Below are 1,068,790 nucleotides of genomic sequence, written 5' to 3' on the forward strand. Positions count from 1 at the left end.
AAGGGGGTTCCAAAGAGGATGGATCTAGACTGTTCTCAGTGGTAGCTGATGACAGAACAAGGAGTAATGGTCTCAAGTTGCAGTGGGGGAGGTTTAGGTTGGATATTAGGAAAAACTTTTTCACTAGGAGGGTGGTGAAACACTGGAATGCGTTACCTAGGGAGGTGGTGGAATCTCCTTCCTTAGAAGTTTTTAACGTCAGGCTTGACAAAGCCCTGGCTGGGATGATTTAGTTGGGGATTGGTCCTGCTTTGAGCAGGGGGTTGGACTAGATGACCTCCTGAGGTCCCTTCCAACCCTGATATTCTATGATTTTTAAATATAACCACATGGTGGACACCATGCAGTGGGTCTGGCGCTCCACACACAACTGAAACATTTTGTTGGTCTCTTTGCAGATCAGTGCTGTCCACAAGTGCCAGCTTTAAAGTGAATTGCTGCAGAAGCGTTCCATGATTTCCTACTTAGCCGTTATTCACACTTGTAATGTGTGTATCATTACAAGATTTCCTGGAAAGCTGCTGGCTAGTGATCCAGGTTAAAAACAAACAAGAAGGTAACTGACCATTTAAACAAGCAGGTTCCATTTTAGCAGTTGCCGTTACTTAGGAAAATAGATTTCAAGCCCACTTACATTTTGAGTTCAAGAGTCTGTTGATAAATTTTGCTGTCACATGTTGTTCCCCATTTTGTTTGTGTACAGTAATTACAATATAGAGGAACAACAAATACATTTAAGCTAGGGTTTGTTTTAAGTCAAGGAGAAAAAACAAACTACCCAATAAGATTGTTAGGAGACTGATGGCTGTGAAAATCACGGAGGAACATGTGATTTATGTAGATTATAAATTAACTTGGCCCAAACAAGCAGTCACAGATACAAACTCAGAAACAAACTATACTAATTGTTCGTTTTCTAACTGTAGCACATCTCCAGATAGTTATTTTAAATGGTAGCATAGTCACCTAATATTCTGATGATAACTAGTGTCTTAACTGGAGATGCTAGGTGTATGTCATTGGGCCCCAGCAACTTTTAGCGACTGACTATGTCATCCACAGCCTTGGGTATTAGAAGAGTCATGGTACCTATGGGTTAAGTCTCAATCTTGTGTGGTGCTAAGCACATTGGAGATGGTGACTCAGCACCTCACAGGATCAGGTCTTCAGTAGTGCAGAATCAAGAAATAGACATTTCTTTCAGGAAAAACAAGTAACAGACAAGACACCTAGGAAAACAGACGAACCCCTGGTGTAATTCCATTGAAATTAATGGGACTTGAGTGATTATTTTAAGTATGTGCCTCAGTACTTTGCTGAATCAGGGCCTTAAACCTTAGGACACTGACCAATCCTGAGGCGTTTAAAGCCTCCACAACTGGCCAGATCAAAGGTTGGGGGGGAGAGGGGAGTTGAAAGTGGGTGGGGAGTGAGGAGCATTGTGGGCATGCCGATGGAAAGTTCTATGGCTGGCAGCATAAGGAGCGAGGGCAGAACTGTTGGGTGGAGCCAGTCCTTTCCAGGGACCCCAGCTTGCCTCACAGGCTCTGCCCACCTAATCACAGTTGCCAACAGTCCTGGTTTGGCCAGGAATTCCCCAGGTTTTATCAGTTCATTCCTGGTAACTTCAACCCGATCCCATCCCTTAGGAAGGTAGCAGCACTGGAGGAAGAGGTTAAAAGCAGCCAAGGGCAGAATGGGATGGAAGTGGAGCAACTCTGTGCTCTGAGAGGAGCTCGTGGGAATGAGCCAGCTGTTCACACTTGAGTGGGGAGGAAGATTGGGGATTAGAGAAGAGGGCATGTTCCTGATCACAGGGAGAGGAGCAGAATAAAGAGGTGTGGAACTGATGGCATGGGGAGAGGGATAGTGTGACAGATGCATCAATTTCCTGCAATATCCTTGAAAAACATCACTGAATTAAGTTTAAGTATCTTTAGAGGTTTTTGTATCAAATGCAAAGGTTATGTATTGTTGTGGGCCAATATTGTATATAATCTCTCAAGTGGGAGATGCGATTGAACCCCAGGAAGTGTTATGAATTTCAAAGGACTGTATTGAACAATGTACCAGACAAGAATGGACTTTTGGGATAGACAGTGTCAAGTGGTTTACTCTGGGAATCTCTAGGGGGAAGTGAATTCAAATTCTCCAGCTCTGGTTACACAAAAAACCTGCTTTTTGAAGCTATGCCCTGAGGAGACGCCCACTGTCTGCTGATTATTTGTTCTTGGAGTCTCAAGATCACAGGCCCAAGCTGTATAAAGGAAAGATTAAGGTCATGCCTACACTAGCAAGCTTATACCAGCACAGCTGTACCAATGCAGCTTCACTGCTGTAAGATCACTCACGTAGCATCTCTATGCTGACGGGAGAGAGTTCTCCCAGTGACATAATAAAACCACCTAAACAAGCGGCAGTAGCTATGTCAGCAGGAGAGCATCTCCCACCTACATAGAGCTGTGCAAATGAGAGTTTATGCCGATGAAACTTATGTTGCTCAGGGATGTGTTTTTTCACACTCCTGAGCAACATAAGTTTTGTCAAAATAATGGATAGTGTAGACATGACCTAACCCATTCATGGGCATGCTACGTCTATACTAAGGCTGTTACAAACTTGTAAGCACACAAAAAAACCTTGGTGTTGGGATTTGAAGGACTGACATCTATCAGAGCCCTTATTGGAGTTGTGGGATGATCTCTGGTCAGCTTATTAGCATGTGTGTAGGTTCTTTTTTTGTTTTTAATATGTGTTTTGTATTCCTTTCACCTTAAGAATAAATGTGCTTGCTCAGAAAGGGCTGCATAGTAATTTATAACTGGTGGCAATTACAGCCTCTGGGGAGAAAGCAAAGCATAGACACTGGCCTGTTCAGTCAGTCTGGCTTGCTGGGAATATCACAGTGTAGGCAGCCTGAAAAGACCCCCGTCAGGAGGGGGAGAGATGTGGGTCTCTGCCCAAGAGAGGTGACAACTAAGGAACTAGGCACCTAGAATGGGTGCTCTCAAGGGATCAGAGTGGGGCGGGGGATACAGGTGCAGTTGCCCTGAGCAGTGGCATAAGATAGGAAAAAGAATTTTTACAGTTAGTTACCAGCTCCTAGAGTTATAAAGACCAAGCAGTCATAGATACCTCAGAGTTTTGAGGGTTGGACCTGTACATTCTGTGAAACATCACTACAGCAAATTCCCTCTTGCTCCTCAAGCATAGCTTTCAGGATAGAACATTACAGAACTGTTATTCAGTGGTGGTTTAAATATGCCACAGTAAGTCCCAGTAGGTCTTGAAAACATCCACTCAAAGTTTTTAAAGGTAAATACTAAATGGTATGTCGGTTAACTAAATAGCATCCTTCTGACAAATTAGCATACACTGATGCATGCAATGCACCTAGATGTAAGGGGAAATACGCTGGAAACCTCCAAAACAATCCTGTATTATCTCTCTTTACTGTTAAGCTGAGCCTAGATACACTGGGGACTGCTGTGCCGTACCACAAGTAGATAGATCAAGAAATAGAAGGCAAACTTACATCCTCCGAAAATATCCTACGTCTAGCTTACTGTCTCTCAAACAGCAGCAAATTTCAGCCTGCATCATCCTTCTACTTTGCCTTATTACACACTTTTCGTGTTTGGTTCCCTATCAGATGTAATGTAATTCAACTGCACCAAAGTGAATTAATTTGCATTTCTGCTATCTGCTGTGCAAAGTCAAAGAGTCAGAGTTTCTGGGATATGTTGAAAAGTTGCTGGTTTTGTTTCAGAGGAAATTTCAGCAGCTTCAGTGGCAGATTATTTTTCTGCCTCTGAGTTAGGCAGATGTATCATTCAGATGTATAATTATGAATTCTCTTAATTAGCCCTACTGCACCTAGGGGCAGAGGTATGGCCCATTGTGAGATCTTATTCCCAATGTTAATGAAACTGGAGGGGATACCTCTCTATCATATAGAAAGGAGCAAGTGTCTCTTAAAAGTAAGTATGTTGGAATAGACAAATGTGTGACTAAAATTTGCTGGCCTGTGAAGGCATGCCTTATCACCTGATATCCTTTCCCACTGAGGAGACAGTATCTGTACAGCTGACTAGCTTGTTTTTATGTAGAAATTTTATTGTAGCGTGAGAGGCTGGCCATACTTTGTGCTAACTTTGTGCTAAATGGGTTTCATAGTCTTGGCCAGGCTCTCTGGCTTAGCACTGCCTCCGGTATGTTGCTGCAAATAATCACTGTATATTATTTTGCTGATTTTTTAAAAAATCTCCAAACATTATGGGACAGGGCTAGGCATTGCCCCAAAGAGCTTACCATATATACACGAGGAGCTCAATCCAATGTCCATTGGAGTCAATGGGAACCCTTCGGTTAATGTCAGTTGGGCATTGGATCAGGCCAATGATAAGATACAAGAGATGGATGTAACAAATATGGAATGAAGATAAGAGCATTTTGGTAAATAAGTTACACAGAAAAGTAATCATGCATAGTATAAGAAAGTGACAGTCTCAGCCTACCAGCCACTTACGCATTGGCAAGAGTTTTACAGGTATCCTGGCAGAGGTGAGTTTTAAGGGGAGATTTGGGGGATAAAGCTTTGACTTGACAGGGAAGTGTTTCCCAAGCAAGGGGTGTTTCATGGGTGAAAGCACAGAGGTGCTTGAGAGGAATTTGAATGAGCAGGTGGATAACGGCAAGAGTAAGAAAAATGTATTTGACTTGGGATAAGTATTTAGAGCGGAAGGAAATATAATTAAGCACCAATTTTATAGATTTCTGTTAGCTTTGTTTTCCTGAGTGCTATATAGTTGATGAATGCCAGTGAAAATGAGGTAGGATCAGAGGCTAAAATGGGGAAAGAACAAGTTAAAAATTACTTAGATAATTTAGATGTCTTCAAATCACTAGGGCCTGATGAAATACATCCTAGAATATTCAAGGAGCTGACTAAGGAGGTATCTGAGCCATTAGCAATTATCTTCGAAAAGTCCCATGGAAGATGGGAGAGATTCCAGAGGACTGGAAAAGGGAAAATATAGAAATATGAATCCAAATATGGAAAAGGGCCCATCTATAAAAAGGGGAACAAGGACAACCCAGGGAATTACAGACCAGTCATCTTAACTTCAGTACCCAGAAAGATACTGGAGCAAATAATTAAGCAATCAATTCGAAGACACCTAGAACATAATAAGGTGATAAGTAACAGTCAGCTTGGATTTGTCAAGAACAAATCATGTCAAACTAACCTAATATCTTTCTTTACAGGGTAACAAGCCTTGTGGATGGGGGGGAAGTAGTAGATGTGGTATATCTTGACTTTAGTAAGGCTTTTGATACTGTCTCGCATGACCGTCTCGTAAAAAAAAAAAACTAGGGAAATGCAATCTAGAAGGAGCTACTGGAAGGTGGGTGCATAACTGGTTGAAAAACCATTCCCAGAGAGTAGTTATAATTGGTTCATAGTCAAGCAGGAAAGGGCATATAAAGTGGGGTCCTGCAGGGATCAGTTCTGGGTCTGGTTCTGTTGAATATCTTCATCAGTGATTTAGATAATGACATAAAGAGTACACTTATAAAGTTTGCAGATGATATCAAGCTGGGAGGGGTTGCAAGTGCTTTGGAGGATAGGATTAAAATTCAAAATGATCTGGACAAACTGGAGAAATGGTCTGATGTAAATAGGATTAAATTCAATAAGGAAAAATGTGAAGTACTCCACACATACAAAATGGGAAATGACTGTCTATGAAGGAGTCCTGTGGAAAGGGATCTGGGGGTCATAGTGGATCACAAGCTAAATATGAGTCAACAGTGTAACACTATTGCAAAAAAAGCAAACATCATTCTGGGATGTTTTAGCAGGGGTGTTGTAAGCAAGACACAAGAAGTAATTCTGCTCTACTCTACACTGATTAGGCTTCAACTGGAGTGTTGTGTCCCGTTCCGGGCACCATATTTCAGGAAAGATGTGGACAAATTGGAGACAGTCCAGAGAAAAGTAACAAAAATGATTAAAAGTCTAGATTGAAAAAACTGCATTTGTTTAGTCTGGAGAAGAGAAGACTGAGGCGGGACATAACAGTTTTCAAGTACATAAAAGATTATCACAGGAGGAGGGAGAAAAAATGTTCTTTTTAACCTCTGAGGATAGGACATGAAGCAATGGGCTTAAATTGCAGCAAGGACAGTTTAGGTTGGACATTAGGAAAAACTTCCTAACTGTCAGGGTAGTTAAACACTGGAATAAATTGCCTAGGGAGGTTGTGGAATCTCCATCATTGGGGATTTTTAAGAGCAGGTTAGACAAACACCCGTCAGGGATGGTCTAGAAAATACTTAGTCCTGCCATGAGTGCAGGGGACTGGACTAGAAGACCTCTCGAGGTCCCTTTCAGTCCTGTGATTCTATGATATCTTGATTTAAATTCTATTTGCTAAAAGTTAATTCACAATGAAAAGCATCTTATTTGACCTTTATATAAAGTCTCTGATCTGATAACGTATTACGATAGGCATATAAATGTCACCAACACAAAAATCAAATCCCAATGCCAGTGATTTATCAACCATCCAGCAAACAAGGAAAACTATTATACAGACAGATTTTCCTGCTGGGTGGCACTTGGTGATTTAATAAAGGTATCATACTGCTAAAATGTGAGTATAACTTTCTATAGTCTGAGCTCTGGTATACGTGTGCAGTAGTCCACTGCATGGAACAGATTGACAGCCATGTAACTGAGAGAGAGACCTGGACAGAAAGGGTTTGTGCCAGTGATGTGTGTTCCTTTACGATGTGTCAATAGGGAGAAAAGTTAAACAAGGCTCTCATCACGCTTAATAGTAAGGTATGAAAAGAATGAGGAATTACTTGAAAGAAAATTTGTGAGGTTGTCTTGGCACCAGTAATGTGTTATGTGAAAAGTTATTTAGGGATACGTTTTCAGCAGAGTTGAAAAAGATTTGTACAAGGGGCTATTCAGAGGAAAAATAGGATGAAATTAAGATAGGAGAATTGAAGGCTGAACTTAAGGAAAGTGAAGGGATGAATTATGCTGTGGAAAATATTTCCCAAGGGAAGCAGTGTAACCCCTGCCACTTGGGACAATTTAAATACTAGACTAGAACTCTTACTTGTAAATGTACAATAGGAAACAATCCTGCTTTGGCAGAGAAACAGACTAGATGACTCTTTTCTAGACCCTACCCATCTCTAAGAACATTCTACGTTCATTACTGTGAATGGCCAAACGTCCTTATTGGCCAAAGTCTGCTTTCAAATTCACTGCGTGTCTTCCTTATGCTAGTCTGAGTGCTTCAAATGATTGCAACTGCAGCAGTGGGACAGAGATGGTCAAAGATAACACATTACATTTTGCTGGTTTAACTGGTAGCCACCGAACCACAAGCGTAATGCGCGCTCTGTGTGTAGAATTGGGCCACTGAATTCTACACTTGATGTCATTTCCAAATGTAGGAGATACTATAATATTGAATTGTGAGATGGCCAAGCCCGGGCTAAGTGTGATGAGGTGTGAATCTGAAAGGAAAAAAAGAAAGATACAACCTCTTTCCCAGGCAGCACTCATGGCAGCCTCTGATCTGGGTCACCAGGCACAGCTGGGGAGCCAACCACAATAAGAACCTTTGAAACGAAAGACAGATCTATCCCCTCAGTTAGGGGTGGTGCTGTAACCTCTGCCAGTTCTCCCATTTGTGTCCCCAGTTATTATGTTGGCCATATATGGGCATGAACGACTGAAATAGATGGGGTGTTGTAGTGACTGGCACAGTGAAGCAGCTAGCCAGTTCTTTAGCTTGTGTTTTAATTAAAAAATGGGCGTGTTCAGAAAAATCAATTTGGCAAAGTAGTTCTTCAAAAGAAAAAAAGCGCTACACCAAAAACTTTGGGCTTCTAAGGAAGCTGAGTTGTAATCAAAGATCTGGAAAATAGACCCCTTCCATTATGGGATCTGACCTGAAAGCCAAACCCAAGAACAGAGGTTTAAACTTGGGAATGCAAATCCTATCTTTCTTCCCAGAACACCCTCAAAAAGTCAAAGTGCAAGGGAAGGCCCATTTCATCTTCTGGTTTGGGCTATCTTTAAGGTACATTTGTGTTCACTAAAAATAGTATCTGCTTCAGCAGCTGCTGCTGAAGAAATGTAACATACATGCCTTCAAAACTCAAACTTATCTTTCAGAAATCTGCAAAATCTGCACACCAAGCCAGATGTCAAAAAATGCTCTGAAGTTAATATAACATGTCAGTGTCAGCAGCTCAAAAATGCAAATGTAGGGCCCAAGTTCTCTAAGAGGAACAGAAATGAACCAATAAAATTCCATACTGCTGACAGTGATTAGAATGAGACTTAGATATGGCACACTTTCTAAATCAGACCGCTCATATGAGAATTTGAATGAGGACTGCATCCTGGCTCCCTATGCTTGATTTAGTATGAAACAGCTTCCTTGATGGAGGTCATTACTTGATCAGGAAGTAGGAAAGCCTCTTCCAACAATATTTTTAATACAACTATTCAAAGATTAGACTAGATACCTTTCATTAGACTTTTTGATGGTCTAGGGTGACACTATGTGGCTAATCCAAGCACTGAAATATCAGCTGCATTTATCTTGTGGATTTTTTTATTATGAAGCTGCTAGATCTAATCCCTTTATTTCTAAAATTAAAAAAAGTGGTATAGCACATCAAGCTTTAAGACTAAAAACTATAAAGTAATAAGCTTGCCTCGCTTTGCTTCCTATCTTAAACCTTCATGCAATTTCCTTCAATGTTAGCGCAAAGGGGAAAAGATATACATGTGAAAGATGTGATTACATTGAGAAAGTTAATATTGTTATCCCTTTTAACCTGAATGGTTAGTAAAGTTCAGAGTTTTGTGGATTGGTTCTGTTAGGAGGAGATATTGAGGAATGAGTCAAGTATTTCTCTGATGCAATTTCTTGTTTGTTTACACCGAACAGACATCATGTCCTGCTTCCGTAAACACAGGAGGAATCATTCAGCAGGAGACAGTTTCTTTACTCACAGTTCCAAGCATTTTTCCAGCCAGCACTCTTCCCAAAAACTCTCTCAGTTTTTTCCTCAGGGTCATCTATATATATTTCTCTGGGGCTTCCTTGCTGTCTTCTCTGTCTGCTTCTGTAGAGTTTCTGCCTCTGAGTCTGTGTGTGTGTGTCACACACACATATCGACTCACTCTCCCCTCCCTCAAGCAATACCTAGTCCCCTGCATTTGCATTCAGCACTGTGTGAACACCCCTCGCCCCCCCCCAACACACCTCAACTCCACCAGTCATCTCAGCGTAGTCCAGAATGGTGACACCCTCTATGACCCATCCCAAACAGAAAGAAAAATAATTGACAAATCACAAATGATACAAGCCTTAACTATTTACATAGTGGCAAAGAATCCTGTAGAACCTTATAGACTAAAAGACATATTGGAGCATAAGCTTTTGTGGGTGAATACCCACTTCGTCGGATGCATGTAGTGGAAATTTCCCTGGAGAATACATATTGATTCTGCAAAATCTGCTGGCTGCGACAGACCCTGCCCATTTTGTTCTAATGAAGAACTCTTCTCTCTCACAGCCCTTCCAGCCTCACAGCTAAATCCTCAGGTTCTGGGGACAGCCATGCTGCAACCCTGACCCCAGTACCTTCTCAACTGCTCCTTATGGATAACTCTGGGTTCAGTCCTGGGACCCAACTGTATTCTGTACACCACTTCATTTATTCAGGTCAATACTGTATATGGTTCCTATCAAGGTTTATCAAGTTTTTGCCACTCCAAAATGTCCAGCGGGTTTAAGATCATGATGTACACAGGCGAAGAGTGGCAAGCCATGCACTCTCCATTAGCCTCTCAAAATGTGACAGTTGCATCGCACAGGCTAAAAGCCATCAGTTGAAATTGCATGCCTTGTCCTACTGGGAAAGCAGTCTTTTCCTTGTCCCTTGGGTCCACTTCCACTTGCTGATACCCACTTTCAAGACTCAGTGTAGTAAACCAGTTTGAGCCTCCATACAGCATTGAGCATGGTAATGGATAACAATCCTGTTGACTTTATGTAGTTTTCTGTAGTCCACCCAAATTCTGGTATTTATATCTTTTTTCTTAACCAGGACTATGGGTGAGGCCTCCCTGAAGGCTCAATTATGCCTTCCTGATACATTTCCTCAATGACCATTAATGCCTCTTCCCTCTTTGCTACAAGTAAAAGGTGAGGTGGCTGTTTAATGGGCCAGTTTCCTTTAGTATCAAGCTTTTGCTGGATTAGGAGAACAACTGCTGATTCCTAAACAGAAAGTCACTTAAACCATTCTCCTGTTGTTCAATTAAATTTACAGCACAAGTCCTATAGAAACTCTGGGAATTTATCTTCACTGCTTTACCCCTTGTAGTTTTTTTCTATACCAGTATTTAACTAGATCCACTGGTTCATATTTTGGAACCATGATTCTTTTTTTACTATTTGCTCTGTCACACTTTTTTTGGGGGGGGGGAGGGAGTGGGGGGCACAACACCACAGAAAACTGTTCCTGCTTCAAATCCACAAGGACTTTAGCAGCTAAAATTCCCTTGAGATCCTGGCTTTCAAAGCAGGTTTCAACAACTCTTTACCTTTTCTTTGCTGAAAAGCTACCATAGCATATACCTGTTATAATTTCTGCCCCGGAGGTGGACTAACTTGTCCACTGGAAACTCATTGCCTACAAACCATGTGTTTCACATGGGCCATATCTTTAAAGGGAATTTCCACAGATTGAATTTGTAGGATAGCATTCCTGTAATTTACTACACAGTTATAAGCAATAATGAAATCCAAACCTATTAGCTTTCCACTACTTCGGCTATCCAGACTTCATGCTTGAATTCCAGAGGTCCAATTTTCAAACCCAGTTGTGGAGCAGGTGTGTTCCCCAGTCACTGTCTGCATTTGAAATCTATTAGGTGGTTCAATTTTGGATCCCCTATTCCCTAGCATTTTTGCATGTCTGGTCTAATACATTATGTCTGAGCTAGTGTCCATTATTCCTATGCATTTCATAGATCTTATCACTCACTCAATAGCCAAACTTAGTGTTGCTTAATTGCCCAAATCTAAACAAAACAGGTGGGGCTGATCCTCCAAACTTTGCCCCTTCAGCTTGGTGTCCCTCTATTTTCCAAACTGGGTGACGAGCTTTCATTAGACACTTGTGATGCTCTGTCCTGTCCTCCTTTTGTTGATAAGTCCTTTTTATGGCCATTTTTTCATGGTAACAGCATTTAAAAGAACTGCCTCCCTTAATTTTTGCATTACAGACAATTTCTCTTGTTTTATTTACTGAATTTATCACTTTTCTTATTCATTTTAAAATGTCGTGAACCAGATTAGAATCCTCTTTTCCATCACATGTATTAGACACAACTGTACTTCCATCCTCTGCACTAATGCCTGCTTCCTTTTCTGGTGAAAGGTGACCCGGATAGATTTAAGTTCCATGGCAAAGTGCACAGCCTCGGATTGTCTTTGGCCTCCTTTTGCTGATCTTGGTCTGTAAGTCCAAGTCCAGCTGAGCATCAATAAAGCAGTCCATTGCCAGTTTATCCAGGAAGTCCTCACCGGTATCTGGATATGCCAGGAACACAAGTCTTTGCAGGCCCTCTACTACTTCCGGTGGAGCCTCTTTCCCTCTCCTTCCAGCTAGGCAGTGGCCAGCTCAGATTCATGGCTCGCTCCAAACTGTATGTCCAGAGCTTGAACAAGGCCTGACTATGTCCATCTACAGCACTAGCACAGCTAGGCCCACTCAAGCTGAGTGCTAGAAACCCCAGTCCTGTTCATCTTCCCAGCCACCCGAGTCGAATAAGCCTTGCAGAGAGTTTTCCCTCACAAATAGCGAGGTTGTTTGCATTATTTGAGCTGGAATAATCTGCCCTCAGAGTTACAGATGGAGAAAATGTCTGGTCTTACTGCAAGTACTCTAGCTGGCTCAATATCACATCCAGACAGCAGACTTCCACTTTGGTTTGTGTCCCTTTGATTTCCTTCACGACATGATTTCTCAGTACTTCAAGACCTTCCAATAGCTCATTTCTGTTAGCAAGTTCACCAAAGCTTTCCTGGCCTACCCTATATTGTGGAAAACCTCCTGGAACATGGCATTCAGTTGTTGGCCATCTCATCGATGTGTCTTGCCATTCCAGACTGGAAGTGTTGCATGTGGGCTTCTCGTCTGTCCAGACACTTTGTAGTTGCTTCCCCAACAAAGATTTCATCTGCGTCTGCAGGCATTTCTTGGGCCTTTCTGGGACACCTTCATATGCGGTTTGAATTCCTTTTGCGAGGCCTCCACATCTTGATTTAGATTTCATTCTAACTCCTTTTGGCCATTTGTAAATTGTTCCATCTTGGTTCAACAAGAATACCGTCTCACTGTCTCTCCTTGGAAACAGAATGCCAAAGTTCAAACCAGTGCTCCCCTTTGGACTTGAGCAGTTAGCCAAAATTCAGGGTCTTGCAGGTTGTTTCCAACAGGAGGAGAACTTGATGATGAAGGTATTTCTCTGATGCATGCCTGTTTATATATATGTACAAATAATGTACATAAAGTCTCGTTTCCTCAAACATTGTGGGAGTCAAACAGGAGACAGTTTCAAGCCTCTTTCCAGCCAACACTTTTCTTAAATGCACTCTCTGAACTTTTTCTCAAGGTTATGCTACCAGTGCTTCTTTGGAGCTCTCTTTTGCCTTCTTTGTCTGCTTCTGTGGCCCTTCTGCTGCTTTTCTCTCTCATGCACAGCTCCCTCAAATAATACCCTGCCCCCTAAATTTGCATTCACATCCCTGAAAGCCCCTCCTCCCACATTGTTCAGACTCCTGATTGGCCTCATATGTGGCCTGTGGTTTGGGCAGTATTGTTTCAGCTACCTTACTCCCACAAAAGCAGTATTTACATTTATCCTGAATGAGAGAAGCTGTTATGCTCAGCTTCAATGAGGTTTCAGCCAACTCCTCCCCACCAGCAGAATAATACTGCTAAAAATAAAGTTTAAAATGAACAGTGACATGAAATACTAGAGACTGATTTTGATCCATGGTTAAAAAGATTGCAATAAAATAATGTGAAGTGATTGTCTCTCAATGCAGAATTCCAGCCTGTTTAAATGATCAGGAATGGCTCTATAATTGTTGAGCGAATGTTTATTCAGCTACCTGGAAAGGATCTAGCAGGGTACTAGAACTGAAAGCATGGCTGCAATTATTTTATGCTGACATAGGCTCTGCTTCTGCTACTGGGGCTTCACATTGGCACTAGTTTCCACTCACATGGATCCAGTTTGCAATATTGGGGCCCTTATGAATTGAGGAGCAATTGAGCAGCTCTCCCTTGACTTCTTTGTTCTTCCTCCCCCACCCAACAGCCTTCCCAGGACTTACATCTGCCCCTCCATATGTCATGTCTGTGGGCTGCTCTGCTGCCACTGGCCAGTCATCATTGGCAAGTGAAATAACAGAAGGACTTTGATGAGTAATTATGTACCATGACCCTTCTCACAAGGTTGGCAGGTCCAGAGGATGTATTAGATATATTGTGACAGGTTTCAGAGTAGCAGCCGTGTTAGTCTGTATCCGCAAAAAGAGGAGGAGGACTTGTGGCACCTTAGAAACTAACAAATTTATTTGAGCACAAGCTTTCGTGAGCTACAACTCACTTCATTGGATGCCCATCCGATGAAGTGAGCTGTAGCTCATGAAAGCTTGTGCTCAAATAAATGTGTTAGTCTCTAAGGTGCCACAAGTACTCCTTTTCTTTTTGTAGATATATTGTGAATTCACATGCATGACATTCAATGCTAAAATATAACAAGGTAGACATTAAAATTAATCCTAAAGTAGGGTGTGAGAAACTAAGGACTGCTGTACATGGTGGGGTAATGTGGACTACAGGGGAATGACTTCTAAAGCACATTAACATGCTGCACATTAATTGGTACATGTAGACCCAGCAGCGTGCAGTGCTTTAGAAATCACAGCCTATAATGCACATTAACCTACCATGTTACCACAGGATGCTAATATTTCATTTCTAATATAATTAAGAAAGAAACTAGGATATTTATTTGATTTTTTTTTATCCTCAAGATGGACAAATGCATGCCTTTTGCTTTAAGAAGAGTTAACTGTTATTACTAGGGACATAAAAATAAGTTGTTCAGTCAGACTACTATTAAACTTTCGCTGCAACCATATTATAGCTGGCTAGAATACAAGAATAATGAAAAGTGTTGCAATGTACATCATTGTCTACTTTGGTAGTTGGCATGGTTTCAAAACACGAAAATCCCTTAAATTGGAATTTAAACTACATTTTTAATGTTCAAAGCTGCCAAAAAGAAAAAAAACTCAGACGTTAATAAAATCAGTGAAGGAACAGAACAAGCTTAAATGAAAAGATAGAAATAAATGTTTTTATTTCTAACAATTACTGTGAATCTCCATTCTCTGATCCAAACCGATGCAGAGTAGCCTGAAAATCTGCCAACTCTCAATACATACTATGACAAGACGTTTTACCCCCTGGACCATGATTCATTTTAACAGCCAATAAAGTGGCAATTAGAAGAAAACCAAAACTGCATTTGGGGGGGCGTGAAATTCATTTTTATTTTGTTAAGAAAGCTTAAACAAATGGGCTGAAGTACTGTGAGCTTGAAGTTGGATTTATAATGTTGTTTCAATTATGTTTGTGCACTTTTGGATGTCACTTAGGTAGATAAAATTCAAAACTCTAAGCATTAAATTTAGGAACTATAACCTCCAACAGATTTATATTGGCCTACATTCTGAGGTCGAAGAATGCCATCTTCCATGATTTTTAAAACTTTCTTCAACCTGGATTGCTTCAGTATCCTCCATTTCTGCTTCTCAATTCCATCACCTAGTTTATATTTTCTTTAAGGGTTTCCTGTTTTTGAGAGCTTGAATAGTTTGTAAATAGTCAGTTAGCTTTGGACTGGCCCTCAGCATAGGGGTGAATGTCATTCTCTATGCCTAATATACCAATTAGTTTAGCTGATCTCTAAGATTATCTGTTAGAACTGCCCTGTTTTTCTAGGTGAACTGTTTTTATCATTATTAGCTGCAGCTCTGCTCATGACACAAACCTCACTGACTAAGCAGAGAAGAGCTTTCTCATGTCTTTCTGCTTATTCAATTAAGCTACAACTTGTGTATTCGGTTTTAATAATAATGTTTTATTCCAAAAGATAAGAGTACAGGGCTAAAGGGGACCATACTGTGCCTTTTCTGATACTGACTTCTGCTTCTGGAAAGGAGAGATTTGCTAATAGGTCCACCAAACTCTTCCCTTGGTTGTCTACACAATTTTGGATACTGCTGTTTATGCTTTAAGAACAGAGGCAGCTTGGTTAATGGAAGACACCTATCCCCCTTGTGGCTGTGTAGAATTAATGCATTCTCCCTGCTCGTACATGCTCCTGCCCCCACATTTTTGAAAAATTATATAGAAGCACCATTGTGCTGCTATGTAATTGTAAAAGAAACGTTCTGATTCCTATCTCTTTACAAACTGTACCTTGAAAGTTCTGCTTGGAGCCAGTCCTGTTAGTGAATTAAAGATTGTTGCTACAGAGTAACATGCTATCTGCTCAGTCTCAGGCACATTGGTTCTCCATTTGTTTTTTTGCGTTCCTTAGTCTCAAATAACTCATCCAGACTAAAAATCTGTGTTTTGTTCATTATGTTAACCATCTAACAATAGTTTTTTTTCCCTTTTTAGAGCATTAGTGACACCAACAGTGTTCATGTAATATGTATCTATTTTGAATCATTCTCACCCAGCATAGTCATTTAGGGGAAGATTTGCAAAGACACAAATGGGATTAGGTGCCTAATTGGTACTAAAAGTCAATAGGAGTTGGCACTCTATGCAGTTACATTTTTCGATTTTGTCCATGATCCACCCATAGTTCTCTTCCACTGATAGGTCTGACGTGAAAACAAACTGAGTAGTTCAAGGACTGTTATCAGTCCCTGATTTTCCAACAGAGCAAGGAGTAAAGCAGTCTCTGGGCTGGAGTGCTTTAAAGTTTTGACATCTTTAAAACCAACCCACTGACTCGCCAGCATATTACCTTAGAAGCCCCATGCAGTTTCCAGAGCCAATTAGCTAATAAAACACACTGGGTGAAGAACTCAGTTCAGTGCCTGTTTCAGTTCCTTAGGAGTGATTAGTAGCAACTGCTAGAAATACTTTAGTTCAGAGTAGCCTAGAATTGTCAGAATGCTCCTATAAAATTGTATCTGAAAATAGAGACATCACCAGAAATCCCAGTCTGTGTTGCTCATAGACCAACTGACTAACCTATGCTCTGAAATAGCCTGAATCCGATTACTTTGGTGCAGGCTTCAAAGCTCAGCATTTTTCCACTCAGCATTTGAATTGTGAGGGTGATTACATGGTTGGAGAGGAAGTCCTGTTTCAAATGGTGTTTTGTCTGTTTTGCTGGCTGGGCGCTCCACAGACAATCCTTGCAGTTATGTTATAATGGAGGCAGTATGTTACATTTGTAACACCTAGAACAGATGCCCTTATTTTATTCTGCATAAATAAACTGAAGCCAGTCTGCACAGGGGATTTTCTGTAACAGCCATGCATTACGTATTCCACACAAATAAATGCTGCAAAAGATGGGGAAAGCCTGAAAGTTTTATCATTTGCCCAGGAATAGGCAGAGACAAGAATTGTAATTTGCTTGAAGGTCTTTGCTGATGTCTGCTGTTCTTTCATGCTTCCAAAGGCTGTAGAGCTTCGGGAGAGAGTTACAACCATATGTATTTTACAGTCTTGCCATCTATTGTTATGAATAACAGACAATTTAGCTTGAACCACTTTGACTGACTTGTTTTCTAGTTTTATGGAGGATCTCCTGATTTGGAGAGAGATCTTTTATGTAATGTGGACCATCACCTGCAAGGAGAATACTCATCCGCCCAGATGCACACTGTGCCAGAGGATGAGGACTTCAGTATACAAACAATGAACCAATTAGATTAGAGCATCATATCAGTTTCACCCCTTTAATTAAAAAGAAAAGGAGGACTTGTGACACCTTAGAGACTAACAAATTTATTAGAGCATAAGCTTTCGTGAGCTACAGCTCACTTCATCGGATGCATTCAGTGAAGTGAGCTGTAGCTCACGAAAGCTTATGCTCAAATAAATTGGTTAGTCTCTAAGGTGCCACAAGTCCTCCTTTTCTTTTTGCGAATACAGACTAACACGGCTGCTACGCTGAAACCCCTTTAATTGCCATTCTACACACATTCTACACACATGTAGTACTGAGTCCGGTTTATTACTCTCCCATGCATAAGAAACATGCCTTACAACTTTTCTACTAGGGTATGAAGTAACCATAACTCAGGCCGCTTTTAGAGGGCAAGCTCACCAAAATTTGCTTCAACAGTTCAAAGCCTACCCATTGTTGTTCTTCTCATCCGTCTCTGGTAACTGCTTTTCCTGGGCCAGCTTGGTGCTTCTCCCCATGGATGTGGTGGTGTTATATAAATAGCACATCCCGAGAAATTTTTGCAATGGCCTATAGTGTCTTCTCCTACACTGAGGAAGATGTCAGTACTCAACCCCAAAACTCTGAGGGCTCCTCACAATGTCAGAGGCTCCTGGAGTAATACTGACCACAACAGCTTTTGGGTTGGAGCACAGCTTTTCTATTCACTTTATAATTTTATATTAAAAGGCACATACCTGTGTACTGTGACTATAAATATCTTATTTAATGTGAGTGTTTGACAAATACCCCTAGCGCCTGGTATTGTATTTCCCTGTAACCACTGCCAAAACATATTAGTCTCACTACAGCAATTAATTTCAGGAAACTCAGACTATAGAGTTATGTTAGCTTTAAATGCCACAAGAAGTAATTAACACAACATGAGTGACATACTTCCTGTCACTTTGAATATTACAGTCTGAAGAATGGGTTGGCATAGCTCCTGCCAAAAAAAGCTACTTGAAAGAAATAATAAATGTGAGCTGATGTTCAGGGGTGAAGTCTGGTAGCAGCACTCCAGAAGGACAAATAGAGGCACTTTGTAAATGGAATTTCTGCAATTCCTTTGCAGTCGTGAAGCTACAACAGCATATCTACAGTACCTTCTGTCACTAATATGGGCAGATTTACTAGGATTAGCTGTCAAAACCAAACACAGATACAGCTGTTGGGTGGGGGGAAAGTTCATTTTTATAAAACAGAACACTAAATGGAATATTGTTTGTAAGTCTCCACAGTTATCAAATGCAGCTTGGAGGAAATGGATGCCCTCTTTATTGGGTAATGAGAAAACCACAATACTGAAAGTCAGGAGATCTCGGTTCTGCTCCCAGCTCTGGTTTCCATAGATTTGAGGTTTTTAAGACCAGAGGGACCATTAGGATCTAGTCTGACCTCCAGCTAACACAGCAGTTCCTGCTTCAGGCCCATTTCTTCTTGCTGAACTAGAGTATATCTTTCAGAAAGGTATCCAGTCTTGATGTAAAGACTGCCAATGACAGTGAATCTACATAAGAATGGCCATACTGGGTCAGACCAAAGGTCCATCAAGCCAAGTATCCTGTCCTCTGACAGTGGCCAATGGCAGGTGCTTCAAAGGGAATGAACATAGATCATCATCAAGTGATCCATGCCCTATCATCCAATCCCAGCTTCTGGCAGACAGGCTAGGTACCCCATTCTGCCCATCCTGGCTAATAGACATTGATGGACCTATCTTCCATGAATCTAGCTAGCTCCCTTTTGAACCCCGTTATAGTATTGGCCTTCACAATACCCTCTGGCAAGGAGTTCCAGAGGTTAACAGTGCATTGCATGAAAAAATCCTTTCTTGTGTTTGTTTTAAACCTGCCACCTATTAATTTCATTTGGTGGCCCCTTGTTCTTGTATTATGAGAAGGAGTAAATAACACTTCCTTATTTACTTTCTCTATAATACTCATGATTTTATAGACCTCTATCATATTCCCCCTTAGTTGCCTCGTTTCCAAGCTGAAAAGTCCCAGTCTTATTAATCTCTCCTCATACGGAAGCCGTTCCATACCCCTAATCATTTTTGTTGCCCTTTTCTGAACCGTTTCCAATTCCAATATATCTTTTTTGAGATGGGGTGACCACATCTGCACACAGTATTCAAGATGTGGGCATACCATGGATTTATATAGAGGCAATACGATATGTTCTGTCTTATTATCTATCCCTTTCTTGATGATTCCTAACATTCTGTTCGCTTTTTTGACTGCCACTGCACATTGAGTGGATGATTTCAGAGAACTATCTACAATGACTCCAAGATCTCTTTCTTGAGTGGCAACAGCTAATTTAGACCCTATCATTTTATAGGCATAATTGGGATTATGTTTTCCAATGTGAATTACCATGTCCTTAGGTAGATTGGCCTGATGATTAATTACCCTCACTGTTAAAAATTCCTTATCTTGGAGTGTGACAGTGGGTAAGCCACTTAGGGCCAGATTCTGATTCTGTTGCTCATGTTAATACCTTATGCTATGAAGTATTCCCATTGGAATCAACTGGAGTATTCACAGAGCAAGGTATTACTCAACTGGAGTAAGGGTATAGTCCACACCCATAAATTCCCTGCATTTTACATTCTCCTTCTATAAAATGGAGATAATGCTTCACTACTGATCAGGGATTTATATTTAATTCATTAATGTTTGCAATGTACTTTGAAAAAAGAAAAGGAGGACTTGTGGCACCTTAGAGACTAACCAATTTATTTGAGCATAAGCTTTCGTGAGCTACAGCTCACTTCATCAGTTGCTGTAGCTCACGAAAGCTTATGCTCAAATAAATTTGTTAGTCTCTAAAGTGCCACAAGTCCTCCTTTTCTTTTTGCGGATACAGACTAAAACGGCTGCTACTCTGAAAAATGTACTTTGAGATCCTCAAATCATAAACGAGATGGACATTCAAGAGTTATTTTCTTTATAGTACAATCTAACAATATTATGAACAGGCAAGATGGATAATTATTTTAACGAGACCAAATTTCCAACCTCCAAAGGATCTCATTTATTTATGATATCTTTTCTTGTAGATTGTAAGGGCTTTGAGGCAGAGACTGTCATAGAAGTACCTAATCTGCCTTCTTATGGGGGTGTGGACTAGTAGGTGACCTCCTGAGGTCCCTTCCTTCCATACATGTCTATGATTCACTATATATTTGTAGAGTGCCTAGCACATTGTGGGGTGGGAAGACAACCTGTCCGGCATCTTAGCATTACAGCAATATAAAATGCTTACAGCACCTAGAACAATTGGGTCCAGGGCTAGGGCTCCTAGGTGCTACAGTAGTATAAACAATAATTTCTAATGCAGCACTGGAAACTGCACCAGGGAAATCTGGTTTCCCTGAGGCCATACTTGGGGCAGTAATGTTCCTGCATTTCCATAAGTCTGCTGATGCCAACTGGTAGTAATTTAAATCTGTATTTCTAAGAAGTCCTTTCTCTGTTCTCGTGTGAAATATTCAGTTTTTGCCTGATGCAGGTTAGAAGACTGTGACCTACAGTAATGACTTCACAGCTATTATTACATACTATGTTAACTGGCAAGATCATGTGGTTCTACATCAACTGGGAAAATAACGTGCCACCAGTGTGTCACATTCCATCTCTTCCAAAGGTACATCTATACTTATGGAAGTATGTAAAGTACATTTCCTGCACACCCAGATAGCATGGGAATGCATAGCAGTGTAGATGGTGCTGCACTGCTTAGGAGAGTAGAGTGCACTGGATGCCTGAACCCTAGGGGTCTGTTCCGTACATGGGTCTCTGCATACCCAGGCAGTGCCTCCCAGGTCTACACTGCTATTTTTAGCAGAGAGGTATCCCACTGCATCCCTGCTGCCTGAGCCTTTCCCCATTGCAATAAAAGACTCTGGCAGGGAGGAGGCAGTGGGGAAAGGCTCCCCACTGCTGGAGCCTTTCCATGCTGCCTCCCCTGACCAGAGCCTTTCACTGCCACATGCAGGACCGGCTCTCGGCACCAGCAAAGCAAGCACCTGCTTGGGGCGGCACATTTCCAGGGGCGGCGTTCCGGCCATCCTCCCCCTCCCCCAGCCCCGCTCAGTCAACCAATGAGCCCCTGCATGGGGCAGGGCGGCTGGCTCAGCACGGGGGTCCGGCCCGTGGGCGGTCCCTGCCCTGGCCCCCCACTACTGGGGGGGCAGGGCGATGCGGCTCCTCCCCCCCGCCCGCCACTGCTGCACGTGTCACAAGCGGTGGAGGGGCCGGAGCCGAGCCGAGCCGAGCCGAGCCGAGCGGTGAGTCTGCGCCCCTCCCAGTGGCTGACCCACCCCCCAGCTGCTCTGTCAGTTGCTGTTTCCTCTGCGGGGTGCGGCCGGGTCTGAGATCGGGCTGGGGTCCCACGGGCAGGAGGAACAGCCCCGAGCACCTCACTCCAAACACTGGGATAGCATTACGCATTCTTTTAACATTACTAGTAACAGTGGCTTCTGATGAGCGCCATTTCTCAAAACTGAAATTACTAAAAAATTATTTGAGGTCCACCATGTCTCAAAATCGTTTCTCAGGACTCGCATTAATTTCAATTGAAAGTACCACTGCAAAAAATTTAGATTTCACTGAATGATTAAAAGACTACACAAGTATAAAAACCAGAAAAATTCAGTTAATATAAATTCTTTTAATTTATGAGCAACTGGGCCCATCGGAAGACACTAACATTTTTCATTACAGGGTATAGTTGAACCCAAATTGTTTATAATTGTGATTTTGTTAAAATTAAATGAGTACACTCGTAGGAAATTGTTTTATTTCACTAACTACAAATTCTCTGTTTTCATTTTTTTAATTTTAAACAGTCAAAAACAAAATAAAACAAAAACATTGCAAAGTGCAAACATGTGTAAAAGCCACACACACAAAGAAAGGGGGGAAACCTAGAGCTGGCCCTGGCCACATGTAAACATTGCAATGAGTTTCAGAGTAGCAGCCGTGTTAGTCTATATTCTCAGAGTGTGGATGCAACCTTTCACTACAGCATGTAGCTACACATATCCTACACACTGCTACAAGTGTAGATGAGGTCTAAGAAGCTGCAATATCATGGCCCTTTATGCTATGTACCATGCATCCTCTGCAGTGTTATATTCTCTGCAGCCTTCCACCTCCACATGCAGATTCGGTTATTACCCCACTGAACCAAGATCTCATGCTTCCGCTGGCCAAGAACACCTGACAAGAGCAATAAAAGCAAGCTGGAGCACAAGCTCTGTCTGCTTTGAGACCGAATGCAAAAGTTCTTGGGCCAGCCTTTACAGAGTAACCACAAACACTTATTAACCAATATAACTGAGAATCCACAGCCCCCCTTTGGGGGCTCCACCTTACTTCATGAACTTTGTTTCCATCTCTTGGTCTAACAACCAATGTCCTCTTTGTCCATCTGCACAATCTGGTCCTGGTGCTGTGAGAGCTCTCTCATCTATATCTTTTGGAAAAAAAAGCCTTCTTATTTATTTTTATGACTGCCATTGCTGTAGTACTTGAGTATCTCACAAACACTAATGAATTCATCTGCACAACACACATCTGAGCTGAGGTAGAGAATATTGTCACATGCAACTGAGTCACAGAAAGAGCAGATGACTTGTCCAAGGTCACCCGGGGAGTTTGTAGCAAAGCCAGAGGTTGAGTCCCTGTCCAGTGCCCCAAACATGACGCAAGTCTTCATCTCATTTCAAATCATTCTTATTAGTATAACACCAGGGCCCTGTTACTGCAGGCACTGCACACACCCGTAAAACACAGTCCCTTTCGGTTGAAAACATGGTCAACAAGTTCTTAAAATTCAGGAACATTTGGAGCCCAGTGATGGACTATTTATGTGCTCATAGAAGGAACAAAGTTGCCATGGCTTCAGGATACTTTATCCCTGTCAACATTTATTCACAATATATACAATTTGGAAGAGAGCTATTAAATTGTAGAAGTTAAACACAATTTATAACTCAGAGGGTCTGCATAAGAGACAGAGATCAAGAAAACAGCAGTGTTTGTCTGTTGCCAGTTCATTATTTTAAGCTGCTTTGATAAATCCATTTATTCCAGTGATATTCCAATGATAGCCTGTGTGTCACGATGCTGCAAATATTGTCTGTCCAAAGTCCTAAGCGTCTGGTTCAGGTGTCCACCACAGCCCCAACGGAGCACTCATTTTTTTCTGAGGTAGTACACCTCTACGTGTTCCAGCTGAGAGTTTGTACAAAAAAGACATTGCACACCAGCATGCTGTATTGTAATTGAGAGAGGGGCTGCATATTGGCTGACAAACACCAGCAGAGGCTGTCAACTCCACTCTGAACAGTGTAATTTTGCAGAGCAGCAAAACGTTGTTTGCTCTCAGAGATTCAAACTGGTCAGTCATACACTCAAATGCTTGCAAAAATTTATTTTCAACGTGACTACTGCTTGTGCATTAGAGTCAATATGAGGAAGGTGCCCAAGAACTCTCCCAAAACCTTACTAACCAGTTGCTAGGAAATTCAGATTACCTGAAGTGAAAAAGGCAGCAGTGTCAGGGAAGACAGTAAGCTGTGAAAAGAGAGTAGGCCCCTGGGGACAAGTTCATTCCTGGTTTGACTCTCTTGAAGTCAATGGAATTACGGCAGGGGGTCAGTTTGGACCCTAAGACAAGTTATGAAATAATAAAACTATTATTATCTTGGTTATCAACTGAAACAGGAAACAAGAGTTACAATAAATGTGAATTATTTCATCCTAGAGAAGATTCTGGTATGAATTGGAGCAGTTTGGGAGTCAGATCATTTGTTCATTATTTATAGAAATAACTTGGATAATGGTCTTCAAGTGTAATTTCCAAGCACATAGATAATACAAAATTGGAGTGAATGTGAGGAATAATGAGAACAAATGATATCAGATTCAGAAGGACATATAATTTTATGGGTTTCAGAGTAACAGCTGTGTTAGTCTGTATTCGCAAAAAGAAAAGGAGTACTAGTGGCACCTCAGAGACTAACCAATTTATTTGAGCATAAGCTTTCGTGAACTACAGCTCACTTCATCATGAAAGCTTATGCTCAAATAAATTGGTTAGTCTCCAAGGTGCCACAAGCACTTCTTTTCTTTATATAATTTTATATGTATCTGGGCTAATAGGCTGCAAATGTAGCCCTCATTGCAGATTATTGTAAAAATGGTGACTCTTGGATCAAAGGATCAAAATAGTTAGCATTTCCTTGGTGCAGTTTTGCTGACCCAGAAAGCTGGAAACCAGGGAGAAAGTTTTTCAAAGCTGTCACTGTCAACGAACAGGAGTTGGTGAAACAAGGTGGTGTATTGCAAAAGGGACATACTGAAGCGTATGTCGAAAGAGGCTGTATGGGTGCAATATAGGCAATTGTTGACTTCATCTGGAATACTGCCCCCCCTCCTAAAATAGCAGTCAGTGGCCCCAATGTTCATTGCACCTACAAATCAGGTACTTAGCTGAATGGGAACGTGTACCAACAAAAATAGAGGGTAGGTTGGGGCTTTGAAATACCAGTCTCCTCCTGAATTATCCAAACCTTTAAGAGGTCTGCAAAATAGGCATTGATAGCTATTCAATTTCCTGCACCTCATGCTTTCAATGGGACTGGATATACCATGAAAATAGCTTCTCTCATCTCTGTATTGCAACATTTCCACTTCTGAGCTTGAACCATACCTGGCCATGCAAGGGTGTGCGGAACTAAATAGCTATAGAGTGGTTGGCAAGAGATAAGTCCAATTCAACTATTTTTATATTTGCTGTATGTTGTTTTCACCTGTTTATTCTTCTCTGAAGATGGTTTGTGCTTTGTGTGTTCCTCGTAACATTTAGTTAACAATTTTTTAAATCTAGAACTGATTAGCCCACTGAAGATTTCTGACGTAGGCTGCTTAGCTCTTCAACAGCTCTTCTCCTACTTGTCACAGTAAAAGCTCCAATCTTGTGACACATGAATGAGGATGCTCCATGCCTTTCAGGTTTATGGCAGAATTCAGCATCATGACTTTGCTGAGAGAGAGTCCTTTAAACAAACAACAAGAGGCCAAATTCTGCCCTGATTTAAACACGGTGAGAGCCTCCTGGCTGCAGTGAAGCTTCACATGCTGTAAGGTAGGGTGGGATCAGCCCAGAGAACTTCACTTTTGAACATGTTTCCCTGTTGGCTTTGTCTTTTAGTGAATTCTAACTGGCTTTCGAAACAATTGCTATTGGGATTAGGCGATAAGATAAAAGCCAACCCAGGCCATCCCTCATCTCTTGAAATAAACCTGTGAGAATGGTTAGGCATTTTTGTTTTTATTTTCTGGTTTCAGTCAGGCCTAGGAATTAAAGTATATATGGCTGTATGTGCTATGAAAGCGCTATTTATGCAACATTTCTCATCGATTCATAACCTGGAATATATATAAAAAAACATCACAAGCACCTGTTTCAGAATATTACTAGAATATACATTTTCAAACAAGTATCTATACCTTACAGGTATAGAATGAAACCTGTGAAAAATGTTGGGATTTATCCATAACACTAAAAGTATCTTGATACTGTGACAGATATCACAATCCCAGGGACAATCAACAGCCTCTTAGCTCCTGGAGAAGCTGTAATACTCTCCCCAATAGAGAAGAATGCAGTCATACATAAACCATTCATAAATTTAATACAACAGTCCCCAAAGATACAGCATGCAGTTGCACAATCTGTCACAGATACAGCCTCCCCTCCTCTCTAAGCATCATCCTCTCAGATCACCTTGGTGTATAGATGCCATATAGCAAATGAAACAAGTGGAAGGGCTATATGTGCTGGACGCTTTTCTCTCATTCTGAGGCCAACTGCTTGCAGCAATTGGATATATGTAATCCCATGTTGTGGCTGTGATGGAGAGAAAAGTAGCATTTTTTTCCTTCTTCCCTGTGAGAAGAGCATCTGCCAGGTCTTATTCATTAGAACTGTTCTGACCAGAAGACAACTTGATGACTGGGCTGCCATTTCTGGCAACAGGATTAAATATTTCTCATTATGACAAATTTTGTGGCTGAGATTCAGAGGAGACCATCTTCATGGGGATGTGTCTCTGTAGGGTTCAAATGCTAGTGTTTGTGATATTTTTCCTCACTGAAATTTTAGAGATGCTGGGGAATTTTTAGGGTGCTACAAATGAGCTAGACTTGGACTCCTATTCATGGCTTATATGAAAACATAGCATGGAGGTGTTGGTTCTTTTTATTGGTGGAGATGACTCCGGCATCCTTCAGGGTGGAAAGATTGCCAGGGTTCCCCAAATAAGCAGCAGTAAGTTATTTGCTCCATCTCTTGATAATTAATCATCAGCCTGTCTCTAGTCTTTCTAGCAAGGTCACTCCAGTGCCGATAGCACCGTGTTACTGCAGATAGCACCTAGAGTTCTCCAATTTCCTTGATCCCTCTCCATCTAGTTTCAGGTGTGGATGTAGCAGAAACTGCACTGGGCTCATTGATGATGTCTCAATAATTAGCAAAAGTCAGCTGTCCGTGCTGATTTTTTTAGATCTGTTTGTAGACTTTGATGTTATCAGCCATGAGGTTTTATTGACTGGACTACAGATGTTGGCTGGAATAGAGGGTATCACTCTTAAACGGCTACTTTCTTTGTTTTCAGAGAGCTCTCCAAGAGAGGTTTTAGGTAGTAACTCAAACTCTTCAAGCTGTCTTGCAATTTTTTTTAATTCACCTTTGCTTTTCCATACGTACATACTTTATGAAGTGTACTTGGAAAGAATTGGGGAACTAGTTCAGCAAGCCTCAGGTTCACAGTAACTTCTGCAGGCTTTGTAGGGAATCAGCTGAGCATGAATAGTAAGGAGACCGTGGGAGCCGACTTCCTAGGAGACATAGTAGGGAGGAAGCTTAGGAATTAGCAGAACTTTTATTGCTCCCCAGCATAGTGGGAACTAGGCAAGAAGAAAATAGTGAGGCACTCTCTGAAGCTTCCAGGCTTTGAACACTCTCTAGAACACGTGTGGGGCATTATTCTTGTGAATCTCCTGAATTATACAGTTGCTTGTGAACACCTTAGAAAGTGTTCAGGAATGCTAAGTAATAAGGAGGGGCAGTAATGCCACAGGACAAGCAAGGGTTGACTGGGGAGCAGAAAGGAGCTAACTTAGGGAAGGCTGCTTTGGAGGTAGAGATGGTCCTTTCCATCCTTGCCCTGGTCCATGTTGCCTTTGAGGTTAAGATCTCTGCAGGGTCCCTGCCTTTCCCTGACTCCAGTGCCTACTCCCATGATTTCTCATGCAAATTAGTGTATTCTCCCTGCTTATTTTATCAAGTGAAATATATACACATTATCCTTCAATCAGCATAAGCAAATTGTGTTTAAGTTTCTGCACCAGCTTCAGCCTGCTCCATGAAGCGGGTGTGTGGTACACATGTGCATACATACAAGCAGTTAATTGAAAAGTTTATGCAGTGGCATTTCTTCCTTTATATGCTTCAAGCACAGGGACTCACCAATTGTTTAGGAACATTGTTAATCCTTGATTTACTATTTTCTCTCTAAGAGCCTAGCCTATGCATGATGTAAACTAGTGAGCAAGTGAATCAGGTTAAATTTATCTGGATTTTCACTATATAGGATTACAATGGACACTACTGACTTCTTAACCACAGAGAGACTATTGATCTCTCCATTTATTAAGAGCATACATTAGAGTCAACATTTTAAAACATGAGTGCGAAAAATAGGCATGTTAATCCATATTGAGTTTTCAAAACAAAAGTGACCTAATATTCTGTGATGAGGAGCATCTGTCTCCAAATAAAGTTAATTGGAGTTTTAGGTGCTCAACACCTCTGCTAATAAGGTCACTAAGGTACCCAAAGTTTGCAAATTTTGGTCCAAGCTCCTCCAGGACATGGATGCCTGCAAAGCTGAAGGTTCCTCATAAAATGCAACTTTGGTTGCAACCTTAATTCTTCATAATAAATGAATGCTTAGAACTTGCACTGTATTGCAGACTGGAGCAAAAAAATGCAGGAGGACTCTAAAATCATGTGATCTATAATTTATATTTTCCTTGGTTTTTAAATAGTGCCTGATGTTAATCCAGACTTCCCCACCCCTCCTTTTATTGGCGGGATGGGGAATTTTGCACTGTGTCTAAAAAGGCACTTACAATCTTTGTCAAATCAGTTCAGTAGTAGACCTGTAAATTGTAAACAAAAACCAGACACACAAATATTTTCATGAATACAAGCACGGTAAAGTTACGTATGATTCCTGGAGTAATATTATTTGAGGGTATTAAGACCACCAGAGTGCATTTGCAAACCATAAAAAGTCTTACAGAGTTTAGTGCCAGTGTGTGTTATTCTTTTCCGTTATTGTTTAAACAATATCAGAAGCCATACAGGTGATGGAGGTGATAACCCAACACACACAATCAACAGTAAAAGTAAATATTTCTTGAAGGATGCCATAGGATTGAAGCTGTCACTTACAATCATGATTGGATTTGCTACCTTCAGGATTGTTTCCCAGACCATTCATTAACCAAACAATAAGCTAAAACTCATAAGAAATATTATTCTGAACAAATAGTTTTCCCAGCTCTGCTCAGCAGCAGCAACACTGTAAAAGATGCCTAGTAAGAAATAGAGTTAATTAATTTAAAAGCGTGGTAACCTGAGATATACAATTGTGCATTTACAAAGGAATCTTCTTCATACTCAGATGAAGCATTACGCCTGAATATGGAAGATATTTAAAATTGGTGCTGTCAGCTTAGATAGAGTAGAACAGAGCCATGAGAAACATTTACTGTGCAGAATTTGAAAGAATAATGAGAGACCAAGGTAGCATGCTTTCGGCCATGCAAAGTTTACACCTTCCTTAATCAATATTCCGTTATTAAGATGTCAGATTTAACTATGTACATTTATCAAAGACTTAGCCAAGGTTTCTCTTTCATTCCCTACGCCAAATTGTTGTAATTGTCAATGGTTACATTAGATCAGATATTCCAGGATTTTCAAAAGCACCTAGATGACTTCCCATTGGACTTGTGCTCCTGTCATGTGGATGCTTTTGGAAATTCCACCCAAACAACATAAAGGAAGTGGAAACAGGAACAATATCACATATTAGATTTTAAAACAAAGGTAGGGCAACCAAAAAGTGTTTCAAGCCTGCTGACTGCAGTCAGGGGAAACATAAGGAGAGCTACAAGAGCAGGATGACAACTAGATGTAGTGGCTTAGAGGCACTGAAGTTGTTCTGGGAATGCATGAGTTCTCCAAGAAAGCTACTAGCCTGTCAGTAATTAAATTACTTAGGGAGTTTTCATTTTGAAAAAGAGTAATTTTCCTCAATACATTTTTTCAGAACCAAGCACGTGGTTAAGGTTTATGGGTAGATATTTTGAAGTGCCTAATTCCCACTGGCTTTCAATGGGAATTGATCTTATAAGTCACGTAGGTGCTTTTGAAAATGGTGCTTTGAGACAGCATTGCCAATTTTATTCCCTGCTTTAGTGAGTCTTATTTCAGCCTGCTAATAACGAAAGCCAAAGAAGCCCTTCTCTAGAAAGTGCCCATTATAAAAATGGGTAGACTGGCCGAAGAGAGAAAATAGGACACACATTTTTTCAAAGCCTTCTCTTCAAAAGAGAGAGAGGCACATTTCCTCTGTGAAGGGATATATTTGTTCAGCAGCTTGGATGAGAATTATTGTCAGGATATTTGGATAGATTCACCTTCTCTGCTTCTGCAACTTAGAGGGTGCAAAGCAGCAGAGTATTCCTCTGGTGTTAGGGAATTCAAAACTGGTAAAGCCAGCTTCTATATCAGTTGCCCTCTACTACTCCTGGCATGTGGGGTATACCGGGGAGGGGAGGGACATAGCAAAGCTTCATTCTGCTATGCCATTCCTCCAGCAGTGACTCTTATGCCAGTGGGGTAAGTTAGAGCAGCCCCTAGGCTGTTTTAATTCATGGCAGGGGCAGGATTTTGCAGAATTAGAGAATCATAACCAGCTCCCCATGGCTTTTTGCATCCCTGCATTGAAAGGAGTTTGGACAAATCAAGCCCTGTGCGCTAACAAGAACAAAAGGCCCTGCAACATCAAATGCAGAATGGGCATATCCCAAAAGCTTGAGGGTCCTTCTTTCAAAGGGAGGGATTCAGATTCTAGACTGAACCCCATGGAGTGGAAAAAGCATTGGTGCGTGCTTTAATATGATTATTGGGGCCAATATGGAGGTGAAGAGGAATGACGAAACAATATCAAGACAGATATACTAAAACGACCACCACGAGTGCAAAAGTGGTAGGAAAATGTACCTCATTTGTATTAAAATATACACTCAATGCACGGCTAATGTTAAACTACACAAGCCTCCTATGTAGGAGCTTCATCACTACCAACACACACATAAAACAATAGGCACATCTTACCTGTGATCCCCAGCACCCCAAGCCACCACTACATGGACAAAGTAGTGGAACCAGACTGCAAAACCTCAGTTAGGAATTGCAATCTCTGTCACTGATTGCTAGCACCACAGTTTGTTAGGAGCAATGGTGATCTGGGCTGGCTTGTCAGGGTATGTGGTGCAGACCTAAGGTTGTCATTGTAAGCGCTTTACGATGAGAGGCTTTCACAATCATTTTCATACCATTACTCCCCCCCACCCCCGAGAAAAAGCATGCATGCGTGCAAACACACACACACCCTTTGCATTAAAATATGCCCACGGGGTTCAAGTTATGTTTTATTGATGTAAAGTGAAAATAAAGAAGGATGTTAAGTTCAGACCATTATTGTTCATGCTGCTTTGTGAATTTATTTTTATTTAATTTTCCACTTGTGCTCCTGCCAGGAGATATCTATTAGACAGTAAGCAGCAAGAATAAAACTTTATCATTTTGTTTCAAACTATAAAATAATTTACATCACATATTTTACTTACTTTTGTCTTTTTTTTGTTGTTTGTTTTTTTGTTTTTTTAAACCACAAACATTCCAGCATCACACTGTAGGAATAAGAATAAACAATAGAAAGCATAACCTTTTGCATAGTATTAAATGAACAGAGACAGTAAGTTCTTTATTTACAATTATTTTCTAGATAAAAAAATTCATAAAAACAGATGAATTAATATATATTAATAACCCCTAATGGGACGGATTGCCAAATGTACCACTGTATTGTTTTCCACAAATCTCATGCTGCTAAGTACAGTATGTAGAGAGCAAGCATTTATATATTGCAGTGAATTTTAACAAACTGATCATTTTGGTTTTTGATCCATTGTTCCCATCACAGAGAGGTCAAGCAATAAAAGAAATGAATTGTGATGCATGACTTGTAGTTTGAAAGGTCATAACTATTCTATGTTTTTTTTTAAAAAAGTCTATCATTTATCATATACATAAAGCACAGTCTCTGCTCACAGAAGCCCAAGTTTTCTATGCATCTCAGTTTATATATGCTGTTACTATATATACACACAGAATGCTGTGTTCATTTATTTTTAAACAGTTTTTCAAGTCTGCAAATGGTACCCTATTGGTATTCTGAAGGGGTTCTACTCGACGAAAATTAAATCAAATGAAACAGAAAGAATCTGAAGAAAAAGACAGCTTGAAAATAAAAGCCAATCATCATTGTTAAGTTATTGAAAATTATGTTCCAGTACTGACAGATTTTGTAGCTGCTCAAGTCCAATGCAATGACAGAGGCTCTTCCCTATAAATAGAACGGAAAACGTTTTTTTCTGAACATGGTATCCCAAATAGGCCATAGAAACCCAATACATGTTATACAAAGGTCAGTCCCTGTATTTACAATCCAAGGAACAATGCTTACTAAGTTTCAATCACTTTGCTACTAAGAATTAGCTAAATTCAATTATGTTGTCATGCCAGCTTTTACTGTTAAGAAATGAGTAACGGTATCTGTTGAAAACAGTTCTGTAAGCCTTGAAAGATCTGCTGTTCAGTGAAAAGTTTGAATCAGATAGTGAGCTATGAGTCTGAGCCAAAAAAACATTCAAGCTTCTGCACAAAAGTCCGGAAGCTGGCAATTGAAGCTGATTAAAGTTTTACCTGGCTGAATAGTCCTGATGCACCCTGAAAACTGTTTTAGTCATTTCAATCTGCAGTTTGGCCAGGAGTCTAATATTGTTTGGAGAGTTCTCTGGCTTGGAATAGTTCTTGTGACTGCAGAGATGCACCGCTTTCTTAGCCAACTTTAAAACAACACAATACAACAACAAATCAATTTATCAAGCTAGTTTGAAAGTGTTTTTCTGGCATAATTGATCATGTTATTCAAAACGTCTTTTGCACTGTACAAGATTATGGAAAAGATCATATGCTTGCTGAAAATTCTTGAAGCAAACTTTGTATTAAATACAAAATTATTTATGAAAAATCTGTGACCCACAAAGTGCTTAGCATTCAAGTGGTTGACATAGTGATTATATAAGCTCATAAATTTAAGTTACCAGGGCTGTTACCATCTTGAAAAATATTTCTCACCCATGATACTGCAGGTTTTCAAAACAGCTTCCCTTGTAGAAAGCTCAATACATAGGTAAAACAACTTTGTTAATTAATTAGCTACAGTATATTTTGTGACTACAGGAAGACAAGCTTGATAAAAAAAAATCACACAAAGCACATTTCAGTATACACTTCATAAAATTTCATTCAGATCTAGATAGTGCAGAAAATGATTATCTTTTTCTTTTAAAAAGTCAAAGCAACAAACCATAGTGATTTTCCATCCAAAATGCCAACAGCCCATAGTCTTGTAATTAATAAGGAAATAAATGTCTTAATTACTAACTGAAAAGAATCAACACAATATATCACAATATTTCAACACTAGTTTGATCTCCATACACAAAGCCAAATATAACTTATCTTTGAATTGTTATTCATAAACTAAACTGAGTTTCATATAACAACTTTTTAAAAAAAATACTTTAAAGAAGCCATTGCAATACACTGAAACAATGAAATGGCCTCCATCATTGAGTGTTGCACCGAAACAAGTTCAAGCAATTTATTTATTTAAAAAAAAAAAAAAAACGGGGGGCGGGGGGGGGGAAGAAAACCTGATCATTTCAACTTTGTATTTGAAACAAAGGAAGCCTGGTCACTGCCCTATATATAGGATAACAATGCTACATCCAATGTGTTACATTTTGGCTTCTTTTGTTATTTGCTAGCAGTATCTACATTATTTAACCAAAAAAAAGAAAAAAAAAAAAGGGCAGGCAAAATCAGAACACGGTTGTAATAAAACATCCAAGGTGCAATATTACAGAAGTTTTCAAAGAGCTGAGCAATTTTTATACTACTTCGGCAGGAAGTGCTTTCTTAATCCTACAAATAGTTAAGGATATTATCTACAGGTTTGTAAACAAATTACATTCTTTTTTTTTTAGGACATAAATAAGTTAAAATAGTCAGAGCAATTTGAGCAGAAACAAGGCAACATGCCAACAAAGAAACTTTATATATAACTATATAGATAGATAGATATATACATATATATAGTTAATTATGTATATATTTCTATGTATATATCTCTCTATATAATCTCATAAATGTTTATTAAGTTTCTCTGTCCAACTGGTGCAAATCTACTGTGCAAGTTAAGCTTTGCAACTTCAAAACCATTATTTAAATTAATCTATACAACTGAATCCATGCCACACAAGCATTTCAAAAAACTCACAGACCAGTGAATTGGATAAATAGCCTCAGAAAAAAGTCCTCTGCATTTACTGCTTAAAAAAAGAGAGAGAGAGAGAGAGCCAGTGAGCATGAGAGAGAGCGGGGTGGGGGCTGGAAGTGCACCGTACATTCATGCAGGAGGGTTCTTTGTTTTTGTTTTTCTGCAAGGGAGCAAAAAGGGGTATGTAAATCAGCCATTCATTCTTTCCCCAAAACCACTGTGATCAGCAATCCATTCACTTGTCACAAAGTGAGTAAGAGTTCAAACAGCTTCTCAGCCAGCAGAGTTTTTTATATATCTATCTATCTATCTATCTATATATATACTTCTGTCGCTGTTTTATTTATTTATTTTTTGCAGTGAACTTTCAGCTAAAGTGATGTCTCCAGGCTATGTATTGGGCTTCCTGGACTAGAAGAGGTAGCTGATTTACTTGTGTCAGTTGTAAGATTTATTCCACTGTCGATAGCACTGTTGTTTTTGTTCAGCGAAGACGGTGGGCTAGAGTTTTGCTTGAGAGCAGGGTCTTCTTCTAGGTCTGTGTCATCGATGAGTGGGATGTGGGGTTGGGAATCTTCTATCCTAAATTCAGGATGAGTCATAAAGTTGTGAATGGAGGTTCTAGATTCTGGTTTTTCTAACCCTTCATAGAGAGAGCTACGGAATGCCTTCACGACGCGGATCTGAGAGGAAAAAGAGGAAAGAGATGTCAGAGGTAACAACCTTTAGAGAACACTGCTAGAGAATACTTTTTGAAAAATGTAGCATATGGTTAGGGCAGTGCAGGCAGCTGAAGTCCATAGTCTCTGGATGTTATATGCATAAACAAGTGGCTCAGTTTTGTGCATTTAGAGTGTCTGTACAAACTGCAATATTAAAACAAATTGAGTTTAAAGCCATCAAAGAACTGATGGGAAGCACCAGTTAAAGAAAGCGAACGTCCACTCATGTGGTACATCCCTAGTAAAAGACAAGCCATGTTAATTTTAATGCAAATGTAGAACCATGCATGTTGATAGTTTTGCAGTGAGTAAGTAGAAAGGCTTTTTTTTTTAAAAAAAAGTCTCATTTGTATCGTAAAAAACCCAACATATAACATATCACACTTCACAAAGGGGAAAGCACAAAACAGTCAGATCGGTACGTATGAGACACACATACACACACACACACACACACACACACACACACACAAAGAGGAGCCAAATGTACAAACAGGAAAAAAAATGTTTTCAAAGCAAAAGCAAAATGAAGGCAGCCACGAGCACAAAAAGCCAAGCAGACAAAATACTAGGCAAACCCATGCTACCACAAAGTGGGGACACAGTTACCACACAAACACAGATAACTGGCACACAACGACGACACTTGGAAGCCTGGATAATGTGAACACAGAATTGTTGATCCAACTTTTTTTTTTCCCTTCATGCATATGTGAAGTAAACACTCGAGTATAGACCCACTGTTTTAGCCGTTTAATTTTTTTTTACTATATAAAGACCTTCTACAAAATAATGTATTGATTGTTGGGTTGCATAGAATAGCAAGTTCTTTCTTTTTCTGTGTCTCAGTTGCAAATATCCTTCATAAGGTTAAATTCTGAAAGCTGTACATTTTATGCCATGTCTGCAGTCCTTAAATTATGTCAGCTTATTATGCTAAGATGACTATTATTTTTAGCCCCCATCAGTAAGAAGACAGGTGAAAGAAAGCGACTAACATCAGCAACTAGGCTTTCACAGCAGCAGTGCTGCTAGTAGGAACTGACGGAGCAAAAGGAGAGAGCATTGCTGGGGGTGGGGGGGCAGTCAGTGTTCTGTGTTTGGGGTGGGGAAGAGGAGGAAGCCTGTTGACCAATCCATCGGGTCAGAAAAGAAGTGAAGGGTTGCACTACATGTTATTAGTGAGAAAACACAACTTTTGAGGGGAAACGCCAAAGGAAAAAACAGAATGGCAAAAATATGAACTGTAGGCAATGTTTTATGACTAAGTATGAGTTCTAATTTTTTCACTCATCCCTTAATTTATCAGTGAATTTTTAGTGTTTATTAGAGTGAGAGACCAATGGCACAGGCAGAAAAGGTGTAGGCAGGCATTGTGAAAGCTTCTCCAGGTAAGTTTGAAATGTACTGGGTGATACACATGCATATTACTGCTCTATGTTTGATTACCCATTAGTGGCTGGCCTACAAAGTAGTTATAGATAAACTTTAGAGTTTTCTTCTAGCTGGCAGAGGCCTGTGTCATAGAAGTGGAATGGTTCAGTCAACATACTGGTGTGATTTAGCTGGTAGTATCTATCTAGGTTCTTATACTATCAACCATCAGCGAGCCTGCCTGAGTTTCAAAGCTTCAGCCAGTGGCTTATAAATGTGTGGCAATACTGGAGAAAGATCGGACAGATTTAGAGGCTGATTTGGATTTGCTTTCTCCTATCTTTTTTCCTGGTTTATGCCCTCCAAAATAATCATTTATCACATATCTAAACTCTTATCAATAGCATGGGGGTGATGGACTGCAAGTAGATAGCCCCCAGTCAGTCCACACACCACTCCCTACTTAGCCAAAGGCATATGGTAACTGCAGGGAAACAAGCACAAAACAGAATGTTAATGTGATCATCTCCTCGCTATGGCTGTGTGGTTTAGAAGGGAGGGAGGGAGGGAAATAGACTGGCAGAGTAGCACAAAATAGCCTGAGCAGTTCTGGAGTGCAGGAAGAGCCAGCCCTCCAAGAGACTGTTGGGGTGCAGGAGAAAAGCAGAGCTTCAGGAGGAAGTGTGGCTAACTTGGTCTCTATGTAGGATATTACAACCTCATTACATCTGCCAACATACAATACCTAGAATTTGACCTGCACAGTCCCTGATATTAGAGATGTGGGCTTTTTTTGAGCAGAATCCTCTTGAATTGTGCCATGGTACATGATGGATTTATAATATGCACAAATGGGGACTAGGCTAAGAAACACATTTGCACTCATAACTTAAGATAGGATTTGAACTACATTTCCAGATCAGAAAAGCTGGTATGCGAGTTCCCTAAGTTATCTCAGTCTTTGTACCCTTTTCTAAAGTGCAAAGCTGAATGCAAAACCACCACAGACCAACAATAATTTACAACATATTTCTTATGGTAATCTATAAAGTGGGAGTCTGGTAAAAATCTTAATTTGAGAAATTTTTAAGCATGCCTACTATACACTGAGTTCATAAAGTAAAATTCACTTTCATTCTCTTGAACATGGTTCATTCTAATCTAGTAGATTTAGCTTCTAGTGTGTCAAGTGGATTTTTTTTAAATGTGAATTAAATTTTTGTGTAAACAAAAGTAATCCAAGATTATGCTTGAATTGACCCGGCAACCTTTACTCGGGCAAAGGTGTTACTGCAGTCACAGTAATCTGTACTCAAGTCTTTACAGGTTAGCAAAGAAGGAACAGATTTTAAAACTTCAGAACTCATATTTAGGTCTTTAACTAGGCAAAACTCCGGCTATGGTCAGTGGGAGTTCTGCCCAAGTAAGGACTGCAGGATTGGCCCAAACAGAATACTGTGTGTGTAGACAAAATTATTGAGCACAGTTTTAAACTGGAGAGGATTCAGAGAAGAGCCACAAGAATGATTAAATTATTAGAAAACATGGTCTATAGTAATAGACTCACAAAGTTCAATCTATTTAGTTTAACAAAGAGAAGGTTAAGGGGTGACTTGATTACAGTTTGTAGGTACATATGTGGGGAACAAACATTTAATAAAGGGCTCTTCAGTCTAGTAGAGAAAGGTATAGAATGATCCAATGGCTGGAAGCTGAAGCTAGATACATTCAGACTGGAAATAAGATGTACATTTTTAAAAGTCAGAGTAATGAACCATTGGAACAATTTGCCAAGCATTGTGATGGATTCTTCATCACGGGCAATTTTAAAAAGCAAGATTGGATATGCTCTAGGAACTATTTGAGGAAGTTCTATGGCTTGTTATACATGAGGTCAGACTGGATGTTCACAATGGGCCCTTCTGGTCTTGGAATCTGTGAAACAGAATGTGTCCAATCTGCATTCCATACCAAGGCTTTGATCTCAATGGGTGTTTTGCCTGAGTGTGAGAACTGTAGGATTAAATTTAGTATTTGAAAATCACCACCTCTTTTACTGCCTGTCAAGACCCAAGTTCAGAGTTCAGTGCTAACCCAGCTATGATTGATCTAACACCCACAATATTTCTGAAATGTAGTTCCCTGCTCAACTTCAGGTAGTAACATGAACATCAGCATCAGAAGAAACACAAAACACTCAACTCAGGTCTTGGCATGTTTTTGTAACTCAGATATTTGAGTGAAACCCATCAAAGAGGTGTTGAGGCACAAATACAAAAGAATTCTCTGATAAACATTCCACATAAAATACACATTTTAAAAATACTGTTCTCTTCTGAAAGTGACTTGGCATCTTGTGGTTCTGTGTGTCTTCCCCAGTGACTTCTCATTTACAGGATTACTTTTACTCTTTTTAGAAGTAGAATTTTTTTTTCTGACTGCAGCCCTCACAACCAGTAAAAGATTCTGCAGTAGAAATGTAATTCAAAATCCCGTTAGTACATGTGAGGCACAATAGAACCCTGCTGATTATCCCAGAGCTATACTGACTCTGGTGCTAGCAAGAGAAAAAATATTTTTAATATTGAAGTCATTGAAAAAAAATCTGAATACACACAGGGGGTGGGTCTGCTGAGCTCATAGGCGCCATTGTAATTGCACTTCCATTTAAACTAGCACTAAGCTAATTAAAATGTGTTGTTTACAATAATATGGTCCCAATTCAACAAAGCTCTTAAGCATGTGCTTAACTTTAAAAATTTGAGTAGTCCCATCAGAGTAATGCTTAAAGACAGGCACATGTTTAAGTGCTTTGCTGAATCAGAGCCCATGTGTAAATACTGTCTATAATTGTATAACATTTTATTCCTTTAAGTTTAGCATTACACTACAGAGCTCTATACAAGCTTGCTTTCATTGTGCAATGTGTAAAAGCTGGTGACACATCTGCTGTGGATATCTTGGTATGTTATGAGCTACGTAGAATTCATGTCATGATATTTTTTTGTTATGATGCCGACAATGCCAAGGGAAGACAAACAATGAGATACAGCCCTCTTTTCTCACAGTAATGGAGACAACAGAAAAAATGAACTGCTTTTAACAGAAGACTGTGGGGACAACACTTCTTGACATAGCTATAAGTTTCCACTTCTTTCTTCTCTGTAGCTGTAATAAAAAAAAGCTCTTCAGTTTCGTCCCACCCTGAAAGTTAGACTTAAAATACTGCATCAGGCAAGAAAAATAAATGATATACAATTTTTAAATACTACAGATTTTTTCCTCAGAAGAAGAAAAAGATTGAATAGAGGAAATATCACCCCTACGTACAACAGTATAAAGGTGAAATACATAGGACCTGTTTTAAGTTCAACAGGTATAGTACAGTTGGTAGCGCATGGGCTTATACTCGAATGTTTACCCAGCTTCAGATAAGCCAAGTATCTTGAGTTTGGTTCACATTCATTTCAGGCTCAAGGTTAAAGACTCACAACCTCTTTTTATTTCACTCTCTCTTGCTGAACCCTTTTGTCCAGTGATCTCTAGCCCTCTGGGAAAACAAACACATTGAATATTCAGACAGTAGAGAGTAAGATACTGCAAAAGCAAATAAATTCAATTCTACTAAAAGGTCAGTAAGGTGATTAGTATAAAAATGTAAACAAGAGGTCAATTTTGCAAAGAGATGCCAACTCTTAGGGGTACCTGGCAATGTCAAGAATCTGGTTGCGCCAAAGTTACAGTGATGGTGTTTGGTGAAGTACTGTAGCTGGCTTGAAGCTTTGAAACAGAACATGAATCATGTATGGGACCTTTTGTGTGTGTTCTCTTGTGGCTTCTTGCATTTTTAGGTGAGCAAAATCAAAAAGTCCATAAACTGGGATTATGTATGTACTGAAGTCACCTTGTAAATGCTCTGAATAGCATGTTCTGTATTGCATGCTGTTGAGATTGTGAAAATTAGAAGCTTCATGAAAATGCAATAACTTTAAGTGGCAATTTTTATGTATTTTTTTTTTTACTTTTTAAAGAATCAAATGAATACATAAGCTATGGGGTCCATCACCCTCTGTCTCCATGCACATACAGTAACTTAAATTAGAGCTCTTAGAAGTCACATGTGTAGCAGCAAGGTGAGAACAGAACAATGGGTGCACTATTCTAAACACAGAGCGGGCCTGATTCTGATCACACTGATGTTACTCCACTGACATTAATGGTGTGAGACCTGAACCATGACCAGGGTATTTACTTTCTACAGCATCTCATCTTTAACATATCACACAATTGTCAACACAACCCTAACATTTTGAAACTTTTCTAGCAAATATAAACAGGGTTTATATTACAGCTGTCAAATGATCAAGCAAATAATCGCAATTAATTGCAAGATTAAAAATAGTCGCAATTAATCGCAGTTTTAATCACATTGTTAAAAATAATAAAATACCAATTGAAATTTATTATAAATATTTTTGGATATTTTTCTACATTTTCAAATATATTGATTTCAATTACAATATAGAATACAAAGTGAACAGTGCTCACTTTAGATTATTATTTTTATTACAAATATTAGCACTGTAAAAAATAGTATTTTTCAATTCACCTCATACAAGTAGTGCAATCTCTATCATGAAAGTGCAACTTAAAAATATAGATTTTTTTTTCATATAACTGCACTCAAAACCAAAACAGTGTAAAACTTTAGAGCCCACAAGTCAAAGCATGAAGGGGCATATGAATGTTTAGCATATCTGGCACACAAATACCTTGCAACGCCAGCTACAACATGCCATGTGAATGCCTGTTTTCAGGTGACATTGTAAATAAGAAGCAGGCAGCATTATCTTCCATAAATACAAACAAACTTGTTTGCCTCAGTGATTGGCTGAATAAGCAGTAGGACTAAGTGGACTTGTATGAATATATGTGTATTATTATACATTTAAACTGATATTCTATTATTGTTTAAACTCGATTAATCATGACTATTTTTATCTAGTTAATTTCTTTTGCATTAGTTCCATGCATTAACTGTGATTTAACTTTCTACATTATGGGCCCAAACCTACAGATGTTGACTTCAGTGGAACTTCTGTAACTAGATAAGTTGAGCAGGATTTGGCTGTATATTTAGTTTTTCAACCTAAATAGTTTCACCGTAGGGGAACCACAGAGGGCCAGCTTCTGATCTCAGGTAAACAAGTGTAAATCTGCAGTAACTTTGTTGGAGTCGGTAGAGTACCCCCTCATCTTATAGTAGTACAACTGAGATCAAACCTGGCATCATCTTTTCCAATAACTAGTTTTTCAAAGGTAAGAAGAATGCATGTAAAGTCAGTAAAATCACAAGAAATACCTTACACAGGGTGGATTCTAGAATTCTGCAACATTTACAGACAAGCTTTGAGATTTTAATTCATTTTAAAATCTAATTCTGCTTATTCTATAAGTCATGTTTGCTTTACTCATCTCAATAGCCTTTATATAATTAGCCCTGTAGAAATCAAAGGGACTACTTGTCTAAGGCTGGCAATCTCATTGAACTCATGAGTTAAGTGAGCAGGACTTGGTCCATTATCTGAATATGATTTGATACTGATGGCTAATCTCATTTAATTTAAAGTTAGAAGGTCTTGATGGGGAACATCTCCCTATGTAAACATACTAAAGTTCCATCTATTTTTAGAATATTTTATATTAGATAAAAAATGCACCCACATGTACACACTTCTCTGGCTGCACAGTGTGTGTAATTATAGAAAGCTGTACATGCATGGGACAGGTAAGGACAAAGCTGGAAAATGTTAAAAAAAATCACTCTAAACAGGACAGAAGGCCAGATTACTGGTACAAGAGCCATTCTTTATACTACAGATGAAAAATGGCTATGGTAAACTAAAATTAATTTTGTGTCAGAGAAACAAGACTATTTTTAGCACCAAATGCTGGATAAAAAATTTATTTTAGAGTCCACTATATGTAAGTTTCCATTATAACTCCTAATATAGTTTGCATTTTCTCATAGCTCTCCAGAACATTCATCTTTTGGGTCAAAAATGTTGCATGCATGCTGTATATGCCTGTAGATAAATTTTTCTGACAAATATGATCAAAATCTCAGCCATCTTGGAATTATGGGAAAATGACAATTTCCCTCTCTCTCCCATGAGAATAGAGAAATCTAACCCCACTTTTGAACAGAACTGCCATAAAGAACAGCTGAAGGTTGAAACTTGGCATGTACTAGGTCTTAAACTGAAGGCTATTGGCCATTAATTTTCTTTTTGAAAATGTAAAAAACTCCAAAGATATAAGTGATTGAAGATACACTTCTGAGCACATTCAGTGGCCACCTGTTAAGATTTTAATCAGAAGCTAAATAGTTGTGGTTTGTGATCTCATTGTGGATTTTGCCTATCTGACCTTTACAGTTGATAAAGGCCAGTTTTACACTCCCAAGTTTTGCCATCGCAGCTGTCAGTCCAGGGTGTGAACACGTATGATCTCTGACCAGCATAGCAATGTCAGCAAAAGCCCCTAATATAGATGCAAAACTGTAATTTACATGAGAAATAGTGAAAATATCTCAATGAAATCTACACAGAAAATTATCCAAAACTTCCAAACAAAGACAATAGCCCTAACATAACCACAACCCCAAAAAACTCCCCCAAGTACAGAACCTACTGCACATCGCCTGAGCACACGGTTTTTCTGCAATTTTGCTGCCTTTTACTGTATTTTGCAAGTTCTGAACTTTCATTAAAGAAAATTTTGTTACCTATAGTCATCATGAACAGAAAACCTGTCTCCACTCAGGCAGCAACTTTATGTATCACCTGCCTTATATACATGTTTTTATTTTCTAGGGTTTTTTTAGGTTGGGTTGAGTGGGGGGGGTGTTTATTATGTCTTAAAGGGAAACCGTCAGCTTAGAAATCACACTTCTGTCAGAAGATTTATCTACTAATGATATGAGTAATATACAAGTACTATAATTGAAAAAGATGAGAAAAAAAACCAGCTTGATTAATTTGTGGACAGTTAGATACACTCTTTCCCTCTACAGCTAGTCCCTGCTCTGCCTGGTACAGGTAAAAGGGGGCTTTTCCTGCACCGGCATGGATCTATATGGTCCCTTCTCTCTTCCGGTCACCGGTGTGCGGGGGAGGAATGGGCCAGTGTCCCTGCACTAATCTGGTCTGAAACTGCAGGAAAAAGTCACTCTCTAGCCCTTAAAGGGACACATCTTTTCCAACCAGCCAGCCAACAGCCCCCACCACTTGTGCGGTCATTGTGCGGTCATTGTCTTCAGTGAGACATCGCATGTATTTAAAGTGCTTTGCTGCCTCAGGGCTTTATTCAATTAATTATTTTGTTTTCCCAAAGTAACAGGCAGTAAGAAAATTGAAATGTTACTGTAAAACCACGCAAACTGGCAAGGGGCTCAGGGAAAGGGTGATACCAGAACTTAATATAACTTCTTAAAATTGACTAGATTTCCAATTGATAGTATGTCATATATTACTATTCATAGTATATAATCTATAGTATAAAAATGCATGTAAAGTTTGGAACATGGCCATGTTAATGCTGCAGGTAGAACCTTAGCGTGTACATTTCTTTCCTATTTGCAATTTCAAATATGCAAACATTGTGATTCATTTAAATACCTGTTTGTGGGGTTTTCGGGGGTGGTGGTGTTTGTTTCTGTTTGCATTGTTATATAAAAGAAAAGGCTTTATCTCCCTTTTAGATTCAGGTTGGTTGGAATACGTACCCAAGCTATATTATTGTCTCAAGCTAAGATCAAGAGAGTAAGACACTGGTACTATTGGCCTTATCTCTTAATTAATACTAAAACATTGTGATAACTAAACAGTATCAGCATAATTTGACATCCTGAGAACCAAAATAAAGTATTTTCCTATAAGATTACTTTTAATGAAAGTACTTTATAACAACTGAAATATTCTTATGTTCCCATATCTATGAGAGGTTGAAAACCCACCCAAGTTCTGACTTGGAAATGCATCTCACAAAGTACTCTGGGTGTGGCAATATCTGTCTGATCTGAGGTAATATAAGTAATTATATATCATCAATGAAATAATACATAGCTAAGTGCTAACAGATAAAAATCTCTCTCTATATATTAGAGCATCACAAATAGCATGCACTATATATGGAATCATTTCCATGTGTTTTCTTGCTAGTATGACTCCCCTGTGTATTTTAGAGTACACAAGCTATTATATACCACCATTCAGGCATTTTTAATATGCACAGTCAATTCTGAATGGCTCTTATATTACAGACTTCAAGCCACACACATATAAAATTGGATATGTAATTTTCCCTCCTATCTATGTAGTCTAATAGATTGGCTATTATTGGCCGCTATTTGAAAACTGGGGATGCGAGTAATCCTACAGTTGGGTGGTGAGGATTAGTAAGTAGTTGTTCAGAGCTTTAATAAGTAAAGCACTGTATAAATGCTTAGTAGTATTAGATCTGCCATATGGTTCCTGATATAACCTATGTTGTCATGCTTAAATTTTCAAGGAGTGACTTTAGATTTCTAAATTTTGGGGACCCCAAAATGACATCTCTAAAGGATCTGATTTCCAGCGAGTGCTTTAAGGCATCTCAAGTTGGCCACCCAAAATCACCAGTAACATTTTAAAGTGTAGACCTAAATGCCATGATAAATTGAGCCGCATTAATGGATGAATGGTCAGCCCACTGCTACAACTTCAATACATTTATGTTAAACAGGTGTTTTTACACTCCCAAGGAACTTAACATGTGTCATCCTTACTGAATGTCTCACAAAACATTCTCAAAGAGATTCCCAGAAATTAAAAAAATTGGAAGTTCATATAAAAATAAACAAATTACCCCCAATATAAAAGTAAGTACTGGGTATTAAGCCTCTCTTAGACTCATTTAAGCCTTTTATAAAGCTATATCTACAGAACACCCTTAAACATTCCAGTGTCTTAGATGGTTAAAATATGTTACTTCTCAGAGACTGAGGTAGCATTTATCCAACCAAAGGAAGAAAGGATTTATTATTTAATTATTTATCTTTTAATTTAGCCTAGTCAGTCAGTGTGATGAAGGTCAGTCCTGGAACATCGCACTAAGAACCAAGAGATTGGGGGCCTACAAGAAAAAGTGAGCAAAACATAGGGTGTGCGCTGTGGGGGGTACACCTTCTTGCTGAACGTTGGTCTTATTCTCTTTGATCTTTTGTGCTTTTTTTTTTTTTTAATTTTACTGAGCCTGAATATGAGAGGGCTTCTGCAAGGGGGGACAGGGGCATCCCAAGTGCAAATTTGCATAAAAAAAGTGATTGGGCTTCATGAAGAAAAAATAGCTTTATCCAGTTGCTGAAACTAGCTAATGATTCTGCACATAAGGCTTTTCATAACCAATACCTAACCGGAGTGCTTCACAAGCAGCACCATCTAAAATGACTAAAATATTATTTTAAAAAGCTATTGTAAACAGATACCCTAATTCAGTAATAAAGCCTTAGCAGTCTACACAAACTAGTATCTGAAGACCAGACTCTAGTTGCTCTCTGACATGCAGGTGCACATCCACAGTTACCTTGAAATATCAGCTACTCTGTGTTATTTTTTCAAATGAATACAAAGCTAGCTTCATGGCCCTGGAGACTAACGTACTCTATTTATTCACAGAATGGGTACAATTCAGACAATGACAGTCTAAGCTTCTCCATGCTGCCCTGGCAAGGTACCTCAAGCATGTCCTGATGAGACCCATCTGTAGGTGCAAGGGGGTGTGTGAGAATTTAGACTCCCTGCCATTCAACCAATGCTGACTTTATTGGATTGATTATTTGAGACCACTGACTATAAGGTTCTGTTGAAACATTTGTGACCCACAGCAGGATAGCTTTATAGTGGCTCTTCTTCTATTTGCCTGAAAGGACCTAGAGGGCTATTAAAGGAAATTGTTCATCCAATGAGAAGGTTCTTGTATTCTGTTCCCCATCCTGTTCAACATGGATACCCATTGGTTAGGGAGGTTAGTAACTAGACCCTGGATGAGGCACCTTCAGTGTGTTGGCAATATCCATCTCTACTGCAGATACAGTGAAACAGATGACCATCTGTTTGAATAGAGCTAGCAGGCTAAAGCTCAATGAAGATGACACATTGGGCTGGGAGAAGCAACTGCAGAAATTGACAAAACTACATCTTCACCCAAGTAAGGGTGCTGCCATTTGTGACACACATTTGAAATGTAGGAAGTAGTTTACCCCAAAATCAGCTACTGCATACAAGGGTAGCAGTCTCAGCCAACAAACACTCCTTTTTATCTGAGTGTTGTGAGGCAACTATTCCTTTTGGACGCAGATCTTGCTGCACTTCTCCATGCCCCTGTCACTTCAAGATTAGGCAACTAATCCACTCTATGTGTTGAGACCACTCAGAAATTGAAGCTGGTGTAGAATGTGGCTGCCTATTTATTGAGAGCACATTCGATCTTGTGCTGCACTCTCCATAGGTTACGCTGAGCTTCTGGGTGAAATCAAGTTGCTAGTTTTGACCTTTCAAAGCCTTAAACGCTTACCTAAGATTGCATCACTCCTGTATTACTACAAATGAGATCACCAGAGGCACTCAAGTTTGAACCCTTTTATAAATAATGGGGGAGGGTTTTTTGTTGTTTTTTTTCCTGTGGAGGCCCATGGCTTTGGAATTTACTTCCCTCTTTGTTCTGCCAGCATGTAGATTTATTAAATATTCAGACATGCTGCTAGGCCCAACTTTTCTCTCAGGCTTTCAGGAAGAAGACTGACAAAGGGGGATTTTAAAAATATTTCTTTGGAGGTTTATTTTCTATTCAGAACACTGCAGGAATGGAGCTTTAATGCAGGATGAGACTAATTTTAAGCACTGCAAGGGCAACCAGACTATGTGATGGGTGCCTATTGCATGTGGTTGTAAATATAGGAAAAAGCCAGAGTGACAGTACCAGCTTGTAAGGGTGGGGTTTGGTTCACATGGAAAGCTGCTCTTCACTAAGAAATGGACTGAGAATGTCACGGAATTAATTTGTAAAATAAGCATTGATGTGCACCTGGATTGATGTGCACCTGACAGTAGAATCGTTCCCTAAATATTTAAATATGCTTTTTAATGCTTGCTACAATATAAAATGTAGCTTAACACACTTTCTCTTTAAGCAAAAGAGCTGTAATCATGTTTGTTAACATGAGGCAACAACAGAACGATTTTAAGGAAACCTTTTGTAATACACATAAATACATCAAACGTGATGAGGAAATATGTTAGAGAAAAAATTCACTGTTAGAGAAATCTATGTTTACTGCATAGTGGGTGACCAGAAACTGGTATCCTACTGATCTGAATTCGGACCTGTAATAAAAAGGTCAAAGAAGTGTATCTACAGTATACAAAGTAATTCAGCTATAAAGGTGTATTGGTGGTGGAGTTTTGTGTGGGTTTTTGCTTTGTTTTGCATTAGTTGATAAGTGGAAAAAGGGCAATATAGATAAGTCCTGAATGACTAGTAGGTGAGTTGGCATCTCTGTAGATCTGATGCATTAAGAATACACACTCACGCCCAGCCGCAGCAGCAGATGTGCTGGTAGGAGAGGAAAGAGCATTGGATAACGATACGTGACTAGGGCTAGAAATATTGGTTACATCCTGGTTCTGGCTTGTGACGGAGGACTGTCTCCTTAGAGCCCCCTGAAAGGAAGTGCCACTCTTGAAAGTATTGACTACCTCGATCTGTAATGGAGGAAAGAATGAGACAAGTTGCTTAAGGAATGGACACAGGTGCACAACTGACAGGAATAATAATTAAAAAAAATACTCAACCATGCAACCATAATGAATCAAAGTCACGAGTGTTCCTTTTAACAAGTGGAAATAAATATGGCCAAATTCTTTCCTGGGGTAAATTGAAGCAGCTCCATGGAGCTCAGGGAAGCTGCACCAGTTTACACTAATGCAGGATTTAGACCATAATTTTTGAAATTTAAACCATCCTACATATATGTACACACCAATTGATATACATGGATGACATTGGTCAGTAACACTTAGTCCTGCCTTGAGTGAAGGAGACTGGACTAGATGACTTCTCGAGGTCCCTTCCAGTCCTATGATTTTATAATAATAATCTCCATCTTTTCTATTGAGAATAAATATTACTTGATTACTGCCATCTAGATTTTCTTCCAGAGGGGAAACAAAATTCAGTCACCCAACTCTCTAGTAAAAAGAAATACTAAAAACTATTCAAAATAAGAGGATTTGCTTTTTCAGTTTAGAAATTTCAAGGCTGCAAACATAGTAGCTCAATATAATTACAAGATGCTTTGATATTTATTCTGAATTGTATTATTATTATTAATGAAGGATCATATAAATTAGGCACAATTGTACAGAATTACTGTATTTTGTAATTGCTGATTAGAAAATAATTCTCTGAAGCAGAATGTTTTTATTTTTGGTGCAGAGCAGATAGGAATTACTCAGAAAATAAAGCTAAGTTGCTTTTGAACTACTAGTTATTTGTGTTTCAGATTGCAATGTTGTATTTTAAATTACAGGGAAATATAGGCATGTTCCCATATGCCCTGCAATACTGCCTGTCAATATTACACATTGTAGGTTTTATGAATACTCTTATTGTTGGCCTCAGAGGACATGTTTAACATTTTATACAATTGAATTTTCCTTTTCCCTCATGTTTTATATTAGAATACAACTGCTTTTAGATGAAATCTGGTAACAAATACAGTCTTGTACTTTGCAAGCATTTGTGTCATTAATATAGAGAAGTTTGCACTAAGGAACTTCCTAATTAGTTTAACCTACAAAAGAGTGAGCTCTGAGTTTAGAGGGTCTAAACTCCCTCTGACAGCTGATGATAATGAATGATGAATATTAGAGACAAAGCCCTTTTAGGGATAATGCACCAAATTCTCCTTTCAGTTACACCAGTATAACCACAATGCCATGGGGTAGTATTAGTATACATGAAAAGAGAATTCATCCCATCACTTCTTTAAAGATGCTGTCATCCCTGGTTTTATATTCCTGAGTCTCCAATTTCTGGTGACTCCCAAAGCTAGAGTCATGACACCTGCTCCCCCGCACACATTGGCATGTGTTTTGTCAGCCAGTTTTCAGAAAAAAGTGTTGTTGTTTTAAATCTCATTTTAACATGCAGCATTTTATTTTTGCCATTTGCTGATAAAATATCTACAAGATCATTTTAACCAAAAGTAACTCATTCTGATGTTCTTCTTCCTGTGCAGAGAGAACTCCATGATTTAGGTAAATCAATAAAACCATTGTAAAAACAGAATTATAAACAAAAAACTATTGTATTTTTTTCAAACCCAAAGAATAAACCCATTTTCACTTTGAAGAACAAAAAATATCATTGACACTGGAATCCTGATTTCTTGCATGGCCTAAGTAAGCCACACAACGAAGGGTATCATTATTCTAGCTCAGTAACATAAGTTGCTAGTAATAATGTCACCATTTGAAAACACATGGTCATAGAAGTGGACCTAAAATTGTAAAGAAAGCCCTGAGATATCACACCAATGAATACAACTATGCCTCCTCTGCTACAATACGTTTCAGATTCCCCATCATTTAAAGAGTGAGGACGGAACTTCAAAACAGTACATCCAAAACCAAACAGCAAGCATTTTCCTTTTAACTGGAGAGAGCTAGATTAATCAGCCAGGATGGTAATGGTGCATCTTTACTGATTAGATATCTGCTATGAATCTGGATGCAAGTCCTCGTTGTTTTTCAGAGTCAGAAGTATTAAAATGGTATGGTTAGTCTACAATACCAATTTTAGGAATATGCACATTGCTGCATATTTGCTGAAATAGTTTTACCCTCTTCAGCTCGCTTAGGGAGATAGTTGTTTATTTATGGTTTCTAGTGTCACTTTTTACAAGTGGTTTTCGGATGGACGTTCCATAAATAAACATACAGATCTTATGTAATACAGAGGAATAAAGGTTTTTGGGGGAATATCATTGTGTTACAAGTGCAGCACAATATGCATTGAAAATTTCCATATGCAAATAACAACCAGTTGATATGGTCACTGACCCATTGTTTTCCCATATGAATCTGTGTAATAGAGCTAGCCAGGTGTTAGCATGGAATTAAAATATATAAACTTTCTATTAGTTCTTAAAAACTCTGCATTAAGCAAACACAAATCAAGGCATTTTGCTGTGCATATTTGCTTCTGCAGGCAGATTCTGGATTGTAAGCCTGATACAAATAGCAAAGGTATAGAATAGGGCATCAGGTGAACCAGTAAGTGGAGAAGGGCTGTGAGTGAGTCATTAGCTACAGTACAGATTGGCATATGAAAACCAATCTATGGCTCAAAACAACATTAATCACACATTAAGGAACACTAAATTACTTACCTGAAATGTTCATTCTCCAAAGGCAGAATTAAATACAGATCCTGGCTTTCCATGTTGTGACCCAGGGTCATGGAGCACTCTCCAACAGAGACAATTCAAAAGGCTTTTAAGACTCCCTACTAACAGCACCAAGTGTATGCCATTGGGGAAGATATCAATGGTAAATTCTAAACCTTCAGACGCCAGTTTCTTTAAACATGCCTGCAACGAGCCTACATAATAAGCCGAAAAGAAGATCTTCAATATAAACACAGGTGGAAAGATGAGGGCAGATCTGTATTTAATATTGTCTCCAGAGAACAAGAATTACAGGTATGTAATTTGCTCTTTCTCCTAAGGAAAGTAACTAAATACAGATCTCTTTTTGTTGAATCTACCGACAGGAACATCTAACAGATGACTACCCCTGCAGAATTCCAAAGGCTGACATACGTGGTCATGTCCTGCCTGAAGTCAATAAGGACTACATGAAATGCAAAACAGGGAGGAATTTGGTCCAGAATGCCTATGACAAAAAAGAGGAAACAACCAAGAATGAAAAGTTACTGTTAAAAAAGTTAGTATGTTTTCTATCAAGATGCAAAATACTCGACATTGTTAGAGCAAATGAAAACGGTAAAGAAGAGAAAGGTAAGCGTAAGTCACGTCACTTTTATATTGTCTTATTTTGTATCCATTCAGTGTTCTCTTTTTAAAACTGAATTCACAAGAGTTGTCTTTGTGAGCTGCACACAATAAAAATATTAAAAAAGCAGGTTGAAAGACTTCCACTCTGGAACAGCCCTCACAGGACTGATAAGCCAAGCTTTTGTGTTCTTATATTTACAATGGAGTACCTTTTCAGCATAGGGATTTAAGCTGGGATGCTGTCATGAATGTTAATGGGTCTCAGGTAGCTGCATCTCTCTGCCAATCAGTGCGTATGGAATTTTGCATAATAAAAGAACATTTTGGCCTTTATGTAGTTACTTTAAGATAATTTCTCTGAGCCTAGCTACCATATCTTTTTACACAAAAGACTTCCCCATAGCTTTCCAGAGAGCTAAATAAATAACAAGGACAGTGTTTATATTGTACATAGTTCCTAGAGACATCCACTGTCCAAATGTCAAAATAATAATAATAAAAAAGACAGCTAGGTAATCTAAAAGCTTTATTCTGCCTTGAATAAGAACAATCCTGTAGGTTCTACTCAAGTTAGGACCTTGTACATTTCTGAATTTCTAGTTTATGTTTGGTATAAAATGCTCTGATGGAATGACGTAAGATGAGTTGGGCAAACTTATTTTGCTTAAATTTCAAAACCACTTGGAAAGTTTGACTTTCATGCTGCTGGATTTGCATTGGCCCAAGGAGAAACTGAAAAAAAAACACACCCAGAAAATAAGAGAAGAAGTCTAATAAAAAATGATGTATACATGTCTTATTCATATCTGTAATGGCATCTACTTGTTCCAAAATAAGCTTTTTCAAGGGTGGGTTGAACTCTCCTATCTTTAATGTGTAGCAGAGGATCCCCTCTAACTAGAAAAATTTTGATTTTTTTAATGTTTTATTTATTTATTCCTGTGGCAATCACCATAGCATATGAGCATTTTTACACTTGATTGACATTTAGTCTCAAAATGGCCTTGTTTGGAAGAAAAGTATTACTGTATCACCCCTAGAAAAATAAACATTGACTTGACTTATGAGACAGGAAAAAATGGTATAGACTCCCAGCTTTGGGAATCTGAAAAATAGTTTTAGAGGTTTGGAAAACCTCAGAATCCACAATTTTTGTCCATCCTTAAGTGTGGAAGAACTACAGAAGAACTTTCTCATAAATTATGTTTTAATTATATTTTTTATCTGACTTGACCTGGATTTTCTACCCTGCAATTTGTCTGAAGACAGACTATTTTAGCTTTTAGGAGGTCATTAAGGCTGCTTCTGCTGTCTGATCAGTCCTGTTTTAACTACATCAGTTTGTTAGAATTAAGATTTTCTGCACTCACAAGAGTTGTAAAAGACTCTGCAAAAATATTGCTGAATTATTGATATAGGTGAAAAAAATCTGTTTTTATGGAAGTTCATATTACTACCTTTTCTTTATGAAATCTTATGTAGCTACAGTGGGTCACTTATGAGAGCTTATATGGTATTCATTTTATGATCCAACTACCCCATTAGGAGACTATATCCATTCACAGATAAGTATACCAATACAAAGGCTAAAAAGCTTAGTGAACATAAGTAGTGAAGACAAGATCAAGTGCACATAGCCAGACTCCTTAACTTAGATTCTTCCTTTCTTTTAAAACAAATTATTTCAGATCTTTGCAAGTATGAACTAGAGATGCCCCTGATTTTTCGGTATGAGGAAGCAACAGTAAAATCGTTTCCCTTTTGCCCAGGTTTGAATGCTCTATTTTTAGAGAAAGAAATATCTTAGCACTGATGTCTCTAACATGAGTTTGGATGAATATTCTTTGGAGCGATGCAACAAAGATGTCTGACAGTTATCTGGAAAAAAATTTGGATTCATGGTGAACCTTCTTGGGACTTATAAAGCTTTGTTTGTGCATGTGATGTGATTACCTGTCCAGTAACGACTGAACAGAAAATAACCAAAACTTTAATTCACATTGAACACAGAACAAATGTCAGATGGTGGAAAGTGGCCTAGTCCAGATTTGAACCAGCAATCTAGTGGTGAAAGATTCTACATCCAATTCCCAATCTCACTGCCATCCTCTTTATATATAAAAGGAGTAGATGCTCTACCTTCTTCTTCTGCATCTCCAGAAGTGCATTAGACATCGGAGGATTCCTGCAAATCCTCCAGCTCCACAAGGATGCTAGAGACATCCTCATCTTCTTCCATCAACTCTTCTTTAGATGGCTTCCTGGGAAATGCAGTACAAGTGTATGAATTCATTTGGATGGGGCACAAAAACTTGGTGCATCAAAATGCACCAAATTCAAGGTAATAGAGGCCAATAATTGGTCTTGCACTAATTTGACCTGCATAGTGAAATGAGAAACTCTCCAAGGGACATCTTGTGATTGCATTTTGAGCCCTTTTTAAAATGTGTTGGCCCATTTCCTTTCTCCAATATCATTCCACAGATGTCAAATAAATGTGAAATCAGAGTCACTGAATAAACAAAATAAGGGGGAGGGGAAAAAATCACAAAAACCTACTGGTAGAAAAGGAAACAATATATCCTACTAAAGATAGTTCTACAACTAAGAATAGAAAAGATACAAAGTAGATGGGGGTTAGCAAGAAAACACAATTAATGTTTATTTTGTTTTAAATAGGGAACAAGAAGAATAATTTATCCATGGATTATGAAGGCAAAGATATATAGAACTACAAGATACCTCTCAAACTAGAAGGGGAACTGAAAGGGTGTAATTTGCTTTTTGTTGTTGTTTACACTCACCACAACCAGAAAGACATCCTGACAGAAATGCCAACAGACAACACTCCTCCTACAGCCACCAGGAAGAAAATAATGCAAGTTTAGAGAATAACTCTTGCAATCGATAGTTCTCACCTGGGCACACGTTTGTCACTCTTATCTGCAGGGTCCTTGTAACAGTTTGGATTTTCTCTCTTGATGAGTGCTCCTGAGTCAAGGTACTCTGGACACAGAATCCCAAGGCTGGGGATCTGTATTTAATTACTTATCTTGGGAGATTTGGGATTTAATCTGACCCTTAAATCTATGTAGCACCTTTATGCCACCTTTATTTTTCTGTTTTCCCACAACAGCAACACAATAGTGTCACTGCAGAGACCTGATGCACCAGACATTACTCCTTGCACCTACTAATTCCCTACTTCCTAAAAATTTTAAAAAAAAATGTATCTTTCTTCAGAAAGGTTTGTTAATGTTTAAAATGGAAAAAGGGGAAAGCACTGTCATAACATAAAGCAAATATCTACATTTCAAAAAGCTCAACAAAAGCATCTCAGATGAAAATTCCATTTAAGACCCCTTAAACTAGAAAAAAGTGTTCTTAATTATTTGCAAATTTCCGTTTAAAGCCCTGTATAAACTAACCAATCTGATATAATGGGGATCACATACTTGTCTTTTCAAAGCTGCTCTCTGTTGTTGCTGAGACTATGTTAACATGCTATTTTGTTGCAATGAAAATGGCCATGTATGTTGTTAAGAAAAAAATATGGATCCTTACTTAAGACAAATGTTATTTACTTGTGGCCATGTTATTTAGTAAATTGATCTACTTTGCATATTTAGGGTGTCAGTATACATATAAACTTAATTTTCTCTATGTACAGAAGTAATTTTCATGTATATTTTTGCATATTTAGTGAAATATTTCTAAAATATGTAAATGATATATTAAAGTTCATAAATAACAGTAAATAAACAAATACATCTCAACTTTTTGATGGATGTATTAACTTCCTGTTACTTAAAATAAATACAGGATCACATTTTTCGTGAGTGACAGGCAAAGCTGTACATTCCAATTCAGCTAAAAATACATGTCTGAATGTTCTGATGCAAAAAAGATTTTAAGTTTTTGCTGAGCAGAAAGGGGATTTATTTTTTATCAGAATCAAACCTTGTACTTTACCAATGTCACAATCAATTTAAGTTGTTTTATTATTACAGAAGTAGAGGTCACAAACATAAATCCGAATCAGTGAAAAGCCTACATTTTCCAACAAAATAAAGCATTTTTTAAAAAAGAATTTGCATAACATTTTTGCTCACTAATATAACAGTTAAAATTCTAAAATAGGAGTATTTTACTTTCTTTGTCAGTTGCTATACCTGTGAAATAGAAAATTCATATCAGCTCTCAGTCTTCAAGGAAACCCATTCTTAGGTCTCTAATTTTATTCATATATTACTGTTTTGCAACTAAACCATTTTGAGTTTCTCTGATTTACTATTTTATGAATTCTTGATTAGGAAATGGAAATGTAGTTACTGAGGTACCTTCCTTTCCATCTCACACATTCTGTATATGGCTCTACTTTGTGATATTATCTTGTCTGAATGGAAAATCCAGTATATAGTTTTCCAGAGATTCTACATCTGTCCTTTTAACATACCTGAGTTTGGATTCTGTTGAGCCCTCTGAACCAGAGAATTTGTCCACGTCGAAGTTCTCTCTCTGCATGGTCAATTTCTTCAACATCTTCATTCATGTCTTCTTCAGGTACTTCCTCTTTTTCAGTGAGCCGCCCTGCTTCCTTTAAAAATTTTAGCCTACTTGTTGGGATGGTTGCAATGACCTGAAAAATCACGTAACAAAAGGGTACTGAAAATTTAAGCCGTATTAATCAGTGATATTATTATAATCTACTCACTGCAATGAAAAATTTTTCAGTAAGACTTGTAATCCTCCAGGAATGCCAGGTAAACATGTTTATAATAGTGCTTTATATTTATATAACTCCCTGTATATGGCTCCCTGCAGTACCAGTCATAGAAGCTCCAACTCCTCTGTTTCAGCTCCTTTAAAGAATACTTGAAAAGCTTGAAAATAAGTAATCCTACAGAGTTAAATGTCAAACCCATTTAGAATGAAAGTGCGTCAGTGTTTGTGCTCTGTTCCTGTTTCAGTAGGAGCTGATTAAGTCCTAGAGGTTGAGATGCATGAAAAACAGGGCCTCCCTGAGAAGGGAAAAAAAATCATAACTAGGACAATCCTTTGCAGATGCCAAACTTTAGTCTAAAGGTGGGATGCCTTTGCTGTGGGAAGCTTTCGCAGCTGAGAAGGTTGCTGACTGGATGAAGAAGGGCATCTCAAGTTTGCGACCATGACCTCCCCATCCAGAGATCTGTTGCAGGGTCCAGTTCTTCTTTGCTGCTGGATCCTGGGACTCCAGACTCAGTTTCTGGGTACTGTGGCATGCAATGCTGCCAAGGACATATCAAACCACAGTGTATGCCTAGCTGAATAGGATCTTAAAATGGAAGTACCAAAGCCACACAACTGGACTTGTATAATCGTTCTTTAAAGGAAGGAAATTGCCAGAGATCTGGGCACTTGAGAAATGGGATGAGGTAGAGGCAAAGAGTAGTAGGAAGGTGGGGAATGGAACAAAATGTTTGTGGGGGTGCCCTCTGCAGGTTTGGGTGTGGCAGTGGTAGGGAGAGCTGGGATGGATATGGAATGGAGATGATGAATGCTTTCAGGAGGGACCTTGCTGGAGATGTTCCTGAACTGAATGATCTACAACTTTAAAGTCAGAGTTAAAAAAGAAACGTGAGGTTGAACTTATTTCTTTTAGGAGTCAGTTTTCCAACCCCTGACTAGACAAACTTGATCTCCCTAATTTCAAGCCCAGGTGAATGTTGCCGGTTTAAAAAGTTTGACATGAACTTGAAAATTAACAAAGTGGCTGTGAAATAGTGAGCACTCTGCAGCAGTGGGGAGAGAGAAAGTGAGTGACACGCAGGATCACTGAGATACTTACTGATTCATTTGGCCTCTCTAGGAGTTGAGCCACCATAACTTAACAGCTTTCAAAAAGTTACAGTACTCCTGTGCTAAATGGATTGTATGGGTTTCATTAAAACTGAAAAGGACGAAGTGATATTTGGCCTAGCAAGACTGCATCGTATGTATAGTGACAACACTGCTGTATTCTGTAGTGACTCTGTATGACAGGGTGTACAGATACTTCAGGGCCCAGTGAGTGTCTCCTCTCAGCTGGGATGACACACTCTGCCCATGCTTTGTTTTATTTTTCAATTTGGCAGATACCCACCGAGCCAGCTCACTGCAGTGTCAGGTCCAGGCCAGTAGAGGTGGATTCAGGAAACAAATACCATTTCCCAGGAAACTATGAATTTAACAGTTAGAGCCAAGATTTTCAAAAGTAACTAGTGATTTTGGGAGCCCAACTTGAGACACCTTAAAGGGGCCAAACATTCAGAAAATGCAGAGCACTCACCTTTTGAAAGTAGGGCCCTTTCAAAGTGTCTCAAGTTGGTCTCCCAAAAACTGAAGCACTTGGTCTAAACTCCCAAACCACAAATCCTGCCTGGATGTGGTAGATACCTGGGGGCCGGGGGGAGTTCCTGAAGACTGGGGTGAAGCAAAGGGAAACACACGTGTTTTATGCTGAACCTGAATTAAACAGGGCAGGTGAGAACGGACTTCTCTAGGGGATGTGGTGAGAGCCAAAAAGCTTCCCATTAAAAGGTTGCAGGGAGAGAGGAGAAGCCTTGTCACAGGTCAAAAGAGCTTGGTATCTATTAAATAAATTATGCGTTCATTTTGTTTGTAATCGTCTGTTTACTGGTTGCCCAATAGCGCTGTTGTGTTTCAGCGCTTGCTTTTTTTGTTTTCCCTTCACACATCTGACACACTAAACTGGTAATCTGCTCAGTGAACAAATCAGTGGGCTAAAATCAGTACAGTTTTACAGATACTGAAGTTTTAACTCTACAAGTTTAAGTGCCTAGCCATTTATAGTGACCTCTGCAAACACTCTCAACTTTGAGTGTAAATCAGACAATTGTTAATCAATCTTCAAAGGGTTATGTTGTAATCTGTGTAACAGTGCACACAGAACAAAATACAGAAGCAACCCACTGCCCTCTTTTAAATGGTTTAAACCACAAATCAGAACTGAGTGGTTTAATAAATGGCATAATCACCACCACTTTTTTCCCAAAATGAAGATTTTCCAAGATGCTGAGGACAAGTCCTTTCTTAATAATTGCCATTCAACTGACATTCAGATTTTCCCAACAACTGTGATTCAGTGCCTCCTGGGGGTAATTTCATCAGCAAGATCAAGTAACGATGGCACTCAGCTATGATTGCCAGAAGGCATCTGCTGACACCAGATTGAGTTCTTTTCTTCAAAAATACTTGTGGCCACACTGCCCAAGGTGTCTTGCTTAATTTTTTTTTTCAGAATACGGTAGTCATCCAACCCAGAAGCTCCATGTCCATGAAGACAGTTCAGCCAGAATCACTTTAATGGGTGTCACAATTAATTAACTAATTGCAAGGGCAATTTTCCTCTCTCTGCTGGAACTCATGCCCTTCTCTGGATAATGATAAGTCATCCCTGCCTATGATTTATTTTTATTCCAGAGACAGTAAGATACTCTTGGGGACTTTTGTTTGTTTGGGAGGAGGCGAGCTTTGGAATGCATCAGATTAAACCAACTGGCTGATATTTACAAAATATTTTTAGAAGGAAAATGCTCTTGCTTCTCCCTTCAAACACTATCTACAAATTACTTAGATTGGTGGTTGTCTATGCCATCACTTCCAGACAGCTAATCATAGAGTTAATTATTTTACCTCTAGATTTTTGCAGATGTTTGATGTACTCATCTACATATAATTCTATTAACTCTTGGCACCAAAGGTTGTAGCAGACCTTATCGCTGGCACCTGGATTAAAATGCGTCATGAATTATCAGCTGTTCTGAACGCTCTGCAGAAAGCCGCCATCGTTCAGCTGCCAGTTTTCTTCCTCAGCAAGCTGAAGGGATGGGATGGAAAGTACGGGATCAAGGTCAGCAGTGGGCTACACTAAATGAGCTGGTGGATCTCAGTCTGATTCAGAGGAGAGAAGAGTCCATGTCACAAAACGTAATTGGCATTAATTGCAGCATTGCTAGCAATCTCAGTACAGAAAATAAGTGGATAAGCATATGCACTGAACTATTCACCCACCTCCTAGTGCTTGTCATTTTGGAACATATTTAAGTGACATTAGTTGGGGACAACTCAGTGGGGAAGCTTATATTACAACTGCCCTTACTACACTTTTCCTGTGACTAGAGGACTACAGTTCTAAGGGCTATAGATCTAGCATCTTTCACAAACAAATTCACTCAGGAAGTACTTAGTCATTGTATTACTGCACACTATTGGAGAAAAAGTCTGAAAATTAACAAAAAGTTTAAAGGAACAATAGTGGTACTGTACTGAAAAACCACGTATTTTTGAAAGGGTCGTTTATTTCCAGTGAAATGCCAAATCTGATAGAGATGGTTGAGCGGCAATGCTACACACCTTCTTATGAATCAAATTACTTTATGACAAAGTGTTCGCAAAACTAGACCTTCCATCCATTCGTGAAAACATAATAAATGAGTAGAAAACTATATACTGCTACATGACACTTACCTGACCCCAGACGAGTTCTCCTAGTCCAATAAATACACACCACATCCACTGGTCAAGCTGTAGAGGAGAGCAGCTGAAAGGTTTCCCACCAAACTGCACAATTACTATCTGCAGAGGAAAAATGGGGGGGGGGGGGGGGGGAAGAAACACTTTATCTCTCTTCTGAAAATATATTTTCCCCGCATTTACATGAGCTTTTGCGCTCTCTTTCGGTACACTTGTTTACATCTCACTTTGATTCAGCAAATACATTGCTGGGTGGGACATTTAAGGACACTATAGGCATTTGTTGTTTAGCAGATTTTAGCATGGGGCTGAAGTAGGGAGACCTACATTCTGCCACTTGACATCTTATGTGTCACTAGGTCCAAGTCAGCAAAAGAAGCCTCCATTCAAAACACTTTGGGACTCATTTTCAGAAGTGCTGAGCACCCAATCCCTATTGTGGTCAAAGAAGGCTTCAGATGGCAGGAGTTTAGGACCTCTGGAAAATCAGACTCAGGCTATTTTAAATAGGGTGCCCATAAACTGACATATCCTGAATTAGACACACAAGGAAAAGTATTATTTTAGTTTGGAATTTATATAGTGGAAGAGACCTTTCTCTAGTGTCAACAGTTTAATCCATTGCTGTTATGGTTTAGATTAAATCCCAATCAATTACAGATCAGTCCTGAATAAATTCATTTATCTATACTCAAACTAGCCTAAAACCATATTAGTTATCATACAAACTCCTCTAAACAAATGCAACTTGACATTCACATGTTGTATCAAATGACTGATTGAGTTCTAGATCATGTAATGTTAATTCTAGCATTTTTTCTTCAATATCTTTCCACTCAAACTGTCTTTTTAACAGCATCCTAGTGATAACAGATATGGTCTGAGGCTAGGGCGGCTGTAAATGAACACATTCAATAGTAAGCTGTGAATGATTGATGGAAATGAAATCTAAGACGCAGTACCAATGGAATAAATTGGTAACACTGGACTGGATTAAAGTTTCTTGCATAATATATATTCAAATGTAAAACTAAGTCATTTATGAAAAACAAATATTGACTTGCAGGAGAAATTAGCAAACATCTCACCATAACAAGATTTCAATTGTTCCATGTGACTGAAACGGAATAAACCAGTATCTAAATTGCATTTGAGGTAATGGGATGGAAACGTCTCACAGCACAGTGCTGACCAGGTTTATCCTGACTCATTTAGAAAAAAAATCTTAATTTTCATTAATATGCTACCTTACTAATAGCTATGCTTGTTTTTAAGTCGTGTATAATAGTCAGTGCTAGGTACCATAAAAATCTATAAACAAAGACTGTCCCTACACTTCAAAGAACTTACTTTCTTAAGTATAAAAAGAGACAATAGTTGGGACAGACACGGGGAGCACACTAAAAACAATAAGTCAAAACTGGGCAGCGGTCAGTGTCACCGATAAATACATATACTAGTATAGTAATGCCAATGACACTAGAATACGGGCCAACGCCCTTACTTCTGCTCATCTCCCTTGGACCTATGTATAAAATAGCTGTTTCCCAGTGAATGGGGGAGAGGAGCTAGAAAGGGACAGTAGACTGAAGAAATGTGGGAAGAGAGAAAGAGGAGAAACAAGCAGAGAGAAATCAGGAAACGGGAAGAACACAAGCATAGAAAATCTACAAACAGGATGCTCCGGAGTAGAGCTGGGTGAATTTTTTTTTTTTTCAACAAAACTTCCCCCCCAAAACACACTAAAAAATGCCAATTCAGACGAACCAAAATATCTCACAAATTCACGTTGAATTCAGTGAATTGTTTCAGATTAAAAAAAAAAAAACCAAAAAAATTCTGAAAAATGAAACATTTTTAAATGAAAAGTTTTAATTATTTTATTCAAAACTTTTCCTTCACAATTTTACTTTTTAAAAGGTTGAAAAAATTCAAACAAAATGAAAGATTTCATTCAACTTGAAACAATTTTCTTTTTTAATTTTTGGTTTTACAAGTGAATCAAACATTAAATTCTTCACATAGCTGCTCCCAGGAGGAGTAAAGCATTAAAAGGAGAAGACAAACAAGGTAGGGCTCTGAGCAGGGGAGATTTTAGGGGGAAAAAAAGAGTGCTGGACTGTAGATATGGTACTGAAAAAAATAGCACAAAGGGATAAGGCTGGGTGGAAGGGGATGCAAAGGTACTCGTGTGGTTTCCTTCCCCTTATCCTTTACTGTAACATATTCCTTAGTTTATTCTGAAAGAGGAAAGGAATGATGTGGAAGGCAAAGGAGGGACATTGTTTGACTGAGGAGGGTGAAGAGGCTACCCCTTTTCTCCCTCCCCAAAGCTGTTCTAACTTTCACAGCTATGCCATCCTGACTTCCAGCAAACCTCTCCTTGTGACTTCTATCCCACTGTAGCTGGATTCCTCATTTTTCACTTTGAAAATCTGGTCACCCTGATGTTATATTTTTAGGACTATGGCACAGAAAATTGAAATACCAGATGCAGTTCCGCTGTACCCAGCAAACATAGCAAATACACAAGGAGCTACACAAGTTGTTTTGTTTAAATAAACCACCCATGAAATATAGATCAGACTAGGGATTGGCTCTGTCACACCCATACCACATCCATCCACAGGGACAAGCTGAGGATTGCCTGGAGATCACCACCATTTTCTTATAGAAAAAAAATTAAACTCATAAAGCTGAGCTAGCAACAGACAGCCAATTAAGAACCAGTAAATATAATTTAGAGCTGCTTCAATAAGCTTCATTATGCAAAGTTATAACCCCCACTCCCAAAAAAAGCCTCATATAATCCCCTCTCCCCCCCTTGCAGAAGTGGACAAATTGGTTGAAGGAATAACCTGATATTACCTAAGGAAAGATTACCTGGCAGAAAGAGAGAGACTGAAAAGCAAGCAGAAGTTAGATTGACTATGCTCTGAACCTTCATTTTTCTCAAATACACAGCTCCCAGTGGCTTCAGTGGCAGTTGCATATGAATTCAGAGAGCAGAAGTAGGCTCTTGGTTGTGTACAGAGACTAAGTTTTGTGTTTATTTTGGAAGAGTTTTTGTTGGTAGGTGGAGAGGATTCGGAGGAGTGGACAGAATCCATCACTCAGGTCTATGAATATCAACTCCCTTCTCCTCTTAGCCAAAAGCCAGGTATGGAAACACCTGGGAATGGAAAAGATCTTAAAGCCCTGTCCACGGCAAGGACTTTAGATTTGGTTGTGAATTAAAACCAAGTAGGCCCAGATTTGTAAGGGTATTTAGTGTTGCTCCACTCAGTGTTGCAAGGCCTAAATGACTTAGGAGGCCTAAGTCTCATTTTCAATAACACATACTTAGGGCTAGACCCACAATAGGATTTAGGTGCCTAAACTGTCACTTTAGGCCCCTTCATCCAAAATTTAGATTCTCAAAACCCCTGCTCAGCAGCTGCCTAAAGTCCATAGGCAACTCAGTGTTTCCTGGAGAAGTCCCTGTGGTACCTACATGTCTGTTGATGGGCAAGCCTAGTCCTGATGCACAACTCCTCACACGTGCCTATGTCCCAGTAGGATTCACAACCTAGGCTTTCTCCCACCTATCTCACCTGCTGGGCCCAATCTGGAAGGCATGCTCAGAGGCCTGCCCAAAACACAGCTGGTGTGGTGCTGCCACCCCGCTTTTGCTCAAGAGCAAAATACTCCAAATGGTTAGAGCATTCACCCAAGATGTGGGAGACCGGGGTTCAATTCCCTTCTCTAACTGATGTGGAGCAGGGACTTAAAGCCAGGTCTCCCACCTGCCAGGAGAGGGACCTAAACATCCCCAATCTCACATGCTCTCTGGCCCATTGCATATTCAATTATTTTTATAAAAGTGGAAATACTTCAACAGGGCAAATTAAGAGAGACCTAAAATACTTCACAGCCCAAGGGTTAGGGAGATCTCCAGGAATACAGGGGATTAGGTGCTTAAATATCTTTAAATAGTGAGCCCTTAGTGACTTTGTGGAGCTGCAGCATTCCCCACAAAGGGCTTACCAGGTGATGTTTGGCCTTGGACTGTACAGAGGAATGGATGATGTGGGACTAAAAGAATGACACCAGGGGAAAGAGAAGCTTTCTGCAGTGATAGCCAAACCTATTTCATGCTGGGCTATTAGTGAAGAATACTCTAGGGATATCTGATGGACCTCTGGATCCCAGCTGCCATGAAGGAAGTGGTTCAGTACCTGTGCCCATTATTAACAAACCAACTTGTTCATCCCTACTACGGACAATAGTAGTAAAAAAGGGTAAAAAGTTATTTGCTACCATTGGTTAATGATAATGTTATTTATAATCGCCATGGAAAATAATGAGACTTCTTGTTTCAGCAAATCAGTTACTCATTGTGATTAACCATACTTCTTATAAATCTTAACCATAAGTGTTCTTGTGAAAAAGTAACATACTATACTCTCCTTAGCTTGCTTTTACTAGGTTTGTAAATATTAAGTTTTCTAAATTACCATTACTGATAGAAGCAGTATTTTGATTAAAGCAGAATAGGTCTGATAAAGGATGAATGAGCATTTGGATTGATAAGAGACAACCATGGTCACAAAAGCATTTGGTTTTCCAAAGAACAAAGACAGAAAAATTGTACATTTCTAATGAATAGTTGCTATTTCTTGCATGAATGATTACCTGTACAGCAAATGTACCCAGTACAATAGTGCAAAATATAGGGTTTCTAAAAATGCCATCAAAAACATTCCTCTCGCCGTGGATTTTGCGTGCGTTGATTTCATTGAATAGCTGCATCATGACGAAGGTATTGAAGATAATGGTGTAGTGCTCAGAAGGAGGAGAGTGGAGTGGTGCATTCCGACCACTGTCAATCTTAAACATTTTTTCACCTTAATGCAAAAAAGAATAAAAAAGTTTGTTTCTGCTATCAAAAATTCAGCCTTGAGTTTGTGTTGTATTCCCATTCCTTCTCATGGGCTGCCTCCTCGGTCTTGTGTTGTTTTGTTTTGTTATTTTTTAGCAGCATTGCTTCCACAGTTACTACAATGGAGGCATAGTTCACAACTCAGTTAGCAAAGAAATACAGAATTCCCACTGTGAAGCTTCATAATGTTGACTATAATCCAGTGACTCAATGTACCAGCTCAAATGATTTTCGGTAGGGTTTTTTCTCCCACCAGGTAGGAACGACTCTAAAGAGTCATTTCTTTCATCTCATTTAGTCAGAGCTGGAGACTTGTTGACGCTGCATTTGCCATTTCTAAAATAATTAGCAGCAACCATCCTTCAACAGTCTCTGCATATTACCTCCTAGTATGCCATATTCTTGACAAGCAGTCAAGGATATTAACTAAAAAGAACAGCAGCTAACACCACCACCACCCAATTTTAAAATGATTTGTTTTTGTCCAAGCACGTAATAGGAGATCAGACTATTATTTAGATAACTGAGAATTGATTGTCAATATTAAAAAAGGCAATATTTTGTACAGTATGAACAGTAATTGTAGAGGTTACATAACACTTGGAAATACATCTACACACAGGGCCACTTTACTTATTCACTATACTATTCATATCACAATTCTTAACACACATATACCTATATATAAAAAGAGACCCTTAGAATAAGGGCAGAACATTAATCTGTATGAGTAAAGAACAGAGATAACATAAATGTAAAGGGGAACTTTTGCTTTGCAGCAAACTTTAACAAACGTTTGTTTATACCAAACATCATTTACTTGGACAATATTTTTCCGGGCTCCCAGTGGTGTTACTGTTTGAATGAGGGGCTTCCACCTCACAAACAGTTATAGCTCTGAGAGAACTGCAGTAAGATCATATTCTACCAGTAGAGTCATCAGAGAACTGAACTTTGCCTTTGATGTTTGAGCAGCTCCAGTGAAAATCAATGGGAGCTGTGCACACGCATCCAAAGGAAGACTTTGGACTACAGTTTTTTGACATACAAAAGATGTGATTATATAAATGTAGCATTATAACTTAACTACAGGTTTGAAGCTGAAGATAGAGCTGAGACTCTTAAACACAGATTACAGGATATGTATAATCATTACCAAAGACTTCAAACCAAATAATGAAGACCATTATGAAAGGCAAATGGATTTACGCTTAAATCTGATTGAATTTTTTCCTTGACATGATTATCCATAATTAAATCTTCAAAAATTCCATTTCACTGCATTACTTCATTCCAAAAACAGGATCTACTGCTACCATGGGATAGAAGTAGATAAGGTTGCACGTAACTTTCCATTGCCCACTCTTCTCCCAAGGCCATTAGAAACATACTCGTTTTAAAATTTGGTAGGTCAGGCCTGGGACCAAGATACAATTTTTCTATGCAGCAGTTTAAGTGAACAGGACAATGGCTTCTAGATTTATGACACTCGAAAAATAGAGGCAATCAGCATCTAAACACACTTGTAACATTTTTATTGCCAACTTATAGCAGAAATGGGAAAGGAGGAGGAGAGAGAGAATGAATTTGATTTGCTGAACTCTTACACAGAAGATTGTTGATCAGAGTCCCGTTTAAACAGTTAACTTATGAATTTGATTTGCTGAACTCTTGTACAGAAGATTGTTGATCAGAGTCCCGTTTAAACAGTCTGGAACTGTGGATTACTGGCCTTGGGAATCTTAGCATAGCACATCAAATGATTCCTAAGATTTCACTAAAAAAAAATGTATCTAGCCCCTTTCCTTACTGAGGCATTCCTCAAATTGCTAACCTGATTGCTAGGAAGCCTATTGGAAAAGAAAGAAGCATATTTTCTTTTTACCATGTAGGATACAGCTGAACCTCCTGAAGCTCACAAGGGAGGCTGCTGCTGCATTTCCTAAGGCTCTCAGGAAATGGGGTGGGCTGTATGCCTCCTCAGAAATATGAAGGGGGCTGGGGACTCCCCTGAGGCTCACTATGTGTGGGGGGCAAAGGTTCTTCTCTCCTGCAGGCCTTCAAGAGGGGTCCTTCTCAGCCTTGGGACGCTCACTGGAAGGCCACCTATAACTCCCACGAAGCGTACAGGATATTAGACTTTTAGATGCACCAATTATGAAGGCTCATGTGCAGAGTTTAGATAGTCATAGGCTGACAAGCTTATTGGGCTTTCTAGGGGCCACCAGAATCCTCCTGCAAACAGTAGGTACTAGCTGGGGGAGATCTCCTCTTCCCACCCCAACCTCAGAAACTTAGGCTCGTTATAGGCCCCTCCTTTGCTTTAATAGGCTTGTCAGCCCGCCTAGCATCCAAAATAGGCTCATAGCTGCAGGGAGGAGCCTGGCCCTCCTAAGGCTTGTACATACATGAATGTACATTCATGACAACTTACTAGGGAGTGTATTACATAGCCTGTAAGATATATACTTCAGGTCATCAACAAATGCCAATTTAACATCAGTTAAGAATCAGTTAAGAATTAGATAGATAGGTCCATCAATGGCTATTAGCCAAGACAGTCAGAGATACAACACCATGCTCTGAGTGTCCTTAAGTCTCTAACTGCCAGATGCTGGGAGTGAACGACAGGGAATGGGTCACTCAATTGCTCTGTTCTGTTCTTTCCCTTTGAAGCATCTGGCATTGGCCACTGTTGGAAGACAGGACACTGGGCTAGATGAACCATTGTTCTGATCCAGTACGGCTGTTCTTATGACATATTGTCATGAATACAGTACATTAGCCCCAACTGCTAATTATTATCATCAGCCCCTTGAGCAAATGCACTAACTGACATAGAGCAAGAGTGGCTATTATTCTTCCTGGGTTATTCCTTGCAATGAGAAACAGTCCTTTTCTCCCCTATATCTCAATGTCCCCAAAGACCCCATTATAGAAGGAAAGCATTCATCATCAATAAAGACTGAATTAGTGTAAGACCATGAGTAGAGGGCTGAAATAATAAATTAGCCAATTTTTTTTTCCTTCCAGCAGTCACAGGTGTTAAATCCCAGAATGGAGTCTATTGTTTGGTCTAAATAGATTCTAATTACTAGCTTGTTTGTCTAGATTATCCAGAAGATAGTATTTATCATGGAAGAATACTGAACAATATTATTAGTTCCCAAATTGAAGTGGCTTTTTGTACTAGCATAACTTGAATCTGTACATTTCAGATTCAACACAAATAAAATATTAAGTTTCCTAGTGAAAAGGACAAGGCTTGAAATTTGAGCTTAGAAACAGACTGACCAGTTTGGTTAACACCCATACTGACCTAAATCTTTGCCAATGCCTTGAACCTACACTTTTCTTAATATTCCAGAAAGCTAGATTAAGCATATCCCACATTTTTACCAAGAAGATATGAAAGGTTCCAGAATGATTCCCTCCATCCCGTCACCCTCCAATTGGGGCTGTTCCATCTCCCCTTATGTCTTTTGGTCTGGAGCATGTCTCAGGTGAGCCTTGACTAAAGCTTAATGCAAATGTTTGGTACTTTGGAATATGCAGTACATTTTGTGGCACATAGCTAGAGATCAGGCCACTTGTGAATGAAGCAGCAGCAAGCTACAGCAGAGACCTAAAGTGAACAAAAATATGTTTTGTTTATCTTACCAACGAAGAGAAGCGTAAAAATGAGAGTGAGCTGGTAGACAGCATGGCCCAGAATGTTCTTCATCATGGTACGTGATATAAGAGGTTTGTTTCTGCCATATGGTCTCCTTAGCAGTAGAGACTCTGTAGGGGGTTCAGTGGCCAGAGCAAGAGAAGCAAAGGTGTCCATAATTAGATTGACCCACAGCATCTGCACAGCTTTCAGTGGAGAGTCCTTAGGAGACAAAATAAAATATAATGTGTTGCTTTGTTTTGGCTTGCTAAAATGATCACTGTCTCCACCATTTCTTCCCTTCACACTCAATGTCTTATTGTGCTATTGCAAGGTAGTAACAGCAAAAAGGGTACAGAGCTGAGCAAAGATGAACAATCAGATTTATCTCCAATCATTTCAGCCAGCAGCATTTGCATCCACGCACCTTATTTAGCATCACACTAATCCCATCTGAATAATTTAATTATACAATATACCATAGAGCGTTACCCCATGGATTGTTTTTAAATGTTCTAGAAGTCAGGTTTGGGTGACTAAATATGAAAGACTATCAAAAAATATGTTTTCCTGGGTTGGGACAGAAAAAACTATATTAAAACTTAATTTAAAATATCAAGTTGAATGTGAATTTATATCCAAATTGTGTCTATAATTTGCTGTAGTACACACATTGTGTTGCCTGGAATTGATCAAAATCTTGGAACAATTCAATGTGAGATTTCGATAAAATAAACTTACAAAATTTGAATTTCTTTTTAAACACAGAAATAAACTACGTTATACAGCTCAGATGTGGACTGAATGTACTCAACATCCTGTTAAAATCAAGTAGGGAATGAGAAGACTGATTCATCTACTAAATCACAGGAAGAGTCATTAGGAACTATGAAGCAAAATGTTCATGCTCTTCATCAAAAAATATTCACTGGACACCCAAACATCAATATTGCTACCAAAGTGTTAACAGATTTTGGTAGGATTAGGTATTTATTTTCCAAACTAGATTAGCAACCACTAGAAGGAGCTATTTGCTCATTTAATCCAAGATGGAGACAGCCTAAGGTCACACCATACAGGGCTTTAGATCACATTACAAACAAACAAACAAACAGAAAACCTAATACAGATCTCAGGTGAAAAGTAATTGACAAATAGAAATATATATTAAATTGCGGTTTGGCTGATGGTCCGTTCTCAGTAACTATACCTCACTGGACTAATAGTAACAACATGTAATTGTGTTTGCTTCTAAGAGCCATAGCAAGGAAGAAAGAGGTAGAATTTTTTTCTTTCAACACATATGAATAATTCTAGTTCCTGTGCCTTTAGTGTGAATCTGAAATAGACAGCATTAGTGAAATCTATTTTCAGACTCAGAGAGAGAGAGAGAGAATTCTCAAAAATGATATGAGATAGCACTCTGACATTTTATCACATAACAGGGATAACTTACAGCAGGGGTTCTCAAACGGGGGGTTGTGACGCCTTAAGGGGTCACAAGGTTATTACGTGGGGGGTTGTGAGCTGTCAGCCTCTACCCCCAAGCCCCGCTTCACCTCCAGCATTTATAATAGTGTTAATTATTTTTAAATTTTTTAATTTATAAGAGGGGGTTGCACTCAGAGGCTTGCTGTGTGAAAGGGGTCCAGTACAAAACTTTGAGAACCATTGACTTACAGTGTGAAACTTTGAAGATCACAGTATTGTTGTTATGCACCATATATTTTCTACCATGGTTCATAGGTGAGGCAAAGGAGTGTCAGAATAATTTACAGACCAAAATAAATACCATTAAAAACACTTGTTTGAAGCCTGCACTTTTCTTCAGAGAAGTAAATGTTTATTTTTAATGAAGCCTTCTCAAGCTTTTATATCAGTTTCAATACCAAGGACCAATTGCTGTTTGTCCTTGGTATTGGAGACAAACTGTAAATGTTTGGTCTCTGTGGTGGCTTGAAATTACAGTCTTGATCTCACTAGGGACACAATAAGTTGATTTTCCTGCAAATAAAGAGACTTGTATTTAAAAAACAATGTTCGGGTTTGGCCTACTTGTGGGGGAGGAGGGGGAGAGGCAATCTACTGCTTTGGCAGACGTTGGGCAAGCTAGGGAGCAGAGACGCATTAGCTAAGGAAGATTAGTCAAGATTCTTGACTTCCTGGCCATGGACAGCATTAACTGGGCTTATCAGGAGGAGAAATCAGTTCAGCCATTTGATATGCCGCACCAGCAAAAGGAAGTGCCTGTATTTGTAGGGATGGGGGGGAAAGTTAAACAAAGGATAAGCAGGATTAACTAGGTCCCAGATTTTGTGGTTTTACCAACATGGAAAGGCCCAAAGCAGTGGTGACCTTATGCTAAGGGTTTCACCGTCATGGCTTACAGTCTCCTAGTGCGGAGGTACCTAATATACATAGAAAGGGGGAAACACAATCAAGTTTTTAATGAAGAATTTGCCTCATCCTATTTTCACATTTTGTATGGTTAACAAGAGAGCTGCACAGGCATTTTCTATTTGGAGATAACTTTAGAAGCTAGAATTGCTGCCTCAAGTGTTCATCCCCACATCAACGAAAATGGGATCTGTACATTATTTGTAATAAACCGTCATGTGGGCACTCACTAACGCCTCAGGTATTCCTGTGAATAATCTTACAGCCAGTTTCTCTCTTTGACCCATCTTCACACAAGTGTAGACAGCAGTAGTCAGCTTGGGCAGCAGCACAGTCTCACCAGTTCTCTGTGCCAATCGCCCCGAGTTCCTAAGGTGCCTCTAATAATTACCAATGTGCTGCACAGCTCAGTCAAGCATAAAACCTCGTTCTAAGCCCAAGCCCAAACATTAACACACGTTAGTTTGAGCAACCAGCGTAATGAAATTTCCACTGAACTCTACCTGGTTTCTGATTAGTGGAAACTAAGGAAAATACCTATCAGACATGGAGTTTAGTCTTCCATCATAGTTTTTAGTCTTGTGCTGACTCTATGCAGCACAAGAACTGGTAAGTGGGATGCAAGCTGAATGTTCTTTTGGCACTCTCTGGCCACTGACTAAATGGCCAAAGAATCCTTTGATCTGGTAGGTGAAGTTCAAAATAATACATCATCATGTAGCCTCCAATGACTGTTGGGAGGAAAGATGTTCACCTGAGATCACCACTTATTTGTCAAGTTCTTTTCCATTTGACCTTGGAAAAGACTACTATTTGCCTAAAGGTAAAAGTCCCTCATATCAAATGATGCTACACTTTATCTTGGAAAACACTTAAAGTACAAATCACAAGAGATTGGCAATAAACCACAAATCTATTGTGACACATACAGCCTCACAAATTTTAGAGCTTGTTATTTTTGAGTTAAGATGACAAGCTGTAAGGGGATAGAAGGTGTTTTAATCCTTACATTTTAACTCCCACTTGTCTCTCAGCACACACAAACACTCGCCTACATAAGCATCTTTAATGGGACAGTGGCTATTTTGCAAAACTTTGAAACATTCTCTAGGTACAAACATTTTTACTGCTAGTCCTATTAGATACAAGTTTAACAGAAGCTGTCCAGTCCGTTAAAATCTTCTTGCACACTTCTTGATATTTAGTTCCAATCTTCAGGTGATCAGTACAGTCTAATTCTATTTACTGTGCAGTATTATTAACCAAAAGCACAGACGACTCCTAAACTGTTAGGATTTGTCAAATGCTGCTTTTTAGAATGCTGGAGTATATCAACACTAAGTAACATGCAAAATAATACCTTATAAATTTCTGAAGCATCTTTCATCCTCATTATACAGGAGTTGAAGAGTATAGTGACAGTTGTACTTAAGATAGTGTTTCATTTCTAAAGTGCGTTTTCAAGTACTTTTAATTTTTGCCAAATTTTTAGCCTTGTCAGCTGAGACTTTCAAGGTTTAGTCTTTGCCAAAATATGAATTCTGTTTTAAAGTCCAAGAAAAACTCATCAATTTTTGAGTACGGAGCGTTTTAAAAAATGTAACCTTTTACAAACAACTACAAAGCGATTCCCTGCCTCTCTCTTGGGGTTTGCTATTCTATTGTAGAATTAAACAATTTCAAATAGATTTATTCTGATAAAAATGTATTAACCTTGGGAGATGAGTTTATTTTTAACAGAATGATTGTAAATTCAAAAGCATAGGACTGTGGGAAATGAGTTTGAAGGAGCACGGAAGATAGTTACAGGTCACTTGGGCAAAACTTTTCTTCATTATATACTGTTAGGATCTGGTTCAATTCCTGTTGGAAGCCAATGGAAACACTCCCAATGTCTTCAATGGAAGTTGAACAGAGTCCTTGGACTGGCAGGGGGAAAAAAAAATCACAGAGCAAGCTCTGTATACAATTTTTAAACATTAGTAATTTCTTTATTTGAAAAAAATATATTTTCAAACACAACAAATTAACTACCCACACAATTATGTTTGAGTTATCTAAGCGCAAAAAGGAACATCATTATTTAAGAAGTGGGTTACATTTTCTTTCAAGCTCACAAAGTAATTGAAAATTGCTGGAGACCAAGCATGAGAAATTTAATCCTACAAGAACTGTTTTGGGGAAGGAGGCAGAGTAATGATCGAATGACTGAAAACAGGGATTTAAAAGGAAATAGCCACCTCAACCACAACCATGACATCAGCGACATGATGCTGTAATAATTTGTTTTCTATAATATTTGTATTTTCCTCTTCCTCCTTAGTTACCAGCCATTAGCCCTTAACACTAAATATTCTTTCAATATGCTTTGAAATATTCCTGAAGGGAAAAGGCCATCACCTAACCTCTGCCTCCTCCCCATCCACAATATTTCCTTTCTTCCCACCTGTCCATAGGCTCAATTGTGACGATAAGGCATGGCCAAAGTAGGGATCAATATGGAGGTGCACCAGCAATTCACAGGAGAGCAAGGAGATTGTTGCTACTTTGCTTCCCTTTGACAGGATACAACAGGTATTTCACCTGGTTAAGGTAATTTCCACTGGCTTCTGTAAAACCATTCCTGCTTCCTCTGGTGAATGGCCCTATGATCACACAGTCCTTGTGCCCAGAGGAGTTAAATGAACACAGTTGTGTCCAGTCCCTGTGAAGGTGCTCACCAGGGCCACCGGGGACTACTTGAGACCTTTCCACACCTTGCCAAATACAACTGAGACCCGAGAATTCAGAAGAATAAGTTGAAAGGAGCTTAACCTCTCGGCTTAATGGAGAGACCAGGTCTCAAGTTTCACGTAATGATTCCATGACTGCAATGTAAGCGTACTCCTGAAGTGTGGCTAATGACTTATTCATTGTTTTGCTCATAGGTGTATGTGTCAGAGATGGAATTTACCTGCAGTGACAGACATATACATTTGTGTAATGGGCAGTAAGGGGAGCTGCGATGTTCTCACAGGTGTGCATTTCTTCTATCAAGCTTAGGCTTTTGCAACAGCACCTATCTCCAGTATATGCCGCTCTTGAGCATTGTTATTTTGGGGCTATGGTGTAAATGCTAACAGCAATGTCCTTTGCTTTTTAATATTGGAGGAAGAAAACCCACTTTCTCCATTAGTTATACACACGCCCCTGCCCCTTGCTGAACAAAATGAGACAATAAAAAGGAGGTATGCTTATTAAAAAGTGGTGATGTTGAAGTGGAGTTTACTTTGGTTTGGCTTTTTCATGTGTGTTTGGTGAGATAGGTACATATGTAGCCTTGCACGTTAGTTGTGGCTAGGGCTGCATCTTAGGGTGCATCTACGTGGCAAAAAACCCAGCACCCGCAGCAGGGTCAACTGACTCGTTCCCACTTGGGCTGGAGCCCAAGCTTTGAACCCTGATTTACACTTAGAGATCTTCCAAACACAGCCATTAACACACCTATGAATATGTAGGTCTCTGCTGTGAAGAGGAGAGGCACAGAAAACAAACATTTAAAACACATCAGATGTCTTTGTCCTTTTAAAGCATGAGTAGAAAAATTAGGCAGGGTATTTGAGCGAGTGACAAGTACTTGGCTGAATAGGGTGACCAGATGTCCTGGCGTCATACGGACAGTCACAATATTTGGGGCTTTGTCTTACATAGGTGCCTCTTAACCCCCACCCCCATCCCAATTTTTCACACTTTCTGTCTGGTCACCCTATTGCTGAATAGCACAAAGCTGTTGATTTTTGCCCCATTTCTCATAATGGATAAGGTTGCTAAAATAAGATGTAAATGAGGATAGCGATATTAGCAATTAGAACAGATTATTCTGGGGAAAAATTAGTCAGAAAGACATTTCTGTATATGATATTTTTTGTTTTTAATTATTTGAATCAGAAAACACAAAGCACCAAAATGTTTTCTTCATTTTTAGTTGAAAGTTTCCCTGTCCAGATTACTTCTAAATGACAGTGCTGCCATCTTGAATGTACCAGCAATCGCAGTCCAATCAAAAGTAATACTTCTGGGAATATCTGTATGACTGATAAAATGAATGATTCCAGATGTAACTCTGACATGTAACTAATGATTCCCAAACTTATTACCCAGAAAAAATGCTTGCTAACTATACTGTAGGAATTAAGAATACAATGGTGACCAGTTGAAAGCATCTGTTGAAATTGGGTATTTGGCTCTTTAGATTATCAGGCAGTCCAGTATCCCTGCTTCACGTCATCTCTACGACTCAGCTTACCTGTGTAATACATGCCCCAGTGAAAGCCACAATCACAGCCACAACGTTAACAGTAAGTTGGAACTGTAGGAACTTGGAGATGCTATCATAGACATTACGGCCCCACATTACAGCCTTCACAATGCTACTGAAATTATCATCCGTCAAGATAATATCTGAGGCTTCCTTTGCAACATCAGTACCTGCAATACCCTGGAAAAAAATTGCAGAAAATTATGATAAAAATGAGTTATTGGAAAGAAAAAGCAGTAGTTAGAAAATAGATCTTTGGACATCCCTTCCCACTGCACATTTATGCTTTGACCACTGAATGAAATAATAGTATTTGGTGAGTACATGCTGCGTCTTGGACATGTTGGATAATAGGTTTGGAGGTATGTGCCGATAGACAGTAAAGGAACACCTTGTGATGAACTATTTGAGTATTTTATGATAGCAACCGATGCTGACTAAGGGAGCGAACATCCATGTGTCGCTGGAGTTCTCATGTTTGGTTTTTTTTTTAAATATGCATATACAGAATTGCCAGCACAAACTGGAATTGCACAGCTCAATTTGAATTCAGCATCTATTATGCTGTCAATTTCTTCTGTTTTCAGATGCTGTTGCAGTAGTGCCACAAAATGTTGGAGGACTAGTAAGTTGTATTTGGAGGTGGATTTTTACCAAGTCAAAATAATGTCCTATTAAATTGGAGAGTGTTCTTCCTGCTCCACCTTGCTATCAGGGAGAATACTGAATGCACTTTCCTCTACTGGCATCAGCATTCTGTATATTTTCAATATTTATTTTGATAAGATTCTTGCAAAAATCAGCCAAGCAAAACTCCTCCTCTGTTTATCACAATGTGTAAAAGTGGATTCTGAAACTGCATTAAAACTGCTGACGTGCTGATTACAGCCATTTCTAGAAAACGGAAACTTCTCCACATGCTTCTTGCTTCACTAAATGAACAATCACTGAACCATTTCACTCCATGTGTTACATAAACAGAAAAACTCCCTTTAAGCAAATCTATGATGCAAATAAAGTGACAACTGGCTATGTTCAGGGTCATACCATTGCAAAGCCAACATCGGCTTTTTTAAGTGCTGGTCCATCATTGGTTCCATCACCAGTCACTGCAACAACCTGCCTCTGCTCCACCTGCGTGCTGTCAATAATACCTGCAAAATATATCGACAATACATAGAATATTCACCTTAAGAATAAGAGGGTCCATTCTGAAGCAAAATATCTGGCTGATGTGTCATGGGCCCCCCCAGAGAATACAGATTTAGTTCCCATGGAAAATGACATAGTAAGCCATATAAGTGACTCCTGCCATCATTACGGAGGATCATACGGGGACTGATCCTGCATCCAACAAAATCATTCGCAAAACTCTCATAAGCTTCAATAGGAACAGGATCAGCCCATTATGTGTTTCCTTGTGAAAGATGAAGATTTCTACTATTTGAAACTTTGTTTCCCAATATTATCCACTGAGGCCCCAATTCCCTGATTAACTGTAACGGGACTTGAGTATGTGCTTCAGTGCCTTGTTGAATGAGGACAGACTTAAGAAACAGCTTAAGACAGACATACATGCTTTCCTAAATCCAAGCCTTCATTGGCACATCTGGCTTTTTGGGACATCTCCAGGGAAGTTTAGCCTACATACCCAGACCAAAACTGCTATTTTCTGGAGCTATATTAGGATTTTCCTCAGACATATTCAGCTCTGCCAAGTACTGAAGTGACGAATAAAGCAATATCAACTAAACAAGAAATTTTGAAGTAATACATTTTAGTGTACTAGAAGTGTAAATAATAATAATGCTTCGTATTTCTCTAATTACTTCCTTCCAAGGACCTTAAAATGTTTTATAACAGGAACAAATTCAGTCTCCTCTCATCCTGATGCAACAGGAAAGTATTTTCCACACTCTACAGATGGGGAGACTGAGGGAGTGATTTAAATTATTGCCAGAGGTCACACAAGAAACATTATACTTTAGTCATAAGATCATCATTACACTAAGTTTCATTTCCAAATTTAATTTGGAGTACATGATGAGTTGTGTTTATTGCCTTTGATACACATGCTGAAAAAAATGCTATAATTAAGGCCTGCATTGTTATTTAAGCAAAGTCACAGAGTTAAATCTGTTAGATTATAGGATCTAATAATTACTAGTTATTGAACCACTCGTGTATGCTATGTTTATTGTATATACAGCAAACTTTTCAAATTTTGTTATATTGAACATCAAGATCTTAAACTTTTATATCCACCCATAATTTTCTTTCTGTAATACAGAACAATATGCTAGATCTTTAATATTAAAGGCGATACTAATTCACTAATAAGGCTAATTATTGCTATTAATCATTTAGGTATCATTTAAGACAATGTTATATTACAGACTGCAAATAGGAATTGCTTCACACGGGGGCATATTGTGCTAGATCAGACACTGAATGAACCCAAAGGAGGTATAATAGCCTGACGCCTAACTATACAAAAATAACCATTCCCATAAATGACCAAATGAAGGAAGACACTGTCCAGATAAAGGGTAACATTTACAGAAGCATTTGAGTGACTTAGGAGCCTAACTCCCCTTTTCAAAAAGGGCACACACACTGAGACATTGAGTCCCATTGATTTTCAATGAGACAGAAGCATTTTTGACAATTTTACCCAACATCCATAGACTGTATTTCAAAACTAGGGTTTGCTGCTTCTCCCATTGAAGAATGGGAGCTTTATCACCAATTTAAATGTAAGCAGAATCAGATGCAAAGTATTACATGTGTTAACAACTTCCCAGATTATTAAAACTAGTTTTTATTTTAATTGATTTTAATGTTCATAATTTATTCTGGTTGTTTAACCTTTCCACTTAAACCAGTTTGGATGGTGAAACTAGATGAGCCAGTTTAAATCCCCCTGAGACACCCATGTCTGCCATTCTCCTGCAGTGCTTCTAGTTGCCATGCATAAGTAATCCCTATTATTTGTTCCCATTTCCCTGGGCTCTGTTGTCATTTTGGTCAGCTTAATGTGATGGAAGGTGACTGGCCCATCATGGATGCTACCATAAATTAATAAATACAAAGTTTCATTAGGTTTTTATTTTTATCGTTGATTACGTTTCTATTCTCATACTCTAGTGTAGTGTTCTCAAAGTGCAGGGCACATCCATAAAGGACTAGCTGGGGACTGACAGTTAAGAGAGAGCTGAACTCCTCTCTCTGTTGCTATTCTTTCATTTTAAAGAAATAAGTTTCTAGTTACTGTAATTAAATATTCAAAACATGAAGAGGATTATACCTGAGTTTGCAGAGAGCCTGAAACAATAACTGGGATGTGAAATGTCCAGTACATTTCAATGAGAGCTAAGTCAAATGCATATAATGGCATTTTACATGTAAACATTATTAACTGTGTCACTGCCCATCAAAGCATGTAACTTGAACTACCAGTGTGTTGCTATGGCCAAATGGGCTAATGCAATCCTTGGATGCATGAATAGGGGATTCTCAAGTAATAGAGAGGTTATTTTACTTCTGTATTTGGCACTGACATGGCCTCTGCCAGAAAACTGTTTCCAATTTTGGTGTCCACAATTCAAGAAAGATGTTGAAAAATTGGAAAGGGTTCAGAGAAGAGCCATAATTATGATTAAAGGATTAGAAAACATGCCTTATAGTGACAGATTCAAGGAACAAAATTTAGCTAGTTTAACAAGATTAAGGGTTGACTTGATCACAATCTATAAGTACCTACATGGGGAACAAATATTTGAAAATGGGCTCTTCAGTCTAGCAAAGAAAGGTATAACACAAGGAACTTGAAGTTAAATTCACACTGGAAATAAGATACATTTTTAATTGTGAGAGTAATTAACTATTGGAATAATTTACCAAAGCTCATGGTGTATTCTCCATCACTGGCAATTTTTAAAATCAAGACTGGATGTTTTTTTTTTCTAAAGGATATGCTCTAGGAATTATTTTGGGGAAGTTCTATGGCCTGTGTTATACAAGAGGTCAGACTAGATGATCAGAATGGTCCCTTCTGGCTTTGGAATCTATGAAAAAAGATAACTGTCATAATATGAAGATTTTACACCTGCGTTTCCCAAAGGGGAGGGAAGCAGAAGCTATATAAATTAAAGAAAAAGGTGCTTAGCAACAAATGTTGGACTTGTCGGGGGCATGACTGGTTTAATTGTCCTGATTGGGAGCTCTGCTTGCAAATGTTTGGAATACATTGCACTTAAATACTGCTGCAGTGTTTGGGTTTCCAACACATCAGGGTAAAGTGTAAATGAAAAAAACCAAAATATTTTAACTGGAACTTTTTTTGTTTGTTTTTTTTTAAAAAGACCACGTAAACATTTCTGTTCACATTCAGTTTTGTAGCCCTGAAATTACATTTGTTTGTATTTCATTAACAAACAAGGTCTAGACTACCTGGAAGTTTGCCTTTTTACCACATGAACGTAATCCCTTTTATTTTACATTAATCCAGTCTCATAATACTACTTTTATGTATTATGCTTCATAATAAAGATGCTGAAGGAGAACTCATAATGCTTTATCATTAATACATCACTAATACATTTGCCACAGTGTGTCATGGTTAACAATACCTACATTTAAATGGAATCATTTGGGACAACTCAGTTTATAGAAAAAAAAGGAAGCATTTTAATGCACTTTTAATTTAATTACATTTATTTCAATAGTATTGAAATCTTACCAAGGTTTCAGACTTTCACAATGGTTATGAAAGTCTATCAGTCCAGGTACAAATCTACTAACATCTACCCTTACCCGGGGGAAAATTATCATGAAAAAATTAGTATTTAAAAATTAACAAAATAATATTACTTGTGCTCCCTTCCGGCCTTAAATTCTATGAATCCGTGAACTGGAATTTTGAGACTCTTGTTTAATTAGCCACAGACATACGGAATCTTCTAAAGTTGTAAACAAAGGGAAATAAGTTCCAAGGATGGTCATTGTATTGCCTAGCGGAACTATATTTGTTTCCCTTCCTAATCTGCATCTGTTCCTGTGCCACAACTGGTGTATGACATGCAATTCCCATCTGTTCTTCATGATCTCGTTAAAATGGAACACAGGGGTATCTTGAAGAAAAAGCCTCTTTATTAATATCATGGCTAAACCAGAACAGTTCACCCTTTTAGGTTTTAGGTCAATAAGCCACTAGAATGCAACCAGAGAAAAAGAGGTCCTACCGCAATGCCAATGGTTTTGATGATATCATGGAACAATATAATCATCTAGTGTCAATGAAACTGAACTATATAAGATATAGGGCCAAGGTGGAGAAGAAGAATGTCAGTGGTATGAAACACAGTCCAAGTTCATTGGACACTTGCATAGACTCCTTAGAGGAATACACAGCTTCTGTGAAGGATATTTCCTTCTTATTCAATCAGCTGAAAAATCATGACAAAACTGGTCCAAATAGCAAAACCGCCAGTAACTTGGATCCCATAAAAGACAATCATCATACCCCAGGACATACCTTTGTGAAAAGCTCTCAAATATTGGATAAACTATCTGGGGTAGTTTATCCAATATTTGGATAAACTGGGGTATATATCTGGGGTATCTGATCCGAGATTGGGGAGCAATAACCATCCCACCACTCTTGATAAAGTTGAGGCTTATCATACACCCAGAAGCACTGAAAGCTCTGAGCAGTGTACTGTCACTCCTTCCAGAGCCAATTAGTGTTCCTCTAGACTTACTAAAAGTCAGAAAAGAGCAAGTAGGCTAAAATCATCACTGAAGGCAATCTTCCAACCTTCCTGAAGGATGCAATTATCTGTCCCGTTCTCAAGAAACTAACAATTCCCGTTTGCATTGAAATGATATTTCGCTTGTCTACAAATCAAGCAACTTTAGTATAAGGACTAGAAAGGGAGCTGAAGTATATTGCCTCTTCTGGTGGCATTTGGCTAAGACAGTCTGTGACTGAATTTTGAGACTAGTGACAGGCTGGGGAGAAAGGCATTTCAAGATAAATAGGCTTTGATGTTTCCTGACTAAGCCAAAAAAATCTCAGAGAAGGGAGTAAAAATGTAAAATGATTAAAAGAATTTTCCTTGCTAGGACCTATCACAGCACTTCTCTTTCTCGCTAATGCTTGTGGAAGAAAAAGTAATCTTTTCACCAGTTTCCATGAGGTTATGATTTCTTGACCTCCAGAAGGTTGGAGTTACTAGGATCTGCTAGTCAAACTGCAAATACTGATGAATTTGAGTTGACTAAGATTTCATATATACTAGAACTTGAATAAATGATTACTTTATTCTGATTTTTATAAGGTCTAATGATTAGTTTGTGTTTTCAATGTGTGCAGTGATTTGCCTTGGATATCACCAAATAAGCAACACCATTAGCTCTTACTATTTAGTTATTTACACTTCTTTCTTCACCTCTTGTTATTAACACATCCTTTCATGTTCATCTAATAATTTTTGAAGATACTTTTAAAAACCCAGCACCGAAGCAGTTAGTCTCTTGAACCCACCATTCTTTTGCAAAGCACTGAAAACCAGATTCCATTGCCACCTGACATCTGCCAACATCCTGGGCCTCTCACAATCAGTCTCCAAAGTGAAATCATGGCAAGGATAAACTGCATTAACTGCTGACCTCACAGTGGTTATGAACTGAGACCTAACCTCAATGCTTATATGATTCTACTACCTCTCTTCTGCCTTCATAGATTGATTGCAAGGTCCTGATAACTCACTGACAAGGTTTTGTAGGAGTGGACTTAATAGCATTCTGAAGGCTTCAATCATTCCTCTGAAAAACAACCCAGACTACTGTGATAAACAGCTCCTTATCCTCCAGAACACTCAGATGCAGCATCCTGAAAAGATCAAGACTTTTTAATCTTATTTTTAACATTTGCATGTGATGTCATGGTGATACACACTTATCATCAATATGCATCTTTACATCTTCACTTAAACATATACCACTAATGCCATCACAAAGATGTGTCAAATGCTGGTGAGAGATAAGCACTTGGACGAAAAACAGCTAGATCAGGCTTAACCCAGGTAAGACTAAAGTGATTTGGTAGGAAAATGGAAATACTGTGAGCAGCCTGGCAGGACACTGATGTCTACCTTCATCAAGGACATCTGCCTTCCATTTGACAAATTAGCACCAAATATTGGGGATTTACAGAGCTAATCCTAGTTAATGATAGTTGCAGTGGTGAGAAATACTGAGAAACTAATGCTTCTTTTTGGACCAGTACCTTCCACAGTTATCCATTTGCTTGTCAATTTCCATATTAAACTATTAACATTCACTCTACCTGGCACTGAAGGTTGAGACTCCAGCTTGCAAAGCACACAGTAGACCATTTCCCAACCACCCACAGCACTTCAGACCAGTGCTCAGAACCCTTTACTGGTTTATCATTCATTAATAGAGCCAATCAAGGTTCTGGTCTACAGCTTACAGGTCCCACTGGGCAGAGACCAATTCTCCGTTCATGACCTGCCTGGACAACTACACTCATCTAAGACAATGCAGCTGAGGGTGAAGCTCAGAAGAGCTGGCAATTAGGGATCTTTGGTGGAGGGCCAGTGATTGTGAAATGGCCTATAACAGGAGACCAGCACGGGCTATTTTCAGTATAAGATGAAAATCGACCAGTTTGCAAAAGTCTCCCTTAATAATTGAGGAAAAAGAATTAATAATAAATATATTTGTATAAAGAATATAATGACAAAAGCGGGCTCACACCAAAAAAAGGTGATGAGCAAGGTCCACTGTATGAGAACCTTATTTATGGTCCTGTGTTTATAGGATCTGTTATAGCGTTCAGTGAAGAATATCGATAGGGATGGGACCTGATTCAGAGAATGGGCACTTCACTACAACTCCATTGGTTCACAGTTTCTGTAAGAATATATTTTGGTTTCAAATGCTCACTTTTAGAGTCAGAGAAACAGTTGATGGTAAACAACTTTAGTCCAGTCAGATGCTTACATACAGAGTTTTAACACACAGCTCCACAAGATATGGAAGAACAACTCCAAGAGTCATGTGGTTTCCCAAACTATCTCCCCTTACATATCTCTGATCTGAACCCCTCAACATGATCTGGATGTAGCCATAAGCATCTACTACTCCAGCACAGGACAACAAGATCTCATATACAACTTAATATGAAATATATCAACTCACATGTCTCCCTACCTTCAAGGAGCTGTTAGATCAAATCCCCTCTGGATCATATTACAGAGATTATTAGTCAGCAAGTGTGTCTTCCATTTCATCTATAAGTAAACCCCTTTCTACCCGCTGCTTAGATCAAAGGCATCGACAAGTGGAGCCTTAGGTTTCACTTCATTGCAGCATAAATGCCAGGTTATTTTAACACATCTCAGTAGCAATGCCACCCTTCGAGTTATCTGTAAAATACTATTTGTTTTAAAAGAACAGAACAGATTGGGATTTAGTTGTCCCTTCCCACGTCTGCCAATAAACTGAAACAATGAGAGACAAGGAATGCTAGAAATATGAAGATTCCAGGCACACTTATGTTTAGGCACTATTGGTCCACTATGATGGATCACCTAATATGTATTTCTTTTACAAATTTAATACAAGCAATTGTATTAAATATATCTTCTAAAAATATTTGCTCAGCTCACATCAACCTTTAAAATTTAGATACATTTCCTTACTTTAAAACTTTTACAGGCTCTTGGTTAATCATATAATAATTTAGAGCTTTTACTTAAAAGGAAACTTGAAATAAAATTAGTCACAGTTAAAACCCTTCTTCCCATGAGGCCCACTGCCAATTACTGTGTTCTTACAATCAGATTACATTTTTTTCTACTCTGCTGCTATGTGAATGACTCTCAGATGTAATAGGGGAAACTGACTGACTATAGAGAGAACAGTGAAACTGACTATTTACAAGAGTGTTTCAAATCCAGAAGTATACTGATAAAAATATAGAAAATAATTTTTCCTCTAGTTTCTTTCAGTTTTGTTAATCTTAGGACCTGGATCCTGCAAACGTACTCACGTGAGTTGTCCCATGGACTATTCACATGCAAAAAGTTAAGTCTTTAAGTGTGTGCAGAATTAGGCCCTTGGGATGGGGGGTGGGGAGGGATGTAACTTGTAACAACAGTGGGTACATTTTCAGACAGAACTGTGATATAAGTGCCTGGTGCTCCAATATAAACATTACATACTATTAGAATGAAACAGAAAAGAATATGACTGCAGACCCTTGTCCTGCAATCAGATCAGCAGATGCAGACACCTGAGCCCATGCAGAACCCACTGATTTCAATAGGGCTGGAGCAGACACTTGTTTGGGAACATCCAATTACTAGACTGAGGCCTTAAAGGGTAACCTCAAAGCACCAAGGGGCTGCTACATGTTATACATGTTATAAAATGCATGCACACGCGCACACACACACACACACACACAGGGGATTCATTTCTAGATTGAAATAAATCTTATCTTCATGTCCAAGAAAAAAACTTCTCAAACCTATTTTGGAAGCTGAAAACTCCAGTGCCTTGGAGCATCCTTACATATGTAACAAAGTAGTGCCTTCCCAACTTGAAATGCTGAACGATGCCTTTCTGAGTCTCAATGTTACAAAAGAACAAAAAATGCATAATAAAAGTGTCTTATGCTATATAAAAATGATTTTTGCTGGGCAGGATTGTGGCAGTGAAATAAAAAAGTGCTCCCTCCCTCCGGCAGCTGTATGTCATTAAAAATTAAATATGAAAGTTTGTTTTGTGATGTGTATTTTTAGCCCTAGAGTGAACCTAATGCATCAAAGAGAAAACTCTCTCTGTCCCCCAAGTGACTGAGAAACACGTACCTCAGAACTAGTGAACATTTAAATAATTTCCTGTAACTTTTAAGGGCCCTTGAAGTGTTATAAATGAAAAAAGTTTCACAGCCATGAAGAGCTGCTCTTAAACTGCATTGAATAATTTGTTTTTTCATTTGACCTCATCATCATCTCTAAAATGTTACCAACAATACCAGTTATATAAGATATTTTGCAATGGAATATCTTTTTCAAAATCTCATACTGCACATACAGTAAATCTTGTTAATATTTTGTTGTTTACTTCTCTTCAACTCTGTTCATTTAATTTTCCTCTTAGGGGAAAATCCTGCATGATTCACTCACACAGGCAGTCTCCAACAATTTGTTTCCTTGATTTTATGACATTCTCAAAACGCACTTCCATTAGAATTTAGAACCATGCACCGATATTAGGCTTTAGGGTAAGAATCTGTCTTGCATCTCAGAAGCGCAGCACAGAACTTTTGAGGGCTTTAAGCTGCCTTTTCACCCTTGCAATTTTGGGCTGTTCTGGGGGCCTAAACAGCACCTGGCATAATTTAGTCCTGAAAAGCTAAGCTACAGCTGCTTGTATCTGTCTTCTGAGAAGCAGCGGTGAAGCCCAGAGTACTCACCATGCTACGTTGCTACCCCTGACACATTCCCTATGCCCGGGTTAGAAGGGGACGAGGGAAGGGTCTTCAGAAGACAGTCTATGGCTATCAACTTCCGTTCCTGTGTCAGGGGAATTCTCTTTTAGCCAGAGCCAGGGCTTTAAGAGATCATTTACACCACATTCTGGCTCCGTTTCCCAACATACTGAGGCTGGAGGGAGGGTCAGAATCACCCTACATTTTCAAAAGTACACGGCTGCTACTCTGAAACCATTCATTTACAATGGGACTTATGCTCCCCAAAGTCATTTAGATGCTTTTCAAAATTCCACCCTAAGTTCCTGTGTCATCAGTTCAATATACAGGATAAAAGGATGGAGTCAGCAGCTATTTCTCACCCAGAATCTGAAAATACTTTAAGATTAAATCAGACCAACCACTAACACCCCATAGCACATATATCAGCCTGTATCACAGCCTTTCATCCCAACAGCCTGATTGTAGACATAGGCCTTGGAGTATGCCCTCAGGACCAACAGATTCAGGTTTCAGACCAAGGAAGGAACTGGTTCCACAGTGGAGGGGCCTCCATGGACAACACCCTGGAAACAGCACCTCTCTTTTCCATGAAAGAGACTCCATCTTGAGTGCCTCCGCTGACTGCAGCTGTGGCAGTGGGGTGGGGACTGCACTTTATAAGTCAAAACAAACTCCTAAATATACACCTGGAACCTGCAGACAGCCAGTGGGAATTGAGGAATTAAATCAGTTTTATGCCAAAATGGAATCTGCTTTTTAAAACATGTAACCTTGCATTTAACCTCAAATGTGGCAGAACTCCAGTCATGTGAATGGAGTCAGCATGATGAAAAGACTCTCTTCCTAATACACAGATTCTCAAACTGTGGGGCATCCCTCCCTCCTTGGGGGTCATGGAGGAAAGTTTGGGGCAGGAGGGGGGTGAGCAGCAACACCAGGTGGCTTGTGTCAGCCACACAGTTGGGCCCAGGCAAGGGAGCACCACCTCCACAGCCTCTCCTCACCTCAGTAAGCCACCCAGACTGGGTCAGTTGAACATTCACCACAGTCGTGCCGATGTCTGCTCCAGGCAACCTTCGTGCCCAGGGCTGGCTCTGCCCCCAGAGACCATCAAAACGTGCCTTCCCGCAACCTGGAAATCCAAGGGGGGAGGGGCAGGTATTGGCCCTGCCCTAGCAGTGCAACCTGGATGCAAGGTAGAAGCAGCCCACTGCTGAGGAAGCCTTGGCTGTGTCATTGGTAAGTATTGGTGTATTTGAAACTTAAAGGTACAGGTAATTTAATTCAAGTTGTGTTAAGGTCTCTGTGAGGTTTATGAGCAGGCTATCGAGCAGGCTATCAAGCATTCTTTTGTGTGTGTATTTTTGTCTGGGTTGTGGGGGACACAACCAAAAATTGGGGGGCTCAGCTTAAAACGTTAAAAACCGCTCTCCTAAAGATCTCAGCAAGAAGAGCTCTTACCCTTGCATTGCTGTTTTTAGGTAAGTTTGAATATATGTATTTTAAATTGTGGGTTATTTTTAATCAACAGCTGCATACAAATATCAAAAAAATCTATAGCTCCTCTCTCATTAATAACTGTTAGTTCTTCCTACTTCTTATTAAGTACCTCTTACCTGCATACATGCTCTTCCACTCCCAGTCCATGCCACATTCTAATCTAAGGGCATGTCTACACTTATCTCTGGAGCGACTGATCCAGCAGGGGGTCGATTTATCGCGTCTAGTGAAGACATGATAAATTGACTGCCGAGCGCTCTCCCGTCGACTCTGGTACTCTACCAGAGTGAGAAGCGCAGGCGGAGTCAATGGGGGAGCGTCAGCAGTCAACCTACCGCAATGTAGACATCATGGTAAGTAGATCTAAGTACGTAGACTTCAGCTACATTATTCACATAGTTGAAGTTGCGTAATTTATATCGATTCCCCCGCGGAGTGTAGACCAGGCCTAACTGAAAAGCCGCAATGAAAATATTGACAAGCAAGCACTAACAAGAAATCAATTAATCACATTTTAATGAATCCACATTTGTATTTCCACCACTCCTGCAAGAGAAACTTCCTTTGTTATTTCCAGTTAGATTTTTCAGGTAGCCTCAAAGACAACAGACGTGACTGCCTGGGAAACCACGTCTGCCACTCTAGAGAAGAGGAGGGGTAAGGAGACAGGCAGTAAAAGAGTATGGGTATGCCCAGACATGGGCAACCACTTCATAGGATCACTAATTCACAGGGAATATGGAGGATGCATTGTATGGGTTTTCATATTCAAAACACCTGTTTATGAAGTAAACAAAAGCTGGTTTAAAATGAAACCACTTTGACCTACATTTGTTAAATACATGTTGAAACTTTGCTGAGAACTGCATTAAACCTACGAATTGTGCAGTGAGCCTGCAAACTCAGCCACAGAAAGAAATGTCAAAACTTGCACAAATGGCATTTCAGTAAATTCCCTTGTCCTGTTCATCAATGCTAAGTTGTCTATGCAGCATTTGATAGAATGCTTATCCTTAAGATACTGTATTATTTGATTCATCTTATTGATGATGTAAAGGGAAGTTTAAGTGACTTCCCCGAGGTCACAGAAGTAATCAGTGGCAGAGCTAGAAACAGAACACTACCTCACAGCACAGTGCTCCAATCATTAGACAACACTCCTGTATTATAAAAGATGACAAAGCCCTGGTCTACACTAGGAGTTGAGGTCAAATTTAGCAGCATTAAATCGATTTAACCCTGCACCCGTCCACACGACGAAGCCTTTTTTTTTCGACTTAAAGGGCTCTTAAAATCGATTTCCTTACTCCACCCCCGACAAGGGGATTAGTGCTGAAATCATCCTTGCTGGGTCGAATTTGGGGTACTGTGGATGCAATTAGACGGTATTGGCCTCCTGGAGCTATCCCAGAGTGCTCCATTGTGACCGCTCTGGACAGCACTCTCAACTCAGATGCACTGGCCAGGTAGACAGGAAAAGGCACGCGAACTTTTGAATTTCAAGTTCCTGTTTGGCCAGCGTGGCAAGCTGCAGGTGACTGCAGAGCTCATCAGCAGAGGTGACCATGATGGAGTCCCAGAATCGCAAAAGAGCTCCACCATGGACAGAACGGGAGGTACAGGATCTGATCGGTGTATGGGGAGAGGAATCTGTGCTATCAGAACTATGTTCCAGTTTTCAAAATGGCAAAACATTTGTCAAAATCTCCCAGGGCATGAAGGACAGAGGCCATAACAGGGACCCGAAGCAGTGCCTGAGGCAAGCCTACCAGAAAACCAGAGAGGCAAACGGCTGCTCCGGGTCAGAGCCCCAAACATGCCGCTTCTATGATGAGCTGCATGCCATTTTAGGGAGTTCAGCCACCACTACCCCAGTCGTGTTGTTTGACTCCTTCAATGGAGATGGAGGCAACACGGAAGCAGGTTTTGGGGACGAGGAAGATAATGATGATGATGAGGTTGTAGATAGCTCACAGCAAGCAAGCGGAGAAACCGGTTTTCCCGACAGCCAGGAACTGTTTCTCACCCTGGACCTGGAGCCAGTACCCCCCGAACCCACCGAAGGCTGCCTCCCGGACCCGCCAGGCAGAGAAGGGACCTCTGGTGAGTGTACCTTTTAAAATACTATACATGGTTTAAAAGCAAGCATGTTTAATGATTAATTTGCCCTTGCATTCGTGGCTCTCCTGGATGTACTCCCAAAGCCTTTGCAAAAGGTTTCTGGGGAGGGCAGCCTTATTCTGTCCACCATGGTAGGACACTTTACCACTCCAGGCCAGTAGCACATACTCGGGAATCACTGTAGAACAAAGCATTGCAGTGTATGTTTGCTGGCGTTCAAACAACATCCGTTCTTTATCTCTGTGTGTTATCCTCAGGAGAGAGATATCATTCATGGTCACCTGGTTGAAATAGGGTGCTTCTCTTAAGGGGACATTCAGAGTTGCCCGTTCCTGCTGGGCTGTTTGCCTGTGGCTGAACAGAAATGTTCCCCGCTGTTAGCCATGGGGAGGGAGGAGGCAAAATGCGACCTTGGAATGAAAGCACATGTGCTATGTATATAATGTTAACAGCAAGCTGTACCGTGAAAGAGGGTACCCATTGTTCTATAAAATATGTCTTTTTAAATTCCGCTGTCCCTTTTTTTTCCTCCACCAGCTGCATGTGTTTCAAGGATCACAGGATCTTCTCCTTCCCTGAGGCTTGTGAAGATTAGAAGGTGAAAAAAACGCACTCGCAATGAAAAGTTCTCTGAGCTCATGCTGTCCTCCCACACTGACAGAGCGCAGACGAATGCGTGGAGGCAGACAACGTCAGAGTGCAGGAAAGCACAAAATGACCGGGAGGAGAGGTGGCGGGCTGAAGAGAGTAAGTGGCAGGCTGAAGAGAGGGCTGAAGCTGAAAGGTGGCAGCAGCGTGATGAGAGGAGGCAGGATTCAATGCTGAGGCTGCTGGAGAATCAAACTAATATGCTCCAGCATATGGTTGAGCTGCAGGAAAGGCAGCTGGAGCACAGACCGCCGCTACAGCCCCTGTGTAACCAACCACCCTCCTCCCCAAGTTCCATAGCCTCCTCACCCAGACGCCCAAGAACGCAGTTGGGGGCCCTCTGGCCACCCAGCCACTCCACCCCAGAGGATTGCCCAAGCAACAGAAAGCTGGCATTCAATAAGTTTTAAACTTTTAAAGTGCTGTGTGGCCTTGTCCTTCCCTCCTCCACCACCCCTCCCGGGCTACCTTGGCAGTTTATCCCCCTATTTGTGTGATGAATTAATAAAGAATGTATGAATGTGAAGCAACAATTTATTGCAAGACTTTATTGCCTCTGCAAGCGGTGATCAAAGGGAGGAAGGGAGGGTGGTTAGCTTACAGGGAAATAGAGTGAACCAAGGGATGGGGGGGTTCATCAGGAGAAACAAACAGAACTTTCACACCGTAGCCTGGCCAGTCATGAAACTGGTTTTCAAAGCTTCTCTGATGCGCACCGCGCCCTCCCGTGCTCTTCTAACCACCCTGGTGTCTGGCTGCACGTAACCAGCGGCCAGGTGATTTGCCTCAACCTCCCACCATAAACGTCTCCCCCTTACTCTCACAGATATTGTGGAGCGCACAGCAAGCAGTAATAACAGTGGGAATATTGGTTTCACTGAGGTCTAAACGACTCAGTAAACTCTGCCAGCGCGCTTTTAAACGTCCACATGCACATTCTACCACCATTCTGCACTTGCTCATCCTGTAGTTGAACAGCTCCTGACTACTGTCCAGGGTGCCTGTGTACGGCTTCATGAGCCAGGGCATTAAGAGGTAGGCTGGGTCCCCAAGGATACATATAGGCATTTCAACATCCCCAATGGTTATTTTCTGGTTTGGGAATAAAGTCCCTTCCTGCAGTTTTTGAAACAGACCAGAGTTCCTGAAGATGCGAGCGTCATGTACCTTTCCCAGCCATCCCACGTTGATGTTGGTGAAATGTCCCTTGTGATCCACCAGAGCTTGCAGCACTATTGAAAAGTACCCCTTGCGGTTTATGTACTCGCCGGCTTGGTGCTCCGGTGCCAAGATAGGGATATCGGTTCCCCTCTATGGCCCCACCACCCTGAGGGAATCCCATTGCAGCAAAGCCATCCACTATGACCTGCACATTTCCCAGGGTCACTACCCTTGATATCAGATCATCTTTGATTGCGTGGGCTACTTGTATCACAGCAGCCCCCACAGTAGACTTGCCCACTCCAAATTGATTCCCGACGGACCGGTAGCTGTCTGCCGTTGCAAGCTTCCACAGGTCTATTGCCATTCGCTTCTCAACTGTGAGGGCTGCTCTCATCTTGGTATTCATGAGCTTCAGGGCAGGAGAAAGCAAGTCACAAAGTTCCATGAAAGTGCCCTTACGCATGCGAAAGTTTCGCAGCCACTGAGAATCGTCCCAGACCTGCAACGCTATGTGGTCCCACCACTCTGTGCTTGTTTCCCGGGCCCAAAATTGGCGTTCCACTGCATGAACCTGCCTCATTAGCACCATGATGCCCACATTGCCAGGGCCCGTGCTTTGAGAGAAGTCTGTGTCCATGTCCTCATCACTCTCATCACTGCGCTGACGTCACCTACTCGCCCGGTTTCGCTTTGCCAGGTTCTGGTGCTGCATATACTGCTGGATAATGCGTGTGGTGTTTAATGTGCTCCTACTTGCCAAAGTGATCTGAGCGGGCTCCATGCTTGCCGTGGTATGGCGTCTGCACAGAACAAAGGTGCGGAACGATTGTCTGCTGTTGCTCTGACGGAGGGAGGGGCGACTGACGACATGGCTTACAGGGTTGACTTACAGGGAATTAAAATCAACAAAGGGGGTGGCTTTACATCAAGGAGAAACAAAAACAGCTGTCACACAGAATGGCCCGCTCAAGGATTGAACTCAAACCCCTGGGTTTAGCAGGCCAATGCTCAACCCACTAAGCTATCCCTCCCTCTGGTATTTCAGGCAGGACTGAATCTCCATTGAAGTTTTCAAGGTGCCCCTGACAGACTTCACCAAAACAATTGTTGGCCGTTGATTTCATGGAGGGAAGGAAGGAGGGAGGGACGGGGGAGCAAATGAATACAAAACAAATCTGGTCTATTTCTTGTTTTGATCCTCTCCATCTATCTTTTACATCTTTGGCTGGCAGCAGACGGTGCAGTAGGGCTGCAAGCCATCCACATCATCTGGCTGCTCGGCAGAAGATGGTGCAAGAGGACTGCTAGCCATCCTTATCTCCTGCCTGCCCGGCAGAAGATGGTGTAATAGGACTGCTAGCCATCCTCATCTCCTGCCTGCTCACCGTAAGATGGTACAATAGGACTGCCTGCAGGACTAAAGAGAATGACCTGGTCGAATCACTCCTAATTTAGTCCCTGCACCCATGTCTGCCCAGGCGCTCCTGACCGACCTTACCGAGGTGGCCAGGAGCACCTCGGACACGATGACTATGGTTTTCAGGCCTATTGCACCGTCTGCTGCCACAAGGCAATGAGCTGCTGCTGTGTAGCAATGTAGTCCCACATCTGCCAGCACCCAGGAGACGTACAGTGACGGTGAGCTGAACAGGCTCCATGCTTGCTGTGTTATGGCATCTGCACAGGTAACTCAGGAAAAAAGGTGCAAAACGATTGTCTGCCATTGCTTTCACGGAGGGAGGGAGGAAGGACCTGATGACATGTACCCAGAACCACCCGCGACAATCTTTTTTGCCCCATCAGGCATTGGGATCTCAACCCAGAATTCCAATGGGCGGCGGAGACTGCGGGAACTGTGGGATAGCTACCCACAGTGCAACACTCTGGAAGTAGACGCTAGCCTCAGTACTGTGGAAGCATTCTGCCAAGTTAATGCACTTAGAGTATTTTGTGTGGGGACACACACAATCGACTATATAAAAACGATTTATAAAAAAACGACTTCTATAAATTCGACCTAATTTCGTAGTATAGACATACCCAAACAAAACAAAAAAACCCCACTTTTGTTGAGTTTCCTCTCCCCTCCCTTCCCTTCTCACACACATTTCTCCTCACCTCCCTCATATTTCCCTCTGTTTCTACCCTATCACTAAAGCCTTGTCAACACTGGAAAGGGCTTGCTGGTGTAACTATAGTGGCAAACCCTCCTAGTATAGACACAGCTTATACGAGCAAAAGAATGCATTTTACTGCTATTGCTTTCTCAAACAAAATAAGCTCTCCACAAAAACATTTCATAGAATCATAGAAGACTAGGGTTGGAAGAGACCTCAGGAGGTCATCTGGTCCAATCCCCTGCTCAAAGCAGAACCATCACCAACTAAACCATCCCAGCCAGGGCTTTGTCAAGCCAGACCTTAAAAATCTCTAAGGATGGAGATTCCACCACCTCCCTAGGCAATCCATTCCAGTGCTTCACCACCCTCCGAGTGAAATAGTGTTTCCTAATATCCAACCTAGACCTCCCCCACTGCAACTTAAGACCATTGCTTCTGTTCTGTCATCTGCCACCACTGAGAACAGCCTAGCTCCATCCTTTTTGGAACCCCCCTTCAGGTAGTTGAAGGCTGCTATCAAATCCCCCCTCACTCTTCTCTTCTGCAGACTAAATAACCACAGTTCCCTCAGCCTCTCCTGGTAAGTCATGTGCCCTAGCCCCCTAATCATTTTCACTGTGCTCTCCAATTTCTCCAGTGGGGGGACCAAAACTGGACATGATACTCCAGGCGTGGCCTTACCAGTGCCAAATAGAGGGGAATAATCAATTCCCTCGATCTGCTGGCAACGCTCCTACTAATACAGCCCAATATGCTGTTGGCCTTCTTGGCAACAAGGGCACACTGCTGACTCATATCCAGGTTCTCGTCCACTGTAATCCCCAGGTCCTTTTCTGCAGAACTGCTGCTTAGCCAGTCGGTCCCCATCCTGTATTGGTGCATGGGATTCTTCCTTCCTAAGTGGAGGACTCTGCACTTGTCCTTGTTGAACCTCATCAGATTTCTTTTGGCCCAATCCTCCAATCTGTCTAGGTCACTCTGGACCCTGTCCCTAAACTCCATTTTTTTTTATAGTGGCATAACTGCATCAATATTAGGGCTTTTCCCAGTAGAGAAATGTTGTTAAACAATCACACCCCTGACCAACACTTGCTCTACTAGCCAAAGTTTCTAGCCCAGACCTGGTCTGGCCTAACTCTCTGATGAGTGAAACAATTGTGACATGAGAAATAACACAGCTAGCTCCTGGCTCCTCCTCTTTCTCCCTCCATTCTGCCCTACCAACAGTACATTGCTGTGTATCTGGATTGTAATATCAAAAACAAGTACAGTAGGTGACACTATTAGACAACGATGGCTACTATAAATACTCACGCACACATGGATTATTTGCACTCACCTTTCACCAAAGTGTGTTTGTCCGTGGGAGATGAGCGAGCAAGTACTCGTAGTTTTGGCCAGATCTTGTCAATACGTTCTTGCTCAACCTGAAAATAATAATACAATCATCAGCCTTTCGTAAGCAAATCTGGATCTATGTTTTCCTGCCTAGCAAAGTTTTCACTTTTCACACTCAAAACTGATATGAAAGGAGAATCAGGCCCTACACTGGTAATCTGGAGCCACCTCTCTCTGAAATGACCAGCCAAATGACAGTAACAGTCTGCACTACTGGTAGGGTAGGTAGGGCCATGAGACACTGAGTTCCCCACACTGTCTTACTGAATTGCCTTGATTGCTGGCTGAAGTAGGTAGGATTCACTGTAGGGACAGAAGTGGCCTTTTTATTGCCTTACAGAATCACTACACTCAGGGCTGGATTACCCAATAGGCACACTAAGCACGTGCTTAGGGCACCAGCAAAGCAGGGGGCACCAAAAAAAATGAGATTTTTTTTTTTGAAAAAAATTGATATTTGATATTTCAAAAAAGCATCCAAGTAGTCATCATGGGAAAAATCAGAACTTTGTTAGACTTCCTTACACTCCACTACATACTCTTCCCATCGTTTTTCTGTTCTCTTTTTATTAATTATCCCCACCTAAACCAGAGGGGCATCCTACTAATGTAGATCGAAATAATGCAAGGAAATCAGATCCTGTCATGTATTGCAATAAATTTATGTTTTATTATTGATATATTCTTCTGAGTTATATTCTTGTTGGAGCTTGTGGTTCAGTTTGACCCATTTTTAGCAGGCCATATCTCAAAATATGGGAATGCTAGCAAAGGTAACCCATCATACTTATCCAAGACAATATGTGATGAACTCATTGGTCTAATGAGTGGCAAAGTTTGTTCAGCTTTAGTGGGTGAAATAAGTACTGCTGGGTACTTCAGTTTGTCTGTCGAATCTACACCTGATCTTACATATTGATCAATTGAGCATTGTACTAAGATATGTGTCTCCCACAGCTGGAAAACCAGTTGAACGATTTATAACATTCCACAATTTGAAAAGCCACGCTGGTGAAGAAATGGCAAATCAAGTACTGGATTATCTGTGCCAAGTTTGCAAAATAGATTTCTCAAAGTGCAGAGGTCAATCTTATGACAACGCTGCCAACATGGCAGGGCATTATCAAGGAATGCAGAAGAAGCTTTTAGAAGCCATATTCATACCATGTGCTGCACACTCTCTCAGTCTTGTTGGCCGCAGAGCTGTTGATCGTTGTCCGGTGGCAGTAAGTTTTTTCTCAACAGTCCAGCTACTTTATACATTTTTCTCTGCCTCAACACACTGATGGGCAGTTCTTAAAATATATTTGGGCAATGATCGTGTGTTGCAATCTCTTTCTAATACTCGCTGGGAGGCACATGCAGTGGCAACAAGTGCAATTCTGGAGTCCTACCCAAAGATTGTGGATGCATTAGAAAGTATAGCTGAAGACCAATCACAAAAGGGAGAAACTATATGAGAGGCAGAAAACATTGCAAACAAGATGCAAGAACTAGAGTTTGTATTCATGTTGACCATGTGGAATGAAATTTTACAACACTTTTACCACACAAGTCAAGCTCTCCAAGAAAAAGAATTGGATTTGAAAACATGTGCAGACCTCTGTCAATCATTAGCAGACCACTTACACACTTTGAGGAATGATTTCGAAAGATTTGAAGACATATCAAAAGATATCTTGCCTGATACTAACTACAAAGAAGCCCAGTCCCGCAAGCGAATCAGGAAAAAACAAGCAAATGATAGTGCAACAGAAACAGCATTGAATCCTAGAGACAAATTTCGCGTATCTACTTACTACGCTATAATTGATACACTTGAAGCTCATATGAAGAGGAGAGGTGAAGTGTACAAAGTAGTATCAAGTAGATTTTCTTTTCTAAACGATATCTGACGAACAATATTCAGAAGGTTCCCAAAAGCTAGTTGACTCATACCCTGTTGACTTGAACATGAATCTCTGTGGAGAAGTACGGCAGTTCCACTGTTATATGCGCGAAAGTTTAATGAAACAGGAAAAATGAAATTCAGTCACATTGATCTTCATGACACAATATTGAAAGACGGAATACAATGTGTATTTCCAAATGTAGAGATCGCACTACTTATTTTTCTAACACTGATGATAACTAACTGCTCTGCAGAACACTCTTTTTCTCAGCTGAAAAGAATAAAAAACCCTCAGAGAACAACAGTGTGTCAGGACAGACTTGATTCACTTTCCTTATTGTGTATGGAAGCGGACATGCTTCGTCGAGTCAGCTTCGATGAACTTATCCAGAATTTTGCAATCAGAAAATCTAGAAAGAAGCTATTTTAATTTCAGCATACATGTAAGTTTTGTGTCATTTTGAAAAATAAAATTTTATTTTACGGTACAGTATTGATTTTATTTTGAATTACATATGGGGGGGCACCATAATCTTTTCAGTGCTTAGGGCCTCTAAAGGTCTTAATCCGGCCCTGACTCCACTCCAGAATCTGACTCTAAAAGTAGCAAGGTGGAGTTCTATATCTGCAGTGTCTCGAGGGCTCCCAGATTGAATGTGCTCAGTCTACAAGTAGAAAGATGTTTCTGTTCACTAGCCTTGCCAACTCTAGCTGGGATCTGGAAATCCAGCTGAGTTCTTCATCTCACACATCATCACCAAGAGAAAAGGTTCTGCAGGCCAGACTGTGCCCTCAGTGTCCCACAAGCAAACTCCATTGTCTGACAGTTCTGCCCTCATGTTGTCTCAGTAGGTTTGCTTGGGTGTAACCACTTATGTAGTCTCATCTGAGAATGGAGCCACATTTTAAATGAGACTCGATGCAAGAAGGCAGAGCACCAGCAAAGCAGCAGCATTTAGAGGCTGACTCCGTATGGCTGCCAGTTGCTAGTGAGCTCTGAGAGCCCTGCTGTTGGGTTTTTGGGGAGTTTTTTGGTTCGTTAGTTGGGGGGTGGAAGGTTAAAGAACTTTTCTGAATTTGTACTTTTTGAAACAGTCTGATATCATGGTTCAGAAAAGAGCTCAACTGGGTTAGCACTACTGTGATAGTGTCACTGATTAGATAACTCTCAGAAAAGTTAAATGTAACATGCTGGTTTATCAGAGGCATTTGAAATAACAAAGGAGTAATACTGGAAGTCGAACCATCCCTTCGGTCAGGCTGTTGGGCTGGTCGTTGTCTACTGAAGTGAGGGACATCACAATAGAAGAGAAATACAGTGTGTTCCTCCATCCTTCACTGTAGTTTATGAAACATAACATCGGAAAAAGTTACTTTATATTCAATTCATGAATTACCTCTCCCTTCTCGTTTCGGATCCTCCTGTTAAACTCCTTTCCCTCTATGCAGAGAAAATCTTCTCCTGGGTGAAGAATTCCACACTTTATTGCGATGGCACGAGCTGTATTGATGTTGTCCCCAGTGACCATGCGGACTGTAATTCCAGCTCGCTGGCACTTTCTTATGGCTTCTGGGACCTATAAACACAGTACAATATACATAATCTGCTACGGTTTTTTAAATTGCCATATTTTTTAAAGGTGAACAATTCCTAGAGATAAAAATAGGACTTACAAAACACGAACAAAATCATGGCACAGATCAGGAATATCTAAACTGCCCATCTGAAAGATACTCTCACAACTTGCCCGAAGCCCCATAAGCTACCCCTAGTTTTTACTAAAAAGGAGTCGTTTGCAGCTGACTTAAACCTTAGTATAGAGGTACAGCCTGCTGAGACTACAGGTTTCAACATGGAATGCTCCATTTGATCCAACAAGAACACCATTCCTTCCTTCTTTTTTCCTTCTGTGTTCTCCTCAGATATGACACATTGGTAAACATACAATTTTTAATAAAAATGTATTGAATTATAAGGATGAACTAAATACATTGAAGCTATTTTTCTAAAATGATTTACAAGTAATATATCTGTTCTTCAGATGAGTGATTATGTTATTACATATATTCTGCCCCACCAAATCTTGGCTACATTGAATTAAAGTTGCAAGTACATATCAATGGTTTCAGTGATTGCTATTTTTTTTCAGAACATTTTAGTTAAAACAAAGTAGAAAACCAAGAAACTCAGAAATAAAGCTGTAGTTTCACATGAAGTAGCAGAATCCTCCCGCTTGACTCCTGCCCATAGAGGAGCCTGCCTCCTAGCTTCATTTTTGAATGTGAAGTTTCCAAATCAAAAACAAAAGAACAACCATGCACCACCGAAGAGGAGTTTTATCATTTGTTTCATACATACATACATACATGTCTGAGTATCACCACACTAACTTTAAGGCTAGTATGCAGAAATATGCTGCTTCTGTGTCTAATCATGCTTGGCAACCAACTGCCACATGGAGTCATAGGATTGACTGACCTTGATTTGAGGGCCACAAAGTTCCCCACCCACCCGTTATCTTGTGGAGGGGAATCCTGATGCTGCAAAATGGGGAGTCTCACATCTGCAAATCTCTGTATATGGTTGGGATCACGGCTCTTCTCCTGCATAGACTAAGTGGTGCATAGCAGTGTGGTTCTGTGTGTGTGTGTGTCCAGGCATTCTCCAGTCAATCCCCTGTGCCTTGCAAAGTGCAAAAATAAGTTTGCACTAAATATCTGGCATATATATTTTTCTTCAGTGTTGAAGGCCCATTGTGTACACAGAATAAACACAGGGGTATGCATGGAACCCCGTCAGCTGCACATCCTCTATTTATGTCATCAAAATAGCTAGAATTTTATGCAAAGATTTAAAAGGTGGTACATCATTAAATATACTTTTGGAACAATGGTTTCTGTAGTGGTGAAATGACATACAGCTAAATGCTGGCTAGAATATGCAGGAATAGAGAAGCTGATTTGCCCATTCCTTCTGCCTACGACGACTCAGCACCAGCCTGATAGACCCTGAGGATGTCATGCTATTTCAGAAGCAAACATATTGGGGGGAGGCATCACAGGGAGAAGTGGAGCTCGACAGAGGAGATGGAGCCCACTTTCTACTAAAGACCCCTACCTCTAGTCTTGGGGTATTAGGAGAGAGGAGTCTAAAATGGCCCCCTACTCTCCCTCCTCCAGATTAGATTTTTGATGCAACCTCTTCCTTCTCACAACTCTGTTTTGGTGTTTTCTGCAAGTACTATTGCTCCGTGGTATCAGTCAGCTGAGGTGGTCAACTCCTCCTGCATGCATTTAGAAGGCTCCGTGTATGTTTACGACATCTCCATCATCCTTAAAAATCTGGGACTGCACTCCCCCCACTCCCCGAGGAGGAGGCAGGGCTTAGTGGTTCTCCCAGAGTGGAAGATCCATCTAGAGCTCCTTATGCTAGTTCACACAACATTACATTTCTCCACAGCAAGTGGAGCTGCAAGACCATGATTTGGCCCATAAAGACAGCCAAAACAAAGGACATTGAGATAAAACATGATTCTCTGGAAATGAAATGAAAACTGACTTTTTTTCATTGTACATTTCTTCATCTTAGCAGCTATTTTCATTTAATAAAGAGATGCTTCTGTTCCAAAGTCCATGACACACGTTGCAAAAAGACTTTCATTACTTAGGACACAAACATTTTAATTAGGTAACTGCACTTTTCAGATATTAAACAGCACAAATGTTCTACTACTTTTGATCAGCCTCTTGCTTCTAGTGGAAAATAAGTTGACAGGGCTTCAGGAAATGCTGAAGAAGAGCCCAGAGAAGCTGCCTAAATATTAATAAATTTGCTATAAATACCCAGTTGTCATGCTGTACTACCAAAATGATATTCAGTATCAAAAACTCATGCAGAAATGCGACTTCATTATTCCAGCTGTGCACAATGTGCTTCCATAGATTATTTATTATTCAACTTATTAATTAAAGCTCAGGGAAATTCTACAAGAATGTATAGACACTAAATCCATCCAAACCTTCCTGGCCATGCAGTGGAGTCATGGGCATTTCTAGAACAATAAATGATTGTTCTTTGATTGTCATCTGGGAGGTCATTCAAAAAAAAAAGGTTCAGTATTAGGTAATTAAGTGAAAATCAATATGCTGTAGAGAGATAGGAAAAATATGCAACAGGGTTTTTCGTTTGTTTTTTGGAATTATTGTAAATAGTGGATCAATACGATCAGTTAGCACCCTTTTACAGCGAGAGAGAATGGAGATAAACAGGTTAGAGACATTCATTTTAAAACACCAACACTGCAGTTTTCATTCCCTGGTCTATCACGTACTGTACTGTCTTTGCAGGACCATTAAGTATGACCTTTAAAGATAAGACAGTTAGGATAGTGGTATCTTAAAAAAATGCTCTGCTTGCTGTAGACCTATTGAAAATAATGCATGTTCCAACAAAGTTTGCATAGTCTGCTGTAATGGGTAGTAGATATAGGTTGGTCTGAATAACTTATTTCTTCAAGGATAATATTTATTTATTAAGTCATAACCCTGAAGTCGGTGCTGTAAAAACCAGAAGAAAACACAGCCCATGCCTAACGAGCTTACTCTCAAAGCAAGCATGTTGTTCTTAAAGTTCACCATACAGCATCTGGCCCACTAATGTAGATGCAAGCCAGTGAAATTCAAAACAAAACACTTTAGAGCAATCTGAGTAAGCACATCCAGCTGTTTTTGCTTCAAGACTCCTAAAAGCAGAAGGAGAATTATCACAAAGTATTAGAAAAAACTATGGATCTGTCTCCCTCAAAGTTACCCTTTGAGGGGGTCAAGATGTGGAGAGTTGTCTTTTTAGGAAAATCCAGATTCGATTGTCTGAGTACATTTGGAGCTCATTAAGGAAGGGACAGTTTTTCATGCGTGTGCACACGCCAACTCTATACCACTCAGTGAATGATAAAAACAGTATGCACTAATGTAGTTCCTTTCCCCCCAGAGGATCCCAAAGTCCTTTACAAATAAGCCAAACACCCCTGTGTGGAGTAGGTGAATAACACAGTATCACAGAAAAACTCATTTCAAGTTCATATCCATTCTTCTTTATTCTAAAGGTCTCGACTAAGCAACATAGTTAGAAAATTCCTAATAAGCATTCACCTCATGAATTCAAAGCCCTAGTAAAGTCATTTAGGACAGTGGAGTGATGAAGCCTATGTGTGAGTGGATGTACACCAAATGAATGTAACTGATGACCCCACTATCAAATGCATCCAGATCCTAGAGTGAAGTGTTATTAAAAATATATGGATCTAGAACAGGAGTGAGCCTTTGAGAAAAAGTGTATTGGGGCCAAATCCTGAGAGGTACTGAGTACCTTCCACTGTGGTTGACATTAATGGGAGCAGAGGGCTCTCAGCACTTTGCAGATAGTGATCAGTCAGCACCTCACAGGATTGGCCCCTAACTGTCTTATCACATCCAAATTCTGAGACTTTGTATTCAGACACAGTCTAAGCTTAAAACCCCTGAATTCACTGCCTGCTATAAAGATCAATAGAGCTATGGACTGGTTTTGAGTCCAAAGAAAGTATTAGAATCTGCTAGGAAAGCCCCTTTTATGTATATAAAGGACATGGGCCATTGAGGGCCATTTTATTAAACATAATTTATTGTAATAAGCATGTTTGTACAATGCAGTAGTTTTGGTGAACGTGGGAGACAAAGGTTGATTGCTAATATTAGTAAGTGAGAAGCACCTCATTCTTTCTGAAGGCAGTACGTGTTTTCCTGTATCCATGTTTAAACTCAGTTGGTCAGCCCAGATAAAATGAACTCTTAGTAATCCAGAAATTAAAGTAGAAATGTAACTAATATTAAATTGCATTGTACATATCTTCAGAAATAATTTTAAAAACACAATTATTTGATGAATATTCAACACTAAATTTGTAATTTGGACACAAGATTGTTACATATTTTATCAAATTTAACAAACTCCATCATCAAAAATGATATTTCAAAATATAGAAATTTTGTAACTTTTACAACCATAGTGAAACTATTTTGGATGGTAGAAACTTTCAACCCAAGGACATTTTTTAAGAATATGTAAAAGTGTGAAAGATCTAAATGATATCTCTTTCTCCTTGATATACATAAAAGTGGCTTTCCCAGCAAATTATAATACTTTCTTTGGACTCAAAACCAGTCCATGGCTCTATTCATAACAATTAACCTTCTCTCTGAGAAAGTAATCAAAGAGAAAAGTAAGAAGTTATATGATCATAGTCTATAAGTATGTATACAGGGAGAGTACATCCAATACTTCAGGGCTCTTTAATCTACCAGACAAAGACATAACAAGATCTAATGGTTGGAAGTCGAAGCTAGGAATATTCAGACTGGAAATAAGGGGTACATGTTTTAACAGCAAGGGCCTCTGTCACTGATCATTGGAATAGCTCAGCCAAGAAACAGAGTGCTAGCCGTGTTAGTCTCTATCAGCGGAAAGAACAAGGAGGACCTGTGGCACCTTAGAGACTAACCAATTTATTTGAGCATAAGCTTTTGTGAGCTGTAGCTCACTTCATTGGATGCATTCAGTGGAAAATACAGTAGGAAGATTTTAGATAGATAGGTAGTTAGATAGATATACACACACACACACACAGAAAACATGAAAAAATGGGGGTTGCCATACCAACTCTTAACGAGACCAATCGATTAAAGTGGGCTATTATCAGCAGGAGAAAAAAAACGTTCGTAGTGATAATCAGGATGGCCCATTTCAAACAGTTGACAAGAAGGTGTGAGTAACAGTAGGGGGCAAATTAGCATGTGGAAATAGTTTTTAGTTAGTGTAATGACTCATCCACTCCCAGTCTTTATTCAAGCCTAATTTAATGGTGTCCAGTTTGCAGATTAATTCCAGTTTTGTGGCTTCTCATTGGAGTCTGTTTTTGAAGTTTTTTTGTTGAATAATTGCAACTTTTACGTCTGTTAGGGATTCAGCTAATGGGATGTTAGGCATAATTAAAAAAGGGATCGAGAATAAGATGGAGAATATCTTATTGCCCTTATATAAATCCATGGTACGCCCACATCTTGAATACTGTGTATAGATGTGGTCCCCTCATCTCAAAAAAGATATACTGGCATTAGAAAAGTTTCAGAAAAGGGCAACTAAAATGATTAGGGGGTTGGAATGGGTCCCATATGAGGAGAGATTAAAGAGGCTAGGACTTTTCAGCTTGGAAAAGTGAAACCTAAGGGGGGGTATGATAGAGGTACATAAAATCATGAGTGGTGTGGAGAAAGTGAATAAGGAAAAGTTATTTACTTGTTCCCATAATATAAGAACTAGGGGCCACCAAATGAAATTAATGGTCAGCAGGTTTAAAACAAATAAAAGGAAGTTCTTCTTCACACAGCGCACAGTCAACCTGTGGAACTCCTTGCCTGAGGAGGTTGTGAAGGCTAAGACTATAACAGGGTTTAAAAGAGAACTGGATAAACTCATGGAGGTTAAGTCCATTAATGGCTATTAGCCAGGATGGGTAAGGAATGGTGTCCCTAGCCTCTGTTTGTCAGAGGGTGGAAATGGATGGCAGGAGAGAGATCACTTAATCATTACCTGTTAGGTTCACTCCCTCTGGGGCACCTGGCATTGGCCACTGTCGGTAGACAAGATACTGGGATGGATGGACCTTTGGTCTGACCCAGTATGGCCATTCTTATGTTCTTATGTACCTGCATTACTATTTATCATTGAAAATCCAATGTTATTTGCTATGCTCTAACTTTACTATAGAAATAAGAACATCCTAGAAGTCAATGTAAACTAAGAGGATAGTCCAATCTCATGCTTCAGGACATAAACCGATAACAAAAGGGGCTGGGAAGGAATTTTTCCATCACGTTCAACATTGCACAATTGTTTACATGCATTGCAAGGGTTTTCACCTTCCTGTGTAGCAGCAAGTATGGGACACACTGACATTTGCATCATTACAAAGACGTTTTTCCTTCCAAAAAGTAACAACATTCACTAACGTGGTAGAATTAGAAATGAGCCTAATGCTTCTAAAGCAATTCAGACAGATGCTCACTTGGCATGAGACAGCTCATGTGGTCATTTGTGCTGTTCTTCTCTCTTCCATTTACCTGGTAAACCAGAGGTCGTAACTAGGTGAGCCAAATGCAGATCACTAAAATAAAAGCTGGGCTATAAGAGTAATAAATCTGAGCTTTTCATGGGCCCTAAGTAAACTACTCCACCTTCAGGATACGTCAAGAATATCTGCTGTTTACAGAATGGCTCTCAGTCAGTACAAATAATGTAATAGCATTAACAGGCAAGAAAAAAAGAATGAATAATGGACAGAAGTTTATCTGCCTGTGACCTATGTATCTATGACCTACAAGTAGCATTCCCACCTCCCCCTGTGAGTCTGGTCTGGAAACCTCTTTTGGTCAACCTGAAGATGTGGTAGCACTGGAAAATAGCACCAATTAAGCTCATAAGCAATCTGCAACTTGCGTAGGTGGCTCCCAAGTGATTGACTGAGTTGCCAGATTTGTTATTCTGCATATGTCCTGCTTGTAAATTTAAAATGACCTTAGTAGCAGTTTTGAACAACATGACTCCCTCACTTACAGGATTTGAGAGATTGAGATGACAGTTTGGAAGCCAGAAGTAGAATATGGGGCACAAAGGAGGAAAATGATAGTCCCAGTGTGAAGAAGAGAAAATGAAGGCTTCTATTTGAAATGCCAGTTCTATTAAGCAAGTTCATTGAGGCAGAACCTAGTTTCATATGCACATCAAAATAATATCTAAGAAAAGATATAATCCTATTCTTATTTTTGGACAGCTGGTGGGCAGTGTCTAGTTTAACTCTGTGTAGAGCAACTATACTCAAAATATTGCTCATATTTTCTTTTTTATTTATGTAGGTAAGAGACTACATTGGCAGACTGAGTGGGCAGTAGAAACAGACACATCTCCAAGCTGTTTCCACAGAACCTAAGCTTACATTTACAAAGAATCAAGCTTCTAGCATCTATGAATGCAGAGAAAGCTTTCTGGATATAAGCTTAAAGTAGCCTGATGCAGCAATCTCTATCTGAATCTGCTGACAACTAATGGGCCAAACTGAGATGTGATGTAAAAGATAGTGGGTGCAAGTTGGCAAATGGGTGAGTGATTGACGTGTGAACAAGATTCATTAACCCTGGCTCAGGGAGGTTGTCTCAAAATTCAGAGACAGATCTCTACGGGTACAAGATGCTGCTTTAGTTGCTTGCCTTCTTGAATATTTCCAAATGTAACATCAAGTACAAAACCTAACCCAACATAAAAGATGTACAGCACAGCTTGGGGTGAAGATATAGAAGTGTGTGAGAATTAACCAGTATGGGTAAATAAGAGAATTTTTGAATGGGTGAACCTACATATAGGAGTATACAACACTCAGAACAAGGTCTCTGCCTACTAGCTCTCAGGCAAGAGAGAAAGACAAAGCTAATCAATAACTGGTTTTATTGCTGCTGAATTCATCCAAACAATTTCTATTTATTATTTGAGGGTAATGCAACCACAAGCAGGCTTTTTGCATTAGCTGTGGGCTTTTTTAAAAATAAATCTGATGGAGATGTACATATTCATAATAGGCACAATTCTCAAACCCTCCAAGAAAGGTGTCAGTGGGACACCTTTGGCACAGCAGAGGTTAAGCATCACTGTAGCAATCCATGAGGTTAGGTTTGTGAAAGTAGAAAAGGCTATATTTTCACTTGTGCTAACTCCCAGAAGCATCTTAGGAAAAGAGGAAATGAGGCTTTCCCTCTAAAACGTTATTTAATGTTAAAACAAATACCTGAACAAGTTGTCAGAGTTATGACTTTTCATTAATTTTATCACAGCTCCATGACTTGCCATTTCTTGCAGGATAAATCATGACTTCCACCAAGATTAAGCTAATTAAAAGACACATTTATAGTAATATTCTTCGCTCTTCTGTTTTTTCCTCTAAAATGCTTTAAGGTGCAGTGAGTGAGGTAATATCTTTAATTGGACCAACTTCTGGTGGTGAGACAGACATGCTTTCAAGCTTACACAGAGCTCTTCTTGACGGACAGTGACATTTCTACACGATATTGTCAGTTTTGTTCTGCTAAATTAATGGAGTCCCTGCTAGAAACAATGGCAATTTGGGACTGTAATGGAAAATTCTGTCACCTAACTACCCTTTAACTAAAAGTCAGCTATTTCCTTCCTAAGGAGCTATCCCAGAAGAACATGTTTTTTGCAGTTTTATTTTCCTGAAATACTCTGTTCCAAGACATTTTGGCAACTTTTGTTTTACCATAAGTTATGGACTTCTGAGAGTTTTTAGTAATTTGAATACAATTTTTAAATGACTCATTACTCCATTGTTTTAGTACTACATTAAAAAAAAGGATTGGAAAAAATATGAGCCTAGACTCATCTGAAGTTTTTTGGCAAATTCTTGGTGAAATTTTGAAAGGGCGTAAATTTTACTGAATGTTTTGAAATGAACATGTGTTGTAACATTTTCCATATCAACATTTAATTGTGAGGGATTCAATTAATTAGTTAAATAATTGTTTGGAAATAAAATGTTTTTCTGACTTCATTTTCTTTGATCTATTAAATAGACTTCAGAGTTGACCTCCTTATTGTTAGCACCACTATTCATTTTTTACTTTATGCTCATAAGAAATAATTCCCCATGAGATCGGAGAGCAGAAACAGTTTTCTCACAAAAACACACTAACAACAGTCACATTAAATGAGAGTTTTCAGATCATTGAAAAAATAACTGTCAAATCCATTCCTTGGGTTCATCATTCAATAACAGAATCCTAAAAATGGTTAAACTAACTTAAAATGCTATTTTCTTAACAATATGTTAATAAGACACATAAATCTGCACGTATATAAAAATATTATTGGACTTATAATTCACTATAATATAAAATACATAGTAAAATGTGATAGACTCGGCTTGACTCTCAACTCCTGTTCCAACCACTAGGTCTGACCACCCTCATTCTGGTCATGACAGCTTGGCCTCCACTGATCAGAATTAAAGCATGTCAAATCATTAGCTCATATTAAAGTAGCCTGAGCGAACGGCAAATAGTGACATAAAGCAACAGTGTTTATCACAGACCATCCCAACAGACCACCAGAACATGGTGCTTACATCACTGTATATAAAGTTCTTCTTCAGGTATCTGTCCACGTGGATCCCACTCTCCTGACTCAATGTGTGCACTATACTAAACTGTCACCAACCTGCAGCAGCACCTCTGCCGTGGCAGCACAATCCTAGCTCTGACCGGTGAGGAGGGGAGACACATGGGGGGAAGGAAGGGAGCACCCTGGAGAGTGAGCCCAGCCCACACTCACCCTGCAGCAGCAGCTCCTGTCCCACAGGGCTGGACCCAGCTCTTTTCTCCAGGCGTGGCAGCCTGAGGTATGGGTCACAGTTCCCCTCAGTCCCCTCTTTGATGCCTCATGCCGTACCCTTATAGGTTTCATTCACAGCATTCTGCCCACGGTAGTATCAGTCGCCCTATGTCTATGGGTAAATCTCCTCTACCAGTGAACCTCAAAGAATGGATCAGTAGTCCCAAAGGGAAGATGTGTGGACACAGGGCCAAGAAATACAAAGTGAAGGGGTGATAATTTTATTATCAGAGAGATCCTTTGACTCCTTTGGAATTTTCTTCATCTTCAGCAGATGAAGCTGTCACTTCATCAGTGCCATTTATGATGGGTGATTTTAAAGCTTCAAAGCTCCTTAAAAGGATGGCTGAAACCCTAGAAATACCACTAGAAATAATCCAGGAAAAAATCATACAAACTGTTGGATATCTTATACCCAGTTATGTTTAGCAATGCCTATTAATGGCAGGATTCTAGACCCAACCAACAATCTTTGGCAGACCCCACCTTCCATCTCTGCTACATCAAAGCAAGCGGACTGTCGATAACAAGTTCCTCAAAAAAGGTTTTGAGTACTTCTATATTCACCCAGTTCCAGGATTATTGGTTATGGCTACAAATGAAAAGTCAAGACATCCTGCTCCACCAAAGTCCGCCACAGAAGATAAGGAACCAAAAAAGTTGGCTCTTTTTGGAAGGAAGACTAGACTCCTTGTCTAGTTTAAATGTCAGAATCTCCAACTATCCAGGCTTCTCTAGCCAAGTATGACTACTTTAATGGGATTAAGTTTCCCAGTTCTTTAAGTCTTCTCTGTATGCTTTAATTGCTGAAACGACTTTACAAGCAGCACTGGATAGTGCTGACACAGCCACAAGATCAGTGGCTACTGGTGTCACAATGAAGAGAACCCCGTAGTTGGTTGTGCCTGGTATCCCCAAAAAAGTCCAGATGGTGATGGAGAAATTATCTTTTGAAGGACATGATTTATTTAGCTCAAGTAAATATGTCTATGCATCCAGCTCACAAGTAGTATTTATATTTTGTGGTAACTGATATATGTTAACAATTCAAAGTCCTCCTTTTTGGTCCCTCTACTGCCCCAAAGGGTATTCACAAAATGCCTCTGCATGGTAGCTGCCCATTTAAGGAGACTGTGTGTTCAGGTTTACCCTTACCTCGACAATTGTTCAATTTTGGGAAAGTCATCTCACTCAAGTCTGTCTTATGTTACTGGGACCCGTGGCGTCATGCATTTTCAGAATACCATATGCCAAACTTCACCTCAAACCCTTTCAGAGGTGGCTAAATTTGCAGGTAACGGATCCTGAACAAGTCCTATCACCTCTTCTCTGGTGGAATGATGCACGAAATGCTTGTCACAGCATACCTTTCATTTCCCCATTCTTCAGCAAGACATGGATAATAGATGCCTCTAGGAAGCACATCTGGATCATTTTCAGACTCTCAGCTGTGTCCCCCTTCATACTCCCATTTAGAGATAAATGTTTTGGAATTCGGAGCAATAAGTCTGATGTGCAAATTTTTCCTACCTCTCTTATAAGGAAAAACCACACAGGTCATAGCAGACCATACCACAGCAATGTATTTAATAAACAGGCAAGGAGAGGCAAGATCAGCTCCTTTTTTTCAAGACGTATTTCTTCTTGGGAGTGGTAAAATCAGAATTCTGAAAAGTCAAAAATCTTGACATTTTCATGAACTGAAAAATCTGTAAAAATATTTGCATTTGATCAATTCAAAATATTTTGTTTCTATAATTTTGAATTTTTTTTTATTTTAAACCTCTCTTTTTTTTGGTTATAAGTTAACTTAAATTTCAAACTGAAAAGTCATTTCAAATAAAAAAATTGAACTGTTCAATGTCAATTTCAAACTTTTTTCAAAAAAAAATTCAACAGGAAATTCACTGAAACAGAACTTTTCCCACGAAAATTTCTGGGTTTGATAAATTGGCATTTTCTGACCAAGAACCATTTAATCAAAAAATTCACAACCAGCCTTATTCACAATCTGCCTCCTTCCCTACTGCAACAGAGTATTTTTATTCAATATTCTGAGTGGCAGCTAGGACCACTTTTATGGGACCACTTTTATGCCCTTGAGGCTCTGCAGGGCATATGCATCCATAGACATTGCTGATTAAAAGATTTCAAGCTTGTGTGCATGGAGCACATGCACACCAAGAGTGGGATCCACCTGAACAGAACACCTCGAGGAGCCACCAGTAATGTAAGGTAACCATTCTTTTTTTGCAATTCAACTGTAAACAGAATTGCCCAAAATTTCCCATTCTAAAGGGAAAAAAAACAATTAAAATCAATTTGTAATATGCACATTAAGGGCACTTTGGTAATGAGTAACACTCATGCACAGAACCACTGTAATGTTTAAAAATTCTTTATGAAAATATACATTGTTGTCTCCTATTTTTAATTTAAGTGTAATAACCCTGGAGCCTATCACAAAGGCTATATGATTTTATTGGCGTTATAGAAATGGGCTAAAACAAAACCTTTAAAACCAAAACCCTATGAAATTTTGGGGACCAGTGGAAAGTCACAGTCTGAATTCAGAAGATCAAGCAGTACATAGACTACTTTACACTATTTTTATCCCTATCTTTTAATTGCATAAAGGGAATTAACCTCTGCTCTCAGTTAAATAAAAAGTGGTCATAGTAATTTTCTGGAGCAGGCACAGAAAGATTTTCAACAAACACCATCCTGGGGAGCACACTTCTCTTAACAGAACGGTGCAAGGGAGATATTTTAGGAAATGTAAATCATTTTTAAGTTGGTGAAATGAGCTCTGCACTACAGTGCCAACTAAATATACCACTAAACAATGAAATTATGGTTTCCAAAGTCAGCAATAATAAGGATAATGAGCAATATTTTAAGTAAAGTTTTAGCTTGCTATAGATGCTTAGCCACAGTAATTAAAATCAGAAACTCAACTCCAATTCATTATACAATGAATAAGCAATTTGGTGACCGGCACTATACGTCGAATGTTGACTGCAATGCATTCCATCTAAAAGCTGCCAAAACTATAATGGAATGAAAAAAATATGTAATATATCACTTTGATAATTACCTACTGTTTCTTTATGGGCTTTTTTCAGTAATGAGGTCCTGCATCATCAACATAATGAGTGTACCCATTCGTATCTTATAATAAACAAGTACCCCAAGGGAACATCAATAAACAATTCATCAAAGCCAGAGTTGTTTGACACTACTTCAGCACTTGCAGAAATACGAAAAGAAAGCATCCCACAAACACTGAATTCAGATTTAGTCACACAGTCGGACAAGGAATTGCCTTTGCTTTTGTCTGACTCTGAGAAAGAAAGATAAACTAACAAAATATTAGCTAGGCATAGGTAAACTGCAGTCTCGTTGCAACATCCAAACCCCTTAACACTAGAGGGCACAGAAAACAATGGACAGAAGTGAGTTCCAAGCAATTTTATCACCTTTGGCCATAAAGGTGTCTGGTGGAATTACCATGAAGTCAGCATGCCTACAAAAAAGGGACAAAAAACCTTGAAAGAATATTTAAATGACATGGAAAATATTTAAGCTACGTGGAAGAAGGGATGGGGCAAATGAATTTGAGGACTGGCAAAGCTCCCCTTTATTTACATCAGAGATCTTTCAGTGAGTCATTAGAAAATAGCGCCAGATGGTTAGCAGGTATAAACTGGCGTAGCTCCGTTGACTTAAATAGAATTATGCCAATTCATGCCAGTTGACGATCCAACCTATATATTTTGATTTTAAAAAATTATTCGTATTAGAAGTAACATCTATGGGACGGTGTCTGACATCTAATTTATGGTTATTAACTCCAGGGGAGGCAGCTTGTTTTGCCAAGAAAAAGGAAGATCTGTGTTTCAGTGTAACACAGATTTCACTTAAGATATTTAGTCATTTTGGATTCGATTCTGCCAGGACTACTAGGGAAGATGAGGACTACACACTCGCAGGCAGATGTGCTGCCAGAATCTTTTCTGGGGTGGGGTAATGGGATTTATAAACCCTAGGCTGAGCACAGGCAGAAGGCAGAGGAAGGCTGATCACACCTCTGAGCAGCTGCCAGGATTGCCAATCGTGGAGACACGCAACCACAGCTGTGACCAATAAAGAAAACAAGCCCAGCTATAAAAGAGGGAGACAAAAAGGCCTGAGATAGCAGGACAACAGCCCCATGACAGGCTGCCTCTGAAAAACAAGGAGACAAAAGGAGACCATAAGCCCTGAGGTTTAGGGGCTGATAGACTCAATATAAGTTAAGAGTTTATGAACTGGTCTAGCTGCAGACACATTGAAGTAGATCAGTGAGGGGAAAGCTGGGACCCCTAGAGAGACTACAGTTTTTTTACAATTGTAAAAATAACAGAATATACAGAATTGTAACAGAATTGTAATGAAAGAAGTGAAATTATGCATATTCTTCATGGAAATAAACCTGTGCTTAAAGCCACTAAGAAACATCTGAAAACAAACTTTTCAGTTGAATTGAAGTACAGATGATACTGCATATGCAAGAAGCATGGTGAATCAATGCACCTACATATGCAAGTTCTAATCCCAATGCGGCCAACTATATCAGGATTTAACATTTCAGCTAAGCAGAAGCTGATCTTCCAGAACACAGAATCTCATTATCTGAAGTAGGGCATATGAATAATTTTCATTATTTGCACTCCATAAATAAGGTGGGTTTTTTGTTTTTTCCCCTCAGGGATTCATAAGATTTTAAAGTGATTAGAACCCAAGATTATAAATAGAATACACATGTTAGTAGCCATGGTATAAAGGTTTTAAATGTATGACTTTCAGGATTCCTGCATTAACTATAAATGAGTCATGCAGGTCATCCCAAACCGAATAAAACTCATTAAACTGTCACAAATGCCATTTTGACTTCTTGCTTCTACCTAATCCACATTTTATGACACACCAGGAAGGTTTTGGTTTTAAAATCAAAGTTGTTTTAAGTTGGAATCTCAGGTTTGGTTTGGGGACAGAAGGATTAGTGGCCAGAGTGCAGGTGATGATGGATAAAATAAATATTCTTTATCACATGAGTGAGTAGCTTATCACATGGCTGCAGAAATAGGGAATTTATCACAGAGAGGGTTTTTCTACAGCATTACTATAGTTAGAAATATAAAATACTGGCTTTATTACAGCATTCAGGGAAACATAAGACTCACACATACTCCTTCAGAGCAGCCTAATGTGTACATTTGATGTTCTATTAAAAAAAAACAAACCACAGTATTTCCTAAAACGTACAACGTTGCGGCCAACCTGATATCCAGGCAAGGAGGATTCAAACAGAATGATTAAAAAAACCTACTAAAAAAGATCTATCGTGCAAATTAAATGGGATGTAAGGGCAGGAAGGAGAGAGATTGCCACCAGACTGCCACTGCCTTCAACACAAAATCTCACTGCCTTTGTAAACGGTAACAACATTATCAATGGATGGTCAGGTTCCAAAGTGAATTATAGTTATTAGTTCTAGACCACAGAAGTAGTGTGATCTAATGGACTGAGCATGTGACTTGGAGCTGGGAATTCCTTATTTTTACTCCTAGCATTTCTAATTTATCTTGGCTTTATCCTCTGTGTTATACGGTTTCCTCAACTGTAAAATGGGAATAATTCCCCCTCATTGGTTTTAATGATTAATAATCAAGCACTATATAAATATATCAGATACAAACCAACCATCCCCTAACCTATCCCCTACATTGTAGTCTTAACGGGAGTGAACACTGTTCTCATTATCATGACATCAGAGCGCCTCTATTTCTTACTGTGTTCTATTATTTTATTTTTATATAAAAAGTCATTTTCTTTTTAAGTTTTCAAATAAAGGCTACAATCAGCCAAAGACAAAGTATAATTCTGCAGACACTTCACACGTGCAACACTAATATTGATTTCAACAGGAGTGAAGATTCTAACTGACTTTTTACATATGGTGGCAGAATAACATCTGTGAATTTTAGGTTTGGATTTTTAACCCTTCAGTTGCTAACCTCTCCCTGGAAAAGACACTTGAAAAATGTTGTCCTCATCCAAACATAACATTAAAAACAACTTGCCATCTGGCAACCCAGAATTTGCAACTGTAGTACAGTCACCGATGTGCCAAAGTAACAAAGAGCTGTTAATTATTGTTACAGAAAACAGAACTTCCTCCAGAGCAGATTTATTCTATGTTGAAAGCAAATATCAATTCATACTTATGCCTGCAACATATTTTCTCAAAGGGAACCGATCTCTGTTCCCCATACAACTTCAATATTGGACCCTCACACATTACCTAACGCAAAGTTTCTCTCTTATTTTCTAGATGACCGTTCACAAGGGGAGCTTTTCTGATCTGACTTCCTCTAAAGTACTCACTGAGACAAAATGAAAATCTTGCCACCTTTTTCTTGCAATAGTTCTTATAACCCTATTTTTGCTATAATTAAATAATGCCAACTGAACAATCAAGGTATTTTCTCAGTTATAGGGTCTGCACCTTAGTTTTTGAGTCATCCAATTTGACTAATTAGAAAATTAAACAAAAATAAACAACTTCAGGAAATACAGTTCTTTTACTTCACACTTAAGTATCAGATAGTAGGCACTTTAACTTGTACGTGTGACATACCTCAGGCCTTACTGGATCTTCAATACCAACTACACAAATGCAGGTCAGGTCAGTTAAAATGTCATTTTCACTATCCCAGTCTGGTTCTGGGTTGCTGCTGAAGTCCCGGTATGCAATGCAAATAGTTCTCAGTCCATCACAGGCCATGGGTTCAATCACTTTCTTCACCATCTCATCCCGGTCACGGGGTCTGAAGACACGAATCTCACCTGCTGCATTAATGATTCTAGAACACCTGTAAGAAAAGGACATGAATTGCATTTGTTTGGTTACTGGTTTCCATTATACCTGCTCATTTCATCCAACAGCACACTTTATTTTTTTTGTTAGTTTTAATTTCTAGTGCACTTCACAAACAAAAACAGATTCATTATTCTAATGATGGGTAAGAGAATGTACCTATGATTTTAACAATTGTTGGGCACATTTTAAGATGTTTTTATCTGACATTTCAGTTAGACTATGTAATTTCCATTAGGTCCATAATTAGTGAAGAAGTTACACACAAATTGAAAAAAAATCTTGCTAAGTCAAATGTGTGGTATATGTTCATGTCAACTAACAAGAGGACATTTGGATTTATAGCCCTACGTGATAAAAGCACATTTCAAAAGTGCATCTGTTTACAGTCTAATGGGGAGGGAGGAGACGAGAGAGCAGAGAAATGCCAGCTGCAGTATCCTTTGGCGGCTAATAGAAGTCAGGAAAGATGACCATCGATACTGGCCATCCAGACAATTGTGCAAGACTAATTACTTTTAAAAAGGATAAAAGATTAATCACATTAAAATGTATGTTACATTCCTGCAATAAGGTTAGTGCCTATTACTTGGAAATATTAGTTAGTTTCCAACTTCAAACCAAGACAATAAGGGCTTGATCCTATTTTCACTGAAGTCAGTGGCAAAATCCCCATATATTTTAGTACTGTGGGATCACTCCAAGTCACAATAAATAAGGCAAATAGACACAGTACACTTACTTCTTCAGAACAATTTCAGAAGCACCTTTGCTGTACATTCGGAAACTGCCATCTGGCATTTTAACGACAGTGCTCATTGACTTTCTTACGGAGTTAAACGTGTATACTTTGTAGAGTTTCTCCTCTGGGATTAGATTCCGAACTGGCTGGTAATCCTGCTTCAGTTGCAGGACAAACCCCAACAGGCCACATTCTGTCTTGTTGCCAACCTGACGAGGCAGGCCACCTTCCTTTTCTGGTGGCTGAAGGGAAGAAAGCATCAGATTTCAGCCCCTCGCTCTCTCATGTTTGGCAGTATACTGTACTTTTCAAGCCCAATAAATAATGAGATCCCAGGCTACTAGTTAAGATCTAAAACCTTTAGAGTAAAGTCATAGCTCATCCAATTTTAAAGAGCCAGTGGAAGTTTTATACAATTAGAACAGACTGAAAGCAATCTATTTGATAACAGAGCAACATTTTTCTTTTTAAATAACCAGTGTAATTCTCTTCCACCTTTTTATCCTCTGGCCATTCGAGATTTTATGATGGTTATGGTACGTGCCCTTAAAAATAAATGTATTTTCCTCGGGGTCAATACATGTTCACAAACAGACCACCACCTTTTCCCATTGTATTGCTCTGAATCATGTTGCTTTGCTGTTTTTCATGGCATGGTAGATGTTTTAAGGTAACATTCATCCACTATAATTTTGAACCTACTTCGTTTTTAAAAATAAACCTACTAAATCATCTAATCAGAAGAATAAATAGCCAATGGTATTTCCAGGGATCCATGAATATAATGTCTGTATCAGTAGTTAAGTACTTCTAAATATCTATAAGTTACTACAGTATTTCAGTCTGCTACTTCAGACTGTAAATGCTTTATATGGGAAAAAAAGAGGGTTAAGTTATGACAATTATACTAACCCAGCAACTCTAGCAATTCTGAATGGTACTACCCTTAGAAGAAATGCTTTTATTGGAAAATATTGATCCTCCCTTGCTAAGGTAAAAAAAAAAAGTACAAAAGAAAACATTAGAAACAATACTGAGTATCAGCTGAAATAAAGCTAAAAAAATAATAGTTCTGTCATTAATACTGCTCCAAAAGACTTTAGTGGTCAAGTTTATTAGCTGAAGACTATTGAGGTCTTCAACCATCTTGCACTCAACAAAGCTATCAAGTCAAATTCAGCCTTCGCATAAGCAGGCAAAACTCCAATGAAATCACTAAAGTTGATGCATTAAATCCATAGGGACTAGTGGGGAAAATCCTTTCACAATTTTGATTCGCAATGTTTTGCAATATTTGAAATAAACTTACACTTAGGCCCTGATTCAGCAAAGAATTGAAGTCATTGTCTTCAATGGGACTTAATGATTTGCTCAAGTGCTTTGTTGAATCAAAAGTCTGCTTAAGTGCTTTGCTGCATTCAGAAATATGTCCACATCAGTGGTGGATTTAGGTTAAGAGCATTCCCTCTTATCTCCCCCCCTCGACCCTTGTTTTTCTTTTTTTTTCCCTGCATTCTCCTCTGGGGGCTCAGGGCTGGGGGGTGCAGAGTCTGGGTGGGAGTTAGGGTGTGGGAGCAGGGTCTGGGTGGGAGTAACGGTGTGGGACAGGGCTCAAGATTGGGGTGCAGGGTCTGGGAGGAAGTTAGGGTATGGGAATGGGCTGGGGCTGCGGATCTGAAATCAGGTTTGATTTTAGTTAACAGCTTGTTTTGAATGTAAACAGGTAAACAAAAAAATATTACTGGTAGCATGAAAATGACCGCTCCTTAAGCAGAGGGGCCATGGTTTGAGTTTCCGGTGGAAGGGGTATACCTCTTTAAGAGCACAGAGGCATGAACGCGACTCATCCCCCCAGGTGACTAGAAGAGAGGGGAGAGGATACAGGTGTAAGTCAGGCAGGAGAAGCCTTCTTTCACTTGGACCAAGCGGAGCAGCACCCACCCTTGAAAGAGATGAAATACCAGGTTTGGTCAGGATCTGCTAGACACTCCTTTCTATGGCACCTGGGAAGGAATATATCCCTCCCTGGCCAAGGCAGAGTGTGTGTATGTGGGGGGGATTCACCATCCACACACCAGGTTCAGAGGGGCCTTAGATAAGCTGAGCATGGAATGAGAGTTAGACTATTATGTTGCAACTCATTATGTAAGAGTGGGGTGGATGTCCAGTGCCGGTATCTGTAAGGAAGGGATCCAGAGATCAGATAAATGGTTTGGTAAAGGATTTAAAGGAGGTGTTTGTTAAAGGAGCGGAAACAGGGGGGTTCCTATGACTGGCATGGCAGAAAGCCAACAACCACCCCCCCTTTATAGCCCACCTTAATCCTCATTCAAGGGGAGTGGGGATGGTAAGGTCCCAGCAGCAGGTTCGCTGGGGACCAGAATAGACAGGTGGGATGGGGGGCTGACAGAAGCACCTCAGGTAGATACTGAAATTATTATGGATGTACCTGCACTGTACACTTATCTGCTGGGTATGCCTCCACATTTAATAATAAAGCTGCAGCCTAATTAAACCACATCCAGTGTCTCCTATCCTTCATCCGGTATTGACAGACAATGAATGATGCAGAAAGATTTTTAAATCTGCTAGCAAGTGTCCACTTTCCCCTTTAGCAGCTGCTGTCTCCACACTCTCTGTATACTATATTAAAACAAGCATATGGTGGTGAGAGTTGGCAGTAGCACTTCCTTTCCTATACTGTTTCACCACAAAATCTGTATGCCAAACTAGCCTCCTTGCAGATTGCTTTCGACAATTCACACGAGAAGCTGCTGAATGTGATAACTTCAAACTGTGCCCTCTGTAAGTTTATTTCCTGCTTAAATCTGCAGTTTATAACACTCAGAACAAAATTAAAAGGGACAAAGGGACTATCTATGAATAATTAACTGGAAATACTCTGCTGATCTTTTGCATTGTATGAAAGACACTAGAAAGTCTTTTAATTATGATTTGTGCATAGAAACCCATTTTTTTGGGTGTTCAACCTCTAGAACACATTACAAGCTACTTTGGCTATTAACAAGATTGTTTGCTTACATATTGCTTGGTAAAATCTTGCACTGGAATGGAGATGGCCGATGTGACCTAATATGTCTGTCTAAATTTTGTAACTTTTATTATTCCATATGTACTATAATACCTTTAGTTAGCTCATTTAAGCCTTTATGTAATTTTGTATAATATTAATACTCTAGGTTTAGACATTCACTTGTAAAATATACTGATCAATTAAAAACTGTAGTTTTCACCTTAGCTGCCCCAAAATGTTTCTCGGTCAAAGTAAAGCTGCATAAAAAGGCTTTTTTCTGAAGCTAGCGTTGACACAGGACAGAGTTAGGATGCATGTTGTACATACCTATTCTATGGGTATGTCTACACTACGGAATAAGGTCGAATTTATAGAAGTTGGTTTTATATATTCGTGTGTGTGTGTCCCCACAGAAAATGCTCTAAGTGCATTAAGTGCATTAACTCGGCGGAGCGCTTCCACAGTACCGAGGCTAGAGTCGACTTCCGGAGCATTGCACTGTGGATAGCTATCCCACAGTTCCCGCAGTCTCCGCTACCCACTGGAATTCTGGGTTGAGATCCCAATGCCTGATGGGGCTAAAACATTGTCACGGGTGGTTCTGGGTACATATCGTCAGGCCCCCCTTCCCTCCCTCCCTCCGTGAAAGCAAGGGCAGACAATCGTTTCACGCCTTTTTTCCTGAGTTACCTGTGCAGACGCCATGCCACGGGAAGCATGGAGCCCGCTCAGGTAACCGTCACCCTATGTCTCCTGGCAGACGCGATACGGCATTGCTACACAGTAGCAGCAACCCATTGCCTTCTGGCAGCAGACGGTGCAGTACGACTGGTAGCCGTTCTCGTCGTGTCCGAGGTGCTCCTGGCCACGTCGGCTGGGAGCGCCTGGGCAGACATGGGCACAGGGACTAAATTTGGAGTGACTTGACCAGGTCATTCTCTTTAGTCCTGCAGTCAGTCCTATTGAACCGTCTTATGGTGAGCAGGCAGGCGATACGGATTGCTAGCAGTCGTACTGTACCATCTTCTGCCGGGCAGGCAAGAGATGAGGATGGCTAGCAGTCGTACTGTACCATCTTCTGCCGAGCAGCCATGAGATGTGGATGGCATGCAGTCCTTCTGCACCGTCTGCTGCCAGCCAAAGATGTAAAAGATAGATGGAGTGGATCAAAACAAGAAATAGACCAGATTTGTTTTGTATTCATTTGCTTCCCCCCCTCCCCCGTCTAGGGGACTCATTCCTCTAGGTCACACTGCAGTCACTCACAGAGAAGGTGCAGCGAGGTAAATCTAGCCATGTATCAATCACAGGCCAGGCTAACCTCCTTGTTCCAGTAAGAACAATAACTTAGGTGCACCATTTCTTATTGGAACCCTCCGTGAAGTCCTGCCTGAAATACTCCTTGATGTAAAGCCACCCCCTTTGTTGATTTTAGCTCCCTGAAGCCAACCCTGTAAGCCGTGTCCTCAGTCGCCCCTCTCTGCATCAGAGCAACGGCAAACAATCATGCATCTGAGTTGAGAGTGCTGTCCAGAGCGGTCACAATGGAGCATTCTGGGATAGCTCCCGGAGGCCAATACAGTCGAATTGTGTCCACAGTACCCCAAATTTGAGCCGGCAAGGCCGATTTAAGTGCTAATCCACTTGTCAGGGGTGGAGTAAGGAAATCGATTTTAAGAGCCCTTTAAGTCGAAATAAAGGGCTTCATCGTGTGGACGGGTGCAGGTTTACATCGATTTAATGCTGCTAAATTCGACCTAAAGTCCTAGTGTAGACCAGGGCTAAGAGCTTCACAGAAATGATCTGCTACTTATTCTGCAAAGCAAATCATCTTTAATCGCATCAGACCACTTTAAATTTCATAATTAATGCTATCACTAGTGCCCTATCAACCCACAAGATAACATTATGTAACAATTTAGCACTTATTGAAGGACCAGTGCTATATATCATTACAAAAGACACTACCTCCCTCTGAGATCATTAACCAGCTTCTGGCACCTGAGAGTATCAGTTGATGGAAATACAATCACTGTATGTACTGAATAATGAGAATACTATCAGTGGCAATTTCATATACATATGGAAGTAGGCAGGGGCTAAATAACTGATTAGGTAGATATGCTATTAAGGAAGGGTTAAAGCTAAAAATGATACTCTCTAAAGGTGACTTAAAAATGCTTCCATCTTTTAGTTAGACTGGGGAGTTACAAAAGCTTCCAAATTCACTATAGTACTTATTAAACTTCAGTTTTCATGGCTTGCCTGGTCCAATCCTATATTGGTAGCCGTATGGGCAGGTTACATAAGCCTTTCCAGTTTGAATTTCTATGAGTTCATGCAAAGTACAAAGTCTTCAATTGGCTCACCAAACGCTTTTATGTGCAGTTGGTTGAGCTACTCTGTTAGAATAATACTGGTTAGGAATATATCCCCTTTTTATTATTGATTCCAATAAACTAATTTTGCCAGCGTATTCTATCTATAACAAATGCTTCTTTTAGCTCTACTTGTGATAGAAAAAAACAGGAAGACAAACAGAAGAGAAATATTTTTAAAAAACATTCTTTCATTTTAAATTATAGAATAATTTCAATTCTACAGTTTGTGTACTGAGCCAAGGGTAAATGGCCAGGATATGGAGGGTTTATTTATTTATTTATTTTTAATTTAAACCTAAATGCCCAGAATTTAAAGATAACTTGGGAGAAATAAGACTGTTCAGATGATGTGTTATTTTTTCATTTCCAATACTGTACAGAGGTAAAGCGATTTCAGACAACTGAATGAATCTATAGCATTGCCAAATCTGGAGATGTTCCATCTCGCTGCACAGTTTAGTTTAGTGTTTTAAAATTCTCTGCTATGGAAATCATCTAAAAAAGATAAAACAGTCACACACTAGATTTAAAATCAAAGTGATCAACTTGTCTTAGAGAAATACTCTGGTGTGCAGGTTTATTTCAGTAAAGTAAAGATGACAGAAGAATTAGTATTTCCTTTCTAAAACCTTATTTACAAGACATTTCAGCCAGGCTGGAAAATAGGGGAAAAGTAGTCAAATTCTACTCATGCATAACTCTCTAAGGGCCAAAATTGTATAGCTTAATTGTATTATTAACCTAATAAAGAGCCACAGTTTATCAGATATGTAGTTACGTAATGCACATTTTTCGTTTTGTGGAAGTTGCAATAAAGAGAAGGCAAATTAAAATGCTCAGGTACCTATTACTCAAAAGACCAGAACAGCCCTAGGTAAGCAAAGTGCACATATTTGATCAGCATCCTTGAAAAATTTCAGCTCTCTTTTTAGATAAAAAACAAAACCAAAGAAAAACAAGGTGCCATTACAGATAACAAGGGTCAGTGCCACACTGTTAAAGTACTTTAAAAAAAAAAACTAAAAAAAAATTTTACAAGAAGGTGTCAGTGATGCATCTCCAGAATAAAGGCATCCCCTTGGGTGTCCCTGCCCTGCCCCACAGCGTGACCTCTCATGCACAGTGCATGTCAGGTAACAACACATGGAGGACAGATGCACCTTCATGCATAAGGCTATATTTTAGTCAGGGGTATTTTTAGTAAAAGTCATGGACCAGTCACGGGCAGTAAACAAAAATTCATGGCCTATGACCGGTCCATAACTTTGGCTATGAACCCTAACTAAAACTTGGGCAGCGGGCTGCATGACTCGGGACCCCCGCTGGCACTGGCATGTGATGGCGCATGGCCTGGGACCCCTGATGGTGCTGGGGGAGGGGAATTGATGGGGCTGGCAGGCTCCCTACCCGGCTGCAACCAGCATGTCCCTGCAGCTCCAAGAGGGAGTGGCAGCTGGGGGGGGCTCCATGTGCTGCCCCCACCACCTGCGCCGGCTCCGCAGCTCCCATTGGCCAGGAACTGCAGCCAATGGGAGCTACAGGGACGGCGCCTGCAGGTGTGGGCAGAGTGCGGAGCCTCTGGCCCATCTGCCTAGGACCTGCAGGGACATGACAATGGGAGCCGGGGAGCCTCCCCTCCCCCAGATAAGCACCACCCCACTCCCCACATCGCTGAGCCCCCTCCCACACACCCAAAATGCTGCTGCTGGCCGCTACAGAAGTCACGTGACCATGACCTCAATTACAGACACGCAGCATTATTCATGCATGATACCAGAGAAAACCTCATCTGGTTTTATATCAGTTCCAGGCAGGGGAGAAGAGGACTATTCAGCTTAAAACCAAATGGCCTGCCTATTCTACAATGGCTTGTTTGAGGAACGAGCATCAGTATTCTCTATTTCTTGTGACAGATTCTGATCTCAGTTACCCTGGGTGTAGATCTAAAGTAACTTCATTGATTTAACTGGTAATGGAGATGTCTCTGGTCTTTCAGGAGTTTTTGGCATTGTACAGTTTAATAAAGGATAATAGACTGCCTCTAGGTTTTGTACTCACAGCAAAAAGGGCAACCATTCAAAATACAGGTAATACTTATTTAATAAAGTTGTTGCTTTATAGCTCAGAAATAATAGTTTACAATTCTCACAAGATTATCGACTAACCATCTAAACTGAAATAATCTTACCACCATAACATAAAATACTTGTTGTGGAAATTCAGTTAAATTGAAGTCCTAAAAGACATCTTGAAATTGGAACATCATAAGGGATTGAAAAAAAGAGCAGTTAACTTCTGAGAGCTGGTTTCATAATCATCTTCCTATCAGAACTAATAGACTAGCTGAATTTCCCTTATATAATATTTGATCTCATTTGTTGGATTAAAAGCCAACGCTACACTTAGAAAAACTGCCAATCTTTAAGAGTTTAAAGACTTTTCAGCATTTATGCACGGTGCTAAAGAGACTCCTTTAAATGTTACAACTCACTTTTATTATCTCCACTACCCAGGGTGGTGCAGTTTATCTTCTTTGGCCCGCAGGAAGATTTTAAATTTTTGAAACACTAAACTGAGGTAAAACCCTCCTTTTATTTCCCCTCAAAGTCTAGTCAGCTTTAACAACACATCCCAACTCTTTCCATCAGAGGCATTTCCTTAAAGATGGGCAAACTTCAAACCCGAATATCAAAATTTCCTCCATTTTCTGTATAAAACATCACTCTGACTCCTATAAATATGCATCCAAGGTCCTAACATCCATTTCCTATGTACATAACAGTGATTGGTATCAAGTACTGGTGCTAAACTTTTCCTGGGAACCCTGCTACAAATAAGAATGAATATCTTCTATAATTTGGTAACAAAGGGCTAGTCATCAGTTTTCTAAGCCACTGAAACATGGTCTTCACTAGTCACTTCATATGCCAGTGTGCATTGCGTGCAAGAGGTACGTGCTCTTTAAAATGAGAAAAGTTTATTTCATATTTATTTTATTTTTATACTCTCTCTCTCTCACGCGCATGCGCCTTGGCAGAAAACTCACCCTTCCTACATAGTTTCCCCACAGCTCAATACCTTCCCTGGCTCTAAAACCCCTCCTACTGCTCTAGCTCATAATCCACCCCCCTGATTCTCCCTAGGCTCACACCACCAATAGAACTCCCACACACAGACAACCTCAACCTCTCCCTCTCCCCCGGCAGCCCAACTCAGAAAATCCCCATATCTGGAGAATAAAGGTTCTGAGCCTGGTAAGGTTCGGCGCATGGAAGGGGATTTTAGAATTTAGAAGGGAGTTGGGTTGAGGGACATGGTGGCTGGATGGATTGACAGCTGTGTGATAACGAACTGGTGATCAAGGGGGTCAGTGTGGGATTGTGGTGTGGAGCACTGTAAGAAAGGGAGATAGAGACAAGAGGCCATAACTGGGAGACTAAAAGGCACAGAGACAAATAGCTAATAAAAAAGGAGATTCTTCAACCCTGCCCTTTACTGAGATTTGTCCCAGATTTTCATTCTGAAAGGGAAATCAGGGAGAGGGAATATTAGGCAACCCTTTTCTTCCATCTCCCCCCATCCATCTCCTCCAAGAAAACGGTAACATCCCTCCAGTCAACTTTTTCACTTTGAAAAATCCGCTGGGAATCAGGCACCTGCAGTTCCCACCACTTGTTTTGGATACCAATCACCACTGTTCTAACTCAGCACAGAAAACACGAGACCATGAACTAAATCCTGAATATCACACACTAATTGGTTAGAGACATTCCAACTGATAAGCACACAGATCTGTTATCATGCAAGATGTGTTCCTATTTTCTCGGTTATAACTAGTTCTGATACACTGTATTAGTGTAATCACTTAGAGCAATCAGTGCAGGTCACTGAAAGGGAGCTGCAGTGGGCTTGATCTGAACCCAAACCTAAATCAAAAGGTCTTACCTATGTATTCTAACTACATCATGGGAAGTCCCTGGAGCAATAGTGTTTGTTTGCAGCTGCCAAATTACATAAGTTAAAATTTTTTTTTAAATTAACCAACATTGTTTTTAAGGTCAGGGGTTGAAAAGAAAAAATTACAAAGAGAAACATTTTCTTATAATATCACATTGCATGTTGAACAAATGATTATTGCACACATTTTTGAGGTACTGTTCAGCTTTTGCTTTGAGGAGTCTTATTTCTCTTTTGGGGGGGAAGTATTAGTATCATGTTGCAACAAACTGGTAATGCCAATGATCTACATATAAAGCATTGAAACTAGGGCTTGAATTGGGCCAAGTTGTGCTGGTTGGAAACCCTGGTAGGTTGTTGTTTTTAAAAAATAAGCTCCCATCATATACTCCAGAATCTCAGGTTAAATTTAAAACAGTAAAGCTCCAGATGTTTTGATTTTGGGGATAGCCTTGAAAATGTGAACTAAATATAATCAATGCAGTGATGTCTGTCTAAGTTTGCAGACAGCCTCCAATAATAGCTGTCAGAAATGTGAACTATATCATTTCCCTCCATAAAGGTATTAAATCTGACATATAAAAATGACGCATATTTAAAGGTCAACGTTGTTAACTATTTAAGTTCTGAGCAATCTAAAAACAAGCTCACCAAAACCATCCTTCAGAAATGTTAATGAACTGTGATGGGCTGTCCTTTCATTGCAGATTCTATTGTACAGTCCACTGCCTATTATACACTGAACATATACAAGCAATCTCACATTATTTTGGACTGCATGTTAAATTGAAATTGGGGGCTCAAAGTTTAAAGGCCTAAACAACTTTTTATATTGTATTTTATATTTTGCCAACAAAAGTAATTAGCAGCCCATGGAATTTAGGGTAGAGATGCTGATTTATTTCATAACTGTTTAAATATCAAATAAGCTCAAATTTATTGTCCAACTGATAACAGCATCATCTTCTTTAATGTCCAAGTTACAATACTCGGTAGAATAAAATAAGATGCAATATACTAACAATAGCTCAAGCAAATGTAGTTACTTAGGCAGACTTGCAACTGACACAGTTAAATCAATCACTTCAGTTAGATTTCTATTTAAAGTCAGGCTTACTACTTCCTATTAGATCATTAATATTTGTTAATCCTCTGAAAACATTTCTGCAAATTATGTAATAGTTTTTCTAAATTTTAATGCAATCTCACTGTGTTATGTAATTTCACTACCATGATTTAAGATATATATAGATATAGATATAGATATATATGGATTGACCATATCTAAAGGTTTACATACTTCAGCATCCATTGTCTCATCAAAAACAGAAGTGCAATCATCGTAAAAAAAATGGCCAGTTGTACTTATATAATGTAGCAATGTGACATTTCCTATCAGCATGGTAAAGTCGAGAAAGCAGAAGTGATGTGGCTCAGTGAGCATGGCTTCATACTTATTTCAACCCACATAAGAGCAACAAGAGAGAAAATGATATGGAAATCAGAACTATCCAAAAATCCCAGAAGAATAATGGTTACGAAAGATGATGAAATCAAGCATAAAGAACAGACTGAAGAGCTGGTGGAGCCTACTCCTTGCCTGCTGCACTGTTAAATTTTTAATAAATGCACTGCCTTTAATATTAACAGCAAATAACTAAATCATCCGTTTAGTTTCAAAGACCAGTTTGTGTGTGATGGCTTTAAGTAATTTAATTATATGGTCAGAAACTTTACAGCAGCACTGAAAGCTGTTTCCCCTCTTTTCCTATTAAGATAAAAGACTGGTATGTCGTTACTCTGGTGAGAATTTTCCCAAAGCGCAAAAAGCACAGATTAGAAATAAGGTATCTGATTAACACAAACCACCACGCAGATTGTCCCAATAAATTTTCTCATATATGCAAACTGCAGACTTAAAAACTACATGCAGTGTTTACATGAGCATGCTTCTTTTTTTTTTTACTATGTTGATGTATGAAAGAATAATTAGCACAGCAACTAGAGCTACTTCCTAGTTCCACCAGCTCCACAACTAGGAAGATAATAAATGGAGAGGTTATGGTGGAATCCATTGTTACAGCAGATTTGCAAGCTGTTTAGATGTTACTTTAAGGGACTTCTGAATAAACTGTAGACAATATATATAGAGCAACTCAACCAGCAAAGCTAAATTTCATAAACAGAATCTACTCTGGACATGAATCTAAGGAGGTTATCAGTAGGGAGCTCAACGCTGATTTTCCATAAAGCAGGTTTGAGTTCTTACAGCTCAGTATATGAACATATCCCTTATATGATACAGAAACTGTTTAAACTCAAAATCTGTACAGCAACAAAAATGTCTGACACTACTTAAAAAGCAAGGATTAAGGATAAGAAATTATTGCTACAAATGAAGGTGGCATTAAATAGCTGTAAAATGAGAATATTTATCATGACATGCAGGTGAAAGAAAGATGGACATGGATGGATGTAAGCAGCAAGCACTATCTACCCACCCTCTCTCACATACTTGGCACTTAAATGCATTCATTGCAGGATTTTCTGAGATCATGACATTTATTTACAACTCACTGATTTGGTTATTTTTGCTTTTACTTTTTATACAAGGACAGCCTTTTATGAATTTCCTCATCTAATCTATAATTAACTCCAGTTTAAGAAACTCTTTATCTGAGTGGTCCAATAGTAATCTTACACAGTAGTAGTAGTTGGCCTTAATAGCAATCTATTTTATGTCAATATTTTAAATAAACCTAAGGAGTTGAGAATGTTTATTTATTGCTGGATTGACATTTACAATTGAGATCATAGAATTTATTTTGTTGGTATTTAATAAGTTCCATAACTATCCTACGATTTCTTGAAAATAATCTTCTCTATGCTGTTAGAGGAAAACCTACCAGGTCTTATCAATCTGAGGTGTTTTTAGGTGCTTACTACTTTAGAATCTAAATAATGATAGTAGTATACATTTCTTCTAGTCATCTATTAGGAATATCTTACAGATTTTCCACATCTAGTAAATACTGATCCTTCATTCTGAAGGTGAAATTAACTCTCATTTAGAGGACAAGAACAAAGTTTAAACACCACTAAAAGTAATCAAATTATGCTTATATTATGCAAGGGATCCAAGTGGTGCATACACTTTGTGTTGGCCCTCTGCAGAGATGTGAATTCTACACAAGATGAAGGAATGATTATACATTTTGAAAGTATTAACCTTGAAGCTATCAGACATGAATTTGTTCTAAAAATCGAAGACTGTTTGCTATAACCCGCATATTCAATAGGTGCAATGTGTCTGAGTGTCATAGTCCTTCCTTAATGATTAAAAAATATGCATTAGTCAGTGCATGTTACTGAGAGCTACGGCGTGCAAAACTATTGACCTCTGTTACTATGAAAACTGCTGGTTTAAGAGGCATTACTAGAGTCACTGCAAAATGCTATAAGAAAACAATATTTGTGTTATTATTTATATTATCATAAATGCCTAGGAGCTCTAGTCATGGACCAAGCCCCTACTGTGCAGGGCACTGTACAAACAGAACAAAAGGCTGGTCCCTTCCCCAAAGAGCTTACAGTCTAAGAGTACGTCTACAGTGCAATCAGAGGTGTGACTGCAGGAAATGTAGACACACCCACACTAGTTTTGATCAAGCTAGTGCCAATGGCAATGAAGCTGCAGCAGCATGGGGGGCAGAGCAGGGTGTAAAAGCCTTCTCTGGACACTGGATATGTACTCAAGTGGTTATACCATGCTGCTGCTTTATTTCTCTTGTTATTTCAGCTAGCTGGACCAAAGCTAGCTCACGTATATCTACATGTGCTGCAGTCACCCCTCTGATTGCAGGCATACTCAAAGAATAAAGAAAGAGACGACAGATGGATACAGACAGACAAGGGAGTACAAGGAAACAAAATGACAATATTGGTCAACACAATAGGCAGTGGTCTCAGCTCAGCAGCTGTGTAATCATCATGAAGTTTTTACAGGCATCACAGAAAAAGAGAGTTTCGAGGATAATGAAGTAGCTTTACAGATATTTACCCCTCAAACATTTGAGAATGCCTTATTTGCCATACACAAGCCAACACCATTAACACACTATCAAAATGCATTGGATCAAACTAATTAATGTATAATTGCATGAATTGGATTTGCTATAGCAGCACAGATTCTTACCCTGCCCTATTACATTTGTAAGAGGGATAAATATTCACTTTCAAAGCTTCCAGTTAGGTTCCTGTCTTATTAGCCACATTATTGACTATATATTTTTAAATTTACATTTTGCTAATTCTTTATTGTGATAGAGGACAAAGATTTAAGAGCCATACAGTCTTAACAGATAAAATTTTGCAATTCAATTGTAAATCCTCTTTTAAATTCTGTATCACAGAATCAAAGAAGTCAGAGATGGGAAAGACCACATAGATCCTCCAACGATGAAGTTTTCTCATGTTTTGGTCAGTCTAGTTTTAAAAATCAAAGGCAAAAGAGATTCCATTTCCCTCAGGAGACTATTCACCAAACTAATAGTCACTTTCAGTTAAGCTTTATCTAATATTCAAACAAAATTTTCTCTCTTAATTTCATCCTAACGCTCCAAAGTAAGACACTAGTTCTGCTTCAACTTTGGTGATTACACCAGTCGGTTAGCTGCACTGTCCCCCCAGACAACTTCTTTTAATAGTGCCTTATAGGCTACTCCCATCACCCCTGGAAGTTTTTGCTGTTCTAATCCAAATTTAGTCCAGTTTATAATTAATATTCTATATTCCAAAACAAAAAGATGTTAAGACAGAATTAAGGTTGAATGCATCTGCATCTTAAAACTAAAAGCAATATTACTGAGCTGTTTATATTTATCCCCAAACCAAACATTACAAACACAGGAAATTCAGAGTTTACTTTTAACTTAAAGGAAATCATGTGAAGGTATGAAAACATATGGTTGAGGCACCCAAACAACCTAAATTCTGCCCTGGAGTGATCAAGTGATTATGATTAACTCATTTTAATGTGTTTTGGTTCTGGATTAGATTAAACTAAACTGATTTTTAAAACACATCAGGTATTTTTCTCCATATTTTCTCCTGCATGATGCCAATACAAGGCAGAGTTATGGTAGTTTAACCATGCACTAACATGTTTCTTACTGATACTAACTCTCAAACTTAAATCTATTTTAATGTCTTTTTTTTGTTTTGGACTGTCTTGTTTTCTCACATTTCTTTGTTATTGTCAACAGCTGGACTTTGTATTACATCTTATTGGAAATCTGTGACTATCCCTCCTGTAGAATTGTGGTATAGTAACATATGGACCATCCCTGTAATGGAAAACCTTTCACATCATCTTTAGTTAGATTCTCTCAATATTAAGCTTATCCTGAATGAGTAATCAGGAATGTACTATGTAGTATATTAAAGTTTTATTGTGATTTGCCTTAACGTTTTTAAAAAAATTATTAAAAGTTTCACATATGAACACTAAACAAGAGTCCCAAAGAGTACCTTGCAATATTTCTAAGGATTTGAAGATATGTTACAGCAACCTTAATTTAAAAATAATAATGGATAAGAGCAGATTCAACAGTACACCGATGTAGTGCAAAACACTCAGAGCACGCTGGCCAGTTAAGGTCTTTCCAGCTTCTTTACATCCCTGCATCCCAAAGCAGTCAAGGTACCTGGACCCTGGTCTGCAAATGGATTTACTGGTTTAGAGAGCTGTGTTGGTGAGACTGCAATTGAGGAGCCCAGTCTCTGAGTTCCAATGTCTGTGTTTGAACTGCTCCCTCTATGATGCCACCTCACTGAGATAGCAGTGCCATGGGGAGACTTTCAAGCACAAATACTAAGCCCAACTCTTTAAAGGGTGTCTAGCCTAAGTACTATACCAGTGAAAACTCTGGACACTTGTGTCCAGTCTCTTCCCTCATACCACTCACCCATTACAACCAATGGATTTGTTGGATGCAAATTAGCTATAGAATCATAGAATCTCAGGGTTGGAAGGGACCCCAGAAGGTCATCTAGTCCAACCCCCTGCTCGAAGCAGGACCAATTCCCAGTTAAATCATCCCAGCCAGGGCTTTGTCAAGCCTGACCTTAAAAACCTCTAAGGAAGGAGATTCTACCACCTCCCTAGGTAACGCATTCCAGTGTTTCATCACCCTCTTCGTGAAAAAGTTTTCCCTAATATCCAATCTAAACCTCCCCCACTGCAACTTGAGACCATTACTCCTCGTTCTGTCATCTGCTACCATTGAGAACAGTCTAGAGCCATCTTCTTTGGAACCCCCTTTCAGGTAGTTGAAAGCAGCTATCAAATCCCCCCTCATTCTTCTCTTCTGCAGGCTAAACAATCCCAGCTCCCTCAGCCTCTCCTCATAACTCATGTGTTCTAGACCCCTAATCATTTTTGTTGCCCTTTGCTGGACTCTCTCCAATTTATCCACATCCTTCTTGTAGTGTGGGGCCCAAAACTGGACACAGTACTCCAGATGAGGCCTCACCAATGTTCAATAGAGGGGAACGATCACGTCCCTCGATCTGCTCGCTATGCCCCTACTTATACATCCCAAAATGCCATTGGCCTTCTTGGCAACAAGGGCACACTGCTGACTCATATCCAGCTTCTCGTCCACTGTCACCCCTAGGTCCTTTTCCGCAGATCTGCTGCCTAGCCATTCGGTCCCTAGTCTGTAGCTGTGCATTGGATTCTTCCATCCTAAGTGCAGGACCCTGCACTTATCCTTATTGAACCTCATCAGATTTCTTTTGGCCCAATCCTCCAATTTGTCTAGGTCCTTCTGTATCCTATCCCTCCCCTCCAGCGTATCTACCACTCCTCCCAGTTTAGTATCATCCGCAAATTTGCTGAGAGTGCAATCCACACCATCCTCCAGATCATTTATGAAGATATTGAACAAAACCGGCCCCAGGACCGACCCTTGGGGCACTCCACTTGATACCGGCTGCCAACTAGACATGGAGCCATTGATAACTACCCGTTGAGCTCGACAATCTAGCCAGCTTTCTACCCACCTTATAGTGCATTCATCCAGCCCATACTTCCTTAACTTGCTGACAAGAATACTGTGGGAGACCGTGTGAAAAGCTTTGCTAAAGTCAAGAAACAATACATCCACTGCTTTCCCTTCATCCACAGAACCAGTAATCTCATCATAAAAGGCGATTAGATTAGTCAGGCATGACCTTCCCTTGGTGAATCCATGCTGGCTGTTCCTGATCACTTTCCTCTCATGCAAGTGCATCAGGATTGATTCTTTGAGGACCTGCTCCATGATTTTTCCAGGGACTGAGGTGAGGCTGACTGGCCTGTAGTTCCCAGGATCCCCCTTCTTCCCTTTTTTAAAGATTGGCACTACATTAGCCTTTTTCCAGTCATCCGGGACTTCCCCAGTTCACCACGAGTTTTCAAAGATAATGGCCAATGGCTCTGCAATCACAGCCGCCAATTCCTTCAGCACTCTCGGATGCAACTTGTCCGGCCCCATGGACTTGTGCACGTCCAGCTTTTCTAAATAGTCCCTAACCACCTCTATCTCCACAGAGGGCTGGCCATCTCTTCCCCATTTTGTGATGCCCAGCGCAGCAGTCTGGGAGCTGACCTTGTTAGTGAAGACAGAGGCAAAAAAAGCATTGAGTACATTAGCTTTTTCCACATCCTCTAGGATGAAGAATGGTGGTGATTGATTGAGTTAACTCTGATGTCCATTTAAGAGTTAAAAGAGCTGGTTGACATGTTCCTGCTTCAAGTCAATTCATGTTACCTAAATGGAAAGATTCAGGAGGACTTACTCCATTATTAAGAACACTTGAGACCTTGCACTACAAGGTGGGTAGAAAGCTGGCTAGATTGTCGGGCTCAACGGGTAGTTATCAATGGCTCCATGTCTAGTTGGCAGCCGGTATCAAGTGGAGTGCCCCAAGGGTCGGTCCTGGGGCCGGTTTTGTTCAATATCTTCATAAATGATCTGGAGGATGGTGTGGATTGCACTCTCAGCAAATTTGCGGATGATACTAAACTGGGAGGAGTGGTAGATATCCTGGAGGGGAGGGATAGGATACAGAAGGACCTAGACAAATTGGAGGATTGGGCCAAAAGAAATCTGATGAGGTTCAATAAGGATAAGTGCAGGGTCCTGCACTTAGGACGGAAGAACCCAATGCACAGCTACAGACTAGGGACCGAATGGCTAGGCAGCAGTTCTGCAGAAAAGGACCTAGGGGTGACAGTGGACGAGAAGCTGGATATGAGTCAGCAGTGTGCCCTTGTTGCCAAGAAGGCCAATGGCATTTTGGGATGTATAAGTAGGGGCATAGCGAGCAGATCGAGGGATGTGATCGTTCCCCTCTATTGAACATTGGTGAGGCCTCATCTGGAGTACTGTGTCCAGTTTTGGGCCCCACACTTCAAGAAGGATGTGGATAAATTGGAGAGAGTCCAGCGAAGGGCAACAAAAATGATTAGGGGTCTGGAACACATGAGTTATGAGGAGAGGCTGAGGGAGCTGGGATTGTTTAGCCTGCAGAAGAGAAGAATGAGGGGGGATTTGATAGCTGCTTTCAACTACCTGAAAGGGGGTTCCAAAGAAGATGGCTCTAGACTGTTCTCAATGGTAGCAGATGACAGAACGAGGAGTAATGGTCTCAAGTTGCAGTGGGGGAGGTTTAGATTGGATATTAGGAAAAACTTTTTCACGAAGAGGGTGGTGAAACACTGGAATGCGTTACCTAGGGAGGTGGTAGAATCTCCTTCCTTAGAGGTTTTTAAGGTCAGGCTTGACAAAGCCCTGGCTGGGATGATTTAACTGGGAATTGGTCCTGCTTCGAGCAGGGGGTTGGACTAGATGACCTTCTGGGGTCCCTTCCAACCCTGAGATTCTATGATTCTATGAAAAGGCTGATAGATGCTAAATTTCTGAAAGGAACCCATTTTTAACTTTTTTCTTTAACTCACCACAACCATTTTGCCTTGTAAATTCTCTGGAAATTTTTTTTGTAAGTTTGGGGAAGATGCACTGCATTCTTCATACACAACAAAGATGTTGAACCCCTGATTCAAGTGCAAAATGGAATGCAACCTTAACTGTGGAGTTGCAACCAGCACCTCTATAACAAGAGAGAAATTAGACAGTTGTCACTTTGTTTTAAATCTGTTAAACTGAGTTTTTGCTAAGTGTTGGTTGAAGACTGGCTTCACTTTTATAGCAGGCACAGAAAGAAATTCTGAGTGGGACGGTCCAGAGGATGATAATTACATTTTGCAACAACTTTTGAGGTTTCAAAAAACTGGTTTCATTATGCATTCAAAAGAAAACATACGCTTTTGAATGTATCCATGAAAATGGAACTGTGTCAAAATGTCTTTTCCAGACTGAAACCTGAGCCCTTTGATTTGAGAAGCGGGGAGGGAGGCATGCATCAGCCCGAGTGCTTAAAGCAAATGGCCAGGGATATGGGAGACCCAGATTCAAGTCCCTGCACTGCCTGATTCATAGCAGAGTCTTTTATCCCAGATTATTCTGAATCAGGCACAGTAGGAACGTGACCCTAGGCCTCCCATAGGCCACTGCCCTTACCACTAGGCTATAAAGTGAGGGTCTCTCTCTCTCTCTCTCTCTCAAAAAAAAAAACCAAACAAACCCACCCTTCCAGAAGAAAACAATCAAAATCAATGTATTTCCACAAAACACTTTGGCTCTGACAAAACAGAAAATGTTCCAACCAGCTCTAAACTTGAGTCTGAACTTAATAAAAGCCTCTGTCTGACAGATTTGGTATCTTAGAAGCGTGATAATGGGATACAGAGCTTTTTATCTCTAGGTAACTAGCTCAAATCCAGCCCTAGTCAATAGAAACTGAAATATTCTCTCTGGGCTGGAAATGATCCAGGATATCACCTTTGAAGGATTGAACAACAACATTTAGTCAATACTAGGATCTGCAATATGCTATATGTCTATATTTTAGATTTGTTGCTAGGTGACTATTATTGCTAACCATGAATTCGTTTCTTCTTCGTTACAATTATTCATTTCAGAAAATCATAGATAATCCATAGTACATTTAGTATTGTATTTGCTTATATTTAGTCACGAAAAAACTCAATGAAGTTACTTAAAAATCAGATTACCTTTGATTTTAAAAACAGATAATTCTGTTAATTTGACAAGAAAATTTTTTCACAAAAAAATTGACACACTTTTGTCATCTGTCTCTTGAAATTTCACATGAAGGCCAAAACAGGACACCTACTCCTTTCTCCAAGTGAACTTGCTTTCAGCCCATTGTCACTTTAACTATCTCCTCAAATCACCTGATTAGGTAATGTTTATGTTGGGAAAGTCCTATGGCTTGGTAGCTCTTTTTCAATCCCAACGTTTGAACTAGCCAGTTCTCTGTGGCACCAGTGTTTGAACCTTGACATTCTGGCACATTTGACAAGAGAGAATTCTCCTTCTCAGATGAACAGTGCTCACCACAAAGATACAGTGGGTGCTTTGTCCAGATGGCCAGGAGAAAAGGGGCTGTTATCTCTAAAAGGTCTCAATCTGCAACTGATGGCAGAGGGGAAGATTTCCCTGGATGGGGGCATGGAGGAACAGGAAATGGCTGGACCAGGTGTGCGTGTGTGTGAACTGTCCTTCCAGGTGACTGGGAGAGGAAGGGTATTTATATCCCAGGCAGTGCTGGTGAAACCCTCTCTTACTGGGATTGGGCTGATATAACCCATCTTCCCATCCATGGTATCGGAGTAGAACCTCTTTTCTCTATGATCTGCTGTGGGCATTATGCTTGTCACTCTTTTTCTTTGGGGGCTGAGAAAGAATTTTCTTTCACCACCAGATTGGCCAAGGTGGGGTGTTTTTTTTTCCTCTTTCCCACAGTGGGTCAGGGACCTCATGGAGCGGGCTGGGAGGGTAGGTTAAAACATAGCATCTTAGTAAATAAAAACATGTGGCAGATACCCAGTGCAGGTACTCATTAGAGAAGGGATGTGGTTATTCGACAAAATGGATTTAAAGAGCAACTGGTTGGGACCGGATTAGAAAGGGGCAGGGGCTGATGGCAGCTTCCCAAATAGGTGGAAATGATTAAGGAAATAATTATGACCTGCACTATACAATTTATTGCCAGGTATTCCCAAGTAGTTTAAGTGAATAAATTTGCAGCCTAATTATAGTATATCCAGTGCTTCCTGTCTGTCTTCCAGTGTGGCTGGACAATGAGTGTCCCAACTGACTTTGTTCAAGTTCAAGATAATCCATGAAAATCCTGAGAGAGGACCTCATTGTGTCACACATCCACCACTATTATTGCCCCCAAAGCAGGACTTACTGCCTCAACATAGAGGGGTCTTTTATTGGCACTGTCACACCCTAAATATGGATTTTGGTGCCTCATTTGGGGGCTTTTAATAAACATTTGGTTTTCCTTAGGCTTTTCATAAAAGATGCCTCATTAGTGGGAAACTCTGCCTGCAAAAACAAACTTGTCTAACTTGAGTACAGAATTGCAGTTCCCGGAGCGCAAAAATGAAAACCAGGAGCCTGACTGAAATAGAATAGGTTTGATAAGCATTCACCCAAAAACTACTTAATAAACATGCTTCTCCTTGGGAGTGTATGATGTATCACCATTAGTGACAACGAAACTTTGTGAAATGTCACTGCTTGTTATATTGTAATGCATAATGCTATGTTTATTGATACTTCTACATTTCAAGATGGCACAGAACATTTTTAAATTAAGTATCAGCTAGGGGCCTACATTATTATTAAGTGCTGTTATTGAGTGCTATGCCTTCCCTCATTTGGCTCCTTGATGTTTGCAATATTACATTGGTTTTATCTAGTCTAAGTTTTGGGTCTAACTTTAAGTTCTGGGTTATGCTGGAACACACTAAAAATGTCCCCAAATATTATTTTCTACTATCTCAAAAATATTGATAGAATACCCATTTTTCTCTCCAGAGTTGACATTGACATTTCATGTTTAATAAATCATCTTATTGCAATTCCGAGTTTCTTAGGCTTCCTCCTAATTAAATTTACTAGTCGGCTCTCATAATTAAGCCAGCCTTTTGACTAGGACTTCACTAACACATAACTTAACACAGGTTGTGGAGTCTTCGTGCTGCTTTCTGCTACCCACTGCACACTGTTTTTAACATTTTGCTTCTGACTTTTTAAGGTTCATTGTGGAGTGACCACTGCCTACCACATATTAGCCTAATACATCAAGCTTTTATTTTAATTAGTGTTAATCTCCTCAATGCCTTATTTCTAGTGTGTGTCCAAAGCGGGGAAGGGGAGGAGGGAACCTGATGAATCTTATAGCTATGTCATACATCTCACCTGGCCTAATGAAATGAACAAGAACACCGCTATTAGTAAAATGTGCCCTAGGGAATTATGACAATGGTCTTACTGTACAAGCATTGCGGACATCACTTAAAAGGGATTTATTGTTTACAAACCTATGCCCTTTACACTTTCACATCAAAACCCCAAGACCTAACATCAAGGAAAGAGCAAAATAATAAATAAATAAAGGTGGTTGACTTGTCAATTACACTGAGTTTCTGTCTTTGCAAATCTAGTCAGTGTTTAAGAATTTCTATTTCTGGTTTGGGAGTATATCTGAAATAGGAACATTAAATTATTGAAAAGGTTTTACTGAAGTAAAGTCAAACAATGCTTACTGCCTTTCTGGTTGCAGCACAATTACAGACAACCCGTACAGTTTATGGAACTAAATTTAGTAAATGCAAAGCAAATATAGCCACAGGGAACATCAACGTAAATTTTTCACTTGAGTTAAGCTACTGATTATAGCTGAAATGTAAATCTTCTCTCTCAATATTATTGATGCGCAGAATAAGGAAAGGGTTTATGCAAAGGCAAGCATTTCTAAACAGTTATAAAAAGTATCCACAATAGGTATTTCAATACATATTACACACAATTTATTCTACAAAAGAACTTGTTTTAAAACCGTGTGTGATACCACTTAGAATGTGGTAAGTTAAAGTTATTTTTTTTATTGCTTTTTGTTTTGTTATTTTGGTGTGGATTTTTAAAATTTCATTTGTATCAAACTCAGGGACTCAAACATAGAACACGTTAAATTAAACAGATGCTTATATTAATGTTTACTTTGGGGGGGGGTATGATTACCAGAGTATGAGAGACTTGCTACACAGACCTTATGAATTCACTTCATGAAATCCAGCTGGGTGGCCCCACTCTCACTTAAAAATATTGAGAGCCATAATGCCCTTGCTTGGGATGACGGGGGACTGTAGTGGCCCCATGCCTCTGCCAGCCAATCACAGCATCACTATGTTACACTGTTTGATTGTTCACTCAGAACTAAAAGGGCACAGGATTGGCTGCAAGGCTGGGCCACATGCCATTTTCATAAGGAAGATTCCACAAGAAACCTCTTGCCTCCTGCCTTTTCCAAGGATGTCTGCTTTCCACAGCTTGACAGAGCATCCCTACCAACATACTACTGAACTATGCCATGAACTCCTCCCCCTGGCAGTGAAGAAAGATGTGCAGTGCCACCAACATGTAACATGTAATGCATCCCTCAGAAATGGTGCCGCACAGCATCAGAAAGAGAGCATAAGAAATGCACAAAAGCACGAGGAGCCTTAAAAAGATGACTAATGGGTTTAGAAGCTTGAACAGGCTGCACAGCAAGATATGTACATGAGCAACACTGGTACACACTTCCTAGCAGTTGAGATGATTCAACTCTCTGGACAAATATTCTGAGTGACCAACTATTATCACTGTCTGTGTGCATATTATAGGCTGGTCAAGTAACACCACCTATTATTAAGGTTGCCAGACACTCCCTATCATAAGATCCTTTTTTCAGTGACTTGTAACTTTGCCAAACTTTAACCATTTAGGTTGTAATTTTCCACACTGGGTGCCTTCCTCAGGGTGAATTCTTCTAGAAAATTTCAGCCAAAACAGCCATTTCTGAGAACAAGGTTAGCGACAAATACATTACTTTGACCATTTCTGACAACCTTTTGTTTGAAAAGTGTCCCTATGCTTTGGAGATGGAACTTGAAATTTGGCAGTAGGGTGGCCTTTACGTCAAGGATGTGCCTTTTGCTGTGCCAGTGAAAATCAGGATGACCGTATTTCCCTATGCCGAATACGGGACACCTGGTAAAATTACTCATATTCAAGCGAGTTCAATGGCAATCAATCATACAAACGTTCAAATTAACATCAATTTGACTGTGCCCATTAAAAATAAATACTGCATAGTTGGATTCTTTTTATTTACCTTATCTTTAAGGCTTTAGGGTTCACACAGGGACGGGTAATACACACAACCCTATGCCCCCACAGGGGGAGAGGTGACACACACACATTCCTAAAAAGAAAAGGAGTACTTGTGGCACCTTAGAGACAAACCAATTTATCTGAGCAAAGCTTTCGTGAGCTACAGCTCACTTCATCGGATGCATAAAGTGGAAAATACAGCGAGGACGTTTTTATACACACAGCTGCTGGCCACCGACATAACCCAGATGCCTCCTCTCCCCCAGCTATAGCCCAGGCAGGAAGGGGTGAAGCCCTAAGGATGGATTGTGCACCAGGGGCTTCAGCGAACCTGGCCAGAGAGGTGGCTCAGCAGAGGAGGGTGACTCGGGATGGAGCATTGTGTGTATAAAAACATCCTCACTGTATTTTCCACTTTATGCATCCGATGAAGTGAGCTGTAGCTCACGAAAGCTTATGCTCAAATAAATTGGTTAGTCTGTAAGGTGCCACAAGTACTCTTTTTCTTTTTGCGAATACAGACTAACACGGCTGTTACTCTGACACACATTCCTGTTCACCTGTCTCACAGGGATGACCAGCTTACCCTCTCTGTCTGGCACTATCTGCCCTCCATCCCTGGCTGAGCCTGTGGGACAGACCTGCCTCTCCTGTTACCTGGCATCGCATCTTTCTGAGGCAACATGAGGGGGGGGGCACGCAGGGTCACATTCCCCCACTCCCCAGATTTCTGCCAGGGTTCACACCAGAATGTGGCCAGTAGCAGCCTTTCAGCACTGTGCAGGAGGGAAGGGACGGGAGCTACTTCCAGCTGCAGGGGAGGAGGGGTGGGGGGAAGGGATGACCTGGCCTGTGTCTTTGCAGAGTTCATCTCTTCCCCTCACCCCACTGCTCCCGAGTGACTGGAAGCAGCTTGTCTCTTTCTGCCTGCACGTCAAAAGGCATCTAACACCTTCAGGCTGCTGCTGGCCACCGACATAACCCAGACGCTTCCTGTCCCCTGGCTACAGCCCAGGCAGGAAGGGGTGAAGCCCTAAGGATGGATTGTGCACCAGGGCCCAGAGAACCTGACTGCAGGGGCTTCAGCAAACCTGGCCAGAGAGGAGGCTCAGCAGAGGAGGGTGACTCGGGATGGAGCAGCCCTGTGCTCCCTGGGGGCAGGACCCAGGGCCGGCAGGGGGCGGGGGGGGGGGTTAAGAGGGTGCAAAACCCCTGCCAAGGGTCCTGCTGTGGACCCTGTAGGTTCGGGGCGTGAATAGGCTGGAAATCGCTTCTTCCCCTCCCCCCTCCCCCCGGCACTCCAGAGCTTAGATGAGAGGTGGAGAGGCTTCCCCATGCCAGCACTGTGTGGGGCTCTGGCACATGCAGGGCTTGGCTCCTCCTGGCCAGCCCCCCTTGGCCGGAGGGTCTTGGACTTCCCCAGGGCACCAGCCCAGCTAGAGGCACTGGGGGAAGGAAGGAGTCTGCCAGCCAGGCTCTTGGTGAGCTCAGCGCTCCGACCAGGGGCTGGTTCTCCGCACAGCGCTGGGAGCGGGACGCGCCCCGCTGGTGGGGCTATAGAGGAACAGCGGGGCTGGGGTGGTGGAGGTGAAGGGGCAAAGCAGGGACAGGACAGCGAGAGGGGAAGCACATAAGGGCCAATGGGTGGGCAGTAGAGGTGACACATAACCGGCTGCCGCCTGGTGCCTGCCCACACTTACCAACCACCGCAGCTCGCAGCCAGTGCCAGCCGGAAATGGGACAGGGGGTGGGGCCCTGCTGGTCAAGAGCTGGCAAGCAGTGGGGGCTGTGCTGACGGACCAGCAGGGGGAATGGCCGGCCCCGCTTGCTGCATCTTCACCCTACCACCAGCCTTACACCCCACCCCCATTTTTGGCCACTGGACCCCTCACTCACCGCTGGTGGGCAGGCAGCTGGCGAGCAGAGATCTGGCCAGCAGCTAGACCCGCCACTACTGATGTGAAGAGACAGTAAATATGGGACAATTTGCCCATTTTAAAGAAAAAGTTGGGACACCTGCAGGAGGGCTTAAATACAGGACTATCCCTTTAAAAACGGGACTTCTGGTCACTCTAGTGAAAATCAACCCAAATTTGACTAAGTTATATGCTTTCGGAAAAAAGTCAGTTTGCACATGTTCAGTGGAAACTTTTTAAATTCAGCAGCTACATTCCCTGAATATTCCATCTACATTGGGCATGCTTCAGCCCTGAAACTGCAGGTCTGGGCTGCTGCTGCATGCCAGATCTGAGCACCTGAACTGAGAATAGGGAGACTGCCTCTCCTGTGCTCTCAGGGACTTCCTTGCTGGGTCCAGGCAGTATGGAGGAGAAAACTGCCTGATTCAGATACCGAGGGAAAATAATTGAACCTGTGGGACATGAAGTAAACTGGGACAAGGACCCTGGGGTGGGCGGAGATGGAGCCTGGAGGGGAAGGAGAGGGAAACAGGAACTATTAGTTGGACTGAGGGGAGATTCCCTGGGAGCAAGGAGAAACACTGGGATAGGGGACTGGTCTGGGTGGGGAAGACGACTGGAATTTGGAGCCAGCAAGTTAAATGGGGGAGGAGACTGGGAGCCAGTAGGTTGGGGAGAGACTGAGATCAGATGAGGACCTAGTGGGGAGATACTGGGGACTGAGAACTGACTGGGCAGGGAAAGGAGGCGAGAGGAGATAGATTAAATGAGGAGGCAGGGTATGAGGGGAACTGGGACTAGCTGGGCAAGGGGAGCAAAGGAGGTGGTGGTGATAGACACTGGTAAATTGTGCCTTGAGTCCTGTGTAAGAGGACCTTGGTCTCTGTACCATTGACACACCTGTCAAGGTATCAGGCTGGAGGCACTGAGAAGCCATAGGAGCCTGGAGCCTCAGACGTCTCCCTTCTGGGATGGGGAATGACGCATGGCAAAGAGTATAGCAGGTTACTGAGTGGGCCTCCCTGTAACACAGAAGGCATTGAATAGGAGGGTCAGCATGATAGCCAGGCAAGAAGCAACTCTCTTGAAGCCATTACAGTGCTCAGGGCCTGACATAATCCCAAGTAGGGGGCCAAAGGATGAGCAATTTACATTAGATTATCCGATACTACTCAATTTACTCATTACAATAAGGTCTTAAGCTTGGCTATGAGAAGATCTAGTCCGGAAGGCATGAAGATGAGTTCCGTTCACTCTATGATGAGGGAACTGAGGCAGTTCGGGGGAGGGGTGCACTCTCTTATAAAGAGAAGCGTGATGATGTCAGCCTTGCACACCAGGGACACCAGAACCCACACATTAGGAAGTGAGAAATATCCCTTGGAAAGGAAATTCTGCGGGGAAAAAAATGGTTTGGGAAATATCAAAACATTTCCATTAAGAAAACAAATGAAGTCTTGTGTTGTCTAAAAACAACACCCTGGTTTGTGGTCAGTGAAGTCTTCAGCCTGTATGTCTTTGCACTGTGAACAGCAGTGTGCACAAAACTGTTTCATTCCAGCACAAGTGTGAGTGGAACACATATCCAATGTCCAAGTAAGGCTGAGCACCAGGTGTAGTCCTCCATATTGAGCTATAGAAGGTCTCAAAACTTTCTTTTCTCTCATATGTGCAGGGTGAAGACAGGTGCGTCATTGGCAGGAGGGGGTGAATTCACATAGGCACACAACTATATGCTTCTCAGACATAATTCAGCGGGTAGGCAGGTGTAACTCTGTGGCTATGCAGCAGCACTCTCTCTGTAGAACCAGATTTGCTTACATTTCCTTACCTTATAAGCAAAGCACAATGTAACTCTACAGTCGCAGCCCTCTGAGAGAGTTGGGGGTAAAATGCAATTCTTTCAAATAAAAATGATCTAATATTCTCTTTCATTTGGAAGGATACCAAAGTGTTGTGGATGCAACAGTGTTGTCCCCACCCTAGCATGGGTGCACATTGTACTTAAAGATAGCCATGGAACAAGGTAGCATCTGGGGTTGGCACGGTGGGGAGGAGATAATTAAGGGGGGGGGGGAGCCAGTGAAAGAAGAAATGGGTGGCTAGGACCTGACATGGACTTGTTGAAAAGCAAAGGTAAAACGCTCAAGAAGGTCAGAGTCCCTAAAGTGTACACCCTAAATATATATCAGTGGAGGGATGAATTAAGAAGAGAGTTCCCATAGGCTAGTACCATGTAAACAATAAGGCATTTTAAGAAGACTCAGTACTGCCACCCTCTCACAGAAAGATGGAATTTGGGAGCATAGCTAGACTTCTCTCCCTTACCTTATTTGAGGTACAAAAATTAGTTTTGTCTGATAGTTTATTCATCATTAGTCAGGAAAATAACACATCCAGTAGTGCTTAAACAACAGAAAACAAAGTTCCTAAAACAATGTGCACAGCATTTCTATTTAACAGAACTAATGTCCTAATTCATCATGCAGTATTCTGGAGTGGCTCTTCAGCAGTGTCCTGTCTTTTAAAAAGGTTGTTTGCTTAACCCTGTTTGATTTGTAAAGCCATTGTAGTTCTTTGTGTAAAACTGGTATTAAATTCTCACATCTGAAATGATCATCTCCCTGAACCACACAGGAGACAATGAGAAAGTCCACACGAAAAATAGATATGCCTGAACTCAGCAGTTTACACCCACTCAGGTAAAAATTAAAAAAAACCTCCCATCGAGATAATCTGTTTAGTGGTAATTTTCTCATGTGCTGTACTGAGTTAAAGATACCCTGCCAATCAACTACATCAAACAAAACAGTGTGCCAGTTTTGGCAAAGTTGAGTATACTATCAAAATACTACAGGAAGGATTTGGGGATCAGAAAGATTAATAATACTATGTACTAAATTATATATCACACCAATACTTCTGTATATAAAAAATAGAGAACAAATCTCCTTTGGCTCAAAAAGGCATCAGACATAAACATAACACATTTGTTCCAAAACAAAAGCTTAGTTAAGATATAGTTAAGGTTGCCAAGTGTAATCCAAGGGAAGACATACCATTGAACAAATCCACAAATAACAGACATTAAAAGCTATGGAGTTTTCAAGCTAAAGTTTCCTAAACAGTTCTGATCCATCCTTCATATCCCGTTCACACACATTATATAAAGTGATAATATAAAAGCTAAATCATGTTAAGATAATGTTATGGAAATGACAAATCAGTCAGTCATCAGTCAGGAAATCCAAAATTCAAACTTATCCTGTAATTCATTCCATTTGCACCTAGTATTTCCAGCACGTATTGAACATATCTGCTGATAAAGGCAATCCTAAGGTACAACTGGTAGAATAGTTTACCTGATCACATACAGTAGCTGAAGGATTCTGCTTTCCCTAACTGACCTAAACTCCATGCAAAGCCTTCTTTCAGAGAACAGGCAGTTCTTAAATCTCAAAAAAGTGGCAGCCAAGGCCACCTGATATGGCACGTGTAACAGGCTCGTCTTTAAATATGCTCTCAATTCTCCTTGGTTCTTTAACTGTAACATTTTTGCGCATAGGAAAAAGACGATGCATTCAAACTTGTATACATTATTGATTGATTGAAGTTCCCACATTTGCAGATAAGTCTAAATTATGAATTATACATTAATAGTAATCACTGCATGTTAATGTCTGAAGTGGAGTGCAATACAAAATTAAGCATTATTCAAATTGTAGTGATCTCATCCCCTTGCATATAAAGGCCTTGCAGGATCACAGGGCTCAGATGAATCTTCACAAGCAGTGAATAAACGATATTCCATAAACTACAGTCAGCTGCAAATATGTAAACTGGGAATGCCAAGTATGAAACTTGAAGGAATAAAGTGATCAGGCAGGAAAGAGTTCTTACTAGTCCAGATGAGTCCAAAGAAAAATATTAAAAATGCACTCTGGTAGCCTTAACGACAGGGAGCCATTGTCTGGACCGGCAGGGGCAGATGGAAAAGGACTGTTGCTCTTTTAAGGGTCCCCTTTCTTCCTTCTCCACCCCCCCCCCCCCGCCCCCGCCGCAGATTCCTCATCGGTTTGAGGGGGATGTGACATCGACCAAGTGGATTGACTGGCCAAAGGGGCTCAACTGCACTCTGCTGACTTCCATTTGCCCAATAGACGGGCATACAAGTCCTTTCCCTGTGGCGAGGTGCCACTGAACACCCAGATCAACAACTCTCACTTGCAGGACTGGGGTTTGGGGAATCTGCTGTGGGCACTGTGTCAGTTGCCTTTTTTGGGCCTCGGGAGGAATTTTTCCCTCATTACCAGATGGGCCAGGACAAGGGTGGGGAAGGGTTTGCCTTCCCCACAGCAGCTCAAGGACCTGGTGGGTATGTCCACAGGCAAGGTTCAAGTTGTTGCAACTTAGCAGTTGGCAACTGCACCAGTATTTTCCCTCAATGGTTCAGCAAGGCTCTCAAGCGTCTAGCTGTTACCTCTTGTGGGTGGAAACCCATGTCTCACTCTCTTCTCACCAGGATACATCCAGGCTGCATAGTTCTCTGCCTTTCCAAGCAAAGATGACTGCCTAAACAGTTTCTCCTTAGAAACTGAGAGCAGAATGATTGCTACAGATATAAGTTACTACATAGCTCTTTGTACTCAAGCGTACTTTATTCTTCAGGTAAAATGCATCGCAGATAAAACACATAAAAATAATAAAAGAACCTGCACACGTGCCTACAGGACATAACCCACTCCAGGGGTTTCTTTGTAGTTACAGGTTAATCAGCATTTCTGCTCAGCACAAGCTCACAGTTTTATGAGGCCTCAGTAGGCCAAGTCCTTCCAATCCTCCAAAAAAGATTCAGGTCCTCTGTAGATCAGGGGTCGTGTCCATTTGGTGGATCTGGAGGAAGGTCCTGAGTCAGTTTAAAACACAGGCTTTTATCCAAAATCTTTTCTTTGTCTGTTGGTCTCTGGAGAACCCAATATGAACTAGCATATGCATATCTCCCCAGAGGGTGCTAAGGCTGACAACAGGAAGTTGATTAACATCCCCCCTCTCTGCTAAAGAAGTGCTGTGGCAGAGCTCCGACCTTGTCCCCATGGGTCCCGCACTTCCAGGCAGTTTATGCTCAGAGGCTCACTGCGACCCTCCACATAGCCCTTCTTTCTCTAGGGCCAGGGTTACAGTCTACCGAGCTCTTTTCATCATAAGCCAGCCAGGAGGTTGGTGAGAGAACTCCCACAGTCTCTGTTGTCCCTACGGGATTATTCCAGAACATAAGCCTTCTGTCCTGACAGGGGCCTGTCTTCCCCTCCCAGGAGGTGTTTCTGTAGTGGTGGGTTGGGGGGAACGCGAGCCTGCCCTCTACTCCAGGTTCCAGCCCAGGGACCCTAATAGCAGCAGCTGTTGGCAGCCGACCTTTCACCGCCAGAGTTGCTACATTTCCTGGGCCACATCCCCACAGCTCTCCTGCTTCTCTCTCTTAACGCCTTCTTCTCCCTTACCTTACGGCTCCCTTTCCAGTGGCTTGAGGGTGTCTTCATTACCCAGCCCTTCAGCCGCATTTCTTCTCCTCTGGCTTCCTGGCTCTCCTCGGCCTGACCGGAGTGAGCCCTTTTATAGTATCAGAGGGGCTTTAATTAGAGTCAGGTGTTCACATTAGCTTAATGGCGTCACTTAACTCTTTGAAGGTTAATTGGAGTCATGTGTCCACCCTAGCCTGGAGCAGCCTCTGCTCTGGTCAGTCAGGGAACAGAAAACTGCTTATCCAGTGGCCAGTATATCTGCCTTCTACTACTCCGCTGTACCCAACTGGCCTGGGTCTATCACGGTACATACAATGCCACAACAACACATACACAACTGCATTTTTAGTATTATATCCCCCAAAGGCTCTAATCCTAATTCAGTAAGATTTAACTTAGTTCAATAAAGTTTATCTTAATTCTGTAAACGTTGTTCAGGGTATTGTCAATCTGGCACAGACAGTACAGGTCATTATTCAGTGAAGGGGTCCAGTTTTCTGATAAACTGGGTTTGGAAGGAAGGCATTTAGATTTAGAGGAAGGCATCCCCTAAAGACTTCATTTTACAATGGTGTCAGTCAAGCACCTTTTCCAAGCACAAAATTAATATGAATTGAAATAACACAGGAGACATGTTTTACTCAATAATGCAAAGGACTTTATCACAATCTTTTTTAACCAGCTTCTTTCAATTAGTAATTCATTCAGTCTGGTTTAATGAGAATTAGTAGCTATATTTATTTCCCTTATTATATAAAACTACAATGGCAAACCATGCTTCTTATGTTCTGCTAATTATCACTTCTAGAAGCAAAGGAAACTGACTAAATGACCCATTATTAATATTTATTATGTATAAAACACCATATGCCATAATAGGTCATTTTCTTCCAGCCTAAATTATTCTGTGAAAAGATTTGACATATATTTTATAAAAAAGCTTTTACGAAAAAGCTATTTTACTTCAGTGTTTTGTGGTGAGTGCATTGCTTCTAATAATCATAAAAATAATACCAAGTACTGCATAGCTTGCTCCATCTACAATGTACTTACACTAAGTAATCTTTGCAACACTTCTATGAACAAGAGAGTATTTTTTTCTTTTTCTTTTTTTTTTTTTTTACAGATGGAAAAGTTGAGGCCGAGAGGTTAAGTGACCTGCCTATAAAGCAAAAAAATGCATGAGACAAGACAGGATTAGAACTCAGAATTTTTCATTCAGAGTCTTATGTTCAGACTACACCTTTCCATCATTGACTCCTATGTAAATCATATACTATAACAGAAGAGAAACTGGAATAAGCTATTCTTTTTTATAAAGAGAATTTAAAACATTTCTGAAGCAACGTGAACCAAGTATTTACTATGTTTTTCAAAAGGAGTTTCCACATTTTATTTTCAGTGTCCTTTATTTTCATTTTCAGTATTATGTTGCACTCCAATAAATACATTCTACAGATGTTGGAAATAAAGCAAATGATATTTCAAATTCAAATTCAAATTATGGTTCTAACGGCTAGCAGATTTAGAAACAACACTCCATCATTTTAGCACTTTTGGAATAAGTGCAGTAGTGCATCTGGCTATCAGTGGTTCTAACACAAATTTAATCTGTCTCACTGCTTTTTTAAAATATAATTTTATTTTAAAATAAGATTTTAAAGGCACAGGTTCATTTGTCCCTATTTAATTAGTCAGCACAGTCTGTGTGTAATTCAAAATAGGGAAGAATTTAAGAAAACACAAGAAAGAAATGAACGGCCATACTGGGTAGGACCAAAGGTCCCTCTAGCCCAATATCCTGTCTTCCAACAGTAGCCAATGCCAGGTGCTTCAGAGGGAATGAATAGAAGAGATAATGTAATATAAGAACATAAAAAAACAAAACTCCACATTACAGAGCATTTGTAAAATACAATCTATTCCTAAAATAGAAATCAAAGAGCAGACGTGGGGAGATAAGGTTTCATGATATAGGCAGTAGATCCAAACTACCTTCACACATACCGTGGAGCCATAAGCCTAAATCCTAAAAAGTGTAACTTCATACTCCTGCTGCAACCAGAGAACAATACAATTTATCCTTTAGGAGGAGACTCTAAAAAGTAAAGCCTTCCCTGCTATGTGTGGATAAAGATCTTATGACACTTTTCATAAGAGTGGGTAGATGCTGCTAACATATTGACCCTTCCCCCCATTCAAGTTTCCTCCACAAAGAGGACTTCCTTATATACAGGGAAGTCAGTTGGCTGACAAGTTAATCATCTGCCTGTCAGGTGACTTCTCAGTCTCACAAACCTCCCCCGAAGTCAACCAATGAGATTGTTAGCAATTTTTTCAGCTTAATTTTTTAAGTAGGAAACTATGGAAAGGATAAAATAGAATTTAGGCCATGTCATTTAGTTGGATGTCATTTTGGATTAATATAAGTGAAAGTTTTCCTCCACCTTTCCTCATTCTTTACCATTTCTGTCCCTCTTTTTATTTATCTATCTATCCCTCTCAGAATATTGTTAGCAGTGATGGGTGAACTTGTCTTCAAAAAGTAAAATGTGGCCTGAGCCTTCATGTATCTCTGAGAAAGAAGGCACCTTCAGCTACACATTAACGTTGGAAGAAATGGCTTGATTTGTGTGTTTGGTTTTTTTAAAGACAAAAATTGAGCACAAAACCAACTGCCCAATTTCAGGTAATGAAATAACTAGACATTTCTTTGGAAGAATAAAAAGCTATTTTATTCTGGCTTTCCTTTGAACTGTTCACCTTTGAAATGAACTGTTCACCTTTTTTAAAAAAATAGTATATTCGGACATATAATTTCATAAAATCTGTTTTAAAGCTTCTATGAAGGCATACGTGTGTAAGCAGGGACTCAATGAGCTCTCCCCTGACATCTAGTGGTGAGCTGTGGAAAAAGACTTGAGAAGCTGATCTTGTTTGTATGAACAAGGGGACTTGTTTAATGATTAGGGGACTGGAACACATGACTTATGAGGAGAGGCTGAGGGAACTGGGCATGTTTAGTCTACGGAAGAGAAGAATGAGGGGGGATTTGATAGCTGCTTTCAACTACCTGAAAGGGGGTTCCAAAGAGGATGGATCTAGACGGTTCTCAGTGGTAGCAAATGACAGAACAAGGAGTAATGGTCTCAAGTTGCAGTGGGGGAGATTTAGGTTGGATATTAGGAAAAACTTTTGCACTAGGTAGGTGGTGAAACACTGGAATGAGTTACCTAGGGAGGTGGTGGAATCTCCTTCCTTAGAAGTTTTTAAGGTCAGGCTTGACAAAGCCCTAGCTGGGATGATTTAATTGGGGATCGGTCCTGCTTTGAGCAGGGGGTTGGACTGGATGACCTCCTGAGGTCCCTTCCAACCCTGATATTCTATGATTCTATGAACACACCCACCCTGCCTACATGCTCAGCATGTTGGGATTGCTTGCCCAAATGATCACTTGTGGCTGGTGTTGGATCCTCAGTCTCCTTGTTATTGGGGCAGGAGTAATAAAGGGTTGTTATCCTTGTTGTATGACCCGAGGGCGGCAGAACTGTACCTGGCATACCCCAATGGAGGGACTCACCCTCAACTGAACGGCACTCGCTAGGCAGGGGACATGGGTTCCACATCCCAATGAGTTTAAAGAGGGTGGGGACAGGTAGTTGCGTCTGTTGGTGTGGGCTCTCTTTAAGGATCCTAGACCCCATTTGATCCTTCCTCTCTATGGTATAATAAAAGAGCTAATTTAGATTCAATTGAGAGTCTTGCTACACTCTGCAGAGCTAAAAATCACGGATACGTAGGTCTACAGGTTAGACCTACTTTGGGACAGTGTCTCTATTGCAAGAGACTGCCCAGTGTGCACCAGCAGTGAGGCTCCCCCATTAACAGCTGAAATCACTGAGAGCTGTGTTAATATTTATGAACTCTAGTTGCGGTGTTTTCCCAAATTAATCCTGAGTTAATTCCCTCCTTTTATTAAAAGTTTTTGCTATACTCAGACTCTGTGTTTGTGAGAGGAGAAGTACTGCCTCTTAGAGGGGCCCAGGGGGTGGTGTGTAGTTGTCCCAGGTCACTGGGTGGGGGCTAGAGCCAGTTTTGTGTTGTACTGTTGAAAAAGAACCTCCTAGATACTGAACCCGGCCCTTGTTGCTGCTGGCTCCACCTGGCAGAAATGTATTCTTGAATAAGAAATGCCAGTTTTGACTCATCTGAAGAAATTTAATTTGAAAATATGTAATTATCTATGGAGCGTGCCAGTATATTACAGTGACCATCAGTAAAAACTGAACATCGACAGTCCTAGGTACCTACAGTAGCCATAGTATGCAGAGCAGGAGAGACTGTGGGACAAGATATACAGGGGAGTAGTAAACATTGAGTAATTAGTAATTCCTTGCTGGTGTAATCATGCATCCAAGTGTACCGTTTACAAGCAGTAGGTTTGTGTTTTATTGTTCTCATGACAGCTAGGGGTTTCTGGTTAATAAAGGATGGAAGTGATTTGGATTTGGTAATCTTTCAGACAGGAACATCATGTCAGCAAGTTTATATTCCTTCTAAAGAGCTTGAACCTCCAATACAAGATGAGCGTTCAACAGCAAACCTCCTTAAATTTCCAGTTTGTCACCTGCACAGTGATTAAAATTAATGATGTAATTTGTACAGAAAATATAGAAGTGCATCTTGGAATGATGAAATTATGTAAATGACAGTAAGTTGCTACTGAGAAGTCACTGGTTAGGTCCTTTACATGGAATGGCTATGCTGATCTCGATGTATCTGCTCTCCTCTGATTTAAAAAAAGTTTTTCAGTACTTGATTCACTGACCTTCAAAGTAAAAACAGTCTGTAAAAGAGAAGCATGTTTTGTGTACTTAGCATGTCTCAAGTAAGTTAACTTCTGACAGAAGAACCACCATATGCCCTTACAGATAGCTATTTTTGGATGCAAATATTTTTCTCACAAATAAAAAGATCGCTTCAGTTGGATTCCAATTCTATGTTCTCAACATCCACATACAATTTTCATTTATTCTTGTAAGGCAGCTAATTAATTTCCTATTTTGCTAAAGGCTTATTTTCAATTATTTACACCTTTCCCAAGTAATCACTTTCTGAGATGCAATTCCTTATGCTAGTTCTCAGCCCAGAGGCAATTTGCGCGCGTGTGTGTGTAAAAACCATGAAGAGTGTCCATTCAGGTATTCTGAATTAGACTTTTTACTAAATGTAGGTGCACTTTTTGATGGAACAACGCTACCTTTTCTATCCCAGTATTTATTTTTACAAGCAAACCGCTAGGCAGATATCTCTAGAATTCCTTTCAATATCTAGAAAATTAAAATTCAGTTTCTCAGGGCAATTTTTAACTCTCTCCACATGTACGTACATATTTTAATAAGATCTTTCATTAGAACAAAAAAAAAATCTAAATCACGCCTTCATCTCTCACCCAGAAGATCTTCTCTTTTATATAAGCCCTTCGGGGGAAGACCTGTCTTCATATTATCTTGTACATTGCAAAGGATGCCATTGGAGCATAACCAAAAATAAATTACAGCAACAACAACGGGCAACATTACACTATTAGATAGATGATATCATGAAAAGGAACTGCATTTTTTCTCTGTACTGCCACTCCAGTAAACTTGTACACATTCTTTAAATTCTGTATTGGTTTTATGTTTCAATTGTGCTTTTTTCGGTAACTAATTAGAGACTCCTACCTATTACAAATATTTAAATGGTAAATACATGAATTATTGAACTAAAATTTAATTCTTCCAGAGCATTAATAGAAGGAGTTGGGTTTGTCTGTTTTATATTTCAAATCATATTTTGGCAAAATTACACATGCTTTAGTGTGTTAGAGAGGGAAATTAAAGTTTTGCCCTTTCCCTTAGAAATATAACATCTATATGTTAGCTGGTAACAAACAGCACAGCTCTATTGTACCTAGTAAATGACATTCTCTGCCCCCAAAATTGTACCACCTGATTTCAATATATGGGGCCAGATATACTCAGCTAGTGTGACTTGGTGGAGCTCTATTGACTCCAGTGGACGGGACTTATGCAGCACAAACTGAGGCATCCATTGTCAAGACATAATAAAGAATGGTTGGTGAAGTTTGGCCTGAGCTGAACACTACTAACTTGAGAGCTTACTGGAATCTCCATTTAACAGAGGCCTATTATACCATAAAGTAAAGGAGACATTTACCATAAACATATCCACTGTGATTCTAAGAGGGGAATGAATACCTTTTTGGTTAAAATCAAACTTGCATACTAGTACGTTATTCAAGAAAAGTTATGGCTGCTAGCTTAGACCAATATTAGCACTCTTTATTTCCCAGCAACTCCGTGGTATGCCAGTTAGAAGTACAGCTACTCAAAGTGCAATCAGAATATTCCCAAAACATAGATTTTGCTTTCAGATAAATAGAAGAATTAAACTAAATCTCCTCTACAGTTTACAAGCAAAAGTGTATGAGCTGTAATCTCTCTGGGAAAACATCTCTGAAAGTGGTCTCATATTTATTCTGGAAAAAAGGCTTTCTGGAGATTAGCTTGAAAACAGCAGTAACATTGCTCCGAAGTGAACTGAATGCCAATTTAGTTCATCCCATATCTTGTTCTTAAAAATATTATAAAGGGCTAGATTTAATGGTATTGTAACTCTAGTGGAATAATTTGTCTCTGATTTCTCAGGGAAGTGAAAATATTTTATCCCAAGCAGTGACGTTGTTTTCTTTTTGTATTTTTATCACTGGCTCTATTGCTCTTTAAAGAAAAGATGACGTGAGGGCAGGGCTGGCTCTAGGTTTTTTGCCACCCACAACTGCCCAAGGAAAAAAAAAAAGGGATAGCCGGAATGCTGCCCCAAGCACATGCTTGCTTTGCTGGTGCCTAGAACCACTCCTATGTGAGGGGGAACTCATCATTACTTGTTCAGTGGTGTATCTTGACTAATTTTATGGTCCAATATATAATCACTTAATGTAAGTTCACACAATGTGCAACTTGAAGAGTATATAGATCTGCATAACTATTGATAGAACAAGCAAACTTTCATCTTTGTGACATAATACACATGCCCTTTGGGTGTCAGCTGATACCCACAATTTCATTAAAGTATGCTCAAAGAATGTGTGACTAAGTATGCATTCTGAACAAGCAGAAAAAATAATCTTGGACATCTGGTCCTGAAAACAAACCTCTTTATGTATTTTATACCAGACCTATTTATGATCTAAATAGAATGAGTGCTGTGGAACAAGGACCTTAAATTTTCTACATCAGAGCTGAGATCTTTGAGACACCTTCCCTTAAACATGTCATAAATATAATAAAAAAATGAAGGTAACTGCTTATAATACAGTTGTGATTCTCATTGAAGTCCATATTGTAATCACTGAGCTTATAAGACAGATAATCACCGCTGACAAACAGATAAATCCAAATGCTGGCGCTATATAAATCCTACAGTGGAGATAACAATTAAGGATTTACCTAGGATTTCATCCATTTATCTGTTTTACAGAGAAATAGAGTTTATGTTCAACCCAAAGCTAAAATGAACTGAAATGATAATGCATAGTGATTTACCTTTTTCAATGTACACACATGATCCACTTTAATCAGGAGCTATGAGGTCAAAACTTGGCCAGGAATACAAAATCATATTGAAACTAAAATGTGATTACTGAATTACACTGGATAGGAAATTAATTTTCATCAACGAGGAAGTCACTCCAAGAGAAAAGGGAAACATTCATTCAGTTTGTCCAGGATCATTAGTATATCGCTTTGGAGAACATATTGCTGTCCTATTACGCAGTACTCTCACACAAATATTATTTCCAGTATTAAGATGCTAGGAAACTTTGAACTGGCACAGAATTTGGATAGAGATGCTTCTTCAACATGTTATAATCTCGACAATTTAAAATGAAAAAACAAACCTAAAACGCAAAGGACATGAGATTGACACTGCTTTCACTCTACCAGTAACACCTAATTCAATTGCCAATTTACTCACAAGCACCGTTGCACACTTCTTCCACACTGCCTCTCATCGATGGGAAGAACTTCCCAATGAAATCCTCTTCAGTCCTCCCTGAAAGCCTACCTCTACAATGATGCCCACACATCTCTATTGCCTGGCAGTCACTTCTGACTAGTAGGCGCTCTCAAACCATTTATTCAAAATGCGTTGTTACTTTTTACAGTTAACTTTTGTCCCCCGTCCCAGTTTGTCTGTATATTAATCTGTGGCATCTTGTCATCATCCTGGTTTGACAGCTCTTTGGGTCAGGGACTGTCTTTGTTCCTCTTGTCCGTATCGTGCCTTGTGCAATGAGGGCCTGAATCTAGGCTCTACCACAGTATACAAATAATGAAAAAGCCAATCACACATACCACAAGCTAATGGGGTGCTAAGGCACTGAAATATATTTTAACTCACATATCAGCCCCTTCATGGGTTCTGAAGTCTTTAGCATACAGGCACTAAAACAACCTCTCAAAACAACGAGGAATATCTACCCTGTCAATCACCAGTGATCAAATCACAGGACAAAGACAGGACAAGACACTCCCATTCCTAGAGAACAATAATAATCATATGCCATGTACTAGAGAAATGAAACATGTAAGACGGTGAGATCCCTGTAAAGACAAAAGAGAGATGCTCTCAGTATCTCCATCTATTGTTGTTTATCAAGACTAAGCTCCTCTCCAGATCTGGCCCAGTGTTAGGAAAAAGTTGAGTCAGATCTCTCAGCTCAGACATATCTGTTTATTTTTAGTTTTATGAAAGCCACTGCATTAAAATACCTGCTCTGAGCGGTGACACAGCAGGACGTACATTTACACTAAGCCAGTTGAGAACGGAAGGTTGAAATTAGTCAGGTCATCTAAAAATATGGCTCAGAGTAGCAGAATGTTATACTTCCATTGCTCAAAGACTCTAAAAAGAAGTAACAAAAATACAGACCCTTGCTGCAAAAACACTTTCACCATGAACATACTTGACAACCACTGAGATTTCTGTCAGGCTTCTCGACAAACTCCTCTTCCTATAAATGGTTATTGCTAACTAATGCCTACATATCATCACGCCTAAAAATCATGCCAGGGATTACAAGAGACACAGCATTTTGTTAACGAATTCTTAAACAAAGAAAACCTTGATTTGGATTTAGTAGCTCACCAGAAATTGGACTTCTACTTTCTCACGTTTCTGCAAATATACTATCTCTGTCTGTATTTTGGCTGACAGCTTTTAAAATCATATTAATGTGTATTTTGGCCACTCCAGGCAGTTCAGTACAAACGTGCAAATAGACAAAAAATTATTTCATAAGCCTAAAAAAGCTTCAGTGTACTCTATAAAAAAGTTTCAGGTTATAGTATTAAGATTGGTCTCAAGTTGCAGTGGGGGAGGTCTAGGTTGGATATCAGGAAATGCTATTTCACTAAGAGGGTGGTGCAGCACTGGAATGGGTAACCTAGGGATGTGGTGGAATCTCCATCCTTAGAGGTTTTTAAGGCCTGGCTTAACAAAGCCCTGGCTGGGATGATTTAGTGGGCGTTGGTGCTGCTTTGAGCAGGGGATTGGACTAGATGACCTCCTGAGGTCTCTTCCAACCCTAATATTCTATGATTCTATGATTGGAATAAAAAAAAAGCATTATTTGCCCTTTCAAATGATAAATAAATTGGGGCAGCAGAAATCAGAATTTTGTAGCCTCTTAATCCTCCCACATAGTGGAATCTACAGCCCCTTTAGATATCTGCTCCTTCAGAGTGTCCTCCTTTACACACTGAGTTAAATTCATCATCCATTTAATTTGGAATGAATATCCATTAATCCCACCAATCTAATTCTTCATATTTCAAGAATTAAGGACCCAATCCTGCAAAGTCTTGTGCGCATGAGTAATTTTAAACTCAAGTAGTCTCACTGAAGCCATTGAAAACTATTTGTGCAAGCAAAGTTACAAGTGTACAGCTTGGACCCAGAGTCACATATTGATTCAACAATATCAGGGGTTTCAGCATATAATGTGGCCCTTGTTTCTGGGACCAGGCATGGCAGTACTCATCCCTCCAATAATCAATTGTATTTTTTTAAGTTATAGAACAATGACTGATAAAGAATATATGGTAACATTTCCATTCTTAAAGAAAGAAACAAAATTTGTACATTTTTGTCCCTTCTACTCTCATTTTGGGGACCTATTTAATATTTCATGATCAATGACAAGTTATTGAAGTATTAACAATGCTTCAAAACCCATTCAGCTTCTCCTGCCACATTTTACTTGATTGACTGCAATAAGCCTACTTACCAGAATTTTTGTAGTATAAGCACTGTTGATGGCAATTGCATTAACCAGCAAGTCGAGGGTTTTGCTTGGTAGAGAATCTGGGTCAGGGATCTCTTTGTAGTGGGCATCACCAATGTAGGCCTGTACTACTGTCATCCTGTTGGTTGTTAGTGTCCCTGTTTTGTCAGAGCAGATGGCCGTCGCATTACCCATAGTTTCACAAGCATCTAAGTGGCGGACCAGATTGTTATCCTTCATCATTTTCTGATGGAAAGCAAAGTAAGAAAGCCTCAAAAATTTGCTATGACAGATTTTTAAAATCTCTCATCATAGTAAAAATGCATAAAGTTAGATGTGACTATTAGAGTGTAGTCACGCTTGTTTACCAATGTGTCAGTGTAGAGAACATATAGTAGTCACCCCTTAAAATACTTGCCAATTTTGCTTTTGATGAATGGATTTGCAGTGTATCCATTCTAAGGAACTGCTTGAATACCGATATAACATTATTTAGCTATACAAAACATTAGCTAAAACAGCAGGCCATTTTAAAACAGCGATCACTGTAAGAAATATTAAGCACTCATGTAATTTTATAAGTTTTTCTTAAACTACTACACAGATTTTTGTTTTCCTTCAGCCAAGCACCATAATGGTAGAGATTTAACAATTAGTAATTAACTGTTTAAAAATAAACTTCCTGCCAGATCAAAATTTGCAAATACAAAAGAGTGTAAATAGAAGCTAAATGACAACAGCAAGCCTCAGATGAACCCAAAGCTACCCACCTGTAAATCAATTAATATTATTTTATTTTAATCTTGAACTGAACTGCAGTACTCTGAAAATAATCTGTTTTAGTAAACTCTCTTTATTCGGCTGCGTTAGGCTCTTTTACAGTATTTCAAATCCCAGTATTATTAGATTTGTAAGGTAAAACTATATGCTCTTGCATCATAAAATGCATTATCATCACCGGGGCAATGAATTTTACAAAAATTTGCTACTGTGAATATTCCACAGTATGGCTGTGATCTTTACCCTTGTGCCAATCTGTCATACTCTTATTCAGAGTGGTCCCTTATCCCAAGTGAAGTCCCACTGAAGTCAGTAAATCTATTCTTTGGAGCAAGGTATCCCGAAATGCAAACAATGGTGTATCACAATCTGGCCCTATGTGTGAGTATGTATTTATGCAACTGATTTAACAGTTGATTGCAATGTTTAATGGTTAGCACACAGGGCTGTTTGGACATGTGGGCTCTATTTCCAACTTTGTTACTGCCTGGCTGTGTGACAATGTGGAAATCACTTCACATCTTCATGTTCTCTGTGCCTCAGTTTCTCCCTGTGTAAAACGGAGATAACAGAATTGTCTACCTTTTTAAAGCGCTTTGAGATTCTCAGATGAAAGTTTTATATAAACACAATGTGCTGTTAGTAGATTAGATTTCTAAAGTAATCTGAGAATACAGAGTTTGATAGGGGAATAATCTACCACTCCAAAATCCGTAATCCCAGTTTTAATTCCCTTACATTCCCGAATGGAATCATTTACATTAGCTATGGGCAACTATAACAGCACTTAATAATACACACACAAACACATGTGGAAACCTCATGTCTCAATGTAGAGAGTTACTGAAGAGAACAAAATCCTTCCCAAAAACTATACTGATGCAGCAGGGAATAGGAAGATAAACAGATATTATATACAAAAAGACTGTGCTTCTCCCATTAATAAATTTTCACAGTGAATTTCTGAGATACTGTCTTCAATAAGTTTCAGAGTAGCAGCTGTGTTAGTCTGTATCCCCAAAAAGAAAAGGAGGACTTGCAGCACCTTAGAGACTAACACATTTATTTGAGCATAAGCTTTCGTGAGCTACAGCATCCGATGAAGCGAGCCGTAGCTCCCGAAAGCTTATGCTCAAATAAATGTGTTAGTCTCTTAGGTGCCACAAGTACTCCTTTTCTTCTTGTCTTCAATAAGTAAATGTTTTTAGTGTTTGTTTAGTACATTTTTCTGCAATGCACATTTACAGAAACGTCAATACATTTATTTTGTTGGAATTTTTTATTTTGAAGTACCTTTAATATGTTTAAAGAAGCTTCAGTCAAAGTGCATATTTTGATTATACTGATGTGTGATCCAGCTTTCTACCAGCCACATAAAAATTAAACAGCGAGTCAACTGCCAAACTAAAACATATTGAGAGTTGGTTGAAAGAGCTCTTTTTCCCCCCCCACTGCTTACCTTAACAGAATAAGCCAGAGAAATAGTGACCGCAAGTGGAAGTCCTTCAGGAACCGCAACCACAAGCACAGTAACACCAATGATGAAGAACTTGACAAAATATTGAACATAAACAGGAGTGCACTCGGGCAACCACTGCTTCTTGTTGACAACAAAAGTGTCAACAGCGAAGTACAGTACCAAAATTATTACAGTAATGGCAGACATCACCAAACCTGAAACACAAAAAGTAACAACTATTTTTAACTACAGGGAGCAATAGTAACAAATCAAACCATTTGCAGTTTGTACCCCACACTTTTATCTAATCTGATTTGAACCCATGCTCTTAGGCCACAGGGAAAAAACACATCAACAACATTCAATTATTGTGAATCATATAAATGTAAGATCAGGAGACCGTAGTCCATAGATAAAGTTTTAAAAGGAGCTTTTGGGTTATTTGTTACATTCTTCTGAACTCTATACTACACCTGTGTGTTATCACATTTATTTTTAAACACCTCTAGCATCAGCATCTTATTGATCACCCTTGGAAAACTGTACCAACTGCTTAATTTAATAAAAGATTTCCTGTTGTCTAAACTAAGTCTTCCTTTTTCAGTTGCAGGACATTATCCTAACACCACCCTATTACAACAGAATTAACCTCTGCCTGTTCTGTGCAGTTACCTCTCAGGTATTTACACACCATCTCCACATGCTTTTTTTTTTTTAAAAAAAAGCACATCATAAAAGCACCTTGGGGAAAGGATCTGTTGTCTTTGATTTCTAACATAGTTTGTAGAAAAATAATCTGTTGAACCAGCAGCTGGGCAAGATTGCAAAGGTAAAAGTGAATTTGGCTATAAGGACAAGTATTTACATATTTTATAAAAATAATAAAATAAACAGCAGTGTTCTCAAAGTGTTGTTTTGTTCCCAAATGTTAAGCATTTGACCGTGATGCACAGCACTGTGCAGAAACATGACATTTCATACGCAGTAGGAAATCTTACCACCAAAAAGCTGCATTCACTCTATCATTCAGATTTATTGGCCACACATTAGTCACTTTTTTAAATACGCAAGAACTAGGAAGCAGTTTGGTCATTTGGAATTGTTATAATACTCAAAAGGTAAATGTATTCACAGTTAGCTCATAATTTGCTACTGTTCTGAAACCAGGGCAACTATAATTGGTGTCATATGAACATGTTAACCTTAGATTTAGGACGGATTGTAAATTGCATTTTTGTTCACTAATCAGGACTACATGATAGGCCAAAGGAACCAAGCAGCATACATTATTCTAACTTGTATCAGGTTGACGTGTTTAATAACATGGCAAATATTTTAATACTTCAGTTATTTTAATACATTTATATAAATCATTTAATAACTTTAAACTAATGCACAAGTTTAAAAACAAATAAAATATTTAAAGCAATAAAATTTTCTTCTAACTAAGGCACTCTACCAAGAACACTTTATGCTCCCTTCTTCTTGTCCCAGCACTGAAGAAAGTGGGACAAGTCACAGACTTCTAGTCAGCAATTTATTTGGAGCAAGTGCTTCTTCTTATGTTTTTGAAAATTCAGAATTAGGCACAGGATATCTGGCTATGGTTGTGATAAGATAAACTTTTTTTTTTTGTCCCTCCACTGGAAAGGGTGCAATTTCATCAACAGTTCCCATTTCCATCAGTGGAAAGAGGCAATTGGAAAATTTTTCTATTTGAATTTTTATTGTGACATTTGGACCTCTTAACTGACACATAAGAAGCATGCAGTGTAGCTATAGTCATGTCAGTCCGAGGATATTAGAGAGACAAGGTGGGTGAGGTAATATTTTTTATTGGATCAACTTCTGTTGGTGACAGAGAAAAGCTTTCGAGCCACACAGAGCTCTTCTTCAGGTCTGGCAAAGGTACTCAGAGCATCACAGCTAATGCAAAGTGGAACAGATTGTTTAGCATAAGTAGTTAGCACATATTCTAAGAGACCATTCAAGGTAGAGTGGCCTGAAGAAGAGGTAGAGTGGCCTGTGTGGCCTGAAAGCTTAGACTGCTCTGCACTACAGACTGATATCAGTATAACTACATTGCTCAGGGGTGTGAAAAATCCACACCCCAGAGCAATGTTGTTATACTGACACAACGGCCCGCAGAGACAGCGCTATGTCAGTGGGAGAGCTTCTCCTGCTGACATCGCTACTGCCTTTCAGGGAGGCAGATTAACTACACCGATGGGAGGGCTCTCTCCTGTCAGCTTAGAGCATCTTCATTAAAGTGCTGCAGCTGCGCTGATGCATCACTGTAAGTGTAGACTTGCTCCTTGTCTCTCTCACCAACAGAAGTTGGTCTAAGAAAAGATATTACCTCCCTCACCTTGTCTCCCGATGTATGAAAAAAAAACATTTGTGACAATTAACAGTTAATATTACTAATATTAATATTAGCCAGATGGAATACTGTATCTGAGTTTTACTGTAAACCCAATAATCATGGGCCTTCTAGAAAAATCTTGTCCCTCAGAGTGTTTGCTTCTCTTTTGTTAGCTTGGTAAAGTGGTTATTTTCCTTTATAACCGTAACATTTATTAAACAATGGACCATATTTCCAAATGTATCATTACCATCATTTGAAATCTAAATACCAAGACAGCCTCAATGATTCTCTGGAGTCTGTGTATTTGAAAAATTTATTCAGCTATGGCCAAATAACTACAGCCTTCATAGTTCCATTGTAAAGTGTTCCCAAATTTGAATCAGAAAATTTAAAGAGCATCTGCCTTCTATGTATAAGAAATCAAGTCAAAATTGCTCCTACTATGCCAAACTGCCTGATCATATGGGGCAGGCTCAACCAATCTGGGAAATTAAATATGATGCGACTGAACTGCTTTATACCACATGACCTATCCCAATAAATTAACCTGTACTAGAAATACACAAAAGAGAGTAGCAATATAAAGTTTGAGTATATCAAGACAGAGCAAGGAAACTGGTGCAACACCGACAGACCCTGGTCGTTGGCAGGTAGGATCGAATCTGGGACCTTTCGAGCTTAGTGCATGAGCCTCTGCTGCATGAGCTAAAAGCCAACTACCTGCTAGCTAAGGCTGTAGAACAGACTCGTTAATCTCTCTCTCTCTCTCTAAGTCGTCTCGGTGCCATTAGATGGGACAGAACACCACACCCAGGTGGTGTGTGTGGGTTACACTAGCATTTGTGGAAAAAACAGAGTGAACCACTGAGACACCATGGATGCAGTTGAAACTCAAACTAAGGCTGTTTTTAAGTACACTATCATCAGCAGATTTATTTTTCATCCCCCCACCCCCCTTTTTTTTTGAAGGAATGGAATAAAACAGGTTCAGATTTGGTAAAAAGCTACTGTGGGGGGTGGAGGAGAAGTGGCAGCGAAATTACACCAGAATCCATTGAGGGAGAAGAGGATCTGGCTCCAAGCCTGAGATGATATTATCCATTTTGAATGCACATTCTCAGGCATCCTGAGGGGACAGCAAATTAAATATCTTGTAATTACTGCACTTGGGAACACTGGCTATGAGAAACTGCAGTTCACTTTGATTCAAATATTCACAACAACCCAAGTTGTTTAGAGCTTCTAGTTTCTCAGTTTTCAAAGTATGCACAAAAACGATCTTAGGCATACAATTCTAGAGTACTGTGATAATTACTTTCTTAATATTTTTAATAAAACTATCCCTTTTCATAATCATTTGCTTTGAAATCCTATAACGTGATCCTCACCACAGCATGCTGATATCTAGTTAGTTACCCATTCATACCTGCTTTGCCTATTTGGACAGCAAGTTTGGTCAGCTTTCCCTGGAGGACAGATTTCTCTTTCTTGTGCATACTAGCCTTCTTCTTTTCTTTTTCATCTCCCTCTCCTCCTTCTGCACTCTTCAGTGGCTGCATCTCCATGGCAGCAGCACCATCCTGTTGCTTGGCTAACAATGCAGAAGAAAACCATTACTCCAGAACTTTTAACCAACAACATTTCTAACCTTTTATTTAAAGAAAAAATCTCTGAAGTTGTTTATTCATACTAAATTCAACTTGTAATAGTCCCACATGCGTACTGGTAGTAACATGGATGATTAATTATGAATATATGCAGTACCCTGATCCTGTATCCGGATGTCCATAAGAGGCTTTGCTCATCTGCACAAAGGTCTGCTCATTTGCAGGATCAAGGTCTGAGACTGTAAATTCTTTGGGACATATAATGTGACTTTATAGTGCCATCTACATTTATAGCATTCAATACCTTCTTACTATTAATAAGAGTGGGTGTGTGCGTGCGTGCCAATTGTTTTACAAATAAGAATATTACCTCAGTACTTTTTAGATAATCCCAGAGTCTGAAAAATTTCAACATCTATCGCCCCGCTGACTATGCCTTCTAGCACAATTAAAAAGTATCTGTGTAGTCATGCGCCCCCAAAATCCTTATGAATCAAATTTACAGAAATAAAACCACTCCCTTCCTTCAGGAGAGATGGACTTTTATGGTACTGGGATTGGATAGGAAGTATAGAGGGAGTATGCAGGGGAGTAGAGAAACCGTACTGAGTATCTAAGGCAACAATAGTGTCTAAGGCAAAACTGTCTTTTTTTTAAAAGGTCAATCACCTTCCTGTGTGTGGTCAGTGTGGTAGATAGAATAGATTATATGAAATGGAATGAAATGAGACAAAATCATTCTACCACATTTTGATATACATCATCATTTGTATGAAACCAGATTAATTTAACTAGGAGATTGAAAGGCTCTCCTTTGTTTTAAGTCATTATTCATGAACTGTCCTTCTATTTAGTAGTCATCTAGCATGACAGAGTTAATCTCACTAGTATCTATTCCATCTCACTCTGCAGGAGTGCATTTAAATAATTCTCAGAGGAAAAAAAAATACATCTAACAGTACTTATTTTGTTTACTTGGCAGTTCTGAAGTAAACATAGTTAATGATCTCTTCAGTATAATGAAAAAGCAATTAAAACTTTTCCACAGAGAAAGAAAAATATTTACATTAATTTCTCCCTCAGAATATACAGTATATTAGAAACAGCTAACACTCTTTCATTTTCTTATTATTCAACAATACCCATGTATTTCTGTTTTTATATTATGAGCCAGATCAAATTGCATTAAGATTCGCTTTTGCTATTGCTACATGTAGTGTTATTTACCTTCTCCCTGCAAAGAAAAATACATTTATACAATGTCATTAGCCAGACAAAGCAGACAAGACTTAAGTAAAAATAGCATTTGGAAATTCATTAGCAATAAATAGTATATCTGGTTTTGTAACTTGCACAAGAAAAAAATGAATTCAGAATGAACTTTGTAACACACACATCTTCTATATAAATGGTGAATTTGAAACACTGATTTTGTTAATCTGTTTAAATTCTGGTATGTGAAAAGTCTATATACTACAATTTATTTTTTCTGGCATTTCCAATATTTCCCTGACTTTGGTTCACAAAGTGTCTACTATTCATTTCCCCCCCCACATTTTGCCATCACATTGTATGTTCAAACAAATAAGATATTTCCCCCACACGTCTTCAAATTATTTTATTTGCCACACAGAATCTATCAACATGCTAACCATAACAATCCACAACCTGCTTAGTATGAAAGGAGATTACCTTTATTCTGGCTGTTCTCCATATTCCCATCCTGCATTTTGCCTATATGATGAAGAATTGTAACAGACAACAAAGAACAGACAATAAACAGTCATCACACTGACAGAACACCACAATGGGAATTTAAATAAAAAGGGCAGACGAAAATAATGAATGTGTTTCACATACACATTTATGATCAACAGGCATTATCATAATGTTTTTATTTAGATGCATAGTTGGACAAACTCAAAGAACTGCAACCAAGTCCAATATTCTAACAGCTAAAATAATCCCAGTCTTGTTTCCTTTATTGAAATAAAAACAGTGGTGCATATATTTTGGAAAAATGAACTAACTTCGGGAAAAATATAATAAAACATTCAGTATGAGCTAAAACTCAAATAGTACTCTCAAACTACAGTTTCATCCAGATATGGTTTAGTATATGGTTTTACAAATGAATGCTAAAAATTAATGCTATGATTTAATTTTGATAGAAACAAATTATAGTAATATTTATAACACCAGCCTTGATTTTAAAATTGACATATTGGAATTAAATATCCTGGAAAGGTGATATTACTCAGCCAGGAAATGTTTTACCCTCTGTAACTCTGAATGCGAACTGACTAATTCAGACACTTTGGCAGCCTAAATCATAACTGGCCAGTTTCAAGTTGCATACAAGTCTTGGAAATGGGAGGCCTTGTGCATCTTCTACAGCGACACAACCATTTCTCATATGGAAAAGATCAACATTTGAGTCTATGAATGTTATACCCACATGGTGAAATACATTCTCATCTTTTGTTGGCTGCTGAGTGTTCACAATACTTAATATAAAAATTCCACTACGGAAGCAGAGTAGTGAATACATTTTCATGGCACTTTTGGCCCATTCTTCATATTAAATAGACAGGGAGAGTTTGCCAAAAAAAATAGCCATTAATTTTTGTTCCTTAGATATTATATTACAGCTGAAGTCAACACATAGGTGGACATCAAAGAAGCAGAAATTATGCTTCAACTAGTTTATTAACTAACTCTAGGTACTACTGGAACACATATTTGTTATAGTAACATAATTGGGTGGCTAAGAAATAGACTGTAGAGGATTACTATTTTAATCCATCTATTCCTATCTTGTTTGTATTTTCAGTGATTTAGAGGTCAATAAATACTGGCTTCTGTTTAAATAAAACTCAAAGAACAGAAAAGTTAACACAACTCCTGCATCAGAACTTGGAACTAGCATACTATGATTTCTAAGAAATTTAGAAAGAGATTAAAATACAGAATTATTGTGAGAGAAACAACACTGCTATGCTTTGACGTTCTTAGGACTCAGAAGGTCCATTGAAGCATAGCAGAGTACACCTACATTTTGGATTTACAATGTAATCACTCTTTCTCAGGTCAGCAATGCTTGCATCAATATTTTGTCTATATTTATGTTAAAACAAAGCAATTATTCCAAATCATAGGCTATTCACATTAGTAGACATCAATATTCAGGTCTATGTTACCAGTTCTAGTCCACAGACACCTTTTTTCTTTTTGCCAGCAGCAAGAAATGTTTTTAAAATGCAGCAATTATTAATTCTGAAAGCACGACAATTTATAAGATCACTGAAATGTACGTATGTTCCGTTTACTTTGGTAATTTTTTAAATGATACAACAATCTTTATTCCCACAATCAAAACAATGTGAATTGAATATATTTAAAATGAATATTTATGTTCAAAAGACCAATGCTTTTGATTAGACATGCTTCAATCAACTTTGAACATTTTTTAAAAAGTCAATTTTTTTAATCTGTACAAAGCTGCTCAAACATTTTTGATTAATCTAAAAATTATAGTAGTGTATTCTTAAATGTAGCATCTTACTGTCTAAGAAAAGTTTACTACTAGACTGGCTTTTAATATGTATGGCAAAAGATATGAAATATCCCTGGAGATTTTGATTTCTGACCTGAGGAAAAGCTGCCTTTGGAGTCAAAGTCTTAATTTATGGCAGATACAGTCTATTTCTTTTTTGAAAGGTAAAACATTATTGAAAGACTTCTAAGAGCATAGTTAACATTTCCTCATGCCAAAAGAGCATTAAGGCTTCCAAAAGTGGTGTAAGTGACTAGCACCAAAATATGCTGCTTTTCAAGATACGTCAAAGTACTTAATTCAACTATACATAAACTACTATTGTATGCAGTGTTGATGTAGCTGTGCTGGTCCCAGGATATTGGAGAGGATAGAAGAAGAGGTCCGCGTAAGCTCAAAAGCTTCTCTCTCTCTCACCAACAAAAGCTGGTCCAATAAAAGATGTTACCTCACTCACTTTGTTTCTCTATTACACACTATACCTATTGCATAAGGAGAAATATAGGAATTGCCACTTTGGATCTAGTTTAATCTAGTCTGACACCTTGTTTACGAAAGTGGCCTGTATAAGATGCAAAAAGAAAAGGAGTACTTGTGGCACCTTAGAGACTAACCAATTTATTTGAGCATGAGCTTTCGTGAGCTACAGCTCACTTGCTTACTATTCTTACTATTCATGCAGAATAAACGACTAATCCTTTTTTAAATCATGCTAAATTCTTTGTCTCTAAATTATCATGTGGCAGTAAGTTCCAAAGCTTAGTTATGCATTGTATTAAAAAGTTGATTTTTATCTCTTTGACGTGTTGCCTGTGAATTACACTGTTTGATTTTTGTACTCTTGGCATTACAAAATAGTAAATCAAAGCATTTGATTGACCTCTTTAACATTCATTATTTTATATAATATTTTGCATTTATTCATTTATCTTCTAGTCACATTCTAAATTAATCCTCTTCTACTCTCCTCACATGAAAGTTTTTAATGCCACTAATAATTTGCATTGCTCTCTGCATACCCCTGCTATTTCTACTAAATCCTTTTTAAGATGAGGTGAATAGAATTGACCACCATATTCTAGGTGAGTTCACTGATTCACATTATGCTTTTTCCAGTAATATTCTCTATCACTTTTTAAATACAATCTAACATACTGTTGACTTTTTTGAACATTATTTCACATCAAGTTGATGTTTTCACTGAGATGGTCAATGATTACGTATGGGTCTTTTTCTTGATTAACTACAGTTAATTTAGGACATATCAATGTGTGAGAGAAGTGAGTACATCAAATACCAAAATCAATTGATTAATAATTGCAGTATTTCTTGAATAGTGTATTTGGTGAATACATTCAACTGGACTCCAATTTTTCATTCCATTGTGCATTACTTTGCATGCATCAATACTGGATTTAATCTGTCATCATGTTGATCATTCACCTAGTTTTATTGGGCTCTTTTGACGTACCGCCCAAGCCTTACTCCTGACTAACTAGACATTTTATCTCATACACAAGTTTTACTCTCTTTTCAAGATCGTTAGTGCATCAAACAAAAGACGTCCTAAGAACAGATTCTTGGGGTGTCCACTACCAATCTCCTTCCATTTTGAAAACTGCTGATTTCATGAGAAAACTTTGCTCTTCTTCCTTGCTGTGATAACTTAGTTCCCTTAACTCCTTCTTGTGAGGAATTTTAATCAAAAGATAAATTATGCCTAATAGTTCTTCCCTTTCCACTATTCTGTTGACTCCCTCAGAATTCTAATAGACCGGAGAGGCACAGTTAGTTATGCTGTGCTTGCCTCTAACCATATCATAATCATCTAGGTATTTAATAACTATCTTCAGTTACTATTTCAACTAATTAAGGTAGTGAAAGCTCATTTAACTATCTGATCTAATGAAAAGAGAACTCTGCAGGGGATAACAATATATGAACCAATCTATTACAAATAAAAAAAAAAGTCTGTTCATGCCTCAAGGTCTAGCTACGTCATTTCCCAGGGTATCAGAATTCATGACTAGAGCCATTGCTGTCCATTAACAGGAGCATCGTTGTTCAGTCTTTCAAAGAGAGCACATTTATTTGCCCTTAGTAACACTGCTAAAACTCAAAAGGTTCCCAATGAGGCACAACCAGTCTTCCTGAGTCAGAAACAGTGTCAGCATATTACTGTGAGTGAGAGAGAAATTTGAAGATTGCCCCACAAAATATATATCTCTGCAAAACAATGGCTGATACATGCACGTAGCAAGAAAAATTTTCAAGGATATCCTAACATTGCAATTTTATCTAGTAACATATACACTCAAACCCAATGGTTAAATGGCAAATCAATATCAAAAGGTGCCCTAAGGCACTGACTCTCCAAAATGTATTCATATTGCAAATCACTTGTTAAGACTCAGGTAGACAATGTTCCCTTCCAACCTCCCAGTGCTGATTCTACTCCTTTCCTTCACATGATAGTTCATGAAACCAGCACAAGCAAGAAGAAAGAATTAAAATAAAGTTACTTTACTGTAATTGTGGTGATTGTTTTGTTATATCCAACTCAATATGATTCTGTGATGTTTGTTTCCTGTTCTTTGTGGTGTTCATCAGAACCAAATTTCTCCTTCTTGTGTGCATCACTGACTGCCCTAACCTCTCCAGGTAACGTCACACTTCGCTTCTGTCTCCGTGTGTGTTTTCCCACACATCAATAAGATGGATCACAACTGAATTTACACCAAAGAAACATATGAAAGATTAATATAAAGAGAGTACCAATGGGAGAATAGTGGGGGGAAAGGCTTTTGGGTTTTTGCTGTTCCAAAAAGCCTCTGGAATCCAGAGGTGAGCGCTGCACTTGACTATAAATTAGCAGGATGCAAGGATTTGGGATATATAACCCTTGGAATTGAGAGGGTCATCCTCTTTCATTTTGTGCTAGGATCTGAACGACATGCTCATCTATGTGAATTCTTTAGAACTGTAGGGGGGGATAAGAAATGGAGCATTAAAAAACTGTCATGACTTTTTTTATTGGGGCTATTTTTGCACAAATATTTTCCTGGAAATGAGGGGGGAAGGTAACAGTGGTAGGGGCTGTGAGTGCAGTGGAAGTCAGTTCAGTTTATTACAACTCCTCTCCCTTTTCCAATCTGGAATACCAGGTTGAGACGTTTGGAGAGAAGCATCATTGCCCACATGATATGTTGTGCACATTAGAGGCTTGTGACAGCCCCATTAATTGCTTGCTTTGTGAACATGTGGGTGGGCTACAGGGGTCAGTACCACTGGCTTTCTGTGTTTTGTTGTTGTATGGTTTTGACATCTATTACATTGTGTTGTCTTCACCTTTATTAAGATTTCTGTCCTTTGCAACATGATCAGGGCACTGTCACAGTCAAGCTTCTTGTTCCCTTTAAAAATAGTTATTTCATTCAAATCTAATTTAGACCAGTGTGGCAGGATAACTTAATACTATTGCTGGCATTAGGATATATAAATCATCACAAATAATTACAGGAATCCATAAGAGTGACCTGGAAACTGAATAGTGGGTGGCAAATGCTGTTTAAAAACTCTTTAGCAGACTCTAATTACATTCTCCTCTGTTAGAATAGTCCCAGGAAATGTATGGTACACCATAATGATTTTTCGAACTATCATCTTGCTCTGGAAATGAATTATTCCCTCATCCCCAAACCAATCTAATCCTACAGGTAAACAAGATCAGAGACATACAGCAAGTCAATATGTAGTCAAAAATATGATGGGGAAAGTGATTGAACAGAATTACTAGTAGTTCTTTCTTGTTGCGTAGTATCAGATGCAGTGGGTTAGCAAAATTGAGACTAAAGAGCAATGGAGTATCTCCAGTATCACAAAAATGAATAGCAACCTTTTCTGCAATCATTGTCTAATTCAACTTCCCTACAACTCTGTAAATCCATTATATTAAGGAATTACAACTTATTTAATAGGAATCCCAGTGGTAAACACAGACAAGTGACCTGGGATTGTTTAACCTACTGTTAACTATGACAATGTTTTACCTAATGACATGTCTCCTTCAAACAAGTGTGATATTTAAGTATGAAAATATAAGATTAAAATAACATTAAGTCTCTGACCTGAGCTTCTCAAAAGCAAGGAAATCCTGAATTAAGAATAAGATAACCTTCTGTTAGGCAACCAGAACACAGCCACTCCCAAATTCCAAAAAGGCTACCAGTTATTCCTAACTGCATTCCCTGCAAATCTTTCCAAGTAACTGTCCAAGTACAAAACTCATTGTATTATGTTGGAAAATGACATATATAGCTGTTTACACTCCTTCTGCCACCCACGTGTAACTCTGATCAATCCTAAAGAAAACTATGCATGTTCATCAACAGAAAATGCATCCCACAGTTTCAACGCAAGACATGCCGTAACAACCCTGTATTGTCACAGAAGTGCTAGACTGATTCTAGCAACTGAATTTTAATAAATGTTAGAAAGAATGGACAAGTTAACTGCAATTGGGAAAACTGGAACAGTGTTCACTTATTCTGGGTGCTGCAGCTGACTTACTATATATTCTATCATTTATTCTGAGTACTGAGTTGTGGAGTAACTCTCATTTACAGTCATACACTTCCCAATCGGATAGTATACTTCCAAAGATAATTGGGGATCTGAGCAATTTAGCTTCAACTACACAAGACAATCACACATATCTGTAAATGCTATGCTGCTGAACACACCGATACTCAGTGCCTGGCTGTATGCTGGCTGGGAGCATACAGACAGGGAGCTAGAGCAGCAGAGAATTCTAAGGAACTCAGGGTTACAGGACAATCAGTGACACAATCATTCACTGGTCTGAATTACACCCCAAATCGTTGCACTGGTTTCCTGACAGCTTGCCTGTCCAGCTTCATGGCAGCCTGCCTGCATTCTCACCTGCCTGAATCCTGGCTCCCAAGCTCGAAGGTCCCATGCAGCCTGGGTTCCAGAACTTGCAAGGATATGCAGCTCTGGGGCAGCCCACCAGGCTGACTGCCCCAGAGTTGGAGTTCCATTCCCTTTCACAGAAAATATCAAGACATTTGGTTTTCATTCCAAATCAGAATGAAAACAAATTTCAAAATATCAAAATCCTCTGCTAAATGGACTTAACTTTCTCCACCTGGTGTCAACTGACAGCTGGAGACCTAACTTTTAAATAATTCTCTGCTTAATTCCCTGAAGATATAGACCTCAAAATATAAACTAATCGTCATGTTACTTAATGTAAAAAAGAAAACATTATACCCAAACTGAAGACATTCAAGCAGTTGTAACTATAATATTAACGTGGTGGACTCCTCAGTTAGAAAATGCTTTTAACATGCATTTGCCAGATCATGACTTGAGAACAGAGAGGGGGAGAGCAATAAAAATTAAGCTAATTGGGTTCATCCATTTGAATGAGGAGGGAGAAAGGATTCCTCCTTGGTTTGCTTTTCCAGTCTTCCTTCCTCTGGACTTCCAGAGGTTCCCATGGCTCTTAGGAGACCTGCAAGAGGTCAGTAGTGTGTTTGGGGGTGAGAATGAGAGCATGTGGGGAGAAGGCATGGATCAAAATTTAGTTGGCACAGGCAATGGGAGGGCATGGAGAGTGCTTCTAGAGTGGGAGACAAGAGGATGAAGGAAGCAGGTAAAGTTAGGAGGTGTCAACAGGAGAAAGGAGAATTAGATTAGTGGAAAATGGAAACATAGAAACAACAGAATCAAGGTTATTTTTCTCCTCCTGCAGACCTTAAGAGCTATTGTTGCCCAGCAGCCCCATTTCTGAGCCTTAGAAAACTGATTGTGTCTCCTCCTTCCCACAGACCTTTAGTGGCCTTTTTTGCTCCACAGCCTTAGGAGGCTTGACAAGGTCCCTATCAGTAGCTCCCCAACTTTCCCCATCAACCCACTGGTCTAAAGCAAGATCCCAAGTAGGATCACTGGGAAGCTAGCAGTCTTATTTAGCTCTGTTGATGATCTAATTTTAATTAGCTGGGACAAACAAGTTTTGTAAGGTTTGCAGTCATTGTTGCTCCACAAGACTTCGTAACAAATACTTTCACATTTCAAAATGCATTTTAAAATATATAAAGAAAATTGTCCTAATGAATTACTTTCTGCACAACTTTCATGTTAAGGGTTTTTTGCTTGTTTGTGTTTTCCCCTCTTTTAATATAGAATGGCAAAAGCAAGATACTAAAATTTCATATTTAAAACCTTTTAATAAAAAGTCCATCTGTCTATCTACACTGTTCTGTATCTAAAAATATTAATGCATGCATCCATAAAAACAAATAGCAAACAATTACTCAGTTTCAGTTGCTAACTACTGAAAAGTAGAAAAACGGTTGGAATTCATAGATATAGTTTCTTAACCTGCTATACAGTTGGAAAAAGCATGCTATGGCAACTGTTTATTCAAGTATGTCACTACAAGTCTAACCAAGGAAAACACATATTTTTGTTTTGAAATTACATTGACAACTGAATAATTATTGGTGTGCCTCAGCCTGCTTTTTGTAATGTGTTGATTTACAGCTACTGTACAAGAGCATTTCCTGTAAGAGCGTTACACTATATTTGTTAGACAATCTAATATTCACTACTGAGCGTGCATTAGATATACATTCATGTTTCTTGAAACTGCTCTTATATACATATCCTGATTATCCAGTCTTAACTGAGGTCTTGTAATGTTTAACTTTCTTGCTTTAAAACTTCATTTTCTCTTAATTAAAAAAAAATGTGGTCCATTGTAACTACTCTTGAAAAATGAATTACCATCGCCGCAGTCTTGAAAAAGGCATAGTCATAGTGCAGACTGGAGCCAAAACCTTGGAAATTACCCCAGCCAGCCTCACCCAAAACACTCTAGTCCTAACCTGAGGCACACAGCACTACTTTTCCAGTCTTGTTTCTCCTCAGAACACATGCTGCAAGGCATGCTGAACTTGGGGTGGAGCGTTCTCATCCATATGGATCAAATTTCATGAGAAATTAAGCTGAGAGCATCACAAGAGAAGATGGGAAAACAATTCACAGAATACAATCAAATGCATGGAATCTGACTTTTTACCTTGAGCATCATACAGAATTGGATTTACAGGTGTGTGTGTTTCTGGGAACCAAAATTCTGAGACGAGCATGGACAGTGACTATAATTTCCGGGAAAAAGAATTTAGTACACCACTTGATTTGAAATATTGATTTAATATTACTGTAAACTCCATCACATTACCAAGATGAAATGAATAAGGCCGAACACAGCAGTCCTTTAAACACAGCTCAATAAAAATGACTAGGGTTCAGTAGAGAAACTAAGCTGGAATCACATAGTGCTCAATCCTTCAGCATGTTGTGCAAACTCTGGCTCTGATCCAGCAAAGCACTTCAGCAGCTGCTTAACTTTATCAGGGCCAGAGTGCTCAGCACCTTGAAGAACTGAGCCCTTAATGTAGTATTGGTCCCTTGGGGTACTGAAGGAGAACATCTATCAAGGCTTTATTGTATACATATGTTTGCCTTATACAAAATGTACAGCAAGTACATTTATTATAGCAATCAAACACATCAGAGCAGGGAGAATGAAATAGTCATTAACTTAATGGTTCTCTGTCTCTAAGGTATTTGTCAACCAATGGAAAAACATGGCTTGGGGGTTCCACTTTTCCAACAGGAGTGTGAGTGTGAGAGTGTGTGTGTGTGTGCATGTGTGTGTATAATGGAAATGATCTTAAGGGTCTGCAGATTGCTGCATTAATTTTAATACAATTATTTTAAAAATGTGCAGAGGATTTCCCATGCCATTGCTTTGCAGAAAATACCATCCTGTTGAAACACAGTAGTGTTTATTGTGATGTCAGATCTCCAGCTTACCTTAATATGCACATTACAATGGCTTCTGCAAGGCACAGAATCTACTTATATCACAAATATGATGAATAATTATGAGAAATAGTATTTACATTCCACCACGTTATTGGTGATGTAAAATAGTGCAAAGCTATAAGGAACAGATACTACTGCACAAAAAGTGATTAAGATTGAAAAATGTAAATGATAATCAAAAATAAAAGCTATTCCAAAAGCTTAAACTAGTATCTACCCATTCCATTCAATACTGTAATTAGACTACCAGAACAGGTATTACTAAAGTATTAGCATGCTAAGAAATGGGGTCAAGAAGCTGTACTAAGTTAAAGTCAAAACTGATGTAATAGGATTTTATTGTACACAAATGCAGCCCTTTAAACAATTTATGCTGAAGGGCACAAACTTGCATAAAAGTGTTCCTCTTTTCAATCATAATCTCTGTCAAAAGGGTGTTATGAATAGTGCTTAGTTAAAAGATGCCACCGAAGTGCTACATGTTGCATTTGAGCCAGATTCCTGACCCCAGTACTATTTCCAAAAGCTACATTAAGACTATGAATGCTTATGAGAGTGCCACTTGGAACAGTAGAACAAATTTATAATAGTGCTTGGTTTCAAATCTATGTTAAAAAGCATGTAAAGAGGAGTTTGACATTAAAAATTTTAAGAAAAGACAACTTCTTTTAAAAGCTTTGGAAACAGGACATACTTGAAAAGTATACTTAATCACCATTTTTAATTAATGGTAAAAGAAATATCAAAATTCCTATTTGTTCCTCTCCCATTCTTAGTTCAGCTCGAAGAAAAGATGTAAATTGCCTGTGAGACACAAAATTGTTGTGGCGTCTCTTATAAGCTGCTGTACAGTATATGGAGTAGGAGCTCTCACAGGGTAATCACATGCACATACAACATCTGTGCAGTTCATAAGAGGAAAGCTTATATAGTCAGGAGAGAAATCCATCAAATAAAACAAGCTAGGTGTTCTTGACGTACCATTGACTAAGCTGGCATTTGCATTATCAGTGGCATTTGCACCTGCTGCACCATCTGTAGCTGAAGGAGGGTGGGAGGAGGGATGGGAAGAATCTACTGAGTAATAATGGATAAAAAAGAATAATAAATAATAATATGAACAAATTTACATGACACAAACAATAACATTTATGGACTAGTGTGACTTTGCTTTTTCCAAAAAAAGATTTGTTTTAAATTAAGCAACATAAAGGCTGAAAATGAATGTCATTACAAAGATGTTACCAAAGTCAGAAACGCTCCCCCTCATACATGGAATATTTAAAAAAAGAAGAAATATGAAAGACACATTTAACAAAGTTAACAGAGTTGGTGAGAACTGTCTATACACAGTACTATGTATTACTATACCTCTGCTTCTTTATGCAGACATTTTATTTGCTTTATTTGCAAAAAAATTGACTTTAAATAGGCTAAAATACAATTTGGCTTGAATAAATGCATTTATAAAACCTGTCAGTATTTTTCAAAATGTACAATATATTGCTACTAAGACAACTAGTACAGAGGTTCTCAAACTGTGGTCCGTGGACCACCAGTGCTCCATGAGCTCCACTCAGGGTCCGCAGCTAGCTCCCTCTAAGGTGCGCGCCCGGGCAGCCGCACACAAGAGGAAGAAGGGCCACCCACCTAATTAGTGTAGTGCAGCTGTGGCTCCACTACTTAGGTGCCTGGACCCTGGAGAAGACACACATGTAAGGTGAGCTGGTGGCCTTGGGGGGAATAGGGGGTAGGTGGGTGGGGTAGTGGGGTGAGAAGAGGGGATGGGGGAATTTGGGATGTGTAGGGCTGAGGCGGCCAGAGAAAGAGGTGACTTTCCCCACCTCCAGGGCTGTGGCTGCCGCAGAGACGGCTCTCCTTCCCAGTCTCAGCTCTGTGGCGGGGGAGAGACCCTACTCCTTCCCAGTCCCAGTTCAGGGGCTGCTGCGGTGGGAGAGAAAGTGAGAGACCCCCCTCCTTCCCAAACCCAACTCAGGGGCTGTTGTGGCGGGGTAAAGAGGGCACATCCATCACATTAGAAAGGTAAGACTACGGATATTAAAATATTGTGTGCTTTTATTTGTAGAACAAAAAACATCACTTATTATTAAGGTTTTTTTTTTTCATAATGCTTTTATCCAAAGCGCTTTACAATAGTTAGTTAATGGTACAAACAACATTTGGAAAGATCATTAAGTGGTCTGCCGAGACTCTCAGCAATTTTCAAATGGTCCGTGAAAAAAAAAGTTTGAGAACCACTGAACTAGTGCACACTATATGCATAGGTCCAAAAGTTATGCAACAATAACACATTTAATATGCTTCACTGATTTCAATTAGATTACATTTTTCAATAGTACATATAGATATTTTGGGAAATACAAAATACAGCAACTTGCCAAATTTGGTCCCTGCATTTTTCAATTTCATCTATGATAAAAATGAATATAATAGAAAATAAAATCCCAGTTTAGATTTCAGCAATCTTCCTTATTTTAGGGGAACTGGTCAGACTAGAGGTTCCTTCATAACAGGAGGAGAAAAGTTCCCTAAAGGTTTTATTTATTATTATTAATGCTCATTTGCACTAGAGTTGAGAGAACAATTCATAATGAATAACTGATTCAATGAATTTCACTTTGCTTTCTGTTGGCTAATTGTTCACAACAGAAAACAACTTTCACATTTACTCCTTTTTGAAACAAATGAAATTCTTTAATGACTGATGCTTGGCCCACAATTGATAATTTCACACAGGTTAGTTATTCAACTTAATGTGAATAGCAGTGTTGTGGATGGACCTAGTGCAAAATGAACACAATAAAATACAGAATTTGAAATTCACCGTATAGTACATATATGCAAATTTCAAATTGCATATTTGATTACAATACTCATAATTCATAACTGATTACTTACATTTATTTTCTCTGAAGTCGGATACTTACATGTACCAGCACAGCAATTAAACTGTATATTTAAAAATTCAATATACAATAATTTACTTTTCAGGAATAATTGAGCATCCAAGCTTAAAATTATGATCTGCAGCACTGGTAATGCTTGAGCACTCAAATGTTTGCTGAAAATAAGCATGAAAGGGTCTCAAATGAAGTCAAATGAAATCAACTTTTGAATTTGAACAGAATATTCAAGGATAATTTTTCCAACCCTGATTTTTTTCAGCCCTGATTTGCACCATAATCTCTCAGATGGCAGCAGCTAAAAGCCTCATCCTTCTAACTGATCTGATAGATTTCTTACTCTACCTGGAAGCTGATGTCCATCCTCCTTTTTCATACCTGTATGATGATTTTTACAAAATGTTAATGAAGAATAAAAGCCCACAACCAGAGAAAACTGACATGTAAACACACAATTGGTAGGATTTCAGAAGACTGCAGGTTTATATAAAGGGAACATATATTTTGGGGGAATAAGGCCCTGATCCTTACATGTCGCTCTACGCAGGCAGATTCCTGCACCCACACAATGGTGCTTGCAAGAGAAGAGCCTGAATTTTGAAAGCATTTGGTTGGTGTTGTAGCTGTGTGGTTCCAATCAGAGTTAATGTGTGTTATATGAAATTCTTGTGCATTGCTCTGAAAAGCCCTACCCCTCAGTGTTTCTTTAGAATCACCACTTGTTCTATTAATCTGCCATGGCAGATTTGCTTCTTTTTCTTTAAAGACTACAAACAATAGAGCTTGGGATATACACCAATATACAGATACCAAGCAAGAAGATATACAGAGGGGGTGCTCCCTGGTCCAAAGCAGACACTCATTGCAGACAAGCTGTGTTAGCTCGAAACAAATATTGAACTTTTAACATCCCGCTCACCCTGCTGACACAGACTGTCAAAACAGAAACTGTTGGTACTGTAAAAGCCTGATTTTGTTCCCCCTGTTTTCAATGAGAGCAGGATTGGGCCCTAAAAAATAACGGCATAAAATAGTCTACCTTGGGAAACTGCAAATGTTTTCTCTTTAATGATCTTAGCCTTTATTATGAGTAGTGGTTATTGTGTACTTCTGTTTGGAGGTTATGTGGTACGAAGAATAGGTTTTCTTGTAGAAATGTGGCGTTGAGTGCAATCACTTAAGCCTTCCCAACAGTCCATTTTGCCACTCTTCATAAAAATATTAGAGGGCAGATGTTAGTAAATGGGGAATTTCAGGTCCTGAAAACCATCTAAGTCTACTCTGTGTGTCTGCAGCCTCAAATATAAAAACATGCAATGCAGGAGAAAGATAAATGATATCCCAAAGGAACATGTAGCTCAAGTAAAATCATTAGGTGAAGTTATAATTGCTTTTTTATTCTTGACAAGTTATGAATTTTTAGAAAATGTCACATTTTATGTTTCTTAACCCTTAAACACAACTGAATGCTTGAGGAGGATAGTTTAAAAAAAAATCCCTTTTACACTCAGGCCAGAAATGCAGCAACCAGACTTGAACAGATTACACTGACGACTGTGTGTGTATGTAAACCTGGACAAAAAAAGACAGTAAACCAATTTTCTGCTTAGTGTGTAGCCAATAAGCTTAGTAAGTTCTTCTGACTTCATCCTGCAATAAGATCAAGATCTAAAGAGACTGGTTGATTTGACTGCCTGGCACTTGTAGTTAAATCGTAACCCTCATTCAACACTTGCTGCCACTTAGACTAGTTTTCTTCCAATATTCCTAACCTGAACTGTCAATCTTAGAAAATAAAAAGGTGTCTGTGAACAAAGTGTACTTAAGTTAGTCTATAACAAGAACTACAAAGACAGGCACTCACCATTTACATCACCAAAAAGGCACAATTTTCCTCATTTCATTTTTCAAACTTAAATAAGGATGCTGTTTCTATGTCTGACTTATGAAGACTAATATTATGTAAAGGTGCAAAATTTATGTGAGTGTAGATTTATGTGCAAACATAAAATGTTGTGATGGGAAGATCTACCCTTATTTTCCCATTCATTTGATCACACATTACAGTCTGCAACTTAAAATGAAAAACTTTTAATCACGACTTACGTATTAGTAATATATAGCTCTTGCTGTATTCCCTCACATACGTAATGACAAAAAATATACATGAAGACAGTACTTTAGATACTTTTAGTGCTTTACCGATAAAGGGCCTACAAGAATAATTTGAGACCACCGAGATGTGCTATGAGGAGGTTACCTTTCTTATCTTTCTTTTCCTCCTCTTCTCCACCAGCCCCTAATAGAGTAAATATGATGCCTGTCTGAGAATTCACTCCCACAGCAGTTACGAGCATTCGCCCAGAGCCCTCCATGACATGGGTACCTGAAATGACAGGATAAAAGAGAAATTGACATTTTTGCTAATACTTCATACAAATACTTCCTGAATGTGTTTTTTAAAGACTACTGCCAGGGTAGACAGTGGGTCAGATTCTAACCTCAGTTACACCAGTTTAAATCCAGAGTGACTCCAGTCAGGTCACATGCCAGTGAAACAAGCCCAACCACTGCATACACAATAAAAGGTGCTTTATTACAAATCTCAGGGTGCCTGTGTATCGATTAAATAGATGAAGTTTATTTTAAAACTTGACTTCTGCTGTCAACTTGAAATTGATGCAATTTTTAAAGGTAAAAGTAACTTCAGATATTACACTTGCATCCAAGCCAATTATTGTGATTTTAACATACATTTTGCTGTTTTTACAAATGTTTTTCTCCTGTTTTGTGTGAAAGACACACACAAAATAAAGGGGAAAATGGAGCACATAGGAAAAGCAGCAAAAGTAATTATACACCAAAGTCAAATTCAGAAGCAAAATTTAAAGTAAGGAAAATTTCTCATCTTTCAGTTACAGTAATCTCAGTTGTTACTTGTAATAAAATATTTTCAGATAAGTATGATTTTGAAGTTGATCACACACCTTTAAATATCGTGAAAAAAAGTTGTGAACTGTTGCACAGCTAATTGTGTTTATCAAATTATGATTCATGGGAATATAAGAACATGAACTGCTTATTGAGATAATCCCATGTTCCCAACACTAAAGCAGTCAAGACTCAGACATATTTTCATGGCATTACTAACTGAAGGATAATGTTTTTCAGAGGAAAAGGAGAAGTCTGCACCCATATGAAGATGATTCAGTCTGAAAAGGATTTTTTGAACAAATTAAACTGATAACAAGGGAGTTTTTCCTGAAAGGGATAATCTATTTAGTTAACATTTAACTGATAATATGTTAATTATGGAACCAAATCCTTTTTGAAGAAATCTTCTGTGCTTTATTGTCTAGAGATTGCCTGTTTTCAGTACTTATAGCCAAACACTTTGCCCACGTAGACATATCAAATGAGGGATCTACATCACACAAATCTATCACGCCTGTCTACATGGTGTGTTAGACTGCAACAGCGGGGTGTACATTAAGCTGGCCCATGTGGATGCACAGGTATGCACTAAAAATTCCCTAGTGTGCAGTACTGTAGTCTCATTTCAAACAGTAGGTTTCAGAGTAACAGCCGTGTTAGTCTATATTCGCAAAAAGAAAAGGAGTACTTGTGGCACCTTAGAGACTAACCAATTTATTTGAGCATAAGCTTTCGTGAGCTACAGCTCACTTCATCGGATGCATACTGTGGAAAGTGTAGAAAATGTGTGGAAATGGCCCACCTTGATTATCATACACATTGTAAGGAGAGTGATCACTTTAGATAAGCTATTACCAGCAGGAGAGTGGGGTGGCAGGAGGTATTTTTTCATGCTTTGTGTGTATAAAAAGATCTTCTACACTTTCCACAGTATGCATCCGATGAAGTGAGCTGTAGCTCACGAAAGCTTATGCTCAAATAAATTGGTTAGTCTCTAAGGTGCCACAAGTACTCCTTTTCTTATTTCAAACAGTACTACTTTAATGCAAACTAGGGAATTTTTTAATGTGTGCGAGCAGGGCCCACGAGGGCCAGTTAGCCAAAGTACCATGCAGACAAGCCCTAAATCAAAGGTTCTAACTTCTTCATAGGGTAAGCCACATCTTGAGAAGCTGTCTCAGGAACTTCCCTCCCTACCTGTGTGCAATTACACAGACCACTTTCCTTTCCATTTGTGATTATGTAATATTCCTATAATGGCAACTACAAAAATTGCTTAAGTGGAAAAGTAATATTGGGAATTTATTTAATGCATTTTTTGCTGCATTTTAATTCCATTTACTGGAAATCAAAAAGAGAGAGAGCACGCTGTGACAAATCGGAGGACTGGGCACCAGAGACCATAGTCTAAGAATCTTTACTAGAAATTAACGCAGTATTACATGCAACTAAAACTGTAAGCTTCTTAGGAACATTTCTAGATATACAGCAGAGGAAGCAGGATGCTAGTCATTTTGAGAAGGAAGAAAATGCATAAACAGGGCAGAACTTTTTGGAAAGAGTTACAAGTAGCCCACTTCCCCAAATGGGGCAAGGGGGAGGGGAAGAGGGTCAGTATTTTAAAAATAGAGAATTTGCAACAAAGTTTACTCTAGACAGTTTTATACTGAACACTCTCAAAAAGGTTTTTTAAGAAAAGAACAAGCTTGTGCAATATTGTACTTTTAAGGCAATTTAATACAAATATAAAAAAATGTTGGTCGGTCAACAAAAGATAAGAGCAAATGTGCAAAGGACAGTGCCAAAACTTTGACAATGCTGTCACTTAATTTAGTGGTGAAGCCCTAATCTAAAGTCTTTAATAGTCAGATAATGATTGGATAAAGGGTTGAAAGACCAGACAAAGCTGATACTGATTTACTCTCTACCTGTTCATAACCTAAATAGTGAAAGCTAAAGAGTAGGTTGTTGCCTGTACTTTTTTAGCTTTTCCTTTATGAATGCTGAAATATTTAGAAAACAGATGCGAAAAAGGTTGGAGGGTCACGACCCTAAATGTTTTGTATGTCACTGTCCGTTTAGTATGCAGTGCTACAGCTGTGTTGGTCCCAGGATATTAGAGAGAAAATGTGGGTGAAGTAATAAGGATATTACCTCACCCACTAAACTACCCTTATATTTAGAACATCTTTCCTCATATCTAACCTAAATCTCTTGCTTCATTACTTCTTGTCCTACCTTCAGTGGTCATGGAGAACAACTGATCACTCTTTATAACTGCCCTTAACATACTGTCCATTTGTTATCAGGTCCCCCTCCCCTCAGTCTTCTTTCTCAAGATTAAATATACCCAGATGTTTTAACTCTCTCTCATAGGTCAGGCTTTCTAAAGTTTCTAAACTTTTTTATTTTTGTTCTCCTCTGGACACTCACCAATTTGTCCAGAACTTTCCGAAAGTGTAGTGCCAAGAACGGACACAGTACTCTAGTTAGGGTGAGCAAGTGTGAAAAATCGGGACGGGGGTGGGGGGTAATAGGAGCCTACATAAGAAAAAGACCTAAAAATTAGGACTGTCTCTATAAAATCGGGACATCTAGTCACCTTAAGTCTAGTAATGAATAGAGTGGGACAATTACCTTCTAAGTCTTACTCTGTTTAATACACCTCAGAACGATATTAGCCTTTTTCACAACTGAATCACATTGTTGATTCACATTCAATTTGTGATTCAGAATAACCTCCAGACCCTTTTCAGAAGCAATACCACCCAACCAGTTTTTCCCCATTTTGTAGCTCTGATTTGATTTTTCATCCCTAAATGAAGCAGTTTGCACTTATCTTTATTGAATTTCATCTTGCAGAAATTGGACCTATTCTCTAATTTGTCAAGGTTGTTTGGAATTCTAATCCTGTCCTCCAAAGTACTTGCATGTGCTCACCATGGATGTGAAGTTAGCAAACCCAAACCAGGGAGTTGGGAAGGGGGAGGGAGCTACTACTTTGAGCCAACCTCAGAGGAAAGATCTCAAGGATCTGAGGTACTAGACTTGCCAGAAGCTGGGGAACAAGTGGGTGGACATACATCAAGGAACTGGAACTGTACCATGGAAGATTACATTTCTGGCTATCCAGCCAGAGGAAGGCTGGGATGCTGCCCAAACTTATGTAACAGACAAACTTGAAATTAATAAACGTCCCCTTTGGTTTCTGGTTGGTAGTCCAACCATCTCCTGCTGCAACACTGTCCATTGTTCCTGTGAAGAATTTATCTAAGCTAGTGGTGATGTCATTGTCCTTGTCCACACTGTGCATGCTCTGTTGGTGTTTACAAACTTGCAAAGAGATGTAATCCATTGCAACTCTTGCATCTTTTTCATGTGTTGGGCATCCACTTGGCTTGCGCGGCTGCAGATGTTGTTTTTGCTGGACTCCGACTGAGTTAAGCATGCCTTCCTGTCTCAGGTCTCTTTTCTGGTAGCATTCTGGATTCTCTATTATGTCTACAGCATCAAAGCACTGTCCACCCTCTATAAGTTTCATTCTGGACTGGCTGATTTCCTTTGCTTGACAAATTCTAATTGCTTTGTGAAGGGTTAATTTTTGGTCTTACAGTAGTCTCTCTGAGTTTTTTGTTCCAGATCCCAGTTGTGATCCGGTCTCTTATCAGGAACTCAGCCTCACAAAATTGCAAAGATGAGCTCTTCAGATTTAGATCAGTAACAAGTTCTTCTATGGTTTCACCTTCTTTGTGTATTTTCTCTTTAAAATAATTTCTTAGATGTTTCCTTTTTGGATGCAGTGCAGTACACCTCACATTTCTATAATACAGTTTCACAGTTAGCCTCCTCTGCCTGATTGAACTGAAAACTGTTAAACACAAGTGCTTCCGAACTAGCTATTGACAGTCACAAGGCTACCTTCCGACTCTGCCTTTCTGCTGGCACCCATTGCTTGCAGATACAGAGTAAAATACTGTTTAAACCTTTGCCAATGTGCTCACTGCAGCTTGATGTTTTGGGTCCTTGTCCAGCTGGCTGGAAGAACAGGAGTATTGCCTCTTTAATGACTCCTCCCAGTACAGGTGGTTAGATGGGAGGGGGGCAACGTATACAAGGATGGAGCAGGGAAGAGCAGGAAGCAGCTGGGCCAAGTCTGGGGGAGTGAAGGAGAAGGAGGTCACTGCCCTTCCTGCCGATCAGAAGGGGGTGAGTATTTATATCCCATGCAGTCCCTGGAGAAGCCCCTTTTCACCTGGATCACAATGGCAGCACCCCCCACCCCCAAACTCACGGATATGAAAAAGAACGAGGTCCCCTCACAATCTGCTATGTGCATCCTGCTAATTGCCCTTTTCATTGGAGGCTGGGAAGAAATTTTTCCCTCACCACTAGATTACGGAGGCTGGGTGGTGGTTTTTCACCTTCCCCACAGCAGGTCTGGGACCCAGTTGGGTGGGGTAGTGCGTTAGGTTATGTTGTCACAACAATTAAATTTGGGGGCAGATATTCAATGTGGGTAACAGTTTTGGAAGGGATACACTGACTGGATAAAATGGATTGGGAAAGGATTTGAAATAAAGCATCCCTTAGAGGAGCTCAGGAAGTGGGGTTTGGGGCTCTGTGACTAACACAGAAGGGAGCTAACCCTCCTCCTTCTATAGCCCCCTTTATCTCAATGAGGGGAAGATGGTTGGATCCCAGCAACGAGATGGCTGGGATCAGGTTGGGGATAATTTAGAAACGATTAAGGAATGATGATGACCTGTACTATGCAATTGCTAGGTAATCCCAGTTATTTAAAATGAATAAAGTTGAAGCCTAATTACACCACATCCATTGACTCCTGTCTTTCTGCTGGCATGGCCGGACAATTGTCTTCCGCATTTCCAGAGAGTTTCAGCACTGGTGGGGGCTTTTTACTGCTCCATTCGACAACTCAGGGTATCTGCTTAGTTCCTTTTCACTCTTGATACCATGTGGTGCTCAGTGATTGCTCAGTGCTAAAGGAGTTAGCAAGACATCTCTTGTGTTGTGGTTCTGGTTTCAACTGGCTGTGTATAACAAGAGTTTCATTCACAGTGCCCCTTCCAGACTCTGACTGGGAAGCCCAGTCCTTAAAGGCACAGTCCCCAGTGCCACATCATTACCATTGCTCCATATCTAAAAACAAAAGGAACTTCCATTGATGCCTGATCCATAGTTCTGAGAACTCCCCAGTGCAAGATTTTCTATTAAATATAGAAGTGCCTACAACCACAGTAGAATACCGCTAGGAAAGCTCCCGAGTAGGCTCCATGGAGCCCCCCACAGCAGCTGGCTGATGACCAATTGCAATATGAACCAATTGAGCTGGGCAGAGTTCCAGATTCCATGCATGAGAGGGGGAATATTTTTCGTTTTGCCACAGGGAATCCTGCTTGGTTTTCACAGCTGCCAAGCTCTAACAGCCATGGAAATATTCTTCCTCTGTTTTTCACCAAATTGCTGAACTGAGCCCTGAGTCACGGTTCATTTTGATGCATTCTTTTGAAAATTGAGACGTCTGATACGTCAACCCAGGTCATTACAAAATAAATATGTTGCGCCACATTTTCTTAAGAACATAATTCTGTCCATCAAATAAAATAGTGACAGAAAAACATTCATCATTTCTCTCCTCATCCAGATTCAGGGCCAGGAATAAAGCAGCTATTTTCTGCAGAAAACCAAGTAACACGCCGAGACTTGTCTAAAGTAGCCAACCTGCAGCTGATAGCAATGCTTTTATAGGTTAAGATAATATTCCCATTTACAACCTGGCACTTAACCTTCCACCCTTTGTTTTTGTTTTTTTTATATGAACACAAACAAGCTGCTAAGCATCTTCTTACATAGTCTCTATATAAACTCCAGTAGGCCCCAAGCTTGTTTTCCACTCCTTTGTTTTCTCCCACCAATTTACAATCCTCAAACACACCCACCACCAGCAGCCACATCTTTCTCTCCCACATTGATAAAATGAAAATAGAAACATAAAAGAATGCCAGTGGAGTGACAGCACATAGATCCTTAGGCGCTAGATAATGAATAGAACTCAGTAAGTAGAAAAAAACATTGTAGAGTGGATATTTGGGAGAAAAGTAGGCTGACATTTTAGAAGCTGTCATAAATATAAAGGGAAGGGTAAACCCCTTTGAAATCCCTCCTGGCCAGGGGAAAGCTCCTCTCACCTGTAAAGGGTTAAGAAGCTAAAGGTAACCTCGCTGGCACCTGACCAAAATGACCAATGAGGAGACAAGATACTTTCAAAAGCTGGGAGGAGGGAGAGAAACAAAGGGTCTGTGTCTGTCTGTATGCTGCTTCTTGCCAGGGACAGAACAGGAATGGAGTCTTAGAACTTTAGTAAGTAATCTAGCTAGGTATGTGTTAGATTATGATTTCTTTAAATGGCTGAGAAAAGAATTGTGCTGAATAGAATAACTATTTCTGTCTGTGTATCTTTTTTGTAACTTAAGGTTTTGCCTAGAGGGATTCTCTATGTTTTGGAATCTAATTACCCTGTAAGATATCTACCATCCTGATTTTACAGGGGGGATTTCTTTATTTCTATTTACTTCTATTTTTTATTAAAAGTCTTCTTGTAAAAAAATGAATGCTTTTTCATTGTTCTCAGATCCAAGGGTTTGGGTCTGTGGTCACCTATGCAAATTGGTGAGGCTTTTTATCCAACATTTCCCAGGAGAGGGGGGGTGCAAGTGTTGGGAGGATTGTTCATTGTTCTTAAGATCCAAGGGTCTGGGTCTGTAGTCACCTAGGCAAATTGGTGAGGCTTTTTACCAAACCTTGTCCAGGAAGTGGGGTGCAAGGTTTTGGGAAGTATTTTGGGGGGAAAGACGCGTCCAAACAGCTCTTCCCCAGTAACCAGTATTAGTTTGGTGGTGGTAGCGGCCATTCCAAGGATAACGGGTGTAATATTTTGTACCTTGGGGAAGTTTTGACCTAAGCTGGTAAAGATAAGCTTAGGAGGTTTTTCATGCAGGTCCCCACATCTGTACCCTAGAGTTCAGAGTGGGGGAGGAACCTTGACATGGTGGCACAGTGGTGGGATTAACCTGAAATCATTTTGAGATCCAGTTGAGATTTTTTGAACTAGAAATACAGATTTTAAAAAGGAATTTTTAGGAAGTCCAGAAAGCAGCTTTGAAACTGAAAGCAGCTTGGTTTCTCTCTGCTTTGTGGCCAAGCAGAGACAAAAGGGGATTATCTTGTGAATTGCAGGTTTTCTTTGCCTGGAGGCAGGGTACTTAACTCCTGCAGGGAAATTCACAGTCTTCCAACCCAGAGGTTTTTTTTTCTTTTCTTCCTAAAAGTAAATAGGGGGTGTGTGTTCTACCCATTTGCTTTTTCTTTGGGCTGGGTAAGCAGGTTTCCAAGTAGTTGGAGGTTTTTTGCTTTAATTTGGGCCCAGAGCAGAGACAAGGGAATTGTTTTTTTCTGTAGGCTGACAGTCACTATCAGAGAATAGGTATTCTATTCCAGCACAGCAAAATTTTACAGCCACGTTTTGTTTGTTTATTTCTAAACCTCGGGTGTAAAGTTAGTTAAAAACAGAGAGGTTAGAATGACCAAATCCTCAGCTCGACTACAGCTGGAATTAGCCAAATTTCAGGCTGAGGAAAAACAAAGGGAACATGAAAGACAGATAGAACTCATGCGGCTGAAAATGGAAGCAAGGGACAAAGAAATGGAAGCAAGGGCCAAAGAACTGGAGGAGAAGGAAAAAGAGAGGAAGCATGTGGAGGAGGTGGAGAAGATAAAGGCCCAGCAGAATATACCAACAAACCCTAGCAATCCTTCTCCAGGTACCACTTCCCATCCCAGAAAGTTCCCCACCTACAAGGCAGGTGATGATACTGAGGCCTTCTTAGAGAACTTCGAAAGGGCCTGCCTTGGGTACAACATCTCTACTGACCAATACATGGTAGAGCTGAGGCCGCAGCTCAGTGGACCCTTAGCTGAGGTGGCAGCTGAAATGCCTAAAGAACACATGAACAAGTATGAACTGTTTAAATCCAAGGCGAGAGTCAGAATGGGGATAACACCCGAGCAGTCTCGTCGGAGGTTCAGAGCCCTAAGGTGGAAACCAGACATGTCATTTACCCGACATGCCTACCACATTGTGAAACATTGGGATGCCTGGATATCAGGAGCAAGTGTTGAATCTCCAGTAAATTTGCCCTTCCTAATGCAAATGGAACAATTCTTAGAGGGTGTTCCTGAGGAAATAGAAAGATACATCCTAGATGGGAAACCCAAAACTGTAATTGAGGCAGGAGAGATTGGAGCCAGATGGGTGGAGGTTGCAGAGAAGAAGAAAACTGGTCGCAGTTGGAGCGGAGACCAGAAGGGACCACCCCAGACCACACCCTATTACCGGGGGCCGCCCAAAGCCCCACCTACCTCCCAAAGAACCCTCCAGACCCCTTATCGTCCCACCACCCCGTTCTCCAGCAACCCTCCTCGCCCCAGTGACCCGTCAGCTGGACGATATTTTAAGTGTAACGAGCTGGGGCATGTGAAGGCCAACTGCCCCAAGAACCCCAACAGATTACAGTTCATTGCACCGGAATCACACCAGAGGTCCACAGGCCCAGATACCTCCCAGATACCCTTGGAGCGGAGGGAAACTGTGAGTGTGGGCGGGAAGAAGGTCACCGCGTGGAGGGACACCGGAGCACAAGTGTCAGCTATCCATGCTTCCTTAGTGGACCCCAATTTAATCAACCCAGAGATCCAAGTGACGATTCAACCCTTCAAGTCCAACTCTTTCAATTTGCCTACAGCCAAGTTGCCTGTCCAGTACAAGGGCTGGTCAGGAATGTGGACTTTTGCAGTCTATGATGATTATCCCATCCCCATGCTGTTGGGGGAAGACTTGGCCAATCATGTGAAGCAGGCCAAGAGGGTGGGAACGGTCACCCGCAGCCAGGCTAAACAAGCCGTGAGGCCTAGCTCTGTTCCGGAAACTTCTATCAGGACCCGGTCAGAGGTGATGGACCCGGACCCCAGGCCAATGTCTGCAACAGCAGTAGTGGATCCAGTCCCAGAGACCCAGACGGAACCAGTCCTAGAACCGGAACCAGCCGAACAACCAACACCAGACCCCGTGTCAGCACTGAATCCAGTACTTGCAACCTCAACACCAGAGGGCCCCACCGAACCTGAACTGGCAGCAGCCGATAACCCTACACGAGAGGCTCAGCCGGAGCCTGAATCCCAACATAGTGCACCAGCGGAGAGCGGTTCACAGTCAACAGAAACAGCTCCATCCCCTATATCGCTTCCAGAGGGACCAAGCCTAGGTCCACAATCCCATGAGGAACTGATGTCCCCAGCATCAAGGGAACAGTTCCAGACCGAACAGGAAGCAGATGAAAGCCTCCAGAGAGCTTGGACGGCGGCACGGAGCAACCCACCGCCTCTCAGCTCTTCTAATCGATCAAGGTTTGTTATAGAAAGAGGACTTTTATACAAGGAAACTCTTTCTGGTGGACACCAGGAAGACTGGCATCCTCAGAGACAGTTGGTAGTTCCAACTAAATACCGGGCCAAGCTCTTGAGCTTAGCCCATGATCACCCTAGTGGCCATGCTGGGGTGAACAGGACCAAAGACCGTTTGGGGGGGTCATTCCACTGGGAGGGAATGGGCAAGGATGTTTCTACCTATGTCCAGTCTTGTGAGGTGTGCCAAAGAGTGGGAAAACCCCAAGACCAGGTCAAAGCCCCTCTCCAGCCACTCCCCATCATTGAAGTTCCATTTCAGCGAGTAGCTGTGGATATTCTGGGTCCTTTTCCGAAAAAGACACCCAGAGGAAAGCAGTACATACTGACTTTCATGGATTTTGCCACCCGATGGCCAGAAGCAGTAGCTCTAAGCAACACCAGGGCTAAAAGTGTGTGCCAGGCACTAGCAGACATTTTTGCCAGGGTAGGTTGGCCCTCCGACATCCTCACCGATGCAGGGACTAATATCCTGGCAGGAACTATGAAAAACCTTTGGGAAGCTCATGGGGTAAATCACTTGGTTGCCACTCCTTACCATCATCAAACAAATGGCATGGTGGAGAAGTTTAATGGAACTTTGGGGGCCATGATACGTAAATTCGTAAATGAGCACTCCAATGATTGGGACCTAGTGTTGCAGCAGTTGCTCTTTGCCTACAGAGCTGTACCACATCCCAGTTTAGGGTTTTCCCCATTTGAACTTGTATATGGCTGTGAGGTTAAGGGGCCATTGCAGTTGGTGAAGCAGCAATGGGAGGGATTTACACCTTCTCCAGGAACTAACATTCTGGACTTCGTAACCAACCTACAAAACACCCTCCGAACCTCTTTAGCCCTTGCTAGAGAAAACTTACAGGATGCTCAAAAAGAGCAAAAAGCCTGGTATGATAAACATGCCAGAGAGCGTTCCTTCAAAGTAGGAGACCAGGTCATGGTCTTAAAGGCGCTCCAGGCCCATAAAATGGAAGCATCGTGGGAAGGGCCATTCATGGTCCAGGAGCGCCTGGGAGCTGTTAATTATCTCATAGCATTCCCCACCTCCAACCGGAAGCCTAAGGTGTACCATATTAATTCTCTAAAGCCCTTTTATTCCAGAGAATTAAAGGTTTGTCAGTTTACAGCCCAGGGAGGAGACGACGCTGAGTGGCCTGAAGGTGTTTACTACGAAGGGAAATGTGCTGGTGGTGTGGAAGAGGTGAACCTCTCCATGACCCTTGGGCGTATGCAGCGACAGCAGATCCAGGAGCTGTGCACTAGCTACGCGCCAACGTTCTCAGCCACCCCAGGACTGACTGAACGGGCATACCACTCCATTGACACAGGTAATGCTCACCCAATTAGGGTCCAACCTTACCGGGTGTCTCCTCAAGCTAAAACTGCTATAGAACGGGAGATCCAGGATATGTTACAGATGGGTGTAATCCGCCCCTCTGAAAGTGCATGGGCATCTCCAGTGGTTCTAGTTCCCAAACCAGATGGGGAAATACGTTTTTGCGTGGACTACCGTAAGCTAAATGCTGTAACTCGCCCAGACAACTATCCAATGCCACGCACAGATGAACTATTAGAGAAACTTGGACGGGCCCAGTTCATCTCTACCTTGGACTTAACCAAGGGGTACTGGCAGGTACCGCTAGATGAATCTGCCAAGGAAAGGTCAGCCTTCATCACACATCTCGGGCTGTATGAATTTAATGTACTCCCTTTCGGGCTGCGAAATGCACCCGCCACTTTCCAAAGACTTGTAGATGGTCTCCTAGCGGGATTAGGAGAATATGCAGTCGCCTACCTTGACGATGTGGCCATATTTTCGGATTCCTGGGCAGACCACCTGGAACATCTACAAAAAGTCCTTGAGCGCATAAGGGAGGCAGGACTAACTGTTAAGGCTAAGAAGTGTCAAATAGGCCTAAACAGAGTGACTTACCTTGGACACCAGGTGGGTCAAGGAACTATCAGCCCCCTACAGGCCAAAGTGGATGCTATCCAAAAGTGGCCTGTCCCAAAGTCAAAGAAACAGGTTCAATCCTTCTTAGGCTTGGCTGGTTATTACAGACGATTTGTACCGCACTACAGCCAAATCGCTGCCCCACTGACAGACCTAACCAAAAAGAAACAGCCAAATGCTGTTCAGTGGACCGGAAAGTGTCAGAAGGCCTTTAACCAGCTTAAAGCGACACTCATGTCTGACCCTGTGCTAAGGGCCCCAGACTTTGACAAACCGTTCCTAGTAACCACAGATGCGTCCAAGCGTGGTGTGGGAGCAGTTTTAATGCAGAAAGGACCTGATCAAGAATTCCACCCTGTAGTGTTTCTCAGCAAAAAACTGTCTGAGAGGGAAAGCAACTGGTCAGTCACTGAAAAAGAATGTTACGCCATTGTCTACGCTCTGGAAAAGCTATGCCCATATGTTTGGGGACGGCGTTTCCACCTGCAAACCGACCATGCTGCACTGAAGTGGCTTCACACCGTCAAGGAAACTAACAAAAAACTTCTTCGGTGGAGTTTAGCTCTCCAAGATTTTGATTTCGACATCCAACACATCTCAGGAGCTTCTAACAAAGTGGCTGATGCACTCTCCCGTGAAAGTTTCCCAGAATCAACTGGTTAAAATCGTCCTTGAGATGTGGAAAATATTGTTAGTCTTTATGTACTTGGTAGTATATTTAGAGATGCATGTGTCTTCTTAACTCTGTTTTCCTAGAGCTCCAGGAAGAAATCCCAGCCAGTGTTTCACCCTAGCTGAGATTTGGGGGGCGTGTCATAAATATAAAGGGAAGGGTAAACCCCTTTGAAATCCCTCCTGGCCAGGGGAAAGCTCCTCTCACCTGTAAAGGGTTAAGAAGCTAAAGGTAACCTCGCTGGCACCTGACCAAAATGACCAATGAGGAGACAAGATACTTTCAAAAGCTGGGAGGAGGGAGAGAAACAAAGGGTCTGTGTCTGTCTGTATGCTGCTTCTTGCCAGGGACAGAACAGGAATGGAGTCTTAGAACTTTTAGTAAGTAATCTAGCTAGGTATGTGTTAGATTATGATTTCTTTAAATGGCTGAGAAAAGCATTGTGCTGAATAGAATAACTATTTCTGTCTGTGTATCTTTTTTGTAACTTAAGGTTTTGCCTAGAGGGATTCTCTATGTTTTGGAATCTAATTACCCTGTAAGATATCTACCATCCTGATTTTACAGGGGGGATTTCTTTATTTCTATTTACTTCTATTTTTTATTAAAAGTCTTCTTGTAAAAAAATGAATGCTTTTTCATTGTTCTCAGATCCAAGGGTTTGGGTCTGTGGTCACCTATGCAAATTGGTGAGGCTTTTTATCCAACATTTCCCAGGAGAGGGGGGGTGCAAGTGTTGGGAGGATTGTTCATTGTTCTTAAGATCCAAGGGTCTGGGTCTGTAGTCACCTAGACAAATTGGTGAGGCTTTTTACCAAACCTTGTCCAGGAAGTGGGGTGCAAGGTTTTGGGAAGTATTTTGGGGGGAAAGACGCGTCCAAACAGCTCTTCCCCAGTAACCAGTATTAGTTTGGTGGTGGTAGCGGCCATTCCAAGGATAACGGGTGTAATATTTTGTACCTTGGGGAAGTTTTGACCTAAGCTGGTAAAGATAAGCTTAGGAGGTTTTTCATGCAGGTCCCCACATCTGTACCCTAGAGTTCAGAGTGGGGGAGGAACCTTGACAGAAGCTGATACCAGTGGTGTCACAAGTTATTAGGTGACAGTGCTATGATAACTACAGATGCTATACTGTCTCCATACAGTAACGTGTGTTTTGCAATCACTACAATTAATTTGTGCCACCAATGTCCCTTTGATTGGTTTGGCAAACACAGCATAGTGTGAAGTTCTGTCAACAGCTTGCTGAGGCTGATTTGGGCATAAATAGCTCATCAGAGCCCTAAGACCATTCCAGCAGACAAAATACCAATTAAAATGTATTGATAGACAGACATGTTAAAAAAATTTCTTAGTGCACTGAAGATTGTTCATATTTGGAAATGCTGTTTGTCTTCAATACAATTTGATTCCCTCTAGGATATTTTGCTCTCTTTTAGGTTTCTCTCAGCCACATTCTAACTGGTATTCTAGTCTCTGAAATCCAATCTTTGGTACGTTGGGGGCTGGAACAACAAGGCACTCATGGGTACTTGGTCAATAACACCAGTGGTCAAATGTATTGAATATTGACTACCTTTGTCGAGACCGTGTCTGAACTGGAGAACCAAGCCAAGTTACCAACAAGTAGTTTTGAAAATAGTTGTTGAAAGCTGCAGAACAACAGAGCACTCACAGTGAAGTTGGTTCAGAACTATGTTCATTATGGAGGTTAGAAGAGAAAAGGGAAGATAGAAAACTGGACTGAGAGCACATTTTCTGTCATTCAGAAATGGGAATGGACTCCCATACAATCCTGATTTTCTCCCTAAACCTCCAGCATCTCCTTTGGTAGCTGTCTCTCCTCCCATCTTTCTGTTAGCATCCTTCAGACTCTGTCTGAGGTCCTCCTGCTCTCCACACAATCTCTCTGCACATTATCCCTGAGTAACCTCATCTGCTCTTACAAAGTCACATGTCTCTGTCAACAACTCACAAATCTGTTTCTTTATCATGACCTTCTCTGTGATTGCCCTGTCTTGCCTCTCTCACCTTTTGCCTGGCCACGCTATCGCTATCCCATCTCAACTTCACAAATACAGAGTGCCTCTCCATTTTGCCTCTCAACCCCTTCTCCACTGCTGTAGAGACCATCATCCTGCTTCTTCTCATCCAGTCTTGGAATCTCAGTATGATTGCACTCCTGTATCCTTCTTCCAAAATATCCAAGCTGCCTCCGAATCTCAGGGGCTCTGTTTTTCCACATCTCAAATCTGACTTTTCCTCTTTGCCTCTATGACTAAGTCTTGTCGCTATCTTGATTATCTTCCAACATCCTCTAAACAAATGTTGCTTCCCTCAGCCCACTCAAAGCTATGCAACTACAATCTTCTCCCTGGCCCACCACTGGGACTGTGGCACTTCCCTATTTCAGATCTCTCCACTGGATTCCTCTCAACTTCCACATCAAATTCAGACTTCTGATCCTCCCCTTTATGGAAGCTAGTGAGCTCTCCTCCCACCTTCACCTGAGACAACAGGAGAGGGAGCAAAGTTCAGTGGCCTTTTCCCTCTTGGAAAACGTGCTCTCAATCCAGTTTTCCATTTTCCCTTTTTCCTGTCTCAGTTCCACAACGAACACAATTCTGAACCCAGTTCTTTCCCAGAAGAATATACTACTCTATTTATTTGTATCCCAGTGGTGCTTGCAATGTGCTAGGTACTGTTCATGGGGTGAGCTGAGACATGAGTCGAATAACAGGTGAGACAGGTATGGAAGAAGAGAGCCTGGGCCTCTGCTGGAGAGAAGATCTTGTGGATCTCTCTCTGCTTCTGAAACCCAGGTGCCAGGAGGCAGAGGGGTCTTCCCTCTGCTTATGCACAGGAATGCGGTCCCTGTCTTGTAGTCTTCCTCCTGTTTCCTTTCCCAAGAGAATTTTCCCCTCCCTGTGGATAAGGCTTCCAGGCAACATTATATATTCTTCCCTATGACTCTGGCAATGGGGCTCCCACAGAATGGGACCCCTAGTGATGAGGTCTATTTTCCAATCCCACTACAAGCCTGGGGTCCCATAGTTATGATGTCCACAACAGAGGAGTTGTGGGGAGGGAGCTGCCCTGTCTCCCAGCTCAAAAGGTAAAATGTAAAGAGATAAGCTGTCTTCCTCTCATTCAGTGTCTCTGTGCACTGGTTTAGCTTCGCCCCATGAAAAGGATAAGGTCCCAGCTAAGGGTGAGCTCTTCTCTCCCGCGCAGTTAGGGGGAAAGGAGGAATCCAGCTCTGGTTTTCTCCAGTGAAAATGGGAAGTTGCACAAAATTAGCTGAATGTTTAAAGTGAGGGTGAACTAATGGCACTGAAGCTGACAGAATTTGGGAGGGAAAATCATCAACCTAGAGGTGTGTCAGAGGAAGTGAGCAAGAAACATCAATCACTGACAACTGAGCTGTTGAGCCTCATCCTTTGAGTGGATGGGTGAAAATGAAATGGACATAAAAATATGAACAGATGGATAACCTCTGACTCAACCCAGATTAACATTTCTTCCAAGTGAAGCATTCAAAATTGGCTACAGTAAGCGGTGTCTTTATCACTACTACTGGGCTCAGAGTCTAACTGAATGCTAAATGAGCCAAGAAAAAAATTGCTATTTTTGCCAATATTGGCCTCAGCTTACCTTGCAGATCCCAGTGCATGCTTTTCCCTTATATCTGTAAAAGTTGCACAAAGGAAACACTCTGGTACAGGTATAAAGGAAAAGTGAGATTACCTGGGCAGACCTGACCCACTTTGGGATGATGAGGAAAGGCTCAAACTATCCACAAGCTATGCAGGAGTAGCTCAGAAATAAAGCAGGATCACTATGACCTTTCCTGGATATTTGTGTTGATATTTATGGTAGCCGTAATGTGATTTTATTCACCAGCCTTTTTAGACACACTTATACATCCTGTTTTGTCATATGGCATGTAAAGAAGGGCATCCAAGCAAAGTAAACTGCACCTCTGCTCCCTCCCTCATCTTCTCAAGGGTGTCACTTTAAGTCTCAAGCCTCTAAATGTCCATGGGCTAGAACCCACCTTTCTCTCCCTCCAGACTACAATTTTAGGGTTGCAGTCTTGTGCTTGTCCCAGCAGGTCTGATTTTAGTCCAGCACCTACAGATCTGTTCTCTCAGGGGCCTCTGACAGCATTTGCCAGTGATCAGCCAGCTTTCACAAAGCATAGTACATTTATTTAGGACAAAAGTGCTACAGAGAAAATATATTATAAAACAATTTACAGTCTACATGTACGCTAAGCTTGCTAAGTGTCAAACATCTTCCACATGGAGCCTCTGGTGGCTTTCAAAGTCCTTCCGACCCTTCCAGCAGAGATTTTCCCTCTTGGTTAAATACTCATGTACATTTGGGGGGTCACGTGAAGGACCATGACTCAGTTCAAGCTGACCCTTTTTTGCCCAGTTCTGAAACAAATAAAACTAATCAATACCCCTTTCCTCAGGGGAAAGCTTCAACAGCTGGGTGTCTGCACTGCCGATACTGGGACTTTGCATTACTCACTCCTGAGTCACTCCAGATTTCACACAAAACCCACCCAGCAAGCCAGGAACACAAAGATGCATATTACACTTATTGATGCAAAAGTCCATGAATATTCTATGTACTTATGGCATCTTGTACATCTTGATACAACTATCTGACATTTTCCATGCTTCCAAGGTCACACATCTGTCATATCTCCCCAGTGGAAGAGAAAGAGGTTAATCCCCTTCACCCAAGTAGGAAACAATAGAATGCAAGGGGGAAACTGAGTCAGACATTGTTTCATAAATAAATAAAAAAATTTCCCAGTTCTCTACACTAGTATTTCAAAAGAAATTGCTTCTAAGGAAGGGCATGGGTTCCTCCTTGAGGTGAACTGCCTCAGGAACTGGGATCTGTCAGCAGACAGACATTGTGTGGTCAAAAATACATCAAATAAGAAGGCATTGTACTATACTGAAAGTATGAAAGTTCTTAAAAAACATTCCAACTACCACTTCTATCAATACTGTTGCATTTAACCTATCCTACCAGTTAGCACAGGCATTATCCTCAAAGTGGAAGTTTTCTGCACAAATGTATATTGGTTCCCCCCCCCACCCCCGCCACCAATTACACACAGTATATCATAAATCTATGGCAACTACCATTTCCAATATAATGTGCAGACACTATTTTTCAATGTCATTCTGATGCAAAGTTCAGGAGAGTAGCTTCAAAAATGGGCACTAGATATCAACAGCTAAGTTAAGCCGAAAAGAACAGCAGCAGTGCAACTTTCTTCCAATTTCCATATACATCCATCACATGTATGGCTATGAAAACAAGAGTTTTCAGAGGGATCAGAATTCTGGAGCTACCCTGTGTATCCAATAATTCATTAAACCAGCAAAAAGAAAGTAAATTTACATATGGTATAGAAGATGCTTGACACTATATAGAAACCAAAATGTTCATCAAATAGATGAGCAAACCAATTCAATGAAGCTATATCTCCAGGAAATGCTGTATATGGTCATTTAAACAGCTGGACAGTGCCACAGAATAAATATAGTTAAAATAATTTTAGCTTCTAAATATCTCTTGAAATGAGGTAAACAGAAGACAGAAAAAAGGTGAGACTACATCTGACCAAAAAAGCTGACAATAAAGAACATTCAAGTGGATAACAACAACAAAAACCCTACTGATCAAAGCCCAGTCCCTTCAACTAAAATAGAATCACCGCCTGAATGTTCTGAATTCCACACTGTCAAAAGAGATTGGCTTGCAGACAGTGTGTGAACAAAAGCCATTCATTTTGTGTCAGTCACCGAAATGCTCTTAACTGATTAGTGTTACCCCCTTCACCATCTTCTGGTGGCTCCCCCACTCTCCTATCCCATTCTTGATTACAATTGCCCCTCTCTTTACCTGCTGGCTAGTGATGCCTTTCCCTAATGGTCACAGTAACAGGGCTGCACTCACCTCTTGCGAGCGCCCCCTAGCCAAGTGTATGTGCCTACACTCTCTCTCTACCTGTTTTTGTGGTGGGTCTTTGCTGACTTAGCCCTCCGGCCAAGTCATACACAATCTGTCTGAGATAAAAGCAAAGCCAACCCATTTCAGGGTACAAGTCCAAAAGGGACCTCTCAGTGCCCTCTGTAACATCTCTCTCAGTTTGTCCCTGCTGCAGAATAGAGCAGGGCCCCAGGGCTCCTTCTCTGGAAGAAATGTCTTTGCCCTCTCAGGGCCTTTCTGGCCCCAGCTATTCAGCTGGGCCTCTAAAAGAGTTAGTTACACCTTCTGGGGTCCTCAATGTCCAGGCCACTCCCCCCAGTGACTAATGGGAGGTTGGGGGGCCCCAGGCCTGCCTCTACTCCAGGTCCCAGCCCAGGGACCCTGTAGATAGCAGCTGTCCACCATGTCCCTTTAAATAAACTGTACTGCTGCTACAATTCCCTGGGTCATTTCCCCATGGCTCCAGCACATTCTTCACCCTTACCTCAGAGCCTTGTCCTGTTGAAGTCCCAGAAGCCAGCCCAGAGAACCATCCATTCTCCTCCAGCTCTAGCAAGGAACTGCTCTCTCTGTGCAGCTCTTAGTCTACTAGCCTACTGGGCTCTGCTGGGCTGCTTCCTACTCAGCCTCTCTAGGCAGCTTGGAGGACCACTCTACTGCCTTCTTCTGGGTCAGGGTTTGGCAGGGCCACAAACCGTAATCAGGAATCAGGGGACTCAGGGTCTAGTCCACCCCATCACAGTCACTTAAAAGTCCTGGGGTACACCTAGAACTAACATGATGACGTCAAGAAAAGAAACTCTGTGTTTAGATCTAAAGAGTTTTTTTAGATTAACAGATAATTGATTGTATGAATCCATGAGGTCCTTTTATAAATTTACTAGAGCAACTTGAATAAACTAGGCACAAACATATTGTACTATATATAAAGCCTTTACTGAGCTAACCTTTTTGTCAGAGAATTATTGGCTGACATCAAAGTGATGCAGTGTGTAGTTTCCCCATGGTAACACAGTAAATTAGTCTTGGTTTTACATAAGACTGTGAAGCATTAGCCCTCTTCCAAAAACTGCCTCTTATAAAGACTATTAAAAATAGAAAGGGATATTTCCAATTCATCAGGACTGAATTAGTGCTGATAATTAGAGCTGGTTGGAAAATTTTTGGCAAAACATTAAAATCGAAATGTTGTGTGGAGACATACTGATTTTAATGAAGTTATTGTTGAGGTGGTTTCTGAAATCCAGGGCGTACCCTCAGGTGTCACTTCCACAGATAGATTTTTGATTTAGGACTCTCTAACAATTTTGATCTGAAAAGAGACGTTCTGACACAATTCAGTTTTGCTAAAGGTTTTGTTTTCATTTCAATGTAGAACAAAAACAAATGCTGAAATCTCAAGAGAGGCCACAAAACAGAACAGTTGTTCTCCAGTCAGCTGTGCCAACAATCTCATTACCCCTCAGTATGTAAACGATAATGGTGAATGCATGAAATGTCATTGCGCTACTGTGCTTCTGCATTACCTTGGATGCCAATCTACTGAAGCTCAATTCAATAACCTCATATGTCATTTCTAGACACACCTGCACTAAGCTTGCAGAATCATAACTGAAGAAATGTGAAGTTCAAGTCAGAAGGAATAGCAAATACTTAGAGAATTCATTATAGGGGTTCAGTTAAACTACAGGTTTCGTTAAACAAGAACCAACCTAAAACCTCATGCAAAACAGAATCTTTTCTCAAGCTCACAAATGTTTAAACTTTTAAACTGTGTTTTAAAATCATGTATTTGATCTGTATTGGAACATAAAGATGTGTTTTAAAATACCAAAAGAAAGGTTATGCTTTATGGATCACTGTCTCAGTCAGAAAGAAAGCCACACTCACAAGATTTCAAGCTCAATCCCACAGATTTAGGAAGGTCATAAATATCCAGACTTCTAGTTATCAATCTGAACTGAGCCTTGCCAAAGCTTTTAGACTCACCCTTCATGTAATTCTAATAAGTTTGGAGACTATATTTAAAAGTGAATTTAAAGTTTAAAGGGACATTTCTGCGCGGGTAATGAGTACCAGTAGTTCAGTAAGCTGCATCTAACCAGTAATTTTTGAAGAGCTCTTAAATATCTACAGACAGACAAAAGAACTGAATCTTCTTTCACTTTACACTGGTAACTCCACTGGCATCAGTTAAGTTATGACTAATATAAACCAGTTTGAGTGAAGAATCAGACTCTAAATCTTTATTAGCTAAAATTATGTACTTGGAACTATGGAAAAAATTCATGTTTCCTCCTAATCTATTCACTGAATAATAAATCTTAAATCTTGTATGTCAGGTTCATGTGAAATGAATTTGTTTATTTCTTTCATTCATAAGACTTCTTTCCAATGTGAATAAAATCAATTTTTTCCTACTGTGGGCACCAGAACTTTCACAATACTTACATAGTTCAGAAAAACTCAGATTTTTGAAGCTGCTAATAAAAGGTTAGTTTTCAAGCATGGAAAAGAAAATATTTTAGTGAGCGGAAAATTAATGAAACATATATGGACTAGGAAGTTAGGCAGAGACTATTATGCGACCACAGACATTTTCTGGACAATAGTGTACCTAAAAGTTAGTGTGTCCAGAAATCTAAATATCAGAGAACGAAACTGGTTAAATATGGTGAAATGGGCATGAAGAAGCAAGTGAAAAATAACATCTCACTTTCAGGGCTCAAAGTAACTAATATCAAAACTGCAGCGGACACATATTCTCTATTTGCAAATCCAGGCAACTATTTTAGCCCCTTCCCTGCAACTGCTAAAATAGAATTGATGTTATCAATAAACTGAAACATCTATCAAAAATCCCTCTAGAAAAGAAAGAGAACTTTCCATCAAAGTCATTATAATTGCAGAATAACCAAAATAATGTGGAGCTTTTAAGGTCGGATGCTTTGATCTGAAGGTTTCTGCTTTGCAAGAAGCCCAGACTGGAATATTTACTGGCAGGGAATCGAGACAAAATCTGATCTGTTTTTCTCCAGGCAGTTAGTGACCTGATTCCTAAATCCAGCTTCATTTTTTATTTTCAGAAACTAACAAAGCACCATGGCCTCAAAATGTATTTTATTTGCTCTTCAATAAACTGACTTCTCTTTGGTTTTGGATCCTTGCCTTGCCTTGATACAAATGTACAGGTAGACACTAAATTAAGTTCAGATACAATAACATTGTGTCATTTCCAATTCAATCATTATTTATATAAAATTAGAATTAGATTAATTCTGCTCTTCTATGCAACTGTCCCATATTTGTAACTAAATTCACGAACACTGGGACAAAATGTGTAACATTCAGTCTTCGGAGATGTACAGAAAATTAACAATTACCTATCACACAGTACCCCAGAACATTGATGAGTATAACAGTGAGGTTAGTCTCATGTTTAAAAGTTCTCTATTTACGATTTAGGGATGTATTCAAACAAGCAGCTTTCTTGACTAAGACAGAATTAAACAATGCATCAGCTTCAATCCATGGATTTCTTTGTGAATAGAGGACAATTTGGTTAAACTAAACTGTCTTCATCTGTTGGCTGATGCAAGTCTTGCCCGCAGTGCAAAGAAATTTGCAGATGAAATGAGAAGATGCAAACTGAAGCATATGATTCTATATATGCAGACCACTTTTCCTTGAGTTTAGGCCAGATTTGCTTACTTGGGTTCCAAAAAATACTTTGTACTGCAACCTGCCCTTTGGATACATGTCCCCCTGAGTGGTGAAGGCAAGTGGGGAAGTACTGGATCCATTTCTGGTTGAGAGTGTCAAGGTTTCCATTAGGAAGGCAGGTTGCTCGCTTCTGTTAAGGGAACTATGGTATTGTCACTGCTAAAAAAACAAAATGAAAAACAAAAAAACACCCCAACCCAATTATCATCCAGTTTCTAATCTGCCATTTCAGTTTAAGATTGTGGAAGTTGTGGTGAGACAACTTCCCAAGCTGTCTGATTTCTTCAGCTCTCTGGTAACATGCTGATATTGTTTATCAGGTGTTTTTGATACCACTGACTTGCATATGAACCCTTGTAGAAACAAATCAAAGTACTGCCCTTCAGTGGCTTTGTTTTCATCTCCGGGAGAGCTCCCAGAGGACAGTTTGGGGCAATTGCTCTCATTCGTTTAGGGCTCTCAGAATAGCCATGCCTTAAAGTTATAGACTAAAAATGAAGTCACTAAAAAAGGCACTGCAGATCAGAGCTCCCCCAGGACCAATTACCATTTCTTATTACCTTACATGGGGCACATACAAACAATATGCACAATATTCATAAGCGTTGCATGTTTTAACAGTTTTTTATTGACCTGAAGTACTACAATTCTGGATCTTTGTAAGCTATCTTTTCTTTTTCCCAAAAAATATTAACGTCTCTACATACTGCTCCTTCTATTACCTGCCTCTATCTTGTCTTATGAAAACATTATACTATAAGTTTTTATCCTGATACTTTCCAAGTTGCCATTAACTAATGCTAAATCAGAGTGAAATTAATAAGTATATACAATGTCAGCATTGACAAGAAAAGGTCTCATCCAGATTAATCAATACTGAAAGAAGGAAGCACCTATTCATAAAGGGCCAGATTCTGCCAATCTTACTCATGTTGAGTGGTACCTTTATACAACTGGATCTCAATCAGAGAGCAGAGATCTGCATGGCTCTTGGAAAGTAACATCTTCATTATGCCAAACAGGCCCCCCTCAGCCTGTATGCAGGATTTGTATAACTGAGAAGAAGCTAAGTATGAGTTGGTTAATGTACTGCATCCTGGCACTCTAGCTGAGACAATGAAATTGATATGCCTATTACATGTTCCCCTAAATCTATTTTAACGTCCTCAATTTTTTAAAAAATGTGTTGAATGTCAGTACAATACAACTAGAAAAGAGATTGCTTATTTTGGTTTCGGGTGAACTCTTTTTATTTTTCAAGGTGGTTCTAAATGTGTTAATACAGGTGGAAATGAACCATCTGTTTTAGTCAGCACTTGTATGATAAGAACTGCTTCTCAAGTAGAGCAAATGACTGTGTTGATGATTAAAAGGGATATCAGCAGTAACACACAGCTTAATTATGTCATTGAAACTCTGAATGATTATTAAAAACACCGTTTCAGGTGCCAGAAGGGTGAATTCAATATCAACCTACTTCCTGCTTCAGTCTTTCAACAGATTTAGTCTGACAATGGCATTGAAAATGAGTTTGTGGACTTCAATTGTAATGTTTTATAGCTGTTCTCTGTATGACAAGACAGAAGAAATGTTTTTCATCTTCGGTGGATGATTCAGGAGAAGACAATGTCAGACTGCAGCCCAGATGAGCTTTGGTTTATCCTAGTTTTTAGTCCTAGAGCTGAAGGGATGTTATCATTGAAAATATTTACCTTGACGCTCCCAGAATAGTCTACCTATATATTTCATATGTAAAAAGACGAGGAAAATCTAAGATGTTTACAGCACATTTGCTACACAAATTTGTTTAAAACATTGGCCAGGCTAACACAGTTTTGCCATCGACCAGAAACTAAATTTTAAAACCCAAGTAAAGATTCTGGTTCCCCCTCCACAACAATTGGTCAAAATGTGTATAAACCAAGTTACATCTTAAATACAACTGTTCTCAGCCCAACATATATGGGGCTAAAAGCTTCCTTTATTGCAGCCCACCCACTTCTCTGTACTTTGAGTTTGTACTTTGCACCCACAATAAATGTTTAATGTACTGTAACTATGGAAGGGATAGAGCTACAATTTTTATTCCCATCAAAATTCAATTGGTTCATGCATGGTGCTGGTAATCCCTCTACACTTATCAACATCGCTGGGATTAGAGAATTCTTAGCCCTTCCCAAGAGATGCTCAGTCCTTGCAGTATGAGGCACCAAATCAGAGAGTGCCTAAGAGCCAACACAATTCAGAACTCTTATAGAATAGTGTCAATATAAATTAGTCAGTCAGTTAATGAAAGTTATGAAAGCTTGCACAGCACTCATTAAAATATCACATTAATTCTTCACCATCTTTGTCATTACACAATAAAGGGAACTTTAAAAGTGCTTAAACTTTGTCTAATTGTGTCATAAAATTATAAAGCCAAGCTTCTCTCTTTAAGTAGGCAGATGTTTGGGGGTTTTGGAAGCAGGAGTGGGGACATCGTATGTTCTTCCCCTAATTTGACTGCTATTTTTTTCCTCTGCTATCTTTTCAGGACAAGACATCTGCTAACATTTTCCATGTTTTCTTTCAGTTACCAACTGACAGCTATACACATCCAAATAGCTCTCACAAAATTCATGTATGGGTCGGAGTGTGTGTACTGCATGTCAGCTGTCATCAAGAATATTATAACAGTGGCTGTTTCAAATTATAAAAGCTCGTGATGTTTCATGATAGAAGCTTGTGAAATTAACACAAGTATTAGATCTACTACAGAAAACTGGACACATTCTAGCTCATGGCAGCTTATCAATGGCTGTACTTACAATTTCATAAATCATATCCGCTATCAATAGAAAAAAGGATTTTTTGCAAAAATTGAAAAATTAAATATAAGAATACAGCAAACAGATGGCTATGGATTAAACATGAAACTGCTATTCACCAAAATGATGGTTAGTATCACAAGGAAGACACTGTGCAAGACTTAGACATTAGAACACAGCTCCAAGTGAAATATTTTATCCATACATTGATTTCACGTTTAATCTCTGCTCTGTGATATAGGATTTGCCATACTAACCCAGACCACTGATGAATCTAGTTTGGCATCTTACCTGTAGTAATGGCCAGTGCCAGATGCTTAGACCTAACAAGTCCTATACACTGTCTGAGAGCTTGTGAGAAGTGTATTTTGAGAGCTTGAGAGAGAGAGAGTGAGTCCCCCTGCTCTTAGTTCTTTTGTCTGGTGCCATAGCGGCTTGCAGCAGCAATTGCAGGGAAACTCCCACTCAGTCCTTGTAGTGCTGGCCTTAAGCATGCTCACAGTAGATGGTATCTTGGGAGCATTTAGGTGACAAACTCTAACAAATCTCTACTATGAATGTAGAAACAGAATTTTCAAAGGCTTATAACTTGGCCAAATATAGGTATTTTTTCCACAGAAACAGTAAAAAAAAAAAAAAAAAAAATTCCAATTCCAGCCTCAGAAGTTAAATTACCAAATAAGTTTCTCCGGAATACCACACATGGGAAGGGGGGCAGAAACCTCATCAAATATGGTCCCAGAGATGTGTAGGTAGAAATTGGAAAAGGTATATAAAGAAGCTGGTAACCGGACCCTCCTTGGGAATTTCAGGCTTGACAGGATGATGTAAGCTGAAGTGGCACATTCCACTTACGATATACCTGGCTCCCAGTATTTTCCATGGTCTCTGAAAGTCTGAGGGGGTGACAACCCTAAGAACTTTTATGCTGTATGCTTCTATCTTTGGGGGAACTTTATTCGTTTTGCACTAATTTGGGTTTTAATGTCCTTAAGTATGTGACTCACCAATCTCATCTATTAAAAGAAATTTTCCGTAGCCACTGAAATTCATAGCCAGTTATTTGTGACAACTGGAAATTGCACCCCAAATTCATCCAGGTTACACAGTGAATAATTCTGCAGTCAGTGGAAACTGCAAGTGGAATTTAGATGGCTTGAATGTAATTATTTGATAAGAAATTACCAGGTTGCTGGGGTTGTCTGTTAAGTTCATGGTGGGACCCTGGTTTAGTGAGGAAAAGCACCTTGTAGAATCACCTACCTGTTTAATGAATCCCAACATAAAGATACTATCCACAAGTAACATCTAGAAAGGATCCTTTTCATGAATAAAAATTGAAGAGTCTATTTTAAAATAAATTCTCAGGTTTCTAATAGATAAAACTCTCCAAGGTTTGTGCCTAAGTCAGCATACAACAAATAAATGGTATTTCTAAAGTTACTGACAACTTTTCAAAATCTAACCACACCTCAGGGGGGAAAAAGAGCATCAAAATTTTGATGTACGAACACTACTAATTCAGAAAGAATAAAAAACAGACTCACCCGATAGCAGCATAGGGTCCTTGTCAACAGATTTGCGGACTTGGTCTGACTCTCCAGTTAAGGAACTTTCATCAATTTTAAGGTCATTTCCTTGAATGAAAATCCCATCAGCAGGCAGGAGATCACCTATTAGTTAAGCCCAAGGTAAAAGAAAACCAGAGAGACTTAGTAAGATGGGGGGTGGGGGGAAATTCTATAACATAATTAATATTATAAAACATTACTACAACTCAACAACAATTAAAATAAGCATTTAACTTTTGTACCCCTTTCAAGAGTCTGATTTATCTTCCATGGCCGCAAGTTTCACCTCACTTAAAAACTACTTGCTTACAAAATCAGACAAAAAAATGCAAAATTGTCACAGCACACTAGTACTGAAAAATTGCTGACTTTCTCATTGTTACCATATAATTAGAAAATAGATCAATTGGAATATAAATAATGAATTTACATTTCAGTGTGTAGTATACAGAGCAGTATAAAGAAGTCATGGTCTGTATGAATTTTAGTTTGTACTGACTTTGCTAATACTTTTTATGTAGTCTGTTATAAAACTAGGCAAATATCTAGATTAGTTGTTGTACCCCCGGAAGATCTCTGTGTACCCCTGTTTGGGAACCACTGAACTAAACAACTGATGGAAGACTACACATTACAACAGTTCATGTCAGCCTCTATATTCCTGGTCCTCCCAAACCCTATTTATAGGGAGTCTGTGGAGGGGAGGGCCAAGATCTTAAGCCAGTGCTATGTCACTCCTAACATAGCACGTGTTGCACCTTCAAATCCCACCGAAGACAAGTTTAACCTTTTTTTAAAAAGCACTTTTTTAGCATGTGAAGTTTGCCATCCCAGAGAGAAGTAGCAGGCAGCCTCCTCAGCTGCTAGAAAATCAAAGGGAGATGGTGAGCTCCCCTTGCTGATCACTGATAGGGTTTATGGGATTTGACAGGGCTGCTAAGTTTTGTGCCCCTCATGCAACACTCAAGCACCTGATAGACCTATCATGAATTCCCACAGCCTAACTAGATCCTCATTTTCTGGGTTGCAGACATGGTTCTGCAGCTGCTCCGCCTACATGCAGAGCCTCTTTTGCAGGCAACCAAGCAACTACTCACAGCCTCTCCCTCTCACTGCTCCCTCTGCAGCATCCAAGAGAGGAAGGAGCAGTTGGCAGGATCAGCATTAGAGCTCATGAGAAAAGTTCAAACAAAACATCGTTTCACTGAAATCTGTGGATTGGGTGAAATCAGAACATTGCGCAGAGGGAGTCTGATTTTACCACAGTACTGACAGAACCCTCTGTGCCAAGCAGGTTTCCTACCAGTTGTCCCCCCGTCTCCTTGGCAGCCAGCCAGGGGAGCTGCTGCGGAACCCAGGCTTCCAGGGTCTGCAGCTCCCGGGCAGCCCCCAAGGTGGACTGCACCAGGGTTCCATTCTCCTTTGCAGAGAATCTCAAAATTGGGGGAGGGAGAAGGTTGTTTCTCATCAGAAAGAATCCAAATATAGAAATATTGAAATCTTCCATAGAACAAAATTACCTTTTTCTGTACAGCTCTAATCAGTAGCATCATTAGCAACAGCAATTGGAGACATCAAAGGCACACAGTAAAGGGCCTGTTACTAGCCTCCAGCTCCCCCACCTTGCCATGAGAAAACTCCTCCATACACACTCCCCACCTGCAGCAGGCAGCCTAGCACTCTCCAGGCATCCCCCAGCATCCACCTAACTATCCAGCACCCCCAGACACCCTCTCACAATTGAGAACCATGTTCTGCTGCTCCAAGTCCTGCTCCCACCACTGTGGTGTGCTGACCACAAGCTATTATGAAAATTATCTGCAAACATGCGAAGTAGCTCATCAAATAACTTGCCTGGGATAGAAGTCTGACAGCTCCCTGTGCATGACTAGAATGGCAAGATAGCAGAAGAAGGATCTGCTTTTGTGGTGGGAATAATTAGAGATTCTGAATATCAGAAGCTTAATTTTCAGAAGTGCTGAGCACTTTCAGCTCCTATTTAAGTTAATAGAAGTTGTAGGTGCTCAGCATTTCTGAAAGCCAAACCAGTTTTAGTTAGATGCCTAACTTTAAGGCATTGAAGATTGTGTCCACATTTCTTTTCAGTCCTGCTCTCATACTTCTGCTTTCTCACAGGTTCCACTCTAACCAGTTTTCATTAGCACCACTAGCATGAGGCCACAAAATGGCAAGCCCACAGGTCAGGTCATGCTCTTTTCTTACCCTAACAGCATTCACCTTTACCATTGGCAATTTCAGTAGTGAATCATTTTTGCCTTTTATGTCATTTCTAGAGCAGTCAGTCCCAAAATTAACTTTCACCCCATTATATTGTTGATTGAAACATCAGTCTTTCCCAAAGTTACTAAAGACCAAATAAGTAGTTGTGAAAATATATCTGTGGAAACTTACCATATTTAACCTGTGCAATGTCACCAACTACTATCTCTGCCACTGGGATTTGAATAACTTGTGCACCTCGGACCACAGTAAATTTCTGTTCCTGCTCAATACGACTTTGAAGCCCACGAAATTGCTTCTCCTTGCTCCAGTCATTAAAGGCAGTGACGAGTACAACACAAATAACAGAGAGCAGAATAGCGGCACCTTCAATCCAGCCAGCTTCTGCCTCACCTTCATCTTCAGCTCCTCCTGATACAGTAGCACAACCTGGAAAAACAAAGGCAGAAATAGCCATAAAAGAGAGCTGTTTAGTCAAAGCAAAGTTTAGACTGATTTTATGGGATTACAAAACAAAGAATTAAAACACAGCCAAAGAATTGATGGAAATATACTAAGTATCTGAAGTATTGAAAGTAGATGTGTTAGAACAGCCAAGCTTTGAGAATACAGAGGCAGAAATTCAGGGGGAAACAATGAGTGAGAATAGGAGGAATGTTGATCAGAATCTTCAGCTGTTTTAATGTTTCTTCATGAACGTGTACATCTTGGGTAAACAAGAATTAAATAGATGGGAGAAAAGTAGCCTCAAAATCAAAACCAATATGTGAATCAAATATTCCCAAGGAAGGAGAGGATTTATTCAGAGTGTTAACAAGGAATACAATTGTGAGTAATAAGATGAACTGGGAGCAATGAAATGAAATTAAGAAAAATTTAAGGTAAATATCAGAAAAACAGTGAAATCCATATATAATTTGACATGCTGCACTTAGTTACTTAGTTTCACAAGGATAGTTACTTAGGATAGTTACTTAGTTTCACAAGGATTTCAAATTACTTGATTTCACAAGGATTTCACAAGGATCACGAGTTACTTAGGATAGTTACTTAGTTTCACAAGAATTTGTTACAAATTAACTAATAGTAATTTGCTTAAAACATTAAAAGTGTGGACATTACTGCATCAAATTTACATTTTAAACACATTTACATCCCTGCCACAAGCACTGAAATGTTAAAATAGTTACAAAAGACAAGTTTAGAAACAATATGTAGTCTGACTGAAAAATTAAAGAACTGAATATGTAACTTGTGTGACGGGGCAAGGCCAGATGGCTATAGAAAAGTAGTGGGAGATAGATATATTAGCTCCAGGCTAAACAAATCCCTGGTACCAGGATAAGTGAAATGGCAGCTGCTCCAGGTCAATTAAGACACCTGGGGCCAATTAAGAACTTTCCAGAAGGCAGGGAGAAGGCTAGGTGGATTGGGACACCTGAAGCCAATCAGGGACTGGCTGAAACTAGTTAAAAGCCTCCCAGTTAGTCAGGTGGGTGTGCATGTCAGGAGCTGTGGGAGGAAGTTTTGCTGTTGGAGAGACTGAGTAGTACACACCATATCAGGCACAAGGAAGGAGGCCCTGAGGTAAGGGTGAAGTAGAGCTTGAGGAAGTGAGGGCTGCTGTGGGGGAAGTAGCCCAGGGAATTGTACATGTCCTGTTTCTAAAAGGTCAGCTACCATAGCTGATACTATTAGGGTCCCTGGGCTGGAGCCTGGAGTAGAGGGTGGGCCCGGGCTCCCTGCCACCTTTGCCCCCTGATTAATCACTGAGACTGGGAGACAACAGAGTTTGTGCAAGGAAGGATAACTTCTCCTCACCTCCCTCGTTGGCTTATGATGAAAATGGCTCAGTAGACTGTGACCCTTGTATCTAGAGAGAGAAGGGTTACGTGGAGGGTCACAGTGAGTCTCTGAGGCTAGCGAAATCGCCAGGAAATGCAGGACCCACAGAGGCAAGGACAGAGCTTTGTCACAACTGGTTTCAAAAGTGGGATTTCGTTCACAGCATGGCGGAAGAAAGAGGTTTTTTTTTAAAAAGTGCACTGGGGTTTTGGATTTTTTTTTTTTTGTTTTGGTTTGTTTGTTTGCTTTGTACCACAATGGAGGAGGTGGTAAGAGCTCTGGTACAAGCCACGGCAGCCCAGCAGGAGGCCACCCGGGTTCAGGCAATGGCACAACAGGAGTCTATGTGGCTACAGCAGGAAACCAATCAATTATTGATGAGCCAGGAGACCCAAGATCGTGCCCTCTTGAGAGAGGTGGTGGACCAGCTGAAGATCCTCACCACCCAGGCCCAGGGGTCTGATGGGATGCAAACCCTGAGGACCACTGGTTGTCTGCCAAAGATGACATCAGGAGATGACATAGAGGCATATCTCCTCTCATTCGAAAGGACTGCTCAGCGTGAGCCGTGGCCCCAAGAGCAATGGGCCAGCATTCTTGCCCCTTTTTTGTGTGGAGAGGCCCAGAAGGCCTACTTTGACTTGCCTGCCACGGATGCCTCTGACTATACCCGTCTGAAGGCAGAGATCCTAGCACGATCAGGGGTAACAGCAGCGGTAAGGGCCCAGAGGTTCCATGAGTGGAAATACCAGGAGAACAAACCCCTGAGGTCCCAGCTATTCGACCTCATACACTTCATGCGGAAGTGGTTACAGCCCGAGGTGTGCAGGTTGGAAGAGATTTTGGAGACCCTGGTCATAGACCATTACATGCAGAGACTGCCGCCAGATCTCCGCAAATGGGTAGGCCAGAATGAGCCGTCCACATACGATGAGATGATCACACTGGTAGAAAAACGGATGACAGCCAGGGAATTGACCCGACTACCCAAGGAAGGCCCCTTTCGAAGCAAGCACCGACCCCAACCCTGGAAGATTGGGCAGCCAAACCACTGGGGAGTCCTAGGTGGAAGAAGGGGGAGGGGGGCAAAATCCAGCAGGGACCCCAGAAGGAAGGGATTTGCCTGAGTGGGGGGAACTCCGGGACTAAACCCCCTAATCCCTTGGATAAGGGAGTGATTAAAAGCAGTTATAGATGTTATGCATGTGGGGAGTGGGGACACATAGCAGCACAGTGTCCCAGCACCGAGGAGCCTATGCAATGTAACTTGGGGGATTGAGAGGTCCCATACTCCCTTATCCAACTCGTGGGGGTCGCATTAGCCCCGCATAATTACACCAGGCCAGTGAGGATAAATGGAGCAGAGACTACAGTGCTTGTGGACTCTGGGAATACTATCACCCTCATATCGGGTAAGCTGGTAAAAGATAGTCAGCTGCTACAAGCCAAATACATAGCACTGACGTGCATGCATGGGACCGTGAGCCATTACCCCACCATCCCAATGGAGATAGAGGTTCAGGGAAACCCCATTGAGGTGACCGTGGGCGTAGTTCCTAAACTCCCATATCCTGTAGTCATTGGGAGGGACTATCCAGGGTTTGATAATTTACTCCCCCCGGAGAGGCTGGAGGGAGGTGGGGACCCTGAGGACAGCGACTCGTCACCAGGGGAATGTCAACCCCCGATGTTCGCTGAGATTTCTCAGGATTTGTTCTCAGCCCCCCCAAAAGACCCGGAAGACAAAAAAAGAGAGGAAGGCCGCGAAGGCCCTGGGAACCCGGATCCTGACCCAGGGCCAGAAGACCTCCCCCGATTAATCACTGAGACTGGGAGACAACAGAGTCTATGCAAGGAAGGATAACTTCTCCTCACCTCCCTCGCTGGCTTATGATGAAAATGGCTCAGTAGACTGTGACCCTTGTCTCTAGAGAGAGAAGTGTTACGTGGAGGGTCACGGTGAGCCTCTGAGGCTAGCAAAATCCGCCAGGAAACGCGGGACCCACGGAGGCAAGGACAGAGCTTTGTCACACTTGATAGCTTTCTGTTTATTCAGTGTTAGTAACTAGATGACTTAGATTGTATGTCCTCCAAGATAACTGTGTGAAACAATATTTAATGAATCTTTGCACTCTTATGTGAGGTAATTCACCTGAAAGGCATACATTCAAAGTCTGTTTACCCCAACTGGTCTTTTTATGAGAGAAATTTGTTCTGACTATGAATATTTTAATCTAGTAATCAAAGATATATATATATATATATATATATATATATATATAAAAAATTAGGCTCCTTGAAAAAAATTAGATACAAGAAAACTAAATCATAACACTAAAACGATCTCTCCAGATTAACAGATATTGTAATCAGTAACTTCCTTACAAAGAAATAATATTAACACTAGGCACTCCTCTTTGCACATCTTTCTTCTAAGGAAATCCCAAAGTACTTTATAATTTTTTGCTAATTAATCCTCCCAAAGTAACATGCAACTGATTTGAATAATTTTCCCAGACTGTATTCAGAAAAGGGGGCTAATTTCTCACATATAATTCTGCTTCATAAGGGGCCAAGTCAAATAGGAGGTGGCTTCCAAAATCAGGCAGCCACATGGCTTGCAGATTATTCTGACATCTAATAAAATTGGAGGTCAAGGAGAAGGAGCCTTTTTTCATCTGCAGGAGTCTGACCTTGGCAAAGAAACCTCCTCAAATCAGTGATAGAGGAGGGGGCAGAAAGTCCTAGCTCCCCTCACCCAAACAATTAATTATACTGGCTGCCTTAAAATGAGGTAGGCCTGGAACCAGTTTGTCCCTACTCTGGTGGCCATGCATTGGAATAACTAGGGGCTGTACTACTCCCAACAGGGAGAAATGGCCAGCATTTTAATTTGATGGATTTATAAAATGTGCACCTATCACAATTCTCTGAGTGACTTTACAATTTTAGCCATTTATATTTAAAAATTAAATGGTGGATCAACAGCTGGCATCAGTTGCCATAGTACCATTGACTTTTTGTCCAGCTAAGGAACTGTGCCTACATATAAATGGTAACATTTGACAAAAGTTAATGAGGGGGAGGGGAAGACCCACCGTGGACCACCAAAAGATTCAACCTTATACCAGCTGAATACAGAAGAAGTCTGAATAAAAAGACGCCTTACCAATATGCCCTGAAGGTCAAATTCTGACCCTGTCTGACCAACCAGTAAAGCAAATCCCAAAACAGAGAGCCTTCCTGTGAGAATGCCCAGAATTCAAATTAACAGACTGCATTAGGTTCCCATTCTGAATGTTGAGCTATTACTTGAGGTCATTTTTGAAACAGCCAAGAAAACAACCAAGTATGGCTTTACAATTCAAAATTAATCCCTTGAATTACATACAGAAACATTTTGGTAGCTAATGTAGTCAAAAGAACACAGGTGAAATGTGCTCCACATGCAAATTACTACTACATAAATGGACTACTGGACTCTGCTTTAGAAGATGTTTGAGTGGTTTTAGATGATTTATAGTGTGACATTGTTTTAGTTGGCTCTTCCAAACTACCAGCTTCACCTCCACCTTGCAAGGACTGAGTTTTCCCCCCAACTCAATGTCATCTCATCTTGCCCAAGCACAAGACAAGAATCATCCACCAACTAGATTTGATGAAGACATGCTGCATAGTTAAGTGTCATGACCATACTGTTCATATTACACTACCTCAGTATCTCCCACACTGGTCTCACATACAGATTGAAAAAGAGGGGTGTCAGAATAAACCACCAAAGAAACAGAACAAAGGAGACCTTGTAAGGTCACCTAACCTCCTGGGATCTATCCGATAGGGCTGAATGAAGCCATTCAAGTATGATAGATCTATTCCTAATCCTTTTTAAGTCAACAGTCTCATGGTCAATAGGATCAAACACTGTGGAAAGAGATAAAAATGATCAGAATCAACAAATGACCTATGCCCATCATTAAGAGAAGAACACTGACCAATGAGGTTAGAGCAGTGTTTCTGCACCATGCCCCAGCAAAAAAATGAAGGAACAGGGTGGGAGAATGAGTTGACTGCAAGATGACAACAGAGCTTTTACCTGATTTTAGTCTGAATCAGGTCATGATCTAAGAGAATTGCCTTATTTATCACCCTCCAAATCATCAAAACCAACTCAAATTAGAATCCAAAGTATGCCAACGAACCTTTGCTGCATCAGAAACCACAGAGAATCAAATGGTTGTGAAAGTGGCCAAAGGATCCCAAGTTAATGTACAAGAATCACACACAGAGATGATGTGTAGTGTGAATGGGACAGCTCAGCTCTCAGGCAGTTCCACATACCTCCTTTGGAATTTTATTAATTATTATTACTGCCTCTGTGGCAGGCCAACTTTTCCTGTTCTGAGCAACAAGCACTGATAATTTGCCTCCAAGTATTTCCTGCTAATAGACTAACATTGCATAATACCTACAATAAAGAGCCAAGTCATCAGCTTTCAACCTGAACAGTTACATGAACATAGCCAGGAAAGGAAAGTGCTTGAAGGTTACAATTATGCTACATCCTTCATCATTTGTAGCACCTCTGGATTCTTCTCTTCCAAGAGCATAATACAATAAATGATTGTTAGATGAATAAAATAGCCTCTCACTACAACAGAGGGCTTTGTTGCTATTATTATTCCAAATGACTAATGGATTTAATCATTGTTTCTGATACAAGTTGGTGAAGCAGAGTAACAGTTACTTGGTGTATTGTACCCTGCTATTAACTTACTATGCATTGACCGGCTTAAAGAACAAAATTATTGCAATTACTTCAGCAAAACATTTTATCTGTGAAAGTAGTTAAGAAAAACTTCAACTTCCTGGAAAACACACAAAGATCCAAACATTCAGTTATTTAAGCACTAGAGTTTCTTTTTGTAGGTTAACACAGAAATCAGTCAATTCTCAAAACGTGAACAATACCATACCTACTATTAGATCATATTACAACAAAATAAGAAGGCTAGTTAAATGGAAATTAAAAGAAATGGTCATAAGAGTGAAATGCCTCCAAACTGCATTAAATTTTTTTAAAAAAACACCACACTAGAGATTCAACTAAAAGTATACCCCAAATAAAAAAGAAAGAGTAAGAGTACCAGAAAACACCCCCATGGCTAAAACAATAAAGTAAAAGAGGTGGTTAGAGAGAAAAATGCACCCTTTATAAATTAGAAGTAAAATCCTGTTCAGAAAAATAGAAAGGAACATAAACTCTAGCAAGTCAAGTGTAAAAGTGCAGGCTGAAAAAAAAAATTGGAGAGAACTAGCAATAGACACAAAAATAAACAGCAAAAATATTTTAACTATTCAGAAGCAGGATGCCTGCCAAACAACCAGTGGGACCCCTGGATGATCAAGGTTCTAAAGAAGCACCAAAGGAAGACAAGGCCATTGTGGATAAGCTAAATGAATCCTTTGCATCCATCTTCACTGCAGAGACTGTGAAGGAGATTCCCACACCTGAGCCATTCTTTTTAGGTGACATGTCTAGTAACTGTCCCAACCTGAGGCAACGACAGGGGCGCTTTTGGGGAAAAAAAGACAAATTAAACCGTAATAAGTCACCAGGATCAGATGGTATTCACCCAAGAGTTCTGAAGAAACTCAAATATGAAATTGCAGAACTAATAACTGTGGTATGTAACCTATCATTTAAATCAGTTTCTGTACCAGATGACTGAAAAGTAGTTAATGTGACGCTGATATTTTTAAAAGTCTCCAGAGGCGATCCTGGAAATTACAGGCCAGTAAACCTAACTTCAGTACCAAGCAAACTGGTTGAAACTACATTAAAGAACAGAATTATCAGACACATAGATGAACACGATATTTGGGTAAGAGTCAACATGGCTTTTGTAAAGGGAAATCACCAATCTATTGGAATTCTTTCAGGGGGTCAACAAACATGTGGACGAGGGTGATTCAGTGGTTATGGTACTTGTATTTTCAGAGAGACTCTGATGAGGTCCTTCACCAAGGCTGGTAAGCAAACTAAGCAATCATGGGATAAAAGGGAAGGTCCTCTCATGGATCAATAACTGGTAAAAATATAGAAAACAAAAAGTAGGAGTAAACAGAGAAGTAAATAGCAAGGTCCCCCGAGGATCTGTACTAGTACCAGTGCTATTCAACATATTCATACGTGATCTGGGAAAAGGAGTAAACAGTGAGGTAGCAAAACTTGCAGATGATACAAAATTACTCAAGATCGTTAAATCCAAAGCTGACTGCAAAGAGTTACAAAGGGATCTCAAAAAACTGGGTGATTGGACAACAAAAATGGTAGATGAAATTCAATGTTGATAAATTCAAAGTAGTGCACATTGGAAAACATAATTCCAACTATATACACAAAATGATGGAATCTAAATTAGCTGATACCACTCAAGAAAGATCTCTGAAAACATCCACTCAATGTTCAGCAGAGATTAAAAAAAAACTAACAATGTTATGAACCATTAGGAAAGGGATCGATAATAAGATAGAGAATATCATAAGGCCACTATATGAAGCCAAGGTACACCCACACTTTGACTACTGTGTGCAGTTCTGGTCGCCCCATTTCAATAAGATATATTAGAATCAGAAAAAGGACAGAGAAGGGCAAGAAAAATATTAGGGGCATGGTACAGCTTCCATATGAGGAGAGATTTAAAAGGCTGGGACTATTCAGTTTAGAAAAGAGATAACTAAGGCGGGATATGATAGAAGTCTATAAAATCATGAATGGTGTGGAGAAATTGAATAAGGAAGTGTTATCTGAAGGAGTAAAACACAAGAACCAGGGGTCACCTAATGAAATTAAAAGGCAGCAGGTTTCAAACCAACAAAAAGTAGTGCTTCACACAATGCACAATCAACCTGTGGAAATCATTGCCAGGGGCTGAATGTGAAGGGCAAAACTATAACCGGGTTAAAAAAAATTAGATATATTCATGGAGGATAGGTCCATCAATGGCTATTAGACAAGATGGCCAGGGATGCAACCCCATGTTCTGGGAGTCCCTAAACCTCTGACTGTCAGAAGCTGGGACTGGACAACCGGGGATGTTCAATAAATTGCCCTGTTTTGTTCACTCCCTCTGAAGCATCTGGCATTGGCCACTGTGAGAAGACAGGATACTGGGATAGATGGTCCATTGGTCTGACTCAGTATATCCATACTGATGTTCTAACAGTCAACTTTCACGTCGATGAAATACACATAAAATGTTATCATTAAGACACAGAAGAGTTGAGGATTGGGTTCAGATACCTCAGACTATGCACAAATAAAGAATGCTATTCATCCTAATACTGCATATGAGAACTGTGCAAATGTTTGGAACAAAAATGGTGAAACCAGCCCGATTTTGTTGGAAGCTCAGAACTCAGAGTAGGTTCATGGAAAGCTCTCTCAATATCACAAGTTTTCTGAGTGAACCTGGGATGAGTCATGGTTTAGTTCCAAACCAGATGGAAATATGGACATTTCAACAGACCTTCACTTTTATTTTTAGTTTACTGAAATCAAACTAAGCAAAAACTCAACAGGTGGCAAGCTACATGGACCAAAGCTGAAGAAAAACATGTTCACACAAACCTCAAAGTCAAAGTGCTGAGCTCTGCACAGCTTTAACTGTTACACTGTCAGCTTGTGAATAGGGTAATTAATTTCAACTTTGCAGATAAGCAACTTAGGAAAAAACATTCTACTAGGTTATAATTGGATGTTTCAAAGTGAAATCAATGGAAAGCAAAGATAAACTTGCATTCTGATGAATGCTTTAAGGGTGAAAAGAAAAGGAGTACTTGTGGCACCATAGAGACTAACAAATTTATTTGAGTCTTTAAGGTGCCACAAGTACTCCTTTTCTTTTTGCAGATACAGACTAACACGGCTGCTACTCTGAAACCTGACTTTAAGGGTGGTGATTCATTTAGGAAATCAGAGTTTGGGAACATTTGACTATAACACACTTTTCCTGCAAAAATTGCATGCCTTCATTCAAAAAACATGGCTGTAGTTGACAGTATAGAAGAATTCTGTCAAGCCCTTCAAACCTCACAATTTTACTCTGCTAAATCCTTCAACACTATCATTGAAATCATGGAAGCAATATTCCAGTGAGCAATGAGCTGAACATGCATAGTTGTTCCATTGAGCTGATGGCAATAAAAAGCATAGAGCTGCTGAAGCATACAGTAAAGCTTAAAATAAGATAAATGCATCTTGATCTGAGGGGAGTGTTTTGCTTTTGTTTCTTTGTTTTAAATACAGTAGTGTGTAAAGTAAGCCCAGAGCATCACTGTTGGCATCAGCAGAGATTAAGATACAGGCAAAAAGCATGGGACATGTCCTCAGCTTGAAAATTCTACTTTTAACTCCTGCACTGTTGCCAGAATGTGCATGTACCTTCAATAGGAAGTTTGCTCTTGAGGTTAAGGCATTTGACTGGAACTCAGGAGATACAGGCTCAGTTCTCAGCTCTATCACAGACCTTGGGCAAGTTCATTTCTCCCTCTATACCTTGGTTCCCCACCTGTAAAGTCTTCATCTTGTCTGTTTATATTGTAAACTCATTGGAGTGAGGTTATTACGGTTTGTACAGTGCCGATCACAATGTGGCCACAATCTCAATTGGGCATCAAGATGTTCCTGTCATATAAAAAAATAGAATAGTTGGCAGAAAACTCCTATGCTTTGATTACTGTAATGTTGTGGAAACATAGATCTTTTCTCCAATGGCATTCAGGTAAAGCAGCTTTCAGTTGTATCTACTGTTCTTTATAACACCCATAGGAATAGAATTTTGTTTTTTTCCTCTTTGTTAACTACCCATTATTTAAAATTCCTGCCTCAGCTCATCAAACATATGTCTGTGTAAGCTAATAACATTAGGAAAAGAGTCCTGATCTCATCCAGGTCTGATAAAATGCCAGTGAATAGTTGTGATTCTCTCTCTCTTATGGTTAAAATAGATATCGTTATTTTGCTTTGGTTTTCCTTTATACTCCAAAGAATTTATTCTGTTACAAGGCATAAATATTGTTATCTAAATGAAGATATTTTTAAATATAAAAATACTTGAAATCAAAATACTGTACTTGACCTACTGCATTTAAATCTATCCGCATATATTTGGTCTAGCTGATTGAACTTGCCTGAGTTTTGAGTTTGATGTTATTTTGTCAAAAATTACAAATAAGATGAACTTGCGGTTTTATGAAGCCCCTTAAAACACACACTAACATATTTACTTATTTTATTTCTTTGTTTAAGATATACATATGGAAGACATTTTAAAGTATTTTCTGAGACTTGGAGATCAAGGATACCTATTGTACTTGAACAAACTAAGGGCTTATGAATCCAGCAAAATTTGGATTCAGACTAGTGTTGGCTACAAAGACAAACTTCTATCCAACTTCTTCCCTCCTTTTCTATACTCCAGTGATGGGGTCTCAAGAGCAGAAGCCTGTGTCTAGTAGACTTATATCAGTCGGTCCAGATTGCCTCAGATTTCTGCCTGACCCATTTGCCCAATAGATGACAATAACATGAGCTGCTAGTAACAAACAGCATTGCTAGAGCCGTGAGAAATTTCTGTTTTGAAACCCAAAACCACAAGAAACTTGGATGGCTTGGTGTTTCACTATGTATCTAAAACCAGGTCAAATCTGAAATGCCTTATGATTTCACCTCAAATTAGCTGCTACTCAATGGACTTTCATTAGTTTTCATGATCTTTGTACAAACCAATTTGAAGTGATATTGGATAAAGGGGTTGGATAAATTCCTGTGATATGAATTAACTCAATCTCACATTACTCTAATTATAGCAATAACTTACATTTTGGGCAACTTAAATAGAATTATGAACAATAGGTCAGAGTAGGCATTTCACAGGGCACGTATAGATATTGGGATTTGCAGACAGGGGCGTTGAAAATGTCACCTGCCCTGCAGGGGATTACCTATCCTGATGGGGGTATTAAGTGAAATTATACTGAGTTCCTGCTTTAAAAAAGGCACATTAGGGGAAGTGGATATTCAAGACAAAGTTTCTATGTTTGCAGAATTCTCATGCACATATCTGAGGAAGAAAAACCAAATCTTCCCTTTTGTTTTTCCCTTTACCATTACTCTAAACATTTTCAAGTTTTACAGTTCCTGATAGATAGATAGTTACCTGGGGATTGTAACCATCAGTGTAAGAGTTAATGAAAAATAGCACTTGGTTTCTCAGATTGTCATGGAGAAAGGTAGGAGAAAGTCAATTATTAGATGACCTAAGGTAGGTAGTATCTTATTCTAGGGAGAGTTGCAGCACAAGATGGCATATTAAAGTATTTAATGTCACATAAATCTATCAGTCTAGCGGTTTCTTTTATCCTCCTCAAATAGCATTCTTTGAGATTACACTATGTCAGAATGAAGCAGATATTAACTTAAATTACACCAAATTGCATAATCAAAACAGAAAATTCTGCCAAAGATTATAGTGCCTCTTCTGCCAAGAGATGAAGGGATGACTGCATTTTTAGTGTGATGTGTTCAGAAAAGTAAGCAGAAATATGAACTAAATGGATTTGTAGTCCGTAAAAATGTCATTCACCTTTTATGTTTTTTTTCACCGCAGAGTTTATGTTGGTGAGAAATAAACAACTTTGAGATTAGAATTCACTAAACCCTTTTTCCCTAGCACGCACAGTGACAATTTCTGCCAGTTACTCTCACAAGAGTACAGCAGGAGAAAAACAAGGCACGGAAAAGAGGAAATAATATGTGAACCTAGAATGTGACCAATGACCATTTAGGACCAATGCTGTGCATTGTGAATATTTATATTTATTGTTATAACTGTTGTAAAGTATCGTGAGATAGCTCTCAGGTTGTCACAGGGTAGCACCACTTCATGGTGTTGCCACAGAATATATATTATAGCCTGGGATTTTATTATTACAAGGGTACAGATTGAAATGTATCGCCACAATATTTATTTCTCACTGTAAATGTGGTCTATGTGATCTACAATAGTCTACACACTCAAGTACACAGATTATTATTATAATAAAGTGTAAACCATCAATTTAATTCACAATATTTAGCATATGTCCTATTCAATAGAAAAGTTAAGATCCAAAATGTAGTGTTTTTCTTTTGACGAGTTTTTTTAAAAAGAAAAATATTAGACTTAAGATCTGTAAATATGAATACATGCTATAAAAAGAAAATACCGGTTATAAAAAGGAAACCATTCCAGTACCCACAATTCAGGAATGACATTGATAAATTGGAGAAGGTTCATGAGTCATGAGAAAGATTACAGGATTAAAAACCACACTTTATAGTGATGGGCTCAAAAAACTCAATCTATGTAGTTTAAGAAAAAGATTAAGGTGTGACTTGATCACACATGGGGCACAAATATTTAATAACTGGCTCTTCAGTCTAGCAGAGAAAGGTATTCCTCTATCCAATGGCTGGTAGTTGAAATTCAGATGGGAATAAGGCATACATTTTTAACTCTGAGAGGAACTGATCATTGGAACAATTTAGCCAGGGTCGCAGTGGATTCACCATCACTGACAATTCTGAAATCAAGATCCAATGTGGGACCACTGTGACCACAATGAGACCATTGTGATCATCTAGTCTGATCTCCTGCACATTACAGGCCACAGACTCACACCCACCCACTCCTGTAATAAACTTCTAACCTCTGGCTGAGCTACTGACATCCTCAAATCATGATGTAATAACTTCCGGTTACAGAGAAGTCACCATTTATACTAGTCTAACCCTGCAAGTGACCCATGCTGCAGAGGGAGGCAAAACTCCCCAGAGTCTCTGCAATTCTGATCTGAGAAAAAATTTATTCCCAACCCCAAATATGGTGATCAGTTAGACCCTGAGCCTGTGGGCAAGACCCACCAGCCAGACACCTGGGAAAGAATCTCTGTAGTAACTCAGAGCCCTCCCAATCTTGTGTCCCATCTCCAGTCATTCGGGATTTTTCCTACTGGCAGACTAGATGATCACAATGGTCCCTTCTGGCCCTGGAATCTCTAAATATTTAGACCACCCCAAAAAAGACTTGTGGTTAACAACTAGAAACTGTACACTCAGGCTGAGACATGAGATTGGATGGAGAAACACAAGTCAATCATTTAGATGTTCATCTCTCAGTTTTCAGCACAGAGATGGTAGTTCAAGCCCCACAAATGGATGAAGTCACCCAGAAATAGAGAGGAGAAAGAAAAGGGGTGGGCCTACCAGAGAGATTGGGGGTGGGGGGGCATGAAAGGTTGGAGAGGGCCTGTCAAGAGACATACTAAAGGAGTGGTCAGGGATGCAAAAGAATCATAAGACTGTGTCCAAAAAAGCCAGGGGAGAACTAGATGTCAATCAGGATGGTACTTCTGAAAAATAGCAGGGGCTCAAAAATAATGAGGAGGGAGTAAATGCCTAAGTGTGTCCAAAACAATCATTAAAATGATGAGTGCAGTTTCAGTAGAGGGAAGAAAATACAACTGAAAGAGGAGAAGATTCATAAGGGAGGTGACAGAGAGGGACTCACAGCAATGACTGCAAACAGTACATTCTCAGACTTCGGGAGGTGAAGAGAAGAAAGGAGAATGGCGACAAGGTGCTAACCAAAAGGGTAAGTATAACTGAGCAATAGAAAAGTCCAGAACATGCTTGTACTGTAGTGGGAAGGAGAAGAGGAGAGAGAGAGATGTAAACGAGGAAGGGGATCGGGTTACAGGAGGAGATGAAAGGGCTTGAGGAGGAAAGCAGACAAGAAACCTCAGTGTCACTAACAGGAGAAAAAAACTTGGTGGCTCTTGTTGAGCCTCTCTTTGACCTTGGCAAGAACCTACAGGGAGAAATGGCAAAATTGTCACATAGCAGTGTGTGAGTAGTTACAGCTTTTAATTCTAGGTATAACAGGAAATGATGTCAGAGTTGCAGATAGCAATGTAATTTAAGTTGTCATGGGATAAGAGGAAAGATCCTTTCATGGATTGAGAACTGGTTAAAAGACAGGAAACAAAGGGTAGGAATAAATGGTAAATTTTCAGAATGGAGAGGGGTAACTACTGGTGTTCCCCAAGGGTCAGTCCTAGGACCAATCCTATTCAACTTATTCATAAATGATCTGGAGAAAGGGGTCAACAGTGAGGTGGCAAAGTTTGCAGATGATATTAAACTGCTCAAGATAGTTAACAACAAAGCAGGCTGTGAAGAACTTCAAAAAGATCTCACAAAACTAAGTGATTGGGCAACAAAATGGCAAAATAAATTTAATGTGGATAAATGTAGAGTATTACACATTGGAAAAAATAACCCCAACTATACATACAATATGATGGGGGCTAATTTAGCTACAACTAATCAGGAAAGAAATCTTGGTGTCATCATGGATAGTTCTTTGAAGACGTCCATGCAGTGTGCAGCGGCAGTCAAAAAAGCAAACAGGATATTAGGAATCATTTAAAAAGGGATAGAGAATAAGATGGAGAATAGTTTATTGCCCTTATATAAATTCATGGTACGCCCACATCTTGAATACTGTGTATAGATGTGGTCCCCTCATCTCAAAGAAGATATACTGGCATTGGAAAAGGTTCAAAAAAGGGCAACTAAAATGATTAGGGGTTTGGAATGGGTCCCATATGAGGCGAGATTAAAGAGACTAGTACTTTTCAGCTTGGAAAAGAGGAGACAAAGGGGGGCTATGAAAGAGGTACATAAAATCATGAGTGGTGTGGAGAAAGTGAATAAGGAAAAGTTATTTACTAGTTCCCATAATATAAGAACTAGGGGCCACCAAATGAAATTAATGGGCAGCAGGTTTAAAACAAATAAAAGGAAGTTCTTCACATACTGCACAATCAACCTGTGGAACTCCTTGCCTGAGGAGGTTGTGAAGGCTAGAACTATGACAGGGTTTAAAAGAGAACTGGATAAATTCATGGAGGTTAAGTCCATTAATGGCTATTAGCCAGGATGGGTAAGGAATGGTGTCCCTAGCCTCTGTTTGTCAGAGGGTGGAGATGGATGGCAGGAGAGAGATCACTTGATCATTAACTGTTAGGTTCACTCCCTCTGGGGCACCTGGCATTGGCCACTGTAGGCAGACAGGATACTGGGCTGACCCAGTATGGCCATTCTTATGTTCACATTAAATGCAGATGTTTCTAGGGATATTAATTAAAGCATGAGAAATACAGAATATGACATATTAGCAGCATGCTGCCTAAACAAAATGTTTGAAAAGTTTTCCATGAGATATCAGAGGGTTTTTTAAAAGCCATTTTGATTAGGATAACAATTATAATTAGGACTCCTCTAATTTCAAGCTGAGGCATCGTAATTTTCAAATCAGAGAAAGCTTTATATTAAGGAATTTGAGAACATCTGTATTCATAACTGAGCCCCCATCTATAGTATATAGCTCTAAGCAACTGTGCCACCTACACATGTCTATTTTTACATTTCAGAACACCTTGCGGAGCTTAAGTTCCCCAGGAAAATCTCATAACACCCCCAGAAGTAATTTTTGAATCAATCAAAGAGTATGTGTCATCAGAGAGATAAGAGCTCCCATAGTTTAAAACGTATTAAATCATTCTCTCTAAAAAGTCATATTTCCAAAGCTGGGCCTCCAATATGAAACTTGAAAACTAAGACTCCACCCAAAATGAATGAAAGCACTTCAAACAAATTGAGTATCCATAGATTACTTTTTATTTATCAACAGGGCTGCCCAGAGGGGAGGGCAAGTGGGGCAATTTGCCCCAGGCCCCGGGCCCTGCAGGGGCCCCGACAAGAGTTTTCAGGGGCCCCCACGAGAGTTTTCGGCTGCACTTCGGCGGCGGGGGGTCCTTCAGTGTCACCAAACACACCTGGAGTGAAGGACCCGCCACCGCTTCTTCTGCTCTGGGTCTTCAGTGGCAATTTGGTGGCGGGGGTCCTTCCACTCCATGTCTTCAGTGAAGTGCCCCAAAGACCCGGAGAGGAAGGACCCCCACTGCCGAAGACTCCAGGCCCTCTGAATCCCCTGGGCGGCCCTGTTCATCGATAGGGCTAGCATCTGATATTAGCATTATGAGCAACATTACCTCCTTGTATGACTTAAACATGTACATTTGAGTAGAAAAGAAAAGTACATTAACCAGGGACTTATGATAATGATAGGAAAAAACTTCTATTCATTAACAGGATCTCTTAAGTGGCAAGAAATATTGTAATATATTTTAAAAAGAAATTTCAACTTATTGTGATGTCCTTTCCTATGAATCAAGTTTCAGAGGGGTAGCCTTGTTAGTCTGTTTTAGCAAAAACCAGGGCTTTGGAGCAGAGCCCAGAGCTGGAGCGCGGAGCAGCTCCGGAGCAGTGGAGCTGCAGGTTTTTGCTTGAAGCTGGAGTGGAGCTGGAGCACAGATCCAAAGCCCTGGCAAAAACAATGAGGAGTCTTGTGGCACCTTAAAGACTAACAAAGGAGGTGCTGTAGTCATCATGAACAGCTTGGATTATGAACAAGAGGTTGCTAGAGAACTCTCCAACAACACATTTTACAGGCTACTATCCTCTGATGCCACTGAGGAGTACCAAAAGAAACTGCACCATCTGCTCAAGAAACTCCCTAAAGATACACAGGAACAAATCCACATAGACACACCCTGAGAGCCCTGAACAGGGGTATTCTATCTGCTTCCCAAGATCCATAAACCTGGGAATCCTGGATGCCCCATCATCGCAGGCATTGGCACTCTTACAGCAGGATTGTCTGGCTATGTAGACTCCCTCCTCAGGCCCTACGTCACCAGCACTCCCAGCTATCTTCGAGACACCACTGACTTCCTCAGGAAACTACAATCCATTGGTGGTCTTCCAGAAAACACCATTGTAGTGGGGCAGTTACCCCATTCCACGACAAAAAGGACTAGAACAGGCCAGAGAGGCTGCGCAGACCAGCAGCCAATCAGGAGGGGCTTCTGGAGAGCCAGTCAGGACAAAGGGAGAGGCAGCCAATCAGGGCTGAGCTGGGTCCTATATAAAGGCCACCTAGCAGAGGAGAGGGCAGTCCTCCTGAGATGAGGGAGATAGCACCTTGGACACAGCAGTGCTGGGCAGGCTTGGGGGGAGCAGAGGAGAGCTCTGGCCCAGTTACCTGCCAGGCTGCAGCCCCTGCTAGAAAGGGTCGAGAAGGTACACTGGGCCAAAGGGGAAGTGGCCCAGGAAAGATAGGCGGACAAGAGGGGAGAGAAGGAGAGCAGAGAGAGACTGCCGCTAGAGGGTCCCTGGGTCAGGACCCAGAGTAGCAGGTGGGCCTGGGTCCCCCATTCCCACGCTTGCACTGCACCTGGCCACAGAGGAGTGTGGCCGAGACAGACTGCAACTTGCCCCTGAAGTGAGGGGCTAGACTTTGGGGTTGTGGTTGGCCACTGAGGCAAGTCCAAACCAAAGGACTGCTGTTGACCGCCCCCACCCCACAGAAGAGGGTAAGAACAGAGTAGGGGGCACTGCCAGAGGGCAGTATCCCAAAGAGGATGCTGCCAAGTGGGGAGCAACACAGGTCCCAAACTAGCAGAGCAGACGACGGGCGAGACACCATGCGCAGAGGGTGCTCCATAGTTGACAAGAGCTAATTCCCGGAGCAGCCAGCAGGAGGCGCCAGTGGAGGTGAGTCGAGACCCTGTTACAACCATCCTGGCCACTATGGATGTAGAAGCCCTCTACACCAACATCCCACACAAAGATGGACTACAAGCTGTCAGGAACAGTATCCCCGATGATGTCACGGCTCACCTGATGACAGAACTTTGAGACTTTGTCCTCAGCCACAACCATTTCAGATTTGGGGATGATTTATACCTTCAAGTCAGCAGCACTGCTAGGGGTACCCGCATGGCCCCACAGTATGCCAACATTTTTATGGCTGACTTAGAACAACGCTTCCTCAGCTCTCATCCCCTAATGCCCCTACTCTATTTGCGCTACATTGACGACATCTTCATCATCTGGACCCACAGGAAGGAGGCCCCGGAAGAATTTCACTGGGACTTCAACAATTTCCACCCCACCATCAACCTCAGCCTGGACAAGTCCATGCAAGAGAACCATTTCCTGGACACTACTGTGCTTGCTAAGATTGCCTTTTGGAATACGTTTGGCACTAGAGGTATTTCACTGTTACTAACAAGGGTTTTATTTAATAATTAAAGAGACCTCAAAGTAGCCAGCTCGGCCATTTTTATTTTAAATATTATTAGTAAACGCATAAGAGAAAAGCATATACATACCAATTTTCTAGAGAACTCTCTTTTTAGTCCAACAGCTTGTACCGTTCTCTCATTTGGTTCTAAGGTTAGCTTACAGCTTGGTACAATTATAGGGCTGCATATAGTTTCACCTTCACTTACATCCTGTTTCTACGACAGAAATCTTATTTTTACCCATAACATCTGTTGTGTACCATCGTAACATAGCAAATCCTGCTATCCTAAGCATCTGTTCTTGATTGTTAGGCCAATACCAAAATACTTATTCCTTAGTTAATGATTCTTGAGCCAATAATTGGTAGCAGGCTAGTATTTTTCTCTTCTTAACAGGACATCCAAGGCATTAAGGGGAAGTGTGGCTCATAAACACGCTATAGGCCTTTTAAGAAACCTGGATTATAAATCAACATCACCATACAATAAGCCATACGTTAGAGGGTCTAGCAGGTGTGAAAGTACACACTGGTGACACAGTAATTTGGGGCACCACTGCCATGGAACAATTGAGGAGAGTACCGAGAGCTGCATACTGAGGAAATTGCAAGTGCTAATAACTTTCAGCTGAATGAAGCCAAATGTCAATTTCAAACAGAAATAACATACTTGGGAGAGACATGGACCTCCAAGAGACTCTTTCCTAATGAATCAAAGATTCAAGCAATGCCGAACATGCCAAGACTTGAGATACATGGGGAATTCAAAGGCTACTAGTCATGTTGAATTACATCAGTAAATTCATACCTAACTATACAGCTTGCATGACTCACCTAACGCATCTCTACCACAAGATCACTGAGTGGGCATGGGCTCCAGAGTATGAAAGACAGTTAAAAGATCTAAGCCCAGTCTGACATAAGCTCCAGTGCTGCAATTTTTTGACCCATTGAAAGACATCGTATCAGTGTCGAAGCTAGCATGGGACGTTTGGGTGGATCCCAACTTTGGGTGGGTGGGCAATGGTGGGGGGGGGGCAGGAGGGATCGCAGGCCCTGCCTCCACTCACCCCCTCCAGTCCAGCCGGCATAGCAGGGGGCAATGGATGCTCTGGCCAGGGCCCCTCCCCCCCGCCCGGGTTTCTGCGCATGCACCCAGCTCTGGGAGGAGATGCAGCTCTCCAGCATGCATTGCTCCTGGCATCCCTGTCACACCACCACCTCATACTGAGTCGGCTCCCCAGGTTGGCAGGCCTACACTTTTTGATGATTGGCGCTGCTGGGGGTATGTGCACCTGGTGTGTGGCATCCTCCAGGTTTGGGCAGGTTTGGGTTAGCACTGGGGCTGGAGCAGAACCTGGACTGGGGGGTTGGGCTGGGATGCTAAGTGGGTGGGCCAAGGCCCACTCATAGCTATGCCCCTGCATCATACTCCCTCCTCAAGATGCTTCAAAATGAGCAATGGGAATCGTACTATTACAATGTCATAGAACCGATGGGTTGCCAGTCTCACATACATCTAGGTTATGACTGCCACAGAGACAACGTGCCCACAAATTGAAAAAGAGACACTTTGTCTGGTATATGGATTACAAGATTTCATGACTTCCTCTATGGTCATATCTTTACAGCAGAAACTGATCACAATCCACTGACTGCAATACACAAAAAGGGACATTGAGTAGCACCACCAAGCAAAGAGTGATTAAAAATACAGAAGTCTGATGTGATCCTGGAGATCCAACTGGATGCCACTTTAGTAATGGCAGATATTCATAAGAGCATATGCTCCATCTGTTGGAACACAGCCTGATAACTTGGAATAAACAGTAAACATACATGTAAAAATGGAAAAAATGACACCTGTTGTATATCCAGGCATATGGGATGAATCGGAGACAGAAACATGAAATGCTGCCAGCCGGAGGGGGAAATAAATGCTTCCCACCTGCATATTCCCACTGTACAAACAAGCTCTCAGTTTGCTCTTGAAGGGGACAGTGGGAAGGAAAATATTAGTACAAATAAATGAAAGGCACATGGGAATGACCAAATCAAAAAGGAGAGCCAAGGAAGTTGTAAACTGACCACAGAATAAATAGTGATGTTAAAGACATGGTGAGCAGGTGTGGAATGTGTCAGAAGTACAGATATTCCCTGCAGAAAGAACCAATAATACTGTACGAAAAACTCCGAATTCATAGATTCATAGATATTTAGGTTAGAAGGGACCATTGTGATCATCTAGTCTGACCTCCTGCACAACGCAGGCCACAGAATTTCACCCACCACTCCTACAAAAAAAACCTCACACCTATATCTGTGCTATTGAAGTCCTCAAATCGTAGTTTAAAGACTTCAAGGAGCAGAGAATCCTCCAGCAAGTGACCCGTGCCCCATGCTACAGAGGAAGGCGAAAAACCTCCAGGGCCTCTTCCAATCTGCCCTGGAGGAAAATTCCTTCCCGATCCCAAATATGGTGATCAGCTAAACCCTGAGAATATGGGCAAGATTCATCAGCCAGATACTACAGAAAATTCTTTCCTGGGTAACTCGGATCTCACCCCATCTAGTAGCCCATCACAGGCCATTGGGCCTATTTACCATGAATATTTAATTACCAAAACCATGTTATCCCATCATACCATCTCCTCCATAAACTTATTGAGTTTAATCTTAAAGCAAGATAGATCTTTTGCCCCCACTGCTTCCCTTGGAAGGCTATTCCAAAACTTCACTCCTCTGATGGTTAAAAACCTTCGTCTAATTTCTAGTCTAAATTTCCTTGTGGCCAGTTTATATCCATTTGTTCTTGTGTCCACATTGGTACTGAGCTTAAATAATTCCTCTCCCTCTCTGGTATTTATCCCTCTGATATATTTATAGAGAGCAATCATATCTCCCCTCAACCTTCTTTTAGTTATGCTAAACAAGCCAAGCTCCCTGAGTTTCCTTTCATAAGACAAGTTTTCCATTCCTCAGATCATCCTAGTAGCCCTTCTCTGTACCTGTTCCAGTTTGAATTCATCCTTCTTAAACATGGGAGACCAGAACTGCACACAGTATTCCAAGTGAGGTCTCACCAGTGCCTTGTATAACAGTACTAAAACCTCCTTATCCCTACTGGAAATACCTCTCCTGATGCATCCCAAGACGGCATTAGCTTTTTTCACAGCCATATCACATTGGCAGCTCATAGTCATCCTATGATCAACCAATACTCCAAGGTCCTTCTCCTCCTCTGTTACTTCTAATTGATGCATCCCTAGCTTATAACTAAAATTCTTGTTATTAATCCCTAAATGCATGACCTTACACTTCTCACTATTAAATTTCATCCTATTACTACTACTCCAGTTTACAAGGTCATCCAGATCCTCCTGTAGGGTATCCCTGTCCTTCTCTAAATTGGCAATACCTCCCAGCTTTGTATCATCCGCAAACTTTATTAGCACACTCCCACTTTTTGTGCCAAGGTCAGTAATAAAAAGATTAAATAAGATTGGTCCCAAAACCGATCCTTGAGGAACTCCACTGGTAACCTCCCTCCAGCCTGACAGTTCACCTTTCAGTAGGACCCGTTGTAGTCTCCCCTTTAACCAATTCCTTATCCACCTTTCAATTTTCGTATTGATCCCCATCTTATCCAATTTAACTAATAATTCCCCATGTCGCACAGTATCAAATGCCTTACTAAAATCTAGGTAAATTAGATCCACTGCGTTTCCTTTGTCTAAAAAATCTGTTACTTTCTCAAAGAAGGAGATCAGGTTGGTTTGGCACAATCTACCTTTTGTAAAACCATGTTGTATTTTGTCCCATTTACCATTGACTTCAATGTCCTTAACTACCTTCTCCTTCAAAATTTTTTCTAAGACCTTGCATACTACAGATGTCAAACTAACAGGCCTATAATTACCCGGATCACTTTTTTCCCTTTCTTAAAAATAGGAACTGTGTTAGCAATTCTCCAATCATACGGTACAATCCCTGAGTTTACAGATTCATTAAAAATTCTTGCTAATGGGCTTGCAATTTCTTGTGCCAATTCCTTTAATATTCTTGGATGAAGATTATCTGGGCCCCCCGATTCAGTCCCATTAAGCTGTTTGAGTTTCGCTTCTACCTCAGATATGGTAATGTCTACCTCCGTATCCTCATTTCCATTTGTCATGCTACCATTATCCCTAAGATCCTCTTTAGTCTTATTAAAGACTGAGGCAAAGTATTTGTTTAGATATTGGGCTGTGCCTAGATTATCCTTGACCTCCACTCCATCCTCAGTGTTTAGCGGTCCCACTTCTTCTTTCTTTGTTTTCTTCTTATTTATATGACTATAGAACCTTTTACTATTGGTTTTAATTCCCTTTGCAAGGTCCAACTCTACTTGACTTTTAGCCTGTCTCACTTTATCCCTACATGTTCTGACCTCAATAAGGTAGACTTCCTTGCTGATCCCTCCCTTCTTCCACTCCCTATATGCTTTCTGCTTTTTCTTAATCACGTCTCTGAGATGCTTGCTCATCCAGCTTGCTCATCCAGCTACAGCTGTTGCCTATGAATTTTTTCCCCTTTCTTGGGATGCAGGCTTCCAATAGCTTCTGCAGCTTTGATTTAAAATAATCCCAGGCCTCCTCTACGTTTAGACCCATAAATTCTTCAGTCCAATCCACTTCCCTAACTAATTTCCTTAATTTTTGAAAGTCAGCCCTTTTGAAATCAAAAACCCTAGCTGCAGATTTATTTTTATTAATCCTTTCGTTCAGTTTGAACTGAATTAGCTCATGATCACTTGAGCCAAGATTATCCCCTACAACCATTTCTTCTGAGGTCCTCACTACTCACCAAAACCAAATCTAAAATGGCATCCCCTCTAGTTGGTTCAGCAACTACTTGCTGAAGGAATCCATCAGCTATCGCATCTAGGAAAATCTGAGCCCTATTATTATTACTAGCACTCGTCCTCCAGTCTATATCTGGGAAGTTAAAGTCTCCCATGATCACGCAGTTTCCATTAGTATTTACTTCATTAAAAACATTAAAAAGGGCTCTATCCATATCCAGATTAGGTCCTGGCGGTCTATAGCACACCCCAAGCACTATCCCAGGGAAGGCTCTAATAGTTTTCTTCACCAATTTAATTTTTGCCGAGACAGACTCGGTCATATCCATTTCATCGCTTCTTATTTCTTTACATTCTATCTCATCATATCAGTGCTACTCCACCACCTTTACCTTTATTTCGGTCTTTCCTAAACAGCACATACCCTTCAATACCTGTAGTCCAGTCATGACTACTATTCCACCATGTTTTTGTTATCCCTATAATATCTGGTTTCACTTCCTGCACCAGTAGCTCTAGTTCCTCCATTTTGTTACCTAGGCTCCTCGCATTGGTGTACAAACATCTTAATTTTTGCTGTTTGGCCTCACTCACATTCTGTACCCTATTAGGCACGGTCATTTTACTACCAGTATAACCTATTAGACTTGTATCTACACTGCCCTTCCTCCTACCCACGGCTGAATTCCATTGGACAAAGTTGGAGTTGACATGTTCTACATGGGAAGACATGATCACCTGGTTATAAAGTGACTACTTTACCAATTTCCCAAAAGTAGTCACATTTGAAGATACCACAACTTCAACAGTTGTAAGGCACATTAAATCTGTATTAGCATGCCATGGATTTCCAAGAACAGTAATAATGGACAATGGACCGTAGTTCAGGAACAGAGAATTACTGGATTTTGCTAAAATGTCTGGCTTTCATCATGAGGCACACCTAGTCCCAGGTATCCAAGCCAATTGATAACCTGAGTGTGAAGTACATATAGAAAAGAACTTGATCCAAAAAAAGCAGTGGCTGAAAGAGAAGAACCACATTTAGCACTACTCAGCTATAGAGTTACACCACTACAATGTGGGAAATCACCCGCTGAAGTCCTCTACAACAGATGACAAGCAAGCACTCACTTACGAGATAGTGGATGAAAAGAAAGGATGACTAAGGAATCTGTGATAGTGAGGAAAACACAGGGAAAATACAATCAGACAAAATATTACATTTAAGGAGCAAAACCTCTTCCACTATTAAAAAAAAAATTCATAAGATTATGGCAAGATGGCCACTGGCCAGTCAAAGCTTCAGTGATCAAAGAAGAGTTACCTCACTCATAGTCAGATCAGAGATGAAGGCAAAAATCTTATGATGCAATTATAAACATATGCAATCATAAACAACTTGAAGTCTTTAAACCACGATTTGAGGACTTCAATAGCTCAGACACAGGTGAGAGGTTTATCACAGGAGTGGGTGAGTGAGATTCTGTGGCCTGCATTGTGCAGGAAGTCAGACGAGATGATCATAATGGTCCCTTCTGACCTTAATATCTATGAATCTATGAAACTTGGCCAACACAAGTGAAATGAGAGCAGGCGTATAGGCTGAAAACAATTCACAGATTGACCCTGTTATTGACTATGAGACTGAACAGTCTGTTACAGAGAAAGATTTGACTAAATTTGCAGTACAGCAGATCGGGAAGATTGCCGAGATGCCCTATCAGACTGATTGAAAAATTTTAGATTGTGTTCAAGTAACCTAAAGATTTAAGTCAAGTATTGTTATTTGTAATAGTTTGATAGCATTTTAGTTCAGTCAGGAAGTTTTAAAAAGGGATCTAAATAAGGGAAGAGGTGGTATAAAGTAAGTCCTCTAGGAAATGTAGAGATGCCACACTTCCCATACACTGTAGATTTCCTTTACATTTTGGTATCCTGGGACACTTCATGTTGGGACAGAAACAATAAAGCCCAGGAGAGGGAAGTTGCAGGCTGCAGCTGCACAGATTAGTAGAAAATTTGTCACCTCATTTCTGTACATAGTTCTTGTTCATATTAAAAGGTTCATCTTGAAACCAGTCTGCTAGTCTGCATGATACTGCCACCTACTGAATTACCAACACCATTTCCTGAAGTACCTTGTGTGTTCTTCTGGTGTGAGCTTGACGTGCTTTTGATATTTGTTGAGGACACAGCACAAGACAGAATAACAGAAAGTTCAAGATGCCAATGACCAGTTCCTACATATTCACATATTTGAAGAGATGTCACAGAAATGACTAGAGGTGAAAACCTCTTCCCATATTCCATGATGATTCATTCAAACGTGAAAAACACTTTCTAGTTATTTGCATTAAAGTAGAAACCAGATTGAAATTCATCATGTTGGGTTTGAGACATGCAGTTGTTTCTGTAACCATTCAAACACTAGAGATTTACTAACACAAATACACAACATAAATCTAAAGCTTGTTATGCTTGACTATTCACCAAGAGTGGTATTTGTATGTTTATTTCAATGTAATATTGGAAATCCTCAGTTCATACTGTTTTGATTAGTTATATAAGGTACTCAGTAAAGCAAAAGAAAAAGACCTGAAACATAACGTAACTAACGAACAGAATCATTTTCAAAGTCAAATATTAAATATTCAGATCAGGAAATACATTTGAAAAAAAGTTCCAAATAACTAATCTGATATTTAACCATCTGATCACAAACATTTTGTGAACAGAAGAAGAGTTGCAATTCACCTCATACATTTATTGAGACTTATTCACTCAGCTCTAGAAGTCGTCATTTTCAGTAAGATTCACAGACTGCTGCTTTTGGGAAAACTGCTTTTCTAAAAAGACACTGCTGAAATGCTGGGTTTTTGCCCCCCACTAAAGTAACTGAGAGAAGGATTAGACCCTTACTGTTTTATGAGAATTTTTTTAGGATGTAATATATATACTTATATGCTTTATTTTTCCAATGATTGAGTTCACCCCATTTTCCTGTGGTGTCACCAACAATGATGGTTTCAAAAAGGCTGATAGGGAAACTCTAATCAGAAAACCAGGTTCTCTATGTCTGGTTGAGCCAGAAGCCTGAGGGCTGGTCTACAGTAAAGCTGTAAGTTGACCTAAGTTTTGCTATTTTTCAGTTATGTAAGTTATGTAACTGAAGTCAGTGTAACTTAGGCAGACTTACAGTGGGTATCTACACCGTATGTGTCAAAGGGAGACACTCTCCCACCGATTTACCTTCCACCTCTCAGGAAGGTGGAGTACATACATGAATGGGAGACTGCTCTGCCATAGATTTAGCTTGTCTTCACCAGACCTACTAAATCGACACCGCTGTATCGATTGCAGTGGTGATAACTCATCAATATTATTGACATCCTGTAGTGACCGTTTTCCCTGAACATGTCTTATGCTTATGAATGAATATAGCAAAAACATATTTCAATTAATGAAGCAGAATGGGAATCAAGCCATTCCTTCCTTGAAAACTACAGAGCTCTCAGCTACTTTCAACTTCTCTCTCATCCTAATTGTATTTTAATGACAAGTTGTCTACCATCCTTCACTCAGCAGAAAAGTTGCAGCAGACAATGCAAACAGCAACATTTTCTGTAAAGACTTGTGAGGCATTTGGTCTCATGGCACCATAGGTCAATCAAGAAAAGTAATACTCCCTTGAATATTTAAAATATGTTTCTGGGTGTCTTTGGGAGGGAGCTTATTATTCTGCTTTTGCATCTTGTTTATTTCTTACAGGAGAAGCAAATCATATGTGATATTTCCAGATTGTGGAAAATTGCAATACAAAAATCAAATCACAAGAAAGCAGAATATTGAATGAGCAAAGCCTGACAGATGCTATTAGGTTAAAAAGATGACAACTCACAGAGACATTATGCCCAGGTCGGGGGAGAGGGAAAGGAAAGGTGAGACTCAAAATAGACTAATCTGGCAACTTTAGAAAATGATAGTGTTGTGTACAATTCTCCTGAAGCCTTGCATCATCAAGGAGTAGACCACTGATAAACATTTCAGAAAAATATAGCAAAAGACATACTGTAAATCTACTATGATGGAAATTTGCATAAAAACGTTTTTTTAAAATAAAAGTAATTAATTTCACTTATGTTTGCAGAAAATCATATACTTGCGATGCAGCCCAGTCAAAGTTTGCAATATAAATATTTTCACACATTATTCATTCTGCAATTATAAACATCCATAAACAGATTTACACAATTACCTAGTGTACAAGTTACATATACAAATACAAACGTTGAGTTAGTCAAAATACCGCAGTGAAATAATCAGACTGCTTTTAGCTCAGTAAGCATTGAATTATCTAAGTTAGTTATACAAAAAATGAAAAATGACAGTCAAGAAGGCAAGGGTCATGTTCAGATTTGATGACGTACAGCACAGTGCAAATGATGCGTACAGGAAAGCCTTGTCCACATTAGAAAGAGATTAAAAGATAGACTGTTCAGTTTAGAAGAGACACAACAAAGGGGGTATAAGAGAGAGGTCTACAACGTCATGAATGGCGTGGAAAAAGTGAATAGGGTTGTGTTATTTATCCCCTTCACATAACACAAGAGTCAGAGGTCACCCAATGAAATTAACAGGCAGCAGATTTAAAAAAAACACAAGGAAGTAGTTCATCACACAACACAGTTTACCTGAGCAACTCATTGCTAAACGATGTTGTTAATGCCAAAAGTATAACTGGGTTCAAAAATAATTAGATAAGTTACTGGAGGATAGGTAAATCAATGGCTATTACTCAATATGGGCAGGGATGCAACACCATGACCTGGGAGTCCTTAAACCTCTGCTAGAAGCTGGGACTGGATGACAGGGGATGGATCACTCAGTAATTGCCCTGTTCTGTTCATTCCCTTTGAAACATCTAGCACTGGCTACTGTCAGAAGACAAGATACTGAGCTAGATGGACCATTGTTGGTCTTACCCATTATGGCCATTCCTATGTTCTTACATCAAAAACCTGAAGTTTTTCATTAAACTGAATTCTTGTTTTCTGGCCAGCCCGAATGTCTACATTAGGGCTTTTGCCTGCATAGCTACATCAGTTATGGGTTTGATTTTCTTCACATTCCTAACCAACATGGCTATGCTGGCAAATTTCTGGACCATAAAACAGCTGAACAGAATGATACATTATGTTATATGTATCATATTAAATTAATTATACTGTCAGAAAGTATGATCTCAGAGACCTCCAGGGGTATGACTCACATAACTGGAATGCTAATATATATGTATATCAGTTGCCTATGAATGAAAAAAATAGAAACAGAGGGGATGCCTTTTATACCTGAACATATACAATAAGCAACAGAACTGGAAATGGTCATCATGATGCTAGTGCAAACAAGATATTATGAATAAAATACAAATGAAGAAATCTAAGGATATTGTAAAGTCAGTGTCTGTATTAAAAGTTGTCAACCTTAGAAATTTGCCGACTTTTCCTAAATAGACAAATTCAATGCTGCATTTTCAGTGTTCTATATACAGCTCTATACTTGTTCTAAAGCATACCTAGGGAATACTGCAATTGGTAAGGTTATTTAGTTTTTTGAGGACAATTGGCAAGTTTTTAAGGGCGAGCATAGTAAATGCATGATCATGGGGAAGGTCTGAATAAACGTCTGCTCAGTGAAATGAGATGGATGATCACAACAAGACTCTGTGCTCTCAGGGACCTCAATTAGCTAGGCCTTTTTGGGGGGAAATATGCAGTAAAGTTAAGCGCCTGTGGGCTTTTTTGTAACACATGGTGGATAATTTAAAAAAAAATAGAAAAAGTAAAAGGGGAGATCATTTTATATTTGCTGAATGATTGGGACAAATTATTTCAGCATATTTTCTTTTCAAGATTAAAAAAAAATAGCAATGTACCTTTTTATAAAACCACTTCAATTCTTCTGCACTTCATTCCAGAAAGGACCAGAAATCAAAATACCAAAATGCTGTGAGAACAGCTATTCTCAGAGAGTCAAATCCAGAGATATGTAGAATGCCCATTGAATTAAATGAGTATTGTGGATACTCAGCACCTTGGCATGTTATTTCCAAACTGGAAGAAGCCAGGAAGTACTGGAAACCTCAAGAGAAAGGCAGTTGTTAGTCACAATGAAATTTCTATCCCAATTAAGTCTAAATATCTGAACCAAACTGCAAAACTTGTGGATACTTCCCTATCAGACATGATACCACCATGTGCAAAACACAGTAAGAAACCTAGTGGCCACTGACCCCAAATAAACTGAATTTAACATATGAAAAAGGGATAACATCAAAAGCAACTAAACAGAGGCCAGCTAAGAAAAGCAACTATTCCAAAACTTAAGACCTGAATTCACAATCCTTATTCAGGGAAAATGCTTATTAATTCATTTCTACAATAGGATTTTTGCCAAGGAGAACAGCATGCATGAGCTCATAATAGCTAAAAATCACATGAGTGGATGCGTTAGAGGCTATTTTTAAATTGTACTTTACATAAAAGGAAAGAGTAGTAAATGCAAAACAATATTCTTCTGAGGATCAGAATTCCCTTTTAGTGCAAGAGACAGTCCGACTTTTTATTAATTTATACTCAAATAAAAATGTTTTTTAGCTCAGCAACATGTACTATTTTAAAAAAGGAAAAGCTGAGGTTTTATTTTCATAAACACATCCAAAATTACCTATCTAAATACTAACTGATAAATTTACCAAAATTAAACGTTTTATGATAATAGAAAAACTACTTTCAATTTCCTGTCACTCTGACAGACCAAAATTTCTACAGATAATTGCGAGAACTTAATTTGTGCATTCAGAAAGCAAGCTGAAAAATGACCAACAGCAAGAGAGACTGCATAGAATAGTTACAACAAGAGTGACGGATATTAAAAGTAAAAAAATCTTTATTAACATTTATCCATTATTACTTATTATTATTATTATTATTTCTATTACCATAGCACCTGGGAGTGCCAGTCATGTTACAGGACCTACTTCTGCAAGGCGGTGTACAAACATAGAACAAAAAGATATTACCTGCCCTAAAAAGCATGTTAAGACTGGATTTGGTTCAGGAAATCTTATTGTCCTACTACCCATAGTCAGTAAACTTGACTTCAGCAATGAGAGATATATTTTTCTTATCAAAAGAATCTGAGACTTTATACTATGCCCTTCATAGTGCTCCTGGATCTGTCTTCAGGTGGCATTAGAGAAACTGAGGAGATATCTGAGGCATTAGCGATTATCTTTGAAAAGTCATGGAAGACAGGAGAGATTCCAGAAAACTGGAAAAGGGCAAATATAGTACCTGTCTATAAAAAGGGAAATAAGGACAACCTGGGGAATTACAGACCAGTCAGCTTAATTTTTGTACCTGGAGAGATAATGGAGCAAATAATTAAGCAATCAATTTGCAAATATATAGAAGATAATAAGGTGATAACTAACAGTCAGCATGGATTTGACAAGACCAAATTGTATCAAACCAAACTGATAGCTTTCCTTGGCAGGGTAACAAGCCTTGTGGATGGGGGGGGAAGCGGTAGACGTGGTGTATCTTGACTTTAATAAAGCTTTTGATACTGTCTCGCATGACCTTCTCATAAACAAACTAGGGAAATGTAACCTAGATGCATTTACTATAAGGTAGGTGCATAACTGGTTGGAAAACCATTCCCAGAGAGTAGTTATTACTGGTTCACAGTCATGTTGGAAGGGCATAATGAGTGGGGGTCCCACAGGGATCAGTTCTGGGTCCGGTTCTGTTCAATATCTTCATCAGTGATTTAGATAATGGCATAGAGAGTACACTTATAAAGTTTGCAGACGATACCAAGCTGGGAGGGGTTGCAAGTGCTTTGGAGGATAGGATTATAATTCAAAATGATCTGGAAATGGTTTGAAGTAAATAGGATGAAATTCAATAAGTACAAATGTAAAATACTCCATTTAGGAAGGAACAATCAGTTGCACACATACAAAATGGGAAATGACTGCCTAGGAAGGAATTCTATGAAAAAGGATCTGGGGGTCACAGTAGACCACAAGCTAAATATGAGTCAACAGTGTAACACTGTCGCAAAACAAACAAACAAACAAACAAAAACCACCATACATAATTCTGGGATGAATTAGCAGGAGTACTGTAAGCAAGACATGAGAAGTAATTCTTCTGCTGTACTCTGCACTGATTAAGCATCAACTGCAGTATTGTGTCCAGCTCTGAGCGCCACATTTCAAGAAAGATGTGGACAAATTGGAGAAAGTCCAGAGAAGACCAACAAATATGATTGAAGAGCTAGAAAACATGACCTATGAGGGAAGATTGAAAAAAATTGTGTTTGACTAGTATGGAAAAGAAAGACTGAGAGGGGACATGATAACAATTTTCAAGTATATAAAAGGCTGTTACAAGGAGAAGGGAGAAAAATTGTTCTCTTTAACTTCTGAGGATAGGACAAGAAGCAATGCATTTAAATTGCAACAAGGGAGGTTTAGGTTGGACATTAGGAAAAAATTCCTAACTGTCAGGGTGGTTAAGCACTGGAATAAATTGCCTAGGGAGGTTGTGGAATCTGCATCATTGGAGATTTTTAAGAGCAGGTTAGACAAACACCTGGCAGGGATGGTCTAGATAATACTTAGTCCTGCCAAGAGCACAGGTGACTGGACTAGATGACCTCTCCAGGTCCCTTCCAGTCCTATGATTCTATGATCATGCATGGATGTTAAATGAAAATGTTGCCTTTATCAGAATGCTCACTTGAAATTAAACAAGCCGCAGAGGTTTGCAGAGTCACTGATTAAAATCATCTCTGTATTCTCCTTCAAGAGGAGTAACAAAGTTATCTTAAATATCAGGGGGTAGCTGTGTTAGTCTGTATCCACAAAAACAACAAGGAGTCTAGTGGCACCTTAAAAACTAACAGATTTATTTGGGCATAAGCTTTCGTGGGTAAAAAAAAAAAACACTTCTTCAAATGCCTGAAGAAGTGGTTTTTTACCCACGAAAGCTTATGCCCAAATAAATCTGTTAGTTTTTAAGGTGCCAAAGTTATCTTACGCACTAAGCCCCGGAGCACTTCCTACAAAGGAGGGAGAGATCAAAGTTCAGAGCACGGTATGTATAATGTATGCAATTCTTGACAGAATAGGTAACCCTCTGCTGCTCCTAAAAACATAAATCTAGCTCCGTGATGTGTGAATGTCAACATCTTTAAAAAGTTTGGCTTGGAAAAGATTTTGGATACTTACTGGAATCTCTTAAGTCTGCAACACCAAACTGCAGATCACAGAAGAACAGCATATGAAATCCTAGCCCCACTGAAGTTAATGGGAGTTTTGCCATTGACTTCAGTAGGGTCAGAATTTCACCAGCATCTTTTGTGAGTTTTCCAGTACTTCCTATTTACAGCAAGGTGGTAAATGCCTGAAGACCAATATCACAGGATCACTTCCTCTCCTCATCCCAGTGAGAACCAGGAAGCACAGAGGCTCATGGAAATTGTGACAGAGGCCCTTGAAAAAGGGTCTCCTATTCTTTACAAACAATTCTCACCTCAGACCTGACAAATTAATTTCACCAAACATGTGTCTTACAGGATATTTATCCATAAAGAGTGAGAGGTATGTACAGGTAATAGCTAAGGAATCATGTATTTACATTTAAAGTATGCTTTATGGATTTGGAGTAGAAATTAGTCACCGGGGTAATGTGTCTTGGTAATGGCCTATTTAGGCAGGAGAAGGTTGTCATCCTGTGTCATTTAACAGGTCATGCAATGTAAGACTCATTTGTTCAGCCTTGCTCAGCATCAAGATTCTCAACGGAAACCCATCAGAGACAATGGACACTACTTAAAGATAAAAAGGAGTATTACAACTAGATGGGTTCACTTTGTTTCAGTGTAACACAGGAGGAGGAAAAGCGCTATGTATCTATTCACTGTGTGAACCCCTTGTGGAGTGGAAGGGATTCATGAAAATTTGGATCCTGGTTCTTGTGAAACCTGCCAGCTCTACAATAAACAAAACTTTGGGGGACAAACCTAATTTATTAGATAGGAAAGGTTTTATGATTTTGAGTTGTATTGTAGCCATATTTCCACCACTATCCCCATAAGTGCTGGAACTAGGGATGCACTCCTTCATTTGAAGTGGTTTCTATTATATACAGGGTTTACAGTTTGGTTCAATGGCTCTCAGCACTCCTACTATAGAAATTGTTCCAGCAACCCTGACTCTCCCTTGCTTCTAGTTAAATATGTTATCTCTCTTAAATAAACCTATTTATTTTCCAAAACAGTGGTTTCAGGTAAAACTGGAGTACACTGCACCTTTGGGGGCAGAGGATCTTGGATTTCTCTGAGTAGCCAATGTTAGTGGTTGGATATCACAGAGGAATGATTCAAAGAACCGACACAGAAACTAACTTATTTAAACACAAGCAGCTACTAGCATCAAGCCACTTTGACCCCGACAGGAGCTGTTCCTAAGTCAGAACTTCAGTAAAACATTAAAAACAAATATATAGTTAGTTCAGACCAAATACTTCATAAACACAACCAGATCCTTAGAGTCTGTATCACGGGGACTTTGCTCAGTAAATCCTTGTAAACAAAGCCCTATTCTCTCCCTCTCTGCTTAGAGAACAAAATCATTAACCAGGGTTTACAGGGTGACATTAATTGTCTCTGTAATAGATGCCCATGTTGTTGTATCACTCTGTGGCTTTTTTCAACACATAAAATGTGCTTGTTTCCAAATATATTACTTTTTTTAATGTTTCACTTTAAAACAAGATGTTCTAACCAAGATTATTTTACAGGGAAGTTGTATATAAAAGAGAAACTACCAAAGTGGTGCAAAACAATTCTGTAAAAGGTAATTTCCTCACCCTCCACAGGCGGAATTGATGTTCATTTCAACAGAGCTATTACAAATAATCAAAGCACAGCATTTGTGATTTGCTGACTGATTTCTCAAACAATTGTTTTATCATACGTCACTAATTTTAACAGAACATGTTTCTTTGGCTGCCCACAGATGCTAAAAAATATTCAACTGACCAAGTATTTACTGGTTAAGATAGTTTTCAATATATTGCAAACCAGAATAATTAAGCCATTGCAGCTGCAGCAAATCAAATAGTGACCAGGAAGCTAGGAGTTTAAACTGGGCTCCTGTTTTGTTTTGATTTCATTATATCTAGCACCTCCAAAGCTCTTCACCATGAGGTGTTGCTAGACTACATGTACTGGAGTCAGTTCCTTAGATTGAAGTCTCCTTATCACCTTTAGAAAATAATGGCAACAGACTAAATTAATCACTGGTGTCAGTAATTTCAGTGGAATTCTACTGGGGACAAATTTGGCCTAGAAGTTTTCTCCAGGATAAAAACAAAGATACAAACATTTGCTTCTTGTTTCAAGTCCTTGAGAGTCACAAATGCAGGAGGACTTGGAATGCAGCTTCAATATAACAAAAAGCAAATTACAGTTCTTAGAATTCACCAATATCCTTCCATTCGAACACTTGTGTTAATGTTGCAGACAGACAGGCTGCTTATAGACAGGTATTTACTCACTGTATCATCAATTACATAGCTACCCTGCCAGCTATAGCACTTTTCTTTGAATTTGTTTTTTTCTCCATTCACAGGTAGAGGTGGATGGGAAATGTTTTTCTGTCCCTCAAGAAAATTTGAGATTATGAAAATTTTCCTCATCCAGAAACAAGGCAAAAAGTTGAAATTTGCACACACACACAAAAAAATTGTAAACAAAAAAGTCACAAAAATTTGGATCAGATCACTCTAAATGTTTCATTTTTATTTCAACTTATTTTTGACATTTTTAAATTAACAACTTAAATGTTTAAATGAAGAGTCACTTTAGCCCTAAAAATGGAACTTTTTCCACTTGGACTTTTTTCTCCCCAATTTTTTTTTTTAAACAAGAAATTTGTCAAAATCAACCCTTCTCTGAAAACAGTTTCAGTTATGACGAATCTGCATTATCTGACAAAAAAAGTTTAATCAAAAAGTCCTGACCATCTCTATGCATAAGCCTTCAAAACATAAGACTGGTCCATAGCAAGCCAGGGCCAAGAAAGACACGAAAGAGATGAGGTCCTCCCAGACATATTTTGAAATATCAGCTGCAATTTCATGCATTTTAGAATATTTTAAAACATTTCACAACAAACATTTTGTGCCCAATAAACTACATGTCCATCTGGTATTTGCCTGGAATTCTGCAGTAGGGCAGCCTGCATGGGGCAAGCTAGATTATTTTATAATATCAATAGATGAGCACCAAAACCCAGCAAATGTTCCTGTGCATCTCCCATCAGATGCACATGGAAACTTTGTGCCTATAAAATAATCAAAAAGCTAGAAACACTAAACAAGCACCCAATCCAGAAACACAACCCAATCCAGAAACAAAACACCATATTTTTCCATTCGTTTTATAACTAGAAATGCAAATCTCCTTTCCATCCCAGTGCCCCTTCACAGCACTTTTATACTGAAGAAGGTCTAGATTATTTTTAAAAATGTACATGTAGTGTTCATAATGGTTTAGGCACCTAATTCTAAAAGAAAAACTTAACTTGCCATCTAGCTTGTGTATATTTATCTCTTCACTTTTCTGCCAGTTTAATTTTCCTTTCCTTTTCTGCTTTATTGCCTCTCTCCATCCTATTGTTATCATCTCCCTCACTTAGCTCCAACCTTCATTGTCCCCTTCTCTTTCACCCATCTTGAATCTCTCTCCCTCTACCATATTTGGAGATCTTTCACAAACCTCTCCCACTCCATGTCCATGCTGGGGTGCTTCTCCCGTTTTACTACTCTGGGTCTGACCACTTTCTTATTTTCCACTTTTCTGTGGTCCTTTTCCTATCTTCCTGACATGTCCTTTGGTCCTTCTTGCCTCAGTCTGCTCCTTTTTTTGTTCTCCCTTTCTTAGCCCTGAGGTCCCCTGCCTCTAGTCTCCCTATCTCTCTCTTTCCTATCTCTTCCCTCCTCCCCTTTCCCTGCTAAGGGACTTTCCAGGCTCTCTACCCCCAACTTGGGCTGTGCATTTTTCAATTAACCCCCTTGGGATGCCTCCTTGTTGAGTTTCCATTCCCACTTCTTAGGATTTTCTCTTCTTCCACTTCTTCAGCATCACTGCACTGTCACTAATTTATTACAGGCATCCAAACAGGAATGTGTTGAGAAAGATGGGGAAGAGTTATCACTCAGTTACAAAATCAGCTCTTGAACTGCACAGTTAATTACTTTTTAAAATCCCACTCTTTGCTATAAAGTTATAATAGGTGAAAAACTGTGTTAGTAAAAGATTAGTAAATTATACTTTAATCTCTTGGACCGGAATGCAAATCAGGCTGAAACCAGAGTTAATTAGAATCATTGCCGAAAAAAAAGACTGAGTTTGTAATGTACAATTGTGGTCTCAACACAATCATATTCATTTTTTTTAAAAATGAAGAACAGATGGATGCTTACTGAAATAGAATGAACGGTGTATTCCAAGGGGCCAGTAGGTCAATATCTAGCATTTTCCCTTTTTATCACATTAAATCTAATTGCAGTGGAATGAAACAATAAAACATGCACATGTATATGCATTTCTCCTCTTTCTAAGGATTCCCTAGGAGGACTCCTGTCCTCCTTTCACTGGATAATCCTTTTTTAAAAATCTCAAGTGTACCCATATGGATTGGAAGTTGAATGTTGTTGCATTCTTTTCTCAAGGGCCTAATAGGATGCCTAATTTTAAACATGTATGTACACTCTTTTAGTTTTAGACATTTTGTCTCAAAGGTCTTCCCCCCCTCCCCCATTGGTTTCTCCATAGAAGAAGTGACAAAGTCTCATCTTCAGAGTTCTGTCACTCTCAAACACTAATATATATGAATGATCTGTGTATGGAAGCTTTGTTTTCTGCATTGCGTATTTGAAATTCATAAGTAATACCATACAACATAGCACCTATTTTTGAAACAACTTAGTGGCAAAAACATTTCAAATTGAAAAATCTGACAACCCTGCAATCAACTAGAAGTTAAGGCAGGATCTGAAAAGCAAACTACATTCTTAAGCAAATCCTTGAAGTGATTTTTTTTTTTGTATTTAACGAAATATTGGGTTGCTGTCACTAAGAACCATATCCTGCTTCACCCAGTCCCAGCCTATGGAGGAGGGAAGCTAAACTGAGGGACTCGGAGCAGACTAGGCAGCAAGCAGAGGCTCCGCACATGGCTTGCTGCAGGACTACATGCAGTCAGACTGTGAGCGGGGGGCAACCCCTTCCCCATTTCAGGACATAAAAAACAGGCAGGAATTGGACACTGTGGCACAGGGGAGCGGGCAAAGGTTCCCCGCACCATAGAACCCCCATGTGGAAGCAGTCTAGACGATCAGTGAGGGCTGGAGGGGGGGCAGCAGTCCCTTCCCCATTTCAAGCCATAGAAACAGGGAGGAGTTGGGACACAGTGGCAGGGGGGAGCAGGCACTGGTTCCCTGCTCCATAGAAACCCCCATGTGTTCAGCTCGGAGTCCTGTTTAAAAAAAAAACCAACAACAACAAAAACAATTCCCTGCCACAACTGGAAGATAGCAGTGAGAGGGATGCAGTATAGAATCATAGAATATCAGGGTTGGAAGGGACCTCAGGAGGTCATCTAGTCCAACCCCCTGCTCAGAGCAGGACCGATCCCCAACTAAATCATCCCAGCCAGGGCTTTGTCAAGCCTGACCTTAAAAACTTCAAAGGAAGGAGATTCCACCACCTCCCTAGGTAACGCATTCCAGTGCTTCACCACCCTCCTAGTGAAAAAGTTTTTCCTAATATCCAACCTAAACCACCTCCACTGCAACTTGAGACCATTACTCCTTGTTCTGTCATCAGCTACCACTGAGAACAGTCTAAATCCATCCTCTTTGGAACCCCCTTTCAGGTAGTTGAAAGCAGCTATCAAATCCCCCCTCATTCTTCTCTTCTTCAGACTAAACAATCCCAGTTCCCTCAGCCTCTCCTCATAAGTCATGTGTTCCAGTCCCCTAATCATTTTTGTTGCACTCTACTAGACGCTTTCCAATTTTTTCACTATTATTATTATTTGACTATTTCATAAATAGTGCTCAATCCACTCCCACATAAAGCCAGACAGTGTCAGGTAGAGGTACAATTTCACATATAGCCCATACAGCGGGGAGGGGGAAAGAAACCTCCCATGCTCATCTGGCAGGTAGGAGAGGGCTCTGGGCAGCTCAATTCAGCCCCAAAAGGCAGTCCAGACAGTTAAGGGGGAGGAAACCTTGCTGTGGCAGGGGACACAAGGCCCTAGTAGATTATCTCAGACCAAGTGGGGTCCCCACAGAGGGCCAGAAGAGAAAGAAAGAGGGGAAAAGACAGAGAAAGCCAAACTAACAAGCCATTCGGTTACAAGCCATTCCTTGTGTCAATCAAGGAGGCAGAAGGGGCAGCAGCTGGTAAGCAGGCTCAGCATGGCTCCAGGGGGACCCAAAAAGGGGAAAGAAATGGTTTCACAAAAGGGAAGGCTTAATTCTCCTTTTCCTCTGGCACCAGTGGAACAGGGTAGCAATAGAAGAACAGATTCACAAAGGGAGGTAGAGTTCATTTGAGGGGGAATGGATAGAAGAAGGAGAAGGAGGGGGGCAGTGGGTCCCTCTCATAGCAGTTGCAGTGTACATGGATGTTTAGGGAATCATTTTGCAGTTTTTCCCTGGTGTAGCCAGAACACAACAGGAGGGGGGGGGGAATTTGAATCGCCCCGCCCCCACAAGTTAGTTTCACTACCACAGAAACCCAGAAAACAATAACATCACACATACGGTGGACCCAGGGCAAGCCAGGGGCACAGTCCATACAGCAGGGGCAAGTGGCTGGGGAAGCCTGGGGTAGTGCACCAGAGTATCAAAGTCAGCCTACAGATTGCCTATCAGGCTTGGGAAAGTGGGGGCTCCAGGTGTAGCTCTCGCTCACCCAACTGAGCTAGCAGCGTCTGATGGGGGCCAGTTAGCATGGAGCTAATACGATTAATTAAATGTATTGCATATGAGGTTGTTTCCACAGCACTACAGGCTGTACAAAGTTGAACAGGTCACACACATGCAGGACATCCCGCTCAGGAGCAGGAAGGCCAGTCAGCAATGTGGCCCATTACAGAGGAACAGGTGCTGCGGTACATGCTGTCATTGACAACCCGTCAACTGGCATCCTCCACAATTTCAAATAGCCTTTCGGCCATTACGTTTGTCAGTAGGCTAAATGGCTACCCATATCCTTGTGGGGGTTTCTTTGTTCGAACGTTTTTGGTGGGATGGTCATATAGAGGTGGACCCAGGGAGGATTCCCGTCATCCCATCAGGGTTTCCACGCTCAGGGAGCTCCTTCACATCCTCAGTGTCATATGCACAGGAGGTGTCCCTCTTCTGGGCAGCATTCTTGACAGCTTTTTTTTTTTTTTTTGTGGTTTCAGGACCAGTAAGTTAGTTCCTGGGTCCATCAGGGATTCTATGGGAAGTGCTTTGGAATTTCGTGACATAAACTGGCACAAGCATGCTGTGATATTACACTTGTGAAGGTCAAAGACTGATGAAGTTGGCCAGGGTGCATTTGTTACCCTATGGGAAGGTGGCAAGCCTGGGGTCTGCCCCGTTCGGGTGTTGAGGGCCTACATGGCAATAAGGTGGAAGGGAGACGGCCCCCTTTTTGTACACAGAGACAGGAGTCTCCTCATGGCATATCAATTCATTACCATGTTTAGACAGGGGCTAACAATGTTGGGGCTGCCATCCCATGAATTTGGTTCCCATTCATTCAGAATAGGGGCAACTATGGCAGCAGCGCAGATAGGTATGGAAGCAGATGCTATTCAGGCAATTGGGCGTTGGTAGTCTAATGCATACCAAACGTATGTAAGACCACAGGTGGAAAATCAACATTAATCAGTTGTGTTCTCATTTCAGATACGGGACAGCCGGCTATACACACAAGGGTGTGGATCTGTGGGCACAGTATTGTGTTTTGGGTGCATAGGCATGCATCCAGATTGCCCAAGGGCTCCCAGCTGGGATTCGGTGGCAAAGCATTACTCAGTTGGGACACACAGACTGGCATGTTATGGGATCAACTGATACCACTGTTGTATGCTGTGAGTGCGCATCAGTGGCCATCGGACACACTGGTGATACACCAGGCAGAAAATGATCTGGGAACACTTAAAGGGGTGGAGTTAATGCTTTGAACTAGGAGGGACCTGAAGCAGATCCTGGGAATTTTTCTGGGCATTAACATTTTCGGGTCAAATATGCTTCAGTGCAGGGTCTAGCTGTGAGTCATGAACCCCGCCAAGGTGGACAAAACCAGGTATGTGAACGGGGAAGTAGCCAAATTCTTGTTGCCTTAGGGGGACACAGTAATTTCACATCCTGGCATATTCTATGTGGCACCAGAGTTATTTCGGAAAGATGGGGTGCATCTGTCAAACGCTGCCATATTTTTGGCTGATATAAAAGAGGGTGTTGGGAGATGTCTGGGAACCCTACTGGCTGTGGGGAGGAGGTCACCACCTCCTAGCTAATTATCCAAGCTAATGGATAGCGCCTCCTTGTCGCAAATGTTCAGTTCAGTTACTCCATAAATTAAAGCACAAAAGAACGGATAAATGGCTTGGAAAAGGAATTAAGGAGAGGTGCTTGGTAATTGAGCAAGCTAGAGGCAGTTGAGGACTCCTCTGATTGGTACAGCAGGGAGCCAACCCCCCATCATTATAGTCCACCTTACCCCCCCCCACCCTTACAAGGCGGGGGGGGGGTTGGTAAGGTCCTGGCAAGGGAATCGGTGGAGGAACCTGGATAAAAGGGTGGGGACTGGTGGAAGCCCCCACCCCCGGAATTGGCTGGAATTGGAGGTGCCTGGCAGTGGATCTGCTGGAGGGACATGAATGGAAAGATGAGGGGGAGGGACTGGTAAAAGCATTTATCCCCCTCCCCCCACAGTTAATAGAGGGGGTTTCACCTGCACTGCACATTTTATCCGCCACATTAGTCCCAGACATCTAATAATAAAGTTGCAGCCTGAATCAACCCATATTTAATGTCTCCTGTCATTCTTTCGGCATAGTCAGCCAATAAGAACCACTTCCTGCTCCAGCCAGGCCCAGCCTATGGAGGAGGGAAGCTAAACTGAGGGACTCTACCAGTACAAGGGGGGGGGGGGTTGAGGGGGAAGGGGTTCAGGTCAAATATTTCCATTTCCATTATATTTCTAGGCTGCTGACTGCTTAATCATTTATACTGACAGAAGGTTTGAAATCTTTCATTTAAAATTTGAGATTCTAAAAAGATTTGTTTTATTGAAGAGTTGTAAAATTATTTGAGCGTCCACAGCTTTATTCTTGGAAAATTCTGTTTTGACGGCTTTGAGATTAATTCTTTGATCATATTTTTTGATTGCTGCTTTTCTGTTGTCTCAGCTTCCCCAAGTAATTTTTTTCTCCTTTGATAGTGTGGCTCCAAAGAAGCGTTAATAGTCAAAAATTGTGACAACAATGGGATCAAAGCTGGATCAATGTATTTATTTATTAGCAGAGATGATGAGGACTCAGATTCTAATGCTATATTGCCCTTACACCCCCTCTAATATAGGACCTGCTTTTCACTGGTTTAGGTTTGTTTAGCATCAGAAAAGGAAGGCCCCTTATGTTAAACACCCTCTATCAACTCATAAAATAATGTATCAGAAATTAGACTTTTATCCCAAAGATTCAGTCATTTGAGACTCGGCTGGAAAAGATGGTAAAAACCAATCTGTCATAATTAAGGAATAAGATCCAATAAACCTGGAATTAATTTCCAAAGTACTAATCTTATATTTTAGAGCAACACTGTGTCATTGGATGGAGGCCCCAAAAATTAAATTCAGGTCTTCCAACCTGTAAATAATAAGAACATAAGAATGGCCATACTGGGTCAGACCAAAGGTCCATCAAGCCCAGTATCCTGTCCTCTGACAGTGGCCAATGGCTGGTGCCCCAAAGGGAATGAACAGACAGGTTATCATCAAGTGATCCATACCCTGTCACCCAATCCCAGGTTCTGGCAAACAGAGGCTAAGGATACCATTCCTGCCCATCGTGGCTAATAGCAATGGATGGATCTTTCTTCCATGAATGTATATAGCTCCCTTTTGAACCCCGTTATAATACTGGCCTTCAAAACACCCTCTGGCAAGGAATTCCAGAAGTTGACAGTGCGTTGTGTGAAAAAGAATTCCTTGTGTTTGTTTTAAACCTGCTACCTATTAATTTCATTTGGTGGCCCCTTGTTCTTGTATTATGAGAAGGAGTAACCAACACTTCCTTATTTATTTTCTCTATACCACTCATGATTCTATAGACGTCTATCATAACCCCCTTAGTCGCCTCTTTTCCAAGCTGAGAAGTCCCGGTCTTATTCATCGCTCCTGATACGGAAGCCGTTCCATACCTCTAATCATTTTCTGCCGTTTTTTGAACCTTTTCCAATTCCAATATATCTTTTTTGAGATGGGGCGACCACATCTGCACGCAGTATTCAAGGTGTGGGCGTATCATGGATTTATATAGAGGCAATATGATATTTTCTGTCTTATTATCTATCCCTTTCTTGATGATTCCCAACATTTTGTTTGCTTTTTTGACTGCTGCTGCACACTGAGTGGATGATTTCAGAGAACTATCTACAGTGATTCCAAGATCTCTTTCTTGAGTGACAACAGCTAATTTAGACCCCATCATTGTATATGTATAGTTAGGATTATGTTTTCCAATGTGCACTACTTTGGATTTATCAACATGAAATTTCATCTGTCATTTTGTTGCCCAGTCACCCACTTTTGTGAGATCCTATTGTAGCTCTTCGCAATTTGTCTGGGACTTAACTTTCTTGAGTAATTCTGTATCATCTGCAAATTTTCCACCTCACTGTTTACCCCTTTTTCCAGATCATTTATGAATATGTTAAATAGGGCTGGGCCCAGTACAGATCCCTGGGGGACACCACTGTTTACCTCTTCCAAAGATTTAAAGGAAGGTAGAAAGGTAAACACTTGTATCACTTTACCAGAATTGTTCAAAGTACAGTATTGTTGGGTGAGAAGTTTGCACAGGCAATGTGGAGTCACAGGGCATTTCAGCTGTTTCCCCTCATTCTGTTTTAAGACAAGAAGGTTGCTAAGATTAAGTCATTTGAAGAATTTTGTTAGTTACTGTGGGATTCCTTGATATGAGGCAAAATTGTGAAATAATTTTCATAAGAAAGTCATTGAGCAGGGTTGCTGAATTTTAATTTTCCCTGATGTCATTCATAAGACATCTCTAAGGGTAAAATTCTAATCACTTAAGGATGAGTTTGTTAAAATAAGGCAATTCTCTATGTTTAATTTAGCGCCACTTGATATTTTCCATGAAACCAAGAAATAATTTCTTAGCCCTGGTCTACACTCGGAGTTGAGGTCAAATTTACCAGCATTAAATCAATTTAACCCTGCACCTGTCCACATGACGAAGCCCTTTTTTTCGACTTAAAGGACTTTTAAAATCGATTTCCTTACTCCACCCCCGACAAGGGGATTAGTGCTGAAATCGGCCTTGCTGGGTAGAATTTGGGGTACTGTGGACACAATTAGATGGTATTGGCCTCTGGGAACTATCCCATAGTGCTCCATTGTGACCTCTCTGGACAGCACTCTCAACTCAGATGCACTGGCCAGGTAGACAGGAAAAGGCCCGCAAACTTTTGAATTTCAATTTCCTGTTCGGCCAGCGTGGCCAGCTGCAGGTGACCATGCAGACCTCATCAGCAGAGGTGACCATGCAGAGCTCATCAGCAGAGGTGACCATGATGGAGTCCCAGAATCGCAAAAGAGCTCCAGCATGGACTGAACAGGAGGTACGGGATCTGATCGCTGTATGGGGAGAGGAATCCGTGCTATCAGAACTCCATTTCACTTTTCAAAATGCCAAAACATTTGTCAAAATCTCCCAGGGCATGAAGGACAAAGGCCATAACAGGGACCCCAAGCAGTGCCGAGTGAAACTTAAGGAGCTGAGGCAAGCCTACCAGAAAACCAGAGAGGCGAATGGCTGCTCCAGGTCAGAGCCCAAAACATGCCGCTTCTATGACGAGCGGCATGCCATTTCAGGGGGTTCAGCCACCACTACCCCAGCTGTGTTGTTTGACTCCTTCAATGGAGATGGAGGCAACACGGAAGCAGGTTTTGGAGACGAGGAAGATGATGATGATCAGGTTGTAGATAGCTCATAGCAAGCAAGCGGAGAAACCAGTTTTCCCGACAGCCAGGAACTGTTTCTCACCCTGGACCCAGAGCCAGTACCCCCCGGAACCCACCCAAGGCTGCCTCCCGGACCCGCCAGGCGGAGAAGGGACCTCTGGTGAGTGTACCTTTTAAAATACTATACATGGTTCAAAAGCAAGCATGTTTAATGATTAATTTGCCCTTGCATTCGTGGCTCTCCTGGATGTACTCCCAAAGCCTTTGCAAAAGGTTTCTTGGGAGGGAAGCCTTATTCCGTCCACCATGGTAGGACACTTTACCACTCCAGGCCAGTAGCACATACTCAGGAATCATTGTAGAACAAAGCATTGCAGTGTATGTTTGCTGGCGTTCAAACAACATCCGTTTTTTATCTCTCTGTGTTATCCTCAGGAGAGTGAGATCATTCATGGTCACCTGGTTGAAATAGCGTGCTTTTCTTAAGGGGACATTCAGAGGTGCCCATTCCTGCTGGGCTGTTTGCCTGGGCTAAACAGAAATGTCCCCGCTGTTAGCCATGGGGAGGGGGGAGAGACTAGCACAGTCCCTTTTTTTTCCTCCACCAGCTGCATGTGTTTCAAGGATCACAGGATCTTCTCCTTCCCAAAGGCTAGCGAAGATTAGAAGGTGAAAAAACCACACTCATGATGAAATGTTCTCACGCTGTCCTCCCACACTGACAGAGCACAGATGAATGCGTGGAGGCAGACAATGTCAGAGTGCAGGAAAGCACAAAATGACCGGGAGGAGAGGTGGCGGGCTGAAGAGAGGGCTGAAGCTGAAAGGTGGCAGCAGCGTGATGAGAGGAGGCAGGATTCAATGCTGAGGCTGCTGGAGGATCAAACTAATATGCTCCAGCATATGGTTGAGCCGCAGGAAAGGCAGCTGGAGCACAGACCGCCACTACAGCCCCTGTGTAACCAACTGCCCTCTTCCCCAAGTTCCATAGCCTCCTCACCCAGACACCCAAGAACACGGTGGGGGGGGCCTCCAGCCACTCCACCCCAGAGGATTGCCCAAGCAACACAAGGCTAGCATTCAATAAGGTTTAAAGTTTTAAACTTTTAAAGTGCTGTGTGGCATTGTCCTTCCCTCCTCCACCACCTGGTAGTTATCCCCCCTATTTGTGTGATGAATTAATAAAGAATGCATGAATGTGAAGCAACAAGGACTTTATTGCCTCTGCAAGCGGTGATCGAAGGGAGGAGGGGAGGGTGGTTAGCTTACAGGAAAGTAGACTGAACCAAGGGGCGGGGGATTTCATCAAGGAGAAACAAACAGAATTTTCACACCGTAGCCTGGCCAGTCATGAAACTGGTTTTCAAAGCTTCTCTGATGCGCACTGCGCCCTCCTGTGCTCTTCTAACCACCCTGGTGTCGCTGTGCGTAACCAGCAGCCAGGCAATTTGCCTCAACCTCCCACCCCACCATAAACGTCTCCCCCTTACTCTCACAGATATTGTGGAGCGCACAGCAAGCAGTAATAACAGTGGGAATATTGGTTTCGCTGAGGTCTGAGCGAGTCAGTAAATTGTGCCAGCGCGCTTTTAAACGTCCACATGCACATTCTACCACCATTCTGCACTTGCTCATCCTGTAGTTGAACAGCTCCTGACTACTGTCCAGGCTGCCTGTGTACGGCTTCATGAGCCATGGCATTAAGGGGTAGGCTGGGTCCCCAAGGATACATATAGGCATTTCAACACCCCAATGGTTATTTTCCGGTCTGGGAATAAAGTCCCTTCCTGCAGCTTTTGAAACAGACCAGAGTTCCTGAAGATGCGAGTGTCATGTACCTTTCCCAGCCATCCCACGATGATGTTGGTGAAACGTCCCTTGTGATCCACCAGTGCTTGCAGCACTATTGAAAAGTACCCCTTGCGGTTTATGTACTCGCCGGCTTGGTGCTCCGGTGCCATGATAGGGATATGGGTTCCCCTCTATGGCCCCACCACACTTAGGGAATCCCATTGCAGCAAAGCCATCCACTTTGACCTACACATTTCCCAGGGTCACTACCCTTGACATCAGCAGATCTTTGATTGTGTTGGCTACTTGCATCACAGCAGCCCCCACAATAGATTTGCCCACTCCAAATTGATTTCCGACTGACCGGTAGCTGTCTGGCGTTGCAAGCTTCCACAGGGCTATTGCCACTCGCTTCTCAACTGTGAGGGCTGCTCTCATCTTGGTATTATTGCGCCTCAGGGCAGGGGAAAGAAAGTCACAAAGTTCCATGAAAGTGCCCCTATGCATGCGAAAGTTTCACAGCCACTGGGAATCATCCCAGACCTGCAACACTATGCAGTCCCACCAGTTTGTGCCTGTTTCCCGGGCCCAGAATTGACATTCCAAGGCATGAACCTGCCCCATTAGCACCATGATGCCCACATTGCCAGGGCCCGTGCTTTGAGAGAAGTCTGTGTCCATGTCCTCATCATTCTCGTCACCGCGCTGACATCGACTACTCACCCAGTTTCACTTTGCCAAGTTCTGGTGCTGCATATACTGCTGGATAATGCGTGTGGTGTTTAATGTGCTCCTAATTGCCAAAGTGATCCAAGCGGGCTTCATACTTGCCGTGGTATGGCGTCTGCACAGAAAAAAGGCACGGAACGATTGTCTGCCGTTGCTCTGACGGAGGGAGGGGCGACTGACGACATGGCTTACAGGGTTGGCTTACAGGGAATTAAAATCAACAAAGGGGATGGCTTTGCGAGAAACAGAATGGCCCCCTCAAGGATAGATCTCAAAACCTCAAGGACAGAACTCAAAACTGGGTTTAGCAGGCCGTTGATTTCATGGAGGGAGGGAGGAGAAAATGAATACAAAACAAATCTGTTCTATTTCTTGTTTTGAGCCACTTCATCTATCTTTACACATCTTGCCGGCAGCAGACTGTGCAGTACGACCGCTCGCCATCGTCGTCTCCTGGGTGCTCGGCAGAAGACGGTGCAGTATGACTGCTGGCCATCGTCTTCTGCTGGCTGCAGATTAAAAGAAAGTGCACTGCCGGTAGGAATGAATTGCCATGAGACGAAACTTAAAAGGGTAATGACCTGGCTGAGTCACTCCCATGTTTGCCCAGGCGCCCCTGACCTCATCGACGTCGGTTAAAAGAGCACCCAGGAATACGACGACGACGGCTACCAGCCATACTGCACTGTATGCTGCCAAAAGGCAATAAACTGCTGCTATGTAGCAATGCAATACCGCGTCTGCCAGCACCCAGGAGACATATGGTGACGGTTAGCTGAGCGGGTTCCATGCTTGCTGTGGTATGGCGTCTGCACAGGTAACTCAAGAAAAAAGGCACAAAACAATTGTCTGCCCTTGCTTTCACGGAAGGAGGGAGGGAAGGGGGGCCTGACGATATGTACCCAGAACCACCCGTGACAATGTTTTAGCCCCATCGGGCACTGGGATTTCCACCCAGAATTCAAATGGGTGGCGGGGACTGTGGGAACTGTGGGATATCTACCCACAGTGCAACGCTCCGGAAGTCGACGGTTGCCTCAGTACTGTGGACGCACTCCACCGACTACATGCACTTAGAGCATTTGTGTGGGGACACACACAATCAACTGTATAAAAACGCTTTCTACAAAACCGACTTCTACAAATTCGACCTAATTTCGTAGTGTAGACATACCCTTAGATTATGGGAAGGCCTCTAATTTTACTTTATGCTGTCACCATTTAGTGGATAAGATACTTGAAGCATCTATTGATTTTCACTGTGCAAAAAGAATTATAACTTGCACATTAATTTAACATAGATGTAGAGTTCCTTCAGTATCTGCATAGTCTATAGAGGATTTGTATGCTGTGGAACCAGTAAAATGGGTCCTGAAGTTGGCACTGGTACTGGTGGGGTTCGACCAAAGAGTATGATATAAATATATGTTTGTGATTTAGGTAGTATTTTGGAACAACATTAATACTGGTCTTATAAAACAAAGAGAATATGGTTATTTTTAGGCAGTCAATACTTTCAAAAATAGAAGATTTAAAAGAAGAACAGATTAGAGTTTTATATAAAAGACAGACTTGAAGGTTAATTTCTTCAGTGTACCAATCTTAGTTACTCCATATTTGATTCGTTCATACACTGACCAATTATTACAGAATCATAGAAATGGGACCCCAAGAGGTCATTTAGTCCATGCCCCCACGAGGCAGGATTAAGTATACCTAGGCTATCCCTGAGAGATGTTTGTCTAACCTGTCCTTAGTCACCTCCAGCAACGGGGATATGACAAGCTCCCTTGGTAAGTTCCAGTGCTTACTTTTTTATTCTTACATTAATAAACTTCAGGAATTTGTTTTAATGGCTGGAGAACACTAAGTAATTTGCATCAGTCTCTGAAACTTTGATTCTCGAATCCTAGAATATGAGTTTGATCCCACAAGGTTCTGAGTACTCTGATCTCAATCCAGCAAACACTTAAACACATGTTTAATTTTAAGCATAAGTAGCCTCCTTTAGTTCAAGTGATTTAAAGTTTCCTCATGTTTTGAGAGCTATGCAATCGTTTTAGCAAAATTAAAATGCTACATACTACGGGAAAACCCTGTATGCTGATTGCCTGGGTGAAGAGAAGGTAATGCTCTATAAATTTGACTACTGTAATTTCAGTCTTAATTCACTTAAACACTTTGTGCATCAATTCCAACTACATGAACTGAAATTCCTTAGGGGATGCTCAGAATTCCCAGCTGTTTTATTTATTTGATGTTATTTAATCACAGGCTAAAGAAATGGCTCATTAATTACTGCCTTTACTTTTTTTCCCCTTCAACAACTCTCATTAACTCTTTATCCACTGGGACCTAATTTAACTTGTTTAAGGATGTCACATATGATGTCTTTATTGATAAAGGGGTCCTGGTTGACAAGGGCTCCAAGGTGCTAAGGTAATAAAAATTAATAATAATATATTCATGTTGGCAGATACTGCATGCATTCTAATACAGTATTTGGTTTTAATGAGCTTTTTTTCCAATGTCTGACTACATAGTATTGACATGTACATGTTGCCTAAATTACAAGTATTTGTTTCTTCAAGGTAGATGATGTGTTAGCTTACATGAGAATCGAGTCCAAGGCTTCCCCAGCAAGCATTTACAAAATTTAAGAATAAGTTGATTTCATCTGAGAAATGAAAACTCAGACAAACCATCAGAGAGAACAGAGTCCACAGAGAGTTTACTTCTTGGAAACATAATATAAGTTTGTAGTCTTAGCAATAACTATAGAAAAAGATCAATAAGAATTTGGTACTGGAGAAGTGAGAGACTTCAAAGGCCTGCCACCTGCAACTACTAAAGCAAATACATAACACATAAAGCATCAGGTGTTAGATTAAGTTTGTTGGTGTGGTTTTGGGGGAAGGGGAAAGTGGGGGTAGCCAAGGATAGGGAAAATTATACAATACATGGCCAGATTGTCCCTGGCATTTGTGTAGGTGCATAGTGGGGAGCCTTCTGTTCCCCTCCTCTCCCACACTCCCTGGTTGAGAGCTAGGGATTATCAAAGCCTCTGGATTTAGGGGAATGAATGGGAGTGTATGGCTCCCTCTGTAAAGCCTAGGGCATGATTCCTCCCCATTGGGGAGGAAGCTGGAGGATACAGGGCTATTTCCTTACAAACAAAGGAGAAAGCAGCCTGCACACGTCCCCTGCATGCCACGTAGTAGGGAAAATGAGCCTCCCAGAGCTTTCTCTGGGGCAGAACATTGTCAGCATGTGTTAAAGTCATGCCGGATAATGCTGGCTGTTTATTGCTGATTCTTTATGGCAGGATCATTTTAACTCCATCCTAGATATGAGGGAAGTAGAAGTGACTCTTTAGGCAGAGCGAACTGGGGACTAGGACAGAAATGATTGTGCATGGACCCCAAGATCAGACAAGATTGATGTGAAAGCTTGTTTGAGTCACAAATATAACTAAAGCCCCCAGAAGTGGGTATATATTTGGACCAAATGTAGTGTGACTGTAGACACTGCTCAGAGCAGTGTGCAAACTTCATTTCCTTGCACATACAAAATGCAGAGAAGTGAGTAAAAACCTCGATTTAGTCCCTGGATTTTTACCAGACTATGTGACATTGCTGATTTTTCCCTTGATGCCTCTATTCTCCTCTATCTACTACCCCACAAATCTCTGAAATGTGCTCTTGTGGCAGAAAACTCAGAGCAAAGACCTTTCCCATAAACTAGCTGGCCTGCAAAGGAGAAAATAAAACCACTGACTTCTGAATTAAGGAAACCAAAATGTCAGCCATGAAAAGACACTTCCCTAATAGAACTCTGAAATGTCTGGAAGGAATGATGCATCATTAATTTTCTACTGTTCTAAAAATCCTTCTCTTAGTATTAGTACTGTGACGGGGCAAGGCCAGATGGCTATTGAAAAGTAGTGGGAGATAGATATATTAGCTCCAGGCTAAACAAATCCCTAATACCAGGATAAGTGAAATGGCAGCTGCTCCAGGTCAATTAAGACACCTGGGGCCAATTAAGAACTTTCCAGAAGGCAGGGAGAAGGCTAGGTGGATTGGGACACCTGAAGCCAATCAGGGACTGGCTGAAACTAGTTAAAAGCCTCCCAGTTAGTCAGGTGGGTGTGCATGTCAGGAGCTGTGGGAGGAAGTTGTGCTGTTGGAGAGACTGAGTGGTACACACCATATCAGGCACAAGGAAGGAGGCCCTGAGGTAAGGGTGAAGTGGAGCTTGAGGAAGTGAGGGCTGCTATGGGGGAAGTAGCCCAGGGAATTGTACATGTTATCTTTCTAAAAGCTCAGCTACCATTGCTGATACTATTAGGGTCTCTGGGCTGGAGCCCGGAGTAGACGGTGGGCCTGGGCTCCTCCCCGACCTTTGCCCCCTGATTAATCACTGAGACTGGGAGACAACAGAGACTGTGCAAGGAAGGATAACTTCTCCTCATCTCCCTCACTGGGTTATGATGAAAATGGCTCAGTAGACTGTGACCCTTGTCTCTAGAGAGAGAAGGGTTATGTGGAGGGTCACAGTGAGCCTCTGAGACTAGCGAAATCGCCAGGAAACGTGGGACCCACGGAGGCAAGGACAGAGCTTTGTCACAATACCTATAACATGTACAGGGAAGTCCCGGTATCCATTGTACTTCCACTGTATTATACTGTATTTCATACTCACTGAAGCCCAGCCAAGTGTCTGCCACAACTGTTATGCCCCTGCAGACCTAGCGTCAAAGCTTGGAGGGAACAGGATTTCACTTACACAAACTGATTCGGACCTATACAAAATGTTGTACTCCAGTTCAGTTGAAGAATTGGATGGAGTTTCAGACCTGCCTGAATTTCAGCCCAAAACATTCACTCACCCCTAATAAAAGGCCATCGGTAGCCTGTTGGTTTTCGAATTATTGCCTTGAGCAGACAGTTGTACTTATGGCTGCTCTATAGGACTCCCCATGTTCCTTAATTCCATGGGAATCATAACATGACAAACCCTTTCAAAAACTACCACGGTACCCTTAACTTTACACATAGAAACATGTTCAATTACAAATTCAACAAGGGAGGCGAGGAGCATTAATGTCAGTTACAGCACAATCATGAGAGCTGGTTGGGCGTTTTCTGTTGGAAATATTTTGACTGAGAATGGAGTTTCCATTAAAAATCAACATTTTCCTGCAGAAAATTTCAATTTTTCATCAGGAACCATTAAAAAGAAAAGTATATTGTTTTGGATCAATTTGATCCAAACTGAAATATTAGTTTGTTAAACTGACCCGGAACATTTTGTTTTGTGTCAATTCAACATTAAAACTGTATTTTCCTGTGGTGGTGCATTTTGGGAGCTGTCTAATGCCTCCATTCCCTCCTATTGGCCGTGATCCCTGGCTGGTCTACAACTTCCATGATGCAAAACTGACTGAGTAGTGTGGTGCATCATGGGAGTCATATGCTTACAGGTTCATTATGGAAGATGTAGTCTGGCCAGGGAGCCCAGTCCATAGGAATAATGAAGGCATCAGGCACCCAAACTACTACTCCCATTTCCAAAAATAAATAAATAAGTTGGTTTGGAATCTTTCATCCTGTGAAAAATTTAAATATTTCACTTTTTTTGCCCCAACTCAGAACAAAAATGAATGTTGAAATAGGATTTCCTACTGGACAGAAACTCTGTTTCTCACAGCTTTTGTAGTTCCTGTTGCTTTCAGACAATGCCCATTTCAATTACTACATTAAGTTACTGGGAAGGTTCAGTAGAGGAGTAAAACTTGGATCCTTGTTCTGCTTGGGGGTGTCTGATCCATTATCCTAGTCACTGATTATAAAATCCTTGTTACACCTATTGCTCTTTGGAAAGCATTGCCCAGGGAATCTCAGGAAAATGAGGGCAGCCAATTGACAGAACACAGGTAAAGGGGACTTCTAAAAGCTCCATACAATAAGAAAAATGGCGCAATGATGTTTTCCATGTTGTTAGAGCAATAGTCCCTAGGCAAATCAAATGTAATTGACAAGTACCATAGAAAACTGACGCAGGTATTTAATCATCTTCACATGACAGCTAGTGCAGCAGGAACCACCACTTTGCAAACATACTCATCTTACCACGTAGCTTGGCATGTCCTTGTGTGATATGACCCACGGTTCAGTTCAAGAAACAAGCACATTAATTTGTCAATAGAGTGGTTAAGGCCCTTTGTTTTTGGCTTTTACCAAAAACCTTCCTAAAAATTCCCAGATTTTGAAAACACCAGATTTTTGCCATTTCTACCCGGATTTTATACCTGCTCAAGCTCTCCAGACCCGTCTCCCCACTCTGTCTCCCCATCTCCCCTGGCTACCTTAGTGTGCTTGTGCAGAGGAGAACTGCCAGTTGGTGCCTGCTGCAGCTGCACAGTGGGGGAGCAAGATAATCAGGGAGCCTGCCAAGACCACCAACTACTGCAGCGATGGGCCACAGGGATAAGGAGGCTGCACCCATGAGTTTAGACCCCCCTCCTGACCCATTTCCCTTCCCCCCTCCAAGGGCTTGGCACCCCATTTTATCCCCATGCATGCCAAGGACCCCTTCTCTCTACTCCCTCTTCCCCTATGAGTATCCGGACCCAGGACCCCCCTTCCCCTGTGAGTGCTGGGAACCCATTCCACTCCTCCCTGTGAATGCAGGGCACCCCCACAAATCCCCACTCCTGTGAATAGCTGGGCCTGGGAACGTGTCACTGCCTGGAGAGAAGCCCCCGTCTGTCTCACTTGCCAGTCAGAATCCCTTCCTGTGCCCGGGCCGGGAACAGTCACTCCAATCCGCCAGTGGCACTGGGGAGTGGAGCTGAGTTGCAGTGCGGAGGGTCCCCCTGCTGCTGACAGGTCTCTGCCTCAGTGACTGGGATCTGATCTCTCCTGGCTCCCAGCCTCTGTGGCCCACCTCTGTGACAAGACAGATGGTTTGTGGATGGGGGTTCTGTTGAAGTACTATTCCTTGCTTATGCTCCTTGATCTCTTTCCTGTGACACCAAGCCATCCTTGCATATGACTGCATTTCTGAAAATAACTGTTTTAACAAGGAGTTTTATTTTTTATTTTTGTAATGGAGATGAGAAATAACAGTTTCATAAACAATAAACTCTTACTTTTCTCTATTGATTGCTTTTCTTCTGTCCTCCTGCTCCCCAATAATAACCCTGATATTACCCCGCAAACTGTGAAGTTAATTTTTTGCATTGATTTTCATCCATTCTTTAGTTTTTGAAATAAACATAGATAAAAATCCTTGGGAAAAAATAAAAATAAAAACTGGAAATGAAGGGGCCTTAACTAGGTTATAACAATATTTTTTTAAAAGACCTCATAGGTTCTTTTTACTCAACACCTAATAAAGAGACAAATTATGCTTTAAATCTCCAGCTAACATGTTTTTAAAAATGGCTGCTCTTGTCCACAGTAAGAGCAAAATCATGTTTAACATGTTAGTTGTTTATTTATATGACTTTATATAAGTCCAGTAATTTGAGACATCCCCCCTGAAAAGAAATTTCCCCTCATTTTTAAATGTCTGAAGGAAAAAGGGATGCCTTACAACATACTTTAAAGGTCAGATTAATACACTTTTACTAACATGATACATTTTCCCCATGTAAACGTAATGTCACAGGGTCAGGCCAGATGGCTAGAGGAGAGTGATCCTATTGGGATCCGGTACAGGAGAGTGATAGAAGGCAGATATATTAGTCCCAGATTATGCAGGTCCATTTTCCCTGGGTAAGGTAACAGGGACAGTTCCAGAACAAGAAGGAATTTGTTGGAACAAATTCAAGCAGGCAGGCTGATTAGGACACCTGGAATTAATTAAGAAGCTGCTAGAATCAGTGAGGGCAGGCTGACTAATCAGGGCACCTGAGTTTAAAAAAGACCTCACTTCAGTTTGTGGCATGCGTGCGAGGAGCTGGGAGCAAGAGGTGCTAGGAACTGAGAGTGAGAAGGCGTACTGCTGGAGAACTGAGGAGAATAAGCATTATCAGACACCAGGAGGAAGATCCTGTTGTGAGGATAAAGATGATATTGGGAGGAGGCCACGGGGAAGTAGCCCGGGGAGTTGTAGCTGTCGTGAAAGCTGTTCCAGGAGGCACTTTAGACAGCTGCAGTCCACAGGGCCCTGGGCTGGAACCTGGAATAGAAGGTGGGCCCGGGTTCCCCCCAAATCCTCCTAACTCCTGGTCAGAACCAGGAGGAGTTGACCTGGACTGTGGGTTCCACCAGAGGGGAAGGTCTCTAGGCTGTTCTCTGACCCACATGGTGGATCAGCAGAAACTGCGGGGATTGTTCTCCTTTCTTTTTCCCATGCTGGCCAGTGATGAGGTTAGCTGAGTGACCAGCAGGTTTGAGCCACTAGTAAAAGTGGCCAAACTGAGGGCTGCCGTGAATCTCTGAGGCAAGCAAATCCACCAATAAGCGCAGGACCCACTAAGGCAGAGAGGAACTTTGTCACGGTAGCCAGATCCTTCTAACAAAATGTTACTAACAACCTAGGGAAGGCAAACATGTTAAAGAACACTTAAATCAAATACTGTTATGGTAAAACATGAACCCATTTCCCCATGCTGTGTTGCTGAGTTTTCCAGCATATCTTCTGTGTCTCAGACATGTGACTGATTCCCATGGGAATCCCGAACATTTTAAATACAGTATCAAAGCAAAATTCATAGCTTGATGGCACACAACAAAAAAAAATCAGTCATAAGTGTATTTTCAAAGATTTTTTTCTTCATAAATTACAAATAAAAATGGGGCCCTAGTCTGCAAATCCTTACTCAAGCAAGTAAAGGCTGCTCATGCGAATAAAGGGTTTGCAGGATCGAATCCTAGTTTTATATATCCTTCATACAAGCAACATCACAATGTCAAACTATACAGCAATAGTATTAAAAATGCAAAAAACCCTTTAATATCTGTTTCAGTTGGGAAAGAAATTTATCTAACTTCTTTCTCACCTAGGACTCAAACTGCACTCCCATTAAAGTCACTGGCAAAACTGCCAAAGATTCCAGAAAGAGCAGACCATTAGTATGCAACAAGGATATCTCGTTATATATAAAGGAATAATAAATGATAAAAATATGTACATAGTGTATAGTACACTGTATATATGCATGTGAATGGAAAAGAAAGAAAGGTCTTTAAGGAATGTAGCCAAAGGACAGTGAAACAAATGAAACAGCATTTCTAGACTATATTTAGAGGAAGACATTCTTCATACATTTGCCAAGTCATTCACAAAATTTTACAAAGCATGTCTCATGTAGCTCCACTGGTCTATGAGAGAACTGAAAAAAACCCAAAACAAAACAAAAAAACCGTGGATCATTTGCCTGACATGGTAGTTTGGAAATGTGGAGGGGACCCACTCTCTTATGTATGAGAATTAGAGAGAATTCTCCAGACACACAAACAATTTAAAACTTTCTACCAATACCACAGTAGGACACTGCAGTACAAGATCTGTAGGTAAAGCATGGGATCATGACATAGTCCCTCTCATTTCTCTTTGAATTAGGCTTATTGAGAGCTTAATGGCCAAAAGATTTTTAAAAAGTAGCATTAGAGAAGGTCAGTGAGTGAATGATTAATTGGTCAGATCTTCAGCTAGTGTAAATTGTCATAGCTCAATTCACTAGCTGAGGATCTGCCCCTATGGATCTATGCTGGATGATAAGACATAACTGGTACATAAACTGATTACATGCTCCTTCTGTATTATTTGGTAAATGGTCTTCCAAGATGAGTAAATGCATAAACTAAAGCTGAGCTCAAATGGCCATGACAGAGAATTTAAAAGACATTTTCAAAGAAGCTTTATAAGAAAGTTAGGATTTTTCCTTAAATATTTTAATGCATGTCTTGGGATTCAGCAACTTCTTACAGCTCTGCAAGAAAAATGCAAGTTCATGTATCCTTAGAAAAATGTTATCTCTCAGATTTTAAGTAATAGTCCTAGGAGTTAGAAGAAAACAAAAATGCTGACCTAAAAAAAAAATCTCATGTTAGTATCATAGGAAGACAAACAAACAAAACATTTAACTCAACACCAGTGAAATTTACAGATAAGTATAAACTGTTTTTACCTTCATTCCCTTCTCCAGGCGGCTGATAAAATGAGAGCCCCAGAGATATGATGGCTGCAATTTCCAAGATTATAAGAGTCACATCCTGTAGCGCTTCCCAAACTAGCTGTAAGAAAGTTTTTGGCTTCTTTGGAGGTATAAAGTTTTGCCCAAAAATAAGCTTTCTTTTTTCTAGATCTGCAGCAGTGCCAGGTAATCCTGTGAACAAATTAAAAACAATTGATTCAAGTGCCATGGAAACAAAAAAATGCCCAAATATATTAGTATTCAAATAAACTGAATTTTCAAAGTAGACTTGCAAGCTTTATCACCTATGGCATATTAGACAGGATAGCAGATTTGCCACTTTTAAACTTTTCGTTTTGCAAAATAGTTCTTTTGTCCCTGTATTCTGAGCAGAGGCCTAAAACATGTTTTCAGAAACTTTTAAGGACACATTATTTAAATAAAACCCCTTACTGTCAGTTATTAATTATATAGTACCCCAAAGTAGTATGTTTACTTTTACGAGATCTAAATATATACAATGGTTTGAAAAGTGAACAATTTTTTAAAAAGTAGATTGTAGAGAGTGCCATCAAATATAATGGGCAAGGCTGGGACATCTAATGGCAGCTTTGGGACAGCTGCCAAAGGGTACAAATCTTGGTGCTGAGCTCAGGTCCTCACTGCACAGGCCCACAGGAGAGAAGCAGTGTGCTAAACTTCTGGAGGAACCTTCTTGCAACATTTCCAGTAACAGTTCTGGCCATGCACTAAGCATTTGGGTGAGCTGTGTCCAGCCCTTCTTGGCTGAAAGAAGAGTCACAGTGCCACTGGATGTTGGGTGTATAGGAAGTAAAGATGGAAAAGTGGAGAACAACCAGAAATATATGTTTGCAGGAGACCCAATTTAAAAACGCTTCTGTTGCATGCGTGCGTATTTGTGCGGATATGTTTCTGGCTTGGGTTTGAATGATTGTCCAATTCAGTTGATCACCTTGCTGTTGGAGTGTGTTCCTCCTAGCTTTTCCCAAAAGGAAGGTTTACAAATTCCCTTCCTCATATGTGGCCTTTTACTTAGACTTTAATTATGTACCTTTTAACTTGTCATACAGGAATGTTGGACTATCAAGGTTCCTTCTCCACTCTGAACTCTAGGGTACAGACCTGGGGACCTGCATGAAAAACCTCCTAAGCCTATCTTTACCAGCTTAGGTTAAAACTTCCCCAAGGTACAAACTATTTTACCTTTTGTCCCTGGACTTTATTGCTGCCACCACCAAGAGTCTAACAAATATAACAGGGAAAGAGCCCACTTGGAAACATCTTTCCCCCCCAAAATCCCCCCAAGCCCTACACCCCCTTTCCTGGGGAAGGCTTGATAAAAATCCTCACCAATTTGCATAGGTGAACACAGACCCAAACCCTTGGATCTGAAGAACAATGAAAAAGCAATCAGGTTCTTAAAATAAGACTTTTAATTAAAGAAAAAATAAAAGAATCACCTCTGTAAAATTAGGATGGTAAATACCTTACAGGGTAATCAGATTCAAAACATAGAGAATCTCTCTAGTTACAAAAAGACACAAACAGGAATATACATTCCATTCAGCACAACTTATTTTATCAGCCATTTAAACAAAACAGAATCTAACGCATATCTAACTAGATTGCTTATTGACTTTTTACAGGAGTTCTGACCTGCATTCCTGCTCTGGTCCTGAAAAAAACAACACACAGACAGAGACAACCCTTTGCCCCCCCCCCCCTCAGCTTTGAAAGTATCTTGTCTCCTCATTGGTCATTTTGGTCAGGTGCCAGCGAGATTGTCTCACCTTCTTAACCCTTTACAGGTGAAAGGGTTTCTCCTCTGGCCAGGAGAGATTTAAAGGTGTTTAAGCTTCCCTTTATATTTATGACATGGACAATATGTACCAGAGACTTTTATACACAGAGTAGGAAATTTTATCGGAACCTGAGTGTTGCTAGAATTTTTATTACAAAAGCCATTATTTTCCCACAAATGCTTGCAAATCTTAGAAATTAAATGCTTTCCCATAAACCCCAGATACTGCTCTCAAAAGCATGCTGCATTGTATACTCTGATGGATTTGATGCAGTCTGTCAAGAAATTATATGGGATACCAATTGGATTTATCAATACATTGAAATTTAAATTCAACTGCCACCCTTTAATGCAATCACCAAGATAAATATACAAACAACTTTCTTCAGGTTTAACACTAAGCCAGAACAGCGAAGGTTTAATTAGACTGACAGAGTGGACCACAGGGTATTACTAACAAACCTATAGTAGAGGCCTCAGCAATACAGCGGTTCCAATCATTGCTCTTCAGCAGAACTCAGAAGAGCAATAGATAATTGCTCCTCCTTTCCAAGACCCTTGTCCATAGGGTCCTTTATCTCTGCAGCTCTACAATATTGACATGAGACAACTGGAAGAGATAGGTTTCAGAGTAACAGCCGTGTTAGTCTGTATTCGCAAAAAGAAAAGGAGTACTTGTGGCACCTTAGAGACTAACCAATTTATTTGAGCATAAGCTTTCATCAGCTACAGCTCACTTCATCGGATGCATACTGTGGAAAGTACAGAAGATCTTTTTATACACAGAAACCATGAAAAAATGGGTGTTTACCACTACAAAAGGTTTTCTCTCCCCCCACCCCACTCTCCTGCTGGTAATAGCTTATCTAAAGTGATCACTCTCCTTACAATGTGTATGATAATCAAGTTGGGCCATTTTCAGCACAAATCCAGGTTTTCTCCCCACCCCCCCACAAACCCACTCTAGGTAATAGCTTATCTAAAGTGATCACTCTCCTTACAATGACAGGTTTCAGAGTAACAGCCGTGTTAGTCTGTATTCGCAAAAAGAAAAGGAGGACGTGTGGCACCTTAGAGACTAACCCATTTATTTGAGCATGAGCTTTCGTGAGCTACAGCTCACTTCATCGGATGCATACCATGGAAACTGCAGCAGACTTTATATACACACAGAGATCATGAAACAATACCTCCTCCCACCCCACTGTCCTGCTGGTAATAGCTTATCTAAAGTGATCATCAAGTTGGGCCATTTCCAGCACAAATCCAGGTTTTCTCACCCTCCACCCCCCCACACACAAACTCACTCTCCTGCTGGTAATAGCCCATCCAAAGTGACAACTCTCTACACAATGTGCATGATAATCAAGGTGGGCCATTTCCTGCACAAATCCAGGTTCTCTCACCCCCTCACCCCCCTCCAAAAAACACACACACATAAACTCACTCTCCTGCTGGTAATAGCCCATCCAAAGTGACCACTCTCCCTACAATGTGCATGGTAATCAAGGTGGGCCATGTCCAGCACAAATCCAGGTTTTCTCACCGCCCCCCACCCCCATACACACACAAACTCACTCTCCTGCTGGTAATAGCTCATCCAAAGTGACCACTCTCCCTACAATGTGCATGGTAATCAAGGTGGGCCATGTCCAGCACAAATCCAGGCTTTCTCACCCCCCCCCCCCTTTTTTTTTCCCAGGGACACACACACACACACACACACAAACTCACTCTCCTGCTTGATTATCATGCACATTGTAGGGAGAGTGGTCACTTTGAATGAGCTATTACCAGCAGGATAGTGAGTTTGTGTGTGTGTGTGTTTTGGAGCCACATTATTCCCCCCCCCCCCCCCCGACGTTCTTGTTAAACCCTGGATTTGTGCTGGAAATGGTCCACCTCGATTATCATACACATTGTAAGGAGAGTGATCACTTTAGATAAGCTATTACCAGCAGGAGAGTGGGGTGGGGGGAGAGAAAACCTTTTGTAGTGGTAAACACCCATTTTTTCATGGTTTCTGTGTATAAAAAGATCTTCTGTACTTTCCACAGTATGCATCCGATGAAGTGAGCTGTAGCTTTGCTCAAAAAAAAAAAAAAAAAAGCTTATGCTCAAATAAATTGGATAGTCTCCAAGGTGCCACAAGTACTCCTTTTCTTTTTTCTGGAAGAGATAGTGAGACACCATGGGCTTATCCGGTCACAATATGCTGATTACTCTCAACTATATATTTTATTCTCAACTGAAGCAGCCAGTGCCACTACTAAAATGTCAGAATGTCTAAATTATCTCTGGGATGAAGAGAAGCTGGAGCAAGCCAAATCCAGGCAAGAGCAAAGTAATGCTTGTCAGAAAGGGAAAATACTTGGAAGAGCTGGGCAAGATGTCTTTACCTTCTATCAAATGCATACAGTCTCCATTCACCGAAGTGCAAAGCCCCTGGACCTGGCTGGTCTCCTCGGTAAGTTCAGATGACCAAGTAACATCAGTTTTTAAAAATGTCTTCTTTCACGTCAAGCTTACTAGGCAACTTTGTTCCTTCCTCCCGGATGAGACCCTGGCCCCAGTGATTGGTACATTTATCACTTCTATGATGGATTACTGTAGTTTATTGTATCTGAAGCTGAATGTGAAAAAAAAAATACACAGGCTCCAGCTGGTACAGACTGCTGCCTGCCTTCTCCATGGCTCAGACCCCAGTGACCACATCACACAATGTGCAAGTCTGCCCACCAGCTCCTGGGCTGTTTCTGATGCCAGTTTAAGGCCTTGGTCCTAATTTTCAAAGCAATTAATGGATCAAGCCTCTGCTACATCAAAGTCCAAACATCAATCTATGAACCACCATGACAGCTGTGCTCCTCTGAAACAATGCAGATCCCAAAGCCCAAGAAGCAGCACATAACAGCTGAGGACAAAGCATCTTCTGTTGAAGGGTCTGGCTACGGAACAATCTTCCAGAGGAGATCAGGTGAATCCAAAGTTTGGCCACCTTTAGGGAATGTTGCACAACCTTCCTCTTTGAGAAAGCCCTTCCACTATAAGTGACAAAATTCAAACACCCCTTTTATTCCCAAAACCTTCACATCTCTGCACATTCTCTTCCCACTGCCCCAAAAAAACCTACCCGAAGCAGAATTCTAACCCCATGAAAAGAGAAGTGCCAGAGACTCCATGAAGTCCACTAGGAACCTTGCTGTTGCTACGGATTTTATGTGGAGAGCTCTCAGATATTATGGTGATGGCAGTACAAAACTCTAAGATAGACAGACTTTAAAGGGATCCTCAGTGAGGAAACTCACGCTGGATTGGGAAAGGGGATGGAAGTAGTGCCTGAAAAAGAAAAATCATTTTGTCCACAATAAGGAGTATTTACAAGCTTCACTTGGCCAGCTACAGCAGGATAGAAAAAAAACTGAGTGGAGAAGGTAAACAATTATTCATTCAACAGGATAAAATGAAAGTTTTAAATACTAAGGAAAGTAACTACAGCTCTAGCAAATTGAGACTTTCCATTAAAGATAGTGTCCAGCGTCAATTATATTGGCACATAAACAGTGAAGTCATCACTTCCCACGATAATACACTTGTGTGAACATTATTGTCAAGATTCTCATACCAAAGATACCTGCCAAGCTCATATGTTAATGAGCAGGTTGGCACACAAACACATCATAAGTACTTAGAGTTTATAAATGAATAGCCTACAAAGCAAAGGGGATCCAGACACTAGGACTGACTCCTGAGAGGAAAGACAGCCATATCTCAGAGACACGAGTAGGCTGGATCTCAGACACTGCAAGGCTAAGAACCAGACCAAGACTGAAAACAGGCAGCTTTTTACTTGACTCAACTTGATCTTCAAATTTATGCCTTATCAAATTTAACTGATAGCCAGCTGGAACCTAGAATTATTTTTTTATTTCTTTTAAATGAATCTTGCTTTCTTAAAGATGCATGGTCTTAGAGTAATTACTACACTCCATTCTCAGAGACAAAGAAAACAAATTGCTAGAAACCCTTGGCCTAAGGCATAGGGCAATATTCCAAAGAGCTATTAGTGCAGCCATGTCAGTAAGGTAAAGCAAACAAGCATAGTAATGAAGGAAGATAGGAAAAGGGGACTGAAGGCTGTGACGGAATGGTAACTGTATTATACTCTACTGACAGTAGGTGGCATTGTGTATAACATACAGTAGACCACCAGTTAGAAGTTAGGAACACCAGAGTTAAGAACTGACCTGTCAACCACACACCTCATTTGAAACTGGAAGTAAGCAATCAAGCAGCAGCAGAGACAAAAGTAAGCCAGTACAGTACTGTGTTAAGCATAAACTACTAAAAAAATAAAGGGAAAGTTTAAAAAAATGATTTGACAAGGTAAGGAAACTTTCTGTGCTTGTTTCGTTTAAATTAAGATGGTTAAAAGCAGCATTTTTCTTCTGCATAGTAACGTTTCAAAGCTGTATTAAGTCAATGTTCAGTTGTAAACTTTTGAAAGAACAACCATAACATTTTGTTCAGAGTTACGAACATCTCCACTCCCCAGGTGTTCCTAACTCTGAGGTTCTACTGTGCCTTATTTAAGCTAAGCTCAGCCATACCTGGCACCACATCTCTGGTGTATCTCTTTGCCAAGGAGACACTCCTCCGTCACTTGCTTTCCCCTACCCTCACTCACTCATTTTCACCGGGCTAGGGAGGGTCCCTTTTCGATCGGGTGTTTGTTTGAAAACTGGACACCCAGCAACCCTTGGTACAGGAGCCTGACCTGCTGTTAGCAGCCCGACAACCAACAGGTGTGGGCACACTATGGTCCGTGGCCCGGATCCGGCCCACCAGCTGTTTTAATCCGGCCCTCGAGCTCCTGCTGGGGAGCGGGGTCTGGGGCTTACCTTGCTCCAGTGCTCCAGCAGGGTCGAGGGCTGCTCCACGCGGCTCCTGCAAGCAGCAGCATGCCCCTCCCCAGCTCCTATGTGTAGGGGCAGCCAGGGACTCCACTCTGCACGCTGCTCCTGCCCCAAGTGCCTCCCCCACAGCTCCCATTAGCTGGGAACCGTGGTCAATAGGAGCTAGGGGCGGTGCCTGTGGATGGGGCAGTGTGCAGAGCTACCTGGCCCCAACTCCACTTCCAAGCCGGAAAAGGGACATGCTGCTGTTTCCAGGAACGCTTGAAGTAAGTGCTGCCCAGAGCCTGCACCCCTGTGCCCCAAACCCCTGCCCCAGCCCTGATCTCCCTCCTGTCCTCCGAACCCCTCAATTCCAGCCCGGAGCACCCTCCTCCACCCCAAACCCATCATCCCCAACCCCACCCCAGAGCCTGCACCCCCCAGCTGGAACCCCCCCCATGCCCCAACCTCCTGCCCCAGCCCTGATCCCCCTCGGTCCCAACCTGGAGCACCCTCCTTCACTCCAGAGCCTACAATCCCAGCCAGAGCCCAAACCCCTTCCCACAACCCAGCCGGGAGCCCCCTCCCGCACCCTGAACTCCCATTTCTGGCCTCACCCTGGAGCCTGCACCCCCAACCAGAGCCCTCACCCCCTCCTGCACCCCAACCCCAATTTGAGCATTCATGGCCCGCCATACAATTTCTATTCCCAGATGTGGCCCTCGGGCCAAAAAGTTTGCCCACCCCTGGTGTAAAAGTTGTACCCGACAAAGATTCTGCAAAAGAAATCAATTAAAGGAGATGTAAATTTTAATAGACCTCATGATCTATACGTTATTGGCATAAGAAGAGGGCATTTAATATTATATTCTGTAATGTGATTTTTTTTTACATGTATTACGTTCACTTGCTTTTATAAAGCATGAAATATCCAGGATAATTTTTGCATTAAACTGTTTTTTTTTAAATAAAATTTTTTTTTATCAATAAGTTATTCAACACTTTTTTCTTGATCCAAGTGTTTTGGAAAGGAAATTCTTTGGACACATTTACAAACCGCACAGTTATGGTTCAGAAATGTTGTGACAAATTATCACAGTGTGATTCTCTGGCATGACAATATTTTCAAAAGCTTTCAGCCTCTACAAAGTTATTTTTATTTGATTTGAAATAGTGAGGGGGGAAAAAGGAAATTAAGTGATTGCCTGGAAAAAATTAAATTGCTGACTCTACTTTTGTGCAGTATATTAATGCATTTCTACCTTCTGTATGCAAACCAGGTGATTCAATAAAGTAATACATTTCTACATATCTATTGCTTTTTGGGCGGTGGGACCTGGGGGAGATCGGAGGAACCAGAAGACCTAATAATCAATTATTTTGCCTGTTCCTTAAGCATATGGCACAATTACCGCATACTGGAAAAAAAATCCATCAGTTAAATAGCCATGAATGTCTCATGGAACAATTTGTTTGTGATATCATCTCCATAGCAACCAGTTGAAGCATCACAAACAGAGGATGATTCCTACTTTGGTATAAGTAGCAAAACAAGATCATTGCTAATAGTAAAAAGCCAGTAAGAGTGAAAAACAAAATGACTTATCAGACCAGTTATCAGTAAACATAGCATGTTTCACAGCTGTTTATGATGAAGGATATAGAATAATACAGAATCCTCAATGAGCTACTGTGGGTATTTTTAATTAAGGGCCATTGCAATTTTTGACTTTACTCCTAATTACAACAGGTCATGAAATTTCTGTCAAAACAGAATGAAGAGAGAAAAATGGCAAGAATTGCACTTTTTTACAGTATCATCTTAGGAATTGTTGTTTTAAATGGAAGGCATTGTCCAGGAAGGACATTAAAAGCCCAACGATACTGGTGACTGCCTACTATGTGACAGCTCACATGTGAAACAGGGCTCTGGGGGCTATTTAAAGGGCCTGCGGCTCCCCTGCTTTTACAGCCCCGGTCCTTTAAATAGCCCCCGGAGCCCCGCAGCCGCTACCCCAGGGCTCCAGCAGCAGGGCTCTGCAGGCAATTTAAAGGGCCTGGGGTTCCCAGCAGTGGAAGCCGGGCTGCTCCAGTACGGTGCACCGGCTCTTGCCAGTACACCGTACTGTGGCATACTGGCTTACTTTCACCTCTGCCCCTTTTCCTTTTCTGCGGTACTCCTTCCTAGGCAGTCATTTCCCATTTTGTACGTGTGCAGCTGATTGTTCCTTCCTAAGTGGAATACTTTGCATTCATCGTTATTGAATTTCATCCTATTTACTTCAGACCATTTCCCCAGTTTGTCCAGATCATTTTGAATTTTAATCCTATCCTCCAAAGCACTTGCAACCCCTCCCACCTTGATAAAGTCTGCAAACTCTAAGCCATTATCTAAATCATTGATGAAGATATTGAACTGAACCAGACCCAGAACTGATGCCTGCAGGACCCCACTCAATATGCCCTTCCAGCTTGACTGTGAACCACCGATAACTATGCTCTGGGAATGGTTTTCCATCCAGTTATGCACACCTTATATTAGCTCCATGTAGACTATATTTCCCTTGTTTGTTTATAAGGTCATGTGAGATAGTATCAAAAGCCATACTAAAGTAAAGATATACCACATCTACCACTTCCCCTTGTCCACAAGGCTTATTACCATGTCAAAGAAAAATATTAGGTTGGTTTGACATGATTGCTTCTTGACAAATCTATGCTGACTATTGCTTATCACCTTAAGTGTCTGCAAATTGATTGCGTAATTATATGCTCCCTTATCTTTCCAGGTACTGAATTTAAACTGACTGGTCTGTAATTCCCTGCATTCTCCTTATTCCCCTTTCCAAAGATGGCCTTTATTTCACCAGGCCTCCATTAGTTTCATATTCAATAGGAGTTATTTTTCTCCTCTACTGCCACTAGCCACAAACCTGTGGTATAATTTGCACAGGTTTATAGAGTTGCACAGATCTTGCATGATTTCTCAGCATTCTAAAGAGTTACATAGTGCCCTTGCTTTAGAAATACTGATCTGCTTGATCTAATTCTGACTCAGGAAGCAAAGTAACTCGCCTTCCCAAAAAATAGGTGAGGTTTTGGCTCTAGTGATGTTACATCAGCGTACCATATTACAAAAGGTCAAAGGCTTAAGAACTGTTTCCAACTGATGCTTCAAAATCTAAAAAGTACCAATATTTCAAGAACGTAATGCACCTTCTGTTGTAGTGTCCTTTCAGCTATTGGTGTCCCTGAGATAGAACTGTAATCTGCTGAAAAGTATCTATTAGATGGCAACATTGCGTTGTCAGTTCTTTTAACCAAGAGTGAAATTTTACATATAAACTCCCTTACTAACAAAAAGGTTCTTTAAAAGTATTGTCTTTGAGCCCAGACCTACCAGACGTACAAATTCTGTTAAATATTTGTTTACAATAGGGATCCTAAAGATATCCTTTCTGAAACACATCTCGCTCAGCATGCATCTCTTGTGGAACCATAGTATACTTCTAGCTCTACCTAATCTCAAACAGGATGACATATGTCTGATCACAAAAGCACACTATCTTGCCTGATATACATATCATACAGGAGAGAATTTAAAGTGAAGAGGTAAGAAGTAGGAGCTATCAGCTTGGGTTTCTCAAACCTGCACTGCGAGTAAGTGTTAAATCCACAGCCAAGAGTAGAAATGAGCAGACGTGAAGATGTTACACCATGATATGATAAGATCCTTGGTCAGATGGAACCATGAAAGCAGATGGTGTATGACGACACTTATCCACAATGCTATATTGTAGTCAGGCACATACCAATAGAAAAATGCAATGAAATATGAGACTGCTGGGATACTATGGCTTTTGAGTAATAAAGCTTGAATACCTTTAAGGTCTAATCTACTAGGTCAAATCATTGTGGGGGAAGACAGAGAGCTTAGTAAGATGTGCTTTAATAGCACGTATGCCAACTAAATAGGTGCTGCACTGGACTGTTTTACTCTTGCAGGATGAAATATTGGTAAGAATACAGAAGACATGTGCCTAGACACTGAAGGCCTGACAGACAGTACAAGTGCATCTCCCATTGCTAGCTAAACAAGGATCACATCATCCTGCAGTTCTCACCTGGACAATTCCACCTACAAGCCAAATGCTTTCACAAGCAAAGCATTAGTGAATCAAGCAAAACTACTGAATATTCAAATTCATCTGTCTATATTTTCTATCAGTGTTAGAAGCAAAGGATAGCTATTTTGATTTCAGAGTTGCAAAATCAATATGAGTTTTATTACAAAAGAGATTGCCTGGGAGACTGCACAACAAGAAAGCCTTCAGTAATGTAGAGGAAATTTTAAAATGGCTTCTCATCTTACCCAATTTGTTGTTTTAAGTTTCGTTCTTGGAGACATTAGCAAGCATTTATCTAGGCCATATAAAAATAGATTGTCTTCTATTAACTCTTATCAGTTTGAAAATCTTTGAAAATAGAGTTTGTTGGTTTCAGCAGGCTAGACTAGAACTACAGTATTGAATAATCATTTCCTTTTAATATATGTGCAATCAAATTATATAGTTTAGTAAGGTTCATTACCAGTTTTCATTACTCTAGTTTATTTATATTTTTTCTATAAGCTCTTGAAAAAAGCCACTACAGCCTATAAATATGTTGCAAGGAACTCATTAGTGCACATCTTATAGTCTTTACACTGCTGATGCCTCCCTACTGGAATCAGAGCCCCACTGTGCTAGGCACTATACAGATGCATAAGAGATGGTTTCAGCCCCAAAGGCCTACAATCTAAATAATCCACACAAGTGGCACAGCAAAGTGAATCGCACAATGTGTCATAGCAGACTAATGGGAGAAGCAGGAATAGAACTCAGCTCTCCTGATTCCCAGTCCAGTGCCCCTCTATCCACTAGACCATGCTGCCTCTTCACAACTAGTGATGACCCTTCTCTTGGTCAGGTGGTAGGGGCTTAGACTTTTTTTCTATAACAGCTTCATCTGTGAAGTTCTGCAACTGTGTGCAACATAATGACATCATAGGAGGCCACATAATTGCAAGAGTATTAGTAATAACCACTATCTATCTTTGCATAAATGGTTTCCACTTATACATTACAACTGGAGCTCTAACTCCCTCAGCAATGATTTTTTTAAACACTCCCAAAGACTTCACTTTAAAGTGTATCTAAATCCAGCACTTTTTTAAAAAACTGAAATTACTGAATTGCTTAAAATTATGTCTGTTCTTCTGTTTCTATCTTCTTTCCTTCACCAGCATAACTATTCAAACAGAAAAAAAAAAAGGAAAAAAGGAAACACATGAATGACCAAATCCTGCTCTCCTTACTCACATTAGAGTCACTGATTTCAAAAGGACTACTCGTGTGTAAGGCAAGGACGATTCGGCCCCAACTCTGTGCTTACAAACAAACAAACAAAAAAACACCTAGAAATATTGTAGGATTTACGTTATTCTTGCTCCTCATCTTTTGTCTAAATGTTAAACTATATCTTAGAACAATCAGTCTCTCAGTACTGTCTCACAGGGAGCTTCAGTTAACTTACAGATGTTAGTTTTCTCTTACGCTTGCTGCAAAAAGTATTTTAGAAAATAAGGATACTGGGATGTTATGAAATGATAGCTTCATTTTAATCCTGGTGAGATAAGTAAAATGTTCATATTCATTATTCAATCAGCTTTCACAAAGGAATATTTTAAAGCATATTTTGTTAACAATTAAGCATTGTGTTTCCATGATAATTAAGCACATTAAAAAATGGAAACTGGAAAAAGAACTGAATATAGTAATCTGGTTCAGCAATGTAAAGAGCAAAGATTATGTAATTTGGGGGTTGTTTTTCTAGACTATGAATATAACTAAAGTAAATGTTAGAAATACATATATATATATAATAATTTGCATATTTACAGTGATTTTCCATCAGTAACTCCCAGTACCCTTTCAAAGCTACATCAGCATTATTATTCACATTATTAGCCCCATTTTACAAAACAGAGAGAGGTTAAATGCCTTGCCCAAGATAAAAAGAAAAGGAGTACTTGTGGCACCTTAGAGACTAACAAATCTATTGAAGCATAAGCTTTCGTGAGTTCACGAAAGCTTATGCTCATATAAATTTGTTAGTCTCTAAGGTGCCACAAGTACTCCTTTTCTTTTTGCAGATACAGACTAACATGGCTGCTGCTCTGAAACTTGCCCAAGAAAAGTGGCAGAATTAGAAATCAGTGGCCTACTGTGACATTTTTAGTAAGGCTACAATGATTCGATTCTAAACTTGAATGCCTTAAGTGGTCCAACCATTTTAGTGACATTCCACCAAACAGCATCCTAAAAGCAGTGTGACCTTGCACATACACTCTACAAAATGGCATCCTCCACGCACATTTGAGGGCCAAACAAAATCTTCCCATGGGGTAGGTCCAGTCCACAGGCCACCAGTTGGAATTCTGGGGCATGCAATGCATGCTTTCCATGCATAGACCGCATGCCACCGTTAAGAACTGAATCCCGATCTCCTGAGATTCTAGCCCATATTCAATCAACTAGACCACAGTTGCCCTTCAAGATACCAAGTAGTAGTTTTATTAGTGCCAGGAAGAACTGTTACTTCAATACAGTTGTTTCTTAGGTCTCTCCTTGTGATTCTGTGCACCCCTGTATTCACACCCCACTCACTACTGCAACAATTTTTGTACAAAATATGCAAAATAATATCATTGTAAAATATACGTAACAATCCTGTATGAAGAATTACGGATACTCACTAATATTATGCTTTTAAGTCTGTGACTAGGAGGTGTTTAACCCAGGCACTTCAGGGGGAGTTGATCAACAGGTTTTCTCCAGACAAAGGAAGGAGGCCAACACCTCAAACCAGATCTGACCCAAATTCAATGGCTATTTATTTGTATCAGAGGTTGCAGCAACAAGAAATAATTTGCATTGTAGCAACCACCAGCAGGGGGGAACCAGCACGGAACTTTATCTTCTAGACCTCATGGTGCTTTAACTCAGCATGAACTAATGAACTCCTGGCAGGCTGTTGGGGTCAGAACAAAGCCGACACCCAGGGTTACCAGGCAGGTGTCGACTGAACCCCTTATTGGCATGGCTGAACCCCAAAACATTACATCCCCCATCTAGTCGCCCTATTTGTTTTTGTTTTTTTTAAATAAAGTACAATTGTACTGAGCAGATACAATCAGCCATTTTAGGTAAATCATTGCAATCAGTTAGTACAGCGGGACCAAAAATGGGATACTAGTACTATTCTTTCTCTATAAATCACTTGATTCTGAGAGCAGGACTTCTCTACAAATGTGAATTTCATTTAACAAAACAGGAGAGAACCTTGCCACAATTTCAGAGTGGTACTGAGTGCGCACGTAGCGTGTATTGCAGTGATCCAATCTGAAAGGAACAAAGGCATGGGAGATTATAGTGAGGTCTACATCCAAAAGGCACATCCTTCTTGCCAAGCACAGGTAGCGAAAAGCTCTCAGACAATTGCTGCTACCTAAACATCCAGCAACAGTTGAGAGTCCAACATGACAATAGGTAGCAAGTCTACATAATAGCAGACATATTACCATGAAAAGGAATACAGTACTGATATCATCTCAGCCATTTCCCCAGATCCTTCCCACACACTGTAATCACCATCTCTCATCTTAGATGGTAAGCTTTTGGGGGCCAGGGATGGTCTTTTGGTCTGTGTGTATGCAGCACCTAGCAGAACAGGGTCCTGGTCCGCTACCAGCGATACAAATTAACAACAATCTGGATTGAGCCACTAGCAGCTAACCCTCACCCATAACCCAGCTGTAACATATTAGGAAAATCACTCAACCATGCTGATTGTATCAGACAGTATCCAAGGCAACAGATTTAAAAGAATCAGTGTGGCTCTCTGTCTATCATCAGGAGATGATGAACCAACAAAACTAGTGACTTTTCCATACAGCACCTAGGCCTAAAACCAGAACAGCAGCAAATGAGTATTCCTGATGCTGCAGGAGCAGTTGCAACCAACATGTTCTCAGCAATCATTTTCCAAAAAGGGACAGGCAGCTAACTGGAGGTATCATCAATGCCTAGAGATGGTTTCTTAGGGTGCCTTAATTGCTAATAAATAGCAAATTGCCATTGGCTTCTTCCCTCCCACCCCACAAATGAAAGCATTTTGATTTAATGTATTTTGGCAGGTACTGTGCAAAATCTCCAATCAGGAGCAAGCCCCCATTATACTAGATGCTGTACACACACGCACACACACCAGGAAGGCAGGTGCCTTGCCCCGAAGAGCTTACTCCTAATTCAAAATGAAATTTAAGAAGTGTGACCATGAGATGAAGTGGGGGATTTTCTTGTTTTTTCCTTGTTTTTTCCAATGGTTTGCATGCAGAGAGGGTGGGACTCAGTTTCCCTGGGTGTTACTGGTTTAACAAGGTGATGGGAGACGGAGTTTGTTGTTAAAGAGGACCAGCAAGGGAACTTGGGACCCCAGCCAATGGCCTGGAGAATGGATACCCCAGCAACTGATGACCTGGCGACCCAGATGCCCAGCTCAGGAGTCACAGCCGGTTCTGGCCAGTGGGAGGACAAGGGGCTGCAAAGAGAGGACCCCAGTGACCTAACCAGCCAGTTCCAGCCAGAGGGGACCAGAGGACAGAAGAGGGAGACGAGGCCCAGGCAACCCTGTTTACCTGGAGAGAAGACAATGGACAGAGGTGGGACTTGGGCCGGTGATATCAGATGCCCAGCTGGGAAGCAGGGGGGCTCTGGGCTGGAGAGGGAGAGCAGGAAGAGCCCACCTGGATGCAGGGGAGACTTGGATGTGCTGTGCTGAGGGAGGCCAGGCAAGGCCTGAGGGCCCTGAGAGTTTCCTATGCTGTGTTCAAATGCTCAGTAAACCCTCCTGTTTTACGCTGGCTGAGTGTCACTCCAGTCTAGAGAACAGGGTTGCATTACTCCCTTTGGGAGTGGAGGCCCTGGGGGTCCAGAGCGAGTGGACTCCCTGAGGGGGCCCACGGTGAGAAACAGGTGTGCTAAGGCTCAGAGTGGTGCGGCTCCAGCAGGTGGACGGGCTTAACCCCCAAGAGAGAATGGACCCCCGAGAAGGCCTGTCGCACTGAAGGGGGTTCCCCCCACGGAGCGCACAGGGCCAGGAGTGGACATGACCTGTGAGTCCATGACCGACCATATGAACAAAGTGGACAGGGAACTCACTGTTACAACAGTTAGTTATAACTTGATGGATCCAAACCATTTCACAGGGTTTTTCTTGCCCTTTATAAATAAATCAAATCAGCTATCCCTGACTGAAGCTCAAGATAGCCATCTCTGGCTGTTCTATAGGATCATGCTGTAAAAGCAGCTAACATCTGAGCAGTGTAATAGCAGAGAATGGCAATCATGCAAGATTAACAAAGAGAATCCAAGGTATCATTTTCTTAACCATTCCAGGAAATGGTTGGGAATAAGCAGCCATAAATAGAACTAGAAATGTATGGTAATATATACACCCTGCTATAACTGCTATTTTTCCAGAATCCTATAAAGCAATTCCCCACGTCAAAGGTAGATTTTAATGAAACTGCTGACAAACCCCATCCCCTCTCTTCCCTGAAACACATTCACCACTTCCACAATAAACATTTAACAATTATTCCCATCTTCTGTCTCCTGACAGACTGTCCTCACGTTCTTAATCAAAAAAGACAAATAAAGGAAGATACAGGGCTGTTTGTCCAGAATTAGTACACTCCCCTGAACCATAACCAGAGAGGCAATAAACTGGAAGAAGGTATAAAATCTCAGTGGCAATTCCTTGCACAGAAATCCTCAACAATGAGCCTATCATCTTGTCACTAGTATCATGTAGCCAAAAGCAATGTGTATCTACCTTGCAGATTGCTGCCTAGGGACCCCTAAGTAACTCCAGCACTTCTGCATCTGACAGGTTGAAAATCAAGCAGGGTTAGGAATGCTAGCAGAACTGATAAGAAAAGGTAGGGAAAGAATCCATTGCTCTCAGTAGCTCGCCTGCTGACTGTGGTAAGATTTACCTAGAGAGGAAGACAATTGCCAGAGGCATCCACATTAGGAAGGAAACATAGTAGGGTGGTTTGGTTTGTGTGTTTCAGGTGTATTTTATTGATAACCTTAAGATTTGAGGTCTTCCTTTTTTAAGCCCATAAAAAGACAAACACAGATGGAGTTCAATATAGAATTTTATTATCTGCTTATTGTGCATAGATTTGTAAAGGCAGAGAGGGACTGCATATGGAAAAATGAAGCACAGAAAAGCCAAGAGAATTGTCCAAGGCAACACAGTGAGTCAGTGGCCGAGTTGTGAATAGAACTACAATCTCCTGACTAGTCAAATTTGTGCTCTCCACCGAACCAGTGAAGAAAAGTGCCTGGAAACACTCTTCAAAGTATAAATTCCTTAATTCCCAATGACACCTCTGGTGTAAGCTTTTGGGAATTAAACCACAAGGAACCGGATACCTTGTCAGAGCCTCTTCACCTGAGTGAACCGGTAACTCTGCATGCCAGAACCTCTGGAGACAGCAGCGATCAAACAATTTTCGACAGAATTTCAATTTTAGATAATTTTGCTCCAGCATATTTCACCATTTCATGTGCTCATAAAGCTCTTTAATTTGAAAACTATAATGCCCTGAATCTGTACTGTATCACCAAGGGAACAACCTCATGTCTTCAATATATTTTCAACTCGCCTCAGTGCCTTTTTTTTTTAAGTTTTTTAATAAAAGGGGACTGCTAAAAAATATTAGCCTTCACCTCATATAAAACTTTAATTTGTCTAACTAGCAGGCTATTCTAATTAAATGCAGGACTTTTAAAAATGTTTGAACCAGACCCATCATGAAAATTGTTTGTCTCAGACAAGGTAATTTACTGAGAATTTCTGAGAATGTAGCAGCATAAAGATCACACTTCAAAAATAGGTTCAAATTGTAATGGATAACAGGAAAGAGATAATTCAATAATCTGTGTAAAAGAATCTAACAGAGCATAACTATGAGTTTATAGAAGTTCTGAAAGCACCTAAGATAACACTATGCAGCAGATCAAAAACACCCTCCAAATTCATTATTTTAATCATAAAAGCTTTTCGCCTGTGCATTATAAATAGTACTACATGAATTATTTTCAAATTTCAAGATTGCATAACAAAACCAGCTACTTTACTCTTCCCTTTTTTTTCTTTTTGTTTTTTTAGATTAGGGAAAAATGAGAAAAAGTTTAGTACCCTCTCAACATAACTTAACACAAATATAACGTACACAGGTGCACAGCATTCTCTGCATCTCTCAAGGCAGGAAACTTCAGGAGGCAATGCAGTGATCCTGACAGCTGAAATACGTACACTGTCAAGTCCTCATGGGCATCAATAAAAGCTGTTACGCAGGCTACACCTAGGGTCCATATATATTAGGGGGAAGTTCTACATTGATTTATATCTCTTACACACACTGACTTCAAAGAGGTATAACTTCAATGCAACATGCTTCAACAAGCACCTTCACTTCCATTGTTCTCCCCATCACCTCTTGCAAAACCATTGACTTTAAAGAGTTTGCAAGAGATATCAGTCAGTACAGAACTTGGCCTTGTGTCTCTAAGAAGCTGAAGGACTATATCAGTTGCCTCTGGTCTTATATATCTACAGCAGGTCAAAAATAACGGGGGATATTTTCCATGAAAATGTTTGAGAAAAAATTGTCCCATTTTTGTAAATTTTCTAAATATGAAATGTTTGACTAGCTCTACTTATAACCTTTATAATGGCCATCCAGTAAAGGACAACAAATATTTCAACAGGTCCAACATTTCAGGCATAACTTTCAAGCAGAAACAGTGAGCCTAATTTGTGTGTGCATTCTACTGCATATGTGTGCACCAGCTGGATATTTGCATGTGTACTGTACATGTATATGCCCAAGTGAGGAAAATAGCTTTTGTAGGCAGAGACCACCCCATAAAATTTAAAAGCGTATATTTCAAATGTTTCATCTTAAATTCATGAGGTTTAAAGTAACGTTTCCCTGTTAAGATTTAGATTTCAGAAGATAAGCTGTCTGACCTATAGCCCAGTTCCAAATTCCTTTGTCTGGAAGAATAAGAACATTTGTTTGCTTTTATTAGATTAGCAAAGAAGAAAGTGGAGATGATGAAATTAATCAGAAATCTGAATTTATTTTTATTTTGTTGATGAATGTTTGAGCAACTGGCTTTGTAGTGGTGAGGTTTCTCCTATTAGTAATTTAAAAAATATACCCATATGTCAATTCCCTATGGCAAAAAAAAAGTGCTTTCAACTTAGATTTACATATTTCTTCTCAATGCAATGACTTCACTGTATTCCCTGAATGACCTTATGTCACTTGTAGTTTTTTGAGTAAAACATTATGATCTAAACATAGGCAACGAGTGGGGGAGGGAGAGCACACAAGGTCACAGTCGTCCCCCGCGCCCCCCGCACTCCAATTTTTGCCAGATGGGAGTTGGGCTGAGTGTGGCTGAGGGGACCGTGCCTGGGAAAGGCACTAACACTGCCTTTCCGCTAACTCTTGCTAGGTGATGCCCGGAACAGGGAAGCGAGACGCAGCTGGCATCAGATAGTGGAGCCTGCGTGGGGTGTGTGTGAGGCTGCAGAAGAGAGTTTGCGGCAATGAGAGGTGGAAAGTAGTGGGGGCCCAGGAGTGCTGAGGGAGGCAGCAGGGGACAGGGGTAACAGGGGGAATACAGTTTCAGGGGAACTGCACTTGTAACATATTTTATTTCATTTTTTTCTAGCAGGGTATTTAAACATGCTTAAGTCCAAGGACTTGAGCCATTCCAGTGATTTCAGTGGGACTACTCACATACTTAGAACTGAGCATATGCTTAAGAATTTGCTGGATTGGGGCCTTAATGTCAGAATATATTATAAATAAATAATAATTAAGAACTGGAAAGTCACACTATTAAACTTTGTGAAGTTAATAGCAAGAGGGGGTCAGTTGTGAAGCTTCGATCCAAATTCAAGTTCCTAAACTTCAGATCCAAACCCAACCCACTTCACAAGAGTGTTGGGACTTGAAGTTCTGAACTGGCCCATCATAAAAATAACCCTGAGCTGTGAAGTTGAAATCTGGATCTAGATCTGATCTTCCTCATGTTTCTGAGTGGTTCAGATTCTGTGTCCTAATTTTGGGTCCATCTCTAGTTAAAAGTGAAATGTAAAGAGAAAATGGTATTGTAGGCAAGCTCAGAAACATGACTTGACTGTCCCAGCTAACTGGGCTGTGCACAGGAGATTAAGCACAGAAATCTGTTTTAATTTACTTTCCAAAAATTCTTTCAAATCACTCTGCTCCTGCCATGAAATCTGTTTTTACAGGTTTGCTAATAATGACCCATATTCATCATTCTGTGAAATTATAGATACCAGAAGATGCCAGAGGACACATCATAGCCACCAGGAGAGTTAGTATGAAATTTCTGGTACTTGTGATGCTCAAGAGAGCCTATGTCTCCTTGTAAACCCAGAAGAGAGAGCAGATTTCAAATGAAGAGGAAAAATAATTTTATAAGGTTCAATTAAAAATGATTCCTGACATAATTATTGGGTGTCTATATCATAACAAGAGCTCTAAAAAGATCATATCAAAGGATTGGTCTGCAAATATCTCTGTTCTTCAAATTGATAAAATACATCAGTACAATCCAGAGCTTCTTCATGTGTAGTTCTCTTTTAGAACAGTCTACACCTGCTATTACATAGTATCATAAAATATGACATCAAATGTAGCTCTAGAAATCAAAACTCCTTTGTCTCTTGAGTACCTGCCCTGAACCCTGCTGCATGCCACCAGAACCTTTAAATTGTCTCTCTCACACACACAAACACTTAGCAGTTACCAGTCGCCTAAGTAAGGAAAGATCAGTGGGTCAATGAAACGTCCTCAACAAGTTAACAGAATACATGACTGTTTAAATTCAATAGACTCAAGTCTATGAATAAGTAAAATCCCAGTTCTTCTTGACTACTTGGTAAGCAAAACATTCTGAATTGATTGTGGGGATATTTTGCCAGTTAACTTAAAACCCCTGTAACTGAATTTTAAAAGACTCATTATCAACTAGGTGATCAATAAATAGTGCAGTTGCTGGATTCGTTTACTCACTGCCTCTTAATTGTTTTTGAAATAGTGATAAAGAAATAGCTTCTGTTTAAAGAAGATAAAATACAGTGACAGAATTCATTGCTGTGTTAACAAATAAAAAAATTATGTACTAAATATTTTCACTCACTTACCACTAAGTCACTCACTTTCTTCGTACCACAATTTTGTTTTATAACAAGCCTCATTTCTGCAAACACTTACATACTTGCTTAACTTAAAGCATGTGCGTGTTTGCAGGATTGTAGTCTGAACGTAACACATCTCAGAGGTAAGAGGAAACTAAGAGATTGGTTTATTTATATACACTTACAAAGACTAAGAAATGAGGGAAAAAAGATACCAAAAATTAGGAACAACAACACTATACTGGAACAACAGTCATCACATATAAGATAATGTGCAAACAAATATTAAATACATAAAAAAGGACTTGAAAAGCTATAAAGAAATGAAAAACATAGTCCTCACTTTTCAACATTTACATGGCTTGCCTCAGTGTAACCTGGCTTCTTATAGAACTTCTCTCACAGTCGTGTGTTTCAATTTGTTAGTCTCTAAGGTGCAACAAGTCCTCCTTTTCTTTTTGCGGATACAGATGGCTGCCACTCGGAAACCTGTCCCCCGTTAGTGTCTTCTATAAGACGGGTGGGCACAAGAACTGGACTGCTCCTAAGAAGCTCTCTCCCACAGATTTATGTTCCAAGCACACTTCTACCAGGATCAGTCAACACAAACTTATCCGGAAGATGAGGTTACCTCCAACTGGGCTTCTCTATGTAAGATACCAATCCACTAGTAAAAATACCAGCATTCAACAGAACTATGTCACTGCTACAGAATTCTATGGGATGGTCCAAAAATACATTACAGAAAAGTGATCATTTTCTATTCAATTCCATAGGACTTTTCCATTAAGGATGACAATCAAGATCACTCCAGGAAGACTTCACATGACAAAAGAATGAAACACTTTTCCAGATGGCTGACTCTACTGGCTGATAAAGTCTTTGGTGAGAAAGAGCTTGTGAGGAGATCTATCCCCAGATAGAAGGCAGAAAGTTTAGTCTTAGGAGAGGGAGAAGTATTTTTGCTTTGAGATAGACTGCCCACCTCCTAATCTAAACCAAAGGCTGCAGATTCTCACAGGGAGTCTGAGGATTTAAAATGTCCTAAGTTTCAGCCAGGACAAAAAAAATATTTTATTTTATTTTTTACAAGTAATATATGATGGTTTACTGAAAGGATCTGCCTGTTAGCATATTTTTTGCTTAATTAAGCTGGTTGATATAGAACATAGATCTGCACGCTTAGATGAAACAACCCCCTGAACCTTTTCAGAAAACAGAACCCAGAACAACTGCACATTCCCCACAGAGGATACATGCCAGTATATTGAAAGGTGTTGTAAGAACTGTGCATTGGATGGTTTTTGTATTAGGAATCATTCTTCTATTAACTCTGTTGCAGTTTATCGCAGCAATCATTGATCTGTTAGTTATTACAGGCATTGGTAAGTCTGTTATTTAAAAGACACAAAAGGTTTCTGCAGTATTACCCATATGTAATACAAGCACTTCATAGGGACTACTTCTAACATATGTTTGATAGGATTTTAGGAGAAGGCTGAGGGTTTGCTTCTCAGAACAATGTAAGGATGGAAGAAGCTTTTTGGTAGGTGGCTAGCTGAATTCCTTTGTGAATAGTTGTTTTAAATGCTGCTGGGGTATTGTTACCAATATTACCTAACTTTGAGATCTTGTGATGAAAAAAGTGATCTAAAAGCACTTTACAGAGGAGGACAGTATCATTATTCTCATTTAATGATGGGGAAACTGAAGCACTGAGGGGATTCAACTTATCCAGGGTCCTGCAACAGACCAATGGCCAGCCCAGGAATAGAACCCTGTTCGCCTGAGTCCCAGTCCAGTGTTCTATCCACTAGGCCACGCGGCCTCCCATATTGCACTGTTAGGGCACTGTAAAGGTTCGGAGTCACCCCTGCAGCGCCTCCTGCTGGTAATTGTCAGGAATTAGCTCTTTTCCAGCAGAGCGCCCTCTGCAGACCAGTGATCTGCCTTACCCAGGACCCGATGCCCCTTTCTCTGGGGTGCTGACCCTCTGGCAGTACCCCTACACTTTCAGGTTCTCGGTCTCCCCACCCAGGGGAACCCCCAACCTCTAATCCCACCTCACCTCAGTCTGGGCTACTGCCAGTCCCCACTTAGCCCCCTGTATTGGGGGCAGACTGCAGTGTATATGCCACTCATCACAGGCAAGGGGGTTTTGGACCTGCTGCCTCCTCCTACCCATGGGCTACCCCTCTGCAACCCTGCATCTATTCAGCCTTAGTCAGGCCTGCAGCCTGAGGCTTTCCAGGCCAGAGCTCCCAGCTCCTCTGGCCCTTCCCCAGCCCTGCTCCAGTCTAGGGGTCCTGCTCAGCACCTTGCAGCCAGGCCCTTCTCCCTCTACAGGCAGAGGGAGACTGACTCGGCTCCTGGCTCACAGCCTCTTATAGGGGCCAGCTGGGCCTGATTGAGCTGGCCACAGCTGCAGCTGCTCCCTTCATCAGCCTGAGCTTTTCCCCACAGCCCCAGCCCTCTCCCAGGGCTGGCCTCAGCCCTGTCAGGGCCAGAGTGGGGAACCACCCTGCTACAGGCAACTTGTATAGGCATCTCTTTGTTACTATTTAAATCAAAATAAATATGGAGGTAGTAATGTTGTTTACTTTCCCAAGGCAAGGAGCAAGTGTTGTGTGACCACAATATACCAATCAAAATAACCACCCTTCCTGTTTAGTCTGTTTCCACGATATGTTTATTTTCTCTCCTTTCTTTTTAGAGAATTTTGACCTACTAGGAGGATTTTTCTGAGGTGCTACCTCTAAGTGTTGCTACTTTGGCAACACTTTTTAATTTTATTGCTATTTGTATCTGTTTCATCAGCATTCCTCTGAATAACATCAGCTTATCTCCACAGCAACTGAACCCATCATGCACTTAAACGCGCAGCCTCGCAAGAGGCAGATCACTCACCTTGGTACATTTTCAGCTGTTGTGAGTTTGGGAAATTACTCGACATATATAAATGTGAGACTAAATTGAAAAGATATCACTACAGTTGAGCCATTGGTCGGGAAGATGACAGTACACTAGCAACTTGACCAGTGGCAATCTGGCATCGCACAAACTGGCATCATTGCTAAACCAGTTGCGAGACAACCAAGAAGTGAACTGAAAGTTGGGTTCCTATTAGGTTGCATCCCACTGCCTAAGGGCAGTGAAATAGACTCTCTTAGACCCCGCAGAAACCCAAGCATAAGAGAGAAGGTGCAGTTCACCCAGTCCTCCTACTACAGTGCTCCTGTCCCATCATCTCCCACCAGTCAGAGCAGTTCCTCCATACTGGGCTTGTCTCTGGAGCAGCAAAGAGGCACTGCAAAGGACAGTAGAACCAACTTCACATCCCCTAATAGTAGTCGCTGAGCTTGCCCAAAAGCTGAGTGTTGCGCAGACATGGGGAAGACAAGAGGAGAGAGCAGCTTCACCCCTCAAACCATCAGCCCCACAACCCACTCAGCAGCCTCACCCTCAGCCACTCCAAGAACACCAGCCCGAACCACCACCATCTTTAGGCTGGTGGCAGCGTGTAGCACACAGGTAGCTACAAACTGCAGCGAAAAGCCTGCTGGGTCCATACTGCAGTATGTAGCCACATGTGTCAGTAAAAGCCTCTGGCAGAAGGGAGGCAGCAGGGAAAGTTGCTACAAGGTGTTTTTCAGACATTTTAGTGATCACAAACAAACAACAAACAAACAAAGGCTGGGAACCACAGACCAATAGTAAAATCGACTATTGCTGAAGAGGCAGAAGGGTTGCCTCAAGCCAACTCAAAGAAAAGTAAGAAGCGGGCTTGGCATGGAAATCCAGCACCACTCTTAATTACATTAATATTTTTAAAGGTAATAATTATTAGCATGGTGTGACCATGATGCCAGCTCATAGTACTTGTACCGCAATCCTAATCTGCTTGCCTAAAACCGGAGAGCTGTGTGAAAGCCCAGAGTTAGAGGTAGCTGTGGTGACACAGGCAGTGCAGCAAACACAGTTATTTGTATTGGGGCAGGGTCCGTGCCATTATGCTAAGCACGCTACAAATGAACACAGTGACACGATCCCTACCTCAAAGGGCTTACAGCCTCAGGAGCTTGGTCACGGATACATTTAGCAGATACAGAGTGCTCTCCAATTGCTCCATCTTTTTATTTATTTTTACAAAATATTATTTTAGGTGAAGAGAAACAGAGTGTAGGCATGGCAGCCCAGTCTCTTCCCCAGCATCCAGTTTCCCAGAAGTGGGTTCCTCTTAGGGTCCAACACAGCTGCTTAGGAGTAACGGGACAGAATTGCGGCAACCACAGCCTGTTTCAGTGGGGGTGAAGGCACTAGTGGTGGGCTGCCACAAGAATGGACCTAATTTTGTTCCTCTTGGTAGCATTCAGTTTCGTGCAAGTATGATATTTGCTCCGGGTTAGCACTAAGACTTGGTGTCATAAATATAAAGGGAAGGGTAAACCCCTTTGAAATCCTTCCTGGCCAGGGGAAAGCTCCTCTCACCTGTAAAGGGTTAAGAAGCTAAAGGTAACCTCGCTGGCACCTGACCAAAATGACCAATGAGGAGACAAGATACTTTCAAAAGCTGGGAGGAGGGAGAGAAACAAAGGGTCTGTGTGTCTGTCTATATTCTGTCTTGGCCGGGGATAGACCAGGAATGGAGTCTTAGAACTTTTAGTAAGTAATCTAGCTAGGTATGTGTTAGATTATGATTTCTTTAAATGGCTGAGAAAAGAATTGTGCTGAATAGAATAACTATTTCTGTCTGTATATCTTTTTTGTAACTTAAGGTTTTGCCTAGAGGGGTTCTCTATTGTTTTGAAGCTAATTACCCTGTAAGATATCTACCATCCTGATTTTACAGGGGGGATTTCTTTATTTCTATTTACTCCTATTTTTATTAAAAGTCTTCTTGTAAGAAAACTGAATGCTTTTTCATTGTTCTCAGATCCAAGGGTTTGGGTCTGTGGTCACCTATGCAAATTGGTGAGGCTTTTTATCCAACATTTCCCAGGAAAGGGGGGGTGCAAGTGTTGGGAGGATCGTTCATTGTTCTGAAGATCCAAGGGTCTGGGTCTGTAGTCACCTAGGCAAATTGGTGAGGCTTTTTACCAAACCTTGTCCAGGAAGTGGGGTGCAAGGTTTTGGGAAGTATTTTGGGGGGAAGGACGCGTCCAAACAGCTCTTCCCCAGTAACCAGTATTAGTTTGGTGGTGGTAGCGGCCAGTCCAAGGACAACGGGTGGAATATTTTGTACCTTGGGGAAGTTTTGACCTAAGCTGGTAAAGATAAGCTTAGGAGGTTTTTCATGCAGGTCCCCACATCTGTACCCTAGAGTTCAGAGTGGGGGAGGAACCTTGACACTTGGTATCTTGTCATAATGTGAAAATAGACAGCTTTTTTTAAGTCCTGTTTTTACATGACTAGTACATTTAAAATGCTGGATTGAGCTATTATGGAACCTTTTGTGGAAGACAGTGTTATTTTATCCTTGTGCCACAATACAATAGAACTTAATAAGAACCAGTATTCCAATGGACATTTCCCATTTTAGCATACTAAAAAGCTGAAAAAGAGAAGGTGGCCTCAGATATTAAGTTCACGTTGTCAATTTACTCCGCATGTCCCAGCACAAATAACCTATTTCAAATAAAATAATCATAAGTTACAGTGCCTCAGACTCTTCATCCATTTTACTTTTCTAGTGCAAAGCAAACTATTAATTCAAAATGGACAGTAAGCACCTTTAGAAAGAATCCAAAATCATAGCACCTCATTATATTCTTATTTCTCCTCCAAAACTTTATTTTAACAATAGTTCAAGCATTACAGGACCTGATCCAAAGGCTGTTAAGGTCCTTCCATTGTTTTCTATGGGTTTTGGTTCCCTAATTAGCAATAATTAATTCACTACATGAATACATCTTGTTCATTTTTGAAGTGTCACAAAAGAAAGCTTCTTTATGCAATGGCAGCAAATAACTAAAAAAACCAAAACATGTTATGGTTATTTAAACTCTCAAAATACCACCTCCGTATATTAATCATATGTTACATTTTTGGAAGCTTCCTAGGCTTTTGCAAAAAGCCAGCTGTCAAATTAAAACTTATTTAATCAATTTAAGGTTTAATAATTTTTCACAGCACAGTAAAGTTGCATACTTTCATAGTATTCACGCCAGCTACTTGAGTATACTTAGAGCCCATTAATTAATCACTTACTGAATGGAGTTTAAGGATATACTGCAAAATGCATAAAAAAGGACTTCAGGACCTACAACAGTGGTCCCCAAACTGTGGTGCATGCCCCCATGGGGGGGTGCAAAGGAATGTCTGGGGGGGGGGTTGTGGCAAGCCTGGACCAGCCCCTTGGGGGGTGTGGAGGGAGCACCATCCAGCCCCGCTCTGCCCCGAGTTCTGCGCCAGCCTGGCCCCAGTCCCAGCCACCTGGACACTAAAAGTCCAGTTACCGGCAGTAACTGGCCTCGGCCCTCCACCACCAGGGAGTGGGAAGAGCAGCAACTGCTGCTGGAGCCTGGAGGAGCACTCAGGGATAGCTCCGGTGGGAGAGGTACCAGTGGCTCCCCAAACCTGCCCCGAGCGTGGCTCCCCCTCCCCTGCCCCAGTCACCCCCACACCATGCCCCCCCTTCATCCTTCCCCACACACCCTCCATCCGAGGTGGGGGGCAGTGTGTGATTGAAAAATTGGGGGACCACTGGTCTACAACAATCTAAACATTGCTAATGTGGCACCTAGTGTCTGACAATAATACTAAGAATGGCTATATAATGTCCACAAAGGACTTCCAACTCTCCATCACTTTTTGTTTTAGGCACTATTTCATTGGTATCCATGAAAATTGTTGCTGGATTATTCACCTACTATAGCTTCTTCAACAGGGTAACAAGCCTGGTGGATAGGAGGAGAAGTGGTAGATGTGGCATACTCTTGACTTTAGTAAGACTTTTGATACTGTCTCACATGACCCTCTCATGAACAAACTAGGGAAATACAACCGAGATGGAGCTTCTATAAGGTGGCTACATAACTGGTTGGAAAACCTTCTCTTGGGAGATAGAAGCAGAAACCTTCTGGAATTTTTTGATTAGCTTTAACGTTTTGTAACATAACTAGCTAAACAGCTTCAGACTGGAAATAAGGTGTATATTTTTAATGGTGACCGTAATTAACCATTGAAACAATTTACCTGGGGTCAAGGGGGACTCTCCATCACGGACAACTTTTAAATCAAGATTGGATGGTTTTCTAAAAGATCTGCTCTAGGAATTATTTTGGGGAAGTTCCATGGCCTGTGTTATACAAGAGGACAGACTAGAAGATTGCAATGGTCCATTCTGATCTTGGAATCTATGAATATATGAACAAACATTTTTGTTGGTATATTTCCAAGCATCCTGGCTAGACCATTCTTGTAGCTATACCTTAATATTTGCTAAAGTAAATATTTGCACATAAGTGTGTAATGACTTAAAAACTAAGTTATAATAATTTTATTCGTGTATTTTTTGCATTAATATTGGGGTCTTTCCCTCACAATGTGTATCTGAGTTATAGCCCTGTCTCAGCTCATTTTATGCAAGGTGGACAGCTGCAGCTGAAGCAGATCATTATGCAATAGGAGGATAGCATAGTTTTAACATCGGGAACACTGTCAAGCAGGAAATGTTAAACTCTTGTAAGGGAAGGAAGAGAAGGAGAAAAACCAAGAAAAAGTAATAGAAAAGAAACATGAAGAAGTGGAAAGAAAAAGTAACTTTAAAAATAATGAAAATGACAAAAAATGTAAGTGTTCAAAAGTTGTTTTTTTTATTATTTTGTGGTATAGGGCTGTATATTTTGATGACCAATATTTATTAGAGTCAACTACATTCCATGCACAATTAGTTGGAACTCTCTAAACTTACTCTTTGGTGTATGTTAACCAGCACGAGTGACTCAAATATGGCTTGCTCAGGCAGTTTTTTCTATGCATTGACCTTCATATTAATGGGACACTATCTCCTGAATGACACAGTAATTTGGAATTTATTCTCCTCCAATCTGGAAAGTGACAAACTGATAAATGGAATGAAGGCATCAGCCCTCATTCAGTAGGTAATAGACTTAGACAAATACCGTTCAGTTAGAGAGCATTAGCTACTCTCTAACCAAACCAGAAGTAAAAGCAGGGCGGAAGACAGAAGATCCCAGTCTAACACACTATATAAAGCTAAATCATGTTTGATGGCAAAGGACATTAATATACATGTGAAACACAGTGATAACTGTTGAAATAGTATGCAAAGAAAAGAAACTCTCTTCTCAGCATGATATTTGGGTTAGATCTGAAATATACATTGACCTGAGGGTAAGTGTCTGATCCCCTGGGATTAGTAAGACCCTCACATATGATGAACTAGTTTTTCAATAACCACTCATTATTTTAGACCTGTTAGTCTGGATGGGAGCCAAGGCCTGGAATGCCTAAAGGGGACTGTGTTTGGCTTCTGGTTAGCCAGTGTGGTACTGCAGAAGTTCTTTAGACACTGGTTTGGTGAACCTAATTATAGAATAAAGCACCAGCTTGGGGGGATTGTCTGCCCGATTTCTTGCAGTCTGCCTTGAGTGTGGCATTCTCTGTGTGGCCTATCACAGATACCTGGTCACAGCTACAATTTAATAACCTTTTTTTTATATATATAATTCCTTTGTACACCAGATTATTCTCCTAATGTGGTCCCTGTCTCATCCAAAATATATACAAAAAATCAATTCAAACTGGAATCATGGTGTCCAAAGTTTTACGCATGAGCCTAATAGCTCAAAGGCTACTGCACAGGTCCTAAACTAGGAAGTTTTTACAAATAACCTTCAGTGGCTATTGAAACATCACACAGTAAAGGGCACCGCACTTCTATTGTAGTTCAGATTTAGAAGTTTATGGAACAGAATGTATTTCAACACACTTTACTTGAAAAAAGCTCTGCTGATTGCAAAAAATATTTACATATTAATAAAAAAGTTCAGTGGAAACTGGAAAGGCGCTTCTAGCAACTACAGAAATTAAATTTAGAAATGTTTTATCAAGTGTACCACCATTTTTTATTTGTAGCTGTAATGCAGCATTTTCTTTAGTATCCAATGGCCAGCTGCCTATCCTCCTCCTCCATTATTCATTATGAAAGAGACCTAGAGCAGTGGTCAATGCAGGGCAAAAATATTTCATTAATGCAGTCCTGTAGGCATGACACTGTTATATCAGCACTGAAGAAGCAGCAAACAAGACATTTACTATACACACTACTGAAACATTTACAGAAAGTTATATGTTAAATATAATTATTAATAATAAGTAATAGGGCATTAATATTGCCATTAAATAGCAAAATCACCCTCTCTTTCAGCATACTGAGTGACATAGGGCACTGCTATGGATAAAGTAGTACTTTGAAACACACATCTGCAGAACATGTATTTGTTGCCTACTTGTTATATAAATGATAACCAGAGATGAACAGAATGGGCATGCTAATGTATTCCAGAAATTCTAAAGGATATTTTTCTATTCTTTTAATTCTGTTATCTTCCTTGCTAAACAGTTTTACTGCTAATTGACTGCTATGTCTACAACTCTCATTTAGGATCTTCAACCACCTCTTCAAACAGTTTTTCACCCATCCCTTCTACTCCTCTGTAGCAAAAATGTCAGTTTTTCCAGTGATGAAAATTATACCATCCAGAGGGAGCTCTCATCCTCCCTTTCCTGTCTCTTGCTCATTACCCCCCTCCTAACTTTCTCCTTGAATCCCAATACTAACTTTGAGGATTCCTCCTATGATCCTCTAAGTCTGCAATTCTGCAAAGGCTTATGGCACATGCTTACTTAACTTTGCACACGAGTAGTTCTATTGACTTCAAGGGGATTACTCACAAGAATAAAATAAAGCATGTATGTAAATCTTTGTAGGATCAGAGCCTAAATATGCCCACGTATTCTTATTGTGTTGCATCTGTACCACTTTTAAGCTGGTATTTTATTTTGCTTCTCATAAAAATGTTACACAAGTTGTAAGACTTCAAATGACGAAGTACATGAAAGAAAAATACTACATTCATCTGATTGGTGGAAACCTGTTAGCAAGAAAAACCGAAAAAGAATTGCATGAAACAATAATACCAAATATTAAATAAGACTTAATATGGCTGTTCTTTGATGTAGTATTAAGGTTGTGAAAGAAAAAGGAAAAGCCAAAAAATTCAATTCATGCCATTATGAAAACAGAAGGCACACTCACAAAGCCTAGGAAAACTTAACTTCCTGAGCTCTTTTTGGGCCACAGCCTTTATTTTCAATTAAGTTTAGTGTATATGAAAGTCACAGGCTGATAAACCTCTTATTCACGCAGCAGCCCTGTGGATGGGCAGCTCAGTGCAAAGGGCACTTGAATTGCTAACCGTGACCTATAAGAACCGCTTGGTAGAAGAGAGAGGTTATTAAAACTTTATTCAGTCCTCAGTGTCTGAATAATACTTCCAAGAAGGATACCAATTATGTTTACTTTCCATCTTTTCCCTTGCATGTGGGTACTTAAACATTGGACAGCAACCATCATCTGATTTGCCATTAAATGGAAACCATATCGAGTCAGACTGCCTAACATGAAAGACACTGGATCCCAATAACGATCCTCAACACATCCAGCCTGCTCATTTGCTTCACTCTTTATTGTGATATAAACATAAGTTCTTAATTTGTTAATAAGCTTGTTTTTCCTCCACTTTATTTTCTTTTTAAATATACTCAGGCTCAGCTAAATAAATATTTAAGACTTAGACATCTAGACTGGAACTAAGGGTACACAACAGAATGCTAATGTTAATTTAAAATTCTTCTTGTGTTAATCCATGTTAAAGCACTAGACTTTGATATCATGTTGTTTATCTTCTCTGTATTACATTAGTGAATTGAAGAACACAGGTTATTGACTCAGTCCCTTAAATGTTGCATGTATTCAGTCCATCTGATCTTTTCCACATTATGGATACATAATAAAAATTCTAATATAATTGTAAATAGGGGGGAAAAAGGGTGTGTGTGTGTGGGCGGGTGGGTGTATAGCTAAACAAAATAGTCCCCTGAAAATACCCCAAATTACTGTTCTACATGGCAGACTAATAGCATGTTAAATTTCAGTTAAAAACAATTAAGACATTTCAGTTTATGGGAATACAAAAAGTGACATAAAATGGTTAAAATATTTGTTTACCTTTATGTAATATCAACAGCCAAAGTGACAATGTGAAAAGGTTACCTTAAAAGTTACTGGTGGCTTGACACCTTCCAGAACAGAGTGAGTCCAGAGTGAATTTTTAAGGTCAAGTATGGAAGCCTATAGAAAGGTTATAACAAATATGCTGACAAAAATTTAAGAAGAGCAAAACAATTAGTGTCATTATATCTAGAGCTGACTAGAGAATGACCATTTCTGGTTCACACCAACTTTTGAGGTTTTGAAATTTGTTTTCATTCCACATTGGTATGCAAACAAAAAACCTTTGAACATTTTAGTGAAAATGTACTAGTGTAAGGGGGAGGAGTATGTGTGCACCAGTCACACACTACAGCTTGGTGATTAGAGTGCTGGGCTGAGATGTGGGAGAACCAGGGAGAAGTCCCTGCTCTCCCCATTTCAGATGAGAGTTTTTCCATCATAGATCACTCCAAATCAGGCAGAGCAGAGAGTTAGTCCTGGATCTTCTATATCCCAGGGCAGTACCCTAACCACCAGGCTATAGTCTCCCTCTCTCTCTCTACTCCCCTCCCCAGACAGAAAAAAACTTTCCCAACCTACATTTCAAGGAAACAGATACTTCTCCAAAAAATGTTTATGAAACAACATATTTTGCCATAATTTCATTTTGGTGAAATGTTTCACCCAGTTCTAATTATAGCCCAACAAATATAATGGGCAAACAAACGTGTGTTACATATCACAATGTTTTACTGACTATAACACTTAGTAAAAACATCTACTATCACCTCAGAATAACACAAGAGAAACTAAAAACACTAACCAGCAAAAAAGAGGTGAGACAGCAACCAGCCACAAATCAGACACTGTAAGGCTGGAGGTGCTTGACTCTGTCAAATGTAAAGAACCCGTCACTGAAAGGCATGCTAGGAGAAGGTTTACAAAAGGTTGACATTAAAGAGGTGAATATTAGTAGAAAATAGACAATCAGAAAGAGAGATTCTGCTGGGAAAAAGACAGAATAACAACTTGTCTGAGGATTATGGGATAGCTGGTTATCATCCAACATTGTCAAAACTAGACCTTGACATTTGGGAATCTTTGTCTTCGTAACTGAAACAAGATGCTTTGGAGAATATTGCCAGTTCCTTACAAGTAGTGTATCACCAACCTATCCCTTAGTGGTACTGAAACTGAGGCCTGATCAAGGAGCTGCTATGATGGTTTTGGGGACTGAGAGACTGAGAGACACCTCATTACCCCTTGCCACCAGTGTGAGGGAGTATTGCTTGTACTTAACTGGGTGCCAGCTCTCTGACACCACCAGCCTGTTAGCCATTCAAGCACTCTCTGCTGCAGGTTAACCTGCAAGGCAAAGTAACAACAGTTGCATCCCAGTCCTTGAATCCCTTTGAAGCGTTCCCCTGTAGCATGCAGCCCTTATTCACTGAATATTCACAGAAATACCAGGTCTGCTGTCCCCAAAGGAACAGTGTACACATCAGCTAGTATAATTCAACTTGAGATCAGCATCTTGCTTAATAACACAGCACTTTGATGTATTTATAGTGAAAACAAAAACCAAAATTTATTATTAAAGATTCAGGAGATAGTATAATAAAACAAAATCATAGCATGCTTTCTTGAGACTAAACTGACTAGCAGGTTGACTTCTTGTCTAAAGAAGTTTATCTCACCCTCAAAGTCCTCTGCAGCATTTCAACCAAGGGTGGCTGAGATCCTGTTTTCATGAATGTAAACGCACTGCCCATTTACTTCCCAGATGCAGAATAAGGGGATGTCTTCTTGCCTTCTACTAATATTCCCCGAAGTTCATTGTCTGTACTCAGAAACAGTATGACCAGCCATGGTTTGGTTTTCCTCTGTGTTGCTTCCCCCTTGACTTCCCACCTCTGATAACTTCATATGTAAATGGGCACCTATAGTGTTAGTTTACAATGCTTAATTTACACCTGTCACAGAGGTAGGTGAAAATACAGCTCGTCTGACATAAAACCTGTTTCTTCACCTCTGCTGGTGACTCTCATACACAACTCCTTGCATAGTACTTGTACATACATTTCACAACAATATTCATGACTACTGACACCCCAACTTTCATTTAAGACCTCACAATACATTCTTTGGTGAACCAGAATGTAACCCAGCTGGCATTAAAGGGTTCTGGGGTCACAGCAGCATTTTGTCATAGTTTGCTGTGTCATTTCCTCATCCAGCTGCTGAGTATTCTGTTTTTTCCTCTACTCTTTCTTTCCTGTTCCTGAGGCGAGGGCCTCTTCGCCTTTTAATTAGTATAACAACGTCCACACTCATTACATTAATTCCTCCAAGATATAAAGATGTTTTGACTACATAATGTTCTATACTAAATGTTTGTTTTAAAATTTTTTTTCAGACACACAAAGAACCAAAACACTGGTTTTTAAAAAGAGCCTTATACTGCAATCTTAATACTAAGTACAGTACTTGCAGTAACATGCACTATGATTAGTAGTGTTTGCAAGATTAGACCCTCAATCCCTTAGAGAAGGCTGCCTGCTTATGATGCTAATGATGCACAATTCATCTTGGGAACTTTTTGCACATTTTCCCCCTATGTAGTATCTTTCTATTATTGATTTGTACCAAATTTCTAAGGTTTCTGTGCAGCGTTCCCAGAGATTTTTGTGTGTGTATGTTATGAAAACTTCAGTTAGGGTCCCTTCCTGCTTCCATTGCAGTCAGCAGAAGAAGGATCAAGACTTTTATGTCTGCTATCCAGCAATTATTCCTGCTAACATGCAAGGCGGAGGCTGCTGTGCATACGGCGACTAGATAGCAAGTGAAAGAAATTGAGAAGGAGGTGAGAGGTTGTCAAGGTTCCTTCCCCACTCTGAACTCTAGGGTATAGATGTGGGGACCTGCATGAAAGACCCCCTAAGATTATTCTTACCAGCTTAGGTTAAAACTTCCTCAAGGTACAAACTTTGCCTTGTCCTTGAACCCTATGCTGCCACCACCAAGCGTGTTAAACAAAGAACAGGGAAAGAGCCCACTTGGAGACGTCTTCCCCCCAAAATATCCCCCAAAGCCCTACACCTCCTTTCCTGGGGAAGGCTTGATAAAAATCCTCACCAATTTGCATAGGTGAACACAGACCCAAACCCTTGGATCTTAAGAACAATGAAAAAGCAATCAGGATCTTAAAAGAAGAATTTTAATTAAAGAAAAAGTAAAAGAATCACCTCTGTGAAATCAGGATGGTAAATACCTTACAGGGTAATCAGATTCAAAACATGGAGAATCCCTCTAGGCAAAACCTTAAGTTACAAAAAGACACAAAAACAGGAATATACATTCCATTCAGCACAGCTTATTTACCAGCCATTTAAACAAAAGGAAATCTAACGCATTTCTAGCTACATTACTTACTAACATAACAGAAGTTCTGAAGAGCATTCCTGATCTGTTCCCGGCAAAAGCATCACACACACAGACAGAACCCTTTGTTCCCCCCACCCCCATCCAGCTTTGAAAGTATCTTGTCTCCTCATTGGTCATTTTGGTCAGGTGCCAGCGAGGTTATCTTAGCTTCTTAACCCTTTACAGGTGAAAGGGTTTTGCCTCTGGCCAGGAGGGATTTTATAGTTCTGTATACAGAAAGGTGGTTACCCTTCCCTTTATATTTATGACAGGGGTTAACAGGCCCCGAATATCGGGACTGTCCCTATAAAATTGGGACATCTGGTCACCCTAGCTGTGTGCACACTTCCTCCCCTGTACAGATCACTTTTGAGCTTGCTATAATCTGCCCCTCATTGAAAAAGTGGGTGTATTCCCAGTGCTATAAATCTGACACTTATTTAAACTCTTTAAAAAAGTGTCAAGGCCAGATGGAGACAATTATTTATTAATTAACACTCAGAGTCAGACTTAAAAATATATTATATTTTGTTACTTAATAATTCTTTCTCCTGGTTAAATATCCTAAAGTTGTTTCTATCTGCTATAGTTTCACCACATTTTCTCTTTCTTTGTTATGCATGCTTTGAATTTGCTATATTTGCACTGCATCTGTTGGTAAAGCAAGGATTGTTTTATATAACATTGTTCTGTATAATGTCATAGAAGAGGACTGCAAAATTTAAATAAAATAGTTTACCAAAGATTAAACAAAACTGACTTTGGCTGATTTTAAAAGAGTCTGGCTTCAGTACTGAAGACACAACTTCCTAAATTTGCACACCTCGAGGATGAGGACTGTTGAACTGTTCCATAAGCTGTCCTGAATCTTAAATTCATCAGGCTATTGCCATTAGTACCCTTGGCTTGTCCTTGAGATGGCTCTCTCCACCCATGACTCACCCTGCTACAGCATTCATTTTACTGTCAGAAAATTGAGCTGAGTGACATGGAATTAATCATGCACAGAACTCTGTGTGTGCTAAAGACAACTTCAAGAATCCTAGGGAAACAGAAAGGAAAACTGAGCAATCAAATTCTGTTTCATGCTGCTTTAGAACTGTTATCAGCAATTTAATTTGCCTGCCTTCAAAATGGGTTAACTCACAATTACATTTATCTGTAAGAAAGAAGAATGAGATCAGGCTTTGCTTTTATAAGCAGTCAGTTTAAGGGGAGAAAGTACTTACCTTGAAAGATTTGAATCAGCTGGCCACTACTGTTAATGCATTTGTCAAAAGCAACAGATTGATAGCAGAGCAACAGTAAAATTGTTGGTGGGCTGCCTTGCTCCTGACACATCACACCACTATTTGCAGTAATTGTTTGGGTATTTGTGCATATTGAATCTTTTGTGGCTAATTGTCTCAGAAGTTTATAAAAGAGGACCATAAATCTTGATGATTTGGTAGTACACAAGGACATGGTTTCAGAGTAATATTCTGTCCAGAGCTTCTAATTTGAACATTGTTATCAGATATGCTGAGCCTGATCTATGGGAGAAAAAGTTCACGGAATGACAACAGGCCGCTTGCTGACATGCGTTTGATTTCCTATAAACCTAACACATTTGTAGGGGGATTTGCTTCTCAGTGAGCTGGTATAAAACTCTCATTTACAACCAGTGATCTGAACTGTATCACTGTGGGAAAGTATACCTTTGAGAGGCTCAGGTTGTCTAATGCAGAGACCCATGTTGTATAACTCAGAGGCAGCTGGAATTGCGACACTGAATGAAGCAGATGTCTGTCAAGCACCTTGTCTCTGGGTGATTACCAACCACCACATCACCACAAAAACAACAACAAAAAACCTTTTGTAGTGATAATCAAGGTGGGCCTTGATTATCACTACAAAAGGTGTTTTTGTTTTTGTTTTCCTCTCCTGCTGGTAATAGCTCACCTTACCTGATCACTCTGGTTACAGTGTGTATGGTAATACCCATTGTTTCATGTTCTCTGTGTATATAAAATCTCCCCACTGTATTTTCTCCTGCATGCATCCGATAAAGTGAGCTGTAGCTCACGAAAGCTTATGCTCAAATAAATTGGTTAGTCTCTAAGGTGCCACAAGTACTCCTTTTCTTTTTGCGGATACAGACTAACATAGTTGCTACTCTGAAATACATCACCTAAGCTTCTCCACTCAAATACTCTCTCCTGCTGTTATGCTCAATGAATGATGAGTAAATGATGATTGTGTGTGTACCTTGCCGAGCTTAGTGGGGACCTGAACCATGCTTTGGGCTGTAGGCACTATGGCAATGCAAATAAAAAATAGTAACAATAAGGTGCTATCCTTCTCAATTTGAAGTGCTCACATCTAAACAAAGGTATGTATTAGTCTACTTTTTCAGGTTTCAGAGTAACAGCCGTGTTAGTCTGTATTCGCAAAAAGAAAAGGAGTACTTGTGGCACCTTAGACACTAACCAATTTATTTGAGCATAAGCTTTCGTGAGCTACAGCTATGCATCCGATGAAGTGAGCTGTAGCTCACGAAAGCTCATGCTCAAATAAATTGGTTAGTCTCTAAGGTGCCACAAGTACTCCTCTTCTTTCTACTTTTTCAGAATCTCTACATACAACTGCTTAAAATTAACAAGAACTTGATACCACAGAGAAGGCACAGCTGCTCAAAGATCACTACTCTAAAGGGCAGATGAGAAACTAGAACATGCCAAATCTTCATGTTTGATTCAGAAGCACAACTATGCAGTAGATGAAGTTTTGAGGCCAAACTCCATTGAGAGTCAAAGGTTTCAGCCTTCTTTGTTTGGATAGCTTATCCTGTAAGCAAATATGTCTACATATTTTTTGCATTGATAATTGCAATGTTATGCATGACACTAGCTATTGAATAATCCCTTGCAACCTTATTTGCCTATACATTTCAAGTGCTTGAATTTTCATAATTGTCCATCAGTTTTAGCCCTGGAAAACAAGAGGGACTAAAACAGTTTGCATTATATAGAGCCTGTATAACAAATGTCATAACATAAATCAGCAAGCACATTTATTCATATTTTACTCACCTTTACACCGAAATATATAAAGTATACGAGAGGAAGAGGTACATGTCAGTGAGACATGAGAGAGGTATCAACTATATATGTGAACACTGGATAAAGTCCCCAAGCTACAATATTCAGATCCAGAGTTTTGGTTAGGACCCATAATCAAAAAACAACATACACTTCATGTTTCTAAACCACTATGTCCAAAAAAGATTCATGTCTTAATATCAGAGAAAAGCTCATGGAGGCTTTAGCCTCCAAAGAATGGAATGGTTCATGATTCATATGGCTGAAGGAAGCCCAGGTTCTTTTACAAGTGTATAATTGCTATCTTGTCAGCTGTGCCCCTCCACCAAAAAAATCAAATCTAATACCAGAACAACAGACACAAAATCTGCCAAGACATCTTCACTGCTATGATGATCAATACCTACCACAAAACACCTTTCAAGATCCATGGGTCCTACACACACCTATCAAAGCATATGGTGTACCCTATCCAGTGCATTAAATGCCCCAATAACAACTATGTGGGTGAAACCAGATATTCAATGAACTCACACACACAGAAAAATGATAAAAAAAGACAGAAACCATATCACCCTCCGGCAAACCCTTTTCACATAATGATCACTCCACATCTGACCTCTCAGTCCTCGTCCTGAAAGGAAACGCTTTCAAAAGACAACTTCATAATTCATAATTTAACTTCATAATTCTACTGGACACTAAAACCCATGGATTTACAGAGACACTGGTTTTATGGCTCATTACAATAATCTGTAACACATCCTACTGCCTGCTAACCCTTATTTGCCCTCTGTATTGTAATGGTCTCCCACAGCGTGTGTGAAACTCTTTATGCTTAAATCTGTCCCACCTTGCATTTAGCTGACAAACTCTGGTTACTTTCTCCAGACCTGAACAGAGCTTTGTGAAGCTCGAAATCTTGTCCCTTCCACCAACAGAAGGTGGTCTAATAAAATATATTACCTTACCTACCTTCTCTCTCTCAAATCTAATGGAGTCTTAATTGGGAGCTTGTAGACAATAAGAAAAAGAAACTTATTGGGATTTTTTTAAGTTTCAATTTCTACCATGTAATGCAAAATTGAGATTGAGTAAGATACCCTTTTCATGCAGTTGCTGGATTCAATCTGGCACTTATGCTGTTGATAGTTTGTTGGAAGGATGAGACTTTAACTGTTTTTGTAATTCTCAAAATATTAAATATAATCTAGCTTTCTGTTATTTCTAAAATCATATGCAGTTAAAATGTTGCATTTAAGGTCGTAAGTTTTAGATTCTTTTATCCATGCATCTTCTGATCTGGAAGAATATGAGGCCACCAGGTATGACAAGTATAAAAGCATTATCTTTATATAAAGGTTTAATAACAAATAGTAGCAGAATTTTGAATCTTGAAAAGAGTTGAGGAAACAACTTGCACGTAGATAAGGGATCAGCTAACTGGAAAAGTATCTTAAATGTTTAAATCAGCTGCCATAAAATAATTTTTCTGCAGTATTTCATATTTCAGAGTAATTGGACTTGGATCAAAATGATCAGACTACAGTGATTCAGCTATTCAAGAAACTGGTCAAGAAGCCTTGGCATGTATTTAATTTTGCAGTAGTTAAGAATTCCAGGTCCCTAAGTAAAATTTTTCAAGAGCATGCGACTTAAATTTTGTAATTTTTCATTACAAATTCTCCTGAAAGATTCTCTGTCTACAATTGTCTTGTGGATGTTCTGATTCTTAGAAACCAAACCAATTTAAAACTGTATTGTTGTTCACCAGGTATATTGTTGGCAATATGGTTGAAAAATCTACAGCACTGAAAAGCAGGGAGATAACACAGGGCTTAATAAAACGTCCCAAATTTTTTCAATAACTTTCCACGAATATCAAGATTCTGTCTTGAACTGTAAAAGCAATCTAATTGCTTTTTGCTATTATACTTCAGTCATTATATTGTTTTCCCCAGTTGAAATTTGTCATTCTTTTTCCCTAATCCTGTATTTGTTGCATCTCATAGGCTTACAATTCTATCACTTCTAAGCAAAATAGTCAAATTAACACTGCACCCGTCATCTGGCCTACAATGTGCTCCCCTTCACCCCAGATGATTCCTGTTAGGGACCTGAATAATCTATATAGAAAAATTCAGAGCGCCAGTTGCTGGGTTGGATATGGGATACAGTATATGCACAAGCAAGCTAGCTCCCTCATTCTTAGGGCTTCTCCCAGAGTGCCCATTTATAGCTATATTTGCAAACACTAGATCCTGAAAGGAAGCCAGGATTAGGGAAGAGAAATTGTGCCTCTTTAGTTCTGGCACTTGTTTGACACAAAGGAGAGGTTGAGCTAAATCTGTGCATACCTAGCACTTCAGCCTCTGTTCTCTAACCAGCTCTCCCAAAGACTTCATATAGATTTTGTATAATATAAGGAAGAGGAAAGAATCTTCTGGGAGTTGGTGTAAACCCAAATCACTATAAATAATACATTAACATAATCTGAATTTCTGTTTAATAAGAACTCAGGATCTGATTTAAGTGACTAAATGAGATCATCTGCATACTTAGTGACTGAAAAAGCCTTATTTATATTTTCTGAGTGTCCAAGTACCATAAGAAACTAGTAATAAAATAACTGATTTGCCTTGAGGTATAGGTGCCTTGAGAGTGCAGGCATGATTATTTTAATTATCTCTTAAATTCATGTCTAGAAGAACTATAAAGACAACCAGGGGAAAAGCAAGAAACACCTACAAGTTAGCAAATAGTTTTTTATATCTAAACTGATTTTGAAAATTCATAGCAATACAGTCTACTTAGGAAAGTATTTCCCCATTTTCAATATCTAAACTTAATTTTATAGCTTTTGTAAATAGGTTTTCAATATTGTGGTCTGACACATTTGTTTGACAAGGAAATTACTAGGACTATCCAGATTAGTTGTGTGACATTCACATTATTCCATGTGAAGGCATGTACTTAAGAAGTAATGAAAACAAGGGTTGTTGGTTCATAAGAATGGTTCATAAGAATTAGAAGTGTCCATCATCTGAATGAATTGATTAAAAGGACTTCCAAACTTAAAATTCTTTACTGTAAATGACACAAACTAAATAGTAAGAAATGTTTTTTCTCCAAATGTTAAGGAGCATTTTTGCAATAAAAAACCCCACATTCAACAGAAGACGGGAACTTTCACACACTATTGGGTTAGGCAAAATCTCATTTCCTAAGACCTTCTTAGAACAAAGCTGGTGTAAGCAAGTCTTTATGAGCTCTCCCCTGACACCTAGTGGTGAGCTGTGAAAAAAAGACTTCAGAAGTTAATCTAGTTTGCATGGACACACCCATCCTGCCTAGGCGTTCAGCACGATGGGACTGCTTGCCCAAATGATCACTTGCGGCTGGTGTTGGATCCCCAGTTTCCTTGTTATTGGGACAGGAGTAATAAAGCGTTGCTATTCTTGTTGTGTGAACCGAAAGCAGCAGAAAGGTACCTGGCATACCCCAATGGAGGGACTCACCCTCAACTGAACAGCACTTGCTAGGCAGAGGACATGAGTTCCAAAGCCCAATGAGTGGAGAGAGGGTGGGGACAGGTACTTGTACCTGGTGGTGTGGGTCCTGTTTAAGGGTCCTAGACACCATTTGACACACACACCCCCGCCCCATGGTATAATAAAAGAGCCAATTTAGACTCAATTGAGAGTCTTGTTACATGCTGCAGAGCTGAAATCACTGATACCTAGGTCTAAGTATTAGAGCTACTTTGGGACAGTGTCTCTATTGCAAGAGACGGCCAGAGTGCACCAGCAGTGCACTAACAGCTGAAATCACAGAGCTGTGTTAAGTGTGGGGGAGGTGGAAGACATCTTGGTGAGCAGGCAGCTGGTGGAGAAGCATGACCAGAAGGGTGGAGAGGCGTGGCAAGCGGGTAGCAGAGAGGCATGACCAGCAGGGCAGCTGGTGAAGAGGCGTGGCAAGCAGCTAGCAGGGAGGCTGGTGGAGAGGGCCAGAGCAGAGCCCTGCAGAGGTGTGGCATTGGCCGCTGGGGTGACAAGCAAGTGCCCAAGCAGTGCAACATGTAAGGTGCCTCCTTCTCCCACCCTGCCTTCCACACAGGGTGGGAGGTGAACTCTGGGGCTGCACTGGCCAAGGACACCAACTGTGAGTGGGGTACGGAGTAGGGATGGGTACGTTAAAGGAACTTTTGGGTTGCTGGATTTAAGACCCTGAGGGGGAAAGGACACTGCCCAACTTACTTGGGGGTGGGTCTTTTGCTCATGGTTTGTGTTTATGAGCCTTAATTGCGGTGTTTTCCCAAATTAATGCTGAGTTAATTTCCTCCTTTTATTAAAAGTTTTGCTGCATTCAGACTCTGTGCTTGCGAGAGGGGAAGTGTTGCCTCTTAGAGGCACCCAGGGGGTGGTATGTAATTGTCCCAGGTCACTGGGTGGGGGCTCAAGCTGTTTTTTGTGATGTATTGTTGAAAAGGAACCCCTAGATATTGAACCCGGCCCTTGTTGCTGCTGGCTCCACCTGGCAGAAGGGTTACACTGGGAAGAACATTAAAATCCAATACAGTTATTAAAATTGAAGCCAGAGTTCAGCAGGTGTAACCATAAAGCAGTCACTAATACATAACCATTTACAATCTTCTAGTAGATAAAACAATATAATCCAGCTCATTTTACTGATTTTAAATAAGTCAGTGGGAAAGTTCCACTAAGTATGTGGTGTGTGAAAATGAGAACTCTTACAACAGCCAAGCATTTGGCATTGGATCATTTGGTATTCATGCCAAGAGGATTTGGAAAGAAAGGGATATTTTTGTGCAAGCTTAACTGAAGATGATATTGACATGCATTTGGCTTAAGAGCTGTAGATGTGTTTTTATCCCTTGAGAGACAAGACAGAGGCCCAATTCTGCAGCTGATCCATGGGTGGAAGTCCTAATGAAGTCTTGAAATGAAACAATATTTCAGAGGAAATATGACACAAGATGTGACTGCCAGATTGGCCCCCATGTGCACTAGACACAGATAAACAAAAGAAACAAATATAACCATAAACAGTGTGGATTGCTGAGAGAAGATGGGGTGGGATGGGAGCCAAGGTGGGGGGAGGGGGGGAAGAAAGGTGACTGATGTGAAGAAATAGGAAGAAAGGAGGAAAAGAAATTCGCAACAAAGGGCGTGAGTAATAAGACAGCACAGAGAGCATTAATTATTAACAAGTAGAAGACAGCTGTCAGGTTCAGGATCTATTGAGCTGTATCCTCCCCGTATTGTTGTATGGCTGTGAAACATGGACACTATGCCGCTCAGACTGGAGGCTTTTCTCACACAAAATCCAAATGCAGTATATTGGGCATAAAGTAAAATTACCTCATCTGTAATGCAGATGTTTATGGTCATTCCAGTCTACAGACTACTGGGGACATTGTCCACAGACAGCACCTTACGCTTTTTGGACAATGTTGCAATAATGTCACAAGACGTTCCAGAGAATGCCATTCTCCATGTGGCTTGTGACGTCGGCAGAAAATTTCACCAACCGAGGGGTGGAGGGAACCCAGAGACAGACCCCCTGGTTCATCAAGTCTGGTTCATCAAGTCTGCTCCAGTGTTGGGCTCTCGGACCATCAAGCCCTTCTGGCCGCACAGTAACGGACCAAATGGCAAACGATTGCTAAGGCTGACTACAGCTAAGTGTTGAAGAAGAAGACGACGACAGTATAAGGGGCCATTTATCCTTATATTCTACCACTATCCTTTTAAGAACTGTAGGATAGAGGAAATCCAGCTGCTTTGAGTTATAATCATTAGGGGGTCATGTGCCTTGCACATACTGCCCTGTTGGGGGCAATGTAGAACTATAGTCTATCCTCCATAGGTGTGAAGGAGGTGGAAAGAAGTGTAATGTTGTCTGGTTCTTAAGTGAGCAGCCTGGGGGAAAGATTCCTTGTGTGTTCACCACCATGGGACACTGCTGGAACCTTTACCCAACATAAATTCCAGTGTCAAAATCTGAAATGATCACAAACAGCCACCAGAAGAAGAAGAATAAAATCACCAGAGCAGGCATTTCAGTAATCTCCACCCCTGCCTCTTCCCCAAGAACTTGAGAGAAGAGCGATATTGTAGCATGTCTGAAAGGTTCTCAGAGCCAGCCCTGAGCAGACTAAGTGGCAAATTCCAGGGTTGAGAAGCCCTCATGAAAAGAGCCCTGCAAGCTGAAAGTGGCAGTGCTCCACCTCAAGAGCCTCCACTGGCAACAACCTTAGCAGTATAGTGCCAGGATATGTGGCACTTACTGCACAGTGAGGATAGCTAGTCATTCGCTTCTAAACGATTTCACTTTCTATAACTCTTTTTGGAAACATTCCACCGGGGTAACATTCTAGTGTTTAATCTCTGCTCAGAGTTTAATATGTAAATCAAACTAATTCAATGGCTTTTACTTTTGCACACTTCAGCACATACGCGGTCAACCTTGAGATAACTTTATACATTACACTAACATTTATCAAAACTGTGTATAATACAAAAGATTCACTTTTAAAATTTGAAAAAATATAAATTTATCAGCTAGAACTGCTTCCCTTATATCCAATTCCTTACTTCTGTAGCATTTTCACATGATGTGACCTTTTGACTCATCACTAAAATCAAGATCCTATACAACTATAGAAGAAGAGTAACTCCAAACAGTCCTTACTCTCTGAGCTAGCCATGCACAGATGATTTGATCATGCACACTTTGCTAGGGTGCTACAACAACATAAATGCACTGACCATGTCTTTCTTGAGGTACAACAATGTGGCATGGCTCAGAAGGCTGCTATGGCCCAAATCCCTCTCTCTCCGCTGTACAATTCAGCTTTGCACACTGGAATGTGGACACTAGAGATGGTTGAGAAATGGAAATGAAATTCACAAACCTGCGTTTTCATTCCTGGGTGAAATTTTTGTCAGTTTTCTGACCATCTCCCTGGAGTGATCCCAGGAGCTTCTGCAGGGAGTGCACTTTATGCATCTGGAGCACACCTCTGAGCAGGATCCTGACATGAAGTGGCTTTAGGGGGAGCAAATGTGGCAGGAGGACATTATCTTAAGCCTCTGGGTCTTCACCACCTCGCCAGTGCGACAAAGGCAGCTCCAGACCTAGGAAAAGGCAGCAGACCCAGTTCCTCTACCACCCTTTGGGTTAGGAGAGCTAGGATTATACCCCCTCTACTCCTGCAAAGTTAATTGGGCCAGACCAGGACACTTTCTTTCATCATGTTGATCTGCCCTACATCTCAGCTCACCTTCTCCAAAATAGAGGGGACATGAGGGGTATTTTAAAAAAATGTATGTTGACCTATGAATGACCATAGTTCAGAATGATGATGCAAGTTCGATGAGTCAGACCTCCAAACCTTAAGCAATTGCAGCAGACTCTCTAAGATCTGTCCAGCACTAATCTTGGAGCATTGCCAACCACCACTTATTTCCCCCACTTCATTATACCTAGTCCCTTGTCAATGACAAGATATTCACAATTTGTCTACAACATTTAATAGCTCTTTTAACTGCCACATGAACTAAGTCTATGGCAAACCATCCCAGAGGCCACACATCTTTTAATGCTAGAGGGAAGTTCCCAAATGTCCTGAATATGCTCTTTCACAGTACATCTGTTTCTGTTCCCCTCTGACAAAAGGTGTATTCATGGGGGCGTGGCAGTACACTTAAGGGGGTTGAAGCATACACATCATCAACACGAGCACTAAAAAGGCAAGTAAATGCTCACTCAGCTCGCATATAAACGTTTATAGGCTGAACGTGGTAGTGGTAGGGGTTCTGGAATAAGAGCCTGGGGAAAGGGGTATGGCGATGGGTGTGAAACATTAGGGAGAAGCATAGGGGAATTTAAGCTCTGCATAACAGGAAAGAAGGGTAGGTTGACCTGTGAGGAGGGAGGGCGAAGAGGAGCTTCTCCCAGAGTTCAAGCCCTGCTTTCCTCATACTCAGCCCCCCTTCTCCGCACTCCTCTACAAGGCTGCTTACCCCCTCCTTGACTCTACATTGTCAGCTGTATCATGGGCCAGCAGAACCAAGGAGATTGTGTGCAGAATAGGGAAGAGGGCTTTGGGTCACCACCAATTGACTAAGCTGCCAAGTACTTCTGCCCTTGGTAAATAAAGACAAAGCTAGAACTCGAACTGTTTGAAAGCTTTTGTGTCGGTGTCTGTAGCCATTTTATTTAACAACAACAAAAATCTTCTGTTCAGAAGGAAACACATTGATCATGACAGCAGGCAAACCCATATGGTCTCCCCTCTCTCTGGGTGCTGGATCACAAAGAGCATTTGATACCATACAAGTTACAGAACAGCTATCTAAACTCTCACCTATATGTTTGAATATACTTGTGGTCATCTAAATTCTTAGGGTGTTTTTTACACACCATGGCTGCTAAGAACTTTGTGGAAGCAGCAGGGATAGAATATGGATTGTCCTGCTACCATTAAAGCAAAAGACTCTTGATTTGCTGTTTGCAGTTTAGGACTTGACACACACTTGCATACTTCTAATTCCAGCCAGTGGAGGACAGTGGAATGCAACAGAAGGAATTTAATGGCTACATCTCATCTGGCAAGCCTTCAGATTCAGCACGTTAGCAATGCAAGGATATTGTGGTGGTTAGTGAACCCGCGGTGCTTAAGGTGTTTGCAAGAGAGCTCCTTTATTCTGTAATGGATTGCACCTGGCCATGCATAAATAAAAGAGCTTCACAAGACCCCACCAGACTCAGTTTGGGAAGTTGAGCCTTTAAAGGCACAGTCTTCGAAACCACATCTTCCCTTCCAAGTCAAAACTTAACAACCCCCCCCATATTAATGCAATACACAATTACAAACCTATAACGAAACTTACTCACCATGTTCAATTAGTCTTTGAGGTGTCCTGCACTCTCACTTGGACCTGGAGGAATCCCCTGGAAAATCAATGAGATAAACAACCAGAACAAGTGGATGTGCTACCTCTTGCCAGCAGCAGTGCCCTACTACTGCTATCCAGGAGTAGCCTGTCCACTTGCTCTTGTTGTTTCATATCTTGAGGCTCCATTATCTCAGCTTCCTTTGGTTGTTGCCTGTCTGAGACCTTCTTGTGCAACAGCAGACAAAGTGCCTCTTATCTTTCTTTCTTCTGGGACTTGGAGAAAGTATCACTTATTCCTACATAGTATGTGTCAATCTCAGGTGACAACCTCAGATGACCTTGTGACAATGTCTAGTGACACCCCTGCAGTTTGCAACCATTGTTTCCCATCATGGTGAGAGCATGACATTTTCTTAGGACCCCAATTCATACTGAATGTTTTGATTGGCCTTATCTCTATACACGTGCAGGTCCCCAGTGACTCTGACATTAGTTTCTAACAGTGCAGGTATTCTTGTTGTCAGTTTTCTATTGACTAAGATGTCAGCTGGTGACTACCCATGATTCACTGATGCAGTTATATAATTCAACAGTGCTAAATATGGATCAGGGTCAGACTGCAGCCTTTCACTAGGTGCTTTATTTTGACATTTTCTACCAATTCATGGATTGGGGATAATAGGGACACTTACTTTACTGCAAACTGCTTAAACTTATGCCCACTTGATCCATTGTCAGACATTATGATGTCAGGTATACCATATCTAGCAAAAAGAGATTTGATATGCACAGTCCTTTGCTTAACTGTAGTGTCTTCTAGTAAGGCTCTCAGGAAAATGAGAATAATAGTCTAGAACCAATATATTATTTTTTTCCAGGCAGCATAAACAAATCTATGCCTACTTTTCTTTGGGAGCCAGTTTTTCCCATGCCACCAACACAAACTCTTTTGCTTGATTTGGTGTGTATACCTGGCTTAAGCAACAATCTTTAACAGTTTCCTCAACATCACTTTTCATTTGAGGCCAGTAGAAAACATCTCTGGCCCTTCTCTTATATTTTTCAATCCCTGAATGACCTTCAACATATTTTTTTTCCTGTAGTACCTGAGGAATTACCATGCTGAAACCTTAACAGAATCCCATCTATTTCTGGAAGCTTCCCCTTAAATTGATAATAGGGACTGGGAATATGCCATCATAGCCCCCATGTGCTAATGGCCTCTATTACTTTCTACATAGTCTAATCCTGAGCAATAGCTCCGGTAATCACAATCCACATTTCATCCGATATTGGACAGGTTTTTTCCATTTCAGGTAGTGGTGCTGTCACCACCCTCTTCGTGCATGCTGTGCAGACTCGGTGGTGCTTGCAAAGTGATATACTACAATTCATGCATCTTTTCCCATGTGCCGGGCATTGACTTCGCTTGTGTTGGTTGCCACAGCATGCACAGCGCCATGTGCTATTTTTGCTGGACTCCAACTTTCTGGCATGACTTTCTGCCTTAGGTCTCTTTCCCTGTGGTATTTTGGATTCTCTATAAATTCTACAGTGTCAGAGCACTGTCCATTCTCCAAAGCCTTCATTCTGGATTGGGTGATTTCCTTTGCTTGTCAAATTCTAATTTCTTTTTCAAGGGTTAACTCTGGGTCTTACGGTATTCTGTGTTTTTTATTCCAAATCCCAATCATGATCTGGTCTCTTATTGAGGACTCAGCCCCACAAAATTTCAGAATTCAGCCTTAGATCAGTCACAAAATCTTCCATGGTTTCATCTTTTTGTACTTTCTGTTTAAAACATTTCTCAGATGTTTCCTTTCTGCATGCAGTGCAGTACAGCTCACATTTCTGTAACACAGTTAGCCTCCTCTGCCTGAATCAGCTGGAAAAAAGTTAAACACAAAGTGCTTCAGAACCAGCTATTGTCAGAAACAAGGCTACCTTCTCACTCTCTTCCTTTCTGCTGGCACCCATTGCTTGCAGATCACTGTTTAAACTTTCTCCAATTGTTTTCCACATTTTCAGAAAGTTTCAGCTGTGGTGGGGGCTTTTTACTGCTCCATTCTTCCACTCAGGGTATCATCCTAGTTCCTTTTTACTCGCGGTACCATGTGGTGTTCAGTGATCACTCAGTGCTTAAGGTGCTCGAAAGAAATCTCCTTTATTCTGTGTCTGGTTCTGACTGGCTGTGCATAACAAGAGCTTCACAGTGCCGCACCCAGACTTTCCATCTAGGAAGCTTAGTTCTTAAAGGAACTGTCCCCACTACCACAGATGTGTATGGACTCCAGATTTTACATATCGTAAGCTAATTGTGTCAAGTCACATCCTGGGTTGCTTCATAAAACCTGTCTTTGGTATAACAGCACCGATGTTTGTTTAAAATTGAATTGGAGGTTGAAAACAAGTAGGCCTTGTGTTTTCTAAAGGCCGTTTAATAGTCAAAATCAAGTACCCCATCACAAGCTAAAATATACAAAGTGATAACAAAAAATTTGCCAGTATTTACTGACTTTCAAACATACACTATTTTGTAACTGTTTGAACTATTTGTAGGATTCTAGATGTATAAGGTTCATTTTACAATGTAGTGATTTTTCTATCCTAGTCTGTCTCACTTTAAAGTCTTGATTTCCATTGGGAAAATTTCTTATGTAATTTTTAAAATTTGAAATAAAATGCTGAGGAGGCATGGATCTTAATTATTTAGTTTCTGACACATACTGTCCCTTTAAAAATGCAGTGTGACTGCAGATCTAAAGGATGTCTCCATAAATAAGTTATCTTTTTGAAGCTGTAATAAAATTCAGAAAGCATTCTAACAGTTCTCAGCTAATCACAGAAGTACAGTACTATTGAAATGCAAAAACATGTGACTGAATAATAGTTGGCAGAACCAAATCATTCTAGAATGTTGGGGGTTTCTTTAAAAATTAGGCTCAAAATGAGTCCCTTTAAGAAAAACTGCATGACATTTTCCCCAAGTATTTTGATTCCTAGAAATTAAAGACTGAGTACAACTACACAAGCAGCTTTGTGCTTCTATACCACATACCTGTTCTGTGATAAGTGGAAAACATTACAAGTTAATGAAAGAAACCTCAAAAGACCATTCATTAATTATTCTGTGTATACATAAAATGCTATTCAGTTAATCTCTTTGAATACAAGTCAGGCAAGTGTGCATGGACTTAGTGGGCCGAATTTTTTGCTGGAATAATTCACTTCAATGGAATCATGCCGGGGTGAATTTTTCTCATTAACTACAACTTGAGTGTGTAGATTTATTTTCACCTGGGAAAAAACAGTCTATGTTCTAATCCCATAAATGACTTCCCCCAGGATGTTAGTTCAACTTGCATGCCCTGTTATGCACAGAAGTGTTTTTGCTGTCAACAGATTATACTTGAAAAACAAATCACATTTGAGGTTCATAATTATCCATATATGGCCAGTTTATATGGAGTACTGACTTCTGGAGAGGAGAATATAAAGAACAGGGTTTAGGAATTTAAATGGCTTGTTCTAGAAGTTACCAAAATTCCTCAATACCAAGGCAGAGCAAAGCAATTCATATACTATGAAATGTCAGGTAAGAACAAAAAAGCATAGCATATCGTTTCCTCCAAGATACAGTAGTTTCCGGTGTTTACTGGAAGATGTCAATTTGACAATTTATATAAAATCAAAACTTGCTTTTAACTGAATACTGGAGTAATCAAGCTAAAGATTAGGAGTTACACTGCAGTGCCTGATCTCTTGTGGAACAGTGAGGCAGCAAAGGGATTAAAACTGAAATTCCATTTGGGGTTTGTCACAATCTTCTCTGGCTTTCAGGTGTGGTGTGGTGTGGCGTGGCGTGGCGTGGCTTGAAATCCTCATGTCATAGTAATCCCCAGCAGCTTTTTAAAATGATTTATTTCTCTAGGAAGTTTAAATGGGTTTACAAAGTGTTGCCATGTAAATATCATAAACAAAACAATAATTACAACAGTGCGGTTTTTGTTTATTTAGAGAAGCAGTAATATAATAATCAAATCTCTCTATTTAACAGGATGTTACCATATTAAAGAGTGAGTCTCTCTATACCATCCAGGACATGTTGCTCTGTTAGTTTTATTAAATTATGTGAAATTGCTAACTCTCATATTTATCAAACAATGTGGGTCTATCAGATGTTAATGCTAAGAAAAAGTGGACGGGGTGCTGGAGTTTTTATAGATGAATGTACTTTGAGTAGTGTATAAGTAGTAGCCAAATATCGAAGTATCTATTTGACCTTTTGACTATTTTGCTAGGTAACTGATCTCCTAATTTTTCTCAAAAAGAAAAGGAGTACTTGTGGCACCTTAGAGACTCAAATAAATTGGTTAGTCTCTAAGGTGCGGCATCCGATGAAGTGAGCTGTAGCTCACGAAAGCTTATCCTCAAATAAATTGGTTAGTCTCTAAGGTGCCACAAGTACTCCTTTTCTTTTTGCGAATACAGACTAACACGGCTGTTACTCTGAAACTTAATTTTTCTGAGAGCCTCCTGTGTTTTTTTGAGCCATTCCTCCATGTCTGGACATTTTTTTCTTTTTCCAATGACAGGTTGTTAGTAGTCTAGCAGCTACTGCGAATGAGACATTAATTCTTTATTTCTTTGACTGTAACTATTTCCAGGAGGATTACCAAAATATTATTCACAAATAAATATCCAACAATTTGTAACATTTGGTTATAAATTGCATCCCAATACTATCAAATAACTGGGGATGTCCACCATACCTGCAAAAGCTCTCCTCTTTCACCACAATTTCTCTACCATTTACCCCTTTCATTTCTCTCGGTGTATCTTTTAACCTGACTGGCGTGAAGCACCATTGAAACAACTTTTTAAAGACATTTTCTTTCATCATGCTACAGACTGATCCTCTTTTCAGGATCAGAGCCCATTCCTCTGGGGTAATTTGTCTATCCAAATCTTTTCCCCACCATCTCATATGTAGACATTTCTTTATTAGTGCCTTTAGCACCTCAGTATTGTGTTTCTAAGCTTTCTAGAAAAGTTTTATACAGAAAACTAACATTTATAGAAGTGATGGCTTCTGGTGATCAGGTAATAAAAAAATAATCAGTAACTAATTTATATCACTCTTTCCAAACCACTTTCATAATCTCCAGCTGCTTTAAGAATCTCTTGGAGTGATTTGTAGCAGGCAAAGGTTAGAGCAATTTCCAACTCCTTCAATATACTGAGAGTCCAGACCAGCACAAAGTAACCCCAAGAGTAAGAGGAACACAAGTGTGTGTCCCCCCATGACTGCATTAAATACTCCACTGCTGCAGATGAGGATCTGCCCAGCCCCTCTTCAATTCCTTAATATTTACTGAAGTTACTGTAGTAACTTTATTTAAAGGAACCTCTGTCATGGCCCTGAAAATGCTGTTCCTTATGAGATTCCTTTCTAGCCCCCAAAAGTACCCTGGTCAAGTGGCAGGCCCATGCCTCCACTTCTCTTTGGGGTTGGACCCACAATCCACCTACATTCTCAGTGGGATCCTGGTGACCAATCATGATACCTGGCAGACCTGGACACTGTTGCGGGGGGGGAGGGCAATTGACCCCCAAACTACAGGCCTCTGGCAAGTGTAGAATTTGCCCCCCCACACACATGTGCGGCCCCATTGGCCTGACTGAATCTGCTCCCCTAAATGTAGAATTGAAACTACGCCTATGATGGCAGACCCAATAGGCTTGGCACATAAACAAGTGTCCCTTCAGAAGCTTGTGGCCACAGAAGAAGCTTCAAAAAATGTATGATTTATTTACCCAAAGGGTGCACAGCATTAGGGAAATATATTTAAAACAACTAAGAGACCTATACGCATGCTGTTTTTCTTACACTTGGCGGTTCCTCTCAAGCCCCTTGGTAAATATGGGCCTGTCAGCCTGAAGCAGCTGATAACTTCTCCCCTGCCTCTCTGTAAGGAAGATCTTTTAACAGATAGTTTGTTTGATTTCCAGGTTCTCAGCTATGTCACCAGGGATGGGGCTAAGCTGCCACTTCACAGCAGTTAACCTGTGCTGGGATGCTCTTTATCTAGGCCATTGTTTTACCTTTCCTGCCTGGTTTCTCTAACAACACGGTCTGATCTAACTCCATAGCAAGTAACCCATCAAAAACAAATGCACTGAGGCATGCACAATACTCATACAAAATAATAAAGATGTTTCCCAGTTCTTTTCACTCTTCACTATGCTAATAGTGATACATAGCTCCCTTTCACTAAAGCCAAGATGGGGGTTAATAACACCATGCTGTAATGGACACTATAAGGGTGTAGTTAACGCTGGTACATATTGAGTTATGAGGTCCACTGTACATATCTAAGCTTTACTATCCACCTTGGTACTGTGAGCCCAGATGTCACTGATGTTTTCAGAAACAACCACTATATTCCCCAGCAGTGTGTTCCACACAATTATTATATCTTGCATATCGAACAGGAGACTTTATCCACTTTTATTTTCCAGTGCCCTCATGTTCCCACAAGCAATCCACACAGAAGTATATTTTCAGGCAAGACCAGAAGATCACTTTTTTGCTATTAGGTAAATAGTTGAGGGCTGCCAGCTATAAATTCGAATATGCTTTAGATAATCCTCAAAACATCTGAAGCCAGATCCTCAGCTAGTATAAATTGGCATAACTCCTTTGAATCAATGTATTTATACCAGCTAAAGATATGGCCTTTGAGTTCGTACCCATACCTAACCATGGAAATTTTTGAAGAGTTAATGTCGTGATAACCCAGTCCTGGAAAGCTCTTGGAAGACAGCTGTTATCATATGTTTACAGTTATTGCCACCACTACCCATTATGGTTTCAGCTCATCACTCTATGATTCTTCCCTTTACACTATTTTAGTTTTATGGGATTAGTGCAATCTGGAAATGCTCTGGAAAATGGGATAAACAGTGCAGAAGCAAAATTTGCGAACAATACAAAATCACTCAAGATAGTTAAGTCCAAAGCAGACTGTAGAGAGTTACAAAGGGATCTCAATAAACTGGCTGACTGAACAAAATGACAATTGAAATTCAGTGGTGTAAGTGCAAATTAATGAACATAGGAAAACATAACCCCAATTATACATACAAAATGATGTGAGCTAAATTAGCTGTTCCCATTCAAGAAAGATCTTGGAATCATTGTACATAGTTTTCTGAAAACATCTGCTCAATGTGCAGTGGCAGTCAAAAAAAAAAAGCTAACAATGTTAGGAACCATTAGTAAAAGGATAGGTAATAAAATAGAAAATATAATACCACTATATAAATTCATGGTACGCCCACACCTTAAATATTGCACGTAGCTCTGGTCACCCCATCTCTAAAGAAGATTATCAGAAGTGGTAGAGGTACAGAAATGAGCAACAAAAATGATGAGGGTTATGTAACAGCTTCCATAAAAGGAGAGATTAAGAAGACTGGGACTGTTCAGTTTAGAAAAGAGACAACTAAGAGGGGATACACTAGAGGTCTACAAAATCATGAATGGTGTGGAAAAAGTGAATAGGGAAGTGTTATTTACCCCCTTCACATAATACAAGAACCAGCAGTTATCTGGTGAAATTAATAGGCAACAGGCTGAAAACAACCCAAATGCAGTACATTTTCACAGAGCACACAATCAGCCTGTAGAACTCATTGCCAGAGCATATTGTGAAGGTTCAAAAAAGAACTAAGTTCATGGAAGATAGGTCCATCAATGGCTACTAGCCAAGATGGTCAGGGATGAAACCCCCATGCTCTGGGTGTCCCTAATCCTCCAACTGCCAGAAGCTGGGACTGGACAACAGGGGAAGGGATTGCTCAAAATTGCCTTGTTCAATCCATTCTCTTTGAAGCATTCGGCATCAGCTGCTGTCAGAGACAGGATACTGAGCTAGGTGTACCAGCGGTCTGACTGACCCAGAATGAATGTGTTTATGTTCTCAGTGTAAAGAATAAATGAGGAATCATCATGACACACTGCACATTGGGCGAAAGGGAAAACTGTCTCCACTGCAATCCTATTCAGCGGGCAACATTACGGAGAGCAGGAACAGAGGGTCTCATTCCCTTGTATTAGGCACAATCTTGCAACGACAGATCAAGTCTGTCTCCATTGTAGCTAGCATTTCCTTCACAGCTGCAAGGATGTGCAGTTTTAACTTCCTTCTCCTGAGTAGGCTTATTCATGAGGCCATCTTTGGCAAATGTAGCCTCAGAGACTGGCTTTAAATACCTCTGTGAAAAACAGCAAGTTAAATTACATTAGGGAAACATCCAAAATTACTGGTTTTAAACCCTAAACCTCACTGCAAAGTAGTATGGTGATCACTAAGTAAATTGCTATAAAAGCAATAAGGCTGTTTTCTTAGCAATACCAAGAGGTATTTTCCATTGCTCTGCCAAGATTCACAGCAGTCACCGATATGTTTAGCTCTTTCTGGAATTTATCACTGCAGTACAGCTGTTGTCTCAGCCAGAGAAAACTGTCAGCCTCCTGGAGAGTCTTAATTAAATAAAAGGCAATTTTGCAGGGTGGGGGAAGTATCATTAAGGAGGCAGCCTTACTATTTGTAGGCCATTTGCATACATGGTTTTGCTGTTTGATTACGTTTATAAATTACATCGAAAGAAAAAGCAACAGCAAAATTATGGCTTCGCTAAGACATTGACGGAACTTGGACTGAGGTCGTGACACTCTTCTGCTATTTGTCAATGAGAATTATTAAAGATCTATGGCCCAAAATGTTGAGCGTGTGAATCAAAAGTTAAACATGCGAGTGGCCTGATTTTTGCAGGAGCTGAGCACGTGCAGCTCCTGCTAAAATCAATGGGAGTTGTGCTCAGCACTCACTGGTAGCAGTGGGGAGAGAACACAGTTCTCTCAAGTGCCCAAATATAGCACAAGGTGCCTAATTTTAGGCTTCCAAGCTCAGTTTTGGGCTCATATCTTCAGCATTCACTTGACAGCTTTGATGTAAAAATGTGTCCACATCAAACAAGGTTTTTATTCCTTGTCTCTAGACCAGTTACTCATCTTCCTTAGCAACCACTGCTCTACTCCCCATGATACCATGCAATTCTTCTCCAGTTTGATACTGTGGTTAATCAGCCACCACCCTACAAACCAGGACACTACGGGCAGACTGAGGGGATGGGAGGGGCTGCTTAGAAACCTCTTATATGAAGATATGTCCCTTTACACCTATTAGAATTGCAGGAAGGGGTTATTTGCTTGGTCTACACTACGAAATTAGGTCGAATTTATAGAAGTCAGTTTTGTAGAAAGCGTTTTTATACAGTCGATTGTGTGCGTCCCCACACAAATGCTCTAAGTGCATGTAGTCGGCGGAGTGCGTCCACAGTACTGAGGCTAGCATTGACTTATGGAGCATTGCACTGTGAGTAGCTATCCCACAGTTCCCGCAGTCTCTGACGCTCATTTGAATTATGGGTAGAAATCCCAATGCCTGATGGGGCTAAAACATTGTCACGGGTGGTTCTGGGTGCATATTGTCAGGCCCCCCTTCCCTCCCTCCCTCCGTGAAAGCAACAGCAGACAATCATTTTGCGCCTTTTTTCCTGGGTTACCTGTGCAGACTCCATACCATGTCAAGCATGGAGCCCGCTCAGCTAACCGTCACCGTATGTCTCCTGGGTGCTGGCAGACGTGGTACTGCATTGCTATACAGCAGCAGCTTACTGCCTTTTGGCAGCAGACAGTGCAGTATGACTGGTAGCCGTCGTCGACGTATTCCTGGGTGCTCTTTTAACCGACGTCGATGAGGTCAGGGGCGCCTGGGCAAACATGGGAGTGACTCAGCCAGGTCATTACCCTTTTAAGTTTCATCTCACGGTGATTCAGTCTTTTAATGAGCAGCCAGGAGATGACGATGGCCAGCAGTCATACTGCACCGTCTTCTGCCAAGCACCCAGGAGATGACGATGGCTAGTGGTCGTACTGCACAGTCTGCTGCCAGCAAGATGTATTAAGATAGATGAAGTGGATCAAAACAAGAAATAGACCAGATTTGTTTTGTATTCATTTTCTTCTCCCTCCCTCCGTGAAATCACCGGCCTGCTAAACCCAGTTTTAAATTCTATCCTTGAGGGGGCCATTCTGTTTCTCACAAAGCCACCCCCTTTGCTGATTTTAATTCCCTGTAAGCCAACCCTGTAAGCCACATTGTCAGCTGCCCCTACCTCCATCAGAGCAAAGGCAAACAATCGTTTTGAGCCCATTTCCCTGGACTGCCCGAGCAGGAGCAGACGCCATAGCAGAGCAAGCATGGAGCCCGTTCAGCTCACCGCAGCAGTTATGACCACTGTAAACACCTCGCGCATTATCGTGCAGTTTATGCAGAACCAGCAACTGAAGAAACAGACGAGAAGGCGACGGAAGCGCGGTGGTGAGGACATGAACACACTTTTCTCTAAAACCGTGTTCCCCCACAATTTAGAGATCATGGTGTTAATGGGGCAGGCTCATGCCGTGGAACGCCGATTCTGGGCCCGGAAACAAGCACAGAGTGGTGGGACTGCATAGTGTTGCAGGTCTGGGATGATTCCCAGTGGCTGTGAAACTTTTGCATGAATGCACTTTCATGGAACTTTGTGACTTGCTTTCCCCTGCCCTGAAGTGCAAGAATACCAAGATGAGAGCAGCCCTCACAGTTCAGAAGCAAGTGGCAATAGCCCTGTGGAAGCTTGCAACACCAGACAGCTACCAGTCAGTCGGTAATCAATTTGGAGTGGGCAAATCTACTGTGGGGGTTGCTGTGATGCAAGCAGACAACACAATCACTGAGCTGCTTCTATCAAAGGTAGTGACTCTGGGAAATGTGCAGGTCATACCAGATGGCTTTGCTGCAATGGGATTCCCTGACTGTGGTGGGGCCATAGACGGAACGCATATCCTTATCTTGGGACTGGATCACCAAGGCAGCCAGTACATAAACCGCAAGGGGTACTTTTCAATGGTTCTGCAAGCAGTGGTGGATCACAAGGGATGTTTCACCAGCATCAACGTGGGATGGCCAGGAAAGGTACATGACGCTCACGTCTTCAGGAACTCTGGTCCTTTTAAACGGCTGGAGGAAGGGATTTACTTCCCAGACCAGAAAATAACTGTTGGGGATGTTGAAATGCCAATAGTTATCCTTGGGGACCCAGCCTACCCCTTAATGCCATGGCTCATGAAGCCGTACACAGGCACCCTGGACAGTGGTCAGGAGCTGTTCAACTACAGGCTGACCAAGTGCAGAATGGTGGTAGAATGTGCATTTGGACGTTTAAAGGGTCGCTGGCACAATTTACTGACTCGCTCAGACCTCAGCAAAACCAATATTCCCATTGATATTACTGCTTGCTGTGTGTTCCACAATCTCTGTGAGAGTAAGGGGGAGACGTTTATGGTGGGGTGGGAGGTTGATGCAAATCGCCTGGCCACTGAATACACGCAGCCAGACACCAGGGTGGTTAGAAGAGCACAGCAGGAAGTGGTGCGCATCAGAGAAGTTTTGAAAACCAGTTTCATGACTGGTCAGGGTACTGTGTGACACTTTTATTTGTTTCTCCGTGATGAAAACCCGCCCCCTTGGTTGCCTCTAAATTCCCTGTAAGCCACCCGCCTTCGATCACAACTTGCTTGCAAAGAAATAAAGTCACTATCATTTTAAAAACATGTATTCTTTATTAACTGATTATAAAAATGGGAGATAACTCACAAGGTAGCCCGGGTGGGGTGTGAGAGGAGGGTAGGAGGGAAGGAAAAGACCACTTTAAAACTTGTTGAATGCCAGCCTTCTGTTGCTTGGGCTGTCCACTGGGGTGGAGTGGTTGGGTGCCCGGAGCCTCCCACCCCACGTTCTTGGGCATCTGGGTGAGGAGGCTATGGAACTTGGGGAGGAGGGAGGGCGGTTAAGCAGGGGCTGCAGCGGCGGTCTGTGATCCTGCTGCTGTTCATGAACCTCCACCAGACGCTGGAGCATGTCTGTTTGATCCCGCAGTAGCCCCAGCCTTGCCTCGTGCCTCCTCTGATCTTCCTGCCGCCACCTCTCCTCACGTTCATCGGCCACCGTCCTGTACTCTGCTATTGTGTCCCTCCATACAGCTCTCTCAGTGCCGGACGACTGCATGAGCTCAGTAAACATGTTATCGCGCGTGCGTTTTATTCGCTGCCTTATCTGAGATAGCCTCTGGGAGGGAGGAGGGAGGCTTGAAACGTTTGCAGCTGCTGGAGGATAAAAAGGGAGTGAAGTATTTAAAAAGATACATTTTACAGAACAATGGCTATACTCTTTCAAGGTGAACAACACTATTCACATTACATAGCACATGTGATTTGGGTACAAGGTCGCATTTTGCATCTTATATTGAGTGCCTGCGGCTTTGGTGTTAGAGATCATACACGCAGGGCCAGGCAATAGAATTCGGCTTGCAGGCGGCCATGGTAAGCCATAGTCTTTCGACTTCTGGAACCTTCATAACAGCATGCCCCTCCTTTCCCATACCAAGCAAAGCCCGTTGAGTTGGCATTTACTGCTGTGGTTTTCCTGTTAACGTGCAGCAGCAGAAACCAAACTAACCCCCTCCCCCCATCCAATTCTCTGGGATGATCGCTTTTCCCCTCCCCGCACCACCTGGCTGGTATCAGGGAAGATCCCTGCTAGCCAAACATGAACAGCTCAGCGCCAATGTCCCCCCACTGCGTGGCTAACTGCGGGGAGGATTTCTTTTCAGCCACAGGCAAACAGCCCAGTAGGAACGGGCACCTCTGAATGTCCCCTTAATCAAATTCCCCTATTTCAACCAGGTTACCATGAACTGTATCACTCTCCTGAGGATAACACAGAGAGATAAAGAACAGATGTTGCTTGAATGCCAGCAAACACCGGGACCATACGCTGCCAGTCTTTGTCATGCAATGATACCAGATTACTTGCTACTAGCATGGCGTGGTAAAGTGTCCTACTATGGAGGACAGAATAAGGCTGCTCTCCCCAGAAACCTTCTGCAAAGACTTTTAGAGTACCTCCAGGGGAGCTTCATGGAGATGTCCCTGGAGGATTTCCGCTCCATCCCCAGACACGTTAACAGACTTTTCCAGTAGCTGCACTGGCCATGAATGCATCCCGAATCCTCAGGGCTAATTAATCATTAAAAAATGCTTGCTTTTATAATGTGTATTGTATTTAAAAAGGTACACTCACCAGAGGTCCCTTCTCCAGCTTCATTGGGTTGGGAGGGTATTTCAGTCAGGGTGAGCAAAAGATCCTGGCTGTCGGGAGAACGGTGTGCTGTGTGCTCTCCCCAAGCTCGTCCTCCTCCTCCTCATCTTCCCCATCTGCAAAATCCTCAGGCATGGCGGAGAGAACCCCATCCTCGGAGTCCATGGACGGGGTGGGGTAATGGTGGTGGCCCCCCCTAGAATTGCATGCAGCTCAGCGTAGAAGCAGCTTGTCTGGGGCTCTGTCCCGGAGCGTCCGTTTGATTCTTTGGTTTTCTGGTATGCTTGACTGAGCTCCTTAAGTTTCATGCGGCACTGTGTTGCGTACCTGATGTAGCCTCTGTCCCTCATGGCCTCTGGGATTTTTTGAAATGTTTTGGCATTTCGTCTTTTGGAACGTAGTTCTGATAGCACGGATTCCTCTCCCCATACAGCGGTCAGATCCCGTACCTCCCGTTCGGTCCATGCTGGAGCTCTTTTGCGATTGTGGGACTGCATGGTCACCTGTGCTGATGAGCTCTGCATGGTCACCTGTGCTGATGAGCTCGCCTGGCCAAACAGGAAATGAGATTCAAAAGTTCCCTGAGGCTTTTCCTGTACACCTGGCCAGTGCATCAGAGTTCAGAGTGCTGTCCAGAGCAGTCACAATGGTGCACTGTGGGATAGCTCCCGGAGGCCAATACCCTCGAATTGTGTCCACACTAACCCTAATTCAAAACGGCAATGTCGATTTCAGCGCTAATCCCCTCGTTGGGGAGGAGTACAGAAATTGGTTTTAAGAGCCCTTTATGTCGAAAAAATGGCTTCGTTGTGTGGACGGGTGCAGGGTTAATTCGGATTTAACGCTGCTAAATCTGACATAAACTCGTAGTGTAGACCAGGCCTTGGTGCTGGGTGGGACAGGTTGCAACTTCTCAGCAAATACTAGCTAGTGGGAGTACAGTGTATCCTCGAGATAGGCTATTTCATTCTCTGAGGCTTTATAGCCACTTAAACTGCCCTAAGCTCAACTGAGCATGTTTCAGAGTAGCAGCCGTGTTAGTCTGTATCCACAAAAAGAAAAGAAGGACTTGCGGCACCTTAGAGACTAACAAATTTATTCGAGCATAAGCTTTCGTGAGCTGGAGCTCACTTCATCGGATGCATACAGCGGTGAATGCATCCGATGAAGTGAGCTGTAGCTCACAAAAGTTTATGCTCTAATAAATTTGTTAGTCTCTAAGGTGCCACAAGTCCTCCTTTTCTTTTTTCAGTTGAGCATGAGGACCACCAAAGAGATCAAACAGCTAGAAAACTAAATCATAACGTGACTGCTAGTTTCTGGTCTCTTTTCTCCTGTATGTTTATAAATCTTTTAAAAGCTTAATGTTTAAGTCTAACAGCATCTTTTCCATCTAACTTTTACTGTAGCTTTCATCTCTCTTCTTCCCCACTATGTTTTTAATGTGTTTTAGTTCTCTTCTAACTGAAATTCTTCCACTGCCTTTTTTCTTCTGCTGTTGTAGGGTATTAACTCTCCATCCTTTGCTTTGTTTCTCCAATAAATGTTTTGCTTTTTCCCTGTCACTCTCCTAGAGGGTCTCACTTCTTGTGGGCTTTCCCTTTACCCACTTCTTTTCCTGTTCTTCCCCTTCAGATTTGATGCCAAAATCCACACAGAACTCTGCCTTTAAGGCCTATCCTACTGCAGCTTTCTCTACCACTACCATTTGGTGTTCCTTCTCCCCAGACCACTACTGTAATGCATCTCTCATTCATTGCTCTTGTGGATATGGCTGATGGTGAGGAAGCAGCACTGCCTGGGGTGGGCCGGTAATCTGTTGCTGTTAGGCAGAAGCAGCCAAGACACAGTAATTGGATTACAAGGGATTGCAGGAATGGTGACTCATAAGTAAAGCAGGAGTAGCCAGAGCTAAATATGATCTCAAGAAATACTCCATATTCAAAACACTGGGAATGTCAATGCTGGAGCTTACCACCCAGCTGCAGTTAATATCAAAGTACTTCTAGTTTATAAACACCACTTGACTACACAAAATGACAATGTACAGGCACATTCTCTGCAATAACTGGTACATGCCTTGGAGTTAATTTACTAGGTTTGAATGACATTAATTAGAAGTAGTTAAAAACAAATGACATCTCAAAGACTTGACACAATAAGCACTGCTGTCTAGTGCCAGACATTTGTTCTGCCTATTCAAGTACACATAGTACTTATGATGATTTCAGCGTACAGTGGCACCTTTCATAAGGCAAATAAAGTCACCAGACAGACATAAGTGACAAATATATGAAGCACTGCATGGAAGTAGAATGCATAATATGTTACTAAATGCTATTTAAAGCCTAAGGCCTGAGATTTGAATACAAAAGTGTTGAATGTTCTTTCTTCCAAGATTGAGGATAAAAAGATGGCCTCCTTATTTATTGTGACATTTCAAAGTAGTAGTAAAAGCCCTTCACTGCAAACTTTCAGAAAGCAAGGTTTATAATCTATATAATCTATATATCTCAGAATTTCCCCTTTAAGACTGTGGTTATATGCACAAAATTGTGCTTACAACAAAACTGCAGTATACCACCAGTGTTGGTATAAAGTTAAGAGTAGGATATCTGAGGTTTCCAATAAAGACAATACTCAAGTTTACAATAACCCGAATAGGCTGCCCTTTATTTTGATAGTTTGTTAGTGTGTATGAAATACAAAGAGCCTTCTAAAATACAAAGAAGAAATTCTTATTAGATGGAGACTGGGTATGTTGGAATCCCTTCTTAACCATTTCTGCTTACTGTAGCTATACTGTAGACCAGTGGTTCTCAACAAGGGGTACGTGTACCCCCTGTAGACCAGTGGTTCCCAACCGGGGTATGTGTACATAGAGGTCTTCCAGGGGGTACATCAACTCATCAGATAGTTGCCTAGTTTTATAACAGGCTACATAAAAAGCACTAATGAAGTCAGTACAAATAAATTTCATAGACAAAGATTTTATACTGCTCTGTATACTATACACTGAAATGTAAGTAAAATATTTATATTCCAATGGATTTATTTTATAATTATATGGTAAAAATCAGAAAGTAAGCACTTTTTCAGTAATAATGTGCTGTGACACTTCTGTATTTTTAGGTCTGATTCTGCAAGTTTTTAATTGAGGTGAAACTTGGGGGTACAAGAGACAAATCAGACTCTTTAAAGGGGTACAGTAGTCTGGGAAGGTTGAGAGACACTGCTATAGACAGTAACCACAACTTCCAGTGTTGCCTGGCTCCAAAATGTCAGACACACAACCATCAAATGTGCCTGGAAGTAAGCAAAAAAGCAGCAAATATAGAATCTTGCTTCATCATGAGATTGGTCTTGAAGAGATGAGAAATGTGGTGGGGCACAGAGTGAGCATTTCAGACAGCCTCAATTAAACAAACCCATCGGGAGATGCAGCTCCATTAAAAGCATCAACAACCAATTCACTAAATCCTTCTTTGACCTATTACATATGTCAAGGTTCCTCCCCCACTCTGAACTCTAGGGTACAGATGTGGGGACCTGCATGAAAAAACCTCCTAAGCTTATCTTTACCAGCTTAGGTCAAAACTTCCCCAAGGTACAAAATATTACACCCGTTGTCCTTGGACTGGCCGCTACCACCACCAAACTAATACTGGTTACTGGGGAAGAGCTGTTTGGACGCGTCTTTCCCCCCAAAATACTTCCCAAAACCCTGCACCCCACTTCCTGGACAAGGTTTGGTAAAAAGCCTCACCAATTTGCCTAGGTGACTACAGACCCAGACCCTTGGATCTGAAGAACAATGAACAATCCTCCCAACACTTGCACCCCCCCTTTCCTGGGAAATGTTGGATAAAAAGCCTCACCAATTTGCATAGGTGACCACAGACCCAAACCCTTGGATCTGAGAACAATGAAAAAGCATTCAGTTTTTTACAAGAAGACTTTTAATAAAAAATAGAAGTAAATAGAAATAAAGAAATCCCCCCTGTAAAATCAGGATGGTAGATATCTTACAGGGTAATTAGATTCAAAAACATAGAGAACCCCTCTAGGCAAAACCTTAAGTTACAAAAAAGATACACAGACAGAAATAGTTATTCTATTCAGCACAATGCTTTTCTCAGCCATTTAAAGAAATCATAATCTAACACATACCTAGCTAGATTACTTACTAAAAGTTCTAAGACTCCATTCCTGGTCTAGCCCCGGCCAAAACGACTACAGACAGACCCAGACCCTTTGTTTCTCTCCCTCCTCCCAGCTTTTGAAAGTATCTTGTCTCCTCATTGGTCATTTTGGTCAGGTGCCAGCGAGGTTACCTTTAGCTTCTTAACCCTTTACAGGTGAGAGGAGCTTTCCCCTGGCCAGGAGGGATTTCAAAGGGGTTTACCCTTCCCTTTATATTTATGACAACATATTTCTAGCTCCCCGTTACCCTTTCATATCTCTACTCTTCTGTTCCATTTTAAGGTATCCATTACTCTCCACCCAATACTGAGGTATTACTTTTAAAACCCTTGGTGCTATGGATGAAGTAATTATTCTCTATGAAATGTGATTTCAGACATATGACAAAATGCTTTCTGAAGTCTAACTTCAACACTGAGGTTACGTGGAAGTGAAGATCAGGGACTTGTTTCTAGTCAAACTCCCAAGTGAAAATCTATTACTTTACTGCAGCCAAATTTTTCTAACAACCTGATCAGTGCTAAAGAATAGAGTTGGCTAGCAAATGACTGCATACGTAACTAAAGAATTAACCTTTCCCAATGAAGGCTTCTTTGTTGCACAGTGTCTTGGATAAATTATTTCCCATGAGAACACTACAGGAACAGGTCTGCCAACCACAATAAAGATTCTAGAAGTGCGAGTGAATCTACTAACCACTCTCTATTGTATTAGGTGTGGAAGGTCACTGGATTCCCCATTAGAAATGGGGAGGGAGTTTGAGTCTCTTGGAGAAGCTTCTCCATGGATCTGCTTAAGTAGCTGAACTTTGAGGGTCTGTCTTCACTGTGTTAAAAGACCCGCAGCTGGGCTCGGGTTCATGGGGTTCCCGCTGTGGGACTATACAATTGCAGTGAGACCCTGTGAGGAGAGAGGTTCTCAGAGCCCGCCAAGCCCAAACATCTACACTGTAATTTTAAAAACCCACTCTGAGACTCAGGGCTGTGGATTTTTAAATCACAGTGCAGATGTACCCACAGATGCTTATCTAAGATAATAAATGCAGAAACTTTGAGGTTATTCCCTCACTGGCTTTACAGGTACATGTATTTTAGCAATACAGACAATGGGGTTTGGGTGCTTTATATACATTGGTATTTTAGCATCACTGCAAAAAGTTCTACCACCTGATGCAATGTTACAATGCAATATGAGACAGAGAACATAGTCCGGCCTTGTTCATTTTGTCCTCAAGTCTCAGAGCAAGAAGGTTTTTGTTGAATGCCTGAAAACTGAAGCAGTTTTACAACCCTAAGTAAAATATTTATATAGAAATAATGTAAAATGTGCTTACTGCAACTTTTTGTGGGGGGTCTTTTTTTGACTGGCTGGAAGAAAAGAGAATATTTCCCCCTTTGATTTAGTTGGGGTCGGCCCTGCTTTGAGAAGGGGGTTGGATTAGATGACCTCCTGAGGTCCCTTCCAACCCTGATATTCTATGATTCTTTAAGGGCTACTCTTGCATCTGGTAACAGAGGTGGAGGAAGGGGGAAATTTACCTATATGGAGTGAGAAGCAGCATATCTCCTTGAGTACAAACACACTTGAAAGTACTTGCATTTACTGTAGTAACTTGTAACAGGAAATGAGTATCAAGTACACAATCTTCCCAAAGAGATGCTGTTCTGTGAAGGAGTACAAATTCAAAACCTTTCTTTTGCCAATTTTATCTTAGGGAATTGCATCAGCTCACTCAAAATGTCTCAGAAACAGACATTTCTGTCCACCCTTCCATTTCACCCTAAAGCTGTAATCTTTTCATATTCTTTAATAAAGCATTTAAACAGACAGTAGCACGTCCACATTTTACAGTATAAACATACATAAGTGGCATCCTGTGATAGTATCAGACTTCCCAATAAATAACCTTTCAATTCAGGGGTCTCAAACTCAAATGCTACATGAGGACTAGTACATTGGCCTGAGGGCCGCACCACTGACCACCCCCATACCCGCTGCCCCGGCCCCGCCCCCACTCCATCCCTTCCATGAGGCCCTGCCCTGCCCCTTCCTACCCCTTCCCCAAAATCTCCACCCCAACTCTGCCCCCTCCCTGCCCCCAGGGGGTGCAGGAGGGGTGCAGGGTGCGTCAGGGGGCTCAGGGCAGGAGGTTGGGGTGCAGGATGCAGGAGAGGGCTCAGGGCAGGGGGTTGGGGTGCAGGAAGGGTGTGGGGTGTGGCAGGGGGTTCAGGGCAGGGGGTCAGGGTGCAGGAGGGGTGCCGCGGCCAATGGGAGCTTCGCGGGAGGTACCTGGAGGAGCGGCCAGGGCAACACACAGACCCCTGTGCCTCCCACCCACCCCCCAGGCCGCTTCCCGGATCGGCACAGGGGCAGGGCAGGCAGGCAGGCGGGGAGCCTGCCCTGATCCCGGTGCGTGCCGGGCCGGAGCCACTCTAGGTAAATGCTGGGGGGGCCACAGGGAGCTGGCAGGCCACACAAAATAACCCCAAGGGCCGCGTGTTTGAGACCCCTGTTTTAATTCAAATGGCACTTTCCCAAGATACTTATAGCAACTGTTATCCTACAACCCTCTCAAAAATGGTTCTGCAGTGAAAAAGGAGAATGCTACTGCTGCTGCTTCTTTAGTTTACATAACACAGTGCCAAGCGAGTGCTCTGTGCTCATGTTTTGTTGATGAACCCTTTGCTGGTAAAGGACCTTGTTTTTTTCATTTGCTTTCACAAACAACATCATCTCCCTTTCAGGGTGTAAGATTTATGGAAAAGGAAAAGAATGTTACGTTTGCTCAGCTAAAACAAAAAATGTCAGCAGAAGTTACAGACAAACTCCTACAGCTACACAAGCTAGGCCTCATTGCCCAGCTGTTATAGATTCAGCAATATAAAAGTGAGCATTTTCACATATATTTTTAAGACTACTTAGGCATTATTTATATGGGCTATGGCCAAGGTAATATTGCTGCAGGAACCCTTAATTTAGGAACACTCTTGAGTATTGACATTTTAAGGGGCAGATTCTGCTCAGAATTAAGCCAAAGTAAATCTGGCATTATTGCATTAATGCTAAGAGAATTACTCCAAGATTGTACAAAGGTATCTGAGAAGATGATTAACTTAGTTCATGAAATTTAAAGATTGTGGTGTATTCTTCAACACTGTCTGTTGTGGCTTCTGAAATAGTCCCCAGATCATTAGATCAGAGGCTCTAGTCAGCCTTTGGAAACAAAGCTGTAGAATTGCTTACGCAATCATACACCATGATTATATGCAGAAATGGTCAGATGCATTTAACTGGCCTCTCTACTCGTACAAACCCTTTGCTGAATTCTTTCTGATTCGACTCCATTGAAGTCAATGATGTCAAGACACCAGAGAATGAGGCACCCAACCATTGTAATACATGTGCGCGCACCAGTCAGGTGCTCAGCCTATACTTGCATTATTTGTAGGCTTGGCAGAATTCACTTTTTATTTTTGTTATAATTTCAATAGAGAGTATCATTGTTTATTTTGAAGCAATCTTTTTCAATTTTTATTTATTTAAATTTTCACAGTTGTGGAAAATTATTGGGGGTGGCCAGACAATGGAGGGAACATTAATTAGGAATAACAGCAGACATGTAGATTCAAAAAAATTAAGCTTTATAACCAATAAAACACAAATTGTCAACATCACGTGTTGCTGTCTTCTGAACAAAATGGTCTTCAGAACAGGGTTAGTGTTTCTAGTGTAAAAAACCAAAACCACAAGTAATGGCACATCACTGCCTCAACATTTTCAAAATAGTTTCAAGACACTGAAAAATTCAACTCAAAACTAGAAATTCTCGGAATTAGTGAGCAATGCAAAATTGGGGAGAATGGGAACTCTACTGCTCCCTACAAATTCAACTGGAGAAGTCAGTACTAGCAATCCCTATAATAAGGCATAACAGTACAATTTAAAGCAATCTAATGTAATCAGTAGAACTTCTAGGCAAGATTGTCATATCACAATGTTCTATGGTTTGTTTTTTATTTGCAATTATCTAATATGAAAATTTCAAGTATTACAAGGACAATCACAGGAAATTCTTTAAATCAACTGCTGCATAAGCCAAATTAGACAGAAAATGAAAATATGCAAGTGAGAAAGGAGAAAAGCTGAGGAAAAAGTGAGGGGGTAGACAAAAAAGGAGGAATGGTTCATTGTTTAGAGCAGAAGCCTAGGACTTGGGAGACCCAGTTCAATTTCCTGCTCCATGACAGACTTCCTGTGTGACCTTGGGCATGCCACTTAGCCTCTTTGTACCTCTGTTCCCCATCTATAAAGGGGGAAAATAGCCCTTTCCTAATTCACAGGGGTATTGGGAGGATAAATACATTACAGATTGTGAGGTGCTCTGCTCACATAGTATTGCAACAGGGGCCATATGACTACATTAAAAAAGAGGTCAGTCCTGGAATAAACAAAATTCCAATTTGCCTAATGATCATGGAGTTCTGAAGTTGCCATGCAGAAAGCATGCGGAAACAGGGTCTTCTATGCCCATACTATGTATATACACCACTATAAGTACTAGGGGCACAATTTGCCCATAACTGCATAGCAACAGCAGCTGACCTAAGCATTCTCTCCAGCCCTGTGCTGATGCTTCTGTTCCCCAGGGCAGAGCTCAAATCCTAGGGAACCTTGTTCCTCAATTTGCTCCAGTACTGAGTGACTGGAGCAGTGGTCCCAGAGAATGGAGCAGGGGGCCTGAATAGGCTTGCCAATTGTGGTTGGATGTATTCCTGGAGATTTCATCACAAGACATAATCTTTAATTAAAGATTAATCTTCTGTTCCTGGAGACTCCAGGACAACCCTGGAGGGTTGGCAACCGTAGGCCTGAATGGTAAATGGTCACAGTAATGAAATTCTGCAGATAGAAGGCAATATTGGGCAGTATAATTTGGAAGAATAAGATGAGGTTTGCCAATTTTGTTCCTGGCTCTGTCTCTAGATTATTATGCGGTCTTAAATCCCCTTTACCTTTGTCTGTTTCCCTTTTCATAAAATGGAACTATTACTTCTACCCACCTCTCAGGGGTATTAGGTGAAGTCATGTTTGTACACTGCTTCTAACAGATCTAAAGCATTATAGCTGTTCCCAGCTTCCTATTATAACATAAGAAAAGCTACTGGAGACTTTTTAAGTAACGGTAAACAATTTACTTAACACTTTGCAAAGAATTGTACAGATAAGTGTTGCTACCTTGGCTCCAAGTGCAGTAGAAACCTGCTTCTGCTGATAAGGCGTATTGCATGGTGACTCCCCTCATATAAAACACTATGGTAACTTTGGTTCATACAATTGTTACAAAGAGCTATAAAATGATCATTATTATAGGGGAACGGGGCAGTAGATCCAGGGAGGGGGACTGGAGGGAGTTAGCACCCCCACAACAGAAATATTGTGGGGACTCTGCCCCTGCGTAAATTCACACATCCCCAAGAGAGAGAGGGAGTGCGACCGCCACAGCTCCCGACCTCAGACCAGGGAGCAGGCCCAGGAGCAAGTAGGAATCCCTGGGACCCTCCTTACCAGCCTGGAGCTGGCTACTGCTTCCACCTAGCTTGGTACATCCCCTCACTCCCAACTCCTATTGTTTTCACCCACCCCCTCCATTCGCAGGGAGCTTCTGGCCCCAGTTAGGGGAGAGTAGGCAACAGACTAAGAACTATGAATAATTTGGCATGCAAATGTCCATTCAGAAATCTATGTACTTTCAATCTTGGATACAAAAGTGGAACACTGGAAAGCTTGAGGGTAAATATCTTTTAATTAGTAATTAATTAGTAATGGCTTAAAATATTAAAACGCAGTTGCCTTTGACAAGTCTACATTTACCAAGTTTTCATCATACCACAGCAGACGCTACATGTCACAGTCTTTGGGTAGATTACCCGCTCTGAGTTTCCCCCTTGTACCCCTTTGAGTTACATGCCCTCGCCTCCACTTTTCTTTGGGGTAAGACTCATAATATGATCACATTCTGACTGAGTCTCCGGGTTACACCTCCTGGTAACCAGCGGTGACACCTAACAGGCCCCTTCAGGAACCTGTGAACAGTAACCTTTGCAGAGACACAAAAGCACCTTCTTCAAAGCAAAGTATGATTTATTTGCCAAAAGCACTCAGAAATGGATTTAAAACAACAGATCTATACGCAAGCTGCTACACTTGGCATTTCCCCTTGTTAGACATAATTTAACCTTGGTGCACTGCCTTTTCTCTTGGGGAGCAAATTACACTCTGCTTGCTGCAGACCCTCACTCAAAGTCAGTCTGTCAACCTGCTGCAGCTGACAACTTTTCTTCTTCTTTCTGCAGGGGAAAAACTATTAACTGATCTGCGCATTTTGATCTGCAGGCTTTCACCCCAGCAAAACAGCTACATCACCAGGTTTGGGGCTAAGGAGTTGTCTCTTAACAGCCACAAGAGTAGCTGTTGTGTTTGAGTGTGTGTTGGGATGCTCCTGATATAGGCCATTGGGTTGCCTTTCTTGCTTGATTTCCCTAACAGTTGCTTGATCTAACTCCACAGTGAGTAACCCACCATAAACACAGACAGAGAAGTTTGCCCCACCTTCACAAAAGATGTTCTCCACATTACATATTCGGGGACACTGCTGAACCAGTATCTCCAATGCCAGAGTACTAAACTTAAACTTTTCAATGGCAACCTACTATAAAGATGGATGACTTGAGACTATTTAAGTGATGGACAATTATTTCATTTTTAACATGTTAAGTCAAAAGAGCTAAATCAAGTAAAACTAAGCTCAAAATCTTCTTCTACTAAGTTTGAGGCTGACAGAACAACCTGACAATTAACATTAAGTGTACCTGAGACAAACAGTATGTTAAAATACTAAATGTGGATAGAAATTCTAAGCACACAAATGGAGCTATAAAAATGTGTTGTGTTTCTTAAAGGAATTTTTAAAACACCTATTTTAAAAAAAAATAAATTTAGGGTGTGACAAAACATTTCCCTAACTGATTGGTACAGTAAAGGATCAATATTCTTTCTATCTCAAATAATTTCCAATCAATTTAGAGCTATTGCACTCCATTTCATACTGATCATTAACATAAGTAGAATAGGTGCTAAGGGCTGTCCAAAAGCAAGTTTGATTGAATGTATTTCCCTTTTTAGTGAATTTTCATGACACTTGAAATAGTGAGATTTCCATTTTGGAAAATAAAACAGAAGGCAGAACATTAAGTTTGAAACAAAGTCAGACGAAACAGAACAGACTGTGATGGGTTTGGTCACAGAGATCCCCTTGAGACTATCACCTGATGTGCTGAGACTACCTCTGAGCCCATTTTCTCTGCCAGTTTGGGCCTCCAGAACCCTGCCTTGTCAAGCCAGACCCAGGGTCTGAACCACATCCCCCAAAGCTGCAAACTTAACTGAAAACAGCTTAAAAAGTGCTCCTGTTTCCAGCACCCAGATACTCAGTTCCCAAATAAATCTGTTTTACTCTGCATACATCTTATACAGGGTAAAATCATAAATTCTCCATCCTCTATAACACTTATAGAGAGATATGCACAGTTGTTTGCTCCCCAGGTATTAATTACTTACTCTGGGTTAATTAAAAAGCAAAAGGTGATTTTATTAAATATAAAAAGTAGGATTTTAGTGGTTCCAAGTAATAACAGACAGAACAAAGTAAGTTACCAAGCAAAATAAAACAAAACACGGAAGTCTAACCCTAATACATTATGAAACTGATTACAGATGAAATCTCACCTCAGAGATGTCCCAATAAGCTGATTTCACAGACTAGACTCCTTCCTAGTCCGGGCCCAATCCTTTTCAGACCAATGTTTTAGTTTATGGCCTGGGTCCAGCAATCACTCACACCCCCATAGTTACTGTCTTTTGTTCCAGTTTCTTTCACGCACCTCTTTGGGGTGGAGAGGCCATCTCTTGAGCCAGCTGAAGACAAAATGGAGGGGTTTCCAGGGCCTTTTATATTTTCTCTCTTGTGGGCAGAAACCCCTTTGTTCTCCTGTGCAAAATCACAGCAACAAGATGGAGTTTGTAGCCACCTGGGCAAGTCACATGTCCATGAATGATTCAGCTTTTTGCAGGCCAATGCCTTTAGGCACAGTTCTTTCCCTGCTCCCTTCTTTCCCCAGGATGGAAGTAAGCTAGTGTAGACCTTTAAAGGGTTTCACTTACTTCTTTCACTTGCTCAGCTACTCTGGCCAATGAGTTGTAGGAGTAGAGCACAATCAAGCTCTGCCGCCTCCCGATGATGATCTGGGCTTTTCCCCAGCCGGGAGGTGGCAGAACCTTGATTGCACTCTACTCCCACATTAAGAAAGGGATAGATTAGACAGAAAATATCATAATGCATCTATATAAATCCAGGGCATGCCCACTTCTTAAATACTGCATGCAGATGTGGTCACTCCCATCTCAAAAAAGATATACTGGAATTGGAAAAGGTTCAGAAAAGGCCAAGAAAAATTATTAGGGGTATGGAACGGCTTTGGAACGTATGAGGAGAGATTAATATGTATGACGAGAGATTAACGTATGAGGAGAGATTAATAAGACTGGGACTTTTCATCGTGGAAAAGAAATGACTGGGGGGGGGATACGATAGAGGTCTATAAAATCATGACTGGTGTGCAGAAAGTAAATAAATCAGTGTTATTTACTCCTTCTCATAATACAAGAACTAAGGGTCACCAAATGAAATTAATTGTTTAAAACAAACAAAAGGAAGTATTTCTTCACACAACGCACAGCCATCCTGTGGAACTCCTTGCCCAAGGATGTTGTGAAGGCCAAGACTATAACAGAGTTCAAAAAAGAACTAGATACATTCACGGAGCATAGGTCCATCAATTGCTATTAGCCAGGATGGGAAGGGATGGTGTCCTTAGCCTCTGTTTGCCAGAAGCTGGGAATGGGCAACAGGGGATGGATCACTTGATGATTACTGTTCTGTTCATTCCCTCTGGGACACCTGGCATTGGCCACTGTGAGTAGATGGACCTTTGGTCTGACCCAGTATGGCCGTTCTTATGTACTTATAGATTCATAAATATTTAGGTCAGAAGGGACCGTTATGATCATCTAGTCTGACCTCCTGCACAACACAGGCCACAGAATTTCACCCACCATTCCTGCGAAAAACCTATCACCTATGTCTGAGCTACTGAAGTCCTCAAATCGTGGTTTAAAGACTTCAAGGAGCAGAGAATCCTCCAGCAAGTGACCCATGCCCCATGCTACAGAAGAGAAGGCGAAAAACCTCCAGGGCCTCTTCCAATCTGCCCTGGACGAAAATTCCTTCCCGATCCCAAATATTGCAATCAGCTAAACCCTGAGCATATGGGCAAGATTCATCAGCCAGATACTACAGAAAATTCTTTCCTGGGTAACTCAGATCCCACCCCATCTAACATCCCATCACAGGCCATTGGGCCTATTTACCATGAATATTTAATTACCAAAACCATGTTATCCCATCATACCATCTCCTCCATAAACTTATCGAGTTTAATCTTAAAGCCAGATAGATCCTTTGCCCCCACTGCTTAGCATTTGTCACTATTTTACCTCTTAAAAGGAAAAAAATCTTTTATACTCAGGATTTCATAGCTCTGTTCATAGCTTTGAATTCAAATTATAGATCAACCCAATGGTGAGAATTTGTGGGGTTTTGAAACAAATTTTGAAAAGTAAGTGATCTAAAGATGAAGCTTCACTGTCATAAGAAACTGATAAAGCTCTGAATCTTGAACAAAACAGTACTGCATTCTCACCACAGAAAAGGCTAACTTCATTCAGTAAGAATTTTAAGCAAAGTATTAAAAATTAGTTTTTACCCAAGCTGATTAGTAATAAATGCATGTTGCTGTTATCAGTAAATGATGTGAAGAAATAACTTATTTTTACTATCAAGTGTTCGAATCACAAGCAACAGTCAATGTATTGCTCAAACTACTTCAGAGCCTTAATGCGTTTTCAACTTTATAGCAGTTCACTGGCATTTTCTTATATCCCATATCTACAACTAAGCAAGAATTGGGTAGTACTCAGCAAAAAGAGCTTTAAAATATCCTGGATTGCATTCTATTATGGAAACTAGTTACAGCACTCACTAGAATGTGATATGTAAGGACTGTGCATTGCATGTAACTGTAGAATTAAAAACTGATGAGCAAAATCAATTGTGAAAACTTGAAGGGCAGTTTCACCTTGCTCAGGTAATTAGACCTCATAAATTGTTTGTAAGAATGCTGACTCTGGGTTGTGTGAAACTTAAAGATCTTTCCTCCACCTACTGTAATTGAGGTAATAGAATTAAGATGACAATTCATAAAATAATTACACTGTAACTATTCTGATTACAAGAATTCCATAAATTTACTCAAATGCCAGAGTATATCCTCCTTGTCTTTATTCATAGACACATTTTACTCAAGTGTTTTTACTAAACTTTTTTCCTTTAAAAAAAAATATCTGTTCAGTTCATATTTTTTCTTCGTGATAATCCTACTAAAAATTTAAAATACTGAGTATTTCATTACTAGGAAGATACTTATTTGGTCTTTAATACTGCCAGTTTCAATCAACTCACCCATTACAATATGGCATTGAAATAAAAGTGCTCTTTTTGACAAAAGCTTTATACGCTCATGGACTCCATCCTGAAAGCAAGGTTTTCTGTACAGCTACTCTCCGTTCTACAATACAGCTATGTCTCTACCTAAAATGATTGCTAATGCATATGATACCCTAAAATGTACAAGGACTGACATTCCCTGCTTACTTGCCACACTGTTGAAAGCAGTGTTAAAAGCACCTGACTAAGATAAGTGCTTTGCAGACAGATGAAAAATTACAGTTGATCGATCACTACTGGACAATGTGAAGAGGTGTGTGTAAACATCTTGCTTTTGAGGGCAATATTTGTTTCATGTATCCAAGAGAATAGTAGCCTTCTTATTTTAATGCAGAAAGGTAAATTGCTCTAAACCTGAGTTAAAGGTTTGGGTTTTTTTCCTGTATGACTAAACCATCTCAACAACTAAGCATAGGTTTTTCAAAGTGAGCAGTGGGGTTTTTCTGGAATGTGTCAATTTTTGGTGTCCAGTTTGACTCTTCAAAAAGGCCTGACTTTCAGAAATTGCTGAGCACTCTGCCTTTGTCAGGCATCTTTAAGTTGTGAAGTTGGACACCCAAATATTAAGGAGCCTGAAATCACTAGTTGCTCCTTTGGTCATAGTTATTGAACATTCACAACATTTGACTGTTCACCTTTCTGCTATAAATCATACAAAGTAAATTACAAGACTCAAACCATTTGTTAATATGAGATTCCAACTGCATTACACAACTGAAATTATAAACTGCAATTTCAATTTAACTCTTGAATATAACATTGAACAATGTGTCTTAGAATAACACTTAGCTCTTATATAGCAATTTTCATCAGCAGATAACAAAACACTTTATAAAGGAGATCCCCATTTTACAGATGGAGAAACTGAGGCACAAAGAGACGTGACTTGACCAAGGTCACCCAGCAAGACAGTGGCAGAGAAAGGAACAGAAGCCAGTTCTCCTGAGTCCCAGTCATGTTTAATGTAATTCAACTATTGCATCAACTGACTAACAAAATAGTGAAGATAACCAAATAATATCTGTTGATTTAAAATTACTAGTTGGGGTAAAGGACCAGATTTGCTGATATTGCCTGGCAACACCAGAAATCTTGGTTCTAAAGAAACTTCTAATTTATTCCTGTACACTAACCCATTAACTTGCATGAACTGTTTCCAGTTTCTGAGTGGCAGCAAGCTGTAATACAAAGAGCAGCCTGCACTCGGATAACAAATGCATAGGACAAATCCAGTCATAAGAACATAAGAATAGTCATACTGGGTCAGACCATCTTGCATAGTAGCCATTGGTGGACCCATCCTCCATGAACGTATCTAATTCTTTTTTGAACCCAGTTAATACTTTTGGCCTTCATAACATCCCCTAGCAACAAGTTCCACAGTTTGACTATGCGTTGTGTGAAGAAGTACTTCCTTATATTTGTTTTAAACCTGCTGCTTATTAATTTCATTGGGTGACCCCTGGTCCTTGTGTTATGTGAAGGGGTAAATAACACTTCCTTATTCCCTTTCTCCAAACCAGTCATGCTTTTATACATCTCTATCATATCCCCTCTTAGCTGTCTCTTTTCTAAGCTGAACAGTCCCAGTCTTTTTAATCTCTCCTCCTACAGAAGCTGTTCCATATCACCAATCTCCCCCCCCCCCCCCCGCAACCAGCCTTCTCTGGACTTTTTGCAATTCTAATATACATTTTTGAGATTGGGTGACTAGAACTACACACGGTATTCCACTTGTGGGCATACCATGGATTTATACGGTGACATTGTGATATTTTATATTTTATTACCTATACCTTTCCCGAACATTGAGTGGATGTTTCTAGAGAACTTTCCACGATGACTTAAAGATCTCTTTCTTTAGACCCCATCATTTTGTATGTATAGTTGGAATTATTTTTCCAATGTGCATTTCTTTGCACTTATCAATATTGCATTTCATCTGCCATTTTGTTGCCCAGTCACCCAGTTTTGTGAGATCCCTTTGTAACTGTTTGCAGTCAGCTTTGGACTTAATGATATTGAGCAGTTTTATAGCTGCACATTTTGCCACCTCACTGTTTACTCCTTTTTCCAGATGATTTATGAATATGTTGAACTGCACTGGTCCCAGTACAGATCCTTTGAGGATCCCACTGTTTACCTCCCTCCTCTGTGAAAACTGACGTTTTATTCCTACTCTTTGTTTCCTATCTCTTAACTAGTTATTGATCCACGAAAGGACTTTCTCTCTTATCCCATGACTGCTTAGTTTGTCTAGGACCTTATCAAAGGCTTTCTGAAAGTCCAACTACTCTATATGCACTGGGTCATCCTTGTCCACGTGTTTGTTGATACCCTCAAAGAATTCTAAGATTGGTGAGGCATGATTTCCCTTTACAAAAGCCATATCGACTCTTCAACATATTATGTTCATCCATGTGTCTGTTAATTCCGTTCTTTACTATAATTTTAACCAATTTGCCAGGGACTGAATTTTGGCTTACTGCCCTGTAATTGCCAGGATCGCCTCTGGAGCTTTTTTTAAAAATGGGCATTACATAAGCTATCTTCCAGTCATTTGACACAGAGACCTAAGTGATAGGCTACATACCACAGTTAGTAGTTCTGCAATTTCATGTTTGAGTTCTTTCAGAGCTCGTAAGTGAATATTCTCTAGTCCTGGTGACTTATTGCTGTTTAATTTTACCAATTTATATCTGGGACAGTTCCTCAGATTTGTCACTAAAAATAATGGCTCAGGTGTGGGAATCCCCCTCAGATCCTCTGCAATGAAAACCGATGCAAAGAATTCATTTAGTTTCTCTGCAACAGCCCAATCTTCCTTGAGTGCTCCTTTAGCACCTCAATTGTCCAGTAGCCTCACTGATTGTCTGTCAGGCTTCCTGCTTCAGAGGTATTTATGTCTTTAGAGAAGAGCAGTGCAGCCTCTTCTGGTGTATGAGAGCCGAAATTGCCACTCACTACACTTTTTTGCCACGAAGGAAAAATAGTTACAGTATGTAGGCCAAGGCTACCTCCCCATCCTCTACACAAACTATTTAATTATTAAAGACTTCCTTTTCTTCAGGCATCCCTTTCAAAGTCTAGCATTGCATGGATCTGATAGCAGTCATCTCAGACCCCTCAGGTACACTCATCTATAATTTATCATTCAGAATTTCAGTTGACTGCAAATTTGAGCTGACAAAAAAGATTTATCAAATTCTTACATGAGAGTGGAAAGAAATGGTCTATGTTATAACATACAGAAGCACTACTCTTATTGTACAGACTCCTGAAGGAGTGGAAAGTTGTATATTTAAATATAAAATTTCTCAAACACTAGATTTCCTTTAATATGATTAATTATTCAGAACGTCAAACAATTCTGCAACTCCATTCGTATTTGGAATACATCAGAAGTTAAAATTATTCTTAGAACACACAGAAATACAGATAAAAATACAAATTCCTATACAGGATTATGGGCCTGATTTCAAAACAGCATGTTAACAGTAATCCTAAATCATCACGTTACCTGAGTTTGGTCATAGTTGAATTACTGCCTGCGGTGATTGAAGCTACAACTTACTTTTCCCAGCCCAGACAGCACTTATACTGGATCTCTTCACCACTCCCAATTATATCACAAATTGAAGATAGCTCAAAGGAGACGCAGGTTCTATTCTCAGTAAATTCATCTTCCAACAGTAGGGGATACAAGTGAGGCAGAGCCATCCCAGCTATGCCCAGCTCTGACCTATTAAAGCCAGTTAGAGGAGCAGCATTAGTCAGGATTTGGAAAACGCACAGCTCAAAAGTTTAGGGATGTTCAGATCCAGAGTTGGTTTGACCCACCATGGGAATAGGAATCAGTTGTGAAATACAATCTAAATCCTAATTCTGATACTGAATTCCTCTTCACTATAAAAATGCAATGTTTAGATTCCACTGAAGTCTATGAGACTTATAACACGTACTTCAGTGTTCTGCTGAATTGCGGGCCTAAATTAAACATCCCTGTGATTGGACTTGCCACAACACAGGTCTCTTAAGAATGCACCTACTTGCCACATTACTCAAGGGCCTAAAGTCAGGTAAATGTATCTAAAAGCCCATCTGAATATGACTATGGAATACAACTGCCCTAAATGGAGTTAAATATGTAATCATTTAAAAGCTTTCTGAAATCGTACACTGAAATGCACAAATTTAAAGCAAGCTTAAAGGAAAAACATGCTAAGCTGTGTGAAGTTGAACTCCCTAAAAGAGAACTTATTTGTGTATTTCCTCATAGTCCAGTCCTGCAAAGTAATGAGTGCCTTCAACTGCTAACAACTTCAATGGGACTACAAGGCATTCAGCACCTTGTTTGCAGCAATTAGCTCATCTCAACGGTAGATACACTATCCTCTGGGTGAAAAGGAGAGAACTACAGCTGCACTAAAATATTTCACCTACAGAAGGGCTGAGTAAAAAAAGATATTTATTGTTAAGTCACGGCAATAATGTTTCAATTTAGTGGCAAATGTCACAGCTTATAACAGGACCAACATGACTACTGCATTAAATGTATATTTGGACTGTGTTAGAGGCATACTTCCAATTCAGAGTCCCACAGCAGCTGGATATATGTGCAGAACATGATCTTTGGTTTTAACAAATAACCCTCTGAGATCATACTAGGAAAGTATTTCCTGAGATAATAAAACTTATTATGCAAGTTCCTTAGCTAAACATAAGGTCATTGCCAAGAATGACCTTGAGCGGATCACTGCAGACTACGTGGCTCTGGGAAGAAGGATAAAGGAGTTTGAGGCGCAACTGGTGTTCTCGTCCATCCTCCCCGTGGAAGGAAAAGGCCGGGGTAGGGACCGTCGAATCGTGGAAGTCAGCGAATGGCTACGCAGGTGGTGTCAGAGAGAAGGCTTTGGATTCTTTCACCATGGGATGGTGTTCCATGAAGGAGGAGTGCTGGGCAGAGACGGGCTCCACCTAACGAAGAGAGGGAAGAGCATCTTTGCGAGCAGGCTGGCTAACCTAGTGAGGAGGGCTTTAAACTAGGTTCACCGGGGAAGGAGACCAAAGCCCTGAGGTAAGTGGGCAAGCGGGATACCGGGAGGAAGCACAGGCAGGAACGTCTGTGAGGGGAGGGCTCCTACCTCATAATGAGAATGAGGGGCGATCAGCAGGTTACCTCAAGTGCCTATATACAAATGCACAAAGCCTTGGAAACAAGCAGGGCGAACTGAAGGTCCGAGTGATGTCAAGGAATTATGACGTGATTGGAATAACAGAGACTTGGTGGGATAACTCACATGACTGGAGTACTGTCATGGATGGTTATAAACTATTCAGGAAGGACAGGCAGGGCAGAAAAGGTGGGGGGTAGCACTGTATGTAAGGGAGCAGTATGACTGCTCAGAGCTCCGGTATGAAACTGCAGAAAAACCTGAGTGTCTCTGGATTAAGTTTAGAAGTGTGAGCAACAAGAGTGATGTAGTGGTGGGAGTCTGCTATAGACCACCGGACCAGGGGGATTAGGTGGATGAGGCTTTCTTCCGGCAACTCGCAGAAGCTACTAGATCGCACGCCCTGCACGCCCTGGTGCATAGACAATCCAGGAATTTTTTGGAAAACGTAGGGGACAATTTCCTGGTGCAAGTGCTGGAGGAGCCAACTGGGGGGGAGCTTTTCTTGACCTGCTGCTCACAAACCGGGAAGAATTAGTAGGGGTAGCAAAAGTGGATGGGAATCTGGGAGGCAGTGACCATGAGTTGGTCGAGTTCAGGATCCTGACACAGGGAAGAAAGGTAAGTAGCAGAATACAGACCCTGGACTTCAGGAAAGCAGACTTCGACTCCCTCAGGGAACTGATGGGTAGGATCCCCTAAGGGAATAACATGAGGGGGAAAGGAGTCTAGGAGAGCTGGCTGTATTTCAAGGAATCCCTATTGAGGTTACAGGGACAAACTATCCCGATGTGTCGAAAGAATAGTAAATATAGCAGGAGACCAGCTTGGCTTAACGGTGAAATCCTTGCGGATCTTAAACATAAAAAAGAAGCTTACAAGAAGTGGAAGATTGGACAGATGACCAGGGAAGAGTATAAAAATATTGCTCGGGCATGTAGGAATGAAATCAGGAGGGCCAAATCACACCTGGAGCTGCAGCTAGCAAGAGATGTTAAGAGTAACAAGAAGCGTTTCTTCAGGTATGTTGGCAACAAGAAGAAAGCCAAGGAAAGTGTGGGCTCCTTACTGAATGAGGGAGGCAACCTCGTGACAGAGGATGTGGAAAAAGCTAATGTACTCAATGCTTTCTTTGCCTCTGTCTTCACGAACAAGGTCAGCTCCCAGACTGCTGCGCTGGGCAACACAGCATGGGGAGTAGGTGGCCAGCCCTCTGTGGAGAAAGAAGTGGCTAGGGACTATTTAGAAAAGCTGGACATGCACAAGTCCATGGGATCAGATGCATTGCATCCGAGAGTGCTAAAGGAGTTGGCGGATGTGACTGCAGAGCCATTATCTTTGAAAACTCGTGGCGAACGGGGGAAGTCCCGGATGACTGGAAAAAGGCTAATGTAGTGCCAATCTTTAAAAAAGGGAAGAAGGAGGATCCTGGGAACTACAGGCCAGTCAGCCTCACCTCAGTCCCCAGAAAAATCATGGAGCAGGTCCTCAAGGAATCTATCCTGAGGCACTTACACGAGAGGAAAGTGATCAGGAACAGTCAGCATGGATTCACCAAGGGAAGGTCATGCCTGATTAATCTAATCGCCTTCTGTGATGAGATTACTGGTTCTGTGGATGAAGGGAAAGCAGTGGATGTATTGTTTCTTGACTTTAGCAAAGCTTTCAACACGGTCTCCCACAGTATTCTTGTCAGCAAGTTAAAGAAGTATGGGTTGGATGAATGCACTATAAGGTGGGTAGAAAGTTGGCTAGATTGTCGGGCTCAACGGGTAGTGATCAATGGCTCCATGTCTAGTTGGCAGCCGGTATCAAGTGGATTGCCCCAAGGGTCAGTTCTGGGGCCGGTTTTGTTCAATATCTTCATAAATGATCTGGAGGATGGTGTGGATTGCACTCTGAGAAAATTTGCAGATGATACTAAACTAGGAGGAGTGGTAGATACGGTGGCAGGTAGGGATAGGATACAGAGGGACCTAGACAAATTGGAGGATTGGGCCTAAAGAAATCTGATGAGGTTCAACAAGGATAAGTGCAGGGTCCTGCACTTAGGACGGAAGAATCCAATGCACCGCTACAGACTAGGGACCGAATGGCTAGGCAGCAGTTCTGCGGAAAAGGACCTAGGGGTGACAGTGGACAAGAAGCTGTATATCAGTCAACCGTGTGCCCTTGTTGCCAAGAAGGCCAATGGCATTTTGGGATGTATAAGTAGGGGCATAGCCAGCAGATCAAGGGACGTGATCGTTCCCCTCTATTCGACACTGGTGAGGCCTCATCTGGAGTACTGTGTCCAGTTTTGGCCCCACACTACAAAAAGGATGTGGATAAATTGGAGAGAGTCCAGCAAAGGTCAACAAAAATGATTAGGGGTCTGGAACACATGACTTATGAGGAGAGGCTGAGGGAACTGGGATTGTTTAGTCTGCAGAATGAGGGGGGATTTGATAGCTGCTTTCAACTACCTGAGAGGTGGTTCCAAAGAGGATGGTTCTAGACTATTCTCAGTGGTAGAAGATGACAGGACAAGGAGTAATGGTCTCAAGTTGCAGTGGGAGAGGTTTAGATTGGATATTAGGAAAAACTTTTTCACTAGGAGGGTGGTGAAACACTGGAATGCATTACCTAGGGAGGTGGTAGACCTTAGAAGTTTTTAAGGTCAGGCTTGACAAAGCTCTGGCTGGGATGATTTAATTGGGGATTGGTCCTGCTTTGAGCAGGGGGTTGGACTAGATGACCTCCTGAGGTCCCTTCCAACCCTGATATTCTATGATTCTATGATTCATTATATGCTTTTAAAACTAGATCTTCCTTTGCTGTCATGCCCTCATTTTCAAAGACCTTTCTCCCTAAAACCTGATGTTCCTGCAGATTATGCTCATTTCAGGACAAATAACTTGCTGATATGTATTCCTGAATATCCCGTGTCCTTCAAGAGGACTGGCTCACGTTTCTCATCCCAGAGCAACATTTTAGTTACCCAAAATGGGCTTTCTTCCTTATCACTGGGCTAATGTTGTGGGCTATTCCCAGGTTTTCAGTCAGCTGAAGAGTGTAAAGTAGTCTATTTTTTTTTTTAGATGATTGCACTGTTTATCTGACTTCAGAGAGTTTCTCTTCAATTCTGTGACCAATTTTGGCCCTCAATAATTTCCACGGTTATTAAGCAATCTGATAATTTTATTTTCCAAGAATATTATTGGAGCCAGTAAAGATTCTGTGTTTACTGCCAGAAGATCAAATGCAGAAAAATTTTAGTAGCTTCGATCAAAATGACAAATACTAATTTGCTGAGCCAACAAATATATTATGGCAAAGTTTCTAAAATTATTAGATTTATCACAAGTATCTGAAGAATTTGAAAGTTAATGTTTCATTGGGTGAAGTAAAAAATGTAACTCGTGTACATTTTACACTTGAGATGCAATTAATGTAAAATTGTACATGTATTCTAATACATGTGGAACACAAACCATAAAATGCCAGTGAATGACATCTCACAATGGCAGTCTTGTTGATCAAAAACACAATTGGACCTAGAAGATCTCCTCCAGACTGAGATCATTGGAAATTGAGCAAAAGCCATTTCACCACACACTAGTGAGACTCATGCCTTTGGATGGAGCGTAGTAGAGTTCCAGAAAGTTCACCCAGAGACTCTGTTGACCTAGCAAAGGTTTCATGCTTTAAAAAGGCAAATGCATCATTAAGATGCTTTTTTCTTATAATTAAAATAAATAAAGGTGTCAACACTCCAAATGATGTCATGGTGGCATTTATGACTTCAAAAAAGCCACTTCCATTCTATGCAAAGGCCAAACCTCAGAATAAGCATTTCTCTGGCATGATGCTTCTTCACACCCTCCTCCAAAAAAGAATAGATTTCAACTGTGTGAACACTATGTGGAAGGAGAGATATGAGTAGACACTTGGGCAACAAATTTTGATTGATTGCATAGTTGAAAAGAAATTACTTATTTACAAAAAAGGGATGTTGATAGACTATTTGCTATCTCAGGTACTATTGTGTAGTAACAGCTGACCTTTTTAATGGCAACCACCACTAGTTCTAAAAATATAGGTCCAGATCATCTCCTCCCATGAGACACTTCACAGATAAAGGCTTGGTGGGGAAGAAGCAGTTACTACAACACATATAAGAACTTATCAATGCTACTACCTATTTCAAATCAAACATTTATAGGTACTCATGCTTTGTCTTATAAATTTGTACTGTTAGTTGTTGTCAGGCTCATCACAAAAAACTGTCAGTAGTTGTGAATGTACAGCATTCCCTGTGGTGATACAATTTTCTCTAAGCATCAAGCTAAAACAAGTTCCTTCTACAGAGCAAGATGAGCTATCAACTTGAACCTTTGTGTAGCCGAGTCCCTTTTACCTTCTGCAAAACAGAAGCTGAACATAAATAATAAATAAAATAATAATAATAATAATAATAATAATAATTTGCCAACAACTAAAGTTGCTGCTGTCTTCTCCTGGTAAACATTCCCAGCTCAGTATGAACTGTATAGTAAGGCTGTAACCTTTGATAAACTGAATGACTGTATTAATTAACTTTGCTTGCCAGCTCACCTTACTTACACATACTGGCTTAATATTAAATATAATGTCAGGTGTTTGCCTCTCAAAAGACCGGGACATGTTCATTAATTAACTTTGCTTGCCAACTCACCTTAATTAGTTGCTGAAATATTAAATAAAATATAAAGTGTTTGCCTTGGGAGAAAAAATAGCTGAGATCACTTTATACTGACTATAATAGATTCACAGATTTTAAGACTAGAATAACCTCCCGCATAATATAGGCCATAAAATTTCACACAGGATTCATATTGCATAGTTTTTTTAATTCACTGACTGCAGACATTCCAGCACTTGTTATATTCTTTTCACTGCATCCTGATAACAGATGTCCTTATAAAATGTTCTTATTGCTGTTTCTGGGTATATATACACACAAAGTAAAGTTTTTCAGTCTGTTCCTAGTGCTATTGATAGGAGTTATTAAGCTCACCTATCCTAAAACCAACCTCTCTTTTGGTTGCAACTCTACCCTTGTAAACTTTTTTGAGATAATATACAGGAGGTCCATTATTTGGTCTTAGAGCACATCTTGTAATGGGAGTACTGAGGTTTTTTTTCTTACTGTAAATATTACCGTGTAAAGAACATGGCAAAAGGTGGTTGTATGATGGCCCCACACAGTCCATTTTGGTGTAACTTGCTTCTGCTGTAGTGACTTCTGGTACAGTGAATTCTCTTTCTACAAATTGCTATTCCAGATATTTATTGTGTGTAGCTCTTAAAAAAAAAAGAAAAGAGAGAGAGATTCATCTAGGGAGGACTTAATCATGTTTCCCAATGTCTAAAATGAGAGAGAACAGACTTCAGCTAGTGAGTACGGTTTTAAAATAACAGTGATGACTACACTACTTTATCATGCTACCTGCTCCACACTTATCCACCTTCATGTTTTCTTTACCAGTAATCTATATTTTCTTTTAACAAAGTCTATTAATGTAGCATCCATAACTTCAGTTGAACAACGACAATGTCGCTGACAAATGTACAGTGATCCTCAGTTGAAGCAGTGCACCCCAGACCACCGGTTTCACCACAGCTCAAGGCACTTTTGGTTTATAGTAAATCCAAATTGAAGTTATTTTACAGAGCTTGAAATAAAGATTCTAATTAAAGCAAGTAAAGGATTTGGAAACATATGGTTACAGGTAAAAGAAAAATACAAGACACAATCTGTAGCCTATACTTATTAACAAGTTGCTTTCTTGTCTAATATGGTATTTCTCATCCAAAGGTTAGTTCTTACAGTGCTAATTAGTCCAGAAAGCTGGGATCCACTTTTCATGAAAAACTCTTACACCTCACTGACACAGTGTCTCATCCTGTAATGGATTATCATTTGGGCCATTTCTTCTGCTCTTATACAGTCACAAGCTATTGTCTCTTTTCCCAGGCCTTGCCCCTCCCCCCTCCAAAAACTCTCCTAGGGTTTATTTGTCTTTTGTAACAGTCTCCAGCCCGCATCTCGTTCAGACAATAAACATAGGCTGTCTCCATGGATGTCCACTGTTCTCAACGTTGATTGAGATAGCTCTGAGGCCCTTCTCATCTCAGGTGACAAGTTTTACTTCAACAGTTTTGAAAGCCAATACCTCACATGTACGTAACTAAAATCATTTACTGTACAAACATCTCACAATAACCATAACAACTAGCTAGTTCTTAGCTTTTGGCAGACACACACACAACCCCTTGGGTGAAATATTAAGAATGTGGTTTGACACAGGAGTAATATACCTATTTGTGTCATAGATGCTACTAAGTCACTCATATACAATCATCCACAGATCTCAAAGTATTGTACAAAGGTAGGTGAGTACTAATCACATTTTTTCAGACTGGGTGAATGAGTCTAAGGTCACACAATGAGCTATTGGCAGAGCTGAGAATAATAGCAAAGTCTGATCCCCTAATCCTATACCCTAAGCCCCTGGATCACACACTTTTTAAACTGATGGAACCTCTCTCTCTCTCTTTAAGGAAGACAGAGATACCATTTGAAAACCTTGCCCTATCTCCTTCTCTGAAGTCTTGAGTAGGAATCACTGATATTGAAAGGTAAATGACTTTTGGGGTAGGGGGGTATAGGTGAGAACAATAGAAAAGGTTTTGAACAGATGGCTAATAGCACACAACAACATGCATGCGTAGGATAGGGCCAAACTAGTAAGTCAGTGGTGGTAGATGGACTTTGTATTGTCTTTCAAAGATTCATGAATCCACAGTCTATTCCTTATACTTAAAGAAACTGCATAATGATCTCACCTAACTGTGTGAAAACTTTTGCTAAAAGCGGATGTTTTATTGTAAATGCTATATATAAAGTCCTTTAGTGAGCTACAAAGGCAAAAGTTGGAAAATAAATGCTAACCTTTTAATAGTATCAACTGGAAATTGGCAACAAACAGAGATAGGAGACTTAGTCTACATGAATGGATTAATTACACTGTTTTTGTTTAGTGTTTAATGTAAGCTTTACTCATAGTGATGCTGGAATATTTATCTTTAATCATCAAGATTTAATCTGATCCCACGATTTTGTAGTTAATGAAATCATAATCAACCAGCTATGCAAATAATGTTAAATTGAGTGCCATCAGTCTGCATAGCAATACAGTTGCATCAAGGAAGACAAAGTGAGAGCTTTTGGGAAGAACTAAGACAACTCAAAACACATCCAACTCAATGTGAGTTGACCAAATAAAAACCAGTCCCCGAGTAACAACAAATCCTTGCAACAAAACCCGTTGCCAACTGTGTCCACATATCTATTCAGGGGACACCAACATAGGGCCTAATCACATCAGCCACACTATCAGAGGCTCGTTCACCTGCACATCCACCAATGTGATATATGCCATCATGTGCCAGCAATGCCCCTCTGCCATGTACACTGGCCAAACTGGACAGTCTCTACGCAAAAGAATAAATGGACACAAATCAGACGTCAAGAATTATAACATTCAAACACCAGTCGGAGAACACTTCAATCTCTTTGGTCACTCGATTGCACGCCTAAAAGTTGCAATTCTTCAACAAAAAAACTTCAAAAACAGACTCCAACGAGAGACTGCTGAATTGGAATTAATTTGCAAACTGGATACAATTAACTTCGGCTTGAATAAAGACTGGGAGTGGATGGGTCATTACACAAAGTAAAACTATTTCCCCATGTTTACTCCTCCCCCCCACTCCCACTGTTCCTCAGACATTCTTGTCAACTGCTGAAAATGGGCCACCTTGATTATCACTACAAAAGGTTCCTGCCCCCACCACTCTCCTGCTGGTAATAGCTCAAAGTGATCACTCTCATTACAGTGTGTATGGTAACACCCATTGTTTCATGTTCTCAGTGTATATAAATCTCCCTACTGTATTTTCCACTGAATGCATCCGAAGAAGTGAGCTGTAGCTCACGAAAGCTTATGCTCAAATAAATTTGTTATTCTCTAAGGTGCCAAAGTACTCCTTTTCTTTTTGCGGATACAGACTAACACGGCTGCTACTCTAAAACTAGTAATTATAGAATCCCAGAAATGTAGGGCTGACAAGTGTACCTAGACCATCCCTGACTGGTGTTTGTCTAACCCTTTATTAAAAACCTTCAGTGATAGGGATGTACAGACATGTCTTCTTAAGGTGGTCTTTTTGAATAAAAAGAGGAGGTGATTCAGTACAAAAGGAACTGTGCTCCAAACCTAAGGCCAGCATGTAGCCCCACATAGGAGTAAAGAAGTTAGGAAGACCTGCAGGGAGTAGAGAATAGAGGTGGTGCAGGAGGAAAGGACAGACATGCAGGCTGCTGCAGTTGAGTAGACACAGCTGATGGCAAGATGCATGAAGCCGATTCAAAAGATGAAGAAAGCCAACGAAGGGATCTGAATAGGGAACTGTGGGAGGATAAGGCTTTCATAATTAGCATTGACTATTTTGTAGTGTAAGAACGAGCCAAGATGCAGGAAAATCAGGGAGCAAAAGCAGTGTGCTGAATTCTGCATCTGGAATAGAAATGCTAAAATACCCAAAACAATAAAAGCAGGAAATGTTTTCACAACCACATCAAGTGCTCAGGAAAAGGAAAATAGCTTATAGCTCCTTTCAGTTTCATATCTCAAACAAAAATATGCCAGTGAAAATCCCATTTCATAGATGTTGTAAATGAATACATTGCTTTACCCCATTCATGCTTACATTGTCGGATGCAGAAAAGATCTGCATTATATAAAAACATGCCTAACCTATGGTTTCAGAGTAACAGCCGTGTTAGTCTGTATTCGCAAAAAGAAAAGGAGTACTTGTGGCACCTTAGAGACTAACCAATTTATTTGAGCATAAGCTTTCGTGAGTTACAGCTCACTTCATCGGATGCATACTGTGGAAAGTGTAGAAGATCTTTTTATATGAACACAAAGATCTTCTACACTTTCCACAGTATGCATCCGATGAAGTGAGCTGTAACTCACGAAAGCTTATGCTCAAATAAATTGGTTAGTCTCTAAGGTGCCACAAGTACTCCTTTTCTTTATGCCTAATCTATCTGAATCTTTGCATTGAAATTTTAACCCTATACCATGTTGTGATAGAATCACATCTAAATAATTGGACTATTGAAGTATATTTATTGGGCAACTGTTAATACTAAATGTGAAATATCTTTTACTAATAATCAGCTGATCAATACAATATTGTATGGAGTTTTAGAAGCTGTGATCGAACATCCATGAGGAATTACAGATAGATGAGCAAACACATTATCCTTGTTATTCATAACACACTTGAACAGTCCTCTCACAGCACTACATTAAATCATAGCACTCAGCCTACTCCTCAGATGCAGAAAGCTTTCCACAGCACTGATCAATAGTGAAAACTTAACTGACCTCTCAAGAGAATACCTGTAACTAGCAAGAAGGTTGGGTGTAGCAATATCCTATCCTGAAGGGCACCCTGCAGCAAAAACATTTATATTTCCTATATCTATGTAATCTGGAGATAAAGTGGCATGATACAACTTTTTGGGGAGAAATTTAGTAGAAAACGATTATTTTTTTTTACAATATAACACTCGAAGAGGGGCAGCACATAACTTGCAGCGTAAGGGGACCAGGAACCATAGTGGCCTTAAAGCAACTTTGCATTCTTCTGATCCTTGACTTTTCCAGGAACTTAGAGCCCTGGGAGAATGTCTACATTCTGTCAGCCTCCACAAGCTGCCCTATGGGTTGCAGTGCTACCTGGAATATCTGCAGTGCAATCTGCTGCAGCCCCATCACAAGCAAGTCCCCTGCAATGGGGCCCGGGAGGGAGTAGCTTCCAGAGCCGCTGCACTCGAGAAATCCTTATCCAGCCATATAATGGCTTTTAGGGCCCCTTTATGCTGACATGGCCCTCTTACCTGGTGTAAAGAGCTGGAGTGGAGATAAAGATCTCACCCAGCATCTGTACATACAAATAACTTTGTACACACAACCGTGGGATTGTCGGAGCCGCTTAGAAAGCAAAATTGAACCTTTTCCAATTTCTGCTACAGCAGAAACACTGAAAGGCATTTTTTTAAAATTTGTATTTAACAAGGAAACATTGGCTAAGGATTTATGTAACCAATTGACAAACTCAAACTCACACAGGATACCATTGATAACTAAACCCTGCAATCACTTTCAAACAAAATAAATTGAATTTAAAGACAGAGAACATCTTCATAAACAAAATTGTTCAAAACGGAAAATGACCAAAATAAAGGGCAACGTGCAGAGAATTCTCCTTAGAGAAATTAAGGCTGCCCCTTCCAACAGAGTCGGCAGAGGCAAGACATAGTGACACATATTAATATCTATCTGAATATCTATTCAAAGGAAAATATTTTGCTCATATAAAAATGTATTGTCTGAGTGCCTTAAGTTCAAAATTATAAAGTGCCTGAGACTGATCAGATGAATGTTAGTTAAGTTGTTGGAGATAAAAGTAATGAATAAGCCAGTTTCATCAAATGGTGACAACACAACGACCCATCACATGGGAAACCTAGGATTCAGAATTGGGTTCTAGGTTCAGGCCATGTATCTTATATCTCCCATTTAGCAACAATTTGTGCCACAATCCAATGAGGCTGATTGGATAGAAGAGGCCTTGTGAAACTGCACAATTTATTCTCCAGGGAAGGCTGCCAGACATCACTTTGTCCAGTACACTGAGCCTAAGAGAGCAATGCTGGCATCATCCCTGAAGGAACAACTTCATGTGCCCACAGTGCAAGGTGAGCTGTCCGCTGTAGCACCTGCAAAGGAGAAGATTCAAAGAAGAAAACAGCAGAACAAGAGACTGCAGGAAGGTTGAGACACATAATAAATTATTGTTGGTATCACTGTGCAGCAAGCAGAAATAGATTTCTCTCCAATGATTTTAAGCTGCTAGTTGCATCAACATTAGTGTCAGAAGCAGTACCTCGGGAGAACTGGGACAGGAGGAAGCACTGCCAGCATCTCACGGCAAACCACGCCACACTTTGCTATCACTGTTACAGAGGATTAACATCAGGAATTTAAAATAACATTTATGGTTGTTGGGGAGGGGAGAGTCTGATTTGGCCTTAAGCGCCTTTGTGTGTTGCTACCGCTAAAACAGTTACCAGTGCTTGCTATGAAAGCTATTTTTAATTATTTCAGACACTTGCCAATATTTCACTACACAAATTTTTTAAGGAATCAAGGCTAAATCTTTCACTCTCCTAAGATGGCTGTTAAACATTCATCTTCTTTGAGCTCTAATACCACCTTACTCTTAGCTTTTATGCAGCATTTAATAGCAAATGTATGAGCATACATGTGAGTTAAAGAATTTTGTTCACTCTTTGTACTTCATTAAAAGTAGGTCACTTTAAAAGAGGATAAGACAACCTGAGCTTACTGACTTCTGCCATCAGATATTACAAAGGTAAGGCCACTCCAGCTACACAGTGATGGTTAAAAAAAGCACGACCAGAACATTAAAAAAAAACCCAGCTAATCTCTCTAGAGATATCAAAGTCACTATAGTTACCCCACGAAAACTAGAATGTTACTCTATGTATTTCTCTTTGGGTATAATACATCATATGAATGATAAAATAGTCTTTCATTGAGGGCCTGGATGACATTTCACTTCCATAGTTTGTGGTCTGGGTTCTTATCTCATTTTTTGGTATATTTATGTCCACACAAAAACCGATACAAGTGTGCTGGAGTGCAGCAAAGAGGATATAATTGATAACGTAAAGGAGCTGTAACAGCAGGACATATTTAAAGATCATGGGTACAAGAACAACTTATTCTTCCTGTACTTATTTTTTCTTACTGCTAATTACTGAACGTTGCTTAAATTCATTTTTATTTGTTGATCACCCCTCTTGGTACATCCCTTTAAAATATCAGTGACTGACAAATGGCCAACACCAAATGAAACTCAACCCATGAAAGCCACCACAAAGCAAATAGACAAGTCTTGCAGTATGTTCTGAAGATCAGCAAAATAGGGACAAGTTTAATCTGAGGATGGTTAGTAAAACCATTGCAACTGATTTCTGCTAGGTTAACACAAGACAGTAGCTTCTAAGATACCCAAGTCTTAAAATACATACAGCTTTATGGATCAAGATAAACAACTTGAACTTTATCCCACTCTTGCTATCCAGACTGAGATTTTCAACCCAGTTTCATAGCCCTCAGGGGGTTCAAGAGAGCTGGGATGGCATTAAACCTTTTTGGTATTAACCCCAGCTAGAAAAGTGGTCCATTTGCAAAACTGTACCTGAGGCTGAAGGCAACATACTGAGACTCAGACCTCACATGCAGCTTGGATTATCTGTGAGATGTTCACTTAATGATGTATATGGTTTTATATTTTGAGTCACATTTATGCATAGTTAAAAACAAACAACACAGCAAATCTAGAATATGTACAGCATACAAAATACAAACAATACTGAGAACCATTAGTACAGCTCAGCACAGGTGGATTCTGACAAAGGTGATCTGTAGTGACCATAACAATAGCTGCACACAAATGTATAAAGCACTAATATCTTTGAGTCCTAAAGATCACTAATTTTAAGGACCTCAGGTATGACAGACATTATATAACATCTTAAAGATTGTTAAAATGCATTAAGTGTTAGTGGTGGTTCCTTTTCCCAGTAAACCCAATTTTATTAGAAAAGGAGGTCTTTTGTAAGTATCCTTCTTAAAGGAAATAAAATGTTCTGTTTGAAGCCCATTAGTTAGTTTGGTTTGAAGCCCATTAGCATTAAATTTTGCATTCCAGTTAATTTGTCATTTATCTAGGAAAACTTCATTGTAGAAACAAAACACGAGACGATTCTTTCATCCCTTCCCAAATCAATCTGGTAACAGCAATGTAGCATTCAGATTAACTCCTATTTTGAAGCTTTTGGAGAAATTTAGACCATTTGATGTACTGATAAAACACGAATCCACTAGCACCTTGTCTTCTGGCTGCCCTTCAGTGTGTTTTTAACCTGAAACTGAAAGTTATTTGCTTGGAATTCAAGAGCTAGGCACACTGTTCCTTAGTCAGGTTCGTGTACATGATGAAAGAAGAGAAAAGGTCAATTGTGTCAAAACGTCCTTGCACCTGATGAACGCAACTGCTCAAACTCACTGGGTTAAGAAAACAATAGAACAAAGGATTCCGTACTTCACTGTCACCATACAAGGCGTGTACAAAACGAGCAGATCACCCACAGTAAGCACATCTCAGCACGTGAATAATTTTCTAACCTTATCCCGTATTTGTGGCTTGCTTTTTTTTTTAATGAATATATATAAAAATGCAGTAACTGGAATTACTCAAGAAATGTCACAGAGTGAAAGTGAAGAATTCTGACTTCAGTGGGTCTGCAAAAAAGGCACAGACAAAAAAGAGCCACTTTCCCCTCTTCAGTGCTGGTTTCACTTTTTACCTTTCTAAATAAGTCACCTGCCAGTAGAAGTGATTTTTGGTTAGACAAAAAAAGTGTCAAAGGCTAAAAGTCAAGGAGTTAAACCTCATTTTTGACAATATATTCTTGAACACTGAAAATCAGTCAGATGATCAATGTTCAAGATATCCTCGTTAGGGGTATCATATCACAGCATGAAGGATGCCAAATTGGGTAACATTCACCATCCATGCTGAGATATGCCAGAGTGCTGACTCTCCTGACAAAGCAGAATACATTGCAGCTGCTTTCAGTTTCTTTAGCAGCTAGCATTGCAGCAAAGGAACTTCAGAGTGCAATACAATTATAAAACAACAGCTCTAAAAATCATCATTCCTTTAAATTTCAGAACTTATGCACTGGATAAGGAGTAAATGGGGCAACCACAGGCAAATTCATGACACTCCATCTGCCACCCCAAATGCTAACTTGTGGAAATGATTCTAAATTAGGAGAAAAACTGAGTGCGTTTAAAAAAAAACTAGATTAAACTGCAGAACTAACTGAATTGACTAGAAGGGAGTCCATCCTAAGGGTTACGAACAAAATCTGATATTTAAACTTTAACTTTCCAATCTACAACGTTGTGGACATACATCTGTCTCCACTACATTAATGCTATGTAGAACACAGACCAGTGGTGTTTGGTCTTGAGTAGCTGGAGAGAGAGTCTCTCAAATGAGGGAGTCAAAGCCAAGAAATCCAACGCAGGCAGGCCAGACACTGATGCAATGTGTCAAGAGATGAGAAGGCTCTTCTCCCCCTTTCCTAGTTGCTTGAAGAGAAAAATCTCTCCAGCACTCCAATGAGGGAATGGGGATATCCCTGTTTTCTTCCTCTACTCGGCATCTGGGTTTCACTCAGATACTAGGTGGGTGAAGAATTGAGGCAGCTCTCATACTGCTAGCTCAATTTGGTTAGCATTCTTGTGTTCCTCCTCTCTTGCTGGCTGTGCATAGGAACTACACCTAACTGCACGGAGATTAGCAAAGACTGTACCTTCTGAGGTTAGGGGAGGGAGGAGTCAGACTACAGTGCAAAAGGCACAATCTTAGGAGTGGCACTGCCTTTGGGTCTCAGGATCTTATGATTTATAACAGCAGTACCTGCAGCCAATGACTGAGACTCCCAACTGATAGGGGAAAAAAGCCTCTGCATTTTTTAGAGAGTTTCATACGAGAGAAGTGGAACTAAGGGCTGGTAAATTTAAAAATTCTATTATTAGAGAAGCAGCAACAGCTGTATCTAAACAGCTATTCCTATGATACAACAGACACACAATGCAGCGAATGTAGCCACAGTTTGTATGGGCCGCTGAGTTAGAGCTGCTAATAAAGATGGGAGAATCCATACCATTTTGCCTGCCCTGAGGGAAGGACAAGGCAACAAGTTTCTGGAGAGAGGTTCTTTTTTTTCTCTGTCACATTGGTAGCTTAGCAACTTCTGTTTAACAAACTATTTCAGATTGTTTCAATGGCGTCAGTGAAAACAGACAAGCTCTTATGCAAGTTAGACCAGATTTTATACCACAGGTAAAACTGCACCTCTCAGTGTGGAGCTGTGCAAGAGAAAGCTCTACCTCCGTGGCTTCCTGTGGGCTCTGCCACTGGGAAGCTGCTTGAGACTCTGTGGAAACTCTGCAGGCAGAGCATCCGTGGAAAATGTAGTAGAATAGAACATTGCCTGGCTTTCCTCTCTAGGTCTGCACTTACAAGCAGATCTTCTGGTGGACCAACTCCGGTAGGTGAGAGAGACAGAGCTCTTCCTCAGGTCCGAGCATTGCAGCTAAATACAAGGTGGAACAGATAGTTTAGCATAAGCAGCTACCGCGTATTCTAAGAGACCATTCAAGGTCAAGTGGCCCATTAACACCCCTGCAGTCATAGGACAAAAATGGGAGTTACATATTGTTGCAATACGTTCCAGTTTCCTTGTTAAGTCGATGATTTTCAGTGTGCACTAAATGCCCCCAACAACAACTATGTGGTTGAAACGAGACAATCACTACGCTCTTGAATGAACTAACACAAGAAAATTATAAAAGACAAAAACACCACAATACCTGTGGGTGAACACTTTTCACAAAGCCATCACTTCATATCTGACCTATAAGTCCTCATCCTCAAAGGAAACCTGCACAGCACTTTCAAAAGACGAGCTGGGGAGCTTACATTCATAACTTTTCTGGATGCTAAAAATCATGGTCTTCTAAAGACACTGGATTTATGGTTTATTATTTATATATATTCATAGCCATTTATAATGACAAGGAACAGTCATTTAGCCAGAGCGATAAAACGAGAATGATGCTATCAAACTGGTGGTTAGGGCACTTGCTTTGGGAAAGGGAGACCCAAGTTCAAGTCCCTGTTCTAATTATTAATTATTTATACAAAGTGGAACAGATTCCATGGGCCAGATTGAGAGAGACCCTCACCAGAATATCCCATTGCCTGGTGACTAGAGTGCTCTCCTGCAATATGCGAGATCAAGTTCAAATCCATGCTCCACATCAGATGTGGAAGGGGGGAATTGAATCTGGGTCTCCCACATCCCACTGTCCTAACCACTAGGCTAAACACTATAAGGAGATCACCACCATAGTTTGCTGGGCCTGATTATCTACTGACTTACAGCTTGTGTAGTCATTTAGACCTGTGCAAAATGGGTGTAAAATTCTACTTCTACCTAATAATCATTTTGCACAAATCTACATGTCTACACAAGATGAAAAGTAGCAGAGAATTTGATGTGTCTAGGGTCAGCGTTGTCTGCATATATTTAATGTACATGGATTCATCAAAGTAGACAGGCATAAAGTAAGAGAAAGTCATCAGATACTACCAGCATTCTTTCTGTGAAAAAAACAGGGCAGTGATGAACTCGCTGAACTCAATGTCAAAGCTCAACAATTAATGCAACAAACACAACCTTTAGAAACATTTTTGAAATATTGTCTCACATTTATGCTACCTACCATACATGTCCTATTAAAGTTGCTTGAAATTACCTTATTTTTTAAGCACAGAAGCAGTAGCTAACATAGATAATTTGCTCTAAAAGGAACCGTGATTCAGTTTCCCTAATAATACCTTCAGTTCAGAGCACACTGCCCATGCATAAGACAGACCAGGAGCAAGTAAGATAACCAGTGAGTGGGAAAAACCAGCCTGAATACTTACATGAATAAATTAACACTAGCCTCAGAAAACTTGACGTTGTCTCATGTAACAAGCAAGGAGACACTTGCTAGTTTTCTCCTTTACCCAAATTTCATTTAAAGTAATACCCAGTTCTAAACAGAACCTTTTAGTAGATAATTTCAAATGTCAAGCTAGCAGGTGAGCTGGCTTATATTGACTTTAAAAGCCCCATGGAGAAAGTGCACCTTGCACTATTTGTTTAGTTTCCCACAACAAAGTGAGCAAAGCCAAAGTCAGTCAGCAAATGGCATGACATTCTGAAAACAGACACAAAATGAGCAATCAAATCTTATCACTTTGGGGGGAAAAAAGCCATTCAGCTGAGATGCTTATGTTTGGGTAACCTGACAGAACGTTTGTTGTTCTGCTAGCTAAATAATAGAAGTATATCAAGATAAAGAAAATACCTACAACTGACAAGAATGCATTCACATACCCCATGTCAAGGTTCCTCCCCCACTCTGAACTCTAGGGTACAGATGTGGGGACCTGCATGAAAAAACCTCCTAAGCTTATCTTTACCAGCTTAGGTCAAAACTTCCCCAAGGTACAAAATATTCCCCCCGTTGTCCTTGGACTGGCCGCTACCACCACCAAACTAATACTGGTTACTGGGGAAGAGCTGTTTGGATGCGTCTTCCCCCCGAAAATACTTCCCAAAACCCTGCACCCCACTTCCTGGACAAGGTTTGGTAAAAAGCCTCACCAATTTGCCTAGGTGACTACAGACCCAGACCCTTGGATCTGAAGAACAATGAACAATCCTCCCAACACTTGCACCCCCCCTTTCCTGGGAAATGTTGGATAAAAAGCCTCACCAATTTGCATAGGTGACCACAGACCCAAACCCTTGGATCTGAGAACAATGAAAAAGCATTCAGTTTTTTACAAGAAGACTTTTAATAAAAAATAGAAGTAAATAGAAATAAAGAAATCCCCCCTGTAAAATCAGGATGGTAGATATCTTACAGGGTAATTAGATTCAAAAACATAGAGAACCCCTCTAGGCAAAACCTTAAGTTACAAAAAAGATACACAGACAGAAATAGTTATTCTATTCAGCACAATGCTTTTCTCAGCCATTTAAAGAAATCATAATCTAACACATACCTAGCTAGATTACTTACTAAAAGTTCTAAGACTCCATTCCTGTTCTGTCCCTGGCAAGAGCAGCATACAGACAGACACAGACCCTTTGTTTCTCTCCCTCCTCCCAGCTTTTGAAAGTATCTTGTCTCCTCATTGGTCATTTTGGTCAGGTGCCAGCGAGGTTACCTTTAGCTTCTTATCCCTTTACAGGTGAGAGGAGCTTTCCCCTGGCCAGGAGGGATTTCAAAGGGGTTTACCCTTCCCTTTATATTTATGACATCCCACCAAATCATTAGAAACGCAGATCTCATCTTGTCAATATATGATCAGTATTGTAGACCAATGACAAGGAGGGTCAGTGGAAGACCATGGGATAAATCCCACCCTATTAACCTATCTCATTTCAGGTGCTAATCTCTCATCTAGACAAGAGTGCATGGCCTGGATTCACCCCCTGAACCAAAAGCTGTGCAGGGAAGACACCCCCCTATTCTGAGCAAACTACAACCCAGGTGATGTTTTCCCTTCCCCCTCCACCATGTGGCCTTGGAGGCTAAATAGCAGCAAGTAACCAGCAACTTTGTACCCAGTAGGAGCAGAAGCACCCAAAGCAAGGACCTCCGGACATGGAGAGAACTATTCAGTTTTGACTGGAATTACTCTGCTCTGTGCTAACTGGGTGTTTGTTCCAACCCTCCCCCACCCTCAACATCTCTTCATCTGAGCTTCATTCCAAACCTGCCCCATCCCCCTTACCTCTTGTCTTCCCTTTTCTTTCCATTTAGCTGACCCCCTCCCAACTATACCCAGGTCCCTCTCCACACACCATCAAAAATAATGGAACTAACACAGTGTTTGCCACCACCACATTGTTCAGTCTGCTTGTATGTCCTCCTCCTCACCTGACCCTGTGTCTGTCTGGTCTGTTTAGACTGTAAGCTCTTCAGGGGAGGCACTGTCTATTGCTCTCTGTTTGTACAGTACCTACTACAATCGGGCCCCACTCCTGGCTAGTCCTTAGGCACTACCAGAATAAACATGATTAATCATAATAATGTGGTCACAATTTGAAATGCGTGGTAGACAGGTACTAATTCCTCACTAGTAGAAATTTTGCGCTTTGGATGCAATAGTGGAGCATGACAACTCCGTCCCCATAATATCCACTGCTCTAATACTTATGTTAAAAAATCATTTATACAGGGGACAATAACTAATTTCTGTGGGTCATAAATGTATTCATGCTGCATGACTCAAAGAGAAATCCACTTATCACATCAACAAAGGAATACTGAATGTCAAATACCATTTTACAAATGCTAATCTCACCAGCTTTATACACAACTCATATTTTAAATTTATCACTGTGATGCCTTTTTTGGAGGAACAGGGAGAGAAAACAAGCTTGTACCTGAGCTAGAGATAGGTGCCAAAAATACCCACTCACTTCCTAACTCCAAATTAGGAATAGATTGCTAGCATAGACCTCCAGTTAATTGGCATTGTGAGGTATTTACAATGAGTATATAGATTTCAGTTCAATCTGTAATTAAATTCCACTTCATGGGAATTTTCAAACACTAATTAAGCCTGCTGCACTTGAATATTTGTGACCCTGCTTCTAAATAATGCCAAAGGATAGAAATTCAATGTTAAAATACACTTTCTTGTTCAAATCCCTATTGGTTATGCAAAATGCATCAGCAGCTATCCATCCTCCAAACATCAACACTTAAAAGAGCTTCAACAGGCTATGAGGTTGAGAGATAGTGTTTTCAGTTATTAATCAAGTTTGCTGCCCCATGAGGCAGTGGGCTCTGGGACAGAATATACATTTGGGTGACTGGGCTCACAACTAATGGTTACCAGTGGAGTGGTCTCTAACTTTGAACTTCTCAGATACCAAAGCCAAAGGTCTGATCAAAGAAAATGCCATACTGAAATCCAGAAGAATAAACTGTGGGTGAGAAAATAGCAAGCATGAGGGTTTCTCAGAAATTTCTTATGTCCAATTGGGAGGGCTCTGTTCTGGTGCTTGGGAGGTACACACAATATATCAGCTCCTTTGCAATATGATGAGACCTCCCTAGTCTAGATCAAGAAAATGGCCAGTCATTAGTCTCCCAAGAATATGTGAGACTGAAATAAGATACTATGTGCTGACAGATTGGCATGAGACATTACACATAAAAGCAACCCCAGGAGACTCATCCAAGACAACACATCATTATCAGTTAAGCCTGGGCTGTTTAGGAAGTAGAGACAAGTGTAAACAATGAATCGTAACTACATCCTGTTGGTTTCCTGCTGTGTTCCCTATTTCTGTGTGAAGATGTACTTATATTCTTTGAACTCCTGGAAAAGCCAACCTGTTTGTATACCAGCTTACTGCTGATGCTGAGCTAAGAGATGGATTTAGCTTCTGGAAACAATATTAAAATGGTTTACATGGGCTTTATAGAAGTTAATTTTCTTCTGCTGTTATGTGTGTGTGTGTTAAGTGTAACATTTCTCATACTGCAATTTTAAAATGTTCTGTCCCACTAGAGGTGTTAACACTGCCTGGGGAAAGGGTCACTGGGGCAAGTGGCAAGTATAGCACAGCTTGAGAAGTTTTAATTTGCAGCAAATATACCCGAGATGTGCTGAGTGTTTAAACGCAGGTTTTACATCTCCAGTGAAGCAGTCGCAGTTACTGTAAAGCTGCTACAGATGGTACTAACAGTGCCAATATCCTAAGCAGGAAGTGTCCTTGAGGGAAATGTCATAGGTTCTACCCACTTAGCCCCACTCATAAATTTAAGCAAACGCTAATGGTCAGCGGAAGTTGAAAGAATGTGTATCGGGGTATAATTTGCCCCCCAGATTAAAGAAATGGACGGATTGGGATTCTGAGCAGCATCAAATTCCTACATATATTATTACCGATTCTGAGCTCTACTCACACAAATAGTGTATACTCCTGTTCCAGGGGTGCCATCTGTCTATTCTAAACAGCATGCGCTATATAAGTTCCCTATGCATAGTCTTCTTCCTGAGCATTTCTTTAACTGTTATCAGATGTCATTCAAAATCTACTCTGACACTTCTTTCCCAATATGGCCTTGGGTCAGATCCAAAGTTTCTCCAGAGAATGCATGTGGGAAGAGCCAGATGAACAGTAATAATCTGGTTTCTCCTTTCCATTGTGGTGAATGGAACGGGAGCACAATCAAAGGATCCAGGCTAGGAGGGTATAGCAGGGTAAGTGGCAACTCCACTGTATACCCCTCTATCCTTTTCTCTTGCCTCCTTCTGGAGGTATCAAGGCTGAAAAAATGGATGCTATACGCTGCATTGTTTCCACGCACAATACCATAGGGAAACCTAGTACAAGTTAATGCTGGCTGGGTCAATATTATCCTGTAGGGGTTCAACTTTTGCAAGGTAGAACCCAGCAGGAGAGTGCACGTCAGCAGAGATCAGGCCTATATTGCTATGAGTTCAAAAGGTGACTGGGAGAGTCCAGCTGCAGAAAAAAAAACAGGGCACCCAAGCAGATGGCTCTTGTCTCCAGCACCTACTGTGGATTTTGGGGGCAAACTTTCCACCCTCTGACACAAATAACCTGGAGGAAACTAAGTGGAAACTTCCAGAATCTTCCCACCTTTGGCAGGCAGCATTAACCTACATAGGAGAGCATTGGCCCTTATGTTCCCAATGAATTCAGCTCCATTATCACACTGAAGGATGGTAGGGATTTGCAAAGGAACTTAATTTAGTTTTGGATAAATTTGTATTAAATGCCCAGACAATTCCAATACACTTGGGGTAGTATTCACAAAGGGGGCTTTGGCACCCAACACTCAGCTGTTCCACTGTGTATAGATAATTAATCATTAATTGGCACAGGAAGACTGGAACTTCGGTCTCCCACCTCCTACGTGAGAGGTCTATAAAGTCATTCTAACCCTCTGTCTGGCCCAATGAATATTTAACTATTTTACACTGTGGAACAGTTTCAACAGGAGAGACTGAGTGGCACTCCTGCCCTGCCCCAAAAATCCTATCGCCCTGTGGTTTGGGCACCGTCTGGGGTGATGGGATACCCAAGTTCAACTCCCTGCACCACAAAGCAGGCAGAGAGAGACTGAACCCTGGTCTCCCATATACTGCATGAATGCTCTAATGACCAAGCTAAAGATTATAAGTGGGGTGTTGTGTCGGTTTAGATATGCTCTGAGCACACTTATCCAATTGGGCTCCAAAAGCAGCACAGGAAAGGAAGACTCCTAGTTTGTGAATCATAGATTCATAGATTCATAGATATTAAGGCCAGAAGGGACCATTATGATCATCTAGTCTGACCTCCTGCACAATGCTGGGGCTTAGAAGCGAATTAGGTACTGAACAATTGGGCAGTGTCAGGACTCAGTGCACATGCCCAGCTGCTAAAAGTTAGTCACCTAGATGTCTTTACCAGAGGAAACTTAGGAATCCAGGAACTTTAGGTGCTTACAATGTTAGACGGCAGATAAGCAGGTGTTCTGTGAATGCAAGCAGGGCCTAAATGTTGCAGTTAGTCATCTCCAGTGGCAGTTAGATGCCTGTGTGCCTCGGTGAATCCCACCCTCATGTTCTATGCGACATCTGAACAAGGAAAAACAGCAACAGTAAATGGGCATGGAATACTTCAGTTCTGATGAGCAAAAATGCTCAAATTGGAGTTCCCTCTGTTGAGAAGTGCTGCTGGCAGGACATCCTCCGTGAGGTCCAGTTGACTTGGGAACGTGCTTTCCCCCACTTGTTACACTAGAGCTCAGACTTTTAAAACCTTCTGGACATGGTGCAAAGTGCAACTTCTTTCTTAGGTGGGGTAGGAATAGGGGTCTAAGGAGACTGTTAGAAGGTGGTTTATTATAATTGGAGGTGCGGGGGGGGCAATCAGTTTATCTATTAAAGTGGTCATAGAAAAATATGAAGGCAATATGTGCTCTATTTAGGCACAAAAAGTTCCTACATACTGCATATGATAATGTGAACAAAGTTAAACATGTATTTAAAAGTTAGTCCCTTTCTCTACTTGTCTGAGAAAATAGAAGTTTAGTATGTGAAAAGGCTAGGATACATGCAGGATCAGACCTTACCTCACTATGCTAACTGGGAAGGGCTTTGGCAGCAAAAGAAGATGGCTTTCACTGTTTAAAGCCCTGCTTTTCTTTTAGGTTTCAGAGTAACAGCCGTGTTAGTCTGTATTCGCAAAAAGAAAAGGAGTACTTGTGGCACCTTAGAGACTAACCAATTTATTTGAGCATGAGCTTTCGTGAGCTACAGCTCACGAGCTGTAGCTCACGAAAGCTCATGCTCAAATAAATTGGTTAGTCTCTAAGGTGCCACAAGTACTCCTTTTCTTTTTGCTTTTCTTTTAGATACATGTATGTACATACACAAATCAGTGGTAGGATATGAACATCAAGTCTGAATCCTGCATGTGTGTTGGCAAATAGGCATGAAATAAAAATGATTTTCTGAAAACACAAAAGAAAGGAATGAGTTAATTAGTGCAGCAATCTGTAAGGAAAACATGCATGGGCATATCTTTCACTGTCTTTGAGACGCTGCTCTTGGGTTCTGGAGCAAGTATTTTAATTAAAATATCACACAATTTTCAGAAAGTCACCTAGTACTTAAAATTAATCTAGAACAGCTGTGTAAAATGGTCCTCAAAAGTTTAAATATCTAGACTTTTACATTAATCTTGATGTTAAAAAACCTACAGTCCCGCATAGAAACTGTCAAACTTTCAGCCAGCTCAAACAAAATCAGGCACAAACAAATTAAAACTCAGCCTATGAATTACTAATCTCTTCCCTTTCATAATCTTCCATTTGCTCTGTTTTTGTCACCATTTACGGTGTGTCAGATTTCACCACAACAATTTCTTAGAAGCCAACATTTGTTTCCCTGACACTAAAAACTAGAAAAGTACATATAGTGCTCATTGAAAGACTTCATTGTTTTCTTGACTCTTTCTGTTGTATAATGTATCTTCTAGTTTTTTATGCTAACCTTGTTACAGTTATCTCCCTCTCTTCCACTGTTGCCTTATATTTTTCTAAATTTTGCATCAGTGCATTCCTAGGAGCATTCCTTCCCATTCTGTGGCAATTTCAATTGCTGTACAAATGTCTAGCTTCCACTTATTTATCAGTTTGAAGGTTTTAATTTTTTGTAAATCAGTCTGGTTCAATACTAAACTTCTGTATTAAAATAATTTTTATTTAAATAACTTTTAACTTACATTACTGTTCTAACATTTAATTATTCAGAGTACCTTTGAAAGGATTCAGAACTGATGGAAAACTCATGTGACCATATTTTAACAGAAACAGGCTAGAGTGTCTCCACTGGTTTATATACCGTAAGTCTCTGTTCCGGCTTTGCTAGCTTTGTTTGTTGGTCTCTCCTGTTTTGTGGCACCAAATAATTGGTCCGTTTTGTTACACTGTTGGTTTTTGCTCCTTAGTGACTCTGTTTGAATATTTTAATAAAATTATGTAAGGCTTTATTGGATTGTCATAACTAAAAATTAAATGAACCCACACTTGTTCAGCAGCCACTGTCAATTTATATCTGCTGTATAACAACCACCCATTTGAAAACAAAAACAGTGGGGAAGGAGGTGCAAGATACACATTACACAATTCCTTAGCAAGAGGATAGTTACCGTACACAAAAGCTGGTTTCTGAAAATGAATATATGGTTAAATTGCACATTGATTCTTTCGGCTTATCATAGTCTTTTTACAGAAGAGACGCTGCTAGAAAATGGGGTGATTTTAGTTTTGACTGTTAAATCCAGAGGTGATTAAAATCCAGGTGCCATTGACTCAGTCTTTAAAGTTTGGGTCTTAAATGGTTTCGGTTTGCACCAACCCCATTTCTAAAAGACTGATACGTCAGATAATTACTGTACAGCAGCTGACAAGCTTATTCTCTGGTGCTGTAACACCATCGCTAAAATGTAACATCTCTTGGAGGTGCTGCTTCAGACATGACAGCACAGATATTACCAAGGCAACAGCTGCTTCTCTAGGTGGATGTAGAAGTGAACAAGATAACACATGCATCAGTATTAAAGACACCTTTTGCTTTTACATTTCAGGATCTCTGAAAAACTGTCTCACATGATTTCTCACTTAAATAATTAATATATTAATTACTATGAAAAGGAATGGATAGTTTTGCTGTTCTCTGAAGAAAAAATGTCTTGCATATCTTATATTAGCGCACACTACATAAAATGTTCGATTAAATATATTTACATATTAATTTCTGGAAGGAATACATCTGATATTCTTCCAGCTAACTCAGCACATGGTAACAGCAGTCTTTCCTCCTTCATAAGGTATCATTACACTTGAGGTGGCCTCACAGACTCAAATTCCATGGAAAGTTATACAACTATCAACAGAGGGCTGTTCAACTGGTTCAAATGGTGTCTTGTACACTGACAGAGAGCTGGGTGCTCCTTGATTTTTGTACCACCATGTTAAGAAAAACTATTTAAAATATTTTAATGAAAATTAATTTGAGCTCAAGCAGGGACATATTCGTATTTTCCCCACAGAAAGGGTTTTCATATGCTTTACAATAAAGCCTAAATAGTAGCTTTCCAATACAACAAAGCCATACTTTGTCGCAAGAAATTCCTTAAGAATAATGAGAACAAGGATCCACACCACATCTACAGTTAGGAAACACAAGATCAATGAAAATGTAAAGAAGAGTCTAAAGAAGACATGTAATTGACAAAATATATTATATGTTCACTCGGTAAATCTTACTATATTAATCAGTATGCTCTGTCAAACTCTTTTTTAGCATTAATATTTGAGGTTAGATATTTAATAACCAGAATTCAAAAAGCACAAGAAAGGGTATGTACAACAGTATCAACAAGGGTTGAGTTATATTTGCATTGTCTAACTTAGGTGCCATAATTTCAAAGGCTTTAAACCAGACCTCAAACAGCCACTTTGAGTTTAAGTGGTTCTTCCTAGCAGTGTGTAGGCACTAAATCAAATATCAACATGGGAAAGGTATAGCAGACAAAATTCTTCACTAATTACACCTTATAAACTTCCTAATATGATATCATACAGGCAAATAGACTCAGGTCAGATATATTTCAATATGGTGAAATGTCAAGTGTCAGCTTTCAGGTGAAATTTTTCTATCAGCTCTTACACTTATTCAATACACCGTGAAAATAAATTGAGTGTTGTAATGTTGAGGTGGTACTTGCTCCATAGATCTGTGCATGCAGAGTAACCACCAAAGCTCTCTCATGTAGCCATGCACAGGATCCTCATCAACCAAAGTTTGTGGATCTTGTAATGGAGAGGAAGTGGCCTGGGGTCACACAAGCCCTGCAGGGAATCTGCAGCATTCAGCAATGTGAAAATGTCCTTTGGGGATTTTGGGGGGTGGCTGCTGGTAGAGGAAGCTCAAGCAGCATGGTGTCACTGAAGGTAGGCTGGCTGAATCTTTGGGCTGCAGAGCCACATGCTTCCCTACAGATGGCCCTCAAGGGATCTGTGGCATCCAAGGATGCAACTTGTTACTCATTGCAAGAAAGAAAACTCCATGGGATGGGGTGATTTTACCCTCTGAAAATGTATACAACCAGCTTGGCAATTTTCTGGACTCTTGGTCCTATTACTATTCTAGGTGCATGTGAAACTCATGTCCATATGAACAAACTCCATTTTGATTGTTTCCTTCATTCCATAGCAAAAGAAGATCCTATAGAATGTCATCTTAATAGTGTTGAATGCAAATGACAGTGAAGAGAGATACAAGTTTTAGTAGAATGCATGAGGCTCTATTTTTAAAAATATATTTAAGGTTTGACCTATCACTATCCCTTTGAAGTTTGACTTTTATCCCCAACTAGATAGATTCCCAGTGTACAAAGCCATCTCTGCATGTATTCAAAAATATCTCAATATAGTGTACAATCAGTCCGTAAAAAGAAAAGGAGTACTTTTGGCACCTTTGAGACTAACAAATTTATTTGAGCATGCATCCGATGAAGTGAGCTGTAGCTCAGGAAAGCTTATGATCAAGTAAATTTGTTAGTCTCTAAGATGCCACAAGTATTCCTTTTCTTTTTGCGAGTACAGACTAACATGGCTTCTACTCTGAAACCAATCAGTCCGTAGTATTCCCACCTAAAAGACATGTTTCCAAGCCACAAGTTTAAAAATAAAGATCAAAATTGAGGGCTTGGGAAACGTTATTTTATATGAAGTATCACATGCAGATTAATAGTGGAATCAGCATGCCATATTACTTGGTTCCATGCAGTCTGTCTGGGTATAAGGAATAATGTTCCGTTTGTGTTTCAAACTGTGCAGAAAAAGTAATTAACAATTCCATCCAAGCATGCATTAGGCTAGGCTTTCAGCTGGTTAAACTGACAAAGCTCCCTTGAAGCCCATGATGTTCTGATGACTTGCTCAAGCTGCAAATCTGGTCCATAAAGTTCCACAGATATTTAACGGGTGTACTGAGTTATGTATCTCAGAGGTATTGCCATATTTGTATAGTAGCACATACTGTACTACACCAAGATCTTCTCCACAGTATTCCTGTTGCATTGTTTCTTCTACAGTATATCATGATATGTGAAGGTTGTGGTACTTCTAGAACTTGCTGCTCATTTTTTGGTAGTTTTGCCTAGTAAATCATTACTAAGCGGACTAAGTCTTTATCATAGTGCCAACACTTGACCATAATAGGTAACTGAAAAGCAGTATGTGTAGGGCTAAGAAGAATTTATTTAAGACAAACACGTAACTATTTCCCGAAGACTCTTTTCCTTATGTAAGCTTATAATATCACATTACATGATATTATAATAAAGTGACATGCTTATCACTAAACTAATACTTCAGGAATTTCAGTAATTAGTTCCTTACTCATGTCGAAATGAATAATTTTAAAAGGTTACTTAAAAAAAAAGAATCAGACATTAAACTAACTTCTACTTCTGAAACAAGGGGGGGAAATATTAAAATGAATGAGTGGATCTTGGTGGCATTACAAGAGAAGACAAAGACAATGAATACTATAGCTTCAAAGACAGTGTTATTAACCTAATGTGTTCCTTTCTCTTTTAGATATGAAAATACATTTACCATTAAATGCTGTGGGCAATTTATGAGAATAGACTATTGAATGATTATGCCTCAGCTTATTAAATGGAGGAAGGCCCAGTGTTGCAGTTACCAATAGAAAAAGCAAATACTCATAGTCAAATAGTAACCTAAGCAAAATTATCTACGGTATTACCAGAAGTCAAGGTAAGTCATAAGAAAATATATACTGTATATTGCCCTTTTGACCAATTTAATATCCATAACCTAAAAGTTCTCTTCATACCACTAGATACCTGTATAGAATAACAATTACTTCAAAGTAATTGTCCTCTTGCGCCCCAAAAAATATCCACAAGTTAGAGCATCCTCAGAATGCAATTTTCTTTTGCTATAAAATTGGAGCTGAATTTCTCATTTAGTTATTTGTCTGCTATTTAAAATGGAATTAGCACATTCACAACTTGAATATGCAGCCCTATTTTTACACTCTCACACTAGCTTTAACAAGTAGCCATATTTGACAAGCAGGTTGTCTAGGTCTTTATTCATTTCTCTTTTCAGAGCTGTTTTTCCTTTGTAGTGGTATACTGTCATTGTTGGGAATAACAGAAGTGCTGTATGAATCCTAGTTCAGAAGGGAAGCAAGATTACCCCCTCCACCATTTACTTTAGGTGGAGGTCCTTTATATGAATCTCACCACCCTGCACACCCCTGACTCAAATGAAGAAAGGGAAACACATTTACCTTCTGTTGGTGATGTCTGTAAATGCCTGCAGAGGCCCTCTGTGTCCCCATACGTCTCCTTAATTTTTACTACTGCTTCTGTTCCTCTGAGTTCCATGAGGGAGCGCAGCTCCTCCAGTGAGCACCCAAACTCTCCTGCATGGTTGGCCTCGTTTCTTTGGTTCTTGGTATAGAAATCGCTGTTTGTCATGTCACCCATTGTTGCTGATTGTATTGCTCCACTCTGTGCACTAGATGGAATTTTAAAATTGCTTCAAAATAGCAAGGGAGGAAACTCAAATTCCAACCTAAGGGATTAAGAAGAATCCAGTGGGTGTTCAGTGAACTCAGTGGAGAATGCCTCTGATGACTGAGGTGTCCCTGACCAAGTGATAGTCCGCAGGATGGCTGCTTTCAAGGCTGCAGACCAGCTCCATTCCATTCACCATTTCCCATTATGCTGCACTCAGGCTGTAGTATCTACATGGTCATCTCTTCCTCCGGACCTTTGGGATCAAAACACAAAGCACATGTTAGAAGAGTGAACCTAAAAACTTCAGAAAGAGCCTTTGAACTTCATTCTCCCAAACGTAGTCCTTGATTAAAAAAAGCTAGATGCAAGAATCTGCACGTTGCTGCAGTTAGTCACAGCCGACCCCAAAGACTGATACTGCTTAGCTGTGTCATACATAAGGCTCTTTCCAGCTACAGCAGCAATAGCAGTGTTCCTTACTTTAATCAAGTCCCAAGAGCGCCTGCTAAATGAGATGGCTCATGAATATTAATAAGTAAGCCATTAGTCCAACAGTCTAGATGTGCCTCTGGTTCATACTGCTATATCAATCTTTCATCTGAAAAGAACAAAACACCCATGAAGGACTACAAAGTAATAAAAATTAATTGAACACTATTACTTATGCCTTCATCCATTACATAAACCATTTTTCAGCACAATAAAAGTAAAATGGGGGAGGGGGGAGAAAGAATAGGAACATTTTCATTACCAATCCAGAATACATTTAAATAAATTAAGCATTGCAGCTTTGTCAGATATGAAAATAAACACACACAGGAAAGGAGATAAAGCACCTGAGTGCTTCAGGCTAAACAATGAGCACTGTCTCTCATAGGAATGGGAAGGTTTCAGTTTGCTTTCCTTCAGCACTAGCTGCTGACTCACCAACACATTTGATAGCTTTGGCCTGAGAGCTACAAAGCATTCAAATAAAGAAAGGACTGTACTTATACAGGGTTTTTAACATGCATACTCCTGAAGAGTCACATTTGGACCATCTGGAGACCAACTGACTACTTTCTAAGCCAGCCTTTAAAATCTGCTCTCCTTATGCAGAGTCTAATGAACTTGGTTGAAATGCTGTTGAAACCACCTATTATACTTTGTCACAGAGTTTTAACAGCGATTAAAGGTTTCTTTTTTGCCTGAAGTGGGATAGTGCCTGTTCACTGCCTAATCTATAGACCCCTGAATATTTCTCACATGACAGAAAGGGTTTGAGTGTGGTATCAGATTAATGAATGATGGACCTCTGACTGTCAGAGTGGATTTTTTTTTTAAGCAGCACACCAGTCACAAAGAAATGAATTGTTACAGCAGAGTGCATGCAAAGGGAAGAAGAATGAACTAAATGTTTTTAACCTCCCATCTTTACATTGTCAGGACAACCTTAATTTCATGCCCACATACAGCTAATATCGCTACTGGGCCCACTGAAATGAGCGTGTTGCCATTGATTTCAAGGGGATAATGTAATCAGTGTTTAATATTTCCTATTTGCCCACAATTACATTATCCGTTTTGAGGTTGCTTAACACACTAGCTAAAACATGCAATATGGACCTCTAGCAAAAAATACATGTCATTCCTTTGAATTTCACAGAATACCAGAGCATCAGAATTTTAAATTGCCACAGCACAGAATCCAGGTAGTAGTCAAATGTTAGATCAGAGTTGTTCTTCCCCACCCCATGCTCATTGTCAAATTTCTGGTGGTGATAATTCAGCAATGCAGCACTTCATGTATTCTTTTGCAGGGCATCAGAATTTGCCGGGGAAACTCTGTGTATGTTGCACAATAAACACAAAGGTAAAGAGAAATTGGAATGAATAAAAAAAGACCTTTTATCCTTCAAAAAGAAATAACTGCATCTTCAGAAGATAGGAGGTATCCTACTTTCTCTCACACACAAGCTGCTATGGTTGAATGCAAAACAGTCATTGCAGCATCTATTTAATTACAGATACCTCAAAACACAGCAAGTTCAAAAATACCTCTATTTGTGTATCTAACAGATTTTTTTCTGAGGGACTAGTAGCCAGATTTGGATAAAATGGGAACCAGCTCAAAACATTGTTTGGGTTTGATAAAAAAAGTTTGTAAAATAGAGAGGAAAAGTTTTGTATCCCTGCACAACATGCATGATCCCAAAAGACAATGAACTCCAAAACTCCCACTGCTTGGGGAAAGAGCAGACATCAGCACATCTTAGGATCCGGCCATTTATGGTTTCATCTATGAATGGTTGAAAGCCAGGAAACCTCACCAGAAAGCATGTTAGTGTTTGAGCTGAAATATCAGCCAAAGACGGTGACATGAACCAATTTGGGTTCAGTAATGAAAAAGAATAATTAAAAAGACAGATTACTACTTGCAGACAGGCACAGAAATGCTATTTATAGAATGTGTGTGTCTAAAGAATTTGACCACGGGGTATCACAGCACCAGACATAATGTAAAGAACCTGCAGCATTTACATAGCAGAAAGCTCATTGCTATTTTTTGTTTGTTTTTCTTTCTTTCTTTCTTTTTCTTTCTGACCAAGTCCTTACAAGTGGTTCATGAAACTTCAAGAAAATCAATTATTATTTCCCTTTGATGAATACCACCTACTGTTTTCATAAGTAATGCAAAGTGTATTAAAGCTGGATGTCAGATGTGTCTGCCAGAGGATTTTTCTCTGTGGGATGTTTACAGTAATACTACTGTCAAGCAAAACACACTTTTTAAAATCATAGCACCATCACTATATATTAATATTTGTTCCTACTCTTGGAAATGCCACTTTTGTCATTTGTCAGACAACAGTAGCCAGGGATGTTGTTCCTTTGCATATGATTGAATCATCTGCCTGTTTAATTTTTTATTTGACTTTCAATTAAATATTAATCAATAAACCACTAAATTGAGAGGCGTACTTCCATTAGTGCTCAAGCAAAAAGTATTTCTAAGTTCATGTGATCTTTGGAATTCACCCAGTGGCATGACACCAAGGAAATAACATCCCTAGTGTTTTTCAAAGGCAGATGGTAAAATATAGAAAGCACAAAGCATGATTAATATTATTCACTAATAATGAATCTCTCTAATCCTGTGGAACAAGATATAAAGGCTTCATTTCATCCTGGAATATTTTATGAAAATTCTAGGAACTTTGCCAAGTTTATGCCAGTTGAATGTGACTGATAGATGGGCCACCTCATCCTTACTGAGATTAATAATTCTTTATCGAAAGCTGAGAAATCCAAAACATGAGATCAGTATAGTGGCATGACTCCCAGTGGGGCTCCAAGATTTGTAGGTTCAAAGTGAAACTCTTCATGTGAGCTGAGCAAAATTCAGAATTTCCATGCCACGGGAAATTCCAACATTTCCATATTTGGTTTCATCCTGAAACAGTATGAAAATACAAATTTTTTCATAAAACAAAATTCTGAAAAACAATTATTCAGAAATGTCAAAACATTCTGTTCTGCCATTTTTGATTGAAATGAAACACTGACATTCCTTAAATTGGATATTTTTGTTTTGTTGAATTGACCTAAAATGATTCTTTTCATGTCAGATCAACAGTAAACTACATTGCCCTTGCCTTTTGGGAGTTGTAATTTGGGCCCCCATTGTCTACTACAGGCTGGGTTCCCTGGAGGACAACATCTTCAACAATGCAATGCGGACTCAACTTACTACTCTCAGTGGTGTCTCAGGGAATCACATGACTGCGTTCTGGGAGATGTAGTCCAGCCAGGGAGCCTGATGCCTGCGTGTGTCTGTGCCCATCTAGTGCAATGGAATCCTGATCTTGCCTAGGGCCTGTAGGCCCGGCTCTGCACTTGGTAGGCAAAGCATGCTCTCTAGAATGTGCTGCAGACAGGAAGAGACAAGCTCATCAGAGCCGATACATTTATACTGAAAAATTAATGCCAGACCTTTATATGTTACATTCTCTCTCTAGTCTAAGACAACTGCTTTTTGTCCGTTTGTTTTTTTTTTCTTATTGAATAATCTCTAAAAAATGTTAGACAAAATTTTTAAAAATGCAGATTAAAAGCGGTCACTTACAGTGGTTGAAAACATTGGTTGTAACACATCAATCTAATGTAGCACCTTGTTTATACGTAGTTCAGGTAGGAAAAAGACTTTTCATTCCTACTGTCAATATCCACTACCAAAGTTTAAATTTAAAGTGAAAATAATCATTATTTTTACTCATAAAAGAAATGTAAGACAATACCTTCATTTTGCATAAGGCAATGTAATTCTTGGATTGTTTGTTCTTCAAAGGTAACACAGATTTTTGCTGTGTGAATACACTGAAACCAGGGATTTTTTTTAATTCTTATTTGGAAAGGCTTTGCCTTGAGGAACAGCCATTCATTCCTGCAGCACCCCAGTCAAATATTTTTCAGTTTCCAATTGTCTGAAGGCAATACATGCCAATTAAATAAGAAGTGATTTGGATGAACTAACTGCAGGCCTGCTGGGAAAACTATCCTTCTATTTCCTAATCAGTAAAATATCATCCCTGGAAGCTTGTAAATGTTTTGATAATGCATTAGAATGATGCCTATGTAAATATCATTGCCAAGAATGCTGGTAGCCTGATTTTAGTGGAGTTCCACTGAAATTAAACTGGTGTAACATAGTAGTAGATCAGCCCCGGGTTTGCCATTTCACAGAACAAGGATCATGAAATCCTTGTACTCTGTGAAGGTTTGGGACAAGCAAGAACAGCGCACGATCAATCCCAGAACTAGTTATTTATTAAAGATTTGGCTGTATTCACCATAAGATCTAAGCTTTCATCTAAAACAAAATAAGTTCCCAGTCCTTCTAGTGGCAAATATAACCTTGATAGTTCAGAATGATGGATGTTTTGTCTGACAGAATCCACAGCAAGCCAAACTAATAAAACACACTCTGAGAAGTACAAGAACACTCTCTCATCTTAAAAGAATATTAGCTTTGAAACATAATTATCAGGAGCACACTAAATGCAGAGGAAACTAAGAAATAAGACTCATTGAATGGAACTACTTTTTCACTTTCACAAATGCGTATTCCTGTTTGATCCCTGTCTTAGGACCCAAGAGTGGATCAAGAAAGAGAAACGGTCTTTGTAACTAAATATGTTCTGGAACATGCTTCATAATATGCTTCATAATGGCATCTCTACATAATTTATTGCAAATTGAAATTCATAAACAAACTGGTAAATAATTCATCCATATTGAATACACCATGGTGGCAAGCATTACAAACAAAAACCTAGTGCAAAAAACTTCACATACCTTTATATCTGAGATGCTGAAACTATTTCTTATTCTAAGGCCATGTCTACACTACCACTTAAGTCGTCAAAACTTATGTCACTCAGGGGTGTGAATATTACACACAGAGCGACATAAGTTTCACCAACGGAAGCACCGGTGTGGACAGCGCTGTCAGTGAAAGAGCTTCTTCTGCCACATAGCTACTGCTGCTCGTTGGTGGTGGTTTAATTATGCCAGTGGGAGAGGTCTCTCCTGTAGGCATAGAGAGGCTACACGAGAGATCCTACAGCAGCACAGCTAATTGTTACAGCTGTGTCACTGAAAGCTCTCTAGTGTAGTCATAGACTAAAATGGAAATATTACATTACCACATCATACTGTCAGAAGAAAAGTTTGGTAATTTTTTTTAAGCAGTGATCACTTAAGTAAAGGTTCTTCAAAACAACAATAAGAAATTCAAGAAGCTAGGAAAAAAATAGAATACTAGTTTAATCCCAGACAACCAGGCAAATACTGTTGTAATGCCCAAAGTAACAATTCCTCTGTCCATTCACCATGAATCAGTGTCTCTGCTCAGTATTATAAAGCTGCTTTACCTAACAAATAAAACTATCAATCTTTTATAGGTATTTTTTGGATCAGTTATACTCCCCTACCCATGTTTTGTTAAAAGAAAAGGAGTACTAGTGGCACCTTAGAGACTAACCAATTTATTTGAGCATAAGCTTTCGTGAGCTACAGCTCACTTCATCGGATGTAGCTGTAGCTCACGAAAGCTCATGCTCAAATAAATTGGTTAGTCTCTAAGGTGCCACAAGTCCTCCTTTTCTTTTTGTGAATACAGACTAACACGGCTCCTACTCTGAACCATGTTTTGTTAATCATTTTTCTTTTATTCTAGAGGCAGATATTGCTAGAACTATGATCCCAAAGAAAATTTTCCTCAGTTAATGGGTCTTACTAAACATGAGCAATTTCCTAGTGACTATTAACCCATGTAAAAAGAAAAGGAGTACTTGTGGCGCCATAGCCCTGGTCTACACTAGGACTTTAGGTCGAATTTAGCAGCGTTAAATGGATGTAAACCTGCACCCGTCCACACGATGAAGCCCTTTATTTCGACTTAAAGGGCTCTTAAAATCGATTTCCTTACTCCACCCCGACAAGTGGATTAGCGCTTAAATCGGCCTTGCCAGGTCGAATTTGGGGTACTGTGGACACAATTCGACTGTATTGGCCTCCGGGAGCTATCCCAGAGTGCTCCATTCTGACTGCTCTGGACAGCACTCTCAACTCAGATGCACGATTGTCTGCCGTTGCTCTGATGCAGGGAGGGGCAACTGACGACATGGCTTACACGGTTGGCTTACAGGGAGTTAAAATCAACAAAGGGGGTGGCTTTACATCAAGGAGTATTTCAGGCAGGTTCCAATAAGAAATGGTGCACCTAAGTTATTGTTCTTATTGGAACAAGCAGGTTGGTCTGGCCTCTGATTGATACATGGCTAGATTTACCTCGCTGCACCTTCTCTGTGAGTGACTGCAGTGTGACCTAGAGGAATGAGTCCCCTAGACGGGGGGCGAGGGCGGGGGTTTGCAAATGGGTACAAAACAAATCTCGTCTATTTCTTGTTTTGATACACTCCATCTATCTTTTACATCTTTGGCTGGCAGCAGATGGTGCAGAAGGACTCCATGCCATCCTCATCTCTTGCCTGCCCGGCAGAAGATGGTATAAGAGGACTGCTAGCAATCCGTATCGCCTGCCTGCTCACCATAAGATGGTTCAATAGGACTGACTGCAGGACTAAAGAGAATGACCTGATCAAGTCACTCCAAATTTAGTCCCTGCGCCCATGTCTGCCCAGGCACTCCTGATTGACCTCACAGAGGCGACCAGGAGCACCTCGGACATGACGATGACAGCTACCAGTCCTACTGTACCGTCTGCTGCCATAAGGCAATGGGTTGCTGCTGCTGTGTAGCAATGCAGTACCACGTCTGCCAGCACCCAGGAGACATACGGTGACAGTGAGCTGAGCGGGCTCCATGCTTGCTGTGGTATGGCGTCTGCATGGGTAACCCAGGAAAAAAGGCGCAAAACGATTGTCTGTCCTTGCTTTCACGGAGGGAGGGAGGGAAGGGGGACCTGACGACATGTACCCAGAACCACCCGTGACAGTGTTTTAGCCCCATCAGGCATTGGGATCTCAACCCAGAATTCCAATGGGCAGTGGAGACTGTGGGAACTGTGGGATAGCTACCCACAGCGCAACACTCCGGAAGTCGACTCTAGCCTCGGTACTGTGGAAGCACTCCGCCGAGTTAATGCACTTAATGCACTTAGGGGACACACACACTCGAATATATAAAACTGATTTCTAAAAAACCGACTTCTATAAATTCAACCTAATTTCGTAGTGTAGACATACCCTTAGAGACTAACAAATTTATTTGAGCATAAGCTTTCGTGAGCTACAGCTCACTTCATCGGATGCATACAGTGGAAAATACTGTGGGGAGATTTTATATACACAGAGAACATGAAACAATGGGTGTTACCATACAGACTGTAACATGAGTGATCAGGAAAGGTGAGCTATTACCAGCAGGAGAGTGGGGTCGGGCCGGGGGGAGGGAACCTTTTGTAGTGATAATCAAGGTGGACCATTTCCAGCATTTTACAAGGACAGTAGGAGGGGAAATAAACAAGGGGAAATAGTTTTACTTTATGTAATGACACAGCCACTCCCAGTCTGAGCTGTAGCTCACGAAAGCTTATGCTCAAATAAATTTGTTAGTCTCTAAGGTGCCACAAGTCCTCCTTTTCTTTTCACCATTCCTGATCACTCTTGTTACAGTAAAAAGAAAAGGAGTACTTGTGGCACCTTAGAGACTAACCAATTAATTTGAGCATGAGCTTTCGTGAGCTACAGCTCACTTCATCATGCTCAAATAAATTGGTTAGTCTCTAAGGTGCCACAAGTACTCCTTTTCTTTTTGCGAATACAGACTAACACGGCTGTTACTCTGAAACCTGTCATCTTGTTACAGTCTGTATGGTAACACCCATTGTTTCATGTTCTCTGTGTATATAAAATCTCCCCACTATATTTTCCACTATATGCATCCGATGAAGTGAGCTGTAGCTCATGAAAGCTTATGCTCAATTAGTCTCTAAGGTGCCACAAGTACTCCTTTTCTTTTTGCGAATACAGACTAACACGGCAGCTACTCTTAACCCATGTACTAATCCTACTCATCTAGAATGACTGCCAATCAGATTATATATACAAAAATAAAACTGTCACCAATAAACAGAGCCTTTTCCCCTTTCTGTAACAATATAGATGGGGAGAACTATTAATTTAGGAAATAAAATGATCTGTGGTAGCTGATTACACTACGTACCCATTTGAACCAAATAGGACACAAGGTCTAATCCTGCAACCCGTACTTTCATGACAGGTCCCAGTGAAGTCAATTGAAGTACTGACATGATTAAAGACTAAAATAAATGGAGCCTTTTCACTGACTTCAACAGGGTGAGATTAGGCTATACAAGTGAAATCTTTGACTTCAGTGGGGCCAGGCTTTAAATCAACGTTCATAAGGTTTGTAAAGGTGAGACCCGCAAGACTACTGGTAAGAGCCTGAATTTTCTTTACTGTTGCCAGTCGCCTGACATTGGTCAGAATTAAAAAAAACATTAGAAGCCTTGTCATGTGACGGGGTCAGTTTCCATTGACTCCAGTGGCTGTCGTAAGTGACTGCAGAATTGGGTGGTAATTTAATTGTGTTAAATCAGTATAAAGATTAAACATATTTAAGAGATTTTTAACAAAAGGGAAAAAAACCTGATTTTATGCAAAAGCATTTTTCCCTAATAGGATCTGTACAGGTCATGCATTTTAGAAAGCTGCTTTTCCCTCTCTCATTTCTTGTAACCACTTTACTACCAAGAACTTACCTCAACTTCTTTGACATTCATGGATAAATGAGGCTGTCAGCTTTGTACTCTCCAGAGACGAAAAACCTGCATTACATAGCAGTAACTGGATTTTTCTTATTCAGTAACCACCTCCACAGATCCATACTTTTTAGAGTTGTACTTTACAACCCATCAAAGAATTGTAAGACACTGAACAATGACCAATTCCACACCATATAGCCTTTTATAATTCATACTGTTTGTAGCTACATCACTATAAACACGAATACCAGTATAATGCAGATGTCTCAATAAGAGCTCATTTTCCAAGTGTGTGTCTTGTGACAGACCCAGACCAGTGGGGTACAGGAGTCTGGTAGAAGGCAAATATACTGGCCACTGGATGAATAGTTTTCTGTTCCCTCAGTGACCAGAGCAGGGGCTGCACTAGAGCAATCAGGAACCTGCTAGAACCAGACAGGCAAGCTAATTAAGACACCTGGAGCCAATGTAAAGTAATGCACATTGGAAAAAATAACCCCAACTATACATACAATATGATGGGGGCTAATTTAACTACAACTAGTCAGGAGAAAGATCTTGGAGTCATCGTGGATAGTTCTCTGAAGACGTCCACGCAGTGTGTGGTGGCAGTCAAAAAAGCAAACAGGATATTAGGAATCATTTTAAAAGGGATAGAGAATAAGATGGAGAATATCTTATTGCCCTTATATAAATCCATGGTACGCCCACATCTTGAATACTCCATATAGATGTGGTCCCCTCATCTCAAAAAAGATACACTGGCATTAGAAAAGGTTCAAAAAAGGGCAACTAAAATGATTAGGGAATGGGTCCCATATGAGGCGAGATTAAAGAGACTTTTCAGCTTGGAAAAGAGGAGACAAAGGGGGGATATGATAGAGGTACATAAAATGATGAGTGGTGTGGAGAAAATTAATAAGAAAAAGTTATTTACTTGTTCCCATAATATAAGAACCAGGGGCCACCAAATGAAATTAATGGGTAGCAGATTTAAAACAAATAAAAGGAAGTTCTTCACACAGCACACAGTCAACCTGTGGAACTCCTTGTTGAGGAGGTTGGGAAGGCTAGGACTATAACAGGGTTTAAAAGAGAACTGGATAAATTCATCGTGGTTAAGTCCATTAATGGCTATTAGCCAGGATGGGTAAGGAATGGTGTCCCTAGCCTCTGTTTGTCAGAGGGTGGAGATGGATGGCAAGAGAGAGATCACTTGATCATTACCTGTTAGTTTCACTCCCTCTGGGACACCTGACATTGGCCACTGTCGGTAGACAGGATACTGGGCTGGATGGACCTTTGGTCTGACCCAGTATGGCCGTTCTTATGTTATGTTCTTATGTTCAATTAAGAACATACTAGAATCAATTATGGCAGGCAGGCTAATCAGGACACCTGGTTTAAAAAGGACCTCCCATCAGTTAGTGAAGGGCATGCAAGGAGCAGGGAGTGAGAAGGCGTGCTGCTGGAGGACTGAGGAGTACAAGCATGATCGGGCTTCAGGAGGAAGATCCTGCGGTGAGGATAAAGAAGGTGCTGGAGGGAGGCCATGGGGAAGTAGCCCAGGGAGTTGTAGCTTTCACGCAGCTGATACAGGAGATATTGTAAACAGCTGCAATCCACAGGGCCCTGGGCTGGAACCCAGTGTAGAGGGCGGGCCCAGGTTCCCCCATCCCCCAAACTCCTGACTGGACACAGGAGGAGTTGATCTGTTCTGTGAGCAACACCAGAAGGGAAGGTCTAATTTAGAAAGGGATCTGGCCTGTCTCCGACCCTCTAGGTGGGACAACAGAGACTGTGGAGATTGTTCTCCGTTTCCCCCATGCTGGCCAGTGATGGGGTTAGCTGACTGAACAGCAGGTTTGAGAATCTAGCAGAAGTGGCCAAACTGAGGGCTGCCATGAATCTCTGAGGCAAGCAAATCTGCCAAAAAGCGTAGGACCCACCAAGGCAAAGGAGGAACTTTGTCACAGTCTATATAATACTGTGCAGCAGAAAGGGTGTTAGCTTCCCAGACTCATTAAATAAGAGATAAATTGATGAAAATAAAAAAAAAATCACTAAAAATGGTTTCTATAAGAAACATAACACTAAACTCAAAGGGACATATCCCTGAGCGGACCCAGGTGCAGGGCCCACTGGCACAAACTTCAGCAGTTTTGGAGGTTATGGCACCAGAAAGCCTTCATAACTACCCTCCACTGGGAGACCCAAAGGGGGCAGGCTTGGCCAAGAAAGTCATGTGGTCCAGAGACACACAGAGTCATTGTACCCCCATCAATAGTATCTCTAGGGGTGGCTTTTTGGAGTCACAGATACGAACTAAAACTAATTCTCCCTTCCCCATGCCGCCCGCCCCAAGAAAGCAGGAGCCATGAGAGAGGATCAGAGTGAAAACTCCAACTGAGCTCCTTCAGGATGAAACACTAGAGAAGTGTGGGATTAGCTGGCACATATAATGTAATTTGCACATCCCAGTGCCAGTTTGGTGAAAATAGCCCTCCTGGAGACCCAATTCAACGGGCAAAATCTCAGATTTTATATATATATCAGGAAAAATTAGGCTATAAAACAAGGCATTGTATATCTTCATCCCTCTGATTGTAGCAATGGACATGTTGCAGATTTGTTGTTTGCCAATTGGTTTCAACCTATTTCTTACAGATTTCTACAGCAGAAAAAAACCCTAACCACCAACACCATTTTATAATTTAATTTATTACCAAATTAAATACAAAATTACATCTGCAAATCAGTAAGACCAAACCTCCAGTATGTAAAAGAATTTAAGGAACATATTTCCTCTAGTGGATTTTTCACCCATTGAGATCAATGACACAATTCCCTGCCTGTAATGGGCAGGATCAAGTCCTTTACCTGCAGTTATAGGAACCATATAATTAAGTAAACTTGTAGTAACACGTATGATATTTAACTTTTTTATTGATCATTTTCTAATAAAAAGTTTAATATTATGTTGAGGTCCATTACAGGATGAATTTGGACCACAATGATCCAAAAACAACATCAGTGGAAAGTTTAGATTTACTACATGCAAAAAACCTAAACAAAACAGGTTAATGCCTTGTTATTTTCCTTTGTCTTGTTAGAAATTATTAAAATATAAAATGTCTATTACCCTAATGAATGCAGAGTTTCAGAGGAAATTATCTGGCATCTTCATTTCATTGGTCAGATTTGAGTAGGTTCTTTTGATTCACACTGCAGTGAGTTTGTGATAAAGAAACCATCACCCTAAAGTGTGCTATTTCAGAGGATTTTGGCAAGGTGCTGTTGTACAGCATATTTTACACTCCATGTTTCTGACAGCTGATTGCATCTGGTTTTAACCGAGCAAATCCCCAAAACCTCTTAAAGCAAAGGGTTTATCTAGTTACTTGCAACAAGAAGGGTCTTCAACTTGACAGTTATTAAATATGACAGTCTTCCTTTATTCAATACTCTTTCAATATTTTTGGAACCTCTGTTCAGTCACTGTTCACCAGGAACACTAACCTTGTTTCTTACTGTAATTTGTGTGTTTTACTAATTTTTTTTATTACAGAAAGACGGTTAAAGTCGCTATCTACACTTCATACTTTAAACATAACTCAAGTTTTAATAACTTAGTAAAGATGAACATTTTTCCTGATAATTAACTGCAGAGCTTTGCCTCATTTTACCTTTCTTTTTTCAGATATTGAATAGGTTATTGGAATTATTTTTTATTTTTAAAAAATGAGAATTATAAAAATATATCTGGTTATGAATTAATGATCCATTAGTTATGATCTAATAAGAAATTGCCAAAGTTTGCCTAGAATCCAAACCAAGTGTTTAAGTTTTGAAACAATTTGGATAACTTTTCTCTTTCCATGTGTGTCTGCACTTCCTAAATTTATATTTGCAGTTATATTGATATGTTAATACCCCTAAAGAGGCTTTTCATGTAACTTTAAATGTCACTAGTTTAAGGTTATTATACTGGTTATAGTTTTGTCATTCTGTGAAACTAAAATGGTTAAATGACAGATTTCAGAGTAACAGCCGTGTTAGTCTGTCTTTGCAAAAAGAAAAGGAGTACTTGTGGCACCTTAGAGGCGAACCAATTTATTTGAGCATGAGCTTTCGTGAGCTACAGCTCAAATAAATTGGTTAAATAAATAAATAAATAAAGCTCATGAGAGCTCATGCTCAAATAAATTGGTTAGTCTCTAAGGGGCCACAAGTACTCCTTTTCTTTTTGCAAAATGGTTAAAGGCATTCCATTTATTTTTAAGTTTACATAAAAAGCATCAGTGAATTTGAGAGTATTTTCTATGTTGGATGAAACACAGAAAAAACTTTGCTTTCCAGCCCCAAAGCAAAGTGGAAGAGACTGAGCCAATTGGAATTATGATCTGATTCTGATGAACCATTCTTTTACATTCAGAATTTTAAAATTGCCATGATTTGTGTATAGGGGAGAATGGCAGAATACTAACCTAAGCAGAGAGACTGAAAGCTGAGGAAATCCAAACTTTTCCCCATAAACTGGACTGGGCCCACCCACCTAGGGTGACCAGATGTCCTGATAAAATCGGGACTGTCCCGCTTTTTAGTTCTTTGTCCCGCGTCCCGACCGATGCACGGTCGGGACGGCATTTGTCCCGATATTGCGGCTTTAGCTGCTCCGGCATTTTTTTTTTTTTTTTTTGCTTCCTCCATGTGTCCCGATATTTTGTCCATTTCATCTGGTCACCCTACATCCACCTGTCAGTGCACAATTGTCTGGCCCAATTTTATATGACCGAAGCAATGGTCTTCCATTATTTCACATTAATATATTATTTCGTAATCACCACAACTACTGACAAATGTGTCAGATATTCATTCTTCATTATTCTATTATCATCCTGTCACTCCTTCAGATGACCCTTGTCAATCCTCTTCCTCCCTGCTGTCCATTGTCTACAAAGATCATAGATGTTAACATCCTCTATTTATCATTGATTTTCCCTCTCTCTCTCGATCATTCTTTCCATAACTGAGTTACTTTAGTTGCCCTTTTTTTCAGCTCCTTCCAATACTGAATTGCCCAGAATTAGAAGCAGTATTGTAGTATAAGTGAGGACTTATTAGTACTATATATAATTTTTTATGATGTGATGCTTGTAAGTAAGCAGCGCAAATTCTCCCATCCTCCTTTTTGTGTCAGTATATCACATTGCAAGCTCATCTTTAATTTACTGTTCCCTATCACCCATAGCCGTTTCTTTACCTTACTGCTTTCTAATGAATGTTTCTTCCTCCCTTTTAATATCTGAGCATTTCACATATTACACTCCCAGTTACCTCCAAACGTTTACTGCAATGGGAGAAAAAATTCATTATTGCTGGTAAGCAATGCTGCTATATTATTCTCTCCACATTATTTACTTGTTCCAAGTGTCTGGTGACAGAAATAGACCAATACTAACTACTGGTTTAGTTGGAATGATAAATAGTAACTGGACCCCTGGCTAAGTTACCCAAACTTCTGGGATACATTTATTATTAATCATCTTTAAAACAGGCCTATCATCGTGTGTGTGTGTGTATGTTTTGCATTGAGTGGGCTAACCACTGACACTTGCATATTCTGCCCTATAATACAAGGACACTGATGAAAAAGCAACAAGTTTAACAACAAAGTAAATTATAAATGAGTGAACAATTTTTTGCTCGGCAACTTTATGAAATTTCTCATGTGTTTTATCAAAGGACCTTACAAGAATTAGACACAAATATAGCTTAGCACCTGCTTCAGCCTCATTTATGTCAATGAGACTTAAGCATGGAATTAAACTTAAGCACAAACTTCAAAAAGCCATGCTGAATGATAAGATAATCAGAGGACAATAAATTAAATGTATCTTTATTTTATTAACAAACAAGACAAAGCAGGCAAATTTACAGTAAACAAAGCCACTCTCTTTCAAAAACAAAGGATATTTTTAACATTAAAAAACTAGCACACAGTTGTACTTGATAAACTTTACAAATAAAGAAAGAATAATACTGAAATATCAGATTTTCTAAGGTTCTCTTGTGAGGTAAATTCCTATCATCTGTATTGCTACCAGCTCATATTTAAAAATGGTGGTAGGCCCAAACTTCTGCAGCTTTGAATTCCAGATCTGACCGTGAACTTTCCCACACCTCAGTGTGCATTGATTTGGCTGGTAACTGGAAGAAGTTAGAACTGCAGATGTTGGTCTGAGCCCAGCATTTGGCTGGAGCCCCCCACCAATTTTAAAAGGTCACACCATCAATCTGTTTATTTTAACCACCAGCCATTAAAAACAGTTATGATTTTTTTCTCTTGATTCTGACAGGAAAGCTTTTAGCATTTAAAGGGACTATCCAATAAAATGTTAGAATAAAAAGTGATATATAGTTTCTGAAGTATGTTTAATCTATGAAGAGACCCAAAGCTCTGAACACACATTTGTCCCTGTGAACTTTCTACTGGAATGACAGAACCAGAGCTACAGGTGAAGTACCTCAGCATCATGTAAATCAGCATGAAAGAATTAGGGAGAAAAAACAGGCAACTGATTGTGTGATACCAACCATCAATCAAGGTCACTGATACGAAAATTACAGATGAGGAGGTTTTAATCCTCAATGGGCTTCAGTTGTGAAGGACAAAAAATGATGTTCAGCAGTGATTTTAAATAGGGCATTCCTAGAAGATTGATTTTTTTAATCTACTATATATCTTTTTCTAGATACTTTCACAACACTCGAATCTGCTCTGCACCAATTGTTTGTTCTTATATAGCCTTAAAATGTTTTGGAATGAGGTAGAAAAATTATAGATTTACAATATAATAAACAGTGTAAATGCACCAACCACAGAAATTATATTCTTCCTGTCTACTGAAAACATATGAGCAAAATCAGATTTTTTTAACACTACTGGAAGAAAAATTGAAGGACAAAACTAAATCCACTGCATAGAGCTGACAGATCTAGAGGACCACCACATTACAGCAGATCACCATTTTATTGCAATTCATTCCAATTGACAGGAAACACCACCACTTGCCTCAGGGAAAAACACTTTCTGTATATACATAGATATACCAAAGCTGACATCTAGAAAAGCTTCATTAATCCTAAAAATGTGTCAGAAGAAAGGGTTTGGGGGAGCATAGGGGGCGAATTCTAGAAGCAAATGAAAATCCGTGCTCATATGCAAGTCCCATCCTTGAAAGAGAACATGAACAGGATACAAAAATAAAATTTTCCCCCTTCAAAACTGGTATGTTTCAGACACCACTCATTTTTCTGTTTCACATCAGTAACACTTGGAAAACTACTTAACCTTTCTATTTTTATCTGGGTGCATTCAAATTACCAATAATGTACAATGCGCTGTAGCAAACCCACTGATGTAGGGTATAATTTTCCCTCAGGCACATTATCCTAGCTGGAGGCTCAGAAAAATAAGCTGATAAAACAGCAGCACACATCAATTGGTGGATAAAAAGTGATTTCAGCTGTGTAGAACCTTGCAGCACAGCACCTTAAAAATCATACAAAAAATGTACACAATAAAACAGGATACATGTAATGACTATGCATCACCAGTTGGGTCACGTGACAAATATCACTGCGAACAGAGGCTAACCCTTTTAAACAGACAAGCAAATTATCACCATCATTACTCAGATGTTAACATTGCGATTTATTTAAAAGCCATGCTTGGTAGTTGTATTTAATATCTTCTCCCTTGTTGACTTCAGTTGGGATTTCTTCAAACCATGAGAGTTTGTAATTTTCTTTTCTATTTATAGCCCTTGCTAGGCTAAAAATAAATCTGTTGCTTTTGGAATTGCAATATTGTAACATGTTTGATGAAAAAAGTCCAGACACAAATATAAGTAACTAGCAGGTAAGAAATGGAGATTCAATGCCTGAGGCTCCTCAGAATATTATCTTTATCAGCACCCAGCAATACTGCCATAACAAGAATAGGGACACACTGAAATATGGGATAAACTGTGAAGAAAAACTATTCTGAACTGTTCTGCAGTCTCTCTAAGGTATCTCAACAGCCCTCTTCCAGTTCATCAATGGACACTGATGTAATTAACGGTTTAATCAGCAGTAGCACACTTAGCCCCCAATCCAACAAAGCATTTCAGCATGTGCTTTACTTTCAGTATATGAGTAGTCTCACTAAGTTCAATGGGACTGCTCATGTGCTGAAAATTGTGCACATGGCGAAGTACTCTGCTAGAGTGAAGACTTACAAAGTAGCTAAGCAGTTCTGGATCATAATTCAGTTGTAGCTACTATTGTTTCTGTACCTCCTTGCAATTAGGAGTGGAATCTAGTTTTGATCTCCTACCACTGGGAGTGGGCCTGCACCATGAAAGGAGAGTTTGTGGGGAAGAGGCAGGAGGATGAGGTCAGCACTGAACCACGAGGGATGGTTGGGAGCTGTAAGGATCAGTGCCATGACCCCTTTGCACACGTGAAACACAGGTCACATGGCTACAACTCCCTTGGACAAAGGGCAGAGAGGGAGTCATAGCATGAGTAGTTCAGAAAGAGCCAAGTGTGGCTGCTCTCTGGTTATGTCACTTATCAATAGTGGCATTGTTACAAGTCTCATGGCTGCAGTAGCTACCATGAGCACCCCAGGGCTATGGGCCCACTTCAAAGAAAGTTGTTCTCTAACATGACTAGTGATGAATTAGCACAAGAATAGGACAGCCCTGAAATTTGCAGAAAGACAGCTAAGGCAGAGGTTGTTTACTGCAACCAGCAGACTGGATTTATCTTCCCTTGTCCAGTGATTCTAGTCCTGATGTAGGATGGGTACGAGGCAGCCATCTGTAGGTAACATGGAAAGGACCTAAATTTGGAGTAGCAAGACTGGAAAGTGGAGATTACAGAGCTAGAGAGGTTTCAGAGGAGCAGCCGTGTTAGTCTATATCCGCAAAAAGAAAAGGAGTACTTGTGGCACCTTAGAGACTAACACATTTATTTGAGCATAAGCTTTCGTGAGCTACAGCTCACTTCATCAGACGCATGCAGTGGAAAATACAGTGGGGAGATTTTATATACAAGGAGAACATGAAACAATGGGTGTTACCATACACATTGTAACGAGAGTGATCAGGTAAGGTGAGCTATTACCAGCAGGAGAGCAGGGGGGTAGGAGAGGAACCTTTTGTAGTGATAATCAAGGTGGGCCATTTCCAGCAATTGACAAGAATGTGTGAGGAACAGTGAGGGGGGGAATAAACATGGGGAAATAGTTTTACTTTGGGTAATGACACATCCACTCCCAGTCTCTCTTCAAGCCTAAGTTAATTGTATCCAGTTTGCAAACTAATTCCAATTCAGCAGTCTCTCATTGGAGTCTGTTTTTGAAGTTTTTTTGTTGAAGAATTGCCACTTTTAGGTCTGTAATCGAGTGACCAAAGAGACTGAAGTGTTCACCGACTGGTGTTTGAATGTTATAATTCTTGACATCTGATTTGTGTCCATTTATTCTTTTCCATAGAGACTGTCCAGTTTGGCCACTGTACATGGCAGAGCGGCATTTCTGGCACATGATGGCATATATCACATTGGTAGATATGCAGGTGAACGAGCCTCTGATAGTGTGGCTGATATGATTAGGCCCTATGATGGTGTCCCCTGAATAGATATGTGGACACAGTTGGCAATGGGCTTTGTTGCAAGGATAGGTTCCTGGGTTAGTGTTTTTGTTGTGTGGTTGCTGGTGAATATTTGCTTCAGGTTGGGGGGGCTGTCTGTAAGCAAGGACTGGCCTGTCTCCCAAGATCTGTGAGAGTGATGGGTCATCCTTCAGGATAGGTTGTAGATCCTTGATGATGCATTGGTACATGATACAGTTCTGTGGTGACCCAGAATCCTATTTCCGACGTCTCTGACTCAAGGAATATTTCCAACACACCTCTGATCAACATACTAACCCACAGAGACCTTCCTACCAACACTGCAAAAAGAAGGATTCTGGGTAGACTCCTCCTGAACGTCGAAACAACAGACTGGACTTCTACATAGAGTGCTTCCGCCGACGTGCACAGGCTGAAATAGTGGAAAAGCAGCATCACTTGCCCCATAACTTCAGCCGTGCAGAACACAATGCCATCCACAGCCTCAGAAACAACTCTGACATCATAATCAAAAAGATTGACAAAGGAGGTGCTGTCGTCGTCATGAATAGGCCAGAATATGAACAAGAGGCTTCTAGGCAGCTCTCCAACACCACTTTCTACAAGCCATTACCCTCTGATCCCACTGACGGTTACCAAAAGAAACTACAACATCTGCTCAAGAAACTCCCTGAAAAAGCACAAGAACAAATCCGCACAGACACACCCCTAGAACTCCGACCAGGGGTATGCTGTCTGCTACCCAAGATCCATAAACCTGGAAATCCTGGATGCCCCATCATCTCAGGCATTGGCACCCTGACAGCAGGATTGTCTAGCTATGTAGACTCCCTCCTCAGGCCCTACCCTACCGGCACTCCCATCTATCCTCGAGACACCACTGACTTCCTGAGGAAACTACAATCCATTGGTGATCTTCCTGAAAACACCATCCAAGCCACTATGGATGTAGAAGCCCTCTACACCAACATTCCACACAAAGATGGACTACAAGCCATCAGGAACAGTATTCCCGATAATGTCACGGCAAACCTGGTGGCTGAACTTTGTGACTTTGTCCTCACCCATAACTATTTCACATTTGGGGACAATGTATACCTTCAAATCAGCGGCACCGCTATGGGTACCCGCATGGCCCCACAGTATGCCAACATTTTTATGGCTGACTTAGAACAACGCTTCCTCAGCTCTCGTCCCCTAATGCCCCTACTCTACTTGCGCTATACTGATGACACCTTCATCATCTGGACCAATGGAAAAGAAGCCCTTGAGGAATTCCACCATGATTTCAACAATTTCCATCCCACCATCAACCTCAACCTGGACAGTCCACACAAGAGATCCACTTCCTGGACACTACGGTGCTAATAAGTGATGGTCACATAAACACCACCCTATACCAGAAACCTACTGACCGCTATACTTATCTACATGCCTCCAACTTTCATGCAGACCACACCACACGATCCATTATCTACAGCCAAGCTCTATGATAGAACCGCATTTGCTCCAACCCCTCAGACAGAGACAAACACCTACAGGATCTCTGTCAAGCATTCTTACAACTACAATACCCACCTGCTGAAGTGAAGAAACAGATTGACAGAGCCAGAAGAAGTAACCCAGAAGTTACCTACTACAGGAGAGGCCCAACAAAGAAAATAACAGAACGCCACTAGCCGTCACCTTCAGCCCCCAACTAAAACCTCTCCAACGCAACATCAAGGATCTATAACCTATCCTGAAGGATGACCCATCACTCTCACAGATCTTGGGAGACAGGCCAGTCCTTGCTTACAGACAGCCCCCCCAACCTGAAGCAAATATTCACCAGCAACCACACATCACACAACAGAACCACTAACCCAGGAACCTATCCTTGCAACAAAGCCCATTGCCAACTGTGTCCACATATCTATTCAGGGGACACCATCATAGGGCCTAATCACATCAGCCACACTATCAGAGGCTCGTTCACCTGCACATCTACCAATGTGATATATACCATCATGTGCCAGCAATGCCGCTCTGCCATGTACATTGGCCAAACTGGACAGTCTCTACAGAAAAGAATAAATGGACACAAATCAGATGTCAAGAATTATAACATTCAAAAACCAGTCGGCGAACACTTCAGTCTCTTTGGTCACTCGATTACGGACCTAAAAGTGGCAATTCTTCAACAAAAAAACTTCAAAAACAGACTCTAATGAGAGACTGCTAAATTGGAATTAGTTTGCAAACTAGATACAATTAACTTAGGCTTGAAGAGAGACTGGGAGTGGATGTGTCATTACACAAAGTAAAATTATTTCCCCATGTTTATTCCCCCCCCCACACACACACACACAGTTCCTCAGACATTCTTGTCAACTGCTGGAAATGGCCCACCTTGATTATCACTACAAAAGTTTATTTTTCCGTCTCCTGCTGGTAATAGCTCACCTTACCTGATCACTCTCATTACAGTGTGTATGGTAACACCCATTGTTTCATATTCTCTGTGTATATAAAATCTCCCCACTGTATTTTCCACTGCATGCATCCGATAAAGTGAGCTGTAGCTCACGAAAGCTTATGCTCAAATAAAGGTGTTAGTCTCTAAGGTGCCACAAGTACTCTTTTTCTTAGAGCTCGAGAGGAGAGGCAGCATTACTGGTATGCACTATGTCAATTCAAGGGCACAAGGTATACGTGATCTCGTTATAAAACAAAATTCATGGGACTATATTTTCCTAGTTAGTTTTGGTAAAATAGGTCAAAGAGGCTTACTATGCAGATACGTGGATCAAAACCACCTACAAGTATCTGAATAAAATAAGTGCCTCCCAAATCCAATTTCCTAGTTTTTGGTTGCATAATAATAGTATGTATTGCATTAGGCAAATACCTACAGAATATCTATAGTTAATATCCTCTGGACCTTCATACACCATGCTACGACAGTTAGATGGGTAGTGAAGTGCATCCCTCAATAAAAAAACTTCTGTAATACCAAATTCAACAACAGAAGGAGATGGTGAAGGTAATTCTGCCCTACTGATTGAGCTGGTTTGCCCACCTTTTTAATTTGAGTCTGGAAAGCGGGGTCAAACTGGACCCTTGGCTGCTTCTCCACTGCTTCTACTTGAAGATCTAGAAAACAGCTTTTTCTTCTTCCACACTTGATATGATGATCACTACCTTTCCTTTCTGATGTGGACCTTGCGCATCTCACCTAAAGATGGGATTGCTGCTATGTGCTCTAATTAAGGGTAAACCATAAGACCATGCAAAAGTTTCAGCTATTGTAGAATATAGACACTTGCTGAATTTAGCCATGCTTCTTTCAAAGAGCATACACCTTTGTTCCACAGATTGCACTGGTTTTCATTTAATTTCTGGTTGCAATTTAAGGTGTTGATCTACAAATCTCTTTTCAACTAGAAACTTGTGCATTTTAGAGACAACCTCTCCCCTCATGCCTTACCATGGTAGTTGCAGTCAGCTGGGACATCTGAGCTGAAACTCCCTAGGTATATTTGTTATGGAGCTGGCAAAGGGTTTTCCTTCAGTGTAGGGCCTTCCATTTTAGAATCGTCCTCCTATTTTGGTGCAACAGAGCCCAAGTGTGCTCATCTTCTGGGTGTGTAGTCACTTATTTATCTATGCTTTCTGCAAAGTGGCAGGTTATGTGAGGATGAAAATACTTGATCTGTGGCTTCAATGTGGTGTTAACATTGGGCCAATTTGCATTTGGTCAAGTACATATTTTTAAACTGCGAATGCACATAGAGCACTAGATGGATGCATCTTTCGTAAACCTAAATTTATAGTTTCATGGCCCAGGCATATGTCTTCAACATACAGGAGAAATAGCAGCTGGTGAAAATAGAAACTGATTTCTTTATATATATTCTTGTCCAAGCAACTATACAAGATTTGACAAAATAGCTGACAAGCTATCCTGCTTGTAAAATAAAGAGAGCCTGGGCTCAGAAGGAGGGGAATAGGGCAGAAGAGAAGATCCGAAAGAAAAGAAAAAAATATTTACTGAAACGTAATGTTTAGTCTAAAACCCATTGATGTTTGGCTGAACACTTTGTAGTGGGGGAGATATGGACTTAACTAGATGAAAAATATAGGTATACATCCACAGCAGTCAAGTTAAAGACATTCCACAACATTCTCCCATAACCTTTTCCTTATATCTAAGGTCTATCCCAATTAATAGAGAAGAAAACAGAATAAAGTCTCTTTTGTTTCCTCACTATTTTATTTTTCTGATTTTTTTAACTAAACCTTAAAAACAAATTTTTTTTTAAAACAATTACTATCTGGAGAAACAACGCTGTCTCTTGCAGCTTTAGCAATTACAAAAACTGCAGGTAGTTTCAGAACATGAGTTTCAAAAGCGCCACTGTCACTCTCAGCTGCAGAAGAAGCTGAAGCAGGGTAAAAATAGACACAAAAAGAAGGCTCCTACATGTTACTGAAAGCTGTTTTGAGTTCCATTGATGAAAAGCACCTCCATAAAATAAGAAGACTCTACAAAGTGGATTTAACTAATCAATTCTGTGGATAATGAATGATTCAGAAATACAACCACTTTACTTTCAGATGCCAAGTACAGTTTGCAGAGCTGCCAGTTTAAAAATTAATTAAATAAAATCATTTTAAAGTAAAATGAGCACATATGATATGGAGTTACTGAAAGAATAAAAGAAGTAGTCAACATTTTATTTATTGATGTGAAAACATAAACGCACACAAAATGTTCTGGGTTGTCTCCTATTAGTAATTACTATTAAGTAAAATCAGACAACCACGAGTTTCCATCTCAATCAAAAAAAAAAACCACCAATAGAAATGATATTTGGAAAAAAAGAAGCGGCAGACATCCCACCAGAAAAGTCAGTTTCTTTTTTTAATTTGTCCTATCGGCAATAATTGTTCCGGCTGCAAATCAGCATATTTATATTGTTTTGTTGGATTCTGTATTTTCCTAGGGGGGAAAATAATAATAATACCAAAAAAAAATTCAGTCAGTTTCCACAAGATTTCTATCCTAATTTTTAGATCGAAATGATTTGGATAAGTATCTGAATATTTTATGGTTATCCAAACTAAAGCTCTGAAGTGCGCCCATCACTAATGCTCATCAAATGTTTGCTACAAACCTAAGCTTTTGAAGCAGACACCAACTCTAAATCTTTGACTTGAAAAAGATTCCAACAGATGTGTTGTAGCATCACCGATAGGGACACATTTTAACTCCAGTGACAAAATACAATCTCTCTCTCTCTTTCTCTCTGCAGTTACAACATTAGTGTGGAATTACCCACACTCTTCCACAGTTATGCCCTCATTCTGCAAAGGCTGAGATACATACGGTTAAGGCAATTCTACTGGATTCAACAGGAGTAGTCACATGCTTAAAGTTAAGCACATGTGTAAGTATTTCCAGCATTGGGACCTTTGTCATTAAGCTAGAGGTGCCCTCAGAGGTTCACAATACATGTGCTCCTGTAAACACTGGTGTATTTTGCCAGTAAACAAATACTCTAACCTCTAAAGAAGTCATCACCCATTCAAAAGAATGCCAGAAAGCATAAAGACTTTAACATTAAAGCTGGTTGCAATACTTATTAAAAACTTTCTTTTGGTCAGAAAATGCCATTGTGTCAAACCGCAAATGTTGCATGTAGATATATCAATTTCAATTAAATTTTCAATGGAAAGGTTTCTCAGGTCCAGGATGGACACTCTGGTCAATTCCCAAAGAAGAGAGAGAGACCCAGATTGAAAACCTGACCTTTGTGATTCAAAAATAGATGTTTTGATAAACTTCAGAAGTTTTCATGAAACTGAAAGGTTTGGGTTTTGTTCTAACAAAACAAATTTCAAAACCCCAAAAGTCTTTGTGAATGGAATTGTTGGTCTCCAGACAGCTCTAATAAGCACTTACATGTTTACAGAAAACCCTGATTAATTATACACAAGGGTTACAAACAGAACATTTTCCAACACATTTCTTTCCCATTGAGTTGCTGGTCTTAATAGTTTCCATGTTAAATGACTTATTCTCCTGTAACTCATTTTACACTTTTTAAATACTATTTTGTATTTAGGTTTTCCTCTCACACACACACAGTAGAGACTCAGCATATAAAAATGGAAAATAGAAATTTCAGATTTAAGGCTCTATGTACCAGGAAACTCCTTTTCAGTCCAAAGCTCATACAACATCACACGCTAGTTAAATACACATGTTCCAGTGTGGAAATTTATTTATCTTTGAAAGAAGTTTAAAGCCAAGAGTGAGATATTAGATACTTGCAAAATCATGAGTGATGGGAACAACATGTCTTACTAGCCAGCACTGCCAGTGATGGTCATGGTTATCTATGGATATATCAAGACTAGGATGAAAGGTGGGGGGAGGGCTGGTCAAAACTTGTTAGCTAACATGTTAAAGGGGTTTTTTTTTTAAAATCCTAGTATAGGCGAGGCCTATGAGGTTAGTACCAATGTTGTACAACACGTACAGCTTTACTGCTCCAGATATAAGTAGTTCAGGATCAAGTAATGTTTTGTTTGGTTGAATCCATCCAACTGGGTGAAACACATTACTTAGATGTATAATTCTCATTGCAAGAGTTCTGCCAAAACTAACCTAATTCATTGTACCAGAAGAACAATTCTCTCTAGCACCACCCAACAAATGCATAAGAGAAACAGCTATTACCAATTTGCCAGATTCCACACACCACGGCAAAACATCTAGATCTATGTGGCTTATTACAACCAAAACCAAAGTACAGCCCAGCTCACAAAAGCCTACCAAAATCAGCCCGCATTTATCAAAAGAATCTCTATTTAATCACTTAATGCACTAAGATTCAAAAGAAAACAAAAAGGTAGAAAGTATAAACCAAAAATCAGCAACCATATTCCTGTTCCATCCAATAACCATTCCTGCAGCCACAACAAACCTCTAAGCCCATTTCACAAAAATAAAGTGAAAAATACCGCCCAACAGAATTTATTTTTGTAAGATTTTAGCTTAAGTCATTAAATGAACAAATTTAATTTGCAATTTAAAGGACAGTGAGTTTGGCTCCCAAATGCCACTGAATTTCAATGGTATTTGGATGCCTAACTCCCTTTGTCACCTCTGAAAATCCTAGTTCTACATTTAGCAGGTTGAATTTTTCCACAGTGCTCTATTTGTCTGAACTCATTAGAAGTCAAGGTAACCCTGGCAACTTTAACAGTAATTTCTCATGCCCCAATAATGCCATTAACTGAGAAATGAACTCTTAGCTATTAAGTTATTTTCATCATAAAAATTTTTTAACATAAAGTGTGGTTCATTTAAGTATTGATTAAATCACCTGTGAATTAGATGAAAACATTTCCTTTAAAAATAAACTTAAACAACTTTGATTTTCTGTGATTTCTAATAGGACCCGTAGTTTCCCAGTCCTAGGGTAAAATTTTCAAAAGCACCTAAGTCCCATTTTTAAAAAGTGACATAGGCACTTATGAGCCTAATTCTTATTGAAAGACAATGGGATTTGGGAGCTTAAGTCCCTTCTGAAAATGAGATTTAGTCTCCTAAGCCATTCAAGTGTTTTTGAAAACTTTACCCCTACATCAGACCCACCCATATTACTGTTTTTCTTTCTCTGTCATCACTGTCTCTGTATATAATTTATTTATTTTCTTACCTATTTAAGCTTGTAAGAAGTGCATTTCTTTTAAGCTCAGCGCATATGTACATGACGGGAAGTATGAGGGGGTTAAAGCACTAGACTGAGACTCAAGAGATCTGATTTCAAATCTCAGTTCTGCCAGAGACTTTCCTGTGTCCTTAGGCAAGTAACATTTTCTCTCTGATCCTCATTCCCCATTTGTAAAATGAAGGGAAAAAACGTAAATTTTTCCTTTCTTTGTCTTTATAGATTAGGAAAGGGGTTGTCTCTTATTATGTGTCTGTTCTGTACATAGCACAATGGGGCCCCAGTCTCAATTGGAATCTATAGGCATTACAGGAATACAAACAATGTACATGTAGTATGTACGTCTAGATTGACCCATCTTTCACAGGAGGAAAAAAAGACCATCCTCTCTGAATGAATTCTCCACTGTGCTCTCCCACCCACAAAACATATCCACTTTACCTACATAATAAAAAGGCTGAAAAATCTTATAGCATTCTGCTCACTGGCTGTCTGCATACATCACAGTCAAAAGGCAATGACACAAGAAAATCTGTATGTATGTGCCTGTTTATCTGTTTCTCCAGTTGACCTGATCTGTCACTTGAGAACAAACTGGGAGGACAGCTTATTTGCTGAATTTGTTTACCCATACGGTCATTCAAGATGTAGTATAATGCTTAAATTGGTAACAGTCAGATTAATATAATCAATTACTCAGTTCAGAGCAGACAGGAATTCATGCTGTAATGGCAAAACATTTATTCTCCTGTGATTAAAACATCCCCCGGTTAAACTGGTATAAAGAGGCAACCAAATTAGAGATACATAGAAGCCACAGGACTCAGAGACAAGGGCCTTTGCTCTTCTGAATGGCTCACCAGTTTAAAGGAAGAAACATGAATCAAGCCAAGATAAATTGTCAAATTAATTGAATAATCAACGCAGATTAGTTTGTCATTGCATCTTGTCAATGATATTTTCACACTGACATTATTAGCAGATACATATTTCCAGTCCGTAAGATACTTCACGTGCACTGGACCAGAATGAATCCCCAAACCCTTACACAACCCACTTTTCTTTGTTTTAAATGATGTGTGACCTAGAGATCTTTCTGCCACTCAAGTACAGGTAAAGGGAAGAGTAAATAGAGCTTGATCCAGAAAGGTAGTGAGTGTACTTCAATTGCTTTTGAAGTTTATGGTAGTTGTAGAATTGGGAAATAAACTGATTCCCACAAAAGACAAGTTTCTTTTTACTAACATGGATTTTAAAAGAATGTTCACAAAAGCAAAAGACATGCATTAGCAGGTGGAAGGAATTATGTTTGTACAGTTTTCAGCACTCTTGTTATTGATGTCACAGTAAAGAAATGTTGCTGCTGAATTAATTTCAGATCCTCATCTTAATGTCACATTTCAATCCACTTTACTTTTTGCTAACAAAATGGCAAATTTGCAATTTCAATACTGAATTTTCCTGACCAAATCATATCTCAATTCATAATACACGTAAAGTTGTTGGTGAACGTTTTATAAGGGACATTAATTCAAACAGCATAGCTTAAATGGTTGAAAAAGACCTATAGAAATATTTCACACTGTCTAACAATGGCTGCATGCAACATGGCTTCAGGCAGAAATGCTGTGCTGTAGTTAGGAGTGCTATATAGTGATTGCTTCTCACCAATAGACAGCACTGATTTGCTTGGGCACGGTGGTTTAAGCTGCATTTGGCTTAGAAGTAGGTTCCAGACGGAGAACAAGGGAATCACAGAAAGCAGAGGCAGAAAAGAAGTATTAAGTAATCTTACAGAATTGTTCCCTAAAGTCCATTTTCTAGTGATTTCTCCAGTCTAGAAATTGCATAGCATTTGCCTAACTCTACTCTCATTCATATCAGTGGGATATTTCAATGGAAACAGCATTAAGTCGATGCTAAGCGCTTAGGATACAATTTTCAGAAGTGATAGGCTTCTACTGCTTGTTATTGACATGAAGATGAGGATCTTCTACTGCTCCCCCAGGGGGACAATTAAAGATCCAAATAAGGTTCACTGTAAGCAAGATCATCCTAACACCTCTCCCTTTTAGGAAGTAATCCTGTAGGTCATCTAGCTATACTCTATCCACTGATACTCTCTTGTACCATCCTAAATAGTCCTTTCCCCATCACTAGTGTTAATATCCATACACGTTTCCTCCACCATGGTTTCTTATGCAGGTTATACATAGTTCCTTTAATATTTCTTCATAAATCAACCCCTACATCTTCTTATTGTCTTTCCTAAGGTATACTTGCCTTTGCTCATTGACTCAAACTGCCATCCCTGTAAACAAGAGATGCTCGTCCTAACTTTACCCATTGGCTAATCCTAGTTAAGCGTGTAAAAATATGAAAGCATTCAAGACAGTTTCAGGCAGCATACTGTTTTCTTGGGAGGAACTGTTGTGAAGGAACACCTCCTGGGGAACCACCAGAGGAAGCCATATTGTAGACAACTGCAATAAAGCTGGAGTTTGTTAATTAACCTTGTGTCATAATGAGATCTTATGTGGCAGATGATCCAGACACAGAACATAAAACATGATGGCAGTGATAATTGAGTCCTGGACAGCAGGAGAGACCATTCACAGCTGCACTGTAGATATCAGAATACTTCTAAGAGTATACTATTTGAATACCAGGCTGATAACAGAAAATGAAGGGTCTGAAGCGTCCAGAAATGTTAAACCTGCAAACTAAGAATTTAGCTCAAGTATGGAAGAGCTGGAAAAGAGGAATTTAACCTCTATGTGGATATTACTATGGAAGATAAAGAGGATGCTGTGAAAATAAAACTATTTTGTTATCTGATTGTAGAAAGGGGGAGGGGTAGATAGATAAGTAAGAATGTGTGTGGAAATTCCCTTAGCTCATCACACATCAGAAACAATAATGGGCTGTTCTAATACTCACTGTAACCCCAAGAAGAATGAAACAATAGAAATATATAGTTTTTTTATTTGGGATCGAGTAGCTAGGGAGGGTATACATGAGTACCCCTCTGATTTTAAAATGCTAGCACCTGGCTCCAGATTTGGAAATAGATTTGGAGACCAGATAGTGGGCGGGATAAGAGACTCAAGTACAAGAGAAGTTGCTGAGGGAAGCTGACTTAACTTTGGCGAAAAGTTTGGAGATACACAGGGTTGCAGAGCTACCCAAAAAGAGGAGATTATAACCGTGAAAAGGGCAGTCAGCAGAAACTACCCACACACTACATAAGAAAGCAAACCCAGATACACCATTAGCAGATAACAATACAAACACATGCAAGTACTGTGTGAAAAAAAACATGAGACACGAAAAGAAACATGTCCGGCTTATGGGGAAAAAATGTGACAGATTTAAATCATTTTGCTGTCAAGTGTTTGTCCAGAGAGAAGAAAAACAAATCTAAGATACACACAGTAATTCAAGAGCACAACGGTGAGTATGAGGACATTATGTGGGTGAACGAACAGCTAGTAAACACAGTGCAAGACAACCCTACTAAGCACCAGAAACTGTTGCATGCAGACACGTTACTTTGAAATTGTATCAATCTCTTTCCATTCAATCTGGGCACAAGTTATAACATTATCCCTATCAGGCTGGTGAATCCAGATATACAGTTGGAAGAACTAACCTGCTGTTAACAATATACAATCATAACACACTACAGCCCATGGGGAAATGTAAAATCAAAGAAAGATAAGAAATACAGACTGGACTTTGTGACCACAGATGATGAGACAGCACTGTACACTTCTAGGCAGCAGGATCATCCAAACCATGAACCTGATAAACTACATTTTCAGAACATAAAGAAACTGGATAGTGGGGTGACTAAAGATATGTTCAATAGTATTATCTAGGACCAGGAGATGATACAGAGGACATATAGAGATGAATTTCAGGGAAACAGATGGCTAGATAGTGTTTAAAAAATAAAAGACTGACACCAATGTGAAGCCAGTTAAATTGCCAAAAAGAAAAATACCCATTGCATTACTACAGCCACTGAAAGACGAACTACAGAGCTTGCAGAAATGTGGAGCTTCAGCCACGGGCATTGGGGATCAGGTTACAGGCACCCTGTCTTGGGCTGAAGCTCTGGGGCATTGGCTTTGTGCCCCCCCCCCAACCCAGGGTGGTGGGACTTGCGTGGGTTCAGGCTTTGGTCCCGCCCCTCCTGGGGTCATGTACTAATTTTTTGTTGTCAGAGGGGGGGTCACAGTCCAATAAAGTTTGAGAACCCCTGGTCTAAAGCAAGACTTTTTACACTACATAATGTAAAAAATGGATTCTGGCACATCAAACTGGATGAAGAATCCAGTTACTTGTCAACCTTTAATAAGGTGGATTATTAAAAGACCTGCTCATCTGAGGGATTTCATGTGATGGATTTCCAAGTTGTACAGGTGTACAGCCAGACAAACGGATAAGGTGGTGAATGCAATAACTGCAAGAGCAGTCAGCATTCAGAAGGAATATTTTCAATTATGTTATCAGTTACTGTTGGGTGTTAGTTTTCTTTAGAAGAGAATGAATGTAACAATATGAAAGTGCTAGCAGACACTTTCAGGCACCATACTGTTTCCTGTGGGAAAACTGTTTGGAAGGAACACCTCCTGGGGAACTACCAGAGAAGCCATGCTGTCGACAGTCATAGTAAAGCTGGAGTCCATTAATTAGCCTTGCGTCAGAGTGAGATCTTACAGAGCAGATGATTTGGACATAACGGAGCATAAAACAAAGGGCTTACTGCCTGATTAGGTAAAACAAACATTTCAGTTTATCCAGTGGACCAGGGTTACCCAGCCTCTTATTGTTTGAAGTTCTCTGTCAAAGGCAATCTTTCACTAAACAAACAGAACAAGCTTAGCCAAGGGAGACTGGCCATTTTGCAATAACAGTAACTGGCTATTTTGCATTAACTAAATTTCTATATGTAAATAACTGTTAACTCTAACCTCTGTCACAATTTATGTCTGACGTACGTACAGTAGCAGTGACCTGACATCATGCCTCTGTCAAACTGTTAGCTATCTTGGAATCCAATATAGTTTCTGGTAATGAATTTTAATATACTAGCAGAATTTGCATTGGCTTCTAACACGACTACTTATACATTGATTCTATAAGAGGAAATGAACATCTGACTCGGATCTCATCTGATCAGCTACTAAAGAATCAGTTGTTTGGCAAGAGTATGTAACTGATGTTTATACTTAATACAGAATGTGATTGCTTAATCTAATTAAAAATACATTGAAATTAAAAGTTGTCAAGGTTCCTTCCCCACTCTGAACTCTAGGGTACAGATGTGGGGACCTGCATGAAAACCTCCTAAGCTTACTTTTACCAGCTTAGGTTAAAACTTCCCCAAGGTACAAAATTATTTTACTCTTGGATTTTCACTGCCACCACCAAACTTTATCTGGGTTTACTGGGAAACGTGGTTTGGACACGTCTTTCCCCCCAGAATCCTCCCAACCCTTGCACCCCACTTCCTGGGGAAGGTTTGGTAAAAATCCTCACCAATTTGCATAGGTGACCACAGACCCAAACCTTTGGATCTGAGAACAATGAAAAAGCATTCAGTTTTCTTATAAGAAGACTTTTAATAGAAGTAAAGGAATCACCTCTGTAAAATCAGGATGGTAGATACCTTATAGAGTAATTAGATTCAAAACATACAGAATCACTCTAGGCAAAACCTTAAGTTACAAAAAAGACAAACAGACAGGAATAGTCATTCTATTCAGCACAATTCTTTTCTCAGCCATTTAAAGAAATCATAATCTAACACATACCTAGCTAGATTACTTACTAAAAGTTCTAAGACTCCATTCCTGTTCTGTCCCCGGCAAAAGCAGCATACAGACAGACACAGACCCTTTGTTTTTCTCCCTCCTCCCAGCTTTTGAAAGTATCTTGTCTCCTCATTGGTCATTTTGGTCAGGTGCCAGCGAGGTTACCTTTAGCTTCTTAACCCTTTACAGGTGAAAGGGTTTTTCCTCTGGCCAGGAGGGATTTTAAAGGGGTTTACCCTTCCCTTTATATTTATGACAAAAGTGATGCACAGAATTAGGCTGAAAATGGTGGCCAAACTTTAAAAATAAAATCAGATAAAGACTAATCTATTTGATTTATTAATATTTTACAAAAGATCCATTATGTAATTTATGAGCAGGGTGAAACCTTGTTAAATCTGATATGTGATTATGCCCTTCAGTTAACAGTTATAAGACACAGTTAATGGTCCACAGGTAAAATACAGCCTAGTGTAGTCTGTCTGGAAACTAGCACCATGTGGGTAGAGGGTTCAGCTAAATTTTGTTTTGGGTAAACATGCATATGTGAGAGAAGGCAGAACACAGAACAAAGGCAAAATAAGAAAGAAAGCCAAGCCTCTAAGCACAGTGTGATCTGGGGAAAGCTAGAGAGCTTGGGGCTTGGTGTTGGCTAAAGAGGCTTGGGACTGTAAGTTAAGAACATCTCTTTTTGTTCTTGGTTCCTTCTGCATTTGGAGAAGTATATTCCTTGTAAATAGACAAGACCGCAAAGACAATATCAGACTCCATCAATTTCTGCTTCAATTAGAACCTCCCCAGTGCCCCAAACTTTGACTAGCTGCTCAGGTCGAAAAAGGGCAGCATAACATATGCTTGCAAATGCTAGAAAGGTGACAAGAGGTGCTATATTGATACACTTGTATAAAAGTACCATGCTGTAGAAAGTTTAGTTGCAATTGCAATATTCTCAAAATGGACACAGATGGTGAAAAAGAGGCTAGTTTGACAATTAATGTTAACATAAGACAAATCTTTTACACTTCACTGTGAGAACAACCTGCTTAACAGCTATGCATTATATAGCCAGGACCTTGCAATTTGAAGGAACGCCTTCCTCACCATTCCATATCGCTGCTGCTATAATCAGTGGTGACACTCAAGCTCTTACCCTCTGGATTTAAGAAAGATGGGGTAGTGATAGATCTCAGTTTTGGAACCTACTCCTACCCCATCCTCAGTGTGAAATAGGCTTTCAGAGTGCACTGAAGATCAGCAGACAGAGATTATCTATTGCATTTACCCTTAAAATTTAGGTTGACATAGCTATGGTGCTCAGAGGTGTAAAAACCCGACATCCCTGAGCACCATCGCAATGCCAACCTAAGCCCAGATATAGACACAGCTAGGTCAACAGAAGAATACTTTCATTGACCTACTTACCATCACTCAGGGAGGTGATGTTCCTACAGCAACAGAAAATATCCTTTGTCACAGTAGGCTAAGAGTTCTGCTGACGTAGCTATAGTGCAACATTTTGCCACTGTAGTCCCTGTAGAGTAGACGTGACCTAAGGCTTTTAGAGAAGGAGGGCTGATGTTGGTGTGAGGACACAGAATTTGTGAGAGATTGTGGTGATTGACTTTAGTTGGGTAGATGGGACTAGCAGTTAGCAGCTAGTTTTATTTGTCTCTGTAACCAATACTGGATACCAAGAGTTTTGGGGTTTTTTGGGGGGGGGGGATGGTTTGAAAAGAGGCAACTTTTTAATTAACAAATAGCATAAGCACATTACCATGGATAATTAACCTCCTTTCTGTGGTACTTTTTTTAGACACAACGCATTCAAAGCCAGAATGCAGGGTGTATATTTTACTGTATATTGCACATCCCTCACTAATTCCATTATATCTTTCATCTAATGGAAGGTGAAACTTCCAGGCAAGATGTTTTAACAACAGAAGCACTGAAATGCCATTGCCATCAAATTAAGAGCTCCTGGTAAAACATAACATCAGGTATATGGATAACATGGAAATAGATCCAAGATGCTGGTAACATTTTTTCCACCTGCCCCTCTCTCTATTAAATGAACACCACAACTGAATGAAGGTGTTTTTTTTTAATCTGCCATTGTTACAAAGTAACTCCTACAATACGCCTTAAACAGAAAAGAGGAGATAAATCTTTTTTTCTTTTTCTGAACTTTGTACTTTTGTCACTTTCATTTTCTCCCCCTGCCTAGTTTCCTCTCTTGTTCATGTGGCCCTTCCACAAAGCAGCAAGGGAAAGGAAAACCTTTCAAAACAAAACAAACCTGAAAAATTGGATTCGGAAACCACAGAGTTTGAAGACAGATGTAAGTTCTGAAAACTATTTTTCACTTTTTGAAAACTGATTGAATTTTAATTTAATTGGAGTGGGTGACAATGCCCATTTGATGTTCTAAACCATGACTAAATTGTGTTACAACTGATCTTTCAATCCTGTTTGCTCTTCTGGTCCCAGCCAGGATCTGACCCCATAAGGCCCTGCAGCTCCTTTTACACCTGAGACTGCTGGGCTGCTTACATGAGGCCTCTCTAGGCAAGCCTGGAGAAACCACCTTCACTGCTCCTTTCCTGTCACTTCACGGCTTTCTGGGTGTGATGTAGTAGGACTGCCGAGCCTCCTGTAGGGAGCCACAAAGGCCAGGTATACCACACCACACTCCCCAACCCCACATGGGCAATTGCCCACACTATTCCAGAGAAATGCAATGCACCAGTTAGGATTGTCCAGCCATTGCTTACATATAAAGATAGCTGAAGCTTAATGCAGGTACTGGTTGCTTGAAGGATGGTCTCAAGAATACAGTGTGGATGGTGCCCACTCCCCAACTCCCTTATTAAAGGTTTGTGCCCATCATTCTTCAGTATGGCCCACCATTTAAATACTGCTTAACCTCTGGCTGCTTCTGAAGTCCTACATGGCTTGCAGGCTAGAGCCAACCCAGGTACTGAAGAGCTGAATGATCATATTTTGGATCACATAGCAACAAAATATTTAAATTCCAACTGCGGGGCCAAAATTGTGTTGTTTCCTTCCCACATACAATTTTATTGAAAACAGAATTGTAACTGAGACCAGGACTTTCCACAATCCAGGAAGAACACAACTTGACTTTCAGAGTAAAGGCAAGTTTGCACCACTGATCATTAGAAAAAGGCTCCATTACTTATAACAAAGCAAATTGGATAAGGAAACCAGTGAAACACAAATGTGGGAGCCATTTCAATGACATTTTTAGAATCATAAATGAACTTTAAGGTCAGATGTTGCAAATGAGGATTAACTAGATTCAAGATCTTACTAGGCCATCTTATAGATGTAGAATTGCTGTTACTATGTAAGAAACAGTCCTTTAAAAGTGGTCTTACTTCAGTCAAGTATATTTTTAAAAGTGATTTGAATACCATCAAAGCAAGATTTGTTCATATTTCCAGCTGTAATTCTTATTCACAGTAACTATCAAGACAGTGTTTCTAAAACTAATATTTTCTAATGCCACAAAATGGTATAAAAGTCACACACTACTTTCAACAGATGGTATATTTCTAAAAATAATGCATAGAACGGATTTCAGCTCTTTTACATTTTTACAACATGCAAAAAATAGTGCAACACTTGAATTCTAAAATAATTTATGACTGAAACAATGACATATTTCTTAACACTAGATAAATACAAGACAAGAAAATTCCTTGAGGGTTTACATTGCTAGCATAAAGATGTTTCAGGCAGTTTACAAATGAAGCTACCATCCTACACTTGTCCACATGCTTAACTTTAAGAACATGAAACCATTTCTACAATGGAACTACTTATGTGCTTAAAAATAAGTGCATGGTTATGCACAAGTGTTGGCAAGATCAGAGTCAAAGTGTGGTACATCAAAAAATATTCCAATTACCGGTGAACAGAAAAGTAGGAAATTTTACCCAGCTGCAGCTCGATTATCAATGTAAGCATGCCTCAGTGTTTTTGAGCCTTTATCAGATGGATATAGACTGGGCAATCAAGTTATATTAGATGCTAATACAAATACATAAAAACAAGAGCAGCATTCAGTGATGTGGAGGCAATAAGCCTGCTATTCCCTAGAGACTGAAGTGAACTGAATTGATCCCAGCAGGGGAAAAGATGTGATTTTTCATTAGAGAGTGAGTGGTGGGCACGTAGGGCAGCCAAAAAAATTAAAACAAGCCACTAGTACTTCAGCACATCTACAATAATAATGAAGAAAATCAGTACATTGAAGCAGGGTGACAGGTTCAGTCACAGAGACCCCATTGGGACTGTCACCTGATGTACTGAAGTTATCTCTGAGTCCGTTTTCCCTGCCAGCTTGGAACTCCAGATCCCTGCCTTGCTGAGCCAGACATGCTAGCCTGCTGCAACACAGACCCAGGATCTGGGCCATGCCCCCAAAGCTGCAGGCTTTAAGTGAAAACAGCTCCGCAGGTTACCTGACTCCAGCCCCAGACACCCAGCTCCCAATGGGATCCAAACCCCAAATAAATGCATTTTACTCTGCATAAAGCTTATAAAGAGTAAACTCATAAATTGTCCACTCTCTATAACACCAATAGAGAGATATGCACAGCTGTTTGCTCCCCCGGTATTAATCACTTTCTCTGGGTATATTAATAAATAAAAGTGATTTTATTAAGTATAAAAGGCAGGATTTAAGTGGTTTAAGGATTTAAGTAATAACAGAGAGAACAAAGTAAGTTACCAAGCAAAAAAGAAAAAAGAAAAACACGCAAGTCTAAGCCTAATACATTAAGAAACTGATTACAGGTAATCTCTCACCCTCAGAGATGTTCAATAAACTTCTTTCTCAGACTAGACTCCTTCCTAGTCTGGGCCCAATCCTTTCCCCGGCACAGTCCTTGATAGTTCTAACAGACATCTTAGGTGTTAAGCAGGGGTTCTCTCATAACTGGCCTTCTCTTTGTCCTGCTCTACCCCCTTTTATAGCTTTGGCACAAGGCGGGAACCTTTCATGTCTCTGGGTCCATGCATCTGAAGAAGTGGGTTTTTTACCCACGAAAGCTTATGCCCAAATAAATCTGTTAGTCTTTAAGGTGCCACTGGACTCCTTGTTTATCAAGATCCTAAACCACCATTAATGGCCGACACGTTGCATAATTACAATAGGACCTCAGAGTTATACTTCATATTTCTAGCTTCAGATACAAGAATGATACATGCATACAATAGGATGAACACACTCAGTAAATTACAAGCTTTGTAACGATACCTTACCAGAGACCTTTTGCATAAAGCATATTCCAGTTACATTATATTCAAATTCATAATTGAGCAGGGGGTTGGACTAGATGACCTCCTGAGGTCCCTTCCAACCCTGATATTCTATGATTCTAGGATAAGCATTTTCATAAAGCATATGGAGTGTAATGTCACACAGGGATTTTCTTTTGTTAAAATATTTTTTTAAAAAACAACATTCAGGCAGGCAGCAGGGCTTATACTAGAGTCCAAAATGCCATGCTTTATCGTCTCTGTAAGGGACAGGGTGTTAATTTAGACCTCAAAAAGGTGCTGTTACATTCTGTCTCTCACAGTCACAGTGCAGCAAGGGTAACACTAAAACTTGTATTGGCATGTAAAGCCTAACCAGGGGGGCAGATGTGTTACAGGATATGCTGGCCCTTTAAGACAGGTTACAGACCCAGCCCATCCCTGTTACTGTAGTTCCCAAAAGAACATGAGAACTATAAGCTAGAGGGTAAAGCATGCTGGAAAAGAGAGCATGCATATAACTAACCTCCCTTTCCTCACTGTGAGATAGAACAGGGGAGGGAGCAAGACCTATGGCAGGTCTCTGCTTCAGACTGTCGAGAAATGAGTCGACTGTAGACCCCTCTACTGCAGGAGGAGACTGAGAAAGGACAAGAGCTGCGGGTTTCTCCCTAAAAGTGGAGGAAGCAAGAGAGCAGTAAGAGTGACCTGGGTGCCAGCTAGTAAAGGTTTCGTGGAATATGCAGTGAGGAGAACAAGAGGAAGGTACATTCGATGGGATGGGGGGAATGAAGCAGGGATGGGTTGGAGAGGCCTCTTCATTGAGGAGGCCTCTTCATTATTTAGAGTCCCAGAGCTGGAGCTCATGTAAAAGGAAAGCAACAACTCCTCTACACCTCCCAGAGACTGCTGGAGGAAGGGCAGGGCAGTGGCTATGGAAGAGACTGGATAAAGATTGACAAATGCCCCCTTCCCTCCCATATAGCCAGGGAGAAAAAATCTACAGAGTGCCCATGATCCAGGTCAAGAGACTGGAGTAAGTCTGATACAAGCCCAGAGAAGAGAACAGCTATTGGTATTGTCGTTTGGTTTGGATTTCCACTGCTATGGATTAAGTCACCAACAGCCACTCTCCATGGCAGTAACAACCTTGTACTTCTCAGATGCTTGTTATGAATATTAGTACTTGCTGTGGACAGCATATACTGTCCAAGTATTTGTACAAGATGAACATGACCTGTTTGAACATGACCAGCACTTAGTCAGTGACGTGAAGTACTGTATTAGATGACGTAAAGCCAAATTTTGGCTGATAACAAGACCTCTGAAGTTGCCCAAGTGAAGTTTCAAAAATTAGATGACTGAATAATTTTCTAGGTCAGATGGCAATAAATTTTCTTTGATGCCTGTGGACTTTGCCACACGCAAAAATCCCATTAGCAAAAATGGAGCAGTAAAACTTAATCCACATGATGCATTAACATTGAAAACGTATCCCACTTAGCTAAGAAAAAGCAAACATTTTTCACTTGATTTTCGCAGCATTCAGTTGCTTACAAATTATTCCATAGATGCTTTTATCATTACACATAGCCTCAGATGCTTTAAGTGATTTAATTCCTTCACCTTACATTAAATCTTGGCCTTTAATTATAAATCACAAATTGTCAACACCACTGTTAAGAGCTGACATTTGTCTTGATAATAACAATGTATCTTTTCCATGGAAGATTTTTCATTGTTTTGGGACTTTACATCTCCGGTTAGGAAACATGGCACTGACAGCATATTCATACACTAGTTTCCTTAATTACAAGAGAATTTCGTATTGCTACTCTAATCACAATTTGTGGGTGTATGTGAAACCTTTCTAATAAAGAAAGAAAATTGAGATGGCAGATGCATGAAATCTTAGCTCTGTCATTTACAGAGGGCCTAGTATTAAATAAGCTGCTGTTCAAGAAATTACATTTCTTGAAACCCACACTAACACTGATTAGGTCAACAGCAAAAATTCATATTGTTAATCACATTAAGTATTTTTTTTCCTAAAAATATGTGTCTCTATAATATAGTCACTATAATGCATGCAATGCATCTCCAAGAGACACTAAAATTCCAGAATGACAAGGTGGGTGAGGTAATATCTTTTATTCACAAAAGAAAAGTTTGAGCTTACACAGAGCTCTTCTTCTGGTTGGACCAGCCCCAAAATGCCTCAGGGAAAGCAAATGTGACATTTCCCTACCCCCCGCAGTCCCTGCTGGGTCATGCATCTTCTAGAGCTCAGCTGGACCTCAGAATCAGTCTCACAATTTTGATTAGTGTATCTGGAAATTAGTGAAGTAATCACATGCCCAACTTACAGCGCTGACTATTTTCTGTAATTTGTATCTGATATTAATGCTGTCTTACTTAATTCCTCACAGCTTACAGAGATTTTGTGCTTTACTCACCCTTTTCTTGCATGTTGTGTTGCCTATTTATGTAAATCTATCACTGTGTGTGCAATTTGTACATACAAAACTTTTCTTTTTGCATTATTATATATCTTTGATTTCCTAAAAAGAAAAACCTGGTGCTATATTTCTAGATATGCTATAGAACAGCCAGATCAATGTGCGAAATATTAGGAAACCTCCAGACTATAGTGTCATAACTCACTGTGTCCCAAGCTCTAGGTGAAAGCAAAGCAGAGCCTCCAGCTTTGCAGAAGGCTTCAGCAGGATAGGCTGCTGTGAGCACCACACCTTATACATAAAAAGCTCAGATATATTTCTTATGCCAATTCAATGCCTTGGTCCCAATTTTTCAAAGTCATCAGTGGATGAAGATACAGCAACATCAGTAAGCACATCACCAGCCAAAGTAACGGCACTCCTCTGGGCCATTGCAGCTAAGAAAACTAAGAACATTAGAGCTAGTGAGAGAGAGAGGGTGAAATCTTGGCCCTATTGAAGTCAACAGATGTTTTGTCAGTGAATTCCAGAAAGAACAGGATTTCACTCTAAGCTATCCTGGTTGAGGGGGGTGAGCTGTGAAATGAGCCATTAGAGGATATTAGAACAACCCAAAGCCTGACAGCTTGCTGAACACATTGCAATACCTCGCTTTTGATAAAACCTTCCCACCATAGTTGGAAGGCTCTGACTGAAGGTAAAATAAAACCCACACTGAAAGCCTCATGGAGCTTTCTCATGCATGGGAAGGGTCCTCTATTAAGTCCAGTATGGACCTAGTAATACAGCTGTAATTTACCTGGGCAGCACTTAGATACAACAGTGATGAGTGTTACAGAAAACCCATACATATGTACCTGCTTAGCGTGAAACTGAATGCACTGGAAATGTGAGCCATAATTCTATGATTAAAAATCTCAGATTAAGAATCTTTCCCCAAATTTGCCAGGAAGTAGCAATTGCCTTCAGCTGTAATAGCGTACAGCCATGGAGATGATCCAGCCGGACATTTAAAGGATTTTCTTATTTGAAAATACGTATGTGAAATGTTTTCAGCTGTCAGTGGAGTAAAACGCATGTAGTGGGACAAATCTGAGAGCTTTCTAAGACTACTCTCCTCCTGCCGAGGGCACTCCATTTTGAACAGCTCTCTGAGTGGAGACAGCTCACTGAGCTGCTTCTCCTTCCATTTAGGCTGTCTTGTGCCCCTAGGAGAGTTATTTTGTAAACCTCAGCATTGCCTGCCCATATTTCTCATTTAAGTGGAAGCTTTATGCCTTGGGCTGTCTGCCCAAGTTGTTAAGTGTGACAGTTAACCTGAAATCCCTTTTTTCCATGGATGGCTCCCCATTCTCAGTCTCGTCATTGAATCTGGGCTTTGTGGTTATGTGAAAGTCACAAAAGGAGTAAGCTGAATGCATTTCTAAACTAATAAAACAAATTTCATTTTCCCTTTGTTCCCTCTCCATGAGCATATAAAGATCATTGTCCCTGCCGCAAAAGGACTGAAGATCCTCCTCCGAAGTGGGGCTATCACTGTTATGGCAGCTCCAGATTTCACACCTCTTTACTAATAACCAAAGCAACGAAGAGAGCAACTGCCTGGTAATACCACAAAGGAGGTGCTACAGTGCTCACAGAGCTCTTTCAGAGTTGTCAGGCAGTGCTAGGGTAACCAGATGCCATGGGATTTTATTGAAAATAGAACAAAGCTCCATTTTCAGTAAAACCCTTTGAGATACCAAGATTGTCCCTGCTAACCACGTCATTCTGTATAAACTAGGACATCTGGTGACCCTAAGGAAGGAAGGTAATTAGTCACATCCCTGTAATCCTTTCTCCTTGAACTATCAGTGGTAATAGTGAGCTAATATTGGAGTATCTAATGACATCTTATTATATAATATCAGTTGCAGCACAAAAATATGTTTTATCAGTTTTGTCCTTTCAGACAGAATTCCATTTCACCCACTTGCCCCACATCTGAACATTTTTTAAACACACTGCTAAAGGGGAACTTGTTTCTCTCTTACTGGGTTGGAATTCATAATCCATACTAGAAAATGCTTCATTTTCTAATTAAAAGCAGAACTGATATACATTTCAGATAAGCATCTGCAAACGCATAGCTATATATTTCATTAGTCTAGCTGTGTGTTCATAACTCCATTAAAACACAGGGTGAATATATTTGAAATTCAGATGTAATTGAAATCTGGCCACATGAAACAGAAAATACTAAAATCTTGTAAAGTGCTACTGAATTTAATCCAGAAGGATGTAATCCAACAAGGAGCAGAAGTCATGACACATACCAGGAGAGAGCCTGCTCTCATGATGTATCCAGTTCAATTTTACTGATTCAAGTGATTTAGTTCATTCAGGAAGCATGACTATAGCCTTCAAAATGAACTTCTGACTTCTGTGGTTTACCATCTCTAGTTTCAAGATCAATAACTGAAATTCATAACCTCCATGATCCAGAGTAAAAAAGGAAAGCTCACAGCACTGGAGCCTATGGAGTCTCGCCAGGATAGAATTTGGCACTGAATGCATTTCAAAAGCACTCACTTAAAGGAACTTCAACTTTTGCTTTGAAACACAAAGTACTTTTGTGAGGAAGTGCTGAAAAGCGTAATTTTGAACTGTTAGTATAAATCTGCACAAAATGCTATTATTATTTCCTAAACTTTCAAAAGGCTGTCTTACTATTTCCTATCCCCCTTCCAAATTTCCCCTCCAACAATGTTTGGATTGTAGCGTATCTCTCACTTAATCAATTCCCTGCCATTGTAGGAGCCTCAGGCATTGGCACACCTCAGTCCCTCCTGTTTTCTTTCTGTAGCACATATAGTTTAGCCTCCTGAGGGTTGTAATACTTTTGGTCTAATTCTGGTTGCTGAGGTTAGATTGGGGGTGGCTGGGTGTTGTTTAGTGGCCTATGAGATACAGGTGGTCAGACTAGATAATCTGGTGGTCCCTTCTGGCCTTTAAACTCTGTGAATCTGTTATTTTTGTCTATGAAATTCAGCTAAATCAATTTCAAATAGGATGTAATGCATGTTACATCACAATGTATATTAAAAGTAATATTATAATACAAAAAAAACCCCAAAAATATCACTAGCAAATAAATCTGCTGCAATGTGAGTTCAGCTTTTCTTCTAAGTTACTTTATTCTGCAATGATAATCAGTCATTTAAAATTTGCACTTTTAAAAATATGTAAAATATAGGACAGTTAAAAACATTTTCATAGCAATCCCCATCTGCACTGCTGGCTCTGCAAACAGACAATGGACCTTCTCGCTGTTACAGACCCTCACCTCTGGCTCAGAGTTTATAGTCATTAAAGTTCTTGTCCATTATATGCACTACTGGTGTAACCTACATGGACACTGAACATTCTTTAGTCTGCATACATAGTTGCCCTGGTGGATAGCAATACTTAGTTAGCATTAAAGCATTAGTCGCATGTACCTGAAATTCTCAGAAGAACACAGATTGTATTCCTGAAGTGAGAGAGAAAGTATAAAAGTATGTGAGACACAGACACATTACAGTTAGATTGCATAAATGGCCATAAGAAGATGAATTTACCTTAGTCTGTAACTCCTGAATGCTGTGAATGTGTGTGGGGAAGAGGCGTACTTTGCTTACTTGTAAAGGTGCTTTTTCTCCACCCCCTGTGGCTTTTTTTTTTTTTAAAGTTCACTGCTGTCCTGAAGAACAAAAGCGAGTGAGGCAGCTGTACACAGAGAAAGAGGGCTTTCTTGAATGTAACACACACTCGAAATGGGGCAACATGGGGAGATTGGGGTGAGGGAGTTTGTGGGAAGAGAGATGTTCAGTGGTTTGTTTTTAAAATAAACCTTGTAAATGAAAAACAATTCCAAAATGTTTTACGCCTTCATTTGCAGCATCCAGTTCTTACTACTTCTGGGAACAGGGTAGCAAACAATATGTACCACTGTTTGCATTTGCTATGGCAGTTCCTGGGTTTCCTACTCCTTGGTGTATTGTGCCTATTCAAGTAAAAGTAGTCTCCACACTTCGTGGTTATTTCTGGCTATATGGTCATATATAGACAGAAATCAGTGGAATTACTCACTGGGCATATAGTTAAGCATGCATGTAAATCTTAGCAAGATCAAGACCTTAAGCATGCACCTAAGTTCCACTGAAGTCAAAGGGACTTAAGCATGTTCTTAAAAGTTAAGCACATGCTTAAGTGCACTCTTGATTCAGTTTTTCTTACACTCTATGTTTATCAAATACATATGCCCAAAAAGGTTAATCAGTTGTAGGGGGTTATGATGGAAGAATATTTGGAGAGTAAACAGTTTCTATGCTTCCTAATTCTGTGCGTCCACTGGATCAGTGTTTAATAACTTGCCTGTTGAGTTTAGCACTGATATTTCTTCCCAGCTCGTTATAGCTAATATCAATAAATAGACATTTGACCACATTCTAACATACCTTTCACAGCAATAATTGTATACCATGAACAAAGTATTTTGGTATGATTAATCCATGCATGAAATTAGCCATACCTTCTGACCAGAGATTTTGTATATGACTTTTATTGGCTATACTTTCCTTCACAACTTCCATTCTTTGGCTCTGTTTTTCCTTACATTAGGGCTCATTAGCTTTATAGGACATAAAGATCAAACTGAAAAGTACAGCTACCTAAGAAGCCCAGAGTGGGTTCAGTAATAGTGTAATCGGATAATATTGTTTTAACATTAAAATATTAAGCTTTCAAAAATAATTTGCCACAGATAAACATTTTTCAACATCACTTTAAAACAGCAAACTTTTTAACAGGAAAAAGGGCACCAAACCCCCAAAACACCAAATTCAGGATATTTAAACAGGGAGATTATAAAGACACACAAGAAAAAGAAATATATAAAATTATACACACTATTTCCATTAGTAGTAATATTGCCAATACTTTGGGTTTGCTGCATAAACATGCACTCAAGTTACAAAAGTCATCCCAAGTGGATTTACTTTCTAGAAGACAAGGCAAGTGTCCATCCAGTGGTGATGGATTTTGTTTAAGCTACATTTTATTGAAACGTTATGCAAGAACATTTTTAAAGCCATATTCATTGTTCTGCTTTTCATTCACATGTATATTTAAATCCAGACTTCCTAAACTAACACATATAAGCTTTTGAGTGATGACAAAATTTAGCATACACTTTAAACCATTTTTAAAGGAAGCATGTGAAAGTGATATTGCTTATTTCATCTCTTACTGGTCTCAAGCAAATCAAATAAAATCATTTAAAAACCAGGAGTGTATTTTGAAATGTACTTAGATGCTCCACCCCAATGGATAATTCACAAGCTTAAAGTTAAGCACATGCTTTGATCAACTGGAATTAAGTGCTTGGTACCTTGGCGAATTGAGCCCCTTAAGAGCCTTTCTTAGGACAGATCTGGCTCCCTTTGACTTGCATGGTGCAATATCAGCCTCTTAGTGCTCATCAGATAGTCATTTTTCCGAAAAAGACAACAACTCATTTTCTCTTTGCAAGGAGCTGTACATGATTATACAATATTGCTGTGGAACTTAGAAAGACTCAAAGTAACCCATAAATATATTACGTAGTTATTCAAAGTCCAAATGTCACTGTGACCTTCAAAAGTACATAGTACACTAAGCACAGAGTCAGCCAAAACGCAACTGTGTCCTGTACATGTGAACAATACGTACTTGGGAGAAAAATATCAAAAGCTACTCTAGGAAAGAGGTAAGCAAAAGCCAAATTTCACTTGAAAGCAAATCCAGCTCAATATCATGTTTACGCAAAGCTAATATATTGTTTACTCCATTGTTTTAAGAGGGGTTTTTTTAAGTCTCTGAAGAAAGTATTTAAGCACATGCTTACGTACAACCATACAATTAAAGTGCTATACTGAATCAAGATGCTTTCTTGAATCGGGGGTCTAAAAAGTTAGTATTTAAAATTAAAAGGGAGCAGTAATAGCAATGATGATTCTTGACCTTTCTGGTACTTGGTATCCTGGAGGATCCCAAAAATACTTTTTTTTTTTCAGATGAGTCTCCTTTAAAGAAAACTATTTGAAATATTTAACAAATTTGAAGCTTTAAACCCCCCTTCCCCCCAAAAAAAATTACTCCTAGGGTTAAGAAAGTATTTGGCTTTCTGCCACATACTTTGTGAATCTATTTCTTTGAAGAGCCAGCACATTATTTGGCATTGTTCTGATATTTGTGTGTCGCTCAGCACTATTGGATCATTACTGTCCTGTAAGATTTTAACCATCATCTTCCTTGGATAGCTGTATACAAGGTTTCTTGGAATAGTTTAATTTCCTGGCCCAGATAATTTGATTCCAGATAGAATACTGTTGAGCATCTAACAGTTTAGGTTAAAATCAGAATTAATCATCTCTCTCACTCTACTAGACAAAATAATTGTCTAGTAGAAGTCCATTATAAGGTCATAGGAGACCATGATTTCAGGTGAGGAATAAGCATCAGGAGCAGAGGATAACAGACAATTATCCTTGACCTATAATGAGGGAAGGCCTCTTACCCCCAAATAAAGCAGGTTCTCAAACAAAAGATTCCTTTAATCTTGAACTTTCTCTGTGTGACATCTCAGTAGCATTTTGAAAACGACAATGAGGGAATAAAATAGAAACAATCAAAGAATGGCTGAAGCAGAAAAAATTAAACCCCTGCTGCAAAAACAAATAAAAATCACATAGGTGGAGCCAGAGAAATAATGAACTGAGGGGCAAGGGGAGATGAAATGGGACTTTAACTGTGTTCTAATAAATGTAGTATTTGAAAAGGCAGTTTAATAATTTAATTTCATCTTTAAGAAAAGCACCTCATTTAAAACATTTTATAGAAATTAGGTTGTTTTAAGTGTGCACCAGGAGTCTTCAATACTTCAAAGATTTTGCTGAAACCTACTTAATTGTGCATGAATGCATCTGTTACAGAGTTTCAGAAGTGACCTTTACACAAGATCTTTAATTTCACATCACCTGGGACATTTTTACTTAGAGATTGTCTTCACTATGGAGACAAGTTGACCTAAGTTACGCTACTCGAGCTGCATGAATAACGTAGCTGGTGTCGACGTATCTTAGGTCAACTTACCCTGGTGTCTTCACGGTGCTGAGTCAATGGGAGATGCTCTCTGGTCAACTTCTCTCACTCTTCTCAGAGAGCTGGAGTACCGGTGTAGACAGGAGAGCGCTCTGCCATCCATTTAGTGGGTCTTCACAAGATGCGCTAAATTGGGGGTGGGCAAACTTTTTGGCCCGAGGACCACATCGGGGTGCAAAACTGTATGGAGGGCCGGGTAGGGAAGGCTGTGCCCCAGAAACAGCCCGGCCCCCGCCTCCTATCCGACCCCTCCCACTTCCTGCCCCCTGACTGTCCCCCTCAGAATCCCCCACCCGTCCAACCCCCCTGCTTCTTGTCCCCTGACCACCCCCTCCCAGGACCCCCGCCCCCCCGGGACCCCATCCCCTATCCAACCCCCGCAGCTTCCTGTCCCGACTGCCCCGACCCCTATCCACACCCCCACCCCCTGACAGCCCCCCCGGGACTCCCTTGCCTATCCAACCCCCCAGCTCCCTGTCCCCTGCCACCCCCCGAACCTCTGCCCTATCCAACCGCCCCCTGCTCCCTGTCCCCTGACTGCTCCCCGGGACCTTCTGCCCCATATCCAACCTCCCAGCCCTGGTCCCCTTACCATGCCGTTCAGAGCAGCATGTCTGGAGCCGTGCCGCCTGGCTGGTGCCGGATGTGCTGCCCTGCATGAGCACGCAGCCCCGCCGCCCAGAGTGCTGCCCGCACGGCAGCGTGGCGGGTGGAAGGGGAAACTGCGGGGGAAGGACTGGGGGCTAGCCTCTCTGACCTAGAGTTCAGCTCAGGGGCCGGGCAGGACGGTCCTGTGGGCCGGATGTGACCTGTGGGCCGTAGTTTGCCAACCTCTGCGCTAAATCAATCCCTGCTGCATAGATTGCAGCAGCAATCTCCCCGTAGTGGAGACAAGCCCTTATACCCATTTCCCAGTAACCTGAGCATTGATATTGCACAGAGAGAGAGAGAGAGAGCATGCGCATGCACTATGAAAAGTAAGAGTTACTAGGATGCCACCAAACGATACTGGCCTTAGGATTGTTACCTCCAAGCTCTGCACCTAGTAAAAAGAGATCCCATTGTACCCCACTCCCCTGTTGAACTGTGGGTTGCAAAATCTGCACAAATACATTAAGAGGAAATCCAACCTTAGATGCGTACCCCCAGAGTTCTTTTGTGCTCTTGCAGCAGTATTTAAAACGTCACGCTGCAGCACAGGGTTTAGATATCTAGATTGCTACTTGTCAGTAATATTTCATTAAGGTGTCAGCTTACAGCCCATCAGAAGTAACTGATAACAGCAAGACAACTATTATGTTCTGTGTCTACATTTTAACTGTCTGCATGGGTCATTTTACTAAACACAGTTGACCTTATTATTTGAATGTGAACCCTATAATGGCTTTGTTAAATATGCATGGGAGGAATTTTTTAAAAATGACATTAACCCATCATCTCAGTGCCATATTCTAATACCTTAAACTCATGCTGAATGAACAATTCCAGTGAAGTAAGTTACTAAATATGTCACAGTTCAGGGCAAGGGCACCTATTCTTAGGCTTCCAGATCTCCAGCTATCACCTCTCTTGGCTGGACACTTGCATCTTTCTCCCTGCTTATTGGGGGGTTTTCCAGGCTGCACAGCTGCCTGCCTACATTGAATTTCCCAGCAAAGTAGATGGCCTAAACAGACTAGTGCCTCTGCTTTGCTTTCTCTTTGAGGGTTAAGAGCAGTATAATTGCTCAGGGTTTTAAGTTACTACACAGTTCTTCCTAAGCAAGTACATTTAATCTTAAAGTAAAAGCATTACTGAGAAAACATTTAAAAAAACAACAGACTCTACACACATGCTAATAAACTTACCAGCTATCATTCCAACTCTAACAAGAGCTCTGGCTCCGTGGTCACAAGTTCCTAACAACTGTTACCTCAGAACCAGCACCCCCATGAATCTGAGAGTTCCTTCTTTATCCGTTTGGGTGTTGGATCTGTCCTCATGTAACAGGTGATCATCAAAGACAAGGCCCCCGCTCCTCATTCCAAAGCTTCAAAGGCTGAGTTCTTGCATATCGGGAAGAGTTCACATTTGCACACACTTTCTCCATGAGAATTCCTGGGAAACTTTCAAAAATTCACAGTCTCAAATCAGCCTTTGAAGCTCATAATACTTCCCAAGGTTTACATTAGTCAGGTTTCCTCCCTAGCGATGTTACATACAATTCCACAACTCATTTGCATTTTTAATACAATGAACTCCTTAGCAGAGCTGTCCTGTCCATAGGGCAGATCGGGGCAATCTCTCTGGAGCCCATGCCACTGCACTTCAGGAGGATGTGAGGGGCAGGGCAACCCAGGGAGCTAACAGGGCACATGGCACCTGCAGCAGGGGTCAGGCCCGTGCCCTGCACTCACCGGCTTGGGTATTTATTTCTTTTTCTTGCCTGCTGCTTTTTCTTGCGGGCTCAGGTTCAGGCTCAGTCTCTGTGGCAGCATCTGCAGCAAGCAACCCAGTGCCAGCCCACTCCGCTGGCTCCCAGCGTCACCTGCCACCACAGGATCCTAGCTCCCCCCAACCACTAATGACAGGGCAGGCTGACCCTGACCCTGCCCTTCCACCCTGGACAGACCCTTCTCTTTTCTGGTGGGACCCTCCACTAGCACATGGGGGCCCCCTCACACAGGTGAGTGCCAACCAGAAGTCTCCATCATCCCTCGTCCATCACTGGTTTCCCCCCAGTGCCCCACACCTCCCCCTTCCACTGCCCTTTCTCCCCTCTCCCAGCACTGGGTGGGATCCTCCAATGCCACCTCCAGGCCAGGGCCAGCTCTTATCAATCCCCAGGGTCCTCCTTGCCTTTCAGCTCTCCCAGCCTTAGGGTCCCACAACTCTGCTCTCTCCACCACCCACCAGGACCATCCTCCATCCACCTGCTTTTCCACCTCCCCTCCCGCTCCCAGCCCTCAGAGAAAACCGATCTTAGAGCCCCTCCTCCATGCTGGAGGGTCCTGGGCTCCCCCAGCATCAGGCACATATAGGCCCTCCAAGAGCCACACAAGTTCCCGAGAAATGAGGTCTCAGTGTTGCAAATGTGTAATTACACTTAAAAACAAACCCACTAAGGGTAGCAAGACCATATGCACCTGGGAAGTGAGTTTGCTGCAAGGAAGCCCAGGAAGGTGGATTTCAGAATGTAAGCAGTGCGACTCTGATCGTGATCGGTTAGATTTTTTTTTTAGTTATATGTACTTCATTATAATTATAAAAAAGAACTACAATATAACAACAACATTATAATTATATAGCTGAGCGCTATCAATATTTAACCTGCGACCAGCAGCTGCCCCTGAAGTTCACTGTAACCAGATTTTACCTGTATAAAAAATGTTAAGAGGGGGGCCTATAAAGGCTGATTTGCCCCAGGCCCCACACCCCTTAGGGACACCCCTGCTCCTTAGATACTGAAACTTTATTCAATAAGGTTTAACGTAATTCAGTAAAGTTGATTGCTACATCTGTCACACTATTCATTTGTAAGAATACCACAATGTAGTCATTATTATGAAAATTTGCTACACTCTGCAAATATGTACAAATACATGAGGCAGTACTCTCCAGTCCCCTTTTTTTGCCACGTAAGCATGAGTGGGTACATGGTGGACGTAAACAGCTGGAGATGGTCAGTGGAGAACTCTGTTTGCATAAGGGAGCTCTCCACTGGCAGAAAGCTGATGAAGGCAGTTCCATCACCTCCTGTATAAGTCATGCCCTCCAACCCTTGTGTAGCGAGAAGGAAGTATGCCAGGGAGACATGGCAGAGCTGACCGGTACACACGGTATAAGGTACTACTGAACATGAGTAAGGGTATCACCATCTGGCCCTACATGTGTAGTATCCCTTCAATAGAATACAGGCTCATAACAGAGTGAGTACCACTACAACAGATTTCCTTGAAATCAAGTTTTGCCAGTAATATGAATAGATAATACATCAGAAAGATAATGGATCAAATTTTCTCCATAGCTGTGCCAATTGACACCACTAAAGATTTTGATCCAATATATTTTCCTGTAAAATTGGTTTTAAAATTAACACCACACAGAAACTAAGCAATATTTGTTCTCACAGGGCTAGATTCTATGGGGACGTAAAACAACCTTGCTACAGTGATTTCAACAGATATGCAATTTTATACCATGTGATGATTTGGGAAATCTGTCTGTACAGATTGATGGTATGAAGTTATTATGAAAAGTGAATCATAGACTGTATCAGTGTACATGGAATCCACTATTTGCTTCTAATAGCTGCATCATAACCACCACCACCACCACCCAATACCAATTCAATGGTTTGGAATAGAACTCATGAGCTGCAGAAGGAAGATTCTGGGTATTCCTAGGAGCCCTTGAGAGAGTAAAGGTTCACTCCTTTGGTGAGAATTTAGAAAATGTACAAGAGCTGCTGGGGAAGTTCAAGAAAATGGCATTATTTTCCAGGCCTGGGCAAACTGATCGAGAGAGTCCCCACTCCCAAGAGAGGTTCCAAACACCAGGTCTGCACCTGAAGCACCTAAGTGCCCCAAGATCCAAAGCACCTGAACTCTGCCAGACCCACCAAGGAAAGAGTACAAGGGATCCAGCATTTGGATCCCTTCAGAGGAGTCTAATGAGAGTCTAACAGGTGGAGCTTGACTAGATCATCTGTGACATACCAGACAAGTATCTGGCCCATAAAGTCAGAACAAATGATCCATCAATATCTTCGTTAAACTTTAATAAATGATATACTTGTAAACATTTTCAAACATGAACATTAAGAAGAAAAAAACTAGGTGGGAAACGTATCTTTTTTGAGGTCTCTAACCTGAATTTATTTTTATTATTATTATTAAAAGTATCTGATGTTTATACATGAACTAGTTAGTATTAAAACAAACATCCTCTCAAGCAACTTCATTGGTCTAAATTCACACAAATATATCTACACATAAGAAAGATTCCCCCATGATAACAGAATAGATTATCTGTTAGTGGGGGGCGGGGGGAGAGACAAATGAATTTTGTTCCAAAATTAAAAGCATTTCTACATTAAAATCTAAAGCTCTGTAAGTTTGGGTTTCTTTTAATAAGAGCCATGCAGCCTTATTTAAGTCATTTTTCTTTTCCTTTATTGAGGTAGACAGAATAATGGAAACAGAGTTTGCAAAATCCCTTTCAATCTTTGCAAAATTAATACTTAATTATATGCTGTTTTGTTAGATCTCCTTTAAAATGAGAATCCAGGAATTCAATAACCCAGTCATGTAATTTTGGCTCCAGGCTGTTCTCACAGGTGTTACTATGAGAATTCACTCCCCATCATGCTTTTTCTCTAAAATTTTAATGACAAATATAATCTAGAGACGAATGACCTAAAAAAAAAAAAAAGAGAGAATTGTCCCAAACCTTTAACCAAAACATGAAAATAGTTTGAAAATCTTTTTTTTTTTAAAAAACAAATGCTCGACTGTTTTAAGATGGGACAGAAAGAACGGTCAATCCCAGATTATAAACGTGACTCAAAGGGTTACAAATTCACGTAAACAATTTAAGTGCAAAAACCCTTACAAACAAATCCCAGCCATTATAAAACCCTAAAATTACATGTTAACGGTAAGTTTAACAAGAAACCAAAACAGAAGGGCTCATCCAGTGTAAATGCGTAAGAATGCTGGGACCTTCAGGAAAGTAATTCAGAAACCTTCCAACCCCATTCCAACAGAGGTTGGAGGCTCATCAAGCATTCTCTCAGCCCCATCACTTCCAGCCTTATAAGACTTCTTAGAGGCAGACAGGAAGTAAGACTTTTGGTTTCCCTTGTGAGATTTAAGAGGCTAATGGGAGGAACCCAACCACAATACTCTGACACCCTTAAAACGTTCTTTACAACCAACTGTAGCCTTTAGGATGCTTGCTAATCAGCTAGTCATTGGTCCTGTGCATCTAGGTCTCAGCTAAATGAATCTAGTCAGGTATATTTTATCTGTTGTCATCTTCACATTTTTTGCCACAAAGCACAATGCCTGACCCAATACAAGAAAAAATCCTGATGGTTTCTATCTGAGGAAGTAGCAAATGTCAGTCTCTAATAAATAAAACAAGCAGCAAAGGAATTTTTTAAAGCAATACTTTTCAGAGGAGGTTTTTTCGAGTGGTTACAAAAACATTTCAGCATTTGGAACTAGTGGCTGAGTATGTATTGTAGCCAATTTGAGAGATGCAGCTGTTCTAATAAAAATATTTGCAGCATTTAATTGGCTATGAAGTCCAATCCTTGTTTGCCTTACAGTAATGTCAGAACAGCTGCTGATTTGAGTATATTACTTAAGATTTTATCAAGAAGTTGCCAATTCAGCTATAACTAAGCTTGGTAATGACCCAACTAAGGTCCTTACCATCTTCTGGCTCTTCAGTTACCTCTTTGAAATAAGCTGGCATAATTCCCATAGATGTACTCACATAACAAACTATCATCGAAATAAGAACCCTTTTTGATGTCTCAGCAGAGAGGCCAAATAATGGATTAGCCTCCCACACCAATTATTCCAGTTCAGGTATGAGGCACAGTGGAAGGATAACAAGGCTGGCAGAAGCCTGCATTGTCACTGCTCATTTCATGGTTAAATGTCAGCTTTGGGGCCGTCAATCCAATAGGTGGATGCAACAGACAGGAAAGCACAAAAAACAACAAGACAATATCACCTTCTAAGCTATCTATTTGTCAAATAATAATAGTGACCTTATTTTTCAGTCTGTCAAGGGATACGTTTTTAAAGCACTGGCTTACTTTTAACAGTACAAAATAAGGAAAGAAATAACTTTTAGGGGTTTTTTTTGTTTGTTTCTTTTTGTTTTTTAAAGAAATATACTCATGGAGAAGAAAGAAATGCACACTATTTACCCTACAGAAATAAAAGCCTAATTCAAACGATGCAGTCTCTCGGGTATAAAATATATTGAGGCAGGGTTTGTTTTATATATTACACGTATTTATGAATGGTTTTTTAAAAAGCAAAAAATATCCTCCAGTCATCCAAATATAAATTTAAGTATGTCAGTAATCTTCAAGTGTCAAAACCCCAGACCACAAGAACTGACTGTGTGTGTTGTCAAGAGTCACAGTTTCAAGGATTTAATTCTTCCAAAACAAAAATATGATTCAACCACTATGACATGAAGTGGTGGTGGGGTCTCTTCTGCCATCAGTACATGCACCTGACTCCCACTAGTGCAGTTGTTCTCAACCTTTCCAGACTACTCTATCCCTTTCAAGAGTCTGATTTGTCTTACGTACCACCAAGTTTCACCTCATTTAAAAACTACTTGCTTACAAAATCAAGACATGAAAATACAGAAATGTCACAGCACACTAGCACTTCAGTAAGCATAATAGTGCTTACTTTACCATTTTTACCAACTAACTATAAAATAAATCAATTGGAATATAAATATTGTACTTACATTTGAGTGTACAGTATGTAGAGGAGTATAAACAAGTCATTGTCTGTATGAGATTTTAGTTTGCACTGACTTCGCTAGTGCTTCATGTAGCCTGTTGTAAAACTAGGCAAATATCTAGATGAGCTGATGTACTCCTGAAAGACCTCTGAGTACCCACAGGGGTACATGCACCACTGCACTGCACTAATGGGACTGAGTGTTAGAGAAACAGTCTTCAATCAATACACACCTTAACTGCTCACCACTGGCCTAATCCTGCAAAGAGCAAAGAACCCTCAACCAGGTTTGCATCAATGGAAATTGAGGCCTCTCACCATTCTGAAGGAATAGGACGTTTCTGCAGGATGGGATCACATTGCTCCTAACATTATTTAAATGAATATCAGTCATAAAATGTAGTTCCTCTACTACCTACAAGGCCAGTACAATATTTTTTCACTGTTTGGATTTAAATAGGTCTGTACAGAAACTTGCACCCTCAAGTATAATGGTATAATAAATGTACTGTGATTGTGAAAATCCCTGCACCTGGATTTACTAATGGGTGTCAACCAATCAGAGTCCAGGCATGTGCATATTACATGATTATATTTCAGTGAATGTGCTCTGAGTTAGTTTCCGTTTCATTACAATGGAATTTAGAACTGCATTATCTCTTTCTACAGTTTCCTATTGAGTTTTGAATCAAATTTTAATTCAGCCATTTTATGTTAACTGTCCTAAAAACTCCATGAGTATTATTCTGCTCCTGGTTTTCCATTCCTACTTAAAATTTTCTTCTGTATTTGCCTCATTGTTGTGTTATCCTTTCTTAATAAAATTTATGAACAGAAAAAGAATATGGGACTAAATGTCAAAAAATAAAATTAAAAATTTTCAAAAATTCAATCCCAATACAAAAAATGTAAGACCAGGGTACTCATACACCATTGATACAACAACCTGGAAAATAAAAGGTTATGTTTCTCCAAAGTGCATATGCTCATTTTTATAATGAATATTGCATTTCTGGCACATGCGTGGCAATGATTTGTAGAATTACTTATACTTGAAGAGCCTATAAAGTGGAAGTGATAAACTTAGCCTACACTGTATATAATGGATAGTTAACACCATAAAATAGTATCTATAGTATTGTTACCAAAAACAATTTAGCATAGCATTTACAGTATATCTGTAGTTTAGTTATAAGCACTGAATGAAAATAATGATTTACAAGGAAAGATTTGACAAACACTGAAGCATTGTCTGAACATTTCTTATCCCTAATCTTATACACAGCATGGGGAACAATGAGAGCAGACCTCTGTGTTGGCCACGAGAGTCTATTCCTCATGAGAGTATCACCTTGGAACTAGAAATTCAACACTAGATGAGAGGCAGGAGAACTCTTAGCTTATGCTCAAATAAATTTGTTAGTCTCTACGGTGCCACAAGTACCCCTTTTCTTTTTGCGGATACAGACTAACACGGCTGCTACTCTGAAACCTGTCTTACCGGCCTGCATCAATTGACCAAAGGGATACTGACATGGCTTTTCCTGTAATAGCTGCCTGAAAGAACTCCTTTCACAGTTCTAAAAGATGTTGCTCTGTATTTTTCTCCATAGACTGTAATAACATCTCAGTAGTGAAAAGAGCATATTCTGTCTTTAATTCTACTTCTTGAAATGAAAGTCAGCTACTATTTTGCAAGCATATTGAGGTATATGTGCAAACTGATTATTTAAATACAGGTAGGTTTTTTTCCCCTAATGTTAAAGTTGTGACACCAAACAAGTCACTGGAAAGTCTGAGATGTTAGTGATAGGATACAGAATTTTCCCCTACTTAGGTCCCTATCTTGCAATTACCTCTGCCTCATGCTAAATTGGGACCTAAATTAACTCAACGGGTCTCAATGGAGGACTGTGGAGATCAGGCCCCACCAGTCTCAATCATGTGTAGTACACTAGACTGCATTCTTGTTACATGTCAAATTCACTGTGCAGGACTGGACTGGTGTCCACTGTACTTAAAAAAAACTGCTGTCACAATTGGCACTTCTGTTGAAGTTTCACCAGAGACACAATAGACAAGGAGGCTGAAGTGTTACTTCACCATTAAAAACCATCTTCGGGTCATTAAAATTGCACTTTTTAGGAAGTAAAATGCTTTTAGAAAGAAATCAAAACTAGCATGAACTATCAAATGCAAGGTTATTTTTAAAAAAATCAAGGTCAGCTCTTCTTCCACTTATACCTCTCTTACAACATGTATGCTGCAGTGCAAACTTTTGGCAACTATCTCAAATATTTCATCACAATCACAATTATTATTATTAAACATTGTGCAACTGGTTTTTGTGGCCCACCATGTTATATTCATTGAAAACTGTTGGTTTATAGCTGCATTATGGATGATATTATGCTCACTGGAAATTAAATAGCATTCTGAATTAAAAATATTGCTTTTATTGTAGACTATTTACAGGAAAAACAGCTAAGGCACTTGCTGACATCATGGACCATTGGCAATCTTTTCAAGGCTGCTCTAAAATCATGCACAGTTGAAATGCCTGAAGTTCCTTTACTCCAACTTTTTAAACTGACTTGCTTAATAATAGCATGATGCTAGCAAACCAGGTGCCGACTCTTTCCAAGGCTTTAGGCTTCAGCCAAGCCCTGAAAAATTCATTGCTAGAAACCAGTCTAGCTCACTTGTGTGTTAGTATGATTAAGATGGGTATTGAACTTATAACAATGTGTTTAGACTTTATGAAATGCTTGTAAATTGCTGCATGCATTAATCTCACTGAAATAACTTTATCATACTTCATACAATAATATTTAAGTTTCTGCTTTATAGCAGTAAAAAACTGTTAGCCCTGAAACTGTCATCCTGTGAAAAGGGATTGTCTCCTGCTCAGTAGGTTGGCTATCAAAACTAAATGGGCAATTGCTGGACATCATAATACAATGACTTCATTAATTGCCCCTTCATACTCATGAAAAGGCTACATGCAAAAGGGCTCATCCCTTCAGCTTGAATTCTGGAAGAAGGAAATGAAGATATAATTTTTTTTCTTAATTTCCTCTCTTTTTGAGTTTGGATTCAAAGGGCAGGAGCTGCAAAACAGAAGCAGAGATCCTCAGGGTCAGCCTGGGTTAGTCCTACAAGACATTAAAGTACTGACAGGTTACTACAACTCTATCACTTTTTAAAACCATAGCCTGTAATTCATTTGTGTATGTGTGTATATATCCACATATATATAGTTGCCTGCTTTAACCTGCCAATAAGTCTCTCCTTTCTTTCTCCTAAATAATAAATTCTTCATTAGTTTACTATAGGACTGGCTACAAGCCTTGTTCTTGGTGTAAGATCAGCGGTAGAGATTGACCTGTGGTAAGACACTGGTCTCTTAGGAATCAAGCTGAATCTTTTGTGATCTTTGGTGTATGGCAATCAACTATTACTATGTCCAGCTTGCCCCAGCAGGCTGTCCATGACTCCATGGTAAGATTGTTCTAGTGCTTCAGGAGTTCACATTTGTTACTGGGTTGGTAAAAACTAATTACAGAACATACAACCAGATTGGGGCGTCTGCCCTGCTTTTGATAGTCTGCACTGAGGTTGGAATTCATGGCTGTGAACCACTCCAGACGGCATGACAAACAGTCTCTACAAACTATGAGGTAAATTCTGAGTTTGAAGTCCAGGAAGGGGCACTGTGTTCTTCCATTGCTGCTGCAGAAATGTGGAAGGGAGGCAGACACAAATCACTCTTCCAGTCTCCTCGTTGCTCCAGGGAGGGAGTAAATTAACCAGGTATATACCTGTCACTGTGTACTCTCCCCAGCACACCAGTGTAACTACACTGCCGAATAAAGACATCCTTTATTCTCTCTTGCACTGATGGCCCTCTGGTTTACAGCTTCTGGAATGGACTAGTGTGAACTTTTCTCTCTCCTACTGCTTATCTGGAAACGTTATTCTGTGCTGTAGTGTAATGCTACTAATGTATGGAAAACTATGAAACAATGAAGGAGTCTGTACAGGCCAGAGCTCAGCAGTGCTTGAATTAGGTTTTCAGTCTGCATGTCTGTATTCACTGGCATGAAGAAAGGCTTTTTTGGACAGAAAGGCGCATTGCTGTGATTGATGGGATGGGTGTCATTGCCTTTGTTCTTTTTTCAAGATTCCTTTGGATTTGTTAATAATGATAAGACAGCCAATACAGAAGATCATTTCATTTGTATAAGACAAGACCAGTTCAAGGGCTACATGAAATGCATTTCTTAAAAGAAACCCTTTCATAGTCATGCATCTTAGACTAGAGTGTCACTAGTACTTGTCAGTGAAGGAGGCACTGTCAATAGGAGTATGCTGTTCACTGAGAGAACAATGGAAAGGTGGCAGAGGCATTTGTGTATGTTTTGAAAAATAAAACTTTGCTGGCATTAGGCGAAAAAAATCATACAGATTTATAGTAATTCTTAACAGAAAGTTTATGATGCAGAAAATTTGGTGTTAAGTGTTTGACATTTTCTTGGCATTATATCTATCCTCAGAAAAGAAATATGAATGCTGAATTGAATGTGAATATTCAAACTTCATCTTTTGGCTTTTCTATTCTGGACTGTAACAGATCTCCAGGCACTGACTTCCTCATAGGAATCCAAGTCTTTCTGAATTTGCCTATCTCTAGGTAGAGCCCTACCAAATTCATGGCCATGAAAAAGTGAAATCTGGTCTTTTTCTGTGCTTTTACCCAATATTATACAGATTTCATGGGGGAGGCCAGCATTTCTCAAATTGGGGGTCCTGACCCAAAAGAGAGTTGCGGGGGGGGTCACAAGGTTATTTTAGGGGGGGTCATGGTATTGCCACCCTTACTTCTGTGTTGTCATCAGAGCTGGGTGGCTGGACAGGGGCAGCTGTTGGCCGGGCACCCAGCTCTGAAGGCGGAGCCCCACAGTAGCAGTGCAGAAGTAAAGGTGGCAATACCATACCCTGCCACCCTTATTTCTGCACTGCTGCCTTCACAGCTGGGCAGCCGGAGAGTGGCAGCTGCTGACTGAGGGCCCAGCTCGGCAGGCAGCAGCACAGAAGTAAGCATATAAACACCATACCAGGCCACCCTTACTTCTGCACTGCTGCTGGCGGCAGCTCTGCCTACAGAGCTGGGCTCTTGGCCAGCAGTCGCCATTCTCCAGCTGCCCAGCTCTGAAGGCCGTGCCACCACCAGCAGCAGCGCAGAAGTAAGGGTAGCAGTACCGCAACTCCCCCTACAATAACCTTGCGACCCCCTCCCACAACTCTTTTTTTGGGTCAGGATCCCTACAATTACAACATCATGAAATTTCAGATTTAAATAGCTGAAATCATGAAACTTATTATTTTTAAAATCCTATGACCATGAAATTTACCAAAATGGACCGTGAATTTGGTAGGGTCCTAGGCATGAGACTACCCCAGAGCCATCAAATGGATTAAAAAAAAATCTTTCACGGAGTAGTAAAGGGGGAAACAATGTGAAAGATTAACAAGGCTTTTTCTTTTTTCTGTCTTTCATAAGATTCCATGCTCCGCTTATTTTAAGAAAGAAAAAGTTGTGAATTATGTACAAGGAATCATGTTACGCTTACTTGATCCGCTCGGTTTGCTATACTTGCATAAAATGTCTCCTTGCTGGACTGCTCTGAGCGCTGCGGTGACACAACCCTTTATGAACACCTTTAAATGTGCCAGGTGAGCAGTGAGCTCTGTGGCAATCACTGGAGGGATTTTAAGCAGCTGGTGGCTTTCCCATCCAAAAAGAAGCCACCCCACCCACATACACACAGCAAAAAAAGCAAACTTCACTGGGGCTGTGGGAGAAAAAGATGCAGACAGAGAAACATGTTATACTTGTTTTTCAAGAGAAAGATCAACAGTTTTCACCCTATCTACAGACATTTATATTGCAGCCTATTGGTACAGCGCAAGGATCAAATGGCCTGGTTGCCTGCCTTTGGTCTTCGATGAGGAAAACATATCTTGCTTAGGATACCCTTCTGCCCCATCTCCCTGCTCAGTTATCCTAGCAGTATTTCTGCACAAGGGCCTCATTTATGGGGAATAATGGGGATGTCTAACCAGTTGCTAGGTAACAATCTTTGCATTCTTCCTAGCTGTTAGCGGCCTCCGCCGCTGGTCCAGGATAATCGGTTCAGGTCAGTTATGGTGATCTGGCTAGTTGCTGAGAGTGTATGTCACCTGGGGACACATCTCTAGAGGATTTCAGGGAGTCTGCCTACCTGACTTTCTGTTGGACCAGTGGCTGACCTCATGGGGGGGGGGGAGGGGAGGAGAGCCCAGGAATGAGCCAATTAAGCTCCTTATAATATTGTTGTCAATCTCAAAGAGAAACTGCCAAGTTTAGTTACTCTTTCATGCTGAAAACATACTTTCCAAACTGAAAAGCATATTTACCCCAATCTTATTTAAGCAGAAATGACTAGTTCAGTGTTTTTAGTTCCCATTGTAATAATCTACTAAATTATTGCACATGTAACCTGAGCCTTATTCTTGACTTTAGCACTCCATGGAAATTATCAGTTTTTTACCAGACTTGTGACTCACTAGTTCACTATTTCTTTACTTTCTGCTTCAGAATAAGTTACCAGAAAAACTTAGCTGTAATCAGTTTACAACAGACTGCTTAACCAGTTAAATTATATTAAACTCCTCTATTATAAGCAAACAGCTTAGAAGACTCCACACAAGATTTATGCACTGAGTACATAAAAACTTGAAACCCACATTCCAAAATTCATCATACCCCCTTTGAGTTTGATTTACATTTTCAATAAAACTTCAGTTCATTCCCCTCTCAGAGTTAAACTGTGCATATCCATATGCATATTCAAACAAATATGTGAAGATATATATACACTCTGTTTTTCAAGTACAAATGCACAATCTTTCTAGGAAAAAATATAAAATACAGTAAACAACTTTTCATTCTATTTTTGTGACCTTAAAGTTTTAAGTCTCATCATTTCTCTTTAATAACTGCTTGGATGTGGTAACAACTTAATCAAGAAAAGGCATGCAGAATAATATATCTGGTACACTCATCCTCTTGGTAGGGTAGGCATTGAGTTACCATTTTATGAAGAAATGGAAAGCAGGCATCTATAAAAGTTACAATCATGGAACTCATGATTTCAAGAAATAGTTTCCAAAACAAAGACAAAGACCTATTGAAAGAACAAGCAAGTAACAGGTTTAATGCTTGTATTTTCCACTCAATATTTTTATTATTTACAATATCCTCCAATAAGTACAGTCGAGAAACTACTGTGATGCATAACAAAGAGTATCTAGTCCCTTTTTACAATAAGACGGTACAGGTTTTACCTGTGAATCATGTATCTGCACCTCAGATACACCAACCCAAGCTGCAGCTCTTGTTACCTGAATGACAGGCTGTAGCACAAAAGAACTGACCCACAATTTTTAGTGCCAAGAATCTTTTTTTCTCCCACAGTGTCACACCTCTGTCCCCGATGAGATTTCTATATAATTCAGAGACAAAGAAGATCCTAACAATAAAAAAATCATCAACTAACTTCGTAAAATGATCTCTGAAACTAGAATATGAAATTCAATCCCCAAATGAAACAAAATACATAGGGTAATTCCACAGATCTAATCAGGGAAGGACATTCGGGATTCATATAACTTCACACTGCGCTGCAGATGCAGTATAATGTTTATAGGTTAAAAATTCTACTATCTGCAACCTTCAGTCAAGAAATTTGGGTTACTTAGGGGGGAGGACTACAGTTCTGAAATGCAGCAACCACTTCATGTGTAGAGGTGAAAGTATCCTGCCTATAGCACCTAGTAAAAGAACACAAATCCTTGCAAAAGTCTCCTACCAAGGGGCTCGTTAAGAGGCCCATGTCTGCCAGAGATAGCCCCTTCAATAGAAAGATCAGTAATGCTGCCTCTAAACCATATCACTGGGCTTAGTAGAATTCTCAGAGAATTTAAACTTAACCCTATAGTCCTTACCCTGTGATATATTTTGAACAGATCATTTACAATCTAACGAGTTCCAAGTACACTCCTAGTCATAGAACGTGTGGGTGAATGGTTAGAGAACAGAACTGAGAGTCAGGTTGCTGAGTTCTGTTCCATTCTCTGCCACTGATTTGTGTGTGACCATGGTGAAATCACGTAACTGCTCCATGTGTCAGCTTTATGTATCTGTGGAGCATGTATAATAAAACTTACTTTCCATTGTAGTTCATTAATTAACTATTTGTGATGCACTTGGAGATTCTTAGACAAGAGGCTTTACAGAAGTGCAAAGTACTGTATCATTTCCATCACCATTATTAGAAACTTTGGGGCAAAAAGTACAAATAGTAATCTCTTGGGATTCCCCTCTTTGGCAAGGAGGGCAGCCAGATAGCTACCGGAGTGGGACAGGAGGGAAGCATCTTGTTAGTTAGGAGATAAAGCCTTTCAGTCAGACTCCAAGAGGGAACACTAAAACTAATAGGGAAACAATAGTGTGGCAACTGGGAGGAAATCAATAATTAACAGAAGGTCACCCATCTGATCTTGTTCTTATTAGACTACTGGAAATGCTAAGCACTGAAATCAACAGGCAGTCTTTTGTTTAGGCTTACTGAAGAAAATGTAGCACATCATCTACACAATCATGTGACTAAAAACCCTCAACTACACTAAGGAGAATTTCTGCCTAACTGGCAACACAGACGGAAGTAGTTTCTAGAAAAAGGCAAATTTCAAGACATCTGAGTCTGGCTACATCTCAAGAGACTTTTGAGTCCACCTGAAGCAGAAACATAATCCTATGTAATATGTAACTACTCCTAATTTTGACCCCAATTAGAATGGAAACGCGCAGGTATATGCAAAAATAATGGAAAGTAGTTAACTAAATATTTTAAAAGCCTTCAAAAGGTACTGAAGATTCTTCTGAAATGAGCAAAAGTAGGGGAAGAGGTTTTTTTTTTTTCAATCCAGTTTGTCCATTGCAAATATTTTCTCTTTTAGACTTTAATAACTTGTTTTTTGGGACCATACCCACTCACAAATCAACCTGTCAGGATAAGATGGTGCTGGAAACAAGAGATCAGAGACTTGTGGCAAGTTTTGCCATTGACAACTTGAGCAGGTTTGTGATCCAAACTCTTTGAATCCAAGCTGCGGTTAAAAGTGGGTGCCTCTGGTCTTATGTTTCTGGATTCTCAGAGTCATCTAGTATATATGTACTGTGACTGACAGGGAGAACATATAATCCCCCTTTGGACCAAGATGAAGACATTATCCATTAAGAATGAATCTGGCGTCCAATGAAATGTCAGGATCACTAGTCACAGCTGAAATTACTGGAGTGATACCAATTTATACTAGCTGAGGATCTGACCCATGGACTCCACTTTGAACCATTTGAGTACAACGACATTATTTCAACTTTTTAGGTCTATGATGATATACCTATGAGGACTCCCTCCCCAAAATGTGCCACTGAAATTTGGCCAATAATAGCTTTACAGAAGGAAGACTGACTGTAGAACAGGCCTTTGTGAGGACCAGGGTAATTGCAACCACCAAACCCAGTAAAAATTATGGCTAGAGTAAAATGACCTCACCCTCCAAGGCATCAGAAACACTCAGAAAGGGAGACAATCTAAATATACCCACCATCTGGTTTGCATCGAAGTGTTTTTCCTCGAGCTGGCGGAAACTTTCCTCAGACCAATACGTTGTCAAAGAGATTGAATTGCACTCAGGTTCCAAGAAATCGGACCTTGTGCCAGTACAGGCACCACTACTATAGAAAGCTTCAGTAAAATTCCAATAAATAAGTAAAGTATTTCTTGCCTTGTGAATTTTTTACAGAAGCCTGAAGTTAGCTACTGTAGAGTAGGAGCATGCTGCTGCTGCTGCACTCTGAAGTCTACCAAAGACTTGGGAAGAGATGGCAGAGAATGGGGCAAATTGATCCTTGGTACCAAAAACTCTAGACGTTTTAATTCGTCCATCATTGTCATATCTAGTGTCCGCTGTAGATCCCTCATGTAGGAGGATTTTCAACTCAACAGTCTGGATTAGTGAACCTAAAGAATATGGAAATCTTGACTTTAATCACAAATCTTTCAGAAACTCTGAATTATTATGTTTATGTATCTATTGTAAATAAACATTACTTCTTTTGGGCTCCCCTATTAGCAAAATTCACTGCTTGATAGTTCACACCTCAGCTACACATTCCACCATCAAATAAAGTTCTTCTAAATTCAGGAAGTTACACTTGCATTTAGTTTCATTCTTTTACTCTACAATGAATTCCAAGCATAAAGCAGACTCTTAATACCACTGCCTCACACTGACACATATCCCAGTGTTGTGCTAACTACTAAATATAAGCATAATTTCAGTGACCACTGATATGCATGCAGCTACTTCTGGATGATAAAGATTAGTCTTTCCACACCAGTTAATTCATGGCTCTACTTTTTTTCCAAAGAAAGCTTATTCAAAACAATTTCTAAAAGCATACAAGAAAAGAGAGTTAAATCAGGCTTTGTAACCATATGAGGAAACATTTTCAGCAGAACTGATTTAGCTGGGTAACTTCTAAGTGCAGATGGTGCCCATATCATCCATGCTGAAAATTTACCCTATATATTTACATGCTACCTTCCCCCCTCTCCCCCAACATGGGTACAAGCTCGACTGTGCAGAAAATCACGTATTAGTTCAAAAAATTAGCAGAAATCTTAGAGGACATAATAAACAGAAGACTAATTAATTATATCTTACCACAGTTAAACCTGTCTTTTCCATGTGCAGCCTGCTATCCAGCATATTTTCCACTAAGTTCCTTCAGAAGGAAAGCCTGCCCCATGCAATGCTATTTGCCTTGACTCTTCCACTTTTGGCTACACAAACGCTTACCAGTTGCACCAATATTTGAGTGGCAATTTATCATTTCAGATTTTAGGAAGAACTGCTGTCTCAAACAAACTTTATAGGACAAGGTTAACAAAAAAGTACCAGCCATGACTCGGCTTCTTGCTAAAGGTAGGTAAAAGTAAAGTAATTTGATTTACCTTCAGTAATTTTACACAACTCTCTTATTAGATTAATGTACAAATAATGCAGCATTGCAGTGTCTTGCCAGCAAGACAATTCAAAGGCTTCTAATGGCAGCTGCATACCAATTTGAGAGTCAAATTGCCAGTGACAGATATAAAAGTACACGCAAAAAAAGTGGCACTGTCTGTATTAAAAATAGAGAGTGACTGTATTCAATGTAAAATAACTTGCCAATTTAAGTACATAATCTTTCATTTTTTGAAGCTATTATTTTGAGATTGTAGACATTTCCCTTACAACACACAGACTTAATCTTCCTTTTTCCTTCAAGATCATTCTTCATTGAATATGTAGGACACTGTCAACACCAGCCTAGCCAGACTTTTAATCTGTTCAGATAAAGCACTTCCGTATAGCCTAAATCTTTCTTCTATAGTCAGCGTGCTTATTTGTAAAGTTATCCCAAATTATACAAAGGAGTAAGATTGGGAAAATGTCTTACAAGCATATGTATAGTACATAAAAACAGTGGATATTAAGATAAAATATTAGCTAAGTGCAAATCTTGCATGACCAATTATTTCTTAAACTGTTGCAGATGAGTGAAATCAAGTAGATACTGATGGAAGTTAGACCACTCCATTTTAATTCTCTACAGTCAGTGCTTTTAAGCTCTCCCAGTATTCACAGATGTTGTCCAATTTTGCTTATTTAGTGTTGGGCAGTGTTCAAGAAAACATTCCAGTCACCTGCTGCAAGCATGTTACAAAATCAATTATTTCAGACACGAAACTTGCATCAGTAACACTAATTCTGCAATTAAAGAAAAAAACATTTTATCCTGGATACCACTATCAGTTGGAATGTCTCATCTCAGAGATACACACTGATGAAAACCATACAATATAAGGTATTGGTATATATGAAACATACAGTATTTATGTCAATATATGTGGACCTTGCTGAATGGTGGTTTTGCCAATGACATTTACCAGAAGACACTTGTTTTTATTACTATTTATAAAAGGATAGAGGCCCAAATCAGAGACCAAGGTCCCACCCCCATTGTGATAGGCAATCCAAAATAAAAAAAAAGATGGATCCCCAAAGAGTTTTCAGTCTTTATAAGATTTCTCCTGCTTTAAAAAGAAAAGCACAATAGCATGCTATATGTTAGATTTTAAACATAGCACATAGGAAACAGACCCCTTGATAAAGAAATGAGATTTTACAATTTCCTAGTAATGTGTTATTCTTAACTTTACACATATCTACCTATATTATAAAGGGAAGAATGCTGAAATTGGGATTTGCCCTGGGTGATAGAAAGTAAATTTAAATTAAACTTAACCAAACTCTTGAATCTCAAAAATGCTTGGTTTCAATTCAAAAGAGAGTTTGTTCTCAGTTATTTATCCAAACTGGTCTGCCCACCCTTAATGACCAAAACGTTCGCCTAAGTAACCTTATTCCTGTACTGAGTAACATGGGTTATGCTGCATACCCAAGACTAAACTTGTGAGAAATACTTAAGATGACCAGAGCTCCAGTGCAAATCAGTTGCGTTACTGGTTTCACCCCTTGTCAGATGTAATGATATGCACGAGCACCAACTGGTTTCAACTCAAGCCCAACATGAATTGTCAAAAACATTGCTCATAAGGGCATGAAGAGGAAGAAAAATGCTGAGCAGCAGCTGTCACAGCGTGGGAGGACAGAGAGAAAACTGAGGGGGGAAACGCCAACGATTTTAAAAATGTTTTTGTCCAAGTACATGAAACTCAAACCAAATCATTCTTTTCAGAGTAGGGCTCTTTGCTAAGTTTATTTACATTATTTGGACTAATTTTATGACTCACTCTCTTATTTTATGATGATGTTTATGCTGTTTCTTAGACAGCTTGTATAAAGATTTTGATGAAAGACTTCTCCCCCACTGCAGAAAAAGCAGTCATGTGGCTATTTTGAAGAACATACTGACATCTGTTTATGCAAGTATATTAAATGTTAAATGCTAAATAAGTTGCAAGTCTACTCCCCAATCTTCCAAGCTTACATGCACTGGTAGACCTCAGCACCTATTTAGAACCAGTTTCAGGTCTAAAACTTAGTACATTGTCCCTGAACTTCTCCCCTTTATAATTCTGAAAAATGTATTCAAAGGGTGGCATTAAAGCCAATCTAGGAAGCCTCTTGGCTATTTCCACTCTATTCCAGAGAAAATTATATTTGGCAGGGGAAGGGACAAAGTGCAAAATTTTAAACAAAGAATGTAATTTAATACACTATGGTTTCAAATTAAATTCTGCTTAAAATGAGTTGCAGAGCTTCATTGTCTAGATTTACTGTACCATTTCCATTTTATTTTAGTTAGTGTCATTTGTTTTACATGTACAGACACATTTCCCTGCCAGCATGCCTCAACCCTGATCTGGGGAGGAGGAGAGTCTTCCTCTAGTGACAACAAGGGTAGTTCGCTCTCCATTGTCCATACAAAACTTGGCCTCTGCCGAGTCTGCCACTTAGTGCATACCATGGTGCTGAATTTATGATGTTGGAGCAGGAGCTGAAATGCACCAAATTAATCTCATAGAGGGGCCAACATTCATTACATCGGAACAACTTTTAATTCTCACTGAGGCAGGCAGAATTCAAACTGATGTTAAATGCTGTGCAGCTCATTAGAAATGCCCTGAGATTTCCTGTCCCTGTGAAAATACTAATTTGAAGAGGGAATGCCATAGATATGTTGTATTACGTACACAAAATTATGTTACAAGAATATTAAGTTGCAAAGTCAAGTACTCAAAAGTCAGGAAATGCCAGAATTAAGGTTGGCCATGAAACCCTATAGCTGGCTCCTTGTGTGTGTATGCACTGCAATGACGACTTTAATTACATAATCACCCACTTTTTTCTTTCATGGGTCATCCAAAGGGTTTGAATTCAGGACCTTGAGATCCACTTACCTCAATAACATCAACAGGAGGACACAGGGATTACACAACTATTTGTGAGCCAGAAGTGGAATGTTAGGTATCAGGATTCCTGGGTTCTTCTGCTAACGCTGGGAGCAGTGTGTTGGTTGATGAATACAGAAAGCATAACAGCACATACATTTAGCACAGTCAATCTGAAAGGCAACATGCTTCAGTGGAGGAGGCTTGTGTCTGTCAAATCAAAGACTTGGGATTCTATTCCCTGCTCTGCCTGAAATAAACTTAGGTAAAATCTCAGTTACTCTATTTATAAAATAATGGAACCATACTTGCCATAGAAGGCTTAAGGCAGGAAAATGAGGCCTTGGTCTATGAAAGAGTTGTGAACTTCTCAAAAATATTAACACCTATCCATGGAAGAAAACCCACTGTCTACTAGCTCCCATCCCAATACACTTTCCTTATGCCAAACGGTATTCTGAATTCAGTGTCTCCGCTTTCCCCCCGGCCACCAATCAGTGGCAGGCATTATAAAATTTCCAGTTGCACCAAACTTAGTTGGTCTGATATTTTTGTATTCATAAACTGCATTGTAATCCTCATTCCATGGGCCTGTGGAGTTCACCTTGGAACAGTGAGTCCCAATTTATACAAATTGAGCTAAAGTACATTTAACCACAACACATATTATTCCCAATTAGCGTGTTGGAGCACAGATACCTAGGCCAAGAGAGGCAGAGAGAGATGCTAATGTAACACATCAACAAGCACTAATAATCTGCTGCAGGAATTTGGAGGAAACAAATTAGGAAAAATAATCAGGCCTTGGCAGCACCCACAATACCAGCCAACTTGGCTATCATGACACAAAATGTAGTTAATACATGTTAAATTTATTTATTTTACAAATTAAAATTGCCTCACGTCTTGTGCATATGCTGACAAACTATAGCCTGCATTAACCAGAAATCCTCTCAGCTTCTTTTGCTACTTTAAAAAGTTTCTATTAAAATTCTTACCCAACTCCATGCAACATCCATTTTTTCTTGAATAGATGTTCTGGATCATTCCAACCCTCTATCCTCTACTGGTCAGCGAGGGACATTGCAAGGATGGTCTTCCTAAGTAACTCCTCTACCTGACACTATATTAAAAATATATCACATTTTCTAATATTTACTCCTTTTTACAATTGGTGACAAACTCCTAGCCCATAATTTCCACAAAAATGGCAAGGAAAGGGAATTTTTAAGGAAACACTATTATAGAATTGGGGGGATACATTTTACTGAGCTACTCTCATCCATAATTGAGTTTGCCTGGTTTACCTGAGGAAACCAGCTTTCCACAAAGCTTAAATGAATTCAAGGTCATTGAGAAATAAAAAAGATTAATCTGCTGCTCTCATAGTAGACTATGTTCTCAGCGTGACGCCAATAGGGACCAAAAGTGTTAACTGTAACCTGCAAACAGCCTCTGTGTTTCATGGACCAAGTGATAAAGACAAATGAGAATGGTGCTTTGAAAGTATGCACCTGTGCAGGCAAGCACTATTGCTGGATGTTCAAATGAAAGGATAAAAGGAGGAAGAACACTAGCTGCATTTCAAAGCATTAAAAAACCCCGCACAAGCCTTTTACGTGACTATATTACGGATATTAGTATTACGCATAACTAGTATTACGCGTAACAGACAAATGAACGACACATTATATGTACTATGGCTGCATATTTAAAAACAACCGGAGTCCTAATTTTATATGAAATTCATGTCTCATTTGGAGATTTAACAGACTAACGGTTCCATTATGATTTGTGTGTGTGTTTTTCTGACCCAAGATCTTGCATATCACAAGAGTGGTGGCTACTCCATATTTTGCCCAAAGAATACTAAAAATGAATTTATTAATGTAAAAATGTATGTAAACTATGATTTGTCCAATCATGAATTTAATGCCTATTTCAAACATGGATGTGAAGATTATGACTATTCACTTGACGGAGAGGCAGCATCCAAAACTACTGCAAGGAAAATGTTTGGATTTATTGGAAATGGCATTCAGAACCTAGAATCTGTTTCAATCTAGGAAGATTATCCAGCCTACCAAGGACCTAAATCTCTTACCCTGGGTGCACTTTGTGATTGTCATTTATAAAAAGTGTTCGCTAATTGTACTAAAGGAAAGAGTAGATGGAGGAGGCCCTCAGTCAGCGTTTGACTAGTTCAGGATTAAGCCAAAACATCTAACCTGAAACAATCCCAGATAAATCCCAAGACATCAACTCTACTTCTTCCAACAGGTAGAACTCTCTCAACCTAATATGTGTCCCATGTCAATGCTCTAAAAACTGGCATTTCTGATTTCTAACAAAGCTTCCTCTACATCATCTACTGCTGTGGTTTCTACTTCATTTTACATTAGAACCATCTGTTCTAATTCCCTTTAAACCAGGGGTGGGCAAACTTTTTGGCCCAAGGGCCACATCTGGGTATGGAAATTGTATGGCGGGCCTCAAATGCTCATGAAATTGGGGGTTGAGGGTTCCAGCTGGGGGTGCGGGCTGGGGATGAGGAGTTGGGAGTGCAGGAGGGTGCTCTGGGCTGGGACCAAGGGGTTCGGAGGGCAGGAGGGGGATCAGGGCTGGGAAGGGGCACGGGAGGGGGTCAGGGGGCAGGCTCCAGGCGGCGCTTACCTCAAGCAGCTCCCAGAAACAGCAGCATGTTCCCCCTCTGGCTCCTATGCAGAGGCGTGGCCAGGCGACTGTGTGCTGCCCTGCACACAGGCGCTGCCCCTGCAGCTCCCATTAGCTGCGTGTCCCAGCCAATGGGAGCTGCAGGGGTGGCGCTTGGGGTGGGGGCAGCGTGCAGAGCCCCCTGGCTGCCCCTACGAGTAGGAGCTGGAGTGAGGATGTGCCGCTGCTTCCAGGAGCCATGCAGAGGGGGGCAATACCCCGATCCTACTCTCCAGCTGGAGTGCTGGAGCAGGGCAAGCCCTAGAACCCACTTCCCGCTGGGAGCTCAAAGGCCAGATTAAAACATCTGGGAGAGCCGGATGTGGCCCCCAGGCCATAGTTTATCCACCTCTGCTTTAAACACTGCATTTCACACCCATGCCTAGAGAGTACTTGCTATACTACAGAATGTATATTATACATCTCAAAGACTGCATGGTAGAGACTCTAATAATCCTTTGCATATATATAGCACCTTCCATTTGAAATCCTCAAAGCACTTTACAGAGATTAACGAATCAAGCCTCACATCAGCCCAGCAAGATGAAGTGCTCCTGGGCTTGACTCATCGAGCCCAGGTGCACCAGGGAGTGCCATTTATACCCTTCTCATTCCTGAGTTCATGGAGTATTTATCCCCAAAGGAGAGTTTAAAGCAGAACTACCCCCTCCCTCATTGGGGGGCACTCCCTCAAGTGGAAGCACCATTAAATTCTGGCCAGCGCAGACTGCCAAGGAGACGTGGTAAGTTAGGCCTCCTGTTGGACCAAAGTTTGTGTGCACGCACATTGCCTCCTCACTCCAAGTGGACCTCCCTCTACCGGGAGTGTGTAGCTTAGGTAGCACGAGTGGAAGCCAGGATATCACATTCAAGAAAAACTGTGAGAAATATAACCCAGTTCTGTGCTTTAACCAAAAACTTTGTCCTTCCTCTTTCAGGCTGGAGATATGCCTGAAAGGTAATTGAAAAGTGGGTTTAATTTTTTGGCATTTGGTGCAAAGTGCACGTCTTCATCCAATCGTTGAAGTCTCTATATGAAATATGGGAAACATTTTGACGGGTCTGGACATAAATGGCATATTTTATCTCTCCGTTGCCAAAAAAAAAAAAAAAGGTGTTGCTAAGAACTAGATAATGGTACTAAAAATCAATGTCCTCCCCTGGAAGACCCAAACCCTTTAAACAGATACGGGCAGCCTTCCAAAAAAAGTTATCAGTTAATGGTGCATGGTGGGTAATTAATACAGGTATATATTTTAAGTTCTACATTCATTTCCAAGCATGATCCTCAGCAACATAAAGGACATCATTAACTGATCTGCCAATCTACCTTATATGTGCCATATAAAACAATCTAGAATGTATATTACGGTTTGGTTTTTTTTTTTTAATGAAATCGTTCCCCATTAGATCTTTCCAGTGACTACCTCCCATTACCTATTTTAGGAAGGGATACAAAGAGGGGTGGATTTGGCAGGGGCTCCTAATGGAGTAGGGCAGTTAGTTTCTATGAATCTACTTATATCTTGGAGTATTTCAACTCTCACATTTTTTTCTCCAGCACCTTTTTTGACAATTTTGAAACACTTTCTCTGGAGAGCAAACAGGCAAATTAGACATCCTCCTAAGCCATTAAATATTTCTCCCTGTGAAGATCCACTGGAGCTGGAGGGGTTTCTGTAGTCACTGGATCAGAAGTCGTCACAGGATATCCTTTTAAGCACATTCCCACCAGTACCCAATCTCTTGCAGCCTAGAAAGGACTCCTAGAATTTCCTGTCTTTTAGTTTTCACATAAACATAACCCAGTGAAGGCTACCGTCCAAACCTCACTTAAAAAAAACAAAACATGCATGCTAATGTATCAGTTAGTTTACAGAGAACAGAGATGAGACTAATAGCTGAGCTCAAGCACTCCCCAGTGGGTGCTCTGCTAGCTTAACTAGAAGAGGAGCCACATTAGCTCATGCCAACAGAGACAGAGAGTTATACATATTCTTTGCAGCACATTAGCAGCACAACATGCTGCCAGCATGAGACCAGACTCTTATGCTGTTTATTAGAAATACCTTTAATAGAATGGAGATATTTGTTGGAGTCAAATCCAACCACAGTACCTTGTGGGACTAATTACTGTAAATTATACAAGAACTTCAAGTTAAGATTTTTAACAAAGATTGTGTACGTCTCCTGTACTATACAGGAGGGTCATAATGCTCTCGTCAAAACATTGCTTTAGTCCTAACACTGCATAAGACTGATCTGAGGAAAACTGAAACATAATGTTTTGAACTAAATCTGGTCAAATATCAAAATTAGTATTCACTGAATTAGCTATAGTTTAATATTACCATCATGCAATAAATATTACATTTGATAAATAGTCTGACCAACGATGGAGCTGGTTGACTACTGGAAAAAACACATTAGTCAAATAATATTGGTTAAAAATTGCAAAAGTCAATGAATATTTGCTTACTGAATACTATCCAGCCACTTTTAATATGAACAATAGCTAATATAATCAGAGACAAGGGGCTTTTGATTTTCAATATGTATATTACTGTTCACCAGATATTCCTCAATATTAAACCGTGGATTTAGAAAATGTAAGCATATTAACTTAAGCTAAATGCAAGTGGAAAATGGAAAATATTAAATAGTAGATGGTACCTATTTTATTACATTTTTTCCCCAGATAAAAGGCAAATTCTGGTAATTTCCCCTATAGATAGGGCCCTACCAAATTCAGTCCATTTTGGTCAATTTCACGGTCATGGGGTTTTAAAAAAAAATCATAACATTTTATGATTTCCACTATTTAAATCTCAAATTTCACGATGTTATAATTGTAGGGGTCCTGACCCACAAAGGAGTTGTGGGGTGATCACAAGGTTATTGTGTGTGTGTGGTGGGGTTGGGTTGAATATTCACATTCAATTCAGCATTTATATTTCTTTTCTGAGAATAGATATAATGCCAAGAAAATGTCAAACACTTAACACCAAATTTTCTGCATCATAAACTTTCTGTTAAGAATTACTATAAATCTGTATGATTTTTTTCACCTAATGCCAGCAAACAGTTTTATTTTTCAAAACATACACAAATGCCTCTGCCACCTTTCCATTGTTCTCTCAGTGAACAGCATACTCCTATTGACAGTGCCTCCTTCACTGACAAGTACTAGTGACACTCTAGTCTAAGATGCATGACTATGAAAGGTTTCAGAGTAGCAGCCGTGTTAGTCTGTATCCGCAAAAAGAAAAGGAGTACTTGTGGCACCTTAGAGACTAACATTTATTTGAGCATAAGCTTTCGTGAGCTACAAAGAAAGTACTCCTTTTCTTTTTGCGGACTATGAAAAGGTTTCCTTTGAGAAATGCATTTCATCTAGCCCTTGAACTGGTCTCTTTTTATACAAATGAAATGATCTCCTTTATCGCCTGTCTTATCACTATTAACAAATCCACAGAAATCTTGAAAAAAGAACAAAAGCAATGACACCAATCACAGCAATGCTCCTTTCTTTCCAAACAAGCCTGTCTTCATGCCAGTGAATACAGACATGCAGACTGTACACCTAATTCAAGCACTGCTGAGCACTGGCAACTAACTCCTATTGACTTAAATGGGAATTGCACATGCTCAGTAGCTGCCAGGATCACATCCTATAGTTGGCCTATGGCTCCCATTTCTCAGACTAGGGTCCCCTCCCAGAGCTCCCATTTCTGAAAAAAAGAAAAACAAAACAAAACATACGAACTAGTGACATCTTTCTCCTCTTGTGGATGGCTGGTTTACCTTTTCAGGAAAAGCGTGGGCCTTGCAACTTGGCCTCAAGCTCTCACATTCTTCAGATGACTTCAGCTACACAGGTTTCAGAGTGGTAGCCGTGTTACTCTGTATCAGCAAAAAAAACAAGGAGTACTTGTGACACCTTAGAGACTAACAAATTTAGTTAGTTAGCTACAGAGGTTGCTGATGCCACAGCATTATCCAAGGCTTCTTACTTTCCTTTGGCAGCGTTCATCTATCTGCAGTAATAGAATTCTTGAAAAAGAATTCTGTTTGTGTCCACCTTGCACAAGGAGAATGGAAATAACACTAGGGCTGGTTAGTACTGTCTGATCTCACTTTACCACATATTAAATCCCATTTAACTTTGGGAAATGACAACAAATTGGGAAATGGTCACTTCCTTATACACCAACATCCCTCACAAAGATAGCATCATTGCCTGCCTCAAATGTTTACAAGATAATGGACAACACTCAGATATTCACCCCAGACATTGCCAAACTCATCCTTTTCATCCTCATCCATAACAATTTTTACTTTTAACAACAAACATGTAGCCCCAACCATGGGAACAGCCATGCATACTAGGATATCTCCTCAATATGTCAACATCTTCATGGGTCACCTTGAAGACGAATTTCTGGACAAATGCACCACAAAACCAATGATCTACCTGAGATGGATCAATGTTAATTTTATCCCCTGGACATACAATCTATACTCCCTCACAGATTTCCACCATAACTTCAACCACCACCACTCATCCATTAAACTCTCTCCATAACACTCCCACACTAGCATGAACTTCCTAGGCACCACAATCAGCTTCAACTGTGGAACCCTACAGACAACTATACACAAGAAACCCATGGATCATCACACCTACCTTCACAGATCCAGTAACCAGCCCAAACACACTAAGAAATGTGTTATCTACAGCCAGGCACTCAGATACCACAGAATATGCTATGAGGAGAAAGTCTGGGATATATACACTTTAACATACTCAAAACCACACGCACAAAACAACAACACTCCACCAGAGAAGTAGACCGCATCATGGAACAGGCCACCTATATCCACCAAGGGAACCTGCTGCAATACAGAAATAAAAACCCCTATGACTGCACACCCTTAGTTGGGGTATCAAATGGGGTATCAAACCATTACAACCCATACTTGGTGGGTACCCCATCCTGAAAAATAATCTTTCCTGAACCCCCTCTTCTGGCCTTCAAACAATCCCCAGCCTCATCATCAGAAGCAAGCTCCCAACAGTAACCAGGACACACCAACTCAAAGCTGCACCAGACTCTGCCAGAAAAACAGATGCAAAACCTGTAGATATATCTCTACTGTTACAATGATCAACACTTTCCACAACACACCTTTCAAGATCCATGGGTCCTACACATGTCTATCACATGTGGTATGCCTCATCCAGTGCACAAAATGTTCCAACAACTATGTGGGTGGAACCAGACAATCACTATGCTCTCAAATGAGCTCAGACAGAAAAATGATCACCTGTGAGTGAACATTTTCACAAGGCGATCACTCCATATCTGATCTCTCGGTTCTCATCCTGAAGGGAAATCTGCACAACGTCTTCAAGCAATGAGCCTAGATTCATAACTTTTCTAGACACTAAAAATCATGGGCTGAATAGAGACACTGGATTTATGGGTTACTACAACACTCTGTAACCTACTAACTTCCCCTCCCAGCTTTTCTCCTCCACTCTTATGACTAAAGAGGTATTAATGGGCCACTTGAAGTGTCTGTTAACTACTTATGTAAAACACACTGTTCCACCTTCTATTTAGCTGGTTTCAGAGTAGCAGCCTGTGTTAGTCTGTGACCGCAAAAAGAAAAGGAGGACTTGTGGCACCTTAGAGACTAACCAATGTATTTGAGCATACGCTTTCATGAGCTACAGCTCACTTCATCAGATATGCTCACGAAAGCTTACGCTCAAATAAATTTGTTAGTCTCTAAGGTGCCATAAGTACTCCTTTTCTTTTTTCTTGTATTTGGCTGTAACACTGAGTACATTTCCCAGACCTGTAGAAGAGCTTGTCTCTATCACAAGTCCAATAAAAGATATTGCCTCACCCAGCTTGTGTCGCTAATAAATTAGGAAATAACACTTAGTGGTCACATTTTCCTTAATATTTACTTTAAAAAATGTTAATGGCTTTGCCTTTTTAAATTATAACAGAAGCCTTTTGCCCCACTAAAAAACCCTAGACTTCATCATTAATGTCATTTCCATTACTGTTGAAATAAAAGCTAAAGGAGTTATAATTACATGGTGTTATAATTACACTGATTATTTTGGGGAATATATGAACCCAATTATGTTCTGTATTGCAATTATTTACGTCTGACAAAATTATATGGATTTATTTATAGCTTGGGGAGGGGTTTTTGTGGTTTTATTTAAAATATGGACGAATATCACGATGTGCATAATATCCTGGAAAAATTGTCCAAGGACAGGAATGGGGGCTTGAAAGACAAGTCTGTGAGGTTCTACCCCTATCTAACACAAACCTCTTCTGTAGCTCAGAGGAACTCACTTGTCAGATAAATACCTCAGTTTAATCATCCACAAAATAGGTATATTACCACTAGTAAAATAGGATTGTTGTCAAGCTTCAATATTTTTGTTCACTATATTCATAATAAATCCTCAGCCTAAAGGTACTATGCAAGTACAAAGTTGAGTTGAATCTCTTCAATGTGCACTTCAATAACTTACACAGAAAAATCATGCCTACTTTTCTGAAAATATTTAATAGAGGCCCTAATTCAGCAAGGTACTTAAGCACATGCCAAAATTAAAACACTTGAAAATGAGGCATGTATGAGTACCTTGCTTAATTGGGATCAGAGAGCTGTAGTGAGGCCCCATATTACTACAGCTTCATTGCCTCTATGAATATGGATGTATGCTATAGAACACTTACTAGTTTTCTAAAGAGTTATATCTTAAATAATTAAAACTAAGCTACATTTGCTAAATGAACAAATTATTGTGTATCTCAAGCATTAATTGTATTTATTTGCCTCCTTTTTAATCCTCAAAAATTCAGTAGTTCATATCTCCAAGTCATTCGTGTGAATTAGCAAAGTTCTACTTTATTAGTAATTACAACAAACAGCAAAGTCTGAATTCAAGTAATGGAAAAAGTTAAGTGTATTAAGCTATAGATATGGCAATCAAAATACTAAGTAGCATGAGTTTAAACGTGTTTTTGAATATAAATATAATTTTACATGCACTATTAATGGTGCTAATTTAATAAGATTAAAAAGGAATGTTATATAGAGCAAGATGTTGCATGACTATTCCTGTATTTCATAGCACCTAAATAAGGTCAATATTAATCCTGAAATAAGTTGTAAGGAATTGTATGACTTTTGAAATAGCTATGTGCACTTTTTGCTACATATTTTAAAAAAAGTTTATGAACCCCAAACGCACAAATTTCTTGGCAATCTTAAATCCTATTTGGGAGTAACAAACTGTGTTTGAAAATGGTTGTCAAGGATGTTTATGTCTTTTATGTTAAGCAGAGCTGTGCTTGACAGCAATTTTCAGTCACAGTAGTAGTATCCATCACCTTAGTACCGGCATGCCTCCCAAATACTTAAAAACCACAATAGCACACACTACATCTTCCTTCCTTCCTTCTCAGACTTGAAAAGAAGTGACTCAATTAATGTACAGGGATTGTGATGTGGTGTGTGTCCAATTTCATGCTCATCCTTATATCTTGCAGACATGAGTTCCATAGCTCCTAAGAAGTCTGTATCTCTTGTACTCACAAGCCTCCCCCTTTTCATTGTTCTATTGGAACATAACTGTCATGGAAGGTCATGGTCACAGGGAGAGAAGAGGTACCTCAGAGAGATGACTCAAAACTATGTAGACTTTTGAATATAAGGGCAGAGACCTTGAAATGGACTCTATATTGCCAGGGAATCCACTGCAGCAAGCAGAACAGGAAAATGTTATGCTTACCCTCCTCAGTGTGTGTGATTAACCTAAAGAGAAAAATCATCTGGCAGCTGGCATTAAGGTTCCTGGGGAGCTAGTTATGAGGCTCAACAAAACCAAAAAAAGTCAGTGAGGAAGGGACTGGATATGGTGTGCGTGACAGGGAGTTTGTTATTATTTACACATGAAAGAGTAACTTTGAATGGAGCTAAGCTACATAGTAAATTAAAACAAGTATTTTATATTAAACTGTCAGTTCTCCCGTGTCTGTGGTGTGCATAAACAAAAATTTCAAATGCAGAATATTAAAGAAACTAAACAAATAGAAGAAGAGTATGAGTGCCTTCACCTGTCAAGGATGTCTACGGCTGCTATTGCTCTTTGGATTTCACTTCTTTGGGTTTTAGTGCATGGTGACCAAAACAATGAAAGGAGTACCGTGAAGAATGAGGAAACAGCTTTAGCCTTCACAGGTAGCTTGAATGTAACAGATGGCTTTGCAGCCATTTCTATGGTCTCTTGCCTTTTGGCCCGAGCTCATTATAGGATATTCCTCTCTCTACAACTGATTCATTTCTTCTCCTTCCTTTACTTATCCCATTTCCAACGACCTTTTCCTCCTCTTACCCTTAGTCCAGCAGTGACAAAAAGTTTGCTCAACTGAGGGCCTGGAAATGCCCAGAATAGCATCAAATGTTTAGCACAGTGGTACAGTCTATGATCATTACAAGTCTTGATCCTCATGCCAATGTTGATTGTAATGCCACTATTGTTGCCTGTGGGCTGTACATTGGTTCTAAAGGAAGTGATGGTTGTGGGCTATATTTTACAGTGCAATACGTTCTATTTGGCCCACAGGCTTCACGATTTATGACTTGACCTTCAGGAATCCTAATACCTCCTACAGAGTGCCGAGCCCCTTTGGTTCCCATGGAGACATTTCTATACTGCAGAGCAGACTCTCAGAACCTTGCAGGCATGCTATTATCTCCCACCCTAAACTCAAAGTACCACAAACTCTCCTACCAGAGGAGAAAATAGAGCTATATTTCTGGGTAAATTTATTTATTAATTAATCGATAGCCTTTTTAGCTATTTTTTTTTAACTTTGTATTACATTTCCTCTCCTTCCAGGGTCTCACAACTAAGATTCTGAAAGCATACTGCTGACCTGATGATGTGGAAAAAGCTGAAGTACTCAATGCTTTTTTTGCCTTGGCCTTCAGACAAGGTCAGCTCCCAGACTGCTGCATTGGGCAGCACAGTATGGGGAGGAGGTGAGCAGCCCTCAGAGGTGAAAGAACAGGTTAAGAACTATTTAGATATGCTGGACATGCACAAGTCCATGGGTCTGGATCTAATGTATCTGAGGGTGCTGAGGGACTTGGCTGATGTGATTGCAGAGCCATTGGCAATTATCTTTGAAAACTCATAGCAATCGGGGGACGTCCCGGACAATTGGAAAAAGGCAAATATAGTGCCCATATCTCTCTCTCTTTTTTTTTTTAAAGGGGAAGGAGAATCCAGAGAAAAACAGACTGGTCAGCCTCACCTCAGTCCCTGGAAAAATCATGGAGCAGGTCCTCAAGGAATCCATTTTGAAGCACTTGGAGGAGAGGAAGGAGATCAGGAACAGTCAACATGGATTCAGCAAGGGCAAGTCATGCCTAAGCAACCTGATTGCCTTCTATAATGAGTAACTGGCTCTGCAGATATGTGGAAAGAGATGAACGTGATATATCTTGACTTTAGCACAACTTTTGATATGGCCTCCCACAGTATTCTTGCCAACAAATTAAAAGAGTATGGATTGGATGAAGGGACTATAAGGTGGATAGAAAGCTGGCTAGATCGTTGGGCTCAATGGGTAGTGATCAACAGCTCGATGTCTAGTTGGCAGCCGGTATCAAGTGCAGTGCCCCAGGGGTCTGTCCTGGGGCCGGTTTTGTTCAACATGTTCATTAATGATCTGGAGGATGGGTTGGATTGCAAGTTCGCGGATGACACTAAGCTGGTGGGAGAGGTAGATATGCTGGAGAGTAGGGATAGCGTACAGAGTGACCTGGACAAATCGGAGGATTTGGCCAAAAGAAATCTAATGAGGTTCAACAAGGACAAGTGCAGAGTCCCACACTTAGGATGGAAGAATCCCATGCACCCCTACAGGCTGGGACCGACTGGCTAAGTGGCAGTTCTGCAGAAAAAGACCTGGAGATTACAGTGGACAAGAAGCTGGATATGAATCAACAGTGTATCCTTGTTTCCAAGAAGGACAACAGTATTGGGCTGCATTAGTAGGACTGATTATTCCCCTCTATTCGGCACTGGTGAAGCCACATCTGGAGTACTGCGTTCAGTTTTGGGGCCCCCACTACAAAAAAGGATGTGGACAAATTGGAGAGAGTCCAGCAGAGGGCAACAAAAATGATTAGACAGCTGGGGCACATTACTTATGAGGAGAGGCTGAGGGAACTGGGATTATTTAGTCTGGAGAAGAGAAGAGTGATGGGGGATTTGATAACTGCCTTCAACTATTTGAAGCAGGGGTCCAAAGAGGACAGAGCTAGGCTGTTCTCAATGGTGGTAGATGACGGAACAAGCAGCATGGTCTCAAGTTACAGTGGGGGGAGGTCTAGGTTGGATATTAGGAAACAGTATTTCAATGGGAGGGTGGTGAAGCACTGGAATGGGTTACCCAGGGAGGTGGTGGAATCTCCATCCTTAGAGGTTTTTAAGGTCCTACTTGACAAAGCCCTGGCTGGGATGATTTAGTTGGGGTTTGTTCTGCTTGGAGCAGGGGGTTGGACTAGATGACCTCCTGGGGTCTCTTCCAACCCTAATATTCTATGATTCTATGACCTGGTTATGAGGCAGATTAAGACCAGAAATGGAAAAAATTGACTTTATCCTCTTATATTTAACTTTCACTTTCTCTAAGTGAAAGATAAGAGAGAAATAAAATGTGCTTAAAGAGCAACTACACATCATGAAATCGTGACATTATATTTGCATTCTTTACATCCAAGCAATAAATAAAAGCAAATGTGCTTCACCCTATCCCTAAAAATTCTTATTTCTAGCAACAGCTTTAATAATACCCTCCTAACCCATAAGGGACCAATAAAAGAGGGTTGGATGTCAAGACCTCATGCACTGAATTTTAATGCTTCAAAAGTCTCTTGGAAAAAATAATCTGAATTATTTTCCATTTTCCTACCATCTTTTCTGATATCATGTCATTGTGTTTTGGATTAAATATTTTCAGTATATTTTTAAAAGGCAAAAAGAGGACTCCTAATTTATTTTCATTTTATATAGTAAAGTTAAGGATAAGGAACTTCTAGTATCAATCCAGGAAAACCCCCTGCAAACCCAACCCAGCTGGCCATTGTCCTGCAAGTCTGTACGGAAGGAATGCCTACGCAGAATTTTTATTTCTGTAATTCTCCTGCTCCAGTGTCTTAACCTCTTGGCATTCTCACTGCTTCTATTAAATAAAGCTGATTTGGCACAACCATCTCAACCTGCAGCTGTCTGCATAATAATAATTCACCATTACATTATTACAGAAGCAACTAGTCATAGCACAATGCACATGCACTATTTGTTTTTTCTGGAATGAAGTCAGAACCAGAATCTTAACCAAGGGCTAATGACTCTGCATACAGTGCAAGAAAATGCACACAGTTCTCTTCAAGAAGAAAAGGAGTACTTGTGGCACCTTAGAGACTAACCAATTTATTTGAGCATGAGCTTTCGTGAGCTACAGCTCACTTCATCAGATGTATACCGTGGAAACTGCAGCAGACTTTATATACACACAGAGAATATGAAACAATACCTCCTCCCACCCCACTGTCCTGCTGGTAATAGCTTATCTAAAGTGATCAACAGGTGGGCCATTTCCAGCACAAATCCAGGTTTTCTCACCCTCCACCCCCCCCCACAAATTCACTCTCCTGCTGGTGATAGCCCATCCAAAGTGACAACTCTTTACATAATCAAGTCGGGCTATTTCCTGCATAGATCCAGGTTTTCTCACATCCCCCCCACCCCCATACACACACAAACTCACTCTCCTGCTGGTAATAGCTCATCTAAACTGACCACTCTCCAAGTTTAAATCCAAGTTAAACCAGAACATCTGGGGGGGGGGGGTAGGAAAAAACAAGAGGAAACAGGCTACCTTGCATAATGACTTAGCCACTCCCAGTCTCTATTTAAGCCTAAATTAATAGTATCCAATTTGCAAATGAATTCCAATTCAGCAGTTTCTCGCTGGAGTCTGGATTTGAAGTTTTTTTGTTTTAAGATAGCGACCTTCATGTCTGTGATTGCGTGACCAGAGAGATTGAAGTGTTCTCCGACTGGTTTATGAATGTTATAATTCTTGACATCTGATTTGTGTCCATTTAACCTTTTACGTAGAGACTGTCCCGTTTGACCAATGTACATGGCAGAGGGGCATTGCTGGCACATGATGGCATATATCACATTGGTGGATGTGCAGGTTCTCTTCGGCATTTCACAGGCTGTATCTTGTGAGCTGTTCGTAAACTAATGTCCCTTTAAGCATTAGAGGAAAATAAAGTGGCAATTCCATTTCATTATGAGTGCCAACATGGAATAATCATCTCATTGCAACTGTATGCTATTGGTCCCTTAGCATCAAACATCAATAGGGATATTTTTAGAACAACATGCAGAATCATTCATTATAATTCGAGCAGCGAAAAGAAATGTAGTAAACACGCAGTGTAAAATTAAATGCCTCTCTTCAGTCAGGACAACAATTTCTTCCAAAGCTGACTTACAAATGCTACAAATCAATGTTTTCTCCTGACATTTTGGACTGCACGCTTCCCCAGCAAGTTGGAATAGCTGACTGGAAACACCATTCTTTTCTAATTATGTACAGTATAGGAAGGGTACATTTCTAAACAGCAAAGATGACAGGATGGTGGTAGCATATTATTACACTAACGTGAGCATCTAAGGTTATATCACAGACTACAACCATTACAATCTATTCGTCCATCCTGTAAGACGAACTCCGTACACCAAGTACTGCACATGCCAAACCAAACAGATCCTGTATGTCTGAACAATGCAACTTTTTTTTTTTTTACTGAAGGTCTGTGGATATATCAAAAACTTTGGCTATCACAAATATGGATACCAGCATTCAACCAGCTTTCACAGGCCCTGGGGGAGGAAGAGAGAAGGAATTAAGGTGATCATGAGACCTAAATCTCTGCCAACTGGGAAGAGGGTCTGAAGCAATCAGCTTGCTGATAGGATCATCTCTCCTTTGCACAGAGGGTATTAGCTGTGTTGGCAGGTGGCGGGAACACAGGTACTCCCAGTCAGTATGAGGGGGTCATGGATCAGTGTTCATGTCACGCTCTGTCAGTACTCAGCCCAGGGACGCTAATGATCCAACCAGCGGACCAAATGCAGTGACAAATCCAGGTCACGTGCCATGTGAAGCACATAGCGTCTCCTGTTCTTCTTAGCATATGCGCAATGAGAACACCTATGTAATGCTTCAAGGGCTAGTGTGTGGAATTTGATTGGCATTTTGACTAATAAGCATGCTTTGTGGTCGTTTTAGTTGTAGGCTTCCCCGCATGCTACGGACTGTGCTTGACCTCAGATGTGGAGATCAGCAATGAACTTTTCTGCCACCGTAGATCAGTGGTACCAAGGTGGTATGTGGAGGAATTTATTCTTCACCTAGAACACTCAGTAAACTGGACTAGTTGTTTTTTAACACTATTTTAAACAAGATAACTGAGTGCTGTCACCAATAACATGCCTGTTGTGTCAACTTCTAACTTTAGTTGGGGAATATTAATGGGTTTGTCAACTCAGGAGTAGCAGAAGTCATTTAGCGTTGTAATGCATTGTGGCCCTGAAATTTATTCCAACCTAAGCCCAAAGCTGGGGCACAATAAGAGTGAGAACAAGAAGGGCTTTCCATACGGAAGGTATGTCTTGTTCTGGTACAAATCTTCCTACGGGGACAGAGGGCTTGTTGGGGAATACCATTTGGACTGGTGAACTGGGGCTTGAAGGGCCAGTGAGTGGAACAAAAAATGTCTGTACTGGGCTGTTTTCTTTTTCTTCCTTCATAGTTTCATAGAATCGTAGGACTGGAAGCGACCTTGAGAGGTTATCTAGCCCAGTCCCATGCACTCAAGGCAAGACTAAATGTTATCTAGATTTTTTTGCTCATTTGTTTAATACATCTTCAGCAGCATTCAAACCAAACTGAACTCCGTAGAGGTTTTTACTGACCTCTCACTTCACTGGTAAATTTTAATGTCTAGTGGAGCAATATTGGTCAAATATTTAGTTATTTAAAAATAACCCATCTAAGTTTTCATTGAACATGTGCTTAACAAACATGTCAAAAGAAAATAAAGTTTAATGGGTATTTTCATTATATCTGAAATAATTTACTCAACATTTTTTGCCATTGTGTAAATACAATGACTTATCTTACTATATACTGAAGGCATTTCTATCTAAGATGTTATGCCAGGCCAACCACCATAGTACTGGAGCATTACAAATGGATCAGAATATTGTAGTTTGCACACCACTAGTGGAACACACACCCAGGGTATTGAATAGATTTTTCGCTTAAGAAACACAAGAAAATGTGATGAATCATTTTGATGCAAGTTGTTTGCTGTGGTCCAAGTCCTATAGTCTAAACTCAGTCTGTAATCAAGCACTGAAATCAAGGAGAGTTTTGGCTAAATAAACATTTGTCCCCAAGTGGATTTACATTTGCTACTGCTATATATTTTAGCATACCAATATTCCAAAAAGCTATTGCAACTGGTGTTAATTTAGTGATGCTACTAGTGAGGGATATTAGAGGTAACATGCTCTAGTAGACTGAGCACACAACTGGGAGTTCTAATCCTGACATTGCCACTGACTGTCTGTGATACTTTGGGCAAGTCACTTAGGGCTGCTCTACACTGGAAACTTACATCAGCACAGCTACGTCTCTCAGGGGTGTGAAAAATCCATACCCCTAAGTGATGTAGCTACGCCAGCCTAATCTCTGGTGTAGAAAGCATTCTTCCATTGAACTAGCTACCATCTCTCGGGGAGGTGGATTACCGACGCCACTGGAAGAACCCCTCCCAATGGCATAGGAAGAATCCACACTGAAGCACTACAGCAGCACAGCTTCAGCTGTCCCACTAACATTTTCAGCGTAGACATATACAGAGAAATGAAGGATATCTCAGTGTCCCCATCTATGAAATGGAGAAAATTCTTAGCTCCCAGTGTGAAATTACAATTGCCCCAATTGATCCTTCAATGTGCTTTCTCACAACTGCTTCCAGGATTGCTGTTGCAGCCCAGTGATACAACACTTCTGTTCCTTTTCTGGGTAACAGGCACTTTGAAGTAGGGGACATACTGGTTAGAGAGACGCTTACTTACCTGAAGTGTGATAAAACAGAACAGTATTTTGCAATTTGGTTACCATTTCTCAAACATGCTGTCTTGGATACCCAGGTGGCCAATCCATATAAATTAGGATTCTTATCTTATTGACCCACAGTTTCATACTGAAGTTTATTTTATCTTTTCTGACGATGGCACACTTTTGTAACTATCCTTCTATTGCTATTTTAAATTATATATTGCTGCTGTCCATTGACTATCTTTGCAACTATCTACCCCATTTCTTTTTCTTCATCTATTAATTTTATAAAACAAAATATAAAAACTGAAATATTACTACTGCTAAAGAACTTTCCCCTTACATCCATATGACTGTTACCAGTCTAATTTTCCAAACAAAATTAGAAATTATGTATACTTATGCATGTTTTGCACAAAATTGCTTTACATAACAAAAACAGTAAAATGCCCATTGTTCATAATTATTACTATACGTATAAAAATACCAAACGAAATGTATATATTAGTAAGTTATAATAGATAACTTTTAAGTAAGAATAATGTAAAATAAGTAAAACTTAGCCTAACAAAATATCTCAAATAGCTATGTTGAGCAATATGTTATCTATGAGCAAGACACACACACACACACAGAATCTCACAGTATACACCTCTGCATCCCATTTACAGTATAGAGTGCAACTGCTGTTACATTTTAAGGCTTTAGCAAATGGACTCTCAAGTAAGATTTGCTAATTGCTAGCACAATGCCTGGCAAGGAGGTGCTCAAAAGGCAGCACAGGTATACTAATCAGACAGACAGATTTCTGTTTCTTGATTAGCAGCCAGACCAAGCTGAAGCCTCCATTCAAAGTAGATTTATTACTACCTTATTGGCTTAAGGAAAAAAGAATCCTATTAAAAGCACAAAGGATGCTGTCATTAACTTTACCACCAAACTCTGAACTATGATTTAACCAAATCAAGCTAAAATGAGATGTTTTAAAAATAAGTATTTCACTCATATTTTTCTTCTATTCAATTGACGCTTTGGTTTTTTTAATTAATTCAAAACCTAGTCATTTAAAAGCTGAATCTTTTTAAGCCTGACCAGATAATGTAGGATATTAATGTAACTAACAAACATTTTTCCTATTCTCTAAAAGTAAATCTGAAAAGCACAGCAGTATGAGCTAAGTAAAAGTATGGTGCACATCCTTCCTTGCTTCTGAAAATATTTGCTTTAAAACTTATTAGATATAGCAATATGTTAAAGGTAGAGTTGAAACACTTCAGTACAAGGTCCCCTTGTAGGGTAAATCAGCTGTCATCCACTCTCAGAGCATTGCTGTAAGCTACACATAGGGAAATGTATTTAAATGTATTAAGGAAGTTAGGTGAAATTTAAATATATAAAAGAAGTAGTTACAAGGTCATGTCCTTTTAATAATTTTTTGTGGAATTTGAAATGATTATATCCATACCTACAGAAAGTGCAACTACAGTAATTTGGCTATTTAAAGCTATTTAAATTTAATTACAGATATTTAAAGTGAGATCTGAATAAAGTACGAACACATTTCTTTTACTAATTATACAAAAACAAACAGCAGAACACGTCATCACACTTTCAGAAACCAAATTACAGGAGGAAATCCAGCATAAAAATCAGTCAAGATTCTACAGCATCTTAAAAGGTGTCCAGAATATTATAAATGTGGGATGGAGAGAGAAAGAAAATTAACCCTCTGAGACTGTTTCCAAGATGCATGGTGAGAAATTCAAAGAGAAATGCACTTACAAAAGTCACTATGAAAGCACTTAACAGTCTGATGTCCAGCTCAATACTACCATGTTTTCTCTAACCTGTAATTAATGAAAATTTTAAACTGTCCTCAAAAGCTATCTCAATACATACTCATAAACCCTTTTTATATGTGCATAAAATATGGGAGATAGCCACTGACCATGTGCAATTGGAAAAAATTGACCTTTCCAGTGGAAATGTAAGTATATTAAACTCTGATGTGCTGAGCCAAAATCAATTCTCTACAGGAATTCAGGGTGGTAAAATAAGTCATGCAGCATTACAGTGTACAATTTTTCTAGAACCCATATTCTCATGCGTTATTTGCAAACCTATTTGTTTTACCAGCACTCCAGGGCAAAGATGAAACACTTTCTTCACAGATAGCAATTTCCACCAAAATGAGAAGAACGTGAACAAAGTAAAAGCTGTATGTGATCAAAGACCTTCTAGATTCCTGAGTCAAGCAGTTCTCGTGAGCAAGGTAGGAGAGCTAGTCATGCAAACGGACGACCTTTCACAAAATTAAATTCTAGTCAAACACATCTTGCAATATAAGGTATTACGAAGCAGGTCTGTAAGCTTTCTTTCCAGGTAAAAAAGAAAAAAAGTTCTTATTTTAAGCACCATTCATCAATCTCCTACTTCATATTTCCACTATTAACCAAATATTCTAGAAGTGAAGGCACAATTTTTCCACACTGAGCACGTCTGCTATCTTACAAACAGCCTAATCAGTATAATGCCTTCTTCATCCTTTAATATAATCAGTAAAGGGATGTAATCAAAAGGTTGAACAATCGTAAGTCTTGATAAATACATACTCCTTCTTGTGTAAGTGTGCATGGTGAAATGAGGAGTTTCATTATGAAAGAATGAACAATTCTTTTTAGCAACTTCATAACTTACCTTCCAGAAGGTAAAAAAAACACTGGGCTAAGCATCTGCTTCTGACAGTTCAACGGTTCCAAGACGGCCTAAAGTAACCATCTCATTAGTCAAAGGTAGCAATGTGTATTTTAAAAGTAACTGGCTAAGCTTGTATAGGACAACTTAAAGTCACTAAATCAAAGGCTGGACAACAGATTGACTGCTGCCTAGTCCAAGTCAGACAGATGAACTGTCAGTTCCGCAACCAGAGATCAAACAGGCAGAATCTCCCTTTACATAATGGGCAAAGACTCCAGTAATCTTACATGTTTTTGTTAAAGCATTATACTTATGATCTGTATAAAGCTTTTCCAGGCAGTATTCATTAAAGATTTTTTTAATTTTTCTTTAAAAATCTGATCTGTGTATAGAACAACAGCTATTACATCATATCCCACAGAAAGGCTTTTTCAGGAAACACTTGCCATACTCTAAAAATTACCATGAAATTCCCTACCTTTATATGTAACAGTATACTCTAATCCATCATAATGTAAAGGAGCTATGATTTTTATCTCAACATTTCTCTACTTTTAAAAGTGCACCTTAAAAATTTATGACAAGCTGTGAAAAATAAACCCATTTCGGACTTGAATCTTTTCAAATAAAAACTTGCTATATACCTTTGTCTAGCATAAGGTCATACATATTATGGTCATATTAGTTACATTTATCAGCCAAAAAGTCTCTCTGTACTTCTTATGTTTTAGAATCTTTCTTTGCACTCTGTTTAAAAAATCACTAACATTTGAATACCAATAATGATAAAAGCATCCACATGTTTTCTCATTATTAAATAACTGGTTTAAGAAAAATCTTTACCACTTTGACTTGAAAAACAGAAAAAAATCTATACTCTATTTTCAACCTCCAAAATCTCATTGGATTATTTCTGCCATGCAGTTTCTGTTTCTCCTTAAATAATATTCTATAGAAGTTGAATTACCTTTCCAGAGATTCATAGGACATGAACTAAAATCTAATGCATCATTCAAACCAAGTCTCCACACCATTTTCTCATCAGCTTCTGCCTCCAAGAAAAAAAGAGAATTGACAAATAAACAAGCACAGAACAGACAGGGGAATGCTCTTATTTTTTATTTTCATGCTGTGGATGTCGCTACTTACTTGGCTAAGATATCATCACAAATCCAAAATGATTTCAATTACACAGCGGAGTAATCACTGTTCGGCATCTGTAAGGGATTGATAAGCTGAGCTACATTACAGGAGTCCCTCTGCAGACTGTACCATTCCTGACCAAGCAGGTGGGGGAGAGAGCTGATATTTCTGTCAGAGCATCTTGCTAGCAGAGTGCAAGCACAGGGTACATGTATTGCCTGCGGTTTAAGATTGCTGAAGAAGGAAGGCGAACAGCAGCTACAGTAAGGGAAGAAAATGTTGCTCTGTAAGGAAAATGGACTGAACCACCATGTTGTTGTTTGTGGTTTTAATACTTCCCTTGGGATAATGACAAAAACGGAAGATGGCAAACTACCAGGAATATGACACTTACTCCGAAACGGGAGAAACCTTCAAGGACAAGGACTGTCAAGTTCTATCACTATCATTTGAGAAGAAGGAGGGGGGAAAGGTTCTGTATGGAGGGGACTAGAGGAGGTGAGGGAAAGCAACAAATTCACTTCATCTTTACAGTGATCAGACACAGGCTGCAGAGCTATTTTCTGAATTTCAGGTTATAGACCAAGTGCTTTCCAATTTATTTTTTTAATTTAGTGACAAATTCAACAGCCAACAGAATGAACATTTCTGTATTTCAAATTATGTTACCTAGAAATCATATTTTACCAGTAATAAATATGTTTGCAAGCAAAGGTAAAAAACAAAAACAAGATCAGCACAACACAAATACATCCTGTAAATTCCTGTTATTCCAGAAAAATGTTTTGTGCTTCTGGGTCTGCAGTATTCGTACAATATTTATGTTTATTTCACAGTATTATGCTCTTACACAAATTTAACAGCCAATACAGTACGAGCACATAGCCAGCACTAAATTTAATTTAAACTGATCTCATTAGCATGTATTGTAAAACCAAATAAACATATGGTAGTAATGTTCAGCATTTTTTACCGATTAGGACATAGGAACCCTTTTAATGCTTCATACTAAAAATATCAGGTTGTTGTTACTGGAGAGAACCATCCTTTTGGGGGGGGGCACAGTTTTCTTCAAATTGTAGCATCTAAAATGTTAACTTTTCACTTTGAGGAATTATTGCATATTGTTTTGAGGCAGCTACTTTCTACGTAGTATTTTTAGAAAGTTACAACTTCATATCTGGAATTAACACATGAATGTACTGGGCTGGAGCTGTGGGGGTATAAACTAGAGTTCATACCGTGCCAGAGCTGTACGATAAGCATTTAAAGCACTTATTGTGAAAAAAATAATCCAACTGCTACAGGACAAAAGGAGAGCCACCTGTTCTTTCAAAACATTACATTTTACATATAACAGCACAGTTCATTACTGTCAACATTTGCCCCAAAGCATATGTACAGTGTAAGCATATTTACAAATGTCTTTTAAACATTCAAAATATTCATATTGTCCTAGTCACTGTATTTTACAAACTACAAGCTCAGATTCTGCCTGTGAAACAACACATTCTATATAGAAACTGACGAAATACAGAGAAAATGCATCTGTTTCTTAAAGCATGTATAAAACATTATGCCTCAAAGTTGAAAGCTTTTGTAGAGTATCCTAAGGACAGCAGTGTTTCGTGACTGCGCTGCCTCTTAGACAAGAGCGGGCAATTACAACTAAGCATACCTCCCTGAGCACTAATAGGAGTAGCTGTACTGATGCTCTGTCATCCTTGCTTACTTGCTGCTCAGAATATCAATTCAGCCAGTTAAACCAAAAGTCTGCACTGCACTGCACCAAAATGGAAGCTATTAAAAAAAAAAAAAGACCCAACCCTGCTAAGATTACTGATCAGAGAATTTTAATCTTTGTTGATCAATGGGGAAAAAAAAAGAGGTGAAAGTTAAAATGGGATTGGACCTAATACAGATTTTTCTAAAATGAAGCTGCCATTATCATTGGAAAGCTTCAAGCAATACTTGCATGTCATGACTTCCTATGCAGTGATATTGAGTTGCATTCAACATAGTTCTGCACACTCTTTTACTAAGCAAGTCTTTGTTTCTAACTGTGTCTTTAAGGAACGCTGAACCCAGTTTCACATCTGAAATCAAGCTAAACAAAGCAATCATAGCAGAAAAAATGTTACAGTTTAAGATGTGTTCCACTTAGGTTCAAGAATTGTAACTGCTAGTGCTCTCTACTGCTCTGCTAGAGTGCCGGTACTGTATACTGCACATTTTCAGTTATTAGAAGCCAGATTTTTCCATGTATCTGAATACAAGTTCTCAATCTATTTTTTAAAACCTAGACGACTGATAATATAACTAAAGCCAAAAGATAATAAACAAGGCAGATTAAACAACAATTTGTTCAAGGTGGAGTTTGGGGTTTGCGTGGGGGGAAGAGGAGATCAATCAAAGGAAAGCTCTAACAAAATTTTAAAGCCCTTATTCAAGGCACCTAGCTGTCGCCAACTAGCATATTTGTTCCGAAGACTGCGTATCACTGATCTACTGTACCTATAATGAAACTATTGAGTCAAACCTTTGGAAAATGCTTTCATTCTTTTTGTTGTGTAGATTAAACAGGGGGAAAGAAGGAAGGAAGGAAGAAAAATAAGTATATATTCAAGAAGGAAATATCCTAGCTATTTTTGTATGATGTAAATGAATTACTGAAGAACCATTCCGGGAAAACAAGTTTGCACATAAGTATTCCCAATGCTCATTTAACATAGGGCCTCAAAAGTGCTGTACCAGGTAACGTGATGATCAAGCTATTAACCTTGTTGCTAGTCTCATCAGTTAGGGGCCTATCTCCCAGTGCTGTGTGCAAGTTACCGCCAGTGTTGGTATTACCTTCATCGTAATGCTATGAGTCATCTCGCTGTCACTGGGCAACAAGGGCCAGCTAAGATTACTGAGCAGAAATCCCACAAAATGTGCCTCCTGGAATAAGAATGGAGCGGCTAGATTCAGAGACCGCGCCCTGCACTGGGAGAGCAGTGCAGTTTTGTGTAGTTATATTTATCTTTCCTTGGGGCTCATACGTACAAAATCTTCAAAGATGCCACAGATGCACTCATCGACAAAACAAAGCTGTTGCAAAAAGCCAGCACTACTACAAAATCTGCACCAGGTAGTAGTCTGAATCCTCAAAGAAGAATGAAGTTTTACTTGCTGAAAAACTTAGTACATTATTACACTAGTCAAACCTCCTGATAGATTCCCTGCAAAACTGCCTAGCACAGGGAGTACCTGCTATACATATAGTGCAGATACTATAGTACTTGGGGAGACAACATCATGCGGTTTACACAGAACCCGTCAGTACACTTTTTGCGTCTAACAATTACAGCCCAAAATAACTTATGTTTGTTCCCAAGAATATACCACATCCACATTGCATATTAATACTACCAACAAAGTTCTGGATAACCCAGCCTTTCCTGGAACTAAGAAATCTCAGCTTGTTTTATTGATTTTGAAGGGGTTCAGAGGAATATAGTTTAGCTCCACCCAGCAACAACTTAACACCTGAATTCTTTGGTGCAAAGAATGAAATTAACCAAATTTTTATGTATGTAATCAGCCACTTAAAACCACACCGCATGTAGAAGTATTAAAATGGTAGTTACCTAGAGAAATATTCAATCAGAACATGGATTAGATATATTATTTGTACTACCTTTTGTGATTAAAATTCCAGTTAAGGTGCTGAAAATGTTCTGTACTCACAGGTGCTGGAACTAGGGATGCTGGGGATGTGGCAGCACCCCCTGGCTTGAAGTGGTTTCCATTATATACAGGGTTTACAGTTTGGTTCAGTGGCTCTCAGCATCCCCACATATAAATTGTTGCAGCACCCTTGCTTATACCAGTGGAATCCAGATACTTCTGTCCCACACCAGTAGCAAATGAGAACACAAAAATCATTCAGCAGTTAATATTTTAAAGACCAAGCCCTGCTTGTGCATACTGTATGGAAATAAATGTTACAAGGTCCAGGCTTTGGGGATTGGGGCATTATTTACAAATACGTTGTACGGATGTAGAAATCAATGTATAGAAATCAAATGTATTATTTTACCAGTTAAACCTCAGTATTTAGGCAACACTTTGTCATAGGACTGAGGGGCAACGATTCTTAGATGTCCTGAAATTGTATCATTATCTTCTCTTATAAATTCCTATATTCTGGAAATTTTCTCCACTTGAGTCTCTGTATGAAAAATGATTACTGAAAAGATTTTTAGAAAGCCTAAATTTTAAGAGCTTAAATTGCTATAAGACTGGTCACCCATCAGAGAGACCATAAAATCTTATTATTCAGCAAGGTGTCCTCTGCCTTATTCTCACGGAACAGGGAGTTCTGGCTATGAGATGGTTGAAATCCTGAGTGCTACACTACACAGAGTAGGAAACAAGAGACTTCTCATTTGAGAACAGGTGGAAAGAAATTCTTTGAAATTAACCTGACAAAAGACCAACTGGCTAAAATAGACATGTGAACGCTTGGGAAAACAAAGACAAAAAGGATGGTAGGCTTGGGCTGTTGAACTAGAAGATACCACTGGCAAAACTCAGGTCATGACTACACTAGTGGTGCTTTATAGATATAGCTATACCGATATCGAACTTCTAGTGAGGACACAGCTTATAGTGGCAGAGTTGCAAATTTGTCTATTCCTCCACCACCACCCCACCCCACTCTCTTGCTCTCTCTCACTCACTCACACGCAGTATCAGTAAAAGCACAGTTTTGCTGGTGTACGGTCTACCTTAGGACTTTCTGCTGGCTCATCTCTGACAATCAGAGATCACACCCCTGATCGACATTGCTATGCTGGCCAAGGTTGTAGTGTAGACATAGCCCAAGTAACATTGCCCTGGTGAGTCAAACTTCAACTGACTATTTTGAAAATAAGTGCCGAGCACATCCAGGTACTGGAGAATCCAGAAGACAAGACTTCCTCTGGCATAGCACTGTTGGTCAGGAGTTTGAAGACATGGGATCCCTGACCAACATAGCTGGGCCAGCAAAAGTCTCTAGTGTAGATGCAGTTATTCTAGCAAAACTGAGCTTTTGCCATAAAGCTTGTTTCACTTGGGTTGAGAGAGGTGTGGGGACAGAGAGAAATAAACTATACCACTAAAAGCACTGCTTTGCCATTATAAGCTACATCCAAATTTAGGAGCACTTGGCCAATATAGTATATCAGTATGCATATTCTGGTAAAGCGCTCCTAGTATAAACATGGCCTGTGTCTACTTTCTTTGAACAATTTTATTCCATGCATGCTGGAGGTTGACATCATGAGCAACTCTCATTTAGGACCCCTTTGAGAACAACAATTTAAGATAAGAAATTTTGGAGCATGATTTTAATACCTCTTGCAGAACCTTGGGACTAAGACACAATTTTCTATGAGGCTATGTGAGAAAATGAGTAACGTCAAAAGTCAACAGCAGACTCCTGATATTTTTCTAATTTCAGCCCAGCCACTTAAAGCAGAATAGCAAACTGGCAGCCTTTCATATTTTAAACCTCATTTATTGGGTTAATTTGCTAAACTTTAAAAAACAAGAGTGAAATCTGTTTTCAAATGGAATATTTCTCCAGTTTTGCCACATTTTATAGTAATATTTCTACTAATACAAACAGCTTGTATTTCAAACCGGCATAAACATGTTGCAATAATAGAAAGCAATGAGACTTAATGGATGAGGCATGGGACAAGGACCCAGGAACTCCCAAATTCTAATTCTGACTCTGCCCTAATGGATTGTGTGGCACTGGGTAAATCACTCTCTCTGTGCCTCAATTTCCCCATCTATAAAATAGGAATAGTACTCACCAGGTTACATTATAGGAGTGCTAAGTAAATGAAGAGGGTAACATTTGTACAACACTTTCAACATGCAAAGCTTGAAGTATTACTTTCAGAGTAGCAGCCATGTTAGTCTGTATCTGCAAAAAGAACAGGAGTACTTGTGGTACCTTAGAGACTAACAAATTTATTTGAGCATAAGCTTTCGTGGGCTACAGTCTACTTCATCAGATGCATAGAACGGAACATATAGTAAGAAGATATATATACATACAAGAGAATATGAAAAGGTGGAAGTTGCCATACCAACTCTGAGGCTAATTAATCAAGATGAACTATTATCAGCAGGAGGGAAAAAAAACTTTTGTAGTGATAATCAAGATGGCCCATTTCAGACAGTTGACAAGAAGGCGTGAGGTTACTTAACATGGGGAAATAGATTCAATCTGTGTAATGACCCAGCCACTCCCAGTCTCTATTCAAGCCCAAGTTAATGGTATCTAGTTTGCAAACTAATTCCAGTTCAACAGTTTCTCCTTGGGGTCTGTTTTTGAAGCTTTTCTGTTGCAAAATTGCCACCTTTAAGTCTGTTACTGAGTAACCAGGGAGGTTGAAGGGTTTTCCTGCTGGTTTTTGAATGTTATGATTCCTGATGTCAGATTTGTGTCCATTTATTCTTTTGTGTAGAGATTGTCCAGTTTGGCCAATGTACATGGCAGAGGGGCATTGCTGGCACATGATGGCATATATCATATTGGTAGATGTGCCAGTGAACTAGCCCCTGATGGCGTGGCTGATGTGATTAGGTCCTATGATGGTGTCACTTGAATAGATATGTGGACAGAGTTGGCATCGGGCTTTGTTGCAAGGATAGGTTCCTGGGTTAGTTTTTTTGTTGTGTGGTGTGAGGTTGCTGGTGACCAGTCCTTGCTTATAGACAGCCCCCCAACCTGAAGCAAATATTCACCAGCAACCACACACCAAAACTGCTGAACTGGAATTAATTTGCAAACTAGATACCATTAACTTGGGTTTGAATAGAGACTGGCAGTGGCTGGGTCATTACACAGATTGAATCTATTTCCCCATGTTAAGTATCCTTACACCTTCTTGTCAACTGTCTGAAATGGGCCACCTTGATTATCACTACAAAAGTTTTTTTTTCCCTCCTGCTGATAATAGTTCATCTTAATTAATTAGCCTCAGAGTTGGTATGGCAACTTCCACCTTTTCATATTCTCTTGTATGTATATATATCTTCTTACTATATGTTCCGTTCTATGCATCTGATGAAGTAGACTGTAGCCCACGAAAGCTTATGCTCAAATAAATTTGTTAGTCTCTAAGGTGCCACAAGTACTCCTGTTCTTTTTGAAGTATTACTGTATGGGACACTACCCTTTCCTTTCAAGCAACAGTGTTTGAGAAAGCTGGACTGCTTTTTGGAGATATGATTGTTAAGTTACATAATATTATATTATAATATTATCAAATATGGAATGTGAATGTTGCAGGTAAGTCTGTGTATTTACTGTTCCTTTAAATTGCAGCTCTATTATATGAATTCCATTTATTTTGCGACCCCACTACCACCAATAATTACTTCCCCTCCTAACCCATGAATGACAGGAGTTGAGTCCAATTTCTAGCCCCACTTACCTCCTGGAGTTTTCCAAGCCAATCATACCTGACACACTATGCCTCAGCTCCTTATCCCATGCCACCAGAGCCCTTCACACCCAAATCTCGATTCCTCCCTTACCTTTTAGTCACTCCCCGGTAAGAGATTGAACTGACTCCTCACTCCCAGCACAAACCCCAATTCCTCTTTCCAGAATTGCTAGCAAGAGGTAATGTCATCCCTCTCCCCACAACACTCCTGATCCCCCATCCCATCACCTGCCATATCCCACACAAATTCCAACTACCTGTACAATTCTCAAATTCTTTGCTCCCTGCAGTGACTAATTACAGCCTTGCTTTTCCAGCTTGTGTTGCAGTATGCATATGTAGGCACTTTCGTTCCCCTGCCTGTCTCCACAGAACACTGTTAGTGATCATGGAGAAAGCAGCCCATTCCTGCATTCTCCTCTCTATGAACATGCAGGGCCACTTTGTCTGAGAAGGATGGAGGAGGAGAAAGGCACTCCAGACTCTTCTGAACACAGCAAAGGATAAGGAAAGTAGGGCCTATGACAGGAGGAATTGGAGTTCATAATTAGCTTGAACTTCCAAAGAAACTCACAGCGAACCTGGTTAACTGCTTATCTCTGCCAATGCAATGCCAGATGATGGGTGGGATCATCCAATGGTGGGATGAACATACTGTCACAGTTCAGAGCAACTGTGCCTGTATTTCCCCTTGGTGTCCTGGCAAGAGCACTCACTCTCAGCTTCCACCTCCCCTCATGTTGCCTCTCCCCTCATGTTACATTTCATTCCTTTCTGGCCAGGATAGGTTCAGACTACACAGTTCCCTGCCTTCCATGTTTATTTCCCAGCAAAGACAGTCTGCCTAAAGTTAAACGGACCTGCTTGCTTTCTTGTCAGAGACTGATAATGGAGCAATTGCTACAGATATAAGTTACCACACAGCTCTTTCTACACAAGTGTACTTTATTCTTAAGATTAAAAGCATTAGAAAGCACATTAAAAACAATAAAAGAACCTGTACATACCAATACATTTACCTGAGTTCATCCCAACTCCAAAGTGGGCTTTGACAGGAAAAGTCTTTCAACACCCCATCCTCAGGGTTTCCTTGTAGCTACAAGTTCTTCCCAGCTTTAGCTCAGAAAAATAAGTTATGAGGCCCAGTTTTATGAAGCCTCAGTTGGCCAAGTCCTTCCAATCTTCCCTAAGGATTGGAATCCTCTGGGGACAAGAGGTCCTGGATCAGGAAAACCACCCTGAATCTGGAGAATGCATTTTGAACAAGTGTATGTGTTTCTCTCCAGGAGGAATGGCTACAAAGGATGCTAATGGAGGAAGTTCACTAGCATCCCTCCTCCTACTAGAGAGGGTACATAGTGCCACATCTACTCATACACAAGTGCCTTTTTTAATACAATGTACCAAAAAGTGTTAACCCTAATTCAATAAATGGTAACTTAATTCAAAAAGACAGGGTGGGATGACCACACAAATAAGCATCATCCTAATATGTGAACCGACTACCCAAAACTACTCCCACTTTGGCCATATAACAATCAGCAACCTCAGCACTTAATTTAACAAAATCTAATTTCAATGACTGAAATTTAGTTCCTCGTAATCTGAATGGCCTAGGGTACACCTGGATATTTTGAAACACCACTACCCTGACACTCATTCTTTTTAATTAAAGATGCAATCCTCTCTATCACCTGAGGCTCAGAAAGATACTGTAGTTTAACACTTAGAAAAAGCTTTAACCAACAAACAAGGACCTAAAGCATAGGTGCTGGAACTAGGGGTGGCTTGAAGTGGTTTCCATCATAAACAGGGTTTACAGTTAGGTTCAATGGCTCTCAGTACCCACACTATACAAATTTCTTCCAGCACCCCTGACCTAAAGAGGTTTTATGAAGAATCCTCTGAGGATGAGACCAGTTTGGAGATGTGACACCTAGATATATATTGAATATGCTTAGGAATAATCCATTTCTTTCAATGTGTCTTCCATTTTCACTTCTCTGTGTGTCTTTTGCTGAAATAGGAGTAATACCAAATATCTAGTGGCATATTAATCTGTTTACTCAATGTCATATACTGTTGCTACTGGGGCCCTTGGCAGTAGATACTGGCTTTCCACTCCACTCTAACCGCACTCTGTCCTAGCTACTGGATAAGTTTGGCATATTTTTTCTACACTCTCTTAATATAATTGTTTTTCTTGGGTAGATGGAGATCCTGGCTCCTGCTGGACTACTCTTAAGATACTGGCATTTCCAATCTCAAGTGAGGATTTCTGTTGTTATTAAAGAAAGGCACAAGCTGCAAAAGGTGGATGTAAATGTAGAGTTCAAACAATTCGAAACTTGCAAACTGATTGGGACTAGAGTTATGATTTATCGAACTGTAGATTGTGAAGTGGAGATCTGGGTTACAATTCCAAAGTACATCCTCCTCAAAGTTCAAGGATGTTAGGAACCAGAGTTTTGGTTCAACCCCATCCACTGTCACTAGAGCAAAGTACTGTCAGAAGAACACAAGTGTTTAATGCCCTCTCTTCCGATTGTCAGTTTCTATGTCATATAGTAGAAAATATTCTCTGAAAATATTGTTCTTGTAAAGTGGATTAAGCTATTTTGAAAAAGGGAACTCTGATTTCTAATAGCATCCACACACTGAGTTATTTTGGAATAGTTCCAGAGTTACTCCATGTGTAGACAAGCCCTGAGATACCTCACATGCTTGCTTTTCAAGTGTGACAAACACCCAAACTGCACCATGCCACTCACCACAAAAATGCTGCATCCTTTCAATGTTTTCTTAGAAACCCTATATACTATCCTAGGGTATGTCTACACTACGAAATTAGGTCGAATTTATAGAAGTCGGTTTTTTAGAAATCGGTTTTATATATTCGAGTGTGTGTGTCCCCACAGAAAATGCTCTAAGTGCATTAAGTGCATTAACTCGGCGGAGCGCTTCCACAGTACCGAGGCAAGCGTCGACTTCCGGAGCGTTGCACTGTGGGTAGCTATCCCACAGTTCCCGCAGTCTCCGCTGCCCATTGGAATTCTGGGTTGAGATCCCAATGCCTGATGGGGCTAAAACATTGTCGCGGGTGGTTCTGGGTACATATCGTCAGCCCCCCGTTCCCTCCCTCCCCCCCCCCCGTGAAAGCAAGGGCAGACAATCATTTCGCGCCTTTTTTCCTGAGTTACCTGTGCAGACGCCATACCACGGCAAGCATGGAGCCCGCTCAGCTCACTTTGGCAATTAGGAGCACATTAACCACCACACGCATTATCCAGCAGTATATGCAGCACCAGAACATGGCAACGCGATACCGGGCGAGGAGGCAACGTCAGCGCGGTCCCGTGAGTGATCAGGACATGGATACAGATTTCTCTGAAAGCATGGGCCCTGACAATGCATGCATCATGGTGCTAATGGGGCAGGTTCATGCTGTGGAACGCCGATTCTGGGCTCGGGAAACAAGCACAGACTGGTGGGACCGCATAGTGTTGCAGGTCTGGGACGATTCCCAGTGGCTGCGAAACTTTCGCATGCGTAGGGGCACTTTCATGGAACTTTGTGACTTGCTTTCCCCTGCCCTGAAGCGCATAAATACCAAGATGAGAGCAGCCCTCACAGTTGAGAAGCGAGTGGCGATAGCCCTGTGGAAGCTTGCAACGCCAGACAGCTACCGGTCAGTTGGGAATCAATTTGGAGTGGGCAAATCTATTGTGGGGGCTGCTGTGATGCAAGTAGCCCACGCAATCAAAGATCTGCTGATATCAAGGGTAGTGCCCCTGGGAAATGTGCAGGTCATAGTGGATGGCTTTGCTGCAATGGGATTCCCTAACTGTGGTGGGGCTATAGACGGAACCCATATCCCTATCTTGGCACCGGAGCACCAAGCCGCCGAGTACATAAACCGCAAGGGGTACTTTTCGATAGTGCTGCAAGCTCTGGTGGATCACAAGGGACGTTTCACCAACATCAACGTGGGATGGCCGGGAAAGGAGCATGATGCTCGCATCTTCAGGAACTCTGGTCTGTTTCAAAAGCTGCAGGAAGGGACTTTATTCCCAGACCAGAAAATAACTGTTGGGGATGTTGAAATGCCTATATGTATCCTTAGGGACCCAGCCTACCCCTTAATGCCATGGCTCATGAAGCCGTACACAGGCAGCCTGGACAGTAGTCAGGAGCTGTTCAACTACAGGCTGAGCAAGTGCAGAATGGTGGTAGAATGTGCATTTGGACGTTTAAAGGCGCGCTGGCGCAGTTTACTGACTCGCTTAGACCTCAGCGAAACCAATATTCCCACTGTTATTACTGCTTGCTGTGTGCTCCACAATATCTGTGAGAGTAAGGGGGAGACGTTTATGGCGGGGTGGGAGGTTGAGGCAAATTGCCTAGCTGCTGGTTACGCGCAGCCAGACACCAGGGCGGTTAGAAGAGCACAGGAGGGCGCGGTACGCATCAGAGAAGCTTTGAAAACCAGTTTCATGACGGGCCAGGCTACGGTGTGAAAGTTCTGTTTGTTTCTCCTTGATGAAACCCCCCGCCCCTTGGTTCACTCTACTTCCCTGTAAGCTAACCACCCTCCCCTCCTCCCTTTAATCATTGCTTGCAGAGGCAATAAAGTCATTGCTGCTTCACAGTCATGCATTCGTTATTCATTCATCACACAAACAGGGAGATGACTACCAAGGTATCCCAGGAGGGGTGGTGAAGGAGGGAAGGAAAATGCCACACAGCACTTTAAGCACAGCACTTTAAAAGTTTACAACTTTAAAATTTATTGAATGCCAGCCTTCTTTTTTTTGGGCAATCCTCTGTGGTGGAGTGGCTGGTTGGCCGGAGGCCCCCCCACCGCGTTCTTGGGCGTCTGGGTGTGGAGGCTATGGAACTTGGGGAGGAGGGCGGTTGGTTACAGAGGGGCAGCAGTGGCAGTCTGTGCTCCAGCTGCCTTTGCTGCAGCTCAACCATACACTGGAGCATACTGGTTTGGTCCTGCAGCAGCCTCAGCATTGAATCCTGCCTCCTCTCATCACGCTGCCGCCACATTTGAGCTTCAGCCCTGTCTTCAGCCCGCCACTTACTCTCTTCAGCCCTCCACCTCTCCTCCCGGTCATTTTGTGCTTTCCTGCACTCTGACATTATTTGCCTCCACGCATTCGTCTGTGCTCTGTCAGTGTGGGAGGACAGCATGAGCTCGGAGAACATTTCATCACGAGTGCGTTTTTTTTTCTTTCTAAGCTTCACTAGCCTCTGGGAAGGAGAAGATCCTGTGATCATTGAAACACATGCAGCTGGTGGAGAAAAAAAAAGGGACAGCGGTATTTAAAAAGACACATTTTATAAAACAGTCGCTACACTCTTTCAGGGTAAACCTTGCTGTTAACATTACATACATAGCACATGTGCTTTCGTTACAAGGTCGCATTTTGCCTCCTCCCACCGCGTGACTACCCCCTCAACCTTCTCCCCTCCCTGTGGCTAACAGCGGGGAACATTTCTGTTTAGCCACAGGCAAACAGCCCAGCAGGAATGGGCTCCTCTGAGTGTCCCCTGAAGAAAAGCACTCTATTTCAACCAGGTGACCATGAATTATATCTCACTCTTCTGAGGATAACACAGAGAGATAAAGAACGGATTTTGGTTGAATGCCAGCAAACATACACTGCAATGCTTTGTTCTACAGTGATTCCCGAGTACGTGTTACTGGCCTGGAGTGGTAAAGTGTCCTACCATGAAGGACGCAATAAGGCTGCCCTCCCCAGAAACCTTTTGCAAAGGCTTTAGGACTACATCTAGGAGAACCGCAAATGCCAGGGCAAAGTAATCCTTTCACATGCTTGCTTTTAAACCATGTATAGCATTTTAAAAGGTACACTCACCAGAGGTCCCTTCTCCGCCTGCTGGGTCCAGGAGGCAGCCTTGGGTGGGTTCGGGGGGTACTGGCTCCAGGTCTAGGGTGAGAAACAGTTCCTGGCTGTCGGGAAAACCGGTTTCTCCGCTTGCTTGCTGTGAGCTATCTACAACCTCCTCATCATCATCTTCTTCGTCCCCAAAACCTACTTCCGTATTGCCTCCATCTCCATTGAAGGAGTCAAACAACACGGCTGGGGTAGTGGTGGCTGAACCCCCTAAAATGGCATGCAGCTCATCATAGAAGCGGCATGTTTGGGGCTCTGACCCAGAGCGGCTGTTCGCCTCTCTGGTTTTCTGGTAGGCTTGCCTCAGCTCCTTCAGTTTCACGCGGCACTGCTTCGGGTCCCTGTTATGGCCTCTGTCCTTCATGCCCTGGGAGATTTTCAGAAAGGTTTTGGCATTTCGAAAACTGGAACGGAGTTCTGATAGCACGGATTCCTCTCCCCAAACAGCGATCAGATCCCGTACCTCCCGTTCGGCCCATGCTGGAGCTCTTTTGCGATTCTGGGACTCCATCATGGTCACCTGTGCTGATGAGCTCTGCATGGTCACCTGCAGCTTGCCACGCTGGCCAAACAGGAAATGAGATTCAAAAGTTCGCGGTTCTTTTCCTGTCTACCTGGCCAGTGCATCTGAGTTGAGAGTGCTGTCCAGAGCGGTCAGAATGGAGCACTCTGGGATAGCTCCCGGAGGCCAATACCATCGAATTGTGTCCACAGTACCCCAAATTCGAGCCGGCAACGTCGATTTAAGCGCTAATCCACTTGTCAGGGGTGGAGTAAGGAAATCGATTTTAAGAGCCCTTTAAGTCGAAATAAAGGGCTTCATTGTGTGGACGGGTGCAGGTTTAAATCGATTTAACGCTGCTAAATTCGACCTAAAGTCCTAGTGTAGACCAGGGCTTAGGGACTTATATATTGATGAGTCATTCTGCATTAATAAACCCAAATGAGTGACAACACCATGCCTGAGTGTAGCCAAGGACAGATTAAGGTAGGATTCATGGACATCAAAGTTTGGATCTAAGTGCACATAGTGAGGCCCCTGCCACCAGAGATGCTTAGAGACTAATGGAAAAGCACAAGTTTGCATCAGCAAGGAGCCAGGAGAACTTTGGCTTGTTGTGGGATGGGGTCCTTTGTTTGGAAAGAATCTAGATCACATGAAGGCTTAACCCACCACTGACCACAGACATTGAAGAAGTGCCAGTCACTGGTTAAATTTTAGTTAGGTGTTCTCAGATACATATTTGTAGCTCTTGCCCATGGCCCAACAATACCTGGATTCACATGCTGCAAATATGTTTGTAATGGGGCAAAAAAACAGTAAAGGTTTTACATCGCTGCTTTTGAGCACCAAGAATTGGGAGTTAAGCATGACAATACCTCAGAAAATACGATTTTGCTCTAAAAACATAATTCTGACATATCTAATTGAGAGAAATCTGGCAGCTCACTGCTTTACCACACAGGAAAATCCAATTTGGGAGCATCCCAGAGGAGTGGGAGAGTGCTTGCTTTCTCTTCAGAATCTGATAACAGAATGATTGCTACAAGGGGGTGCAGAGCTTGTCATAGCACCTACAGTAATCACCCTCTTTTTCAGAGCTAATATCAATACATATTCTGGCATCGAGGTTTGTGCGGTGAGTAAATCTCTTGAATGACTTGATGTTCAGCAATAAAACTACAAATCATCATGACTATATCCCCACAGTCCCTGCCTACTCTTAGATTGGCACGTACTACCACAATTCTCTTCTGGCATGTGCCCTTGCCAACTGCGTAGGCATAGAACACTCTGGGCTCTAACACCTGAGACTCCGCACCACATAAAAAATGGTCAAAAAACCCTAAGAAAGTGGAAGTGAATAAATACTGATGCCTCACAAAAAAGCCAACAGAGGAAAGACTAATTTACAACAGCAAACTAGGAAGGGAATTGTAAAGCAATTGCAGACCTAGCAAACAAAAGCATCACTCTTTGATCTCCCTATTAAACTGTTGCAATGTGTAATTGCAACATGCACTGTCTATTAATTGCATGCACTGTCTATTAAGGGGCTGATATAGCAAGCTGCTGAATAGTCTCACCTTCCATTGCAGCTAATGGAGCTGAAAAGGTTCAGCACCTGGTGGATCTGACACTAAGGGAATAAACTACTAATACTGTCAATTAAAAAAAAAATCTAGATGAGGAGAATCCTGGGGATATGATGAATAACTGATTTGTATATAAATAGAATAATTTTAGGTTCCTGTAAGAATACTAAAAATGAACAAAATGCCATACATGGAAGAGGGTAATAGATCATGCTGGCAGCCATTTTAAGTATGCTGCAGCTATTCAAACTCTAATTTGAACAGCATCACTTCTTAAAGATATATTCTGGTAGGATGCCTCAGCTTTGCTACAGATATGTGAAGATTTATTTCAACGTAACACTGGTTTGCAAGCACTTCAATAATAAAATCTGTGAGTTTTTTTACATGGTGGTTTTCTTTGCAATTACTCACATTTTGCATTCAATCAGATTTTTATAAATTGACTGTCACAAGACTAGATAATACTGCAGATGTGCAGCCTCTAAAACTTGGCTTTTCCCCCCAAAAGCTCAAAGGAAAAGAAGGTAATTCAAGCCCCAAACCTGTAAACACTTATGCATATGGACTTCAGTGCAACTACATGTGCGCTTAAACTTGTACGCCTGCCTAAGTGTTATGACTGAGGAACAAATTTGCAGAAAATGATGTTTTTCTGCATTCAAAGATGCTAGCTGACCTTGAGGATAAGAATAAAATTAGACATCTTCCAATATGTGCTCAGGTCCGTTCAATGACAATATTTGAATTCTCTATGTTCATCTACAGGAACACAGTTAAAACACAGACAGTCCATACTAACTTCATTTAATACTTCTGACTTCAACTTGAAGAGGAAAACTAGATTTCTCAATAGCTAAGAACCTGGAATTGTTCAGAGAGAACTCAAAAATAAATATATGCACACTTCCACAAATAGTTGTGGCAATGTACCTTAGTTCCGACTTACAATCATCCAACTGACTAAAGAAACATTTACAACACAACTCTAATATACTAAAAACTATATATACAGCAATTCCTCATTAAAAATTAAAAATGTTCTAAAAGCCTGAAGGTTAACAAAAGTTTAATTTTCCCCAACAGCTTTATGAAAATTCTAAGGCCTGGTCTACACTACGAGTTTATATCGGATTTAGCAGCATTAAATCCGAATTAACCCTGCACCCGTCCACACAACAAAGCCATTTTTTCAACATAAAGGGCTCTTAAAACCGATTTCTGTACTCCTCCCCAATGAGGGGATTAGCGCTGAAATCGACATCGCCGTTTCAAATTATAGTGTGGACACAATTCGAAGGTATTGGCCTCCGGGAGCTATCCCTCAGTGCACCATTGTGACCACTCTGGACAGCACTCTGAACTCTGATGCACTGGCCAGGTGTACAGGAAATGCCCCAGGGAACTTTTGAATCTCATTTCCTGTTTGGCCAGGTGAGCTCATCAGCACAGGTGACCATGCAGTCCCACAATCGAAAAAGAGCTCCAGCATGGACAGAACGGGAGGTACGGGATCTGACCGCTGTATGGGGAGAGGAATCCGTGCTATCAGAACTACGTTCCAAAAGACGAAATGCCAAAACATTTCAAAAAATCTCAGAGGCCATGAGGGACAGAGGCTACATCAGGGACGCAACACAGTGCCGCATGAAACTTAAAGAGCTCAGACAAGCGTACCAGAAAATCAAAGAATCAAACGGATGCTCCGGGACAGAGCCCTAGACATGCCGCTTCTACGCTGTGCTATATGCAATTCTGGGGGGGGCCGACACCACTACCCCACCCCTGTCCATGAACTCTGAGGATGGGGTACTCTCCGCCATGCCTGAGGATTTTGCAGATGGGGAAGATGAGAAGGACGAGGAGCTTGGGGAGAGCACACAGCACACCGTTTTCCCCGGCAGCCAGGATCTTTTTATCATCCTGACTGAAATATCCTCCCAACCCAATGAAGCTGGAGAAGGGACCTCTGGTGAGTGTACCTTTTTAAATATAATACACGTTATAAAAGCAAGCGCTTTTTAATGATTAATTAGCCCTGAGGACTTGGGATGCATTCGTGGCCAGTACTGCTACTGGAAAAGTCTGTTAACATGTCTGGGGATGGAGCGGAAATCTTCCAGGGAGACCTCCTTGAAGCTCTCCTGGAGGTACTCTAAAAGCCTTTGCAGAAGGTTTCTGGGGAGAGCAGCCTTATTCTGTCCTCCGTGGTAGGACACTTTACCACGCCATGCTAGTAGCAAGTAATCTGGTATCATTGCATGACAAAACCTGGCAGCGTATGGTCCCGGTGTTTGCTGGCATTCAAATAAAATCCGTTCTTTATCTCTCTGTGTTATCCTCAGGAGAGTGATATCGTTCATGGTAACCTGGTTGAAATAGGGGAATTTGATTAAGGGGACATTCAGAGGTGCCTGTTCCAACTGGGCTGTTTGCCAGTGGCTGAAAAGAAATCCTACCCGCAGTTAGCCACACGGTGGGAGTGGGGGCCATTGGCGCTGAGCTGTTCACGTTTGGCTAGCAGGGATCTTCCCTGATACCAGCCAGGCGGTGGGGGGAGGGGAAAAGCGATCATCCCAGAGAATTGGATGGGGGGAGGGGGTTAGTTCAGTTTCTGCTGCTGCACGTTAACAGGAAAACTGCAGCAGTAAATGGCCAACTCAACGGGCGTTGCTTGGTATGGGAAAAGAGGGGGCTGCTGTTATGAAGGTTCCAGAAGCCGAAAGACTATGGCTTACCATGGCCGCCTGCAAGCCGAATTCTATTGCCTGGCCCTGCGTGTGTGATCTCTAACACCAAAGCCGCAGGCACTCAATATAAGATGCAAAATGCGACCTTGGACCCAAATCACATGTGCTATGTAATGTGAATAGTGTTGTTCACCGTGAAAGAGTATAGCCATGGTTCTGTAAAATGTATCTTTTTAAATACTTCACTCCCTTTTTTTCCTCCAGCAGCTGCAAATGTTTCAAGCCTCCTCCTTCCCAGAGGCTATCTCAGATAAGATAGCGACATGTTCACTGAGCTCATGCAGTTGTCCAGCACTGAGAAAGCTGTGTGGAGGGACACAATAGCAGAGTACAGGACGGTGGCTGATGAACGTCAGCAGAGGTGGTGGCAGGAAGATCAGAGGAGGTATGAGGAAATGCTGGGGCTACTGCGGGATCAAATGGACGTGCTCCAGCATCTGGTGGAGGTTCATGAATGGCAGCAGGATCACAGACCGCCGCTGCAGCCCCTGCTTAACCGCCCTCCCTCCTCCCCAAGTTCCATAGCCTCCTCACCCAGACGCCCAAGAACGCGGGGTGGGAGGCTCCGGGCACCCAACCACTCCACCCCAATGGACAGCCCAAGCAACAGAAGACTGGCATTCAACAAGTTTTAAAGTGGCCTTTTCCTTCCCTCCTACCCTCCTCCCACACCCCACCCGGGCTACCTTGTGAGTTATCTCCCTCTTTTTAAAATCAATTAATAAAGAATACATGTTTTTAAATGATAGTGACTTTATTTCCTTCGCAAGCAAGCTGTGATCGAAGGTGGGATGGCGGGTGGCTTACAGGGAATTTAGAGGCAACCAAGGAGGCGGGTTTTCATCAAGGAGAAACAAACAAAAGTGTCACACAGTACCCTGGCCAGTCAGGAAACTGGTTTTCAAAGCTTCTCTGATGCGCACCGCTTCCTGGTGTCTGGCTGCACATATTTGATGTGATTTGCATCAACCTCCCACCCTGCCATAGATGTCTCCCCCTTACTCTCACAGAGATTGTGGAACACACAGCAAGCAGTAATATCAATGGGAATATTGGTTTTGCTGAGGTCTGAGCGAGTCAGTAAATTGTGCCAGCGACCCTTTAAATGTCCAAATGCACATTCTACCACCATTCTGCACTTGCTCAGCCTGTAGTTGAACAGCTCCTGACTACTGTCCAGGCTGCCTGTGTACGGCTTCATGAGCCAGGGCATTAAGGGGTAGGCTGGGTCCCCAAGGATAACTATTGGCATTTCAACATCCCCAACAGTTATTTTCTGGTCTGGGAAGTAAATCCCTTCCTCCAGCCGTTTAAAAGGACCAGAGTTCCTAAAGACACGAGCGTCATGTACCTTTCCTGGCCATCCCACGTTGATGCTGGTGAAACATCCCTTGTGATCCACCACTGCTTGCAGCACCATTGAAAAGTACCCCTTACGGTTTATGTACTGGTTGCCCTGGTGGTCCGGTCCCAAGATAGGGATATGCGTTCCGTCTATGGCCCCACCACAGTCAGGGAATCCCATTGCAGCAAAGCCATCTGGTATGACCTGCACATTTCCCAGAGTCACTACCTTTGATAGAAGCAGCTCAGTGATTGTGTTGGCTACTTGCATCACAGCAACCCCCACAGTAGATTTGCCCACTCCAAATTGATTCCCGACTGACCAGTAGCTGTCTGGCGTTACAAGCTTCCACAGGGCTATTGCCACTTGCTTCTGAACTGTGTGGGTTGCTCTCATCTTGGTATTCTTGCGCTTCAGGGCAGGAGAAAGAAAGTCACAAAGTTCCATGAAAGTGCCCTTACGCACACGAAAGTTTCGGAGCCACTGGGAATCATCCCAGACCTGCAACACTATGTGGTCCCACCACTCTGCGCTTGTTTCCCGGGCCCAGAATCGGCCTTCCACGGCATGAGCCTGCCCCATTAACACCATGATTTCCAAATTGTGGGGAACGTGGTTTTAGAGAAAAGTGTGTTCATGTCCTCATCACCACGCTGCCGTCACCTCCTCGCCTGGTTTTTCAGGTGCTGGTTCTGCATAAACTGCACAATAATGCGCGAGGTGTTTACAATGGTCATAACTGCTGCGGTGAGCTGAACGGGCTCCATGCTTGCTGTGCTATGGCGTCTGCTCCTGCTCAGGCAATCCAGGGAAAAGGGCACGAAACGATTGTTTGCCGTTGCTCTGGTGGAGGGAGGGGCGACTGACAACGTGGCTTACAGGGTTGGCTTACAGGGAATTAAAATCAACAAAGGGGGTGGCTTTGCGAGAAACAGACTGGCCCCCTCAAGAATAGAACTCAAAACTGAGTTTAGCAGGCCGGTGATTTCACGGAGGGAGGGAGGAGAAAATGAATACAAAACAAATCTGGTCTATTTCTTGTTTTGAGCCACTTCATCTATCTTTACACATCTTGCTGGCAGCAGATTGTGCAGTACGACCGCTAGCCATCGTCATCACCTGGGTGCTCGGTAGAAGACGGTGCAGTATGACTGCTGGCCATCGTCTTCTGCTGGCTGCAGATTAAAAGACAGTGCACTGTCAGTAGGACTGAATTGCCATGAGACGAAACTTAAAAGGGAAATGACCTGGCTGAGTCACTCCCACGTTTGCCCAGGCGCCCCTGACCTCATCGACGTCGGTTAAAAGAGCACCCTGGACTACGTCGACGATGGCTACAGTCATACTGCACTGTCTGCTGCCAAAAGGCAATAAACTGTTGCTGTGTAGCAATGCAGTACTGCATCTGCCAGCACCCAGGAGACATATGGTGACGGTTAGCTGAGCAGGCTCCATGCTTGCCGTGGCATGGCGTCTGCACAGGTAACTCAAGAAAAAAGGTGCAAAACGATTGTCTGCCCTTGCTTTCACAGAGGGAGGGAGGAAGAGAGGGAAGGGGGGCCTGACGATATGTACCCAGAACCATCCGCAACAATGTTTTAGCCCCATCAAGCACTGGGATTTCTACCCAAAATTCAAATGGGCAGCGGAGACTGCGGGAACTGTGGGATAGGCCTACCCACAGTGCAACGCTCCGGAAGTCAAAGGTTGCCTCAGTACTGTGGACTCACTCCGCCGACTACATGCACTTAGAGTATTTGTGTGGGGACGCACACAATCAACTGTATAAAAACGATTGCTACAAAACCGACTTCTATAAATTTGACCTAATTTCATAGTGTAGACAAGGCCTAGGAGAGCCTGGACTCTCTCTGATTAAAAGATCACGTACAGTATTTTCTGTACCCAACTTCTGTCCAGAGTGCCACCTGAAGTGTTTGCATTATTTTACTAATTTATTTGGTTGTCATGTTTTAGCTGACTTCATTGATCCAGTCTACTAGAAAGCTCTAAATTGCTAGAGAGCAACCCTTTTGACAATTTTAAAGATATCTAATCAGTCTTTCATTTTGTATACTCAGCAATGAAAATGTCACCACTCTCGAGTCTGAATGGCAATTTAATTTGATTTAAAAGGAGGAAACCGATTGTGTATTCATAGACAAAAAACCCCAACCACACCACATGCAAAATTTCACAAAACCGTGATACAAACCAGAGCTGTGATTCACTCCTGATAACTGTTAGTCATACAAATATAATTCAGTCTATATTTTTAACAAATCATTTATTACCATCTGTAATTGGCTTAAGGAATTCCTATCACCATGGAAATAAACAGTATCCCCCAGAATCAGCAGGACCATTTGACTAGCAAAGAAGCACAACCAACTGGCTCAACATAAAGCCCCATCCTCTTGGCTGGGAGGATAATGAGAAAATTGGGAAATGCTCAGGGCCTAATAATGGAAAGGCAAGAAATTTCCCCTGTATATGTTAGAGCCAGGACTGCCTATTCTGCATGTAAAGTTATAGGGCCAATCATACTCCCAATAAAGTCCATTGGAATCTTTCCACTGACATCAATGGAAGCTGGATTAGGCACATAGAGAACAGTCACTCATTCATAGAAAGTAGAAATAACTATTTGTGATCAACTAGAAAGCTTCCCTAATTTTTGTTCTTTAAATTAGTTTTGGCAGGCAATTCTACAGGAAAGAACCCCACAATACAGGGCACAATTAAGCATGCTACTTCATGTGTCTTTTCTCAGCTGAAAATAAAAATAATTGAATAGAACCCAACATCAGAACATAAGAATGGCCAAACTAGGTCAGACCATTGGTCTGTCTAGTCCAGTGATTCTCAACCTGTTTATCATTGTGGGCTGCATATGCGGCCCACAGAGTGTTACCTAGGCCACAGGTTGAGTACCATAGTGCCCCCACACAAACCCCTATGCCCAGAGCCCTCCACCCAGAGACCCGTCCACAGAGTGGGGCCAGGAGCATATCGCTGGGCACAGAGCAGGCAGCAGGGACCCCGAGCCCCGGCGTGCGGGGATCCCGGACCCCGCTGCATGGAGCGGGGGGCAGCTACAATCCCAACCCTGCCGCTGCACAGGGCTGGGAACAGCTGGGACCTCAATCCTCAGGCTGTGTGGGAGCAGAGGACAGCCAACAGCCCGGACCCACACCCTGACGATGCGTGGAGCTGGTGAGGGGGAGGCGGGGGGGAAGCAGCAGGGACCCCAGACCTAACCCTGCTGCTGCGTGGGGCCGGTGGGGGGGGAGGAGGAAGCAGCCAGGACCCCGGACCCAACCCTGCCAGTGGTGCTGTGAGGGGTGGATGGCAGCCCAGAGTCTCGACCCCGAGCTCGCCATACGGGCTGGGAGGCAGCCAACAGACCAGCCTGTGGCCTTTAGCACACAGCTGAGCTGGGATGCAGCTGTGTGCTAACTGGGCTGCGGGTTGAGAACTGCTGATCTAGTCCAGTATCCTGTCTTCCAACAGTGGCCAATGCCTGATGCTTCAGAAGGAATGAACAGAACAGGCAATCAAGTGATCCACCCCAGTCATCCACTCCCTTCTTCTGGCAATAAGAGGCTAAGAACACTCAGAGCATCAGGTTGTATCCCTGACCATCCTGGCTAATAGTCATTGATGGACCTATCCTCCATCAACTTATCTAGTTCTTTTTTGAATCCTGTTATAGTCTTGGCCTTCCCAACATCCTCTGGCAAAGAGTTCCACAGGTTAACTGTGTGTTATGTGAAGAAATACTTCATTTTGTTTTAAACCTGTTGCCTATTAATTTCATTAGGTGATCCCCAGTTCTTGTGTTATGAGAAAGAATAAATAACACTTCCTTATTTACTGTCTTCTCACCAATCATGATTGTACAGGCCTCTATCAGATCCCCACCCCTTAGTCATCTCTTTTCCAAGCTAAAAAGTCCCAGTCTTATTAATCTCTCATTTGGAAGCTGTTCCATGCCTCTTATTTTTGGTGCCCTTTTCTGTACCTTTTTCAATTTCAGTGTATCTTTTTGGCAATGGGGGGCAATATAAAGGCAATATGATATTTTCTGTCTTATTATCTATCCCTTTCCTAACGATACCCGACAGCTTTTTTGACTGCCTCTGCACATTGAGTGGATGATTTCAGAGACCTACCCACAATGACTCCAAGATCTCTTTATTGAGTGGTAACAGCTAATTTAGACCCCATCATTGTATATGTATAGTAAGGATTATGTTTTCCGATGTGTGTTACTTTGCATTTATCATTATTCAATTTCATCTGCCATTTTGTTGCCCAGAAGTTCAAATAATGTCCACTACTTCATTGGGTATCAGAATAAGTTCATTCCACTTTAAAAAAAAATTACAAAAACATACTCTAACAATTTTAATGAGGAATTTGAGTAAGCCTCAACCACCTTATGGAAAGGTGTTTCAGAAATACATGGGGTGTGCCATTCGCAAGTAGAAAAAAAAAAAGTATACCCTTGCCAGTTTTCCATTTGTGCAGTTTAGCACTTTCTTTGGTCTAATCCTTTGTTCAGGTATCGTTCTACGTAGGGTTTCGGCCTTGACTATACAATAAAACAACCAGCCGGTGCTAAATCATGAACTATTTGCAGTGCATCATCAGACTAATATATGCATAAATCTTGTACACTGTTTTAAAATTGTAAAATGAACACTGTTGCTAAATAAATTGACTATACTACTACTGTAATCAGTCATCTTCATTCAATCAATAATCAATTTACACTTGCTGTCACAGGCAGTCAAGTGCCATGGGACAGCAATTGTTGTATGTGAAAGCACATAGAGGACCTACAGTTTGTTTAGAAAAGACTTTTGGGGGGAAACGGTGGTTGTCACATAGCTGGCAGAAGGAAGCCGTAAGAATGGCAGATACACAGAGTACAAACTATTCTGCTCACAGCTCGTTATATTACCCACTAGTTCTGCTCTGTGATAGGAGCTACGCCAGCCTGCACCCACCTCTTCACTTCTTAGCAAAAGAGCTGTGGAAAGACACTTGTGGTCTGTGGAGGACAACCTGAGAGGCTACCTACAAGCCTCCTGCTTACATGGTATTTGAGTCAAGTGGAAGAACATAAAGGAGGACACAACTCAGGGACTGAATGGGAAGAAAATGATTTCCCCACTGTATCAGAAAGGTCTCAGTTCCACGTTATCTGTATTGGGGAGCTAACAGGAATAATTAACTCAAACAAAACAAGGCCATTCTGAAATCATAATATTTTGCACACCAAAAAAAAAGTATTCTTTGCCGTAACAAAATCTGGCTTTTTTTTTTTTTTGCATAAAGGTTCTGTTCCAGGAAAGCACTTAAGCACGTGATTAACTTTGGCAAAGTGAGCAGTTTCATTGATCTCTATGGGACTAAATCATATGAGCAATGGGACATGTGATTAAGTGTTTGCAATATTGGTCCAAAAGAAAATAATTAAAGTATTCAATTTTAATGAGGACATAAACCCCAAGTACATGAGCCTAAAATCTGGCACTGAAGTGTTTACATGTTAACAGCACAGATCTATGTCATTCTATTAATCTTTCTCTGCTTTACTGTGCTGTCATAGAATCATAGAATATCAGGGTTGGAAGGGACCTCAGGAGGTCATCTAGTCCAACCCCCTGCTCAAAGCAGGACCAAACCCCAATTAAATCATCCCAGCCAGGGCTTTGTCAAGCCTGACCTTAAAAACTTCTAAGGAAGAAGATTCTACCACCTCCCTAGGTAACGCATTCCAGTGTTTCACCACCCTCCTAGTGAAAAAGTTTTTCCTAATGTCCAACCTAAACCTCCCCCACTGCAACTTGAGACCATTACTCCTTGTCCTGTCCTCTTCTACCACTGAGAATAGTCTAGAACCATCCTCTCTGGAACCACCTCTCAGGTAGTTGAAAGCAGCGATCAAATCCCCCCTCATTCTTCTCTTCTGCAGACTAAACAATCCCAGCTCCCTCAGCCTCTCCTCATAACTCATGTGTTCCAGACCCCTAATCATTTTTGTTGCCCTTCGCTGGACTCTCTCCAATTTATCCACATGCTTCTTGTAGTGTGGGGCCCAAAACTGGACACAGTACTCCAGATGAGGCCTCACCAATGTCGAATAGAGGGGGACGATCACGTCCCTCGATCTGCTCGCTATGCCCCTACTTATACATCCCAAAATGCCATTGGCCTTCTTGGCAACAAGGGCACACTGCTGACTCAGATCCAGCTTCTCGTCCACTGTCACCCCTAGGTCCTTTTCCGCAGAACTGCTGACTAGCCATTCGGTCCCTAGTCTGTAGCTGTGCATTGGGTTCTTCCGTCCTAAGTGCAGGACCCTGCACTTATCCTTATTGAACCTCATCAGATTTCTTTTGGCCCAATCCTCCAATTTGTCTAGGTCCCTCTGTATCCTATCCCTACCTGCCACCGTATCTACCACTCCTCCCAGTTTAGTATCATCCGCAAATTTGCTGAGAGTACAATCCACACCATCCTCCAGATCATTTATGAAGATATTGAACAAAACCGGCCCCAGGACTGACCCCTGGGGCACTCCACTTGACACCGGCTGCCAACTAGACATGGAGCCATTGATCACTACCCTTGAGCCCGACAATCTAGCCAACTTTCTACCCGCCTTATAGTGCATTCATCCAGCCCATACTTCTTTAACTTGCTGACAAGAATACTGTGGGAGACCATGTCAAAAGCTTTGCTAAAGTCAAGAAACACTACTTCAAAGTAGTACTTGTCTACTTTAAAGACGCTCCTCCTTCAGAAGCTAAACCCTGTCATCACAACAGGGTGTCAGATATGAAAACGTCATCATTATAGGTGATATTAAAACCTTTTGCAATCATTACATTTATCAATCCTTATGCAGTAATAAGACACAAATACATCTACATTTGATAAATATGTATAGTGTTGAGGCCTGAGAGAGTCACAGTATTTCCATCACTGAAAAAATACTATACTCAAATTATTTTATTATGGGTGTTTTCTCCATTTTAAAGATAGGGAAACTGAGGCACGAGGCGAGCAGATGACTTGTCCAAAGTCCCACAAAGTCTATGAGAGAGCCAGGAAATAAGCCTAGATGTGCTTAGTTCCAGGCCAGTGGTTTAATCATCCTTCCTCTCAGACGGCCAAAGGTATCCAACCTAATCCAGACGGTGAACTCTTGCTATGTAACAAAAATACGTTTTCAACACAATTAAAGGATTTTTTAAAGATTTTTTAAAGAAATATAAGACAAGGACAAGATCATTTTGGCAGCAAGAGGGGGAAATAAAGATGTCAAGGCAAGAGGATTTCCTCTTAGCTTCTGCTCTCAGGAAAAGCATGAGTTGATCCCACTTAAAGGCTTTTTCATGGCTTTTGAAACAGAAGTCTCACTACCTATGAAACAATGTAGTAGTATTGGAGGGAGGAAAAAAACATACAAAACTAGACCAAATCAGAACAGCACTTTCACATCTGAACCTCAACATTCTCTGATGGGAGCAACTTATAACTAAGTGTTTTTGCTATTATTTTTATTTAAAACCTTTGCTGTCTTATTGTTTAGATTGAAGCATGGATTGTCATTCGTTTGTACCATACCTCTAATACAATGGGGCCCCAGCCCGGGTGGGGCCTCTATGTGGAAAGATGGCTCTGTGGCAAGAGTGCTAGTCTGAGACTCGGGAGAGCCAGGTTCAGTTCTCTTCCAGAGGGCCAATGAACTCAAGTGTTGTTGTAAAGAAAAGCACTGTGGGCAATAATAAAAAATAAAATGAAGTTTCATAAGCTTATGTATAATGCTGTGTCATAGGAACTGGTGGAACAATCATTGTAAAGTTTTTAAACAACCAAGTTAAAAAAAATTAAAAGTGATTATGTAATGCCGACGGACCCCATTCGTCGATGAGCGGGATCAAACCTGGGACCTCTGAAGCTTAGTATAGGAGCCTCTACTGCATGAGCTAAAAGCCACACAGCTGTAGCAAACTCCTCGATCTTGAGCTGGGCTTGGTGCCACTAGAGGGGGACAGAGCACCACACCAAGCTGGCACAGGTTACAATTACATTTAAAACCCACAGATCCAATGGACATTTAACATACATGATGATAATCACTATGAAATTTTTAATTACATTCACAGAACTACTCATTTACAAAGAAAAGGAGGACTTGTGGCACCTTAGAGACTAACACATTTATTTGAGCATGAGCTTTCGTGAGCTACGGCTCACTTCATCAGATGCATGCAGTGAAAAATACAGTGGGGAGATTTATATACACAGAGAACATGAAAAATGAGTGTTACTATACACTCTGTAATGAGAGCGATCAGGTAAGGTGAGCTATTACCAGCGGGGGGGGGGAGAGAAAACTTTTGTAGTGATAATCAAGGTGGGCCATTTCCAGCAATTGACAAGAACGTGTGAGGAACAGGGGGGGGGGGAATAAACATAGGGAAATAGTTTTACTTCGTGTAATGACCCATCCACTCTCAGTCTTTATTCAAGCCTAAGTTAATTGTATCCAGTTTGCAAATTAATTCCAATTCAGCAGTCTCTCGTTGGAGTCTGTTTTTGAAGTTTTTTTGTTGAAGAATTGCCACTTTTAGGTCCATAATCGAGTGACCAAAGAGACTGAAGTGTTCGCCGACTGGTTTTTGAATGTTATAATTCTTGACATCTGATTTGTGTCCATTTATTCTTTTACGTAGAGACTGTCCAGTTTGGCCAATGTACATGGAAGAGGGGCATTGCTGGCACATGATGGCATATATCACATTGGTAGATGTGCAGGTGAACGAGCCTCTGATTGTGTGGCTGATGTGATTAGGCCCTATGATGGTGTCCCCTGTTGTTGGGGGGGAGATAACCTGGATTTGTGCTGGAAATGGCCCACCTTGATTATCATACACATTGTAAGGAGAGTGATCACTTTACATAAGCTATTACCAGCAGGAGAGTGGGGTGGGGGAGAGAAAACCTTTTGTAGTGATAATCACCCATTTTTTCACGGTTTGTGTGTATAAAAACGTCTTCTGTACTTTCCACAGTATGCATCCGATGAAATGAGCTGTAGCTCACGAAAGCTTATGCTCAAATAAATTGTTTAGTCTCTAAGGTGCCTCAAGTACTCCTTTTCTTTTTGCAAATACAGACTAACACGGCTGTTACTCTGAAACCTGAATAGATATGTGGACACAGTTGGCAAGGGGCTTTGTTGCAAGGATAGGTTCCTGGGTTAGAAGTGAGCTGTAGCTCACGAAAGCTTATGCTCAAATAAATTGGTTAGTCTCTAAGGTGCCACTAGTACTCCTTTTCTTTAATTGTGTATGGTAACACCCATTGTTTCACGTTCTCTGTGTATATAAATCTCCCCACTGTATTTTCCACTGAATGCATCTGATGAAGTGAGCTGTAGCGCACGAAAGCTTATGCTCAAATACATCTGTTAGTCTCTAAGGTGCCAAAAGTACTCCTTATCTTTTTGCGGATACAGACTAACACGGCTGCTACTCTGAAACCTGTCATTTACAAAGGTGAATTATAAATGCTTGTGAAAACTGAAAGGCTGACAAGCCTCAGAACCCCAACTCCTTTACATATGGAACAGACACAGTATGGGCAAAAGCACTGCAAGCTTCCCCATATTGCCCATGTCAATGTGCCTCAAATTTGATCAGGTGGGAACCGTCTCTGTGATAAGAAGTCGCTCATTCTCTGGTAATTGTCTATGCTCATTCCGTCAGTGGTTTCACTGAGACTACCCAGGAGGGTGCCCGTTAGTACCATCTCTGATGTTTTGTTTGTTTATTTACATAGGTGATGTGAACAAAACTGACAAACCCATTCATGTAGCCCACTGGACAACCAATTAATGGTAATGACTATCAGCCACAACTGATAGAAGGAAATGCAGTAGAGCTGCCTGCTGCCACACCCCTCACTCAAATCTCGTAGCATCATGCATCCCAAACACTCACCCCCTAGAATCTCTAACACTGCTGATTGCCATTTCTGCTTTTCTTCATTAGCACACTCTCACTTCACCACAAGAGAATTCGGGTCCCAATCCTGCAAAGTGCTTAACGATGCACACAGATTATTGCCTCTGAATCTTACTCACACAGAGTGTAAAGTTAAACAAATGTACATGTCTGTGGTGTTTAGATGTTGCTTGTAATTATTACAATTGGGAGCACTGGCTGTTGGGAGTCTGAAAGGACAGGAAACAGGAAGGAGTGGAGAGGCGTTGAAGAGGCTGAGGGAGAGCTACTGAGGGTGCAGCAGCAACTTGGAAAAGAGGTTTCCACTTTAAAAAATAAAGTCCTGTTGAAGTTTGTTAGTACCTTGCCTGGCTACTACAACAAAGTCTTTATGGGATGAAGGTCCCAGGACTCTTTTGGCATGTAAACACTGCAATACAAGACTGAAGGCCCAGCTCCAGCTGGCCCAGGTCAGCTAAGTCAGGCTTAGGCCTACAAAATTGCAATGTAGACATTTGGGCTCAGGCTCTGAAACCCTGACAGGAGTGAGCATCTGAGAGGCCAGGCTCAGAGACACTCACCCTTATCGGGGTTTCAGAGCCAGGGCTCCAGCCTGAGCCCGAACATCTATCCTACAATTTTTAGCCCCACAGCCTGAGGCAGCTGACCCAGGCTCTGAGACTCGGTGCCACGATTTTTCATTGCCCTGTGGACGTGACCTCAGTTAACTTCTCCCACCTGTTCTGCCTTACCATGCAATCTTCTCTCTTTCCATCCTATATCCTTCCTGCATTCCATCCTCTCCTACACGTTTCTCTGTTCCTTGAACCAAATTTATCCTTTTACCTCAGTTCCACTTCCAGCCCCACTCAACAAAAATAGTATATTAATTAGAGTTTGGCAAAAATTTTCTGTTAAAAATAGTAAGTTTGCTGAAAAATGCAGTTTGGGGGCATCCAAAACTATTAGTCAACTCAGGCCACATAAAAAATAAGGAAAATAAATTCAAAGTCAAAACTGTTCATTTCAACATTTCAAAACAAATCACTTTGATGTTATGCTTCAAAATGGTTTCATTTCAAAATATCATAGAATCATAGAATCATAGAATATAAGGGTTGGAAGGGACCCCAGAAGGTCATCTAGTCCAACCCCCTGCTCGAAGCAGGACCAATCCCCAATTAAATCATCCCAGCCAGGGCTTTGTCAAGCCTGACCTTAAAAACCTCTAAGGAAGGAGATTCTACCACCTCCCTAGGTAATGCATTCCAGTGTTTCACCACCCTCTTAGTGAAAAAGTTTTTCCTAATATCCAATCTAAACCTCCCCCACTGCAACTTGAGACCATTACTCCTCGTTCTGTCATCTGCTACCATTGAGAACAGTCTAGAGCCATCCTCTTTGGAACCCCCTTTCAGGTAGTTGAAAGCAGCTATCAAATCCCCCCTCATTCTTCTCTTCTGCAGGCTAAACAATCCCAGCTCCCTCAGCCTCTCCTCATAACTCATGTGTTCCAGACCCCTAATCATTTTTGTTGCCCTTGCTGGACTCTCTCCAATTTATCCACATCCTTCTTGAAGTGTGGGGCCCAAAACTGGACACAGTACTCCAGATGAGGCCTCACCAATGTTGAATAGAGGGGAACGATCACGTCCCTCGATCTGCTCGCTATGCCCCTACTTATACATCCCAAAATGCCATTGGCCTTCTTGGCAACAAGAGCACACTGCTGACTCGGATCCAGCTTCTCGTCCACTGTCACCCCTAGGTCCTTTTCCGCAGAACTGCTGCCTAGCCATTCGGTCCCTAGTCTGTAGCTGTGCATTGGGTTCTTCCGTCCTAAGTGCAGGACCCTGCACTTATCCTTATTGAACCTCATCAGATTTCTTTTGGCCCAATCCTCCAATTTGTCTAGGTCCTTCTGTATCCTATCCCTCCCCTCCAGCGTATCTACCACTCCTCCCAGTTTAGTATCATCCGCAAATTTGCTGAGAGTGCAATCCACACCATCCTCCAGATCATTTATGAAGATATTGAACAAAACCGGCCCCAGGACCGACCTTTGGGGCACTCCACTTGATACCGGCTGCCAACTAGACATGGAACCATTGATAACTACCCGTTGAGCCCGACAATCTAGCCAGCTTTCTACCCACCTTATAGTGCATTCTTCCAGCCCATACTTCCTTAACTTGCTGACAAGAATACTGTGGGAGACCGTGTCAAAAGCTTTGCTAAAGTCAAGAAACAATACATCCACTGCTTTCCCTTCATCCACAGAACCAGTAATCTCATCATAAAAGGCGATTAGATTAGTCAGGCATGACCTTCCCTTGGTGAATCCATGCTGGCTGTTTCTGATCACTTTCCTCTCATGCAAGTGCTTCAGGATTAATTCTTTGAGGACCTGCTCCATGATTTTTCCAGGGACTGAGGTGAGGCTGACTGGCCTGTAGTTCCCAGGATCCTCCTTCTTCCCTTTTTTAAAGATTGGCACTTGTCATAAATATAAAGGGAAGGGTAAACCCCTTTGAAATCCCTCCTGGCCAGGGGAAAGCTCCTCTCACCTGTAAAGGGTTAAGAAGCTAAAGGTAACCTCGCTGGCACCTGACCAAAATGACCAATGAGGAGACAAGATACTTTCAAAAGCTGGGAGGAGGGAGAGGAGTTTGTGTCTGTCTGTATGCTGCTCTTGCCAGAGACAGAACAGGAATGGAGTCTTAGAACTTTTAGTAAGTAATCTAGCTAGGTATGTGTTAGATTATGATTCTTTTAAATGGCTGAGAAAAGCATTGTGCTGAATAGAATAACTATTTCTGTCTGTGCATCTTTTTTGTAACTTAAGGTTTTGCCTAGAGGGGTTCTCTATGTTTTTGAATCTAATTACCCTGTAAGATATCTACCATCCTGATTTTACAGGGGGAATTTCTTTATTTCTATTTACTTCTATTTTTTATTAAAAGTCTTCTTGTAAAAACTGAATGCTTTTTCATTGTTCTCAGATCCAAGGGTTTGGGTCTGTGGTCACCTATGCAAATTGGTGAGGCTTTTTATCCAACATTTCCCAGGAAAGGGGGGGTGCAAGTGTTGGGAGGATTGTTCATTGTTCTTAAGATCCAAGGGTCTGGGTCTGTAGTCACCTAGGCAAATTGGTGAGGCTTTTTACCAAACCTTGTCCAGGAAGTGGGGTGCAAGGTTTTGGGAAGTATTTTGGGGGGACAGACGCGTCCAAACAGCTCTTCCCCAGTAACCAGTAATTGTTTGGTGGTGGTAGCGGCCATTCCAAGGATAACGGGTGTAAAATTTTGTACCTTGGGGAAGTTTTGACCTAAGCTGGTAAAGATAAGCTTAGGAGGTTTTTCATGCAGGTCCCCACATCTGTACCCTAGAGTTCAGAGTGGGGGAGGAACCTTGACATGGTGGCAGCGGTGGGATTAACCTGAAATCATTTGAGATCCAGTTGAGATTTTTTGAACTAGAAATACAGATTTTAAAAAGGAAAATTTTTTTTTCTTTGGAAAGAAAGTCCAGAAAGCAGCTTTGAAACTGAAAGCAGCTTGGTTTCTCTCTGCTTTGTGGCCAAGCAGAGACAAAAGGGGATTATCTTGTGAATTGCAGGGTTTTTTTTGCCTGGAGGCAGGGTACTTAACTCCTGCAGGGAAATCTTCCATCCCAGAGGTTTTTTTTTTTCTTTTCTTCCTAAAAGTAAATAGGGGGTGTGTGTTCTACCCATTTGCTTTTTCTTTGGGCTGGGTAAGCAGGTTTCCAAGCAGTTGGAGGTTTTTTGCTTTAATTTGGGCCCAGAGCAGAGACAAGGGAATTGTCTTTTTCTGTAGGCTGACAATCACTATCAGAGAATAGGTATTCTATTGCAGCACAGCAAAATTTTACAGCCAAGTTTTGTTTGTTTATTTCTAAACCTCAGGTGTAAAGTTAGTTAAAAACAGAGAGGTTAGAATGACCAAATCCTCAGCTCAACTACAGCTGGAATTAGCCAAATTTCAGGCTGAGGAAAGACAAAGGGAACATGAAAGACAGATAGAACTCATGCGGCTGGAGAAGGAGGTACAGGAGGCTGCCCACAAGAGGGAAATGGAGGCAAGGAAGCATGTGGAGGAGGAGAAGGAAAAAGAGAGGAAGCATGTGGAGGAGGAGAAGGAAAAAGAGAGGAAGCATGTGGAGGAGGAGAAGGAAAAAGAGAGGAAGCATGTGGAGGAGGTGGAGAGGATAAAGGCCCAGCAGAATATACCAACAAACCCTAGCAATCCTTCTCCAGGTACCACTTCCCATCCCAGAAAGTTCCCCACCTACAAGGCAGGTGATGATACTGAGGCCTTCTTAGAAAACTTTGAAAGGGCCTGCCTTGGGTACAACATCTCTACTGACCAATACATGGTAGAGCTGAGGCCGCAGCTCAGTGGACCCTTAGCTGAGGTGGCAGCTGAAATGCCTAAAGAACACATGAACAAGTATGAACTGTTTAAATCCAAGGCGAGAGTCAGAATGGGGATAACACCCGAGCAGTCTCGTCGGAGGTTCAGAGCCCTAAGGTGGAAACCAGACATGTCATTTACCCGACATGCCTACCACATTGTGAAACATTGGGATGCCTGGATATCAGGAGCAAGTGTTGAATCTCCAGTAAATTTGCCCTTCCTAATGCAAATGGAACAATTCTTAGAGGGTGTTCCTGAGGAAATAGAAAGATACATCCTAGATGGGAAACCCAAAACTGTAATTGAGGCAGGAGAGATTGGAGCCAGATGGGTGGAGGTGGCAGAGAAGAAGAAAACTGGTCGCAGTTGGAGTGGAGACCAGAAGGGACCACCCCAGACCACACCCTATTACCGGGGGCCGCCCAAAGCCCCACCTACCTCCCAAAGAATCCTCCAGACCCCTTATCGTCCCACCACCCCGTTCTCCAGCAACCCTCCTCGCCCCAGTGACCCATCAGCTGGACGATGTTTTAAATGTAACGAGCTGGGGCATGTAAAGGCCAACTGCCCCAAGAACCCCAACAGATTACAGTTCATTGCACCGGAATCACACCAGAGGTCCACAGGCCCAGATACCTCCCAGATACCCTTGGAGCGGAGGGAAACTGTGAGTGTGGGCGGGAAGAAGGTCACCGCGTGGAGGGACACCGGAGCACAAGTGTCAGCTATCCATGCTTCCTTAGTGGACCCCAATTTAATCAACCCAGAGATCCAAGTGACGATTCAACCCTTCAAGTCCAACTCTTTCAATTTGCCTACAGCCAAGTTGCCTGTCCAGTACAAGGGCTGGTCAGGAATGTGGACTTTTGCAGTCTATGATGATTATCCCATCCCCATGCTGTTGGGGGAAGACTTGGCCAATCATGTGAAGCAGGCCAAGAGGGTGGGAATGGTCACCCACAGCCAGGCTAAAAAAGCCGTGAGGCCTAGCTCTGTTCCAGAAACTTCTATCAGGACCCAGTCAGAGGTGATGGACCTGGACCCCAGGCCAATGTCTGCAACAGCAGTAGTGGATCCAGTCCCAGAGACCCAGACGGAACCAGTCCCAGAACCGGAACCAGCCGAACCACCAACACCAGACCCCGTGTCAGCACTGAATCCAGTACTTGCAACCTCAACACCAGAGGGCCCCACCGAACCTGAACTGGCAGCAGCCGATAACCCGACCCAAGAGGCTCAGCCGGAGCCTGAATCCCAACATAGTGCACCAGCGGAGAGCGGTTCACAGTCAACAGAAACAGCTCCATCCCCTATATCGCTTCCAGAGGGACCAAGCCTAGGTCCACAATCCCATGAGGAACTGATGTCTCCAGCATCAAGGGAACAGTTCCAGACCGAACAGGAAGCAGATGAAAGCCTCCAGAGAGCTTGGACGGCGGCACGGAGCAACCCACCGCCTCTCAGCTCTTCTAATCGATCCAGGTTTGTTACAGAAAGAGGACTTTTATACAAGGAAACTCTTTCTGGTGGACACCAGGAAGACTGGCATCCTCAGAGACAGTTGGTAGTTCCAACTAAATACCGGGCCAAGCTCTTGAGCTTAGCCCATGATCACCCTAGTGGCCATGCTGGGGTGAACAGGACCAAAGACCGTTTGGGGGGGTCATTCCACTGGGAGGGAATGGGCAAGGATGTTTCTACCTATGTCCAGTCTTGTGAGGTGTGCCAAAGAGTGGGAAAACCCCAAGACCAGGTCAAAGCCCCTCTCCAGCCACTCCCCATCATTGAAGTTCCATTTCAGCGAGTAGCTGTGGATATTCTGGGTCCTTTTCCGAAAAAGACACCCAGAGGAAAGCAGTACATACTGACTTTCATGGATTTTGCCACCCGATGGCCGGAAGCAGTAGCTCTAAGCAACACCAGGGCTAAAAGTGTGTGTCAGGCACTAGCAGACATTTTTGCCAGGGTAGGTTGGCCCTCCGACATCCTCACAGATGCAGGGACTAATTTCCTGGCAGGAACTATGAAAAACCTTTGGGAAGCTCATGGGGTAAATCACTTGGTTGCCACTCCTTACCACCATCAAACAAATGGCATGGTGGAGAAGTTTAATGGAACTTTGGGGGCCATGATACGTAAATTCGTAAATGAGCACTCCAATGATTGGGACCTAGTGTTGCAGCAGTTGCTCTTTGCCTACAGAGCTGTACCACATCCCAGTTTAGGGTTTTCCCCATTTGAACTTGTATATGGCCGTGAGGTTAAGGGGCCATTGCAGTTGGTGAAGCAGCAATGGGAGGGATTTACACCTTCTCCAGGAACTAACATTCTGGACTTTGTAACCAACCTACAAAACACCCTCCGAACCTCTTTAGCCCTTGCTAGAGAAAACTTACAGGATGCTCAAAAAGAACAAAAAGCCTGGTATGATAAACATGCCAGAGAGCGTTCCTTCAAAGTAGGAGACCAGGTCATGGTCTTAAGGGCGCTCCAGGCCCATAAAATGGAAGCATCGTGGGAAGGGCCATTCACGGTCCAGGAGCGCCTGGGAGCTGTTAATTATCTCATAGCATTCCCCACCTCCAACCGGAAGCCTAAGGTGTACCATGTTAATTCTTTAAAGCCCTTTTATTCCAGAGAATTAAAGGTTTGTCAGTTTACAGCCCAGGGAGGAGACGACGCTGAGTGGCCTGAAGGTGTTTACTACGAAGGGAAATGTGCTGGTGGTGTGGAAGAGGTGAACCTCTCCATGACCCTTGGGCGTATGCAGCGACAGCAGATCCAGGAGCTGTGCACTAGCTACGCGCCAACGTTCTCAGCCACCCCAGGACTGACTGAACGGGCATACCACTCCATTGACACAGGTAATGCTCACCCAATTAGGGTCCAACCTTACCGGGTGTCTCCTCAAGCTAAAACTGCTATAGAACGGGAGATCCAGGATATGTTACAGATGGGGGTAATCCGCCCCTCTGAAAGTGCATGGGCATCTCCAGTGGTTCTAGTTCCCAAACCAGATGGGGAAATACGTTTTTGCGTGGACTACCGTAAGCTAAATGCTGTAACTCGCCCAGACAACTATCCAATGCCACGCACAGATGAACTATTAGAGAAACTGGGACGGGCCCAGTTCATCTCTACCTTGGACTTAACCAAGGGGTACTGGCAGGTACCGCTAGATGAATCTGCCAAGGAAAGGTCAGCCTTCATCACACATCTCGGGCTGTATGAATTTAATGTACTCCCTTTCGGGCTGCGAAATGCACCCGCCACTTTCCAAAGACTTGTAGATGGTCTCCTAGCGGGATTAGGAGAATATGCAGTCGCCTACCTTGACGACGTGGCCATATTTTCGGATTCCTGGGCAGACCACCTGGAACATCTACAAAAAGTCCTTGAGCGCATAAGGGAGGCAGGACTAACTGTTAAGGCTAAGAAGTGTCAAATAGGCCTAAACAGAGTGACTTACCTTGGACACCAGGTGGGTCAAGGAACTATCAGCCCCCTACAGGCCAAAGTGGATGCTATCCAAAAGTGGCCTGTCCCAAAGTCAAAGAAACAGGTTCAATCCTTCTTAGGCTTGGCCGGTTATTACAGACGATTTGTACCGCACTACAGCCAAATCGCTGCCCCACTGACAGACCTAACCAAAAAGAAACAGCCAAATGCTGTTCAGTGGACCGGAAAGTGTCAGAAGGCCTTTAACAAGCTTAAAGCGACACTCATGTCTGACCCTGTACTAAGGGCCCCAGACTTTGACAAACCGTTCCTAGTAACCACAGATGCATCTGAGCGTGGTGTGGGAGCAGTTTTAATGCAGAAAGGACCTGATCAAAAATTCCACCCTGTAGTGTTTCTCAGCAAAAAACTGTCTGAGAGGGAAAGCAACTGGTCAGTCACTGAAAAAGAATGTTATGCCATTGTCTATGCTCTGGAAAAGCTACGCCCATATGTTTGGGGACGGCGTTTCCACCTGCAAACCGACCATGCTGCACTGAAGTGGCTTCACACCGTCAAGGAAACTAACAAAAAACTTCTTCGGTGGAGTTTAGCTCTCCAAGATTTTGATTTCGACGTCCAACACATCTCAGGAGCTTCTAACAAAGTGGCTGATGCACTCTCCCGTGAAAGTTTCCCAGAATCAACTGGTTAAAATCGTCCTTGAGATGTGGAAAATATTGTTAGTCTTTATGTACTTGGTAGTATATTTAGAGAGGCATGTGTCTTATTAACTCTGTTTTTCCTAGAGCTCCAGGAAGAAATCCCAGCCAGTGTTTCACCCTAGCTGAGATTTGGGGGGCGTGTCATAAATATAAAGGGAAGGGTAAACCCCTTTGAAATCCCTCCTGGCCAGGGGAAAGCTCCTCTCACCTGTAAAGGGTTAAGAAGCTAAAGGTAACCTCGCTGGCACCTGACCAAAATGACCAATGAGGAGACAAGATACTTTCAAAAGCTGGGAGGAGGGAGAGGAGTTTGTGTCTGTCTGTATGCTGCTCTTGCCAGAGACAGAACAGGAATGGAGTCTTAGAACTTTTAGTAAGTAATCTAGCTAGGTATGTGTTAGATTATGATTCTTTTAAATGGCTGAGAAAAGCATTGTGCTGAATAGAATAACTATTTCTGTCTGTGCATCTTTTTTGTAACTTAAGGTTTTGCCTAGAGGGGTTCTCTATGTTTTTGAATCTAATTACCCTGTAAGATATCTACCATCCTGATTTTACAGGGGGAATTTCTTTATTTCTATTTACTTCTATTTTTTATTAAAAGTCTTCTTGTAAAAACTGAATGCTTTTTCATTGTTCTCAGATCCAAGGGTTTGGGTCTGTGGTCACCTATGCAAATTGGTGAGGCTTTTTATCCAACATTTCCCAGGAAAGGGGGGGTGCAAGTGTTGGGAGGATTGTTCATTGTTCTTAAGATCCAAGGGTCTGGGTCTGTAGTCACCTAGGCAAATTGGTGAGGCTTTTTACCAAACCTTGTCCAGGAAGTGGGGTGCAAGGTTTTGGGAAGTATTTTGGGGGGACAGACGCATCCAAACAGCTCTTCCCCAGTAACCAGTAATTGTTTGGTGGTGGTAGCGGCCATTCCAAGGATAACGGGTGTAAAATTTTGTACCTTGGGGAAGTTTTGACCTAAGCTGGTAAAGATAAGCTTAGGAGGTTTTTCATGCAGGTCCCCACATCTGTACCCTAGAGTTCAGAGTGGGGGAGGAACCTTGACAGCACTACATTAGCCTTTTTCCAGTCATCCGGGACTTCCCCCGTTTGCCACGAGTTTTCAAAGATAATGGCCAATGGCTCGGCAATCACAGCCGCCAATTCCTTCAGCACTCTCGGATGCAACTCGTCTGGCCCCATGGACTTGTGCACGTCCAGCTTTTCTAAATAGTCCCTAACCACCTCTATCTCCACAGAGGGCTGGCCATCTCTTCCCCATTTTGCGATGCCCAGCGCAGCAGTCTGGGAGCTGACCTTGTTAGTGAAAACAGAGGCAAAAAAAGCATTGAGTACATTAGCTTTTTCCACATCCTCTGTCACTAGGTTGCCTCCCTCATTCAGTAAGGGGCCCACACTTTCCTTGGCTTTCTTCTTGTTGCCAACATATCTGAAGAAACCCTTCTTGTTACTCTTGACATCTCTGGCTAGCTGCAGCTCCAGGTGCGATTTGGCCCTCCTGATATCATTCCTACATGCCCGAGCAATATTTTTATACTCTTCCCTGGTCATCTGTCCAATCTTCCACTTCTTGTAAGCCTCTTTTTTATGTTTAAGATCCGCTAGGATTTCACCATTAAGCCAAGCTGGTCGCCTGCCATATTTACTATTCTTTCGACTCATTGGGATGGTTTGTCCCTGTAACCTCAACAGGGATTCCTTGAAATACAGCCAGCTCTCCTGGACTCTTTTCCCCTTCAAGTTAGTCCTCCAGGGGATTCTGGCCATCCGTTCCCTGAGGGAGTCGAAGTCTGCTTTCCTGAAGTCCAGGGTTCGTATCCTGCTGCTTACCTTTCTTCCCTGCGTCAGGATCCTGAACTCAACCAACTCATGGTCACTGCCTCCCAGATTCCCATCCACTTTTGCTTCCCCCACTAATTCTACCCGGTTTGTGAGCAGCAGGTCAAGAAAAGCGCCCCCCCTAGTTGGCTCCTCTAGCACTTGCGCCAGGAAATTGTCCCCTACGCTTTCCAAAAACTTCCTGGATTGTCTATGCACCGCTGTATTGCTCTCCCAGCAGATATCAGGAAAATTAAAGTCACCCATGAGACTTATCATTATAAAACAATGTTCAAATCTTTTCACTCAACTCAAATTATTTTTTGGGGGGGGCGGCGGTTTCCATTTCAGTGAAATAAGAAAAACTCACACAGAAACAGTCAGTTTGAAACTAAACACCTCCCCTCCTCCCCCAGAATATTTTATTATGGTTACCAAACTAAAAAAAAAAAAAATCAATTAATTGCTGAGCCCTAATATTAATTGATTACCTAGTCTTTCCACACTTCTTTAAAATCCATCAGAATGTATATATCCTTTTGGTCTACGCAGATAGTGTGCGCACACTTACATACTGTAGCAGGGTGACCACGCCACTCCAGCCCTGAATGGGTTAAAAGCAGCCCTGGAGAAGGCTGCAGCTGGGAACAGCTTGGCTGACTGGGGGAGGCAGCCGCAGCTGGGGCCATGCCTCAATCAGGCCACAGCTGGCCTTTTAAGAGGGCTGTGGGCCAGAAGCTGAAGAGGCTCACTCTAGCCCTGGACTGGGAAGGGCTAGCTGTCTGGGAGCAAGGTACCTAGAGCAAAGCGGTGCTGGGGAAGGGCAAAGGGAGCTGGGGAGCTCCAGCCTAGTAAACCCCCTGGCTGCAGGTCTTGTTAAGGGCCGAAAGGTACTGGGGCTGCAGAGGGACAGCCTGAGGATAGGCAAAGGCAGCAGGTCCTAACCCCTTGCCAATGATGAGTGGTCATTATACTGCAGTCCGCCCCTGTGAGTGGGGGCTAGCTGATAACTGGCAGTAGCCACTGAGGCAAGGTGGTTTAGAGAGTTGGGGGTTCCCCAGGGAGGGGAGACCCAGAGTGTAGGGGTACTGCTGGGGCAGAACCCCAGGGTAAAGGGCACCGGGGTTTGGGAGGGATACAGATGCCAGCAGCAGGCGAGACACTGGCCTGCAGAGGGCGCTCCGAAGGCTGTAAAGAGCTAATTCCTGAGACGACTAGCTGGAGGCGCTGCGCCGGTGAGTCCTCGCCCCGCTACACATACATATAGCAGCATTCAGTGGAGTCTCAGTGTGAACATAATGTTTATGTACATGGCTGTATATTTGTAGTTCTTATCCTCCCCTAATACACACCACCCGTTACCATCTGCTACCATTCTTTGCATCTTTGTCTATATTTTAGATTGCAAGCTCTTTGGAAAAGGAACTCTAGGCTTGGAAGGGGTTTTTCTTCATCTGAATGTATGGTACTTGGTACAGTTTTAAGTATGCAATAAATAATAGTGACAACATCCTCAGTCTCTCTAAAACATTAATTCCTGGCAGAAAAATAAATGCGACATAACTACTGGCACATCTTGAACTGAAAGTTAGCCAGGGTGAACCGAAATGCACTTTGCTGGTGCTATCATATGATTCTGGAGAACTTAAATTTTAATTCAAAAAAATTATGGCCCTTGGATTTCTTAAAGAAAACCATCTCACTTCTCTATGAAACCGTTTCCTACAAGTTTTATTTCCTAGTGCTTTGCTCAGACATTTTTCTCCCCTGCTAAAAATATTCCACTATAAACAGAATTTAATCTGGACAGGACAGGTTTTACCTCGGAAAACTATACCCTCTTTTCTCCACAGAACAGGAATATGATCTCCTTTGCCTAAACTGCTGCAGTTATTCCCACCTGCATGTATTGGCTGTGTGATTGGGTGGTCTGTCTCTGTAGGAGGCTGCAGGAGCTTTTTTTGTCTTTTCCTTTTAAGTTTAAGTTCTCTTTGCTGTTCAGAGCAGCAGCAGTGTGTGAACAAAGGTCATATAAAGTGTGAAAGGTAGTAAATTTTTCTTTTGTTTTCATTCTTCTCTGTTAATCACTGCATTGTTCTCTTTCTTTCTGCCCTTCCTAGAAGACTAGGGAAATAGACAAATCTATAATAGACAAATAGACAAATCTATACTCAGGTGTACAAGTGAATGGTGGTGGTTGTCAGGCTATAAATTACTGGCAGATACAGATTAGCCAAACCTTGTTGGAGGCACAGATGCAGCAGGTTAGCAAATGGGAACAGGAGGCACAGAAAACTGGCTAAAAAACACCTGAAAACCTTATGGGAAAAGGAGCTAGCTATGGTTCAGGGCTAATGCGGTGCCCCATTATTTTGGACTTAGATCCTTATGCTATTATTCATTGTAACCATTGCTACGGTTTTGGTTCCTTTCCCTATTATGTGGAAAACTCAAATTCCATTTCCCTCCTCCCTGACTGGAACCTATTTTCTTTATAAGCCAATCTAGACACTTGGTCTTTCACAGGCTGCGTCAGCGGCGTAACTCAAAGACTTCTGGCCTAATTCTGATCTCACACACTGGACTAAAGCCACTGACATCAGAGTTACATCAGTGTAAAAATGGAGAGAGTGAGAGAATCAAGCCCTCTATCTTAATTCCATCCTGGAAGCAGTTGGGTCAAAACCAGGGGCATTACTCCTCCTTGTCCTTCATTCCACATGGTTCTGACAGTTCCTGCTTAGTCCCTCTATTCAGCTCTGCTAGAGCAGAGGAGGAGGGGGAGGTGTTAATCTCCTTCAGAAAGAAACATCTGACACATAGCCAGTGGGTGATAATGGCTATATTCCAATAAATTGACATACCACCACTCATTTACAGTGAAATTAAACTTGACTACAGGAGGAGTGAAAGTGCACTGAAGTAATTCATAACTTACATTCTACTTCTGTATAAGCAGTGTCCCACTATAATGTGATCCTCCTGTACATACATTAACAGGAAGAAAACACTACATTATATTTTCTATATATGTAGTAACTGACACAAAGTAATGCACTACTGTTCAGTTCTCAAGATTTAATAACTAAAATCTTCAGCTAATTTAACCAATAAAATGGAAATGCATTCCATACAGCAAAAGAAAATTAAACTAAACATGGCAATTAGCAAATGTACTGAAAAACTAAAAATGAAGCATGGTATGAACATGCCCTAGCTTCCCACACATTCCTCCTCCTTGTACCACAGAGTTAAACCAGCACCATCATAACAGAGGGAAAGAGGGTGGCAATAGCTTTATTTACATATAAACAATTATGTAACAGTAAACAAAACAATTCATGAGCATTACAGCATAACAAAAACCACAGTTAGAACCTCTCCAGATGGGAATACCACCCAATCCCTAAAGGGAACCACATTCCATTTCACCCTCAGAGTTGCTACACATTCCCACTTTCACAGGGAGTAACTCATGCCACCCCGTACCTTCTACCCTAAAACAAAGGCCCAGTCTGTACTCCCTGAGCTAAGCTCATCTGTACGGTGTGACTCCTAAGGAGCTGTACTAAGTCAAAAACAAAAATGAATTTATTCTATCGTTACTCTGTGGCTTTTGGTAAACATGCATTTTACCATTAATATGAAGTGTTTTTATGGTCTCTGTTGTAAAAGATGCACCATTTGTCAGAAAACAAAGAATTTTCTGTCCATAAAGATGTTCCAAATGTCAAATGGTACATATTGCACTACAGACACTGCTTCACTTCAACCATAACACTACATCAATACCAGCGAAGCAATTTGCAGATCCAAGCTGAAGATAACCCTGACAAGCTGAAGATAACCCTGACAAGCTGACAGACCATCCTTGAAAATAAATGCCGGTTCCATATCAGGGCCAACAAACGCTGGCATGATTTTTTTTTTTTTTCCAAATGAAAATTCCTCTCCCCAAACCCATCTCTCCAACTTGTGTTATTTCCAAGGCTATATGGGTTGTTTCATAACCTACCTAAAAACCCACGAGGCAACACAAGCTGAATTGCCTCCTCTCCTCTTGTAATCTGTATCTATTTGTACAAGATTAATTTATGTATGAGATGTGTACAGTAAATTCCTGTGCAGTAAATCCAAGACACTGACTAATAAAACCCAATTTGTAAGGCAGGTCCCTCTAATAAAAATGTGACTTGTTGGGTTTACACTTTCCCTCCATCTCAACTAGTTTACTATTCAAAAAGTATTTTTGATATTTTCAAAACCATGGCATCCATTCTTTATCCAGAACTTGAACTTATTTTAAGTTGTCACTGTATTACTGTACTGTTCGTCACATGAAGAAGAGACAAGGTGGGAAATGATCACCTGGTTTTATAAATTAAACTGGGCCTCAACAGATGAGAAGCCAAAGGGTAATTTGTCATATCCAATTAAACCAAGCAAGCATCACAAAGGGAACATATAAAAACAATATATGCAAACTATATATTCCCAATCAATGTGAGTGAAGTTACCATACTCTCAAATTCCTCACCAATGAATGAATAAGTTTAAAATCCAAATTTTTTTTTACCGTTCACATTTTTACGAGAGTTATGCACTCAATTGTGCAAGAACAAACCACCCTATAAAAATCCAGTGTGGTGACTTTCAGGGAGCGGGGAGAGGAGGAGGTTTGGTTCTCTCCTCCCCCAACCCAAGTAAATTGGGTCCTTATAAGGAACAGGTGAATTAATTGGATATAACAAGAATTTCACCCAGAAATCAAAATTAAACCCAAGTTCTTGTCTATTATTGTGCTCCTCTATATGACTTAATTTCTGTACTGCCAATTTATTACTATCCAACTGGAAGACATCTTGACAAATTGTTGAACAACCAAATGCAAAAAGAAAATATTACATGGAAAATCAGTTCTGATGACATTCCCAGCGAAATTTCTAAACCAGAAATATACAGATATAACAAGGTTTGAATACTTCCAGGCTTGTAAGGGTCTCATGTCAATTTTTTTCCTACTTCTGCATCATTTTTAAAAGCCTCTTTTCAGTATTTGTGGCATAAGCCCTTGTTGCAGTGCAGAGACAGGTATAGAAATGTGTGCAAGGAAAGGAAGACAGGATGCTATAAAGAACTGAAGTTATTCCTTTTCATTCAAATTAATTAGAAAGTTTTAAACAGAAAATATTCATATGGTTATAACAATGCTATAGTTGCTTGTAATGTCGAGTTTACTATGTTTGTCCTGGAAAGAATGGGGCAGTCTATTACAGAGGTAATTTTTAAAAAAAACAAACCCATTGAAAGGATGAAAGAGAGGCCCATTTGTGGTTCATTACTATGTCAACAACTCATCAGGCCTGACATACCCATTACACCTCACACACTGTAAAGATATTTAAAAAGTGGCATGTAATATATCGTTTGAAATCTAACAGCATAGTGTTTATTAATGTCACTGTGAAATGTGCATCCCAGTGCTACAAGGCAAACAGCTCACTGGTCTAGGGTAATGAGTTTCAAGGTGGCCTGACCAAGTCAGTGGTTATAGCCTGTATCTAACAGGCCTCATGTAAGATGATAGAAAATTAACAACTTACTGATCATCAATATTCTTGTATGATGTATGCACAGGGTGAGTACAAAAAGTTACAGATATGCACTAGAATTGTATTATTAGGTGTGTTTGGCAATCAACGCACAAGCACAGACTGCCTTAAACAAAGGAATGTGTATTTGATTCTCTGACCAGCCCAGTTTTCAGGCAAAGACAACAAAGGTCCATTTTTACATACCTAAGGGGAGGCTACAGCATAGCATCCAAACCCAGCAGGAGAAAGAAGCTTGGTCTACGTTTTACTTTTCAAAAAATACACTGCAAAAGTTTACTTGCCGATAAAGACGGGGCTGAACCTTAAGTGATGAGAAATTGAATCAACTGATTATTGTATTATAAAAGCGTACAGAGGTTTTTTTCTGAAAGCTAATGACACTCTGGTGATTAATATAGTGTTAATACAGACATTTCACAATCTGGATATTTAATGATATTATGTTTTAAAAATCTATGACCAAATAGGGAGAAACAGGTTCCCTCCTAGACAGCTATTTATCTGTCTCCTATGTACATTAAGCATGGTGGGATCAAAACCATGAAAGCCCTATTTACATACAGGTGGAGGGAACACCACAGGAAGTGAAGAATAGCATGAGATCACCCTGCCTGTTGAAACAAAGTCATTGAACTTTGGAAGATAAGCAGAGACAGAAGCCATCTTTGGCATCCATTACTAGATAGACAGAAGAGAACAAAGATATAGCAAACTAAGGGCTTGTCTATACTTACATTTTATAGCGCTCTAAATTGCTGGCTCAGGGGTGTGAAAAATCACACACTCCCCGCCCCGAGTGCAACAAGTTTGAGCACTTTAAAGCACTAGTGTGGACAGGATCCGAGCGCTGGGAGCCATGCTCCCAGTGCTCCGAGCTATTCCCCTTGTGGAGGTGGATTACCAGGAGTGCTGGGAGAGCTTCTCCCAGTGCTCACATGTGACCACACACACACTTCAAACTCTGCCATGGGAGCACTCCCGCAGCAGCACTTTAAAGTTTCTAGTGTAGACGTAGCCTTAGAAAGATGTCCTTCACCAATGGGGGAGGCTGAAGACCAGTGTCCCCTCTAATGTTTCCCATGCACGTGCAGAATGAATTTTGTTACCTGCACCAATATGGAGGTGATGTGTGACACATATTGGTGCACGTAACAAAATTCATGCGGTGGGGGGACAGGGATGAGGGCCTCAGGGCTGGGGCAGAAGGTTGGGATGCAGGCTCTAGCTGGGGGTGCAGGCTCTGGGGTGGGGCCAAGGATGTGGGGTTTGGGGTGCATGAGGGGAGTCTGGGTTGGGGCAGAGAGTTGGGGTGAGGGCTTTGGCTGGGGGTGCAAGCTGCCTGGGGGCTACGGTGGGGAGAGAGGACTCACCCCAGCTCTCTTCCCCCCGCAGCAGCACCTGGGCTCAGGGGGGGCAGGAAGAGGCACCTCTCCCCATCACAGCAGGTCCGTGCTGGGGGAAAGGCATCTCTCCCAACACAGCCCTGAGCCCCTGCATGAGGCTTAATAGGCAGCTGCGCAGCCTAGAAGGCACTTAGCTGAAGACTCTAGGGTCTGAATGTAGGTGAGAAACCTACTTATGTGAACGTCTTTCACTTGCGAATACAAGAGAAGCCAGAGCCTTGTACTTCTGTGGAAGGGTCTGACTGAAAGAAAGTCAGCCATGGCTAGAAGAATTACCGGTGAGAGAAACTACCTTGAACAAAGCCTGTACCTTGTTAGATTAAGTTTCACTTTTATTTGCTTATAACAGATTCTAAATTTATTCCTTTTTTGCTCAGCATCACTTGACCTATGTCCTATTAAAAAATGTGTTTTACTTTTACTATAAATCAAGGCAGTGCTGTGTTTAAATGGAAGAGTGTATTTACCTCAGTTGAATTAATAAGCTGTGATGTGCTTGTGTGTCTTTAGAGGAACAAATTAACCTCTTTTCTTCTCTGAAGTGTCCAGGAGAGGGCTGGACATTGCACAGAATACAGCTTGGGAAAAATGGGGACTGGGAGTGTGTTGGGATAACCCTGCAAGTAGTAACCAAAGCTGCTGGAAGCCAAAGTGGGGCTGTAGACACGGTACTAGGGTCAGAGCTGCTGAAGCAGGGCTGTTTAGCACACAGATACTCAGGTTGTGACTTGCATGCTTGTAGCCTGGTTGGGACCTACAGCAGCAAAACATTGTGAGACACCAGAGTTCAAAGTAAGTGACATAACCCCTTACTGGTCTAACCCCAAACCCGGTGACAGAGAGAACGACTAATTTATAGTGCTCTGTTGCCTTGTCACTTCAGAGTAACAAGACATAACACTCGAGTATCAAAGTGGAAACAGTGAAATGAAGAAAAGAGACCTGCTTTAGTGTTAAAGATGACTTTTGCATTGTGCTCAGACTCTGACCAATTCCCCATGAAGGCAAATCCACTACAAATAAATCTGCCAGCTCTCAACAGTGCATACACAGGGGCTGCCAGATAATTTACACAAAATACAGGAGTGAACATAGGAAGGCATCACCTTCAACCAGAGACTAACCAATCCATTGCTTAGGAAAGGAGTTCTCCTAGGGGTTCTAGGAGAGGTATTAGGAGGCACTGGGGGGTATGTTGCCTACTGGTTAAACACTGGACTGGGTGGGATCCAGGAATAGAACTAAAGTTTTTTCTGAATCTGCCACTGGTACATCACTTCACTGTTCTGCGCCTCAGTCTCCTCTTCTTTACAGTGGTGATAAGGAGACTGATTTCCTTAGTAAGCACTTGGAGATCTACCAGTGAGAAGCTCCAGACAGAGCTTGGTATTACTATTATTACTAATATATTTGAAATGTGACTGACAATTATAAAGGCACAATATTTCAGCCCCCACATTGCCTAGCTATTCTTCAACTTTCCTCACAGTGCATGAAATATGGCTCACAGACTCACTCACTCTACTCATCACCCTATTGGCCCCAATCAACATCACCCAGTGTTGCAAGGAGACCAAAGTTATGTACTATTCACTGGCAATAACTATCTTTCACACAAAGGAAAGTAATTTCACAAGTAAAGATCCAAGAGTGACCTCCGAGTTTCTCTTGAATCAAAAGAGATTGAATTCTAATGTACAGCCCCGCAGCAGGACTGAGATCCTGTGGGTCCTACAGGACCTATTGCCATAATAGTGGGTGTGGGGTAAAAATTCAAGAAACCATGCAGGAGCAGGTGGGAGTGGGAATTGCAGGGTAGGACAGGAGCGGGATTAAAATAGTCCCACACAGGTCTCTAATTTTAATGTCCCAATGGATGACAACATACATGGTGAGCCATTACTTGGAATTTTCAAACAGAAAGCATAATTATTCATAGTGGAGCATTCCTTATTGTACAGACAGAGAGATGTTAAACACAGATTTTTCAGATGTCTCGGTTCTGGTCTGCTTTTCTTATCAGCAAGTTGTCACTGATTGTTATACTTTAGTAACCAACAACAAACAGCAAAAGACAATATATATTGGGACTATTATATCCACTGAACCAAGTATGAGAATGAAGATTAAGTCATGTGCTCTGGTTTGTTAATATGCACCTCTTTGTCATAAAGGGTTATGTCATTTACTTATACATGCTGACAATCAATTCAAACAGAAAAGTCTGGTGCCTAGTCTTTGTGTGTACCCTTGACAAGCCTCAAACCCCTTGAAACTGGGTCCTAGCCACTAGGAAATATTTCATAAATATCAATTGCAAGCAATGTAGAAGCAATGATGCCCAAAAACCAGAGAAATCACCCATTTATGGTTTAAAATGTAATCAATTAGGTAAGTGCCAATTAACTCAAAATTAAGGAGAGAAGTGAGCTAGTATTTTTTCTGTGGGTCATAATTAAACCCAGAACATACTTGCATCTGTGATTGCCTCTTCCACAAAGGCATCCAATGCAAATCCATCTTTCTAGAGCCTATAAAGCCACCTCCTGCTCACTAAGTCCTTTGTGTAGGAAAGCTCTTCTAAGGTGGCTGACATTTACATACATTCCTCACCTTTACCACCACCTTGATTGGCTCACTTTGGAGAGAGCCAGAGAATTTGTGGGGAAGAGCATCCTAATGATTAAAGCAGAGGACTCAAACTCAGGACTGTGAGGTTCTATTCCCGGCACTGTTGTTGACTTATGTGTGATCTAACATTTGTGCCTCAGTTTACTATCTCACCATCTTGTCACCACAAGCGTGCTCATGAAGAAGTCATATGATACTCTGAGTAGGAAGCAAACTAAAGATAGATAAGCTTTTGACGTTTCTACTGCTGTTGAGTTTAGGTTGATCAAAGTTAAACTGCTTCAAACTGAATTAAAAGTATTGCATATTGTGTATATTATAGCACTGCCTAACAGCTTGAGTGAATTCCTAATATTCCAAAGATAATTTGTCAGCTTTCAAAGTCATGATCAACAGAGATGAACCTCTGAAAGAATAAAAACTGCCAGAAAGCCAGAACAAGTAAACTGTTAAATATGGTTTACTCTAAGAAATTACTTGTCTCAGATGAAACCTTTAAAAACTATACCATGAAAAAATCTCTTTTCACTAAGGAACCTCCTGTATAACCTCTCTGAGAAATTGAGAAGTATTGTAGACGTGGGGAGTGAAAAGAATATACTAGACTTTGGTTGTTTGAGTCATTCGTGTGTGCGTGCACACACAGGAGACTACATACTTTTTCTTCACTTGTCCCTCCGGATGCCATTTCTTTCTAATATAGCACCTTTGATTCTAAAGATACTTTGCACTTTATCACTCTGTAACAAGTCCTTTTCAAGAGTAAAAAAAATAAAAACCCCACATACCCTTCATAGTGTGGCCCAGTGGCCCTTCAGAGATGTGTTGTAATGTGTGGATTTCAGAAATAAGTTTAGAGATTTTCAAACTCCAAGCCCCTACAATTTATGCTTTGATCTTAAGTGGCATAGGTCACTGCAAATGTGCAAGGTTCACTGTAAGTCAGTTTACATAATATTGAATATTTGCTTTAGGAGCATTTCCTTGCTTTCATGAATAAGGATGTTATAACCAGGGAAAGAAGCAGTCAGAATACCGAGATTAAGGAGACTTTATTAATGAGGGAAAACACTGTTTTCCATTGTTGTTAGCATTGCAGTAGAGTGCTAAGATGACAATCAGGACTGTAGTCCTATTGTGCTCGGCTTTGTACAGTGTTGTCCCCACCCCAAAGGGTGTGCAATCTAAGATGACCCTCCACAAGCCACTTTCACAAACAGGCTTGAAGACCACACAGTCTAAGAAAACAGGTCACTTTTACAGAATACTTCAAGCAAATCGTATAGTTAAGCAAATATCATAAACATGATTGGGACAGGAGGAGAGAGACTGGAAGGAACTGAAAATGCTATAGAAGATGCTTCTTGTGAGCACATTTGTGCATTGGCCTTGGCCCTAACAACTTTTCACCAAAATACAACATAGTGAACATTCCTTACTATGTTAATTTATGACCAAATATTTCAGTTCTACGCCAAGAAAAATCCCCATTCACTTCACCAAGAGTTTTGCCTGAATAAAGGCTGACTAAGGCTGCAGTCTGTGAAGAAAATAATGGGATGGTAAAAAGACTGAACAGAGGCTGCAGAATTGTATTTTCCTTCTGTTGCTCTGTCATTTTTTCTATAACTTTTTCAACTTTGAAAAATTTAGAGTGTGGCAAATAGAAACATGGAACGCTTGCAAAGCTACAGTGTGGCAGAGTTAAAGTTCTCTTACCCTAATAGTGGCCTTAGATTCTCATGTCTTAACTACTGCAATCTTCTCCAGTTTGGCCAAAAAAAAATTATTTTTAAATTCACATCTTGCCACCCCTTAAGTGTAGTCAGAACATTGCTGCATAAATGATCTTCTGGCTCACCACTTGGACTGCATCACCCCTCTCTTTTCATTGTTTGTTTTCCTTTTAAAAGTTCTTCATGGTCTCTTCCCACCCCATCGATCAACTCTAATACAGAGTTGAAGCCTCCTGACATTTAGTACCACTACAAAACACTTTCTCCCTATACATTTTAAACTATATGTGCCGAACCCAAAGCCCACTGAAATCAACGGGAATCTTTTCTTTGCACTGACTTCAATGGGCTTTGGATCAGTCCCTATATTTGCATTTGTTAGTTTTCAGGATGGCTATTTGCGGGATTGCTAAAGTAGAGAACTACCCAAGATTTACCACCAGCTATAATCTCATTCACTTTAGTCACATCAGAGTGTATGTTTTATTTTCACCTTATAACATCATAAAGTGCATTGACAGATAGAAATGCACGTAGTTTAACAAAGTAGGAGAAGAAATACAGTTTTGTTGTTGGAAGTTATGTCTGAGCCCACTGGGCACAGATTTTATTTCCATTTCAGTACAATATCTCAAGCTGGATTGACAGCCAAAGCATTTACAGTGGTGAATCACACATCTTCAGCATGACAGAATGCTATTTCCCAGAGGCCAGAGGAATGGTGGCAGTGTAAAGAATTCTCCACTGACAGAACAAGTGGAGTCACACCCATCTCTGGAGGTGAGCAGGCACACAAGATTAGAAAAATGGAATGAGCAGGTGAAGAATGGTGGTCAGGTAGATCAAGGGGAATCTGTATAAAATCAAAGAGGCTGGTAAACTGGAGCAGGAAGATGACTTGCATTAATTGTGAGCTAGTTTCCTATTTCTGTTTTCATTCACTTGCCCACTATCCAATTCATACTTAATGTACATGTCCAGTGCTGCTGGTGAACATGGTTTTATAAGCAGGAAAATCTTGTTTATTGCCATCAGTTTAAAAGAACACCTTCAAATTATTTCCTATCACATTGTGCACCTACCATTCTAATTTAACCTGAGAGAATAGGTCTGACCAGAGAAAGTAAAAATAAATAAATAAATTCAGAGTGTGGAATGCTCTTTTTTTTTTCTCTCTATTTAACACTTTGGGGCAATCTCCCCAACAAATAGTTTTCCGGCTGGCTCTCTGGCAAATCCCAGATGAAGTACCTGGGTACCAGATATCAGCAGTTCTATGTAAGCTGCAACTTCATCTTCAGTATGTGGCTTGTGCCAGTTGCTTGGCTGGAAATCATTACAGAGGAACAAAACTATATTTCTTATTTTCCTCCACTTTTGAAAAGCCAATGCACTTAATGTTGAAAATTCACCGCAATGTAAAAACCTCTCACACACAGTTTTTCCTTTCACTCTGTCTTACATTCCTGTGCTTTTGATCAGTTTTCTAGATGATGGCAGTGACGAGAAGAAACTATCCTTTTTTATAAGAGTTTCCTTTTATCTGGAGATGGAAAAGTCCCCTTCATGGAGAGCAGCAAGCCTGATTTTTAGATTTTGTAAAGTCAGTAGCAGACTCCACAGATTTCTTTAAGGGCTTAAATGAGAAAAGATCCCCTTTTGACTTTCAGTTTGAAGAAGGTTGCCTCTTGGGAATATAGCTGCTTCCCCTCCCCCAAAAAAATATCTGGGATGCTGTAGGTTTTGTTGACACCTGTCCAGAAAATCTAGAGTAAAAACCTAGCTTTCATTTAAGCCTGACCCAATTTAAACCTGGCCGTAGTGAGCTGAGATTCAAGATATCACATAGTAGGTACCAGTGCTGTGCAATTTAAACAAAGCCATGCTGAGTTGCACACAGGGACCATCCTTGGAAATAGTGCTAAATAGCTTAGACCAAGCTAAACTAGGATGAGTAGCTCTTGCACCTTTCAGATATATCTGCTGAACTGGGTCCTGCAGGCCAAGATACAGGAGACTGATTACTAGATATAGAACAACCTGACAATGGGGGGGGGGGGGCAGGGGGAGCTGTAGGAGGAATTGCTGGTATTGATAACAAATGATTGGTGGTTTTAGAGAAAGAAGCGGAAATTAACATGAAGATTAAGGATTAAGCAAAAGAAGTGGAAGCACCAAAAAAAAAGTCACTAGAACTCAATCATGAAAATTAGATGAACAATAATCATAGATTTGCATTTTATTAAACACTTTTCATTCAAATAAAACTCCTAAACACTTTGAGCTATAGTAACTGGCCACATGATATACAAAGCGGAGTATCACTTTGCTTACCACTGAAGCACCTTCACCCATGGGGGTAGAACACAGCAAGCATTCAATCGTGCAAACTATAGTTTAAAGAACAAGTAGTCTAAATACCACAGTCTAGCCCTCTGTTTTCCTTTCCTAAGATGGTCTCCTAGTAAGTATTGGAGAGTACAATTCTATGGAGGGGGCTGGGTGGAGACAAACACGACAGGAGGGGTGCTGCCAAGATTGCACCTCACGTCTGTGTGTATACCACCAGACTGCTCTGCCCTGGTGTAGCAGAAGGCCAGTGCCAAAGGGGATGGTGGGGCAGAATCTTAGTCTTGCTCCCCAGGGGCGTACAGGTCAATAGGCCTTGCACCCCCAGAAGCAACTGCTACTGTGAGAGCAACTTGCATGGTTATGTTGGGGGGGTGGGGGGGAGAAAAACATCTTGTGCTCCCCTGAGTTCCTGTGTAAGAGCTTCCTGACATCTGTCCCACTGTAATTAACCTCTGTATCCCAGGCCAAATTCCAACTTGGGTAACTGCCCCTCTTGTCATTTTCAAACAGCTTTCTTTAGTAACAACCATGGTACTTCAGATACAAACATCAGGAGGGAATGAAAATTCAAGTCACTGCCCCTCACTCAAAAGCACAATGTTACAATACATTATAGGACAATTGCAATTATCTCCGTATAATCAGAACATTTTATAGCAAATCTAATAAAAGGAGAGAAGGGACTCAAAATAATTAAAACTGGTAAGAAGTTATTAAAATGGAAAAGCTGATTTAAATTTCTTTTAAAAAGAAAAGCTGAACTTGCACCCTGCTCTATTAAAAACCCTATGGAATCTTTAACAACCCGAATGTCCCAGGATCCAAGTTTCACAACTCATTCACCGGAACAGGGATCACTAAATATCTAGTGCAAGAGCATGTTAGAGGCAAATACACCAGTCACTCAACCACCAGCCCCACTTTCCACCATAATCAGGATTTTCATTGGTGTCTCATCTGATTACTAGATTCTGAATCTTGCTCAACTTGTGAGCACCATTAAGAGACCATGTTAAATCCAGGCACTCCAGTCAGATGAAAAACAGTACGCTTATACAGTGTGACAAGGAAAAAACAAAACACAAACATTTGTCTTTATGATAATCTCAATGTCATTTTCAATGGCTAGTATATGTTAAATAATAATCAAGACTGCTAAGAAGGCAGAGAAAAGACATTAAAACATCATGACAACATCTTGTAGCTTTTTTTAAAATAAGCATCTTATATATTAATTTCACGTTTGATTCACACACACAAAAATCAGTGTTTGAGTGACCCGAACAGCAGGCTGAACAAGGGTCATTCTAAATATTGTCCATATATTTGTGTAAGAAATACAGCAGGGGATACAGTAACACACTTTTGATCTATTATAAAAGGAACCCAGGAACTTGCCCCATCTTCAGCACTCAAAAAAAAGAGTGTACTTTTGTCATTTTAAAAACCTATTAGGGAGTAAAACATAGTAGAGAATACCAACCTACACCCACAGCAGCAGACACAACCAGGGGGGAATAAACCTTTCTAAAATTAGTCACAGACCACATCAGTTTCATATGCTACCCCTCAAAGGTAGCATATTGGTGAGGTATAACTAAATGCATGGAAGAACTTGTCTAAAGAGACGATGTCTAAAAAGCAATATGTACACAGTCAGAATATCACCTAGCAATTTTTAAGGAAACATTACAATGAATAGCATTGTACTATATAGCCAAAAAGAATCATCACACTGTGTGCCATAGTGGGTAGAGCATTGAACTGGACCCAGGAAACTTGAGTTCTATTACCAACTCTGCCAATGGCAGGCTAAGTAACCTTGGGCAACTCCATTTGCCACACTATGCCTCAGTCTCTCCCCTCCCATCTGTAAAACAGGGACAATAATATCAACCTCTTTTGTAACGTGATTTGAGATTTACTGATGAAATGTGTAATATTAGAGCTAGGTATTACTTAGCACCATACCTACCGTTATTGTCTCTTTAAACCTAACAATGGCATAGTATTAAAACTCTTGACCTATTATAAATAAAACTGATTTGAAAGATTTAAATTATTTTTATATGATTTGAAAATAAGTTACCTTTGATACCAGTAAAAGTAGGAAAAAACCCACAGAACTGATCTTCAGATGCAGCTGTTCAAAATGCAGGCGTGTACATTTGGATTCCTAACTTGCATATGCAATGACGAGAATGGCAAATCAAACAACTGCAGGCACAGAGGCACCTACATTGTTCATAACTCATCTGAATGACTGTTCCCATATTTGCACACGAGCCATGAAAATTGGCTGGCTAGCACATCTTCCTCTTCCCTGCCAAACACTGGAGACTGGCACGCTAAAATATTTAAAGATGGACTATCATCATAGAAATTTAAAACAAAAGAAAACACAAAACTACACAACAGGTAGAGGAAGAGTAGTCAGGGACTCTCTCATAAGCCAGGTCTACACTACAAATTTCTGTCACCATAGTCGTGTCAAGGGTGTGATTTGTAGTTGGCTTATTTGTGCTACCAAGGCCTCTACTGTAGACACAATTATACTTGCAAAACTACATTTCTGCTGATGTAGCTTGTTTTGCTTGGGCTGGCTGAAATAAACTATGCTGATAAGGATGACAGTTTTGCTGGTATAGGCTATATCCACACTAGGTGTGCTTTAGTAAAATAGTGTACTGGATGGTATAAGCACCCCTAGTGTAGACCTGGCCTTACTAAGTGTGTGTACAGCACCTAGCACAAGGGGTTCCTGATCATGGTTGTGCCCCTAAGTGATACTGTAAGGGGTATCATAACATTTGTGTCAAGAGAAAATAAGAGAATATGTGAAAACTAAAAGTAAAGCCTCAGCTTCCAGAGTCAAGGGCAATCAGTGTTAGCTACAGGCATTGTGCACCAGCCTGAGCTTTCAGGTGGACTTCCAGGAGAGCCCCATGTAGAGTGCAGCCTGACCTAGAGGTAAAAAGACATGGAATATTGTTGCAAGGTCCAAATTAGAGAGAAATGACTACAACCTCTTTGGAAGCTGCACACAACTGAAGGCGCTCAGAGTCATCACCACCAGTCTGAGAAACAAGGAGCACCAATGGGTCCACTAGGACTTGAGTCCAAAAACCATTCCAGTAAAAGGCAGGTGAACACTCAGTTGTTGATGCAGATGCAACTGCCACCCATTTCTTCAAATGCTTCCCAATACCAATGAGTGTCCCTCTGGTTTCTTTGGACTGAGTTACAGCTTTTTAGCAAGAGGCTTGTGTAATTAGACACTGCAATCTAGATTCCACAAAGGGGAGACTGCAGTCCAAAGCGTCTCCTCATCTCTCCCTTAATGGCTTACACAAACAGCAAAAAGAGTGACACAGTGAAATTCCTTGGATTTCATATATGAGGCACTTTGGAAAAGAACAACAATTACAGTACATTACCCTCAGTGACCTTGATGAGGAAGAAGTAACCCCAATAAACTCATTGGCTAATCTGAAAATCCCACAGGCAAATCAGCAGTACCTCCTGATTAATGTTATTTAAAACTGCAATGGAATCAAATGGATACATTTCTGAAATAATGTATTCAACTCTTGATATAAATGCAAGTTTCAGTTCTTCAGTTGGGGGGGAGGGAGAGAGAGAGAGAGAGACGGAGACGGGGTGGGGGGAAGAGAGAGAATTCTATAGAATCCAGATTATGTTGGGGCATTAGCCCACTACATCTTAATGAACATCCCTAAAAATGAGAGCCTCAATATTGTGTATTATCATGAGAAACACACAACTTTGTTTCAGAGTAGCAGCCGTATTAGTCTGTATCCGCAAAAAGAAAAGGAGGACTTGTGGCACCTTAGAGACTAACAAATATATTTGAGCATAAGCTTTCATGAGCTACAACTGAGCTGCAGCTTATGCTCAAATAAATTCGTTAGTCTCTAAAGTTCCACAAGTACACAAAACTTTGTTTAGGTGATAACATTTCAAACTCATCTATGTTCCTTTACAAAAATGTTGAAAGAGTTGAATTTTTTAAAAAAATTGTCTCCATTTTCATAACTGAATTACAAAAAGCTCATTCCGTAATAACAGTATTTCTTCTTTAAGTCTTTTAATCTCCTATGGACAGGCATTTAAATGTCTGACTACTTAAATATTATTGAGAACTGTTCATTTCAGGAACATATTGAAAAAACTGATGTTAGATAGTGGCAATTTTTGCTCCTTACCCTTTATAGAACCCATTAAAACCCTTCATTAAAGCAATATTGATAGACTACTGCTGTGAAAGAGATTATGTCAATTAGTAGTAGTGTTTAAAACACTGCATTTATTAAATAATAATAAAGTTACTAGCATGCTCTTCATGAACACATTTTTTCTCCTGTTTTAAACTGATAAAAATATAGACAGACAATGATTAGGATATGCAAAGTTTAGATTAAAATGAATTTTTACATACATCTGTAAAAAGCAGCCAGACTAGAAATTCGTCAATAAATAATTTTGAATCCATCTGGAAACATTCACAGTGGTACCTCCTATTAAAAGTAAATGATATTAAATGGTGAATACCTATATTACACAAAATATAATATGTTTGACAATTTAGTGTTTACCCTTAGTTTGTCATACAGATAACTACATAACTTTAAATTCGTATTTGCATGTTCTAGGTATTCTGTTTAGTTATTGTAGAGAAATTTAGGTAATACCGAAAATACTGTGGTATACTTACCTATTTATCTAAGGAAAAGTAGAAAGGTTGTCGGGGGGGGTTGTTTTTTTTTGATGTTGTTGTTTTTATGGTGACCACTAAGACGGTTTACTTTTGCATAATTCATAATGGCACATTTTAGGAACAGAAAAAGATTACGCTGGAGCAAAGGTTTAATGTTGCCATCTTTCTATGTGAGTTTAAGGTGCCACAGAGAAGATAAAAGTTAAGGCATTCGTAGCAATGTTTGTGGTCACGTTGCATGGATGTAATATTTTCTATTTGATATTTTTCTTAAAATTTTTATCTTATGTACAATTATCCATGCTGTTAAAGATCTATAATAGAACACTTACAAAAGTACACACACCTAACAAGGGCACATTAAAAACAGCCCAGTTAATGTTGCTGCAATACATTGTGATGGGGGTGTACTAACCCCACACTGAAGAAAGAGTTAAGGAGCTGCTCTGGGCCCAGACATCACTGGCCCACCACACCTGCCATGTGTGGAAAGCTGGAGGGGCGGTTAAAGAGGATCAGACTGAGTAGCACACTTGTTGGAGGCAGCCCATGCAAGTGAGCAGACCTACTGCTGCTGGGGCCCCTGACTATCGATGGTCTAACCTAACCGGCTGGGGAAAAAGGACTCTGAACATTGGCAAGGTCGGAGACTCCTTCTTTGGTTTATTTTGCTTACATGTTTTTGCTTTACCCTCTTGCCTGGGAAGGCTGCCCCACTGCAGTACTTCCTTCCAGCCACACAGGACTACAGGGTTCAGCCACCTACCTTTGGACTCTGAACCAGAACCTGTTGGAGACAGTGGGCTGGGTTCCCTACGCACCCTCGATGGAGCCGGAGGCAAAAAGCCTATCAGGGATTCAAGATTAGGAAGACCCCATATCCCAGAAAGTCTCAACTCTCAGACTTTGGCTGGGCAAAACCTGAAGCCCCTTGCTGGGCAGTAAAACTAGTCATTGTTGGACTCTTTATGTACCCCGAAAAGGGTGGACAACTCGTGGCCCAGCCAGAGGGCAGAGTCACAAAAGGTGACAGACCACTGCAGGGTGGGAGCAGCTATGAACAGGGAGCCTCATAAGTACCCAAACAGCCATACTGGGTCAGACCAAAGGTCCATCTAGCCCAGTATCTTCCGACAGTGGCCAATACCAGATGCCCCAGAGGGAATGAACAGAACAAGTAATCACCACCACTGATCTACCCGCTGTCGTCCATTCCCAGCTTCTGGCAAACAGAGGCTAGGGACACCATACCTGTCCATCCTGGCTAATAGCCATTGATGGACCTATCCTCCATGAAGTTATCTAGTTCTTTTTTTCAATTCGGTTACAGTCTTGGCCTTCACAACATCCTCTGGCAAAGAGTTTCACAAGTTGACTGTGCATTGTCTGAAGAAATACTTCCTCAAGATAGAAGAGCGCCTGTCACACCCTTACCCAACCACTAGATGGCACATATGAGGAGCTGACCCCTTCCCATTGCAGAAAGCAATGTAAATGGTCTAAAATCCTGGTGAAAAACAAAATGGCAGGAAACTAGAGCTCTAGTGGTTATTTGTGTAGGTGCCATTAAGAAGTATTGCAATCTTTTCGTGTTTTCACTTCGCTTTATATTTCCTGCCCTGAATTCTTTAGCATTGGCCATTACGTAATTCATTACCAATGCAGTCTCTCTCTCATATTTTATACAACCCAAACAACACTGGTTTTAGAATTCTTTTTCAATCTTCCTTTTTTTGTGTCTACCTTTTAAAAAATAAAAAGAAAGCAGATTAATTCTCTAGAGCCAGCAAGTTTCTCCTTAAATAACATGGGCCACTGTGGTGTTATTAAATGGAGGGATGTGCTGATTTGTAGCATGGTAAAGTGAATAAACCGCTCATTTGCTTGACTGATTTCACTAAACTGTCAGTCAAGATTTGATTTACCAAGAATAATTGGACTCCCCAAGGATTCTGGTTAAAGCATTATAGTAACCCACACTGAAATTGTGAACATTAAACAAAAACTCACAGTATTGGCTTCTCCTTATAAAAATGAATGAATGCTTCATAAACAAGGATGCAAATCAGACCACCAGCTGCTTCTTTCTAGTCTAGTTAATCAATCTTGGCTTCAAAACTGGAAAGAAAAAGAGAAAGGGGAAGGGGGGAGGAAGCAACATTAGCAATGACAAACCCTAAAAGATTAAGCAAAGTAATAGGGCAAGCAAACAAAAACTTCCATTCCATCTGGGAACAAATATCCAGTGCCATAAATGGTTACATATCATTATGTAGTTATGTGGTTAAAAAGTTCTTAACCCTGTGGCATAAATATTTATACCAGTGGCTTAGAACACTGTAGCCCTAATATCACCCGACCCATCATATTTTAACAAACAGTATGCGTCACCTACATACATTTCTTTTGGGGCTAATCTGACTGCAATTTGTTGTTTTGGTTTCGGTTTGTTTTTTTAATTGAAAAATATATGTGTATACCTTCAACAATTCAAACCCCAAAGCTGGTCCACACTGTGAAGCTATGCAACATTACTCATATTCGGTACTCACAGGACAAACACAGAATATTAACTGTGAAGCTGACGAAGGAGGGCTAGCAGTACAAGAGGTATGGGGTCTGAAACCAGGGAATGAGTGGGGAAAAAGAAGATAAAGGACAAGGAAAGTGGACCGCAATGGTCATGGTGCATGGAATCTGTATTTGCTGCTTAGATCCCAGAGGAGACTGAAAGGGAGCTGCAGAAAGGTGCTGCCCCATTGCCATAAGGAACCACAGGATGCACCTACTGACGAGGCTGAGGCTTAGCCCTGGTCTACACTATGAGTTTAGGTTGACTTTAGCAGTGTTAGATCGATTTAACCCTGCATCCGTCCACACAACGAAGCCATTTTTGTCAACTTAATGGGCTTTTAAAATTGATTTCTGTACTCCTCCCTGACAAGGGGATTAGCGCTGAAATCAACATCGCCAGGTCGAATTTTGAGTTAATGTGGATGCAATTCGATGGTATCGGCCTCCGGGAGCTATCCCAGAGTGCTCCATTGTGACCGCTCTGGACAGCACTTTCAACTCAGATGCACTAGCCAGGTACACAGGAAAAGCACCTCAAACTTTTGAATTTCATTTCCTGTTTGGCCAGCGTGGCGAGCTCATCATCAGATGTCACCATGCAGAGCTCATCAGCACAGGTGACCATGCAGTCCCAGAATTGCAAAAGAGCTCCAGCATGGACCGAACAGGATCTACTGGATCTGATCTCTGTATGGGGAGACGAATCCATGCTATCAGAACTCTGTTCCAAAAGATGAAATGCCAAAATATTTGAAAAAATCTCCAAGGGTATGAAGGACAGAGGCTATCAAAGGGACCCGCAGCAGAGCTGCGTGAAACTTAAGGAGCTGAGGCAAGCCTACCAAAGGGTCAAATGCCGGCTCGGGGTCCGAGCCCCAGACATGCCACTTCTATGATGAGCTGTGTCATAAATATAAAGGGAAGGGTAAACCCCTTTGAAATCCCTCCTGGCCAGGGGAAAGCTCCTCTCACCTGTAGAGGGTTAAGAAGCTAAAGGTAACCTCGCTGGCACCTGACCAAAATGACCAATGAGGAGACAAGATACTTTCAAAAGCTGGGAGGAGGGAGAGAAACAAAGGGTCTGTGTCTGTCTATATGCTGCTTCTTGCCAGGGACAGAACAGGAATGGAGTCTTAGAACTTTTAGTAAGTAATCTAGCTAGGTATGTGTTAGATTATGATTTCTTTAAATGGCTGAGAAAAGAATTGTGCTGAATAGAATAACTATTTCTGTCTGTGTATCTTTTTTGTAACTTAAGGTTTTGCCTAGAGGGGTTCTCTATGTTTTTGAATCTAATTACCCTGTAAGATATCTACCATCCTGATTTTACAGGGGGGATTTCTTTATTTCTATTTACTTCTATTTTTATTAAAAGTCTTCTTGTAAGAAACTGAATGCTTTTTTCATTGTTCTCAGATCCAAGGGTTTGGGTCTGTGGTCACCTATGCAAATTGGTGAGGCTTTTTATCCAACATTTCCCAGGAAAGGGGGGGTGCAAGTGTTGGGAGGATTGTTCATTGTTCTTAAGATCCCAGGGTCTGGGTCTGTAGTCACCTAGGCAAATTGGTGAGGCTTTTTACCAAACCTTGTCCAGGAAGTGGGGTGCAAGGTTTTGGGAAGTATTTTGGGGGGAAGGACGCGTCCAAACAGCTCTTCCCCAGTAACCAGTATTAGTTTGGTGGTGGTAGCGGCCAGTCCAAGGACAACGGGTGGAATATTTTGTACCTTGGGGAAGTTTTGACCTAAGCTGGTAAAGATAAGCTTAGGAGGTTTTTCATGCAGGTCCCCACATCTGTACCCTAGAGTTCAGAGTGGGGGAGGAACCTTGACAAGCTGCGTGCAATTCTAAGGGGTGCCCCTACAACTACCCCACCCCTGTATGTGGACTCCTGCAAGGGAGTCTCACACAACAGGGATGAGGATTTGGGGGATGACGAAGAGGGGGAAGTTGAAGATAGCACACACCAGGCAAGCGGAGAAACCATTCTCCCCGACAGCCAGGAACTGTTGATCACCCTGGAGACAGTACCCTCCCAACCCAGGCTCCCGGATCTTGAAGGCGGAGAAGGCATCTCTGGTGAGTGTACCTTCGTATATATAATACACGTTTAAAAGCAAGCGTGTTTAATGATTAATTTGCCCTGAAGACTTGGGATGCATTCGCGGCCAGTACAGCTACTGGAAAAGTCTGTTAGTGTGTCTGGGGATAGAGCGGAAATCCTCCAGGGACATCTCAATGAAGCTCTCCTGGAGGTACTCCCAAAGCCTTTGCAAAAGATTTCTGGGGAGGGCAGCCTTATTCCATCCTCCATGGTAGGAGGCTTTACCACGGCAGGCCGGTAGCACGTAGTCTGGAATCATTGCATAAGAAAGCATGGCAGCATGTGGTCCCGGTGTTTGCTGGCATTCAAGCAACATCTGTTCTTTATCTCTCTGTGTTATCCTCAGGAGAGCGATATCATTCATGGTCACCGGGTTGAAATAGGAGAATTTTATTAAAGGGACATTCAGAGGTGGCCGTTCCTGCTGGGCTGTTTGTCTGTGGCTGAAAAGAAATCAAAAACATCAGCTCCTCCTTTTAAATGGCCAATGTGTCTTTTTCAATTTTACTCTCCCTTTTTTTCCTCCCGCAGCTGCAAATGTTTCAACGCTGCCACTAGCGTCTCCATCCCAGAGGCTAGCACAGATAAGGTGGCAAAAAAAAATGCATTCACGATGAAATGTTCTCTGAGCTCATGCAGTCCACCCAAACTGAAAGAGCCCAGCAGAATGCGTGGAGGCAAACAATGGCAGAGTCCAGGAAAGCACAAAATGAACGTGAGGACAGGTGGTGGGAGCAACAGGAGAGGTGGCGGAATCAAGAGGAAAGGTGGCACCAGCATGATGAGAGTAGTCAGGATGCAATGCTGAGGCTACTGGAGGATCAAACTGATATGCTCCAGTGTATGGTTGAGGTGCAGGAAAGGGACAGTCCGCCACTGCAGCCCCTGTGTAATCAACCTCCCTCCTCCCCAAGTTCCATAGCCTCCTCACCCAGATGCCCAAGAACGTGGGGAGGGGGGCCCTCCGGGCACCCAACCACTCCACCCCAGAGGACTGCCCAAGCAACAGAAGGCTAGCATTCAATAAGTTTTGAAGTGCAGTGTGGCCTTGTCCTTCCCTCCTCCCCCACCTCTCCCGGGCTACCTTGACAGTTATCCCCCTATTTGTGTGACGAATTAATAAAGAATGCATGAATTTGAAACAACAATGACTTTATTGCCTCTACAAGCAGTGATAAAAGGAGAAGGGGAGGGCAGGGCAGTTGGCTTACAAGGAAGTAGAGTGAACCAAGGGGCGGGTTTTCATCAAGGAGAAACAAACAGAACTTTCACACCGTAGCCTGGCCAGTCATGAAACTGGTTTTCAAAGCTTCTCTGATGCGCAGCGCACCCTGCTGTGCTCTTCTAACCACCCTTGTGTCTGGCTGCACATAATCAGCGGCCAGGCACTTTGCCTCAACCTCCCACCCCGCCATAAATGTCTCCCCCTTACTCTCACAGAGATTGTGGAGCACCCAGCAAGCAGTAACAACAATGGTTTCGCTGAGGTCTAACCAAGTCAGTATACTGCGCCAGCGCGCTTTTAAACGTCCAAATGTACATTCTCCCACCATTCTGCACTTGCTCAGCCCATAGTTGAACAGCTCCTGACTACTGTCCAGGGTGCCTGTGTATGGCTTCATGAACCACAGCATTAAAGGGTAGACTGGATCCCCAAGGATAACTGTAGGCATTTCAACATCCCCAACGGTAATTTTCTGGTCTGGGAAGAAAGTCCCTTCCTGCAGCTGTTCAGACAGACCCAGAGTTCCTGGAGATGCAAGTGTCATGTACCTTTCCCGGACATCCCACTTCGATGTTGGTGAAACGTCCCTTGTGATCCACCAGTGCTTGCAGCACCATTGAAAAGTATCCCTTTCCGTCTCTGTGCTGGCTGCCTTGGTGGTCCGGTCCCAAGATAGGGATATGCGTTTCGTCTATCGCCCCACCACAGTTAGGGAATCCCATTGCAGCAAAGCCATCCACTATGACCTGCACATTTCCCAGAGTCACTACCCTTGATAGCAGCAGCTTAGTGATTGTGTTGGCTATTTGGATCACAGCAGCCCTCACAATAGATTTGCCCACTCCAAATTGATTCCCGACTGACCAGTAGCTGTCTGGCATTGCAAGCTTCCACAGGGCTATCACCACTCACTTGTGAACTGTGAGGGCTGCTCTCATCTTGGTATTCTTGCGCTTCAGGGCAGGCGAAAGCAAGTCAAAGTTCCATGAAAGTCCCTTATGCATACAAAAGTTTCACAGCCACTGGGAATCATCCCAGATCCGCAATACTATGCGGTCCCATCAGTCTGTGCTCGTTTCACAGGCCCAGAATAGGCATTCCATGGCATGAGCCTGCCCCATTGCCACCAGGATGGCCAAATTGCCAGGGCCCATGCTTTGAGAGAAGTCTGTGTCCATGTCCTCATCACTCTCATTGCCTCCTTGCCTGCTTTTGCAGGTTCTGCATATATTGCATGATAATAAGTGAGGTGTTTACAGTGCTCATAACTGCCGCGGTGATCTGAGTGGGCTCCATGCTTGCCGTGGTATGGCATCTGCAGGAGAGCAGAGTTGCAGGGGAAGCAGTGGTTGGATGACCAGTTTTGCAGACCTACTGCACCGTAGTACCAGGACACAACAGCTGCCAGGACACAACAGCTGAGCGGGTTGCATGCTTGTCATGGTATGGCGAAACAAGAGCAGCCGAGCAGAGTTGCAGCGGAAGCAGCCCTGCGAGACCACCAGGAGACAGAATGCCAGCAGAAGCAGTGGATGACTATGCTCATATAGAGGACCTGCGAGGTGGATTCATAGCATCAGGAGAGCAAAGTGGCAGCAGAAACTGTGGATGACGACAATGGTTAGCAGTCCTACTGCACTGTCTGCTGAAAGCACTATGGCATCCGCATGGAAAAAAGGCGTGCAACGATTGTCTGCTGTTGCTTTCATGGAGGGAGGGGCGACTGAAGATTTGTACCCAAAACCACCCGCGACAATGTTTTTGCCCTATCAGGCATTGGGGGCTTAACCCAGAATTCCAATGGCTGGCGGAGACTGCGGGAACTGTGGAATAGCTACCCACAGTGCAACGCTCCAAAAGTCAACACTAGCCTCAGTACTGTGGATGCACTCCGCCAACTTAATGCGCTTAGTGTATTAGTGTGGGGACAAACACAATCGACTGTATAAAATCACTTTCTAAAAAATCAACTTCTATAAATTCAACCTAATTTCAAAGTGTAGACATACCCTTAGTCTACACTACCAACTTATATCAGTATAACTATATCACTCAGAGGTGTGGAAAATCCACACCCCTGAGTGACACAGTTAGTTATACCAAACCAGGCCCCAGTGTAGACAGCACTGTATCAACAGAGGGCTTCTCCCGTTGAAATAGCTACTGCCTCTCAGGGAGGTGGAATACCTACGCCCACAGAAGAGGCTCTTCCATCGGTGTAGATAGTCTCTTCACTAAGTGCTACAGTGGCTGCAGCGCTATAAGTGTAGACAAGCCCTGACAGACCTGTTCAGCTTCCTGGAGCTCAAGATTCACCACCTTAGACTTGGCCAGAGAATTCTTGTGGGCTTCACTGCACATAAACACAGGAGCCCGGACCTGAGCAATTCGGATGTCTTGGCTTGATGTGATGACTGTGTCATGCACCATAAGTGCCATGACATTTTGATGCACAAGCTTGCTCCATAACAGAAACTTGAGAGAAGACTTGTTGACATCATAAGGTAGCATTTCTGCAGGGGATCATGAACATTCTGCATGCACATGCATTACAGTTTGAGCATCAGACCGTAAAAAACAAAGCTAACAAAAGACTCAGATTTTGAGACTAGAAGTAACAATTCTGATCTATTCTGACCTTCTACACAGTACAAGCCATAGAATTTCAGCCAGTAATTTCTGTATCAAGCCTATCACTTCTGGATGAGCTAGGGGACAGCCTTCAGAAAAGCATCCAATCATAATTCAAAAATGTTGAGTGAGAAATAATCCAGAACATCACTTGGGAAATTGTTGCAATGTTTAGTTGCCCTCACTGTTAAATTTGAATTTGTCTAGTGTCAGATTCAAGCCACTGGATCTTGTTATGTCTTTGTGTTAGTACACAGAAACAGACCTCTGCTATCAGAAATCTTCTTCCCCTCTAGGTACTTGTAGACCATGATTAAGTCGCCTCTTAACCATCTCCTGGATAAACCAAATAGATTGAGCTACTTAAGTCTAACGGTAAAGCAGCTTTCACAGATCTCAAATAATTCTGGTTGTTTTTTCAACTCTTTCCAATTTTTAAACATGCCTTAATATATTTGGATTTCTTCTAACTTGAACCTTAGCTCTGAATTTGCTAAGTTAGTAATGTTTGCTATGGGGATATTGCAATTGTCTCTAATGTCTTTACCCATAAGTCCTAGTTATATATTCACCCTAAACTCAAGTTTAACATTGTTATTTGGTAATTTGTAATGTGGAGATAATATGTACTTACCTATCTCTCAAGTTTATCTGAGGATTAAGGTTTTGAAGATCAAATCTTCTTTATAAAGACCATATTACCTTTCTAAACATTAGCTTCTCTCATTTTTATGAGACCAAGGGGAAGAGAGAGAAAAAGGCAGGGTCTACAGTATTTATGACAAAGGAAGACATTAGCCTAATATCCCTTTAGGACAAATGTTATCCCTAGACACAATAAGTAGGAGTCTGATTCAGAACTCCAACCTAAGTAGAACTCAAACATATTATGGCTTTATTTTTTATTTTATTTTTTTAAAAGGAAATCTAGCTATGCCCCACATTTGACAACTTTTTTTTAAAGCTCAGGAAAAAAAAATGCACACCAGTCAAGTTTGCCCAAACTCTCAGAGCTCTATACCTTTTTTTTGCTAGCCCCTTTTGACTGCTGCTTTGCTTTTAGGATTGCAAAAATACCTACTGCTGAAATTGGAGCAGAACACACTGAAATCACACTCTTAGAACAAGCTTTGCAGCTACACAGATCTCTTTCTCAGGCCTGGGAAAGGTACTCAATGTTCCTGGTGACACTGAGTACTTTTCCCAGACCTGAGGAAGAGACCTGTGTAGCAACAAAGCTCGCCTTTGTCACCAAAAGAAGTTGGTCCAATAAAAGATACATCACCCTCCTTTTTTTCTCTCTAATATCCTGAGACCAACACTGCTACAATACTGCATACTCCTAGAAGCAGGCATATAATCATCATCCAATGCAGAATTCTACTGTTAATCTCTCCTACCACGCAAAACATTATTTTTCAACATTATTTCAAGATTATCAAGCTTTTATTGACAGAGTACACCACCAGGTGGCAAGATTGCAAAATGAAGATGATAAAAAAAATCACTCCCATATAATGACATTCAGTGCCCTTAAAATGAAAATGTTTAGCACTTCTCTATCATACACCATATAATCTGCTTGCTTATGATTCTCCGTCATACTTCGCATAGTCTGTTACTTATGATTGTTAGTTAAATTGAATGCAAAAATCACTTTAGATGACAGTAGAGAGATCATGCCCATCAAACAATTAAATGCTGACTGCACTTGACACACAAAAAACCCTATTTTTGTTATTTCTTCTGCTTCCTCCAACTCCAATGAAGGTTTTATACTTTACAAACCATAATGCAATCTTAACAGCATTGCATATTTACATGCCAAAGACATGCTAGCTTTTCATGTTAGTCAAAGATAGCCATCATATTAGAGATTTGGTTTGAAGAAAGAACATTAAGCTGGCTCAAGACACTTTCTAATACAGACTAGTTAGAATTATTGAAATAACTTAAAAATATATTGCAATCTGCTCCTACTCATTACAATCCAGGATACAGAAGTCAGTTCTCAAAATCTACTACCGTAGGACTATGTGGGCCTGTAACGGGGTACACTCACCAGTGGGAGTGCCTCTTTGGGACTGGGGGATCAACTCATCTAGCCTGGTACCCCTTTCTATTGGTTGCTCACACCATAGCCTCTCTGTTTGAGATTTAGGGTGCTCCTTCTTTGTGACTCGACCTTCCAGTCAGGTCACTAGTTAGTTGTCCCTTTCCAATTTGTCAAAGTCCCACTGGACAAGCTGTCCTCAAACCATGTCAGACAGTCTTCCAGTCCAAGTCCAGGTTCAGTGTCACTTTCCGAGTGCCTGGTAGGGGAAACTGGGCCTGCCCACTACTCCAAGTTACAGCCCAGAGATCCTATGCCTTGCAGCCATAGTCTACTCAACCTCAGACACTGTTGCTGTTTCCCTAGGCTCCTTCCTACCTCATTTCATTTCCAGGCCCACCTCCGGCTTTACCAGCCCCAGTCTCCTCTGCTCCCAGACTCTGTAATCCAGGACAGGATCCCAGAGGTCTTACTTTCCCCCTAGAACTCCTCCTTGTCCCAAGCCTACTCCCTCTTTCTCTCTAGGGAGAAACTGCAGAGCTCCCACTTATAACCCCCTCTTTTCTTCCTTTTTCTCTTTTTTTTTTTTAAATGTTAAAGCAGACTTGCAACCCCCTCTTGATTTCAACTTCCTGCTTTTATACAAGCTAAATCTTCCCTTGCACAACTGGGTTTCATCATCAATTAGACCTTACCCATCCCTGGCTCTCTTCCAGGTGCAGCCTATAAGGACAATTGGTCCTCTTTAACCTGCTCAGGCCTTGTGTGGGGTGCACACCCCATCACAGTGCACAGACAGATGCATGCTTAATGTTGTCTGCCAATTCAAGCAAAAAGTAGGATTTAAAAAAAGCTGTGTTCAATAACTATTCAAATCTCACAGGAATTTAAGGAGTTTACCCTATAGGACCCCAAAGTGTTTCGCTATTGCATATAAATATATATGGAAAGAATAAATATTGATGAATTTAATGTAAAGGTTTTTATTTTCCTGACTAGAAAAGCTATGAACAAATCACACAGGTCATCCTGAATGAGTCCAGTTGAACCACATATGCCATGTAACGAAGTGATCACCTTGGGCTTAGTTGGGTTACCCAGTTTCTTCGGGGAATGGAGCTATTGTCCACCCTTCCCTACTTCCTGTTTTGTTAGGGGGAGTTTGTTGCGTGATGCAAGTTGCATAAAGCAGCAAATTCTCCAGCTTGCAGTGTTGCACTGGATTGTCCATTTGCACAAATGTTACACAGGAAAAAAAACTATAGGTATGTTTTAGAAAGTTTTAGATTTCATTGGAACATGGCACTTGCTCAACAGCAGACCTCCTCACTGCATAACAGTTTCAAAAAAACTAAATGATTACCTCTTGAAAAAGTGTAGATAAGCATAAGGTAATCACAATTAATTCTGTATTAAACTTGAAGTATAAATAATAATCAACACTGGAATTTCACTCTCACTATTAAGCAAACAGCAAAGCAAACAGTGTTATGATCTTCAATAACCACCTCTGATTAAGACCCAGTTTGTTTCATGAGACACATTCAATCCTGGGCATCTCCACCAAGCATGCCAATAAGAGAGACAATTAGTTAAACAACTGTTCACTAGAAATTTAATTTAAGCCACACCATTCTGCCAGCCAGCTTGTGTTATGGAGCAAGCTTGTGCATCAACTAAACCCATACTACATGATTCGGATTCAAGCCAGTGACTGAGGGACTTAAGATTATCTGTACAGTCAACAAGACATTCATAAACAGGATGGGGGGGGGGAGAGAATATCAAGTGGAATTTAAATAAGGTTTCTTAAAGTGTTACAGACACTATTTAAAATTTAATTACCATATCAACACATATTTCTTTCATCATTTGACTAATAATAGACAATCTAAAATTTACTCATCTTTAGATCTTGGAGAAAATTTATATCCCATGAATCTGAGTTAAATCTCAAACCAAAACTATACAATTCTACAATCAGTTGACAGAATTAGGCCAACAAGTATTTACTACCATGGATTGACAAATAAATGGAAGGGTCTAGCAATCATTCAGTACTTGATAACAAACCAAGTCCCCTTAACAACTCAATAGTTTCCTTACTACTCTGACTACTTACATCTATGCTGCTAATACAAACTTATAAGCAAGAAGGAACAATATTCAAAGAGTATTCATAGTAGTCACTAAAAGGACATTGTACGACTTGCTGGATAAGAATGGTAGCTTTCTCCTCTAACTGCTGGACTAGCATACAAACTTCAAGACTGAAAGCAGAAAATATACTTTTTCCCCAAAAACTAACTGAGGCCAACCAGCTGAATATTTACATTTAAAGGCTTTGAAAAGAAAGTACTTTATCCATCTGCAGTTCACTCTGAAGTGGTGCCAGACTAAGAAAACTGAGAAATTAGAGGTTTGTATCCAAACAAAAAAAACTAATGTACATTAATTCTTACTAAGATTCTTACCCAGTAAGGAAACATGGTGACCATGACAGGTATTGCAGTGCCACACAATATCTTAAGTTCATCCATCATTGTGGGCCAGGGATTGTATTCAATTCCAGGGGGGAGGGTTATCACAGCTCCTCCAGGAACCACAACGAGTGAGGTGAAATTAAGGTGACTCACTTAGGTTGTAAACACCACCTGAGAGGTACCACCTCCTGGGGAGGCTTCCATATACTGTTTAAACTAGATATTCCAGAGACTAAAAGACAAAGAAAAGGGCTATTGATATAAATAGGCTGGATTTAAACTTAATCAGGGCCTTCCTTCTGATCCAGCAAACAGACAGGGCCTTCTCTCCAAGGGGGCCCTCAAACCTTGCAGAAAAACTGGAAAGACTTTGGCCTCCTATTGCCTCCTCTGGTAAGATTTAGCATGTTGTTTTTCTCTGTGATGCTTTTACCTTAAGAATAAATGTTCTTGCTTAGAAAGCGCTCTGTGGTTACTTGTAACTTCTGGCAATATACTCTGCATAGCCCTCAGAGAGAAAGCAAAGCACAGGTGCTGGACTTTAGGCAGACTGAAATGTCTGGAAATGTCACAGGGTTAAGGCAGGGAGCTGTGCCGCCTTAAAACGTCTGGGTCAGAAAGGAGTGGGACAAGAGTCCCTACCAGAGACAGGTGATGGCAGTAGTCTGGCTGGCAAGTCTCAAATGGACCACAGGGGAGAGGCTGGGGAGATACAGGTGCAGTTACTTGAAACTGTAGCAGGGTGTATGTACCCTGATTTATTTCAGGAAAAGGAATGCTTAAAGAATCATTATCAAGAGTCATGACCATGAACATCACTTAGCATAGGCTGATCTCCTCCTTTTAAAAACACTTCATAATAAAATTCTGATCATTAAAACACCTCAGGACAGAAAGCTGGCAAACAAAGAATGGGAAATTTTATTTTTAAGTCCTAGAAGGAGAGGTGGGAGGAGGAGGATTTGGAAAAATCCATTAAGGATCAAGCGCATGAGATCCAAGAGATTAAATAAAACAGTCAGGATTTTTCAAACTTGCTGTTGCAGTCCTACTGTTCAATAATGGCTTTTTAAAAATGTGATGTCTAAACCTATTCATTTTTACTATGGACTAATGGCTTTGCCTGATACAGGGGTGAGGGTGGGGGGAGGCATACAACTAATAAATGTGCTCTAAAATATATTACTGTGCACAAACAGTTGTTGGCTGCCTAAAACATTTTAGCAGCATGTGATCTCAGTCCAGCTAATGGTAAATAAGTTTCAATCTGAAAAATAAAAATAAAACAAACTTTAGGCTGTAGTCTCAGTTTGGCCAGTCCTTCAAATAAGAGGGAATTAATAATACCCTATACATTACAAAACCAAAGATGAAAGCCTTTTATACAGAGAATGAGAATAATCTGCATATCTCAAACAAATGAAACATGTGTGACTTTTGCGTAAAAAAGGAGCATAAAAAGTCTGCAGTTCAGAGTAAACACAAATAAATGGCTGGCCAATAGTACGCTCAGTGCTAGGATTTTAAAAAGTGTGCACAATATTTCAGTCAGTCAAATAAGCAAACCAGTACTAAAACAGGCTAAACAAACCTTTCAGGAGGACTATAAACCAAGGCTATAAGAGAACCAGATATTCCAAACCTGCTGAGAGCTTAGCTTGTATAAACTCCTATCAAATGTAACAGTCTAAACACCATTCCACCAGAAATTGTCCATTAAGTGAAAGGGCAGCATGTCACAAATTTATTTATTTACATTCCAGTTGAACCTAGAGAGGTCACTTGTGATCAGAACTCCATTGTGCTATGTTCTATTGCATATGCATAGTAAGAAATGGTCCCTGAAGACAGAAGGTAGGAGACATGGATATACAAGCAGACCAATCAGGACAGCGGCTAAAAATGTTGATTTCTTTCTGGTTTTGTGTCAAGTTTGCAGTATATCTTGTCAATAATTATGGGGTAAAGGAGAAAGATAAAAGGGGAAGAATTAGAACAGGAGCAAGAGTGTGGGGGGGAAAAAACAAGAGGAGGAAGTGCTGAGAGGAGGGGAGGGAGAGGGCAGAATGGAAAGGAACATGGGGGTCCAGGACAGTAAGGATTGCAGCAGAGGAGCTGTGAGGAGAAGGGGCATATGGCAGTCACAACAAAAAGCAAAGAGAAGAATGCAGACTCTAAACTGGATAAGTCACAATCTAATGACATCACATGTTTACAGAGGCATTAGCCTCTTCCCTGATCCTCTTGCTGTTTTTGAAAAATCGAGGACTCCAGTGGCACCTTAAAGACTAACAGATTTATTTGGGCATAAGCTTTCGTGGGTAAAAAACATTGGTTCTCCACTTGTAAGGTAACTCCCTTCTCTTCATATGCCAATATATATTTATGCCTGTATGTGTAATTTTCACTCCATGCATCTGAAGAAATGGGTTTTTTACCCACAAAGGCTTATGCGCAAATAGTCTTTAAGGTGCCACCAGACTCCTAGTTATTTTTATGAATACAGACTAACACGGCTACCCCTCTAATACTTGCTGTTTTTGCTCTGACTACTTCTACTGAGAGAGCATCCCTGTGCCCAGGCTGGCTCTGCACCAGGAGCTGCTGTTTTTACCTTCCCCAACTGGCCTGTGGGGCAGTGGAGAGGGAAATGTGGGAATCTCAGTGCTGTTTCAGTTCTAGTTTTTTATGCTGGGAGAATCTCTCTTTGCTGCTCAGAAGAACTTAGGGCACAACCAGACAATCGTCGAAATACAGGACTGGAAGGAACCTCAAGAAGTCATCAAGCCCAGCCCCCCACTGAGGCAGGGCAAAGTATAACTAGACTGTTCCTGACAGGTGTTTATCGAATCTGTTCTTAAAGATCTCCAACAATGGGGACTTCACAGCCTTACTTAGAAGTCTATTCCAGAACTTAACTACCTTATAGTTAGAATGTTTTAACCTAAAACTCCCTTGCTGCAGATTAAGCCCATTACTGCTATAAGCCTGAATCAAGAACTTTGTAATTATTGTATGTACTTGATTCCTTCAACCAATTTTAACTCCTACCTTTCTTTCTTTTTATGAATAAAAATTTAGATTGTAGATACTAACGGATTGGCACCAGCATGATTTTTAGGTAAGATTTAAGTTATATATTGACCTGGGTGTGTGGCTGGTCCTTTGGGATCATTATTTGATGAGACTGGTTGTAAAGAACCACTCATCTCTAAATCCAGTGGTTTTGGTGGTGACATAAGGAATACTCAAGGAAACTGCTTTTATGACTTCTTGTTAGCCCGTGTGATGAAACAAAAGTTTACTTTTGTTGCTGGTTTGGTCTATCTTATGGAAGAATAATCACCACTTTGGGGATGTATCTGCCCTATTTTTCAACAGCTCATCCCTAAACTTGACATCCTCAGTTGTGACCCACTGAGGCACAGTTACACTTACATACAACACTCCTGTTAATACACCCCTGAATGATATTAACCTTTTTTGCAACTGCATCACATTACTGACTCATTCAATTTATGATCCACTTTACCCTCAGATCCTTTTCAGTACTACCACAACTAGCCAGTTATTCCCCATTCTGTAGCTGTGCATTTGATTTTTCCTTATTAAGTAAAGTACTTTGCACTTGTCTTTATTCAATTTCATCTTGTTGATTTCAGACCAAGTCTCCAATTTGTCCAGGTTATTTTGAATTCTAATCCTGTGCTCCAAAATGCTTGCACCCCCACCCAGCTTGGTGTCATCTGCAAACTTCATAAGCCCCACTCTCCTCTCCATTATCCAAGTTATTCAGAAAAATACTGAATATTACTGGACCCAGGACTGACCCCTGCAGAACCCCACTAGATACACCCTGTCAGTTTGACAGCAATCTATTGGTAACTACTTTGAGTATGGTCTTTAACCAGTTTTGCACACCCCTTATAGTAATGTTCATCACATGGCCCTGTGTACACTCAATGAAATGCCTTGCACTACATGTACAATACTGTGTCATTAAACAAGACCTATCCGAAGCATTTTACAAGCATTAGTTGAGCCAGTGGGATGTAATGTCAGGGAATGAAATCAGTGTCGCAACAGTTTTGTTGTGTAGTATAAATAAGGTTTTTGTGGTTTAGCTTCATCTACTTTCAAGTGGACTGAACTGCACAAAGGCACTTTTAGCACAGAATAAGAGTGTCCACATGGGGCGTTAGTGCAGAATAGTATTAAAAAAAAAAATCACACTCTAGCTTATTCCACACAAACTTCTCATGTAGACAAGCTCCGCTGTAATCCAGAAAAGAGCAATGCTCTATGTTACAGCTTCGGCAACCATCCAAGTGAGACTACCCAACAGGGTTAAAGTCTTTCTAAAATGATAAATTGAGCTTTGACATACCCTGAAAGAGCACTCTGAGCCCTTGGTACTGGCTGAATGGATCTACTATTGAGAGGACCTTTACACGGTGAAGATAAGGCAGTCTGATGTTGAGAGATAATGGATAGTACTCAAAACCTGTCAGCATTCACTCTGAACTGTAAAAATAACAACAACAACAAAACAACCAAGCCCAGTTAACATGAGTGGTTTACAATAATAAAAATTGGGAAATTGTCAAAATGAACATTATAACTTCCCCAAGAATAAGAGTTGAAGCCAGCAGAGATTAAAACACAAAGTTCTTCAGAAGACACTCCACAGCAATGTTCCCTCTGGACTGATGTACACAGAACAAAGAGCCTGATCATTTTTCAGCTACTAGAGCAATGCTCTAGGGATTCATATCACATCAGCAGAATCCTTAAATGTAATTACAACCTTATACTCAGAAACCGCATTATTCCATTTCCATTCTGAATTGTAACCTGCTTTCTTTGTTAAAGAGAGTTCTGCCATACATTGTTTTAGACGTTTCAAGAGGATAATATAAACTTATCCTCATTTTCAAAGCAATTAATGGATCGTGCCCAGCTACATCAAAGATCAAGTTTCAGGCTGTGAATCGCTGCAACAGTTGTGCTTCTTTGGGACAATGCAACTCCCAAAGCCCAGCCTGAAGCATGTGGGAGCTAGAGACAAAGTATTCTCTATCAAGGGAGTCTGGCTATGGAACAGTCTTCCAGAGGAAAATCAGGTGAATCCAAAGTCTGTCCATCTTAGGGAACATTTCAAAACCTTCCCCTTTGAGGAAAGATCTTGCTTTGGCAGTGACACACCCCTCCTAACCTCAAGCAAAGTTTTGACCCGGAAAAGGAAGAAGTGCCAAAGACTTCATGAAATCTGCTAGGGACTTTGCGATTGCTACTGATTTCATGTGGAAAACTCATACTACAGTATAAAACCTTTACATAAATAGACTAACATTCACCCCAGCCTAAAAATGGTTCCTATTAGTCCCTCCAATAGAAAGGAAGGATTTGACTTCAGCCCAAAGAAATAATAGTGGGATAATTATGTGAGAAGGCCCACCGCTCCACTGAAAAGAAGGTTTCAGAGTAGCAGCCATGTTAGTCTGCATCCGATGAAGTGAGCTGTAGCTCACAAAAGCTTATGCTCAAATAAATTGGTTAGTCTCTAAGGTGCCACAAGTACTCCTTTTCTTTTTACTGAAAAGAAGATAATTCAGTGAGATACATGATCACAAATGCATGAGTGACAGAGCTCTGCTACTTTCGATCCTCCAGGAAGATGGAAACTTGCTGTAAGGACTAAGGGACATAAATGGTTCAAAAACACAAGTTACCAGGTGAATCAAAAAAAATGTTTTTACAGGAGACAAACCTGCAATCTAGCACCCCAGGTAATCTGGACTCATAAGTGACTCAAGACTAACACTAAAGGAGTTGCAGGTCAGGGCTGAGTTGCACTGGCAGAGTTGCGTGGAGAAAGCTTACACATTTCATTGCCTGCACTCTTCTTAGCTAGACTCATTGCTACCAGTATTGCCAACCCCTAGCATTCAATCATCATGAGTCAGGCCTCCAAAATCATTAAACTGACTTACAAATCATGAGATTTTTTTCAAGTAATATATCTGGGGTTCTTTTTTAAAAAAAGCTTTGTCATTTGTTTTTAAAGACATCTTACAAGTCTTAGCTTTGAACTCATATTGAATCAAACTATAACTGTCATATGTTATGCTAGGGAAGCATCAAAGGAGAGTCACATATCAGCAACAGTCAAACTGTGATCTGGATTATGATAGCGGGGTGGCGAGGGCAAAGAACATTCACTTTAGGGATATAATGAGACACTGCAAGTGACACCTCCAGCACCAGAGGCTACACATAACTTCTCACTAAACTCTGCCAATCAAATAGAAAGTTGTATCTTTCAAGAGAACAATTCAACACTATTGGAAAGATACAGTGCCATCTACTGGTGCAGATGCTATCTATGCTGATCATTGCAACAGTGTTCTATATTCTACAGTATATTTTTCATAAGCTATAGTCCAACAAAATTAAACAAAACAGTCACCATGTTAAATAATAAATGGCTAACCAAAAGAAAAATTAAAGAGCCATAAGGCAGAGGAGAAAGAAATTTCAGCTGACATTTGAAATGGAATAGTGCCTGCGAGAGGTTCAGGGCAGCTGGTCCAGATGGCAGAAGTTACAGAAGCAAAGGGTCTAGCACTAATCATGGCCAAAAAGAAACTGTGTGAGCAGAGGGAGAGGCAAGCCCAGTGTATTAAACCATACAGTTAAGGATGTGTGTGTGTTAAGGCTAGTACTAGTCCTTGGGAGGTTTTGAAAAACAACAGCGGTTATAAATGGGATCCTGAAATGAACGGGGAAAAAACATGGAGCTCAGAATGGAATCTTTTTACCCTGTACTCCTTATAATCTAGAACCTTATAGCTCAAAAGAAGTTACAAAATAAAAAGTAATTCACAATGATTTAAGAAAAAGCAAACTAATTACTACTGAAGGTTATGGATACAGAGATTACTTTGGGCCAGCCTATAGACTAATTCTCTCTCATGCCTGGCTTTCCCAAACATAATTAAATGGAGTATTTTTATGCTTAAAGCTTATGATTGCTTTAGGCAACATAATGCATCTTGCCAACAAACAGTATTCTCCATCAGTACTTTGCTTCATCAACATCGAGCATTATTGGGGGGGAAAGAAAAAACCTTGGATTTCTCAGCTCAATAAGAACAGTGTGTCACTGGTGTTTTTTATTATTAGCTACTACTATACTACTATTATACAGTTATAGATAACACAAGTCTAGGCTGATAAGAGTGCATCAGTTTTATCTGTATTTAGGAAACCATGTTTCACTAACTATATATTTTATATAACTAATAAATTATGGAGTAGTTTAAAGTTCATTTTGGCATTAGCTTGAAACTACAATGGCTCATGGGTGATGAAGCTACAAGTGATTTATGAAAATATGTGGCAGTAAGAACCCCAACCCAACCCCAACATGTATTCTGTATATGCTACCTTTTATAGATAACAATATTTTAGCAAATGTTTCAAGGTGTTATTTGGGGACTTTTAATGAGACTATTTCTTGTATCCTGCTACAAGATGCCTTGGTTATCATGATCCTACAGCAGGACTCGAGAGTGAGAAATCAAACGAAAAGTAAAAAACATAAAACACCTCCAAAACTGTCCTAAAATAGCTTTTCAATGCCTAATTATTTTTTATTATTTAAGGTAGTGTTTAAAGGCCCACAAATGAGAACAGGGCCTCACTGTGACAGGTCTCCAATATAAGGAGCACTTCTCCAACCTTACTTTCTCTAATATAAATACACAACAGCGTCTAATTATTTTATTTTAAATAAAACTCCAAATCCACCGAAACAAAATACTCCCCTGCACACACAATTCTCCCCCTCAGTATAGATTATGCACAAAATTTTCAGAAGTACCTAAGTGGTTTAGGATACTAAATCCCATTTTCAAATCTGACTTGGACCCTATGCTCCACTGGCTTTCAATAAGACTTAGGTTTTCAAAGGCCAGATTTTTAAAGGTATTGGGCATGCCTAAAGATGCGGATAGGTGCCTACTGGGATTTTCAGAAGTGTTTACTTGCCTAACTCCAATGAAATCAACGCTTCTACAACAAGAAGCGTCCTGTGGATTTTCTTGAAACCCCTTTGAAAGAAATTTCAGAAATCCAGTACCCACTTCAGATTAGAATTTTGTATTTCACCTTTCATACTCAGGTTGCCCTAAATAATTTACAAGGCAATTCATGACTACAGACACAAAATGGGCAGTCATCACACACTCAACAATAGCTCTCACACTCTTTTGGCTCTTAGCAGAACCTATTTTATTTATGGGGACAATATTGACCAGGACATTGCAGTTATCACTCTACTCCCCCGCCTCTTTTTTTAAGATCCCTAAGATCTTTCATTTTAGCCACCACAGATGAGCAAAAGGGACCTCAGTTTAACCATTCAAGTACAGCACTCTGTATGTTATACTGCAGTGTCAGTGGGTATAAGCTAAAGTCCTGGTGTATTTTGCAAGTTGTAAGTGCAGTAAAATGTATGCAGGCTACTGGGGAAAAAAGGGTATTTATGAAATGAAGAACTGTAATATTTTATCACTGCTTAAAGGTGAACTGCTACATAGAATGAAAGTTGAGTTAATTACAGTTGACTCTCCCCACTAACTAGGCTGAGGGGCATTAAGCACAGAAGTCAGCTTCAGGTAAACTTCCATATTCATTAACTATCCTTTATTTTTTTTTTAAAAAAAAAGGACAATGAGGAAGTAAGGAAGTTCATATAAAACTGCTGACCTGAAGAAGAGTTCTATGTAAAATGAAACCTTTTCTCTCTCACCATCAGAAGTTGGTCCAATAAAATATATAACCTCACCCACCTGGTCTTTCAATTTAAAAAGTCAGACAGTTGAGGTCTTATACATTCTAAAGAATAGCTAAATAAACAAGATTATATTATTACAAATAATTTCACAAATCCGTGGAGAAATGCGAACCTAAATACTGGATCCATCCAAAAAGTAGAATTGACTTTCAAAAATGGAAAGAAAAGGGATACAGGCAATTTCCATCCAGTCCCACTAAAATAATGGAACAAATACAGAGAAGGAAATATACATTAAACATCTAAAAAGATAATTGAATCATGTGTAGCATTCAGGGATTATAAAGAGTATGCCTGGCAAGACATAATTATTTGCTTTATGTAAAATTACAAAATTAACAGATAAAATAATATTTGGATTTTATTAAAGCAATTTAATGGGGTCATGGAATCAAATTGAAAATTAATTTAAATTGGATTTGTTACAAGCATTCAAGGACTGAAAAATTACTCAAGATCTGTAACCAAAGAGTAATGGGAAATAAGATTCCACATTTTTATACCAAGGTGATTAGTGGGTTGTTACAAAGATCTGTTACATTAACTCATTAAACTATAAGAGTAAAGAGCATAATGAAATAAGTGGATACTACTCAGTTAGGAAGTGTTGCCAGTTACAGAGAGGACAGAAATAAAAAAGGGAACTAGGGAGAACAGAAACATGGACACAAATTAAAATTCAACTTTGATAATGCAAACTGCTGTAATATCGGAGGAAAATATTCAAGAGGATAAAGAAAATTGGATAGCAGCAATGGTGAAAGAAGTTTAGGAGTGACTGCCCAAATGTCATCTAGTTTTTCAACAGAACAGAAAGAGGTCAGTGTATTTTTGGGCTACATACCTGTACAGAAGTATAGGAGAGAGTGTTTGTTTATGGCCCTGGTGCTTCAGGGACCTAGAATAGTGCATTCTTTTTCTGAGCAATACCTCACTGAAAAGACATTGACAAGTTAAAGGTTGTCCAGAGAAGAGCAACAAAATTGTTGAGGAAGATGGAGGGACTGACTCTTGAGGAAAAACTGAAATAGTTAAATATGTATATAGATCAACCATGCCATAACAAAGCATATGTTTACACTGCAGTTGGAGGTGTGATTGTATGGACATAGACATACCTGTGCTAGCTTTGATTAGCTAGCGTAGGTACATATAGCAGCTTCAATACAGGCAGCACAAGCTCACCTAGGACCCTGAGTACTTAGGCAGCAAGCCTGAGCTGAAGTCTGTGCTATTAGATCAGATGTGTCTACTCCTGCTACAATCACACCTCCAGCTGCAGTGTAGACCTACCCTTAGAGTGGGTGAAACTTACAAATTAGAAGGTGACTGTCACTGACACCATCACCAACTCTCACATTCTTCTTAGTCTCATCTTTTCCCCTTGTGTTCTCCCTCCCATAGCCAGATAGCATCACACCTCACTCGGAGCAAGCATCTCTGTTCATGCCCCTTGACAAAGACGGAGTATGTTCCAGGTTTCTAGGCTCCAGAAACTAATTACCCTTCACAGCACCTCTCCTCAGAGACTGCAACTTACTCTTTCTTAAATTACCCATACACAACAGTCATCATAAACTAGATTTGTTAAAAACAGAGAAAATTGTATTACAAGAATAGAATTGGTTTCCTTAACCTATCTATACTCTTTCAAGAAGCTAAACAAAAGACGACACAGGGGGGAGAAAGAGCAGAAGGGGAAGAGAGGTGAAAGAAGGGCTGGCATACCCTGGAAGAAAGTGCATGAGTGGTTAATAGACTGGTGGTATTAAAAAGCTAACACCCAGCCACCATGGGCAAGGGGACTCATGCTCCTGAGTCCCCCAAGAATTGGCACGCAACCCACTTATCAAGGCCCCACCCTATCTCAGACCCATGGTGGTTACTCCTGATTTCCAAACCAGTTTTCTCCAGTTACTTAAAACACACAATGAAGTTTTGAGGACTTCCTACGTTCTAGTAGATGGGCCACCGAAGATACAGACACACATAATTTAAGCAGTGTATCAAGAAAAAAAAATTATCAACACTGAAAAGTCTGTGACCATAGAAGAGTATCCCAAGAAAATATAGTGAAAGGGCCATCCCTTGGGAAATTTGAAAATAAATTAGAAAAAAAAATATGCTCAAGAACATTCTTTATTGAGCAGATTTATGGACTGGATGTGATATTTTCTCATTGATAATTTCTATTATTCTAGCTGGCACAGCTCCTCATGCATTCTCTTCTTGCTAGACATAGGGAAAACTTGCACAGGTGCTGTGTAAAGATCTTGGCTGAATCAAGCTGACTGCATATGAATATTCATCTATAGGTGTAGTACAAGCCACATCCGTTACCATCCTCAGTGATGTCAGTTACTGAAGATATCCTAAGTGCTGTTAGACCAAAAACCACCACCAACTCATTTCCTAATTGATCCCTCAGTCTCTCCCCTTGTGTTCCCTGACCACAGCCTAATTGCAACTCCTCACCAAAATATGACACCAATGTCTATTATGCCTTGACAGAGATCAAGAGTGGAGCGTAGGTTCCAAAAACTTTTACATTTTAAACCTCTCAAGATTGTACGGTGCTTTTCTCCTCTGAGATGGACGGATTAAAATCCCACAAGCAACAATAGATCTCCTTGAAGATGTCTGTATGATAGGGGTTTGAGAGATAACTGAGGGTATGCTTCGCAGAACAATAAAGGGGTGGAAAAAAGAAGGTGGTGGTTGTTGTAGGTGGATGACTTAAGAGTCCCCGTCTGAAATTATCATTTTAAAGCTGCTGGAACATTTGCTGAATTATTAACTATATGTTAGCACCCCTGGAATCTATTTAGAGTCTCTGCTTCCTCTGTCAGATGGACAATTGTGGAAATAACCTTCTAAATTTGTTTTTCAAAGGCTCATCTTAGATACCACACTTCATAAACGAGTCTGACCATCAAGTAAAGTGGTGTCTGATGGGTCATACCCATTGTCCATTGAGGAAAGTAGCTTCATCTGGCTGGGTGAATTTTTTTTCCCTAAAGCTGGGGGGATCATTTCCCTCATCTTCCTTGGCTATTAAATGCATATTGTGAATTAGGGACAGAGGTTCATCTCCTCTGTACCATGATGTGTCTGTTACTTGCCCAATGAGATAGAAGCTGTCCACCCTGATTCTCTCACCATCTCCTCATTGCTACTGCCAGGTAATTTGGCTTGCTCAGGCAATACACACATCACCAGCCAGAATCAGTCCCAGACTGTTTGCTGTACTTGCTCCCTCCTAGTGATTTGCCCAGCTGTCTGCCAGTCCTAGAGCTAACATAAACAATGAGAGTAAAAAAGCAGAGAGTTCAGTTAAAATCACAGGTGGCTCATGTTCCTTTAAATTAAGAAATGTGTGTGTCTTAGAACAAAAAAGATTTAGATTTATCCTTAAGCCTGAATTCCTATATGGATTAGTTTCTTCTCATGGTGATCAGGATTTTGCTAGCTCAGAGCTACTTTAATGGCAAAATTGTATATGATTACTCAGCAGCAAGTTTGGCACTGTTATGCACATTAAATATGGCTACCTGCAGTATACTGTAGCTTACATTTTGAGGATAAGTTACATTTTATATTTATGTATATTTTAAATTAAACTCCAAAGTGTTCAGAAAACTATTGCAATAAAAATGCTGAGAACATTAATGCAGTTGCATCTGTATCCACTTGGATTTCAGCATGAAGTTGGTAACTGTGACCCTAAGATCACTCCAGTGCCAGATACCAAGGGGATCCCTGGTATGGAAGAGGGAAACTTAGCGGGTCTGACCAGCTCAAAACACCTCACACACTTGTCATTTATTTAAAAGGTGTCTTGTAACATATCACTTGAAAACTAACACCATGCTGGTCATTAATGGCACTGTGAAATGTATGCAGCCATGCTGTATGTGAACTTATGGATACTCTCTGATATTGTTTTGGAGTCTAAGCAGACAAAGGATGAAAAACAGGGTGGCTTTTTTTTCCCCCAGACAAAGGACACTGGCCAACACCTCTTGGGCTCAATTGCAAATTAAGCTAGTTGTGACCAAGAACAATGGGCTATTCATTTGCATTGTGGATCCCAGAAAGATCATTTGTATTGTAAAATCACAGGGGACTGCAAAAATTAGCATGATGTCAGTTCCCCAGTGGACACAAAGATGAGCCCCAAGGAGGGCTTCTTAACATAGTTTTCAAAAACCAGTGTTGAAGATATAAGGAACTGCTGAAAGACTTTGGGGTATCCATGATCTAGAGGACAAATGGAGCAGCATCCTTTGACTTCATGAAAAAGTAGATCCTCTTGACCCAGGAGACAAAAGTAGCTGGAATCTGACTATAGGAGAGAAATCTGCTTAGACAAAAATTGTAACTTACTGAAATTGCTTTCTAGGTACTAACAATTATGTTTTGTTTTACTTGTACCCATACCTGTTTCTTCTATTCTTATTTCTTAAAACTATTCTTTGTTAATAAACTTAGTCTTGTTTTATTACAAATCCATCTCAGCACTGTGTATCAAATTGATGGGTAAAATCCTCAGCCAAAGTAACAGGCTGCTACGTGCTCTGCCTCTTTGGAGGCAGCAAACTTGATAACTTGTGTGAGAGTCCAGCAAGAGGGACCGGACACTGAAGGGGAGACTTGGGACTGAAGTGCTGTTGGTGTTACCCTGCAAGTAATAATCTGTGTGGTGGAAGCCAGGGTGAGGCCACTGTACTGTAAACGGGCTGCTAGTGGCAGGAGTCTAAGCAAAAGCCACACAGCACTGAAGCACCCAAGGTTACAGGGCAGGCAGTGACACAATCACTTATTGGTCTGAGTACACAGATGCCAGCTTCCTCCAGGCCCCGGGGGTGCTCAACCCCCTGCTCCACCCCAGCCCTGCCTCCTTCCCCCAACCCCACCTCTTCCCATCCAGTTCCGCCCCCTCCTCTGAGCAAGCTTTGATCCCACTCCTCCCCACTAGCACCTCCTGCACACTGCAAAACAGCTGATCACAGTGTGGAGGCAGCGCTGGGAGGGAGTGGAAGGAGTGATCCGCAGAGCCAACAGCAGATGGGAGGTGCCAGGGGGAGCTGGCTGCCAATGGGTGCTAAACACCCACTAATTTTTTTCCATGGGTGCTCCAGCCCTGAGGCACCTACAGAGTCAGCACATGTCTGAGTGAATCCCCAAAGTATCACAGTAACAAGGAAACTTTAGATAATTCTGATCCAGCTGCCAAACTTGTGAATTATTCATAGCACCCAAAAGCGTGCTTGCCACTTTATAAGACACAACACAAGATCCCGCTCCACTGACTACAATGTAAATTTAAACATGACATAAGAAGAAAAACTATGAGTGGGAGGCAAGACTTATACACATAGCAAAGCCAAATAACCATATAGACATGTGCTAGGTTCCCATCTTCTGCTGAAACAATATGCATTCAGTTCTTCCTCCACTGAAGAACCTGTGGTGCTGCCTAATCCCATTATTAGATACAACAGGATTATTACAGTGGTGTTATAAAGAGCATGTGCCATCATTCCCTCTAAAGTCTTCTCAGTGTACGGGTTCTCACAAATTAGTTTATCAGCCTTACAGACAAGCAGGATTACAAGTGTAAGATGAGTGGAAATGGCCAGATCTTGCCTGTTTAATATGTGGGGGGTGGTTCATACACAGGAGCAGTCATTTACAAGAAGGGATGCTCACCACTGTATGTGTGGCTGAAATTTTTGGTACTCCAGAAAGATGGAAAAGTATTTCCATGGAATGGATTTTACAGTTCATCCACTGGCAATAATTTAGAACACTGGTTCTGTGGCTGACATTTGGGGCCCCGTCCTGCTCTCACTGAAATCCAAACCAGTTAGCCATTGTCTCTAGGAGGAATTGGGTTGAGATATTGATAGTTAATGTATAAACAAGTTCTACAATCTCTTCTTGCAGATACAGTTATAAAAGATGACTTCACAGGACATCGTGACTTCACAGTAGCTCCAACTCCTGAGAGGACGATTCTGACTAACACTACACAGGCGCAGTGGAAGGCTCATTACATGCCTCCAGAGAAACTGGAGATTTACAAACCATGGGATAAGATAAACACTGTTAAGGATGTTCAGACATCCACAGGGATTCCACCAGACATTCAGTTTTAAATTAAAAGAAGTGAAGAGGAATATACTCTAATCACGAAGAATTCATTGTTTCTCTTGGGTACAAATTCAGGAGTTTGAAGAAAGAATGGATGCAGAAAATATTGTAAATATTCCCTAATGGGAAAAGTCTCTGCTTCACTTGCTCTTCTAGCTAATCTGATGATTGAAAGGAATGAGAGAGTAAGATGAAACCTATACCACTGGTTCCAATGGAAGTTTGACCTTCATCACTGTTCTTCTAGCCTTAGTACCATGAATACGGAGTCTGTTCTTCAAGTCCATCTCAATTCCACTCAGTCTTGAAGCAGCTCCTCACCTAATCAAATTATTTTGCATAACTTCCATCCATCTATTTGTGTGTCCTCCAAACCCGTCTCTTACCCTCCATTTCTAAATATAACATACTGTTTCCTACATAGTCTTCCCATCTTGTTTGTGCATGCCCTCATTCCACATGCCCACGCCCACCATACAAGACTGGATTCCCTCAGCTTCTCTATAATTGGTACCACTTTCACACTTCTGCTAATGCATTTGTTCTGACCATGGTCCATCCTTGTAACGCCAAGCATCTAGATTAACATTTTCACTTCCAATGTATTCAAAATCTGCTCCTGTCTCTTCTTCAATGTCCAGCATTCAGACCTATATGAAAGTGCAGGCCTAGTTACCATCTTATAGATCTTACTTTTCCTATTGCAGATCACTCCAATCCATTTAGTCCATACCTTTCCTGTTCTGCTTGTAAGTTCATTGTTGAGTTCACCATTATCCTGAGTCCCTTTGACTTTCACCACCAGGGTGCATAACTGCAAGACTGCTTCTAAAATTCAGAGATGGGAAGGTAACCGAAAGGACTTGGGCTAAGAACTTCCAGGATCAAAAAACCTCCAACCCAAATAATCAATATGAGGCCTTTGTGATAGTGTCTAGAAGTATCCTAAGGGGCTGATAAAGATAATGTTTCCTCTTCAAGAGAAACATGTCCTCCATCTTCATTTGTAAGTTATATATGTGGAATTTCTGCCAAATAAGTAGCTAGTCCATGTCTTTACATCTTACTGCTAATTTCAACCTCTGGAGGTTACAGAGCTCTGGGGGACCTTTGTGAAACAGAGGAAACAAAAAGATGTCCATACAACTGCTAATGTCCAAAGATGCAAGCCTGGATTTTCTTGTTGCTCCATGATATGAACAGGTCCACACATGTAAACAGCATTGCTACTAGATAAATCTTGTCCAATGGGTATTATCAACACTGAGCTCTTTGAGGTACTGATTTCTAAGGGTGCAACAGAGCATTAATCTCAAAGCAAACTGAGGAGTTTCATAGGCCTCCTACATAAAAAGGGGAAACTCAAGTAGGAGTAGGGAGGTTATATTGCCTCTTTGTTTGGCAAGGGTACAACCACTACTAGAATACTCTAATTCAAGAAAGATGTTGATAAATTGCAGAGGGTTCAGAGAAAAGCCAGGAGAAAGATTGAAGAACTGAAAAACCTGTTTTATAGTGATAGACTCAAGACACCTTACAAAGAAGATTAAGGGGTGACTTGATCCAGTCTCTCAGTTCATAGTTTGATAATCTAGCAGACAAAGGTATAACAAGCTCCAATGGTTGGAAGTTTAAACCAGACAAATTCAGACTGGATATACGATGTACATTTTTAACAGTGAGGTTAGTTAACCAAATTGGAACAACCTGACAAAGATTGTGGTAAATCTCCACCACTTGCATTTTTTAAAATCAAGATTGGATGTTTCTTTAAAAGATATGCTCTAATTGTACTAGAAAACTATACTGAGCCAGTTCTATGGTCTGTGTTATAGAGGTCAGACTCAATCACAATGGTCCTAACCGGCCTTAGAATCTATGAATCGCTGATTAAGGATGGGGACCCTTTGGACAAACTTTGCAGCTTGGAACTTTAATTGGATTTTCCCCCCTCTTGGAGTGAGCCATTGAGTATGGCAAAGAAAGGGCAAATTATGCTATTACAGCACATCATGATGGCTCCACCAGTTGCACATACAGAAATAGGTCTTAGTGAGTAAGGAGTGGTCTACACACCATTATTGTGCTGATGTTACTGTTTAGATTTGGGGTGCAATTTTTTTTTAACCAAAATTGGTACTAATCTATTTTAGTAACTGAAAACAATTTCAAAGATTGATCTCCCTGAACCTGAGACAATTTAAGAGAGGGTTTTGTACCAGAAAAGCCACTCTCTCAGGCACGGACCATTCAGAGTCCACTACATGAAGCCGACTTTGGGTAAGAGGGTGCTGGGAGGAATTCAGGCAGTCACAGCAAGGTCCCCGGGCTGCCCCTAAGCAGACAGATGCAAAGTGATACTTACAGTGTAAGCTCTTCAAGGCAGTGACTCTCTCTTTGTTATGTTTGTACAATGCCTAGCTCAAGAGGGCCTGGCACCTACGGGCATCTGCAATAACAGTTATATAATCCTTTATGAGCTAATTTTGCTAGTGATAGAAATTTTCCCAGCACTGGCAAGATTAAAATCTTACACCCATCCAGGTTCTCCAACCAGAAAAGTGAGCCAGTTGCTGCTATAGCTGAAGGAGATTGGTAAACTGCATATAGCTAAAACACAGGAAGTGACCGATGCAAATAAAAAGCTTCTTCAGTCCAGGTGCCCCCTTCTCTCCGGAGATCTGGTCCCGATCGACACATGTTAGTACAGAATACATACAAAAATTGCTGTACATAGAGTCAGAATGGAAGAACGAACAGGTTAGAGAGGAAACTGAGCAGTCTCCTTTTTATTTCATGGGATTACTGCAAAAAAAACAAAACCAAATTAACCTGCGGTCAGCAATGAAAACTTTTGGAGAAGTTATATTCAGAATCAATGGATGAAGTGGATATAGAATTTTCACTCTTCTGAAATACCTTAATCTCATACGAACATTGAGCTACTTAGAATGCAGAACTGACACCTTCAACTGATCAAATTTCCAGCAACAGTCTGATAGTAAGAGTTACATCAATATTTAATTTTGAGAAATGAAAAAGCCTGAAGTATTTTCACTTGATCCAAACAAAGGGTGTGAGATATGTCGATTTTGCTTCCCTTGTGATTTAATGAAAATGGAATGTCAAACAAATCAACTTAGGGAACGGATTGTGAAACTAACAAATTGTCCGCATGCTATATGCCAACAATATGAAGACTTCATAACAAAATTAAGTGAATTTTATCCAAAAACATGGAACAAAAAATTACTAAGTTAGACTGCCATCCCTGCCACTACAGTGCTTTTTTAAAACCCTCATATACATGTTATTTAACTAGGTACTAAATTACAGTCAATAAACTCTCTGACATTCTGATTTGCATAGCTGGTTAGCCATCATTTACTTAACTGGAAAACCTCATACTATACAAATGAATACAGAAAGTCTCATTATCCATAAGTTATATGCACCAAATGCAATGGAAGGTGTGGGTACATGTGTCATATATATACGTAACATACATCTCTCTGACTGTTCATTTTCACTTGGGCATTTCACACACATTATTAATTTAATTTGCAAAATGGAAGTGGCAGAGTATAAATACAAAAATATCATTAATCAGTTTTCAGATTTTGTCTTTTGGTTGTAACCCTTAAAGGTGTCAAATGGAAAGTCTAAGTCTCCCCTAGAAATGTTCAATTTCTATTTTAAAAAATAACCTGTGGTGCAGAAAATTACAGAGAGCAGATGCCACGCAAAACATTTTTCTGCTAATATTGGGTGAGTCAGACATGTCAGTAACACTTAATATTAAGTAACAAAAATGAGAATTTAATTTTGCAATAGGATGGAACAGTATGTTTTATGTGTAACATAAAATTGCACCTGAGGTACACCAGAGGCATGAGGCTGACTGCACCACAACTAAGGTGAGGCAGAGTTTGTCTGGTGCTTACCTGGGAAGGACAGCTCTGCTTTACGGTGGGGTGCTGTAAAAAAGCTGCTTGGTGGTCAGCTTTGCAGCAATGACTCACCCCCCCACCCCAGGAACGTGAGGTCCGAAGGGCATAAAGGTAGGAAACCTGGGTGGGGCAAGTCTCTTTGTTCCACACAGTGAGTAAGCCAGCACTCACCCACTCTCCCTCCCCTAGTGGAGGTGAATGGCAGGCTGGGTTAGGACCTGTTGTGGGCATTATGCTAGTCACTCCTTTTAAAGCGGGGCTGGGAAGGAATTTTTCCCACACCACCAGAATTGGCTTTGGTGAAGTGTGGTTTTTTCACCTTCCCCACAGCAGGTGTGAGGGAGGACCTTTTCTGGTGAGAAGAAAAGGTGGTAGGCCATATGTCGCAACTTATTTTGTAAGGTTGGGCAGATGTCCAGGGCAGGTAATCCATAGGGAAGGCAGCCAGTGACCAGATAAATGGCCTGGTAAAGGACTTAAAAGGAGTTACTGGATAAAGGAACAGAACATGGGAGGGGGCTGGGGACTCCTCTGATTGGTACGGCAGGGAATCAACTCTCCCCCCCCCCCCCCCCCCACTATTCTCATAGCCCACCTTAACCCTCTTACGAGAGTGGTGGATGGTAAGGTCCAAGCCATGGGTTGGCTGGGGGACCTGGATGGAAAAAAGGAGAGCTGGTGGAAGCCCCGGAAAACTGATTTGAATAATCATGGATTAAACAAAGGGGGGGGGGGTTGGTGGAAGCCCTGGAGAATTGATTTGAATAAGCATGGATTTGCCTGCCCTGTACACTTTATCTGCCAGGTAGTCCCAGACAGCTATAAAATAAAGTTGCAGCCTGATTAAAATTCATAACAAGTGTCTCCTGTCCTCCTTGCGGTGTATCCAGACAATCAAAGGCAGAATATCTACAAACACTTGGTTCAATAAAACACATGTTGGTTGATATGAATACTTGTTTGCATTATTGTTTACATTAATACCAGTATGATATTGCTTTATTTATAGATTGTATTTAAAATTAAATATTTAAAACTATTTCATATTTCCCACATAATATTTTTCAAACTGGAAAAATAAGAGAAAATAAAGGGTTGAGAAGTGAAGTGTAGTAAACACCCATCTTCCATTTTACTGATGTTTACAATTATTCATTTAATAATCTTATTTTTTGTATCTTAAATTATAACTATCCTCCACAAAACAGCCAAGGAGTAGATGTTAGTAAAGATGTACCATCACCTAAATCCTCTCTTTGTTTAAAATAAGTTTACGTTATCAATCACACCTTGTAACAATGAGTGTTTTTGTGTGTTTGAACATCTGTATCCAGGCTCATGGGCCATAGTACTAAATATACAACTATACACCTAGTTTAGCAAGCTATACTATACTTCTGATTTTTTTGTGACAGCAAATGACAAATTTATTCCATTTGTCTCTCCTTGGTAGCCACTCTATGCAGACAGGAGACAGTTCTGCTGTCGGCGTAATTAAACCACCTCCAACGAGCAACAGTAGCTATGTCGGCAGCGGAGCAATATAGCGCTATCCACACCAATGCATCTGTCAGTGTAATTTATGTCAGTCAGGGGTGTGTTTTTTCACACACACCCCCAACTGACAAGCATGCTAGTATAGACATAGCCTTAAAGTAATAGGTACACTATTCACTTCCTTTAAAAAAAAAAAACAGAACAGTTGTCACGTCATATGAATATTCTAGCTCCATCTGGCATCCTAACTAGCAAACAAATATACCTGGTCATCCTTTTTCACTTCTAAAAGAAAATAAGAGAAAAACAAAATTTTTCCCTATCTTTCCAACAACAAATAACTTACAGGATCCATAAAAGAAAAAACTGTTCTTAACTATGACGGTTTCATCCAGAACGATTCCGCCCATTCTAAGTTATGTATCTATTGCAGCATACTATAAAAATGATTTTAAAATGTTGTATCAAAACTTCCAAAACAGCGGCAACTCCTGACACTTTAATAGAAACCTAGCTTCATAATGTAGATTGTACCATCTCAGAATGACATACCTGACTTTTATTTATTTACATTAGAAACTTCAAATAATCTTTACTGCAGTGGATATATTTATCCAATGATATAATGAACATACCAGTAACTAATTCCATTTCATCTTTTCAGCTAGTAAATATAATCTTTTATTTATGGTTGTTGGTGATTATATCAGAAGACAGCAGCAGCTCTCTCAGTTCAGAATTCCTCTCTATCTGCCACAACATGTAAAAAGACACAATAACTTCCAGCCCCTGGAGACAGACTGCCTAGAAAAAGCAATAATTTGTGTAAAACTGCAAGCAGAATTTCATATTGAACTATATCCTGTTAAATATTCAGTGTAAGCCAGTTTTAGTCTAACACACCACAGTAAAAACAAAATGAAACAGTATTCACTATGGTCTCAAAAATAGCCAGTTATATATTATATCATACTATAGTGTGTTAACATTCACATAAGAAATATAAGTTCTTATGGCTGGTATTACTGTGTGATATAAAGTAATAAGTCAAAATAAAAATGGATACCAAGCTCTCATCCCTCTCATCAGGACTATATTACAGCAGAGCTAGTCCGTTTGTTTGTTTTTTTAATCCTGCACAGGGACAAAGCATAGAAGTTTGTCAGCACCTTTTGTTGGTATGAGCTCACTTGAGACTTGGTGTCAGCTGGAGAAGTATTGACAGGCAAGGAAAGAGGAATGTAGAGCATCATTTTATTTAAGAACTCTGTACGCAAGTTTTCATGCACTGAAGACAAAATTGCAGGTGTTATTTACCCAACTATATGTGAGTTACTTTCAGCATATTGAGTCTTATGGCCTCAATTCAGGAAAGCAGTTAAGCATATGCTTAAAATACTGTATGAATGCTTTCCTGAGTCAGGGTCTAGGCATATTTCATAGCTGAATTGGGCCTGCTTCTCCCTTCCAGGCACAAGTCTTCCTATCTGAAAATTGATGTCAGGCCCCTAGTTCGCATTCTCTCAAAGCTGTTGTAATCCAATGGTGTTTGAAAGTTCAGCATATAGTGATGTTAAGTTTAGATGTACTGCATGAACTAGGTCCAATGAGTGAAGTATCAAACTGCTTTTAAGAATGCAGAGTTGTTGACTCATGATTTTATTGAGTCAAGATTTTGGAGGGGGGTGGAGGGTTGGGCTTGTTTAAGCTCTATCTACTGGAATCAGGTGATCATATGAAAATCTCAACTTTCCACTAATAAAAAAACCCTAAGCTTCTAGGACTCATGGCTGCACAGAAGGTTCGAAATGTGAACCTTTAAGGACTCAAATGCCAAAAGGCAACTAAAAAGAACCCAAAATGTATTGTTTTAAAAATCTAATGATTTTAAATCTAGTCATGATATAGGAGATCATAACTCGTGGTGTTGTTGGCAATAATGGAATCTGAAAAGCATTGACTTGGTCGGCTGGAAGGGAATAGGGAAAAGAGACCATACGCTTGATTTTGCCTAGGGAAAGGAGTGACAGTGTAAAAAGAGGGGCAGATGGAGACAATTCAATGCAAATATTCTTTGTGCTGAAATCCATCCTTAGTTTCTATCAATTCTGAGAAATTTTTTCCTGCTCCCACGACTGCCCCAAAAAAGGATACACAAGTAAAACTCTCCTCACCCAGAGATTTCACAGATGGGCGCTGTCAGTGAATACCTTGTGGGATGCTCTCTCTTTGTTTTAAGGATAGGAATTGTATCATTATGGAATAATAGTAAAATATTTATGTGGCTTTCAAGGGCAGGAATGACTTATTGTACAAGTCAATATTATTCTATGTATATTAGAAGTCATGTGTTGGGATGTGATTTCAATGCTTATAGGGACACAAAACTTTAGAAAAAATTTAACCATTTTTATAAGGATCCCACATCCAAAACTCTTCAAAGAATTGAATTTATTTAGCACAAGAATTTCTTGAGTTACAAACGGGATCAAAATCAGGGTTGTAATACAAACCTTGTTGCAACCTGAACTATGGAGAGACAACTGAGTAACTGTCCATAATAAAACTGATAAAAATTAGAGACTTAAAAGATCTATCAGGCTTTTTGATATGGAGTGGTGTTCCAATCCCATGTGGGGGCTCAGGGAGTCATTATAACAGAAATAAGCATATAAATAATCATTTGTTCAGTGTTGATGTAAGCAACTGGAGTGGGCTTCTGATGATGAATGAAGCCTGGGATTTGGGTTAATACATTTAGGATGGATGGATTGGGAAAAGGGTAAATGGGATGACCTGGGTAATTATAGGTCTGACAGTCTGACATCTACCCTGGCCAAGATAACGGAGCAGCTAATACAGGACTCAAAGAATTAAAGGAGGGTGATGTAATTAATGCCAATCGACATGGGTTTAAGGAAAATAAATCCTGTCTAACGTGATGTGTTTTTTATATTATATGTTTGGTAGATAAATTTAGTATTGTTGATGTAATATATATAGACTTCTAAGGCACTTGACTTTGCACCTTTTAATAAAGAATTAGAATACAAAATTAACATGGCACAAAATAGATGGATTAAAAACTGGCTAACTGATAGGTCTCAAAGTGTAATTATAAAGCAGGTGTGTTCCTAGTGGGGTCCTGAAGGGATCAGATCTTGGCCCTACACTATTTAACATTCTAATCAACAACCTAGAAGAGAACATGAAATCATCGGTGGTAATGTTTGCAGATAACAAAAAGCGGGGCAGTGGTAAATAATGAAGAGAGGTCACTGATAAAGAGCACTTGCAAAGCTGGGCACAAGTAATGTGTATTCTAATATAGCTAAATGAAAATGCATATATGCTTTATAGCGACTGAGCTCCTTGAGTCTATCTATTTAGCTTAACAAAGAGAAGGTTAAAGGATGACTCCATCACAGTCTACAAGTACCTACACAGGAAACAAATATTTGATAATGGGCTCTTCAGTCTAGAAGACAAAGGTATAACAAGATCCAATAGCTGCAATTTGAAGCTAGATGTATATCTTATTTCCAGTCGGAATCTATTCGAACAGTGAGGGTAATTAACCATTGGAACAATTTATCAAGGGTTATAAAGGTGGGTTCTCCATCTCCTGATATCTTTAAATCAAGATTGGATTTTTTTTTAAAAAAAGGAAGATATGCTCTAGTTCAAAAGAAATTATTTTGGGGAAGTTCTATGGCTACTGTTATAGAGGATTACAGACTAGATGATCGCAATGGTCCCTTCTGGCCTTGGAATCGAAGAATCTATGTGGAGTAAGCAGGTAGAGTGGGAATTTGGAGTAAGGAGGTAAAGGCTCCCTTAAAAGTTTCCCATGATCATCATACAAGAGGCTGAAATTTCATTTAGCTTTTTTCCCCAGAAAGTTTCCAATAATTGTCTGCTGAGCTTTTTCCTTGAAAATCTGAGAACATGAGCACTTCTATTTTTATATGTAAAGGGTGGCATGAAGCTGAAACCTTAGAAATAATAACATCATAGAAATGTAGGGTTTGAAGAGACCTGAAGAAGTCATCTAGTCTAGCCCCTTGCACTGAGGCAGGGCCAAGTATAACTAGAACATCCCTGACAGGTGTTCATCAACAATCTTAAAAACTTCCTACAATAGGGATTCCACAATCTTGCTTGGAAGCCTATTCCAGTGCTTAACTATCCTTATAGTCAGAGAACTTTTCCTAATATCTAACCCAAATTTCTCTTGTTGCAGATTAAGCCCATTACTTCTTGTCCTACCTTCAATGGACACAGAGAACAATCCCTGGCCTCTTTATAACAGCCCTTAACAGAGTTGAAGACTTATCAGGTCCCCCTCAGTCTTTTCTCAAGCCTAAACATGCCTGTGGCTTTTTTTGTTTGTTTGTTTTTTTTAAAACCTGTCCTGAGAGGTCAGGTTTTCTAAAATTATTTTTGTTGATATCCTCTGGATTCTTTGACCATGGGATGGTGTTCCATGAAGGAGGAGTGCTGGGCAGAGACGGGCTCTATCTTACGAAGAGAGGGAAGAGCATCTTTGCCAGCAGGCTGGCTAACCTAGTGAGGAGGGCTTTAAACTAGGTTCACCGGGGGAAGGAGACCAAAGCCCTGAGGTAAGTGGGAAAGCGGGATACCGGGAGGAAGCATAGGCAGGAATGTCTGTGAGGGGAGGGCTCCTGCCTCATACTGGGAATGAGGGGCGATCAACAGGTTATCTCAAGTCGTTATATACGAATGCACAAAGCCTTGGAAACAAGCAGGGAGAACTGGAGGTCCTGGTAATGTCAAGGAACTATGACGTGATTGGAATAACAGAGACTTGGTGGGATAACTCACATGACTGGAGTACTGTCATGGATGGTTATAAACTGTTCAGGAAGGACAGGCAGGGCAGAAAAGGTGGGGGAGTAGCACTGTATGTAAGGGAGCAGTATGACTGCTCAGAGCTCTGGTACGAAACTGTAGAAAAACCTGAGTGTCTCTGGATTAAGTTTAGAAGTGTGTGCAACAAGAGTGATGTAGTGGTGGGAGTCTGCTATAGACCACCGGACCAGGGGGATGAGGTAGATGAGGCTTTCTTCCGGCAGCTCACGGAAGCTACTAGATCACATGCCCTGATTCTCATGGGTGACTTTAATTTTCCTGATATCTGCTGGGAGAGCAATACAGCAGTGCATAGACAATCCAGGAACTTTTTGGAAAGCGTAGGGGACAATTTCCTGGCACAAGTGCTAGAGGAGCCAACTAGGGGGGGCGCTTTTCTTGACCTGCTGCTCACAAACCGGGTAGAATTAGTGGGGGAAGCAAAAGTGGATGGGAATCTGGGAGACAGTGACCATGAGTTGGTTGAGTTCAGGATCCTGACGCAGGGAAGAAAGGTAAGCAGCAGGATACGGACCCTGGACTTCAGGAAAGCAGACTTCAACTCCCTCAGGGAACGGATGGGTAGGATCCCCTGGGGGACTAACATGAAGGGGAAAGGAGTCCAGGAGAGCTGGCTGTATTTCAAGGAATCCCTATTGAGGTTACAGGGACAAACCATCCCGATGAGTCGAAAGAATAGTAAATATGGCAGGCGACCAGCTTGGCTTAATGGTGAAATCCTAGCGGATCTTAAACATAAAAAAGAAGCTTACAAGAAGTGGAAGGTTGGACATATGACCAGGGAAGAGTATAAAAATATTGCTCGGGCATGTAGGAATGATATCAGGAGGGCCAAATCGCACCTGGAGCTGCAGCTAGCAAGAGATGTCAAGAGTAACAAGAAGGGTTTCTTCAGGTATGTTGGCAACAAGAAGAAAGCCAAGGAAAGTGTGGGCCCCTTACTGAATGAGGGAAGCAACCTAGTGACAGAGGATGTGGAAAATCTAATGTACTCAATGCTTTTTTTGCCTCTGTCTTCACTAACAAGGTCAGCTCCCAGACTGCTGCGCTGGGCATCACAAAATGGGGAAGAGATGGCCAGCCCTCTGTGGAGATAGAGGTGGTTAGGGACTATTTAGAAAAGCTGGACGTGCACAAGTCCATGGGGCCGGACGAGTTGCATCTGAGAGTGCTAAAGGAATTGGCGGCTGTGATTGCAGAGCCATTGGCCATTATCTTTGAAAACTCGTGGCGAACGGGGGAAGTCCCGGATGACTGGAAAAAGGCTAATGTAGTGCCAATCTTTAAAAAAGGGAAGAAGGAGGATCCTGGGAACTACAGGCCAGTCAGCCTCACCTCAGTCCCTGGAAAAATCATGGAGCAGGTCCTCAAAGAATCAATCCTGAAGCACTTGCATGAGAGGAAAGTGATCAGGAACAGCCAGCATGGATTCACCAAGGGAAGGTCATGCCTGACTAATCTAATCGCCTTTTATGATGAGATTACTGGTTCTGTGGATGAAGGGAAAGCAGTGGATGTATTGTTTCTTGACTTTAGCAAAGCTTTTGACACGGTCTCCCACAGTATTCTTGTCAGCAAGTTAAGGAAGTATGGGCTGGATGAATGCACTATAAGGTGGGTAGAAAGCTGGCTAGATTGTCGGGCTCAACGGGTAGTGATCAATGGCTCCATGTCTAGTTGGCAGCCGGTGTCAAGTGGAGTGCCCCAGGGGTCGGTCCTGGGGCCGGTTTTGTTCAATATCTTCATAAATGATCTGGAGGATGGTGTGGATTGCACTCTCAGCAAATTTGCAGATGATACTAAACTGGGAGGAGTGGTAGATACGGTGGCAGGTAGGGATAGGATACAGAAGGACCTAGACAAATTGGAGGATTGGGCCAAAAGAAATCTGATGAGGTTCAATAAGGATAAGTGCAGGGTCCTGCACTTAGGACGGAAGAATCCAATGCACCGCTACAGACTAGGGGCCGAATTGCTAGGCAGCAGTTCTGCGGAAAAGGACCTAGGGGTGACAGTGGACGAGAAGCTGAATATGAGTCAGCAGTGTGCCCTTGTTGCCAAGAAGGCCAATGGCATTTTGGGATGTATAAGTAGGGGCATTGCCAGCAGATCGAGGGACGTGATCGTTCCCCTCTATTCGACATTGGTGAGGCCTCATCTGGAGTACTGTGTCCAGTTTTGGGCCCCACACTACAAGAAGGAAGTGGATAAATTGGAGAGAGTCCAGCGAAGAGCAACAAAAATGATTAGGGGTCTAGAACACATGACTTATGAGGAGAGGCTGAGGGAGCGGGGATTGTTTAGTCTGCAGAAGAGAAGAATGAGGGGGGATTTGATTTCTCAATGGTAGCAGATGACAGAACGAGGAGTAATGGTCTCAAGTTGCAGTGGGGGAGGTTTAGATTGGATATTAGGAAAAACTTTTTCACTAAGAGGGTGGTGAAACACTGGAATGCGTTACCTAGGGAGGTGGTAGAATCTCCTTCCTTAGAGGTTTTTAAGGTCAGGCTTGACAAAGCCCTGGCTGGGATGATTTAACTGGGAATTGGTCCTGCTTCGAGCAGGGGGTTGGACTAGATGACCTTCTGGGGTCCCTTCCAACCCTGATATTCTATGATTCTATGATTCTCTCCAGTTTGTCCACATCTCCATTGAAGCATGTTTCAGATGAGGCCTCTCCACTGTGGAGTAGAGCAGGACAATCACCTCACAAGTCTTACATACAACACTAATACACAGCAGAACGATATTCCTTTTTTCACAACTGCATCACATTGTTGACTCAAATTCTGTTTGTGATCCACTATAAAACTTCCAGATCCTTTTCAGCAGTACTACCACCTAGCCTGCTATTCTTCATTTTGTAGTTGCACATTTGATTTTTTTCCTTCCTAAGTAAAATACTTGTCACTTTTCTATACTGAATTTCACCTTGTTGATTTCAGGCCAAGTTCTCCGATTTATCAAGGTCATTTTGAATTCTAAACCTGTCCTCCAAGACGCTTGCAACCACTCCAAGCTTGGCCTCATCCCCAGATTTTATAAGCACACTCTCCACTTCATTATCCAAGTCATTTACTGGACCCAGGACTGGACCCCACTAGATACACCCCCCCCAGTCTGACTGCAAAAGATTGATAACTACTCTTTGAATGTGGTCTTTCACCAGCTTTGCACCCACCTTATAGTAACTTAATCTAGACCACAGTTCCCTAGTTTCCTTATGACAATACCATGTGGAGCTATGTCAAATGCCTTACTAAAATCAAAAATATATTATGTCTATAGCTTCTTCTCAACCACTAGGCCAGTAACTCTGTCAAATGAGGAAATTAGGTCTGTTTGACGTGATTTGTCCTTGACAAATCCATTCTGGCTATTCCTTTTAACCCTATTGTCCTCTAGGTGGTTACAAACTGATTGTTTAACAGTTTGTTCCTGTATTTTTCCAGATATTGGAGTTTGGTTGATTGGTCTAAGTCCTGAGTCCTCTTAATTCCCCTTTTAAAAAGTAAGTACTGTGTTCACCCTTCTCCATAAAAAAGGGGTATGGGGTGAAATCACCCCTATTGTGAGACTTCCCTCTCTACACCCTAACAATATATCTATACCACAGATGGTAGGTGTAATTCCCAGCTCAGGTGAACATACTTATGCTAGCGCCTGAAAATAGCAGTGTGGATAGCTACCAGAGTACAATCCCAACCAACTCTCCGGTACATACTCAAGCGGCTAAGCCCATGCTGCCACAGCCTCACTGCTATTTTAGATGCTAGCTCAAGCCAGAGCTAGCAAGTAAATGTCTATTTAAGCTGGGAACCTCACCTCCTAGCAGCTCTGTAGGCATATCCTAAGCTCTATGTCTTCACTGTGGAATTAGTATGGGTGATCGGTCCTCAGGTGTAAGCAGCTGGTTGGCTTAACTCAAGTATGAGCCACCACACTGCAAAGTGTGACAAAGTTCCTCCTCTGCCTTGGTGGGTCCTGCACTTATTGGTGGACTTGCTCGCCTCAGAGATTCACAGCAGCCCTCAGTTTGGCCACTTTTGCTAGTGGCTCAAACCTGCTGTTCACTCAGCCAACCTCATCACTGGCCAGCATGGGGAAAAGGAAGGAGAACAATCTCCACAGTCTCTGCTGGTCCACCTGGTGGGTCAAGGGACAGGCTAGGGACCTTCCCCTCTGGTGGGACCCACAGTCCAGGTCAACTCTTTCTGTATCCAATAGGGAGTTGGGGGAAACCTGGGCCTGCCCCCTACTCTAGGTTCCAGCCGAGGGCCCTGTGGATCACAGCTGTGTACAGTGTTTCATGTAATACCTGTGCGACGGCTACAACTCCCTGGACTACTTCACCATGGCCTCCTCCCAACATCTTCTCTATCCTCACCACAGGACCTTCCTTCTGATGCCAGATAGCATTTGTACTCCTCAATCCTCCAGCAGCACGCCCTCTCACCCTCAGCTCCTTGTGTGCCCCTCACTGACTGAAGTGAGGTACTTTTTAAACCAGGTGCCCTGATTAGCCTACCTGTCTTAACTGATTCTAGCAGCTTCTTAGTTGGCTCCAGGTGTCCTAATTAGCCTGTCTGCCTTAAGTGGTTCCAGCAAGTTCCTGATTTTTCTGGAACTGCCCATTACCTTACCCAGGGAAAAGGGACCTGCTTAACCTGGGGCTAATGTATCTGCCTTCTATCACTTTCCTGTAGCCATCTGGCCCGACCCTATCACAAAAGCTATACTCCAGTGTATCCACTCAACTCCATCTACACTGAGGCTGTACTCATGCTCATTCATATGAGGAACTAAGAATTCTGGGGACACATCCTATGGTTCCTAGCTCTGCAATATGAAGAGCTGCTCTGTGATTCTTGCCCTGTAAATTGTGGGAATTGCCAGAAGCCACTGAATGTCCATTTAATGGCTGTCTGAATATAATATACTCCTCTTTATTTGAAGACCACAGGGAACACTGATTTTATTCAGATAATCAAGAGCTTGGATAATCAAGAGGCCAACCTCTTTCTCAAACCCATCCCCCCAAGCTCTTACCCCTTCAGTCAAAAACAGCTGGACTGGGTATAGATTTCACTGTTCTCATTATACATGCATAGTAACAGCAAGGTAGCAGACTCCCTGGCACCCAGGCTCCTCCTGCAGCTCCTTGGAGCACACACATACTCACATGCTGGCTCCTGCAACCCACCTGGGGCCATATGGAGACAACACTGAAGAGGGAGCTAGGTACCATGGTGCTGCATCAACCAGGGCTAGACATACAGCTCCAACCAGGTGAAGAGCAATTCCACTGTAGAGGTGAAGGGAGGAAGCAAGGGATGTAGAAGGAGGGAAAGTGCTGGGCATGGAGGCCAGGGATTTCACTGGGAGGTTGCATGTCAGCAGCTGGGCAGGATGGCTTACTGGAGGGTTGCATGCAAGAAATTGTTTTTGGGATGGAGACAAGGAAGGGATTCAAATTCCTGAAGCCATTGAAATGAGATGTTGAGGGCAGTGAGAGAGGGGACATTCCTAGACCACATGCAGATCATCATCAGGAGTGAGATCAGTATCAGACAGAAGCTGCAAGAGAGGAGGCTGAGATGGTATGGGCATAATCAAAGGATGGATGAAAGGACTAGAGTTTGTGGTCAGAGAACAAAAAGGACAACCAAGAAAATGGTGGCTAGATTGCATATGGGAGGATGGAGTGGAAAAGGGGGGAGCATTGGACCAGCAAGCCTCAAAAAAACTGATCTGGTGACCCATCGTCAGCTAGCTAGGAAAAGGGAAGACAACAATGACGAGGCCTATCAGCACTCAAGTGATTTAGCCTGTGTCCACATTGCAAAGTGAGCAGGTTATCAGCTTTAACATAAGCAGCTTGTGGGCTTTAGCCTGAGATGAACCAGCTAGCTTGAATGTAAAGCATCTAAGCAATATTTGTGTGAGAGAGTTTTGTGTGTGGACAGGAGCTGGATTGGGGGAACATCTGAGTAAGGGCCTGAGTTAACGTAACAATGAAGACAAGCTTTAACAAAGTTCAACTGGGATGAGGGACAGCATGGTATAGGTTGGTAGGGTGCTAGCTTAATTATTTTGTACATTTCTGGTACTCAATGCAATCTGACAAATTCCAAAAGGCAAAAAACAATTTCCCACCCAGAAACATATTTATGAGCTCCTGTGATGAACCATTTCTGTTCAGAGATGGTTTTGCAATGTCCAGAGAAACCATGAAATCCACCGAAAGGCAAACAAATTTCCCAGACTCTCCTTTCAGTGAAAGAACTTAAGCAGGAGGCTCCGAAATCTCCATCCAGCACGTGAGTGACATACAAGGTTCTCAAACGAAGGTAGCCATATTTCTAGAAAATGATCACTGCACTGGCAGTCTTTAGACATGGTTTGTAACACTTTAAACCTATGATTAAATATCTGCTCTCTTAAAGCTATCATCTGGAAATAGGTTTTTTAATACTCAAATGCAATACAAATCACTGTCTTCACACAAGAAAATTAATATATATTAAGACATTTGCAATCAGTTTGATATCTGGCGGCAGCACCACCTCAGAACATGGCTATCACACAATGAATGTACAGTGATATTGGCATCAACTCCAATAGCTAAAACTGGCATAAATCAATATAAAATTTCCATTGGGCTTATTTACGTTTTCAGAAGGCTACAAGTTTGGAGCACTTATCAGGCCTATGAATGTTAAAATTACAGTATCTGCTGCACTATATATGAAGCTCAGTACAGTAAAAGCTGTGTTATCCAGCTCTGTACCAACCGGAAAGCTCTATAAATCAGCATTTCTGATCTTCATTGAAAGTCTGGTTTATAGTCCATTTGGCACTGGGCTGGCAGGCTCCCTACCTGGCTCCGCGTGGCTCCCCGGAAGTGGCGACATGTCCCTGCTGATGCTAGGAGAAGGAACTACCACAAGGGTTCCGTACACTGCCCCCACCCCAAGCGCTGGCTCCGCAACACCCATTGGCTGGGAACTGTGGCCAATGGGAGATCTGGGGGTGGTGCCTGCTGGTGGAGGCAGCACGCAGAGCCGCACCTCTGCCTAGGAGCGGCAGGGACATGCCGCTGCTTACAGGGAGCTGCCCAAGGTGAACACTGCCCCAATCTGGCACCCCGAAACCCCTCCCACTCCCCAACCCCCTGCCCCAAACCCCCTCCTGCACCCAAACTCCCTCCCAGAGCCCATGCCCCACACCCCCAAACACACCCCAACCCTCAGCACCCTCCTGCACCCAAACTCCCTCCCTCCTAGTTAACTGCAATTATTGACTTACCAGTACCCCCCACTCTCCCAATATGCCGGATAACAAAGCTTTTACTGTATTTGGTTATCATAACATGAAATGCAACTTTCAGGAACTATATTCCTTTTTTAAATACACATACAACTGGCAAAGCTTCTCAAAGCAAAGCTCTTGGTCACTTTATGACTAAAAGTTGACCAAGCATTACTGCCTGATTTAATGACTAACTCTCCCGAAATTGAATAACCTATGTATTTAACAAAGTTAGCAGAAACGTGTATTGAATATTGAGGCTGTGTATAAATGGGATAGAGTGGCCCCTATTTTGTCAAGTTAGTACTTACAGGACAGCAGTTAGTACCTGCAATGCATTGCAAATTGACAGTACGCTGCATCCACATGGACTTCATTGGTGTCCACAAGGGCAGAGAAGATTGCCTACGTGCAATGCATTGCAGGATCAGGGCATCAGTGATTAGTTGTAGAATACATTACTGTGTGCTATCAGAAAAGTGATAGAAACAACTGATGTTTTCCTGTTAAATATTTCCTCAATTTAATCCCCAATTATAAGGAAATGGAAATGTATTTCAAAGCAGAGAGCATTACTGGATTCATTATCCACCTCTCCTGCACCCCCGTAGAGTGACAATTATATCTTCTTCTTCAGACCTATTGGACTTCAACGTCACCTTTGACTCGCTACAATTAACCCATTCCCACTTTAGACCTCCAACTGCTATTGGCAGGCAGGAGCCTTCTGTCATTTGAAACATTGTTTGTTCCCATCTGTTTGCATGTCCTTTGGATAACAAATCCATTCCACCACAGCTTGCCAATTCTAAGATAGAATTCCAACTACCATGCTGTTCATGCCATTTTTTATTAGTGTGTGCACATTCCCTAGTGCAAGGTACATGTGCATGTGATTGATTCAAAAGGAATTTAAAGGCAGGAGCTGTAGGGAAACACATATTCTCGGCCCATCTTTTCTACCAAGTATTTCTGCCAAGACAATGTTAAAATGTTAGTACAAGAAGAGGAAATCAAATGTTGAATGTTACTGATAGAATTGTATCTAGGTTTTTATAATCTTTTTTGAGCTATCTTATGAGCATTTTTTTTTACCCATATTCTTTCTTTAAACTGAAACATCAAATATATAGGAGCACCAAGATACTACCATACCACAGACATTGCTACAGAAAAACATTAAGAATGGATCTCATCACTACTCCTTCCAGTCCAGTATCCTGTCTCCAACAGTGGCTAGTACTAGCTGCTTTGGACGAAGAAATGCTGCAGAATGCAGTCACATAAGATAACTTGCTCCCAAGGAAAGTTTCCTTCTAACCCCTAGTAGTCTAAAGTTCACTTATGCCCCGAAGCTAGAAGTTTTATATCCCTTCCAAAATTGTTAAATATTTACCTGTGTAACACTGGTCACTCTCATTCAGAGACATACCTAATCCTCTTTTAATCCTACTCAAATCTTGGCTTTAATGATACCTTGTAGCAGTCAGTTCCACAAACTAGTGTTCTGGGGTAAAAAACAAAATCATAATTTGCTTTTTTTCAGTAATACTGAATGGCCCCTTGCTCCTTATTATGAGAAACGGTGACTTGAAGGATACAATCTACCTTCTCTAGCTCATACTTTATTATATGCAGCTTTAGGATGCAGCTAAACCGCTTCTAAAGTAAACAGTCCTAATCTTTTCAATCTTCATATGGAAGTTTTTCCATGCCTCTAATCTTTCTCATGACCCATCTCTGAACTTTATCTATAAAATAGAAGTGTATCGGGTTTAACTGAAATAAATACTTACTCCAATTTAGAGTAGACTAATTAGAAAAAGATTTTTTATAATTTGGATTACAGATACTAGTACAGCAATTTAACATAATTACTTATAATTAAAATGATTCTCCCTAAGGAAAATAAAATTGTTTTAGTTTCTCTCCATACACTAAATTTAGATATAGAGTAGCTTACTCATATTGTTTACTATAATTATTGCAGTACCTCAACAACAACTTTAATTTCAATGTTCACAATTTTAAAGTTTTAGAACTTTCAAATCAAATAAGAGTTTCTGCTGCAGAAAAGGAAAATCTTTCCAACTCCCATTCCTTTTGTACTTTTAACATGACTCATAAATTTACATTCCTGTGAAGGTTTGTGTAGGAGTGAAAGCACTTATGTATTATCAAGGAATCTGACATTATAATCCCAAGAAGTTACTACTTATAGAAAAAAATAAAACAGTTCCCATTCTTTTCTGTACATGCTAAGTGTATTCTACTAATCTAGCCAAAAAAGTTGCACTTAGTATTTTAAAATGTATTTTTAAAACTATACTTATCACTCAGCTTTAAAAACAGCAATGAAGTTCCCCGAGATTTCCAGTGACCAGAACTCAAATTGGAGTGGAAAATCTTAGTATGTACTTCCTTTTCCTCCTTGGGCAACAGTCAGCCTGAAAATTCTCCCCACTATATAGATACATACAGGTATCCTTTCAATGAGAGTAATCAATGAATAAATTAGCCTCACCTTGGAGTTATGAAACTTCTCTCCTCCTCTATCATTTTCTTTAATTCAGTCTCATTTTTACCTTCACATCTTCTCTTATCCTTCATTCCACTGACTCCCCTGTTTCCCCCCAGGTTCTCTCAATACCACCACTTTCTCCCCGCTACCAAATGCAGGCTGAGACCCCAAATTACATTTAGATACGCCAGAGGAAGGGTGGCATGTAATATTGCTAATTAAAAAACAGAAAATTAGAGGCAAGCTATTTTTTGAAAACATCCGTTAAGTTTCCTTATTTCAGTAAGAAAGTGGATCAGGGCTGTAAAGGAAAAAAACTACCTCACCAATTTGCTTATTAGACTATACGTAATAGCCAAAGATTAAAGAGCTAATTAATTCTGCTTCTCTATTTTCTTACTCAGGAAGTTGTTTCCAAGTTGCTTAACACTACAAAAATTGTAGTCTGTCCTTGAACATGGAGCATTCCTTGAGTCATTTCATGGGACAATGCCTTTACTAAACCATGTACGGTGAGCCAAATGTGATGCACATCTACCTATAAGCAGCAATCCAGTAGTGAGCCGAAGTTGGGGATAAAGCCAAGAGCATCACCGACAGGTGTATAAACAAACAACCATTCAAATGTGGATGCCCACAGCTGAACTCAGTATGCAGAAGTGGTAAAGAATGAAGAGATTAGTTCCACTCTTGACATTTTTTTCTAAGGGGGTTACGAAAAACACTGAGGCACTGAACTGAGAGGCTGTAAAAGGAAGCTAATGTAAGCAAGAGAATTCAGCTTTCAACCTGTGGCTCTAATTAGAACATTGGGTCTAAGGAAAAGAAAAACCTAGAAATGTGCAAAATCCCGAAATTTGACATGTGGGTCAGATACAACCTGAAAGTTCAGGAGCATTTCTACTGTTTATCTAGACTTCTGGAATTCTTGGTTTGGGTCAGATCAGGAGTTCCACAACAACTACCTCCCTTGAAATTTGGGGATTTCTGGTTTTGTCAGAGACTGGGTGCAGAAAGTGCTGAAATTAACCAACTTTAACTGTTGAAAGAGATACAGCCAAAATTCACACTTAACAAAATGCATATGTTATTATTGGTGTACCAGTCTCTAGTGAAGAAGTTATACTAGACTTGAAAATATTTCCTATTTGAGTCATGTCTGTTCAGACTGGTGGCAAGTTTTTACTATTGGTAGCAATGTAGAGCCAATATATATGCAGACGAAGAAGCTTCATATTACTTTGTCTTATGAAACAAATGAAATTACCACCAAAATTCCAATCTAAAAATTAAATGTGATTATATGCTGTATAAAGCAGAACCCGTTGTTCTGCACAAAAGATGTAGTATTCAGTCTCCACTTTTATACAACTCAGTACTTTCCCCTGTTTTGACCAATGTGTTGCAATGAACATACACCTTCCGTGAGCACTCCACTGTGGAACAAACCATTTCTTGAGAAGTTACAGCTAATTCAAAACCTATCAGTGTGGAAAGATTTAGAGAAAGTAGATAAAAAAAAAAGACTGATGGTGGGAAGACATGGTAACGGTTTAAGAAAAGGCATAAACTCTACATATGGAGAGGATGCTTTAAGGGGGTACAAAGCAAATTAGCACTGGGAGCATTGATAAAGTTAAGAAAGCAGTAATTAAAGCAAACCTCCTTAGACTAATATGCAGTAGGCTGTGGAATAGGGTCCCAAGAGAAAGGGAGGAAATGTCATTTGAAACATAAACTAAAAATTGAAGATATAAGGTTTGGGGGGGAAATCCTGTATTGTGAGGGGAATGCACTGGACAGCCTTAGAGTTTTTCTCCATCTCTTACGTGAATGACTCACAAAGAAATCACCACAACTCTGATCCCTGGGCACCTTGCTACTAGTAGTAGAATAATGCTACTATTATTCTGACATTAAGTAAAAGCCATTTATTTCCCCTCATTGCTTTCTATCTCCTAATTACATTTTAATTCATGACAAACTTTAACCTTTCATCCCGTGGTTACTATGTTTCCTTCAGGACCTCTTGTTAGAATCTTGATCCAAAAGGTTTAAAAAAACAAACAAACAACCCACCTAAAATTATATCCACTGGTTCTTCTTTCTACTACTTGTTTAGCAGCTGTCTCCAATGTATTCAAAAGGAGTCTTGATTTACTCCTTGATTTACTTGATTTTAAAAAGAGCATGCTGGTTTGTTCATTTTTTTTTATCATCATCCTTTATGGGGCACTCGATGGCTTGTGACTGGGAGTGTTTCATGTCTGAGCCATGAGTCCAAGTTGGTGATGATTTCTGAATTAGACACACACAGTCTTTTGATTACACCAAAAGATCCCTGCCACAACCAGCGCCTTTGTTAGCCGTTTCAGCAGAGAATCTAAAGACTTAATGGAGCACAGTAATTAAACTAGCTCCTCACTTCAGCAGGAGTATCTCTGTAGGTCAGCATGGAGGAACATGCATTGCTTGCGTGCGGTACCTCTTCTGTGGATAACTAGAGAACTTGAGTCTCATTCGGTCCCAATTCAGCATCTCTCCCAAACATTAAAGTTGCTGTTTTTATATAGCTGCATTTTAACTATAATTCTTCCCTCTGTAATTTTCCTTACAGCAGGTAAAAGTTTCACGAGTCTGGAGTATCCAGGAGAGTGTGGGTGGGTGTCTAAGTGCCTCCAGCATATAAAAAGGAAAAAGCTTGCTGTACAAGCAATTCCTCCTGTGGTTCTGCACATCAGCAGTTCTCTCCCTGTGGCACTGACAGCAGTATACAGCTGACTATGCATGATTATTTACGTGATGCCTTCAGTGCAGCTCTAGGAAACATACTGCTGTGCCAGGCAATCCTGCCCATGTGGAAACATTTCAGTATCATCCCGCTCATTTGAGCTGGAGAGAAATAGCAGGACATTATCAAATGTTATTCCTATGGTTCCTCATCAAATAAAAAGTCTGAGCTAAATTAGCCTGAATCTGTGCCCAGTAAATTTCACTGTGTGTTTATCTGTCATGCTTCAGCTTCACAAAGTTTTGTTCTAAATGTCAATGCAAGGTATACACTGGTAGAGATAGTTTCAAGATCTCTTTTCCCCACCCCACCCCCACACAGCATTACTTGTAGCCTGGTATGATATGCAAATATTAACTCTCAGCTGAAGCTTATCAAAAAATTCTCATAAGAGTTTTCCATTGGAAAATGACATGATGAAACAAAATTTTTCATGAAACCTTCATCACCTTTGACAAAATTTTGTTTAGAAAAAAAGTTAAAAAGTCCCTTTGCAACATTTTCAAAATGAGACGTTTCAATTTTCTGTTTCAAACTTAACTTCACATAAAAAATAAAAATGCTTCAACTGATCCCTCCCACACCTTTTTCAGTCATGAAAATTTTTTTTAAAATGTTTGGCTTTTCATCCCTATTCAGACTGAACTTTTAATTGAAATATCAAGTTTTTTCATGGGATGGAAAAATCGTTTTCCAGCTAGCTCTACTCTGAACAGAGGTTAAAGCCTGTTGCTTTATGCAGGAACCCTCAACATTCAAGGTTTGTGTTGGGTTTTTTCCCCCCACTTGTGCTAACTCCCACATGAAAGTAATTAAAAGCAAAATCACTGCAATTTTTTCAAGGCAGATTTTTCAAAAAGATTGCAAACATTGCTCATAGCCATAGCTAAGATATGTGCTGTTTTGTTTAGTATATTGGATTTAATTATTAGAAAAGAAGATGACAGTCTAATTTTGTCTGCTGTGATACAGCAGCAAGCAAATAAATTGTATGTTCTGTTTTAGTCCAACTATTTTCTATAAAGAAGTCTTCTCTCCCTGAAATAATTTGGGCATTTAAACTTGCAGAAAAAATACTACAGCTGCAAGCTCCTATTAAAAGTAAATAAAAACTACATTTCTCATTTGTTTTTAATCTGTTCATTCTTGAGCATTGTTATTTACGAAAGAAGGCCAGAAAAAAGTACACATTCTTGAGCAATTTCTAAATAAACCAAGTATTAAAGAAAAACACTGGTTTCATCAGCATTTTCTTCTTCCAAGTGTACCTTATCCAATTTCTATTTTATGAACAAAACTTAAACAGCCTGCCCATTTTTAATGGATAAAATGAGTCTTCAAGGAAAAATACCAGAAGCATTGTAGACCTGTGCTTACAATTTGATTGAAATTGATTTTCTTTTTAATCAAACCATTTGTATAACTAAAAACTTGACTTTCCAGTCCCAGGAATGACACAACAATTTTGGGGAAAGTTATCTAAATAGAAATGTTAGATGCATGACAAAATTAGATGCAACAGAAAATTAAAATATGATGGTTTATGTCCTTTTATCATTAAAGCAAATAAGATATTCTATATATTGCACTTAGTGTTCAGTTGAAAAGTAATAAACTAGCTTCATCTCAGTCATAGATTTAAATTCAGTTAGACTTACCAATAATATCAATTTACTTCATGCAGCAAAATCTTAGTAAAAGGCAAAGTCCATCCATATGCTAAGCCTCAATAGCAACAGAAAGTTTTTTTAAATGGCACCTGCTGGATCTTCTTTGAAATCTCTGATGTGACATATGTGATAACAACTATCTCCATAAAATGTATCAGATCAGAATATTAAGACAGCACTAACTTAAAGTGCAAATTTGTGTTGCACAGGATATAAAAAGTACGGTCAAAGATACACAATTTTCTGTCCTACCCACCCCCCAAAAAGTCACTTAATAATAATAGCATATCTGTCAACTGACTTATTAGCACTTAGAGTCTAATTAAAAGGTTTAATATCTCATCATACCATAAACCATTATGTGAAGACAAAATGTCTCAAGTATTCTGGAAAATATTTCAGTGCGCTATATGTTACACATAATAATATATTGGCCAAAAAATTCAAGACAATTTTGCTTTAGGAAAAGAAGCTAGGATTCTTCTTCATGCCATATGGAACCAAAGTGTGTCAAACCAGAATCTGGGTAAGTTTGTGTGTTGGAGGGAAAATATAATTTTATGGTGTCCAAAGGAAACAATGCCTTTACAGTCTCAAACATTAAGGATTAAGAGAATAAGGTGCTGCTTTCAAAAATTAGCCTGGTATGAGGCTGTAGTGCTTTTGGATATGTACCTTAATTGTCCTCCTAATTTTATCTTGCAATTTATTAAAGGAGTTAATTCAACAGACATGCATTTTCCACTTTTATGCATCTAATGAAGTGAGCTGTAGCTCACGAAAGCTTATGCTCAAATAAATTGGTTAGTCTCTAAGGTGCCACAAGTACTCCATTCATTAAACAGTTTTTTTAAGCTTGTATATGCTACTATTGCTATGGTAGCAGGAATGGATTCAACTAACAAAAGAGTTTAACGGAGAAGCAGTTTCACAAATCTTGTTAGAACGCTACATGGAAGCATTCAGGAGAGAAAAGCCACTGAGGTTGTTTCTGGTCTGTGGAAGCCCTGAGAGCCTCTTAGGCTATACTTTGAAGTAGCAATGTAATGTTTCAATAGCCAAACCAATGGTGTCCTCTTTCAGGCTAAGAAAGAGAATCCTTCCTTGTAAAGGAGAAATATTATGGCTGTATGACTATTCTACAGTACAAAGTACATATTGAAAGCAACACCTTCAGCCAAGATGTATCACAACATGAAAAAAACTCTACTTCTGTTAAGTCTTTGTATCAGATTGTTTTCAGTAAGCCTCGTTAACTGTACATGCATCTGTTTGCATGCCCAAAATCCCAGACTTTAGAATGAGCTAGTAGGCGGGAACTCTATTTTCTAAAACCCTTCAGAGTGGTCCAGGTTTGGTTTGAGTTACAAGCCTGTTTTAAGTCCATCTGAACCATTTCACCTGTCTCTAATTAGAATCATTCAACTTCTAAGTGAAAGACTTCTGATTGCTAAATTGGAAAGCTAGCATTACTTTCCCAGCTTACCAGAGACAAACATTGAATTCTGAATTTTACAAGCCTGTGCGCTAAATTTTCATGAATATGAAAGTCTTGTGATATAATTAGGGCCCTACCAAATTCAGGGTTCATTTTGGTCAATTTCACAGTCAGTGGATTTTAAAAATCGTAAATTTCATTATTTCAGCTATTTAAATCTGAAATTTCCCGGTGTTGGAATTGTAAGGTCCTGACCAAAGAAGGACTTGTGGGAGGGGGTCACCAGGTTATTGTAAGGGTGTGGGTGTGGTAGTGCTACCCTTACTTCCGATCTGGTGCTGGCGGCGGCGCTGCCTTCAGAGCTGGGCAGCTGGAGAGCAGCGGCTGCTGTCCAGGAGCCCAGCTCTGTAGGCAGAGCCTCTGCCAGCAGCAGTGCAGAAGGACGGCATGGTATGGTATTGCCACGCTTACTTCTGCGCTGCTACCTGCAGAGGTGGGCCCTCAGTCAGCAGCCAACGATCTCCAGCCACCCACCTCTGCAGGCAGCACAGAAGTAAGGGTGGCAATACCATGACCCCCTAAAATAACCTTGTGACCCCCTGCAACTCCCTTTTGGGTCAGGACCCCCAATTTGAGAAACTCTGGTCTACCCTATTAAATCTGTACAGTATATGGTAAAAGCACACAAAAGACCAGACGGGGGGGAGGGCAGAGGAGACCAGATTTCATGGTCTGTGATGTGTTTTTCATGGCCGTGAATTTGGTAGGGCCCTAGGTATAATAGAATTCCCTTATTAACAAATCCAACTAAATTGTAATGAGGATACTATAAAATATATTCACTAGGCACAACTAACCTAAGGCTAATGTCAGTTAACTGATACATGCAAACACCTCTCATTTAAAATCAATGGAAGACATGGATACATATCCAGGGCTGAATTCTGCCCTTGAAGCATTATTTCCCCAAGGTATTCTAGTTTTAGACCGGCAAGTATTTTCTGGCATTTTATGGATATTCATTATCTGTCAATGATGGCAGTGGTGACGCGAACTTCCAATTTATCTTTTAAGGTCTAGCTATTGACCACTACAGTATGTTTGCTTTGAAACAATCTATGTTGTACTTATGGAATTGAACTGCAGATGTCTGGGTGTGAACTGAACAACCTATTCAGGAAAAAAAATTTAAGGGTCTATTAGTAGTAGTACTTACTGTATTACAGTAGCACCCGTGTTGCTAGGTATTGTCCACATAAAAGGAAGACAATGAAGCCAAAGTGTTTGCAATCCTAGAAGGCATAAAACATTTGAAAGGGAAAGGAAGCTAAAACATACAATCAACTTTACAAATATATTCATAAACTATTCATAACTGCTCCTTATTACTTGGTCAATTTCTTGCAAGTTGCATGACATAATTGGGTACAGAGGGAGAATTTGAAGGGACAGAGGGACTCATTTTGGGGATGGGTTTCATGTGTGTTAGGCTGGAATGAAAGCAAGCATAAAGATGACAGCTGGGGGAAATGAAGTTGTGCATTCAAATTTTTGTAGGCTGACCTGAAGAGTTTCAAACTCCAGAGCACTACTAACTGTTCACAAAAATTAAAAGCAGAGTTACTGGAGGTCAAATTTAGATAGGCATTGAGCTTCTTTCCACCCTCTATCCATTGCAACAAGCTTTGAAGCTGCAGCCAACTGTTTAAATGTGCATTTCCATAATTCTACAAGACAAAAGTTCCACCCTTAAGACCAGTCCCAAGCAACAACGTACTTAATTTATGTACATTTTCTCCTCCTCCACTCCCAGAAGTTCCTTCTGGTTCTTTTCAGGCTTTTTAGCTGGCATGTTAGAATACTATGATACTGAGTCTGAACTAAAATTCTCCATGATTGTAAAAATTTTTAATTAAACAGATGTCAGCAAATATTTAATGGAGTGTAAGTAGAGAAGCAGATGGTGAGATCTATGGAGTTCAAAGTGGCTGTGTTACACTAAAAAGCAAATTTGAGGAAAAAAGTATTGTACTGAAAATATTAACTATCATCAAGATTAGTTTAAACAAATGTAAAAAAACTCTTACTCAAAAACATTTATTCAGGAGGTTTATCATCAAGTTTGAAATAGTGGTATCTGCACTATAAACTTCACACCATCATAGAAAAATTGACTTTATTCTGCTCTTGTGGATGTTACAGAACACTGCTCTTATCAACATCTGCATTCCCAAAGAAAATCATATATGTCATAGTTGGAAAGCATCTGACTAAAACAAGTACCTTGACAAAGCATTTTGGACAACTCATGTGCTACAAGAAAGCCTGAAAGTCTGTCACAGAGGTCACGGATTCCATGACTTTCCAAGACTTTTGCAGCGGCTGGTGTTGGGGTGCAGCCCCTGGGCCAGCAGCAGTTTGGGTGTGTGGGAGGGGGCTCAGGGCTAGGGGCAGGAGGTTGGGTAAGTCATTTCTCTGTGTCTCAGCTTTCCAAACAGTAAAATGGAGCTATTTAACTACCTCTGTAAAATACTTTGAGACCTACCAATGAGAAGTGCAACATAAATATTCATTAGTATATAGAGTGATTTCTCTCTCTACATCTATGGCACCCCAGTAATATTTTTTCCTATGTGATTACTTGTTTTCATGTTTTTTAATCCTTCAAATTGTTGAAACAATTAATGTAAATAGCAAATTCAAATTCATGGCTGTACCCTAAATCACTAAGAAAGCAGAACAGGCGGAGATCACTATTACACACACTGTTGTCTCCAACATTTGGTATTCAGGGAAGTCCCTTCTTAACATGGTCTAGATTTCACGAGCAATACCTTGAAGATAGAGCTATCTAACTCTCCAAACTTTGATCCTGGAAATGTTCTCTATTTTATTAGGGGCTTGATTGTGAGCTCCCTCAAAATCACAGGGGTATAAGTACAAGGATATAAGACATACTCAAACCCCTGCCTGGGCTACCTGCATCACCAGTCTGTGCATGGGAGTAGAGGGATAGCTGTGGCTGGAGAGCTGCTACTCCCTGCCTGCATAGTTTTGCAGAGCCTTGGTTCCATCCTCTCAGTGCACTAGCCAGCACAGCTGAGCAAGTGATGAGAGGAGCTTACTTAGCTGTGCCATTGTACACTTGTACAGCCTACTTCCCCTCTCTGGAGCAATGGGTAGCTGGGACAAAACTTTGGCCCTGATCAGCTCCTAGGGCAGCACAACTCGGGACTTTGGTAACTCCCTGATCTAGCCCAAAAGCACACATTTACTTACAGATGTTAAAGAGTTAATAGCTGGACAAGTTAATAGCTGGACACTTTTGATCTCACATTTTCATGCTGAAATCTCAGCAGCTACCTCCAGCCATGTGCAGTAGGTTGCATTCTGATTCAGAATGAATTCCATATTGTGCATGGATCTGATACACTCTACTCCTGTGTAGGTCCCTCCCACAAATTTATTCCAAGTAATGCGAGTTCAGCCCCTGCTGCAGCTAGTCTTGTCGAGATGTCCAAAACTGCAGTTCTGTCACAGTCTAGGGGATGAAAAGCAGGAGCTACTACCTCATACAATGCCTTGTATCCCAAGGGAAGAGGCACTAAACTGGAACCAAGGCAGCAAGAGTTCTAGTCCCAGATCTTCCACTCCACTATTATGAGCCCAGTCCTCTCCTCATTACCTTACAAGAGTAATTGTTACTCACCCATTTTATAGCTGAGGTAACCAAGAGCTTGCATGAGGTCACTCCGGGCAGAGCTGGGAGTAGAACAAATGGTTCTACTAGAACAGAACTAAGTCTCATCCACTTTTCCACACAATCTTTCAGAAGGAACATGCCTGCACCTGAGGTGTTTCTCTAACCGCTACCAACCAGAGTATAGCTGTCACCCTCTAGTGGCTAGATCAATATACAGAAGTTTACAACTCTACTGCTAATTCCATGCTGAGAGATCTAGTTCTCTGGTTCTAGTGGAAGTGGCTTTTACATCCAGAAGGCCCCAGTTAAGATGACCCAAACAGGAGTATTGTTAGATTTGGCAAATGCTATCTGCCCCAGAGCCAGGAAAAGAAACCAAGAATCCTGATAACCAGAGTTCTACTGCTGTGCCACAAATACTTTCATAATCCACCTTCAAAAGGAGTGTTGTCTCCCTGACTAGGCTAGTTTTCACAGAGGATAACAGCATACACTTCCCCCTCAATCTTACAGCTGAAATTGAAGTTGTTGCAGTGGATTCAAAGACTGTTAAGGTTTTTTGTTGGTTTGTTTTTAATATAAGGACCCTTGCAAAATTGTTTGAATGACTTTACATTGCAAAACATTGTATTTTAGCAGTGAAGTTGAGTGTTGTGTTAATATTTGTTTACTGTTGCATTTTTAGTGTTTGTAGTTTGAATAACAGAATCTATCCCTTAAGAACAGTGTGGAATTTTCTGCAATATGCTTCAGGCTGAGACATGTTGTCTGTGGGTCAAGAGACTGGAAGACTCTAGTCCAAAAAGATCAGACCTTGATTTAATAAACATGTGTTTCCAGAAAGCAAGTCTCATTCCGCAAGATTTTTTTAAAAGTACTTATAGGTGATTTGATACCTCAGGACAATGCTACGGCTCTATAGAGCCGTTCACCTGTAGGTCACCAGTTAGAATCCAGTCCAGCAGGTTTAAAACTTGTTCCCACCTTACAAACGCTTGTTAGCCCCTATATGAGGTAACTTTGGAGAGCCTCAGTTCTAGGAGTCATCCCAAACTCAGAAGACGGGCCAAAAAAACAAAGATACTTGCTTTTTGAAAGCCTCATGCTTTTTATGTCAATCTCCTGGTTTTTGGAGGTCTGCCTCAGGATTTTTCATACTACTTACCACAAGGTCCAGGCTAGAAAGGGCCTGTAGTCAAGATGGAGAAAGCACATCACAGAGCAAAGAGATACTGACTTTTATTTGCAAAAAGAAAAGGAGTACTTGTGGCACCTTAGAGACTAACCAATTTATTTGAGCATAAGCTTTCGTGAGCTACAGCTCACTTCATCGGATGCATACTGTGGAAAGTGTAGAAGATCTTTTTATACACACAAAGCATGTTTTTTTCATGCTTTGTGTGTATAAAGATCTTCTACACTTTCCACAGTATGCATCCGATGAAGTGAGCTGTAGCTCACGAAAGCTTATGCTCAAATAAATTGGTTAGTTTCTAAGGTGCCACAAGTACTCCTTTTCTTTTTGCGAATACAGACTAACATGGCTGTTACTCTGAAACCTGACTTTTATTTATATGCTGAGATCATTTCATGTGAAAGTTTATTTCAAACTACTTAAAAAAAATCTGAGGGTGCAAAGGGTTAAAGTGGAGTCCAGCTATTTCAGAAAAGTATTACAAAAAGTGTTTTATATCATACTTTATTGGACCTATATACTGTAGTTCCTAAATTTCAACCTTTTAAAAAAAGTTCTGCACCAGAGTATTAATGGGAAATGAAAAGTTGGCTCCTATATCTGTGTATAAATGGCTGTTATGCTTGAAAAGGTCTTAGTCTCAGTGAATGACCAATGTATTTGAAAGTTTAATGTTACCCAGAATTTTATTAAGTGACGTAGAGTGTTTTTGTAGGTACCGCACTTTCAGCTTTCGTGAGTGAAGTCCTCTTTCCACAGAACAAAGCACAGCAGAGATAGGAGAAAGGCAAACTTCTATACATCGTCTATAATTGCTGGATAGGGTAGAAAAACTATTGTGTGGGGCAGTGGGGAGAAAACGGAGTTATTAAAAATGGGTGGGGGAACCTAGTACATTAAATGCTACCCCTGGAATTCTTAATGGCATGTGAAAAATTGTAAGGCTTGTTTATTATTAGGCTAAAATTGGGTGACATTTTCTTAAGAGTTCAAAGCCCAGATTTTTTTTAAGGTATTCAGGCACCTAACTCCCATTTAAATCACTGGGAGTTAGTCACCTAAGTACCTTTAAAACCTGAGCCTAAATGAGTTACATTGCACAGGTTTTCAGTGGACTGTGTGCTTCTCTAAGTCACGAAGGTACTTCTTAAAATTCCACCCATAGACCATTAATTTGCCATTACTGTAGTGCATATTGAAAGAAAAGAAAATATATGTTCATATAAATGCTATGAGGATCATATTCCAATGTGCATGATACAATGACCTTCTAGAGAAGCTAGTCACTCATAGGTCACAGTGTATGCTGAATTTCAGAAAAGTGACAGCTTTTTAAAAAAATGTCAACTGTGAAAAGAGCAAAAGGAATTTTCTTCTCTCTCCATAACTGAAGGTTTCCATACAAAAAAGTACAACTAAGCTGAAGTTGCCTGAGAACAGCTTTACCTGCACTGACATTTCATCAAAGACAAATAACAGAGGTTTAAATATGATCCCACACTGAGTGGTTAGTACCTGCTATTCCAAATGCAAAGTTAATTACAGTAATTAAGGTACCTTTACACACTATCCTGAGAAAATAATGCACACTAAATTACCCAAGGATTTTGCACTAAAAGCAAAAATCTACTGTGTATTAGAATAACTCAAATTACTCTAATTTGAAGTCCTGTATTTATTTTTATTTAATATATGGAGAAGCATGATAGCACTTTAAAGGTAGAATAAAAAGCTTCTGTTCGAACATACATTAACATAAATCAAATATTCTTACTGTTATAAAGATATCTCCTATTTTTATCATTCATTCATGTATTTGTATACCTTGGCTTACATTCCATAAACTGATAAAGGAGCCGCAAAGTAACATGAGTCTACTGATCCAAAGCAAAATGTCACTGTCAAGCCCTATACCTTAGCTCTCCAGATGTGACTCTTGGCTCCACATCTCATTCACCATTCCTTGACTTTGGAATGATGCATAAGTAGGGTAGCCACAAATCACATCTAAGTCATTTCTAACATAAGGCTAGGATCTTCATAAAAGATAGAAGCAAAGATGAATAAGCTGCCTGTGTCCAGAGTCAGGCATCTTGAAAGCATGCATATGTTGGTCAAAATGTTCTAAGAGTGTCTTTAGAACTAAAACTATCATTCATCTAAACAGTTATGTTAAACAAGGACAAAATAAAACGTGCGTGGAGAGTGAGGGATTCTTCTTTAGTTTACACCTACTTACTCCTATTAGTTGCTTTTCTTATTAGTATATATCATTAGGTCCCTCAATCTAAGTTTCAACTTAGACACAGTGGGTCAAATTCTGTAGAACTGTGTAAGATACACAGTGATAAATGTAGAAGGTGTAAATTACAACAGCTTAGATTTGTCTCTGAACTTGCTCTTTACCTTTTAAAATATATCAATGCCAGTCCACACACATTATGGAATAACCAATCGCAAAAATTTCTGCTCTTCATTCTTAAGTTGTATGAGAGTTCCATACGCACTAAAACAAATTTGAAATGTATAAAGTTTTTTTTTAAATCACTAACATGAAAATACCCATCAGAATTTTGTAAAAAGGAATATTTTCTTCCCCAGGCCAACAACTTTTGTTCCAGGTTTCACTGCTGAGTGCTTTTTATGGCCAAAATTGCATAACAGCTGAGAAACAGGATTCATAATTAAGTGATGTCAGTTTTAAGTAAAGTTGCATGAATGGTAATTCTCAGATCTAGTGCCCATTGATCAATGTCTAGACGCTTTTCCATGGATCCTAAAGAAATGTAGCATAATGCACAGCAAATGGATAGAGCCAAGCATTTAAATCACTAGAGTACTGACTTACTGCATGAGTAATGAACATCAAGTTCAAAGTATACCATATGAAATACCCATATTTTCTCATCAAATAATGTACTTAAATATTTAAAAACATGCAATACCAGATAGGCTTTCAGTCACTTCTACAGTGGCGCTGAAGCCTTCATTATCTCATTGCTCACATTTGAGTCTCTGTCAAATCTGCTTCCGCATTAACCCATTCCCTTCAATATTTTATCAGTCAAGAAGTAAATATTGTACTTAATGCAACCAATGACCACCTGGAATTGTATTTGGATACATTCAAACAGTAGCAGAGCAGCCAGTGTGTGCAAATCCAAGTATAGACGAGCACAGAAAGTCATTAAAAAAAAACCTATGCTGCAAAAAAGTAAGCTTTCATCTCACAGGCAGAAACCTCAGAGAGCATTCTCCTATAGCAGCAACAGAAGAAGGGAAATTACTTTAAATTTAAGTATTTCTATTATTAGTTAGGTAATGGGATAAGATTGTCAAAGCAGAACACACCTGTTTGCACAGTCTGGACATGCAGGAGATTTAGAGAACAGTCAAGTAACTTTACACAGCAGGATTTTTGCAGATTGGGAGGAGAAAAAAGTGCCCGCTCTTAACTCTCCCTCCTCATGTATGTGCTGGAACTAGGAGTACTCAGGGGGCTACCGCACCCACTAACTTGAACTGGTTCCCATCATACACAGGGTTTATAGTTTGGTTCAATGGCTCCCAGCACCCCCACTATACAAACTGTTCCAGCACCCCTGCCTCCTCAGCTCAGTTACTCGTGTCCTTCTCATAGCCTAACTGTAGAAGTGATGGGGCAGGGGGGAGAATGAGAGCACAGAAAGGATTCAGTGAGACATCTTGGGAGAAGGTAGGACAGGATGGCATCACGTGACAGACCTATTGAGAGGGCTGGCCCTGAAATATGGGTATGCATAGCCAGCCCATTTCAGCTTCACCAGCCCATTTGGCTGTGGGGAGAGGGGCATCTTGCAGTACCAGAATCTGCAAGGATTATGAAAATTGGGACAATTCATGTTTTTTGTAAGACTGACAGAGATGCTCCTGAAAACAGGGAGAGTCAATTTTTCAGGGACACAAGGTGCGGATATGATGAACACAGGCATATCAGACCATTCTAACAACTTTATAAATGTTATCTCCATCTTTGTGAGCCAGAAATTGTTTATCAAACTTCCCCCAGGGAGTTATAATCTGTGAGAGGTGATTACTGCAAATTCTGGAACAGGTAAACAATTCCAAAAGGTACCACTCACCTGAGATTTTTGCATATACGAGGTCAGACCAAATAATTGGAACCAGAGGCCAGGGGGACAAAGAGTGGCTTTTAGTATAAAGACTGAGCTTAAATTGAATAAGGAGGTTCTTCATCTGCAAACTGACATGAACCTTTTACCAAAACGGCCAACTCTGCTGGAAGGGTTAAAGAGGACGTTGACATGTACCAGACAACCAAGTAGAGAAGATGGGTGACTTCTGGTAAGCTTAATATGCATTTAGACCTTTCATTGTTTTATGACATTTTTGCTGTAATGCTGCTTCTCCTGAAATAAATGTACTTTGGTTTGTGCAGGCTGCCTGGTCACTGGTAAATCCACAGCCACTGTCCCTGGAGAAAGAGAGACAAGCTGCAGCTGCTGAGGTAAGATCAGACCTGCTGGGATAATCACAGTGATTTTCACGGGAAGTGCAAACCTAAATCCCCAGTCGAGAGGGAGAGGGATCTTCCTGTAGAGAGGTGACAACCGGAAGTCTGAGGACTAAGGGGCCATCCTGCAGCAGATGACAGAGGGGTCAGAGGTTCAATTATCTCAGAATTGTGGCAATGGTAACCACAGCATTAGATGTGCATGATCTTCCTAGGCAACGAGCAGTAATACAGCAGCTATTCCACAATCAACATCATGGTAATTTGGTCTCGTCCAAACTTGCAAGCTACTGGTTATGTTTATAGTGACATATCACTCTAGCACAGGAGGAAAAGCAGTTTGTTGCCTACAAAGCACAATTTTACAGTGAGAATCCTCTCTTTTTCTCAGGTAAAAGGCAGAAGTTTCTAGCTGAAAACCAAACCAGCTTCACTTTATGAAACCAAGTGTCACAGCTGAGTTGTGGGCAGCCACACCTAGTAACCGGAACCAGAGCCCACAGCCACAAGACCGGAATCAGGAGTCAACTGGGTCAAGATACCAGTGACAGTCAGACACAGGAGACAAACCGTAGATCAGAACCACAAATCAGATGCTGGGAGTCACGCCAGGTCAGGATGCCAGGAAATCAAAGCCTAGGAGCAGGAAGCACAAGGCACACAATCCAGAACAGGATGCAGCCCAGTTGTTCAGACAGCTTCCTGTTCCTACAGCTGGCTTAAGTGGGGACAGTGGGACAATCAGATGCTCCAAGAGTCTGCCACTAGGACCTCAGAGGTGGAGCCTCAAACTGGAGCTGGGCTTCATGGGTCCCAGGTAAGCAAGCAAACATGAGCAGGCTGCCAACTGGAGAGTTGGAGCATGGCCACTCCTGTGAAATTGAGTTCGAGATCTGTGGTCATGACACCAAGAATCTGATTTTTCTTCAGTGCTGAGAACTTTGCATATAACTAAGAAAATCACTGATGTAAGGGGTACCCTTCCACTCACTCTCAGCTGCTAGTTGCTACAGACAAGTTAAAGGCAAGTTAACTTGATGGCAAAATCAGAAGTATTTCTGTTTTTCTTAAAATATATAAACATATTTATCATTATACAGATCTTTATTATTTGAAAAAAATTCAGTCAGTCAGGGGGAATTAAGTTAGTCACAAGTAAGGACTCTGGCCTTGAGCCTGAAAAGGTTTTAACAAATGATATCATTGCAGAATGTCTCTATACAAACAACAGTGATACATTCCTTTTGGTAACTGCGCAGGTTGTCTTTTTGGTGCCTGTGCGGCTTCATTATATCAAGGGCCAGATTATGGCCTGCACTGCACAATAGCACAATACTCCTGTGCATCACTTTCAGCACTAAAAGGGCAGCAGACTCCACAGTATCTCTAAGGGGTTGGGAGTCCTAGCATACACCCACAAACACCAACAGAGAGAGCCTGGCAACAGAGCTACACCAGCACATCAGGAGCATATGTTGTGCTGGGTGTAGACCCAGCATAGTCTATTTGCTCCTTGTAGCCATGGAGAGACCCCGTTTCCCTCCAGTCAGCTTCAGGGTCAGCACAACAATGTGCTGTCCTTTATTCTGGTCAGATGCAGACTACCAAATCTAGTCCTAACTAAACAAATATAGAATTAAATCCAAGAGAACCCCATCACATCTAAATTTGAGTTATCCAGTACATGCAATTAGTCTTACTTACAGAATGCAAAGTTTAGAAGGCTTTTTACAGTTTGATAAAATACTATCATTGTAAAAATATGTATTTTATTCATGGCTAAAAACTATGTTCATATTTTATTTCAAGGTAGCCAATTGCAGAACATATTGTTCAGCTAAGGGTGGCTCTTAGCAGTTTTAGACAAACTTCTTTACTGTCAGTTAACAGTAAACTAGTTAACTGTCATTTTTGTAACATCCCTATGACTAATTGTGATGACACCTTAATATGACATTTCTGAACAGCTCCCTATTAAATACTTACACTGATAAATGTCAAGTTATTGTTTGAATTACATTGCATGTTCAGCCAGCCCACTGTATATACAGCAGAGAGCAGTACATTGAAAAGACAGTTTTATCCTCAGCCCAGAACAGTAACAGTAACCAAAGACTTTATGGGAGTTAAATCAGTCAGTGTTATAGTTCAGCAAGGAAAAAAAATGAATAGGAGACCAGAAAAGATACACCAATAGGCCTTGTATATTCTGGAACTTGCCCTATTCACAGCCATCAGTATAGCTGTGCTGATGCAAACTTCTAGAGTAGACAGGCAACTATGCTACAAGACATGTATCAAGCAGTCAACGCTAGTTTCAAGAAAAGTTATACAGCACTGGTGCAAATCATGCATTCTGACAGTTCTGCCTGCCTGTACTAGCCACTTGCTTCAGTGCAGCCGCAGTGGGATTTGGCCACTGACATATTATAGACCCAGTGTGGACAAAGCCTATCATGTAGAAAGCCAAAAATGTGACAGTTGGGCCATTTGGCAATCATTTACGGGCTAAGGGTCCAGGTGAATAATACTGAATATGTATTTATGAACATTCATTAGAATAGAAATGGAATTCATTTTCACAGTATTTACATTCACACAAAACTTACTTCTCAAGAACATTTGTAGACAGTGAATATCTCATGAATATTTAACTGGGATCTTGGGTCTAATTAAATATGGATTATTATCATCATAGAATACTCCCCTTCTTGCTGAAGCACAAGGCAGAGTTCTCCCAATTCTTTTCAAAAAAAAGCAGAACACAACCAAACAAATACATTTAAGATAGAGAGAAATACTTTTGTTTTTACAAATAGGTTAATCTGTCTTTAAACTGAATGTAGCCATACAATTTCCCATGTAACAGAAGATCACAAGGAACATGATGCATGGAACAGGTCTTCCCTTGACACTGCGGGCCCGTACCTCTCGGCTGTGTGGAGTGCAATTGCATTGTATATAGAAACCACAGGAGAAAATTACATTTATGCTGTTGGGGAAAGGGTGGTACCCACCACATGAACAGATGGAGAGCAGTGTATCTCCCTCATCCCTGCTCGGGATGTTAAGGTCCCCTCTGCACTCTGTAAACCAAGGCAGGGGGCGGGGACCATATGGCCCAGAATCTTTGACTCAGTACTTTTACAGGTAGCCATTTTTGCAATAAAAATTTATAGTAATTCTGCAATGGGCCAATAACTCATTCATCCGTTTCAGCAATACAGGATAATGAAATACAGGAATTTATATCAAAATCTGTTTGAATATGTCATGTTCTGTTATGCCCTTTGACTGTCTCTTTCACTAGCTCCAGTAACAGTCTTTGCCTCTGTCATGCATTCAAATCTCTTTACAAAATACACTAAATGTAACACCAGCAACATCGTATTATAGTTGACAGTCATCTTTGAGCCAAAATCAAGCCACACAAACTTTTTTAAATTAATTATTATTATTATTATTATTAAAACACTTTCAACAACCTTGTTTTGTCCAGTGCAATCAAGAGGTCAAATGAATTCTGAATACAGTGCTCCAAGTTTGACTCAGAGTGAAGAACAATTAAACTTTCTAGATTTCTACTTTAATTCCTATTACCTGCTCATCACCAAAAAGTTTCTCTCCAAACACCATATGCAATAATAGGATGGCATATCAGACAGTTTTTGAATAGCTATGGAAAGGGTTAACTTTTGTTGGGTGTAAGTAGGAGCCACTAGTTAAGTAACTTGGTATTCCTTATTTTAGATTTAAAGATTTTCTATAAATACCAGGCCAAATCCTCAACTGCTATAAACTGTCTTACTCCATTAAAGTCAATGGAGTTATTATGCCAGTGAACACCAGCTGAGAATTTGGGAAGTCTTAAAAAAAACCAAAAACCAGCACATGCATGCATATTATACGTGAGAAAGGAAACAAGTCATCACTAGTATCTATGTGTAGAGTCTGGACTTTTAAATTTTGCTGTTCTGCAGACTTTGCTATTAGTTTTGATGTGACCATGGGTAACCCTGCAAGTTTTACAAAGACCTAAGGTATATTTTCAAGGCCTTGTGCCACTATGGAGGTTTTTTTAGGGAGGAAAGTAAATAAACATATAATGCCAATTATACTTTCTATTGTGCAGTCCAGAAAAGGGTGGTCAACTATGTATGAAAATTTACCTTATTTTGTTGTGGGTTGCAGAAGTTAAACCAAGAGAAAGCTCAGCTCCTCTGCTGCTGCTAAAATCAAAGGACAAGCTGCCTGTCCCTGAATGGGAGAAGCCCTGCTCTCTCAAATTTTTCCCTTCCTCTTTGGCTGGTAAAATGAGAACATGAAAATCTGAAGTGAAAGCACTTAGGTTCTGGTGCCTGAATATGAGGTTTCTTGGGCCCGCAGACTTTCTGCTGGCAGGTGAATCATCAGTTCCTGACAGGAGAGGAGGGTTTCCAGCTTGGAGTCCCCAGATCTACCTGTTCTCCTCTAAATAGATCACTATTTGGAAAAGTTCTGAAATTCAGAGGTCTGTATTGGTGTTTAACAAAAAAACAAAAACAAAATCTATGGAGAAGTATCCCACAAGCTCCCCAGTTTAATTTGTTTTGATATCAGTAAAGGATTTTCATCGTGCTAAGTCTAAATTATAATGATGCCATTTATAGGGACAGAAATGGGAGTCCATAAACAGCTTCAGGCACTGTATTTAAACAAATAGAGCTAGATGAAAAATATTAACTCTGTTTCACATTTTTTGACTTGTTTTTAGTCTCTCTCATTTCTCCTTTTCCACTCCCAGCCCCCACCATGACAAAAGAGGGAAAAAGAAGAGGGAAGCAAGAATGCCAAAACTTTGGATTTCAAGGGTTGGGGAGGTGTCACTGAAACATAAAACTTTTTTAAAATTCTATTAATGGTTTTTAAAGGCCATTTTTCATTTAAAACATGAAAAGTTCAGTCAGCTCTACACACAAATGTCTGTTTTGTCTGGTGATGAGTCTGCTTGAGGACATAACTTCTCTCAGATACATTTCTTTTATCGTCCCCATTCTCTCTCTCTCCATAGTTCCTCAATAAGAGGTTGCAACCTCTCAACTCCATTTTCATTTCTTCCACCATGAGTGGAGAAGAGTTTGTGAAATGCCTCTTATAAGCAGAAACATGGAACTCATACAGTTGTGTTCCTTTGAAGAATATAAAACAAAGAGAGAATTTGAAAAGTCAAGGTACATCAGATTAGTTACCCTATGTGTCTGATTTTGTGTGCTGTCAACTGCTTTCATTGGACCTGCATAAAAAACCCTGTCTCTAGAAAAACTATATAATTCTTAGGTTTCAGAGTAGCAGCCATGTTAGTCTGTATCCACAAAAAGAACAGGAGTACTTGTGGCACCTTAGAGACTAACAAATTTATTAGAGCATAAGCTTTCGTGAGCTACAGCCCACTTCATTGGATGCATAGAAGATATATATACACACACACACATACAGAGAAGGTGGAAGTTGCCATACAAATTAATTAAGATGAGCTATTATCAGCAGGAGAAAAAAAAACTTTTGTAGTGATAATCAGGATGGCTCATTTAGACCCTGGGCAAGAAGGTTTGAGGATACTTAACATAGGGAAATAAATTCAATATGTGTAATGACCCAGCCACTCCCAGTCTCTATTCAAACCCAAGTTAATGGTATCTAGATAACTAGATAGATAACTAGATACCATTAACTTCGGTTTGAATAGAGACTGGGTCTTTACACATATTTCTCTATGTTAAGTATCCTCTCACCTTCTTGTCAATGGTCTAAATGGGCCATCTTGGTTATCACTACAAAAGTTTTTTTCTCCTGCTGACAATAGCTCATCTTAATTAATTAGCCTCTTACAGTTTGTATGGCAACTTCCAAGATATATATATATAGATATATATCTTCTTACTATATATTCCATTCTATGCATCCGATGAAGTGGGCTGTAGCCTACGAAAGTTTATGCTCTAATAAATTTGTTAGTCTCTAAGGTGCCACAAGTACTCCTGTTCTTTTTATAAAATTTTTATTCACATACATACTTCAGAAAAAGTTAATTATAAAAATGCATTGGGCCACATGAAGCATTTCTAGTGTAGAGGCAAGTCATGAGGACAATGATCCCCAGGATCATATCAGTAGATAAACCTAATGTATCCCTCTTCCACTCTCTTATGTTTTATTGTGTCTCTAACTCAGTAACATAAATTGCAGTCAACTCTTCAAGGGTATCTCTTATTGAAATTGCATTACATAAGATAAAAAGGAGACAAATGACACAAAATAATAGCAATCTCCAAACCGCATTAATCAGATAAGTCATACTTCAAAAAGTGAGTAATGATGCTGGGCTCAGCTTGCAGAACAATGAATATCTGAAAGTAAATTAGAATTTCAAAATGCCAGTTAATACTCTCATTCTTTTTAGAGCCATGTCAACAGATTAAGTTATTTATTTTTTAAAAGACATATTGGACCTATTTTAAAAGATATGAAAAAATATCAATATATTTACAGGTATAGGTTTCTATTCACCAATAACTTATACTTGATGTAACAACCCATTCAGGCTTGTGAATCCACTGAACAAGTTGCAGTGTGCTGTAAATGTATCATAGAATATCAGTCTTGGAAGGGACCTGAGGAGGTCATCTCGTCTAACCCCCTGCTCAAAGCAGGGCAAATCCCCAGTTTTTGCCCCAAATCCCTAAATGGCCCCCTTAAGGATTGAACTCATAATCCTGAGTTTAGCAGGCCAATGCTCAAACCACTGAGCTATCCATGTCCCGTCTCACTCACTCACTCAGCTAAAAGTTGCCACTTAGTTTTAGTTATCTGTTGTTGAATACCAGTAGCTCAACTGGTCTAAGCCTCAGATATTGGGTATCTTTCTTATTTTATTAAATGAAATGTGAAGCAAGTAGTTATAGTCACTGTGATCTGACTGTGCAGAAATCCCGTTCTCAAGACTGAAAATGCCTTTGAGCAATAAAGTATTTTTTCCTAATATTTATTGTTTTAATTATAATTTTTCTTCCTTTCAAACCCACTGCAGACAAATTGGCAGCATGAAATGCATTATCCCTTGAGTTTCAGAGTAATAGTCTAGTTTATTCGGTTTTGTACTCCAACCCTGATATAATGACACAAAGGAATCAGCTCACTTGCCTGAACCCATAATAATAATCTGCATTAATAAAGTGAAGAAAATTTGGAGATTGCAACTATTTTCTTGTGCCCTGTGCAAAACTATTTCAAATAAGGAATTTCACGCTTGGGGCCTGCTCCAGACAAGCCTCAGCAGTTGACATAAAAATTCAATGGCTCTGCTATTCCAGTGACTCCTTTTTAAATAAAATCTATAAAGCTTGCATTGGATAGCAGCTGGGATAGAGTCTGAAATGAACAGAACCATCAGTCATATTTGGTGGTGATGGTCAGTATTTTAAAATTGAAATTACTGACAGATCCATTTATTGTGTTTGTCGGGCTCCGAGATAAATTACATCTATTGTGGAATAATACAGAATTGCTCATGCACCTTCCAATAGCCAGGTGCATCTTGCCAGAATTTTAGAAGAAAGAGTCCCTTCTACCCCCTCCCAATATCATCAGTGGTACAGGAGAATACAGGTTGTTCAGATAGTCTGAAACAGGCCTACCATTTCTAGAATTAGAAAAAAAAATACAAAAGACAAACCTGGGAAACCGAGAAATTTGGTTTGCCTATGGAACTTTCTCCTATCTTTAGTATAGTAAGTGGCACTTGGAAATGACATCAGGGAACTTCAGTGAACATGCCCATTGATTACCTAGACAGCCTAATGAGGGCTTGGATTTTCAGTGGCTGAGTTAATTTAAGTGAACCAAAGAAGATTAAAAGATCATGGTTCTAAAACCTTAGACTCTTCCCTGACAACTCTAATCCCATCAACCAGGGAAAGCTGTTTACTGCTCCTGAGCCTAAGAGATAGAGGTCTTTGACTAACATAGTTTATGTGACTATCCCTGGCTGACAAGAGTAAACTCATTACCAAGGGGTTCAAAAAAAAAAGGAGAGAGAGAGGGAGGATTTAATCTATTCATAATAGAAAGTAGGAGATGGTAGGGGAGAAATTCATAGTTGTGGATGTATAAGTAAGTGCCTTTGCCCATCATATATGCCAAGAAAAAACAATTTGCGTGTACTGTATGTACAGGACATACACCGGAAACCATTCAGTGTAAATATTATGTCAGTATGTTACAATCAGACTCAGGGATTCGTTCCAAGATACAAAACCTTTCACTATCAATGAAGCCTAGGTTGATGATGAAAAAGTAGTTAGTTTAATTTTTGTTTTGTTGCCTGTAGAAATGAGTTGATGGTCTCTGAGTATTTCTATTGGACAAGCCTCTACTTTACTAAACACCTTGTTGGTTTTCTGATCAGAGGATCCAACGACTAAACAGCCATGGAGACTGACCTAAAGAATCACGTGCCTTCTACAAATGGTCCCTGCACAAGGTAGAGACACACTGGTGGGGCAACTTGCAGTGCTTGTTGTTGTTACTGGTATTACAGTACCTCAGGGGCCTCAGTCATGGATGCGGGTCCTATTCGGATAGGCACTGTGGGGCGGGAGGAAACAAAAAACAAAAAAGAGATGGTCCCTGATCCAATAAGTAAGTGCATGCATGCCACTGCCCATAAGTTTGCTGCCTGAATAAAAAGGCTTCAGTCCACAAAGCTGGCAATCCAGCACATTTCATTTAAAAAAAAAAAAAGTAAAATTAAAATGAGACCAAAAAAGGTAAAAAAACCTCTGATCTCAGTATCAAACAGATAAGCATTCTCAACAGGATATTCAAAAAGTGATGCTACATTGGACATTGTAGTGGTTTTACTGTACTAAACTAGAAACATGGCTTTAATTGGGTGGATTAATCTGGAAAAGCATTTCTCAGTACGTTTCCTGGGTGGTTTAAAATGACACACTGACAAATTAGAACTGTGTCAGCGTAACAAATGCATATGATTGTATCACAAATAACTAAAACTGAGGAAATGAAAGACTTACCTTGAATATGTCTGGTCTGGATCTCATGCAACAGTGTGCAGGCACTAAATGAAAAAAAAATTGAAGAACGAGTCTTAATCTTTGGAGATGCAAATTATTGATTAAGCAGATTGAATTTAAGACTCAAGGAAATCCAGCCCAGCCAGTTAAGAATGCCCAGCTTTACTTGGTTTTCATTATTCTAGTAGTTATGGAATAAAACAAAACATGTTTTTATTATTATTTTCCTACTCCACAAATCTGAAAGTGAGTCTGAAAAAAACTAACACTAATTTCTGTATAACTATAGTGCGAAAAACTATGTAGTTATAACAACTGCCAAAATCAAAACATTTAGAAATGTGGATCCATTTTGTTAATAATATGTTGTAATTCATAATTGCTCTCTGGTAAAGTGCAGAGTTAAAAGTATTAAAATGAGCCTAGAAATAAGCAGACACTCAGTTTTACTCAGAAACAAATATACTGAATCAAAAAGGGCTAATAAATAAATATGCACATTATTCAGAGTAATAGATCACAATGGCTTTTGGAGAAGATGAAAAAAGAGCTCTTCTAGGAATTGCTATCAAGAGAAATCCCAAAGATAAACAGTTTCCAGATTTGACACTTTGAATTCACAAAATCTTTAGTTAGTATCTATTTCAACACCTCTTAGAGGTGATTAAGTATTTTAAATAAATGAGGACAAAATTCATATTAATATTTGTCAGGATAACATTTGAGTAGCATAAATGGTCTTATTAAACCTAACATCTTAACATTAGCCATTCTGAATATTTTGGTACAAGTTTATGCACTGCTACATACCAGTGACAACCATCTGACAATCTCAGAAATCTTGGCATAATGAATAAAATAACTTCATCTTTATCAACTTCTCTCCTACAGTCCAAAAACACTTCAGAAATATAAATCAGGTTCACAAAATTGATTAATTACTTTATTTACAACCAAAATGCAAACCCTTCTTGGGTGTAATCTACTATTTACTATTCACTGTTTGAACCCCGCACATCCGTTTAGGCCAGGAATTAAAAACTAACAACATATCCAATTTAAACATCAGGGTTAATTTAGGAAGGCAATATGTAATTAGCCAAATTAGAATTTGGTTACAAGACCAAGGCTATCACAATTCTAGAAGTGGCATGGGATCTAATTACCACAAGTGGTCAGGATCTCTATTTTACATGCCATCCGAAAGAGGGCATTGCCAGCAGTACAGGTTTTCCAAGTTCCTAATGCCTTGTCAGGGTATAGTTTCACCAGTGACTAAGTAGTAAAGATGCCAACATTGAATCTTCAACACCACTTCCTGTCTTTCCCTTGGAAGTTTCCCATCCCAGAGGGATGTAAGTATGACTGGAAACAAAAAGCTATGCAACTTTGGGCTGCATAGAAATTACAGAGGTAGTACAGTTATTCTCTCCGTAACTTCAATGCAACCAATACCTGGAATATTCTATTCTAGGCAACACATTATAGACAAATAGGCAAGTTACAAGTAGATTCTGAGAAGACCAAAACCAATAATGGTGCTGGGAGAACCGATTTACAAGGAAGGATTAACAATTTAAAAGTATACAGTGGCTAAGCAATTAGTCACTCACAGATATGACATTGGTCTACAAATATGTGAAGGGTCTTAACACCAAGGAAGGAAAGAAATTTAGTGTGATGGATGGAGGAAACTAGGGAAAAATGGACTGAACATCAGACTTCTCAAACATTGAGATGTATTATTCTGTGGAATGAACTCCCCAAAGCAATATATGGAACCACCATCATATTTGTCTCTTAAAGCTTGACTGGACAAAATCCCAGAAAATATACTACAGTGAAAAACCCTCAGTTTTCAGGGAGATGTACTGATGATTATATTGTATAATACCACAATTGTGATTACCACTTTACAGAATGTGAAAACAAAGTCCTTGTCCTTATCTAAGAGAGGAAGGATTGTCTTGTGGTCAAGTCATAGGATAGGGACATGTGGGTGTATTTGCGGACTATCACAGATTTTCTGTGTGATTTTGTGTAAACCACTTAATCTCTTTGTCAGTTCTCCATCTGTAAAATACTCCCCCATATCTTACAAGGATGTTTTATCAAGCAGAGGTGGATTATGGATTTGTTGGGCCCTGTGCCAGAGGAAGTGGGTCCCCTCTCCCCTCCCCTTCCGCTGCAGTCCGCCCCCTGGGGCTCCTGCCAGGGAAATGGGGTCAGGGCACAGAGGGCTTGCCCCGCCCCCCGGCCTGGCCACTTCTGCCAGGGAGCTGGGTCAGGATGTGGGGTACCCATTTCTCCAAGGCCCCCTGGTAGGGGCCCCATTGGCTCAGTGGCTAATCTGCCACTGGTTGTGTGTATAAATTAGGGCTGCCAAGTGATTAAAAATTAATTGTAATTAATATCACTTATTTAATACATGTCAATTGGTATTCTATTGTTTAACAGTGTGATTAAAACTACAATTAATTGTGATTAATTTTTTTAATTTGATTAATTTTTTTTTAGTTAATTGCTTGAGTTAACTGCAATTAAATTGACAAACCTAATATAAGTCCAAAAAATGCTGGACAGGTGCTCAAATACTAGTGATAAGGACCAGATAAATACCTAAACACTCTTTATAGAATCAAAGCAATTAGATGAAAGACCCAATACCACTAAAAATTGAGAGATCTGATGAGACCGCAGCCCATGCTTGTAGATCTACACCTCACAAAATTATCAGTATTAGTTTTAAAACATGTTACTTTGGTTCAAAGGATTAGCCAAGACTAACAGTTCAGTAAGTCTTCAGGCTGCCATCTGCTATTTCTTGTGTTCTGGAAAATTACAGTTGTTAGAATTATTACATATTGCTATAAAATTCCCTATAGAAGTGATTGATCTAAGAAACCTAATCACTCATGATAGCAAATTTTCTATGAAACTAGTTTTTCTATCACAATCGTCGAGCTTCAGTTGTTCCCTTAAATTGTTTAAACCTTTATTGAAATAGAAGTTCAGAATGCCTGTAAATGCCTAATAGCATTTGGCAGAAAACATGAATAATTATGTACATAATGGTGATTTAATAGCTTGCTATGGAGAACAAAGGGTATTGATTTTAAGAATATTTTTGATGAGGGAAGGGATTTACATCTCCCTGAGTCAAAGTTTGATATAAGAACTGAAGACTGAACTCTAAAGATGTTGATTTGAAACCCCATCTATTCACAACCCTAAAAATCTGGCAAAGCCATGCACTATGAAGCTTAGATTCTGAAGACAGATGCTTCAGCATACAAATTGCCTACTTTCAGGAGGAGAGGGAAGATTTTTGAATGGCGCATGAAGACATGAAAAAATGATTAAGTTAAAAGGATGGCTGGCATTGATACTATGCCCCTTTTTCATCTGTGCTCTGATGCTCAGCTTTGGCCAAGGAGTGCCCAGAACAGTGTAGGAGGAGAAGAGGTACACATGCCTTTTGCTTTCACCTCTCTGCCCCTTACCTTGAGCTGTCTGGGCAGCAGGCTGGTTCCAAAGTGTAAAGGCAGACAGAAGTGCTTATAATTTACACCAGCCGCCAATGGATCCAAAAGGGCAGGTACAGTGACCAGGCAGCACTGACATGTTGTGACACCCCTTTGTAATGTCTGCAGGGGAAGAGGATGATGTAGAGGACACTGTGATGGTTCTGTGCCACATGAACTAACCTGGGGCATCCTCAAGGGTTGGTTACTCCAGCTTTAGAGTAATTTTGTACCAATAGAAACATGTAATTTCTGCACATGATGAAATATATATATTAGTGCTTTCCTAGATCTACTGCATTGTGCATATTCTTCCACTGTACCAAACCACACTAACCCTGATCACAACTAAACTAACATAATATTTTGACTGCCTGGCAGTAATTAGGATACTATGCAGCCTATATTTTCCCACATTTGTGAATGTTAAACAATAAAATAAAAAGTACGCCATTAAAATATTATGTATTAACAATCTTTGCTTGAAAATGCTCTCTTAAGTAAACATCATTAACTTTAAGTCAATTAATACTGTAGTTAGACCTCGATATATTTTTGCATTGCATCTCGGAAAACACTTCCCACTGCTAGAATTGTATGCTTCTGTCCACTAACCAACTGCATTTTATTAATGCCACTCAGTAGGTGTATTTTTAGTAACAATACCTCATTCACATATGCTGTGCCAGAATCATTGATTTATATGCATGACTTCAGTGATAAGATCTGGCAATATTCTTTAATAACTGTTTAAAATGTCCTAGTTGTGTGCTTCAAACAACAGTGTTATTCCAACACCTAGACAGAGCTCTTTCCACTTGTAGTATTTTCCACTACTCAATATGCACAACCCGGCATCCGATAGCCAGGGTTTTCCATTGTTTTCTTTATTTGATTGTCTTCTAGTTACACAACTTTTTGTCCAAGTATGAACATGCCTGTAGTTCACAAAAGAATCATTATCAAAATATGCTGACTACATTGTTCAACCTTCATAGTAAACATGAACATTCAGTCAAAATTTGATATCAGCTCTTAGCCAGAAATTAAATACCAGACAGTAGAAGAAATTACCATTTTTCAACAAATAAAGATATTCTAGTCAGTTACTCTCTCTAGATTACTATATGACCTTCTCTTCATATTATCTGTAAATTGCTTAGCACACTCTTGATGCTATATAATAAGTAAAGCCAATTTTTAAAGATAAAACAAAAATTCACATCCCCTGCAGATTGCCCCCCGCCCCAGAATTGATTGTGATAGGGAGGCAAAAGGAAGCTGCAATTACACCTTTCACCCACCAGGGCTGATGTGGTGCTGGAAGGGCAGCTGGCTCATGGGCCAAAGCAGATAACTGTAGAGAGGAAGGGGGTAGAGGCTGCCTGTGATGGGTTGGATCACAGAAAAGCCCTTGGGAACTGCCAGTTGATGTGCTGAGATTACTTCTGCCCCTGTTTTCTTGCCAGCTTGGGACTTCAGTGCCCTGCCTGGTTTGAGCCAGACACGCTAGCCTGCTGCAAACCCAGGCCCAGGTCTGAACAATGTCCCCCACAAACTACAGGCTTAACTGAAAACAACTTAAGAAGCGTTCCTGTCTCCAACACTCAGATGCCCAACTCCCAATGGAGTCCAAACCCCAAATAAATCTGTTTTACCCTGTATAAAGTTTATACAGGATAAACTCATAAATTTTCCACCCTCTATAACACTGATAGAGAGATATTCACAGCTGTTCCTCCCCCCCCCCCGGTATTAATACATACTCTGGGTTAATTAATAAGTAAAAGCGATTTTATTAAACACAAAAAATAGGATTTAAGTGGTTCCAAGTAGTAACAGACAGAACAAAGCGAATTACCAAGCAAAATAAAATAAATCATGCAAGCCTATGCCTAACACAGTAAGAAAGTGATTACAGATGAAACCTCACCCTCTGAGATGTTCCAGTAAGCTTCTTTTACTGACTAGGCTTCTTCTAGTCTGGGTCCAGCAATCACTCACACCCCCTGTAGTTACTGTCCTTTGTCCTAGTTTCTTTCAGGTATCCCTTGGGGGTGGAGAGGCTCTCTCTTGAGCCAGCTGAAGACAAAATGAAGGGGTCTCCCAGGAGCTTAAATAGACTCTCTCTTGTGGGTGGAGACCCCCTCCTCTCTCCTATGCAAAGTCCAGCTCCAAGATGAAGTTTTGGAGACACATGGGCAAGTCACATGTCCATGCATGACTCAGTTTTTACAGGCAGCAGCCACTGCCCACATGCTATCTTGAATGTCTCCAGGAAGCCTTCTTATGTGGATTGCAGTCTTCCAAGAGCCATTGTTCATTAAGTGTTTCTTGATTGGGCACTCAATTTGCACATTCCTTTCTCAAGAAGCTGACCAAATGCTTTATGAAGGCTACTTAAAATCAAGCAAGTACACAGCCAATATTCATAACTTTGAGTACAAAAATGACACATGCATACAAATAGGATGAATATATTCAGTAGATCATAACCTTTACAGAGATATGTTACATGACATATGTAGCATAAAACAATTCCAGTTATGTCATATATACATTCATAAGCATAGTCCCATAAAGCATTATGGGGTGCAACGTCACACTGACTTCCTCACAGTGCCCTGCCCACAGGGTCAGATGAGGCAGCATGGGATATACAGGGGGGTGGGGGGTGACAGACAGGGCAAGGTACACAGGGCTGCAGGGTAGGGTCACAACATTGAGCCAGTGGCTGAATGGGAGTGGGGGTGCAGGGCCAGATGGGAACAGGGGCAGATATGCCTGACTGAATGGGGGAGGCTGTGGTCAGCCAGGGTCTGTATAAGGGAGAATCCCCAACTCCCTAACAATCCCTCCCTCTCCAAAAGAACCCTGTTCCATACTTCTCCCACCTCCACCCAACAACCCTGCAGGTTCACTCCCAGGCTCCTTCCCAGAAATTACTTCTCTCTCCCTCAACTCCTGTTACCCAACTCCCCCAAGCCTTTGCATGGTTTCTGAGTGATGCCAGAAATAGGTTTCTGTTTTGTAGTTTAAATGAATTACCACCAAAAGTTTTATATTAATAGGCCTAATAAGGAATCTATTTGTCAAAAAACATTTCCGGAATCTTTTTTGTTACAGACATGTTGACAAATATTTTGAAATAAATTACCAAAGTTATTGAAACTGGTATGATTATGTTATTTTGACAAATAAAATATGCAGAATTTTCAAATATTATGTGCAGAATTTTTAGGTGCAGAATTCCTCCAAGAGTAACCTGAACGGGACTTAAGGTGCAGTCCCACCCTGTAACTGTGACACCATTCTTGTACAAATTGCACTATCATCCGCAAATTCTACACATGATGGGTGGGGAAATAGCTTTAATAGAATAGGCTAGCAATTGATTCAAGCTGGTAGCTGAATTACTGTATTTTGAATGGTCCTGTGAGAGACCTAAGTTTGGAACCAACTATTGCTCACTGAATGGATCAAACTTGAGACCAGGTGAGTCGCAAAGCAAAACAAAAGGTCTCTGAAGCAGACTGTCTATTCAACCTCAGAGCTGCCAGCCACTTCAAAAAGTAGCAATATCAGCAATCCCACAGAAACTAGGCATTCTGCCATTCAAGCTGGTGGTGAAGTTATGAAAGCTGGAGGCCAGGGAATGCATTAGGCAATGCAACCAACACTGATGCTTGGAGGCCGACTGCCAGAAAGAAATAAATTGTACTTTTTGAGGTGGTTTTATTGTTTATATTTTATAAGGGTATAAACCTTTAATGCTCTTTTAATATTTGCTTTATTTTACATAAAGATTATTATAGTTTATCTGCAATTTGAAATCCATCTCATCCTTCTGATAAACCAGGATTTCAGTACTAGTAATTATAGTATTACAAAATAAAACTGAATGCCTCTGTGTTAGAGCAATATGTCAAAAAGACAGCCTGCACAGCCTCTCAGTGGCTATGGTACATCTACTGTCATCTCTCATCAGGTGACAAATTGGAAAAGTGGTGAGTGCCAAGTTTCCTTGTTCTATTAGATCAGTCAAGGGGGTTGTTTTGAAGAACAGTTGTGTCTTAGAGGCGATAGACCCAAAAATAGGAGCTGGCACTGTTGAGAAAGCACAGTGCATGCAGGGGGGGAAACGATCAGCTTGACATCACAGTCTGGCTGAAATGCCCCAACCCCCAAGCCTCTATGGACTTTCAAGGAGGAAAACTTATGCCTATAACCTTAGTGTTTAGGCATCATTAGAGACAAGGATGATATCCAGGATCAAATTCCAGGCTCCTCATCTTGTTCTTAAGGACAAAAAGGGTTGCAAGTACTGCACTGGCTATATGATACTCAAGCCATGGGTTAAGAGTATGTTGACTCAGAGTTTAGGACAGTGCTATCACAAGGTCCTTCAGAAATATTTTTCAGAACACCATTTCCCAGTACTGAATTGTCCAAAAGATTGTTATTTCAAAAGGTACAACAGTGCCCCACTGTCAAGGATCCTTCCCCACTCTGAACTCTAGGGTACAGATGTGGGGACCTGCATGAAAACCCCCTAAGCTTATTTTTACCAGCTTAGGTTAAAACTTCCCCAAGGTACAAACTAGTTTACCTTTTGCCCTTGGACTTTATTGCTGCCACCACCAAGCGTCTAACAAATATATAACAGGGAAAGAGCCCGCTTGGACACGTCTTTCCCCCCAAAATCCTCCTCAAACCCGACACCGCCTTTCCTGGGGAAGGCTTGATAAAAATCCTCACCAATTTGCATAGGTGAACACAGACCCAAACCCTTGGATCTGAAGAACAATGAAAAAGCAATCAGGTTCTTAAAAGAAGAATTTTAATTGAAGAAAAAATAAAACAATCACCTCTGTAAAATCAGGGTAAATACCTTACCGGGTAATCAGATTCAAAACATAGAGAATCCCTCTAGGCAAAACCTTAAGTTACAAAAACACACAAAAACAGGAATGGAGTACTTGTGGCATTCCATACATACATACATTCCATTCAGCACAGCTTATTTTATCAGCCATTTAAACAAAACAGAATCTAACGCATATCTAACTAGATTACTTACTAAATTCTAAGACTCCATTCCTTTTTTGTTCCTGGCAAAAGCATCACACAGACCGAGAGAACCTTGGTTTCTATCCCCCCTCCAGCTTTGAAAGTATCGTGTCTCCTCATTGGTCATTTTGGTCAGGTGCCAGTGAGGTTATCCTAGCTTCTTAACCCTTTACAGGTGAAAGGGTTTTTCCTCTGGCCAGGAGGCATTTTAAAGGTGTTTACCCTTCCCTTTATATTTATGACACCCACTGAGACAGAGTTCCCTTCAATATACAGTGGAGGATGTTTCATGGTAAATTGTATGTTAGAGATATCTACTATGTGCTTCTCTTGTAGGTTAAAGGCAGCCTCCAGGAAGACTGCACTGTATCAGAGGAGACTATGGAAGACTTTCTATTATTCTGCTCCTTTAACATCTGTATTCCAGAATCTGTTGGCCTCAAAACTGCAAGTTCCACTGTAGCTTGGGCAGACATACATACAATTGGTTTTAGGACTTTTTCAGATACTAGTGCATCTAAGGAAGGACAGACATTAACCACTTGTTTTCTTTGAGACCCTGGCAGTTGTTAATGCAACAGTTTTAGATTACCTGTGGCAGAGTCATTGTTCAACCTGTTTTCAGACATAGGATGACACACCTGAAACTTGAGTTTGAACTATTGGTGCAGTCGTTCAGTTGCTTGCAATGGCTGAGAAAAAACAGATGAGTTTGACATCATAATGGGGGCTCATGGTATTCTACTGATCTTTTAGTTCTCCAGACAATGAGTTTGCGGAAGACTGTCCCTACTGTGACTAAATTTGGTGGGTTTGTTTTGACATTTTATTTAACAAACATAAGCAGAGATGAGAGAATAAAAACAGAAGTTCTGCCTGCTCTACTTAGATGTTGAAGATCATTGGGTAACTACTACTTTCTGCCATAGAAGTTACCTTCTATCACTAGTGCTCTGTATACATGGTAGTAAGTTGTACTGGTAACTTTTGGAATGATAGTCAATGGGTAATCATAAAACTGTTATTTCACATTGTTTAGAATAAGACTCAGCATTAAGTGTATAGAAACCGCACGTCCTACTGGGCAGTCCTGACTTGTTTATATGGTATCTTGAGAACTACTTTTAGGACATTTGAAATGTCCTGGTTTTTCATTTAGTCAGTGACAACATTCCTGTTTTTAAACTACAAAGCATTTGTTCCAGATGCCTGGTTATGATGATACAAGAAGTAATTACAGAGTGTGTGTGCGCTGATGATTGTTCAAAGCCAAAGCCTGTCATAAGTTGGCAGGTGACAACAGTACAATATAAAGTCCAGTAGGTTGATGATCCAGTCTACTTTGTCTTAGATTGTAAAGCTTTTTGGGCCAGTAACTATTTCTTTATTACATGGTGGGTACCATGTTTAACACAATGCAGCTCTGATCCTTAGTTGGGGCCTTTAGAGTACGTCCACACTGCAATTAAAAGTCGTGGCTGGCCTGTGCCAGCTGACTCAGGTTCCCAGGTTCGAGCTAAGGGTCTGTTTAATTGCAGTGTAGATGTTTGGGCTCAGGCTTCAACCCAAGCTTTAGGACCCTCCCACCTTGCAAGGCACCAGAGCCCAGGCTCCAGCCCATGCCCGGACGCCTACAGTGCAATTAAAAAAGCCCCTTAGCCCAAGCTCCTCAAGCCTGAGTCAGCTGGCATAGGCCAGCCGCAGGTATCTAATTGCAATGTAGACATGCTCATCTCTGCTACAAATAAACTAACCACCTTCTGTGCAAAAGGCCTACTCTCGATGATCAGAGGGCATGAAGAGACAAGGAGACAATACAGAGCAATACTTCCATCCCTTTCATCTGTGGCTGCCAGAACCATAGAATAGAAGGAAGCGAGGGGCACTGGGGAAGATACAGAGCTCAGTCTCTCTTTGATCTGTTCCAGTGCCCCAGGTGAATCTTTTTAACGCAGCCAGAGAAGATAAAAAAAGGAGCCAGAATGTGAACACTTGAGAGCTCTTTGATAAATGCACTTTTACCTTTTCTAAGGGTTCCTTAAAATATTTTTTGCCACAAAAGTGGCACTGTTAGTTTCAAAATAAAGGTCACCTTCCACAGTTAGTTCTAAACAGCAGTAATTCAAACCTTCCAACTGGAAGGTACAGTTTACAGCAAAATAAGTGATGTTAGAAGATGGTGAAAATAAGTACCTTATGAAAAGAATTAACATATACCTATTCTACCATCATAATTCTACCCCTCCCCCGCCATTACAAACCACCACCACTACTGCCAAATGATTAGACACAAGACACATTTTCTGCCTCCTAATAAGGTCCAGATAAAGGAGTATATAATAGAGTATAAAGTCAAATAGCTACTATATTTATTGATTAAACAGTGCTGTAGGTGCAACTGGATACTTGTCAAACAGATGATGTTACAAGGGAACATTGGAAGGAAGATGCCTGAAGCAGTTGTGTATTACAATGTTGTTTTTTTTAATACATAATTTGCTGAGTTTCTGCTATTCACTGATGTGCAGAGGCATTGCTATGAGTACCAATGAGAAAAATGGTGGAGACAAAGGAATGATGAAGTATTTCATTGTCTTTCCACTGCAAACTGTAGCATTACCCAAAAATTAAACAAACTTGTGGGGGGGAGGGCAGGGTTGTTAAAATAAACTAGTAGTGAAAATACAATTTCCTTTACAGATTAAATTACAACACTAGGAAAACAACGGTAAAAATAAGCTGTCTGGAGGCCTGAACATGCAAGTTCTGAACTCACACTCCTTCGAGGCTCATTGGTAATTCTAATAAAGCCTCTTCACTCTATGTGCTGCTAATCAAATTGTCAGAAATCCATTTAGTAATTTCTCAGTATTCATAACTGATTCAGACTGCAAGAGTGTCTCTGTTCAATCACAAGTTGGAATTTACTTTTTTTAAAATGCTGTATCAACTTCATCATGAGTCAGACTGTTAATGAATCCATCTGTAACAACTGTAATGGGTCACAAAGTTAAATTTGGTTTGTTCACATTTGTTTGGAAAATATCTGACAAATGTGATTAATGATTTGCCTGAATTGCATCAAATTTTAGAAAACCAACTCCATTAATTTTGTACACTTATTCTCTACACTGAAGATACCCAATGCATTTGTTGCCTAGGTCACACATACAGCATATCTCAAACAAAAACTTGTTTATGTAAGCACTTTATTCAATACACAGTTTTATGTTTAATGCAAATTAACTGTTATAGAAGTTTAAAGTATCCATACTGTATAACAAATGCAGATGAATTCAATATGTTGATAACTTTATAAACCAAAACCAGGCATCTCTGCACAGGTTTATAAAGAAGTGTTATCAGCATGGTTAGTGGCTTAAAACATTGCCTCTGTATTATCTGTCTCATGCAAGGACCATCTTTTACATTACTGGAAGGAATCATTAAAAAGTGAAACAGGCATGCATGATTTCATTTGATCGCTGGAATTAAAAATCACAGAATTCAAAGTAGTGTCTGATCTTTATTAGAGATTATTTGCATTTTAACAGTTCTAACCACTATCTTTCTGAAATTATTTCTGGTGTCAAGAACAATGGGCAGTGTGAAAGCCAGCCATGATCTTCACCACCACCAAATTTTGGCATGTACATTGTATTAGTATTTTGTAAATACTTTACTTAATTGCAAACAAATGTACTGACTGGATCCAGATTGTAGCACAACTCCAACTATTTAAAAAGAAAACAAAAATAAGCTACTCCATAAACAACTCCTTCTTTGTTCATTTTTACCAGGATTTCATAAAATGCTCACATACAAACACAAATATCAGGAGTTATCTATTACCAATTCCTTTTATAAAGGCATATCTTTAGGTCTAGAATATTATCTGATAAAAGGTCTCAGGATACCTACAACTACAGCCTTGTTCCATAAAGCTTTAAGGCTGTATCCCACATAAATGTTTCTTCCTCCAATGGACCAGTTCAACTATCTTACATAATATTCCTACCCTTTTGGAAGACACATACCGAACACAGCACAAGGGGCTAATTCCAAAGGGCAGAGACTCACCTTTATGCACTCTCAGAAGCTAGTTTAGGACTTGTACAATGAGTCCCTCTTTCATCTAAACAGCACATTCTCTTAATCCTAAAAATGAAAATCCAGAGCTGGCAAAGTGCTGCTTCAAATATTCTAAGCTGGGAATCATGCCCTCAACTTTTGATGCATGCACAAGGTTTCTTGGCTACCTATACTTATGCCTGTGTGTTAAACTGGCATTCTGCCAGGTAAGAGTGTGATAGGTCAGTTTTTCTAGGGTTAAATGAAAACTAAAAAGGGATTTAAACGGGCAATTCGCATGCTGCTTCCAAATGCCATCTATCTCTAATGTAAGGAGTCCTTCCACTGTGACAGCATGGACACATTCACACCACATGTCTCTTCACACTAAGTCAAAACCTGTTATCAATTATGTGCCAAAAAAAGAATATGAACAGTTTGGTGGGGGGAGTGACATGTCCATGGGCTTTTATGGCTGCAAATGAGACAGACTGTATTGCAGCAGGCATTTAGGAAACCCACCCAAAGCATAATAATATACACGTAGGATATGCACTATGGGCTACATAAGAGCAATGCCTCTAATCATTCTGCATGACAGCAGAAAATGGCACCAGGGGATAAGATAAACAACAAAGCAATCAACTTAACAGAGTATAAAATACAAGTTGTTCACTTACCCCAACAAATGATAAATTTAATGAATACAGCAGTTCAGATTCATGGCATTTTAGTAAGGTATTCAAACATTTTTTAGAGAGGCAAAACCTACTGTGTTGGGACAAATGAGTCCATCATGGTCCTCACTTCTACTAAAATTCTTAGACTTTTACTATAAAAATTATACTACTCCTGATTATTAGAGGATGGTGTTTATTTTGGTTTCTGGTGACCTCTAAAATTTGTGCAAAATGACTAATATGCTGTAACTAAAGGTTTGAGTGCCTTTCTACCACATCTAGTGTGCACACATACACTCATTTTTGTACAACTTATTGCCAAATAGAACTCTGTTTTACTGGACAATGACAAGTGCAATTCTCCTCAGACTTGACAAAATGGATATCCACCCCACACAAAACAGGATGTGTATAAAACTTATTCTAAATGCAGAGTTCATGTTTTACATACTGCAATACATAATGCTGCTGTTTGCCTGCCACACAACTATAGTGAGGAACAAGGGACCACAAAAGTCAATAAGAAGAGGTTTCTTTAAACGCATCAGGAGCAAGAGAAAGACAAAGCGAGTGTACATCCTCTACTTACTAGGGAAGGAGAGCTAATAACGGATATCAAAAAGGCTAAGCTGTAGAATGCCTATTTTGCATCAATCTTCACTAAAAACGTTAACAGAGACCAGATACTCAACACAGTTAACATTAACAAGTCAAAATGCAGAAAAAAACAGGTTACCAAATATTTAGATAAGTTAGAGGTACTCAAATTTACAGAGCCTGATGAAATGCCTCTTAAGGTACTTAAGGAACTTGCTGAAGCAATCTCTGAACCATTAGCAACCACAGGCCCCAACTTTTCAAAGTGCTAGGGGGAAGGTGCTCCACCCCTCCCCCGCCCCCATCCTGCCCCCGGTCCACCTGTTCCCACAAGGCCCCCCCTTCCCTCGGCATCCCCACCCCACCTCTTCCCACCCAGTTCCACCCCTCCCCCGAGCACACCATGTCCTCGCTCCTCCCTCTTAGCCTCCCGCACACCGCAAACAGCTGATCATGATGAGTGGGAGGCACAGGGAGGGAGAAAGGAGGCACTGATCCCGCGGTTAGCGGGCGTGTGGGTGGCACTAGGTGGGTGCTTCAGCCCCGGAGCACCCACAGAGTCGACGTCTATGTTAGCAACTATCTTTAAGAAGTAGGAGTAGGGCAAGGAGTAGGGCAAACATAGTACCTATCTTTAAAAAGAGGAACAAAGAGGACCCAGGAATTATAGCTCAATCAACCTAATTCTGATACCTAGAAAGATATTGGAACAAATTAAACAATTTTTAAAACCCTATAGTATAATCGGATTATAAGGAATCGTCTATATGGATTTGTCAAGAACAAATCATGCCAAACCAAGCTAATTTTCTTCTTTGACAGCGTTACTGGCCTAGTTGATGGGAGGAAGCAGTAGATCTGATATATATTTATTTTAATAAGGCTTTTGACACAGGCCCACATTCCCATAAGCAAACTAGGGAAATGTGGTCTAGATGAAATTACTGTAAGTTAGGTGCACAATTGGTTGAAAGACTGTTCTCAAAAGAGGAGTTATCAATGATTTGCTGTCTGACTGGGAGGGCATATCTACTGGAGTCCCAGGGGGTCAGTCCTGCATCTGGTATTATTTAATATTTTCATTAAGACAATCTCAATTTTGCAACTGCAGGAAGATTCAGTAGTTTAGATAAGACTCTCTAATTCTAACTGCTTATCCCAACATCTGAACATCTGCTGTTTGTTCAACCCTAAATCGTCCTCTCTCTGTTTCATTTTTTTAAAATGACAGCTTTGGAGTGTGGGGATTAAAGAATGCCAAGGAGCGATGATGATGACTGGCAAAGATCTAGCGTGTCTTCAAACTAAAGTATTTTGCATGACCGCAGGGGGAGAAGCATCCTGTAACAGATTCATCAATAAGTTAGTCAGCTGACTTTTTATGCAAGGCATGTTGTATTCAGTCTGTTAATTAATGCATACTGACTCATAAGCAGGGATCCGTTATATTTTCCACTTATTTGCTAAAATAATGTGATACATAAATTATGTTCTTGGCATATACAGAAGTGCATTAAAACTAATTCCTTTAATTATATGCATGATTACATGGCAGCAGATCAGACAGTTTATCAATAAAAATACTGATGAGATGTCAGTCAGAATTTTGTATGGTTGCCAGTTAATTTGCCTAGCCTCTTGGTTTTGGTTTTTGGAAGGGGAAAACTTGGATGAATGCTATCCAGAACTTCTGTCTGTATTTCCTAGGTATTTTCAAGGTGTCTATCACCAAGTCACCTAAGCACGGTTTCTTAAAAGAAACTGAAGGACTACAACACCAAGTATTTGAAGTAGAACAGGTTATAATCAACCTCTTAATATCAAAGACCAAACAGTCTTCCTTCACAGGAAACATAAAAGAAGGGGCTAAGGTGCAAAGAAAAACTGCAAGATTCCCCTTGCAAATTTTCCCTACACCACCCACTCTTGTGAAGAAGCAGAAGCAGATGCAACCTCACAAAACTACCCAGATCTCAGGGCACCACAGAGGAGGAAGCGACTTTTTATATGGAACCAGGATCAGGGACAAATCCGACAACACAGCTTCTGCTGGAACAACAATGCCTTTTCCTGGGTCTCCCTGTGGTGACTCATTAGCTGTCCAAGGCAACTCAGGCCAAGACAACATGGCAACTAGCGGTTCTTCCCCCTGCTCAGCTTTCTGATCAGGGCATGGAGAGGACACTCCTTCCCTCCTTCTGGGCAGAAATGGGGAAATCTATGTCCAGATGCATGCAGACACACACACGGCCCTACCTCCAGGAAACAATCCAAGGATAATAAAATAGAGGCGTAAAAAAATAATCCCAGAGACTGGTAACATACAATGATCCTGTTGGCTGAGTTACCTGGTAATTGCCTGCACACACTCAAACCTAAACTCTGGCTTGATTTTATTGATTTTACTCTTCTAATATTGTTAGAGGTTATTATCTGATAGTTTCAGAAAACAGGCCTATCGAGTTCAGCTTAAATACAGATTCTGAAGTCAAAGTTATTAAAGGTGAAAAATCAAAATTCGTATTTAATATTATTAGCTTGCTAAATTGAAAGTATGCTATTCAGATGCTTATGATTATGGACTTTGCTCAGACCACATTAAGTTCACTTCCCACTAATGATGAACAAACTAGTTTGGAAAAAATATGATGTGACAAAATCCAAAACTTTTTTTTGGCTGAGTAAATTCAGCTAAAGAAGAATCTTTCTTTCTGCACCAGGCCTCAGTCTTTGCCAAAATCTCTCTCTCATTTACAGTCTTTGAAATTAGCATATTCTCACATTCTCCTAGAGTTGAGAGCAGAAGCAACGTCGTCTCAGATGCCGCTGACCTGGAGAAGCACTAAAACATATACAGTTTTCATGTGTTGCCAATCCCTGCAATTGTATCATGAGTTTTGAGACATTTAGTGCTTTTCTTAATACCCCAGATGCTCAAGTCATGTGACTATGTATGAATCTCAGCCTTCATTTATAAAAAAAAAATGTCTAGCCCTCATGCTTGTGGAGTAAAACTTGAAAACATGAATCTTAAAGGCTTAAAACAGAATGCAAATAAAAAGAATCAAAAATGTATTTTTCTTAAAAATGTCATTATTTTAAGCCAACCTCATTATTTTTGGGGAGTCTAATTTACAATTTTTGAATGCTCGAGCTGGCAATCCTGATAGAGATGGTACACAAACCCAGCAAATTGTGCCAGACCAATCCCTAACAGAATATTAGCGATGGATTTGGAGTGAAGAAAAAGAGAACAATCTAGCTCTCTTAGAAAAATGAAGGGAGGGGAGACGGAGCAGCATGCTGTATGCATATGCTGAAGATGGAACTCAGAGATGCACAGCCGTACAGTGTGAAAAACAGCACAGCATGTATTTAAATTGATGGAGCAGGCTGTCCATTCTCACTAAATATACAGAATAATTGAAACTTTAACAAAAATTTGTACCAAAGCTTTTTATGTTATGAATAAATGGAATCATTTTGTACATTCAGTTAATGCTTTCTGACATGGTAGGATAATACATTTTATTAAAATGCATTTAAGTCACCAGACTGGTACCCTGCTTCTCCAGCCATCATTATCCTGCTAGACATAAACCTGTTTATAAAAGCTAAGATGAGTTTCCTTTTAAACACCAAGTTGAATAGGATTTGTTAACATCTACCTAACCTGAAAAATGCAGGAAAAAATTAAACTGTTAGTTTGATTAACTGCTCCAATATTCCCCCCCCCCCACCCTCCATTTTCTGTTCACTACCACCACCTTTATTTTGTAAACTGTTTATTTTGTTTAACTGCATTCAGAACATGCAATCAAAATTTAAAGACAGGTAACCAGAGCCATAAGACATCCCAGTACTAATTTTCCTTTGCCATTTATGACATCATGGGCCCTGGAACCATGTATATATCTCATTGACTTCCATGGGACTGACTTGCATGAGCTGCAAGACTAGATCCTCATGTTTGTATGATATATTAAGCAGTGAAATCCAAAAAATGCCAACCTTCAAAGAAATTCATTTCTGCTAAGAAAAAGAAGTCGTCCACTGCTGTGTGCCCAACCTATGCGAATTAGAGTTGAGAATCCCATGGCAGCCAAAAGGGTACTGGAAAAGCACACAAAATAGCATTATGTCCTGGCCAAATACCAGACTGAGTGAACTGTCTTCTGTCTGCCTAAATTCACCCACTGAATGCACGTTTCTCCACTTACAAATCATAAACTGACTGTATATAGTATTGTTGGGCACCATTCATCAACTGATGCCTTCTGCCCCAAGATGTGGCTGCACTTAAGTAGTGAGTTAAGGGTTGCCTATGAATCTCTAATTTATAAAGAATTTTGGGATCCTTCCTGATAAGAGATGTTGCCAGAATATGAAATATATGATTTTACTATTAACGGTCATAGTCTGAAGAGAGACTTGCAAAGTGCTATTTTGAGTAGTCCAATTTCTCCAACGAATTAAAAATTTGCACTGCAAAATACAAATGATTTTTTTAAAAAAAAGGATAGTATCCACTTTACCAAATGAGGGAAAAGATATTGAGGTGTTCCAAGGTTAAAGTTTAAAAGAGTCAATTGTCTACTTATATGCAGTTTTCACACTGCTGGCATGTCTGGCAATTTGGAACACTATTCTGCTGTGTCCTTAACATGCTCATCAAGGGATCTGCCCAACAATTCATTGAGTTCCCTTGTTTCAGAGATTGGTATCTTTAATTGTTTTCCCTAGAATATTCCCTGAACTCATTTCAGTTTGTCTCTCATAAATTTAGTAACCCAGAAATGCATAGCACACAAAAATAAAAGCAATTTGCAAATACTAAAACAGCTTATATGCAAGATACAACTCCCAGACACAAGACCTTTGTGAACCATGAAGTAAAACTATCTGAAAAGTGAAGTAAATGTGTATTGTGGTAATTAGGTCACCACTAAGCTTATAAAGCTTGACCAAAAAAAAAAATCAGATTAAAGCTATCCAAATTAACAGCACAAGTGGTAAATTATTCACAGCCAAAATTATGCCCTCAGTTGCTCCTTCGCAGCTCTGAATGAAGTCAGTGAGCCTATCTAGGTGTAACCATTCCTAGTTTACCCCACAGAAAAAAAACAAAACACTCCCTTAAAATAGAAATGTAAATATATAAGCACCACAATTCTTACTTGTGATACTTCTATCTTAATGGAGCTTTGAATCATACAACAGTTCTACACATAGGTAGCTCTTCTCAGACACTTTCAAAAAGTGGCACACACAGTATGCTAATACTGTGGCTTCTCACCTTTGTGAAAGGAAACAGAAAAAAAAATCAAAGAAATGACTTTGTTTGAAGTAAAATAGATGACAACTAGGTGCTTTCAAGGCTTGCGGTACAGCTACAAAACTGTTAAAGCAACAAACCAGATTTTTTCCTAGGATGAGACTAAAAAAATTATTTTGATTCAGAAATGTAGTTGAGGCCCAATTGACACCCCTTTGCACATTTCTGGAGCACTTGACAATGTATGCAGGGTACAGGATCTTTGGGCATCTATCTCCTCACCTTACCACCACAACTACCACCCGCTAAGATATAAGGATTCACCATGACGCAACTGGACCTTCTTTTTTCTGATACTGAGTTTGACCAGGCCCATTGAGGAAACTTAACCTGAACCAGATGGTACTGCAGGAGTGTCCTGAGATGCTCTTGAGATGTAAACCTAAGGTTCCTGCTGTCTTCTATAGCTTGCCAATTTCCCTATATTGTTCCTCCAACCTCTTTTCTATCTCTCTTCCCTCCCACCGATTCTCACTAACATTTATCCAGCTCTGATAAACATATACGTTTTATAGCACTTACCTATGACCAGTTTTGCAGGCTAAAAGTGATCACAGAGCAGCATGATCTTGGCAAACTTTGCTTCCACAGACAGACCAGAAGAAAATAATAGATACAGAGCCAGGAGAGTAAACCCAAAATCCAGGAGTGGCTAACTGGGTCAATGTGCTGAACCTGTTACATTCCAACCAGGGTCCAGGTTGACTGTGGTCCCCTTAATCTTCATATCTTTATTGGTATTTGACATGTAGTCTTGGATTACTTTCTTACTAAGGACTAATATCTCATTTATCAGAAAAAAATGAGTGAAACTTTATAAAGTCAAAGAGAATAATGGCTGATGTGACACAGAATGCAACCTACCATACACCAAATCATTGATTAGACACCAAAAACATACAAATCAAAATTTCCCTGCAGAAAGAATGAAAGCAGCACCTAAATATGCATCTAAGTAATTCAAAGTCATCCAGGGCAACTGAAAGGGTTTTCCATCAGAGTTTAATGTTTTCTAGTTATGAAGCTCTGCATTTAATTATTCCTCCTTATTTTAAGAAGCAGTACAAAATTGAGGCTGCTCAGGTGTCTGTTCCAATTATTTTACTCCAAATTTCTCCTCTGCCACATGCACATTCCATTCTTTCACAGTATCTATCTTAGTGGTGGATAGTTTCCTTTTTATTACAAGCTATTCTGAATAATTTTAAGCTTTGGTTTTTAAGTGAAGCATTTGAGTAGTTTCTCCTTTTTTAAAAAAAAACACAAGGAGTCCAGTGACACCTTAGAGACCAACAGTCATGCATCTGGAGAAGTGGGTTTTTTACCCACAAAAGCTTATGCCCAAATAAATTTGTTAAACTTTAAGGAGTCACTGGACTCCTCGTTATTTTTGTGGATACAAACTAACACGGCTACCCCCCTCTCCTTTTTAAAGACGTTTTTAAACTATGGGGTTAATTTCTGCTGTCCTTACTCAACCAAGACTCTAAATGATCTTAGTGGAAATGTCAGCATCGTTAGGACTCCAGGATTAGCCCCAAAAGATGAAGACCAAGACTTTCAAAATTGACTAGTTGATTTTGGGTGACCAGCATGAGATACATTCAGAGGGACTGATTTTCAGAAGACAGACAACTCAGCAGTTTCTGAAAATCAGGACCCTTTAATGTGGCTCAAGCTGGGTACCCAAAATCACTAGTCATTTTTGAAAGTCTTGGTCTTCATCTTCTCAGTCCCTTGCTCATGTTATTTACTTAAAAGGAAAGAGGACTAGCTAAACGTAAGCTTTCAGAGCCTGATCCAAAGCCCACTGAAGTCAAATGGGAAAGACTCCCATTCATTGCAATGGATTAAGAGTCACGCCCCATATTGTACATGAATACCACAAAGGAAATAGATGCTGGCTTTGGGATTTTCTCCTGTTTCTTACTGACCATGTTCTGATACATGGTGTGAACACCTGTGTATTTTGCAAAGGATAATGAAAAAAGTACTACAGATAAATCTCTATTGACCAGAAATCCATCTCTACATCGTTTTGCATCTGTCATAACTACATATTGCACCTCATCTTGTTTAATAAACTTGAACATGAGAAGACAAGAGGTGTTTTGACCCCAAATTAGCATATGAGACAAGATAGATGAATAGAGCATGAAATGGTTCCATTTGACTACTACTGCACTTTATCCGTGTGGAGCATTTCCTTGCCAGCTGGAATTGATCAAGGGCATGGCACACTGTTCCAGGAATACATACTGTAAAACAATGAGCAGGCTGGCTTTACTTGACATATGCATTTAGGAGAAAGGTACCTGTAGCACTGCTCGCCTACCAGGGGAATACATCAAAAAGTTCAATCCGGTGGCTAAAGACAAAGCTGGTAATGATTCATACAGCAGCTCACTATTTCGAGCTCAATTACTCAATCATTTCATTCAGCTCAGCACAGTACTGCTCAGTTATGTGAACTACTTCACTGAAGTCATGTATTTCCTGTATATGTTACACAATACAGAAGTTATAAATAAATAAATAAATAAATAAATAAAATCACAGATGCCTCCGCAGGAAGACACAGGAAAATTCTGAAACAAAACTATAGGTATAGGGCAGATTTTCACATGTGCTCTGTACCCATAATTGGGGCCAGGTTTTCAGAAGCGGTCAGCAACCACTTAGGCACTTAAGTCAAGAGCTCAGATTTTCAAAATGACCCAGCAGCCAATCTCCCACTGAAAATAATGGGAGTTACTGGATATCTGATAAACTGAAAAGCTGGCCACTCAATTTAGATGCCTAAACAGGAGAAAAACTCTTCTGAAGAAAAACATTGTTCTCTTAATGAGGTGCCTGAGATATATGAGGGTACAATCCAGACTAATGAGTAGCTGTGTCACCCCTGCTCTCTAATCTAGGGTGCCCTTTACAATTCCTTGCTGCTGCAGCCTCCAGCGTGCAGCGTGCTAAGGTTCTGAACACTCACATATGGTACGTCCCTTAATACATTTGCACCTGCACTTCTATCACTCAGGCTTATATGTGGTTATAAAAACAAAGAAGGTGCCCTCCAAAATATTGCTAACATGGTGAGAAATGTAAGTGTATATTTAGAAAAAGTCAGACACAAGGTAACAAGACAGTACTAACATTCATATAACAACATAAGAATGGCCATACTGGCTCAGACCAAAGGTCCATCCAGCCCAGTATCCTGTCTGCCGACAGTGGCCAACGCCACGTGCCCCAAAGGTAGTGAACCTAACAGGTAATGATCAAGTGATCTCTCTCCTGCCTTCACCTTTGATGAGTAAGGCTCTGATACAGCTGTGAACTCCACATGAGTGTATCCCTGCACATGCCCAATAAAGTCAATAGGGGACTGCCCATGTGTTTTATTGCAGAACTGCAGCCAACAATTATTTTTGAACTGGCAACAATTTTAAATATTATCCAAATGATGATGGCCAAAGGGCCCCCATTAAAATCTAAAAATGAAACAAAAGCCAGCATGCAAATTACCCTCAACTTACAGAAAGGCAGGGATCAAAGTCTGAGCCTCAATCCAAAGTTTACACATGTCCTCTGCCATGGTAACAGACCAAACCAAAAAAATTGTTCCATGTGCACTGAATATTATAGAATGATTTTGCAGCTTAGTCCCAACTCTATTAAAAGCAAATATTTATTTCTATTTTTTTCTTGCATACTAGCTTTGATAAACTATAAAGTATAATAACTAACTTCAAATGCTCATTTTAATGCCACTGATAGTGTCTAAAAGCTAGTTTAACAAACTCAAACATTCAGAAATTTAGAAGCAGAAAACTAACGGACAGTGCAAATTATCTGCCACCAAGTATGCCCCCCTTCATCAATTACCCCATGATAATTGCCTTGGATTTTGTTCTCCACTAGGGCACCTTATACTAGCGAAAGGATCTGAGTCCTCACTCCCACTTCCTTTACCCAGTGGCCTCCCTGCCCCGGAGGACTCCCCTTCCACTCTCCTGTCTGGCAGAGTCCTCGGAACCCCAACAAGGCTGGGCCCAGGATTCCTGGGGGGCTCAACCCCCAACCCTGCTGTGGTCACCTAGGACGGGGCTAGGGTGTCCCCACTCCGGGGAACTCTCTCTGCACTGGGCACTTTTCTGACCCACAGATCATTACATACAATTAGAAGCAAATGCAAGTTATTTAATCAACAATTAATTTTAAAAAGAATAAGGGAAAATGGGAAAGGTTAAAGGAAACACATCAACCTGCTCTGTGGCAGGGAACAGCACAAACAGTGTCTCTGGGATGTCCGGGCAGTTCACAGTCTGCTCCTTGTAAGCCCCAGGCCTCCTTCTCAGGCCCTGGCTGTGCTGTAGGGATGCTGTGGGTTGGACACTTGCTCTGGTGGTGGCCACGCGCTCTCAGGGTCTAAGTGGTAGGACCCTTCTTCCCAGTGTCGCCCCCCGTTGGGGTTATGATCCAAGCCTGGCCTGCAGAGCCGGTTGGCTGAGGCGTCTCCGTGTGCTGGGCCCGCTGCCCAGGGTCCCCCTCGGTCTCCCCGGCTGCTCACTGCACTCAGCTCCGGACCGCTCCAGCCCCAGCTCCACCACTCTGTCTCAGTGCTGCTGCTGCTCTGCCTCCAGCTCCCTGGGCTGCTTCTTTGGCCCCTCTGGTTGCTACAGCTCTGCTCCCAGGACAGGTCTGCTCTGCAGGCTGCTTCTGTGACTTTGCTCCCAGCACTGACCTGCTTCGTGGGCTGCTTTTCTGGCCCCTCCAGCTCTGGTTGCGGCAGCTCTCCTCCCAGGGCAAGTCTGCTCTCTCTGGGCTGTGCCTCTGGCTTTGAGGCTGCAGCTCTGCTCCCAGGACGGGGCTGCCCTCTCTGGGCTGCTTTTCTGGTCCCTCTGGATCTGGCAGAGCTCTGCTCCCCAGCTTTCTCCTTAGCTCTGCCCCATTCTGTCTGACCCAGTCAATTCCAGCTCACAAGGAGGACGGGACCCCCCGGCCTCCTGACTCCCTGATTAGCCTGCCCGCCCTGTCATTCAGGCTGACCTGGAGCATTGGCCTCTCCCCATTGCTCCTAGGGACTGGCAATCTCAGGGTCCTGATTCCCCATTGACCCTTCCCCCTTTTAGTAGTGGGAGCTAGCAACTAAAACACCCCCCACTGGATGTTAATAAGGGGGCAACAGTCCCCAAACATATATATAATCATTCATTCTTCAGTGCTGCAGAAGGAGCATCTGCACCAGTGCTCGTTTTTGGCTTTGCTTCCTTGATCTTAGAAATCCAGGTTTAGCCAGCCTGTGTTTTCAAACACCCTCTGCAAGCAAGAGACAAAAAAGGAGCTAAAGCTCATTCACAGGCGGTGGCCAGTGATTTCCCCCATTTGCTCAAAAGCAGGCAATTCCAAAAACACTTCCACAGGTAATGTGTGTGCCTTTTAGAATGCAGACACACACACACCGGAGACTGGTGCAATAAGCAGGATGAATATCTCCATGTTCAGAAAACAAGGTCAACCAATGCCCCTATTTGTCCTACTGAGAAGAAAAGAATATGCACCCTCAGTGGCAGCTACTGGTATATTTATTGTCACTGCACCTTAAACATAAAAGAAATCTATTGCTGGGTAGGGATAGATTTACTGGAGCCAGTTTTCTCATCCCTTCTCGTCTACATTCCGCACATTGTCGTCTCGCTAATTTTGTTTATGGCAATGTCAGTATTGCTGTTACCCAATGCCTCCACCTCTTTCAGTACGATTAATTATGTTCGCTCACCAAACATACAACCACTTTCCAATCATAGAAAAGGCAGTCTTCTGTGTCGGTGTTTTGCCATTTTTTAATGCCCAGGGTGGAGAACATGTTCAGTATACACACACACAGCGCCAAGCCAAAAAATCCCTCAAACATGCACAATGCCAAGTAGTAGAGCCATGAAACACCCCCTAGAAGCTGTTTGGCACCCTGAGCAACCGCCCTCCTCACCCACGCATAGGGCCAGCCCTGCACAATCCACACACTGAAGACACGTGAACACAAGCACAAGTCTTTGTCAGACCAGGGCCGTAAAATACAGAGAATTACAAAGTAATCAGGTTTCAGACTGGTAGCCGTGTTAGTCTGTATCAGCAAAAAAAAAAAAAAAAGAGGTACTTGTGGCACCTTAGAGACTAACAAACTTATTTGGGCATAAGCTTTCATAGGCTGAAACCCACTTCATCGGATGCATGCAGTGGAAAATAAAAACAGGAATAGAAATCCAGTCCTCCTGACTCCCAGCCCTGCACACATTCCCCTAACTTATCTCTCCTGTGATTCTCCCTTGCAAAAAAGGATAAAACATTTACTAATTGTCCTACCCCCCAAGTTTAAAAAAAAAAAAAAAAAAACAATTTTAGTGGGTTTTTTCCATCTTTTTTTGTGTCCCCCCCCCAGCTTTTCTGCCACATCTGTATTAACTCCCAGTTCACCATACACAGTGACGGTTTATGCCACACATTTATGGCATAAACCAGTAAAAATACCCCATCAACATTTTCACAAAACCAGTACAAAAAGAGGAAATTTACCTGTTGCGTATGGAAAAGATATTACCCGGCTCTGAAACAGACTTTTTCTTGTTACAGTGATGACAGCAACAAGTATCCTTTCCACAGCAGCTCCATGAGGACTGCTGTCATGAATTCCTCCTTGTGCATGCTCAAGCATTAAAGAAAAGTACAGGTCCATGTTCTCTAAGTAGTCTGAGAGAAACTAGCTATTTCCTTTTTAAAAGCATGTTCAGTTATACTGAAAATAAAAATACATAAATAGCTAATGTGGGAATGCTTGTACCATAAGCAACACTTTTGTGAGATCTACAAAGTTCTGTCACTTCTTATATTATGCACAGATCCCCACTCACTCTCCTAAGCTATCTAGAAAGAGATAAGTGTAACAGCTTGTCTGTGGCTTAAAATAAATAATTTTATTAAGAAGATTATTAAAAGTACAACAAAGCAGGGAGCTGCAATCAAATGTAAAAAGGACCAGCATGATTATACTTCTCAGAGTCTGGTTACAACAAACTTCTCACAGTCAAGACTCAAACAGGCTTCCATAAAGCCTTTCAATCACCAAAAAAAAAAAAAAAAAAAAGACGGGATAAATAAAGAGAGAAATCTGTTACTGGCAGGAACTTTCCTAACTACTATTTTTCTCCTCTTTCTTTCTCTCTCTCTACCCCAGAAGAGTTTGTTTGGAAGCCACCACTCAGACCACTTCCAGGGTAATGAGAAATTACTTAATTCACTACAGTTGCCCATGCCCTGCTGTTATGATAGCCCCAGCAATTAGTACATGCAGCTGTCCTGTTCCAACCCAGACAGAGTATGAGTGTTAACTCTTCCTCTGCCATTCCTTGGACAGGCTCTATCCACCCTATCACAAAGAGTTAAAATAAACTGTAAGGACTTAGGCCCAGATTCGCAGTGGTGTTTAGGCTCCTATTTTCCATTGATTGAAGAAATGAGCCTTAGTGTCTGTTGCTTTGTAGAAAGGATCAGCACTGGCTATACATCTGCTGTTTTAATGGCTCTTCCAGTAACCATGCAATCTGTAATAGCCAGCCCTTCAGAAAAATATCTACTACATCTCCTAAGCACTTGAAAAATCCATGCACAGAAGAGGAAACTTGCATGCCAGAGTTACAGTTCTAACAGTTTATCTCATCTGTGAGTCTTGACCCAAAGCAGTACATATACGGAGGAAGACATATGTCTCTAATGTTTCACTTTAGAATCCTGCAGCCGTGTAGTCATTCATAGTTGTCTACTCCAGGTGGAGTGGATGCTCATTGCATACGCCTCACCAGTGATAGAGTATTTTCTGGAAGAAATATTGGCAGTAATACGAAAGTTTATGTGACTCTGCTCCATGCTATGCTGGTAGAGATCATATGGGCGTTCTGTCTTTACATCTAAAGGTAATCTGTCAGGGAACTGAAGCAAATAGCTTATTGTTCCATTAAAAAGTTCTTTGTGGATAACAAAGTCTCTGACTTAAATTTTACAGTTGTGTATGGCATTATACCAATTCAACCAGCTTCTGTATAAATGTCACAACAAAAAATGTTTCTTCACCAATGAGCTTAACATTATAAGTGAAGGGTAAATTAGACTATGAGAACTTTGTAAAATAAACTTTTTAATATGTGTTAGAAATGGAATGACCGTTAGGTTAAGGTTGCATAAGCATTTCCATTCTAATTACCTGTTTGCAGTACAATAGTTTACAAAAATATTCACCTTTCAGCCTTAGTCTCTGCCCAAAGGAAAATGCTTTTGTAAGTTTAAGAAAACCCGGTTTAGACAGCTTGTGAAATTAATACTCTCCCTGTTGGAAAAAAATTACAAGGCATTTTTTGAGCCCCTATATAGCACCAATAGAAAATTTACATTGGGTAAGGAAATAGCCCTCACTGAGGAAAGCTGATGTGTTCTGGTGAAGCTTGATTTTGATGTTGTAGTTATAACCCATTTGTTGCCTTCTGTGCATATGTAATATCTTTTTTGCTCTTCCCTTTGGAGGATGTTTTCACTATGGGACAGAAGGGCTCCCATTGACTTCAGTGGGCATTGCACTAGGCCCTAAATTTGTGTTTAGGCAAGGAAGACTGCTGTGTACAAGCATGCATAGCTAATCAGCTGCAAGCTGAAAAACTACCTAAATGTGCATGCTGGTTCAGGAAAGGCCCAGCATAAAAACTTTACCACCTCCATTGGTAGGAGCAGGGCATGTGTTACATGAAACAATTATAAGCATACACAAAAGAGCAGATATAGAACTGGATATGTAACTTTAATTTTGTAATTTCTTGACTTGAGTGCTTAACTGTGCAATCTTAATGGTCTCTGAATATTTAATGAATACCAATGAATAGTGTATGCAATGTAATAAAAGTTGCCATTATGCAGTAACTATGACAACGCCCAATTTTTATATTATATACATAGTTGCAAAACAAGCTTTTTATCATGTTTACCATTCTTTGCTTTCTCAAAAGCTTTCCTACATTATTGCTTACCTAATGCTTAAACAAAGTGACCTTTAAACGAGCATACATAAATCTACAATAAAGCTTCTACACTACTCTATCTCATTATTTAAACTGCAGTCAGCCATGATATTGGAGCACCAAGCAAAATGAAAAAGGAGTTGAAGTGAAGCTTTTCTCTTTCTGCCTCTTCCCCTTATCAGAGACACATATTTAGTAGTTAAACATTATTAGTAATAATATCTTACTATGGAAGACCAAGTATGAGAGGATTTTACATTTTGGTCTGAAGATAACACAGCAGCTGCTTCAGGTTTTTAATGTAACTTTTAAACTCCCTGCTCTGTAATACAGTGAATGGGGCTCTACATTTAGTTCCCAAGTGAAATGTCTGCAGGATTATCTAATATATATATATATATATATATATATATATAAGGGATGCAGAAAAGAAAGAAGGCCCTCGATCTGAGAGACTTTAAATAACCCATGAGGAAAAACATAAATTACTCCTTAAGATATAATTAAAAGCAAGCAAGCAAGCAAGCATCTTCTACAAAAGTACAAACCAAGTTTTTTGCTAACCCATTAGGAACATATTACCTAATGCCTCTATAAAACCCAAGAGTTTCTCCACCTTAGATCTTACAAAGGGATTTAATTTACTCTTGTGTTAAGTAAGGAAACTTCTTTTAAAAAACACTCTATTCCTAATACTGATAGAGCTAAACCCCTACAGGGTTTTCCCTGCTAACATTCTGTCAATTAAATTTCATTCCAGGAGAGTTAAATGGTTCTGTGACATTTGGCCCTTTGTCTGTGACTTAAAAATATGTCAACAGTACATTCTAAAGCTGACAATGCTTCATGTGATGTTAACAAACAAATGGTGTGTTTCTTGCAGATTGCAGAACTGATGTGTCATGAAAGGTAACGGTGTTTGCCACAGAATTTTGCTCCAGAGCATTTCAAATCAAATCAACTGACCCAATATACATAGGGCTTGATTTTGATTTCACCTACACCAATGTAAATCTGGAGCAACTCTGTTAAAGGCAGTGGAGTTACACCAGTGTAAATGAGATCAGAGCCAGGCCCCTAATACCAGTCCTTATTATGGAAGTGAAAATTAGATTATGATTTTAATATATTTAATTTGTGCACTTCAGTCCTTTTACTAAAAATTCATTGAATTTATTCATAAAATTATATACTAAAATGACTAGTTAACTTACTGGAGTATTAATTTTCAATCTTTGGTACAACTATTAACAATTTCCCAGTTACACAAAAAATCCTATAAAGGCTGAATTAGGAAATAGGTTTCCAAGAATTGCTTTAGGTTGATTTTTCTGAAACTATATTAGAGCTGGTGAGGCTATTGGCAGCACTCTGCTTTAGGCCTTGTGCCTAATTGTGCACTTGGATGTATTGTTGAGGCAAAGTAACATGCCTTCGATGTAGCTAACTGCTTAAGTAACAAGCTTTTGTGCTGTCTTCCTCCTTTTTGTTGGCATTACTAAGATGGTATAAATATTTAATGAATATTATATTATTATTGTATCATTATTATTAAAGTTCACTTTATTAGGAAACTAAAAGTTGGTAGAGATCTAATTTGCTAGTTCAAAAATACTCCATGCACTGGGGAAAAAATATTATTTTGTGGTTCAGGAAGGGGGGCCTGGGCATTGAGACTCCTGGGTTCCATTCCCAATTTTGCCATCCACTTTTTGTATAATCCTGAGCAAGCCACTATAGGTACATCTACACAGGTAGATAAAAGCCCTGTGACACAACCACAGCCGCCCAGGTCAGCCTCCTGGTTCCACTGCCCCTGAACCAGTTTACTGTGGATTGGGGCTTTGTGTCAGGTCACTGCTGGCTCACTTCCATTGTGACAACCAGCATTAAAATAGTTATAATCTCACACTGAAGACACAGAAAAGGAAGGAAAAAACAGTTCAAGGATGTAAAACTTAGAGAATTACATCTTTCGTTCTATTAAATCACCATTCTCTGTAACTGTTTGGAGTCTATTACAGGGAAACCACTGCTGAACTCTTCTTGGAGTGCATTACCAATACTTTCTGAAGGAAAAGAGAAAGTTACGTTTCAGAGATCTTCAGCAGCTGTTTTTTCTGAAGTCCAGTGGTGTTTCTTTACAGATAAAAAGACAAACTCAGACAGAAGGGGAGAGAAAAGAATAGTGACAACAGACTATCCAGCTTCTGTCTCTGGAACTTGTTTTCTCTTGCAACCTTGCTGGAGAAACATAGTCACAGCACACTCTCTTATCAGCCACTCTGGGTACATCGACACTGGAATAAAAGACTCACGAAACGGGTCTGCTGACGCAGGCTTGCAGAGCTAAAAATTACTGGGTAGACGTTCGGGCTTAGGCTGGAGTCTGGTCCCAGAACTTGGGCTCCAACCCAAGCCCTAATGTTTAAATAGCAGTTATACAGCGTTGCAGCCCAAGCCCTGCAAGCCTGTATTAGCTGACCTGTGCCAGCTGCAGACATTTAAAGGCTGTGTAAATGTACCCTCTGAGACCTGGCAAACTTTGACCAGTGTCAGACTGAAGGCTCACAACTGTGCTACACCGGTTGTCTTGAATAGCTAAGTCAGATTCTGACAGGTCAGAAAGCAAAAGGAGAGAGAGAGAGAGAAGAGGAGAAGTAAAGCGAAGAATGAAGAGGAGACCTTAGGAAGGGGGTGGCAGCAAGAACTAAAAGTTCAAATTCTGAATCCTATGTGGTGTCCAGGATTTAGCTAAGGCCAGTGGAGGTGGTATCGCGTAGCCCCTTCCTTCTGACCTGATCTGGACAGAACATATTTCTGGATCAGGAAAATAAGGACCCAGGAATGTCATAGTGTACCTCAGAGTGCATGGGCAGCAGCAGCCGTAATGGGGAAGCTTGGTCCTTCCAGTCCACTCATCCCTCTGTCCCAATGAGTGACCCCAAATAAATAATGCCCAACATTGCCCTAATAAAATTAACCAATCAAAACATATTTTGATGACTTCAACTACAATTCTTTCCTACCATTTCTGTAATCTTTTAACTCATTGTTATGCCAACTTAGGACTTCAGCAGGAGACTTGAATACCCCTTTACACAGCTGATACCAATACTTGTCTCCAACTTTGCCCTGGTACAAATTTTGTATAACAGGCTGAGCTGGACTTTTATTTTTAACTTTGAATAACTTAGAATACAAGCTTCTATGCAACAATTTGAGTTGCCTATAAAGGGGCCTGGTTTTCAGAAGGTGAATGCTCAGCATTGCCTGAAGGTCTATCAGCATTTTCATGTGTATATCATACTCCTGCTTTGCAAAGGAGGCATATGCCCAATGAGGTACACTGGGAATTTCCCTCTGCCTACTGCCTCCTCCTGACTATTAAGAGCAGGTTATCACACTAGATCATTACCCTCCTGTCACTGCCTATCATCACTCATGGGCTTCATAGACATAGCCTGGATGTGAGGACCTTGGGAGATGTTGAGTAAGGAGAGGAAAAGGATTAGGGAGAAAGTAACCATCACCAACTTGAAATGATGGTTAGACATCCACAAGGAGATGTCATAGACAGGCCAAGATTTTGGTTTGGACAGAAGAAAACGGGTCTGGAGTAGAAAGGTAGATCTATGAGTAGTCCACATAGATAGTTGAATTTGTGTTTGCAGATGAGATTACGCAGAGATAAGGTTTAGCAGCAGAAGAGAAGGTGACCAAGAACAGAGCCCTGTGGAACCCCAACAGAAAGGTGGAGGGGGATGAGGAGGATCTTTCAAAGGACACTCTGAAGGAGTACTTAGCAAGGTCAGAGGAGAAGCAGGAAAGGGCAATGATCTCCCTGATGCACTGTGCATATAGAGGTATGTTCAGCCAATCAGGGAACTAAGGGGGAAAACGCCATATGAAAAAACTCAATCAACCTACTTTGAAACTTGAAAATGCACCCACAAAAGGCTGCACTGGAATTCTTGTTTATCTAGATATTGCAAGAACACATCAGACTTCACTTGAATTACACATCCCTACTGATAAATTTCAATGGAAATGATACAGAAGCACCAACTTAAAGTAGCAAACTTCCACTCTTTGGAGTTAAGCATTTCGTACAGTTCCAGATTAAACAAAACATCAATATTTTGAAGAGGAGCACACTAGAATGACTTGTTCAAGAAGTGGGCACAATGAAATCGTATTTTCTTATTGAGGCATTTGCTTTCTTTGATTCAGATCCACTTGTCTCTACTGATTGGGTTTCCCATGTAAGACAGGCAGCTCATTTGCAAGTAAACAATTTGCATCCAAAGTCCTCAAACAGGGACTTTCATACTGATATTCTTGAACATAATTCATGTCTAATTAACAATACGGCAATGTAATTAAAGTAGCCATTCTGCTTTCACACCTTTTCTATTAACTATTTATGGGCTGGATGAATGCACTATAAGGTGGGTACAAAGCTGGCTAGATTGTCGGGCTCAACGGGTAGTGATCAATGGCTCCATGTCTAGTTGGCAGCCGGTATCAAGTGGAGTGCCCCAAGGGTCGGTCCTGGGGCCGGTTTTGTTCAATATCTTCATAAATGATCTGGAGGATGGTGTGGATTGCACTCTCAGCAAATTTGCGGATGATACTAAACTGGGAGGAGTGGTAGATACGCTGGAGGGGAGGGATAGGATACAGAAGGACCTAGACAAATTGGAGGATTGGGCCAAAAGAAATCTGATGAGGTTCAATAAGGATAAGTGCAGGGTCCTGCACTTAGGACGGAAGAACCCAATGCACAGCTACAGACTAGGGACCGAATGGCTAGGCAGCAGTTCTGTGGAAAAGGACCTAGGGGTGACAGTGGACGAGAAGCTGGATATGAGTCAACAGTGTGCCCTTGTTGCCAAGAAGGCAATGGCATTTTGGGATGTATAAGTAGGGGCATAGCGAGCAGATCGAGGGACGTGATCGTTCCCCTCTATTTGACATTGGTGAGGCCTCATCTGGAGTACTGTGTCCAGTTTTGGGCCCCACACTACAAGAAGGATGTGGATAAATTGGAGAGAGTCCAGCAAGGGCAACAAAAATGATTAGGGGTCTGGAACACATGACTTATGAGGAGAGGCTGAGGGAGCTGGGATTGTTTAGCCTGCAGAAGAGAAGAATGAGGGGGGATTTGATAGCTGCTTTCAACTACCTGAAAGGGGGTTCCAAAGAGGATGGCTCTAGACTGTTCTCAGCAGTAGCTGATGACAGAACGAGGAGTAATGGTCTCAAGTTGCAGTGGGGGAGGTTTAGATTGGATATTAGGAAAAACTTTTTCACTAAGAGGGTGGTGAAACACTGGAATGCGTTACCTAGGGAGGTGGTGGAATCTCCTTCCTTAGAAGTTTTTAAGGTCAGGCTTGACAAAGCCCTGGCTGGGATGATTTAACTGGGAATTGGTCCTGCTTCGAGCAGGGGGTTGGACTAGATGACCTTCTGGGGTCCCTTCCAACCCTGATATTCTATGATTCTATTCTATATCTTTGCAAAACACAATTGTAGCACCAATGACAATCCCTGTTAAGTGAGTTCAAGTTAACTTTAAAATAAACAGTTCTATACATTATTTATAGAAAATAATTCCTAGTTATAAAACATTAAATAAAATTGATTGACTACCACCTAAGCAAAAGATTGTGTGATTCTCTACCGTAGCTGATAGCCTGGTTACCAGTCCTAACTTCATTTTCTTCCATGTCATTTTTAAGGACTCAGTTCAGCAATCCATTCCTGCTCACAGAAGCGCCAAACCACACACTTAAATCTCATTTACTTCAATGGGATTTAAAAGCACTGCTGACTGGGTATGAGCTTAAGTATGTGCTTAAATACCTACCTTAACTGGGGCCTTAGAGCTGCTGTTGTCCTGTAGATGGATAAAATAGTCAGTTTTGGACATTGGAATATCGATTTATTGGTCACTACAGGTGAAGGATAATTTGACTGAACTTAGTTCAGCTTCCTTCAGTTCTGGAAGAGCATGTTCAATCTTATTTGTCAGTCATGGAAGCAGTTAGAGCAGGGACACAATGCTGGTGACAATTCCATTTGGAGATAAATTGAAGGATATGCTGAATATGACTAATATAAGTAAAAGCTGCACGGAATCATAATTTCTGAGCCAGACATCTTAAAGTGTACTTCTAAGAGAATCTTTTTTAAAACAAACCAAAATGGCCCCATCATGCTCAGACATTTTTCCTATATGTATCCAGAGTTTCTGAACTTACTCCGGGAACTAAAACCAGCTTTTACCACCATTTACTGCTATAGCACTATAGAGTCAACAATTAAAAAGAGAATGAGCTAGCTTCTATTCCACCTTCTGCATCATCAAAATTATTTAAGAATTAGTGATATTCAATAGCACCAGTGAAAATCCAGCAAAGGCAACAGGTTAGCACAGGTGTAGCTAAGGAGGCAGAACTTGGCATGCAATATCTCAACTACAGACAACAGTGTGTGAAAAGGAAAGTACCCAGCTCAATTTCTAGAGCCCAAACAGAGTTGATGGAGCTGGCAACTTATGTAATCACAACATCAACAAAAGCTTTAACCCAGCACATTCCATATAAAAATTGGGACACAAACATGGAACTCCAAAATGCTATTTTATAAAGTCACCTTTCAGAGCAAGCCCACACAAATTGTGTGGGCGTTTGCTTTTTACAATTTGTCAGATGAGAAGATTTTTAATGTTGAGTACAAGCGTCTATGCACCATTACACTCCAATCATTAATTTTTCCATTGGAAATCTTCTCCCTTTCCTGCTTTGACACTCCTTATTGACCGTTCTGATCAAGCTTCTGCAGAGTAGCTTATTCCTACAATATGCTCCTCATTTGGGTTTAAGTCCAAGGCATTATTCTAAACCCCTTTTAATCAGAGGTCCCTGTATTTTACTATATTTGTATCCTTGTATAAATCTTACTTCTATTAGAGAAGAGAGGGATATTTGTGGTGAGTAGCACCATCACAGGCCAAATATCACTGGGAGATAATGGCCAATGGCCAGTGGCTCTGCAATCACAGCCGCCAACTCCTTTAGCACTCTCAGATGCAGCGCATCCGGCCCCATGGACTTGTGCTCATCCAGCTTTTCTAAATAGTCCCGAACCACTTTTTTCTCCACAGAGGGCTGGTCACTTCCTCCCCATGCTGTGCTGCCCAGTGCAGTAGTCTGGGAGCTGACCTTGTTCGTGAAGACAGAGGCAACAAAAGCATTGAGTACATTAGCTTTTTCCACATCCTCTGTCACTAGGTTGCCTCCCTCATTCAGTAAGGGGCCCACACTTTCCTTGACTTTCTTCTTGTTGCTAACATACCTGAAGAAACCCTTCTTATTGCTCTTAACATCTCTTGCTAGCTGCAACTCCAGGTGGGATTTGGCCTTCCTTATTACACTCCTGCATCCCCGAGCAATATTTTTATACTCCTCCCTGGTCATTTGTCCAATCTTCCACTTCCTGTAAGCTTCTTTTTTGTGTTCAAGATCAGCAAGGATTTCACTGTTAAGCCAAGCCGGTCGCCTGCCATATTTACTATTCTTTCTACACATCGGGATGGTTTATCCCTGTAACCTCAATAAGGATTCTTTAAAATACAGCCAACTCTCCTGGACTCCTTTCCCCCTCATGTTATTCTCCCAGGGGATCCTGCCCATCAGTTCCCTGAGGGAGTCAAAGTCTGGTTTTCTAAATCACTTGTCTAGAGTAGAAGCAGACAGCAGAAGAGTATTGAGTAGGGACAGACTCAACGAGGGTTAGAATGCGGGGTGGAAGCAGCAGGGACTTGGGTGTGATGGGGTCAGGCAAGAGCAGAGCTGCCAAGGAGTGGGGAGGGAGGAAAAAGTAGGTGTTATGAATGGACTATGTGGATGGGTAGCAAAAGGGGCAGGGCTTGTGAAGGGGCACTTCGGTTATATAGCTAATTTATGCCTGGTTTCCCCATCAGTATATTGTTACGGCCCTGGGAATACCAATAACATGGTTGTGAGAAATGCCATTAAGTCTCCAAGCCAATCCAGTCATTCTGTCTTCTGCCAAAAATGCCAAGAAATCATTTAATTTATGCTTATCATAAAGGAGCCATGTATGCAGTGGATATCTATCTTATAGGAACTGAGCTGATATTACCAACTCATTATGCACTGGTACTCAAAAGCCACACAAACACGGCACTGCAAAAATAATCAATATCAACGGTTTCACATGGTAGTTTCCAGTTGCTATTGAGCTACGTTTGATCTGAACCAGAACTAAAAAGCACAGGATTACAGTAAGAATCCCCTATCCTCTTAGTGTGACTCTAACCATTTTTCCAATTTAAAGTTAGCCTGCACTATGTATTTACTGATGTGGCTAGTTTTCATATAAGTAGTTTTATTAAGATTAAAGCTTCGAGGAGAATTGCCTGGCTCAGGAACAGGTAATGGGACATAGAGCTTTTCACCTCCTGGCTGCTGAGTGAAATCCATCCCAGGTAAGTAAGGACAAAATTTGCTACCACCTGATTGTTCAACTGACTAATTAATGGTCTCAGCCCAGTTCTTAGGGTAAAAGGCATCCACATATTGGCATTAATTCTTGCATCATTGGCAGTCCCAAAAGAGAAGACGAGTGTTGCATGGACCATGGTAACTGAATTCCCCCAACTCCCCCACCAATGGAAGTGGTCCCTCCAGCTGAGCACTGAGGGCAAGCATTAGTAGGGCAACATGAGGAGGCTTGTACTGTAGATGTCCATGCTGAAACTCTTTTGTGATTAAAGAGAGGGATTCAGGACTATTCAGCCAGTGCTTTACACAAGCACCAAACAAAATTACCAACATTTGAACTTATTTTAAAAGATTAAAACCCATATTTTGCAAAGCAATGTAATATGGATTTATTAATGGTGTCTTACAAATGTACAGTCAGTAAATGTGAATGTTCTTAGGTTGCAAAACTTCAATTAAAATAAACAGGCTTCTATACTATGCATAACTATATTCGCCGATGAGAATCAAGTTGTATTTATTTTCAAACAATGTACAAGGGACCAGTGCAAAATAAAGCCAATAAAGCAAAAGAAGCAATCTAATCCATGGTAATCTAGTAGCTGGTCAAATGTAACTTGATTATCACACCACAGTTTAATAGCACTTAATCCTTTCTGTGTAACTTTTAATACATGGAAACTGAGACTATTTACTTTTCCCTGAGGTACAATGTGAAAATCATTTAAAAATTAACAAAACAACCTGTTCCCACAAATACTGTAGAGTTGAAAGAGCTAAAATCTGTAGTGATTTATAGCCTGTCCAATCCCACTGACTCATAGAATTAATATCCCAGCAGGCTTAAAAGAGCTAGTGAGAGACTGGAAATGTGATGGTTTTCATGCTTGTCTTGCTGACAGAAGTTGTGTATTTTTCTATTGGGAAGGGCATCTTTTCAAAGAGGGTAATGAAAACAAACACTTTCAGTTCTCCCAGCAGAATGAAAATTTACAATTTAGTTTAGTCTTCAGAGATCCCCAATTGTAATGAGCTTGGGAAGACAGAGTGTGTTTTTCATAATAAATACTATAACTAAATTAAACAGAAGTTGTAGGGAGTTTGGGCTGTAGTTTCAAACCTGTAACAAAGAAATGTCTGTAGGCACAGATGAAAAAGAGATACTGACCAAGTGGATGAAGACTTGAAATATCCTTTACACTTGAGAATTTATATAGGTAAAACCTATTACATGAGCACATGGTTGTGTGCTGTCTGTCTTAAATATTAGTAATTTCCTTATTAGGGATTTCTCAGTGGTAACAGCACCCACCTCATGGACTTGAATTCAAATACATAGACCAATGTACTTAAACATCTTTGAGGATCTGGGCATTAGGGTTCAAAAGAGTAGAAAGAATCATTTCCCCTCTATCATTTTGAACCCTAATGGCCAGGCCCTCAAAGGTATTTAGGTGCCTAACTCCTATTGAAAATCAGTGGAAGTTGGGCACCTAGGTATCTTTGAGGATCTGGGCCTTAGCACTACCAGTCCATGTTCTGCTTCAGACTATCATCGGCAGTCCCTTTGTGCCAGTTGGGTCTTAACAGGTCCATTAGCAGCTACACAAACAGGCCTTATGAAGTGTTTGATGCATGAATGCCAGAGAGTTGCTGTAGAAACAGCTGGAGAACTTAAGAACAGGACACAGTCACAAGACAGGGTCTTTGGAGGGATATCAATATGTGTTGCACCTTTTGAACAATGATAGTGAAAGGGCTTTGAGGACCACAGAACAATGTCTGGGGTGGGGTGTATTTATTTGCTTTACCTACTCTCCCCAGGCAGGAAGAGATTGCCCTCATCCTGATGCTGACCAAAAGGCGCATGAGAAGCTGAAGTGGGAGATATGAATCTGAGTGGGAGATAAGAATCATTCTCTACCAGGCTAGGTGGAAAAAGGTGAAAAAGTTCCAGGTTCAGCTGAGCTACTGATTTGTCTCCAACAGGAATGATCCTAAACACTCCTCAACCCTCAGCTTTGTGAAACCTTCAAGTGACTTAAAACAGAGCAGAAGGGCATAAAATTGTATGCCAACTCCCTGCTTAGGCAGAATCTCTGGTGATGAACTGCTGTCAGCATACAGTGATAACCACTTTGAAAGTCCACCGATGCCAGACAGTTACCTAGGCTGTCTGAACAGACACTAGTTAGAATTTTGCAATGGTGACAAACATTTTTAACACTTTAAGTTTAAGATGGGTTTCTTCTTCGTGACTTTTGGGGTACAGTGAAGTAAATAATTACCTGTGATTTTACTCTGCTACGCAGGGACTAACAGTTGGATGCTTTGCAGGTGTTTAAGTGAAACTTGGACTTGGAACAGCACTCCTGTGGGTGTATAAGCAGTATGTCTAGAAGCTACTGAAGAGCCCTGGAATACTGCTCAACAAAGCAACTGATGAACCTCCTCTGATCTAAGCACAAAGGATCTCTTCGCTCTTACATGGTTGTAAATCAGAAGTTATTCCAATGAAATGTATGGAGTTATGATAGTATAAACTTAGCATGAAAGGAGAATCAGGGCCCTTGTCTGAATTCTTCATAGACGAGGGAGTTAAACAGAAGACTTCTTGGAGCAGATGGGATTGGAGGCCCCTAACTCTTCAAGCGCAGTTCATATTAAACAATGGCTTTCTCCGATGAAAGTACCTGCCTGGACTGTTATAGAAGGAAAAACAGCACAAATTCTGCCAGGAGAAGAAGAAACATTTCTCAGGGACATGAGAACCAATATCTTATGTGGCATGACCATGAGCTTGAACTTAATTCAAAACACATCTAAAAATGCAAGGATTCTCACTGTTTCTGTAAGGGTACCAGCTGAAATGTAAAGGGAAGTCTTGGACCACCCTCCCCATGGAAACGAATGAAGGCTACATTGGAGACTTGGACTAAGAGGTAGCTTTCCTGGATGAACCAGGAGTTCTCCTCACCACCTCCACTATGAACAGAGAGGTACCCAGAGGGAACCTATGGAGACAATGCAGTCTTAATGTTGTAGACATGAAATATCCTGATACATTTTATTCAACCTTGAAAGATCTTGTTGAAAATAAAGCCATGTCTCCAGATTACCAGGAACGTTTGCCTGATATACAGTATCAGATCCCAGAAAAGCCATATTAGAATGAGAATACAGGGGAGGCTCTTAACCTTCTCACCTTCTCACTCATCTGCAGTATTGCCTTGTATTTATTACTGAAATTCTGAAAACATTGCTGTCAAACTGCAAGGACTGAATTATCTAAGTTAACTGGCAAGTTTAAAGTTCTTCCACTGTTGTACAGGTCAGGGGTAGTTCTAAGAAAAATGTGTCTACCGTGTGGACTTTCTGACTCTTTTGCTGGGTTATAACCTGTACATTGCATCAGTGTTTTTTGTACTGCATACAGTACATCTGTACGACATATTAATACACACATGCCTTTAGCTTTGTGAGTGGAAAAGGAATCTGGAATCTGATACTGCATTGTTACACAACCAAAATTTATCCATCAAAGTATTTTTCCAGTTTTGTAGGGTGATTCTGCTTTTATGAGGTGTTTGTTTCTTTATGTTTCTTTCTTGATAGATTAATCAGCACTTTAGAATAGCTGTCTTAGACATACTTATCTGATGAAGACAAGAAAGGCTTTTTTAAAAGAGTTGGGTCACCAAGAAGGGACTTTCCAAGTTGAGCATTAGTGGAGTATGATTAAGACATAAAAACATTCATTTTTTTGGACTCTGCATCCTTTTTGGTCTGTACTATCATACATAAATAACCCTAATAATTAAGCATACCATGATCATTCTGAAGAAATTAGTCCCTCTGCTTTGTCAGAACAAGGAGTAATAAAGTTTTAAAACTAATAATATTATTTCTATTACAATATGTGGATACCTAATAGGGGCTTATAAATTACAAGCTCTAAAAATACTGTATACAGAGTGGGGTATTAGAAGATGTGCTGTATTGTGTACAGTGGTGGGTTGGAATATATGGTATATTGTGTACAGTGGGATATTGGAAGGTATGGCATACTGTATTGTAAACAGCAGGGTGGATAAAAATCAATGATTTTTTTAAAAAAATTTTAAAAATCAGATTTTTTTATTTAAATTGGATTTTTTTTTTGATAAAATGCTTTTTGAGGAGGAAAACCTATCTATAGATAGTTTTAATTAAGATATATTATAGCTCAAAGATATCTCCTCATGGTACAGGGATTATAAATTCTAATTCTATAGTATGAGACAATATATTCATGTAATGTTTAAGAAAATTTTTGTAAATGAGTTCCAATAGTTCATGAATTAGGGACCCAATTTTATGGAGTTCCAAGGGCTTCAGTATAGATTATTCAGGTTAATCTTTCTATCTACCCAATGTGACTCAGTGCTCAGCCTAGAAGACATCATCAGAGGTGCTTAGTTTTGCAGTTCTCACACTGTGGATTTGTGTCTCCACAGATAACATGCTTGTTAACAGCAAAAATTATTTTAAATAAATAAATAAACATCTAGAGGTGAGAAATAACAGACCTCAATCCTATTGTCCCTCTCCAAATTTGTGTACACAAAGTCAATCCCTTACCTCTCTCTAAAAGTGCAAAGTTTCAAAAAGTTCAATGAATAGAAGATTGTTGGGAGCGGAACAGATCTGGACAAGGAGAAGAAGTCTGGAGATAAATGTGAGAAGGGAGGGACAGGCAGTAGAAACAAAAGTCAAACTGTTTAAGCAGCATATTCCAGAAGTCTTGAGGTCTTTCTGAGTGTAGCCTTCATTGATTTGAGATCTACCATACCATTCTCTCACTAGAAGGGAAAACCTTTCATGGCAGCAGGCCCTAAAAGAGACCCAGTTTGGGAATATTTTAATGAAGTTCCTCTACCTGTGGGTAAGACAGGCATGCATGCAAAATGCAAACAGTGCAACAAAGAAATGCAAGGCCTGGTTGCCCGAATAAAACAACATCATGAGAAGTATTCCTTCTCAGGAGGAAGCTGCTTTGAAGATGATGAAAAGAACATGTCTGAACATGCAGGATCTTCAGGTTGGTAAACTTTTTATTTCATACTACTTTCTTAAGGACTGCCTGTCTTCCTTCTGCACTATTCTTGCATTCTCATGTTTGAGCAAAAAATATAGTTGTTTCTCTATGGTACTATCATTTTAGATGCAGTTGTGATCAAAAATAAATAGCTGAAATAGGCAGATCTTCCTTTTACAATTTCACCTTTAAAGTAGTACTGAGTGTCAGTGAATGCAGTGAGTAATACTCAATGAGTAGTATGGTAAAAATAATTAAATAACAGCATTGACTTATTTTGTTTCGGAGAATCCATCCTCAACATACAGGATTCTGAAGACTATCCATCTTCAAGATCACCATCATTTTCTATAGTTTCAGAGTTATCTGCCAATGATAGTGTTTCAGTCACATCATGTATGTCACATACAGTATATATATCACCTGTAGCAAAAAGAAAATCTCCATCATCCAGAAACAACCATAGATAAGTTTGTAATAAGAACCAGCAGATTACAAAAAGAGGTAATTGATTAAAAAATTGCCCAGTTCGTTTATGCAACAAACTCTCCTTTCCATATGATTGAGAACCCACACTTCATTAACATGGTTCAGTCATTAAGACCAGCATACAGTCCACCCAACAGAGCAGATGTCGCAGACAAATTGCTGGATAAAGTGTATGAAAGAGAAATTGCGCAGTGTGCAAAAGGTCTAGAGGGTGAAATTGTTAACCTGAGTCTTGATAGGTGGAGCAGTGTCCATAATGATCCTGTTGTATGTGCTTGTGTGACAACAGAAGGGAATGTCTTCCTTACAGAAACAGTTGATACATCCGGAAACACACACACAGCAGAATACTTACAAGAAGTAGCAGTAAAAGCTATAACACACTGTGAAAAAAAAATCGAATGTCTAGTAGGCAGCTTGGTCACAGACAATGCTGCAAATGTATCCAAGATGAGAAGAAATTATTTAGAAGAGAGTCCCAAGCTAATAACATACAGTTAAGAACATAAGAAAATAAGAATGTAAGAATGGCCATACTGGGTCAGGCCAAAGGTCCATCCAGCCCAGTATCCTGTCTGCTGACTGTGGCCAATGCCAGGTGCCCCAGATGGACTGAACCTAACAGGTAACGATCAAGTGATCTCTCTCCTGCCATCCAGCTCCACTCTCTGACAAACAGAGGCTAGGGACACCATTCCTTACCCATCCTGGCTAATAGCCATTAATGGACTTAACCTCCATGAATTTATATAGTTCTCTTTTAAACCCTGTTAAAGTGCTAGCCTTCACAACCTCCTCAGGCAAGGAGTTCCACAGGTTGACTGTGCGCTATGTGAAGAAGAACTTCCTTTTATTTGTTTTAAACCTGCTGCCCATTAATTTCATTTGGTGACTCCTAGTTCTTATATTATGGGAACAAGTAAATAACTTTTCCTTATTCACTTTCTCCACACCACTCATGATTTTATATACCTTTATTATATCCCCCCTTAGTCTCCTCTTTTCCAAGCTGAAAAGTCCTAGTCTCTTTAATCTCTCCTCATATGGGACCCATTCCAAACCCCTGATCATTTTAGTTGCCCTTCTCTGAACCTATTCTAATGCCAGCATATCTTTTTTGAGATGAGGGGACCACATCTGTACGCAGTATTCAAGATGTGGGCATATCATGGATTTATATAAGGGCAATAAGATATTCTCCATCCTATTCTCTGTCCCTTTTTTAATGATTCCAAACATCCTGTTTGCTTTTTTTTTTTTTTTTGACTGCCGCAGCACACTGCGTGGACGTCTTCAGAGAACTATCCACGATGACTCCAAGATCTCTTTCCTGATTAGTTGTAGTTAAATTAGCCCCCATCATATTGTATGTATAGTTGGGGTTATTTTTTCCAATGTGCATTACTTTACCTTTATCCACATTAAATTTCATTTGCCATTTTGTTGCCCAATCACTTAGTTTTGTGAGATCTTTTTGAAGTTCGTCACAGCCTGCTTTGGTCTTAACTATCTTGAGCAGTTTAATATAGTCTGCAAACTTTGCCACCTCACTGTTTACCTCTTTCTCCAGATCATTTATGAATAAGTTGAATAGGATTGGTCCTAGGACTGACCCTTGGGGAACATGACTAGTTACCCCTCTCCATTCTGAAAATTTACCATTTATTCATACCCTTTGTTCCCTGTCTTTTAACCAGTTCTCAAACCATGAAAGGATCTTCCCGCTTATCCCATGACAACTTAATTTACATAAGAGTCTTTGGTGAGGAACCTTGTCAAAGGCTTTCTGGAAATCTAAGAACACTGGAATGTCCACTGGATCCCCCTTGTCCACATGTTTGTTGACCCCTTCAAAGAACTCTAATAGATTAGTAAGACATGATTTCCCTTTACAGAAACCATGTTGACTTTTGCCCAACAATTTATGTTCTTCTATGTGTCTGACAATTTTATTCTTTACTATTGTTTCAACTAATTTGCTCACTACTGACATGAGACTTACCGGTCTGTAATTGCCAGGAGCATCTCTGGAGCCCTTTTTTAAATATTGGCGTTACATTAGCTATCTTCCAGTCATTGGGTACAGAAGCTGATTTAAAGGATAGGTTACAAACCATAGTTAATAGTTCTGCAATTTCACATTTGAGTTCTTTCAGAACTCTTGGGTGAATGCCATCTGGTCTCGGTGACTTGTTACTGTTAAATTTATCAACTAATTCCAAAACCTCGTCTAATGACACTTCAGTCTGTGACAATTCCTCAGATCTGTCATCTACAAAGGATGGCTCAGGTTTGGGAATCTCCCTAACAACCTCAGCCATGAAGACTGAAGCAAAGAATTCATTTAGTTTCTCCACAATGACTTTATTGTCTTTAAGTGCTCCTTTTGTATCTCGATCATCCAGGGGCCCCACTGGTTGTTTAACAGGCTTCCTGCTTCTGATGTACTTAAAAAACTATTTGTTATTACCTTTTGAGTTTTTGGCTTTTATTACCTTTTGAGTTGCAATGCTTATTTGGTGCACCTCTTCGCCAAAGGCGTCAGTGTTCCAGAAATAAAGGCTAATGTTGTTGAAATTGCAAAATACTTCCGTAACAACCATTTTGCAGCAGCTGCTCTGAAAAAAGTGGGAGGAACCAAGCTAACTCTCCCACAAGACATGCAGTGGAACTCAGGAGTGGACTGTTTTGAGCACTAGATTAAGAACTGGCCTAATCTGATGACAGTTTGTGAACAAAATCATGAAAAAATAGATGGCACTGTCACAGCCAAAGTTCTCAACATTGGGCTTTAGAGAAATGTTGAACACGTGCTGAGTCCCTGAAGCCTATTTCTGTAGCCTTGAATAAAATGCAGGGAAATAGCTGTTTTATTGCTGATGCTGTTGAAATTTGCTTGAGAGATGCAATAGATCTGCTCTGCTCCCAAAGACAAAGCCAAAACAGGTCAGTGGTGATAGAGGAGGTAAATCTGGTCTAAGATGATCTCACCATTATCCGTCCCTGGTATTCCAGACCTAAGGGACAGGTGTCTGCTTATGCAGCACAGAGGGAACTTGAAACAGCCAAAGGAATCTCACCAGTGGCAGTGATTGTTCTGCTGCCTTCCGCATCTGCCATCTACTGTGCTGGATCCCACTTCTTGGAGGCAAGGAGGAGACAGAGCATGTGAGGGAAAGGGAGGAGGCAGAGCTAGGCTCTGATATACTCAGTTCTCAGCTGGTTTAAGGTCCTTGGGGGATCTTTCCTCTTGGGCACAGTGGAGAATTAAGCCCAAATCTCTGAAATAGACCAGAGTAATGGATCACTGAAATAAGCATCTTGGCCTGGTATCCCCATTTATATAGCTATTGTTACAGGAAAATGGTCTCTTACATTTTTAGCCCATGGCTGGTCTCTTTAAATAAGTAATACAGAAATAAAGGTGGATCAGCTGTCTCATTGCTTTGATGGGGATATAGCAGCTCAAGGGCATAACATTCTCATTCATTTTAGCAGGGTTCAAAGACAGCTAGATAGCAAATCAATGACACATTTTTGTGCACTGTCTGAGCAAGAGCTTGCTAATTTGTTTCTCAGTCCCCATTCTATTGCCCAATTTGCTGGGCACTCTCCCCAGACAAACTCTGCCTAGCAGTGTACTTTGCTGCCTGCTTGCATGCTGCAAGACAGTGTATGTCTCTTGGCAGCCATCTTTTATTGAATTTCTCTAAACTGCAAAATGCAGGTAGAATGACCGTATCTCTGAGCAGCTGCAGGAATTTTTTGGGGGAAATGTAAACTTGTTGGAGAGCTAAGCTGCTCCTATTATTCAGAGCTTTCACCCCAACAGCAATGCTTGCATTCCGTGCGGTTTAAGGATCCGCTTGCATCTTTGCCACTAGAATCAGGAAAATTCCTTGACACTGCCTATGAAATTTATATTAGCACCCTAGATGCATATTAATCATTAGTTATCTTAGTGCTTGAGAATGTGAACGAGGGCTAGGACTTCACTCCAAACAGTGTTTTTATTAAAGTAAAAATGGATTATTTTTTCTACCAAAACCTCACTTGGTTTGGTTGTAATTATAAAGCTGTACGCAGTTGTGTTGGCATTCTGTTGGGGTTATATTTATTCATAAGACTGAGTCTGGCACTTTATTCTAAGGTAGCAGTGAGCACACCAAAGAAAAATGACAGCATGCATAAGAATTTCTGTGAGCGCTCTTTTTTTTAAGAATCTCAAAGTGTCAGAGCCAGCAAAGTACAAATTGGCCTTAATACTAGCCACATATTAGGACAACTTTCTTAAGATTTTTAATGCATGTACGAAACATACAATCATGGTTTTCTTCATGTGTAGCTCTCTTTTAGAACAATCTCCATCTGCTATTACATAGTATCATAAAACATGACATCAGAAGTAGTGCTAGAAACCAAAACTCCTTTGTCTCATGAGTACCTGCCTTGAACTCTGCTGCATACCACCATATTCTTTAAATTGTTCCCCCTTACTATCAGCATTTACAGTACTAGTCGCCTGTGAACCACAGTGTCTTCATAATTAACCCCAAGATCCCGCTCAGTCCAAAATGCTGTATAGGCATACCCAAGAGGCCACTTCCTGTGGAATCCTGCCTCATTTATTGGAAGGTATGTAGTGAATGAGGCAGAAGATTGCAGGAAGAGAAGGAATGGTCTTATGGTTAGGGCTCTACCAAATTCACGGTCCATTTTGGTCAATTTCATGGTTATAGGATTTTTAAAATAATAATGTTCATGATTTCAGCTACTTAAATCTGAAATTTCATGGTGTTGTAATTGTAGGAGTCCTGATCCAAAAAGGAGTTGGGGAGGGGGTCACAAGGTTATTGTACGGGGGGGGTGTGGTACTGCTACCCTTACTTCTGTGCTGCTGCTGGCGGCGGCGCTGCCGTCAGAGCTGGGCAGCTGGAGAGCGGCGGCTGCTGGCCAGGAGCCCAGCTCTGAAGGCAGAGCCATTGCCAGCAGCAGTGCAGAAGTAAGGATGGCATGGTATGGTATTGTCATCTTTGCTTCTGCACTGCTGCCTTCAGAGCTGGGTCCTCAGTCAGCGGCCGCCACTCTCCAGCTGCTCATCTCTGAAAGCAGCACAGAACTAAGGGTGGCAATACTGTGACCCCCCTAAAATAACCTTGTGACCCCCCCCCCCGCAACTCCCTTTTGGGTCAGGACCCCAATTTGAGAAACACTGGTCTTCCCCATGAAATCTGTATAGTATAAGGTAAAAGCACACAAAAGACCAGATTTCACGGTGGGGAGACTGGATTTCATGGTCTGTGACACGTTTTTCATGGCCATGAATTTGGTAGGGCCCTATTTATGTTTAAGGAAGATGAATGCTGCCTTGCAGAACTAGATTCTATTCCCACCTCTACCACCAAGTTCCTATGTGATGCTAGGCAAGTCACTAATATCAGACGTTTCAGAAATGGTCACTAAGTGTGTGTTCCTCATTTTTGGGTGTCCAATTTGAGAGTCTAGGATCTGACTTGCAGAAGTGCTGAGAGGAGCTATACTTTGAATGTATAACATCCTAAATAACACTCAGTACATAAACAGTCCTTAGACTACTGTATTGTCAGTATTGGAACTTAATCTTCTCTTACACAGAGACATTATCAAATATTCTGAATCATAAAAACTCTATTAGAATCTCTTTTTACTTAATAGTAGTCTTACGATTAAAAGATAAAGATATATGTACTATCAGTGACCTATTGACATTTCTGCTCAGCAGCACCCCAGTTTCCTTGGTTTTTCACCATACCCACAGGATGAAGCTATGAAAGAATATACTCTTTCTAGTCCAGACATTATATACTCATATTTCTCCATCCCAGGTTCAGCTGGTGGAAATGCTGTTTTTCAAGGAAAACTTCTTTTCTAATAAATCATCCTCTTTCAGATAGAAATATTTGCTAACTTCACTTCAGAAGCAAAATTATGACTGTCATTAATACAAACTATTGATTACATTTTTGCGGTAGTAATCAACTCTTACAATGTCAGCTGAAGCAGTTGTTGGTAACCAATCTCTGAAAGTTTGCTACATTGGAAGTAGATTGGCTAACGTTTACCCTTTGAAGATTGAATATATCCTTAGAATGGCGGAAGCAGAGTGTTTGCAGATTGTGCATTTTTATAAACTAGTCTCATGTATTTGTGCTTCAGCTTCCCTGTCAAAAATATCCTCCTCCTACCGTCCCTTACTTATTCCCTCCTTATCTCAAAAAGGACTGCAGATAAGAGAGAGCTCATTGAAGATTTCTTTAAAGAAAAACATAATCCTGCCTTTCCCAAAGTATTTATTTTTATTTCTAATGGCTTCTCCTACGTTACAGAGTTGGGGTGGGGAGGGCATGGAAGGAAGCAAAAGATCATGGCACAAGTCCAGTTCTGTGAAGTTAGGATTAAAAAACAATGGGTCTGATTCTCACTAATGTTAATTTAACACCTTCAATGGAGTTGCTTCTGATATACACAGGTATGTTATCAATCAAGTCCAGTATAATCAGTCCCTCACTAAAGGTTGGATCCATCCTTCACTGAAGTCAACTGGAGTCTGTCCAAATAGAAATTGGATTGGGCTCTAAATTTTGACCTTACTCTTTAAATTGTGAAAAGCTTGAAAAAAGTCTTTAAAAAGTCAGTAGCCCTCTAAGAAGGGATATCTGGTCATACACATCTGCAAAGTTTGAGTTAATTCTCCCTCCAAATTTTTTCTCCCTCACTGAAGTGTTTCAGAAGAACTGACTTCTAAATTTCATCATGAGGGCAAAATAACACACTTTGAGAGAGGGAAAGAAGGAATTCTAATTTTAAAAAAATATTGACAAGCAACAGTTTCAATTTAGTTAACTTTCCAAATAAAGAAAACTGATCACTACTATGTCCAAAACTGCACATGATCATTCCTCAGTGATTCAAGACACAATTACAGTTTTAAATTAGCCTAGTAGTAATGTTTACATAATTTCCCTTGAGGAAACTATTCCAAAATTGCCCTCTTAGGAAGCTTCTTGATATTTAGCCAAACTTCCCTCTTGCTAATCCAAAATGCCATTTTTGGGGAGGGACAAGGTGAAGCTAGGTAGCATATAGCAGTATTAAGCCTCATGCACTAGAAGTTTGGGTTCGAACCTGACTCAAGATATTAGTGAAAATTATCTTGGTGGTTTCCACAATGCCATCTAGTATGTGTAAGCATAAATGGCAGTTTTCTGAAAATGGCTGAGCCCTAAGGACTATAGCATATACTCCTGTTGCTTATGTGCTAAGAAGTTTAGCAGCTTGCTAAATTCTATATACAAACTAAAATCTCCTACTTTATATGCTGCCATAACAATTTACACTAAAATGGTCTCAGGAAGCATTCACAAAAGATCTTCCAACTCAAAAAAAAAAAAAAGAAAGAAAGAAAGACTGTAGCCTGACGGAGTCACAGCAAAGCCATGCAGCCCTGGAAATGCAAACTTAAATTGCAGACAACTGAATGTAATGCTGCTCTGAGAGGCGTAAACTTGCTATGTTACCTTACCCAGGAAAAAGGGACCTGCTTAATCTGGAGCTAATATATCTGCCTTCTGTCACTCACCTGTAGCCGTCTGGCCCAACCCTGTCACACCACCTTCTTGGGTGGCAAAGATCATTTGATAAAGTCTTGCAGCTCTTTTCAACAGAGTAATGCTGCAGCCACAGAATTGCCCTTTCAAAGTGATAGCACTGTAACCTGCACAAGTTAGTTAACCTATTTTACTTTGTCAGAAATAACACAGCCATGTGAATGTCATCTCAGCAAGGTCTCACACCGTTAACTCAACATTTGAAATGAACAAAGCAACATACTAATGTATTGCTGTGGCCCTATTGTGTCTGCTCAGTAAAAGTGACTATCTCCAGTGTGGAAAAAAATTCATAATAATGCCTCTTGACACTGGGACTACGGATAGCAGTCCCTGTTTTCACAGGCATTAAAATTGAATAGTCATTTCCTCACCTTCAGACCCGCAAGTCAAAAAGTGTTTGGAAATACAGATTTATTTATTTTCGGTGTTTCTCATCCAGCATTATTAAGAAATGCAAAAGGATCTTGCATTGCTTAAATTCATCTGCAAGAGTCAATCACATCAGGACTTATGAAAAAACAGTGAAACATTCCCTTTTTTCCCTACAATACTTCTGCTCTCTTCTGATATTTTAATTTTAGTGTCTTGTGAAAGATTTCTAGCTTTAATGTGCTATGGTGATTTTAAATTGTTGCAGTGGTTTTCTGACTAACCTGTGCAGCTTTCCCTTGTGTGTCTTGCAGGAACCAACTCACAACTAGAACTTGTGAGGGGAGAATGCCTATGAAAATAGCTCTCTCGCATAAAAGTGCTCACCAGAAAGAGAGAGAAACTATTTATTTGTAATATTGAGAATTTGTATTTTATGCAGCATCTACTGTTGTCAGGGGCTGTCACAAATGGTTCAAAAAATTCTTGTCAGTCTGCATAAATTTAAAGACTTCAGGTTTGTTGTTAATATTTAAGATACTAAAAAGAATGCTGTGTGGTCAACAATGCTGTCAAAATATATACTGGATTTTTCCTGAGACTTTTGTCAAGTTTACATCTACACAACTGAAGGAAAATTTAAGCCTACTCCTGGTGTTGTCTGTATAATGTAGCTACTTCATTAACTTAAAAAGCTCAAAGTCTGGTTCAGAATAAAGCTTGCTAAACTTGTGCCCTCCATATGCTCAGGAATGTTAAGGATTAAGGTAAGCAGCACACCATGTTTGCCAACACGTTTCCATGGGATTCTACTTCTGAATAAACCTGGATCAACCTTTGGTAGTTCTGTTGTAAAATCAGATACTCCAAAGGTCAAGAACTGACTTCAAATAAAGTATGGATTGTCACCTACAAGTAAGATAACTTGATCTTCAGTGGTGACCTCCTTAAAATATTTTCTATGAATATTTTTATCAGAAACATCTATCTGACAAAACAAAGTATAACATTACAAGGAGACAATAGAAAAATACTCATAGTTTTATTAAACACAACTAGCTCAGCACTTACATAAAAAACATTATGGTATATGATTATCTCAACATGCTTTACAACAGTAAGTGTCCCCATTTTACACAGGGGAAAATGAAATGAAACCCCTAAATTAGGAGATACTATGGTGTTGGACACCAGAGAAATGCCTATAAAGGATTACAGAGAGACTCCAACCTCCTTTACACAGGAATAATTATTTATGTAACTTGAGAAAGTTATAAATATATTGAAAGATATCAATTCATTTTCACTGTAGATTTGGTACATGATTAAGTGCCAGTTCTAGGGAGTGCTTCCGATAAAAGAAATTGGCTGATTACGCTGCGTTTTCTTTCATGCAGTCATACAGCTGAAATATTTCTTTGCCTATTCAATAGTCTGCAGACAAAGGCAAAATACAGACTTCTCTAGATTCCTTCCATTATTCTAATATATAATTTCTCTCATGTCACAAGGTGTTATTCTGAAAGGTTAACGCAGTATCTAGGGAATAACACCTGAAGGGCCAGATCTTTCTGGTGCATCTTCATAATCAATTTATTTTTAATCTACATTGTTCAGTAAACTGCATCCAGAGCACAAGCAGTGCAGTAAAGCAGCTGTAAAGGGGTTAACGAAGACATTCAACTGAAAGCAAGGGAAAGCAGAAAAATACTGAACCATCACACTTTTTAAAAAAAATTCTGTGTTGCCAGGACCAGGGAACAATGTATATATACAGTACTGCTTTTCATAAAATACAGTTTCCTAAAGTACTTGCACCCAAGGAACTGTCCGGTAGAAGAGAAAATAAGTTACTTTTTGCTAATGGGCTAAGTTTTTACTGCTAAAGCAAAATTTCTTTCTACAGCAGAAGTGTTAGCTGGTGTTGTAATATTTTTAATAAACTACTTATTCCCTCATATTTACAGAATGCTAACATCAGAGAATTAAAATACATGCATAACTAGCAAGATAGCTGTCTGTTGGCTTTATTTGTTTTATTTTATTTATTTGTTGGAAGGCCCACAGAGAAATTAAATCTTCCCATGCCCTCTTTCATGCAAGGTTGGAAATATCCCACACAGTGTGCCTCAAAATAAGTGGAATCTGCTTGTGTGAGCTAAATTTAGGGGACTTCTTTATTTTCCAAAGCATACATAAATTCAGTTTCTCCTCTTCCTAAAAGCACTCTCTTCCACCTTTTAAATTTTATCTTTTGTATCTTAAGCAGTCCTAAAAGTGTTACATTTCTGCAGATATTTCATTGTATGGAGAGAGACTTCTCCGTAGATTAATATAAATAAAAATTCACTAAACTGAAAAAAAAAAACAAAGTTTGTTCAATTGCATTTGCTTTTTCCCCTAACATTCCTGCTACGGTGTTGTATGTCAATACTTACCAGGCAAAATGTGCTTTTTATCTTAGCTAGAGCAGAGAGAAAGTGTTCGCACAAAATAAAAATACCTCTGATGAAGAACAAAAGCCACCTCTTCAATCCTAACCTGATTAGGACAAAATGGCCTCTGTTATGGATTATCATAGAAGATTAGGGTTGGAAGAGACCTCAGGAGGTCTAGCTCAAAGCAAGACCAACACCAGCTAAAACATCCCAGCCAGGGCTTTGTCAAGCCGGGCCTTAAAAACCTCTATGGATGGAGATTCCACCACCTCCCTAGGTAACCCATTCCAGTGCTTCACTATCCTCCTAGTGAAATAGTGTTTCCTAATATGCAACCTAGACCTCTCCCACTGCAACTTGAGACTACTGCTCCTTGTTCTGTCATCTGCCACCATTGAGAACAGTCGAGCTCCATCCTCTTTGGAACCCCCTTTCAGGTAGTTGAAGGCTGCTATCAAATCCCCCCTCACTCTTCTCTTCTGCAGACTAAACAAGCCCAGTTCCCTCAGCCTCTCCTTGTAAGTCATGTGCCCCAGCCCCCTCATAATTTTCGTTGCCCTCTGCTGGACTGTCTCCAATTTGTCCACATCCTTTTTATAGTGGAGGGCCAAAAACTGGACGCAATACTCCAGATGTGGCCTCACCAGTGCCGAATAGAGGGGAATAATCACTTCCCTCGATCTGCTGGCAATGCTCCTATTAATGCAGCCCAATGTGTCGTTAGCCTTCTTGGCAACAAGGGCACACTGCTGACTCATATCCAGCTTCTCGTCCACTGTAATCCCCAGGTCTTTTTCTGCAGAACTGCTGCTTCGCCAGTTGGTCCCCAGCCTGTAGCGGTGCATGGGATTCTTCCTTCCTAAGTGCAAGACTCTGCACTTGTCCTTGTTGAACCTCATCAGATTTCTTTTGGCCCAATCCTCCAATTTGTCTAGGTTGCTCTGGACCCTATCCCTACCCTCCAGAGTATCTACCTCTCCCTGCAGCTTACTGTCATCCGTGAACTTGTTGAGGGTGCAATCTATCCCATCATCCAGATCATTAATAAAGATGTTGAACATAATCGACCCCAGGACCAACCCCTGGGGCACTCCGCTTGATATCGGCTGCCATGTAGACATCAAGCCATTGATCACTACCCATTGAGCCCAACAATCTAGCCAGCTTTCTATCCACCTTATAGTCCATTCATCCAATCCATATTTTTTTAATATGTTGGCAAGAATACTGTGGGAGACCGTATCAAAACTTTGCTAAAGTCAAGATATATCCTGTCCACCGCTTTCCACATATCCACAGAGCCAGTTATCTCATCATAGAAGGCAATCAGGTTGGTCAGGCATGACTTGCCCTTGGTGAATCCATGTTGACTGTTCCTGATCACCTTCTTCTCCTCCAAGTGCTTCAAAATGGATTCCTTGAGGATCTGCTCCATGATTTTTCCAGGGATTGAGGTGAGGCTGACAGGTCTGTAGTTCCACGGGTTCTTCTTCTTCCCTTTTTTAAAGATGGGCATTATATTTGCCTTTTTCCAATCATCCGGGACCTCCCCCGATTATGAGTTTTCAAAGATAATGGCCAATGGCTCTGCAATCACATCAGCCAATTCCCTCAGCACCCTTGGATGCATTAGATCTGGACCCATGGACTTGTGCATGTCCAGCTTTTCTAAATAGTCCCTAACCTGTTCTTTCACCACGTAGGGCTGCTCACCTCGTCCCCATACTGTGCTGCCCAGGACAGCAGTGGGGGAGCTGACCTTGTCTGTGAAGACCGAGGCAAAAAAAGCATTGACTACTTCAGCTTTTTCCACATCATCTGTCACTAGGTTGCCTCCCACATTCATTAGGGTCCCACACTTTCCCTGACCTTTTTCTTCATTTTTTTTCTTCTTTCTACATGCCTGTAGAAACCCTTCTTGTTACCCTTCACATTTCTTGCTAGCTGCAACTCCAGTTGTGTTTTTGACCTTCCTGATTACACCCCTGCATGCTGGAGCAATATTTTTGTACTACTCCCTAGTCATCTGTCCAAGTTTCCACTTCTTATAAGCTTCCTTTCTGTGTTTAAGCTCACTGAAGATTTCACTGTTAAGCCAAGCTTGCCGCCTGCCATATTTGCTATTCTTTCTGCACATCGGGATGGTTTGTTCCTGAGCCCTCAATAAGGTTTCTTTAAAATACAGCCAGCTTTCCTGGACTCCTTTCCCCCTCATATTAGCCTCCCAGGGGATCCTGCCCATCAGTTCCCTAAGGGAGTCAAAGTCTGCTTTTCTGAAGTCCAGGGTCTATATTTTGCTACTCTCCTTTCTTCCTTTTGTGAAGATTCTGAACTCAACCATCTCATGGTCACTGCTGCCCAGGTTGCTACCCACTTCTACTTCCCCTACCAATTCCTCCCTGTTTATAAGCAGCAGATCAAGAGGAGAATGTCCCCTGGTTGGTTCCTTCAGTAATTGCACCAGGAAGTTGTTCCCAACACTCTCCAAAAACTTCCTGGATTGTCTGTGCACTGCTGTATTGCTCTCCTAACAGATGTCAGGGTGTTTGAAGTCCCGCATTAGAACCAGGGCCTGTGTTCCAGAAACTTCAGTTAATTGTCCAAAGAAAGCCTCGTCTACCTCATCCTCCTGGTCTGGTGGTCTATAGCATACACCCACTACGACATCACCCTTGTTGCTCTCACTTCTAAACTTAACCCAAAGACTCTCAACAGGCTTTTCTCCAGTTTCATACTGGAGCTCTGAGCAATCACACCGTTCTCTTACATACAGTGCAACTCCTCCACCTTTCCTCCCCTGCCTGTCCTTTCTGAACAGTTTAAACCCATCCATGACAGTGCTCCAGTCATGTGAGCTACCTCACCAAATCTCTGTTATTCCAGTCACATCATAGTTCTTTGACTGTGCCAGAATTTCCAATTCTTCCTGCTTGTTTCCCAGGCTTCTTGCATTCGTGTACATGAACCTAAGATAACTAGCTGATTGCCCTGCTTTCTCACTATGAATCAGGAAGCATCCCCTGTTGCACCCTCTTCCTTGTGTTTCCTCCTGGTATCCCACTTCCCCACTTACCTCAGGGCTTAGGTCCCTGTCCCCCGGTGAACCTAGTTTAAAGCCCTCCTCACTAGGTTAGCAAGCCTGCCGGCAAAGATACTCTTCCCTCTCTTTGTTAGGTGGATCCCATCTCTTCCTAGCAACCCCCTTCCCAGAAGAACTTCCCATGGTTGAGGAATCCAAAGCCCTCTCACTGACACCACCTGTGTAACCACGCATTTACCTCCACAATTCAACAGTCCCAACCTGGGCCTTTTCCTTCAACAGGGAGGATGGACAAGAACATTACTTGCACCTCAAACTCCTTTATCCTTCTTCCCAGAGCCACGTAGTCTGCAGTGACCTGCTCAAGGTCATTCTTGGCAGTATCATTGGTGCCCATGTAGAGAAGTAGGAAGGGGTAGCGGTCTGAGGGTTTGATCAGCCTTGGCAGACACTCCATCACATCCTAAATTCTAACTCCATACTTGATGACAAAATTGGTAGGTATTTCCCCAGATGCCCCGAAAATAGAAGGGGCACATTTCTTCCTCCCCAGGGGACTTCTTATGTTTCCCACTCATACTTTTAAAATTGCAGATTAATCTTGAATGCTGCATGGAGAATATGAAAACAAGCCCTGAGGTTCCAATTGTATTTAACACTGTGATTCCATAACAAAATGAACGAGTCCTTTTCTTTCCTTGGGCTTCACACAAAGTTCCTTGAGAAATTCTCAAATGATTAAATTACCTTGACAAATGATAAAACAGCCTCCTATAATCAACCCCCATTTTGTAAAAATATGGCACAAACTTCTTTTTTCAGGAATCCCTTCAGTTACTTGACTTTCTCCCATGGCTGTACCAGTCACTCAAATGCAGCTCAGTGAGAGAAAGAAGATCTTTGCAATGGAAAGGCTAATGCAACTAACCAGTCAAGGACAATTCCACTATAAGAACCCGTTGAAGAGCCCATGGAGTCTAGGCTTTGTTACAGTATAAAATCTGTAGATAAGAAACTTTTTAATGACACTGTTTCCAACCAGAAAAGCCCTCAATTTTTCCTAAAGCATAAATAGATACACATAAATGTCAGGTTTCTAGGGCATGATCTAAATCTCACTGAATTAAACAGGCAATCTTTATACTGACTTCAGTCTGGGACAGGACCTCAAGGTTAAAACCAAAACAATATTTTTACAAAAGAAATAACAGCTAGTCAAAATTAAACTTTAATTTCCAAATTTAATAAATTGAAAAATAAACAAGATTTTTTTTGATTAAATGTTCGTGAATTTTCTTTGTTTTTTGACCAATTACATCAATATTTCACTCACAGGCATAAATCAACTTACTTTACAAAAAGTTATAGGCACTATTCAAAACTAGGCAGCAATTAATCAGATTATTCACTGACAAATACTTGACCAAATTCAGAAATTCCTTATTAAGAATCAGAGACCAAAGAGGCCTTCCCACCAATAAAAGAACAAATAACTTCTTTATATCTTTAATGAGAAACAGAAAAAAACAGAAGCAAATGAACTTTTCCCTACAGTCTTAAGAAACCATAGACAGATCAAGAAAAATGAGAATTTTTATTGTGCAGAATGCTATATAATATGGAATAACAAGAATCTAGAATACATTTTTAAACATTTAACAGTTAATCCTCATTTATTTGTTACTATGTGCTGTGACAAAGTTCCTCCTCTGCCTTGGTGGGTCCTGCGCTTATTGGCAGATTTGCTCGCCTCAGAGATTCATGGCAGCCCTCAGTTTGGCCACTTTTGCTAGTGGCTCAAACCTGCCGTTCACTCAGCTAACCTCATTACTGGCCAGCATGGGGAAAAGGAAGGAGAACAATCCCCGCAGTCTCTGCTGGTCCACCTTCCCCTCTGGTGGGACCCACAGTCCAGGTCAACTCCTCCTGTATCCAATAGGGAGCTGGGGGAAGGGGGGAACCCAGGTCCACCCTCTACTCCGGGTTCCAGACCAGGGCCCTGTGGATCACAGCTGTCTACAGTGTTTCGTGTAACACCTGTGTGACGACTACGACTCCCTAGGCTACTTCCCCATTGCCTCCTCCCAACACCTTGTCTATCCTCACCACAGGACCTTCCTCCTGATGCCAGATAGTGTTTGTACTCCTCAGTCCTCCAGCAGCACGCCCTCTCACTCTTAGCAACTTGCGCACCCCTCACTGACTGAAGTGAGTCCTTTTTAAACCAGGTGCCCTGATTAGCCTGCCTGTCTTAACTGATTCTAGCAGCTTCTTAATTGGCTCCAGGTGTCCTAATTAGCCTGTCTGCCTTAATTGGTTCCAGCAAGTTCCTGATTATTCTGGAACTGCCCCTGTTGCCTTAAGGGACCTGCTTAACCTGGGGCTAATATATTTGCTTTCTATCAATCTCCTGTAGCCATCTGGCCCGACCCTGTCACAGTGCATATTAATCAGCTAATGCAATGGGGCTCTAATTTTGGTTGGGCCTCTGTATGCTGCTGTAATGTAGCTAGTGTCTGCCTTAAAGAGTTTATAATCTAAACAGACAAGACTGACAAAAGATAGGAAGGGAAACAAGAGCACGGAGAATTGAACTAACCTACTCAGGGTCCCACATCAGATCAGTAGTACAGCCAGGAATAGAATCTGTGTTTCATGAGTCCAATGCCCCATCCAATGCTCTGACCTACATTTAGGTTAACTATATTGTTATCGTGAACACTATTTAATGCCATTTCTACTGACAATGTTCCTTCATTACTGCAGCCATGGGCTCTAGAGCACGGTGTATTTTTCCCTTGATGCAAACAGTTGTGTTGCTTTGCTGTGCATTGTTAAACAGGTGGAACATTCTACACCAGAGACGACTGCACTTCACAAGCCAGCTACACAGGAATATTGTAAAGTTAGCAAAGCAGGCTGATTATTTGGAATGAAATATGCTAGGAAGAGTTCAACAAGAATAAATATATGTGGAGTTGTATAATTCTTTTTGCAGAACTGGACGAAGAGCTGGTGTGCTGGATGGACCGTGCATCTTTAATCTGAATGCAAGTTAAAATGTTTCAGGTCCCTTTGTAAAACAGCTGGGAACACAAAATACATGGAATAAAATGAGTCCTGCTATCTTCTGCTACATAAAACCCCACAAAAAGAAACTAAGGGCATGAGAAATCTGAGATTTCCTTAGACTGCTTCACTCCCCAATCATTTTAATTGCTGATGCTGATGTATCCCCTTCTGCTGTCTCCTCCATCCGAACAAGAATCCCCAGGAGATCAGCAGGAGGGCCGCTTTCGAGTCTCTAAAGATCTCTCCACTCAAAGTGCAAGTCCAATGGATGCTTCCTTAACTATAGATGTAAAATTAGATCTCTTTCTCCACTCCCTCTTTCTGTTTCAAACATGCACTAGAAATTGACCTACTTCATTACCACTGACTCTAGAGTTCTAGAATGCCCCACTGGGTCCTACTGCCACACCAATTCTCAGTCACTTCAAGTAACTTCTTTGTCTTCTGGTTTGACTGAGTTATTTCAGTACTTATCCACTCACTCACTCGCCAGCAACTCCCATGGAAATTGTATTGTCTCAGATATCAAGTCTCATAGGAACTTAAGCTTTCTGCTAATTGTGTCATCAGAGTTTGGGGGGAGATAACGATGTAAAAAATGAAAAGGAGTACTTGTGGCACCTTAGACACTAACAAATTTATTTGAGCATAAGCTTTCGTGAGCTACAGCTCACTTCATCAGATGCATTCAGTGGAAAATACAATGGGGAGATTTATATATACAGAGAACATGAAACAATGGGTGTTACCATACACACTGTAACGAGAGTGATCAGGTAAGGTGAGCTATTACCAGCAGGAGAGCGGGGGCGGGGGAACCTTTTGTAGTGATAATCAAGGTGGGCCATTTCCAGCAGTTGACAAGAACATCTGAGGAACAGGGTGGGGGGGGAATAAACACTGGGAAATAGTTTTACTTTGTGTAATGACACACCCACTTCCAGTCTCTATTCAAGCCTAAGTTAATTGTATCCAGTTTGCAAATTAATTCCAATTCAGCAGTCTCTCGTTGGAGTCTGTTTTTGAAGTTTTTTTGTTGAAGAATTGCCACTTTTAGGTGTGAAATCAAGTGATCAAAGAGATTGAAGTGTTCTCCGACTGGTTTTTGAATGTTATAATTCTTGACATCTGATTTGTGTCCATTTATTCTTTTACGTAGAGACTGTCCAGTTTCGCCAAAGTACATGGCAGAGGGGCATTGCAGGCACATGATGGCACATCACCTTCAGCCCCCAACTAAAACCTCTCCAACACATCATCAAGGATCTACAATCTATCCCGAAGGATGACCCATCACTCTCACAGATCTTGGGAGACAGGCCAGTCCTTGCTACAGATGACATGAAGCAAATACTTACCAGCAACCACACACCACACAACAGAACCACTAACCCAGGAACCTATCCTTGCAACAAAGCCCGTTGCCAACTGTGTCCACATATCTATTCAGGGGACACCATCATAGGGCCTAATCACATCAGCCACACTACCAGAGGCTTGTTCACATGCACATCTACCAATGTGATATATGCCATCATGTGCCAGCAATGCCCTCTGCCATGTACTGGTAATGTTGGTATATGATTCATCTGCCCCTAAGCTAGTATACTTTAAAAAAAAAAAAAAGAAATGTTGCCAATAATCCTGAAAACTTTAATTTTCTCTATATGTTACATTTAGATGCAGTATTGGGTCTTATTCTCACACTGTTCAAATTTTCAGAAATGATACCAGTCCAGTACTGTCACTAAATCTCCAGCAGACTTAATTCGATACAGTTATCTGAAGTAACCAGTATATCATTCTGTTCTATGCTCAAAAACATGACTGCTTCAGGAATATGGACCTGACCCAACAGGAGCCTTAGACAGAAAGCACACATATAAAATAAAAAAGTTTAAATAAACATCCTACCTGTAAATCTGATGGATTGATTGTTAGGCTTTTATTCTTCCTTTTGCAAGAAAACAAATTAAAAAATAAAGTTAGGCTACAAACATCACAATTAACCTATATAACCTATATAATTACTACTACTAAGTATTATGAAGGAACCAATTGTGGTTCTACAGTTAAGCCTGAGTTCAGTTTTTCAATTAAAGTGACAATTAGAGCTTTGTTTTACATGGAGAATAGTATTCTCTCCCCTAAACTTACAACCTATAATCTATAAGTGAAGATTGATTTTTCTGATGATTTCCAAGTAACTTTGTTAATTACTTTAAGTTAAAATTCATTAAGTGAACGCTTTTAGAAACTTTACTTTCAATCTCTTATTTCAATAACCTCCTGGAAAGTGGGTGGGGTTGAGAGGGGAAAGGGAGAGGGAGAGGTGGTTGTTTGAAAATTATTTCACATGTAGATTTTCAGCAGGTTATTGTATTATCTTTTGGTTTGATAATATTGGTCATAGCAGTTTTAAAAAAATCTGGCTCTCCTAATTGTCTGAAAAATCTTGAAAATATGGACAATATTTATATTTGGTGGCTAGTAGCATCTCATTTTACAAAAATAATCTTGAAACTTCTATTCTTTGTGGAAGTGTAAAAAGCCACTTTGAGAGCTTTTCTAAACAAAAAAATGGGCCAGAGGAAGTACACATTCCACATTGTACGTCTATCAGACAAGACCGCTGTACACAAACTGCCACACGAAACCTCAGAAAGAAAAGTGAAGCCATCTAACTGCTCACACCCACTCCTCATCTACCCAGGGCCCCACACCTCAATACAAGTACTCTATAACACAGATGCTGGTTCAGTCTTAACACTGTCATAATAGGAATGCATGCCTCCCAGTAGTTCCTTCCCCAAACTTGAATCCATATAGTCCCAGACTGATGGGACAATATGGCCTGGGAGGAATCTGATTTGTTTGATAGGTAACAGAAGATAAGAGTCTGGCAAAATGGCTGGCAACTCTGTCCCAACAGGGTTGAGCCTGTACTGTATACACATGGGGGTTTAGTGGCTGTGCATGCAGTAAGGTGCATCACTGCATGGAGAAAAGGGGTTATATACAGTGAAATTAATTATTTTTTCCTTTTCTTGCTTTTGAAGTAAATTATGGGTGCAGCCACCCAGAATGATACAAAGTCTAGTGGTTTGTTTGTTTTTTTGGTGTAAGTATAGTTAAAACCTGACGCAGTAACCTAGAGAAACCCCGGAAAAATGTGTCCGGCTACTTTGTGCAACTACAAGTGATAGAAGGTACCTTGTTTTCTTTTTCAAATACTCATGGTGTGACATAAAATGCAATCTCAGTGAACTCCTCTGTCTCCACACTTCTATAATATACTTGAACATCTTCATCTTCAAAAACATGTCATTATTTCACTTGTAAAGATTTCTTTAACTTTTGGGTATCCAACCTGGCATTGATTAATCTGCTTCAGCCTTTAACAAGACCATTGGGCACTGAATGCATTTTTAGTAAGTTTGTAAGATGCTAAGATAAAATAATGTTCTCTGCAAGGAACTCATTCACTTTTCATGACTGAATTCTTAAGGGGATAAATATAATTTCAAGTGGCACCCAAAGAGAGAATGGCAATACTTGCTCAGCCATCAGACTTCTGCTTCAAAAACTTAATTGTCATAATCAAAAGACCAAAAATGGAAATTAATTGCTAGTCAGTAAACTGCATTTCAGCTAATTTGATTCAGCAATTCAGACTTATTCCAAACCAGGGTTTGTCCAGTTTTCTCATCTCCATGGTACTATCACTCTATTCACTCTCTCTACCACTGTGAAATTGACCCCTTTCAATATGATTTTTTTTTACTGATTTTAGATACATTAAACAATAGCTCTGAAGTAACACAATAGCAGGTTCCCTGCACCTTCACCCCACCGGCTCTTAGGACTGAAGGCTATGTCCATCGAAGCCTGACACATGATTCTTTACCTAGAGTTACCAGCTTGCCTTCAAGTACAGTTTCACTGTGAAATGTGAAGCTCTAGGAATGACATTGTGGGGTACCATTTCATTACCCCTTAATGGCTTTCAGATGAACTACATAAATAAATAAATAAATGAGTAAACAAGGAACATTTATTTGTAAATATTTATTTTTCAATACAAATATGACTGTAATTGCTAACCCTGCACATTCAGTCTAGGAACTGAAAGTCAAGCTGGAATCTGTTTTATAGACGGTGATGTGTACAAAGGAAAGATCACGGAGGCCAAATTCTACCTGAGGTAATATTCTTGTAACCACAGTGAAGACTTGTGATGCCTATGCAACCTCAGAAAGAATAATTTGACATGCTGAATATTTATGAATTAATATGTGAGAAGAAACGAACCATCATGTTCAGAACCCAGGCTGAGTCTGAATTACTTTAGTAAAATTTTATCTGGGAGTTGCTATGTCAAATCTCAGTTCCACAGTAAAATTGGGTATTTTACTGATTTTGGTGCCATTCCCAAAGATCCTCTGCCTATCTATAATGGGAAGGAAAAAAACACAAGTTATACTTTTGAGTGTGAACTCCTGTTTGTTGAAGAAAATATTTGGGGCAGCTGAGTAGAAAGTCGGTCCATTTCAGCCTTTAATAGAGCTTTACAAAAATAAAACCCTCAGTAGCTAACAACTTCATTAATAATACTTCCCTCTGCCAAGGAATTCAAGTTGTTATACTTAAATTATTAATAAGAAAAGATTACTTAAACTTTCCAAAGTTATAGGACAAAAATATTTCTTCCCCATTTTCTGAGTAGCTCTCATGAAGTCACATTCTTAAACTATTCCCTAATTTTGAAATCCAGGTCACGCTATGAAACTGTGTCTAGATAACTTAGGTTCATTTTTCATTTTTTTGTCTAGGATACCTCCTAACCCTTCTTTAAGAAACAATAGTTTCAGACAGGACAAAACAAATTGGAGGGACTTAGGCACCAGCGGAGGTAGTGGTATTTCTTTTAGCCTGCTGGTTAGAGCACTCACCAGGATGTAGGACACTGGGGTTTATTTTCCCCTCTACCTGAAGTGGGGCAGGGATTTTAATTTGAGTCTCCTATATTGCAGGAGAGTGCTCTAGACACTCAGCTATCGGATATTCTAGGATGGGGTCTCTCTCTCCTGTTGAAGCTGTTCCACTATGTATAAGTAATTAAATAGTAATTGGTTATCAGGTAACCAATAGCAGACAGGCACATTTTGACCAAATTACCCACGCTTTGACACACAACTACTTCTACTATTCTAAAGTACTGAGAAATGCAACAATTCTTTCAGCCTTAAACTGAAGTTTCAATGAAGTAGGAACCAAGACAAGCACTTAGGTTAGGAAACAACCACAAAATATGAACTGTTCCTGCTGAGCCTTATAGATATTGTTAATACAATTACTAATTACCTATTCATTGGAAGTAATAAAATAGGGAAGAATTCATTGTGAATCTGAAGGTGGAAGGGAACTTCAGAGAAAATGAAAAGGAAAAGAACAGGTTAAAGAAAATTTAGATAAGATAGATGTATTAAAATCAGCAGGGCCTGACATAATTCACCCTTGGGTATTTAAGGAATTAGCTGAAACAATTTTGGAACCATTAGCAATTATCTTTGAGAACTCATGGAGGATGAGAGAGGTTCCAGAGGATGGGGAAGTGCAAACATAGTATCTATCTTTAAAAAGGGGAACAAAGAAGACCCAGGAATTATAGACCAGTCAGCCTAACTCTTATACTTAGAAAGATACTGGAACAAATTATTAAACAATTAATTTATAAGTCTCTAAAGCAGTGGTTTTGAAACTTTTTTTCTGAGGACCCAGTTGAATAAAATTGAATAAAATTGTTGATGCCTGCGACCCAGTGGAGCTGGGGATGAGGGGTTTGGGATATGGGAGGGGCTCAGGGCTGGGGTAGAGGGTAGGGGTGCAGGGGTGAGAGTTGCAGGAGTGAGGGGTTCAGGGTGTGGGAGGGGGCTCTGGGCTGGGGCAGAGGGTTGGGGTGCAGGAGGGGCTCTGGTTTGTGGGGGCTCAGGGCTGAGACAGGGGGTTGGGCAGGGGGTTGGGGTGCGGGAGAGGGTCAGGACTCTGGGCTGGGGGTTTAGGGTGCAGGAGGAGCTCTGGGTTTGGGGGGGCTCAGGGCTGGGGCAGGGAATAGGGGTATGGGCATGGACTTACCTCCGGTGGCTCAGCGGCACAGCCAGGATGCACTGCGGACTGCACTGCACCCTGCAAGTGGCCACCAGCCGGTCTCGTTCCTAGGCGGAGGCATGCAAGCGGCTCCTCACGACTCTCACCTGCAGGCACCGCTCCCCCCACCCCCGTTCCCATTGACCAGTTTCCAGCCAATGGGAGTGCGGAGCCAGTGTTCAGGACGGGGGGCACTACACAGAGCTCTGTGGCCCAGCGCCTTACATACCACGAGCCAGTACTGGATCGTGATCCACGGATTGAAAAACACTGCTCTAGAGTATAATAGGGTGATAAGTGGTAGCCAACATAGACTTGTCAAGAACAAATCATGCCAAATCAACCTAATTTCCTTCTTTGACAGGATTACTGGCCTAGTGGATGGAGAAGGGGATTCAGTAGACATGATATACCTTGATTTTAGTAAAGCTAAAGTTTAGTAAAGTTGACACAGTCCCAGCAAGACATTCTCATAGGCAAACTAAGGAAATGTGGTCTAGCTTAACCCACTATAAAGTAGATGAAAAACTGCTTGGAAGATCATACTCAAAAAGCAGTTATCAATGGTTCACTGACAAACTGGGAAGATGTATCTCCTGGGGTCCCTCAGATTTCAGTCTTGGGTTCAGTATTATTCAATATTTTTATTAGTTACTTGGATAATGAAGTAGAGATTATGCTTATTAAATATGTAGATGACTCCAAGCTGGGAGAGGTTGCAAGCCCTTTGGAGGACATGATTAGAATTCAAAACAACCAGAAGTGTCGTATCTAAGACGTGGGAGGTAGTTTTTCCATTCTACTTGGGCTTGGTGAGTCTCAACTAGAGTATTGGGCACCACAGTTTAAGAAAGATATGGTCAAACTGGAAAGAGTCCAGTGGAGAGCAACAGCGGAGAGCAAACCTTTTATAAAAGGTTTAGAAAACCTGACCTATGAAGAAACTTTAGAAAAACTGGTATGTTTAGTCTTGAGAAAAAAAGACTGAGGAGGGTCCTGATAACAATCTTTAAATATGTTAAGGGCTGTTAAAAGGAGGACAGTGATCAATTGTTCTCCATGTCCACTGAAAGTAGAGCAAAAAGTAGTCGGCTTAATTTGCAGCAAGGGAAAAGCTTTGTAATTATAAAGATGATTAAGCACCAGAATAGTTTCCTAAGGGAGGTTGTGGAATCTCCATTACTAGATGTTTTTAAGAACAATTCGACAAACACCCTCTCAGGGATAGTCTAGTCTTGGTGCTGCCTCAGCAGAAGAAGAGGAATTCTGGGAGGGCAGAGGGGGAGATAACTTCTAAGGGTATGCCTAAACTGTGATAAAAAACATGCAGCACCAAGACAGAGACTAGGTCAACTGACTTGGGCTGGAGAGGCTCAGGCTGCAGGGCTAAAAATTGCAGTGTTGGTGTTTGGGCTCGGGCTGGAGCCTAGGTTCTGAGACTCTCCCTTGTCACATCAGGCAATTGTAAAGTGCAATAAACAAATGCACTAGTTTTACTGTGCAAATTGCAAGTATAGCCTGTTCACACTCATATCCCTGTGAAACTGCAGCATATGTTTCATTGAACCAGTCTGTCGAAAAGGAGAGGCGGAAGGAAGAGACAGCACACAACTGCATTCTAAAATATCAGTCCCAGAGATAGTAATTGCTGCCTTTGGCTGTTTCTTTTGTGCAGCAGTGTTCTGAGTCTGATACAGGCTGACATCACAGGAGCCTAAATAGCACTGTGATTGTTTGCAGTTCCAATTTGTACCCCTAACTAACATAGAACATAGATTTCTGAAACTCTTACAAAAAATTAACAGCATAAAGGTCTCTAATAGATCTTTCCCCTTTCAAAAGGATGGAAAACACACATAATACAATGTTTAGAAATGCATGATTATACAACGGCTTTTGTTTAAATATTTATATGATGTGCTAAGAGGCACATCAAGATGGGCATTGCAGTAGGTTAAGCATTGTACAAAAACAGAGGTGAAACAAGCCCTACACTGAAAAGCTTGTAGGCTAAGGCCCTGAATTGCAAGCTCTTGCATGGGCAGATCCCAATGACATCAAACAGGCTCCAAGAGGTACAAGGTGGTGCTGCAAACATTAGGCCCTAAAACTTCAATTTTGAGCACTTTAGATGTTACCTAAGAACTTATATATTATACAAGAGAAAATGGAAACTGGGTAATTAATTTTAGAAGCCTAGTCGTACATGGATTGCAAATACCTAGAAGTACTAAACTTAGAGACAAGATGATCTCTAGTGGGTTCCTGAAAAAGTATGACATAATCAATTCACCTAAAAGACAATCCTCAATGGATCACACTTAAATATATTCATTCAACAAAGAAGACACTCTGTAAAAGAGGATGCATAGTTTGTGGCTTTATCCTCTCAAACTGTAAATCTGTCAAAAACAAAAAGTGCTTCCACTTTGTGGGATTATAGTACAGTTATCACTGTACCTTGTGGTCAAATTCTCCAACTGGACGCAGTCTATTAGTCCCGTTACATGGCTGAGACGTACTGTGTGTGTGTAGCATGCATATCAAACTGTTCTAGTCTCAAACTCGTACTTCATGTTTTGTAGCAGTAGCATTTCCAGGTTAGCAAAAGGGCAGCTTGCTATTGGCTCCTAATGCTATTTATGGAACAAAGTGACTTAAAATCTTATTTCAATGTAATAAGAATTTCTCAACTGAAAGATACTCTCAAACACACAGCAGTCATTTAATAAGATCAGCAATTATGTTGTGTGACATGAGTAACAATCAGTGTTAAGTGCAGGAGCACAAAATGGTGAAGAAATGGCTATTTCTTACGGATATGAAGACAACTGAACTAAACGAGATATATAGGAGTTATGCAAGACTTAGACAGGAGCTCTCCAAAACCAGGTTGATATTATCATTAGCAGAATTGCTCCAAATACATAAAAATAGGTGACAACTCTGTTAGCCCTCTCCCACCTTTCCCAAAGAAGTTGAGGGTGTTAAATAGTCCCTATTTCTACCACAAAACTTTGAAAATAAATCTCAGAAACCACAGTATCTTAGAATATAAATGACAGGAAAGTGTCTCTGTTCCAGAACACCCTAGACCTGTTGCATTTTCTTGAGCAGCAATCAGACAGCTAAAGCTTAGATACAGAGATTTTAGATGAATATCTACCCATAGGTGAGGTGGCCTATTCCTGCAGATTGGGAACAGCAAGTGTCTGTCTGCTGATATCTATATAAAGCCTGCATGTCAAAACCCATAAATCTGCTAAGTCAGGAGCTGCCCTTGTTTTCCTGATAAATGTGTACATTATGTAAACATAAGAAAGCCATACCCACCTAACGCTTCTTTGGAATGGAAACAGGTTTCAGAGTGGTAGCCGTGTTAGTCTATACCAGCAAAAACAACGAGGAGTCCTTGTGGCATCTTAGAGACTAACAAATTTATTTGGGCATAAGCTTTCATGGGCTAAAACCCACTTCATCAGATGCATGGAGTGAAAAATAAGTTGACAAGGAGGAGTGAACTGGACATCATCAAATGAAGCCTGAATAAAGATTGGGAGTGGATGGATCACAACAAAAAGTAATTTTCCCTCTGCTGATACTCACACCTTCTTGTCAACTGTTGGAAATGGGCGACGTCCACCTTGATTGCATTAGCCTCGTTAGCGCTACAAAAGTAATTTTCCCTCTCTTGATATTCACCCCTTCTTGTCAACTGTTGAGAATAGGCCTCTTCCACCTTAATTGAATTGGCCTAGTTAGCACTGACCCCCCCACTTGGTAAGGCAACTCCCATCTTTTCATGTGCTGTGATATATATATACTGCATACTGTATTGTTCACTTCATTCATCTGATGAAGTGGGTTTTAGCTCACAAAAGCTTATGCCCAAATAAATTTGTTAGTTTCTAAGGTGCCACAAGGACTCCTCGTTGTTTTTGGAATGGAAGATACTTCTGGATCTAGGAAGTGGGAACGATCTTCTGGAAATAAAACATAGTGTTGCAGGGAAACAAGTCTCCCTCTGGATCTTCCTTATCTATGTACACTACATGTTTGGGATGATGTCCTTTCTCCCCGCAAAATCTTTTGTCTACTTAGTGTCCAATCCTGGAAATACACATGATTATCCTTACTACCACAAGTAGTTCCAGTGAAGCACTGTTTCCATCATAAAGTGTCCGACAGTCTCAAAACTGATTGAGTAGCAGAAATGGATGCCTGTCGTAGTGATGCCCAAATACAACCTGCCACACTTGAGAAATCATTGCTAGGTTCTATCTTCTGAGGGCTGATCTGTGATCTTGGCACTACCTTGGTGAAGACTTCTAGAGCTGTGGCTAAGCCAAAGGGAAAAGGAAGAGTAGGGCAGGTGATGGAAAAAACTGACCAAAGCAGACATATTCTGGATGGTATTGCTCAGTGGTGAGCATAGCTGGCATACTGGATCAGATAACTAGTCCAGGACCAGCTGCTTCAGAAGATGATGCAAGAAACCCTGTTTGGGAAAATTATGAAATAAGATGCACGTAAGTGGCTCTTCGTAATTCCTTTATTGAGCGATTTCAGAGTAACAGCCATGTTAGTCTGTATTCGCAAAAAGAAAAGGAGTACTTGTGGCACCTTAGAGACTAACCAATTTATTTGAGCATGAGCTTTCGTGAGCTACAGCTAGCTCACGAAAGCTCATGCTCAAATAAATTGGTTAGTCTCTAAGGTGCCACAAGTACTCCTTTTCTTTTTATTGAGCGAGTATTTCATAGCCTAAAGCACAGGGGACGGTAAGCTTAATTCTATTATTAACACCTATTTAAATCCTTTTAAAACTGGCCTGTAGCGGGGTGGTCACCCCACTCCAGCCCTGAAGGAGTTAAAACAGTCTTGGGGGAGCCAATAGTAAAAGCAGCCCTGGACAGGGCTGTGGCTGGGAAAAGCTAAGCTGATTGGGGGAAGCAGCCACAGCAGGGGCCATGCCCCAATCAGGCCACAGCTGGTTCTATAAGAGGGTTGAGGGTCAGGAGCTGTAAGAGTCTCACTATAGCCCTGGAGTGGGAAGGGCTAGCTGCCTGAGAGCAAGGTACCTGAGGCGGAGCAGTGCTGGGGATGGGCAAAGGGAGCTGGGAAGCTCCAGCCTGGTAAACCCCCAGGCTGCAGGCCTGGGTAAAGGCCCAGAGAGGTACTGGGGCTGCAGAGGGGCAGCCTGGGAATAGGCAGAGGCAGCTGGTCCTAACCCCTTGCCAATGATGAGTGGCCATTACACTGCAATCTGCCCCAGTAAGTGGGGCTTAGATGATGACTGGCAGCAGCCACTGAGGCAAGGTGGGTTTAGAGGGTTGGGGATTCCCCTGGGAGGGGAGACCCAGAGTGTGGGGGTACTGCTGGGGCAGAACCCCAGGGTAAAGGGCACCGGGGTCCGGGAGGGATATGGATGCCAGCGGCAGACACCAGCCTGCAGAGGGCGCTCCAGGCTGAAATTGAGCTAATTCCCAGGATAACCAGCAGGAGGCATTGCACCGGTGAGTCGTTGCTTCGCTACACGTCCACACAAAATGACAATCTTCTTTTGAACCCTAATCTCTCTGATTTCCAGTGGCAGTGGGTTTGTCAAGTTCATGGTGCACTGTATTATCAAACTTTTAATTTCAACATTGTGTCTTTAACAATGCCTGTAAGCCTCCACTTTCAAGGTAGCCATCCAGACTGATGGATGAATTGCATTTTAATACGCCTCTCAGTTACAAACTGCTGTTCAAATCACTTCAGAGTTAGGATCCATAGATCCTGTTTAAGACATGAAGCACAGATTCTGTCCATGATTCTCTCCCAAAACAGACAGCTCATCTGACTGACACAAAGGAAATGGAGTGTGAAACAGAAAATGACTCACTTTTGGTTTGGTGACAATGACAATGCCTTTCCTGGGAAGCAAAGGAAGGTGAACAATGACAGCCTCTATTATGGGGCAGACAAAGTTTTTGGCTTGAGGGCCACATCGGGTTTCCAATATTGTATGGAGGGCTGGTTAGGGGAGGCTGTGCTGCCCCAAACAGCCAGGCATGGCCCAGCCCCCAACCCCTATTCGACCCCCCTGCTTCATGCCCCCTGATGCCTCCCCTGGGACTCCTATCCCATCCAAGCCCCTGCTCCCCGTTCCCTGAAGGCCCCCCTTGGACTCCTGCCCCATCCACCACCCTCTGTCCCCTGACCGCCCCCAGACCCCCTGCCCCTGACTGCCCCATCCAACCCCCCCTCATTCCTGACTGCCCCCTGGGAACCCCTGCCCCATCCAACCACCCCATCTCCCTGTCCCCTGCCTGCCCCCAGAACCCCTGCCCCTGACTGCCTCCCGCTGCTCCATCCAATGCCCCCTCTCCTTCCTGACTGCTCTCCCGGACCCCTGCCCCCATTCAACGCCCCTGTTTCCTGCCCTCTGACCGCCCCGACCCCTAACCACACTCAAATTCCCCTGCCCTCTATCCAACCCCCCCTGCCTCCTTATCGCGCTGCCTGGCACACCGGCGGCTGGTGACGCTACAGCCACGCAGCACAGCGCACCGGGTCAGGCCGGGCTCTGCAGTTGCGCTGCCCCAGGAGCTCGCAGCCCCGCTGCCCAGAGCATGGCACTGGTGGCACAGTGAGCTGAGGCTGCAGGGGAGGGGGAACAGCAGGGGAGGGGCTGGGGTGAGCCTTCCAGGCCAGGAGCTCAGGGGCTGGGCAGGAGGGTCCCAAGGGCGGGCTGTGGCCCACGGGCCATAGTTTGCCCACCTCTGCTCTATTATAACCAAACTAATCCAAAGCAGAGTCTTTGAGTAGATGGCCTGTAGGTTTCTTCATCCACGTCTCACAAAGTGTGATGGCTACCAATAATAAGGAAAGGGGAGTCTGGCAGCTAACAGCAGGGAGTAGGAGCAAGTGCTCCTTTGGAAACCTTGCTGGAATTTTCTGTAACCACAGACAGGTTGAAATGACTGAGTACGGTCTCCCATGACAGCAATTTTTCCCAAAGCTCAGGAGCATGGGTGTGCAGATAAAACTCTCAATTGTCCTCCAGAGTCTTGTCTTTTATTAAAAAAAAATTAGCCTCCAACTTCAAAATTTGACACAAGTGTAACTCTTGTAACATTGTCTGCCTGATTTTGCAAAGAGTCTTAAACAGTATCTCTGAGATATGACTTGCCCCATTAATTTCAATAGGTGTTAATCCAGGGATCAAAGGTACTTTTAAAGATCAACCTTAACCCTTTCATTGCTCAAAGCACATAAGAAAGGAAGGTTTCCATCCATCGATATCAAGAAGATTTACCCCCCCCCAAAAAATAAGGACACATTTTAACACAATTTGACTTCAGTTCGTTAAAATTCTAAAGTTCATTAAATTTCTCAATTCAATTCTAAAATTTCATTACAATTCTAAAATATGGGTAAGCCTCTAACACAGGGAAGGGTTGAAGGGGAGGGTGGGAGGTTTCATTTCCCTGAAGGATTGGGGGAAGGAGGAAGGAGCGGTTCAGCCAGATTCCTGCTCTAGAGAATTTGAAATTAGAAGAGGAGAGCACATAAGGAAACCTTTCAGAGTAACAGCTGTGTTAGTCTGTATTCGCAAAAATAAAAGAAGTACTTGTGGCACCTTAGAGACTAACCAATTTATTTGAGCATAAGCTTTCGTGAGCTACAGCTCACTTCATCGGATGCATCAATAAATATGCTCAAATAAACTGGTTAGTCTCTAAGGTGCCACAAGTACTCCTTTTCTTTTTATAAGGAAACCTAGTATTTATATACACACAAAAACCCTCTTCACTTCTTGAGGCTAAATGAGTGACTCTCAGTATAACCAGTTACCTGTGAAACCTCAGGCTAACATTACATCCTCTGCGTTCCCAGCATTTTTCTTGCTTTCCTGGACTCCTCTCCAAGACTCAAATCAAAGACACACGCTGACAGACTATTTTCTTTCTGGAGTTGTTGTAACGGTCTCTAGTGAAGCAGAACTGGATCAAACGTCACATGGCCTCAAGGTGCAAAAAGTCAATCTTTATGGGTGGTATTGCCACTTTCCATCTCAGGAGCTGCACTTTGCCTGTAGTGAAGATATTGTCACAGTCTTTCCAAGTCTCGGTTGAAATATAGATAACACTTTTTATGAAGGGTACATTTGTCAATTGCTAAAAGATTAACAAATGTTATAAGCCATTGGTTTTCAAACTGTGGGGAATGGCAAAGTTATCAGGGGGGCGCAAGGACCTGACGGGTTACAGATTTTTCTTGTTTCTTGTTTTCTAGATTCTAGTTGAGTCTTCAGTTCCTGCTGGCTCCTGAACCACAGACATCTGTGGAAATACTGTTTTTAGACAGAGGGTGACATGTATGTAACATAAGTCTCTTAATGTGGATGGGAGGAGGGGGTCAGAACATTTTTTGGGAACCTCTGTTGTAAGCATGTTACAGGCATGAATAGTAAGTTATTAGCAACCTCTTTAGCACCTTTATGATTGATTTGTTTCATATTAAAACCGCTGCCAATAATTTATTAACCCTTTTTTTTCACCCATGAGTGAAATCCTTAAAATATAACAAAAATATTGGTAGTACATTAGCCAGAGGCATCTTTGTTTCTTTGCTGTTTATTTTTTACATTCACAAAAACAATGTAGATTAACAAATTAAGAACAAGCCTGTTCCTCTAACTAGATAGTTGAAAATAGACATTAAAAGCTTGTCCCAGAGTATCATTCACTTAAATAGTTCCAAAGGCCAACCATGTAAAAGCCCTATCTCTGACTGTCACAGACAAATAAAAGCTTCTAAATGCAAGAGTAATAAACTAAAGGGTAACATGAAATAAATAGTTTACTTTGGGGCTTTAAGATATCTAATGTGTGTCAAGTTTGACACTAGAAAATAATTTTTATTAGTTGGCTTGTGGGCAGCGAACAAATATATGAACAGGGGCTAATGGAAAGAAAGCAATTTTTATTTAGATGAACACTGCTGAATAAGTGACGGGGGGAAAAGGGTATATCAACAGGGAAATGCACAGCTTTTAGTTCAATAAGCAATTTTAAGACTTGCTTTGCTATTTTATTTAGTGCTATTCCTTTTCCAATCCGTGGTAAAGTCAGCACCAATTATAAAACTTTTATTATACTGTAAGCTGTTAACACTCCTCTTTTGAGTTCTAAAGAGATTAGGCTTGCATTAAAATAACTCCTTCAACTTGCTTTTATATATAAGCATTTTTCATTACAAAGACAGTTAGCTAATTTTCATAACTGAATTAGATATATTACTGTTTCCTTTGATGCTGTGTAACACTTTTTGGTTCTGTTAAGTGGAACATAATTACACTTTTCCCCCCTCTGCACATCATAAATCACTCATCTTTCTGACAGCTTCAAATAATTATTTAAGCTTTAGAAAAGTATGCAGTTATGTGAACCTTAGTTTAAAACTTATGTGAAGTTGCTAGGCTTTTTTTGATGCTAGGACTGGATTAACCCCAAAGCTCTGAAGGTTGGTGGCTCTATTCCATTTCCTACCTTCAGGCACTATTCTCCCAGAAAGCCATTCCATACATCGCTTTAAATTGAAGTTTATATCAAAACAATCTTGAGTATTTATTTCCTTGAAGTTTGTGAACTCCTCTTGTGGTGTTAGTTGTGAATATTTAGAGCCACTATTCATGGTAGCCAATAGGGTGCACATAGCAAGGAGTTAAGGGTCCATGTAAATGGGAAATAAAGACATCTCGCATTCGCCGTAACCATGCTGTGCGGGTCTCTAATCTCTACACCTCCCACTTTCAGTGCTCATGCAGAGACCCATTGAACCAGTTCTCTTCTCTCCCTTTCAACATTAAAATATCTTGGAAAGATTGGTGACCATGTTGGTACACTCTCTCACACTGCATTAGCTCATATTATAGTGTTTAATTCAGAGAGTCAATTAATAAAACTTGGCATAACAATAGCACTTCATGAAACAGTAAAAAATAGATATTATGAACTAACCAAAACTGATGAGAATGTCTTTGTCTTTATTGCAGGTATTACACACATGCAAAGATATTCTGCGCGTTGTCCCCATATTTGCTGAGATCAACAGGAAATCTTTTTATGCTTAATAAACTGGTGGAACATAACAATGGCCACAGTGGGTCAGACCAATATCCTATCTTTTGACAGTAGCCAATGCCAGATGCTTGAGAGGGAATATGCATGACAGAGCAATTTTTGAGTGATCCATCCTCTGTCATCCACTCCCAGCTTCTGACAATCAGAGGTTTAGGGACACATCTTGGCTAATTGATGGACCTATTCTTCATGAACTTATTCTTTTTTGAACCTGGTTATGCTTTTTGCCTTCACAACATCCCCTGTCAACGAGTAAAAATTTCCTCCTTGGAGGTAAGAACTTTTCATTGTACCAAATGTAAACTAACTTTCTTTGGAATTTGAAAATTTTTCAGCTCATATAAAAATATATACTGTCAGCAATGTCTGTGGCCTACTAAAGTAGGACAACACTGAACAAATGTTGCAAGTGTGCACAGAAGTCTTCCCCTCAGAGTGAGCACAAATCATAGAAAAACATCCTGACCGGAAGCGTAACTGGCTGGCTGGTTTACCTGATAGGCCTGTAGTGTGTGTGTGTGTGTAAATAGTGAATATTTATAATGTTCACTGTATTAGTAGTCATACCTCAGCTAATGGGATCCTCCTCTCTGAAGAACTTAAATAACCCTTAACTTCGACCCAGCTCTCTAAGGAGAGTGACTGCTGATAGCACTGCTATAAAGACTCAGGAACATATAAAGTAGGAAAGGGCACGTTCACTATAATATATTGGAAAAGTAGAGGAATACTGCAGAGCTATATTGCAGTTTCAGAATGCATTCAGGTGACCAAAAAAAAAGTACTCTAGAATATCATTACAAATGAAATACATTGATTAGTTTTGTGAGTATGTCTAGCTCCTTTTATTCCCTGACATTTGGGTGTGTGAGCTTTTATGCACCAGAACATAGAGTGAAAACTAAATCATCACCAATACTAGCCGGAATTAATATTCACAAGAATGTTTTTACTGGAAGTGCTCTGGGGGCCATTTTGAATTTTTTTATTAATTATTATTATTATTCACATTATATTTTCTAACAATTACAATTGCTTGCAGGTAATTTTCTCCTGTTTATAATCCCTAGATCATCCAGTTGGGCAACCAAAACACCACCATGAGGCTTAGGTGATCAGCTGTAAGGCACAAATTGTGAATAGCAAATTGCCAGTTGTTAACTACGCAAAATAGCAATAATTGCAAATAGTTGTTACAACTAGCAGTAGCGAGAGTGACTTGTCAACCTCTGACTTGTTTGTACAACACTCTGCCCGGAAAAATTGCAACTAAGCATTAGTTCTTAAAAATCTATTTGCAGATAATTCATGGGGAAAGTATTCAATAACTAAGAAGTTTATTCCAGGAATTGAACTAGCACTAGCATGCAGTATCTTTGGGACATTATTACTATGCCAATAAAAAGGAGCAATGATACATTCTTGTGAGGATTACACCCCCCCCCCCAAAAAAACTACTGCATAATACATGCACTACTATGCTGACACCACCACACCTTAGATTCTTCTCATCAGCTTCTCTGATAAAGAACAGCAATATAGTCACTGCTGATAAGTTCAATATATGCACAGATAAGAATTTAGTGTGTTTGCCAAATAAATGAGTTCAGCAAATAGTTGCACAGCCAAATTTGCAGCCCTTAGGATAGCAATAATTCTGGCTTGGCCAGCCAGCCATAATGCAGCAATGTTCTCAGGCAAAGCCTCAATAAATATATATATACCATCACTATGCCCATTTTTTAATAGAAGGGAGGACAATTTTCTGAAGGCCACTTACCTCTAATATCAGAATTATGAAAGGCTAAAAGTGCTGAATCTACTCTTGTAAATGAGCGTTTAAGTAACTCAGAACAAATCTGGGCAGTGAAGTGTCTCTAATATATTACCTTTTTGCCTTCTGTCAAATACTGAAAATTAAGATTATACTATGTTTTTATACAAATTTGGGTCACGTCTCCTCCTCCACACCTGCCACTCCCTTTTTTTGTTTGTTTTTTTTGTTTTGCGAACAGGATATTCTGCAACAGGCTTCTGTAGCAGGTAGTGCTGGGTAAGCCCCCAAGAGTCTGGATGCTTCAACACCATAATATTTAAATAGTTCTCCAGATTTTCCCAATAATGTCTTGACTGCAAAGCTGGGCTAGAAATTTCATAAGAACAAATTTAAGTGATTGTTCGCCCACAGCAATCCAGCATCTCCTTTTGCAGCTCTGCTTGTAAACTAAGAAAACAAGGGCTTGTAAAAGTATGAGATTGAGACAATTAATCTAACACTATCAAATCTCACATAAAGTTTACTTTAGATTCACATGGGGCAACTGTATGGGTAAATTCTTCATTTCTCACCACCTTTCCCTATTATTGGTCTCAACTGAATGAAACTGAACCACACTTAGGCCTGGTCTACACTACCGCCGCCAGTCGATCTAAGCTATGCAATTTGGGTTATGTTAGTAGCATACTCAAGTCAACATAGCTTAGAAGCTCTCCCGCCAACATTGCTTCCACCTCTCATTGAGGTGGAGTACAGAAATCAATGAGAGAGTGCTCTCCCATCCACTAAGCGTGTCTTCACTAGACCCACTAAATCGATGCCGCTGCATCAATTGCAGCAGTGCCAATTTAGCGCCGTAGTGAAGACAAGCCCTTAGTTATGGGCAATTTCAACACCTACTTGCTTCCTTGCACAAGTACATGTCCTAATAGAGAGGAAATCCAGTGCAATTTATCTATCAATCCAAGTTGGCCCATACAATGAATGTGAGGTCTGTCAGATTATGTAGGTCTATTAGCCAAAATCTTCCATTCCCTTCCCCTCCAAAAGGGGGTCAATAGCTGTAGATGTCGAACAGCCCTGAGGCAACCACAGTAGTTATCAATTGTTTTTGTTGCAGCTCTGTGGCCTAAATGGAGGAGTGAATTTCCCTATACACACCAATCCCCATTGTTGACTCCTTTCCCCAAGCCTGTTGACTTTGCCTTAGCACCAGGCAGTGGATTTATCCCCAAAAGCTTGGTATTATGCTGCAGCCCCATGAAGATAGGCATGTGCCAACAGAGGAGAATCTGATTCCTGAATCAAGCTAGTCAAATAATTTCCATCTGAGTCATTTTCTGATGGAGAATGCCCTTTTTGCAAAACCAAAATTTTGTTGCAGAAAATTGAAATGATGGCTCCTTGGCTCCCCGCCCAGAAGGCTCTTGTCAAGTTCATTTTCTGCCAGTGAAATAGTCAAAAGCTTTCCTGGAAGGCTGCTGAAGCAGAGTTCTGGGGAATGGAGAGAGACAGAACTCAGATGCTCCGCTTCTGTACCTCCACATCAGCTCCAGGAGGCAAAAGAACCTCAAAGGCAAAGGTGCCCCAACTCTCTGCTGGTCTGCAGCTGTGGGTTTAGCAGGGAGACTGAAGGCCTGGGCTCTCTGCCTCTCTGGCTCCGAGTCTGCCAAGAGCCTTTTTGGTAGGCAGCTGCAAAGCCAAAAAATTCCATTTTGATTCTCCCTCAATGGGAATTTGTCTTTGAAACCCTTTCCGTGACAAATTTCATGTCTGATGTTTCAGAAAGATGATTTTTGGTCCCAGAAATGGATTCCCTTTTTCAGACAGCTGGATTTCAGAATTGTAAATGTCCCGTTAGCCTTGTTTACCTCTTCCACTGCATTAGCTGCAGATTGCTTAATGCATCATTTGAATTGTTTTGAATTATGCAAGTGAGATTTATTAGTCCTCTGAGGCCTTTTTTAAATGTCAGAAAGTGAATTTAGTGCTGTTGAAAGGTCCCAGATTAATACATCATTGGAGACAGACGTCTCCTACTTTCAGGAGAAAGTACAGCACTTCTATCCCTACTGATGCACCACAAACTCAATCTACATCAGAAGGGGCAAATAGCTAAAGCCATGATTTTTAAACTTTTAATCTCCAAATAGACTGAAGACAAAGGTGTCTGTGATCTCATCTACCTATTTAAATTTAAATATCAACTAATTTTCCTTAGACCATTGAAGGTGCTTCAGATAGTCACTTTCATTACCCTCTGCTTGGAAAATACTTTAACCTGAATAAGCTGAAACATACTGTGTCTTTTAGAATGTATTTTTCCACATTAAACATGGCTAACATGTTTAGCTCCTATTGAGTTTTGAAGTGTCACTAAAACTAAAAAAAATTAATTTTTATGACAAGTTTCGGCCATAAAAACCTGTGTTTTGAACAGTCCATTGAACTATTGTTCACTGTGTGTATATATATAACTATTGATGCTTAGAAGTTGTTTTCAAATTATTTATAGACAATTTTAATAAACTTCATTGAACACCACAAGTACAAAAATATGGAGCATTTATTGAACGTAGCCCTGTGATATTTTATTTAGATGATTAGGTCCTGGACCTAATCTACTTTGAATGGCTTTTCGCACGCTGTGCAATAAGATGTTCCTGTGCGTTAAAAACTTAACTTCTGTTATATCTGATTCTGTAAAAAGAGACCTGTCATTACATATCACAGTGAGATAATACTTAGCATTCAATGAGCCTGCAAGCAAAAATGTTTTAAAGGTTTTTAAAACTTGTAAAAACACATTTAATTTTAATGCGGATACATATAATACTTGCTTTTCGCCACCAAAATCAGTTTATTGCAAGGATTCAAGCATTTTTTTTAAGTGATTGTTTTTGGTCTCTCTCTCCTAAGTGACCAAAACTCCCTTATTAATGATAACAAATTAGCTAAACAAGCACAGTAACTACTTCCAGGTGACTTACAATGAATACCACAAGCCCACAATCCACCTCAAATGCTGGACTTCTTTACTGCATGAAACTTGAGAGCTCGTGTAATATCTTACATACTAGTGCTTTTGTTTAAACATTTAATTCTAGAAAATTTAAAAGCTAAAACACCTTCAAACATTTTTGTGTCCAATCCTGCATTCATTGTATACCCACAAATGGCCACCAACATCACTGAGCATTTGAATGTATGGAGAATACAGATTCAGACCCATAACATCAGCCAGCATTTAATAAGAAAAGCAAACGAATTAAAAAAAAAAAGACAAATGTGTTACAGTCTCTGTAGGTCTCTGTGTCTAGTTAGTGAGGCATCCAAGAAGAGGGGGAGTCCACTATTTATTATAAATATTGAATTGATAACGATCACTGTAGTATCCACGTTCACAACAAGCAAGGGAAGAACACCTCCTATGTAAAATATTAAAACATTATTCAGCACTTTATAAGGACAGAGATGAGGAAAATAGCAATGTGGATTAAAACAGTAGCTCTCAACCTTTCAGACTACTGTACCCCTTTCAGGAGTCTGATTTGTCTGGCGTGCCCCCAAGTTACACCTCACTTAAAATTACTTGCTTACGAACTCGCACATAAAAATACAAAAGTGCCACAGCACACTATTGCTGAAAAATTTACTTTCTCATTTTTACCATATAATTATAAAATAAATCAATGGGAATATAAATATTGTACTTACATTTCAGTGTACAGTATATAGACCAGTATAAACAAGTCATTGTCTGTATGACATTTTAGTTTGTACTGACTTCGCTAGTGTTTTTTATGTAGCCTGTTGTAAAACTAGGCAACTATCTAGGTGAGTTCATGTACCTCCTTGAAGGCCTCTGCATTCGACCAGGGGTACACATACCCCTGGTTGGGAACCACTGGATTAAAAGACAATGGAAATTATTGTCACAATTATTGAGAAACCTACAGAAAGTCATGCATCTTCCAGTGCTTTCTGATTTGGACCAGGCTTGGCTTTAAGCCAATCTTGGCAACAGCACATTCCAGAGATAACTGTCCATTTCTGAGAATGGTCCTGCTGCTGATTTGCTTGGGTTTCATTCTTTGGGATGGTTAACCTTAAATGTCCTAGAACATTGCAGATGGTGGTGTGGGCCGTAGTCAGAGACTATTAATTCCCAACCCATGACAGACTTTATAGATGGTAACATCAGCACCGTATATCACACACAGTTACTAGCAGCTAGTGCTGAGCAGAAGTGCAATATCTTTTCAGGATCGATCTGGATGGATGGCAGGTGAGCAAGCAACATTCCACGTTAACCAAACATTCTGGTGCCATAGTATCAGTCTCACTGAGAGCACAGTGCAGTAGCATGAACTAGAAGTCACAAAAGCATGGAAGCCTGAAGTGAATCAGAGGGAAAAAGGGTTCTCCTTTCTTGCTATCTGTGAATGTGGAACAGGGGTGTATCTAGTAAACCTGAAAAAAGGGACCCCTTTGACAAGGGGTAAGCAGATCCCTTCAACCTATGAGGCAGTTAGATTATGTTCCTCAAGACATTTGCTCTTGTCTAAGGAGTGTTCAGTAGTCTAGGTCTCTGTCTCTTCCAGAATCTATGAAAGAAGAAGAAAGGCTCTGAAAAGACCTTCAGGTGAGTTTCATTTGTATATGGGTGACCCTACAGCTTACACTACCTTACAATCCCCCCACTCACAGTAGCTTCAAAGACCTTTTTGACAGGATCACGTAGAACCACTTAAAACAATTCTTCTCCCTCTTAAGTGCAACAAATATTGGCATTTCATAATTAACTAAATAAAATCTCACCACCAAAAAGATCTCGGATAAGAATCACAGAATCATAGTTCTGGAAGGGACCTTGAGAGGTTGTCTAGTCCAGTCCCCTGCCCTCACAGCAGGACTAAGTATTATCTAGACCTTATTCCTGACAGGTGTTAGTCTAACCTGCTCTTAAAAATCTCCAATGATGGAGATTCCACAACCTCTGTAGGCAATTTATTCCAGTGCTTAGTCACCCTGACAGGAAATTTTTCCTAATGTCCAACCTAAAATTTCTTTTGTTGCAATTTAAGCTCATTGCTTCTTGTCCCATCCTTAGAGGTTAAGAAGAACAATTTTTCTCCCTCCTCCTTTATGTATTTGAAAACAGTTATGTCCCCTCTCAGTCTTCTCTTTTCCATACTAAACAAACCCAATTTTTTCAATCATTCCCTCATGTTTTCTAGATCTTTAATCATTTCTATTGCCCTTCTCTGGACTTTCTCCAATTTGTCCACATATTTCCTGAAAAGTGGCACCCAGAACTGAACACAATACTCCAGTTGAGGCCTAATCAGCGCGGAGTAGAGTGGAAGAATTACTTCTTGTGTCTTGCTTAAAACACTCCTGCTAATACATCCCAGAATGATGTTCACTTTTTTTGCAACAGTGTTACATTGTTGACTCATATTTAATTTGTGATCCACTAAGACCCCCAGATCCCTTTTCACAGTACTCCTTCCTAGGCAGGACATATTATGTCTCTCCGCTACACTGATGAGATCAGATCATTGAGACTCAGGACATTTATGTTCTGTGTCCTGCTCTGAAGCCTGACTGATAACAAAAAAAAAAATTCAGATGTCAATTGCTATAATCACCTCAGTCCTAGAAAAGGGAGTTTAAAGACCTAGCGTTCACTTTGCCAACACTCTCTCAAACGCAACCAGACCACTATGTGCTTGAGGGTAGCTGAAACCTGGCCATCCCTCAAGAAGGCATTAACAAGCCTCAGCAATTGCAGGTGCATTTATTCCCTACTCGATCTTACCATCAACAAGGGGCAAGGACCCAATTCACAGGTGATCACGTGGACCTTCCAAAATGACTCTTGAACCCTGGATTGGGAAACTGCATTATTGAAGAAATAATAGTTTACTTGCAAATGATTACGGAACATCAGATTATCTGTCATGAATCTGGGTTTCATACATTTTAAAATAACTACTTTGCAGTTGGCTTGTATTTATATTAAATTTTTAAAAAACCTCATCTACACAAAATGAAAACTTTATCATTTAATATATGGTTCCTATTGATAAAATCTTGTCTTGTGGTCCTCTTTGTGATGCGGCTTTACATACAGGCAAGTTCTACAAACAATATAAACTGGAGTCACTTGACCCACCTGTAAAATGCATCCATCCTCTCAGGAGGAAAATGATACATATTGAATAACTCTCAGCAACACACTGCAGGATAACCACTTGCTTAACTTTTGGTTTTTTGGGTAGGCATGTTACATTTCCTTGAGCTTTTAAGACTTGTGACCAGCGGTGCTGGAACAATTTGCATAGTGGAGGTGCTGAGTGCCATTGAACCAAACTGTAAACCCTATATATGACGGAAACTACTTCAAGCCAGGGGGTGCAGCAGCCCCCTCAGCACCCCTAGTTCCAGCACTTATGCTTGTGATTGAAGACCTGGGGGGAAAAGGCAGTGTGTGACACCATGTTCCAATGCCTTTATGTATAGGCTTACCAGTTACTCTAAATAGAGCCTACTCACTTATACAGATTGTCAAAATACAAGAAACTGATAGACTATTTTAGTATGTTTTGTTCATATTAGAACTAAGTTGACATGATACTGCAAGTTCTAGAGATTTGAAGAAATTATACTAAATTCAGTATCACAATATGGGGGTTGGGCAGAGGGGTATTAAGGATTGTATTCACCTTAACAATACACACATTATTTCCCTCCGTTTTCCAGGCTGGGAAAAAAATGGTTTTAAAGCAAGACCCTGTACCATTGCTGCTACTACTGAGGTATCATCTTAATTCAGTCATGTCTAGATTGCTTTACCTAATGGGTACAGGCTACTGCATAATTTGTTTTTGCCAACTGAATAGTCAATTTTATTGGAGCTGGACCGGGTATAAACTGCTACAGTAAAACCTGAGGAAGAGTTTCTATTAAAACATGATTTCAGCAAGTTTTACCATTTGGGCATATGTTTCATCCCGTGTGTCTCTCTCACAGGTGGCTTTTTATTTTGTATTTTTTTCAAGTTTAAGCAAAATCCCATTGGCTGTTACTGAATGAAGAGAGTGGATTTTTTCTTCTTTAAAAAAATACTGCAACTTTTTTCAGAGGATAATGGCATGTTTGAAAAGTTCAAAGTGGAAATAAGGTAGACATGTAACTGCAATGTTATCAGCCATAGGAACAGATTACCAAGAGAAATAAATAATTTGTCATTACTTGAAGTCCTTAAATCAAAAGGACTGACTCTCTAAAAAGCGATGCTCTATTGAACCATTTATTCCTGCCATGGATGGGTTCCCTGCTACTGAAATAAATACTGAATGAAGATCTACGAGTTATGCTGTGCAGGAGGTAGGAGTATGTGATCATAGTTTTCTATTCTGGCCTTAAAAATCCATGAAAATAGACTGAACCTTTAAACATGAAATTTGATATGTAAGTAGTCTTTGAGGTGTAGCACGGGCTTTGGTAATTCCAGGACTCTTGGATGTAAAAGAATGTTTGAAAATCCACTTGGTCATACAGAGTAGAACTTTTAAAAAATATATTATGTAAAAACCTGAGCATGCAAATCTTTGAAGAGTTGTTGTGCAACACCTCGGCCCCTGTACTGCTCTACACAGGTCACAACAGCTTTCTGACTGTCCAGGATCTAATAAAAAGAGATACTTTTCTTTTCCCTCTTCCTGCATCCCCACCACTCAAGCACTACAGAAGGAGCATGGGGCTAGGAAGCAGGAAGCAAAGTTCTATTTCAACCTCTTCCCCTGATTAGAGTTAATACCCAATACTTGAAAAACCTTATTTTAGACTCACACCAGTGCCCTAAGTAAGCAAATCCCCCATTTTATAGTTAGGGTAGCTAAGGAACAAAGTAGTTAAGTAACTTGCCCAAGATGAGATAGGAAGTTTGTATGGCAAGGCTGCAAGTGAACCCAAATCACTGAAATATCACATCAAAGTTGTCTTCACTAGATCAGCACACACCTAATGTAATTGGTCTGATCTCCACTTTGTATGGATGTGTGTAAAATGGGGCGGCTTATGGTTATCCACTTCTGTAACAGAAACTTCTATGTTCTTGTCCAATTAGAAACCAATTTTCTATATGAACTCTACATAAATTCTCACTCTCTTCAAAGAAAGTACATCCAGTGGTTTGAGAAAGTAATACTCAAAACTTTATTAAAACAGTTTCAGGATAAGTCACATGGAAAACTCAAAATAGATATTTGTATATAACCAAATGGTGGAACAATAACTCCTTAAAAATATAGACAACTCTTCTAACTGAGAGAGAATCATTCAAGTTCCTCAATAAGTTGTTACTGGTCAGTGGCCCATCTGTCTCCAGAGGAAAACGATATCCTGATGAACATATACTGTAATACACTATAGCTGACCACAGTATTGATATATATCTTAAAAGAAAGATATCTGCATACAAACTAAGTCAATGAAGCTGTACTGGACCATTAGGACAATTAAACTAGTTTAAATATACAAAACTAAAAAAATATTAAGTTTCTACACAAATGCATCTAAGGATGAAAGAAAATGTTTAATGGTTGCTCAACTATTCACTGGTTCATAGTCATTTCCAGTGTTTCTGAGCTCCCACAACTGGTTGAGCTTGATACAGCTTTCCTCACCATACTATCTGATGCTTTAAAGACAATGAGATCTATTGGAAGTTGAGAACCTCAGAAAAACGAGGCCATTCAGGTGCCTAAGTACAAATCTGGATGCTCAACAACAGGCACCAAAGTTAATATCATCTTCACTCATCTAATGCATACAGTGAAGTTGCCTTTCCTAACAATTGCTCACTGAGACACGCTTGTCCTTACATCCATATGCACAACTGCCCTACTGGCTGTGTTGTGACTGCCATTTTGGGTCAACCTCTTTAGATGTCAGTTGGCATCAACAACTTATTTCCCCTCTTTGGAAAGATTGAACTTTGCTTGCTTGCTTCTTCTGCACAAAAGCACCAAGAGTCAATGTGATGGCTTCAAATTGCCCCACACTGTTCTGGATAACCATGATTACAATTTAAATGCTGAGACTTCCTATTCCTGATGTTCTTATGTGAATTGGGATGGAATCTCTCTCTCTCTCTCTCTCTCTCTCTCTCTCTCTCTCTCTCTGTCTTTCCCCCCATGGGGCTTCATCCTGCAAGGTGCCTATTGCCCTCAACTCCAATTAAGTTAAACAGAAGCGGGGGACACAAATGTATTGTTTATAAGTGACATTCAGTTACAAAAATGTAAGTGCTTGCTGTAAATTTGAATTAATGTGACAAGAGGATACTCAGCCCCTGGGAGGTTTTAGCCCTAAATGGAGTGGGGAGGTTGCTAGGCTGCTCCCTTTCTGTAACATTCCCATCTCCTTTCTCCAAGATCCAGAATTAGATGCCTAAAAGGAACAACTGAACTGATGTCCTAGCTCACCTATCCAGCCTTATTTGTCCAGTCACACATGTGAAAATCGACATCATTGACTGCATGACCTATATATTTCACAGTAAGCAAAGCAACAGTTGGCAAGACAACAAAGTTGACACTCAGTTACCACAGGTGGAATCTTAACACGTGTTCATATTTACATGAATAAAAATTATGGCTGTCAAGCGATTACAAAAATTAATTGCGATTAATCGCACAATTAAAAAACTGTGATTAATCACACGATTAATCACACTATTAAACAATAATAGAATACCATTTATTTAACTACTTTTGGGTGTTTTCTACATTTTCAAATATATGGATTTCAATTGAAACAGAATACAAAGTGTACAGTGCTCACTTTATATTTATATATGTGCACTGTAAAAAAAACAAAACGGTATTTTTCAATTCACCTAATACAAGTATTGTAGTGCAATCTCTTTATCATAAAAGTTGAACTTACAAATGTAGAAAAAAACCCGCATTCAAAAATAAAACAATCTAAAATTTTAGAGTCTGCAAGTCCACTCAGTCCTACGTCTTGTTCAGTTGATCGCTCAGACAAACAATGTTGGTTACATTTGCAGGAGATAATGCTGCCCACTTCTTCTTTACAATGTCACCTGAAAGTGAGAATAGGCGTTCTCATGGCACTGTTGTAGCCGGCGTCACAAGATGTTTATGTGCCAGATGTGCTAAAGATTCATATGTCCCTTCATGCTTCAACCACTGTTCCAGAGGACATGCATCCATGCTGATGATGGGCTCTGCTTGATAACAATTCAAAGCAGTGCAGACCGACGCTTGTTCATTTTCATTATTTGAGTCAGATGTCACCAGCAGAAGGTTGGTTTTCTTTTTTGGTGGTTCAGATTCTGTAGTTTCTGCATCAGAGTGTTGCTCTTTTAAGACTTCTGAAAGCATGCTCCACACCTCATTCTTCTCAGATTTTGGAAGGCACTTCAGATTATTAAACGTTGGGTCGTGTGCTTTAGCTATCTTTAGAAATCTCACATTGGTACCTTCTTTGCGTTTTGTCAAATCTGCAGTGAAAGTGTTCTTAAAATTAACAAGATGTGTTGGGTCATCATCCAAGATGGCTATAACATGAAATATATGGCAGAATGCAGATAAAATAGCAAGGGACATACAATTCTCCCCCAAACAGTTCAGTCACAAATTTAATTAACGCATTGCTTTTTAACAAGCGTCATCAGCATGGAAGCATGTCCTCTGGAATGGTGGCTGAAGCATGAAGGGGCATATGAATGTTTAGCATATCTGGCTCGTAAATACATTGCAGTACCAGCTACAAAAGTGCCATGCAAATGCCTGTTCTCACTTTCTGGTGACATTGTAAATAAGAAGAGGGCAGCATTATCTCCTGTAATTGTAAACAAACTTGTTTGTCTTTGTGATTGGTGAACAAGAAGTAGGACTGACTGGACTTGTAGGCTCTGAAGTTTTACATTGTTTGTTTTTGAGTGCAGTTATGTAACAAAAATAAATCTATATTTGTAAGTTGCACTTTCAAGACAAAGATTGCAATACTGTTCTTGTATGAGGTGAATTGAAAAATACTATTTCTTTTGTTTATCATTTTTACAGTGCAAATATTTATAATAAAAAATAATATATACTTTGATTTCAATTGCAATACAGAATCCAATATATATGAAAATGTAAAAAAAATCCAAAATAGTTAATAAATTTCAATTGGTATTCTATTGTTTAACAGCACAATTAAAACTGCAATTAATTGCTATTAATTTTTTTAATCGCGATTAATTTTTTTGAGTTAATTGCGTGAGTTAACTGCGATTAATTGACAGCCCTAATAAAAATGCAATAACCTGATTCTCTACAAAGCAGTCTTCCTTCCTCCTGGAACCCAACAGGTCAAGCATAGGCTAGATGCCAGCTCGCTATCAACACATAGTTATTAGTTTAAGATGCTGCAGCAGTGGAACATAAAATATCTGATACTCTTTGATGCTGAATCCTGGTGCCTCTTGACAGGCCAAAAAACAAAGTGAATGATAGAAAATGATCTGGAATTTTAACAATGCATCAAGCAGAGAAAAAGCAGTCATTCTTCAGCTCTAATTTAGATTGCATATTATTTGATACTGGCAAAAAGCCAAGCACAAATTATATAAACTCTGCTACCGCAGCCAAACGTGGTACACAATTCTGCAGAAAGATCTGACCTACTGAAATGACAAGCTGCTAAATGGAAAAAGCTAAAAACAAAACCTGTAAAAAACAAGGGGTTCTGTTTTTCCCTGACCACGAAGGAGAAAAAGGTACAAGTAAATGAATTTATGCATGGCAGGTCAGTCATAACTTAGGGCCCAATACTCTAATACCTGTGTAAGAAGACTGGAAAATCTGCAAGTTTGCATTCATAGAGTTTCCTTGTAAGTCTCTTCCTTTGGAAAAGGGTATGTGATCTGCCTCCCACCCACTGCTGTGGAAAAGACCAGGGGGTTCTACGCTCAGAGCTATCAGAATCTCTCAGATGCACCAGTTCCTCATTTACAGCTCCCTTGCCTGGGAGTGTCACTTGGGCACCTGAAATCCAGGACAGAGCTATGCCCCTGCCCTTCAGAAATCTATGCTTTGGCAGCTTTGCCTTGCCATTTTCTGAGCTGCCCCATGCACGTGTCCAGCTTGGCAGGTGAAGCCCTGTGTCTGGCAGGACCAGGGCTAGGAAGAGGGCGAGGCACCGGGGAAGAAGCTGAGCTAGCACTGTCGGGCCCACCCAAATTTCCACTTCTACTTACACCACTGCCTGACTGTCAAGGGATGGGCAAACTGCTTAATGTGGGAAACTTAAAATGTTACAAGTAGTGCCTTGACATAAGCTATCCACCTTCACCCCTTCTCAAAAACATCAAAATTGCTGTTTGAAGCTACTACCTTGTATCCCATGCTGTGTGTATGTATTTTAGTTTGATTTGAAGGGAATATTCATGAGATGCGGCATACAACAGTTTCCATTCTCACTGATGTCTCCCTAATAACATTTCGAAATTCCTACTGCTGTAGCTGATTGGAGTGAGGGGAGGGGAGGAATATAGAATCAGTCTGGCTTTGCCTATAAAATTGTAGTGATATTCTGGATATGGTCACCAAGGACAGTATATTAATTACAAAGTTTTCTGGAAAACAAGTGTTTGCTCAAATACTAGCTAAACAAAATAAATTTGTTTATGTCACCCTGAAAAAATCATCTTTTATAAATGCTTTTAGCCACTCAAGGATGGCTTTGGCCAAATGACAAGGCATTAGAGGAGCAGCAATTAATAAGACAGTCATGGTAATTACAATACTTATTGTGGCCTTGTGACAATTTGGGGAATCTGTCCATACAGTTTATGAATTCTGTGTGAGATTATGAACTCAGCTCTCTCTATGTATCTTTACCACACTGCAAACTTCATTTTGAATGTGGGGACTAGAAGCTTTCTCTCTTGTCTCTTTACTTCCATGTTGGCCTGAAATGGGAAGGGGTGGTGATACAGGGCTGACAACAGAGGGTCATTAAATTGGATGGTCTTCTATTCAAATACCAACATCCTAGACCAGGGGTGGGCAAACTACGGCCCGCGGGCCACATCCAGCCCACCAGCCATTTTAATCTAGCCCTTGAGCTCCCACTGGAGAGCGGGGTCTGGGGCTCGCCCCACTCCGGCGCTCCAGCTAGAAAGCAGGGTCGGGGGCTGCTCCGTGTGGCTCCCTGAAGCAGCTGCATGTCCCCACTCTGGCTCCTACACATAGGGACAGCCGGGGGCTCGGCTCCGCATGCTGCCCCCACCCCAAACGATGCCGCCACACCTCCCATTGGCTGCGATCTGCAGCCAATGGGAGCTGCAGGGACAGCATCTCCAGACTGGGCAACACGCAGCAGAGCCGCCTGGCCATACCTCTGCATAGGAGACAGAGGAGGGACATGCCGCTGCTTCTGGGAGCTGCATGAGGTAAGTGCAGCCCAGAGCATGCACCCCTGAGCCACTGTCCCAAACCCCAACCCAGAACCCCCCTCCCACGCTCTGAACCTCTCGATCCCAGCCCTGATCTCCCTCCCATACCCCAAACCACTCATCCCCAGCCCTACCCCAGAGCCCACACCACCAGCCGGAGCCCTCACCCCTCCCACCTTCCCTACCTGCCCCAGCCCGTAACCCCCTCCCACACCCTGAACTCCTCATTTCTGGCTCCACCTCGGAGCCCACAATCCCTTCTGCACCCCAACCCTATTTTCATGAGCATTCATGGCCCACCATACAATTTCCATACCCAGATGTGGCCCTCGGGGCAAAAAGATTGTCCACCCCTGTCCTAGACAATAGACTGACTCCCACCCAGAAGAATTGGTTTGTCAGGGGAGAGGCCGCCTGGCCACAAAGCCACTTCGAGTCCTGACCTTGAGTCACCCTCAGAAGGCTATTTCTGGAGTCATCTGACAGAGGGACTGGAAGATTATGAAAGGGTAGGAGCTGATGTATTCAGTGTCTTCAGCCATTTTCGCCAGCCTAGCTTAACTCAGACTGGTCCTCCAAAGACTCCCCTGAGGAAGGGTGAGTTAGAAAACATTTGGGGAATCAGCAACTGGATCCCCTCACAGCAGTCCAGTGAGTGTCCAAATGGGGGTAGCTCAACTAGATCTGTGACAGGCCCCATGAGCCCAGATGTAGCCCTTTAATTCCTTTCTTTTTCCAGGGCACACTTTGGGGAAATGCTATTTTCCAAAAAGGAGAAGACACCTAATTTGCCTAACAAAATTATACTTCACGTGCAACCTTCTGGAAATTGTGCTAGAAGGATCTGAAGAAAATTAGGGCAATCCCTACCAATGACTCCAGAACCAACGAAGGGATCAGCTAACAGCCACTTTATCTTCCAAGGGCAGAAGCAATATGTGGGGGACATGCAGGGTCCTGTCCCCCTCTGCCAGATTTCTGCTTGTTTTGTACTGAGTATGCTCACACGGACTGAGCGTGCTCAGTAACACTGCTGAAGCAGACTACCCACACTCTGCCCTCCCACAATTGGCCGGCACATGTCATCTCTGTGTGAGTGGACAAGGCACTAGATGATACTTTGCATAACTGAGGTTTGATTTAGGTGGGAACAAAACTACGGAAATGAAATACTAATATCTTTCAGCAATGGACTGTCTTTTAAGGAATTGTTCAGGAACACTGCTGTGCTAGTCATTAGGTGGGAACACATGATGTGCTGGCCAATTTTTAAGAAGTCTGAAAAAACTTAATCACCTACAGCAAATATAGGAATTTCTAACAGACATTAGAAAATATACTTTATGGGATGGAATAAAAGAACTGCAGTTTCTTAAAACCCACATAGGGAGAGTGGAGTTCTATCTTCCAATAGACCCATTTCATAGGCATAATTATCCACTTTATAAGGGAAAGAAAATAAGCAACATGAGTATCTGTCTTTGTTAACAAGATTTGTTGCACAAGTAAACGGCTAACTGCAGTAATATAAAATATAGAATGAATTGTGCTGAAGTTGTACCAAATGGGAAAGGAAGATAAATGTTCACAGTAGCCAACTTAATCACAACTTCCTTAGTTTTACGAAACTTTGGAATTATAGTTTAAGTTTCTGGTATTCACCAGTAATGGCAAACAAAAGAAAAAACTGTTTTCACATCAATCTTTCCTAGCAGTGAGTCTCTCTTGCTTATCGCTGCAGCATTGGTGTAGCAAGTCTAAAGTCCTGGGATAAAAGTAACTTGAACAAGATCACCTGAATAGGTAATGGACTACACAAATATACAGATGCCTAATAATAAAAAGAAAAGCCACATTCTCATGAAGATATAATACAGTCCAGGGGAACACACGGCGGATACCATGCACTGTCACAATCTGTTAAGCTTCACTGAAACTATTCTATTATTGTACATCAGCATATAGCTCAAATATTTAAAAGATGTTGAAAAAAGCTTAAAATGACAGGCTTTTGGTCAGGAATTATAGCTTAATGATATAAATCACCTGAGTAGCTATGCCTGGTGTGATAAAACATACAAATTCTCTTGGCTTTAGCCAAGCTCCCCACCCAAGTGAGCAATTCAGAATTCCAGCTGATAGCTTCGGAGTTAATCAAGTACAGCAGATTAGTCCACTGATAATTGATCAGTACAACAGTACAGAGCATTTCTAAGTGAGCTCATTATCCCATGATTCTCACTATTGTGTTTTTGGTTATTTAGTGGGATAGTTGGATTACATTTCCATTTTTGAATATCATGTTTCCAGTCTAATTATGCTGCAAATTAGTTAGCTGTATTACAGTCCAAATTACAGACTGTATGCTTTCCGGCTTAAAGTGAGACAGAAGACAGGTTGCTTGAAATTTACTACCGGGGTAGTAAATATGGCTAATTTTCCATTAATCACTAGCAAATACGAAATACCACATTACATGTCAATATCTTCTAGTCCTATACCCACATCATGCTGATAGCATCGCATGTAATTGTCATGGTATTACAATGTGAAGCTATTACAGAGAGGAAGGTCTTGAAGTGAATGCATTCACAAAGGACTCTAGAGAACTGTGTTCATTTTCTGGTTCTGCTATAGCCTCCTTGTATGACTTTGGGCAAGTCACAATCTCAGGGGCACTGAAGCACAGTCTGTCTAATTAGGACAGTAATACTTCCTCTGTCTGTCTTGTCTAGATAGTAAGAGACAGTGCCTCCAAATACCTTATAATGTATGTACAGTGCTTAACAAAATGATCTCAACTGCAACTTACTGAAGGAAGAAAAATGAACAAATTACTTTCATTACTTTTATTTTAAAAAAGATAGAATATCAATGGCATACCAATATTAGCATGAGTTCAGAATGGTGATTACTAAGAATAAGATTATCATGAGTAGGTATGTTCCTGAATAAAATTCTAGCTCTACATACACAAACACCTGACAGTTAAATGCAAGGAAATTATTCCCCAAGAAATTCTACTGTCATGAACAGCTAGAATAACAGAATGTGCAAAGATATTTTCACAACATCCTCAATAATGAATTACAGCCCTCTGTCTGACCCTCAGGATGGACAATAAATATATACTGAAAACATGGAGAAAACCCCAAACACTAGTTAACTCTTTGTAGCATATCACAACAGCACTTACGGTTCTGCTTTATGGCACATGAAAATGGAGCTATTTTCACTAAAACAATGCACATAGAGCAGTTACCCCAAACACTAGTTAACTCTTTGTAGCATATCACAACAGCACTTACAGTTCTGCTTTATGGCACATGAAAATGGAGCTATTTTCACTAAAACAATGCACATAGAGCAGTTATGAGACAAAAACTGAAGCTTTGAATGATATACAAATATATTCTATCCTTCAGCTTCCAACAAAACTGAATGCCAACTTTCAATCAGGCATTTAATAAATGGATAATTAAGCAAAATGTATTATATTGCTCAAGTCTAAGTATTAGGTTTCAGAGGAGGCCCTTTGGGGTGAGATTTTAAAAAGCACTTATTGACACTATTCCTATAGCTGGTCAGAAAATGGAATTTTTACTCCATGGAAAATTCTGACATTTTGAAATTTGTTTTTGTTTTGAATTAGAATGAAATGCTGAAATTTCCTGTAAAATGAAAATTCTGAAAAATGTAGATACAAAACTAATAATGTTGAATGTTCAAAAAAAGTTGAAAAAATTCTTTTGATAATGGCAGAACATCTTCTAATATAAAAAGTTAAACAGAATATATAAATTTTATATAAGAAAATATTTTATTTAACATAAAGTATAAATGAAATGAATGAAAATGATAAGGTAAAAACATTTCATTTTGACTATGTAAATGTTTTGACACTATCAAATGAAACAAGAAATTTTCCTATAGAAAATAGAGTCAAAATCAACATGTTCCCAGAAGAAGTTTCAATTTTAATGAAACTGTATTTTTCAATGGGAAACTTTCATTAAAAAAAATTCACCCAGCTCTACTGCTCTCAGTGAAGTCAATAATTCTCATTAAGAAAGCTTTCCATTATAGCATTAACAGATTTTCTCACTGGTTTTATAGTAGAATGACTTTCAGTATAAAGTATAAATTATTACACTTAATAATTCATCCCAAGTTAAAGATCTTAACCAGAGCTGTCTCTTCCCAGTATGAGACAGATAAGTGGAGCAGAGAATAGCACTGTGCAGACAACTGAATATTCGATTCAGATGCATGTTCAAAAAAATTAGTTTTAGGTACACCCAAAATGAAAAAGTTTCAAAATTTTCAGCAAGTTGTAATGTTGGGGAAAGTTTTGTTTTCGTTTAGAGGATTTTAGCACATTTTAAAACATTTTTTAAAATAAAATTAAGAGAAAATCCAAAATAAAATATATTTCTGAAACAAAAAGTCAAAATGTTTCATTCTGGAAATGCCAAAATACACCATTTTGACATTTCCAGAAAAAAAATTCTACTAAAACTATTTGCTGAAATCTACCCAAATTCACATTTTTTTGTGTGGGGCCGGAGTGGGGAGGTTTAACACACAATAATTTGCACAGCTCTACTAGGGAACCTCCTTGCTCCCTTTGATTAGAGAGCTTATATCCATAACCTCCACATCTTTTCCCCACAAGGCAATTCCCTACTTTTTTGCATATATCAGGATTGCCAAATAGCAAGCAACAATGCTTGTGAATTTTTATTAAGCTGACCAAAGCTCCTATGCTTGGAGCCATCCCAAGTTTGTTTGTTTGGGTTTTTTGTTTGTTTTTTTAGGGTGGGGTGGGGTTGTTGGTTGTTTGGGATTTTTTGGTCCACCTCAGGATCCTACAATGGCCACAGTCTGTTTTCAGCTTTTTGCCTGGTTACAAGCATAGGGCTTGATCCAAGCTCAAACAATGGGACTTAAATAGACTTTGGATCAGGCCCTCAATGCTCCTTTCCCTGGATTCTAAAACAGCAAGTTCTTTGAGGAAGGGGCCATGTACCCCTACTTGTTTGTACAGTGCCATAAGCAAGGGGACTCTGGTTTCTGACTGAGGCATTTGGGTGCTACCATAGTATACACAAAATGAAGAAACACCGGGAGTATTAGAAGCAATTCTTACTCCCATCTGTACAGTAGGAGTTCAGTTTTCACACATCTCCTAGGCTCAAAATAATATCACAGTGCTTAGTTTTTAGAACAACCAACATTAAAGGAACCTTTGCAGTCCAAAGCTGCATCATGTCACAGGGGAAGAAGATTTTGCCAAGCAAGTACAATTCTGAAAATTGGTTTTCCTAATAAATCAAGTAGAATAGACATGTCTGCAATACTTGGATATCATTGGAACAAAATGACTCTCTTAAAAGATTAATACATTGAGGGTATGTCTTCACTACCTGCCAGATCGGCGGGCAGCGATCGATCTCCGAGCCCTCTCCTGTCGACTCCTGTATTCCAGCGCCACGAGAAGCGTAGGCAGAGTTGATGGGGGAACAGCAGCAGTCGACTCACCGCGGTGAAAACACCACAGTAAGTCGATCTAATTACATTGACTTCAGCTGCGTAACTTGGATCAATCTCCCCCCCAGTGTACACCAGGTCTGAGATTAATACATATGTGGAAAAATGAGATTTTTAAAGGAATTAAAGCTAGAGAACCAAGCACAAATGAAAATAAATGAATTCCATAACGTATCCTGATTGGGAATATTTAAATTTGTTCTTAAACGCAATTGAAAATAAGAATGGAAGGTGCAGAAATATGTCCCTGTCAGTTTCTTTACAGTCAGGTGCATCATTTTCTTTATCGTTCACAGAAGAGCAATCACCATCAAACACCTCTAACCCCGCCATTGCTCATTCTGTCAAAATCTAACATATTGGTAATGCTTCTGCAGTCTGCTATTAACACAGAGCTTTTTCAGCATACGGACACTAGCATTAAATCTTGAAGAGGACACTGCAACTTTTGAGATGCATTTATAATGTTAAAATAAACAATGCCAATATAGTCTATACATGCACTGATACCCCCATCTCATGATAAATACATAGCTAAAATGGCAATAACCGGAGAAAGCTGACTGCGAGGGATAGCTCAGTGGTTTGAGCATTGGCCAGATCAACCCAGGGTTGTGAGTTCAATCCTTGAGGGGGCCGTTTAGGGATCAGGGGATTGGCCCTGCTTTGAGCAGCGGGTTGGACTAGATGACCTCCTGAGGTCCCTTCCAACCCTGTGATTCTGTGAAAGAATGTTTCTAATGGAAATTAATAAAACCAGTAAATAAAATAGGCTTTTATCTAGAATAAATGCAAGTTTTTTCCTATACTGAGGAAGTGAGGAAATACAGGTTCACTGACAGTTTTTCTGTATAACAAAAGAAAAGCTACTGATATTCCAGGATATAGTATAAACCATACAGGGAGGATTTTAAGAGTATTCTCTGGATTATAACAACCTTCATGATTTTCAAAACTACCTCTAGTACAACAGAAGTCCCTGAACAACAAGTAGAAAAAGATATGAAAGGATACATCATTCTCCAACAAACAAAAAAATTATGAAAAAAAGTTTGTGAAAATAAGAAAAAGAAGTCTACCTAAACATAGGCTACTCCCAAGTTATTCATTTTAGATGTCCTTAATTAATATAGGATTACGTATGTGATTAGGTGTTAAGCAGTCTAGGAGTAATGAAAGAACACTTGCAAGGCCAAATGCTGCAGAGCTGAAGGTGACCTATCTTATTGTAGGTGCAAAGGACAAACCCAAAAGGAAATAGCCAGGGGCACAAAAGTGACATTTCCTTCCATGTTATTTTAAATATTTTACATATATCATCTGATTTGAAGCGCTCACTCCAACTTTCCCCAATGGGAAGGATTATCTAGACTGAAAAAAACCTAACATCAGTGATATGTATGGGCATTGGATCAGACTCCAATTAACCCTTTACCAAATGTAGTACTGGAAGAAAAGAGTTTAGAACCAAGCAAATCAACCACGAGTAAAGCATAGTTATCAGACTCAATATTCATACCAGTGCAACAAGTTTGTGTGAATTTGCCCCTGACAAAATGGAAAGCTAAAGAAGTATTCAAAAGATAAATGTGCTGAATAGACTCAGATGGTTTTTAAGCCCACAAAAGTATCCGAATAGCTTTTAATGTGTCATTTATGTATCTGGATTCCTCATTATAAGGTTTTATTAGTTGTGATAATGCTCACCATGAACACCTAGGATGCTGTAGTAGATTAAAAACAATATTTACATTTGCTAATTTACAAGTATACTTGCAAAATACTGCATGCTGACTATTGATCACTTCAAGACACTAGACATTTACAATTCAATATGAAATCCAGGAGGGACACACCATAATATTATAACAAGTTTATGACCACCTGGACTGCATGGTTGTCACTATAATCCATACCTTGGCCACTGAGAAATTAATTGTGATAACAGGGATGGAATTCAAATCCTCCTGCTCCAAAATCACATTCTCCCTTAGCATACAGCTGTTAAACTGGGTGAATAATGAAAACAATTATATATCCAATATTTTAAATAAAAGTGCCATGACACTTGAGTACGTTATTTTAAAAAATTAATTATTAAACCAGGTCTAGTTAGCAAAACAGGGAGTAAAGTACACAACTAAACCATTATGTTTCTATCCAGCAGAAGACATTGGTTTGTTTATTGCAATATGTTTGACTAAATCATTCACTGAAGTATTCCCATTTGCCAGATGATGATATAATAGATTCTTGATTTAAGTATTAGGAAACCTGGTGTTGACTTTCCTCACCTCTGTCAAAAATAACAATACATTGTCAGACAGTCACCTAAGACTACATGAGTTAAAAGAGACATCAATTTAAACATAACTTGCATCATCTGGGTAACACAGTGCTCTCCACACAAACAAAAAGTTACCTCAGGGAAGTCCCAAGAGTTATACAGTTAGTTACCACTGGTACATTTCTGAAGATAGAAATCTTATGCATTAAATTCTGAGTTGCTTCACAGAGGTCAGTTGCCTAAACACATTACTATCAAATGTCTATCGCAGAAACTGAGAATTTAGAGAGGGAAGAGAACTATTAGGTCATCTGCTGCTTTGCATGACTGAAAAGGCAGCAGGAAGCACTAATGGGGGGGTTGTGTCAAACTGGAGAAGGCCCATATTTGATTTTTACTGAGGCTGACCTTGGGAGTACTTCACATCAGGGAAGCCCCAGAGTGCTGTTTTAATGGCACTGCATATTCCATCTTTATTGTCTATTTTCCCAGATTCCCTCACATAAACCACATGGCAAACCTTCGGCAAATATATACCAAGTGAAAATAAATGGAATATTTGTCACATCTCTATTCTTATGAGCTTTGTTTATTTTATTTTTAAGTGACTCATGCAAGGAGGAATCCACCATTTCCCTGGGGAGAGTATTTCAGTCTAATAGACATCACTGCTAGGAAATGTTACTTACTATTGTGTTCAGCAGAAACTTTCATTAGATCAATTCAGCCCACTATTCTTAGGCTTACCCACAAAACAATTCCTAACTATCCTTGTTTTAATTCCTCCAAATATTTGTAGATGGCTGTGTTACCCATTAGTCATTGTTTGTCCAAGTTGTACATATTTCAGGCTTGACTGTAACTAAATTCCCTACAATGTGACATTTCTAGTATTGAGGTACTCAGAAATCTACATAGTTTCCTAAGTGTGGTGTCACCAATGTCCAATACATCCTTGGAATGTATTGGGGATAACTTTTTGTTTCATCAAGTGGAGGGAGTAACAAGGAGGACTGCCATTTTAGACTTGATTCTGACCAACAGGGAAGAATTGGTTGTGCATCTGAAAGTGAAAGGGAACTTTGGAGAAAGTGATCAGGGAATTTAGATTTCATTATTCTAGAGAAAGGAAGGAGTGAGAGCAGCAGAATAAGAACAATGGACTTCAAAAAAGCAGACTGTAACAACCTCAGAGAACTGGTAGGCAAGGTCCCATGGGAAGAAAATCTAAGGGATAAAGAGGTTCAGGAGAGCAACAAAAATGATCAAAGGTGTAGAACGCCTGACCTCTAAGGAAGGATTTAAAAAATTATGCATTTTTAATCTGGAAAAGAGACTGAGGAGGGGACCTGATAACAGTCTTCAAATATGTTAAAGGCTGTTATAAAAAGAGGATGGCGATCAATCATTCTTCACATCCACTGAAGGTGGGACAAGAAGTAATGGGCTTAATTTGCAGCAAGGAGAATTAGGTTAAATATTAAGAAAAACTTTCTAACTACAAGGGTATCTAAACTCTGGAACAGGCTTCCAAGGAAGGGTGTGCAATTTCCATCATGGGAGGTTTTTAACAACAGGCTGGAGAAACACCTGTCAGGAATGGTCTAGATTTGCGAAAGCGCACAGGGATGGACTTAATGGCTTCTCAATGTCCCTTTCAGTCCTATGGGTCTACAATTCTATGATCCTCCAATATTTGATATCCAATATTTTCTCTCTTTACTAACTCTTGGCAGCAGAAGAATCTCAGAAAATATCATCTATATCAATCTTACCTTCAGTTTTCTTCTGAGATCACTGAAGTTGCCTCTAATTCTTATTGTAACTGACTCCCATACAAACAGTAATGAGCCTGCTTTCCCCATATTGTTCACTCTTCTTGCAATATCTCTGCCCAGGCACCTAAAGCTAAGGTCCCATGGAAAGAACTGCAACCTTACTCTGCTGTTGTCTGTCTAGGATGGGGGGAGCCTAGGCCATGTTATTCACTTCTGAGTCGAGCTAGTGGGAAAACTTGTCTTCTCTGCATTCCATCACACTTTAACATTCAAAAAAAACGGAACCACTCTATGGCTGGTTGAAAAACAAGACAATTTTTTGTGAAAATTTGTCATTTTCTTTTTTGGGAAAACACCTACATTTGAAATTTTTCAACAAGCTCTACTTCTAGGTGACTAATTAAGATCGTGACCTCCTCCTCTCCCTCTCTCTGGTGGCTCCTTTTCAATCCTTGCTATTCAGTCATTGTATAGGCCACCATGTGCCCTCAGACTCTTCTCAGTTTGGTTATCCAATAATGCATGACATGGATGGCATATATTTTGCTAGTACCTAGGATGAATGTCCTCATATGAGTTTTCCCTTCTTCCAGGTGAATTCATCCTTCACATACAGACATACAAACCAGAGTCTCTACCTCTCACCTCAATCCATCTTGTGGCCCCTTCATGATCTTACTTAATTCCCCATGTGTTCTAGATGATTTTGATGCCCCCCCACCTTTCCCTCAGTGGGAACTAGCTTGCATTCCATGCCTATGTATGGGCCTGCTCTCCTTCAGACAGAAACAGGAACATTGTCATATACAAAAAGTTCCTTCATCTATAATACCCATTTACAGAACACCGTCCTTCCATATAGCAATAGGAATGTGTCCTGTTAGTCTCCTCTTCCCACTCAAACTAATTAGGTCTCTTCAATAGCTATTCAACATTCCAATGGGTGATGGGACTGGTTTTTTTAGTGGTCTCCTTCTCTTTTCAGAGCCTATCAGTGTTTTGAAAATCTCTTCCTCCCCACTCCCGAGAGCTTCCACAGGAAAGTTTGTAGCTTGCTAGATTTCATGGGCCAAGGCTATAACAACAATCTCAGCTCTGTTCCCCCATTTACATTTACTAGTAAGTCCTCATTTGCCTTCAAAACAAAGCATGTTCAAGACTCTGTTCCCCAATGAGCCATTCATTCACTGCTCTAAGTGCATATTCTGCACTTGCTTCCATAAAGCCCTTAATAAAAATAAAATCAATCTCATCTACCTGTTTGCTAACTTTAATTATTGTTTTCAGCTGTCACTTCCATCAGTCACTCAGCCTCTGTGAATTCCTACTCAAACTATATTCCTTATTAGGATTATATTTCTTTCCTTGCAGAGTTGGCATTTCACGATACCCCTTCTTCTCCAGGGTCAAGGTGACTATGGTCTATAATGGATAAATCTTTAAAATTTCTCAATGAAGGATGAACACTGGAAACAATATCTAGCGAAATTTTTAAAAATGAAGCACTTATCTCCAGAGAACACATTCTGAGAATCAAAGCAAGGAGGCTATATTGCTAAAATTGTATCAAAGTTCAGGATTATAATTACTAGGAGTATAATAAACGGCTGTCTTCATGCCAGGTAGCTCCCAATAACTATTATAAAGCTACCATTATTTTCATTTTATGCTTCATAGAGGAGAAGGCAGAGAGACCTGTCATGCCCAGTTCTATCTCAGCTTGCTATGTTTGATCTCAAACAGGTGTTTCTCCAATAGAAATGCTTCATCAATTCCCACTCCCCGTACACTCCAGAAATGATAGCATCTTTTACCATTTAACTGAAGTCTAAATTCCCCTCGCATTCCAGGAGGTCAAATTAAAGTCAGTCATTTATACAAATCATACAGAAAGTCAACTGAATTTTAATTAAAATGAAAGGCTGTGTAGGCAGGAAGAGCTGAGGCGTTCCCCCTCGCCTGTTTTTCTGAACACAGAAGTCAGTACAATATGTACCCTTCCTTCAAAAGAAAAAACAACAGAAGCAGAAAATAAAAAAATAGTTCAAAACAGTCCCCCCAAAAAGGCAGAGGCAAGAGAAACATACCCTACCTACTCAAACCCAAAGATATTTATTAAATATTATACAGGGCTATATAAATATATCATTCATATTGTGCTGTATTTTTAAAGCCCTGAAGAAATATTGACTAATATTCACTACTTCTGTGAGGCAGGCAAGAATCAGTTGCATTTTATGGGTGGATTAACAGACACACAGAAGTTAAAAATTTATCTAGGGTAACACAGGGAGTTAGTGTGAGGCACAGAATTCAGAAATTCCTGAGTCTAAGCCCCATGCTCAGTTCAGTTAGACCACACAGCCTCTACACAATATTCCAGAGCACACAATTCTTAGTGTAAATAATACCAGAACTCCACACATGCCTACCCTAGCACCCACTTACGTAAAGAGTTAACAAATCAACATGATGGTTGTGATTTTACAAATGATGCACATTTTTGCATTCTGAGGCTGCACAGGGGCCTACTTGGTTCCTGGTGTAAAACAGAGTAGCCTAGGGCACCTCTAATTTACACACATCTTGAGCTGTTCCCCAGGGGCTGGTGCAGAGCACAGCAGTTCCACTTGCTACTGGTGTACCCTTCTGTGCTGGGCACTTTCAGTTGTGGCATCCCACCATCAAGAGAAACAGTTATGTTTTCAGACTATTGCCTCATTATGAGTCCCACTGTCCTTCCCTCCCCCATATGCTGCTATAGCAACATAAAAGGGGAATAATCTTAGTAAAGTAGCAAAAGCTATATATCTCTGTAGATGTTTGATATTCATCTAAATTCTTTGGGGCAGGGACTGTATCTATATAAATGTACGTACAGAACCTTACACAAACCAGCATGGGGCCTCTTGGCCCTAACACTATACAAATAACATTAAACTTGTTCTTTATAACAGGAAGATTTGAATTCTAGTATAGTTATTTTAGATGCTGCCCTTGCTCAGTAGTTCCCACCTTTTGCCACACAAGAAGTAAATTCAAGAGGTCTTGGTTTCTAATGTAAATGAAATTGACTTGTCCTAGTCTGTGGGAAGTTTGCTTCTGATAATAAGCTTAGAGAGGTTGTGGGGTTGTTTGAATGCCATAAGAAGGGGTTCAGAGAAGATTTCTTTCAGGATGTGGTCCCCATCAAGTATTGGTTGTAATTGTTTGATGATATCCCACTGTGCGATGGGAGGTGACAACTAGAGGTGTGAAGTTGGAGGGAGTCTTATTTCTGCACAGAAGCAGAGATTTGTGTGGCCCATTTCATGATAAGATCCACTTCTCTGGTGAAGTGTACTCGTTTAAATTCATAACTGTATCAGATATTAAAAATCATGGACTTAATAGAGACACTGGATTTATGGTTTATTACAACAATCTATAACCCATTTAACACCCACACACACACCTCCCCAGCTTCCCCTTCTCCCATGGCTGGAGAGGTGTTAACAGGCCTCTTAACCTTGAATGGCCCCTTGAAATATGTGTTAACTACTTATGCTAAACAATCTGTTCCAGCTTGTATTTAGCTGTGACACTGAGGGCCTGGCTACACTGGAAACTTCAAAGCGCTGTCGCGGGAGCACTCCCATGGCAGCGCTTTGAAGTGCGAGTGTGGTAATCCACCTGGTGTGGTAAATTCCTGGTAATCCACCTCCACAAGGGGATTAGCTCCAAGCGCTGGGAGAGCGGCTCCCAGCACTCGGAGCCTGTTTACACTAGTGCTTTAAAGCGCTCTGACTTGCTGAGCTCAGAGGGTGATTTTTCACCCCCCGGAGCCAGAAAGTTAGAGAACTATAAAATGTAAGTGTAGCCAAGCCCTGAGTACATTTCCCAAACGTGATGAAGAGCTCTTCGAGTAGCTCGAAAGCTTCTCACCAACAGAAACTGGTCCAATAAAAGATATTACCTCACCCACCTTGTCTTTCTAATGTGCAAAATATATACATTTTTTAAAAATCTATGCCAGTGGTTCTCAATCAGGAGTCTGGGAACCCCTGGGGGGGGCCACAAGCAGGTTTAAGGAGGTCCACCAAGCTGGGCCCACATTAGATTTTCTGGGGCCTAGGGCAGAAAGCCAAAGCCCCACTGCATGGGGCTGAAGCCCATGGGCTCAAGCCTCGCCACTCATAGTTGAAGCTGAAGCATGAGCAACTTAGTTTCACAGGGCTCCCTGTGGCATGGGATCCCGGGCAGTTGCCCTACTTGCTACCCACTAACACTGTTCCTGGTTTTATATGCAGAAAAACAGTTGGGGCACAAGTGGGCCATGGAGTTTTTATAGCACGTTGGGGGGCCTCAGAAAGAAAAAGGTTAAGAACCCTTGATCTATGCAACTGTTAGTGAACATTTTGGAAGCTCTTGCAATATTTGACATAGTCCAGTTTCTCATGGGTTTTAGAAACATCTTCCTTCACCCATCACCAGCCCATGAAAAGTCAGTCAAAACTGCTGCAGGGCATCACTAAGAGCCAAGATCATGTTCTCTATTCCACTTCTGCCTGAGCTGTGGTTTCATAGCTTTCAAATTCCAGAGATTTGTCAGAATGACTGGATTTACCGCCAAGAATTTTTGTAATCCCAGAAATGAAATGGGCAATGGCAACAATATTATTAGCCACTAAACTAGAATACGGAACTGTTGGCACAGCCATTTGAGGCTCAACCTATTCAGCTTTCATTGAATTATTTGTAGTACCATCAGTTGCTGCCCCTACATATCTATAGAAGTGTTCTCTGCTGGGGTAAATCTAATCTGTTAAATATGATTGAGTGATTAAAATGCTGTTCTGGGCAAGATGCAGGTGACCTCACTAATATCTGTTCAACTAGGAAATACAACGTGAACAGATTTTAATTTGTCTCTGTAATACCGAAATAAATTGCACATGGCACACTGCCACATATCAGAATGCATGTCAAAATACAAATAGCTTTTTGTTTACAATGGTTCACCACCAGATAACAGTGTCATCAGAGTGTGGGTATTGGGGGGTTATTGGACAAAGTAACTGGAGGCGATTGGTAGGGGTGGTGTGAGCTTTTCATTGCCTGAAAGAATGACAAGGGTTTCTTTCCTTTCTTCATCTTCGTCTTCTTTTTTTAAAACTGCAAGGCTCTGCAGCCCTGTCTACTTGAACTGTAGTGTTGGCAGCATTTTAAAGATTCTCAGCATCAACTCATCTTGCTGCTGCAAAACTTTTTTGGTGCTTCAATTGCTTATGAAAACAGGTTTGATGGTCCAGTCGTCCTTAGCTGTCAGTAATAGTTACCACATTATGGTGCCTGAAATACCACAGTCATTTCCCTACGGTTAGAGAGAGTGGACTTCCTTTATGACTACTGTAACTGTCTAAAGTAAACCATATTAGTAAAAATATCATACATCGTGCATTTTATACTTTGCTGATCTGCATTTCTGCTTAATGGTGAAGTTCAATGACACTGAAATATAATGTGGGGCAAAGGGGTTGTTCTAAGAAAGAAATGAAAAAGACCTAAAAAGGGACTCTGAATTCTCACCGGGAAAAAAGCCTTTGGCTATACATTGATGCCAGATGAAGAGAGCAATCAACCACATTGCTTTCATTCACTATGTTACATTTCACAACTGTGTTGAATAACTCATGTCATCCTGATGATGAAGGCCAAACATCAGTCCTGGATTTTTTTTTTCAAATCTAGAACTAGGAGATTCATATCATTGGGGCAATATGTCTTATATGACCCATACCACTGTCATCAAACTGCATCAGATCTTCATGTGGTTAAAAAATATTTAAAATTGTAAGTGCACACTAAGGGAAGACAATATGCTGCTGAATGTAATCCACATACTAAAAATAAATACCATTAGATTTGTTTCAAAAGGAGACAATATTAAATAAGTCATTTTGGAACAAATGAAACCATAAGTAAACAAGCTTTTACAATAATTTGATGGATGAGATTATCAAAATTTTAAAAGAGATTGCTTTTCTGACTACTACACTTGCTTTCATTGACATAAAGAAACAGGATGTGGTTGCTTCTCTTCAGGGATGAAGATAATTGATCTGTGGAAGGAAAAAAAAGGCCTTTATCTAGCATAGATACAGTATACAGTACAGCTGATGGAAAAAATCTGAGAGATCATTTTGCTGGCATGTCTCCAGAACTGCTTATCAGCTCCCACTGCTATATTTTCAACTAACTGAAAGCTGGTGTTTGAAATGCTGAGGATGATCATATTCCCTTTCTTATATGAACTAAGATGAATTTATTTTTCTGTTGTTAGTATGATGACTGAAAGGTGAGTACCCACTCAGAAGAAATAAAAAGGTTAGCATTTCCTTGTCTGGAAAGTGCTGTTCTTTTAGCCATCTGGGCTCAAGGAAATTGTTTTGTTTACAGATGTATTTAGTTATAATAATAATAAACACAAAATAATTAGCCTGACAATACATGAATTGCAGGCATATCAAAAGTGCAGCTTCTAAGATTTTGCACTACTTACCTCAAATGTTCTCTAACAGAATAGTTCTTGGGGCATAAAAGGACCTGTTTGGCAGTGTAAAATAGGTGCAACTCATTTAATGACTAATAAATACACTTTTGTGGTTAGTTAATGAGATTATAAAAATCTGTGTTACCAAAGCGTTAAACTGAAGCTGTAAAAATACAGAATTGAGCTAAGATTTTAAAATGGGTGCCAAAAGTTACACTCTTAAATCCAAATTTGGGCACCTAAATAGGTGTTCTGATTCTCAAAGCTGCTGAACACTCAGGAGCCCCTCCCTAGAAAATGCATCCACAAATCATTGTATATGAAGATTTTATTAATTCTGTTTGTATTTTCAGTATTACGGTATAGTGTAATGTGAATCTACTTTCTTTTACACACACACACAATTTAAAAACTAGGACTTACAAAGAACACTATGTTAAATAATCAACTGATCATAATGAAGAAAAGGGATGAGATTTCATTTCTCTTGCATTGAAAAGTGTCACGTATTTCTTCACTGGCAGTTCTGTTACTGGAAATTCCTTATTTGGACCAGCATTCCCATTCAGGAACAACTTTCATCTCATCCCTGGGCTGTCTCTGTCTTCCCTTTGCAAGGAAACAATATATTGCCCCATCTCTTCTGTATAAGTCAGCATCTCAGTAGAATTAAAAATGGGAAACTGCAGAATGTTACTTTTAAGTAGGGTGACCAGATGTCCCATTTTTAAAGGAACAGTCCTGTTTTTGGGACGTTTTCTTATATAGGCGCCTATTACCCCTCACTCCCGTCCCATTTTTTCACAGTTGCTATCTGGTCACCCTACTTTTAAGGATTTTGTCATTTCTCTTTTCTCATGTGCCTGATGTGGGTTACCCCTTACTTCCTGCTGACCAGATGAGACTAAGGTGATAGAGGGTTGTATGATTAAAATTAAAAAAAAAAAAGCCAATGGGATGGGGATACAACATGAGATGATGGAGGTTAGCTGAAGCCAAATGCCTCCACAGTTAATCTTATCTCCCAGCACAAGATAGTTCCGACTACACCTCCTAAAGGCTAGAACTTTAGCCAAACTAGATTGAGAGTTTATGTTCAGCCCTAAGGGTGGAGTGCAAAACTGTGCCAAGAATGGGTGAGCTCCTGAAAGAACTGTGACTCTGACACGCCTCTTCACAGCTCTTGCTGTGAACAGGGTGGGCACAGCAAAGGGTGTCCTGCATCAACCTAAATGCAGCATAGATTGTTGATGCTCCCACCCAGAGAATCAATCTCGGGGTAGATTCTGCCTTACATCCCTTTGGTCATAGAATTGCTTCCCAATCCAGACCTTAATATGTAGTACAGACATGATTTTCATCAGTGCAGTGTGATTTGTACTGCTGGAACCTACCCCACTTTCAAGTGCGGTTAAGATACACTGTAAAAAATTTAGCTGAACTGGTGTAAATAGTAACTGCATTAATGTTTTTCACCAGTTTCATCAGCTACATCAGTGGCTAACAATCCAATGTACAGACAAGGCACCAGGTTCAATCCACACTCAAAACTATAGAAACTTACCAACTGCAGCTGATTACTAGTCAGCCAAACTGCTATTCCAAGAATGCAAACTAAAACTGAATAGAGACTGAAAAATAAAGATGTGCTCAACTGATAAACATTTTGACACCTGAAGGGATACAATCAGCTCCAATCCCACCATTCCCAAAAAAAGAGGTATGTTCTGTGAGCATTGCTATTCAGCCTTCATCTGGGCTGCACCTTTTCTTCTGTTGTTTATAGGCTTAATACGCCATTACAAAAATCCTATTCCATGAGTTTTGATTATCTTACTGGCTATTGGTGAGTGCTTTAATCCATGATAATATATAATATGCCTGAGGGTAAAATCCAGTGCATATTATCAAACATTTCTTATCAAGTTATGTAAATATTAAATTCAAATAGCTATGTTAAAATACTAACTATAATCATTGCATTAACTGCACAGAATTCAAGTCATTTAACATTACAGTTTTCAATTTCTCATGTACATTTACACTCTTTGGCATTACTTCTCACGTTAATACCATACAGTTAAATTATACCCTCCAGGGAAATACCCTCAAGGAGTATAAGTGGGCCTGGAAACCCCATGAAGCTGACTTGCCATAGCTAAGTTCCTCTGCTGTAGGATGAATGGATTGGGCTACCAACAAGACATGGTATGCCCTCCAGCCCTATGGGGCTTTGCAGGAAAGTCCTTTGTTTTCAATATGTGCAACAAAATTCTTTGAATCTAACCATAGGCAAAATATGTGACCAAATAAAAATCCATTCACGTAAAAAGTTGTAAAATCAAAGACCTAGCTATATAAATAAGTCAATGAAATTATGAAAATACTGAATATTCAAATTTAATTGCTTGAGATAGATTCTTCTACATTTTGGTAATATTCTTGGCTGAACATGTTGCCATTTTCCCAATAATAAGACGATTATAGTATCCTCTAATTTTTATTCATTTCCCTTTTTCAGTCTTCTTGTCAGCCTTTTTAATGTAATTTACTTGGCAAACATTGAACAAGATATTTAAATTACCATGTAGCTTTGTAAAATATAAAATCATTAACACTAAATCACTGTAAAGAAACTGTTAGACTGCGATATATTACCACATCTGGAAACAATTGGTTATAATGCCTTTGGCTTATGTCTAACAGATACTCTAGTGTCATCAAAATCCCTTATTGAATCTTCATTGTCTTTACTTTCCAGTGTATCTAGTCCTGCAGTTACTATGAAAAGTTTGAGATGGGCAAAATGACAGAACATTTTTCCATCCTTAATCTTTGACTTTTTTCATTAAAATATAATGAATGATTTTGATCACCTAGAAGTAATTATTACAGGAAAACTACAAACGATTAATCAGTATGAAATGTTCCTGTTATGAACTACATCCAGACTATTTTAACAAAGGATTTCTTCCTTTTATAGCATAACTTGACTCAAAGAAACCAATATATTTTGTATTTTTTGGCACTCTTACACTGGATGTGAGCTTTAACATCACCCCATGTGAAGCTGAAGAATCTATTTCAGTCAGAATTAGTGATGTATTTCATTTTTATATTATGAAAGAAAAAAAGCTGTACATTGGAAAATAAAATGAACAAAAATGAGCATTTATATTGCCACAATATAAAATGACATTTATCATAAAATCTTAAACTACTGGCCCATTGTTCTAGAATTCCACTATGAATTATTATGAACTCCTGAGGAGAGATTTCAGAGGAACAGCCGTGTTAGTCTGTATTCGCAAAAAGAAAAGGAGTACTTGTGGCACCTTAGAGACTAACCAATTTATTTGAGCATGAGCTTTCGTGAGCCACAGCTCACTTCATCTGATGAAGTGAGCTGTGGCTCACGAAAGCTCATGCTCAAATAAATTGGTTAGTCTCTAAGGTGCCACAAGTACTCCTTTTCTTTTTGAGGAGAGATTGTAAAAATTAAACTCCCTCCCACCACCCAAACTCTCCAAAAACAAACGCTGTTGATATGTAAGAAATGAATTCTTCATTATGTTTAGGAAATTAGAGAGTTCTGGGAGTGTTCATTGGAAGAGGGGCTGAGCATTACAGAGGGACATTCAGAGGACTCGTGGGTTGGTGAGTGCCTATCGCTAACCTAGGCAGAGAGCAAGCCCTGCAGAGGCCTAGAAGGCAGTGCTTGCGTTGCCAGAGGGTGGTGGTTTCAGTGAGCTGATCCACAACAGGCACAGACAAGACTTCCTCATGGTAAGGGCAGGTGGTGGTGAGGTACCTCACAACCTGGGTACCCCTGGAAGTGTCACAGCTAGTCACTCTGGCCATGATCTAGCAAAGCACTTAAGTATATGAGTCACTTCAATGAGACTACTCATGTGCTTAAAGGTAAGCATGTGCCTAAGCGCTTTGTTGGACTGTGGTTTATTAATGAAATAATACAGCATTGGATAAACTAATTTTTAAAAATTTCTTTAATGTGTTTGTGGGGGCATGTGTGTGTACGTGTTTTGGTTTGGTTTTTTGTTTTACAAGAAATGTAATTTGGTTTTGCTGGATGTATGCTATGCATGGGGACTTCAGTAGGACTGAGAGTGGGGAACTGAACGTGGCCAACTAGCAAATGTCTTGTTTTCTTCCTAGCAAATGTCCAAGTTGAAAGCCTTTTTTCGTCAGCTCAAGATAATCTATGGTTATGTATGGCCTGTGACTGGCACTAATACAGTTCAACTATATAAGGCCACAGTAATTTCAATAAAATGTTAATCACCGGTGTAAGAGAAATGCTACTGATATTTTCAACTATTATGGGCACTGGAGAGTTTCAATCTCTGCATAGAGGCCAAGGACTGAACCTGCATGGAGACTTCACTACCCTTTCATATCCCAGTCAAAACTAAAGTCCACTGATGCAACAAGGTGAGGAAATTTGCTCTGTTTCTGACCATACTGTATTTATTCTGTAGGCATCTGAAAGATTTTGACCACCAACGATAAAAATCTCTAACCTTTCACAAACAATAAATTAAATGGAGAGATATTAGAACAGATGCTTTTATGTGCATAATTGGACATTAGTGCATATAGAATAAAAGAAAAATCTGTAAGGCCAAAGCACCATTTGTTCACAGTATATTTACAGGCAGTTTCATACGTATGTATGTGTTAAAAGTAAAATATTGACTATACTAGGTGTTCAGGAGATTGGCTTGGAGTCATCTGTTCTAACATATTGTATTTAAAAAAAACTCAAACTGAATGATTCCTACTAAAATCAGACGGTATGCATGGATTTGTTTTTATAGAAAAGAGTTTATAAAAGGCAGTCTGGTCAGTCCTCATGGTTTAACTATTTTATTGCTTTTTAATAATAACATTACAGGTCCACATATACATCTACATCACCCGTACAAAAAGAACACTGATTCTATATACTTAAGTTTATAGAGTAGTCTGTAACAGTTAATGTTAATCAAGTCTTGTGTCTTAAACCATTAATGTTCCCTCAGAACATCAATTATGAACAGCAACTAGGATATAGTAATTCTTCTTGAGATTCATAGGTAAATATTTCTAATTATCAGTTCTTTATTTTGGGGGCAGAGGTGTAATAATAAAGAACCAAATGTGCGAGAAATGTTGCCAAGGTATCTTTTAGTACTTCAGTCGTAGAGTTATGCCTTCTGCCTTTTAACAGAGTGTTTTGAAGTAAGCAATATTTCTGAGGATGTGCTATCCAGAAGGTTTCATAGCTTGTTATTTAAGTGTTAGGTAAGTAATCATTGGGGTCACCAGACAAAGCAGAGGTAGTATTGTTAACTTAGATGAATGAACCATAGTAGCAGAGATAAAAATCTCACTGTATTTTGTATGAAATATACTTTGGAGAGAAAAGAGATGTCATATTATATTATATGAGAGAGAAATATATATATGACAAGATTGGAATAAGTTTAGTTTCCAAGAATGACAGGCGCAGTCCACAGGAGATCGGCAGTGGCACACAATAGTCCATCAACAAATACAGTATGAACTGTGCATACAAGAATATTCCAGCTAACCAAAATCAATTCTGTTTTTGCTTTAGCTTCAGCTTCAGATATATTTTGGCACTTTTTCTCTTTACAGAAAATGTTTCATATTCCATACTGTTTCATAACGAAGACCTAAATTGCAGACACACAAAACGAAAACAACAAATCAGAACAAACAACTGTGATTAACCTTTTCAAATGTTATGTTGGCATAAAAGTGTTCAGCACTCACAATACAGCCTTTTCTTCCCTGCGATGTAAATAGGGTTCTGAGTAGCGGTGGCACAATGCAGACAATCCAGTACATTTTCTCTCATAGCTATTCAAATCCATTCTAGGAACAAAAACTCCTTTACGCATTCTCCACTGGAGTGATGTAATATGAAGTCCTCAGTATAATGTATACCCAGATACTGGGGTGATGGTGGTGATTACTTCACCTGGATCCAATCAAGGTCAAATATGTTTTCAGCCTACATGTCGAAACAGTTTACCTATGTTCCTTGCTGAATTCTCCTCTCCATGCATATTTTATATGTGTGGGGAGTTTCAAAGGATTTTAAATAAACTAACAAAAAGATGCCTGTAGCACTAGGTGTTGTTGTTCATAAGGTGGGATGATCCACTATGGAAGTAACAGTGAGAACTGGGGTGGGGGGATATTTCAATTATATGTAACATCTAATTAAGTTAACTGTAGTTTGTGAAGGGCTATCAGGGAAGGGGAATCAGCCCAACTCTGATGAAAATGTATTTAACACTCCAATGGGCAGAAACTGAGGCATTCAGGTCTCGATTTTATTTTGTGCTTCCCTTCTATTAGAGCTTTCTGGAGTGTGCGAGAACTCCTTTTGCTTTCCCTCCGTAACTTATACATGGAAGGAGCTGGAGGATTTTACTGATTATGTCAGGTCAAACAAGTTCTCCCTTTTTCTTTTCTCCTTTTTACTGTGCTTTCTCTAGGTCTAATTTTTCTATAAAGTTGCTTAACTTAGTATTCTCTCCCCCTTTCCTTCTGTTGTGGTCTCTTATTTCCTTCTATCATCATCTTTCCTTTATAATATCCTCTCTCTCATCCTTCATAATCTTCTCCCTTTACCCACTACCACACATGCCCCACCTCAAGTATTTCCTGTTCACTCTGGGTACGCTGTTTTCCTGTCCCCACCAGAAAAGGAGAGGAGAATACAAAGTAGCGAGGATCTGGAAGAATACAAAGTAGCGAGGATCTGGAAGCCTCAGAGAGTAGCTGCTTCCTGCTCAAAGCAAGCCAAAGAGGAAGTTTCTTAATGTGCAGAAGTGAGATAGGTGGTGGGATTCCTCTCAGCAGTTCAAGTTTCAGAGCTTGATGCCCTCCTCCACATGAATCTCTGGGGTCCCACTCTGCTGCTCTGATGAATGCGGAGAGCCACATACACAGGTGAACCATAGCATTCGAAAATACTCCAACTTGCTCAACAGCCTGAGCCCCATGCCACTCCATACTCGTTCTGCCTCATAGCAGCCTTGAATGCATGCAGCACCAAACATCCTTGCTGCAACTGCCTTCAAGTGTGGCCATCAAGTGTGGATATGCCATGTAACTCAACTGTGTTCTTGGCATGTAAAGTAATTGACCATTTAGTGCTCCAGCACAGACAGATTTTTTAACCTATCTTATTCTCAGACACCATGCTGGAGTTGGCCCCCAGCACTTCCTGAACACAATGTGCAACCATAAAACTAACATGGTTTGACTACGTAGGAAGCCATGGTTCATTAACATTTACCTGTCAACCTGAGAAGTACTATTCCCATGGACACTGTCCAACTGGGAAATTATCATTCAGAATGAACAACAGCTCCAAAACTTACCCATCTCCTCTTCAGTTTATCAACATTTTCAATATGCACATGTCATAAATATAAAGGGAAGGGTAAACACCTTTAAATCCCTCCTGGCCAGAGGAAAAACCCTTTCACCTGTAAAGGGTTAAGAAGCTAAGATAACCTTGCTGGCACCTGACCAAAATGACCAATTAGGAGACAAGATACTTTCAAAGCTGGAGGGGGGGAGAAACAAAGTGTTCTCTCAGTCTGTGTGTTGTTTTTGCTGGGACCAGAACAGGAATGCAGGTCAGAACTCCTGTAAAGAGTTAGTAAACAATCTGGTTAGACTGTTAGATTCTGTTTTGTTTAAATGGCTGATAAAATAAGTTGTGCTGAATGGGATGTATATTCCTGTTTTTTGTGTCTTTTTGTAAGTTAAGGTTTTGCCTAGAGGGATTCTCTATGTTTTGAATCTGATTACCCTGTAAGGTATTTTCCTTCCTGATTTTACAGAGGTTTTTCTTTTACTTTTTCTTTAATTAAAATTCTCTTTTAAGAACCTGATTGCTTTTTCATTGTTCTTAAGATCCAAGGGTTTGGGTCTGTGTTCACCTATGCAAATTGGTGAGGATTTTTATCAAGCCTTCCCCAGGAAAGGGGGTGTAGTGCTTGGGGGGGATATTTTTGGGGGGGAGATGTTTCCAAGTGGGCACTTCCCCTGTTATTTTTGTTAGACACTTTGGTGGTGGCAGCATAAAGTCCAGGGACAAAAGGTAAAACAGTTTGTACCTTGGGGAAGTTTTAACCTAAGCTGGTAAAAATAAGCTTAGGGGGGTCTTTCATGCAGGTCCCCACATCTGCACCCTAGAGCTCAGAGTGGGGAAGGAACCTTGACAGCACATATTTCCAAAAGGTAATATAAGCCCAGTATTCAAATATTCTAGCTAAAGTACACATAGTATCAAAGACATTTATTTCTATATAATGTACTCTCTTCCTGTCATCCCTTAAAGCAGAGGTGGACAAACTATAGCCCACGGGCCACATCTGGCCCACGGGACCCTCCTGCCCAGCCCCAGAGCTCCTGGCCAGGGAGGCTCGCCCCCGACTCTTGCCCCGCTGCCCCTCTCCCCCGCAGCCTCAGTGAGCCGCACCACGCTCTGGGCGGTTGGGCAGCGCAGTTGCAGAGCTGCGGCCTGACCCGGTGCTCTGGGCAGCGTGGCTGTAGCACCGCCAGCCACCGGTGCTCCAGGCAGCGTGGTAAGGCGGGGGTTGGATAGAGGGCAGGGAAGTTGCGGGTGGTGGTCAGGGGGCAGGGGTGTGGATAAGGGGCGGGGCGGGGAAAAGGGGGATTGGATGGGGCAGGGGTTCCAGGGGGCAAGTCAGGAATGAGAGGGGGGGTTGGATGGGGTGGCAGAGGACAGCCAGGGGTGGGGAGTCTGGGGGTGGTCAGGGGACAGTGGGTGGTGGATGGGACAGGAGTCCCAGGGGGGCTGTCAGGGGGCGAGAACCAGTGAGGGTCAGATGGGGGTGTGGGCCGAGCCATGCCTGGCTGTTTGGGGTGGCACAGGCTCCCCTAACCACCCTCCATACAATTTTGGAAACCCAGTGTGGCCCTCAGGCCAAAAAGTTTGCCCGCCCCTGCCTTAAAGTATTTATTTCAGTAATTCTAGGACAAAGAAGAATAAGTAATTATTCCAGCTGAAGGGATATATTGAAATTAGGCAGAATTCTTCCTCATCAGGCAAAAATGTACAAATTAAAATGAATGTCCACGTTTGCAGAAAGAAATCTGAAAGCTTGCATCAGCTCTGGGAAAGATGTGTTTGCTGTAATGTCTCAAGTGAAGGCCAGGCAGCTCCTTCCTATAAAAATGTTACTCCCTTCCATCAAGGCTAAGGCCTCTTCACAGATGAAATGTGTCCTAATACTCTTTAGACATTATGCCCCCTTCTCCACTGTTCACTGGGCTGCTGCAGTTTAAACTCTTTCCCTCCACTCCTTTCCCTTCATATTTAAGGAAGTCTTTTATTCTCATTCTAATGTTTGTAGAATGTGGAAGGGTCTAACTTTAAGGTTTTTAACTGGTAACCTGGATAGATTTGCTGTATCTTTTCCTGTAAATTTTCTGGGGACTTTTATAGGGTGAATGGTTTTCCACAGGGGATTTTGAAAGGGCATTTGCCTGCCTCTGAAAAACAGTGTTTCTCTATTGAACTCTGAGCTCCTTCAGAGAAGCTTTTATCCAGCACAGAAAGTATCTATGTCCTGCACAAGAGCTTTCAAGGAGAAAGCTAAAGGTTGCAGCTCCCCACCAGGGAGTGCTTGTTTGAAATCAATGCAAATTCTGCTCCAGACAGTGTCTGGCCTTGCTTTGGTACACAAAGGGTAGGTAGAGAGCACATAGAGTTTTCCCCACAAAGTCTTCTCACGCTGAGGCCACATCCAATCATAGACTTTATACACTTCCTGAGCAAAGACTATTCCAAGCTAGTGCTGCTGCTCACCATCCCCAAAGCCCTAGGAAGGTAGGACTATTGCTTTGTCGTGTCCCCACCTCACTCACCAAAGGCAATGGCCCCACATAGGTGAGCACAACACACCTTGATCTCATTCAAAGGGTGGCAGAGCTCCATCACCAGAATGCCCTCCCTTCAGCAGCCACGGCAAGAAGTCTGCCTAAATAAGCCTGAAATCCTCCAGCTTCATGCTGGGGCAGTGCCTCTCACTTTCCACAACATTGCAAGCATTCTGGTTTGCTGGGTGCATAGTAACAGAGAAAAGCTCCTGAAGGTGTAACAACATGCTCTAGTGCAGCAGTTTTCAACCCGTGGACCCTGGACCCCGAGGGGTCCGCAGACTATGCCTAAGGGTCCACAAAAGGTTGTTGTTACAATAGAACAGTGGTTTTTAACCTGTCATCCGCAGACCCCTGTGGGACCACAGACTATGACTAAGGTTTCCAAAGGGGTCTGCACCTCCATTTGAAATTTTGTAGGGGTTCGCAAATGAAAAAAGGTTGAAAACCACTATGCTTGTGCAATTTATGTTCCGTCATTTAAATCAGAGTTCCAGGCTTCCTCTGACTCATTTTTGGTCTATTTTCTTCAGCTACATTGCCTCTGCAAATAAGGGGTCCTGAGATTATTTACATATAGTTACATCCCACTTGGAGAGGACATTGCTGAAAAGTTCATATGCAGATTGATCCCACCATAACTGGCTTGAAAGGTATCCCACATTGCACAAATTTGCAGCCTTTTCTTTGAGCCATTGTTTCCATGCTCATTTTAAAAAGATATGATCATAATACATTAAGGGCAGCAGCAGATTATGGAAGAATTTTTAGGATCCAGGAAAAGAGGTCAGAATGGAGCCTAGACGCAGCAGCAGTGATAATATAAGAGCTGACTGTTGCCCATCAGCCACCTGTTGGGATAATCATGAAGTGGAGGGATGTTGGGAAGGAGAATGAAGATTCTAGGTCAGGAGAGAGACAAGACTATATGGGGGCAGGAATCATTTTTTCTGAGGGTGTGGAGGGGGAAAGGATGTCTACGATAGGAAGAATTATCTGCCGGGGGGTCCCTAATATTTTCCAGATTCTAGCCCCAGTTAGCCTTACTCTATCCTTGGAAGAATTTTTCCAGACACAGAAGCTGACTCCTACTGATGTAAGAGAAAACTGAGGATCCATTTCACGGCAGTATAAAAGGGCACCACAGTTGTATCAACTGATTAGCAGGTGCTCTTTGCCAGACAAGATGAGATTAAGAGTAGATCAATGTTAATATGAGTACTCCTACACAGTCTCCAGTTTGTGTATGTTTTAAGCGTATGCACCTGATCAATTACAAACCAGATTTTATTTTTTAAATAAATGTGCTTATGAAAGAAAAGTTTTAATTGGAAGAGGCTTCAGTCTAGAATTTGACCTGGTCCTTAATATATCAAATGTGGTAAAGACCTAGAGAGATAAATATCAGATATCAAAGAAGACATGATGAAGCTAAAATAGAAGCAGTTAAGCTCCTAATAAAGAAAGCTGATCCTACTGCTTCAGTGGAACAATGCAATGAAGGATGCAATTCCAAATGGAAATTTACCAATCTGTGACTGGGATTCTAGTTCTGTACTCCAAGGTGGACAGAGATGTTTTCTTTCAGTTCAGGATACCATTGACACTGGCTGAATACTGTTACCAAAAGAAAACACAAGGTGTATCCAAACCCCCTGTTTCACCCTCCTGAAAGAAGAAGATGTAAAGCAGCACAATAAACAAAGTAGCACAAAAAAATTGAAGGTAGCACAAAAGAGGAAAGAAGTAATTTTAAAAAATCATTTAAATATTGCAAAAATTTGAGGACTATCCAATGTTCTCCAATGAAACAATTAGAATTTAGGTAAAACAGAAAATACACTAACAATATAATCTCTCTATAGCAAAACTTTTGTTTTACTAACAGCACTTTGAACTAAGACACTTTTAGGTCATGGTTGTATATTTTACCTGTTTTGTATACATTATATTTTAATAATTTTGTATAGTGGAGTTCAGCTTTGTTCCAATCTAACTTTTCCAGATGACAAATCATCACAATCAAAATACAGCTCGCTTATTTTAAACATCCATTGTCCATTTCCATCAAGAAGTTATGAATATTTTCCTCCTTCAAAACACCTACAGATGTGGACTCTGAGTTTAAAAATAATACTAATGTCTCCTGGTATCTGTTAGTTAGAGATGCATCAGTAATATCCACACAAAGCGATATTTACCATGAAGTTATCCATAAGGCAATACTAATCTTATTTAAGAAGTACTAATGTCTTCAAAATTCTTCTAGGGGAAAAAAAGGGAATAAAATATTTACAAGGTATCTTTTCACCCCTGTGAATTTTTAATTACTGAAGAATAATCCAGACCTCAATGTATTGTGTGATAAATGATCACTTAGCACTACAAAGCCTCTCAAGTATCACATCTGTTAAAATTTCATGGAGTCACAGCTTTGATGACGTCTGAAAACTCTATATTTAAACAACATTGAAATTAGTTGCACCAAAAAGGATAATATCACTTTGAAATGCTTCAGCCATAGAGGTTGATTCACCAATACTTCAATATTCAGATAATGATCGCTTAAGTTAAGGACCCAATTCAGAAATGAGACTGATACAAGAATTACTGTAGATACTTTAACTGGTGATGTAACACTGAATTTAAGGGGAAAAAAATGTTGTCCAGCATCACTTAACCCAAGCAAAATGGGTTAAGTGATGGAGTCACAGAGTCACAGAATGAGTGTCATTGTTCCTACTGGGAAAAGTTTGATGAATGTATTTTTCATCTTCATTCATCTTCATGGACATAGACGCCTTTGAAAATACAGCATTTTTAATGAGTTGTTCTTGATACTAATGAAATAAACAACCTATTAATGCACCAATCGGAATGCAGCACCATGGATGCCAGCATTCAAACAGGCATATAATAACGGAGAAGCAAGCATAATAAATTGTATTATATGCTTTCAACAAATTTTGGAAAGAGACATTCTATACTCTGTGATCATGTGCCCTCTTGGATGCATCATTAAATGATCACTGCCAGCGTGCTATTTGCCATACCATGGTAGAGACTCTCTCTTAACTTCAAAGGACTTTAGATCAAACCACAAACAACTTTCATTTTAAGTTTATAGATACTTTATATTACAGTGCAATACAGGAAAAAGCTGTCTGAGATATGGCACCATTTTAATTTTCCTCCTGCTCCAAAAAGACTATCCTTCATTGCCTCATATTCTCTTCTGAGAAGGTGACAGATCAAGCAAATAACCCATCACCCCATCAGAACAAAATGAACTTTCTCTAGCCTCAAGTGAGGGAAAGCAAACTCCTGTCAGAAAACAAAAATCTTCAAAGAGCAAGATAACTGCCACCAAAAGCAGCTGCTGTGATGGCATTTTAATAATTACTAAATATTATTTTTCAATAAATATAGATTTGCTATAAACAAGGGCTACACAAATTTTAGTACCTGAAAAGAAAGTGAACAAATATCTTTAAATCCACCTATCAAAAAAATTGCTCTGGTAGAAAAAATATTTTTAAATCATTATTCAAAACGTAGCTGGTAACTTTTGTAAGAAACAAATCAGGTTATATATATTAATATTTTAAAATGTTTTCGCAAAAAGAAAAGGAGTACTTGTGGCACCTTAGAGACTAACCAATTTATTTGAGCATAAGCTTTCGTGTCACGAAGTGAGCTGTAGCTCACGAAAGCTTATGCTCAAATAAATTGGTTAGTCTCTAAGGTGCCACAAATACTCCTTTTCTTTTTGCGAATACAGACTAACACGGCTGGTACTCTGAAACCTGTCATTAAAATGTTTTGAGGCTGTGCATTTACCCAAGAGTTATATTTCATAATTGTACTTTGGATTATTTGACCTTGGAATACAGCTAACCTACAGAATGGTGGACAAAACCAAAACTTGTAATTTGTTAGAGAACTGATGGCTTTGAACCAGAACACAAAGCATTTCAGCTCCATTAGCTGTACTTCTTTATCACAGCCCTTGTTGCAAGTAAATGTCATGGTTAATATTACTTTTTGTAAAGCTCTTTAGTAACTGATGAATCAAAACAAAATAAAAATTAATAAAAGGCAAACATTTATCAGTGATTCATCATAGCATGACATGCAATGGATAAATTTTTCATAACAAAGCAGTTTTGACATCCCTAACCAGGGACTCCCTGCATTCTTTCAAAATAATGGAATGCATAACTTGTGTTACAAAAATAAACCCAGAAATCCACTTAGATAACAGAAAATTAAAGTAGACCAAATAGTATGCTGTCATTTAACTGCATCAACAAAATACTTTGTGGACAAGCAATGTACTCCAAATTAAGGCCCCTGTCCTGCAAATACTTTGCATTTCCTTAACTTTAAGCACTTCAGCAGTCCCATTATGAGCCCTTGTGCCTGCGTTCAAACAATGAGAATCTGATTTAAATACTCAAAAGCTAGTATATGCTGAGTCAAGGCTCAGATATTTACCAAAGTATAAACTATATACATTTGTATACATAGTACATACACACACACACAAATATACACTGAAGTATATACTGCAGGTTAGGATGTCATCCTAAACTCTCTCCTTTTGTGGCTGATCTAGGTACTATGGCAACACTAACCAGCACCCCCCAAAAAATCAACTTAAACTTTAGTATTTGTCACTCTTAAAATCCATTAGTGGTTGTTTTCAGATTGTATGTGTTTGTTTTTACTGTCCCTTTGCTTTTTAAAAAAATCACAGCATTGAAATAAATATATCTCATTTATGTTTTACTGTTCAATTTAATCCTAGAGAAAGTATGAGACGCACTGCTAGTCAGTGAATATTAAAGAATTTCTGAATCTCTGTTTATGAAGCATTAATGCAATAGATGGTGCAAAGTAGCCATTGCAGTATATCGAACTCCACTACAGTGTAACTGATTTTCAGTGTACATAACTGGGTGCATTTTAACTGATTCTTCAGCATACACATTAGTGAAAGGACAGACCATGACTATCATGAAGTTATGGCCCGGATTCTCAGCTGTGGCCAAATGGCACACCGATTAACTTAAAGATGTACAAAACTGGCTTTTAAACATTATTGCACTCCCCCTCTCTGGGCTGGTTGTGTACTGGGCCAGTCCCATGGCATAATCTAGAGCAGCCTGAAGGCTATTCTAACTTTTTGCTGGTTGCCAGTGGCCCCAATAAGCCTTGTTTACATCCCGTTTTCCTTGACTGTGCCCCATACATTAGCTTCAAGGAGGGAGATTGGAATAGGAACTGTTACCTTAGCTCTAAGCCACTGGAGGATCCCCCTTACACTGGCACCATCCTCCTGAGTCTGCTTTCATCAGCTTTAGGGCTTCTTTGTGCCAGCAGCATAGCACAAATCAGTCACAATGCAGGGAAGAATCAGTGCCTATGTACTCAAGGGACTCCACTAAACTGGTGATATAATAGCTCCTTTGTACCCTTTATTATGCAGCGTGTCAAAAATTAGCTGGGAACTTTATCTTGTGATTCAGTGTTTCCCTTGGTAGGCAGCACTGACTATTTGTTTTTAATACTGAGTTCAAGAACATCTGACCCGCAATCTGGTTGTCATACCAGACCCAAAATTTGGACAGACAGTTAGTCTGAGTTCAGAATAGGAATATCCACCACTTTAACAAAACAAATTAAATAACAATAAACAAAGGAAATAAAACAAATAAAAAACAAATAACCCCCCAAACCTGAGGTAAAAATTTACCTCCTGGCTGAAGTCTAGCAGCAGTAAATTTGCTGTCTTCCATCATGTATCAGGTATGAGAAAAATGTAGTTTAAGAGAAATCCCTCCCTTTAATTTTAACCCAGAACTGTTTAAAAACAATAGGAAAAATATCTCTTTCCCCTGAATTTCTCTCCTTGCATGTCCAATTTAATTGTGCTATACAACCACTGAAACTGATAATACTGATTGCTTTGTGACTGAACTGATTAAACACTGGCTAACTTGAGTACAGACTAGGAAACTCAAAGAGGAAAATGCTTTGCTCGCAAACAAAACAAAACTGTTTAACTGTAATGTCCAAACTCTGGCCTGGGGCCGATTGTGGCCCTCAAGTGGGTTACAGATTTTCTTATTACTTGATTTTGAATTTAGAATGTTTTCCCTGAGCTGTATTTTAACAGAAAAGCTCGAATCAGCTCCTGCGCTACAGAAGAAAGCATTGATTCACCTACAGTCCAAGAAGCAGCTCTGGTGAAAGCTGGGAATGCTTTGTCCCTACCCTGCTAGCCTCTTGCTGCATCACAGGGAAAGGAGACGGTAGCTCTGCCTGCTCCTATTCCTGCTTCCCTACCAAACTGTGGGAGGCCAAGGGAGAGCAACATAGGAACACAACTGGCTTTGTGAGAGCCTAAAAAAGAATGGGTCCTCTTCCCCCCCCCCCCCCCCCCCGGCCCCAGTCATCTGGAGCATCCCAGAATAGGAGAAGAGGGAAACTCAGAACCAACAACCGTTTTTGCCTCCCTTGTTCTTGGCCTCAGCCTGGATTGGAGGAGCCTGGAAGTTGTTCTAACTTGCTGTAGTTGGCTGTGTGCCCCAAGGGACTATACAGCAGCTGAGGACAGCCAGAGCACAGGCACTTCAGTCGCTCCTCCAGTCTCTCATAAAATTTCCTTAGATGAGGGGTAGCATTTTCAAAAAGTGCCTACGTGACTGAGGAGTCTAAGTCCCATTGATTAGACTTAGGCTTCTATGTGCCTAAATCTCTTTTCAAAATGGGTCTTAAGACAGTTCTCAAATGTAGTTAGGCCTAAGTATACAGACAGGTGTCTAGTGGATTTTCAAACGTGAAAACTCCCATTTAAAATAAATTGGATTTGCCTGTCTCTTTAGGCACATAAAAAACTTTGAAAATCTGACCTTTAGGCATTTTTAAAAATTTTTATCTTCATTCACTAATGAACCCCTAGGGGCCATTTTTTCCACATTATTCTCTGTTGGGATTCTCTAACAATACCCCGCCCCCCTCACTTTAGTGTCCAACTTGAGCAAGTCCACAATTAGCTGCTTTATAACACAACCAACTCAGGCTCCCTTTTGCCTACAGGACTGGTGAGTATTAACATATTTCATGGTATGACTTGGTTATCAAGCTGCTCTATTTCCTTCTCCATTAACTGGGGTTCCTTTAGAAGCAGCCTGGTGTGTGCCACCTACTCCTTTTGGTTTGTCTTTTTCCCCGCTTCAGGTCTTGGTTATTGTCCCCCATAAAAACTAGTTTTATTCACAGCACTTAAAACCTGTATCTTCAACTTACAAGTTCTAGCGGCATGATTTGAAATTTTCCTCCAGCCAAGTCATCGAGCTTTCCAATCTCTTACTTGTGGTCATCAAGTCTCTTTTTATTTACCTTCTGTACCACTTAGAACCTGTGCAAGGGCCCCTTGCTGATGGTAGGTGTGGCCTCAGTGCACATGTCACATACTGACAGGTTTCAGCGTAGCAGCCGCGTTAGTCTGTATTCGCAAAAAGAAAAGGAGTACGTGTGGCACCGTAGAGACTAACCCATTTATTTGAGCATGAGCTTTCGTGAGCTACAGCTCACTTCATCAGATGCATACTGTGGAAACTGCAGCAGACTTTATATACACACAGAGACCATGAAACAATACTTCCTCCCACCCCACTGTCCTGCTGGTAATAGCTTATCTAAAGTGATCATCAGGTTGGGCCATTTCCAGCACAAATCCAGGTTTTCTCACCCTCCGCCCCCCCCACACACACACACACACAAACTCACTCTCCTGCTGGTAATAGCCCATCCAAAGTGACCACTCTCTTCACAATGTGTATGATAATCAAGTTGGGCCATTTCCTGCACAAATCCAGGTTCTCTCACCCCCTCACCCCCCTCCAAAAACCACACACACAAACTCACTCTCCTGCTGGTAATAGCTCATCCAAAGGGACCACTCTCCCTACAATGTGCATGATAATCAAGGTGGGCCATTTCCAGCACAAATCCAGGTTTTCTCACCCCCCCACCCCCATACACACACAAACTCACTCTCCTGCTGGTAATAGCTCATCCAAAGTGACCACTCTCCCTACAATGTGCATGGTAATCAAGGTGGGCCATGTCCAGCACAAATCCAGGCTCTCCCCCCCACCCCGGGGGACGGACACACACACACACAAACTCACTCTCCTGCTGGCAATAGCTCATCCAAACTGACCACTCTCCAAGTTTAAATCCAAGTTTAACCAGAACGTCGGGGGGGGGGGGGGGGTAGGAAAAAACAAGGGGAAATAGGCTACCTTGCATAATGACTTAGCCACTCCCAGTCTCTATTTAAGCCTAAATTAATAGTGTCCAATTTGCAAATGAATTCCAATTCTGCAGTTTCTCGCTGGAGTCTGGATTTGAAGTTTTTTTGTTTTAAGATAGCGACCTTCATGTCTGTGATTGCGTGACCAGAGAGATTGAAGTGTTCTCCGACTGGTTTATGAATGTTATAATTCTTGACATCTGATTTGTGTCCATTTATTCTTTTACGTAGAGACTGTCCAGTTTGACCAATGTAAATGGCAGAGGGGCATTGCTGGCACATGATGGCATATATCACATTGGTGGATGTGCAGGTGAACGAGCCTCTGATAGTGTGGCTGATGTTAATAGGCCCTTTGATGGTGTCCCCTGAATAGATATGTGGGCACAGTTGGCAACGGGCTTTGTTGCAAGGATAAGTTCCTGGGTTAGTGGTTCTGTTGTGTGGTATGTGGTTGTTGGTGAGTATGTCACATACTGATTTTGCTACACTTCAAGGCTACATTTCAATGGCTTTTTTCTTTAAAAAACAAAACAGCTTGTATTGCTTTTCAGCCTTTGATTTTTCTCACACTTTTCCCCCTAGCACTTGGTTAGCTTTATCTGCTAACAGCTCAGTAACCTCAGACTGCATACCATTCTTGGCGACTCCTCTTCAGAAAGACAGGTGACATTCCGCTACATGTCTACCATAATGGATCTTTCAGCTTGCAGAGTGAAGCTAGACACTGGCATTTAGGAAAAACTAGCTCACCAGCACAAGCCAAAACTGAGTATTTTTTAAAGGTTGGAAGTGAATCTTTTCAGTAAAAATCCATTCAAGCTAAATAATTGAAAAATATCCATCCCGTTTTAGGACTGTACCTTCACCCTAAGTAACCACATGTGCATTGTCGTTGTGTGATTTCAACCAAAGCTCCCCAAGGCTGGTCTGTGTTTTAAATGTTTGTACAGTACCAAGCACATTGATAGTTGTCAAATAACAAATTATATAGATCACTGGAAGTGTAGGCTCTTCTCCCTTTCCCTTTTGATGACTGTGTTTAAATTATTCATCTTTTTTGCAACAGGAACCAGGAATTTAGAAGTAGCATATAGGAAAATTGGTATGTTGGAAGCAGAATGTGAATGATTAAATTTCTAATTACCTTTTTCAGTTGTGGCCCTGCAAATTCTTATCCTTCAGGTTGTTTGCTCATTGCTTCTTCCCTGTAGTTAGAGTGAACAGGGATGTTCTATAGCTAGGGTTGCCAATTTTGGTTGGACATATTCCTGGAAGTTTAATCACATGACATAATCTTTACTTAAAGATTAATCTTTAATTCTTGGAGACTCCAGGAGAATCCTGGAGGCTTGGCAACCCTAGTTACAGCACCTCAGCTCTTGCATGTAGTCATTCCAGTATCGATGTGCTCCGCCCCATCTTGAAGTCTCTGATTCATTTAACAGAATGGAGAAGGACGGGGCGAGTGTGGAGAATCAAAAGGGAAAAACTAATTTATTTCTTTTTTTCTTTTTTGTTTTAAAAGGTCTTTCTTAAAAGACTAATCAAAAAAATGTTTAAGGAATTGGCTCATATAATATAAATGCTGTTTTATTAAAGAGTCAAGGGTCATTGGAAATCTGCCTCATTGATATAAAAAATGCTGACTTCCCAGATTAATTTTGGTACCAGAATTCAAATAATGTTCAGCTATGAGAAAGTTAGGTATGAAAGTGGGAACACCTGTGAGTCTGCCCTACAAAGATTACCTGAACTTTAATTTTTAGCTGTGTTTTTAGCTGTTTTAACACATATTAACATGCATTTACTAAGACAATTGTAAATGCTAGTGTAGGCAGGACACAACTGTTTGTTCCTTGTGGTTAAATACAACTAGCAGCAAATATGTGCAGTGTTTACATCAGAATTTACAATTATGTTAAAACATGACTAAAAATGCAAGTATAGACATACCCTCAGAGGCAGCAGTGTGAATCTCAGCTAACGGGTAGGACACCACCTCTGAAATCTGTGTGGTGGATGAGCCTCATTCTGCATATATGTTTTTACTTTTTTTTGGATTGTTGTACAAAGTGCTACACGTCTATGAATTGGAAGGGACAGTGTGAAATGCAGTATATTCTGAGTTTCCATGCACCCAAGAGCAATGCTTGAGAGAGCTGGTAAGTAGCTGCCTTAATCAAAGCTCACTGAAAGACTTTTGCATGTTGCCCTATCCCCAAGTCACTTATTGACCCAGTAGGCTTCATGCTGCCTGCAGACTGTGAAATACTCTCACATATGCAGTTGCTTATGCTATGCTTTCCTAAGACTTTCTTTTCCTAGGTTTGAAGACAAAGACCACTTTTTAACTTAATTTACAGTACTATTAATTACAAAGCAAGGAGGTGTCAAAAGATACATTATGAACTAGTGCTGGCTGAACCTAAGACAATTCAGAGTTTTAATTTGAGTAAGATCAAAAGTTCAGATGCGTATCTGGATTATTTGTAGTTCACAGAGCTGCACAATTAGGCATAAAATCATGTAAATGTTTGAGATATTTCTGATACTTCTCATTTATGGCTGCAGAACTAAACCCAAAAAACAGGCTCTTTTTTGAGGTATTTTCGCATGTCTTCTCATAGTACCACTCCAAACCAGGAAAGGCTGTGATGTTTCAGAAGGAAAGCTGTGGGGATACCAGATAACTTTGCTGGATTTTTGAAAGTGTTGGCTCAAATAAACATGGAGCAAATTTTCAGGTCTCTTTATTTTAGCCAAACCTTGCCAAGTCCTTATTTTGAAATTGAAAATGAGTTGTTTTCTCTCTCTCTCTCTCTCACACACACACACATACATATTGGGCATTCAGAGCCTGATATTGAAAAATTCATGGTCGCTGGTGTGCCTAAAGATATACAACTGGTCATTTACATGCAGATATCCAATTTGCCTGCATAATCTTGATACTCCCTTGACCATTCTCCTGAATCCTGGATACAACAGACACGCTACCGCAATTAAAACATTAGATGGGTAATTCAACCGTCAGGCCCCAGTGGGTCTTGCCCTCTGTAGTTCCTGACTACAAATTTCAGGCCAGGTGCCCTGCCTGAAAGGCATGGAAATGCCCTCCGACAGCCAACCGGCTGTGTTTAGAATGCAGTTGCCATAGCTGTGAAGAAATGCACCAGATCTACTAGGAAGCCTGCTTCTGTCCTGCATAATTCAGCAACTATGACGCAATGGAGAGCTCTCTGATTAGTGAAGTTAAACAGGGCAGCACTGGTGCCTCCTAAACTAACTTCATAAAAGTCTGTTTAATAAAGTTAACTGTTGCCACAATCAAATCGTTCTAGACTTTTATAGTGCATTCATCCTCATAGTATCTCAGCAGTTTACAGAACGATAATCTCATTGAGCAGTAAGATAGCCTTAGTACTTTCTTCTTCCCTCTCACAATGGAGCAAGGGGGATGTGTATGCTTTTGTTTGTTCTCTTTTGGAATAGCTGTACCAGAGATGAGTCTTCACAACTGGTCCACACAGTCAGTAGCACACCACGTCTGTCTTGTGTAGGCAAGGCCACAGATAGCTGTTTCCCACAGGTATCCTGGGACAAGCCCAGTGACAACTTGGAACTCAGAGACCAGAACATTGAAAATCATGTTACAGTCTGGTGAAAGCAGCTGGTAATAGAACTGGCACAGCATAGCAAATCCATGTCCCAGGTCGTAACCCTGGCGTGCAGGGCCTCTGGATTTTGAATGCAAAATTATTAATGTTCTTTGCATTGTTTTCAGCAATCCATTTCATGCTGATGTAATTCACACCACAGCTTAGGCAGACTCTATGTGGTAACACTGTCCCGCACAAACTGTACTCTGTAGACTGCAAGCTCGAGTGCTACAATGTCTCTGTGTTCTGAGAAACCTCAGGAAGGAGGGTGCTTATTACACCTTACTACGCTATCGTTTATACAGGTCAACATCATCTGTCTACGCTTTATAATATCCTCTTCCTGTTCCCATACGTGATCTTCTCTCTGCACTTGCCTAGGGTGGTACTATAACTAGTACTAGTGACTTTATTTACTAGAATTTGTATATCCAGTACTGCATAAAATTATTTATTTGCATTTAGGGTCCCAAATACAAATGTATTATATTTAGATTTAATGAAACACTTATCAATTGCCTAAAACAGAAATGTTAGCCAATGTTTTTCTTCAAAATGAAAGGAATGGTCTTAATCTTATAATTTACTCATCCAGTCTGGATGACATCATTTCCATGTGCATCTGCCAACTGCTATAAATACTGCTGCCCCTTTTGACCTGAGCAGTTAGTCAGTGTTCAGGGTCTTGTAGGTTGTTTCCATTAGGAGGAGAAATTAATGGAATCCGGTATTTCTTTGATGCAATCCTGTTTATTTACAAAGAGTGACATAAAGTCCTGTTTCTCTGCACACAGTAGGACTCAAACAAGGAGATAGGTTCTTTGCTCACACTACCATGCCTTGTTCAGCCAGCACTCTACCCTAAGAGCTCTCTCTCTCTAGGGTGTTTCTCCCAATGCTTGTTCTGACTGTCTCCTGGATTTCTGCTGCTTTGTCAGCTTCTCTAGTGTTTCTGCTTTTTTCTTCACAGATGCATAGCTCCACCAAAAACAATAGCCAGCTTGCCTGCATTTGCATTCCGCCCACCGTGAAATCCCGCCGTCCACATAACTCAGATGCCTGACTGGAATTGCATGTGGCCTGTGTTTTGTGTGGTAGCTCCTATTGCTTCAGCTACTTAATTCCATTTAAAAAGCTTAATCGTTTCTTACACTTACTCTGAATGTTATGCACATCAGCTTCAAGGCTATTTCACCCAATCCCCAGCATTGTATATTCCAGCCAGTTTTAAATTCTGTATGCATGATCACTGAGTTGTTGTATTTTTATAGTTCCTGGAAGATAGGACAAGCTTAGTGACCACTTCTCTGACTTCTAAGGTAAGATGGCAGAACAGTAGTTACACTTGGCAGTTTCCGATTCCCTTTACATCTTCAGAAACTCCAGCCTAAAGTCAGATCTCAGCTGCAGCCTACATTAGAACATAAGCTAAGGTTATAGCATTCTGTTTCAAGTTTGTTGATGGTAATTTTACATTTAAAAATGATGCTCGTAAAATATACATGACTTTTTGGATTCCTTCCCTTCTTTACATTGGATGTTCTATTCATGAATAGAATAGGACCTACAAAGGAACTGCAGACTTCTACGCATATTCAAAGGTGAGTGTGGCCTGAGCACAACCCCACACAAATTCTGTCAAAGCACCTCAGTCCTGACCAATAATTTCATTTGCTGACTCATTTCAAGCAATGGGATTGAAGTATGCAAATGAACTGGAGAAAGTGATTGATGACTGACTGAGTTACCTCTAATATCACAATGCTCCTCTGCCTGCAGCACCAAATGGGCACCCTGTGAAAATTAGGCTTTTCCAGTATTCCGATTTTCCTACGGCCAGCATAATCAATAAGGTTCTTCCCACTGATGCCTAGAATATTCCCTAAAATCTTGGTATTGATTGGACATGCTCTTTAAAAATTATTGCATTACAGAAAGACAGACAAATAGAGAAATACCATCATGTTAAGTATTAGGCCTAATTTGCTTGACCAACCGTTTAAGCACTGATTCAGCAAAGCACATAAGCATGCACCACCAAAATCCATCCCCATCCAATAAAGCACTTTAAGCACATGCTTAAATCCATCCTACTGGAAGTTAACCACATGTAGCATGTGCTTTGCTGCAAAGATCTGGATTTAAGTACATGCTTATGTGCAGTGCTGAATTGGGGATTTAAAGATTACCAGAAAATAGTTAAGTCCTTTTTTTCCCCTCTCATTAAACTCTGCAGTAGGTTCTCTTATACGAGCATCACAGAGTCACTGATTCCCTGTAAATCACTGGAATCAAATGCTGATCAAACAATACTTACTCCTTTGACAAAGTATGAAGGAAGGGCACGTAGATACTGTGGTGGCAGAGCATTACAGGCCCAACAACAGACACATATTATTGTGAACAGAGGGGATATATTTAGGACATAAAAATTAGGCCCCATAAACATAAATAATGTTGTGCCGGACTGAGGAAGGCAGCTTGTGTAACAGCTTAAAATTTAGAACTACATTAGCTGACCTGGGAAAACATGTGTCTCACAATAAGGCAAGCATGACCAGCTAAATTTTCCTTTTTTATAAAATGGCTTGATATGTGTAGAAAGCCTCTAGAAGAAAGAAGAGTGTTTTCTTGGAGCATTCTAAAAATATTAATTCCTAAAGAGGCATGACAAATTCTCTTTGCATTTTCAGAAGCATCTTTAAAAAAAAAAAACAACCCTCAAGGTTGAAGGAATTATTCTGCAAGCTGAGTTCCCACTAAACTTTGCACTTGTGATAGTTTCTTTTCACTTTCATCAGCATGTACTTTGAATATAAGATAAGGATCACAGTTTTTCCCCAGTGTGAATTTGTTGCTCACATATTAATGCAAACAGAAATGCCACTGAGTTGTGTCGTAGACCTCAATTTGATTGGCCAACAAGCTGAAAGCATCAGATTACAAAGCAGCATAAGATAATGTAATGAATGCATTAACTTTGCATCTCTTCCTCCCTTTTCAGTTGCCTCACATAAGTATTTAGAATTTTAAGACAGAATTCAGGGAATTAACAAAAAAAAAACAGTTTCATTTACACCTGTATGGAAAAAAGCTTTAAACTGTCCCAATAAATTATTTATAAGCCACCAAGATGCTCAGAATCAGTCAGAAACATCATGAAAATCTTAGCATTAAAAGCACTTCCAATGCCTGCTTTCAATATGATAAAGCAAACTGTCCCTGCCCCAAAAGAAACCTCAGTTATATTCTTTAATTTTCAAAGATTTAGGGACAGATTGCCCTGATGTGAGGGAGAAAAAAAACCCATGAGGGGGGCCAAGAATCTACATGAGGTTACCCCGATGGAGTCTTCTGTGAAATATCACATCAAATTGGAAGGGCTTGGCAGTACCACAAGTAGCTTCAGACCCACCACAGAGGCTGAAACCATCCTTCTCCACAGCTCTGTGAGCAATATTGACTGAGCCCCCAAAGGGAGCTCACTAGCAACTGTGGAAAGGACCCATGGAAAAGAGGAACTCCACCATGATTTCAACCATTTCCATCCCACCATCAACCTCAGCCTGGACCAGTCCACACAAGAGATCCACTTCCTGGACACTACAGTGCTAATAAGCGATGGTCACATAACCACCACCCTGTACCGGAAACCTACTGACCACTATACTTACCTACATGACTCCAGCTTTCATCCAGACCACACCACACGATCCATTGTCTACAGCCAAACTCTACGATACAACCACATTTGCTCCAACCCCTCAGACAGAGACAAACACCTACAAGATCTCCATTAAGCATTCTTACAACTACAATACCCAACTGCTGAAGTGAAAAAACAGATATCCAGAAGTCACCTACTACAGGACAGGCCCAACAAAGAAAATAACAGAACGCCACTAACCATCACCTTCAGCCCCCAACTAAAACCTCTCCAACGCATCATCAAGGATCTACAACCTATCCTGAAGGACGACCCATCACTCTCACAGATCTTGGAAGACAGGCCAGTCCTTGCTTACAGACAGCCCCCCAGCCTGAAGCAAATGCTCACCAGCAACCACACACCACACAACAAAAACACTAACCCAGGAACCTATCCTTGCAACAAAGCCCGTTGCCAACTGTGTCCACATATCTATTCAGGGGACACCATCATAGGGCCTAATCACATCAGCCATACTATCAGAGGCTCGTTCACCTGCACATCTACCAATGTGATATATGCCATCATGTGCCAGCAATGCCCATCTGCCATGTACATTGGCCAAACTGGACAGTCTCTACGTAAAAGAATAAATGGACACAAATCAGACGTCAAGAATTATAACATTCATAAACCAGTCGGAGAACACTTCACTTCAATCTCTCTGGTCACTCGATTACAGACCTAAAGGTCGCAATATTACAACAAAAAGACTTCAAAAACAGACTCCAATGAGAGACTGCTGAATTGGAATTAATTTGCAAACTGGACACCATTAAATTAGGCTTGAATAAAGACTGGGAGTGGATGTGTCATTACCCAAAGTAAAACTATTTCCCATGTTTATTTCCCCCCCCCCACACCGTTCCTCACACGTTCTTGTCAACTGCTGGAAATGGCCCACCTTGATTATCACTACAAAAGTTTTTTTTCTCTCCTGCTGGTAATAGCTCACCTTACCTGATCACTCTCATTACAGTGTGTATGGTAACACCCATTGTTTCATGTTCTCTGTTTATATAAAATCTCCTCACTGTATTTTCCACTGCATGCATCTGATGAAGTGAGCTGTAGCTCACGAAAGCTTATGCTCAAGTAAATTTGTTAGTCTCTAAAGTGCCACAAGTACTCCTTTTCTTTTTGTGGATACAGACTAACATGGCTGCTACTCTGAAACCTGTGGAAAGGACTGCTGAGGTATTCAAGCAACACTGCTTCCCAATGGGATTTCCACATGGAAATCTCCAGATTAAGCAAGGGACATTAGCACAGTAGAGCAGCTGGATTTCAGCCACTATTCCCTGCGATAGGATTACATTAGCCCTAAGGACCATTTTGAGGCAACAAGATGTTTAGTGTGAAATACCAGAATATCTGTCTCTTTAGTTAGAGTAGCTCAGCAGAGGATTCTCTCTACATCTCCCCAGCTTTCCTCCATTTGAGAAGAAAATGGGTTATAATATTAAAGTAAAAGGGCAGGTGTGGGAAAACAGTAATTCTCTTTCCAATGCCTTCTCTGGATTTTCTACCCTGTTCCACACAGTTTTTGCCTGTCTGTTCTAATTTCCCACTGTAATCTTAGCATATTTTTTGTTCCTCTCCTTCTGTCTCTCCTATTCTGCTATCTGCTTGCAAGCTCTTCCATTTTTCTTACATAATACGGTGAAAATACTTTACAGCTAAAGAGGAGGGTTGTTTTTTGTTTTTGTTTTTTACAGTTGTGTACCTTACTTAATTTTGGTCAAATTCTCCTCTCATTTATGTCCATACATCTTAGCTGGACCGACACAAATTAAATGTGAACAAGGCTTGTTTCTTTTCAAATGAATTTATGTAAATGGTGTATCTGAAGATATAAAGAATGCTTATTGGTGTGGAATGATTTCATTGGCATGAGTCTGGAATTGGCACATTACTGATGAGTATTAATATTATAAATAGTACATTGAGGCATGTGTGTATATATTTGGCCAATAAATATATAAATAGCTCTTTAGTTTTATGCCTTTTAAAATAAGCCCTTGTCTATACTTAAAATTTAGATCAGCTATGTTGCTCAGGGGGTTGAAAAATGCACATGCACACACACACACACACACACACACAGAGTTAAACCAGCCTAACCCTGATGTAGATGCGGTTAGGTCGACAAAAGAACACTTCCATGACCCTAGATACTGCCACTCAAGGAAGTTGATTACTTACATGGACCGAAAAACCCCTTTAATCAATATAGGGAGTGTTTGCATGATGGTGCTATAGCTGAAATGTGTATAATAGAACTACCACAGCTGAAATGTTACAAAGACTGATATTGTAATACTCACAAACACAAGAATTTCAAAAGTGAGCAGTGACTTTGGGTGCCCAACTTGAGATACCTCAAAAAGCCTGATTACACGAAGTGCTGAGCACCCACCCTTTGAAAATGAAGCCACTTACAGTGCCTCAAGCTGGACACCCAAAATTGAGGCATACAAACTCTCTAATCTGTTTTTTAAATGTTGGCCATAATGTTTGTCTCAGAGGTTTTTCAGCTCAATCTACAGGTTTATCAGTGATTTCCCATCTTCCCCCCACCACCATTGTCATGATATTTGCCATAACAGTATGGTAAACTATGGAACTAGGTGATACAAATTATTCATATTCATAATACACATTGCCAGCAAACACCATCCAATGCTTGTGACCTCAGAAGTTGATGACCATGGAACTGAGTCTGATGTTTCAAGCACAGAACTGCAGTATTGATTACAGAGGCAGGAGCAACAGGTTGAGTAGAAAGCTTAAACATCTTAATTCCAAGCAAGAAAACATATTTTAAAATATTTTACTTTTTAATCAACTGTTTTAATATATTCATTTTTTAAAGTTTGCTGCAGTGTAATAATGATATTTTGATTCAGAGAATTAAATTGTCACCTGTATTTCAATATTAGTTTTGTATTTCAAAAATATAAATAATTATAAATTTTACTATAAGTGGATTGTTGGTGCAAACCTAAATACCATAATAAACAGAAAAGCATGCTACAGTGTAACCCATAAGTTAGAATAATTTAAAATATTGGAACCAAATTTGATGTCATTTCATACATTTTTAAAGTTCTAAGTGCTAATTGCTTGATAGTTGCTTTACCATAAAGGTGCTTTAAAAGCATGTTGGCAGTATTGTTGTAGCCATGTTGGGCACAATGAGGATATGGGAGAGACAAGCTATCAAATTTTGCAGTTTAAAATGGAAACTTCACAACATGAAGAAGGAAGCCAGACTAAACAGTGACATCTACTTCCTCAGCAAATGCAAGAAACTACACATCATCCCCAGAGGACTTACCATCTATAACCCTCTGGCCACTACATACAACTCCAAATATGCTGAACAGCTCTGAAGAAGGACTTCAGAAAAAAGGAAGAACCATATCCTCCACCTTACATAGTCCAAAAGGGTCCATCTTAAGCAAGAAATGATCATATGCTCCCACACACTGGAAGGAAAAAACCAGGAAACCTACCTAGAGATTACAGAGCAAATCCAAAACAACTATCAAAAAAACCTGATGACAACCATCCCACATAAAAACAAAAAGTGGAACCAACTACAACAATCCACAATTAACAGAACACCACCTCCAGGAGAAACCAAGGCACCACAGCCCATCACGTGGACAGTACATGACACTCTAACATTATCAGCCTATGAAGACGACCCCTAACTGGAACTGGTCTCTACTCTCCAAGGGACAGAACTTCTGCCCCACCACAGAATCAGATAACATACTAATGCTGAGAGCTAGAAGTATTTTTCCGCAGACTCCGCCTCAAGGAATTATTTCACAACGAGCCCAACAAACAATTCTCAGACACTACCTACTACAAAGAACTCAAAGATGACCCCTCACCACAATTCACACAGGAATTTCAATATAGCATCAAGTCCTTCCCCAAGTTCTCCAAGAAAAACTCTACAACCTGATCCTCCATGGACCCATCTCAGGAATCTCCCACACACTTCCCAAACAAGGGAATCCAGGCAGACCCTTCATATCTGGTTACAGAAGGAATATCAGGAATCATAGAAACCATTCTTAAACTACTTACCACACAAAGGGCCAGCTTCCTCCACAACACTACCAACTTCCTCCAAAAACTCTGCAACATTAACAACCTCCCTCAGAACCCCATCCTTGCCACAACGGATGCCACCTCCTATACACCAATATCCTTCACCATGACAACATCGCAGCCTACATCAAATACATACAAGATAATGCACAACACTCAGAAATTCACCCAAACCACTTCAAACTCACCCATTTCATCCTCACCCACAACAACTTCACATTTAACAACAAACACTTTGTCTAAACTATTCAAACAGTCACAGCTAGTAGGATGGCTCCACAATATGCCAACCTCTTCATGGACCACGTCAAGGAAGAATTTCTGGACAAAATCATCATGAAACCAATGAGATACCTGAGGTACATCAATGATATTTTCATCCTCTGGACAGGAGATCTAAACTCCCTCATAGATTTCCACAACACTAAAAAACCACCATCCATCCATCCAACACTCTCTAGAACACCCCCAAAGCAGCCACCGGAAAACCCTGGGAGAACCTGGTTCAATACAGGGAAAAAAACCCTATTGACCCCACATGCCTAATTGTCACTTCCCACCCCACAGTGGAACTTACACAGGGTATCATCAAACAATTACAACCCTTATTTGATGGGAACCACAGCCTGAAAGAAAATCTTTCCTAAACTCCCTCTTCTGGCCTACAAATAACTCTCCAACCCCACCAAGCTCATCAACAGAAGAAAGCTCCCCACAGACCAGTACACACCAACTCAAAGTGGTACCAGACCCTGCTAGAACAAGAGATTCAAAACCTGCAAACATATCTCCACTTCTACAACAATCAATACCATCCACAGTACACCTTTCAAGATTCATGGACCCTACACAACTATATAACAATGTGTGGTGTACCTCATCCAGTTCACAAAATGCCCCCAATAATAACTCTGTGGGTGATAAACACTATGCTCTCAAATAAACTCAGACAGAAAAATGATAAAAGACAAAAGTCACCATATCACTCCTGGACAAACATTTTTCACAAAGCAATCACTCCATATCTGGTCTTTCAATACTTGTCATCAAGAGGAACCTGAACAACACCTTCAAAAGGCAAGCTTGGGAACTTAAATTCATAACTCTGCTAGACACAAAGGCTTTGTCTGCACTGCACTTTTGTCGGTAAAACTTCTGTCATTTGGGGGTGTGAAAAAAACATGCCCCCAAATGACAAAACGAAAAGCGCTGGTCTGAACAGCGCTCTCCTGCCAACAAAGCTACCACCTCTCGTTGTGGGTGGATTTTTCTTTTTGTCGGTGGGCAAGCTCTCTCCTGCCAACAAAGAGCAGCTACAATGTGCACCTTTAAGTGGCACATCAGTGTCACTAAAAGGTGCATAGTGCAGACATAGCCAAAAAAACATGGACTTAACAGGGACACCGGTTTTATGGCTCAGGACAACAATTTGTAATAAACCACATTGCCTGGTACCCTTAATTGCCCACTTCAAACCCTTTATGCATAACAATCTAACCCCCAATTGCTCACTTTATTTCAAGTCATCGCCTCCAACATGAGTTACCCTTCTGCTTAATGACAGGTTTCAGAGTAACAGCCGTGTTAGTCTGTCTTTGCAAAAAGAAAAGGAGTACTTGTGGCACCTTAGAGACTAACCAATTTATTTGAGCATGAGCTTTCATGAGCTACAGCTCATGCTCAAATAAATTGGTTAGTCTCTAAGGTGCCACAAGTACTCCTTTCCTTCTGCTTAACAATCTTTCCCAACTTGCATTTAGCTCAGACACTGTGCTCACTTTCCCAGACCTGAAAAAGAGCTCTATGTAGCTAAAAAGCCTGTATCTTCCTCAAACAGAAGTCAGCCCAATAAAAGATATTACCTCACCTACCTTGTCTCTTTAAAAGCATGGCATTGAAAGAATACAAAAAGGGGTTCTATAATGCTATTATAAATTATAATTAGATTTAATGTAATTAACTGCACCCACTTGCAGCTTTATGCCAAACTCACACAGTTTGTAGAAGTCTTGCGTGTTTATTAAATAACTTGAATAGATTCAGGCACATGATGAAGCAACTTGAGAGGTCCTTCCATAAGGTGCTTACACATGGTGTCTGCTAAGTGGAAACACACAAGCAGTACAAATTTTGTTTTTAAAGTGGTGCAACATTCCAATTACTGCAGTCTTAAAGAGAAAAAAAAGCAGCTATTCACTCAGCTCTAAGTGCTTTGACTACATGCCATGAAAACAGGGTATCAGAGAACCTAGAGATTATGAACACAGAACACTATTAAGGTGGTGCCAAAAAGATTTAAGCGGGGGGGGGGGGGGTTATCTTAAAATGTCTTGTTTGATTTCTGCTTCTTTTTAAAGTGGTTCTTTGAAGAGCAATGTCTCTTGCCCCAGACACATTTTTGTATTGTTAAGGCAGAAATTCCATCCCTGAATGCTGGTTTAATATTGATTTTGGATTTTTTGAAGAGATTTAAGTACAAATGATAGCATGCAACATTTAAATTTAATTCAGAACTAGTGAGTGAACTTACAAAAAATAACTATAAAATATCAATGTATACATTTCTTATATGCAGTTCACCAATATTTAATATTTCTGTATTATCACTACACCACAGTTTCAATTGGACACTCAATGCAAATGCAAAACAGAGAGAGAGATTAGCTGAACACTATGCAGTGTTGTGCAAAAAGTTCACTTTAAACCCAAGTATGTGAAATTAATATTATCAGATGGGGCATTCTGGGTCAGAGCTTCCTGAGATGGGGGAAAGACCTTTATAAAGCAGCACAGGGACTGCAGCAGCATTTCTCAAACCTGACAGGGGACAGGAGGACAGGCATTCACTGCCCTGATGATGTTAATGGAGGTCTTGGGCATGGAGCAGCAGACATAGGAGCCAACCACTGCAAAGATTCTATACAGGCTGACTGGCCCCAAGGACTTTTGGGGGAAGAGGCCATTGTAATAAACTCCTATCCCCAGAGGAGATCTTCAGGTAAACAATGAAAAACAGTTTCATGGGGGGAAAAACTGTTTTCCCAATTTGCTTTAAGTTTTCTAGGCCATACAAACAAAGAATTTACAGCTGTCTTCATAGAGAATTAAACCACAGGTAACTCCAAACTGGCAATTTTTTACAATCTTAACCTTATTCTCTGCTATATAAAAGAAAGCGACTGGGAAATAGTCACAAGAATTTTATTCAGTTAATTAGCTCTCTTCAAAAGATAAGATTCAATCTGCATTGATCTCCTGCACCCCCTGGTGGCAAACTCAAAGAACAGCAAAACCAATTCAGTGGAACTGCCCAGATCCAAGCTATAAGGTTCACTGGTACATGCTCTCTCATTACCTCAGTCACTCACTTACTGTAGCCCTCCTTCACGTAACTTTAGCAACCCCAGACAATTCCCTATGTTTGATTTCTTCCTCCAGAAAGCAGCTCTCACTTACAATTAGTCATCTGCATAGGCCACCTTTAATTCCCTAATGCATCCCAGAACATGTTGCATGGCCAGAGTTGAAAGCCCTTCCCTGGTTGTAGGGTGAACAGACAGCAAGTATGAAAAATTGGGATGGGCGTAAGGGGTGATAGGCACCTATATAACACAAAGCCCCAAATATCGGGACTGTCCCTATAAAATCGGGACATCTGGTCACCCTACCTGGTTGCAACTGACATCTCACAAGGAGAAATGTCATCTCAAAGGGAATCAGTCAGAGGCCACTTAGGGCTGTACAGGTCGAAAGAAAAACCATGAAAATGAATCAGAGGCCAGTGCAGATCAGGAGAGGCAGTGCTCCCTGTGAGTAGCACCACCACTGCATTCTGAACTAGATGAAGTTTCCCAGTGTTTTTCAGATGCAGCACCTTGTACAGCACGCTGCAGAAATCCAGTCTCAAGGAGACAGACATGGATAACAGTGGTGAGACCCACATCTGAAAGATAGGATTGCAACCACCTTCTTGCCTAGAGTAGATGGAAGAACATTCTCTTTATAACTGCTACTTTTGGGGCATGCAGCCAAGGATCCGAAGAGACCCTCAAGCTGTGAATATAAGTAAAAAAAGCAGGCTAGTTCCCTTCAGCCAAAAGCACCAATATCATCTCTGCCATTCCCTTCAGCTGTTCCCCAGCATTTAACAAACTGTGTTATCCATATTTGAGTTGGAGCCAGCTAAGCTCCTATTTGGATATCTATCTCAGACACTGGAAAAGCTGGTCAACTGAACTGTCTACGGAGCTGTCTCTTGGGTAGGGTGAATCGGGACGACCGCTCCGGGCCCTGTGCGATTGGCCGGTGAGGTTGGAACCAGAAGAGATTAATCTGTCACTTCTGCCCCAGGTCCCGCGCCCTCCCTGACTGTCTAGGTTCAGTAAAAGAGAAGGGTGTAGAGGAGTATGTTATCTTCATACTGAAGGCTTCTCAACCCATACCACCATCTCTTATAACCACATATATCTGTTCAACAAGAAGGCTGACAATGGAACCCCACAGATGACAGCCCTCGGGTCACGACAACAATATCACCCTCTGGGTCTGCTCCAAAATTAAAGAGCAAAGTCACACTAGAGAAGTTCCTTGATCATTGCTATGATCTGCAGCATGTCAAACCACATCTCCATGGTCAATGGTATCAAAGATTCCTGACAGAAGGAACAGAATTAGCATGGACACTTTATCTTCATCAATCCCCCCCCAAAATCACTGAACAGCTATTAATATGAGGTCTCCCTACCATACACAAATCTAAAATCTATCCTTTTGATCCAGGGTCTTGGAAATCTATTTTAACAGAATGGGATTCAAAGAACTTTTCTTTCTAATTTCCATGGAGAAGATTATACCATCTCAAACAGATCTTTTGGGTCCAGGTAAAGATACCTGCACTGTAAATACAGTGCACACAAAGGGATACAGTCAAGCATTTTTTACCCAAATGAATGCCCTTTTCTATTCTTCCAAGAAAGGAAGTTGAAAGACCATAAAATAAACTGCCCATTGTCAGTATCTAATGTAGAACTGCCCAGCCTCTCTACAGAGCAGGTTTGAAAAAACAAGAGTTTGGTAATGTGAGAAAGACTTCTTTGCTGAGGAAAATAAAAGACTTGCAATTCTAGAAGGATAACAAGTATCTGGCAGGAAAATGACAGCTATGGAGCTCAGACAGGAACTTGTCAAGCTTGTGAAAGCACTTGGTTGATGTTGGAAAAACTACAGAGAAGACAAATACGGGATAGGAAAACTCAAGTGCACCCTGCCCAACGATTAAGTGTTATAATAAACTGACTCATTCTCTTAATGACAAGTGAAGGCTGGAAGAGAAATGCCAAGACTGGGATGTCACTGACAAAAAGGTTTTGAACTATAGTTTGGCAATAGAGGTCAAATCTTTGTAAAATCCAATAACATGAAACACAGGTTATATGAATTAGCTTTGCTTTGGATCACTATGGTTTAGAAATGCAGAGAAAGGTTGCGTTTGCAGATTAACACAACGCAGTGATTACCCTCAGATGAAAGATGTTGCATAAAGTATGACAAAAGAGGGAAAGTGCACATTAGTATTACTAGTAGGAATAGGCCAGCATAAAGACCATTTTCTGCTGTAGAGAATGAGTAATGTGGACAATTTGAGTTGCGACATGGCCTAGAGAAATATGGGTGGTTTAACAGCAAGGAAGCAGAGTGTGACTACTTAACGGCCCAGGACTCCTGCCATAGAACAAGTGATTGGACCGAGTTCCCAGACACCATAGAGAATAACTGCTGGACAGATAGGGTTTCCAGTTGAAATTTGGATGCATAGGGTGCCTCTCAGCCTTGACTATGTAAACATTTTAGTTGACTGTCAATTCTGTGCATGTATGTAAACAATTTCTGTGACATTATATGCTGTAATAAAAGCCACTTCTACTGTGATTCTAATCTCTGTGTACAATCACCACCAATAAATATTTTATACCAACATCCACATGGAATGGAAGTATGCCTCCCACACTGGCAATGCACTCCATAACGACATTGTTCACACCATATTTTTTCTTGCTTAGAAAGAATTAGTACTGCTGGACAGTTAGAGCTAAAGTTAAAATATCCAATTCTTAATATACTTTGTTTTGTCATAGGTTCAGTGTGGGATGGGGTATTGGTCACTAGTATAAATGCAACTGTATAAACATAACTGCCAATATTGTCAATATGAATTTTTCCAATAGAGTTAAGTAATATTTGTAGTCAATCACATGTAAGCTCTCCCTCATCTTCAGACTACTTTTGTATTTGCTGAAGAAGCAGCTGATTCAGTTTCTTGGCCCATAGCAGCCCTTGGCATCATAACTGACTTCTTGAGTAACTTTCTGAAACAGGCAGAGGATAGTGACAAAAATTGTTGTAATACCCCAAGCTGTAGTTTAAATCTGCAAAACATCTACTTTATCGAAAAGCTGACAACAAAAATCACTAAATTTTCTCTCAAGCCATGCATATAATGAGTCTAGTCCCAATGATTTGGAAACCCCTATTATGTACAAGCAATGCCTTGACAAACTTTTCAACTGCAGCTCAGTTGGCATTTCTCTTGCTTTTGCCCAGTATTCAAAGAGAAGCACAGGTGAAACACAATCAAACAAAATATGGCCCTCATACAGAGAATTAAAAAAGGATATTGAGAGAGAGATTTTCAAAGGCACTCCTATTGACTTTCATTGGCACCTTACTGCCCTTTTGTGCCTTTGAAAATCTCCCCCTTAATCCTTTCTGTTCTATTGTATGTGTAAGTAAAAATCAGATAGAACGTGTTCTGCAGATTGTATTCTTTGAGAATGTAATTGTGCTGGGGAGTACTTTTTTTTAAACAAAACCCAGAAGATCTGCTGTGCTTTGTTCCAACATATATATATATATATGTACAGTAATTTCAAGTTATGCACACATTTTAGAACCCAGGGCAGTTCAGCATATACAAAATTGGATTTAAAACATGTAATCAAGAAAATAAGGGAAGATAATGCAACTGCTTTCTGAAGCAAAGATTTGCCACTGTGTCATTGCATCCTGTAGCCTGCATCATAGTTTCTTGGTATAGAATTCAAGGTACTTTCAAAATGACTCAGTGAATCATCTTTCTCACAACTGGACATAAGTACACATTTAAAAAAAAGCATGTTAAATTAGCATGCTATTTTTTAAGCACACTGTATTTTCTGACTGACTAACAAAATAATCCATGACACTGTATGGAACAAAATAAAGCATTTGTGAAGATCATCACTCTCACCCAATATACAAGTGATTTAAAAACTCACAACCTCTTCAAACATAATAAGGGTCTCTTACATTGAAGTCAATTTTTCTCTAAGAACCACTTAACTATAAATAGAGATTCACTATAACTGGAAGGACAGTCTGCACATGCTGCAAAAATACATACTCAGCCCTATAGTGAAATGTAGAAGTAGAAACAAGTGGGAATTTTCATTATATTTCATCAGACAGGTTCATCTGTATGCCTCTCCTGGTTCCACCACATTTTCACTTTACTTACTGAGAAACTATGACTTCTGTTAATATAAAAATGCTGACAATTTTTTTTAATTAATGTTACAAAAACTGGTCCAAATGCAACCTGAGTGCTGAATGCTGTTGATTTCAGTGGAATTCCACCCATTTATTCCAAGTGTTAATTTTACTCTCCAGGTGCAATATGGAAGCAAAACATGAGGTGCCCTAGAAGGGTTTTTAATAGCATTTTTGTTTAACTGAATTTCAGCACTCAACTGCAAAACATGATAAATATCCCTGTTTACTTTCTAAATACCATCCCAGTTCACTATCTAAATGTTGTGATAATTCTTTAATCACAATTCTGAAGGCAGAGCACATTCCACAAAATGGCTGCAAGAATCCCAGATTAAAATATTTCGTGAATGTCACATCAGTCCAAAATCAAAAGCTACACAGACATTTATTACAAAAATTTTAGCCAGTGTTATGGAAAATTTTAGCATGGCACTCTCCTATTCTACATATGTCCGGTAAAGAAATCTGTGCCTTCCAGCCCCAAACCCAATCGAAATCTTCAACCTGAAATAAGAGAAAGGAGAAAAATAATGTATAGCTTACCATTATCTAGCCAAAATGAGAAAGCCTAAACCTTATTTCACACAATAATTCCCAGTATTAATCTTGTCCACTAGCATTCTACATGAGCAACTAATTATCTTAGCTAAAATCCACTGATTGAATATATATTTAATATACAATGTGAGCAGTCTGAAACTTTAGCATAAACCAGAAGAGGAAGACAATGAAGGTACCATGAAATAAATCATAAGAAAAGACAGATCTGTGCATAAATAGAAGAGACTAAACTAGAAGTAAATAAATAAATAAAATGGAGATTTGTGGCAATTCCACTGACTCAACTCTTCCTGCTGTTGTTTTTCTACGTCTCTTCTACACAGAATGAAGCATCTGTATAGTCTTCTTTCCTGCCATTCATAGCCATGAACCAGACTCTCACACCTCTTGTGCAGGGTAGTCAATATTATTTGAATATCACACTGCAGAAGTTTTGTGAGCTCTTTTTAAACAAGCCCAACACCACTTGAAGATTCTAATTTCCTTTCTCCATGAGTGATAGGAAGCTAAAAACAGGAAGACAAATCTTGCAGATGCTATGCTGAGTTTTACAATGGATCCACCTAGTTCTTTGGCTGATGGAGGTGCCTTTTAATTCCAGAATAGATCAAAATCCATACGGGAGAGGGGAAAGGGAGAAAAACAAAAATAAAAATGGTACCTATGATGAAATACTAACCCCACTGAAGTCAATGGTAGTTGTCATTGACTTCAGTGGGGTTAGCACTTTACCCCTAACAAGCAAAAAATGAAAGCTTCATTTCAAAAGACACCTGTCATTTCAGCTCACTCAGGTGATAGCCTCTTTTCCTCATTCTCTTCTTTCAGGCAGATGTAGTTTTGGACTATTCTGGTAGTTGACAAGAGTTATTTTTCACATCCACATCCAGCTCTGTTCCTTGCACCAGAAATCTGATGCAAACAACTTGCAATAATGTTTATTAGTGGATTGACCCCACTCTCAGAGCTAAAGTCAGCAAATATGGTTCTTACGAATGTTTGTGTGCTGTTGGTAATTGTCACATTTCACCTTAGGCTCAGATTTTTGGAAATCTTGGCCTTCCTGTCTGTTGCCCAATTATTTATCTATGGGACAGATGCCTCTAAAATTTACCTCAATTTGCTGGATTAAGGCTACTATTCTGTACAGCCACTTAGTGGCACCGTGTCCTCGATATCACGGACCACTCATATTGTTGTGCCACATCATGGTGGAGAGATGGGAGGCCTTGGTGTACAAGTCTGTTGTCTGGTCCGTCTTATGTTCCGTTAGCCAGACATCACCAGACTGATGCAGATTCAACAGCCATCTATGGAGTGCTAAGAGTGATTGTTCACATGCCACCACATCTTATTTCCTCTCTGCAAGGGGATGCTGGAAAGAGCCCAACAGTTCCAGACTGGTGTACAGGAGACTGGTGAAATATTTTTTTCCTGGTCCTTCCCTTCCTGATGCTTTTCTGTTAATATTAGTTCCCCACTCTCGCCCACCCTTAGTTAATAAACCATAGAAACTGACATTTTATGATGATTTGATTATAGTTCCTCTTTTTAACATCCCCTCTATTTCTAAGTGATAAGCTCAGCTTAGGCTATGGGAAATGGGAAAGAGAAGGTAAGGCCAAGAGTTCTCAAGACCAAAAAATACAGACAGGTTAATCAGAGCTTCTGCTTATCACCCATAACAAGGGCAGGTGACTCAGTTGTTCCTAACTAGTGAAGAGGAGAAAAGAGTAAATATGGATAGGGTTTTTTAAAAATAAACCAAAAGCTATGTCAGTCATATTAAATCCATGTTAATTTATTAGCCTCAAAGCTGACTGCACTTATTTGAAATGATGAACGTAGCAGAATCAGTGCAAATAAAACATTCTTGGCTTTAGAAGCAAGTCATGTCTACCCAGAAAGGAAAATATGCAAGGTTGATTTATGAAGTGATTTATAGCTGCAAACACCACCTTAGTCAAAGAACTATTTTATAGTACAATACTGATTTTTCTAAACCTAACCTCAGTGTCTGTATGATCTTACTAATGAGATTTTTTACCTGCTCTCTCACTGTACCTACTCAATCTATTAATAAATAAGAACCAAAATCATCCCTCCTAAAAAATAATCACAGTGAAAAACATCTTTGAACATAAATTATGCTAGCAAAAGAAATATTACTGCAGTGAAAAAAGTTACCAGGAGTTAGTAACTGCTTTTTCTTCAAAGTCACAAGCAAAGTACTAATGGGATACATTGGGAAGAAACATTGATACTCAGCAATGCATTCAATAAATAAAACTACTTAGCAACTTAAAACTGCTATTCCTTCAAACTCATAAGCAATGTACTAATGGGATACATTGGGAAGAAACACTGATACTCAGCAATGCATTCAATAAGTAAAACTACTTAGCATGGAACTGAGGTGTGCCTGGGTTTCAGGAGAGAGAGATAACCATAAACTTGAATAGTCATTAGCAACAGACTTATAGAGCAGCAGGGAGATATGTTTGAGAAGGCATTACTTTCCATCCACCCACAGGACAAATACCACAATGGTGGCCATAAAACAAAGGAAGGAGAGTTTAGTGGGTATGAAGAAAGATGAGAAAAAAGTAATGACTTGTAGATGGGGCTTATTCAACTTAAAATTGAAGGTGATACAGTGTGATGGCTAAAAATACAGACCATCAGAGTACTTGTTCCTCATTGTAAATGGACATTTACTCAATCAGATCACAGCTCACCAAGTACTAAATGAAACACAAAATGAATATTTACTGGAGACCTACTAGCCAGAGAACAAAACATACTATTTGGAGGCTGATATGATAGTTGATTGAGGGTTGGGGGGCAGCAAAAAAGGTCCAGGGATAACACCCCATGTTGGAAAGTCCAGCATCTGCTGCCTCCTGCTGGGAAAATTAAAGGGTGGCGAGATTCTAACCAGCTTGCTGCCCGTGGGCCCAGCACCTTCTTTTATATCACTCTGGGTAGTAGGCATCTAATATAACCTCTCTTCATAGCCGCTGAGAAAAAGCTGCTTCCTCAAGAACACTCACCAGAGGACTCCTGGCTACTATATGGGGACTGGGCCTTTTTTTTGTTTGTTTCATTGTTTCTTTTTAAAAATATCATGTGTAATAATGCTGGAAATGAATTGTCTGTCTCTAACCTTCTCTCTATCTCTATCTTAAATTTTGTTTGGGAATTTCCTTCGTTTGACAGACAACTTTTTTCACGTTAGCTCATCAAAATCATTGTGTCTGTGGAGTTGGTACAGCCTCAACAGACAGTGAGCCAGAGCAGTTCCTAGAAACAGAGAGCCTGGGATGCCTATATGCTATAAGGGAGGCCACATATTTAGATCTCTCTACCGAATTACAATTATTCCATCTACATCAATGTTACCAAAATATGTCTAAAAAGGATAATAAAAAGTTTCTTGTGGAGCTTGCAAGTCCCATATTGCTGTGCAAGTGAATTCACTCATCAGAGCCTTCCTCCAACCCTCCACCCCCATTGCTTCTCTTTTTAGACGTTTAAAAATATATTACACATAGATATACAGTAATTTAGGCATCTGACTAAACACTTAACTGCAACTATGGGGACTGCTGCTGCCTGTTGTCCAAAGAGTTTGAGTATTTCCTATTCAAATGTTCTAATCCATAAAAACCACACAATCACTATGTGAGAAGATATTGTCAAATAGATAGTCAAGAATCTACCATATTACGAAGCCTCATGCACAATGCTTCTGAGGCTGTTGCAATGACCTACTGACAAGTCTCTGAGCATTAGGTACAGTACTTACCATATCCAACCCTAGAGAAGTTATCAGTAGAGCATACTACTGAAGGAAAATAGTGAATTTAGTACGCATGAAAAGTGCTGGATTGAACGCACCTGGACACAAATCCTGTGTTTAAAAAAATAAGAAATAATCCAAGCTGCAAAACCCTGCCCCCAACAACATGTCTTAACCCAGTACTAGAGGGACTTACTCTAGAGAGTAAGCAGCCCCATCGCTTCTTTTTTGCCCTTGTTTGTTGAGACTGCCATCAAGGGGACCAATTAGTGCACATTTTGGTAGTATTTTTGATGTAGACTTTTGTCCAGCTGGAAATGGACTGACACACCAAACACATTTGAACCTAGAGTTGATGGGAAAGTTATCTTTTTGCCTCACTTGTCAGAGAAATGAGAGAACCTTAAGAAGTAAGTTGCTAGTAAGTGAATCAGCAGAGAGACAAGGGAGGAGTTACCAAGGGCCAATTGTGTTCCACATTTTATGCAAACACATAAAGGGGGTTGGAATGACAATATGATTTGCAAAAGGTTTTACTTTATCTCTGGTTTGAGGAAGAATCAACAAGCAGAAGAGGTTAAAATATATGGACACTGTGATGGGGTGTTCACCCCACACCAGAGAGGAAGGCCGCATGAGCCTGACATACCCTGTCCCAGAGAGGAGCAGTGGAGGTGAATCCTCCAAGCAGCCTAGGGACGCTACGCAGGAAGCATCCAGTTGGAGGGAGGCTGCACGGAGCAGCTAATCAGGGCCCAGCGGGCTCGCATAAAAGGGAGCTGCAAGGCAGAGCAGGGTCAGTGGCTGCTGGGCACTCAGGGAGTGAGGATTGTGACCCTGAGAGGCTGAGAGAATAGGAAGTACCTTGGACAGAGCAGCTGCTAGCAAGGCCTGGGGAAGCAAGAGGAAGCTCCAAGCTGGCTGCTAGGACTAGCTGGTTCAAGGCTCTGAGAAGAAGGCAAAGAAGACGTTGGGGCTGCACAGAAGTGAAGCAGCAGAGATGGAAGTTAGAGGTGTAGCAGGAGGCTGCTATCTACAGAGTCCCTGGGTCGGGACCTGAAGTAGTGGGCGAGTTCGAGTCCCTCCCACTTATCATGAGGGAAGTGGCTGGACTATAGAACTGAGAGATACTTGCCCTCCAGCAGGGGGGAAACATGGATGGGCTGAGTCATGAAAAGGATGCTGCGGTTCCTGGACTGAGGTGGGTCTGCAAGCGGACACAAGGGCGAGAGAGGTACCACCAGGAGAGGGTGCACCTAAGAGACAAGACAAGGGCTGAGAGAGCTAATCCCTGAGACAGCCAGCAGGAGGTGCCACTCTGGTGAGTGAACTGCATCACAGACACCAAGAAACTAAAGCTTAATAAACGAAAACTACATGTACAGAAAAGTGTAAGCATCTTTTTCCCAGTCATTAAAGTTGGCCTGTGGAAGTACTCTGTGATGCCATGCTGTTTAAATTTAAGTTTACTGTTTCAAGCTCACAGTACCTCACTTATTTCTCCACTGATCCTGCATTTCTCAGTTACTTCTGTTCCCAAGGTAATCAGAGTAGCTAAAGACGACCATTCTAGCATTGAGTTTCTTCCTTTCACAAGTCTGAGTCTAAGCTAAAACAGGGCCACCTGTAACACACTGTACCATTCATCATGACTCAGAAAAAAACAGAACTGTTGTGTAGGTGGAAATGACTCCAAAAGAAAAGCGAAGAGGCTGCCTGATTAATATAAGCATACAAATGAATCTCTTGTTCTTCTTAGGTGACTACTCCAGCACCCTCTTTTTAGTCTTCACTAGGAAAAGCCTAAAATTTTGCCCTCTAAGACCTTACATGACCATTTCTGAAGTGCTAGCCTTGACATACCATTCACCCAGTTTTACAGCCAGCTAACCTCATAATTTTCCTGATAATGATGCACTGTTTCAGAGAATCACACGTACAGCTCTCCCAGGAGTATTTCCCCTTTGCAATAATTACATTTCATGTACCACAAAACTCTAAGGAAATTGAGCTCCTTAGCCATAAAAACTACTGTACTTTTTCTTCCCAAAGATTTGTCTCCAACAACAACCAAGCGTCACATGAGTGAAAGTCTGAATGATATTTCACTCATGTGATTCTGTTTCTATGCAGGCTAAACCTCTCTTTTCTGTTTTGCATGACTCCACAAGCTCTTTTGAGATTTAAGGACTAATCCTATTTCACCAAAACATATTTGTTTGCCTCAGATCCAGTTTCTTTCTCCTCCTCATTGCCAGTGAGAGAGTTTGGATTCCTTTCAATCAGTATGCAGAGCAGTGCTGAGAAATACGTTTACATTTTTTAAAATACTGCAGTAGTAAATGTCTATTAAAAATCATTATGGTTTATCTGAGAATTTTAAGCCTTTAAGTCAGTCTCCTTAGCTGGGATGTTTTAGAAATGAATTACTTCAATCAGTTTAATATATTCTGGGGTTAATTTTAATGCTTATGAAACCGAAAATCTAATAGCATTTGCTAGAGCTAACCATACTTTAGTTTGGACAAGCACTGTGCTAATGTCCCTACATAGCTCTGCCAACATGTTTTCATGCTGACCATCATATCCCTGTTATTCCACCAGAAGTATTGGCCAGAGTACACAGTCCTTGTGATGGAAAACATGGTCTCATTCATCTGGTTGGTTGACACCTTCTAACGGGGGAGTTAGTCACTCTTGTTAGTGTTTTGTCATGACATTTTATGGAGTTCCCCAAAGATGGATAGAAGCGACTTCTTCCGTGTCTTTGGAGGTACTGTATATGTGGTGTAACAATGACTGTGTTGTGGTTGCAGGGATTCCTGGAAAGTCATTTAAAATCCTTTTTAAAATAAGCATTAATCCCTTTTTCTTTTGTGGATATTGGGAATAATATAATTCCAGGGTTTTCTGCATGTCATTCAGGAAACTTCTGGCTCTGTATCCACATGGAGCTCACTGCAAGAACAGGGCCTCTGCGCATTGCTTAGATGGATATATGCTGTGATACGGAGAGAGGATTGCAAAGCATTTACACAATAATTTAGCAGGCAGTGCTTGGCTTCCTCATCAAAACCTCTGCAGAATCTAAATAATTAATTTAATTTTTCTTTTCATTTATATTTTGCAGGCTTTGAGCAGATCCAAGGATGAATCATTGTTACATTTCAGATTACATTATAGAACTGTGACAATGAATGATCCAATTTCAGTGATTTATGCAGGTGATTTTTCTTGAGAAGAAATGGAGAAAAAGAAGAAGTGCTGCAGTGAGCTTGCCTCATTTCCAGGCATAAAAAAAATCTCATGACAAAAATTTGAAAATAGAGAAGCCAAGATGTGAGTTTGGCATATGCTGAAGTTTGTGGCAAGGCAATTTCTCTGGATCTTTGACATAAATTTGTCTGGCCTCAGAAAAGACTCGATTTAGCAGCTTTGGTAGGCAGGGATGCAATAGTTACAGGAGATCAAAGCCGGAAGATTCTGTATTTAAACCAAAAGTGATTATTAACATCTATGCAGAAGTCATCTCAGCAGACTCCAAGAGATGTCACTGAGCTGCACAATCATTGGTGCACATAATGTACCACTGTAATAACAATGTTGTTGTTATTGCATCATTTCCCACCCTCCATGCAGAGATCTTCCCTCTTTGTAATTCAGTTTCAATGACTGTTAATGAACTAGTTCCTATAGAAGTGAAATCACCTTAACTGGCTTTGCTGGGCTAACGTCCAGAACCTGTAACAAGAAACTAAACAAACAAAATAAAAAGCTTTTAGACCTTGTATTGACAGCCATACACCATTCTAATAATCAGACCTTGGAGATTGTAGGAAATTCCTTTGATGAATGGCTAAATGTATTATTAGCAGAGACTCTTGGGAAAGGAGAATGGTTCCACTTAAGTCTATTATGAATTATGTATGTATGTATTTCTAGAAGAGCCTACAAATAAAGTGGTTTAGTCTTTTGGAAAGCGCTTAGGACTAGCATGTGACTAGCCCTAGAGCAGCTGCACATTTGGGGCCTTTAAGCAGTCATGTAAGGATTTCCTGGTTTGCAGTTCCTGCCATTTAGGGGAACTCAGGGGCTGTTCCTGAGATGTTCCTCACCCAGCCATCCCAGACGTAAGTGGACAGGATTTATGTGGGAAGTAGGCAGATTAGAGTTTACTGGATACAGAGGAGGAATATATGGAATCCCCAAATTATAACTCATCCCCCAACAGAACAGGGTGTTGAGGTGGGTAAAGAGAGTAAGTTAGATGGCACAATGGATTGGTGATGAGATACCAGGTGTCACTTCTAAAGCACTGATTCAAAACCAGTCTAGTTCAATAGGGATTGGAAGCTTACTTGTCACCAGTTCTTATAGGGCAGGTGTCCATTTCACAAGAAATACCATGACATTTGCCACTAATGGGCAACCTTGCAGCATTCTCAGCTAACAGACCTATTATCTTCTCACTCTCAGAAGTGGTCCCATCCAAGTCAAGTGGGTAACTTTGCCATGCCTGTGCTGTACTGTGCTGGATAAATAGAAGACTTCAATTTCCAGTACTTTCAATCTGGCATCTTTCACAAGCACTAATATTTAAAAAAGCCTCAGGGGAAAGACACTATAGACCCTTCTAGGGAAAAGTGGAAACTTGGTTTCCCCATTTCTGATTCATCAACAGGAAATTGCCTCTCCATCTAGTCTACAGAAAAACATGGACCATAAGAAGAGTTAAGAGGGAAACTGAGAATCACTGAAATCAGGACAAGTTCACTTCCTCTAAAACATCTTCATAGCTCTTCATGTACAAAGCCTCATTCCTACCCCAACAATTAGCATTTGTACATTAACTTCTTTGTTTCTAGTCTGAAATTTTAAAAGTAATTAATATTTTAGTGCTGATAAATGGTTATAAATCAATGGCCCTATATATAGTAATATATTACTATAACAGAATATTTAATTATATTTAATTTGTATTACAGTATCACCTAGGCACTGTATAGCTCAGTCTCTGTGGCCTATCCATACTTTGCTGAGGCATCTTTGCTGAGCCTGCCTGATCACCTTGCCAGTGAGTGATCACTGTATTGGGTTTTGGGGGCTTTTTGTGTTCTAGATATCTGTCCTCTGGGAACATTACTGAGACCTCTAAATTTATTTCAAAAGCCCACCAAACAACAATTAGATGGGGTTAATGTCAGTTCCTATCTGGACTGGAGCAGCCTAAGTCAAATATAATATCATATTACCAATCCCCTGAGCTATTTATTAATTTGCTTGTTTTTTCTCCTTTTTGTGGATTTGCTACACAGAAGATAAAATAAAAACATCTCTCAGTCCAGAGGCCAGTTATTAGTATCTTCTTTTAACAGGTACTTTAGCAGAATATTTAAATTCCTCATTTTCTGCGAGGCTGTTTTGCAGAAACAATACTCTGCTCAACTTAAAGCTATATTTCTTAAGTGAAAATTTAAGTACATGTAATGTTTTTTTTTTTCGAACTGCTTATTCAAAAGGTTAAATAGCTAAATAGCATAAATAGCTAAACATTTTTTACAACACAATACCGTTTTTAAGCATAACATCCCAAGCCTCTGTAAACAAGCCAGTTTACTATAAAAGTCTATGCTCTGAAAGGCAGCCTTTACACACTTGGTATTTTAAATCTGTTTTTCTTAAATGAAGTAACCAAACATGGTGTTCTAATATATTCTGAGAACAAAATGGATGTTGGCAAAAAAAAAATGAAGATTTTATCATTAAAAAAACTACAGACTTGTGTGACTTGATTCATATAAACAAGAAGACATTCTTGCTATCACCAGTTTTGCTAAGAAAAGAAATAGCTTAAAAGCACGAGGGACATCTGAAGAAACCAATACCAACACATGGGCATGGGCATGGGCATGCACATCTGCGCGTGCACACCCACCCCACATGTCTGTAAGTTCTATGCCGTTAAAAATTGTCAAGACTGGAACCAGTTTGCTTCAGTTGCTGAAGAGAAGTCTAGTGAATTATCTTGCAATATATATGTAAATGTTCAGTATATTAGTAAAATGCTGGGATGATTTACAAGACAGATTTCATGTGATTTTACATAATACAAAATTTTTCTAATATTGAAGCAGGTGCTGTGTACTCTTGCAGTACTTTGTGCTGTATTTGTGTTCACTATTCTGTTACCAAATATAAAACCACATCTCCCAGAAAAAAAAATAAACTACATTTTTATCAGTAGCCCTAACTCCTGACCCTACGAACAGAAAATAGAAAGCTCTTTCTCTGTCACTGGGATATTGGGAAAACAATGCCCTTCAGATAGTAACTCACTGAGTCAAGAAACTGAATTGCCATGGGCAAAAAATAAAATATAAACTTGGCCAAATCAGTCCAATTATATTCCAAAGAAGATTTTATAGAAGCTCAGATAAGGAGGTCTGCCATAAAAAGACACCAAATTCAACCATTTAAATTTTCCCACCTGGTTTCTGAAGGAAATTAACAATTATGCGTAGACACTTTATCCTATAAGTACAACTAGCTACTGTATTTTACAGGATTTTTACCTGTTTGATCAGTTTCAAAAATTCATATTCTCTGTTCAGATTAAATAATTATCCACCCTATACATAACACTTTTATATCAAAGTCTAGCATTTCTCCATTAGTCTCTCTCTAAACAGTAAAGCTTTACAGAGTATTGACCTGTGGGTAGCAGTGTGACGAGAGCTGTGCTGAACAAGATTATTAAGGTTATAATATTTTATTAAAGATCATTGACAGATTTATATAGATATCTGTAAAGCTATGCTTATTTTTATTAGTTGCACTTTTGAGCTAGTTAAAAAGAGTTACTCAGCAGAAAATGAACTTTTTATAATTCACACACACAACTGAATCCCTCCATTGACAATTCATGTTTCCAGTTCCACATAACATTGATAAGTGAGATGACTGTATAATGACAATTTGTGAATGTTTATAGTGGAGTTTACTACCAGCTTTGGGCTGCATTCCCAAGCAACGTGACTCCAAGATGACTCGGTCCCGGCGTGCTGGGGGCCGCTACCGGCCGCACACCATCCACGGGCACCAAGGGCGTGAAACCATTAAGAGGTACCCATGGACAGTGTGAGGCCGGTAGCAGCCCCCAGCGCGCCGGGCCCAGGTCTTCTTGGAGTTGGGTTGCTTGGGAATGCAGCTCAAAGCTGGTGGTAAACTCCATCTAAGGCTAAATACTGGCACGAGACTGAACGTTTATAGTGTTTCTTTCAAAGCAGTGAAATAAAAGTTGGGGGTTTTTTTGTTTCTCTATTTAAGGAAGGAGAATATAAACAACCACCTGCCTTGTTTGTAGACTTCTCTGCCTCACACCTAAATAGTCCTCTGTAAGTTGTTCAATTGTATTAGATACTTAACTGCCTTATTTTTGTGCATGAGAACAATTAAAAAGTACAGTCTATTCTCTAGTGATAAGAACAACCTGATTTTTGGTTTTTATTTCACATAAATGCATTTTAATTTGTTATAGGTAACATAAGTCTGGTCACCTACTGGAACACATTTTTTCTGTAATTTTTTGACAATTAATATATTTTAGTGCAGTATTGAAAAAAGCATAGAATTGCTCTACTATAAAGTTATGCTGAACACATTCTATAGAGCAAGCAAAGGTCAATTGTCAATTGTGGCCTCCTTACCAGTTTCATTTTTTATAAATAGCAGTAGGTTATAAATGCATTCAAAGTCTTAATTCCCTCTGTTTGCACCTTATTCTTCTTCAATAAATGTTATCTACACTTGTTTTATACAGGACTACCAAAGGGCACGTCACCCGTTGAAAAAAATGTTACAAGAATAGTAGCACACTGATGTTTCTCAAACCACATCTGAAATTTAAATTAGTTTTCCACTGAAGTCTCTGTTTAACAACATTATAACTCCTGGTAGACAGTGCTTCATTTACAGATTACTCTTTTCCACATAATATATTTAGGTTTTAACTCTTTTAAGCATTACATTTATCTACATGCATTTTACATTATCTGAGATGGGATAACAACAAAGTAGGAGTTTTAACTAAACCTTATCAATAATATATCATGCACTTTCTGTCCCTATCAGTTCATGGCTACTGCTGATACACTTAGCAGTTAGACTTGCCAAAATGACTCAAATGAAACAGAATATAATATATAATATAAAGTTATTAGAAAAGAAGATGCAAGGCCAAATTCAGGCTCATTAATGAATTTTGCAAAGTAAGCATGCCTTCTGATATAGAAGCAATGTTATTAACTGCCTGCATTATGCCTGGCAGCAGCCTCACCAATACACATTATTCCAAATAAGTTGTTCTTGATAGAAGCAGGAATAAGTTGAGTGGATGCTTCTAATGGGTGTGGCTACTTAAGGGAGTTTAAGGGCAAAAATATACAAATGTTGACCCCCTTGCCCCTAAATCCTGCTTGCAGTTTTTCTCATAGAGGTTCTGTGGAGCAGCTCATCTGTAGGTTTCAGGGAACAAAGTCAAAACTGAAGAGAAAACCGCACTGCTCTAGTTATACGGCTTTTCTGCTAGGATTCTTGAGCACAGCAACCTGCAAAGATTCTGCATTACAAGTATTTTTCAAAATTAGTCAGGATTTAAAAGTTCAGCATGAGGATCTTTGGAAGCCCTGAGTTCTTTAAACTCATCCTTGCTTCGATCACATAACAAACCGATAAAGAGTGGGTTTAATTAATTTCTGTATAGACGGTTGTCTTAAAGCCTAACACTTTGAGTGTACGGTCTAAGTATAAAAGAAGAGAACAGATGGATACAGACAGATGGGGGAGCACAAGGAAACAATGGGACAATATTGGTGGATAGGCATCATCACAGCACACCAGCAGCTAACCATTGTCAAGTTTTTTGTAGGCATCATGGCAAAGGAGAATTCTGAGGAGGGATTTCAGCGTGGATAATAAGGTAGCTTTGTGGATGTTTACAGGGAGCACCTTCCAGTGCAAACACTTCTTTGTACTCACTTAAATCAGCTTACAGCAGGCTTACATCAATTTATGTTAAGTCAGTTCAATTAATATAAGCCATTTGTAAGCCAATCTGTGTGTTAACACCAGGTTTGGTTTGCACTAGTTTAAATGAATTTATTTACATATCCATTACAGTTAAACAAATGTGTAGGCCAGCTCCAAAAGAACATGATACATCAGGTTTAGGACATTATGTTTAGGTTTGGCAGTTTTCCCTGTCCTCTTTCATCTACGTACTTAAAACATGGGGCCAGGTTATCCCATCCCACATTACAAACCAAGGGAGGGAGATTTTTAGAGTAAAAAAATATCCATAGGGCTTTCCTCACAAAGAGTCCCAATGGGAGCATGGGTGGGAGTTGCATGCATCTGTATGGAAAAGGTTGTTAGGCCTACTCCCAAACCAGATGTATCCTGGGGAGAAAATGCAGGAATCCAGGACCACTTGCACAGAAGCCCTGGTTCTTTGCACCAGCTCCAGCCCCTTGGTCCCTCCCACTGTCTCCCTGGCAGCACAGCAGAAAAACAGGAGGGGATATGTGCAAAGAGGAGAGATGCACAGACCTGGAGAGGCACAGATCTGGAGGGACTCAAATGCCCTATGGCTCTTTGGCTCTTAATTTGCTCCCCTGCCTTTTTGTCGTATCTTTCTGTGCTGTAAATTCTTGGTTTTAAAGGGCAAGACCTCTTAAAGAAGTTTTCAAAAAATTATGGATAAAGTATTCAGATTCTCCTCCCCCGCCCCCAATTCATCTTGTGCTTTGAAAGAGCCTAACAAGTGTTTTAATTATAGGAAGGCAACTTTGCACATTTCACATACACAGAGTGATTTTACCTTCCTAATCTCTGAAAAATTAAAATACCAGTCCCACTGAGAAGACAAACTTTGCAGCTCCACAGGGGGATACTTAAATAGTCTCAATTTCATGGTTGTCATTACTAATGTTAGGTATCCATAGTGGAAGGAAGCCCATTTCAGGATCGGCACAATACAGATGACAGTCAGTATCATTTGGTGTGGATACCTGCGGGACCTTAACTACGCCTGAGGGGTTAGTCTACTGATGCAGAGCAGACGTCACTCCACTCCATTTTTTCTCCCAATTCTAGTATCTCAGCAGGAAGAGTGAACAGAGATTCCCCGAGCAGAGAACTGTGCTACTTTACTTTTCCTAAGACATGGAAGGAGATGGTCCTTGCAATGTTAGTAACCTTCCCTGGCACAAATGTTAGTGTTCGTTAACAAGCATGTGTGTAGGATGCACCCAATGTGAGTGAGTAAAGCAGACAGTGATTGCATGAGAAAGATGGAAATTGCAAGACTTGGAATAAGGAAAGAGACAGCATATGAAGGGAGATGGAAGAGAGACATAAGGGACAAGGGGAAAGGAGAGCATAAGGGAGAGAGAAACAGAAATCATACTTGTGGAAAATGGAGCCTGAAGATAGTGAGACAGGGAGAAATACCATGAAGAGTAGAAACTAAAAAATGGGGTGAACAAACAGAAAAGGGAGAGAAAGGAGAAAACCCAGGGAGCTGGAGTAACTTACTACAGTGCTTTAAATTCGTGTTTAATGTCAAACTCTTAAAAAAAAGTAAAAAGATATTGCAATTTTTTATCAAAAAAATCTAATCTAAAAAGACATGTAATTTTATGAGTGGCTCATAAGCTTACCATTAACATAACTCCTCTTAGTTTACCTTCTGCTGGGAAAAGCCTCACTTCTTGTGTGCCACAGCACATTCCAAAACTTACCTCTTTCACAAAGCCTTCCTGCATTGTTCTCGCTGTTATCACCATGTCTACTTGCATTTGACTGTTATCATTGTTATAAGCAGGGCTAATAGCACCGCCTATTATTAAGGTTGTCCAATATTTCCTATTATAAGACCCCGTTTTCTATTACTTATAACTTCGCCAAACTTCAACTGTTGGAGCTAAAATACGTCATGCCAGGTGAATATCAGGCTGAATTTTTTATTTTATTTTTAATTTCAGTCAATTTCTAAGGAGGTAGCTGGGGGGGGAAATGGATTAGCCCATGTTAAAAAATTGTGATAGTTTTTTTTAGAAGCTGTATGTCCCGCACCCCCTACATTAGAGCAGGATCTTGAAATCGAGCAAGGGGCCAACCTTTGTGTCAAGGATGTGACTGTTTTTCCCATGCAAATCTGGCTAAGTTGTAAGTCTTTGAAAAACATTAATTTGCATATGCACTTGCTAGAGCTTAGCAGCTGAATTCTCCGAAGATTCCATCCATACTGAGCATGTTCCAGGCCAGGTCTGAGCAGCACTTTCCCTGAAATTGCCACTTTGGATGGCTACAGGCCCAGACTGAGTCTAAGCACTGGAACTCAAAGCAGGGAGACAGTCTCTCCTGTGCTCTCAATGACCCCACTGCTGAGCCTACTTAGCTTGTAGGAGGAAGCTACCTGATTCAAAGGCAAATGGGTCAAGAGCCAGACCAGAGGTGGGACTTGGTGTGATGGGGGAGTAGAATGGAAGCTGAGGCACCTGAAGGAGCCTGAGGTGAAAACTGGGACTGGAGGCTGACAGGGACTGGAGAGGAAAACTGGGACAGCAAAGTAGGTTGCGGGTGGGGAGGATTCTGGGAACGGGTGGGGAAGGAGACCCAGGAGTCAGTGGGGAGAGAGACAGCTCAGATAGTGAGCTGGGAGTTAGGGAACTGGGACTGGCTGTACAAGGAGACTCAAGGCAAGGAGTGTGGGGTGTGGGTGAGGCACTGAGAAAGTAAATGGCAAGGAGACCAGAGCTTTGAGTCTAGACAGATTTGAACAGGATGTGCTGGGCAACAAGACTGCAATGAGAAGCCTGAAATGTGGAGACTGGGACTGACTAGGAAGGAGAATGGGACACTGGGATGAGGAGCCAGGGTCGGAAAGAGATAAGGGCACCTTGGAGAGGATAGCACAGTAGTCGAATTTGGGGAGAATGGGCAGAAGTATCTGTGACCATTAAAACACCCCTCTCTAGGGCTTAGAATGGCACCTGGAATTCCTGAGTCTCACCATTTCCCTGCTGTCAGCAAATATCTGTGAAACCCACTGGCAAAAGATCCCATCCCCTTCTTGTGCTGGGCCTCACGGAGGATGACAACTTACTACTGCTATTAGTTACTCCATTAGTTCAAGAGACAAAGGTCTGTATGATGGATCTAAAGGCACCAACCCTGCTAATGAACCATGTGGGTGTAAATATGATGCCACATGACTGAATTTCTGTTTTTCCCATCTGCTTTTTTATAAACCTAGGAAATTACACCAAAAAGCTGCATTAAAAGTACATTATGAAGGTTGTAAAGTCAAGCACTCAAAAATTAGGAAATGCCAGAACTGAAGTTGCCTGTGCAACATTAGTTCAGCTCTCTTATGTGTATGCATTATGATACAGTCTTTAACGATATGATCACATACTAATGCCTGCAACTACATTAGATTTTAATATAGTATATAGGTAGGAGAAAATCAGCCTGCAGCACCATTGTTCCTCTTTTGCTGGACCACTTATCTATTCACTTTGTTGAGTCTGTATTCTTTTTCTTTAGGATTGAAATTTTAAATTGCCACATGCTACCTTTAATTCCTAAAGTTAATATGATTTTCTTTGAGTCATTCTACTCAATTACTTATGCCACATAAATAAGAACTATTTTCTGCTTATCATTGCTAGTAGAAGAATTTTCATAGTTTCAAACAGCCTTTCAGGCTGTATGCCATTTCTCAAAGATATGTCCTGGACCTAGATTAGAGCAGTTGCCTTAGAGAGTTTGCAATGACAGAAGAAGAACCTGGCCTTCACAACACATAGGGAGCAATGCAAATAGTTTTATCTCAAAAGATGCATTATTGTCAACCATAAGCATTAAAAATCATGGGTTTTAAAAAAATCTTAAAAGCCATGAGGGTTTTTTTTTTTTAAATATGTTTTGGGTGCTTTTTATTTACCTTCCAATGTTTGAGCTGGGTTAAGTACATTTTAAGTCTTTTCTCTGAAACCATGAGGGATAGATACTTTTTTTAAAAGGCAGCCAAGATTCTTACATAATCACTTGACTCCTGGAGCTGTGGCTTTCAGAAAAACAGAAAATATTGTGAGAGTGGTAACAATGAGGATGTTAATAAGATAAATGTTCATCAAGAAACCCAGAACATTAAATCTAATCCAGGCACTGTATCCTATGCAGACCTCAAATTCCCCAGTCTTTACATTAAGCTCTTGAAACTTCCTATAATGTCCAGACTTCACTTCTTCTGTACCTCTCTTATGTGCACAACAACTGAATCTGACTCATCTCAATTTTTTTCTGATTTAAAAAAATTGTGAACTTTGAGATATCAGTGAGAATTAAAACTGGTCAGGAAAAAAAAATTATTTTCTACTGAAACATTTTCATTTCAACAAAGACTCCAAAGGTTTCAGGAAATTTTCCATTTTACAAAAAAAATCATCAATAAAAAAGTAGATGCTAAATTTTTATCTGCTCCAATGAGACTATAGGGGTACTACATTGTGCCAACTGCATAACTGCAGCATGTAACCTGGCATTCTCTGGGTTATACGGGAAGTGCAAACACAGCTACATTCCTTCATGGCTTGTAGTGTGCTCATGTCCCCATCACCTCACAGTCAGTACATATGGGGGCGGGGAGCCATAGCTTTGCATCCTACATACTCCTCTGCACACCCTAGGTAAGACAAAAGCAGGCCCAGCGCTCTCATAGACTGTTGCATTTTTATGCTAGCTCCAGTTTAAAAGATGGGGTGGGGGAGTGAAAATGCAGAGTGAATATAATTTATTTTGACTTGTGTTTGACATAAAAAATAACACTAATTATATTTCTAAGCCTAGGATGAACCATCTGAATTAATGTTTCTTCATGTCCCTGGTGATTCTGAGGGAAGTAATCGTCTATACATCATTTATACCCATTATGTAACTCTGGCAGTGGTGAAAGAGGAGCAAAAACAAACATATAATATTTTGAGTATGACAACTTAAAAGTTGCTTAACTTGTATATATAAAACTTGTATGTGTAGGATAGACCTCAATATTGATAATTTTTTTTTTTATTTACTCATTACTTTTGGTTATTACAATCTTGATTTTGCCTTTACTGAATTTTAGGAGACAATTATTTTCATACACATGATGCTTGGAGAATCACATGCTTGGGTTTTTGGTTACTTATTTAATGAAATTAAATATTCTAGCTAATTAAGGAAATTAGTAGGAAATCTCTGCTTTCTGCCAGCCGATGACAGACTCCAGGTGTTAAAAGGGATGACCCCTCTTTAGCCATAACACCATATTTATTATCTGCATGTGTGTTAACACAGACTATGGAATGCAGCTCTAATTTCTATTTTCTTTTATACTCTGTTTTGAAAGATGTATATTAGTGTTAATTATTTTGATTCGTGCTTTGCATAGAATATTTGATAGGACTCTTAAATTGCAAATGTACTAGAAATGGTAAGTTGTAAATCTAGGAACCATTTGGTTAAAAAGACAAACCAACAAAAAGTGTCTTCTCAGAGAACAGGGCACTTCCCCCTTCTACAAGAAACCAATTTGATATAGTCATGATCTTTATCACAAGAAAACAAACTTTGTAAGATATTTACGGTATGGAAAGAGACCTGACTATATAAAATAATGAATGTTCTTTATTCAGGATATCACAAAGAGGAGTGGTGCTTAGGATGTGTTCTCAGAACTATAACCCAAGTCATAAACAAGTCTTTATCCCGCTTTGCAAAGAGAAAACACCTTGTTTTTAAACCCCCACAAAGAATCCGAGAAATGTTCTTATTGAAACATATTTATTCTATAAACACTCAGAAGTATGTGTTCTTTCAACTTCAAGGAGTACACATTTATGACTGGGAAATGTTTTGCAAAAGATGTTGGTTATTTTTAACTCATGTTTCTTCTTAAAGGTGAAAACCTTTGTTGTCCCTGAAATGCTTAAGATGGTATAAGCTTCTTTCGAGATGTATAATTGCAAAAAGTTTGTATCTAAATGCAAGACTTCACATAATAACGCCCTGAAACCATTGTTATGTGACTATTAAGATGTATGTAAAAATATAACAAGGTCATTTGATGTTGTAACTAATTACTAATATAAGAGCCATTTCAATATAAAAACATTTATATTAATTGGGGAATTAATTACACATTGCTTAAGCAACTTCATTACCAAACACAGGAAGACTGTACCCACCGCAATCTCCATCCAAGTGTGTGTCGGTGGCGGGGGGGGTGTCTTTGTCTGGCTAGCTGAAAGAAACAGGTGTGTTCCCCTATAAGGGCTCCCTTGCAACAGAGAGAAGAAGGGGGAGAGTTTTCAGGGATGGACAGGAAGCTTTGTGGGCCAGATCAGGGGAAGGTCACTGCACTGTTTTTTCTGCTGACGGGAAGCGTGGGGATGTATTCATAACCCATGCACCCTGGAGATGGATGAGGTGGCAGCACCCAAACACCCATGAGCATGGCAAAAGGACTGGGTTCCCTCTTGACCCGCTGAGAGCATTATAGTGCTCTTTTCCTTGGCGGGAGGAGAAGGAATTTTCCCCTCACCTCCAGATTGGCCAAACTGGGATGGGTTTTTTGGTTTTGCCTTCCCCACAGCAGGTCTGGGACCTGGTGTGGTTGGAGTATGGAGGTTAGGTCATAACATTGCAACTTAGTACCTAAAACTTGTAGATGTCCAATGCAGGTACTCTGCATTGAAGGGATATGGTTATCGGATAAAATGGATTAGAAAAGGATTTGAAGAAAAGTGTCCCTTAAGGGAGCTGAGGAAGGAAGGTTTGGGATTTCTGCACTTCACACAGCATGACCCGACCCCCCTCCTTTATCTAGCCCCCTTAAAGAGAGCTGAGGAACAAGGTTTTGGATTCCTATATGTGAAACAGTGGGAAGCCAACCACCTCCTCTGATAGGACCCTTTCACCTCAGATGAGGGGAAGGCAGCAAGATACCTGGGATCTGGTTGGTGATTATTTGAAATTATTAAGGAAAAATTGATGATCTGCATCATACACTTTATTGCCAAGTATTCCCAGATATTTTAAGTGAATAAAGTTGCGGCCTAATTAAGCCGCATCCTCTGCCTCTTTTCTAGCCATGCCCGAAGAAAGATGGAAGGAGAACCTCTACAAGAACTGATAAAAAGAAAATACAATAACTTCTCTGATGACCATTTAAGCTTAAAGACTTTCTTTAAAAATCTTCTAAGTTTAAAAAGCCTATTTTCAGAGCAGAAAGGCTTTTATATAAAAAAAAATTGAGTGCTATAGGACTTTCATATAAGAGGGAGTGTTTGGACTTATTTGAAATGGAATTTCAACTCCTATTAAACCTTAATGGAACTGAAGGTATATGTAACAGAAAATGTACTGAATAAAAGAAAGCATTAAAACTAGTTTACAGATGCACTGAGAATTTCTCACCACAAACACAAAAGCAACATAACCATAAAATTGAAGAATTACAACTCTGCTGTATGTGTATTAGGAGATTGCATATTTATGAGCAGAAGATGCTACAAAGACCATCCAATTAAAATGCTGAACCAATGAAAGGTGACAGTGGCTTATATGAATCTAGCGAAGGCCCTGAAAGAGGTGAGCCTTCCACCTTCAGTGAGACTGTGGAAAAACAGTATAAATTCCTCTGAATTGGGATAGCCACTCTTATGTTTATATGTTCTCTTACTCTTATTACACTCTTACACTTAAACCCTTACGCACTCTATACACTACATGCTTAAACACTCAGCTGTCATCTCAGACTATACATCTCATCTTCATAAGCAAGCAAACAGTAGCAATAAGACAGCTAAGAAAGAAGCCATAACACTGCAGTAGAAGCTGCAACCTTCTAGTCCAGCACTGCTTCTGCAACATGACGACATAACCAAGACTTCAGCATCATGGTGAGAGGTAGTGTGAAAAAGCACTGCTAAAGGGTTACATTTAAATTTTTCTTATAATAATTTCAATGGGATACTGTAATTTAAGGTACTAACAGCTTTTCCTGTTAAACACCAGATTGTTTGAGCTGTGTACTTCTGGAGAGGCGACATAAACTAAACTTGGTAAAGAGAGAAATGGTGGGATTTAATATTCATTAATTTTCCTGTCTCAAGACCACTCCTTGAATGGCTTCTTTTAAGTCACTCAGTTAAAATTTTTCTTTGGTTTCATAGGACTTAATTAAGATCACTCATCTCTGCCTATTTATAAACTGTTAGGTTATCCATGATAAACCAAACAGAATTCACCAACCTGTAAATGAAATTTCTTTGCCAATCTATAAACTGTTTCTATTAGCTAATAAACTTTTAATTGGTTTACTATGGAATTGACTGTCAGCGTTGTCTTTGGTGTAAGATCTAGGGTACCAGTTGATCTGGTAAGTGACTGGTCTCTTGGGACTGAAAGCAACCTAAATTTGGTGTGATTGTTGGTGTAAGTGACCTTTTATCTCAAAGTCCAGTTTGTCTGGGTGGCAAGAAAGACTGGAGAGTCTAAGGGGACTGTCTGTGACTCCATGGTAAGACTGTAGTGATCCAGGAGTTCACATTTGTTACTGGCTTAGTGAAATCTAATTATAGAATACACCACTAGCTTGGGGTGTTTGCCATTCTTTCTGACAGTCTGCCCTGAGGTAGGTACTCACAGTCATGAGCCACTCCAGACAGCATAACAATTGGTGTAGTTGTAACCCACACCTCCTGGGTGTGGTGTTCTGTCCCATCTAGTGGCACTGAGACCACTGAGAGAGAAATGGAGAGAGAGAGAGAGAGAGAGAGAGAGAGATTAATGAGTTTGGCTTTTAGCTCATGTGATAGAGGCTCATGCACTAAGCTCCAGCGGTCCCAGGTTCGATCCCGCCCACCAACAACAGAGGTCTGTCAGCGTTACAAGTGAGGGCTCGTCCAGGATTTCAACTGGGAAATCGCTGAAGCTTGGGACACGCTTCCTCAATAGGGGAAGTATGTAACCCACATCCCCTGGGTGTGGTGTTCTGTCCCATCCAATGGCACGAGACCACTTAGAGAGATTAATGAGTTTGCTCTACTGCCTTAGCTAACAGCCAGTTGACTTTTAGCTCATGCACTAAGCTCCAGAGGTCCCAGGTTCAATCTTGCCTGCCGACGACCAGGGTTTGTCAGCGTTACATAGTCATGACAGGATTCACATGCCATGAGTCAATTGGGCTTAAAGATCAAAACTCAATGCTGTTAAAAGTTTAAATTTGATATTGAGAGTTTTAAGGGTTAAAGATTAGTTACAATATGTGAATCGCAGTCATATGAGGGTCTTGACACAAAAGACCTTGACAAATTATGTAAAAAATAGGGGAATGTCCCATAAAAAAGAAAGCCTCAGATCAGGAACTGAGAGCTTTGCTCAGAGACTTTGACCAAAGAGCAGGGTCTGAGCACTCACATGCCACAAAGACCACTGCAGCAGAACTGATTCAGCTGAAGTTCTTCAAACCCCAGAAAGAACGTGAACACAAGATACTGATGGTGGAACCCCAAATAAAGGAAAAGACAGAAACTGCTGGAACAGCCGGGAGTGGGAGAAAGCCTGTCACATTTATCAAGAGGCTGACTGTGTTGAGGAGTTCCTGTCCATCTTTGAGAGACTATGTGGGATCCATAAGGCTCCAGAGGATAAATGGATGCCTATTCTCTTAACCAGTTTGCCTGGGAAAGCCAGACAAGTTTTTAATGATATGAAGGAAGGTGATGCTAAGGTGCACAAGAAATTTAAAGAAAATTTATTGAAAATGTTTAACGTTACCCCTGAGTCCTATCAATTGAATTCTAGAAATCTTAAAATTGACAATGTTATTTATGTGGAATATGTGCATAAGATTGTGTAATTATATGAAAAAATGGGTAGTGGGGCAGAGGCTGAGGGAGCTACAAAACCCTTTGATCTGGTGGTGCGAGAGCAGTTATTGTAGACTGTCACTGATGAGGTAAAAGCAGCCATCTGTCACAAAAAACCCTTCAACAGGAGACAGCAGAAAGTATTAAATGTTGACATCTATTCTGATGTTTTGGTACATTAGTACATTCTTAGGCTTGGCAGAATTTGATTTTTTTATATAATTTAGATAGATGTTTAGTTTTAAGCATTTTAAAAATATTTTATTGATTTATATTTTCACAATTGCATGAAATTATGAGTTTTAACCATTTTTTCTATTTTTATCTATTTAGATTTTTCTCAGTTACAGGAAATTATGGAAGGGTCAGACAATTATTTAATTACAATAGACATTCAGATTCTAAAAGTTAAAGCTTTATAACCATTAAAACATATGTCAAAATATACAAAGTAAATATCCTTAAATAAACAAATCATGCCTGTTTTTACCAGTCATTCATTAGTCCATTTGTAACAAGCCTGCTACAATTGTCCAAATCACTGGATTTTGACTCTAATAAATGTTGAGGCAAATTAAGAAAAATGGTACCTATCTGTAAACTTTTATCATCATCTATGGTAATATATCTTTTCATCAGTTTGTGCATGTACACTTAAATTGACATTTACCAATAAAAATCCAATTCTTCCAATGCTATCCATTTTGTAATATGAATAATTAATGTGTGTTCGGTACATACTATAACTGTTTTACAAGAAATCTGAGGCAGAGTAAGGTTAAGTGACTTGCCCAAAGTCGAAAGAGTCAGTGAAAGAGCAAGTAATAGAACCCAGGAGTCCCATGCTCCATCTACAGTATACTTAGCCTTTCTACTGTGCTACTGATTTGACTGACAAGTGTGCAGTATAAATAAGGCACAAAGTCTGGCTACAATGGTAGAATGAAGACCAAATATTTTCTCCCATATTACGGTAATCTAGAAAACCACACAAACAGCCTTTTTTCAGGATGTGGGGGGGAGTGGAGGAGAGAAACACTGAGTTCTTTATAGATATAAAAACTATTGTTGTATGTTCATCTAGGACAAAGAAATGCAACACAGTTCAAAGATTAAATATTTCAGCTATGAGTATAGGTTAAACAATTGTAGAACACAGACAAAGAAAGGAATAATACTAAAGCCTACAACATTAAAAGTGTTACAAGTATCATTTTTTCCTCCAGTTCTTTTCTGTGAAGAGCAAAATCTCAGAATATGAAGTCAAAATGAGGAAATTCACAAAAAAATGCCTCTACCTCATCATCTTTTTCAACCAGGAGGCAATAAAAAGTAGTAATGACACCTGCCAAGCAAAATGTATGAGATGAATACCACAGGGTCAGGATGCTATGTCTTCTCTAGGAAACAGTGTATCAACGAGTCTTGATGGCTTTTTAATGCCATATTCTTGTTTCCATTACCCTCAAGTTCTTTTATGTTTGACACTTTTTAAAATTGATAGAATTGGATGGAAAAAGTTTACACCCCCAGGTTTTTAACACAAGTATTTAATTGTGTAGTCAGATTAGTTCTACCCTTTTAAAAAGAGAAAATGTGGAATCATCATCAATTTTCACTTTTTCTATGTACATATAGGACACAGCATGAAACCTCAATTCTGATGGCATCTTTTGGTCACTACAGTAATAATTACTTTATCTAATAAATAAGGACCACTTACAATAAGAGGAACAGATTAATTTTTCAGATATTTATACAGTGTTTTGCTATTTTACCTTAACTATTACGTATAAAATTAAGGTATGTTTCTCAGTCTTTTATTCTTTTTAAATATATTTTGACATAAATATTGCATTGTTTAGCAAAATACTGATAAACATGATTTTGTAGAACAATTATAGCAGTACCAACAATGCATTAGCACTTTTGCACTAAAGAACAGAATTTCAAGGGAATACCCAGAATAGTTATAGATATATACACATGCACTAATGTCACCATTAATTTGATTTGTTTTTCTGCATATTTCCCTGCTTGGAAGATTGTTGTCAGCATTTAAACTTTTATTGCTGCTGTGCCAAAATGTGAAAATTCACAGCCCAGTTCCCTAAAGTGACAAAAATCCACAACTGTGAGACAGAGGGGGTTGAATATACTTTAAGCTTTGAGGGTCGCTCTCAATATAAGTGCTAAGTAACATGACAGTACCAAAAGAAACTTTGAGATACAATTGATTATCTTTAGCCTTCACCTATGTTAATCCTAATTAAAAATATCCCAAGGCTCTCACCATTGGAATACTGCCAAAGAACCACTTTTCTCCCTTCTAGTTGATTTCCAATTTCAGTAATATAAAAAATATCCCAAAATAAACTTCATAATGAATAGTATATTTCAATCTGCACTCAAAGAGTACTGAAAAGATTATTTTAAAATAATTTGTATCTTTTAAATAATTATTTTAAAGAATCATTACTAACTTATGTACACATGTGAGGAAACAATCTTTTTATTTTATAATGCATTGAAAATAAATATGCAAACATATTACATAGAAGTGTGTCAGTATCATCTGTACTGCAAATATATTTATGTCCTAGTGCTCTACCATGTGGGCATACTTTGTATCCCCTAGTGAATGCAGTCATTTCTGCTGTGATGGGAAACTTTCTAATTTTGGAATCGCCACCATCGATGGAGAACATAAGTATGGCCATACTGGGTCAGACCAAAGGTCCATTCAGCCCAGTACCCTGTCTACCGACAGTGGCCAATGCCAGGTGCCTCAGAGGGAGTGAACCTAACAGCTAATGATCAAGTGATCTCTCTCCTACCATCCTTCTCCACCGTGTGACAAACAGAGGCTAGGGACACCATTCTTTGCCCATCCTGGCTAATAGCCATTAATGGACTTAACCTCCATGAATTTATCTAGTTCTCTTTTAAACCCTGTTATAGTCCTAGCCTTCACAACCTCCTCAGGCAAGGAGTTCCACAGGTTGACTGTGCGCTGTGTGAAGAAGAACTTCCTTTTATTTGTTTTAAACCTGCTGCCCATTAATTTCATTTGGTGGCCCCTAGTTCTTATATTATGGGAACAAGTAAATAACTTTTCCTTATTCACTTTCTCCACACCACTCACGATTTTATATACCTCTATCATATCCCCCTTTAGTCTTCTCTTTTCCAAGCTGAAAAGTCCGAACCGCTTTAATCTCTCCTCATATGGGACCTGTTCCAAACCCCTGATCATTTTAGTTGCCGTTCTCTGAATCTTTTCTAATGCCATTATATCTTTTTTGATATGAGGAGACCACATCTGTATGCAATATTCAAGATGTGGGCATACCATGGATTTATATAAGGGCAATAAGATATTCTCCATCTTCTTCCCTATCCCTTTTTTAATGATTCCTGACATCCTGTTCACTTTTTTGACTACCACTGCACACTGCATGGATGTCTTCAGAGAACTATCCACGATGACTCCAAGATCTCTTTCCTGATTAGCTGTAGCTAAATTAGCTCCCATTGAATGGGCAAGGAGCCCCCATTCAAAAAACATTATTAAATATATCTCAACACCAGATATGCTTGGGGTAAAATCACCACTATCACATGGTGAAACTACATGGGCATTTGAAAAGTGTCTCTTTTGCACAACCCATGTTCTTGAAGGATTTGGAGAGTGCTTTCATATGACATGACCTTAAAGTAGAGCACCTGATCCACTGTAGTTGTGACACCTGCAGCCAGTTTCATTTCTCAAGATGTCTGTCTGATTTTGCATCAGAGATGTTCCTAAAACATAATTTTACTAAGTTTGTATAATGTAAGTTATTTTAGGCACCTTAATAGAGAAATTAGGTCAAAGGTAATGCCAAAATGTCCTAAATTCCTTATTTGTCCTTATTCATTTTAGAATCATGTGCTTAAGTGCTGTCATGAACAAGGATGGGTTCCTGAATATGGGATAGATACTGCAAAGAGAAAGATCCAAGCCATGAAGTTCACATCCAAATCCTACTTGTCACCAAGTTTGGTGGAGAAGGGGATGTTCAGTTTTTCAGCTCTGAATTATGCCCCATCTTTAAAACTGAATTACAATAATACATTCTTTTTTTAATAGTTCCAATTAATTTTCAGGCCCTTTCTGATGATCACCTTTGTGATGCCTTAAACATACATACACACAGACAAATAGATGTTCAGTCAGGACAATGAAATGATCCTGTGCAAGGATATCAATGAGCAGCTCCCAGTGTCTGCGGCTCGCCGTTCCCAGCCAATGGGAGCTGCAGGAAGCGGTGCGGGCCGCAGGGACGTGCTGGCCACCACTTCCTGCAGCTCCCATTGGCCGGGAATGGCGAACCACGGCCAATGGGAGCTGCGGGTGTCTGTGGCTGCAGACGGTCAATGTAAATAAACTGTCTAATGGCCTGACAGCAGATTACCCTGACAGACCACGTGTGGCCCACAGGCTGCAAGTTGCCCACCACTGGTCCAGAGTGTTGCAACCCTGTGACCCAGGAACATCTTAGAGCCAACTGACCCAGGGCACAGAGCAGGTGCATATGGGTTACAGGGATCTCCCGAGTCTGGTATGTACATCCTAGTTCACCAAAGACTGTCATGTGAGGTCTCAAATAAAAGCTGGTGTCACACTGATCATCTATATCATTATAAAACACATGCATGGATGTTGTATAAGGAGTTATGTAAATATACTGAAAAATATGTTCTTATACTAAATGTTTATTTATCTGGTTTTGCACATGTAAATTAAGTATCACAATGGGTCTCCTCTCATCAGTCTGAACCAACTGATAATAAAGGATTGTGAAAACTTTGAAGAGAGAAAAGTAACAGCAAAAAGTAAACAGTGGGGATGGGTAGGGGAGGAGAGCCTATCCTGAAGTCCATATCAAAGGTTGCTCTAGTATATTTGGGGAACACCCACTCATCCTTCACCTAGGAAATATATGGACAGCAAGTTTGCTTCATGAAAGAGGGGTCTCAGACAGGCATGGTTGAAAACACTGGAGAGACCTTTGGATGAAATGAGCTTCTTTAGACAAGAGAGTAACTTGGTAGTTAAATTTAGTCTCTAGAAAGCAGATTTTGATTTTGTTTTATAGTTCAACTTTTGTTTCCAATATTCTTACTTACTATCACTTGACTGTTCTTTGATAATATTCTTATTCTTGTTTTCACTATAAATGTATATAAGTGCTGTGTTGGGCAAAGTGATTATACTGAGTTGAATCTTACAAACGGGTTTGTACTGTTCATTTGGGAACAGCAGATGTGGTCATTCTGAGAGTGTTCAGTGGATAAGGGACTGGATATTACAGGAACTCTCAGAGAGCTCAGAGGCTGGTCAGCTCCTATCACTACCTGTACAGAGAGAGAGCAAGGCCTGTGGAAGCCTGGAAGGCAGTGCATGTGTTGCCTGTGGGTGGTGGTTTTACAGCAGGCACAGACAATACTTCCTCATGCAAAGGAAAGGTGATGGTGAGGTGCCTCACAACCTAGGGTACCCCTAGGGAGAGTCAGAAACTCTTATTCACATGAGTAGTTCCATTGGTGGCAACAGAACTATTTGCATAAATAAAAAATATTCATGAGTAATGATAGCAGGGTCAGTCTCTAGGCTGTATTACAATGATCACATAATGTAACTGCTTTTACTTGCATTTGGCATTCTGAAGATAGCAGCTTCCATCTGGCTCAAGTGAATAAAATGTTTACTAGAATTAGATCTGCCTGGGGTCTGCAGTAGGCTTTGTAGTCCTCTCCTGGCTCCCAATCCAGTACAAATTCCCTAGGCCAAAAGGTGTGGGATTGGCTGCTCAATTCCCCCAACCAGGATATAGCTTTGGGCATCCCATGTGAGAAGTGCAGCAGAGCCTGAAGGGATGCACACATGATAATTGCAGGTGGCATGCAGAAAAGTTCTATGAAGTTGCAACATGCTCAGTGCAGATGAAGTGTTAAATTTTAGTAGTAAGCCTCTAGGTAGCTCTATTAAGCATGTACAAATCGTGATTTTCAAAACCTTTTAACTTGACCCAAAATTAGGTGGATTTTTTGACCCCAAGACAACATCCCAGCCAAATTTCAAGTCCCTGCTTCAAATTATGAAAACAATAGAACTTCTCAAAGAAATGGCTGGAAACTATTTTAAACACTGGACAAAGTACCTATTTTCACAAGCCTTATTTTCAGAGATTGCTGAATTATTATCACAAAAATTTAAACAACAAAACAAAAACACAAGCAACGAGCAAGTATGGAAAATTTCAGCCCAAGTGGTTAAAATTAAGCAAATTCATAAGTAACTGAATACAGTGACTTATAACATAAAGTGTTAGACATCCTTAACTATGGCATCGCCACCAGCTCCACCTAAAACAGTAGATTTAATCTATAAGAATGAAAGAATTAAAAGCTGTTACATAAATGACAGGAATCTTTATGCTATTATGCCATTACTTAAGTAGAATCCATCTGATGGATACCTGGAACAGAATTTCTAACCCTACATGAAAAATTAAAGCAATGACCACTTTTCAAAGAGATTCTTGTTTCTTTCGTCTTGCTTTGTTGATGTATCCTTAAATATGTAAACCAGGGGAGTACATTTGTGTGAGACAATTCAGAATCTATTCAGAAAAATCCTAACCTCTCACTGTAGTCCTAAGTGAGAAATATAGCAACTAGAATATCAATCACATTTTAATTAAGTCTGTAAGTCACTAGGCAAGGCTGACTATGTATTTTATACTTATATAAATTTGTTATAGATTTAATTGAATCCCATATGACCAAACATTTCAAATATATCTATACTCAAACAAGAAATTAAGCAGTGATTTAATTTTGGTTATAAAACCAGCATTCTGTGTGTAATAACTTAACTTAATTTTAAAGAGAGATGGTTGGTTTTGGTTTTTTGTTTTAAATTCACTATGCTCGTTTAATTCAATTTTGCTACATTTATTTATATTGCTCCAGATTCAAGTAGCATAAATTAAAAGTATACAAATAAAAAGTGAGTCCTGAGAAATCCTACAGAATTAAACAGCAAATCCAGCTTAACTTGACTGACTTCAACTAGACTTCTCATCTGAGCCAGGCTAACAGGTCCAACTGGGCAGAAAAACCTCTGATTTTTCAGAAACTATATATTACTCCTATGCTTAATCCTGCTATGAGTGCAGGGGACTGGACTAGATGACCTCTCCAGGTCCCTTCAATATGATTCTATAACCCCCCAGAATCTTTTTTTCATAGCAAGTATTAAATATGTGCAGACTACTACCCCACAGGAAGTTATCTAAAACTTTACAGATTTGGCTCCCAATGTTTGAAGGACATCACTGGACCTGATATTAAGGGTCTGATCCAAAGCCTATTAAAATGAATGGCATCTTTTTATTGACTTCAATGGGTTTTCTACTTTCTCCTGTGTCTACCTATTCTGTGTTAAAACATTTTTGCCAGAATTCTCTTAGATACGAGTCCTATAATAGCCTTTTCAACTAATTAGAATACATTTCTACCCTTTTTTGATATTACAGCATTGGCAACTTTGATTCATGCAAGATATACTGCATATTTATATTTCGCATTGCTTTGGCAAGTTTATAGTTTATTTTGCCTTTTAAAGATATTATTCATTTTGTGCTTTGATTTTTATGAATTACAAATATTTTTGCATGTGCTTCTGTTGTTGCCTAAAACCCTTAAAAATATTACACCTTAGAAGCTCATTCTAATAGCAAACTTTTACTAAACATCTGGACTTAACTCAAAAACTCAGATTTATTTTAAAAACAGGATATCAATTTTATGTAAAAAGAAAAGGAGTACTTGTGGCACCTTAGAGACTAACCAATTTAGGTGGACTCCTCCTGAAGGTCGAAACAGCAGACTGGACTTCTACATACCTTCTCTTTTTGCGAATACAGACTAACACGGCTGTTACTCTGAATTTTATGTAACTTTATTTAAACATGTTTTCTTCTTTCTTTTCTAAGGAATGAACTTCCACTGACTCACTAATATTACAATCCAGTTAACTAATGGATTTTTCCTAATAGTCAATTTAGATAAGCTTGGAGGGGAAAAAAAACAAAACAACTCCACAGTGTTTTCATCAAATCCTTATCTATCTTGAATTTTTGATGCAAATCAAAGAATATGGTGAGTGCTCAGATTTTAGACATTTTAATTTCTGGTTTTTCTACTCCAGTTTAAAGACTCATTTGCAATTTATGGACAAAATTACCAGAGAGAGAAAAAAAATGTTGCTTTGATTCAGTCAGATAGGCCCCAAACTAGCAAGCACCTATTCACATGTGTAACTGTATTAAGGCACAGGAGTACTTGTGGCACCTTAGAGACTAACAAATTTATTAGAGCATAAGCTTTCGTGGGCTACAGCCCACTTCATCCGATGCATAGAATGGAACATATAGTAAGAAGAGATTTTATCTCATATATATATATATATACACACATACATACACACACACACACATACAGAGAAGATGGAAGTTGCCATACAAACTGTAAGAGGCTAATTAATTAAGATGAGCTATTATCAGCAGGAGAAAAAACTTTTGTAGTGATAATCAAGATGGCCCATTTAGACAGCTGACAAGGTGTGAGGATCCTTTACATGGAGAAATAGATTCAAAATGTGTAATGACCCAGCCACTCCCAGTCTCTATTCAAACCCAAGTTAATGGTATCTAGTTTGTATATTAATTCAAGCTCAGCAGTTTCTCGTTGGAGTCTGTTTTTGAAGCTTTTCTGTTGCAGAATTGCCACCCTTAAGTCTTTTACTGAATGGCCAGAAAGGTTGAAGTGTTCTCCAACTGGTTTTTGAATGTTATGATTCCTGATGTCAGATTTGTGTCCATTTGTTCTTTTGCATAGAGACTGTCCGGTTTGGCCAATGTACATGGAAGAGGGGCACTGCTGGCATATGATGCCATATATCACATTGGTAGATATGCAGGTGAACGAGCCCCTGATAGCGTGGCTAATGTGAGTAGGTCCTATGATGGTGTCCCCTGAATAGATATGTAGACACAGTTGGCATCGGGCTTTGTTGCAAGGATAGGTTCCTGGGTTAGTGTTTTTGTTGTGTGGTGGCTGGAGAGTATTTGCTTCAGGTTGGAGGGGGGCTGTCTGTAAGCGAGGACTGGTCTTTCTCCCAAGCTCTGTGAGAGTGAGGGATCACTTTTCAGGATAGATTGTAGATCTTTGATGATGCAGTGGAGAGGTCTTAGTTGGGGGCTGAAGGTGACACGAAAGCTTATACTCTAATAAATTTGTTAGTCTCTAAGGTGCCACAAGTACTCCTGGTCTTTTTGCGGATACAGACTAACACGGCTGCTACTCTGAAACCTGTATTAAGGCAAGCAGTCCTATTGCCTTCAACCAGGCTATTCAAATCAGTGAAGTTACTCGTGTGTGTTAATTTTTTTTTTTGCAGGATTGGGGGTCCTTAATTAATAACAATGAATAGGCAACACAGAGGAACACCAAGCACCATCTCAATATGATTTTTTCATTACATTCTGATATAATGAACCTCATTAATACTGAGGTGACAGCATCACAAGTAATATACAAGTATCAAAGTTCAGTTACTATGAAAAGTTTCAAGGACATCAAAAATATTTGGATAAGCAGGAATTCAGAGTATTGGATAGCTATGTGATTCATGTTGAGGGATATAACCAAAATGTGGATGAGTTTCAAAGTAGAGGAGATTGGATAACTGGAAAATTACTATACTGGATTTCAGCATTGAGAAAGTGAGGATTTGAGTAAAGAAATAATGTGAACCAATGGTACCATAGAGTATTTATAGCTCCTTGTAAAATGAAATAACATTCAGTATACTCAACAATAGACTGAAATAAGACAAAATAATTCTTTCATAAGATGAAAAAAAGGATTAAGAAGCTATTTTTCTTCACAGCATTGTGCAATTAGAGGATGAAACTGGACATCAAATCACAAACCCCAGTGAACAATACATTCATTAGCAGAATGAGACACATGTACACAAGCCCTGCAAGCCATTAGTCATAAATATGAAACCTGCGAACAGTTATACACATAAGTAGCTACATTCATGAGAATAGTCCTGCTAAAGTTACTCACGCATAGTACTGCAGGCTCTGATGCCAAGAGCTTGATCCTGTGAATGCTACCATTTAAAATGCAAGCAGTCCCACTGAGTTAGAAAGGACTGCTTACATGACTAATGAGGTGCTAGATTCATCCCTCAGATATTACCATTCTTTAAAAGGCTCTGCTGCAAATAATTATGAATTTCCTCCAAATTTTTTTTCTTGGAAATAAGTGATAGTTGCCTCAACTCTTATAGTACAGGTATATATAAAATTATGTTTTACTACCTTAGAAATTCCTGAACTATACTATTGCTAACTAACAGTTTGTATAGCTTTTATTAAAAAATATGTTAGCTCATAAAATAACGTCCATACTCCCCATATATCTAAATTGTATTATAAAATGAGTATTGTGCATAAAAAGGTTATTTTATGACAACTAAATTCTGCATCAAAAATAGATTACATTTGTTTAGGTACAATCCACAGTGTTATCAAAAAATACAGCTATAATATTTTATATGAATGTAAAGAAAATGCAAACAAAAAAGTACAGAGAAAACACACATTTCTCATTAGAAATGTCAATTAAAAATGAAATAAGATTCCTCCATATAAAAATCAATCAACTTTTCAAAGATGTTTGTCATACACATTAGAACCACACAGAGCAATAAACTAACTGCAATATATTCTCATATCAGGTCATTACCCCACTAAAACCAGTCATGTGTTCCTATAACTAATATAAAAATTGCTAATAATGTCAGCAGCATTCTGAAATTGTGGAGACAGCCTGGGGTTTGGGGTTACAGCAGGTGACTGAGCCAGGATTGCATTTACAGCTCTGCTGCAGACTTATTGTGTGACCTGAGGCAAGCCACCCTCTCTCTTTGCCACAGTTTAGCTATGAATTTAAATAACCATAATACAAATCCTACCTCAGTAAAATGTTGTGAAGCTGGGTTAATTAGCATTTGTAAACCACTTTGAGATCCCTCAAATGAAAAAAAAAAATCTCTACAATAGCTAATTGTTACAATAGTCTACTAGTCACACAAATGTGCATCCAACATGTGGAAAAGTGAGGTTTAGTTGCTCTGAAGATTCTCTTTTTTCATTTGTATTATTCATCTGGCTCAAACAAACGCAATTTAAGGAATAAGACTATAAACCTTTTTGGAACTCTCCAAAAAAGGAAAGTTTTGTTTTACACCATTGACACACTGAAGCCCACTACAAAAGAATATTTTGTTCACTTTTCCTTAAAATTAAAAACATCACAGATTTTAAAACAAACTATTTTGTGTCTTAATGAATAGAGTGTAACTTTTAATTTATTTAGTGTGAACCGCTGTGCTGCAAACTAGAATGGAGGGCGGGGGTGGGGGGGGTATATTTCCATGACAGCATTTACTTTTGCTTCTTGAACTGGTAAACAAGGGTGAAAACAGCAAGTTTTATTAACTATGTATTTCTGTCTTTTTATTCCGTGCATTAAGTAATGCCAGTCTTCCCACGCTGAAAGCGAGCCGCTCTTTTATAAAATGCTTTTACTCAAGCTCTGTTAAATCAGCTAGTCCAGTTAAAGTTCTGAGCATGCCCTTCTGTGCCAGACTCGTGGATTATCTTAAAGTAACAGCACTCTAAAACATAGCACAAGATGTGTGTCAGCCTTAAGTTTCTATTTACAATATGGAAACCCCCCGAATGGAATTTTACAATCCGCTGCATGATGGCTATTGTAAACTGACCCAGCCTCAGCGGCCCAGGCTGGCCATTTTCACAGGGACAACTTTCCCCCCCTGCCTGCAGCTCCGGCCTTTCAGAGTTCCTTGCTACCGAGCGAGCAGCCTGTCCTCAGCCAAGGCTTGTCTCTCCTTAGCTATGCTCCAAGCACAGCAGGTTGTGACCTACTGCGGCTGGGGGACACACACACACAATTGGGACAGTCACAATGACTATCTCCATCTCCGCCCCCTCTCCGAAGGTCCAAGCCTAGTCTCCTAACGCTGCTACCTTTGCACCGGTCCAGCCTCGCTCAGCGGATGGTTCCCACATTCGTCTGCCAGCCTCCCCCCATCTCTGGCCATTTGCCCCAACCCCCTCCCCCCGCCCCAGAACGCGCAGGACCCCCTTGGAGCTCCCTGCAGCCCGCCAAGAACCTCCCCCCGCTGCGGAAACCCCCTCAGCACGGACCCAACAAATCGCCCCGTCTCTCCCATTCCCCCACCCCCGGAGAGCAGCTCAAGGTCACCTAATGACAAAGCCGGCAGCACCTGGAAGGGGGAGCCTGCTGCAAAGCCGCTGGCCACAAACACCTGCCGCAGGAGGGATCCCCTGCTTTGCACTGGGGGGTTGTGGAAGGGTTGGCGCTTGATACCCCGCCGCCCCTGCCCGGCCCGCCAGTGCTGCAGGATCGGAGCCGGAACGGAAAGTTCCTTCGCTTACCTGGGCTGGGGACTGAGGAGCGCGCGCCTCAGAAGTGAAGCTGCTGGCCGGCCGGCCGGGGCGGGCGCGCGGATGCTGCTGCTGCTGCTGCAGCTGTTGCTAAGTCACACAGGCGGCTGAGCAAGGGTCCGCTCAAAGCGCCAGCATCCCCAGCAGCAAGCGGCGGCGCCCGGGGATTCCTCGGCTGCACGACGCCTCCTGCTGCTGCTGCACCATCCTGCTGCGCCCTGCTGCTGCGCTCTGGCATTCCACCGCCAGCCTCAGCCCAACTTTGGCGGGCCCGACGTGAAGGGGGAGCCCTGCAGGACAAACAGATCCTCCGCCCTCCGGGGAAGATTCCAGCCCTGCCCCATGGCAGGCAAGGAAACGCCTGGCAGGCCCAGTGCCAGGGAGAAGGGTTGGCTAAAGAAGGGGGACTCTAATTGCCACTCACTACCCACTGTTCCCATTGGCACAGAGCTTCCCCAAGGGGGTCAAGGGAGAGAAGGGGGGCTGCTCTGGGTGCTACTGGAGAGAGGATGTGTACCAGAGGGAAGGGGATCACCATCCCTCCATTTTGTCATTTCCGCTGGGACAGGGGATAAGAGGGAGGCTGGGTGTCCACCCTGCAAGGGGAGCAATGGTAATCATTATTATCTAAGGGCTATTAGGACTTGGATGCATCCAATCATTTTCTTCTTTAGGAGAGAATTCAGGGGACATGTGGCAGAGGTGGAGGAATGGGGAGTGCTCCTGCCCAGCTGGATTTCCCCCGTTTAACCTGGGCCCTGCTCTAACCCCTCTTTTCCAATGCTCCATTCAGTAGGTCACCCATTCACACAGGCTCCTGATCCCAAAGGCACGGGCAGGGTATTTCTGAGACTGGGATGCTATTTGTTTTCACTTCACTCCTATATCTGCATATGGAGCAAAGAAACACAACCAATAAAGTGGACTGGGGAAGGGGAACCCTGTGACATCTTTCAGAGGGGTAGCTGTATTAGTCTGTATCAGCAGAAAGAAGGAGGACGACTTGTGGCACCTTAGAGACTATCAAATTTATTTGAGCATAAGCTTTTGTGGGCTAAAGCCCACTTCATAAGATGCATGCAGATGAAAATATAGTAGGAAGATTATATATACACACACCCCATGAAAAAAATGAGGGTTGCCATACCAACTCTTAATGAGACCAATGAATTAAGGTGGGCTATTATCAGCAGGAGAAAAAACAACTTTTGTAGTGATAATCAGGATGGCCCCTTACATCTTTAATTGTTACCATACAATATATGGGTACCGCCTCACAATTTTATCCTCTCACATCTGTGATTTTATCACAAATAGATTTTTACAGTAGCAGACAGAAAATCATATCACACTTTGACCTTTGAAGCACTACTTCCATCCATGAAAGAGGGGATTTAATTGTGTAGTTATCACTACCATCACTGGAAGTTTTCCTATCATTTCCATGCCTAATAAGGGCCTGACTCAATGTCCATACAAATCAGTGGGAAGAACCCCATTAAACTTCAAGGGGTGATGGATCAGGCCTTAAGACAACAGACCTGTGCATACACTAAATAACATGGTACTGTATCCAAGGCACCCTGAGATGTAAGTACAGTTATTTGTAATACACATTGCAAGGGTGGGTGGGTGGGTGGGTGTGTTAGACATTTCCCACCAGCACAGACTACATGTCACTTAGAGCTGGTCAAAAACATTAAAAATTTGCATTTTTAATCCAAATTTTGAATTTTGTTAATAACAAGATAGAATTTTTGTGAGTTTTCTCAAAAATATGACCCCTTTTTCAACCAGCTCTGTTAACATTTGGTGATTTAACCAAGCCTCCCTAGTAAAAACTGTACTGTAGCATTTATCTTTTCCCCCACAATATGTATTAAGCTATTTCTTTTAGTAGCTTAACTGAGGATCTGTATTTACAATCCATGATAAACTGACTGGATATTCTAGGGCTCTTCAAGCTCTAAGGCCTTGTCTATGCTAGAGAAATTTGGTGTGCTGACCATTCTTTGGTCCCTGTAGCATGCTTCTAACACCCTATTGGCTAGACTTTCAGCACCCACCAGCTCCCTTATCCATAGATGCTGGAACTAGGAGTTTTGGAGGTGCTGCCACACCCCTTGGCATGAAGTGGTTTCCATTACATACAGGGTTTATAGTTTGGTTCAATGGCTCCCAGCACCCCCACTATAAAAATTGTTCCAACACCCCTGCTCTTATCTGTCCACATGTGCCCATGTATATGTAACACCGACAGACCCCGATCGTCAGCAGGCAGGATCGAACCTGGGGTCTCTGGAGTTTAGTGCATGAGCCTCTATTGCAAGAGCTAAAAGCCAACTGCCTCTTTAGGTGACTGTAGAGCAGACTCAATCTCTTTTTCTCTCTCTCTAAGTGGTCTCAGTGCCACTAGATGGGACGGAGCACCACACTCAGGTAGGGTGTGGATTTTTAATCTCTCCCTCTCTCTCATGCACACACTCTCACATTCACACTCTCTCTCCCCCAATGGTGCTGAGGCTATCATACCACAACTTGAGTCAGTTGCTTGAAAATCTGTCTGCCAAGAGAACAAACAATTCACTGTATTAGCAACAATTGCTACGTGCTACTTCATGATCTGCATGATATATCCCAGTCCCATCGCAGCTGTTTTAATATATGTGCATAAAACATTTCTAATTTGGCTAGTACACCTTCTGCAGGCTGTGCTAAGATAAATTAGAACCTACACACAGGGGCAACAGTTTGTCTGACTAACTAGGAATAATTTGCAGAAAGTCTTTCTGCCTTCTCCCTTTATGGTATCAGGAGCACTGCACTATTTTGTATTAGATAAAATACAACAGAAATAAAATCAATAATTATTTAATACATAATTAAATAGTAAAGGACCAGTCACTGAAAGTCCACTTATGTCTCCATCTTGCTTTCAGTTTACCAAAAGCACACTCCACCACCATCCTTCGTCTGCTGAGAGTAGGCTGGCTTTACATACTCAGGACATAGTTTCAGAAGCCAACGGAAATAATGGCTATACTGTGAATGACTGTGGAGATGGAAACATCCTCAGTGTTGTTGTTGATGGAAGAATTTCTCTTCTGATCACTCTTGAAAAGTCCAAAGTTTTTGAAAGCTCTGGCATTGTGTACTTCGACCTATGGAATGATCAAGGTACCTGCCATAATGATCCTCTATGTCTTGCATCACCATTAATTAGTACACCTTTCTGTTGGTGTAATCCTGGCCATGTTGGGGATGGAAGTACAGAATAGATGCATGGATTATATCTATAGCTCCAGCATAGGTCAGGAAGCACAATTTTTGAAATTCCACATCAACCTCAGGTACATAGTCCACTCCAATCACAGTTCTCCTGCAGTATGGTTTGTAATGCCATGGAAACTGCTCCACTATGGATTTCCCAACCCCAAGCTCTGCCCAGCTGACAAGAATCTGTCCGGATAGCCAACTTCCCAAAGGCAATTGCCTCTCAATTTTCCATACTTAGTTCAGTTCTAATCCTCATGGTGTGACTACTGCAATATTGGGACTAATTTACCACAGAGGTACAAAAAAAAGGCTCTCACCCTGAAGTCCTTCACCCACTATTGTTCCTCCTAGGTCTCAAAAACTATGTGGTCTTGCCAGTCTCTCCAGACCCTCAGAGTGACCTACTGTCATACTGAAGTACTGTCCTAAGCCAGATACTCCTAAAGGGATAGAGATGGCAATAAATCCATTAACTCATTATCTTTCCCGGGCTCTCCACAAGCCTTCCCCACTGCCTCTGGAGCCATCTGAGAAACGTTTTGGTTATTTTTCCAAGGCACAAAGTAACACCTTTCTTGCGGAGCAAGAAGCAAGAGCTGAACATTCACCCCAGCTTCCATTTTGAGCAAATGACAAGAAATGGTACCCATTTCCAGGGACTTATGGGAGCTTCCTTTGGAACTGTGGAAATCTGATTTATCCCACAAGGCCTTTTGAAAGGAACTGCTGTAAAAGGTACCCAGGAGAGCAGATCCTGGTAAATGAAAGCTGCATCTTTCTTTTGCCCAAGGTTCTGATCATTTCTTACTTGTGTGATCTGACTGGCTACAGGCCTCCACCCAGGATGCATGGGATGAAGAAAACGTCCTGGCCTGTCTGATAAGTGCCTACATTTTTCATGGTCCAAAGGGTCAGTGCTTGTCTTATATGTAAATTCTTGTGAAATACTTTTATAATAGAGTCTATAAACACCAAGATTTTCACCAGCTTTCAAAAGGTGTACAGCATTGTTTTCTAGCCCTGGTGGTGTATGAGATGTTAGACTTTTAAATCACATCATTCTGATTACCATCTTGCCTTCCCCATCACCACCTTCTGAATTCCAACCATAACCTCACCCCACTGGATTCCAAGTGAAGACCTAGGGCAGCCAGAGGAGCCAGAATGCAAGTCAATACATATTTTTAGAGACATTTTTAATTTGTCATTTACAAAAAAAACAGTAGGACATCCACTATATTTCTGCAGTACTTTCAGCACAAGCTAGTTAGCAATATAGAATTAGGCTATTCCTGCAAAGTTTTAAAAGATTAGAATACTTGATAACATCCAGTTAAGGTTCCTCATTTTATCCTCAAACGTACAATCAACTGAGAAACAACATTTTACAATCCTTTCCCCAGCTACATCTCATACCTGTGTAAACACGAAGAGCAAATGAACTGGGAAAACCTAATAAAAAATAGCAGCATCTCTCTTTTGACAATGTTTAAATTGACTCCAGAGAAAAACAGAATTAAAATGTTTGCAAAACAAAAATAATCAGGCAGGCATTAGGTAAATCTGGTGCTATTTTCAGCTTGTGCTTATTAAGCAGTTAGAGCAGATTGTTGGGATACAAACTGAAAAGCATTAGGTGTGCATTCTTTCTTTTGTATGTACAATAGTAGGATAGTATTTGAGTGTATGACTGGAGCACATAATAGTCCCAACAGCAAGTCTCTTACCTTAACATGAAGAAGGACTGGTAAAACAAAGCACAGGAAATACTAACAATTCATCCTTTTTCTTCCCTTCTTTTGGCCTCAGATCCTTGTCCCTTCCTTCCTCAGACTGGCTTTATATATTGTTACAAAACAGCATAAATTCACAGCTCTTTATAACATGTGATGGTAAGATACACCTAGAATCCAGGATGCACTTTGCCCATTTTAGCTACATCTGCCTATGAAAATCTATCCAATTTTAAACAAGCATGTAATAATTCTTTAAGTTTCCTAAGGTTATGGAATCTACCCTATTCAGGTTCCTTATATGGAGCACACCACTGTAGTCTCCACAGGCCAATTAAGTCAGCCCTTACCATTCCTGAAGCTTGCAACTGTCTACATTTTTTTGGTCATTCTCTTTACTTTAACTGCAGTACAGCTAGTGGATTACCCTGACTGGCTGCAGGTTACCCACCAATGATCTAGACCATCCCTGGCAGCTGTTTGTCTAACCTACTCTTAAACATCTCCAATGATGGAGATTCCACAACCTTCCTAGGCAATTTATTCCAGTGCTTAACCACCCTGGCAGGAAGTTTTTACTAATATTCAGCCTAAACGTCCCTTGCTGCAATTTAAGCCCATTGCTTCTTGTCCTATCCTCAGGAGATTAAGAGCAATTTTTCTCCCTCCTCCTTGTAACAACCTTTTATGTACTTGAAAACTTATGTACCTTCTCTTTTTCAGACTAAACAAACCCAATTTTTTAAATCTTCCCTCATAGGTCATGTTTTCTAGACCTTTAATATTTTTGTTGCACTTCTCTGAACTTTTTCCAATTTGTCCACATCTTTCCTGAAATGTGGCGCCCAGAACTGGACACAATACTCCTGTTAAAGACTAATCAGCATGAAGTAGAGCAGAAGAATTGCTTCTTGTGTCTTGCTTACAACACTCCCGCTAATACATCCCAGAATGATGTTTGCTTTTTTTGCAACAGTGTTACACTGTTAACTCATATTTAGCTTGTGATCCACTATGACCCCCAGATCCCTTTCCACAGTATTCCTTCCTAGGCAGTCATTTCCCATTTTGTACGTGTGCAACAGATTGTTCCTTCCTAGGTGTAGTACTTTGCATTTGTCCGTATTGAATTTCATCCTATTCACTTCAGACCATTTCGAATTATAATCCTATCCTCCAAAGCACTTGCAACCCCTCCCAGTTTGGTATTGTCCTAAAACTTTATAAGTGTACTCTTTATGCCATTATCTAAATCACTGATGAAGATATTGAACAGAACTGGACCCAGAACTGATCCCTATGGGACCCCACTCATTATGCCCTTCCAGCATGATTGTGAACCACTAATAACTACTCTCTGGGAATGGTTTTACAACCAGTTATAAACCCACCTTATAGGAGCTCCATCTAGGTTGCATTTCCCTAGTTATGAGAAGGTCATGTGAGACAGTATCAAAAGTTAAGATATACCACATCTATGGCTTTCCCCCATCCACAAGGCTTGTCACCCTGTCAAAGGAAGCTGTTTGGTCCGACACGATTTGTTCTTGACAAATCCATGCTGTTACTTATCATCTTATTAGCTTCTAGATGTTTGCAAACTGATTGCTTTACTATTTGCTCCATTATCTTTCCGAGTACAGAAGTTAAGCTGACTGGTCTGTAATTCTCCAGGTTGTCCTTATTTGCCTTTTTATAGATTGAAAAAGGGAAAATATAGTGCCAGTCTTCTGGAATCTCTCCTGTCTTCCATGACTTTTCAAAGATAATTGATAATGGCTCAGGTATCTCCTCAGTCAGCTCTTTGAGTATTCTAGGATGCATTTCATCAGGCCCTAATGACTTGAAGACATCTAACTTGTCTAAGTAATTTTTAGCTTGTTCTTTCCCTATTTTAGCCTCTGATCCTACCTCATTTTCACTGGCGTTCACTATGTTTAACGTCCTATCACCACCAACCTTACTGGTGGAAGCCGAAACAAAGAAGTCATTAAGCATTGACTTCTCTGCCATTTCCATATTTTCTGTTATTGTTCCCCACCCCACCCTCCATTGAGTAACAGGCCTACCCTGTTCTTGGTCTTCCTCTTGCTTCTAATGTATTTGTAGAATGTTTTCTTGTTACCCTTTATGTCTCTAGCTAGTTTCATCTTGTTTTGTGCCTTGGCCTTTCTAATTTTGTCCCTACATACTTGTGTTATTTGTTTATATTCATCATTTGTAATTTGACCTAGTTTCCACTTTTTGTAGGACTCTTTTTTGACTTTTAAATAATTGAAAATCTCCTGGGTAAGCCAGGGTGGTCTCTTGCCATACTTCCTATCTTTCCTATGCAGTGGAATAGTTTGTTCTTGTGCCCTTACTATTGTCTCTTTGAAAAACTGCCAACTGTCTTCAATTGTTTTTCCCTTTAGACTTGCTTCCGATGGGATCTTACCTATCAACTTCCTGAGTTTGCTAAAGTCTGTCTTCTTGAAATCCATTGTCTTTATTTAGCTGTTCTCCACCCTACCATTCCTTAAAATCATGAACTTTATCATTTCATGATCTCTTTCACCCAAGCTGCCTTCCACTTCCAAAATCTCAACCAGTTCCTCCCTATTTGTCAATATCAAATCTAGAACAGCCTCTCCCCAGTAGCTTTCTCCACCTTTTGAAATAAAAAAATTGTCTCCAATACATTCCAAGAACTTGTTAAATGATCCATGCCCTGCTGTGTTATTTTCCCCAACAGATGCCTCGGTAGTTGAAGTCCCCCATCACCACCAAGTCCTGTGCTTTGGATGGTTTTGTTAGTTGCTTAAAAAAAAGCCTCACCCACCTCTTCTTCCTGGTTAGGGTAGTCTGTAGTAGACCCCTACCATGACATCGCACTTGCTTTTACCCCTTTTTTCCTTACCCACAGACTTACAACAAGTCCGTCTCTTATTTCCGCCGTTCAAGTGTATACATTTTTATTATACAAGGCAACACTTCCTCCCTTTTCCCTGCCTGTCCTTCCTAACCAAGCTGTGCCCTTCTATACCAATATTCTAGTCATGTGTATTATCCCACCAAGTCTCTGTGATGCCAACTATGTCATAGTTGTTTATTTACAAGTATTTCAAGTTCTTCCTGCTTATTCCCTATACTTCTTGCATTATATACAGACATTTAAGATACTGATTGGATTCCCCCTTCCCCCAGTTCTGTCTCGTCTGTCCCTTATCCCTGCTATAACAGCCCATGCTCCCCCCAGATTCCTACCCTTTTCTCAGATCTCCATGTTTTGGATTTACCTGTGGGCTTTGGTCACTTGCCCCCGTCGAACCTAGTTTAAACCCCTCCTCACTAGGTTAGCCAGTCTGTATCCACATATGCTCTTCCCCTTCCTCGATAGGTGGACCCAATCTCTGCTTAGCTATCCTTCTTCCTGGAACAGCATCTGGCAGTCAAGGAAGCTGAAGCCCGCCTGGCTGACACCATCCTCACAGCCAGGCATTCACCTCCAGGATGCATCTGTTTCTGCCTGGGCTCCTACCCTTGACCAGCAGGGTCGAAGAGACCACCACCTGCACTCCCAACTCCTTCACCCTTACTCCCAGAGCTCTGTAGTCACATCTGATCTGCTGAGGGTCAGACCTTGCAGTATCATTTAGTGCCCACGTGGATGAGAAGCATGAGGTAGTGGTCAGAGGGCCGGATGATGCTCGACAATCCCTCCATAACATCTCTGATATGGGTCCCTGGCAGGCAGTATACCTCCTGGGATGCCATGTCAGGTGACAGATGGGTGCCTCCGTACCCCTCAGAAGAGAGTCACCAACCACCATTACCTGACATTTCCTTCCTCAGAGACGATCCTCCCAGCCTTTGTAATACATGGCTTCTCCTCCTCCACCTTTGGGAAATCTGAAAATATCCAACATCTCTCCATTGTTCTGGAGCCTGAGACCTTTCCCATAGGATTTTCTGGACCCACCCTCCTCAGGCCTCGATATTCAGGGAAATCCTGGAAAATCCCTACCCATTTTTCTGGGTTAATGAGGATAAAGGCTGTGATGGATTGCCCCCTGATGTGCTGAGATACCACTGAGCCTTTCTATTATGCCAGCCTGGATACCCTTTTTACCTGTCTTGTTGAGCCAAGCTACTCTATTAAGCCTCCTCCAGCGCACCCAGAGGCAGGGCCACACCAAACTTCAAAATGAAACAGACACTGAGATCAGTTCTGGGAAGGCTCAGCTTAAGGGACTTGCCCCAGTACTCAGGTGTCCACCTCCCTTGGCATGCAGGCCCAAATATATATTATGAAATCCACCTCCTTCTTCAATGTGGAGAAAGGTACGCACAGCCTCTTACTCTCCCTTCCCGCCCCCCGGCCCTTCAATTATGAATTGTAAACACAGGGTTATGTTATAAACAAGAAATAAGTTTATTAACTACAAAAGGTGAATTTTAAGTGAATATAAGAGATGACAGAACAAAGCAAATTACTGACCAAATAAAGCAAAATATGCAAGCTAAGCTCCATATACTTGAGAAACATGTTACAAAATGTAAATTATCGCCCTAAATGTAAATTTAGGCAGGTTGCAAAATTTCTGTGGTTCAGAGCTCCAGTTATATTCCTTTTCAGACTGACCCCTGTCTCAATCTGGACTCCCACCTTGCCTTCAGGTCACTTTAATAGTGTTTCTTCTTGGGCAGACAGGCCATGGAGAGGAGAAATCTCATTTATCTTCTTCCCCACTCTTACATAGGATTCCCGCCTTGTGTAAATCCTTTGTTTCCCAAACTTGACTCCTCCTGCCCTTCCAGTGGAAAGTTACTAAACATTACCTAGGACTTCTTGTATCAGGTGACAAGACCACCTGACCTAGTAGTGTTACAGGTCCTGTCTAAACTGGCAAGTTTCTGCACAGTAAAGTAGCTTTCTGCATTGTAACTCCCGAGGTGTACACATGCCAAGCCACTTAGTGCGCAGAAACTGCGCACTTGCAGCACTATAAAACACCCACCCCAACGAGAGGCGTACAACTTTCTGCACCGGAAGTACAGTGCTGCGGTGCCAGTGTAGACACCCTGGTCGAGTACAGCACTGCGTTTGGCCACTGGGAGGTGTCCCACAATGCCTGTTCTTGCCTCTCTGGTCATCGGTTTGACCTCTACTGCCCTACCATCATCCTCACCCCGTAAATTCCTTTTGAATTTTGAAAGTCACCTTCCTGTTTGCTCGGTGACACGTGCAGTGGTCTCCGCGCATCTTTCCAGGTGCGCAAGCCTGCTCCACACACCAGGCAATCCCCCGCTTGGAGCAATGCCGAACTGCTGGACCTCATCAGCATTTGGGGAGAGGAGGCTGTCCAGTCCCAACTATGCTCCAGCCGTACGAATTATGATACCTACAGACAGATTTCACAATGCATGGCAGAAAGGGACCATGTCTGGGACACACTGCATGCAGGGTCAAAGTGAAGGAGCTGCTGAACACTGCCACAAGGCGTGGGAGACAAACCCCTGCTCCGATGCTGTGCCCACGAGCTGCTGGTTCTACAAAGAGCTGGACGCAATACTCTGTGCTAACCCCACCTCCACTACGAAGGCCACTGTGGATACTTCGATGGCTTGCGTGCCAGTTGAGAGTGGACCAAACCAGAGGAGGAAATATTGGACGAGGATGTGGAGGGGGACCCAGAGGCAGAGGATGACTCAGAGGTCAAACATGCATGCAGCCAGGAGCTCTTTTATACACTGGAGGAGGCTAGCCAGCCACAACTGTCAGATCTTGGCAAAGCACAAAACAGGAGAGGAGGCCCCTGGTAAGTGGATTTGATTTTGGGAATCACTGAGGTGAGTTGTTGGGGCAGGAGGGTTGCAGAAAGCAGGCATGTATGATGCCCGTACCACCACATGCCTAGTCTGAGTGGCAGAACAGGCTGTTGATTGACTCCCTAAGTTCACGGGAATCTGCCTCAGAGATCTCCAGGAAACTCTCATGGAGATACTGGGCAATCCGCCGCCGCAGGTTCTTTGGCAGAGTTGCTTTGTTTCTTGCCCCATTAACAGTAACTGTCCCGCACCATTGTGCCATCATGGGGGAAGGAGGGTAACCATTGCTGTACACAAGCAAGCTGCATAAGGGCCAGGGCAGAAGCCGCAGTCTTGAAGAAGACCCTCCCTTGATTCCCTGCTCACCCTCAGCAGAGAGATATCTTCCATAATGATCACATCCTGTGGAAAATGTGGGACAGAAATGATTATCAGGCTCTCCCTACAGTGCTGGCTCTCCCCACGAGCCACGTGCCCAGTGTACAGCAGGGTCTGGGAACACTGATTTACCCTGACCCTGCAGCTACTCACCATTTTGGGGGTTTTGTGGCTCATGTGTGCTTGCCTGGGGTCAGCCAGTTAGTAACAGGTGTGTGAATACTGGCGGTGTTTTAAAATCACTGAATCAGTGTTGTGTGTGTTGCAAACAATACTGCTTCTGTAAAATGTTGCATTTAAACTTCACAGAGATGACCTTGGGAGCCCAGCCTCCCTTTTTGTTATCTGCAGTAGAACTGCTACTCAGAATTAGAAAGCGGCCATGAAGAACTAAGGAGGACTTTCTGCATGACGTTATGATGCACTCCACGGCCGAAAAACAGGAATTGAAATGCCCAGTGATCCACAAGCGCCTGGAGAACCATTGAGAAATATCCTTTGTGATTAATGTACTAGTGGCTAGGTGGTCTGGTGCCAGAATTGGAATATGCATGCCATCTGTCGCCTCTCCGCAATTAGGGAAGCCCATTTGTGCAAAACCATATACAATGTCATGCACATTGCCCAGAGTCACAGTCTTTCAGAGCAGGATGCGATTAATGGCCCTGCACACTTCCATCAATGAGTCCAACAGTCAACTTTCCCACTCCGAACTGGTTAGCGACTGATCAGAAGCTGAAGTAGCCAGCCTCCACTGTGCAATCGCCATGCATTTCTTCAACGGCAGAGCAGCTCTCATTCTTGTATCCTTGCGCGTCAGGTCTGGGGCGAGCTCATCACACAGTCCCATCCGAAAGTTCTGCAGCCACTGCTTGTCATCTCAGACGTGCATGATGATGTGATCCCACCACTCCGTGCTTGTTTCCCAAGCCCAAAAGCAGTGTTCCACTGTGGTCAGCACCTCTGTGAATGCCAGAAGCAATCTTGTGTCATAGCTAGTACGTGTGGCGAGATCAATGTCACATTCCTCTTGCCTTTGTAGTTTAAGGAATAACTCCACTGTCACTCATGGTGTGTTGGTCAGAGCGAGCAACATGCTGGTCAGCAGTTCGGGATCCATTCCTGCAGACTGAGGAGGCAGAGCACGCAGTACACAAACTGTTGAAAGATGGAAGCACAGGGATTGCTGGGATGCGAAGCAATGCATCCTAGGGCATTGGGACAGGACCCAGGATGCTCCAAAACCCCCATCTTCCCACAACTCTTAGCAGCAGAAGAGAAAAAGATGCTCCGTAGGATAGCTGCCCAGAGTGCACCGCTCCAAATACCACTGCAAGTGTGAACACACTATGGCACAGGCAGCCGATAGTGTGAACACACAACAGCGGTTTCCCTTCAACGCTCTCTGAGAGGCACTGTAACTGCCAGTGCTGTAATTCTGCCAATGTAGACATGTCCAGTGGGTAACTCCCAGGAGGGAGAGAGATTAGTATCTTCATGGTTTTGTTGTTCCTGCCTGATGGCTCATCAAATTTGAGGGCCTGTTGTCTGGTGGGTGTTTTCCGGATACACACCCCGTTGTAATGGTTACATAGTCCATATTTCTAACTTTAGATACAGAAATGATACAAGTATACAAATTGGATAATCACATTCAGTAAATCATAACCTTTCCAATGGTACCAATGGTACAAGACCCATCTTGCATAAAACATCTCAGTTATGTCATATTCATATCATAAGCATATTTTCATAAAGATATGGAGTGAAACATCACAAAGACGATCTACTTAGTTCACAGCATGGGAAGCAGCAGAGAATACGACAACCACAGAACCCTCTTGCCAGTACAGCACTTCCCTGTGGTTGACTCATCGAGACATAAGGTTGTAACACACAATTGTCCCCACCCTCCCATTCCATTTCACTGACAAGTGGAACATCTTCACCATCTACAACTTATCTCCACAAAACAAAATAAAAGATTAATTTAAAGAACACTTACAAAGTGAGGCTCTAACTGGTGCCAATGCAATGTGCTGCTGCACCAACCAATTTGTTAACCAACAACATCGGAATTGAATAGCCCTGTAATAGAGCCGGACTCACCCGGTGGCACCTCCTGCTGGTTGTCCTTGGGAATTAGCTCATCAGCCTCTGGAGTGCCCTCTGCCATCTGGTGATCTGCCTTACCACCGGCCCCAATCCCTCCCAGACCCGGTGCCTCCTCCCACTCTGGTGCTGTCCCCTGGCAGTAAACCCCAACAATCCCTGAGGGTCTCTCCTCCCCAGGGAACGCCCACCCACTACCCCCACCTCACCTCAGTCTGGGCTACTGCCAGTCATTGCTTAGCCCCGCTCCCCAGGGCAGACTGCAGTGTATCAGCCCCTCATCACAGGTGAAGGGGTTTGGACCTGCTACCTCTGTCTAGCCGTGGGCTGCCCCCTTGCAACCTCAGTACCTAATAGGCCCTAATCTAGGCCTCGCAGCCTGGGGGTTTCCAGGGTGGAGCTCCCCTGGCCTTTCCCCCTCAGCCCTGCTCTAATCTGGGTATTCCCTCAGGTCCCTGCAGCCAGGCCCTTCTCTCTCTGAACACAGAGAAAGACTCTGGCTAAGCTTCAGCCTAGCAGCCCCTTTATAGGCCCAGATGCAGCCTGATTGGGGCATGGCCCAGCTGCGGCCATTTCCCCAATCAGCCTAGCTTTTCTTGCCCTCAGCCCTGGCTCTCTCCCAGGGCTGGCTTTTAAGCCCCACAGGGCAGGAGCAGGTAACCACCCCGCTACAAGCCCTATTTCTTAAATTTTGAGGTCTCTTCTGAAATTCCTGAAACAAGTGTACAATATAACTACTTATATTTATATAGTACAACACACCTTCCATCCCCAATGATCCCAATGCATCTTACTCGCCGTGTACACACAGCAGTCATTTCTCCTCCTATTAAAATGCAGCTGCTGCTAGAATGAGCAACCACGTAAGAGAGGAAGGGCAGAACATTTTATCCAACTGAAAGCGTGGCTGGGAATTAAGTAGGTAAAATGCAGTTATAACCAAAATGGAGTCTGGCAAGGCTAACAGGGTCAGCCTCACATCCTTTTATAAGTAAGTGAGATATTTAATTATCAGAATTGGTCAGTATTACAGTTTCAGATCTCTTCTGAAACACTTAGCTGCCAGCAGCACAGTGCCCCCTAATATCAAACTAGGTCACTGACCTAGAGAGAAGAATGCCGCTGACTGAATTACCAGCACAATTTCCTCTAGTAATCTCGCATTCCCTTGGAAGTCTCCCATCCAAAAACAGACCAGTCCTAATACTGCCTAGATTTTTAAGAGCTAAAACAGTTATAACTTAAGATGATGACTGTAACACATCTTCAAAGTTTGTCCATGAAGATTTATACCAAACAAATAATCAGTTAACATTCCCCGTGAGGAAGCATCTTCTCATACATAAAGTTTGAATATGGTATGCATTACAGAAAGAGATTGGGAGAAGTTGGCTTAAAAAAATCTGACTTTCATTTGGAGAGAATTGATGTCTGACCGCAAGATTCTTAAACATACTAGAATACAGCACTGTGCTGCTATATTTCATTGGTCTCCCTTTCCATTTTGTATCACCTCTGATTCAGCACCAAAGGAAAAGAGATGAAGCTAGAGCCTAGGGTCACAGCAGAGAATGTATAGTATGATATGTACCTAGCTGTAATGCCTTTGGAATGGCCTAAATTTGCCTGTTAGATGGACTTAACCACCATCTGGTGTGAAAAGCAACTTTATAGCCCAGACATCACAATCTAAACAGTGCCCAAATTGCTGACCTTTCTGGACTGACCCCGGTTACAGAGAAGAGCAACTAAAAATTACTGATTGACTTCTTTCTAAAGTAAATCTGACACCTGCCTGGAAAGCATTCTCACAGTTAAGCAATATGTTAAACCTGACATCAAAGTTGATGAACTTGCAGTGAAAAGCATTTGTTCAGAAACTAAGTGAAAGGAGAGTTCCTTTGGAAGTTAGTATTTGGTGGAAATGTCTAGTACACACCTAATCTTAAAAAGCTGTCACCTGAAACATACAGCAAACAGGCATGAAATAGCTCAGAGCCCAGAGAATTCTTATTTTATTAAAGGGCTACAGCCAACACTGGCAGATGCATAATTTGTCTTGCTTTTTGCTCTTAAATTAGTTTACCAAATGGATGTTCATATAAAGGGGGATGGAGGAGGTGCACATTTGATTTTTTTAAAAAGCACTCTAGAACTCATTAGCAATCACACCAGGATAAAACAGTTAATATGCAAAATAGACTAAAATTTGAAAGGAAACAGTCTGGTTTCAAGCTTTTAAGAGATTATTATAAACAACTGATTTCAGTATAACAGAAGAGGTGTTTTAGAGTTTTACAAAAATTCTCTGACAGTTCTTTTGCGTTCCTCGACAGGTTTATTAGGCAGTGGCCTTTGATTTTAAAAACAAAATGCTATGCATTACTCTGTACAGAGGCCATCATGACAAGTAATTTAGGAGGATTTTTAGAAAGGATGGATGGATCCTTTTATAAACATTCATGTCATTTGCAGAAGTCTACTTATAAGGAAAAAGTCACCGTTGTCACCTTTGTCTGGCTTGTCCTTGTCTGTCCCTCCATGAACACAAGTCGATGCCACACAATTCTATTTTGTTGCGAGCACATTCTTTCAATTTCTGGCCAAAGAGTTTTGTCATAGGATCAGCCCACCGCATTTTCAGTCTGCTCAGCAGCAGGGAAGACAAAGGAAAAAGTAGGTAGAAGAAAAGTGGATATGGATGCTGAATGTTGAAGCAAAGAGCATTTGTGTTTAAATAAAATGGAGGCACTGTAGATCTCAGGAACCCAAGACAGAGTGCCATAGAATATTACATTACAGTAGGAGCTAATTTACAATTCAGGCATAAGGCTACTTGAGTTTTTATTTTGGGGAGCTGGACATAATCACAAATTGACTTCTAACAAGACTCCTCGTTATTTTTCTTCTAGCTACGTGGTTTGTATTCAGAGTCAGGTACTGATAAAATAATCTGTGTGGATTGTGTTTCAGACTCTTGGAGACATGGTCAAAGTGACAAAGAATTGCTATATTTTGAATTTGGTTAATGATTAAATCCTTGGACCTAGGTTGGAGACATCTGAGATGTAAGGCAAAATTCAGGCAAGAAGTTTAACTTTAAGTAGGTAAGACACAAGGCAACAGCAAAAGGTCAATATTGATAAGAATTTTCCGTGATTATTGACATGCTTGACTCAACAGAACAGTCCACTATTTTTACAAATAAATCTTTTGCTTTCTACAATATTTTCCCAGGGGAAAAAAGGAATAATTGATGTAAGTGCTAGTTGTCATCACTGGTTCTGGCAAAAATTTACTGTGCAAACGTTATAGAAAAAATCCTGAAGCAAAATATTTATCAATACTACAAAAGTCCTGTCACAAGTCAAGATGGATTTAGCAAGTTCAAACACATGACACAGAAATGGTCCCAATGGTCATAATATAAATATCAGATTTAGCTTGCTGCTGTTTGGTTAAGAAGATCCCTCTTATTTTGTGGATGAGAGAGTTCTGAAATATCTTATTTACAGTGAAAAATGCCAGCAACATTTATGCTGTTTTGCTGGGATGCTCACTTATCCTTTATACTTGTACTGCTAGCCTAAGGCACACATAACAAAATCAAACATCACAAAGGCAAGGCCAAGTTGCCCAAAAATATGGTTTACAGCAAGATTTATTTGTATATATATGTAAGGTAAGTGGTCTGCAGGTAAAATCTTTATGTCAGGCTAGTGGTTGTCAAGGTAACTAATCTGAAAGCCATTAGGTTCCACTCAGAGAAATCCATGTCACTGTAAAAGAAAGTTAATGCTGCTAATAAACTGCTTTTCTTTTAGATTAATATTGGTTCTTGTTTTCTCACTTTTCCAACCTTTGGCCAAAAGCTGCTGTTTAAGATAGTACTCTAATTTCTTACAACATGTTGTAAAAAGTCTCTCAGTTTCTTTTACTGAGCCCTAAAACTGGCTTTTTAGCTAACCAGATGTAAAACCTCCTATTGTTCTGATGATGTTGGTAAGGTTATAAACATTCCTGTTACCTGAACCTTTGTGTGTATCTCCAGGTATGGAAGTATTTCCCTGCTTATGTATAGGATTTGGTATTAGCCTGCTTTCTCAGCTAATTATCATTAAACAAAAAGGTTAAGGGCCAGATTTATTTTTAAATTAGTTGTAGAGTTATGTGCACAAAACACATGGCTAATTTGGCCCCACATGACCAGTATTTCACATGGCTAATTGGATGTACAAATAACAATATTTAGCCATTCCCTTCGTGTATGCAATTATCCAAAAGATATGTACAATCATGGACTTTGCATGTGTGTATTCAATTGCATGCTTAACTTCTTTAAAAATTCAGGATTGGAATTTTTAGACTTTTATAAAGGGACTTGCCAATGTACTGAAAGTACAGCCAAGATCACTTAGGCACCTAAATACCTTGAAAAATGTGACTCTTGGTGCTTTTACATTAGGTGCATTCATTTGGCTAATCCATCATAGATCTTTAACATATGGTGTCAAGGTTCCTTCCCCACTCTGAACTCTAGGGTACAGATATGGGGACCTGCATGAAAACCTCCCAAGCTTACTTTTACCAGCTTAGGTTAAAACTTCCCCAAGGTACCAACTATTTTACCTTTTGCCCTTGGACTTTTGCTGCCACCACCAAACGTCTATCCGGTATTTATTATCGGGAAAGAGTTCGTTTGGAAACGTCTTTCCCCCCAAAATCCTCACCAAAACCTTACACTCTCCTTCCTGGGGAAGGCTTGATAAAAATCCTCACCAATTTGCATAGGTGACCACAGACCCAAACCCTGGGATCTTAAGAACAGTGAAAAAACAATCAGTTTCTTAAAAGAAGAATTTTAATAGAAGAAAAGGTAAAAAGAATCACCTCTGTAAAATCAGGACGGTAAATACCTTACAGGGTAATTAGATTCAAAACATAGAGAATCCCTCCAGGCAAAACCTTAAGTTACAAAAAGACACAAAGACAGGAATATCCATTCCATTCAGCACAGCTTATTTTCTCAGCCATTTAAACAAACAGAATCTAACACATATCTAGCTAGATTACTTACTAAGTTCTAAGACTCCATTCCTGTTCTGTCCCCAGCAAAAGCATCACACAGACAGACCCAGACCCTTTGTTTCTCCCCCCGTCCAGCTTTGAAAGTATCTTGTCTCCTCATTGGTCATTGTGGTTATCCAGCGAGGTTATCCTAGCTTCTTAACCCTTTACAGGTGAAAGGGTTTTTCCTCTGGCCAGGAGGGATTTTGAAGGTGTTTACCCTTCCCTTTATATTTATGACATATGGTGTTTCAGACATGAATGCAAATATTTTGAAAAACCAAAATATATACATAAGAACAAATGTGCTCTGAAGAATTGTACAGTACAAACCTTGAACTTTCCTTGCTGCTTATGCCATGTGCCCAACTAGCAAGTCAGCAACACATTGGTTACATTGTTCAGTCACTTTTAGGTACAAAATTAGACTCATACATTTGACCTAAAATAAAGAGCATCTTAATCACAGTATCTCTTGACCTATATGGGTTGTAACAAATTTTTCTGTATGAACCCATCAAAATGTTTGGAAATTCCATTTCCAAAAGCTTTTCTGGAGTTGATTTGAGCTTTTCCAGACATATTGGATAATTATGTTATTTCTAATAGTTCCTGGTGGAACAGAAATATCTCAAGGATCAGAAATACCTCTGGTGAGCTTTTATCACAGAGTTTCAGTATATTGCCTAAAAATAAAGAACAAAAAAAGTTAAGTGAACTTTTTTCAAAACTCAGTAAAGGGACCAGGATCTATATAAGTGTGGGGAAGGTTTAAGTTGATTCTTATTTTGCACAAACCAGTTATCCCAAGTCATTAGTGGAAGTGAGAAACTATTATTTGAACATGGAATTTACTTGCATATTTTAGGCTCTTGGGAACATCCTATGAAAAAAATCATATTTCACTTTTAGTCTTAGCATTGTAGCTGTTGGTCAGTGACGACTTTTTCCTCTCTCCACATTCACAAACTGTTTTGTTGCATCTAAACAGTTACAGATAGAACACTAACATCTACCTTCCCAATGGAACAGATGTTCTGCAAAGTAGAAGGTAAGACCCTGTGCAGTTTTATATTAGGAAATCTATAGTGCTTACAGTACTGCTAATGTGTGGTATTACAGCCATTCAAATTCACCTTAACTCTTAAACCCACTAAACAACTTACTAGACAACTAACTGTCCTAATTCTGCTTAGAAAACATGGATCTCAACAGGCAAACAGACCCAGCAAACAGGAAGACATAGCTGCAGACTCTGTGCTTGGAGGTAGAGGAGATTAATGAGTGGTGTGTTTCGTCTCTCCGTCTGTTTTCCATGAGGATTGTACAGCTAGGCTGTGGGCCCTTCCATATGGGAAGCTCTGTTTGTGTCTTGGTGTGAGCCATATGGCTTGGACACTATGAGTCTTTTATCAGACCTGGTGTTTGAAGAGTGTTTGAACTATTCAGAGACTTCATACACTCCTCAGTATCTAATCCCTCCCTGTTAATGGGAGGGTGGAGCTGAGTAGCAAGGCTAGTATATAAAACAGCTGGTAGGCAAACTTCTGAGCAGGTGAATAGGAGTGGCAAACAGGAGTTAATCAATCGACCCAAACATGGGTTTATGGAAAATAGATTCACTGCCTGGTTTTTGAAGCTAGATAAATTCAAGCTAGAAAGAAGGCATAATTTTTTTAACAGTGAGTTTAATTAACCGTTGAACAACCTACCAAGGGTTTGTGGTGGATTCTCCATCATTGGATATTTTAAAATCTAGATTAGATTTTTTTCTGAAAGATATGCTCTAATTCAAACAAGAATTAATTCAAGGAAGTCTTGTGGCCTCTGTGATATGTGAGGTCAGAGCAGATGATCACAGTGGACCCCTCTGGCCTTATAATGTATGCACACTTTGGGGAAATTAGATCTGGATCCATAGTATGTCTTGGGCCCTGCTCTTCCCAGTTAGAGATTGTAGAAGTAGAGGTCCCATTAAACCATTTTTTCTACATCCAATAATACTGGGTTGTTACACGAGTTGTTTCCTTCTTCTTCCAAACGTATAGAAAGCAACCAAGTAGGTTAGAGTGGGATGGGAGTTGCCCAGGATTGACAGCCTGAAGACACATGGGCAAAGGACTATCAATGGTGCCCTGTACTGTGGACTATCACTGTCTAATGTTGTTGGGTTTTGTGTAGTAACAACTGCTGCTTTTTGTTACTGCGTGTGTGTGTGTTCTGAAATGCCCTACATACAGCAAACATTTCACCATTTTTGCCTGCAGCAATTAAAAAGTCCTATTTAAAAAAAAATCTATACTTTGATACAATTTTATGTGAACTTCATTAAGGACAAGTCCAGAAATTCCTGCACTAAAGGCAGAATTAACAATCTAAAGTCTGAGATGAGAGTCTAAGAGAATCCTGTGCAGTGGCAGAGGCTTCCCCGGGGTCTTGTAAGCTGCAGACATACAGAGGAGATGGATTTAAGTGTATGTACAGTTATGTAAGACCCAAGAAAACAAACCCCAGCTGTGCAGCATTCTTTCTGGATACAATATTGGGGGGGAAAGGTTGATTTATTGTACAGGACAGCATTGTACCCATGAGGGAAAAGACACTCAATTTTGTAACAGCAAAAAGACTCAAGCAAAACATCAACCATTCCTTGAAACATCTCTAAGATTGTATATACACATTACTTACTTTTAATGAGCTGCAATGGCATATATTAATCAGATATTCTAAGCTAAAGTTACACCATAATCATTACAAAGTACTACAATTATAAGGGAGTTTTCAAGTAGATGTACTTAGTACAGATTAATATTTCTTTAATTATATAACTTATTGAGATCTGAATACAAATGAAGCTATACTGTGACAAACTTTCTGAGTACGCAGATTTACTGGCTTCCCGGGAGCAGGCAGACATGACAAACCTTCACCAATCTCTCATAATTTTTTTCTGTCCATTTATCATATGCTTACAATAAAAACAGCAAAGATTAATTATGCATATTTTTGAGCACACAGAAAACTTAAATAAAAATGTTAAATACAACTTATATGTAAGATCTGCACAAAATACTCACTGGCCTTGCTAAGCTTTAAAAGGCATTCTAAGATTAGTCTGGCATGTATGTCAAGTGTACAAAAACAACAATGTAAAACTTTTTTTTTAAATGCTGGTACAGACTGTTTCATGCCTGTATCCTTATTATGCTCAGTGTATTTATAGCAAATGACTCAACTTTAAAATAGTTAAAAGCAAGGAACACTTCTTTTATTGGGGAAAATTGGTCTTCAGATGCTGAGAGGCTAGATCTTCAATCTGCAACCTCAGATAAAATGTGTTTTACATCACACTGAATGTGACCTATATGGACTTCATAGGATCACATTTCCTCATACCAAATTTTTTAGAGCTTAAGTTAATATTAAGATGATGAGGTTCAATAAGGATAAGTGCAGGGTCCTGCACTTAGGAGGAAGAATCCAATGCACCGCTACAGACTAGGGGCCGAATGGCTAGGCAGCAGTTCTGCGGAAAAGGACCTAGGGGTGACAGTGGATGAGAAGCTGGATATGAGTCAGCAGTGTGCCCTTGTTGCCAAGAAGGCCAATGGCATTTTGGGATGTATAAGTAGGGGCATAGCGAGCAGATCGAGGGACGTGATCGTTCCCCTCTATTCGACATTGGTGAGGCCTCATCTGGAGTACTGTGTCCAGTTTTGGGCCCCACACTACAAGAAGAATGTGGATAAAATGGAGAGAGTCCAGCGAAGGGCAACAAAAATGATTAGGGGTCTGGAACACATGACTTATGAGGAGAGGCTGAGGGAGCTGGGATTGTTTAGTCTGCAGAAGAGAAGAATGAGGGGGGATTTGATAGCTGCTTTCAACTACCTGAAAGGGGGTTCCAAAGAGGATGGCTCTAGACTGTTCTCAATGGTAGCAGATGACAGAACGAGGAGTAATGGTCTCAAGTTGCAGTGGGGGAGGTTTAGATTGGATATTAGGAAAAACTTTTTCTCTATGAGGGTGGTGAAACACTGGAATGCGTTACCTAGGGAGGTGGTGGAATCTCCTTCCTTAGAGGTTTTTAAGGTCAGGCTTGACAAAGCCCTGGCTGGGATGATTTAACTGGGAATTGGTCCTGCTTCGAGCAGGGGGTTGGACTAGATGACCTTCTGGGGTCCCTTCCAACCCTGATATTCTATGATTCCATGATTCTATTATAGCCCTGAAACATTTTATGGTTTAGTAAATAAATCTTGGAGGGTTGTGAGTGAAAGAGGTAGGAAGGGGAGAAAGAAAAAGCCTTGAAACATGTGCCTAAGCTCCAGATCTCCTGAAACCTACAGCTGTAGCCCCATTCCCCAGTTCAATGCCTAGCATTACTCATTTCTCTTGTCTTAATGTAGGTCCTGCCCCCGAGCTGTGGGGGGCTAAATGCTGATGCCCATGCAGAATCTCCTTTAATTTATTCCCCGTTTCTCCCCTCTTTAAAGAAACATCTCGAAGTTTTTCATTGCTCCCTGGTTTGTTTGGAATGAGCATTGCTGGCTCCTTATTTATTACTTTTCCTTCCTGTCTATTTGATCATCTAGTTTTGTAACATATAGGACCAGATTGTGACATCCTTACTCATGCTGAGTAGTACCTTACATCATGAATACCCCATTAAAGTCAGATGAGTAATCGTTCCTACAATGACCGCATCACACTATTGTATTTTATTGTTGTATAATGCACTGAGAAGGGAGGCAACTTTAAAAAGATAAATTATTAATAGGCAATTAGAAGTCAGAGGGGCACTCAGGATCATCTCTTCCAAGCAAAGTAGTAATGAACATGAGGAATAGACTGGAGGGAACTGCAAATGCAAGGAAGAGAATCTTACCAAATCATTATGAGCGCACAAAAATAGTTCAAACATATTCAAAGATGAGAGAGCTGTACAGAGATCCAACTTGGAAAAGGGTTTCCTGTTTAAAGGTCAAGTTAAATAAGGCAATATAAATGTTAATTTATCCTCTTACAAGGATTATCAGACACAAGAGCACTGTGATTTGAATATGAGCCTTGGAAAGCTAAGTGCTGGACAGGTGGCAATTCTTGTCCTGGGCACCACCTCTGTATTTGCCTCCTCCGTGAACTGTCTTTCTCCACTGTATGTGCCATATTTAGGTAGCACAATGTGATGGTTACAGCACACATGATGGTCAACATCAATGAACATAGTTGTGGGGAGAGAATTTCAAATAGCAGACACATTAAATGTATTTCATCTAGTTTTCTGCTTGACTGAAACTGCTTTGCCTAGATATTATAAAACACTCATTTAAATCCCAATCCAGACATTGAGGTTAGATTATATATGTGTTTGCATATATGCAGCAAAATGTAGGCAATTTAAGGATGGTGTGGGAGCTTTATCTTGATGTGATTGAGTATTCTTCACTCCACAGTCAAACAATTTGACTTCACATTGGGGGTATTGTCTTGTACTTTGAGCAGGGCACTGGAAGTTAGGACTCCTGGGTTCTGTTCTCTATTGACTCGCGGTGCCTTTAAGCAAGTCAATATACTTCTAGGTGCTTTCGTTTACTTATTTTAAAAAATGGAGACAATGATTCACAGAAGTGAAAAGACTCAATTAAATTCAATATTTTAAAGAGTTGTAAAGTCAGCAGATGGCATATACTATGTAAGCATAAAGCTGCATTTTATTAAAGTAACTCTTGCCTGTGCTGTGAACTTTTACTACATTTCAGCTTCACATGAATTGTCCCATCAAACTCTGAAGGTTGGGGAAGGAGAGACTAAGAAGATGAAGACTGTGAATTATAAACTTGTTCCTTCTCCTCTGTGAAGAAGGTTGCAGCAGTATCAAATGCTGAAAAAACAAAGCCTAATGTCTTAGTTATGAATAGCTTTATCAAAAGAATAGGTAAGATAAAGGATACTACATGAGTGTATCTCAAAATGGGGAATGCAAATGAGATGTGGCAAGTAACATTTAAACTCACTATTGACTCATTAGACAAAATAGAATATGCACTGGAAACAGCTTATCTAGCACCCAGGCTGTCTCCGAACGTATTCGCAAGCCACCATTTTTCAAATCCCTGCTAAAGACACATCATCTGCCACAAAGTCCTCAAGAAGATGAGTAATAAAATTATAAAAATAATTTTCTTTAGGCCAGCATTTAGATCATATTAATCTTATTTGTGGATCCCCACCTAAGGCCAACAAATCCTCTCCTTTGTATTCATTCTCACTTGTTATGTCACTGTAAAACTCTGTGTGGTCACCTTTGCCTGAGCCAGAGGTTGCAAGAGTTTTTCCCGGATGCAGACCTTGCTATCATGATCCATGCTTTTGTCACCTCTAGACTGGTCTAATGCAATGCACTCTCCCATGGGGATACAACTACCTGGAAGCTGAAGTTAACCAGCAAGCTGCCACATTCTACACTAAATGGAGCATCTCATCAAGAGCACATGACAGCAATGCATCATGATTTGCACCAGCTGTCTACTGGGTTCTACAGGGAATGTAAAACATTGCTTTTTTTGATTTGCCGTATAAAGCCCTAAATGACCCATGACCTCAGAAACTGCCCCCATCCCCATCACTCTTCATGTGATATGGAAAGATGCTGGTTTGGTGTAAAAGAGCGGTTGCTGGCAGGGTATTCTCCATGTAGTCTACTCTGACTTGGAAACTCACTCTCCTCCAACCTTTTTGACCCAAAATAGCTCAGTGATGGACTTGCAGGGCACATTGCAAAAAGCCACCATTTTGACAGGGCTGGAGTGGCTGCGGTTTAGCTTATGTATTTGGGAATCAGGGTGATAGATTTCTCATTTGTTGTGATTTTTTGCTGTCTGGAACTTTTATGTTGCTGGTGTGTTGTTTTGTTATAGTTGTTCTGGTTATGGATTGTATTTTTATTGGATGGCAAGACACCTACACCTTTGATACTAACACTTCTCTATCTCTACAGGAAATACCTTGCATTAGCCTTTTTCATGGCTGCATCACACTGCTGGCTCATAGTCATGTGATCAACGAATACATCCAGGTCCTTCTCCTCCTCTGTCACTTTCAACTGATATGTCCTCAGCTTATAGCAAAAAATTCTTGTTGTTAGTCCCTAAGTCCATGACCTTGCACTTTGCACTATTAAATTTCATCCCATTTCTATTATTCCAGTTTTCAAGGTCATCCAGATCTTCTTGTATGACATTCTGGTCCTCTTCCATATTGGCAATACCTCCCAACTTTGTCTCATCCACAAATTATATTAGCACACTTCCACTTTTTGTGCCAAGGTCATTAAAAAATGTTAAATCAGATTGGTCTCAAGACTGATGCCTGAGGAACTCCACTAGTAACCTTCCTCCAGCGTGACAGTTCACCTTTCAGTATGAACTGTTGTAGTCTCCCCTTTAACAAGTTCTTTAACCACTTTTCAGTTCTCAGTATCGCCTGTTAGCTCCATTGGCACCATCTTTCCTCTTAGTGTCTATTCTCTCTACCAATCATGCCCAAATTCTGGCACTATGGAACATTGATAAGGCTAAAATCACCAAGACTGACAGGGATGCTGGAACAATTTTTATCATGTGGGTGCGGAGAGCCATTGAACCAATCTGTAAACCCTGTAAAAATGGAAACCACTTCAAGCCAGAGGGTGCCAGCAACACCCCTAGCTCCAGCACCTATGAAGACTGAGATGGTCTTTCACTCCTGAGATAAGTTCAAAAAATTAAACATAACCCTCACTTCTTACAAATGAAAAAAAAATTATTTCAAGGATAGATGCTGCATTGCTCTGTGTTGGTCTCTCTAACCTACGGGACATAAATGGCAATCGTGGAAAAGCCTCTGATCATATTCCAGAGCACTATCATAAAATATTTACAACAGCAGGTGGACTACAATGTTTTGTTAACCTTGTAGCTCAACAGTGTCCTTTAGAGGCCAAATTTGGAATCTATGTGGTTCCCCCCTTTAAAACGTTACCGTGTTTACTCTGTGTTCAGCCTGGTTTATTATTGTGCTTGTTTTATGCTCCCTGTGAAATTCGTAAAAATGCTCAAGTCTCTCTCTTCATTAATTAAATCATGTGTAAGAGGAAAATGCAGGCTGATCCCTAACCACAGAGTTACTGCTGGCCACCACTATAAAATATCTTAATGGCCCTTTTGAGAGGAATAAGACATTTTTTCAAAGTGATTTTTATTTCTTGTAAAAATAGTTCTAAATTGGCAATATTTTACAAAGACTATTACAAAGGTACATATAATCTATTTGGTATTTTCTGACCCCATATGAAGTAAATTGGCCTCTTGCCACTCCAACACCTTCTGAAAAACATTCATTTGAGAAGACAATTGTACAGTAAAGAATGAACATAGTTTGTATTTCTCTTATATCCCTATCCACTCCTTTGTCTCCCCCCCCCAAAATATGCACATTTGCATGAAAATATGGTCTATGTCATTCTGATCATACTATATTCCTTCCTTCCCCCTTTTAATATGAGGGAAACTATTTAAAAAATAATTGCTGGTTAGTCTGAGGCCAAGGTCTATGTCTCATGCTGACATCACAACCAGTTGCTATGAAGATTACTATGATGTCACAGACTGATGACTGAATTTGGGTGGAAAAGCACCAGTGGGGGCAGATGCATTCTAAGGTCTGGGTTAGTGGGAGTTTTGCAACTGAGTTGAATGGGAAACCAGATAAGGCTAAACCATAAACTGACATATTAAACTTTTAAAAATGCAAACATGAGGAGTAATCAGACTATTTCTTAGCTCCATAAGACAGCACTGATTTAATTTGTTTCTTTTCTTGGCAACTCCTTTGTTCATGTCACAAATGTAAGGTAACAAATCAGTAAAGCCATGGTTTAATTTTGCAACTCACACTTGGCAATTCAGACACATCATAAAAGTAAGCTGAAAGCAATCAGACGTGGAGTTAAGTTAAGTAACACTGCAGGCTAACAGCCAAGTTTTCAAAGAGGCCCTTAATATTTTTTAAAACATTAATGAACTGTCATTTATAACATTAAGACAATAACAAGGTATCATACCCATACATTATGCTTAAAGAATAGTATCTTGGGAGTGAATAAAGTACTCAATAAAATGAGAGTGGGAAAAAAAGGAAAGATTGTCTCAAACTCTTAACCTCACTCAGGCCATGTCTACACTGAACTTTCATCGCTAAAACTTTTCTCGCTCAGGGATGTGAAACCCCTGGCCCCCTGAATGACAAAAGCTTTAATGACAAAGTGCTGGTCTGGACAGTGCTTCGTTGGCTGGAGCCACTCTCTCCTCGATAAAGCTACCGCCCCTTGTTCTTGGTGGTTTTATTTTGTCACCAGGAGAGCTTTGTGGAAGAGGAGGTGGGAAATTTTTTGTTTTGTGTATAGGTTTCTTTTGTGTTGAAAAAGGTTGCTGGTTGACTATTGGTATTTTTTTCCTTAATTTGATTGATTAGCTGTTAACGGCACCTAGAGTCTCTAACAGACATTCTTTTTATGTTTGTAGGCTGAAATAGACTCAACAAAACAAATAAAATCAGAACCGCAAATTCACCTGACACCTGAAGCAGAAAACTCAGCTCTGAAGGAGAAAAGATCTAACGCCTAGCAGGAACATTGCAATTTGGACCTCAGCCTTACACAGCTGAAAGAAAAACTAACAGTGAGAAAGGACTTCCTTCCTACCATGTTAAGATACTTTATCTTCCAATGCTGAGCAATACTGGCTACCTGAGATAAGAAACACAGAAGATTGAAACATTACGTAGCCAGTAAAAACAGCATCACGTGATACAGTAACTAAGGAAAATGACATCACAACAAATTATTTTTCCCTTAAACTGTATTGAAAATGGTTTCCAGCAATTTCTGCTTAATGCTTAACTTCTGTGGTGGGGTTCTCAAATTGGGGGTCGGGACCCCTCAGGGAGTCATGAGATTATTACATGGAGGGTCGCAAGCTGTCAGCCTCCACCCCAAACCCTGCTTTGCCTCCAGCATTTATAATGTTGTTAAATATATAAACAAGTGTTTTCAATTTATAAGGGGAGGGCACAGTCAGAGGCTTGCTATGTGAAAGGGGTCACCAGTACAATAGTTTGAGAGCAACTAGTTTATGGCTAGTTACCAGTCAATCTGTCTTGTTAATTTTCAACTGTAAAGTTTAGATAAATTCTATGTCACTGACAATGATATAGCAGACACCAGAGAGAGGGGTTAATAGCAGGGCTGGCTCTAAGAGTTTTGTTGCCCACTGTGGAAAACATTTTTGGCACATCCTGAATGGGGGGGGGGGAACGTGATTTGGGGAACATCATGGTCATCTGCCCCTAAAAATGACCTATTTAACATAGTTTTTGGGCTGGTAGGAAATAGAGGATGATGCTGAACAAGGAACAGCCACAAAGAACGTGGTAGGAAGGAACCCAAGATGAACTACTTCCCATGGCAGTTGCTCTAGGGCATCAAGATTGGGAATGTGTTGTTTCCAGTTCTAATAGCCTCAGTATAACATAAAATGACTTGGATTATTCCCTTAAACTGTAGTTTACATCCCACTGATTGCCCATTACATGTACACAACTGATCTTACCACCACTTGGCTTCAGAGATGCCTATATTATGTAAATTTTTGCACACCCTCTCTACTAGATCTTTAATATAGCTACTTTTTGATTCCTTCTGTACTATAGCTTCAGCCAAGCTGATGGTACATCTGACTTTTTATTAACCCATATGTTGGGACCAGTAAGGGCCAAATTCTTGAATAGATCCAAACAGGACTAGGAAAATCTGCTGGGGCATCCAGTTTGCACGTGTAAAAGCTGGTAAAAATGGACACAGCTACCTGTCTTGTACATGAGAATGTAGGATTGGCATACCCAGACAAGAGAACTCAGGGATTTTGCCAGTGTATTTGTCTAGGCCCACATGAAAATATGGTTAAAAATTAAGTCCTGAACTAAACCAAATAGAGTGGAATAAAGGTGCTGAGATACCACAATGAACACACTAAGAACCTGAAAAGACTAAATGTCTCAGATCATCACACATGGATAGAGCGAGTTTATTTTCTCCCCACAGTAATCTTCACAAAGCGTCAAATCCCGGGTGTAAGCATCACTTGATAGTATGTCTTCACACAACTAATTCTGATGACACATTGTCCTTAAACAGTAAGATACTTTTTGCCTCTCTCAGTTCTTGCCAAGGACCTTCCTTGCTTGATGACCATTGCTCCTGTTACAGGAATAATATGCTGTATTTCATCAGCCACAAGTCTGGCTGGACTATTTCATGCTATTATAAAAGTTGATGGAATACAGTAGAACCTCAGAGTTACCAACACCAGAGTTACAAACTGACCAGTCAACCACACACCTCATTTGAAACCAGAAGTGCACAATCAGGCAGCAGCAGAGACCCAAAACCAAAAAAAGCAAATAAAGTACAGTGTTGAGCATAAATTACTAAAAAAAGTAAAGCACCATTTTTCTTCTTCATAATAAAGTTTCAAAGCTGTATTAAGTCAATATTCAGTTGTAAACTTTTGAAAGAACCACCATAACTTTTTGTTCAGAGTTACGAACATTTCAGAGTTACAACCTCCATTCCAGAGGTATTCGTAAACTCTACTATACTCACATAAGCATAGATTGCAGACTCAATTATCCTAAACTAGATTTCTCCACTAATTCTTAGACCTTCATCAAGTTACACTGATTGGCAGAGCTCACTTCATATATAATTAGTAATCAGTATAGCCCAAAAGAGCTTAAAAGATAAAATATAAAGGCGTTTGGATGTATGATTAGTCACACAACATATGGTATAATTTTGAGTTCTGATTATTTTTCCTTTGCAAATTACCAATTCTGCTAAGTAAAGATAATGATTTGTCCTTCAAATGTACTAAAGATGATATTCCATGGAAGTACCTTATGCACAGATGTCTAATTGTCATATTCAATCAAATACAGCAATTTATAAGCATTGGGTACCCTGGCAATTTATCAGAGATGTGTGTGTCATTGTTTTAATCACTGAAGAGTATTGGGAACAAATTGCAAAATGAGGGTAATTTCCACAGAATTCCCTGACCTCCAAACCAAGAAGCTCTTAAAATGTAATACAGAAACGTATTTATGGATGGTTTTATTTGGGCATTAAGTGCACCTACAAGAATTTTTTTTTTTTAAATCTACCTTCTGAGGAGCTGAGTGACCTATCATTAGAACTCTTTACCGACAGGGACAGCAAATTAGCTTAAATATTCAGACTTAGGAGAGACTTTTCTGCAATTACATAAAAGTTATAATTACATTGGTTATATAAACATTTTAACTGTGAAAAAAGTTAGGTAACTAGAGATGCACACTGCCCCAACCCCAGCCAACCACCACTCAAAGCACAGCAAAACAGTAACATTAACTCAACAAACAGAGCTTCATGCTGTAAGCTGCTTCCATATGTTTACAGAATGGAAGTTTCCTTTTTTCTTCCATTTTGTCGTTTTTTTTCCTTTTTTTTCTTTTTCTTTCTTTTTTTTTTTTTTTAAGGAAAACCTTGGGGACCATGTATCAAGTTAGTTTACACTAATGCACAGGCTTTTCATTAGCTGTTTTGTTGATGTCATGAGCTGATACCATGCAAAATCATATCAATAACTACTAAAAAAAGAATAATTGCTTCCTGCTTAACCAATGTGACAAGGTGTTCTAGACTCAGCCCTCAAGAATTATGAAGGAAAGAGGAAATTAGAAAGATTCACAATAGCAAAGTAGCTATTGTGATCATATTTGATGCAATCGGCAAACAAAACTCAGTTGCTATGAAAAAAATGATTGTGGATAAAATTTTGATGGGAAGAAAAACTTAAAAAAGGCCTAGAGGAATCTATACCTCCACTGAAAAGAAGTTAACCATAAGAAGTGCCGTGATAATAATTGCCATGAAGATTTTGTCTTTAATATTTTATTGAGTGCACATCAACAATGCACAAACACAGGTTTTCGGCACTATACATTCATATGGAAAAACTAAATTAACACCTTGTAACATGACTATACAGATCCACCACTTCAGTCTGAATTACAATCTGGGGGGAAAGAATCTGTATTGACAGAGCTAGACCCTGAAATCCTCTCTGTTGAGCTGGAGAACAGGTGCAGTACCAGGAGTAGCAGAACCATATTTCCCCACATTGCCTTGCCAGTATATCTTAGTACTCACCTGGAGAGATCAACTCTAAGGGAGAGGATCTCTGGTGTCATTCAGCTGTTGGCCCCTCTGCTGTGTGTGCTAACAAGGGTGCCAATTGTGGTGGATTTTGCGGAGTAGACACCTCTCCGGTAGGAATTGTTTGGATACAACCCACTCTTATGGCCCAGTCCAACTCCCACTGACTGCAAGAGAAGCTAGCATGAGCCATTGGGTACACAGTGGCCATCAGATCAGGGAAGAGGGAGTTGTATAGAAGAAAAATATTGACAGGTTTCAGAGTAACAGCCGTGTTAGTCTGTATTTGCAAAAAGAAAAGGAGTACTTGTGGCACCTTAGAGACTAACCAATTTATTTGAGCATAAGCTTTCGTGAGCTACAGCATCCAATGAAGTGAGCTGTAGCTCACAAAAGCTTATGCTCAAATAAATTGGTTAGTCTCTAAGGTGCCACAAGAACTCCTTTTCTTTTTAAGAAAAATATTGACATTTTAAAATATAAAATGTCACTTCTTTAAACCACATTACCATGATTTTGGACACAGTTGCAATGATAAATCTACATTGTTACACTACCTAAAGCTCCCCAGCAATAAAGGACTTGCTCAGCAGAATTCAGCTCTTGCAGATTGCTGAAAGGAACTTATATTTCAATGAGATGAGAAAGATGGGATGCTGTATTGTTGTCATCTGTTAAAAAGTGAGAGAGAAAGGTCAGGGGATTGTTGCCAGGACTGGAAGATATAAACTCTTAAAGTAAGGACATGCTCAGCACTTGATACAGGCTTCTGCAGCATTACATCAAAATGGCCCTGGACCTAATTTATACAACAAAAGACAGTTTAGAGGGAAGTCAATTGAAGTACATAAATCCTAAAGAGTATCACATCAAGTCAAGCAACTATTTTTAGCTTAATCGAGATGAAACAGCAAGACAGGAGGAACAAAAATGAAAGAAAAACTAATTTAAAAAAAGTAAGTAGGAAACTTTCCACATCTCATGAAAGCTCATGAGACAAGATCGCTGAAGAAATAATTAGATAGTACCCTGGGGGAAATGATGACTAAAAATGGAAAGGGAAATAAAAAGAGTTCAACCCAAAGGGTCATTGCTTGTTCCCAATGATTTCTTACAGTAAGTTTTATAGATATGGGAACTTGATGAGCTAACACTGCAGCAGCCAAAAGTTGAACTTCTATACTAATCCTCATTTGTTAATTACACAACACTAATATGCATAAAAAGGGGAGGCCAAAGTAATCTGGTGACCTAGCAATCATGCTCAATAGTGCCATGTGAAAAAACTCAGGCTTAATCCATTGTCTGATTCTTGCACTGACTACCTGCCCTGGGTGGGTGTGTCCCCCTGTGAATGATGACTGATCCTGACTGACCCATGGCAACAGCATTTAAGGACACTTCTGACTTTGTGACAAAATCAGCTGTAGTTGGAGACACCATGTCTCTTCCATCCAATCACAGCTCCGGAGGAGGATAGGATACAGATATGAGAACATGGGTGCGCGTCTAAAAGGACTAGTGGGGAAGGATGCAATAAACAGAGAGAAAGGGAAGAATACATGGGGGATACAATGAAGAAAGCGAAAGAAGAGAGAGAAAAGGGGGGAGAGGGTGGGAATACTATTATATTTATGGCACTGTGCAAATTAAGACACTAATCCTGGGAAAAGAACCCTGAAAAAGGAGCCCTGTACCCATGCAAAGCCCACACACAGTTCTCTTTGGAAGATCAGTACTTCAAAAAAGCTCAATGGAAGCAAATTATTTGAGGAAATTGCAGCCTTAACTTTGGTTCTTTTCAGTGCATGCTGCACAGCCCTTCTTTTATATTTAAGCACAACCTTTATCTGGAGAAGAAGAGCAGAGTGCAGTGAAGGAGTTATGCAGGCAACTTATCTAAAGACAAAACTCAAATTGTTAGTTGAATATGCTCCTTGACATGGAGAACAGTCTTGCACTTGCTTGAAAGATGATCCCTTGTGCCATGTGCCACTTGAAGCAAGACTCTCAGACTTGCAGTGATCCCAATTAGCATAATGATAGAAACTACAAGTACCATCTCATGCCATTCGAAGGGTGATAACATTCAATTCAAAACACACGTATTTGGGAATACAAAATGCATTATTCTAAATGGAGAAAATAAGACCAGGTAACATTATGTTAAGACAAACCAAAAGCTGGGAGGGGGGAAAAGTAATTTTCACTTTAAACACAACTAAACCAGACACAGGGAATCATCTCCCCAGCATATCTCCCTGCCAATGCAGGATTTAGCTTCCTGTAGTAATTTGTCTTGTTCAGTTTTAATTGTCTCTAGGGCCCAAAACAAAGCTTACAGAAGTCAAAAGAAAGAGTCCATTGAGGGGTATTTCTAAAAGTTCTCATTGAGGAATTGTTCTGTCGCATTATATATCTCTCTGTCAAGATGTTTTTCCCAATATTCAACCCATATTTCTTATTTAAATTTCATCTAGTTGTACGCAATTTGCCTTGTACTATTTGTGAACTTCCAGATACACAGTAATTTCTATATTGGATCAGACCAATGGCCCACCTGCTCCAGTTCGGTCTCTGACAGTGACCAGCATCAAATTCTTTAGAGAAAGGAGCAAGAAACTCCATAGTAGGCAATTATGTAATAACCTGGCATAGTGGAAATTTCTTCCTCACCCCAGTTACTGATTTGATTACACCCTGAAGGATGAGGGTTTAATATCCCTTATGAAAATAGATCAAAAGGTATCAATTTTTTGCTCATCACTGCATTGCCTTGTTTGTCAATCTTTCTGTTAATCATGTGTCAAAAAAAAAAAAAGTGAAATTCCAGGCTCAGTCACACCTACGCTGTATTGTGTTGCCTCTATATAAGCAGTTCAAAATTGCCTTGTTCTTTTTGTCAAATTTTAGACTACCAACTCTTAGGGCAGGAACAATGTTTTCTTATGTCTGTACAGCACATTGAGATGCTACTGGAAACACGATAACTATTACCATCTTCCATATAACACTGTGCACTTCTCTCAGAGTAACTGCTTTCCTGCTTCTTCCCTCTCCCATAGATCTGGATTTTAGATGATTTTTCCAGATGATAGGTTGCATTATTCCATGTTAGGTCTCATTTTTATTACTTGTTGTCTATATTTCTCATTTGTTTAGGGCTATTTGTTTCATTTCTCTGTTCTCAAGCATATTTGCAATGCCTCCCACTTTAGTGCCACCTGAAAATGCTATTAATATACACAAATCCTGGCACCGCTCAGATTCTCTGCCTTCTTGCACCACCTTCTCTAACCACATTCTGGTCAGACCCTGCTTCTGAGGACTCACGGAGGCGCCTCTTCTTGATTTGTAGCCTAACATCAGGGTCTTATTTCTGTGTTCCAATCCTGGTTTGGGCGCTGATAAGCTGTGGGACATAAAGCGAAGCAGTTGCTCGCTCGCTCTCTGTAGCTTAGCACCTAACTTGTCATGCAGAAGCACTGAACATGATCAGGTAATATTTGTACAGCAATTTGATAACACAAAGTGCAAATATTACTATTAATGTGAGAAAAAAAATCAACTGATGTTCCAGAACCTCGCTCCCAACTTGTCCTCACTAATGCAGAAATTGCTTTCCTGTGCCTCACAGGAAAGGAGGTGGAAGTGGGGAAGCATTGAGGGTGAGATTTTTCTAGAAGTGCTCAACGTTAGCCTGACTTTTCTCCCATTGAAGTCAATGAGAGTTCTTCTTTGATTTCAGTGGAAGCACATATTGAGATGCACGTTGAGAGAGGTCTGTCATAACTAACTTAGCTTTCAGCCACTGCTGTGACAGTCAGTCAGGGCACATGCTTTCTGCAGTAAACATTCTTGTGAAAATATGTAGTAGACACATGCAGATGACTTGTGTTAATACAAAGACATCTCAACATTCCCCCTTCATCCCTACAGAGTAAATAACTTACCCAAACTATTTATCTCCAAAGATATTCTTTTTTTTTATTGGAGTATCAACAAGGATTACTTTTAACAATGCAACATATGTATTGTACTTTTGCAAATAGCCTTTGGAGTGAAGACTGGTATAAAAAGAAGGGGAAAGCAGCTGTTTTATTTTCATCTGCAGAATATACCAGCTGCTTAACTAGGAAGCCTATTTTGGCTACATTTTCCTGGATACAATTGGGAGATCATCAGACTTAGCCCATAGAAGGTATTCCTTTGCTGCAGGGTGGACTGCATTTTTGGCATGAAGCAGCACTGTGCATACTTTGAGAAAGGGTAAAGATTCTGAAAGAGATTTTGATTTTTTTCTACTGGTAACTCAGATTCTGACTCCAATTCATATCCCAGGTTTTTTTTTAAGAGCTGTGTAGGATGTGAACAAATAGGATTTGTGTGACTAAATGCCAAGCAACTCTAAGATGCAGATAATTGTGTCCTATGTTTCAATATCCTCATTAAAATGGATTTCTCATCTCATTAATAAGATTTTTATTTCAGTTTTTACTCTGCTTTTATTTACTTTCTGTAAAAGTGCAAAGCAAAGTCATTAGCTGTAGATCAGCAGTTTTATCTTCACAGAAGGTATAATCCTGAACACATTACTTCAAGTGCAAGGAAAGATGGCAATAAGATGAATGCTTATTTGATTTTCATGTGACTAAATCAAGAGATAAACATGGTTTACGGGAAAATAACTTGGCACTGTCCAATACTTCTAGAACTGTGCATTCCCAGTATTTCAGGAGATACAGATTTTCAGAAAGGGTTTCATCACACTACAGGCAAATACACATATGTAGCTACATGCTAGAAACTTGCTCCACTTCTAGTGAATTGTGTGTATCCCACTGAAGAACACTAAGCAAGTATAATAAAAGTGATGTTTATATTTGCCACTGATATAGTATATTGTGGAAAACACTATTCAATATTGTTTTATATCTACATTTAGCATGAAGATGAAAAAGAAATGGAGCATAAGGATGTAGAGCAAAGGAGAGGTATTTTAACTAAGTACTGGTTATTCTTATGAGAGTCTTTTCATCATTCCTGTTTCCAATTTACTTAGCTTTCTTCAAAAACTAAGAGAGGTAAAACAGTGATGGTAAATTTTATGCCAGTATTTCATAGTGAGCACAGACTCCAATACCATATCACATCTCTAAAAGGAACCTGTATGAAATCAAAGTGTCAATTTCATAGGATCAGAGAGTCTGATTTATTTGTTCTCTTCCCTCTTTGGACCCTAGGAAAGTTCATGAAGTAAGGGTTTTAGTCATTTGGGTTATCCATCAGAATACTGTAAACAAAACTAAAAACAAATGTTTTGCAAATTTTACAACCTAACCATCCATAACATCCACTTAGACAAACTGTACAAGTTTCATGTTTCCTTTAGATTTTGCTGAACCCCAAGGAATCAATGTACAATCTTTTTTAAGGATGTAGGGAAGTGAATTACCACCAAATCAGGAAACATTGTTTTGGAGATAAAGAAAATTTATTGTTCCAAAGTATGGAAATTAGGAAGTATTTTCATCAACATCACACTTCATTAAAACCCAACTAGTGTGAATGCACAGAACTGGGTAACTCTTTCCTCATTAGTTTCAAAGCTATAGTAACACGCCCCCGGACACACGGCTTAGAAAATTAAAGATAGCCTCTGCATAAAGGACAGGCAGAGAACAGCATCACTGAGGTATGAGTCCATTTCTTTCAGGCAAATTACTGCATAGATATCTAGGCTTAAGATCTGACATTACTCTGAATAGCCTTTATAGTAGCTTATGATAACAACAAAAATACATTGTATTTGAAACCGAAAGCAGCATATTACACATGCACTGGTAGAAAACATCACCGGTGTACAATTGCTGATGTTGAAAATACTGTACACAACTTGGATGTTCATTAAAAAGCATACGAATCAGAGTCAGATCTCTCTTCTGTGAAAAAAGTCTACATGGGCTTATTCATAAAAACGGAATCATCAGCATTCAGCTGTTGTTGGTATAACATGAACATACAGAGTCTTCGTATTCAGGGTCTTCATGGAGGTGTCCTTTGTAATCTCTGAACAAAAGGCAAGAGAAAAGATGGAACAGAATTAGCAATCTCTATACAACAGAACATTGTCAACACTCTTATTTCCATATTCTGAAATAATAATCCAGTTCTCTTTATCTCAGCCAAAATGATGCTTGGACAGAAAATTCTCAGCTGAAATCAGATCCTGTCAATGATAATTCAATGAAGTCAAAGGAGAGATGAGCATACATTAAGCTTGCCACTCATCAAAATTTCCAAGGTACTAGTATGGTTTCAACAAAGCTAACATGCAGTTTAAGATTGAAGGACACAAACGTCCCAAAATATGTTCTGGGACAAAGCCCTCAGCAGTTTCAAGTATTCATAGTGTTACGTGGATCATGATGACGATGGCGACGGGAAGACCATGTTACATTGCAACAATATAGAGTCAGGAGTCCACTATGAAAAAGTTAACAGTACAACATGATGAAATTGTAGGATTCCTTAAATGACACAAAAGTCCCCATTTTCTATTTCTTCTTAATCTCTCATTACTTATGTGCTAGAACTGTGTAGCTCAAAAGCTTGTCTCTTTTACCAACAGAAGTTGGGCCAGTAAAAGATATTACCTCATCAACCATGACTCTCAGACTTTGGTACACGAATACTTTTCTCTTCATCTTATCTTTTTGCAGCATTAAAGATTCTGAACTGTGCTGGTTGTGGCATTCAGTTGAAGAACAAGAAATCCTGACTCCCAACTCCATAGATACTAATGTAAACAGAGGTGGTTAGCATACTGGGCTAATATTCCTGATAGAAAATCACCTCTCCTGCTAGAGCTGGTCACTAAATGTCTTCCAAATAAAATTATTTGAGCAGCATAAAGTGTTCAAGGATATTTGGGAAGTTTTCAATAGACAAAATACTCTGACAATTGTTTACATTCATTCCTCCATATGGCTGCCTGCTCCAAGCAGCTTTAGCTGAGCTCAGTGCTACTAAGAACACAACATTCAGAGAAAGAGAACAGGGGTGGGAGAAAACTAGGTGGAAAAAAAAATCTGTAGTCAGAGTGAAAGTGAGTTGTACTGAGCACATGTAAATGTTTATTTTAGTCTCCTTCCATTAAATAATACATGCTACATACAAAGAGTTTAACAAATAATAGAAGAGTCAGTTATAAATACATGTGGTGAAGTATACCTAAATAAGCCATATGCTACTGGTACACTGTCTTCCATTTCCTTTTGTAAGATGAAGTGAAAACAAAAGCAGCACAGAACAAAGAATGAAAAAGTCATTTTATCTAACTCTCTGCACTTGAGACGTGGATTAGTGTGCCCAAAACTAAGAGCAAAAACAAAGTCTCATTGAAGTCTGATGGATTAATTTCTTCTGTACCACCTTTATCCAAGGATCAAGGCAATTTACAAATTAAAGCTTCAGTCCTAAATCAAGCATTTGCTAACATGCAGGTGTGATGTTACTGACACAAACTGGGACCGTACAGAACATTGTTGCAACCAAGGTCCTGTAGTGGCACCAAATCTTGTATAAAGGAGGTCAAATAAGGTGTCTAAGACAAGGTTATCATTTGCTGGTTATGATTATGCTATCTGTATGCATGTATAATTTTTGTACATAAAGTTATAAGTATTGGTTGTATACTGTCTGTATTTCAAAAACTTGTGCGATGCTTCTGGGTGACACCCCAGACAATTTGGGAAGTGACAGGGTCGGGCCAGATGGCTACAGGAGAGTAACAGAAGGCAGATATATTAGCCCCAGGTTAAGTAGGTTCCTTTTCCCTGGGTAAGGTAACAGGGAAGGTTCCAGAACAATCAGGAACCTTCTGGAGACAATTAAGACAGACAGACTGATTAGAACACCTACAGCCAATCAAGAAGCTCTTAGAATCAATTAAGACAGGCTAACCAGGGCACCTGGGTTTAAAAAGGAGCTCACTTCAGTTTGTGGTGCGCGTGTAAGGAGCTGGGAGCAAGGGGCACTAGGAACTGAGAGTGAGAACGCATACTGTTGGAGGACTGAGGAGTACAAGCATCATCAGACACCAGGAGAAAGGTCCTATGGTGAGGATAAAGAAGGTGTTGGGAGGTGGCCATGGGGAAGTAGCCCAGGGAGTTGTAGCTGTCACACAGCTGTTCCAGGAGGCACTCTAAACAGCTGCATTCCACAGGGCCCTGTGCTGGAACCCGGAGTAGAGGGCGGGCCCGGGTTCCCCCCAAACCTCCCAACTCCTGGTCAGACACAGGAGGAGTTGACCTAGACTGTGGGTTCATGAAAACGGCCAAACTGAGGGCCATTGTGAAGCTCCAAGGTGAGCAAATCCGCCAATAAGCACAAGACTCACCAAGGTAGAGGAGGAACTTTGCCACAGGGGTCAGAACTGCATAGTCTGCTTGATGGCCCATTAAGGACCATCCATAGGCACCAAATTCTGGCACCAGTGGGTGCTCAACCCCCCTCATCCCTGCCCTGACTCCACCCCTACCCCGCCCCACCCCCATTCCAACCACTTCCTCAAAGTCCCCGCCCCAACTCCACCCCCTCCCTGCCCCATTGGACTCCCTCCCCAAATCCCCGCCTCAGCCGTGCCTCTTCCCCACCTCCTTCCCTGAGCATGCTGCATTCCCACTCCTCCCCCCTCCCTCCCACAGCTTGTTACACCGTGAAACAGCTGTTTTGCACCAGCAAGCGCTGGGAGGAGAAGCGTGGACCCGGTGCACTCAGGGGAGGAGGCAGAGGTGAGGGGAGGTGAGCTGGGACAGGGTGCTTGGCTGCCAGTGGGTGCAGAGTACACACCAATTTTTCCCCGTGGGTGCTCCAGCCCTGGAGCACCCATGGAGTTGGCACCTATGGGACCATCAGCTATACAACTGACCCATTGAAAGAAGGCAGATACACGTAACTCAGCAAGGTATGCAAGGACATGCCTATGGACAGAACGCTAAAGTTTTTCCATGCCATGTGCTGGGTAGCTTGTTTTTGGAACAAAGGAAGCACAGGTCACATCGCAAGAGACTATAAAAGGTAGCTGCATCTCCTCCATCTTGTCTACAATCCTGCTTCTTACCTCTGGAGGAACTTTGCTACACTGAAGCTCTGAACAAAGGACTGAATGACTCATCCAAGCTGTGGATGTACTCCAGAGGCTTGATGTGAACCTTCAGTTTATTCCATCACTGCTACAAGTCTGAACCAAGAACTTTGCCATTACTGTATGTAATTGATTCCATTTAACCAATTTTAGCTCTCACCTATATTTCTTTCTTTTTATGAATAAACCTTTAGATTTAAGATTCTAAAGGATTGGCAACAGCATGATTTGTGGGTAAGATCTGACTTGTATATTGACCTGGGTCTGGGGCTTGGTCCTTTGGGATTGGGAGAAACCCTTTTTCTTTTACTGGCGTATTGGTTTTCATAACCATTCGTCCTCTCAAGGAGCAGTGCTGGCGGTGATACAAGGGAACTGGAGTATCTGAGGGAATTGCTTGTATGATTTCTGGTTAACCAGTGCAGTAAAACTGAAGTCTTCTCTGTTTGGCTGGTTTGGTGTGTCTTAATAATAAAGGACACCCAGCTTTGGGCTGTGACTGCCCTGCTCTAAGCACTTTGTCCTGAATTGATACTTTCAGTCGTGTTCCGTTAGAGCCCGCTTCGTTACAGCAGGACCGTTGTTACTCTGTGGAGTTCTATAAAGTTCATAGAATCATAGACTTTAAGGTCAGAAGGGACATTATGATCGTCTAGTCTGACCTCGCACAACGCAGGCCATAGAATCTCACCCACCCACTCCTGTAACAAATCCCTAACCTACGTCTGAGCTACTGAAGTCCTCAAATTGTGGTTTAAAGACTTCAAGGTGCAGAGAATCCTCCAGCAAGCGATGCGTGCCCCACACTGCAGAGGAAGGCGAAAAACCCCCAGGGCTTCTGCCAATCTGCCCTGGAGGAAAATTCCTTCCCGACCCCAAATATGGCGATCAGCTAAACTCTGAGCATGTGGGCAAGACTCACCAGCCAGACACCCAGGAAAGAATTCTCTGTAGTAACTCCGATCCCACCCCATCCAACATCCCATCACAGGCCATTGGGCATATTTACGTATTCAGTGGAACTCTGCACAGGCAGGGGGCCTCCCTTGCAGAAGCATATAGGGAATGTATTACAGCAGTAAAGTGAGGCCACATCCAGAGTCAAATGCACAATAACAATTCTCCTCAGCACAGGAGACAGCAGAGCTAAACAGCTTTCAATTCTGGAACATTAGAAGGAATGCCCACATTAAAATCTGCAGCAATTTAAGAATATAATATACACTTAATATAAATTATATGCAACAACTGTGCAAAACTACAGTGATGAAACCAGCTTTATTCATATTCTGTATTTTATACATGTTCAAGATTCGCTGTCCTGCTACCTGGATGAACATCAGTTTCTCTCAGTATCACAGGTACACCCATCTGACTATTCAGTGGCTATTTTTACCTGTTTGAAAAAGAATCTGAGACAGTTCTGATGTGAAAAAATAATATTGAGCCACCTGATTCAGATTACTGAATACATATGTACATCCCATATGTATCTTCTGCAGCAGTACTCTCACACCGTTTTCATGAAGCATGGCATTACATGATGGCATGCCTGGAGAGTTAACATTTTGCAAGTTTTTAGGACCAATTAAAAATGGTGTCAAAAAATATTAGTGCAGGGATGGTCCCCATTACAAAAGCTGACTGAAAACCACCAAACTTTTGCACTAGGTTGGTGGTTTCCATGAAAAACTAAGTGCACCAAATGAAATTAAGTGCCCTATTATGTACTCCCGGACCATGACTCCATAGCCAAATCAGAGCTGAGTTTTACACTTAAGGCAGGGATTATAGTAACAATTGCTAAAATAGATTAGTGTAACTGTCTTGTTAAATATAATAATGTATTCCACACTGGACTAGATTGGTAATTTAAATCTGCTTTCCAAAACAATGTACATGGAGTTCTAAGGATTATTTGGTGGCTGATGTTCTGCAGATAGAGGACATGTTTAAAAATTCCACGGTAAGAAGTGCTAGTTATCAGAGAGCAATAGGAGGAAATAGGTCACCAACAGAAGTGATGCACCTGTGGAGAATAACTGCCTGGAAAAGGATGTAAATTAGTCTTAAAATCTATTTAGAGACTACAGTTAGTATTTACAGGAGCATAAAGCAATCCTGTTTCATAGATGTAGCAGAGATATTTGACAGGCTTGGCAATGTTCGTGAAACATCTGGCAAGATCTTCTACCATTCTGCTATCTAAAAGAGCTATCCTTAGGTCAGGTAATGCGACTGCTAACTCCAACCCTCCCCTACATGTGGGCCATAGCATGCCACCACAGTGGAAGAGCAGCTCAGTTTTACCTATTGGGGTCCTCCTTTTCCAGCCTTTAAACATAGTCTATATAACAAACATACCAGTGACTGCATCGCATAGGATTGTCCAAGTAGTAGTAATGACAAATGCATATGCTGAAACAGACAAGTGGATATCAGGGTCCTGCCAACAGTGTTACACGGCATAGTAGAATCCACGTAAAAACATGTGAATGAACAGGAAATATTTTAAAATCTTTGAGTACATTTAATGGTCATATAAGTAATGGATTAACAACAATGGCTGGAGCTAGGCATTGTGCAGTGTTGTGATGGAGACAACTCTGCCACTGTGTCACAATACTGTCCTTCAATACTCTTACAATTCTAGCCTTCTGCTTGCCCCCAAGAGCCAAGCAAAGAACTGTACAGAGGCTTTGTAATGTGTGCAAATGGAGACTTGAATATATTTTAGTCTGTAACGTTAACAAAGTTCCACTCTGAAAAGTGATTCTGAAAGTGGCATTGTGGGGTTTTCGGTTTGTCTCTTTCACTTGGTCTACATCAAATGCGCTTCTTTTACAACTAAAATTTACTTTTTCTTAGATAACTGCCCAGGATCTGAAAGTCAAACTGGATTCTTTCCTTCTCATGCATCACCATCAGTAATACAGGTGCCACAGGTCAAATTAGACGCACACCTGCACTGAGTAACTATTAACCTTCGAGGGGTTTTTGTCAATACAATTAGCCTTCAAATTGGGTTGTACCAGAGCAGCTAATACAGATTCTGTTTTACCAGTGGTGACACACAGGAAGAAAAGAACCACGCTCAACACTCGGAGCCCAGGGTGACTCTGCAGGGCTGTCATTTAAAAAGTGTTTTATTTGTAAATTGAGCCAGTTTTGTATGGAATTAACAAGACAAAACATGGACCTTCATGAGGCTGTTTTTACAGTCTCTTTTCAGAGCAAATTACAAAAGATATAGGATCAGGGCATTAATTCATTTCAGCAATTAACATTTCTTTCCCTCAATAGCTCCCTTACACCCCCTCCCCACCAAAAAAAAAAAAGATTCTCTCATTAACAAAATAATTTAAAAGAATTATTCGGAAGCAGAGTAAAGCCAAATTCACTGCTGAGTTACTCAAATTGTGAACCTGGTCCCAAAGTTTTTTAAAAATTATTTTTAAACATCATTGACTATATAATACCAGCTTGAGATGGGTTTATTATCAGATACACTGTAACCTAACTATATGCATAACCTCATTAAGAAAGCGTAAAAAGCTTCCCCTTTATTATTGTAAGATAGTTTTAATTTGGAATATGAAATAAAAATACACTAGATAAGGCTTGTGTTCTAAACCAAGCATATTTAAATTAGGATTTACTGTAACTGTTAACATTTAACTGTATATGGTAATCTTTTCCTAGCTCTGTTGAAATTCTAAGGTCTCAGATACTTTGCCCAGCAGTGTAAACTGACAGCCTTATTTAGGCAAAACTTACCATTATAACATTTATTTCTGAGAGTTTTCCAGGAGTTCCACAAAGAAAAAATTATAAGAGATAAAGGAAGTGAGAGCATGCAGTTTGACACAAAAATATTTAAAAAAAAAGTTTTTCAAGCCTTTCAAAACTCAGTTCAGCCTATAAAAAACATTCCAACACCTGGCACCAGCAGTTTTACAATTCCAGCTGATATTTTATCAAGTTCTTTAACTATCTACCAATGAGTAAAATTATTATTTTGTATTAGAAGTAGCCCTAAAGAGTTAATAAAAAAAATTAGACTCTCCAATACTATGAAATATCAGAGCTGCTGACTGCCATTTCAAAGCTTTAAACATTTTCTGGAACTGTGGCTATAATGATAGATAGATAAAAAGATGATTTAAAAAAATAAGTAAAATTGCAGAAATATGCATTGCCATTAGTTGTACAAAATGATTTACAGAAGCCCCAAAATATAATTTACTCCAAAATAATTATTTTCTCTGAAAACATTTGCTCGATATTGATCTTGGCTCTTTGTGGCAGATAATTTAATGTAATGATGTCATAAAAAAGAATTAGAGTAATATAACTCAATTTGTGTATTTATACTATAAAAAGTGTTGCCAAATCACTTCCTATATTACATCATATTAATAGGGAAAAGGAAAGTGAGAACTTGAATTGAGACAATAGAATTGTAACCATTACACACATACTGTGTTAGCTACACAAATCAGCCTGTTAACCAACTGAAAGTACTATGCTTCTTGGGGCTCAGGTATGATTTAGAGAATATTCCAATCAGGGCTTTTAGCCTTTAAAGAAGAGTATTTACAGAAACCGCACATTTTAAATTTACATGTTATGTACAAATTATGGTTTAATCCACAGATGGATGGTATGACTTTCCTTAACTCAATTTATACTTTATTTAACCTTAAGAGTAAATCTACCCATTTTCATTTGTGTAGGAATTATGCTTAAAAATGTAAGAGCTAAAAAAAAGTTATTCCTCATTTTTTCCCCTCTAATACTGGATAACTGCTGCAGCCGCACAGGAGCTAGCAAACAGAGCTGTAAACAGGGGAGTTTGAGTGGCAGTTCTGTCGGAGGAGAAGGTATTTGTGTTTGGTTTTGTATTGGTAGTATTTGTATGTGTAGAGGCTTGTAGGGGCTTTGTGCTGGGAGAGAAGCTGAGCCCTGACTCGGGGGCGGGGCTTCTCTGACTAGGGGTCCTAAAAGGTAGCAGCCAATCAGGCAGCGGCACAGACAGCTGCAGCGGCACAGGAGCTAGTGAACAGAGCTGTAAACAGGGGAGTTTGAGTGGGAGTTTGAAAGGGGAGTTTGTCTTGTGGTGCTTGTTTTTTGCTGTGGGTGGTGGTGTTTTAGTGTGGTTTGTGTTTCCCAGATTAACAGGATTGAGGTGGGAAGGCTATGACAGATACAGAGGCAGCAGTGGGAGTGACCCATGTAGGGGAAGACACAATGAAGATGACTGGATGTGGAAGCTGTGGTATGTACATGATCCTGGAGGGGGCACCTGGTAAGAGTTGTGTCTGTATGAAGTGCCGTCTGATAGAGCTGATGGAGGAAAAGATCCGAGGTTTGGAGATGCAGGTGGAAAGTCTGGTAGAGTTTAGGAAGGGGTTTGAGCAGATTATGGAGCAAAGACATGAGGTATCTGAAGGGAAAAGCTCAGACTTGCAGATGGAAGCAGGACTGGGCAATTCTGAGGGGAGACTGGGTGAGGAAAGTTGTCAGTGGAAGCATGTGACTAAAAGAACCAGGCAGAGGAAAAGACGGGCTAGTGAAGGAGAAACAGAGCCTAAGACTAGGTTTGCAGAGTTGGAAAATGAAGAAGGGGCTCAGCAGGTAGTCACTGAAGGTGGAAGGGCAAGGAAGAAGAGAAGAGCGGCTAGCCCTATAGGAAAAGGGGAAGAGTTAATGGAGATTACACCAAATATGAGCCCCAGGAGGATACAGGATGGGTTAAAGAGGATTACAAGGGAGAATAGGAATGGAAAGAACTTGCAGCCCGAGGGAACAGGGGATAGACTGGAGAATAGCACCGTCACTAGGAAAAGGCAGGTCTATGTGATTGGGGACTCTTTACTGAAGAATAATAGATAGGCCTGTAACCAGAGCTGATCCAGAGAATAGGAGGGTGTGCTGTCTTCAAGGTGCTAAGATATGGGATGTAGACCTGAGGTTGAAAAGGATTCTAAAGGGAGCAGGAAAGAATCCCCTAATTATCCTTCATGTGGGAACAAATGATACGGCTAGATTCTCGCTGGAAAGTATTAAGGGAGACTATGCTAGGCTGGGGAAGACGCTTAAGGAAATTGAGGCTCAGGTGATCTTTAGTGGGATTCTGCCTGTTCCTAGAGAAGGGCAGCAAAGGTGTGACAAGATTATGATTATCAACAGACTGCTTAGGCAGTGGTGCTATAAGGAGCGCCTTGGGATGTATGGCCACTGGGAGGCATTCATGGATAGAGGACAGTTTTCTCGGGATGGACTTCATCTGAGTAGGGAAGGAAATAGACTTCTAGGATGGAGGCTGGCACAACTGATTAAGAGAGCTTTAAACTAGGAATTTGGGGGAGATGGTTGGGAGATATCCAGGTAATCTCCACGCCAGAATTTAGCATTGAGAGGAAAGAAAATGAAGTAAGAGTGGATACAGCCGTGGGTAGGAGGAAGGGCAGTGTAGATACAAGTCTAATAGGGTATACTGGTAGTAAAATGACCGTGCCTAATAGGGTACAGAAAGTGAGTGAGGCCAAACAGCAAAAATTAAGATGTTTGTACACCAATGCGAGGAGCCTAGGTAACAAAATGGAGGAACTAGAGCTACTGGTGCAGGAAGTGAAACCAGATATTATAGGGATAAAAGAAACATGGTGGAATAGTAGTCATGACTGGACTACAGGTATTGAAGGGTATGTGCTGTTTAGGAAAGACTGAAATAAAGGTAAAGGTGGTGGAGTAGCACTGATATGATGAGATAGAATGTAAAGAAATAAGAAGCGATGAAATGGATATGACCGAGTCTGTCTGGGCAAAAATTAAATTGGTAAAGAAAACTATTAGAGCCTCCCCTGGGATAGTGCTTGGGGTGTGCTATAGACCGCCGGGACCTAATCTGGATATGGATAGAGCCCTTTTTAATGTTTTTAATGAAGTAAATACTAATGGAAACTGCGTGATCATGGGAGACTTTAACTTCCCAGATATAGACTGGAGGACGAGTGCTAGTAATAATAATAGGGCTCAGATTTTCCTAGATGCGATAGCTGATGGATTCCTTCAGCAAGTAGTTGCTGAACCAACTAGAGGGGATGCCATTTTAGATTTGGTTTTGGTGAGTAGTGAGGACCTCAGAAGAAATGGTTGTAGGGGATAATCTTGGCTCAAGTGATCATGAGCTAATTCAGTTCAAACTGAACGAAAGGATTAATAAAAATAAATCTGCAGCTAGGGTTTTTGATTTCAAAAGGGCTGACTTTCAAAAATTAAGGAAATTAGTTAGGGAAGTGGATTGGACTGAAGAATTTATGGATCTAAAGGTAGAGGAGGCCTGGGATTATTTTAAATCAAAGCTGCAGAAGCTATCGGAAGCCTGCATCCCAAGAAAGGGGAAAAAATTCATAGGCAGCAGTTATAGACCAAGCTGGATGAGCAAGCATTCTCAGCGACGTGATTAAGAAAAAGCAGAAAGCATATAGGGAGTGGAAGAAGGGAGGGATCAGCAAGGAAATCTATCTTATTGAGGTCAGAACATGTAGGGATAAAGTGAGACAGGCTAGAAGTCAAGTAGAGTTGGACCTTGCAAAGGGAATTAAAACCAATAGTAAAAGGTTCTATAGTCATATAAATAAGAAGAAAACAAAGAAAGAAGAAGTGGGACCGCTAAACACTGAGGATGGAGTGGAGGTCAAGGATAATCTAGGCATAGCCCAATATCTAAACAAATACTTTGCCTCAGTCTTTAATAAGACTAAAGAGGATCTTAGGGATAATGGTAGCATGACAAATGGAAATGAGGATACGGAGGTAGACATTACCATATCTGAGGTAGAAGCGAAACTCAAACAGCTTAATGGGACTAAATCGGGGGGCCCAGATAATCTTCATCCAAGAATATTAAAGGAATTGGCACAAGAAATTGCAAGCCCATGAGCAAGAATTTTTAATGAATCTGTAAACTCAGGGATTGTACCGTATGATTGGAGAATTGCTAACATAGTTCCTATTTTTAAGAAAGGGAAAAAAAGTGATCCGGGTAATTATAGGCCTGTTAGTTTGACATCTGTAGTATGCAAGGTCTTAGAAAAAATTTTGAAGGAGAAGGTAGTTAAGGACATTGAAGTCAATGGTAAATGGGACAAAATACAACATGGTTTTACAAAAGGTAGATCGTGCCAAACCAACCTGATCTCCTTCTTTGAGAAAGTAACAGATTTTTTAGACAAAGGAAACGCAGTGGATCTAATTTACCTAGATTTCAGTAAGGCATTTGATACCGTGCCACATGGGGAATTATTAGTTAAATTGGATAAGATGGGGATCAATAGGAAAACTGAAAGGTGGATAAGGAATTGGTTAAAGGGGAGACTAGAACGGGTCCTACTGAAAGGTGAACTGTCAGGCTGGAGGGAGGTTACCAGTGGAGTTCCTCAAGGATCGGTTTTGGGACCAATCTTATTTAATCTTTTTATTACTGACCTTGGCACAAAAAGTGGGAGTGTGCTAATAAAGTTTGCGGATGATACAAAGCTGGGAGGTATTGCCAATTTAGAGAAGGACAGGGATACCCTACAGGAGGATCTGGATGACCTTGTAAACTGGAGTAATAGTAATAGGATGAAATTTAATAGTGAGAAGTGTAAGGTCATGCATTTAGGGATTAATAACAAGAATTTTAGTTATAAACTAGGGACGCATCAATTAGAAGTAACGGAGGAGGAAAAGGACCTTGGAGTATTGGTTGATTATAGGATGACTATGAGCCGCCAGTGTGATATGGCTGTGAAAAAAGCTAATGCGGTCTTGGGATGCATCAGGCAAGGTATTTACAGTAGGGATAAGGAGGTTTTAGTACCATTATACAAGGCACTGGTGAGACCTCACTTGGAATGCACTATGTGCAGTTCTGGTCTCCCATGTTTAAGAAGGATGAATTCAAACTGGAACAGGTACAGAGAAGGGCTACTAGGATGATCCGAGGAATGGAAAACTTGTCTTATGAAAGGAGACTCAAGGAGCTTGGCTTGTTTAGCCTAACTAAAAGAAGGTTGAGGGGAAGATATGATTGCTCTCTATAAATATATCAGAGGGATAAATACCGGAGAGGGAGAGGAATTATTTAAGCTCAGTACCAATGTGGACACAAGAACAAATGGATATAAACTGGCCACTAGGAAATTTAGACTAGAACTTAGACGAAGGTTTTTAACCATCAGAGGAGTGAAGTTTTGGAATAGCCTTCCAAGGGAAGCAGTGGGGGCAAAAGATCTATTCGGCTTTAAGATTAAACTCGATAAGTTTATGGAGGAGATGGTATGATGGGATAACATGGTTTTGGTAATTAAATATTCATGGTAAATAGGCCCAATGGCCTGTGATGGGCTATTAGATGGGGTGAGATCCGACTTACACAGGAAAGAATTTTCTGTAGTATCTGGCTGATGAATCTTGCCCATATGCTCAGGGTTTAGCTGATTGCCATATTTGGGGTCAGGAAGGAACTTTCCTCCAGGGCAGATTGGAAGAGGCCTTGGAGGTTTTTCGCCTCTCTCTGTAGCATGGGGCACGGGTCACTTGCTGGAGGATTCTCTGCTCCTTGAAGTCTTTAAATTACGATTTGAGGACTTCAATAGCACAGATATAGGTGTGAGGTTTTTTGCAGGAATGGTGGGTGAAATTCTGTGGCCTGCATTGTGCAGGAGGTCAGACTAGATGATCATAATGGTCTCTTCTGACCTAAATATCTATGAATCTATGAAACTGTACATCACACTGTTTTTCTCATTTATTTTACTATTTCAAGCGAGTATTTTCTCTGTGATAATTCGAGCAGCTACACTGATCATTCACTGCACTGAGATCTTTCTGCCCTGCAATAACATTGACAGAATCCAAAGACAGATGAGGTTTTAATAATAAAGTGTAACATCAACTGCTGCTAAGTGACAGCGTTCTCTCTAGTCAGCAAGATTTCACATACAGCCACATTTACACAAATTAAAACTGTGCTTTCTGTATATTCTGTTCTTATGTCTTCTGCAGTGATTTAATGATGGTAATTTTCATTCCTCTATATTAACTAACATCAACCATGCAAATTCTCTTTAGCAGGAGTTCAAACTAGCATTGAACAGTTACAACATTTCACAACCACCTCACTGAAGAAAAGTTCTTTTGGATAACCAGTATTTGTGGTTCACATGAAACAAGACCTAGTATGACCTAGGATATAAACCTGAGTCTTGGCTCAGACGATAATTTCGGAATGACTAGAAGAACCCATCAAGTAGACAGTTCTGGGGTTATGGTCTCCCCCAACAGATTCTGAAGTGCACAAATACAACCAAACACTTACCTCAATAAAATGAAAGCACTCAAAATATTTGAAGACTAGCACTTATTAACACTGAATACAGACTCAAATGGACTACTCTGAACATTAGTGTGAGCAATTCATAGATAAACTCAGTAGACGTGCTTCATGATTGTGAAAGCATAGGCTGGTGGAATTAAACTGGGTAATACTGAATCAATTGTTCAAAATGAAAAATAACAGGTAAAAAAGTGTGTCACTTGCTCGGATTCCGATCTATACAACATTCTGAAATGCCTGCTCTGATCCATACAGTTATACTCCTTTCCTCCATTCCCTTTGGCCAAAAGAAAAAAATCAAGCCATTCCTATAACAATGTGCAGTTTACTGTAGAACAGATTCCCAAAATCTGATCTGCTACTATTTAAATTATTTTTTTCCTCTAAGTAGAGACTTCTTTTTAAATTTACTCATGACATCAGTACATACCTAACATTTTCATTACTGACTGACCTTTCAATTTCAACTGAAGAGGCTCCTAGAAAACTATTCTTAGCCATTTCAGCCAATGCATGTAACTGCACTACTCATGCAAAATTTTACTACATTAAAAGTACTCTCTGTTGGTATGTATATGATGTACTTTGGATTAAACAGATTTACCACAGATTAAATATAGATTTGAGACCCCCAGATCAAATGCACGCAAGTCTGATTAACACACTGAGGCCCTGACATTGCAAACACTTACGTACTAATCTAAGGATTTAAAAAACTAAGTAGAAGACAATCAATTATCAGGCAAGATAATTAGAAAGAAATTTTGACTGTAGGCAACTAAGTTAATTCACTGGAATCCAATTAAAAGGATATATCGCTGCTGTTGAAGAGAAACAACAAAGTACATAAGCAAAAAAATCTACAGTACACTCAGGCATTAAGTAACTTACCCTGTGTTTGTGCTTCATCTAGGAACAATTTTAGCCTCCTGCTCCTGAGTCCAAACACTTTTGCTGTTTCATAGAGAAGACCTTGATATGTTAGTCCATTCTGACCAACTGGGTTTTCCATTAGAAGAGTTCCCACCACTCCTTTCAGACACTCTAAGGAAACAAATTGTGCATTATTGCTATTTGAGCGGGGAAAACTGCCTCATATTACACATTTGCATTTGTCTTGACCCATAGGACTTATTCCTTCAATTCACCTGTTTCCTCAACATCATTCCTTAATAGCATTCACTTACCCAGGTCTATAAAATCATGAGTGGTATAGAGAAAGTAAATAAGGAAGTGTTATTTACTCCCTCTCATAATAAAAGAACAAGGGGCCACCAAATGAAATTAATAGGTATCAGATTTGAAACAAACACAAGAAAGCATTTTTCACGCAACGCACCGTCAACCTCTGGAACTCCTTGCCAGAGGGTGTTGTGAAGGCCAATTATATAATCGGGTTCAAAAGGGAGCTAGATCGATTCATGGAAGATAGGTCCATTAATGGCTATTAGCCAGGATGGGCAGGAATGGTATCCCTAGTCTCTGTTTGCCAGAAACTGGGATTGGGTGACAGGGCATGGATTACTTGAGGATAACCTGTCTGTTCACTCTCTTTGGGTCACCTGCCATTGGCCACTGTCAGAGGACAGGATACTGGGCTTGATGGACCTTTGGTCTGACCCAGTATGGCTGTTCTTATGTCTAAGCTAAAATATTACAACAAATATCTATCACAGATTAATCACTGGAAAGTTGTCTTTTTGAGCTATAGATCCATAAGCACTGAACTCTGTGAGCACATCAACAAATGAAAGGAAATCACTAGGTCCCCTACAATGGGCAGGCCACAGTAGCTGAAGAGGGGTTATGGAAAACAAATATTTCAGTAAGACACAGGTGATCTTTCACAGAAGTACAGATCATAAATGCTCAAGGAAAAACACCAAATATATTGCTGATTATGGTCCTATTTTCTGCCCAGCGTCAGCCCATGCTGATTTCCAGTGACTTCAAAAGAATCCATGCAGGAATAAGGGCAGTTATTTGCATGGAATCCAGGCCTAAAACAAAGCCTTCACTGGAAAGGCAAATAAGTCTTTTGGAGGCAAAGTAATGATGGAGGGGAGGCAAAGTAATGAGCATACAATGGGATTAATGAAGAAGAAACCAAATTACACAATCGTATTGATCTCTAGATTGATGATGATATAATTCCCCTATTTTTTAAATCTGCGTAAAAGCAGTGGTTTTGACTCCTGCATTATGCACTCAGTGACAATCCCATTACAAGAGAAGCTGGCCTTTTCAAGTCAATTTTAGGCTTGTAGCCTTTCAGAACAAGTTTTGCATATGCAAATGAATAGTTAGAAATAGAAGAAACTATTCTGAAACTCATTTAAATGCCAATAAGACCATCATCCCCCTCTCTCAACTCATCTTTCTCTCTTTTTCAAAAGAAGTGAGGAAAAACTAAAACTCATCTTCCACTTTGTACATTAGAAAGTTTCTCTTATATGGGATACCGTAAGTAGAACACACCAACTACCAGTCCAAACATGTATAGATCTCAAGTGAATAGTGTTCACGAAAACTTAAATTACAACAGATAAAACCAGTAACTGAAATGAGAAATATCCTACATACAGTACCTTGTGGTTTTGCATTCACTAGCTGTAAGTTGATATACTGGCAGAGGAGGGTATCATGGGTATTGATCAGAGCAGGGGCTGACCCTGATGTCACATGAAGAGTCTTTCCACTGAGACTCAGTAAGTCAGTGTTGCTCAACAGTTCTGAAAAGAAAAATGAGACCAGTCAGGCCATTACAGGCTAATTAACATCTAGCTCTCATCTGATTAACTGACAGAGTATTTCTAGCTACTGTTTCCATTACAGAAATGCTTTCCTTTTCAGATTTCCTTTCTCAAGAGAGATATATTTCTTCATTCTGAAAAACATAAGTGAACTTGTACAGTGAAAAGAAAAGGAGTACTTGTGGCACCTTAGAGACTAACCAATTTATTTGAGCATGAGCTTTCGTGAGCTACAGCTCACTTCATCACTGTAGCTCACAAAAGCTCATGCTCAAATAAATTGGTTAGTCTCTAAGGTGCCACAAGTCCTCCTTTTCTTTTTGCGAATACAGACTAACACGGCTGTTACTCTGAAACTTGTACAGTGAGTTAGAGATGCTTTGTTTTATGATACAAAGTATCTCATCTGCTATGGCAATTAATATGTTAAGCATAATGGGCTCAGAATGCACAACAGCACTATCATGCAAAAAACTTCGAAGATTGTATAAGAGGCTGGGAAGTTAAGATGATGTCACTTAGAAGTACAGCCCTCATACAGGAAAGCCAGGAAACACACCTACTCGGTAAGTCAACTTCTAGAATCATAACTATATATACAATAAATAGCTTGCTTGTTTATAGTAAGCCAACAATGATTCCTTTGTATCAGCCGTTTCCAAACCATCAAATTAAAACTTTGAAGTCTTTGCTTCTATCTCAATTTTGTTAGCTGAAGCATCATAGAACATGTTTTAGACAATGATTTATTCAAGGTATTTTTCTGACGCTTCAGATGCCAATTAATGCAAAGGCAGTGGCTAATAAAATGATTTGATTGTGTACGAAGCCCTTGGCGTTTGCATGTAATACCCAAAACAGAGTCAAAGAGCAACAACTAAAATGTTTACTTTCTCATGCCCCCTTTTTGATAAGCAGTGGCCTGGAGTGATGGAGCTGTCAGCTGTCAGAGAGAGGTGACTCACATGTCACTCAAGCTTTTAACAAGCAGAGCTTGACTACATGGAGACACACGCAGTGTAGCGAAGTCAGGCTGTGATTCAACAGTACACTAGCATGCCAAGCATTGTTTCCATGTAGACAAGCCCATAGATGTATCTATATAATAAGAGTCCAGGAATGTCACTCTGAAGCCTAAAATGTCTATTGTGTCAGTGTGAAGTGATGGAAGCAGCTACAAACATGGCTGAGAACTCTTTTTGTGCAGAATATCACCAGGTTGAATTATCACCGCGTTTTCTGGTCTGCTACCCTCCCATTTTTTAGTTCTCAGCCATTTTGACTTAACGAATTACACTCATGCAGTGTACAGCTACTGTAAGACAAGAATCTAGGACATGCCAAGAGTCCTAAACTATTATGATATCAGAGATAACTCAACCAGTCACTACCCTCACTCTACAGCTAAGTTGCATGCAACAGTTTCATGAGTTGTATGACGAAGTTGTGCACAAACAGTGGATTACTTGGCCCAACTGTCACACCCATACACCCTAAAGCCGCTCACATAAATCAACACAAACCTCCGAGACATAAATCCAACACAACCACCCATACATGAACACAACAATGACCCTAAACATCACTCTGAAGCCCAGAATGTCTGCTGAATCGGTGTGAAGTGATGGAAACAGCCACAACAGCAGTTCTCAACCAGGGGTCTGGGGCCACCTGGGGGGCCACCAAAATAAACCAGAGAGCAGGGCCAGCGTTAGACTCACTGGGGCCCAGGGAAGAAAGCTGAATCCCAAGCCCTGCTCCTTGGGGCTGAAGCTGAAGCCTGAGCAACCTAGCCTCACGGGGCCCCCTATGGCATGGGGCCCTGGACAGTTGCTCCTCTTGCTACATCCTAACACCAGCCCTGGCTTTTAAATCTAGTGAAAAACAGTTGTTGCACAGGTGGGCCATGGAATTTTTATTGCATGGGGGGTGGGGGGGAGGAGGGGCTCAGAAAAAACAGGTTGAAAAAACAAGCACGGTTGTGAGCTCTTTTTGCTTAGAACATCACCAGGTTCAATCATCATGGGATTCATGGCCTGTTACTATCCAATTATTTAAAGTTCTCAGCTATTTTTGGCTTTAAAAATACCACATATAACTTTACAAATTACACCCATGAGACAGCATGGGCTTTCAGCTACTCACAGTAAATATCTAAGCTTGTGGGTATAACACTAGGAACAAAAAAGTATTTTCCCATCTAAGCCACTAACTGAAAAACCAAAGATTTTAAGATACTAAAACATCCTGATACCGTCTTTGTTGTAGTAAAATGAGACCATAGGAGGGATAAATAATTTAGAACACTATGTCAATGGACTTCACTAAAGCTGATATGGCTAAGTTTTCCCTTCAAAATGCTGAATCAGACAATGACAAAGCTTACCAATGACCCTCATCACTTGGGGAGCTATAGTCCTCTCTGTTAATATGTTCTGACAAGTGTATTGCTTCTGTCTGTTCATTTCATTTTAATGTGAAACTAATGGTATGGTACATCTTACTCCAAGGATCAGGGGGAGTATTTGATGCAACAGCAAGTATTTATGGAAACAAAATATTCCACAAGATCCTTAGGCAATAAAGAAATGCACAAAATTCCCTGCTTTCTCATGAAGCCGACAGTTTTCAGGAATAAAGGGCCGGGTTAAAGCTAAACTTAAATTTTACGGGTTTCAGAGTAACAGCCATGTTAGTCTGTATTCGCAAAAAGAAAAGGAGTACTTGTGGCACCTTAGAGACTAACCAATTTATTTGAGCATAAGCTTTTGTGAGCTACAGCATCCGATGAAGTGAGCTGTAGCTCACGAAAGCTTATGCTCAAATAAATTGGTTAGTCTCTAAGGTACCACAAGTACTACTTAAATTTTATGTTAGCATTTTCCAGCAAACAGAATGCTGAAGGGGATGTGTTTACATGTGTATGTGTCTGCTGTCTCCAGAGGGTTAACAGTTACTTTTCAAACAAAGCAGAAAAAAAAAATCAAGTCATTAATGCACAATACTTAGTGAGAAGAATTTATAAAGTAGAGACACGTAGCAGCAGTTATTTTTAAGCTGCATGAAGCTAGAGCAGCTGTGCCTAGCACTGCCATGCACTAAACCCATGATTACTATGTATTAATTATACAGCACCTTAAATGTGCAAGGTGTTTTACAGAACAAGTAAGAGACATGGTCCAAGGAGCTCACAGTAATACTGGATCCCTGTAATAATCCAGGTAGGAGGTGGACAAGCATGAGTGACAGGAATTGTGATTTATCTTTCAATTTACTCTAGCATTTTGCATCACAGGGCCGTTGCCATGTCAACACAAAGACAACTCTCCATCTGCAATACTGTCACCATTTACTTAAAAAAAAAAAGTCTTTCAGAGTAGACAGAAAGCAATATTTTCACATACTTGATATAAAAAGTGTGAAAAATCACAAACCATCATTGTACATCAATATTAAAGCTTTTAAAAAACCCTTCAGTTCAGCCTGGAGCTGAGGTTTGTAGTTGGAAAGCACAGCCACTCAACTGGGATGGCAGTAAGATGGACTTCCCAAAACCCTAGTCCTTCTCAGTCTAGGCCAAACCACCTCCCAAGGGGAAAAAATTTAGCTTATCCACCACTGCACAATGTGTACATTTAATCTTAACTGTTTAAAAAAATACTTTTCATTTTAAATGGTTTACAGCTTTATTTATTTTCTGCTGAGACCCTTTGTCCTGGATGCCAGAGGAAGAAAGACTAGACATCAGGAATGTGATTTAAATAGGCCACAGCTTCATTAAGGAACACATCTGAGAATTATCCAGCAATAACTTATCCAGTTCAGGTCATTCTTTCTTTGTAACCTATTCCATCTGGTTGAAGGCTGCTGTTAGCTCTCACTTAACTCGGTCCCAGGAATGTCCTGAGGCCCCACCACCCTCGCCTCAGACAAGGGTTAAGGATCTGGAGAAGAGAGGGCTGTGTCCTCGCTGTACCAGACATAAGGTGCTCCAACCCCACTCCCCACCTTCTTTAGGAGATACCAGACCCGCCACTGAACAATCACCTTAACTGGACTACTGTCAAGTAGCAATAAATTGTATTTTACAGTGTAACTTACCCACCAAGTCCCTGAGAGGAAGACTAGAAAACCCACCCTATCCAGACCAATCTGGCAGTGCGGGAAAAATTCCTTCCTACCTCCAAAAAGGCAGTTAGCACGATGCCCAGAGCAATGCCCCAAAACCCAGCCCTTCCTTAATACCGTGGAGAGATGGGGAGAGGGTATCTTCCCTGAGCAGAATGGTACCCTTGGACAAGGGGAAGGGCTTATAAATCCTCCCCTTGGGAGCAAATAGAATGCTGCACCCTTCTGTCCAACCAATCAGCTACTATGGTTCTACCGACTACTTATCTCTACAACTTCACACCAGACTACTTTGATTTTGTTCTCCTCATTCCAAATACAATACATTGTTGCTATTTGGAAAATTATTTTAAGGAAAGGTTTTCTTCCACAGCCAACTTTATTTTAAATGATCTTGTTAAGCAATCCTGAAAAGCAGAGTACTCTTTTCATATGGTAGAAATATTCCACTTGGTTCTGTGCAACCAACCACTTTAAGTGTCCTGGCTATTAACAAGCTGAATAAGGCAAATGGAGTGTGTCAGATAGAGAGACTCAGTAAGGGTACCCCAAAAGACTTCTACTAAAGACATGAAGAGAAAAAATATTTTTTCAGGGAGTGAGAAACAGGAAAGCAAAAATGTAAGAAAAAAAAATGGTGGGGACACAGATCTAAGGCAAGTTACTGGTCCAGTGATGTAATGTATGGGCACAAACTTCTGCTCCTAATAGCCCTGTAGGAATTTTAGGGCAACTGTTCATACTTTCCATTCACGGTGATCAAATTATTACCTTCATCCCCCCCACCTTCCCTTTAATATGAGCTATTCTTCAGGATTAAGTAATTTTAAAGATAAAAAACAAATTTTTCATAACCATTGACCTCTGTCAATTTTGCAAACACTGTCTTCAGGTCTCCTTTATCCAATCCTGTTGAACCTTGAATTGTGTAATTTGCAGAATCCATATTAACTTTAAATGCTTCAGTTTTTAAAACTCTCTAGAGCAATACTACTCACAGTGACATGTCTGTAAAGAACTCACTAATATACTATAAAAATAAATTTCCAATTCTTGCTAATCAAAGTTTTTACTTTGATGCAGCTAATTCTTTTCTCTTTTTTGATTTATTCACTGAGTGGTTTGGTTACTTAGGGTCTTTACACTACCAGCCAATCAATTGTCCCTTAATTCTAATACAACAGAATACAAAATGTAATCTTATCATAAAACAGAATCTTGATCTCGAAGACAAGAAAATAAAGCCAGCTTGTTTGCCAACATCTCATGGTCACGAATTGCAACATTTTTCAGTGTTTAGTTTCTGTTGTATCAGCCACTCTATCTCCGTTATGCTTGCTAAATTATGTGTGCTCTGTACATAACCCATAAAGTGCACTTTACATTTTCATTTGTTTACAGAGTCTGAGCACAAATTCAATCCTATAAAAATGTTTTCAAAATAAACTGTTCTCTAACAGAAGAAGCCTGGAGATCTTCAAACTGCTCTGCTGTAAAATACAAAAGTATGGCAACAGCAAAGAATTTGACTAAAAAGGAAAATCAGTTTGTACTCAATTTAAGTTCTAACGCCATCTATTAGTGTATTTGCAAAATCATGCAACTATATTTTATGGCAGCTTGCCAACTCATGGTACAGTACTAAACTGATGAAAATGCTTTCTGAAATGGATGAAATTTCATCCTAATGGGAACTGAAAAAGAAATACAAATTGGAAATGGATCGCATAACAAAAGTGATGAACACCATTTAGCAAGAACTTTTAAAACCATTTAGATAGTTTATAACTGTAAACTATCTATAAAAACGTTCTCATATGCTTAGTAAAAATCAGCCCTAGAATACTGGGCATACTTCCCAGGAGCTCTTTTTTAGAAACTTCATATAGACAATCTGAGAAAATGATACATTAAAGGATACAAGCTGCCAGTGACATTCTTTGAAAATCAACTGAATCGCTACTGTATGCACTTTCTCAGCTTTCATCCGCAAACATCACTTACCTGATTTTCCATTGAAAACTAACAGCTTTGAATTTTTAAGGCCAAAAATGCAGGACACAACGTCCACAAGTTTGGTATAGTTTAATTTATTATCTCCTTTTGGATTTTCCAGCAGCAACACACCATCTAAAAATAAAAACAAAAATGAAGAATTAAAATGAATTTTACTTAAGAAATGAATTTGTATTTTGCAATGATGAACTACTTAAAATTGGTTTGCTATAGTATGTAAAATCAATACTGATTATAGTGAACAAAAAAATGTGTCTCACATTTCTTTACCCCAGGAATATGAACTATGGGTCTCCTCTTTTCTTAAATTAAGCCCATTATAAGAGAAAAAAAACCCTGTTTCTGGATAGGTTTAGTAAAAAGAAATCTAATCTCCACTGCAGAATTTGTGTGGGCATCTCTCAGTAGCTTTAATCAGCAATAATCCTATACACTTTGACAGAAAAATGAATTTAAATCTAAAAGGAAGCAAATATTTATGCGTGATGCCATCTTAGTAACAAAATAACAGTACAGAGACATACTTATTTGTATGTGACGTAGACAATTTGGGTATTTCTTGAAAAGTGTAAATACAAATAATCTGCTCCTTTGCTACACCAAAATCCTGTGTGCAAATGTTTTATATTGTATTGGATAAATCAATATACAACTCAAAAATATACACTGAATGTATATTCGCAGAAAGAAAAGGAGTACTAGTGGCACCTTGGAGACTAACCAATTTATTTGAGCATAAGCTTTCATGAGCTACAGCTCACTTCATTGGATGCATTCAGTGGAAAAAACAGTGGGGAGATTTATATACACACAGAACATGAAAAAATGGGTGTTATCATACACACTGTAAGGAGAGTGATCACTTAAAATGAGCTATTACCAGCACGAGAACGGGGGGAGAAAACCTTTTGTAGTGATAATCAAGGTGGGCCATTTCCAGCAGTTAACAGGAATGTCCGAGGAGCAGTGGGGGGGGGGGGGGGGAACAAACATGGAGAAATAGTTTTACTTTGGGTAATGACCCATCCACTCCAAGTCTCTATTCAAGCCTAAGTTAATTGTATCCAGTTTGCAAATTAATTCCAATTCAGCAGTCTCTCGTTGGAGTCTGTTTTTGAAGTCTTTTTGTTCAATATCTTCATAAATGATCTGGAGGATGGTGTGGATTGCACTCTCAGCAAATTTGCGGATGATACTAAACTGGGAGGAGTGGTAGATACGCTGGAGGGGAGGGATAGGATACAGAAGGACCTAGACAAATTGGAGGATTGGGCCAAAAGAAATCTGATGAGGTTCAATAAGGATAAGTGCAGGGTCCTGCACTTAGGACGGAAGAACCCAATGCACAGCTACAGACTAGGGACCGAATGGCTAGGCAGCAGTTCTGCGGAAAAGGACCTAGGGGTGACAGTGGACGAGAAGCTGGATATGAGTCAGCAGTGTGCCCTTGTTGCCAAGAAGGCCAATGGCATTTTGGGATGTATAAGTAGGGGCATAGCGAGCAGATCGAGGGACGTGATCGTTCCCCTCTATTCGACATTGGTGAGGCCTCATCTGGAGTACTGTGTCCAGTTTTGGGCCCCACACTTCAAGAAGGATGTGGATAAATTGGAGAGAGTCCAGCGAAGGGCAACAAAAATGATTAGGGGTCTGGAACATATGAGTTATGAGGAGAGGCTGAGGGAGCTGGGATTGTTTAGCCTGCAGAAGAGAAGAATGAGGGGGGATTTGATAGCTGTTTTCAACTACCTGAAAGGGGGTTCCAAAGAGGATGGCTCTAGACTGTTCTCAATGGTATCAGATGACAGAACGAGGAGTAATGGTCTCAAGTTACAGTGGGGGAGGTTTAGATTGGATATTAGGAAAAACTTTTTCACTATGAGGGTGGTGAAACACTGGAATGCGTTACCTAGGGAGGTGGTAGAATCTCCTTCCTTAGAGGTTTTTAAGGTCAGGCTTGACAAAGCCCTGGCTGGGATGATTTAACTGGGAATTGGTCCTGCTTTGAGCAGGGGGTTGGACTAGATGACCTTCTGGGGTCCCTTCCAACCCTTATATTCTATGATTCTATGTAATATTGCGACGTTTAGGTCTGAGATCGAGTGACCAGAGAGACTGAAGTGCTCTCCGACTGGTTTATGCATGTTATAATTCTTGACATCTGATTTGTGTCCATTTATTCTTTTACCTAGAGACTGTCCAGTTTGACCAATGTACATGCCAGAGGGGCACTGCTGGCACATGATGGCATATATCACATTGGTAGATGTGCAGGTGAACGAGCCTCTGATAGTGTGGCTGATGTGATTAGGCCCTGTGATGGTGTCCCCTGAATAGATATGTGGACGCAGTTGGCAACGGGCTTTGTTGCAAGGATAGGTTCCTGGGTTAGTGGTTCTGTTGTGTGGTGTGTGGCTGCTGGTGAGTATTTGCTTCAGGTTGGGGGGCTGTCTGTAGGCAAGGACTGGCCTAAATGCAATACACACAAAATCTAGCACATGCAGGAGATTGGTTTGCATATTAATCTACCAGGGAGATGTACATACATGCAAATTAAATTAAGAGACTATAATGAAATCAAATCAATTATTTATGTATATATTACATGATGGCTCGGTGCAGTATATTTGAAATTAAGTGAAAGTAACTCATGTGCCAAATGTAGGAGTGGTTTACAATTAACTGGCAGCTTCATCACTCTTAAGCACATACTGGGTAAAGTCCAAAATAGTGATGCTCTATAGACATGCAGTATTTTGCCCTGTAGACAGACACTATTTTATGCTACAGATTTCTATTAAGGAAGTGTCAACATGAATACAGTTAAATTGGTGTTCCACCACAAATTTAGCATTCAAGTTCAATTAAAACACAAAAGACCCTCTCAGAGGCACCTTTAAAAAGAGAATTTAAGCTATTATCATTTTGATATTCATAATAAACACAGCAGCTCAAAATACTGCATCATTTCAAAAACAAAACAGTGCAATACTCAAAACCAATTATTTTCAGTATCTTATGGGAGCTGCAATATCCCAGCTGGCATTTTGGGTTTGCTCCTCTCAGGGTGAATCCCTGTGTCCCTTGGAGACTGACATCATATTTGAACACAGAAAAATCTTACACACTTTAAAGAATGGAAGTCTTCAAAAACAATGTTTAACCTTGTACTGGATTTATTAGTGTACCTCCCTATCATGCATCAGTCAAGTGAATACCAGAGCTTAGGTTCTGCTGGGTTGAAGGAACATATATTTCACTGCTATGTGTGATATCCGTGAAATAAACAAAATCTGAGCACTAGAACTCGACCAGCTAGTTATGAATGCATTATTTCCAGGGCTATCCATTAATCACAGTTAACTCAAGCAATTAACTCAAAACAAATTAGTTTGGTTAAAAAAATTAATTGTGATTAACTGCAGTTTTAATCACATTGTTAATAACAGAATACCAATTGAAATTTATCAAATATTTTAGATTTTTTCTACATTTTAAAATATATTGATTTCAATTACAACACGGAATACAAAGTGTACAGTGCTCCCTTTATATTATTTTATCACAAATATTTGCACTGTAAAAAAGAACAAAAATAGTATTTTTCAATTCACCTCATATAAGTACTGTAGTGCAATCTCTGTATTGTGAAAGTGCAATTTACAAATGTACAATTATTTTTTTCATAACTGCATTCAAAAACAAAACAATGTAAAACTTCAGCTCCTGCAGGTACATTCAGTCCTACTTCTTGTTCAGCCATTCACTAAAACAAACAAGTTTGTTTACATTTATGGGAGATAATCCTGCCCGCTTCTTATTTACAATGTCACCTGAAAGTGAGCACAGGTGTTCGCATGGCACTTTTGTAACTGGCTCTGACCTTACACCCCATATTCTTCATAGAAATATTGTTATATGAATATGGCATAACTATGATAGGTTTTATGCAAGATGGGTCAGGTGCAGGATCATTAGAAAGGTCATGATTTACTGAATGTAATTATCCAGTTTATATGCATGTATCATTTTTTGTATCTGAAGTTAGAAATATTGACTATGTAACAATTACAACTGTGTGTGTACTTGGGGATCGCCCACCATACAATATGCAATCAGCCTGGATGGGCCATTAGGAAGGACAATAGGACTTTGAAGATACTAATCTCCCTCCCTCCTGAGAAGTTGCTTGGGATGCTGCTTTGACACTGCAGGGTCATGTGATCATGTCATCTGGTACTGGATAGCGGGTCTTAAAATGCTGATATTTTTCCACAGGATGGGAAACAAAGGATTCCCGCCATATGCAAATCCTATTTAAAGCTGGCGAGTGAGTTAATCTTGGCTCTTCTCCACTGCCTCCCTGCCCAGGAAGAAAGACTGCTGAAAACACCTGAAGAAACAAAGGAACTAAGATGAGGGGCGCCAGGGGCTGAGCCCAGGTGAGAAAGGAAACCCTGGAGATTTAAACTGCAAGCAGTTCAGTTTACCTTCAAGAAACTCTGCAACCTGCAACATTTAGGGTGAGAACTTACTATTTGTAGCCAAATTTCTTTAATGTATTAAGCCTAGTTTGCGTGTTTTGTTTTATTTGCTCAGTAATCTGCTTTGTCCTGTTTGCTATCCCTTATAATCACTTAAAATTTACCTTTTGTAGTAAATAAACTTGTTTTCTTGTTTATTCTAAACCCAGTTTGTGCAATTCATAACTGGGGGGGGGGGGGGGACAAAAAGTTGTGCATATCTTCCTCCACATTGAGGGAGTAGGTGAATTTCATGATCTTACGCTGTATAGATCGCTATACAATGCAAAAAACAATATAATTTTGGGTTTATACTCCAGGGAGTGCATGCACCAGCATGCTGGGCAATTTCCTGAGCTGAGTCTTCCCACACAGAGCTGAGTGCAGACTCTGTGTGATTCTGCAGCTGGATGTGTCCCTACCTGTGTATATGCTGGAAGGGAGCTTGAGAGCCTGTCACAACAGCCCAGAGTAAGCGGAACCCAGGCTGGTGGGACAGGCAGGCTCAGTGGGACCCCAGCACATCAGGTGGCACTCCGGAAGAGTGGGATCCAACCCACCACACTGACATTGCAAGGTATTTTCATGCCAAATATGCTAAACATTCATATGCCCCTTCATGCTTCAACAACTATTCCAGAGGACATGCTTCCAGCTGATGACGCTTGTTAAAAAAAATTAAAATTTGTGACTGAACTCCTTGATGGACAATTGTATGTCTCCTGCTCTGTGGTTTTGGCAAGAGCTGGGAATGGGCGACAGTGGATGGATTACTTGATGATTATCTATTCTTTTCATTCCCTCTGAAGCACCTGGCATTGGCCACTGCCAGAAGACAGGATACAGGGCTAGATGGTCTGAACCAGCATGGCCATTCTTATGGTTTTATCTGCATTCTGCCATGCCGCCACCCACTGGGAGCTGCAGGATACCCCTGCCAGTGGCGGCGGCAGGGAGCTGCGGGGTATCCCTGCCACCCACAGGGATTTGGAGCTCCAGGGGCCGCCAGAGTTGGCGGGGATACCCCATAACTCCCTGCCACAGCAGGCAGCGGGAGACCCTGAAGCTCCCAACCACCACAGGCTGAAGTCACAGAGGCCGATGGAAGTCACCGATTCCGTGACTTCTGCAACCTCTGTGACTAAATCAAAGCCTTAAGCATACATAACCATCCTTTTGAGTATGTGTCAGGGTGGATCCCACTGTAGGTGACTCACAAACAGTATCCCATCAAAACAGTGGGAATGAGGAGTTCCAGCTGCATCAAACAGGAATTGTAGTTCTGCTCTCCTGAGAGTTTGACCTATCAGTTAAATCCAAGACATTATGTTAGACAAAGGTCCAGTGGGTTACTCCACATCAACACTTTGCAGATTTCTGATACTGTATTATTATATTTCTGAAGCAGGAGGAGGGAGCCTGGATGTTCTGCGTGAAAGACAACTCCAATCAACAGGTGACACAGTGAGATACATCACATTATCCATTTTGAAAGTTGCTGTGATGAGATGACCTGACCTTCAGAATGCCCATCTATAGCTGGACATAGACACTGCAACAGTCTGAATTGATTGCGCCTATTAATGTCACAAAGTAAAGTCCTGGACACAACTAATGCAGGCAACTTGTTTTCTTCTGGTGCAGAGTATGGTTTCAGGAAGATGATTGATTGATTGACTAGTTTAAATGGAAGTCTGAAACTACTTTGGGAATGAATTTCAGGTCAGATTTTAGTACCCCTTTGTTGTACAGGGGGTTCAGTTACAAGCATCTGAAACTCAATCACTCCTGCCCAAGTGACCAGCATGAGGAAGACCGTCTTCAGAGTCAGCACAGTGATGTAAGGAACATTGTGAAAGAGGTTCAGAAGGAGGCTCTATGAACCTCAGGTTGACTATGTTGAAGTCTCTGGCAGAAGTAGGTTCTCTGATCTGTGGGTAAATACGTAACAACCTTTTGAGGAACTCTGTTATTATTGGATGAGAAAAGACAGAGCATGACTGTACCAGAGGATGTCAAGCTGAAATTGCTGCAAGTTGGACCTTAGAAGTGAAATATCAGCCTCTTAAGTGCAACAGGTAGTCAAATATCTATGGTATTGAGATCTGAATCAGATTCAGACCATGTTGGGCTATCCATATTGAAAACCACTCACAAGGAGATGAATAAGTCTTTCTGGTTAAATATTTTCTGCTCTCTGTCAGGATTTCCTGGACCTGCAGGGAACAGTCCTTGTCTATGGTACCAGCCAACTGTCATGCCCTCAGTCACAGTAATTTCATGTCTGGGTGGAGTACCTGGCTGTGGTGTTGGGAGATCAGGTCTAAACAGTCCAGGAGCTGGATCCGTGGTTGGATGGACATTTGCAGTAGGTCAAACAGCCGAAGCTGCCTCAGTAAGTATGGAGCTATGAGAATGTGGCTCTGTCTCTTCTGATTTGGGAAATCACCCTGGGAATCTATTCAGAGCCAACCATTTGCACTCAACTGGATCAGCTGGTTTCCATCACTTTCCGGTTGTGCTTCTCCTTAAGCAAAAGCTTGCTGCTCCCCGATTCCGCAGGCTCTTTCAGGCACAGGCCACCTGCTATACCCCCATTCTTGTTTTAATTTAGCATCCAATCCTGCAATATATTTATCAACAAGCATAGTGCTTACTTCTGAATAGTTCATTTGGCTATTCAGAGCAGTATGTGCTACACACCGTAGTAAAATGATTTCTGGGTTGGATACTTAGGTTGTCAACTCTTTCAGCAGAGCACTGTCTCTTTTGCAAAACCTTATGTGCAGGTAGTGTTAAATAAATAAATTAAAAAGCATTATACACACTATTTTCTTTTACCCAGTTGAGTATCATCTTTCATTGAAACACATAGTTATAACAGTGATAGTTAGATTTCCTCAATAAATCTTTATCAAATACTATTTACAACAACTCATAAAGGAAGTCAGCACCACCTTGTGCACATAACCTCTTTGTTCAGTTATCTTTCAGATTATTCCTTAATTCATCTTATGCGGTGATGGCTCTGAAACATTAAATATGTCTAATTAAAACAAAAATCTCCTACCTTGCTCTTTACCATTAATACAAATGTTGAGATTGACATAAGCACAGGCTGGGTCAACACGATGATGTAAGCCTCCTCTGACAAGTGTGATTTCTAGTTCTGACCCCTTCAGCTAAAAACAAAACCAAACCAAGAGTATTATTTTTACTTCAATAGTACTCTATTAAGATATAAAACCAAAACAAAACATATGCCTCAAATTAAGCACATTAGGACATTTCTATGGATCATATTAAAAATAATTACATGAGAACATAATAAAATGGTAAATTCTATAGCGTTCTCTCTCTCAGGATCTGAGAGAGCGTTGTGAGTATGAATAAATTCACCCTTATTACACCTATGAGATAAAGAAGGGGGGAAGGGGGAGGAACTGGAGTACAGGGAGCTAGAACGGCCTAATTTTCTGAAGTGCTGTGGTCCACAAATCCCACTGACGTCAATGGGGACCGCAAGTGCTCGAACACCTTTGAAAATGAAATCATAAATGACTTGCCCAAGGTCAAACAACAAGACAGTGGCAGAGCTGAGGAAAAACTTCTGTCTCCTGAATTTTGTCCCATGTCCAAACCACAAGCCTACACTTAACCCCACTTTCCACCTTGTTGTGAAGTGCTATGGAAAAATTTCTTAAAACCGCTGGAATATGGAGAAAGACACATGAACTGTGGGCTGGTTTTGTTGTCCTGCTTCTTCCCCCAACACCTTAAAGTCAGAAACACCTTGCAATTAGTCAGAAAGCAAGTTGTAAGCAAGAAAAAGCACCTTAATCATGGACTATGCTATTTAAGTAATGCCTAGCAATGATGCAGAGCATTCTCCTCCTGACAGCAGAAAAGTCAGCATTTCCTGGTAATGGATTCTTCACATGCTTGAAGCTTTGTTTTTTCTTTATTCCTATTCAGTTTAGGATTCTTCCACATTAAAAATATGCAGAAGTGGACAGTGAAAAAAAGACGACAGGTGTGTGTTCTTTGGGGTATACAGAACCTTATGCTTATTGGAAGCACATTATTTTAATAATTCCCAGACCTACTCCCCCAGTCTGAAATTTATTCAGACACATATATGACAATAACTGAAAAAATATAACTGATATCCTATAGCAGGTATAGAAATAACCATGCGATAATGTACATGATATTATTTGAGAACTAGTATGGGATCATGTAAGTCAACAGTATTTTAATGCATACATTCGAAAAGAGTTAAGGTTTTCGTTACAAGCCAACTTTTCTCTATGGCACTCACAGTGGTATCTGACTAACCCAGAAACATTAATTCACTCTTGCATCACCCCTGTGAGAAATGGAAATAATAGTATTTTCATTTTGCAGATGAGGAATTGAGGGATAGAGAAATTAAGTGACTTGCCCATCATCATACAGGAAGTCTGTGACAGAGCTGGAAAAACAAAATGTAGTTTGTACTCTCATTCAAACATTAACTTCCATGAAAGTTATAGTGAACAATGCCGTTCTCAGTCTACGATCTATAGCATGGCCATGCTGGGTGGAATTTTCAATTCTTAACACAAACTGTGTTCAAATTAATGCTGGTGCAGGATGCTGTGGAGAGATCCTTTTATTTGGAAACAAATATAATCTGTAAATAGAGACAAACATGGAACTACCATTTACATGGTAGCTTCTCTTTTCAAAGAGCTGGGTTCTAATATAGGAGGTATGAGAACTAACTTAACTGCCTTTCTGATAAGAAGCATAAGGATGTGTTTTGAGGAGGAACATTTGGGTTAGATGATTAGAGGTCCAAGGAAGGGAACAAAATTCATCTGGGAGGCTTCTTGTCCATTATGAGTCTAGAGGCTGTCAGTCATGAAAGCAGGAGAAAGAACTCTTGAGGACGGCTCTCTCCTATTAGCAATTAAAGAATCAATACACTAAATCATGTACTTGTCCTTCCCACAGTATTTTCCACAATAAGGGTATTATATTTTGCCATTTTTTAGAACAAGCCTTTTGGAAGTCAGTTTGCTATGAGATATGAGATTGAGGTCCTACATAAAGAGCTGACAATCACTGCGAACATCAGATAAGGGATGAGGTTAGTTCAAACAAAATACTTTCAGCAAAAAGAGTTTAAACTTGATTTCATCTTGAGTCTGCATACAAATTCAAATTCATACAAAACTGTTGGCTTAACAAATTGCACTCAACTGTTCATACATTTGGTAAAAAAGAACCTGCTAGCTTTCAATTCATCTGCCGGGTGCTTTGGGGAATCTATATGCACCATGTTCTCTAGATCTTTTCCACTTTAAGCGTTTTAAAAAGTTATATAATCTTATCCTATATCAATGTTGACATGAAAAGCACTTAGTGAGTTCCACAAACACAGAAGAAAGTCTATGTATAAAACAGGTTTCGGAGTAGCAGCCGTGTTAGTCTGTATTCGCAAAAAGAAAAGGAGGACTTATGGCACCTTAGAGACTAACAAATTTATTTGAGCATGTCATAAATATAAAGGGAAGGGTAAACCCCTTTGAAATCCCTCCTGGCCAGGGGAAAGCTCCTCTCACCTGTAAAGGGTTAAGAAGCTAAAGGTAACCTCGCTGGCACCTGACCAAAATGACCAATGAGGAGACAAGATACTTTCAAAAGCTGGGAGGAGGGAGAGAAACAAAGGGTCTGTGTCTGTCTGTATGCTGGGTCTTTTGCCGGGGATAGACCAGGAATGGAGTCTTAGAACTTTTAGTAAGTAATCTAGCTAGGTATGTGTTAGATTATGATTTCTTTAAATGGCTGAGAAAAGAATTGTGCTGAATAGAATAACTATTTCTGTCTGTGTATCTTTTTTGTAACTTAAGGTTTTGCCTAGAGGGGTTCTCTAGGTTTTTGAATCTAATTACCCTGTAAGATATCTACCATCCTGATTTTACAGGGGGGATTTCTTTATTTCTATTTACTTCTATTTTTTATTAAAAGTCTTCTTGTAAAAAACTGAATGCTTTTTCATTGTTCTCAGATCCAAGGGTTTGGGTCTGTGGTCACCTATGCAATTTGGTGAGGCTTTTTATCCAACATTTCCCAGGAAAGGGGGGGTGCAAGTGTTGGGAGGATTGTTCATTGTTCTTAAGATCCAAGGGGCTGGGTCTGTAGTCACCTAGGCAAATTGGTGAGGCTTTTTACCAAACCTTGTCCAGGAAGTGGGGTGCAAGGTTTTGGGAAGTATTTTGGGGGGAAGGACGCGCCCAAACAGCTCTTCCCCAGTAACCAGTATTAGTTTGGTGGTGGTAGCGGCCAGTCCAAGGACAACGGGTGGAATATTTTGTACCTTGGGGAAGTTTTGACCTAAGCTGGTAAAGATAAGCTTAGGAGGTTTTTCATGCAGGTCCCCACATCTGTACCCTAGAGTTCAGAGTGGGGGAGGAACCTTGACAGAGCATAAGCTTTCGTGAGCTACAGCTCACTTCATTGAATGCATCCGATGAAGTGAGCTGTAGCTCACGAAAGTTTATGCTCAGATAAATTTGTTAGTCTCTAAGGTGCCACAAGTACTCCTTTTCTTTTTATGTATAAAATAGTTTCAAATTCATATTGGACCCGATTTGCTAACACCTCTGCATTTATTCATTTAACTGCTGTATGCACAAAAATATCTATAGGTATATATTAGGGGTTATATTTTGTGCACAAAACTACATTATTTGAAAATATTGCTGAATACAGGTTGTGGTAGGTAGCAGTTTGTGTAACAGAATTTCCACACACACACACACACACAGAGCAGTAACTTGTGCAAAGGAAGGTATTTTCATCTTTCACAGTTGTGCATATCTACAGTAAAAGCTTTAACACACAACAAATGCCAAGGTACATTTTTTGTTCAGGACACAGCTAACAATGTCTCTAATTTATAAAAGGTCTCCAACCTCTCCTTACCACCATGTACTCTAGAAGCAGGAAACTTCACAAACGTTAATGGGGACTAGATTGGAGTCAGAGCCATATATTTTTTTCTCTAAATAAAATCATTATTGTGATTGGAGTTCAAAATCTAAACTAAGGAGAAAGCATTGGAGTGTTACCAATTCCTGAATTCCCTTTGCAATTAGCTTTCATTGGAATTTACATGAGATTATTTAATTTTCAGTGTTGAGCAGCATGGTTTTCAAAAAAAATTAAGTGAAATTAAGCTACTTCTCCACCCCACCCTGTTAAAATATTCCAGAGACTATAGTGAGAATTCCATACACAGAACTATGTCAGTGGGCCTGCTCCTCGTGTGAAGAAAGTCATTATATTTAGTTAGAAGCGGAATTTTTCTGCTCAATGTAAAATACAGCAACTGCTTGTGGCCCATTGTTGCCAATTCGCTTGATACTATCACCAGTCTTATGTTACTTGGTGTTTCTCTTAAAAGCTGGAGGTCTGAGCCTCATTTGAGTGCACAAATCTCAACATTCATTTTAAAACAAAACAAAACAAAAAAAACAGAAAAACCACCTTCAAGTTTCTAGCCCTTGTAGTCAATGAGAAGGCCTCGAAAACATAAATCCTAAAGGCTCAAAAACTGAAAAACCAACATAAAAAGAAGCCAACATTTAGTACTTTAAAAAAAGTCTCATGATTTTTTTAGTTCATTTTCAAAAATTACGAGTTGTACCCCCAAAAACTCGTGAAGACTTTGACATAACATTTTCTAATATACAGTAAATTTTAAAATGTGAAATCAAAACAAAACATGCATCCATAACCACCATGCACCTTAAGGTCACATTCTACAATGAAAGGGTTTCAACTTTTTTTTTTAAAGTAGTTATTGATATTTGACAGTTAAGATGACCAACATCTAGAGCAAAATGCAAACACAGTAGCACTTAAGAGTTACGAACACCAGAGTTATGAACTGATTGGTCAACCACACAGCAAACTTGGAACCAGAAGTATGCAATCAGGCAGCAGCAGATTTAAAAAAAAAAAAAAAGCTAATATGGTACAGTACTATGTTAAAAGTCCTACTTCTTGTTCAGCCAGTCGCTAAGAGAAACAAGTTTGTTTACATTTGTGGGAGATAATGCTGCCCATTCTTAATTACGTCACCTGAAAGTGAGAACAGGCGTGAAGTGCCTTCCTAAATCTGAGAGGAATGAGGTTTGGAGCATGCTTTCAGAAGACTTAAAAGAGCAACACTCTGATGCAGAAACTGCAGAACCTGAACCACCAAAAAAAAAACAAAAACAAAAAACCAACCCCCTGATGGTGGCATCGGACTCAGATAATGAAAATGAACATGCGTTGGTCCACACTGCTTTGGATTGTTATCGAGCAGAACCCATCATCAGCATGGACACATGTCCTCTGGAAAGGTGGTTGAAGCATCAAGGGACATGTGAATCTTTAGCACATCTGGCATGTAAATATCTTGCAACACCAGCTAGAAAAGTGCCATGCAAACGCCTGTTCTCACTTTCAGGTGACCTTGTAAACAAGAAGCAGGCAGTATTATCTTCTGCAAAGGTAAACAAACTTGTTTGTCTGAACAAGAAGTAGGACTGAGTGGACTTGTAGGCTCTAAAGTTTTACATTGTTTTATTTTTCAATACCAGGGGTTTTTGTACATAATTCTACATTTGTAAGTTCAACTTTCATGATAAAGAGATTGCACTACAGTATTTGTATTAGGTGAATTGAAAAATACTATTTCTTTTGTTTTTTACAGTGAAAATATTTGTAATAAATATAAAGTGAGCACTGTGTACTTTGTATTCTGCATTGTAATTGAAATCAATATATTTGAAAATGTAGAAAACATCCAAAAATATTTAAATAAATGGTATTCTATTGTTGTTTAATCATGTGCTTAAAAAGATTGATCACGCGCTTAAAAAGATTGCGAAATTAATTTTTTAAATCACTTTACAGCCCTAATTTAAATGGTAACCAAACACAGATTAACAACTTAAATATGTAGAACAGCCATACATCTAAGGAAACCAAACACAGATTAACTTCACTGTGCTTCATTTGTTAAAGATTGTCTGTTTACCTCTCTGATATTTCCTTTTATTAAAACGTTTGCATTTTTTTAAATGTTTACTATGAAATAGCTTTTTCAAGTGTATCAATCCGAAACTTGCATCAATTCTTAGCCAATGTTTATGAGTGACTTACCATGCCTGTAGATTTTAAGTCAACAACAGCTATCAAAACTCAGTTTAACGAAGATCAAGATTTTGTTGTGTGCTTCCATTGGCCCATTCACCATTTACAACAGTTACTCAATTTTTCCCACAGAAAATTTTATCTCTGCTAAAATTCTTTAATATTTGTAGTCTGATCTCTTTTCATCATCTTTACACGACGAGCCCTACCCAACATAACCATCTCACATGTGCTCTGTAAATAACTAGCTTCTAATTTCAAAAATAGCTGACTGTTCTTTCTGCTATCTGCAGAACATGTTCAAAACAGCACATCTACAAAGAAACCAGCACTTTCTGCCAGGATCAGCTCTCAACATCACACAGATGGAGAAAATTAAAAATTACTCTTGTGCTCATCCTTAGCTATTCTATGATACATCTTTTCCTCTTTAGATGGGTAGGTAAGTTTCTCTGGTTTTTCATATTCGCACATTCACAGAAGTCTAAAAACAAAATAAGTTGACCAGTATTAAGCTAAATACAGTACTCAACATCACAGTTATGCAAACACAAATGTGCCCCACAATTATACCCTCCGGCAAAAGCCCGAGCAAATAGATGGACTTTCCATGAGGCCTTGAAAATCAGATCTCATGGAAAGCATTTTAGAATAAATGTGCCTCATTTATTCCATTTTCACACACCATTTGCGCATAGTCTACTAAGAATATAATTTCATTCAGACTAAATTCACTTTTTCCAGCTGTCCTACATTCCCCGGTGTTTGCTCTCAGATTTGGCATCAACTTTCTAAGGTCAAAAGTTCAGTCAAGGAGCATCTAGCTCCATATTCATCACAAACTAGCAAATATCTACCTGGAATATGACAAACTACTTGCCAGTTCTCAGGCTTTTACTGTGTTCTCACCAACTCTTATATCAGCATGTTCTCTAATTTTCAGTCAAATATTTCCCAATGCCTTTGTCAAGAGATGACTAACAGTGTTGAACAAAGACAAGAGAAGCCTTTGCTTGAAAAACTCTTCTGACATTACAAGTTCATTCATAAGAAAAACAAATATGTCCTTCTGTATCAGTACAGGGTCAGAAATGACTCACGAATATCTACCTCTTTGTTTTCAGATATTCCCAGGGCATACATCATTCTGCAGATCAAATCAGTAAGTTATTTTATGCCTAGACTCTTCCGTCATGTGGGCTTGTCACTCTTGTTTAATGTGACATACAAGCACATTCTGAGAAGAATAGGGAGATAAAGGCATGCTCAAGACAAGGTGTAGTCCAAGTAGGCCAAATATCTACTGAAGCAAAGGAAGCAGCTCGATTTTGATGCTGAAAAGTGTAAGCCACCTAGCAAAAGATTCCAAATGCCTGCTCTGTATTATCATGCAAGGCTAAACTCCAAAACTATCATTAAAAACTGGGTTAAAATGGTTTCTTCAAGCCTTATAGAAGATCTTAATAAAAATTAGACTTGATTTTAATGCAATATCGTCTTTATCATACATGCAAGGGCAAAATACAGCCCTTTAAAAGTGTATTTGTGACCAAAAGCACCCCTGTATTCACACTCTATTATAATATATTTTTTGTCCAAAATACACTTTGTGAGGTATCATTTAAAAACTAACACATAGCTCATCAATATTTTTGTGTAACGTATGTACAAAATGTGCATTAAGAGTTATGAGCATAAGCTGAAATTATGACCATATGTGTTTACCAGACAAGTCTGGAGAAGCGGTAACTGGTTTCTCAAAGCCCTGGTCTACACTAGGACTTTAGGCTGAATTTAGCAGCGTTAAATCGATGTAAACCTGCACCCGTCCACACAATGAAGCCCTTTATTTCGACTTAAAGGGCTCTTAAAATCGATTTCCTTACTCCACCCCTGACAAGTGGATTAGTGCTTAAATCGACGTTGCCGGCTCGAATTTGGGGTACTGTGGACACAATTCAATGGTATTGGCCTCCGGGAGCTATCCCAGAGTGCTCCATTGTGACCGCTCTGGACAGCACTCTCAACTCAGATGCACTGGTCAGGTAGACAGGAAAAGAACCGCGAACTTTTGAATCTCATTTCCTGTTTGGCCAGCGTGGCAAGTTGCAGGTGACCATGCAGAGCTCATCAGCACAGGTGACCATGATGGAGTCCCAGAATCGCAAAAGAGCTCCAGCATGGACCGAACGGGAGGTACGGGATCTGATCGCTGTTTGGGGAGAGGAATCCGTGCTATCAGAACTCCGTTCCAGTTTTCGAAATGCCAAAACCTTTGTGAAAATCTCCCAGGGCATGAAGGACAGAGGCCATAACAGGGACCCGAAGCAGTGCCGCGTGAAACTGAAGGAGCTGAGGCAAGCCTACCAGAAAACCAGAGCGGCGAACAGCCGCTCTGGGTCAGAGCCCCAAACATGCCGCTTCTATGATGAGCTGCATGCCATTTTAGGGGGTTCAGCCACCAGTACCCCAGCCGTGTTGTTTGACTCCTTCAATGGAGATGGAGGCAATACGGAAGCAGGTTTTGGGGACGAAGAAGATGAGGAGGAGGAGGAGGTTGTAGATAGCTCACAGCAAGCAAGCAGAGAAACCGGTTTTCCCGACAGCCAGGAACTGTTTCTCACCCTAGACCTGGAGCCAGTACCCCCCGAACCCACCCAAGGCTGCCTCCTGGACCCAGCAGGCGGAGAAGGGACCTCTGGTGAGTGTACCTTTTAAAATACTATACATGGTTTAAAAGCAAGCATGTGAAAGGATTACTTTGCCCTGGCATTTGCGGTTCTCCTAGATGTAGTCCTAAAGCCTTTGCAAAAGGTTTCTGGGGAGGGCAGCCTTATTGCGTCCTTCATGGTAGGACACTTTACCACTCCAGGCCAGTAACACGTACTCGGGAATCATTGTAGAACAAAGCATTGCAGTGTATGTTTGCTGGCATTCAAACAACATCCGTTCTTTATCTCTCTGTGTTATCCTCAGGAGAGTGAGATATAATTCATGGTCACCTGGTTGAAATAGAGTGCTTTTCTTCAGGGGACACTCAGAGGAGCCCATTCCTGCTGGGCTGTTTGCCTGTGGCTAAACAGAAATGTTCCCCGCTGTTAGCCACAGGGAGGGGGGAAGGTTGAGGGGGTAGTCACGCGGTGGGAGGAGGCAAAATGCGACCTTGTAACGAAAGCACATGTGCTATGTATGTAATGTTAACAGCAAGGTTTACCCTGAAAGAGTGTAGCCACTGTTTTATAAAATGTGTCTTTTTAAATACCGCTGTCCCTTTTTTTTTCTCCACCAGCTGCATGTGTTTCAATGATCACAGGATCTTCTCCTTCCCAGAGGCTAGTGAAGCTTAGAAAGGAAAAAAAAACGCACTCGCGATGAAATGTTCTCCGAGCTCATGCTGTCCTCCCACACTGACAGAGCACAGACGAATGCGTGGAGGCAAATAATGTCAGAGTGCAGGAAAGCACAAAATGACCGGGAGGAGAGGTGGCGGGCTGAAGAGAGTAAGTGGCGGGCTGAAGAGAGTAAGTGGCGGGCTGAAGAGAGGGCTGAAGCTCAAATGTGGCGGCAGCGTGATGAGAGGAGGCAGGATTCAATGCTGAGGCTGCTGCAGGACCAAACCAGTATGCTCCAGTGTATGGTTGAGCTGCAGCAAACGCAGCTGGAGCACAGACTGCCACTGCAGCCCCTCTGTAATCAACCGCCCTCCTCCCCAAGTTCCATAGCCTCCACACCCAGACGCCCAAGAACGCGGTGGGGGGGCCTCCGGCCAACCAGCCACTCCACCACAGAGGATTGCCCAAAAAAAAGAAGGCTGTCATTCAATAAATTTTAAAGTTGTAAACTTTTAAAGTGCTGTGTGGCATTTTCCTTCCCTCCTCCACCACCCCTCCTGGGATACCTTGGTAGTCATCCCCCTATTTGTGTGATGAATGAATAAAGAATGCATGAATGTGAAGCAACAATGACTTTATTGCCTCTGCAAGCGGTGATTGAAGGGAGGAGGGGCGGGTGGTTAGCTTACAGGGAAGTAGAGTGAACCAAGGGGCGGGGGGTTTCATCAAGGAGAAACAAACAGAACTTTCACACCGTAGCCTGGCCAGTCATGAAACTGGTTTTCAAAGCTTCTCTGATGCGTACCGCGCCCTCCTGTGCTCTTCTAACCGCCCTGGTGTCTGGCTGCGCGTAACCACCAGCCAGGCGATTTGCCTCAACCTCCCACCCCGCCATAAACGTCTCCCCCTTACTCTCACAGATATTGTGGAGCACACAGCAAGCAGTAATAACAGTGGGAATATTGGTTTCGCTGAGGTCTAAGCGAGTCAGTAAACTGCGCCAGCGCGCCTTTAAACGTCCAAATGCACATTCTACCACCATTCTGCACTTGCTCAGCCTGTAGTTGAACAGCTCCTGACCACTGTCCAGGCTGCCTGTGTACGGCTTCATGAGCCATGGCATTAAGGGGTAGGCTGGGTCCCCAAGGATACATATAGGCATTTCAACATCCCCAACAGTTATTTTCTGGTCTGGGAATAAAGTCACTTCCGGCAGCTTTTGAAACAGGCCAGAGTTCCTGAAGATGCGAGCATCATGCACCTTTCCCGGCCATCCCACGTTGATGTTGGTGAAACGTCCCTTGTGATCCACCAGAGCTTGCAGCACTATCGAAAAGTACCCCTTGCGGTTTATGTACTCGGCGGCTTGGTGCTCCGGTGCCAAGATAGGGATATGGGTTCCGTCTATAGCCCCACCACAGTGAGGGAATCCCATTGCAGCAAAGCCATCCACTATGACCTGCACATTTCCCAGGGGCACTACCCTTGATATCAGCAGATCTTTGATTGCGTGGGCTACTTGCATCACAGCAGCCCCCACAGTAGATTTGCCCACTCCAAATTGATTCCCAACTGACCGGTAGCTGTCTGGCGTTGCAAGCTTCCACAGGGCTATCGCCACTCGCTTCTCAACTGTGAGGGCTGCTCTCATCTTGGTATTTATGCGCTTCAGGGCAGGGGAAAGCAAGTCACAAAGTTCCATGAAAGTGCCCTTACGCATGCGAAATTTTCGCAGCCACTGGGAATCGTCCCAGACCTGCAACACTATGCGGTCCCACCAGTCTGTGCTTGTTTCCCGAGCCCAGAATCGGCGTTCCACAGCATGAACCTGCCCCATTAGCACCATGATGCATGCATTGGCAGGGCCCATGCTTTCAGAGAAATCTGTGTCCATGTCCTGATCACTCACGTGACCGCGCTGACGTCGCCTCCTTGCCCGGTATCGCTTTGCCAGGTTCTGGTGCTGCATATACTGCTGGATAATGTGTGTGGTGTTTAATGTGCTCCTAATTGCCAAAGTGAGCTGAGCGGCCTCCATGCTTGCCTTGGTATGGCGACCGCACAGAAAAAAGGCGCGGAACGATTGTCTGCCGTTGCTCTGACGTAGGGAGGGGCGACTGACGACACGGCTTACAGGGTTGGCTTCAGGGAGCTAAAATCAACAAAGGGGGTGCCTGTACATCAAGGAGTATTTCAGGCAGGACTGCACGGAGGGTTCCAATAAGAAATGGTGCACCTAAGCTATCGTTCTTATTGGAACGAGGAGGTTAGCCTGGCCTCTGATTGATACATGGCTAGATTTACCTCGCTGCACCTTCTCTGTGAGTGACTGCAGTGTGACCTAGAGGAATGAGTCCCCTAGACAGGGGAGGAGGCAAATGAGTACAAAACAAATCTGGTCTATTTCTTGTTCTGACCCACTCCATCTATCTTTTACATCTTTGGCTGGCAGCAGACGGTGCAGAAGGACTGCATGCCATCCACATCTCATGGCTGCTTGGCGGAAGATGGTACAGTACGACTGCTAGCCATCTTCATCTCTTGCCTGCCTGGCAGAAGATGGTACAATACGACTGCTAGCAATCCTCATCTCTTGCCTGCCTGGCAGAAGATGGTACAGTACGACTACTAGCAGTCCGTATCGCCTGCCCGCTCACTATAAGACGGTTCAATAGGACTGACTGCAGGACTAAAGAGAATGACCTGGTCAAGTCACTCCAAATTTAGTCCCTGCGCCCATGTCTGCCCAGGCGCTCCCAGCCGACGTGGCCAGGAGCACCTCGGACATGACGATGACGGCTACCAGTCGTACTGTACCGTCTGCTGCCACAAGGCAAGGGGTTGCTGCTACTGTGTAGCAATGCCGTACCGCGTCTGCCAGCACCCAGGAGACATAGGGTGACGGTTACCTGAGCGGGCTCCATGCTTGCAGTGGTATGGCGTCTGCACAGATAACTCAGGAAAAAAGGCGCGAAATGATTGTCTGCCCTTGCTTTCACGGAGGGAGGGAGGGAACGGGGGCCTGACGATATGTACCCAGAACCACCCGCGACAATGTTTTAGCCTCATCAGGCATTGGGATCTCAACCCAGAATTCCAATGGGCAGTGGAGACTGCGGGAACTGTGGGATAGCTACCCACAGTGCAACGCTCCGGAAGTCGACTCTAGCCTCGGTACTGTGGAAGCGCTCCGCCGAGTTAATGCACTTAGAGCATTTTCTGTGGGGACACACACACTCGAATATATAAAACCGATTTCTAAAAAACCGACTTCTATAAATTCGACCTTATTCCGTAGTGTAGACATACCCACAGACAAAGGACAAGCTGATGCCTCTATCAGGTGTCAAAGTTGATTAGCAATCACTTGTCAAGTGGCCATTCTTTGGCAACAAAGGGGGCCAGGAACAGATCGATCTGCATTTTAGTAAGCAACAACATGGAACCTCTTTCATGAGACTCCATATCTCTGTCCTCACAGCAGGAAGGAACTTCATAGGTAAATCTCAGGAAAATGCATTTCAAAGGGTGACTGGACTATAAAAGCAAGGGGTAAAAACACCCCAAGCTTGCTCTCGCTCTCTCATTTAAGAAGACAAAGGAACCAACCCTTTAACTTTGGGGGAGTTCCTGTCTGAGATTTTGGTCACACAGTGCTGCTGGGAACCTGTCATAAGGATTATTCCTTGAACAAAGTCTAGCTTGTTAAATTTTAACTTCCAGAAAGCGTTTTTTCTTTTATTTCTCTTGCAATCATTTCTGACTTTAATGTCTTATACTTGTACTCCCTTAAACTCTCTCTCTGTAGTTGAATAATTTTTTTTTTTTTTAAATCAAAACTAATCCAGTGTTTTGTTTAAACTGAACTGTTTGGGTAACTTCAGTTAAAGTAGAATACTGTTGCATAAGATCCTCTATAAGGCCTGAAGAAATCATTACTATCCAGTTTTTATTCCTAGCTCTAGAGCCTGAGCCCGAACATCTGCACTGCAATTTTACAGCCCCACAGCCCAAGTCAGCTAACATAGCCAGCCCACAGATGTTTTACTGCAGTGTAGATATACCCTAAGTGGCCTGATTTTCTAAGATACCGAACACCCAAGCAGAGCCCCGTGACATTTTGTACTTAAAATGCTAGCTATGGCAATCTGCAGGTCTGAAAAGGTTACAGCCATCTGATAAAACGAACATGTAATGTCAACATTTAGGCCATCATCTGTAGTCCAATATATCATTCAGTTTAATCTGAACGAAAAATCCTTTCAAGCATGTAGTTCAATGTAGCATTCTTACTTGGGTTTTCTCTTGAATAAGCACTTCCCTTGAAGTAGGCACAGGGTATGGCTTCAGGGCAGCCTTTATTGTTGCAAAAATGAAATCTGTATGCTCCTTAATAACAGAATCCAGGTAGTCACCTTCAGGATGTGATCTGTAATATACAGTAATCTCATCCGTAGGAACTAGATTGCGCTGAAAGAAAATCCAGAATTACAGTTCAATGACAGCAAGTTTATCTGTATATATACAAAATTCTGTAAGAAACATGTAAGTTAAAACTTTAAGAAAGTATTTTAGAAAAATATCAGTCAATTTTCTGTTAATATGGAATTAAAAGTTTTTCCTGAAAACTGAAAACAAGGCTATACTTTTGACAGAAGCAGAAAGTATTCTTCCAGTCAACTGAATGAATACAAATAAACACTGTACGTTTCTGAATCAAACTAACCAGTTTATAAATATTCATTTCTTCATGATGCTAAATAATTCAGATAGAATTAAAACAACATGTTGGTCTCAGACCAAAGCTTTTAACAAGTTAAACTCTCTGAGTGGTTCTGCAGCTGTTACAATCAAGCACTGAAATTTACATACAGATATCTGAAAACATATGACATTAACCTGCACACATAGTGCTAGATGCACATCAGTGTTTCAGACCAGGACCTCATATGAATTATGAGTTACAATTTATTGGGGTAGGGACTCAAACTCCCCAAGCCTCTAAACAGTACCACTCTTGCTACATTGTACTGCAATATGTATTTTGAAAGCTTAGGATGTTTCTAAATAATTCATTAGGAAAAACAATCAGACTTCAACAAAAGGAACAGGAATGAAGCAAAGGAAGTTGTAGGATGTTTTTTAGCAATGACAGTTATTAATGAATAGAGATCAAAAAACATATGGGGTTTAGTGACCAGATGGGATGAATTTATGACCCTAAATCATTCTGATAGTAAACGTAACTTTTGCAATAGCTTCTGTTAAAGGGTAATTTTCTTGCCTGTATTCTTTCCTATTTGTATTACATACTATCATTGACATCAGTGTGTCAATCTTCACAGATGCTCTCTAAAGAATTAACTCTAAACATATCAGACAGTTTGATTCCCCAGAACCTATCCCATGAACAACAAAATCTCACTCCAGCAAGACTCCAAATGGGAGTCAGGGCAGACATGTGTACTATCTGGCCACAATGGCTGTGGAGTCATTAGTTTTCACTTGTGGATTTTGTAGCCATTATATTTTCTTACACAAGCTTCACAGTACTATACAGTACCATCCACATTAAGAAAATCTGAACCCAGGGGTAGTCACACTGATGCATATGCCTAATGTACACTGGTGCAAGGTGGAGTTTCCACTGAGCGCAGAACCAGTGCATATACCTTAGGGGCATGGCACCAGGCTAACTGTATTAACATAGTTATACTGGTTCAAATTGCCTTAACGTAGACAGGGCTGTGGTTTGGGAAACTAGGCCAAAAACCTTGTTTCATGCAACTAGAAAGAGAGAAATAAATAGGCAAAATATTTCTGTCAACACAATGTTGCCAGACATTCCCTCACACATTTTGGTAAAATACACATTTGCTTGTGTGAATGAAGACATACAAGTTGTGGTGTCTTGAAGTATGATGATCGCAGCCTGCTCATCTCTCTGTCACTGACCCAGCTGATGCAGTCTAATTCACACAAACTGGGGCACAGATCTTACACTCACTGTCTGGCAGAAACTGGGGCATGGATGCGGGTTAGCTGGCTGAGGCTCAACCCAGATAAGACTTAATTGATGCTAGTGGGCTGGGGAAAGAAATCAGAAGATTTGGCATCAGCTCCACTTCTAGAAGATGTGTCTCCACTATAAATGATGTAGACATGCAAGCAATATGGGGCCTGGTTAGACTGCTAGCTGCTATGAGACCAAGAAGGAGTGATCAACAAAGCTTATTACCACTTATGTCTTGACCAGTAGGCTGCAAACATTTCTACAGCTAACCATGCAAGATTAAAGTACATGGGGCTGCACTTTAAATCAATTTGGAAACTTTAACACCTTTGGTATATTAAATAAAACTGATTTTTCAAAATGATATCCCATTCCATCACTTACTAACCTTCTTGCGAAGTTTTTGGATGCGATTAATCACTTCGCGAGCAACTCCTTCGTCAACCATTGACTGATCTGGGGTGACATCTAGGAGAACTAAAACCTGAAAGAATGTACAGCAGAACCATTAATAAAATACACCAGTTATTGCATTAACATTCACTGTTACATTTTTATAAAGCTGTTCACTTAAGGGTGGTTATGGTGAGGAGACAGACTTAATAAGGTGTGTTCATATTCAACAGATCAGCTCCACATATGGATTCAAAGTCACAGTTTCTTTAGTGACAAAGAGCAGCCTTTACTGCTGTTACTCCTGTTACAAATGAACAGTTCACACTGCTGGAGGAGAGTGAGCTACCCTTTATACGATCCTAAGTACTGGCATTTCCACTGACATAGATGAATGTTCAGTAAGAACTAGGTTAAGACAATAGCGCTCATTTCTAGTTGTGTACTAAATATGATTTGAAACTAAGTATCCTGAAGTGAAAGGCTTGTGCAATCACTCACTGTGCGACAATTACTTCATTTAAATATTTAAATGCTTACTTTCTAGGGAAACACTTTGCTTAAAGCAGAGAAATAATTACTACAATACCTGAGCATCAGAATGTGCCTCATACTGGGCAGATCCTCCCATGACCTGGTCAAAGGTGTACATGACACGGAGATCCTCCTCATGTAATTCATGCCCTTCCACAACAATGGTACCTATAAAATTAATAAGACAATTATTTACACTAGCTTATTACAGAACAAAGCCTTTCTCTCTTAGTCATGTCAGTGAGCATCCTGCAGTTAACTCTTGAACTAAGTATATATTAATATCTAACTTCAAATACAAGAAATACATCAATTGTGACATTGCTTTCAACAAGAAGACAGTATCCAGAAGACGTTAATACAGGTACTTCTGATTATAAGCAACAAAATTGATAGGAATCCTGAGCTATGTTATTTGAAGTCAAGCACTGCTGTCCAACATTGCTAAGCAATTGTCAGGAACACTAAAACTACTCCAAGTTTAGACTTTCCCAAGTAAAGTCATTACAAGCAGCAGAATTTAAGCTCAAGCACCACCACCGGTGCAGACCATTTGGAATCAAGAGCGGTCTATTATTACAGCCGAATAAAAGTTAAACATACAAGACAGAGTAAAGATGTTTGGAAAAATCTCACCCACCTGAAACTATTAAACAAATATTTAAAAAAAGTTTCAGCTAGATGTTTACTTCATATATGAATTTAAGAGTCATGGAACAATCCAGTTCTTGTGCTCCATACAAGAATCTATCAGTTTCCTCTGTTCTACATAATACTTTTCACTATAGTACATACAAGCAATGTGTAAATTAAGCACATAAAGCCATTTGTTTCTACTCTAGACAAGTAGGTTCAAGGTATCAATTCACAGCTTCCCTTTATTCACTTGGAAAGTTCCCTAGTTTGCCTGGAATGTTAGCTGGGGGTTGGGCCTTAAAAATCTCTTGCATTTTGATCTAACTATGTATTTGTGTTTATTTTTTTACAAAAACTGTGTTAAACTGATTATTATAAATTTAAACTAAAAGCAATGGCTTGAGTCTGAGAGGCGTGAAATCCTTTGGGTCTTCTTTCCAAGGTCCACATCATGACCATCAACTGCCGATCAATGCATAGAGTCCTACTATGCACCTGACGTTTGGAATTCTTCCAGCTGCTCACTCTTCAGCTCCTTGATGGCAGTCATAACAGCTTTAAAGGCACCTTTCAGACGCTTCCCGAGCACCATATGATCCGGTTCTGCTCTTAGACGGATTCCGTACTTATCTTTATCAGTAGACAATGTCACCTGACGTACGTTAAGTTCCTGCATAAATTTGCAAAAAGAAAATAAACATATAAGCAAAATAACAACTATGACAAAATTAAAACTATACTTAGAAAAATAGGGAAAAAGGGTGGATGGGAGATTATAGCACGCACGTGAAGAGTTTTCTATCTAGATGTCCTTATAAATAAAAGGATTAAACTGCTGTATCAGTGTGACAATGTATAAGCAAAACAATGACATGTAGATTATTCTTTAGGTGCAGACCCCATTCTTGTATTACAGTTGCAGTCCATTTGGCCTATTGGGTAAAGATTTCACTGCAGTCTAAAGATTCTGTGCAGCTCTAACCTCAAATCAGACTTGCCTTCTCTGATGCTTTTCTACTACATGAAAAGATGTGACTGAAGGATCTTTGTGTGTCCAATAAGTTATATTGCCAGGCATTGGCTCAAAAGGATGCATAACATATTCAGGATTGTGTTAAGAAGTTGGCTTCAGTATATTTGTAGCCAACAGACTACTACAAGTTTTAGTTCTTCAGTGGACCAAACATCAGCCTAAGTATGAGTAATCTCATTTTGCCTCTTTCCTTTTCTGGTTTTCCTACATTCTCATTGTATGTGGATGCATTTTGAACAAGTTAAATTAATGGCCTGAGGTTCTGGAATGCTGCCAGTAAATTCTGGTGATGCAGAACTACAGATGCTTTCCTCATTATTTAATTAAATTAAAAGTTGCCTCAGAACTTTTACCCTTGTTACATATATTGGCCTGAAGTGATGCAGATTTTCAAGAACCATTGTAGACTTTTGTACTCTACGTTCAACTCTATTGAAAAGCAGAGATCACAACATGCACCACTTGTAATTTCTGTAGGTTTGAGGAATTTCCTTCTAAAGAGGAAAGCACTGTATCTAGATTTAAACTACACTAAAAGTGCTCTGAGTCTTATAGAAAGCCTGCGTTTATTCTGTCTACTTTGTAAAATTAAAGAAGAATGTCACACTCAAGACACACAATTTCATATCTAAAATTGGAGCTTAAGGCAGAATCTTGCTCTGTCTTCTATCATTTTTTGTTTGTAACAATGCTTTGCAACTTCTGCCCATTAACTCTTTTACTGACATTGTTGGTTGTAAAATTCTATGCACTTACCAAGACCACCGATATTTGAGCTTGTTGAATAACCTACACGTTTTGCTTTTAGTACCTGACAGGTTAGCAGAGTTCACGGAAGTTGCGATAGAATCACCTAATGCATTTAATAAGCAATCTATTTTGTATAAGTTGTGGAAACTAGATGAAAACACCACTCATGTCAGTATGAAAGGACCAACAGCTGATATAGTTAGATTGGGGTTATGATGGCTAAATATTCTATCCACACCACGGACTCATCTCTGAGAAAGTCCTGTTGAAGAGAACAGCTCAGAAGAACACTCACTTAACACACTGTCCCATTTAACAAACTTGCTTAGGAAAGAAAACTGAACTGGAATTAAATGTTTCAGAGGTAATTAAGTTTTAACTCTGTGCTGTTAGACACAAATCCATACGGAAAGTGACAAACGACAGACATAACAAATAAGACAGCTCAAGTTTATAGAACATCTCTGGCCTGAGTTTTAACAAGGTGAATATGAAAACTAGACATACTTGCCAAACAATGTTCAAGAATAATCAGAATAAAAACTAGTTTTCTGCATATAGTGTTAGTGATAATACTAGTAGATTTATTTAAGCAGAGTTACTTGTGCAATCAAGTAGCAGGATAGTATAGGTTTAATTGTGTATTAGTCTTAACATATTATTTTGATTAGAAAAAACAGCTGGTTTATTTGACTTTGCCACTAGGACATCCTTAATTTTCTCAATATAAAATTAAGGCATTATACTGTGTGCATGAATTTGTATTTATATCTGTACAGCTACACAAAAAGATACCTATACACTGGGTAACATGTTACAACGTGTATCTGTACTACAAGTATTTTAAATACCTGCATCTCAATATTTTAACAATCTACAGTACACAAAGTAAAAGCTCTAGTTTTCAAAAATGTATTAGTTAAAAGTAAATTTAAGTAACTTACACCAAAATAAATAAATGAATAAATATTAAGTTAACTGAAATATTTAATTTACCAGGAAAATAGTATATCATGAATGCAATTAAACTTTCCCATTGCATTTCATTAAAAATTCTCTCAGCACTCTAATTTGGCACCATCCTTTGAGATACTAGGAGATCACTATGTATTTAAGTGATTTTATTCACATTATCTTTGTTGTGAACGCTTAGACCCAGCATTTCTCTCCAGAATCCAATAGTGAGTATGGCATAGGTCCTTTCATCCTGGATTAATCATGACCTTCATTTATGTTTTTAATCAATGCAACAATAAATAATAATAATAATTATTATTATTATTATAAGAATGTATTTGTTTCATAAACTGACTCAAGGTAAGTTATGTAATATAATTCTTGTCCTCCTAAATGTTTAATCCTTTGTGACATTTAAAAAGTTAAATTATCTCCTGAAAAGCCAACTTTTAAAAATAGAAGTTGCTGTTTTAAAACCTTATTTTTCACGGATGGGGCAGAATCTGCAGTTTTCATACACCACAAAAATGTCATGAAATGAAATCAGAAGGTTCTTGAAGCAAAGCATCAGTCTGTATGAAACAATAGATTTCAGCAGCATGATCTGACACAGAAGAAAATGGCTATGGACTTTGCAGACATGAAATCTTTATTGGATAGTATCCATCCATAATGGACTTTATTTTCAGTCTTGCCCTTTATATTTATGGATTAGCGACTATGTGCTGTCATTTCAGGTGGTAGCTCTGCAGACATCTTACAATAACAGAATTATAGCTAGAGCTAGCAGAACATGAACATATTTTTTGAAAGGGTGGATATCTGCTGCTAGAGTATTTATAAAGCACTTTACTTCTTCCTCCATGTGGCAAAAGCTGTAAACGCACCTATAGAAACTGAATTTGGTTTTTTTTATTGTGATAACTACTTATGTAATTTATGTTTTGTTAAGCATATTTAATCTGATAAATTCTGCATCAGGAATTAACCACTAGGATTTCCTCACATAATACAACTGACATCCTATCTAACACCAATTACATTACCTCTGTGACAAACTTGCTCACAACTCTAAAGCCTGATGAAATTCATCCTAGGGTACTTAAGGAACTAGCTGAAGCAATCTCAGAACTGTTAAGCAATTATATTTGAGAACTCGAGGACGACATAAGAATGTCCATACTGGGTCAGACCAAAAGTCCATCTATCCTGTCATCTGACAGTGGCCAATGCCAGGTACTTCAGAGGAAATGAACAGAACAGGTAATCATCAAGTGATCCATCCCTTCGTCCATTCCCAGCTTCTGGCAAACAGAGGCTAGGCACACCATCCCCATCCATCCTGGCTAATAGCCGTTGTTGTCGATTGGAGGTAGAACAAAGAGTAATGGGCTTAATCTTTAGGAAGGGAGATTTAGATTAGATATTAGGAAAATCTTTCTAACTGTAAGGGTAGTTAAGTTCTGAAATAGGCTTTCAAGGGAATTTGTGGAATCCCCATCATTGAGGTTTTTAAGAACAGGTTGGACAAACACCTGTCAGGGATATTTAAGTTTACTTGGTCCTACCCCAGGGCAGGAGGTTGGATTTGAGGACTTTGAAGTCCCTTCCAAACCTACACTTCTACGATACTTGTAGTAAGTTGCGTACTGATTAAATGTGGACTGAATTCTCCCAATAACTAAAGTAAGATGAGTATTCAGCATATTGCATTGGAAGAAAAAAAAAATAAGACCATAATATCCATCTCAATTTTAGCTAGCCAACTCCTCTGCCAATCTAATGCTCCATCATGCATTATGCTGGGGCATTACAATTAATATGGAACCATGGGAGATCCTGGACATGACCCATATGGAATAGATTATGTTCCATTTTAATATGTAGGGTTAAGAGTTGCACATTTCTTTTTTGGGGTATAAAGCTATAAATAACTTTGATACATAGAACTTAACATCTCTGCTCATACACTATGTAGGGCTATCTGATGGATTTCAAAACTGTGTAAAACCTTGTTAGGACACTGATTCTTCACTGAAAGGGATTTGCAATAGGTCCCACAAACCAGTGCTGGAAATGGCTTAATTGCTAGTGCTGACAAGACAAACCTATTTTTGGCACTGTTACTAAAAGCTTTCTTAAGACTTGTTTCTCTTGTGAGCTTGATCTTGGTCCTTTCTGCACTAGCACTTAAACCATTTTTGGCAAGGCATCTATTTCCTAGCCTAGACAGCTCTACCATTAGTCTTAAGTTTCATTTGTTTAAAATAATTGCTTTATTTTCATAATAAAGAATCAAAGATTGCAGTTCACAAAGCAAGTCAATTTAAAATAGAGCTCTCTGCAGAAAATTGTTCTGGTAAATGAGGTTTTACAAAAATTGACATCTCCTGCACTTCTCAATTTCTTTTGTCAGGAGTTGTATTAAAAGCTTACACTATAAGTGACATCACAGAGGTAAACCACGAGAGAAATCCCACTTTATCAAAATTACCAAAAATCATTTCTGGCATTAATGCTAACAAATAAAAAATAAAAGTAATAAATACTCTGATTACATAATCAAGTTTGATGAACAGCAAAGCTGAGAAGTATAATCAAAACGGAGCATATCATAACTGGCTGAGTTCCTGGATATCTCTAGCTCTGTGCTCTCCTTCCCAGTAACTAACTTGAAAACTTTCAGTAAGTAGCAAAACGAATATTGGGTTTTGGTATCAACCTGAAAGACTAAGATTTACACAGCACAACTCTAACATAGGGGCAAATTAATACACTAAGAAATATTGTATTGAGTTTGTTGCCTGATGTTTGTGAGAGAAAAAGATGTCCCTTATTTTTGTCATGGGTGCGGAACTTTAATCATTCCTCCTTAAAACCATTTATTACAAACTTTCCCATGTTTAATCTGAGAGGTTAACCCAGCCTTACCTTTACACATCTGTCTGTGTTCCTGAAAACCAATGAAAGTTAATACTACATTATACACATCTAAATAAACCAATACTTTAAGCGCTTTACCACAACCCTCATAACTCCCTTGTGGCTTGAGTATTACTCCTAGTTTTACAGATGAAGAAACTGAGGCAGAAAGGCTAAATGACTTGCTGAAGACAAGAGGGTCAGTGCTAACAAAACCAGCATTAGAAGTCAGGAGTTGCTGGTTCCCAGCCCAGTGCTCATACCACTGGACCACACAACCTCCAACTGCCAAGTATTGGAGAGAAGATATTATCAAAGATGGGGTGGCTATTCAACATATACTGCCTCTCCAAGAGCCAGAATGGGAGGCTGTCTTTGTACGGCTGTGAAGGAAATAGAAGATTCCCAGTTAAGATATTTTACCAGTCCTCTGGCATCCAGCTTGGTATCAGCCAGTGCCTGATGGCGCTAGAAAAAGTTAAACACTCTCAGTGCACCTAACCAGACTGCGCAATGCTAAGCGGAAGAATTTATATTTTCATATTTAAAGAGACCAGTCAAAATTGGCCTAGAGTGTACCAAACCAAGCACTGCCAGAAGTGTTTCTATAATTTTATTTTCTATTTTATAACTAAAAAAATTCTAATGAGAGCGGTGCTTGGCGAGCAACTTGGCAGAATTCTGCTAGTGGATATGAACCTGAAAGTGAAATTGATTAGTCCATTTATATGGCCTAATCTAAGAGAAACAAGTACTAAACAGCAAAGAAAAATTAAATCAGTTCTTAAAATCTTTTCCCATCTGGAACTATCTCCCTTGTTATTTGATAAAAACAAAAAGATTTTTTCAAGTACGTTTTTAATCTGTGTTTCTTTAGTGCATATTACCAAGATGATGCACAAAATGAAGTTATATTACAACAAAACAATCAAGTTCATGCAAAGGATGACTGGATGAAGGAACTACTACAGTACATTCAATGTTTATGTGCAATTACAGTTCCCTATGGAGGATTTCATCACATGCTCAGTGAAGACCCTGTGCAATTTTTGTGCTTTAATTTGGATATTTATTTTATAACACTAATCAGCAGATTTTCACCATTGCATGTATTTTCCTATGGACTTCACATGACAATCCACCTAAATCATCAAACTAAACAATTCAACTGTATATTGCTTAATTAATTCTGTGACAGGGTCAGGCCAGATGGCTACAGGAGAGTGATTGATTTTTTAGTGTGTTTTTTTAAAAAAAATAAAAATCTCATTAATTGGTGCATGTGCTTCTTAAAATATTAGCCCCAGGTTAAGTAGGTCCCTTTTCCCTGGGTAAGGTAACAGGGAAGGTTCCAGAACAATCAGGAACTTTCTGGAAACAATTAAGGCAGACAGGCTGATTAGAACACCTGCAGCCAATCAAGAAGCTGCTAGAATCAATTAAGGCAGGCTAATCAGGGCACATGGGTTTTAAAAAGGAGCTCACTTCAGTTTGTGGTGTGCGTGCGAGGAGCTGGGAGCAAGAGGCGCAAGAAGCTGTACTATTGGAAGACTGAGAAGTACAAGCATTATCAGACATCAGGAGGAAGATCCTGTGGTGAGAATAAAGAAGGTGTTGGGAGGAGGCCATGCGGAAGTAGCCCAGGGAGTTGTAGCGGTCATGCAGCTGTTACAGGAGCCACTGTAGACCGCTGCAATCCACAGGGCCCTGGGCTGGAACCCGGAGTAGAGGGCAGGCCCAGGTTCCCCCCATCCTTCCATCCCCTCAACTCCCTACTTGATACCAGAGGAGTTGACTGGATTGTGGGTTCCACCAGAGGGGAAGGGCTCTGGCCTGTTCCCCGATCCACTAGGTGGATCAGCCGAGACTGCAGGGATTATTGTTCTTCCTTTTCCCCATGCTGGCCAATGATGAGGCTAACTGAGTGAACGACAGATTTGTGCCACAAAAGTGGCCAAACTGAGGGCTGCCGTGAACCTCTGAGGCGAGCAAATCCGCCAATAATCGCAGGACCCACCAAGGCAGAGGAGGAACTTTAGAACTGTGACAAACACCTGGCACTCTCCAAGTCATCCTTTATACTCATGTTATCTACCTCGGTAAGAGTTCAAAGTACCCCTAAACCTCAATTCCAAAAAAAAATAGTCTCTCTCTTAAACTCTGTAAAACAGCTCAAATACACCACTCCGCCTGAAAAACAGTCTTCCTTACCAAATGTTACCTTCCTCCCCTTCTACCCACACACTTGATTTTTCCACTGCAGGTCATCATCTTTGAAGTGAAAGAATACACACTTTAAAATGAGCTGTTTGTAATAGCATTTAATTGAATTCAAGAGACAATGAACAACAGCTCCACAACCAGCATTTAAAGATAAAAAGAAATAAGTTTGTTTCCCCACCCCAATTTCTTGAATTTGGTACAGAGATTAAAAGCTTCAAGAACATCTTGAAACTACTAATTTTTAGATGATTGCCTGAAAACAGGATGCCCAGACAATTTGAAAGTCAACTCAAATATGTCAAATACCAAAAAGGTTAATTTATTTTGAATGGCAGGGTTTTTATCCTTGTAAAGTATTAAAGTAGGGCAGAGTGCATTTTCTCTAATGGACCCGCATTAAAGAGAGAGTACTACAAAGGCATATCACAGGGGATGCTCAAGATAATTGCCAGAAATTATATAGACCATAAAATCTTACCTATTTGACATTTTATTTTCTATAAACTTTGGAAAAACAGGTTAAGCTTTGAGAACTTTTGGAACATACTCAATTGTTTTCTGCTCTTACTTTTCACAGAACTTTCCATCTAACTAAGCTATGGATCTGCATACTTCCTTAACCCTTCAGCATATACTCTAGTCATTGCATTTTAATATCCTTGAATTATTTATTGATTAATAATGATTACCCCTACAATTTCACCTCCAAGATTTCACTATAATATACTTTGGCAATTCCGGGTGATTTAGCATGCCTCATTTTCATTCAAACTACATTTCTGCCCCACAATGGTCATGGAAAAGTGTATTTCTAAAGTTCTCTGAATGACTTGTATATTACCAAAGTAATGCTGTGTGGTTAGACACTTCCAGAGATGAAGCGTTTCTCATAAATGTAGTCTGTAGATTTAGGGTCATAATCCACCCTTTGCCTACAGCTCCCATTTATATAGCTCACATTTGCATATTGACCAAATATGGAATGTGGCCCAAAAGAGCAGTATATGTAACTTACTGAAATTCAGTTAAATGAGGTATTAACCTAGCCAATAGAAATGATATAGAAGTGCTCCTTTGAAACTGACTTGCACAGTAAAACTCCAATAATATCCTCTGTTGATTATGTTCTTACCTCAAGTATATACTTCTCCAGAGACCTGATGTTTTCCAGAGCCTCTAGGTCCTGATGGATAACCACTACTTCTTTTAGTGGATACTGAAACAAAAATCAATAGAAGTTCAGTATGAGAGAGGAAATAAAGGGCTACAGAAAGTATTATTTTGGTCATTTTAAACTAAATTCCTTTCTGTTTAATTCTGTTTGCTAGCACAGATTTAGTCACTTACTCCCCACTTCTCCGAAAGTTACAGAGCTGCTATATGTTCATGGAATATTGATGTAAGAGATATTAAGAGCTTCTAACCTTTACTGGAATGGTTTTTCTGTCTCGGATTACCCGGCCAAGCTCAATAACAGATTGCATCCAGGAAATGGCATTTTCAATTTTTTTATCAATCAGATCATCCCTAGATTAGGAAGAAACAATTTAATGTTTACATCTCTTTAGATTTATTTAAGTGGGCCTTTAACCCATCGTCACATCTGTCAAAAATTTCCCACAACAGATTTGGTCATATCCATACACTGGTAATGCTAAGAAGCAATTTTGTGTGTGGGTTTCTTTTATTTTTTAAGAATTATTTTTATTAGCTGTCATTAATACCTTTCACATGACTGACTGATATGAAATAATTATGTACACTATTCATTTTACAAGTATCCAATGAAGAGCAGAATTTATATTTATGATATAATGGAATATCCAAAAATACATAACAAATGAATTAGTTACATTGCTATTGAAATACCCACACACAGTGAATTGGTGGGATCTCCATAATTTTTTATCTTGAAAGTGTGGGTTATAAAAGAATGATGGGCCATGTGCATATTCCCAGAATTCAGACCTGTATTTTCCAGAAAGCTTATGTATTTCAAATCTTTTGCTTTTCTCTGTGGCTTGATAACATGCTCCCCCCCCACACACACACCTCTGTTTCCAGACAGCTTGTTTTTCAGGTTAAGCACAGAGTCAAAGCTTGTTTCAAATGTAAAAGCAATCACCAGTTCTATAAGTGATGCCAGTTCTTGTTCTTTGTTGATTGTTTGAATGTATCTGTAATTCAGGCAGCTCCTTCAAAACTACATACATTTTCAAGCAAAGCACAGAGTCATTACTATTTTGGTATTTATTTGTGTCAGAAAAGCTGTGAACAAAGGAAAAGTATAACGTGGATGTGAAGTTGCTAATTATATCACTTTAACTGGAAACATTCTTGGTGTAAAACAGAGTGGTCTGGAAGGTTTACCAGAAAGGAGAAGACTCCATGGAGCAAGATTTAAGATTTATGCCCTAATCTGTGATACCAGGAATATTTGGATTAATGTTATTGGACATTTCTAAGTTTCTGTGCTTCTTCAAGTCAATTTCCCAGGGAGGGACTTAAAAAAAAAAAAATATTTGTACATTATTGCAATGTAAAGTTTCCTTGTTTTTCATAAATGTTCATAGTAAGAAATATTACTTTCCTCTAAGATTTTAAAGCATTATTGTGAAACTGCATTGTGAGAATATTTTTCATAGATTTGTGGTTTATTATAAAACTCAATGAAGTACCACAAAAACAATGTTTCTGATTTTACCTGTTACTTTGGACAGAGAAGAATCTAGTTAGCATACAGCATAAGTAAGGTCCTTCATTCTCAGTTATTACTTTGTTTGAAAATTTCCCAGGAATTTATCAACGTAAAATAGGTGACAATTGGTGCAAAAAAACTAACTGAGCAGTTTTCTGGGTAAATATCGGGAGAAGGGAGGACAGAAAAAAGCAACAAATAGAGAAAAGTAAGAGTACTAAAAGTAAAAGCAGTTTAATGCTGTGGTTTATTTCATGAACTGCACGTCAACAGTACATACATATGTGCACATGCGTGTGTATTTGTTCGTTCCACTACTCTGCCTTACTTGAACAGCCTCACATTTACAATTAGACTAAATTTATTATTAAAATAAATGTATCTACTTAATGTAATGTCCTGGATTTTCTTCTCGTCATCAGTATTTTCATTTATTGCGTGATCCAAAATTCAGGTAGAAAAAAAGTTAAAAACCAAATAGTATAAAACCCAGAAACTTTTTGGTTAAAAAAAAAAAATCAGTAAAAACTGAAAACAAAGGGCCTGAAACATAAATCATTGCTAAAAAAATTCTAATATTTCAGGGTGAAAGTTTACAGATCTATTGTTTATTTGACTGTAATTGAAGTACAGATCTATTACAGCAACTCATATTCATCTGTTTTTGTAAAAAGTATTAACTTATTGGATTTCCAGGGTATATAAAAATCTGCAACAAGCAATCTATCAGGAGACTGTGCAATTAAACGAAGAACAGGAAATAAGAGCCACAGCTGGAGCTGAGAATTCTGGGAGTCAAGGCAGGACAAGAGGGTTGGATTAACCTCTTGCATCCTGGTGGCTGTCTTGAAGGTTGTCAGAATTTCCCTAAATCACTAATCTGAATAGCACTTAAAGGGAAAATGAAATCACATTTTTGTGGACTCCCAAGAACTCACGGCTATTACCATTAGTTGTATGTATCAATACATTGCTTAAGTGTCATAGAACCAATTCATTCTCTTACGCATATGCAGTCTTAAAAGTTTTAAAAGATACAAATTTATGTCCAACCCTGAAAATGACACAGTCAATTTAATCTGACAACCATAATGTTTGCCATATAGCTTTTTTTGTATAAACCTATCATGCTGCTGTGAAAGTACATGCCACACAGCACCATAGCCTACAACTGCTACAAAAAAAAGATGTCTCTGTTGCGATCTGTGCTACTGTCCTTGGAAAAGCTAGCTCATTACAGATTAACTATCACAATCAAAACTTAATTTAAACATAACACTAAGACAAAAAAGGCACCAACGAAGAAAAATGACTGCCAGATTTTTAGCCACTATAAAACCTCAAGTGTAATTTAGTTTTAAAATAACATCTATCTTTGATTTGATTAGTAGATGGGAACAGGAATGCACATGCGACCCAATACGTTACACAAATTAAGTTGCCATGAATAACTGAATTTCCTTCTATTAATCCATATACACCACCAATTCAAGGGCATTCCTAATGACAACGTATCAGTTTCACATTCTGGGTCATAGAAGAGTACACTTCTAGAATACATAAAACCAGCAGCATTGCTAAATGAATCTCAGTAGATTTCTTGTAACAATACTTTCCACAATTAGTGTATACTGTATGGCCATCAGAAGGAACACAACTAGTAGCTCTCTTGCTTGGTCAGAGACACCAAAAGGCACAATATGCATGAAAAGAAAAACCTAGGTAAGTTTTAAACTCTGATGTCAAATATGGCCAGACATATTCAGCCATGAAAAGGCTCTGGCACAGAGTTTTACGATCCTTTGGGAGTCTTTTGGAGAAGGCAGGCATTGCAGCCTCCAATTAAGCATCCATCTTGAAAAAGATACTGCATGCTGATGAGAAATGGGGAACATTATAGCTCTGTGACCACTCTTCTTTAGCCCCAGCAAGCTGTAGACCCCTACTACTTCTCAGCATGCAGAGAAATCCAAGTCGGTAGCCAGCCTTTTTGCTGAAGGAGAGAGATTGGATCTAGAAAGAGTGCTAACTCTGCACCTTTCCTCCCAATACTGCCACAGCACCTTATCAATACTGCCCCAGCCAGTCCTGTCAGGTTAACACACCTCAGCAATGGCAAGTGTGTTAAAGACTAAAGGGAAACACTTCCCTAAAGAAAATTGGTGTACAGGAGTAAAATAGTTTCATAAACACTTCAGTTACATATTTTGCCCGCCTAAGGAAAACAGAAGTGTTTAAAACAATAAGCACAACTACAAGATCATTTTCTGGGTGCAAAAGGAATCCTTTGTATCAAAAAAATGTGTTCCTTGTATGCTTGTAAATGCCAAAGACTGGTATTTTTGCTTTGTTTAAATATGTGAATAAGGTATGAAGAACTTCTCTCTGTAACTACAGGAAAGAGAACCCTGCCCACTGTCACCAACAGAGGTTGTTTCTTACCTCACTTGAGGAAGCATGAGATAGTGAATGCTATCACTGTTCTTCTCCTGAACTGAGGCCGGATCAATAAGGGTCTTCAGATTCTGGTACATCATTTCAGTGATAAAGGGAGTATAAGGTGCCTGCAATATTTCATATATTATTCATGAATGCATTCTCTTACTGAATTGTATCCTCTATATTTTCAACCAATTACCTTCATTATCATCAAAACACAACATTTTTTTGTGTGTTCCTTTTTTCCTATTAATCAGAAATCCTTATGTTACAGGATTATACTGTCCAGCAGACAGCGCTGCAAAAATGGAATATTTACTTTGCGTTTTAACACTACAAAATATAACACTAATTCAAGGAATAGGCCATGATGAACAAATTAAATTGATGCCACCTTTTCACCTTCCGTTTGAGTTTAACCCAGAGAAAACACAATACTATACAATACAATGATAAAATGCAGTAGCAGTTTCCCCCATTTTCAGGTCTGGTCTCTTACTGGTTTTCTGGTCTGTTACTTCTAGGGGCAACTGTAACAATTAGAAGCATGCACCCAGGCTTGCTGGGGAATCAAGTTGAATACGTTAAATAATTAGAGTTGAGTGTAAAACCTTACCATGAGTCTGCACATTGCATACAGAACACTGAACAAGGTTTCCAAGGCCATAATGCAGTCCTCATTCCCATTTTCACCCTATTCAGAGTATCCATGGAGAAAGGAAAAGGATTAGAAAAACCATCTACACTTTTTAAATTATGAACTACATTCTCACACTGTAATACATGATTTTACTCCTTCACCCAATAAATGCTAGCTTTCCAAGATCCACAATTACAGTTCAATCCTACCCAACAAAACAAAAATTATGGGCTACAGTGTATTTTTACTTGCCCTATGAAGAAACAAGGGGCAAGAACATAAATGGAGTAAAAAGGGAAAATCATATTTATTTGCAATTTCAGCTATTCAGCTGAAAGCTACACAGTTTTATATAACACACAAAGGTACTATAAGGATTTTATTAGTTTAATTAATCTATTTAAACTACATTGGGTCTATCTACAGTAAAAAGTTAGCAACAGAAATAGCACCTACCTTTAACCTTCTGCGATTCATTCTGATGTACCAGTTGGTCAGTACATCAACAAACTTAACTAGTCGAGGGACTACAGTGTATAGTCTGTAGGCTAAGAGGAAAAATAATTTCTTACTGTACAAAACACTTGCCTTCTGCATCAAAATTCTTCCCTTAAAGAATCACACAGTAATATAAAGCCTTGACAACTTAACACTCATGACTTTACAGAAGGAAATACCTTCATAAGATTAAAAAAATTGATTAGACACACTAGTATTACTAGAATCTGCACTTAAACTATATCATAAAATTAAAATTACGAACATAATCAATTATCACGCTTCAGGGCATAAGCATGTCACCAGCTGAAGGTCAGAAATAAATTGCTATAGTCTGGTACTGCACAGAGGTGCATTATGGCCATTTTATGCCTTAATCTGAAGCAAATTGAAAGAGGATAGTGGACAAGATGGACCATTGATCTATTATGGCTTGGCAATTCCTAAATTTGAACATACTGCTAAAAGAAACTGCTCAATACTTAAATTCACCAAAAATTGTGGGAGAAACATGAATGGAGATGCAATTACCCAATTCAGGAACCATTTTAATTTCTATTGAAATGTTTTTTGTATTTAACTTTTTTTCCCCACGACAGTTTCTTGCACAGTTCTTCTAAATAATAGAGCAGACGAAAGGCTGTAAAGTCATTCATGCAAATAGATTTTATTTTATCTCATGAATAATATTAACAGAATAAAAAGCTAGGCATAGCCATTTTCTTATGTTCTGTGTAATTCAAATGCATGAAGAACTGCTAACACAAATAAGAGGTTCTCACAAACTTCAAAGTCCAACCAGAGGGAAACATGACTTTAAATGCTCAAACATTTTTAGTTTACAAAAAATTGTTTTCTAGAAAGATTAGATAAACTAGTCCTTATAAACAAAAGTTACTAACTTGCAGGCAGCTTGGTTAAAAATAAGGAGCTGCTATTAATACCATGGTCTTTTGCTTCTGCCATTTATTTTATTAATCAAACAGCTATTGAATTATACACCTTTCCTTTGAGAGTTCCACAGCACACTTTTTACAACTGCATTTTGCAAGCTAGAAAAATCTTGTAAAAGACAGAGCACTAGATATTTCAACCTAAAAAGGAAACTTTCTGGGAGTTATGTGTCAAGTAAAACAAAGAAACTATTTATGGGGTTTTATGTTCTGATAGAGATCCCATTACTAACACTGCTTGAAAAGTAACTATGATGCACAACAAGAAAAGCTTGCCAACATACTTGTGTATTTTACAGTGAGATATTTGTTTGTTTTGAAACTACGTTTCATTCACCTTTAGTAGTCTAGAATCTCCAGTTATAACCTGTGCCATGATATTATACTTTGAGCTGACAGAAGGGAAAAAAAGAAAGACACTAAGTCAGTGGTTCCCAAACTGTGGGACATACTCCCCTAGGGGGTACAGAGAAACATTCAGGGGGTGGAGGGGTGCACACCAGAGCCAAGGCCAGCCCCCACAGGGGGCAGGGAGGGAGCGCCGCCCAGCCCTGCTCCGACCCCAGCTCCACTCTGCCCCGTGCTCTGCCCCCAGCCCAGCTCCAGCCCCACTCCACCCCCAGCTCAGCTCTACCCTCATTCTCTCTCCACCCCAAGGCCAGCTCTGCCTCTAGCCCCAACTCCTTCCCCATCCCCAGTTCTGTCCCCAGCAATACTTTCAGCCCAACTCCTCTGCTGAGAAAGCCTTGACTGTGCAGTAATGGAGGGGAGACACAACAGATTCCATAAGGGGGCGGGGGGCAGGAGAAGTTTGGACACCACTGCACTAAGTCAATCTCTTAAGCTTAACCACCGTGAGAAACACTGATTTGTAATTTATCCTCTTGTATATTGCACACAGGCACTATTCAAGCACCAAATGCACTATGGTAAAAATCACTGTTTCTAGATAGGGAATTTCACTTCACTAAAACCATGAAGAATTACTTACTAAATTTCCAACTTCCAGTTCAATTTTTCTTTCATCCTTAAATGACTTTATCAACTGTCACAGTCTAGATATTTAATATTTTATTCACTGAAGCACTAAGTGCTCAAATGAAAAAGAATATGAAAATTTGACCCAAGATTGCCAGTTTTAAAACCTTATGACTTAATAGGAGAAATAAATGATGCTAAGGTCTACCTGCTAACATTTTATTTTGGTGGCTACAATTTAATGTTAATAAGTGGAAGCCAGCTCTAGCAAAGAGGTCCTGTTTAAACTTCCCCCACAGAACTAACAACTTAGGGTTTGTTTGGTGCTGGTTGTTTTTTGTTTTGTTTTTTTTCCCCCCCAAGTAGTGGCCATTCATGTCCATTTTTCCAGTTCTACACCTCTAATGAGCAGAGATAGAAAGGAGAAAAAAATCTATGCTTAAAGAAAGAGCTTAGATTGTGACACAATTCAAAAAATCCAGTAAATAAATACAAAACCAATTCTCTCTCTACTGTATTTCAAATAAGCTCATGCTAATTACTTATTTTCTGTAATATCTACTTATACCAGATTGGAAAAGTCTTCAGCAATTCTCTGGGTGCTTTTGTAGGAGAAACAGAGAGAACCCAATGAAATATTACTTTCTACAATACAGGGATTAGGCATTAGGAGCTGAGCTATGGAAGCAGCATTTGAAATTGTGCTCTTTGATGGGTAAATTCTTTTTATTATTTGCTTTGTAGTTTTTTTAAGTCATCAGACACAAGCATCAGTGCTGGTCCATGACATTTATGTTCTTGTCAACAGCAGTGCCGTACTGTTGTGGCTTGCCAGGCTATATCTGAATACCAGCAAATTCACATTTCAGATTTTAAAAACCAACCTATTTTTAGCCACTGACTCACTGCTTGCTTGCTAGCTACAGTAAATTAAAATAATGGAGCATGAACTACAGGGCAGTTGTATGCCCAGTAAGTCCAACTAAACAGTAAAACAATTAAGTATGCATTGATTGTACATTTGTAACAGACTCTATTAACTATGCTTCAACCAAAAATGTTTCAGCTAGCTATTAAATGCATACTACTACATATTAAATGCACCCACTTATGAGGTCTCTGTGTAAATGGTAGAGGGAGCGAATAAACAATTCAACCCATTAGTAGGTTGAAAGGCTCAGACGGGGTAACCTTGATTATCCCCCAAACTCCTCTGGACTGTGACACTGATGGAAGATCAAGGGTATTGTGTGGAGTCCACTGGTCACTGGCCCTCCTTCTAGGTTGTTAACTGGTCAAAGCGTGGAAAGGCACTGTAAAGTGCTCCCTGTTAGAAAGGTCAATGAAGGAGAGAACCACAGGCACTCCCTGTAGGAGGATTAAGGAAATAGTGTGTTGAAAGCCTTTAACAGGGAAATTGTGGAAGGGACACTTCCACCAAAGCAATGTGTTAAGAGTACAGGAGACTAAATTAAATAATGATACAAAGAAACAGTCAAATGAGTATGATTTCAAAGGATCTGTCAGGGCTAATTCCCTGCTCTGGCACTTCAAGTGCAGAAGGTGGGGGCCAGCAAGGATTCTAAAAATTAATACTGGCCACTCCAGGCTTGTATTAAACTCCCAAGGTTACAGCTTTTCTCTGACCTTGGATTGGTAGATGCTGCCACCACCCAAGTGCAGAACCCCTTTGAGAGCTCAGGCAGGCGCACTTGGGAATTCCTTCCTGTGGGGTACCCTCAAACCCTTTCACCCTGCCTACAGGGAAGAGCCGAGAAAGCAAACAAAGGAAATCAGCTGTTGCCACCAGCTAATTAAACAACGTGTGCACAAACCTCTTAGGACACAAAAATCCAATTCTGTTCTTAAAAAAAGGTAAATTTTATTAAAAAACAGAAGGAAGAAAATACACCTGGGAACTTATGCTACTGCTAGATTTTAAAAGAGCAACTACAAGGATTAAGCAACAAGAATAGTTTCCTGAGGTCCAGCTTAAAGGTTACAAGCAATAGGGTTTGTTAATTGCCCTAATTCTCTGAATGGTTCTATCGCACCAAGTAAACTCAATAAGCCTATATTACTGAGCCCAGAGTTATGACGGGTGAGGACAACAGCACTGTGAAATGAATGTGAGTACTTCAAAAACCATGGTCATCTTACAGACTTCATTGTGGGAGAAGTTACTCTAGGCTGAAGGCCACTGTGTCGCCAGAACTAAGTTCTTATAACAGCAAGAATGGTATGTACATCAATTAAATTAATATTCTATAGCTGGACCTTTCCCTGTGTTACTGTTTTAAGATTTTTTTGCCCCTTTCTTTCATGCAGTCTGATCTGAAATCTGAAAATCCCTGGATAAATGCATCCTTTGTGCAAGCCCATCCCTAGTCACCAGTCAGTGACAATTATTCAAATGAAGTCTTTTTCTGAACTGAAACAAAAAGCAAAAGATACACATACCTGCCATTTCAGCCTTGAAGAACTGAATGAGTGACTGGGTGAAGGAAAGAATCCATTTATCCATGATGTTGTTGCTCTCCTTCATCGTGTTCTCATTGTACAGGAATTCCTTTACATCTTCCTATAAACATCATTGGAAAAATGAATAGTAGTAGAGCATGTCAACTCTTGAACACATTAAATCCTATAAAATAATACCTCTCTCATCATCAGTAGATCTCAAAGTGTTTCACAATCTTTTAATGTGTTTATCTCAAAACACCCCTGTGAGTTAGGTCACGGCCATTTTAACCCCATTTTACAGATGGGGAACGGAGACCCAGAGACTAAGCATCTTGCCCAAGATCACAGTCTGTGGTGAAGCAGGGCACTGAATCCAAGTCTCCCATGTCCTGAACAAGTGCCCTAATGACTGGAGCACCCTTCCTCTTAAAAGCCCATTTGTTATTCATTGACAAGAGCCTCCTATCCACGCTCTCCATTACATTGGTTAGTAAGAGTATTCGCTGTCAGATACAGATATTTGTTCTTGAGACACATTAACAGAAAAAGCCAAGATAAATTGATTTGCACTGATCCTGTTTCATTACACAACAATGTAAACTACAAAAGGGACCAGTTTTCTGTATTTATTAACACACAGAAAAAGTAGTACAGTACACAAGGAAATTCAATAATCCCACATTTTACACCTTTTGTATGTAGTCTCATCACAATTTATGAACACAGGCTAATGATACTGATTTTATGTCCCTTTCATCCATCTGGATTCCAAAGCATTTAAAGAACTTTACTGACTCTGAGGTGTGTGTGAGAGAGAAAATATAGGTAAGTGAACATTAGATAGATAGACAAACATAGGACATGTATATAAATAACTATAATTTTCAAATGCAGCAATTGTTCAACAGCACATGGCACCGCAAAAGAATTGTTACAGGTAGGTGGAAAAAATAGCAAACTCAACTAGAACTGCTGGAGGAATTTTAGGCAGGCATCATGTCATTACTGTACATATTTAGCATTTCATGAGAGGCAGCACTGTTCACTGCCCCTGAACATTGGACTGTAATGTAGTATACACTGCAAAAGAGAAGGTGGGAAAAGGCTAGAAGTATATGTGCTAAATTGGTAATCTATCCATTCACTTTGCTCTTCCAGAGAGGGAGGGAGGGAGAATACCACATTGACTTCTAACTAAGCAGCTTTTAAACAGTGATCAGTGGAGATCCCTACTGAATCTCCTATACCACTCCCTACAGGTTTTCCCTAAAGGCCTGCTATCCCTGTAGTGAGAATTTTTATTCTTGAAAAATCTAATAAAATAAATAAATTAAATAAATAAATAAATAAATAAAATCACAGTTTGAGAGGGGCTAGGTCTGAAGACAAGGAAAAAATAGACAAGAATGTGTTGCACTAATTTGCAGACATATCTATCCAACCATAGAATTACCAGGAGACATGGTAAGACGTGTTGTTATGTGACCTTTAAACAAGTGCATCTTGTTTAGAAAATATGTTTTGAAATAGGAAGTCTTCAGTTCTTTGTTGAAAGTAATTACAGTAGGCTTCCTAATCATAAGAACTGTTCTTTCCAAATGCCACTGAAATACCTTTCTTCTATATAGGAGGCTTGCCTTTGTCACAAGGTTTCTTGAAATGGTATAGTAACGAAATAGTACCTCACGTACAGCATCTTCCATCCAAAAAGATCCGAAACTGCTTTGCAAACTTAAAACAACTATCTACAGGAAACGCATGGATCAACATACCTACCTTCACAGATCCAGTTATCACCCCAAACACACCACAAAATCTCACCTACAGCCAGGCACTCAGATACTATAGAATATACTCTGCGGAGGAAGTCCGGGATGTACACCTTAACATGCTTAAAAGCAAGGACACTTCACCAGCGAAGCAGATTGCATCATGGAACGGGCCTCACAAATAGTCCAAAAGAACCTACTTCAATACAGAAATAAAAACCCCACCACTATAAGCTGTTACCTACCATCCCACACCAAAACCCATACTGGAGATCATCAAACAATTAAACCCATACTTGATAGGAAGCACACCCTGAAAGAAATCTTTCCTGAACGCTCTCTTCTGGCCTTTAAACAACCCCCTCAGCCTCATCACCAAAAGCAAGCTCCCCACAGACCAAGACGCACCAACTCAAAGCAACACCAGACCCTGGCAGAAAAACAGATGCAAAACCTGCAGGCATCTCTCCACTGCTGATGATCAACATACCTTTCAAGATCCTGGGATCCTACACATGCTTATCACTACACGTGGTGCACTGGACGAGGTACACTAAATGCCCCAATAATAACTATGCGGGTGAAACCAGACAATCACTATGCTCTCGAATGAACTCTCTCAGAAAAATAAGACAAAAACACCATATCACCTGTGGGTGAACACTTTTCACTTTATGTCTGACCTCTCAGTCCTCATCCTCAAAGAAAACCTGCACTACACTTCACAAGACATGCCTGGGAGCTTAATTTCATAATTTTGCTAGACACTAAAAACCATGAACTGAATAGAGTCACTGGATGTATGGCTTATTACAACTATCTGTAACCCACTTACTCCCTTGCTCCCAGCTTTTCCTCCCCTCCTTTTTCCCCCTATGACTGCTACGGTTTTAATGGGCCACTATCCCTTGAAATATGTGTTAACTACTTACACTAAATCTGTTCAACCTTGTATTCAGAATGTCACAGCTGAATACATTTCTCAGACGTGAAGAAGAGTTCTGTGTAAGCACAAAGGCTTGTCTCTCACTAACAGAGGCTGGTTCAATAAAAGATATTACCTCACCCACCTTTTCTCTCTTGCAAACTTAAAGCAATATTGTGTGGCCATAGTCTCAACCTATAACATAACAAGGCTGTTAAAGGCTGGAAAGCAGATGCCATTAGAATTTAAGTCAGTACACCACATCTGGCCATAGCCCTCTCTACAATGAAATTAAAAACCCACGGCTGGCCTGTCCCAGCTGACACAGGCTAAGGGGCTGATTAATTGCAGTGTAAAAGTTCGGGCTTGGGACCCCAGAGCCCAGGCTCCATCCTGAGTCCAAACATCTATGCTACAATTAAACAGCCCCTTCGCCCGAGCCCCACAAGCCTGAGTCAATTGGTGCAGGCCAGCCGTGGGTATCTAATTGTAGTGTAGGCATACCCTCAGTTGAGGAGCTCATCTTTGAACTGGGCTTCCACTGATTGCCCCGACAAGTGAAACTGTATATAAATCTCTTTGTCCACTATTCATTCAACCACCCCTGTGGTGCAAAATGGCAGCTGCTAAATGGTGCACAACAAGATTACACAACAACTCAGGGTGGGGAAGCAAACAATAGTTTACCCAACTGTAACTGCAATGGCAATTTTAGGAGGCAGAATGTAATTCCCAGATTTCAGCCAGGACACTGGAATTAGCTATTTCTCTCTTACAGGAAGTATAATGAAATTAACAAACAGCCAGAGCCTCTGTATCAGGTCTCACCCAAAAAATAACATCTTTGGCAGCATATTATCTTCTAATTCTATGCTGACACATTGTTTCATTACTGATTCATAAAGAAAATTTACATTTGCTGAATCAAAAAATTATTTGCTGAAGGATCCAGGTTTTCCACATACGTCTCCTATCCCCAACTCTGTTGATCTTGCAAAATCTAACGGGATGACAGCAGAAAATGGCTGGCTGCAAAGCTCATTTCAGCTAATTCCATGGTCACAGGTGAAAAAAAATGGAATTTTTTAGGTAACATGAGAAATTTCTTATGAAGGCTGTGAGGATCCTCAGAAAAGGCTCGTTAATTATAAGGTAGTTACCAAACTTTCCTTGAAAAGATTATTACTAAAAAGACAAAACAATTTGCACAACTATTTATTGAAGTCTGTTGCCATTATCACTTTAAATGGCAGCCTTCCAAAGTGAATCATAGAATATCAGGATTGGAAGGGACCTCAGAAGATCATCTAGTCCAACCCCCTGCTCAAAGCAGGACCAATCCCCAATTTTTGCCCCAGATCCCTAAATGGCCCTCTCAAGGATTGAACTCACAACCCTGGGTTTAGCAGGCCAATGCTCAAACCACTGAGCTATCCCTCCCCCCATTTAAGTGATTAAATGGCTACCATAATTTCAAGAGTACTACAAAGATCTGAACTTTTTGCTTAGTTTTTGCTTAGTTTCCAGCCTATTTGAAATGTCTGCACTAATAAGTGGTAACCTGTTATAGGATGACTTTGTTGAAAGGAAGAAATTGCTTTCAAAGGATCCCACTCTCCACAAGCATAAAAATTTCAACATCTGACAAAATAATAGTGTTGCTGAGGAAAGATATTTTGATCTTTTTTGTGGATTAATGGGAAGTGTTCAACACACATATCACTTTCTCCAGTGTCTTTCATTAGCTCTTGACATTTACAGGTTACATTCAAAGACCTATTGCAGATAGTAACTATTTTACAAAGATGCAATATTGGTTATATATGATGCTGTCCTCTTGCTATTGCTAAGGTGATTCATAGAATCATAGGACTGGAAGGGATCTCGAGAGGTTATTTAGTCCAGTCTCCCACACTTATGGCAAGACTAAATATTATCTAGACCATCCCTGATAGGTCTTTGTCTAACCTGCTCTTAAAAAAAAAAATCTCCATTGACAGAGATTCCACAACCTCCGTAGGCCATTTATTCCAGCGTTTAACCACCCGGACAGTTAGGAATTTGTTCCTAATGTATAACCTAAATTGTCCTTATTGCAATTTAAACCCATTGCTTCTTGTCCTATCCTTGGAGATTCAGGAGAACAATTTTTCTCTCTCCTCCTTGTAACAACCTTTTATGTACATGAATATCTAGTATCAAGTATTCTTGACTACCAACATTTTTATGCAAATCTACAGCGAGTGCAGCTATCTTAGGTGGCTCTTTATTCAGTATTACTGATTTACTGTACACTGGGCTAGATTGACCTTTGGTCTGACCCAGTATGAGAATTCTTACAGTAGTCTAATCCTAAACCTAATTACTCACTGTAATTTTTTTTTATTATTTATTAGTGACTTCATTGATGTTTTTGGTACGTATGCTATCAAGAGTGCTTTTGAAGCTCTGAGAAATTATCACTTCTAACTGAAGTCAAAGGTCAGCAAGATGAGAGAGTCAAAGCTTCAAACCCTCCCATCCTATCACCTAGTTGTGAGCTGTCAAGGTTCCTTCTCCACTCTGAACGCTAGGGTACAGATGTGGGGACCTGCATGAAAAACCTCCTAAGCTTATCTTTACCAGCTTAGGTCAAAACTTCTCCAAGGTACAAAATATTCCACCCTTTGTCCTTGGATTGGCCGCTACCACCACCAAACAAATACTGGTTACTGGGGAAGAGCTGTTTGGAAACGTCTTTCCCCCCAAAATACTTCCCAAAACCTTGCACCCCACTTCCTGGACAAGGTTTGGTAAAAAGCCTCACCAATTTGCCTAGGTGACTACAGACCCAGACCCTTGGATCTGAGAACAATGAAAAAGCATTCAGTTTTCTTACAAGAAGACTTTTAATAGAAATAGAAGTAAAGAAATCACCTCTGTAAAATCAGGATGGTAGATACCTTACAGGGTAATTAGATTCAAAACACAGAGAACCGCTCTAGGAAAAACCTTAAGTTACAAAAAAGATACACAGACAGAAATAGTTATTCTATTCAGCACAATTCTTTTCTCAGCCATTTAAAGAAATCATAATCTAACGCATATCTAGCTAGATTACTTACTAAAAGTTCTAAGACTCCATTCCTGGTCTATCCCCGGCAGAAACAGCATATAGACAGAGACCCTTTGTTTCTCTCCCTCCTCCCAGCTTTTGAAAGTATCTTGTCTCCTCTTTGGTCATTTTGGTCAGGTGCCAGCGAGGTTACCTTTAGCTTCTTAACCCTGTACAGGTGAGAGGAGTTTTCCCCTGGCCAGGAGGGATTTCAAAGGGGTTTACCCTTCCCTTTATATTTATGACATGAGCTATGAAGCAAAACAGGCCCAGGCTTGCAAGAAGACGAGGATGGATTTGTGGCAGTTGCTACCTTTAAACTAGAAAACAGATTATGCAATTCACGACAGATTTACAGGCTAGGTACGAGAACAAGGGTGCAAGACTGGGTAATGGCTGCATCCCCGGAGCAGATTATGAGTTTAAAGAAATGGATGTGTGCCACATGTTATGAACTCTCAAGACAGGGAAATGAAACGATGATTTGAACACATTGAAGCTCTATGGTGCGATTTCCAACATTGTTCAAATTCTTCAAAATAAGTCTGACACCAAACCAACTCCTGATCCCAGAGTCCAACAGAAGCACGAGGATAATCTGGTGTACAGGTGTGTTAGATTTACAGAAATAAAGAGCAACTAAATCAGTGGGAACTAACTTTCGCTTTTAGATGAAGTTCCAGTTCACAACACAGAGCTGCTCCCATCTCTCACATGAAAATACAACACTCCAAAAAGATTTTTGAACAAGAATGTTCAAAACTAAATTTAACAGAATGCTTGGATAAGCCAATTTTATTTTAAAACAAAGTTCTGGTTTTGGTGTAGCTTGAGCCAGTTCCTTACAAGGCAAGAAACAGAAGAAAAGTTAGCTGAAGGAAAAAAAGAAATCTGCTCTGAAAGGACCAACAGTCCTAATGGAACTTTTTTCGCAAGTGTTAACTCTGGTGTCCTCGGTAGTTAGTGTTTGGTTGGTGAACTTACTTCTCGTTGAAATGTGACGCTAGCAGCACTGATCTGATTTGAAGCCAGGCTTAAAACGAGCATGTACTGCACAAGGTTTACTCCACAGCTCAATTTTTCTATTCCAGTTCCAACACTATAACCTTGCTATAGCATAAAGTTCATTTCAAAACCAACAAGTAAAAGCACCTTTGTACTGTAAGAAATGTTTATACCTTGAAAAGGAATTATATTTGTAAGAGCAAGAAAGCTAACATACTAGAGGTGTCGGTAAATTTCCACTTCCTGTTATTTCTATAACATCATAAACCTACACAGTGTTTTACAGACAACTAAAAATGATCTTTACAATAAGAAAAGGAGTACTTGTGGCACCTTAGAGACTAACCAATTTATTTGAGCATGAGCTTTCGTGAGCTACAGCTCACTTCATCAGATGTTTACCGTGGAAACTGCAGCAGACTTTACATACATACAGAGAATATGAAACAATACCTCCTCCCACCCCACTGTCCTGCTGGTAATAGCTTATCTAAAGTGATCAACAGGTGGGCCATTTCCAGCACAAATCCAGGTTTTCTCACCCTCCACCCCCCACACAAATTCACTCTCCTGCTGGTGCTAGCCCATCCAAAGTGACAACTCTTTGCATAATCAAGTCGGGCTATTTCCTGCATAGATCAAGGTTTTCTCACATCCCCCCACCCCCATACACACACAAACTCACTCTCCTGCTGGTAATAGCTCATCTAAACTGACCACTCTCCAAGTTTAAATCCAAGTTAAACCCTGGTTTAACTTGGATTTAAACTTGGAGAGTGGTCAGTTTAGATGAGCTATTACCAGCAGGAGAGTGAGTTTGTGTGTGTATGGGGGTGGGGGGATGTGAGAAAACCTTGATCTATGCAGGAAATAGCCCGACTTGATTATGCAAAGAGTTGTCACTTTGGATGGGCTAGCACCAGCAGGAGAGTGAATTTGTGTGGGGGGTGGAGGGTGAGAAAACCTGGATTTGTGCTGGAAATGGCCCACCTGTTGATCACTTTAGATAAGCTATTACCAGCAGGACAGTGGGGTGGGAGGAGGTATTGTTTCATATTCTCTGTATGTATGTAAAGTCTGCTGCAGTTTCCACGGTAAACATCTGATGAAGTGAGCTGTAGCTCACGAAAGCTCATGCTCAAATAAATTGGTTAGTCTCTAAGGTGCCACAAGTACTCCTTTTCTTTTTGCGAATACAGACTAACACGGCTGTTCCTCTGAAACCGATCTTTACAATGTAATTTATAACAGGGATGTAGCCAAGCCTCGAGGAGTGAGACGAATAGGACTAAAGAGCTACAACAGTAAGTTAACTGTGGCTGCTGATGCATGCAACTTGAGAGTTAACCTCATTTTTTATCCTTATCCTTCCTCTGTACCTTCTGTTTTCCTTGATGTACACATACATGCACTTATTACAGCTTAGAAGGGAAGATTAGCATTTGTAGCATTTGAGGCCTGATCAAAAAAAGTTGAAGTCAATGTAAATGACTCGTATAGACTTCAGTGGACTTTGGATCATGCTCCTGGAGCACAGGATGGAAGCATGGTGGTCAGGATCAGAGAACTATACTCCAGGCTTAAGGAGCTCAGCAAGAGAAGGTACTGAGAACAAAAGGAGACTAAGGAGGTGAGGTTAGCTTTGTGGCAAGAGGGTATGTTATTAACATAACATAAAATCCACCAAGAAATAGTGCCAGGTGTACAAACTAGCCTTTGCCTTTTCAGTGTCTCAAAACTTCATACCTTATGTTGTAGGATCACAATATTTTGAATGAGAAAGCGATACGCATTGTACCAGGGCAGAAATACATCCTTCAGCACATCTCTTACTCCTTCCTCCTTAAACCGCAAGTTTTCTGCTCTTACCACAGGAGAATTGATGAGGTACAGCCTGCAGAGAAACAGTGCAATAGGGTCAACTAGGAAGAAGTTTAATGGCATTTCCCCTATGGTCTCTATTACTCATATTAGAAAGCTTGTCATTTTAACTAAAAAAATTACATACTCTAAAAGCTCACCTGCAAATACTCATCAAACTTTACAAACCATAGCAAATTCCAAACATTGTGCCACAGTGATAGAAAAACACTAAAGGAGATGGATTCACAGGAAAAAAAAATCTATAAAAAGACAAAATCGTAAGTAGGTACAGCATGTTGAAGATATGAAGGTTTGTACCCCAGTCATATTCTTGTTCCAGCTAGAATACTACCAGCATTGACATGCTGGAACTCAGAAAGAAAATAGTCAGGGTTACGAACCAAATATGGATCAGAATACTAATATATCCTCTCCTCAAAGTCCATAAGGGAGAAGTGCTCTTGCTGTTGTGACTTATTCAAAAGCTGTCCTGATGCTGAGGAGTGATCCAATCAGCTCAGCAGGAAGGAAGACCTCTCCTTTTTCAGAATCTCTCCTGCCTGTGCACCTGGAACCAAGAAGGCTGGCTGCCTTGAGACCAGAGTCAATTGCTGGATCCTTCAGAAAGTGTCTCTTGACTTGTCTAGGTTTCAAGAATCCATGTTAAGACAAGGCTCTTCTCTGGCACAATCTGAAAGTTTTACGTCCTTTAGCAATGGATACTACTTAGATGGACTGTTCATTTTTAGGGCTTCCTCTAACAGCATGGGACCCAAAGGATCCCAAGTTCAGTGCCAAGGAAGGTTTCAAATTTGATCTACTTGGTCCAGGAAACACTGTCTCAGATCAGTTTCTCCTGAACCAACAGGTCTCCCATAATTAGAAAGACAACCCTATTGCCCCAATCTCCTTTCTGGATCTTGGGAGAGATGACTTCACAAACAGCATATCTCCTGGAGCAGCGCCCTTCCCAAAAGCACTGAAAACCATTAACCACACAAATATCCAACTGATGTTTTGGAAGGGAAACTGATCCCTGCCTTTTTTTCTGCCTCCACCACAATAGACAAGGCCCCTGGTATATCTTAATCAGATAACAAAGGTGGCGGGGGGGGGGGAGGGAATTTTAAATAACTTGCCCTGTACTAATCCTATAACTAAATTAAAAGGTTTGATACAAAAAACTAACTTTCCCACACAGAAGGAGAGGGAGTAAGGTACCATGACCGCGCTTTCTGGTGGTTAGAAAGGAATGGAGACATGGTGGAAACCAGGTATTTACAACCTGATTGAACAGAATATTGGTCTTGAGGGATGTTCTGCACATGCCTGCTAAATGCCAGTACTGCACAAAAAGATTCAGGGCCCACATGAGCAGGCTCACAACTCCTACAATTTCAGAGTGGTAGCCATGTTAGTCTGTATCAGCAAAAACAACGAGAAGTCCTTGTAGCACCTTAGAGACTAGCAAATTTATTTGGGCATAAGCTTTCGTGGGCTAAAACCCACTTCATCGGATGCATGGAGTGGAAAATACAGTAGAGAAGTATAAATACATAACAAATGGAAAGGCAACTCCCATATTTTCATATGCTGTGTATTTATACCTCTCTACTGTGTTTTCCACTCCATGCATCCGATGAAGTGGGTTTTAGCCCATGAAAACTTATGCCCAAATAAATTTGTTAGTCTCTAAGGTGCCACAAGGACTCCTCAATGTTTTAACTCCTATAGTATGGCTCAAGAGATGCAATGTCATTAAGGAGAATATAACTGATGGGAAAATATCTTCCCACTATTTGCTCAGCTCTGCCGGTCAGAATAGACAACTTTAAGAGCTGCCAGCTCAGATTTTCCCATACTGCATGAAGAGCAAATAGGAGTGTTTAACATTGGCTTAGACAAGGGATTTTCCCTTCCTGCCTTTTTCCCCCCTTATCTCATCTTAAGGACAGGATAGTGGATGCTTGTTTTTGTAATACCCATTTGCATAGCCACATGAAGTCAAATTGAGCCACTACTCCTCTTAACCAGTTACCCCACTAGAGCCAACAATACAGAACTTAAGGTGTCCCTACTGAAGAAAACAAGTCAACTTCTTCCACCAGACGCTCAGTGTGAAAACATTTTTTTTTTTAAAGTACCAAATAAAAACACTGGTACCTAGAATAATGCATAATGTCTCTGCTATTCTTCTACAAGAAAGCAGTGAAATCTGAATTAATTTAGAATAAGATTTAAAGTCTGTAGCCTGTAAATCTGCTGCAAAGAGGAGAAGAGTGGTTCACACAAATTTTTTTTGGAGGTAATATTGAGAATAATATTCACTTACTTTTTTTAAGTGTATCATAATGTGTGTCCACTTCAGTTTGCAAAAAGTTTATCTTTTAAAATCTTACATCTGCACTGCCCTAAGCTAATATTTTAAACTACAAAGACAGCTTGGTTTCTACTAGCTTATGTATAACAGAGACTACTGTAGGTCAGAACTAGTGTCTCACTCAGCTAACTTAACCTGTACAATTATTTAAAATAAAGATGTACTTAGTACTTCATTCAACTTGCCAAAAATATTTTCTTTTTAAGATTTCAACATTTTCAGTAACAGATTTATTTCAGAATTCAATTTGTCATGTTTTATAAACTTTTTAGAACACAATTTTCTAAACTAATGAATCTATACAGAGATTTCCTTTAGGGCACTTGAAAACCCTAACTTGGGCTGACAGAATACATTCAAAAATACTGGACCATGAATTCTTCTTGAAAGACCTTCTCACATCAACATAATACATACAATACAGCTGTTAAGGCAAACAGATGGTAAAGCATGAATGTCAGCAGTACAGGAATGGGTACTACTTTGAATTTAACATTCAACTCTAAAAGCTGGATTTCAATATATATGTTTAAAAATAGAAGAAACTTTCTTTTGAATTTAGATAACCCCAATATGTGGCAAAGTAAAATAGTTCAATATTATGTCTAATTACTAAATAAATATGTAAATGAAACAGCAATTTGGCCTCCAATTTTTATTTATTTATTGGTAAAGCAAATATCTTTGTACAAGCCTTTGTACATGCTGTCTCCAACTCTTGCAATTCATTCTCAAGTGACAGGATTTTGGCTGGATCTGGAACCAGTCTCAAAATGATACAAGAAGCTCCAGTCCCCTCAAACTTCAGCCAAGTCACCCACTTTCCTGCCTCCTGGGGAAGAGTAGCTCAGACCTTCTTCTATTCACATTAGAGAAGGAACTGGAGCAAGGTGGTTGGTCCATGCTGCTCCTTATACCTTTGGTTGGGAGCACAAGGCGGCAAAGGGAGCAGGCATGGACCAACAGACACTGCTACTGAAAAGTTTCCAGCCCGAGGGGCATGGAGCACATGCACACCCACAGAGAGTACCTACAGGGACCAGCACTGCGAAGGGAGAGAAGAGGACCCCCTGCAGCTGCCCACCCAGGCCTGGCAGAATTTGTATGAGGGTGGGAGTGGGGGAAGGACACAAAAATTAAGTCATTAGAATGTGGGATAAACTGGAAGATCCAGGCCACCTTACTCAACAAATCTGGCAGAGTTTACAACACTACTTGTCTCACATACACTGGAGGTGGGGAGGGGATACAAAGATCTTCAAACAGACCAAAAACACTACATAATTTTTTCATCTCATAATTTGTGAGCCAGTCTCACATGATTTATAGGGGTCTGACTGGTAATTTTTGAACTTTCAGGGCTGGCAATAATGTATAACACAGACACGGCAAACCAATAATACTGTCGTCTCTAAATTTTCCAAATTTATTTTACATAAATGTCATTTTAAATCTTTACCCACTGTGTTCCAAGGTTACCACAACAGCAAATGGCCTGTAAGTAACTTAGGAAAGTAACAAACACTACTGTCTGCAGGCTTCAGAAAACATGCACGTCTCTTGGTTTTATCTGGTGTCCTTGTGTACTGGCAGCTGTGTAATTACAGTACATTGAAGATACTGTAAGTAAATTATTTATAGTACCAGAAGCATGGACTGTTTTGGACTAAATGCATCTTCAAATGAAATTTGTTTTTAATGCTAGTCAGAATAAAATGCTTCTGAATGTAAAGAAAAGAAACAAGCACAAAACAAGAGTTTATTTTATTTTCAGTCATTTTAAGGACACTTGCTTATGGTCAAACGCCTATTTAAAGCAGTTTATACTGAGCCTGCTTGGCTTGCAATAACATCTTAACCTCAAAATCATAATGTGGCCTGTGTTTACTGAAGCAGAAAATTATTTGACTTGCTTCAGATGCATTTGGTATTTAATGTTGTGTACAGGTGTTTTTACGTCAGTTGTGCGTGCAAGGAGGGGGAAAAAGCTTTGCCTTAGGGCTAAAACAGAAGGAATGAAATGAAGCAGCCGACTTAACTTTTACAACCTTGATATTTTATTTATGGTCCATATTACAGCTATACAAAACTCTCCGTGCTTTGGCTTTACCTATTTTTACAGGACTTAGCATTTTTGATCATTTTGCACCTGTATTGTCTCCACATTGAACATTTGGTCATGTAGAGCTCTCAGACTCCAACCCAAGATATAAAAAGACAGTTATCAACTTTTCTTCAATTCCCCTAGGAAAAAAAACATCCAAACCTACACCCTAGGTCTTTGAAAACCCGGCACCCTGGTGTACTAGCAAGGCATCATGGTGAACAGTGGCCTGACTCCTTATGTATAGAAGAAGCATAAAACCAATTGTTTACAGTGATTGGAATGAATGAAACTGTCTCAAAAAACACACTGCGGATCATCAAAAGCTTCTGGTATCTAGAGAAGAAAATACATGTAATCTTCTTGCAGATCCTTCCTATCTCATGAGTGAGAGAAGATATATTTAGACAGCAGATGATATTTGAGGTTAAACATTGTCTAGGTAAGTGATATAAAGTATAGGGGTTTGGTTTTGTTGCACACTGGACTGTCTTCTATAAGGAGATAAAGATGTACGTCTTGGACGACCTCTGAAATTAACAACAACACTGCTACATTCTTTCCCAAACACACAATTTATCCTTATGGCACCTCATGCCATGAAAATTAGTTGCCAAATGCAAATAGCACTTTTTCTCAGAGTTGTATTGCTAGGATACCAGTCTGAACTTTGAGGGATAAGGCCTCAGTGAAGCAATCAAAAGCTCAGCTGTAGAAGCTATTGCCCTCTGATAAAAAAATGAAGTGTGACAGAATTGCAGACACTCAGCGGCAGTGTCTGAGTCTACTTGTTTGCCTGTGTTGGCAGATGGGTGCTTAGGTCACTTGATTATACTAACAATAGTGAAATATTACTTTCAAGGTAATGAAGGAAGAAATTGATTACTCTGGAACAAATCCAAAGAAAGGGACATAACTTGCATACTTTTATGAATCATTCATTCTTGTAAGGGCTTGTCTACACTGAGAAGTTGTCGACAAAACTTTTGTCTTTCATGGGTACTTTAAAAAGCCCCCCCCCCCACACACACACACACAAAAGACAAAAGTTTTGCCAATGCAAGTGGCAGTGTGAACATGGCTTCATCGGCAGAAGTACTCTCCTGCTGACAAAGCTAACGCCGCTCGCGGGGCTGGAATTCTTTTGTCGGCAAAAGTGCTGACTAAGTACCCAAAAAGAGCATTTACACACGCTGACTTTTAGCGACAAGGCTGTCTCGACACAGCCTTGTCGCTAAAAGCTGTATGGTGTAGACAAGCCCTTAGACCAGGGGTCGGCAACCTGCGGCAAGGTGGTGAGCCAATTTTTACTGGCACGCTGCTGCCAGCCGAGGTCTGGTCTGCCGGCCTCACTCAGCCCGCTGCCTGCCTGGGTGAATGGAACCCCCAGCCAGCAGCAGGCTGAGCGGGGCCAGCGGCCAGGACCCTGGCTGTGGGTGAGCCGCTGCCGGTCTGGGGTTCTGTCCGCCACCCCGCTCAGCCCGCTGACAGTCTGGGGTTCCGGCTGATACTTTTTCCCCCTCACTGCACAACTTTATCTTTGGCTTACAGCCCGTCTGAGTCAAGTTTGTCAAGACTGCCCAAGTGTGATAGCAGCTTTAACATTTAGGACTTGTCTACACAGTGCAACAGTACACACCAGAAGGGGTGTAAAATTGTAGAGGGCTCTGAAGTGTTGAACTCTAACAGTTTTGTGTTGACTCTACTGATGTGCTCTAAAAAGTTCCAAGTGTCCATGAATATAGTCCTGTTTGAAAACAATACAACATTAACACATACATTTAAGACTGCATTAGCTAGATCAACACAGTTAGAGCTCAACATTTTAAGGTGCTCTACAACTTTACACCTCTTCTGATGTGCATTGCTGCACTGTGTAGACAAGCTCTTAGACACTGAATGGTTTCACATATGATTCAAAGAACACTGGAATTAAAGACTCTAAAAGTCAGAGACCAGTGTGCTCTGTGCTACCTAGCTATTCCTTCCATCTGGAGTTCTCATCCTATTATACATTTAAGCACTTATGTGTGTAACTGCTGGGGATGCTGTATTTACTAACATACTGCTGTGCTGAGACTAATTTGAAGCTACCGTTCGTAAAGATTCTACTGAGGTGGAGGAGAGAACTTCCTTCACAGAAGCTAAAGTAACTCTACATAGAAGCAGTGCCAAAATGACAAGTCTAAAGTAGCTTATTCTAAATAGTATCCAAGAAGTGCTTCAGTGGATGAGCACAAACAACTGAATCACAGAGCACTTTCCTTAACTGAACCAAGTCTGTACTGCTTTGTACTCTGTGTGTGGGCGTGTGTATAAATAAATATGACATTAGAGAGTGTATGTCAGGCAGAAAAATGAATTAGCCTTTTATTGAACAAAAATGGGGAAATAATGGAATTGTACCTTTTAGCATTTTGTTTTTTGTTTGTAGGCAGAAAAAATTAGGGAAAAAAACAACTGAACATTGAGTTTAAAACCCTTTATAAAAACTGGGAATCTCTGCAGTCATGCTGCTTCATCTACCAGTTCTCTGCTTCTTCATATTCTGCTGACCATGGTTAGACTATTATAAAAGAGTTTGATCTTGTTGATCAAACATAAGTCTAGTCTTCTTAAAATAAATGTTAATTTTAAAGCAAGTTTCAGTTATGGCCAATGAAAAGTTTTCAATAGACACACACATTTATTATTTGTACTGCCATAGTCTCAGCATGCAATCATGATGCCTGGTGACATAGTATAAAAACTTGAATATAGCAACATTCAAATGGCTCTTTACAACCATAAATAAGATATTAATTCAGATATTCAATGTCCATATTCCACCTTTAGGTTGTGAAGAGATTTTATTGCCCCCAGCCAAATTAACTGCCTCTTATACTTGAGCATGTATGTTATTTTAATGAAACAACTTAAACTGCCCAAAGACCTAGAAAGTCTAATCAGTAAGTTGCTTTTTGTACATGAATATATTCAGATCTGCCTCTTCACTTTTGTCTCCAATTTTAACTGAACATAGTGCTTATAAAGATGCTGTATTAAACAGCAATGTAGACTAAATCTTTTCTCCATAGGTAGTTGTAGCGAGGTGAGACTCACTGGTGTGGCGATTCCTGCTGGTCATCTTGAGAATTAGCTCTTGTCCAGCCCGGAGCACCCTCTGCAGGCTAGTGTCTCACCTTCCTTGGGGCCCCCGTGTCCCTCCCAGACCCCGGTGCCCCTTACCCTAGAGTTCTGCCCACTGCAGTACCCCCACACACTGGGTCTCCCCTCCCAGGGGAACCCCCAACCCTCTGTTCTCACCTTGCCTCAGTGGCTACTGCCAGTCATCATCTAGCCCCTGCTCACTGGAGCAAACTGCAGTCTGTAATGGCCACTCATCATTGGCAAGGGGTTAGGCCCAGCTGCCTCTGCCTATTTCCAGGCTGTAGCTCTGTAGCCCCAGTACCTTTGTAGGCCTTCACCAAGGCCTGCAGCCTTGCGGTTTTGCAGGCTGGAGCTCCCTAGCTCCCTTTGCCCTTTTCCCCAGCACTGCTCTGCCTCCGGTACCTTGCTCCCAGGCAGCTAGCCCTTCCCACTCCAGGACTAGAGTGAGACTCCTCCAGCTCCCGGCCCCCCAGCCCTCTTATCAGGGCCAACTGGGCCCTAATTGAGCTGGCCACAGCTGAGGCTGATTGGGGAAGCAGCCAATCTTGGCTGCTTTTAACCCCTGTTCTCCAGGAGTGGGGCAGCCGCCCCACTACAGTAGTATATAGCACAGGTAGCGACTGCACAAGCTTCCCTCCACCATGCAGCGTATGTCCTATTCTAGAGTAACTAGCTCTGAGAAGTTGATCATAGTTTTCATGACCATTCAAATACTTGGCCTCTATGCTCATAAAACCAACAATGATACCAATTAGCGTCAGCTTAAATTCACATATTATATAATAGGAATTGGACACAATTCATTTCCTAACAAAAAAGCCATCAGATAGCAATTAGCTTCAGTCATTATCAGCCTTGTTAGGATCAGAACCAACGATTTAGAAGTTCAAGGCTCCATAACCCATTACCAATACCCTGGGTCATCCCTTCCCCCAACTATTTCCTTGCCACAGAGTTCTGAAATACTCTAAACTTAAGTTCCTTCCTATTGCTATCTGTCAAAACCCATTACACGCTTTCTGGTATACATGTCTGATATAACCATTCACAGGAATTTGAAGTATTAGGTATCTACATTACAGAAAAATATAGACAGAATTGCCAGCTCCTACCTTAACGCATCAGCTCCATAACCATTTACAATGTTCACTGGATCAGGATAGTTCTTCTTGCGTTTGCTCATTTTCTGGCCATCACTAAAAAAAACAAATGCCAAGTCTGGGGAATGAGTTCCTAGGATTTTGACAACACAAGAGTTGCTAACCAAGTATCCCTTTACATCCAGCTTCCTTTCCAAATAATTGATTAAAACTCAAATCTGATTGTCACAATATGTTTACAGTTACCCAAGCCACTGTCATGCACTCAGCACACTACTTCAGCATGATGGACAATTCCAGAGCACTGAGAAAATCTGGAAGCAATAGGCTCCTAAGTTACAGACTCAATTAGAAGATTCCATCTTCCTTGGAGATATTAAGGTGTATAATAAGGTGCAAGAGGATAAAAACAAAACATTTGCTTTGGATCAGTAACATCATCCTGAAGATGTGACAAGTTGTGGCACTGGAAAATATATTTACTGTTATAAAAAATATATAAACCTCCAAATCAACATCTCTTTTAAACAGGGTATCCTTCCTTCTGCACAATGGCATTTCACTTCTTTCCTCAATTCCATCCAGTTTTAATTAGATTTGTGGCTGATAAGTAAGGGCAAATATTTCTGTGAAGAACCAGCCATAATTCCTGGATAGGAGACACAAATGTCCCTCTCTGGTGGTCAGTTAAATTCTTCTGCAACGTTGCTACTTTGTGACAAGTTTCTCTCTCGTTGGTAGCCAAAACTGACCTAACTATAACCACTATGTACTCCTAGGCTACCAAAACATCTCACCTGTGATTTAGAGTAACATGTCTGAACCTATTACAACTAGGTGACAATAAAAAGCTGTTCACTAAAGAAAACTAATATACTAACCTAGCAAGAATCAGCCCATTTACAATTACATTCTTGAAAGGCGGCTTCCCAAAAAGAGCTGTGGATAGCACCAGGAGAGTATAAAACCTGAAACAAAAGTGATAAGTTTGTTATCAGACAGTTCAAACCATATTCTAGGCACGTTATGCTAAAAGCACGATGCTGTCAATTACATATCAAATTTCAATTAAGCTGGATTTATTCACTCTAGCACATTAGAATTAAAAAACATCTGAGTGGACATATAACTGGAAAAGATTCATTAAAATAAGCTTATTGTACAACTGTTTTCTTGCTGTGCAGTATATACTATTATTTCTCCAAATATTACACGCAAGTACTAGAATACTAATAAATGACAGTGAAACATTTTGGGAATAATTAGCAAGGTTGGGAAACAGGAAGATGGAGAATTTCCCCTTTAAGTAATAGATTTTTAAAATCTACAAAAAAAAAACAAAAACAAAAACGTACATTAAAGGGTCTTACATAATAAATTAACAATGAAACTCCATCCTTAAATTAGCCTCCATGGTGCCTTATTGTGTACATCTAAACAGTGCGAGTTTAAACACCAATGTGTTACAATGCCTAACAGTAAATTAAGCCCAGGAATGAATGGTGGGCCAGACTGACCCTCTTTTATGGAACACAAATTTAATTTCCAGTTATGGTTGTATTCTCCAAGCCAGCAGGTGCAGGGGCCAGGAGGCTGCTATAGACTAAGCGTAAGTGAGCACAAAAGGGAGACAGCTTCACATAATTAAAAAAACCCTTCTCTATATAGGTTAGGGAGTTAGTTAGCTCTCAAGCGAGTCCCATCCAGTCCTCCTCACTATGAAGGATGGCAGCAGTAATGTAAGACCTCAAATGTGGTGGCACAACAAAAGAATAATCTGGGCTTTCAAATACTATGCAACTCCCAGTGTCGTCTCTCTTTTGCTATATTTCCTAAAACATATATATTAGCTTTCTGGATTCTTGAGAAACTAGGATTTGCTTCCGTACAGGCACCTACATCATAACAGAAGCCTACATGTATCACTAGTTCTGAGATGCTAAAAAGTGTTATAGTAAGTGGAGATGTGAAGGAACTGAATTATTTCACATTTACAAATAGGATTCTTGTCAGAGGCCTGGGCTTGTGCAGCTCTTTTTTTTTTTTTTTTTTTTTTTAAACTTGAGGGTGGGGCACAGCCTTGTCAGCTAAGGAAGAATATCAAATACATCAGCAATCTATAGAGCTAAAGCTAACACAACCTTTAAATTAAAGATTATTTTATGAAAACTAATTGACTTAGACCAAAGCACAGAAGGTTATCTTTCAAAACTGTTTATTAGCATAAGATTTAGAGAAGAAATTCTCTGCCAAAAGAAGGGTTCATTTGTATCCTCTGAAGTGGTTGGCTCTCAAAAAGCTGCATCGAATTGAACACATCTGTGGCTCTTGAGTATCCAAGACTTGGTAAAGGTTGCTTGGGTGCATTATTGCATTTATAAAGCGGCTTAGATGAAAGCTGTGATTGTTATTCCCTAGAGAGGCTTTCAACTCACATCATCATCTCAGGGCGCACACCCCTCTGGGCTGTAAAACTCTTAACCAACCAAATTACAATGTAACTTACAAACCTTTATCAAACATTCAAACATACACTAAAGTAGAATGAAAATCTTTCCCATTTTAAGTTACTTTCCCAGTCTTTACTCCTTGTCCATAATCCTTTACTCTCCTCCTTACATCCCACTCCCACTCTTCCCCCTCCATCTTTAGTCTTCAAAAGAAAAAAAACCCTCAATCCTGAGCTTTTGCCCATATGATCAAGACAAACCAAAACTAAAGAGACTGCATACTAGCTGATTCTTCCCTCAGCTAGTCTGAGTACCCAACTGACAAACTGTCATGGATTATTGCATGTAAATATACATACAACACACATGCAAAACAAACAACAAACTGATACCAACAACAGCACTTGTCATGTAATGATGACAACACTGTAAGGCATTTCTATTTTAAAAGTGAAAACTGACTTTGTTTAGAAGGGGCTTCAGTGTTTTTTTAATAGGAGACTGGTACATGAGGGTTACGCACTTTGAGGTGGCACATGCAGAAATTTTTTAGTGACTGAAGAAATTTCTCCTGGGACATTAAGTTAGATAGTTCGGTTTCTTAAAAAGATGAACAGAAGTATAACCACAATCATACTGGACAGTATATTTGGAAATAATTGAAACATACCTGGTGTGTACTGTTGGGAATATAGTGCTTGTATATAAGTATATAATTACTTGCAGTAGTAAATGTTATGAATTTAATGACAACCACAATAGTCATTGCAAAATATCATCTACATATTCCTATTCATGATCATTCTGTGGTTTGATTGGCTTTATAGACTGTACAGTAACTCCTCACTTAACAGTGCAGTTATGTTCCTGAAAAATGTGACTTTAAGCAAAACAATGTTAAGCAAATCAATTTCCCCCTAGGAATTAATGTAAATAGGGGGGATTAGGTTCCAGGAAAGTTTCCCCCCCCCAAGACAAAAGACTATATTTTTACTGTATAGTAAAATACAATGATGATTGTGAAGCTTGGTTGAGGTGGTGAAGTCAGAGGGTGGGATATTTCCCAGGGAATGCCTTAGTGCTAAATGATGAACTTGCAACTGGCTGAGCACTCAAGGGGTTAACTCGTTGTTAATGTAGCCTCACACTCTACAAGGCAGCAGGAATGGAGGGAGGGAAGACAGCATGGCAGACAGAGACACACATGGTGTGTGCGTGTGTGCGCGAGAGAGAGAGAGAGAGAGAGATGCGCATTTCCCCTTTAAGTATGCTGACCCACTCCTAAGTACACTGCCTTGTTAAGTTAATCTGCAAGCTAAGACCACAGCTGGTGCCAGGAAGCTCCCTCAGTCCTGAGCCCTGTCATGTGTCCCCCTGCTCTATAGAGATGGGGTAAGTGGGGTGCAGAAGCAAGGGGGAGGGGACACCCTGACATTAGCCTCCCTCTTCCCCTCCCCCCCTGCAGCAAGCAGGAGGCTCGCAGAACAGCTCCACAGCACAGGGCAGGAGCAGCACATGGCAGTGGGAGAAGGGACAGCTGAACTGCAGGCAATTGATAGCCTGCTGGGTGGCTCCTGCACAGGGAACTTATGGGAGCGGGGAGCTGATGGGTGGGCTGCTGGTCCCACCCTGGTTCCAAGCCCCCACCAGCTAGCTCCAATGGGCTGCTCTTCCTGCAAGCAGTGGACAAAGCAAGCGGCTGCCAAACAATGTTATAAGGGAGCAATGCACAACTTTAAACAAGCATGTTCTCTAATTGATCAGCCTTGTAACAACGAAACAACGTTAACCGGGACGACTTTAAGTGAGGAGTTACAAATGTAAAACTTAAAACCACCAAGTACAGTAAGATGCTTTTGACACGCACATCTATAAACCAATTAAAAACATGCCTTTTATAACAGCCAACAGACAGCCGATGCTGGTAAAACGTTCTGTATAAACATGCACAAGTTTTGTGGGGTTGGGGTAAAGACCCACATTACCCCAACCCAACACTGACAAACCTCTGTCAGAATTTAAAGGCTTGGTTAAGCAATTAATTCTGGTATGACAACCTACAGGTAGGGCAAAGACTACCCAGGACTATACAGTTTGAAAATCTCCACCATCTGGCAGCTGTTATGTAACCTACAGAATATAAATTGAATTGGTAGGCTCACGCCAATACCCAATGGATCTATGTCCATATCACAAAAATCAAATCACAACTGGTATTACAAGTGGCCTCTCTTTTGAGATTGACAAAGACAGACTCAGTCTGGAGACAGACTACCGCATAAACTCCACAGCTAAGTTACACACTGTGTGAAAAAGTATTTCCTTTTGTCAGTTTTTAATTTCTGCACTTTTAAATTTCATTGACTGTCCCCTTGTTCTTGTATTATGAGGTATGGTACAGAACCTCCCAATCTAACTTCTCTATATTCATTGTTTTATATACTTCTATCATGTTCCCTCCAAACGACTGGAGGATAGCTAATGTGATGCCAATTTTTAAAAAGGGCTCCAGAGGTGACCCTGGCAACTACAGGCCAGTAAGCCTCACTTCAGTACTGGGCAAATTGGTTGAAACTATAATAAAGAACAAAATTGTCAGACACACAGATGAACATAATTTGTTGGGAAATAGTCAACATGGTTTTTGTAAAGGGAAATCATGCCTCACCAATCTACTAGAATAATTTGAGGAAGTCAACAAGCATGCGGACAAAGGAGATCCAGTGGATATAGTGTATTTAGATTTTCAGAAAGCCTTTGACAAGGTCCCTCACCAAAGGCTCTTAAGCAAAATAAGCAGTCATGGGATAAGAGGGAAGGTTCTCTCATGGATTGGTAACTGGTTAAAAGATAGGAAATAAAGGTAGGAACAAATGGTCAGTTTTCAGAATGGAGAGAGGTAAACAGTGTTGTCCCCCAGGGATCTGTACTGGGCCCAGTCCTATTTAACATATTCATAAACGATCTGGAAAAAGGGGTAAACTGTGAGGTGGCAAAATTTGCAGATGATACAGAACGACTCAAGAATGTTAAGTCCCAGGCAGACTGTGAAGAGCTACAAAAGGATCTCACAAAACTGAGTGACTGGGCAACAAAATGGCAGATGAAATTTAATGGTGATAAATGCCAAGTAATGCACATTGGAAAACATAATCCTAACTATACATATAAAATGATGGGGTCTAAATTAGCTGTTATCACTCAAGAAAGATCTTGGAGTCATTGTGGATAGTTCTCTGAAATCATCCACTCAATGTGCAGCAGCAGTCAAAAAAGCAAAAAGGATGTCGGGAATCATCAAGAAAGGGATAGATAATAAGACAGAAAGTATCATATTGCCTCTATATAAATCCATGATACTCCCACACCTTGAATACTGCGTGCAGATGTGGTCGCCCCATCTCAAAAAAAGATATATTGGAATTGGAAAAGGTTCAGAAAAGGGCAAAAATAATTATTAGGGGTATGGAACGGCTTCCGTATGAGGAGAGATTAATAAGACTGGGACTTTTCAGCTTGGAAAAGAGGCGACTAAGGGGGGATATGACAGAGGTCTATAAAATCATGAGTGGTATAGAGAAAGTAAATAAGGAAGTGTTATTTACTCCTTCTCATAATACAAGAACAGGGGACACCAAATGAATTTAATAGGTAGCAGGTTTAAAACAAACACAAGAAAATATTTTTTCATAAAACGCACTGTCAACTTCTGGAACTCCTTGCCAGAGGGTGTTTTGAAGGCCAATTGTATAATCGGGTTCAAAAGGAAGCTAGATAGATTCATGAAAGATAGGTCCATCAATGGCTATTAGCCAGGATGGGCAGGAATGGTGTCCCTAGTCTCTGTTTGCCAGAAACTGGGATTGGGTGACAGGGCATGGATCACTTGATGATAACCTGTCTGTTCATTCCCTTTGGGGCACCTGCCATTGGCCACTGTCAGAGGACAGGATACTGGGCCTGATGGACCTTTGGTCTGACCCAGTATGGCTGTTCTTATGTTCTCCTTTCTGAAGTAAACAATCCCAGGCTTTTTCCATCTCTCTTTATGACAGTTTTTCCAGGCCTTTGATCATTCTCATTTCTCTTCTCAGAATCATATTTAGGTTTGCAATATCTTTTTTGAGATGGGGTGACTAGTACTGCATATAATATGACAGGTGAGGCCACACCAATGATTTATATAAAAGCACTAGAATATTCTCCATTCTGCATCTCATTCCCTAGAAGTGTTAACACGTTAGCTTTTTTTGATCACAGCTGCGTGTTGAACAGCAATTTCCACTGAGCTCTCTACAATGATGCCCAGGTCCCCTTCTTGAACTGATACTTAATACAGAAATATTTGTTTTAAAATAAACATATATTCCATATCCATATAAAATCTATTTCTAGGACTTTTACCAAATAAGGTATTGCATAAAAACTAATAAATTAAATTAGGGAATCTGGGCTCAGGGCTTAGTAACAATGTCTAGAAAAATACTTAAGGAACAGTGTGTCAAGAATAATCATGACCTATAGGAAGTTGTGTCTCAAAGTAACAAGATGTTGATGCTCTTCAATGTTGAGATTCACTCTAATAAATATTCTTTATTAATAATCATTCTGATACTGTACAGTGAATAATAAATCAATATATAATCACGGGAAGTACAAACTGAAGTAAGATCTAAACAGGTGGGCTAGCAGGTGGCAAATGGAATTTAATGTAGTAAGGAACAAAGTAGTAAAGTAAATTTAGGGTTAATGGAACAAAATTAGAAAGGACTAATGAGGAAGAATACTTCAGAATTGAAATAAATAATTAATAGAATTTTACATATAATGTGAGACTGCTCCCAGAAAAGCAAATATGGGGTAGTAATGATGAAAGAGTGTTGACTGTGTATAAAGTTTTGGTGAGGATCCATTTAAAATATTATCCACTGCTTTGAACAGAGTTCAAAGTACAGTTCTACTCTGCAAAGGAACCAAAATTATGTGAAGGTTCTGGTCTCCGTGATTTTGTGTTAAGTGTGCTCAACTGGCAAATAAAATATATTTTTTTTAATTGCCAGCCTTCAAAGCGCAACCTGGAATTTGGGAATCAAGTTTGGTTCTTTCCATCTCACACATCACAACCAGAAGTTATTGCAAGGTTAAATTAGGTCTTCATTTATACCTATGCAACTTTTCTGTATTCATATCATGCCCTGAATGATACCTGTTCAAACCCACTACCTTTCGGAAACTAAACCTAAATCATTTTCTCTAATCTCAGAGATTTGCAAAAATACAAATGACTGGAATTGAATAAACAAGTCTGTTATATACAAAATAATACTGAATTTAGCTCACTTAGTCCTGTCTGACCAGGGGGTGAGGGGGATGGGGAGGAGGGATCGATGTAAGTTACGCAACTTCAGCTACTTGAATAATGTACCTGAAGTAGACATACTTAGACCTACTCAGCGCGATGTCTTCACTACAGTGAGTAGACTGCTGCTGCTCCCCCGCCGACTCTGCCTGCACCTCTCATGGTGGTGGAGTACAGAAGTTGACAGGAGAGTGCTCAGGGGTCGATTTATCGCATCTAGACTAGACTCTATAAATTGATCCCTGCTGGATCGATCGCTGCCCACTGATCCGGCGGGTAGTGTAGACATACCCGTAGAAACTTAACAGATCTGTTTACTGTGCAAGTACCACTTCAACACAGTGAACTACACTAATTTGGGACAATGAAAGGAAAGTCTAGTTAAGAAAGGTTTGTTAAACTAAGCATAGTCAACCTCAAAATTAAGACTTCAAGGACACATGATTATAACAGACATTCCTAAATGGGCCAAAAAGACCAAAAACTAAATATTATATATAAGGAATTACCAGGGACAAACCTGAGATTAGAGAAAGATTTAGGTTTACATCAGGAATGGTTTGTTTGGCCAAGGAAATATCCGTCAATGGAGCAGTTCACAACGTTATGGAAGTAAACTTAAGTCTAGAAGTTTATAGTTTTGAAAAGGAGTGTCTCCTACTAGTCACACAAGGGTTGACTTAGTTACACTTTTGGCCCTTTCCCATTAAACTAACACAGAAAAGTTAAGTTGCATCTAGACCATGGGGTTTACTGGCTTACTCATCAGGTATGAAATACCTACCATCCCCAGAACAGTTTTTGTCTCAGGTCAGTCAACTCAGTCTTTCCTCCCTTTATGGTAAATAAACTGAATTTCAAGCAGTTTACTTTGTGGCAAATTTCTCAATGAGACTATCCAATGGCAAGTTTCAGAAAGAATAAGAGATTGCCCTGGTATTTGCTGACTACTTCCCTCCCACCACAGACGTAACTGCATTTTAGTGAAAGCTGTATGCTTATAGTTTGCACATCACTCAGGAATGGTTCATATGTTAAGTGCACTCTCTCTCAAATCTGGAACAGAGTATATTACCATCCTCTGGTTTGGTCAATGCCTTCAGCAATGAAGTCAGCAGGAAAGGCATCTTCAAATTCTTTTCTGTTCTCAAATGGATAATGGACTTGTGCGTAAGGCATGCTCCCACTCTCAAACCAACAATCAAAGACTTCAGAAACACGGTGCAACATTCCCTTTCCACAGCGTGAAGGGATGGTTAGATGATCAATACTGTAAGAGAAAAAGATGGACAAATGCTAATCCAAATATTAAGAACTTTGGTATAATAGAACTTAATCCATATTCTGCTTACTCATTCGATAGGGAACAAAAAAACCCCAGTTTCACTGAGATTTCCAACAGGCCAAGATTTCATATAAAAATTTTTACAATTTAAAATTGCTTTGTACATTTAGTATCAATCTCAAATTGAAGTTCCATAAGAACATCACAATGACTATACTAGGCCAAACCTATGGTCCATCTAGCCCAGTATCCTGTCTTCTGACAACAGCCAGTGCCAGATGCTTCAGAGGGAATAAACAGAACAAGACAATTTATCGACTTATCCATCCCATCATCCAGTCCCAGATTCCAGCAGTCAAAGATTTAGGGACAGCCAGAGCATGGGATTGCATCCCTGAACATCTTGGCTAATAGCCATTGATGGACCTAAGCTCCATGAATTTATCTTTTTTGAATTTATCTTTTTTGAACCCAGTTATTCTTTTGGCCTTCATCACAACCCCTGGCTATAAGTTCCAACAGTTGACCGTGCGTTAATGTGAAGAAGCACTTCCTTATGTTTGTTTTAAACCTGCTGCCTATGAATTTCCAAGAAAGAAATGTATATATACTTAATACAGTATATGTAAAGCCATTCTAGTTTCCTCCATACTCTCCTAAAACCTAAATGGTTTTTCAGGTTTAAGACAATAATAACTAACATTTCTGTGTGCCTCACAGTTGCTAATTAACAACAGAAGTACATGTTCTCAGTGACTGACCTTTCTCTGTGGAGATCAGTGATTTTCACTCCTGACAGCTCTTCCAGCTCTGCCACTGACCCAATGCAAACCACCTGTTAAAAGATAGTAAAATACTTTAGAATCAATTCAATGGATATTTTAAGAGATATTACATAATTGCACAGTATTATGGATCACTTTCAAGTACAATACAGAGCTGAAGTATTTAACCACAAACTATAAGTTAAATTTACCCTTTTATACAGAAATCCTGCAACATTTTATGGTTGTTTTCACTATGTGTAAGGGAAAAAATTATTTAAATCTAAAACCCAATATATATTTATATAAAACACAACAATACTTAACACTTCAACTGCACCTTCCATCCAAAGATCTTGAATCACTTTAAAAGTGGATTATCTCACTTTATATTTAGAAAAAGAGGCCAGAGAGGTTTAATAATTTGCCTAATCACAGAGTTAAACAGCGGTAAAATTTGGCACAGAACCCAGATATGCTGATGCTTAGTCTCCTGCTCTGACCACTAGAAAATGCTGCTTTCCAAGGAGTCAAAATAGTCTTCACTGACAAATGTGAACTGCTGCATAATGTCATTAACCATTTAAACTAGAAACATTAGCAAAATGGTTAGATGAGAACTGGCTCAGATCCAGAAGTGACACTCATGTTCTAAATCAGTATTTCCCAACTTTTTTGGGGTGGTGACCCCTTCAAAGTCGAACTTTCCACAACCCCCTGATATTTACTACATAAAAGTAGAGTTAAAAATGCATAAGTGATCACCTTTTAGCTCAGTGATTCACTCATCTGGGCTGTGGGAGACCCAAGTTCAATTCCCCCCTCTGCCCGATGTGGAGCAGAAATTTGAATTTATATTTCCTACACTGCAGGAGAATATACTCATCACTGGGTTATGGGATATTCCGGAGCAGGTCTCTCTCAGTCTCTCATATTGAAGCTGTTCCCCTGTGTATTAATGCTTAAATAGTCACTGGAGCAGGAACTCAAACTTGGGTCTCCAACATCCTAGGTGAGTGCTTTAAATACCAGGCTATAGGGTCATTCTCTGTCCCTGCCCGAGAGCTGACAACATCCCTTTCACAAGTCTAAGAAAAATGGGATTTAGCATTTCAGATTAGCAACAATTAGCATTTTATCAGACTTTTAAACAATGTGTTCGAGATAAAATGCTCCCTACTTATTAGTGCTTTTAGAGACTGGTATTTTAATGCACAAGTAGCATTTTGACTCCATATAAAAAAGCAGCAAAGGGGCTTTTAAAAATACCTATCCATGGACTGGAGCGGCCTCAATCCTTCTACCAATGTTTGCTTCAGCAGAAAATGGACAATCCACATCATATTTGTTCAAGGTGTAGGCAGATAAAAAGGAAGCAACACAAAAAGTGTCTTGACCAGCTTAGAGGTGACCCAGGTAAGAGGCAATCTCTCTCCCACCCCCGCAAAAGGACTTCTGACTGTCAAGGCAGGGGGATTTTCATAGGCTTTCAAGCCTCCTTTTGTACACAGTCTCATCCATCTTAAAATGGCTCTTAGTTACCAACCATTGTTTCCATCCCAGGACCTGTCAATCCATGTTCATGAAAGAAGTTTGACTATATTAAATTACTAGGACTACCGTGAGGGCATAATTTAGCATCTGGCTCATTTGGGATTTTTGGGTCCTGGAAAAAGTTGAGACACATATCTTATTTAAAGCAAAAATCAGAGTAATCTATCAAGGAAGAAAAATGTGTGTCCTTAAAACATCCTGCACCCAGCAGAAAACTTACATCTGCACAACCAAACCTCCAGGAGAACCTTCCATGGAATTGCTGCGGCTAGAACAGATTCACAGAATAGACAAAGGTGCAGAACCCAGACTGGTAATTATATTTAATGGTGGGTCAGTTTTCCAGCATTTAGGAATCAGACTGGCAGGACACACGCTGCCCAGTCTTGCAATCTATACCTACAATTCAACATCATCATAGGAACATAGGAGTACCCAGTTTGGATCAGACCTGAGGTTCATCTAATCCAGTAACCTGTCTCTGACTGTAGCCAGTAGCAGATGCTTCAGAGAAAGGAGCAAGTACCCTTCAAACAGGCAGATGGGGGATAGTCTGCCCCACACTAGGTCTCATCAATGGTATCTGATAGTTACAGACTGGCTTAACCCTGAAGAATGAAATGTGATATCCCTTTTGCACACACACCTATATTGGAATGTACATGAGCAAGCACTCAAAGAAGAAATGTTTGTTATAAATTGTAAATCTGGATATTTTTGATATCCATATAAATGTCCAGTCCTTTCTGAATATTGCTTATGTCTTTGCCACAAGAAGTTGTTGAAACCATGAGCTCCACAGTTTAATTACACATGTGAAACTTACCCATTTTGATTTTCCCCTTTAATTGAATTTGCCCTTGTCTTTGTGTTATGAGAAGAGAGAACAGAAGATTCCTGCATATCAGTACCAAGCAAACCACCTAGGAGCTTTAAAAGAAACTTACAGGGAATGATTTATATGAAGAATGCTTGACAAGATGATCTAGAGGTGGCAGCCTAACAGCAGCTTGACAAACGGAAACAAAACAGACTGGGTGCAGGACATAGAAAAGATTTCCTCACAGACTTAAAACAGCATAACCAAGGATTTCCTGTGGTTAGTGCTGTTATACAAGACTACTGGCAATAAAACTAGTTGGTCAAATGCCTCAGTTGAGTGTGGGGTGCTCCAAGCCACACTAAAGCATCTGAACCACATCTTCACGAAATATTCAGCAACTTCTAGAAAACTGGTTTACAGTTTAATTGAACATTTTATCATCTTCCTGCTTTATAAACTTGGTCGTGCTGTGTTAAAAGATTTTACATCTAGTTGAAATGGGATTTTCTGCTTAGTCCTTTCTTCAGAAACTTATAGGTTTAAACTCTCAAAACAATGATTTTCACAGAGTAATAAAAAACACACGTTTCAAAGCTCACCTTCCACTATGTGCTTCTACTACTTTATAATATGCCAAAACAAGACCAGATATTGATTTGTAGTATATTTTACTTTACTAGCAATTAGTCACCTTTCTATATATTAAAAAATAAATCACATTTTTTTTTCTGATTTTAACAGGAAAAAATATAATTGCATGCATGGAGTGTTCCTTTTTGAAGGGCACATTGTTGAGGTTCAGTAATCTGGTATGGCTACTGGACCAAGGTAAAGTTCAAGAGTTCTGAGTGTTCCAATGTTAACCTATCTTTTATATTAATTTTGAAACAACTTCCCCTTTCATATAAAATATGAGTGAACATAGGTACAACTCAGTTTGAATTTTACTGTGGCCCAGTGGCCATACCAGATTACCAAACCTCAACACTTGCTTTCTAGCCAGTGGGTACATGCAGTCTCAGGAGAAATGAGAGATGTCTGTATGCATTCGACCATTTCTTCCCAATGTCTGACCCCTGGAGGCTATTTGCACTAAACTGCATGGACACGAAGCTCAATCTTCCAAATTAGAAAAGGAATTGTAAAGATTTCATCAGTAAAAGAGGGACAGAGATTGTAAGGAGCATTACCAGAAGCAAACATGGATAGTGTAGTCTTTTGTCCAGTCTTTTTCAGCTGCAGGACCAAACTTCAAATATTTTAGCATAGTACAGTACTGAATTTTTTTCATATGACTAAAACCCTTACCAGTCAGTATAGAGTATTTTCATTTTGACTTGGCCATTCTGTACCCATTAGGTACAAAAATGTCAGTCACAGAAGTGGATTTTAATCCACAGGTGGGCACTCAGAGAATTATAGTGATTGCTTCCAAGGAAGAGTAATATAAAAAAGTGTTTTTTTTTATTTTTAGCCATCTCAATGCAGTATAGCATCTGCTGCAGGGAAAAATTGTTAGCATAAAGCAAACAATCAACTCTTCATGGACCACCAATGAATAGTCCAGGGATCACAGTTTGAGAATGTGTCCTAGTTTTTCCAAGGGTCATGCAGGACATAATACTGCAAGGGAAGGATAATACACAGCTGTTAGATGCAGGCCAGGATTCACTTAGCCTAAGAGTCTCCACCACCTCCCTGTTGTATAAAACCTCTCCTCATTTGAGGAGACCTGCCTCATCAGTGGCCCTAGGAAGATCATATCAAAATCAGGAAGACATCATAACAGAAGCCTGAAGCATCTCTAAGCAGGAAAGCAAAACGGATTAATATAAACGGTAGCTTCTCAAATGTAAGTTTTTATAGTACAGTAAGACAGCAGAGACTGCCAACATATATGGACAATACAGCAATATTTGTGTCAATTTTTATGCAAAACATACCTTTTTGTTTATAAAAGTAAACCGTAGGTCAAGGCAAAAATAATTTGATCTTGCTCTGTTGGGCAGTAGAAATGTTTTTAAACATAAGAACAGGGAAAGGGTATGAGGCATAAAAGTTACTTTTTACCTACATATATTTTCACAGTTATCCTGCTTCAGTCCAGAGTGATAATATGTGTTACCTCCTTATTAGCAAGGGGGGTAGAAAGGAAAAGAAGCTTCAGAACGCTATCACCACCATTCAGGCTTATATGGGCATCCTGACAACTTCACCTGTTTTCTTTTTCCACCTACTTGCATTATCAGAATTGACTAACCAAGCTGATCCTTAAGTTACGAGTATTTTACCTTTAAAGAAATTGAACATCTACGTGTTTTATGAGACCAGGAACTTGGGCACTGCCAATTACTCCAGTATATAGTTTTGTACATTTACTTCATGCTACTAATGCTGAGACACCTTACAACTCACCCAGTCCATTACCATATATTTATATGTTAGCTTTTCTACGAATGTAGGCTTAACTTGCAAGAGAAAATCTTAGGTGGTTTGTAACTACCAGTTATACACAGACTTTTTCCTGGCTGTTAAAAATTAAAATCAAAAGCTGAAAAATAGTGACTAAAAAAAATCCTTCTCTTCTCAGTTTTATCTTATGATGTTATAATTTCACTAGTTCTCCTGATGCTGTAGATTCTTCCAGGGTAGAGCTTAATTTAAAAGATAAAAAACAAACAAGAAAAATACACCTGAAATTTTACCTTAGAGAGATGAAGAAAAAAAGCACTACTTTTTGTCCTCTGCCTGCATGGCAGTTTTAAGAACTATTAGCAGAGCACTTCAAACTGCAAAGCATAGTTCTGTGCTCTAGGAAACTAAGCAAACCAACTTTGTAACATAGCAGGATTTCTTTTGTCAATAACTGGAGATTTTTGTTTTCTTACATACCTCTTCAAAATCATTGCTGACCCACAAAGGGATAGGTGTTCCCCAGTATCGGTTCCTGGAAATAGCCCAGTCGCGTGCATCTTTCAGCCAGTTTCCAAAACGTTTCTCTCTCACAAAGTCAGGAACCCTGTTACGAAAGTTAACAGCAATTAAATTATTATCTGCAAACTAAACCTTTAAGTCATCTGATAGGCAGACATTACATTCATACCTCCAGATCACAAGAAAAGTGATTTACTTTTTGAAATTTGCAATAATTGGTGTAGTTTCAGGTTACTGTGTTGACCATTTGCTAGGAATTGCATTTATTACTTGTATGACCTTTGGAGAAAAAAATAATAGTGTCGTTTCTTCTGACTCCTACAGATCCTCAAATATGCTATGCAAGTGCAAGAATGTTATGTTTTATTGTTCATTTTCAAAGTAATTCAATCAACATCTGTGTTAGATTAGACAAATATCTACAATGTGCCCATGGATGTATATTATACCCATACAAAAGGTAATAATGATTGTCAAGGTTCCTCCCCCACTCTGAACTCTAGGGTACAGATGTGGGGACCTGCATGAAAAACCTCCTAAGCTTATCTTTACCAGCTTAGGTCAAAACTTCCCCAAGGTACAAAATATTCCACCCTTTGTCCTTGGATTGGCCGCTACCACCACCAAACTAATACTGGTTACTGGGGAAGAGCTGTTTGGACGCGTCTTTCCCCCCAAAATACTTCCCAAAACCTTGCACCCCACTTCCTGGACAAGGTTTGGTAAAAAGCCTCACCAATTTGCCTAGGTGACTACAGACCCAGACCCTTGGATCTTAAGAACAATGAACAATCCTCCCAACACTTGCACCCCCCCTTTCCTGGGAAATGTTGGATAAAAAGCCTCACCAATTTGCATAGGTGACCACAGACCCAAACCCTTGGATCTGAGAACAATGAAAAAGCATTCAGTTTTCTTACAAGAAGACTTTTAATAAAAATAGAAGTAAATAGAAATAAAGAAATCCTCCCTGTAAAATCAGGATGGTAGATATCTTACAGGGTAATTAGATTCAAAAACATAGAGAACCCCTCTAGGCAAAACCTTAAGTTACAAAAAAGATACACAGACAGAAATAGTTATTCTATTCAGCACAATTCTTTTCTCAGCCATTTAAAGAAATCATAATCTAACACATACCTAGCTAGATTACTTACTAAAAGTTCTAAGACTCCATTCCTGGTCTATCCCCGGCAGAAACCAGCATATAGACAGACACACAGACCCTTTGTTTCTCTCCCTCCTCCCAGCTTTTGAAAGTATCTTGTCTCCTCATTGGTCATTTTGGTCAGGTGCCAGCGAGGTTACCTTTAGCTTCTTAACACTTTACAGGTGAGAGGAGCTTTCCTCTGGCCAGTAGGGATTTCAAAGGGGTTTACCCTTCCCTTTATATTTATGACAATGATGTTCACACTTCACTGGAATACCTTTCTTTAGAAAATTTCTACTAAAAGTTGAGATAAAGAATTAGAAAAATTCAAATTATCACTATCTTACAAAAACAGTTCTGAAAAAAAAACAACAATTCTGATATTGCAGGCTTCCAGCCACCCCCCCATTTTGGGCTAATGGATGAAAATCTTCTAAGGGGCTTGTAAGACAACAGTTAAAGGTTCAGTTGTACTAGGCTAAATTGGTACTGTGGGCAGCCAGTGATGAGCTGCCAAAATCTTAACAACTGGTTCCCTCCTCACCCCACGAGGGGGTCGTGGCACACCCCCGCCCCCCGGGACTCTTGCCCTGCCCCTGCCCCTGGGCCTCCTGCCCCATCCAACCCCCTGAGTTTCTTGACACCCCCCCTCCCGGGACCCCTGCCCCATCCACCCCCCTCCCCTGTCCCCCGACTGCTCCCAGAACCAGGCAGGAGGGTCTCGTGGGCCACTGTAGTGGAGGCCCACCCCGCCCTGCCCCTAAGAGCCAGAGGGACCTGCTGGTGGGCGAGGTGGGGAATCCCACCAGTGCTTACCTGGGGCAGCTCCCAGGAAGCATCTGGCAGGTCCCTCTGGCTCCTAGGGGCGGTGGAGCGTAGCTGGGGGGGGGGAGAAGCAGGGGAAGCAGCCACTCCCCCACTGATCACATCAAAAGTGGCACCTTAGGTGCCGACTCCCTGGGTGCTCCGGGGCTGGAGCACCCACTGGGAAAATTTGGTGGGTGCAGAGCACCCACCGGCAGCTCCTCACCCAGCGCCCGGCCCCAGATTACCTCTCCTCTGCTCCGCAGAGAAGAGGAGCAGTGCAGCACATTCAGGGGCAGAGGTGGAGTGGAGGTGAGCTGGGGCCGGGTGCGGGGCGGGGAGCTGCTGGTGGGTGCTCTACACCCACCAAATTTTCCCCGTGGGTGCTCCAGCCCTGGAGCACCCACGGAGTCAGCGCCTAAGCTGCCACTTTTGGCTGGTTGTTAAATTTAGAAGCCCTTTTAGAACCTGTTGTCCCTCACGGGACAACAGGTTCTAAAAGGGCTTCACGCGACAACCGGTTCTAAAAGGGCTTCTAAATTTAACAGCCGGTTCCAGTGAACTGGTGCGAACCAGCTCCAGCTCACCACTGTGGGCAGCTGTTTAGCACCTATCACCAGCCTTTGCTCCATGGATATCACTTCTATCAACACTGCATGAGTTAGAGACTATTCCAGAGCATGGAACCTTGAGAATAAACAAAGTTCCAGATCCACTAACTCTCCCACAAGGTGATGGCTCTTGCTTTACTCTTAGTAAAACTGCTCATGGGTCTCAAATTAAAAAAAAAAAAATGTAGTCAATGGCAGCACTCTCTGAAGACTTCATTTCTAGCTTAATGGGCTTTAAGAGATGTTTAACTACGAGACCTGAGCGTATGAAATATCTAGGAGATCAAAGACAATGTTGAGGATTATACTATGTCAAGACTAATTAATCTGATAGTTTGGTTAACAATTGATTATTCACATTCTCTACATAGTCACAGGCCACAGCTTGCTGTATTTGTTAAAAAAACAAACCCAAACCTCAGATAGTTACCTTCTTGTACAGGTTCTTTGAGCTGTGTTGCATACATCCATTCTGATATATGTGTGTGTGCACCTACACTGGAAATGGGCATATGCTATCACTCAAAGAAGAACTTGTGCATTTTCCAGTTCTTTAGTTAAAAAAACTTTTTTTTAAAGAATTATTTTTTACTGATAGAAGCACCAATAAAAAAATAAAAAAAGAGTTGCATGCTAAAGCTCAATATAAAGACAACATTTCAGGCCTAGAGAGAACTTTTTTGAGAATTATGGGATTCACTTGCATAACTCATTTGGGGCTTTACAGCCTTATAAACACATAGTTACAGCTGAAGAGCATTTTAAAACGTAACTGTTTAATTCAATTCAGTGCCTATACAATGTAATAGAAAAAGTGGTAACTTTTGAGGTCAACAGCATATTACTTTCATGCCTAAAGAAACATTTTAAAAGTCACAGCACATAAAAGAAGTGGTGGGTTGTAGGAAGCAGCCCTGGGAACTTAAAATTCATTATGCATATTCCTTATGAAGTCAATGCATTTTTTTTGACGTTTCACTGAACATCGAGGCACTACTACATTTTCAGACCCTGTACTGCCATAGGCTTATAAACATTACTGAGCTGGTGATATATTTGTTTAAGCCAAATGTCACAGATACACAAGTAAGAGTATAGAAAATTTAAGGGAAAAATATCCAGAATTATTTTTGACTTTCAAAAAGACATTCAAAGATTTAAAATGTCAAAAGCACCCATGTGATCATAGAGTTTAAGTCTTAAATTGTGAAGAGTCAATGGGACTTAAGTGCTTTTGAAATATTTTTTCTTCACTGACTTTACCTACATCCCTCATAGCACCAGTGTTGATATTCCCCTAACTCCACTCCCCAAACCGCACCCAACTATTAAAAACTGAAAGAGGGTAAAGAGATCCTGACTTATCCACAGGAATATTTTATTGATTGTTTTTTCTAAGATTTGAAGTAGCCGTGACTCAAAAGTACTTGCATGCAAGTCTGCAAAATAGTATGGAAAAATGGTAACTCTGAAGTCTACTAATTCAAGAAAAGCAAAACATTAAAATAAAACTAATGAAATTCAAGTTCAATACTTATGAGTCTCAAATATTTAATGAAATTCAACTCAATTCAAAACGAGTAATTTGCCAAAGAGTATGAACATTGATCAGTTTGGTGAAACAAATATAGTCCAATATATGATAGCCAGATGTAATGCAGATGTATGCAATCCAGTAGTAGTGTGAATTTCCTAATTCTCACCTGCCTATCCAGCCAGTGATTCAAGCAGAAACTCTTCCAGAGGCATCCTTCAAGCAACCATGTTAGGATTTTCTATAATACTCATCACCATAATATCTGACAGTGAGTCTGTCTAAATATGCTTTGTTAGATTCCAAAAAATAATTCCACAAACACTAAAGAAGGCTTCACTGGTTAAGAAGCCATCTCGGTTAAATGGTGAGGTGAAAGCAGCAATAAAAAAATTTATTAATTAACAAATGGAAAAACGAAGAAACAGATCGTAACTACTATAAATCAACAGTTAGTAAATTCTGACAATTGATAAGGGAAGCTCAAGGTATCAATTAAAAAAACTATGGCCAGCAGGGTTAAGGACAAAAAGAAGGAATTCTTTAAATGTGTATCAGGTTGACTGATTGGGAGCCATCTTGTGATAACTTATGGTACTGTATATTGACCTTGTTACTGGGGTATTTTCTATATGATTATATTGGTTTCTCTCAGCAAGGGTCTGTCTTGAAAAACAGGTGAGAAGGAACAGAACTCAAGCTAAGCCACACCTCAGCTGTTAACATACAGAGCCAGAACTACTGGCCCTAAGGATTCTGGCTAGACCTCCTACTAAGCCTGCTGAACTGGTTTTGACCAGAACAAAAGAACTATAGCAGGGTTTAAAGAGAAAAGGGCAGTAGCTGTTCAGGGGAACCAGACAGATATAGGGACCTGCTGAGAGTCTCTAATACTTTGTTCCCACTATTAACCCAACAATTCTTGTTTTAAGAAGGCTGCCACTGATCACAGATTCCCAAACTGAAGAACCACAGGTGCGAGAACTTAATGGGCAAGCCATAAAGAATTAAAGGACAGTAGCATAATTCATGCCAATCAACATGGTTTTATGGAAGATAGGTCTTGTCAAACACACAAACTTGATGGCGTTTTTTGATGAGATCAATCGTCTGGTTAATAAAGGTAACTGTTGAAATAATACATTTGTGTTAGGTATCTGACTTAGCCCTGACACTCCCATAAAATCTGAATTATCCCACCTCCCCTGCCCCCCAAAAAATCCTCCAATGGAGCCCATATTAAATACATTAAAAACATCTGACAGAGATCTCAGAGTAATTGTAAATAGGTAATGGTCATCCAGTGTAGGTGTTTCTAGTGGGGTCTCACAAGGGTCAGTTATTGACAATACTATTCAGTATGTTTTTCACTAACCAAAAAAAAAAAAAAAAGAACCAAGATAATTAGTGGACAATAACAAAGAAATTGGTGGGGTGGTAAAGAGTGATGGATACAAATCACCCTTTGATTTCTTGGTAAGGTGGGCTCATTTGAACAACCAGCATTTTAACACAATCAAATGCAAGGTCTAAAAACAAAGGACATAGATCACAAAAGAAGGGCGAATTTCTCCTCAGATGTGGTCACACTGAAAGAACTAAGAGGTCACTGTAGACAACTAATTGAACATGAGGTCCCAAGGCAATGCTGTAGCTAAGAGGACTAATGCACTCCTTGAATGTATAAGAAAAGGAATATCAATAAGAAGGAATAGGGAGGTGATATTTCCTCTCTCTGTGATATTGGTGAAAGCATTACTGGACTACTGTATCCAGTTCTGTGTCCACACTTCAAGCAGGACATTGAAAAAGTGGATGGGTTCAGAAAAGAGCTTCAAAAACAATACCAGATCTGGAAAACATGCATTATAGAGAGAGACTCTAAGAAATTTTATTTAGTTTATCCGACAGAAAGTTAAAAAGTAACCATCATCCTCTCCAAGTACCTACACTGGAAAGAGGTTTCAGATAACAGACTGCTCTTTGATCTAGCAGAAAAAGGCATAATATGATCTGATAAAGAAAAGAACCAGAAAACAACCCTATAATCATGTAAAGCTAGGCTTCTGTCTATGCTTATCTGTCCTTTCCCTATGTTTATGGGTAGAAAGAATTTGAACTATGTGTAACCTGTACTCCCCGTTTGGGGAAAGAATTCCTTATACAGATGGGCCTCCATGTTCATACCTCAGGACTCAGACCAACAGGGGTTGACCGGTTTGAACTGGAAGAGATATCACAAAGTATGTTGAACCAAGCTATAAAAGCTCTATCTTGTTCTTTGTTCTGGGCTTCGCCATATTCCTCTGTGTAGGAATTGGTGAGCCCTTCAGCTGTCGTACTTGCTAGCATTAAAGTGCCTCATTTTATCTAAGAGCCCTGACTCTGTGTTTCTTTGGCTAATACAGAAGTCCAGGGAAGGTTACCCTCCAAACCCTAGATGGGAGGGAAACCCTTTTTCCCTAACAGATCCAAATATAGAGATCCAAACCTAGACTAAAAAAAATTATGTTATTTAAACAGTGAAGGTAATTAACAATTGGCACAATTGTTCTGGTGATGTGATGGATTCTACATCACTTGAAGTATCAACATCAAGACTGGATGTTTTTCTAAAAGACATTCTATAGTTCTAACAGAAGTAACGGACTTGATACAGAAATTACTGGGTGAGGTTCTATTTCGTATGTTACGTAGGAGGTCAAACTCCAAGATCACAAGAGTCCAATCTGGCCTTAAATATATATGATGCTGAATCTCTTTGATCATTACCTGAGAAAAAGACCTAGTGGTTTTCTCTTCACCTTCGACATACTGAGCGGAAAAACAGGCTAAGTCATTTATTGCTTGCCTCTTCCAGTCACTTTCCCTTCCCACCCCAAAATTCATCCAGGATTTCTTGGCGTATAGGCAGTCTGGTCCACAAGCCAGATCTTACACCACCAGCACTTAAAACCTCTCCTGCAACCTGCTGAAGGTACTGGCTCTTTAAACAGTTTCATTTATGCTTATACAGGTGCATTCGAAATCTTAATGGATGCGATTACTACTAGGCCTGAAAGCTTCTTCAGCCAACTAAGGAAGCATCAGACAACAAAAATACTTGAGACAGATAACTAAATGATGTAACTTTTTGCTAATCATAGAATCATAGAATATCAGGGTTGGAAGGGACCTCAGGAGGTCATCTAGTCCAATCCCCTGCTCAAAGCAGGACCAATCCCCAATTTTTGCTCCACATCCCTAAATGGCCCCTTCAAGGATTGAACTCACAACCCTGGGTTTTAGCAGGCCAATGCTCAAACCGCTGAGCTATCCCTGTTTTCTGACCTTTTTACCTTCAAAAGTTATCTTCCACTACACTATCCTTTTTTGTTTGTGCTAAGAATATAAGCTCTGTAACTACCAATGTCAAGTAATTATGGCTGAAATAGCTTAAAGAAATCCAACGGTTAAGCTTTCTTGCACCGAAATTAAGAATATTCAGGCTTCACGGATTCTTTTAGAGTTGAAACTTATTACTGTAACACTCTTCATACTGACCTTCAGAGACCATATCTCCAATCACAAGTGGAAACTGTATTACAAACATTAGCATGTGACCATCATTCTACCAGTGTGGAAAACTTCTCTTTACACTGCTCTTACAGAAACTAATTTCCTTTTTTTAAGAAGTTCTTAGACACTTTGATTACCTTAAATTATTAGTCCTATTTAACATAGCCAGAGGCTGGTACAATCCCCTAGTGACATTAAAATGCTTAAAAGTTTTCTCTTTGCCTCCTCAAAATGTGTAAAAAAAGTAATTTATTTCCCTTAATGTGTACAATAACTGGGAAAGTTTAAACATTTGAATTCTCTCTCCCCTTGAGCTATAAAGCCATGCTTCCTTTTTCTAGAGAAATTGTCTGAGCCTGATGCTAGCTTTTAGTACAACACTAGAGATCATGACAGGTTTCAGAGGAACAGCCGTGTTAGTCTGTATTCGCAAAAAGAAAAGGAGTACTTGTGGCACCTTAGAGACTAACCAATTTATTTGAGCATGAGCTTTCGTGAGCTACAGCTCACTTCATCAGATGTATACCGTGGAAACTGCAGTAGACTTTATATACACACAGAGAATATGAAACAATACCTCCTCCCACCCCACTGTCCTGCTGGTAATAGCTTATCTAAAGTGATCAACAGGTGGGCCATTTCCAGCACAAATCCAGGTCTTCTCACCCTCCACCCCCCCACACAAATTCACTCTCCTGCTGGTGCTAGCCCATCCAAAGTGACAACTCTTTACATAATCAAGTCGGGCTATTTCCTGCATAGATCCAGGTTTTCTCACATCCCCCCCACCCCCATACACACACAAACTCACTCTCCTGCTGGTAATAGCTCATCTAAACTGACCACTCTCCAAGTTTAAATCCAAGTTAAACCAGAACATCTGGGGGGGGGGGGTAGGAAAAAACAAGAGGAAACAGGCTACCTTGCATAATGACTTAGCCACTCCCAGTCTCTATTTAAGCGTAAATTAATAGTATCCAATTTGCAAATGAATTCCAATTCAGCAGTTTCTCGCTGGAGTCTGGATTTGAAGTTTTTTTGTTTTAAGATAGCGACCTTCATGTCTGTGATTGCGTGACCAGAGAGATTGAAGTGTTCTCCGACTGGTTTATGAATGTTATAATTCTTGACATCTGATTTGTGTCCATTTATTCTTTTACGTAGAGACTGTCCAGTTTGACCAATGTACATGGCAGAGGGGCATTGCTGGCACATGATGGCATATATCACATTGGTGGATGTGCAGGTGAACGAGCCTCTGATAGTGTGGCTGATGTTATTAGGCCCTGTGATGGTGTCCCCTGAATAGATATGTGGGCACAATTGGCAACGGGCTTTGTTGCAAGGATAAGTTCCTGGGTTAGTGGTTCTGTTGTGTGGTATGTGGTTGTTGGTGAGTATTTGCTTCAGGTTGCGGGGCTGTCTGTAGGCAAGGACTGGCCTGTCTCCCAAGACTTGTGAGAGTGTTGGGTCATCCTTTAGGATAGGTTGTAGATCCTTAATAATGCGTTGGAGGGGTTTTAGTTGGGGGCTGAAGGTGACCGCTAGTGGCGTTCTGTTATTTTCTTTGTTAGGCCTGTCCTGTAGTAGGTAACTTCTGGGAACTCTTCTGGCTCTATCAATCTGTTTCTTTACTTCTGCAGGTGGGTATTGTAGTTGTAAGAAAGCTTGACAGAGATCTTGTAGGTGTTTGTCTCTGTCTGAGGGGTTGGAGCAAATGCGGTTGTATCGCAGAGCTTGGCTGTAGACGATGGATCGTGTGGTGTGGTCAGGGTGAAAGCTGGAGGCATGCAGGTAGGAATAGCGGTCAGTAGGTTTCTGGTATAGGGTGGTGTTTATGTGGCCATTGTTTATTAGCACTGTAGTGTCCAGGAAGTGGATCTCTTGTGTGGACTGGACCAGGCTGAGGTTGGTGGTGGGATGGAAATTGTTGAAATCATGGTGGAATTCCTCAAGGGCTTCTTTTCCATGGGTCCAGATGATGAAGATGTCATCAATATAGAGATCATGTCATCTTCTACAGATGGGGCTCACTAACAGCAACGGTATGCTGCTCTGTTGGATTTATAACATGAGGGTCATCAATTGGTATAATCAGAACATAAGAACTGCTATACTGGGTCGGATCCATGGTCCATCTAGCCCAGTATCCTGTCTCTTACAATGGCCAGTACCAGAGCTTCAGGGGGAATGTACAGAATAGGGCAATTTTGGAGAGACCAACCCATGTCTGCCCTTCCTGGATTCTGGCAGAGGTTTAGGGGTACCCTGAGCATGGGGTTACAGACCTGACTGTCTTGGTTAATAGCCATTGATGGACCTAGGCTCCATGAACTTAACTAGTCCTTTTTTGAACCCAGTCATACTTTTGGCCACCACAACATTCCATGGCCATGAGTTTCCACAAGTTAATTGTACATTGTGTGAAAAAGTATTTCCTTGTTTGCATTAAACCTGCTGCCTGTTATTTCATCAAGTGAACCCCCATTTTTTGTTACTGTTCTAATAAATTTAGTGCTTTAAAATGTTTAACCATTTTTAACAAGGACAATATGTGACTGATCAATCGACTAATTATTTTTGGACTGGTCAAATGCCAAAGCCTAACAGTCTTACCAATCAGCTAATTGTTCTGCCACATGGTACTCTGTCCCTTTATTTTGTTTCAACAGAAATAGCTACTGATTTTCCAGTCTGACATATGTGACTTTTCTGCACATCAGGAAATATCAAGAGCACTTTCTATTTAGAACTTCTACAAGAATGCATGAACTGAACACTAACTATTCCAAATAATATCTATACAAATATTTGCTTATTGTGTTGCAGGGAACAGCAACAGTCCTTGAGTTAATTTTCCAAAGCTTGCTTCCCAACCTGTTGGCCACACATCATGCTCTTCCAATCACAAAAGGGAAAGGAGATACTCAATGTTCTTCCTGTAGTTCCTGAAGAAAGATCAAGACTATCTGTCCAAGATACCCATTCCCTTCCTGGAGACCTCATCTCTGCTCTTCAATCCCCCCCAAAACCCCAACTCCTTCTACTGCTAATCCTGACAGAATTCTGCGCTCATGCGGACCCACATATTTCTGTGCCCCCTGCACAGAAAAACACAAGAGAAACCTGCAGGGGGACACACGTCTCTTCCCCAGCAGCATGTCTGTCCCAGCTGTCTGGAGCAGCTTCAGAGATGCAAATCACTGCAGGGGGGGCACTGGGCATGCATGCCTGCAGGCAAGATGTTGATCACTATCAGGGGGAGGAGACAGCCAACAAGCGTGAGAGACACTGTCCCTCTCTCTTGATACTGCGGCTTGAGGGGCATGGAGGAGCGTAGGTCTTTTCATTATGCAGGAGGAAGGCTCTTTCCCCGAGGCAGAAATGTAGCAGCCTGCCTGCCTAGTAAAATTGAACTTCTTGAAAATTGAAAAAAACACTTAATTCAGTATTAGTATCATGTTACTGAAACTTGTTTGTTTTTAAGTTAAAGAAAATAGCTTTTGTAAAAAAAAAAAACAAAAAAACCCACCACATTTTGTTATTGTGTCTGTTGATGGTTAACTGATCTCATTCTCTAAGGCAAAAATGTAGCAACTTGTCTGCATAGTAACATCGTTAATTATTCTATTGTTAGTTAACTGTTCCGATTCTCAGTCAATTCCCCCAGGAGCATAAAAACCTGTAAAAGTTTTAAGGCCCCAACATTGCCAGAGTGATGTAAACCCTTATAAATGACATAAGTGGGCTTTTCTTCAGTGAAATTTTAATTCAAGCTTTTGCAAAAAGGTTCTATGGAAACCAGATTTACTATCCCTCAATCTTCCATTGTGAACTATCATTTTTCTTTGTCTGACCCATCCTCTTCCCAAGTTAAGAATCTAATGCCAAAATTTACGCTGGCAAAAAGCAAGCTATGAGATCCAATGGGATATAAAGTCCTTCAAACAGGATCTTTGTCAGCCAAAGTTCTACAGGAAAATTGTTTTCCCTGTCCTCCAAGTGTAAATACTGCAGTGTGTCTAAGATCTGAGGTGTCTACGCCTGTGTGACCTTAGGTGTAGGATGAGAAGAAGAGCAGAGAGTGGCTCCAGTCCTGAATTATATATTCACATAGAAATAATTAACTCATTGTTGTTAATCTGCTTCGAATTTCCACCTCCATTCAGAAACATTCTGGAGACTAATACTGGTTAGAATTAGTTCTGGTACTTTCTAATATAACATGTTTTTTATTTTCAAAATTGATGGGCAGGGGTAAAAAACATAAAGGAGTACATAATGATTAAATAAAAATGATTGACAGGAAAGACTAAGACAGCTGTTCTTTTTCCACAAGCCTACTTTGAAGTGTTTCCACGGTGCTCGTACTATAATTCTAAATATTGATTTAAACTCATTCTACTCCAGAGCTCATACGTGCACTATACACTAAATGAGTTGCCACACCTTTCTCCATTTCTTCCTCCCAGCACAAGGTATAGGACTACTGTCTCATCACTATTATTTCCATGTCTTGCTGAAGACAACAGTGTAAATATTCAAGTAAATAGTACTGTCAAATACTGCTATAGCAGAAATGTCACTTACTTTGCCACCAAAACGACTTTAACTGTTAGCTGAAATTATGTGTCTGATTATATAGCTTTAAGTACATTAAATATTTAATATATACTCATTCTTTTTCATCCATCAACTATTTTTATTCACTACATTCTTCTGAAAGCCACAGTAACTTAGCTATAGTTAGTCAAGTTTCACTTGATAAATTTCTAATGATTAAAAGAAGCTTCTTGGGCTATGAGCTATTTTAAGACACACATTTTTAACATCCTGAAATTTAGTGCAAAAGCCAAACATTTAACCATACACTATTTTAAGAGTTACAGGGAAAAAAGGGAATTTCCTTGACTAGAATAAGAAAGATAGTATGATGGAGGAGTAAGCTACTGCACTAGTTTTCTTCCTCTTCTACAAGCTCAAATCCTATTTTAGGTCTCAAATGTTAATTTGTTTAATCTTATCTGGGGCCCAAAACTAATCTGCCCTTTGGCATAATGGGAATTCTCTCTTCAAGCAAATCCTAAAACCAGAAACCAGTGTGGTTGCTGCACATCACAAGTAAACTGTATTAATGGAGGGGTAAGTAGAATCTAATAAACAGCACTAGTCCCTCAATTTCAAACACCAAGGTTTCCTGAAAATCTAAACACATTTTGGTTGAAAAAGTAGTCTCAACTTAGTATAACATTTACAATTACTGCCTTTTTAAACAGGCATCTAGACCTCAAAAACCCTAGAATCTAAAATCTCCTTTGTGTTAATTTATCCTACAATAAGCAACTCTCAATGTGCCTCAAATTAATTTTTAATTGTTTTAATTCAAGGAGAAAAGTAAAGTGAATTCTCATGCCATTCTGACACTTTAATTAGCTCCAATACTATGTCATAGACCTAATTTAACATGTAGCAAGGGGATTAATAGAGATGAAAAAAAAATCAACAGTTTGCAAAGACATGCAGAATTTTCAAGAAAAGAATCTCTCCCTTCCAGCTCATGGAAGTTTATTACAATAGTCCACATGCCATCTACCCTACACAAAGAGTTAGGGTCACCTCAGTAAAAGGAAACTGTATTCTTTCCATATGTGCCCTACTAATTTTTGAAATTATTAGTATTTTCAGTCTTTTTTGTATGGTAATATTTTCCTTTGCTATCCTACCCTGTTTCTCATAGCAACAAACATTTTAGAGCAGCTGTTCTCAAAAAGGGGTCCGGGGCCCCCTGTGGGGGCCACGAGCAGGTTTCAGGGGCTCCACCAAGCAGGGCCAGTGTTAGACTCACTGGAGCCCAGGGCAGGAAGCCAAAGCCCCACTGTGCAGACCTAAAGCCTGGAGCTCTGAGCTCTGCCACCTGGGGCTGAAGTTGAAGCCTGAGCAACTTAGCTTTGCAGGGCCCTCTGTGGTGTGGGGCCCCAGGCAATTGCCCTGCTTTCTACCCCACAATGCCGACCCTGGCTTTTATATGCCGAAAACCAAATGTGGTGCAACAGGTGAGCCATGGAGTTTTTATAACACATTAGGGGGGCCTCAGAAAGAAAAAGGTTGAGAACCCACTCTTTTTATACAAAGTACACATACAAGCAAGCTGTCATAAATATAAGGGGAAGGGTAAACACCTTTAAAATCCCTCCTGGCCAGAGGAAAAACCCTTTCACCTGTAAAGGGTTAAGGAGCTAGGATAACCTCGCTGGCACCTGACCAATGACCAATGAGGAGACAAGATACTTTCAAAGCTGGGGGGAGGGAGAAACAAAGGGTCTGGGTCTGTCTGTGTGATGCTTTTGCTGGGGACAGAACAGGAATGGAGTCTTAGAACTTAGTAAGTAATCTAGCTAGATGTGCGTTAGATTCTGTTTGTTTAAATGGCTGAGAAAATAAGCTGTGCTGAATGGAATGGACATTCCTGTCTTTGTGTCTTTTTGTAATTTAAGGTTTTGCCTAGAGGGATTCTCTATGTTTTGATTACCCTGAAAGGTATTTACCATCCTGATTTTACAGAGGTGATTCTTTTTACTTTTTCTTCTATTAAAATTCTTCTTCTAAGAAACTGAATGTTTCTTTTATTGTTCTTAAGATCCAAGGGTTTGGGTCTGTGGTCACCTATGCAAATTGGTGAGGATTTTTATCAAACCTTCCCCAGGAAGGGGGGTGCAAGGTTTTGGTGAGGATTTTGGGGGGAAAGACGTTTCCAAACGGCTCTTTCCCAAAAATAAACCCGGTAAGACGTTTGGTGGTGGCAGCGGAAGTCCAAGGGCAAAAGGTAAAATAGTTTGTACCTTGGGAAAGTTTTAACCTAAGCTGGTAAAAGTAAGCTTAGGAGGTTTTCATGCAGGTCCCCATATCTGTACCCTAGAGTTCAGAGTGGGGAAGGATCCTTCACACAAGCTCTCAACGATTTTTACTTTACACGACGCAGACACTATGCTACTTACTCTTAATATCCTAATCTGGCCAATGATGCTGAAAAATTTGCATTTTCAAGTGCAACCTTTCACTTACTGAAATAAAGCCCTCCTTCTACTGCTATTCTTTCCACACCATTTTCTTTAAAATGTTTTGACCTTTGCATGCAAAAGTACATTACACTGGAGTACAAATTAGCCTGTTCAACACATATACATTAATATTTTTACAGACATATAAAAGGACAGACATTCAACATAATGTATTTACTGATAATTTAGTAAATTCTCCAGCGACTTGTTGTTAAAAGTAGGTGAGTCAATTAGTCTTCCAAATCTGGAGTCCTTATTTCAACTAATCCCTTAACTGGCAAGTGACGGTGTTTTTTTGTGGCCACTTCATTAGGGAGGAAGAACATTCGCCACAGATTGTCACAATTGGTAGTCTCTGCTCTAGAGTCCTTGAGCAGGAATAGCACGTTTATTGTATCAGAATCCAGGTGTCAGGACTGCTAGAAAAGACCTTAAATTACTCTAACCTACACTAAATCTGATTTTTACCAGTGATAATGCCCTCTCGCTTACATTGTCCTAAAATAACACAAACATTGAGTTACTTTGGCAGTTTTCTTTTGCATCCCAGTCTAGACGACAGAATGAAGTTTGCGTTCTCCCCAGTAAATGCTACCATCTAGTGTTGGACTTTGCTATATGCTTAGGCAACTGTGGATGCCTTGAAGGAAACTAAATATATTGGATCACAGACAAAAAATGACAATTCTATTATCATATTTTAAAAAGTAGGAAGTTACAGGTGTTTGGTTAAAAAAAGTCCCTACTTATGCCAAATAAAAGAAATATAACTTTCACATTTAAAATTAAACAGCTTACATGGGCAAAAAATATCCATTTGTTATTCTTAACTAAAGCTTCACTGATAGACAGCAAAAAAAGGGACTTACAGAATTAATTTTATTGCTGGAAGTTGAAAAAGGTGTAGTAAAATCCTTCAAGTTAAATCAATGGGCTAAAACAAGTTAAATCCCCAGGGTTAGCTTTCTCATCCATAAAAACAAACTGCTATCTTTTCAAGTATTAACCATCAAATTTCAGAGGAACAGCCGTGTTAGTCTGTATTCGCAAAAAGAAAAGGAGTACTTGTGGCACCTTAGAGACTAACCAATTTATTTGAGCATGAGCTTTCGTGAGCTACAGCTCACTTCATCAGATCAGCTGTAGCTCACGAAAGCTCATGCTCAAATAAATTGGTTAGTCTCTAAGGTGCCACAAGTACTCCTTTTCTTTTAACCATCAAATTGACACCGAAAGTTAAAATTTGCAACAAACGAATTTGCAAAATTCACAAGTAAAAAAGTGCAAAATCATTATTTAGCTATAGTAACATACCATCACATTCAGGAGGCCAGATCCTCAGCTCGTGCAAGTGAGCCCATACTACATTTGTACCAGCTAGTGATCTGGTTTATATACACAACTTAATCACTAATTATAAAAAATATCAGTTATGCATTATAAGCATGAAAAGTAATTATTATTAGAATCTTAACATTTTCTGACTTTCCGCTTTTAATGCTGCAAAATTATCAATATAGATTTTTGCACTAGATTTAATAGCTGATAGGATTGTTTTTAAAGAGAAAAAAAAATATGACCTTGGGACCTTGCTTCTAGTTGGGAACAAGATGGAGAAAAGGTAAGAACTGGCTGATGAGTCTTCTCTCAGAGTTTCCCATTAACTAATGCAGGGGTCGGCAACCTTCAGCATGTGGCTCATCAGGATGATCTGCTGGCGGGCTGCGAGATATTTTGTTTACGTTGACCATCCGCACGCATGGCCCCTCGCAGCTCCCAAGGGCCACAGTTCGCCATTCCCAGTCAATGGGACCTGCAGGGGGCTGCAAGGACGTGCTGGCCGCCTCTCCCATTGGCCATGGGGGGGCCATGCCTGCAGACTGTCAACATAAACAAAATGTCTTGCAGCCCACCAGTGGATTACCCTGATGGGCCGTGTGCCGAAGGTTGCCGACCCCTGATGTAATGCTTTGTGCAATCAAGCCTCCTGAAGGTGGGAAATGTAACAGGCTAGGATGGTTTTAAAAATAAAATGAAGTCATTTATTGTCTTTTGCATCTGTCTTTCTCCCCTTTCATCATTCTTCATTGCCCCCGTGATGGGGCTTTTACTTTAGATACAAAGAATGCCTGATCTGGAAGTTGGTGGGTCCTGCCTGGAGGTAGAGTTTTTGATAACTAGTCACATGCGTACCCTTTGGCCAAACTTAATCGCAGTAGTACAAGTAGGTGAGAGAGGGTGAGAAAAGGGAGACCTTTTTAAAACTGAAATTTACATGCAACAGCTGACTCTACATATCTCCTTTTTATTTCCACATTTTTCTACAGTCCTCATCAACTCAAATATAAATTACACAGACTTCCAACTCCAGTGTAAGGTAGGGAAGTATTATCCCTCTTTTATAGATGGGGAAACTGAAGCAACAAGATGAAGTGATTTGTCCAAGGTTACAAAATGAAGTGTAATTCCAGCAATTCTAACCTTGTATAGGAAACATAGGGGAAATGTTCATGCAGCAGAGCCTTAGGTAAGGGACCTTGGCTTATTGGCACTGGGGATCAGGGCTCTTGAGTTTTGTTTACCAGTTTTACCACACTTGCTTCAAGACATTTGGCAAGTCACACAATGTCTGTACTTCCACCTCCCTGGCTATAAAATGGGTAGACAACCAACTTCAGTCATAGAAGATAGAAAAGCTTTTTTGTAAAGCTCTGAGCTCCTACTTAACTTTGAAGTATTACTGTTCCATTTGCTCGTGCATTCTTTTACGATATTACTAGCTCATTTTTAAAAATGAAGACAGTTGCTAGCTTTAAAGCCATGCCTGTTCAAAAATGTATTAGTGGTAAGTTAATTCATTAAAAAACTAATTAGGAATTCAATTAGGTTATAAAGTTTGTCAAACTATGTTTAAAATTTAATCTGCTTTGTCAAAAGCAACATCTATAAGAAGAGAGAGAATATTCTTAAGGGACAATATTCTTAACAGTCATTTGTTTTAATTATAAAAGCAAGACAGCCATAAAACTCATTTTGCAAAGGTTAATACAGCCCAAAAGGCAACTATTTCCAGTTTTCCTATTTTTAGGAGATGCTGAAGCCCAAAGAACCCAAATCAGAATTTAAAAAGTTAGGTCCTACTCCCAAGACCGTATCAAAATGGCCAAATCACTGCAACACAAAGCACCTGGTTTTGAGACATCCTGAATACCTACAACTGAAGTCAGCGGGAAATTACCGCAGCAACTCTGAAATCAAGCCCCAAGGCTGTGGTTCACGTAAGTGAGACTTATGGTACACAGAAGAGAAAAGTTTTCTGTGAGCAGCCTTTTTTGAGAGAGTCTAAAACTCATGTAGTTTTTGCTACATAAGGATTTTTTGTTAAATACTATATCCTGGATGCTTTTAAATAATTTTTTTATGCAATCACATGCTAGAGAAATCAGCATAATTTTACAAGACATTTATAAAAATACAAGCTTCCCTGTGTCAGTGAAGCCACAAAGAAGAGATTATGCCAACCCGTAAAACATCATTGCTTTTACAGGATGCCTTTAAAAAAAAAATAAGGCGTTCAGTTAACTTACAGCACGTGTGTCGTCTGAACAGGCAATTTTTCCCAAGACAAACTACTTTCTTGTAATTAAGAGTTACGAATATTGTCCATTAACAAAGTCACTAGATGGGGAAGCATAATTTTTTTTTAAATTACTGTCATACTTTTCATCAGTATCTTATACTATTAGCATAAGCCTATCTTTTCGACGACAGCTGTCTACATTTGGGGTCAAGTTTATCTCCAGTGCAAATGATGTACATAAGGCTGTAGACATCACTTAAATCCTCAACATGATGATTAAGTAGAATTCAAGTGGAGATCCCCTGGATCAGGATGAATGTCGCCCTTGGTGGATATACCTTCAAGTTCTACCCCTAAATGCCCTCTCCATACTAAGATTAAAAGTCCATTAAACAGATATTGTTTTTACTATTGAAACACTCCTTTTCCTTATTAATGAATAAATAACTGTAGTTTTCAAATTGACATCAGGCAAATCAACATGTATACTCATTCTCAGTCATCAGAACAGTAAAAACTTCTTGTAAAAGCTAATTCAAACAGAGGGCAAAACACTTTTACCTCCTCCTTCCATTACTTTCCCCAAAAGCAGAACAGCAGTATGCTCTGCTACTGAAAACTGAAAGCAATATTAAGTATAAAACCGCCTTATAAATCCAAGCTGTTCATTTGCTTACTGGACACTTAATGAGCCACCTCTGAAGCATTCTGGATAATCTACAACAAGAAGCTACTTAATTTCTCTCATGTCAATTAATATTCACAGCAGGCATATCACTTTAAAAAAAATCTTCCATGCAAGCCAAGTTTCATAAGAGCTATTTAGGGAGATCTTAATTGCTATCCACCTGCTAAAAAGGAGCACAGGGATGGCAGAAATTAATTCAAGTCACTCCTCAAACTGGGCTACAGTTTGAGAGTCCCAGAGTATACTGCACTAAAGCCTTCACTTTCTGAGCTGTCTTATCATCAGGGTATTTAAACACTGGACAACCAGTGAAGTAGCACTGTAGAACCAAAAGGTTCTCTATTCTGCTCCTCTTCCCCCCCTTCCCCTCATTTGTGAGGGTACATTTTCATCCTCTTTTCCCTTTTCCTGTCAAGCTTCTTATCATGGACTCATATTGGGGTGGGAGAAGGAAGGAAGGAAGGCACTAGGACAATCTTTGGAACAATAAATGCTGTGTCAGTGTGCAGAATGACAGACCTGAGTGCTGTCAGCACACAGCTGAGTCACAAAGCCTTAGCATCTCAAAATGGCTGCCATCTCCAATAATTCACTCCTTTTGCCTCTTCAGTAAAGCCTTAGTTAATTATGGTACACAGATATTTAATTTTTTTTCACATAAGGCATTCATTTTATATGTTAAAAGTATTATTTGGTTTATTTGCCATGGATACCCATTTTTAACCAAAGATCCCCCTGCTGAACAAACAAGGTGAGAGTACTAACCTTGGGGTGAGTGAGTTTGCTTGGCTGTTTGTCTTTTTCCTTTCTCTTTCAGGCTATTTTAGTTATTTCAGATACTGGGTCAGTTGGGATTGTGTGTCTGCAGACTGTTTGAGCCTTTGTTCCCTGGATTATCCTTGATCATCTTTGATCAGCCTCAATCAGCCTTGTGATCAACGAGGGGGTAGGGCTGACCTAAGAGAGAAGGCCTTAAAAGCCAGAGACTAAGCAACCAAGGGGACCACAAACAGGGGAGTTAGGAGGGAGTTTGTGGGAGGGAGTCATAATATAATCGCTATGGTTAGGAAGGGCCACATCACCAGTGCCAAAACTGCTCCTGTCTCTTCCACCTCTGCCTGTATCCAAACAACCTAACCATGGATGCCTCTACCCAAATCCTGGTGTGGACTTGCAGAGACTGTGGCCTGCATTTCCCACTCACAGAAAGCCGGGCTGCGGGGGGGACCATCCAGTGTGAAAGGTGCCTGCTAGTGGAATCTTTCAGGAAGCAGGTTGGAGAGCTACAGGAAGAGGTGGCTAGGCTGAGGAGCATCCGTGCCCACGCGGAATTCATTGCCAGTATTCATATGGAGACTTCCAAGGCTGAGGAAGCTATCCCGCTACAGAGGACTGCTGTCACACCACTGGGGGTAGAAGGATATGGCTCTATCATAGGGAGCACTCTGGCTGCTGGTTACTTCCAGCAACGGGCAGTACTCCATCCCTACTCCCACCCCACCCACGATGGTGATGGAAAACCGATATGCTGCCCTGGCAATGAGCAATGAGAAATCAGGTAAGTCAAAAACATGGACACCTGGGAGAAGGGTCAGAATTTGGGGGGGAACATGGGCTCTTATAGCAGGGATAAAGGAGAGACATGACAGAACTGGGGCAGGGGGGGAAGGGGAGAGAAATCAAATCAGTATCTTAGATGTCTGTATAGTAATGCAAGAAGTATGGGGAATAAACAGGAAGAACTCAAAATGCTAGTAAATAAACACAACTATGACATAGTTGGCATCACAGTTTGACTTGGTGGGATAATATGCATGACTGGAATATTTGTATAGAAAGGTACAGCTTGCTCAGGAAATACAGGCAGAGGAAAAAGGAAGGGGCTGTTGCCTTCTATATTAAAAATGTATACACTTGGACTGAGGCTGAGATGGAAATAGGAGACAGACTTGTTGAAAGTCTCTCAGTAAGGATAAAAGGGGTAAAAAACAAAGGTGATGTCATGGCAGAGGTCTATTACAGACCGGCTAACCAGGAAGAAGTGGTGGATGAGGCTTTTTATATAGAACTAACAAAATCATCCAATGCACAGGACTTGGTGGTGATGGGGAGACTTCAACTACCCAGGCATCTGTTGGGAAAACAACACAGCAGGGCACAGATTATCCAACAAGTTCTTGGAATGTATTGGAAACAATTTTTTATTTCAAAAAGGTGGAGAAAGTTACTGGGGAGAGGCTGTTCTAGATTTTATTTTGACAAATAGGGAAGAACTGGTTGAGAATTTGAAAGTGGAAAGCAGCTTGGGTGAAAGTGATCATGAAAATACACCTCTACCCAGATATAACCCGGTCCTGGGGAGACAAAAAAAAACAAAAAAACACTCACCGCTTTATAGGGGAGGCCACTTGCTTTGGCCCCCTTTGTTCCCTGATGGCCCCCTCCAGAGACCCCCCCATCCCTAATCACCGCCAGGACCCTACCCCCTACCCCACCCCCCGGCTCCCTGTCCCCCAACTGCTCCGACCCCTATCCACACACCCCGCTCCCTGACAGGCACTCACAGGCAGCGGCAGGAAGCAGACCAACGCAGCCCCAGCCCACTCAACTGTGCCACCTCCCAGCCGCAGTGCTCTGCTTCCCGCCGCCGGTGAGTGTGGGGAAGTTGTGGAAAGGACACCTCCGCACTCACTGGCGGCGGGAAGTGGAGAGACGCGGCCCCAGCCCATTCCGCTTTCCTTGCCCTGGCCCCAGCCGTGTCACTGGGGGACAGGGTTGGGGAAAGGTCCTGCACTCACCTGTGGCGGGAAGTGGAGCACTGCGGCTGGGAGCTGGCAGAGTGGAGCAGGCTGGAGACGGGCTGCTGCACTGCTGGTGAGTGCGGGGGGGATCCCTTCCCCCAGGCGACACGGCTTGGGCCAGGGAAGCAGAGCCGTCTCCTCCTGGCCTCCCGCTAATCCCTCGGGCCACTCTGGGACTGCGGGGCCCCACAAGTGCTTCCTCCACACAGCTCCTGCCTCCCAGATCCTGGGGGGTGAGATGGGGGGGGGGGCAGGAGGAGCCCCTGACCACCCCCGAGACCCTCTGCCCCTTATCCAACCCCTCAGACCCGGCCCGGCACCCTTAACACACTACTCTGAGCTTTACTGTCAGAGCTTTACTGCATGTATGCGAACCCGTGTTATACCGGGTCGTGTTATATCGGGGTAGAGGTGTATAGGGTAATGAGTGGTAGGAGGGAGAACAGCAAAATAAAGACAATGGATTTCAAGACGACAGACTTTAGCAAACTCAGGGAGTTGGTAGGTAAGGTCCCATGGGAAACAAATCTAAGGGAAAAAACAATTGTAGACAGTAGGCAGTTTTTCAAAGAGACATTATTAAGGGCACAAGAGCAAACTATCCCACTGCACTGGAAAGATAGGAAGTATGGCAAGAGACCACCCTGGCTTGACCAGGAGATCCTCAATGATCTGACACTGAAAGAAGAGTCCCATAAGAAGTGGAAACTAAGTCAAATTACAAAGGATGAACATAAACAAATAACATAAGTATGTAGGGACAAAATTAGAAAGGCCAAAGCACAAAACGAGATCAAACTATCTAGAGACAAAGGGTAACAAGAAAACATTCTACAAATACATTAGAAGCAAGAGGAAGACCAAGGACAGGGTAGGCCCATTACTCAATGAGGGAGGGGAAATAATAAGAGAAAATGTGGAATGGCAGAGGTGCTTAATGACTTTTTTGTTTCGGTTTTCACCAAGAAGGTTGGTGGTAATGGGATGGGATGGTGGTAATGGGTGGTAATGGTTGGTGGTAATGGGTGGGATGTCTAACATAGTGAATGCCAGTGAAAATGAGGTAGGATCAGAGGGTAAAATAGGAAAAAGAACAAGTTAAAAATTTGCAAACACCTAGAAAATAATAAGGTGATAAGTAACAGTCAGCATGGATTTGTCAAGAACAAATCGTGTCAAACCAAACTGATAGCTTCCTTTGACAGGGTAACAAGCCTTGCGCTTGTGGGGGAAGCAGTAGATGTGGTATATCTTGACTTTAGTAAAGCTTTTGATACAGTCTCGTGTGACCTTCTCATAAACAAACTAGGGAAATGCAACCTATGTGTAACTACTATAAGGTGGGTGCAAAACTGTTTGGAAAACTATTCCCAGAGAGTAGTTATCAGTGGTTCACAGTCATGCTGGAAGGGCATAACGAGTGGGGTCCCACAGGAATCAGTTCTGGGTCTGGTTCTGTTCAATGTCTTCATCAGTGATTTAGATAATGACAGAGAGTACACTTATAAAGTTTGCGGACAATACCAAGCTGGAAGGGGTTGCAAATGCTTTGGAGGATAGGATTATAATTCAAAATGATCTGGACAAACTGGAGAAATGGTCTGAAGTAAATAGGATGAAACTCAATAAGGACAAATGCAAAGTACTCCATTTAGGAAGGAACAATCAGTTGCACACATACAAAATGGGAAATGATTGCCGAAGAAGGAATACTGTGGAAAGGGATCTGGGGGTCATAGTGGACCACAAGCTAAATATGAGTCAACAGTGTAGCATTGTTGCAAGAAAAGTAAACATCATTCTGGGATGTATTAGTAAGAGTGTTGTAAGAAAGACACGAGAAATAATTTTTCCACTCTACTCCACGCTGATTAGGCCTCGACTGGAGTATTGTGTCCAGTTCTGGGCGCCACATTTCAGGAAAGATGTGGATAAATTTGAGAGAGTCCAGAGAAGAGCAACAAAAATGATTTAAGGTCTAGAAAACATAACCTATGAGGGAAGATTGAAAAAACTGGGTTTGTTTGATCCGGAAAAGAGAAGACAGAGGGGACATGATTACAGTTTTCAAATACATAAAAGGTTGTTACAAGGAAGAGGGAGAAGAATTGTTCTTCTTAACCTTTGAGGACAGGACAAGAAACAATGGGCTTAAATTGTAGCAAGGGAGGTTTAGGTTGGACATTAGGAAAAACTTCCTAACTGTCAGGGTGGTTAAACACTGGAATAAATTGCCTAGGAAGGTTAGGGAATCTCCATTACTGGAGATTTTTAAGAGCAGGCTAGACAAACACCTGTCAGGGATGGTCTAGATAATACTTAGTCCTGCCATGAGTGCAGGGACTGGACTAGATGACCCCTCCAGTCCTATCATTAATTCAGTGTGTTATATATATGATTACAGAGTTGTCACTTTTTTTTCTTGTTAAAATTTTTGAACTGCACAGTTAGGACAAACAACTGTAACTCTGCAATGTAAGGACAACATGCAAGCAACTGTCCAAAAACCAATGTAATATGATTTGGAACCATAAACATAATAATTTAATCATAATCATATGTTATTGCATAGTGTCTCTAAAGGACAAAGATGAGGTTATGCCTCAATGGTGCATTTCCACACCTTAAACACGTTCAGATTTCTTTTAAGCTTAACATTTGCTCTGGATTTCCTTAGTTTGGGGATAACTGCAGTATCCCTATAACATATTTTATCCCAAATTACTGATCGGTACTCAACCATAAAAATTAATCTAAAACTAGTTTTTCTCTGGAAATGTATATGTGGGTAAAGACATATGGGTATTTCAGACAGCTGTGAGACTACGTGTATTTATGTGGAGTTTGATTCTGTCCCTATTTATTGGTGCCAGGAACACTGCCTCAATCTTATGTCCCAATTTGAAGCCTTTATTATTATTGGAGGTCGTTAGTTACTCCTGGAGATTTGGTCACTATCACCATCTCACTAACTTAGCTCCAGAAGGGTAGAATGGAAACAAGCCAGTAATTATCACAGTGTATTAATAAGCAGAAATGAAATAATAAATATATGCAAGATACAGTACCAGTAGCATTGACCATTGTTCTCCAACAGCTTCTCCACCATGTGCTCTACTCTTACAAACCAGCTTGGTACAGCTTTGTAAATTAGAGGGGTATCTGACCTGTAAGAAAAGAGTGCACAAACAGGTTCACATATATATATTTTAAATATTTTGGATATCTTCTTACCTAGCAAACAATATATTGTTATATGCCAACATCCTCTCTCCACAACCAAATACTTCAATAGTTAATATTTAGTTAGTTAATGTACTGACAGATCATTTTTTGCACACAACACACACACTTGTTAGGAATTATTGTACTTAATTTATTTTTGTAACAGCTCCATATTTTCAAAACCCACAACAAAATGTAGCAAATTTAGTTATTTTCGATTTTGAAAATAAGAGAAACTGTATTTGTGGGGGGTTAATTTTATATTCTTACACCTTATTTTGCATCTGACTGATGTAGATCAATGCTGATTTTAATGTAAAACAAGTCAAATTCTTAAGCCTTCCAACTGAGTTTATGTTGTAGCACTTCCCACCACATATTAAATCAACCTGAAACGTTATTACACAAAGAAGTTCATTTAGGCATGTTTCAATTAGCAGTTTAAAATACTACAAACAATTAGTAAATAAAATTTTAAAAATTAGTACTCAGATTCATAAAGTTTAAGGCCAGTCTCATGTTCTGTATATCACAAGCCATTAAATTTCACCCCTTTACCCCTGTACTGAGCCCAATAATTGTGTCTGAGTGAAGGATATCTTTCAGAAAGGTATCCAGTCTTGAAGACTTCAAAACGGACAATCCACCACTTTTTAGTAGTTGGTTCCAATGGTTGATCACCTTTACTTTCAAAAATTTATGCCTTATTTCCAGTCTGAATTTGTCTGACTTCAGCTTCCAACTACTGGTTCTTGTTATGTCTTTCTCCAGTAGATTTTAATACCTAGTATCTTTTGCCAGGGAAGGAACTTCCACACCATAATCAAGTAATTTCTCATGCTTCTTTTTGACAAAGCGCTTCATCTCATTATGTTAAATTTCTCACTGTAGGGCATTTACTCTCTCCAGCCCTTGAATCATTTTTCTAGCTCTCTTCTGCACATCCTCTGTAATTTTTAACTTTAAAATGTGAACACCAGAACTGTGCTCAATATTCCAATATGTATATTGGTGTCAACAATGCCATATATTCAGAGACTAAAATACCTCCCTATTCCTACTCTTCTAATCTCTGTTTTTACATAGTTCACACTATTAACTCAGACCCCAACTTTATAAACAAAAAATTATTTAAAATGTCTCCGTTTCACAAACAAAAACTCAGGTTTGGTTGTACAGGATCATATTTTAGTTCATTTGCAGTTTTAATGAACACAAGGGTTTCAATCATGCCTGAGCTAAAGATTTCTGATTTTTACAGAAGAACACTTATTCAAAGATTCTGGAACTGAAAGTTAGAGCCAAGATTTTCTGAAGAGACTAGTGCTAGTTCTAAAGAACCTGAATTTCAGAGAATGGGTGCTCAGCAGTCATAAAAAAGTCAGACCCTTTTAATGAGTAGAACAGAAAAATTGAGGCATCCAAAAATCACCAGGGCACTTTAGAAAACCTTGGCCTAAAGCAATACAAGTTCAATATATAAACACCTCCCTAGTAGGAGACCCTCACATAGTAAAAGGAGCAAAACATTTTCTGAATGTTGTCTATGTTTGATGTATGGTTCTTCACTTGCTCTTTACCACTATCTTTATTTAGTGGGGATTTTCTTAAAAATAGGGCTCTTTAATGTTTGTCCATAGCATGGACCACATTTTAATAGAAACTGTTTTAGGGATCATCCCCCTCTCCCATTTATGGGCATTCAACATCTCTGACATGCATAGGAATTATACACATGGAAAAGTGATATTAGACAAGTAACGTGTTTTAACTATCTTAGTGCAATTTTACATTACGAACACCACAAATGCTGCTTAGCTGATTGACGGAGAGTCCTGTAGAAGCTTGCTATCTAAATTAAGACACCTGTGGATGTATACAACCTTTTCTTTCCAGTAATTCCTGGAAGTGCCTGTATGTAAATCAGTAGACTTTCTTCACTGCTGTATTTAAAAATCTCATTTTTATTAAATGAAAAAATATTCCATAAGTGAAAGAGTAAAGATAAGATTTCAATATAGGTTTTGATTCTCCTACACCCTTGTAAATTAAAGTGTATCCATTTATGCCGTTTGACCTAATAGAAAGCAGAACCAGGCCCAAAAAAAGACCAGAAGTAGTATAAAGGTAAGATTCCCACTGGACAGTCTCTTCCACACACCAGTCTCTGTCCTCTTCATATGAAACATAAACAAACAGATATTTCACTTAGCAGTCACTGGGTATTTTTTCCTCACTTATTTGACATGGGTTAAACCAGGATACAGGTACAGAATAGGTCATATTAATTCTACCCATTCACTTGTTACTCCTTCAAGGCATCCCACCAAGATGCAAACAGCAGCATATGTTTGCATGTAACTACAAACCAATCCCTCACTATTTATTTTCTTCTACTGTATACAATACTAACCATAAATAGGACACAAACCAGTTGTAGGACTGTATGTACATTGTAGTCAATTATAACTCTGGATCTTCATTAGTGAAACTAAACAAAAGGCTCTCTACGAAGGGGTGCCAATTAGACAGTATTTAGAATGGGTACCAGTCACACACACACACCTTTCATAGACTTGGGATCTCACAAGCAAAAAAATTTTGTCGAATTAAAAATAAAATAAAAAAAACAAAAACTATGAATGGAATTTTTGCATGAAGAATTATAGTTTTCAGTCAGCTCTAAAAGCTTATTGCTGCCACCTGCTCGATGCTGTTTCCAGGCAGATTAATACTGAGCAGATGTAATCTGGAGCTGGAGACGTTTTGATGGTGATGGCCAAGGACTTAGTTTTACCTGAATTAGTAACCAGATCAATATGTGTTGCTTCTTATCCAGCCAGATGACCATCAGCTGCAGTGATTCACCAGTTTGAACCAACAAGAATGTCATCAGTGTATTTGCCCTCCAAAGGTTGGTGCTTTCACATCACGAGGGTGTTTATACTGAAGCTGACCACCTACAACAACCTGGTCAATTGTCTTCGTAGCTGAAACAGCCAAGAGACTCTTTGTTGCTGAAGCAAAAATAAACCAGTGAAACCTTGCAAAAGGGCCATTTTGGTATCCTAAGTGTTGGTGGCAATAATGATCACTAATACTAAACTCTTATATAAAGCACTTCATCAATAGATCCCCAAATACTTTACAATGGTCTACCACTATCCCAGTCTTAGATGGGGAAACTGAGGCCTAAAGGGAAAGTGACATGCCCAAGGTTACAGAGCAGGTTTAGGCTAGAGTTTAGGAACAACATTATCTTCTTTAAAACACTGCTGTCTGCACAAATGAGCAAGGTTCCTATCCAGTCTGCTTCAGTACTTGGAGTGCATGTTTGACAGACATTTGTAAGCAAATATCCTGAAGAATGATCTGCTGCTATTTCCCAAATGCAGCCATTACTGTCAACAACCCACTCTTAAAACTCTCAACATCTTGCCTATATCCAATGAACTACTTCACATCAAGGATTAGCCTGAAGTTTACAGAATACTGATGAAAATTAAGAGATAGCTCAATTGTTGTGAGAATACTGTGCCTAGTGGTGAGCCTTCCTGAGTGACAGAAGAAAGGAAAGGAAAATCCACCAGCAAAGCTTGTTAAAGCTGAGAAGTGGGAGTATGTTTCATGCAGCCTGATAACGGAAGTCACATCACTTTTCTTCTCCAGTACTGTATCTTGGCTTCTATTTCCCTTTAATCCCAGGTTATAAACTTAATTGTGCAATTAAGAGCTACAATATCTATGACTTACTTTATGGGGAAGAGCAAGAGCCTGGAGTGGTAATATTCTTGCAGTATTCTCTTTATTGGAGGGAAGGGGAAGTATAGGCACATTTATGTTACCTTAGAAAACTTCACCACATCGGTTTGACCCCTGCCCTCACCTATATCACATCTGCAAAGGGAACCCTCCCCTCACCAGGGCAACCCGTGTGGCAGCAGTAGCACTCCTGAAAAGAAAAAAACACTCTTCTGAACCTTCAGGCCGCAAAGGGGTATTCCAGTAGCAGGCCCCTGGTTTCAAACAGGGGCAAGGGTATGATCAAGCACCAAATCTGGCACTAATGGGGATTTAATGGGGATGAAATCTTATTCTAGCATTCCAATTGTAGAGCAAGATATTCTACATAATACTGTATAACCTTACACTGAAAAGAATAAGGCCTTTACTTTCCTCTCTACTAACCCCCACCAACAGCTGTACACCCAAATCAATATCAGCTGGGATTACTCCTTTTTGTCTGATAATAGTTAACATTAGAGGAAATACCTTTTCCACATGGAATCCTTGAAGTTTCTACGAAGTGAAACGTCAACTGAATATATTACAGCAATGTAGAGCTAATAACAAAGAGTTAATGTGTAAAGAAAAAAAAAGATCGCACAGTAAAACAGCTCAGGCAAAACCCTAGGGTGATTCAGAAGTAACAAGGTACCATCCTGAAGCTATTATTATTAAAGCAAAATTAATTCAAAGGTAAAAAATCAACTTTATTTCAGTCATTTAAAATATTTGCTATTCTGCTTTGTTGAAAAGTTTCTCTACACATGCTAATGCCTGACACAGCCATGTATCAAATGTCAAAACATATCTAAGCTATATAAACATTTTAAGAAAAATCTAAAGGAGCAATAACTGTAGATTACCGTTGATGTTCAGCACCAGTAGTTCTTTTGTAGAAGCGATAAAGGTAACATGCTTTCTGGACACTTATGAAATGTACTCTCTTTAAAATTCCTCTATTTCAGCACGGTAGAGAAATAGAAGCTAAACATCGCTTAGCTGTATACTGGAATGAGCATCCTCTCAAATTCATGAGATCTTTTTGTACATAAAGAGAAGAAGACTGGAAAGACTGCCTCTCTGCATCAACAACAGATTGCTGTGTGTCCAATACATATTTCCAGTAATTTTCTAATGCAGTGGCTCTCAACCTTTCTGAACTACTGTACCCCTTTCAGGAGTCTGATTTGTCATGTGTACCCCCCAAGATTCACCTCACTCAAAAACTACTTGCTTACAAAATCAGACAAACACAAAAGCGTCACAACTACTATTACTGAAAAATTACTTTTTTTCTTCTTTTTACCATGTAATTATAAAATAAATCCATTGGATTATAAAAATTGTATTTACATTTCAGTGTATAGTATATAGAGAGTATAAACAAGTCAGTCTGTATGAAATTTTAGTTTGGACTGACTTCACTAGTGCTGTTTATATAGCCTGTTGTAAAACTGGGCAAATATCTAGATGAGTTAATGTACCCCTTGGAAGACCTTTATGTAACCCTTAGGGTACATGTACCCCTAGTTGAGAACCACTGTTCTAATGCATGTTTTCGGACCACATTTTAATTTGGCTGAGACAATGTGAGTAAGGGACTATCTTTTATTGGACCAACTTCTGTTGGTGTTAGAGACAAGATTTCGAGCTACACAGAGCTCTTCTTCAGATCTGATATTTGTCTCTCCAATATCCTGGAACCAACATGGCTACAATACTTTTAACTTGGCTGCCTATATTTAATTCTGGATATCCTTACTACTTTTCCATTTTCTTTTATGCAATGCTGTTGTAGCCATTATCACCTGTGGGAGAAAACTTTTCACAAAGCAATCACTCTATATCTGACCGCTCAGGCCTTATCCACAAAGGAAACCTTCACAATACATTCAAAAGACGAACCTGGGAGCTCATAACTTTAAACCCATAACTTCGCTAGACGCAAAAAATCACGGACTGGATTTATGGTTTATTACAACAATCTGTAACCCACTCATCCCCCTCCTTGCCCCCACTCCTGGTATCTGGATCAGTATTAACTGGCCACTGCTCCTTGAATGGTCCCTTCAAATGCATTATCTACTATGCCAAACTATCTGCTCCACCTTGTATTTAGAGGTTACACCAAGGCTTTGTCTACACTGGAACTTTGTTGGCAAAACTTTGGTCATTCAGGGGTGTTTAAAAAAAAACAAAAAACCTCATACCCCAAGCTATAAAAGTTTTATCGACGAAAAGCGCTGGTGTTAACAGCAAGAGTGCTCTCCTGCCAACAAAGCTGCTGCTACACTGTGCGCCTTTTAGCGGCACAGCTATGCCGCCACACCCATGTCGCTAAAAGCGAGGTAATACAGACAAAACCTGCGTATATTTCCCAGACCTAAAGAAGAGCTCTGTGTGAACTCAAAAGCTCATCTCTCTCACCAACAAAAATTGGTCCAATAAAAGATATTACCTCACCCACCTGTCACTCTTCCCATTTTCTTGTCATTTTAATAAACCTGAAATAATTTAAATTAAGAAATTGACTTCTAACCTATCATCCTTTAAGCTTTCTACCTTCGCTTTCACTGTGGCTGATGACAAAATATACAACCAACAGCTATAGGTTCTTGATGTTGCTGCTATAGACATGCATGGAAAGGCCGGAATAATTGACATACAGACTTCAGATGTCACATTTTCTTCTACCTCTTATCTTTCACAGTTCTTAGATTGCCTGTTACTGACACTTTTATCGAGTTGAGCACTATTGATATTAGAATATCAAGTTCATGTGGGGTCACACTTCTCACGAATGTCAGTTAAAGGAACTTTGCAAGGCTCCGTTTTCTACGCGCTTTCCAAGCGGTCACCATTTTTCCCTATTGTTTGCGATTTACTTTTAAGACTTATCTGAATGTGTATCATAGCAATAGGATGACAACATACAAAGGACCTTAGTTCTGATCATGTATTAAAGGAAGAACAACTCTTGACATCAGCAAGCAGAAAAACTTAATTTAAATAATTGAGTTTGTGTTTTGTATTTGTACTTTTTAGCTATATTCCTAAAGAAAGCTTGATCCAAATTAGCTGATAACATTAGAACATGTTGATTTGCAACTAAATATAGCTTTTAGACTAATTTTGGAATTTCTTTCTGCTAACCAGGAAGATGCACAACAGCTATATACATTTACGTAAGCAAGTATATAGCTAATTTATTCAAAGTCTTAATTTTTACATTTATTATATTATAAAATGGTGAATATGTTTATTTGCTATATAATTTTTATTTATAATTTACAAGTCCTATTCAGAAATTCAAATTCAATTAAAAATTCACAAAAATAACATTTTAAAATACTTTTAACGAATTGAAAAATCTTAAATGTACTGGTTACATAATAAAAGTTTATTAGAATGTTTATTAAAACATGTTTTGCATTTTAAATTAACTGATTTATTTTAAAAAAAATCGATTTAGTGAATTTAACTCATTGTTTCTCGCTCCCATGTGCTTCAGGTTTTTAGAACGAGTAGATCTTATCTCCTCTCACAGCTAGGTTTTATTTATAGATTAGAAGAGGGAAGCCATTTTCGTTGCTTTTTTGACTTCCTATTTGGTTTCTCAGTTTTGAATAAACTAGGTTAGTGAACTGAACTGGCTGAATAAACTGAAAAGAAGAAAATATTCTCTCTGCACCTACAGAAGAGGCAACTGCTATCAAAAGCTGGTTTAGCACTTCAGCTAACTCTGGTTCAGTGGTTTGACTTTCTTCAAAATGTCAGCAGCAGGCATGTACTGCTTAATATCAGGGTGGATAAAAATCAATTTTTTTTTAAATCTGATTTTTTTTATTTAAATCAGACTTTTTTTCATAAAAAGCTTTTTGAGGAAAAAACCTATCTAAAGATAGTTTTAATTAAGATACATTATAGCTCAAAGATATCTCATCATGGAATAGGGATTATAAATTCTAATTCTATAGCAGGGGACAATATATTCATGTAATTTTTAAGAAAATGTTTAAGAAAAGTTTTGTAAATGAGTTCCAATAGTTCATGGATTAGGGACCCAAATCTTATGGGGCTCCAGGGGCTTCTGTATAGATTTAGGTTAATCTTGCTATCTACCCAATGGGACTCAGTCTAGAAGATACCATAAGAGATGCTTAGTTTTACAGTTCTCAAACTGTGGATTTGTGTTTCCAGAGATAACATGCTTGTTAACAGCAAAAAATGTTTTTTAAATAAATAAATACATACAGGTGAGAAATAACAGACCTCAACACTATTCTCCCTCTGCAAATTTGTGTACACAGAGTCAATCCTTTACCTCTCTAAAAGTGCAAAGTTTTAAAAAGTTCAATGAATAGAAGATTGTTGGGGGCAGCATAGATCTGGACAGGGAGAAGATGTCTGGAGATAAATGTGAGAAGGGAGAGACAGGCAGTAGAAACAAAAGTGAAACTGTTTGAGCAGCATATTCCAGAAGTCTTGAGGTCTTTCTGAGTGTAGCCTTCATTGATTTGAGATCTACCATACCATTCTCTCACTAGAAGGGAAAACCTTTCATGGCAGCAGGCTGTAAGAGAGACCCAGTTTGGGAATATTTTAATGAGGTTCCTCTACCTGTGAGTAAGGCAGGCACGCGTGCAAAATGCTAACATTGCAACAAAGAAATGCAACGCCTGACTGTCCGAATGAAACAACATCTTGAGAAGTGTTCCTTCTCAGGAGGAAGCTGCTTTGAAGATGATGAAAGGAACATGTCTGAACATGCAGGATCTTCAAGTTGGTAAACTTTTTTATTTCATACGTCTTTCTTAAGGACTGCCTGTCTTCCTTCTGCACTATTCTTGAATTCTCATGTTTGAGCAAAAAAATAATTGTTACTCTATGGTACTATCATTTTAGATGCAGTTGTGATAAAAAATAAATAGCTGAAATAGGCAGATCTTCCTTTTACAATTTCACCTTTAAAGTAGAACGAGTCTCAGTGAATGCAATGAGTGATACTAAGTGAGCGGTATGGTAATAATAATTAAATAACTGCATTGACTTATTTTGTTTAGGAGAATCCATCCTCAACATACAGGATTCTGAAGACTATCCACCTTCAAGATCACAATCATTTTCTATAGTTTCAGAATTATCTGCTAATGATAGCATTTCAGTCACATCATGCATGTCACATAGCCACAGTATATCACCTGTGGCAAAAAGAAAAGAAAAAATCTCCATCATCCAGAAACAACCATAGATAAGTTTGTGATAAGAACCAGCAGATTAAAAAAATTGCCCGGTTCATTTATGCAAAAAACTCTCCTTTCCGTATGATTGAGAATGCACACTTCATTAACATGGTTCAGTAATTAAGACCAGCATACAGTCCACCCAACAGAGCAGTTGTCGCAGGCAAATTGCTGGATAAAGGTGTATGAAAGAGAAATTGTGCAGTGTGCAAAAGGTCTAGAGGGTGAAATTGTTAACCTGAGTCTTGATGGTGGAGCAATGTCCACAATGATCCTGTTGTATGTGCTTGTGTGATAACAGAAGAAGAGAATGTCTTCCTTACAGAAACGATTAACACATCAGGAAATGCCCACACAGCAGAATACTTTCAAGAAGTAGCAGTAAAAGCTATAACAAACTGTGAAAAAAAATTCAGATGTCTCATACGCAGCTTGGTCACAGACAATGCTGCAAATATATCCAAGATGAGAAGAAATTATTTAGAAGAGAGTCCTAAGCTAATAACATACAGTTGCAGTGCTCATTTGATGCACCTCCTAGCCAAAGACTTCAGTGTTCCAGAAATAAAGGCTAACGTTGCTGAAATTGCAAAATACTTCCGTAACAACCACTTTGCAGCAGCTGCTCTGAAAACAGTGGGAGGAACCAAGCTAACTCTCCCACAAGATGTGTGATGGAACTTAGGTGTGGACCGTTTTGAGCACTATATCAAGAACTGGCCTAATCTGATAACAGTTTGTGAACAAAATCATGAAAATATAGATGGCACTGTCACAGCCAAAGTTCTCAACATTGGGCTTAAGAGAAATGTTGAACACATGACAAGTACCCTGAAGCCTATTTCTGTAGCCTTAAACAAAATGCAGAGAAATAGCTGTTTTATTGCTGACACTGTTGAAATTTGGAAGGAACTGCGTGAGATCTTAAAGAAAGAAATATGCAATGACAGAGTTAAATTATAAGCATTAAAAAAAAACAAATGGGACAAGCACCATCTCCAGCTCATTTTCTTGCAGATATTCTCAATACTCGGTGCCAGGGTCAAACCTTAACTGCTGAAGAAGAGGAGTTCGTTATGACATGGACCCAGCAATCATCCCTCCATAATGCCAACTATAATAAACTTCAGAGCTACGGGTGAACCATTCAAGAAATATAGGTTTGCTGATGACATTTTAAAGAAAGTCACACCAGTGAACTGGTGGAAGTCACTTAAGCACTTGGATTCAGAGACTGTTGAAGTGATAATCTCACTTTTAACAGCAGTATCTTCTTCTGACAGCGTAGAAAGAATATTTTCTTACTTTGAACTAATTCATTCCAAATTGAGAAATCATTTGGGACCTGAAAAAGCAGAAAAACTGGTTTTTCTTTTCCAGATGATGAACAAACAGGAAAATGAAGGTGAAGATGACTGAGTTAGCTGCAGAAGCCAATATTTTAAGTTTCTCATGTTGGCCTGGCTGACATAGTCTATTTGATTTTTGTTTTTTTTTAATTTCATTTAACTGTTTTAGTTAAAACCAATTTTAACAAACCTGATTTTAAAAAACTTGAATGTTTAACTACATTCAAAAATTCATATGCTTGTTTGCTGTTGAAGAAAAAAAATTCAGAATACATAACTTTGTTGTTGTTTTAGTTAAATAAAACAATTTAAATGTCTGTCTGGTGATGTTCTCCTCCTAATACACCATGGCAAGAAAATCCTCCAAATATTAACGATTAACCTGTTGAATTGGAGATATTTATGAAGTCATTGGGAGGTGAACTATCTGCTTCAATTACCTTTGGTAAATGAAATCACCAAACAATCATTCATTTTCTGATATAGCTGTAAAACTAATCTGAAAAGTTTTCAAAATAAATCACTTTAAAAATGTGTACCTTCTAAAAATGAAACCACAACTCAACAGATAGATGTAGAAGAATATGTACTAAGGTTATAACAACCAACAAGAATGCCCATTTATGCAGAAATCCATGATTAAATCAAGTCTTTCAGACTAGTGATTTAAATCAAATAGATTTAAATCAAATCCACCCTGCTTAATATTTTTAATTTAATTTAAATTAGATTAGAGAAAATTTAGGCCTTAACATAGGTGGTCATCATTTCAAACAGGTTTATTTTTTAAAGTAAAACTGTATTTAATTTAAATAAAAAATTAAATCAAAGTACCTGATTTAAATAAAAACTTGTCAAGTTTTTTTGTTTTTTTTTTAAATATCAATTTTTATTCACCTTTGCTTGATCTGTTAGGGAATTCAGAACTGCCCACTTTCAGGGAGAAGGATGAAGAATAGTTAAGTAACTTAACAGAAAAATCCGGATAACATGCCTTCAGTAAAGCAGCTCAGCCTCAGCCTAATTATCCTATATTGCTCAAAACAAACCTACTACGAAACTGAAGAAAAAAAACCCAACAATTCGAGAATTTATTCCTCTACTTAAAGCACATCCCAACTATGGTTTTTGCTTCTGCTGGCACTGAAATGAAGTTTGTAAGTGACTGAAATCTATTACTTCCTTCCAACTGAGTGTCTGCCTCCCAGTATTGCTTGTAACTTACTATCATCAGTAGGAAAGCAAATACAGACTGCAATAGTAGCATTTCTGTCTTGTGTAAGGCACCCCTCTAATATTGGTTTGGCTTAACGTCCAGCATTGTAAAGTTTGCTACATCAGAAAAATAAGATTGCATTAGCTATAGTATAAATTCTCTCAGACACAGTGATTTCCCAACTCATCATGGAAACAATACATGAAGGTCATTTTCCCCCTCTCCCAGGTTAATCTCAACCTAGATAAGATAATGATGTTGTTCAAGGAGAATTAAAGGTGATCCTTGATACAGAGCAAAAGAAATGCTCATTGCCTAAGGATTCCATCTAGTGGCATTAAAAGAAGTCTGTACTTTTTTATGTATCTAGATTTATCTAGGTCCTTATATCAATGCTGCTGCCAAAATCTTTTGAGTAGGATTAGTACAATTTTAAATAGGGTGACCAGATGTCCCGATTTTATAGGGACAGTCCAGATTTTTGGGTCTTTTTCTTATATAGGCTCCTATTACCCCTCACCCCCTGTCCTGATTTTTCACACTTGCTGTTTGGTCACTCTAATTTCAAAGCTTTTTTAGAAGTGAAACAGTATTAAAAATGTGTTTCCTCTTAAAGAGACTTGGATTAAAAACAGTTTGAAACCAAATATTCTTACCAGATGACTGAACTACATTGTTAAAAATCTAACTTTGTTCTTTATTGTTTAAAGTCTTTATTTACTTTATGCATTACTCAGATAAACAATGAAAATGATGAGTCATTTTCATGTACTGGTTTTCATGCACTTGGCTGCATTTTTGGGCTGCCAACATTTCACATAACTGATACATTTCAGCTGGTCTAGGGCAGTGGCTCTCAATCGGGGGTCCAAGAGCCTCTGGGGCCACAAGCAGGTTTCAGGGGGTCCACCAAGCAGGGCCAGCATTAGACTTGCTGGGCCCCAGGGCAGAAAGCCAAAGCCCCACCTCATGAGACTGAAGCCCAGGATCCTGAGGCCTGCCACCTGGGGCTGAAACCAAAGCCTGAGCAATTTAGCTTCACGGACCCCCTGAAGAATAATCCTGCTAGCTACCCCCTAATGCCAGCCCTGGCTTTTATAAGCAGAAAAAATAGTTGTGGCACAGTTGGGCCACAGAGTTTTTAATAGCATGTTCAGGGTGGGGCTCAGAAAGAAAAAGGTTGAAAACCCCTGGTCTAGAGTTTTCTCGATATTATAAGAGCAGATCAAATCTAACTCAACAGTGAGTTAGATGTCTGACTCTCTCAAGAGGTTGAACACAAACAATCCTGAGTGTAAACTTCATATAACGCAGTTTTCCCCATATATTTTATTTCTCACTCCCACACATTCAAATATGTAGTCTTTGGAAAGAAAACAGATGGCCATAGTTGTCAACAGACTTTGGATGCATTAAAACTTGCTTTATATTGGGCTGAGCTGGGCAAAGAACTAACTGTCAGCACATCTTAGAGGTCTGCATGGTGGATTACAATAGATCAGTGGTTCTCAGATTTTTCTCTCTCTCTCTCTCTCTTTTTTTTTTTTTTTTTTTTTACAGTCACAAAGGATTGAGAGATTCAGGTCATGAAAAGATCCGAATGGGAGGCTGTCTGAGTCACCACAGAGTGAGCTAATGAGATGTGGGAGCTGGGCCTTCCGGTGGAAGTGCTTCTCCCTCCCATTTTAGGAGCCCAGTGAAGCACTATCTCCCCAACTCTGAAGCTGATCATTGTTTTGACTGGGTCAGGAGCTTTTCTGGCATTGGGTGGGAGGAAGCAGACAAAGCTGGGGTGGAAGAAGCCATGTGATGGGATGAGCCCCTTGCCTAGACTTCTATTCTGCCCTCATGATCCACGGAGTTTGCTTATTGCCAGCTAGAGTCTTGCAACTAACTTACTTTCACTAGCTGATTAGCACTATAATTGGTAGCTCAAGATTCATATTCTTCTGGACAACTTACAACTCAGTGGCAAACCACAAAGATGTCCCTTTAGCTCAGTGGTTCTCAACCTGCAGCCCAGTCAGGACAGAGCTGCAGCCCATGTGACATCCTCAGGGCCATACAGGTAGTATTGGATGTGGCCCACAACGGTAAATAGGTTGAGCACCACTACTTTAGCTATACAAAGTTGGAAGGCTCCAACAGTAAGCAGCAATTATTGCCTAACGTAACAAATCTTAAAAAAAAAAAAAAAAAAAAAACGCAGATTTCAGACACCTTTAAAAGAAAGCCTTCACTCAGTGATCACAGCATCAACATTCTCAAGACTTCCCGAGTATGACCTGCAATTGTCTAATTGCACCCCTCCCATCTGTGATAGCTGTCTACTATTTTCCCATTCACAACTGCATAATTTCCCTGTAGCAGTTATAAGAATTTATTACATGGAAAAATATTTTTAGCTACTTCTAATGCGATTTAACAACTTGAAATTAGGAAGACAGACAGCACTATATGACCACCAAGATGCCCACAGGTCATCAGATGAAAGCCACTGTGGTAGAAAAATTCTTTAACTCAAGACCGACTATGATTAATCTACAAAAAACAATTCTAGAGGTTGAAGAATCACAGCCACTGACATTACTTTATTAATCATCACAGTGAATAAAACTGACAACATTGCCTATCTTTATTGTCTCCATGTGGGGAGACAGAAGAAAAAACAAAACAAACAGATTTAGCAAACTGAAAAAAAGCATTCATTGGATCTCACATCAAGATAGCCTCTGAAGGCAACATTTAACACCAATTAATGTAATTTATTCTCCTTCAGTTTATTTCTCTTCCATACCAAATATTTAATTAAGTGCGCAAAAATGCAGAGGAAACCCAATACAGTAACTCCTCGCTTAACGTTGCAGTTATGTTCCTGAAAAATGCTACTTTAAGCGAAACGATGTGAAGCGAATTCAATTTCCCCATAAGAATGAATGTAAATGGGGGGGGGGGGAACACGACTTTTTTGCCAGACAAAAGACTATATATACACACATACATACACAGTATAAGTTTTAAACAAACAATTTAATACTGTACACAGCAATGATGATTATGAAGCTTGGTTGAGGTGGTGGAGTCAGAGGGTGGGATATTTAGCAGGGAATGCCTTACTGCTAAATGATAACTAGCACTCGGCTGAGCCCTCAAGGGTTAACACATTGTTGTTAATGTAGCTTCAACTCTGTAAGGCAGCACGAATGTAGGGAGGGGAGACAGCATAGCAGAGAGACACAGCCACACACCGTGTGTGTGTGTGAGAGAGACATGCATTGCCCCTTTAAGTACTCTGACATTCTAAGTACACTGCCTTTTTAAGTAGATCAGCAAGTTGAGACAACAGCTGCTGCCAGCAAGCTCTCTCCGTCCTGGTGTCCCTCTCCTGCTCTGTGGAGATGGAGTAAAGGAGCGGGGGGGGGAGGGGGCAGGAGCAGGGCGAGGGGGACACCCTGACATTAGCACCACTCTTCCCTCCACACCCTGCACAGCAAGCAGGAGGCTCTTGCAAGCAGCTCCAAGGCAGAAGGCAGGAGCAGCACATGACAGTGGGGGGAAGGACAGCTAAACTGCCCGGCAATTGATAGCCTGATGGGTGGCTGCTGAACACAGAACTTAGGGGAGCTCATAGCGGGGCTGCTGGTCCACCCTGGTTCCAAGCCCCCACATGCTAGCTCCAATGGGCTGCTCTTCCTGCAAGAAATGGACAAAGCAGGCGGCTGCCAAACAACATTATAAGGGAGCACTGCACAACTTTAAACAAGCATGTTCTCTAACAGATCAGCAACGAAACGATGTTAAGTGAGGATTTACTGTATATGCTACCGCCTTCAAAAATAAGAGGAGCATAATGACTCCTAGTCATCATTAGGACTCCCAAAAACTAACTTTTTAAAAGAAAAGGAGTACTTGTGGCACCTTAGAGACTAGTCTCCTTTTCTTTTTGCGAATACAGACTTACACAGCTGCTACTCTGAAACTTAACTTTTTAAAGATATGATTAGAAATACAGTCAGTATTTCTCATTTCATAAAATGTAAAAAGATATTTATCTATGGCAGTGCACCCATTTCCACACTAAGCAAGTCAAAGGTAACTATGTGAATATGAAAACTTGTCCACAGTTCACCTTTGCATGATTACCAGTATACAGTCTCATCGTAAAAGGAAAACATGACTGGTCTCACACATTTAATTCTATAAGTGAAAAAGTTAATTTTCAAGTGGATTTATCTTTTTTTGTTGCTTTTACTCACTCCAAATTTAGCACAAACCTAAACAGTGATATCGAAGTCTTAATTTTAGCAGCCTCCAAAGCTTCTAACTCATGCTTCCTTCCACGACATCCCTCCACCAACACCTCTTTTTAAAATACAAATAAACTGGAATAAAGGATGTAAACTATGTGTTGCATTGTGCAATATATATTATATACAAACACACAAATGCAACTCAGTTAGAATTGCAGATGACTCTGCAGTTCAATATATTAGATTAACGACGCTTATCTAAAGGTCCTTAACTGTACAGAAAAGTCTGGTTATCACATCCACACTTTCAAAAGGTGAGTAAAACTTACAGACAACTTGAGCTTCAATTGGTTTGAACAACTGCCGAGTATCTCAGCTTTTAAGTGACAAATTTATGCTGTACACTACTGTTAATATTGATCAAAATGTGCATTTTGGGGGGCCAATGTAAATCTTAAAATCACATTATTTGCAGTTTTTGGTAAATGATGTAACCACCAATACCTTTAAGCCAGCTGAATTCCGGCAAGAGGTGACAGAGTACAGTAGATGCTTGTCTGCAGCAACACCTTGTAAGAGCAATCGCCACTTATGAGCAACATTTCCCCTGGGAACATTTTCCCTACCGAGAATTGTCCACTCAGTAACAACAACATAGCATCCACATACAACCAACATTTGTGACATCACACCAGGGGCAGAGTTTGGGGGAGCGTGGGGCATATAGGGGCATGGCCTCCCCAAACTGCATCTTCCCACCGCTCTCCCAACCCTGGCCCTGAGTGCAGCTCCAAGGCACACAGCACAGTCCACTTGCCCTGCCTGACTGAGCTTGTGGGGAGAGCATGTGAAGGGGGGAGTGTCTAGAAGAGTGATTTTTCGGGGGAGGGGAGAGATGGGGTTGAGGAAGCAGTAGAGGCACAGCTGGAAGGTTTCTTCCTCCCTTCCTCAGCATCTGGCTTGCAAGTGGTGGGGGGAGACTCTGGGGGAGTTGCTATTTTAGAGTGGGGAGTATCTCGGCTGCTGGCAGCAGGGTGCGGTTGTGCTGTTTTGCAGTAGGAGGTCGGACGACTCCCTTCCCCAGGCCACTGACCTGTCCCCTTCTCCCCTCTGTCTCCGCTGTCCATGCTAGGAGCCATCATGCCCCTCCATTGCAGGCTGTGCACAGTGCCCTCCCCAGCCAGCCAGCCCGCCCTCACCAGGGTGGAGCATGAAGCTGCCAGTGGGAGCATCCTCAGCCTGTACTCTGCAGCCAGGCTCACTCAGTCATTTTGCTGACTGGGGAATCCCCTGACCCATTCACCCCAACTATCCCATCCCTTCCAAAACACCCTTAACACTTCATATACCACAGCCCACCCCATGCCTTCCACCACCTCATGAGCCATCATTAGCAGGAGCCATCTTGGACCAAACTGGTCTCAGTGTCGCCCCACTCACCCCACTGTCCCAGGGGCAGGGCTTGGATTCTCTGGGACTGAACCCCTGCTCTGACTGGGGTAACGGGTTCTGTCTCCTTTCTCTGCCCCCCCAATCTCTCCCCAGCTGGAGGGGGCACTCTCCCACCTGCTGCAGGAGAACCAGGCCCAGCGGGCTCAGCTCGCACTGTGGCAGTCCCAGGGCTGAGTGGAATGTGACATGCCTGCCATCAAGGGACCGCAGCCACACCCCCAACCAGAGCACCTGGGGGGCAGAGGTCAGGGGGACCTTTCTTATGGTGAGGAGGGGACTTGAAGCTTTGGCTTGATTTGAGGGGTGCGGTGAAGGCTTTTGCAGCCGGCTCTATAAGGGAAGGGGTGCTGAGCATCAATGGGGTGTGCTGCCTTTGGTGTACTGTACTGTTTTACGTATCAGAAAAAGCAGGCTGGTCAGACAACACTTCCCATAACAGGAACAGCCACTTAGGAGCAACATAGCAAAAGGACTCCGATACGTCACTACTAATGAGCATCTACTGCAATAAAATCAATTCATACAATATGCGAACATTTATGTGGATTGACTGATCAGCTTTATTTCTTTTTTATCAACAGTATCTAGTAGGAGTACAATGGCTCAGTTTGAAATACTAAGTAACAAGAGTCTCATGGGATTCTAAAAACCTGAGGAAATCGGTTTAATTTAATTTAAATGTAAATGAGATGAAGATAGTAATTATAGTAGAGATGGAAAAAACTGTTTAATCCAACACACTGAAAGGTTAAACATAAAAATAGAGTTTAAGCCACTTTGAAAATATACCTGTCAAGAAAACGTTCAAAGAGCCTCCACTAAGAATGTCATCCAGTCAACATTTATATTTCCAAGGCAGAAATCCCTTTGATTTGTTAGATTTTTTTTTTGTTTATTTAACAAACAATGAAGCCCTTTAAAGTGAGAAACCAGCAGATTAGTCTAGTACAAGACATACTGCAAGCTCACATTGAGCAAGTTTTCCAGCATAATTTTGCCAAAAGTACCACTTCTGACTGGTAGCATTTTCAGACAGAAGTTGGGCAGAAGTTTTGCAGATTCAGTAAAGCTATGAATGAACACATTTCACGTATGTGCCCACCCAAATTTGGAGCAGAGAACTGGACACTTACTTCCCTTCCAAGGTTTGCTGTCATTTGGAAGGAGATCAGGTATCTACTCTCAATTTTGGAATTAATGACCGCGTGTTTTAAATGCAAAAATAAAAATAAAAAAAAAAAAAAAAAATCACTTCTAGAACTAAATTACATTTTCAAATTTAATTCAGTACCACAAGTTAATTGCAATTCAGCTGTACTTTATTTCTTGTACTTTCACTATCCTTGCCCAAAAAAAACAAAAAAAAAACCACCAAGAAAAACAACCACACTTAAGAAATTACTAGTTATAACCCTCGCATTTCTCTATTAATCTGAAAGTCGAATTTATTTCTCTTCTTACCTCCAGCAGAAAGGATAATTGTGCTTGAAAGTACTGGTGTGAACCAGTCTACCTTGTTCTTTCAGAGCTTTGATGATGTTCTTATCTGCATCCTAAAAAGAAAAAAAAAAAGTTTTCTGAGCAGAACGTTGAAAATTCCCTGTAATAGTTAATTCATGGTTGGGTCCTCAATTGAAAGAGAGAAAGAAAGAAAAAGAGAAAGAGAAAGAAAGAAAGATCAATATTTACATGCGATGATGTGAAACAATGTTATGGCTGCAGAATTTGTAAATTCTTAATTATGTGCATCTACTGGGGAGGTACCATAACAACTACTCTAATATTCTTGGAAGAGAACATGCTCCTCAAACTGGGATGCATACCTGCAATTCTAACTTCACCTTATTTTTGTGTGTGTACATTACAACTTTCTTTACAAATCACAAATATTTAAGCATACCCAACACCAGCCAGACGCACAAATTCCGTTATGTTTTCAGCCATGCTGTTTTGATACCATAACATTAAGTCTTTTGGCATGTATCGATGCAATTGCTTCAAACCTGATCTTTGAACCTCTTCACGAAATTTGTACTGCTTTATAGTGTGAAACTGATGTGGAATGATTCTAAATTTAGATGTGAAGGCCTAGAAACCAATAGAAGACATTTTATCTTTTATAACACCTCACCAACTGAACCTTTATTATTAGATTGAACAGTTGTATTTAATTCAGGCCCAAAATTGGAGCAGCAACTGATATTCAAAGAAAGCCTGCTGGATTAGTTAATTGCTACAAAATACTCCTTTGATTAAAAAAAAAATGTGCTAGGAAGTTTGATAGAACAGTGCTCCCACAGTGAAAAGACAATTCAATATCATGAAAACATTTTTAAAAGCATTGAACTCTGGCTTACAGTACCAGTATCCTAAACATGAGAAGCTCCTTATTTCCTATTTATCTTACTGCCTTATACATATTAGATGGCAACTGGAAAATATTTCAATTTGTTTGCATCATCCTGTATGTGCATCACGGGTTTAAGCTTTACAGTTTTCATACCATTTTCCCTTTTTTTTTTTTTTTAATGTGTTTAGCTATCGATATTATGAGTGGGAGATCCTTATTTAAAAAACAAAACAAAACCTGATTCTTCCCATGACAGGCATATAGAGCAGGCACTAGAGTACACTCTCCTTTCCTTTTTCTAAGACTTACATCATTGTTAACATATCAAGTTACTTATTTGCCTAACATCATAATGAACATTTTGTGTACTGACAGCACACAAGATATCCATATTTCTCTGTTTCAGAAGAGCAGCCGTGCTAGTCTGTATTCGCAAAAAGAAAAGGAGTACTTGTGGCGCCTTAGAGACTAACACATTTATTTCTCTGTTGTAGTCCCAACTGGAGAAGGATAACCTTTTTTAATACAAGTCTTTGTAATATGGCCGTCAAAAACATACTGAAGACAAAACCACCAGGGAGAGAAAAATGAGTTTCTACCACATGTAAATGCTAGATCAAACTAAAACAAAAAACAAAAAAAAACAACACTTTACTATTCCCCCAAGTCCACCAACCTTCACATATTGTCCAGCAAAATCCATCACTTCTGCTGTGAAGCAGCCTGAAGCATCAACAGGACAAACTGGAACAGAATCTTTCTGAATAATATTAAAATCCATGCAGACTCTGTAGTCATCCTAAAAGAGAAGTACAAAATATGTTATTCCTAAATGTAGCTTTCAAAAGTCAAGACCTAGGAAAAGGGATTAAAAATTGAATATAAAGCTACTTCATAATTAGACGAAAAACAAACTAACAGTCAAATAATCCCAAAAAACACTTTTGAAAGCATTTTTAAGCAATATACTTCATCCATCAAGATGAAAAGAATGATGTAGGGCACACTTGTTCCCTACCACTTAGGGTTGTGCCAGTTTCCTAGTGAAGGGAACAAGTTTGTTCTATTTTACAGCCTCTGCCCATCATTTGAAAGTAAAGGGCTGGGGGAACACATTTCATGCTATTGTATGAATTAAGAGGGTACACTGAAGTTGTGGTATCTCCTTAAAGCACATGCCTGTAATTCTGTTTCTCAGAAGGCACGTAGTTTTAAGAGATGTCCACTCCTAGGTCCATGCTCTCCACATTTAACTGATATGATTTCCCCCAAGGCTTCAGTTCTCAAGCCTTTTAATAAATAAAACTAAGCACCAAACACAACAAATACTCTCATGCTTTAAGTGGGGGCGGGAGGGGAGGTGGACAGGACAGTTAGAGTACTCATCCCAAACAGCAGCCAAACCTGAAACTGTAACCAAATTAAAACATAAGTGTTGCCTTCCTAATGGAGTTGGAAAGTACATTTTTGACACAAAAGGCACAGCAGCACAGAAAAAAAAGTTAGCAATTAAAACTCTGACATCACCTTCAGGAGGAAACAGGAAGAAACCATAGCATCGTTTTATTTTCTTGAAAAGCAAGGCTTTGTACATGCAAAGGTCAGAACCGTGCTATATGTGAGGTCCCCTTTTGACAGTGGAAGGTTATTGCATTTTCTCTGACCAAAGTAGGCATGGACTTTGGGTTTGAGAAACCACTATTGACAAAGTTCATTAGATATGATTGCAGCTGAACTGGTGCTGAACATGGTCAGCCCTTCTTTACACTTGCTGCTAAGACCTTCCTTAGATGCAATCTTTGTCAGCAGCAATTCTGTTTTGTAGCACAGACAAAGCCCTTATTATCAAATCATGGTACAGAACAGCTTCTATTTGTTTGGCTAGCACAGCTATTATATCCTTGTCCATATTGGTCAGGGAAGTCATGCTACAATCAAGTGTTATGGTACAGGATGAAATGGTGAAGCTCACTCACAATGAGCACGAAATCAACTGTTACAAGGACTAAAGCTTTACATGTAAAAAAACACCCTCAGGCTGCAGCAATCAATTGGCTCTGAAGACACGACTGACTTTCTCCTCCACAGCCTACTACGTGTACAGTATCTATCTGGCCTCATCTGTGTCATTTAGCTCATTTGGTTATTTGACCAATTCCTTGGTTAGTCTTCCATTATCATTACATGTAGCAGGCAGATTGTGGTGTTAGTGTAACCCAGATGAAAAAACAAAGCAAGAACTGGAGTTACCACAATAGGGCTAACATCATGAGCTGTAAAAGGCTTTGGAGAAAGAGCCAGTGCAGAGCACATCAAAGCCTAGCATACTGACATCTGTCCTATATATGACTATGACCCCTCAGCATTATAGGATCTGGGCCAAGAGGTGACACTGTGGTATTTGCATCATCAGTGCAGCCCACAAATTATATAACAACCTAATTACTCCAGTTTTCAACTGCTGGGTGCCTTGACTCTGAACAACTCAGACTGGAAGCTTTCCAGACTGAAAACTTACTTGGGTGAGTGTGCCTGAATTCAGGCACAGATATCAGAGTTGCAATGACAGCAAGCTCCATAAGAAAACAAGTAAGGCAGTGACCATGTATGTCCATGACGGATATCTTTATGTCCACACTGGGGACACAGACATACAGAAAGATTAAAAAAGCAAAATGAAACAGAAGAAGTTAGAAAAGAAATCTATATTGAAAAAGTTTAGTTTCCTTCTTTGAAAAAAATTACAAAGAAAATTACTGAAAAATGTTATGGAAAACTTAGGACTAAAAGCTAAAATTCAACTAAAATAAAGGTTGTGATGCAACAACCATGATTCTATATCATCTCAATAACAAGCCCATATCATTCAGTGGCAAGGCAGTTAGCAGCATTGTAGCATCTGCCATTCAAAGCATGGAACCAGGTATGGGGCCGGTATTAACACCTACGTAATAAACAGCTGGATGGGGGTAAACCCTGGTTATACAATGCAGAAGATCTGCTATATAGCTAGCAGAAAAATAAAAACTCAAAAACATGTATGTGACTGTAGACGAAGAACTGTCTAGGCTGCTTAATTTTAGTAGCATGTACTTTCAGATAAACAAAGATCAGAAACTTAATGCAAGATTCATGCAGGCTGGTCTTGTTTTCTGATCTATGTTCTTTTTGAATTGTGTGATATTTAATTTCATGAGCTGGATAATTGTGAGCTAGTTGGTGACATATTAACTCAAGTTGGGGGGAAAACAGTTTGCAAACTGGTCTTAGACTAAGAAGTACTCTAGAACTAACTGCATCTTTTTTTACCCTTTAAATTTTGGTTAAGAATCCTGTGACATTATTGACATGAACTGTGACTGTATAGATCATTGTTGCAACCAAGGTCCTACAGTTGCACCTAATCTTGTACAAAGGAGGTCAAGTAAGGTGTCTATGGAAAGGTTTTAATTTGCTAATTATGATTATGCTGTCTATATGTAAAAAGAAGAGTACTTGTGGCACCTTAGAGACTAACCAATTTATTTGAGCATAAGCTTTCGTGAGCTACAGCTCACTTCATCGGATGCATACTGTGGAAACTAAGTCCACAGTATGCATCCGATGAAGTGAGCTGTAGCTCACGAAAGCTTATGCTCAAATAAATTGGTTAGTCTCTAAGGTGCCACAAGTACTCCTTTTCTTTTTGTGAATACAGACTAACACGGCTGTTACTCTGAAACCTGTCTATATGTGTGTACCATTTTTGTATTTGAAGTTATGAATATTGGCTATGTACTTGTATCTCAATGTGTTTAATTATATCTAAGTAGCATCAGTGAAGCATTTGGTCGGCTTCTTGAGAAAGGACTATTCTGAGTAAGTTCCTAATCAAGAAACACTTAACTGACAATGGATTTTGGTAGATGACAATCCACATTTGAGCTTTCCTGGGAACGTTCAAACTAACATGTAAACAATAGTGGCGGCCTGCAAAAAGTTGAATCATTCATGGACATATGACTTGCCCAGGTGGTTACAATCTCCATCTTGTTGCTGTGATTTTGCACAGGAGAACAAAGGGATTTCCAGACATAAGAAAGAGAATATAAAAGGCCCAGGAAGCCTCTCCATTTTGCCTTCAGCTGGCTCAAGAGATGGCCTCTCCACCCCCAAGAGATGCCTGGAAGAATCTGGAACAAAAGACAGTAACTACCGAGGTGTGAGTGATTGCTGGACCCAGACTAGGAAGGAGTCCAGTCTGTGAAAGAAGCTTATTGGAACATCTGTGGGGGTGAGATTTCATCTGTAATCAGTTCTTAATGTATTAGGCTTAGACTTGCGTGTCTTGTTTTATTTTGCTTGGTAACTTACTTTGTTCTGTCTATTACTTGGAACCACTTAAATCCTACTTTTTATATCTAATAAATTCACTTTTGCTTATTAATTAACCCAGAGTAAGTAAGTAATACCTGGGGGAGCAAACAGCTGTCCATATCTCTCTATCAGTGTTATAGAGGGTGGACAATTTATCAGTTTACCCCGTATAAGCTTTATACAGAGTAAAATGGAGTCTTTTGGGGTTTGGATCCCATTGGGAGCTGGGTGTCTGGGTGCTAGAGACATGAGCACTTGTTAAGCCATTTTCAGTTAAGTCTGCAGCTTTGGGGGCGTGGGTCAGACCCTAGGACTGTGTTGCAGCAGATTAGCTTATCTGGCTCAACAAGACAGGGTTCTGGAGGCCCAAATGGTCAGAGAAAACGGGCTCAGAGGTAGTCTCGGCACATCAGGTGACAGTCCCAAGGGGGTTTCTGTGACCGAACCCATTACAGTGGCATAGTCGGCAGGATCCGAACCTGTGCGGGGAACCCCAATGGATTACTGTGACCACTATAATCATACTGAAGCCACATTTTACTTCATTACGCATCCTTGCCTCAAGAGACTTATATATATATCATATATTCTATGATTCTATGACTTCTCTTTATTCAGAGACAGTACACTAGGTAACAGAACAAGCAGTGAGTGGTTAAGATGTTTAAATATTTCATGGAAGGTGGGATTCTCCTCTTTTCCCCCCACGCTCCCACTTTCCTCTCTTCCCCCTCCCTTGTTGCTACTAATATACCCCTTCTTCCTGCCCCAACGTCAGTGTCATTCACTTCAGTTCCTAATACAAAAAAAGTAAATGAAGTGACAGAGAGGAAACTGAACTACAAAACGTGCTCATCAGAACCAAGGTCACATGGCTTTTTAGGCGGTCTCTCTCCTCTACCTGTTTTTCTCTTTAATTAAACTGAAAGCTTTTTCAGGAGAAGGATCGTATTTCTCCTATGTGTTTGAACAGCACTTAGTTTATTGGAGCCCTGATCCTAACAGCCTCCTTTAGGAGCTAGTGCTTTTTTGAACTAACTGGAGGGGATGAGGTGAAATGCAGAGATGTCCAAGAAGAAAAGGTTTCAACATTCAAATCAAATGTGTTATTTAACAATGTGCTACATAAATTCCTTCTGAAGACAAAATATCCACGTATTCAGAAATCAATTTGCTATATCATGAAGTTGTCTACTCTATAGGTAAGTAACAGAAAATTTGGCTTGTGGAGTTAGAGCCATATCACAACATATGCACTATTTGCAATGCATTAAACTGATAGTATCTCTTAAAAACTTTGATTTTAACAGACTGCTAATTATTTCATAGCAGACAGCTTTTTCTCTAAGTTAATTTACATTTTACTGCTTAGTCCTTGTGTACTAACAACTGTATCAAGTTCTGTGAAATTTTCAAACTTCTTTTTTTACACTAACACTCCCTGTGTGGGTTCATCACTTTTCAGTTAACACTTGATCCTGAGTCTGCTTTTATTTGTAGATATGGTGAGGCAATTGTCAAATTAAGGAAATTGTGAACCTTCTGTGCCTCTCTAACCAGTTTATTCTACTCATGTAATTAAAAGTAAAAAGTAGGAGGTTTTCCTGAGTAATATTTGGACAAGAATTTTCATCTTGACAACATGAAATAAAGCATAGGAATATACACATTCTTCAAAAGGAGACAACTAAATAGGCTGTCACTGAGGCCAAAAAAAAAACAAGATTAAAAAAAGGATTGGGCATTTAGATGGATAACAAGAACATCCTGAGTGGCAGTATACCAACATACAATTTGCAAGAGAGCATATATTTAATGCTTCAGGAATTAAACCAATTTCTAACTACCAGAGGTTAGGAAATATCTCATCTTCCTTGGAGGCATCTGTTGCTTGCCACTGAGACAGGATAGCGGATTAAGCGGACCACAGGTCTGATCTAGTATGGTAATTCCTGGGTTTACAAAGGCCAACTGATTAACTCTTAAGAGAATCTGTCCGACTTTTCTAGACTTCAATATCTCAAGCAAATTGGGGAAAGGAAAAAGGAAATAAAACATCCTTAAAAAAAAAAAAAAGGCCATTGTGCAAAAAATCCTTTTAGCCCAAAGGGACAGAGAAGACACAGAAGCAGGTTAAGTACTTTTTTGTGCTCAACGCAGATAAATTAACAAATGATCATGTTGAAAGGCATACCGTGCTGAACAACAGTCCTAATATTTGTCCAGTTTATGAATTAGAACAGCTGGTCCCTACTTAGCAGTAGAATACTCAATTCTTCTTTGTCATGAAGCTGGCGTTTCTCGATCTTCAGGGAAGAGAAGGAGCTAGAGCACTCAGATGCTACAGGCATGGACGTTTTATGTATAGTAAAGATAACAGGAATGGACATCTAAACTATCTCCTCAATGGTGTGCAAGTAAAGGGCAATTGCATCTACAAAGAGAAGTTTGAGCGTTCACCAGAATGCATGCAATGCTTTAAAAGCAACTGATTACCCTTATTGGCCTGCAGAGAGTCAGTATTGTGTATCTGTAAGGGCCCTTGGAGGCCATGGGAACGTGCTCCAAGTCAAACATATAATAAAAGTTAGTTTTTACTTACAGCACCGAAGTAAGGAGCCTGATGTACAACTCCTGTACCTTCTTCCTCCTTCACATAGTTGTCTGTGACCACAGTAAAAGCACCATTGTTTTTACACTGCAACACACAAAATATTGAAGTATTATATTCTTTTTCAGACATACAGGAAAGTAGCATTTTTCAAAAGGATTGGAAAATGTACATTTAACAGGTCAACCTTTAAGTCAAAAAGCTACAATAACTAGAACTATATTTTAGTTTGCTTTATGCATAGGTATAATTAATTATCTGACATTTCTAATCACTTATCTCAGCTAAAATGCAAAGCCAATCCATTCTTTTTACACAGCACGAAGAGCGTAAGACTAAATCTAAGACTTCTGTTGACAACATCATAAAGTTGACTAATCCATATGCTTGCACTGATCCAATCTCATGCTTGAGACTACAAATTAATAGGATCCTATAAACAAGATACATAATAAAAAAAGTCTCCAGCCATTTATAGACCTATATATACACACATACATATAATTATTTATAAACAAAGAAGCTTCTGCATCTCCATTGTTTCTTATTACCATAAAAATAGGGGGGGTTGCCACTAAATACTTTAAGTCAGCTGACAGGTTGATAAGCACTAAGGAAAGCATGAAGGTAAAAGTTTGGGATGACATTTAACATTAAGTTTTAACTTTAATGGTGGAAGAAAATCGTGAAGGATCATGGAACCAATGATCTGCTATCTGTTCAGCATTCTGATAATTAAGAGTAATGAGCTATTTTCATATCCCTCACATAATTTAAAAGTAACTTAAAATGAACTATCCTCATGATCACAATTGAAGCAATGATTTGTCACAATATTAAGTTTTATCTTGATCTGAAGAGAGATTTTTGAGAGTAAGGAAGCAATTCTGAAAAAAGCTGGAGTACACATATCAACTAATAAGGAATACAGTAAAAGCTTTTTTATCTGGCATGTTGGGGAAATGGGGGGTGCCAGTAACTGAAAAATTCCGGTTAACTAAGAGGGAAGGAGTTTGAGTGCAGGGCTGGGTGTTGGGGCATGGGAGGGAGTGCAGGGTGTGGGAGGGGGTTTGGGGCAAGGGTGCCAGATCCAGGGGGTGCTCATCTCAGGCAGCTCCCCGCAAGCAGTGACCTGTCCCTGCTGCTACTAGGTGGAGAAGCAGCTAGGCAGCTCTGCACGCTACTCCTGCCCCACGCGCCGGCTCCGCAGCTCCCTTTGGCCAGGAACTGCAGCTAATGGGAGATGCGGGTGGCGCCTGTGGGCAGAGGCAGCGCGCAGACCCACCTAGCCATGCCTCCGGCTAGGAACAGCAGGGACAGGTCACTGCTTGCAGGGAGCCACCCAAGGTGTGCGCCCCCCGGATGCGGCAGCCTGAAACCCCTCCCATGCCATAACCCGATCCCCCCTCCCACACTCTGAACCCCTCATGGCCATTCCTCTGACTAGGAGCAGCAGGGACATGTTGCTGCTTCCAGGGAGCCACGTGGAGCCAGGTAGGGAGTCTGCTGGCCCTGCACCAACCGGATTTTCTATGAAGATTAGAAATGCCGGTTTATAGAGCTTTCCAATTAATACAGGGCCAGATAATACAGCTTTTACTGTATTGAGATGCAGAGAGGCTACCATACAACCTTCCAACAAGTTAGTATAGAGCCTATCTTTACACCCTGCAGTCCAGTTAATAGCTACAACTGTGATTCCCACCTTCTTCCAAAAATAGGTCTGCTCTCTATTGAGTTGATGCACTCCTTTTACCTCTGCTGACTTCAGGAATTGACTGCATACACCAACTATTCTTTTATGTAAAGTAATTATGTATCAGCAGTTCAGTACTTTAACTATTTGCATCATTCAGTCAAGTTCTATCAAAATGCTTATATACCGATTCTATTTTCCATAACTCATTTCTATAGGCCCATGATGTGTATTAAGCTATGTTCTTAGTACAGTAAAATATGTACTCCTGCTTTAAGTACAGCATAACAAGACATCCATAAAGACTGGAAAGGCAAAAATGCAAACAGTTACAGCAATATGGGGTCTTAATACTCCACATGAAAAAGCACAAAGAACCTCCAAGTTCAATGTCATCATAATTCCACTTCTGAATACTGAAGTTATGGTTTTAGAAGGCAGAGAATGAGGATGCTGACTGCAAATGAGCAGAGCTAGGTCATAGACACTGGGGAATACTGACTGTTCAATAAAGAGTCCTCTGAAAACCTAAGTCATCCCTGCTCTCAACCTTCATCACCTCCAGGGTGTGTACTTATATGAAGTATAAGCATAAAGGACATAAAGGAAGGCAAAAACAGAAGCAGCCAACTTTCTGGCAAAGTGACAGTGCTCTCTGTTGCAAAGCATGAGATGAGAGTATAGCCATGTTAATGTAATAAGGGACAATGAGTTTGTTTGTGGAAATACAGGCCTGAGATTTAACTTGCTTGTTATTTTACCTATTTTCCCCACAAAAATCCCTTGACAGTTGGGATTTTATTTTAACATATAGCCAGTATTATCACTAAATCCAGCCAAATTATGGGTCTTAAAATAAATGAAAGCAAATTCTTAAAGTACAATATTCATTTTGCCATCATATCAGTGGGAAATATTGATCAAAATGTACAACTATTTAAAATTGCAGTCTCTTGGTTTTAACATTGTCATTTGGTTCTGTGGCTAAACACAAGACTGACTTATCTTACCTTAATAAAATATTCAAATAGTGGTTTATATTTCTTGCCTTTAAGATTAATGCCAGGAAACCTATGTAGAAAAAGATTTATATGTACACACATTAATACACTGTAAATTGCACTAGTTACCTTATAAAGACTAAATCTAGAAGTACTATTTTTCTCTCTTTTTAAATATTTTTCATACTGAAATCTGATATGAGGAAAAGCACTTGATTTCCAAATAGTTTGCTTCCTACTTCTACCTTTATTTGTCAACTCTAATACTGAATGAAAGCGGAGATATTTGTTAATGATTTGCCACTAGTATAAATTCATTATCCCCACAATAAAGTACACATTTATAAATTAATGCAGGAGCAAAGCATAAATCAGTAACCCACTTCATAAGAAGTTATGATAGGACCATCAGGAAATAAAAAAATAAACTGGTTATAGTGGAACTCTGTAGTATAAGCAGAGTGTCTACTGGTATTTACAATAACGAATAAAACTAAGTAAACATTGGACCCAAATTACTAAGTCTAGAACTCCAAGCTCAGACGTGTAGTCTCCTGAAAACACCAGAAGGGGATGAGAACTTAGAGCTCTAAAAAAGGACTGAAACAATTCATGTCCCAAGCTTCAAAGAGATGATTAGTTCTGAGACAAAAAAAAACAATTTTAACATGCTGGAACATGGAACAGAAAACATGAAGGTGTGAACTATACAGGTGAAGAGCAGTGTAACACACAGGGAGGAAAATCTGGGAAACTAATAAATCTTCCACGATTAAAAAATATCTATAAATACTAAAGAGCCAATATATAAGAGGCAGATGCATAACTTGCTTAAGCTTTTTCTAGGGAACTGCAGGAAAACAAATTATGTACGCTCCACTTTGGTTTTAAATGTATTTTCATTCTCAAAAAGATGTTAATGTTATAAAAAATGTAATTGTTTTGTAAAAAGGGATAAAATAACTGGCTTTATCTAGGTGCAGGAAGTTTCCAGTTCTTGGAAGATACCCAAGAGTGGATAGGATATCACTGCAAAAGGAAAGGTAAGGATGGGCGGGAAGAGAGGGAGCATAAATGTTTTTGTCATACTGTATGCCTTTTATAAAAATTATGTTTTCTGCTGAAGAGTGCTAAAAAGGTAAATCTGTTTACAGCAGCTTTTTGAATTATGAAGTTTTATTTTCTATTCTAAACTGTATTGGGATGAATAAAACAAATAAGTCCTTAGAAATGCATGCTGACACTAGCTTTACAAGCGGAAGAGGTAGACTACCATATGGGAAGGATACTGGGTTGCTGAAGACAATTTTTTTCCTACTCTGGCTTCCAAATATATTGTGTTTATAACCTTTTCCTTAGCTACAGTAAACCCAGATGCAGTTGCTACTCTGACAAAAACTTCCATCCAAGCCTAATTTGCAGTTACAGATGTCAAATTCCTTGACAGGCTGTAGCAGGATGTACATAAAAAGACATTCATGCGTTAAACCTATCTCCTAAGAAAGGTTTCAGAGTAACAGCCGTGTTAGTCTGTATTCGCAAAAAGAAAAGGAGTACTTGTGGCACCTTAGAGACTAATCAGTTTATTTGAGCATAAGCTTTCGTGAGCTGTAGCTCACGAAAGCTTATGCTCAAATAAACTGATTAGTCTCTAAGGTGCCACAAGTACTCCTTTTCTTTCTCCTAAGAAAGCAGTCTTGGATTCTGCAGTTATCTAACTTCTTGCAGTAGTTCATTACTTATTTATAAAAAATGGAAGTTTAAAAGTGTGCAATAATTCATGTACTTGCCTGTCAAGTATCACATAATCACTTTCAGATTTGTACAGTGCTACCAGCCTGGCTTCCATCAAAATATAAATCTTCCCTGTGACACTATCTAAAAGGAAAAAAAAACAACAACAAATGAATACTCTACTTTTGTATCATTACAAAAGCTTCCATTTCACACAAGAGCAATAAGACATCAGGTCTAAAACTACCCAGAATAATTCTGCTTACTAGACTCAAATTTTCTATTTTTCCCGAAAGATACATTTATACCCGTTTGATATAAATGCATCGCAAAGAGCTAAAATTTAGGCAACACACTCTTGACATCAGCATGTGCACAGACTCCCTGAATTGTAGAGGTGATGCTTTCAGGACCTGACCTGCTGAATTGAATTAAAATGCCATGGCTGCCTTAACAGATAGTTTACCCACTGTTCTCTCTGGCAAGGGAAGGCAACCAAATAGGTGTAGCCCAGGCAGGTAAAACAGAGGGAAAAACACTGGGCTAAACTATAATAAATTAAACAAGAGCTGCAAGAATTAGTGGATCAGCGCTTTACATAACAATCACACGCTATCCCATTTTGCTGTGTTTCTGAGATTTACTATAACATCATGAAATTACTCTTAGCTCCTTTTTTCTTGGATTTAAAAAAAGGGAAGGTAAATAGGAAGCTTTAAATAATCAAAGTTGAACCTTTATCAAGAATAGGGTAATTCCTCCCGACCACTAACTCCCATACCCTTATATCAACTTGGAATATTTTCACTACTAAGGCAGATCACTATTCCTCCTCACCCCAGCTACCTTTAAAGGTGTAGTTATAGTTTGACAATCAACTTCTGATTTTCCCCAAATTAGCAGAGGTCTAATACTTTGTACTGGTTTAATTATTACCAAACACCAAAATCAGCCATGACGCTGCCATGCAGGAGGCAATGAGATTTTTTTTCCCCATAAATAATATTAATTTCTTATCTAGCACTTTTCATCCCCAGACATCACAATATTTTATAAAGGAACATAAGTATCCTTATTCCTATTTCACAGATGGGGATACAAACACAAAGGTGATTTTTCCACAGTCAAACAAAATATCAGTAGCAGAGCCAGGAATAGAAAACAGGTCTGACTCCCAGTCCAGGACCTGCCATACCCAGGAGGCCATGTTGCCTCCACCTAGGTTAATTTATTAATTTGAAGAGGCCTTTGGAAATCCTAGAAGTCCTGGGAAGAAACTAGCAGCAAGCACCTACTCTTGAAGATCAACCAATGTTTTGCCATTATGGCAGAGGCTGTGGCCAAGTTCAGCTAGATATGTTGTAAGAACAGTCTGAGGAAAAAAGTGCATCTGAAAGCCAAATGTTTTCCTAGTGCTCGTTCATTTTAGGAATTTAAGTTCCAAACAGCTGTTTGTTTGTTTTTAATATTCCGTGAAAGACTATTCTAATCGAGGACAAGTTCGCTTGGTTTCTCGTTATAACGATGAACCAATATTTCCTGAACTAGAAGTTCCTGAAGAATGAGTTAAATCCCATACATCCTGTGAGGACAATGTGATCTTTGGGTTAAGTTAATGTTGTACATACAGCTGTTTAAAAGACTTTCACGGGGGGGAGTGGGAGGATCTTTTTTCTTGCATACTTAGTGCATTTGACAGCACATTATGCATAGTCAGTGTCACTATTTCTCCAGTATAGTCAGTAAGCAACAAGTGAGAAAAAAATTTAGACAATAGGGAAATGCGATTGCAAAATAATTGGTAGAAGTTAGGTGTTATGCCTGAAACTACTGTTAACTCTTTTTGAGCTTCATAGGTTTCAAGATGATTGTATGTTTTAATACTTGAAGGAGTGGTCAGGAATGAAGACTTAAGGAACAAAACTGAATTTATCCAAAAGCCTGTCTTGGGAAATGGTTGATTTGTCTCCCAGTGTTTTACATGTGCCACTACCTTAGGCATGCATAAATTAAATTTTAAAGTCTATGTTAAAGTGAAAACTCTAACTGTGCCATTTCATCTGCGTTAAGAAAATGCCAGAGGTAATCTGAATCACTGTATTTGGTTATGTATGCTACAAATTTAGAAAAGGTCAGCAGTTTTGGAAAATCTGAAAAATTGAATGCAAAAATGACTGCTTATGCCCAAATCAACCAACATGATCTTAGCGTATTACACAGTCTAACTACAATAAATATTAAAATATACATTAGAAGAAACTTATCAGAACAGGGAATCATTAGGAGGAACTGCATTTCTTGTATAGATATTGCACAACACTAAGGAAAAATATTCCTTTCTGAAAATGATACAAGGAACAAAGGATGAAGATAACATTCCCCTGGCTACTGAGAAGCTGGAGCTGTAAACCTCTGAAAGACGGTGGGAGAAGTAGCAAGTAAAGCAAATCTATTTTTTTCATACATCCTACCCACCTGTTATACATGAATTCCATTTTTAACCATAGGAACATGCTGCAGTGCATTTCCCAATGTATCAGGGGCCCTTGAGGAACAGGCTACCTTACACACTGACTTGAGCTAGCCTAATACATTCTGATTCTCCTCACCAAAGGCAACGAGCCAGTTTGGTCTGAAGTGGTTGGGAAGTGGGGCAAAGCAGAGAAATTGACAAGGGAAGAGTTAGGATTGCTTGGTGAGAGACTCTTTGGGGAGTGATGGGGGATTAACTGGTGAAATAACTAAACACCCATATTGCATACCTGTTTTTGCTCACTATGTAGTAGCGTAGTATGAGCATTTATTATGTAACTGCTAGTCCTTTAGTACTCATGTAATATAGCTACGATACAATCAAAGAGTACAAGATGAATGGAGATTTTAGCAACACAGTAAATTGGACTCATCCTTCAGAACAGCATACAGTCAATTCCAGTGAAATGCTACATGTTGAAAGTCAAACAGAATTGTATATCACAGAGACTGCCATACACATGCATGAGTTCAATGGAACTACATTTTCATTGTATTTCATATCAGGTTAGCACTTGCCTTTTACTTTCACATATTGCAATTCTGGGTTAACACAGAGGGCCAAGTTACTAGGCAGGGTCCAGGGGGTAGTTGTCCAAGCAACAAGAGAGACATTTTCATCTTCATCCAATGGGAAGCTCACAATCACCGAAGGATCTTGAACATCCTTAAATGAAACAGTGATAGGGAGAGGGATATGAAAGGTTTCTTGTGAGTCGGCGAGAAAACACTTTCCAAGGAAAAGCAGTGACAGCTGTTGTCACTCAATTACCTGGTTCCTTTAGTGCCCTGCAACCTAGCTTGTCAAAGAAAGGCAGTAAGAGTGAATGCAGATGAGGACCAACTTAAGCACATCTCTCCACCTCTCCCGTGTAGGCTACTTGCCCAAATCACGAGGGACACAACTGCCTCAGCGTAGTCAGAGTTTATTTCTAAAGGCTGAGAGCTGGGTGCCTGACTCCCTCAGATGCCTTTGATAATCCCTACCTAAGATTATACAAAGATAATCCAAGATCGGAACTGGTTAAAGGTTTCCTTCATAGTTTAATAATTTTTCAGCTGCTGAAACCTGGAGTACACCACTCACCTAGTTTGTCCCAGGGGACCAGCAGTTGGGAGGACAAGCTCTTACTTGAGAAAGTTTTCTCTTCGCAGGCAACTATTGTTAACCAAGGCACATAAACTATATGTCCTCATACATATGAGTATGTGGATGTTTAAAACATAATGCACAACTAACAGATGGTTTTCTACCAGTCAGCCTCCAAGAGTCCTGCCTTCAATCATGTCAAAGGAATCCTTTTGTATTAATAATATCAGTGTTACACTGGGAGAGAGTCAGTGGTGCAAGTAAGCAGGTACAGTCAGATACACCGTACCAGAAAGACATTTTCAGAACAGCAGGGCTCTCCCGGGAACCACAGCAGAACGCGGGGCTGCCACTCTCAGTAGCCAGTGCCCCACGCCAGGAGCTCCTCTGCTATATCAATACCCACCCTCAGCTCCCCTCCCAGCCCTGCTCTCCAGCGAGGCTGTACAGACCCCAGAACGGAGACGCAGCTGCATGGAAGGGCTGGGGGCGGTACAGCCCGGAGCTGCTGGTGTGGGGTCACCAGGCGGCCCCATGTTCTGCTCCTTTGGCCGTTGGGGTTCCTGGGAGAGCCATGTGGTTCCAAAATCAGTATCCAGTGCAGCGGGAGGACAGAGCCCCACCCCCAAGTAACATGGGTTGGGATGGGGAGCAAGGCAGAGAGGGGTCACATGGGGAGGTCACGTGCACCCCCCCTTTAGCTCATGCCCCCCTTTGTGTCCCTCCCATGATTTGCCTATGCATACCGGTGAGAATTAAAATCTCTTTGCACCACTGGAGAGAGTGAAGCACTTGCACAAGTTATAGTTTCTGTATTATCAATACTATTGGATTGTGGAAGATCTTAAATGAAGTTAAGCCCTGATGAAGAGCCCAGAGTCTTACAGGATTCGCATTTTACATAATTGTGTAAGGAATTATTTCCAACAGGCAAATTTGAAGAGCAAGTGTTACTCAAACCCCAAATCTTTTGAAGCAACAGCAGTTTTATGGCTCAAATCTAAGTGGCAATACAGATCTACCATAGCTCTGTAGAGCTCGTTACCGAATGGCAGCCTGCAGAAATGGTAATATTTTTGTTATAGAACTAAAGAACAAGTTTGCTATTTTGTAACTAAAAGTAAAAGCATTATCAGGCTCCATGATAGATTCTTAATGGGGAGTTTGATTCTCTTTATAAACCTCAAACTGCGTCCATTTATCTTTCCTACCTACTTCACAGCGGTGTTATGTGAATAAACTTAATGCTTGCACAATTTTGCAAACAAAATACTACATATACATTGAATATTTAGTAAGCACAAGTCTTCAATTAATGCTCTGATCTAAATAAATAGCAAACTAAACAGGGTTGGAAAGGTCACCGCTCTAATAGAAAACCTTCAGGTGAAACCTAGATGGATATCTGAAGTTGTTCAGGTAGGTAGACAGCACTTTTATTTCTGAATTGTTGGTGAAACAATGACCCCCACTGCAACATGGTACTGTAACATTAGAGGTGCACCTGGTAAATGAAATATGAAAACCTGAAGACATGACCTCTTTTGTTTGCAAGAGAAGGTGTGTTATCTGTAAAGTCCCTGACAAAAAGGTACATGGGCAATATTCTTCTGCCTGCCTAAAATCCCCCTGGAGTTTCAAATGAACAATTTATTCTTCGTTTTCCCTCCTAAATAATGGCTCCTTCATTCCACCAATAAAGGGATACAACTTCCATGGCAAGAAAGCTGATCCTTTGGTGTACTATACTGTACAGTCTCTCTTTAGTTTGTGTGCTATGAAATCATTAAAATTTAATAAAACATGCAATGTTTTCCAAAGTGAAAAGTTCCAAACTGCATTAAAAAGCTTTCTTTGGGCATTTTTACAACATCTAACAAATTAACATCATATGCATAAACCAGAAACACTCAAACAGATTATGTCACATTGCCATTTGTGCACTGAAAGCATCCCTGACTCCTCTCCAGCAACACAGCTCAGAATAGGTACTTCCACTATGGAATGGCAGCTATTTACGTCAAAGCTAAGGGCTGTTCAGGAAGGAATTCTTTCTATAAGCAGGTGGGGCAGGCAACAGTCAGACTCAGACAGTTATGTAATGCTTGGATTATGAGCAACACCTAGGGAAGACCATGCTATAAATAAAATTTAGTCCCTACCAATTGTTATACAAAGACCCGGATGTTTCTAACCAGCTTGTTCGAATGTTTCACAAAGTACTAAACATGCCAAGCAACTCAACAACATCCTGGCATTTTGAAAGCTGAATCTTGTTATATTTACAAATAAAATAATTGCTTAGTATTTCTCGATTTGAGTTATCTCAGTTCCCTTAACAATATACTTTTCTTTACACAGACACAAAATGACTGGGATTTTATTTATTTATTTTTTAATTGTGAAAGTTTGCTACATGGCGGCTTCCTCTAAGCACACTTATGGTTTCTGTTACACACTAAAATCGGTTTTTATACTATACTAATAATATCATGCTTCATTGCAGAAGTTCATGATTCCATTTCCTTCCTTTGTTTCTTGAAATGAGTGCTAAGGAATAGCTTTACTAATGGCACAAGAGAAGGCAGAGGAGCAACAAGTGGTATTTAAGCTGCAACACTGGATATAAGATCACAGAATTTAATTCTCCTCCCACAACTCATCTGCTAACTTTGGTAAGTTACAGGTGAGTCTGCTGAACTGCCAGCTAGGTCACCCCAGAAGATAAGAATCAATATACAGGGCATCCTCTGCTGGGGTGAGCAGGAAAGGTGCAGTGTAAAATATTCACTGTAGAAACCCAACAGTGAGGTATCAGAAACGTGTGAGGTAGAAGTGGAGCAATTTCCCAGATCAAAGACTGTGAGAATGGTGAAAGGGGAAACAAATAATGACCAAAGCAACTGTCAGAAAAATCACAGCAGGACATATACATGACTAGGCCAGCTCTTTACTAGCACTATTCTATCAGTTTGGAGTATGTCGATAAGCCTACATTCCATGCAAATGAAGTATTTAAACTTTCCAATCCAAAACAGACAGACACTCCAATATGACAGAGCAGTTTCAGGGGTCAGATTATTATACACACATATAGACACTGACATACCTTGTAGTTCTGGTGAGACTCAAAATTCGAAAGGGGAGTGTTACATGCTGTCGAGAAAGGCATAACCTTAACGCCTCTGTAAACCAGTCCTTTGTCATACAGCTGTTTGAAAACCCACCTAAAAGTAAATAAGGAACATATAATAGCTTAAGATTCAAACTAAAAGCAGCTGTAGTGTAGGATTATGATCCAGTAGAGAAGATATTCTGAAAAGTTCATATAATTTTCAAACTATAGACAATATTTACTACTTGAAACACCAGAACTTAAGGCATCTGCACATACATATACAAGTTGTATCTTGAAACAATATAAATACTTAATGCCACTATGACATTTTTGTTGTGAATATTCTTTCAGTTAGATTCAGCTTTAGGTCATCCTGCCAGCTCTGCCTTCCTTGCACAAATCACACAACACATGGCAATGTTCAGATGGGATATAAATCACTAACAGTTCAATCTTTCCCCAACTTCCTGCTTGGGGACCATAAAACTTAAATTTCAGTGATTAACACGAGATGCTTTCCTCAAGAGGCCACATCTAGGCAACTACGTTTGTTTAGAGAACAAGAAATTTTGTGATTCCATGATTTACATTAATGAACCATTGTATAACACTTTCCATCCCAAAAGACCCTTGCTTCACCAGCTATATGTATGGCACCGTGCATCATTGGGAGGGGAGAAAATAGTGGATTTTTTTGCAACCCAGGTGAATGATGTCTCTTCAAAAAGTAGGCAAAGATCTTCACCGTCTACATTGTACACCTTTATTTGTAAAGTCTCATTCAAGAGGCTTGCATGTTCAGTGACACAATTCTCCAAGGGCTCAAAATTGTCACACCGGAATCTGGCCCTGTGGTCCTGGGGAGTCTAGTTATTTTGTAGTTGGATGATCAGACTATTCAGCAATTGCTACTGACTTTAAAAACTCTTGAATCACCCAAGCTACGTTTTCAAAGCACTGTTAACATTTTCAGTGTTTCCTTCCAGATGAACATCTTGCAAGCAAACACAGAGCGGTCTCGTTAAATAGTATGTTTATGAGACCAAATTGCGCTGGGTCATGCTGTTTTGGCAATTGGTCCTTTTTTCTGTACACCCTTATTTTGTGCTTCAGAATCTATGCATTCATTTAAACAAAGATCTCTTGGTCTTATGTTTAAGATAACCATTCAACATGGGAAAACAATTCCAACAGCTACAGTGTTATCAGTCTGCAGCCTGAATCACCAGCACTGAGAGATATGAACTGGCCTATTGACACTGAAGCCTAATGATAACGTAATAATCAGAAATGTCAACTATTACACTGCAGATAGGAGAAACTATAGACCATATTATGAGGATCTGCACAATCTACTGAGAGTGGCATCCATGACCCAACAGTAGGAGACCAGGAAGTTTAGTGAGCACTTTAATACACTCCAGGGAGCAAAGTGCAGCATCCAAGCACCACCAAAGAGGACAAGTCTCAGAAACCCAGAGAGGCATCCAGCCAGAACCAAAGGGAGCCAAAACCAAGGAGTCCAGCAAACCTTGCAGGATCTTATCATGAACTTCTGCACAATCCATTGAGAGTGCCTTCTCAAACTGGTAGGGCTCATTTTCTAGAAGGAGCTGAAGAGTAGTACTATTTACCCTCACAGAATCTGATCCCTAGGTATATATTCCCCCCACCCTCACCCAAATTCAAAGAACTATTCAAGTCCACATTCTGGGACACATTCTTTCCCCTGCCCAAGTACATATAATTCTGGTCTGGAATAAAGGTGCTCTGAATGTGAGGAAGTCAAATAGTTGACCGCTTTGACAATGGCTACTTTTATAGTTTTTTCTATGCATTACTTTTTGATCATTACTCCTGAGAGAGGAGAGGAGATATACCTGCTAAGTTTATGAAAAGAGCATCATTGCTAGGATTAATTTAAAGCCACCAACCATTCAAGCAATAATATATCCAAAGTGTAGAGAGATAAATTTTACTGAAATGCACTTTCAAACACAGGTATTTCAGTAGCCTAACTAGGGAAGCTCTGTTGCAGTTGAGCAAAAGTATAAATTTTCATTTAATGTTTTATCAACTTAGGCTATATTAAATGACTTAGTTGTGACAAGTCACTGATTTTGGATTTATTCTTCAATATTCTTGCATTTGCCTTCTGAAAAGTGTTGATTAAAATATTTTATATATATTTTTAGATACACAAAAGAGCTCCAATTTACTTTTTTTTTTTCGTAAAGGGACATAGCCTACCAAACCCACAGAGAAAAACAGTTCAGTGCCACATCTATGATCATTTAATGACTGCTTAGATGTACGTGTAACCTTAACAAAAATCAGAGAAGGGGGACCACTAGATGGAGCTACAAAATTCAAATACAAATGAACATCCTCCTCTTGTGGTAATTTTATTCACCTGCAATTTAGGAGCTTCAATTTTTTCCACTGCCAGGTAGACAGTATTTAGCTTTCAAAATGCATTACCATTTAGAGATCTCTGAAGAGAGGTTACTACATCTCACACTAAAAATTTGTTTGTTTTTAAATTTCCAGTTGTCAAAGGATATAGTCATTTGTACTCAGAGCAGACTGCATTATTGGGTCATAAAAACAGATTGTTGTTTGATGTAACTGCTTGTGTTACCACCATGACAAAATATATTTGTCATCTCTGAGCTATACATAACTGTCTTTCTATCAATAAAGTATCAGTTACTAGGAGATGACAAAGTAGACAGGACATAACTTTTGCTGCTAGCAGCATTCCCTACCCCAAAGCAGCACACTAAGCATCAGCAGTTTTGCTTACATCTAAAAAAAATAAAAGTCAGTTACTACTTGCAAGTGGACAGTCCTTTAATTCATCTTTATGTGCCTAAAGTAAGCAAAATATATTTGATGACTAGTCTGAAAGAGGCATTAGGCTTGTGATCCTGGCATAGAGAAACAGCAGCCCTTTCTGGAAGGTCAGCAATACTACAGGGAAGCGTGCAGAAACTTCTCTTACCACAGGTTACTTCTGTGTGCAAAGCAAAATTAAAAAAAAAAATTTTTAACAGAAAAATGTATTCCCTTGATATACTCCTTTCTGCTAACTTTTCCCCTCAAACTTGAGGTGCTCAAATTTAGTTGCACTCAGTCTGTTTAGCAGTAGTTCAATAGGTATTTATAAATTAAATGCAAGGCCTGAGCAAATTTGTCTCTCAATTTCTCCCAACCTATGTTAATGGGGGCTATACAAGAAGAACAAACTTAATCCTAAAAAGGGATTCATCAATAGAAACATAACATGCCTTTCCAAACTCAACCACAAGCAAGTATTTAAACAAGTTCCCCGTGACGTCTAGTGTCCTTAACCCTAATGAGTTTGAACATATCTACTGTCTCATGTTAGAATTATTCACCACTCTTGCTATTCCAAGAATTTCACTCTATAAACAAATATTAGACAGGTGAACGCACATTTTTAATTGCCATCTTAAGCATCTGCAAACTGACGATCTAATTCTCAAAGGCACATTGAACTCCTACCAAACGGTGCAATTTGCAGGTGCTGAGCATCTCTTGGGATCTGGCCCTGAGCCCCATACTCTGATAAGCACTATATTCACAAATAAAAAACAAACTAAAAAAACCCCACACACAAAACAACAATCCACCCACACAACACATCACAAAGCACAACCCTCATCGTAGTTTTCGGCAGTTGGGATCACATTTAACCTTAATCTGGGTACCAAGAAAACTGTCACAAATCTTTGCTTCAGAGAAGCCTGAAGCCTGTTATCCTGAAAGAAAAGATTTCCCCAATTCTCATACAACCAGCTAGCTGACCTACCATGCAGTACATTCTTCAACATACCTCCCAGATGCAAAGAAGTTGTCTAGCATACACACTTTCAACCCACATGACAGGGAAGTAGCTCAGTGGACCACTCTGACAGGGAGTCTAATATCTACAAGGTCCTTGTGGAGTTATTCTCAAGCCCATTGCTTTGGGGATCTGTCTGGTTGCAAGTTTAGCATCTTGCCTATTCTTGATCAGAAGTCAGAGATCTGAAACCATCTAGAATTCTTTGCTTCCATGAAAGGGAAAGCAATCCCTTCCACTATTCAAGGTAGTTCAGGAAACAAGACTCTCAAAATTATCACAAGCCAACATTGTAGCCACGCGGGGTATTTTTTGTAGTTGTTTTTTAAGGCAATGAGAACTTACCTATTAAACAGAGTTAAAAATAAGGCTTAGACAAGGAGTCCAGTACTGTCATTAGCCATAGAAAAAACAACTTAAGATGACTAGGACTTTTTTTTTTTTTTTTTAAAGTCTTTTAGAGTGCAACATCAGGGTCCACACAGACATTTAGTGTGGAGCAAGCTAGATTTACAGCCCAGCTTACCACAAACTAAGTGCTCATGTAGACAAGGCCATACACTATGTTTTTAAATTCAGCCATATTCAGGACTGAAGCTTTCAGAATTAGACACTAGATGGTGCTATTAAACTATTTGAAACAAGCGCCGATCCACATAAACACTGAGAAACATTCAAGGTCAACAGGCCCCAAAATATATCCTCCTTCTGGTATTTAAGAAGAGATCAGGACATGTTGGAATCCAAAAAAGACTGTAATATAAGAGCCACAAACACACTTGAAATCCTTACTGATAAATAGGGTGGTGTCAAAAAAGTATATTGGGGTATTTCTCTATTTCTAATTTTCATACTGCCTCCAGTCTTATAAACCAGTGGAGAACAGAAAATGGCACATTACGTCTTCCTAGCAAGCATTTAGATATTTGATTGTTATAAAAAGTGAAACAATTAAGTTATTTTTTCTGTTAATGCTTCTCAGCATGACATTAAATATTTCAGCTATGAGCGGAGTACTATTTCCTTAACTCAACTTTATTTCAGACCTTTACCCATTGACCAGAGAAATTTCTGTTTAAGATCCAGGACTCAACTGACCACAGGACCATCTGGAAAGGTACACCAATAGTTGTGTTAAAAATCCTTACGGTCTTTCATTGGCATGTATATGTCTTTGAGACACTTCCTGCAGGCCAGTCTCAGGTCAGTAAAATGCATGGGGATACCAATTGTTTTCACTTTGACTCAATGCAGCTCTTTTTGGGTCAGAAGATAAAGTATGCTGTATGCCAGCACTTGTTTCAATAACTCGAGATGGTGTGCTCTCAACACTATTTTGGGCTATAAATACAGTTACCTCCTGAATCAACCCTGCACTGAGAGAAACAAACCTAAAAATTCCACACAAGTATGAATAAAAGGATTTTTAAGACTTGGAGGTCTGACTGTACCTTCTCATCAGAAACCCTCACAGAACTCTCTTTTAGAGCACAAAACTAATATTTAAGTAATACTACTGAACAGTAACACCTAGGACTCCTTTAAAGATTCTGCCAAAGTGTTTCAGTCTTTAATATTAAAAAAGATGAAGTTCTGTTCAAGAGTAAAAGTCACCCAACTGGAAATGCCTGTTTCACCTTTAAAAAATAGTCATCTGCCGCCGCCACCACAACCACCAAGCATGAAATGCCAATACAAACACAAAACTTTGTCAAGCACAGAACAGATATTTTCATTAAGGGCCTTTATATAAAGATGGTATGTACTGGGACATTAGCTGGTGCAATGGTTGACACACTAGCCTTCCACTCATGCAGATCTGGACACAAAATCCTGCCTGGTTTGCAAATGAAAATCAGTTTGGGGACTCACCCCAATTTCCTTCTAAAGGATATTCAATCTTAAATGTTTTGGGTTCTTTTGGGGAGGGGGGAGAATGTTTGGGTTTTTTTGTTTTGGGGGGAGTTAGTTTTTTGGGTTTTTTTTTAAAAGAAGGCTTGCATCCCTAAAGACTAATTTTGCAGAAAACAGGATCTATGCTTCTATTTAATGTAGCTCAGAGGAAATGTGCCCCTATGACTACAGCTGATGATAATAATAAAAATCTCTAGAAGGGATTAAAGACTGCCATTCTCTCAGCATGTGCTGAGTCCATTGGTTACGTCACCCGCCATAACCAAGAGTGGTTTGATGAGAACAATGCTGAGATTCAGTGCCTGCTTGACCAGAAAAGAAAAGCTCATTGCATGTGGCAAAATGACATATCACACCAGCAGAAGAGAGTCATACAAGCAATTCAAGGCTGAAGCCCAAAGGAAAATCTGTGGCATCAAAAATAAATGGTGGCAAGAAAATGCCAAGGAGATTGAGCTTTATGCTGATAAACATGACATGAGGAGTATCTTTCAGGCAATAAGGGCCATTTACGGCCCATGCTCCCATGGACCCACACCACTCCAAGCCAAGACGGGTCAATGTATTTTAATGACAACGAAGCCATCAAAGCCAGATGGAAGGAGCATTCTGAGCTACTCCTGAACCACGAGTCAACGGTCTCTGATGCCACTATCAAATCTATACCTCAACAACATGAAAGAGAATCTCCTACAGACCCTCCCTCCCCTGAAGAAGTAACACGAGTCATTATGCAAACTAAGTACAAGGCAGCAAGGCCAGATGGCATAACAGCTAAAGACTCCAAGTTTGGAGGTGAAGAACTGATAGGGAAGCTCCAAACTTTTTCTTCATATCTGGTATAATGAGAAGATTCCAAAAGACTTCAGAAACGCTAACATTGTTAAAATCTTTAAGAAAGGAGATAAGTCGGAGTGTGGAAACTATCAAGGCATTGCCTTTCCATCTACAGCTGGGAAAATTCTTGCCTGTATCCTCTTAAACCGATTACTTCCCCTTGCTAAGGAAATATTGCCAGAATCTCAGTGAGGTTTTAGATCATCTCGCGGGACAACTGACATCATCTTCGTTGCCCACCAAATCCAGGAAAAATCTTGGTGAAGCCCTGTAGAAGGTGCTGGCCAGATTTGGCTGTCCTCCAAAATTTATCAATGTCCTAAGGCTTCTCCATGATCATATGACTGTCACAGTTCTCTGTAATGCCCTTGAGATGGAACCTTTCATCATCAAAACTGGGGTTAAGCAAGGATGCATTGTTGCCCGAACACTGTTTTCCATCTATTTAGCAGTCATTTTGGTCCTCGTTAAAGATCATCTCCCCAGTGCAGTTGACATTCAATATAGAATGGATGGGCGACTCTTTAATCTTCGACATCGCCGCTCAAAGTCTTCAGGGCGTCCATTACTGACTTTCAGTATGCTGATGATTGTGTCATCCTCACACACACTGAGAATGACCTTCAGTCCATACTGGATTTTCTTGCACAAGCTTACCAAAGGAGAGGACTCTCACTCAATATTGAGAAGACTAAAGTGCTCTATCAACCTGCTGCAGGCCTTGTACATGACCCACCACAAATCACCATCAGACAGACAGATTTTGGAGACAGTTGAGCACTTTTGCTACCTCAGTAGCCAACTTTCTCAAAATGCAAAAATTGACAGTGAGATCCAGCACAGGATCCAGTGCGAAACGGCTTCCTTTGGGAAATTGCTCCAAGGCGTTTTCACAGACCATGACCTGCAGCAGGACACCAAGATCCAGGTCTATAAGACAACTGTTATTCCAACACTCCTCTATGGATGCGAAACCCGGGTGACCTATCAACAGCACCTCAAGAGTCTGGAAAGGTATCACCAACAATGCCTCCAGAAGATCCTTCTCGTCAAGTGGCAAGAACACCGCATTAACACCAGCATTCTCGCTGAAGCCAATGTCACCAGCATTGAAGCAATGATCCTCATGCACCAACTTCGCTGGGCTGGACATTGTGTGCAGATGCCAGACTCTCACCTCCCAAAACAAGTCCTTTACTCTCAGCTCACCCATGGTCAGAGATCCCGTGGTGGTCACAGGAAACGCTACAAAGACACACTAAAAGCATATTTTAAGAAAACTGATTTGGACATCACAAGCTGGGAAGTGCAAGCCACCAACCTATCTCAATGGCTCCATATCCTCCAGTGGCCCGCTTCAAGGAGAAGCGCCTTGCCCTCAAAGCTGAAAAGAGAGAGAGGAGGAAGGAAAAAGAAATAACTTTCTCTCAACAGGTCACTGGCCAGCCACAAAATGTCTGTACCTACTGCGGGCAGATCTGTGGTTCCAGGATCAGACTCCTGAGTCATCTCAGGACCCATATGTAAATCCATGGTAGAGATCATCCTCGAATCAAGAGATCGCCAATCAATTAATCACACCATGGGTAACTGTTAGAAATGCTGTTTGATCAGTCTTCAGCATCTTGTGTCTTGGGAACAGCTGGAAGAGAAGTGTCACTGAAATAGGTAGAAAAATTAAGAAATCCTTTGTGTATTTTAACTGAAGGACTATGGACAGTGAGACAGTGCATTACCATTATTAATATACTGGCATCTCGTCCTGTCGAGCATAGGAGTCATATTTTCCTCCCACGGACAGGTCAGAGCACCTCAAGAGGATTAGTTGTGGTTCAGTCTTAAAGTCATAGCAGAAATTAGTAATCTGCAATTCATTTTACCCATTTAATTTGACACTAAATATGTTTACTTTTTCATGCAAGAGAAAACATTACGAGAGAACAGAAAAATTCTATAAAAATAACCCATGAGAAATTTAAGACCTGAAGGACAGGGGGAGTTCACATCAACTAAAAAACTACATCATTCATAATGAGCCTCAGACATAAATTTAACACTGAACTAAATTTAGCTATAATTCTACTTGTGAGTTTAACACCTGAAGACCATTATGATGTTGTCCACAGTGTTAGCTGAATTTGGGAATCATCAGCCATGCAGGATCTCTCTCCTTAGAGACACAAAGCAGGTGAAGTAATATCTTTTTTCTCTCCTTTGGAAATCTAGTAACTACCCTTGGCATTCCACCAGAGGGCTGATGAGCCATCCTAGTGATTTTCTAGGGAAGTCACAAGAAGCTGCCAAACGCCAGAGCCACAAAGAAAAAACTGAAAAAGCACTAGATTCCCAGCATCTGAATTCAACCTAACAGAAGGGTTTCGGCTACAGCTATCTAGAGTTTGAATTATTTGTCCTCTTGGAAACATCAAGGAAATTTTTTTCTGGGCTAGATACCCTTGCTTGTTAAAGAGACAACAGAAAATCTTCAAGGCCATTCTGCAGACCTACAAAGTTTGAATGGTTTCAGAGTAGCAGCCGTGTTAGTCTGTATCTGCAAAAAAACCAGGAGTACTTATGCTCTAATAAATTTGTTAGTCTCTAAGATGCCACAAGTACTCCTGTTTTTTTAAGTTTGAATGGAGTAGATCAGGTATGAGACTTCAGGGCCAGACTAGCAATGACCACTTCTTCTATTAATGTCCACTTTATACTTTTCTTTCGAAAACTCTATTCAAGTCAACAAAGAGCAGGCAGATCATTAAGTCTCTTGCCTAACACATTTTCACATTGTACCTGGAAATAAGCTCCAAGAGAAATAATAGGTGAGATGCTTAAACTGACCCATTTTCCATACTCCTGATTCAGTAGTGTAAAAGAAAACCTCTTGAGAAATGTAGGAAACATGTTCCTTGGGGGAGTGGGGGGAAGGGAAAAATCACATCTCACTGTACAGTTATAATAACCAGAGCATTTTAAAGAGATAATTTCTAATGGCATCAACAACATGATAAAACTACTTACCAGACAGTCTCCATGAACTCAGGATATAGAGTTTTATAGTCCTTGTCAAAGTCAATCCAGCGTCCTAGTCTGGTAATGCTAATCTGTTAAAATATGAACATACAGCTTGAAAGGCAGCTTAAAACAAAGATCATGGTACATTTCCCAGATTTATCTCTTTGTAATAGCTTGTTGAAAAAGCAGCATGTTCTACCCCTATCAGTGAACCAAGCCCACAAAACAGTCAAGCCTGACAATGGTTCAGGGTAGAGCATTTTATCTAGCATGGAGTATGCCAAGAAAAGGTCATGGATACAGGCCTTTCCTTAAATCCAAAGCCATGCAATACAGAAGCACCTACTCACTGCAACTAAACTTAGAGATTGAGAGAGTATTGTAGCTGGTGAGGCAGATCTTTCCTCAGCATACAGCCAAATGATTCAACAGAAACTTGGCTTTGGCTGCACTAGTTATGTTCTTGATCATAACCACATATTTGCTATGGCGATAGTCAAAATGGGGAGAAGAACAGAGCTTCACAGTTCTCTCCATTTCTACAGGGTTACTTAGTCTGAGAGCTCTGAACATTTATCTAAATCAGAGCTGGAAAAGCCATTGTGTAAACACTGTACAAAATTATTTCAGGACCAGCTGCCTTCTCTGGCCTCTCTATACTAGGAAGCCACATGGACTCTGGCAAGTCTTTGCTTCACATCTACTCACATAGAGCACATAAGTCAATTAATGAGTAAGTTACATGAACATTATGCTTCACTTTGATAAGCGATATCCTTTCGTTGGGTGGGTAACTGTGCAATGTGCCATCTTTGCAACATGACCAAAAACAGGCTAGACCTTTCCTGATATTGATATATGTTGGTACAGTAAGAGTCAAACTACATTTATTCCTGCAATCAAGTAGATGCACATCTACAAATATTCACCATCACAAGCAAGCCACATGCACAAAAAATGCTGACAAGTTTTGTGGGTACAAACTGACCAAAATTTGTGATGTACGCCCAATGTTCTTGGTCAATGTTTTATTGAAGTTAAAATCTTAGTCCTTTTCAGATTTAACTTTTATTCACATTGAAACAGTGGATCTCAATTTGAGATTTTGCTCTCTCTGAATTCCCTCTGATGTCACCACACAGTGACATCCGGACACTGCGATTTAACAGTGCGTCATCAAGACAATGCCATGCAATTTCACAACCCCTTGCCTCAATTCTTTGACTTGTTCTGAAATGCAGATGCCAGGACCCACCGCCTGGGGAGTAGGGACTCTGGCAGCTTAAGTACTTTATCTCAGTACTGTGACATACAGAAGGCAGTGTCGGGACTGCTGCGGTCATCAGTCAACACTGTTAGCTCTGCTCTGTTTTTCCTCAGGTGCAGCAAAAGTAGTTCCACCATGTCCTACTGAATTCCATAAGAATTGCACACAATTTTAGACACATAGGCAGAGTTAATACTGACATTCTACTTACCCTCCATTCTGTAGAGTATCTCATCACAATCCCCCTGCACTGATTGTTATATTCTGCAATACCCATTTTGGCCACATCCTCTGGCCCTTTGATTCCTAGTGTTTTGTCAATTTCATACTCCTGGAGAGGAGGGGGAAAAAAAGTCAATATATATTGCAGTGCGAAACCTTCAGGATTTTCCAGTTCATTAAATTTTTGTCCCGGCCCTATGGCTATACAAATACATCCAAAGCCCCAGATTCAAATCTGAATGTGCAAGTTTGTCATGCAAAAAAGCATGTACATTTGAGCTCCTATTTTGCAGGTACAGGGTTTTCTCCTCCCACAACCATTACCTGCACTCACATACACAATAAAACCAGTAATGGATGAGTCTATCCTTCAGAAATAAGGGCTGTCATAAACAAAGTAAATCAATAAACAGTCATCCTTTGCATGGTAACTACTAACAATAGGTTTGCATAGCTACTTGTACTTTGCACAGCAAAATTTACAGTTTATTGAATCATTTGCTTTGGAACATTCCAAATTTCTAAATGACATGCTAGTACACTAAAGTTATTACCAGGCATTACTCATTCCATTTCCCAGGATCAAATTTGGGATGCAGGGGCCAAACAAAAAATACATACCATGTAAAGGTACTCCATGTACAAAGGAGATGACAGAACCCAAAGGGGTGGTGTGACAAGTTGGATCACAGAAACCCCCTTGGGGCTGCCAACTGGTGTGCCAAGACTTCTTCTGCCCCTGCTTTCGCTGCCAGCTATGGACTTCAGTACCCTGTCTTGTTGAGCCAGACACGTTAGCCTGCTGCAAACATCGACCCAGGTCTGAACCACGTCCCCCAAAGCTGCAGACTTAACTGAAAACAGCTTAGAAAGTGCTCGTCTCTAGCTCCCAGACACTCAGTTCCCAATGGGGTCCAAACCCCAAATAAATCCATTTTACCTTGTATAAAGCTTATACAGGGTAAACTAATAAATTGTTTGCCCTCTATAACACTGACAGAGAGATATGCACAGCTGTTTCTCCTCCCCCCCTCCCCAGTATTAATACAGCTGTGCATATCTCTCTCTCAGTGTTATAGAGGGCGAACAATTTATGAGTTTATCCATAGAAGTTTATACATAAGCTTAAAGCTTATACGGGGTAAAATGGATTTATTTGGGGTTTGGACCCCATTGGGAGTTGGGCATCTGAGTGTTTAAAGACAGGAACGTCTCTTAAGCTGCTTTCAGTTAAGCTTGCAGTTTGTGGGACATGGTTCAGACCTGGGTCTGTGTTTGTGGCCGGCAAGCATGTCTGGCACAGCCAGGCAGGGTTCCGGAGTCCGAAAGCAGGGGCAGTAGTAGTCTTGGCACATCAGCTGGCAGCCCCAAGGGGGTTTCTGTGATTCAACCTGTCCAAGGTGGCATGGAGGACCGTGTGGGGAGGATGGTAGGGCCCAGACCAGCCCCTATGGGGGCAGGGAGGGAGCGCCATCCAACCCCTCACCACCCCCTCCTCTGCTCCGGTCCCAGTCCCAGCCACATCCCTGGCTCCCAGCGCAGCGTGCACCTGGCCCCATGTCCAGCCTCTGCCAAATGGCTCTGCTCCTCGCCCTGGGATGAGGCTGGGAAAAAGGCTGGGAGTGGAGCCGCACCTGGCTGTAGGCTTGGCTGCTGGCCCTCACCGCAACCCAGCTGCAGCTCTGCTCCCACCCCTGCTCCTGGCTGTGGCCTAGCTCCCAGCCCCAGGCCCTCCCCCAGCTGCAACCCCCTTATCCCTATCCACGTTTCCCCACCCCGCAGCCATGGCCCCGCTCCCAGGCCCAGCTCCAGAGAGGCAGGGGTGGGGGAGGGCTGCAAGACCCTCAAAAGTTTGGGGACCGCTGTTTTAGAGGAATTCAGGGGGGGGGGGGGAGTAACAGAGGAGGGCAGGGAAGAGGAAGTAACAAATTATTCAGATGCACAGGTAACCATATGCAAAGATCAAGGTATCAAAAATATCTGCAGGATCACTTATTGCACGTACCACGGGTAAACCATGACAATCCCATCCAAATCTTCTGTCTACATAAAAGCCACTCTGGTGAGCAAATCTGGTTACTACATCTTTAATGGTACCTGCAAGAATGTGGCCATAGTGGGGAAGCCCAGTTGCAAATGGAGGGCCATCATAAAAAGTAAACCTGTGAAACAATAGGCAAAGTAAGTATTAGTTCAAAATCAGCCCTCACAAAACAGGAAGACCATTCTTCTGTGCTTGTGCTGCTCCTACTTATATGGCTCCGCAAGTTGTATAGTAGAACCTCATAGTTATGAACACCTTGGGAATGGAGGTTGTTTGCAACTCTGAAATGTTTGTAACTGAACAAAACATTATGGTTGCTCTTTCAAAAGTTTACAACTGAACACTGACTTAATACAGTTTTGAAACTTTACTATACAGAAGAAAAATGCTGCTTTCTCTGAAATGTAAATTACAAAAAACAAATTAACAGTACTGTATTTTTTTTTCTCTGCCGCTGCCTGATTGTGTACTTCCGGTTCCAAATGAGGTATGTGGTTGACTGCTCAGTTCATATCTCTGAGGTTCTACAATACCAGCACTGGAGCTAAAATCCTCTCTCTCTCTCTGTGTGTGTGTGTGTGTGTGTGTGTGTGTGTGTTTTTCCTCCTTCAGGAGGGAAAAAAAAGAAAAGGTAATAACATGGAAAGTGGTGCTGGCTTAGAGTTCTAAAGGAGGCAGCAGCTGTAGTATGAGTGGGCAAGCAGAAGGGAGAAGAGCTACAGGTAAATAAGCACTTTATTTTCATGCATACCAGTTGTATCTTTTATGCCGCTTTTTACCTTGGTCTGTTTTTTGACTGTTTCAGGCATTCCTGAAAACAATCAAGTGTGTTCCAGAGATTCAGTATCTTCTCTTCCTCCTGAGGAAAATTTATGTTTTCTGCAACTTGCTGAACCATTCTTTCCCCTATAAGGATCAAACAATATCATGTAGAAAATGAGTTTTGATTTTCAAGACAGAACAAGCAAGGATAAATAGCTTCTCAATACAGTACACTATGCCATTAGAAAAGAATCTCATAGTATATTCCACCATATCACAGCAAGATTCTTGATCACAGCTTAGCAGCTTGTTTCAAAATCATAACTAAGGTAGCAGTCTGTTCTAAATACACTATGACGTATTTTCATATTTCATGGTGATACAATAGTATGAGGAAGTGGTTCTCCATTTACTCTTGATTACGTTCATTGTTGGTTTTCCACTGGGTTTCCTTGGTTACTTAAAACTAAATGCCCTTTCAAATTTTCTTCCAGATTTGAAGGAGCACTTCCATGAAAAACTTAAGAAATTGTGCTTTCCCCCCTCTAGTCAGGTTGTGGTTCTCCCAGGTATTAAAAAGCAGCTCAAATTTAACACTTTAAATATAGAGATCTGAGCTGGATCCCAAATCAGCATTTAAACTAACATGGTAATGTAAAAGGAAGTACAATAGATGTGTAGTGAAGGATGAGGATGGAAGGGTCTGGACAAGGAGACAGGGAATTAGATCAGTGATAAGAAAGAAGAAAAGTGGAGAGCAACAATTTCTATCTGACTTTGCAACCAGAGCTGTTCAGTAACATTTTCCTGCCCTTGTTTATTACTTTTCTCCTGTTGCTCCCCATTATTTGGTGGTAAAACCTCCACTATGCACTTTGGGAGTTGGTGAATGGCTCTGACAATTTCTAATCAACCTGTTCACCTAATTTTCAGAAGCAAAGTTCTCTGCTCTCAGTAAAAATCAAGCCAAAGTTTTCACCCAACAGCCTATTCTTACTTATTCCTGGCAATTCCCTGAAGAGCTAAAAAACAGCCCAGTGTAAAAGTCAGAGCCCAAAGCTGTACTCTAATTCTGGCTGAGTCAATGACTCACTACAAGGACAATCATTTCTCATTCACAAACAAGATTTCTCCAGCACATGGAGATGCAATAGTGCTAGAAGATTTGACCATTAGAAATACATGAGTATGTGACTGAGATACTCAGGTTTGAACACAGATTTCACAAAACATCTACATAAATTTGTAGTGAGTGCTGGGGTGGAACCCGTGCTGATGGAACATGCTGGTACCAATGACACAGTGATATTCAGGACAAATCCTGTCTGCTTAAGTGGCTGTGGAGATAGGTGAAAAAGGGAAGAAGCTTTAATCTGTCTCTATTCCAATATCTGCTGCTACTGCTCTGGGTTTCCCAAACCACAGCAAAAATGAAACAGTCAGAGTCTTCCGTTTCACTGCTGCCCACAGGTTTGTGAATCACAGAACCGAAAAGACAGAGCTTTGTTAATTGTATTCAGTCTTGTCAAGTACACTGAGAAACATCAGAAGCACTACTCAGGAAGACAGCATCAATTCATGATCAAAAGGTTTTTTGTTTGTTTGTGTTTTTTTACACAGAGCCATAAAATCCAGAAGCTTCATTTTTAAAATGTGAAAGTTTAAATGCTGCAGAAAATGACAGCTTAGCCTGTCCACCCTGTGACATTATTGACATGAACTGTGACCGTAAAGATCATTGTTGCCTATGGATGATGGTCCTATGGTTGCCCCAGGTCTTGTACAGAGGAGGTCAAGTGAGCTGTCTATGGAAAGGTTATAATTTGCTGGTTATGTTGTCTGTATGTGTGTATCATTTTTGTATTTGAAGTTATGAATATTGGCTATGTACTTGTATCTCAATGTGTTTGATTCTAAGTAGCCTCAGTGAAGCATTTGGTCGGCTTCTTGAGAAAGGACTATTCTCAGTAAGTGCCCGATCAAGAAACACTTAACTGACAATGGACTGTGGGAGATGCCAATCCACATCTGTGCTTTCCTGGGAACGTTCAAACTAACATGTAAACAATGGTGTCGGCCTGTAAAAAGTTGAATTATTCACAGACATGTGACTTGCCCAGGTGGCTACAAACTCCACCTTGTTGCTGTGACTTTGCACAGGAGAACAAAGGGGTTTCTGCCCTCAAAAGAGAATATAAAAGGCCCTGGAAACCCCTCCATTTTGTCTTCTGCTGGCTCAAGAGATGGCCTCTCCACCCCAAAGAAATGCCTGAAAGACACTGGAACAAAGGACAGTAACTACGGGATTGTGAGCGATTGCTGGACGCAGGCCACAGACTACAAAGTTGGTCTGAAAAGGATTGGTCCCAGACTAGGAAGGAGTCTAGCCTGTGAAAGAAGCTTATTGGAACATCTCTGGGGCTGAGATTTCATCTGTAATCAGTTTCTTAATATATTAGGCCTAAACTTGCATGCTTTGTTTCATTCTGCAAACAGCTGTGCATATTGGTCTATCAGGATTATAGAGGGTGGACAATTTATGAGTTTATCCTGTATAAGCTTTATACAGAGTAAAACAGATTTATTTGGAGTTTGGATCTCATTGGGAACCAAGTGTCTGGGTGCTAGAGACAGGAGCACTTTCTAAGCTGTTTTCAGTTAGGTCTGCAGCTTTGGGGGACGTGGTTCAGACTTGGGTTGGTGTCTGCAGCAGGCTAGTGTGTCTGGCTCAACAAGACAGGGTACTGAAGTCTCTAGCTGGCAGGGAAAATGGGCTCAGAGGTACTCTCAGCACATCAAGTGGCAGTCCCAAGGGGATCTCTGTGATCGAACCCGTCACACACCCATCATTCTCAAAACACATCCAAGAACCGCTCACCTAAGTGAGGCGGCAGGTGAATTTTTCAATCCCTGATTTGTACTACATTCGTAACAGTAAGGATGGCTCATTTTCCTCAATTTTCCTCATATTTCCTCAGAAAAACATGGCCCTTTTAGGAGGGGATATGCCACATATCTTTCACAAGTTTGGGCCAGACTGTGTCTGACCCCTGTGCAAATGTTGGAGGGAAGCAAAGTACCCAATGGCACATAAAGGGAGTCCTTGTGCTCAGAGTGCAAAGATTCCACAGAACTGGAGATGATGAAAGTGTTTTTCTGTGCAAAGGATATATGAAGGAGGCAGGTCCACTCCCTCAACAAGGTCAGCCAGTAGAGCCAGTTGACAACCGACAGACAGATCCACAGAACCTTGGCGCAGTAGCTGTGCACTCCAGGAAGTACCTCCTTAGAGAAAAATGTCTCCTGGGACAGCATGACTCTGCGCCATCTCCAGTACATGGCATAATGCCACAATTTAGCCCTGGTTATTGCTATAGCACAAAGTCATCTTCTGGTACATAGCTCATCAAGGAAACCACTAGCTGATGATTATAAGGAGTTTTGAACAAGACAATGCTTTTGTGTATTCTAACAAGGCGAGCAATAACCCTACACCAGCATTTCTCAAATGTGGCCACTGTGGCTGCATTCGGCCACCAGGGGCTTTTCTTGCGGCCACAGCCTCTTGGGTGGTGATTTGGGGAAGTGAGGAGCAAAGCAGCGGCCCCTCCCCTGGGGCTGCCAGAAGGGGTTGGGCCTTGCCCCCCTTTGAAAACAACCGGAGGAGCAGACAGCTGGTGTGAGTTGCCCATCTTCCCAGGCCGGTGGGGCTCAGGCTTCTGGCTTCAGCCCTGGTATGGTGGGCAGCAGGCTCAGGCTGCGTGCTCTTGCCACGGGCTCTGACCGCGAGGCTTTGGGCTCAGGCTTTGACGACTCAGCGGTGGCCTCCATCCCTTGGCCACAGGACTCTATCCCTAGGCTCAACACCCCTCTCATCTCCACTGCTGCCTCCCCACCCAGCTCCCCATCCAAGGTTTAATTTGTTCCCCAGCTTGCCAGGGCTGAGTAAGTCTGCTACGAAAAATGGTATTTGTATATTTGTTAATATCACTTTTTACTGCCTCTCAGCTAGCTAACAAGTCTGCTGCTGTGAAAAAATTATATTAACAAACATACAAATATCACTTTTCACAGTAGCTAGCAAGTCTAAAAAAAATGCAGCCAAAAAAAGGGAGAGAAACAATAAGAAAAGACAAGAACATGCAGAGCACCTTATTTGTGTTTCTATTCTGTTTAGGTTCAGTAAAGAATAGAGACAACTGTACATTATTTTTATTATTGAGTCTGAAAAAACCCCCTACATAAATTACTATGATTTGAACATATACATGTGCAAATTTGTTTTTTCTAAAGTAAATTAAGTATTTTATGAAAAATTGTCTGAGCAGCTACCAGCAAGAGTTGGTGGCCGCACTCTGAGGGCACTAAAAAAAATTGTGGTGAGAACCAGGGCCGTCCCTAGCTATTCTGGGGCCCTATGCGGCCCCCCTGCCCCCCCCAGGCTCTGGGGGGGGGGAGGGAAGAGGAACCTCCCCCCAGCTCTCACCAGCGGTGCAGCTGGGGCCAGGTCGCTGTACTTCCCTGAGGACTGCAGCAGGGCTGGGCCTGCACTCACCGGCGGCGGGGAGTAGGGGCAGGGCTGGGGCGGAGCAGGAAGCGGTGGAGTGGGGCGGGGGCTTTGCAGAAGGGGTGGAGTGGGGGCGGGGTTGGGGCGAAGCAGGGGTGGGGGCCATGTGGTAGAGGTGGGGCAGGGGCTGGAGCAGCACGCAGCTGCACAGGGCACTGACAGATTTGGTGCCCCAAATTTCCTGGTGTCCTACACAGCTGCGTACTTTGCGTATGGGTAGGGACGGCCCTGGTGAGAACCCCTGGCCTAGATGTTAAGACTTAATTAATATAAATAACAATACTTCACACTTCTGCAGCAGTTTCCACCCTAGGATGTTGGAGTGCTTTACAAACATTAATTGGAGGAAGGGATCATCTATGTTTTGTTCACAGCCCCAAGGTCACACAGCCATTTAGTGGCCGAAGTGAAAATAAAACCAATATTTCCCAAATGCAAAGCCTTCTGCCTTAACCACTACACACACTCTATCAAACACAATGGTTTCCTCTGATTGGCAGCAAATACAAACATACTAAACCATAAGTTTACTCAGTATTTACCATGGTGATCTTCTCTGAATGAAGTCATCAATTCCTCATGACTCACTATAGTAAATATTTTAAAAGTTCTTTTCTGTTCATAAGATACTAATAAAATGTAACTGTAACCGGGCTATGGAGGCTGCTATGATATCACAGACTCCATGCATAAACCACAGTATTACTTTTGGCCCATTTCTACTAACTGGAGCACTGTACTAACACAACAGTTTCCAGTAACCACAGGGCACACATTCACATGCATAGCAAAGACTTTCTATTTTTAACAGTACAAAGGAATTTTACCTGAATTGATGGAAGTCTAATTTTTCAGAACTGCGTCGAAAAACCATTTAATGGGCAAGATCAGGGATGTAGTAACTCCTCATTACAGGTCAGTTTTCTCAATCTGCAGGACAGAATTTAGAAAAACTTGACTTTTAATACTACAAAACTATGCTTAGTTACCTGAAGCTGTGGCATAAACAATACTAACAGACGTTAAGCCAATAAAAACTGCTACCACAAAAATTATATCAAGCTGCTACATTAGTAGATAAACTACAACTGGACACAAGACTAGAGCACAGAATTTATTATGTTAAATCTAGTACTTTGATACAGCGGGGGATAAAGGACAAATTAGTGCCTTAAAGACAGACCATTCATAATACAAAAACAACAATGCAATATTCTGACTCTACTACTTCAGGTCTTTGTGTCATGACCCAGAAGCAGGTTGCAGTACCCATCCTGACTAGGTTGCACTGTTCATAGCCTCCAAGACACTGCACTCACATCACCATGGGAGCTCAAGGTATAAGAATTAAACACCAAATCACAGAAATCTAAGGCTGGAAGGAACCTCAGGAGGTCATCAAAGTAGCACCCTGATCTGAGACAGAACAAATAAAATTAGACCACCCCGATGAGCATTTGTCCAACATGTTCTTACAAATCTCCAATGACGGGGGATGCCACCACAACCCTTGGAAACTTATTCTAGAAAATAGCTACCTTTACAGTTCTTCCTAATGTCTAAATCTAAAACTACCTTTCTGAAGATTAAGCTAATTATTTCCTGTCCTGTCTTTAGTAGACGTGAAAGACAACTGGATTACTGTATTCCGCTTTGTAACAGCTCTTAACAAATTTGACTTATCAGGTCACCCCTCTGTCTTCTTTTCTCAAAACTAAACATACCCACTTTTTTTTTTTTAAACCTTTCCTTAAATAGGTCAGTTTTTCTAAAACTTTTAATCATTTTTGTCACTTTCCTCTGGACTCGCTCCAATTTGTCCACAGTATTTCCGAATTGTGACACCCAGAATTCGACACAGTACTCCAGCTGAGTCCTCTCCAGTGCCGACCAGGACAATTACCTCTCATGTCTTACAACACTCAAGTTAATATACACAATAATGAGATTAGCCTTTTTCACAACTGCATCACATTGTTGACTCATATTCAATTTGTGATACACTATATCCTCCAGATCATTTTCAGCTATTCTCCATTCCCCTTTCATTTTTCCTTTCTAATCACAATACTTGGCACTTGTCTTGATTGAATTTCGTCTTGTGGATTTCAGACCACTTCTCTGATTTGTCAAGGTTGTTTTGAATTCTAATCCAGTCCTTCAAAGTACTTGCAATGCCTCCCAGTTTGGTCTCATCCCCAAATTTTAGAAGCACACTCTCCACTCCATTATTCAAATAATTAATGAAAATATTGAATAGTACTATACCCAGGACATAGTCCTCCAAGACCCCACTAGGCAACACCCTCCCACAATTTGACAGCAAACCACTGATGACTACTCCGAGTACAGTCTTCCATCCAGTTATGCAACCACCTTACAGTCATTTCATCCAGACCTAGTTTGCTTATGAGAATCGTCATGTGGGACTGTGTCAAAAGCCTTACTAAAATCATGTAGCAGTCTGTTGAAAAAACATCATTCCCGTGACACAAGAGGGAGATACAAGCTGATGGAAACTATTTGAACCCCAAATACTGATACACTGTACCTCAAAAGGACACCCTGTACCCACATATTCACCATTATATGATTATGATTGGGGCTGTCAATTAATCACAGTTAACTCACATGATTAACTCAAAAAAAAGTAACTGCGATTAAAAAATTAATTGGAATTAATCGTATTGTTTAACAATAGAATACCAATTGAAATGTATTGCATATTTTTGGATGTTCTTCTACATTTTCAAAAATATTGATTTCTATCACAACACAGAATACAAAGTGTACACTGCTCACTTTATATAATTTTTTATTACAAATATTTGCACTGTAAAAATGATAAACAAAAGAAATAGTATTTTTCAATTCAACTCGTACAAGTACTGTAGTGCAATCTCTTTATCATGAAAATGTAACTTAGAATGTAGATTTTTTTGTTGTTGTTACATAACTGCCCTCAAAAACAAAACAATGTAAAACTTTAGCGCCTACAAGTCCACTCAGTCCTACTTCTTGTTCAGTCAATTCCTAAGACAAACAAGTTTGTTTACATTTACAGGAGATATTTTAAATAAGAAGGCAGCAGTGTCACCTGTAAATGAGAACAGGCGTTCGCATGGCACTTTTGTAGCCGGCATTGCAAGGTATTTACGTGCCAGACATGCTAATCATTCTTATATCCCTTATGCTTCGGCCACCATTCCAGAGGACATGCTTCCATGCTCATGATGCTTGTTAAAAAAATAATGTGTTCATTAAATTTGTGACTGAACTCCTTGGGGGAGAATTGTATTTCTCCCATTCTGTTTTACCCGCATTCTGCCATGTATTTCATGTTATAGCAGTTTCCTTTGATGACCCAGCACATGTTCGTTTTAAGAACACTTTCACAGCAGATTTGACAAAACACGAAGAAGGTACCAATGTGAGATTTCTAAGGATAGCTACAGCACTCGACCCAAGGTTTGAGAATCTGAAGTGCCTTCCAAAGAGGGACAAGGTGTGGAGCATGCTTTTAAAAGTCTTAAAAGAGCAACACTATGATGTGGATAGAACCCAAACCACCAAAAAAGAAAATCAACCTTCTCCTGGTGGCATCTGACTCAGACGATGAAAGCGAACATGTGTCGGTCCACTCTGCTTTGGATCATTATTGAACAGAACCCGTCATCAGCATGGACACACGTCTTCTGGAATTGTGGCTGAAGCATGAAGGGACATATGAATCTTTAGCACATCTGGCACATAAATATTTTGCATTGCTGGCTACAACAGTGCCCTGCAAACGCCTGTTCTCACTTTCAGGTGACACTGTAAACAAAATGTGGGAAGCATTGTCTCCTGCAAATTGTAACCAAACTTGTTTTTCTGAGTGATTGGCTGAAGTAGGACCAAGTGAACTTGTAGGTTCTAAAGTTTTACACTGTTTTATTTTTGAATGCAGTTATTTTTTGTACATAATTCTACATTTGTAAGTTCAACTTTTGTTATAAAGAGATTGCACTACAGTACTTGTATTAGGTGAATTGAAATATACTATTTCTTTTGTTTTTTACAGTGCAAATACTAGTAATCAAAAGAATAAAGTGAGCACTGTAAACTTTGTATTCTGTGTTGTAATTGAAATTAATATATTTGAAAATGTAAAAAAATCTAAAAATATTTAAATAAATGGTATTCTATTATTAACAGTGCGATTAATAGCAATTAATTTTTTAATTACGCGTGACAGCCCTAATTATGATATGTTTTGTGTAAAGTATGCCTTGTGAGGTATTATTCGAGAAGTCATGATCTGTTTAACATTCATAACTTCAGAGGATAGTAGGTTTTGCTACATGCTTGTTACTGCAATATGCTGAGAGTCCAGGAGATATCCACAGCTAGCCTTTTAGTGGCAACAAAGGAGCAACTAACAACCCCAACACAGTTTTACATCAGGACTAGCTTGCTATGTGTTGATGGCCCATTAAGGACAATCTACTCTCCCAGTGGGCCCCTCCCAAAGACCCCGAGAGAACACAATAGGGACTGCCTAGCCCCCGTGACCAGGAAGGATCTTTCCAGCCCCTCAAAGAGAGTTTAAAATGAAGGGGCAATGCCATCACCACTTGACTGCTCTCCTCTCCCACCTACTCTGAAGGAAACAAGAACTTTGGGAAGAAAAAGAACTGGGGAGATTGGTCCCAGGCTGAAAAGGGAATTCAGCCTGTTTACTAAGAACTGTAAGCAGCCTCCAACATCCAGTAGGGTGAGGAAAACTGCTTGATTCAAATCTTGCTTAGTCTGATAAAGTTTAGGACTTAGACTGTAATTTTAACCTTTTATTTCTTATATAACCAACCCCGACCTCTATGCCTATCACTTATAAATCACTTAAAATCTATCTTTCTGTAGTTAATAAACTTATTTTGATGTTTAACTGTAAACAGTGAGTTTGTCCTAAGTGCTTGGGGGATCTGCTCAGATTACAAAGGCTGGGCAATGTCCACTATCCTTTGATGACAACGCAAACTAATTAATGAGCTTGTATTGTTCAAGAGGTCTTGAGCAGTGTGAGATGGTACATTTCTGAGGGGCGAGGCTGGGTCCGCACGGGGAGGGGGAGGAAGTTTGCTGGTCTCTCCTTGTTTACAGTTCATGAGTGGCTTAGAGAGCATTCATGCAATTTGGCTGGTGTGTCTCCGCATGTTGTTGGCTGAGTGATCACAGCACCTGGAGGGGTTTGCTGCTTGTCACTAGTATAGCATTTTAAGAGACAGCCCAGCCCAGATTGGAGAGTTAAGGGGGCACAGCAGTCCCACAGGTCCAGGTTGTACCCCAGGGGTCTGTAACAAGGGCCTTAACCAGAAGTGATGATAAAAGCTGTATTGATTTTGACTGTACATTTACTGGTTAAAACACTTTTTGTTTTTGTTTTTTAATATCTATCATTCTGCTGGCACGAAAGCATGAAACCAAGCAAGCTGAATTTTTTAAAGTTTAACTTCTCCTAAATGAGAAGTTCTTTTCAAAAGGTTACTTCTGTCTCCAAAAATGTTTTAAAAGCAGTGTACACTAAATCTTTCAAAATTGATACCAAGAGGAAGCCTTGCACCATAAGTGAAAAAACTAAACCTGCCACCCACTACTGATGCTGCTAAAATCATAAAAGTAAAAAGAGATATAGTTAAAATGCCATCAATCTCCAATACAAGTCAAGCATCAATATGATAAAAAGGCTCAGGACAGAAAACCCAAGCAACCAAAAAGATATACACAAAGCAACAAAAACCATGACACGATTACTTTCTGAGTTTATTGACATAACTTTGCAGGCAGAAATTATTGTTTTTGCTAGTGATATGAGAGTATTGTACTGTGAAAATCGCTCTATATCTACTTTTGGTAAGACAACATTTCCACACAGAATGAAACACTAAGCTATGCATTAATTATTTTAAGAAAGAAATAAGATTTCGCCATATATATGCATACATTTGTACTACTACTATGATTTTGCTGTCTCTCTTATGTCTTCTTTAATTCACAATTTAGTGCTATTACTGAATAGTAAATTAAATGTAAACAACATACTACTAGGGAATAAATTTTTAACATACTTTTTTGAAAAGGAGACAACATTCAGCGGGACCGGTGTTCTTCAATCTGTACTGATGGTGCTACAGCTAACATGGACAAATAGCAGTCTTTTTACCTAGAAGAGGGAAATACAATTACATACGCATTAAAATCAGGAGCCTACTAAAATTCTATTTAAAATATATTAAATCAATAATTTAATTATACCATAAATTAATACAATTCAAATAATTTAGCATGGTGGATTTAAAATATTTCAGCCATTGTGTGGGTTGTGAATTAAAAAAAGATTATGAATCACTTTTTGCCATAGCTGCAACCCAAAGTATTTAAAATAAAGAAAAAGTAAAATATTACAATCAGAATAATTTATGTCTATTTTTATCACTATCAGTTAGTTTCTAAAGTCCTATAGAATCCTAACTATAGGTCTGATCCAAAGACTCCTGCTGACTTCAGCTGTCTTGAAGTCAAGTTCCACATCACCTTCCTATGTCATGATGTGATCATTCATGCTTTATTCATCTTCTCCCATTCTCTATTACATGCCCGATTCCACATGCATGAAATTCCCTCACCAGGCTAGTTCAAATCTCCACCTTCCCCTTATACAAACACCTCCTAAAGATTGACATTTGAGTAAATTATTAAGAATTCCTTTTTAAAAAAAAATATACAAGACTGGATACCCAGCATATCCCATTTTCTGTCTCTTTTAGGCTGAAAACTCTTTGAAGTACAGTGCTGAACACATTCTTTGAGTTAAGCAAGTGAAATATACCACATCTCCACACTGAAAATCCACCACTGCTAGAACAGGGGGCAAGAGCCAGGTGGACAACCTGTGAACAGCACAATTTAACATGTGGTTGTGGAGAGGGAATTTGTCCAATAGCAAAGGATATCATAGGATCTTTGATTGCCACACAGCAAACTTGCTTTTAAAGGTCTTACACTAAAGGGTCAGGTGGAGAACAGAACAATATAACACAATGTATCTGTTTCATGAAGATGAAGGACTCAGTGAGCCACACCAGGCTTTGAACATGCAGTTCCAACATGTATTTCAAATCTTATGCTTAGACCATAAAACCCATCTCTTCTGGCTGAGTTATTCTGTTCCGTTCTAAGTAGCATTGTACACAACTCATCACATAGCTGCTATTTCAAGACTAAACTTGTAGAAAGTTTTCTATGCATGATTTTCTTCCCCCACTGGAACTTTCCAAATAGCCACCCAGAAACGCTGTGTAATACTCCAACATACTTAGGATGCACCTGTATTAGGAAAAATTGGAAAACAATCCTCCCTCAAAACAGCTTGGCTGGTGGTAGCAATGGTGGAGACCGTAGTATAGGATGTGGGCCTTTTCACCCTTCTTAGAGCAGAGGTAGATCATATGGTGGTAGATATGCCACCTTGTCTAAGGCTTGTAACAATGCAACTCCCAGTGAAACTGCAGAAGTGATAAATTAGTGATCCCAATTTCCTACAGCGTGTTTTAGCCCTACAATTAGAGATTTAAACTTATTATGATTAAATTGAGTTTCTGAATCCCAATCTGAGAAAATGATTGAAACACAAGCAGAGATTTATGGCAGAAACCAGAAAGGGAAGCAGAACAAAAAGGACTTGATTTCATCCCGGTAAGACATCACAAAAGATGCAACTCTGTCTAAAATAACAACAGCCACATTTCTTCCAGAAATTATGTTGAAATGCCTCAGAATACATAGGACCAATTAAAGAAATACTATGATAAAGGCCAAACTGTTAAAGAAATGTACAAAGTGTACAACTACCTACCTAAAAATCCCTGCATAGTTACTTCAATTTATCTCTTCATCCTACAACTACTGTTGCAAATTTTTCATTCTTTATATTAGCTTGATCAAACAAACAAAACCAAGAGAGATCCTTCATTGAAGGGACTGACAGCTCTGTAGTGACTGCAAGTCACTCCATCTAACAGATAAAAAAAACAATGGCCAAGATTTGTTTAATGCTATAGTTCTTATGATACTGCTATTACATGGTAAAAGAGCCTCCATCACCTGACAATAGCCTCATGTCATCTCACCAACAAAAAAAGTAACAACAATCCTAACTATACATATAAAATTATAGGGTCTAAATTAGCTCTTATCACTCAAGAAAGATCTTGGAGTCATTGTGGATAGGTCTCTGAAAACATCCACTCAATGTGCAGTGGTGGTCAAAAAAGGGAATAGAATGTTCAGAATCATAAGAAAGGGATGGATAAGACGACAGAAAATATCATATTGCCTCTATATAAATCCTTGGTATGCCCACATCTTGAATACTGTGTGCAGACGTGGTCGCCCCATCTCAAAAAAGATATATTGAAATTGGAAAAGGTTCAGAAAAGGGCAAAACAAAAATGATTAGAGGTATGGAGCATCCGTCATATGAGGAGAGATTAATAAGACTGGGACTGTTCCGCTTGGAAAAGAGACAACTAAGGGGGGATATGATGGAGGTCTATAAAATCATGACTAGTGTTGAGAAAGTAAATAAGGAAGTGTTATTTACTCCTTCTCATAACACAAGAACTAAATGTCACCAAACGAAATTACTAGGCAGCAAGTTTAAAACAGACAAAAAGTATGTATTTTTTCACACAACACACAGTCAACCTGTGGAACTCCTTGTCAGAGGATCTTCTGAAGGCCAAGACTATAACAGGGTTAAAAAAAGAACTAGATAAATTCATAGAGGATAGGTCCATCAATGGCTATTAGCCTGGATGGCCAGGATGGCGTCCCTAGCCTCTCTTTGCCAGAAGCTGGGAATGGGCAACAAAGGATGGATCACTTGATGATTACCTCTTCTGTTCATTCCCTCCGGGGCACCTGGCATTGGCCACTGTTGGAAGACAGGATACTGGGCTAGATGGACCTTTGGTCTAACCCAGTATGGCCATTCGTAAAGATGCTTATTCCAGCTCAAAGGGGGCATCTGGGTAACTTTTCCCCAGGGGAAAGGAGTCAAATCTATTACAGTTAAACCAGACAAATGTCAGCCTTCCTTAAGAATATTTTTCCCTTAACATGCCAGTACAAGTAGAATGCTTACAAAGTACTGTACTTTGCAAGAAATGTTAGTTTCTTTATCTAGCATCCTTTGGTTAATTCCTTGACTTGTTGCGTACTTGGTGATAAGGAAACAGGTAACTACATTCTACAGATCTTTAAAAATACCAGCAAGTCAAGAATCAATATCAAATCCATGGAAGTTTAATGGAACATGAGGCATGTTATGATCTCATATTTCTAAAACTAAAAAGGCATTGACAGTTTAAAATTCCCATATATTAAACAGACATCTTTACCATCCGTGCATTGTTTGCCACTTGAACATTGCAGTTTTGGGAACCTCAAAAAGAAACTGATCATAAAAAATATGTAACTGGCTTCATTGATTTTCAATTTCCAAGCTAAGAGAAACATGTAAAGCAAGTAGCAATTATAATAAGGACAAAATCAGACTTTTAAAATATTAGTTTTAATAACTTAAAAGTTATTAACAATGCATGTTTCTTTACAATGCAATATTTGTTCTACTGTATTCATTATTAGCAGTTTCCCTTTACTCTCGGGGTTAAAGGTTAAGAACATAACTGCCATACTGGGTCCATATCCAGTCTTCTGACAGTAACCATTGCCAGCTGTTTCAAAGGGGAATGAACAGAAAAGGGAAATCAAGTGAGCCAACCCCTGTCATCCAGTCCCAGCACATGCCAGTAAGAGGTTTAGGAACACCCTGGGTGTGGACTTGTATTCTGGACATTTTGGCTAATAGCCATTAATGGACCTATCCTCCATGAAAGTCTCTAATTCTTTTTTAAACCCGGTTATAGTTCTGGCCTTCACCTCACCCCCTGGCAACAAGTTCCACAAGTTGACTGTGTGAAGTACTTCCCCTTCTTTGTGTTAAACCCACTGTCTATTAATTTCATTGGATGACCCCAGGTTCTTGGGTTATGTGAAAGAGTAAATAACATTTCCTTATTCACTTTCTCCATACCATTCACGATTTTTTAGATTTCTATCATACTCCCTCTTAGGCATCTCTTTTCCAAGCTGAATAGTTCCAGTCTTTTTGGTCTCTTCTCATACAGAAGCTGTTCTATACCCTTAATCATTTGTGTTGCCTTTTTTGTATCTTTTCCATTTCTAATATATCTTGTTTGAGATGGGGTGACAAGAACTGCATGCAGTATTCAAGGTGATGGATGGGTGTACCATGGATTTATATAATAGCATTATGATATTTTCTGTCTTATTATCTATCCTTTTCCTAATGACTCCTAACATTTTGTAAGCTTTTTTTGATTGCTGCTGCATATTAAGCATATGTTTTCAGAAAACTATCCAGGATAACTCCATGATTTCTCTGTTGAGTGGTAACAGTTAATTTAAACCCCACCATTTAGCATATATACTTGAGATTATGTTTTCCAATGTGCATTACTTTGCATTTATCAACACTGAATTTCAGCTGCCATTTTGTTGCCCTGTCACCCAGGTTTGTGAGAGTCTTCTGTAACTCTTCACAGTCTGCTTTGTACTTAACCATCTACCCCTCAAGAATTGGACACAGACACACCCCTGCCCAATCTTCCTTCCGTTACTGCCACAAACCAAGAACCCCTAAGAACCAGGCACTCACAGTCTCCCCTCCAAGGTCCTGCCTGCGGCCCAGGCAACCCATTAACCCCATCAAGAGCTGGCACATGCCCCCTCCCACGCACGCACCCCTCCCTGCAGTCACTACTAAGGCGCAGCGCTCCCCTCACCTCCCAGGCACAACCCCCTCATGCTTAGTCCCCACCCCAACAGCTGGTACCACGGGGGGAGGGGTCACTGCACCAAATCCCTGCGAGTGGATAGTCAGCTGAGCCCCCCCTGCACAGCACCACTCCACCCCACCTCCGGTTAACCCGCCAGACAGCCCGGCTCCCTGCACTCACCAGTCGCCTCGCCCTCCACGACCCCAGCCACCGGCCGGCTGGGAATGATGCAACCAAAAGAAAGCATGACAGGAAGCAAAGGAACACGCCTGCCTGCTGTATCCAATCACCGCGCTCCATACACAGGCCGCAACAAGGCAGCCTCTGATTGGTCAAGCGGGTCTCTTGGTAACTGTAAATCATGGGGGATGTGATGGTAGGAAGACTGAAGAGGTAGGGCGAGGGGAATGAGTGCGTGCAGAAGTGAAGTGACGTGACGTGTGTTGGACCCACGCCTGGCTTTTGCAGGGGCGTTTCTTGGGAGACCGCACGCGTGACAGGGGGAAATAGGCTGGTGCTCGGTGCTGCACCCGAGTCTGTGGCGTGTTGACAGCCTCAGCCCTTACATGCTGCGTGTGGGCTCGGCGCAGCGGCGCTGAGTTAGAGCATTTGCACGCTGGGGCTCTCTGCATCTGCAAACCGCGCGCTCCCAGCTTCAGACACGGAATCCATTTTAGACGACAGGTCTAATTCAATTGAGGGCTCTGCTCTGCAGGGGGGATAGCCCCCCCCCCGCACACATACCGTGTGTACCCCCGAAAGCTAAGCCGGCATAAGAGGCACCCGATGTATACAATATAGTTTCAACTGGTTTAGTTCTATCCGTCTCTGCTTCCCTTCTCTCTCCCCCCTTCCCCGTCTCTCTTTGTTGTTTTGCTCGTTGCTGTTTTTTCATCCAAATTTTGCTCTCTCCGTCCTGGTTTTTTTTTGTTTGTGTTTTTAAATTACTCCTACACATACACTGAATTGGCCTGCCTAGAGCACAACGAGTGTGTGCAAGAACCAGTTTCTTAGACAGGCTTGCTATTTAGCAAATGGTCATACAAGCCACAGAGACACAGAATACAATAAAATACAAGCCTTATTTGGGAAACTGGATGTTGAGTCTCTGAATGCCAATTTAGAGTGGAAGTTTCCGTAACTTCCCTGCCTGCAAGCAAATCACTTGTGACTTTGGGGGTTTCTTAAGATTGCCTACAAGAGTGCCTCTTAATTTTATTTTTTCTCAGTATTGATACTAGGTGAATGGAGATCAGTACTCCTCAAAGCCACCAAATAATTGGCAAATGGGTGAAGCATGAACAGTTTTTCAATGGTGAATTGTGATGGAAGAGTGGTAGGAATAATCTAAAAATAATGAGGTCCAATAATTTTATTCACACTGACAGTGTACTGGTTGGTGAGGTATCCTTAATGTATGGTGGGTTATTAGAATTGCCTGTTTGATTGAATTGATCTAACTTAATAGTGGTCCATGGGAGGAACAAATAGGAAAGCAACACAACAGATCTAAATGAGCACTTACCAACACTCACTAGAAAGATAATGTGGCAAGCTGTTACTTTCAAGGATCCTGTCTCTGACAAATTGCAAAAGCTAGGACCTGGAGATCAAAAGAATAGTTAAAAAGCCGTTCTCTGGTGAGCTAGGGGGTCGCTTGTCAGAAGCTATCTAGGGAGACAAAGCTGATATAGACAGACTATAGGTAGTCACTCTCTCTAAAGAAGTTGGGCCTTCCTAGTTCCAGGAAATATTAAGTCTTAGGGAAAAGTAGATATGACTATAGTCTGTTATTATTTTAAAAATGTTTTCTCAGAAATGCTTTGTTCTAAAAAATTTAATACTTTGCTTTAAAGAGGCTGAAACCTGTGTGGTCATTGTATATACCTCTGTGATTGTTCTTGGAAGGAACAAAGCTACGTGGTCTTTTCCAAATCACGTCTGCTGAAGTAATCACAGTTTATCCGATTAAGTGAGCTGTAGCTCACGAAAGCTTATGCTCAAATAAATTGGTTAGTCTCTAAGGTGCCACAAGTACTCATTTTCTTTTTGCGAATACAGACTAACAGGGCTGTTACTCTGAAACCAGTTTATACTAGGGAACTTCAACCCACTGCCCACTCTGATAGTGGGAAAGTCATGTAACTCCACCCAAGATAGAAGTGAAAGCCTGAGGCCTGAGAAGGTATGCTCAAATCGACCAGGAGGGGTCAGAGATGTAGTTAGGCTAGTAACTGTGAGGCAAGCAAATTGCAATTGTTAGAATTTGTAAAAAATAACCAAGTAATGTAAGGGTAAAAGTGGTTATTAAGACCTCGTGGTGATTTTGTTGTAAGATCCACAATCTTGTCCTCACAGCTCACAACAAAGCAATACAGACACTAACATTTGAAATACTACATTGGATTTCATTAGCTTTATAATATAGATGAGGCTAATTATTAAAATGTTTCATGTAATTGGAAGTAAATTGCTGCTAGCTACCTGTGCAATTAGTTCTGTGCTGTATTGGGATTACTTCAGCATTTTTCATTGTTGGTGTCAATGACTATGTAAGAAATTACTGCTCCACTATATATAATAAATAGGGCCCTACCAAATTCACAGACCATTTTGGTCAATTTCAAGGTCATAGGGTTTTAAAAACAGTTAATTTCATTATTTCAGCTATTTAAATCTGAAATTTCATGGTACTATAATTGTAGGGGTCCTGACACAAAAAGGAGTTGGTGGGGGGATCACATAGTTACTATAGAGGGGGTTGCGGTACTGCTACCCTTACTTCCGCACTGCTGCTGGTGGTGGTACAACCACAGCAACCCTTCTTCTCTATTATTCCTGGCCATCCTTCCAAGTTCATGCCACCTTACATTCCTTAACACAGCCCTATATTCCATCTCTTTATGGGCTGCTCCTTCTTGGCCTGGTGGTCTCTCTACCAGTTCCCTAGCCCATTTCTCCTAGGCTGCACCCACTCTACCCTTCCCTCCCTAAACTCTGTTCCTGACAGTCTTCCCTGCCAAATCCACTTGACATGTCCCTCAGTGACTATGCTTCAGCTACTTCCAGCTCCCTTCCAGGTTAAATGATCTGGAGAAAAGGGTAAACAGTGAGGTGGCAAAGTCTGCAGATGATACTAACCTGCTCAAGATAGTTAAGACCAAAGCAGACTGTGAAGAACTTCAAAAAGATCTCACAAAACTAAGTGATTGGGCAACAAAATGGCAAATGAAATTTAATGTGGATAAATGTAAAGTAATGCACACTAGAAAAAATAACCCCAACTATACATACAATATGATGGGGGCTAATTTAGCTACAACTAATCAAGAGAAAGATCTTGGAGTCATCATCGATAGTTTTCTGAAGACGTCCACGCAGTGTGCAGCGGCAGTCAAAAAAGCAAATGGGATGTTAGGAATCATTAAAAAAGGGATAGAGAATAAGATGGCGAATATCTTATTGTCCTTATATAAATCCCTGGTACGCCCACATCTTGAATACTGCATACCGATGTGGTCCCCTCATCTCAAAAAAGATATACTGGCATTAGAAAAGGTTCAGAAAAGGGCAACTAAAATGATTAGGGGTTTGGAACGGGTCCCATGTGAGGAGAGATTAAAGAGACTAGGACTTTTCAGCTTGAAAAAGAGGAGACTAAGGGGGGATATGATAGAAGTATATAAAATCATGAGTGATGTGGAGAACGTGAATAAGGAAAAGTTATTTACTTGTTCCCATAATATAAGAACTAGGGGCCACCAAATGAAATTAATGGGTAGCAGATTTAAAACAAATAAAAGGAAGTTCTTCACTCACCACACAGTCAACCTATGGAATGCCTTGCCTGAGGAGGTTGTGAAGGCTAGGACTATAACAGGGTTTAAAAGAGAACTGGATAAATTCATGGAGGTTAAGTCCATTAATGGCTATTAGCCAGGATGGGCAAGGAATGGTGTCCCTAGCCTCTGTTTGTCAGAGGGTGGAGATGGATGGCAGGAGAGAGATCACTAGATCATTACCTGTTGGGTTCACTCCCTCTGGGGCACCTGGAACTGGCCACTGTCGGTAGACAAGATACTGGGCTGGATGGACCTTTGGTCTGACTCAGTATGGCCATTCTTATGTTCTTACCACTAACTTCTCTCTCACTGTATTCCAGTTCCCACCCTACCTCAGGCTCCATCTATCTAACTAGAGTTTTTTGTTTTTAATACTGTTGAGAATTGTAATTTCTCTGTCCAAATATTCACCACTGCTCTCCACCCACCAACCAATGTTATAATATTGGCATCATCCACTGATTGTGAAGTATGTGAAAATGTTGCACTAAAGAGAAAAAAAAGTGGAAAGTGCCCTTTATTTACACATTTATTACCTATAAAATAGAAACATATACTCAAAACTCATTTGCAGCAAGACAAATTGCTAATGTTTTAAAAACCACTAGGAAGCACTATATCTCCACATTGATGAGGGAGTGACTACATAATGCTTTGTTTCAGAGTACCAGCCCTGTTAGTCTGTATCCGCAAAAAGAAAAGGAGTACTTGTGGCACCTTAGAAACTAACAAATTTATTTGAGCATAAGCTTTCGTGAGCTACAGCTCGCTTCATCGGATGCATGCAGGAGAAAATACAGTGGGGAGATTTTATATACACAGAGAACATGAAGCAATGGGTGTTACCATACACACTGTAACGAGAGTGATCAGGTAAGGTGAGCTATCACCAGCAGGAGAGAAAAAAAAACGAAACAAAAAAAAACCTTTTGTAGTGATAATCAAGGTGGGCCATTTCCAGCAGTTGACAAGAACCTGTGAGGAATGGGGTGGAGGAGCGAGGGGAAATAAACATGGGGAAATAATTTTACTTTGTGTAATGACACATCCACTCCCAGTCTCTATTCAAGCCTAAGTTAATTGTATCCAGTTTGCAAATTAATTCCAATTCAGCAGTCTCTCGTTGGAGTCTGTACTGGACAGTCTCTACGTAAAAGAATAAATGGACACAAATCTAACATCAAGAATTATAACATTCAAAAACCAGTCGGAGAACACTTCAATCTCTTTGGTCACTCAATTACAGACCTAACAGTGGCAATTCTTCAACAAAAAAACTTCAAAAACAGACTCCAGCGAGAGACTGCTGAATTGGAATTAATTTGCAAACTGGACACCATTAAATTAGGCTTGAATAAAGACTGGGAGTGGATGTGTCACTACAAAAGTAAAACTATTTCCCCATGTTTATTCCCCCCCCCCCCCACATTCTTGACAACTGCTGGAAATGGCCCACCTTGATTATCACTACAAAAGGTTTTGGGTTTTTTTTGGTTTTTTATCTCTCCTGCTGCTAATAGCTCACCTTACCTGATCACTCTCCTTACAGTGTGTATAGTAACATCCCCCCTGCTCTCCTGCTGGTAATAGCTCACCTTAAGTGATCACTCTCTTTACAGTAAAAAGAAAAGGAGTACTTGTGGCACCTTAGAGACTAACAAATTTATTGGAAGTGAGCTGTAGCTCAGGAAAGCTTATGCTCAGATAAATTTGTTACTCTCTAAGATGTCACAAGTACTCCTTTTCTTTTTACATAATGCTTTGTAAGGCTGTTAATGGTTGTGCATACCTATGTGCACTTAAATGTGAAATCAAGCTGTTTTCAACTACCACCACCATTTTTACATTCTCTTTTTCACTTTTGTTCCCTAGATTTGAGATTAGGAATAGGAAGTTTTCATCAATGGCCCTTTCTCTTTGAAATTTGTTTTCCCTATTTATCTAACAAGGCCTGAGTTGTTCGACCTACAGGGCCTAGTGCAAAGCCCATCAGTTCAGGCAAGTTTTTGCCTGAGGCAGTGATAGTGGGTCTATTCTGCCTTGAATTTGAAATCTGAAGTTAAATCTATTTTATCTGTTATATTTTATGTTTGTCAACCAACTTAGAAGCAGGACAATTTGGAGGAATGCATGAGTACTTGATTGAGTCACAAACTTTTTAGTTATCCTCACCCTCAAAGTGAATTGTGTTTGGCCTCAGGAAAGCACTTTATCTCTGTACATCAGCTTCCTCATCTGAGGAAAATTAGAGTAATATACACTTACAATACTTATTGAACTTGTTGAAATAACTAGTTAGCTAACATCTGTACAATACTTTAAAGACATTGGGGAGGGATAGCTCAGTGGTTTGAGCATTGGCCTACTAAACCTAGGGTTGCAAGTTCAATCCTTGAGGGGGCCATTTAGGGATCTGGGGCAAAAATTTGGGGATTGGTCCTGCTTTGAGCAGGGGGTTGAACTAGATGACCTCCTGAGGTCCCTTCCAACCCTGATATAGGACATTACAAAATCATTCTTCCTTTGCTCATGCAAATAGATTCATTGACTTTAGTGGGACTGTTCACTTAGGAAAGGTAATCTGGATTTAGTCCCTCCTCAAATGCTATCCATGGGCTAATTTTATTTTTTAAGATACATATATGTGACCAGACATACACGTAATAAGTGCACTTTTAGAAATCAATCAATAAAGCCTAAATGTTACCATAACATTCTTCACTGTCCTAAGTGTATAATTACAGAAGTTGCATCTTTAGATAAATATGACCAAATACGACTTTTACTTAGGTTAGTTTTCTCTTCTAAATGGTGTATGCCTTTAGAAATTGGTTTCTTTTAGGGCTGTCAAGTGATTACAAAAATTAATTGTGCAGTTAAACAATAATAGCATACAATTTCTTTAAATATTTTTGGATGTTTTCTACATTTTCAAATATATTCATTTCAATTACAACACAGAATACAAAGTGTACCGTGCTCACTTTAAATTTATTTTTATTACAAATATTTGCACTGAAAAAAAACAAAAGAAATAGCATTTTTCAATTCACCTAATACAAATACTGTAGTGCAATCTCTTTATCGTGAAAGTTGAACTTACAAATGAAGAATTATATACCCAAAAAAACTGCATTCAAAAATAAAACAAAACTTTAGAACCTACAAGTCCACTCGGTCCCACTTCATCCAATCACTTTGACAAACAAGTTTGGTTACAATTTGCAGGAGACAATACTGCCAACTTCTTGTTTACAAAGTCACCTGAAAGTGAAAACAGGTGTGCGCATGGCACTGTTGTAGCCGGCATCACAAGATATTTATGTGCCTGATGTGCTAAAGATTCATATGTCCCTCCGTGCTTCAACCACCATGCCAGAGGACATTCGTCCATTCTGATGACGGGTTCTTCTCGATAACAATCCAAAGCAGAGCGGACCGATGCATGTTCATTTTCATCATCTGAGTCAGATGCCACCAACACAAGATTGATTTTCTGTTTTGGTGGTTCGGGTTCTGTAGTTTCCACATCTGAGTATTGCTCTTTTAAGACTTCTGAAAGCATGCTCCATACCTCATCCTTGTCAGCTTTTAGATGGCACTTCAGATTCTTAAACCTTGGGTTGAGTGCTGAAGCTATTTTTAGAAATCAATGGTACCTTCTTTGCGTTTTTTTCAAATCTGCCGTGAAAGTGTTCTTAAAACGAACTTGTGCTGGGTCATCATCGGAGACTGCTATAACATAAAATATATGGCAGAATGCGGGTAAAACAGAACAGGAGACATACAGTTCCCCCCCAAGGAGATCAGTCACAAATTTAATTAAAGCATTTTTTTTTAACAAGCACCATCAGCACAGAAGCATGTCATCTGGAATGGTGGCCAAAGCATGAAGGGGCATACAAATGTTTAGCATATCTGGCATGTAAATACCTTGCAGTGCTGGCTAGAAAAGTGCCATGCAAATTCCTGTTCTCATTTTTAGATGGCATTGTAAATAAGAAGGCAGCAGTATCTCCTTTAAATGTAAACAAACTTGTTTGTCTTAGGGATTGACTGAACAAGAAGTAGGACTGAGTGGACTTGTAGGTTCTAAAGTTTTGCATTGTTTTCTTTTGAGCACAGTTATGTGACAAAAAAAATCTACATTTGTAAGTTACACTTTCATGATAAAGAGATTGCATTACAGTAGTTGTATGAGATGAACTGAAAAATACTATTTCTTTTCTTGATCATTTTTACAGTGCAAATATTTGTAATAAAAAATAATATAAAATGAGCACTGTACACTTTGTGTTCTGTGTTGCAATAAAAATCAGTATTTTTGAAAATGTAGAAAAACATCCAAAAAGATGTAATACATTTCAATTGGTGTTCTATTGTTTAACAGTGCGATTAATCACGATTAATTTTTTTAATCATGATTAATTTTTGAGTTAATTTAGTGAGTTAACTGCGATTAATCGACAGTCCTAGTTTCTTTAACTCACAGTTGACAAACAAATTTAAGCAGTTATGTTAAAGTAAACTCTGTATTAGTTCCTGTTCTAAAGTAATTTTAAAACAAATTACTAGTTAAAATAATACGTATTTAAGCAATATTAATAAATTATATTTTTCCACTTTGATTGAATATAGCATGTGTCTGGTCAATTCTGCCCTCACCTTTTACTCCTGTTGCTCAACTCCATTTCTCCTCCCACAACTACCTTTGGCTTGCCTTTGTTCATTCTCTATCTTTTTTATCTTTCTCCCCCTCTTCTATGTCTACACTATGAAATTAGGTCGAATTTATAGAAGTCGATTTTTTAGAAGGCGATTTTATAAAGTCAATTGTGTGTGTCCCCACTTAAGACCATTAAGTCAGCGGAGTGCGTCCACAGTACCGAGGCTAGCGTTAACTTCTGGAGCGTTGCACTGTGGGTAGCTAGCCCACAGTTCCCGCAGTCTCCGCCGCTCATTGGAATTCTGGGTTGAGATCCCAATGCCTGATGGGGCAAAAAACATTGTCGCGGGTGGCTCTGGGTACATGTCATCAGCCCCCCCCCCCTCCTCCCTTCCTCCCTCCGTGAAATCAATGTCAGACAATCGTTTCGCACCTTTTTTCCTGGGTTACCCATGCAGATGCCATACCAAGGCAAGCATGGAGCCCGCTCAGCTCACCGTCACCATATGTCTCCTGGGAGCTGGCAGACGTGGGACTGCATTGCTACACAGCAGCAACTCATTGCCTTATGGCAGCAGATAGTGCAGTATGATTGGTATCCATCCTCATCGTCTCATGGGTGCTCTTGGCCAGCCTCAGTGAGGTCGCTCGGGGTGCCTGAGCAGACATGGGTGCTCCTGGCAGATCTCGGTAAGGTCTGTCAGGGGCGCCTGGACATAAATGGGAGTGACTCAGGTCAGTCTCTTCTTTTAAGTTTTGTCTAATGGAGATTCAGTCCTGCCTGGAATATTGGCAGAGGGATAGCTCATTGATTTAAGTATTGGCCTGCTAAACCCAGGGTTGTGAGTTCAATCCTTGAGGGGGCCATTCTGCCTCAGGCTGCTCTCCCAGCCAGCAGCACCGCGAGCACCCAGGAGACGATCATAGCTAGCAGTCGTACTGCACTGTCTGCTGGTGAGCACCCAGGAGATGACGACAGCTAGCAGTCGTAGTGCACTGTCTGCTGCCAGCCTACCCCTTGCTCCTCCCGTCATGAAAGCAACGGTCTACAATTGTTTTGTGCCTTTTTCCGTGTGGGCGCCATATTGCTGTCAGCATCGTCATCCACCTGCCGCTTCCGCTGCCATTCTGCTCTTCTGCTCACGCCACACCACGGCAAGCATGGAGCCCGCTCAGATCACCGCAGCAGTTGTGACTGCTCTAAACACCAGGCGCATTATCCAGCAGTATATGCAGAACCAGAACCAGCAAAAGCAGGCGAGTAGGCGACGGCAGCACAGTGAGGAGAGCGATGAGGATGAGGACATGGACACAGACTTCTCTCAAAGTACGGGCCCTGGCAATTTGGCCATCCTGGTGGCAATGGGGCAGGCTCATGCCATGGAATGCCTATTCTGGACCCAGGAAATAAGCACAGACTGGTGGGACCGCATAGTGTTGCAGGTCTGGGATGATTCCCAATGGCTGCGAAACTTTCACATGTGTAAGGGCACTTTCGTGGAACTTGTGACTCGCTTTCCCCTGCCCTGAATTGCCAGAATACCGAGAGGAGAGGAGCCCTCACAGTTCACAAGCGAATCGCGATAGCCCTCTGGAAGCTTACAACGCCAGACAGCTACCGGTCAGTCGGGAATCAATTTGGAGTGGGCAAATCTACTGTGGTGCAAGTAGCCAACGTGATCACTGACTTGCTGCTATCAAGGGTAGTGACTCTGCGAAATGTGCAGGTCATAGTGGATGGCTTTGCTGCAATGGGATTCCTTAACTGTGGTGGGGCGATAGACGGAATGCATATCCTTATCTTGGGACCGGACCACCAAGGCAACCAGTACATAAACCAAAAGGGGTATTTTTCAATGGTGCTGCAAGCACTGGTGGATCACAAGGCACATTTCACCAACATCAACGTGGGATGGCTGGGAAAGGTACATGACACTCGCATCTTCAGGAACTCTGGTCTGTGGGAACGGCTGCAGCAAGGGACTTACTTTCCAGACCAGAAAATAACTGTTGGGGATGTTGAAATGGCTTTAGTTATCCTTGGGGACTGAGCCTACCCCTTAATGCCCTGGCTCATGAAGCCGTACACAGGCACCCTGGGTAGTCATCAGGAGCTGTTCAACTACAGGCTGCGCAAGTGCAGAATGGTGGTAGAATGTGCATTTGGACGTTTAAAACCGCGCTGGCAGAGTTTACTGACTCGATTAGGCCTCAGCAAAACCAATATTCCCATCATTATTACTGCTTGCTGTGAGCTCCACAATATCTGTGAGAGTAAGGGGGAGACGTTTATGGCAGGGTGGGAGGTTGAGGCAAATCACCTGGCCACTGATTAGGCGCAGCCAGACACCCGGGTGGTTAGAAGAGCACAGCAGGGCACGCAGCACATCAGAGAAGCTTTGAAAACCAGCTTCATGACTGGCCAGGCTATGGTGTGAAAGTTCTGTTTGTTTCTCCTTGATGAAAACTCGCCCCCTTGGTTCACTCTACTCCCTTGTAAGCCCCCCTTTTATCACCGCTTGCAGAGGCAATAAAGTCATTGTTTCAAATTCATTTATTCTTTATTAATTCGTCACAGAAATGGGGGGATAACTGCCAAGGTAGCCCAGGAGGGGTGGGGGAGGAGGGAAGCACTGGGTGGGGTGGTGGAGGAGGGGAGGATGGAAGGACAAGGCCACACTGTACTTCAAAACTTATTGAATGCCAGCTTTCTGTTGCTTGGGCAGTCCTCTGGGGTGGAGTGGTTGGGTGCCTTGAAGGCCCCCCACCGCATTCTTGGGCATCTAGGTGAGGAGGCTATGGAACTTGGGGAGGAGGGTGGTTGGTTAGACAGGGGCTGCAGCAGCGGTCTGTGCTCCTGCTGCCTTTCCTGCACCTCAACCATACACCGGAGCATATCAGTTTGAGCCTCCAGTAGCCTCAGCACTGCATCCTGCCTCCTCTCCTCTTGCACCTCCCTCCTCTCCTCACGTTCATTTTGTGCTTTCCTGGACTCTGACATTGTCTCCCTCCACGCATTGTGCTGGGCTCTTTCAGCGTGGGAGGACTGCAAGAGTTCAGAGAACATTTCATCGCAAGTGCGTTTTTTTCGGCTTCTAATCTTTGATAGCCTCTGGGACGGAGATGATACATGGAGCAATGAAACATTTGCAGCTGCGGGAGGGAAAAAAGGGAGATTAGTCTTAAAAAAGAGACATTTTAGAGGACAATGGGTAGACTCACAGTGAACGAAGCTGTTAACATTACATAGCATGTGTGCTTTCTTTACAAGGTCACATTTTGCCTCTTATATCAAGGGCCTGCCAGTATGGTGTGAGAGATCACACATGCAGGGCTGGCGTGCAACAGAATTTGGCTTGCAAGCAGCCATGGTAAGCCACAGTCTTTTGGCTTCTTTAACCTTCCTAACATGTGGGAATGGTTTCAAACAGCAGCGCCCTCATTTCAAATACAAAGCACCCATTGGGTTGGCCCTTTAAAATGGGTTGGCCATTTAAAAGGAGGGGCTGTGGTTTTCGGGTTAACATGCAGCACAAACCCAACTAACCCCCCCACACACACACACCCAATGCTCTGGGATGATCGCTTCACCCCTCCCCCCATTGCGTGGCTAACAGCTGGGGTGATTTCTGTTCAGCCACAGGCAAACAGCCCAGAAGGAATGGCCACCTCTGAATGTCCCCTTAATAAAGTTCCCCTATTTCAACCAGGTGACCATGAATGATATCACTCTCCTGAGGATAACACAGAGAGATAAAGAACGGATGTTGCTTGAATGCCAGCAAACACCAGGACCATAAACTGCCATGCTTTGTTATGCAGTGATTCCAGACTACGTGCTGCTGGCCTGTCTGGTTAAAATGTCCTACCACGGAGGATGGAATAAGGCTGCTCTCCCCAGAAACCTTTTGCAAAGGCTTTGGGAGCACATCCAGAAGAGCCTCACTGAGATGTCCCTGGAGGATTTCCACTCCATCCCCATACACATTAACAGACTTTTCCAGTAGCTGTACTGGCCGCGAATGCATCCCAAGTCATCACGGCAAATTAATCATTAAACACGCTTACTTTTAAACCATGTATTATATTTACAAAGGTACACTCACCAGAGGTCTCTTCTCCGCCTTCTCGGTCCGGGAGCCTGCCTTCAGTGGGTTGGGAGGATACTAGATCCAGGGTGAAAAACAGTTCCTGGCTGTTGGGGAAAACGGTTTCTCCACTTGCTTGCTGTGCTTCAATCTCCTCCTCCTCATCATCTTCCTCATCCCCAAAATCCACATCCCTGTTGCATGAGAGTCCATTGACGGAATCCATGCACAGGGTTGGGGTAGTTGTAGGGGCACCCCCTAGAATGGCATCCAGCTTATCATAGAAGCGGCATGTCTAGGGCTCTGACCCGGAGTGGCCATTTGCCTCTCTGGTTCTTTGGTAGGCTTGCCTTAAGTTTCACGTGGCACTGCTGTGGATCCCTGTTATAGCCTCTGTCCTTTCATGCCTGTGGAGATTTTTTCAAATATTTTGGCATTTCGTCTTTTTGAACGGAGTTCTGATAGCACAGATTCATCTCCCCATACAGCGATCAGATCCAGTACCTCCCGTTCGGTTCATGTTGGAGCTCTGTTGCGATTCTGGGACTGCATGGTCACCTCTGCTGATCAGCTCGCCACGCTGGTCAAACAGGAAATGAAATTCAAAAGTTTGCGGAGCTTTTCCTGTCTACCTGGCCAGTGCATCTGAGCTGAGAGTGCTGTCCAGAGCGGTCACAATGGAGCACTCTGGGATAGCTCCCGGAGACCAATACCGTTGAATTGTGTCCACACTACCCCAAATTGGACCCAGCAAGGTCGATTTCAGCACTAATCCACTCATCGGGGAGGAGTACAGAAACCGGTTTTAAGAGCCCTTAAAGTCAGAAAAAATGGCTTCTTAGTGTGGACGGGTACAGGGCTAAACCAATCTCATGCTGCTAAATCTGACCTAAACTCGTAGTGTAGACCAGGGCTCAGTCTTGTATAGTTTATTCTCCTCTTTCCCCTCACCACAGCTACAGTAAACATATATAAGCACCCCAATCTTGCTGTCCTTACTCATGCCCACACGGTAATGAAAATTATTTTGACTGAGTACATGGTGGTTATTTTTGTGGTAAATAATGTATCTTCAAGACTGGGGACAGTAGAGAAGTCACTGTCATGTGTAAGAAGACAAAGTTAAATGCTAACTGTTTAAACAGCCCTTACGCCACACTCTGGTACTAAAGTTCAAAATGCTCCAACAATCACATGGTTGTTCAACAGTATGTTTGAAGTTGTCTAAATAAAGGCAAAAATCTACTCATAAATACAAAGCCCAAGGCTTTCAAATTTATGTGCCTAAAATTAAGCAGCTAAATGCATATTTAAGCTACTAAATTAAGTTACCTGATTTTCAAATGTTAAACATCCACTGCTCCTCCTGACTTAAATAGTTGCTCAGCACTCCCTAAAAACCAGACCAGTAATATCTAGGTGAAAAACCAATTAAAGAGGTGGCCAAAAGGTGTAAACAAAGCTAATGGGAACATTTTGCTCACTCCAGCTATTGGCAGATCCATCTGGCATAATCTGTAAGTATTTTAATTAATACACGGGGTTACTAAATTGCATTAAGGAACACGATACAAACAGTTAACTATTTGAACACTAGCAGAGTTCTTGAGATGACAGTTTATTTGCACAGCCCTTAAATCCTCCTCCTCCTCCCTAACCCCCCACCCCCACCCCAAAAGCCGATGAGAAGGGGGAGGGTCAGGGTGTCTGTCTGCCAGCGGGGAGAGAAGGGGGCTAGCTAAACATGATGGCTGTAAACAAGGGCTGTAGAACAAGTCTAGCACGTCCCTTGCGAACGGATCCTCCCCAGTCCTCCACTCCGCCCCCTTGTAGTCAAATAGAAATTGAATGTGTATGGAGAGTGCTGCCGCAGGCCCCTGCAACTCCTCCCTTCACTCCTAGCATACTCCCCTTGCTACTGCTGTTTCGTGAACGAGATCAATCTTGTGTTCGTGTTCTTTTTTTACACTAAAATACGCAATTTTATCCCGGACCTTTCGAAATGAGGAAGGGTCTTCCTGATCATTTCTCTGCAGCTTTTAAGCCGAACTTCGGGCCGAGCCCGCTAAAAAGTGTTAGACAGACTTGCCCTCGGGATATTTTTAAAAATCCTTTGCCTTTTTCTGAGATGTAAAACGCACAGGATTTGTTACAATGGTTTCGGTGGCAAGAGGACGAATAGCTTCAGTGAGCAATGTGTAGGGATCTCCCAGAGTCCAAACAGCTGATGTTGGGGGAGGGGCGGGCGCCTTGGACGCCCACCAATAAAAACAAACAAGAACCCACAGCTAAAATGCCCACGATCAATCACCCACCCCACCCCTCTTTCCTCAACTTTCAGTGGCAGGATGGCCGCTTCCCCTATCTCCAATTATTGCTGGTGTACCACCCAGACCGCACATGCAAGGAGTTACAAGGGGTGGGGAAGGCTGAAAAGAGTTTTCACACACTGTCCCTCCAGCATATCAACCTTTTGCAAACACAGCTGCAGTGTGCAGCTAGACCCAGGGTTCCCCTGCTAGCTGTCTCTCCTGCCAGTTCGCAGGCATTCACTTGCCTAGGCACCACCCCGTCTGTTCCTCTGAGCAACACGCCACTCAAGCGCTTGTTTTGTGCTTCCACCGGCCGTTAAGCTCTTTACGTATTCGATGCAACCAAGGCAAGCTCGGGGTGGAGCTGCGCAAAAAAATCCGGGCGTAGGCGAGGGTTGTGCATGGAAATCACACAGAATAACTCGCCTGGAGTTGGGCCAAACCACTGTTATGCAAATGCAAAAAATGTAGGGGGAGAAGCAGAAAACACCACCGACACCCCATGCAGACGCATTCCTCCTTGCCTGACATGCAGCATGTCGGTTTTGCACGTCGATGCAAGGGTTTGGAAGGAAAAATTGTTCGTTGATGCACACACCCCCTCCACACTGGCTGCTTTTGGACTGCTCCATGTCCTGTACATAAGGGGGTGTGAACTGGAGAAACACTAAAAAAGAGCAAGCAAAACGCGGAGGGTGGTGTGTGTTTGTTTTCTCGGGGCTGTGCAACTAGACAGTGAACGGCAAAGAGCGTCCGACGCGAGCTCCCTGCTTCTCTCCCCTTCTCCTTTTGTCAAACACACCCACAGTCCTAGGCAGTTGTTATTCTGTAGCGGTTTGCACCGGAGTAACAATCTGCTACAAAAGAAGGCGAGATAATCTCTTCTAGGCAGCAGCCTAAAACTGGTCAAGCTGCCCCACAGCCTGCAGCAGCTCAGCCAGGCTATGCACTGTCAAAGGGCTCTGGTCAAGAAAAAAACAGAGCGGATTGTGAAAAGGTAGAGGCAGCAGGAAAGCCCCTTTGGCTGGGGGGAAACCGCAGTGCTTTACCAACCAGCAACGAACAAGCCAACCCAGAAGGGGGGGGAACGCTAAGAAGAAGACGACGACATTGAATTTGCTTCTTTGGGGGTTGTTGGCAGCTGTCCAGGGCTGCAAAGAGTATGTGAGAGGGTTACTATGTTGAGAAGAGAAGAGCTGATCACGTGTGGCACAGGAGCCAGGGCTGCCCCCTGGGAGCCTGCCAGGGCTGGGAAGGAGGAAGAGGTGCCGGAAGCCTACCAGCAGCAGCTGAAGGAGGGAGCGCCCCGGAGGGGCTGCAGCAGGGGTCGCTGGCACCACAGCTGGCGTGGAAGGACCCCCGCCTTCTCCAGGAAGCTTTTGGGCAGTAGGACGCACGCCCATTACCAGCAGCAGCACTGCAGGGTCTCCCAGCGGTGCTATCGGCCCACCCGCCCCAGGGTGCTGCTCTCTCTGCGCCCCGTCAACATGATGGGCAAGCGAGCCCCGGGCATGCGGGCCCCCCGCAACACCAACCAGTTCCTGATGCGGGAGAAGTACCAACTCATGCACCTGCGGTCGGACTCGGTGGGCACCGAGAGCGGCGGGTCGGACAGTGAGATGGACCCGCTGGACATGGACTCTTACCTGGGGGTGCTAGAGAACTCCCGGGGGGCGCTGATGGACTTTGCCGAGGATCCTCGCTCCTCCTCCTGGTCTCCGCCCGCTTCCTCGGCCGCCACTGACTCGGAGCCCTCTTCGCAGCAGCAGTTGCGGTTTTTCGGTGGCGGCTTGGCGGACGTGCACCAGGAGGAGAGCTTGCAGTACTTCCCTTCCGAGGACGATGTGATCGAGAGCGAGATATTCATGGAGAAGGACTTCCATGAGTTCTGTAGCAGAATTGCTTGAATTGGGGGGGCATCTATTTATTTGATACAATTACCCCCTTCCCACCACCCACCCCTTCCTCTCGTTGCCTTTTATACTTGGCTGGGTTATGCGGGCGATCGTATCTCCGGGTCACAGCTGGATCCGGTCGAGCTGGGTATGTGGATTCTCATGGGTAAAATGGTTTTCTAAACGTTAAGTTCATCTGTTGGCATTTGAACCTCCCCGGGGACGGGGGGAGGAGGTGGCGGGGCATTTTGCCCCCCCGGGGGGGGGGAAGGGACATGGGATTACATACTAGGCCTTGTTTGTTGAAGCGCTTTATTTATTTTACCGCCACCCTTTTGCGTTGTTGTCAAGCGGGGCCACGTCATTTTATATTAAAAAAAAAAAACCACACGCTCTGGATCTTAAATAAAAGGAACTTTTGTAAATTAAAACAAATCTACTGTGCGAAGTGTGTGCTCTCTGGGAAAATGTGTCCAGTACTAAGAGCGTCGTCGTGGGGGTGTGGGGGGGTCTCCTGCGTAGGTGTGCGGAGTGTGCGCCTTGCGGAAGGAAGAACGGGGAGGAGGAGCGCGCGGTTTGGCGCAAAGGAGGAAAAGCCACCGCAGCAGCGGTTTGTTTCTGCTCCCGTTGGCAGCAGTGGCACAAAACACACTCCTTGGCTTGCTTCAGCGAGGAGCTAGAAGTGGGATGGGACAGTAACGTAATCAGCTCCTCCGCTCAGTGCAAGGGGCGGGCCACAGCGAGGGGGGACCATGCCTGGTAACCACCAAGGGGGAGCCTATGGAGGTTGCAGAGTACACGGGAATATGAGCATGGTTACAATAATCGCATTCATCATACTTAAGGTTAAGATTTTGTCACAGTTATTTTTAGTAAAAGTCAGCGGCAGTACAGGGGAAGCTCACAGCCTGAGCCTCGCTGCCCAGGTCGGACTGACAGCCTGAGCCCCACTGCCTGCAGGGGGGAAGCTGATAGCCAGAGCACAGCTGCCCAGGGCAGACTGGCAACCCAAGCCCCACCGCCCGTAGCATTGCCAGAGGCGTCGTCCTGGTTTGGCCGGGGGTCTCCCAGAACTGGGCTCGATCTCCCTGAGGCTACTGAAGCGAATCCGGGAAAATTTAGGCTGCTAAAAGTCCGGCAGCGCAACGGGGCTAAGGCAGGCTCCCTACCTGCCCTGGCTCGACACAGAAGCGGCTAGCATGTCCCTGTGGCCCCTCAGCGGAGGCATAGCCAGGGGGTCTGCATGAGCTGCCCCGAGCCAGAGCACCCACTCCGCAGCTCTCAGTGGCTGGGAACAGGGAACCATGGCCTGTGGGAGCTGCGGGAGCAGTGCCTGTAGGCACTTGGCCGCCCCTGAGACTTGGAGCCGCTGTCAGACATGCTGTCGTTTCCGGGAGCTGCCCAAGGTAAACCCTACCTGGCTGGAGCTACACCCTAAACCCCCTCCTGCACCAAAACTCCCTCCTGCAGCCTGCACCCCTCACACTCTTCCACACCCCACTCCCTGTCCCAGGCTCAGCCTGGAGTCCCCTCCCACACCCAAACTCCCAGAGCCCGCACCGCCCTTCTGCACCCTTATCCCAGGCCCAACCTGGAGCTCCCTCCCACACTCCAAACCCCTCAGCCACACCCCCCAGCCCAGAGTCCCCACCCCCTCCCACACCTCAACCCCCTGCCCTAGCCCGGTTAAAGTGAGTGAGGGTGGGGGAGAGCGAGACGGAGGGAGGGGGGCTCGAGTGACCGTGGAGTGGGGCCTCTGAGAAGCAGCAGGGCATGGGCATGGCCTCGGAGAAGGGGCGGGGCAAGGCAAGGGTGTTTGGGTTTGTGCGATTAGACAGTTGGCAACCAGCCACTGAGGGCATACTGACAGCGAGAGCCTCACCACCCAGGACGGACTGACAACCTGAGCCCTGTCACCCGGGGAAGACTGACAGCCAGAGCTCCCCCTCTTGGGTGGGAGGAGCTGACAGGCAGAGCCCCGCCGCCCAGGGGGAGATGACAGTTGGGGATTGGTTGGGGATTGGTCCTGCTTTGAGCAGGGGGTTGGACTAGGTGACCTCCTGAGGTTCCTTCCAACCCTGATATTCTATGATTCTATGACAGACCAAGCCCTGCTGCCTAGGACAGACTGACAGACCAAACCTTGCCACTTGGGTGGAGGGAGCTGACAGCCAGATCCCCACTGCTCAGGGCTCATCCTGCTGCCCGGGGGAGGGGCTGACAGCGAGAGCCACACCGACCTAGGTTTACCACCTTTGAAATGGAAAAAAAAGGCATGCACCCCCCCACACAAAGCAAGCCTGACACAACCCCAAGCTTCGACAGCTACTTATAGTAATTAGAGAAAGAACACAGAGATAAGACTGATAACATCATTTTCTTACTTAAACTGCAGAGGTGGGAACACTGCCCATCTTTAGCGGGACACAGAAACCTTTAACATTAGATATCCCAGTGTATTGTGATAATAATGCAAATCTTTAGAGCCACATAACCCCCCCACCCCCCGGCAGATTAAATTATTTTTCTAGCAACTGGCAAAACCATTAAAAAAATGGCCAGGCCGGTCAAATACAGGCCATGTGGTAATCCTTTGCTGCCCAGGGCTCACCCTGCCACCCGCTGACAGCCCTAGTTCCATTGCCTAGGGCTGACAGCCAAAGCCCTGAAGTTGAGGAGGTCACAAAAAATCACAGAATCCGTGACCTCCATGACAGACTTGTAGCCTTAATCATACTGAATGTGAAATGGTCAACAGGCATTTTGCTGTGAGAGTGAACCACAGAACCAGACCAGAAACATTATTGATCGTATTTATATCATGAGTCAGGGTGAGCAGGACTGATGGTAACATGGGGGCGGGGAAAATAAGGCAATAGATATCTTTGCACTCTCAAATTCCAGCCATGAATAGTAGGGAGGAATGAATGTCTACACATCCCCTTTTCCCCATTCTCACACATGGGATCAGATGTGAGACATATTTTAATATGACAGAGAAAAGACAAGCCCACGTGTCAGAGGACTGGTCATACCCCAGTCCATTTGCAGCTATTAAAAATATAATAAGCACCAGCAGCAAACAGGGACTCTAAACTGAAATAGCACTGATTTTTATGATTAATAAATATTGCTTGTCTAGACCCTTTTTACATCTAAACACAAAAAGGAAAACTGTTACCCACACACCAGCCCTCATCTTGTTTTCTGGCTCCCTAAGGATAAAATGTTTAATTAACAGTGCAGTTGGAAGTTAAGAAAACAAGAAACCAAAACAAGAAGCAGAGCTGGCCTTCTACAATAATAACATGGAAGACAGGGGCATCTACCAATTTTTGGTGGGGGGAAAGGAGAAAAATGAGATTAAACAATTCTACATGTTACTGGAGATCAAAACTCCATAAGGTTTGAAAAGCTTTTCCTGAGCTCTTCCATGGCATTGCACAGCTCAATGCAAGGCTCAGTGCGCACGCAAGAATGTTCAATAGAAACACAGCAGCGAAGGTAAACAGTGTAGCCTTTGATTCTGAAGCTTTTTATTATCCCCTTCGTTTTAAGGAGGGCAATCATAGCAAAGTGGCACATTGGGCATAAGCTACTGAATAACTTTAACACTATTGTGTAATTTTTTGTATTCTATATAATTAAAGCATTATCATGCCTGCCTTAAGTGCTTGATAGCAGGCTTTTAGTCCTACTCTCCTAGAGATTACGGTGATAGAAATGCCTATCAAGATACTTTAAGGGTCTCTGCACACTTCAGAAATGTAGACACCTAGCAAATGAGCAAAGTAATTTCAGTTTTCCAGGAATGGGTTTGTAGGGGGGTGTTGTGTATAGCCTTATCCTTAAAAACCACAAAAATATACTTCTTTTTTTTTTCTTTTTTTTCTTTGATCCCATACCTCTAAACTTAGGGAAAACTCCCACTGAATACTGAATTATATGAAAAAAGCATTTGGAAAATTTAAAAAAATACATATTGAAGACGATGTCTGCATCCTTTATGTTTGTTCCAGTATTATGAATATAGTCATTCAACACATTAGTACATACATACTAAATCTATCACTGTCTGTATTTGTTCATAGATTCACTGGGAGACATTTGAAGCTCAGGGTTTGTCTGTTTGTGAATGGCACCTTCCTGTCCTTGGAAACAGTTTGGGGCTAATTTTTATCATCATATTTACCAGCTAAAATAAAACTAAGTAAATTCTTTCAGAATCTTAACACATCAGCTGTAGCACTGTAAAGTATAATTTATGGCAATGGGATCTGTGTGTTTGCCTTCCCCAAAGCAGAACTATCTAATTCAGGAGGGCCAAAATTACTTAATTTTTTTTTTAAAAATGAGGCATGGGTTGTTGCTGTAAGTTAAGGGCCATATACAGTCAACCTCTTGATCCAAAGCACAGGTCTAACTGATAATGGGAGGTTTGCAATAAGACCTTGCCTACAGTGGACATTTGCCCCCTTCAAACATGAGTGGTCAGTCACCATTGTAGTTGCACCAATGCAAATCTCTAGTGTAGACAAATCAAGCTGAAATTTACACTAAAAGAAATTAGTGGCATGAACAGATTTGATCTTCAGAAAGTTTATATTTTATTGGCTAATCCAGAACTGCAGCAACATGTTTAAATGAATGTTTGATGTATGGTTTTTCCGGCTTGATATTTAAATGGTATGATGAAAGCTGACTAGTAATATTTACATGAAGGTTTGCTCTATTATTGTTTTATAGGGTGACAAAACAATCAATATAAATTATATTTATGTTTGATATTGCAGTTTTTATCTATTGAAAACAAAGTATAATTGGAATGCAAATTACTAGAACAGTGTAAAGAAATAATTACAGGCCACATATTGCCTGCCAGAATTACAGAGGTGGATTCACATTAATAAAAGAGGCTCCCTTTACTATCAAGTTTTCTATTTTTTTGCCTCTTTAATTCCCCAGAGCATTTCAGTCACCATCACCATCTTGGTCAGGTGGTTGGTAGTATATTCCTACTACTATATTCTTATTATTTAAGCATGGAATTTCTGTCCATTGAGATTCTGTGTTACTGTTAGATTCATTTACAATTTGTACTTTATTTGACTTTATGCTTTCTTTCATATAGAGTGCAACTCTCCCACCAGCACGATCTACTCTGTCATTCTTATATATTTGGTAGCCTGGTATTACTGTGTCCCATTGATTATAATTGTTCCACCAAGTTTCTGTGATGCCTATTATATCAATATCTTCATTTACAGGCACTCAAATTTACCCATCTTAGTATTTAGACTTCTAGCATTTGTATACAAGCACTTATAAAATCTGTCACTTTTTAGCTGTCTGCCTTCATGTGATATAATTGAATGGGGGTCTTTTTCATTTGGCTGTTACTGTTCAGTTCCTACATGTACTTTATCAACTTCTATCCTTTCCTCTTTACTAAGACACAGATTTCAGAGTAGCAGCTATGTTAGTCTGTATCCGCAAAAAGAAAAGGAGTACTTGTGGCACCTTAAAGACTAACAAATTTATTGGAGCATAAGCTTTCGTGAGCTACAGCTCACTTCATCGGATGCATTCAGTGGAAAATACAGTGGGGAGATTTATATACACAAAGAACATGAAACAATGGCTGTTACCATACACACTGTAATGAGAGTGATCAGGTAAGGTGAGTTATTACCAGCAGGAGAGTGGGGGCGGGGGGACTTTTTGAGGTGATAATCAAGGTGGGCCATTTCCAGCAGTTGACAAGAATCTCTGACACAGAGACTCCCCATTAATAGATCCTCCTCTAGGGGTATGTCTATACTACCCGCTGGATCGGCAGGCAGCGATCAATCCAGCAGGGGTTGATTTATCGCTGGATCGCGTCTAGTCTAGACGTGATAAATTGACTCCCGAGCACTCTCCCGTTGACTCAGGTACTCCACCAGGGCGAGAGGCACAGGCGGAGTTGACGGGGGAGTGTCAGCAGTCAACTCACTGCAGTGAAGACACCATGGTGAGTAGATCTAAGTACATCAACTTCAGATACGTTGTTCACGTAGCTGAAGTTGCATAACTTAGATCGATTCCCCCCCACCCCTAGTGTAGACCAGGCCTAAGGGATGTCTCTGTCCAAATCATGTGCTTCTGTTGGATTTCCCCCAGCATGTAGTGGGTGCTACCACAAATAACCTTAATCTTAAGGTTTGAAAGTACTTTACTGGCTGAAATTCAGCAAGTCACACACTGAGTCACTGGCAAAACTGGGAATAGAAACCAGAAGTTCTTACCTCATAAAGACAGGTTTCAGAGTAGCAGCCGTGTTAGTCTGTATCCGCAAAAAAGAACAGGAGTACTTGTGGCACCTTATAGGCTAACAAATTTATTAGAGCATAAGCTTTTGTGGGCAAGAGCCCACTTCATCAGATGCATAGAATGAAGTGCGCTGTAGCTCACGAAAACTTATGCTCTAATAAATTTGTTAGTCTCTAAGGTGCCACAAGTCCTCCTGTTCTTTTTACCTCATAAAATCACTAATCTGACTACTAGCCAGCAATCCCATGCACATTCACAAACTTCTTGACCACATTATGTCCCTTCCCAATTTTTCCAAGTGTGAGGTTGCACATTACACCCCTTCCCAATTTTCTTCCTCTTATACACAAATTTAGAGGCAAAATGTTGAGGTAAATCAGAAAACTACTGACAAGTTTTATAAGCTGTAGCAGGCATACAGGCACTTTTGAGTCTGAATAGACAAGTCTCAGCTTGTTTCAGTCTTTAATCACTGTAGTTTACTAGGACATACATTTTGCTCTGATATTCTTCCTCTTGATAACTGGTTTGATTATTTTAGTATTTGACGAAGTTTTCCATAAGATTAAAATGACATTTTTAGTCCTAACGTTATGGATGGGGGAGAATGGTACATATTATCTGTTGTGAAAGTGTTCCTCTTGTGACTCACACAATGAGTGTTATACAAGCACAAGTACACGCATTGTTAAAGTACCACTTAAACTAAATGAATACATGTTTTAACAGCTTTGAAAAATAATAGTTTGGGGGATTTTCTGTATGATCAGAAAATCAAATTTGTTAATTCGTGAGAAAGAAATTAAAGATGCCAAGTTGTTTAAATATCCAGACTCACTTCCCCATTCCTATTTTTCAATGCTGCTGCATTACTAATTTTTTTTAAATATTCAGGTTCCAAGCACACATGAGCTTTATTATAGAGCTCCTAAACATGATTTTGTTTTTGAACAGAAGACGCTATGGGCTTCACCATCTTGAATGCCAATTAAAAATATCACAAGAATGTGGAATTTTGTAAAGACTATAATTGGGAGTTCATTGTAAAATATCTATATGCCTAATATGAAGCTTATGCACCCGTTGTATTCAATGGCAAAATGGGAGCAAAGACTGAGCCCTACATCAACAATATTATGCTAAAACAACATTAAGGGCTCAATTGTGGCTTGCACACTTCACTCCCCTTGCTGGTCACTATACAGGGATGGTTGGACACCTGCTCAGTCTAGGCAGGGAGAATGGACATGGTAATATCAAAAAGTGAGCAGAGCTTCAGCTTCCTTAAGCATTAATTCAAATTGCAAGAAGAAAAGGAGAGGGACAAAAGAATACATTACTACTACCACTATATTCAATCCATTATAAATGCAGAAATAATATTACTTGTAATCACTCATATCATCTCAGCAAAAAAGTTCAACACTTACCACCCAAATTAAGGTAACAACATCAGCACAATCTCATATTGTGCAAGAAATGTAATAAATATTTAGCTCAAAGAAGTAATTTTAAAAATGCAAGTACCACAAAAATATATGAATTTCAGAATTTTCTGAACAAATCAATAGCCTAAAGATTGATCCAAAAAAGAATTCAAATTTAAAATTTTATAGAAACATACAATATGTTACAATGTAGTTTATATTAAAAAGGACTTCCTTTATATCTACAGTACTATTAAAATTCAACCTTATGAAAAAACGTATCTTGCTGCCGCATTCATATCAACCAGACCCTGTTTTTAATTTATATGAACTAAGTTAAATTCCTTCTACTCCTCCTGCCAAAAAATTAAGGTGATATACACCTATAACATTTGTTAAAAAACCACTTAATTTGAACAGCACTATTATTCCAATGGGAAATGTTAGGACATCAATATCTCATTAGTTATTACTAGGGCTGTCAATTAATCGCAGTTAACTCACACGATTAACTCAAAATTAACTTATAACAATAGAATACGAATTTAAATTTATTAAATATTTTTGAATGTTTTTCTACATTTTCAATGTTGATTTCAATGACAACACAGAACACAAAGTGCACAGTGCTCACTTTATATTATTATTTTTATTACAAATATATGCACCGTAAAAATTATAAACAAAAGAAATAGTATTTTTCAGTTCATCTCATACAAGTACTGAAGTACAATCTCTTTATCATGAAAGTGTAACTTACAAATGCAAATTTTTGTTTGATTACATAACTGCACTCAAAAACAAAACAGTGAAAAAACTTTAGAGCCTACAAGACCACTCAGTCCTACTTCTTATTCTGCCAATTGCTAAGACAAACAAGTTTGTTTACACTTATGGGAGATACTGCTGCATGCTTCTTATTTACAATGTCACCTGAAAGTGAGAATAGGCGTTCGCATGGCACTTTTGTAGCTGGCATTGCAAGATATTTACATGCCAGATGTGCTAAACATTCGTATGCCCCTTCATGCTTCGGCCACTACTCCAGAGGACATGCTTCCATGTGAAGAAGTCTTAAAAGAGCAACACTCCAATGTGGAAACTACAATACCCGCATCACCAAAAAATAAAATCAACCTTCTGCTCGTGGCATCTGACTCAGATGATGAAAATGAACATGCGTCAGTCCTCACTGCTTTGGATCATTATCAAGCAGAACCCATCATCAGCATGGAAGCATGTCCTCTGGAATGCTCTTTTAATATCAGGCATGTGCTGTATATTCCTAAATCACACAGACAAGGCAGAGTTTCAGCTGGCCCTTACACAGGCATGGAAGGAGCAATGAATGTTTTCTTGAGTCTAGAGATTATTCCCTGCTAAGAACCCCTTGGAGGCAAGGCACTCCAAAAGGGTCAGGGAGGAGGTGAGAACTACTCGACCTACCCCACCTTGCCAGTGGTCAGTGCAGCTAGGCAATGGTGTGCACGCCACTCTGCCAGGCAAGGGAGCACATGTTGCTTCTCCTTAGGGATGCATGCACTATTGCCAGCTCTATGCATTCAAAAATCATGAGATTTTTCAAAAATAATAAATGTCTGAGTTTTCTTATTTACCATCAGGTTTTTGAAGCTTAAGGGGGAAAAACACCTGCCCTAAGTCCCACATTTGTAGGAGTATTTAGGTGTTGCTGCACTTGATGGTGTAACACCTAACTGAGTAGGAGCCTGAATTTAATTTCCAAAAGTGATTTAGGCACTTAGGAGCCTAAAGCCCAGTGGCTGTCTGCATGAGCTTCTAAGGGTCAAAATCCAGCCTCAAATACACATGCAAAATGTGTCCTTCCCAATGGCACTTGCAAGGGATTCCCCTTTCTCTCTACCACCTTCAGGTTGGGGTCACTGCCATTCTATCCCTCTTCATCTCCCACTCCATCATTATCCTTTGGCCCCCCTTAGTCTCCTTCTGCACCACTTCACTCTTCTTCCAGCTTCTCATGTTACTCCATTCTCTAGGGTTGTCAGATGTCTGGTTTTTGACCGGAACAGCTGGTCGAAAACGGACCCTGGCAGTTCCGGTCAGCACCACCAAGTGGGCCATTAAAAGTCTGGTCAGCGGTGCTGCAGGGCTAAGGCAGGCTAGTCCGTATCTGTCCTGGCACCGCGCTGCACCCCAGAAGTGGCCAACATGTCCGGCTCCTAGGTGGGGGGGCCACGGGGCTCTGTGCGCTGCCCCTGCCCCAAGCACTGGCTCCGTACTTCCATTGGCTGGGAACTGCGGCCAATGGGAGCTGGGGGGCAGTGCCTGCAGATGAGAGCAGCGCATGGAGCCTCCTCGCCCTCTGCGCCTAGGAGCCGAACCTGCTGGTTGCTTCCAGGACACAGCACAGAGCCAGGGCAGGCAGAGAGCCACGGGGCTCCGTGCGCTGTCCCCACCCCAAGCACTGGCTCCATACTTCCACTGGCTGGGAATTGCGGCCAATGGGAGCTGGGGGGCAGTGCCTGCAGATGAGAGCAGCGCATGGAGCCTCCTCGCCCCCCGCGCCTAGGAGCTGGACCTGTTGGTTGCTTCCAGGGCACAGCACAGGGCCCCGCTGCGCCGCTGACTGTGAGTGCCCGTGGTAAGCCCATTCCCCAATCCTGAGCCCCAACCCCCTGCCCCAACCCTGAGCCCCCCCTCCAAACCCGGAGCCCCCTCCTACACCCCAAACCCCTTATCCCCAGCCCCCCCAGAGCTGTCACCCCCAGCCCAGAGCCATCACCCCTCCCAGAGCCATCACCCCTCCCCTCCCACACCCCAGCCCCCTGCCTCAACCTGCAGCCCCCTCCCACATTCCAAATCCCTCGGCCCCACCCCACACCTGGAGCCCCCTCCTACACCCCAAACCCCTCATCCCCAGCCCCACCCCAGAGCCCCCAACCCTTGCCCAGAGCTTGTACTCCATCCCACACCCCAATCCCCTGCCCCAGCCCAGAGCCCCCTCCCGCACACTGAACCCCTCATTTCTGGCCCTACCCCGGAGCCCTCACCCCAGGTTAGAGCCCTTACCCCCTCACCCCTTCCCACACTGAAACCCCCTGCCCCAGCCCGGTGAAAGTGAGTGAGGATGGGGGGAGTGAGCCACCAAGGGAGGGGGAATATAGTGAGTGGGGGCAGGGCCTCAGGGAAGGTGTGGGGTAGGAGGTGGGGCCTCAGGGAAGGGGCGGGGCTAGGGTGTTCGGTTTTGTGTGATTAGAAAGTTGACAACCCTACCATTCTCCTTAGTCTCCTCCTGCCCTGCACATCTCCTTGCCCTCCCATTCCCCTGCAACCTTTATATCAACGTCCTGCTTCCCCTCTTAGACCATGTCTACACCAGCGAGCTTACAGTGACAGAACTGTACCGATGCAGCTGTGCCACTTTAAGGTCACTCATGTAGCTGCTCTATGCCATAATTAACCCACCTCCAGTGAGCGGTGGTAACTATGGATTTCGTGCTGTCCAAACTGGCACTTTTGTCTGTATAACTTATGTCACTCATGCATGAGAAAAAAACATCCCTCTGAGCGACATAAGTTACACAGACAGAAGTGCTAGTGTAGACATAGCCTCAGTTTCCGCAACCACCTTCAGTGTCTCCACTGCTCCTCATAGTCTGTGTCCTAATAGTGTCTTGTCTAGCCCTGCAACCACACAGTGGCAGCCATCTGGCCTGCGGGCATGGCTTTGGTCTCACTGAAAACAGCTGGAAATGGTAAGACTGCTGTTGAACATAGGGAAATAGCAGCCATCTTGCTGGCTTCAGCCCAATTGGCAGTAAATAGACATGGTGGCCATTTTGAATAAGGGAAAATTAATGAGTTTGTAGCTTTTCATTGCATTTTTGTGTGACAGGTAAAACACACCTCAAAATCACTAGTCTTGAAATGAAATAGCAAGAGTTGGTAACACTGTCACATTGAGAATTGTTTCCAGTTCTCCCACAGCTGGTTTAGTCCATGCAAAAAACTCAGATAGAAACATTAGTGTAAACCAAGAACAGGCTTAACCACTACTCCATAGTCTCACCCTGAACAAAGCAGGCCTGCACTAGTGCTTCCATCTCCATACACCAACACTTTGGACCAAATTCAGCCTTGGCACAAAGGCAACTCCCACTGAAGTCAATAGGAGCTGTATCTGCACATGTCAGGACTGACTTTGTCCCTTTATGCCTGGGGCTTTCCTTCGTCTGTATTTCCCAAAAACCTGCACTGTTTTTTTGTTTTGTTTTTTGGCAGAGGAATGTTGGTGGAGGAGTATTTATTAAATAAACTATAAAATGCTTGTCTCTTAGCTAGCCCATCTCTTAGAGGTTTGCACAGCAGTTGTCTGTACCACTTCCATTCTGGATTGGCCTTGCCATTCAGCTCTTTGCCACATCTCAGTACAGTGAGAATAACTGGGAGTGTTAGGAAGCTGATAGCTCCAGGTGGAGACTTAGAAACAGATATGGGAAGGAAAATGTTTCCTTCTGAGAATAAACTGATGCTTACACTAATTATTTGTTCTTGATTTATTCCTCACAAAGTAAAATAACTACAGTAATCAGGAATTAATCACTAATCATTAATCACTCTATCCCACATACAACATTTCACAGCTGACTTGCTGCATTGTGTAAGGGTGGAGTGACAAAGGAAAGGTGGATGTAGTAACCGGTACTGGCTATTTTTGGCATCATAATACCAGACTAGCTGAGCCAATGATATGATCTGGTACAGCACAATGCAATGTTCCTCTGACACATATTAATTTTAAAATGGCTGCTCAAACCCGCTCATTTTTATTTATGATAAAAAGTCTCTTGTTAAATGAGCTAATTTGTGTTAAATTAATTTATATTGAATAGCACAATTAAATCTTTAATTACTACTGGGACTACAGCATAGATATTTGTGTAATCAATTTTAGAGGTAAGGAAGGTTCAGCTTCAATAATTTTGATATTTCAATGATAGCTGTGCTTTGCTTTCAAATACTAAATAGGCAAAGATAAGCCAGGCCATGGCTTCATACGCCCAAATGTAACCTCTGCTGGGCATACTTTAAATGCATAACACAACACTTCCATCATCTGTAACAGAGAAAGATAGAGTCTGACACACAATTTGGCATGAGCATTTATCTATTTTTAGGGCTGCACGATTGTGCAGGACCTACTGCATATGTGCACAGAGAACAGAACTTTGAACCAAACTGTTTTCTGATGTAGATGTTTGCAATATACTGAGAGTCTGAAGCTACTTTGTCACGGAAGTAGTGGGATAAATAGAAAAAGAAAAAATGTCACCACTTATACACTTTTACTATTAGTAATATTTTGTCAATACCTGAGGCCAGAATTCTCCTCCAGCAGGAAACAAGTAATTTCTACTGAATTCATTGGGAGTTACTTGTATGCTGGGAGGTTGGGGATGGGGGTGGGAATAAGGCCTCTTAAAGTGCTGGCAAAGTGGACTAGCTATATGTGTTAAAGGTCCTTGCAAAGGTGGGCTAGCTACAGTGTTCATATCTCAGATACATATGGAACCACATCATCATTCTTGTTTATCTGATGAAAACTAGCCACTATACATTTGTGCACAATCACAGTAGGTAATGGGATATAATACACATCAATCTGATCTCGGAATTGATCTCTTCTTGTAAGATTAAACTTTTAAAAATAGACTGACCCAAGCCTCTTTGACACGCTCTCGGCACGCCCAGAACTGTAAGCCAGTGTGTTACTCCTTTGTGTCAGCAAGAGAGAGCTTTGCTGGAGCTTAGACTGTATGTCAACTCCCCGCCACACTAGTCTGTTCAGCTCACCAGCAAACTCCTTGAGATTCTGCCAGGCTAAACCTTGCCTTGCAGATAATATTCAGTGAACGCCAGTTCCCAAGTTTCCGAGATACACCTCTCTTTAGTGTCCTCTCCCTCTGACTCGACTGTCACAGAAATTAAGTCCACTGTCCACAAAGATACAGCACACACAAACTAGCCTGTTAGCCCAGCCCAGGACACACTATTTACCTTAATACACATAGATGGTTTATAGTAAAACTAACCATAACTTTATTCATAAAGAACATAAATTAAAGTGACAGTAAGAAGGAGAAAAAGAGACAGGTATGGTTACAAAGCAAAAATAATGTGTTTTCTAGTGCATAACACTTAATTCTAGCAAGCTATTTCTTTGCCTAAAATAGTTTCCCACTTACATCAAGCTATCAGCAACTCCAGCCCTTCAGGTAGGAGGATTCACCTTTCACATAATCAGTGTGTGCTGTTCACCTTGTCCCCTAAGTGATGGCTAACTAAGGGGTTCTCTTTCTTCCTTTTTACAATCCAGAAAACCTGTGAAATGTATTCTTTGAAAAATAGACCCAGACAAAGTTCCTCTCCACTGCTAGCTCCCTAGTTCCCTCTTCCTCAAGAACCACTATCATCTCTTTTATATCAAGGGTGGAATTAATAAGCCATTCCTGCCACAATGAGCCAGCAGAACTTCAGCTACCTCAGATAGGGTTACATTTTTAAGTTATTACGTTTTCTATTAGTTATTTGGGATGTTTAAAAACACTGTTTTAAAAAGGATAAACTTGTAGAAATCCTGACTTTGTTGCCAGTGAAAACCACAATGAACAAACTCTGATTGCAACTATGGGCCCATATATGCTATAAAAGCTGAGCTGGGGGACCAAGTTACCACATGGTAAATCTCCTAACATACCAAAAACATAGTTACCTTAGTTGTTATATTCTTTAGTATTTAAAATTACTTTTTTGAACACACACAACCTTCAGCTAATGTCCTTGTGATGGGATTCGACTCACCACTGCGGCGCCTCCTGCTGGCTATCCTGGGGATTAGTTCTGTATGTCAATGCACTCTCTTCTGTCTCTCCACCATCACTTCTGCTCCAGGGACCCATGTCACTCTCAGAACCTCAGTGTCCTCTTCAATGACACAGCCCTCTGACTGTGCCAAGCTCTGTGCTCCCCCCTTCCGGGGGAATGTTGCAGTCCCTTAGTCCAGCACTTCCTCAGTGGCGAATGGGGGCAGGCGGCGGGGGAACCCGGGCCCGCCCACTACTCCAGGTCCAGATGGCGGCTGCCTGAGGCACCCCCTCTGACTCTTCAGTAGGTTTCCCTGGACCACTTCCCCACAGCCCCAGCACCCTCTTTGCCCTTGCCTCAGGGCCTCAGCCTGCAGATCCCTGCAGCCCACCAGGAGCTGCCTTTAGCTCCCCGGGTCTCTGCCTGCAGCACTGCTCTGTCCAGGGTGCTTGCTGCCTTCAGCCTGCAAGGCAGCCCTTCCACCTCCCTCCTCAAGCTCCAGGGAATGACTGAAGCTGCTCTGTATGGCATCTGTACCTACATGGGCCTGCCCGAACCTGGCTGCTCCTATAAGCCCTTCTGTGATTGGTTGCCTCTGCACAGCCTCCCTAGGGCTCTATTAACCCCTGGGAGATCCCAGTGTGGAGCAGGTGCCCCATCACAGTTCTGGATTTAAAAGTCATGTTATGCATATGGAACAGTGCACTATTAAATCTAGAGCCATATGCCTCAAGAAGAGCCATATAATTAAGGAACAGGACAGGGAGTCAGGAGATGTGAATTGTATTCCCGGTTCCTCCATGTATGTGATCTTGGTCAAAACCAATTAACCTCCATACTCCACTTACAGGACTTCACATGGTGAGGAAGATTTTTTTCGTAAGATATTTTGAAGTAGTATCTTCTCTTGGTGCTGACTAATACAGTTCTTCAGAACCTCCTACAACATGTTACTTTGGTTCACAAACAGAGGCATAGTCTACACTACAAGTTAGGTAGTAAGCTGTCTTTTGTCAATCTAGCTGTGGAAGTGTCTTCACTTAAATTTGGCTCCCATTGTCGTAAATGCCTCTCTATGCTGATTTAGTAACACTACCTCCCCTAGCAGTGCAGAGTCACAGTTGATATAATTAGGCTGATGCAGTGTCAGTAGCTTTCAGGAGCCATCCCACAATGCCCCACAAAACAATTGATACAAGCACTCCTGGTGAGGATGAGCATCACCAAGAATGCGCACTCACAAGCAATTTTGTAACTGCAGTTGCTGTATGCTAACATAAGTTAGGTCAACAACATTTTGTAGTGTTGACCTGGCCTCATTAGCTTACCACTAATGTCACCATGGATAACTTTTAATTCCAAAATATCTGAGCTTTGCTTCCATCCCCCTCCTGATCTTTTTGGCCATTAAAAAAAAATCACTGTATAACTTATATTAAAATAAATATCCCTGAAACTAAGAAATCAAGCTGTAACATCACATTAGCAGGCAAAAATATCAAGAAAATAGCACAGTTCATGTACCTGGCCAGCACTACATTGACAAACAGAGACCTCAAGAAGGAAGTGACATCAAGGATGGGAAGGCATCCACAGCATTTACTTAACTTAATAATTTATGGAAATCAAAGAAAAATAGCATCAGAAAAAAAGCTGAGAATTTTCTATGCAAACATAACCTCACTGCTAGCATACAGCTGTGAGAGCTGGAGATCTACCAAAACAGTGTTAAGAAAAGTTAGATGCCCTTGAAAATAAATGCTGTTGTAATAATTGGGCCTACAAGTATACCTGAATTGTAAGCTTAACTGTAAGGAAGTTTATAAAGTGTCACAATAAACTATACCAGTAAGCGTTAATGGGAAAAGGTGCATAAGGAAAACAAAAAGACTAGATTAGTTTAAACAAAAAAGCCCACTAATATAACTTAAGAACTGTGTAAAACTCATGCCTGGTAAACCATAGAAGTGTGGAACCAGTAATTAATTAACCCAAACTGGTGTGCTGGAAATTAGGCCTAAATAATGGACAAAATAATAAGAGGATGGGCTATTATGCCCATCACTTCTTTTTGGGGTCCTTAAAAATGACTTTTGGGAGAAAAGTTGGCTACCACAACCCTAGCTGGCTGAAAGAGAAGAAAAAGGGAAGGCGTGAGCTTCACCATCATGGCTGTCACCCCACCATTTCTGGGGACCCCATGATCCAGTGTGACACTATTGTGCCGTCTTTGTCCTGGATCCTGAGAGATGTTCTGACCAGACTGGAGCAGAGAGAGAGCGAAAGAGACCCAGAAACACCACCTCTTCCCCTGGCTTCAGCTAAATCCTGAACATCAGCTGGGTTGTGAGATAGGGTTGCCATGGCTCTCCCACTTTTTGAAAGTGGACTTGCCTGTTTCTACCGTGGGCAATGGGCTCCCCCACCCCTGCCCCTCCTCGCGAGTCCCCAGCCCCAGCCCCACCCCTGCAGCCAGGCTGGCAGCTGGAGCCCGGCTGGGGAGCCCAGGCAATGGGGGGTGCCACACTGTGGACCCTCCACCTGCCCGGGGTGGGAGGACTGAGAGCAGCCCCTGGCTCGTGTCTCCGCCCAGGGCAGGTGGAGGCTCTGCAGCTCTTACCATGGCCGGGCTGCAGCTCTGAGGCCCCGTCTCCCGGCTGGAGCCGGGTTGGGGTAAGAGCCACTTGGGCAGCTGTGGGGAGCTGCAAACCCTCCACCTGTCCTGGGTGGGGACCCACAGGGCAGGGAGACAGGCCAAGGGCTGCTCTCGCCCCCACCCCAGGCAGGTGGAGGGTCTGCGGCTTTCGACCTGCTCCGACTTCTGGCCCTGGCCCCTGCACTTTTGGGAAGGCTCCACCAGAGCTTCCTGGCAATGTGTCTTTTTCCTTCCCTACCTTATTTCTTCTTGTTCCTATTTCTCTCTTTCTTTCCTTTTTCTAATAAGAGCCTGGCTTAGCCTGCGAAGACTGTATATTTTACTATATTGCTGTAAGCCGGTTGCTATAAAGGCAGCTAAATTCAATGCCCTAAGCAGCCTGATACTGGTTACAAGTTTGCCAGGTCTCAGAGTGGCTGATAGGACCATGTGCTGTGCTGTGTATTTCCAGCAGCGAGGTTACACGTGAGTCAACACTAGAGACAGAAGCTTCATTTTTTATTGTTTGCCTTCCCCTTTTGTGTCTTGTTTATCTTGTTTTTTCTTCTAGGAAACAGGAAGAAACTTTAACAGCAGCAGCAACAACAGCTCCAGCCCATCTCAACTAACTACTTTTCTTTTTCCCAAAAGGACAATTATTGCCATCTAAAAGACCATCAGACAAGGGGAACTTTCCTTCCACAGACTCTCTCTGACTAAAGGGAAAGGGAACAAGAAATGTTGTTAAAATGAAAACCGTACTTAATATTTTACATTTCAAATGCTTTAACTGTTTTCCTTTTATTCCTCTTTCTTTTGTAAAAGGTTAAAAGGATTTTTAACAATGTGTTTGCCATAGTATTAAGCACAGTAGTAATGATGATCAGTGACAGGGTCACGTTAACACCTTTATTCCCTCTAAATTAACACAACAGTGTCTATTAAAGATTCTGGACATTGGTTGGAAAAACTCTCATTACCAACAAAGAGATCTGAGAAATCACCAACCAACAGCTTGTTTCCACCTGAATCAGAAAGAAGCACTAAACATATTTGGGACCTGTTTTCCAAATGCCAACACTCAGACTCCTACATAGAAATCAACTGGTGGGAGGAAACAAGGGCACCCAAGAGAAAACTCACGAAGGACTCTTAGCAGGGAGGGCAGAAGAGTCATTCTCAACATCAAAGTGCAGATGGAAGCAGCAGCAAAAGACAGAGAGGAATGGAAGAGACTAGTTTCCACCCTGATCACCAACATTGTCACAGGAAGAATGCATTAAAAAATGTTAACATATTTCTTGAGAGCATGGTATCCTCCATCTCACTCAAATTCTCACTACCCAAACGTGGACAGCTCTTGAAACCAAGCTCCGCTTTTGGCTGTTATCTGATCAGGACAGGAAGCAGCATTGTAAGCTTCTGAAGCATTGCCTTGCCAATGTGCCTCCAGCCTGGCCTGAAAGGTTTGTATCTCTATGGGTGAGAGGGTAATTCTACCTCTATGCCTAGTTAGTCTATTATGCTCTCTCTGCTGACACTGCCAATTGTAATGGTGTTTTGGGATGTGAGCATCTGTCTTCAAGGAGCTGGTCTAAGACCAATCAATTCAATTCACTATATGCTGCTGAAGAACTTGACCTACACTTAAAACTCAAGGCAAAAGGCTCAATATATTCCACTTGAACCATCCAGTCTCCTGACTGTTCCTACTACTGACCAACAGAATCTCACCGAATGCCAAAAATAAGATGGTGAGAAAAAAGGGGGGGGTTTGACACAACTGTGTCACACTGTTAAGGAGGAAAAGGTTTCAGCTTTACATCGGAATAATCCATATCCTCTAAAGGCAGATTGTGCCTTTTTCCATGGAAAGGCAGAGGTATCCACGTAACACTTTCACATCTCTATTTGCCATAAGGGGTACTTTCCACTTATGTACGGTTTTTCCCCATTAGCAATAGCTGCTGAAGTTTTAAATTAGTTTACTATTATAATAGCAACTGTGAGTAAGTGGCAATTAAGCAGGCATGAAACACTTTAAAATCAGGCTTATACTTACAGTTCTTACTCTACCACAAAATGTTCACTCACTGCTAGATTCTTTGAGTATGAGTATTTTCACATTGATGTGACTCCACTGTCTTCAGTGGAATTCCTCCTGATTTACATCACTGTATGAGAGAGGAGAATCAGGTATATATTGTACAGCTGTCCCTAGTGTAAAACTACTACATACTGGTTGCCATTCCATTACAAACTCAGAGCCAGAAATACTCCATGGAAATACTACAGGAAGGCTAATGTTACTGGAAAAGCTCCAAGCTCCCAAGGTATCATATAGTCATGATGGCTTGAGTTTGCCTCCATGGAGAGCAGGGACCAGACCCTCCAACCAGGAATATGCCTAGGTGCAGCAGTCTCTTCAGGCCCTCCCATCCCATCTCTCCTCTGGGGTTTGAATCACAGAGCAGGAACCAACAGGAATCACTACTAATGGGACCACTGTAGGTTTGCCAAGTGATGATGCCGCAGAGACAAACTCTTTTACAGTGCTATCCCTACTCACTCACACATCCCATAGCCAGAGAACCTCAACCATCAGGAAAATGGGTTTTGAAGAGGTAGGAGAAAAAGGGACTAATGCCACTTAGGCTCAGGTCTAGTTCCTGTAAAATAGAATTGTTCAGACAACATGAAAAATCAAAACTGAGCACTTTCTTAGGGATCTACATTTATACCTCTCTATGGTATAGTCTGAAAAATTTGGTGTTTCTACCCATTTTAGGTTTAATCTGAAAGCAGGTTTATAGCATATTAAGCATTTTTAAAAACTGATATGAGATATCTCTGGGTGAGTTTTCCTCTGTGCCATCATATTATAAACATTCACACAGAAAGTATGGATAATGCAGTCTATAAAACTTGTATTATTATTTGAACTAATGAACTGTTGAAGTCAACTGAGAGCTTTTAAAAATAGCTTAGCTTCTGTACCACTTTGTATTTGGTTATCGGTTTGGCATAACAGACAATTGTAAATTGTTCCATACAAACATCGCAGTGCCTCTCTAATTAGCTCTGAACTGAATTTGTCTACCTCTTCTACCTATTTCTATGTGAATGGCTCATCTGATCAAGGAAGGCTTTTAAGCTGATACTCAGGTTGCTGCCATGACTCGATGATAAAGAGGCTGGACAATTCAAAACCTTTCTATGGTCTCTGCTTCAGCCCCAAGTTGGCACCCCACTGAGATCCTTCCTCATTTGCCTAGCCTTTATGATAATGTAACAGGCATGGCTCATCACCAACAATGCCACATTTTTCTGCTGGGACCATTTGGACACTACTATTTGCCTAATTATTGCTCTATCTATTGGCAGCCATGGATCCTTTGGTGACGCAGACATTTTCCCGTGTTTGGTCAGCTAAGTGGGAGGATTCGTGAAACCTAATATGTTAACAATGAGCTAAAACAGCAGCATAACCACCAGGGCCGGCTCTAGGTTTTTTGCCACCCCAAGCAAAAAATTTGCCACCCCAAGTTCAGGTGGGACTGGGGCTCGCAGGCAGCGCTGGAAGGGGAGGGAGTGATGTCACCTTCTCCCAGCACCTGCAGGGGCTTTCCCCCCTCCCCCGCCTGGCCATGCAGAGAAGCCGCAATATAAGGGGTGGCACAAGGCAGCGTAGCAGCCAGTGTGCAGATGAGGCGGCGCAGCCCCGGCTCCTGGCAGGACTCGCCCTCTCCTCCCCAGGTAGTGGCTGGGCCCTGGCAGCTCAGCACCCCGGGGCTGGGGCTTCCCCTTCCTGCTGCAGCCGGGGGCGCAGCGCCCTCACCCTGTCTAAGTGGCACAGCTCCGAAAGCGCAACTGCCCCCCAAAAAAGAATGGCCAGAACGCCGCCCCTGGATATGTGCAGCCCCAAGCACATGCTTGCTTTGCTGGTGCCAAGAGCCGGACCTATAACCACCATCTGAAACAGAAAAGTTTATTAGAGCACAAGACTTAGAGCTAGGCTACACTAGTGCTGTAAGTCGATCCAAGTTACGCTAGTACAGTTACGTACACTCTCCCCTTGACATAGCTTCCGTCTCTTGGGAAGGTGGAGTACAGACATCGACGGGAGAGCACTCTCCCATCAACTTAGTATGTCTTCACCAGACTCGCTAAATCAACATTGCTGCATCGATCACAGCAGTGCCAATTTACCTGGTAGTGTAGACATGGCCTTAAAAAGAAAAAATAACAGCTCAGCAAAGGCTTTTTTTTTTTTTGCTATTATGACATTTGATAATAACAAAGAAAAATATTAAATCAAATAACTTTTTCCCTTTTTCTTTCAGAGCTGATGAAAGATACCAGACTAACAGCAACTAAGGAATAAAAGCCCTTAGTTATCCCCATCACAGGTAGTGGTCGTATAAGCTTCGCCGCAGTGTCCCAGCACATGTATCGACTATGAATTAAAGGGATCACCTGTATGGGGTTAGCAGGGCGATGACCCTTTTTATTCTCTAAGACAAATGAGTACTTGGCTTCTGTTGAGACTGCTAAAAAGGGTGCCAAATGCAACAATGTGTTTGAGTTGTGGACACTGCTCCAATAGAAACTAGACAGAGACAACCATCTTATTTACCTAGGTCAAAAAGCCTACAACTTTCAGTTATTACCAACCAGGTCTCAATTACAGGCACACCTCCATATCCCACTACTAATGTTGTAGATGTGTAGTAGAGAAGTAATGGAGTCTACAATTTCCATATTTAAAAAATCCATTACTTTAGACAATGTGGGACTTTTTCATGAGGTGGGTAGATGTGACAGTAACAATGAACTCTTTAGGCTGCTGCATATGCCACCATTATTTAAAATATGTAACAGGAAAGCTCTGGGAAGATTCCATCCATGTTTCTAATCAAGACATAACCCAAGAAGAGGCCCTTCCTAAACTGTTGATCTCAAGTTGTATATTGGGCCCACTGCATGCTGGGACAGGACTTTAGAAATTAACTTGTGTGAATATAAACAAGTTAAAGAAAGCCGATAAATACAGTAAGTATCCTTGGATACCTTGCTGACCCATCGTTTAGAATTCCTACCCTTTCCAAAGTTTGTCGTACTACCCTGTTTTGTTTGGTCCAGCCTACAGGTTGCAAGGCCAGTTTCAGGATGTTTAAAAATACATGATAACAAGTCCTAATGTTACTTTTTGCCCCACAGGACAACAGACCAATCATGGAAACTTTGCCTATGGGATGGGAGCAGGGGTTAGCCAGAATGCCCAAGCTGGTAGTTCTATGAACTACAGACAGGACCCAATCCTGGTCTTAATTGGTGACATTTGGAATTTGGCCATAGAATTTTCTAGGACCCTTAAAATTCTAAATACGTCCTGACAGTCAGCTAGAAGGCATTTGAATAACTAGCTATGGTCATTATCTATAGAGTTAGTGTATACTGGATCACAGATTTGCAGTCTAAAAATATTCAGTAGACTGATGAAAATGGGTTAAATTAGTTATTACTGACTATACAATGTTGTTTTAGCCCAGGATATTAGAGAGACAAGGTAGGTGAGGTCATATCTTTCATTGGACCAATTCCTGTTGTATTTTGTCTTTGTACTTTGTCTTTAAAGAACAACATCTGACTTGGCAGAGTATAATAATTCATAATGTTTTGATGGGTGAAGCCTTGATGATGGGGAAAGTGAAGGGAAAAACAGAGTAGAATTAATGTTTGAGGAACCAAGAGAGTGGCTTATCAGATCCTTACCCTCTTTGGGGATTTAGGAAAATACAGTATGAGGACTTTTTTGTATGCAGAGTTACTATCACATGGATATTAAAGAGGAAGTATTTCTACTGTACACAGTAGCTTGGTATTTTACAAAGAGTCCCTCTCATATAGGTAATACGAGAACCCCCCGTTTTTAATAAAGTAAAACAACCGAAGGAAGTGTGCTGCAGCAGCACAGGGAGGCAGAATCCTCAGCTGCCACACATAGGATCCAGCCGTTGGGAGTCCACACCCTGTCTCAAAAAAACTCCACCTGCTGCTATGGAAATGTGGGCCAGGGAGCTTTGCATTGTTTAATTTAATTTTTCTGTCCCTCTTGTCCCCATCCTTTGGCTTTTTTCGGTGGGGCAGTGAGGGAAGGAGATCTGTACCTGGACTGTTTTTCATTCATTGTAACAAAGCAAGGAACTTTATCGGCCTGCTACTAATAATCATAGTCACAGCATGATATTGCTAGACTGCACTGGAAGTCAGTGCTAAATAGAAAATATTGTTACTGTTTGTAGCCAGTAATAAGTGCGGCATCACTACATCAAAGATCCTGTTTATATCAAATTAAGCCCTTTGGCTAAAATATTGTAAATTTTCATTAGAACACACACATTTAAACGAAGGACTTTTCTAATCCATGGCATGCCAAGATTCCAGCTGTGAATTTGTCAGCAATCACCCAGCAGTAATATCAAATTTAATAGGGACATACAGTTCAATCTGTTTTTCTTGGCACATATCTGCAGATGGAGAAAATCTAGCTAAGAAATTGTCCCCATTATTGGAACCCAATATAGGATCAATAAGAAATAAAACATGGTCACTTGTTATTTATATTAAGGTTTTGTTTATACTAAAATATCTGTATTAATTGAAGCTGAGAGAGGCTAGCATCTCCTGTTTGCCTTTTATGGAAGAGAAGCAACATTTGAACAGTACCTTGTTGACAAGTTTAAGCAAGCAGTTACAATTCTGCAATTGCTTACAAAACAAGTCTGTGACCTTGCTTTGTTTCTAATCCAATATACTGTAGCTATATGATGCATCAATGGCTCAGCATCATCATGTCTTTAGTGCTGAGGGCATATGTTTGGGTGTCACTGAGATAGAATGAGGCCATTCATTTCTTCTATCCCCCTCCAGCTCCTAAATAGACTCTCTGAAATCATCACAACAGACTGGGGAGGCAAGTACCCCAAGGTCTTCAACCTTACCCAGACTGAGTCAAGTTGATCAGATAGGTAGATGTATCAGCAGGGAAGCCAAATATTAGTAAACTTAAATTAGCAGTACATTATGGATGCACAGCATTGCAGATGTGCTAGCTAAGAGGGTAATTAGGAAAAAACCCATTCCAATTAACCAAATAACCTTACATGATAGCAGTATTTAAACCCGTTCTCCAGCGCACATCCCAAGTAACCAAGTGTCCTGTTTAAGTGACTGACAATTAAGTCGATTATGTTATATATTTATACTAGCTTTCCTTTCTGTCTGTTTCTGGAATTATAAAGTGCTCTTGTGAGTACTGTCCAAAAGTGAACACCTGGCAACAGTAGGCTACATGGTGTATTTTATATATTAGCTAATGCATTTTAACTAGCATGTTTTAAAACCCTACTGTAGACAGAGCAAATTGTACATTAACACACTTTATCAAAAAAATGGGTCTTCCATTTTCATCTGAATACACAGGATTCAGAAGCAAAATGCTGACAGTATAACCTTCATTACGGTTAAGTAATCTCTCCTCTCCACACACACTATATAACCTGCAGTTTCAATGAGAATAATTCAGATTCTCCTTGTTCTGTCTTCATGGCAAAGACCTACCGTTAGTCCTTAAGACAAGGTGCAGACTTGTATCTTGCACTTCTCACTTCTTCCCTTTGAGTCTTAATCTAATATAAATCTTGGTTCTCAAGCAGGTATAGATAACATATCCTCCCCAGTGCCATTTCCATTTGTTCTGACAATTTCCTTTTTTTTGAGCTCCTAATGCATTAGTGAAGAAGCGCAGAATAGTGCAAATACATTATTCTAAAAGCTTTTTTTTTAACAAATGCTACAGAGTTTCAAGCATGCTGCATTGAGTAGATCCATTCCTCTGAGCTGTTTACATCTGGGTGCCCATCTCCTCCTCATCCCTGGTGTACGCCTGAAACTTGTCTCCTTCAGTCCAATGTCCAGTTCCTCAGGGAAACGCAAGTGTAACTAACAAAAACTAAACACAATCATCAACAACTTCTTAAATATCAGGCCAAAATCTGCCCAAATCTTGGCTTTGGAAATACATTCTTCCTGCTAATATTTATGTTATTTATTCATCCATCTATTTTTATATGCAAGAAGATTCTTATCCCAGGATCTATGCATCCTGATAAATATTAAAAATACAAATCATGACATAGAAATAACCATTAAAGAAACTCTAGAAAAACACCAAATCCCACAAAACTGAGCCCATCTGAAGAAAGCATATCTAAGATCCCCATCCCTGAAGTCCCCACAACCTTCTTCACAACCCATATGCTTCTGTTCTTTCCAAATGTCTGTCCAAAAAGACAGGCTTTGCAGCATGCCCTCTAGCTCACCATATAACCTTCCTGTTTTACAGCCATACAAACTTCCTGGACTCATCATAAACGTCCATTTATTATTTTGTAAATTTGATGCTGGTCTAAGATTAACAGTTTTAGATATTGGAGTTCTGATTCTGATGGACTAGATACAGTATAGGCAATGGTAGTGAATGTTTATTCAGTACTTCTCTCTTGATCTTGACTGTTGGGTTGAGAGGGAAGCCCAGTCTCCAGACCACTCTGTCCTCTGCTGCAGCTAGGTAGTTAGTTATCCATTATGGGGGTGACTTTTGGGATGTGGACCCCTATCTATCTAAATGGGTCTATGGCCCTCATCATCCTCACATCTCACAACTGTTAATGTTTATGCTCAGAACACCTTGGTAATGAAGATAAGTATTATCCTAATTTTAAGAGATGGAGAATTGAGACACTGGGTATTTTAAATGACTTGTCTAAAGGAATACAGGAAGCATATGGCTGACCCAGGATTTGAAACCTGATCTGAGTACCAGTCTAATGTTCTATCCACTATTATTTGTTTGAATTATGTAGAAGCCCCAGTCACAGACCCAATTGTGCTAGGTGCTGTACAAATTCAGAACAAAAGATGGTCCTTCCTGCTCCAAAGAGTTTACAATCTAAGAATAAGACAGCAGATCACAGGTGGACCAAGAAAAAGGCAGAGAAGTTCAGCACAAACACCAATGAGACAATATTCGTCAGCACTACAACATCCTTCTTCCCCTATCTACTAGGATATGAACTGAAACCATGAAGGCCATGTATATGCTACAAACTTTGGTCAACACAAGTTATGTCCAGTGGTGAGCTGGAGCCGGTTTGCACCGGTTTGCTAGAACTGGTTGTTAAATTTAGAAGCCCTTTTAGAACCGGTTGTTCCGCGAGGGACAACTGGTTCTAAAAGGGCTTCTAAATTTAACCGGCCAAAAGTGGCACCTTAAGCACCGACTCCATGGATGCTCCAGCCCTGGAGCACCCAAGGGGAAAATTTGGTGGATGCAGAGCACCCACCAGCAGCTCCCTGCCCCACCCCCGGCCCCAGCTCACCTCCGCCTCCACCTCCTCCCCTGAAGGCGCCGTCCTGCTCTGCTTCTCCGCCCCCCACCCCAGGCTTCCCACGAATCAGCTGTTTGTGCGGGAAGCTGGGGTAGGCTAAGAAGCAGGCTGCGGCTTCCCGCTCAGGCCCAGGGAGGCGGAGGTGAGCCGGGGTGCGAGGAGGGCTGCCCGCGCCGCAGCAGGTAACCCGGGGGGGAGTGCAGGGGAATCACTCCCTGCCCCAGCTCACTTCCGCCACGCTCGGCCTGAGCGGGAAGCCACGGCCTGCTTCTCAGCCCTCCCAGGCTTACTGCCGAACAGCTGATTCACAGGAAGCCGGAGTGGGGGTCGGAGAAGCAGAGCGGGGTAGCGCTTTCAGCGGAGGAGGCGGAGCGGAGGTAAGGTAATCTGGGGCCGGGCACCGAGTGGGGAGCTGGTGGTGGGTGCTCTGCACCCACCAAATTTTCCCAGTGGGTGCTCCAGCCCCGGAGCACCCAGGGAGTTGGTGCTTAAGGTGCCACTTTTGATGTGATCAGTGGGGGAGTGGCCGCTCCCCCTGCTCCCCCCCAGCTACGCTCCACCGCCCCTAGGAGCCAGAGGGACCTGCTGGATGCTTCCTGGGAGCTGCCCCAGGTAAGCACCTCCGGGACCCCCTACCTCGCCCCCAGGCAGGGGCAGAACGGGGTGGGCACCCACTACGGTGGCCCACGAGACCCTCTTGCCTGGTTCTGGCAGTCAGGGGACAGGGGAGGGGGTTGGATGGGGCAGGGATCCGGGGGGGGCATCAAGGAACACGGGGGGGTTGGATGGGGCAGGAGTCCCGGGGGGCGGGGGTGGGCAATGGCTCCCTCGTGGGGTGAGGAGGGAACCCATTGTTAAGATTTTGGCAGCTCATCACTGGTTATGTCAGCATAAAGCTGCCATAGTTAGTCTATCACTTGTGCGCATGCACACTTGGCATCTTGCATCAGTGCTGCCTGTACTCAGCAGTAGTGCTTATGTTCATGCACAGGGTGGTGCACCATAGGTAGGTATCTCCATGTGCAACCTACCACCATCGAGTGCGCTGTCTTTGGAATGTTTTGGCAATGCATGGGGAGACAGAAATTTGAGTCATGCAGCAGGGACTGGGAGCAAGGGGTCAACTTTCCATCCCGAAACTATCTCCATCCCATAATGTCATCTCTATCCCATAATTTTTGCGCTTTTTTTAGAAATCCCATGAACCCATGTAACCCTCTTCATTGCCATCTCTGACAGAAGCATGGACCTGCACAGCTCTGCACTATTGTCATAAGCGCTGCAAGCAGAGGATGCATGATCCTCCATTAGTTGCAGAGCCATGAGAAGAACCAAATCAGTGGGGAACATGACAATTTCTTGAAGGGCTGTGGAACATAGCGAGAACCAGTTCAAGGATGTTGGTGGCATTCATGGAGCTGCTGCAGATGGCGGAATGCTGCTTCTGGGCCCGAGAAATGAGCACTGACTGGTGGGATTGCCTCGTAATGCAGATTTGGGATGATGAGCCATGGCTGCAGAACTTTTGGATGTGCAAGGTCACATGCCTGAATCCGTGTGCTCAGCTTGCCCCAGTCCTCCAACGCAGAGACATCAAAATGAGAAATACACTGACAATGGAGAAGCAAGTGGCAATCACACTGTGGAAACTTGCAATGCCAGATTGCCACTGGTCAGTGGGAAATCATTTTGGAGTTGGAAAATCCATTCTGGGGGCCCCTTTCATGCAAGTGTGCAGGGACATTAATCGTCTCCTGCTACCCAGGACTGTGTCTCTCAGCAATGGGCAGGACATAGTGGATGGATCTGCAGCATAATGGTTCGGATTTGCAGCCAAACTGCAGTGGAGCAATAGATGGCATACATATCCCTATTTTGGCACCAGACCACCCTTCCACAGAGTACATCAACAGAAAAGGCTACTTTTCTATGGTTATGCAAGTAGTGGTGGATCACCAGGGATGCTTCAGCAACATCAGTATTGTCTGGTCAAGGAAGGTGCATGATGCTCACCACTTTAAGAACACAGGATTGTTCAGAAAGCTACAAGCAGGGACTTTCTTTCCCAATCAGCAGACTACCATTGGAATGTTGAAATGCCAGTAAAGATCCTGAGGGACTCAGCCTATCCCTTGCGCCCCTGGCTCATGAAGCCATACACTGGCCAGCTTGACAGCACCAAGGAAAGATTCAACTACTGGCTCAGCAGGTGCAGAAAGCACTTTTGTTAGTCTGAGGAGATGCTGATGTTGTTTACTCACAAAACTGGATCTCAGTGAAAAAATCCCAATGGCTGAAGCTGCCTGCTGTGTCCTGAATAATATCCGAAGCAAATGGGGAAAAGCTGCTGCCGGGATGGAGGGCAGAAGTGGAGACTGACTCTGGCTTGACCCTTGGTGTGGCTTTGACCTTTGGTGTGACTTCTGACTGTGACCCAGGCTCTGACCACTAAATCAGACTGCCTTGTTATGATCCAGGACATAGTGGGTGTCGTAAAACAGACATACTAGTGTGTGTGATGGTACAGTGTACGTGCTAGTGAGACCAATAACACTAGTGTACATCAGCCTCTGAGTTTTAATATTCATACTTCCAAAGGCTTATAAGCCGACCATAAACAAAAATCAGCAAACTGCCTTACTCAACTTTATAGCTGATTTTGATGTTATCTCCCAACCCAGAAGTAAGGATTTTAAATGTTTCTTTGGCTTTCTGGAAACTTGGCATTAAGCTTCAATCAGGCTTTTGAAGGGTTTGTTTTTTTTTTAAATTCTAAATAGGGCAAGGAGACACACAAATACTCTTGATCCATTTCCATCAAAGAGTTGGATAATTTTGCTTATGGTTGATCACTATGGTGGCTTTCTGTGTCTTAGAGGTGCATGCTCACTAAAGAGAAAGGTACAAGGAAAGTTGTACAACTTAAAAGTCCTCAGGCAATGAAGTCTACCCTACACCTCCCCAAAAGCACAAGCCTTCTCCTTTGTACCTTACTGTCAACTGCTACCAAGGGATATGGCAAAGAATTGTCTTTTACATAATCTCCTTACATCCTGATGCCCTCTCTGAGAATGAAATGAAAATTGAAATGCTGAACTGCCTTAAGTAATGGAAAAGTTGTATAGAACTGAGAGAATTTTTTATTCATTTCTATGGGCAGTTCAAAAATATAGAAAAAATGTCAATCACTGTTACGGAATTCTATAGGATGGTTTTGAAAAACTGCATAAAGTTATTTTCTATTAAACTCTGTTGGTAAAGTAATCTCTATGCAATGTTATTTTACAGAGCCTTACTGGTTTAATCCTTACCAAATTCCATTGGAATTTCAAAAAACTGTAGAAAGGATATGACTGTCAATTCAGTAGGTTCGGTAATCTCTATTCAATCTTATTACATTTCTACAGAGCTCTGTTTAATCTGTTTCCCAAAAGGGTGTGGGCCACAGATTTCTCTCTCTAGAGCTTCAGACCAGCCCTGACAGGTATTAAATGTTTACATTTTGAATGTGGTTGTTTGTTTTCCCTGACTTGACATGGCTTTTTTAAAATGCACTGCTGCACTTTTGAGGCACCTGTTTCAAAATGCTGCATACCCTGAAATTTATACAAATATATCCCCACATGTATTTCTCTATCCAGCTTTGTTCTGTCTTGTTTTTGCACAGTGTGTTTGTATTGCTGAAATATGAGGAAGTAAAATAAGACTAAACTGTCCTAATTGCTCTGGGAGTCATTTCTGTTGCAGAGCTACCTCCACGCTCCAAACTCTAATGCAGGTAATCACTTAAGGCCTCAATATCACTATCTTACCCAATACATTCATGTACTGTACATGCAGCCAGTACACAGAATAAGAGCCTGTTTTTGCTTCTATTAACTTCAGTGAGAGCAGGATTAAGCCCTAAATCTTCCCTTGTGTTATAAAATTACCAATAGTGCAGCTCAGTGGTTGTTCTCATTTATTCCTCCCACTCTTTGGAAGAGAAGGAAAAGCAGATTCCTTTCATAGTGATTGGGAACGATAAGCTAAAGGTTTGTGATGAGTTAGAGTCAGCATTTTAAACATGTTGAACACATGTATTTTAAGTTTCTAAATAAGGGGTTGCATACTTTAGTTAAAAATTTAAAAAACCCGAACATATCTGTAAGGATGTAGCTAGAGTAAAACAGTATTGTAACCATTACAAAATATACCTCAGCTGAACATAAGATACTGGTAACCCCAGACTCACGTCTAATAAATTTATTGTAATGTAAGAAATCAGTATGGCCCCTATTCTGCAAACACACACCTAACGAATCTTATGCCTTTGAGTAGTCCCATTGTACTCAAGCATTGCCATTTTTCAGAGTTAAACTTTAACTAGACATACAAGGTTATTTTTTAATGAAGTAAATTCCATCCTGTGTGACAGAAGGTAACGAGCTGTCCTTTCCCTTATATAGTAAACAACATCTTTTGTAAGACTAAGCCTTTTCCAAAAGTCCTGTAACCTTTTTCATTTAAATCACTACTGTAGATGAAAGATTTAAATTTGTATGTCTGTTGATGTTATAAGGCCCCACTTTTTGACTATTTACATCCATTCTTGGTCTACACTACAGAGTTAGGTTGCCCTAAGGCAGCTTACATCAACTTAACTCTGTAAGTGTCTACACTACAACTTTGCTCCCACTGATGTAAGACACCCACGACACTGACCTAATAACTGCTAGAGGCATAATGCTTAGGTTGATGTAGTTAGGGCAACGGAATGGTCTGTGTAGATGCTGCATTACTTACATCACCTTTTGGCTGTCAGCCCTGCTCAGGGCACACAGCTGGAGCCCCAGCCCTGGTGGGAAAGGGAAGGAGCTCCAGCTGTCAGTGCCCCACACAGTTAAGTTGGTGGAAGTGCTCTTGATGAGGATATGCACCGCCAACAGAGAGGGCGTTGTGTGGACATGAACCACTGCAGTACTGTAATTACTGCAGTGACTGTATGTCAACCTAACTTAGGTCAATTTTGTAGTGTCAAAAAGGCCCCAAAGTGTAGAAGTAAAGCTACAATCCATCTGATCAGCTCTAGAAACCACTGTGGTCCAGAATAGAAGGGTTGATTCTTTATGGAATTATCATTGTTTACAGTACCTATAAAGTAGCTTGTTTTACTTAAGAAAAGCAAAGGAAACTTAAATAATTGCAAAAATAAATCAATCAATATGGAAATAGACATAGAAGCGTCTCCTTTTTCGTTGTTGCAATTTGGTATTGATTTAAATACTGGGATTGGGGATGGCTGAGCCTCATGGAGCTAAAAGGTGTGTGAGGCCCTCAAAATATATTTGTAGGGGGAGAGAGTTAGAGAGTTTGCAAAAAACTAATTTGAGTTCATAATCTTTTTTTCCCTCTGCTTTAAGCATCTCTGTTTTTAAATGGAGAATCCATTTAAATTAAAAGGGGTTTCATACCAAACGAGAAGTTTGTACTATGTATTACGGACAAGACCCTTCCCAAGAGCTAGGTTCGCACAATGGGTGCCATGTATATGCTATATGGAATAAATACATAGATTACTCAATTAGTATATTTTATTTTGCTTCCTCTCCCCTCTTTCTCAGAGTGTCTCCTACTGAGAACAAAAGTCAGTAACACTAGAGAGACAGTCAAATTTCCAACCCACACTATTCCAGTAGGTTTGGAATTACGCAAATCAAGTTTGTCCACGCATAACTGGAGTAAGAACATAGGCTTAGAACATGAGATACATTCTTACATTTTTGTGGTTTGCACAAGCTCTTTCCATATTCTCTCTTTAATTAATCACATGTGACTCGCTTTTCACTTTCTCCCACTAGTTACCTAATAATGATGTTTCCATTGTGAGCTTAAAACACGAAACAAAGCAGAGTTTTAGAATATTGCTCTACAGTAACCACCATCTACAGTAGGGGTTCTCATCCTTTTTCTTTCTGAACAAGAGGAACACCACAAAGGAGACAGGACAGAGTAAGTAACATTTTAGGAACAGCAAGCAAGGTTGCAATTAGTCATCAAGTTAGGCTGTCTGCACGCTAGCCTTCTTTCTAAAAAAGTTGCCTCCCACCTTGGCTCACATTAGGGCAGCTACCATATGTTGCCTCTGGGTAGTGCTAGTGTTTGCACAGCCCCTGGTGTTTTAGCCATGTGGCCTAACCCTACTCAAAGCCACCCTATACAACACTGTGGAGAAAATAAAATGCTAGTGGCTCCTGCTGATACCACTGGTGGAAAGCTTTTCAGAAAAATATCTTGTGTAGACAGAGTTTAATAAGGGTAAGGAACATTGCGTATCCCTAAACAAAACAGCCAAAACAAAATAGGTCTCACACACACATGCCTGAAACTGCTTCCTGAGAGACACCTTGTATACACTGGTATCAGAACCATATTAGCTACTACTGTTTAAAGCTGTTTGATGCCATCAAGATTCAAGAATACCAGAATGGAAGAGATTTATTTTTGTCATACAACTATACTTTAAGACAGTGGTATACACTACCAAGAGATTTCAGCAATCTCTAAAATACAGCTACCTGTGCAACAGGAAACATTGAAACTGTTCAACATTACGCAGCAACACTACATAAAAAATGCAGGACAGAAAGCGAAGAGGAAAATCATAGCCAATTCAAAATGCAAAGGAAAATTAGGTCAGAAGAAGTGGCTAACAATTTGTCCTGGACACTAGTGTAACATCTCTTTAAGTCCTAGAAAAAGTGCCATGGGATCTTTAATGACCACATATGGACAGTTGTTTGATTTCCTCTCTTATCCAAAAGATGAAGCTTTCAACAGCACAGAAGACATTTTGACAAATGGTATACATTGGTATATGAGGCGTGGTTTTCAGCAAGTTTGCAGAAGACTGAAGGAATTTATTTTGCCCAGAGAGACTTATCTAGAGCTAAACAGAGTAGTTATTTTGCAAAATCCTTAGAAGAGCCTTAGGTGAATTCTTGGTGCATGTTTCAGCTGATGACACAGTAGTGTGAAAGCTTTAAGATTTCATATTCTTCACTGAAGAATTCAGACTGAACTGCAGTACACAGGTATCTGGGTGTTTAAATTACTGTCTTTGGAGGGTATAACCCCCTCTAAATACTTTCATAGCCCTGCAGGAAATCAGTACTCCCAGCTGATCAGAAACTTTTTTTCTCATAGACGATAGGGCTTAAAGAGAATTAGGACAATTCTAATTCTTATTCTACCTCAAAAAAGTGGAAATTGGCCTTTAAAATAAAGTTAAAACAAAACATCAGTCTAAAATGAGAGGTTTTTAAAGTATATTTTCTAATATAGCTTCCCAGATAAGATCATAACCATGTACAGATGTTGATCTGTGCGAGCTAACAGGCTTTAATTTTTACATTTTTATAACCAAGACTTATAGAGCAATGTCTGTTAGTATACATGAACATGTCCTCTGACTCTTCTACCCTCTCTCTCCTAGTTATTGGTCATTGCCTAGACAACAATGTAACCTTCTTTCAGAAATGGCACACTTTCAAAGATAAACTTGATGATCACAACTTTTTTTACTATATCCAACAGTTTTAATCTGCTAACACAACAAGTGCTGGTATTTGGTGTTAATCACATCAGTGTCAAATCCAAGTAATAGAATTATTTCCTAACAATTATCCCCTCACAATTAAAAAAAACCAATGACAAGAATACAGGTTTCCCTTTCTTATGTTTTGCTACCACAGCATGTTTCACAAAGTGCTTCCTTTTGGCTTGACACTACATATGTGATGTATAACATAAACACACACAGTATGGACTTGGATATTTAGTACATCCCCAATGGAATGGCAGAATATGATGGAATGCTTGATCCACAGTTGTGGTCTGGATCAAAGGAGTAGAAAAGAACATCTTTGGGAATTAGTTTGCCTATTTCTGACAGACCTTACAAACCACAAACACACACACGGAGAGGACATGCGACAGCATGATTTATGGTTATTGTGGCTAACAAATAACGTAAAGTGAATCTAAAATAAACTGGTGGGGTTTAAATAGAAAAAAAATGAAAATGAAGAGTTGCTTTCAGTTAGAGAAAGTGGGTCAAATTATGCCTCATTTATACCTTTTAAGACCTTTCTTAAATAAGGGCTGCAGGATCAGGGCTTTAATTTATTATTCAATTCAAAGTTCAGCTGAAGGCTAGATTTGGAGAGCATTAACATATTTGCTGTTTCAGACTACACCTGCAAAGTTCTCTGATAAAATTAAATGTCACACATAAAATAGCCCTGTTGAGGTATTCCCTGAACAGAAACACTCTGCTCAATAGCGGCTCTGTCTGTCACGCTTTCCTCCCTTGCAATTACTGCAGTTCGCTACTTGTCTGTATTCATAGCCCATATGCAAGCCAGCTAAGGCAGGGCATTTTTAAGACACATAATGTGTTATGTCCTGTTACTTCTGGAGTCATAAACAAATCAACACGATTATAAATACCCCTGTATGAAATACAGGGTAAATGAACCCACTGAAATAAGCCCATACATACTGGATATTTGTTACGGGATCAGATTTGTGTGGTAAAAAAGATGCTGCATCACCAGTTGTAAAATCCTTTAAAGGCAGAATCGAGGGGAAAACTTTGTATTGTATGCCCAGGCACTGTGCAGCAGTGGACAGGTGAGCCCAAGGGACTAAACCCAGATAAGCAAGTGTAGGTGGCCACCCTATATAAACACACAAGAGTACATGTGAAAGACACAAGGATAGGGTGACCATATTTCCCTATGCCGAATACGGGACACCTCGTAAAATTACTTGTATTCAAGCGAGTTCAACAGCAATCAATCATACAAAAATTCAAATTAACATCGAGTTGACAGAGCCCATGAAAAAAGAAATACTGTATAGTTGGATTCTTTTTATTTACCTTTTCTTTAAGACTTTAGGGTTCACACACAACCCTACCACCCCAGATGGGGAGGGGTGACACACACACACTCCTGTTCACCTGTCTCACATAGCGGGGGTGACCGACCGACCCACCCTGCCTGGCACTCTCTGCCCTCCATGCCTGGCTGGGCCCCCAGGACAGACCCGCCTCTCCTGTTATCTGGTACCATGTCTTCCTGAGGCAACATGTGTGGGGGCACACAGGGTCACATGCCCCCAATCCCCAGATTTCTGCCACACCAGAATGTGGCCAGCAGCAGCCTTTCGGCACTGTGCAGGAGGGAAGGGACAGGAGCTGCTTCCAGCTGCAGGGGAGGAGGGGCGGGGGGAAGGGATGACCTGGCCTGTGTCTTTTCAGAATTCATCTTTCTGTCCCCTCCCGCCCGCACTGCTCCTGAGTGACTGGAAGCAGCTTGTCCCTTCCGGCCCACACAATGTCAAAAGGCAGCTAACACCTTCAGGCTGCTGCTGGCCACCGACATAACCCAGCCTCCTGTCTCCTGGCTACAGCACAGGCAGGAAGGGGTTAAGCCCTAAGGATGGATTGTGCACCAGGGCCTGGGGAACCTGACTGCAGGGGCTTCAGCGAACCTGGCCAGAGAGGAGGGTGACTAGGGATGGAGCAGCCCTGTGCTCCCTGGGTCAGGACCCAGGGCCGGCAGGGGGGAGGGAGCGGTAAGAGGGTGCAAAACCCCTGCCAAGGGGCCTGCGGTAGAGCATGTAGGTTCAGGATGTGAACAGGCTGGAAATCGCTTCCCTTCCCCCCACCCCCCCAACCACTCCAGACCTTAGATGAGGGAAGGAGAGGCTTCCCCATGCCAGCACTGTGCAGGGCTCCAGGAGATGGTATGATGGGATAACATGATTTTGGTAATTAATTGATCTTTAAATATTCATGGTAAATAGGCCCAATGGCCTGTGATGGGATGTTAGATGGGGTGGGATCTGAGTTACTACAGAAAATTCTTTCCTGGGTATCTGGCTGGTGAATCTTGCCCATATACTCAGGGTTTAGCTGATCGCCATATTTGGGGTCAGGAAGGTATTTTCCTCCAGGGCAGATTGGAAGAGGCCCTGGGGGTTTTTCGCCTTCCTCTGTAGCATGGGGCACGGGTCACTTGCTGGAGGATTCTCTGCTCCTTGAAGTCTTTAAACCACGATGTGAGGACTTCAATAGCTCAGACATAGGTGAGAGGTTTTTCGCAGGAGTGGGTGGGTGAGATTCTGTGGCCTGTGTTGTGCAGGAGGTCAGACTAGATGATCATAATGGTCCCTTTTGACCTTAGTATCTATGAATCTACATGCAGGGCTTGGCTCCTCCTGGCCAGTGCCCTGGGCCAGGGGGTCTTGGACTTTCCCAGGTCTTGGACTTTCCCAGGGGGTCTTGGACCAGCCCAGCTAGAGGCACTTGGGGAAGGAAGGAGTCTGCCAGCCAGGCTATTGGTGAGCACAGCACTCCGACCAGGGGCTGGTTCTCTGCACAGCGCTGGGAGAAGGATGTGCCCCACTGGTGGGGATATGGAGGAACAGCAGGGATGGGGAGTGGAGGCGAAGGGGCAAAGTAGGGAGAAGACAGTGAGAGGGGAAGCACATAAAGGCCAATGGGTGGGCAGCAGAGGTGATATGTAACCGGATGCCGACTGGCACCTGCCCACACTTATCCAACCACCGCAGCTCGCAGCTAGTGCCAGCCGGAAATGGGACAGGGGGTGGGGCCCTTCTGGTCAAGAGCCGGCAAGCAGCGGGGGCTGTGCCGACAGACCAGCAGCGGGAGCGGCCGGCCCCACGTGCTGCATCTTCGCCCCGCCACCAGCCTTACATCCCCACTCCCGTTGTTGGCCACTGGATCCTCCACATTCACCACTGGTGGGCAGGCGGCTGGTGAGCAGGGATCCGGCCAGCAGCAGGACCTGACAGTACCGATGGGAGAAGACAGTAAATATGGGACAATTTGCCCATTTTTAAGAAGGTTGGGACACCTGCAGGAGGGCTTAAATACGGGACTGTCCCTTTAAAAATGGGACATCTAATCACCCTACACAAGGACAAAGGCCATGTCCCTTCAGTCACCTAACACATTGGGTATATAATCCAGGTAATTGAATTTCTTTAAGTGTCACGCTGATTTTATAAAATGTTTGTAACTGATGGATAATATCCTGATCTGTGTGGCTGCTTATCCCTGCTATCTGCACTTCTGGAACTTTAGAAAACTATTTTTAACAACATGTTTCTTTAACTAAAGTCAGCCACCTAAATTATCTGTGGCTGTTTTTAGATAAGATAGCTCAGTGCTCCCCATAACTGTACCTGACATCTTTTCAGAGTCTGTGACTGTTGTGGATGTAAAAGAGGGCTCAGTTGTGTGCAGAAGCTAACTCTCAGTTTGTCTTTCTGCAGCTGTCTCTCTGCTGCACTGTCACGAAAAGGCAGAATGCAGTGACACCAGACACCAGATTAACCACCACTGAGTGATCTCCATAAACTGTGAAACAGGAAACCACAAACATAAATGCATAGGAGTAGTCTCCAAGAAAGGGAAAGGAAGGCTTCCCCAAGGACATATTTAGGTACCTAAACAAGTGGCCCAATTTTCCAAAGTGCTGAGCACCCAGTGCAGTGTTCCCAACTCTAGATGAGGTGGTTTCTTTAAAGTCCCAGCTCTGAGAATCATGTGACTATATGAGAATCTCAGCTTTCCATTAAAAACATTAAAAAGTCTAACCCTCCTAGTTTCAGAGAAAAGCTTGAATTCCAGAAGGAAAAATCCAATTTATTAATCTAAGGACCCCAAATTTTAAAATCAATTTAATTATTTATTATGGCCTGGTAATGGTTTCTGGCTGCTTGGGTTTGGCCATATTGGGCGGGGAGGAAGTATTTAAAAAAAACTTTAATAAGCAATATGCTAGGTGAGTGGCAGAAACCACCGATGCAGTTGACTTAATGTACTCTCTCTAAACACACACATATGAAAGCTTATTCTTTCTACTTTAAGATGAGGTATGATATGGAGCTGTCAAGTGGTGCCATTACCATAGAGATGGGGATAAATAACCACACCATGAACACGTTAAAATGATCACTTGAAATATTTACATTTGTTTCTGTTAGTTTAATGACTCTATGTGTTATTTTAAGACATAAAATTTGGTTTCTTTGTGACCTCAAAGCATCACAACAATCTAAAGTGTATAACAAAATCTAATAATACATTTGTACAGGTATCACTGAAATGTAATAAGGCTGGTGACATTTCTAGTCAACATCACTATCATCATCTTGTCCATCACCATGATCTCTATCAAGAGTGCATGGGTTGCCACAGTCTTCATTGTCTTGGCATGTGCACAATTCTGCACAGGGAAGATTGTTCTGACTGCAGACAGTTGATTGTGCTGTGACCCCCTATTGGTACATGGACATTTACGGTTTTGTAGAAGCTGAGATGCCATTAGGGCCTTGAACAATACAGGAAGTAGTTCAGCATCCACATTTTTGCATCCATGTTGCAATGGTGATCCAATGGTTTACAAAGACAATATGCAAAGACATCCAAACCTTTGTTTGCCAGGACGCTCTTTTCACATGCTCTTCAAAACTATCCTCACATGGTGGGAGTTTGGCCAGTGACTTGTCATTTTTTGATTGAGGCACAAGGAATTCAAGTCTCTGTGGGTCTCCTTTTCTTTCTTGCTCTGGTCATACAATACAGCTACCAACTTTCTTGCTGCAGAAATTGCAGCTTGTCTGTCACTCTCTCCCAATTTGGCAAAATCTCTGAAGCAGTAAACTGTCTTTGTTTTGACAACATTAAAAGCAGATTTTTTTTCTCCAATACCAAATAGGGATGACACAGAGTCACATCTTGTCAATGCATGTACAGCAGAAAGTATATCGCGGAGGTCAGGAGTAAGTGCATCACAAATTGCACACACAAGTATGAAACGACCCTTTTCAGTTGGGCTGGTAATGGTGCCTGTTTCAATCCACATTATCTATGCATTCCATTTTTGGAAAGTAGTGAACAGCAAGGACCAAAACATCTGTATCAGGTGACCTAATTACTATGGTTCCTTTGACACCAACAGACCCAAAAATCGTATTTGCACATAGTGCATGCAGAAGCTTCTTTGTACCCACTTTCTCTTGAGTACTGTACAAGTCTTGGTCTTCTTCAACACCTCTACTTGTGATCAACTTTACTACTTCAACATTGGAAAAGTCTCCAGCAAGGAGAAGTGTTTGTATTGGGTGTGCACCTACACATTGAGGTGCATTTTGAACCATACATTCTCAGAGAAATTTTATAAATGACTGCTTTCTGGATGCTATTTTTAGAAACATTTTCTTGCATCCAACCTTAGATCCTCTCTGGCTCTGTTTTTCTGCAGTTTTCACAGAGTTACTGTTATCATATCTCTCAAAGACTTTGATTACAGAATTAGCTTTGTCAAATCCTTTTAGGGCCTCCCTCAAGTGCTCAGCAGCCAATTCATGGAATGTGTGGAATTTGTCTCCAGCCATCATTTGTATGACAGTGTAAAGGAATGGTGCCTGTCTTATAGCACCCTCTTCTGGTTGAACCCAGACTTGCTCTTGCTGAGCCAGCACCCTGGGGAAATTCTGCCTGGAACCTTCTCACAGTGTCCAGGAAAGGTAGTTCCAGCAGGGTTAGCTGTTGTTTCTTTTTCTTTTATTTCAAGTCTCCTCATCAAAATAAGATCAAAACTTCCACAAGTCTGAACCTGACACCGATAAGTTCATCAACCCACAAGTTCCTGGCTCTTACCTCAGAACTTTTGTGATAATAGGTTTCAGAGTAGCATCCATGTTAGTCTGTATTTGCAAAAAGAAAAGGAGTACTTGTGGCACCTTAGAGACTAACCAATTTATTTGAGCATAAGCATCCGATGAAGTGAGCTGTAGCTCACGAAAGCTTATGCTCAAATAAATTGGTTAGTCTCTAAGGTGCCACAAGTTCTCCTTTTCTTTTTGTGACAATAGGGCTTCTCACAGTCTCTCTTCTATCCATTTGTTTCTTGGAGCAATTCCTCCAAGCAGTTGCTCCAGCTTCTGGTAGGTAATGCAGCCCCCACCCCTTCCATTTCTTGCTCCTCCTTTTATGAGGATCAACCAGTTAAGCTGTAGGTCTTTTCCCAGGTGCAGGGGGCAGGGCTGATCAGCCAGCCAGGTAGCTGCCAGTCTCTGACTTCAAAGGAATGGTATCCTTATATCTTCACAGACAGCCATGGCATCTTTGATGTTTACTGTGCTTTCTTTGTTGTGTGCTCTTAGCTCATGGATTTTTTCAGCTTGAGCTTTCAGCTGATGCCCTAATTCAGCTTTGTCTGTTCTTTCCATTGTTCCATCAGCATGGAAGAGGTACATATTTACAGGTCCTATCTAGGTGAATAAGAACAGTTGCCACTGAAACATCACCTCTGAATCTTGCTAAGGACAGTGGTCTGCGGAAAACAATTTCTGGACTGATAGTTGCTGAGATTGTCCCTGCCTTGCCAGATTTAAATTTTGCTTTCTTGGCCATGTCCACAAATAAAGTGCCCTTCTGACAAACCTCTCCATTTGTTCATCACCATCATCTGCTGTTGTCAGCAGAGACTCTTGTATATCTGATGCTACATGCAGTGCAGCAGATATGTTCATAAGCACTCCTGCATGTGACTCATGGTCAAATGGATTTGTCATCCTGTTGATGACATGGTTGGAAAGAGCTGTAACATGCTCTTCATCCCTCTTCAGTGCAGAAGCAATGACTTGTTTGTATACTTTGTCTTCACTGTTTCTTGTTCGGACACTTCTTTCTGTCATAGCTTTTGCCTATTCATAATATGAAGCTGTGTACTGTCATCTCTAACACTAATGCTAACCTGTGCATAAGTGTCACTGAATTAAACTACTTTCTAGAATATTTTAAAGGCTAGTACTACATGCATAGGCAATTACAAATTAAAACCTTCTACCAGGCAGACTAGATGCTACATTGTATGTAAAAAAGCTTACAAATGGAGAAGCATTAGATTTCACGTACATTTACATCTATCCACAATGCAGCACATGCTGTAGGTACACACACTACTGCTACTTGTGCAGTATGAGACTGATCTGGTCAGCAAATTTAAATTGAAAATATAGAAAACTATTATAATCACATGCGAGATACTTTGACAATAAGAATATGTAATATGAAAACATTTCATATTCGTATATTGCAAAATGTTGATATTTGCCATTTTTGCCCCACACTAAACAACTTCATAATTTCTGGGGGGAAAAACTTGCCCCATTCAAAACTAATAAAAATCTTTTAATTCATTGTTGTTTGGTAGCTTTGACTAGTAAACACCACATTGAGGTGTTGAAATTAACTTAATAAAAACTGTAATCATAGTCATGTTGCAGTCTTTCTGGAACAGGGAAAAAAACTGACATTTTCTTCTTTGGGGTACCATTATTTCATTTTGCCTACAGGTTTATGTCACCACTTGATAGCTCCATATCATTCCTCATCCAAACATACATAGCTTTCAAACTATATATGATGTGGGTGTGTGTATGGTGGATACATTAAACTCCAAAAATATGACCCTTTTTGCATAATTGCCACACACCTACTCTACTATAGTTCAATGGAAGTCCAAATTATTGTTAATGAAGATTATTAGAATGAGGTTGAATGAAACTGGATGCATGATGCACTCATATTGGTATGTTAGAACAGAAAGTCTTATCTCAGAGGGGGTAGTGAGATAACAGCTTCTTATGGATTCTCCTATTTTCCTCTAAACCAATGGTATGGAGCAGCATTATGTACTACCACCTGAGGCTGACATTAACAAACACAATGAAGATATTTCCATTGGGTTGACCTGAAACCACCGCCTTCTTTCTGCAGCTGATCCAAGCACCGCCCTTCTGTCAATGAAACAATAGAGGGGATATCTGTAGTGCCAGTTCAGGGCAGTGCTTGGCACAAAGACAAGAGGCGGGAGAGCTAAAAACTAAGTGAGGGGAAAGTGAAAGGGAGGTTTTTAAAAAGATCTCTCTGAAATATAAACCAGGGAAGGGGAATTAAGAGCAATGACAAATGGGTTAAAAGATTAATCTACCAAAGTATATGTGAGAACCAATGTATAAAGCTTCAATTTACCAGCCTCCACTCTCCCTTACTGTTTGTTTAGTTGATGTAGAGATTACTAATTTATATTCTCATGATGAGGTTCCAGCTGCTCCAGTCATACCATCAAAATATATAATTACTTTTCAAGCTCCAACTTCACTGCTACTTGCTCCAGTTTTAGGTCAAGATGGTAGTCCCTACTAGTGCCCAAGAGTTCTCTTTGACGCTCCCTACTCTGAGGCCTCTCCTGAATAGTGTCTGTTGCTACTGACATTTCTGTTCTTGCTGCTCATATCCAGTCAGTTAAATGTTGGCAATTAGCCCTCCTTATTTGTCTGAGGGCATTATTGTTGCCAATCCGTGTGTGGCTCCTCCTGCTGCTGTTCTTCCTTTCTTCTGTCACTGCTCTCCAGGACAGGGAGGGTCACAGAAGGATGTCGGAGAACTGGCCCAGTGTCACGACTGTGACTGGTCTCTTCCTGTTTTCCAAAACTTGGTCTACTAGCACTGTGACGTTGCACTCCATATGTTTTATGAAAATATGTTTATAAGTGTGAATATAACGTTACTGGAATATGCTTCCTGCAAAAGGTCTCTTGTAAGGTATCATTACAAAGCTTACAATCGACTGTGCTAGAAATATGAAGTATTACTCTGAAATCCTATTGTAATTATGCAAAGTGTGGGCCATTAATGGTGGCTTAGAATCTTGATGGCTCCCATTGACTAGGACAATTGGTTGTGAATGGCTCTGTTTACTTGCAAACCTTCCCGGGTAGGGCAAGCTTTGGAAGAATGAAGGCTGGGGTCTCACAGGACATGTGACCATGTCACATGATACTGGAATCCATCTTAAATCTAAGTGCATTTCCATTTAGAAGGAGGGGTGGGGACCCAGAGAGAGAAAAAAGATTCCCACCTTGTGCCAAACCTATAAAAGGGGATGGAACAGAACCATGGGGGTCCCAGTCATGAGAAAACCCCTGCTTTTCACCTAAGATGCCTGCTGGAACTAACAAGGAATGTACCAAGGGAAAGGAGTCTAGTCTGTGAAAGAAGCTTATTGGAACATCTCTGAGGGTGAGATTTACCTGTATTCAGTTTCTTAATGTAATAGGCTTAGACTTGTGTGTTTTGATTTATTTTGCTTGGTAACGTACTTTGTTCTGTCTGTTATTCCTTTAAATCACTTAAATCCTACTTTTTATACTTAATAAAATCACTTTTGTTTATTTAATTAACCCAGAGTAAGTGATTGATACCTGGGGGAGCAAACAGCTGTGCATATCTCTCTATCAGTGTCATAGAGGGTTGACAATTTATGAGTTTACCCTGTATAAGCTTTATACAGAGTAAAATGGATTTATTTGGGGTTTGGATCCCAATGAGAGCTGGGTGTCTGGGTGCTGGATATAGGAAACCTGCTGAGCAGTTTTTGGTTAAAGTCTGCAGCTTTGGGGGTGTGGACCAGACCTGGGTCTGTGTTGCAGCAGGCTAGTGTGTCTGGCTCAACAAGGCAGGGTTCTAGAGTCCCAAGTTGGCAGGGAAAACAGGCTCAGAGGTAATTCCAGAATGTCAGGTGACAGTCCCAAGGGGGTCTCTGTGACCGAACCCGTCACAAACATTCCGCTTTAGGGTGCTTCTGTGTGTCTGACATGGCTGCCTAGGGAGGAACCTAGTGGAGTCTGGAGATCAAACACAACAGTATATCTTCTAGCCAGTTAAAACGCAACTGCAACAGTTTTGTTGGCTGACCATCAATGAGGCACAAGGTGGATAAATTGTCTGATTTTTATAAAGGAATTGGGGGGGGAAATGGCCCCTTTTTGGCTGGAAACCTCAATTCCTTGTGCAGAAGTAAGATGCCCATCAGCAGGGGACAAGGAGTTTTGGAACAGCAGTGTGGCTAACATGCATATTGGGGATAGAGGTGGTGGGGAGACCCCGAGGCCCCCCCAAAAAGATAGGGCTTCCTGGAGAATCAGGAACTAGAGCCCCCAAGAGACAAGAAGAGAGGCTTATGTCTGGAGGGACAAAAATTTCCCCCCTTCAAAGAATGGTTCTAGGTTTCTAATGGAGAAAGGTAAATGGGTGAATGGGAACCCCAGTATAGAGAAGTGGGAGACACTTGCCGAGAGGGTATGTGAGAGCA

General features: G+C 40.6%; 3 protein-coding genes, 1 long non-coding RNA gene and 1 other non-coding gene across 24 annotated transcripts; 1 reads left to right on the forward strand and 4 right to left on the reverse strand.

Moving 5' to 3' along the window:
• Positions 1-30,905: 30,905 nt before the first annotated feature.
• On the reverse strand, positions 30,906-779,274 carry ATP2B2 (ATPase plasma membrane Ca2+ transporting 2). Of its 18 annotated transcripts, none has more exons than XM_048858213.2 (25): positions 779,039-779,274; positions 659,946-659,985; positions 599,031-599,074; positions 528,404-528,511; positions 376,823-377,307; positions 266,986-267,183; positions 209,190-209,447; positions 206,754-206,879; positions 179,815-179,940; positions 175,612-175,707; positions 164,850-164,891; positions 162,977-163,141; positions 159,183-159,397; positions 156,947-157,189; positions 115,420-115,661; positions 114,438-114,672; positions 97,662-97,841; positions 94,315-94,402; positions 75,939-76,045; positions 74,880-75,071; positions 68,206-68,419; positions 64,299-64,510; positions 59,619-59,726; positions 55,567-55,749; positions 30,906-34,579 (listed from the first exon to the last, which is right to left on the reverse strand). In XM_048858213.2, exons 5-25 carry the CDS (start codon positions 377,019-377,021, stop codon positions 34,268-34,270), a joined length of 3,741 nt encoding a protein of 1,246 aa, XP_048714170.1. In that variant the 5' UTR covers positions 377,022-377,307; positions 528,404-528,511; positions 599,031-599,074; positions 659,946-659,985; positions 779,039-779,274; the 3' UTR covers positions 30,906-34,267. The 18 variants fall into 18 exon arrangements, with proteins under 18 accessions (XP_048714170.1, XP_048714166.1, XP_048714172.1 ...); XM_048858221.2 differs by lacking the exons at positions 528,404-528,511; positions 599,031-599,074; positions 659,946-659,985; positions 779,039-779,274 and adding exons at positions 39,487-39,542; positions 47,622-47,793; positions 467,671-467,755; positions 467,853-467,986 and having other exon boundaries at positions 34,444-34,579; XM_048858209.2 differs by lacking the exon at positions 659,946-659,985.
• Positions 779,275-816,190: 36,916 nt separating this feature from the next.
• On the reverse strand, positions 816,191-1,007,377 carry IARS1 (isoleucyl-tRNA synthetase 1). The gene is made up of 36 exons (XM_048856251.2): positions 1,007,260-1,007,377; positions 1,002,286-1,002,380; positions 997,006-997,108; positions 991,629-991,755; positions 990,811-990,967; positions 988,795-988,914; positions 987,323-987,405; positions 977,674-977,791; positions 973,994-974,141; positions 970,999-971,086; positions 969,218-969,278; positions 966,503-966,598; positions 960,221-960,343; positions 958,656-958,747; positions 939,742-939,840; positions 914,848-914,974; positions 909,576-909,649; positions 908,605-908,799; positions 900,602-900,688; positions 899,733-899,816; positions 890,870-891,017; positions 882,328-882,448; positions 877,895-877,986; positions 877,415-877,492; positions 876,802-876,923; positions 873,086-873,188; positions 872,794-872,877; positions 864,272-864,446; positions 863,196-863,308; positions 862,602-862,697; positions 860,494-860,670; positions 846,744-846,855; positions 839,139-839,264; positions 832,842-832,985; positions 831,145-831,297; positions 816,191-816,787 (listed from the first exon to the last, which is right to left on the reverse strand). The coding sequence occupies exons 4-36, from the start codon at positions 991,745-991,747 to the stop codon at positions 816,705-816,707; spliced, it is 3,798 nt and encodes a 1,265-aa protein (XP_048712208.1). The 5' UTR covers positions 991,748-991,755; positions 997,006-997,108; positions 1,002,286-1,002,380; positions 1,007,260-1,007,377; the 3' UTR covers positions 816,191-816,704.
• LOC125639369 (myb/SANT-like DNA-binding domain-containing protein 7) lies at positions 854,930-856,672 on the forward strand. The gene is made up of 2 exons (XM_048856252.2): positions 854,930-855,569; positions 856,158-856,672. Exons 1-2 carry the CDS (start codon positions 854,987-854,989, stop codon positions 856,241-856,243), a joined length of 669 nt encoding a protein of 222 aa, XP_048712209.2. The 5' UTR covers positions 854,930-854,986; the 3' UTR covers positions 856,244-856,672.
• On the reverse strand, positions 996,814-996,948 carry LOC125640733 (small nucleolar RNA SNORA84). Its single transcript, XR_007357885.1, has one exon. It is a non-coding gene; the product is annotated as a small nucleolar RNA SNORA84 (small nucleolar RNA).
• Positions 1,007,378-1,018,126: 10,749 nt separating the features above from the next.
• On the reverse strand, positions 1,018,127-1,024,355 carry LOC125640224 (uncharacterized). 3 transcript variants are annotated; one of them, XR_012669287.1, is made up of 4 exons: positions 1,023,634-1,024,355; positions 1,021,008-1,021,068; positions 1,019,694-1,020,255; positions 1,018,127-1,018,740 (listed from the first exon to the last, which is right to left on the reverse strand). It is a non-coding gene; the product is annotated as an uncharacterized LOC125640224 (long non-coding RNA). The 3 variants fall into 3 exon arrangements; XR_012669286.1 differs by lacking the exon at positions 1,021,008-1,021,068 and having other exon boundaries at positions 1,023,634-1,024,340; XR_012669288.1 differs by lacking the exons at positions 1,021,008-1,021,068; positions 1,023,634-1,024,355 and adding an exon at positions 1,022,233-1,022,795.
• Between the last annotated feature and the right edge of the window lie 44,435 nt (positions 1,024,356-1,068,790).

Source organism: Caretta caretta, chromosome 7, assembly GCF_965140235.1.
Source record: "Caretta caretta isolate rCarCar2 chromosome 7, rCarCar1.hap1, whole genome shotgun sequence".
Classification (NCBI taxonomy): Eukaryota; Metazoa; Chordata; order Testudines; family Cheloniidae; genus Caretta; species Caretta caretta.

What these genes read in the sequence shown, in the direction of transcription:
- ATP2B2 (XM_048858215.2), bottom strand. Translation starts at nt 377,021, where the DNA reads ATGGGTGACATGACAAACAGCGATTTCTATACCAAGAACCAAAGAAAC. An exon ending in GCCTGGAGAAGGGAATGAAG is followed by an intron (nt 209,448 to 266,985) that starts GTAAAAACAGTT and finishes TTGTTTTTCCAG; the next exon opens with GTTGTGCTACTGTATCAGGA. An exon ending in AAGATCCAGTAAGGCCTGAG is followed by an intron (nt 97,842 to 114,437) that starts GTATGTCACACG and finishes CTGTGTTTATAG; the next exon opens with GTCCCAGAAGCCATAAGAAA.
- LOC125639369 (XM_048856252.2), top strand. Translation starts at nt 854,987, where the DNA reads ATGCAGAGCTCATCAGCACAGGTGACCATGATGGAGTCCCAGAATCGC. An exon ending in AGGCGGAGAAGGGACCTCTG is followed by an intron (nt 855,570 to 856,157) that starts GTGAGTGTACCT and finishes TTTCTCCACCAG; the next exon opens with CTGCATGTGTTTCAATGATC.
- IARS1 (XM_048856251.2), bottom strand. Translation starts at nt 991,747, where the DNA reads ATGGTTCAGCAAGTTGCAGAAAACATAAATTTTCCTCAGGAGGAAGAG. An exon ending in AACAATGGTCAATGCTACTG is followed by an intron (nt 914,975 to 939,741) that starts GTACTGTATCTT and finishes CTTTCGTAACAG; the next exon opens with GGTTCCTGACTTTGTGAGAG. An exon ending in CTCATGCTTCCTCAAGTGAG is followed by an intron (nt 873,189 to 876,801) that starts GTAAGAAACAAC and finishes TTCCTAATCTAG; the next exon opens with GGATGATCTGATTGATAAAA.